Here is a 1,153,433-nt window from a genome sequence, read left to right as displayed (position 1 = left end):
GTCCTTAAACAAGATCCAACATGGAAGGCTGGTCCAAAAGGACTGGGTTCCAAGACAAGCTGGCAAATTGGATGCAAAATTGGTGGATGGAATATTTTCACCACCGGGTGTACCACAGGGAACTGTGCAGGAACCATTGAACATTAATGACTCGGATGGGAAAGCATAAGGTATCATTAGTCGGTTTGCAGATGACATGAAAGGTGAGGTTGTTGTTCACAGTGAGGGGGATGGTCTCTGTCTGCTGTACGATGTCGATCAGATGATAGTCTAAGCAGAGTTTAGTTCTGATTGAAGTGAGGTAATACTCTGTGGGAGGTTCGATAAGAGAAGTACAGAGACAATAAACGGTAGGTCATTGCGGAGTACTGAGGAATAGATCCCTGAAGGTGTCAGCACAGGGAGACAGGGTGGGAAAGGCACCTCAACTGGGAGCAGGAGAGGAACCCATATCCTGGTGGGGTGAATTGCGAGAGATGCTTGAGAGGATATAACCTAGTCTGGCAGGGTGTTGGACCTTAAACAGTCGTAAGGCCAGAAAGAAGATTGAGGCTGGTACACAAGTTAAAGACAGCAATTTCAGCAGACAAGGCAGGCAAGAACATAGCAGGGAATGGGGGAAAACTGATGATTAAATTGCATTTATTTCAATGCAAGGGGCCAGACACCTAAGGAAGATGAACTCAAGGCATGGATTAGAAAATGGGACTGGAATATTATAGTTATTACAGAAACACAGCTGAGGAAGGGGCAGGACTGGCAGTTCATTGTTTCAAGGTAGAGATGCTACAGGAAGGGGAGGCAAGAGAGGACGTGTGGTGGCGGGTTTTGATTGCATGAAACATCACAGCAGTACTTAGAGAGGATATTCCTGTGGGATCGCCCAGTGAAGCTATATTAGTGGAACTGAGAAATAAGAAAGGGTCATCACTTTGATACGATCGGACTGCTGACCCCGAATAATCTGTGGCAGACTGAGGAACAAATATGTCGGGACATCTTAAATATCAACCATAATAATAGGGCTGTTATGGTAGGGTTTTTGAATTTTCCAAACCTAGACTGGGACTGTCAGTGTTCAGTATTTGCAAGGGAGGAATTTGGTAATTGTGTTCCAGAAACCTCCCAATCAATATGTAAATGGCCTGAAAAGAGAAAGGGGCAAAACATGACCTCCCCTTGGGAAACAATTTAGGGAAAGGGACTGAGATGTGAGTGGGAAAGCGTTTTGCCAAAGTGACCACAGTTCTCGTAGTTTGAAAATAGCTTTGGAAAAGGACAGGCCTGGACTTCAAGTGCAAGTTATAAAATGGAGCCTGAGCAATCTTGATCGTCTTTGCCAGGAACATTCAAAATGTGATTGGGGAAGGGAGTTATTTACAGGGAAAGGGAAGTTTGGCAAGTGAGAATATTTTAAAAGTGAGATAAACTGATCGATCAGCGCCAGCATTTTCCTGTTTGTGTGCAGGTCAATGCTGACAGCATTCGGAAACACTGGCTCTCTATTGAAGGTCTGGTCAAGGAAAAGGGGGCAACATGTCAGGTATAGCCAGCTGGATCAAGGGAATCCCTGAGGATATACAGGGGCTGTTGGAATACATTTTGAGTAGAAAACAGGAATGGAGAAAGGCTAAATGAAATAGCCTCAGCAGAGAAGGAAAGGGGAATCCGAAAGTGATTGTATCAGTATATTAAGACTGAATAAGTAACTCGGGACAAAATAGTGACCATTAAAGATCAATGAGGCCATCGATGTGTGGAACTGCAGGATATTTTCTAAGATCCTAAACATTTTTCTCACTCTAGAACTGACTGTGGAGAAAGACTGGGGAACTCAGGGAACAAGAGTAAGACATTAGACCAGAATTGGAGTTCTCTGCAATTCCAGTCTCTCTGCGACAGGAAGGATGTTGTGAAACTTGAAAGGGCTCAGAATAGATTGACAAGATATTGCCTGGGTTGTTGCTGAATAAGCTGGGGTTACTGTCACTGGAGAGTCGGAGACGGAGGGATGACCTTACAGAGGTTTATATAAACATGAGGGGCATGGATAGGGTAAGCATTCAAGGCCTTTTTCCAGAAGTTGGGGAGGCCAAAACTAGTGAGCATAAGTTTAAGGTTAGAGGTGAATGGTTTACAGAGGGGCTGAAGGGCCAGCTTCTTCACACACATGGTGATGCGTGTATGGAATGAGCTGAGAGAGAAAGTAATGGAGACTGATACAATTACAACATTTAAAAGGTATCTGGATGGGCATCTGAATAGGAAGGGTGTAGATGTATATGGGCCAAATGCTGGAAAAGGGAATGGACTTATTTAGATCTTCTGGTAAGCCTGGACGAGTAGGGGACCGAAGGGTCTGTTTCTACGCTGTATATCTCTATGACTTGAAAAGAGTGCATGTTATAAAAAAGGTGGTGCTGGGGGTTTTAAAACAAAAAGCTATGGCAAGTCCCAGAACCTGATTAAGTGTATCACAGGACACTGTGGGATGCTAGGGAAGAAATCGTGGAGCCCCTAGCAAAGGTATGTCTCCTACTGACAGCCGTGTGAGATGGGCTGGCAGGCTGGAGGGTGGCATCATGGACAGTGAAGGAGGTTTTCTGAGATTAGATAGGGATCTTGATGAAGGGAGTGAATGGGCTGAAAAACTAGAGATGGAATTCAATCTGAATAAGTATGAGGTAATGCATTTGGTAAAACAAACAAGGGTAGAGATTATACAATTAATGTTCGGGCCTCGGTTAGTGTTATAGAGCAGAGGGACCTCCGGGTTCAGATACACAATTCTTGAAGTTTGCATCACAGGATGGATAAGACAGTGCTTGGCATGCCTGACTATTGCTCAGTCCATTGAGTGGAGGATTTGGGACGTCATGTTGAGATTACATAGACATTTGTGAGGCCTGTTCTGCAATACTCTCTCCAGTTCTGGTCGCCCAGTTAACAGGGAGGATATTATTAAGCTGCAGGGGGTTCAGAAGAGACTTACCAGGATGTTGCTGGGTATGGAAGGCTTGAGTTCTGAAAAATGGCTGGATATCTGAGTCTTTTTTCACTGGAGCCTGGAGGTTGAGACATGATGCTATAAAGGTTTATGAAGAAAATGAGGTACATAGATCAATTTAATGGTAGTTGCCTTTTCCTCAGGATGGGGGAGTCTCAAGAGAAGGGGCCACATTTTTAAGGTTAGAGGAGAGAGGTGTTCAAAAAAAAGATATGAGGCAATTTGCTAGACAGAGGGTGTTTTGAGTGTGGAATGAACTTCCTGGGAAAGGGGTTGATGTGGGTACAATTACAACATTTAAAAGATATTTGGATAAACAGGTGAATAGGGAAGGGTTGGAGTGATATGGGGCAGCAACAGGCAGCTGGGAAGAGTTTAGTTTTAGATTATGGTGGGTATCAACTGAAGGGTCAGTTTCCATGCTGTATGGCTTTGTGACAAGAATATGGTTTGATTCCATTATTGAAGAAAGGATCAGGGCTGGGTCCACTGATGTGCATCATCTACATAAACAATTTGGTTGAAAATATAGGAGTGATTGTGCGAAAGTTTGTTGATCAAATGAATTATGTAGTGAGCAGTAAATGCGGTTATCAAAGGGGATCTGGAACAACTGGGCTAGTGGACCTAGGAATGAAAGATGGAGTTTAATTCAGGTGTTGGATTTTGTTAAGACAAACCAGGGAGGACTAATACAGTTAATGGAATGGCTCTGGCCAGGGTTGTTGAACAGAGAGAGAGAGAGAGAGAGAGAGAGAGAGAGAGAGAGAGACCAGAGGGTGCAAGTTACATTGTTCCTCGGAAGTGGCATCACAGGTGGACAGGGTGGGGAAAGCGACATTTGGCACATTTGTCGACATTGGCCAGCACTTTGTTACATCCGTTGGAGATATTTGTAACATTGTCCTAAATATTTCCCTTGGGCAGAGGAGGCCACAGGGTAACCCTAAGAATGGTGAATAACCAAGGGTAGGTGAGTCCAAAACTAAGAGGGTATAAACGGGAGGTGAGAGAGCAAGGATTTAAAGAGCGAGCTGAGGGGGAACATTATCCACAGAGGATGGTGCATAGACGGAACAGACTGCCTCAGGCACATGGGAGAAACAAGAACAATTACAGCATGGAAAAGACATTTGAGCAGGTACATGGAGAGGAGAAGGTTTGAAGAGCTAAGGGCCAAATGCAGGCAAATGAGACTCATTCAGTTTCGGTAACATGGGCAGCATTGAGGAGTTGGACCGCAGGTTCTGTTTCCGTGCTGTATCACTCTGTATCCAGCTAAAGAGGATTAGTGTACCAAAATAAGGCATGTTGTAGACACTGAAGAAAGTTACAGCGATAGGGATGGTAGTCTGGAATGCAGTACATTTCAAATATGTGGAGGGACTGTCGGGAAGGGAGGAGGTTACAGGGACAGGGACTATTTTAGGAGTTAAAAATGACTGAAGACACTGGTGCACAAGCCATGCCACAGATAGTGTTGTAGAGTAGTGAGTCTTAGCACTGTTTTGGAGGGAGAACACAAAACAGAAAGATCCCAGGCAGCATTCACAACCTCTCGTCGGAGGCCTACTCTCCCCTCTGTTGTACTGATGCTCATAAGACAGCACAGGACTAGATTGATAACTATGAACTCTGGATGCTGTCTTAGTGCAACATAAGTTAAAGTAGACATGGTGATTGAGCATGGCGTGTGTCTATACTGTGCTCCCGATCCAGCACTGTATCTATGTCATGTCTTGTTAGCAATGCTTGGAGCCATATCATTGCTCTCTGCTCTGTGCACTTTGAGTGATCTTACCTCACTGCAGGATTTATTGAAGGCTCCAGATTTCCCTTCCCTTTGAAGATGGTTGGTCAGCCAGAGAGACAATGAGGTGATGGATGAGACACACAGCAGTTGGGAAGTCTATTGAGTTAGCAACTTCCTGAGTACCTACAGGAAGAGATAGACAGAATGGGAAATTAGACTGATGCAGTGAGGGTTACACAAGGAGAATGGAAATGAGTCCCATCGATATCTGGAAAATCCCAAACTCCATCTCTGGCCTGTGCCGTTGCGTCTCTCTGGAGTGGAGAATTCTGTTAGCTCAGGATCTAGAGTAGCTGCAAGAGAGAGACACTGACAGAGGCAGCAATTAGACCCACACAGTGAGGGATACCACATGGAGAGAGAGATTGAGTGATATCAACAGAGTGCAGGAAGACTTCAGGATCACACAGTCATGTTGGAAGAATGGGTTAGCTTCATGTATCAGTGCTCAGGGATGAGCAACCAGTGCGCAAGTGAAGTGGTGTCCTAGTAACATTATTGTTACGGCATTTGTCCAAAACCTCAGCTAATGCTCAGGGGCAGCAGGTTTGAATCCCATCATAAGATATGGTGGAATTTAAAAATCAATAATTTTAAAAATAGCAATTAACAATCCATAAGCGAATATGAAACCATTGCTGATGAACAAAAGTCACAATCCCTTAGATTAGATTCCCTACAGTGTGGAAACAGGCCTTTCGACCCAACCAGTCCACACCATCCCTCTAAAGAGTGACCCACTCAGACCCATCTCCCTCGACCTAATACACCCAACATTATGAGCAATTGAGCATGGCCAACTCACCCGACCTGCGCGTCTTTGGACTGTGGGAGGAAACCAGAGCATCCGGGGCAATTCACGCAGACATGTGGAGTCTGTGCAAACTCCACACAGTCGCCCATGGCTGGAATCGAACCTGGGACCCTGGTGCTGTGAGATAGGAGTGCTAATCACTGAGCCACCGTGCCGCCCACTTGCCCTTCCGACAACGAGATCTGATCATCCTCACGTGGTTTGCACGACATACCCACAGCAAAATGTTTGCCTCTGAATTGCCCTCTGAAATGGCCGAGCAAGCTACTCAGCTCACGGGCAGCGAGGGCTGGGCAATAAAGGCTAGCCAGCCAGAGACACCCACATCCCCTACCTGATTTATAAATAAATTCAATAGGATGGTCCCACTGGAACCGTGCTGGGACCAGTTTCCTGGCCAATCATGTCAGTAGGTTTATGGACAGGGCTTTAAACTGACAGAGACGATGCAGGGAAAGGATTCAGGTGAAAGGAGCTTTCCAAATCCAAAGAGAAAAGGTGAAGTATGGGAGCAACATGAGAATGTGTCTGAAGGCAATCAGAAAGGAACAGGATGGGACAGAGTTAAACTAAAACTGTACATCAGGGAATAGGTTTGTTACAGAAAATTGAGGGAAAGAGTAAATTATGATTTTTTTTGAATGGACGAAGTCTTATCAATGAGGTAGATAGACACCAGATAGACGTGGTTACAGGGTGAACAAAAGTTGGACATAACTATTCATTGGATCACAACCTTGCAGAAATTCAAGCAAAATGGGTAACAAAAACAATAATGGGTAAAAAAAGGCATCACAGAGAAAGCATTTGGTCTCAGATCATGAAGTAGAGTCAGTCTGAATTCTGGCAACTACTTGCCAAGGTCACACGCAGCACAACAGTTTTAGCCACCGAACGGCATTCCGTTGCTCATCACTGCATTAACCAGAAACTCATTGGAATTTTATTAACAAACACATTGTGATAATTTTGGGAAATTTCAATATTCACATAATCTGGGACAGTCACACTGAAAACAATGTCATTGGAAGAGTTCAGAGACTTTTTTTTCAGTGTTTCTTTGAAGAACAAATTGTGCAACTGGCGAGGGACTTAACTCTCTCAGAGCGATCGTTGTGTGATGAAACTTAGTGAATGCGTTATGTCACCTGGAGAGATCCTCATGGAAATTGTGATAAAGTGCAGTTTAAAGAAATATAAAGTTATAAAGTGAATCACAGAAAGGACAAGCTACAACTAGAAACAAAAATAGCCAATGACATGAGTTTGAGAGGGGAACTGACTAAGGCAAACAGGCTAAACAGACTGAAATATGTGCCTGTAAATGAGCAGTGGAAAACATTTGAAGGAACAGTGTAAAACACTCAACAAAAGGACATTTCATTTAAATAGACAAATCCTCAGCAAGAAATCCCCATCGGTCCCTCACTCAAGTAAAAAGGATCATATTAGCTTATCGGGCTTGGAGGATCACCAAAAAGTACTTAAAATCCTGAAGTGAGAGAATGTTGTCGGAGTAAGTTTTAAAGGGATTTCAAAGGGTCTGCTCGCAGGAGGAGGTCAGATGGAAGAGGGAATAATTGTCAAGGTTTTATGTCACAAAAGGAACTGGGAGAGCTGAAGGTTCTGGAGGTGGTGAGAGTGTTACAGAGAGGGGTCAGGGTCTGAACTGTGTTACAAAGCCAGTACGGATTGCTGCAGCTGGAGAGGTTTGCAGAGGTAGGAAGGGATATATGTATTTTTATTTATTCATTAATGGGATGAGGGTGTCACTGATTGGACCAATATTCTTTGCCCCACTGCTATTTATCCAGAGTATAGCACAGAGTCAGCCATATTGCTGTGGGTCTGGTGTCACGTGCAGGCCAGACCAGGTTAGAATGTCAGATGTTCTTCTCTAAAGGACGTAAGTAAACCAGATGAGTACTTCTTACTGGTCAACAATGCTTTTCTGGTGGTCCCACCAATATCCTGTACAGCCACAACATGACGTCCCAACTTTTACTCTCAATGCTCTGACTAAAGAAGGTAACCATCCCAAAGGCCTGCTTCACCAACCTGTCTATCTTTGACGCCATTTTCAAAGAACTGTAGTAACTGGGACGGGGTGGGGGGGGGGGGCGGGTGCTGTCTTACAGTGATAGGGAGGGTTGTGGAAGATGGAACAGCTGACAGATACAGGGTGGGTTTTAGGAACGGGAGGAATTTACAGGGATTTGGAGGAATGCAGGGATGGGACGTGGTAACAATCACAGGGAAGATTTTGGGAACTTGATCTGAGATGGGTACTGCTGAGAACAGAAGTGAGCCAAACAGTCAGGACAGGCAGGGACAAGGTAGGACTAATAAATTAAGCTGCATTTATTTCAATGCAAGGGGCCTAACAGGGAAGGCAGATTAACTCAGGGCATGGTTAGGAACATGGGACTGGGATCGCATTACAATTGCAGAAACATGGCTCAGAGATGGGCAGGACTGGGAGCTTAATGTTCCAGGATACAAATGCTACAGGAAGGATAGAAAGGGAGGCAAGAGAGGAGGGGGAGTGGCATTTTTGATAAGGGATAGCATTACAGCTGTGCTGAGGGAGGATATTCCCAGAAATACATCCAGGGAAGTTATTTGAGTGGAACTGAGAAATAAGAAAGCGATGATCACCTGATTAGGATTGTATTACAGACCCCCTCCCCCCCCCCCCCCAAGTAGTCAAAGGGAAATTGTCAAACAAACTTTTAAGGAGATCTCAGCTATCTGTAAGAATAATAGTGTAGGTATGGTAGGGGATTTTAACTTTCCAAACATTGACTGGGACTGCCATAATTTTAAAGGTTTAGATGGAGAGGAATTTGTTAAGTGTGTACAAGACAATTGTCTGATACAGTATGTGGATGTACATACTAGAAAAGGTGCAAAACATGACCTACTCTTGGCAAATAAGGCAGGGCAGGTCATTGAGGTGTCAGTGGGGGAGCACTTCGGGGCCAGCGACCATAATTCTATTTGTTTTTAAATAGTGATGGAAAAGGATAGACCAGATCTAAAAGTTGATGTTCTAAATTGGAGAAAGGCCAATTTTGACGGTATTAAGCAAGAACTTTTGAAAGCCGATTGGAGGCAGATGTTCGAAGGTAAAGGGACGGCTGGAAAACGGGAAGCCTTCAGAAATGAGATAACGAGAGTCCAGAGAAAGTATATTCCTGTCAGGGTGAAAGAGAAGGCTGGTAAGTATAGGGAATCCTGGATGACTAAAGAAATTGAATGTTTGGTTCAGAAAAAGAAGGATGCATATGTCAAGTATAGACAGGATAGATCGAGATAATCCTTCGAAGAGTATAAAGGAAGTTGGAGTATACTTAAGAGGGAAATCAGGAGGGCAAACGCGGACATGAGATAGGTCTGACAAATAGAATTAAGGAGAATGTAAAGGGTTTTTACAAATATATTATGGAATAAAGGGGAACTAGGGAGAGAATAGGGCCCCACAAAGATCAGCAAGGCGGCATTTGTGTGGAGCCACAGAAAATGGGGGAGATACTAAATGAATATTTTGCATCAGTATTTACCGTGGAAAAGCATATGGAAGATATAGCCTGTAGGGAAAGAGGTGGTGACATCTTGCAAAATGTCCAGATTACAGAGGAGGAAGTGCTGGATGTCCTGAAATGGTTAAAGGTGAACAAATCCCCAGGAACTGATCAGGTGTTCCTGAGAACTCTATGGGACGCTAGAGAAGTGATTGCTGGAGCTCTTCCTGAGATATATGTATCATCAATAGTCACAGGTGAGGTGCCAGAAGACTGGAGGTTGGCAAAAGAGGCGCCAATGTTTAAGAAGGGTGGTAAAGAGAAGCCAGGGAACTATAGACCGGTGAGCCTGAACTCAGTGGTGGGCAGGTTGTTGGAGGGAATCCTGAGGAACAGGATGTACATGTATTTGGAAAGGCAAGGACATGATTAGGGGTCGCCAACATGGCTTTGTGCGTGGGAGATCATGTCTCATAACCTTGATTAAGTTTTTTGAAGAAGTAACAAAGAAGATCGAGGAGGGCAGAGTGATAGATGTGATCTATATGGACCTCAGTTAGGCATTCAACAAGGTTCCCCATGGGAGACTGATTAGCAAGCTTGGAACTCATGGAATACAGGGAGATCTAGCCATTTGGATACAGAACTGGCTCAAAGGTAAAAGAAAGAGGGTGGTGGAGGAGGGTTGTTTTTCAGACTGGAGGCCTAAGACCAGTGGAGTGCCACAAGGATCATTGCTGGGTCCACTACTTTTTGTCGTTTGAATAAATGATTTGGATTTAAGCAGAAGACGTACAGTTAGTAAGTTTGCAGATGACACCAAAATTGGAGGAGGTGGAGTGGACAGCGAAGAATGTTACCTCAGATTACAACAGGATCTGAACCAGCTGAGCCAATGGGCTGAGAAGTGGCAGATGGAGTGAAGTTCAGATAAATGCGAGGTGCTGCATTTTGGGAAAGCAAATCTTAGCAGGACTTATACACTTAATGGTAAAGTCCTAGGATGTGTGGCTGAACAAAGGTACCTTGGAGTGTGGGTTCATAGTTCCTTGAATGTGGAGTCGCAGGTACATAGGATAGTGAAGAAGACATTTGGTATGCTTTCCTTTATTGGTCAGAGTATTGAGTACAGGAGTTGGAAGGTCATGTTGCAGCTGTACAGGACATTGGTTAGGCCACTGTTGGAATATTGCAGTCAATTCTGGTCGACCTCCTATCGGAAAGATGTCGTGAAACTTGAAATGGTTCAGAAAAGATTTACAAGGATGTTGCCAGGGTTGGAGGATATGAGCTACAGGGAGAGGCTGACCAGGCTGGTGCTGTTTTCCCTGGAGTGTCAGAGGCTGAGTGGTGACCTTACAGAGGTTTACAAAATTATGAGGGGTATGGATAGGATAAATAGACAAAAGACTTTTCCCTGGCGTCAGGGAGTCCAGAAGTCGAGGGTATAGGTTTATGGTGAGAGGGGAAAGATATAAAAGAGACCCAAGAGGCAACTTTTTCACACAGAGGGTGGTACCTGTATGGAATGAGCTGCTGGATGATGTGGTGGAGGCTGGGGGTACAAATGCAACATTTAAGAGGCGTTTCGATGGATATATGAATAGGAAGGAATTGGAGGAATATGGGCCAGGTGCTGGCAGGTGGGACTAGATTGGGTTGGGACATCTGGTCGGCATGGACGGGTTGGACCGAAGGGTCAGTTTCCATATTGTAGATCTTTATGACTCTATCACTCATAGAAGTTATAAAAATAAACTGTGGTCGCGTCTGGAGGAGATTAAAGGTATAAAGGTTTGTAATTACCGAAGGAAATTCCATCAATCGGGACCAGCAGAGTTTACAGAGACTGAGTGCGTTTTCGAGACAGGAAGAGTTCATAGTCATCATTAGAAATGCAGAAACGAATGAGAGAAGCAGGGTCACTCTGCTTTGTGCCCAGATACAAGGAGGAGTCTCACAGCTGGAGGAGGTTACTAAGATACAGAGCTTTTTTGTTGTCGTGACGGGAAGGTGACAGAGATCATGAAGGTAGTAGGAGTTCAAAAAAGTCACAAAGACAGGGAGGTTTTTCAGGTCTGGAAAGGACTACACTGACCAGGATGGCTTAAGGAACTGAAGAGTTGTTTTTCTTCAGTTAAGGAGAGATGTGACAGAACCCGGGATTAAAGGCAAAGGCAGATACTTGGAGAATTGTAGTGGTACGAAGAGTTTACAGGGATAGGCAGGATTGTAGGGGCTGATAGAGATAGGGGAAGTGGTATCAATGAAACAGACAATGGAGAAACTGACAGACATAGGGAGGGTTCTGTGGAACAGATGTATTTACAGACAAGATTGTGATAATGAAGCCTGAGAATTTGCTCATGTTCCTTGCCCAGCATTGTTCCTACATCATGCCCTCAGGGTCTGAATTAAAGTCCACGAACTCCACCATGTGCTGTTTACTGTGAATGATCTTACCGGCTGCAGGATTTACTGAAGGCTCCAGATTTCACTTGCCATCTCTCTCTGGCTGACCGACTGTCTTCAATGTGGGTGATGGACAAGACAGGAATTGGGAGTTCTGCTGAGTCAGGGACATCAGGAATTCCTACAGGACACAGGGAAATAAACAGAATGGGAAATTACACTGATGCAATGAAGGTTACACATGGAGAATGGCACTGAGGCCCACAGAGATCTGAAAATTCCCAGTCTCCATCCATGGCCTGTGCAATTGCTTCCCTCTTGAGTGGAAAATGCTGTTGGCTCAGGATCTGGAGTAGCTGCAAGAGTGAGAGACACTGACAGAGGCAGCAATTAGACCCTCAGAGTGAGGGATACCACATGGATAGAGACAGTGATATCAGCAGAGTGCAGGAATGTATCAGGATCATACAATGGTATCATCAGAAGTGGTTCTGTCCAGTGAGCACTGCAACCAGGACTCAGGGAGGACTGAGCTATTTTATTGGGATAGGCTCCTCTGGTACCAGGATTATGCAGTGTGATATAAATGGATATAGATGAGGAGAGGGACAGGTCTGAGTTGAATGGAAATTCCCAAGTCCAAAGAGAAAGGTTGAAATATTGGAACACCATGGAGATGTGAATGAAGACCAAAACAAAGAAACAGTAAGGGACTGAGTTTAATTAAAATACGACTTTGTCAAACAGATTTGTGACATGAAATTATTGGTTAAAATTAAGTAAATGCCATTTCCGCCCCTCTCAATTCCTCATACACCACAACTGACATCACATCCGCCCCTCACATCATCGCTGATGTCACACACCCAGTGACTTCCACGCCCCCCCCCCCACAGCCGTGTTTGCCACCACTTCCGTCCCCACCAACGCCACTCACCTGCATTCTGCTGACACCACCCCCAGGTCCCACCGTCACCATCTCTGCCCCCAGAACCCTGAGGGGAACACCACCCCCGCTCATGACTCCATCCGCATTCCCCCTAACACCACACCCACTCCAGTTACAGGCTCCGTCTCCTCCCCCAGCTCCACACCTACGCCTGGTCCTAGCTCCCAGTCCTGCCGAGTTTTCACCATTCCCCCTGACCTCCCCCTCACTGAGGACGAATGATCCGTACTCAGCAAAGGCCTCACCTTTATCCCCCTCCGTCCACACATCAATTAATTTAATACACGCCGTGACATCGAACACTTCTTCCACCACCTCCGCTTCAGAGCTTACTTTTACAATGAAGACTCCCACCTATTTTCTGAGGACTCCTTTGCCATCCTCCAATACACTCCATCCACCTGGACACCCCGCGCTGGCCTATTACGTGCCTTCGATTTCTTCATTTCCAACTTCCACCGAGACATTAACCGCCTCAACCTATCTACCCCCTCCCCCACTCCAACCTCTCACCCTCACAATGTGCAGCCCTCCACTTCCTCTGTTCCAATACCGACCTCACCATCAAACCAGCAGGTAAAGGGGGTGCAGTGATAGTCTGTTGCACGGACCTCTATCCCGCTGAAGCCATGATACAAACTCAAAGACACCTCCTCCTACCACCCCCTCTACCATGACCCACCTCCCATCACCAAACCGCCATCTCCCAGACCATACAGAACCTCATCACCTCAGGAGGAGATCTCCCACTCACAGCTTCCAACCTCATTGTTCGGGATCCCCCAATGCTCGGTTCTACCTCCTTCCCAAGATCCACAAGCCTGATCACCCTGGCCGACCCATTGTCTCAGCATGCTCCTACCTCACCGAACCCATGTCTACCTCCCTCGACATTGTCCTATTCACCAGTCCAGGAACTACCCACATTCGTTCGAGACACCACTCACACCCTCCATTCCTCCAAGACTTCTGTATCCCTGGCCCCCAACGCCTCATCTTCACAATGGATATCCAATCCCTCGACACCTCCATTTACCATGACCAGGACCTCCAAGCCCACATTTTCTTCATCTCCCGACGTCCACAAGAGTACACTTCCACCGATAGTCTCATTCGTTTGGCTCAACTTGTCCTCACCTTTAACAATTTTTCCTTCAAATCCTCCCACTTCCTCCAGACCAAAGGGGAAGCCATGGGCATCCGTATGGGCCCCAGCTATGCCTGTCTCTTTGTTGGCTACGTAGAACAGTCCATCTTCCATAGTTACAATGGCACCACTCCCCACATCCTCCTCCGCAACACTGATGACTGCATTGGCACCACCTTGTGCTCCCTCGAGGAGTTTGAGCAATTCATCAACTTCACCAACACATTTCACCCGGAACTTAAATTTACCTGGACCATCTCTGATATCTCCCTCCCCTTCCTGGACCTCACCATCCCTATTAAATGACAACCAACTTGACACCGACATTTTTTACAAACCCACCGACTCCCACAGCTACCTAGATTACACCTCTTCCCACCCTACCACCTGCAAAATTCGCAACCCCTATTCCCAATTCCTCCAGTTCCGCCGTGCATGCTCGCAGGAGGGCCAGTTCCACCACAGAACACACCAGATAGCCTCCTTCTTGAGAGATTGGAATTTCCCTTCCCACATGGTAAAAGATACCCTCCAACGCATCTCATCCACATCCCTCACCTCCACACTCAGACCCCACCCCTCCAACCGAAACAAGGACAGAACGCCCCTGGTGCTCACCTTCCACCCCACCAACCTTCGCACAAACCAAATCATCCGCCGACATTTCCGCCACCTCCAAACTGACCCCACCACCAGGGATATATTTCCCTCCTGACCTCTCTCAAGTTTCTGCGAAGACCATTCCCTCCGTGACTACCTTGTTAGTTCCACGCCCCTCAAAAACCCACCATCCCTTCCTGGCACCTTCTCCTGCCACTGCAGGATTTGCAAAACCTGCGCCCACACCTCTCCCCTCACCACCTTCCAAGGCACCAAAGGAGCCTTCCACATCCAAAGTTTTACCTGCACATCCACCAATATCATTTATTGTATCCGTTGCTCCCGATGCGGTCTCCTCTCCATTGGGGAGACTGGACACCTTCTAGCAGAGCACTTTAGGGAACATCTCTGGTACACCCACACCAATCAACCCCACCGCCCTGTGACCCAACATTTCAACACCCCCTTCCACTCTGCTGAGGACATGCAGGTCCTGGGCTTCCTCCACGGCCACCTCCTCAACACCCAACGCCTGGAGGAAGAACGCATCACCTTCTGCCTCGGAACACTTCAACCATTCCCCACCCCCCTCTCATTTATCTCCCCACTCTGCAGACTCCCGGCCTCTGTTCCTGATGAAGGGCTTTTGCCCGAAACGTCGATTTTCCTGCTCCTCGGATGCTCCCCGACCTGCTGAGCTTTTCCAGCACCACTCTAATCTAGACTCTGGTTTCCAGCATCTGCAGTCCTTGTTTTTACCTTATTGGAGGAGGAGACTACCGAGATAAGGCATGTTGTAGACACTGAAGCATGTTACAGCGATAGGGATGGTAGTCTGGAATGCAATACATTTCAAATATGTGGAGGGACTATCGGGAAGGGAGGAGGTTACAGTGATAGGATCTGTTATAGGAATTAAATATTATTGACGACACTGGACCACAAGACATGCCATAGATACACTGTTGCAGAGTAGTGAGTTTTAACATAACAGAACTTACATTGGGGTGGTGATTGAGCCTGGGGTGTGTGTGTATACTGTGCTCCCCTCCAGCACTGTATCTATGTCATGTTGTGTTAACAGATGTTTGGAGCCCTCTCATTGTTCTTTGTTCTGTGCACTGTGGGTGACCTTACTTCACTACAGGATTTATTGAAGGCTCCATATCTCCTTTCCCTTTGTCTCTCTCTGGCAGACCAACTGCATTCAATGAGGTGATGGACGACCCACCCAGCAGCTGGGAAGGCTATTGAGTCAGGACGTTACTGAGTACCTACAGAGTCAGAGAAAGAGACAGAATGGGAAATTAAACAGATGCAGTGAGGGTTACACATGGAGAATGGCACTGAGTTCCACAGAGATCTGGAAAATGGAGCGGTATTAAGTAATCGTCCCAGATTACTGGAAGATGTCAGGATATCACAATTGTGTCGGAAGAATGGGTTTAGCTTCATGATGCCCGAGTATCAGTGCTCAGGGATGAGCACCCAGTGAGCAGGTGAAGTGATTGCCTTGTGGTATTATTGCGAGAGAATGTATCCAAAACCACAGCGAATGTTCAGGGGAGACAGGATTGAATCCCACCATCTGAAAAGGAGACATTTGAAATCAATAATTTTAAAAATAATAATTAACAATCCATAAATAAGTATGAAACCATTACTGATGTACAACAAATCCAAACACTTATCCTTTAGAGAAGGACATCTGCCCATCCTTACGTGGTCTGCACGACATACGCACAGCAAAGTACTTGCCTCTCAATGACCCTCTGAAATGGCCGAGTCAGCTACTCAGTTCAAGGGCTTCTAGGGCTGGGAAAGAAAGGCTGGTCAGCCAGAGACTCACACATCCCATACCTGATTTTTAAAAAATCTATTATGATGGTCCCCCTGGAACTGTGCTAGGAGCAGTGTCCTGGCCAAACATGTCGGTAGGTTTATGGACAGGGCATTAAACTGACAGAGAGGATGCAGGTGAAAGGAGCTTTCCAAATCTAAAGGAAAAAGGTGAATTAATGGAACAGCATGGCAATGTGGCTGAGGACAAGCAGAAAGGAACAGGATGGGACAGAGTTTAACTAAAATTGGTCATCAGCAAATAGATTTGTGACAGATAATTGTGGAAGAGAGTATATTATGTTTTTTTTTGAGCGGACAATGTTGCTGCAATAAGGTCGATGGAATTTTGACACAGAGATAAAAGAGATTTAGACACCAGGGAGACATGGATACAGGGTGAACAAAAATATTCAGTGGTTCGTAATCTTGTGCAAACTCAGGCAAAATGGGCAACGCTAACAATACTGGATAACAAAGGCATGACAGAGAAAGCATTTGACCGCAGATCATGAAGTAGAGTAAGTCTGAATGTATATTCTGGCTCCGACTTGCCAAGGACACAAGCAGCAGAACAGTTTTAGACACCAAACAGCATTTCATTGCTCATCACTGCATTAAACAGGAACTCATTGGAATTTTTTAACAAAGGTATTGTGATAATTTTGGAAAACTTCAACATTTGTCTAATCTGGGACAATCACACGGTCAACATTGATATTGGAAGAGGAGTTTGGTTAATTTTTTTTTCAGTGTTTCTTTGAAAAACACATTGTGCAACTGTGAAGGGACATAACGCAGAGCGACCGTTTAATGAAACTTAGTGAATGAGAAAGGTCACTGGGAGAGATCCTTCGGTAAATTGTGGTAAAGTGCAGTTTAAATAAATAAAAAGTTTTATAGTGAATCACAGAAAAGACAAGCTACAACTAGAAACAAAAATAGCCAATGACATGAGTTTGAGAGGAGAACTGACCAAGGTTAGCAGGCTGAACAGACTGAAATATGTGTCTGTAAATGAACAGTGGAAAACATTTGAAGGGACAATGCAAAACACTCAACAAAAGGACATTCCATTGAAGCAGTAAGAACCTCAGCATGAAATTCCCACTGATCCCTCACTCAGGTCAAAAGGAATCATACTAGATTAAGAGGCTGAGAAGATCACCAAAACGTACTTAAAATCCTGAAGTGAGAGAGTGTTTTAGGAGTAAATGCTAATGGATTACAATGGGTCTGCTCGCAGGAGGAGGGCTGTGGGAAGGGGAGCCACGGTCAGGGTTCAATGACACGATAGGAACAGGGAGAGGTGAAGGTGCTGAAGGTGGTTAGAGTGTTACAGAGAGTGGTCAGTGTGAAACAAAGCCAGGACGGATTGCTGAAGCTGGAGGGGTTTGCAGAGGTAGGGAGGGTCATAGGTATTTTTATACATTCATTCATGGGATGTGGGTGTCACTGTCTGGAACAACGTTCTTTGGCCCCTCTGCTAATTACCCAGAGGGTCGTTCAGAGTCAGCCATATTGCTGTGGGTCTGGAGTCACATGTCAGCCAGACCAGGTTAGAATATTTGATGTCCTTCCCTAAAGGAGGTTAGTGAACTAGAGGAGTTCTTCCGACTGATCAACAATGTTTTTATGGTGGCCCCACCAATGTCTTTTACAGCCACAACATGACATCCCAACTCTTAATCTTAATGCTCTCCCGAATGAAGGTAACCATACCAAATGCCTGCTTCACCAGTCTGTCGACCTGTGACACCACATTCAAAGAACTGTGTACCTGCATCCCTGGGTCTCTGATTGACAACACTACCCAGGGCACGAACATTAACTGTACAAGTCCAACCCTGGTTTGTTTCACCAAAATGGAACACCTCACCTTTATCTAATTAAACTCCATCCGCTATTCTTCAGCCCACTATCCCAGCAGTACAGTTCATCCTGTTGTATTATAGATAACCTTCTTCACTGTCCACTTTACCACCAATTTCAGTGTCACTCAAAGCAATTACTTACCAGGAACCAATATTCCCATCCAAACCATTTATCCAAATGACAAACAACAGGGGACCTACTCCACCGCTGGTCACATGCCTCCAGTCAGAAAAACAACATGTCTCCCACCACCCTCTGTCTACAACCATCAAGCAAATTTTCTTTCCAGTTCACTAGCGCCTCCTGAATGCCATATCCTTCTTACACTGATCTGAGCTTATTACCCAGTTTACCACACAGAATACAGAACAGTTCAGCCCAAAACTCTTCGGCTATGATTTCATGCCAACCTTTTATCCGACTGTAAGATCAAACTAGTCTACATACCCTTCATTTTACTATTATCCATGTGTCTATCCAAGATTCTATTAAATGTCCCGAATGTGTCGAATTTTACTACCACCATTGTCAGTCCATCCAACCACCTACCATTCTCTACCCTCTTATCCATCCTCCATTCACCTTAAAATTATGCCGCCTTGTAATAACCATTTATGCCACAGGAGACCACGTGTCTGACTATTCACTCACTCTGTGCCTCTTATCATTGTGTTCACCTCCACAAAGTCGCCCCGCCCCGTTCTTCAGTCCAATGAAAAAAGCCTTAGCTCCCTCAAACTTTTTTCGTAAGAACTGCCCTCCATTATAGTCAGCTTCTTGGTAAATCTCCTGTGTCCGCTCTCTAAAACGTGCACAGCCTTCCTGTAAACAGGGGACCAGAACTGAACACAATATTCCAAGTGTGGTCTCACCAAGACGCTATAAAGATGCAGGAAAACCTCACGGCTCTTGCAGTCAATCCCCTTCTAAGGGGAGCCAACACAACATATGCCTTTTTAACAACCCTACCAACGTGCGTGGTGATTTTGAGGGATTTATGGACACGGACCCCATGATCTCTCTGTTCCTCCGCACTGCCAAGTATTCTGCCTTTCACCCTGTGTTCTGTATTCAAATTCGACCTTCCAGAATGAATCACTTCACACTTTTCCAGATTGGAATCCACTTGCCACTTCCAGCCCAGCTCTGCGTCCTGTCAATGTCCCATTGCAACCTACAACAGCCCTCCACATTCCCCACGACTCACCAATCTTCATGGTATTGGCAAACTTACTAACCTACACTCCAACATCCACATCCAAGTCATTTACAAAAATCACAGAGAGCAGAGTCCCAGAGCTGATTGTTACAGAACACCACTGGTCACTGAGCTCCAGGCTCAATACTCTCCATCTGCTGCCACCCTCTGTCTTCTCTGAGCCATCCAGTCCTGTATCCAGACAGACAAATTTCCCTGTATGCCAATTTTCCTTCTTTTCTGAATGAGCCATCAACATATTCTGCCATATCCTCAAAGAATTCAATAAGGTTTGTGAGGCATGACCTGACCCCTCACAAACCCATACTGACTGGCTAATTTAACTCTCGTTTTCCAAGTCGTCATAAATCCTATCTTTAGAGTCCTCGCCAATAATCTGCACACCACAGACATTCGACCAAATCTGTAATTCCCAGAATTCTACCTCCGTAACATGGCTTGGACTTTACACATCTTCCCTCCTCTGCCATGTTCCCCAGAAGGGCACTGGAGGGTGGTGGGGGTTATAGAGATAGGGAGGGATATCAAGACAGGAGGATTTTGCAGACATTAGGACGTTTGCAGTGCCAAAAGGAGGCTTCAGTAATTGTGAGGTCTCATGGTGATGAAGGCATTTCAGGAGGGAGGGAGGGAGGGAGGATTGTAGGGAAATGAGAGGGTTCACAGTTTAGGTGTTTTGTTAGGGCTGTAAGTGGTTACTGAGTTGGGGAAGGTGTAAGCACTGGTGGATATTACATAAACATGTCGTTTTGGTTGCAATGCAGGAAGAGGATTCAGGAAGCTGGAGAGTATGGGGTCTGAACGAGGTTACACAAATGGGAAGTGTTGTCAGGAGTGGAGGTGTTTACAGAGACATCAATGGTCTGATCTGGAGCAGAGGACCCAGATTAGGAGGGATGTGGGGACAAGGTTGTTTCACATGGAGGGAGGACCATAGACCCACAGGAGGTTACAGAAATGTGGAGAGCTATAGGGCTGACAGGGGTTCATGGAGATGGGAATGTTGGGAGGGATGGAGAAGTTTACAGGGATAAGGATGTTTGTAGGTCAGGGTTGGATCAGACAGGGACTGTTTCAGGGAGCTGAGGAGATTACAGAGATCAAGGTGTTTGTATCGACTGGAAGAACAAACAGAGATATTTAGGGTAGTCGTGACTGAAGATGTTGATAGAGATAGGAAGGCTTAGGTTCTGGGAGTAAAGGAGGCTGTGGAATCTGGATTTCTTTTCAGTGACTGGGATAACAATTTTGGTCAGAAACATTTTCACAGATAAGGGAGCATAGCACAAACAGGAGGAAGTTGGAGGGGAGGGTGACATTTAAACAGATAGTGGTGTAAGGGCTGGACAAGTTTTTGGAGATTGGTAGATGGTGGAGACACAGGAAGAGCTTACATTGACATGGGGGTGATAGTGACAGGAGGGTGTTCAATAGAGAGTGGGTTCTGTAGGGACTGGATTGGGAGAGGCACAGGAATGGAGTGAGTTCGACAGATCAGGATTACTGCAGAGTCCTGAGAGGATTACACTGATAGGGATGGTGGTCGGGTCTCCACAGACTGTTGGTATTTAGGGACTGGAAGAGATTTGGTAGATAAGGAGGTATGTAAGAGCTGCAGGTGATAATGGAGAGTTGAAGAGTTGGAGCAATTTGCAGAGGTAGGTTTCTCAGACAGGAGTAGTTTACAGATAGTGAGGGGTGTGTGGTCTGAGTAAGTCAAAAAGAGGAGGGTTTTCGCATCTGGAAGAGGTTACACTGACAGGAACAGTTGAAGAGACTGAATCTAAAATGCATGGAGAAGGTTACACAGATAGGGAGGTGAGTAGGGACTGAAGGTGAAGACACAGACATGGAGCGTTGTATTGTTAGACGGAGCTGGGAGGGATAGGAACCGGTGTAGGGATTTACCCAGATAGGGAAGGTTGTGTTTTTGGAGAAGGTTACAATGATGCAGACGGTGTTAAACAGTGTTGAATGGAATACAGAGGAGCTCAGACAGAATGTATTATGGGGAGTGGAGGAGATTACAGACACAGAGATGGCTGTCAGTTTGAAAAGATCTTCGATAGATACTCAGTGCTGTAACGCTGAAGGTAGGATGCAATAATGAGTTACCTACACTTAATGACTTTTTCGATAAAGAGAAAGTCTCAGAACGGGATTGTCAAAAGGAAGTATAGACAGTTCAGATGAGTTTACAGAGATATAAATGTTTTTGGTGGTTTGAGGATGGAACAGTGATTGGGAGTGATGTAACAAATGGCAATAGTTAGAGGGATTGTTCTAAAAGCAGGAAGAGGTGACAGTCATATCGATCGTGGTAAGGACTGGAGAAGCTGACATCGCCAATGAGTGTTTTAGAAACTGTTGGAGATTACACATATAAGGAGAGTATTGGGGATGAGGCAAGGTTCAAGAGACAGGGATGGTTGACAAGACTGGACAATAACTTGAATAGAATCTCCACAGTGTAGAAAACGGCCATATGGCCCAACAAGTCCACACCAACCCCTATAAAGAGCATCCTAACCAGACCCATCCCTCTTCCTATCCAATAAACCCTGCATTCCTCGTGGTGAACACACTTAAACCACACTTGCCTGAATACTATAGTCAATTCATGATGGCCAATCAAGTATCATGCAAATGTTGGACTACGGCAGGAAACCAGAGCATCCGGACGAAACCCACACAGTCGGGGTGAGAACATGCAAAGTCCACATAGAGAGTCGGCCAAGGCTGGAATTGAAGCCAGGTTCCAGGCACAGTGAGGCTGATTATACAGAGCACTGCAGAGATTGGACTAGGTCACAAAGTTCACAAAGGTTTATTGGAACAGGAGGAAAATATAGTCAGGAACAGGAGAAGCTTACATGGATGGTGTCCATGAGAGGGACTGGCGGAGGTTAGCGCAATAGGGAGGGTTGTGCATTCTCTCGACAATTAGAGGTAGAGACGGTTCGGGAGACTGGATGAAGTTAGTCATAATCAGAGTTGTACACACACTGAGTAATGGCAGATGGAGTTTACTTCTGATCACTGTGAGGTAATGCACTGTGGGAAGTCTCATAAGCGAAAGATATACATCATGAAGCGTAGGTCCATCCTGGAGTACTGAGGAACACAGGGACCTTGGTGGGCAAGTCCCTGGATATCTGAAGGTGTCAGCATAGATAGACAGGGTGGGGAAGGCACCTGAACTGGGAGCAGGAGGGGGACCCACATCTTGATGGGGCGAATTGGTAGAGCTGCTTGAGAGGATATAATCTAATCTGGCAGGGTGTTGGACCTTAAACAGTCATAAGGCCAGAAAGAAGATTGAGGTTGGTGCACAAGTTAAAGACAGCAATTTAGCAGACAAGGCAGGCAAGAGCATAGCAGGGAATGGGGGAGGGGGAACTGATGATAAAACTGCATTTATTTCAATGCAAGGGGCCTGACAGCTAAGGATGATGAAGTCAGGGCATGGGCTGGTACAGGGGACTGGGATATTATAGTTATTACAGAAACAAAACTGATGGAGGGACAGGACTGGCAGCTCATTGTTTCAAGGTGGAGATGCTACAGGAAGCATCGAAGGGGAGGGAAGAGAGGATGCGTGGTGGTGGGTTTTCATTGCATGAATCATTACATCAGTACCTAGAGAGGATATTCCTGTGGGATCACCCAGTGACGCTATATTAGTGGAACTGAGAAATAAGAATGGGTCATCACTCTGACACGATTGTCCTCGTGGCCCCGACGTGGATGGTTAACAGGGCTGGACAATCCACACACACACAGTGAGGGGGATACACGCATACACTAGGCGAGGGAAGGACTTGCACACACACAGCGATGGAGGGTCATACACAAACACACACAGCGAGGGATGGACATGCACACACAGAGAATGAGGGACAGGCACACACAGTGAGAGAGGGAAACACACACAGAGCGAGGGAGACGCGCACACAGAGCGAGGGACACGCACACACACACACACACACACACACACACACACACACACAGTGAGTGAGGGAAGGACATGCACACACACAGAGCGAGGGAGAACGTACACACACACACACACACACACACACACACACACACACACAGCGAGGGAGGGACACTCACATACACTGCAAGAGGGACACAAACACTCACAGCAAGAGGGGGACACAGACAGCGAGGGAGGGACACACGCATGCGCAAGCACACAAACACAGACACACAGTGAGAGTGGACACGCACACACTGCGAGGGAGGGACAAACACACACACACATACACACACACACACACAGCGAGGGAAGGACATGCACGCACACAGTGAGGGAGGGATATACATAAATACACAGAACGAGAGAGGGACACGCACATAAAGAGCAAGGGAGGGACACGCACACACACAGGGAAGGAGGGACTAGCAGACACACGGCGTGGGGGAGGGGATGTGCACAGAAATTGAGATGGGGCACGCACAGACAGCGAGAGGGGACAAGCACAGACATGGCAAGGGAGGGACACAAGCACACACAGCAAGGGTACAGGCACTCACACAGTGAGGGGTGATGCGGACACACAATGGTGGGGATATGCACAAAGAGCAAGGGAGGGACACACACGCACACAAGGGACGGACACACACTCACAGAGCGAGGGAGTGACAAGTGCACACACAGCAAGAGACGCACACACACACGCACAAAGCAAGGGAGGGACACGCACACATACACACAGACACACAGCAAGGGAGGGACACACACACTCACACACAGCCAGTGAGGGACGTGGACACACACAGCGACGGGGGAGACACATGCTCACACAATGAGGGAGGGCCAAGCACACACATGCACACCAAGACGGACACACACACACACACACATACACAGAGCAAGGGGCGGGGGGGAACTTACACATACACAGCAAGGGAGGGACACACACACAGTGTGGGAGTGACACGCATACACACACACAGCAAGGGGGTAACTCACACATACACAGCGAGGGAGGGACAAGCAAATACACAGCAAGGGAGGGACACACACACAGTGAGGAGACACACACACACACACACACACACACACACACAGGGACACACCCACACAGTGAGGAGGGACACACACACAGGCACAGGGAGGGACACACCCACACACAGTGAGGAGGGAAACATACACACACACAGCAAGGGAGGTACACGCACACACACAGTAAGGGGGCACGTACACACACAGCGAGGGAGAACACACAGACACATGCACGGAGAGGAAGGGATACATACACATCGAGGGAGTGACATGCAACAAAGGGACACACACACCCAGACACAGCGAGGGAAGAACATGCACGCGCACATACACAGAGAACGAGGGACACACACACAGAGCGGGGGAGGGACACGCTGAGACACGCAGCGAGGGACGGAGCATGGACGCACAAAACATGGGAGGAACACGCACATAGCAAGGGAGCGACATGCACACACATAGCGAGGGAGGGATACACTTCGAAGGAGGGACAAGCACACACACCGCAAGGGGTGGGTATGTGCACACAAATTGAGAGGGGGCACACACACGCAAAGCGACGGAGGGACATGCACAAACATACACGCACACAGCGATGGAGTGACACGCACATACACACAGTGAGGGGGATACACGCAGACATACAGCGAGGGAGGGACACACACACTGCGAGGGACGGGGACACACACACGCAAAGCGAAGGAGGGACACGCAAACACACACAGACACACACACAAACACAGAGCAAGTGAGAGACGCGCCCACACAGCGAGGGAGGGACAAACACACACACAGGGGACGGACACACACTCAGAGCGAGGGAGTGACATGAGCACACACAGCAAGAGGCGCGCACACACGCACACACACACACACCCACGCACAAAGCAACGGAGGGACACGCACACATACACACACAGTGAGGGAGTGACACACACCCACACACAGTGAGGAGACACACACACACACACACACACACACACAGGGACACACCCACACAGTGAGGAGGGACACACACACAGGCACAGGGAGGGACACACCCACACACAGTGAGGAGGGAAACATACACACACACAGCAAGGGAGGTACACGCACACACACAGTAAGGGGGCACGTACACAGTGTGGGAGTGACACGCATATGCACACACACGCAGCGAGAGAAGGACAGTCACATACACTGGAAAAGGCACACACACACACACTCACACGGGTAGGAGACTCACATACACTGCAAGAGGGACACACATACTCACAGCAAGATTAGATGACATTACAGTGTGGAAACAGGCCCTTCGGCTCAGCAAGTCCACACTGACCCGCTGAAGCGCACCCACCCATACCCCTACATTTACCCCTTACCGAACACTATGGGCAATTCAGCGTGGCCAATTTACCAGATCTGCACATCTTTGGACTGTGGGAGGAAACCGGAGCACCCGGAGGAAGCCCACGCCAACACGGGGAGAATGTGCAAACGCCACACAGTCAGTCACCTGAGGCGGGAATTGAACCCGGGTCTCTGGCGCTGTGAGGCAGCAGTGCTAACCACTGTGCCACCGAGCCACCCACAAGAGGGGGGCACGTACACACAAAGGGAAGAACACGCACATACCAAGCACACAAACACAGACAAACAGCGAGAGAGGGGCACGCACACACACAGCCAGTTTGGGACACAGAACATAGAAGAATACAGCGCAGTACAGACCCTTCAGCCCTCGATGTTGCGCCGGCCGAAGCCTACCTAACCTACACTAGCCCATTAACCTCCATATGCTTGTCCAATTCCCGCTTAAATGACCATAAAGAGGGGGAGTCCATCACTGCTACTGGCAGGGCATTCCATGAACTCACAACCCGCTGAGTAAAAAATCTACCCCTAACATCTGCCCACTACTTACCACCCCTTAATTTAAAGCTGTGTCCCCTAGTAACAGCTGACTCCATACGCGGAAAATGGTTCTCACTGTGTACCCTATCGAAATCCCGAATCATCTTGTACACCTCTATCAAATCTCCCCTAAACCTTCTTTTCTCCAATGAGAACAGCCCGAAGTGCCTCAGCCTTTCCTCATAAGATCTTCCTACCATGCCAGGCAACATCCTGGTAAACCTCCTCTGCACTCGTTCCAATACCTCCACATCCTTCCTATAGTATGGCGACCAAAACTGTACACAATACTCCAGATGAGGCTGCACCAGAGTCCTATACAACTGCAAAATCACCTCAGGACTCCGGAACTCAATTCCTCTACCAATAAAGCCCAGTACACCATATGCCTTCTTCACAGCACTATTTACCTGGGTGGCAACTTTCAAAGATCTGTGCACATGGACACCAAGATCCATCTGCTCATCCACACTACCAAGTAGTCTACCATTAGCCCAGTAATCCATCTTCTTGTTACTCCTACCAAAGTGAATGACTTCGCACTTCGCAACATTGAACTCGATTTGCCACCTTTCTGCCCAGCTCTGCAACTAATCTATATCACGCTGTAACCTGCCACATCCTTCTTCGCTGTCCACAACTCCACCGACTTTCGTGTCATCCGCAAACTTGCTCACCCAGCCTTCAAGCCCCTCCTCCAGGTCATTTATAAAAATCACAAACAGCAATGGACCCAAAACAGATCCTTGTGGAACGCCGCTAGTAACTGCGGTCCCAGATGAACCTATACCATCAACTACTACCCTCCGTCTCCTTCCAGCCAGCCAATTCCTAATCCAAACCTCTAATGCACCCTCAATGCCATACCTCCGTAGTTTTTGCATTAGCCTGCCATGGGGTACCTTATCGAACGCCTTGCTAAAATCCATATACACCACATCTACTGCTTTACCCTCCTCCACTTCCTTGGTCACCCTCTCAAAGAACTCAATAAGGTTTGTGAGGCACGACCTGCCCTTCAGAAAACCATGCTGATGATCCTTGATCATATTATTCCAATCCATATGTTCATAAATCCTATCCCTTACAATTCTCTCTAAGACTTTGCCCACAACAGAAGTGAGACTCACTGGCCTATAGTTACTCGGGCTATCCCTGCTCCCCTTCTTGAACAAGGGGACCACATTCGCTATCCTCCAGTCTTCTGGCACTATTCCCGTAGACAACGACGACATAAAAATCAAGGCCAGTGGCTCCGCTATCTCCTCCCTAGCTTCCCAGAGGATCCTCGGATAAATGCCATCAGGCCCAGGGGACTTATCTATTTTCATCCTTTCCAGTATTTCCCAGACCTCTTCCCTACGTACCTCAAGGCCATCCATTCTAAACACTTGTGATTCAATATTCACATCAGCAACAGTGTCCTGTTCTTGAGTGAATACTGATGAAAAGTATTGATTTAGTGTCTCACCAATCTCCTCCGCCTCCACACACAACTTTCCGCTACTATCCTTGATTGGACGGATACCTACCCTAGTCATCCTTTTATTCCTGACATACCGATAGACGGCCTTTGGGTTTTCTCTTATCCTACCAACTAAGGATTTTTCATGTCCCCTTCTCGCTGCCCTTAGTTCTCTCTTTAGATCCTTCCTGGCTACCTTTTAACTCTCAATCGCCCCAACTGAACCTTCACGCCTCATCTTTACATAGGCCGCCCTCTTCCCTTTCACAAGTGATTCCGAATCCTTATTAAACCACGGCTCCCTCGCAAGACCCTTTACTCCTTGCCTGACTGGTACATACTTATCAAGGACACCCATTAGCTGTTCCTTGAACAATCTCCACATAGCATTTGTGTTCTTCATTTGAAGCCTGTTTTTCCAATCCACGCATCCTAAGTCATGCCTCACCGCATCATAATTTCCCTGACCACAGCTATAACTGTTGCCCTGCAGTGCACACTTATCCCTCTCCATCACTAGAGTAAAAGTCACCGAGTTGTGGTCACTGCCCCCGAAGTGCTCACCTACCTCCAAGTCTAACACCTGGCCTGGTTCATTACCTAGAACCAAATCCAGTACAGCCTCACCTCTTGTTGGCCTGTCTACATATTGTGTCAGGAAACCCTCCTGCACACATTGGACAAACACCGACCCATCTAACGAACTCGAGCTATAGCTTTCCCAGTCAATATCTGGGAAGTTAAAGATTCCCCATAACAACCACCCTGCTACTTGCACTCTTCTCCTGAATCATCTTGGCAATATATTCCTCTACTTCTCTCGGACTATTAGGAGGCCTGTAGAAAACTACGAACAGGGTGACCTCACCTTTCCTATTTCTAACCTCTGCCCATACTACCTCAGATGGCAAGTCTTCCTCCATCACTCTTTCTACTGCTGTAATACTATCCTTGACAAGCAATGCCACACCTCCCCCTCTTTACCCCCATCTCTGATCCTAATAAAACATTTAAACACTGGAACCTGCAACAGCCATTCCTGTCCCTGTTCTACCCACGTCTCTGTAATGGCCACAACATCGAATTCCCAGGTACCAACCCATGCTGCAAGCTCACCTACCTTATTTCTTATACTTCTGGCATTGAAGTATACACACTTCAAGCCACCTTCCTGTTTACAGGCACCCTCCTTCGAGATCGATGCCATGTTCCTAACCTCCCTACACTCAAGGTCATGTAATCTAAAGCTACAGTCCATGTTCCCATGCCCCTGCAGAGTTAGTTTAAACCCTCCAAAAGAGCACCAGCAAACCTCCCCCCAAGGATACTGGTGCCCCTCAGGTTCAGGTGTAGACCATCCTGTTTATAGAGGTCCCACCTTCCCCAGAAAGAACCCCAGTTGTCCAGAAACCGGAATCCCTCCCTCCTGCACCACCCCTGTAGCCACGCATTTAAAACTCCTCTCGATCCCTATTCCTTGACTCTCTATCACGTGTCACGGATAACAAACCAGAGACAACGTTTCTTTTCGTTCTAGCTCTGAGCTTCCAACCTCGCTCCCTGAAATCCTGTCTAACATCCTCACCCCTCTTCCTACCTATGTCGTTGGTGCCAACGTGAACCACGATCTGGGGCTGCACGCCTGCAGGCTTTTATAAGAAAAAAGCCTTCCCAGGTAAGCAAGCGCGACGCCAGCTTCCGGGTCCGCCAGGCGCTATAAAAAACTTTAAATTTTAGCCGTTAAAAAAACAATAACTGGACTATACAGTAACTTACAAAAACACCACCCAGACAGCCGTTACCTGCTCCGCTGAAAGAGTGAGGCCGAGAGTGAGCAGATATGTCTGATAGTATCTGAAGTAGCTCAAGGTGCTTTTCATCAGTGACCTGTGCATACTTAACTTTCTCTGGTTAACTGTTTCTAATCTACTCCCATTATGATATTGTTACATGCATCTGAAGTAAAGAATACATTGAAAGGAGGACGGACTTGTAAGACAGGCCTACTGAATTGTGCATCTCACTTTAAGCACTGTTAATCCATTGCAGTATAAATGATCTCAGTATTGGTATTTTCTGTAGGTACAGGCAGTGAGGAAGAATGTCCTGCGCCACCTTGCTCCCAGTCCCACAGTGACAGTTCAATTCCTGAGGAGGTTAGATGTTCACCTGCTCAGACTCTGGAATCACAATCAGCAGCCCTTCGGATGACCACCAGTCCTGACCATCGTATTTTCACATATGGTGGTTATTCCCAGGGTTTTGTCCCATCACACAGTAAAATGGTAAAAGATGTTTTGCATTGTTTTTTCTACAAAAACTGTTTCTAATGAGTAAAGAATGTCATATAAGGCTGCAGAGAAGAGAAAATCCTTGGCTTTCCTCAAAATCAGTCCCAGGGAAACAGGAAGTGGAGAGAATGGGAAACAGTGTAGGGCGGGGGCTGGGAGATCTGAGGGAATGGGTGTTCTGAGAATGAATGGAAAATGTAAGTGTGGGGGGAATGGGAATTCTGAGGGAGAAAGAGAAACAGGAGTGGCAGAGACTGGGAATTCTGAGGGGGAATGAGAAATGTAATGTGGGAAAGAATAGGAATTTTGTGAAGGCACGGGAAATATGTGCGGGCTCGATGGATTAACAATGGGAAATCCAAGTGGGGGAGGGGGCTCTGGGTGGGCTGGTCCTCGGAGGGTTGATGCGGACTTAAAAGGCCAAAGGTCTGCTTCGACATTTTATGGAATCTCCGATTATCTGTCTCTGTCCCACCTCCGTTCTTCCACTGCAGAAACCTCGTCAATGTTTGTCTTACTTTCAGACTTGACGATTGTATTATATTACTTGTTCTATTCCAAAAAGCCTGTTGGTGAAGGATAATGCCAGAACCAGTCTTTGCACCATTTAAATTAATTTACATGATTATACACTGCAGGCAAGCTACTTGTATTCCTTTAATTAAATCTTTGAGAATTTCAATTTTAATTGCTCCATTAATGGAAAATCCTTCAGTTACTCAGACAGTGGCCTCTTTAATTCCCTCCCTGAACTTTACTTCTGTCTATGTCATTTTCCTCCTTCATGACTCTCGAACTGTCTGACAGATTTCACATCTGCCCTTGGATCTCTTTGAGGCTCAGTGTCGTGTTTTATTCTATTTCTGTGGAGCTACTTGGTTTGTTTTATCAAATGAAAGATTTGTTATAAATGCAAGTTTTTAAAGATAAAACAGGAAGAAAACAGGTAACTGTGAAATAAAGCACCAGAGCAGATTTCAAAAGTGATGACTATGCTTAAAAAAGCTCACCTTTCAGATGTGGAGGTATGATGGGTGTGTACATGCACTTTTTGAAAAAAAAATTGACAAGGTGTCATGCATGAGATTAATATGCAAGGAATTAAGGCAGAGATAGCAAACGGGATTTACACAGATAGAAGGGTGGAAATATAGAAAAGGACTTGGGGAAGTTCCAGAGTGATTCAAGTAAGTCATGGTTTCTGGGTTTGCTTCTGGGGGCACTTTTATTTTCGGTGTTGATTTAATAATTTGACTATGTGCCAAGAGCATATGGTGTTGAAAATCAGGATATTGTAAAATACGAAGAATATTGAGTGTTTTGGAAAAGTTAAGGAAGCTGTGAGGCGGTTTGAGAAGGAGCAGAAATGGTTTAAAGATGACAGGTAGAATTGTGTTGGCGGGTGCGCATGTGGCAGGGTATTTTTAAATTTTAGATTAAACATACCAGCAGCAATTGTAATTTGGGTTGGAGCAGGCCTGGTGCTATGAAGGATGGTGATTTGTAAAAGCAGGTTCATAGGGCAATAAATGCTTTACCTTAAAAACTGTGCTTTTAATTATGGAGCGAATAGAATTCTAGAACTTAGGAAGAGAGATTGTTCAACCTTCCCATAATTCTAGATGACCTAGTGGTGGTGTCACGAATCTATCTAACTGCACATCTTTGGACTGTGGGAGGTAACTGGAGCGAGAGGAAACCTCAAGGAAACCCATGCAGACACAGGGAAAATGTGCAAACTCCACACACAGAGTTGCTCAAGAGAGGAATTTGAACCCAGATACATAGTGCTCAGAAGTAGCAGTGCGAACCACTGAGCCACCGTGACACCCAGAAGGAGGCTGACAATCAATCTCCTGGATTATCCCACCTTCTTCTTTTTTCATAAACTTGGAAAATAATATCAGAGTGGAACTAATGTTTCCTTGCTTCTCTGGTTTTTCAGTCTCCTTCCTCAAAAGTGACTGAGGGTACATCGAAGCAAGATGGCCAGAAAATCAGATCCAGCATCCATGTGCATGACAGACCTACTCTAAGATCTCGCCAAGCATCTAGCAGCTGGTCTGATGAAACTGTTTCTGAGACACAGTCAGGTAGGAAATTTCACACATGACCAAGATTCACAGAGGTTCTTCAAATTATTTGATGTCCTTCGAAACTCAAACATGACGTGTATTTATTTTTTTTTTAAATGTTGCATTGCTGAAAGGAAAGCACAACACCAAGGGATGGTGATTCTTGAGCCTTTGTCTTGTGTGAAAGTGAAAATAACACCTGAAATGGCCTTGCTGTATAGTTTATTAAGGGAATTTTGTTTTAATTCACTTGTGGGATGTGGGCATTTCTGGGTGGCCAGTATTTAATTCCCATCCATGATCGTCCATAGAACAGTTAAGAGTCAACCATATTGCTGTGGGTCTGGAGTCACATGGAGACCAGACCAGGTAAAGATGGCACTTTCCTTCCCAAAAGAACATTAATGGGGGCTATTATGGCTTTTTGCTCAATATGGTTCGAACCATGATCACCGTTACTGACTGCCCATATAGTTCTGCTGTGTGATCGGCCGGTGTGTGCGGTGATACTGCAGGTCTGAAGAGTTGATGTGTTTGGTGACACTATGGCCCCCAAGATGGGATTTTTCTGACAATCAACAATGAATTTATGGTTATCATTTGAATCTTAATTCCAGACTTTTTATTTTATTGAATTCAAGTTTCACCATCTTGCATGGTGGGATGATGACATGAGTTCTGTCACAGGAGATTTTCCCTCTAGTTTTGCTTATTACTGTATTGTCTCTGTCATTGAGGCTGACAGCCCAGTGTGATGTCAGCATCGGTGTGATAGATTGTCTGTAAACATCTCGTTTTGTTAGTTTGCTTTGGAATCTCTGAAGTTGAACAGTAAGAGCTGAATGCCTGTGCAAGTTTGATTTCATTGGTCTGTAACTTTGATCATGTTACACCTGTCTCAGTTGGCGAAAGAATGCCACCAGCTTTTCAGAACAAATTGCGTACCACTGAAGTATTCAGCAAAGAACAGTCAACTCCAACAGGTTTGCCTGTTTCTGACTCTCAAGCTGTGTCCCTTTGCCACTCCAGCCTCTCATTTGCTATCCTCAGCTGGTCCACACCCTTTATATCTCAGCGGCATGTTCCAGCCTCGATGAACCCAGCATTTACTCATCACAAGCTTGTCTCTCGAAAGTTACATGCCTCCTGCCTCATCATCCACAACTCTCACCCAGAGACCTAACCATTTCATCCTCTTCTGGTCAGATTTCTGTCCTTATACTCCATGAATGTAAGCACATCCGAAAGTCTGGAAGGAGCGATTATTCTGAAAATTATCAGACTGTCCTTAATTGACCTTTGCCTCCCAATTTTTCAACATATCCAATCTAATGTTCACATTTAAGAAAGCCCTTAATGATGAATCCCTGTCTGTCTTTGTGACTTTTAGTCTAACATCATCCTCCAACCTCTTGTGGTCTTCATTTCCCTTCCAGAGTTAACCTAAATCATGGCCATGTATAGTAGCCCTATTGCAGAATTCATTTCCAAATCCCATTCCTCTCCTGTCCTTCAAATGCACATCTTTTGCAAGCTTTTAGTATCTAGCTTCTCATTTTGGCTTTTTGCTCAATATGGTTCGAACCATGATCACCGTTACTGACTGCCCATATAGTTCTGCTGTGTGATCGGCCGGTGTGTGCGGTGATACTGCAGGTCTGAAGAGTTGATGTGTTTGGTGACACTATGGCCCCCAAGTGGCCAGCGTGTCCATTGCGCGAGGCTTTGTCAGTGGTCCAGCAGGTTTCATTAAAGTTGTTGAACAGGTTGTGAGAAGTGTCACAAAGAGTTGTGCAAGTAGCATATATCTCTTATCCACTAATGTTAGTGTCCAAGTTGAATTTGATTGCAACGAGACCTGTTAACATCCATTGGGTGGATCTTCAACAGAAACTACATCAGACCAGAGAGATATTGAGATCAGGATCCATGCGCAAGAAGCGCAAGTCCTTAATGAACAAGCTGAAGAAAGAGCAGGAGAAACATCAACAGGAGCGGTTGAAAGCCCAGGAGGCCAGCCTCATCAAACAGCTAGAGTTCAGATTGAACCCTCCACTGCCCTGCAGGTTTCAGCTGGGGATGGTTGGAACATGAGACCTTGCAGAGGTTGGGTTCAGAGCATTTCACATGTTTCATACTGCGTTCTCAAAACCAAATCAGCATCCATCTCCTTGAACTAAAAATTGTTGGGGGCCGTTGACTTTTATTTTTGCCATCTTAAGGAAAAGTGGTCGAGCAGGGATGATTTTTCTGTTTGATTTTTTTTTCTCTGCCATTAATAAGAGTTTTTATATTCTTCCAAACATTCATTCAAACCTTTTATCCCAAATTCCTCTTCATATCCTCATCTCATCCGACTTTCAAGAGCTTCCTTTTTCCAATGGTGTCTTGGGTATTCTGTCCTTATACTGTCTTCTTCCTGAGCAATGTCCCAGTATTCTTTATTAAAACAGCTTTGGGACCAATTACTTGTTAAATGCTGCATAATAGACAATAGACAATAGGTGCAGGAGTAGGCCATTCTGCCCTTCAAGCCAGCACCACCATTCATTATGATCATGGATGATCATCCTCAATCAGTATCCTGTTCCTGCCTTATCCCCATAACCCTTGATTCCACTATCCTTAAGAGCTCTATCCAACTCTTTCTTGAAAGTATCCAGAGGCTTGGCCTCCACAGCCTTCTGGGGCAGAGCATTTCATACACCCACCACTCTCTGGGTGAAGAAGTTTCTCCTCAACTCTGTTCTAAGTAGCCTACCCCTTATTTTTAAAATGTGTCCTCTGGTTCGGGACTCACCCATCAGTGGAAACATGCTTCCTGCCTCCAGAGTGTGCAATCCTTTAATGCTCTTATATGCCTCAATCAGATCCCCTCTCAGCCTTCTAAACTCAAGCGTATACAAGCCCAGTCGCTCCAATCTTTCAGCGTAAGATAGTCCCGCCATTCTGGGAATTGACATCGTGAACCTATGCTGCACTCCCTCAATAGCCAGAATGTCTTTCCTCAAGTTTGGAGACCAAAACTGTGCATAATATTCCAGGTGCGTTCTCACCAGGGCCCTGTAACGATGCAGAAGGACCTCTTTGCTTCTATACTCAATTCCTCTTGTTATGAAGGCCAGCATGGCATTAGCTTTCTTCACTGTCTACTGTACCTGCATGCTTGCTTTCATTGACTGATGTACAAGAACACCTAGATCTCGTTGTACTGTCCCTTTACCTAACTTGACTCCATTTGGGTAGTAATCTGCCTTCCTGTTCTTGCCACCAAAGTGAATAACCACACATTTATCCACATGAAACTGCATCTGCCACGCATCCGTCCACTCACCTAGCCTATCCAGGTCACCCTGTACTCTCCTCACATCCTCCTCACATTTCACACTGCCACCTAGCTTTGTGTCATCCGCAAATTTGCTAATATTACTTTTAATACTTTTATCTATATCAATAATAATTCCAGAGTATATTAAATTCCCACATTTTAACATAATTATTGGATTGTCATTGTTTCCGTAACAATATGCCAAAATACAACTCCACTTTATTTGGGCACATTTTGCAGGTCAACATTTTCAGAAATTACCCTTAGTGTTTGCTTTTCCCAAGGACCATTTCCCAAAAGACTGTTGTGCGGAATATCTTAATAAATTGTTAAATGTATTTGTGGGTGATAAAATTAAGCTCTGGGGAGTGTACTTAAAATTTGTGGTGTCTCAGTGTTTTCTACCTTGCCCATCAATTCTCAAAATATGTGTAAGTACCCCCAATTATTTCTCAAGTATTAGTGACTATTTCTACTGTGCAATTATTGAGTTTAGGACTGAAGGATTGCTATTGAAATTCAAACCTTTTCCTCCTGCACTTTTCTGTCCTTCCCGAAAAGGGAGGCTTTTTTTTTAAAGAGGATCTTTTAAACGAAGTTTTGAATCATGCCTTTCAATCTCTGGCTTGTTCAGTGCACACAGTTTTTCCAGCGTAGTGTTCTGAAGCAAAGTCCAGAGACTGAAGGACCACCTGATTAGAAGAACAGAAGGGTTTATGGTTTGCACATATTAACATTGATTGGACAAGCAGCTCTTTTCATGAAAGTGCTTGACAAGTTCTCATACTGTCCATTCCTTTCTGAGCATTCAAAGTAGGAAATCATTAAATAGGAGCTTGGGTCATTTTGATTTGACACAGCAACATCCTGACTAAACTGACACATACTTTTCTGAGTTTCCAATATTTGTGTTTCCCTGTAAAGTGCAGGAATAAAAAGGGGTGCAACAGTCAACTAGAAGTGATCTGATTTTGGAAAGCTGAAGCTCAGAACATTCAGTCTGAAATCGTTCATTCCTCTAGTACACAATAGTTAGAAGATAAAGAGATTCTCCATACTTATATTGTGAACCAGGAAAGATTTAAACAGTCTATATCAGTTTCCTAAAATGGCCATCACTTTCTCTATGTTTACTTGTAACAAACCATAAGTTTTTGATTGCATAGTTTGAAGGATATTCACTGGTTTCATCACAAAGTATCTGATCCTGAACTGTCCAAAAGTATTCTTTTCAGTTCAATAACTGTATTCTTCTCATCCTCCACACTCCATGATAGTCCATGATATCTCCCTTTGTGAGTCCTAATGGAATATTGATTCCGCCTAATGGAGAAGGGTGACGTGTTCTTTTCAAACTAAGTTTATATCAAGCTCAGGGAAACAACTTGTGATACTTTGACATTTTGTAAAGATGATTATTTTCACCACCTTGATTACGGCCAAACACTTTTAAAACTTAAAAAGGAGTATAAAGCATTTGTTCTGACTCCATCAAGTAACTTTTGTATTGAGTTCGAGTACTCAGTCTGATAAAATATACTGTTTAATGTTCTGGATCTCACTCCATGTGGAAACCTTGACTTTCATTACATGGCTGAGAATAAATTAGAAATGAATTCCAGCCTGTGTCTGACACGTCAGACAGACTCTGAGATATAAAAAGAAGGTTCTTGTTTGTTTGTCTCCCGTTTTCATGCTTTGATTTCACAGTTTATTAAAACCAGTTATTGTTCATTAATGTCTTGAAATGAATTCCATCATTTTTTTCTTTTCCTTCAGTATCCAGGTTGATCAACAGTTTGTGTACTTTGCAACAGGGCAGCCCAGTACAGGAGCCCCAGTCCCTAAAAGATGTGCCCCGAAAAATCCAAGGGGAAAATAACTTTGCTTTTGCTGAAGATGGTGTCGAGATTGAGACACTGGTTCATGCAGTGGCTGAGGAGCTGTGAAAATGGCAGGAACTTGGCCATGACCTGGGGGATTTGTAAATATCCCCAGACTTTGGAAAATTATAAATGGAAGGATGACGAGAGTGTCAGCAGAAAAGCTTATTGTGAGTTGAGACCCAGATTTTGCATTTGAAAACAACATTATTTTTTCTTAGTTAAGCAAGCAAGGTATGGGTGAAGAGTGCTCCATTATAGCTCTGATTGATGATATGTATAACAGAGCATGTCAAAAACATTATCTCGATCCTGGTGACTGCATTGAATTCAATTTACCATTTTGCCCCTTCCCTAAAAATCCAAGGCCCCTTTCTCCTCCCCTGTCTGTACTCCCCCCATTATTAATTTATCATCCTCCTCCTCATCATCATCCTGTTATCCGTTCAATCCCATCTCTCATAACTTTGCCCAGTCTGAGAATCTATAGATTCTGTTTCTATTTACATAATATATGGTGTCCCCTCCAGCCACTCAGTATTTTTTTTCAAATTCTTCTCCATCGTTTCTGACTTTCTATTGCTTTTTCCATTGGTTGATAATACAATATTTGATTATTATTCACCTTCTTAAAACTCTCTAGAATCTGGTTCTAGAATCGAGAATCATGGGTCATTCCATCATGTTCAGATCAAGAAAGCCTTAAAGGTTGAACTTCTCAATCTGTGATCATGTCTGTACCTCTTTTCCTGATAACATCTTGAGAATTTGCACGATGTTGTGATTCCCAAAATTGACCAAAGTATTCTAAGATCTTATGCAACTTAACGTGGCTTAAATTGTTTGTGTCTATGTGGCCTTTGCTCTCATCTGATTAGGATCTTACCATTTCAGGTGTAATTCCTTTTCTTATCCACTCAATGTATCACTTCATCTCACTCTTAACTTCAATTCTATCTTCCGTTAAATATTCTTCTGCATCTGTCACTGCACTACAATTCGATGTCTGTCCCTTCAACCCAAGTTGGAATCATTTGATTTCTTTCTCTTAAATTCCCAAGTCAAGATTGTGTTTATTACTATAACAATTAAGGGCAATCTGAGCATGGGATCCTATGGATCCCTTCCATTCTCCACAACTTTCTCGTGTGAAATCCTTATTTTACCCTGACCTGCATTTTCCCAACCACCTCTATCCATTTGACTGTGCTCTCCTTCATTTGAGGTGCCCTTGAGTTTTGCCATTGATCTTCTCAGAGGTAACTACTTGAAATAATTTCTGAAAATTCACATAAACCATGTACACTTTTTTTCCCACTAATCTGCTCCTTTACTATTACAGCCTTGTCAAATTGCTTGCTAGTTCACAACCTGCTAATTTGAAATTCATGCGAATTGCTATTGTCTCTTTCACTGCTAGTCTTTCACTCCATGTTGTTAACTCTTAATTCACCAACAAATGACGCAAAACTGTTTGAGAAATTCCTGTTTTTCTTCTTATTGAATGAGGAGTTCGCTGCCCTCCAATCCTCTGGTCTACGTTTAGGAAGTAATAATTGGAGCCATGATAGTTTGCTTTCTATTTACAGCATGACCCAAAGATGTCATTCATTTTGTTTCAAAGATTTGCCTCCTTTTATGTTGTGGTACCCTCCTTAGTATTATGCAGGTAATCTTGTCTAATACATCCGCACCTACCCTTGGTAGTTCTGCAATCCTTTTAAACCCCTTCTCTCATCTCTCTTTTGCCTTCTCTCCTGCAATCAATGAAATTCTAAATTTATCCTTGATTCAGATCGTGGAGCAAACAGTTGTTATTTTATATATTTTGAACAGTATTCCCTTTTATTTTCACTGTAATGATCTAACAAACGTTTTTTTGGGTGGAGAGGACGTATCTAATCTAATCTTTTCTTTGTTACTCTTTTACTTCTTTCAGCTTGTCTTTAATGTGACAAGGGAAATTTTTGCCAACATCTTTTCTGACGAGCTCAGTGCCAGCCCAGACCCGTGGATGAAGCCAAGCCGAATTAACTCTTCGTTCTTTAAATGAGCGAGGAACCCACAGAATTTAAATGAAGAAGGTAATAATTCCATGTAATGCTTTTGTCCTATGTTTCAGTCATAATATTGCAAACATGATGCTGCTTGGAGTTAAAGTATGTAGATTGAGTAAGTGAATGACTCAACTTGTAAATAGTGGCCACTATCCTGACTTAGAAATCTGTCGCTGCATCTTGGAAGTCCCTCCCGAATTAGATTGTGAGTCTAGCTCAGCACCATCTGCTCAAGGACAACTAGGGAGCGACAATAAGTGCTGGCCAGCCAGTGACGTCCACATTTCATGAATGAACAAAATAAATTCCTCTATCCCCATTGAGAACCAAGGAACCCCATTTTAATTCTAAACTCAATGAACATTTTTAAAATTACTCACAGGGTCTGGGCATCGCCGGCTGGCCAGCATTTATTGACCAATCCTAGTTCCTTTTGAGAACCTGGTAAGCTATCTTTTGGAACCACTGCAGTCCATGTGCTGTAGGTAGACCCACAATGCCCTTTGGGAAGGAATTCCCTGAATTTCATTCAGCAATCCTGAAGAAACAATGATATTTTTCGAAGTCAGAATGATGAGTGACTTAGAGGGGAACTTGCCGGTGGCGGTCTGCTGCTCTTGTCCTTCTTGATCGAAATGGTCACAGATTTGGGAGGATCTGGCTAAAGATCTCTGAATTTCTGCAATGCGTTTTGTAGATTGTACACACTGATTTTTTTGAGTGCGAGCAGCAGCTGAGTTTAAATGAACCCGGAAGGCTACAGCTAAGGTAAGACAGTTTGTTTGAAAATTACTTACCGGTAGCGAGCAGCAGTGTTTTTCTTTCTTCACAGAAAGAGCGGGAGCAGCAGGGGGAAGTGACGACGACCAGAGGGGCAGCCGGGACCCGAAAGCTGGTGTAGCGCAAGCTTACCTGGGTACGTTTTTTTTCCTACAAAAGCGCGTAATTTAACCCCATTCATGATAACCGCCACCTTGGAATCTTTATATAACACTGCCACCCACCTGGCGAAGGCCACTCCCACATCAAACCGTTCTAGAACCGCAAAGAGATACAACCATTCCACCCGATCAAAAACCTTTTCTGCCTCCAGGGAGACCACCAAACTCGGAATCATTCTCTGCTGACATAGTTGCACTGTGTCCAATACGCGCTTGATGTTGTTGGAGGAGCTGCAGCCCTTGATAAAACCCGTCTGTTCCTCTTTTATAATAACAGGCAGCATATTCTCCAGGCTCAGAGCTAACACCTTTGATTAGAATTTTAAAATCCACAATCAACAATGAGATGGGTTTTAAAATGCACAATCCTCAGGGTCTTTCCCTTTCTTTAAAATAAGGGAGATATTCGTCTCCGGTAGAAAGGACGGAAGGCAATCCTGGCCATTGGAATGATGATACGTCTCCAGCAGTGGTTCAGTTGACATGTGTATGAACTCCTTGTAAAATCCACATGGGAATCTATCTGGACCAGGTGCCTTACCACCTTGGAGCTGCCTTACCGCCTCTTGTACCTCCTGTACTGTCAGAGGTACATTTAAAAAGGAGGCCTGATCTGCATTTATACCCAGGGGGTTTAGGACTGTTCGGCAGAGGCAGTTTGGCGCAAGTGATTTGGCGCGGCCTGTTTTGCGCAGCCCATTTTGCCGCAGAATGGCTGCGCCGAATGGTCCCACTCCGAGGCTGACAGATCACATGGAACCCTTCAGACAAGGTACACAAGGACACAGTCCAGGCTTGCTGCAAACATTGGCCTTCCTTCTATTGAAGGGCTGGGAGATTCTCTATGGCGGTTTCTAGTGCATGTCCTCTGTGGAAATATCACAGACTTTACTGAAATGGAATGACCTGAAAGAAGAGCAGGAAATGGGAAAAATTAACCAGACAAGGGTGAGCATCAAGAGAGGTGGGAGTGTGTGGAAGATTTGGTGTCCTGAAAAATTCTCAACTGGGTTTCACAAGAAAAGCTCAAATCGGAATCAAGATGTAACAGGGAGAATGCTCACTGACATAAACATAGACCCCGAGCATCCGGTGGTCAACTGTCTATGAGGCATTACAGTCAAGGACTGTTCATGTGTCAGTAAAGGGAGATTTGGTGACATGGGGTTTTATCATGATTAATGTCCGGCGGTGGCGGGGTGGGGGAGTCGTTATCAGCTAAAGGTAAATGGCCAAAGGTGAGGAGGAACATAAAGATACACATTTTCATGCAGAAGGTGGTGGCAGTCTGGCACTCACTGTCTGTAAGGGTGGATAAGACAGAAACCCTCCCATAACATTGAAGTATTTCAATGTGCAGCTGTAATGTCAAGGCATTCAGGGCTATTGGCCGAGTACTGGAACATGGAATCAGAATAGTCAAGTGGTTGTTTTAACTGGCTTAGGCTCATTGGGCCGAAGGGTCTTGTTCTTGTAGACCTGTTGTAGATGTCTGACTCTGCCAGGACTCCAGAAATGTGGCTGACCCTGACCTGCCATTTGAAAAGCCAAGAAAGCCACTCGGGCCAGGTAGGGATGGGGAACAAATGCTGGTCTTGCCAGTGACACCCACATCCCAGGAAAGAATAGACAGCCTCAGTGGTAACAGTGTCACCTGAAACTGCAGGTTTCAAGCCCCACTCCGGAGACTGGAACACTATCCTGAGGCTGGCAAAGGCAAAGATGCCATCTGCTGGATGATTGGTTAAACCACTGCCCTCTCAGGTCAATGTGAATATAAGGGATTTGAGACCATCTCAGGGAAAATCTCCCCAGTATGCTGGCCAATGATTCTCTTATAACCAATGGCATTAAAACAGATACAAAAACAAAACACTGCAAATCTCAAATAGAAGCGCGATGCTGCAGAAAAGGAACAGGTGCAGCCTCTGTGGGGAGTGGAGGATTAACTTTTTGGGTTCAGTGATGTTTGATCAAAAAGGCAGCAACATTTTATCTTATTTCATTTTATGTTGTCTTATGTTATTGTATTTAAATCATGCTGAAAAGAACTTAGCCCACTTGATTAGCACCAAATCCACACACACCCATTCCCTCCACACCGACACTCAGTAACAGCTGTATGTACAATTTACAAGATGCACTGCGGAGATTCACCAAAGATCCTGAGACAGCAACTTCCAAACCCATGACCACTTAAATCAAGGACAAGGACAGCAAATACATGGGAACATCACCCCAGCAAGTTCTCCTCTGAGCTATTCAGCAGTTTGACTTGGAAATGTAAGACTTGTTCCTACATCGGTACTGGGTCAGAATCCTGGAATTCCCTTCCTAAAGGCATTGTGGGTCTACCTACGGTCTGCAGCGCTTCAAGGAGGCAGCTCAGCACCACCTTGTCCAGGGCAATTAGAGATGGACAGTAAAAAGGCTGGTAAAAGTAAGAGTTAGCATGCTTAAGTGAGGCTGTGATGTTTCAGTTATTCCTGGACATTGCTGTGACCACGTCTCAAATACTGAGGGTAGTTTTGGTCTCCTTATTGAAGGAAGAATATAAACGCGTTGGAGGTGTTTCAGAAAAAAAAATACTTCATTGATTCCACCCCCACCCCAGTCCTGGAGAAGGGTTACACCCAAAACATAGACTTCTCCACCTCGTGATGCTGTCTGGCTTGCTATCTTCTCCCAGCCTTCTGTTTGTCAACCTTGGATTCCAGCATTTACAGTTTCTTTTTCCTTAATCTCTTCGGGGGGCAGGATGTGCGTGAGGAGATTGGGTTTTGATGGAGCTACCCAGAGATTGAAGTCAAAAGAAGCAAAGCAAGAAAGGCAAGTGGATCGAATACAAGGGAGCAAATTGTGAGGGAAAACCAATTATTATCAGTTTAGTAATTGCAAAGCAGAGAGTGACAACATTGAATTGCTTCTGGTATCATCCTCTGTGCCCTAACATTTCACAGTGCCAGCTCCACATCCTTCCATTGGCTTTGTCATTGAGAGGCAACAGTTCCCTTCCTCCTCACAGCCCTTTTTAAAATGTCCTGTTCCAGGGAATCACTGAGGCTGGGAATATTTCACCTTTTCTGGGAAAGTTGGAGAAATATTAGATGTCAAGGAGCTGCTTTCTCAGCCTTCAGGGTCTGACAGAAGGATGTGTGTAGCCTGTGGATTCTGGAGACAGATCACTGAGATATTCCTCACTCCCATCAGTACCTGACTTTATTCTGACATCAGTTTCTATTCTTCACTATAAAGTATCCCCACCAGTTTCAGACTAGACATTTCACACCCAGCCCCCATCTCCTCACATTGGAATCAAGAACCAAAATTGTCCCATCTCAGGATTGCCCTCTGAATGTGGTGTCAGTGTGTTAATGCTGTGTTTGAATGAAAGAGCCACGGTGGAATCTGGGACTGAATCCAAGGGGTTTCTGAGCCACCAGCAGCCTCCCCGCTGTGTGAGGGTCTGTTTGGATAAGATTTCAGCTCCATTGGTTCCCACTGATACTAGAGCCATGGAGTGAGATTGCTGGAGCCACATGTGGACTGAGGAACACAAGAGTCAGGACAATGAGCTGCTCTGGAATCCACCCTGAGCCCTGGATTATCCTCACTGAGATGGCCCAGGGGCTATAGAATATGACAGCAGAAAGTGGAACCAGTTTATCATTGACTGTCCTCCCCAGCCGTGACTCTCACACTCCCCCGGACTGAACATTCTCAATCTGACTCCAGGGACACACGGGACCATTCCATTGCACTTTGAGTGTAAAGAAACCCAAGTCTAATTTATGGAATATTTATTTTGCAAACCCTGTGGAATTGCTATTCTGAGTAACAAGATGCTGCAGGTCATATTCATCAATACAAGGTTCCCAGTGGCACTGGCTCCCAAACAGTTGAGTTGAATGTCTTGCCTTGGGATCTTGCTGTGCCGAAGGGAAGCATGAGCATTGACGGGGAATTCCCATCAGATTATTGTGCTCCCAATTGTCCCCTCCTGCCATCCTTCTTTTCTCCATTTATTGGGAACGATTTCTTTGGGGCCCTGCATTCCTGCTGAAGGTACACCTTCTGGACACAATGGTAGCATTAACCTCCTGCTCTGGGGAACCCATTGCCCCCTCTATTCTCCCCCTCTTATTCAAAGCGTTGAGGGTGGATATTAATACTTCACACACCGTTTCCCTTAGGCTTCAGCTCTAGCCATTTCCAAAGCACACACGAGACAGAGACGGAATCTTCTTCATCTTTATTCCCTTTTCCAGATTGACATTGACAGAAAACAGACTGCAATTAACAGCCCAGACAGAGGAAGCTGCACAAATTCACAGCTACAATGGAGCTTGAGAAAAACACTTGTGGAGTTTTTCTCAGTAACATGAGAATCCTGTCCCTTTAAACAGTGATAAAAACCTTATATTGGAACTGACGGCTGAGCAGGAAGGAGATCTGGTTTACTGAAGATGAGACATCTGAGGTTCACATTGTTTTTGTACAGCTGACAGTCTTCAGCATCTTCGAGAGGTTTGTCTTGGCATCACAAGTCAACACTGTCCCCATCACACGTTCCCAAGATAGGGACAGCATGGGGTTTGATACAGAGTGAAGCTTCTTTTTGATGATTTCAATGACCTGCCTTAACCCTTGAACCTCAGACGTGTCTCTGAGCCAGTCCCGAGAAGGAAGAGAGTTGAAATTCAGTGCTGACAATGACCTTTGTCCTGCCAGCTCAGCCCTGTTCTATTTAAAGTTGTGTCTCCTCTGTGGACTGTCTCAAACACTCTACACACATTCTGATCTCCTGATGCTCTTGCTGAGTGGAGAGGGGAGTGTCACGTGGGTGAGGGCACAGGAGAAGCGAGCGTTGGACTCCCAGTCAGACCCAGAGAGGGTCAGCAGGCTGCTAACACTGTAGGTGCTGTCCGAAGCTCGCAGGTAGTTGCTGGTCTGAACCCCGTCCGAAATGACTGCACCGTCCTTCTTCCACTGCACCTGCAGCTCATCGGGATAGAAGTGATTGGCAAGGCACACCAGGGTGGCAGTGCCCTTGGCATTGACCTGCTCCGGGGAGGGGGGCAGCAGGGTCAGCTTGGGCTGAGAGTTCTCTCGACCTGAAAGACAAGAGAAACAATTTTAATACCTGCTGTTCAAAGGGATTTCAACTCTGAACATTCACTGGCAAAACAATCCATTTGAACATTTGTATTCAGTACCTACAAATTCCATAAAAAAGGACAGTGACTTTTAAAATTTCTTCTTGGGATGTGAGTGTCACTGGCAGAGTGTGCATTTATTGCCCCTGAGAGCGTGATAGTGAAAGAGAAGGGACAGTTTTGGACCATCGTTTAGGGAATGAGTGTGGGCAGCTGGAAGGGCTTTCAATGGGGGAGCATTTCAGTGACAGTGATCAGACCTCAGTGAGTTTGAGAGGAGGGATGGAAATGGAGAACCAGGGGGCCTGTGTAAAAGTTTTCATTTGGGAACAAACCATTTTACTAAACTGGGCAGATATTGGGTAAAAGTGGGCTGAAAGACAAAATGCAGGGTTGAAATTTACCAGGACCTGAGGAGAGCAAAGAGCTGACAAGATGAAATGTATCCAAATGATGTCAAGGAAATCCCAATGATGTTTTATAATCACAGAGAGAACAAGTGAATGAAGAAATGTATGAGGCCCATTCGCGAGCAGGAAGGGAACTTGTGTGCGGTGGTGGGAGATGGAGCAATGGTTCCTCATGAAAACTTTCGGTCTGTTTTCACAAAAGAGAGGGACATATATAGCAGTAACTGTAGTTCAGGAGAAGGACTGTGCAATATTGGATCAGCATCTTTCACATCTGAAAGATTCCCAGTTCATCCAAAGAAAAGAAAGATTCATGCTGTCCCAAAAGCATTTGCAGACAATGAGGGATACGTTTGAAATGTGGCCATTGTTGTAATGAAGGAAATGTGCAAGCCAGATTGTACACAGCAAGAACCCACAAACAACAATGAACCAAGGAGCATTTTGAGTGATGGTTGTTTAGGGATAAATATCAGCCTGAATATGATTCAAAGAGAAAGTAACTGGAACACTTGTGTGGAAAATGAGAAAATGAAAATTAAAGGAGACGGTAGGATTACTGGTTCATTACGGGATTGATTGTTACCAGAAAATAAAAGGAAAGGGACAGAATATTGTGAATGTCATATTGTACTGAGGAAACTAAAAAGTGCAGGGAATCTCAATATAGAACAAGCTTAAAGGTTTTGTCTCTTATTGCATGACCCATTTGGAATAATGTAGACAAAGTGGTACCACACAAAACAAGGGAATTCAAGTTTCCAAGGAATTTAAACTAATTAAAGAAGGTAGGTGCTCAGGACAATTTATTAAAGCATCCAGACCAAGTAATAGGATCGAGAATATGGAAAGGATCAGGAATCGAACTTGAGGCACTGCAGGGTGGAATGGTGGATCAGTGGTTAGCACTGCTGTCTCACAGCTCTGGAGACACAGACTCAATTCCAACTGACTGTCTGTGTGGAGTTTACACATTCTCCCCGTGTCTACTTGGGTTTCCTCCTATTGTCACAAAGATGTTTCGGTTAGGAGGATTATCCATGGGAATTGTAGGGTGGGTGGGATACTTTTTGGAGGGTAAGTCTGGGCTGAATGGCCTACTTCCACACTATAGGGTTTCTATGATTTCTAAAGAAAATATCTGTGAGAAGGAGGCAGTCAATGCATGACTGAGGGTGTTGTACTTCGATGCATCGAGTATATGAAACAAGGTAAATGAGCCTGTAGCGCAGGGACGTGCCTGCAAGGGGATCAGGGCTGTGAACTAAATGTCCAGGGATGCACATCCCGTTGAAAGGAATGCAAAGGGATAAAGGGTCAAGTGTGATGGAGGAACTGAAGGTAATCCTAGTTAGTCAGGAAATGGTCTTGGGGAGGCTGATGGTATCAAAACTTGGTAAGTCCCCAGGGCCTGATGCTCTACATCCCAGAGTCCTTTAGAAAGTGGGTGTAGAGGTAGTGGAAACATTGGTGATCATTTTCCAGCATTCTGTAGACTCTGACAGAGTTCCAGTGGACTAGACAGTATCCAATGTAACCCCATTCTTAAATAAAAGGATGGAGAATGAAAATGAGGAATTATACATGAGGAAAATGCTGGAGTCAGTTATTAAAGATACAATAACCGAGTATTTGGAAAGCAGTGACAGGATCGGTCCAAGTCAGCATGGATTTACTAAAGGGAAATCAGGCCTGACACATCTTCTGGAAGGTTTTGAGGGTGTGATCAGTTGAGAGTGGACAAGGCCGAATCAGTGGCCAACAAAAACAAAATTGAGGAAAAGGTTCAGCAGGTCTGGCAGCATCTGTGGAGAGAAATCGAAGTTAGTGTTTCGGATTGAGTGACCCTCCCTCAGAACCAGTGGATGTTGTGTGTCTGGACTTTCAAAAGGCTTTTGACATGGTCCCATACAAGAGATTAGTGTGTTACATTAAACCTCATGGTATTGGAGGTAATGTATTGACATGGAGAGAGAACTTGTTGGCAGATAGAAAACAGAGAGTTGGAATAAATGGGTCCTTCTCAGAGTGGCAGGCAGTGATGAGTGGGGTACCACAGGGTTCAGTGCTGGGACCCCATCCGTTCACAATATACATAAATGATTTGGACAAAGGAATTAAATGCAATACCTACACATGACACTAAGTTGGGTGGAAATGTTTGCTGTGAGGAGGATGCTAAGAGGCTGCAGGGTGACTTGGACAGGCTGGCTGAGTGGTCAAATACATGGCAAATGCAATATAATGTGGATAAATGTGAGATCATCCACTTTGGTGATAAAACAGGAAGTCAGATTATTAATGAATGATGAAAGTTTAGGAAAAGGTGAGGTCCAATGAGAGCTGGGTGTCATGGTGGAACAGTCACTGAAAGGGGGCATGCAGGTGCAGCAGGCAGTGAGGAAACCTAATGGCATGATGGCCTTCACAGTGAGAGGATTTGTGTATTGGAGTAAGGATGTCTTGCAGAATTATACAGGGCTTTGGTGAGGCTTCACTTTGAGTATTGTGTGCAGGTTTGGTCTCCGATTCTGAGGAAGGACAATCTTGCTATTGAGGGAGTCCAGCAAAGGTTCACCAGACTGATTCCCGGGACGGCAGGACTGACATATGAGGAAAGACTGGATCAACTGGGCTTGTACTCACTGGGATTTAGAAGAATGAGAGGAATCTTACAGAAACATATAAAATCCTGATGGGATTTGACAGTTTCAATGCTGAAAGAATATTCTCAATATTAGTGAAAGTCCAGAACGAGGGGTCACAGTCTAAGATTAAGGGTTTAGATATTCAGATGTTTTGAACCTGTGGAATTCTCTACCACAGAAAGCTGGTGGGGCCAGTTTGTTAGATATATATATATATAGAGGGACGTGGTCCTTGCAGCTAAGGGATCAAGGGATATGAGGGGAGAGTGGGAATGGGATACTGAGATTGCATAATCAGCCATGATCATATTCAATGGTGGTGCAGGCTCTAAGGGCGAAATGGCCTATTCCTCCAGTAATTTTCTATGTTTCTGTGTTTCCAATGATCGGTAGATTGGAAGGGAGTGAGTGGATTTTCTCTGTCATGAAGAAATGAAATTAAATCGACAGCAAGAGGAAATATAAAGTAGGAATGCATAGAATCTGTGTGAGTCGACTTAAGAAACCACAAAGGAACAAAGAGCCTGATGGTAGTTATGTACAAGCCTCCTCGCAGTCGTCGGGATGTGGGTCAGAAAATAAATCAGGAGAAAGAAAAGGCATGTAAGAAAGGGATTATTACAATAATCATGGGGACTGCAATATGCAGGTGGACTGGGAAAATCAGGTTGGGAATGGGTCTCAAGGAAAGGAATTCATGGAATGTCTGCGAGAGGCTTTTTTTGGAACAGTTTGTGGTAGACCCACTCGGAAACAGGTAATTCCGGATTCGGTGATGTGTAATGAGGCAGCTCTGATTGGGGAGCTGAAGGTGAGTGAACCCTGAGGGCACAGTGATCATAATGTGATAGAATTCACCCTGCAGTTCGAGAGGGAGAAGCTGGGAATTAGATGTACTAATCGGAGTCAATGAGCAAGTTGGACAAAGGAGAGCCAACGGACATGATCTATTTGAGTTTCCAGAAGGCCTTTGACAGGTTGCCACACAGGAGGCTGCTAAATAACATAAGAGCCCATGGGGTTTGGGACCCGGTACTGACATGGACAGAGAGTGGAAATAAATGGGTCTTTTGCAGGATGGCAGCTGGTTTCTCATGCAGTTCAGAAGGGGGCAGTGTTGGGACCTCAGCTATTCATGTAACAATTAATTATATATGAATGATCGGGAAAAGGAACTGACGGCATTGTTGGTAAATTTGCTGATAACACAAAGATGGGGGAGGGACAGGGAGAGTTGAGGAAGTAGGGACGCTACAGAAGGACTTGGAAAGGCTCAGAGAGTGGGTGAAGAAATGGCAGATGGAATACAGTGTGGAAAGGTGTGAGGTTATGCACCTTCCTGGGAAGAATAGAAGCTTAAACTGTTTTCTAAATGGGGAAATTTGGAATTCTGAAGCATCAAGGTACTCAGAAGTCCTCTTTCAGATTTCTCTGAAGGTTAACATGTCGATTCAGTTGGCAAATAGGAAGACAAGTGAAATGTTATCATTCATTTGAACTGAGTAAGAATACAAGAGTAAGTGTGTACTGCTGACGGAGTATGAGACTCTGGTCAGGTTGCATTTGGAATATTGTGAACAGTGTTGGGACCTGTATCTAAGGAGGGATGTGCTTGTATTAGAGGAGGTCCAGAGGAGGTTTATAAGAATGACCCTGGGGATGACAGCATGGTCTGATGGGGAGCGGTTGAGGAATCTGGATGTGTATTTGATGGAGTACAGAAGGACATGGGAGGATCACATTGACACTTACAGAACAGTGAGAAGCCTGGATAGAGTGGACGTGGAGAAGATGTTTCCACAAGGAAGAGGAAATTGGACCAGTAGGCACAGACACAGCGTTAAGGGATAGCCCATTGCTATGGTGGTGAAGTCATTGAGTGTATTTAGGCAGACATTGATAGTTCTTGATTGGAAAGACGATCAAACATAATGGGAAAAAGGCAGAAGAATGGTCTTGAAAAACACATCACCCATGACCAAATGGCACAGCAGACTTGATGGGGTGAATGGCCTAATTCTGATGTCATAAAGTCTTATGGTCTTTTGAAGAGACTGTGCAAAACCCCAGAACACTGAACTCACTGGATTGTGAACCCTATTGTAGCTGGTTGTCATCAGAATTTTGCGAAGAGGTAAACAGGGAGTGGAGAGAATGTGCATCCTGTTCCTTGTGGGAACTTCAAGATGCTTCCCAGCTCCTGGAATACCATGAGAGCAAGAAGTGTGGTCAGTGACAGCAGTTGGAACTCCGGGTTTAGGCGCTTGAGAAGCAGCTGGTGTCAGTGCGGAGAGTCCGTGAGGCTGAGAGCTCCGTGGAGAGCACGTTTCTAGATGTGGTCACTCTGCAGCTTCAGAGTATGCAGGGAGAGAGGGAATGTGGGAACAGTAGACCGTCCAAAAGAACCAGGCAGCTAGCACAGGAATCACCTGAGTGCATCCCACTCTCCAACCAGGATTCAGTTCAGTATCCTGATGAAAATGATAGTTCATCTGGCGAGTTCAGCCAGAGTCAATTTCATGGCACCACAGGGGCTCAGCTGTACAGAGGGGCACAAGGAAGACTCAAGAGTGAGGGCAATCAATAGGTGTTTCTGCAGCTGCAGATGGGAATCCAGGATGGTGTGTTGTCTCCCTGGTGCCAGCGTCAAGGATGTCTCTGAGCGGCTGCAGAGCACCCTGAGGGGAGAAGGGGAACAGGCAGCAGTCATGGTCCACATCGGACTAAGGAATAGTAACTTAGGCAGGATCGGAGTGAGGGAGAGAGTAATAAATTCTAAACCCAGCTGACTGTGCATGTATGGGACTGCACACAATGTGGGAATAAGATTGAGGAGTTACAGACACAGATTACCAAGTGGAAATCTGATGTTTTCGCTCTAACAGATGAGGCTCAAATGAGGTATTAAATATTCCTGGATACAACGTATTAAGTAAAGATAGGAAAAGGGGGTGCAAGGTGAGAGGTCTGGGATTGGTTTAGGAGATCATTACAGACCTGGAGAAACAGGATGTCCCAGAGGGGTCAAGGACAGAATTGATTTGGTTTGAGATAAGGAACAAAAGAAGTGTAATCAGATTGTTCAGTACAGTCTGTAGGTCACCAACTAGTGGGAAGGAGGTAGAGGGACAAATCTGCAAGGAATTTACAGCAAGGTGCAAACATTGTCAGAATATCAACTGGAATAGAAGCAGTGTGAAGGGCAGAGAGGGGCTAGAATTGTGAGAGTGTCCTCAGGTGAATTTTCTCAAGCCGTGTGTTTCCATTATAATGAGAAAGGAAGCTCTGTGACATATGGATGTTGGGAGTGAGGAGACTCAATTAGATCAAGTGTCAGTGAGAGAACATTTAGGGAAGAGTGATCATTGTATCACAAGGTTCAGGGAGACAGTGGAAAAGGGCAAAGGACAATCCAGAGTAAAGTCATGACCATGGATGGTATCTTATTGATCAACTCCTAATGTCTCACTCTTTTCATATTCATATTTTATTTTCAACAGAATATGGATGAGTTACCAATCTAATATTTCACCTCAGTATTTACAATTCAGAAGGATATGGAAGTGAAGGAGTTTTGGGAAATAAATGTTGCTCTCTTAAGAAGAGTCCACATTACAGATGAAGACGTGCAGTAATCTGTTCTTAAAACTCATAAAGGTAGATAAATCGCCAGGACCTAATCCAGGTCTGTTCCAGTATTTAGTGGGAAGCTTAGGAAGAGACAGCAACACCTTTGTGGAGATGTTTGTATCATCAACAGCCACGGGTGATGTACTGGAAGACTGTACTGGAGCATGGCTAATGTTGTGCTGTATTTTAAGGAAGTCTGCAAGGAATACCCAGAGAATTATTGACCGGTGAGTCTGATGTCAGTGGTGAGTAAGTTGTTGGAGGGGATTTTAAGAGACAGGATCTAAATGCATTTGGAAAGACAACGATTGATTAGGGATAGTCCACATGGCTTTGTAAGTGGGAAAATGTGTCTTACAAATTTGATTGAGCTTTTTGAAGACACGACCAAGAAGATAGCTGAGGGCAGATTGGTAGACATTGTCTACATGGACTTTAGCAAGACCTTTGACAATCTTTGCATGGACAATTGGTTAATAAGATTAGATCAAATGGGATCTATGGAGAGCAAACCAATTGTTACAAAATTAGCTTGATGGTTGGAGACAGTGTGATGGTAGAAGATTGTTGTTCAGACTGGAAGTCTGTGACCAGCGGTGTGGCAAAAGGATTGGTTCTGGATTCATCATTGTTCATCATTTAGAGAAACAAATTGAATGAGAATATAGGAAGCATGGTTTGTGAGTTTGCAGATGACACCAATATTAGTGGCAGAATGATCAGTGAAGAAGGCTATTTGAGAGTACATTTAAATAACGTATTGAGATAATCGGGAGGTGTTGCATTTTGGTACAAAAACCAGGCCACGGGTAACACAGTTAATTGTAGGGTCATGGGGAGTGTTGTCAAACAGGGGTGGAGGCACATAGAGGATTGAAACTGGTGTCACGTGTTGACAGGGTGGTGAAGAAAGCATTTAGTACACTTGCCTTCATCGGGTATGGGAGTTGGGACATCATCTTATGACTCTCCAAGATATTGGTCAGGCCACATTTCTGGTCACCCTGCTGTTGGAAGGATGTCATTAAACTGGAGAGGGTGTTAAAAAAGGATGACATGGCTGTCACCGAGACTGGAGGGTTTGAGTTATAAGGAGAGGCTGGTTAGGCCTGGGCTATTTTCCTTGGAAAGTCATAGGCTGTGGGGTGACATTTCAGAGGTTTATAAAATCATAATGGGCATAGATAAGGTGACGAGCCAAGGTCTTTTCCCCAGGGTAGGGTAGACCAAAACTAGAGGGCAGAGGTTTAAAGTAAGAGGTGAAAGATTCAAAAGGGACCTGAGGTATCCCTCTTTCAAGTAGTGAGTGGTATTGAATGAACTGCCAGAGGAAGTCGTTGAGGCGAGTATGATTACAACATTTAAAAGGCATTTGAACAAGTACATGGAGAGGAAGGATTTGGGGGAAATGAGCCAAATGCAGGCAAATGGGACTACGGGGAACAGAGAAGGTGAATATTTCACAAAGTGTGTGAATATTTTGCAGAAGGCGTAAAAACATTCCCATGGAAGGTTCAGAAATGAGGAAAGTTAGTTCTGAAAATATATTGGAGATGTTTGGACTGTCATCCTGAAAGAAGAGAGGCAGAGAGAAGATTTGTTTGAGGAATTCAAAATCAGGAGGGGCCTGGACAGAGTAAATAGGGAGAAAATGTTCCCTCTCATTAAAGAATTGAAAGCAAGAGACCACAGATTGAAAGTAATTGGTGGAGGAAGCAGAAGTGAGATAAAGAAAAACATTTTCATGAAGCGAGTGGTTAAGGTGTGGAATGCACTGCCTGAGAGTGTGGTGGAGGCAGCTTCAATTGAAACATTCCGAAGGGTATGAGAATGTTATTTGAAAAGGAACAATGTGCAGGCTGACAGGGAGAAGGCAGGAGAATGACACTCAGTAAATTGCTCATTCGGAGAGCCAGTACAGACAGGATGGGCAGAATGGCCTCCTTGTGCACTGTAACAATTCTGTGATTGTGTGATTGAGCAGAGTTAAAGCTGGGGGAGGTGGGAGTTCGGTGTCTCACTGTGTTGCTGCTGCTGCTGCTGCTGCTGCTGCTGAGGTCAGTGAGATCAGAGACTGGGACAGGGAGCCAGAGCTCACATCAAACTCTGCCCGTGTCTGTCACACTGAGACTGACAGGAGGCTACTCACTGATTTCACTCCATGCTGCAGGAATGGGACCACAGGCTGCAACTGGACAGAGCTCCTCCACACGGTGAGCAAAACTGACTGACTTATATCTTGCTGTTTAAAGGGGGCAATGGGACTAAAGAAATACAGGTGTACACCCTGTTCGACACAGTGCTCCTCAATCAACCATTTCATTCACTGCAGCTTCTCACTAACACCTTCAACAATTCAGTATTTGTGTTTTAGTCAACATTTCAGTATTGACAGGGTTAATAACAGAGAATTGAGGTTTACTTACTCAGTCTGAGTTTGGTTCCCGGACCGAACGTAAGCCACAGTGAGAGTTCCCAGTGCAGAGGCTGCACAAAAACCTCTGCTCTCGGCTTCCCTCAGTCACTGTCACCCTCTCCCTGTCTCTCTCTGTCTTTCACTTACTTTCACCTTCTCTTTGTTGTTCTTGTTTTTCTGTTTTTCTCCTTCTTTCTCTCTCTGTCTCACTCGCTCTCTCTCTCTCTCACTCGCTCTCTCTCTCTCTCTCTCTCTCTCTCTCTCTCTCTCTCTCTCCCTCGGCTGTGTCCTGCTGTGCTCGGGAGGTTTGTGAACTTTATTTTTTGATGTTAAATTTTGCAGCTGTTCTTCACACGTGGCCATGGAGTTTAAGACTGAAACGTGAAGCCTTCAGTAAGCAGTGGACACCACAGGGACTGGAGTGTGCAGTGGACAGTGACAATCCCGGCATGGAGTAATTTGTTCAGTTCCATTTATCTATAAATGTGGACCTGTCAAAACAGGAGGTGTATGTGTGTGTTCTTTATTATATATTAAATATATAAAATTGTGCGATGTGTCAGTACAGGAGGTGGGACTGTGAGTATTGAGGTTTTTGTACGGCTCTGAATCACTGTGCCAAGGCCAGCTCTGACTTTGCATACAGTAATAATCAGCGATATCCTCATTCTGAACGTTGCTGATTGTCAGGGTGAAGTGTGTGCTGGACACTTCTCTCCCAGTGAATCGCTCGGAGACCCCTGTGAATCGTGTTGCTGCATCGTAGATCAGGAGAGAGGGTTTCTGTCCTTCCCGCTGCTGGTACCATTCAACATCATCACTGGCATCCTCACTGGATTTACAGGTGATGGTTGCAGTCTGACCCAGTCCAACTGACAGCACCGGGGGAGACTGGGTCATGATGATGTCCCCACTGATACCTGAGGGGTCAGAGAGAAACACAGTGAAGTCAGAACTGTCACTCAAAGAGCCTGTCTAGTGAGAGATTGTTGGAGACACTGAGCATTCCTCTGGTTTCAGCATTTTCCCTTCAATCACAAGTCAGTGGAATTGGAGTGAAATGGAGAGCAGCTAAAGATCCAAGGTGGAAGGAGAGAGATTTGTACCTGCGACACAGAATGCCAGGGGCCAGATCAGCTGGATGTATGAAATCATGGTGTGTGCTCCTGTCCCTGGGCCTGGTTCCTGATAAACTCTCCCTTCACTGGGCTCTGCTTTATAAAGCTGCAGCCTGTGAGAGTCTGACTGGGTGTTCCTCAGTATGTAAATGGCATCAGGCAGAGAGAGCCACGTCAGCCCCTCACACTGCCTGTTTTTCTGTCTCTCTCTCGTCCTTCCCTACTTCCTCCATCCCTTTTCACTTTTACCTCTTTCTCACTTTTCGCTTGAATATATTCCTGTCGCTCATTGCCTTACTGTCTCTTTTTCTGTGTTGGGTGCTCTCTTTCCATCCCTGATCTTCCATTCCTCTCCTTCATTTTTCTTTCCACCTGTTATCTCACTCATTTTCTCCTTGTACCCTCAATCTCTCATTACCTCTTTATCTCACTCCTTCCCTCTGGTCACTCTCCAACTGATCTCGAAAGCAGGTGTTATTCCAGGATATTGGAACACTGAGTTTTGGGCAGCTGTTAAATGCCTCGCACTCTCTCACCCAAACTCACAATGTGTACTTGCTCTCACTCCCTCCCTCTCTCTCTCTCTCTCTCTCTCTTTCTCTCTTTCTCTGTCTTCTGTCCCTCTCTCAGTTGGAATCCCAATGACATGAACAGCATTAACAAGTCTGTGCTGGTAATCAATGATCTAACAACACTAATCCCAGTTTGCCATTGAGGGAGAGGATCAGCCATGATCATATTGAATGACAGAGCAGTCTCACCGGGCCAATCCCGAACCCTAACCCTAACCCTAACACTAATCCTAACCCTAACCCTAACACTGACACTACTCCTGCTCCCTGTTTCTATCTTTTTCTGTCTGTGTTATCTTTAATCTCTGCCCCTGGGTGTTGATCCCTCTGCACATGGAAAAATTGCCTTCCTGTCCACTCTATCTCTGCCCCTCATAATCTTATAGCCCTTTATCAGGTCCGCTCTCAACCTTCACTGCTCCAAGTGAAACAATCCCAGCCTTTCCAATCCTTACTCATAGCTCAGACCCTGCAGGCCAGGTAGCATCCTGGGAAATCTGCTCTGCACCCTCTCGACTACAGTCACATCCTTCCTAGAATGTGGCGACCAGAACCTATCTGTCTGTCTCTCTCTCTCTCTTTCACTGATTCTCATTACTCTTTGTCTCATACCTACCCTGTCTCTTTCTCTCTCTCTCTCCTCTCTCTCAGTCACACTGTCTCATACCCTATCTCGCTCTCTCTATATCTCTATTCTTCAACTCCACTATTTCTATCTCCCTCCCTCTCTCCATCTCACTCAGTCTCTCTCCCTCTCCCTGTTTTTCCCACAATGTCCCTGTTGATGACAGTTAAATACAGGGTAAATCTCCCTCTGCTCTGCCCCTAATGGATGTTAACTCTTGACCCCAGGAGCATGGCACTTCCTGAAATAAAGCCCCTTTTCCCACACTAACCAAGGTTTGGCCTCTCTCAGGAAGACAGACAGATTCTTGTCAAATGAAGGGCAGTTCTGTGCTGTTGTCCTATTCTCACTGGGGACTGGTTTGGACACAAACCTCATTCCATGAAACCCAGCAGAGAGAGGAGATCCTCAGACAATCAGTGTGAGCTGGAGGGACAGGAATGGCTCTGACCCACTGACTCATCCTGTCCTTTCACATCATAATCCAACCCCTTTCCCTCTACTTCCCCTTCCATAGTCAGGCTCAAGTTTTACTGAAATGAGGGCTGGACCTTCACACAGTTGCATCAGAAAAGAAATGAGCCCCACACTCACCACGGTATCCATGCCCCACAGGACTGTTCAATGGAGACCAGTAAGCAAAGAATTCATTCCCACTGGACTCTCCAGTAGAGACCATTAAACATGGACCTCTTTGGCACTGGGCAGTCTAACGGAGACCAATAAATATGGGTATGTTTCCCACTGAATACTCCAGCAGAGACGAGTAAACATGCACCTTATTCCTGCTGGCCCTCCAATACAAATCAGGAAAGAAAGGCCTACATTTCATTGAACTCTCCAGTCCAGAGCAGTAAAAATGAATCAGCTTCAAACTGGACCCTCCAATAGAGACCATTAAACATGCAACGTCTTGCAACTCGACCCTCCAATAGACCCATTGAACATGGATCGCATTGCCAGAGCAAATTTGGAACTTCAGAATGAGGAGCAGGAATAGGTAATTCAGCCCTCTGAGCCCGTTTGCTGTTTAACATGATCATGGCTGATCTTATCCTAATCTCCATTTTCCAGACTACTCCCTATTGCCCCCTGTCCTGCTTTTAATCAGAAAGGTATCTGTTTCTTTGTTGAATCTGTTGACTGATTCTGCCTCCACTGCGCTCTGGGGGCAGTGACTTACACAGAATTGCCGCACGCTGAGAGAAATAGTTAGAATAGAACAGAATCCCTGCAGTATGGAAACAGGCCATTCAGTCCAACAAATCCACATTGACCCTTCATAGAAGATTCCACCCAGACCCATCCCCCACCCTTTCTCTGTAATCTACATTTCCCATGACTCATGAACCTAGCCTACATTTAACTGGACACAATGGGTAAATTAGCATGGCCAATCCTTCTAATGTCTACATCGTTAGACAGTGGGAGGAAACTGGAGCAGACAGCTGAAACCCATGCAGCAAGGGGGAGAATGTGCAAACACAACACAATTGCCCAGTGTGGGATCAAACCTGGGTCCCTGGCACTGTGAGAGAGCAGTGCTAATTTCTGCACCACTGTGCCACCTGTAGTTTCCCCTCATTCCAGTGTTGAACCAAGCTCCTCTCACTCTGTATCTATGTCCTATTGCTCTAGACAGGCCCACAAGAGAGAACATCTGTTCCATGTCTGCCCTATCAGTCCCCTTTAACATCTTATATAGCTCACTCAGATCCCCCCTCATGCGACTGACTTCCAGTGAGTACAAGCCCAAGCTATTCAACCGTTCCTGTACGATAGCCCTTTCATCCCTGGAATCAGTCTGGTGAACTTCCTCTGAACTGCATCCAGTGCCACCGTATCCTTTATCAAGTAAAGAGACCAAATACTTCAGGTATTTTGACACAATACTTCAGATGTGGTCTCACCAATCCCTCACAGAATTGTAACAATATTTCTTTATTTCTGTCATCCAGTCCTTTTATAATAAATACCAAGATTCTAATTGCTTCAAGAAATGCCAACATTCCAATTCCATGGGACTCAATTGGAACCTCCAACAGATTCCATAAAAATGAGCTTCCATCCCAGTGGAATGTCCAATGGACAGCAGTGAGCATGGGCCTCTTTCCCACTGAAATCTCCAGTATCGAAGCCTCAAACCCCACATCCTCTCCATCACATAGGTCTCTTATTTCAATCTCCACAACATTGTTTGTGTCTGCACTACATCAGCCCCTTGATCACTGAAACCCTGATTCCTGCTCATCCCACCTCCAAACTCCATGATTCCGATGTTCTTTCCCAGCTTGCTCCATCTATGCTCCAGAAATTTCAAATTTTCTGAAATGGAGTGGTCCCTTCCATGTCTCACACCAAGGAGGTGATGGAAAAAATTTATATTGTTAATGGGTTGAAATGTTTGGAGAGTGGGTGTGGTCATAATTAATCAAACTGATAATGGCTCCTGCTGTTGAATATCCCGTTGGCAAGCTCCAGCTTTTTACACACAGAATGGCTCCATGGAACTATACCTCATCAACAAGTGTCCCTCAGGAGGGGAGAGGGAATGTTCAGGGTCCTGAGCTCCATTTCCCAGCCCAGGCAGTTTGCCTCCCAATGAATGAATGAGATGCCAATTTAGAACTCAGTCTCTGCTGTGGACCCAGGTTGACAAGAGGCAACTGGAGATTGAGCTGAAAAGGAAAGACTTGCTGAGTTATGGAGAGAGAGATGGGCAGTGGGACTAATTGGATCACTCACAGACAAGATGGGCTGAATGGCCTCCCCCGGTGCTAGGGGGAGCAGATTTAGGACTGAATTGAGAAGGAACTTCTTCACCCAGAGGGTGGTGAATCTATAGAATTCCCCGCCCAGTGAAGTGTTTGAGGCTTCCTCAGTAAATGTTTTTAAAGCTAAGACAGGCAATTTTTTTGAACAGTAAATGAATTAAGGATTTTGGTGAGGGGATGGGTAGGGGGAGATGAGACCATGAAAAGATCACCCATGATCTTATTGAATGGTGGAGCAGGCTCGACGGGCCAGATAACATACTCCTGCTCCTAGTTTTAATGTTCTTATGTGCTGTCAGATTCCAGGGAGTGCAGATGGTTCACAGTTTTCTCCCATCTCACTAACAAACGTCCAGCTACTCCGAGCTCCTTCTTTCACTTCCTCTCTTGGTGAAGTTTCAACCTTGCGATCTGACAGTCTTTGCAGTTATTTTTTACACTGGGGCTTTCTGCTGTGGTCAGAATCTCTAATAATAAGTTTCCAATCAGTGACAATCACAGCAGCTAAGAGCAGTCAGGACTGAGGAGCCAGGCTCACTGGGAAATACATTGGGAAGAACAAAACCATTCAATTCAGCTCCCAGTACAAACTCCATCCCTCTCCTTGAGCACTGTGTGCTGCTCAACCAGACTCTTAACAAAAACAGAATACCTCAGCAGGTCTGGCAGCATCTGGGGAAAGAAATAAGAGTTAACCTTTCAGGTCGAGTGACCCTTCCTCAGAACAGTTCTGAGAAGGTTCACTTGTCCCAAAAAGTTAACTCTGCTTTCTTTCCACAAATGGTGGCAGATCTATTGAGCTTTTCCAGCTTTTGTTCTTCATTTACAGCATCTGCAGCTTTTTCAGCTTTTATTTCATATCAGACTCCTTCCGATCATGGCCTCATCTTTGAGGCTGATATAAGTCCCAAATCCTCCACATCACAGAGATCACTCACTGAAAATCCAGCCGTTGCTTTGGGAATCCAAACGTGATCATTCTAATCTAGTCCTCGGCCACATCACAGCCAATGCCCTCTGTAAACTTCAGCTCATCCCAAACTCTGCTGCCCCTATCCAAACTAGCACCAAATCCCATCTCATCCCCCACCATCCTCACTGACCTACAGTGGCTTCCGCTACAACAACACCTCGATTTTCAAATTCTCATCCTTGTTCTCAAACCCTCCCTGTCCTTCTACCCTCCCTATCTCTGTAATCTCCTCCTATCTGCCTCACTCAGTGTGGTCAGCAATCTTGGATACATGGCTCTCTGTTTCTTCATCTATGTCGTTGAGAAATGTTGTGAAAAGCTGAGCTCCCAGCACAGTTACCTGGGGACACCACTATTCACATCTTGCTCATTGGCTCCTCTCTGTCTCCCACCGCCACACTAATTCCTGAACAAAGGCAAATGCTTTTCTCTAGTTCAATGTGTTTCCACGTTGATTAACAGTTTCTCAAACATTGGGACTAGGAGCAGGAGTAGGCCATTCAGCCCTTCAAACCTGTTCCACCATTCAATATGATTACAGCTGATCATTCAACTCTGTTGCATGTCCCTGCTTTCTCCCCATAACCTTTGATTCCTTTCATCTGAAGAGCTATATTTAGCTTTTTCTGGTAAACATTTAATGGTTTAGGGTCAACTGCTGTCAAGGACAGAAACTTCCACAGGCTTCCAACTCACTGGATGAAAAACCTTCTACCTCTGCCCTAAATGGCCTTTCCCACATCCTTAAGTTGTAATCCTTGATTCTGGACTCCCCAGTCATTAGGAACATTCTGCCTTGTTCTGTTAGGATTTTGTAGTTTTCATTGTGACTCCCCTCAATCTTCTAACCTCTAGTGAATATAGTCTTAACTGATCCAGTTTCTCATCGGATCGAAGTGCTGTCATCCCAGGAATCAGTCTGGTAAACCTTCACTGACCACCCTCCACAGCCAGAACACCCTTCCTCAGATAAGGAAACCAAAACTGCACACAATACAATCATAAAATCATACAGTACAGAAGAGGCCCTTTGGCCCATTGAACCTGTACTAGCCAAACCACGCTAAACCTACACTCATCCAACTTTCCAACACAAGGGCCATAGCTTTAAATGTTATGAAATTTTAAGTGTTCATCCCAGTACTTTTTCAAGGTTCTGAGATTTGCCACCTCACCTACCTTCCCAGACAATGCAAACCAAACTGGAACAGCCTTTGAGTGAAAACCTGCTCTTCAAGATAGGTCGGAGTAGAGTGTGGCCTGGGAAGGATGATGGATAGGTCAGAAAGTTCAAGAGGGCAGTATCAAGTTTGGGGGTTGGATCTAGGGTGAGATGGGTGTAGGGGAGATAAGGAAACTGGTTAAGTTGACATTGATGCCACATGGTTGGAGGGTCCCATGGCACAAGATGAGGCATTCTCCCTCCAAGAAGCAGATGGTTTGGATTTAGCTGTGGAGGGACCCCAGGGCTTGCATGTCCTTGGCAGAGTTGGAGGGATTTGAGCTGGCCGGCCACAGGGCAGTGGGGTTGTTTGGTGTGTGAGTGTCCCAGAAATATTCCCTGAAATGTGCTCTAAGTCCTCTGGCCCTACATTCCTGATGAAGGGCTTCTGTCCAAAACATCGATTCTCCTGCTCCTCGGATGCTGCCTGGCCTGCTGTGCTTTTCCAGCGCCTCACTTTTCATCTCTGATCTCCAGCATCTGCAGTCCTCACTCTCTACTATAAGAAGTGAAACAGTTTTAGTCACAGAAACTTTAATCAGGCTTCCTACCCTTGGGGTCCCAATGCACTGTAGCCACACACCACCCCCTCCCTGTGAGCTCAGAGGGAAACTTTGGGGTCTCAGGATTTTCAGCTCAACACTGAGGAAAATGCAGGTTTAAAAAGCGTCCTGTTGCTGAGGTTCTCACCGTCGGTTCTCTTGGCTCAGAACAGGCCTGTCTCTAGAAGCTCTTGTTCAGATAGTGTTTGGTTGGTGTTCCTGCTCTCGGGTGTCCTTTGTTGCGATGATGCTCTTGGTTTGGTTACTGGATGCAGCTTCTATGTTCGGCCTCTGTGGTTCTTGGTTCTGAAGCTGCTTGTTGGGGCTTGCTGAAGCTGTTCCTGTAGAAACTTGTTGTTGAAAAGGCTTGCCCTCAGATTAGGGCTGTCTGTTATACAGACTGTGTGCCCCGTTATCTCCCCTCAGATTGGTGTTGGTCAATGTGTTTCTGGTGTTCCCTTTGTGGTCAGTTGAATGCCCAATATCTCTGTGAATGAATATTGATTGTGTTGAATGTCTAGTATCTGTGTCAGTTCCAAAGTGTCTGTGTTAGTAGGCTGAGGTGTAAAAGTGAGGTTCAGTCTGGAGACTGAGGTCTGGTTGGTGTCTCTTTAAGGGTTGAGGTGTGAACTGGAATTCCAGGCGGAACAATGATTCCAGGCATCCATCTCCGTGTCTCTGTGTATTCCCAGAGCTCAGCCCAGCTGCCTCTTTATTTTTAACAGGTTTTTAAAAATCCAGAGTTTTAGATGATAGGGATTTTTGCTCAATCCTACATGAGAGAACTCCAATTACTCTGACAGTTCGATCGATTTATTCTCCAACAAAAATTGAGCTTTCTTTGTTACCTTGGCTTGGTTCTCTGGTCATAACCAAAATGGATTTTGTTTTCTTGGGTCTGAATAACCACCATCATACTGTGTTCAATTTTTTTTTTTAAATTTCAAAAATAAACTTTATTCATAAAATTTTTGAATCTCAATACAATTGGTCATGCCATTCTTGTGCACACATTACATTGCTTTACATACAGACATCAAATTTATTTTTCCTATATACAAGTCTGTACATTTACTGTCCAGCTCTTCTACTGAGGTGTCAGCGGAGCCCATTTGACTGCGTGGGCCCCCTGTTCTTCCTAGGCAGGCAGATGTTCCACGGTGGTCTTTCCCCACCGCACCTTGGCAGCAGCTATCCCAAGCTTCAGCGCGTCCCTCAACATGTAATCCTGGACCTTGGAATGTGCCAGTCCGCAGCACTCAGACAGGGTCAGCTCCTTCAGCTGGAAGATCAACAGGTTTCAGACCGCTCAGAGAGCGTCGTGTTCAATTAAGGTGGAACACCCAAGTGTATCTTTCAAAGACCATGTATCAGTGCAGAATGTGGCCGTCAAGTCTGCTCTCCCATTCGGCCACAGTTGATTTGTTTGTTAATCCCATTCTCCTGCTTTCTCTCTGTTACCCTTGAGTCTCTTACTAATCAAGAACCTATCTATCTCTGTCTTAAATACACTCAAGGACATGGCATCCACAGCACTCTGCAGCAATGATTAATCTACAGATTAACCACTCTCTGGATGAAGAAACTCCTCCTCATCTCAGTTCCAAAGTGTGGTCACTTCACTCTGAGGCTGTGCCCTCAGATCTCTCTGCCAAGTGGAAACATCTTCTCCATGTCTACTCTACAGGCCTCTCAGTATACGATATGTTTCACTGAGATTCCCCCTCATCCTTCCAAACTCCATCAAGTACAGATCGAGTACAGGCCTCAACCACTGTTTACACAAACCTCTTTGTATTCTCTGAGCAATCTCACTCTGTCCCTCTGTTGATCTTTCTCCAGATATAAAAATAGAGTCTGAATTCTGTAATATCTCTGAGTTTGTTCACCTCATAGGAGGAAGTTCACTTTGGGAATTGTCCAATTGTCTATGGCTCTCACACTTTCTCTCATCCCCTCCTCCATTATACTCACTACTTGACACACCTGTACACGAATGAATGGTTCCTCAAAAACTGGGAGAGGTTAAAAGGATGCTGCTTTCATCACGGGTTTACCTACAACCTCATGAGTTTTTTTATCTATTCATTTTGTGGAATATGGGCATTGCTGGTTGGCCAGCATTTATTGTTTATCACTCATCGTTCTTGAGAAGGTGGTGGGGAGCTGTTGTGGGTTGACTGACAATGCCATTAGGGAGGGAATGCCAGGATTTGGACTCAGCAGCAGTGAAGGAACGCAATGTATTTCCAAGTCAAGGTGGTGAGTGGCTTGGAGGGAATTTGAACGTGGTGGTGTTCTCATAGGTCTGCTGCCCTTGTCCTTCCAGTTGGAAATTGCTGTGTTTGGAAGGTGCTGTCTAAGGATCTTTGTTGAATTTCTGCAGTGCACCTTGTAGATAGTACACACTGCTGCTACTGAGCAGCAGTGATCAAGGGCATGGTTGCATGTGGATGCAGTGCCTATCAAGCAGGCTGCTTTGTCCTGGATGGTATTAAGCTTCTTGAGTGTTGTTGGAGGCTGCATTCATCCAGGCAAGTGGGGAATATTCCATCACACTCATGGCTTGTGCCTTGTAGATGGTGGACAGGCTTTCAGGAGTCAGAAGGTGAAGCATTTATCACAGTATTCCTAGATTTTCTTTTAAAGCCACAGTGTTTATTTGGTGAGTCCAGTTGAGTGTCTGATCAATGATAGTTCTCAGGATGTTGATAGTGGGGGACTCAGTGATGGTCACACCACTGAATGTCAAGGGGTGGTTAGATTGTCTCTTATTGGTGATCGTCATATCTGGCATTGGTGTGACATGAATGTTACTTGCCACTTTTCAGCCCAAGCCTCGATATTATCCAGATCTTATTGCATTTGGACACAGACTGTTTCAATATCTGAGGAGTCCCAAATTATACTGAACATTGTGCAATCATCAGTGAGCATTTCCACTTCTGACCTTATGAGGAAAGGTCATTGATGAAGCAGCTGAAGATAGTTGCACCTAGAACATTGCCCTGAGAAGCTCCTCCAGAGGTGTCCTGAAGCTGAGATGACTGACCTCTAACAACCATGATGATCTTCCTATGTGTCAGGTCTGATGCTAACCACTGCAGTGTTTGTCCCCAATATCATTTGATTCCAGTTTTGTTCGGGCCTCCAACCATTTTTTGACATCATGTGGAGTGAATTGAATTGGCTGAAGACTGGTATCTGTAACACTGGGGAACACTGGAGGAAGCCAAGATAGATCACCCACTCGGCACTTCCGACTAAAGATTGCTGCGGAAGCTTCAGCCTTATCTTTTGCACTGTTGTGCTGGGCCCTTCCATCATTGAGAATGGGGATATTTGTGGAGCATCCTCCTCTAGTAAGATGTTTGATCATCCACCACCACTCACAACTGGATATAACAGGGCTGCAGAGCTTAGATCTGATCCATTGGTTGTGGGATTGTTTAATTCTGTCTATCACTTGCCGATTATGCTTTTTAGCATGCAAGAAGTCCTGCTTGGTGGCTGCACTTGGTTGATACCTCATCTTGATGCATGACTGGTGCTGCTCCTGGCATGCCCTCCTGAATTCTCCACTGAACCAGGGTTGATCCCCTGGTTTGATTGTAATGGTTGAGTGGGGGAATGCACTGGGCCATGAGGTTTCAGATTGTGCTGGAGCACAATTATGCTGCTGCTGATGGCCCACAGAACCACATGGATGCCCAGTTGTGAGTTGTGAGATCGGTTGTAAGTCTGTCCCAGTTAGCACGGTGATAGTACAGCATAACACGATGGAGGCTATTCTCAACGTAAGGCAGGAGTTGGTCTTCACGAAGACCGTGCAATGGTCACTCTTACTGATACGGTCATGGACAGATGCTTCTGCAGCTGGCAAATTGGTAAGGATAAGGTCAAGTATGACACGTTTTATAAAACTTTGCCACATCTTTATACAGTGTTGGGTGAGAAAAACACCTGATTCTGGACACCTGTGTTTTCCAAATCCCCATGGTCCTGTCATGGAAATCTGATGTACCCCCCCCCCCCCCCCGCCAATATCTCCCTATGATAGCTGGGTGGGACCACCAAACAATGTCTAACTGACCATTCTTCATCTGGGGGTCCATGAGGGGGTGTCCACTTCCTCATCAGCACTCCATTCTGAAGGTAATAACACTCTGAAACCCCTCCAGCCTTGACCTCAGTGTGTGCTGACTGTGTTCATTTATTTCATTCAGGATTTGCTTTTTGTATCTGCTGTAATTAGTGACATAATACCTAGCACTCGACCTGGATTATCTTCACCCTTTCGGAAAGTTTCAGCGATCCTTTCACTTGCTGTGATGTCACATCAACCCTTATTGATGAATTTTGTTTAATCATTGCCCTGGTTACCTCACACGAAGGAGAGAGATCAGGAACCTGTTCCTGTCATTGTTCTGTTTCTTGGCCCTCCTTTGGGCATTCTGTAATTATCAAGGAAGCTACTGCCTTTAGTCCTGACAAATCATTCCTCAGAAGGAAATCGACTCCCTCAACAGGGAATGTTTTCCCCACTTCTAAAATTACTTCTCCTGATAACAAATCACATTCCAGTTGCACTTTATGCAATGGAAGTGGAATATATTCTCTACCAATCCCATTGATTAATACCTTACCTCCCATTGAGCTCTCTGGAGGGAAAATCAATTCTTTCTCCAGTAAAAGTGATTGTGTTGACCCTGTATCTCTTGGTTCTTGGTTTGGTTCTGGGTTTAGCTGAAGAAAAAGGAGTCACCATTCCTTTTGATAAAAATCCTGTCCCCCTCTCATCGACCTCCCAACTTCCTTTACTAATGACAGAATTCACCTCCAGCCTTTTTGTTATAGTTACAGCTACGACCTGCCCCATGGGATTATCTGTTTGTGTTCCCTTCTCTGACTTATTTTACAAACTCTTATAAATCCTATGGGTCTACCTCACAACTTCCAACATTCCAAACGTTCATGGCCCACCTTATTCCCAGAGAAACATTTCAGCTTCTGATCATCACTTCCACCCTCAACAATTTCCTTCTTAATCTGAGAAGGAGTTCTCGGGCTGGTCCCTCCTGTCCATTCTCACCCCTGGCTACCTACCTACCTTCCTTAGACTCTCCCACTTTTTATTTTTCTCCCATTTCTGGGCCTGATGGGAATATGATTTCTGGATCAGTCTCCCATCAGGTGACTTCTCCACCTCCTGATGCTGCTTGGCTTGTTGTGCTCTTCCAGCCTCCTGATTGTCTACTTTGGATTCCAGCATCTGCAGGGTTTTGGCTTTAACTAAGTGTAAGATCATTAGCCATTATAGCTGCTTGTCTTACTGTCATTCCCCTTCAGTCTTCTCCAAGGGAAGGAAGTTTTAAATTCTTCTCAAATAATAATTTCTCCAAGAACATTATAAGTATTTTCAGCCTTTAATGCTCTTGTCCACCTGACAATATTATTTTGTTGAACTCTCTCAGACTCAGTAGAGATTTGTCCAGGCTGTTTCTGTAAGTTCTGAAACATCTGTCTGTTTGTTTCCAGGACAAACTCATATGTGCTTTTCACCTTTTCACTAACTCGTGATCCTGAGAACTTTCCTCTGACAGGGACGTAGAAACCTCTTGTGCTTCCCAAGTTCATTTTTGCATGGGCAAGCTCCATTTATTTTCCCACCTCGCTTGTGTTGCTATCTTCACAAAAGACATGGAAAATGTTTCCACATCCTTCTCTTCATAGTTATAGAGTCATACAGCAAACAAACAGGCCCTTCTGCCCATCATGTCGGTGCTGATCAGTAAACACCAAACTGCACTAATCCCATTTACCTGCACTTGGTCCATAGCCTTCCATGCCCTGACATTTTATGCTCTACTGGATATGTCTTAAATATTGTGAGAGGAGCTGCCTCCACCGCCTTCTCAGGCAGCACATTCCATATTTCTACCACGCTCTGAAAGAAAAGGATTCTTAAATCCCCTTAAAACACGTTTTATTCACTTTAAGCTTATGCCCTCTGGTCTTTGACATGTCTGCTGTGGGGAAAAGATACTCATAATTGACCTTGTGTGTGCCTCTCAGAATTCTGAATATCTCAATCAGACTTCCCCCACCCCCCCACCCTCCCCCACTCCCGCCCTTCCCCCCCTCCCCCCCCATGCTTCCTCTACTCCAGAGAAAACAAAACCGGCCTATCCAGTCTGTCCTGATAAGTAAGACTGTCCATTCCAGGGAACATCCTGGTGAATCTCCTCTCCACCCTCTCCAGTGCAATCATGTCCTTCCGACAGTGTCATGACCAGACCTCTACACAGTATTCCAGATACGGCCTAACCAATGCTCTGTAAATTAACAACAAGAATTTCTTCTTCCGATATTCTACACCCTGGCTAATAATGGTAAGCATCCCATATGCTTTCTTCACCACCCTGCCTAGCCGTGCTAATACCTTCTGGGATCGATGGACTTGTACACCAAAATCCCTTTGTTCCCCATTACTCCCAAGGAACATAAGAACGTAAGAACTAAGAGCAGGAGTAGGCCATCTGACCCTTTGAGCCTGCTCCACCATGCAATAAGATCATGGCTGATGTTTTTATGGACTCATCTCCACTCACCTGCGCTCTCACCGTATCCCTTAATTCCTTTATTGTTAAAAAAATCTTAGCTTTAAAAACATTTGTTGAAGTAGCATCAACAACTTTGCAGGGCAAGGAATTTCATAGTTTCATGACCCTTTGGGTGACGAAGTTCCTTCTCAATTCAGTCCTAAATCGGCTACCCCTAATTTTCAGGCTTAACCCTCTTGTTTTAGTTTCACCTGCCAGTGGGAACATCCTCTCTACTTCTATCTTTTCTATTCTCTTCATAATTGGATATGTATCTATGAGACCCCCTCTCATTCTTCTTAGTTCCAATGAATACAGCTGTGTCTACTCAGTCTCTCCTCATAAGCCAACTCCCCCAACACTGAAATCAACCTCGTGAACCTTCTTTGTACACCCTCTAATGCCAGTACATCCTTTCTCAAGTAAGGAGACCAAAACTGCATGCAGTACTCCGGGTGCGGCCTCACCAGCACTCTGTACAGCTTTAGCATAACCTCCCTGCTTTTTAAACTCAATCCCTTTTGCAATGAAGGACAAAATTCCATTTGCCTTCCTAATTCCTTGTTGTACCCGGAGACCACTCTCTGTGATTCAAGCACAAGGACACCCAAGGCACATGCCTTTCAATGTGTATATCCTTCCCTTATTAGACCTCCCAAATTAGATCACCTCACACGTATCAGGATTAAATTCCATCTGCCATTGCTCTGCCCAATTTACCAGCTGACCAATATCAGACTTTAGCCTAAGACCCGGTAATCCAAGATGGCAGTCGAGAAGGACGCTTCAGACCAAGTTCACCTGCTCCATCTATTTCCTTTTCTTGTTTTTCTTCCACCTTTACTTCTTTTCTTTTGTGTTTTTCTTTTGTCCTTCTCTCGTATTTTCTCTCCCGGCCACAACTCCCAACCTCAGGTAGCTGGCCTCGAACAAGTGCAGCCCCACTGATGCGGCCTCTCAGTTTGGTGTGGCAGTGTCCTGGCCTGGCAGGGAGACCTCCCAGCCCGGTGAGGCAGTTTGATGGTCTGACATTTTGGCGTCTCAGCTCAACAAGGCAGACTGTCGGTCCGACATGGTGGCCTGTCAGTTCGATGTGGTGGCCCCTCAGCCCAGCGTGCTAGACATTTCCTCTGGTGTGATGGACTCTTGGCCTAGTGTGGCGATCTCTCAGTGGCCCAATGTGGTTGTCTCTTGGCCCACAGGGTGGTCTTTTGCTGTATTTGGTGGTCTCTTGGCCCAGCACGGCCTTAGCATGGTCATCCGTTCTCGAGGTGATGACTCGAAGGATGATCCCATGGTAGCTAAGTGCTTAAGAAAGACTGTAATGATTGAACTTCCAGATCTATTTCTTTATTTTCTTCTAAACTAAAAAGGTCTGGAACATGTAACTTTGAACGTTTTTCTTTCTTCCTACCTTCTTTTTAAGATTCTGTACCTCCATCCTTGTACCTAAGATGGCACTGTGCAAGGCGACATGACATATTTTTCACTGTCCTCCTATACTTTTGTACGCGCGTACATGTGACAATATAACAAAAATCAAATTAATATCACAAACGCCACCAATTTATGTGGCATCTGAAAGCTTTCTAATGATACAATCACAGTCAATTCACTAATGTACATTACAAATAGAAAGGTCCCAGCCCCAATCCCTGTCATACACCACTGGTCACAAGCTTCCAATCACAAACACAACTCTCTACCATCAATCTTTGCCTCATATTTGGAAGCCACTTTTGGATCCAATTTGCTGACTTGCCTTGGATTCCATGGGCTCTGTCCATCTGGACCAGCCTTCCATGTGGGGCCTTTGTCAAACAAATCAGTACTGGCATCCCTACCTCTCCAAGTATTGCTTAATCCTGTACTTCAGGATTTTTTTTCTAATAATTGCCCTCACACTGACATCAGATTAACTGGTCTGGAATTGCCTGGCCTATCCCTGCTGCCCTCCTGAACAAAGGAACCACCTTGACAATCCTCCAGTCTGGCACTTCACCTGTGGCCAGTGAAGATTTAATCATGGAAAAGGCAATCAAAGTTTCAAGACAATGAAATGAAAAATGCAGTTAAGTTACATCTAAAGATTCGATAGACAAATGAGCCGATTCTCCTTGTTTTTTCAGTAATATAAAGCAATAATAATAGAATAGAAAGAATTTTAGTTTGCTGGGTTTTGAACTCTTTTGAATTTGTATTTTCTGTCAGTGTGTTTTATTTTATCTTCATTTATTTTTGTCAGGAGGTCTTATTACTAAATCTAAATCATCAACATTGTGTGCATAGATGCTGCAGACCAACTGCATTTCTTCAGCAGTTTCTGTTTGTGTTGCAGTCTGAGATCTGTGTTGTCTAATAATACCAACAGTTGGGATGGGAATAGTTGGCTAGCATCATGACTGTCACTCTAATTAGAAATTGGCACTTCATATTTGATGAAAACACCAAACCCTTCCACTGTTTTCACATCTGTCAGTCACCACATCACTGCGACCGCTCTTACCTTTCCAGAATCCAGGCAAATCCTTTTACTCTCAGTATGTGACTTATGTCCTTAACTTGGGGATCTTTAATTGCAAACTTTCTTGTTCAGCTTAATGACTCTTTCTTTCTTGTTCAGCGCCTGACAAGCTACACCCAGCAGGCCACTAGATGATGATTGTGGTCAGCAATGCTTTGTATCAAGAATAGCCCACTTTCTCCCCATATCTTTCTCACTCACACTCTCAACTGATTACCTGGGCATCGCGGCAGGTCACCGTGTTTGAGGAGAAATTGACTCGAAATTGAATCAGCTCTTGGTATTTCATGCAGCCATTCAATTGAACAACAAGTATATTTACACTGAAGTTAATAAATTATAAATGTATAATAATTGGACAGAATGATATATTAAGCTTTGTGGCATTTGAGGGATATACCTTTTGCCAGTTTGTCAAGAGTGCTAGTTCATAAGGTGCAGGTTACAACAAACTTTGCTGCACATCTTTTATAATGGACTCCAGTATTTCTCCCACTGCTGATGTCAAGCTAACTGGTCTACAAAAAAAAATTGTGTTCTCTCTGTCTTCCTTCTTAAATAGTGGGGTTATGTTAACCACTCTCCAATCCATAGAAACTGCTCCAGAGTCTAGAATTCTGAAAGGTGACCATGAGTGCATCTATTCTTTCTAGTGCCACTTTTTAAAGTATTCTGAAGTGAGGGGATCCGGCTGCCAAAGATATTTCATGTCTCTCTTTGCCCTCCTATTTTTTAAGCACCTCCCCACACTTTCTGTACTCCTGAAGGGCCTCCTGTGTTTCTGATGCTCTGTACCTGACATATGGTTCCTTCTTTTTCTTTCTCAAACTTTCTATATCCCTTGACATCCAGGATCCCAGGAGTTGCTGCCCTTGCCTTTCTTTCTGAGCTGGTCCTGAATTCTCACTGTTCTACATTAAAAAGATTCCCACTTTCCAAATGTAGACTGACCTGCAAGTAACTGCTCCCAGTCTATGTTTGCCAGATCCTGTCTTTCATCATTGAAATTGGCCTTGCCTCAATTTATATACATTTAATTTCTGCACTAACTTATTCCTTTCCATAATAACTATGAAACTTACAGAGTTGTGTTTACTATCTCCAAAATGCTCACCCATTGACTCTTCAGCCATTTGACTGGCTTTATTACCTCTGATTGAGTCCAGCACTGCCTATCTTTCGTCACAAGGGACTATCTATGCAGTGACATATAAAGCTCTCCTGGATAGATTTTAAAAATTCCACCATTCAGACAAAGGCAACGCCTGTTCATGGTAGAGAAGTTGAAATTCCCTACTAATATAACTCTATTCCTCTCACACCTCTCTGTGATTTATGACATATCTGCTCCTCTCTCTCCAACTGACTATTGGGAGGCCTGTAGTATAATCCCAGAAAGTGATTGACCTTTTTGTATTTCTAACTCTACCCAGATGACCTCATTTGAGGAGGCTTCCAAGAAATGCAGTGATGGCCTCCTTTATCAATAATGCAAAACACCCACGTCTCTTAAATTCCCTCTATCCCACCTGAGATTTTTCGACCTTGGAATATTGAGCTGCCAGTCCTATCTTTCTTCAATCATGTCTCAGCAATTGCAACAATATGATATTCCCACGTGCTGGTCAATGCTCTCAGTTCATATTTCAATGAGATTCCCTCTCATTCTTCTATACTCCAGGGATCAGATTCCAAACCTGTTTGACCTTTGCCCATAAGACAATCGCTCTACACCAGGAATCAGTCAAGGGAATTATCTCTGAACTACATCCAATGCAGCTCCTGTCCTTTCTTCAATAAGGAGCCTGGTATTGGACACCATAATCCAGATGTGCTCTCACCAAGCCCCTAACCCTAACCCCCGTACAGCTGCAGTAAAATGCCCCTGCTTTTAGATTGCATTCCCTTTACAAGGGGCACCAACACTCCATCTGCCTCCGGATTCACATGCTGTAGCTGCGTACTAACTTTGTGATTCATGTACCCTGCATTACACTCCATCTGCCCAATTTTTCTCGAATGCCCATGGACCTCGTCACTGGGAAATAGTCATTTGTGACGAGAATAATGACACATCTCTGAGAATCACATTAATAACCAATTTTATTGAAGTTTTTATTAGTTCTGTGTTGATTGACACAATGATGTGTTTTGGGCTTTGCTGTCTGTGCAAACTATCTGGAAGGTGTTTGCTGCAATGTTTCACATTTCCATCATCAAACTCACGCTCCAAATAACCCGTCATTATTCTCCATTCCTGAAGAATACGGCCCTGGCTGATCCTTTCCCTGCAGCAAGGGATCCAGTTGGAATCGATATTTGAGAGGATCAGGTCCACTCCAGATCCAGATCTCAGTTTTGGGAATGTGCTGGAATGCTGGATAAGAGGGACTGGATTTCCTTCAGAATTGGGAAAATGCAACAATGAGAATCCAATCAGACAGGGCTTTGTCATGGAGGGAGGGAGGGAGGGGGATGTCGGTGCTGGGCACAATAAACCAGCTCATGGTGTCCAAGAGGCCGAGTGGGCAGTTTCAGGTTAGAAACTGAAGCTTCTGCAGCTTCTCCTGGCTTCCAGCTCCATCATTAAATCAGGAGCAGTTTCAAAAGAGGAACCCCATTTCTCATCATTACACAATGACACTATCAACAGAACAAAAGGAATAGGAAGAGCAGAAGGCCATTCAGCCCCTTCAGCCTGCTCCATTAAACTCCAGGGAATAATCTCGCAGTCGACTCCGTCTGGCCTCATCGGAGAATGCCCCAATGTCAGAAACCAGTCTAACAAATCCTTGCGGCATTCCTTCCAGGTAGAGTCTGGGTGAGTATATCCTTCCAGAGGGAAGGAAGTCGAAACTGGACCCAGTGCTGCAGGTGTGGCCTCACCAAAGTCTAACATAATTGGAATAAGACTCCTTCCCTCAGACATGGCCAATCACTGGCTGCCAGTCACTGACTCCCTCTCAGTCACTCTCTCAGTCTCTCTCTCTCTCTCTCTCTCTCTTTCCCCCCTCTCTCCCTCCCTCCCTCTCTCTCCCCCTCCCTCCTTCTCTCTCTGTATCTCACTCTCTCCCATTCCCTCTCTTTGTCTTTGCCTCACCCCATCTCTCCCTCTCCCTCTCTCTCAGTCTTGCTGCGGAATTCTAACTCTGAAGGTGTTCTCCTGGGGTCAGTGTTAATCAAAGGGACTGCGTATATTTTCGATACTGTAGGGTTTATGAGCATGGAGATTCAGAAGGGGATTTAGGATCCATTCTTTGATGTCAGACAATGATGCCTGTCCCAGTGGGTCAGACTGTGATGCTGTTGTTTGCTGGCACTGACACCATGATATTGATTGCAATGTCACTCAGTGTGACAGGAGGTTACATGGCTGAATCAGTGGTGAGGGAGGAGCAGACTGAACAAGGAGCTGCAATCATCAGTCACTGTTAAAACCCTTCACACAGCCCTCACCATCCAGAAAATTCTTCACCAAAGATTCTTACAGCTTCTTCATGACAGCCCTGGAGCTGAAAAGGGAGAAAGAGAAAGACATCTTTTCGAGATGCTCCTGGACACAATGTACACTGTGTATTCCCCACTAATGACACTCCATCCGTCCACATTGAACTCATTGTTGAAGCTGCAGGCCAGCTCCTGTTCCTATCGGAATGCTTCAGTCAAGAAGACAGAGAAGGATCCAGCACAGGAGGAGGTTGTTCAGCCCCTCGTGTCAGTGCTAGCTGTTTCCTAACCTCATTCACAATGAACATCTCCAATGAATGTCTGTTGTTAGGAAGTGATTGTATGTGGTTTTGGATACAGAACGTTTGATAAATATGAACTGATCAGAGAGAATCAACATGGATTTAAAAAGGGTCAGACATCTTTAATTAACCTGGTTACATTTTTTAAAGAAGTCACTAATGAGTGAGATAAGAGAATGTGAATGGGTGTTGTTCATATGGACTTCCAGATGACATTTGAGGAAGTTCCACACAAGTGTTACAATGTTATAATTGAAACAAAGAGATGACGGACAAGTTATATACCTATTTTTCTGCACAAATTAATTTTCCAACATATGCCAAAAATATTGGTGAATGCAAAGTTTTGTCAGAGCAAGGTACTGAAGGAAATCAGCTTTTGGAGGGAAATGGTTCTGGGAAAATTGAAGTTTGTTAAATCAGCAGGGATAAATAATCTATTTTCCAGAGTAATTCAGGAAGTGGTTATAAAATTTTGGAAACATTGATGGTTGCCTGTTTGTCGACTGTGGAATAGGTCCTACAGAGTGGAGTGCAGCTAATTGAATGTGTCTACTGGAAAAGAGAGACAGAGAATTGGGAACTTTAGACCAATTAACCAGACATGGAAAAATGCTCAACTTCATTATAAAATATTTTATTGTTCAGCACTTTGAAAGCTGTGACAGAATTGGATAGAGTCAGAATGGATTGTCGAAAGGGAAATTATGATTAACAAATCGACTGGAATTGTTCGAGGATGTAGCGAGTGGATTTGATAAGGGGGAGCCTGTGGATATGGTTTATCTGGACTTTCGAAAGGCTTTTGTTAAGTCCAAGGTAAGACGTTAGTGTGTAAAATTAAGGCTCATGTGATGGGAGTAGCATAATGACATGGAGAGAGAACTGGTCACCAGACAGGAAACAAAGAGTCAAAGTAAATGGTCCTTTTTCAGAATGACAGATAGTTACTAATGGCGTATCATAGGCCAAGATCCTAGCTATTCACAAATACACTCGGAATAGTCTATGAGAGGCAACTGAAGGGTGATATCTTCAAGTATGTAAATGGCACAAATCTGGGTGGAAGGGTGAGCTGTAAGGAGAAGGCAGAGATGCCTCAGTGTGATTTGGAGAAGTTGAGTGAGTCGCAGATGAAATATGATGTGGAGAAATGTGAGGTTACCCAATTTAACAGCAAAAACGGCAAGGCGGATTGAGACCTGGTTGTCCTTGTACATAGTCCGCTGAAAGTCAGTGTGCAGGAGCAGCAGGCGGTGTAGAAGGTCAATGGGATGTTGGCCTTCAGAGAGAGAGGATTCGAGAACACGAGCAGGAATGTCTTGCTGCAATTGTACAGAGCCCTGGTGAGACCACACCTGGAGTATTCAATTCCAATTTGGCTCAGTGACAGGAGCCAGGGGGTGAGGCAGCAAGCTGCTTGTGTAACTGTAGTCCAGTGTGCAGTGGGTTACCACAGGGATCACTGCTGGGTCTCTTTTCAGTTGTGATCTATAGAAACAATGTAAATGATAATGTGACGTGGGGTGATAAGTATGTTTGAAGATAACATGAAGATTGGCTCGGTGAAAGAAGGAATTTGCAGGAGGATGTACCCAGATTGGTCAGACAGACAGGTCAGAGGCAGATGGAATTTAACCCTGATAAATGTGAGGTCTTGCACTTTGGAAAAAGGAACAAGACAACGGACTCAAAAAATAGCAGGATTAGTTGGACTGGGTTATGCTTAAGAGTAAAAATGGTAGGAGATCCCAGACCTGTGCCATGCTCCTCTTGATCAAGGTGGGAGCTCAAGAACACGGCTGATGTCCCTGACTCCTTCACATGCAGCAAGTGTGACCAGCTGCAGCTCCTCTTATACCACATGATGGCTCTGGAGCTGTGGATGGACTCACTTTGGAGCATCCACGTTACTGAAGAGGTTGTGGATAGCACGTTTAGCAAATTGGACACACCACAGATTAGGATTGCTGAGGGAGAAAGGGAATGGGTGACCAAAAAGCAGAGAAAGAGCAGGAAGGTAGTGCAGGTGTCTCCTGCTGTCATGTCCTTCCAAATCAGGTCTACCATTTTGGATACCGTTGCGGGAGATGGCTTACCAGGGGAAGGCAGCAGGAGCCAGGTTCATGACACGAAGGCTGGCTCTGCTGTACAGAAGGGCAGGAAAAGAGTGGAAGGGCTATAGTCAAATAGGATTTAATTGGAAGGGGAGTAGATAGGTGGTTCTGTGGTTAGAAAAAGAGACTCCCAAATGGTATGTTGCCTTCCCTGCTAATTCGATCAGGATGTCTCAGATCGGCTGCAGGACATTCTGAAGGGGAAGGGTGAAGAGCCAGTTGCTATGGTGCATATAGGCACCAATGATTTGGTAATAAATGGGATGAGGTTCCACAAGCAGAGTTTAGGGAATTTAGAGTCAAGTTAAAAAGTAGTACCTCAGAGGTAGTAATCTCAAGATTGGGATCAGTGTCACGTTCTGTTCAGAGCAGAAATGAAAGAAGAGACAGAATGAATGAATGGCTTGAGAGATGATGCGGTAGGGAGGGTTTCAGATTTTTGGGACATTGGAACCAGTTATGGGGGAAGTGGGACTATTACAAATCGGATGGTCTACACCTGGGCAGGACTGGAACAAATGTGAGACTGGCTCAGAGGAAAACGGAAGAATACATAATGTCGAGGTGGCTGAAAACAGCCAAAGCTTTGGAAGAATATCGGGAAAGTAGGACCAATCTGAAATGAGGAATTAAAAGGACGAAAAGCGATCATGAAATAACATTAGCAAACAGGGTTAAGGAAGATCCCAAAGCCTTTTATGCGTACATAAGGAGAAAGATGACAAGCGAAAGTGTTGGCCCACTCAAGAACAAAGGAGGAAAACTCTGCGTGCAGTCAGAGAAAATGGGTGAAGATTCTTAATGAGTACTTTGTATCAATATTCACCAAGGAGAGGGAAATGACAGATGTTGAGGTGAGGGATAAATGTTTGATTACTCTCCGTCAAGTCAGTTTAAGGAGGGAGCAAGTGTTGGGTATTCTAGCTGGTATTAGGTTGGACAAGTCGCCAGGTCCGGATGGGATCTAGCCCAATTGCTGAGGAAATAGCTGGGGCCTTAACAGGTATGTTTGGAGCATCTTTGAACATAAGTGAGGGCCCAGAAGACTGGATAATTCCTAATGTTTTCCCCTTGTTTAAGAAGGGTAGCAAGAATAATCCAGCTAGTTATAGACCGGTGAGCCTGACGTCAGTGATAGGGAAGCTACTGGAGAATATACTGAGGAAGATTTACATTTGGAAGAAAGTAGGCTTATCAGTGATATGAAGCATGAATTTGTGCAGGAAATTTCATGTCTTACTAACTAAATAGAATTCTCTGAACAAGTGACAAAGTTGATTAATGAGGAAAAGGCTGTACATGTCATATACATTGAATTCAGTAAGATGCTTGATCCAGGTTCCCCATGGTAGCCTGATGGAGAAAATATGAGGTCCAGGGTGTACTAGCTAGATGGATAGAGAACAGGCAGGGCAGCAGGAGGCAGAGAGTAGTAGTGGAATAGAGTTTCTCAAAATGGAGATCTGTGACCAGTGGTGTTTCACAGGGATCCATGCTGGGACTGCTCCAGGTTGCGATATATATAAATGATCTGGAGGAAGGTGTTGGTGGTCTGATTAGCAAGTCTGAAAATTGGTGGAGGAGCAGATATCAAAGGGGACTGTCAGTGAATGCAACAGAATATAGATAGATTGCAGAGTTGGGCAGAGAAATGACAGTTGGATTTCACTCCAGGCAAATGTGAGGTGGTGCATTTTAGAAGATCCAATTCTAGAGCGAACTATACGGTGAATGGAAAGCCCTGGGGTAAATTGATATTCAGAGAGTTTTGGATGTTCAGGTCCATTGTACCCTGAAGGTGGCAACATTGGTCCATAGCATGGTCAAGAAGACATGTGGCATGACGGGGCACTGAGTACAAGAGTTGGCAGGTCATGTTAAAATTGTATTGGATTTTGGTTTGGCCACATTTGGAATACTGCATACAGTTCTGGTCACCATATTACCAGAAGGATGTGGATGCTTTGGAGAGGATTGCCTGGTAGCGATGGTGCTAGCTATGAAGAGAGAGGTTGAGTAGATCAGGATTATTTTCATTAGAAATACAAAGGTTGAGGGAGACCCTGCTTGAGGTCTACAAAATCATGAGAGGTGTAAACAGGGTGGAGAGCAAGAAGCTCTTTTCCAGAGTGGAGGACATAATTACTAGGGGTCATGAGTTCAAGGCGAGAGGGGAAAGGTTTAAGGGAGTATGCGTGGAATGTTCTTTATGCAGAGGGTAGTTGGGGCCTGGAACATGTTACCAGCGGAGGTAGAGAGGCAGGCATGATAACCTCATTTAAAATGTATCTAGACTGGTACATGAATGGGCAGTGAGCAAAGGGATACAGATCCTTGGAAAATAGACACCAGGTTTAGATAGAGAAACTGGATTGGTACGGGTTTAGAGGGCCGAAGGGCCTGTCCCTCTGCTGTAATTTTCTTTGTTCTTTGTACTGAGGAAGCTCAGAGGAACAAAGTGATCTTGGGTGCTTGTTTACTGATCCCTGAATGTTGCAAGACAGGTTAACAAAGCAGTTATGGAGGCATACAGTGCACCTGCCTTTGTCATTTCAGGTATTGGTTATAAAGGCAGGAAGATATGCCGCAGTTAAGCAGAACATTGGTTAGGCCACAGCTGGAGTACTGTGTGCAGTTCAGGTCACCAAACTGTAGGAAGGATGTGATTGGGGTACAGAGGGGAATCACCAGGATGTTGTGTGGGATGGAACCTCTCAGTGATGAAGAGAAATTGGATCAGCTCGGGTTGTTTTCTTCAGAGCAGAGAAGGTGGAGGGGGGACCTGATCGAGGTGTATAAGGTTATGAGGGAAATGGACAGGAAGGAGAGAAAGCAGTTGTTCTCCTTCATGGGAGGGTCAATAACAAGTTGGCTCACATTCAATCTGAAAGATAGGAGGTTTCAAGATATTTTGAGGAAAATGTTTTTCACCCAGATGTTGGTGGGAGTCTGGAATGTACAGCCTGGGAGGGTAGTTGAAGTGGGAAACCTCACAAACTTTAAAAAGTACTTGGGTGAGCAGTTGAAATGTCACAAAATTCAGCTATGGGCCTCATGTTGGAAAGTGGGATTGGTGTACGTATAGTGTAATTTGACTGGTACACATAATGGGCTGAAAGGCCTCTTCTGTACTGTGTGATTTTATGATTCTTTGCGTGCAGTTTTGGTTTCCTTATCTGAGGAAGGATGTTCTGGCTGTGGAAGGAGGACAGTGAAGGTTTACCAGACTGATTCCTGGGATAACAGCACTTAGATCTGATGAGAAACTGGATCAGTTAGGATTATATTCACTGGAGGTTAGAGGTTTTAGATGAATCACATTGAAACCTTGAAAATTAACACAGGACAAGATCAGAAAAAACACAGGAAGGATGTTCCTGATGACTGGGGAATCCAGAACCAGGCCACTTCGGACTGAGATGAGGAGACATTTCTTTAGCCAGAGAGTGACAAAATGGTGGAATATTCTGTCACGGAAAGCAGTTGAGCCCGAAAAAATAAATATTTTCAAAAAGGAGATAGGTATAGTTCTTCAGATTAAAGGTTATGAGGTAAAAATGGGAACAGGGACTAAGTTGGATGATCAGCCATGGTCATACTGAATGGCTGAGCCAACATGAAGGGCTGAATGGCCTCCTCCTGCTCCTAGTTCATTTGTTTCTATGTTTGAGAGACTGTTCCTAAATATGGAAACATATGGAATTATAGAGTCACAGATGCATGTCACACTACAGGTGACCCCATTGCATCATACACACACACACACACACACACACACACACACAGACTCCTACACGCACACACACAGATGCGTGCACACACACAGACAGGCGCGCACACAAGACAGTCCTACACACACACACACAGACACTCTTACACAGAGACACACCAACACATACACACAGACGCACACACACAGACACTCCTACATACATACACACACACACACGCATACACAGAGACACACACACATATATATAAAAAAATTATTTTACTTTGCTCAAAAACTGCATGAATTCATGTAAAATTCTGTCAATCCTTTTTTAAGATTAGAATCAGTCTGAACATTGTGGCACAGATATTCTCACACAGGCAGCTCACATCTTCAATAAATTATCTGGGCCAACATGACACCAATTGTTAAAGTTCACTTGAGAATGTAACTTTTAGAAAGGTTTTGCGATTTACATATGAAAGAACTGAAACCAACGTGGTCATTCAAACAGATGAGAGGCTTAAGAAAGAATCCAAGTTTTTTTCAATATATAACTTCAATGACATCACACTGTAAGCTTTTGCTGTAAGTTCTGTGTCTTATAACCTGATACTCTACAACCACCAGTTGAAGGAGCAGTGCTCCAACAGCTAGTGCTTTCTATTACACCTATTGGAGTATAACCTGGTGTTGTGTGATTTTGAACAAGAGTCATCGAGTCGTACTACATAGAGACAGGCCCTTTGGCCCGAACTGGTCCATGCTGACCAAAATATCCATCTGTGCTAACCCCATTTCACTGCCCTTGGCTCATAGGTTTCATCCTTAGAAGGTTTTTCTATTTATGTATGTGTCTAAATACCTTTTAAATGTGTTAATATACTCACCTCAATCACTTCCACTGGCAGCTCATTCTATACTTGTCCCACCGTTCGTGTAAAAATGTTGCCCCTCATGTTCCCTTTTATTCTTTCCACTCAAACTTTAAACTGATGCCCTCTAGTTCTTGATCCCCCAATCCTGAGAAAAAGACTGAGTGCATTCATCCTATCTATGTCTCATGGCCTTTTACATTTCACAAAAAGATCCCCCTCTCAGTCCCCTTCAATCTAAGCAAAAAGCCGCAGCTTGATAAACCTCTCTCTATAACTCATATCGTTGAGTCGAGGCCACATCCTTGTAAATTTCTTCTGTACTCGTTCTGCTTTAATAATATCCTTTCTATAACAAGGTGACCAAAACGGAACACAATACTTCAAGTGCGACCTCACCAATATCCTGTACAACTGCAACATAACTTCCCAACATCTGTCCCCAGTGCCCTGACTGATGAAGGCCAGTGGGCCAAAAGTCTTCTTCACTGCCCTGTCTAACTGTGACTCAACTTTCAGAGAACCACGCACTTGAACTCCAAGATCCCTCTGTTCCACGACAGTCCTTAAGGTCCTACCATTCACCATGAAAAACCTACCTTGATTTAACTTGCTAAAATGCAAGACCTCACATTTATCGACAGTAAACTCAATTTGTCATTTCTTGTCCCACTTCTCCTGCTGATCAATGTCCTGCTGCAATATCTCTATGATACCACCTCTTTTAACATAATATGATAACAAACAGTAGTGGGCCCAGCACTGAACCCTGAGGCACTCCACAAGTCACTGGCCTCCAATCTGACAAGCATCCTTCCACTATGACCCTCTGCTTCCTACCATCAAGCAAGTTAGAGAAAAGCATTTGTCTTTGGATATGAATTAGTTTGGATATCGGAGATAGAGACGAGGGATAATATGTGTGTCCTCCAATGAACAAGTAGTGAATAGTGGTGTCCCCAGGGATGTGTGCTGGAACCTCAACATTTCACGATATTCCTCAATGACTTGAATGAAGGAAGATTGTTGATCACACTGAATGAGGCAGCTTGGAGGAGGTCACAGAGATAGGGAGGGTGGAGGACAGGGAGGGATTTGTGAACAAGGATGAGAATTTGAAAATGGATGTATTGCTGGTGCATGAGCCAATGTAGACACAAAGTGCAGGAGATTGGGGGAATGGGACTTGGTGCAAGTTTCGACAAGGGCAGCAGAATTTGGGATGAGCTGAAGGTTACGGAGGGCAGTGGCTGTGATGTGTGTGAGTACAACATTGGAATGGTCATGTTTGGAGTCGCACAGACATGGCTGGGATTTTCAGTGGCTGATCTTTGTGATGTGGAGGAAACGGGGCTCAGATAAGCTTCAAAGAAGAGACCAAGGTTGATCAGCAGACAGTGCTCAGGGAGAGGGATACAGTATGTACTGGGAGCTGAAGAGGATGGCTTTGATCTTCCCAATGTGTTTCCCAGTGAGCCTGGCTCGTCAGTCCCGACTGCTCTTCGCTGCAGTGATTGTCACTGATTGGACACTTATTATTAGAGATTCTGACCACAGCAGAAAGCCCCAGTATAAAAAATAACTGCAAAGACTGTCAGATCGCAAGGTTGAAACTTCACCAAAAGAGGAAGTGAAAGAAGGAGCTCGGAGCAGCTGGATGTTTGTTACTGAGACAGGAGAAAACTGTGTCTGCACTCCCCGGAATCTGACAGCACAGGAGGCTGGTTTTGTGATTTGTTTTTGCAGATGGTAAAAAGGTCAATCACTCTCTCACAAACACACACGCCTGCACTCGGAGATCAGAAACAGAATCCAGCAGCAGCTCTCTCTCCAAGCTGTGAAACCTGCACAGAATTGTTCCCTCATTCAGTTTTAAATGACAGGAAAGACCAATCAGGAGAGGTAACACAGTGGTGTGTACAGTCAGAAGGGAGTTGCCTTGGGAGTCCTCACAATTAGCTATGGAACCCATGAAGCCTCATGACAGCAGGTCAAACATGGGGAAGGAGACCTCCTGCTGATAACCACACAGCACCGCCCTCCCCTCTAACCTCAACTGAGCGGTCAGTCCTCCTCCATGTTTAACAACACTTGGAGGGAGCACTGAGGGTGGGAAGGATCGAGGATATACCCTGAGTAAGGGACTTCAAAGTCTACCATCATGAGCTGCTCAGAAGCATCACTACTGAGCAATCTGTTCACGTTCCAACTGATTCAGCTGCTAGACTGGACCTGGGGCAGGTGGTGATAGAACGAACAAGAGGGAAAAACATCCTCACTATCACCCTCACCAATCTGCCTGCTGCTGGTGTATCTGTCCATGACAGTATCAGTAAGAGTGACCACCGCACAGTCCGAGTGGAGACAAAATCCCATCTTCACATTGAAATTACCTTACATTTTGTTGGGCAAGGGAAACAAGATGTCAGGAAGGACTTTTTTTTATCGCAGAAATTTGTAATGACTTGGAAAGTAGTGCCCATTCAGGTGAGGCAGGTGAAGACACTCGGTGATTACAATGACAGATTGGATGGGCTCTTGATGGAAATAAACCTGCAAGGCCCTGGGGGTCGAGTAGGGGAGGGGGTGGGACTGACTGGATTGCTCCATGAAATGACAGCATTTCCCTGACAGGCTGAATGTTCTCCCCCTGTGCTGGAAATAGGTCTCACTCAATGAGGTGTTCACAATTAGAGAGTTTGGATGCAGTAAATACAGGACAAATTGTTTCTCCAGGCAGGAGGGTCAGTCACCAGAGGGCACACATTTCAGAAAGGGTCTGAAGGACAAGAGAGCAGATCGGAACATTTTTATCCAGCGAGTTCATGATGACTGTCTGCAAGGTGAGTGGAAGTGGATTCAACAGCAACTTTCAAAAGGGCATTTGGAGAAGTAGCTGAAAAGGAAACAATTGCAGGGTTATACAGGAAGGGCTGTGTAAATGGGACTCATTGGACTCATTTGACTAACAGTCATGATTGGCCCAGTGACCTCTGTCTGTGCTGTATAAGAGCTTACACACTCTTGGTCTCACCTTTACACAAAGACTGGGAGAAACAGACAACCCAATTCACAGAAGAGTGTTTTCTCAAGGAAAACACTCTTGAACCAACTCAGGGAACAGGCCAGACTAGATTTACTGATGAGGAATAAGTCAGCAAATCAATGGCAATGGAACAGTGAACCAAAAGTGATGGCACTGAACAGTATATTTAACAGCACAACCATCGAGTGGGGAAGGGATGAAGGGCAGGTCAGAGAGCACGCTGTCGGGGTCTGAAGGCTCTGCTGTCAACGGTGGGATGGAGGAAGCAGCAATGGGCAGGAGACCAGAGACAGAGGATGGAAGGGGGAGGGAAGGAATGTGAGTTTGCAGCAGGACACAGAGTGAGGGAGGAGGGAGGCCATGGAGGCAATTGGCTGGCAGTGAGGTCAGGGGTCATTATGGAATGACAGACGGATAAGATCGGCAAGGGCCCATTCCATATCAGACAAGTTGGAGTTTATGGAATATGGATTTAGGAAGCTGGGAGAGGACATTGGAATCATTGATTTAGGAGGCAGGACAAGCAGGAATTAGGGTTTCTGTGGTCAAGGGGCTGAGGCAGTGCAGAGATGGACAATGTTGTTGAGATTGAAATAAGAGACCTACGTGATGGAGAGGATGTGGGGTTTGCAGCTCAGGTGCTGGACAGTCACGAGGGAAGAAGGGCCGTGTTTACTGGTCTCTTCTGGAGCATCCAATGGGAAGGAGGTCCATTTTTATTCGTGTCTATTGGAGGTTCCAGTGGAAAGAGGTCCATGTTTACTGGTCCTATGGGAAGGTGGCCCATGTATACACCATCAAAGAGTCATAGAGCTTTACAGTATGGCATCAGGCCCTTCAGCTCAACTCATCCATATTGACCAAGTTTCCAAAACTGAACTAGTCCCATTTGCCTGTGTTTGTCCCAATCTTGTCTAAATCCTTCCAATCCGTGTTCCTGTAAAAATGTCCTTAAAATGTAGGAATTGTACTCACCCCTACGACTTCTTCTGGCAGCTCATTACACAAACAGACCAACCTCTGTGTGAAAAGGTTGCCTCTCAGGTCCCTTCTAATTCTTTCCTCTCTCAACTTAAAACTATTCCTTCTCGGACTGGACTCTCCTACCCTGGGGAAAACAATTTGTCTATTCACCTTATCTATGACCCTCATGATTCTATAAACCTCTATAAGGTCACCCCTCAATCTCCTGCATTCCCTGGAAAACATCTCGGCCTATCCATCCTCAACTTGTAATTCAAACCCTTCAATCTTGATAACATCCCTGTTAATCTTTCTTTTATTCAAACCACTGTAATAACTTCCTTCTTATAGCAGGGTGAGCAGGAATGCGCACAGAGTCTAAATATGGCCTCCCCAACGCTTTGTACAGCTGTAACATGATGTCCCAGCTCCTGCACTCCCTGCTTTGTCCAGTGAAGGTGAGTGTGTCAAATACCTTCTTCACCACCCTGTCTACTTAGGAAATTACTTCCAAGGAACTATGTACCTGTACCCCTCGGTCACTCTGTTCAACAACACTCACCATGGCTCTACCATTAATTGTGTAATTCCAGCCCTGGTTGGTCTTACCAAAATACAACTCCTTCCATTTATCGAAATTAAGCTCCATCTGGATTTGTTGACCCACTGGCCCAGTTGATCAAGATGACATTGCACTCTTGGATAACCTTCTTCCCTGACCACTCTGCCAAAATTTTAATGTCAGCCACAAACTTACTGACCGTTCCTGCTATTTTCCCGTCCAAATTGTTCATATAAATGATGAAAAACAGTGGGCCCAGGATTGATTCTTGTTTTAGACGGCTGGTCACTGGCCTCCAGTCTGGAGACCAACCCTCTCTCACCAGCCTCTGCCTCCTATCATAGGCCAATTTTATATCCAATTGGCGAGCTCTCCCTGGATCCTATGAGATCTAATCTTATTCAGCAGTCTACCTTGGGGAACCTTGTATCAGGCCTTGCTTAATTCCATGTAGCCAGAGTATACTACTCTACCTTTACCTATCTTCTTGCTTACTTCTTCAAAAACTCAACCATCAACTTATCTCCATTAGAAGTTTCACTGAATAGTAGGCCCATATTTACTCTCTTGGAGGATCCAGTCAGAAGGAGGTCCATGTTTACTGGTCTGTATTGGACGATCTAGGAGGAACGAGGTCCATGTCTACTCGTCTCCTTTGGAGAGTCCAGTCAGATGCAGACCAATGTTTACTTGTATTACTGATGAAGGGCTTTTGCCCAAAACGTCGATTTTACTGCTCCTCGGATGTTGCCTGAATTGCTGTGCTCTTCCAGAACCACTAATCCAGAATCTGGTTTCCAGCATCTGCAGTCATTGTTTTTACCCAATGTTTACTGGTCTCTAGTGGAGGCTCCTGCAGGAAGGAGGCTCATGTTTACTGGGCTCTGTTGGGAGGTTCAGTGGGAAGGAGGCTCATGTTTCTCCATCAGGCAGCCCCATGAACTGCATTCCATGTTTACTGGACTCTGTTGGAGAGTCCAGTGCATTGTAGACACCATAGTGGGTATGGGATTCAGTTCCTTTCTGTTGTAACTGTGTGATGGTTCAACCCACATCCCAGTAAAACACCCTGACTCAGAGACTGATCATGGAAAGCGAAAGAGAGGGGTAGGAGAGGGGAAAGGGATTGAAAAATGTTGTGAAAGGACAGGATGGGTCAGTGGGTTAGAACCTGTCCTGTCCCTCCAGCTCACACTGATGGCCTGAGGATCTCCTCTCTCTGCTAGGCCTTCATGGAATGAGATTTGTGTCCAAACCAGTCCCCAGTGAGAATAGGCCAACAGCATAGAACTGCCCTTCATTTGACAAGAATCTAGCCATCTTTCTGAGAGAGGCAAAACCCAGGTCAATGTGTAAAATGGGGCCTTACTCCAGGAGAAGAAATGCTTCTGGGGTCAGGGGTTAACATCCATGAGTGGGGCAGAGCAGAGGGAGATTTATCCTGCATTCAACTGCGACCACCTGAGACACTGTGAAAAAGAGAGAGAAGTGAGACAGAGATAGAGGGCGAGTGTCTGTATGTGCGTGTGTGTGTATCTGTGTGTGTGTGTGTGTGAGAGAGAGAGAGAGAGAGAGAGAGAGAAAGAGAGAGAGAGAGAGAGAGAGAGAGCGAGTGAGAGACATGAGCATGATTAGAGACAGAATGACAGAGAGGGAGGGAGTGCGGCTGTAGATTGGGAATACAGAGAGGGAGGGAGAGAGACAGAGCGCGGTATAGAGAAGAGAGATAACAGAGGCTTTAAATTGAAGCGAGAGAAGGAGTGAGTGATGGAGACAGTGAGAGATGGAGAAATAGTGATTATGAGATGGAGTGAGAAAGTGTGAATGAGTTGGGGAGAGTGGCTATGAGACAGAGTGAGATAGAGAGAGAGAACATGAAAGAGATTAACGGTGGGAGAGAGAGAGGTAGAGAGAAAGAAGTGGCAGATGTGAGACAGAGAGAGAGAGGTGAACAGGTCCTGGTCACCACATTCTGGGAAGGATGTGATTGTACTTGAGACGGTGCAGAGATTTCCCAGGATGCTGCCTGGGATGGAGGGTCAGCTTTGAGGAAATCTTAGAAAGGTTGGGATTGTTTCCTTGGAGCAGAGAAGGCTGAGACGGGACATGGTAGAGGGCTATAGCATTATTCAGGGCAGTGATAGGGTGGGCAGGAAGGCACTTTATACGTCAGTAGAGGACCCAATAACCTGGGACAGAGATTGAAGGTAACACAGACGTGGACACACAGAAACTCGGAGCTGGAGTAGGCCTTTCGGCTCTTTGAGCCTGCTCTGTCAATCGGTATGATAATGGCGACCCTCCATCTCAAAACCATATTCCTGCTTTCTCCCCATTCCCTTCATGCTGTTAAAATGCAAAAGAATTATCTCTCTTTTTCTTGAATTTATTCAGTTCCTTGGGTTTCACAGCTGTCCTACCCTTAGAGTGAAGAAACGTTTCCTTGTCTCAGCCCTTAATGATCTACCCTGTATCCCCCGAGACTGTGTCCCCTGGTTCCAGACTCCTCAACCAGGGGAAACCTCCTCCCTGCCCAGCCCTGTTGAATTTTATACATTTCAATCAGATCCCCTCTCATCCTTCTGAACTCAAGTGAGTCCAGGCCCAGTCGAGTTCGAGAGAGTGAGAGGAGAGTTGAGGAGAAATGTTTTCAACCAGAGGGTGGTGGGAGTTTCGAACTCACTGCCTGAAAGGCTGGTTGAGTCACAAACTCTCGTGAAATTGGAGCAGTGTTTAGATATTCCCTTGTGTCGCTGTGGACTACAGGGTAATGGGCCAAGAGCTGGAGGATGGGATTAATGTCATCAGATCTTTGTTTAACAGCACAGACACAATAGGCCAAATGGCCTCATTCAGTGCTGTTCACATCAATGACTCTCTGAGACAGAGAGAGAGAGAATGAGGGGGAGAGAGTGAGAAGAGGAAGTGTGAGGGGCTGACGTGGCTGTCTCTGTCTGATGCCATTTACATACTGAGGAACACCCAGTCAGACCTCTCACAGGCTGCAACTTTATAAAGCGGAGCCCAGTGAACGGAGAGTTTATCAGGAACCAGGCACAGGGACAGGAGCAAACACCATGATTTCACACATCCAGCTGATCTGGCCCCTGGCATTCTGTATCACAGGTACAAATCTCTCTCCTTCCACCTTGAATCTTTAGCTGCTCTCCATTTCACTCCAATTCCACTGACTTGTGATTGAAGGGAAAATGCTGAAACCAGAGGAATGCTCAGTGTCTCCAACAATCTCTCATTTGACAGGCTCTTTCCGTGACAGTTCTGACTTCACTGTGTTTCTCTCTGACCCCTCAGGTATCAGTGGGGACACCATCATGACTCAGTCTCCCACGGTGCTGTCAGTGGGACTGGGCCAGACCACAACCATCACCTGCACGGCCAGTCAAAGTATTAGCAATTCCCTTGCTTGGTACCAGCAGCGAGAAGGTCAGAAACCCTCTCCCCTGATCTATGCTGCAACAAATCGATTCACAGGAGTCTCTGATCGATTCATCGGCAGTGGATCAGGGACCAGTTTCACCCTGACAATCAGCAACGTTCAGAATGAGGATGTCGCTGACTATTACTGTCAGAAGTTTACAGCTGGCCTTCATGGTGATACAGAGCCGTGCAAAAATCTTAATACACACAGCACCACCTCCTGTACTGACACATTCAGAATTATATGTTATACATAATAAAAGACTCACAGCCCTACCTCTGTCACTGATACAAACACAGTAATATATAAATAAAAATGAACAAATTACCCCATGCTGGGATTGTCACTGTCCTCTATACACTCCAGTCCCTGTGGTGTCCACTGCTCACGGAAGGCCTCAAGTTTCCCTCTTACACTCCATGGCCTCGTGTGAAGAATGGCTGCAAGATTTAATATCAAGAAGTAAATTTAACAAACCTCCCGAGCCCAGCTGGACACATCTCAGAGAGAGAAACAGAATGAGAGAAACAGAGAGGAAGAAAGACATGAATGAGGGAGAAACAGAGAGAGGCAGGGAGAGTGAGAGTGACAGAGGGAAGCAGAGAGTAGAGGTTTTTGTACAGCCTCTTCACTGGGAGTTGTCACTGTGGGACACATTCGGGAAAGGAACCAAGCTCAGAGTGAGTAAGTAAATCTCTATCCTCCATTATTTACCCTGTCAATACTGAAACACAATTTCTGAAACACAAATGCTGAATTGTTGAAGGTGTTAGTGAGAAGCTGCAGTGAATGAAATGGTTGATTGAGGAGCACTGTGTCTAACAGGGTGTCCAGGTGCATTTCTTTAGTCCCATTGTCCCCTTTAAGCAGCAAGATATAAGTCAGTCAGTTTTACTCACCGTGTGTAGGAGCTCTGTCCATTTCCAGCCTGTGGTCCCATTCCTGCAGCATGGAGTGAAATCAGTGAGTAGCCTCCTGTCAGTCTCAGTGTGACAGACACGGTCAGAGTTTGATGTGAGCTCTGGCTCCCTGTCCCAGTCTCTGATCTCACTGACCTCAGCAGCAGCAGCAGCAGCAGCAGCAGCAGCAGCAGCAGCAGCAGCAGCACAGTGAGACACCGAACTCCCACCTCCCCCAGCTTTAACTCTGCTCAATCACACAATCACAGAATTGTTGCAGTGCACAAGGAGGCCATTCTGCCCATCCTGACTGTACTAGCTCTCTGAATGAGCAATTCACTGAATGTCATTCTCCTGCCTTCTCCCTGTCACCGTGCTCATTGTTCCTTTTCAAATAACAGTCTCATTCCCTTTGGAATGTTTCAATTGAAGCTGCCTCCACCACACTCTCAGGCAGTGCATTCCACACCTTAACCACTCACTGGCCGAAAATGTTTTTCCTCATCTCACTTTGTTAGTTTTCCCAATTACTTTCAATCTGTGGTCTCTCGGTCTCAAATCCTTTCTCAATTGGGAACATCTTCCCCTATTTACTCTGTCCAGGCCCCTTCTGATTTTGCGTTCCCTGAATAAATCTCCTTTCAGCCTTCTCCAAAGAAGACAGTCCCAAATCCTCCAGTAGATCTTCATAACTGATCTTCCTTATCCCTGGAATGACGTTTCGGAATATAATTTGTCATCAATACAAAGCATTCACATGCTTTCTGAATTTGTCACATTATCTATGTCCCTCATGATTTTATCAGTGTCTCAGCCTCCAATGCTGAAGGGTAAATTGCCCCAGTTTATTCATCCTCATCCTATCGTTCAAACCCTCCAATTCCTAGCAAAATCTTTGTAAATCTTTTCCTGCACCTTTTAAAATATTAACAACATCCTTCCTATCACAGGATGATCAGAATTGTTCACATTATTCCCAAAGTGGCCTCACTAATCTCCTGTACAGCTGCAACATGATGTCCCAACTCCTGTACTCAATACAGTGACCAATAAAGGCAAACGGACCCAACACCTTCTTCATCGCCCTGTCTCCCTGTGATCTAGTTTTAAGGAATAATGCACGTTTCCCTCACCCCCTCTCCCCCTCACCCCCTCACCCCCTCACCCCCTCACCCCCTCGGTCTCTTTGTTCAGCAACAATCCACAGGGCCCTACCATTAACTGTATAACCCCTGCCCCGGTTTCCCTTTCTAAATGCAACATCTCACATTTATCTAAACTGAACTCCATTTGCCACTCCTCTGCCCATTGCCCCATCTGATCAAGGTCCCACTGTACCCTGAGATAATCTTCTTCACTATCCACTGTTGCACAAATTTTGGTGTCATTTACAAACTTATGTTAACTCCTATATTCACAGTGAAATCATTTATTTAAATGACCAAAAGCAGTGAACCCAGCCCCAATCCTTGTGGCACACAACTATTCACAGATCTCCCCAGTCTGAAAATCAACCTTTTACCACCACTCCCTCTCTCCTATTTTCAAGCTAATTTTTTACCCAAATTGCTAGCTCCGCCTGGATCCCATGTGGTCTAACCTTACTAACCAGTCGATCATGTGGAACCTTGTCAAACACTTTGCTGAAGTCCATGCAGACGTATCTACTGTTCTGCCTTCATCAATCTTCTTTGTCACCTCCTCAATCAAATCAGGGAGACACAACTTCCCATGCACAAAACCACACTGCTTATCCAAATGTATGGAAATCCTGTCTCTCAGAGTCCACTCAAACATCTTCCCCAGCACTGACATCAGACTTACTGGTCTATAGTTCCCTGGCTTTTCCTTACAGCCTTTCTGAAATAATGGTTCAACACCTTAGCTATAGCTGTTGATGATAAACATATCTCAGCAAGGGTTCCAGCAATCTCTTCCCCAGTTTCCCACAATATTCTGAGATACACCTGATCAGGTTCCAGGGATTTATCTACCTTTATATGCTTTAAGACCTTTCTCCTCATTTGTATTGTGGACTTTTTAAAAACATCACTATTTTTCCAAATTCCCTCGCTTTCATTTCCTTCTCCCCAATAAATACTGACCTGAAATATTTGTTTCGGTTCTCACCCATCACCTGAAGACAGTCTCACACCTCTAGCCCCTCTCTGCCCGTTACACTGCTACTACCCCAGTCTATATTCAGAAATTAAAGACCCCGTCACCCCATTATAACGATTCTATCATATTTGCAAGACTCTGGAAATTTCTTGAATTTCTTTCCTCCACATCCTTCCCAATGAGTGGTGAGGATTCCGTCGACCTTGGTGTTCCTCTCTGATATTCCCTCCTGTTTCCCAGAGCCCTGTAAATCACCTCAAAGGAACTCAGTCCCAGCTCTGTTGAGGAGCAACACTGTCTGGTCTGTTCAGGTCCCATCTCCCCCAGACCCAGTCCCAATGTCCCAAGAATCTAAAGCTCTCCCTCCTGGACCCTCTCTCCAGCCCCACAGTCATCGGCGTTATCCTCCTGTTCCTCTTCTCACTTGTGTGTGTCACTGGAAGTAAGGCGCAGATTTCTACTTTTTAGTTCCTAGTCCTAATTCCTTTCCACGCTCCCTAAATTCTAACTGCAGGACCACGTCCTTTTTCTCCCTCCATCACTGAGACCGATGTGGACCACGACGCTGAGTGTTCCCCCTCTCTCCTCAGGGTGCTCTGCAGCTGCTCAGTGACATCCTTGACCCTGGCACCACACCATCTTTGATTCCCATCTGCAGCTGCAGAAACACCTATCGATTGCGCTCACTCTTGAATCTCCTCTCACTATCGCTCTTCCAGTCTTCCTTGTGCCCCGCTGTACAGCTGAGCCCCCTGTGGTGCCATGGACTTGGCTCCGGCTGCACGCCCCAGATGAACCATCGTTCCCATCAGGATTCCAAACAGCTCCAGCAGGGCTCACAGTCCAGGGTTCCGTGTTCCAGGGTTTTGGGGAAACTCTCCAGTAGACTTTAAGAATAGGAGCAGAAATCAGCCATTTAGCCCATTGAATCTGCTCTGCCATTTGATCTTGGCAGATATGCTTCTCACCCCCATTCTCATGCCTACTCCACAGGAACTTTCATTTCCCTTAACAATCTCGCACCTATCTATCTCTGTCTTAAATACACTATATGGCTTAGCCTCTGTCGCAATGAGTTCCACAGATTCACCACCCTCTGGCTGAAGAAATCCCTCTTCATCTCAGCACGAAATAGTCTGTCCTTCATTCTGAACCTGTGCCTTCGTTAACGAGTCTCTCCTGTTTTTGGAAACATCTTATCCCCATCCACTCTATCCAGGCCTAACAGTATTCTGTAAATTTCAATAAGATCCCTCCTCATCCTTCTAAATTCCATCGACTGCAGACCCAGAGTCCTCAACCACGCCTCATATGACAAGCCCTTCATTTCCAGGATCATTATTGTAAACCACTCCAATGCCAGCACATTGTTTCTTAGAACATGGGTCCCAAATCTGTTCACAATATTCCAAAATGCAGTCTGACCAGAGCCTCACATAGCTTCAGCAGTACGTCTCTGCTCTTGTGTCCGGGCCCTATTGAAATGAATGCTATCATTTCATTTGCCTTCCCAAGCACAAACTGGACCTGCCTGTTAACCTGAAGAGAAACCTGAATGAGGTTTGTGCTTTAGATTTCCAAAGGCTTTCCTTATTTAGCAAATAGTCTTTGCATCTCTTCTTCCTCCCAAAGTGCATACCCTCACATTGTAACACATTGTATTATATCTGCCACTTCTTTGCCCACTCTCCTAGCCTATCCATGACCTTTTCAGCCTTCCCACTTCCTCAACACTACCTGTCCCTCCACCTATCTCATGTCAACTGCAAACTTAGCAACAATGTCTTCACTTGCTTCATCCAGATTTTTCATGTATAACGTGAATAGTTATGGTCCCAACATTGACACCTGCAGTACTCTACACGTCACCAGCTGCCATTGTTACTCACTCTTTGATTTATGCCAACCTGCCAGTCCTCATTCCATGCCAGTGCATTGCGCCTAACACTATGGGCACTTATCGTGTGTCAAATGCTTTCTGGAAATCCAAATACATTACTTCCTCGGACTCTCCTTTGTCTGACTGGCTCATTGCCTCCTCAAAGAATTCTAACAGATTTGCCAGGCATGACCTCCCCTTGATGAAGCCGTGTTGACTCAGCCCTATTTTACCATTGCACTTCCAAGTCCTCTACAATTTTACCCTTAAACTGAAGTCTAAAACCTTACCAACAACTGAATCCAGGCTAACTGGCCTATAATGTCCCATCTTCTACCTCCCTCCCTTCTTAAACAGAGGTGTTATGTGAGCCATTCTCCTGTCTCTTGCCCCCAACCAAATCCCTCCCCACCCCACCTCCACACCCTGACTCCATTGATTCCTGAAAGATCATCACCAATGCCTCCACATTCTCCTCAGCGATCTCCTTCAGAACACACGGGTGTAGTTCATCTAGTCTGGGTGAGTTATACATATTCAGACCTTCCAGATTTCCCACTGCCTCCTCCTTAGTGATGGCCACTACACTCCCCTCTGCCCCCTGACAGCCTTGAAGTACTGGTACGCTGCTGGTGTTTTCCAAGGTGCAGACTGATGTAAAGAATCATTTCAATTCCTCGGCTATTCCTTCATTTCCTATTATCCTTTCCCCAGCCTCATTTTCCAGCGATCAAATGTCTATTTTTGAGTCCTTCTTCCTTTTTATAATTCTGATAAAACTCCTACAAGCTTCTTTTATATTACTGGCTAGATAACGCCCACATTTCACCTTTTCAGTGCTTAATGTGTTTTTGTTATCCTCCATAGGTTTTTAAAGGCTTCCTAATCCTCTGGCTTCCCACTATTCTCCACCACATTGTATGCCTTTTTCTTTTGCTTTTATGCTGTCCTTGACCTCCCTCATCAGCCATGGTTGCCTTGTCCTCCCCTTATTAAGTTTCTTCTTTTTTGGGATGAATTCCTGCTCTGCTTCCAGAATTACCCCCAGAAACTCAGCTGTTTGCTGCCCCACCATCTTACCTGCTCGGCTCCCCTTACAATCAACTCTGGTCAGCTCCTTCCTCATGTCTTTGTAGTTCCCTTTACTCAACTGAAATCCTGTTCAATCTGATTGCAGCTTCTCCCTCTCAAACTACAGGGGGAATTCGATCATATTATGGTCACTTATCCATAGGGATACTTTCACCTTAAACTCACTATTCAAGTTTGCCTCAAAACAATTCATTGAATCCAGACCTGCCTCTTCCATCGTGGCTCAACCACAAGCTGCTCCAAAATCCACCTCGTCAACATTCCATGAAATTCTTTCCTTGAGACGTGCTACCCAGTCCACCTATCCATTGAAGTCTGCCCTGGCATTTTGTATCTGGCGTTTCTGTCTCCTGATTGATTTCCTTCCCCACACCCTGATTATTGCTTGGAGACCTGGACATCAGATTCTTTATTTCTTGCGGTTCCTCAACTCTACCCACACAGATTCTACAGCTTCTGACATTCTATCCCTTCTTGCTATTGATTTAATTTCATTTCTCACGAACAAGGCAACTCCTCCCCCTCTTACCATCTGCCTGTCCTTTTGATGGGACATTATCCTTGGATATTTAATTCCCAGCCCGGATCCCCTGACAGCCATGTCTCTGTGATACCCACAACATTGTACCTGCCAGTTTCAATCTGCACTACAAGCTCATTGTGTATACTGTGTGTATTTAAGTACAACACCCTCAATCCTGCATTGACTGCCCTCCTTCTCATCATTGTCTTCTTATCTGCTCGGCTTTATGTTTTATCTCTGATCCTTTCCATCCTCTCAATCCTATTACATCTTCTAAAAACTTGAATAACCTCTCCTGAACCCTCCTCCACTTTAACTCGTTCAAATTCTTTGGAAACTCAATTTACCTTGATTTGTGGCATCCCTTTATCTCCCTTACTCGGAATGTTTCGTGCATTTAGATTCAAACTCTAGAAATTCCATCCCTTCCTTTTATATTCTGTTAACAATCAATCCCATCACTAACCAGCAATCCTACCTTCTCCTTTACCTTCCATTTTCTCATTTTCCATCCAACTGAACCAAATTACTTTCTCCTTAGGTTGAGTTCAGACCAATATTTATCGTTGAGATAACATCATTATTGCTCTTTGATCTCATTGCTTCTAATGGGATCTTGTTGTGTAGAAACTGGCTGCCATATTACTGACATTGCAACAGGGACTGCTTGTCAAACAAAACTGTCTGTAAATGTCTTTGGGAGAGCCTCAAGTGTTAAGGACAAGATTGAAATACAAATAGAGTCAGAGCATTGGACAGCACAGAAACAGGCCCTTTGGTCCAACTCTTCCATGCTGACCAGATATCCAAAATTAATCGAGTCCCATTTGCCAGCATTTGGCCCATATCCCTCTAAACTCTTCCTATTTATATACCCATGCCTTTTAAATGTTGTAATTGTACCAGTCTTCACCACTTCTTCTGGCAGCTCATGCCACACATTTAACACCCTCGGAATGAAAACGTTGTCCCTTCAGTCCCTTTTAAATCTTTCCATTGTCACCTTCAGCCTATGCCCTCCAGTTCTGGAATCCCCCACTCTGGTGAAAAGATCTTCTCTATTCACCCTATCTATACCCTACATGATTTTATAAACCTATATACGGTCACCCATCAACCAGCAATGCTGCAGGGAAAATGGCCTTAGCTTGTTCAGCCTCTTCCTTTCGCTCAAACCCTCCAACCTTGACAACATCCTTGTAATTCTTTTCTGAACCATTTTAAGATTCACAACATTTTTCCAACAGCAGGGCAATCAGAATTACACACAGTATTCCAAAAGTGCCCAAACCAATGTCCTGTACAGTGGCAACAGCTCCCAACTCCAATACTCAATGCACTGGCCAAAAAAGGAAAGCAAACCAAATTATTTCTTCACCCCCCCCCCCCTACCTACCTGCCTGCAAATCCACATTCAAGGAACAATTATTTTTATTTTTGGATGAACTGGGAGTTTTTCAGTTGTAAAAGATGCCATTCCATGAGACTATTGGATGAAGAGCAGGCAGTTCCCCCCTGCTGTCCCTGGTCAATATTTATTCCACAGTCAAGATCACTAAAAATCTATTTCTCTGTTAATTATCATACTGTGTTTGGGATCTTGCTGTGCACAGTCTGCTGGAAAGATCCACTGGGGCATCCTCAGATGGGGACAGGTCCTACACAAATGCAAGTCTTTCATTAAGGTTTGAGTGTTCTGATCCGGATCCTCACTCATTGTCTGCGCACTCTCACCTTCCAGGGGTCATGGGTTCATTAAGAGCAGTGACCCTGTCTGACCCCAGGACACTGAGACTCTTTGCAGTCTTACCCTTGACATCAGCCCAGTGGTGTGCAGCAAGGTTTGAAATGTAATCTAGAACCTTCTACACAGACACCCAACGTGACTCTTTCCTGAATTGTGTAGATCCAAGTCTGCTCCAATGTTCTTGGATAAAGCTCTCCTGATCATTGGGTGATCGGAGGTTTGTTAAAGATGTACTGAACTCCATCCCACTTTCCAGCTCTTGCTCCATAGCTCTGTTTCAAGTGAATATCCAAGTGTTTTTTCAATGTGATGAGCGTTTCTGCTTCTCCTGCCCTTTCAGACAGTGAGTCCCAGATCTCATCAGCATCTGGGTGAAAACAATTACCCTCAACTCCCCTCTAATCCTGCCCCCAACTGATGTCACTCTCTCCCCATGGTTATTGCCCTCTGTGCTGGTGGAAATCAGTCCTTCCCACCCACTCTGTCCAGGCCCCTCATCATTTTACACACCACAATCAAATCTCCCCTCGGCCACCTCTGTTCCAAAGAAAACACTCCCAGCCAAACCAATCATTCCTCAAAGTTAAAATTTCCCATTCCTGACAAACTCCACCTCTGTCCTGGTCTCTCATGGGATCACATCCTTCCTGTAATGTGGTGACAAGAACCGCACATTGTTCTCTCACAGTGCTCTAACTGGGGTTTTATACATCTCCAGAATAAACAAACTTCTTGCTTTCACTGTCAACCAATAATGAGATAAGGGAGGTGATGGTCTAATGGTGTTATTGCTGAGCTGTTAATCCAGAGATCCAGATAATGTTCTAAGGACCAGGGTTAGAATCCAGCAGATGGTGGCATTCAAATTCAACCAAACAAAATCTGGAATTAAGAGTCTACTGACGACCATGAAACCATCGTTGATTGTCAGGAAAACACCATCTGATTCCCTAATGTTCTTTAGGGAAGGAAACTCCCATCCGTACCCACAGCAATGTGGTTGACTTTAAACTGCTGTCTGGGTGATTAGGGATGGGCAATAAATACTGCTGATTTAGCAATGCCCTGATTCCATCAAGGGGAAAAAAAACAGTTTATCCCATGTGTCTTATTACCACCTTACTGACCTACACTAATCACCATAGCCACATCTTCCACCTCCACACACATGTGTCTTCCAGCTTCAAATTGATGAGAGACATTCCCTCATTGTCTGAAAAAAAGATAGAAACGTCCAAACTCGGAGCAGCAGTAGGCCATTCGGCTCCTCAAGCCTGCTCCACCATTCAATATGATCATGGCCGATCATCCAACACATTCCCCTTTTCCTGCTTTCTCCCCACATTCTTTGATCCCTTTAATCTGAAGAACTATATCTAATTCCTTCTTAAACACATACTGCATCTAATTCCCTCATGCTTGAAAAATTGATGGCAATTATTGAATTGTTGTTTTTTGACCAGTATGGACACAATGGGCTGATGGGCCTTTCGGGTCTCTCTGACTCGAAGACTCTATGATTATATATTACGCATAACTGGGTACCAAGGACTGACACATGTGTGTACCCTAAGTTGTAATTACCTGTCATTCAGAAAGAGACTCCTTCATTCTGTCCTGTCTGCCAACCAGTTCCCAATCCATGTCAGTACATGACCCCCAATCCTCCAGTTCATTTGGTCTAGATCTGGAAGTCCCACCCTTACTCTTTGTGGGAACAGATTCTGAACAATCTTTGTCTCGTCCTTCAAGGGCTCCCACTGCCTTGACACTGATTTCCGATCATGTCGATGCTTCCGATCCACTTTTACCAAAGCACCACACAGTTCAGTAAAATGAAAACTTTTACACTTGCTCCATGGTTCTCCATTTCCATCCCTCCTCTCAATCTCACTGAGTTCTGATCACTGTCACTGAAATGATCCCCCATTAATAGACCTTCCAGATGCCCACATTCATTCCTTAAACGATAGTCTAAAACTGTCCCTTCTATTTCACCATCACCCTCTCGGGACAATTAGGGATGCGCAATAAATACTGGCCCCTGCCAGTGACACTCACATCCCAAGAAGCAATGTGAACAATGTCTGTTCTTTTGACAGGTTAATTCTGTATTGACCAAAAATGTTCAAAAAGACTGTATTGAGAGTGAATATTGTGAGGGTTGAATTCCCCTGAAATGGCAGGGATTAAAATTGTTTCTCTTGTCTTTCAGGCCAAGAAAACTCTCAGCCCAAGCTGACCCTGTTACCCCCCTCCCCAGAGCAGGTCAATGCCAAGGGCACTGCCACCCTGGTGTGCCTTGCCAATCACTTCTATCCCGATGAGCTGGAGGTGCAGTGGCAGAAGGACGGTGCAGTCATTTCGGACGGGGTTCAGACCAGCAACTTCCTGCGAGCTTCGGACAGCACCTACAGTGTCAGCAGCCTGCTGACCCTCTCTGGGTCTGACTGGGAGTCCCACGCTCGCTTCTCCTGTGCCCTCACCCACGTGACCCTCCCCTCACCCCTCAGCAAGAGCATCAGGAGATCAGAATGTGTGTCGAGTGTTGGAGACAGTCCACAGAGGAGACACAACTTTAAACAGAACAGGGCTGAGCTGAAAGGACAAAGGTCATTGTCTGCACTGAATTTCAACTCTCCTCCTTCTCAAGACTGGCTCAGAGACATTTCTGAGGTTTGGACATTAAAGCAGATCTTTGGACAGTGTCGAGAGAGATTTATGCTGTGTCAAGCCTCATGCTATCCTTGTACTGGGAGTGCTTGATGGGGACATGGTTGACTTGCGTTGCTAAATAAAATTTCTTGAACTGCTGAAGACTGTCAGCTGTACAAAACAATGTGAACCTCAGAAGTCTCTGCCTCTGTAAACCAGATCTTCTTCCTGCTTAGCTGTCAGTTCCAATTTAAGGTTTTGTCACTATTTAAAGGGACAGGATTCTCATGCTATTGAGAAAATCTCCACAATTGTTTTCCTCAAGCTCTATTGTGGCTGTGAATTTGAGCAGCTTCCTCTGTCTGGGCTGTTAATTCCAGTTGTGTTTTTTTTCCGTCAATGTGAATGTGGAAAAGGGAATAAAGATGAAAATTCAGCCTTTGTCTCTGTGTGCTTTGGAAATAGACGACCCCACCCCCCTCAGTTGATTGGCTGCATTTCAGCAGATTATTGTCACAATTGGTTGCTTGGCCTGTCCATCAATTACAATCATCAATCCCTTTCAAATAATCCCTTTGACCCGGAATGTATGTAGATTACAAGATTCCAAAAAGAACATAGAACATAGAACAATACAGCACAGAACAGGCCCTTCAGCCCACGATGTTGTGCCGAACTTCTATCCTAGATTAAGCACCCATCCATGTACCTATCCAAATGCCGCTTAAAGGTCGCCAATGAATCTGACTCTACCACTCCCACGGGCAGCGCATTCCATGCCCCCACCACTCTCTGGGTGAAGAACCCACCCCTGACATCTCCCCTATACCTTCCACCCTTCACCTTAAATTTATGTCCCCTTGTAACACTCTGTTGTACCCGGGGAAAAAGTTTCTGACTGTCTACTCTATCTATTCCTCTGATCATCTTATAAACCTCTATCAAGTCACCCCTCATCCTTCGCCGTTCCAACGAGAAAAGGCCGAGAACTCTCAACCTATCCTCGTAAGACCTACTCTCCATTCCAGGCAACATCCTGCTAAATCTTCTCTGCACCCTCTCCAAAGCTTCCACATCTTTCCTAAAGTGAGGCGACCAGAACTGCACACAGTACTCCAAATGTGGCCTAACCAAAGTCCTGTACAGCTGCAACATCACCTCACGACTCTTGAATTCAATCACTCTGCTAATGAACGATAATACTCCATAGGCCTTCTTACAAACTCTATCCACCTGAGTGGCAACCTTCAAAGATCTATGTCCATCGACCCCAAGATCCCTCTGTTCCTCCACCTGACCAAGAACCCTACCATTAACCCTGTATTCCGCATTCTTATTTGTTCTTCCAAAATGGACAACTTCACACTTGGCAGGGTTGAACTCCATCTGCCACTCCTCAGCCCAGCTCTGCATCATATCTAAGTCCCTCTGCAGCCGACAACAGCCCTCCTCACTGTCCACAACTCCACCTATCTTTGTATCATCTGCAAATTTAGTGACCCACCCTTCGACTCCCTCATCTAAGTCATTAACTGAAACTGAAAGCTGTTAGGACTCAATAAGTACAATCTGAAACATTCCCTCTTCAGTCTGTTGGTCCAGGCCCAGCTTATGGGATCGCACTATGCAGTCTCTGCTGCATGTTGGGTAGCCACTGAAACAATCTTTGACCATTCACAGACATTGTCGGCTGTGTGTCTCTCTGAGTGAGTGTTTAACTTAACTTAACTTAACTTAACTGTGTGTCTCTCTGAATAATAGGTGTCTCTCTGAGTGTGGGCATGTTATTGAGAGACACCTCCAGGCAGCACTGAGTAACATGCTCACTCTCAGAGAGACACCTACAGACAGCACTGAGTAACACACGGACATTCGGAGCGATCTGTCCGCAGCATGGAGTGTGATCATGTTACTCAGTGCTGCCTATTTCTCAGAGTGCATGTGTTACTTAGTGTTGCCTGTAGGTGTCTCTCTCAGTGCAAGTGTGTTAGTCTGTGCTGTCTGTCGGTCTCTCTGAGGTATGTGTCTCTAGCCCTGGACTGAGAATGGGCCTGGTGCTGGGGATTGTAGATTAGGCTTTAATCTTCTCAAATCATGAATGAAAAACAGTTCAGCTGATTCAGTCTGAGATGGCAGCTCATTCAGATGACCAAAGTGAAAAAGCACACAACACCAGGTTAAATTCAAACAGGTTTATTTGGAAGCAGAAGCTTTCGGAGCGTTGCTCCTTCATCAGGTACCTGGAAGGGCAGGATCATTGGACACAGAATTTCGAGTCAATTGAGATGGCAGCTGAGAAAAGTGAATACTAAGAGTATATTCTCGTTAAGCGAGGGATTTCAGAGGCAGTGGGAACTGTCTTGCCCAATTCCAAGGGGATTTTCTGAATCCAGGGTTAGAGCAGTCGTGCCTGCCCACCCAGCCAATGCTGGCTCCCCATAGTCATATTTCAATGGTTAATTAACCCAAAACCATGTACAGCAATATTACCTTCCACGAAGGGGAGCTATCTGAGGGAGGGAGGTTGAACTCTTGCAGCCCCAACAGAGGTTGCGGTGGATTAATGACAGGTATGACCACCATGAAGGTGCCACATTCTCTCCTCTTGCCCCAGCTGTGATGATCCTCAGGTTAAAAGTGTGACTGCTCTGGGATGATGACCATGTTCCTGGGTGATGGAGGGAAGGCCAACCTCTCCCAAAGGCAGCTAAGGCTGGATCGAAGGGGAAACAAGATTAAGCATGGGGAGATTGAGGGTGACAGAAGGAGGGAGGTTGGTTGGCAGATCACAATGTAAAAACAATGACTGCAGATGCTGGAAATCGGATTCTGGATTAGTGGTGCTGGAAGAGTACAGCAGTTCAGGCAGCATCCGAGGAGCCGTACGGGCAATTAACACGGCTAATTCACCTAATCTGCATGTCTTTAGATTGTCGGAGGAAACCAGAGCACCCAGAGGAAACCCACGCAGACCCAGGGAGAATGTACACATTCCGCACAGACACTTGCCTGAAGCTGGAATCAAACCTGGGTCAAAACACTCGGACCAATCTTGACTTCGCTGCAGCCTCTGCCTCTACCTCTGGCCCTTCCCACTCTGTAACTAAGACTCCGGCTGCATTTCCCAGGGTTACCCTGAGTCTTACCTGCAGCTAGCCAGCACACGCACTCACCCTCCTCACCCATCCATCCCCACAGTGCACCCTATCCTTCCACTTCTCTCTCTTCACCTCATCCCCACCTTCCCACTCCCCCACCTCACTCCACAACCCACCTCCGTCCCAATCTCCTTTCTCTCCCACACCCATTCCCCCGTGCTACATCACAACCAACCCTCACCCTCCACATGCCATCACCCTTCCCCCCTTCCCTCCTTCAGCCACCTTGGGCCCACCCGAAAACCTCACCTCCGAGCCTTGCCCCATATTTACTATCCCCCCCGACCACGAACTCTCTGAGGCCAAAAGGTCTATCCTCAGGAAAGGGCTCACAGTCATTCCCGCCCGACCCCACCTCAATGAAACCCGCCCCCACCACGACGCAGAGCTCTTCTTCCACCAACCTCTACTTCCGTGTCTTCTTCTTTAACAAAAACTCGCAAACCCCCTCTGAGGACCCCTTCTCCCACCTCCAACTTTCCTCCTCCACTTGGTCACCCCCTCCAGCTGTGTACACTTCCTAGACCCCTTCATTGCTGACTGCTGATGTAACAGCAGGTGCCTCAATTTCTCTCCTCACCCTCTCCAGCCACACCCTTCCTGAACATGCAGCACTCCACTCTCTCCGCTCCAACCCCTGGTTCTCCATCAAACCTGCAGACAAAGATGGGGCAGTGGTATTCTGGAGGACTCACTGCTATGTCGCACAGGCTGAACGCCAACTCTCCAACACCATGTCCTACTTTCCCCTTGACCATGACCCCACCGCGACCATCAGGCCAAAATCACTCGCACTGTCATTGCCCCCATTGCCTCCAGTGATCTCCCCCCCCCCCCACTGCCTCCAATCTCATACTCCCCCAGCCCTGCAATGCCAAGTTTTATCTGCTCCCCAAGATCCACAAGCCCATCTACCCTGGGTAACCCATCATCTCAGCATGCTCCTGCCCCAGTGAACTCATCTTGTCCTACCTCAACTCCATTCTCTCCTTCTTGGTTCAGACACTTCCCACCTACATCCGCTACACCAATCACACCCTCCATCTCTTCAGTAACATCCAGATCCCTGGGCCTGAGCACTTTATCTCGACGACGGGTGTGCAGTCCTTACATATGTCCATACCCAATTAGGATGGCCTCCAGGCCCTCTGCTTCCTCCTCTCTAACAGACCCATCCAGCCTCCTCCACCAATACCCTCCTCCGCCTTGCTGAACTGGTCCTCACCCTCAACTAATTTTCCTTTAACTTCTCCCATTACCTCTAAATCCAGGGGGTGGCTATGAGCACCTGGAAGGGCCCCAGCTACCCCTGCCCCTTTATTGGTTATGTTGAACAGTCCCTCTGCAGTGCCTACACAGGCACTGTGCCCCAACTCTTCTGCCATAACATGAATGACTGTATTGGTGCAGTGACCTGTACCCTGGCTGAACTGGAGCAGTTCATTGACTTCAGCCACAACTTGCACGTTGACCTCAAATTCACTTGGTCCACCTTGGACACCTCCCTCTCTATTCCCATCTCCAGTGACAATCTTCAGACTAATATTTTCTACAAACCAACAGACTCCCATAACTAACTGGTCTACAGCGCCTCCAACTCAGTATCCTGCAAGAATTCCATCCCATTCTGCCCCAACTGCTCGGATAAGGAGACATTCCACTGATCACAGATGTCCCCCTATTATGAACAATGTGCTATTCCTCCTTCTGTCATGCACTGCACCACCTCCATTTCCCATTCCACTGCTCTAAACCCCTCCAAACGTAATAAAGGCAGAGCCCCCTTGTCCTCACCTACTACCCCACCAATCTCCATATCCACCACATCATCCTTAAATACTTCGACCAACTCCAGCTAGACCACACCACCAAGAACATCTTCCTGTCCCCACCGCTGGCTGCCTTCCACAAGGAGCATTCCCTTTGACAATTATTGGTTTGTGCCACTCACCCACCAACCCTCCCGAACCCCCAGAAACCTTCCCTTGCAACCCAAAAAGATGCAAAGCCTGCTGGTACACCAACCCCTCAGCACCATCTAGGGCCCCAAACACTCCTTCCAGGTGAGACCTCCCCCTCCTCCAACCTAGTTCACTGCATCAGGTGCTCCCGATGTGGTCTTACCAAACATAAACTTAGGGAACGTTTTGCCAAGCATCTCAGCCAGGCCTGGAGGGACCAAACGGTTCTTCCAGTGACCAACCATTTTAATTCCCCTTCCCACTCCCTTTCTGACATGACGATCACTGGCCTCCTGCATTGCCACAATGAACGAAACCACAAATTGAAAGAACAACATCTCATCTTCTGTCAGGGCAGCCTACAGCCAGGCGGATTCAACATTGAGTTTGCCAATTTCAAATAACCACCCTTCCCATCCTCAGAGACCCTTCCCAACTCCTCTCCCTCCCTTCCACTCTTCCCTGCCACCAAACAGATTCATTCTTCCCATTAACCAACCAGGTAATACCGTCTACCTGTCATCACTGATCCCACTTCGTCATCCAGTCACCCCCTTTAACTGCAGCTCCCCCAACACCAACCCCATTCCTGAAGAAGAGTTACACCAAAACGTCAACTTCTTCACCACCCGATGCTGCCTAACTTGCTGTATTTTTCCAGCCTCCTGCCTGTCATTGAATGGAACCAGCAGGAAAGGGTTAGATATCAAGTGTCAGGGCCATGAATAAATGGGAATGGGGCATGCTACAGATAGATGCATTGAGACAGTCAATCAAAGAGTAGACCAAACTGGAAATGAAACACTAATACACAGTGAACGGAATTTAATATCAGAAAGTGTGAGACCATGCACTTGGGTCAGAATAATCAAAAGGCCGACTATTAGTTAAATAGTGAGAGATTCCAACAAAGTGCAGTACAGAGTGATCTGGGTAGTATTGTACATGAAACACAGAAAGTTAGTGCAGGTACAGCAAGTAATCAAGAAGGCGAAAGGAATTTTCACCTTTATTGTTGGGGGTTGGAAATTAAAAGCAGAGAAGTCTTTTTAAAACTGTACAGGGTGTTAGTGAGCCTGCATTTGGCGTATTGTGTGCAATTTTGGTCCCTGTATTTAAGAAAGGATGGACAGCTATTGGAAGCTTCCTCCTGCTCCTATTTCCCATGTCCTTGTGTGCTCCAGTGTCCTTCCCTCACAGTGGAGCTGGTTGGAGCCTGCCTGCAGTAGCAGCCTCTAGTCTCTGGGTGGTGCTGCAAAAAGATCTGGCTGCCCAGGCTGTCACAGTTCCCACATTTCAACAATGTTTGGACTTTGGAAGTATTCCATTGGCTGTAAATCATTTGCAAACATCCAAAGTTCAAGGAACGTATAACATATATAATTCTCTCCTTTTATATTTTATCTCCATGTCTTCCCAGCTGTCACCTGACAACATCACACACTTGTGTCAAATCTAGAATGAATTATTAATCTCTGGGAGAATTTAATCTATGACAACACTGGGATTAATGACCACCTCCTCAGTGGGCTTTGAGGGTGAGGTTCAATAGGTGTCTCATGGGGACTTGATCTGAATTGTCTCCAGTCAGTCAGTGTTTTTTCTGGTCCAGACAGTACTGACCAACCTTAGACCCTGTTATCTGATTGAGATGAAGGGTTAGCTGTGCTGGGCTTTCACACATGGCTCACAAACAGAGTGAAGCAGGGATTACCCATTTCACAAGAGTAAATGGAACTAACAAACTGGGTGATTGTGACAACTCCACCCTCTCCCGAAGACAGCGGGACAGGAACAGTAATATTCTCAGACAGAAAGGTTGGTAAAAATGGTACCCCGCAGAGAGAGGGGGGACGGGAAACATGACACTCCCCAGAGACAGGCGAACAGTAACTGTCTGTTTCCCACTTTCTGGTTGTGACATATGTCCTTGGGAAATGGGTTTTGTTTATATTTTCTCAGTAACAAAGATTCCAAATCCATATTTCATGTGGTTGCAGATCCACTGAAGGTCATGCTTTCATTTGGAGGTTGCCCATGTTTCTGTCCAGGCTGATACAGCATGATCTCCCAGTGCTGCTGCTATTAGGCTAAACCATCACGCATGAGGGAATCTGATGGGCACTTTCTCTTTCTGCTGGCAAAGGGAGAGATTTGCTTTTACCGCAATGCCAGCCAACGAAATTAGTTAGTGGATGTATTTCCAGCCGAGCGGTATGTTCTGATGTTCATGATGGGGAGAAAGTGAGGACTGCAGATGCTGGCGATCAGAGCTGATAATGTGTTGCTGGAAAAGCGCAGCAGGTCAGGCAGCATCCAAGGAGCAGGAGAATCGACGTTTCGGGCATCAGCCCTTTTTCAGGAATGAGGAAAGTGTGTCCAGCAGGCTAAGATAAAAGGTACGGAGGAGGGACTTGTGGGAGGGGTGTTGGGTATGTGATAGGTGGAGGGAGGTCAAGGTGAGGGTGATAGGCTGGAGTGGGGTGGGGGCGGAGAGGTCAGGAAGAAGATTGCAGGTTAGGAAGGCGGTGCTGAGTTAGAGGGATTTGACTGAGACAAGGTGGGGGGAGGGGAAATGAGGAAACTGGAGAAATCGGAGTTCTTCCCTTGTGGTTGGAGGGTTCCCAGGCGGAAGATGAGGTGCTCTTCCTCCAACCGTCGTGTTGCCATGGTCTGGCGATGGAGGAGTCCAAGGAGTGGGAGGGGGAGTTTAAGTGTTGGGCTACGGCATGTTTGGGTTGGTTGGTCCGGGTTCCCAGAGGTGTTCTCTGAAATGTTCCACAAGTAGGCGGCCTGTCTCCCCACTATAGAGGAGGCCACATCCGGTGCAGCGGATGCAGTTGATGATGTGTGTGGCGGATATGGAAGTGTCCCTTGGGGCCTTGGAGGGAGGTAAGGAGGGAGGTGTGGGCGCAAGTTTTGCATTTCTTGCGGTTGCAGGGTAAGGTGCCGGGAGTGAAGGTTGGGTTGGTGTGGGGTGTGGACCTGACGAGGGAGTCACGGAGGGAGTGGTCTTTTCGGAACGCTGATAGGGGAGGGGAGGGAAATATGTCCGAGGTGGTGCGGTCGGTTTGGAGGTGTGGGAAATGACAGCAGATGATCCGTTGGACATGGAGGTTGGTGGGGTTCTGTCCCGGTGGTGGTTGGTGGGGCGGGGCTCAAGGGCGGAGGAGCGGGAAGTGGAAGAGATGCGGTGGAGGGCATCGTCGACTACGTCTGGGGGGAATTCATGATGGGATTAACCTCGACAGTTCCCACTTGCCTTTATACCGATGGTGGAACAGGAAGTCACCACGCAGTGGTCTCCTGGCTCACACTGAGAATCCAAGTTGATGGTATAACTGCAGAGAGCAAGACAATGGCTTGGACTCACCGAACAACCAGAGGCTTCAGCCAACAACTGGGTCACAGGCAAATGGAGTGTTGTGTAAACTCTCAGGATCTCAGGGAACAAACACAACTAATGAGCTACAAAACCGAACAGGATTTTTTTTATGACAAATTGGCATTCCAAAAATAAAATCCAAGCACAATTTGTATAAAAACTGAGTATAATCTCATTTCAAAGACTACAGCATTTTTTGGAAAGCTGAACGATAATGAGATGGGAATCCAAACAATCACCCACTCCATCACACAGTGCTCTCATCATAACACATTTGAAAGCCTCTTAAAAACACGGAAGTAGAGAGAAACATTGTAAACTTATTAACACGAGTGAGGATCCATTAAAAACTAGGATCATGATGTTAAATGTTCCCAGCCATAAACAACACAGATGTATTCACATCATTAGAATATTAAATGATGTCAAAAAGTCTGCCAACCACTTTCATGAAGATGGAGTATTTTAAATCTCAAGAGGCATTGATGATTTTTTTCCAGTTCCATAGCAAGGAAGCAGCAACTGACATATAAACTCTAACAAAATGATAACAGGCACTAAATACAGAGCAGGATCCTAAGAGAAAACAGATCAACAGCAGAGATCTGTCCAGTGCTGGGAACATTTTAGACAAGACACCTTGTTGCCAGCAAGTTACTGCAGCTTGAAAACTCCAGTACGGTCAGAAAGAGAAAAAGGACAATGTGCAGTTAGCTGAACAGGCCCCTACACCTGGGCCTGAGGCAGGAGCCCAAGCTCCAACACACTGGCCTCACTTTACACCAATCTTCACACAGTGCGGGGTCATGAACTCCGGCCATCAATTCCTTTGGGACCGGGACGGAGTGAAGGAACAGGGACAATTGTAGAAGAGTCAATAAGGAGTAAAGCAAGATGGAGAGGGTGTTTTGGAAAGGGGCTAGAGGAGGAAATATACTTTGTGCCAATCATTACTGACATTGTCGACGTGTTTAACAGAATGAACAAAACATCATGCTGTGAAGACAAACAAAAGTCACATTAAAGTACTTTCCTTATCACAGGGGACATTTTCATTGTGGTGCGACAAGTACCCTGCTTTTAAAGCTGTACACTCTATGTGTCTTTACAAATTGAGCCTGTTAGCTCCAAGCAGGGTCCCAGTTTATTTTTTTACACATAAGGGACAGTGAAGCAGCTGCCCTCTAGTGGCGAGAGAGCGCTTGCACGGCTGCTGAGGATTATGGGTAAAGTACCCTTCCATTCGCGCCCACACAAACCAGCAGCCACTCCAGCTGCTTTCTTGAAAATCACAAGCTTTCAAGGCGCTGATCTTTCAACGGTAGAACTGGCTACACGATCATACGAATTAGGGACAAAAATGAAGGAGATTCATCCTCTTGAGCCTGCTCTCCATGGCTGACCTGATTATTCCACATACTTGCCTCACTCTGATAGATTTTTGATAAGCAATGGCTATCTACTTCTTCACTGCAAGCATTCAGAGGTTTCATTTCAATGTTTGAAGAAGAGTTCCAAAGATCTATGACCTTAAGATCGGGAAAAATAACTCTGCTTATCTTGGTCTTAAATGAGGGAACTTATTTTAGTTTTATATTCTCCCTGAAAAGGAAGCATTCTTTTCACATCCACGCTGTATTATATGTTCATGTTGATATGGCATCTGCTTTAATCAGCTACACTCTCATAAGAACAGCTGCCTATCCTGCCACCTTCTGGGACTGATGTTCATAAACATCCAGGTCCTACTGCCCCTACACCCACCCATACTTGTACCCTTTAGCTTGTTTTGTCTCTCCATGTTTTCCTTCCAAAATGAACCAGAGAGAGCTCTTTCCATTAAATTCTATCCGCAAACATCTGCTCATTCCATTAACTTTCCTATATCTTTTTTTGAAGTTAGACACTATCTTCTTCATGAGCCATAATACATCCAGGTTTCATCCCATCAGCAAGCTTTGAAATTATGCCTTGTACACTCAGGTTAACATAGATTTAACTATTTTAAATAGTTTTTAAAATGAACTATTTTATAAACTATTGTAAATTCAACCTAAAATTTATTGCCCATCTCCAGTTATTCTGACTGAGTTCTGAGCCAGCTCATGGGGCCATGAAGAATGAATCACGTCACTGCGGGACTGGAGTCACAGACCGGGTGATGTCTGGGTCCCATTGTCCAAACTACATTCATGAACATGACATTGAGTTTCATCGTTTTTTTTTGTTCAGGTCCCAGCACCTTCCTTCCCAGATATAACATGGCTCACCACCGCCCTGTCCAAGACATTTAGGGAAGTGCATCAAATAGCAGCCACTTTTGTGCCCGCCCATCCCAGGAGAAATCAAAATAAACGAGCTACATTTCAAATGATCAAACTGGTGAGACTTGAATTCACCTCTTTGAAAAACTGGAGACTCGGCTAAAAGTAGAGCCATGTGATGGGTGAACCTGGTTTGTCAGACTGAAAGGTGGAGTGTCCTTCGGATTAACACTGGGATCAGGCACAAAATGAATTACACTCAAAAGACCGAACAAACCGCTATCAAAGTGGGTCACCAAACTGCAAAGAGCAGCAATTTATCTGGGAGAACTCAACAACTATCAGTGGGTGTAAGAGCATTAGACAGGCAAGTGTTAGATATTGTTGAATACACCAGAAACACAGTCACGCAGAAAGGGAAGCTATTGGGATAGAGCAGGGAAACGGGAATAACTGAATTTCTCCACTGAGAGCTGGAAGGGGTTTTCTCAATTGTAAATCCTCTGAGAATGATAAAGGTTGAAGGGCCATTTATATTATAAACAACACTGCAGTGCACAAGAAAGAATGTTGAGTGACATATCTGCTTTAACTGGGGAACAATACCAGAAACAAAGGTAATGTGATTTTGGATTGAATATTGAGAGTGAGTAGTTGGAGGGGAGAATGACCATGGCAGCTGTCCTGAAGAATGGTTAGGTCATGTCCAGAATATGATGCACAGTTAGGGACTGCTTTGCGGGACAATACATAATGGGGCAGGGACAGAGGATCTCGGTAACAAGTTTTATTTCAGGATGTAGATTTCTTTACACAGAAGGTGGTAAGAATATGCAATTTTCTGCCACAGGCTGTTAAAACAAAACCTATCCATGTTTTATTCTCTGGTGGGACATGGGCGCTGCTGGCTGGCCAGCATTTCCTGCCTGTCCCTCATTTTCTTTTAACGTGGTGAGGAGCTGCCTTCCTGAACCCGCTGCAGCCATGTGCTGTCAGTAGACCAAGAATGCCCTGAGGGAGAGAATTCCCCAATTTTAACCCAGTGACAGTGAAGGAACAGTGAGATATTTCTAAGTCAGGATGATGAATGGTTTGGGGGAAATCTTGTAGATGACAATGTTCCCATATGTGCACTATTTTAAAAGGTATTTAATGACCTGACAAAGAGGAATAATAAAGGGAAGGTAATGCTAAAAAGCATTCAACTAGATGGTGATGGACTAATTATTGTGGTGACCTTTTGGGCAGAGTTGGCTGTTCTTGTCCAGCAGCAACATTCTCCATGGTTACGCTTCATTGCATTCCAAAAGTACATGTTAAAACCTCAAAACTCTGACCTTGCACAAAGGCAGTGCTAATTGTTGACAGATTGTATTACTTTTCAATGTATCAGCCTTGGCTAAGTTGGTAGAACTCCTTCCATGGAGTCAGAAAGGTTTAGGTTCAGTCCACTCGGAGGTGGGTCAACAATGATCTCACCCATCAGTGACAGAACTGCTGGGGAGCTCCTTCTGGTTCATGGGGAGGGCCCCAGTTAGAAACGAGCAGAGCAATGCTTGTTGGAGACAGTGTTCTCACTGGAGACCTTGGCTTATTATGGAATCCCAGACCAAATGCAACTAAAGGCAGGTGTGGGTCATGGGAGAGGTGGCAGTTTAACATGAGGACACCATCTGAAGCAAGGTCCCTTGATTGGACACATTGTGGGAAAGACAAGCTGATTTGATCCCTGAACTGCCATTAAATCAGGATAGATTCAGGAATTTAGGGGTCAATTGGTTCCTAAGTCTAGTTGATATCATCTGATGGTTGCTGGGAATTCCAGTTCACTCCTTCTATCCTGATATTCATTGGGAGAAATTTTGCTGCCATTGGGGGCACTGAAATGGGCTACATGAATGATTAATTTGCCTCGAGTCATGTTTCCAACTGTATTAAATCTAGCCCAAAGTGTAAAAATCAAAACTGATGTTTCATTTGCAAAATTGAGAGAAGATGTGTAGGTCGGGGGATTGGCCGTGCTAAATTACTCGTTATATCCAAGAGATGTGCAGACTAGCAAATGGAAAATGCCATGGAAAACACAGGGTTACAGGGATAGGGTAGGAGAGGTGTGGGTCTGCGTGGGATGGTCTTCAAAGGGTCGGTATGAGCTTGCTGAGCTGAATGGCCTCCTTCCACACTGAAGGAATTCCTTGATTCTATGATTCTATGAAGGTCAGAACAGGATCTCGACAGTGGAGGGAGGGAATTCTGATGTTCAAAGATTCTTATACAAAGAAACACAGTAAATGTAGATTTACCATCAGAGCAGACAAACTGAATGGCAAAATGACACATTCTCCAGTCATATACTAGGTACAGGAAAGAGATCAGGAAAAATATTTTGATGCAGTTATTGGAACTTAATGATGAATGGTGATAAACTGAGTGCTCCATTCACAAAAGGACAGAATTACTTTTCAGAATCTCAACAGGTCTGAAGCAAAAGTGGAAATGAGGATCAAATAGTAATTTGAGAATTTGGAACTTGAGTGAGAAAAAGTCGTTCTTATGAAGACATTTAATTTTGCCTTGCTTTCTCTCCATAGATGCTGTCTGACCCTCTGGGATCTCCAGGCTCCAGCCCTTTCTTGTACTATTTCTTGCAAATTGCCCTGGTGTGTGCAAGACAAAAGCTTCGACAAAACGTCTCTTTTTTTCAGCAACACTCAATTTTAGATCAGCTTGGAGAGAAAGCAGGGACAAGGAATCATTTTTCCCAGCTGGGAGGGAGGGAGTGTGTGTGTGGAACCTCCCATAGGCAGGGTTCTCCTGGCTGCCACCACATCCGGAAGGCTGGAGCTTGATGATCGAGGTGAATGGACAGGGCTCACTCTCACAGTCCTCAGGGCCATGGAGCCTCTCGTGATGGGAGCATCTGCTTGGTGTCGGGGCAGACAATGACATTGCAACGGGTTTGGAGATAGAGCAACTCGACAATGAATGCTGCACAATGGCTGCACTGACTCTTCCTCTCTGCCTGATACCTCCAGGAGTGAATGTGGATGTACAGAATAGCTGAACACCTTGATGATTGAAGAAGGCATGTGCAATGAAACATCGTTCTGCAGCTGACCCTCACCAACTTGTTGCTGGAAAAAGTTCCTTTCCACATGGAGCTGAGAGCCTTGCTCCTGACCCAGCAGATTGGTGTTGAGTGGAGTTTCAGGTGATAAAGAGAAGCTGAGAAGGGAGTGAATGAGCAGATGAGTAAATCTGCTTCTCAAATTTCCCAGCAACATTGAGAGCTCAGGGTTAAGACACAAAGGAAGAAGGGTGAAGAGTTGCAGAAACCATTCACACAGAGAGTGTGCATGAGTGGGTACAAAGAAAAGACCATTCAATTGTTTTGAACTTACAAATTAGAGGCTGAATGAGATCATTCAATCCTTCAAGACTTCTTGACCAATCAATAGGACCATGGCTGATGCGATTTTGCTTCCAATGCCACATTCCCATCCATCACAGAATGGTGAATGCACAACAAAAGTGGACAGAAAAGTCAGATACTGAACTACAACAGCAACCACACAAACACACACAGGATCAGCTGCATTAGGCCTCTGTTCAATGGGGCTACAACACACAGCAGCACTCCCGACCTGCAAAGAGAAGAACACTTCTACAAAGTCTTTACCAAAAACGGATTTTCCCGCAACTTCATCCGCAGATACCTAACAGACAAACAACACGATGAGGACATGTCATGACTTAACTCACTATCCACGTTACCTTATATGAAAATAACATCACAGAACTGACAGCCAGACTTGTCCAACCATGGAACGGTGGCTCAGTGGTTAACACTGTTGCCTCACAGTTGCAAGGATCCATTTGAATTCCCACATTGGGCAACCGTCTGTGTGGAGGTTGCATATTCCCCCCGTGTCTGCATTGATTTCCTCCGGGTGCTCCGGTTTCCTCCCACAATCCAAAGATGTGCAGGTCAGGTGAATTGGCCATGCTAAATTGCTCCCAGTGCTAGGTGCATTAGTCGGGGTCAGTATTGGGTAGGGGACTGGGTCTGGGTGGGTTACTCTTTGGAGGGTCGGTGTGGACTGGTTGGGCCGAAGGGCCCGTTTCCATACTGTAGGGAATCTAATCACTCATAAACTGTCCAGAAACTGACAGCCACGCTCAGACAACAACGTATGAGAACAAAAGACCCATAACCAATCGTGTGAAAGACAAATGTAGTTCACAAGATTCCATGCAAAGCCTTCACAAAACACACAGGACACACAGCCAGACAACTAGCCATCCACATCCATGAGCACCAATGAGCCACTAAATCCCATGAGCAGCTGTCCCGAGTAGCTATACACACAGATGATAAGGACCACAAATTCGATTGGACCAACACTATGATCATACGACAAGCCCAACAGAGGGCATCCAGAGAATTTCTGGAGCCACGGGCTCCAGACCCAGCACACCGACTATTGAAATGAACATTCCCAAAATCAGCAAATTGAAACAGCAGGAATGGAATCAAATAAATTCCAGAAGACACAGCACAACAGCACTTCACAGGAAGCTCCAAAGCACTGTAGATGTCACCTAGACGGGGTCAAAATGTCTACAAATCAACTTCCTAGCTCGGTGTACCCACAACTACAGCAAGAGTGATGGGTTTTCCTGTCCTACAGTATTCTCCAAATTCTTACCTACCTTCCTCATAGTCATACCCTCCTGCCCCTTCCTACACATGGAATTAGACTGCCTCGTCCTGAGGCTTATAAGTTCCTTCTGGAACAAGGTCTCCAGGTATCTCCGCACCTCCCTAATGTGTCACCAATTATTTCAACTCAGCCTCCAATTCAAACACCCTGTGTGGGGGTTATTATAGATTTATACATTCACCGCAGATGTATTTAACCTGAGTCACTTTAATGTAATAAAGAAATTTAGATCCCACTTACAAATGAAAGATACCCATTCCTCTATTAATCCAGAAATTGTCTTCAGTATCTGAATTAAAGTTTTCGTGCTTTCCATTCATTGACCCTCCCGAATGGGGGTGTCCCGAAGCCGTACAAGACGACACGAGGATATATACGGGCTGGGAGAGTCAGATGGGCTGATCAGTAATAAGTGGAATTCATTCAGATAAATGTGAGTTAGTGGACTGAGCTCTCCCTGACCATGTGAGTGAGGTGAGGGCAGAGTGACAGCCCTTGACATCAAGGCCTCTTTGATGGTGTGTGGCATCAAGGAATCTGAGCAATGCAGCAGTTTTTCACCTGCTATTCCAGGGAAGGGATCAACATCTGGATCCCTCTGAGCAACTCCTGGGAATTCTGTCATCCCAAAGGGACACATCCTCCTCCTCAGTTCCCACAAATAGCAGCAAGTCGGCCACACACACTGTCTAAACTATTTGGGGGAACTGACCTGAGCTCTCACAGCCCTTCTGCCATGCTCTGCTGGAAGATGGAGGGACTACTGGGGAGCCCTTGGGGCATACAGCTCCATCAATATTATTGGTCTTTAAACGTGAACGTGAACTTGTCCTGGTCCTCAGCCCTCCCTGACCCGATATGGGCCAGGGCACATTTGAAATGACCAACTGTGTAAAGACCCATTGCCAGTCCATCAGCAATGAGCCAATGTGCTCTGAACACTTCCTGAGTGAGTTCACTCCATTATGTTTGGATAGACTACCAGAGAGTGCCCAGGGGCCAACCCTTACACTCCAGGATTTTGTTAGCTCTCCCATCACAGAGTCCCTCCATGACCCCTTCAGTTCATTCACCACTGGAGGGGGGCTGATCCCTCTGGTTTTGATGGATGCATCTCTGTGTTAGATATAATGATATATATATATATATATATATATATATATATATATATATATTCAAAGTTTGTGAGAAGATTTGTAGCTCGGGTGCTCATTGTTGCAGTTCTGTTCGCCGAGCTGGGAATTTGTGTTGCAGACGTTTCATTCCCTGTCTAGGTGACATCCTCAGTGCTTGGGAGCCTCCTGTGAAGTGCTTCTGTGATGTATCCTCTGGCAATTATAGTGATTTGTATCTGCCGCTTCTGGTTGTCAGTTCCAGCTGTCCGCTGCAGTGGCTGGTATATTGGGCCCAGGTCAATGTGCTTATTGATCGAATCTGCGGATGAGTGCCATGCCTCTAGGCATTCCCTGGCTGTTCTCTGTTTGGGCTTGTCCTATGATCGTAGTGTTGTCTCAGTCGAAGTCATGTTGCTTGTCATCTGCGTGTATCTTTATTCCTGTTGCTCCTTCCAAAATGAATCATTTCACACGTTCTGCATTAAACCCTGCATTTACCACCTCTCAGCCCAGCTCTGTAGCTTATCCATGTCCCCATGTAGGCTGTAATATCCTTCAGCATTGTCCACAACTCCACAAACCTCAGTGTCATCTGCAAAATTACTAACCCATCTTTCGATGCCCTCATTCACGACATTTATAAAAATGGCAAACAGCAGTGGCCCCAAAAGAGATGCTTGCAGTACACCGCTAGTAACTGAACTCCAGGATGAACATTATTTATCAAAAACCACACTCTGTCTTCTTTCAGCTAGCCAACTTCTGATCCAAACTGCTAAATTACCCTTAATCCCATGCCTCGGTATTTTGTGGAGAACTTTATCAAATGCCTTACTGAAGTGCCGATGCACCACATCAACCGCTTTATCCTCATGCACCTGTTTGGTCACCTTCTTAAAGAAATCAATAAGGTTTGTGAGGCCCAATCTACCGGGTTAACGATCTGTAGTCAACTTATTCATTTCTAGATGATTATAAATCCTATCTCTTCTAATATTTTCCGACACTTTACCCACAACCGAAGTAAGGCTCACTGGTCTATAATTACTAGGGTTGTCTTTACTCCCCTTCATGAACAAGGGGACTACATTTGCTATCCTCCAGTATTCTGGCACAGTTCCTGTCGACAATGATGACATAAAGATCAATGTCAAAGCCTCGGCAATCTCCTCCCTCGCTTCCCACAGAATCCTTGGATAAATCCCATCCGGCCCAGGGAACTTACATATTTTCACACTTTCCAGAATTGCTAACTCCTTCTCCTTAAGATGGAAATCAGGGTGGCAAAAAGGGAACATGGGATAGCTTGGCTTAATTGGGCTAAGGCGAATCCAAAGGGAGTTTATAAATGCATTAAGGACAAAAGAGTAATAATTAACAGAATAGGGCCTCTCAAAGATCAGCAAGGCAGCCTATGTGTGGAACTGCAGGAGATGGGGCAGATACTAGACAAGTACTTTGTGTCAGTGTTAACTGTGGAGAAAGACACAGCAGATATAGAATTTGGGGAAACAGATGGTGACATCTTGAAAAGAGTCCATAATACAGAGGAGAAAGTGCAGTATGTATTAAAATGCATAAAAATAAATAAATCACTGGGACCTGATCAGGTGCACCCCAGAACTCTGTGGGAAGCTAGGGAAGTGATTACTGGGCCACTTGCTGAAATATTTATATCATCGATCGTCATAGGTGATGTGCTGGAAGACCGGAGTTTCGCTAATGTGGTAAGGAAAAATCAGGAACCGGTGAACCTGACATAATTGGTGGGCAAATGGTTGGAGGGAGTCCTGAGGGACAGGATTTACATGTCTTTGCAAAGACAAGGACTGATTCAGGAGTGTCAACATGGGTTTGCATCTGGGAAATCATGACTCACGAACCTGATTGAGTTCTTTGAAGAAGTAATAAAGTCACACCCACACTCAGGGACACACACCTACAGACAGCACTGGGTAGCAGTCACGCCCACACTCAGGGACACACACCTACAGACAGTACTGGGTAGCAGTCACACCCAAACTCAGGGACACACACCTACAGACAGTACTGGGTAGCAGTCACACCCACACTCAGAGACACACACCGACAGACAGTACTGGGTAGCAGTCACACCCACACTCAGGGAGACACAGCTACAGGCAGTCATGTATGATGGAAGATTCTGACTGATCCTCTTTCTGAGCTAAGTTGTCACTCAGTTCAGCATTGAGCTGTCACTGTGAGGAACAGGCTAGGGTGGGAGAAATGAATGTAATGACTGAAGCCTCCAGTGTCTGTGATTGGCCGCAGCTCATTTGAAATGTGACTCAGCAGCAGCAAAGTGGGCATAGTGCAATCCCACCAGCTGGATCTGGACTAACAGAGTGAAGAGGAAATGCGTCAGATTGGAATGATTGGGCTCCAGCGGATTTCAGTTTCCGTTCTGTTTAGAATCTTGTCAACATGACAGATTCCAGATCGAAGGGATCTCTTGAAAATGATTGAAGATTGGCTCAAATCCAGTCTTCAGCTGATGTGTCATTGATGGACCATCCAAGCAGCCAACCATGACAACCATTTGCTGAAACGTAGCCAATCAACTGAGGCTGGAGCAGTCTATATACAAAGCACTCAGAGACAGTAACTGAATCGTCTTCATCTTTATTCCCTTTTCCAGATTGACATTGACAGAAAACAGACTGCAATTAACAGCCCAGACAGAGGAAGCCGCACAAATTCACAGCCACAATGGAGCTTGAGGAAAACACTTGTGGAGATTTTCTCAAGAAAAAGAGAATCCTGTCCTTTTAAACAGTGACAGAACCTTAAATTGGAACTGACGGCTGAGCAGGAAGGAGATCTGGTTTACTGAAGCAGAGACTTCTGAGGTTCACATTGATTTTGTACAGCTGACAGTCTTGAGTATCGAGGAGTTTTACTTGACATCAATAGTCAATAGTGTCCCCAACAAACACTCCCAGAACAGGGGTAGTACGGGATTAGATAAAAATTAAATCTCCTTTACACTGTCCCAATGACCTACCTTAACCGCTGAACCTCAGAAGTGTCTCTGAGCAGTCCTGAGAAGGAAGAGAGTTGAAATTCAGTGCTGACAATGACCTTTGTCCTACCAGCTCAGCCCTGTTCTGCTTAAAGTTGTGTCTCCTCTGTGGACAGTCTCACACACTCTACACACATTCTGATCTCCTGATGCTCTTGCTGAGGGGAGAGGGGAGGGTCACGTGGGTGAGGGCACAGGAGAAGCGAGCGTTGGACTCCCAGTCAGACCCAGAGAGGGTCAGCAGGCTGCTGACACTGTAGGTGCTGTCCGAAGCTCGCAGGTAGTTGCTGGTCTGAACCCCGTCCGAAATGACGGCACCGTCCTTCTTCCACTGCACCTCCAGCTCATCGGGATAGAAGTGATTGGCAAGGCACACCAGGGTGGCAGTGCCCTTGGCATTGACCTGCTCTGGGGAGGGGGGCAGCAGGGTCAGCTTGGGCTGAGAGTTGTCACGGCCTGAAAGACAAGAGAAACAATTTTAATCTCTGGCATACAAAGGGATTTCAACTCTATGAACATGAACTGGCTAAACAATCCATTTTGAACATTTGTATCCAACCCCTATAAACCCCATAAAAGAACAGGCATTGTTCGAATTTCTTCTTGGGATGTGGGTGTCACTGGCCATTATTGTCCATCCCTAATTGCCCCTGAGAAGGTGATGGTAAAAGAGAAGGCACACTTTTGGACTATCGTTTAGGGAATGAATGTGAGCAGCTGGAAGGGCTATCAATGGGGGAGCATTTTAGTGACAGTGATCAGAACTCAGTGAGATTGAGAGGAGGGATGGAAATGGAGAACCATGGAGCAATTGTAAAAGTTTTCATTTGGGAACAAACCATTTTACTAAACTGGGCAGTCACTTGGTAAAGCTTGGCTGAAAGACAAAATGCAGGGGTGAAATTAACCAGGACCTGAGGAAAGCAAAGAGCCGACAGGATGAAATGTGTCCAAATGAAGTCAGGGAAATTCCAGTGATGTTTTATAATCACAGAAAGAACAAGAAGAGAATGAAGGAATGTATGAGGCCCATTCGAGAGCAGGAAGGGAACTTGTGTGGAGGTGAAAGATGGAGCAATGGTTCCTCAAGAAAACTTTCCATCTATTTTCACAAAAGAGAGGGACAAAGCAGAAACTGTAGTTCAGGAGGAAGCCTGTGCAATATTGGAATGGCATCTTTCACATCTGAAAGACTCCCAGTTCATACAAAGAAAAGAAAGATCCATGCTGTCCCCAAGACATTTGCAGACAGTGTGAGACTTGTTTGAAATGTGGTCACTGTTGTCATGTAGGAAATGTGGAAGCCAGATTGTACACAACAAGATCTCAGAAGCAACAATGAACCAAGGAACATTTTGAGTGATGTGTGTTCAGGGATAAATATCAGTCTGAATATGATTCAAAGAGAAAATAACTGGGACAGTTGGATGGAAAATGAAAAAATGGATGGCAAAGGAGAATGTCGGATTACTGGTTAGTGATGGGATTGATTGTTACCAGAAAATAAAAGGAAAGGACAGAATATTGTGAATGTCATATTGTACGAAGGAAACATAAAAGTGCAGGGTAGCTCAACAAAAGCACAAACGTAAAAGCTTTGTCTTTTAACACATGAACCATTTGGAATAAAGGAGACAAAGTGGTACCACACAATCCGAGGTAAATAAGGAAGATAGGGGCTCATGAGAATTTATGAAAGCATCCAGACCATGTTATAGGATGGAGAGTATGGAAAAGATCAGGAATTAAACTTGATGCCGAGCAGGGTGGAATGGTGTATCAGTGGTTAGCACTGCTGTTTCACAGCTCCGGAGACACAGACTCAATTCCAACTGACTATCTGTGTGGAGTTTACACATTCTCCCCGTGTCTACTTGGGTTTCCTCCCATTGTCACGAAGATGTGTCGGTTAGGAGGATTAACTCTGGGAATTGCAGGGTGGATGGGATACTTTTTGAAGGGTCGGACTGGGCTGAATGGCCTGCTTCAACACTGTAGGGTTTCTATGATTTCTGACGGAGATAACTATGAGAAGGAGGCAGTCAGTGCATGACTGAGGGTGTTGTACTTCGATGTATCGAGTATATGAAACAAGATAAATGAGCCTGTAGTGCAGGGACATGGTTGCAAGGGGATCAGGGCTGGGCTGGGAGCTAAATATCCAAGGATGCACATCCTATTGAAAGGAAATGCAAGGGTAAAGTGTGAAGGAGGAACTGAAGATAATCCTTATAAGTTGAGATGTGGTATTGTGGAGACTTACGGTATCAAAATTTGTAATTCCCCAGGGTCTGATGCTCTGCAACTCAGAGTCCTTAAGAAAGTGGGTGTAGAAATTGTGGACACAATGGTGATCATTTTCCAACATTCTGCCGACTCTGACCGAGTTCCAATGGACTGGACAGTATCCAATGTAACCCCACTTTTTAATAAAAGGAGGGAGAATGAAAATCAGGAATTATACATGAGGAAAATGCTGGAGTCAGTTATTAAAGATACAATAACCGAGCATTTGGAAAGCAGTGACAGGATCAGTCCAATTCAGCATGGATATACTCAAGGGAAATCAGGCCTGACACATCTTCTGGAAGGTTTTGAGGATGTGATCAGTTGAGAGTGGACAAGGCTGAATCAATGGGCAACAAAAACAAAAACTGATGAAAAAGTTCAGCAGGTCTGGCAGCATCTGTGGAGAGAAACTGAAGTTAGCGTTTTGGATTGAGTGACCCTCCCTCAGAACTCAGTGGATAGTGTGTATCTGAACTTTCAAAAGGCTTTTGACAAGGTCCCATACAAGAGATTAGTAAGTTACATTAAACCTCATTGTATTGGAGGTTATGTATTGACATGGAGAGAGAACTCGTTGCCAGATAGAAAGCAGAGAGTTGGAATAAATGGGTCCTTCTCAGAGTGGCAGGCAGTGATGAGTGGGGGACCGCAGGGTTCAGTGCTGGGACCCCAGCTGTTCACAAAATACATAAACAATATGGACAAAGGAATTAAATGCAATCCCTCCAAACTTGCAGATGACATGAAGCTGGGTGCCAATGTATGTTGCGAGGAGGATGCTAAGAGGCTGCAGGGTTACTTGGACAGTCTGACTGAGTGGACATATACTTGGCAAGTACAACATAATGTGGATAAATGTGGGATGATCCACTTTGGTGGTAAACAGATTATGAATAAATGGTGTAAGTTCAGGAAAACGTGAGGTGCACTGAGAGCTGGGTGTCATTGAAAGTGTGCATACAGGTGCAGCAGGCAGTGAGGAAAGCTAATGGCATGCTGGCCTTCACAGTGAGAGGATTTATGTATTGGAGTAAGGATGTCTTGCAGAATTAAACAGGGCCTTGTTGAGGCCTCACCTTGAGTATTGTGTGCAGTTTTGGTCTCCGAGTCTGAGGAAGGACATTCTTGCTATTGAGGGAGTCCAGTGAAGGTTTACCAGACTGATTCCCGGGACGGCAGGACTGACATATGAGGAAAGACTGGATCGACTGGGCTTGTACTCACTGGGATTTAGAAGAATCAGAGGAATCTCACAGAAACATATTAGATTCTAATGGGATTTGACAGGGTTGATGCTGGAAGAATGTTCCCAACATTAGGAAAGTCCAGAACCAGGGGTCACTGTCTAAGATTAAAGGTTAATTTACTCAGATGTTGTGAAACTGTGGAATTCTCTACCACAGAAAGTTGGTGGGGCCAGTTTGTTAGATATATATCAAGAGGGACGTGGTCCTTGAGGATGAAGGACTTCATGGGAATAGGGGGAGAGTGGGAATGGGAAACTGAGATTACATAATCAGCCATGATCATATTGAACGGTGGTGCAGGCTCAAAGGGCTGAATGGCCTGTTCCTGCAGCTATTTTCGATGTTTCTATGTTTCTAATGATAGGTAGATGTGTGAGGGGTGTGAGGGTGGGGCATGGGAGGAGACGGTTTACCCTGTCCAGAAGAACTGAAATTACATCGATAGCAAGAGGAAATATCGAGTGGGAATGCATAGAATTTGTGTGAGTCAACTTAAGAAACCACAAAGGAACAAAAACCCTGATGGGAGTTATGTACCAGCCTCCTCGTAGTAGTCAGGATGTGGATCAGAAAATAAATCAAGAGATAGAAAAGGCATGTAAGAAAGGGGTTATTACAATAATCATGGGGACTGCAATATCCAGGTGGACTGGGAAAGTCAGGTTGGGAATGGATCTCAAGGAAAGGAATTCATGGAATGTCTGCAAGAGGCTTGTTTTGGAGCAGCTTGTGGGAGAGCTACTAGGAAACAGGTAATTCTGGGCTTGTTAATGTGTAATGAGGCAGCTCTGATTGGGGAGCTGAAGGTGAGTGTACCCTGAGGGGGCAGTGACCATAATGTGATAGAATTCACCCTGCAGTTCGAGAGGGAGAAGCTGGAATTCTAAGTAATAAGAGGAGTTAATGAGCAAGTTAGACAAAGGAGAGCCAATGGACATGATCGATTTGGATTTCCAGAAGGCCTCGGACAGGTTGCCACACAGGAGGCTGCTAAATAACATAAAAGCCCATGGGGTTTGGGGCCCGGTACTGACATGGATAGAGAGTGGGAATAAATGGATCTATTGCAGCCTGGCAGCTGGTTTGTTGTGCAGTTTAGCAGGGGGCTGTGTTGGGACCACAGCTATTCATGTAACAATTAATTATATATTAACGATCTGGAAAAAGGAACTGAGGGCATTGTTCCTAAATTTGCTGATGACACAGAGTTGAGGGGAGGGACAGGGAGAGTTGAGGAAGAAGAGAGGCTGCAGAAGGACTTGGAAAGGCTCAGGGAGTGGGCAAAGGAGTGGCAGATGAAATACAATATGGGAATGTGTGAGGTTATGCACCTTGGTTGGAAGAATAGAGGCTCAAACTGTTTTCTAAACGGGGAAATTTGCAATTCTGAAACACAAAGTGGCTTAGGAGTCCTCTTTCAGGTTTCTCTTAAAGTTAGCATGTATGTTCAGTTGGCAGTTAGGAAGATAAATGCTATGTTAGCATTCATTTCAACTGAGTTAGAATATAAGAGCAGGCATGTCCTGCTGAGGCTATATGAGACTCTGGTCAGACTGCATATGGAACATGTGCAGGGTTTCGGAGCTCGAGCAGCAGCTGGTGTCAGTGTGGAGAGTCCGTGAGGCTGAGAGCTCCGTGGAGAGCACGTTTCCAGATGTGGTCACTCTGCAGCTTCGGAGTATGCAGGGAGAGATGGAATGGGGGAGCAGCAGACAGTCCAAAAGGACCAGGCAGCAAGTACAGGAATACCCTGAGTGCATCCCGCTCTCCAACAAAAATTCAGTTTGGAATCCTGATGAGAATGATGGTTCGTCTGGGGAATGCAGCCAGAGCCAAGTCCCTGGCACAACGGGTGGGGGGCAGCTGTACAGGAGGGCGCAAGGGAGACTGGAAGAGTGGTAATGAGAGGAGATTCGAGAGTGAGGGCAATCGATAGGTGTTTCTGCAGCTGCAAATGGGAATCCAGAATGGTGTGTTGTCTCTCTGGTACCAGGGTCAAGAATGTCTCTGACTGGCTGCAGAGCACCCTGAGGGGAGAGGGGGAATAGGCAGCGGTCATGGTCCACATCGGTCCCGGTGACAGAGGGAGAAAAGGGATGTGCTCCTGTAGTCAGACTTTAAGGAGCTTGGGAGGCAATTCGCAACTGGAACTCAAAAATAGGAATTTTTGGATTACTCCATTGACCAATGCAAGTGAGGATAGGAACAGGAGGATAAGACAGGTGTATGTGGGTTTGGAAAGGTGGTCCAGGAGGGAGGGCTTTAGATTCTTGGGTCTCTGGGAATGACTTGGTGGGAGATGTGACCTCTGTAGACTGGATGGGTTGCTCCTGAATAGAGCAGGAATTGAGCTCCTCGTGGGGTGATTTGCTGGTGCTGTTGGAGAGGGTTTAAATTAGTATTGAAGGGCCGTGGGAACCAGGAAGTAATATCAGGGAGGAACATCAAGGATCACAGAATCCTGGAAAAAATTGTTAGCATCAGAGTAAGGAATAGTCACTTCTTAGGCAGGGTCAGAGTGAGAGAGAGCCAGCGATAAATTCTAAATCTGGCTGACTGTGCATGTATGGGACTGCACGGAGTGTGGGAATAAGATTGGGGAGTTACAGACGCAGATTACCAAGTGGAAATCTGATGTTGTTGCTTTAACAGATGAGGTTCAAATGAGGACAGGACTGTTTGTTAAATATTCCTGGATACAAGGTGTTCAGGAAAGATAGGAAAGGGGGAAAGGGTGAGAGGTGTGGGATTGATTAAGGAGTTCGGTACAGAGCTGGAGAAAGAAGGTGTCTCAAAGGTGTCAAGGACAGAATCGATTTGGTTGAGGAAAAGGAACAAAAAGGTGCAATCATTTCTTTTCAGTGCAGTCTGTCGGTCACCGACTAGTGGGAAGGATGTAGAGGAACAAACCTGCAAGGAATTTACAGAGAGGTGCAAACATTAGGGGATTTTAATTGTCAGAATATCAACTGAGACAGTAACAGGATCTTGGGAATGAGGAGATCCAAGTGGATCAAGCGACAGTGAGAGGACATTGAGGGAAGAGTGATCATTGTATCATAAGGTTTAGGGGGACAGTGGAAAAAGACAATGGAAAATCCAGCATAAAGTCATGATCATGGATCGTATCCCATGGATCACCTCCAATGTTTCACTCTTAGAACTTATAATATTTTATTTTAAAACCGAATATGAATGAGTTACCAATCTAATACTTTGCCGCAGTATTTACGGTTGAGAAGGACATGGAAGTGATGGGAATTTGGGAAATAAATGTTGATGCCTTGAGAAGAGTCCATATCACAGAAGAAGAGGTGCAGTAATCTGTTCTTTAAACTCATGAAGATAGATAAATCTCCAGGACATGATCAGCTCCATCCCAGTACTTTGTGGGAAGCTTGGGAAGAGACAGTGAGGCCCCTTGTGGAGATGTTTGTATCATCAACAGCCACGGGTGATGTGCTGGAAGAATGGAGTGTGTCTAATGTTGAGCTGTTATTTAATATGCTCTTCAAGGAATACCCAGGGAATTATAGACCGGTGAGTCTCATAGTGGTAAGTTTTTGGAGGGGATTTTGACAGACAGGATCTAAATGCATTTGGAAAGACAAGGATTGATTAGGGATAGTCCACATGGTTTTGTCAGTGAGAAAATGTGTCTTACAAATTTTTTTGAGGATATGACCAGTAAGATAGCTGAGGGCAGATTGGTACACATTGTCTACATGGAATTTAGCAAGGCCTTTGACAATTTCCTGCATGGACATCTGGTTAGTAAGTTAGATCAAATGGGATCCAGGGAGAGCAGGTTAATTGATACAAAATTGGCTTAATGGTTGGAGACAGAGTGTGGTGGTAGAGGGTTGTTGTTCGGACTGGAAGCCTGTGACAAGAAAAAGGATTGCTTCCGGGTTCATCATTTTTCGTCATTCATAGAAACAAATTGAACGAGAATTTAGGAAGTATAGTTTGCGAGTTTGAAGATGACACCAAAATTGGCGGTTTCATGGTCAGTGAAGAAGGCTATTTGAGAGTACATTTACATTATGTATTGAGATAATAGCGAGGTGTTGCATTTTGGTACAAAAACCAGACCAGGGCTTACACAGTTAATTATGGGGCCATGGGGAGTGTTATCAAACAGGGAGACCAAGGGGTGGAGGCACATAGAGGATTGAACCTGGTGTCATGTGTAGACAGGGTGGTGAAGAAAACATTTGGTGCACTTGCCTTCATCGGGTATGGGAGTTGGGACATTATGTTACAGCACCCCAAGATATTGATCAAGCCACGTTTCCAATCACCCTACTATTGGAAGGATAGCATTCAAATGGAAACAGTGTAAAAAGGATGACAAGGATGTCACCGAGATTGGAGGGTTTGAGTTATAAGGAGAGGCTGGTTAGGCAGGGCTACTTTCCTTGGAAGCTCAGAGGCTGCAGGGTGACATTTTAGAGATTTATAAAATCATAATGGGCATAGTTAAGGTGACGAGCTAAGGTCTTTTCCCCAGGGTAGGTTAGTCCAAACCTAGCGGGCAGAGGTTTAAAGTGAAAGAGGAAAGATTCAAAAGGGACCTGAGGTGTCCCTCTTTCAGGCAGAGAGTGGTATTTAATGAACAGCCAGAGGAAGTCGGAGACGCGAGTATGATTAAAACATTTAAAAGACATTTGAACAGGTACATGGGAAGAGAAAAAGGATAGGAAATGAGTCAAATGCAGGCAAATGGGACTACAGGGAATAGAAAAGGTTTATATTTCACAAAAGATGTGAATATGTTGCAGATGATGTGAAAGAAAATTCCCATGAAAGGTTCAGGGATGAGGAACGTCAGTTAAGAAAATATATTGGAGAAGTTCAGACTGTCTTCCTTGGAGAAGAGAAGGCTGAGAGGAGATTTGTTTGAGAAATTCAACATCAGGAGAGGTCTGGAGAGATTAAATAAGGAGAAAATGTTCCCTCTCATTAAAGGATCGAAAGGGAGAGCCACAGATCGAAAGTAATTGGTAGAAGAAGCAGAAGTGAGACAAGGAAAAACATTTTCAGCCAGTGAGTGGTTAAAGTATGGAATGCACTGCCTGAGAGTGTGGTGGAGGCAGCTTCAATAGAAACATTCCGAAGGGAAGACATTGTTATTTGATAAGGAACAATGTGCAGGGTGACAGGGAGAAGACAGGAGAATGACACTCAGTGAATTGCTTATTCGGAGAGCCAGTACAGACGGAATGGGCAGAATGGCCTCCTTGTGCACTGTAACAATTGTATGATTGTGTGATTGAGCAGAGTCAAAGCTGGGGGAAGTGGGAGCTCGGTGTCTCACTGTGCTGCTGCTGCTGCTGCTGCTGCTGCTGAGGTCAGTGAGATCAGAGAGTGGGACAGGGAGCCAGAGCTCACATCAAACTCTGACCGTGTCGGTCACACTGAGACTGGCAGGAGGCTACTCACTGATTTCACTCCATGCTGCAGGAATGGGACCACAGGCTGCAAATGGACAGAGCTCCTCCACACGGTGAGTAAAACAGACTGACTTATATCTTGCTGTTTAAAGGGGGCAATGGAACTAAAGAAATACAGCTGGACACCCTGTTAGACACAGTGCTCCTCGATCAACCATTTCATTCACTGCAGCTCCCCACTAACACCTCCAACAATTCAGCATTTGTGTTTTAGCAAGTTTTGTATTAAAAGGGTTTCCTTACTCAGTCTGAGCTTGGTTCCTTTACCGAACGTAAGCCACAGTGATAGTTCCCAGTGCAGAGGTTGTCCAAAAATCTCTGCTCTCTGCTTCTCTCCGTCACTCTCACCCTCTCCCTATCTGTCTCTGTCTCTCACTTACTCTCAATTTCTCTTTGTCATTCATGTTTTTCTGTTTTTTCTCATTCTGTTTGTTTCTCTCTCTCTTTCTCCCTCTCTCTCTCTCTCTCTCTCTCACACACACACACGCACAATCTCTCTCTCTGTCTGGGTTGAGTCCAGCTGAGTTCAGGAGGTTTGTGAACTTTTTATTTTGATGTTAAATCTTGCAGTTGCTCTTCACATGTGACCATGGACTGTAAGAGGTAACCTTGAGGCCTTCAGTGAGCGGTGGACACCACAGGGACTGGAGTGTGTAGTGGACAGTGACAATCCCTGCATGGGGTAATTTGCTCAGTTCCATTTATCTATAACTGTGGACTTGTCAATATAGGTGGTGTATGTGTGTGTTCTCTATTTTATATATTAGGGAGGTGTCAGTACAGGAGGTGGGACTGTGTGTCCATTTCTATATATTATATATAGCAGTGGGATGTGTCAGTACAGGCAGTGGTGCTGTGTGTATTTAGGTTTTTGTATAGCTGTGTATCACTGTGTCAAGGCCAGCTCTCAGTCTGCTGACAGTAATAATCAGCGACATCCTCACTCTGAACGTTGTTGATTGTCAGGGTGAAGTGTGTGCTGGATACTTGTGTCCCGGTGAATCTGCTGGAGACTCCTGTGAATCGACTTGTTGCACCGTAGATCAGGAGAGAGGGTTTCTGTCCTTCTCGCTGCTGGTACCAGGAAACATCACCACTGGCACTCTGACTGGATTTACAGGTGATGGTTGCAGTCTGGCCCAGTCCCACTGACAGCACCGGGGGAGACTGGGTCATGATGATGTCCCCACTGATACCTGAGGGGTCAGAGAGAAACACAGTGAAGTCAGAACTGTCACAGAATGAGCCGGTCAAATGAGAGATTGTTGGAGACACTGAGCATTCCTCTGGTTTCAGCATTTTCCCTTCAATCACAAGTCAGTGAAAGTGGAGTGAAATGGAGAGCAGCGAAAGATTCAAGGTGGAAGGAGAGAGATTTGCACCTGCGACACAGAATGCCAGGGGCCAGATCAGCTGGATGTGTGAAATCATGGTGTGTGCTCCTGTCCCTGTGCCTGGTTCCTGATAAACTCTCCCTTCACTGGGCTCTGCTTTATAAAGCTGCAGCCTGTGAGAGTCTGACTGGGTGTTCCTCAGTATGTAAATGGCATCAGGCAGAGAGACAGGCCAGTTCCTCACACTTCCTGTTTTTGTCTGTCTTATCCTTCCCTGGTTCCTCCGACCCTTTTCCCTTCTATCTCTTTTTCACCTTTCGTTTGAATATAATCCTGTTGTTTATTGACTTACTACCTCTTTTTCTTTTGATCTCCCTTTCCTTCTGTGTTGGTTGGCCTGTCTTTCTCTCTCTCTTTCTTATCATCCATTCCTCTCCATCACAACTTGTTTCCTCACTCGTCCCCTCAATCTCTCATTGCCTCACTCCATCTTTGTCTCTCTCCCTCCAGTCACTCTAACTAATCTCTACAGCAGGCGTTATTTCAGGACATTGGAACACTGAGTCCTGGGGCAGCAGTTAAATGCCTCGCCTTCTCTCACTCAATCTCATAACGTGCACTTGCTCTCTCTCTCTCTCTCTCTCTCTCTCTCTCTCTCTCTCTCTCTCTCTCTCTCTCTCTCTCTCTCTCTCTGTCTTCTGTCGATCTCTCAATCAGAAGCTCAATGACATGAACAGCGTTTAACGACTTGTATAAATCATCAACGCTAATCCCACCTTGGCATTGAGGGAGAGGATCAGCCAGGATCATAGTGAATGACAGAGCAGCCTCACAGGACCAAACCCAAACCCTAACCCTAAACTGAACACTAACCCTAACCCGCACCCTAACCAGAACATTACTCCTGCTCCCTGTTTCAATCTTCGTATGTCTGTGATATCTTCAATCTCTGCCCCTGGGTATTGATTCCTCTACTCATGGAAAAAATACCTTCATGTCCACTCCACCTCTGCCCCTCATAATCTTATAGCCCTTTATTAGGTCCCCTCTCAACCTTCATTTTTCCAAGGTAAACAACCCCAGCCTTTCCAATCCTTCCTCATAGCTCAGACCCTACAGGTCAGGCAGCAAGCTGGGAAATCTCTGCACACCCTCGAGTACAGTCATATCCTTCTCATCATGTGGTGACCAGAACCTGTCTATCTCTCTCTCTCTTTTACTAGATTCCCTTTACTCCTAGTCTCACACCTATTCTGCATCTTTCTCTTTCTCTCTCCTCTCCCTCAGTCACACTGTTTCATACTCTATCTCATTGTCTCTCTCTCTCTTTCTCTCTCTCTCTCTCTAGTATTCAACCCCACCATCTCTACCTCCCTCTAACTCTCTCTCCCTCTCTACTTACATTACCTCATCTTACATTTCCTCAGACTCACTCTATCTCTCTCTCTCTCATTCATACCCTGTCCTTCTCTCTCTCTCCATCTCTCTCTCTCTCCAACTGTTCCTCTCCCTCTTTCTCTTTCTCTCTCTGTCTTACTCTATCTCCCTCTCTCTTTCGTTCCCACAACATCCCAGGTGGTAACAGTTAAATACAGGGTAAATCTCCCTCTGCTCTGTCCCACCAATAGATGTTAACCCTTGACCCCAGAAGCATGTCTTCTCCTGGTGGAACGTCCCATTTCCCACATTGATCAGACTTTGGTATCTCTCAGGAACACAGATATATTCCTGCCAAATGAAGGGCAGTTCCGTGCTGTTGGCCTATTCTCACTGAGGACTGGTTTGGACACAAACCTCATTCCATGAAGGCCCAGCAGAGAGAGGAGATTTTCCGGCCATCAGTGTGAGCTGGAGGGACAGGACAGACTCTGACCCACTGACCCATCCTGTCCATTCACAACATGTTCCAATCCCTTCTCCTCTCCTTCCCCTTCCATAGTCAAGCTCCAGTTTTACTGTCAAGGGCAGAACCTCCCTGGTCCTCACCTTCCACCCCACCGACCTTCGTACACATTGCATCATCCTCCGTTATTTCTGCAACTTATAAACAGACTCCAGCAACAGAGATATATTTCCCTTCCTATCCCTATCCGCTTTCCATAAAGACAATTCCCTCCGTGACTCCCTCGTCAGGTCCACAGCCCCCGAACAATCCACCATCCCCAGCCCGCACTTCCCCTGCCAACACAGGAACCTGAGCCCACAACTCCCCCCTCACCTCTGACCAAAATTCCAAAGGAGCCTTCCACGTCCATCAAAGTTTCGCCTTTACATCCACACATGTCATTTACTTTATCCATTGCTCCCAATGCAGTCTCTTCTACATTGAGAAGACAGGACATCTACCAGCAGAGTGCTTCAGAGAACATTTCTGTGACACTCGCACCAACCACCCTCACCGCCCCCGGCCAAACACTTCAACTCTACCTCCCACTCTGCCAAGGACATGTAGGTCATGGGCCTCCTACATCACCACTTCCTAGCCACCCGACACCTGGAGGAAGAATGCTTCATCTTCCACCTCAGGACCTTCCAACCCCACGGCATTAATGTGAATTTCACCAGGTTTCTCGTTTCCCCCTCCCCATCTTATCCCAGTTTCAATATTTCAACTTGGCACTGTCCCATCTGTCCCTTCATGACCTGTCCCATCTGTCAATCTTCATTCCCAAATATCCTCTCTACCCTCCACTCTGACCTATCACCATTACCCGTACCTCCATCTACCTATCACATGGTCAGCTTCCTTCCCTCCAACTTTGGAATGAGGAGCAGGAAGAGATAATTCAGTCCTTCAAGCCCTGATCTTGCCTGATCTTATTCTCACCTCCACTTTCCAGACTGCTCCCTATTGCCCCCTGTCCTGCTTTTCATCAGAAAGATATCTGTTTCTTTACTGAATCTGTTGATTGATTCTGCCTCCACTGCCCTCTGGGGGCAGTGACTTCCACAGATTCTCAACCCTCTGAGAGAACAAGATACAATAGAACAATATCCATTCAGTATGGAAACAGGTCACTTGGCCCAACAAGTCCAAAGCGGCCTTCAAAGAGCATTTCATCCCCTTACCCTTTCCCTATAACCCTACATTTCCCATGACTGACGAACCTAAACTACACATCCCTGAACACAATGGGAAATTTAGCATAGCCAATCCTCCTACATACATCTTTCGACTGTGAGAGCAGCACCCAGATAAAACCCCCACAGATAGGGGGAGAATCTACAAACTCCACACAGCTGCCCATGGGTGGGATCAAACCCAGCTCCCTGAACTGTGAGGCAGGAGTGCTAACACTGCACCACCGTGCCATTGTAGTTTATACTCATCGCAGTTTGAACCTACCTCACCCACTTTATGTCTATGACCTATTTTTCACAACTGTCCCACAGGACGGAACGACTGTTCCATGTCTGACTTATCAATCCCCTTTAGCATCTTATATATCTCTCTCAGATCCCCCTCATGTGATTGAATTCCAGTGAGTAAAAGACCAAGCTATTCAATCATTCCTCATACGACAGCCCTTTCATCCCAGGAGTCAGTCCGGTGAAAATCCTCTGAACTGCATCCAGTGCCACCATATCCTTCATCAAGTAAGGAGACCAAAACTGGACACAATGCTTCAGATGTGGCCTCACCAATACCTCACAGAATTGTAACAATATTTCTTTATTTCTGTAATCCAGTCCTTTTATAATAAATACCAAGATTCCAACTGCTGCAAGAAATGCCAACATTCCAATTCCATGGGACTCAATTGGAACCTCCAACAGAGTAAATATGGGCCTCCTTCCATCTGGACTCTCCAACAGACACCAATAAACCTGGACCTCATTCCCACTGGGCCATCCAACAGAGATCAGTAACAATGGGCCTCTGTACCATTGGAATGTCTAATGGACAGCAGTGCGGACAGGTCTCTTTCCCACTGGACCCTCCATATTGGAACTTCAAACCCCACATCCTCTCCATCACGAGGTCTTTTATTTCAATCTCCACAAGATTGATCATCTATGCACTACATCAGCCCCTTAGCTACAGAAACCTTTATTCCTGCTCATTCCACATCCAAACTCCGCCAGCTTAGAGTCATAGAGTTAGAGAGATATACAACACGGAAACAGACCCTTTGGTCCAACCCATCCATGCCGACCAGATATCCCAACCTAATCTCGTCCCACCTGCCAGCACCCGGCCCATATCCCTCCGAACCCTTCCTATTCACATGCCCATCCAGATATATTTGAAATGTTGTAATTGTACCAGCCTCCACCACTTCCTCTGGCAGCCCATTCCATACACGTACCACCCGATGCGTGAAAAAGTTGCCCCTCAATACTCTTTTATATCTTTCCCCTCTCACCCTAAACGTCAGCTCTCTCGTTCTGGACTCCCCTACCCCAGGGAAAAGACTTTGTCTGTCTACCCTATCCATGTCCCTCATGATTTTTTAAACCCCCAAAAGGTCATTCCTCAGCCTACAACGTTCCAAGGAAAATAGCCCTAGCCTATTCAATCTCTTCCTATAGCTCAAATCCTCCAACCCTGGCAACACCCTTTTAAATCTTTTCTGAACCTTTTCAAGTTTCACAAAATCCTTCTGAAAGAAAGGAGACCAGAACTGCACAGAATATTTCAAAATTAGTCTAAGCAATGTCCTGTTCAGCCATAACATGACCTCCCAACTCCTGCACTCAATACTCTGACCAATAAAGGAAAGCATACCAAACACCTTCTTCACTGTCCTATCGAGCTGTGATTCTACTTTCAACGAGCTATGAACCTGCACTCCAAGGTCTCTTTGTTCAGCAAAACTCCATAAGACCTTACCATTAAGTGTATATAAGTCCTGCTAAGATTTGCTTTCCTAAAATGCAGCATTTATCTCTATCAAACTCCATCTGCCACTCCTCAGCCCATTGGCTCATCTGAACAAGATCCCATTGTCATCTGAGGTAACCTTCTTCACTGTCCACCTCACCTCCAATTTTGGTGTCATCTGCTAACTTACTAACTCTACCTGTTAAGCACACATCCAAATCATTTATATAAATGATGAAAAGTAGCAATGATCTTTGTGGCATTCCACTGGTCACAGGCCTCCAATCTGCAAAACAATCCTCCACCACCACCCTCCGTCTTCTACCTTTGAGCCATTTCTGTATCCAAATGGCCAGTTCTCCCTGTATTCGGTAAGATCTAACCTTGCTAACCTGTCTCCCATGGGGATTCTTGTTGAACGCCTGACTGAAGTCCATATTGATCATGTCTACCATTCTGCCCTCATCAATCCTCTTTGTTATTTCTTCAAAAAACTCAATCAAGTTTGTGAGACTTGATTTCTCAGGCAGAAAGTCAGGTTGACTATCCCAAATTAGTCCTTGCCTTTCCAAATACAGGTACATCCAGTCCCTCTGAATTCCCTCCAACAACTTGCCCACCAAGACGTCAGGCTCACTGGTCTATAGTACCCTGGCTTGTCCTTACCACCTTTCTTAAGCAGTGGCACGACATTAGCCAACTTCCAGACTTCCAGCACCTCACCTGTGACTATTGATGATACAAATATCTCAGCAAGAGGCCCAGAAATCAGTTCCCTAGCTTCCCACAGAGTGCGACAGGACACCTGATCAGATCCTGAGGATTTATGCATTTTTATGCGTTTCAAGACATCCAGCACTTCCTCCATTGATATGTGGACATTCTTCAAAGCGTCACCATCTATTTCCCTCCATTCTATATCACCCATTTCCTTTTCCACAAATACTTGCTCAGCATCTCCGCCATCTCCTGCAGCTCCAAACAAAGGCCACCGAGCTGATCTTTGAGCGGCCCTAATCTCTCCCTACTTATGCTTTGTCCTTAATGTATTTGTAATGTCCCTTTGGATCTTCGTCAACTTTTGCTCTGTAAATTCCAAACTGTCTGCAACAAACTAGTCCCTTCCCTGTCTCACACCAAGGAGGAGATTGTCCATAAATAATGATTAAAAGGGTTATGGAGAGTTGGGGTGGTCAGAATTGATCAAACAGATGATAGCTTCTGCTGTTGAATATCCTGCTGGCAGGCTCCAGCCTTTTACACACAGAATGGAGAAGTGTGTATTGTCGGGCTCCTTGGAACTATCCCTCATCATCAAGTGTCCCTCAGGAGGGGGGAGAGAATGTTCAGGGTCCTGATCTCCATTTCCCAGCCCAGGCAGTTTGTCTCCCAGTGAATGAATGAGATGCCAATTTGGAGCCCACGTTAGGGACAGTCTCTGCTGCGGACCCAGGTCTACAAGAGGCACATAGAGATCGACCTAAAAAGGAACGATTTACTGGGTTATGGGGAGAGAGTGGGACTAATTGGATCACCCACAGACACGAAGGGCGAAATGGTCTCCTCCTGTGCGAGGGGGAGCAGATTTAGGACTGAATTGAGAAGAAATTTCTTCACCCAGAGGGTTGTGAATCTCTCCAATTCCCCACCCAGTGAAGTGGTTGATGTTTCCTCAGTAAATGTTTTTCAAGCTAAGGCAGGTAATTTTTTGAACTGTAAATGAATCAAGGGTTTTGGTGAAAAGGTGGGTAAGGGGGGAGCTGAGGCCATGAAAAGATCAGCCATGATCTTACTGAATGGCAGAGCAGCCCAAGTGGCCAGAGAACCCGCTCCCGCTCCTAGTTTTAATGTTCTTATGTGCTGTCAGATTCCAGGGAGTGCAGACAGTTCACAGTTTTCTCCCGTCTCAGTAACAAATGTCCAGCTGCTCCGAGCTCCTTCTTTCACTTCCTCTATTGGTGATGTTTCGACCTTTCGATCTGACAGACTTTGCAGTTATTTTTTACACTGGGGCTTTCTGCTGTGGTCAGAATCTCTAATAATATGTGTCCAATCAGTGACAATCACAGCAGCTAAGAGCAGTCAGGACTGAGGAGCCAGGCTCACTGGGAAACACATTGGGAAGATCAAAGCCATCCTCTTCAGCTCCCGGTACAAACTCCATCCCTCTCCCTGAGCACTGTCTGCTGCTCAACCAGACTCTTTGCAAAAACAGAATACCTCAGCAGGGCTGGCTGCATCTGGGGAAAGAAATCAGAGTTAACCTTTCGGGTGGCGTGACCTTTCCTCAGAACAGTTCTGAAGAAGGTTCACTTCTCCCAAAATGTTAACTGCTTTCTCTCCTCAGATGGTGCCAGACCTGCTGAGCCTTTCCAGCAATTTCTGTTTTTGTTTCTCATTTACAACAAACACAGCTTTTTCTGCTTTTATTTAGTATCAGATTCCTTCAAATCCTGGCCTCATCTTTGAGGTTGATCTGAGCCCCACAAACACACCAAATCACAGAGATCACTCACTGAAAATCTCAGCCGTTGCTTTGGGACTCCAAACATGATCATTCTAATGTTATCCTGGGCCACATCACAGCCACTGCCCTCTCTAAACTTCAGCTCATCCCAAACTCTGCTGCCTGTATCCGAACTCGCACCAAGTCCCATCCCCATCCTCCACTGTCCTCACTGAGCAACATTGGCTCCCGGTCCAACAACACCTCGATTTTCAAATTCTCATCCTTGTTCTGAAGTCCCTCCTTGTCCATCCACCCTCCCCATCTCTGTAACCTCCTCCTAGCTGCCTCATTCAGTGTGGTCAGCAGTCTTGGACAGATGACTCTCTGTTTCTTCATCAAAGTCATTGAGAAATATCGTGAAATGCTGAGGTCCCAGCACAGATCCCTGGGGACACCACTATTCACCTCTTGCTCATTGGAGGACACATACATTATCCCTCCACTTTGTCTCCTTTCTCCAAATTAATTCTGGACCAAAGACAAATGCTTTTCTCTAACTCAATATGTTTCCACGTTGATGAACAGTCTCTCAAACAGTGAAACTAGGAGCAGGAGTAGGCCATTCAGCCCATCAAGCCTGTTCCAATTTTCAATATGATCATGGCTGATCATCCAACTCAGTCGCATGTTCCTGCTTTCTCCCCGTAACCTTTGATCCCTTTCATCCGAAGAAGTATGCGTCGCTTTTTTTCTGGAAAACATCCATTGGTTTTGGTTCAACTGCTTTCAGTGACAGAACCTTCCATAGGCTTCCCACTCACTGAATGAAAAAACTTTCTCTCCATCTCAGCCCTGAATGGCCTTTCCCGTATCCTTAAGTTGTAGTCCTTGATTCTGGACTTCGCAGTCATCAGGAACATTTGTCAATCTTCTAACCTCCAGTGAATATAATCCTAACTGATCCAGTTTCTCATCAGATGTAAGTGCTGTCATCCCCAGGAATCAGTCTGGTAAATCTTCGCTGCCCTCCCTCCACAGCCAGAACATCCTTCCTCAGATAAGGAAACCAAAACTGCACACAATACCATCATAAAATCACACAGTACAGAAGAGGCCCTTCGGCCCATTGAACGTGTACCAGCCATACTACACTAAACCTGCATTCATCCAACTTTCCAACACAAGGGCCATAGCTTTAAATGTTATGATATTTCAAGGGTTCATCCAAGTACTTTTTAAAGATTGTGAGATTTTCCATCTCAACTATCATCCCAGGCAGTGCAAACCAGACCCCCACCACCCTCTGAGTGAAAACCTGCTCTTCAAATGCCCTCTAAAGCTCTTACCTTTCACAGTGAAGGTGTGCCAACTCCGAGTTAGGGGAACAGCTGATTTCTTTTCATTCTGCCCATTCCTCTTATATCCTTATACACCTCTATCAGGTCACCCTTCCACCTTCTCTGCTTCAAAGAAAACAACCCGAGCTTATCCAGCCTCTCTTCATCGCTGAAATGCTTCATCCCAAGCAACATCCTGGTGACTATCCTCTGCACTCCCTCCAGTACAATCCCAGCCTTCTGATCGCGTGGTGACCAGAACTGCACACAGTACTCCAGCTGTGGCTTAACCAAAGTTCTGTACAGCTCCAACATATCTTCCCTGGTCTTCTCATCTATACCCAAAATGATAAAGGCAAGTATCACATCTGACTTCATAAATACCTTCTTCACCTGTTACATCTTCCAAAGTTCATCACCTCACATTTATCAGGGGTTTTTCCATCTGACTCTGATCTGCCCATCTGACCAATTCAGTTAGATCCTCCAGTAACCGAAGACCTTCTTCCTCACTGTCAACCATCTGCCAAACCTCGTGTCATCTACAAACTCAGTCATCATCCACTCACCCCCACCCCTCACCTCTCACATTCTCATCTTCATTGTTTCAATATATCCTGAACAATAAGGGACCCAGCACTGATCCCTGTGGTATCCCACTGCACACTGGGTCCAGTCACACAAACGACCTTCTGCCTCCACCCACTGTCTCCTGTCACTGATCCAGTTTTGGTTTGAATGTTTCAGGTGTGGTCTCACTAACTCCCCTTACAATTTCAGCAAGACATCCCTGATCCTGTACTCAAATCCTTTCACTATAAAGGTAACATATCATTTATCTTCTTCACTGCCTGCTGCACCTGCATGCTGACTTTCAGTGACTGGTATACACAGACACCCAGATCTTATTGCACCTCCCCCTTCCCAATCTATCACCATTCAGATAATAATCTGCCTTCCAATTTTTGCTATTATACTGGGTAACCTCACATTTAACATCATTGTATTTCATCTGCTATCATTCAACATCTCCAAATCACACTGAGGGATCTCTGCATCCTCCTCACAGCTCCACCTCCCACCCAGCTTTGTGTCATCTGCAAACTTGGAGATATTACTCTTAAGTTCCCTCATCTAAAACATAAACAAATATTGTGAATAGCTGGATCCAGGCCTGTGGTACCCTTTCAGACAAATTCCACTTTATTTTTACTCTTTGTTTCCTGCCTGCCAACCAGTTCTCTATCCATGTCAGTCACTGTCCCCAGTCCCATGAATCTTAATTTTTTATATTCTCTTCTGTGGGACTTATTAAAAACCTTGTAAAAGTTCCAAATATACCACATCAATTGCATCCTTCTTGTCAAATTCGATCTTTCCATACTCAAACAATTCCAGTCAATTTATTAAGCATGATTTCCCTTTCCACAAACCATGCTGACTCTGTCTAATCCTGTCACTGTCTTTCACGTGCTCAGCGATTAAATCTTTCATCACAGACTTGAGTATTTTCAGGCTGATTGATCTAAGATGTCCAGTTTCTCTCCCCCTCCCATTTTAAATAGTGATGTTACGTTAGCAACTCTCCAGTCAGTGGAAATTATTCCAGAATGTATAGAATCTTGAACATCAATGTTTCCAAACATTTTGGGCATTTCCTGAAGTAATCTGAGGTGTAGATTATTGGATCCTGTGGCTTTATCAGAATTTAATCCCATACATTTTCCAAAAACATTTCCCTAATAAAAGCTAGTTTTCTTCAGTTCTGCTGTCAGTCTATACTCTGTCATCCCAAAATGTTGAGAATGTATTTGAGTTTTCCATAGTATACAAAGATCCAAAATGCAGCAAATGCAGAAATTTTCTTTGCTCTTGTTGTCAGTGGTACTTTTAACAAATCAATTTTGGATAAGAATGACACACTACCTACCCTATCAATGCAATCTCCTGTTCTGGGAATAGGGTACAAATCCATCTTTGTGACAACATTCACTTTCCTACTGTCTACACAGAATCAAATTGAAACATTTGGTTTCAGAACCAACACTACAAGTGATCTCCAATTACTCTCTCAGTTCAATCAGGGTAACCTGTCTAGTTTATGATCAGTAATTTGGTGATTTTTAGATGGTTAGAATCAACCCCAGATCCCTGGTTCTGCCACTGGATTTATTTAAAAATGTCAAATGAAGAAGGCAGTAGATGGGTGTTTCAGGGCAAATGAATTTCTGCGTTTATTCAATACAAAAGATAAGTTTAATACAGGAGCAAATGCAAATGTAATAATCAGTGAAATTAACAGTATCCATTATACAGAGAACAGTAATTAAATGCACTACCAAATTACACACTGGTTATACACTATTAGAAGCTAGAGTGGAAAATGTGGCGCTGAAAAAGCACAGCAGGTCAGGCAGCATCTGAGGGACAGGAGAATCGATGTTTCGGGCATTAGCTCTTCAGGAAGGTTGGGGGAGTGGAAGTGGGCTGAGAGATCAATAGGAGGGTGGGGCGGGGGTGGAGGAAAGTAGCTGTGAAGGGGATAGATAGATGCAGGTGGGGGGGGAGGTGATAGTGATAGTTCAGAAGGGATGGTGGAGCAGATAGTTGGGATGGATGATGGATAGATAGGAAAGTTCAAGATGGTGGTGTCTCGTTGGAGGATTGGATATTGGTTGGGGGTGGGGGAGGGGAGATAACGGAACTTGTGAAAACAACATTGATGCCGTGTGGTTGTGGGGTCCCAAGGTGGAAAATGAGGCGTTCTTCTTCTAGACATGATAGCTCAGTGGTTCGCACTGCTGCCTTACAGTACAAGGGACCCAGGTTCGATTCCAGCCTTGGGCGACTGTCTGTGTGGAGGTTGCACGTTCTCCCCATGTCTGGGTTTCCTCCGGGTGCTCCGGTTTTCTCCCATAGTCCAAAGATGCTCAGGTGAATGGGCCATTCTAAATTGCCCGCCGTGTTAGGTACATTAGTCAGAGGGAAATGGGTCTGGGTGGGTTACTCTTTGGATGGTCAGTACAGATTGGTTGGGTCGAAGAGCCTGTTTCCAACTTCTAGGGAACCGAATCTAATCAAAATGTGGAGGTTAGATGAAATGGCCATACTAAATTGCTCATAGTGTCATGTGCATTAGTCAGGGGTAAATATAGGGGAGGGGAATGAGTCTGGGTGGGTTAGTCTTCGGGGGGTTGGTATGGACATGTTGGGACGAAGGGCCTGTTTCCATACTGCAGGGAATCTAATCTAATCCAATCAGACTTTGAATGGCTTGGAGTTGGCAGTGGAGGAGGCCCAGGACTTGCATGTCCTTGGCAGAGTTGGAAGGGGATTTGAAGTGTCCGGCCACAGGGTGGTGGGGTTGTTTGGTGTATGTGTCCCAGACATGTTCTGCAAGTTGTCCTTCCCAACGTTCCTGATGAAGGGCTTCTGCCCAAAACATCGATTCTCCTGCTCCCCGGCTGCTGCCTGACCTGCTGCGCTTTTCCAGCGCCTCACTTTCTGACTCTGACCTCCAGCATTTGCAGTCCTCACTTTCTAATATTTGAATCAAAACAGTTTGAATCACACAAACTTTAATCAGGCTCCCTACCCTTGGGGTCCCAATGCACTGTCACCAGCCACCATCCCCTCCCTGCGAGCTCAGAGGAAAACTTTGGGGTCTCAGGATTTTCAGCTCAGCACCAAGGAAAATACAGGTTTAAAATGTGTCCTGTTGATGAGGTTCTCTTGGCTCAGGACAGGTCTGTGAGAAAGTGAGGACTGCAGATGCTGGAGATCAGGGTTGAGAGGGTTGTGCTGGAAAAGCGCAGCAGGTCAGGCAGCATCCGAGGAGCAGGAGAATCAAAGTTTCGAGCAAAAGCTCTTCATCATGAATAAGACCTGGGCCGGGGGCTGAGAGATAAATGGGAGGGGGGTAGGGATGGGGTGAAAGTATCTGGGAATGTGATCGGAACAGGCCTGTCTCTGGAAGGTCTTGTTCAGATAGCGTTTGGTTGGAGTTCCTGCTCTCGGGTGTCCTTTGTTGCGATGATGCTCTTGGTTTGGTTCCTGGATGCAGCTTCTCTGTACAGCCTCTGTGGTTCTTGGTTCTGAAGCTGCTTGTTGGGGCTTGCTGAAGCTGTTCCTTCAGAAACTTGTTATTGAAAAGGCTCACCCTCAGATTAGGGCTGTCTGTTATACAGACTGTGTGCCCCATTATCTCCCCTCAGATCTGTATTGTCCAATGTGGTTCTGGTGTTCCCTTTGGGTCAGTTGGCTTCTTGACAGTGAAGAGTATGTGTGAACGTATCTTGATTCATGTTGCCTGCCCAAAATATCTGTGAATAAATATTGATAGTGTTGAATATCCAGTATCTGTACAGGTTCCAAAATGTCTGTGTTAGTAGGCTGAGGTGTAAAAGTGAGGTTCAGTCTGGAGAATGAGGTCTGGTTGGTGTCTCTTTAAGGGTTGAGGTGTGAACTGGAATTCCAGGCAGAACAATGGTTCCAGGCATCCATCTCCGTGTCTCTGTGTTTTCCCAGAGCTCAGCCCAGCTGGTGTACTGCAGCAGTTCAAGAAGGCAGCTCACAAAAAGCCTTCTCAAGGGCAACTAGGGATGAGCAATAAATGCTGGCCAGCCAGCGATGCTCACATTCCACAAAATGAATACATTTTAAAAAAAACTTGTCAAGTTGTAGGTAAACCTCCACGCATGATGAAAGCAGCATCCTTAATTCCTCTCCCAGTTTTTGAGGAACCATTCAGTTGTGTAGAGGTGTGTCCAGCACACACATTTTAAAAATCCAGGGTTTTAGATGATTGGGATATTTGCTTAATTCCAACATGGGAGAACTCCAATTACTCTGACAAATCAATCAATTGATTCTCAAATAAACATTGAGCTTCCTTTGTTACGTTGGCCAGTTTCTCTGGGTTTAACCAAAATGGGTTTTGTTTTATTGGATCTGAATTACCTACCTCCATATCATGTTCAATTAATGTGACCCATCCAAGTGTATCTTTTAAAGACCATGTATCAGTGCTGAATGTGGCCATTCAGCCCATCAAGTCCACTCTGCCATTCTATCATAGTTGATTTGTTTGTCAACCCCATTCTCCTGCCTTCACTGTTACCCTTGATTGGTTTATCAATCAAGAACCTATGTATCTGTCATAAATACACTCCACAGCACTCTGCAGCTATGATCAATCCACAGATTAACCACACTCTGGATGAAGAATCTCCTCCTCATCCCACTTCCAAAGGATGGCCCCTTCACTCTGAGGCTGTGCCGTCAGGTCCCAGTCTCTCTGCCAAGTGGAAACATCTTCTCCATGTCTACTCTATCCAGGCCTCTCAGTATACTGTATGTTTCACTGAGATTCCCCCTCATCCTTCTAAACTCCATCGAGTACAGACCGAATACAGGCCTCAACCACTCCTCACACAAACCTCTTTGTATTCTCTGAGCAATGTCATTCTGTCCCCCTGTTGATCTTTCCCCAGATACAAAAATAGTGTCTGAATTCTGTAAAATCTCTGAGTTTGTTCACCTCACAGAAGGAAGTTCACTTTGGGAAATGACCAATTCTCTTTGGCTCTCACACTTTTTCTCATCCCCTTTCTGCTACACTCAGTGCTGGACACACCTCTACACAACTGAATGGTTCCTCAAAAACTGGGAGAGGAATTAAGGATGCTGCTTTCATCATGTGTGGAGGTTTACCTACAACATGACAGGTTTTTTTTTTAGATGTATTCATTTTGTGGAATGTGAGCATCGCTGGCTGGCCAGCATTTATTGCTCATCCTCAGTTGCCCTTGAGAAGGCTTTTAGTGAGCTGCCTTCTTGAACTGCTGCAGTACACCTGTTGTAGGTTGACCGACAATACCATTAGGGAGGGAATTCCAGGATCTGGAGACAGCAACAGTGAAGGGACACAATACATTTCAAATCAAGATGGCTTGGAGGGGAACGTGAAGGTAATGGTATTCTCATATATCTGGTGCCCTTGTCCTTCTAGATGGAAATGGTTGTGTTTGGAAGGTGCTGTCTGAGGATCTTTGGTGAATTTCTGCAGTCCATCTTGTAGATAGTGAACACTGCTGCTGCTGAATGTCGTTGGTAGACGGCATGGTTACATGTGGATGCAGTGCCTATCAAGCGGCTGCTTTGCCCTGGATGGTGTTCAGCTTCTTGAGTGTTGTTGGGGGCTTTACCCATCCAGGCAAGTGGGGAGTATTCCATCACATTCCTGACTTGTGCCTTGTAGATTGTGGACAGGCTTTCAGGAGACAAGAGGGGAGGTACTTGCTGCAGTATTCTTAGCCTCTGACCTGCTTTTGTAGCCACGGTGTTTATTTGGTGAGTTTCAGCTGGCTATCAACTCCCAGGATGTTGATCGTGGGGACACGTTGATGGTAACACCACTGAATGTCAAGGGACACTGGTTAGATTGTCTCTTATTGGTGACAGTCAGAGTCTAGCATTTGTATGACATGAAAGTTACTTATCACTTGTCATCCCAAGCCTGGATATTATCCAGATCCTATTGCATTTGAACATGGACTGCTCCAATCTCTGAGGAGTTGGAAATGGTGCTGAACATTGTGCAATCATCAGTGAACATCACCCCTTCTGACCTTGTGGAGGGAAGGTCATTGATGAAGCAGCTGAAGGTAGTTGGGTGAAGGAGACTACCCTGAGGAGCTCATCCAGAGATGTCATGGAGCTGAGATGACTGACATCTAACAACCATGACCATCTTCAAATGAGTGAGGTATGGCTCTAAATACCAAAGTGTTTGCCAATGATATCCAGTGATTCCAGTTTTTTTTTCGGACCTCGAACCGTTTGTTGACATCATGTGGAGTGAATCGAATTGGCTGAAGACTTTTATCTGTAATGCTGGAGACCACTGGAGGAGGCCAAGATGGATCATCCACTTGGCACCTCTGGTTGAAGATTGCTGCGAAAGCAATCCTGTTCCTGTCATTGTTCTGTTTCTTGGATCTCCTTTGGGCATTCTGTAATTATCGGGGAAGCTACTGCCTTTAGTCCTGACAAATCATTCCCCAAAAGGAAATCGGCTCCGTCAACAGGGAATGTTTTCCCCACTCCGACAATCCCAGGCAACATCCTGGTGAATCTCCTCTACACCCTCTCCAATCCAATCACAACCTTCTGACAGTGTCATGACAAGCACGATACACAGTATTTCAGATATGACGTAATCAAGGCTCTGTTAAGTAACAACGAGACTTCCTTGCTCCTATACTCTACACCCTGGCTAATGATGACAAGCATCCCATATGCCTCCTTCGCCACACTGCCTAGCCGTGCTGATACCTTCCGGGATCGATGGACTTGTACACCAAGGTCCCTTTGTTCCTCACTACTCTCAAGGCACATAAGAACAGAAGAACTAGGAGCAGGAGTGGGCCTTCTGGCCCTTCAAGCCTGCTCTGCCATTCAGTAAGATCATGGCTCATCTTTTCATGGACTCAGCTCCCCTTACCCACGATCTCACTGTATCTCTTAATTCCTTTACTGTTCAAAAAAGGTCTTAGCTTTGAAAACGTTTACTGAAGTAGCATCGACTGCTTCATTGGCCAAGGAATTCCAGAGATTTATGACCCTCTGGGTGAAGAAGTTCCTTCTCAATTTGGTCCTAAAACTGCTCCCCCTAATTCTGAGGTTCTGCCCTCTTGTTTTAGTTTCACCTACCAGTGGAAACGCCTTATGTCTTATTAATTCTCTTCATAATTTTATATGTTTCTATAAGAACCCCCACCCACTCATTCTTCCAAGTTCCAATGAATGTATCCCAGTCTACTCAGTTTCTCCTCTCACAGGTCAACCCTCTCAACCCCTGAATCAACCTAGCGAACCTTCTCTGCACCCCTTTGTGTACCAGTACATCCTTTCTCTAATAAGGAGACCAAAACAGCACTCCAGGTGTAAACTCATCAGCACCCTGTACAGCTGGAACATAACCTCCCTGCTTTTTAAACTCAATCGCTTTTGCAATGAAGGACAAAATTCCATTTTCCTTCCTAATTCCTTCTTGTTCCTGCAGATCAGCCCTCTGTGATCCATGCACAAGGACACCCAACGCATATACCTTTCATTGTGTATATCCCTCCCTTATTAGACCTCCCAAATTGGATCACCTCGCACTTATCAGGATTAAATTCCATCTGCCATTGATCTGCCCAATTTACCAGCTGATTAATATCAGACTGTAGCCTGAGACCTGGTAATCCAAGATGGCAGCAGAGTAGGACTCTTCAGACCAAGTTCACCTGCTCCATCTGTTTCCTTTTCTTGTTTTTCTTCCATCTTTTTTTCTTTTCTTTTGTGTTTTTCTTTTGTCCTTCTTTCATCTTTTCTCTCCCAGCCACTGACTCGCAGCCTCAGACACCTGGTCTCCGACCAATGCAGACCCAGTGATACGGCCTCTCAGCTTTGTGTGGCAGTGTCCCAGCCCAGAAAGGCAGACTCTCGGTCTGACATGGTGGCCTCTCAGTTAAATGTGGTGGCCTCTCAGCCCAGCATGCTGGACTGTCAGCCCAGTGTGATGGACTCTCAGCCTATCATGGCCATCCCTCAGTGGCCCAGTGTGGTTGTCTCTCAGCCCACAGGGTGATCTTTTGCTGTATTTGGTGGTCTCTCAGCCCAGCACGGCCACAGCATGGACTTCCGGTCTCAGGGTAACAACTCGCAGTATGATCCCATGGTCGCAAAATGTTTAGGAAAGACTAATGATTGAACTTTCAGATTTGTTACTTTATTGCCTTCTTAAAACTAATCTGTAATGGGTATCTTTTAACTTTATTCTTTCTTTCTATCTTGTTCTTAAGATTCTGTACCTAGGTCCTTGGATGTAAGATGGCACCTTGTGAGGCGACATTACATACTTTTCACTGCAAACCTATACTATTGTACTCGAGTACTTGTGACGATAAAATAAAATTCAAATCAATATCAACAACACCACCAATTTATGTGGCATCTGAAATCTTTCTAATTATACAATCACAGTCAATTTGTTCATATACATTACAAATAGAAAGGGTCCCAGCTCCAATCCCTGTCACACACCACTGGTCACAAGCTTCCAACCACAAAGACAACCCTCCACCATCACTCTTTGCCTCATATTTGGAAACCAATTTTAGATCCAATTTGCCAACTTGTCTTGGATCCCATGGGCCCTTACCATCTGGGCCAGCCTTCCATGTGGGGCCTTTGTTGACACAATCAATACTGGCATCCCTACCTCTCCAAATATTGCTTAATCCTGGACTTCAGGATTTTTTCTAATAAATTCCCTCATAATGACATCAGACTAACTGGTCTGGAATTGCCTGGCCTATCCCTGCTGCCCTCTTGAACAAAGGAACCACATTGACAATCCTCCAGTCTGGCACTTCACCTGTGGCCAGTGAAGTATTAATCAAGGAAAAGGCAATCAAACTTTAAAGGCAATGAAATGAGAAATACATTTAAGTTAAACCGAAAGATGTCATAGAGAAATGGACCCCTTCTCCCTGTTATTTGAGGACTGGAAAGAAATAATGTTAGATTAGAAAGGATTTTAATTTGCCATGAGTTTTGAAATCTTTTGAATGTGTGTTTCCTGTCAGTCTGTTTCATTTTCATTTCTTCTGTCGAAGGCGGTATTATTATTCCATCGAAATCATTGTGTGCTTCTGCTCCACAGATGCTGCAGACCAACTGCATTTCTTCAGCAGTTTCTGTTTGTGTTTCAGTCTGAGATCTAGAACATAGAACATAGAACATAGAACATAGAACATAGAACATAGAACATAGAACATAGAACAATACAGCACAGAACAGGCCCTTCGGCCCACGATGTTGTGCCGAACTTCTATCCTAGATTAAGCACCCATCCATGTACCTATCCAAATGCCGCTTCAAGGTCGCCAATGAATCTGACTCTACCACTCCCTCGGGCAGCGCATTCCATGCCCCCACCACTCTCTGGGTAAAGAACCCACCCCTGACATCCCTCCTATACCTTCCACCCTTCACCTTAAATTTATGTCCCCTTGTAACACTCTGTTGTACCCGGGGAAAAAGTTTCTGACTGTCTACTCTATCTATTCCTCTGATCATCTTATAAACCTCTATCAAGTCACCCCTCATCCTTCGCCGTTCCAACGAGAAAAGGCCGAGAACTCTCAACCTATCCTCGTACGACCTACTCTCCATTCCAGGCAACATCCTGGTAAATCTTCTCTGCACCCTCTCCAAAGCTTCCACATCTTTCCTAAAGTGAGGCGACCAGAACTGCACACAGTACTCCAAATGTGGCCTAACCAAAGTCCTGTACAGCTGCAACATCACCTCACGACTCTTGAATTCAATCCCTCTGCTAATGAACGATAATACTCCATAGGCCTTCTTACAAACTCTATCCACCTGAGTGGCAACCTTCAAAGATCTATGTACATAGACCCCAAGATCCCTCTGTTCCTCCACCTGACCAAGAACCCTACCATTAACCCTGTATTCCGCATTCTTATTTGTTCTTCCAAAATGGACAACCTCACACTTGGCAGGGTTGAACTCCATCTGCCACTCCTCAGCCCAGCTCTGCATCATATCTAAGTCCCTCTGCAGCCGACAACAGCCCTCCTCACTGTCCACAACTCCACCTATCTTTGTATCATCTGCAAATTTACTGACCCACCCTTCGACTCCCTCCTCTAAGTCATTAATAAAAATTACAAACAGCAGAGGACCCAGAACTGATCCCTGCGGAACTCCACATGTAACTGGACTCCATGCTGAATATTTACCATCTACCACCACTCTCTGACTTCGACCGGTTAGCCAGTTTTCTATCCAATTGGCCAAATTTCCCTCTATCCCATGCCTCCTGACTTTCCGCATAAGCCTACCATGGGGAACCTTATCAAATGCCTTACTAAAATCCATGTACACTACATCCACTGCTCTACCCTCATCCACATGCTTGGTCACCTCCTCGAAGAATTCAATAAGACTTGTAAGGCAAGACCTACCCTTCACAAATCCGTGCTGGCTGTCCCTAATCAAGCAGTGTCTTTCCAGATACTCGTAAATCCTACCCCTCAGTACCCTTTCCATTACTTTGCCTACCACAGAAGTAAGACTAACTGGCCTGTAATTCCCGGGGTTATCCCTATTCCATTTTTTGAACAGGGGCACAACATTCGCTACTCTCCAGTCCCCTGGTACCACCCCAGTTGCCAGTGAAGACGAGAAGATCATTGCCAACGGTACTGCAATTTCCTCTCTTGCTTCCCACATAATCCTAGGATATATCCCGTCAGGCCCGGGGGACTTGTCTATCCTCAAGTTGTTCAAAATGTCCAACACATCTTCCTTCCTAACAGGTATCTCTTCTAGCTTATCAGTCCGTTTCACACTCTCCTCTTCAACAATACGGTCCCTCTCGTTCGTAAATACTGAAGAGAAGTACTTTTTCAAGACCTCTCCTATCTCTTCCGACTCAATACACAGTCTCCCACCACTGTCCTTGATCGGACCTACCCTCGTTCGCGTCATTCTCAGGTTTCTCACATACGCATAGAATGCCTTGGGGTTATCCTTGATCCTATCCGCCAGGGATTTTTCATGCCCTCTCTTAGCTCTCCTAATCCCTTTCTTCAGGTCCCTTCTGGCTATCCTGTATCCCTCCACTGCTCTGTCTGAACCTTGTTTCCTCAACCTTATGTAAGCCTCCTTCTTCCTCTTTACTAGACATTCAACCTCCCTCGTCAACCAAGGCTCCCTCACACGACCATTTCTTTCCTGCCTGATCGGTACATACATATCAAGGACACGTCGTATCTGCTCCTTGAAAAAGTCTCACATTTCCACCACATCCTTCCCTGAAAGCCTATGCTCCCAACGTATGCTCCTCAAATCCTGTCTTATCCTGTCAAATCCTGCTGGTATTATTGGACATCTGTGTTGTCCAATAATACCAGCAGTTGGGATGGGAATAGTTGGCTAGCATTGTGATTGTCACTCTAATTAGAAATTGGCACTGCGTATTTGATGAATCCAACAAACCCTTCCACTGTTTCACATCTGTCAGTCAGCACATCACTGCTACCGCTCCGACCTTTCCAGAATCCAGGCAAATCCTTTTACTCTCAGTATGTGACTTATGTACTTAACTGGGGCATCTTTAATTGCAAACTTTCTTGTTCAGCTTAATGAATCTTTCCTTCTTGTTCAGCTCCTGACAAGCTACACCCAGCAGGTCACATGATGATGATTGTGGTCAGCAATGCTTTGTATCTAGAATTGCCCACTTTCTCCCCATATCCTCCTCACTCACACTCTCAACTGATTACCCGGGCATCGCGGCAGGTTGCCGTGTTTGAGAGAAATTGACTCGAAATTGAATCAACTGTTGATATTTCATGTGGATATTCAATTAAACAACAAGTATGTTTACATTGAAATTCATACATTATAAATGTATAATAATTGGACAGACTAATGTCTTAAACTTTCCAGCATTCGAGGGATATAACTTGTGCCGGTTTGTCAAGAGTGCTCGTTCATAAGGTGCAGGTTACAACAAAATTTGCTGCCCATCTTTTATAATGGACTCCAGTATTTCTCCCAATGCTGATGTCAAGCTAACCGGTCTCTGCCTCCCTTCTTAAATAGTGGGGTTATGTTAGACACCCTCCAATCCATAGGAACTGCTCCAGCGTCTAGAATTCTGAAAGATGACCACAAGTGCATCTATTCTTTCTAGTGCCATTTTTTAAAGCATTCTGGGGTGAGGGGCTCAGGCTGCCAAAGATATTTCATGGCTCCACTTTGTCCTCCTATTTTTTTAAGCACCTCCCCACACTTTCTCTCCTCCTGAAGGGCCTCCCTTGTTTTTGATGCTCTGTCACTGACAAAGGTTTCCTTCTTTTCCTTTCCCAAACTATCCATATTCCTTGACATCCAGGATCCCAGGAGTTGCTGCCCTTGCCTTTCTTTCTGAGCTGGCCCTGAATTCTCACTGTCTCACATTAAAAAGCTTCCCACTTTCCAAATGTAGATTGACCTGCAAGTAGCTGCTCCCAGTCTATATTTGCCAGATCATGTCTCATGACATTGAAAATGGCCTTGCCTCACTTTAGACACTTACCTTTCTGCACTACCCTTATTCCTTTCCATAATAACTATGAAACTTATGGACTTATGTTCAATATCTGCAAAATGCTCACCCACTGACTCTTCAACTATTTGACTGGTTTCATGACCCAGGATTGAGTCCAGCACTGCTCATGTTTAGAAGGACTATCTACATACTGGCACCAAAAGCTCTCCTGGATGGACTTTATATATTCCACCATTCACACAAAGGCGATGCCAGTTCATATTAGAGAAGTTGAAACTCCCTACTAACATAACCCTATTCCTCTCACACCTCTCTGTGATTTGCTAACATATCTACTCCTCCCTCTCCATCTGACTATTGGGAGGTCTATAGTACAATCCCAGCAAATTGATTGTTCTTTTTGTATATTTAGCTTCACCCAGATGGCCTGGTTTGAAAGGCCTTCCAAGGAATGCTCCTTAAATCCAGCAGTGATGCTCTCCTTTATCAGTCATGCAATGCACCCACCTCTCCTGCATTCCCTCTATCCCACCTGAGACTTCTCTAACCTGGAATGTTGAGCTGCCAGTCCTATCTTTGTTCAATAATGTCTCAGCATTTGCAGCAATATGATATTCCCACGTGCTGGTCAATGCTCTCAGTTCAACCCCCTTACTCATCAAGCTCCTTCCACTAAAATTGGTACAGTACAGCTTTCTGGTCCCGATTTCTGATCCTGTCCTAGTGGTTACCCAGTGGTTTTCTGTGTTGCCCTTATTCTCCCAAGAAGGGAAACATCCAGCGTTTCCCCTGTCAAGACCCTTAAGAATTCTATACATTTCAATGAGATTCCCTCTCATTCTTCGAAACTCCAGGGATCAGATTCCAAACCTGTTTGACCTTTGCTCATAAGACAATCGCTCTGTACCAGGAATCAGTCAAGGGAACTATCTCTGAACTGCATCCAATGCAGCTCCTGTCCTTTCTTCAATAAGGAGCCTGGTACTGGACACCATACTCCAGATGTGCGCTCACCAAGCTCCTAACCCTAACCCCTGTACAGCTGCAGTAAAATGTCACTGCTTTTAGATTGCATTCCCTTTACAATAAGCACCAACACTCCATCTGCCTCCGGATTCACTTGCTGTAGCTGCGTACTAACTTTGTGATTCTTGTCCCCCACATTACACTCCAACTGCCCAATATTTCTGCAATGCCCAGCTGTATCTAATATTCAGCAGAATGGACCCCTTCACTGGAAAATACTTGTTTGTGACTAGAGTAATGACACATCTCTGAGAATCACATTAATAACTGTTTTATTGATGCTTTTATTTCCTACCCACCATATCACAGCCCTGAATAATCTTACGCCCCTCAATGAGGTTCTTTCTCAACCTTCACTGCTCCATGCAAAACAACCTCAATCTTTCCTCATAACTGATTCTCTATTAGATTAGATTACTTACAGCGTGGAAACAGGCTCTTCGGCCCAACAAGTCCACACCACCCCGCCGAAGCGCAACCCACCCATACCCCTAACCTCACACTACGGGCAATTTAGCATGGCCAATTCACCTGACCTGCATATTGTTGGACTGTGGGAGGAAACCGGAGCACCCGGAGGAAACCCACGCAGACACGGGGAGAATGCGCAAACTCCACACAGTCAGTCGCCTGAGGCAGGAATTGTACCCAGGTCTCTGGTGCTATGAGGCAGCAGTGCTAACCACTGTGCCACCGTGCCGCCCATAAAGCATCCGTGCAGCATCCTGGTAAATCTCTGCACCCTCTCAAGTACAATCACATCCTTCCCAGAAAGTGGTGACCAGGACCTGTCCACCTCTCTCTCTCTCTCTCTCTCTATCTCCCTTTTTGACTCACATCTGCCACTTCTTTCTCTCTACCTCTATCTCTCTGTCCCACTTTTAATCTCTTTCATATTCTTTCTCTCTCTCTCTCTCTCATAGCCACACTCTCCAACCCACTCACGGTTCCTCACTCCGACAGATAATCTCTATTTCTCCATCTCTCTCTGTCTACGTCACTCGCTCCATCACTTGCTTCAATTGAAAGCCTCCAAATGTTATCTGTCCCTCTCTATTCCTCCCTCGGTCACTCTGCCTCCCTCTTTGCATCCCAATCTACAGTCTCACTCCCTCCCTCTCTGTCATTCTGTCTCTAAACATACTCCTGTCTCTCTATCTCTCACACACACACTCAACCTGACCCTCTCTCTCCCGATTCCCTTCACTCTTGGTATCACACCAATCCTGCCTCTTTCTCTCTCTCCATCCCTTTCAATCACATCTTGTTTTTTTTTCTCTCTCTCTCCATCAACCAAACCAGTTCTACCTCCCTCTACCTCTCTCGGTCCCCTCACATATCTCACACTGTCACAGATGCTCCTCCCTCTATCCCTCAATTACCCACACACTCTCCCTCTAACTCACTCTCTCTGTTTCGCTTCTCTCCCTTTCTCACAGTGTCCCAGGTGATGACAGTTGAATGCAGAATAAATCTCCCTCTGCTCTGCCCCAATAATGGATGTTAACCTTTGACCCCAGAAGCATGTTTTTTTTTCCTGGAGTAAGTGACCAAGGTTTAGCCTCTCTTAGGAAGATTGACAGATTCTTGTCAAATGAAGGGCAGTTCTGTGCTGTTGGCCTATTTTTACTGGGGACTGGTTTGGACACAAACCTCATTCCATGAAGGCCTAGCAGAGAGATGAGATCCTCAGGCCATCAGTGTGTGAGCTGGAGGGACGGAGCAGGGTAGGTTCTGACCCAGTGACCCATCCTGTCCATTCACAACATGCTCCAATCCCTTCCCCTCTACTTCTCATTCCATGATCAGTCTCACTGGGATGATGTTCAGAGCATCACAGTTATAACAGAAGGGAACTGGCCTCACATCAACCATGGCATCCATGATGTAATGGACACTCCAACATAGTCCAACAAACATGGAATTCAGTTCACGGGGCTGCCCAATGGAGGGACATGGACCTCCTTCCCACTGAACCTCCCAATTGAGACCAGTAAACATGGGCCTCCTAATTACTGGACTTTCCAATGGAGATGAATGGATGGCTGAGTTTTTGAAGAAGTAAGCAAGAAGGTAGATAAAGTTAGAGCAGTACACTCTGTCTACATGGACTTTAGCAAGGCCTTAGACAAGGCTCCCCCCGCCATGGCAGACTGCTCAGTAAGATTATATCACATAGGATCCAGGGAGAGCGAGCCAATTGTATATAAAATTGGCCTGATGGTAGGAGGCAGAGGCTGGTGAGAGACGGATGTTCTTCAGACTGGAGGCCAGTGACTAGCCGTCTGCCACAAGAATCGATCCTGGATCCACTGTTGTTCATCACTTATATGAACAATGTGGATGAGAAAATAGCAGGAATGCTCAATAAGTTTGTGGCTGACATTAAAATTGTTGGCATCGTCAACAGGGAAGAAGTTTATCCAAGAGTGCAATGTCATCTTGATCAACTGGGCCAGTGGGTCAACAAATCCAGATGGAGTTTAATTTCGATAAATGGAAGGAGTTACCTTTTGGTAAGACAAACTTGGGCAGGAATTACACAATTAATGGTGAGCCATGGGGAGTGTTGTTGAACAGAGAGATTGAGGAGTACAGGTACACAGTTCCTTGGAAGTGATATCACAGGATGGTGAAGAAGGTATTTGGCACGTTCACCTTCACTGGTCAAAGCAGGGAGTACAGGAGCTGGGACATTATGTTACAGCTGTACAAGGCATTGGGAAGGCCATATTTGGACACTGTGCACATTTCTGCTCACCCTGCTTTCGGAAGGAATTTATTACACCGGTTTGGATAAAATAAAGATTAACAGGGATATTACCAAGATTGGAGGGTTTGAATTTTCAGGCGAGGATGGATAGGCTGAGATGTTCTTCAAGGGAATGCAGAAGATTGAGGGGTGACCAGATGGAGGTTTATAGAATCATGAGGGTCATTGATAAGATGAATAGTCAAAGTCTTTTCCCCAGGGTAGGAGAGTCCAGTACTAGAAGGAATAGATTTAAGTTGAGAGGGGAAAGAATTAGAAGGGACTTGTGAGGCAACCTTTTCACACAGAGGATGGCATGTATGTGCAATGAGCTGCCAGAGGAAGTGGTCGAGGTGAGTACAATTACTACATTTCCAGGAAATTTTTACAGGAACATGGATAGGAAGGATTCGGAGAGATTTGGGCCAAACACAGGCAAATGGGACAAGTTCAGGTTTGGAAACTTGGTCGGCATGGATGATTAGAGCTGAAGGGCCTGATGCCATGCCGTAAACCTCCATAACTCTATGATGATGTCTCCATCGTCCATCTTCCCATAGGACCAGTAAACATGGACCTCCTTCCCACTGGAACCTCCAATAGGCACCAATAAACATGGACCTACTTCCCACTGGATGCTTCAGAAGAGACCAGTAAACATGGACCTCCTTCCCTCGGGACTGACCAGTACCTGAGCTGCAAACCCCACATCCTCTCCATCACGAAGGTCTTTTATTTCAGTCTTAATTACATTGTCGGTCTCTGCACTACCTCAGCCCTTGACCACAGAAACGCTAATTACTGTTTGTCCCGCCTTCTAACTATATGATTCCAATGTCCTCTCCCAGCTTCCTGAAGCCAAATTCCATAAACGCCAGCTTGTCTGATATGGCGTGGTCTCTTCCCTGTCTTTCCATGTGTTGTTCCAGAATGACCCCTGACCTCACTGCCAGCCAATTGCCTCCATGGCTTTTCTCCTCCCTCACTCTGTGCCATGCTGCAGACTCACATTCCCCCCCTCCCCATTAAATCTTCTCTCGCTGGTCCCCTGCCCATTGCTGCTTCCTCCATCCCACCATTGACAGCAGAGCCTTCAGACCCCTAGAGCATGCTCTCTGACCTCGTGCCCTTCATCCCTCCCCCTCTCAATTGTTGTGCTATTGAATATACTGGTGAGTGCCATTACTTTTGGTTCACTGTTCCCTTCCATTGATTTGCTGATGTAGTCCAGTAAATCTAGTCTGGCCTGTTCACGAGTTGGTTCAAGAGCGTTTTTCTTGAGAAATCATTCTTCTGTAAACTGGGTTGTCTGTTTCTCCCAGCCTTTGTGTAAAGGTGAGACTAAGTGTGTGTAAGCTCTTATACAGCACAGAGAGAGGTCACTGGGCCTATTGTGACTGTTAGTCAAATGAGTCCAATGAGTCCCATTTACCCAGCCCTTCCTGTATAACCCTGCAGTTGTTTCCTTTTCAGCTATTTCTCCAAAGGCCCTTTTGAAATTTGCTGTTGAATCCACTTCCACTCACCTTGAAGACAGTCATCATGATCTCGCTGGATAAAAATGTTCCTATCTTCTCTCTTGTCCTTCAGACCCTTTCTGAAATGTGTGCCCTCTGGTTACTGACCCTCCTGCCTGGAGAAACAATTGGTCCTGTATTTACTGCATCTAAACTCTCTAATTGTGAACCCCTCATTGAGTGAGACCTATTTCCAGCACAGGGGGAGAACATTCAGCCTGTCAGGGAAATGCTGTCATTTCATGGAGCAATCCAGTCAGTCCCACCCCCTCCCCTACTCGACCCCCAGGGCCTTGCAGGTTTATTTCCATCAAGAGCCCATCCAATCTGTCATTGTAATCACTGAGTGTCTTCACCTGCCTCACCTGAATGGGTACTCATTTCCAAGTCATTACCAATTGCTGCTAAAAACAAAGTTCTTCCTGACATCCCGTATCTCTTGCCCAACAAAATGTAAGGTAATCTCAATGTGAAGATGGGATTTTGTCTCCACACGGTCTGTGCGGTGGTCACTCTTACTGATACTGTCATGGACAGATACACCAGCAGCAGGCAGATTGGTGAGGGCGATAGTGAGTATGTTTTTCCCTCTTGTTGGTTCCCTCACCACCTGCCCCAGGTCCAGTCTAGCATCTGAAACAGGTGGAGTTTGACCACCTTGCTCAGTAGTGATGCTTCTGAGCAGCTCTTGATGGTGGACTTTGAAGTCCCTTACTGCTGCATCCTTCCCACCCTCAGTGCTCCCTCCAAGTGTTGTTCAACATGGAGGACTGACTGCACAGTTGAGGTTGGAGGGGTGGGCGGTGCTATGTGGTAATCAGCAGGAGGTTTCCTTCCCCATGTTTGACCTGCTGTCATGAGGCTTCATGGGTTCCATAGTTAATAGTGAGGACTCCCAGGGCAACTCCCTTCCGACTGTGCACACCACTGTGTTGTCTCCCCTGTTTGGTCTATCCTGCCAGTTAAAAACTGAATGAGGAAACAATTCTGTGCAGGTTCCACAGCTTGGAGACAAAGCTGCTGCTGGATTCTGTCTCTGATCTCCAAGTGCAGGCGTGTGTGTTTGTGAGAGAGTGACTGACACTTTTTCCAAAACCGGACTGTTAATGCAAAAAAAATCACAGAATCAGCCTCCTGTGCTCTCAGATTCCAAGGAGTGCAGATGGTTCACAGTAACAAATCATCTCAGTCACAACCGTCCAGCTGCTCCGAGCTCCTTCTTTCACTTCCTCTATTGGTGAAGTTTCAACCTTGCGATTTGAGAGTCTTTGCAATTATCTTTTACACTGGGGCTTTCTGCTGTGGTCAGAATCTCTAATAATAACTGTCTTATCAGTGACAATCACAGCAGCTAAGAGCAGTCAGGACTGTGGAGCCAGGCTCAATGTGAAACATCGTGGGAAGATCAAAGCCATCCTCTTCAGATCTTGGTCCAAACTCCATCCCTCTCCCTGAGCACTGTCTGCTGCTCAAACAGACTCTTTACAAACTGGGTTTTGTTTTTGAGAAAATTCTGAGCCCGATATCCTTCATATCACAAAGATCACGGTGGTACAGTGGTTAGCACTGCTGCCTTACACTGCCATTGATCTGGGTTCTATTCCCACCTCAGGCGACTGACTGTGTGGAGTTTGCACATTCTCGCTGTGTCTGCATCGGTTTCCTCCGGGTACTTCAGTTTCCTCCCACCCTCCAAAAATGTGTAGGTTATGTGAATTGGCCATGCTAAATTGCCTGTCGTGTTGGTTGAATGTCCGGGAATGGGTCTGGGTTGGTTGTGCTTCGGCAGGTCGATGTGGACTTGTTGGGCCAAAGGGCCTGTTTCCACACTGTAAGTAATCTCATCAGCCACTGAAAATCTCAGCTATGTTTATGGGACTCCAAACATGAGCATTCCAATGTTGTGGCTGACACACATCGCAGCCACTGCCCTCCGTATCCTTCAGCTCATCCAAACTTCTGCTGTTCCTATCCAAACTTGCACCAAGTCCCGGTCCCACAACCACCTGCACCCCATGCCTATATTGGCTCCTGGTCTAGCAACACCTCGATTTTGAAATTCTCATCCTTGTTCTTAAATCCCTCTCTGCCCTCCACCCTCCCTATCTCTGTAACCTCCTCCAAGCTGCCTCACTCCGTCTGGTCAGCAATCTTGGATAATTAGCTCTCTATTCATTCATCCAAGTCATTGAGAAATATCGTGAAATACTGAGGGCCCAGCACAAATCCCTGGAGACACCACTATTCACATCTTGTTCACTGGAGAGCGCACACATTGTCCCTCCTCTCGGTCTCCTTCCTCCTTTTCTATAACCGGCTTGATGGTAGGAAGCAGAGGGCAATATTGGAAGGATGCTTGTCAGACTGGAGGCCTATGTTGAGTGGAGTGCTTCAGGGCTCAGTGTTGGCCCCATTACTGTTTGTTATCAATATTAATGCTTTGGATGAGAATCTGTCAGGCATGATTAGTAAGTTTGATGTGCAGGTCAGGTGAATTGGCCATGTTAAACTGGCCATAGTGTTAGGTACATGAGTAAAAGGGAAATGTGTCTAGGTGGGTTACTCTTCAGAGGGTCGGTGTGGACTGGTTGGGCCGAAGACCTGTTTCCACCCTGTCGGGAATCTAATCTCTAATCTCGTACAGGATGTCAGTGAGGTCGCACTTGGAATATTGTATTCAGTTTGGTCACCTTGTTATAGGAAGGATATTACTAAACCAGAAAGTACAGCAGAAATTTACAAGGATGTTGCCTGGACTCAACAATATGAGTTATAGGGAAAGGTTAGGCAAGTTAGGACTTTTTTCTTAGAACATAGGAGACTGGTGGGGGAACTTTTAGAAGTATACAAGATCATGAGAGATATGGATAGGGTTGGGGAATCGTGGATGAGAGGGCATCAGTTTAGTGTTATAGTGGAAAGAATAAAAGGGAACCTGAGGGGCAACATTCTTACACAAAGGGTGGCACGCATGTGGAATGAGCTGCCAGCTGAAGTGATGAGCTGAACACACTAACAACATTTAAAAGTCATTTGGACAAATACATAGAAAGGAAAGCATTTGAAGGATGTGGGACAAGAGCTGGGAAATGGGTTAGCATGGATGGACATTTTGGTCAGCACGGTCCAGTTTGGGCCAAAAGGCCTGTCTCTGTGCTGTAGGACTCAATGACTCTATGACTCTATAATTCCATATGTTTCCATGTTTATGAACAGTCTCTCAAACATCGAAACAAAGGAACTAGGAGCAGGAGAAAGCAATTCAGCCCTTCGAGTTGGCTCTGCCATTCAATATGACCATGGCTGATCATCCAACTTAGTCCTGTGCTCCCATTTTTTCTCCATAAACATTAATCTCTTTAGTCCGAAGAACTATACTTATCCTCTCTTGAAAATATTGAATGTTTTGGGCTCAACTGCTTTCTGTGTCAGAATATTCCACCAGCTTCCCAGTCTCTGGCGAAAGAAATGTCTCATCATCTCAGTCTGAAATGGCCTTTCCCTTTTCTTTTAACCAAAACTCATAGTTCTGGATTCCCCAGTCATCAGGAACATCCTCGCTGTGTTGTTCTGGTCTTGTCCTGTTCGGATTTTCAAGGTTTCAATGTGATTCCTCTCAATCTTCCAAGCACCAATGAATAGAATTCTAACTGATCCAGTTTTTCATCGACATTGGTGCTGTCATCCCAGGAATCAGCCTGGAAAACCTTTCTTTCCCTTCCTCCTCAGCCAGAACATGCTTCCTCAGATAAGGAGCCCGAAACTACACACAACAGAATCATAAAATCACACAGTACAGAGGAGGCCCTTCAGCCCATTAACTGTATACCAGCAAAACTATACTAAACCTATACCAGTCCCACTTTCCAACATGAGACGCACAGCTTGAATGTTATGAAATTTCAACTGCTCACCCAAGTACATTTTAAAGTCTGTGAGGTTTCCCACCTCAACTACCCTCCCAAGGCTGTGCATTCCAGACCCACACCATCGTCTGGATGAAAAACATTTTCCTCAAAACATCTTGAAACCTCCTATCTTTCACATTGAATGTGAGCCAACTTGTTAGTGACCCTCCCATGAAGGAGAACAGCTGCTTTCTATCCACCCTGTCCATTCCCCTCATAACCTTATATACCTCGATCAGGTCCCCCCTCCACCTTCTCTGCTCTGAAGTAAACAACCCTAGCTGATCCAATTTATCTTCATCACTGAGAGGTTCCATCCCACACAACATCCTTGTGATTCCCCTCTGCACCCCACCCAGTGCGATCACATCCCTATAGTGTGGTGACCTGAACTGCACACAGTACTCCAGCTGTGGCCGAACCAATGTTCTGCTTAACTGCAACATATCCTCCTGCTTTTATAACCAATATCTGACATAACAAAGGCAAGTGTCCCATATGCCTTCACACTGCTCTGTTAGCCTGTCTTGTCACATTCAGGGATCAGTGTCCAAGCACCCCAAGATCACCCTGTTCCTTTGAGCTTCCTCAGTACAAAGAGCAAAGAAAATTACAGCACAAGAACTGGCCCTTCAGCCCTACAAGCCTGCGCTGGTCCATCTCCTCCATCTAAACCTGTCATCAATTTTCCAAGGGTCTGTCTCCCTTTGCTCCCTGCCCATCCATGTATCTATCTAGATATATCTTAAATGATGCTATTGTGCCCGCCTCTACCAACTCCACTGGCAACGTGTTCCAGGACCAATCACTCTCTGTGTGAAGAACTTTCCACACATATCTCCCTTAAATGTTTTCACTCCCAATTTGAACTCATGACACCAAGTAATTGATTCCCCCACTCTTGGAAAAAAATGTTCTTGCTATTCACCCTGTCTACACCTCTCATGATTTTGTAGACGTCAATCAGGTCCCCCCTCAATGTTCGACTTTCTAATGAAAATAATCCTAATCTACTCAACCTCTCTTCATAGCTAGTGCCCTTCATACCAGGCAATCTTGGTGAACCTCCTCTGCACCCTCTCCAAACCATCCACATCCTTCTGGTAATGTGGTGACCAGAACTGTACGCAGTATTCCAAATGTGACCAAGCCAAAGTCCGATATAATTCTAACATGACCTGCCAACTCTTGTAATGAATACCACGTCTGATGAAGGAAAGTACGCTCTAAGTCTTCTTGACCTTTCTATCGACTTATGTTGCCACCTCCAGAGTATAATGGACCGGATCACCCAGGTCTCTCTTGCCATCAATATTCCCAGGGCGTTCCATTCACCGTACAGTTTACTCCAGATTTGGATCTTCCAAAATTCATCAGTTTGCATTTGCATGGATTGAACTCCACCTGTCCCATTCTCTGCCCAACTCTTCAATCTATCTATATTCTGCTGTATTCTCTGACAGTCCCCTTCACTATCTGCTACTCCACCAATCTGAGTGTGATCTGCAAACTTGCTAATCTGACCACCTATACCTTCCTCCAGATCATTTATGTATATCAAAAACAAGAGCGGTACCAGCACAGATTCCTGTTCTCCAGTTTGAGAAACTCCCTTCCAATAATACTGTCTGTCTTTTGTTGCCCAGTCCGTTCTCTATCCATCTAGTGAGTACACCCTGCACCTCATGCGACTTTAATTTCTTTATCAGGGTACCATGGGGAACTTTATCAAATGCATTTCTGAAATTCATGTGTATGACATCCACAGCCCTTCCCTCATCAATCAACTTAATCACTTCTTCAAAAACTTCTATCAAGTTGGTAAGACATGACATTCCCTGCACAAATTCATGCTGCCTATAACTGATAAGTCAATTTTCTTCCAAATGTAAATAGATCCTATCCCTCAGTATCTTCTCCAGCAGTTTCCCTACCAATGACATCAGGCTCACTGGTTGATAGTTATCTGGATTATCCTGGCTACCCTTCTTCAACATTAGCAATTCTCCAGTCCTCTGGGACCTCATCCATGTTCAAGGTTGCTAAAAAGATACCTGTTCAGGACCCAGCTATTTCCTCTCTTGTTTCCCTCAGTAAGCTAGGATCGATCCCATCCCGACCTGGGGACTTGTCCACCTTGATGCCTTTTAAAATACCCAACACTTCCTCCCTCTTTAAACTGACTTGACCCTGAGTAATCAAACATCTATCCCCCAACTTCAACATCTGTCACTTCCCTCTCCTTGGTGAATACCGATGTAAAGCACTTATCAAGAATCTCATCCATTTTCTCTGAGTCCACACATAACTTTCCTCCTTTGTCCTTGAGTGGGCCAACCCTTTCACTAGTCATCCACTTGCTCCTTATATCTGAATAAAAGGCTTTAGGATTTTCCTTAAACCTGTTTGTTAATTATATTTCGTGACCCCTTTTAGCCCTTTTAATTCCTCATTTCAGATTGGTCCTACTTTCCTGATATTCTTTAAAAGCTTTGTGTGTTTTCAGCTACCTCGACCTTATGTATGCATCCTTTTTCCTCTTAGCTAGTCTCAATTTCATCTGTCATTCAGCGTTCCCTATTCCTGCCATTTCAATCAATTATTTTCACAGGGACATGTCTGTCCTGCACTCGAGTCAACATCTCTTTAAAAGCCTCCCACATGTCAAATGTGGATTGACCTTCAAACAGCTGCTCCCAATCTGCATTCCCCACCTCCTGCCAAATTTTGCTACAGTTGGCCTTCCCCCAGTTTAGCCGTCTTCCTTTGGGACCACTCTCGTCTTTGTCCATGAGCATTCTAAAACTTACGGAATTGTCGTCACTGTTACCAAAATAATCCCCTACTGAAATTTCAAACACCTGGCCGGGCTCATTCCCCAACACCAGGTCCAGTATGGCCCCTTCCTGAGTTAGACTATTTCCACATTACTCTGTAAAATCCTCCTGGATGCTCCTTACAATTTCTGTTCCATCTTAACTTCGAACATTAAGTGAATCCCAGTCAATGTTGGGAAAATTAAAATCTCCATTACCACCACCTTTTTACTCCTATCTCTTTCCATAACCTGTTTACATATTTGTACCTCTATCCCGCGTTCACTGTTAGGAGGCTTGAAGGATAGCACCAACATTGTTAATGCACCTTCCCTATTTCTGAGCTCTGCCCATATTGCACCACTGCTCGAGTCCTGCATAGTGCCCTCCTTCTGCACACCTGTGATATCCTCTCTGACCAGTAATGCAACTCCTCCATCCCTTTTAACTCCCTCTCTTTATCTGGCTGATGCATCTATATCCTGGGGTATTTAGTTGCCAATCTTGCCCTTCCCTCAACCAAGTCTCAGTAATAGTAATAACATCGTACTCCCAGATACTAATCCAAGCCCTAAATTCCTCTGCCTTACCTATTACTCTTCTCACATTAAAACAAATGCATGTCAGACCATCTGTCCCTTTGCGTTCATCATCTGCTCCCTACCTACTCTTAACCTTAGCCATGCTTACTTCAATATCTCGTTCCTTACAGGCTTTAGTTACTCCCTCCTTATTGTCCACTAAACTCCTCAGTTGGTTCCCATCCCTCTGCTACACTATTTTGAACCCTCCCCAAGAGCGTGATCAAACAGATCCCACAGGACATTGGTTCCAGTCCTGCCCAGGTGTAGACTGCTCGATTTGTAATTGTCCCACCGCTCCAGGAACCAGTCTCAATGCCCCAAAAATCTAAACCCCTCGTTCCTGCACCATCTCTCAAGCCACGCATTCATCCTGCCTATACTTTCATTTCGACTCTGACTAGCACATGGCACTGGTAGCAATCCTGAGATTACTACCTCTGAGATCCTACATTATAATATGGTTCCTAACTCCCCAAAGTCTGCTTGTAGGACCTCATCCCATTTATTACCGATATCATTGATAATACATGAACCATCACAGCTAGCTGTTCACCCACCCTTTCAGAATGTCCTGCAGCCTATCTGAGGCATCCCTGACCCATGCAAGTGGGAGGCAACATTCTATTCGTGAGTCTCGCTTTTAACCACAGAACCACCTATCTACTCCACTTACAAAGTCCAAGTAAACCATATCCACGGGCCCCCCTTAACAACTCCACTCACAACATCCTCAAACAATTCCAGTCAATTTGTTAAGCATGATTTCCCTTTCGACAATCCATGCTGACTCTGTCCAGTTCTGTTACTGTTTTCAAAGCGCTAAACTATAAAATATTTTACAATGGACTTGAGCATTTTCTCCACTGCTGATTTCCGGCTAATTGGTCTAAAATTTCTTATTTTCCCTCTTTCTTTCTCTCTCTCTCTCTCTCTCTTTTTCAGTAGACATGTTAAATTAGCTCCCTCCACTATGTAGGACCTATTCCACAGTCGACAAACCATCAACTTTTCTAATATTTTACAACCACTTCCTGAAGCACTCCTGGAAATTGATTATTTGGCCCTGCTGATTTAACACACTTTAATTTTCCCAGAACCATTTTCCTCCAACAACTGATTTCCTTCCGTTCCTTCCTCTGATAAAACTCCAAGTTCACCAACATGCCTGAGATTTATTTGAGAATTCATTTGTGCAGAAAGATCCAGAATATGTTTATCTGTCATGTCTTTGTTCCAACTATAACACAATGACACTTGTGTGGAATGTCCTTGAATGTCATCTGGACGTCCATATAAACAACACATTCCCTTAGCTCACACATCAGTGACCTCGTTAAGACATGTAACCAGGTTAGTTAAAGATGTCTGACCCTTTTAAAATTCATCCTGACACTCTGATCAGTTCATATTTGTCAGACATTCTGTCTCTAAAACCAGATTCAATTACTTCCCAACAATAGACATTCAACGGAGACGTTATTGTGAGTGAGGTTAGTAAACACTGACACGAGGGGCTGAACAGCCTCCTCCTAGAGTCATAGAGATGTACAGCATGGGAACAGACCCTTCGGTCCATGCCGACCAGACATCCCAACACAATCTAGTCCCGCCTGCCAACTCCTGGCCCAGATCCCTCCAAACCCTTCCTATTCATATACCCATTCAGAAACCTTTAAAATGTTGCAATTGTACCAGCCTCCACCACTTCCTCTGGCAGCCCATTCCACACTCGCACCACCCTGTGCTTGAAAACGTTGCTCCTCAAGTCTCTTTTATATCTTTCCCCTCTTACCCTAAACCTATGCCCTCTAGTACTGGCTCCACCACCTCAGGGAAAAGACTTGGTCTCTTTGCCCTATCCATGCCCCTCATGATTTTATAAATCTCTGTAAGGTCACCCCTCAGCCTCCGACACTCCAAGGAAAACATCCCCCGCCTACTTAACCTCTCCCTATAGCTTAAATCCTCCAACCCTGGTAACATCCTTGTAAATCTTTCCTGAACCCTTTCAAGTTTCACAACATCTTTCTGACAGGAAGGAGACCAGAATTGAACGCAATACTCCAAAAGTGGCCTAGGTGACCTCCCAACTCCTATACTCAATACTCTGACCAATAAAGGAAAGCATACCGAATGTCTTCTTCATTATCCTATCTACCTATGACTCTACTTTCAAGGAGCTATGGACCTGCACTCCAAGGTCTCTTTGTTCAGCAACACTCCCGAAGAACTTGCCATTAAGTGTATAAGTCCTGATAAGATTTGATTTCCCAACTGCAGCACCTTGCATTTATCTAAATTAAACGCCATCTGCCATTCCTCAGCCCAATGGCCAATCGGATCAAGATCCATTTGTAATCTGAGGTAACTTTCTTCGCTGTCCACTACACCTCCAACTTTGGTGTCATTTGGAAACTTACTAACTCTACCTCCAATGTTCATATCCAAATCATTTATGTAAATGACAAAAAGTAGTTGACCCAGCACCAATCCTTATGACACTCCACTGGTTATAGGCCTCCAGTCTGAAAAACATCCCTCCACCACCACCCTCTGTCTTCTGCCTTTGAGCCAGTTCTGTATCCAAATGGCTGGTTCTCCTGTATTCCATGAGATCTAACCTTGCTAACCTGTCTCCCATGGGGAACCTTGCCAAATGCCTAACTGAAGTCCATACACATCCTGTCTAATGCTGTGCCCCCATCAATTCTTTCTGTTACTTCTTCAAAAAAACTCAATCAAGTTGGTGAGACATGATTTCCCATGCACAAAAACCTGCTGACTATCCCTAATCAGTCTTTGCCTTTCCAAATATATGGACAATCTGGATTCCTTCCAACAACTTCCTCACAACCGACGTCTGACTCACTGGTCTACAGTTCCCTTACTACCTTTCTTAAATAGTGGCACCAATTAGTGAACCTCCAGTCTTCTGGCACATCATCTGTGACTATTGAGGATACAAATATCACAGTAAGACGATCGGCAATCACTTCCCTAGCTTCCCACAGAGTCCTCAGGTACATCTAATTCGGTCCTGGGGATTTATTCACTTTTACGCATTTCAAGACACCTAGCACCTCCTCGTCTGTAATATGAACATTTTTCAAGATGTCACCATCCATTTCCCAACATTCTATATCTTCAATATCCTTCCCCACCGGGAAACTGAAGCAAAATACTCGTTTGGTATCTGCCCCATCTCCTGTGGCTCCACACAAAGGTCGCCTTGCTGATCTTTGAGTGGCCCTATTCTCTCCTTAGTTACCCTTTTGTCCTTAATATATTCATAAAACCCCTCTGGATTCTCCTGAACCCTATTTGCCAAAGTTATCTCATGTTGTTGCCCTCCTGATTTCCCTCTTAAGTATACTCTTACTGCCTTTGTATCCCTCTAAGGATTCACTCGATCTATCCTGTACATACCTGACATATGCTTCATTCTTTTTCTTAACCAAACCCTTGTCATCCAATATTCCCTACACCGACCAGCCTTTCCTTTCACCCGAACTAAAATATATTTTCTCTGGACTCAAGTTATCTCATTTCTGAAGGCTTCCTTTTTCCAGCTGTCCCTTTACCTGCGAGCAACTGCCCCCAATCAGCTTTTCAGAGTTTTAGATTAGATTACTAAGTGTGGAAACAGGCCCTCCAGCCCAACAAGTCCACATCGACCCTGCGAAGAGCAACCCACCCAGACCCATTCCTCTACATTTACCCCTTCACCTAACACTATGGGCAATTTAGCATGTCCACTTCACCTAACCTGCACATTTTTGGACTGTGGGAGGAAACCGGAGCTCCAGGAGAAAACCCACGCAGACAAAGGGAGAATGTGCACATTCCACACAGACAATTGCCTGAGTGGGAATTGAACCCGCGCCTCTGGCACTGTGAGGCAACAGTGCTAACCACTGTGCCACCGTGCCTGATACTGGCAAAATTAACCTTCCTCCAATTTTGAACTTCAACTTCTGGATCTGGTCTATCCTTTTCCTTCACTATTTTAAAATGAATAGAATTATGGTCGCTGACCAAAAGTGCTCCCCCACTGATACCTCAGCCACCTGCCCTGCCTTATTTCCCAAGAGTAGGTCGAGTTTTGCACCTTCTCTAGTTGGTGCATCCACATACTGAATCAGAAAATTATCTTGTACACACTTAACAAATTCCTCTCCTTCTAAACCCTTAACACTATTGCAGTCCCAGTCTATGTTTGTAAATTTAAAATCCCCGACTATAACCACCCCATTATTCTGACTGATAACTGAAATCTCCTTCCAAATTTGTTTCTCAATTTCCCGCTGACTACTGGAGGGGAGCTATAATATAATCCCAACAAGGTGATCATCCCCTTCTTTTTTCTCAGTTCCACCCAAATAACTTCCCTGGATGTACTTCTGGGAATATCCTCCCTATGTCCAGCTGTAATGCTATCCCTTATCAAAAATGCCACTCTCCCTCCTCCTGTGCCTCCCTTGCTGTCCTTCCTGTAGCATTTGTATCCTCGATCATTAAATAGCCAGTCCTGCCCATCCCTGAGCCATGTTTCCGTAATTGTTATGATGTCCCAGTCCCATGTTCCTCACCACGCCCTAGGTTCATCTTCCTTCCCCGTTCGGCCTCTTGCATTGAAATAAATGCAGTTTAATTTATCAGTCCTACATCGTTCTCTGCTTTGTCCCTGCCTGCCCTGACTGTTTGACTTGCCTTTGTTCTCAGTTGTACCAATCTCAGAATGAAATCTTTCCTCACTATCTCCCTCGGTCGCACCCATGCATCTTACTAGTTTAAATCCTTCCGAGCAGCTCGAGCAAATTTTCCTGCCAGTTTATTCGTCCCCTTCCAATTTCGGTGTAGTCCGTCCTTCTTGTACAGGTCACTTCTACCTGAAAACAGCTTCCAAAAGTCCAAAAATGTGAATCCTTCTCCTGAACACCAGCTCTTCAGCAATACATTCATCTGCTCTCTCTTATTTCTGCCCTCACTAGCTCATAGCACCGGGTGTAATTCAGATATTACTACTCTCGAGGATCACCTTTTTAAATTCCTGCCTAAGTCTCAGCAAACTCCCTTTAGAATCTCAACATTTTCCCTTCCTATATGGTTCCAATGTGTACAAAGACCTCCTGCTGATTCCTCTCCACCTTGAGAACATCCTGCACCCTCTCTGAGACATCCCTGATCCTGGCACCAGGGAAGCAACACACCATTCTTATTTTTCACTGCGGCCACAGAAACGTCTGTCTGTACCTCCGGCGAGAGAGTCCCCTAACACAGTCGAACGTTTGGAACGCGACGTACCTCTCATTACATTAGAGCCAGTGTTAATACCAGAAACTTGGCTGCTCACGCTCAGTACCCCTGAGTTTCCATCATCCCCTACATTTTCCAAAACAGCATACTTGCTTGATATGGGTATAGCCGCAGAAGACTCCTACAGTACTTGCCTACCTCTCTTGCCTTTCCTGGAGGTATGGTAAGAGCCCATGGGATCCAAGGCATTTTGGCAAATTGGTTCCAAATATGAGGCAAAGAGTGATGGTGGAGGGTTGTCTTTGTGATTGGACGCCTGTGAACAGTGGTGTAAGACAGGGATTGGGGCTGGGACCTTTGCTGTTTGTAATGTACATTAACAAATTGACTGTGATTGTATAATTAGAAAGCTTTAGAGGCCACATAAATTGGTGTTGTTATTGATATTGATTTGATTTTTATTTTAGTTTACTGTCACAAGTACTCGAGTAAAAAAGCATTGGGGTACAGTGAAAAGTATGTAATATCGCCTCACAAGGTGCCATCTTCGGTACAAGGACCTCAATACAGAATCGTAAGAACAAGGTAGAAAGAACGAATCAAGTTCAAAGTTACACGTTGCAGATCTTTTTAGTTTTAAGTAGAAAATGAAGAAATAAAGCTGAAAGTTCAAGCATTAAAGCCTTTCTTAAGAACTTACCTCCCATGGGATCATGAGGCCTTCCCGGGTGGGGAGACCGCCATATAAGAAAGGACCACTCTGTGGGCTGGGAGATAGCCACGCTGGTCCACTCAGAGATCGCCACACTAGATCGAGTGACCATCATGCTGGGCTGACAGGCCACCACATCGATCTGAGAGGCCACCATGTTGGACCAAGTGTCTGTCTCGTCGGGCTGGAAGGTCTCACTGCCAGGCCAGGACAATGCCACACCAAGCCAAGAGACCACATCGTTCGGTCTGCACTGGGTCAGAGGCCTGGCGACAGAGGCTAGAATTCCGTGCCTGGGAGACGAAATAAGGGAGAAGGACAAAACAAAAAAACAAAAGAAAAGGAAAAGAGAAGTGGAATAGAAAGAAGAAAAGGAAACAGACGGGGCAAATGAACTCGTTCTGAAGTGTCCTACTCTGCTGCCATCTTGGATTACTGGGTCTCAGGCTACAGTCTGATATTGGTCAGCTGGTAATTGGGCAGAGCAATGACAGATGGAATTAAATCTTGATACCTCTGAGTTGATCCAACTTGGGAGGTCTAATAAGGGAAGGATATACACAATGAAAGGCATGTGCCTTGAGTGTCCTTATGCATGAATCACAGAGGGTTGGTCTGCAGGGACAACAAGCAATTAGGAAGGCAAATGAAATTTTGTCCTTCATTGCTAAAGGGATTGAGTTGAAAAAGTAGGAAGGTTATGTTGCAGCTGTACAGGGTGCTGGCGAGGCCATACCTGGAGTATCGTGTGCAGTAATGGTCTCCTTACTTAAAAAAGTCTGTACTGGCACTCGAAGGGGTGCAGAGTAAGTTCACTGGGCTGATTCCGGGGTGGAGCGGGTTGGCTTATGAAGGGAGACTGCGTAGACTGGGATATATTCATTGGAACTTTGAAGAATGAGGGGAATATTATGGAATCAAATAAAAGTATAAAGAGAATAGATAAGACAGAGGAAGAAGGATGTTCCCACTGGCAGGTGAAATTAAAACAAGAGGGTATCGCCTCAAAATTAAGGGGAGCAGATTTAGGACTGAACTGAGAAGGACCTTCTTCACCCAGAGGGTCACAAATCTATGAAATTCCTTGCTCAATGAAGAAATTGATGCTACTTCAGTTTGACAGATTTTTTTAACAATAAAGGAATTGAGAGATACAGTGAGAGCAAATGCCACGTCTTGCACTTTAGAAAAAAAGACTACAGGCATGGTCTATTTTTTAAACGGTGAGAAAAGTCATAAAGACAAAGTACAAAGTGATCTGGGAATGCTAGTCCCAGATTCTCTAAAGGTTAACTTACCGGTCGAATCTGTGGTTAAGAAAGCAAATATCATGTTGTCATTTATCTCAAGAGCAGAATAATGTGTTGCTGGAACAGCGCAGCAAGTCAGGCAGCATCCAAGGAGCAGAAGAATCGACGTTTCAGGCATAAGCCCTTCCTCAGGAATGAAGAAGGGCTTATGCCCGAAACGTCGATTCTCCTGCTCCTTGGATGCTGCCCGACTTGCTGCGCATTTCCAACAACACAGTTTTCAGATGATCTCCAGCATCTGCAGTCCTCACTTTCTCCTACTTTACCTCAAGAGGGTTGGAATGTAAAATGAGATGTGCTACTGAGACTTTATAAAGCTCTGGATAGGTCCCATTTCGTCCAGTTTTGGGCCCCACAACTCAGGAAGGACATATTGACACTGGACCGTGTCCAGTGGAGATTCATACGGATGAGCCCTAGAATGGTAAGCCTAATATATGATGAACGGCTGAGGATACTGGGATTGTATTCATTCCAGTTTAGAAGGGGAGATCTAATTGAAACTTACAAGATAATGCATGGCTTAGAAAGGTGGATGCTGGGAAATTGTTTACATTAGGTGGGGATACTAGGCCCCATGGGCACAACCTTAGAGTTAGAGGGGATCAGTTTAAAACAGAACTGAGGAGACATTTCTTCAGCTAGAGAGTGATGGGCCTTTGGAATCCATTGCCACAGAGCACAGTGTCGGCTGAGATATTAAATGTCTTCAAGGCAGAGAGTGATAAATTCTTAATCTTGCAATGAATTATGGGTGACAGGAAGATGTGGGTAACTGTCGTTAAATGCCCATCACCCATGATTGAATGGCGGAGTGGACTCGATGGGCCAAATGGCCTTACTTCCACTCCTATGTCTTCAGGTCTTATGTGGAGCTCAGTCCATAAAAAGATCAGCCATGATCTTATTGAATGGCAGAGCAGGGTTGAAGGGCCAGATGGCCTACTCCTGCTCCTAGTTCTCATGTTCTTATGTTCCTTCGGAGTAGTGAGGAACGGAAGGGACCTTGGTGTACAACTCCATCAATCCCGGAAGGTATCAGCACAGCTAGACAGGGTGGTGAAGAAGGCATATGGGATGCTTGCCATCATTAGCCAGGGTGTAGAATTTCGGAGCAAGGAAGTTTTGTTGTTACCTGACACAGCCCTGGTTAGGTCGTGACTGGAATATTGTGCACAGTTCTGGTCGTGACACTGTTGGAAGAATGTGATTGAACTGGAGATGTTCCCTGGGATGGAAAGTGTTAGATATGAGGAGAGACTGGATATACTGGGTTTGTTTTCTCTTGGGGGAATCTGATTGAGGTATCCAAAAATATGAAAGCCATAGACAAAGTCAATTGTGAGAATCTTTTCCCCATGTTAGACATGACTATGATCAGAGGGAATAAGCTTACCGTGTGAAAAAGTGTGAAATGGAGGGGATTTGAGTTCTTTTTTTTTGCAGAGGGTGGTAGAAATATGGAATGTGCTGCTTAAGAAGGTGGTGTAGGCAGCTACTCTCATAACATTTAAGAAACATCCAGATGAGCACATGAAATGCCAGGGCATGGAAGGCTATGGACCAAGTGCAGGTAAATGGAGTTTGGTGATTACTGATTGGCATCGACATGTCGACAAACAGAAAGGCCCGTTTGTTTGCTGTCTGACTCTATAACTATGAAGAGATGGATGTGGATGCATTTTTCTTTTTGTTTCAGAGGATAGCAACACAAGCGAGGTTGGACCTTGCACATGAAAAAATGAGAACTTGGGAAGTACAAGACGTTTCTGCATCACTGTCAGAAGAATGTTCTCAGGATTACGAGAAGATGAAAATGGCTATTCTAAGCACACATGAGTTGGTCCCAGAATCATACAGAGAGATGTTTCAGAACTTACGGAAACAGACTGGACAAACCTGTACTGAGTTTCAGAGAGTCCAGCAAAATAATGTTGACAGATGGAAAAGAGCATTAACAGCGGAGAATAGTTACAATGCTCTCAAAGAAGTTATCCTTTGAGAAGAATTTAAAACTTCCTTCCCTTCTAGAATCAAAATTCATGTAGAAGACCAAAGGGAAATGAAAGTAAGACGTGCAGCTAGAATGGCTAATGATTATAGGCTTTGTTAAAACCAAAACCCTGTAGATGCTGGAATCCAAAGTAGACAAACAGGAGTCTGGAAGAGCACAACAAGCCAAGCAGCATCAAGAGGCGGAGAAATCACCTGATGGGAGATTAATCCAGAAATCCTATTCCCATCAGGTCCAGAAATGGGAGAAAAATAAAAATTGGGAGTGTGTGAGGAAGGCAGGTAGCCAGGGGAGAGAATGGACAGTAGGAAACAGCCGGAGAACTCCTGGAAAACATTGGAATGGTCACATTTGGAGTCACAAAGACATGGTTGAGAGTTTCAGTGGCTAAAAATTGTGATGTGGAGGATTTGGGCCTCAAATCAGCCCCAAAGAAGAGGCCAAAGTTGCAAAGAGTCTGGTTGAACAGCTTACAGTGGTCAGGGAGAGGGATGGAGTTTGTACCGGGAGTTGAAGAGGATTGCTTTGAACTTCCCAATGTGTTTCACATTGAGCCTGGCTCCTCAGTCCTGACTGCTCTGAGCTGCTGTGATTGTCACTGATTGGACACTTATTATTAGAGATTCTGACCACAGCAGAAAGCCCCAGTGTAAAAAACAACTGGAAAGACTGTCAGATCGCAAGGTTGAAACTTCACCAATAGAGGAAGTGAAAGAAGGAGTTCACAGCAGCTGGACGTTTGTTACTGAGATGGGAGAAGACTGTGAAGCGTTTGCACTCCCTGGAATCTGACTGGACAGGAGGAGGCCATTCAGCCCATCATGCCTTTGAATGACCCAGTTAGTCCCACTGCTCCCTTCTGTCTCCCCATAACCCAGCAAATCATTCCTTTCCAGCTCAATCTCCAATTCCCTCTTACAGATCTCATGTCCACAGAGTGAGACTGCCCTGAACCTGGGTTTCAAATTGGCATCTTATTCATTCATTGGGCGACAAACTGTCTGGGCTGGGAAATGGAGCTCAGGGTCCTGAACATTCCCTCTCCCCTCCTGAGGGATACTTCATTAGGTTTTGCATATTCACTTGTGGGAAGTGGGCTTCAAAGGCTGGGCCAACATTTTTTACCCTGTCCCTCGTTGCCCTGGAGTAGGTGGTAGGAAGCTGCAATCTTGAATTGTTATTGTCCACAAGCTGTAAGTTGACCCACAATGCTTTTGGGGAGGGAATGCCAGCATTTTAGCCCAGCAAGGCTGAGGGATCAGCGACATATTTCCAAGTAAGGATGCTAAGCTTTTTCGAGGGGAACTTGCAGCTCACAGTGTTCCCACGTATCTGTTGCTCTTGTTCTAAATGGAAGTGAACATGGGTTTGGAAGGAAACCAAAGTAATGGCAGATGCTGTAAATCCGAGACAAAAATAGAAAGTGCTGAAAAAGCTCTGCAGGTCTGGCAGCATCTGTGAAGAGATATCAGAGTTAATATTTCATGCTCAACCCGAAATGTTAACTCTGATTTTTCTACAAGATGCTGCCAGACCTGCAGATCTTTTCCTGCAATTTCTAGTTTTGTCCATGGGTTTGGAAGGTGCTATCTGACGATCTGTGATGAATTTCTGCAGTGCAACCTATTGATAATACACATTGCTGCTATGGAGCGTCAGTGACGGTGAGTTGGATGCTTTGAGAATGCGATGCCAATCAAGTTGTTTGCTTTGCTCTTTCTGGTATTGAGCTTTTTGAGTGGATAAGAAAGACATAGGATACAATAGACATAGATAGGAAATGTTTCAAGGGAAATGTGTGAAATGCAGGCAAAAAAGATGAGTTCACTTCAGAAAACCTTGGTCAGCATGCAGAAGTTTGGCTTAAGGGTTTGTTTCTGTGCTGTATGACTTGTTGACGCTATCAATCGATGAATGTTGTTGGAGCTGCAAATGTCCAAGCAAGTGGGGAGTATTCGATCACACTCCTGACCTGGTTGACAGGTTTTGGGGGGATCAGGAGTTGAGTTACTCGATCCAGTATTCCTGGCCTCTAACTTGCTCTTGTAACCACTGTGTTTCTTTTGTTAATCCAGTTGTGTTTCTGGTCAATGGCACCTCAAGAATGTTGATCGTGGGGATTCAGTGATGGTAATAGCATTGATTGTCAAGGGGCGATGTTTAGATTGTCTCTTATTGGTGATGGTGATTGGTCGGTTTTTGCATGGCACCAATGGGAAATGTCACTTCTCAGACAAAACCTCGATATTGTCCAGATACTGTTGCATTAGCACGTGGACTGCTTCAGTATCTGAGGAGTTGAGAATAGTGCTGAGCATTGTGCAATCTTTGGCAATCATCCCCATTTATGAGCTTGTCTTATGTTGCAATATCTGTTTGGAGTCTGTCCTGTTTAACACGGTGATAGTACCACACAACGCAATGGAGGGGATTCTCAATGTGAAGGTCAGACTTAGTTTCTACAAGGACTGTGTGATTGTCACTCTCACCAATACTGTCAAGGACAGATGCATCTACAGCCACAAGATTGGTGAGGATGGGTTTTTTCCATCTTTTTGGTTCCTTCACCACCAGCTGCAGAGCCAGTCCCTAAGCTACGTCTATTAGGAAGCAAGCAGCTCGATCTGTCGTGCTACTGCTGAGCCACTCTCAGTTGTGGACATTGAAATCCAACACCCTGAACACACTCTGTGCTGTCACCACCCTCAGTGCTTCCTCCAAGTGCTGTCCAACATGGAGGGGAGACTGATTCATCAGCTGAGGGAGCAGGATATCTTGTAATCACCAGGAGGTTTCCTCGCCCATGTTTAACTTGGTGTCATGAGTCTTCATGGGATCCAGAGCCAACTTTGAGGCTTCCCAGGGTAACTCCCTCCTGGCTGTAGACCACTGTGTCATCAGCTCTGCTGGGTCTGCCTTTCTGTTGGGACAGGCCACATGCAGGGTCCTGCATTGTCTGTAAGGTATGGTTCTGTGAGTATGACTGTGTCAGGCTGTTGCGTGACTAGTGTGTGAGACAGATCTCCTGAATTTGGCACTAGCTCCCAGATGTCAGTAAGAAGGATGGAGCAGGGTAGACAGGGCTGTTTATGTCTTTGTCTTTTCCATGTCTAGATCGATGCCTGTGGCCTGTCCGGTCTCAGTTCTTTGTTGAAACGTTGTCATAAGTGATACAACTGAGAGCCTTGCTCGTCCATTTCAGAGAGCAATACAGAGTCAACCACATTGCTAGGTGACAGTGCCATGTACCCCGGCAGTCCATTCGGACCTCCCCCACTTCCCCATTCTGTATATGGAAGGCTGAAGCCTCTCAGCAGGATATTCAACCACAGGAGCTATCACAGCCCGTGCGCAATTCTGTCCCCACATTAAATCCACACAAATCTTGAATTCACATAGCGCCTTCAATGCGCAAAGCATTCCAAGAATGTTCATAAAGTTACAGTAAGAGGGATGGGGGAGGGGTAGGGGGAACATAAGAACTAGGAGCAGGAGCAGGCACTTCAGCCCCTCGAGGTAAAAACAATGACTGCAGATGCTGGAAACCAGATTCTGGATTAGTGGTGCTGGAAGAGCACAGCAGTTCAGGCAGCATCCAAGGAGCTTCGAAATAGACATTTCGGGCAAAAGCCCTTCATCAGGAATAAAGGCAGTGAGCCTGAAGTGTGAAGAGATAAGCTCGAGGAGGGTGGGGGTGGGGAGAAATTAGCATAGGGTACAATGGGTGAGTGGGGGAGGGGATGAAGGTGATCGGTCAGGGAGGAGGGTGGAGTGGATAGGTGGAAAATGAGATAGGCAGGTAGGACAAGTCATGGGGACAGTGCTGAGCTGGAAGTTTAGAACTGGGGTGAGGTGGAGGAAGGGGAAATGAGGAAGCTGTTGAAGTCCACATTGATGCCCTGGGGTTGAAGTGTTCCGAGGTGGAAGATGAGGCGTTCTTCCTCCAGGCGTCTGGTGGTGAGGGAGCGGCGGTGAAGGAGGCCCAGGACCTCCATGTCCTCGGCAGAGTGGGAGGGGGAGTTGAAATGTTGGGCCACGGGGTGGTGTGGTTGATTGGTGTGGGTGTCCCGGAGCTGTTCCTTAAAGCGCTCTGCTGGGAGGCGCCCAGTCTCCGCAATGTAGAGGAGAGCGCAACAGAATTCAGCCCCTCGAGTCTGCTCCACCATTTCATACAATCATGGCTGATCCCATCTCAGACTCAACTCCATTTTCCTGCTCACTTTCCATCATCCTTTAACCCATTACTCATTAAAAATCTGTCCCATCTCCTCCTTGGTGTGAGACAGGGGAGGGACCACTCCATTTCAGAAAAGACTGACCATGCATAGGGAAGGAGAGGGGTAAGGATTGGAACATGTTGTGAATGGACAGGATGGGTCACTGGGTCAGAACCTGTCCTGTCCCTCCAGCTCACACTGATGGCCTGAGGAACTCCTCTCTCTGCTGCGCCTTCATGGAATGAGGTTTGTGTCCAAACCAGTCCTCAGTGAGAATGGGCCAACAGCACAGAACAGCACAGAACTGTCCTTCATTTGATAAGAATCTGTCCATCTTCTTGAGAGAGGCCAAACCCTGGTTGACGTGGAAATAGGGCCTTCCTCCAGGAGAAGACAGGGGTCACGGGTTAACATCCATTAGTGGGGCAGAGCAGGGGGAGATTTATCGTGCATTCAACTATCACCACCTAGGACACTGTCAGAAAGAGAGAGAAGCGAGACAGAGAGAGAGAGATGGAGGGAGAAAGAGGTTGTATGTGTGTGTGAGAGAGAGAGAGAAAGAAAGTGAGAGAGAGAGAGATAGAGGGACGAGCATCTGATACGGTGTAAGGTATGTGAGTGGACCAAGAGAGAGGTAGAGGGAGGTAGAAATGGTGAGGTTGAGGGATAGAGCGAGAAATAAGATGCAAGACAGTGTGACTGAAAGGGATGGAGACAGACAAAGAGACAAGTAGAGAGAGAGAGAAAGAGACAGGATGGGTGTGAGACCAAGCATGAAGAGAGTTGAGAGGGAGGGTAGGGTTGAGTGAGAGAGAAAGAGAGAGAGAGAGAGAGAGACATGAGAATGGGTAGATTTAGAATGACAGAGAGAGAGAGGGAGAGAGACTGTAAATTGGGAGGTAGAGAGGGAAGGAGAGAGAAAGAGGGAGGAATAGAGTGTGACAAATAACAATTGGAGGCTTTTAATTGAAGTGAGAGAGGGAGCGAGTAATAGAGACAGTGAGAGATGGAGAAACAGATGATGAGACGGAGAGAGAAAGCATCACTGAGTTGGAGAGAGTGACGATGAGACAAAGTGAGAGAGAGAGAGAAGGAGAGAACATGAAAGAGATTAACAGTGGGAGAGACAGAAACAGGTAGAGAGAATGAAGTGGCAGATGTGGGTCAAAGAGAGAGAGGGACAAGTCTTGGTCACCACTTTATGGGAAGAATGTGATTGTACTTGAAAGGGCGTAGAGATTTCCCAGGATGCTGCCTGACTGTGAGCTTTGAGAAAAGATTGGAAAGGTTAGGGTTGTTTTCCTTGGAGCAGTGAAGGCTTAAAAGGGACCTGATAGAGAGGGATAAGATTATTCAGGTGGGTAGGATGGCACTTTTTATATGATTCAAGGACTTAATAACCTGGAACAGAGATTGAAGGTAACACAGACATGGACACATAGAAATTTGTGGCAGCAGTAGGCCATTCGGCCCTTTGAGTCTGCTCTGTCATTCAGTATGATCATGGCTGTATCAATTTTTGAATGTCATAATTTCTTCGAGGGTCGGTGTGGGCTTGTCGGGCCAAATGGCCTGTTTCCACACTGTAGGCATTCTATGATCTATGGCTGATCCTCTCTCTCAAAGCCATATTCCTGCCTTCTCCCCATTCTTTTCAAGCTGTTTAAATGCAAAACAATTATCTCTCGCTTTTTCTTGAATATGTTCAGTTCCTTTCTGCCAGTCTTCAGTGGTAGAGAATTCCACAGGTTGACCACCCTCTGAGTGAAGAAATGTTTACTCATCTCAGTCCGAAATGGTCTACCCGCAATCCCCCTGAGATGGTGACCCCTGGTTCCAGACTCCCCATCCAGGGGAAACCTCCTCCCTGCCCTATCCTGTTACAATTTTATATGTTCCAATCACATCCCCTCATCCTTCTGAACACGAGTGAGTGCATGGCCAGGTGAGTTGGAGAGTTGGAGAGTGAGAGGAGAGTTGAGGAGAAATGTTTTCACCCAGAGGGTGGTGGGAATCTCGAGCTCACTGCCTGAAAGGCTGGTTGAGTCACAAACTCTCATGACATTGGAGCAGTACTTAGATATTCCCTTGTGTTGCTGTAGGCGCCAGGGTAATGGGCCAAGAGCTGGAGAATGGAATTAGTGTCATCAGATCGCTGTTTACCAGCACAGACACAATTGGCCAAATGGCCTCATTCAGTGCTGTTCACATCAATGACTCTCTCAGACAGAGAGAGCGCGAGAGAGAGAGAGAGAAAGAGTGAAGAGGAAGTGTGGGGGGCTGATGTGGCTCTATGCCTGATGCTATTTACATATTGAGGAACACCCAGTCAGACTCTCACAGGCTGCAGCTTTATAAAGCAGAGCCCTGTGAAGGGAGAGTTTATCAGGAACCAGGCACAGGGACAGGAGCACACACCATGATTTCACACATCCAGCTGATCTGGCCCCTGGCATTCTGTGTCGCAGGTACAAATCTCTCTCTTTCCACCTTGAATCTTTAGCTGCTCTCCATTTCACTCCAATTCCACTGACTTGTGATTGAAGGGAAAATGTTAAAACCAGAGGAATGCTCAGTGTCTCCAACAATCTCTCATTTGACAGGCTCTTTCTGTGACAGTTCTGACTTCACTGTGTTTCTCTTTGACCCCTCAGGTATCAATGGGGACATCATCATGACCCAGTCTCCCCCAGTGCTGTCAGTGGGACTGGGCCAGACCGCAACACTCACCTGTACGGCCAGTCAAAGCATTAGCAGCGACCTTGCTTGGTACCAGCAGCGAGAAGGTCAGAAACCCTCTGTTCTGATCATCAATGCAGCAACTCGATTCACAGGAGTCTCCGATCGATTCACCGGCAGTGGATCAGGGACCAGTTACACCCTGACAATCAGCAACGTTCAGAATGAAGATGTCGCTGACTATTACTGTATGCAGGAATACAGCTACCCTCGACACAGTGGCACAGAGCTGTACAAAAACCTCAATACATAAAGCACTACCTCCTGTACTGACACATCCATGGTTATATAAAATGCATAATAATGGACACACATTCCCACCGCCTGAACTGATATAACCCACAGTTAGATCTAAATGAAACTGAACAAATTACCCCATGCTAAGATTGTCACTGTCCACGACACACTCCAGTCCCTGTGGTGTCTCAACGCTAACTGAAGGCCTCAAGTTTCCTTCTTACACTCCATGGCCACATGTGAAGTGCAGCTGCAAGATTTAACATCGAAAAATAAATTTTACAAACCTCCCGAGCCCAGCTCTAAACAACCCAGAGAGACAGAGAGAGAAAGACACATGAATGATGGAGAGACAGAGAGGGGTAGGGAGACGGTGAGAGTAAGTGATTGACAGCCAGAGACAGAGAGAGGTTGACAGTGATAAGAGGGAAGCAGAGAGCAGACGTTTTTGTACAGCCTCTGCACTGGGAGCTCTCACTGTGGTACACGTTCGGTCCAGGAACCAAGCTCAGACTGAGTAAGTAAACCTCAATCCTCCGTTATTAACCCTGTCAATACTGAAACACACTTTCGAAAATACAGTTGCTGAATTGTTGAAGGTGTAAGTGGGAAGCTGCAGTGAATGAAATGGTTGATTGAGGAGCACTGTGTCTAACAGCGTGTCCAGCTGTATTTCTTTAGTTCCATTACCCCCTTTAAACAGCAAGATATAAGTCAGTCTGTTTTACTCACCGTGTGGAGGAGCTCTGTCCATTTGCAGCCTGTGGTCCCATTCCTGCAGCATGGAGTGAAATCAGTGAGTAACCTCCTGACAGTCTCAGTGTGACAGACACGGGCAGAGTTTGATGTGAGCTCTGGCTCCCTGTCCCAGTCTCTGATCTCACTGACCTCAGCAGCAGCAGCAGCAGCAGCAGCAGCAGCAGCACAGTGAGACACCGAGCTCCCACCTCCCCAGCTTTAACTCTGCTCAATCACACAATCATAGAACTGTTACAGTGCACACGGAGGCCATTCTGCCTATCCTGCCTATACTGGCTCTCTGAATGAGCAATTCACTGAGTGTCATTCTCCTGCCTTCTCCCTGTCACCCTGCACATTGTTCCTTTTCAAATAACAGTCTTATTCCCTTCAGAATGTTTCAATTGAAGCTGCCTCCACCACATTCTCAGGCAGTGCATTCCATACTCGAACCACTCACTGGCTGAACATGTTTTTCCTTATTTGACTTTTGCTTCTTTTACCAATCACTTCCAATCTGTGGCCTCTCGCTCTCAATCCTTTCAAGAGTGGGAACATTTTTTCCCCGTTTGCTCTGATCAAACGCGTCCTGATTTTGAATTCCTCGAACAAATCCCCTCCCAGCCATCTCTTCTCCAGTCTATCACATAACTGAGGTTTCTCATTCTTGGAACAATCTTTGGGAGTGTTTTCTACCCTCTCTACAAAACATTGACATCCTCCTGAATTATTTACATTATCTCACCCCATCAGGATTTCACAGACCTCTATCTGGTCACCCCTAGCTTCCTGCACTTCAGGGTCCAGCCTCTCATAGTCATTGAGTTGTGTGGCACTGAAATAGACCCTTCGGTCCAATTAGTCTGCGCCGACCAGATATCCTAAACTGATTGAGTCCCCTTTGCCAGTATTTGGCCCATATCCCTCAAAATGCTTCGTAGTCATGTGTACATCCAAATGTCTTTTAAATGCTGTAATTGTATGCGCCACATTCACTTCCTCTGGCAGCTTGTTCTATATATGCACCGCCTCTGCATGAAAATGTTACTCCTCGGATCCCTTTTGAATCTTCCGCTCTCCTCTTAAACCTGTGCCTCCAGATGTGGACTCGTCCGTCTTAGGGAAAAGACCTTAGCTGTTTACCAAATCTGTGCCCCTCATGGTTTTTAAAATCTCTGTAAGGTCACCTCTGAGCCTCAGACTATTCAGTCTCTCCCTCTTGCTCAAACCCTCCACTCCTGGCAAAATCCTTGTAAATATGTTCTGCACCTTTTCCTGTTTAATAACATCCTTCCTGTGCATCCGAACTGCTAGGACTCTGTTCGACAGCACTCCCCAGGGTCCTACTATTAATCCCCAGAGCCCTACCATTAATCCCCAGGGCCCTACCATTAATCCCCAGGCCCTACCATTAATCCCCAGGGTCCTACCATTAATCCCCAGGGTCCTACCATTAATCCCCAGGGCCCTACCATGAATCCCCAGGCCCTACCATTAATCCCCAGGCCCTACCATTGTCTGTGTAGGTCCTGCCTTTCCAAAATGCAACATCTTGCACTTATCTAAATTGAACACCATTTGTCACTCCTCAGCCATTGGGCGAACTGATCAAGGTCCTGCTCTACTGTGAGATAATCTTCTTCATTATCCACTTCACCACCAATTTTGATGTAATCTGCAAACTTACTAAACTTACCTACTATATTCACATCAAGATCATTTATTTAAATCAGGAAAATAGTAGACCCAACACTGATATTTATGACACATCGCTGGTCACAGACTTCCAGTCCAAAAAGCAGCCCTCTACCACCACCCTTTGTCTCCTACCTCAAGTCATTTTTTTATCCAAATGACGAGCTCACCCTGGAACTCATGTGACCTAACCTTCCTACTCAGTCCAGCATGGCTAACCTTGTCAAATGCTTTGTTAAAATCCAGGTGGACAATGTCAATTGCTCTGCCTTCATCAATCTTCTTTGTTTCCTCTTCAGAAAAACTCAATCAAGTTAGTGAGAAAGGATTTCCAATCCACAAAATCACATTGACTATCCCTTTATGAACTCGAGTTTCCTCCCGCAGTCCAAAGATGTCTAGGTTAGATGGATTGGTCATGCTAAATTGCCCAAAGTGTACAGGAATGTGCAGGCTAAGTGAATTAGCCATCTTTAAGGGGACCTATTCACTCCCTAGTTACACTTTCGCCCTTTTCTTATTTACAATATTTCGACCCCCTCTGTCTCAAAACAGCCAGGAATTGAGTGTCATTCCACGAATATACCTCGACTGTCCCTGAACTTCGAGTTTATTATTCACTTCAGGACTTTGCTGCAACCTTTAACCCCAGTTCATTCACTCTGATGTGTTCTTACCCAACGGAAGTCTGTGTTTTCCCAAGTGAATCATTTCGAAACTGGATTCCTTTTCCATGGTCACCCTCAACCTTATGATACAATGATCACTCTTCCCTTAATGTCCTCTCACTGACACTTGGTTTACTTGCGCCTCCTCACTCCCAAGATCCAGGTGTAACAGAGCCTCCTTCCTCATTGGACTGGAAACACACGGCTGGAGAAAGTTCACCAGAGCACCCTCTCACAACACTGGACCCTCTCTGCCCTTCACAATGATACTATCCCAGTCTATGATGATAATTAAAGCTCTTCCCCTCCCCAACCCCACCGCCACCCCCCTCCCCAGCCACCCCATTTATAACAACTCTCTGTCGTGATTTGACAGACCCTGTAAATTCCTGCACATTTGTTCTTCTACTTTCCACTTGATGGTGATCTTTGGACTCCACTGAGGATTCTGTGAACCTTGGTGTTTCTCTCTGATATTCCCCCCTGGCTCCCACAGCCCTACCAAGTCAGTTTAAACTCTCTCCAACAGCAGCAACAAATCACCCCATAAGGAACTCAGTCCCAGCTCTATTCAGGAGCATCCCATTCAGTCTGTAACAGGTAACATCTCGCCCACAGCCAGTCCCAATGCCCTAAGAATCTAAAGCCCTCCCTGCTAGACTCTCTTTCCAGCCTCTTATTCATCCGTCTTATCTTCCTGTTTCTATTCTCACTTATTTGGGACACTGGGAATAATGTGCACATGCCTACATTTCAGCTCCTGCTCTGAACTCCCTCCCAAAGTCACTAAATTCTGACTGCAGGACCACATCCCTTTTCTCCCTCTGTCACTGGGACCGATGTGGACCCCGACTGCTGCCTGTTCCCCCTCTCCCCTCAGGGTGCTCTGCAGCCGCTCAGTGATATCCTTGACCCTGGCACCAGGGAGACAACACACCATCCTGGATTCCCATCTGCAGCTGCAGAAATACTTATCGATTGCACTCACTCTCGAATCTCCTCTCACTATCGCTCTTCCGGTCTTCCTTGTGCCCCCCTATACAGCTGAGCCCTCCCCATGGTGCCATGGACTTGGATCTGGTTGCACTCCCCAGATGAACCATCATTCTCATCAGGATTCTGAACTGAATCCTGGTTGGCGCGTGGGATGCACTCGGGGATTCCTGTACTAGCTGCCTGGTCCTTTTGGAATGTCTGCTGCTCCCCCATTCCCTCTCTCCCTGCATACTCTGAAGCTGCAGAGTGACCACATCTAGAAACATGCTCTCCACGGAGCTCTCAGCCTTACGGGCTCTCCGCACTGACACCAGCTGCTGCTCAAGCTCCGAAACCCGGAGCTCCAACTGCTGTCACTGACCACACTTCCTACACTCATGGTATTCCAGGAGCTGGGAAGTATCCTATAATTCCCACATAGGTGCAAATTCTCTCCACCCTTTGGTCATCTCTTGGCAAAGTTCTGATGATAAACAGGTCCAGCAGGGCTCACAGTCCAGTGGGTTCAGTGTTCCAGGGTTTTGGGGAAACTCTCCAGAAGACTTTATGAAATAGGAGCAGATTTCAGCCATTCAGCCCATTGAATCTGCTCTGCCATTTGATCTTGGCAGATATGCCTCTCACCCCCATTCTCCTTCCTACTCCACAGGAATGCTCAATCCCCTTAATAATCATAAACCTGTCTATCTCTGTCTTAAATACACTCAATGACTTGTCCTCCACTGCCCTCTGTAGCAATAAGTTCCACATATTCACCACCCTCTGGCTGAAGAAATTCCTCCTCATCTCAGCTCAAAAGGGTCGGCCCTTCAATCTGAGGCTGTGCCTTGGTTACCTACTCTCTCCTCTTTTCGGAAACATCTCCGCATACACTCTTTCCAGGCTGATCAGTATTCCGTAAATTTCAATAAGGTCCATCCTCATCCTTCTAAACTCCATTGAGTACAGACCCAGAGTCCTCAACCACGCCTCATATGACAAGCCCTTCATCCCCAGGATCATTCTTGTAAATCCCTCCAATGCCAGCACATTATTTCTTCGAACATGGGTCCCAAATCTGCTCACAATATTCCAAATGCAGTCTGACCAGAACGTTACACGGCTTCAGCAGTACATCTCTGCTCTTGTATTCTGGCCCTATTGAAACGAATGCTAGCATTTCATTTACCTTCCCAAGCACAAACTGAACCTGCCTGTTCACCTTCAGCGAAACCTGAATGAGCTTGTAATTGTGCTTTAGATTTCCAAAGGCTTTCCTCATTTAGAAAACAGCCTTTGCATCTCTTCTTCCTGCCAACGTGCATAACCTCACATTGTAACACATTGTATTCTATCTGCCACTTCTTTGCCCACTTTCTGAGCCTATCCAGGACCTTTTATAGCCTTCCCACTTCCTCAAAACTACCTGTCCCTCCATCTATCTCATGTCGTCTGCAAACTTTGCAACACTTCTTTCATTCAGGTTGTTAACGCATGACATGAATAGTTATGGTTCCAACATTAACACCTGCAGAACTCTATTGGTCACCAGCTGCCATTTTTCCTCACCCTCTGCTTTATATCAACCTACCAGTCCTCAGTCCATGCCAGTACCTTGCCCCTAACTCTATGGGCTTGTACCTTATGTCAAAGGCCTTCTGGAAATCCAAATAGATTACATCTTCAGATTCTTCTTTGTCTGACTGGCTGGGAGCTGTTGCGGCTGAACAGGACATTGGTTCGGCCACTTTTGGAAAACTGTGTGTAGTTCTGGTTGCCCTGCTGTTGTAAAAAAGTTGTGAACCTTAAAATGCTTCAGAAAAGATTTACAAGAATGTTGCCAAGTTTGGAGGTTTTCAGCTACTGGGAGAGTTTGAATAGGATCTAATTTCCCTGGATTGTTTGAGGCTGAGCGGTGACCATTTTGTGGTTTATAGAATCATGAGGGGCATTGAAAGGGTGAGTAGAGAAGGTATTATAATCAGAGTTGGGGAGTCCAGTTCTAGAGGCATAGGTTGAAGGCGACGGGGGAAAGATTTGAAAGGGGCTGAAGGGGCAACTTTTTCACGTGGTGGGTGGTGTGTGTATAGAATGAGCTGCCAGAGGAAGAGGTGGAGGAGGGTATGATTACAACATTTAAGAGGATGGGTACACGAATAGGGAGGGTTTAGAGGGATATGCGCAAAATGCTGGAAAATGGGACTAGCTTAATTGGAGGTTTGTTAAAGGGATATCGAGCTCCATCCCACTTTCCAGCTCTTGCTCCATTAGACTGCGGTTTCACTGTTTCAAATGAATATCCAAGCGATTTTTTCAATATGATGAGGGTTTCTGCCTCTCCAACCCTTTCAGACAGTGGGTCCCAGATCCCACGAGCCTCTGGCTGAAAACAATTACTCCACAATTCCCCTCGAACTCTGTGTCCAATTAATTTCAATCTCTCCCCATGGTTATCATCCTTTGTGCTGATGGAAATCAGTCCTACCTACCCACTCTATCCAGGCCCCTCATCATTTTCTACACCTCGATCAAATCTCCCATCAGCCTCCTTGTTCCAAAGAATACAATCCCAGCCAAACCAATCATTCCTCAAAGCGAAAACTCCCCATTTTTTGACAAAATCCTCCTCTGTCCCCATCACAAGTGGGATCACATCCTTCCTGTAATGTGGTGACCAGAACCGTACACTGTTCTCTCACTGTGTTCTAACTGGGGTTTTATACAGTTCCAGCATAAACAAACTCCTTGATTTCACTGTCAACAAATAATGAGATAAGGGAGGCAATGGTCTAAGATATAATTACTGAACTCTTAATCCAGAGGTCTAGAAAATGTTCTGTGAACCAGGGTTAGAACCCTGCCACAGCTGATGGTGGAATGTGAATTCAATAAAAAAAATCTGGAATTAAGAGTCTAATGATGACCATCGTTGATTGTCAGGAAAAAGCCATCTGATTTACTAATGACCTTTAGGGAACGAAACGGTCATCGTTACCATGTGACCCCAGACCCACAGCAATGTGATTGACTCTAAACTGCCCTCTGGGCGATGAGGGATGGGCAATAAATGCTGCCGATCCAGCAATGCCCTCATTCCATCAAGGGAAAAAGAAAAACAGTTTCTCCCATGTGTCTTCTTAACCACCTTACTGACCCGCATTCATTAATCACCATGGCCACATCTCCACCATTCAATATGATCATGGCCAATCATCCAACATAGTCTCCGTTCCTGTTTTCTCCCCACATTCTTTGATCGTTGAAATATATCTAACTCCTTCTTGAACACATACTGCATCTAATTCCCTCATGCTGGAAAAATGGATGAGAATTATTGGGTTGTTGTTTTTTTACCAATGTTGACACAATGGGCTGATGGGCCTTTTGGGTCTCTCTGACCCTATGACTCTATTATATTATGAATAACTGGGTACCACGGACTGGCCCCTGTGGCACCCCAACTGGTAACTACCCCAATCCTCTTGTTCGGTAGGATTTTCCTGATTCACTTGGACATATGTCATCCTTACAGCTCTTTGCCTTCCTCAGGTCCTGTTCAATTTTAATCCTGCATTTTCTATCCTCCTCTCAGCTTTCTGCAGGTTTGAACTCCAGATAATCAACATCACCTTCCCTCTTTGGTCTTCCCTACACTGGTTGCCTTTTGACATCCCAGGCTAAGAGTTTCGATTTGGGTTTCCCACCCTTACTCTTTGTGGGAACAGATTCTGAATGATCTCTGTCTTGTCACTTGAGGGCTCCCACTGCCCTGACAATGATTTCCCATCAAGTCACTGGTTCCAGTCCACTTTTACTAAATTACCGAAACATTCAGTAAAATAAAACCTTTTACACTTGCTCCATGGTTCTCCATTTCCATCCCTAATTTCAATCTCACTGAGTTCTGATCACTGTCACTGAAATGATCGCCATCTTCTAGTTCTCCCAGCTGCCCACATTCATTCCCCAAACGACGGTCCAAAACTTTCCCTTCTTTTTCACCATCACCTTCTCAGGGGCAATTGGGGACGAGCATTAAATTCTGCTCCTGCCAGTGACACTCATTTCCCAAGAATCAATTTTAAAAATGTAAATTCTTTTGTGTGGTTTATTAGGTATTGGAGACAAATATTCAAACATTTTATCAGTGAATATTCTGAGAATTAAAATCCCTTTGAATGGCAGGGATTAAAATTGTTTCTCTCTTAAAATTGTTTTTCAGGCCGTGACAACTCTCAGCCTAAGCTGACCCTGCTGCCCCCCTCCCCGGAGCAGGTAGATGCCAAGGGCACTGCCACCCTGGTGTGCCTTGCCAATCACTTCTATCCCGATGAGCTAGAGGTGCAGTGGAAGAAGGATGGTGCAGTCATTTCGGACGGGGTTCAGACCAGCAACTACTTGCGAGCTTCGGACAGCACCTACAGTGTTAGCAGCCTGCTGACCCTCTCTGGGTCTGACTGGGAGTCCAATGCTCGCTTCTCCTGTGCCCTCACCCACGTGACCCTCCCCTCTCCCCTCAGCAAGAGCATCAGGAGATCAGAATGTGTGTAGAGTGTTTGAGACAGTCCACAGAGGAGACACTACTTTAAAAAGAACAGGGCTGAGCTGGCAGGACAAAGGTCATTGTCAGCACTGAATTTCAACTCTCTTCCTTCTCACGACTGGCTCAGAGACACTTCTGAGTTTCAGGAGTAAAGGTAGTTCATTGGGACAGTGTAGATAGAGCTTTACGCTGTGTCAAACTCCATGCTCTCCCAGTTCTGGGACTGTTTGATTGGTACAGGGTTGATTTGTGATACCAAGTAAAATCTCTTGAAGTTGCTGAAGGCTGTCAGCTGTACAAAACAATGTGAACCTTCGAAATGTCTGCTTCAATAAATCAGATATCCTTCCTGCTCAGCAGCCAGTTCCAATTTAAGGTTTTTGTCACGATTTGAAGGGCAGGATTCTCATGTTATTGAGAAAATCTCCACAAGTGTTTTCCTCAAAAGCCATTGTAGCTGTGAATTTATGCAGCTTCCTCTGTCTGGGCTGTTAATTGTAGTCTGTTTTCTGTCAATGTCAGTCTGGAAAAGGGAATAAAGTTGATGAAGATTCAGTTTCTGTCTCTGTTTGCTTTGGAAATGGACCACTCGATTCAGCGGTTTAGCTGCATGTCAGCATGGCATTGTCACAATTGGCTACATGGCCTGTCAATCCATGGTAGATGATATTGACAGCCAATCAGCAATCAGTTTCAAATAATCCAGTTGGTCTGGAATCTGTGGAGGTTCCAAGATTCCAAACAGAATAGAAACTGAAAGCTGTTGGGATTCAATAATTACAATCTGAGGCATTCCGTGTTCACTCTCTGGTCTAAACTCAGGTGCTGGGATCGCACTGTGCACTCTCTGCTGCATGCTGTGTTGTACCTGAAATGATCTGAGGCCAATCACTGACACTGCAGGCTGGGTGTCTCTCTGAATGAGTGTACTACATAATGCTGCCTGTAGGTGTCACTCTGAGTGTGGGTGTGTTATTCAAAGAGACACCTACAGGCAGCTAGGGTTGTGTGCATGTTACTCAGTGCTGCCTGATTCTGTGTGTATGTGTGTGTGTTAACTCAGTGTTGCCTGGAGGTGTGTCTGAGTGATGGATAGAGAATAGGCTTTGTGATGGGGATTGAAGATTAGGCCTTAATCTTCTCAAATCTCAGATGGAGAACAATTTAGCCTGAGATGGCAGCTCATTGAGGTGGACAAAGTTAAAAATCACACAACACCAGATTAGAGTCCAACAGGTTTCTTTGGAAGTACAAGCTTTCGGAGTGCAGCTCCTTCATCAGGTGGCGAGTGGGGCAGGATCATAGGACACAGAATTTGTCATGAAATTGAAATGGCAGCTGAGAAAGGTGAATACTGAGAGTGTGTTCTCAGTAAGGGAGGGATTTCAGAGGCAGTGCACACTGTGCTTCCTAATGTGCTCCCCAATTACAAGGAGCCGGGGTCATTGCAGTTGTAGTTGTCTGCTCAGCCAGTGCTGGCTAGCCATAGTCGTATTTCATGCTCAATTAGCCCTAAACCAGGTGCAGCAATAATACCTTCCAGGGAGGGAGCTGTCTGAGTGAGGGAGGTTGAATTCTTGCAGCCCTGAGAGTGATTGCAGTGGATGAATTAGGTGTGCTACCACCATGAAGGTGTGACCTTCTCTCCCTCTGCCTCAGCTGAGATGACCCTCAGGGTTAAACTCACCACCAGTCATTTCTGTTTGTAATAAGCGAGTCGGGGGAAGGGGAAAGTGAGGTCTGAGGATGCTGGAGATCAGAGTTGAGAGTGTGTTGCTGGGAAACCACAACAGGTGAGGCAGCATCGAGGAGCAGGATAGTCAATATTTTGGGCATAAGCTCTTCATCAGGAATGGAGGGAACGTCAATCTCTCCCAAAGGCAGCACAGGCTGGATCGACGGGGCCACAAGAGTAAGCTTGGGGTGATTAAGGGGACAGAAGGAGGGGGTTGGTTGGCAGGTTGTTATTCAGAGTCAGGTACTAGAGTATCAGTCCTTCTGACGCTCCCCTTTTTATCTGTCAGCCAGGACTCCCTGATTGGAAACGGTTAACAGCTCATCAGGGAACTCATATTATCAGAAAAAATGAAACATTTATTAAACAAGGAGTGCAAGAACTAAACGACACGAGACAAAATGAAAGTGGTTTGAAAGATTTCATGACAGACATCACCAATTTGGCCCAAGTCCACACCGACCCACTGAAGAGAAACTCCCTAAGACTCATTCACCTGCCCTTCCACTCGACATTTCCCCTGACCGACACATTCCTGAACACTGTGACAATTGTAACATGCCCAATTCACCTAACCTGCACATATTTGGATTGTGGGAGGAAACTTGGAGCACATGGAGGAAATCCACACAGACACAGGGGGAGCGTGCAAATTCCACAAAGACCTGGGGCTGGAATCGAACCAGGGTCCCTGGTGCTGTGAGTTAGCCATGATAACCACTGAGCCACCATGCCACAAATTTTAAAAAATGCCCAATGAGTTGAGCTTTTGTTAAGCTCCGTGAGCCTGACGTGATAAAAACTATAAACATGCAACCCTCTGTCAGGGAAGGTAGTACAGTGTGGAAACCTTACAACCTTTAAATATCATAACATTCAAGGATCTGGGATAAGTGCAGGAAATTGGGATGAGAGTGCCTTTAGTGGTAGTTATGTTGGTACAGACTCAATGGGACAAAGGACCTTTTCTGCTCCGTATCAATCTGTGCTCCATGTTGAGAGGGCAGTGCAGGTTAGTGGTGACTAGGTGAGGCAGTTCTGAGATGGCAAACACATGATAAAGGGTCAGAGGAAATGGCTCAAGCTTCAGTGAAGGCCCAAGTAAGTAAGTGCTTGGGAGGAGGACCAAGGCTAATGGAGACAATGTCAATGGAGACTGAGCGAGGGCACAGGATGCTGACTGGCATCTCATTGTATTGTAGTGAGGTAAATGGGGACAAGAGGGGAGCGTGTAGGGAGGGAGTGCAGTTTCAGTTAAAATGTAACCTTTGTCAGCAGCAGCATGACCTTTAGCACCAGGGGGTGTCCCTGACTGTGTCAGGCTCACTGGCTGCTCTCTGTGTAATTCCACACAGCCACCCATGTGGTCACCACGCAAGGTCTTGCTTGTGTCTATACTACCATTTACACCACCGTCTGCACCCACCGTCTGTTCCCACTGTCTGAACCCAGCATCCGCAGCCACTGTCTAGTCCCTCTGTTTGCACCCACCACCTACACCCACTGTCTACACCGCTGTCTGCACCTTCCATCTACACCTCCCATCTTTCTGCTGTTGTACGATTGTATCCAATGATTCCATTGAGATTACTGCACCCGAAGCCTGAATTTTAGAACCGGCAATGATTGTCTTCTAACCCTGACCTACAAAGTCTGTGTTCTACATTGGGCTGAGTAATATTAATTACTGAATGCCATTTGATTTCGGTGATGGCAGGACTGACGTATAAGGAGAGGTTGAGTTGGTGAGGATTGTGTTCACTGGAGTTTAGAAGAATGAAGGAAGGGAATCTTGGAGAAAGCTATAAAATTGGAACAGGATGAGACAAGTTAGATGGAGAAAGGCTATTCCCAATGGTGGGGAAGTCCAGAACCAGGGCACATGGTTTAAGGTTAAGGGGTAAACTCTATAGGACAGAGATGAGGAAAAATGTTTTCACCCAGAGAGTGGTGAGCCTGTAGAATTCTCTGTTACAGAAAGTGGTTGAGGCCAAAACATGATGTTATCAAGAAAGCTCTTGTGGCTCAAGAATCAAGGGATATGGGGTAGAGATGGATTACAGTAATGTGCTCCATGACCAGCTTCAATCATATCGAATGGCATAGCAGGCTGGAGGGGCCAAATGGCCTACTCCTGCTTCTATACTCCATGTTTCCACATCATGTAAAATAGATTGCCAGGTGGAGGGCACTCTGTCAGATGAGTAAGTATCCATTCACAGATTCTACCCACACCACTCCCCTTCCATTTTAATTGGGTCCACTCCCTCTCTTCCTATGTCTTTGTTATCTAACCAGTGACCACACCTCCCCTTCACCACCCCGGCAGGGAGCTGTGCTAATAACCAATCGTTTGTTTTAATTTGCTAACTGAGTGATGTGGATGGGGTTTTCAAAAACAGGAAGAGCTGAATTCTGATCAGCTTTTGTGCTGATTTTTTTGTGTGCTTCCCTCATTATGGGTGACACAGCACTGCTGCCTCACAGAGCCAGGGACACAGGTTCGAGAGTCACACAGCATAGAGATAGGCCCTTCGGCCCACCATGTCAATGCTGACCAACAAACACTCAACTACACTAATCCCATTTACCTGCAGTCATCTGGAGCCGACCATGCCCAGGTATTATAAGTGCTCATCCAAATGTTTTTAAAGGTTGTGTAATTTTCAGTCTGCACCACACTCTCAGGCAGCATATTCCATATATCTACCACACACAGGGTCAAAAAATACTTACAACTTAATCTTATAACCTCTGGTCTTAAATAGGTCTGGGTGAGGAGCGGAGGCTGCAGAACAGTGTGAGAGGTCCGGAGTGGAGAGAGGGAGAACAGTGTGAGGGGAGGAGTGGAGGCTGGAGCAGGAAGACACTTGTGTTCTGGAAAACAGCACAAATAGGGGAGAGATCCAAGAGCTGATCGGAATAGTCTCCATGCTTCCTAACAGTAGCTTTATGGTGGGAAAGAGAATAAATCAGGAGATAATGAGGGCCTGTAACAAAGGCCGCTCATTCATTACAAATGACTGTTATCCTTGTTGATTATTTATAGTCAAATCTTTCTTTTTCATTCATTGACAGGATGAGGGTGTCACTGCCTAGGACAGCATTTATTACCCACCCCTAATTGCCCCAGAGGGCAGTTAATAGTCATCCACATTGCTGTGGGATTGGATTTCCATGTAGGCCAGACCAGGTAAGGATAGCAGTTCCCGTCCCTGAAGGACGTTTATAAACCAGATGGGTTTTCCTGACAATCGACATGGATTAATGGTCATTGTTAGTCTCTTAATTGCAGACTTTTTAATTGAATTTAAATTCCCCCATCTGCCACGGTGGGAATTGAGCCTGTGTCCCCAGAACCATATCTGGGTCTCTGTGCATTAACCTCAGAAGATTAGTATGTAGGTACAGCAAGTCATCAGGAAAGCTCATAGAACATTATGGTGTAGTGTGAGGGGAAACTGAATGCAAGACTTCATTGAAAGAAGCAAGATCCTGAAGGTCCTTGACCAGGTGGATGTGGAAAGTATGTTTCCTCTTGTGGGAGAATCCAGAACCAGGCATCACTGTTTAAAATTAAGGGAGAATCCATTCAAAACAGAGATTCAGAAACATGTTTTTCTCTCAGAGATTGTCAGTCTTTGGAATTCCCCTCCTTAAAAGGCAGTGGATGCAGAATTTAGAATCCATCCAGTGTGGAAACAGACCCTTCAGCCCAACAAGGTCACACAAACCCTCCGAAGAGTAACTAATCCAGACCCATTTCCCGACCCTATATTTACCCTAGGAAGAGGTAGATAGATTCTTGATGACTGAAGGGATGGAACATTATCAGAGAATGTGGAGTTGAGGTTAGAATCAAATCAACCACGATCCTATTGAATGGGGGAGCAGGTTCAAAGGGCCGAGTGGCCTACTTTTGTTCCTTGCCCATATGTTGCCTCACACACCTTCGCAGATTAAGCTGCTTGTGCAATAGGCCTCATCTGCACAGTGTTTTCTCCAGCCTTTCACTGTGAGGTTAAAGATAATGGTCCCATAATCAATCCATTAACTCTATGAGTTGGTTTATTTAAACCAATAAAATAAATTACAAGTCATGAAACAGACATTACAGTAAGCAATAATAGGGAGCACGATGGCTCAGTGGTTAGCACTGCTGCCTCACCAAATCAGGGAACCGCCTCAGGTGGGTCTGTGTGGAGTATGCACATTCTCTCTGTGTCTGTGTGGTCTTTCCCCAGGTGTTCTGGCTTCCTCCCACAGTCTAAAGATCTGCAGGCTGGTAAATTGGCCATGTTAAATTGCCCAGAATGGACAGGGATGCGCAGGCTCTGTGGAGTAGCCATTGGAACAAACAGAGATAGGATAGGGGTCGAGATAAATGACCTTCGGAGGGGCGGTATGGAGTCAATGGGCTGAATGGCCCACCGCCACACTCTAGGGATTCTGTGTTACAAATGCAAGTTCCTTCTTTCCATTCTTGCCCTGAAGCATGTGGTTCTGTCTCATATCCACTCAAGTAATGGCAAGCCTTTGAAGACAGGAGCAGTCTCTAGTCTTTAGGAAAGTACTTCTTCCACTCTGTGTCCTTCATAGCCTTGTAGGCAGCAACAATGAGATCGGGAAATAACCCAAAGCTATAAACTTCTGGACTCTTCATTAAACTGTGGAACCTAAAAAATACAATTAATGTCCAAGTCAATGAAGATATTTCTCAGCAATCCTTAAATGCTGAGTTTTAGTACTCAGCAGGCCCCAGGAGTCAAAATAACTGAGTCGATCATTGCTTTGAATTACTCATAAATGTCACCTTCACATTTCTGGAGGCTTTGATCAAAAAGGTTGCTTACACCTCTCCAAAATACAGCTTAACATCAGCTCAAACTCCCAACCATCCAGCTGAGAGCAGTGCCCTGTAAAACTGGAACCTGGTCTGTGGGAGCACTGTCACCTCTGTCTCAGAAGTTTTGGGGATTCTATTTTGATCATAGAGTCCTTCAGCACTGGAGGCTGTTCAGGGGATGTTCCCCTGACTGATCCCAGGAATGAAAGGGCTGTCCCACGAGGAGCAGTTAAATAGTTTGGGCTTGTACTCACGGGAGTTCAAAAGAATGAGGAGGGATCTGATTGAGGGATAGAAAATGTGAAAGGGGATTGAGAAGGTGGATGTTGAATAGATGCTCCCCCTTGTAGGACAGTCTGGAACAAGAGGTCATCGATATCGAGTGAGAGGAGGTCGGTTCAAAACTGAGCTGAGGAGAAACTACATCTCCCAGAGGGTTGTGAATCTGTGAAAGTCAATGCCCCAGAGTGCAGTGGAGGCAGAATCAATCCACAGGTTCAAGAAAGATTTGTTTCTGATGAAAAGTGAGATAAAGAGCAATGGGGAGCAGGCAGGAGAGTGGAGCTGAGAGCAGGATAAGATCAGCCATGGTCCTGTTAAATGGCAGAGCGGGCTCGAAGGGCTGAATTGCCTCCTCCTGCTCCTAATTCCAATGTTGAACACACAGTCAAGGCTGACACTGCAGAACTGAGGGAGCTGTTGTCTTTCAGTGAGATACAAAACAAGGGTCCTGCCACAATATATCGAACTGTACTATCTCCCCCAGTGACAAGTGCTGGAATTTAAATTCAAATCACAAAACAAGCCTCATTAATGGTGACCACGATAATGATCCCTGATTGCTGTCCAGCCTCAGCCTTACCCAGTCTGGACTTCATGTGACTCCAGCCCCACAGCAATCTGGTTAACTCTTATATGCCTTCTGAGAGGCCACAGCAAGGCCAGCAGTTCAAGGGCAATTAGCCTTGGGTAACAAATAATGATCTATGCCAGTGACACCCAGCTCTCAGAAAACAGAATGCAACAGAGATTGGTGTCAGCCAAAATTGTCAGATCAGACTCTCAATGAGATGGGGAGATGGTTAAAATGATTTCAGCTCAGTACAGAACAGGTCCCCACTTGTTAACACATTGTCACTGACAAAATAAGTGAGAGAAAACAGAAAACTAAAGTTGAGAACAATCAAATGTGGGAATATCAGTGAAAATTCAGGCAACTGAAGGAAGATATGAAGAACTGGAAAGGAAGACAAAAAGGAAGCAAGAGCTACAGAAAGTGATGGAGAAAGAGACCTGCAAGGGGTCACAAGAATAACACAAATGTTTTACATGAAAATTAGAAACTCAAGGGGGCGCCTGTGCAATGTTAGCCCTTTAAAAACAAGCTGGGAATTCCATGAATGAGCCTAAGGGAATGGCCGATATGTACAATAATTGGTTGTGTCAGTCTTCACAGTCAATGAACGGGATAATGCAGCTTCCATTCCAGGGAGGTTAGGAATGAATGGAAGACTGGAATTCACAAAACTTGATACATGCCAGAAAGCAGCATTGGAGAGTGAGCAGCTCTAAAGGCTGACAGATCTCCAGGACCTCAGGGGTTTAAAGGAAGGGGGAGGGGGGAGAAATTTCAGAAGCTTTTCCCATCAGCTTCCAAAGCAGCAACCATTCCTTTAATTTGGAAAGTGTCTTGCTGTAACTCCACGGGTTCAAGAAAGAAGAGAGAGGGAACCGAGGAAATTATATACTGGTCAATCTAACATCTCTTTTGAGGGTTTCATTGGAATCTATCATTAGCAGCAGAAAGAATGAATATATGGAGAATTGGAAATAGCCCACATGGATTTGTGACGGGTAGATTCTGACGAACAAACCAAATGCATTGACCAAAATAGTCGATTGGGCAAAAAGTCTCATCAACATTCAGAAGTACTCGATAATTTCCCACAATACAGTCTGCTGATCAAAGTTAAAACCCATGGTATTGAAAATGAATGTTTGTTTTGGTTATGAGGCTGGTTTTGTGATGTACGACAGAGAAAGAAAGAGACGAGTGGTGTTCCACGAGGAATCTGTGGTGAGGCCTTAACTACTTACTGTATGTATTAATGAGAATCATAGTTCCAAATTGACACAAAGACTGATGGAATAGTAAGCAGTGCAGATGGTCTTTTTAATTAAAACTCACTCTAAGCACATGGGTGTTGCTGTCTACGCCAGAATTTAATACACATTCTGAGTTGTCCTTGTGACTTTTGGAATCATCATACAGTGTAGAAGCAGGACATTCAGCCCATCAAATCCACACCAACCCACCGGACAACATCCCATCTGGACTGACCCCATTCCTGTATTGCAGCATTTGCTGTGGTCAACCCACCCAGCCAACACATCCTTCGAAACTATTTGCAATTTGGCATGGCGAATCAACCGAACCAACACATCTATGGACTGTGTGGAGGAAACCCACACAGACATGGGGAAAATGTGCATCCTCCACACAGACAATTGTTCCACGTGAAATTGAACCCAGGTCCCTAGTGCTGTGAGGTAGCAGCACTAACCACTGAGCCACAATTCTGCCTCTTGCAAGGTGATGGTGAGTTGCCTTCTTGAACCACCGCAGTCCATGTGCTGTAGATAAATCCACAATGCCCTTAGGAAGAGAATTTCAGGATTTTCATCCAGCGACACGAGAGGAACAGAAATATATTTTCAAATCAAGATTCTATGTGGATTGGAGGGGAACTTGTTTTTGGTAGTATTCCGTGTCCTTCTCCATGGAAATGACTGTGGATTTGGAAGGTGCTGTCTCAAGAGACTTGGTGTGAATTCCTGCAGTGCATCTTGTAGATGGTGCACACGGCTGTTACTGAGCATCAGTGGAGGAGGGAGTGTATGTTTATCGATGTGGTGCCAATCAAGCAGGCTGCTTTGTACTGGATGAAATCAAGCTTCTTGATTGTTTTTGGAGCTGCACCCATCCAGGCAAGTGGGAAGTAACCCATCACAGTCCTATCCAAAACTTGACTGATCTTTTCTTAATTCATTTACTGGATTGGGCATCACTTGCGATGTCAGCATTTATTGCCGCGAATCAAGTGGGCTGGCACTGCACTGGGACCAAGGTTTAATTTTACCCTCGGGCAACTGACTGTGTGGAGTTTGCACGTTCTCCCTGTGTCTGCCTGGGTTCCCTCCAGGTGATCTGATTTCCTTCCACAGTCCACAAACGTGCAGGTTAGGTGGAATGTCCATGGGAAATGCAAGGTTATAGCGGAGTGGGTCTGGGTGAGATGATCTTTGGAGAGGCGGTTTGGGCTGAATGGCCTGTTTCCACATTGTAGGGATTCTATGAATTTCTTCACTCAGAGGGTTTAGAATCTTTGGGATACTCATCGATACTTAGGCATTTGAATAAATGCAAGATAGAGATAATACACATGTGGGGAGGCAATGAGTTAATGGTATCATCACTAGATTCTTAATCACAAGAGCCAAGTAATGTTCTGGGGGATCTAGGATCACCGTAGGGCAGCACGGTGGTACAGTGGTTAGCAGTGCTGCCTCACAGCACCAGAATCCCAGGTGACTGCCTTTTATGGAGTTTGCACATTCTCCCTGTGTCTGCATGGGTTTCCTCCGGATGCTCTGGTCTCCTCCCATAATCCAAAGATGTACTGGCTAGGTGAATTGGTCACGCTAAATTGCCCATGGTCAGGTTTGAATATGGGGAATGAGTCTGGGTGGGTTACTCTTCGGAAGGTCGGTGTGGACTTGTTGGGCCAAAGGGCCTGTTTCCATACGATAGGGAATCTAATCTAAATCCTGGCAACGCATGGAGTGGAATTTTAAATTCAAAAAGACTCTGGAGTTAAGAGTCTAATGACGACCATTGTTGGGGAAGAACCCTGTCGGGCCCACTAATGTCCATCAGATTGTTGTCGTTGCCCATACTGACTGACATATGACTCCAGACCCACAGCAACATAGAATCATAAAATCCCAACTGTGTGGAAGAAGGCCAGTCAGCCCATCAAGTACAAGCAGCATCTCACCCAGAACCAGCCCCCTCTCCTAACCCTACACTTCCATGGCCAATCCACCTCACCTGCACATCTCTGGACAGGGAGAGGAAACTGAGGCACCCAGAGGAAACCCATTCAGACACAGGGAGAACATCCAAATTCAACACAGACAGTTGCCTGAAGGTGGAATCAAACCCAGGTCCCGGGCCCTGTGAGGAAATGGTGCCAGCCACTGTGCCACCCATTCCTCATCTCTGATCGAAATGTCTCATCCCTTATTCCCAGACTGGGACTCTGCTTTAGAATCCCCAGGTAGGGCTTTTTCCTTCCAAAATGTACCCTGTCAGGGCCCTGGAGAATTTGAACTGTTTCAAGGAAATCTCATCCCAGCCTTCTGAATTCTAGGGAATCCTGACTCAGTCCCCTCTCTCAATCATTAGACAATCCCTCAGCCCGTCACATGAACTGTGGCTGGGTTTGATCATCTCAGTAAGAGTTTCAAGGGGGGGGAAGGAGAAAGAAAGACTCTTTCTGCTCTGAATCGATGATAAAAACTGAAAAAGCAGGAAAATATTGTCACTAAGTATTGTTAACATACTCTTACTTTTCATCAAAGTGCTGGGTGAGGTTTCTTATTAATTTCAGGAGGTCACTGGTGATGTGCTTATGTTCCTTATTCTTGCCTTGTCCCTTATTCATGTCATTGAGGAGAACGGAGTCAACCAAGAAGGAAATGAACAGCAGAGTTTGTTTTCTCTGTTGATTAAATTCACCTTGCTTGCTCCTCTGAGCACCTGAAGAAAGGGCGGCGCTCTGAAAGATTATGTTTCGGACTATAATCTGGTGTCTATGATTTTTGACCTTGTCCTCTGATCACGTTCAGGTTATTCCGACGGGCACTGCATGTTCTTGCTTCTCCAGGCCAGGAGGTGGCGATCTTGATAATGGATTTCACAATGGTCTCCATCAGAGAGGACTGACAAATCAGGGACAGGAATCAGAGATTACAAGCTCCTCAGTCCCAGACCCGAGTACAACGGGCCCCCTGGCATCCCAGGTATCGCTTGCTGCGTCCCGGACCCTGTACATAATGCAAATGGTGCAATTGATCCTTCTGATTTTTCCCAACCTCACCAGGTCTCCACAATCATTGAGATTCGTTAAATGCAGCCTTTGCCAATCAAGGACCCTGACTGATGGGAAACAGACTGAAATGGGTCAATAATACAGTGTTGGGGAGTTACAGACACAGATTGCCAAGTGGAAAACTGATGCTGTGGCTCTAACAGAGATTGGGCAGGACTGGGGATTCCTGGATACAAGGTGTTCAGTAAAGATAGGAAAGAGGGAAAACTGCGAGAAGTTGTTGGGATTGTTCTGGAGCCAGACAGTACTGACCAACCTTAGGCCTTGAGATATGATGGAGATGAAGGGTGAACTGAGCCGGGCTTTAACTCACTGTTACCAGAGTGAAACAGGGATTATCCATTTCACAAGAGAGTAAATGGAACTAACAACTAGGTGCATGTGAAACACCCACCCCGTCCCTAAGAGAGGGGGAGACAAGAACAGGGACATACTCAGACAGAAAGGATACTAAAAATGTTATCACCCCGAGAGTGAATGGTAGGGTGGGGATAGTGACAGCGACACCCTCCAGAGAATGGGGAACATAGAACATGGAAAAATACAGCGCAGTACAGGCCCTTCGGCCCTCGACGTTGCGCCGACCGAAGCCTACCTAACCTACACGAGCCCAATAACCTCCATATGCTTGTCCAATGCCCGCTTAAATGACCATAAAGAGGGAGAGTCCACCACTGCTACTGGCAGGACATTCCATGAACTCACAATCTGCTGAGTAAAAAAATCTACCCCTAACATCTGTCCTGTAACTACCACCCCTTAATTTAAAGCTGTGTCCCCTAGTAACAGCTGACTTCATTAGCGGAAAAACGTTCTCACTGTCAACCCTATCTAAACCCCTAATCATCTTGTACACCTCGATCAAATCTCCCCTAAACCTTCTTTTCTCCAATGATTACAGCCCCAAGTGCCCCAGCCTTTCCTCATACGATCTTCTGACCATGCCAGGCAACATCCTGGTAAACCTCCTCTGCACCTGTTCCAATGCCTCCACATCCTTCCTATAGTATGGCGACCAAAACTGCACACAATACTCCAGATGAGGCCGCACCAGAGTCTTATACAACTGCAACATGACCTCAGGACTCCGGAACTCAATTCCTCTACCAATAAAGCCCAGTACACCATATGCCTTCTTCACTGCACTATTTACCTGGGTGGCAACTTTCAAAGATCTGTGTACATGGACACCAAGATCCCTCTGCTCATACACACGACCAAGTGTCTACCATTAGCCCAGTAATCCATCTTCTTGTTACTCCTACCAAATTGAATGACTTCACACTTAGCTACATTGAATTCCCTTTGCCACCTTTCTGCACAGCTCTGCAACTTATCTATATCCCGCTGTAACCTGCCACATCCTTCTTCGCTGTCCACAACTCCACAGACTTTCGTGTCATCCGCAAAGTTGCTCACCCAGCCTTCAAGCCCCTCCTCCAGGACATTTATAAAAATGACAAACAGCAATGGTCCCAAAACAGATCCTTGTGGAACACCGCTAGTAACTGCACTCCAAGATGAACCCATACCATCAACTACTACCCTCTGTCTCCTTCCAGCCAGCCAATTCCTAATCCAAACCTCTACTGCACGCTCAATGCCATACCTCCGTAGTTTTTGCATTAGCCTGCCATGGGGTATCTTATCGAACGCCTTGCTAAAATCCATATACACCACATCTACTGCTTTACCCTCATCCACTTCCTTGGTCTCCTTCTCAAAGAACTCAATAAGGTTTGAGAGGAACGACCTGCCCGTCACAAAACCATGCTGACTATCCTTGATCACATTATTCCTATCCAGATGTTCATAAATCCTATCCCTTCCAATTCTCTCTAAGACTTTGCCCACAATAGAAGTGAGACTCACTGGCCTATATTTACACGGGCTATCCCTGCCCCCCTTCTTGAACAAGGGGACCACATTCGCTCTCCTCCAGTCTTCTGGCACTATTCCCGTAGACAACGACGACATACAAATGAAGGCCAATGGCTCCGCTATCTCCTCCCTCACTTCCCAGAGGATCCGAGGATAAATGCCATCAGGCCCAGCGGACTTATCTATTTTCATCCTTTCCAGTATTCCCCAGACCTCTTCCCTACGTACCACAAGGCCATCCATTCTAATCACTTGTGATTCAATATTCACATCAGCAACAGTGTCCTGTTCCTGTGTGAATACTGACGAAAAGTATTGATTTCGTGTCTCTCCAATCTCCTCCGCCTCCACGGACAACTTCCCACTACTATCCTTTAATGGTCCGATACCTACCCTCGTCATCCTTTTATTCCTGACATACCTATAGAAAGCCTTTGGTTTTTCCCTAATCCTAATAACAAAGGACTTTTCATGTCCCCTTCTCGCTGCTCTTAGCTCTCTCTTTAGATCCTTCCTGGCTACCTTATAACTCTCAATTACCCCAACTGAACCTTCACGCCTCATCTTTACATAGGCCGCCCTCTTCCCTTTCACAAGGGATTCCAATTCCTTATTAAACCACGGCTCCCTCACAAGACCCTTTACTCCCTGCCTGACTGGTGCATACTTATAAAGGACACCCATTAGCTGTTTCTTGAACAATCTCCACATATCATTTGTGTTCTTCCCTTGAAGCCTATTTTTCCAATCCACGCATCCTAAGTCATGCCTGACCGCATCATAATTTCCCTGCCCCCAGCTATAACTGTTGCCCTGCAGTGCACACTTATCCCTCTCCATCACTAGACTAAAAGTCACCGAGTTGTGCACACTGCCCCCGAAGTGCTCACCTACCTCCAAGTCTAACACCTGGCCTGGTTCATTACCTAGAAACAAATCCAGTATAGCCTCACCTCTTGTTGGCCTGTCTACATAATTGTGTCAGGAAACCCTCCTGCACACATTAGACAAACACCAACCCATCTAACGAACTCGAGCCATAGCTTTCCCAGTCAATATCTGGGAAGTTAAAGTCCCCCATAACAACCACCCTGCTACTTTCACTCTTCTCCTGAATCATCCTCGCAATACTTTCCTCTACTTCTCTCGAACTATTAGGAGGCCTGTAGAAAACTCCTAACAGGGTGACCTCACCTTTCCTATTTCCAACCTCCTCCCAAATTACCTCAGATGGCACGTCTTCCTCCATCACCCTTTCTACTGCTGTAATACTATCCTTGACAAGCAATGGCACACCTCCCCCTCTTTTACTCCCATCTCTGACCCTACTAAAATATTTAAACCCTGAAACCTGCAACAGCTATTCCTGTCCCTGTTCTACCCACGTCTCTGTAATGGCCACAACATCGAAGTCCCAGGTACCAATCAATGCTGCAAGCTCACCTCCCTTATTTATTATACTTCTGGCATTGACGTATACACACTTCAAGCCACCTTCCTGTTTACAGGCACGCTCCTTCGAGATTGATGCCATGTTCCTAACCTCCCTACACTCAAGGTCCTGTACTCTAAATCTACAGTCTAGGTTCCCATGCCCCTGCAGAGTTAGTTTAAACCCTCCCAAAGAGCACTAACAAACCTCCCCCCAAGGATACTGGTGCCCCTCAGGTTCAGGTGGAGACCATCCTGTTTATAGAGGTCCCACCTTCCTCAGAAAGAACCCCAGTTATCCAGATACTGGAATCCCTCCCTCCTGCACCATCCCTGTGGCCACGCATTTAACTCTTTTCTCTCCCTTTTGCTCGACTCTCTATCACGTGGCACGGGTAACAAACCAGAGACAACAACTCTGTTCGTTCTAGCTCTGAACTTCCAATCTAGCTCCCTGAAAGTCTGCTTAACATCCTCACCCCTCTTCCTACCTGGAAAGTAACACTGACACATTAAAAACTGTATTATTACAAGTGAGAATTCAAACAGCCACCTACTCCGTCACACGGTGTTGAAGATGCACTTTCCTCATCAAAACGCGTTTGCAAACCTCTTCATAACACGTCAGGTGAGAGAAATATTGAAAACTGTATTATCACGAGTTAGGGTCCATTTAAATCTTGGACTATAATGTGAAATGTTCCGACCCGTAAACAACACTGGTGTATTGACGTCATTATTCTGGATTAGTGGTACTGGAAGAGCACAGCAGCTCAGGCAGCATCCGAGGAGCAGTAAAATCGATGTTCGGTCAAAAGCCCTTCATCAGGAATAAAGGCAGAGAACCTGAAGCGTCGAGAGATAAGCTAGAGGAGGATGGGGGTGGGAGAAAGTAGTATAGAGTACAATGGGTGAGTGGGGGAGGGATGAAGGTGATAGGTCGGGGGCAGGGGAGGGTGGAGTGGATGGGTGGAAAATATGATAGGCAGGTAGGACAAGTGAGGACAAGTCATGGGGACAGTGCTGAGCTGGAAGTTTGGAACGAGGATTGGTGGGGGAAGGACAAATGAAGAAACTGTTTAAGTCCACATTGATAACCTGGGGTTGAAGTGTTCCTTGGTGGAAGATGAGGCGTTCGTCCTCCAGGTGGTGAGGGAGCGGCAGTGAAGGAGGCCCAGGACCTCCATGCCCTCAGCTGAGTGCGAGGGGGAGTTGAAATGTTGGGCCACAGGGCGGTGGGGTTGATTGGTGCGGGTGTTCCGGAGATGTTCCCAAAAGCGCTCTGATAGGAGGCGTCCAGTCTCCCCAATGTAGAGGAGACCGCATCGGGAGCAACGGATACAATCAATGATATTAGTGGATGTGCAGGTAAAACCTTGATGGATGTGGAAGGCTCCTTTAGGGCCTTGGATAGAGGTGAGGGAGGAGGTGTGGGCAGAGGTTTCACAGTTTTTGTGGTGCCAGGACGGGAGGGTAGATTGAAGGGGGGCGTGGACCTGACCAGGTAGTCACAGAGGGAACGGACTTTGCGGAAGGCGGAAAGGGTTGGGGAGGGAAATATATCCCTGGTGGTGGGGTCTTTTTGGAAGTGGCAGAAATGTCGGTGGATGACTTGGTTTTTTACGAAGGTTGGTGGGTGGAAGGTGAGCACCAGGAGTGTTCTGTCATTGTTACGGTTGGAGGGGTGGAGTCTCAGGTCGGAGGTGCGGGATGTGGACGAGATGCGTTGGATGGCATCTTTAATCATGTATTGACGTTATTATCTTATTAAACAATATTAAAACCTCTGCCAAGCATTTTCCAGCAGATTTTTTAAAACATCAAGAAACTTTCCGCATTGTTGGTTTGATCAGTGACGTAGCAAGGAAGCAGCAGCTGCCCCATGAACTCCAACAAAAGAATGAGAACAGGCTCTTCATACGGAGCTGGCTCCCGAGAATCCAATTCAACAGCAGAGATTAAAGAACAAGGAACATACAGCACAGGATCGGGCCCTTCCGCCCTCCAGCCTGTGCTGACACATTTTGCCCTTCCTCACTGAAACTATCTTCACCTACAGGATTCATATCCCTCTATTCCCTTCCTATTCCTGCATTAGTGCAGGTATTTCTTGAATGGCTCTATTGTGTCTCCTTCCCCCCCTCCTCTGGCAGTGTGTTCCAGGTACTCAACTCCCTTTGTGTGAAATACTTGCCTCCCACATCTCTTTTAAATTCCCCCGCCCCTTGAACATCTGTTCCCCAATAATTGACCCCTCCACCCTGGGGATAAAAAGCCTCATATTCTCCACTCTACATATCCCATTCACAACTTTAAAAACTTCTACCAGGACACGCCTCATTTTTCCGCATTCCAGTGAAAACAATCTCAGTCTATCCAAACTTTCTTCAGGACTACTATCCGCCATACCAGACAATATCCTGATAAACATTTTCTGCACCATCTTCAAAACATCCATATCCTTCTGATAGTGTGGTGACCCGAACTGTGTACAATATTCCAAGTGTGGCCTAACTAATGTTCGATAAAGCTGCAGCATAACTTGTCTATCCTTACACTCAATGCACCTTCCAATGAAGGCAAGCAGGCCATCAGCCTTTTTTACTGCCTTACCTCCCTGTGCTGCCACCTTCAGTGATCTGTGAACATACACACCCAGATCCCTCTGCATATCAATACTCCAAAGGATTCTGCCATTCACTGTAAAATTCCCACCTGTCCATCACCTTTCAAAATGCATCACCTCACATTTGGCTGGATTAAACTACATCTGCCATTTTTCTGTCCATGCATCCAACTGATAGAATATCCTGCTGTATCCTCCGACAATCCTTCTCATTATCTGCAACTCTACCAATCTTTGTATCAACCGTAAACTTACTCATTGGATCAGCAACGCTTTGCTACAAATCATTTATGGAGATCATGAACACCACTGATCCCTGTGGAACATCACTAGTCACAGCCCTCCATTCTCAAAACTGTTCTTCCATCGCTACCCTTTGTCTCCTGTGACTAACCTAGTTCTGTGCCCAATGCTGGGATCATTGCAGACAAGACAACTTGTTGCCAGCTCGTTACTGCATCTTGATCCAGTTCATTCAGAAAGAGAAAAAGGAGAATGTGCAGATTGTTGAACAGGCCCCTAAACCTGGGCCTGAGGCAGGAGCCCAAGCTCCAACACACTGGCCTCACTTCACACCAACCTTCACACAGTATGGGGTCATGAACTCCAGCCATCAATCCCTCTGGGACCGGGATGGAGTGAGGTAACAGGGACAATTGTAGAACAGTCAATAAGGAGTAAAACAAGATGGAGAGGGTGTTTGGAAAGGGGTTAGAGAAGAAAACATACTTTGTCCCACTCAGTACTGACATGCCTACGTGAATCGCAGAATGAACACTGTGAAAACAAACAAAAGTCACACCAAAATACATTTCTTATCACACGGGACATTTTCATTGTGGTGCTTCTGAAGCTGTGCTCTCTCTCTATGGGTCTGTACGGATGGAGCCTGTTCGCTCCAAGCAGAGTCCCAGTTTATTTTTTACTGATCAGGGACAGTGAAGCAGCTGCCCTCTAGTGGCAATCCTCTTGCCCTGCTGCTGAGGATTGTGGGTAAATTCCCCTCCAATTCGCGCCCACACAGACCAGCAGCCACTTCAGCTGCTTTATTGAATATCACAAGCTTTTAAGGCGCTCATCTTACAATGGAAGAATTGGACACACAATCAAACGAATTAGGGACAGATGAAGGAGATTCAGCCTCTTGAGCCGGTTACCCATGGCTGACCTGATTATTCCACATTCTTGCCTCACTCTGATAGATTTTTGATCAGCAATGGCTATCTACTTCTTCAGTACAAACATTCAGTGGTTTCATTTCTATGTTTGACGAAGAGTTCCAAAGATCTATGACTTTATGCAAGAAGAAAACAACCCTGCTTATCTTGGTCTTAAATGAGTGAACTTGTTTTAGTTTTATATTCTCCCTGAAAAGGAAGCATTCTTTTCACATCCACGCTGTATTCTATGTTCATGTTGATATGGCATCTGCTTTAATCAGCTGCTCTCTCATGAGAACAGCTGCCTATTCTGCCAACTTCAGTGACTGATGCTCATAAACATCCAGGTCCTACTGCCCCTTCACCCACCCATACTTGTACCCTTTAGCTTGTTTTATCTCTCCACATTTTCCTTCCAAAATGATTCAGTGACATCTCTTTCCATTAAATTGTATCTGCAAACATCTGCTCATTCCATTAACTTACCAACATGCTTTTTGAAGTTCGACACTATCTTCTTCATGAGCCATAATACATCCAAGCTTCATATCATCAGCAAATTTTGAAATTATGCCTCGTGCACTCAGGTTAACATAGATTTAACTATTTTAGATATTTTTAAAAAATAAACAATTTTATAAATTATTTTAAATCAAGCCTAAAATTTATTGCCCAACTCTAGTTGCTCGGGCTGAGTTCTGAGCCAGATGATGGGGCCCTGAAGAATGTATCATGTCACTGTGGGACTGGAGTCACAGACCGGGTGATGACTGGGTTCCCTTGTCCAAACTACATTCATGAACATGACATTGAGTTTCATGGGTTTTTTTTTGTTCAGATCCCAGCGCCTTCCTTCCCAGATATTACATGGCTCACCACCGCCCTCTCCAGGACAATTACGGATGGGCAACAAATAACAGCCACTTTTGTGCCCGTCCATCCCAGGAGAAATCAAAATAATTGAGATACACTTCAAATGATCAAACGGGAGAAGCTTGAATTCATCTCTTTGAAAGACTGGAGGCTTGGCTAGAAGTAGAGCCATGACATGGGTGAACCTGGTTTGTCAGACTGAAAGGTGGAGTGTCCTTCGGATTGTCACTCGGACCAGGTACAAAATGAATTCCACTCAAAGACCGAACAAACGGTTATCAAACTGCAGAGAACAGTAATTTATCCAGGGGAACTCAACAGGCATCAGTGGGTGTAAGAGCATTAGGCAGGCAAGTGTCAGATATTGTTGAATACACCAGAAACACAGTCACACATTAGGAGAAACTATTGGGATAGAGCATGGAAACGGGAATAATTGAAATCTCTGCTGAGAGATGGAAGGGGTTTTCTCGGTTGCAACGCCTCTGAGAACGAGAAAGCTTGAAGGGCCGTTTATATTATAGACAACATTGCAGCGCGGTGAACTGCTGCCTTCCTGAACCCGCTGCAGCCATGTGCTGTAGGTAGATCCAGAATGCCCTGAGGGAGAGAATTCCTGATTTTAACACAGTGACAGTGAAGGAACAGGGATTTATATCTAAGTCATAATGATGAATGGTTTGTGAGAAATCTTGCAGATGGAAGTGTTCCCATGTGTGTACTATTTTAAAAGGGGCTTAATAACCTGAAAAAGAGGAATAATAAAGGGAAAGTAATGCTAGAAAGCATTCAACTGGATGTTGATGGATTAATTATTGCGGTGGCCTTTTTGGGCAGAGTTGGCTGTTCTTGTCCAGCAGCAACATTCTCCATGGTAACGCTTCATTGTGTTCCAAAAGAATACGTTTAAAATTCAAAGCTCTGACCTGAAACAAAGACAGTGTTAATTATTGACAGGTTTTGCGACTTTTTAAAAAGTTTCAGCCTTGGCTAAGTTGGTAGAACTCCTTCCATGGAATCAGAAAGGTTTGGGTTCAGTCCACTCTAAGGTGGGTCAACAACGATCTCACCCATCAGTGACAGAACTGCTGGGGAGCACCTTCTGGTTCATGGGGAGGGCCCCAGTTCGAAACGAGCAGAGCAATGCTTGTTAGAGGCAGGGCTCTCACTGGAGACCTTGGCTTATTATGGAATCCCAGACCAAATGCAACTAAAGGCAGGTGTGGGTCATGGGAGAGGTGACAGTTTAACATGAGGACACCATCTGAAGCAAGGTCCCTTGATTGGACACATTGTGGGAAAGCCAAGCTGATTTAATCCCTGAGCTGCCATTAAATCAGGATAGTTTCAGGAATTTAGGGGATAATTTACTCATCAGTCTAGTTGATATCGTCTGATGGTGGCTGGGAATTCCAGTTCACTACTTCTGTCCTAATATTCATTGGGAGAACTTTTAGCTGCATTGGGGATATTGAAATGGTCTACTTGAGCGATTAAATGTGCCTGGAGTCATGTTTCCAACTGTATTAAATCTAGCTTAAAGCGTAAACATCAAACCTGATGTTTCATTTGCAAAACTGAGAGAAGATGTGCAGGTGAGGTGGTTGGCTGTGCTAAATTATTCTTTATGTCCAGAGGATGTGCAGGATAGCAAATGGAAAATGCATAGTTACAGGGAGAGGGTAGGGGAGGTGTGGGTCCGGGTGGAATGGTCTTCAAAGTGTCGATGTGGACTTGATTTGCTGAATGGCCTCCTTCCACACTGAGGAAAACCCTCGATTCTATGATTCTATGAAGGCCAGAACAGGATCTCGACAGTGGAGGGAGGGAAGTCTGATGTTCAAAAATTCCTAAACAAAGAAACACAGTAACTGTACATTTACCAGCAAGGCTGACAAACTGAAAGGCAAATTGACACATTCTCCAGTCATATACCAGGTAGAGAAAGGAGATCAGGAAAAATATTTTGATGCAGTTATTGGAATTTAATGATTATAGACTGAGTGCATTGTTCAAAAAAGGACAGAATTACATTTTAGAAGTTCAACAGGTCTGAGGCAAAAGAGCAAATCAGGATCAAATAGTCTGTTCAGAAGACAGAATTTGAGTAAGACAAAACCCTTCTTGTGAAAGCGTTTCATTTTGCCTTGCTTTCTCTCCATGGATGCTGCCTGACCCACTGGGATCTCCAGTCTACATGGCATTTGCCTTTGCTGTGCTATTTCTTGCAGATTGTCCTGATGTGTGCAAGACAGAATTTTTGACAAAATTTCCCTTTTATTAGCAACACTCAAATTCAGATCAGTTTGGAGAGAAAGCAGGGCCATGGAATCATCTTTCCCTGAAGGGAGGGAGGGAGGGAGTGTGGAATCTCCCATGGGCAGGGTTCTCCTGGCTGTCACCACATCAGGAAGGCTGGAGCTTGATGATCGAGCTGAATGGACAGGGCTCACTCTCACAGTCCTCAGAGCCATGGAGCCTCTTGTGATGGGAGCATCTGCTCGGTGTCAGGACTGACAATGACATTGCAGTGGGATTGGAAATGGGACAACCCGACACTGGATGCTGCACAATGGCTGCAATGCTTCTTCCTCTCTGCATGATTCCCTTCAGGAGTGAACGTGGATGTACAGAATGCCTTGAGACCTTGGTATTTGAAGAAGGCATGTGCAATGGAGAACTTTTCTCCAGCTGACACTCACCAGCTTGGTGCTGGTAAAGGTTCCTTTATCCATTGAGCTTAGAGCCTTGCTCCTCACCCAGCAGATTGGTGTTGAATGGAGTTTCAGGAGATAAAGAGAGACAGATAAGGGAGTGAATGTGCAAGTGAATAAATCTCCTTCTCAATCTTCCCAGCAACATTTAGAGCTCAGGGTTAAGACATGAAGGAGGAAGGGTGGAGAGTTGAAGATTTTTTTTCTCACAGACAGTGTGCATGATTGGGTACAAAAGAAAGAACATTCAATTGGTTTGAACTTACAAATCAGAGACTGAATTAGGCAATTCCATCATTCAAGACTTCTCTACCTTTCAGTAGGACCATGGCTGATGTGTTTGTGTCTCCAATTCCACGATCCCATCCATAGAGTCATAGAGATGTACAGGATGGAAACAGACCCTTTGGTACAACCTGTCCACGCTGAGCAGATATCCCAACCCAATCTACTCCCACCTGCCAGCAATTGGCACATATCCCTCCAAGCCCTTCCTATTCATATACCCATCCAAATGCCTCCTAAATATTGTAATTGTACCAGCCTCCACCACTTCCTCTGGCAGCTCATTCCATACACATACCACACTTTGCATGAAAAGGTTGCCCCTTAGGTCTCTTTTATATCATTACCATCTCACCCTAAACCTATGCCCTCCAGTATGGACTCCCCGAAACCCAAGGAAAAAACTTTGTCTATTTATCCTATCCATGCCCCTCATAATTTTGTAAACCTCTATAAGGTCACCCCTCAGCCTCCGAAACTCCAGGAAAAACAGCCCCAGCCTGTTCAGTCTCTCCCTGTAGCTCAAATCCTCCAACCCTGGCAACATCCTTGTAAATCTTTTCTGAAACCTTTCAAGTTTTACAACATCTTTCTGATGGGAAGGAGACCAGAATTGCATGCAATATTCCAACAGTGGTGTAACCAATGTCCTGTACAGCTGCAAAATGACCTCCCAACTCCTGTACTCGATACTTTGACCAATAAAGAAAAGCATCCCAAATGCCTTCTTCACTATCTTATCTATCAGCGACTCCACGTTCAAGAAGGTATGAACCTGCAACCCAACGTCTCTTTGTTCAGCAACACTCCCTAGGACCTTACCATTAAGTGTATAAGGCCTACTAAAAGTTCATTTCCCAAAATGCAGCACCTCGCATTTATCTGAATTAAACTCCATGTGCCACATCTCAGCACACTGGCCCATCTGGTCCAGATCCTGTTGTAATCTGAGGTAACCCTCTTCACTGTGCACTACACCTCCAATTTTGGTGTCAATTGCAAACTTACGACCTGTACCTCTTATGCTCGCATCCAAATCATTTATGTAAATGACAAAAAGTAGAAGACCCTAGTCAGTCCTTGACTTTCCAAATACATGGACATCCTGTCCCTCAGAATTCCGTCCAACAATTTGCCCACCACTGAGATCAGGCTCACCTGTCTATAGTTCCCTGGCTTGAGTTTATGGCCCTTCTTAAACAGTGGCACCACGTTAGCCAACCTCCAGTCTTCTGGCACCTCACCTGTGACTATCGATGATACAAATATCTCAGCAGGAAGCCCAGCAAACACTTCTCTAGCTTTCCGCAGAGTTTTCGGGTACACCTGATCAGATCCTGGGGATTTATCCACGTTTACCCGTTTCAAGACATCCAGCACTTCCTCCTCTGTAATCTGGATATTTTGCAAGATGTCACCATCTATTTCCTTATAGTCTGTATCTTCCATATCCTTTCCCACAGTAAATACTGATGCAAAATATTCATTTAGTATCTCACGCATTTTCTGTGGCTCCACAAAAAGGCTGCCTTGCTGATCTTTAACTCTTGAAATTTTGTGCAATAAAAGTCTGCTACCTCCACTTTTAAAATATTCAAATTGTTGAACTTTTGAACCAGTTCTCTCTGAAGGAAATATCCTTTAGAAAGACTGGCAGCCCAGCAGGAAACAGGATCCTGAGAGAAGCCCTTTCAGGTTGCCTGCATGTGCTTAGTGTATCCCATAGCGCTCAATACTGGGTCCACAGCTGTCAATTTCTCTCACTGGCTTCAGTGAGGGAATAAATGGCATGGGGGCAATACTTACAGAGTGTTCAGAGAAAAGGAGGAATTCATGTTGTTAAGATGACATGACAGGAGACAGACCAATAGGGCTCAGTTCACTGGGGAGACAGAAATCAAGCAGATGGTGTATAATTTGGGAATATGTGAAGTTGTTCACTTTGACAGGAAGAATCAAAATTTTGTGTATTATTGCAGTGGAGAATGATTGAGGACTTACACACATAGTGATGTATGAGTAATTACTGGACCTTGGTGAGACCAAATCTCAAACACTGTATGCAGTTATGGTCTCCTTCTTGAAAGGAGAATATAAATTTTTGGAGGTGCTTCAGAGGAGTTTTACCCAATTGCTGCCTGGAATGTTTGGGCTGTGTGATGAGGAAAGGGTGGAAAGGCTGGCCTTGTACTCACTGAAGTAGAGAACAGAGAGGGGTTCAAGGTTGGTACATCAGGTGCTGGTTGTCATGGTTGTTGGTGTGTTCGCCGAGCTGGGAAGTTGAATTGCAGACGTTTCATCTCCTGTTTCGGTGATACCTTCAGGGCTTTGGAGTCTCCTTGAAGCGCTGTTGCAAAGACTAGAACAAACAGCCATCCCACAAATCCAACCCAAATTCTGGATGAGATTCTTGGACGACACTTTTATGATAATAAAGAGAACAGATATGGAGAACACACACGGGATTGTCAACACCATGTTCTCAGGGCTCAAATTTACGAAAGAGGAAGAAATAACAACCAAATCCCACTTTTGGAAGTGATGGTAGAAAGAGCACAGAATGGTGAATGCTCAACAAAAAAGTGGAAAGAAAAGCCAGATCCTGAACTACAACAGCAACCACCCAAACACACACAGGAGAAGCTGCATTAGGCCCCTGTTCCTACAGCACACTGCAGCACTCCCGACCTGTGAAGAGAAGAACACTTCGACAAAGACTTTGCCAAGAATGGATAATCCCACAACTTCATCCACAGATGCCTAACAGACAAAAAACGTGATGAGGTGAAGCCCCGACCTAACTCACTGGCCACGCTACCTTATATAAAAACATCACAGAACTGACAGCTGGACTCCTCCAACCACTCATAAACTGCCCAGAAACTGACAGCCACCCTCCAACAACGACTCAAGAGAACAAACGATCCAAACCCACCGTCTGAAAGACAAATGTAATTTACAAGATTCCATGCAATGTTTGCACAAAACACCTCGGACAAACAGGGAGACAACTAGCCATCCACATCCATGAGCACCAATGAGCCGCTAAACCCCATGAGCAGCTGTCCCAAGTAGCTATACACACAGATGACAAGGACCACAGATTCGATTGGACCAACACTATGATCATAGGACAAGCTCAACAGAGCGCAGCCAGAGAATTTCTAGAGGCATGACACTCATCCATGGGCTCCATCAATAAACACATTGACTGAGACCCAATATACCGACCACTGCAACGACCATCAGGAACCAGTAACTGGAAACAGCAGGAATGGAAGCAAATAAATTCCAGAAGACACAGCACATCAGCACTTCACAGGAGGCCCAGTGCACTGAAGATGTCACTTAGACAAGGGACAAAATGTCTGCATATCAACTTCCCAGTTCGGTGAGCATACCCAAGGCTACAGCAAGAGTGAGGCGTTTTCCTGTCCTACAGTGCTCTCCAAACCCTTACCTGCCCTCCTCATTGTCATGCCCCTACCCCTTACTACACATGGAATTGAACTGCCCCGTCCTGAGGCTTATAATTTCCTTCTGGAACACCTCCCTGATGTGACACCAATTATTTCAACTTAGCCTCCAATCCAAAAATCCTGTATGGGATTTGTTGTAGATTTATACATTCACTGCAGGTGTAGTTAACCTGAGTCACTTTAATTTAATTTAATTTAATTGGAATCCTTGTTCCCAAATCACCTCATCAAACCTAAATACAATTGAGAAAAAATAAACCAAACCTATTTCCCAAGGACATATGTCACAACAGGGAAGTGGGGAGCAGACAGTTGCTGTTCGCCTGTCTCTGGGGAGATTCGCTTTACCTGTCTCCTCTTTCTTTGTGGGATATCATTTTAACCATCCTTTCTGTCTGAGAATATTACTGTTCCTGTCCTCACTCTCTTTAGGGAACAGGGTGGGGGTGTCACATCCACCCAGTTTGATAGTTCCATTTACTCTCATGAAATGTGTAATCCCTGCTTCACTATGTGTGTGAACCATGTGTGAAAACCCAGCACAGCTAACTCTTCACTTCAATCAGATCACAGGGTCTGAGGTTGGACCGTACTATCTGGACCCAGACAAAAACACTGACTGACTGGATCACAATCAAGATAACCCAAATCAAGTCCCAATGAGACTGCTATTGACATTCACCATCAAAGCCCACTGAGTAGGTGGTCATTAATCCCAGTGTTGTCATAGATTAAGTTCTCCCAGAGATTCATAATTCATTCTAGATTTTACATAAGTGTGTGATGTTGTCAGGTGACAGCGGGGAAGACATGGAGATAAAATATAAAATGAGAGAGAATTATATATGTGTTATACGTTCCTTGAACTTAGGATGTTTGGAAATGTTTTACAGCCAATGGAATACTTCCAAAGGCCAGACATTATTGTGATGTGAGAGCTGTGACAGCCTGGGCAAGGCAGACCTTTTGGCAGCACACCCCAGAGACTGGAGGCTGCTACTGCAGGCATGCTCCAACCAGCTCTGATGTGAGAGAAGGATATTGGAGCATACAAGGACACGGGAAATAGCAGCAGGAGGAAGCCTCCAACTGCTGTCCATCCTTTCTGAAATTCAGGGACCAAAATTGCACACAATACTCCAAACGCAGCCTCACTAACACCCTCGATAGTTTTAACAGGACTTCTCTACTTTTAAATTCCAACCCCCAACAAGAAAGGTGAAAATTTCTTTCGCCTTCTCAATTACTTGCTGTACCTGCACTAACTTTCTGTGTTTCATGCTCAATACGACCTGGATCACTCTGTACTGCACTTTGTTGGAATCTCTCACAAATTAAATAGTAGTCGGCCTTTAGAGTATTCTGATCCAATTGCATGGTCTCACACTTTCTGACATTAAATTCCGTTCACTGTGTATTGGTGTTTCATTTCCAGTTTGGTCTTCTCTTTGTGATTAACCATGTCAATGCATCTGTCTGCAGCATGCCCCATTCCCATTTGTTGATGGCCCTGACAGTTGATGATCTAACCCTTTCCTGCTGGTTCCATTCAGTGACAGGCAGGAGGTTGGAAGAACACAGCAAACCAGGCAGCATCAGGAGGTGAAGAAGTTGATGTTTCAGGTGTAGCCCTTCTTCAGGAATGGGGTGGGATGTAGAGGAAGCTGCAGATAAAGGGGGTAGTGGGGACAGGATGATGAAGTGGGGATTGGTGATGACAGGTAGTTGGTACAACCTGGTTGTTCAATGGGAAGAATGAATCTGGGAGGTGGCAGGGAGGAGTGGAAGGTAGGGATAGGACTGGGAAAGGAGTCGAGGGAAGGGAAGAGTGGTTATTTGAAATTGGAGAACTTAATGTTGAGTCATCTGGGCTGTAGGCTACCCAGACAGAAGATTAGATATTGTTCCTCCAATTTGTGGTTTGGTTCATTGTGGCAATGGAGGAGTCTGATGATGGTCATGTCGGAAAGGGAATGGGAATGGGAATTGAAATGGGTGGGGACTGAGAGGTCTGGTCGGCCCCTGCAGGCCTGGCTGAGATGCTCGGTGAAACGTTCCCTAAATTTATATTTGGTCTTCCCAATGTTGAGAAGACCACATCGCAGGCACCTGATGCAGTGAACTAGGTTGGAATGGCGGAAGAGTTGGGGCACAGTGCCTGTATAGTCGCTGAAGAGGGACTGTTCGACATAGCTCAACCGGGTGCCCATGGCCACCCCCTGGACCAGTTTGCCAAGGCGGAGTAACGTATTGGTGGAGGGGGACTGGATGGGTCTGTTGCAGAGGAAAAGTTGTCGGGCATGGAGGCCATCCTTGTGGGTTCTGGACATATATAAGGACTGCACATCCATAGTGGAGATAAAGCACTTAGGGCTGAAGAACTGGACGTTACTGAAGAGATGGAGGGCATGGTTGTTGTAACGGATGTAGGTGGGCAGTGCCTGAACAAAGGAGGAGGGTTGAGGTAGGCCGAGATGAGTTCGGTCGGGCAGGGGCATGCTGAGACGATGGGTCAGCCGGATAATTGGGCTTGTGAATCTTGGGGAGCAAGTAGAATTAGGCAATGCAGGGCTGGGGACTATGAGATTGAAGACAGTGGAGGGGAGATCACTGGAGGCAATGGGGGCACAGACAGTGCGAGTGATTTTAGCCTGATGGGTCACAACGGGGTTATGAGCAAGTGGGAGTAGAACGTGGTGTCTGAGAGTTGGGGTTCGGCCTCTGTGACATTTAGGTCTGTTCTCCAGACTAACAGCACCCTACCTTTGTCAGTGGGTTTGATGGTGAACAAAGTTTTGGCGCAGAGAGAGTGGAGTGCTCGATCGGAGGGGATGTGGTTGGAGTGGGTGAGGGGAGAAATTGAGGCGGCTGATGGAACATCAACAATCAGCAATGAAGAGGTCTCAGGTGTGTCCGCAGCTGGTGGTGGGGGTGGGGGGGGTGGTGACCAAATGGAGGAGGTAGGTTGGAGGTGGGAGAAGGGGTCCTCAGAGGGAGTTTGGGAGTTTTTGTTAAAGAAGGATACACAGAATAGAGGCAGCGGAAGAAGAGCTCCGCATCGAAACAGGTGCAGGTTTCGTTGAGGTGGGGTCGGGCGGGAATGACTGTGAGCCCTTTCCTGAGGATAGATCTTTTGGCCTCAGAAAGTTCGACGTCAGGGAGGATAGTAAATATGGGGCGAGGCTCAAGGGTGAGGTTTTCGGGGGGGTCCCAAGTTGGATGAAGGAGGGGAGGGGGGAAGGGAGATGGCATGTGGTGAGTGAGGGTTGGTTGTGATGTAGCATGGGGGAATGCGTGTGGGAGAGAAAGGAGATTGGGACGGAGATGGGTTGTGGAGTGAGGTGGGGGAGTGGGAAGATGGGGATGAGGTGAAGAGGGAAAAGTGGAGTGATAGGGTGCACTGTGGGGGTGGATGGGTGAGGAGGGATGGCAGGTGTGCTGGCTGGCTGCAGGTAGGCAGTTGGACTCAGGGTGACTCTGGGAAATGTAGTCGGAGTCTTGGTTGCAGAGTGGGTGGGGCCAGAAGTCCAGACAGAGGCTAGAGCGAAGTCAAGACCAGTCCGAGAGTTTTGACCCAGGTTCAATTCCAGCCTCAGGCAACTGTATGTGTGGAGTTTGCATATTCTCCAAGTGTCTGCGTAGGTTTCCTCTGGGTGCTCTGGGTTTCCATCCACAGTCTATTTCGTGCGGCTTATGTGAATTGGCTGTGCTAAGTTGCCCATAGTGATCAGGGATGTGTAGGTTAGGTTCATTAGTCAGGGCAAAAGTAGATGTAATGGGATAGGGGATTGGGTCTTGGGTGGGTTACTCTTCCAAGGATCAGTGTGGACCTGTTGGGCCAAATGGCTTGTTTCCTCTCTGTAGGGATTCTATGACAGTCCATTCCAGATTCCCACCACCCGCTGAGTGAAAACAGTCTTCCCCAAATCCCCAAAAAGGTGTCCATGAGGAAACCTTTCAAACCATTCATTTTGTCTCGTGTCGTTTAGCTCTTGAGCTCCTTGTTCAATAAATGTTTTATTCTTTTTGATAAAATATGAGTTCCCTGACAGGAACAGTTAACTTTGTCCAGTCAGGGAATCCTGGCTGACAGATAAAAAGAGGAGTGTCAAAACGGGTGATACTCTGGGACCTGACTCTGAATAACAACCTCCCAACCAACCTCCCTCCTTCTGTCACCCTCAATCTCCCCATGCTTACTCTTGATGCCCCTTCGATCCAGCCTGTGCTGCCTTTGGGAGAGGTTGACCTTCCCTCCATCACCCAGGAACATGGTCTGCATCCCAGAGCAGTCACACTTTTAACCTGAGGGTCATCACAGCTGGGGCAGGGGGAGAGAAGGTGGCACCTTCATGGTGGTCATACCTGTCATTAATCCACCGCAACCTCTCTTGAGGCTGCAAGAATTCAACCTCCCACCCTCAGACAGCTCCCCTCCCTGTAGGGTAATATTGCTGTACCAAGTTTTGGGTTAATTAAGCACTGAAATATGACTATGGGGAGCCTGCATTGGCTGGGCAGGCAACCACGACTGCTCTGACCCTGGATCCATAAAATCCTCTCGGAATTCGGCAACACATTTGGGAGCACAGTGCCCACTGCCTCTGAAATCCCTCCCTTACTGAGAATATACTCTCAGTATTCACCTTCTTCAGCTGCCCTCTGAATTTACTATAAATTCTGTGTCCAAAGATCCTGCCATTCCAACGACCTGATGAAGGAACAGTGCTCCGAATGCTTTTACTTCCAAATAAACCTGTTGACTAATACCTGGTGTTGTGTGTTTTTTTAACTTTGGCCATCTGAATGAGCTGCCATCTCAGACTGAATCAGCTGAACTGTTTTTCATTCATGATTTGAGAAGATTAAAGCCTCATCTTCAATCCCCAGCACAAAGCCCATTCTCAATCCATCGCTCGGAGACACATACCTCAGGGAGACACCTACAGGCAGCACAGAGTAACACACTCGCACTGATTGTGACAACTCCAGGCAGCACTCAGTAATACACACTGTCTGAGAGACAGGCCGCGGTGAGTAACACACTCACACTCCATGCTGCCTGCAGGTGTCTCTGAATGTGGGTGCGTTACTGAGCGCTGCCTGTGAGTGTCTCTCTGAGTAACACGCCCACACTCAGAGAGACACCGACAGGCAGCATTAAGTTGAACACACTTTGTTTAATATTTCAAAATTGAACACACTTTTTTAATTTCAAAATATACTTTATTCATGTAAATAAGTCTCTGGTACTTGTACAATTTTCCATGTTGTTCATAGTTATATACATTGCATGTCTTCACATTACAAAGAACAAATTGAATTAATCGAATTTACAGTTATCCAATTAACAGTTTCCCTTATTAACTATCCAGTCTCTTGGTATTTTGCTGTGGCTTCAGAGGAACCCACCTAATGAGTGGGTGCCCTGTTATATGAAAGCATATGAAACTTCATTAACCCCCAGTTTATGGGGTTATCATTGTCCATTTGATTTTTGATTGTCCTGTCTCTGGGGTAACTTGTCTACATCCCCATGGTAAGCACGAACTGCTGGACCTTCGCTGGGCTGAGGTAGCTATCCAGCTCCTCACTGGGGTCATTTACCCGCTCTGGTGTCATTGAGCCAAGGCAAGGGTCCTCACTGTCCAGTTCTGTGTCTGACAATGGGACTGTCAGAGGATCACTGCTCTCGGTTGCCTTTAGTTGTGGGGCAGTGGGTACCCCCTGGTTCTCAATGGGTGGAGGGTGGACTTCAGGGGATCCGTTGTTTCCCGGTTGGGAGGAAATGCCCTCCTCTTTACCGACGGCGCTCTGTCTCTTCTTCTGGTGGTGATGGCCTTCTGTGCGTCCATCTTCCCCCTCCGAAGAGCTGGCCGTTCCTCCCTCGTGCAGCTGTCTTTTCCCCCTTTGCTGGGAGGCTTTGGGTGCCTGGCAAGATTTCCTCTTCCTGTTTTTAACAGGTATCCAATTCTCCGCCTGCTTGATTACCTCCTCCTCCAATTCTTCCATCTGCCCGGCGAGAACTAGGATCAGCTGATTTGTCTCCCCGTTGGCTGCCGCCTCCTCCACTCCAGCCTGTTCTCCTTTCTGGGTGCCACCAGACTCTGTTTCCTTGCTCTCCGGGTGGACCTTACTGGTCTTTGGGGGTCCACGGCTCACATTGCCACCTCCAGACATCTGTGCGTAAGTGGGGCCCCCACGTCTTGGGCAGGCCTTGTACGTGTGGCCCGTCTCTCCGCACAGGTTGCAGCTCTTTTCTTCCTGGCAGTCCTTCGTCAAGTGACCCTCCTGTTTGCAGTTCCTGCAGATGGTCCCTTTGCAATGCGCCGCCACGTGTCCCGACTTCCCGCAGGTTCGGCATACTTTCGGCTGCCCTGCATATGTCAGGTAGCCTCTGCTCCCTCCAGCTGCGAAGCTCGAGGGTGGGTGGAGGATGTTCCCACTATCATCCGCCCTCAGAGTTACCCTGACCTGCCGCTTACTGGTCCAGATCCCAAAGGGGTCGATCACATCAGTGGCTTCTCCCTCAACTTGGACGCACCTTCCCAGGAAGGTCAGGACATCAGCCACTGGAAGGTAGGGGTTGGACATATGGATTGTAACAACCCGATTCCTCTGTGCAGGAAGCACACACAATGGGGTCACCGACAAGATGGAAAACAGCAGCTCCCCTTTCTCCTCCTTGAAGACCTTCAGGAGCTGTTTGCACTGCTTCACGCTTCTGAAGGTCACATCAAAGTAGCCTGCCCCAGGGAAATCGGCAGGCAGTACACGTCCGCTGCAACAAACCAACAGCATGCCAACATTCCCTTCTTAATAAACAAGGTGCGGTCGAGTGGTGTACGATCCTCAACCTTCTTCACAGTCACCCTGACTGTGTTTCGAACCCCCTGCCCAGGGCTGCGGGCAGCTGTTGAGGCCATAGCTCTGAGGTTGGCTGGTCCCTGAATTGGCGTTAGGCCGAAGCCAGCATGAAGATCCACCAAGAGCAGGTCAGCACAACCAAACGATCCTCCAACGTCCAATTATGATCCAGTGATGATCTCTTCACTAGCTCTGATGACTCGCAACCTGTTCTGATAAGAACAGATACTTGATCCTAACCTCGTCCTGGGAGAACCACCTTGGTGATCATGGTATCTCCCCAGATGGTATTGTTGGGATGCTGTGGGGTTGCTGCTGCGGATGTGTACTGCCTGCATGGTTTCCCTGGGGCACGCTACTTTAATGTGACCTTCAGAAGCATGAAGCAGTGCAAATAGCTCCTGAAGGTCTTCAGGGAGAAGGAAGGGGAGCCGCTGTTTTCCATCTTGTCAGCGACCCCATTGTGTGTGCTTCCTGCGCAGAGGAATCGGGTTGTTACAATCCATATGTACAACCCCATTGTTCCAGCGGCTGATGTCCTGACCTTCCTGGGTAGGTACGTCCAAGTTAAGGGAGAAGCCACTGATGTGATCGACCCCTTTGGGATCTGGACCAGTAAGCGGCAGGTCAGGGTAACTCTCAGGGCCGATGATAGTGGGAACATCCTCCACCCTCCCTCGATGTTCGCAATTGGAGGGAGAAGAGGCTACCTGACATATGCAGGGCAGCCGAAAGTGTGCCGAACCTGCGGGAAGTCGGGACACGTGGCGGCGGATTGCAACGTGACCATCTGCAGGACCTGCAAACAGGAGGGTCACTTGACTAAGGACTGTCAGGAAGAAAAGAGCTGCAACCTGTGCAGAGAGGCGGGCCATATGTATAAGACCTGCCCAAGACGTGGGGGGGGGGGGGGGCACTTACGCACAGATGGCTGGAGGTGGCAATGTGAGCCGTGGACCCCCAAAGACCAGTAAGGTCCACCCGGACAGCAGGGAAACGGAGTCTGGTGACACCCAGAAAGAAGAACAGGCTGGAGTGGAGGAGGCGGCAGCCAGCAGAGAGACACAGCAGCTGATCCTAGCTCTAGCCACGCAGATGGAAGAAATGGAGGAGGACGAGTTAATCAAGCAGGCAGAGGAGTGGATACGTGTTAAAAACAGGAAGAGGAAATCTTGCCAAGCCCCCAAAGCCTCCCAGCAAAAGGGGAAAAGACAGCTGCACGAGGGAGGGACGGCCAGCTCTTCGGAGGGGGAAGATGGACGCAAAGAAGGCCATCACCACCAGAAGACAGTCATATGGACAATGGTAACCCCATAAACTGGGGGTTAAAGAAGTTTCATTTGCAGGGCACCCACTCAGTAGGTGGGTTCCGCTGAAGCCACAGGCAAATACCAAGAGACTGTATCGTTAATAAAGGTAACTGTTAATAGGATAACTGTGAATTCGATTAATTCAATTTGTTCTTTGTAATGTTAAGACATGCAATGTATATAACTATGAACAACATGGAAAATTGTACAAGTACCTGAGATTTATTTACATGAATAAAGTATATTTTGAAAAAAAATCCTTCTTAATGAACAGGGTGCGGTCGAGTCGTGTATGATCCTCAATCTTCTTCACAGTCACCCTGACTGTGTTTCGAACCCCCTGCCAGGGCTGCGGGGAGCTGTCGAGGCCATAGCTCTGAGGTTGGCTGGTCCCTGAATTGGCGTTCGGCCGAAGCCAGCATGAAGATCCACCAAGAGTAGGTCAGCACAACCAAACAATCCTCCAACGTCCAATCACGATCCAGCGATGATCTCTTCACGAGCTCTGATGACTCGCAACTCGACACCTGTCCTGATAAGAACAGACACTTGATCTTAGCCAAAAGGCCGAGAAGCGATCTGGTCCGCAGCAGCAAACCCACAGCATCCCAATGTCACACCTCAGAACATATAAATATTTCAAAATTGAACACACACTGAGAGAGGCACAGCCAGCAATGTCTGCAAATGGCTAATGATTGTTTCAGGGGCTGTCTGACATACAGCAGAGATTGCACAGTTCGATCCCATCAGCTGGGCCTGGACCGAAAGTGTGAAGAGGGAATACATCAGATTGTACTTACTGAGTCCTAACAGCTTTCAGTTTCTGTTCTTTTTGGAATCTTGTAACCTACATAAATTCCTGATCAAAGTGATCATTTGAAAATGATTGATGTTTGAAATTGATTGACAGGCCAAGTAACCAATTGTGACAATGATCTGCTGAAATGCATCCAATAAACTGAGGGGTTGGGTGGAGGTCAGTTATTTCCAAAGCACACTGAGACAGAGACTGAACCATCACCTTTATTCCCTTTTCAACATTCACATTGACAGAAAAAGAAACAACTGGAATTAACAGCCCAGACAGAGGAAGCTGCTCAAATTCACAGCCACAATGGAGCTTGAGGAAAACACTTAGAGAGATTTTCTCAATAACATGAGAATCCTGTCCCTTTAAACAGTGGCAAAACCTTAACTTGGAACTGGTGGCTGAGCAGGAAGAAGATCTCGTTCACTGAAGCAGAGACTTCTGAGGTTTACGTTGTTTTGTGCAGCTGACATCACTGACACTGACATCACGTCCCCATCAAACACTCCCAGGATAGAATGAGGTTTGACACAGTGTAAAGCTCTATCACGACTATCCCAATGACAAGCTTTAACATCCAAACCTCAGATGTTTCTCTGAGCAATCCTGAGAAGGAAGAGAGTTGAAATTCAGTGCTGACAATGACCTTTGTCCTGCCAGCTCAGCCCTGTTCTGTTTAAAGTTGTGTCTCCTCTGTGGACTGTCTCAAACACTCTACACACATTCAGATCTCCTGATGCTCTTGCTGAGGGGAGAGGGGAGGTTCACGTGGGTGAGGCCACAGGAGAAGCGAGCGTTGGTCTCCCAGTCAGTCTCAGAGAGGGTCAGCAGGCTGCTGACACTGTAGGTGCTGTCCGAAGCTCGCAGGTAGTTGCTGGTCTGAACCCCGTCCGAAATGACTGCACCATCCTTCTTCCACTGCACCTCCAGCTCATCGGGATAGAAGTGATTGGCAAGGCACACCAGTGTGGCAGTGCCCTTGGCACTGACCTGCTCCGGGGAGGGAGGCAGCAGGGTCAGCTTGGGCTGAGAGTTTTGACCACCTGAAAGACAAGAAACAATTTTAATTCCTGCCACTTGAAAGGAATTCAAACCTCCCAATATTCACTGGCCATTCAATCTTTTTGAATATTTGTAGTCAATACAGAACAAACCCAACAAAAAAACAGGCATTGTTCAAATTGCTTTTTGGGATGTGAGTGTGATTGGCAGTGCCAGAACTTATGACCCATCCATAATTGCCCCTGAGAAGGTGATGGTGAAACAGCAGAGAGAGAAGGGACAGTTTTGGACAATTGTTTATAGAATAAATGTGGGCAGCTGGAAAGGATATCAATGGGGGAGCATTTCAATGACAGTGATCAGAACTCAGTGAGATTGAGAGTAGGGATGGAAATGGAGAACCATGGAGCAAGTGTGCAAGTTTTCATTTTACTCAACTGTGTGGTGCTTTGGTAAAAGTGGATTGGAACCAACGATACGATTGGAAATCAGTGTCAAGGCAGTGGGAGCCCTCGAAGGACGAGACAGAGATCATTCAGAATTTGTTCCCACAAAGAGTAAGGGTGGGTCTCCCAGATCTAGACCAAATGAACAAGAGGATTGGGGGTCATGTACTGACATGGATTGGGAACTGGCTGGCAGACAGGACAGAAAGAGTGAGTTTTTTTTCTGAATGACCGGTAATTAGAACTTAGGGTACCACATGTGTCAGTCCTTGGTACTCAGTTATTCATAATATAATATAATAGAGTCATAGAGTCAGAGAGACCCAAAGACCGATTGTGTCCATACTGGTCAAAAAACCACAACTCAATAATTCTCATCCATTTTACCAGCATCAGGGAATTAGTTGCAGGATGTGTTCAATAAAGAATTAGATATAGTTGTTCGGATTAAAGGAATCAAAGAATGTGGGGAGAAAGCAGGAACAGGGGACTGTGTTGGATGATCAACCATGATCATATTGAATGGTGGAACATGCTTGATGGGCCGAATGGCTTACTGCTGCTATAGGTTTGGATGTTTCTATCTGTTTCTCAGATAATGAAGAAATGTCTCTCATCAGTTTGAAGCTGGAAGTCAAATGTGTGTGGAGGTGGAAGATGTGGCCAAGTTGATTAATGCAGGTCAGCAAGGTGGTAAGTTTAGAGTCAACCACATTGCTGTGGGTTTGAAGTCACATGATACGGATGGCAGTTTCTTTACCGAAAGGACATTAGGGAATCAGATGGCTTTTCCCTGACAATCAACAATGGTTTCATGGTCATCATTAGACACTAAGTTGCACATCTTTTTGATTGAATTTGAATGCCACCATCCGCTGGATTCTAACCCTGGTCCTGAGAACATTATCTGGATCTCTGGGTTCACAGTTCAGCAATAACACCATTAGACCATCACCTCCCTTATCTCATTATTGTTTGACTGTGAAAGAAAGGAGTTTGTTTATTCTGGAACTGTATAAAACACCAGTTCGAGCACAGTGAGAGAACAGTGTACGGTTTTGGTCACCACATTACAGGAAGGATGTGATCCCATTAGAGACGGGGACAGAGGAGGAGTTTGTCAGGAATGGGGAGTTTTAACTTTGAGGAATGATTGGTTTGGCTGGGAGAGTTTTCTTTGGAACAGAGGCGGCTGAGGGGAGATTTGACTGTGGTGTGTAAAATGATGAGGGGCCAGTACAGAGTGGGTAGGAAGGACTGATTTCCACCAGCACAGAGGGCAATAACCATGGGGAGAGATTGAAATCAGTTGGGGGCAGGTTAGAGGGGAGTTGAGGGCATTTGTTTTCACCCAGAGGCTGGTGGGATGTGGGAGTCACTGTCTGAAAGGGTGGGAGAGGCAGAAACCCTCATCATATTGAAAAAAAACACTTGGAAATTCATTTGAAACAGTGAAACCTCCAGAGTTATGGAGCAAGAGCTGAAAAGTGGGATGGAGCTTGATCCCTCTTTAACACACCTCCGATCACCCATAGATCAGGAGAACTTTATCCAAGATCATTGGAGCAGACTTGGATCCAAACATTTCAGGAAGGAGTCACATTGGGGTGTCTGTTTAGAAGGTTCCAGATTACATTTCAAACCTTACTGCACACTGCTGGACTGAGGGTCAAGGGTGAGACTGCAAAGAGTCTCAATGTCCTGGGGTCAGACAGGGTCACTGCTCCTAATGACCCCATGACCCCTGGAAGGTGAGAGTGCGCAGTCAATGGATGAGGACCCGGATCAGGGGACGCCAACCTTAAAGAAAAACTTGCATTTGTGTAGTACCTGTCCCCAACTCAGGATGTCCCAATGGCTCTTTCCAGCAGACTGTTCACAGTGAGATCCCAAACACAGTATAATAATTAGCAGTGAAATAGATTTTTAGTGATTTTGATTGGGGGATAAATATTGACCAGGGACACCAGGGGGAACTGCCTGCACTTCATCCAATAGTGCCATGGAATGGCATCTTTCACAACTGAAAGACTACCAGTTCATCCAAAAAAAACGAAGAAAAGTCCCCTGAAATTGGAGTTGCAGGTCGGTAGGTAGGTGACGATGTCATTTGGTATGCTTTCCTTTATTGGTCAGTGCATTGTATATTGGAGTTGGAAGCTGTTGCGTCTGTACAGGACGTTGGTTAGGGCACTTTTGGAATACAGTGTGCAATTCTGGTCTCCCTGCTGTAGGAAAAATGTTGTAAATCTTAAAATGGTTCAGAAAAGATTTACAAGGATGTTGCCAAGTTTGGATGGTTTGCACAAGAGGGTGAGGCTGAATATGTTGAGGCTGTTTTTCCTGGATCATTGCAGGTTGAAGAGTGACCGTATAGAGGTTTATAAAATCATGAGAGGCATAGATAGGGTGAATAGAGAAGATCTTGTCTCCAGAGTGGGGGAGTCCAGAACTGGAGGGCATAGGTTGAAGGTGACAGGGGAAAGATTTAAAAGGGACCGTTTTCATTCAGAGGGTGTTAAATGTATAGAATGAGCTGCCAGAGGAGGTGGTGAAGGCTGGTACAATTACAACATTTAAAAGGCATGCAGATGTAAATAGGAAGAGTTTAGAGGGATATGGGCATCAATCCAGCCCTTAACATTTTAGGCTCTTCCAAAGACATTTACAGACAGTTTTGTTTGACAAGCAGTCACTGTTGCAATGTCAGGAACGTGGCAGCCAGTTTCTACACAGCAAGATCCAGGAAGAAGCACTGAGATGAAAGAGCATTAATGATGATGGATTAATGATAAATATTGGCCTGATTAGATACCCTACAGTGTGGAAACAGGCAGTTCAGCCTGACAGGTCCACAGCAACCCTCCGAAAAGCAGCCCACCCAGAAACGTTCCATACATTTACTCCTGACGATTTCACCTAACACAATAGGCAATTTAGAACGGCCAATTCACCTGACCTGCACGTCTTTGGTCAGTGGGAGTAAACCAGAGCACCTGTGGGAAACCCACACAGACCCAGGGAGAATGTGCAAACACCACACAGACAGTTTCCTAAGGACAGGAATTGAACCCAGGTCCTTGATGCTGTGAGGTAGCAGTGCTCACCACTGAGCCACCATGCTTGAAGGTAACCCAAAGCGAAAGTCATTTGGTTCAGTTTGATGGAAAATGAGAAACCGAAGGTGAAGAAGAAGGTACGATTGTGGATTAGTGATGGGATTGATTGTTACCAGAAAATAAAAGGTAGTGATGGAAATTTCAAAATCAAAGGAACCAGAGAAGTGCCGGGAAAATCAATAATAGATCAAACTTAAAGAGTTTGTAACGAAATGCACGAAGCATTCCGAGTAAGATAGACAAAGTGATGCCACAAATCCAGGTAAATTGAGTTTCCAAGGAATTTAAACGAGTTAACGTGGAGGAGGGCTCAGGGGAGATTATTTAAGTTTCTAGAAGATGTAAAAAGACAGAGAGTGTAGAAAGGATAAGGAGTCGAACGTAAAGCCCAGCAGATAAGAGAACAATGATGAGAAGGAGGGCAGTCAATGCAGGGCTGAGGGTGTTGTACTTAAATGCACACAGTATACACAATGGGCTTGTAGTGCAGATTGAAACTGGCAGGTACAATGTTGTGGGTATCACAGAGACATGGCTGTAAGGGGATCCGGGCTGGGAGCTTAATATCCAAGGGTACATGTCCTATCAAAAGGACTGGCAGATGGGCAGAGGGGAAAGAGTTGCCTTGTTAGTAAGAAATAAAATTTAATCAATAGCAAGAAGTGATAGAGAGTCAGTAGGTGTAGAATCTGGGTGGGTAGAGTTGAGGAACCGCAAGAAATAAAGAATCTGATGCAGGTTATGTCCAGATCTCCAAGGGTGTGGGGAAGGAAATCAATCAGGTGACAGAAAAGCCATATCCAAAATGTTATGGCAGACCTCAATGGATAGGTGGACTGGGTAGCACATCTCAAGGAAAGAATTTCATGGAATGTCTATGAGATGGTTTTTGGAGCAGCTTGTGGTTGAGCCACTATGGAACAGGCAGGTCTGGATTCAGTGATGTCTCATGAGGCAAACATGATTAGTGAGTTTAAGGTGAAAGTATCCCTGTGGATAAATGACCATAATATGATAGAAATCCCCCCTTAGTTTGAAAGGGAGAAGCTGCAATCAGATGGAACAGTATTTCAGTTGAGTCAAGGTAACCGCAAAGGCATGAGGAAGGAGCTGGCCAGAGTTAATTGGAAGTGGAGCCGAACATGTAAGATGGTGGGGCAGCAAACAGCAGATTTTCTGGGGTTAATTCAGGAAGCAGAGCAGGAACACATCCCAAAAAAGAAGAAACATACTAAAGGGAGAACAAGGCAACCATGGCTGATGGGAGAGGTCAAGGACAGCATAAAAGCATAAGAAAAGGTATACAATATGGTGGAGAATAGTGGGAATCCAGAAGGTTAGGTAGTCTTTAAAAACCTGGAGAGGACAACGGAAAAAGCATTAAGGATGGGGAAGGTGAAATGTGGGGGTAAGCACGCCAGTAATACAAAGAAAATTGTAATAGTTTTATCAGATATATAAAAAGCAAGGGGGAGGCAAAAATAGACATTGGATCACTGGAAAATGAGGCTGGAGAAAGAATAATAGAAATAGCAAAGGAATTAAATAGATATTTTGCATCAGTCTGCCCCATGGAAAACACCAGCAGCATACCAGTACTTCAAGACTGTCAGGGGGCAGAGGGGAGTGTAGTGGCCATCACTAAGGAGGAGGTACTGGGGAAGCTGGAAGGTTTGAATGTGGATAACTCACCCATATTGGATGAACTTCATCACTGTGTTCTGAAGGTGATCGCTGAGGAGATTGTGGAGGCATTGGTGATGATCTTTCAGGAATCAATGGAGTCGGGGTTGTCGGTGGGGTGGGGAGAAATTTGGTGGGGGCAAGGGAATAGAAAATGGCTCCCATAACAGCCCTGTTTAAAAAGGGAGGGAGTTGGAAGATGGGAAATTATAGGTCAATTATCCTGGACTTTTGTTGGTAAGGTTTTAGACTTCAATTTAAGGATGAAATTGCAGAACTTGGAAGTGCAATGGAAAAATAGGTCTGATTCAACATGGCTGTATCAAGGGGACGTCATGCCTGGCAAATCTGTTAGAATTCTTTGAGGAGGCAATGAGCCAGTCAGCCAAAGGAGAATCTGAGGAAGTGATCTATTTGGATTCTCCAGAACGCCTTTGACATAAGTTAAGAGACAATCGTGTTAGCGGCAATGTACTGGCATGGACTGAGGACAGACAGGTTGGCATAAAGCAGAGAATGAGGAAAAATGGCCGTTGTTGACCAGTAGAGTTCTGCATGTGTCAATGTTGGGAACATAACGATTCACGTCATACATGAAGAAAGTGAAGAAATTGTTGCTAAGTTTGCAGACGACATGAGGTGGAGGGACAGGTAGTGTCGAGGAAGTGGGAAGGCTGAAAAACGTCCTGGATAGGCTGGGAGAGGGTGCAAAGAAGTGGCAGATAGAATGCAATGTGTTACAGTGTGAGGTTATGCACTTGGGGAGGAAGAAGAAACACAACGAATGTTTGCTAAATGAGGAAAGCCTTTGGAAATCTAAAGCACAAACCTCATTCAGGTTTCTCTTCAGGTTAACTGGCAGGTCCAGTTTGTGACGGGAAGGTAAATGAAATGATAGCATTCATTTCAATAGTGCCAGAATATCAGGGCAAAGATGTATTGCTGAGGCTGAGTAAGGGTCTGATCAGACTGTATTTGGAATATTGTGAGCAGTTTGGGATCCATATTCTAAGAAACGATGCGCTGGCATTGGAGGGGTTTACACGAATGATCCTGAGGATGAAGGGCTTGTCATGTGAGGCGTGGTTGAGGACTCTGGGTCTGTACTCGATGGAGTTTAGAAGGATGAGGAGGGATCTTATTGAAATTTGCTGAATACTGATCAACCTGGATAGAGTGGTTGTGGAAAAGATATTTCCAAAAACAGGAGAGACTAGCTAACCAAGGCACAGCCACAGAATGAAGGGCCAACACTTTTGAGCTGAGATGAGGAGGAATTTCTTCAGCCAGAGGGTGGTGAATCTGTGGAACTCATTGTTACAGAGGGCAGTGGAGGCCCAGTCACTGAGTGTATTTAAGACAGAGATAGATAGGTTCGTGATTGTTAAGGGGATTGAACGTTCCTGTGGAGTAGGCAGGAGAATGGGGGTGAGAAGCATATATGCCAAGAACACTGAACCCACTGGACTGTGAGCCCTGCTGTAACTGTTTATTATCATAACTTTGCCAAGAGATGACCAAAGGGTGAAGAGAGTGTGGGAACTTCAGAATGTTTCCTAGCTCCTGGAATACCAGAGTACAGGAAGTGTTTTCAGTGACAGCAGTTGGAGCTCCGGGTTTCGGTGCTTGAGTAGCAGCTAGTGTCAGTGCGGAGAGTCCGTGAGGCTGAGAGCTCCGTCGAGAGCATGTTTCTAGATGTGGTCACTCTGCAGCTTCAGAGTATGCAGGGAAAGAGGGAATGGGGGAGAGGCAGACAGACCAAAAGGACAAGGCAGCTAGAAGAGGAATCCCCCGAGTGCATCCCACTCTCCAACCGGGATTCAGTTTAGAATCCTGATGAGAATGAAGGTTCATCTCTGAAGTACAGCCAGAGCCAAGTCCCTGGCACCAAGGTGGCGGGTTCAGCTGGACAGGGGGCACAAGTAAGACTGGAAGAACGATAGTGAGAGGAGATTCGAGAGTGAGGACATTCGATAGGTGTGTCTGCAGCTGCAGATGGGAATCCAGGGTGGTGTGTTGTCTCCCTGGTGCCAGGGTCAAGGATGTCTCTGAGCGGCTGCAGAGCACCCTGAGTGGAGAGGAGGAACAGTCAGCAGTCGTGGTCCACATCGGACCCAGTGACAGCTGGAGAAAAGGGATGTGGTCCTGCAGTCAGACTTTAGGGGGCTCTGGAGGGAATTCGCACTGGGAGCTCAACAGTAGGAATATCCGGATTGCTCCCAGTGCCCCACCCAAGTGGAAATAGGAACAGGAGGATAACACAGGTAAATGCGAAGCTGGAAAAAGTATCCAGGTTGGAGGACTTTTAGATTCTTGGGACATTGGGACTGGGTCTGGGGGAGATGGGACCTGAACAGACCAGACAGCGTTGTTCCTGAACAGAGCTGGGACTGATTTCCTTTGGGATGATTTACTAGTGCTGTTGGAGAGGGTTTAAGCTAACTTCGCAGGGCTGTGGGACGCAGGAGGGAATAACAGAGAGGAACACCAAGGACCACAGAATCTTCCGTGCAGTCAATAAGTTTCCACCCAGTGGGAAGGATGCAGAGGAAAACAAATGCAAGGAATTTACAGATACCTGCAAACGTGATAGAGTCATTATAAATGGCTCTTTAATTTTTGAATATAGACTGGGGTAGTAGCAGTGTAACAGGCAGGGAGGGGCCAGAGTTGTGAGTGTCTGTTCAGATGAATTTTCAGGTGGCATTGTGTCCAGTGAAGAAGGCTGTCTAAGAGTACAATGGGCTCTTGACCAACTGGGCCAGTGGGCTGAGGAATAGCAGATGGAGCTTAATTCAGATAAATGTGAGTGCTGTACTTTGCAAAGCCAAACCAGGGCAGTACTTTACGGTTAATGGTAGGGCCCTGCGGAGTGTTGCTGAACAGAGACCTAGGGGTGAACGTGCAGGTGAAGGTGCATTATTCCTTTACAGTGGAGTCACAGGTAGACAGGGAGATGAAGAAGGTGTTGGGTATGCTTGCTTTTATTGGTCACTGCATTGAGTACAGGAGTTGGGACATCATTTTGCAGCTGTACAGCAGTTGCTGAGGCCAGGCATTTGGGAATAATGTGAACAATTCTGATCATCCTGAGATAGGAAGGATGTTGTTAAACTTAAAAGGCAGCGGAAAAGATTTACAAGGAGGTGGCCAGGAATTGGGGGGTTTCAGCTGTTGGGAGAGGCTGAAGAAATGGGCCTATTTTTCCTGCAGCATCTAAGGCCTCGGGGTGACCTTAGAGATGTGCATAAAATCATGAGGGGTATGGACAGGGTGTATATCCAAGCTCTTTTCCTTGGTAAGGGGAGTCCAAAACAAGATGGCATAGGTTTAAGGTGAGAGGCAAAAGAGTCAAAAGGGACCTGAGCGGTAACTTGTCACGCAGAGGGTGGTGTGTGTCTGGATCGAGCTGCCAGAGAAAGTGTTGGAGGCGGATAAAATTACAACATTTAAAAAACATTGGGACGGGAACATAGATAGGAAGGGTTTAGAGGGATGTAAGGCAAATGCTGGCAAATGGGATGAAGTCATTTAGGATATCTGGTTAACACGGGCAAGTTGGACTGAAATGTCTGTTTCCAGGTGTATGACTCCATGACTATGAGCAGCTGAAAAAGCTAAGACCTTTTCCCTTTCCTTCCCCTTCCATGATCAGTCTCTGAATCAGGCTGTTTGACTGGGATAAAGGTCAGAGCATCACACAGTTACAACAGAAAGGAACTGACGCCACACCCACCATGTGTTCATGACGCACCGGACTCTCCAACAGAGTCCACTAAACATGAAATTCAGTTCAGAAGGCTGCTCGACAGAGAGACATGGCCCTCCTTCCCAACTGAAGTTCCCAGAAGAGACCAGTAAACATGGGCTCCTTCCTGCTGGAACCTCCAATCGAGACCAGTAAACATTGGCCTACTTCTGATTTGATCCTCCAAGAGAGATCAGTAAACATGGGCCTCCTATTCATTGGACTTTCCAATTCAGACAAGTAGATGAGTGAGTTTTTGAAAAAGTAATCACGAAGATAGATAACGGTAGAGCAGTACAATCTGTCTACTTGGACTTTAGCATGGCCTTAGACAAGGTTCCTCATGGTAGATTGCTCAGTAAGATTATATCACACAGGATCCAAGGAGAGCTCGCCAATTGGATATAAAATTGGCCTGATGATAGGAGGCAGAGGCTGGTGAGAGACGGTTGTTCTTCATACTGGAGGCCAGAGACCAGCCATCTGCAACAAGAATCGTTCCTGTATCCACTGTTGTTCGTCAGTTTTCTGAACAATTTGGAGAGGAAATAACAGGAATGGTCTGGAAGTTTGTGGCTGACATTAATATTGTTGGCATCGTGGACAGGGCAGAAGGTTATCCAAGAGTGCAATTTCATCTTGATCAACTGGGCCTGTGGGTCAACAAATCCAGATGGAAATGTTGATAAATGCAAGGAGTTACATTTTGGTAAGACAAACCAGGGCAGGAATTACACGATTAATGGTAGAGCCATGGGGAGTGTTGTTGAACAGAGAGACCGAGGGGTGCAGGTACGTAGTTCCTTGAAAATGGTGTCACAGGTAGACAGGGTGAAGAAGGTATTTGGCACGCTCACCTTCACTGGTCAAAGCAGGGAGTACAGGAGCTAGGACATCATGTTACAGCTGTACAAGGCATTGGGAAGGCCACATTTCGTCACTGTGTACATTTCTGCTCACCCTGCTATAGGAAGGAAGTTATTACACTGGTTTGAATAAATGAAAGATTAACAGGGATGTTACCAAGATTGGAGGGCTTGAATTATAAGGCGAGGATGGATATGGAAAATGTTTTTCCAGGGAATGCAGGTGATTGAGGGGTGAGCTTATAGAAGTTTATAGAATCGTGAGGTTCATAGATAAGGTGAATAGCCAAAGTCTTTTGCCCAGGGTAAGAGAGTCCAGTACTTGAAGGAATAGGTTTAAGTTGAGGGGGGAAAGAATTAGAAGGGACCAAAGAGGCAACCTTTTCACACAGAGGTTGGTGTGGATGTGTAATGAGCTGCCAGAGGAAGTGGAAGAGGGGAGTACAGTTACTACATTTCAAGGAGGTCTTTACAGCAACATGGATCGGAAGGATTCAGAGAGATTTGGGCCAAACACAGGCAAATAGGATTAGTTCAGTTTTGGAAACTTGGTCAGCATGGATGAGTTGAACTGAAGGGCTTGATGCCATGCTGTAAACATCTATGACTCTCTGCTGATGTATACATGGGCCATCTTCCCATAGGACTTGTAAGCATGGACCTCCTTCCCACTGGACTGTCCAGTACCTGAGCTGCAAACCCCACATCCTCTCGATCATGTAGGTCTCTTATTTCAATTTCAACAACACTGTCTGTCTCTGCACTACCTCAGCCCCTTGACCACAGAAACCCGAAATCCGCTCGTCCCACCTCCAAACTACATGATTCCAATGTCCTTTCCCAGCTTCCTAAAGCCATATTCCATAAACCCCAACTTGTCTGATATAGAGTGGCTCATTCCCTCTCTTACACCTAGTGTCGATCCAGAATGACCCCTGACCTCACTGCCAGCCAATTGCCTCCATGGCCTCCCTCCTCCATCACTCTGTGTCCTGCTGCAGACTCACAGTCCCTCCCTCCCCCTTCCATCTTCTCTCTCTGGTCTCCTGGCCATTGTTGCTTCCTCTATCCCACCATTGACAACAGAACCATCAGATGCCTCGAGCATACTCTCTGACCACCTGCCCTTCATCGCTTCCCCCCTTGATGATACTGCTATTGAACATACTGTTCAGACTCATTACTTTTGCTTCGTTGTTCCTTGCCATTGCATGGCCGACTTATATCAGTAAATCTCTTCTGGCCTGTTTGCTGAGTTGGTTCAAGAGCGTTTTGCTTGAGAAAAAACTCTTTTGTAAACTGGGTTGTCTGTTTCTCCCAGTCTTTGTGTAAAGGTGAGACTAAGTGTGTGTAAGCTCTTATACAGCACAGACAGAGGTCACTGGGCCAATTGTGACTGTTAGTCAAATGAGTCCAATAAGTCCCATTTACCCAGCCCTTCCTGTATAACCCTGCAATTGTTTCCTTTTCATCTATTTCTCCAAATGCCCTTTTGAAAGTTGCAGTTGAATTCAGTTCCACTCACCTTGCAGAGAGTCATCATGAACTCGCTGGATAAAAATGTTCCTATTTTCTCTCTTGTCCTTCAGACCTTTTCTGAAATGTGTGCCGTCTGGTTACTGACCCTCCTGCCTGTAGAAACAATTTGTCCTGTATTTACTGCATCCAAACTCTCTAATTGTGAAGCCCTCATTGAGTGAGACCTATTTCCAGCACAGGGGGAGAACATTCAGCCTGTCAGGGAAATGCTGTCATTTCATGGAGCAATCCAGTCAGTCCCACCCCCTCCCCTACTCGACCCCCAGGGCCTTGCAGGTTTATTTCCATCAAGAGCCCATCCAATCTGTCATTGTAATCACTGAGTCTCTTCACCTGCCTCACCTGAATGGGCACTAATTTCCAAGTCATTACCAATTGCTGCTAAAAACAAAGTTCTTCCTGACATCCCGTATCTCTTACCCAACAAAATGTAAGGTAATCCCAATGTGAAGTTGAGATTTTGTCTCCACACGGACTGTGCGGTGGTCACTCTTACTGATACTGTCATGGACAGATAAACCAGCAGCAGGCAGATTGGTGAGGGTGATAGTGAGTATGCTTTTCCCTCTTGTTGGTTCCCTCACTACCTGCCCCAGGTCCAGTCTCGCATCTAAATCAGGTGGAACATGACTTGCTTGCTCAGCAGTGATGCTTCTGAGCAGCTCTTGATGGTGGACTTTGAAGTCCCTTACTCAGGGTATATCCTGCATCCTTCCCACCCTCAGTGCTCCCTCCAAGTGTTGTTCAACATGAAGGAGGACTGACTGCTCAGTTGAGGTTGCAGGGGAGGCCGGTTCTATGTGGTAATCAGCAGGAGGTTTCCTTCCCCATGTTTGACCTGCTGTCATGAGGCTTCATGGGTTCCATAGTTAATGGTGAGGTCTCTCAGGGCAACTCCCTTCCGACTGTACACACCACAGTGTGGCCACCCCTGCTTTGTCTATCCTGCCAGTTAAAAACTGAATGAGGGAACAATTCTGTGCAGGTTTCACAGCTTGGAGACAGAGCTGCTGCTACATTCTGTTTCTGATCTCCAAGTGCAGGCGTGTGTGTTTGTGAGAGAGTGACTGACACTTTTTCCATCACTGTGCTGTTTCTGCAAAACAAATCCCAGAACCAACCTCCAGTGCTGTCAGATTCCAGGGATTGCAGACGGTTGACAGTATTCTCCCGTCTCAGTAACAAACATCCAACTGCTTCGAGCTCCTTCTTTCACTTCCTCTTTTGGTCAAGTTTCAACTTTGCCATCTGTCAGTCTTTGCAGTTATTTTTTACCCTGGGGCTTTTTGCTGTGGTCAGAATCTCTAATAATAAGTGTTCAATCAGTGACAATCACAGCAGCTAAGAGCAGTCAGGACTGAGGAGCCTGGACTCACTGTGAAACATGTTGGGAAGATCAAAGCCATACTCTTCATCTCCTGGTACAAACTCCATCTCTCTCCCTGGGGGTCTGCTGAACAACCAGACACTTTACAAACATGGCCACATTTCTGAGAATGATCTGAGCCCAATATTCTTCATATTAAACAGACCAGCCACTGAAAATCTCAGTCATGCCGGTGGGACTCTAAACATGACCATTCCAATGTTGTTCTGGCACACATCACACCAATCGCCCTCTGTAATCTTCAGTTCATCCCAAATTCTGCTGCCTGTATCCAAACTTGCATCAAGTCCTCTTCCCCCAAATCCCGCACCCTGTGTCTACATCGGCTCCTCTCCAGCAACACCTTGATTTTCAAGTTCTCATCCTTTTTCGCAAATCCCTCTCTACCCTAGACCCTCCCTCTGTCTGTAACCTCCTCCAAGCTGCCTCAGTCAGTGTGATCAGCCATTTTGGATGTATGGCTCTCTGCTTCAGCATCCAAGTCATTGAGAAAAATGATAAAAAGCTGAAATAGTGAAACAGAGAGATCTTGGAGTTCAGGTATACAGTTCTCTGGAAGTTGAGTCACTGTTCGAAAGGGCAGTGAGGAAGGATTTTGACACACTGGCCTTCATCAGTCAGGGCATTGACTATAGAAGTTGGGAAGTTATGTTACAATTGTACAGAACGTTGGTGAGGTCGCACTCGGAGTATTTGGTCACCTTGTTATAGGATGGACATTATTAAACTGGAACGAGTTCAGAGGAAATGTACAAGCATGTTGCCAGGACTCGACAATCTGAGTTTTTGTGAGAGGTTGGACAAGCTAGGAATTTTTCTGAGAGTGTAGGAGACTTAGGGTTTTTTTTTAGCAGTGTATAAGACCTTGAGAGACATGGATAGGGTGAGTGCCTTAAAGTCTCTTTCCCAGGGTTGGGGAATTGAGGATGAGAGGGCATCAGTTTTAGGATAGAGGGGAAAGAATAAAACGGAACCTGAGGGGCAACTTGTTCACACAGAGGGTGGCACACATATGGAGTTAGCGGTAAGTGGAAGTGATTGAGGCAGGTATATTAACAACTTTTAAAAAGGCATGTGGACAAATATATGGATAGGAACGGCTCCGAAGGATATCGGCCAAATGCAGGGAAATGGGGTTAGCATGGATGAACATTTTGGTCAGCATGGATCAGTGTGGACCAAAAAGCTTGTCTCTGTGCTGCAGTACTCAATGACTCTTTGACTCTATAATTCCATAGGTTTCCATGTTTATGGACATTCACTCAAACACAGAAACAAAGGAACTAGGAGCAGGAGTAGGCCATTCAGCCCTTCGAGTGGGTTCTGCCATTCAATATGACTAAGGCTGATCATCCAACTTAGTCCCCTGTTCCCACTTTTTCCCCTTAACCTTAATCCCTTTCGTCCTAAGTCCCTTTAGACCTATCTCCTTCTTGAAAACTTTTAATGTTTTGGTCTCAACCGCTTTCTGCGATAGAATATTCCACAAGCTTCCCCCTCTCCGACTAAAGAAATGTCTCCTCATCTCAGTCTTAAATAACCTTTCCCTTTTCTTAAAAATGTAATTCCTGGTTGTGGATTCGCCAGTGATCAGGAACATACTTCCTGTGTTTTTCCGGTCTTGTCCTGTTAGGATTTTAAAGATTCCAATGTGATTCCTCTCAACCTTCTTATCTCCAGTGAATATAATCCTAAATGATCCAGTTTCTCATCAGTGCTGTCATCTCTAAGTGCTGCCATCCCAGGAATCAGTTGGCAAACCTTCACTGCCCTCCCCACACAGCCAGAAAATCCTTCCTCAGATAAGGAGACTAAAACTGCACTTAATACAATCATAAAATCACCCAGTACAGAAGAGGCCCTTCAGCCCATTAACTGTGTACCAGCCAAACCACACTAAACTTACACCAATCCCACTTTCCAACATGAGGCCCATTGCTTGAATGTTCTGACATTTCAACTGCTCACCCAAGTCGTTTTTAAAGTTTGTGAGTTTCCCACGTCAACTACCCTCCCAGGCTGTGCGTTCCAGACCCCCACCACCCTCTGGGTAAAAAACACTTTCCTCAAAGCATCTTGAAACCTCCTATCTTTCACATGGAATGTGAGCCAATTTGTTATTGACCCTCCCACGAAGGAGAACAGCTGCTTTCTCTCCACCCTGTCCATTCCCCTCATAACCTTATACACCTCGATCATGTCCCCCCTCCACCTTCACTGCTCTGAAGAAAACAACCCGGGCTGATCCAATTTCTCTTCATCACTGAGAGGTTCCATCCCACACAACATCCTGGTGATTCCCCTCTGCACCCCATCCAGTGCAATCACATCCTTCCTACAGTTTGGTGACCTGAACTGCACACAGTACTCCAGCTGTGGCCTAACCAATGTTTTGCTTAACTGCAACATATCCTCCTGCTTTTATAGCCAATACCTGAAATGACAAAGGCAAGTGTCCCCTGTACCTTCCTATCTGGTCTGTTAACCTGTCTTGCCACATTCAGGGATCAGTGGACAAGTACCCCAAGAATACTCTGTTCCTTTGAGCTTTCTCAGGTCCAAGAACAAGGGACAAAGAAAATTACAAAACAGGAACAGGCCCTTCGGCCCTCCAAGCCTGCCCTGATCCACACCTTCTATCTAGACCTATCATCAATTTTCCAACGATCTGTATCCCTCTGCTCCCTGCCCATTCATGCATCTATCTCGATTCATCTTTAATGATGCCATCATGCCCACCTCTACCACTTCCGCTACCAACCACTCTCTGCAGAAAGAACTTTCCACACATATCTCCCTTAAACCTTTCTCCTCTCACCTTGAAACCATGGTCCCTTGTAATTGACCCTCTCAGTCTGGGAAAACTCCTCTTGCTATCCACCCTGTTTATAGCTCTCATGATTTTGTAGACCTCTAGAATGTCCTCCCTCAATCTTCAACTTTCTATTGAAAATAATGCTAATCTACTTAACCTCTCTTCAGAGCTCATGCCCTCCATATGAGACAATTCTGGTTAACCTCGTCTGCACCTTCTCCAAGTATCTACATCCTTCTGGTAATGTCGTGACCAGAATTGCATGCAGCATTCCAAATGTGGCCAAGCCAAAGTCCGATTCAATTCTAACATGACCTGCCTACTCTTGTACCCCAACCGATGAAGGAAAGCATGCCATCTGCCTTCTTGACCACCCTATCAACCTGCATTACCACCTTCAGGGTACAATGGACTCGAACATCCAGATCTCTCTGAACATCAATTTTCCCCAGGGCTTTCCATTCACCGTATAATTTACTCCAGAATTGGATCTTCCAAAATTCATCAGATCACATTTGCTCAGATTGAACTCCATCTGTCCGTTTCTATGCCCAGCTCTCCAATCTATCAATATTCTGCTACGTTCTCTGATAGTCCCCTGCTACTCCACAATCTTAGTGTCATCTGCAAACTTGTTAATCAGACCACCTAGACATTCTTCCTGATCATTTATATATATATCATAAATAAGAGTGGTCTCAGCATGGATTCCTATTCTTCATTTTGAGAAACTCCATTCCACTACTACTCTCTGTCTCCTGTTGCCCAGCCTGTTCTCTATCCATCTAGCTAGTCCACCCTGGACCTCATGCGACTTTAATTTCTCCATCAGGCTACATGGGGAACGTTATCAAACACCTTACTGAAGTCCATGTGTATGACATCTACAGCTCTTCCCTCATCTATCAACTTTGTCACTTCTTCAAAAACTTCTATGAAGGAGGTAAGTCATGACAATCCCTGCACAAAATCATGCTTCCTATCACGGATACATCCATTTTCTTCCAAATCAGTATCTGTTCCAGCAGCTTCCCTTCCACTGACGTCAGGCTACCGCTTGATAATTACCTGGATTATCCTTGCTACTCTTCTTATACAAGGAGACAACATTAGCTATTCACCAGTCCTCTGGGACCTCACCCATGTTCAAGATTGCTATTAAGATAGCTCTTAAGGCCCCAGCTCTCTCCTCTCTTGCTTCCCACAGTACCCGGGGATAGATTCCATCCTGACCTGGGGATTTGTCCACCTTAATGCCTTTTCGAATACTCAACACTTTCTCCCTCCTTAAACCAACTTGACCAAGAGTGATCAAACATCTATCCCCAACTTCAACATCCATCTTTTCCCTCTCCTTGGTGAATACCAAAGCAAACCACTCATTAAGAATCTCTCCCATTTTCCCTGACTCCATCCATAACTTTCCTCTGTCCTTGAGTGGGCCAACCCTTTCTCCAGTCACCCTCTTGCTCCTTATATATGAATGAAAGGCTTTGGGATTTTCCTTAACCTATTTTACTAATGAATGTTTTTTGACCCCTTTTAGCCCTTTTAATTCCTCATTTCAGATCGGTCCTAGTTTCCCAATATTCTTCCAAAGCTTTGCCTATTGTCAGCCACCTAGACCTTATGTATGCTTCCTTTTTCCTCTTAGCTAGTCTCACAATTTCACCTGTCATCTAGGGTTACCTAATCTTGCCACTTCAATCCCTCATTTTTACAGGGACATGTCTGTCCTGCATTCTAAACAACCTCTCTTTAAAACCCTCCCACATATCAAATGTGGATTTACCCTCAAACAGCTGCTCCCAATCCACTTTCCCCAGCTTCTGCCGAATTTTGCTACAGCTGGCCTTCCCCCACGTTAGCGCATTTCCTTTCGGACCACTGTCATCTTTGTCCATTAGCATTCTAAAAACTTACGGAATTGTGATCACCGTTCCCAAAGTAATCCCCGACTGAGATTTCAACCACCTGGCTGTGCTCATTCTCCAACACCAGGTCCAGTATGGCCCCTTCCCAGGTTGAACTATTTACATACTATGTAAAATCCTCCTGGGTGCTCCTTAAAAATTCTGATCTGTCTAAACCTGTAACTTTAAGTTAATCTCCTTCAATGTTCGGAAAATTAAAATCTCCCATCACCACCACCCTGTTGCTCCTACATCTTCCATAATCTGTTCACATATTTGACCTGTATCTCGCGCTCGCTGTTGGGATGCCTGTAGTACAGCCCCAGCATTGTTGCTGTACCCTTCCTGTTTCTGAGCTCTGCCCAAATTGCCCCACTGCTCAAGTCCTCCATTGTTCCTCCATTCAATACAGCTGTGATGTCCCTTCTGACCAGTAACGCCACTCCTCTACCCCTTTTACCTCCCTCTCAAACCCATCCGATACATCTGTATCCTGGGATATTTAGTTTCCAATCTTGCCTTTCCCTCAACCAAGTCTCAGTAATAGCAATAACATCATACGACCAGGTACAAATCCAAGCCCTGAATTCCTCTGCCTTACCTACTACACTTTCTGCATTAAAACAAATGCACCTCAGACCACCTGTCACTTTGCGTTCATCATCTATCTATTCTTACCCTTCGTCACACTGATTTCATTACCTAGTTCCTTACAGGCTTTATTTACTACCTCCTTACTGTCCACTAATCTCCTCATTTGGTTCCCATCCCTCTACTACATTATTTTGAACCGTCCCCAAGAACGTGAGCAAAAGTAGCCTGGAGGACATTGGTTCCAGTCCTGTCCAGGTGCAGACTGTCTGATTTGTAATAGTCACACCTCCCCCAGAACCAGTCCCAATGTCCCAGAAATCTGAACCCCCACCCCTCACCCCCACTGTGCCATCTCTCAAGCCACTCCTTCATCCTGCCTATTCTTCCATGTCTATTCTGTCTAGTACGTGACACTGTTTGCAATCCTGAGATTACTACTTCTGAGGCCCTTATTTTTAATGTGGCTCCTAACTCCCTAAAATCTGCATGTTGTCCCTCATCCCGTTTATTACGTATATCATTGCGGCCTACATGCACCATCACAGCTAGCTGTTCACCCTCCCCCTTCAGAGGTATTCGGGAGTCTCGTTTTTGACCACAGAACCACCGATCTATACCACTTACAAAGTCCAAATAAACCACATCCGCTGGCTCCCCCTTATCAAATCCACTCACTACATCCTCAAACAATTCCAGTCAATTTGTTAAGCATGATTTTTCTTTTGACAATCCATGCTGACTCTGTTCGATTCTGTCACAGTTTTCTCACTGCGAAGCTATAAAATATTTTATAATTAATTTGAGCTTTTTCTCCACTGCTGATGTCTGACTAATTGGTCTAAAATTCCCTAAAGTAAATGCCTCAATGTTTCCCTTCATGGGAAAGTAAGGGCTACACAGAAAACCACTGAGTGACCACTAGGACAGGATCCGGAACACAGGAGGATCAGAAAGCTGAACTGTATCGATTTTAATGTGAGGAGCTTGATCAGTAATGTGGTTGACCTGAGAGCATTGAGCAGCACGTGGGGATATAGAGTCATCGAGATATAGAGATGTACAGCATGGAAACAAACCCTTTGGTCAAACCTGTCCATGCCAACCAGATGTCCCAACCCAATCTAGTCTCACCTGCCAGCACCCGGCCCAGATCCCTCCAAACCCTTTTTGTTCATGTGTGCATCCAAATGCCTTTTAAATGTTGCAAATGTACCAGCCTCCACCACTTCCTTTGGCAGCTCATTCCATATACGTACCACTCTTTGAGTAAAAAAGTTGCCCCTTACGTCTCTTATATATCTTACCCCTCTCATCCTAAACCTATGCCCTCTAGTTCTGGACTACCCGTCCCCAGGGAAAATACTTTGTCTATTTATCCTGTCTATGCCCCTCATAATTTTGTAAACCTCTCTCTATAAGGTCACCCCTCAGCCTCCGACACTTCAGGGAAACAGCCCCAGCCTTTTCAGCCTCTCCCTTTACCTCAAATCCTCCAACCCTGGCAACATCCTAATAAATCTTTTTTGAACACTTTCAATTTTCACAACATCTTTCCGATAGAAAGGAGACCAGAATATTTCAACAGTGGCCTAACCAATGTCATATACAGCTGCAACATGACCTCCCAACTCCTGTTCTCGATACTCTGACCAATAATGGAAAGCATAGCAAACACCTTCTTCACTATCCTATCTACCTGTGACTCCACTTTCAAGGAGCGATGAACCTGCACTCCAAGGTCTCTTTGTTCAGCAACACTCTCGAGGACCTTATCATTTAGTGTAAAAGTCCGAGTAACGTTTGTTTTCCCAACATGCAGCACCTCGCATTTATCTGAACAAAACTCCATCTGCCACTTCTCAGCCCATTGGCCCATCTGATCAAGGTCCTGTTGTAATCTTAGGTAACTTTCTTTGCTTAAAATAAATCCCTGAAGAAGGCCTTATGCCCGAAACGTCGATTCTCCTGCTCCTTTGATGCTACCTGACCTACTGCGCTTTTCCAGCAACACATTTTTAAGCTCTGATCTCCAGCATCTGCAGTCGTCACTTTCTCCTAACCTTTTTTGCTGTCCACTACGCCTGTAGTTTTGGTGTAATCTGCAAACTTACTAACCATACCTCTGATGCTATTTCATTTGTTGTTACGTTTTCTTTTTGGAATATCATATTGTTGCAATTGCTGAGACATGATTGAACAAAGATAGGACTGGCCGCTCAACATTCCAGGTTAGAAAAGACTCAGGTGGGATAGACAGGGTGCAAGCGAGGTGGGTGTGTCGCATTATTGATAAAAGAAACCATGACTGCAGTATTGCTCCTGAAGGAGCATTTCTTGGAAGGGTCTTCACACGATGCCGTCTGGGTAGAGCTAGACAAAAGGACAATCACTTTGCTGGGATTATACTACAGGCTCCCCAATAGTCAGATAGAGAGAGAAAGGAGCAGATATGTCGGCAAATCACAGAGAGGTGTGAGAGGAATACGGTTATATTAGCAAGGAATTTCAACTTCTCTAACATAAACTTTATGTTTGACTTCATGGGAATGGAATTTATAACGTCCATCCAGGAGAGCTTTTGGTGCCAGTACGTAGATAGTCCCACTAGACATGGGCAGTGCTAGGCTCAGTCTGATGTAATGTTAAACTGTTGAAGAGTCAATGGGTGAGCATTTTGGAGATAGTGAACATAACTCCGTACGTTTCCTAATTATTATGGAAAGGAATAAGGGTAGCGCAGAAGTTGTGTCTAAAGTGAGGCAAGGCCAATTTCAATTTCATTCGACAGAATATGGCAAATACAGACTGGGAGCAATTACTTGGAGGGCAGTCGATATTTGAATGTGGGGATCTTTTTCATGTAGTTCAGGGCCAGCTCAGAAAGAAAGGCAAGGACAGCAGCTCCTGGGATCCTGGATGTCAAAGGACATGGATAGTTTGAGAAAGACAAAGGAATAAGCATATGCCAAGTGCAGAGCATCAAAAAGAGGGGAGGCCCTTAAGGAGGAGAGAAAGTGTGGGGAGGTGCTTAAAAAATAGGAGGACAAAGAAGAGCCAGAAAATATCTTTGGCAGCCTGATCCCCTCACCCCAGAATACTTAGGAAAGTGGTACTAGAAAGAATAGATGCACTCGTCGTCATCTTTCAGAATTCTAGACTCTGGAGCAGTTTCTATGGATTGGAGAGTGGTTAACATAACCCCACTATTTAAGAAGGGAGACAGAGAGAACACAGTGGGTTTTGAAGACCGGTTAGCGTGACATCAGTAGTGCGGGAAATACTGGAGTCCATTATAAAAGATGGGCAGCAAAGTTTGTTGTAACCTATACATTGTGAACCGGCACTCTTGACAAACCGGCAAAAGTTATATCCCTCAAATGCTGCAAAGTTTAATTTATCATTCTGTCCAATTATTATACATTCATTATTTATTAACTTCAGTGTAAATATACTTGTTTTTCAACTGAATGGCCACATGAAATACCAACAGTTGATTCACTTTCGAGTCAATTTCTCCTCAAACACAGTGACCTGCCGCGATGACCGGGTAATCAGTTGAGAGTGTGAGTGAGAAGGATATCGGGAGAAAGTGGGCTATTCTAGATACAAAGCATTGCTGACCACAATCATCATCCAGTGGCCTGCTGGGTGTAGCTTGTCAGGAGCTGAACAAGAAAGAAAGAGTCATTAAGCTGAACAAGAAAGTTTGCAATTAAAGATGCCCCAAGTTAAGGACATAAGTCACATACTGAGAGTAAAAGGATTTGCCTGGATTCTGGAAAGGTCGGAGCGGTCGCAGTGATGTGGTGACTGACAGATGTGAAAACAGTGGAAGGGTTTGTTGGATTCATCAAATATGAAGTGCCAATTTCTTATTAGAGTGACTGTCATGATGCTAGCCAACTATTCCCATCCCAACTGCTGGTATTATTGGACAACACAGATCTCAGACTGCAACACAAACAGAAACTGCTGAAGAAATGCAGTTGGTCTGCAGCATCTATGGAGCATAATAACGCAATGCTGATGATTTAGATTGAATAATAAGACCTCAGTACACAAAAGAAATGAAGATAAAATAAAACATACTGACAGAAAACACAATTTCAGTAGATTTCAAAACACGGCTAAATAAAATCATTTCTATTCTAACATTATTGCTTTATTGTACTTAAATAACAGGGAGAAGGGGTTCATTTCTCTCACGCGTCTTTAGGTTTAACTTAACTGTATTTTTCATTTCATTGTATTGGAAGTTTGATTGCCTTTCCCTTGATTAATACTTCACTGGCCACAGGTGAGGTGTCAGACTGGGGGATTGTCAATGTGGTTCCTTTGTTCAAGAGGGCAGCAGGGATAGGCCAGACAATTCCAGACCAGATAGTCCGATGTCAGTGTCAGGGAACTTATTAGAAAAAATCCTGAAGTACAGAATTAAGCAATACTTGGAGAGGTAGGGATGCCAGTGTTGATTTGTTTGACAAAGGCCTCACATGGAAGGCTGGTCCAGATGGTCAGAGCCCATGGTATCCAAGGCAAGTTGACAATTGATGGTGAAGGGTTGTCTTAGTAATTGGAAGCCTGTGACCAGTGGTGTATGACAGGAATTGGGGCTGCGTCCTTTCTGTTTGTAATGTACCTTGTTTCCTCTGGAATCTGATTAAGGTATACAAAATTCTGACAGACATCGACAAAGTCAATCGTGATCATCTTTTCCCCACGGCAGACATGTCTATGACCGGAGGGAATAAGCTTAATGTGATGAAAAGGTGGTTTAGAGGGGAATTGAGGATTGTTTTCTTTCCCCAGAGGGTGGTAGAAATATAGAATGTGCTGCCTGAGAAGGTGGTGGAGGCAGCTCCTCTCACAATATTTCAGACACATCCAAATGAGCATAAAATGCCAGGGCATGGAAGGCTATGGACCAAGTGCAGGTAAATGGGATTAGTGCAGTTTGGTGTTTACTGATCGGCATTGACATGGTGGGCAGAACGGCCTGTTTGTTTGCTGTATGACTCTGTGACTATGAAGAGAAGGAGGCATTTTTCATGTCTTTTGAGAAGATATTTAAACAAGTGAGGTGAGGAAAAACAATGGACCTTGCCCATGCAAAATGAACTTGGGAAGCACAAGAAGTTTCTATATCGCTGCGAGAGGAACATTCTCAGGATCACGAGGAAGTTAAATGGTGAAAAGCACATATGGATTGATCCCAGAAACATACAGACAGATGTTTCAGAACTTACAGAAACAGTCTCCACAAACTTCGACTGAGTTTGAGAGAATTCAGCAAAATAATGTTGACAGGTGGAAAAGAGCATTAAAGGCTGAGAACATTTACAATGTTGTTGGAGAAATTATTCTCTGAGAAGGATTTAAAACTACTTTCCCTTCTAGAATCAGAATTCATGAAGGGGAACAACAGCATGACAAGCAGCGAGAATGGCTAATGATTATAGACTTCATTAAAGCCAAAATCCTGCAGATGCTGGAATCCAAAGCAGACAAACAGGAGGCTGGAAGAGCACAACAAGCCAAGCAGCATCAGGAGGTGGAGAAGTCACATGATGGGAGATCAATCCAGAAACCTTATTCCCATCAGGCCCAAAATGGCAGAAAAATAAAAATTGGGAGAGTGTGTGGAAGGCAGGTAGCCAGAGGAGAGAATGGACAGTAGGGAACAGCCCGAGAACTACTCTTCAGATTGAGAAATTGCTGTGGGTGGAAGTGATGATCAGAAGTTTAAATGATTCTCTTGGAATAAGGTGAGCCATGTGCGTATGGAATGTTGCAAGCTGTGAGGTAGACCCAGGAGATTTATAGGAGTTTTTAAAAATGAGTCAAAGGAGGGAATGCAAACAGATAATCCCATGGAGCAGGTTGTAGCTGTAACTATAACAAAAAGGCTGGAGGTGAATTCTGTCATTAGTAAAGTAAGTTGGAAGGTAGATGAGAGGTGGATAGGACTTTTATCAAAAGGAATGGTGACTCCTTTTTCTTCAGCTAAACCCAGAATCAAACTGAGAGATACAGGGGCAACACAATCACTTTTACTGGAGAAAGAATTGATTTTCCCTCCAGAGAGCTCGATGGATTCTAAGGTGTTCATCAATGGGATTGGTGGAGAATATATTCCACTTCCACTTGAAAAGTACAACTGGAATGTGATTTGTTATCAGGAGACGTAATTGTCAGAGTGGGGAAAACATTCCCTGTTGAGGGAGTTGATTTCCTTCTGGGGAATGTTTTGTCAGGATTAAAGGCAGTATCTTCCCCGATGATTGCAGAATGTCCAAAGGAGGGCCAAGAAACAGATTAATGATAGGAACAGGTTCCTGTTCTCTCTCCTTCGTGTGAGGTAACCAGGGCAATGGTTAAACAAAATCCATCAATAAGGGCTAATGTGACATCACAGCAAGTAAAACGATCGCTGAAACTTTCCGAAAGGGTGAAGATAATCCAGGTGGAGTGTTTGCTATGATGTCCCAAATTACAGCAGATCCAAAAAGCAGATCCCGAATGAAATAAATGAGCACTGTAAGTTCATACTGAGGTCGAGGCTGGAGGGGTTTCAGAATGGTATTATCTTCAGAATGGAGCACTGATGAGAAAGTGGAGACACCCCCGCGCCCCGCCCCCTCCATGGACCCCCAGATGAAGAATAGTTGGTTAGACATTGGCTAGTGGTACCACCCAGCTATCATAAGGAGATATTGTGAGGAGCACACCAGAGTTCCATGACAGGACCATAGGGATTTGGAAATTGTCCAACTGTCCACAGGCATCCAGAATCAGGTGTTTTATAGACCAAAAATTATATAAAGATGTGGCGCAGTTTTATAAATGTATCATACTTGAACTCATCTTTACCAATCTGCCAGCTACAGATGCATCTGTCCACGAAAGTATCAGTAAGGGTGACCACCGCACAGTCCTTGTGAAGACCAACACCCATCTTCACATTGAGAATAGCCTCCATCGTGTTGTGTGGCACTATCACCGTACTAACTGGGACAGACTTACAACCGATCTCACAACTCATGACTGAGCATCCATGAGGTACTGTGGGGCATCAGCAGCAGCAGAATTGTGCCCATCCCGACTCGACCATTATCATCAAACCAGGGGATCAACACTAGTTCAATGGAGAATTCAGGAGGGCATACCAGGAGCAGCACCAGTCATTCACCAAGATGAGGTATTCCTGTATACCTGATGAAGGGTTTTTGCCCATAATTTCGATTTTACTGCTCCTCGGATGCTGCCTGAACTGCTGTGCTTTTCCAGCACCACTCTAATCTCGACTCTGGTTTCCAGCATCTGCAGTCATTGTTTTTACCAAGATGAGGTATTTACCTGGTGGAACCACCAAACAGGACTACTTGCATGCCAAGCAGCACAAGCAGCAATTGACAAACAGTATTAGACAACCCATAACCAATGGATCAGGTCTAAGCTCTGCAGTCCTGTCACGTCCAGTCATGAGTGCTGGTGGATGATTAAACATCTCACTGGATGAGCAGGCTCCACAAATATCCCCATCCTCAATGATGGAAGAGTCCAACACATCAGGGCAAAAGATAAGGCTGAAACTTTTGCAGAAATCGTCAGCCAGACGTTCTGAGTGGATGATCCATCTTGGCCTCTTCCAGTGATCCTCAGCATTAAAGACAACCGACTTCAGTCATTTCAATTCACTCCACATGTTATCAAGAAATGGTGGGGGCACTGGGTACAGCAAAGGCTATGGGCCCTGACAACATTCTGGTAATAATACTGAAGAGTTGTGCTCCAGAACTTGCCACTTCCCTCGCCAAGCTGTTCCAGGAAAGCTATAACACTGGCATCTGCCCAACAATGTGGAAAATTGCCCAACTATGTCCTGTACATAAAAAGCAGGACAAATCCAAGCCAGCCAGTTACCGCCCCATCAGTCTCCTTTCGATCATCAGGAAAGTGATGGAATGTGTCATCAACAGTGCTATCAATCAGCACCTGCTCAGCAATAACCTGCTCAAGTGATTCCCAGTTTGGATTCCACCAGGGTCACTCAGCTCCTGGCTTCATTACAGATTGGTTCATACATGGACAAAAGAGTTGAATTAGGGATGAGAAATGAATGCTGGCCTTGGGCAACTGGGGATAAGCAACAAATGGCAGTGATGCTCACATTACTCAAAATGAATAAATTTTTTAAAGCACTTGTCAAGTTAAATGTAAACCTCAACATGTGATTGAAACAACATCCTTAATTCCTCTCCCAGTTTTTGAGTAACCATTCAGTCATGTCCAGATGTGTCAGGTAGTGAGTATAATGGAGGAGGGGATGAGAAAAAGCATGAGATCCAAAGACAATTGGACAATTTCCAAAGTGAACTTCCTTCTATGAGGTGAACAAATTCAGGGATATTAGAGAATTCAAAAACTGTATTTTTGCATTTGGAGGAAGATCAACAGAGGGACAGAGTGAGATTGCTCAGAGAATACAAAGAAGTTTGTGTGAGGAGTGGTTGGAGCCTGTATTCGGTCTGTACTCGATGGAGTTTGGAAGGATGAGGGGAAATCTCAGTGAAACATACAGTATACTGAGAGGCCTGGATAGAGTAGACATGGAGAAGATGTTTCCACTTGGCAGAGAGACTGAGACCTGAGGGCACAGCCTCAGAGTGAAGGGACCATCCTTTGGAACCGAGATGAGGAAGAGATTTTACATCCAGAGAGTGGTTAATCTGTGGATTAATCATTGCCGCAGAATGCTGTGGAGGCCAAGTCGTTGAGTATGTTTAAGACAGAGACAGATGGATTCTTAATTGGTAAAGGGATCAAGGGAAATGCAGAGAAGGCAGGAGAATGGGGTTGACAAACAAATCAATTATGATCGAATGGCAGAGCAGACATGATGGGCTGAATGGCCTAACTCTGCACTGATACATGGTCTTAAAAAGATACACTTAGGTGTGCCAGATTAAATCGAACATGATGTGGATGTAGGTTATTCAGACCCAATAAAATAAAACCCATTTTGATTAAAACCAGAGAAACAAGTCAAAGTAACAAATGAAGCTCAAGACTTGTTGGAGAATCAATTGATTGAACTGTCAGAGTAATTGGAGTTCTCTTGTGTTGGATTGAGCAAAAGTCACTATCATCAAAAACCCGATTTTTTGTAAAAAATGGCTGCCTGGAACTATTGTTCTGCCTGGAATTCCAATTCACACCTCAACTCTGAAAGGGACACCAACCAGAACACATTCTCTTGGCTGAAACTAAATTTTACAACTTGGACTACTAACACACACAACCAACAAGCAGCTTTAGAACCAAGAAACACAGAGGCCGAACACAGAAGCTGAATCCAGACACCAAACCAAGAGCATCATTGTAACAAATGACACCCGAGAGCGGGAACACAAACCAAACGCTCTCTGAACAAGACCTTCCAGACACAGGCTTGTTCTGAGCCAAGAGAACCGACGGTGAGAACCTCAGCAAAAGGACACATTTTAAACCTGTACTTTCCTCAGTGGTGAGCTGAAAATTCTGAGACCCGAAGGTTTCCCTCTGAGCTCGCAGGGAGGGGATGGTGGGTGGTGACAGTGCATTCGGACCCCAAGGGTAGGAAGCCTGATTAAAGTTTCTGTGATCAAAACTGTTTCGCTTATAATTGTAGAAAGTGAGGACTGCACATGCTGGAGATCAGAGTTGGAAAGTGTGGCACTGGAAAAGGTCCGACAAACAGGAGAAATGAAATTGTGGGCATAAGCCCTTCATCAGGAATGTGGTGAGGGGGACAGTGGAGGACACACAGAATGTTTCAGGGAACATCTCTGGGACACACGCACTAAATAACCCCACTACCCTGTGACCGGCCACTTCAACTCCCACTCTCACTCTGCCAAAGGCATGCAAAGACATGCTGGACCTCCTCCACTGCCAAATCCAAGCTATCCAATGACTGGAGGAAGAATGACTTATCTTTTGCCTTGGGAACCTTTAATCATATGGCATCAACATCGACCTCACCAGTCTCCTCATCTCACCTTCGTCCACCTCAACCCACATCCAACCCTCCAATCAGCCTTCCCACCTATCCACTCCACCCTCCCCTCTATAACTATCACCTCTCACCTGTATCTGCCTATCACCTTCCAAGCTACCTTCCCTCCATCCCGACCCCCACCCTCCTATTTGTCTCTCAGCCCCCATCCCACAGCCTCAACATTCCTGATGAAGGGCTTATGCCCAAAACATCAATTCTTGTTTTCCTCAAATGCTGCCTGACCTGCTGTGCTTTTCCAGCACCACACATTTTAACTCAAACTTCTAACAGTATTTAACCAGTGTTTAATTTTATCCTGCATTTAATTACCGTCCTGTGTGTAAATTAGTAACACTTCTACAAGTGTTTACTTTGACAGTGTATTTCATTATTGTCGTCAGTATCATTGATCGTTTTAATTTCACTGTTTATTACATTGGCATTTGTTCTTGTATTATACTTATCTTTTGTATTGAATAAATGAACCTGGCTACTGCCTTTATTTCACATTTTAAAATAAGTCTATTTGCAGAACTCGGGATGTGGGGATGATTCAAACCACCTAAAAATCAGCAAATTACTGATCACAAACGAGAGAGGGTCCCCTGATTGAATTGTAAGAGTAATTGGAGTTTTCCTGTTTGGTTCCTCAGCCAGATGTTTCAATTCGATTCTGTGTACACTATAGGAAAGTGAATGTAGTCACAAAGATGGATTTGTATCCTATTGCCAGGTCAGAAGATTGCATTGAAATGGTGGGTGGTGCGTCGTTCCTATCGAAAATTGATTTGATGAAAGTATATTGACAAGTACCGCTGACAAGAGCCAAGGAAATTTCTGCCTTTTCTGCATTCTGGATCTTTGTACACAATGGAAAACTCAAATACATTTGAAACATGTCGGGAAGACAGGGTATAAACTGAGAGCAGTACTGAAGAAAATTAGTTGTATTCGGGAAATGGTTTTGGAAAATCTATGGGATTAAAGTTTGATAAATCCGCAGGGACCAATAACCTACATTTCAGATTATTTTAGGAATTGCCCAAAATGTTTGGAACCATTGATGTTCAAGATTATATAGATTCTGGAACAGTTCCCAGTGACTTGCGAATGTAACATCACTGTTTAAATTGGGAGGGAGAGAGAAAACTGGGCATCTTAGACCCGTCAGCCTGACATTGGTATTTTGAAAATACTCAAGTCCGTTGTGAAAGATTTAATCACTGAGCACATGGAAAATGGTGACAGGATTAGACAGAGTCAACATGGTTTTTGAAATGGAAATCATGCTTGAGAAATTGACTGGAATTGTTTGAGGATGAATTGAGCGGATTTGACAAGGGGGAGCCAATGGATGTGGTTTATCTGGAACATTCAGAAGGTTTTATTAAGTCCCACAGTAGAAACTAGCGTATGAAAGTAAGACTCATGGGACTGGGGGCAGTGTGCTGAGATGGATAGAGAATTGGTTGGCAGGCAAGAAACAAAGAGTAAAAGAAAAACAGGCCTTTTTCTGAAAGGGTACCACAGGCCTGGATCCAGCTAGTCACAACATTTGTTCATGGTTTAGTTGAAGGAGCGTAAGAGTAATATCTCCAAATTTGCAGATGACACAAAGCTGGGTGGGAGGGGGAGCTGTGAAGAAGATGCAGAGATGCCTGTGTCCGTGTATACCAGTCACTGAAAGTCAGCGTGCAGGTACAGCAGGCAGTGCAGAAGGTAAATGATATGTTACCTTAAAAGTGAGAGGATTTGAGTACAGGATCAGGGATGTCTTGGTGTAATTGTATGGGCCTTAGTGAGACCACACCTGAAATATTCAAAACAAAACTGGTTCAGTGACAGGAGACAGTGGGTGGAGGCAGAAAGTTGTTTGTGTGACTGGGCCCAGTGTGCAGTGGGATACCTCAGGGATCAGTGCTGGGTCCCTTATTGTTCAGGATGTATTGAAACAAGAAAAAAGAGATTGTGAGAGGTGAGGGGTGGGGGTGAGTGGATGATGACTGAGTTTGTAGATGATACGAGGTTTGGCAGATGGTTGACAGTGAGGAAGAAGGTCTTAGGTTACAGGAGGATCTAACTGGATTGGTCAGATGGGCAGATCAGAGTCAGATGGAACTAACCCCTGATAAATGTGAGGTGATGAACTTTGGAAGATGTAACAGGTAAATAAAGTATTTATGAAGGTAGACAGAACACTTGCCTATATCATTTCAGGCACAGATGAGAAGACCAGGTCAGATATGTTGGAGCTATACAGAACTTTGGTTAGGCCACAGCTGGAGTACTGTGTGCAGTTCTGGTCACCACGCGATCAGAAGGATAGGATTGTACTGGAAGGGTTGCAGAGGATATTCACAAGGATGTTGCTTGGGATGAAGCATTTCAGTGATGAAGAGAGGTTGGATAAACTTGGGTTGTTTTCCTTGAAGCAGAGAAAGTTGAAGGGGACCTGATAGAGGTATGAGGGAAATGGACAGAGTGAATAGAAAGCAGTTGTTCCCCTTACTCAGAGTTGGCACACATTCAATGTGAAAGACAGGAGCTTCAGCGGGGATTTGAAGAGGAGATTTTCACCCAGAGGGTGATGGGGGTCTGGTATGCATTGTCTGGGCTGGTAGTTGAGGTGACGTTTAAAAAGTACTTGGATGAACCCTTGAAATATCATAACGTTTAAAGCTATGGGCCTTGTGTTGGAAAGTTGGATGATTGCAGGTTTAGTGTGGTTTGACTGGTACAGGTACAATGGGCCGAAGGGCCTGTTCTGTGCTGTGTGATTTTATGATTGTATTGTGTGCAGTTTTGGTCTCCTTATCTGAGGAATGATGTTCTGGCTGTGGGGGCTGGGCGGTGAAGGTTTATCAGACTGATTCCTGGGAAGACAGCACTTAGATCTGATGAGAAACTGGATCAGTTCGGATTATATTCACTGGAGGTTAGAAGATTGAGGGGAGTCACACTGAAAACTCGAAAATCCTAACAGGACAAGTCAGGATGTTCCTGATGACGAGGGAGTCCAGAATCAAGTATTCAAGTTTATGGATACGGGAAAGGACATTTAGGGCTGATATGGAGAGAAATGTTTTCATTCTACAGGAAGCCTGGAGGAGTTTCTGTCACTGAAAGTAGTTCAGCTCAAATCACAGAATGTTTTCCAGAAAGGGCACGATACAGTTCTTAGAATGAAAGGGATCAAAGGTTATGGGGAGGAAGCAGGAACAGGCAACTGATTTGGATACTCAGCCATGATCATATTGAATGGCAGAACAGGCTCGAAGGGCTGAATGGCCTATTCCTGCTCCGACTTTCACTGTTTGAGAGACTGTTCATCAACGGGGAAACATATTGAATTAGAGAAAAACATTTGCCTTGAGTTAGGAATTAGATTGGAGATAGGAGACAGAGTGAGGGAATAATGTGTGTGTCTTCCAATGAGCAAGAGGTGAATAATGGTGTGCCCAGGGATCCATCCTGGGACTTTAGCATTTCACAATATTTCTCAATGACTTGGATGAAGGAACAGAGAGCCATATATCCAAGATTGCTGACCACACTGAGAGAGGCAGCTAGGAGGAGGTTACAGAGATGGGGAGGGTGGATGGACAAGGAGGGACTTCAGAACAAGGACGAGAATTTGAAAATCGAGGTGTTGTTGGACCGGGAGCCAGTGTAGGTCAGTGAGGACAGTGGGGGATAGAGATGGGATTTGTTGCGAGCTCGGATACGACCAGCACAGTTTGGGATGAGCTGACGTTTACAGAGGGCAGTGGCCGTGATGTGGCCCAGGACATTAGTATGATCACGTTTGGCGTCCCAAAGAAATGACCAAGATTTCAGTGAGTGATCTCTGTGATGGGGAGGATTTGGGGCTCAGATCAACCTCAAAGATGAGGCCAAGATTGTAAGGAATCTGGTACTTTAATAAAAGCTGAAAAAGCTGCAGATGCTGCAAATGAGGAACAAAAACAGAAATTGCAGGAAAAGCTCAGCAGGTCTGGCACCATCTGTGGAGAGAAAGCAGAGTTAACATTTTGGGACAAGTGAATCTTCTCAGAACTGTTCTGAAGAAGGGTCATTTGACCCAAAAGGTTAACTCTGATTTCTTACCCCATATGCGACCGGATCTGCTGAGGTATTCTGTTTTTGTGAAGAGTCTGGTTGAGCAGCAGACAGTGCTCAGGGAGAGGGATGGAGTTTTTACCGGGAGCTGAAGAGGATGGCTCTAATCTTCCCAATGTGTTTCCCAGTGAGCCTGGCTCCTCAGTCCTGACTGCTCTGAGCTGCTGTGATTGTCACTGATTGGACACTTATTCTGAGAGATTCTGACCACAGCAGAAAGCCCCAGTGTAAAAAATAACTGCAAAGACTGTGAGATCGCAAGGTTGAAACTTCACCAAAAGAGGAAGTGAAAGAAGGAGCTCGGAGCAGCTGAACATTTGTTACTGAGATGGGGAAAAACTGTGAACTGTCTGCACTCCCTGGAATCTGACAGCACATAAGAACATTAAAACTAGGAGCGGGAGCAGGCTCTCCGGCCTCTCGGTCTGCTCTGCCATTCAGTAAGATCATGGCTGATCTTTTCCTGGCCTCAGCTCCCCCTTACCCACCTTTTCACCAAAACCCTTGATTCGTTTACTGTTCAAAAAATTACCTGCCTTCGCTTGAAAATCATTTAATGAGGAAACCTCAACCACTTCACTGGGCGGGTAACTCCATCGATTCACAACCCTCTGGGTGAAGAAGTTCCTTCTCTATTCAGTCCTAAATCTGCTCCCCCTCGCCCACGAGGAGGCCATTCAGCCCATCGTGTCTGTGAGTGATCCAATTATTCCCACTGCCACCCTCTCTCCCAATAACACAGCAAATCTTTCCTTTTCAGCTCGATCTCCAGCTGCCCCTTGTAGACCTGGGTCCACAGTAGAGACTGCCCCTAACCTGGGCTCCAAACTGGCACCTCATTCATTCACTGGGAGGCAAACTGCCTGGTCTGGGAAATGGCGCTCAGGACCCTGAACATTCTCTCTCACCTCCTGAGGGACATCTGATGCTGAGGTTTAGTTCTGTGGAGCTGTACAATATATTCCTACCATACACACGTCTCCATTCTGTGTGGAAAAGGCTCGAGCCTGCCAGCAGGATATTCAACTGCAGGAGCCGTCATCAATTTGACCAATTCTGACCACATCCACTCTCCGTAAACTTTCAACTAATTACTAATATCAAATCTGTCCATCTCCTCCTTGGTGTGAGACAGGGAAGGGGCCACTTCATTTCACACAATTTGGATTTTATGGAGCACAGATGGAGTAAGCTGAGAGAGGACATCAGAATGATGGAGTTTGGAGGTGGGATGAGCAGGAATAAGAGTTTCTGTGGTCTAGGGGCTGATGCAGAGCAGAGAAGGACAATGTTGTGGAGTTTGAAATAAGAGACCTATGTGATGAAGAGTATTTGGGATTTGAAGCTCCAATACTGAAGGGTCCAGTGGGAAAGAGGCCCAGGCTTATTGATGTCCATTGGACATTCCAGTGGGATGGAAGCACATGTTTCCTGATCTCTGTTAGAGGTTCCAATTGAGTCCCATGGAATTGGAATGTTGGCATTTCTTGCAGCAATTGGAATCTTGGTATTTAATATAAAAGGACTGGATTACAGAAATAAAGAAATATTGTTACAATTCTATGAGGCATTGGTGAGACCACATCTGAAGCATTGTGTCCAGTTGTGGTCTCCTTCCTTGGTGAAGGATATGGTGGCACTGGATGAAGTTCAGAGGATGTTCACCAGACTGATCCCTGGCATGAAAGGGCTGTCATATGAGGAATAGTTGAAGAGCTAGATTTTGTAATCGCTGGAATTCAGTCGTATGAAGGGAGAATCTGAGTGAAGTATGTAAGATGCAAAATGGATTGATTGGGCAGGCATGGAACAGATGTTCCCTCTTGTGGGCCAGTCTTGAACAATAGGTCACAGATATAGAGTGAGAGGAGGTATGCTTAAAACTGGGGTGAAGTGGTGCTGTGGTTAGCACTGCTGCCTTATAGTGCCAGGGATGCAGGTTCGATTCCACCCTCGGGCGACTGTATGGAGTTTGTGCATTCTCCCCCTGTCTGTGAAAGTTTTATCTGCGTGCTCCGATTTCCTCCCACAGTCGAATGATGTCCACATTCGGAGGATTGGCCCTGCTAATTTAGCCACAGTGTCCAGGAAAGTGCAGGTTAGATTCATTAGTCATGGGAAATGTGGGTTACAGGGAAAGGGTTCCGGATTGGCTCTGGGTGGAATCCTCTTTGAAGGTTCAGTGTGGGCTTGTTGGGTTGAATGGCCTGGTTCCAGACTGTATGGAATCTGTTCCATTCCAACTACTTCTCTCAGAGGGTTGCGAATCTGTTGAAGTCAGTGCGCAACACCCACCCCCCAGCTCTCCCATCCCCCTCCCCACTCCCCCTCTTCCTCAAGTACAGTAGAGGCAGAATCAATCAACAGATTTAAGAAAGAAACAGATATTGTTCTGATGAAAAGCAGGCTAGAGGGCAATTGGGAGCAGTCTGGAAAGTGGAGAGGAGGTTAAGATCAGCCATGATCATGTGAAAGAGCAAACGGGCTTGAAGTGCTGAATTACCTATTCCTGCTCCTCATTCCGAAGTTCAATCTTGCTAAGGCAATGATATCCTCCTTGTTTCCTGGTCTGTATTGGAGGATCCAGTTACAAAGTGTAACATGTTTACTGGTCTGTATTGGAGGGTCCAATTTGAAGCTGGTCCATATTTACTGATCTGGACTGGAGAGTTAAAGAAATGGAGGCCTTTCTCTCCTGGTTTCTATTGGAAGGCCCAGCAGGAACAAGGTCTATGTTAACTAGTCTCTTCTGGAGTATTCAGTGGGAAATAGACCGATTTTTGTTGGTCTCCATTGGAGGCTCCAGTGGCAAAGAGGCCGATGTTTAATGGTCTCTACTGGAGAGATCAGTGGGAATAAATTCCATGCTTACTGGTCTCCACTGGACAATCCAGTGGGACATGAATACCGTAGTGAGTGTGAGGCCCATTTCCTTTCTATAGTAAATGTGTGAAAGTCCAATCCTTATACCAGTAAAACTGGAGCTTAACAATGGAAGGGGAAGGTGAGGGGAAAGGATTGGAATGTGTTGTGAATGGACAGGATGGGTCAATGGGTCAGAACCTGTCCTATCCCTCCAGCTCACACTGATGGCCTGAGGATGTCCTGTCTCTGCTGGGCTTTCATGGAATGAGGTTTGTGTACAAACCAGTCACCAGTAAGAATAGGCCAACAGCACAGAATTGCCCTTCATTTCACAAGAATCTGACCATCTTCCTGAGAGAGGCCAAACCCTGGTCAATGTGGGAAATGGGGCTTTATTCTCGGAGTAGACATACTCCTGCTGTCAAGGGTTAACATCCATTCGTGAGGTAGAGCTGGAGCAATACAGAGAGAGGGAGACAGAGTGAGTGAGAGGGGGACAGAGAGAGATTGTTGGCGAGAGTGACATAGAAGGACAGGGTGTGAAAGTGAGAGAGAGCGGGATAAAGAGTCTCAGGCAGTGTAAGATGAGTAAAAGGGGGAGAGAGAGTGGTAGAGAGAGGCAGAGATGGTGGGGTTGAAGAATAGAGATAGAGCAAGATAGAGTATGAGACAGTGAGACTCAGAGAGTTCGAACAGAGAGAGAGAGACAGAGAGAGAGACAGAGTAGGTGTGAGACAAAGAGTAAAGGCAATCCAGTGAAAGAGATAGATAGACATGCAGACAGGTCCTGGTCACCAAATTATGAGAAGGATATGACTGTACTCAAGAGGGTGCAAAGATTTCCCAGGAGGGTGTGAGCTATGAGGAAGGATTGGAAAGGCCAGGATTCTTTTTCTTGGAGCAGTGAAGTTTGAGAGGGAACCTGCTGAAGGGCAAAAAGATTATGAGGGGCAGGGATAGAGTGGACAGGAAGGCAACTTTTTCCATGAATAGAGGGATCAATATCCAGGGGCAGAGATTAGAGATTACACAGACATACAGAGATAGAAACAGAGAGCAGGAGTAGGGTTAGGGTTAGGGTTAGGGTTAGGGTTAGGGATTGGCCCTGTGAGTCTGCTCTGTTATTCAATATGACCATGGCTGATCCTCTCCCTCAATGGCAAGCTGGGATTGATGTTGCTGGAGCATTGATGACCAGTACAGACTTATTAAATGCTATCACGTCATTGAACTTCTGATTGAGAGAGAAACAGAAGAAAAATGAGAGAGAGAGAGAGAGAGAGAGAGAGAGAGAGAGAGAGAGAGAGAGAGGGAGAGAGAGAGAGAGAGAGAGAGAGACCAACCAACACAGAAGGAAAGGGAGATAAACAGAGTGTCAAACATACATGGAAAAAGGGAAAGATATAAATGGTTATATAATTGGGAGAGGACAGAGACGGAGACGGAAATAGAAAGAGAGGGAGAAAGTAAACGAATAACATGAATACATACAACAGAAAGATGAGAAAGAGAAAAAAGGGAAAAGGGAGAAAGGAATTATGAAAAGGAAGGATGAGAGAGAGAGAGAGAGAGAGAGAGAGAGAGAAGAGGAAGTGTGAGGGGCTGACGTGGCTCTCTCTGCCTGATGCCATTTACATACTGAGGAGCACCCAGTCAGACTCTCACAGGCTGCAGCTTTATAAAGCAGCGCCCAGTGAAGGGAGACTTTATCAGGAACCAGGCACAGGGACAGGAGCACACACCATGATTTCACACATCCAGCTGATCTGGCCCCTGGCATTCTGTGTCGCAGGTACAAAACTCTCTCCTTATACTTGAGTCTTTAGCTGCTCTTCATTTCACTCCAATTCCACTGACTTGTGATTGAAGGGAAAATATTGAAACAAGAGCAATGCTCAGTGTCTCCGACAATCTCTCATTTGACTGGCTCTTTCTGTGTCAGTTCTGACTTCACTGTGTTTCTCTCTGACCCCTCAGGTATCAATGGGGACTTCACCATGACCCAGTCTCCCCCGGTGCTGTCAGTGGGACTGGGCCAGACTGCAACCATCACCTGTACGGCCAGTCAAAGTATTAGCAACTACCTTGCTTGGTACCAGCAGCGAGAAGGTCAGAAACCCTCTCTCCTGATCTATTATGCAACAAATCGATTCACAGGAGTCTCTGATCGATTCACCGGCAGTGGATCAGGGACCAGTTTCACCCTGACAATCAGCAACGTTCAGAATGAGGATGTCGCTGACTATTATTGTCAGAACCACTACTATAGCAGCTCCATTCTACACAGTGATACAAAGCCATACAAAAACCTCAAGACACACAGCACCACCTCGTGCCCTGACACATGAATCAGTTATATAAAATGTATAATAATGGGCACACAGTCTGAACTGACACGTCCACAATTAGATATAAATGAAACTGAACAAATTACCCCATGCTGGGATTGTCACTGTCCACGACACACTCCAGTCCCTGTGCTGTCCACCACTCACTTGAAGGCCTCAAGTTTCCCTCTTACACTCTATGGCCACGCGTGAAGATTTAATATCGAAAAATAAATTTCATAAAGCTCCCAAGCCCAGCTGGACACAGAGAGAGACAGAGACAGAAAGACACATGAATGAGAGAGAGACAGAGAGGGGCAGAAAGAATTTGAGAGTGAACGAGAGACTGGGAGACAGGGAGAGGTTGAGAGTGACGGGGGGAAGCAGAGAAGAGAGATTTTTGTACAGCCTCTGCACTGGGAGCTCTCACTGTGGTTCACATTCGGTAAAGGAACCAAGCTCAGACTGAGTAAGTAAATCTCAATCCTCCGTTATTAACCCTGACAATACTGAAACACACTTTCTAAAATACAGTTGCTGAATTGTTGAAGGTGTTAGTGGGGAGCTGCAGTGAATGAAATGGTTAATTGAGGAGCACTGTGTCTAACAGGGTGTCCAGTTGTATTTCTTTAGTTCCATTACCCCCTTTAAACAGCAAGATATAAGTCAGTCAGTTTTACTCACCGTGTGGAGGAGATCTGTCCATTTGCAGCCTGTGGTCCCATTCCTGCAGCATGGAGTGAAATCAGTGAGTATCCTCCTGTCAGTCTCAGTGTGACAGACACGGGCAGAGTTTGATGTGAGCTCTGGCTCCCTGTCCCAGTCTCTGATCTCACTGACCTCAGCAGCAGCAGCAGCAGCAGCACAGTGAGACACCGAGCTCCCACCTCCCCCAGCGTTAACTCTGCTCAATCACACAATCGCAGAATTGTTACTGTGCACAAGGAGGCCATTCCACCCATCCTGTCTGTACTGATTCGCTGAATGAGCAATTTACAGAGTGTCATTCTCCTGCCTTCTCCCTGTCACCCTGGACATTGTTCCTTTTCAAATAACAGTCTCATTCCCTTCGGAATGTTTCAATTGAAGCTGCCTCCACCCCACTGTCCGGCAGTGCATTCCACACCTTAACCAACTCACTGGCTGAACATGTTGTTCCCCATCTCACTTTTGTTACTTTCACTAATTACTTTCAATCTGTGGTCTCTCAGTCACAATCCTTTCTCAATTTGGAAACATTTTCTCCCTATTTACTCTGTCCAGGCCCCTCCTGGTTTTAATTCCTCAAACAAATCTCCTCTCAGCCTCCTCCTAAGAAGACAGTCCCAAATTCTCCAATCAATCTGTATAACTGATGTTCCTCATCCCTGGAATGATCTTCAGGAATCTTTTTGCCATTTCTACAAAACTTCACCTCCTTCCTGAATTATTCACATTTGCTATGGCCCTCATGATTTTATAAACATCTATAAGTTCACTTCTCAGACTCTTATGCGTCAGAATACAAAGTCTCAACTTTTCCAGCCTCTCATAGTCATGGAGTCAACAGACCTTTCAGTTCAACTTGTCCATGATAACCAGATATCCTAAACTGACCTCATCGTATTAACCAGCATTTGGCTTCCATCCCTCAAAACCCTCCCTATTCATGTACCCATCCCAATGCGTTTTAAATGCTGTAATAGTATCTGCCTCCAAGACTTTCTCTGGCAGCTCGATCCAGACACACACCACCCTCTGTGTGACAAGTTGCCCCTCAGGTCCCTTTTGAATATTTTGCCTCTCACCTTAAATCTATGCCATCTTGTTTGGACTCCCTTTCCCAAGGAAAAGGCCTTGGATATAACCCTGTCCATGCCCCTCATGATTGTATAAACATCTATAAGGTCACCCCTAGGCCTTAGATGCTGCATGAAAAATAGGCCAAGTTTCTTCAGCCTTTCCCTATAGCTCAAACCCTCAAATTCCTGGCCATGTTCTTGTAAGTATTTTCTGCAGCTTTTTAAGTTTAACAGCATCCTTACTCTTGCGAGGTGATCATGATTGTTCATACTATTTCCAAAGTGGCATCACTAATCTCCTGTATAGCTGCAACATGATATCCCAACTCCTATACTCAAAGCAGTGACCAATAAAGGCAAGTGTACACATCAACTTCTTTATCACCCTGTCTACCTGTGACCACACTTTCAAGTAATAACGCACTTGCATCTTCACTCTGAGGTCTCTTTGTTCAGCAACACCCGGCCCTACCACTGTATACGTTCTGCCCTGGGTTGCCTTTCCAAAATGCAACATCCTACAGTTATCTAAACTGAACTCCATTTGGCACACCTCTGCCCATTGCCCCATCTGATGAAGGTCCCGCTGTACCCTGAGATGAATTTCTTTACTATCCACTATCTCACCAATTTTGATATCATCTACAAATTTACTGTAACTCCTATATTCACATCCAAATCATTTCTTTAAATGATAAAAGTAGTGAACCCAGCACCAATATTAGTGGCACACAACTATTCACAGATCTCCAGTCTGAAAAGCAACCTTTTCCCACCACTCTCTGTGTCCTCTCTTCAATCTAATTTTTCTTTTATCCCAATGGCTCACTCCCCCTGGATCCCATGTGGTCTAACCTTACTAACCAGTCTATCATGTGGAACCTTGTCAAAAACTTTACTGAAGTCCATACAGACTATTTCTACTGTTCTGTCTTTATCAATCTTCGTTGTCACCTCCTCAATCAAATTCAGGAGACATGATTTCCTATGCATGAAACCACATAGATTATCCAAAGAATGTAAATCCTATCCCACAGAATCCACTCCAACATCTTACCCAGCATTGACATCAGGCTCACTGGTCTATAGTTCCCCTGGCTTTTCCTTACCATCTTTCTTAAAAAATGGCATAACATTAGCCAACCTCTCTGGTTCTCCAGCACCTTACCCATGGTTGTCGGTGAGACACATTTCTCAGCAAGGGGCCCAGCAGTCTCTTGCCCAGTTTCCCACAATGTTCTGGGATACACATGATCAGGTCCTAGGGTTTATCTACTACCTTTATGTGTTTTCAGATCTTGACCGTCTCCTCTTTTGTGTGTGATCTCTTTTCAAGACATCACTATTTTTCCAAATTCCCCAGCTTTCTCCACAACAAATACTGACCTGAAATATTTGTTTGGGATCTCACCCATCTCTTGTGTCTTACCAAAATACAGCACTCACATTTATCTGAATTAACCTCCATCTGCCATTCCTCAGCCCACTGGTCCAGTTGGTCAAGATTCCATTGTATTCTTAGACAGCCTTCTTCACTGCCAATAATTAGATTAGAGTTTCTACAGTGTGGAAACAGGCCCTTCGGCCCAACAAGTCCACACCGATCCTCCGAAGAGTAACCCACCCAGACCCATTTCCCTGTCAGTAATGCATCTAACACTATGGGCAATTTAGCATGGCTAATTCACCTGACCTGCACATCTTTGGACCGTGGGAGGAAACCAGAACACCCAAAGGAAACCCATGCAGACACAGGGAGAATGTGAAAACTCCACACAGACAATCATCCAAGGCTGGAATCGAACCTATGACCCTAGCACTGTGTGGCTGCAGTACAAACCACTGAGCCACCGTGCTGCCCCACCTGAGCCACCACTGAGCCACCGATACCACCTGAAAATTCACCTGAACACACTCTCACAATTCTGGGCTCTCCCTGCCCATTACACTGCTACTATCCCAGTCTATATTCAGAAACTAAAGACCACCCCTCGCCCATTTATAACAACTCTATCATATTTCCAGGTCTCTGAAAATTCATGCATTTGTATTCCTCCACATCCTTCCCACTGGGAGGTGCCTTATTGACTGCACTGAGGATTCTGTGTTCTTTTGTGGTCCTCTCTGACATTCCCTCCTGGCTCCCACAGCTCTGCCAAGTTAGTTTAAACCCTCTCTAATAGCACTAGTAAACCACCTCACAAGAGTCTAATGCAGTCCCTCAGGGATCCTCTTTCCAGCCTCACAGTCACCTGTGTTCACCTCCTGATTCTATTCTCACCTGCGTGCGGCACTGGGAGTAATCCGGAGATTCCTACTTTTGAGTTCCTGCTGCTTATTCCCTCCAGAGCTCCCGAACTTCTGACTGCAGGTCCATGTTCCTTTTTTTCCATCCACCACTGGGACCAATGTGGTCTACGACTGCTGCCTGTTCCCCGTCTCCCCTCAGGGTGCTCTGCAGCCGCTCAGTGACATCCTTGACCCTGGCACCAGGGAGACAACACACCATCCTGGATTCCCATCTGCAGCTGCATAAACACCTATCGATTGTCCTCACTCTCGAATTTCATCTCAGTATCGCTCTTCCAGGCCGACCTGTGCCCCCCTGTACAGCTGAACCCCCCACCGTGGTGCCAGGGACTTGGCTCTGGCTGCACTCCCTGGATGAACCATCATTCTCATCAGGAGTTTGAACTGAATCCTGGTTGGAGAGTGGGATGCACTGAGGGGATTCCTGTACTAGCTACCTGGTCCTTTTGGACTGTCTGCTGCTCCCCCATTCCCGATTTCCCTGCATACTCTGAAGCTGCAGAGTGACCACATCTAGAAACGTTCTCTCCACGGAGCTCTCAGCCTCACGGACTCTCCGCACTGACACCAGCTGCTGCTCAAGCTCCAGAACCCGGAGCTCCAACTGCTGTCACTGAACATACTTCCTGCTCTCATCGCATTCTAGGAGCTGGGAAGCATTCTGAATTTCCCACCTAAATGCACACTCTCTCCACTCTTTGGTTATCTGTTGACAATGTTCTGATAGGAAACAGCTACAGCAGGGCTCACAGTCCAGTGGGTTCAGTGTTCAAGGGTTTTGGGGAAACTCTCCAGAAGACTTTAAGAAATAGGAGCAGAAAACAGCAATTCAGCCCATTGAATCTGCTCTGCCATTTGATCTTGGCAGATATGCTTCTCACCCCCATTCTTCTGACTGCTCCACAGGAACTTTCCATCCCCTTAACAATCACGAACCTATCTCTCTCTGTCTTAAATACACTCAGTGACTTGGCCTCCACTGCCCTCTGTAACAATGAGTTCCACAGATTCGCCACCCTCTGGCTGAAGAAATTCCTCCTCATCTCAGCTCTAAAGAGTCGGCCCTTCATTCTGCGGCTGTGCCTTGGTTACCGAGTCTCTCCTGTTTTTGGAAACATCTTCTCCCCATCCACTCTATCCAAACCTATCAGAATTCAGTAAATTTCAATAAGATCCCTCTTCATCCTTCTAAAGTCCATTGAGTACAGACCCAGAGTCCTCAAACACGCCTCATATGACAAGCCCTTCATCCCCAGGATCATTCTTGTAAACCCCTCCAATGCCAGCACATTGTTTCTTAGAACATGTGTCCGAAAATGCCCACAGTATGGCAAATGCAGTCTGACCAGAACCTTACACAACCTCAGCAGTGCATCTCTGTTCTTGTATTCTAGTCCTATTGAAATGAATGCTAGCATTTCATTTGCCTTCCCAAGCACAAACTGGACCTGCCTGTTAACCTGAAGAGAAACCTGAATGAGGTTTCTGCTTTAGATTTCCAAAGGCTTTCCGCATTTAGCAAACAGTCTTTGCATCTCTTCTTCCTTCCACAGTGCATGCCCTTACACTGTAACACATTGTATTCTATCTTCCCCTTCTTTGCCAGCTCCCAGAGCCTCTCCAGGACCTTTTTCAGCCTTCCCACTTCCTCAACACTACCTGTCCCTCCACCTATCTCATGTCACCTGCAAACTTAGCAACAATGTCTTCACTTCCTTCATCCAGATTGTTAATGTATAACGTGAATAGTTATGTTCCCAACATTGATGCATGCAGAACTCTACTCGTCACCAGCTGACATCTTTCCTTACTCTCTGCTTTATACCAACCTGCCAGTCCCAGTCCTCAGTCCATGCCAGTACATTGCCCCTAACACTATGGGTGCTTATCCCACGTGAAATGCCTTCTGGAAATCCAAGAACATTACTTCCTCGGACTCTCCTTTATCTGACTGGCTCATTGCCTCCTCAAAGAATTCTAACAGATTTGCCAGGCATGACCTCCCCTTGATGAAAACGTGTTGTCTCAGCCCTATTTTAACATTGCACTTCCAAGTCCTCTGCAATTTTATCCCGAAATTGAATTCTAAAATCTTACCAACAACTGAGTCCAGGCTAAGTGGCCTATAATGTACCATCTTCTACCTCCCTCCCTTCTTAAACAGGGTTGGTATGTGAGCCATTTTCTTATCCCTTACCCCCACCAAATCTCCACCTCCACACCCTGAAACCATTGATTCCTTAAAGATCATCACCAATGCCTCCACACTCTCCTCAGTGATCTCCTTCAGAACACACGGGTGTAGTTCATCCAGTCTGGGTGAGTTATCATATTCAGACCTTTCAGCTTCCCCAGTACCTCCTCCTTAGTGATGGACACTACACTCCCCTCTGCCCCCTGACAATCTTGAAGTACTGGAATGCTGCTGGTGTTTTTCATGGTGCAGACTGATGCAAAGTACCGATTCAATTCCTCGGCTATTCCATCATTTCCTACTATTCTTTCTCCAACCTCACTTTCCAGTGATCCAATGTCTATTTTTGCCTCACTCTTCCTTTTTATATATCTGCTAAAATTCTTGCAATCTTCTTTTGTATTACTGGCGAGCATACACGCACATTTCACCTTCTCCACCCTTAATGCTTTTTTCGTTATCCTCTATCGGTTTTTAAAGACTTCCTATTTCTCTGACTTCCCACTATTCTCCACCACATTGGATGCCTTTTCTTTTGCTTTTATGCTGTCCTAGACCTCCCTCATCAGCCGTGATTGCCTTGTCCTCCCCTGAGTATGTCTTTTTTTTCTTTTTTGGGATGAATTCCTACTCTACTTCCTGAATGACTCCCAGAAACTCTGCTGTTTGCTGCCCCACCATCTTACCTGCTCGGCTCCCCTTCCAATCAACCCTGGCCAGCTCCTTCCTCATGTCTTTGTAGTTCCCTTTACTCAACTGAAATACTGTTCAATCTGATTGTCGCTTCTCCCTCTCAAGCGACAGGGGGAATTCCATCATATTATGGTCCCTTATCTTCAGAAATACTTTCACCTTAAACTCACTACCCAAGTTTACCTCATTAAACATCACTGAATCCAGACCTGCCTGTTCCATAGTGGCTCAACCACAAGATGCTCCAAAAACAATCTCGTAGATATTCCTTGAAATCCTTTTCTTTAGACGCACTACCCAGTCCACCCATCCATTGAGGTCTACCCTGACATTTAGTTCATGACTTTTCTGTATCCTGATTGATTTTATTCCCCACACCCTGATTACTGTTTGCAGAACTGGACATAACCTGCATCAGATTCTTTATTGCGGTTCCTGAACTCTACGCACACAGATTCTATACCTTCTGACTCTCTATCACTTCTTGCTATTGATTGAATTTTATTTCACACTAACAAGGCAATTCTTCCCCCTCTGACCACCTACCTGTCCTTTTGATAGGACATGTATCCTTGGATATTTAGTGCCCAGCCGGGTTCCCCTTACAGCTATGTCTCTGTGATACCCACAACATCGTTCCTGCCAGTTTCAATCTGCACTATCAGCTCATTGTGTATACTGTGTGTATTTAAGTACAACACCCTCAGTCCTGCATTGACTGCCCTCCTTCTCATTATTGTCCTCTTATCTGCTGGGCTTGATGTTCGATTCTTGTTCCTTTCTGTACTCTCTGTCCTCGTACGTCTTCTAGAAACTTGAATAACCTCTCCTGAGCCCTTTTCCACTTTAACTAGTTTAAATTCCTTGGACACTCAATTTACCTCGATTTATGGCATAACTTTGTCTACCTTATTCAGAATGTTTTGTGCATTTAGTTGCAAAATCTTTAAGTTTGTTCTGTTATTGATTTTCTCTGCACTTCTTTACTTCCTTTGATATTGAAAAAATCCGTCCCTATCTTTTATTTTCTGGTAACAATCAATCCCATCGCTAACCAGCAATCGTACTTTCTCCTTCACCTTCTGTTTTCTCATTTTCTATCCAAGTGAACCAAATTACTTTATCGTTGGGTTGACTTCAGGCATGGTGGCTCAGTGGGTAGCACTGCTACCTCATAGCACCAAGGACCCGGGTTTAATTCCTGTCCTTGGGAAACTGTCTGTATGGTGTTTGCACATTCTCCCTGTGTCTGTGTGGGTTTCCCCCATGTGCTCTGGTTTACTCCCACTGTCCAAAGATGTGCAGGTCAGGTGAATTGGCCGTTCTAAGTTCCCTATAGTGTTAGGTGAAATAGTCAGGAGTAAATGTACGGAAGGTTTCTCATTGGGCTGCTGTTCGGAGGGTTGATGTGGATTGTCAGGCTGAACTACTATTTCCACACTGTAGGGAATCTAATCAGGCCAATATTTATCATTAATCCAACATCATTAATGCTTTTTGATCTCCTTGCTTCCAGTTGGATCTTACTGTGTAGAAACTGGCTGCCACGTTCCTGACGTTGCAACTGTGACTGCTTGTCAAACAAAACTGTCTGTAAATGTCTTTGGAAGAGCCTGAAATGTTAAGGGCTGGATTGATGCCCATATCCCTCTAAACTCTTCCTATTAATATACCCATGCCTTTTAAATGTTGTAATTGTACCAGCCTTCACCACTTCTTCTGGCAGCTCATTCCACACATTTAACACCCTCTGAATGAAAACGTTGCCCCTTAGGTCCCTTTTAAATCTTTCCCCTGTCACCTTCAGCTTATGCCCTCCAGTTCTGGACTCCCCCACTCTGGAGAAAAGATCTTCTCTATTCACCCTATCTGTACCCCTCATGATTTTATAAACCTCTATACGGTCACCCATCAACCTGCAATGATCCAGGGAAAACAGCGTCAGCATATTCAGCCTATCCCGATAGCTCAAACCCTCCAACCTTGGCAGCATCCTTGTAAATCTTTTCTGAACCATTTTAAGTTTCACAACATTTTCCCTACAGCAGGGAGACCAGAATTGCACACAGAATTTTTGCAAAAGTGCCCTCACCAACGTCCTGTACAGCCGCAACAGCTCCCAACTCCAATACTAATGGACTGACCAATAAAGGAAAGCAAACCAAATGACTTTGTCACTACCCCCCACCTCCCCCACCCCCCTCCTCCCCCCACCGATCTGCAACTTCACTTTCAGTGAACTATTCTTTTTTTTTGGATGAACTGGCAGTCTTTCAGTTGTGAAAGATGCCATTCCATGGCACTGTTGGATGAAGAGCAGGCAGATCCCCCTGGTGTCTTTGATCAATATTTATCCCCCAATCAAAATCACTGAAAATCTATTTCTCTGCTATTTATCATACTGTGTTTGGGATCTCGCTGTGCACAGTCTGCTGGAAAGATCCATTGGGACATCTTGAGTTGGGGACAGGTGCGACACAAATACAAGTCTTTATTTAAGGTTGAAGTCTCCTGATCCGGATATTCACCCATTGTCTGTGCACTCTCACCTTCCGGGGGCATGGGGTCATGAGGAGCAGTGACCCAAAGGACACTGGGACTCTTTGCAGTCTCACCCTTGCCCTCAGCCCAGCACTGTGCAGTAAGGTTTGAAATGTAATCTGGAACATAGAACATAGAACATAGAACATAGAAAAATACAGCGCAGTACAGGCCCTTCGGCCCTCGATGTTGTGCCGACCGAAGCCTACCTAACCTACACTAGCCCAATAACCTCCATATGCTTGTCCAATGCCCGCTTAAATGACCATAAAGAGGGAGAGTCCACCACTGCTACTGGCAGCGCATTCCATAAACTCACAAACCCCTGAGTAAAAAATCTACCCCTAACATCTGTCCTATACCTACCACCCCTTAATTTAAAGCTGTGTCCCCTAGTAACAGCTGATTCCATCCGAGGAAAAAGGTTCTCATTGTCAACCCTATCTAAACCTCTAATCATCTTGTACACCTCTATCAAATCTCCCTTAAACCATCTTTTTTCCAATGAGAAAAGTCCCAAGTGCCTCAGCCTTTCCTCATACGATCTTCCTACCATGCCAGGCAACAGTATGGTAAACCTCCTCTGCACTCGTTCCAATGCCTCCACATCCTTCCTGTAGTATGGCGACCAAAACTGCACACAATACTCCAGATGAGGCTGCACCAGAGTCCTATACAACTGCAACATGACCTCAGGACTCCGGAACTCATTTCCCCTACCAATAAAGCCCAGTACACCATATGCCTTCTTCACAGCACTATTTACCTGGGTGGCAACTTTCAAAGATCTGTGTACATGGACACCAAGATCCTTCTGCTCATCCACACTACCAAGTAGTCTACCATTAGCCCAGTAATCCATCTTCTTGTTACTCCTACCAAAGTGAATGACTTCACACTTAGCTACATTGAATTCCATTTGCCACCTTACTGCCCAGCTCTGCAACTTATCTATATTGCGCTGTAACCTGCCACATCCTTCTTCGCTGTCCACAACTCCACCGACTTTCGTGTCATCCGCAAACTTGCTCACCCAGCCTTCAAGCCCCTCCTCCAGGTCATTTATAAAAATGACAAACAGCAATGCTCCCAAAACAGATCCTTGTGGAACACCGCTCGTAACTGCGCTATGCCATCAACTACTAGCCTCTATCTCCTTCCAGCCAGCCAATTCCTAATCCAAACCTCTAATGCACCCTCAATGCCATATATCCATAGTTTTTGCATTAGCCTTCCATGGGGTACCTTATCGAACGCCTTGCTAAAATCCATATACACCACATGTACTGCTTTACCCTCGTCCACTTCCTTGGTCACTTTCTCAAAGAATTCAATAAGGTTTGTGAGGCACGACCTGCCCTTCACAAAACCATGCTGACTATCCTTGATCACATTATTCCTATCCAGATGTTCATAAATCCTATCCCTTACAATTCTCTCTAAGACTTCGCCCACAACAGAATTGAAACTCACTGGCCTATAGTTACTCGGGCGATCCCTGCTCCCCTTCTTGAACAAGGGGACCACATTCGCTATCCTCCAGTCTTCTGGCACTATTCCCATAGACAACGACGACATAAAAATCAAGGCCAATGGCTCCGCTATCTCCTCCCTAGCTTCCCGGAGGATCCTAGGATAAATGCCATCAGGCCCAGGGGACTTATCTATTTTCATCGTTTCCAGTATTCCCCAGACGTCTTCCCTACGTACCTCAAGGCCATCCATTCTAATCACTTGTGACTCAATATTCACATCAACAACAGTGTCCTGTTCCTGAGTGAATACTGACGAAAAGTATTGATTTAGTGTTTCTCCAATCTCCTCCACCTCCACACACAACTTCCCACTACTATACTTGACTGGACCGATACCTACCCTAGTCATCCTTTTATTCCTGACATACCGCTAGAAAGCCTTTGGGTTTTCCCTAATCCTACCAACCAAGGACTTTTCATGTCCCCTTCTCGCTGACATTCTACACAGAAACCCCAATGTGACTCGTTCCCGAAGTGTGTGGATCCGATTCTGCTCCAATGTTCTCAGATAAAGCTCTCCTGATCTGTGGGTGATCGGATGTTTGTTAAAGAGGTATCGAGCTCCATCCCACTTTCCAGCTCTTGCTCCATAACTCCTGAGGTTTCACTGTTTGAAGTGAATATCCAGGTGTTTTCTCAATGTGATGAGTGTTTCTGCCTCTCCCACCCTTTCAGGCAGTGAGTCCCACATCCCACCGGCCTCTGGGTGAAAACAAATATCCTCAACGCCCCTCTAATCCTGCCCCCAACTGATTTCAATCTCTCCCCATGGTTATTGCCCTCTGTGCTGGTGGAAATCAGTCCTTCCCACCCACTCTGTCCAGGCCCCTCATCATTTTACACACCACAATCAAATCTCCCGTCAGCCTCCTCTGTTCCAAAGAAAACACTCCCAGCCAAACCAATCATTCCTCAAAGCTCAAAGTCCCCATTCCAGACAAACTCCTCATTTGTCCCCATCTCTAATGGAATCCCATCCTTCCTGTAATGTGGTGACCAGAACCATACACTGTTCTCTCACTGTGCTCTAACTGGGGTTTTATACAGTTCCAGAATAAACAAACTCCTTGCTTTCGCTGTCAACCAATAATGAGATAAGGGAGGTGATGGCCTAATGGTATTATCGCTGAACTGTTAATCCAGAGATCCAGATAATGTTCTGGGGACCAGGGTTAGAATCCAGCAGATGGTGGCATTCAAATTCAATCAAAAAAGTCTGCAATTTAGAGTGTAATGGCGACCATGAAACCATCGTTGATTGTCAGGAAAAAGCCATCTGATTCCCTGATGTCCTTTAGGGAAGGAAAATGCCATCGTTACCATGTGACCCCAGACCCACAGTAATGTGGTTGACTCTAAACTGCCCTCTGGGTGATTAGGGATGGGCAATAAATGCTGCCAATCCAGCAATGCCCTCAATCCATCAAGCGAAAATGAAGAACAGTTTATCCCATGTGTCTTCTTACCACCTTACTGACCCGCATTAATCACCATGGCCACATCTTCCACCTTCCCAAACATTTGACTTGCAGCTTCAAATTGACAAGAGACATTCCTTCATTATCTGAGAAAGAGATAGAAACATCCAAACCAGGAGCAGCAGTCGGCCATTCGGGCCCCAAACCTGCTCCACCATTCAATATGATCATGGCTGATCATCCAACACTGTCCCCTGTTCCTGCTTTCTCCCCAAATTCTTTGATCCCTTTAATCCGAAGAACTATATCAAATTCTTTATTGTACACATACTGCATCTAATTCCCTGATGCTAGTAAAATGGATGAGAATTTTTGGGTTGTTGTTTTATGACCAGTATGGACACAATGGGCTGATGGGCCTTTTGGGTCTCTCTGGCTCGATGATTGTATTATTATAATTTATGAATAACTGAGTATCAAAGACTGACCCCTGTGGCACCCTAAGTTGTAATTACCTGTCATTCAGATAAACACTGACTCTTTCTGTCCTGTCTGCCAACCAGTTCCCAATCCAAGTCAGTACATGACTCCCAATCCTCTTGTTCATTTGGTCTAGATCTGGAAGTCCCACCCTTACTCTTTGTGGGAACAGATTCTGAACAATCTCTGTCTTGTCCTTCGAGGACTCCCATTGTCTTGACACTGATTTCCCACAATGCCGCTTGTTCCGATCCACTTTTACCAAAACACCACACAGTTGAGTAAAATGAAAAGGTTTACACTTGCTCCATGTTTCTCCATTTGCATCCCTACTCTCAATCTCACTGAGTTCTGATCACTGTCACGAAAATGCTCCCCCATTGACAGCCCTTCCACCTGTCCACATTGATTTTATAAACAATGGTCCAAAACTGTCCCTTCTCTCTCTGCTGCTTCACCATCACTTTCTCTGGAGCAGTTAGGGATGGGTAATAAATACTGGCCCTGCCAGTGACACTCACATCCCAAGAAGCAATTTGAACAATGCCTGGTCGTTTGTTGGGTTTATTCTGTATTGACGACAAATGTTCAAAAAGATTGTATGGACAGTGAAGGGTTGAATTCCCTTCCAGTGGCAGGGATTAAATTTGTTTCTCTTGTCTTTCAGGCCGTGACAACTCTCAGCCCAAGCTGACCCTGCTGCCCCCCTCCCCTGAGCAGGTCAATGCCAAGGGCACTGCCACCCTGGTGTGCCTTGCCAATCACTTCTATCCCGATGAGCTGGAGGTGCAGTGGAAGAAGGACGGTGCAGTCATTTCGGACGGGGTTCAGACCAGCAACTACCTGCGAGCTTCGGACAGCACCTACAGTGTCAGCAGCCTGCTGACCCTCACTGGGTCTGACTGGGAGTCCAACGCTCGCTTCTCCTGTGCCCTCACCCACGTGACCCTCCCCTCTCCCCTCAGCAAGAGCATCAGGAGATCAGAATGTGTGTAGAGTTTTGAGACAGTCCACAGAGGAGACACAACTTTAAATAGAACAGGGCTGAGCTGGCAGGACAAAGGTCATTGTCAACACTGAATTTCAACTCTCTTCCATCTTGGGACTGGCTCAGAGACACTTCTGAGGTTTGGATGTTAAAGCAGATCATTGGGGTAGCGGCAAGAGAGCTTTACACTGTGTCAGACCTCATACCGTCCTTGTCCTGGGAGTTTTAGTTGGGGACAGGATTGCCTTTTGATGTCAGCTGTACAAAACAACGTGAACCTCAGAAGTCTCTGCTTCAGTAAACCAGATCTCCTTCCTGCTCAGCTGCCAGTTCCAATTTAAGGTTTTATCACTGATTAAAGGGACAGGATTCTCTTGTTATTGAGAAAATCTCTCCAAGTGTTTTCCTCAAGGTCCATTGTGGCTGTGAATTTGAGCAGCTTCCTCTTTCTGGACTGTTAATTGCAGTTGTTTCTTTCTGTCAATGTGAATGTGGAAAAGGGAATAAAAGTGAAGGTTCAGTCTCTGTCTCTGCGTGCTTTGAAAATAACTGACCTCCTCCTCCCCCCCCGCACCTCTGAGTTGATTGGCTATATTTCAGCAGGTCATTGTCACAATTGGTTACTTGGCCTGTCAATCAATTTCAATTCACAAGTATCAGTCATTTTCAAATGATCCCTTTAATCAGGAATTTATGTAGATTCCAAAAAGAACAGAAACTGAAAATTGTTAGGACTCAATAAGTACAATCTGATGTATTTCCTCTTCACTCTGATGGTCGAGGACCAGCTGATGGGATCGAACTGTGCAATCTCTGCTTCTGTTGGATAGCCCCTGAAACAATCTTCAGCCAATCACAGACATTGTTGGCTGAGTGTGTCTCTCTGAGTGTGAGTGTTTAACCTCATACTGCCTGTAGATGTCTCTCTGAGTGTGGGTGTGTTATGCAGAGAGACACCCACAGACAGCATTCAGTAATACACCCACATTTGGGGAGACACCTATCCGTCGCATGGAGTGTGAGTGTGTTACTCAGTGAACATAGAACATAGAACATAGAAAAATACAGCGCAGTACAGGCCCTTCGGCCCTTGATGTTGCACCGACCGAAGCCGACCTAACCTACACTAACCTCCATATGCTTGTCCAATGCCCGCTTAAATGACTATCAAGAGGGAGAGTCCACCACTGCTACTGGCAGGGCATTCCATGAACTCACAACCCGCTGAGTAAAAAATCTACCCCTAACATCTGTCCTATACCTACCACCCCTTAATTTAAAGCTGTGTCCCCTAGTAACAGCTGATTCCATGAGCGGAAAAAGGTTCTCACTGTCAACCCTATCTAAACCTCTAATCATCTTGTTCACCTCTATCAAATCTCCCCTAAACCTTTTTTTCTCCAATGAGAAAAGTCCCAAGTGCCTCAGCCTTTCCTCATACGATCTTCCTACCATACCAGGCAACATCCTGGTAAACCTCCTCTGCACTCGTTCCAATGCCTCTACATCCTTCCTATAGTATGGCGAATAAAACTGCACACAATACTCCAGATGAGGCCGCACAAGAGTCTTATGCAACTGCAACATGACCTCAGGACTCCGGAACTCAATTCCTCTACCAATAAAGCCCAGTACAACATATGCCTTCTTCACAGCACTATTTACCTGGTAGGCAACTTTCAAAGATCTGTGTACATGGACACCAAGATCCCTCTGCTCATCCACACTACCAAGTAGTCTACCATTAGCCCAGTAATCCATCTTCTTGTTAATCCTACCAAAGTGAATGACTTCACACTTAGCTACATTGAATTCCATTTGCCATCTTTCTGCCCTGCAACTTATCTATATTGCGCTGTAACCTGCCACATCCTTCTTCGCTGTCCACAACTCCACCGACTTTCGTGTCATCCGCAAACTTGCTCACCAAGCCTTCAAGCCCCTCCTCCAGGTCATTTATAAAAATGACAAACAGCAATGCTCCCAAAACAGATCCTTGTGGAACACAGCCAGTAACTGCGCTCCAAGATGAACCTATGCCATCAACTACTAGCCTCTGTCTCCTTCCAGCCAGCCAATTCCTAATCCAAATCTCTAATGCACCCTCAATGCCATACCTCCGTAGTTTTTGCATTAGCCTGCCATGGGGTGCCTTATCGAACGCCTTGCTAAAATCCATGTACACCACCACTACTGCTTTACCCTCGTCCACTTCCTTGGTCACCTTCTCAAAGAATTCAATGAGGTTTGTGAGGCACGACCTGCCCTTCACAAAACCTTGCTGACTATCCTTGATCACATTATTCCTGTGCTGCCTGTCTCACAGAGTGCATGTGATGCTTAGTGCTACCTGGAGGTGTCTCTCTCAGTTTGAGTGTGTTACTCAGTTAAAAATCACACAACACCAGGTTATAGTCCAACAGGTTTAATTGGAAGCACACTAGCTTTCAGAGCTCTGCTCCTTGATCGGGTGACACTTGAGGGTTCGATTGTAACACAGATTTTGTCATGATTTGTGTTACGATCATAATTCTGTATTACGATCGAGCCCTCCACTATCACCTGATGAAGGAGCGTTGCTCTGAAAGCTAGTGTGCTTCCAATTAAACCTGTTGGGCTAAAACCTGGTGTTGTGTGATTTTTAACTTTGTGCACCCCAGTCCAACACCGGCATATCCAAATCCTGTCTCACAGAGTGCGTGTGTTACTCTGTGCTGCCTTCAGGTGTCTTCTCTCAGTGTGAGTGTGTTACTTAGTGCAGCCTGTAGGTGTCTCTCTCAGTGTGTTTGTTACTCTGTGCTGCCTGTAGGTGTCTCTCTCAGTGTGCGTGTGTTACTCTGTGCTGCCTGTTGGTGTCTCTCTCAGTGTGTGTGTTACTCTGTGCTGCCTGTAGGTTTCTCTCTGAGGTATGTGTCTCCGAGCGATGGATTGGGAACGGGCTTTGTGCTGGGGATTGAAGATTTGGTTTTAATCTTCTCAAATCATGAATGAAAAACAGTTCAGCTGATTCAGTCTGAGATGACAGTTCATTCAGATGGCCAAAGGTAAAAATCACACAACACCAGGTTATAGTCAAACGGGGTATTTTTGGAAGTAGAAGCTTTCAGGGCGCTGCTCCTTCATTCGGTACCTGGAGGGCAGGATTATTGGACACAGAATTTGCAGTGAAATTGAGATGGCAGTTGAAAAAGGTGAATATTGAGAGTGTATTCTCAGTAAGGGAGGGATTTCAGAGGCAGTGGGCACTGTGCTCCCCAATGTGTTGCTCAATTACAAGTGGATTTTCTGAATCCAGAGTCAGAGCAGTCATGACTGCCTGCCCAGCCAATGCTGGCTCCCCATAGTCATATTTCAGTGGTTTATTAACCCAAACCTAGGTGCAGCAATATTACCTTCCAGGGAGGGGAGCTGTCTGAGTGAGGGAGGGAAGTTGAATTCTTGAAACCCCGAGAATTCTCTCCCCCTGCCCCAGCTGTGATGACCATGTGGGACTATGCTCCTCTGGGATGATGACCACGTTCCTGGGTGATGGAGGGAAGGTCAACTCCTCCAAAAGGCAGCATAAGCTGGATCAAAGGTGCATCAAGAGTAAGCATGGGGAGATTGAGGGTGACAAAAGGAGGGGGTTGGTTGGCAGGTTCAGGTACCAGATTAGTCAGAGTCAGGTACCAGATTATCAGTTCTTCTGACAGTCCCCTGTTTATCTGTCAGTTAGGGCTCCCTGATTGGACAAAGTTAACTGTCCCTGTCAGAGAAGTCATATTTTATCAAAAAGAATAAAACATTTATTGAACAAGGAAAACAAGAGCTCAACGACACTAGACAAAGTGAATGGTTTGAAAGATTTCATTTGGACATCGCAAACGAGATTTGAAAAAGGGCTTTTTCACTCGTGGGTAGTGGGAATCTGGAATGGACTGTCATAGAATCCCTACAGTGAGGAAACAGGCCATTTGGCCCAACAAGTCCACACTGATCCTTCGAAGAGTTACCAACCCAAGACGTTTTATCGTATTACTCTACTTTCCCCCTGATTAATGAAACTAACCTAACTCATCAGGCCAAAATAAATTGTGGGCAGCACGGTGGCACAGGGGTTAGAACTGCTGCCTCACAGCGCCAGAGACCTGGGGTTCAATTCCCGCCTCAGGCGACTCTCTGTGTGGAGTTTGCAAATTTTCCCCGAGTCTGTGTGGGTTTCGTCCGGGTGCTCTGGTTTCCTTCCACAATCCAAAGCACAGGTTAGATGAATTGGTCTGGCTAAATTGCCCGTAGTGTGAGGTGAATGGGTAAATGTAGGGGAATGGGTCTGGGTGGGTGGCGGGTCTGCGTGGACTTGTTGGGCCGAAGGGCCTGTTTTCACACTGTAAGTAATCTAATCTACAAATCCCTGATCACTGTGGGCAATTTAGCATGGCCAATTCATCTAACCTGCATGTCTTTAGATTGTGGGAGGAAAACAGAATACCCAGAGGAAATCCACGCAGACATGGGTAGGACATGCTCACTCCACACAGACAGTTGCCTGAAGCTGGAATCGAACCTGGGTCAAAACACTTGGATTAGCCTTGATTCACTCCAGCCTCTGCCTCCACTTCTGGCCCCACCCAGTTTGCAAGCAAAACTCAGACTACATTTCCCAGAGTCACTCTGAGTCCAACTGCCGACCTGCAGCCAGCCAGCACACTCGCTCTCCTTCCTCATCCATCCACCCCCACAGTGCACCCTATCCCTCCACTTTTCCCTCTTCACCTCATCCCCACCTTCCCACTACCCCACCTCACTCCACAACCCATCTACGCCCCAATCTCCTTTCTGTTCCACACCCATTCCCTGTGCTATACCACACCACATGTCATCAACCTACCCTCCTCCCCTCCTTCAACCAACTTGGGCCCACCCGAAAACCTCACACCTGAGCCTTGCCCCATATTTACTGTCTCGCCCCGAACTCGAACTCTCTGAGGCCAAAATGTCCATCCTCAGTAAAGGGCTCACAGTCATTCCCGCCCGAACCCACCTCAACGAAACCTGCAACCGCCACGAAGCGGAGCTCTTCTTCCGCCGCCTCTACCCCCATGTCTTCTTCTTTAACAAAAACTCCCAACCTCCCTCTGAGGACCCCTCCTCCCACCTCCAACCTTCCTCCTCCCCTTGGTCACCCCTCCAGATGTGTACACATACTTCGACCTCTTCATTGCTGACCAGCCACCTCAATTTCTCCACCCTTCCCCCCCACGCCCCACCCTCTCCAAACACAACCCCGCTGAAGGTGCAGTGCTCCACTCTCTCTGCACCAAACCCTGGTTCACCATCAAACCCGCTGACAAAGGCAGAGCGGTGGTAGTCTGGAGAATGGACCTCGATGTGCCTGTGGTGAATCACCAACTCTCCAACACCACGTCCTACCTCCTCCTTGCCCATGACCCCATCGCGTCCCATCAGGCCAAAATCACTCGCACTGTCAGTGCCCTCATTAACTCCAGTGATCTCCCCTCCACTGCCTCTAATCTCATAGTCCCCCAGCCCCGCAATGCCCAGTTCTACCAGCTCCCCAAGATCCACAAACCCAACTACCCCGGCTGACCGATCATCCCAGCATGCTCCTGCCCCACCGACCTCCTCTCATCCTACCTGGACTCCACCTTCTCCACCTTGGTTCAGGCACTTCCCACCTACATCCGCTACACCAACCACACCCTCCATCTCTTCAGTAACCTTCAGTTTTCTGGCTCCGAGTGCTTTATCTTCACGATGGATGTGCAGACCTTATATATGTCCATACCCAATAAGGATGGCCTCCAGGCCTTCCACCTCTTCCTCTCCAACAGACCCATCCAGTCCACCTCCACCAATACTCTCCTCTGCCTCGCTGAACTGGTACTCACTATCAATAACTTTCCCTTTAAGTCTTCTACCTTCCTCCAAATCCAGGGAGTGGCCATGTGCACCCGCCCGCCTCTTTATCAGCTATGTCGAACAGTCTCTCTTTCGTGCCTACACAGGCACAGTGCCCCAACTCTTCTGCCATTACATTGATGACTGCATGATGGAGTGACCTGCACCCAGGCTGAACTGGAGCAGTTCATCGACTTCGCTCACAACTTTCACCCCAAATTGACTTGGTCCATCTCGGACATCTTCCTTCCCTTTCTTGACCTCTCCATTCCCATCTCTGGTGACAGTGTTCAGAAAGACATTTGCTGCAAACCAACAGACTCCCATTACCACCTGGACTCCACCTCTGCCCACCGAGTATCCTGCAAGAACTTCATCCCATTCTCCCAATTCCTCTGCTTCTGCCCAATCTGCTCGGATGAGGAGACATTCCAGTGATCACAGACGTCCACCTATTTTGAACAACGTCCTTTCCTCCTTCTGTCATCCACTGCACCATTGCCATTTCCCATTCCATTGCTCTCAAACCACCACCTCCAAACACAATAAAGATAGAGTCCCCATTGTCCTCACCTATCAACTCACCAATCTCCGTATCCAACGCATCATCCTTAAACACTTCTGCTAATTCCAACTAGACAACACCACCAAGTATATCTTTCTCTCCCCACCCCTGGCTGCCTTCCACAAGGACCATTCCGTTTGACAATTTTTGGTTTGTGTCACTCTCCCACCAACCCTTCTGAATCCCGAGATACCTTTCCCTGCAACTCAAAAAGAAGTAAAGCCTGCTGGTACATCAACACCTCACCTCCATCCATTACCCCAAACAGTCCTTCCAGGTGAGACAGAGGTTCACCTGCCTCTCCTCCAATCTAGTTTACTGCATTAGGAGCTCCTGATGGGGTCTTCTCTCCATCTGGAATACCAAACGTAAACTTAGGGAATGGTTCATCAAACATCTTAGCTGGGAATGCAGGGGCTGACCAGACCTCCCAGTCACCACCCATTTTAGTTCCCCTTCCCATTCCCTTTCTGACATGACCATCCTTGGCCTCCTCCATTGCCACAACGAACCAAACCGCAATTTGGAGAAAGAACACCCCATCTTCCACCTGGGCGCCCGACAGCCCGGAGGGCTCAACATTGACATCTCCAATTTCATATAACCACCCTTCCCATCCCATGTCTCCCTTCCCAACCCCTCTCCCTCCATTTCACTCCTTCCTGCCACCTACTAGATTCATTCCTCCCATTGACCAACCAGGTCATAACCTCTACCTGTCACCACCAATCACCACTTCATCATCCGATCCCTGCCACCCCCTTTATCTTCAGCTCCCCCTACGCCCACCTCCATTCCTGAAAAAGGGTTACACCCGAAACATCAACTAGGGTGGCACGGTGGCTCAGTGGTTATCACTGCTGCCTCACAGCACCAGGGACCTGGGTTCAATTCCCGCCGCCTGTGTGAAGTTTGCACATTCTCCCATGTCAGCTTGGGTTTCCTCCAGGTGCTCTGGTTTCCTCCCATAATTCAAAAATGTGCAGGTCAGGTGAATTGGCTGTGCTAAATTGCCCATAGTTTTAGGTGTGTTAGTCAGGGGTAAATATCGGGTAGAGAAATAGGTTTGTGTGGGTTATGCTTCAGAGGGGTTGTGTGCGGACTTGTTGGGCTTAAGGGCCTGTTTCCACACTGGAGAGAAGGGGCAGCATGGTGGCTCAGTGGTTAGCACTGCTGCCTCAGAGTGCCAGGGCCCCAGTTTGATTCCATCCTCAGACGACTGAGTGTGTGGAGTTTGCACGTTTTCCCCGTGTCTGCATGGGTTTCCCCCGCGTGCTCCGGTTTCCTCCCACAGTCCAAAAATGTGCCAATCAGGTGAATTGGCCATACTGAATTTCCCATAGTGTTAGGTGCATTAGTCAGAGGGGAAATGGGTCTGGGTGGATTACTCTTTGGGGTCGGTGTGGACTGGTTGGGTCGAAGGGACTGTTTCCACACTGAAGGGAATCTAATCTAATCTACTCCGATGCCTGGCTTGCTGTTTTCTTCCAGCCTCCTGTCTGTCTACATTGAATGGAAACAGCAGGAAATGGTTGGACAATCAAGTATCAGGGCCATTGACAAATGGGATATGCAACAGATAGATGCATTGAGATGGTCATTCACAAAGAGAAAACCAAACTGGAAATTAAACATTCAGACACAATGGACTGAATTTAACATCAGAAAGTGTGAAACCATGCATTTTGGTCAAAATAATCTAAAGGCCGACTCGGATTTAAATTGTGAGAGATTCCAACAAAGTGCAGTACAGAGTGATCTGGGACGTGGGACACTGAAAGTAAGTGCAGGTGCAGCAAGTAATTGAGAAGTTGAATGGAATTTCCAACTTTATTGCTGGGGGTTGGAATTTAAAAGTAGCGAAAGCCTGTTCAAACTGTACAGTGTGTTACTGAGCCTGCATTTGGATTATTGTGTGCAATTTTCGTCCCTGTTTTTAAGAAAGAATGGACAGCTATTGGATTCTCTCTCCTGCTCCTATTTCCCATGTCCTTGTGTGCTCCAGTGTCCTTCCCAACAGTGGAGCTGGTTGGAGCCTGCCTGCAGTAACAGCCTCCAGTCTCTGGGTGGTTCTGCCAAAAGATCTGCCTTGCTGTCACAGTTCCCACATTACAACAATGTCTGGACTTCAGAAGTATTCCATTGGCTGTAAAACATTTCCAAACATCCTAAGTTAAAGGATGGTATAAGAGAAATATAATTCTCTCTCTTTTCATATTTTATCTCGATGCCTTCCCACCTATTACTGAACAACATTCCACACTTGTGTAAAGTCTGGAATGAATCATGAATCTCTGGGAGAACTTAATGTATGACAACACTTGGATTAATGACCACCTCCTCAGTGGGCTTTGAGGGTGAAGGTCAATAGCAGTCTCCTTGTGACTTGATCTGAGTTGGTCTGAGTCAGTCAGTGTTATTGTTCTGGGTAGAGACAGTACTGACCAACCTCAGACCCTGTGATCTGATTGAGATGAAGGGTTAGCTGTGCAGGGCTTTCACACATGGCTCATAAACATAGTGAAGCAGGGGTTCCCCATTTTGCGAGAGTAAATTGAACTAACAAACTGGGTGGGCGTGACACCCGCACACTATCCCCAAGTGAGTGGGGATAGGAACAATAATATTCTCAGACAGAAAGGATGGTAGAAATGGTACCCCACATAGAGAGAGAGAGAGAGAGAGAGAGTGAGAGAGAGGACAGGAAGCATGACACTCCCCAGAGACAGGCGAACAGTAGCTGTCTGCTCCCCACTTTCGTGTTGTGACATATATCCTTGGGAAATGGGTTTGGTTTCTATTTTCTCAATTGTATTTAGGTTTGATGATGTGATTCGGGAACAAGGATTCCAATTCCATATTTTGTGTGGCAGCAGATCCACTGAAGGTCATGCTTTCATTTGGAGTTTGCCCAGGATTCTGTCCAGGCTGATACAGCATGGTCTACCAGTGCTGCTCCTATTGGGCTAATCCATCACAAATGAGGGAATCTGACAGAGGGAATCTCCCTGTGCTAGCAAAGGGAAATTTGTTTACACTGTAATTGCCGCCAAAGAAATTAGTCAGTTGATGTATTTCCAGCTGAATATAATGTTCTGATGTCCATGATGGGATTAACCTTGACAGCTCCCACTTGCCTTTACACCAACAGTGGGGCAGGAAGTCACCACGCAGTGGTCCCCTGGCTCACACTGAGAAATCAAGTTGATGGTACAACTGCAGAGAGCAAGTCAATGGCTTGGACTCACTGAACGACCAGAGACTTCAGCCAACAACTGGGTCACAGGCAAATGGCGTGTTGTGCAAACTCTCAGTATCTCAGGGAACAAACACAACTACTGAGCTATAAAATTGTACAGAATTTTTTAAGAAAATTGGGATTCCAAAAATAAAATCCAAACACAATATGTATAAAAACTGAGTACAATCTCATTACAAAGACGACAGCATTCCCTTTGAAAGCTGGACGATAATGAGATGAGAATTCAAACAACTACCCACTCTATCCCATGGTGTTCTCATCATAACACGTTTGCAAGCCTCTTAAAAACACGGAAGGAGAGAGAAACATTATAAACGATATTACCACGAGTGAGGACCCATCAAAAACTAGGACAATGATGTTATATGCTCCCAGCCAGAAATAACACAGATGCATTCACATCATTAGTTTGTTAAATGATGTTAAAAAGTCTGCCAACCACTTTCATGAAGACGGAGTATTTAAATCTCAAGACACGTTGATGACTAATTTCCAGTATCATAGCAAGGAAGCAGCAGCTGACATGTGAACTCTAACAAACTAATGATAACAGGCACTGAATACAGAGCAGGCTCCTGAGAGAGAGAAAAAAATCAACAGCCGAGGTCTGTCCAGTGCTGGGAGAATTTTAGACAAGACACCTCGTTGCCAGCAAGTTACTGCAGCTTAAAAATTCCAGTATGATCAGAAAGAGAAAAAAGGACAATGTGCAGATTGTTGAACAGGCCCCTACACCTGGGCCTGAGGCAGGAGCCCAAGATCCAACACACTGGCCTCACTTCACACCAACCTTCACACAGTGTGGGGTCATGAACTCCGGCCATCAATTCCTCTGGGACTGGGACGGAGTGAGGGAACAGGGACAATTGTAGAAGAGTCAATAAGGAGTAAAGCAAGATAGAGAGGGTGTTTTGGAAAGCGGTTAGAAGAGGAAATATACTTTGTGTCACTCAGTACTGGCATCATCTACGTGTATCACAGAATGAACATAACAGCACACTGTGAAGACAAGCAAAAGTCACACTGAAGTACTTTTCTTATCATGGGGACATTTTCATTGTGGTGTGATAACTACCCTACTTCTGTTACTGTGCTCTCTCTCTCTATGGGTCTGTACAGATTGAGCCTGTTAGCTCCAAGCAGTGTCCCAGTTTATGTTTTACTGATCAGGGACAGTGAAGCCGCTGCCCTCTAGTGGCGAGAGAGCGCTTGCATGGCTGCTGAGGATTATGGGTAAAGTCCCCTTCAATTCACGCCCACGCAAACCAGCAGCAACTTCAGTTGATTTATTGAAAACCACAAGCTTTAAGGCGCTGATCCTTCAACGGTGGAACTGGCCACACGATCATACGAATTAGGGGCAGAGGAAGGAGATTCATCCTCTTGAGCCTGCTCCCCATGGCTGACCTGATTATTCCACATTCTTGCCTAATGCCGATAGATTCTTGATAAGCAATGACTATCTACTTCTTCACTACAAACATTCAGAGGTTTCATTTCTATGTTTGAAGAAGAGTTCCAAAGGTCTATGACCTTATGCAAGAAAAAAAAAACTCTGCTTATCTCGGTCTTAAATGAGGGAACTTGTTTTACTTTTATATTCTCCCTGAAAAGGAAGCATTCTTTTCACATCCACGCTGTATTCTATGTTCATGTTGATATGGCATCTGCTTGAATCAGCTGCTCTCCCGTGAGAACAGCTGCCTATCCTGCTTCCTTCTATGGCTGATGCACATAAATATCCAGGTCCTACTGCCCCTACACCCAACCATACTTGTATCCTTTGGTTTGTTTTATCTTTCCACGTTTTCCTACCAAAATGAATCAGTGACGTCTCTTTCCATTAAATTCTATCTGCGACCATCTGCTGATTCCATGAACTTACCTGTATCTTTTTTGAAGTTCGACACGATCTTCTTCATGAGCCATAATGCATCCAAGTTTCATACCATCAGCAAATTTTAAAACTATGCCTTGTACACTCAGGTTAACGTACATTTAAATATTTTAAATAATTTTTAAAAGAAACAATTTTATAAACTATTGTAAATCAAGCCGCAAATTTCTTACCTATCTCTAGTTTCTCGGACTGAGTTCTGAGCCAGATTATGGGGCTGTTAAGTTTGAATCGCGTCACTGTGGGACTGGAGTCACAGACCGGATGATGACTGCGTTCCCTTGTCCAAACTACATTCATGAACATTGCATTGAGCTTCATAGGTTTTTTTGTTCAGATCCCAGCGCCTTCTTTCCCAGATATTACATGGCTCACCACCGCCCTCTCCAGGACAATTAGGGTAGAGCCACTTTTGTGCCCGCCCATCCCAGGAGAAATCAAAATAAATGATACATTTCAAATGATCAAACTGGTGAGGCTTGAATTCATCTCTTTGAAAGACTGGAGCCTAGCCTAGAAATAGAGCCATGACATGGGTGAACCTGGGTTTGTCAGACTGAAAGGTGGAGTGTCCTTCGGATTAACACTGGGATCAGGCACAAAATGAATTACACTCAAAGATCGAACAAACGGCTATCAAAGCGGGTCACCAAACTGCAAAGAGCAGCAATTTATCTGGGAGAACTCAACAAGTATCAGTGGGTGTAAGAGCATGAGGCAGGCAAGTGTCAGATATTGTTGAACACACCAGAAACACAGTCACACAGAAAGGGAAGCTATTGGGATAGAGCAGGAAAACGGAAATGACTGAATTTCTCCACTGAGAGCTGGAAGGGGTTTTCTCAATAGTAACTCCTCTGAGAATGATAAAGGTTGAAGGACTGTTTATATTATAAACAACACTGCATCGCTCAAGAAAGGATGCCGAGTGACAGATCTCCTTTCAATTGGAAACAATATCAGAAATAAAGGTCAATATGATTTTGGATTGAATATTGAGAGTGAGGAGATGGAGGGGAGAATGACCATGGCAGCTGCCCTGAAGAATGGTTCATTCAAGTCTAGAATATGGTGTACAGTTAGGGGCTGCTTTGAGGGACAATACAGAATGGGGCAGGGACAGGCGATCAAGGGTCACAAGAAATGTGCAGGATAGCAACTGGAAAATGCCATGGAAAATGCAGGGTTACAGGGATAAGGTAGGGGAGGTGTGGGTCTGGGTGGGGTGACCTTCAAAGGGTCAATAGGAGCTTGCTGGGCTGTGTGGCCTGCTTCCACCTGTAGGGATTCCTCGATTCGATGATTCTGTGAAGGCCAGAACAGGATCTCAACATTGGAGGGAGGGAATTCTGATGTTCAAAAATTCTTAAACAAATAAATACAGTAAATGTAGATGTACTGTCAGTGCAGACAAACTGAAAGGAAAAATGACTTATTCTGCAGTCATATACCAGGTACAGAAAAGAGATCAGGAAAAATATTTTGATGCAGTCATTGGAACTTCATGATGAATGATGATAAACATAGTGCTCCAGTAAAAAAAAGACAGAATGACTTTTTAGAATTTCAAAATCCCTGAAGCAAAAGAGGAAATCAGGATCAAATAGTCATTTGAGAATATAGTACTTGAGTGGGACAAGATCCTTCTAGTGAAAACATTTCATTTTGCCTTGCTTTCTCTCCATGGATACTGCCTGACCCGCTGGGATCTCCAGAGTTTTGCTGTGCTATTTCTTACAAATCGTCTTGTTGTGTGCAAGACAAAAGTTTTGACAAAATGTCTCTTTTTTTCAGCAACTCTTGAAATTGGATCAGTTTGGAGAGAAAGCAGGGCCATGGAATCATCTTTCCCTGCAGGGAGGGAGGGAGTGTGTGTGGAATCTCCCATGGCCAGGGTTCTCCTGGCTGTCACCACATCAGGAAGGCTGGAGCTTGATGATCGAGCTGAATGGACAGGGCTCACTCTCACATTCCTCAGGGCCATGGAGCCTCTTGTGATGGGAGCATCTGCTTGGTGTCAGGGCAGACAATGACATTGCAGTGGGATTGCAAATGGGACAACTCGACAATGGATGCTGCACAATGGCTGCACTGACTCTTCCTCTCTGCCTGATCCCTCCCCACACACAGGAGAAGCTGCATTAGGAGCCTGTTCTAAAGGGCTACAACACACTGCAGCACTCCCGACCTCCAAAGAGAAGAACATTTCTACAAAGACTTTGCCAAGAACGGATATTCCAGCAACTTCATCCACAGATGCCTAACAGACAAACAACGTGATGAGGACATGCCATGACCTAACTCACTAGCCATGCTACCTGAGGTAAAAACATCACAGAATTGACAGCAAGACTTCTCCAACCACTCATAAACTGCCCAAAAACTGACAGCCATACACAGACAACAACTCATGAGAACAAAAGCCCAATACTCACCGTTTGAAAGACAGATGTAATTTACAAGATTCCATGCAACGTTTACACAAAACACCTCGGACACACAGCCAGTCAACTCGCCATCCACATCCATGAGCACCAACGAGCCACTAAACCCCATGAGCAGCTGTCCCGAGTAGCTACACACACAGATGACAAGGACCACAAATTTGATTGTGCCAACACTATGATCATAGGACAAGCTCAACAGAGGGCAGCCAGAGAATTCCGAGAGGCGTGATTCTTTTCCATGGGCTCCATCAATAAACACATTGACCTAGACCCAGTATATCGACCACTGCAACGAACATCAGGAACCAGTAACTGGAAACAGCAGGAATGGAACCAAATAAATTCCAGAAGATACAGTACAACAGCGCTTCACAGGATGCTCCAAAGCTCTGAAGATGTCACTTAGACGGGGGGCAAAATGTCTACAAGTCAACGTCCCAGCTCGGCGAGCATACCCACAACTACAGCAAAAGTGAGGGGTTTTCCTGTCCTACAGTGCTCTCCAAATCCTTACCTGCCATCTTCATTGTCATACCCTCCTGCCACTTCCTACATATGGAATTGGACTGCCTGGACCTGAGGCTTATAAGTTCCTTCTGGAACAAAGTCTCCAGGTATCTCTGCACCTCCCTGATGTGTCACCAATACTTTCAACTCAACCTCCAATCCAAACACCCTGTGTGGGGGTTGTTGTAGATTTATCCATTCACTACAGTTGTGTTTCGTCTGACTCACTTTAACTCAATAAAGACATGTTGATCCCGTTTACAAATGAAAGATATCCATCTCTGTATTAAACCAGTAATTGTCTTCAGTATCTGAATTAAAGTTTTCGTGCTTTCCATTTATTGACCCTCCCGAATGGGGGTGTCCCGAAGCTGTACAAGTCGACACGAGGATATAGATGGGCTGGAGGGTCAGATGGGCTGATCAGTAACAAGTGGAATTCATTCAGATAAATGTGAGTCAGTGGACTGAGCTCTCCCTGACCATGCGAGTGAGGTGAGGGCAGAGTGACAGCTCTTGACATCAAGGCCTCTTTGATGGTGTGTAGCATCAAGGAGCCCGAGCAATGCAGCAGTTTTTCACCTGCTATTCCAGGGAAAGGATCAACATCGGGATCCCTCTGTGCAACTCCTGGGAGTTCTGTCATCCCAAAGGGACACATCGTCCTCCTCGGTTCACACAAATCGCAGCTTTATAAGCACACACTGTCCAAACTGCTTGGGGGAGCTGACCTGAACTCTCTCAGCGCTTGTGCCATGCTCTGCTGGAAGATGGAGGAACTATTGGGGAAGCCTTGAGGCAGACAGCTCCATCAATATTGTTGGTCCTTAAACGTGAAGGTGAACTTGTCCTGGTCCTCAGCCCTCCCTGACCCGATATGGACCAGAACACATTCAAAATGACCAACTGTGTAATGACCCACTGTCAGTCCATCAGCAATGATCCAATCTGCTCTGAACACTCCCTGAGTGAGCTCACTCCATTATGTTCAGATACACTTCCATTGAGTGCCCAGCGAGCCCACCCTTACACTCCAGGGTTTGGATAGCCCTCCCATCACAGAGTTCCCCCTGTGAACCCCTTCAGTTCGTTCTCCACTGGAGAGGGCTGGTCCAAGTGGGTTTGATGGACGAATGAGATATAACGGGGTCTACTTGATATGTTCTCTGTTCCCCACCCACACACGTGTGGACACAGGCTCTTCCCCATTCATCGTACACCATCAGGCACAAGTATTCAGGATGGGTACTGCCCCTTCAGAGCACCACCATGGTGGATGGGGGCTAATGGAATGAAAGGTACCCTCCCCACTCTGGGTTTGGTCCTTTCCAATCTCCACTCTGAGTTCAGCTCACTCTCGGCATCGTTCTTCAATCTTTCTGAACTCCAACAGATCTTTCTTCTTTTCCCCATTTATTGGGGATGATTTTCTCAGACCCTGCAATCTTGCTGAAAGTGCTCCTTCTGGCCCTAACTGTAGTATTGCCCTCCTGCTCCCGGGACCCCATTGCCCTCTCTATTCTCCCCCTCATGTTCCGTGCCTTGAGGGTGGAGGGTTTCACTTCACACACCCTTTCCCTGATGCTTCAGCTTGGGCCATTCCCAAAGTACACACAAGACAGAGACTTAAACTGCTTCATGTTTATTCCCTTTTCCAGATTGACATTGACAGAAAACAGACTGCAATTAACAGCCCAGACAGAGGAAGCTGCACAAATTCACAGCCACAATGGAGCTTGAGGAAAACACTTGTGGAGATTTTCTCAATAACCTGAGAATCCTGTCTCTTTAAACAGTGGCAAAACCTTAAGGTGGAACTGGTGGCTGAGCAGGAAGGAGATCTGGTTTACAGAAGCAGAGACTTCTGAGGTTCACATGGTTTTTATACAGCTGACAGTTTTCAGTATCTTTGAAAGATTATGCTTGGTCTTACAAGCCAGCACCATCGCCAACAAACAGTCCCCCTGGGCAGGGACAGAATAGGGTTAGATACAGAGTATCGCCTTTTCCATATTGTTCACACGAAAGACACCCATGACAGGGACAGGATAAGATACGGCTGAGGAACGGCTGAGGATACTGGGATTGTATTCGTTGGAGTTTAGAAGATTAAGGGGAGACTTAATAGAGACGTACAAAATAATACATGGCTTGGAAAAGGTGGATGCTCGGAAATTGTTTCCGTTAGACGAGGAGACTAGGACATGTGGACACAGCCTTAGAATTAGAGGGGGTCATTTCAGAACAGAAATGCGGAGACATTTCTTCAGCCAGAGAGTGGTGGGAATGTGGAATTCATTGCCACGGAGTCCAGTGGAAGCCGGGACGCTAACTGTCTTCCAAGCCGAGGTTGATAGATTCTTGTTGTCTAGAGGAATTAAGGGCTACGGGGAGAACGCTGGCAAGTGGAGCTGAAATGCGCATCAGCCATGATTGAATGGCGGAGTGGACCCGATGGGCCGAATGGCCTTACTTCCACTCCTACGTCTTTTGATTTTATGGTCTTATACAGAATAAAGCTGTCTCCACACGGTCCTCTTCAAAATCCCCCAGGACAGGGACAGCACGAGGTTGGGTACAGAGTGAAGCTCTCTCTACAGTGTCACAGTAACCTGCCTTAACCCCTGACCTCAGAAGTGTCCCCGAGGCCAGTTCTGACAATGACCTCTGTCCTGCCAGCTCAGCCCTGTTCTCTTTGAACTTATGTCTCCTCTGTGGACTGACTCAAACACTCTACACACATTCTGATCTCCTGATGCTCTTGCTGAGGGGAGAGGGGAGGGTCACGTGGGTGAGGGCACAGGGGAAGCGAGCGTTGGACTCCCAGTCAGACCCAGAGAGGGTCAGCAGGCTGCTGACACTGTAGGTGCTGTCTGAAGCTCGCAGGTAGTTGCTGGCCTGAACCTCGTCCGAATTAACTGCACCGTCCTTCTTCCACTGCACCTCCAGCTCATCGGGATAGAAGTGATTGGCAAGGCACACCAGGGTGGCAGTGCCCTTGGCATTGACCTTCTCATGGGAGGGGGCAGCAGGGTCAGCTTGGGCTGAGAGTTCTCACGGCCTGAAAGACAAGAGAAATAATTCTAATCCCTACCATTTGAAGGGATTTCAACTCTTCAGACATTAACTGGCAAAAGCATCATTTTGAACTTTTGTATCCAATTCCTAGTAAACCCAACAAAAGACTGGACATTTATTAAAATTCATTTTTAATGGTGGACATTGAAGTCCCCCACCCAGAGTACATTCTGTGCCCTCACCACCCTAAGAGCTTCCTCCAATGCTGTTCAACATGGAGGAGAGACTGATTCATCAGCCGAGGGAGGACAGTATGTGGTCATCAGGCAGAGGTTTCACAGAATCAGAGAATCATACAGTGTAGAAGAGGTCCCTCATCTGATCATGTCTGACCCACCAAGGCAAAACTAAATCTATTCTCCATCCACTTTCCAGAACTGGGCCCCAAGCATTGAATGTTCAGATATTTCAGGTGCTCATCCAGGTATTTTTTAAACGGTTGTGAGGTTTCCGACCTCAACTACCCTCCCAGGCAGTACATTCCAGACTCCCACATTCTGGGGGAAAAAGGTTTTCCTCAACTCCTCTCTAAAGCTCCTGTCTTTCACATTGAATGTGACCCAACTCATTATTGACCCTCCAACTAAGGGGAGCAGCTCCTTTCCATTCCCCCTGTCCATCCCCCACATTACCTTATGCACCTCTGTCAGAGCCCCACTCAACCTTCTCTGTTCCAAAGAAAATAACCTGATCCTGTCTTCACATTTGAGATGGTCCATCCCAGGCAACTTGCTCTGCACCCCGTCCAGTGTCATCACATCCTTCCTAACGTGTGGGGACTGGAACTGTACACAGTACCCCAGCTGTGGCCTAACCAGTTTTGCCCAGCTCCAACATATCCTCCTTGATCCTGAGATTCGCGCGTGAAATGATAAAGACTGCACCACCACCTCTGCTGGGTCTGTCCTGCTGATATGCCCAGGACATATCCAGGGATGGTGATGGTGGTGTCAGGGCCATTGTCTGTAAGGTATGGTTCTCTGAGTGTGACTGTGTCAGGCTGTTGCTTGACTAGTCTCTGAGACAGCTGTCCTGAATTTGGCACCAGCCCCCAGATGTTAGTAAGGAGGATGGAGCAGGGTAGACAGGGCTGTGTTTGATGTTGTTTCCGGTGCCAAGGTCGATGCCAGGTGGCCTATCAGGTTTCATTCTGTTTCTGAGCTTTCCCAGCGATTGTTAGAATTGAGGCCTTGCTCGGCCATTACATATGGTGGTTAACACTTAACCTCATTGCTGTGGGTCTGGAGTCACGTGTAGACCAGACAAGGTAAGGACAGCAGATTTTCTTCCCGAAAGGACATCAGTCCTTTATCTCAATATCTCTTAAACAAACCCCCAATCACTCACAGATCGGGAGAACTTCATCCGAGAATATTGTAGCAGACTGGGATCAACACACTCCTGGAAGGAATCATGTTGAGTGTCCATGTAGAAGGTTCCACTGGGCTGAGATCAAGGGTGAGGCTGCTACTCATGACCCTATGACCCCTGGAAGATGGCAGTGCTCTGACAATGGGCGATGGTCAGGATCTGTAGACTGCAATCTAAAAGAAGGACTTGCATTTGTGTCGCACCTGTTGCTACCTTAGAATGACTAATGCCCCTCACTTCTGATTGTACACAGCAAGATCCCAGCATGCAGCCTGACAATGAGTCGAGAATCAGGTTTTCACTGATGCTGATTGGGAGATAAATTTAGACCAGGACACCAGGGGGATGTGCCCTGCTCGTCTAAAATGCAGTGGCATATTCCACTGCCCTCGAGAGGGCAGACATCAGAACATCCCATCTGAAGACGGTCCCTCAGTGCTGAACCTCTGACAATGCTACACTTCCTCTGTATTGACACACCAACAGTGCAACACCCCTCAGTATGAACTGTCTGCTAGTGCAGCACTCCCTTCGTACTGAACCGTCTGATAGTCCTGCACTCCCTCAGTGCTGAGACTCAGATTGTGCTGCACTCCCTCAGTACTGACCCCCTGACAGTGTGGCACTCCCTCAGTACTGACCCCCTGACAGTGCGGCAGTCTCTCAGCTCTGACCATCTGACAATGTTGCACTCCCTCAGTACTGACCCCCTGACAGTGCTGCACTCCCTCAGCACTGCACTGCACTCTCGGCCTGGATAATTTGCTTCAGTGATAGAATCATGTAATGATGGAATCTGAACAATGTCTTAGCAGGCCATTCACCCCAATGAGTTCACACCAATACTCCGAAGAGCATCCCACCCAGATCCAAACCATGACTCTATCCCTGTAACCCTGCATTTTCCAATGGCTCATCCACCCAATCTGCTACATTGTGAGTGTGAGGGGAGATGCTCCCCACTGAGACCAGGCTGACACCTCCCGGTCCAATAGCCTGCCTTGCTTCCCCATCCAAGCTCACAATTGGAGGAACAAGACGACTTGGGGTGGCTGGAGGTGTTTCCCAACCAGAGACAGTGCCTTCGGGAGAGAGATGGTGAACAGATGATGATTGTGTGTGTGTGTGTGTGTGTGTGTGTGTGTGTGTGTGTGTGTGTGTGTGTGTGTGTGTGTGTGTGTGTGTGTATTGGGTGTGGGGGTGGGTTGGGGTGTGGGACATTGAAGCAGGCGATGGCAGGTCCTGAGCCCTTTCCCCAGCAGAGTTTGTAAGTCGATGGGTGAAAGTGGGAGGGGCATTAGAGTAACACCTTTGTTGCTGCTGAAACCCTTGCTGTCTGCTCAGTCACGTCTGAGAGACACACAGACACATCAGACACACCGGAGGCAGCTTTCTGTGGATGTTCTCCTGAGGCAGGCCTCATCAATCACGGAGCTATGGTCAGTAACGGTGTAAGCTGTACGATTAAGAGGTGGGCACTGTGGAGTGTGGAGTGTTTTATTTCCCCCCCAACTCTATTTTGATTCACTCCCTGCCCTCCCCTTCACCTTTTGATCACGTAGCATTGACTTTTGATGTGAAGGACACTGCTTGTCACTGGCCACTCAGGTATTCCCTTTCTTCCTGGAGGTGGAAAATGAATAAAGAACGTAGAACATGGAAAAGTACAGCGCAGTACAGGCCCTTCGGCCCTCGATGTTGCGCCGATTGAAGCCTACCTAACCTACAGTCGCCCAATAACCTCCATATGCTTGTCCAATGCCCGCTTTAATGACATTAAAGAGGGAGAGTCCACCACTGCTACTGGCAGGGCGTTCCATGAACTCACAACCCGATGAGTAAAAAATCTACCCCTAACATCTGTCTTATACCTACCACTCCTTAATTTACAGCTGTGTCCCCTGGTAACAGCTGACTTCATTAGCGGAAAAAGGTTCTCACTGTCAACCCTATCTAAACCCCTAATCATCTTGTACACCTCTATCAAATCTCCCCTAAACCTTCTTTTCTCCAATGAGAAAAGCCCCACGTGCCTCTGCATTTCCGCATACGATCTTCCTACCATGCCAGGCAACATCCTGGTAAACCTCCTCTGCACTCGTACCAATGCCTCCACAACCTTCCTATAATATGGCGACCAAAACTGCACACAATACTCCAGATGAGGCCGCACCAGAGTCTTACACAACTGCAACATGACCTCAGGACTCCGGAACTCAATTCCTCTACCAATAAAGCCCAGTACACCAAGTGCCTTCTTCACAGCACTATTTACCTGGGTGGCAACGTTCAAAGATCTGTGTACATGGACACCAAGATCCTTCTGCTCATCCACACTACCAAGTAGTCTACCATTAGCCCAGTAATCCATCTTCTTGTTACTCCTACGAAAGTAAATGATTTCACACTTAGCTACATTGAATTCCATTTGCCACCTTACTGCCCAGCTCTGCAACTTATCTATATCCCGCTGTAACCTGCCACATCCTTCTTCGCTGTCCACAACTCCATCGACTTTCGTGTCATCCGCAAACTTGCTCACCAGCCTTCAAGCCCCTCCACCAGGTCATTTATAAAAATGACAAACAGCAATGGTTCAAAAACAGATCCTTGTGGAACACCGCTAGTAATTGCGCTCCAAGTTGAACCTATACCATCAACTACTACCCTCTGTCTCCTTCCAGCCAGCCAATTCCTAATCCAAATCTCTAATGCACCCTCAATGCCATACCTCCTTAGTTTTTGCATTAGCCTGCCATGGGGTACCTTATCGAACGCCTTGCTAAAATCCATATACACCACATCTACTGCTTTACCCTCGTCCACTTCCTTGGTTACCTTCTCAAAGAATTCAATAAGGTTTGTGAGGCACGGCCTGCCTTCACAAATCCATGCTGACTATCCTTGATCACATTATTCCTATCCAGATGTTCATAAATCCTATCCCTTACAATTCTCTCTAAGACTTTGCCCACAACAGAAGTGAGACTCACTGGCCTTTAGTTACTCGGGCTATCCCTGCTCCCCTTCTTGAAGAAGGGGACCACTTTCGCTATCCTCCAGTCTTCTGGCACTATTCCCTTAGACGACGACGACATAAAATTCAAGGACAATGGCTCCGCTATCTCCTCCCTAGCTTCCCAGAGGATCCTAGGATAAATGCCATCAGGCCCAGGGGACTTATCTATTTTCATCCTTTCCAGAATTTCCAACACCTCTTCCCTACATACCTCAAAGCCGTCCATTCTAATTAATTGTGACTCAGTATTCACATCGGCAGCAATGTCCTGTTCCTGAGTGAATACTGACTAAAAGTATTGATTTAGTGTCTCACTGATCTCCTCCGCCTCCACACACAACTTCCCACTACTATCCTTGTCTGGACCGACACCTACCCTAGTCATCCCTTTCTTCCTGACATACCTATAGAAAGCCTTTGGGTTTTCCCCATGCCTACCAACTAAGGACTTCTCATGTCCCCTTCTCGCTGCTCTTAGCTCTCTCTTTAGATTCGTCCTGGCTACCTTATAACTCTCAATCACCCCAACTGAACCTTCACGCCTCATCTTTACATAGGCTGCCCTCTTCCCTTTCACAAGGGATTCCAATTCCTTGTTAAACCACGGCTCCCTCAGAAGACCCTTTACTCCCTGCCTGACTGGTACATGCTTATCAAGGACACCCATTATCTGTTCCTTGAACAATCTCCACATATCATTTGTGTTCTTCCCTTGAAGCCTGTTTTTCCAATCCACGCGTCCTAAGTCATGCCTCACCGCATCATAATTTCCCTGCCCCCAGCTATAACTGTTGCCCTGCAGTGCACACTTATCCCTCTCCATCACTGGAGTAAAATTCACCGAGTGGTGGTCAATGTCCCCGAAGTGCTCACCTACCTCCAATTTTAACACCTGGCCTGGGTCATTACCTGGAACCAAATCCAGTATAGCCTCACCTCTTTTTGGCCTGTCTACATATTGTGTCAGGAAACCCTCCTGCACACATTGGACAAACACAGACCCATCTAACGAACTCGAGCTATAGCTTTCCCAGTCAATATCTGGGAAGTTAAAGTCCCCCATAACAACCACCCTGCTACTTTCACTCTTCTCCTGAATCATCCTCGCAATACTTTCCTCTAATTCTCTCGGACTATTAGGAGGCCTGTAGAAAACACCTAACAGGGTGACCTCACCTTTCCTATTTATAACCTCCGCCCAAACTAGCTCAGATGGCAAGTCTTCCTCCATCACCCTTTCTACTGCTGTAACACTATCCTTGACAAGCAATGCCATACCTCCCCCTTTTTTACCCCCATCTCTGACCCTACTAAAACATTTAAACCCTGGAACCTGCAACAGCCATTCCTGTCCCTGTTCTGCCCACGTCTCTGTAATGGCCACAACATCGAAGTCCCAAGTACCAACCCATGCTGCAAGCTCACCTACCTTATTTCTTATACTTCTGGCATTGAAGTATACACATTTCAAGCCACCTTCCTGTTTACAGGCACCCTCCTTCGAGATCGATGCCATGTTCCTAACCTCCCTACACTCAAGGTCCTGTACCCTAAAGCTACAGTCCAGGTTCCCATGCCCCTGCAGAGTTAGTTTAAACCCTCCTAAAGAGTACTAGCAAACCTGCCCCCAAGGATACTGGTGCCCCTCAGGTTCAGGTGTAGACCATCCTGTTTATAGAGGTCCCACCTTCCCCAGAAAGAACCCCAGTTATCCAAATATCGGAATCCCTCCCTCCTGCACCACCCTGTAGCCACGCATTTAACTCCTCTCTATCCCTATTCCTTGACTCTCTATCACGTGGCACGGGTAACAAACCAGAGACAACAAGTCTGTTCGTTCTAGCTCTGAGCTTCCAACCTACCTCCATGAAAGCCTGTCTAACATCCTTACCACTCTTCCTGCCTATGTCGTTGGTGCCAACGTGGACCACGACCTGGGGCTGCTCCCCCTCCCCCTTAAGGACCCGGAAAACACGATCAGAGACATCACGTACCCTTGCACCTGGGAGGCAACATACCAATCGTGAGTCTCTGTCGCCCCCGCAAAACCGCCTATCTGTGCCCCTCACTATTGAGTCTCCAATAATATTCGCTCTACCTTTCTCCACCCTTCCCTTCTGAGCAACGGGGACAGGCTCCGTGCCAGAGGCCTGAACCTCGTTGCTTACCCCTGGTAAGTCATCCCCCCCACAAGTATCCAAAACGGTATACTTGTTCTTGAGAGGAATGACCGCAGGGGTCCCTGCACTGGCTGCTTCCTCCCACTCCCCCTCACTGTCACCCATCTCTCTATAACTTTCGGAGTAACTACTTCCCTAACGCTCTGATCTATGACCACCTCTGCCTCCCGAATGATCCGCAGTTCATCCAACTTCAGCTCCAGTTCCCTAACACTGTCTTGGAGGAGCTGGAGATGGGTGCACTTCTTGCAAGTGTAATCAGGAGGGACGCTAATGGCTTCTCTCACCTCAGACATGTTGCAAGAGGAACATTGCACTGCCTTCGCTGCCATCCCTCTAAAAGTTAAACTTTAAAAACTAGATCTAAAGAAACAAACAAGCAAAATGCAGCACTTACCTGCTTATCACAACGGGTCGTATTGTTAGGTGAGAGGATGAGGGTGGGTGGGAGGCTCTACCCCTGTAGTGCCTCGGGTTCCTCGCCTGCGCGCTTTTCTAAGAAAAAAAACCTTCCCAGGTAAGATAGCGCGACACCAGTTTCTGGGTCCGCTAGGCGCTTAAAAACAATTTTAAATTTTAGCCGTTAAAAAAACAATAACTGGACTATACCGTGACTTAAAAAAAACACCTCCAGACAGCCGTTACCTGCTCCGCTGAGAGAGTGAGCTCTGCGCTTGTAATTTTTCACTGTGTCTCACACCTGCACACACACAATGTGGGTGCTGGGGAAAAACTATGCACCACCATTGTTAGGCAGCTTTGTGGGGGTTATAGAAAAGAAGAAAAAAATAAAAACTGCTTCCCTGAAAGCCTGAGTCTGCATCTCAGCTCGGAAGGATATCAGCTCATTCATAAAAATTGGTCCTGCCCCTCCGCAGCCTAGCCAGGCTGCCTGTGCCTTTCCATCTTCCCAGGTTTTCCCTTGTGTCACAGCTCATTCTCCTGAGAGTTGGCTGTACTCAGGCCCAGCAGCACATGATCTTGTCCCACTGTCAGATCCTCTTCGATAAACTCATGGCTCACCACTGCCATCTCCTGGGCAATTGGAGAAAGGTAATAAATAGCAGACAGGTCAATACATTCCCCATCCCAAGAGAAATCAAAATAAATGATGTAGAATTCATATGATCAAACTGGTGGAAGATGGAGTGGATCAGCTCCGTGATTACATTTCACCTGATAATTGCTGTATTAAGTTCAAGGTGAACTTAAGGTGGTCTCTGCTAAATTCAGATCAATTTTCATGGTTAACTTTCTCTCCAAACTGATTCTAATTTTAGTGTTGCTGAAAAACAAAACATTTTATTGGAGCTTTTTGTCTTGCACGCATCAGGACAATTTGCAAGAAATGCCACAGCGAAGGGAAACAATATTTAAACTAGTGTGTTCGTGCTGACCTGTCAGCACTTTCCTCTCATGCAATATAAATGTTGTGATTTTCTCTTTCGATTGGTGTTTTTGCAATTGCCCTGATGAGGGAAAACCCAAAAGCTTCCACAATACTCTCAAATAACTATTTGATCATAATTTACTCTTTTGCTTCAGACCTGTTCAATTTCCAAGGAGTAATTCTGTCCCATTTTGGATGGTGGACTCAGCACACACTAAATTCCAATCTCTGCATCAAAATATTTTCCTGATCTCCTTCCTGTCCCTGGTGTTTGACCACAGACTGTGTCATTTTGCCTTTCTGTTTGCCATCATTGACAGAAAATCGACATTTACTGTGTTGATTTCATTAAGGAAGTTTGAATATCAGAATTCCCTCCCTCCATCCTCGAGATCCTGTTCTGGTGTTTCCTTGTAACCTCGATCCCCTATCCCTGCACCATTCTGCATTGCCCCTCATAGAAGCCCCTAACTGTCCACCATATTCCAGATGTGACTTAACCATTCTTCAGTACAGCTGTCCTGGCCACTCTCTCCTCCATCTCCTCACTCTCAATATTCATTCCAAACTCCCAGTGGCCTTTCCCATGTCTTATTCTGAAAATTTTCCCAACTTTAAGCATTTATGTCACTCGCCATCCTTTCTTACCTGCTGCAGTACATTGTTTACTATATGAGCTGCACTTCATCATTTATCGTTCTGAGTCATTACAAGCAGGAACGCTTCTTGCCAACTCTCAGTAGAGAAACTCAATTGATCCCATTGCCCTGCTCTATCCCAATCGCTTTAAATTGTATTTCTGGTGTATTCAACAACATCTGCATTACAGTCTTACGCCCACTAATGGCTTTCTGTTGTCTCTTGAGTTCTTCATGATAAACTGTTTTTTTTTTGCAGTTTGGTGACATTGTTTTTGTAACCGTTTGTTAGACCTTTGCAATTCATATTGTGCCTGATCCCATGTGCCAATCGTTGGGGCACTCCAACTTGTAATCTGAAAAAGCAGGCTCCAGTCTTTCAAAGAGATTAATTCAAGCCTCCCCCAGGTCAATCATTTGAATTGCCCCTCATTTATTTTGATTTCTCCTGGGATGGGGCAAGCGTTGATGTGTCTGCGATTGGTTGCCTTTCCCTAATTGTCCTGGAGAGGGCGGTGGTGAGCAATTTAATATCTGGGAAGGACGGCGCAGGGATATGTCCAAACAAAAACCATGAAACTCAATGTCATTTTATGTATGTTCTTTAGGCAAGGGAATCCAGTCATCACCCAGACTGTGACTCCAGTCCCACAGTGACATGATTCATCCTTAACGGCCCCATGATCTGGCTCAGCAAAGAACACAGTCCGAACTGCTGGAGATGGGCCATAAATATGAGGCTTTCCAATGACATTAACACCCTGAGAAGGAATAATGCTGCTCTTTGCTATCTGCCTTTTAGCTTCTGAGCCACCACACTCTCACTGTCAAGGGTCTCTAATCCTCTCACATTAATATATTAAATGATGGCAATACGTGAAGAGCTTTTATTTTGAATTGTTAGTTCTCTTTTCCCATGCCTCTCTCCTCTTCGGGGGGAGGGAGGGAAAACAGCTTTTGAACTAGGATGCTTATCACACCCCAATGACATGTCACCTGTGATATGATTATCTTCACAGTGTGTTGTTTTGTTCATTCTGTAATACACGTAGACAATGTCAGTATGAAGTGGGACAAAGTATATTTCCTCCTTGAACCCCTTTCCAACACACCTTCTCCATCTTGCTTTACTCCTTATTGACTCATATACAATTGTCCCTGTTCCCTCACTCCGTCCCAGTCCCAGAGGGATTGATGGCTGGAGTTCATGACCCCGCACTGTGTGAAGGTTGGTGTGAAGTGAGGCCAGTGTGTTGGAGCTTGGGCTCCTGCCTCAGGCCCAGGTGTAGGGGCCTGTTCAACAATCTGCACATTGTCCTTTTTCTCTTTCTGAATGAACTTGATCAAGTTGCAGTAACGACCTGGCAACAAGGTGTCTTGTCTAAAATGTTCCCTGCACTGGGCACAGAGCTTCATTCACCTAGACCCCATAGTTTCTGTTTTTAAACAGTCTGCCATGGGATCTCTCGTCAAATCCAAGTAATTCACATGCAGTTACAAGTTAGTGCCTCAGACCGACAGTCAGATTAATTACACACGATCTTCCTTGACCAAATCCAGACCGACTGTCCTGGAGTCCCTGGGACTTCCTCAGTGACCGTTTATTCACTCTCAGAGTTCCAGCCTCGACCTATTCACTCAGTCCCTTGCTCCACAGTAAACAAAGTTGCAGTATTAGCCATTTTCCTGTCCTCCGGCAGCATTGCTGCATCCAGTGAGGATTGGATAATGTAGGTAAATATAAGGCTGGAGATTTTCCCCGGCTCCTTTTAACAGTCTGGAACATTGTGTTACCCCTTCTTTGAGGATTTTAATCTCCTGTATAATTCTCCACTCCAAGTTTGTTGCTCCCAATATTTCATCCCTGTTTTGATTCAGACAGACAGATGCCTAAACCATCTTATGATATGGTCAAGTATCATTTTCATCTGGTTTCATGGAGGGTTACTCTCCACCAGGTGAAGTGCATTTTCTCATGATACGATCCCTAATCTGCCTCATTAACTACTCTCCCTGCCCGCGTGGTCTTCCTCTCATCTGATACTAACACAATGATTTTTCCCCTTCGTCATAACAGCTGCCCTCTGACTGGATATCCCAGAATGCACCGGCCTCCCTGTTTCCAGGAGCCATGTTTAAAAAGTCATTTTACTCTTGAATTGTGAATCCGAATCTGGCCTGGACATGGCAGAGGGGGTAAAACTGGGGCTCCCCATTGTGGACAAGCCCCTGGTCCTGGTGTATGACATGATGCATGAGAGGGACATTATCTTCCTCCAGGGCTGGCAGGGGAAGCTATGACACCAGACCCTTCCAGCTTGGTCCGAGGCTGACCCCTGGGTCAGTGTGATTCCAGCCTTCTGGGTGAATGCCCAGCAGTGTAGGAAGGAGGTCAGTGACCTTTTCCCCTCTACCAGGGTAAGTGGCATCATCTCCACTTCTCCCATCCTCAGTGAATGCAGCACCTTCTCTCAGTCTCTCTCTAATCTCTTCTCTGCCCCTCTGCCCACTCTGCCTGGTGTCTGTGCTGCCAACTCCCTCACTCAGGGCACTTCGACAACTTTCCCCCAACTGTCCCAGCACTAACAGCTGTACCAACCACTGCCATTTCACTAATCCTCCTTGGTGATTCTCACATTCCTTAAGGAACTATCCCACACCAGGGCACAAAGAGCTAAGAGGGATATGGGGCAGCCTAACATTCATCTCCTCACCCCCTCACAGGAGAAGGATCCTGACTCCACCAACCATGAGAGGCTGACAGACCATGTCCAAGCTCCCGAACTGGGATCTGAGGCTCCCCCTGACTCCCTGTGCTGGGCACAGTAACTGACTGTGGACAATGATGTCAAGCTTCCTGGTTTTTATCTCTGCTAAACACCAAGACAATACAGCAGACAGGTGAGCCTGGTAGCTCTGGCTGAGGGGAAACGCTGCTAAAGGCAGGGTAAGGCAAGGCAATAATTTTGTGAGCATTGAAGTCAGTTCAAAGTGAGTGTATACAAACACGGAGTGAGCAGCCCAGAGGGACAGCCCATGAGCTGGGTGTGGGTCCCTGCGCACAGTGTCCTTGGAGCAGCATTACAATGTGAGTTGTCAGTGCAGCCTGAGCTGCAGCATTGAAGTAGAGAAGCGTGGTGTCAGTGGGTCAGAGATGTGCTGGGATGGCATGGTGAGGCTGGCATGTGTCAGATGCCAGCATTGGTGGGTGTGAAGTACATGCAGCTTCTGTCAGTGCAGTTTCCCCCGAGACGTTGGTATCCAAGTTAGAATGACGCAGGAGCGAGGGTCAAGATGGCGTCACCAGGTACCAGCTCAGACATTCATATCAAATTCTCAATATTGAGTTTCCCCACGGTGGGGAAGGATATGAAGCTACACGTTGATGAGGGGAGGGATCCACAATAATATGGCTGTTGGTAATCAGTAATCATTCAGTGAGCTTCTCGCCACCCCCGGGCTCACATCTTGACATAAAGAACGGTCCAGCTCAGGAACAGGCCCTTCAGCCCAGCAGGCCCGCACTGACACATGATGCCCTTCTAAAGTTAAAACAAAAGTTTTTGCTCCAATTGCTTCTATGTCATTCTATTCCCTACTTACTCATACTTGTGCCAAGATCCCTCTTAAACCTTGCTAAATTAGCTTCTTCCCCTCTATCCGTGCATTCCAGGCACTTTCACATTCTGTCTAGAACAGCAAAAGAAATACCTATCACATCTCCTGAACTTTCTCCCTTTTACCTAAAACCTACGGTCCTGAGTAGTTGATATTTCTACTCTGGGTGGGGGGGGGGGGGGCGGAAACTGTCCTTCTATCTATCCCTCTGATAATTTTGTTAATCTCTATCAGGTAGCCCCATAGCCAATGATGCCCAGGTGCACACGAACCATGTTTGTTCAATTTCTCCTTCTGGCTAATACACTCCAAATCAGACAGCATGCTGGTAAAACTTTTCCATACCCTCTCCAACACTTCAAAATCGTTCTGCTGGTGTGGCAACCAGTACTGTACACAGTATTCTAAATGTTCCCGAACTAAGTTTCTCTACAGCTGCAATATGACCTGCTAATTTTCATACTGCATGCTCTGATGCCTGCCTGCAAATTTGCCGTCAGTCTTCTTGATCACCCTATCCACCTATGTTAACACTTTCAGGGAACTGTCGAGCTGTACAACTAGATCCCTTCAGATGTTGATGCAATCAGTAGTTTTCTCATCCACTTTATACTTCTCTCCTGCATTACACCTTCTAAAACACATCACATTGCAACTGCCCAGATAAAATTACATCTGTATTTTCTCAGTCCAAGTCTGCAGCTGACAGTGGGAGGTGTGTCGGTCGGTGATGGTAACTGGACAGTGGGAGGTATATCGGGATGTGATGGTTACTGTACAGTGGGAGGTATGTCAGACCGTGATGGTTACTGTACAGAGGGAGGTATGTCAGACCGTGATGGTTACTGTACAGTGGGAGGTATGTCGGACCGTGATGGTTACTGTACAGTGGGAGGTATGTCGGACCGTGATGGTTACTGTACAGTGGGAGGTATGTCGGACCGTGATGGTTACTGTACAGTGGGAGGTATGTCGGACCGTGATGGTAACTGTACAGTGGGTGGTATGTCGGGCCGTGATGGTTACTGTACAGTGGGAGGTATGTCGGGGTGTGATGGTTACTGTACAGTGGGAGGTATGTCGGGCCGTGATGGTTACTGTACAGTGGGAGGTATGTCGGGGTGTGATGGTTACTGTACAGTGGGAGGTATGTCGGGGTGTGTTGGTTACTGTACAGTGGGAGGTATGTCGGGGTGTGATGGTTACTGTACAGTGGGAGGTATGTCAAACCGTGATGGTTACTGGACAGTGGGTGGTATGTCGGGGTGTGATGGTTACTGTACAGTGGGAGGTATGTCGGACCGTGATGGTTACTGTACAGTGGGAGGTATGTCGGTCTGTGATGGTTACTGTACAGTGGGAGGTTTGTCGGTGTGTGATGGTTACTGTACAGTGGGAGGTATGTCGGGGTGTGATGGTTACTGTACAGTTGGAGGTATGTCGGGGTGTGGTCGTTACTGTACAGTTGGAGGTATGTCGGGGTGTGATGGTTACTGTACAGTTGGAGGTATGTCGGGGTGTGGTGGTTACTGTACCGTGGGATGAATGTCGGGCCGTGATGGTTACTGCACAGTGGGCGTGAAGTCCCATACTGTATGCGCTGTCCGGGGTATGATTCTGCTGCTGCTGATGGCCCTCTGCCCCTCATGGCCACATCATCGTTAATTATTCAATCTGTTTAAATTCTGTCCCATTCAGTCCTCAAGGGGCGGCATATCATGGTGAGGAGGGTCTGCCAAATGTGAAGGTATCCCTTGCTCCCCATTGTGCAGTGACCGATCTTACTGATATTTGAGATGGAGAGGTGTATCCTCAGCAGGCAGATCGGTGATGATGTGATTAATTATATGTTTCCACCATAACCTGCTGCAGAGCAGTCTAGCAACCACAGGATCCAGCACTATCACTGGATTTGATCCCTTTCAGGATGGGAACAGGCCTTTCAGCTCAACCAGTCCACACCTACCTTCCAAAGAGCAACGCACACATCTCTGACTAATGCACTGAACATTATGGGCAGTTTAACATGACCAATTCAACTGGGGTGCATATCTTTGGACTGTGGGAGGAAGCCCACGCAGACAGAGGGAGAAATTGCAAACACCACACAGGCATTTGCCCGAGGCTGGAATCGAACCTGGGACCCTGATGGTGTGAGCCACTGAGCCACCACGCCACCCTATATTGAGTATATACCAATGAGCAGTCCCCCCTTTGCCTGGCTGTCTCCTGTCAGTGGGACAGAACCTACCAGAGAGGGTGGTGATGTTGTCTGGGACATAGTCCTGTTCACAGAATCCAGCTTTACAGACAATATCTGACTGTTGCTTGATTAGTCCTTGGGAAATATATACCTGGTCTCTTTCACATTTTTCTGTAATGAAGAGTTAATATCACTTTATTTCTTATATATTTGAAAATAAACCAACCTTCATTGTTTTTGAGTTGAAAACAATTGAAGTGAACAATAATTGAATTACCAGAGCGCACACCTCACTATTACACAATTCAGTAACTATAGTAAACAGCCGATTCATGTACAGATCAGTGAACACACATCTTGCAGGCAGCAAAGCTGTTGAAATGTCTTTGATGAAAAGCCTGAATTCAGATACAGTGTTATTGGGTCTCACCAGGACCTCCAAAACACTGGCCATCTCTAAAATCTGACAAAGAGCGTCCAAACTGGAGCTGGGCAGTTGCACACACACTCCCTCAGAATAGACTGGTTAGAGGTACACCTGAACAACAGGAAGATGTGTGTGGTTCAGACTGGTCAATGGACTAGCACATGGCACTGGTCCAGATGCAGTTCAATATTTATAACAATGACCTGTAAACAGCCATGTCTTGCAAGTATATCTCTTCTTGCTTGCCACCTAAACTCTGTAATTCTGCACCTTGGACCCGATCCTGAATGAATGTGTTGTAAAGGTGATGGGCTCCTGCAGCACATGGAATCTTACATTGAATCCCTCATAAACCATATCCAGTGTATGTTAGCCCTACAATGTCAGTGTCTAAACAGAATTGTGCAGTCCCATTGATGGCCAGCGTGAGGCTTAAGGAGGGGAGTCAGCAGGAGGTTTCTGTGTCAGTGTTTGATCTGACACCGTAAGGCTGAGGGAGGGGGAGTCAGCAGGAGGTTTCCGTGTCAGTGTTTGATCCGACACCGTGAGGCTGAGGGATGGGGTTCAGCAGGAGGTTTCCGTGTCAGTGTTTGATCTGATACCGTGAGGCTGAGGGAGGGGGAGTCAGCAGGAGGTTTCCGTGTCAGTGTCTGATCTGACAACGTGAGGCTGAGGGAGGGGAGTCAGCAGGAGTTTTCTGTGTCAGTGTTTGATCTGACATAACGAGCTTCAAACCTCCTCCATACCTACCCCCTTCGCTATCTCTCTTTCCTTCCCCAAACCCTACGTTCCTCTCTATCTCTATAACCTCCTCCAAACCTTCCACCCATCCCATCTATATAACTTCCTCCAGCCCCTACTGCCTTTGCTATCTCTATAACTCCCTTCATGTACTGTACCCCTTTTATATCTCTCTAACTTCCTTCAATCACGACACCCCTCCCTATCTCCTTAACCCTTTCCAAATACTGCACCCTTTCCTAGCTCTCTAAACTCCTCCAATCACTACTCCCTTCCCTATCTCTTCAACCCACTCTAGCCCCTGCACCACACTCTGTCTCCTTAACCCATTCTAAACCCTGCTCTCCTCCCTATATTTCTGAACCCTCTAAACCCTATACTTCTCCCGACTTACTCAACCCCACAAAAACCTTTCCCTATCTATCTAATCACATCCAATCCCTACACCTTACCCTATCTCACTAACCTGTTCCAAACCCTATGCTACTCCGTATCTCTCTCAACCCCTGCACGCCTCCCTATCTCTCTAACCCCTCCAAACCTACACATTTCCCTATCCGTCTAACCCCCTCCAATCCGTAACCCTTCTCTATCTCTCTAACCTCCTTCAAACCCTATACTACTCCATAACTCTCTGAAACCCTGCACGCCTCCTTATCCCTCTAATCCACTCCAAACCCTACACCCCTCCCTATATCTCTAAGCCCTTCCCAATCATATACTACTCCCTATCTCTCTCAACCCGCTCATACTACCGCTAATGTTTTATCACGCCTCATATTTACGCTTCTACTTCCGTTTTAAGTTTAGCCTTACACATATGGTAGTTGCCTCCATTGACCTTCTCAATTTGTCCCTGCTTTAAGCTTCTCTTTCCGATTTAATCCCCTTCTTACTGCAGCAACTGACTCCATAATGACTAATAATGCATCACCACCTCCTCCTTTACCCCTCTCCTGTGCTGCCGATAGTTCTTGCTTCGCAGAATATTGAGTTGTCAGCCCTGACCTCCCTCAAGCACATCTCTGTAATGGCAAAAATGTCACAATTCCACGTGTCACCGCGTTCCCTTATCACATCTGTCTGTCCGATAACATACCCAACATTAAGGGAAAGCACATCCAGCCTGGAATATATCACCTAGAATACTTTGTACTTCAGCGTTCTTCAGTCATTGACTGCTCGTTATCAAGCTGCCTAATTCATGAACCAAAACTGTAACTCTGGGACTGAATGAATATTTGCTGAATAGTAATTTCGTTTTCAGTAAATGTATTCATCAAATGCAACTTTCCAGAACTGAACGGTCAGCTCTAAATACAGCGAGTTTCTGCTGATTAATTGCTTGCTTAGTGTGCAGAGGGGACAGCCCTTTGTAATGAAGGAAGTGAGACCTGGAGACGCTGGTGATCAGAGTCGAAAAGTGTGGCGCTGGAAAAGCACAACCAGTCAGGCAACATTTGAGGAGCAGGAGAGTCAAAGCTTTGGGCATCAGCCTTTCATCAAGGAAGGCATTGGTGCCTTCCCATGTTTTCCATTCCATGATTAACAGGTTATGAGCGACCATATGTGTTCAGGAAAGCAGCACTGTATCGAGCCCTGAAATGGAAAGCAGTCAATCAGATAGTTGGACAGTGAGGAGACATGGTGAGGTGAAGTACAGACTGATTGAAATACAAACATAGGGATAGATAAATCTCCTAGGCGAGACAGGATCCACCCTGGCATACTACAGGAAGAGAGCGAAGAGATTACTGCACCTTTGGAGATGATCTTTGCGTCCTCACTCTCTAGTGGAGTCGTGCCAGATGATTTGAGGGAGCAAGTGTTACTCCCTTGTTCAGGAAATGGGATAGGGATAATCCTGAGAATTACAGACCAGTCAGTTTACATCAGCATTGGGCAAATTTTTGCAGAGAATTTTGAGAGACAGAATTTATGATTACTTGCAAATCATAGTTTGATTAGAAATAGTCAGCATGGCTTTGTGAGGGGCAGGTCATGCCTCACAAACCTTACTGAATTCTTTGAGGATTGGATCAAACACATTGAAGAAGCGAGAGTCGTGGATGTGGAGTACATGGTTTTTAACCAGGCGTTTGGGAAATTTCCCCATGGTAGGTTCACTCAGAATGTAAGGACGCATCGGATACAGGGAAACCGGCCTGTCTGGATGCAGAATTGACTGGCCCATAGAAGACAGAGTGGGATGGTAAATGGTAAGTATTTAGTCTGGAGCTCGGTGTTCATTGGTGTTCCATTGGGATTGGTTCTGGGACCTCTGGTGTTTGTGATATTTATAAATGACTTCGATGAGGAAGAGGGTAGGTGGATTAGTAAGTTTTTTTTTCAATTTAATAAAGCATGGTGGAATTGTGGGTAGTGTGGAGGGCTATTGCAGTTTGCACAGGACATTGACAGGATGCTGAACTGGGCTGATAAGGGACAGTTAGAGTCCAACGTGGAAAATTGTGAAGCGATTCAGTTTGCAAGGTCAAATTTGAATGCATAATACATGGTTAAATGTAGGATTCATACATTGTGGAGTTACAGTGGGATCTGATGGTCCATGTCATAGCTCCCACAAAGTTGCCACCCAGGTTGATAAGGTTCTTAAGAAGCCGGATGGTGTTTTCATTAGCAGGAGATTGAGTTTAAGTGTGAGGTTATGCTGCAGCTCTATGAAACCCTGGTGAGATCACACTTAGAATGCTGTGTTCTGTACTGGTCGCCTCATTATATGAAAGATGTGGAAGCATTGGTGAGTGTACTGAGGAAATTTATTAGGACGCTGCTGGGACTGGAGGGCAGGTCTTGCAAAGAAAATTCAGGGAACTAGGTTTTTTTCTCATTGGAACGGAAAAGAATGGAACATGACTTGGTAGAGGTGGACAAGATGATTAGAGGCATAGACAGAGTAGATAGCCAGAAACTTTCACCCAGGACGGAAATGGCTATGATGAGGGGGCACGAATTTAAGGTAATTGGAGGAATATTTATGAGAGATGTCCGAGATAGGTTCTTTACACAAAGTGTGGGTGTGTGGATAGGCACATGAATGATCGTATAATGAAAGGTATGTCGGTTAGTCTGATCTTAGAACAGGATAGAATGTCGGCAGGACGTCAAGGGCTGAAGGGCCTGCACTATGATACCTGTTTCACCAAGCTTGTAGATTCTCATCAATTCTTGAGTGTGTGAGGGAGTGATGTGTGTGAGATGAGGAAGCTTTGACGAGGTGTTAGGTCAAAACTTACATTTACGTTGTGCATTGGTACAGTCACCTGAGTGCCAGTACAATATGTTTATGTCACCACACACCAAACAGAATCCGGCAAGTTCAGTTATTAACGTGCTTCTTGGCCTGCCGTTTGCTGCTGTTTTCTTCAGATATATTCTGTTTGGTGAACCATGTATTAATCTCTGGTCATCCACAGAGATGTAAAATTTCATTTTGATTCTTGTGATAGTGAAGGTGACACTTATTGTGTATGGTTTCAGAGTTTTCTTTGTCAGAATCAAGATAGTGCATCAGACTGTCAACTTTCTAACGTCTTTTCCCAGCATCCGGTCCAGGGTGCAGATGTATGGAGTCTGGGAGGTCAGCACCATCAGTAAGTTGTGCGGTGTGATTCTGACACTGCATGTCGACACATCTGCCCACTTGGCCAGGCTCTGACTGAAGATGATTTTTTAAAAATATGGTTGCTGGTCAGCCATTGATATCTAATTTGGACATTATTTGTAGCTACACTGAGACCAATGATAGTCTGTTAGCGAGCTCCCACCTTTCCCAGGGTGGATTCCAAATTATTTGTTGTGAAGAAATGTTTGACTGACTGCCCTGACCCAGGTTAGAAACTCTTTGCACAGATTTAGGAGCAGGTCAGTGGGTCACTCAGCATCACAGGCAACTGTGAATTCCAGTAACACTGTAAATGATTCCAAATCTTCTGGAAGCCACTTTTTGGCGTAGATCATTGCAAGGTGTTGAGTTTACTGACCCGAACAATAATCAGCTGTGAGCTATGTTTCGTGAATTGGGCAAAAATGAGATATGAAGTATGATTATTCAAATGATCTATAATCTCTGAAAACAATTAGGTCGATTCTATATTTATGGGAGTAAAGTATAAGCTCCTATCGATTTTTTCTAACACAAAAATAAAGAATGCACATTTTATTTTACATCGAATAAAGAACATAGTACCTAACTGTTGTGATCAGAATTATATATTCAATGTCAGGATTCAAAGCAATGCATTGCCACTCCAACATTTTGAAAATGGTCGGCTTCTGAATGATCACATGTTCAGAGTGAGGAAACGATTGGATAATCAAATAGAATTAGCATTCTTATACATTTATATATAATCAATCAGTTAAATTTCTCAGTGAAATGTACGAGCTTCAGCTAATAGCCAACAATTTAGAAATGGCAATAATTCAACATGCACTGTGAATGATTTATGTTATCACATTTTAGCGAAGAATAATTTGAAAACTGCCGATTTTTAGAAAGAATGATACTTAATATGAAATGTGGACAGTGAAAAAAAAGGACATATTATGGTGTGAGGGGAAAGTCAGAGCTTTTCAAAGAGATTTGTGCCAAAACAATGATATATTTGTTTTTGTTATCAGAACATAACATTTAAAATATTCATGTTCTGCGTAATAAATAGACTACATAATGAGACTGACCTTGCAATATTTGCATTTTAAATGTTTATCCTGCACCAAATAATCAGATACTTGCGAGCACTTAAAACGGGAAATAATCCAATACTGATTTTTATTTGCATCAGACACATGATAGAGTACAAACCTTTAAAGTACAGGAGGAGGCCATTGGCCACTGTGTGTGCACTAGCTCCAGTAATGTTTCCCAAGCACCTTCCATTTGCCAGCCCTATCTCTGTAGCCCATTAAATTCATAATTTCCATTTATATATGTCCAATTCTTTATTGAATCGTCATCTACAACTCTCCCAGGCAGTCTAATCCGAATGCTAACAACTCTCTCAATGAAGAAATATTTATGTATCTCAGTCCCAGCTCTTTTGCTGACCAATTTGAAATGCTGTCATCATTGATCATTGTCATCAGGAATCATTGATGCTGTAATGCCAACAAACGGAAACAGAGTTTTCCTGTTTTACTCTGCAACATTTTTTCATACTTTTGAGCACCGTGATAAGTTTACATCTTTGTCTGTTCTGCTCCAGGAAGAATAAGCCTTGCAAGTACTGTAACAAACACTGCATCGGAAAAACAGGCAGAAAACTAGCCACCTGGATGCATGAACAACAACTAGCCAGAAAAAAAGACATCACCCATGATCACTAGATCCTTACATATGGATGAGGAAGTATATCATTTTGACTGGGTCAGCACATCCATCTAGGACAAGCCAAACAGAGACACGCACGAGAATTCCTAGAAGCATGGCAATCCAACCGGAACTCTATCAACAAAACATCGATTTTGATTCCATCTAACACTCTCTGAGGAAACGGAGCAGGCATGAAATCACTAATACTGGAAATTACATCACTGAATCAAGGAAACCTAAACACTTAAATAGAAAGTGGGACATAAACTAGCATTTCACCGGAGTCTCACTGATAATGTTCACTAGGGTAGTTTTGAACCATCGGAAAATGAACTCTCCAACTCAGCGAGCAAACTGACATCCAGAAGAAATATAATTTCTCTCGTCCTTTCTTTAACTAAATCCTTCATTCCAGTTAACATTCTGACGATTTATAAGGTTATTGGTATTCTTCTGCAAAGTATTGCAGTGTCGGTCTGATTGTGTGTGTGTGTGTGTGTGTGTGTGTGAGAGAGAGACAGAACAATCCTCTGTAATCTCTGAATTACTCCCCGTGCCATATGGAAAAGAGGTAAGGATTAGGACGGCGGTATAGCTTAACATGTTGTAAAAATCTAGTTCAGGGTTGCTGGTTTCAGATTTTTGGATTATTGGGATTTCTTCCAGGACAGGTGGGACCTGTACAAAAAAGACAGATTGCATCTTAACTGGAGGAGCAGCAAAATCCTTTTGGGGAGCTTTGCTAGTGCATGTCGAATGGATTTAAACTAATAAACCAGGAGTTTGGTAACAAAGCAGCGGGTCAGAAACTGAGTAGAAGGTCGAGATGAATAGCACATCAGGCATGGCCAGTCTAATGACCATGCTGAGGGAAGGAATCATATCAGTTCACATTGTGAGATGGAAGTTGGAATAAATGATAGAGATGAGGCTCAGGTTTATCAGCGATTCACAAATGAGGATGGAGAGTGTGGGGGATGTGAGGGATTGAGGTGTGAGAGATCAGGAAGACAGTGCACAAGAAAATATTAAAGGGTAATTGTTGAAGGGGTGGAGTGGAGTGGGGAATTCTGTGATAAATAACTGGCAGCAAAACACAGGAAAACGTGCTGTTCGTCAAAGTGAATATCTGGGAAGTGATTTATTATGCTTCAGAGAAATAGCACCCTCATAGCTAGAAGTCTGCATTATAGTGAAGGAAAATCTGTGTCCATGACATTGCTGTGGCTATAGTAATGGTGGTAAACAGATGGAAAATGCTCGTGCTATTGTTAGACAATGCTTGCACTGAGCATGTGAATTACCCTGGATGTTCCCAGAGATGGCTTGGATGCTGAAACTCCATGAGATGATTCTGGTTTGTAATCTCGCCACTTACTGAGTCCAGTCAAAGGAACAAACCAGCAACTGCCATTGCTTATTGCTTCAGAATATATCAGAGCATTCATGGCTGCCAACGCATAGAATCATGAAACGAATTAAAGGCCTATCACATCTGTGCCAGCAATGCACATCCAAAGGTTTTTTAAACGTTTGTGAGGTTACCTCCCTCAAGGACCCTCCGAGACAATGCATTCCAGATTCATACCACCCTCTCAGTGCGAAACACATTGCATAAATCCTCTCTCAAATCCCTGCCTTTCATTTTAAAAATGCGTTCCTTTGTTTTGACCCTTTCACTAAGTGAAACACCTTCTGTTTATTCATCTTCTCCATACCCCTACACTCCAGTATACCTGCAACAGGTTCCCTCCTCAACTTTCCCTGCTGCAAAGAAAAAAACTAGCAAATTTAGACCTCCCCATTCATAGTTTGAGTACTCACTTGCCTTATTACTTCAGACATGCATCATCCCACATTTATTAGTCTTACATTTCATCGGCCATTGATCTGGCTATCTGAATAATCTATTTATATTCTCCTGATTGTGAGCCACTCAGCTCAGCTTTGTGTCATCCACAACATTGGTCAGCATTCCACTGCCCCCACCCCCCATTTTCCACATGCTCACCATCGTCATTTATGAATATCACAAACAAACCGTGATTTCCTTCCTGTTTCCAAGATGTTATTCAGAGGAAGATTTGAGAATTCCAGTCTCTGTTTTTTCTTATTTTGATCAATTTACAAAGTGATTTTGTTAACATCTTTTATGAGGAAGCCAGAAATAACAGTTTTGTCACAGAGTTGAATTAATCTTTTACACTTTGCATGTTTTATTCATAAAGCTTGTAAATAATTTAGGATGAACTAGGGTTTGGCATCTTGCGCTGGAACATTAACCTTTTGGAGGCACTGCAATAGCCAGAGCTGGAGATATTTTTCATCTGCAGGATGGACACAGACTAAGTCATTGTTTGTTTAAATCAGCTGGTGTGATGAGGATAAATACTCAATTAAATTCTATGTTTTGGCTAAACTGAAGGAGATCAAATCATATTCTCCTGTCTACCTTGAATTGGAAGCAAATACATACTGTAAAGAAAAATCAAAAATATTGAAACACCACACAAGACAAGAAAAAAAAATCCTCTGCACTTGATACAGAAAGATAGAGTACATGTATCATCTTAACAAGAATCTCTTAACAAGAATTTCTTAATTTTGAATGGAAACCTGATCTCGATTTTCCTGAACATTTATGTTTTCGCACCCAATCCTGCTTCCCCAAAAACAAGTTTTTCCTTGAGACTAAAACTTCATCCGTCATTCGTCCTCCTTCATCCTACTCTTTCCTCACACTCCTACTCCCCTTGCACTACCCCTTCCGCTGCTACATGCTCTTCCACTGATGATTTCCCTTTACATCCTCCTTCTGTCACTCCCACTGTAAGGTACACCAATTCCCTAATTACTCCTACTTCATCTGACCATCGCATTCCCTTTTTGCTTTCCAACTGGGATGATGGGAGCCACTGGCTTCTGTTCTGCTATTGATCATCAGTGAATGATGAGATTGGGATGATCAATGTCCAATCGGATCAGACAGTAGCGTGTGTCTGTCACTGTCTGATGAACCGTGAACAGGATGGTTTTGTTCCCCATGGTCCAGAGTGGAGTATCTTTCTGTCTCTGTGTCACAGTGCACAACCAAACAGCCTCATCACAAATAGGATGAACCTTTCCTCAAAATCAGAAGTCCATGCATCAGTTTTCCATGAAACATTGTGAGTACAGTGAGCACATTGTTCAAACAAGCCGTGTTTTACACTTTTGCTTTTCATTATATTAACGGTTTACCTCTTTTGAGGTGAGATCAGAGTAACTTCCCTTGCATCAAAGTAGTATTTGATTCATGTGGCATCACGGACCCTGAGTAAACAGCGGTCAATGGGAATCGGAGGAAATTCTGTCCTGGTAATTTCCTCACTGAACGATGACACCTTCCCCAGAGATTTTGAGAATGACAAATAAACTCTGCCCTTCCTAATACCTGCCAAAACCATGGATGACTTTGTCCTGTTGATAACATCAACATTTATTATGTTTTCACAGTTTTGTCTAAAATCTCAGAAAAGTAAGACTTTGCTGTTTGAGTGTCACTCCAATGAAATCAGGGCATTACAATAAGATTACGTTCATTTTCATTCAGTTACTTCCTGAGGACTGATCATGTGATTGCAGTGCCAGTGATATCAACATTTTATCTGTGCAAAAGCATCACATCTCATTGACTCAAGGCTGCACCACTCCCCAATTCTATTTCTTTCTCCGCTCATTCGCCATGCTCATCAGATGTATGAGGCGCACAAGATGCAAGAACACAGAGATGTCTATTACCCCTTGGAACCTGCCTCCCCAGCCGTGGCCTACACTCTGACTGCATCCCCTCCCCCAAATGCACCTCCTGTCGTACCTTCACCCTCCCTCCTACCCTTCCACACTCTGATGTTGAATGTTCTGTACTTAACAATGGTCTCAGCGTTATCCCGCTGTGCCCCGACTTTAATTAATTTCGGGGACGGCATGACGTTGAACTATTCTCCCACCATCTTCTCCTCAGTGCCCATTTCTTTGGGCAAAGATTCTGTTCCCTGTTCCACAGACTCTTCGCCGAGCTCCAATACTCTTCCTCCACCTGGACCTCTCACTCTGCTATTTGCTTGAACTCCATCTGTTCATTGAGAATGTTCGATGTGACATTGGTTGTCTAAATTTCTCTGCATCCCCTCACCCAATCCAACAAATCACCCTCTGAACAGGCTGTACGCCGTGTGCTTTGATCCAAACCTGACTTTGTTATTCAGCCTGTTTTGGTAAGGGTGATGCTGCTGTAGTCTGGTGGACTGACCTCTACATTGCAGAGACTAAGGGCCAGCTCTCAGTTATCTACTCATATCACCTGCTGGACCCGACCATGACCCGACCATGGCACATCAGGCCATTGTGTCAACAATGATAATTGACCACATTTCATCTGGTCATTCACACATTATTTGCCCCCACCTAACGGTCCCCAAGCTGATGGTCCTCTGATAGCAGAGCTCACTTCTATCTCCTCCTGAAAATCCACAAACAGAACTGCCCAGGCAGACCCATTGCTTCAGCCTACTCCTGGCACACAGAGGGGGTGCATGGATACACACGTGGGCTCCAGTCATACCTGTTTCTTCAAGGGGTACATAGACAATTCCCTGTTCCACTTCTATTCCAGACCCAGCCACAACTCTTTCTCCAATGCATAGATTATATCACCGATTCTGCTTCTCTCTCTTGTCCAGTATTTGAAAAGAAACATCGATCTCACTTCCAATTTGCATCCCTCCCTCCCTTTCACCTCGTCTTTCTCTGACTCATCACTTCCTTACCTCGGCATCTCTGTTTCCATTTTTGGGGATCGACAGGCCACTAATATCCAGTTTTAACCAACCGACTGCCACTGCTAACCGAAGTATACACCCTCACAATCTGTTTCTTGCTAATACTCCATTCCATTCCACCAATTTTTCTGTCTCCACCGCATTGCTTCTGATGATGTCAATTTCCAAAATGTCCACCTTCTTCCTCAATTGAGAATTTCCCAGCACTGTTCTCGAGAGGGCCCTCAACCAGGTCTGACCCAACTCTTGCATTTCTATTCTCACCGTCTCTCTACCCTCCTGCAACAGCGAGAGAATTCCTCTTGTCCTGGCCCACCATCCCACCAGCATTCACATGAAGTGGATCATCAGCCGCCATTTCCCCCACATCCTGCAAGATGCCATCACCAAATACATATTTTCCTCCTCAAAATTTTCCGCATTCTGGAGGGACCAGGACACCCTGGTTCACTCTTTATTCACTCCCATTACCCCGCCATCACCCCCACCACAGGCCCACTTCACTTGCCCCTGCCGAAAGTGTAACATGTTCGCACTCCTGTCCTCCTTTCTCACTATCCAAGGGCCCAACCACAGCGTACCGATGAAGCAGCACCTTTCCGAAATTTCCCACAATTAGTCTACTGGATTCGCTTAACATAATGTGGCCTCCTCTGCATTGGGGAAACTAACGGTAGCCTGGATGACCGTTTCACTGAACATCCAAGGTGTACCTATACAAATGACCCTTAACTTCCAGTTGCCTGCCAGTTTAATACCGCACCCTGTTCCCGGGCTAAAACCTCTGTGTTAGGCTTGCTGCTGTGTTCCAGGAAAAGTCTATGCAAACTGGAAGAACAACGCCTCATTTACCGTGTGAGGACCCGACAGCCCTTCAGACTCAAAATCAAGTTCAATACGTTTCGGCCCTGAACTCCCCAATGTCGTCGCCCCCAACCAATAATACACCAGGCCTCGTGCTCACATCGCCTTTCATTACACAACATTTATGATTAGCCACTAACAATCTCCATTAACAGCTGTCCAGCCCCTTCTGCATATCAACCAACATTTTTCTAGCTCCCATCAGTTCTGATGAAGCGTCACTGAACCTGAAACGTTAAATGTGATTTCTTTTCACAGATGCTGCCAGACCTACTGAGCTTTAGAAGCAAATTCTGTTTTTGTTTCAACATTTTCATGTCACGTTTTCACAATCCAATACGTCATCAATATTTAGAGCCTTGTCAAACATAGGAACTTTGTAATTTTTCATTTAATGTCCATAACAAATTACTCGAGATCTAAGTGAGACAGGGGCTTTGCTGTTATCGTTCAGATCAGACAATTTGTCACAGTTCAGAAAGAAAAAGAAATCGAAACAGCTGGAGTAAAACTCAACAAATCTGGCAGAATTTGAGCAGAGATGCATAGCATTAACCTTTGACTTTTCAGAAATGTCACATCATAATCAATATGTTAACTCTGTTTCTATCTGCAGATACTTCTTCACGTTTTTATTTCGGTTCTCCACCATTTTCAGTTTGTATCTCATGTTTGCATATCATTATATCTCATGTTTCTTCACAGGTCCATACGCTGACCTTGGTTATATTTGAACACTGTGGTCCTATTACAGTTGGTGTCTGTGACACGTGTATTAAGGCCGAAATCTGTTTCTTCCATAAGATTCAAAGAGAAAAAAAAACATGTTTCTGAATATCCTGTAAATCTCAGAAAACCACTTTGTTTTAAAACACTTTTCACTGCAACTGAACTTCATGACATAATAAGAATCGATTTTTGTTGATGGAACAGTCTGTGTCCTTTATTGAACAAGCTTGTCTCCCCTCCTCCATAGGCTTTCAATATATATCACAGAATTATTACAGCAAAGGTTGAGGAAACTCAACCCATTGTCTCTTCCAGCTCAGAATGAGCTGTATCTCTTACTGTTATTGTGTATACTGGCAACTGAAAGCATTCTATTCGTGTGACATGGTAACTGCTCTGCCCAGGACCATAAGGAACTACAGACGGTTGTGTGCACAGCCCAGACCATCACGGAAGGCAACCTTCCACCATTTATACTTCTTATTGTCACCGAAAGGCTGATAACATAAAAAAAATCTCTCCCAAACGGGTAATGTTCTCCGACAACCTCTTCCAACAGGAAGAAGATAGTGAGGCTTGAAAACATGGACCAGCATACTCAGGAACACTTTCTTCCCTACCGTAATTAGACTGACGAATTGACATCACTAAGGGGTTTAGATTAGGGGTTTGACCCTAATCTGTCATCGAATGTGGAGCACCTTTCCAATAACAGAAAAAGTCTAAAATATTCACTATTAGGAACATTGTTTTCCTGTTCGTGTTCAAATCGGATAGTCTGTCTCATCGAGATGCTCAACTTGAAAGTATTTGTTTAAAAAAAATATTTTTTGGATGTGGGCATCACTGGACGGGCCCAGCATTTCTTGACCGTCCCGAGTTGCCCTTGAGAAGGTGGTGGTGAGCTACCTTCTCGAACTGGTGCAATCTACGTGCTGTGTGTTGACCCACTAGTGATTAAGAAGGGAATTCTAGTGTTTTGAACCAGCAACAGGGAAGGAACAGGGATATATTTCCAAATCAGGATGTTGACTTGTTTGGAGGGGAATTTGAAGTTGGTGGTGTTCTCAAAAGTCTACTGCCCTTGTCATTCTACATGACACTGTTCGTGAGATTGGAAGGAGTTCTCTGAGGATCTTTGTGGAATTTCTGCATTGTGTCTCGTAGATAGTACGCACTGCTGTTCCTGAACGACCGTGGTGAAGGGAGTGAATGCTTGTGGATGTGATGCAAATCAAATGGGCTGCTTTGTCCTGAATGGTGTCAAGCTTCTTTAGTGTTATCAGGGCTGCACTCAGTCAGGCAAGTGAGGATTATTACATCTCATTCCTAACTTGTGCCTTGTAAATGTTGGACAGGTTTTGGAAAGTCAGAAGGTGAGTTAATTGCGCAGTATTCCTCGTCTCTGATCTGCTCTTATCTGTGGTGAGTCCAGTTGAGTTTATGGTCAATAATACCCCCCAGGATTTTGATCGTGCGGAAATTTAGTTATGATAATGCTGCTGCATAACAAGTGGTTATATTGTTTCTTATTCGTGATGGTCATTGTCTGGATTTGTGTGGCACGAATGTTACTTGCAACTTGTCAGCCCAAGCCTGGATAATCCCCACTCCCGACCTTATGATGGAAGGAAGGTCATTGTTGAAGCTGCTGAAGATGTTTGGACATAGAACATTATCCTAAGGGACTACTGCAGAGATGTTCTGGAGCTGAGATGACTGACCTCCAACAACAATGACCATCTTCCTATCTGTCAGGTATGACTCCAATAATGCAGTGTTGTCCGAAGATACCGTTTTTGTTTGGGGTCCTTGATGTCACGTTTGGCAGAATGCAGTCTTGATATCAAGGGCTGGAATTCAGTTCCTTCTTCTATGTTTGAACCAAAGCTGTGATGAGGTCAGGAGCTGAGTGACCCTGGTGGAACACAAAATGGGCGTCCCTGAGCACGTGCTGCTTGATAACACTGTTGATGACACCTTCCATCACTTTACCGATGATGGAGAGTAGACTGAGGAGGCGGTATTGGGTCGGGTTGAATTTGTCCTGCGTTTTATGTACAGAACATACTTGAGCAGTTTTCCCCATTGTCTGTTTGTTACCGTATTGGAACAGCTTGTCGAGGGAAGTGGGAAGTTCTGGAGTACAAGTCTTCAGGACGATTGTCGGCATGTTATCAGGGCCCATAGCCTTTGCAGTATCCACTATCTTTAACCGTTTCTTGATATCAGTCGATCGAATCTGCTGAAGACTGCTATCTGAAATGATGGGGACCACGGGAGGAGGCCGAAATGGATCATCTACTCAAAACTTCTGACTGAAGATTGCTGCGAAAGCTTCAGCCTTAACTTTTGCACTGATGTTCAGGGATCTTCCATCATTGAGGATGGGGATATTTGTGGAGACTCCTACTCCAGTGAGTTGTTTGATCATCCACCACCATCCATGATCAGATTAGGAGGACTGAAGAGCTAAAATCTGATGCATTCGTTGTGGGATAGCTCAGTTCTGTCTGTCCCTTGCTGTTTATATTATTTGGCATGCAAGTATTTCTGTTTGGAAGCTTCAGCAGATTAACATTTTATCTTTGTATATTCCTGGTTCTGCTCGTGGCATGCCCTCCTGCACTCTCCATTGAACCAGATTTGATCCTCTGCCTTGATGGTAATGGTTGAGTGGGGGAATATGATGGGTCGTGACATTACAGTTTGTGCTTTTGGACCCGACCAGCGTGATCAATAGTACTGCTGCCAATCCATTCTTGGTGGTCGACATTGAAATGTCCCAGCCAGAATACGCTTTGTGCCCTTGCCTCAGTCAGTGCTTTCTCCAAGTGTTGTTTAACAGAGAGGAGATCTGATTCAGATGAGGAATGACTTTACAAGGTAATCAGTAAGAGAATTCTTTGTCCATGTTTAATCTGAAGCCATGGGACATCATTAGGTCTGGAGTCAATTCTGGAGACTCCCAGAGCAACTACCTACCGACTATATCTCACTGAACTGCCCCCTCTGCTGGATCGGTCCTGCCTTTGGGGCAGGACATATCCAGGGATGGTGATGGTGGTGGCTAGGTTATTTTTGTAAGGTATGATTCCGTGAGTATGACTATGTCAGGCTGTTGCTTGAATAGACTGTAAGGCAGTTGTCCCAGTTTTGACACTACCCCTTAGATGATAGTAAGGAAGACTTTGGAGCTTCTACAGTGATGTTTCTAGTGTTGACTTTTCCAGTGCACAGTTTGATGCCAGGTGGTCCAGCCGGTTTCATTTCTTTGAGACTTTGTAACCATTGGTACAAGTGAATGACTCACTGGACCATATCAGGGAGCGATTGGGAGTCAATGACGTTGCTTTGGGTCTGGATTTGCATGTCATCCAGACCAGGTGAGGATAGAAGATTCCTTCATTGAAGGATATTAATGATCCAGATGGATTTTTCTAAAAATCGGCAATGATTTTATTCTCATAGATAGATTCATAATTCCAGGGATATTTTAAAATTATTGAATGTAATTTCCACCATCTGCAGTGGCGGGATTCGAACCTGGGTCCAAAGAACCGGAGCTGATTATCTGGATTGATAATCTATCGGTAACACCATGAGGCCTATTTGGAACCACATGTTGTACTCAGCTGCTATTTCTTGTGTTGCCCTGTTTTACATTCATTGATTATGTTATTCTGGGATTTCATCCATTATTAAATCCTGATTGAAATACACAGTCATGAACGTCGTCTCGACTGCTTGAATTTCATTCAATCTGTTTGGTTTGAACAGACATTTCAAGGCAGCTGCACATCAGAAAAGAACAGGAAGTAAGAATGGCTGACTGTGCACTGTACCTGTCACCGGACCAGCATGTCTGGGTATGTCAGTTAGTCTGATCTTCGAGTAGGATAAAAGATTGGCAGGACGTCAAGGGTTGAAGGGTCTGCAATGTGCTGTACTGTTCTGTGTTTTACGTTTCACCCTGCCTGTGGATTCTTATCAATTGTTGAATGTGTGAGAGAGTGATATGTTAAGATCAGGAAGCTGGGGAGGGGCGTTAGCCCAAAACTTCCAGTTATGTTGTTCACTGTTCCATTCACCTGAATGCCAGTATGTGTGGTGTCCTACACCAGGCAGGCTCCGCCAAGTTCAGTTATTAACATGATTATTGACTTGTCATTTGTTGCTCTTTTCTTCAGATACAATCTGTTGGGTGACCCATGCATTAATCAGATGTTTGTTAAGTTGAGTGAATTAGGCAAAAATAAGACATCAACTATGAATATTCAACTGAACTATAATCTCTGAAAAGAATTAGGTTGATTCTATATTTATGGATCAAAAATAAAAACTCCTGTCAAGATTTTCTAACACAGAAATAAAGAATGTACATTTTATTTTATATCGAACAAACAACATGGATGTAACTCCTGCCCCTGAGAAACCCATGTCTCTGTTATCGCCACAACATCATAGCACCAGGTACTGATCCAGGCTCGAAGTTCATCACTTTTATTCCTGATACTCATTGCGTTAAAACAAACATACTTTAACTGATCCCTGGTCCCTTCCCAGGAAAATGCTTCCCACTAGCTGGTCTACCTCTTGCTATTACCTCATCTGCATCACCTCTCTCCTCAGGTATACAGCTCAGGTTCCCACCCCCCTGCCATACTAGTTGAAATCCTCTCAAACGACTTGAGCAAACCTTCCACTCAGGACATTGGTCCCCTTGCAGTTCAGATGCAACCGTCCTTCTTGTACAGGTCCCAACTTCCCCTGAAGGTATCCCAATTCTCTACATATCTGAAGCCCTCGCTCCTACACCAGCTGCACAGCCACGTGATAAGCTGCACCCGCTCCCTGCTCCTTGCCTCGCTATCTCGTGGCACCGGTAGTAAACTAGAGAACACTACTTTATTCGTCCTGCTTTGCAGCTTCCATCCTAACTCCCTGAAATCACTTTTTATACCCTCAATCCTTTTTCAGGAATATCGTTAGTGTCAATATGTAACACGATTTCTGGCTGTACGTCCTCCCCTTTTAGAACCTTCTACACCCGATCAGAGACGTCCCGGACCCTGGCACCAGGGAGGCAACATACCTTCAGAGAATCCCGATCCTGACCACAAAATCCCCTGTCGATTCCCCTAACTATCGAGTCCCCTACCACGAGTACTTTTCTATTCTGGCCCCTTCCCTTCTTTGCCACAGTGTCAGGATCAGTGCCAGAGACTGACTGCTATGGCTTTCCTCTGGAAGGTCATCCCCCCCAGGGAGTATCCAAAATGGTATACTTATTGCTGAGGGGAATGTCCACAGGGGATCTCTGAACTGTCTGTTCCCTTTCCATCCCCCTAACTGTACCCCATCTATCGTTGTCCTAAGCCTGAGGAGTGACCAACTCCCGGTAACTCCTCTTAATTGCCCCCTCAGCCTCCCGAATGATCTGTAGTTAATCCAGCTCCAGCTCCAATTCACTAACAATTCAATAATAAATTCATGTTAACATTTATTAACATGAATTCCCTGCCTTGTTTGCTATACCCCGTGTGAATGATTTTTTTGATGTTTCCCAGACAAACATTTAGGCGACTAAATGGATGATGTAGCTCTTTGATTTGTAACCATAAGCAACCCCTTATCAAGTTAACCAAATTACAACGACCCCACAATTTGTGGGGAGTAGATCTCCCGGATATTAAAAGCTATCAATTAAGCTCTTTGTCACCCGATGTTAGTGAGGCCTCAGCGTCAATATGGTTAGATATTGAAGCCTCTCAGGCAAAGTGCTCTCTTATTAGATTCCTATTCATAGACAAAATGAGGACAGTTACGACGTATTGTCATTTCGCAATAAGTATCAATAATTTTAAAGTAGGGAGGGCAATATGTCCGAGCGAGTACAATATAGTCAAACCTCTTACACTTAAACGTGGTGTACCGTGTTTCTGACGGGGATACTGGATTCCATGTTTAAACTGTGCGCGACTCGTGGGTGTATCTTGCTTTTATGATTTATCTGAGGGAGAAACAAGGATGTCCTTTGATCAAATAAGTCGTAACTATAGACTACCAAGTAGAGATCTCTTCTGTTTTCTTTTTATAAGATCAGAGATGTTATTCAAAAAAGAACCATTCCTATAATAGACCCGCACAGATCCGATACAGAGAGGAGGGTGCTTAGTGCTAAGAACACACTCTCTGTCAGTACCCTTTATCATTTGTTGGAGTGTGGCCCCTCAGACGAGACGTTGTGCCTTTCTGAGGTCTGCAAAGAGAGTTGGGGTTTGGGATCTCTTCGCACAAAGGGGAGGATATTTGTGAAAATGCAAGAAGTATTTCGATCTGTAAGAAGACTCTTGCCATGTAGTTGAAGATTCTTCATAGAGTCTATCTGGCCCTAGATCCTCTCTCAAAATTCAAGATGGGAGTATGTCTTAAATACAGAATGACTATGGGAACTCTTACTCACTGCTTGTTGGCCTTCCACCGGCGTTATAGGAGCGGTGTGTTTGTTGGGATGGAGAGGATCTTGCGGACCGAATTGGAGATGGATCAGGTTTCCCTTTTCCTGGGCCTTCCCAGTCTACCTTAGTCAAATGTGCATAGGAAAACCACTTTAATACCGTCACACTCTGGGTTCAGAAAAAAAAAGTTCTGTTGTGTTGGGTGTCTGAAAACCCCCTGGGTCTGTTCGGTTGTCGTAACCTCGTCATGGAGCATCGAACTTTGGACTTTTTTAAAGGTATGTTGCACCAGAAAATAGAGGATTTTTATAAGACATGGCAGCCCTTTTTGAATTACCAAGGTACAGGCTGTCTGCCACTCTAATAAGGACTTGTATATAGCTATGAAGAACTTGACCAATGAATCTAATGTCCAGAGAGGAAGAATTATGAACAAATGAACGTTTATTAGTTAATGCTTTTGAAGTTTGAGAGCTATAGTTTTGTTACACTGAGTTCTACTATTCGTTTTTAATTTTTTTTTGTTTTTCTTCGGTCCGTTGATTTACCTTGTCTTTCTTTATGTACATCCACATGGGTGTAATTGTGTTCAATTTGCATTGCTTTTTGAGTTGGGTACTTATTGGTTCATTGAAGCATTAAAAAGATTTTCTCTGAATAAAAAATATTTTTGAAAAAATTAAAATGTTAACATGGATAGAATAGAGTCCCAAAAAACCACTTTCTCATTAGTGAGACCACAAATTATGGTTTATCATAAGGGTCATCACACCTCGGGTGATAGGAGGATGTTGAGAGAGCTTCCCCTTCATGGCAACCTCTGTATGTGTGGTGAATTGAACATGCGCTGTTGGCTTTCCTCTGTATCACAAACCAGCCATCCAGCCAACAGATTGCGAGACTGTGTAACTGCTATCGACAGAAATAGCCAAAGTCAAAGTAAAATATAAACTTTGATAAGAAGGAAAAAAGGTACAATTCAGATAACGGTCAAGATAATAGCTGAGGAAAAAAAATACTTCGCTGGAAATTGTATTTTATAGCGAGACAGTTGATTGGATGCTATCTTTGTATGAATAAGTTGACCAAGTGAAATAACCAGAATTACTAATTGTGATTAGATGTCGATAACTATAAAATATGAGTACATTTTTGATTGGTCTGTCTGAGGCATGCTAACCATTGTCGGAAAGTAAAAAGCTGATGGAATATATTTTTTGAGGGTTGGTCCCCATGGGAAATGCCTCCCGAACACATGCTTGAAGAAACCCAAGGTAGGAAGTGGGTGGGTGTTGACTGGTCAGTGACAGGGAACCAGAGGCTGAAAATGATTGAAAGTTCCTGCAACGTGAAGCTCAGGAGACATTCAGATCACCCTCGATCTTATGAAATGGTACAGCACATTTGAAGGGCTGAATGGGCTCATGATGCATTTTAGTTGCATGTGATTTAAAAAGGAACACTCTGTTCCTTCACCTAATGTTTTACATGCTGGGGCACTACCATTTTCCTGTAACTGGGAATTATTTGGAATATTATTTGGAATATTACATAATCAGCATTCACCAGAGAATTCTACCATCTGTTGGGATATTACAAAGGCAAGAGACACAGAGAGAGAGGGGTGGCTGCTGCATGCAGGAGTGAGAGTGGTGGAGCATGAGCCTTGTTCGGGTGTCGGTGCTGGAACAGACATACATTTAGCATGAGGGACCAGACAGCATACAATGACCTTATCCTCGCAGAGTGGGGAATGTTATCGATGTTTGTCCTGTATTGCTGGACATTGCTACAGATCGCAGGTACTGCACTGAGCTGGGTGGTGAGCTCAAATAATGCTCGGTGCGTCTGGTGTTGTGGCCCACTCTGTGAAGAGATGTACTAACCCATCCACCAGGATATCTGTGACCCAGTTGACAAACCGTGGCGTAATTGATTCTTATCTGCTATGGTCTGGGTAAACTGTACATGGCAGCTCCAAACTGAGGGAAGCTCAATCGAGTGCCCATTGTCCTTTTAAAGGTGGCACCAGTGCAAGGGATAATGGAATATCCAGGGGCATCTGGGCGATGCTGGATACCTCCAGTCAGGATGGGTGGGAGAATGGTGCTAGCATTGAATGAGAGGGACACAATGGGGTAGGAAGGGTAGTTAATGAGGTGAGTTCGATATGATAGCATCAGGAAACTAGCTCGGCCTCGTGCAGACAATCCCCCTGTCACATTCAATGAAAATCACTCCAAGATAAATTATTGTTAGATTCAGCCCGACGAGTTGAAGACTCTGCTGACCCCATCCACAGTTACAGAGCTGCAGAACAAGTCCTCATCCACAACACTCCATCATCTGAACTCATTGCTATATTCCATTCACCATCACCCCTAGTAATACTGGCTTATTTTGCCGGATGTTATTGAAATGTCGATATGTCAGCATTCTGAAACCTGTGAACACATCCTTCCAGGACATTGTTGCTCACTTTCACACTCTATGTCTATACCCAAAACCACTTTCATTTACAGTCATGCACAGAGACAGGCCATTCAGCCAAAACTGCCAACCAAAATGTCTGTCCGCATTGAAAACATTTCCCTGCACTTGGCCCATATCTTTCTCTGCCTTTCAATTCATATATTGTTCGAACAAAGTGCAGCGGGGTTTTGTGATGTCAAGAAAGGCCTCAGGAAAGATCTCACTGAATCTAACATTCATCTCACCCCAGCAATAAGATTACACAGAAACAATTTGACTGGAGGTTATAAACAAGAAGTATCAGCAAACACTGGTGGGAGATGTGTATGGAAGTCAATACTGCAGGGAAAAATGCGTACGTTCTAAACAGGAAATTAGATATACAAGCGTTTGCAGGCAAAACTTAACGGGTCTGGTACCATTTGAAGGAATAAAGTCGAAAGTGTGGCCCTTAAAGAGTTTATCGGGTCAGGGCGCATCCATGGAGCAGGAAAATCTATGTTTTGGTCATAAGCCCTTCATCAGGAATTCATTTCAGAATTCACTTTTTCCTATACCTCTGTAGGAAGACACTGAGTCAAATTTTTTAATTTGGGAATTCTTCATCAGAACAGCTTTTCTTTTCGATCTCCAGTATATGCAGCTCTTTGTTTTATTTTAGATCAGCAATTATCTTGCATGCTGCAGTATTAATGGACAACTTGGAAGAAGGGGAAGGGGTGAGGACAGAAGAGCAGGAAATGTGTCAGTCACAGCTTAAGGCCCTGTCCACCACCGCGTGAATCCTGAGGTGAAGGTAAAGTAGGGCTTGTCAAAAGCACCGCACTGGAATTGGACATCATTTGAACAGATGTGACAGATCCAGAGAAAGTGGGAGGATGCAGTTTCTCTCGCAGCTGGTCATTGAGTGGCACAGTGGCTAGCAATACTGGTTTACAGCACCAATGACCTGGGTTCGATTCCACCCTTTGGTGATACTCTGTGCGGTGTTTGTACCTTCTCCCTGTGTGTGCGTGAGTTTCCTCTGGGTGCTTGGTTTTCCTCTCACAGCCAAAAATGTCCAGATTAGATTCAGTGACCTCACTAAATTACTTCGCAGTATCCAAGAATGTGCAGGTTCACTGGATTGTCGATGGTAAATGTAGAGTTACCGGGGTAACCGTTGGGTTTATTGGTCAAGATGTTATCTGGAGGGTCAGTGTGGACTCGGTGGGCCAAATGGCCTGGTTCTACACTGCAGGGCTTCTATAATTTCTATGTAGCTGTCTGTTTGAAAACACTTCCCAGGAGCCTAACTATAAGCGCTAATACAATTTGCCTCAACAAAATGTTACATCTTCCGGTTGTCTGACATGAACTCCATCCGCCACTCTTCGGCCCTTTAGCCTATCTGGTCAGCGTCCCGTTTTACTCTGAGTTAACCATCTGCACTGTCCACTACCTCACCAATTTTGGTTTTATCTGCAAACTCACAATTCCTACTGTATTCACATCCAAATTATTTATATGAAATGACAAAATCCATTCGATCCTTGTTGTCCACTGCTGGTCACAGAACTCTAGTCCAAAACTATATAACGGTTCACAAATATTTCCTTCGTCTACTATACTTCGAGTCAATTACCTCCAACTCTCCCTGTATTCCATGTGATCTCACTATGCTAACCAGTTTACCACGCAGAATCCTTTTGAATGCCTTACTATAGTCTATATTCTATTCCATAGTTCTAATTCTGTGCCTTTGTCAATCTTTTTCGTCACTTCTTCAAAACGATAAATCAAATTAGTGGGACACGATTTCCCACACACAAAGTCATGTTGATATCGCTAATCGGAATTTGCATTTCTAAACACAAGAAAATCCTGTCCCTCAGAATCCCCTCCAACAACTTACCCACCAATGACATCAGTCCCACTTGTCTACAGTTTCCTGCCTCTTCCGTACCAACTGTTCCTGAACAATGGTGCAACCTTACCTGTGACTGTCCATGATACACATATCTCAGCCAGAGACCGAACAATTACTTCTCTAGCTTCACAACAGATCTGGGGTACATCTGATCAGTTCATGGATCATAGAACAGTACAGCACAGTACAGGCCCTTGAGCTGCTGATGTTGTGCCGGCAGTTTATCCGACTCTCAGATCAGACCGACCTTCATGTCCATCATTGTACTAAAATCCACATGCCTAACCAAGAGTCACTGAAAAGTTCAGAGGGGATTATCCACCTTAATGCATTTTAAAATATCCAGCTCCTCATCTTCTGTAATATAGACAATATTCAAGATATTACTATTCATTTCCCCAAGTTCTCTACCTTCCATATCCTACTCCACAGTAAATACTGATGCAAAATATTTATTTAGTATCTCACCGATCTCCAATAGTTCCATACATAGATCAACATTGCTGATCTTCAAGGGGTCCTGTTCTCTCCCTAGTTATTCTTTTGACCTTAATGTAGTTGTAGAATCTCTTTGGAATGTCCCTTACCCTATTTTCGAAAGATATCTTATGTCCCCATTTTGCCCTCGTGGTTTCCCTCTTGAGCATTAGCCCACATCCCTGGTACACCACGCTGGAGTCACTCGATCCCTACTGTCTGTACCAATCACATACTTCCGCCTTTCCTTGAACAGAGCCTCAATTCTGCTCGCCATTCAACATTCTCTACACCTACCTGGCTTCCCCTGCTCATAGACAGGAACATGCTGTCGCTCGACTCTGTAACTCATTTGTGAAGGCCTCCCACATTCCCGCCAACAGCTTCTCCAAAGCAGCTTTTCAAAGTGTCAAAATAAAACGTTCAAAGTTGGCCTGAGTCAACTTACAACATTAAAATTTATATTAGGAGTATTTTTCTCCGTAAGTATTTTACAACTGATAGTTACTGCATAACAGGCTCAAGAAGCAGAATGGCCTCCTCCTGTCCCTCTGTAACAGACCTGAGATGCTAAGTGGCCTCCCCCTGTCCCTTTGTAACAGGGGCATGGGGACAGAATTACTTCCTCCTGTCCCTGCGCAGCAGTCTCGATGCTCTGAATAATGTCCTAAGGTTATGGAAGAATTTGACAACAGTGCACATAAAACCAAGAGCAACATTACACATAGTAAATGGACAATAAATATATGCACTGGTTTATTGGCTCTGGAAATTACCCCACCAGTCACCTTATGCAGCGGGTCTGTTACTTTTTCACTCTCGCCGTATATAAACGGTATGTAAACTACACAGTCCTGCAGTGTTCTGGCACTACTCCCACATGCACGGAAGAAACAATAAGAATATTGAAAGATTTATGGTCCAACCCTAAGCAACGCCCATCCATTCCACCCGCACCGAATAAATGTTCACTTTGATTGGGATATGAAAAGTGATGTCAGGAAGGGGTTAACTGGACCTGTTTGTTCAGTGACTATGAATAATGTTAGTCTCCATGGGTTGCAATTTTCCAGTGGACGGTTTCCATCTTTTAATGATAAGTGGGTTCCGTTCAATGTGTTATCCCACAGTATGGTGAGAGCATCACCAACAGTGTTAACAGGAATGAGCAGCTCCAGAGAGACAGGGGGGAGAGATCAGAGTCTGAGCACAAGATTCTGGAATCTTTCAACAATGAATATGAATCTGAGAACATTAGACTGGAATGTTACAGCAATGGATCACAATCTGCGAACATTAGTCTGGAATGTCACAAGAATGGACAGGAGTTTATACAGGGATGTTTGGCTTCTTTCTACATATTATGATCGAAGGTCATTATCGTGGCGGATCAAATATGCACTTTACATTATACAATATTTTTATTATCCAATCCTGGCTTCCGTTGGTGTACCTGGTAAGTCTCACTGTTCAGTTATTAATTCAATAAATCATGTTTGACAATAATACTGTTCTTTCATTCACTCTACCCTCCTTGCCACTGTTATCGTTCCTGCTAAGACTCTAAATCCACATATTCACTTGACGAACCACTACTAAATTGTGAATTCACTCTCTCCCTCCTTGCTGATCTGTAATGCTATTGGGTCTGGCAATGCCTTTATTTAATATTCTCAAGAACGTCATTAACAGCTGCCCATGAACTATCTCTCTCTGTCCATTATACCAAGCCCTTACAGTTGTTCACATTTAAACTGATTTCCTCCATGTATGCCCTCTCTTAGACAATAATTTTCACATCTAACACTGCCCCAGAACTTATACACATACGCACACATATAACCCCTTGTCTTGAACTGATGCATGAAGGTACAGAGACATTAATTTGTGGGAGCCCATTTACTGTTACTCGCAGTATGGGCGGCAAATTGCCCCGTGTTCATCAGTTACGCAGTGCAAATGTAGCAGCAATATACCGGCAAAGTATTGCAATACTGCCATGCTGGGCAGATAGTCCACCTTACTGAGCAATACACTAACATAGTCTGCACAGCTCCCCACGCTGGCCAGATAGTCCACCTTACCGAGCAACACACTAGCATAGTCTGCACAAATCCCCATGCTGGGCAGATAGTCCACCTTAAAGAGCAATACACTAGCAGAGTCTGTACAGTTCCCCATGTGGCCAGATATTCCACCTTACCGAGCAATACACTAGCACAGTCTGCCCAGCTCCCCATGCTGGGCAGATAGACCAGTTTACTGAGCAATATACTGGCACAGTCTGCATAGCTCTCCACGCTGGGTTGTCTACTTGTCCCAGTGTATAGTTTCTGCGTTTGTTCTGTGAGGCAAATTCAGAATTTCGTGGAACAAATTTGGTCAGCTGATCTGGCAATGCCTTTATTCAATGCTCTCATTCTTGTGACCTGACCCACCAAGGTCTCACTGCTCCAGATCGACCCACTCCCTTGTTTTTTTCACATATTTCAACAACATTCTCTGGTTTTGTCTTAATTACCCGTTTCTATCTTGAACGTGAATGTCTCTGTCCTTCTGTATCTTACTCTGGCCTTGGTTCGTGGTTGTATATTGTATCGAATGCTGGCACCATGAAGTTCAGAAATAATGTAATGTTGTGTGTCAGGCTATTGTTCACTTCCCGTTGTGTCCCATGTGTTACTCCATGGACAGGGGAGTGTCTACTGGGCTGTTGTTCACTTCCTGGTGTGTCCCTTGAGTTGCTTCATGAAGAGGTGCGTGTGTGTGCAGGGCAGCCGTTCACTTCCCGGTGTGTCCCACGTTGTCCTCCATGTTGGAGAGCGGTGTGTGTGCTGGGCTGTTGTTTACTTGCTGGTGTGTCCCACGTGGTGCTCCATGGGGGTTGCGTTTCGGGTTATTGCTCACTTCCCAGTGTGTCCCAAGTTGTGCTTCATGTTGGACAGGGAGTTTCAGCATCTTTGACTCATGTCTTTAAATCTTGGTCGGTGCCTGTCTACTGAACGCCTGTGTTTGTCCCTCTTAGCTGATCACGTGGTAAGAAACACGAGGAGGACCCTGAAGTATACTTATAAAGGAGTAGATATCTCACTTTTAGTGGAGGGAAGTCGGATTGTCTCCTGTTATTGAAAAGTTAGTGGAGGGGCTGGGGATCATTTGCTGGAGGTTGTGCTGTGAGCTACCTCAGACATTCAGGGAGACCAGAGGATTTAGTGACCCAACTCTGGATGGAGAATGGGGACTGTAGTTACAGCATCAGTATCTGTAACATGAGCAACAAATGGAGCAGAGGCTGCAGAGCATGGAAGCTCTGAAACCACGGACTGGGTGTGTGTGGGGAAAGGGATCTGCCAAATCTGTCTGTATCGTAACGTGAGCACAGACTCTCACTCTCATCCTTAAACACACACACACACACCCTCTTTCGCTCACACACATGGAAACAAACATACACATCCTCTCTTTCTCACTCGCACGCCACCCTCTCCCCCAAACACACACACACTCCGCATCTCTCGCACAGACGCACCTATAAATCTGGGGGGCTAATTTGCGTTTGCAGATTTATATTTGTGGACAGATTTTATTTTGTTCAAAACAACATTCAATTTGTACGCAGCCAATCACAGTGGCATTTTATAAATTCCTGCTTTGGAAATAAAACCAGTCTGACTGCAGGGTAAAACAAGTCCGACTCCCACAAGACCTTCCCTGGTTTGTGCAGGGAAGGTCACATCTTAGCAAACATAATAGCATTCTTTGAAGAATGACAAAGTTGATAGTGCGGAAAGGGATGTAGATGTCATATACATGGACTTCAGTAAGGCGTTTGATGAGATAGACTGATGGAGAAGGTGAAGTCGCAGGGGTTCATGGTGTACTAGTTAGATGGCTTCGAGAACTGGCTGGGCAACAGGAGACAGAAAGTAGTAATGGAAGGGAGTTTCTCAAAATGGACAATTGTTCTGTGTGGTGTTTCACAGGGATCCGTGCTGTGACCACTGTTTGTTGTGATATACTTACATGATCTGAAGGAAGATATAGGTGGTCTTATTAGCAAGTTTGCAGATGAAACTAAGATTGGTAGAGTAGCAGAAAGTTGAGGAGACTGTCAGAGAACACAGCTGAATGTAGATAGATTGGAGAGTTAGGTTGAGAAAGGGCAGATGTGAGGTGATGCATTTTGGAAGATCCAATTCGAGAACGAATTATTCATTAACTGGAAAAATCCCTGGGGAAAACTGATGTACAGAGAGATCTTGGTGTTCAGGTCCATTGTTCGCTGAAAGTGGCAGGTGGGTAAAATGATGAAGAAGGCATACAGCATAGTTCCTTCATGCATTCTAACAATTTAAGAAGTGGAGAACCACAGACCAGTTAACTCGTCACCAACAGGAGGGGATCTGTCGGAATCTACTGCGTACAAGAGTAGGCAGGCCATATTACAGTTGTATCGGACTTTGGTTCGGTCACATTCAGAATACTGCGGACAGTTCTGGTTGCCACATTACTGAAAGGATATGGATGTTTTGGAAAGAGGGCAGAGGATTTTCAACAGAATGTTGCCTAGTGTGGAGAGAACGACACATAAAGAGAGGTTTGGTAAATTAGGATTAATTTCATTAGAAAGATGGAGGTTGAGGAAGGACTTGATTGTTGTCTACAAAATCTTGCGAGATGTAAACAGGGTGGATAGCAAGCAGCTTATTCCCAGAGTGGGGGACGCAGTTACTGGGGGTCAAGAATTCAAGATGAAAGCGGAAAAGTTTATTGGAGATATGCTCGAAAAGTTCTTTGCGCAGAGGGTGGTGGGTGGCTGAAATGCGTTGCCAGCTGAGGTAGCAGAGGCGGTGACGATAGCGTCATTTAATATGAGGATGCAGAGGGATACAGATCCTTAGAAAATAGACGACAGGTTTAGATAGAGGATCTGGTTAGACACAGGCTTGGAGGGCTGAAGGGCTGGTTCCTGTGCTGTGATTTTCTTTGTTAATTGTAAATACTGGCGAAAAGCGTCTGTTGATACTTGAAAGGAAAATTAAATCAAGATCAAATGTGACAAGGAAACGAAACAGTTACATTTCATCTGTCTTCAAAGAGGAAGATTTAGAAAATCTCCCAGAAATACCAAGTCACCACTGGACCTTTGTAACTAAAGACTAAAATAATTCGTATACAGTTATGAGGTAGTATTTGGAAAAAAAACTTGGATGAGGATTGATCAGTCTGACAGACCGGAGAGAATTCAAACTGAAATTTTCAGAGAAAACACCAATACACATGTTGATTGCCAAAGGGGCCACTGTATTTCTCTGTATTCACTTCGGAAGGTTTTGAATGCATTCAAATGATTTACGAAGGGAAGAAGTAGGAGAGTGGAGGACTCCAGGCCAGTTAGTTGTTATCCACAGTAGGGAATCTGTTGCAACCTATTGGAACGAAGATCTTATTGGACACTGAGAAAGTAATAGCAAATTTCAAGTGAATTGTTCTGCATTTATGAAAGGGAAGTTATAATTTACAAAATTTTTCTTGAAGATATCTCTTGTATTTGTAAATAATGGCGAATCAGTGAATACGGTACAGTCAGATATTCAAGAGGAGTTTTAATCAGCAAACACAGTAAGTTAGCAGAAAATATTAAAGCAAAGTGTATTGGGAGGATCATATGCAAACGGTGGAAGGTAAGCTTTAGAGAAACTATTGGAGAACATAGGTGGTGGTAGAAGGCTGTTTGTGTGACTGCAGCCCGGTGTACGTTGGTTTGCCACAGGTGTCAGTGCTGTGTCCCTTTAAACGCTTTCATTTAAACGGAACCAGAATACAGGCAACGAAGAATCAACTAGACTCAAAGTGTTAGCTTGCTGTCTCTTTACGGATGCTGTCTGACTCACTGTGATCTCGAGCATGTGTTGGTTTCAGTGCAGATTCTGCATCTGCAGTGATTTTCTCCTATTAGAAGTAAAGAAATTCTGCACGAGTAAAACAGAGAGTTGGGGAGACTGTACCTCTGCAATTTCGATGACGTGATCTCAGTAAAATATACTGATCACATATACTGAATGGGCTTTCTCCAGATAAATTCCTCAGATGGCACAATGGTCTGCTGAGGAGACTTGGTCTAGGATCAAGGCGGAAATTTGTGCGTGAAACTGAAGATGCTGATTTATTGTTATATGAGAACTTCACTTCTGTTTTACTTTGGAAAAGGAGGAGGCGGTTACAGAATTCAAGAAGATGTACTGGGAAGCTCTTTTACAGATTGATATAAGATGTGAGCATGGATTGATGTATTGGCTGGTATAAAGTTGGACCAATGCCCATGTCCAGATCAGTTACATCTCAGGCTGCAGTTGGAGACAAGGGATGAAAGGCGCTGATGCAAATGTTTACATAGAATCTGGTCAGAGGTGTGGTGTCCGAGGACGGAGAACACCCTTTATAGGAAGGGTTGTAGTGAAACAGCAGGGAACTATACACCAATGTGTTTCAGATCAGAGTTAAAGAAAATTTTGCACAAATTCGGTGGTGGTAGAAGGCTGTTTGTGTGACTGGAGACCGGTGTCCCCTGGAATACCACAGTGATCAGTGCTGTGTCCCTTATTAAATGTGGTATTCATAAATGGTGCAGGTGTGAATGTAAAGGGGGATTGGGAATGTGATAGTAAGTCTGTGTTTGATACAAAGATTGACCAGGTGGTTGGCAGTGAGGAGAAAGGTCTTATCTTACAGTAAGATACAGATGGAATGGTCAGATGCGTGGATCAATGGCAGATGGAATGTAACCCTGACAACTGAGGTGATGCACTTTGGAAGAAGGAACAAAATGGGGAATACACAATGAATTGTAGCACACAAGAAAGCTCACAGGGAGCTTTTTCACACATTCTTGAATGTGATGCAGGAGGATAAAAGGTGACGTAAGAAGTCAATGGAAGCAGTAGGTAAAACCTTTACACATCGAGGCATAGATTACAAGATCTATGTCGCACTTTGGTGAGGCCAATATGGAATACTGTGTGGAGTTCTGGGAGCCACATTACAGGAAGTATGTGATTATTCTGGAGGGGGTACAGAGATTCACCTGGATGTTTCCAATGATGGAGCATATCAGCGATGGAGAGAGGCTGGATAAGCTCGGATTGTTTAGTTTGAATGAGAGAAGGCTGAGGAGGACGTGATTCAGAAGGATAAGATTACGAGGGACATGGACAGGGTAGATAGACAGCAGCTGTTCCTTTTAGTCAAAGGGCCAAGAACAGGGGAGCACACTTTTACAGGGAAGGATTTGAGGTTTAGAGATGAATCAGGGATTGTTTTTCACCCAGGGGGTCATGGGATAGGGAATGCACTTCCTAAGGGGGGCATTTATCACGGGTCACCTCACACCATTCATGGCTACGGGAGTGATGAAGGAAATTTGGAATAATATCGATCGTGCTGTATTTTTGATGGTACAGAGTCTATGCTTCCGTGATTGTATGGCTGTGGAAGGTCAATCATTGAACAGCTTAAGACAGGAACTAATGGGTTTTGGAAGAATATATTAACGAGCATGAAATGTAAAATCTTCTCAACGTACAATATACCAAGGTGACATGTTGGAGAAGATATTTGTAGCTTCCTTACAGTCCAAAACCAACGAATGGAGAACAGGAAAATGGCAGACTATGAAGCATCTACTTCAGTTCTGCCTTTATGATAGGATTAAAAAAAATGCTTCCAATCAATTCTAAGTCTACTGAGAAAGAAAAGAAATACAATCAAATTACTAAATAAGCAATTTTGGAGAAATTATTTGCACTGAAGTCTGATAAATCCCCATGGAATGATAATCTATATCTCTGATTCTGAAAGGATGTGGCCATGGGAATAATGGATACTTTGCTTGCCGTGTTCCAAATTCCAGATGATTGAATTGACAGATTTGAGAGCAGCAAATGTAACACCAATATTTCTAAAAGAGGCAGGGAGACACAGAGAATTACAGTCTGCTTAGCACCAGAGAAGCAGTCAGGACAACACAGGAGTGCATTAGACTGAATGCTTTGCCAGGGAACTTTGAGAATTATGTTAATTTGAAAGTAATGAACAGGGATCAAGTTAATATCAAATTATTAAAGAATCCGACTGCGAAATCAATTATGGCGAATCAATATATGCAGTGAATTTGAATATTCAGAAACATTTTTGATGACATCCCAAGTGTAGTGTTGTGACAATGCTACTCCGTTAACAAGGTTATGCTGTCCTTGTTTTTCTTTCATAGCAGTCTGAAAAGCAGCGAATCCAAAGAGTCTGGTTTTGACGACTTGGGAGTGCTTTCAAGTCGAAAATTAAAACACATAAAATGAGGAGTGAGCTATGCTAGAACTGGTCCTGTGTAATGAGACAGGAATAATTAATGACCTCATAGTTAGGAATCAACTTGGTAGGAATGGTTGAATTTAAAACACAGATGGAGAGTCAAGATACAATTCAATACCAGGGTCCTGTGCTTTAACGAAGGAGACTACAACATAAAGGAGGAAGGACTTGGCAAAAGTCAACTGGAAATAAATACTTTATGGTAAGAGTTGATGAGCAGTGGAGGATTTTCAAAGTAGTTTTTCAAAGTCCTCAGCAAACGTATATTCAGTGAAAAGGAAAGACTGTAAGAAAAGGGGATTTCCGCTGTGGGTGTCTAAGCAAATACGCAAGGCTATCAAATTGAAAGAGATGGAATGCAAAGTGGCCAAGAACAGCAGGAACCTAGAAGATTGGGAAAAGATTAAAGGTCAACAGAAAGCCACGAAAAGTGCGATAAAGAAAAGTAGGATAGAACATGAGAAAAAAATATCTAGCACAGTATATGAAGACAGATAGCAGATGATTCCCTAAATATATAAAATGAAAATGAGTGGCTAACTTAAATGTTGGTCCTTGAGAGGATAAGAAGGAGCATTTAGTTACAGGATATGATGAAATGGCTGAGGCATTGAACAGGTATTTTATATCAGTCTTCATAGTGAACGACACTAATAACGTGCCCGTGATCGACGAAGAGATGAACATTCTAGATTAGAGTCGTGTTGCTAAAGCACAGCAGTTCAGGCAGCATCTGAGGAGCAGGATCATCGACGTTTCAAGCAAAAGCCGATCATGAGGAATGCTCTGAACTGTTGTGCTTTACCAGCTCCACTCTAGAATCTGGTTTCCAGCATCTGCAGTCCTTGCTATTTCCAAAGAGATGAAGGAAGGTGAGGATTGTGGAGGTAGCGTTGGGCAAGCTAATGGAGTAATGGAGCTTAGGTTAGACGAATCCCCTGGCCCTGGTGTAATGTATCCCAGGGTACTAAAAAGATAGCAGGAGAAATAACAAGTGCACTTGTGGTAATTTTCTACAATTTGCTGAACTCTGGGGCAGTCCCAGCAGATTGAAAAACAGCAATAGGGGTGCCATTGTTTAAAAAGGCTGGTAGATAAAAATTGGGGAATTATAAACCAGTTAACTTAATCTGTGTAGTGGGGAAGATGCTTTGACTGTATTATCAAGGAAGAAATAGCGAGGCATTTTGATAGAAAACGGCCCATTGCACAGATGCAGCGAGGATGCTTGAAGGGCAGATCATGCTTCACAAGTCTTTTGGAAATCTACGAAGGCATAACGAGCAAGATAGACAACGAGGCCGCAGTGGATGTGGTGTATCTAGGTTTCAAAAAGGCTTTGACAGGGTGCCACATAGTATGCTGCTGCATAAGATAAAGATGGATGGCGTTACGGCTGAAGTATTGGCATGGATAAAAGATTGGTTGACTAACGGGAAGCAAAGAGTGGGTACAAACGAGTGCTATCCTGTCTGGCAATCAGTGCTGAGTGGTGTGCCTCCGGGGTCAGTGTTGGGGTTGGAATTATTCACAATTTATATGGATGATGTGGAGTTGGGAGCATGCGTAGTTTATCAAAAGTTTGCAGATGGCACGAAGATGAGCGGTAGACCAAAGTGTGCAGAGTACTGTGAAAATTTGCAGAGGAAAATAGGTACATTGCATGAGTAGGTAAAGGTCTGGCAGATGGAATACAATGTTGATAAATATGAAGTTTTTTTTTGTTAGGAGTACCAGTAAAAGGGATTATGACTTGAATTGCAAAAAGATGCAGCATGCTGCTGTGCAGAGGGACCTGGGTGCCCATGTGCATGAATCACAGAGGGTTGATCTGCAGGTGCATCAAATAATTAGGAAGGTAAATGGTATTTTGTTCTTCATTGCAAAAGGGGTGGAATTTAAAAGCAGGAAGGTTATGTTACAGCTGTACAAGGTGCTGGTGAGGTCATACCTGGAGTATTGTGAGCAGTTTTGGCCTCCTTCCTTGCAAAGCGATGGACTGGCAGTGGAGGTGGTGCAGGGGAGATTCACTCTGGTGAATCTGGAGTTGAGGGGGTTGTCTTATGAGCAGAGACAGAGTAGATCAGCATTATATTCATTGGAATTTTTAAGAATGAGTGGAGGATCTTATAGAAACATAAAAAAAATTATGAAGGGAAGAGGTAAGAAAAAAGTAGAGAGGATGGTTCCACTGGCAGATGAAGCTAGGACAAGATGGAATAACCTCAATATTAGAGGGTCCAGATTTAGGATTGAATTGAGAAAGAACCTTTCCACCCAGAGGCTTGTAGTTCTATCGACTTCCCTGTCCAGTGAAGTGGTTGACGCCACTTCAGTAAATGTTTTTCGAGCTGAGATAGATATGTTTTGAACAATGAAGTAAATTACAGATACAGTGAGAGTGCGGGTAAGTGGATATGAGTCCACGAGTCGATCAGCTTTGATCTTACAGAATGGCTGAGCAGGTTAGAAGGACCAGGTGGACTACTCCAGCTCCTAGACCTTCTGTTCTTATGAAAGGGGAGTGGCCAGTTCTCCCAGCGCAGATCCTCTGCTTTGATTTGTTTGGACTGATCTTTCACAGACTGGCTGTTTACTGAAAGCAGTAGGCCAGTTGTGAAGCTATCAGGCCAAAGAAGAAGGTCCATGCTGATTCCCCCCCGGCCCTCCCTCTCTCTGATATCTCTCCTGGAAGAACCTGGGTTTGATGTTTCCTTTCGAATTTTCCATGGGGTGTTTATGGGGATTGTTTCAAGTACGTCGAACAACACCTTAGATTATTTCGATACAGATTACTTAGAGTGTGGAAACAGGCCCTTTGGCCCAACAAGTCCACACCAACCCCCCAAAGATCAACCCATCCAGATCCATTTGCCTACATTTACCCCTTCACCTAACACTACGTGCAATTTAGCATGGCCAATTCAGCTAACCTGCATGTCTTTAGATTGTGAGAGGAAACCAGGTCAACCAGAGGAAACCCATGCAGACACGGGCAAAATGTACAAATTTCACACAGACAGTTGCCTGAGGCTGGAATCAAACCCAGGGCAAAACAGTCGGACTAGTCTTGACTTCGCTGCAGCCTCTGCCTCTACTTCTGTCCCTGCCCACTCACCGGCGCATTTTTGGACTGTGCAAGGAAACCGGAGCACCCGGAGGAAACCCACACAGACACGGGGAGAATGTGCAAACTCCACACAGACAGTTGCCTCTGGCAGTAATTGAACCCGGGTCCCTGGCGCTGTGAGGCAGCAGTGCTAACCACTGTGCCATGGTACCACCCAAGGGCTTTCAACCATTTTCAGATTCTCAGTTGAGATGTGGAGTGCAACTGAAGACCAGAAAGCTTCACCTGGAAGATTAGTTGAGTAGCCAACTTTTAATATTTTTAAATATTTATTTACAAAACTTTAAAACGACAAAAGCTTGGAATAGTCACTTTAGTTCTACTTACTGTGGAACTAGTAGCATGCATATGGCTTCTAATTGGCTGCCTCTTGATATTGTCATCCCTAATCATGTTACACAGTAATGCCCTACATTTTTGTCGGCTGGATTGAAAGTCAGTTCTTGGTCTTCCCATGTACCCACTCCTTATAAATTTAATTTGCGAACATCATTAAGTTAGGATAATTTGTTGGGTTTTCGGATAGATTGTTATTCTGCATGCTATTCTCTTCTGTTTGTGTTTCATTCTGTATCCTTGAAAATAAATTCTGTTTTTTTTAAAACTAAGTGGCTTGACCAGCTGCGTCACTCCTGGAATATCTGCCTTACACCTGCTTAAGGCAACAAGCAAGGTTTGAGTCTGCACTACTTACTTGAAATGACTCGAGGTGGTCTGTCCTGGCCCATAACAGTGTGCCACAGTGAGATCTAATATACTGGCATGGGTTGAGAATGGTAGAGAGCTGAAAGAAAAAGTGAGTCAGAATAAACCCCTCCTCTTTTGGGATGGAAAGCAATTACGAACAGGATAATCCTGGAATTGATGTTTGGCACCCATCTATTCAGGAAGCAAATTAAACATCTGTGCGAGGGTACTAAAAGTAATCTTTCAAAATCTGCTGATGGCACCAAACTGAGAATTGATTGGGTGAGGCGGATGTAAAGAAGTTCAAGGTAATTGAGACACGTGGAGGGAATGGGCAAATACGTGGCAGATGAACAGCAATTTGGATGGACGTAACGCTGAACATTTTGGTTGGAAAAATATAATATCAGGCCAGTATTTCAAAAGGAATTGATGTGAAAATGTTGATCTGTGAAGATATTAACGTGCATACTTTTGTTGACTTCTTCACCGAACTCTGAGTCCATTCACGGCAGTGAATTCTGAAACCAGACGTCAATACTGGGATTGGAAGTGGCACGCTGCCCAGTGTACATAGACCCACCAAGTGAGTATATGTAACATTGAAAAGGATCTGGATCTTCCTGTACACTAGTCACTCAAAGCATTATTGGAGCAACTGAAAGCAGTTTTGAAGGTTAATGATGTGTTGACCTTCATTTCCGGGGAATTTGAGTCCAGGCATAAGGGTATCTTATTACAGCTCTACTTGACCTTGGTGACACCCCATCTCAAACATTGTGCAGTATTGTGTGAAGTTTTGTCTCCTTACCTAATAAAGGACAAACCTGACATTGAGGGAGAGCAGCAAAGAATGACCAGACTGATCTCTAGGAAGACAAACTTGTTGTGGGGGCAGAGTTTGGGGCGACTGAGTCTGTATTCCATGTGGTTTAGGAAAATGAGTGGAGATCTCAGTGAGATATATAATACTCTGACAGGGCGAGATGTATTGGAAACAGGGATGATAATTCACCTGGCTGGGACGTCTAAAACAAGCGGCCACGGTATTAGGAACAGTCAGGGCACTCTGCATTGAGATGAGAATAAATGTCTGAACTCACAGAATGGTGAATCTGGGAATTCTATGCTACACAAGCCTGTGGAAGCCAAGGCACTGAATTTCGTTAAGTATTTCTTGACACTAAAGGGACGAGGTTGCAGCAGAGGTTTGGTGTGGGGAGAAAGGATCAACCACCGTTATATTGAATGGGAAAGCAAAATTGATGGACTGAAGTTCCTAATTCATATTGTTCCAATAATTAATCACTTCAAAGGATATCCAGTATGCAGTGTTTGTGAAAAAAAAAATGAAGATATGTTAGACCAAAAACTAGAATGGGGGAGGCACAATGTGTTGAATGACCTACTCCTTTCCTACTGTTTCTGTGCAGTCTGTGGGAAAACTCTGTATTTGTGTCACAAGCTCTCAGCTGTTAGGAAGGAGACATCTGCTGGATCAACAGGACTGTGTTTCCCATTCCCTTTTCTGATACCGAGACTGGTGCTGGGTGTTCTGTCCAATTTTATTCATGAAGGGCTCGGAACAGTTTGATACAATAGAATGTCTTGCTTGGCATTTTAGAGACCGTTGAAGAGTTTGCTACATGTCTGTCATCTGGAGACACTTTTCGGCCAGAACAGGAAAGCAGGGGAGATTCACTCCCTGAAAGTACATTGGGAAGGCAATTGGTGTTTGCAAACGACATTGGCTTCAAGGTAACTGTTACTGACAGCAGATTTTAGATTTCGATATCTTATTAGTTGATGTTAACTTCCACCCGCTGCCAGACCATGAGCCTGGTCGGGATTGGTAATCCAGTGACATTTCCACAACAGCACCATCTCCACATGGGGACCAATCGGAAACCACACTGAGCAGATAATTTCTGTGCTGCTTGACAGCTCTGTCAAAAATAACTCAAACCATTTTGTCTATCGTGATGGGACGGAGGGGGTGGTAAATGGTCAGATTGTAATTTTATTCTCTTAAGGGACTGGACATAGATGAGGAATTTTCCACGTTGTCAGGGAGATGTCAGAGTTGGAGCTAGAATGAAACAGTTTCCCCAGGGACACGTCTTGTTGTGCAGCAGAAGTCTACAGTCCTATTGCAGGAAAGGAAAGGCCCATTGCCTTTTTCGTACCTACTGTGTTTCTTCATGTGAGGTGCAGCGAATTGAATTGGTTGGAGACTGGCATCTGTGATTCTGTGGGCATCATCTAAAGAACACTTCTGGCTGAGGATGGTGCAGACATTGCATACTGTCTTTTACACTGATGTGCAGCAAAGTTCCATTCTTTCGGGGAATGGCAAAGTAATAACCGAGTGGTATTGAGCTGTTAGTCTCGCGACCCAGGCAATGCTCATGTGACCTGAGTTCAAATACTGCCACAGCAAAATGGTGGAATTGAAATCCAATAAATATTTGGAATTAAGAGTCTAATGATGATCATGAAACAGTTGCTGATTGTGTGGGAAACCCATCTTGTTCGCAGATGCCCTTTCGGGAAAGAAACTGCCGTTCATTCCTGCTCTGGCCTACTTGTACCTCCAGACCCACAGCAATGTGTTTGACTCTTAACTACCCACTTGGCAATAAATGATGATCTACCCAGCGACACAATCCGCTTCTTTCGTCAGTTATTTCATAGTTCAACTCCATTTCTAACTGGCTGTGGCAGGACTGCAGAGCTTCGATATGATCTGTTTGCTTTGTAATCATTTCGTCCTCTCTATCAGATGTTAGTCCTGCTGTTTGCAATGTCTGTGCGTCGTCAAGTGTGGTAGCTTTAAATGGGTTGTCATCAGTTTTAGGTCCACACGGCTCTGACCCTGGTATGTTCACCTACACTCGTGACTGAAACATCATTCAGTTTAATGGGAATAATGGACTGAGGAATTATCCTGGGCAAAAATTTACAGATTATAACTCAGTACAATTCTCCTTCTGTCCAACTGTGATCTACACTATTACATGAATTCCCGGGTTTGAGCTGCAGTTTCTGCAATGCAATTCTGCTGTCTGTCGCCCAATTCATTCCGAGACCCATTGACCCGTACCCCGTGAGCTACTCTGGTTTCTGATCTGGTAGCACTTCCATTTTCACATTCTCATTCCTCTGAGCGTTTGTTTATGGTGTCACACCTCTTACTTGTCATGTTTTTCAAAACTCCAAACATATTCCGTGAGGTATCACCATGGCTCAGTGTTTAGTGCTGCTGCCTCATAGCGCTAGGGACCCAGGTTCGATTCCATCCTCTAGCGACTGTCTTTATGGAGCTGGCACTTTCTCCCTGTGGGTTTCTTCTGAGTGCTTTGGTTCCCTCCCACAAACCAAAAATTTCCAGGTTAGGTGCATTAGTCCGGGGTAACTATAGGATAAGAAAATGGGTATGCTTGGTTTACTCTTCACAGGATCGGTGTGGACTTGTTGGGCTGAAGGACCTGTTCCACAGTGTAGCGATTCTAATTGTAACATTCATCTGAATGTTTTCCCTTGCAGTTATGCCACTTTCGGTGTTTAAATTGAATGTGCTTCACTCTGCTTCTCTCCATGACTTTCATTAAGAACTCTGTATTGTCAATGATTCCAGTCGTATGTAGTTTCAGAACCAAGTTATTTGTGCATCTTTTGTTATTTTACACTTCCCAGTGTACGGCAATCAAAGTGGGTCAGGACATTTGAGCAGCTTTGACATATACCTTTGAACATGTTCAAAACCACAAATTTCAGGAGAAACTCAGCAGGTCTGGCAGCAACTGTGCAGACTGAGAAACAGAGATAGCGTTTCAAGTCCAGCGTGGCCCTTGTTCAGACCTGAAAATGGCTGCTTAATGCCTTGGCAAAAGTGGATGAGGGATGATAGGAAACAGAGCATGTGGAGACGCAATGGCACAGAGGAATGGGCTTTTAATTGTGCTGAAAAAGAAACAGATATAAAATTGGTGTAAATTAAAGTGTAGATGGCAGACATGGGTTGTCTCTATTGAGTGCAGGATAAACAAGACACAGATGGGATCATTGGGAGGCCAGGAAGTAGAATACATGAAAAATGGAGGACAGCCATAATGGAGTCAGGCTGTGAATTTGGAATTGTGTATTAACTCCTGCAGGCTGTAATACATCAAAGTGTAAAGTGAGGTGTTACTCGAGCTTGGGTAGTGTTTCATTGGAACATTTCAGCAGCTCAGGAATGAAATCTTAGGATGAGCACAAGGTCAGTTATTGAAATGGGAAGCAATGAGAGGCTCAGGGTCATTCCTACAGAGTGAAGGTGGTTCTCGAACAAGTCTCTGTTTGGTCTGCCCAATGAAAAGGAGACAGCATTGTGAGCAGCAATGACAGGAGACCGGATTGAAAGAGGAAACGTGAAATGCTACATCACCTGGAAGGTGTGTTTGGGGTCTTGGACAGTGGGGATGGAAGAGGTGAATGGGCATGTGTTGCAGCTCCTGTAATTGCATAGGAATGTGTCATGGGGAGTTGGGAAGTGTTCGGGATGATGGAGGGTGTTACAGAAGAAATGGGCTCTGAGAAATGCAGTCAGTGGTCGCGAGAGGAAGATGTGTTTGATAGTGCTGTCCCATTGGTGATGGTGGAATGGTGGAAGATGATTCTGTGAATGTGGATTCCAGTACAGTAGCAGTGAGGACGAGGGGAGATCTATCATTGTTCTGGTAAGGAGGGGACGGAGTGAGGACAGAAGTGCGGGAGATGTGATAGTCACAGCTGAAGGCACGTTTCAACGGAATTAGCGGATTTCTGATTTGAAGGAAAAGGAGGTCACATCACAGGCAGTTCACTGGAATGTGGCGTCATCAAGCAGAAACAACAGAGATGGAGAAACTGGGAGAATGGAGTCAGCCTCCGTTGATCATATGTACAGCTACATGCAGAAGTCCCCCCTGAATGATTGAAAAGAACTAGACATCTAAATTGTGGCTTTCTGTCTCACATCTGATCTGAAGCAGGATGTGGATGTAGACCCAGAGGAAGGTCAGTGGGTATACCTGGGCAGACATTCAAGCAGATATCCAATAACGTCCAGAAATTGTTGTTTCTGTTCAAAAAGAAGGACTCAATTAGAAGATGTACCACCCATGGTTGACAAGGATACTATGATGAGCATTCGTGTAGGGCCAGATTTAGGATGTTTATTTCAGGGACCATAAGCAGATGCTGGCATGAATTTCAGCTGTGGTTCCTGAATTCCCCCAGAAACCCCTGCCATTACTGTTCCATCCTCTTCCCTGCTCCTCTCCCCTTCCTGATTCCAGGTTCTCCATCTCAAATTACAGAGCACATTCACTCACATTATGGTCCCTCCCCATTTCACCTGAAGCTCTTTGATCCATTCTACCTTCCCTGCACTAGCATCAAGCTGCGTTTTGTGCTGCCACCTTGCCTCTGGTCTGAGTGTGGCTCGGCCTCTCCATTCATGCTGTTTTAGACCTCCAACTCACATCTCATTCCGCAAAGTTTCATTCTTGGAGTAAACCGTATTGAAAACATCATTCTCCCTTTGCACTGAATTCACACTGTGATCCCAAATCCAAAAAGTACACTCAGCCTTCATCTCACTCTGCTAAAGGTGCATGCTGACCATATGGTATAAGAATTCTGCTTTTTACATAGAACTAGCCAAAGATACGTTTTCCCTTTAGAGATCAACACCCCCCTCAGACAAAGGAATTTGTTTGCTTGACGTCTTATTAACACTAGTAAGAGTTTCATGCTGCCTTAGTATTGTAACATGGAGAAAAAACAAATCACAGTGTGAAGTTTGAGATGAGTGTTGTTTACCTGTCATTTTTAATACTGTTACAAATGTGCAGTGCTTATCTTTAAATGCTTGCTCTTGAAGCTAGAATCAGATGGAGTGTTGAGGGGTGACATTCTAGAAGTTTTAATATCATGGGAGGCATGAATAGGGTGTATCGCCAAGGTGTTTTTGAGAGGATAGGAGAGTCCACACATAGATGACGTAGCTTTAAGGTTAAAAGGAGGATATTTAAAAGGGACAAATGGACCACGTTTTCATACAGAGGGTAATTTGCTTATGGAATGAGCTGCCGGAGGAAGATGCAAATGCAGCTACAACAGTTCAAAGACATTTGGACAAACATATAAATTGGAAACGTTCAGAAGCATATGGGCCAAATGCAAGCAGATGAGACCAGTTTAGTTTGGAAAACCTGGTCAGCATGGACAAGTTGATCCAAAGGGTCTGTTCGTGTGCGATATGCCTGTACGAATCTAGAAAGCAAGGAAAAGGGGAAGAAAAGATATGATGTAAGCAAACTGGCAAAAAATATAAAAGCAAGAAGCGCAAGCTTTAATGTGTATATAAAGAAAGTTCAAGATGAATGTATGTCCTTTGGTAGAAATGAAGTCAGGAAAATATATTGAGGACTTTTGGATGGTACGCCTAGAGGTTTCAGACAGATAATTTACACCAGAATTTTATATCATTCCTCACATTAGAATGCACTGTAAGTATTTCAATGATATTATCAAAATAACAATAGGAGGGAAGTTCTTGAACTGCCTCTAACAAAAGGAACAAGGCATTTTAGTAAACAAATAAGCGTAAGGGTACGCACTTCAGCAGTAATTCACAGTTGGTTTTAAAAGCGGCGGTTACAGAGTGACTACTGCTATTGTGAGAAATATTTCATAACTCTTTGGATTTCAGGAATGTTCCAGTGAAACTGGAGACCCTACAATGTGGCGCCTCTTTTCAAGAAAACAGCGAGACTGAAAGAAGTAACCATTTTGCATCAATATTATTGTTGGGAATCTGCTAGAGTCTATTATTAAGGAAGGAATTGCAGGGCATTTAGAAAAGCTTCACGCAAAGTCAAAATGGTTTTGTGAAAGGCGATCTATATTTTGCCTGTAAAATCATGCAAAGTTTTTTTTTCTGGAGATCCCTGAGAATGTAACAAGCGGACATGATAAAGGGGATCTGGTAGACACGAGGCTTTCTCGAGATTTTCATAAGGTTTCACGAAATAAAACTTGTTACATAGGACAGAAGCTCATAATTTGATAGCTAATATATTAGCATGGTATGACGGTTGGTTAACACATAGAAATCGGACTGTCAGGGTTAATGGATCTTCCTGAGGAAATATATCTGTATCACAAATATCAGTCCAATACAAGATTTAGTTACAATCTATACTGAAAGCCGGAGCTGAGTGCAATATATAACCGAGTTTGAGGATGAAACTGAGAACCGAAAGGCAGGCTTTTACTTAATAGAGAGGACACCCACAAAAGGAACAGTGAAAAAGGACGGGATTGTTTTTGGGTCTGAAACATAATGTCAGCATGCTGATGCAGCAAGTAACTAGTTTGGTTCATTCGGCGGGTTCCTGGAATGAACGGGATTAATTATTGAGTACATCTAAAATGGTGAGGCGTTTATTCATTGTGGTTGAAATGAATGTGGATGATATTACTGAAATGGACAAGATGCAGATGGGGCTTGACAAGGTAGCTTTTGAGAATGTGGATCAATTCCAGGGCAGAGAGTCGGACTCAGGGTTGTAGATACAGAATAAGGGATATCGATTTCAAACTGAGATGCAAAGAAACGTCTTCTTTCAGAAGGTAGTGAATGCCTGGAATTCCCTTACCCAGAGGTGGTGGAGACTGGGTCACTGAATGTATTTACAGACTGGCTGGATTGGGTTTTGACATATCAGCGAGTTGAGGGATACAAGAGGTTAGCAGGAAAGTGGAGTTAAGACATGAAGTAGATCAGCCATGTTCTTATTAAATGACAGTGCAGGTTTGAGGAGCCGAATAGCCTGCTTCTGTTTCTATTTCTTACGTTCTTATGTTATTCTTCTGGAAAGTAACTGGTTATTTTCCTGAAAATGGTGTTGCATTCAGGGAGAGCGGAGGATTTCTTTGATCTAACACTGGTAGAGGGCTGTATTCACAGCGAATCTGGGTCAGTAACATGACCCACATCTGGAGCAGGAGTTACAGACGGGAAGCCTGAAAAGAGGGATTGGGGTGCGGGTCAATTCCTGGCTCAGCCTGGATTTTCCAATTACATTTCCCAAACTACATCTAACCATCGGGGTGGCCTCGATGTGCCCCTGTGTAGCAGGTCGGAAGGGCTGAATGGAACATTAGAACATAGGGCTGAGGGACACGAGTGGGACATTCGGCCCTTTGACACTACTCCACCAGTAATTAAGGTTGTGGCTGATCTCATTGTGGTCCCAGCTGCACTTTTCTTTCCATGCAGCATTATCCCTGATTCAACTTTCTATGGAAAATCAGATATAATATACAGCTTCAGTCATCCCATACTTCTGGGAAGGAGAATTCCTACGTGAATAAATTCCCACTTTCTGAATTTCTCCTCACTCCGGTTCTGACTGAGGTTGGAGGGTGTCACTCTTTACTTTTCTAGTCCCAATCCTTCACTAAGTACATCACATTTTAAATGTGACCAGTTTGGTGATATGGCCAATGATAAAAGTCTTAGATTGGGTCAGGTTCAATGATAAGAACAAGTCAAGCAGATTTCTTTAATCAGACACAAGTAACTAATTTAACTAATGGAAGAGCATGATGGATCTGTGTTTCGCACTGCTGCCTCACATCACCAAGGAGCTGGGTTCAATTCCAACCTCGGGCGTCCTGTATGTGGAGGTTGAACATTCTCCCCGTGTCTGTGTGGGTTTCCTCCCAGTGTTCCAGTTTCCTTCCACAGTCCAAAAATGTGCAGCCTAGAGTGGATTGGTCATGCTAATTTGCCCATAGTGCCCAGGGATGTGTATGTTAGGTGAGTTAGTCTTTCGAAATGCAGGGTTACATGGAAAGGATGGAGGGCAGGTCTATCTGGGATGCTGTTCGCTGGGCTAGTGTGGATTTGATGGGCAGAATGCCCTGCCTCCACACGGTTGAAGTTCTATAACAATATCAAGAAGTTTGGACGATTCAAATACCCAGTGGGTATCTACCTGATACACTCTGCTGAAGGTCTTGTATGTTTCAGTAAGACCACCTCTCTTTCTATGAGTAACTATAATATAAGGCCTTCATCCCTGGAATACATGAAGTGAAACATCTATGAACTGCTTCCAATGTAATTATATCCAATCTCAGGGAAGTAGGCAAAAAATAACCTCACACCCCAGGTGAGCTTTTTTTTTGTTTTCTCAGTGCTATAACTTTTTGGAACTCTCTTCCCCGCAGTCCATTGGAGGCAGAGATATTGAATATTTTTGAGGCACAGACAGAAGCTTCATAAGTAGCAACAGAGTCAAGGATTATCAAGGAATGGGCAGGGATGTGCAGCATGGGGAAGTGTTGACCGTGGTACAAAATGACACTGCTTCACAACATCCGGCAAAATGTAATGGTAATCTAGAAAACATTTTAAAATGCTAACAGTGATAGAACAGAGTTCCAAGGACCATAGAGCTGCTCTGTCATTAGAGAGAGACCACTTGTGGTAGTTTAAGCTGAGGGTCACCATACCTCGGGTGATGGGTTGAGGGTGAGACAGCGGTAACCTCTGTCAGTGTGGTGAATTGAACCGGCGCTGTTGGCCTCCATCTGCATCGTAAACCAGACGTCCAACCAACTGAGTGGGAGACAGTGTAACTGTTACAGACAGAAACAGTCACAGGCAAAGGGCAAGAGAAATTTTCATAACAAGGAAAATGGTACAATTCATATAAAGATCAAAATAACGACTGAGGGTAAAAATGTTCTCTGCTAGAAATTGTATTTTATAATGAGACAAGTATTTCAAATCTGTCTTTGGCTGAATACGGTAAGGTGAGACGAATGAAATAACCAGAATTACTAAGTGTGGTTGGAGATCGATAACCATAAAATAAGTATGGACTTTTGGTAGGTCTGTGTAAAATATGTTTACCATTACATAGAGAAAGCTGATGGAATATATTGTTGGGAGAGTGCGTCCCTTGGGAAATGCCCTTTGGCAGGCGCTTGAAGAAAACCCGGGTAAAAATGCCTGAATGTTGTTTGCTCAGTGACAGAAACCCAGGGAGTTGAATAACTGAAAGTTCATGTAACATGGAACTGAGAAAAGCATCAGATCAGCCACAATCTTCTCAAATGGTCCAATACGTTTGAAGGGCTGAATGGCCTCGTGGTGGATTTGAATTGCATGCGATTTGAAATCTGTACAACTTTATATCTTCCCCTTCTGTGTTACATGCTGGGGCATTGACACTTTCCTGAAAATGGGAATTATTTTGAACACTAACTTGAACATTCCAAAATCAGCATTCTTCAGAATATTCTATCAAAACATGGGAGTATTGCAAAGGCGAGAGAGAGAGAGAAGGCTTTGCATGCAGTAGTGAGAGTTGTGGACCATGAATCGTGTTCGGGTGTCGGTGCTATAACCAACATACAGTAAGTGTGAGGAAGCAGGGAGAATATGGTGCCCTTATCCTGACAGAGTGGAGAAGGTTATTGAAGCTTGTCCTGTATTGCAGAACATTTCTTCAGACCACAGATACTGCACTGAGTTGGATGGATGGTTCAGGCCATGCTTGGTGGGTCTTGTGGTGTGGCCTCCTCTGGGAAAAAAATGGTTCCCCTCTGTACAAGCACTTTCACCAGGACCTCCATGCCCCTGTCAACAAACCGCAGTGTAATTGACCCACATCTGCCATGCTCAGGGTAAACTGTGCAGGGCAGCTCGAAATGGAGAGAGCTCAATCGTTTGCCCATTAGCTTTTAAAGATGGCACTCGTGCCAGGGATCTCGGACTATCGGGGCTTCCGGCCGGTGGTGAGGAACTCCAGCCATGATGGGTGGGATCGGGCTGGCTTTGAATGACAGGGACACTATAGGGTGGCTGGGTAGTTAATAAGGTGAGTTCGAGATGATAGTACCAGAAAACTAGCTCAGTCTCTTGCAGAAAACCCATCTGTCAGACTCAGTGAAAATCACACAAACATAAATTACTGTTATATTCAGCCCAATGAGTCATAGACTCTGCTGTGCCCACTTTCAGTTACAGAGCTGCAGAACAAATGCTCATTCAAGACTGTCCATCATCTGAACTCACAGCAATATCCGGTTCACCCATCAATCCTGGGAATACTGGCACATGTTGCAGGGTATTGTTGAAATAACTTCATATCAGCATGCTGAAACGTGTGATCCTCAATGAAATATTCTCTCAATCTCCCTCTCTCTTTTTCCCAAAATTCTTTTGTTTGTTGTTATTTAAACTGATTTCCCCACCATCTCTCTCCGGCAGTGATTTTCATACCGACAGCACCCGTTGTCATTGCACAATGGAGATATGGAGATGTAAATAGATGGGAGCTGCACATCCTTTCACTTCCAGTATGGGCTGCACGTTTCCCCATGCTTGGCAGTGATCTAACACAGTGTTACTGAACAATGCACTGGGGTGGTGTGCACAGCTCTACATGTTGGGAGGATAACTGCTCCCGGTTTACAGACCAATTCACTGCTTGTCACTGTACAGCTACCCATACTGAACAGAAAGCTGTTTATAAAGCAAGACACTAGTGTGGGCTGCATATCACCTAATGCTGGACAGACCGTTTCATCTGAGTTACTGAATCAATGCCACAGTGTGTCTGTGCTGGTCCCCATGTTGGACAGATAGCCAGTGGCCTGGTGAGACTTACGCAGTTTTCAATCCTGGAGAGATTGCTGGGTTGTACTGAGCCTCGTCTGCACAGTGCCCCATCCTGGAAGATTGCTGAGTTGTCCTGAGCCTTGGTCTGCGCAGTGCTCCATCCTAGACAAATTGCTGGGTTGTCCGAAGCCGCGTCTGTACAATGCTCCATCCTGGAGATTGCTGTGTTGAACTGAACCTGGTCTGCACAGTGCTCCGTGCTGAGCAGGTAACTCATCGAGGTTTATACATGCCTGGGCTGGATCTGGGAAGTGGATTGAGTATCCGGTATAATTCCTTATCGAGCTATCACTCCTTCAGCTCGGCACAGTCCGCTGTTAAACCCCGTATTTCTGCAACATGTTGTCCATTAAGTAATTAACCAATTCAAACATGGATATCTGTCCTTCTTGCGATGCACATGAGTAGATGTACCTGAAAATATATGATGAAGGTCGTGTCAATCCGAAAGTTTTCTTATTTTAAAGGTAAGTATGAGGTGCTCTGTTTCAGATGCAATTTGCTTGGTCAAAATATTCGACATTCAGCAAAATATAATATATTCAAACACCGTCAATAAAATATAACAAAAACAAGAGCAACTTGTCATAACTTAATTCTATTGGAAAACATAACAGAATAATAGATTATTTAACTAATATACAGTAACTACTCCAAAATGGCAGCATCAAATAAACACCCGCTTTTCACAAAACAAATTCAGGAAACAGATTGTCTCACATGCAGTTCTCCAATCCAGGAGGAACGAACATCAAAGGACAATTCTGAGAGAAATTTCAGAGAGAGAGTGCAGCAGCCGGGAGAGATTTCCTGCCTTCCAACCCTCCTGAGACCCTACCAATAACTGGCAAAAGGTAAAACTATAAATCCTGCTTCTAGGAGAGCTTGGCCATCACTCCACAGGACCAGGCTGCAGCCTCAAGGACCACAAGGAATGGAGTGTATCTATGCCGGCTATGACACTGCAGGAGGCTGTCAAAAATGCCTAATCCCACCGAAACCGTTAAATGATGGTAAGATGAATGTCAAAGTTAAACATGAATAAATAAAACGAAAGCATGCAGCAGGCCTGGTGATCAGTCATAGATGGTCTCGGGAATCCAGCAATTCCTACCCTGTCAAAACACAGTGGAATCATCAAGCTTGTGAAGAGAAAACATCATCTCTCTCCGTCACCTCGAACTTTACAATTGGAGATGTGCCATTTACCCAATAGTCAGCGATGTCAATACCCCACCCAGATAAAGTATTGTTATGATCTATACGGGATGCAGTGAACTGGGTTAACTGGAGCTGTTTGTTCAGTGACTATGATTGATGTCAGTCTCCATGGACCCTAACTGTGTCACCGGAGAGTTTCCCTCTTCCATAATTAAGGGCTTCTTTGAACCTGTTGTCCCGGAGTATCAGGGGCAGCATCATGCTCAACATGATAGGGATCAGCAGCTCCAGAGAGAGGGAGCGGAAGTGAATCAGCTCAATAGACTGAAATGTTCCAGCAATGGATCCGAATCTGAGAATATTACATTGGAAAGTCACTCCAAAGAACGGGATTTATCTTTGGGTCTTTACTGGCTTTCTCAAGATTGGCCATCGTCAAAGTTGCGGATCGAAGCCGTACTGAGGATTATTCAAGCTGGTTACTACCCCATACTCGCTATTATTGGTGTTCCTGGTAAGTCTATCCCTGTCAATTCTATAAACTATGGTTAAAATCATTGCTAATTCTGTTACTTATATCTCGCAAAGACGTAGAGTATTTTATTCAGTTTCAGTCACAAACTCCACTTCCTTTAAATTAAATTCATACTCTTCACTCATAAACATTTCAGAAGGAACATGACTGCTCATAACCTCAACCTGACTTTTGCCCTGAACTGTTCTATGTCTCGGTATTCCCTCTGTCATCGAACCTGCCCACACCCAAGTCGATAATATCCCAAGTCTCGACCTTTGCCTCAATGCTGTTGCTGAATTAAACATCATCTAGCCCTTTGTTAACTTCAGAATTTATGGCTCCCGTTGTATTCTGACCCCGCTACGCGTGACAAATATTTTGACCACAAACTTGTTGCCGTCAATATAGGTACTTCACAACAGGTACTCTGTATGAGATTCATAATGTCACTGCACGTGCAATTCAGAGGCAAAGGTGATAACTCTAAACGCTTTGTTTAAAATCCTACCATAGCTGATGACTGAACTTAAAGTCGAATGACAAAACTTGGAATGAAATTTCACTGATGGAAAAAATAAACAATCAGCATTTCTTTTAATATTTCACTGATAGCCTTTGGTAAAGAAACTTAACATTATTGCCCGGTCTGGAGTATGGGCCAGTTCAGTTCCACAATAAAATGGTTGGCTCCATGTTGTCTTGACAAATGGCCTCACAGTCAAGGGAAATTAGGATGGACAACACATGCTGCCCTTGCCAGTGGTGCTGACTTCCATGAAGCAACAACATTAAAGGTGAAATAAACCAAGGAACCGTGGATAATGGAGATCTGAAATAAAATTCTCCAGTGTCCAGAGAGAGAGAGAGAGAGAGAGAGAGAGAGACAAAGGAAAAGAAAACAAAAGGATTGCTGATGATGGACCGGAAGGAAAATAGAATGGGAAGCTATTTTTACATTCCTGACTTTCCCATATTCCCGAATATCACGTCCATTTCGGTATGTTCCTGATTAAAGTGAGTTATGTTCCCTCTGTCGCTCTTCTCTGAGTGTGATGATCTATTCCATTGGCAATACTGGTGCTGCCCTGACAGTTGCTGAGATACAGAAGAAGGAAATGTTACAGAGTCAGCTGCTTCTTTGGAGAGAGGAACTGTTACTGTGGGGCTTTACAGAGATGCAACGGCTTTCTCAGCCAGGAAGAGAAACTAAGGAGAGGGAGCCATTTTCAACACTGAATGGGTGCACCATGTGTGTGGGGCATTGACTTGCTGCTGTCATTAGAAGGTCAGTGGAGTTTCTGTGGATGGTGTTCTTAGGTTTGTTTTGTCAGCTGCTGAGTTCGTTCAGGGAGACCCGAGGGTCTGGTGACCGCACTCTGGACACTGCATTTGCAGCGTGTCTGGGTCCATGGTAAACAAATGGAGCGAAGACTACACAGAAGGGAAGCCCTGGAAACAAGGACGAGCAAAGTACTGCAACTTCCTTACTGGGATTTCCAGGAACATTTGTCTAAGCTGGACCCATTGAGGAGTAAAGTGTGAAACCAGCTTGTTTCAAACATGAGGTGCTGACTGAGCTGTGTCCTTCCTTCAGTATAACCTGTAGCCTCACACCAGGGACACGACTGTGCTGACTCTCACTATGAATTTACATGTTTTAATTCTGGAACTTTCCAGGCAGGAGTGGGTAATGTATCCACCATCTCTGAAGTGTAGTCCTCCGATATATAATGAGCTGACAGATGCCACCTGCCTGCTGAGAGGAATGCATTGGTTCCATCTCCACAGGGGAAGGTACAGAAACCAACTTCCAGATATACTAGAGAGAAGGGGGACTGGTGAAAATGAGCAAATGCAGGAAATTAGAATTAATGCAGGTAATAGTTTTGTAAATATAATTGAACTGAAGTTTAATAAGTTGCTGCATCTGATGAGTTACATCCCAGAGTATTGAGGAGATGAAAACAGAGCCAGTGAAAAAATTATTGATTATTCTTCAAGGCTAGTTAGATTCTGAAAAGGATCCTACAGACTGAAAAGCAGCTATTGGAAATATAAAAATTTAAAACAGGACAGAGAGGGAAAATATAAAACTAAATAGCTTGATGTTAGCTGTGAGAAAAAAAAAGTCATTAGAACCTTTTATAAGGAAGGTGACAACTAGACACTTGGAAAATAATGATATGATTTGGTAGAATCGGCCTAGATTCAGGAAAGGGAAATGGTTGTCGATAAAACTTTTTGTGGAGATTGTGCATTGAGCCATCGACAATTGAGAACCAATGGGAGTGGACTATTGGAGTTTTTAGAAGACGCTTGACCTGATTGAATACAGGTGAGTGGGGAATGTGAGAGTCCATGGGAATGTCGGGGAGGAATATATACCATATGGATTAAACATTGGTATTGGAGATATGAGAAGAATACTGTTTTTCTCTGGACTGAAGGATTGATGGGTGGCAGCAGGATCAGTGTTTGGGCAATAGCTGTTTACAAGGTATAAACATGATTCAGACGTGAACAACAAATATCATCATGTACATTTATATTTATTAAATGGTGAGAGATTGGGAAGTGCTATTGTTGAAAAGGGCCTGGACGTCCTTGCTCACAATTCGCAAACAGAATTCTTATGGGGCAGGAAGTAAGTGATATGTGGCTGTTCATGCAAAATAATTGAAGCACCAGAGTTAGAACATCTGTCCCATTGGGCGTGTTTTGTTGAGAGAGTATTTGTTTCGTCTGCTTTATAGATAATGATCTCCTTGTCACCGGGACAGCACAAAGGAGTTTTACCAGCTTAAACCCTGGCATGATGAGTGAGTGACCACGCAGAGTGAGTGCAGTGACTGTGTGCTTAATGTGTAGGGCCCTGAGAAAATAAAAAAGCTGAAACTTGATGATTATGGACGGACATTCATTCTGTCCCAAACAGCTGAATAGTGTGAAAATTCCATACTTTTCATTGGATGATTGATTCCCGATAGTTTACATGCATCTGCAGAGCCCCATGTCGATTGACAGAGAGCTCCAGGCTCTGAATGAACTCGGGACACTTGAATGCACAGTTAGTGTTTGACACTGCATTGAATGTCACTTTGTGCACAATCCTGTCAGCAGCTACTATAACTTCATTTTGAAAGAGTTAGTCATTCCCCACCAGCTTCTGACCCCCATGGAGATATGGGTCTGCCTTCTTAGAGATTGAAAACAATTATTTGGAAAATACTTTAAAAAGGTTGGCTTCATTTCGAATTCCAGAAAACCATGTTAAAGTAAGACTTATGTACTATGAGTAATTAAGTCATGTGGATCAATTTGGAGCAGTCTATCTGTGCAGCCACTGCTCCATTTGATTGCAACGTGAAAACATCTCTGACCTTTTCCTGTTCCTGTGTTAGTGGCTTGAGAAGCTGAATGACCTCTTCCTGTTCCTATTTAATGACAGTGGGAGTAAAATGGTCTCTTTCTGATCCTTTGTAAGTGGGTGTGGGAGTGAGCAGATTCCTTCTCTTCCTGTTTTATCGGCAGGAGGGACTGAATGGGCTATCCCTCTTTTTGCTCAGTAGTTTTGATGGGCTGAATGGCCTTCTCATATTCTTGTGAAACCAGATTGAAGTGCTCAATGTGCTCCTCGTTTTACTGTGGAAATGTACAGTGCTGTAATATGAATGTTACCCAGATTTTAATAGCACAACCTTGAATGTTGTCCAGTTCTACTTGCGCATGGACACAGACTGCTTCAAGAGCTGAAGAGGAACAACTTGTTCTAAACATTTTGTAAATTTCAGTGAATATCCCCACTTCTGCTCAGTTTTGACTCATGGGCTGAAAGGCTTCCTTCCAAACTGCAGGATTCCCCGCTGACAAACAGAAGATGTCTGGGCTGAGGGAGCTACCTTGTGGATCTCCTGCAGAGATGCCACATGGCCGAGATGATTGATGCCCACCAATGGTAATCATCTTCCCTTGTGCCGTGAATGACTCCAAACAGCGGAGAGGTCACAATCGATTCTCATTAAGTGTGATTTTCCTCAGGCTCCTTGATCTCATCCTCAGTCAAATACTGCCTTGAGTTCAGGGCCAGTCTCTCTTACCTGAGCCTCTGTGTTCCCTCTTTTGCTCATATCAATAGGTCATGATGTAGAAGCAGAGAATGTTTTCTTCAAATAGAGGGTAGTGAATGTCAGGAATTCTCTTACACAGAGAGTTAGTGCAGCGAGATCACTGAAAGTGACCAGTGATGATCTGCAGGGAGCGGCTCTCGGACCCCTACTCTTTGTTATTTCTTTAAATGACTTGGATGGGGTGTTGAATAGTGGGATATGGTGTGTTGGCTTTCCTCAGCAGGGGGTTTGAGATTAAGAGCCGTGAGTTTATGCTGAAGCGCTATAGAGCCCTGGATAGACCACACTTGGAATATTGTGTTCAGTTCTGGTCACCCCATTATAGAATGAATGTGGAAGCTTTAGACCAGAAATTTACCAAGATGCTGCCTGGACTGGAGGGCAAGTTATATGAAGAAAGCTTGAGGGAGCAAGGGCTTTTCTCATTGGAGGAAAGGAAGATGACAGGTGACTTGATAGAGGTGTGCAAAATGATCAGAGGCATAGACAGAGTGAATAGCTAGCGACTGTTTCCGAGGGCAGAAATATCTATCACAAGGGGTGATAATTTTATGGTTATTGGAGGAAGGTTTAAGGGAGATATCCGAGGTTAGTTCTTTAGACAGAGAGTGGTGGGTGTGTGGAATGCACTGCCAACAGTGGAAGTAGAGTCAGTTACTTGAGGGAAACTTAAGAGAATCTTGGATAGAGATATGGAAGAACGTGAACGGAAGCATGTAGGATAGTCTGATCATAGAGTAGAATAAACGGGTGGTACAACATCGAGAGTCGAATGTCCTGTACTGTGCTAGACTGTTCTTTGTTCTGTGTTCTATGGAAGTTTTCATAGAGGTTGGAGACTGATTTTGATGTATCAGAGGGGTGAGGGCTATGAAGCCATGATCTTAGTGAAAGGCAAGGCAGGCTTGGGAGGTGAACGATCTACCTTTGTTTCTGATATTCTCACATTCTGTTATTGGAAAGTTAAATTAGATTAGAATAGAATAGATTAGATTAGATAAAATGAGATTACTTACAGGAAGGTACATTGAAGGTCTGTTATGGAATGTTGCTGTCCAGGAGCCCAGAGGACTTTGTGACCATCTCTGGGTGAGGTATTGGGGGCTGTATTCACAGTGAATCTGGGTCTACCCACAAATGGAGCACAAGTTGCAGAAAGGGTAACCTCCCAAGTCTTCATTTATTTCTCCACAGTAAAGACAGAGGAGAAATATCCATTGAGAATCTCACACATCTCCTATGGTTCGAGACATGCATGTCCAGTTTGGACCTTGAGGGGTCATATTCTCATTTAGTTATTCATTTACCTTTAATATACTTAAAGAACCTCTTTGGATTCACCCTAATCTTCTCAGACAATGCTATCGTAGAACATAGAACATAGAACAATACAGCACAGAACAGGCCCTTCGGCCCACGATGTTGTGCCGAACCTCTATCCTAGATTAAGCACCCATCCATGTACCTATCCAAATGCCGCTTAAAGGTCGCCAATGATTCTGACTCTACCACTCCCACAGGCAGGGCATTCCATGCCCCCACCACTCTCTGGGAAAATATACCACCCCTGACATCTCCCCATACTTTCCACCCTTCACCTTAAATTTATGTCCCCTTGTAACACTCTGTTGTACCCCGGGAAAACGTTTCTGACTGTCTACTCGATCTATTCCTCTGATCATCTTATAAACCTCTCTCAAGTCACCCCTCATCCTTCGCCGTTCCAACGAGAAAAGGCCGAGAACTCTCAACCTATCCTCGTACGACCTATTCTCCATTGAAGGCAACATCCTGGTAAATCTTCTCTGCACCCTCTCCAAAGCTTCCACATCTTTCCTAAAGTGAGGCGACCAGAAGTGCACACAGTACTCCAACTGTGGCCTAACCAAAGTCCTGTACAGCTGCAACATCACCTCACGACTCTTGAATTCAATCCCCCTGCTAATGAACGATAATACACCATAGGCCTTCTTACAAACTCTATCCACCTGAGTGGCAACTTTCAAAGATCTATGTACATAGACTCCAAGATCCCTCTGTTCCTCCACCTGACTAAGAACCCCACCATTAACCCTGTATTCCGCATTCTTATTTGTTCTTCCAAAATGGACAACCTAACACTTGGCAGGGTTGAACTCCATCTGCCACTCCTCAGCCCAGCTCTGCATCATATCTAAGTCCCTTTGCAAACGACAAATGCCCTCCTCACTGTCCACAACTCCACCTATCTTCGTATCATCTGCAAATTTACTGATCCACCCTTCGACTCCCTCATCCAAGTCATTAATAATAATTACAAACAGCAGAGGACCCAGAACTGATCCCTGCGGAACTCCACTTGTAACTGGGCTCCAGGCTGAATATTTACCATCTATCACCACTCTCTGACTTCGACAGGCTAGCCAGTTTTCTATCCAATTGGCCAAATCTCCCTCTATCCCATGCCTCCTGACTTTCCGCATAAGCCTACCATGGGGAACCTTATCAAATGCCTTACTAAAATCCATGTACACTACATCCACTGCTCTACCCTCATCCACATGCTTGGTCACCTCCTCGAAAATAGAACATAGAACATAGAACATAGAACATAGAACAATACAGCACAGAACAGGCCCTTCGGCCCACGATGTTGTGCCGAACTTCTATCCTAGATTAAGCACCCATCCATGTACCTATCCAAATGCTGCTTAAAGGTCGCCAATGAATCTGACTCTACCACTCCCTCGGGCAGCGCATTCCATGCCCCCACCACTCTCTGGGTAAAGAACCCACCCCTGACATCTCCCCTATACCTTCCACCCTTCACCTTAAATTTATGTCCCCTTGTAACACTCTGTTGTACCCGGGGAAAAAGTTTCTGACTGTCTACTCTATCTATTCCGCTGATCATCTTATAAACCTCTATCAAGTCACCCCTTATCCTTCGCCGTTCCAACGAGAAAAGGCCGAGAACTCTCAACCTATCCTCGTACGACCTACTCTCCATTCCAGGCAACATCCTGGTAAATCTTCTCTGCACCCTCTCCAAAGCTTCCACATCTTTCCTAAAGTGAGGCGACCAGAACTGCACACAGTACTCCAAATGTGGCCTAACCAAAGTCCTGTACAGCTGCAACATCACCTCACGACTCTTGAATTCAATCCCTCTGCTAATGAACGATAATACTCCATAGGCCTTCTTACAAACTCTATCCACCTGAGTGGCAACCTTCAAAGATCTATGTACATAGACCCCAAGATCCCTCTGTTCCTCCACCTGACCAAGAACCCTACCATTAACCCTGTATTCCGCATTCTTATTTGTTCTTCCAAAATGGACAACCTCAACTTGGCAGGGTTGAACTCCATCTGCTACTCCTCAGCCGAGCTCTGCATCCTATCTAAGTCCCTCTGCAGCCGACAACAGCCCTCCTCACTGTCCACAACTCCACCTATCTTTGTATCATCTGCAAATTTACTGACCCACCCTTCGACTCCCTCCTCTAAGTCATTACTAAAAATTACAAACAGCAGAGGACCCAGAACTGATCCCTGCGGAACTCCACTTGTAACTGGACTCCATGCTGAATATTTACCATCTACCACCACTCTCTGACTTCTACCGGTTAGCCAGTTTTCTATCCAATTGGCCAAATTTCCCTCTATCCCATGCCTCCTGACTTTCCGCATAAGCCTACCATGGGGAACCTTATCAAATGCCTTACTAAAATCCATGTACACTACATCCACTGCTCTACCCTCATCCACATGCTTGGTCACCTCCTCGAAGAATTCAATAAGACTTGTAAGGCAAGACCTACCCTTCACAAATCCGTGCTGGCTGTCCCTAATCAAGCAGTATCTTTCCAGATACTCATAAATCCTTTCCCTATGTACCCTTTCCATTACTTTGCCTACCACAGAAGTAAGACTTACTGGCCTGTAATTCCCGGGGTTATCCCTATTCCCTTTTTTGAACAAGGGCACAACATTCGCTACTCTGCAGTCCCCTGGTACCACCCCCGTTGACAGTGAAGACGAGAAGATCATTGCCAACGGTCCTGCAATTTTCTCTCTTGCTTCCCACATAATCCTAGGATATATCCCGTCAGGCCCGGGTGACTTGTCTATCCTCAAGTTGTTCAAAGTGTCTATCACATCTTCCTTCCTAACAGGTATCTCTTCTAGCTTCCCAGTCCGTTTCACACTCTCCTCTTCAACAATACGGTCCCTCTCGTTCGTAAATACTGAAGAGAAGTACTTGTTCAAGACCTCTCCTATCTCTTCCGACTCAATACACAGTCTCCCACTACTGTCCTTGATCGGACCTACCCTTGTTCTCGTCATTCTCAGGTTTCTCACATACGCATAAAATGCCTTGGGGTTATCCTTGATCCTATCCGCCAAGGATTTTTCATGCCCTCTCTTGGCTCTCCTATTCCCTTTCTTCAGGTCCCTTCTGGCTATCCTGTATCCCTCCACTGCTCTGTCTGAACCCTGTTTCCTCAACCTTATGTAAGCCTCCTTCTTCCTCTTTAATAGACATTCAACCTCCCTCGTCAATCAAGGCTCCCTCACACGACCATTTCTTTCCTGCCTGATAGGTACATACATATCAAGGACACGTCGTATCTGCTCCTTGAAAAAGTTCCACATTTCCACCACATCCTTCCCTGACAGCCTATGCTCCCAACGTATGCTCCTCAAATCCTGTCTTACAGCATCGTAATTTCCCTTCCCCCAATTGTAAAATCTACCCTGTTGTGCGCACCTATCTCTCTCCATAACTAAGGTGAAAGACACAGAATTGTGGTCACCATCACCAAAATGTTTACCCACTAACAAGCCCACCACTTGTCCCGGTTCATTACCGAGTACCAAATCCAATATGGCCTCCCCTCTGGTTGGATAATCTACGTACTGCGTTAGAAAAGCTAACGATGATGCAAAAAATCATCGAGTGCCCCTTTTTCGCCCTTCTGATTTCCTTCTTCGGTAAACTCCTGTATTCCCTGTACACCGCCAGGGATTTCCTTGATCCCAGCTGCATGGATCTCAGCCACACCTCCTTTTTGCCTGTCAAAGCTTCAATATCTCCTGACATCCAGGGTTCCCTCTTCCTGCCAACTTTGCCTTTTACCCTCACAGGAACATATAGACCTTGAAATCCAGCCATTTCACTTTTAAAAGCCTCCCACTGGCCGGAGGTCCCTTCGCCTCTAAACAAATTCCTCCAAGCAACCCATACAAGCTCCTCTCTAATTCCATCAACATTCGCTTTCCCCCAATTTAGAAATGAAACATGTGGGCCAGTTTTGTCCTTCTCCATACGTATTTTAAATCTATGGTCACTGGTCCCAGAGTGCTCCCCCACTGTCACCTCAGTCACCTGTCCTGCCCTATTTCTTACAGTAGGTCAAGCTTTACCCCTTCCCGAATTGCTCCCTCTACATACTGCTTGAGGAAACATATCTGAACACACTTAATAGATACACCCCATCTCAATCCTTAATTCTATGTAATTCTCAGTCACTGTGAGGAAAATTAAAATCTACGACTATTGCAATCTTATTGGCCCTGCAAGTCTCCCCAATCTCTACATATTTTAATTATTCTAAGTGCCGTTTACTATTAGGGGGCCTATAGTACAAGCCAAATAATATCATAATTCCCTTTTTATTTCTTAGCTTCCCCAACAAATCCTCAATGGATTATCCATTAGTTATTTTATCTCTGATTACTGCTGTGGTACTCGCCTTAATCAAAAATGAAAACCCCACAACCCCTTCCACCATCTCTGTCTCACATAAAGCACCTGTACCTTGGTACATTAAGCTGCCAGTCCTGTCCCTCCCTTAGCCATATTTCTGTAATGGCTATAATATCGCAGTCCCACGTAACTCTCCACGCACTGAGTTCATCGGCCTTACCTGTCAGCCATCTTACATTGAGATAGATGCAATTTAATCCAACAGTCACTCCTTGCTCCCTGTCTTGTTCCTGCCTAACCTGTCTCTGCACTTTACTGTTTGTGATTACGGTATCTCCTTCCAGCCTCACACTTGCAACCCTGCTGTTGAGGATCCCACGCCTTCCCCCACGCCAGCCAATCTAGTTGAAAGCCTCCCTTGTAGCACTAGCAAACCTGCCTGCCAGGACATTAGTCCCCTTCCAATTCAGGTACAACCCGTCCTTCCTGAACATGTCCCCTCTGCCCCACAAAAGATCCGAGTGATCTAAAACTCTGAATCCCTACCTCCTGTACCAATTATTTAGCAACACATTCCGCTGCCACGTCCGCCTGTTCTTACCCTCACGAGCACGGAATACTGGAAGTAAACCGGATATTACACTGTCGTGGTCCTGACTTTTACCCTTTTTCCTCGCTCTCTATCATCACTCTGCATGACCTCATCACTATTGCTACCTGTGTCATTTGCACCAATGTGCACAATGACTTCTGGCTGCTCCCCCACCACAGTGAGGACGTCCTGCAGCCGCGCTGAGACATCCTGAACCCTGGCACGTAGGATGCTATACACCATCCTGGATTCCCATTTGCAGCCACAGAATCTCTTGTCTGATCCCCTCACATATCGAGTCTGAATAATTACTTCTGAAGTTATTCGTCTCGCATAACCTTCTGACAATGGGATTTTTTTTTCCTGAAACAGTTGGATTTGGCGGAATTGCTTTGTTTTAGGCAGGTGGTTAGATTCCAATGAATCATCATCAGGAGTCCTCCATAAGTCGAAAAGACGACTAGGCTTTTTTTTAACTCCGACACACTGCTGTGTGGAGCGGCAGGGAAACAGAAAGGGAGCAATAGGCTGTTCCTTCACAGATCAGCTACATTTTTCTATCTGTAAGTTAAATCAGTAACGTTATCAGGCCCCAGACGGGACCATGTGAGCTCTCCTTGAATATTGTCCGAACTATATCACTCCATCACATTCTTGACTCCAGGTCAATGCATTATTGCTGTTGTCATACACCGAATCAATTCATTAACAATAAATGGCCCGACTTGTTTTGAAGATGTGTTAATATGTGCCTGCATAATGTAAACATAAGCGTTTGATGACTTCACAATATCTGTGTTAACATGAATATGTTTTATTCTTAAACAAATGCAGAAATTGCTGGAAAATCTCAGCCTGTCTGGCATCAGATATGAAGAGAAATCAGAGTTCAATTTTTTCAGTCCAATGACTTTTCCTTTGAACCTGACTTATTCTTAATTTAATTCCCCAATTTTATTCTCCCACATAAGAAGAAATATCCTTCTGGTATTTACCAATTACACTCTTCTCAAGATGTTATATGGTCAATAAAACATCTCTGATTCTCAGATCGAACTGTTCCTTCTTCTTAACATAATGCCTTCATCCCAAGAATGAGTAAAGAGAAAAATCTTTGAAATGCTTCGAAAGCAATTTTGTTTTTATCAGTTAAGGCAATTATAACGACACATAATACATCAGATGTGATCTCAGCAATGCCCTGTACTGATGCAAAAAATCATCGCTAATATCAAACACAACACCCCTTACACGGAACAGAATAATTCCATTTACCTTCCAAATCACCAGCTGCATCTTCAGTGTAATTTGATGTGATTCATGTACTAAGACGCACAAATCCCTCTGTACCACTCTGTTCTGCATTCTCCTTGCATTTAAATAATTTTCTGCTGTTTTGTCTTTTCCTCAAAACAGAAAATTCCCAGCACATATATGTTGTACCTTCTTTTTCTGCTGAAGGTTTGCTCAAAACTGCCCTCTGTCTGTATGCCATTGCTTGATGCTCTGCCCCTCCCCCGTCTATATCCCATTGCAGACACTCTACCCTCCCTCTGTCTGTATCCCATTGCAGACGCTCTACCCTCCCTCTGTCTGTATCCCATTGCAGACGCTCTGCCCTCCCCCTGTCTGTATCAAATTGTAGACGTTCTGCCCTCCCTATGCCTGTATCATACTGTAGACGCTCTGCCCTCCTCTGTCTGTATCCCATTGCAGACGCTCTACCCTCCCTCTGTCTGTATCCCATTGCAGACGCTCTTCCCTCCCCCGTCTATATCACATTGCAGACATTCTGCCCTCCCCATCTGTATCCCATTATAGATGTTCTGCCCTTCCCCCGTCTGTATCCCATTGCAGACGCTCTGCCCTCCCCCTCTGTCTATTCCACTGCAGAGGCTCTGTGCCCCCGTCTGTGTCCCATTGCAGATGCTCTACCCTCCACCTGTCTGTATTCCATTGCAGACGCTCTGCACTGCCCCTGTCTGTATCCCATTGCAGACGCCCTGCCCTCCCCCTGTCTGTATAATACTGTAGACGCTCTGCCCTCCTCTGTCTGTGTCCCTTTGCAGATGCTCTGCCCTCCCCTGTCTGTATCCCATTGCAGAAGCTCTACCCTCCCCCTGTCTGTATCATATTGTAGACGTTCTGCCCTCCCCCTGTCTGTATCATACTGTAGACGCTCTGCCCTCGCCTGTCTGTATCCCATTGTAGACGCTCTGCCCTCCTCTGTCTGTATTCCATTGCAGACGCTCTGCCCTCCCCTGTCTGTATCCTAGTGCAGACGCTCGGCCCTCCCCTATCTGTATCCCATTGCAGACGCTCTGCCCTCCCCTGTCTGTATCCCATTGCAGACGCTCTGCCCTCCAGCTGTCTTTATCTCATTGCAGACGCTCTGTCTCCATTTGACATCTTATTGATTGACTATCCTGATGTATGAGCAAACTGAGCTCCATCCCCTTCATCCAACTCATTGGTGTGGATTGTAATTTGTTGATGATCTCACACAGATCCCTGAGGAATTCCACTAGTTACAGCTTGCCAAAAACAAAATGAGTAATGATCTCTTCTCTGTATTTCCTGATGCTGCCCAAAGCGCCCCTGCTCCTGTGTAACAGCCTGGGATGTTTATATGGCGTCCTCCTGTGCTGTGTAATTTACTGAAATGATTTGAATACTTCATTCTATTCCTGCCTAACACATAGAGGTGCATTATGGCCCGCCCCTGCTGTATTATTACGATACTGACTGGCTCAATGGGATCTTTCTCTCCCTCTGTAACAGCCTTGGGGATGAATTGACAGAACGAGTGAGGTAGGAGCCGCAGTTGGTCATTCATCCCCTCCAACTTGCTGCTCAGTTTAGAAACACCATGGCTGGTCTGATTGTAACTGAAAACCCCTTTCCTGTCTGTTACCAATAAACATTGACCCTCCTGTCCATCAACGGTCAGTCAAGGTCAACCTTGAATATCCTCAATAACCCAGACTTCACTGTTCTCGGGGATGAGAATGCCACAGATCGTATAATCCAAAGGAGAAAGGAGCAACGTTATCTCAAATGGAAATGGGAGACCCCTTTTTATATTAAAGCGTGTTAACCTTACAGCAAGTCACCTACTCTTTTCAGAAACAAGGGCACAGCAAATCGGAACAAACATATACCATTCAGCCACTCAAACGTATCCCACAGTCCCATTGACTGTTCAGTCAGGTATTTATCAAACTTAGCTTCTACTGCACCCTTGGAAAATAATCCCAACACCTTAAGGACACAGAGCATAAGAAATTGGAATTAGGCCATTTGGCCCATCAAGTCGACCTTGCTGTTTGATTCTGTCTGGTGTGTTTCTCAACACATCTTTCCCGCCTTCTCACTGTAACTCTCGATCGTTGTTTTAATCTAACCTTTGTCTTAAAGACATGGTTGCGTCGGTATTTTGTATGTCTGTGTGATTACGTGTGTGTTTCTGTGTATATATGTTTAATGGCAGGAGACAGGGTGGTGGTGGATGGTTGTTTTTTTGAACTGGAAGCCTTTGGGCAGCGATGATCCAGAGGCAAATTGTTGGGTCCACTTTTGTTTGTCATTTATAAAAATGATTTAAATGAGAATTATAGAAGGTATATTTTGCAAATTTGTGGATGACATCAAGTTTTAGTGTACAGTGGACAGTGTTTGTATAATGGTGAACAACTGAAGATTACAAAGAGACCTTCATTAATTAAATCAATGATTCATGGAGATGTACAACAGGGAAACAGACCCTTCAGCTCGTTCATGCCATCCGATTATTCTAAATTAATCCACTCCCATTAGCCAGCATTTGGCCCCTGTCCCACTAATCATAAAGCCACCCAGTTGTCTTTTTAATGCAACAATTGTTCCAGCCTCCACCAGTTTCTCTGGCAGTTTATTCCATAGAAGCACCATCCTCTGCAGGAAAAAAAAAGGTTTTTCTTCATTGTCTTTCAAAGATCTTTCTTCCCACCTTTAACTCTGCCTTGTAGTTTTAGACTCTCCTACCTTGGGGGGAAGGAACCGTGACCACTCACCCTATCCATGCCAGTCATAATTTTAAAAACCTCTAGAAAGTGTAAATGTGACTCCAATCAAGACGGTTGGCTGTGCTTTCAGTCATCCTGGGTCTATAGTCTCAAATTCAGTAGTCGTACCTCTTCCTTCTCCATCAAGGCACTATTCCAAAAAAAGTTTAATCAACTTGTTCAGTCATATTATGGAACAGTTCTGTGGGATTTGGAACTAGAATTTTCTGCGCAGTGATAGGAAGATTACCATCATTCAGCATTAGCCCCTAAAGCTGCAACATGATGCTCCTGTATGTTGTTCATCAGCCTGTTGTAACACGCTGTGACACAACTCCACAGGACATGAATACATACCACCTTCTCCAGAGATAGGGGCACTATCAGACAGTCTTGGACTGGAATCGAATCCAAAGCTCCGGCGCAGAAACGTGGGCACCATCCATTAAAGAAGGCCTAAATCATGCCCAGATTTCGGGTCATATTTGAGGTGTATGGATTTATTATATTCTGTTTAACATTACCAAATTATACAGGGGACATTTCTAATTGAAAAAAAGTACAAGTTATTAGCCTCAAATAAAGGATGTTGAGTGCTTTCGCTCTGCCATTGAGATAATCAATGAACATCTTTAATTGCTTGGCTATGATTTCCGGTTTAAATGGCTATTACCAGTAGTCTGCTATATTAGGGAAAGAAATCCTGCAACACACTGTGCACTATGAAGGATCTCGAGTAGATATCAAGACTGAACTCCAGAGAGGAGAAAGGAGCACAATTCTGGGCCCAAAACATCGGTCACGATTTCAAATCTCTAGCATGTGGCTTCCCTCTTCCTAAAATCATTCATTGATACAAGGCAACTGTTTCCTTTCCAGCTCTTGTGTACCGACTTCTCCCTCTGCCTGCGCAAGGCAAACCAATCTCTGGGTCTTTGGGAAACTCAAGGTTTGTGTTTGCAGGCCTTCTGGAGAGGGGATTGTCGTTTTAATCCGAAGGGGGAGTGTGAGGGGGCAGCAATATCATTTACTGGGCTGAGGTGTGGCAGATGGAGTTTAACTTGGATACATGTGAGGCATTGCATTTTGGTAAAACAAACAAGGGGAGGGTTTATACAATTAATGGTGGTCTTTGGCAGTTTTATAGAAAAGAGGGACCCAGGGGCGCAGTTATAATTCTTTGAAGTTGGTGGCGTATGGTGTATAAGGTTACTTCATTGCTCATATATTTGAGGTTCGAAGTTGGGAAGTCATGCTGAGATTGTGCAGGATATTGAAACAGCCTTTTCTGAAGTACTGTGTGCCGTTCTGTTATAAGAAGGAGATTATTAAGCTGGAGTAGTTGAGAAGAGATTACCAGGATGTTACCAGTAGCACCTCATGTTCTGCCTCGGAAGCCACAAACACACGGCATGAACGTTGGATTCACTGGTTTACAAATCTCCCCTGGCCAACCCAGATCCCAGATCCAACCCCTGGACTCATATCTGCCCTCTCGAGGAGACCTAATGTCCACCTTCCTTCCCATCATCTGCTCCACACTCCCCACCGATCTATCACTATCCCCTCCTACATTCACTCACCTATCACTGATCTTTCCCCCAGCATCACCCCATCACCCATTTTCTCTTAGCCCCTTCTCCCTCCCCAGTCCTGAAGAAAGGTCCCGCCTGAAACGTTACTCTCTTGCTCCTCGGGTGTTGCCTGGCTTACTGTGCATTTCCACCGCCATGCTTTACCTACACTCAATTATCCAATATCTGCAATCCCGAAAATCTCTAAGGTACAATTCCCTTTTAACATAGCCATGTCACACTCTGTTATAACCGCATGTAGTCTTAGGGATATTTTCTTCTCAAGTCATGGATGATAAAAGAACTCTCAATATCATCCAGATATTGCAGTGCCTCATCAGTAAATACAAAACGTATGTTTCAATTTATAAACGTAGAAGCATGCTTATATTCTGATAAACCTCTGGCATTGCTCCCATATCCAAGGCAGATGGAATGCTTACACATGATTGATCGACCAGACCCAACATGTGTTCCCTCAGTCACCTCCACATATCCCATCCAGAATCTGTAAATTTTAACCATAATTTGGAATTTTAATAAAAAGTATTGAATTGAAATGGGTTAACGGGAGGTATTTGTTCAGCGACTGTGATTGATGTTAGTCTCCGTGCATCCTAAATTTGTCACTGGAGGGCTTTCCTCTTCTATTAATTAGGGATTCGGTTCAATGTATTATCCCATAGTATCAGTGGGATCATCACTGACAGCACTAACAGGCATCAGCAGACCTACAGACATGGGGACGAGAGACCAGAATCTGAGAAGATTAGACTGGAATGTTCCAACAATGGATCAGAATATGAGAGCATTAGACTGGAATGCTCCAACAATGGATCAGAATCTGAGAATATTCGACTGGAATGTTCCAGCAATGGACAGGAGTTGATCCGTGAGTCTTTACCGTCTCTCTTGGCCTTGGATCTCATTAGCTTTGCGGATGTATGATGTACTGATGTTTATTCAAGTTGGTTATTATCCCATCCTCGCCAAGTTGGTGTTCCTGGTAATTCATTCTATCTGTTCATTAAGCCAGGTTGGACTGAATTGCTGCACATATTATTTAAAATTTAGAAAGGTGGATGTCAACATTTTCAATTCCAATGAAATATTCCATTCCTCACAAATAGTATCGATCAAATTACTCATGACAAATTGCTCACCAAATTATGAGGAAAAACAGACTATTCTGAAACTCCATAATCCTTCTAGCCCTGCACAGATCTACATTTCTATATGCTCCCACTCACTAATCCTGTCCAATACCACCATCATGATATCCGCGACTCCTCCTCTGCCTCAGTGCATCTTCTGAATATACCATCAATTATGCCTTTGTTAAATCTGGATACAAATCCTTTGTAACCACATGTCAATTACAGAATAATTGCTCTTGAGTATGTTGAACTTGATTACTGCACAGATTCTGTCAGACGGGCAGACACTGCATGTTGCTTAAATCATTGATACAAAATCGCATGAACGAAATTGATGTCATTGAACTGAATCTATCATCATTTGTGAGAAAAGGCCCATCTGTTTGCTCCATGTCCTTCAGAGAAGTCAAGTCGTTATCCTTCCCCAGTCATGTCTGGGCAAACCCACAGCAATGTGTTTTACTCTTGACTGTCCTGTGGAACAGCTGAACCAGTCACTCAGTTCAAGCTCAGCATAACATGCTGGCCTTGTCAGGACTGCACACATCCCGTGACAGAAGAACAAAAGTAAAGTTAGCTCCCTTCCTCTGCTTGTTTTCCTTATTCCTACACTTCATTTCCATTCAGGTAGGTGTCCATTCCCTATTTCAAGTGCAATCTTGCATCCCCAAGAGTGATGTTCATCTCCACGGGCAACTCTGGTGCTGACTTTACTGATGCTGACATGCAGATGTAAGGAACTTTTAAATTCCACAACAGTGGCAGTGCATAGAGAAGGAATGGGTTTTTATGTCATAATAAAGATACGAAGACCAATAAGTGAGGGAAATGAATTATTGTGATCATCACTGAGAGTGTAGTTGAGGCAGTATTTAGGGTATTATGGACAGTTTTTCTCCATTAAAAGGAATTATCTCATTGCAATAGAGGCTGTGTAAAGGAATTTCACGAGACTAATCCCTTGGCTGATGGTAAAAGAGGAGGGAGTGAAGGTAAATCTGTAGCACTGCCAGACAATAAGAGGTCATTGCATTGAAACTTGATGGTGATGGACAATCACTCCTTATGTTCTACACAGACACTGAGAAGGTGATAATTTCCATGGTTTGTATTTTTTATTTTACGCGGGATGCATGATGCTGGATATATAATTGCCTCTGAGGATAAAATCTTCTGTCAAATCCTGCCTTGATATCAGGGTCAATCCATCTTACCTAAGCAGGTCAGTTAAACACTTTTGTTAAAGTTAATACATGATGGTATCTGTGTGGAGTGTATTTTCTTCTGATAGAGGGTAGTGAATGTCAGGAATTCTCAGGTCTAGATAGTTAGGGGAGCAATACCACTCCAAGTATTTAAAAAGGAGTTAGATGGATTTTTGACCTGTCAGAGAGCTGAGGGGTGAGAAGAATTGCGCATTAAAGAAGAGTTAATGCCAAACGTAGGTCAGCGATGAGAGCATACAATGGTGTGAGCATTCAAATTACCTACTCCTGTTTTTATTTTCTCATATTCTTTCTTTGGAAAGTTAATGGTTTTAATTTTCCTAGAAATGTTGTTATTGAATGTTGAGGACAATGAGAGAAAAGAATTTTGTGAGCCATCTCTGGGAGAGGTATGGGCCCGATATTCACATAAATCTGGGTCTACAACAAGTGGACCAACAAATGAAACACCACTTGCAGAGAGAAGACACTCTTTAAAGAGGTGGGAGACCACTTTCATACACAGCTTGAATTTCCCATCACATTTTCCAACCCACAGCAAACCACACAGTGTTGAGGGACAGAATGATATCCTGTAATACTGTGGACCAGGTATTTGGAGCAAGTGGTCTCCAACTGCTCCTATACAAGTGGTTTTAAGGACTGAATGGAAGATAGGAACTGAGAACTGAGGAGCAGGAGTGGGTCATTAGACACTTTGTCATTGTTCGACCAGACAATAAGATCATGGCTGATCTGATTGTGGTCTGCGCAGCACTTTTCAGTCTGTCCACAATTTTCCTCCATTTACATGTCTGTAACATGTTGCAAAACACAACTTTGAATAAATGCAAGCATCCAGGCACAATACTAAGAAACTGCACAAAGTCAAAGTACACAGGCAGCACAATTCTGGAAGGCAACAGGCATTTATCTATCAGTCTTGTTCCCATCCAATTAATTCTGCAGTTTATCATTTTAGATTTGTTCATGGAATGTGGGTGTTGTTGATCGGCCAACATTTATGGACCATTCTAATTACGCTGGAAGTGGTGGTGTTTAGCTGCCATCTTGAGCTGAAACATCTGGGGAAAAGAATTCCCAGTTTGGGAGAAGATTTGTAGCTCGGGTGCTCGTTGTTGTGGTTCTGTTCGCCGAGCTGGGAATTTGTCTTGCAAACGTTTCGACCCCTGTCTAGGTGACATCCTCAGTGCTTGGGAGCCTTTTGTGAAGCGCTTCTGTGCTGTTTCCTCCGGCATTTATAGTGGCCTGTCTCTGCCGCTTCCGGTTGTCTGGAAGCGGCAGAGACAGGCCACTATAAATGCCGGAGGAAACAGCACAGAAGCGCTTCACAGGAGGCTCCCAAGCACTGAGGATGTCACCCAGACTGGGGTCGAAACGTTTGCAAGACAAATTCCCAGCTCGGCGAACAGAAACACAACAAAAGAATTCCCATTTGAACCGCCCGTGTGAATTTCTCATTTCTGCTCCGACAAATGTTGGAGGGTCACTGTGTCCTTTTCCAGCCCAACTTCTCCACTGGTTGCAACAGGTTTGAAGTGTCATCTAGCCCAGTGTCTCCAAAAATATGAGACACTGAGTCACAAACGTACAGACACATACACAATCGCACATGTCTGAAGACGAAAAAGAATAGGAAAAGGTTTCCAGTGTTTCATAGTAGTTGAACTCATTTCAAATGGAAAAGAGATAATGCGTCCCAACTGATATTCTGTCTCCGAGTTATTCTACTCAAACAAGCTGCTGGTATGGGACTTCTTCCTGGAACAGTTGGATTTAGCAGAATTTCCTTTCCTTCAATCAGTGGAGCGATTCCCATGAATCCTCAACAGGAATGCTCCAAGTTTGGTGAAAATGACTCACAGATTTGTTACTCTCACATTTTCCTGTCAGAAGGGACCAAGTGAGAGAGAGGGGGCAAAGACTGTGGCTTACGACGATAAGATCATCGGATATAGGAACAGAAATTAAGCCATTCAGCCCATCGAGTCTGATCCACTATTCTTTTATGGCTGACAAGTTTCTCAAAACCATTCTCCTGCTTTCTCCCTGTAATCCTTGATCCCTTTGATACTCAAGAAGCTAACTACCTCTATCTTAAATATACACAATGACCTGATCTCCACTGCCTTCTGTGAAAATGAATTCCATAGATTCTCCACTCTCTGGCGGAAGACATTTCCCCTTACCTCCGTAATAAAAGGATCTCTCTTTACTGTAAGGTTGTATCCTTGTGTCCTAGAGTCTCCTACCAATGGAAGTCTTCTCACCATCCGTACTGTCCAGGCCATTTAGTATTCTGTATGTTTCAATTAGATTCCCCCACATCCCTCTGAACTCCATCAAGAACAGACCTCGACTCCTCAAACGTTCTCATATGTTAACCTTTTCATTCCTGTGACCATTCCCATGTACCTCTTGTGAACCCGTACCAAGGTCAGCACATCCTTCCTGAGATATGGGGCTCAGAACAGCGCACACTACTCCAAATATGGTCTGACAAGAGTCTTATAGAGCCTCAGAAGTACGTCCCTGCTTTTATATTCAAATCCTTTCCAAATAAATTCCATCACTGCATTTGCCTTCCTAACTACTAACTCAATCTGCAAGTTTACATTGAGAGAATCCTGGAGTAGAACTCTCAAGTCCCTTTGCACTTCAGACATCTGAATCTTCTCGGTAGTCCTTGTTTTTATTCTTCCTAACAAAGTGCATGTTCCCACAATTTCCCACTTTTTACTCCATCTGCCATTTCTAGAACATAGAACAAAGAACATAGAAGAATATAGCGCAGTACAGGCCCTTCGGCCCTCGATGTTGCGCCGATCAAAGCCCACCTAACCTACACTAACCCACTATCCTCCATATACCTATCCAATGCCCGCTTAAATACCCATAAAGAGGGAGAGTCCACTACTGCTACTGGCAGGGCATTCCATGAGCTTACGACTCGCTGAGTGAAGAACCTACCCCTAACATCAGTCCTATATCTACCCCCCCTTAATTTAAAGCTATGCCCCCTTGTAATAGCTGATTCCATACGTGGAAAAAGGTTCTCACTGTCAACCCTATCTAACCCCCTAATCATCTTGTACACCTCTATCAAATCACCCCTAAACCTTCTCTTCTCCAATGAAAACAACCGCAAGTGCCTCAGACTTTCCTCATCGGATCTTCCTACCATACCAGGCAACATCCTGGTAAACTTCCTCTGCACCCGTTCCAGTGCCTCCACGTCCTTCCTATAGTATGGCGACCAAAACTGCACACAATATTCCAGATGCGGCCGCACCAGAGTCTTATACAACTGAAGCATGACATCAGGACTATTTCCTAATTTCGTACGGAGCAAGAAGGTTGATCCCCAGGCTTCTTCCGTCTCGATGGCATCTGCTCTCCCTAATTTTCAAAATGTTCCCATTTTTATGTCCCCAGCATCAAATTGTCTCACTGGTTCAATGTTGGCAAAACAATAAATTCAATCTCAAGTGGCAGAGCTGGTGTTGCATGCAAGAGCCTTGTTCGGGTCCAGGTGCTGTAACAGATATACAGAGAGTGTGAGGGAGTAGAGAGAATCGGGAGACGTTTGTCCTGGCGAGCGGGGAAGGTTTTTTTTGGATTAGATTACATTACAGTGTGGAAACAGGCCTTTCAGCCCAACAAATGCACACTGATCCGCCGAAACGCAACCCACCCATACCCCTACATTTACCCCTTACCTAACACTGCGGGCAAATTAGCATGGCCAATTCACCTGACCTGCACATCTTTGGACTGTGGGAGGAAACCGGAGCACCCGGAATAAACCCATGCAGACACGGGGAGAACGTGCAAACTCCACACAGTCCAGTCGCCTGAGGCGGGAATTGAACGCAGGTCTCTGGCGCTGTGAGGCAGCAGTGCTAACCACTGTGCCACCGTGCCGCCCACTTTTCCTTATCCTGTATCGATGTGTATTTCTTTAGATCATATCAGCATCGGGTGAGCCTCCCCAATGACTTGTCAACGTCTATCACTAATAACACCACACACCACATCCCACAGCTTCTTCGGAATCAGTTTGTATGGAACTTGCAAACAACAAGGAAAAACACACATTGGTGCCTTATTTATCTAAACCAAAACTGTTGTGCAACTTTGTGCATCCGATTCCCTGGAAATTAGATATGCAAACATAGTGGGTGCTGCAGTAATACTGAGTGATCTAAAATTGCATCTAAACTGCGTTCGCTAAATGATTGCTAATGCTGTGAAAACTACATTTCATAAGTGTATATGAGGTAGGCTGAAGAGTGTGTTGTGAACCAAAGTAGAGAGCAGGTTATTAGTGATATAAATACTGTAAAGTCTGAAAAATACGTACATATCACTAAGTTACAAACACCAAAGAAAGGGAAGGTGACTCGTTAATCGTTTACACAAGAAATTAATGATTGCATTAAATCTAAGGAAGCAGCTTCAGAAGAATTCCGGGTATTGTGGAACCCTGAACATACAGAGAGATTTACTTTTCTGAAAATAAGGACTAAGAAAGTGTTCAGGAAATCAAAAAGAACATGAATACAAACAAACAGGAAACACACAGACTGCTTACATCTACAATCCATAAACCAAAGAAAACAAAAGTCAGGCCAAATGTGGAACATTGAACTGTCAGTGACTGTGTTTTATTTTCTTGCAGATCCTGCAAAGGCCATAGCCATTGTAGATACCTGAAAGATAGTAAACATGATCCATCTATGTACACAGGGAAGAAGCGATAATGTGGAAGACTGCAGACCAATTAATTTGACATATGTAGGGAAAGAGTTGGAAACCATTATATAAGATGTGATATTGGGTACTTAGAAATGAACAGCAAAATTGCAGAGAATCACAGTGCATTTCTGTCAGAGAAATCATGCCTGACAAACTTCGGAATTATTTGAAGTTGTTTCTTACAGCACAGACCACAGAAACCAGTGGAAGTAATGTGTTTGGATTTTCAGGGGTCTGGGCGGGAAAAGTGTCTGGCTGTAACAGCTGCTCCTTTTTTTAAGGTATTTTAGGTGTTGGAGGTGATTTCCTCGAATTCCAGAAGCAGCAATTACTGTTTTGTATGCTCTTGCATTGTTTTGGAACTTTGGGAAACAAAAGTCAAAGAAACAGCAGTTTTAAGAGGGAAAAGAACGGACAAAGGCAGCACATGGTGAGGGGAAGGAACTGACAGGACAGCGTACCTGCACAGTTACTGCCTTTGCTGTTTGAATTCATGTATCGCTGGATATCGGAGTGCCTCTAGGAAAATTAACAAACAGTGAAATTTACAACTGGTTTGGAGGAATTGTTTGAGCAAAGTTCCCAGACAGACAAGTGAATTGTTTTAACTGTGTCCTACAGAAAGTCTGCAGAAGTGATAGAGTGGGTTATTCCTTAATTATATGTTTTTGAGATATGTCTCTTGATTAATCTTATAATATAACCCATAAATATTAATATAGCCTTGGGCAGTGTTTTGTAGAGGAATGAGACAGTTTTTTTCTGGGTCTGTAGATTGTGAAGGAACACAAATGGCCTTAGGCGAATCATATGCGTTTTTTGTCAGATGTGGGAGATTAAGGAGGATTTAAGGGTTACTGTGGATTATACCTGCAATAAATGCTTCTGGTTGTGAATCCTATCAGATCGAAAGGATTTTTGGAGAGACAGTTTAAGACAATGAAGAATTGGGAACAGCAACAGTATGTGATGGATGGCAGTAAAAGGAAGGGGAAAGTCTCAGATACATTTATATAGATGGATTAACTCCAAGAAAGGCAAGATAATGAAGTATCTAGTGCAGGAGTCTTCTGGGGCTGTCCCCATTTCAAGCAAATATGATGTTTTGCAAAATGGAGCGGGTGATAGATTCGCAAGGGAACGTAGCACAAACAGGCACGTTTGTGGTATGGAAACTGACTCTCATGCAAGAAGGGATACGTCGGATTCCACGAGGTCAATTGTGTTAGGGGATTCGCTAGTCTGAGGTACAGACAGACGGTTCTGTGGACAGCAGAGAAATAAGCAGATTAGTGTGTTGCTTCCCTGGTGCGAGGATCAAGGATATCTCAGAAAGTGTGCAGAATGTTCTCATGGGGAGAGGGGCCAGCAAGAGGTCATTGTCCAAATTGCAACCAACGACATAGGAAGGGAAAAAGTTTGAGATTATGGACGGAGATTGCAGGGTGATAGGCAGAAATTTAAAAAAGAGGATCTTGAGAGTAATAATATCTGTATTACTCCCGGCGCTATGAGCTGGTGAGGACAGGAATAGAGGAATAGAGCAGATGAATGCATGGCTTTGGAGCTGGTGTGTGGGAGAAGTATTCACGTTTTTGGATCACTGGAATCTCTTTGGGGTAGAAGGAAACTGTACCAGAAGGACGGATTGTATCTAAATTGGAAGGGGGCGAATATACTGGCAGGAAGATTTGCCACAGCTGCTCGGGAGGATTTAAACTAGTTGGGGGGCGGGGGGGGGGGGGGGGGGGGGAACTGGGGGCAGGGAGATAGTGAGGAAATAGTTCAATCTGAGATTGGTAAACTGAGAACAGAAACGAGTCAAACAATCAGGACGGGCAGGGACAAGGTAGGATTAATAAAGTAAACTGCATTTATTTCAATGCAAAGGGGCCGAACAGGGAAGGCAGATGAACTCAGGGCATGGTTAGGAATATGGCACTGGGATATCATAGCAGTCACAGAAACATGGCTCAGGGATGGGCAGGACAGGCAGATAATGTTCCAGGTTACAAATTCTACAGGAAAGATAGAAAGGAAGGTAGGACAGGAGGGGGAATGGAGATTTTGATTAGGGATAGCATTACAGCTGTACTGAGGGAGGATATTCCTGGAAATACATCGAGGGAAGTTATTTGGGTAGAACTGAGAAATAAGAACGGGATGATCGTCTTCTTGGGATTGTATTATAGACTCCCTAATAGTAAGAGGGAAATTGAGAAACAAACTTGTAAGAAGATCTCAACTATCTGTAACAAAGTAGGGTGATTATGGTAGGAGATTTTAACTTTCCAAACATAGACTGGGACTGCCGTAGCGTAAGAGTCTAGATAGAGAGGAAGTTATTCAGTGTGTACAAGAACATGTTCTGATTTAGTATGTGGATGAACCTACTAGAGAAGGTGCAAACCTTGACCCACTCTGGGGAAATAAGGCAGGGCAGGTGACTGAGGTGTGAGTGGAGGTGCACTTTGGGGCCAGCTACCATAATACCATTAGATCTTAAATAATCATGGAAATGGATAGACCAGATCTTAAAGTTGAAGTTATAAATTGGAGAAAGGCCAATTTTGACAGTATTTGGCAAGAACTTTCAAAACCTGATTGGGGGCAGATGTTCACAGGTAAACGGACGGCTGGAAAATGGGAAGACTTCAGAAATGAGATAGCAAGAATCCAAAGCAAGTATATTCCTGTTGGGATGGAAAGAAAGGCTGGTAGTACAGGGATTGCTGACTAACTAAAAAGTTTGCTTAATAAAAAGAAGGAAGCATTTGTCAGGTATAGACAGGATAGATCGAGCGAATCCTTCGAAGAGTACAAAGGCTGTAGGAGTATACTTAAGTGGGAAATCAGGAGGGCAAAAAGGGAACATGAGATAGCTTTAGCAAGTATAATTAAGTAGACTCCAAAGGGTTTTTACAAATAAATTAAGGACAAAATCATAACTAGGGAGAGAATAGAGCCCCTCAAAGATCAGCAAGGCAGCCCTTGTGTGGAGTTGCAGGAAATGTGAGAGATACTAAACGAGTATTTTGCATCAGTATTTACTGTGGAAAGGGATATGGAAGATGTAGAATGTCAGGAAATAGATGGTTATACGTTACGAAATGTCCATATTACAGAGGAGGAAGGGCTGGATGTCTTGAAACGTGTAAAAGTGGATAAATCCCCAGGACCCGAACAGGTGCACCAAAGAACTCTGCGGGAAGCTAGACAAGTGATTGCTGGGCTTCTTGCCGAGACATTTGTACCATTGATAGTCACAGGAGAGGGGACAGAAGACTGGAGTTTTGCAAACGTGGTGCCACTGTTTAAGAAGGGTGTTACGAACAAACCATGGAACTATAGGCCAGTGAAGCTGACGTTGGTGTTGAGCAAGTTGTTGAAGGTAATCCTGAAGGACAGGATGGACATGCATTTGGAAAGACAAGGACTGATTAGGGATAGTAAACATGGCTTTGTGCATGGGAAATCATATCTCACGATCTTGATTGAGTTTTTTGAAGAAGTAACGAAGAGGGCAGAGCGGTAGTTGTGATTTATATGGACTTCAGTAACGCGTTTGACAAGATTCTCCATGGGAGACCGGTTAGCAAGTTTAGATCTCACGGAACACAAGGACAACTAGCCACTTGGACACAGAACTGGCTCAAAAGTTGAAGACAGAGGGTGGAGGTGGAGGGTTGTTTTTCAGACTGGAGGCCTGTGACCAGTAGAGTACCACAAGGATCAGTGCTGGGTTCTCTATTTTTTATCATTTACATAAATGATTTGGATTTGAGCGTAAGAGGTATTATTAGTATGTTTGCAGATGACAACAAAATTGGAGGTGCAGTGGACAGCGAATAGAGTTACCTCAGAGTACAACAGGATCTTGATCAGATGGGCCAATGGGCTGACAAGTGGCAGATGGAGTTTAATTGAAATAAATGCGAGGTGATGCATTTTGGGAAAACAAATTTTAGCAGGACTTATACAATTAATGGCAAGGTCCTGGGAAGTGTTGCTGAACAGAGAGACCTTGGAGTGCAGGTTCTTGCCTCCTTGAAAGTGGAGTCGCAGGTAGATAGGATAGTTAAGGCAGTGTTTGGTATGCTTTCCTTTGTTGGTTAGAGTATTGATTATTGGAGTTGGGAGGTCATGTTGCGGCTGTACAAGAGACTGGTTAGGCCACTGTTGGAATATTGCGTGGAATGCGGGTCTCCTTCCTATCAGAAATATGTTGTGAAAATTGAAAGGGTTCAGGAAAGATTTACAAGGATGTTGACAGGGTTGGAGGATTTGAGGTATAAGGAGAGGCTGTACAGGCTGGGGTTGTTTTCCCTTGAACGTTGGAGGGTGAGGGGTGACCATCAAGAGATGTACAAAATTGTGAAGGGCTTGGAGAGGACAAATGGATAAAGTCATTCTCTGGCGTCGGGGACTCCAGAACTAAAGGGCATAGGTTTAGGGTGCGAAGCAAAGGGTGTTGGGTGGCGCAATGGTTAGCAATGCTGCTTCCCAACGCCACAAGACTCGAGTTCAATTCCCACCTCAAGATGTGTGGACTTTGCGCATTCGTCCTGTCTGCGTGGGTTTCCTCCCACAATCCAAAATTATGCAGGCTAGGTGAATTGGCTATGTTAAATTGCCTGCAGTGTTAGGTTAAGGGGTAAATGTAGGGGGATGGGTCTTGGTGGGTTTTGCTTTGGCGGGTCGGTATGGACTTGTTTTCACACTTTAAAAAATCTAAACATAAAAGAGACCTCAGGGGCAACATTTTCACACAGACAGTCATACGTGTATAGAATGAGCTGCCAGAGGATGTGGTGGAGGCTGGTAGAATTGCAGCATTTAAAAGACATTTGGATGGTTATATGAATAGGAAGGGGTTGGAGGGATATGGGTCGGGTGCGGGCAGGTGGGAGTAGATTGGGTTGGGATATCTGTGACACATGGCCGGATTGGACTGAAGGGTCTGGCCGTGTGGTTGGCAGTGAGGAGGGAGGTCTTATGTTACAGGACAATACAGATAGAATGGTCAGATGGACAGAACAATGGCAGATGGAATGTAACCCTGATACATATGAGGTGATACACTTTGGAAGAAGGAACCAGACAGGGGAGGACTCAAAGAATGGCATCACACTAGGAAGCTCAGAGCGTGCTTCTCCACACATCCCTGAATGTGACTCGATATGATAATTGATTAGTTCAGCATGACTGTAGATAAAGCCTTTATTCATTGACCCAAAGATTATCCGAGTTTTATATAGCACTTCGGTAAGGCAAAATAAAATATTGTGTGCAGTTCTAGGAGCCGCATTACAGAAAGGATGCGATTGTACAGGATGAGGTGCAGAAGAGATTCACCAGGATGCTCCCTGGGATGGACCATATGAGTTGTGATAGAGGCTGGGTAAGCTCGAATTATTTTTTTTGGAGCAGAGGAAGTTGAGTGGGTAAGTAATTCAGGTTTAAGATTACAAGGGGCATGGACAGGGTGAATAGACAACAGCTGTTCTTTTTAGTCAAAGTTTCAGCTTCCTTACAGAGTGAAACCAGGGAATGGAGAATGGAGAACAGAGAAACATGACACAGCTACTTCACTTCTGCCTTCACAGAAAAATACATAAACAAAGCCTTCCCAGCAATAGGAGAAAACCTGAGTCTGATGTGATAATGATGTGGAATGAAACTAGTAACTAAAGTAATTTGGAGAAATTATTGGAACTGAAAATAATGGCATAGAAAAAAACAACACAGATTGATGAAATCGGAAACATTTGATAAACTCACTGGTAGATTAGTTAAAGAAAATACAATAGAGGCACTGAGCTTGGATTTTCAGCAAGGATTTTAATCGAGTCCCAACCCTAGTATGCAAAGTAAAAGCACATGGGATATATGAACATGGTGTTAAAATGGGAGTGTGGACAGGAAACAATGAGTAGGAATAAATGGATGGTTTTCAGTTTGGAAGGCTCATGAGGCATCGCAATGATTGGTGATGGGGCGCCAGATATTCACAATACATCTCAAACATCTCGTTGAGGGAATCAAATGCAAAGTTTCCAAGTCGGCTGATGGAACTAGGATTTTGAAAGTGAGGAGGACGTGAAAAAAACTTAAAGGTGCTTGAAACAAATGGAGTGAATGAGTAAATATGTGGCAGATGAAGAGCAGTGCGTTTAGATGTGATGTTGTCTACTTTGTTGTGAAACACTAAAGTTCCAGCCAACCATTGGAAAAGGGAGTGGTTGAGAAATGTCGATCTATGAAGGGAACTGCACTTTTCTTCTGTTATTGTTTGGACAGACATCTGAGTTCCATTCAGGGCAGTGAGTTCTGAAGAAAGAAGCCAATACAGGGAATACATTGGCACACAGACCAGTTTATACAGACCCACCAATTGGGGAGCTGTAACATTGAAAAGGATCTGGGATCTCCTTGTACACCAGTCACTGAAAGCAATATTGCAGGAGCAGAAAGCAGTCAGGAAGATAAATGGGGTGTTGACCATCATTTCAGAGGGACTGGAGTCCAGGGGTAAGGCTGTCTCAGTGCAGCTGTACAGGCCCTTGGTGAGACCTCAACTCGAACATTGTGCAGTGTTGTGTGCAGTTGTGGTCTCTGTACCTCATAAAAGACAAACCTGACTTTGAGGGAGTGCAGCGAAGGATGAACAGACTGATCTCTGGGATGACAGAATTTTTGTGGGAGCAGAGTTTGGGGTGACTGAGCCTGTATTCCATGGGGTTTAGGAAAATGAGTGGAGATCTCAGTGAGATATATAAAACACTGACGGGGTTAGGTAGATTGGAAGCAGCGATGATAATTCCCCTGCTTGGGAAGTCTAAAACAAGAGGCCACAGTATTAGGTACAGACAGGTCACATTGCATTTAGATACAAATAAATGTCTGCACTCAGAGACTGGTGAACCTGGGAATTCTCTCTCACATAAGGCTTTGGAAGACAAGGCACTAAAGACTAATAAGGATGTCTAGACACCAAAGGATGGGGGAGAGAGCAGGAGTATGGTGTAGAAATATAGGGTCAGCCATCATTATATTGAATTGGATAGCAAACTCGACAGACCAAGGGGACGGCCGCAGTTCCTATTTTATAGCTTCACAAGGTTAATCACATTAAGGGGTGTGTACAGTGTGTGGAGGCAAGTGCATTGAGGAGATGTTCAGACATTAACTAGAATGGGGCAGGCTCAATGTGCTGTATGGCCTATTACATTCCCGATGTTTCTGTGCGGTCTGTAGGAAAGCTCTGTAAATGTTGTCACAAGTTCACAGATGTTAGGAAGGACGTCTCTGCAGGGTCAACATGACTGTGTTTCCAGTTCCCTTTTCCATACCGAGGTTGGGGGCTGGGTGTTCTCTCAGGTTTTATCCTATAAGACCTCGGAGCAGTTTGATACAATAGAGTGTCTTGCTTGGCCTTTTCAGAGACCATTGAAGAGTTTATCACATGTCTGTGTGTCTGGAGTCACTTTTAGACCAGACCAGGAAGGCACGGCAGATTGACTTCCTGAAAGTACATTGGGGAAGGAAATTGGTGTTTACAATCGACATTCACTTCAAGGCCACTGTTACTGTCACCAGATTTCAGATCTCGATATTTTATTAATTGTTTTTAACTTCCACCAGCTGCCAGAGCATTAGCCTGGTCTGGATTATTCATCCAGTGACTTTTCCAAAACAGCACCATCTCCACATGGGGACCAACCAGAAACCACGCTGAGCAAGCTTATGTCTGTGCTGCTTGACAGCTCTATCAAAACGAACTCACAATTTGACTATCATGATGAGACTGAGAGGGTTGGAATTGGTCAGATTGTAACTATTCCCCGACACTGTGTAATTTTCCCCATTGCCAGGGAGATGTCAGAGTTGAAGCTGGAAGGAAACCGCTTCCCCAGGGGCACGGCTTGTTGTACAGCACAAGTCTTCAGTCCTATTGCAGGAATGGGGTCAGGGCTCATTGCCTTTGCCGTCTCTACTGTGTTCAGCTGTTTCTTCATGGCACGTGCAGCGAATCGAATTGGTTGAAGACTGATCTGTGATCCTGTGGGCATCATGATGACGGTGAATTGAATCATCGACTCAACACCCCTGGCTGAGGATTGTACAGATACTATTTCCTTGTTTTTTACACTGATGTGCAGAGCTGATCCATTGATTGAATGGGGATAATTGTGGAGCCCTCTCTAACAGTTAGTTGTTTAATCGACTATCACGATTTTTGGCCGGATGTGGCAGGCTGAAGAGGTTTCATCTGGGTGTATTGACCTTGTGACAATTTCTCTCTCTCGATCATACGATTTGGTTTCATTTGATTTGATAGGATTAATTGTCGCATGTATCTAAGTAGAGTGAAACTCTTTGTTTATACACAGTTCTGGCAGATCACAGTGAGAGTTGGAGCTGCCTTTTTTAGAGATATGGAACGGCCGAAATTTAAAAGTCTACTTCAGCTGTCTGTTTCTGAAGAGCCACAAAATAGATAGAAATTAAAATAGATTGCTTCAGCATCAGTGAAAAAAGTGCCTTTGAAAAGGGAATTATTCCAAAGCAAAAGAAAGGATTCGCAAGATTCTGAAACATGCCAATATAGTGGTAAAGTAGGTTCTTTTTTTTAAAAAAAAAGATGATTTGTAACAGAACACAGATGAAAAAATGAAATTGTAGCACAAAAACTTTGAAGAATCACTACAAAAAGTAACTTATTCTGATCTCAGTCAGGATTCTTTTCATCTACAAAAATAGCATCTCAAGCTATCTTTCAGATGCTAGCTGTGCCTTTGAAACTGTTTACAATAGTAATAAGTTCTCGTTAAATATTTGGTAATTAATCATGGACACAGATTTCAACATAATAATAAAACCTTAAAGAGATGCCTGGCTTGTCTTGTCTAATTCGCGAAGAAAAAGGTTAACCGTAGAAATAATAATATTACGAATTTTGTATCAGAATCAGCTTTTTAATGTAAAATGTGATCACGGAATTTGATAAGAGATAGCCTGCCCATTGGAGCATAGAATTTATGCAATCCTTCAAGATAATCAATGAGGGATATGACTGAAAAGAGCAGAGCCCTGAACTTTGGAATGCATTATAGAAAGATCCCAAGGCCGAGAGATAACCACAATCGTTAAACATCCGAAACAAATAAGAACCTCGGGCTGTCCCTGGGAGTGTCTATCATTGATAAGTTGTTTTACAAGATTGGTTCTGCAGAAGGGGAGTGGAGGGTACCTGACAAGGTTGTATACGATCATTACAACACAGAACGTATAAAAATACTGTCTTTTTTCTGCAAAATCGAAGTGTGTCATTGATTTGCCGTCTGATCTGAGCTAAAGATTAAGGAAAGGATTGTTTTCTCATGTCAAAGTCAGATTCGCGGAAGATCCTTTGGTATTCTCCCAGCATTAACCAGGTTTTGCTTGTATTAAAGTCCATTCCGTGCCTGTGTCCTGTCTGCCTCCAGAGTCTTTGTCCCTAGCTGGGAAATCTCGCTCCTACAATAAGCAAGGACATACAGATCATAGGGTAAAGGAAAAACTTAGACTGAGGCATACAGGCTAAACCAGAAAGGACATGCAATAGGTAACATCAATGTGAGCACGATCAGCATTATTTGAAGTTAGAGAGTCCATTCCTCAGTTTAATAATGGGCTGGGAAGATGCTGTTCATGAGCCGCTAGTTTGTGTGTTCAAGATTCTGTATTGTCTACATGATGGAAGAGATTGTAGGAGATCCAGGGTGAGATGGGTCTTTGTAAATGTTGTCAGCCTTTCCGCAGCAGTGAGCTGTGTAAATGGAGACAATGGATGGGACGTTGGTTTCCGTGATGGTATGGGCTGTGCACACAACCTTCTATGATTTCTCTTACTGTCCTGGCAGGGCTGTGGCCACACCAGGTCATTATGCACCCAGAAACTTTGCTGTCAGTGGTGCATTTGTAGACATTGGTGAGGGTCCTTGTGGACATGTCAAATGTCCTGAGCTGTCAGAGAAAGAAGAGGCGTTCTTGTGCCATCTCGACTGTCACATCTACATGGGAGGTCGGTTATCGTCACTCCAAGCAACTTAATGCTTTCCACCCTTTCAACTTCAGTTCTATTGATGCAGATGGGGGCATGTTCTCCTCCATTCTTTCTGAAGTCATTGATCAGTTGGTTAGTTCTGCCGACGTTGAAAGAGAGGATGGTCTCATTGCAGCATATCACTAAGTCCACTATTTCCGTTCTGTATTTTGACTTGTTATCATTACATACCTGTCCTATTATGATGATGTCATCAGTGAACATGTAGATGGCATTCGTTCAAAATTTGGCAATACAGCGTGGGTGTACAGGGAGTATAGTAGGGGGCTGAGGACACATCCTTTGGGATTTCAGTGTTGAATGTTATTATGGAAGAGACACCCTTACCTATTTTCACTGATTGTGCACTGTAGGTCAGAAAGCTGAGGATCCAATTTCATAGGGCGGAGCCAAGTCTAAGGTCCGGGAGTTTGGTGATCAGTCTGAAGGGAATTATGGTGTTGAAGGTAAACCTATAGTAAATGAGCAGGAATTTGACGTGGGTGTCCTTATTGTCCAGAAGTTGCAGGGGTATGGCACCCGCTATGGACCCATTCCACTGGGAGGAAAATTGTAGGGGATCGAGGCATGCTGGGAGACAGGAACTGCTGTGGGCCATGTCTAGCTTTTCGAAGCACTTCACTCCCCTCAGTCTCCTGCGCTTTAAAGAGAAATGTCCCAGCTTATCCAACCTCTCCCTATGACTCAGACCCTTGAATCCTGGCAACATCCTTGTAAAGTTTCAGTTTAATACCATCCTTCCTACAGCAAGGTGACCAAAACTGAACACAATGCTGAACATGGAAATATTTGGAACTGTAAGTTTTACTCTGCTGCCAATTATTATGCTTCTGTGATATTGTTTTATTTTTTGTGTTATTCTGAAATCCTATTATTCATTGAATCATCTGATGTCCATCCCCTCGGGTGAACGTTCTCCTGACTGCTTGAATTTGAATCAGTCTATTTTGTTTGGACTGATGTTTTGAGGCCGCTGTATATCAGAGAACAGGAAGAGGTGATGGATGACTGTGCAGTATGTGTCATTTACTGGACCAGCTTGTCTCTCCGGCACCTAAAATTTTTATTGTGGGCCAGAGTACCTCAGAATCGTTACATCACAGAAGGAAGCTATTTAGCCCATTGTAGGTCCATGCACATAGAACATTACAGCTCAGTACCTACCACATCCTTCAGCACTGCCGACAGATCCACCGACCTTACTGTCAACCGTAAATTTACTAACTCATCCTTCAATACCCTCATTAAGTTCATTTTCAAAATACAAACAACAATTACTCCAAAGCAGATCCTTGTAGTATACCACTAGCAACTAAACTCCAGGATGAACATTCCCCATCAACTACCACCTTCTGTCTGCTTTCAGCTAGCCGATTTGTGACCCAAACGCTAAATCACCCACAATTCCATGTCTCCATATTTTCTTGGAGAAAGTAAGGACTGCAGATGTTTGAGATTAGAGTCGAGGGTGTGGCGCTGGAAACGCACAGCAGGTCAGGCAACATCCGAGGAGCGAGGACAAAATGAAGACTGCAGATGCTGCAGACCAGAAAACCGATTCCTGATGAAGGGCTTACAAGAGAAACATCAACTTGCATGCATCTTGGAAGCTGACTCATTTGTTCTGCTTTTCCAATACCACAATCTCCACATTTTCTTCAATAACCTATCATGGGGGAACTTATCAAACGCTTCACTGAAATCCATATACCTCACTTTACCCTATTTGGTCACCTTCTCAATGAACTCGGTAAGATTGTGAGGCATGACATACCCTTCACGAAACCTTGTTGACTATTCCTAATCAAATGTTTCCTTTCTAGATGATAGTAAATCCTATCTCTTATCATCCTTTCCAACACCTTACCCAAAACCAAAGTAAGACAGGTATGTAATTACCAGGGTTGTCTCTTCTCCATTTCTTGAGCAAGTGGACAACGTTTGCTGTCCTCCGGTCTTCTGGCACAATTCCTGTAGACAATGGCGATGTGAAAATCCGAACAGATGGTTGTGTAAACTCCTCCCTAGCTTCTCAGAGAATCCTAGGATAAATCCCATCTGGCCCAGGGGACATATCTATTTTCACACTCTCCAGAACTGCTAACATCTCCACGTTACGAACTTCAATCCCGTCTAGTCTAATAGCCTGTATCTCAGTATTGGCCTCGACAGCATTTTCTTTTTCCATTGTGAATACTAATTCAAATGTTAATTTACAGCCTTTCCTATCCACTCAGACTCCACACATACCTTCACACTACTCTTCTTGATTGCCATTGATCTTCATTTGTTCATTCTATTTTTCATGACGAACTTATAGAAAGCTTGAGGGTTTTCTGCGATCCTACTTGCCAAAAACTCATGCTCTCTCCTGGCTATTCTTAGCTCTTTCTTTAAGACCTTCCAGGCTAACTTGTAACTCTCAAGCATCCGAACTGAGCCTTCACGTTTCATCTTTGCATAAGCCTCCTTCTTCCTCTTGACAAGAGATTCAACTGCTTCAGTAAACCACAGTAGCCTCACTCGACCACTTCCTCCTTTCCTGACAGGTATAAACTTACCAAGGACACACAGTAGATGTTGCTTGAAAAAGCTCCACTCTTAAATTGTACCCATCCTCTGCAGTTTCCTTCCCCATCCTATGCATCCTAAATCCTTTCCTAATTGCATCATAATTGCCTTTCCCCCAGCTATAACTCTTGCCCTGCGGTATACACCTGTCCCTTTCCTTCGCAAAGGTAAACATAACTGAATTGTGGTCACGATCAACAAAGTGTTCACCTACCTCCAAATCTAACACCTGGTCTGGTTCATTACTCAGTACCAAATGCAATTTGGCCATGTACCTTGTTGGCCTATCTACGTACTGTGTCAGGAAACCATTCTGCACACACTGGACAAAGACTGATCCATATAAAGTAATTGAACTGCAGCATTTCCAGTCAATATTTGGAAAGTTAAATTCTTCCATAACAACTACTCTGTTATTTTCGCTCATATCCAGTATCATCTTTGTAATCCTTTCTTCTTCATCTCTGGAACTTTTCACACGGCAATAGAAAACTTTCAACAGGGTGACCTCTCCATTTTTGTTTCTCACCTCTTCCCATACGACCTCACTAGACGAGTCCTTATCAAGCATCCTTTCTACCAACGTAATGCTGTCTTTGATTTTCAATGACACATCACCCTCCCACACCCCAACCCCACTCCCGCCCCACTGTTAGTACCTTCCTTGTTCTTATTGAAGCATCTAAACCCCGGACCCTACAACAATCAGTCCTGTCCCTGATCTGTCCATTTCTCCAAAATGGCCAAAACATCAAGCAGTACAACTGCACAATTTGGAAACAGGGATATTAAACGAGGGTGAGTTGGATAGAGCAGAAGACAGCATGAGGGGAGATAGACAGGAACAGACAGAAAATTGAAGTTTTATTTAGAAATTCTCATGGACGGCAAGGTCTTTATCTATTGCCATACCGTTTGAGCACTGTGCAGATACTGGCAGTGTTTTTTTTTACTCTACAGTGAGAAGGTGGTTTAATTTAAATAGACTGGGTGAACAGCAGCAGGAACTGTGAATCGTGCTCGGTACTGAGATACTGCGCCAGAGAATCTCAATGAGGTGGATCACTGACAGAGGGGAAATCAGCATCTCAGCTGTGGGCCAAATAATGATTGATAAAGATTACACACCACTTCCATGGCTTTGTAACACACATTTCAATTTATGTAGCTCAATATCAGGAGTGTATCTTATTTCTTTGTACTTTCCATAGTTTAGTATGGGCAGAAAATCATTTTGTCCCCGTATTTTGTGTTCAATAAACAGATTTTACTCCTCATTCCTCACTTTAGATATATCCTTGAATCTGTTCTTCATATGAGTTATAAAGTGTAACATTCCAATACTGATGACTGAGGAGTATTATTGTCCCTCCCTTCAGTCTGAACTGCCATGTCCCACAATTCTCTCTATTCCCTGTCTCCTCCACAATACCATAATCACACTGTAATTGAAGTTCAGTAAATGACATTTCATCACAGTTCACTAACATCGATAACATCAATAGCACAGGCCTCATCTGCCTCTCTCTGAACCTGGATTAACAATCTGAATTGCATTTGTCACGTTCAATTCTCTGTTAACATATCCATGCTACTTGTCTGTTACAACCCCACGTTTCTCAGACGCACATTTGCCTCAGATCATGAACTATAAAAATTGTCTCAATGTTTAATTTAAATTATGATGCTTGATCAATAGTTCCAGGATGTATGTTTCCATTTATAATCAGAGACACACGTTTACATTCTCATAAACTTATGGCATTACTCCTAAATCCAAGACAGATTGAATGGTTACACTCAATTTATGCACCGGCCTCAAGATTTGTTCCATCAGTCACCCTCACATAGCCCATCCAGAAAATGACAGTTTGAATCATTGTTTTGAATTTGAATAAAACAATATTGAATTGAAAGGCGTTGGCTGTAGCTATTTGTTCAGTGACTGTGATTGATGTCAGTCTCCGTGGATCCGAGATGTGTCACTGGAGGGTTTGCCTCTTCTATTAATGAAGGACTCGGTTCAATGTGTTATCCCAGTATGGGCGGGAGCATCAATGACTGGACTAACAGGGATCAGCAGCTCGAGAGACAGGGTGAGGAGAGATCAGAATCTGAGGACATTAGACTGGAATGTTCCATAAATGAATCAGAATCTGAGGACATTAGACTGGAATGTTCCATAAATGAATCAGAATCTGAGTACATTAGACTGGAATATTACAATAACAGACAGGAGTTTATCCTGGGGTCTTTTCTACCTTTCTCAGCCTTGGATATCATTAGCATCGTGGGTCGAAGGTATTCTTTGGATTATTCAAGGTGGTTAGTATCCCATCCTCGCTATAGTTGGTGTTCCTAGTAAGTCATTCCATCTGACCATTAAACTGAGTTGAACTGAATTGCTGTTCATTTTCAAATTTTAGAATTTGGAAGTCATCATTTTCAGATCCAGTCAAAAATTTTATTCCTTACTGATTATAACTAGCAAATTACTATTCAACACTTACTCAACAATACGCAAGGAGAAACCAGACTGTTCCTAATCTCCATGATCTTTTTTCTTCATTCATATTTAAATTTCTACATACTCTCCCCACTCACTAATCCTGCCCAAGGCAACTATCAGGAAATTTCAGTCACCTTCTCAGCCTCAATGCAACTGCTGAATAATCCATCGTTTGTGCCTTTGGTAGATCCAGATATAACTGTTTCAAGTCCCTTCTAACTATGCATTACGTCACAAATTATTTGCACTTGAGCTGGTTAATTTGTCCTTTCCACTGAATCTGTCAGATGGGCAGACAGTGCATGGTGGTCAAGTCATTGACTCATAATCAAACGGCACAGATTAATAATCTTTTGGTATCTCCTGAAGGAAGTTGATGGAATGCAAATGAAATCATCACCACTAGTTTTCCACAGAAGTATATCTGTTTGCCTCATGTCCTTTAGAGAAGGCAATGGATTATCCTTTCATGTTAAGGTCTCTGTGTGACTGCAAACCCACAGCAATGTGATTTACTCTTTATTATCCTGTGCATCAGCTGAATCAGCCACTCAGTTCAAGATCAGCATAACATGCTGGCCTGACCAGGGCTGCACACATGCCGTGAGAGCAGAACAAAACGAAAGATCGCTCCCTTTCTATGCCTGATTTCCATGTTCCTGCAAGTCATTTCCATTCAGGTAGGTGACCATTCCATGTTAAAATGAATTCTTTCTGGTTGACACGCCCTCTGAACGTGATATGCATCTCCATCGACACCGCTGGTGATTACTGACGCACTGATGTAAGAAACTTCAAAATTCCACATCATTCGCAGTGCAGAGAGAAGGAATGGCTTTTTATACCACAGGAAAGAAGCTGAAACAACTAAGTGAGGGAACAGAATTATTGTGATCAACCCTAGAGTGTTGCTGAGATAGTATTTGGGGTATTGTGCACAGATTTTCTCTCCTTTATAAGGAACAATCCTCTTGGAAGAAAGTGTCTAAAGGAGTTTCGCCTGACTAATTTTTTGGATGATTGTACCATCGAGAGTGCATGACGATTAATCTGTAGCGCTTTGAAGAATAAGAGGTGATTGCATTGAACTAAAGGTGATGGACAGTCACTCATTATATTCCAAACAGAACTAATATGGTGATAAATTCCATGTTTTTTAAAACTTGGTTTACATGATTCTCGATGACGTAAAAGACTTTGAGAACGTTCCTCTCACTCTACGCCACTCCCCATTTCGATTGAGAGAGAGAGAGAGCCAGTCTTTAATTGAACTCTTCCAAAATTAATACAGTGCATTTGGTGTGTGATCATACATATAACTTCACGTTATCCACCATCGCGACAGGAGCCACAATACCTTCATTCTAAAACAGTTAACAATCCCCACCAGCTTCTGACCCCGACGGAGAACATGGATCTGTCTTCTTGGGGATGGAAGATGCCTCCTTAAGGATTGGCACAAAACATTTGGCTTCCTCCCTCACTGCCGGCAAAACACGTTAAAGTATCATTTGTTCCACAGGCAATAGAGCCACGAGGAACATTGTGAGCAGTCTATGAGTGCAGTCTTTGCTCCATTCGTTTTCCAGGTTGGAGCATCAATGACACCCTCCTATTCCTGTTTAAGTGTCTCGAGAGGTGAATGGTCTCCTCCTGGTTCCATAGAACAGGTTTAGGGGTCTTACTGGACTCTGCCTGTTCCTGTTTAACGGCTCAATATACTGATCAGACGCCTCCTCTTCTGTGGAACACTCAGGAGGATTGAATGGGCTGTCCCTCTTCTTGTTCAGTCATTTCGATGGGCTGAATAGTTTCCACATATCCGGGTGTAACCAGGTTGAGATGCTGAATGAGCTCCTCTTTTAACTGTGGAAATGTGCAGTGCCTGGCCGTTCTGTTACATGAATGTTACCGACACTTTAACAGCACAAACGTGAATGTTGTTTGGGTCTTGCTGAATATGGACACAGACCCGTTCAGGAGCTGAGTGGGGACAAACTATTCTGAATATTGTGTGATCTTCAGTGATCACACCACTTCTGATCTTGGGATAGATGGGGGGCGTCAGGAATGGGGGCACATAGACGTTGACGAAGGAGCTGAAGATGTTTGTGCTGAGGAAGTTAATCTCAAAATCACCTGAAGAGATGTCCCGGGACTGAGAGGTTTGTCGGCCACCGACACAAACATCTTCCTTTGTGCTCTGAAAGACCCGAACAGTGAGGAGGTTAGACCTGATTCCCATTAAGCTCAAATACAGAGGTTGTCCAGATGACATCCTCAGTCAACTACTGCCTTGATATCAAGGCCATTCACACTTTCCTGAGCCCCTGTGTTCACCTCTTGTTCATATCAATCGGTTACGGTGTATGTGTAGAGAGTGTTTTCCTCTCACAGAGGGTAATCAATATCAGGAATTATCTGGACTAGAGAGTTAGAGGAGCTACATCACTGAAAGTATTTAAAGAGGTGGTACATGAATCTTTGACCTGCCAGAGAGCTGAGGAGTGTGAAGAACTGGGGATTAAGGAGGAGTTAATGATAACATTAGATCAGCCATGATCGAATACAATGGCTTGACCGTCCGAATTACCTATTCCTGTTCCTTATGTTTTCATTTTCTTTAATTTCAAAGTAAACGGATGTAATTTTCCTGGATGTACTGTATTTGTATGTTGTAATCAGAGAGAGCAAAGCACTTTTGAGTCATCTCTGAGTGAGGTATGGAGCTTTATTCATAACGAATCCTGGACTAGACGAAGACCAACAAATGAAGCACAGGTTGTAGAGAGGGGGCACTCTGTAAACAGACCAGAGACGTCTTTCAAAACCAGCCTGGCTTTCCAAATAACATTTTCCAATCCATACCAATCTGAGTGTGACAGTTGTGAGTGATTAAATGAAATCTTGTGGTACTGTGGAGCATTGGCCCCATCAGCACCTTGCAGGAGCTGTGAGAGGCTGAATGCACCATAGTAACAAGGGATTGTGGAGCAAGAGTGGGTCATCAGACACTTTGTCACGGCTCTACTATGCACTATTATCTGATTAAGGTCACAGCAGCACTTTTCTGTTAGTGTACCATTTCCCTACATTCATTTGTCTTTCAAATGTCTTACATAGACAATTTTGAACAAATGGAAATATCCAGCATCACAATTTTCTGTGGAAGAGAATTCACACCTTACAAACCTTTTGAGAATCTCTTGTTCGTGTTCTGACCAATGTTGGAGGGTCACTCATGCCTTTTCCCACTCCTCTATTGGTGAAAGCCAATTTTAAATGTTACCAGTTGAGTACTGTGCCCAATGATACAGGTATCAGACTGGGTAATTTTCGAGAAAAATCTGAGACACAGAAAGTTGAACTGTGAACAAATGGTAATATGATAGAGTGTCTCAAATATGTTTCTGACTTTGAATTTATTCTGCTCACACTAATGTCTGGGAATGCGGATTTCTTCCCAGAACAGTTGGATTTGGATTTGGAGTTGTCTGAATTCCCTTTGATTCGAGCTGAACAGAGATTCGTATGAATCCTCATCAGGAATCCTCCACGAGTGGTAAAGATGACTCAGGATTTTTCTGCTCTTACACCTTGTTTTCAGGCAGAACAAAGTAAGAGAGAGAGACACCAATTGGCTGCTGCTTCTGAAGCAAGTAATATTTTTCTCCGTCTCTGTGTGGAAAAATACAAGAATGTCAACTGAACACCAAACTGGATCATGTGCACTTTCCATCTACATCCTCTGGAATGGATGATAATAGACTGTATGCTGTATGCAGCATCATTGCTGTTGTTGTGCACAGTACCTTGCATTAGCAAATGAAAATAATGTGCCCGTTTTATGATTTGATGAGATGCTTATATGCATCTGCGTAATTTTTAAAAATGGGTTGATATCTTCATAATAATTGTGTTAATACCAATGCATCTCATTAAAAAAATATTATCTAGCTTTAGTCTTCTTAACAAGAGAAAATATGTATCCAGCTGAAAGACTTCTCTGAAAATCATTGTTCAGTAAGATTTCTCATCTAAGATCTAAACAGATAATCCCCGATAACAAAAGGCCTTCATTTCAGGAATGAGTAAAGGGAAGCATCTTTGAACATCTTTGAAAGGAATTGAATGTTTTTTTAGTTTAGAGGATCAGAACTGCACCCAGTGTATCTGATGTGGTCTCAGCAATCCTTGCACAGATACAGTGAAGTATTCCTAATTAAACCCAATACCCGTTACCACAAGCAGCATCATTCCACTACCTTCTGAATCACTTGCTGCATCTGCAGACCGACTTCATATGATTCATGTACCAAGAATATGAAAAACATCTGCATCACAGAGTTCTGCAATCTCTCTCAATTTAAATTGTTCCCGACTGCAATAGACAACTCACATTATATTATTACTGCTGAGGGCACGCTCACTAACCTTCCCTGTCTACATCATAATGCAGATTCACTCCCTCCATTTGAAGATCTATTGAATGAACATTTTGGTGTACAAGGTAGTTCAGCTTTTATCAATTCGGTCCCTTCATTCAGATATTTTACATAGATTATTGATCATTGATGACCCTACAGTGATCTCTGAGTCAAAACTAGTTAGTGTTTTGTTTAAAAAATCATATATCTCTACTATTTCCTGTTAGTGACAACATCCCTGTTCCTGTGTAGAAGTTCAGGTGGGTTGGATGGCCTCGCCCTGGGCTGTGTAATGTACTCAACGAGCTGAATTACTTCATCCTATATTCCTGTGTAATTCCTTGGAGGGGCAGAATGGTCTCCTCCCATCTCATTGTAACGATCCAGTCTGGCTGAATGGGATGGTCCTCTACCCTGTAATAGCACTGAGGGATGGATTGGGTTTGGGTCAGCAGTATATCTCTGTAACTGTTTTGAGGGTTGGATTGAGGGAACAACTCATGAGGTAGGGACAGCTGTATATCTCTGTAACAGCATCGATGAGTGGATTGAGGGAACAACACATGGGGTAAGGGCAGCAGTCTATCTCTGTAACGGCCGGGAGGGTGGATTGAGGGAAGAACACATTGGAAAGGGGCAGCAGTTGGCCATTTGGTGGCACAATTCAGAATGCTCCTGGCTGATCCGAGTGTGTCTGACCATCCGTCTCCTGTCTGTTTCCAATAAACTTTGACTCTCCTGTCCGGCAAACATCAGTCAAGCTCAAACTAAAATACCTTAATTAAGCGAGTCTTCACTGCTCCCTGAGGATGAGGACACCACAGACAGCACAACAGTAAAGGGAAAGGGACATCATTCTTTCATTGTGGGACACATTTTTTAAAAAAACTGTGTTAACCTCATATCAAATCACTGCCCCTTTTCGGATAAAGTGGTACAATAACTAGGAATAGACATTAACCATTCTACCCTCCAATCTTTTCCCACATTACCACTGAAGGTTTCTAATCAAATATGATGCTGCTGCTGTTTCGGGAATAGAATACCTGATAGCATAACACCACACGAGCATTAAAAAGGAGCAGAATTAGACCATTTGGCCTATCGAGTCTGATATACCATTCAGTCATTTCTTATATGTTCCTCAACATCATTCTCCTACCTTCTCACTAGAATCCTTGATCTCCTTATAAATCAAAAACTTATTTATTTGTGTCCTAATGGCACTCGTGTCTGTGTCATAATGTGCATTTATGTGTATGTGTGTCTATTTGCTTGCTATGTTTGTATTTGTGTGACTATGTCTGTCTGTCTTTGTATCAGCCTGTGTGTTTCTATCTGTGTTTGTGTTTATTTGTGTGTGACTGTTTATGTCTTTGTGTGCTTCTACGTGTGGGCATGCTTATCTCCTTGTATGCATTGTTAATGTTAGTATATTGGGATATTTACCAATCCGTCTGTGTATGTCAATGCCTGTATCTCTGTACAATGGGGTATCTGTTCTACGAGTGAGAGAGACGAGGTTGGAACTGACAGCAGGTTTGAATTGAGAATTGCTCTTTACTGAACACTGCTCCTTATTCGGTTCGTGGGACGTGGACGTTTCAGTTACTCCACACAAGGTCTCTTGGTCCTCTCCGGAGCTCTCCAGGATTCTCCCCACATATCAGGGTAGGGGGATGAGTGAACGGATATCCGGCTCTCCACCACCCGTGTTGGCCCTTTCTGTCCTATTCCAGGCTGCTTCTCCTGGAATGGGAGAAAGGGAAGGAATGAGTGAGGGTGGGTGTGGATAGTCCTGCTGTTAGTGCTGGACTAGGTGAGGTGTGACATGGTGAGGTGGCCGGAGGGAGTCTGTCCATAGTGTTGTCTCCATGTCGTGCCATTAGTGTGCGGGGCTATTGCATCAGGGACAGAAAATATGGGGGAGGGAAGGTGCTGAATTCAACAGTGTGTGTGGTCGTGCTTGAGCCTTATTGGAGTTAGAGTGTGAGCCCTGGTCGAGGATAGGTGCTATAAGAGACATACAGTGAGTGTGAACAGTGAGAACATACGGTGACACTTATCCTGACAGAGCGGAATGGATATTGATGCTTGTCCTGTATTGCTGGACCTGTCTTCAGATCATCTCAGCATCGAGGTGAGCCTCCCCGAATGTCTTATCCAAGTCTATCACAAATAATGACGCAGGCTCTGTCCCTCAGATTCCACAGAAACAGTTTGGGTGGGTCGTACAAATAGCAAGGAGAACCAAACTTGTTGCGTTATATATCTGAACCAAAACTGTCGAGCAAATATTTTGCATCATATGCTCTGGAAATTATATATGCAACTATCTGCAAAGGGAAGCTATGACATACTGGGCTCTTAACCCAGAGACCCAGGTAATGTTCTGAGGACATGGTCTCAAATCCTGTCATAGCAGATTGTGGAATTTGAATTCAATATGTATCTGGAATCAAGGGTTGATGATGATCAGGAATCCATTCCTGATTGTTGGAAAAACTCATCTGGTTCACTAATGTCCTTTAGGGACGCAAACGGCTGTTCTTATCTGATCTGGCCTGCATGTCACTCCAGATCCAAGGCAACGCTGTTGACTCATAACTGCCGTCTGGCATGGCCAGTAAATGCTGGTTATCCAGCTAAGCCCTCATTTTGTGAACGAGTAACAAATCCTCGTGGGTTCTGCAGTAATAATGCATGGTGTCAAGTTGCATCGAAACTGATTTAACTAAGTGACTGCTAATGTTGTGAAAAATAAATTCCTTTAGTGTATATCAGGTAGGTTGAAGAATAAGTTGTGAACCAAACTAGAGAGCAGATTATTTCGGATTTGGTGTTGTGTGATACTGATTAAGGATGATCAGCCATGATCATATTGAATGGTGGTGCAGGCTCGAAGGGCAGAATGGCCTACTCCTGTATCTATTGTCTATTGTCTGTTGTCTATTGTGTGGTCGGAAGCACTAATTACTAATCTTGGTCTGAAGCAGCTTTGGAGGAGTAGTGACATTAATATGTTGTATTTTACACGGCGTCTGCATTCAATGTGGAATGTGTGAACATTCTGGTCAAACATCATGGAAGCCCAGAGGTTAGAGGGTCAAGTTCACTCCAGTGAATTGGGAAAGTACAATATAACATTCAGTAGGAGAGCAATGGTTGTTAGACCCATAGAGTCTTACCGCACGGAGACAGGCCATTCGGCCCAAACTGGTCCATTCCGAACAAAATGTCCATTCACACTAACCCCATTTCCCTGCCATTTCCCTGTATCCTTCTAATCCTTTCCTACCTGTGTATTTGTCCAAATATATTTTAAATTTTGTGAATGTACACGCCTCAACCACCTCTGCTGTCAGCTCATCCCATATGCATACCATCCTGTGTTTCAAAGAATTGCCCCTCAGGTTCCCTTTTACTCTTTTCCCTCTGACATTAAATTCATGCCCTCTCGTCCGTGATTGTCCAATCCTGGGGAAAAAAAGACTGAGTGCATTGACTCTATCCATGTCTCCCATGATCTTTTACACTACTATCAGATCCCCCTCAGCCTCATACATTCTAAAGTAAAAATTCCTAGCTGGTTCAACCTCTGACTATAACTCAGACCATTGAGTCTTGGCAACATCCTTGTAAATTTCTTCTACACTCTTTCCAGTTTAGTAACATCCTTCCTCGAGCAAAGTGAACAAAACTGAATATGACGCTACAAGTATGGACTCGCCAACATCTTATATAACTGCAACATAACTCCCTAATTTCGATACTCAGTGCTCTAACTGATGAAGGCCAGTGAGTCAAATGCCTTTTTCAGTGCCTTGTCTACCTGGGACTCCACTTACAGAAAACCGTGCACCTGAATTCCAAGGTCACTCTGTTCCCCTGCACTCCTTCTGGCCCTGTCATTCGCCATGAAACTCCTGCCTTGATTTGACTTCCAAAATGCAAGAACTTACACTTATCTGAATTAAACTCAATTTTCCATTTCACTGCCCAATTCCCCACCTGATCAAGGTACTGCTGTAATTTCTGAAATTTCTGATAACCTTCCTCACTGTCCACGATACCACCTGTTTTAGTGTCACCTTGAAACTTACAAATCATGCCTGTACATTCTCATCTAAATCATAGATATGTGTAATATATGAATATATGGTCCCAGCACCGACACCTGAGGCATTCCACTCATCACAGGCCTCCAGTCCGACAAGCATCCTTCCACGATTACCCTCTTCTTCCTGTCATCAAGCTAATTTTGGCCCTAATTTGCCAACTCTCCCTCAATTCCATGTGATGTAACCTTCCAGAGCAGCGTACCATGTGGAACCTTATTAAAGGTCTTACTGAAATCGAGATATACAACCATGCCCTTGCCAAAGTTACTGGTCACTTCATCAAAGCAGTCTAACAAACTTGTGAGCCATAATCCCCCATTCACAATTCCCAGTCTTTCCAAATGCATGCATATCTTCTCCCTCAGAATCTCGTCAAGTAACTTTCCTGCTACAGATTTTAGGTTTATTGGTCGATAGTTCCCTGGTTTTTATTTGTAGCCCTTCGTGAATAACGGCATAGCATTCACTACCCTCCAGTCCTCCAGGACCTCGCCCATTGGCTACCAATGATGCAAATGTACCAACCAGGGCCCCTGCCATTTCTTTCCTGTCCTCCTGCAGTGTTCCTGAATATATATGGTCAGGACCAGGAGAAATATAGAAATACTACAAAGTCTGAAAAATACGTCTATTTATTTCACGAGTGAGAAAGTGAGTTAACAATGATTAGCATAATAAATTAAAGATTATATTAATCACAGGAAGTGACTTCAGAAGAATTCCACACATTGTGGAATCCTGAGAATTCTCAGAAATTTACGATCCAGTAAAGGAAGGCCATGAAACGGGGAAGGAAATCAAAAAGCGACCATGCATGCAAACAAACAGGAACACAAAGACTGCATAAATCTATGTTCTATATTTCAAAGGAAAGAGAAAAGCATAGTCAAATGGGGAAATCTGCAATCAGGCGAGACGAGCTTATTATGGACAACAGGGAAATGGCCAAGCAAATACCCAATTACTTTGCATCTGTCTTCGTGAGGAAGATCCAGAAAATCACCCAGAAATTCGAAGTCATCACACAGGACGTGTGGATCGAAAGACATAAAGTCAATTTATATCAGTAACAAGGCTCTACTTGAACATGCAGCTGGATTGAGCATTGTTAACCTTGACAAACCAGATGTACTTCATACCAAAATCTTCAGAAATAAACCACTAATGGAAGTATTAGTTGCACTGTCGATGACTGTGTTCTATTACTCAGTGCATTCTGCATAGTCTGGATACAAGCACTATAGATGAACAGTAGTGATCCAAGCATCTACAAAGGGAAGAAGAGATAGTGTGGAGAAGTGCCGACCAATTAACTTGAAATTTGTGGGGAAACTGTTGGAGTCTATTATATAGGATGTGATATTCGTTATTTAGAAATTAACAGCAACATTGGAGAGAATCAGTATGTATTTCTGAAAGGGAAATCATACTTGACAAGCTTTGGAATTGTTTGAAGTTGATTCTTACAGCATAGATAATGGGGAACCAGTACAATTGGCATATTTTAGTTTATCAGAAGGCTTTCGAGAAGAACACACACAATGAGTTTGTTAATGCAATGAATGTGAAGGGTATTTGGAGGAATATATGCAAGTGGTAAGTTAAAGTTTGGATTGACTTCCTTTAAGGGAGTCAGAATATAAATGTAAAGACATGTTGAAGCAGTGTAACAGCGTGTTGGTGAGTACTGTACCTGGAATATCGAGTACAGTATTGGTCACCAAATCTGAGAAAGAATATACTGACCACAGAGGAAGTTCAGTGGACATTCTCCAGATTAATCCCTCAGTTGGCGAGATTGCGTGATGAGGAAACTCGGCTTGTGTTCTCTAGAGTTTCAAAGAATGGGAGATGGGTCACTGAGAAATGTATAAAATTAACAAAACATGTGAGAAGTTGGAAATTAACAGGATGTTTCTCCGGCTGCCTAATACACAATCAAGGGAAATAATGGCAGGATAAAGGACAGACCATTTAAGACTGCAATAAGGAGGAAATCCTGCACGCGTAGGGGAAAAACTAACACAGGGGCATGGAAACCTGCTGGCTGGGCAAGATTAGGAAGAATTCCCAGATATTCTACAAGTGTGTCCAGCAGAAAAGAATGACCAGTGAACAGGTAGGACTCATTAGTGAGTTGCCAAATTGCAGTTTAGTGATAGGAGACACAAGGTGGTGGTTGACTGCTTGTGTGACTGGAGGCCAGTGTCCAATGGTATACTACAGGGATCAGTGCTGTGTCACTTATTATTTATGATTCGGAGATGCTGGTGTTGCACTGGATGGACAATGCTAAAAATCGCATAACAACAGATTATAGTCCAATAGGTTTATTCGACGGCACTGGCTTTCGAAGTGCTGCTTCTTCATCAAAGCGCACAATCAAAGGACAGCAGCTGTTCCTTTTAGTCTAAGGGCCACACTTTTAAAGTGAAGGGTTTGGGGTTTAGTGAGGAGTTGAGGATTGCTTTTCACCCAGAGTGTGTTGGGGACTGCAATGCTTTTCTTGAGAGGCGAGTTGTCATGGTAACCTCAAAACCATGATAAAATACATGGCAGCGCACTTGAAATGCCTTAAGATTCACGGCTACGGTTATTGTGTTGCGAAGTGGGTCTAATGTAGATCGTATTTCTGATAGTACAGAGTCTTTGATTCAGTGATTGTATGGCTGTAGAAGGCCAATCACTGAGTACCTTAAAATAGGAATTGGTAGGATTCTGAAGAATATCTTAACAAAGTTATTACGCCGAAATTGTAATATTTTATGAAAATATGTCAATGGCAAAATTAGGGGAAGAAAAGGTGCAGCTTTCCTACAGTTTGATACCAGATAATTGAGGACTGCGAAATAGCAGAACTATGGGGCAAATACTTCAGTTATGCATTCACAGAAGAAAGCAAAACAAAAAGAAAACTTCCTAGCAATACGAGGGAACTTTAGTCTGGTGAGAAAAAGGGACTAAAATTAAATTATCAACTAAACAGTTTAGAGAAAGTATCAGAAAGAAATTCATGGGCATAGACAAAGTCAACAGAGATTCATGAAATAGGAATCATATTTGAGAAAGTGGCTTTTAGCAAGATTATGTCGAAGCTATCAATGCAATACGATTGGAATCTCAGAAAGATTTTTGATAAAGCCCCAAGCCTATTGTGCAAATTTGAATCCTGTGGGACTGGGACTAATACATGCACATGGTTCTCGAAGGACAGAGCTGGCAGGAAACAGTGAGTAGGTGTAAAACAACGTTTTTTTTTAATGGAAGGCTAGGAGTATACAGCAAGGATCGTGGTTTGGGCGCCAGCTATTGCCAATACACATCATATATTTAGTTGAGTGTCTCAAATACATTATTCCCAAGTTTGCTGACAGCACTAAACAATGTCAGCTTGTGAGTGGTGAGGAGGATGCAAAAAAGCTCCAAGGTGACTGAGACAAGTGAAATGACTGGGCAAATACGTGGTGGATGGAGAGTAATGGGAGAGATGAGATGCTGTGTACATTGATGGGAAGAATAGAATGGCAGCCTATCGTTTGAAAAGGGAGTGGTTGAAAAATGTTGCTCTATAAAGGAACTTAGGCTGCAATTTTGTTTATTTCTGTGCAGCCCTCCGAGTCCATGTAAGGCAATGAGTTCTGAATCCCGGAGTCAATACTGGGAATGGCATTGGCACGCTGACCAGTGTATATAGACCCAGCAAGTGGGGAGCTGTCACATTAAAAGTAATCTGGATCTCCCTGTACACCAGTCACTGAAAGCAATATTTCAGGATCAGTAATTAGGGTGGAAGATAAATGCTGTATTCACCTTCATTTCAGGGGGATTTGAGAACAGGAGTAAGAGTATCGTACTGCAGCTGTACAGGGCCTTGATGAGACACTATCTAGAACATTGTGTGCATTGTGTGCAGTTTTGGTCTCTGTTCCTAATAGAGGACAAACCTGACATTGAGAGAGAGCAGTAAAGGATGACCAGACTGATCTCTGGGATATCAGACTTGTTATCGGATCTGAGTTTGGGGGGACTGGACTTGTGTTCCATGCGGTTTCGAAGCAGGGATGGTAATTCCCCTGACTCAGCTGTCTAAAGCAAGGGGCCACAGTATCAGGTACAGACAGGCCGCTTTGCATTGAGGTAAGAATAAATGTCTGCACTCTGAGACTGGCGAACCAGGATTACTCTCTCCCAGATCAGGCTGTGAAAGTCATGGCGCTGAATATAATTAAGTATTTCTGGAAATTAAAGGGATAGGGATAGAGCAGGAGTTCGGTGTGAAGATAGCAGATCAGATATGAGTCCAGGTTGTTCTCCAATAACAACCTCTTCATTAGCAGAGGGATTGAATTGAATTCAAGAGTCGTGAGGTGATGTTGCAGCTGTACAGGACTTTGGTTAGGCCACATTTGGAGTACTGTGTGCAGTTCTGGTCGCCTCACTTTAGGAAAGATGTGGAAGCTTTGGAGAGGGTGCAGAGAAGATTTACCAGGATGTTGCCTGGAATGGAGAGTAGGTCATACGAGGATAGGTTGAGAGTTCTCGGCCTTTTCTCGTTGGAACGGCGAAGGATGAGGGGTGACTTTATAGAGGTTTATAAGATGATCAGAGGAATAGATAGAGTAGACAGTCAGAAACTTTTTCCCCGGGTACAACAGAGTGTTACAAGGGGACATAAATTTAAGGTGAAGGGTGGAAGGTATAGGGGAGATGTCAGGGGTGGGTTCTTCACCCAGAGAGTGGTGGGGGCATGGAATGCGCTGCCCGTGGGAGTGGTAGAGTCAGATTCATTGGCGACCTTTAAGCGGCATTTGGATAGGTACATGGATGGGTGCTTAATCTAGGATAGAAGTTCGGCACAACATCGTGGGCCGAAGGGCCTGTTCTGTGCTGTATTGTTCTATGTTCTATGTTCTATGTTCTATGTTCTAACACGGTAGCTGTGTTTCTGTGCAACACTGTGTTGTCGAAAATCGTGCAATATTAATAATGGAGTCTATGGAAAAAAGAGGGTAAGGGGCGAACCTCAAAATGTATCAGTAAAAACCAAAAATTAATTTTAGTCTAACACACACACTAGTTCAGTTGAAATAAATCGTTCAATCACATGTTGTGATGGAACAGTGCCGTAAATGTAACACTTTCACACTACAGTCACTCACTGGAGCAGTGTACCTTTCACCAGAAAGCACGTGGGGGCTGAATAAACACGTGATGCCGATGGCGAATTCCAGGTCTCCTCAAGATTCTCTCCACAGTTTCAAATAAAGCTCTTTCTAAATGCAGTCTACAATTTCCAGTTGCAGCCTCAATTTCAAGGCTTCCTGAGCGCATTGCATTCCTGGTTTAGACGACCACATTGTTTGTACATTTTGCAGAGAGAGGATCTTGAGGCAGGGTTTTGCTGTTCAGCTGGTTCCTGTAAGGAATCACGTCACAGTGAACGGGAATTCACTTTATAGAAAAAAGATTCACGAATCACATTGCAGCCAAATTGTATTTAATCAACAGGTGTTCTCGGAGACCTGCCTGTATATTGAATGGAGGAGCAAAACTGATGGGCTGAAGGCACTACAGCAGTTCTCATATTATATTTCACAATGTTTAAACAAATTAAGGGATATGACTATTGTATGGGGAAAACTGCACTGAGGGTATGTTTGGCCATTAACTAGCACAGGGAAAGCTCAATATGTTGTATGACCTACTCCTGTCACAATGTTTATGTGCAGTCTGTGGGAAAGCTCTGCAAATATTGTCACAAGCTCTCGACTGTTAGGAAAGAGATCTCTGCAGGGTCGACAGGATTGCGTTTCCCATTCCCTTTTCTACTAATGAGGCTGCGGCCTGGTGTTCGGTATGGGTTTATCTTTTAAGACTTCAGTGCAGTTTGATATAATTGAGTGTCTTGTTTGGCCGATTCAGAGATCATTGTAGAGTTTATCACATGTCTCTGTGTCTGGAGTCACTTTTAGGCCAGACCAGGAAAGCACGGGAGATTCACTTCCTGAAAGTACATTGGGGAAGGAAATCGAAGTTTACAATCAACATTGGACACAAGATCACTGTTACTAACACCAGATTTTAGATCTTGATATTTTATTATTTGTTTTTAATTTGCACCAGGTGCCAGAGCATTAGCCTGGTCTGGATTAGTAATCCAGTGACATTTCCACAACAGCACCATCTCTACATGGGGACTTATCGGAAACCACACTGAGCAGATTATTTCTGTGTTGCTTGGCATCTCTGTCAAATAGAACTCCCACCAATTTAACTGTCGTGATGGGACTGAAGGACTAATAAAGAGTCAGATTGCAGTAATCCTCCTTTTAGCGGATTGGATATGGTTGAGTAATTTTCCACATTGCCAGGGAGATGTCAGAGTTGGAGCTGGAATGAAACAGCTTTCCCAGGGGCACGGCTTGTTGTGCAGCACAAGTCTTCAGTCCTATTACAGGAATGGTGTCAGGGCCCACTGCCTTACCTAAAGTGTCCAGCTGTTTTTTTTTTCATGTCACGGGAAGTGAAGTGAACTGGTTGAAGACGGGCATCTGTGATTCTGTGGGCATCATGATGAGGGTGAGATGGATAATCGACTCAACACTTCTGGCTAAGGATGGTGCAAATACTGTATCTTTTACACTGACGTATAGGGCTGTTCCATTATTTATGGTCCGGATATTTGTGGAGTCCTCTCTTCCAGTAAGTTGTTTAATTGTCTATCGACATTTATGCATGGATTTGACAGGCCGACAGAGCTCAGATCTGATTTATTAGTCTTGGCATCATTTCTCCCTCTGTATCAGATGTTAGTCCTGCTGTTTGAAGTGTAACCAGTCAAGTGTGGTTGTCATCAGGTTTATGTGCACGTGATTCCGACCCTGGCATGTTCACCCACACTCATCACTGAACCGTGGACTGGCTTGATGGTAATGGTGGACTGATGGGTTATCGTTGGGAAAATGTTACAGATTGTCATTGAAAACAATTCTGCTTCTTCTGCTGTTGAGATCTACAGCATCAGATGATAACCCAGTTTTAGCTGCATTATTAACAAAACATTTCACACCGAGACCCATTCACCCATCAGCCCTGGCTTCAGTGACCTACTTTGGTTTCTGATGCGGTAATACTTCCATTTTCATATTCTCACTCTGCTGGAAGTCTCTCATTGTTGTCACGCCTCCAATTTGTTGCATAAACTCAATCCATTTATGGTACTAATCTGAATCTTCTCCTTTCCATAATGCCATCTTCTGTATTTGAAGTGACCGTGTTTCCCTGTTTTTCTCCCAGACCATGATTCAGAGCTCTGTACTGTCAGTGATGCCAACCTTATGCAATTTCAGAGTCAACGATCTTCTGCACCATGCGTTATTGTTCAGAACCCAGTGTACGGCGCTCCATGGTGGACAAGATGTTTGGGCATCTTTGACATACGTTATTGGAAATTGTTCAAAAACAGAAATTGCTGAAGAATTTGTTCAAGATGTTGCAGCATTTTCTGGAGTGAATGCAGAGTTAAACTTTCAGGCCCAGTGAATCATCTATAAAGCTCCCAGTATCTCCAGCATTTTTTGTACTTTTATTTCCAGTATCCATAGTTATTTGTTTAATTGAAAGTTTTTTCTGTGCCTATTCATTTCTGGTGAAACTCAGCAGGTGTGTCAGCATCTGCAGAGAGAAACAGAGTTCACGCTTGCAGTCCAGTGTGACACTTCTTCAAAACTGAATACAATTGCAAAATGGTCTTTTAATCCCTTGCCAGAATTGGGGGATGGGTGGCAGGGAAAGGCGGGTGTGGCAAAAGATAAACGGGCTTTTAGCAGTGGTGAATGAGAACATTCTGTAAAAGGGGTTTGAATTAAGGTGTAAATGTGGGAAAGGGGTTCTCTCTATTGATTGCAAGATAAAGAAAACACAATCACACACAGTCACAGGGAGGCCAGGAGGGAGAATGTTGACCATATGGTATTATATAGATATGGCCACAGATAAATTTTAACTGTAGTCATCATCATTCCCTTTAGACAAAGGAATTCAGATGCTTAACTTCTTATTGGCACTAGTAAGCGTTTCATGTCGCCTTAGTATTGTAACACGGAGAAAAACAAATAACAGTATGAAGATTGGGCTGAGTATTGGTTGCCTGTGATGTTTAATATAGTTTCACATTTGCAGTGCTTATCGTTAAATGTTTGTTCTTGAAGTTAGTATCAGACGAAGTGCAGATGGTTGCGGGCTGACATTGTAGAAGCTTATAAAATCATGAGAGGAAAGGATAGGGTGAATACCCAAGATCTGGTAGACACAAAACTTTCCAGAGATTTTCCACAAGTTATTACAAAATAAAAGTTCTTACACAAAATAGAAGCTCCAGGACGTTGGATACTGTATTAATATGGGGTGATGATTGGTTAACACATAAAGCGAAGAGTCAGGATTAATGGATCTTTATGATAAAGGTGTATCTGCTGGAGTACCACAGATATCAGTCTGATGGCGTCAGTTATTTACAATCTACACTAATAGCCTGAAGGAGGGAGCTGAGTGCAACATGTATCCGAGTTTGAGGATGACACTGAGAATCAAAAGGCAGGCTGTTATTTAATGGAGAGGACTTCCAGAAAAGGAGTAGTACAAAGGGTTTGAAGTGTTCCTGAGCATGAAACATAAAGTCAGCATGTTGATGCAGTAAGTAAATATGTTGGTTCATTAGGCATTTTCCTGCGATGAAAGGGTTTAGTTATTGAGAATATCTAAAAAGGTGACACGATCATTCATTAGGTTTAAATGAATGATGCGTGTTACTGCTGAAACACACAAGACACGGTAGGAGCTTGAGAAATTAGATGTTGAGAAGTTGTTTCAATTCTTGGGCAAAGTGTCGGACTCGAGGATATAGATACCGAATAAGGAACATCGATTTCAATCTGAGATGCAGAGTAATGTCTTCTCTCAGAAGGTAGTGAATGTCTGGAATTCCCTAACTCAGAGAGGTGTGGAGGGATACAAGGAGTCGGCAAGAGAGTGGAGTTGAGCCCTGGAGTAGATCAGCCATATTCTTATTAAATGACAGGGTTAGCTTGAGGGGCTGATTGACCTACTCCTGGTCCTATTTATTCATTTCACATGCTATGCTTTTGGAAAGTAACGGGCTATTTTGCTGGAAATCGTATTGTAAAATGTTGCATTCAGGGAGGGCAGAGGATTTGTTGTTTTAACCTTGCGTAGGGTATGGGGCTGCAATATGTTCCTCGTCTGCAGCAGAAGTTACAGTGAGGGGAAGCCTGGAAACAGGGATTGCGGGGTAGTAGTGGACACTTTCTGGCCAAGCATGCATTTTCCAATTAAATTTCCGCAACTGCACCTCACCATCGGAGTGGCCTCGATCTGCCCCTGTGTAGCAGGTCCGAAGGTCTGAATGGAACATCGGAACACAGGGCAGAGGGACACGAGGGGGCCATTCGGCCCTTTGACAACACTTCACCAGTAAATAAGGTCGTGGCTCATCTCATTGTGATCCCAGTTGCACTTTGCTCTCCATGCACCATTATCTCTGATTCACCTGTCCATAGACAATCAGACAAAGCCAGCCTCGGTATAATATAAATATCTGGCTATCCCAAACGTCTGGGAAAGAGAATTCCCACTGGAATGAAATACCACTTTGTAATTTTTTTCTCACTCCAGTTGTGACTGAGGATGGAGGGTGTCACTCTTTCCTTTTATAGTCCCACTCTTCCACTGCTCACAACAAATTTTAAATGTCACCAGGTTGGTAATATGGCCGATGATAAAGATCTCAGACTGGGTGAAGTTCAGTGACAGGAACAAGTCAGGCAGATTTCTTTAGTCAGCCACAAGTAACTAATATAACTAATGGATGCACATAGTGGATCTGTGGTTAGCACTGCTACCTCCCATCGCCAAGGAGCTGCGTTCAATTCCAACCTCGGGCAACCCTCTATTTGGATTTTGAACATTCTCCCCATGTCTGTGTGGGTTTCCTATCATGTGTTCCAGTTTCCTCCCACAGTCCAAAAATATGCAGCTTAGAGTGGATTCGCCTTGCTAAATTGTCCACACTGCCCAGGGGTGTGTAGGTTAGATAGGTCAGTGATGGGAAATGCAGGGTTACATGGATAGAGTAGGGGGGCAGGTCCGGGGGGGGATACAGTTCTGAGGGTCAATGTGGGCATGATGGATGGAATGTCCTGCTTCCACACTGTAGAGGTTCTATAAAAAACAACAAGAAGTTTGGATGATACAAACACCCAGTAGGTATCTATCTGATCCACTCTCCTCTAGGTTTTGTATGTTTTGATAAGATCACCTCTCATTCCAAGAGTAACCTGTTAATGCCTTCATAATATAAGACCCTCATCCCTGGAATACATGAAGAGAAACATCTCCTAAATGCTTCCAAATTAATTATATCCTTTCTCAGGTAAGGAGACAAAAATGATCTCACACACAGTTGAGGTTAACTTCTGTTTTCTCAGTGGTGAGAGCATTTGGAACTCTCTTCCTCACAGAGCTTTGGAGGAAGAGATATTGAATATTTTTGAGGCATAACAGAAGGTTCATAAATAACAACAGAGTCAAGGATTATCGAGGAATGGGCAGCAATTTACAGTGTAGGGGAAAATGTAGACAGTGATACAAAATCATACTGTTCCAGAACATCCAGGAATATAATGCAAACCGAAATGATAATATTGATAAAATGTTAAGGGGGAATCCAAGATAGTGGTGATCCGGAAAGTCTGCTTTGTTGGGCTCTGCATCACAGCACGTGCAACGTGGTTCCCGAACCCACTCCATCCCAGGAACTTACTTAAAATTCAACCCTAAAAGAGTGATAGAATCTTTACTGATCCCATTTTGTCAAGTGGAAATTGCAAAACATGGGAAGGGATTGAGTCAGTCCCAACACACAGTGCACCCGTCAGAAGCATCGAGCATGCCTGAGGCTGTAGCTGCAACCTACTCTGCTCGTTCGATGGACCCAGTTCCTCACCAGGCCTTGGTCACTGAGTTAATCAAGTTCTGTGAAATGATTGAAGCCATGATGGAAGAAGGGTTCAGCAGACGCTAGAACCACTATCACTCTCAGACGCGCTCCAAAAACATGAGCAGCAACTTGGCTGCCTTAGAAACAAAATGGACGATGTCAAACGCCGAACTGCATGACAGAGTGTGCGATAAATTCCTCACAAGAGAAGATCCTCATCATTGAAAAACAGATCCTTATCTTAATTGAACATGATGACGACCTTGAGAACAGGGGCAGGATGAAGAATGTTCACATGGTCGCTCTGCTGGCCCAGACAGCAGGTGGTCAGCCAGTGAGTATTTTTCGAGAACTGGCTGCAGCGATTCCTTCACTTCGAAACTGAAGAGGGACGGGTGAAGCCTGAGACAGTTCATCGGTTTACGGTGCACAGGTCAGGTTCAGAAAAGCGCTCTCGCCCTGTCCTCGTGCAGTTACATAGTTCTGGGGATAAACAAAGACTAATGGAAGCTTCCAGAACCCAGCAGAAAGTTCCAATGCCTTTAATTCACGGGCTCCAGGATTATGTCCTTTCGGAACGTTTCAGCGGCGGTGATTCAGAAAAAAATCTTTTGATGATATAGAACATAGAACATTACAGGCCCTTCGGCCCTCGATGTTGCGCCGACCTGTCATACCAATCTGAAGCCCATCTAACTTACACAATTCCATGTATGTCCATATCCTTGTCCAATGACGAATTAAATGTACTTAAACTTGGTGAATCTACTACCGTTGCAGGCAAAGCGTTCCATACCCTTACTTCTCTCTGAGTAAAGAAACTACCTCTGACATCTGTCACCCCTCAATTTAAAGCTATGCCCCCTCATGCTCGCTGTCACCATTCTTGGACAAAGGCTCACCCTATCTAACCCTCTAATTATCTTATATGTCTCTGTTAAGTCACCTCCCAACCTTCTGCTCTCTAACATAAGCAGCCTCAAGTCCCTCAGCCTTTCCTCGTAAAACCTTCCCTCCATACCAGGCAACATCCTAGTAAATCTCCTCTGCACCCTTTCCAAAGCTTCCACATCCTTCTTACAGTGCGGTGACCAGAAATGTACAGAATACTCCAAGTGCGGCCGCACTAGTGTTTTGTACAGCTATAGCGTAACTTCATGGTCCCTGAACTTGTTCCCTCTATTAATAAAACCTGTATGCCTTCTTAACAACCCTGTCAACCTGGGTGGCAACTTTCAAGCATCTGTGTGCCTGGACACCGAGATCTCTCTGCTCATCTACAATACCAAGGATCTTACCATTAGCCCAGTAAGTTCCATTCCAGTTACTCCGACCAAGGTGAATCACCACACACTTGTCCACATTAAACTCCATATGCCACTTCTCAGCCCAGCTCTGCAGCTTATCTATGTCTCTCTGTAACCTATAACATCCTTCATCACTATCCACAACTCCACCGACCTTAGTGCCATCTGCAAATTTACTAACCCATCCTTCTTCACACATCCAGATCGTTTATGAAAATGACGATCAGCAGTGGACCCAACACCAACCCACTATTAACTTGACTCCAGGATGAACATTTATCATCAACCACGACCCTCTGTCTTCTTTCAGGAAACTAATTACTGATCCGAACTGCTATATCTCCCACAATCCCATTACTCCGCATTTTGTACAATCGCCTACTATGGGGAACCTTGTCGAACGCCTTGCTGAAATCCATATGCACCACATCAACCCGTTTCCTCTCATCTACCTGTTTGGTCACCTTCACAAAGAACTCAGTAAGGTTCGTGAGACACGACCTACCCTTCACAAAACCGTGCTAACTATCCCAAATCAATTTATTCTTTCCGAGATGATTTTAAATCCTATCTCTTATACTCTTTTCCAACACTTTACCAACAACTAAAGAAAGGCTCACTGGTCTATAATTACCAGGGTTGTCTCTACTCCCCTTCTTGAACAGGGGAACCACATTTGCTATCCTCCAGTCTTCTGGCACTATTCCAGTAGACAGTGACAATTTAAAGATCAATACCAAAGGCTCGGCAATCTCCTCCCTGGCTTCCCAGAGGATCCTAGGATAAATCCCATCCGGCCCAGGGGACTTACGGACTTTCACACTCTGCAGGATTTCTAATACTTCCTCTTTGTGAACCTCAATCCCAACTCGTCGAATAGCCTGTATCTCAGTAATCTCCTCGACAACATTGTCATTTTCTAGAGTGAATATTGTTGTAAAATATTCATTTAGTGCTTCCCTATCCCCTCTGACTCCACACACATCTTCCCACTACTATCCTTGATTGGCCCTAATCTTACTCTCGTCATTCTTTTATTCCTTGAACACCTATAGAAAGCCTTAGGGTTTATCCTGATTCTATCCGCCAACAACTTCTCATGTCTTCTCCTGGCTCTTCTGAGCTCTCCCTTTAGGTCTTTCCTGGCTACCTTGTAAACGTCAAGCGCCCTAACTGAGCCTTCACATCTCATCCTAAAATAAGCCTTCTTCTTCCTCTTGACCAGAGATTCCATTTCCTTCGTCAACCACGGTTCCCGCGCTCTACAGCTTCCTCCCTGCCTGACAGGTACATACCTATTTAGGACACACGGTAGCTTTTCCTTGCATAAGCTCCACATTTGTTATGTGTCTATCCCCTTCAGTTTCCTTCTCCCTCCTATACTTCCTAAATCATGCCTAATCGCATCGTAATTGCCTTTCCCCCAGCTGTAACTCTTGCACAGTGGTATACACCTATCCCTTGATATCACTAAAGTAAATATAACAGCATTGTGATTGCTATCACCAAAGTGCTCACCTGCTTCCAAGTCTAATACCTATCAAGAGAAGAGTAAGGGAACTCGGGAATCAGTATTCCCTCTGGTACCCAACGATTCTCCGTATTGCATTTCATGGATCCATGAACTCGTCTTACTCTGCAGAGAAAGCGAAAACTTGGTGGAAATTTTAAATTCCACTATTGATTTTTTTAGTTTTTTGGGTTTTTTTTTAATATGTTTAGTTTGGAAAGTTTTGAGAGCTTGTCAGTTGTAATAGTTTTAGACTGTGTAGTTTTTAAGCTCTATGAGAGACTTTGTTTATTAATGATCAGTAATTCGAGTTCTTCCTCTCTCGAGTTCAAATGTTGCTGCAGTGTGGTCTGGAAAATGATATGCTTAAATGGTGCACCTGGAACATTAAGGGGTGCCATTGCCCAGTCAAGAGGAAAACGTACTTTGCAAAAGATGCACCTCGATGATAAGGAATATTTGACGTTATAGCAGGGCGGGTTTGAACGGGTTTTTATTTTCGCCTTTAAATACTAGGAGTAGGGGAGAAGCCGTACTAGATAAGAAGAATCTTCCATTTAAATTACTAGATTTTATTTGATACTCATGGAAGGATCATAATCCCCCAAGTCTTGAACTATGTTAAATAATCCAATATTCTGAATAGTAATTGCGACCCCCCACCCCCACCCTGGCGCACCCTCTTAAAATCCTGGTAGATGCATTTTCCAAATTCAGTTATCTTGCATCATGGCACATTATTGTAGAAGGAGATTTCAACTGTTTTATGGAACCCACGGTGGACAGAATGTCCGAAGATCCCTCAATACTCTCGTTATAATGTAAGTAATTGGTGGATTTGTGTGCAGAACTAGAGCTGGTGGATGTCTGGAGGCACATCTACCTCACAAGTAGGGCTTTTAATATCTTCTTTAACCCGCAGAAATGCCACACCAGGTTTGATTTCTTCCCCATCCCTGCAACAATCTTAGAGTCGGAGGCATCCTGCACAATTACCATTTCTAACGTTACTTATTGAGAAAGATTTAGGGAAATGTAACAGATTCGAGACACTGGCGAATGCATCCCTTTATTGTTAATTCTAGTTAGTTCATTGAGTATTTCTGTAATGAATTCAGATCTTTCTTAGCCATTAATTCAGATTCAACCAGTAACCCATCCATTCTATGGGAAGTTGCTGAGGCTTATGCCAAGGGAATAATTATCCCGTAGGATGCAGCAGAAGGGGGAGCAGGAACGCTGGTTTGAGGAACAGCTGACGGCAGCCAAAAGGGCATACTGTGATTGTCCCTCAGTGGATAAGCTGCAGAGGATCACAACGCTTCGGTCTACAGCAAATTCCACGCTCACACAGACAGCCAAGAAGGAACTTACTTTTGCTCAACAAAGGCTGTTTGAACATGGTGATAAGCCAGGCAGGTATTTATTCTATCTTGCCAGGAAAACGATTGCCCCTCTTAAGCCATTACCTCAATTAGGGAAGGTACTGGGATACTTACCTTCAATTCCAAAAAAGATTAATGCCTCCTGTCCGAGATTTTTCTCCAAATTATTTCAGACTGAGCATTATGTGGATAGATGGATTAAGATGGAGTCATTTTTCATTTTTCAGGAGTAACCCCTGAATAGGTGTTGTGCCTTAATGCACCATTGTCAGCGCAGGAGGGTGTAAAGCAGCTTCAGAATGTAAAGGTGCACGTTCCTGACAGATTTCCTCGTGAATCTTATAGATAATTTTTAAACCTATTGTCAGGGCTGATGTTTAACATGTTCTATCACTCATACAGTCAGGAACCCCTCCCTCCATCCTTAAGAGAGGCTCATATCTCTCTGATGCTGCAGAAAGGAAGACACTGGAGGATTGTGCTTCTTACTCGCCAATCTCACTTCAAAATATTGGTTTCAAAATCCTGTCTGAGACCCGTGCATTCAGGCTGGAAACTTTGCTGCCTTCTGTTGCCAAAAGGGACCAAACATGCTTTATAAAGGGTTGCAGAGCTTCCTACAATGTGAAGAGTTTACTCAATATGATCCAAGAGTGTCAACAACAATCTGTCCAGGGATTATTGATCTCTTTAGATGAGAGACGGCATTTGATTGGGTTGAGTGGCCGAATCTCTTCTGTACATTAGAACGGGTTGGTCTATCAAAGTTTTTATCAAGTTGGGTGAGGATCATTTACCGCGACCCTCTGGCTGCGGTTCTCACTAATGGTGTGGCCAACCAGTAATATTAATATTTCTCCAGGCAGCCGACAAGGTTGACACCATTCACCATTATTGTTTACGTTGGGGATTGAGCCACTGGAGGAGTCCATCCATAGGGATGACAACATATCTGCCCCAGCAGTGGGATAGAAGTCTCGTAAGATTACATTGTATGCAGATGAGGGTCTTATGTTTTTTGTCAAATCCCGCAATTTCGGTTGTTCATGGGATGCAATGCATTAATTCGCTTGTTGCCTTTCTGAGTGATAAGATTAATTTTACGAAGTTGGAGGCCATGCCTCTGGGAGGTCTTAGGGAAATACCTGATATTGAGGGCAAATCCTGGTTTCCTTTTAAATGGTCACTGGGGTGGTTTCTCTATTTCCTTATATTCATTACATTTGTCTTTGATCATTTATTTAACGTGAACTGCGTCCATTTGTTTGACAAAATTAAACAAGACCTTCAAAGATGGGAGGCATTTCAAATATCCTGGCTAGATCGGATAGCTTTTATTAAAATGCATGTCCTTCCTTATTTCCTCGACACCATGCGAATGCTTCCTTTGATGTTTCCCAGACAGATATTTCGGAAACATAATGGCTGGTTTAGTTCTTTTATTTGGGACCATAACCGATTCCTTATTAAGCGAACAACATTGCAACTGCCCCACAGATTGTGGGGGGTAGTTCCCCCAGATTAAAATCAATCAATTAAGCTCTTTTATCATCGTATGTTAGTGCCTGGGCCGCTGAGGACTCGGCGTCAACAGGGCTAGACATTGAGCCCTCTCAGACAAAGTGAACCCTTATTAGTCTGTTGTTCTTAGATAAAATGACAAAATTTATGGAGTATTGTCAAACACTAATGATTATCAAAACTGTTAAAACTTGAAGAACCTCCCCTCAGATCGAGGGCAATACAGCCAAAACCATGTTTCTTACCCCTTTAGTTGCTATACCAGGTTGTCAAGCGGGGATAATGGATTCCAGGTTTAAACTATAGGCAGCGAGGGGGTACCTTGCTTGGGAGATTAGAATTAGTAGAATCCCTACAGTGTGGATACAAGCCCTTGGGCCCAGCAAGTCCAGTTTGACCCTCTGAAGAGTAACCCACCCAGACACATTCCCCTATCATCCTATATTTACCCTCACTAATGTCTGAACTTACAGATCCTGGAACACTTTGAGTGATTTAGCATTGGCCAATTCATCTAACCTGCACATCTTTGAGACCGTAGGAGGAAACCTACGCAGACACAGTTGAGAACAAACTAACTCAACACAGCCACTCAAGGCTGGAACCAAACCCGTGACCCTGGTGCGCTGAGTCAGCAGTGCAAACCACTGACCCAGCACATGTTACTTGAGGGAACAACAATGATATTATTTGATCAAATAACTCGTAAGTATGGACTACCTAGTAGAGACCACTTCTGTTTTTGTTTCAGATTAGAGATTTGATTAAAAAACACAATTTTCACAGACACTTATAGATCCGATACAGAGAAGCAGGTGATTATTGTAAAGAATACAGTCTCTGTCAGCTCCCTGTATCATTTGTTGGTCAGTGTCCCCTCAGAGAAGACTGTGCAGCTTTGTGATGTCTGTGTGAGACAGTTGGGGGGTTTAGATCTCTTTGGAGACATGGGAGGGTATTTGTGAAAATGCTCAAAGGATTTTGATTTGTAATAGGACCCATTCCATGTAGTTGCAAATTCTTCATAGGGTCTATCTGACACCAGATGTTCTCTCAAAATTCAGTGTGGGATTATCTTCAGCATGTCCTAAATGCAGAATGACGACAGGCACTCTTACTAATTGCATGTGGTCCTGCTGCAGGTTTCGTACATATTGGATCACTGTGTTCGGTGTGGTAGAGTGAGTCTTGGGGACCGAATTGGAGATGGACACGGTTTCTCTTTTCCTGCACTTGCGCAGAGTATCTTACGCAGATGCACATGGGAAAAAAATATATCCTTACTTTCTGTGCTAAGAAATGATATTCTGTGGTATTGGATGTCTGAAACTCCCAGGATGTGTTGGGTATTTGTAAGCTGATCATGGAGAATATCACTTCGGACTTTCTCACCAGCATGGTGCACCAAAAAACAGAGATTGATATAAGTCATAGAATCAGAGATGTACAGCATGGAAACAGACTCTTCGGCCCAACCCATCCATGCCTGAACTCATATCTTAATACAATCTAGTCCCACCTGCCAGCACCCAGCCCATAAACCTCCAAACCCTTCCTATTCAATATACTCATCCAAATGCCTCTTAAATGTTGCACTTGTTCCAGCCTCCCCCACTTCACCTGGCAGCTCATGACATACACTTACCACCCTCTGTGTGAAATAGTTGCCCTGTCGGTCTCTTTTACATCTTACCCCTCTCACCTTAAAATTATGCCCTCCACTCTGGACTCCCTGACCCCAGGGAAAAGACTTTCCCTATCTACCCTATCCATGTCCCTCATACCTCAGCATCCGAAGCTCCAGCGAAAACAGCTCCAGCCTATTCAGCCTCTCTCTATAGGTCAAATCCTCCAATCCTTATAAATCTTTTTTGAACCCTTTCAAGTTTCTAAACATTTTTCCGATAGGAAGGAGACCAGAATTGCATGCAATATTCCAAAAGTGGCCTAACCAATATCCTGTACAGCTGCAACATGATCTCCCAACTCCTGTACTCAATACTCTGACCAATAAAGGGAAGCATACCAAACGCCTTCTACACTATCCTATCTACCTGCGACTTCACTTTCAAGGAGCTTTGAACCTGCACTCCAAGGTCTCTTTGTTCAGCAAAACTGCCTGGGACCTTACCATTAAGTGTATAAGTCCTGCTATGATTTGCTTTCCCAAAATGCAGCACCTCGCATTTATCTGAATTAAACTCCATCTGCCACTTTTCAGCCCATTGGCCCATCTTGTCAGGATCCTGTTGTAATCTGAGGTGACCTCTTCGCTGTTCACTGTACCTCCAACTTTGTTGTCATCTGCAAACCTACTTACTGTACCTCTTATGCTCACATCCAAGTCATTTATGTCAATGACAAAAAGTAGTGAATCCAGCACCGATCTTTGTGACACTCCACTGGTCAGAGGCCTCCAGTCTAAAAAACAACCGCCCACCACCACGCTCTGTCTTCTACCTTTGACACAGTTCTGTATCCAAATGGCTACTTCACCCTGTATTCCAAGAGATCTAACCTTGCTAATCAGTCTCCCATGGGGAACCTTGTTGAACGCCTTACTGAAGTCCATATGGATCACATCTATCCCTCTGCCCTCATCAATCCTCTTTGATACTTCCTCAAAAAACTCAATCAAGTTTGTGAGACATGATTGCCCACGCACAAAGCCATGTTGACTATCCCTAATCAGTCCTTGCCTTTCCAAATACATGCACATCCTGTCCCTCAGGATTCCCTCCAACAACTTGACCACCACCAACGTCAGGCTCATTGGTCTATAGTTCCCTTGCTTGTCCTTACCACCCTTCTTAAGCAGTGGCACCACATTAGCCACCTCCAGTCTTCCTGCACCTCACCAGTGACTATCCATATTACAACTATCTCAGCAAGAAGCCCAGCAAACACTTCTCTAGTTTCCCACAGAGTTCTAGGGTACACCTAATCAGGTCCTGAGGATTTATCCAACTTGACCTGATTTAAGACACCCAGCACTTCCTCCTCTGTAATATGGAGATTTTGCAAGGTGTCACCATCTATTTCCCTATATGTTATATCTTCCATATCCTTTACCACAGTCAATACTGATGCAAAATACTCATTTCGTATCTCCCCCACACTTCCTGTGCTAGGAACAGTACTTTGTTGTGTTGGATGTCTGAAACACCCCCGCCTCCCCCCCACCCCCCGGGTCTGTTGGCTCGTCGTAAGCTCATCATGGAGAATATCCCTTTGGACGTTTTCACCTGTATGGTGGGCCTGAAAGCAGAGATTGAAATAAGATATAGCAATCCTTTTTTGGATTACCACGATTAGGCTTATCTGCCACCCTAAAAATGGCTTTTATATAGCAATGACGATATTGTCGAATGAATCTAATACGAAGAATTGTGAACATATGAATCTGTATCAGTTTATGCTCTCGAAGAACAAGAGCTATCGCTTTCTTATTCTGAGCTGTATTATTCATTTATTATTTATTGTTTATTTTTGTTATTCTTCTGTCCGTTTATAGACTTTAACTTATATTGTATGTACATGCACATGGATGAAATATTGTTCAATTATTTGAGTTGTCTTGTTATTGTTTTAATATAATAATGAAAATCTATTTTTCAGTCAAAAAATTTTTAAAAAATTAAAATGCTAACATTGATAGAATAGAGTCCCAAAGAGCTCTCATTAGATAGACCACTCATGGTGGTTTACCCTGAGGGTCACCACACCCCAGTGACAGGGTGAGGTTGAGAGAGCATCCCCTTCATGGTAACCTCAGTCAGTGAGGGGAATTGAACCTGCCCTGGTGGCCTCCCTCTGCATCACAAACCAACCATCCAGCCAACTGAGTGGGAGACTGTGTAACTGTTACACTCTGAATCAGTCACAGACAAAGGGCAAGAGAAACATTCATGACAAGGAAAAAGGTATATTTGAGATAATCGTCATGGTAACGGCTGAGGATAAAAACGTTCTCTGCTAGAAATTGTATTTTATAATGAGACCAGTGTTTGGAAGCTTTCTTTGGCTGAATACAATAAGGTGAGACAAGTGAAATAACCAGAATGACTAACTTTGATTGGATATCGATAACCGTAAAATAAGTGCATGTTTTTGATTGGTCTGTGGAAGGCATGCTGATAATTGTTTGAATTTATAAAGCAGATGAAATATATTGTTAGGAGAGTCTGTCCCCATGGGAAATGCCTTCGGAACACATGCAAGAAGAAACACGGGGAAAAAAAGTTTCTGAGAATCGTCTGCTCGGTAACAGGAAGCTGGGAGTTGAATGATTGAAAGTTCCTGTAAGGTGAAGCTGAGAAAACCATCAGATCACCTCCAAACGTATTGAATGTTGGAGCATGTTAGAAGTACTGAATGGCCTCATGATGGATTTTAATTGTGTGTGATTTGAAAAACGTACAGCTCTACTCCATCCTCTGACGTGTTACACACGGGGGCACAACCGTTTTCCTGCAACTGGGAATAAGTTGGAACATTATCTGGAAAATTCCATAATTGGCATTCTCCAGAATATGCTATAACTCTGTGGGGGGCATTAGAGATGCAGAGAGAAAGAGAGGGATGGTGCTGTATGCAGTAGTGAGAGTGGGAGAGCATGAGCCTTGTTCGGGAACCGGTGCTATAACAGACAAACAGTGAGTGTGAGGGAGCAGAGAGAATATGGTGACCCTTATCCTAACAGAGTGGGGAAGGTTAGTGAAGCTTATCCTGTTTTGTTGGACATTTACTCAGACCGCAGATACTGCACTGAGCTGGGTGGTGAGCTCGGTGGGTCTGGTGGTGTGATCCCTCTGGAAAGAGAATGGTCCCCTTTTGTTCTAGCCCATCCACCAGGACCTCCGTGCCCCTGTCGAAAAACGTGATGTAATTTCCCCTTATCTGCCATGCTCAGGGTAAACTGTGCAGGGCAGCTCGAAACTGAGAAAGCTCATCCGTGTGCCCCTTGGCCTTTTAAAGATGGCCCCCAGTGTTGGGGTCATGGAATAGCCAGGAGCATCCGGGCGATTTTGAGTACCTCCAGTCATGATGGGTGGGAGAATCGAGCTGGAATGGTATGAGAGGGACACAATGGAGTGGGGTGGGTAGTTAATGAGATGAGTTTGGTAGGATAGCACCAGGAAAGTAGTTCAGCCTCGTGCAGACAATCCCTCTGTCACACTTAATGAAAATATCACTGAGACAGGTTTTTGTTAGATTCAGCCCAGTGAGGCGAAGACTCTGCTGTCCTCATTCCCAGTTACAAAGCTGCAGAACAAATGCTCATCCAAAAGTCTCCATTGCCTGAACTCACAGCAATATCCCTTTCACTCATCATTCTTTAAAGTACTGACCCGTGTTGCATGATACTATCGAAATGTCTTCATTTCAGCAATCTGAAACCTGTGAACCTATCCTTCAATGACATTTTTTCTCAGTCTCCCCCACTCTGTTTCCACTCCAAAACACACTCATTTACAGTCATATTGCACGAGACTCCCAGTATGACTGGACCATGGCAACCAGAATGTCCATCCAGACTCACCCCATTCCCCTGCCCTTGTTCTGTATCCCTCTAATCCTTACCTATCTGTGTATTTGTCCAAATGCCTTTTCAATGTTGTTATTGTACCCACCTCAATCACTTCCACTGGCAGCTCAGTCTGTATGCATACCACACTCTATGTAAAAACGTTGCCCCTCAGGTTACTTTTTATATATTTTCTTTCCTTTCCAAACATTAATGGATGTCCTCTAGTCCTCGATTCCCCAACCTTGGGGAAAAAATGGAAGTATTCACCCCATGCACACCTCTCATAATTTTATGAGTTTCACTTCAATAAGAACCCCCTCGGTATCCTACACTGAAAAGAAATAAGTTCTAACATGTCCAACCTCCGCCTATAACTTAGAGCCTTTAGCCCAGGAAACATCTTTGGAAATTTGTTCTACACTCTTTCTCGTTCAATAATGTCCTTTCTAGAGCAAAATGAAAAAAAAACTGAACACAATACCCCAACTGCAGCCTTACCAACATCCTGTACAACTGCAATATAACGTCCCAACGGCTATACTCAATGCTCTGATGAAGGCCAGTATGCCAACAGCCTTCTTCACTGTCCTGTGTATCTGTGACTCAAATTTCAAACAACCGTGCACCTGATCTCCAACGTCCTTTTGTTCCACTACACTCCTTAAGACACTCTCATTCATCATTAAACTCCTACCTGGATTTGACATTTCAAAAGGTAAGATTTCACACTTGTCTGTATTAAACTCAAATTGCTATTTCTGAGCCCATTTCCTCAGCTGACCAAGGTACTGCTGCAATTTCTGATAATGTTTCTCACTGTAAATGATGCCTCCTAATTTCGAGTCATGTGCAAACTTACTAACCTTGCGTTGTGCACTCTGGTCCAAATCATTGGTATAAGACAACGAACAACAATGTGTCCAGGACCGAACACTGAGGCACTCCACTAGTCGCAGGTCTCCAGTCCGACAAGCATACCTCCACCATCGCCATTTGCTTCATAACGTCAAGACAATGGTGTCACCAATTTGCCAGCTTACATTGGAGTCCATGTAATCTAACCTTCCAGAACGACCTACCATGTGGAACCTTATCAAAGGCCTTACTGAAATCCATATAGACTGTCTCCACCACTCTGTCCATGTCAACCTTTATGGTCACTTCCTCAAAAACTCTAACAAAAATTCTAAGGCATGATCTGCCACGCACAAAGCTATGCTGACTGCTCCAAGTCAAACTTTGTTTTTCCAAATGCATGCATATCTTATATCTCCGAACCTTCTCAAGCGGTTTACCGAAAACAGATGTGAAGCTTACTGGTCTATATTTCCCAGGCTTTTCTTTGCAGCCCCCCTTGAAGAAGGGCACTCCATTTGTTACATCCCAGTCTTCGGGGTCCTTGGCCCCTGAACTGTCTTCTCTCACCACCTGCAGTGCTCTTGGATATATCTGGTCAGGACCAAGAGATTTATCTGACGTTATGCATTCTAATATGTCCATCAGTACCTCTACTGTGACATGGACTGGACCAAGATATCACAACTAACCTCCCAAAGGTCTTCATGTTTTTCTTCATGATAAACACAGAGGGGAAATTGAGGACCTCACCCATTTCTTGAGGTTTAACACATGCATGCCCATTTTGGATTTTAAGGCGTCCTATTCTCTCTCTGGTTGTTCTTTTTCTTTTCTATACTGAATTTGGATTCGCACTAATCTGCTCAGTCAAGGCTATCTCATACCCCACTTTAGCCCTGCTGATTTCCTTCTTCAATAAACTCCTCTATCCCCTGTGTACCTCCAGGGATTCCCTTGATAGGAACTGCCTGTACCTGAGCCACGCCTAATTTTTTTTTCTGGTCAGAGCCTCAATATTTCTTGTTATGCAGGGTTCTCTCTTCCAGCCTCACTTTCCCTTCATCCTCACAGTAACATTTCGACCTTGAACTCGAGCTATCTCACTTTCGAAACCCTCCAACCTGCCGGGATCATTTTACCTCGAAACAAACTACTCCAATTCCCCTGCAATCCACTTTCTAATTCCAACAACATACGCCTTGCCCCAATTTAGAACTTGAATCTGCGGACCAATTTTGTCCCTACCATTACTATTTTAAAACTAATACAGCTCTAGTCATTATTCCCAAAATGCTCGCCCACTTTACCTCCGTCACCTATCCGAACTTATTTCCGAACAGTAGGTCAAGTTTGTCCCTTCCCCAATAGGAACCTCTCAATATTGCTTGTGGAAGCTTTCCTGAACACACTTAACAAATTACGGTCCATATAAATTCTTAACCCATCTGGACGTCCCAGTCTATGTTAGGAAAATTAAAATCACCTGTTATGACAACCTTATTGCTCCTGCAAGTCTCGCCAGTGTCCCTGAAATTTTGTTCCTATAATTCCTATTGATTATTTGGAGGCTTATAGTGCAACCATCACCATCCCCCTCTTAATTCTTTGCACCGTTCACAAAACCTCATTGGATATTATCTCAGTTATTTCAACTTTAATTACTAGAGTGATATGCGCCTTAATCAGAACTATTGGTATTTAAATTGTTTCCATTTATATCTCTTCCTCACATTGATTTTCACATTCGCAGCATCCTTTGTCAAGGTACAGTGCAGATATGGATCTGTAAATGGATGGGAACTGCACATTCTGTCACATTCATCAGGAAGGGCTTTTGCCCGAAACGTCGATTTCGCTGCTTGTTGGATGCTGCCTAAACTGATGTGCACTTCCAGCACCACTAATCCAGTATCTTCCTGTTCCTGTGTCATACACTCAAGAGGGAATAGAGTTTCAGAGATGTACAGCAGGGAAAAGTATCTTTCGGTCTGATCGTCCATACCGACCAAACATCCTAAATAAATCTCGTCCCCCTTGCCAGCACTTGGCCCATCTCCCTCTAAACAGTTCCCATGCATGTATCCATCCAACTGCCTTTTAAATGATGTAACTATACCTGCCTCCACCACCTCTTTTGTCTGTTCAATCCATACACACAGTCTCTGTGTGAAAATGTTGTCCCTCATGTTCCTTTTTAAATCTTTCTCCTCTCACCTGAAACCTTTGTCTTCTAATTTTGGACTCGCCTATCCTGGGTAAAAGACGTTGACTGTTTACCTTATCTATGCCCCTCATGATTTTATAAACCTCTTTAAGGTCGCCCCTCAGCCTCAACACTTGAAAATAGCCCCAGCCTATTCAAACTCTCCCTGTGACTCTAAACATCCAACATCTGCAACATTATTTTAAGTCTCTTCTGTACCCTTTCAAGTTTGACAACGTCTTTCCAACAGCAGGGAGAACAGAATTAAAGACAATATGACAAAAGTGGCCAAACCAATGTCCTGGACAGATGCACCATGTCATGAAAATGTTTAGACTCAAAGCACGCACCAATAAAGGGAAGATCACCAAGTGACTTCTTCACTGCGCTTTCTATCTGTGATGGCATTTTCAAGGAACAGAGAACCTGCACCACAAGGTGACACAGTAGCTCAGTGACTAGAATTGCTGCTTCAGAGCGCAGCGCTCTGGGTTTAACTCCATCCTTGAATGACTGCCTGTGTGGAGTTTGCACATTCTCCCCGTGTCTGCATGAGTTTCCTCCGGATATTATGTTTTCCTCCAACAGTATAAAGATATACAGATAAGGGTAGATCGGCCATGCTAAATTGCGTAAAGTACCCAAGGATGTATTGGCGAGGTGGATTAGCCATGGGAAATGCAGACCCAGGGGGATAGGGTAGGGGTTTGTCCAGTGGGATACTCTTTAGAGGTTCGGTGTGGCCTCGATGGGCCGCAAAGCCTTTTTCCTAACTGTAGGAATTCGATAATTTCGATGGAGTTCTCCTTGATTGACAGCTTTCGACAGAACCCTACCTGTATGTCTTGCCTTAATTTATCTTGCCAAAATGCAATAGTTCACATTTAACTAAAATAAACTCCATCTGCCACTCCTCGGCTCACTTCAGCAAAGTCCCATTATAGTCTGAGAGATCATTCTTCACTGACGACTACAACAACAAATTTGGTATTATCTACAACCTTACTGACCATACTTCATATACTCAAATGTAAATGATTTGTATCAGTGACAAAAGGCAGTGGTCCCACTATTGATCTTTGCGGCACGCCATTGGTCACAGGTCTCCAAGTTTAATGAACAAATGTCCACTGTCACTGTCACGGCCTGTCTCCATTATTCAAGAAAAACTTGGATCAAAATGGTGAGCTCTCCCTGGATTCCAGGCAGTCTCACCTTGCTCACCAGTCTACCACGTAGAACATTTTGGTTTTCTGACTGAATTCCATAAAGACAACATCCACTGTTCTGCCTTCATCAATCATCTTCATCAATTCCTCAAAAAATAACACCAAGTCAGTGAGATGTGATCTCCAATGTACAAAGCCCTCTCCAGTCCTTGTCTTTCCAAATGCATATCGATCTTTTTCCTCGAAATCCCCTCCAACAATTTAGTCACCATTGACGTCAGGCTCACCGATCTATAGTTACCTGTTTTTTCCTTAATTTCTTAAATAATGACATTATGTTAGCAGCCCTCCAGTCTTTTGACATGTCACCTGTGGAAATCAATGTTACAAATATATTTGCAAAATGCTGAGCAATCTATTTCCTAACATCCCACAAACATCTGGGAAACAACTGCTCAGGTCCCAGGGATTTGTTCACCCTTATGTGTCTTAAAATATCCAACACCTCCTTGTAATATAGACAGTTTCAAGGTATCACTACATGTTTCTTTATTCTCTCGCTCTTGTAACCTCCTCCACATTAAATACTGAGAAGAAATACATGTTTCATATCCCTCCAATCTCCTGTGGTTCCATACACAGGTAGCCTTACTGATCTTAAAGAGGCCCTATTGTCTCCCTAGTTAATCTTTTGACATTAAAGGGTTTGTATCATTTCTTCAATACCTCGTTAACCATATTTCTGAAGCCATCTCCTGTCCACATTTTTCTGGCCTGATTTCCCCATTAACTGTACACTTGCTGCCCTTACACACCTCTCGGGATTCACTTGATCTCAGCTCTGTTTACCTGACATATTCCTCCTTCCTTACCTTGACCAGACCATCAATATATCTGGCCATCCAGCACTCCCTGCACCCATCAGCCTTGCCCCTCTCACTAATGGGAATACCTTGGCTCTGGACTCTCTGAAACCAAGTTTTGATGCCCTTGCATTTACTTACCATCCCTTTACCTGTGAATAGGGTATTCCAATCAGCCTTTCACAGGGCTCAACTAATACTTTCAAAATTGGCCTTGTTCAAAGTTAGAACTTTAATGTTTACATCAGGTCTTTCCTATTTCAAAACTAATTTAAATCTAATATTTATGTGTAACAGACTTGGAAGTTAAATAAACACTTCCTGCCCTTCTGTAACAGGCTCGAGAGGCTGAATGGGCTCCTCGTTGCCCTCTGTAAAATACTGGAGAGGCTGAATGGCCACCTCCTGTCCTTATGTAACAGACCCGAGACATTAAATGCCACAGCAACCCGTGGATTACGAGCAGCCGTTAAACTGTATCTGATGGAGGTCCATCCTTTCTCAGTTACAGAAACACAAACAACAAAATGTACTCCAGGTGCCCTCTCAGTAACACCTCATACAGCCGCAGCGACATATCTCTTCGTTTTGAATGATTCTTTTGGCAAAATGTTGCCAATATTTTAGATTTCCACCTTTTCAAGTCGCAACAGACTAATATGGGCTGAATTGCCTTCTCTTATCCCTCTGTAAGAGGACCATAGGGACAGAATTGCTTCGCTCTGTTCCTGAGCAGCAGTCTCAATGCTCTGTCTCAAGGTTAATAAAGGATTTGATAACAGGGCACTTAAAACCAGGTGTATCCTCACATTGGTCAATAAGTATTATACTTTGGGTTAAGGTATCTAGAAACTTGCCCACCTGACTATTTTGTATGCAGCCGATCTGTTATTTTATAACTGCCTCCTTTCATAATCAGAGTGGAACACATATAGACCACTGCAGTGCCTTTTAATCCTCTCATATACAAGTTTTTAAAAAAGATTCAAAAGATTTAAAAATTTTTGGTCCATCCCTCAGCAACCCTCATCCATTCCTTCCAAACCCGGTAAATGTTCCATTTTATCGTGATATGAAAAGTGATGTGTGGAACTGTTTAACTGAGCCTGTTTGTTTAGTCATGATTTGGAGATGCCGGTGTTGGACTGGGGATGTACAAAGTTAAAAATCACACAACACCAGGTTGTAGTCCAACAGGTTTAATTGGAAGCAAGCGAGCTTTCAGAGCGCCGCTCCTTCATCAGGTGATAGTAGAGGACACATCTCTGAGGCACAGAATTTATCGCAAAAAATTACAGTGTGATGTAACTGAAATTATACATTGAAAAATACCTTGATTGTCTGTTGAGTCTTTCATCTGTTCGAATATCAGGATAGTTTCATTTCTTTCATGTGAAAATCACAAAACCTTTTTCTTTTAAAGTTGCATTCTCAGGTTCGCAGTAACAACGAGTGTTAGTTAGACAATATTTTGAAGGTGTTAGCCCCTGTGTTCTCTGTCTATACCATAATGTTTAGATTCATTCTAATCTGAAAAGTGAGATAACAGAGTTTTACATGAATTCATACAGTTTTTGAGCTCAGAGTTCTACATGAATGCATGCAGTTTTTGAGCAAAGTACAATGTAACTCTGCAAGTACAAATTCACCCCACAAAATATATGCGTGCATGTGTGTCTTTGTCGGTTCGTGTATGTGTGTGTTTGTCTTGGTTGGGAGTTGTGGGTGTGAAGATGGAGTGTATATGTGAGTGTAGTGATTTAAAGTGTCTTAAGTCTGTGAGGGGGTGCATGTGTGAGTGTGGGAGTGTGTGTGTGTCTGGGTGGGGGGTTTGAGTATCGGTGAGAGTGTATATGTGTATGCATGAGTGTAGAGTGGTCTAAGTCTCTGAGCGGATGCCTGTGTGAGTGTGTGTGTCTGTAAGGGTGTGTGTGTGTCTGTGTAAGTGTCTGTGTACATATGTGTCCGTACGTATGTGTGTGCATAAGAGTGCCTGTGTGTGTGTGTGTGTGTGTGTGTGTGTGTGTGTGTGCGTTTAGTGCAATGGTGGTCACCTGCAATGTGACATGAACCCAAGGCCCCAGTTGAGGCCCTCCCTATGGGAACCGAAATTTGTAATCAGCTTCTGCTCGGCCACTTTTCGCTGCTGCCTGTCCCGAAGTCCCCCTTGAAGGATGGTCACCCGAAGGTCCGAGGTTGAATATCCTGGACCACTGAAGTGTTCCCCAACTGGAAGGGAATACTCCTGTCTGTTGATTGTTTTGCAGTGCCCATTCATTCGTTGTCGTAGCCTTTGCTAATTTTCCCAGTGTTTGTTCAGTGACTGTGCTTATTGCCAATCTCCATGGATTCTCATTATCCCAGTGGAGGGTTTCCATCTTTTACTGATAAATGGGAGCAATTCGGGTTATTTAGAAATTGGTGTTGAATGATAGGAAGAGCTAATTGAAACTTTTTCTGGAAAGGACCTTTTGGGAACAGTGACCACAATGTATTGGTTTTCTTTTATGCTGTTTGAGTACATGATAGTTTTTGTTTTATTTGCAGTAACCGTTATAAATCTGAGTCAGACAAGCCATGAAGGTGTGAGGAGAAAGTGGGGACTACAGATGCTGGAGATCAGAGTCGAAGAGTGTGGGTCTGGAAAGGCACAGTCAGGCAGCATACGAAGAGCAGATAAATCGATGTTTCAGGCATAAGCCCTTCATCAGGAATGAAGCTTCTGGGCCAAGGGGGCTGAAGGATAAATGAGAAGGGGGTGAGGCAGGAGAGAGGTAACTGGGATTGCGGTAGGTAGATGAAGGTAGGGTTGAAAGCGATAGGTGATGAAGGGAGACAGAACGCCTGATCTGCTGCATCCATTAAACCCAATGTAGTCTTCTCTACATTGGCGAGGCAGGAGGTCAACTTGTGGATCATTTCAGAGAACATCTCTGGGACAGCCACATTGAACAACTCCATCGCCTTGTGGCTGAGCACTTTAACTCCCCTTCCCACTGTGCCAAGGACATGAGGGTCCTAGAACTGCTCCATCGCCAAACCAGAACCACCAGAAGCCTGGAGGAAGAAAGCCTGCTCATCTGCCTCGGGACCCTCCAACCACAGGGGATCATAGTGGATTTCCCCACTTCCCCTAATCCCACCTTATCCCATTCCAACCTTCCAGGTCAGCACCGCTTTTTTGAACATTCCTATGTGTCCACCTTCCTCCCTATCAGTCTGTTCCACCCTCCTTCCTCTCTGACTATCACTTTCAACCCCACCTTGTCTACCTACCAGATGAAAGGAGGCAGCTTAGAAAAATGCCAAGTGTTGCAGTAAGCCAGTGGATTCAGAGAAATGTGGGACCCAGCAAAGGATGATCAAGAAACTGAGAATAAAATCAAAAAGAGAAAAAGCATGCAAATGAAAGAAAAACATAAAGACTGCTAAAAAGCGTCTATCAATGTATGAAAAAAAACCTAAAAATGTGGAACAGTTGGTGTGTGTACGGGATAATTTATTGCAGAGAACAGAGAAATCGCAGGGAAAAGAAATAGTTTCTTTGTGTCTATCTTCATGGAAGAATGTCCAGAAATTCTCCCAGAAATACCAAGTGACCATGGGACTTGTGTAAGTAAAGTCTAAGATCATTCTTATCGGTGTTGGGGTTATCTTTGAAAAGAAAGCTGGATTGAGCATTTATAAATCAGACAGACTAGATGTACTTCACACAAGAATTTCAGAGAAAGTAGCAATAGACATGTTGATTGCATTGCGGATTTTCTTTTTTATTTTCCAACAGATTCCCGAAAGGCATTGAGCCAATCTGGATAAGGCAAAGATTTAAATATTATCCAATAGTTTAAGAAAGGATGAATTTGGAGAGTGGTGAACTACAGACCAACTATCTTGTCATCCGCACTGGGGTGTCTGTTGGAGTCGATTACAAAGAACATGCTACTAGATATATAGAAGGTAATAACATAACTGGGGAGTGTGAGAATGTACCGATGAAAGGAAAACCAGAAGTGGAAAACATTTTTTTGGAATGGTTTGAAGATGATTCTTGTGGACATAGGCAATGAAGAACCAATGTATAACGTATAGTTGGATATTCATGAGCTCTTTAAAAAAACTCACGCATAAAGCTCATTAGAAAAGTTAAAGGGAGAGGTATTATGAAGAACATATGCAAGTAGGAAAGTAAAAATTAGGTTTACATTCATGTGAATGTAATTGAAATAAAGAGGATGTCGTGCACCAGTGTATCGAGTGTTCATGACACTACACTTAGATTTATTTGTATCATTCGGAGTCCCAATCTAAGAAAGAATATATTGACTACAGAGGAACTGCAAAAGGTATTATCCAGAGTAATCTCAAAAATGGCAATATTGTCTGACAGGGAAACTCAGCCTGTGATCTCGAGTGTCAGAACATGAGAGGTGTTTGCAGTGAAACTTAGACACATAGCGGGCACCGAATAACAGAGGGGCATGGCGAAGTCCAAGTAGGCGAGATAAGGGAGAATCCCACGCTATTCTACACAGACAAGTAGAAGAGAATAATCAGCAAACAGTTAGTGTCCAATATAAACCAAATGGGCAATCTGTGTGTCAAGCTGGAGAACATTGATGGATTGTAACATGAGACCTTCACATCTATTTTACTTGGGAGAAGGAGGAGGCAGGTACAGAATTCAAGAAGATGGACTGGAAAACTCTTGAACAGTTTGATGTAAAATATGAGCAGAGATTTGAGATTTTGTTCTGTACAAATTTGGTCCAATCTCCATGTCTGAAAATGTTGTATCTTAGTCGGCTGTTGGGGTCAAGGGAGGAAAGACCCTGACTGAATATTTTATTTAGAATCTGACCATAGGGAAGGTGCCAGAGAACTGGAGAACTGCTAATATGATTCCACTTCACAGTAAGGGTGGTAGAGATAGACCAGGGAAATATAGACGAGCGAGTATTACATCACTGTGAAAGAAACTACTGAAGAACATAGTGAAGGAGGAAATTGAACTCCAATCAGAGTCGCAAGATTTGATCAGGGATAATCAACATAACTTTATCAGACGAAAGTCACAAGCAATAGTTTTGATTGAATTAGTTTGAGGTTGTCGATTGTTTTGTTGTGTAGGAAGGCCTTTGAAAAGATTTCCACCTGGGAAACTGATAAATAAAGTAAAATCTCACAATATGAAGCATAACGTGACAAGTTACAATGTTGTCTTAGTGTCAGGACGCAGAGGGTGATGAGAGAAGGCTGTTTGTGTGACTGGAGACCAGTGTCCCCCGGTGTACCACAGGGATCAGTGCTCTGTCCCTTATTTTATTCATTAAAAAAAAATGTGAATGTGGAGGGGGCTAGGTGGCGAGTGGGAGAGGTATGATAAGTAAGTGTATGTTTGACATAAAGATTGGCTGGGTGGTTCGCAGTGAGGAGGAAGGCGTTAAGTTACAGGAAGATGCAGATGGAATGGCCAGATGGGCAGATCAATGGCAGATAGAATGTAACCCTGATAAATATGAGGTGATGCACTTTGGGAGAAGGAACCAGGCAGGGGAGGACTCAATGAATGGCAGCACACTAGGAAGCTCAGGGTGTACTTCTCCACAAATCCCTGAATGTGACTGGACAGGTTAATGGACTAGTTAAGAATTGGACCTTGGGTGTTGGGTTTCCTCATCAGGGTGTAGATTATAAGAGCTACACAGGGATTTGGTTGGACCAAAATGGAGTACTGTATGTAGTTCTGGGAGCCACATTCCAGGAAGGATGTGTTTGTACTGGAGAGGGTGCAGAGGAGATTCACCAGGATGTTCCCTGGGATGGCGCATATCAGCTGTGGAGAGAGGCTGGATAAGCTCAGGTTGTTTACATTGGAGCAGAGAAAGCTGAGGGGTCCATGATTCAGAAGGATAAGATTATAAGGGACACGGACAGGGTGGATAGACAGCAGCTGTTCCTTTTAGTCAGAGGGTCAAGAACAAAGGAGCACACTTTTAAAGTGAAGAGTTTGAGGTTCAGAGAGAATTTTAAGATTTATTTTTTTCACCAATAGTGACTTGGGTTCTAGGATTACTTCCTGAGACGGGAATTATCACGAGTAACCTCACGATCGTTAAAAAGTACTTGGACGAGCAATTAGAAATATCATAACATTCCTGGCTATGGGCCTGATGTAGGAAAGTAGGACTAATATAGATCGTGCTGTATTTCTGTTGGCACAGAGTCTATGCTCCTGTGAGTATATGGGGTGGCAGGTCAATTATTGAGCAGGTTACGGCAGGAATTGATGAGTTTCTGAAGAGTATATTCACAAGGGTTATAAGAGTGAACTGTAATAACTTGTTAAATTATGTCAATGTGAGAAATATGACAAAACAAGTGCAGCTTTCTTACAAACTGAAACTAGAGAATGGAGAATGGAGAATAGGGAAGTGGCAGAACTATGAAACCACTACTTCAGTTCTGTCTTCACAGAACTTCCTAACAATACAAGGAAAACCAAGTCTGGTGTGGGAAAATGATAGAGTACATGGAACATAGAACATAGTAAGTGAATGGTTTAGGAGAAATTATTGGGAGTAAAAATAATGGACATAGAAAACTAACATAGAGTTATGAAATGGGAATTAAGTTACAGAAACAGACCAGGAGACAAATGAAAGAGAAGCAATGGAGGTAATACATTTGGATTTTCAGAAAAGTTTTGCTGAAGCTCCAAGCCCAGTTTACAAGATCAAATCTGAGTGGATTGGGTCAAATATATGACCATGTTTCTAGAATGGGACAGCTGGCAGGAAACAGTGAATAGAAATAAACAGACTTGTCAAGAAACAGCCTGACATTGTCTGTAAGGTATAATTCTGTGAGTATGGCCATGTCCCAGACACCCCACCACCTTCCTCGGATATCTCCTGTCTCATCAGCAGGACAGACACAGCAAAAGTGGCGGTACAGTGGGATACAGTTTCAAGGGAATCGCTCTGGGAGTCCTCAAAGGTGACTCCGTATCCCACAAAGTCTCATGGCGTTAGTTTACACATGGGAAAGGCAACCTCCTGCTGATTACCATGTACCAGCCTCTCTCAACTGATGAATAAGTACTCCTCCATGCTGATCAAGACTTGGAGGAAGCACTGAGGGTGGCTAGGATGCAAACTGTACTCTGGGTGGTGGATTTCAATGACCACCACTAAGAGTAGCTCAGCTGCAGCATTACTGATTGAGCTGATCGGGTCCGAAAGGATATAAAGGCTAGGCTGGGTCTACGGCAGGACATGAAGGAACCCACAATAGGAAAATACATACTTGACCACATCCTTACTAATCTGCCAGGTGCAGAAGTATATGCCCATGTCAGCATCAGTTCGAGTGACCACCGAATAGTCATTGTGAAGACAAAGTCCCACCTTCACACTGAGAGTAACATCGATCATTTTGAGTGGTACTATTACTGTGCTCAATAAAACCAACTTCAAACACATCTAGCAGCTCAAGTCTGGGTTTCCATAAGGTGCTGTGTGTCAGCAATAGCAGCAGAATTGTACTCCAGTGCAACCTCATGGCCTGGCATATCCCCATCACAACAATTACCATCAAGCCAGAGGATTAACCTTGGATCAATGGAATGTGCAGGATGGCAGGAGCAGCACCAGCCATACCTGACAATGAGGTGTTAGCCTGGTGAAGCCACCAAACAGGACTATCTGTGCACCAAACAGCATAAGCAGGAAGTGATTGACAGAGCTTAGTGATCCCACAAGCAATGGTTCAGATCTAAGCTCTGCAGTCCATCTACTTCTCGTCGAGAATAGTTATGGACAATTAAACAAGTCATTGGAGGAGGAGATTCCACAAGTATCCCCATCCTTAATGATGGATTAGCCCAGCACTTCAGTGCAAAAGATAAGGTTGATGCATTCTTTCGTCAAAAGGACATCTTCAGTCAAAAGTGCTGAGTGGATGAAATATCTCAACCTCCTACAGTGATCCTCAGCAATTCAGTTACCAGTCATAAGCCAATTCGATTCAGTCCACACAATATCAAGAAATAGTTGGAGGCACTGGATTCTCCAAAGGGGACACATGCTGACAACATTCTGGCAATTGTACTGAAAACGTGTACTGCAGAACTTGTCACTGACCCAGCTAATCTGTTCCAGTATCATTACAACAACATGGAAAATTACCCAAGTATCCCCTAGACATAAAAAGCAGAACAAATCCCATCCGGCCAGTTACCACCCCATCAGTCTACTCTCGATCATCAGTAAAGTGGTGGAAGGTGTCAGTGCTTTCAAGCAGCACCTGTTCCGCAATGCCCTGGTCAATGACACCCAGTTTGGGTTCCACCAGGGCCACTCAGATCCTGATCTCATTACCGTGGTTCAAACATGGACAAAAGAGCTGCATTACAGAGGTGGGGTGAGAGTGACAACCCTTTAAAACAAGGCTGCCTTCGACCAAGTGAGGTATCAAGGGGCCTGAGCAAAACTGGAATCAATGGGTATCAGGGGCAAACTCCCTCCTGGTTAGAATCATACCTGACACATAGGAAGACAGTTATGGTTGATACAGGCCAGTCAGCCCAGCTCCAGGACAAGTCTGAAGGAGTCCCTCGGGCAGTGGCCTAGGCCCAAAACTCTTCAGGGCACTTGATCAATGACCTTCCCTCTATTATAAGGTCAGAAGTGGGGATGTTTGCCAATGATTGCACCATGTTCAGCAACATTTGTGGCTCCTCAGATACTGAAGCAATCCATGTCCAAATGTGACAAGATTTGGACAGTATCCAGGCTGACAAGTGGCAAGTAATATTGATGCCGCACAAATGCCAGACCGTGACCATCACCACTAATATGCAATCTAACACTGCCCCTTGGCATTCAATGGTGTTACTGTCACTGAATCCACAGTGGACTGCAGTGGTTCAATAAGGCAGCTCACCACCACCTTCTCAAGTGGCAACCAGGGACAGGCAATAAATGTTGGCCCAGCCAGTCACATCCAGATTCACGAAATAAGTATTATTTTTTAACAAATAACAGAGGAAGATTGCTGAGATATCACAGAGATCGGTGGTCTGGCCCCAGCTGTTCACAATGCTCTTTAAACATTTGGTTGCGGGAATCAAATGCAATATATCCCAACCTGCTGACAGAACGAACGGATGTTGGATTGTGAGTGGGTGAGGACGTTGTAAAAAAGCTTCTAGGTGACTAAGACAAGTGGAGTGAATGGGCAAATACGTGGCAGATGGAGAGCAAGGTGGGGAGAGGTGACGGTGTGCCCTTTGATTTGAAGCCTATCGTTTGAAACGGGATTGTTTGAAACATGTTGATCTACAAAGGGACGAATGCTCCTTTTTGTTGTTTCCTTCTGCGCAGCCCTCCGAGGTCCTTGCAGCACAGTGAGGTCTGAACCTACAAGGCAATACTGGGAATGGCATTCACACGCTGCCCTGTGTACATAGACCCATAGAGTGGGGAGCTGTAACATTGCAAAGGATTCAGATATCCTTGTAGACCAGTCACGGAAAACAATTTTGCAGGAGCAGAAAGCAGTTAGGAAGGTAAATGGGTGTTGACTTTCATTTCAGGAGTAAGGGTGTCTTACTGCAGCTGTACAGGGCCTTAGTGAGACCCCATCGTGAACATTGTGCAGTATTGTGTGCAGTTTTGGCCTCCGTACCTAATAAAGGGCAACCCTGACATTGAGCGAGAGCAGTGAAGGATGACCAGACTGATCTCTGGGATGACAGGCTTGTTGTGGGAGCAGTGTTTGGGGCGACTGGGCCTGTATTCTATGGGCTTTATGAAAATGAGTGGTGATCTCAGTGAGATATATAAAACTCTGACAGGGTGAGACAGATTGGAAGCAGGGATGATAATTCCCCAGGCTGTGGTATCTAAAAAAAGGGGGCACAGTATTAGATACAGACAGACTATTCTCCATTGAGATGCCAATAAATGTCTGCCCTCAGAGACTGGTAAACCTGGGGAATACACTCGAACCATGACACTGAATATAAATACGGATTTAGAGACAATAGAGATATGAAGGGAGAGCAGGAGTATGGTGTGGTAATAAAAGGCAAGCCATCATTATATTGAATTGGGAGCAAACTCAATGGAAAAAGGGACTACTGCACTTCCTATTTTATAGCTTCCCAAGATTAATCACATTAACGGATATATTCATTGCGTGGGATAAGTGCATTGCGGAGATATTTGAACATGAATGACAATGAGGACGGCTCAATGTGTTGTATGGCCTACTCCTGTCCCGATGTTTCTGTGCAGTCTGTTGGAAAGCTCTGTAAATGCTGTCACAAGCTCTCAGATGTTGGGAAGGAGGTCTTGGAAGGGTCAACAGGACTATGTTCCCGTTCTCTTTTTCCGATACTAGGTCTGTGGCCGGGTGTTCTTGCTGGGTTTATCCTTTTAGACCTCGTAGCAGTTTGATACAATAGAGTGTCTAGCTTGGCCGATTCAGAGATCATTGAAAAGTTTTATCACATGTATATGTGTCTGCAGAAATAGCTAATCATAGATAACAGCCTCTAGTCTGACAAGGAGCCTTCTACTTACCCTCTGCTTCCGACCATCAAGCCAACTGTGTATCCAATTGGCCTGTTCCCCCAGCATTTCATGTGATGTAACCTTCCAGAGCAGCCTGCCATGTGGAACTTTATCAAATGCCTTACTGAAATCCATGGAGACTACATCTACTGCTCTGTCCTCGTCAACCTTCCTGGTCACTTCATCAAAGAACTCTAACAAATTTGGCAAGCATGATCTCCCAATCACAATTTTATACTGACTGCTCCGAATCAAACCCTGTGTAAGTAATGGGTGCAGTCAATGGTATGCTGTGCTTCATTGTAAGATGATTCGAGTACATAAGTAAAGCCATCTCCCTGCTGTTGTAGAGCCTTACTGAGAGAGCATTTGGGGCACTCTCTACAGATTTGATCTCCTTTGTAAGGAATGATCTCCTTACCACAGACACGGGTGATGGTAACATGAGGAGAGAGTGAATAAGCTGAGTGATTAATCTGTAGACCTGCGAGAGACGAAGAAATGGTGATGCTGAAACACGAGGAGTGGCAGCGATCACTAATTTCCAAAAGAGACATTGATAGGGTGAGAAATTCCATACTTTAACCAGGGTTGATTGGTGTGATTTATTGCCACGTGTACCTCAGTACAGGGAAACACTTTGTTTATGAGCAGTGGAGATAGATCATAGTAAGCATGGCCAGACAGATCATAGGGTGGAAATAGACTTGGACAGAGTAAGGCATACAGGTTACATTGAACAGGACGTGCACTAGACAAGATTAACATGAACAAGATCACCATTATTTGAACTTAGGGAGTCCATTCATTAGTCTAACATGACTTTCCTAATAGCTTATATGCCTAAATTAACTCTCCCCACGTTATTGTGCAGTCGGCGTGTGAGCCCTGTACTGAACGTCATGTTGCTCACAATCCCCAACAGCAGCCACAATACCTTCCATCTGAAACAGGTAGCCATTCCCACCAGCTTCCACCCTACATAGAGAACAACAAGCTGTCCTCGACGAGATGGAAGATGCCTTCTTGAGACTTCACACAAGGCATATGGCTTCCCTCCTCACCACGAGAAAACCACGTTAAAATCCCACATATGTATCATAAGCAAACGAGCCAGGAGGAACAACGTGGAACAGTCTGTCTGTGCAGCCTCTGCCCCACTTGTTCATCATGTTGGAGCATCAATTAGGAGACCCTTAAGACTGCCGATGCTGGTGATCAGAGTAGAACCTCGATTGCTGGAAAAGCACAGCAGGTCAGGCAGCATCCGAGAAGCAGGAGAATCGATGTTTCGGGCATAAGACATTCATCAGGAATCAGCATCAATTACCACATTCTGCCCCGTGTAAGTGCTTTGAGGGGGGAATGGCCTCCTCCTGTTCCTGTATAAGTGACTCAAGGGACCGACTGGCTTCTTCCTCGTCCAATTGGACAGGGCCAAGGGCCTGACTGGGTTACCCCTGGTTCCTGTTTGACAGCTCGATGTGCTGACTAGTGTGATGATGCTGCAGCTTGAAGAGGCCATTTTTACACTGGTTTCTTTTAACAGAAACATTGAACGATCGTTACCAAGCTGGTTAGTTAAGACCACTTGAGTAAACAGCGAGGGAGGCCTTAGCTTTATTTTAATGCAGCCTGAATGGGTGTGACCAGCTCTCACAGATTAGTATCACTGGGTTTTAGTTTCTCAGTAACATCAAAAGCTATTGGGGTCTCCACAGAGTTGAAAGCTTCAAGGAATGTTTCCTGGCTGCTACTCTCTCTAGATTTTCTCTTGATGCTGTTTTCTATTCCTGAATGTTCCTTTTTGCCAAGGGCTGTGTTTATGGGAGTTTCCTATGTTGGACTAGTTCATAAGTAATTGCTCCTCGATCTATTATTCGGTTTAGTTGCCCAGTAGAATTACGTTATTCTAAATTCCTCTTTCTTTGGTTTTGTTTTATCTTTCGTGTTTAAGTAGATGGTGTTTTGCTTCACACTGAGTAGTTTGACCAGTCACATTGCATCTGGAACAGACACTTTACATTTCCTTTAAAATAAGAAAACATTAGAGTCTCGGCTACCGACTTCAAATATTTTCGAGGGGCACTGGTGTGGACCATTACACTCGACTCCTTCTCTTCCTGAGTAATAGGCTGGAGGCACTGAATGGGCTGTCCCTGTTCTACACTAATACTGTCAATGGGCTGAATTGCTTCGTCATAATCCTGTGAAACCAGCGTTAGGTGCTGAATGAACTCTTGTTTAACTGTGACAATGTGCAGTGTCAGGAAGTGCTGTTACATGAATGTTACTGATACTTTAACAGCACACGCCTCAATGGAGTCTGGGTCTTGTTGCACATGGACACAGACCAGTTCAGGAACAGACGGGGGATGAAATGTTCTGAACATTGTGGAATCTTCAGTGACCATCTCCACTTCTGACCTTATGGTGGGGAGGATGGGGGTGGTGGTGGTGGCAGGGAGACATTGATGAAGCAGCTGAAGATTTTTGTGAAGAGGAAGCTATCCAGAGGATCTCCCACAGAGGTGACCCAGGACTGAGATGATGAACATCTTCCTTTGTGCCATGTTTGACTCCAAACACGGGACAGTTTACTCTGATTCCCATTAAATGCAGTTTTGTTAAGCTCCTTGATGTCAATAAGAGTCAACCACTGCCTTGATATTGGGGCCAGTCATTTTTACCTGAACCCTTGAGCCAACCTCTTTTGTTCATATCAATAGGCCATGGTATAGGAACAACACGTGTTTTCTTCAAACAAATGGGATTGAATGTCAGGGTTTCTCTTCTCAAGAGTGTTCGGGGAGCAAGATGACTGAACGTATTTGAAGAGGAGGTAGATGGATAATGACCTGTCAGAGAGTTGAGGACTATGAAGAATTGGATATGAAAGAGGATTTGAGACCAGGAGCAGATCAGTCACGATCTTAGTAAAGGGAAAGGCAGGTTTGGGGAGTGAGCGACCTGCCCTGTTTCTGATGTTCTCCCATTCTGTTATTGGAAAGTTAGTGGGTGTTATTTTCATGGATGTTCTGTTATTGAATGTTTCAATCAGGGTGATCAGAGGATTTTGTGAGCCATCTCTGGGTGAGGTATGGGAGCTGTATTCTCAGTGAATTTGGGTCTAGAACAGGACCAACAAATGAAACACAAGTTGCAGAGAGGGGAAGCTCTGTAAAGAGAGATGAGGGGCCTCTTTCATACCCAGCCTGGGCTTTCCAATTACATTTCCCAAATCATGTCAAACCGTGTGGGAAAGTCTTGAAGGGCCGAATGGTCACCTCTGTTTCTGTGCACCAGGTTATAGGAGTAAGTAGCCTCCAACTGCTCCTGTCTAGGAGGTTTGAGGGGCTGAATGGAACACAGGAACATGGGACTGAGGAGCAGGAGTGGGTCATTAGATAAGTTGCCCCTTCTGCATCAGGCACTAAGATTGTGGCTGATCAGATTGTGGACTCAGCCCCACTTCCCTGTCTATATCCCATTATGCATGACTCACTTCTCTGTCAAATATTTACCTAACGCAGCTTTCAATCAACATGAACATCAAGGCAAGATAAACTTCCAGCAAAGAGAATTCCCACTTGAAAGGTCCTTTCAGAATTTTTGTCATCCCTCTTATAGACACAGAGAGTCATACAGAACGGAAACAGACCCGTTAGTCCAATCTGTTCACTCCGATCAGATATCAAATCTGATCTAGCCCCATTTGCCAGCATTTGGCCAATATCCCTCCTCTCAGATACTTTTTAAATGTGCGATTGTAACCGCCTTCAGCACTTCCTCTGACAGCACTTTCTGTGCACACACCACTCTCTGTATGAAACATTTATCTTCAGGTCACTTCTAAATCATTCGCCCTCTCCCCTTCAACCAATGCCCTCTTGTTTTGGAACCCCCTATCGTGGTGGAGCAGAGTGTGGCTGATCAGAATATCCATGCCCCTGATGATTTTATAAAACTCTATAATGTCACCCCTCAAACTCTGACACTCCAGGAGAAAGCACCTCAAACTAATCAACCTCTCACTAAAGCTCAAACCTCCAATCCTGGAACATCCGTGTAAGTTATTTCTGCAGAAAACCGAGTTGTACGCAGTATTCTTAAAGTGGCCTCACAACATCCTGTACAGATACAACATGCCACCACAACTCCTATACTCAATGCTCTGACTGATTAAGACAAATGTGCCAAATGTGTTCAGCACCACACTGTCTACCTGCGATTCCACATTCAAGGAACAATATACCTGCATCCCTATGTCCCTTTTTTCCACAACACTCCCCAGGATCTCACCATTAAGTGTATAATTTCTGCCCTGATTTGCCTTCCCAAACAGCAAAACCTCGTATTTATCTAAATTAAACTTCATCTGTCCATCCTTGCCCCTTTGTCCCATCTAATTGTGGTCTCATTATACTCTGAGATAATCGACTACACCACCATTCTGATGTCATCTGTAAACTTCCTAACTATGGCCCCAATATTCACACCCAAATCCTTTACATAAATGATGAAATACAGTGAACTCAGTACTGATTCTTACAGCACACTGCTGCTCACAAGCCTCCAGTCTGAAAAATACCCCTCTTCCTTCAAGCCAATTGTGACAAGCTTCTTCTGTATCCCACGTGACTGAAACTTACTAATCTGTCTAACAAGCAGAATGAAATACTAGCTATGAAGAGAGGCTGAGTAAGTTAGGTTTATTTTCATTAGATAAAAGGAGATTGAGGGGGGACCTGATTGAGATTTACAAAATCATGAAGGGTATAGACAGGGTGGATAGAGACAAGCTTATTCCCAGGATGAAGGATCCAATAACAAGAGGTCGTGCTTTCAAAGTGAGAGGTGGAATATTTAAGGAGGATACACGCGGTAAGTACTTCACACAGAGGGTTGTGGGCATTTGGAACGCGTTGCTAGCAGAGGTGGTAGAGGCAGGCACGCTCGATTCATTTAAGATGCGTCTGGACAGATGCATGAGTAGATGGGGAGCAAAGGGATACAGATGTTTAGGAATTGACCGACAGATTTAGACAGTACATTTGGATCGGTTCAGGCTTGGAGGGCGAAGGACCTGTTTCTGGGTTGTAAATTTTCTTTGCTCTTTGTTCTTTAAAAGAAAACCTTGCTGAAGTCCATATAGACAATGTCTACCAAACTGCCTTCATCAATCTTCTTTGTCACCTCTTCAAAAAACTCAACCAAATTAATGAGACATGATTTCCCATGCAGAAAGACACGTTGTCTACCCCGATCAGCCCTTGCCTTCCCAAATGTATGTAAATACTATCCCTCAGAATCCCCTCCAACAACTTACCCACCACTGACATCAGGCTCACCGGTCTATCGTTCCCCGGCTTTTTGGGTCTCTGTTTCCTTTTCTCTTCCCACTCCTCCACTGCTCACAACAAATGTTAAATGTAACCAGGTTGGTAATATGGCCGATGATATCGGTCTCAGATTGGGTCAGGGTCAGTTTTAGGAACAAGACAGGCTAGTTTCTTTAATCTGCTAAAACAACACGTTTATGCACCAGAGCAATGTTACTTGAACTACGATGGAAAATGAATGGCAAACTGTTTGGGTTTCGCAAATATATTATCAATATTTCCCTTTCTAAACACACACACACACAAAACAAAGGTAAAATTGCAAGATTGGCCAAAACGTTCTTCTGCTTCTGAAGATATTGTACTCAAACAGCTGCTCGCAATGGAATTTTATCCTGGGAGAGTTTGGATTTGGCTGAATTCCCTTTTCTTTAGGCAGTGACGAGATTCCAGTGAATTGTGGTCAGGGATCACCTTAAGGTTAGCACTGATGCCTCACAGCACCAGGGCTCAATTCCAGCCTTGGGTGACTGTCTGTGTGGAGTTTGCACATTCTCCCCTTGTCTCTGTGAGCTTCGAAATGGGTGATCTAGTTTCCTACCACAGCTCAAACTGTGTAGGTTCATTGGATTGGTCATGGTAAATTGTCCGTCGTGTTCAGGGATTTCTAGGTTAGATGCATTAGTCAGGTGTAAATACAGGGAAATGGGTTGGGAAGGTTGGTATGGACTTGTTGGGCCGAAGGGCCTGTTTCAACACTCTAGGGATTCCATAAAAATACGAATGGTAACGATGACTTCAGAGTTTATTTCAGCTTGCACATATTACTGTGATGAGGAACAATGAAGGAGAGAGAGTGTAATAGGCCATTCCTTCTCGGGCAGATTACATTTTCTCCCTCTCTGAGCTGAATCACACAGTAATGTCATCGTCTCCCAAACTGGACCATGTGAGGTCTCCTTGTACATTGTCCTAACTATGTCTCCATCACATTCCCTGTTCCATGTCGGAGCATCATTGCTGCTGTCATACACAGAGCCATATCCTTAGCAGAAAATGGCCTTGGTCGATTTGAAGATATGTTTATATGTCCCTGTGTCATTAAAAAATAAAAATGTTTAATTTAATCAGAATACCTGTGTTAAAATGAATTCATTTTCTCAAGAAATACAGAAATTGCTGGAAAATCTCGGCAAGTCTGTCAGCATCCGAATGCCTTTTTCATGCTGTAGTTGTACCAGCCTCCGCAACTTCCTCTGGCAGCTCATTCCATACGCACACCACCCTCTGTGTGAAATGGTGCCCTTTAGGCCTCATCAAAGCCTTTCCCCTCTCACTTTACACCAATGCCCTCTAGTTTTGGATGCCCCTAATCTGGGGAAAACCCCTGACATACTCACCCTACCCATGACCATTTTGATTTTATAAACCTTTACTGCTGCGAAATGTGACTCCAATCAACACGAATGGCTGTACTTTCAGTCATCCTGGTCCTAAATTCTGAAATGCAATACTGATACCGCTCCCTTATCCATCAGGTCACAATTCGACAATCAGTTTAATCCGTTTGTTCAGATGTATCATGAGACACTTCTATGGGATTTACACCTTGACCTTTGTGCCCAGAAGAGGCCTCACCAATATCCTGTACAACCTCAACATGACGTCCCCATTCCGATACTCAAAGGTCTGTCCTATGCAGACATGTGTGTTAAACACTTTCTTAACCACACGATCCATATGAGATGCAAATTTTAAAGAAATAAACCTGACAGCCTAGGTTTCTGTACTACAGCACTGCCAACGGCTCTACTTTTAATTTTATAGGTCCTGCACTTGGTTGATTTACCAAATCGAATACCTCGCATTAATTCAAACTAAACTCCATCTGCCACCCCTCAGCACAGTGTGTGATATTACTGTCACCTCTCCCTAGCATCACTCAGCAATACCCATAAAGCTGTAACATTATTATCCTGTGTGTTTCTTCATCAGACTGCCCTGACATGCTGGGTCATACCTCTGCAACAGGCAGGACTTGAATCCAGGCCTTCTAGTCCAGAGATAGGAACACTACCACACAAGTCAGGAATTGGAATCAAATCCAGAGTTCTGGCTCAGGCACAGGGACACCATACCCAGATTTTGGGTCATATTTTAAGTGCCTGCTTTCAGCTCGATATGGATTTAGTATAATCAGGTTGCCATTATTGAATCACACAAAACACTTTGTATTATTAAACAAATGCAAGATATTTGTCTCAACTGCAGGATATTGAGTGTACGTGCTGTGCCATTGAAATTAACTATGAAAGTCTTTAATCGCTATTATCTGTAGTCTGCAATATTAGAGAATGAAATTCTGCAGACACACTCTGCCCAATGAAGGGTCTCAAACAGATATTTATTAGCAGAGACGAAGGAAGAGCTTAATTTCTGGTCCCAAAACACCGATCACTCTTACCCAACTCTCAGGTGCGACTCTCCTTTTCCTAAAACCATGAAATGATACTAGACCGCTGATTACTGTCCAGCCTCTCCTCCCCACTGACTGTGTCTGCAATCTGTCCCTCCTCCCCCTAACCACAGAAGGCAAACCAAGCTCAGGGTCTTTGTGAAAATCAAGGCCGGAGTGTGCAGGCATCCTGGAGAAGGGGGAGGGAATTTTAAAATTGAAGGGGGAGGGGAAGGTGGCAGTAATATCACACACTGGGCTGAAGGGTGGCAGGTGAAGTTTAGTTTGGATTAATGCGAGGTATTGGATTTGGTAAATGAAACAAGAACAGGACCTATACAATTAAACGCAGGGCCTTTGGCAGTGTTGTAGCACAGAAACCTAGGCCGTCATGTACAATTCTTTAAAATTTGCATCTCATATAGATAGTGCGGTTAAGAAGGTGTTTAACACACTTGTCTTCATTGGTCAGACCTTTGAGTATCGGAATTGGGACGTCAATGTTGTGGTTGTACAGGATATTGGTGAGACCTCTTCTGGAATACTGTGTCCAGTCTGGTCATCCTGCCCGCCCATTCCATCGGCACACCACCCTCTGGGTGAAACAGTTGCCCCTTAGGTCACTTTTAAATGTTTCCCGTCTCACCTTAAGCCTATGTCCTCTAGTTTTGGTCTCCCCGTACCCTAAGAAAACACTTTGACTATTCACATTGATATTACTGACGTTGATATTATTAAGCTGGAGAGGGTTCAGAAGAGATTAACCTGGATGTTGCTGGGAGAGGTGGGAGTGAGCTACAAGGAGAGGCTGGATCGGCTGGGATGTTTTTCACTGAAGAATATGAGATTAATCGCTAACTTTGCACAGGTTTATAAAATAATGAGGGGTACAGATAATCTGAAGGTCTGATGTCTTTTCCCTAGAGTTGGGGATTCAAAACTGAGGGATATTTTAAGGTGCGAGGAAAAAGATTTACAAAAGTCATGGGAGGTAATTATTTTAGACAGAATCTGGCTTGGGTGTGGAATGAACTTCCAGAGGAAGTGGTGAAAGCAGGGACAGTTACAACGTTTAAAGAACATTTAGATCAGTCCATGGATAAGACATCAGTTTGGATGGTGCTGTGAGCAGCTTCCCTCCCCCTCCCCCTCTCTGAATGAATCCCTGTTGGTTTTCACCCTCTGCCAATGCCTGTGCAGTGGCGTGTGGAGGCCAGCAGAGGGTGGCATTGCATCATTTCAAACACGACAGAGACTGCCTGACCTGCCCCACACAGAGACACACAGATACACACACAGCAATTGTTAGGACACAACATTGAGCTCATCTGGTACTTTAAACTAAACATAAAGAAATGCTCAATTTGCCTTGTAAACTGTTAAAATATGAGTGACAGAGATCTCCCAAATTCCACTGTTTAAATTAAAACATCAATTTAATTTTTTTAACTCTGAAACTGAACATTTTACTATTCACACCTCTGAGACCTCCTTTCTCTTAACTGCTTATTACCCTACTCCAACTCTATAGCAATATACTGTTTCAAAAAGACACTTATTAAAATTACATAAACGTAATTTCAAAACCACACTGCAGCTGACCTCACACCAATATCCCTTTTTCCCATCTTTCCTGGGAAGACAGGCTCATGTTACAGGATGCTATCGAAGTGTCTACATTTCAGCATTCTGCAACCAGGGAACACATCCTTCCATGATACTGTCTCTCAGTCTCTCCCTCTCTGTCTATACCCCAAACCCCTCCCATGTCGTGATATTTAAACTGATTCCCCCGCCATCTCTCTCTTGCAGTGATGTTCACACCCAGAGCACCCCCTTGTCAGGGCCCAATGGAGATATGGAGCTGGAAATGGGTGGGAGCTGCACATCCTGTCACTTCTAGCCCGGGCTACAAGTTTCCCCACACTGGGCAGGGATCTAACACAGTGTTACTGAGCAACGCACAGGGGTGGGGTACACAGTCCTACATGCTGGGAGGGTAACTGCTCCTGGTTTACAGATCAATGCACTGGGGTGGTGTACACAGTCCTACATGCTGGGAGGGTAACTGCTCCTGGGTTACAGATCAATGTACTGGGGTGGTGTACACAGTCCTACATGCTGGGAGGGTAACTGCTCCTGGGTTACAGATCAATGTACTGGGGTGGTGTACGCAGTCCTCCATGCTGGGACTGTAACTGCTCCTGGTTTACAGGTGAATTCATGGGTGATCACTGCACAAGTTGCTGTGCTGGTCAGACTATCTGGTTGAGGTTTATAGATACTGCAATGATGTGGTCAGTGCAGCTCCCCATGGTGGATGGATATTTGTTTCACATTTGTGCCCAGTTGTGTTGTGCACAGCTCCCCGTGCTGGACAGATATCTAGTCTGGATTTATAGATCAATGCACTGCTGTGGACTGCACAGCTCCCCGTCCTGGGCAGATATCTAGTCCGGGTTTATAGATCAATGCACTGCTGTGGTCTGCACAGCTCCCCGGGCTGGACAGATATCTAGTCCGGGTTTATAGATCAATGCACTGCTGTGGTCTGCACAGCTCCCCGTGCTGGACAGATATCTAGTCCGGGTTTATAGATCAATGCACTGCTGTGATCTGCACAGCTCGCCGTGCTGGACAGATATCTAGTCTGGGTTTATAGATCAATGCACTGCTGTGGTCTGCACAGCTGCCCGTGCTGGACAGATATCTAGTCTGGGTTTATAGATCAATGCACTGCTGTGGTCTGCACAGCTCCCTGTGCTGGACAGATATCTAGTCTGTGTTTATAGGTCAATGCACTGCTGTGATCTGCACAGCTCCCTGTGCTGGACAGATATCTAGTCGGGGTTTATAGATCATGGAATGGATGTGGTCTGCGTTGCTTCCCATGCTGAATACTTGCTGGAGGAACACAGCAATCCAGGCAGCTTCAGGAGGTGTAGAATTCGATGTTTCAGGTGGAGCCCTCCTTCAGGACTCTTACAGAACGGTAACACCCGAAATGTCGACTTCTCCACCTCCTGATGGTGTCTGGATTGCTGTGTTCTCCCAGCTTCCTGCCTGTCTACTTTGGACTCCAGCGTCTGCAGCTTTTCTGTCTCTACCCCAGTTTCCCAAACTGGACAGATGTCTAGTCTGCGTTTGAAGATAATTGCTCTGACATGATCTAAGCAAAGATGGAAAGATTGATGGATTGTCTTGACCAGTGCAATATATGAATCTGGACTGATTGCTGGGTTGTACGGAGCAGGACACTGGCCTGGTCTACACCGTGTTCCACGGTGAACAGATATCTCCTCTGGGTTTATGGTGTCTGGGCTGGTTCTGTGAGGTGGAGTGAGAATGTGGTATATCTCACTCTTTTAGTTGATCTGGCAATGCCTTTAGTTCCCATTCCTGTGATTGGACCCTCTGTCTCTCACTCCATTAATGTTACAGTGTGTCTGCTCTCATGTGATCGAGAATGCGAGAATGTTCGAGAAACCATCTGTCCTTATGGATCTGTCTCTGTGTGTTTGGGGAGGGAGGGTTTCTTGTGGTTTATGTCACATTTTTGTCAATAATAACGACCTTCCCATTATTTATTCCAGCTCCAATTATTTTAATAAATCCCTGAATACAGGGACACATTTGAAAGTCTCACTGGGTCCCTGATCAAACGGGTCCCTTTGCCTCCAGGCTGATGGATAATGTTTTTTTTTTCCTTCCTCACAGTTAACGTAGTGACCATCTACGTCCTGCTTTATAAAGATTGTGGATTGTCTCCATGTGTCAGACGTTACCTGGGGGCCATGGCAGCGTCGGATCTCCTGGTCATCATCCTCGACCTGATCCTGAGACACATTCCCATTGTTTATTGGGAACAGTTTTATTTCCTGAGGGACTCCGTCCCCGTGTGTAATATCCACGCCGTCCTGCTTTATGCAGCCACTGACTGCTCTGTCTGGTTCACCGTCACTTTCACCTTTGATCGGTTTGTGGCCATTTGTTGCCAGAAGCTGAAAAGTAAATATTGCAGTGAGAAAACGGCGGCTATGGTTCTGGGAGCAGTGACTGTGCTGAGCTGTTTAAAGAACATTTTCTGGTATTTTATGTTCACGGCTCGGTATCGGCTGGCGAATGAGCCCTGGTTTTGTGATGTAACAGTCGCTGTTGTATTGTCCAGTGTCCGGGTCACAATCGAGTTCCTCCACCACATTCTAACTCCGTGTGTCCCATTTCTCCTGATTCTGCTGCTCAATGTTCTCACCGTCAGACACATTTTAGTGACCAGCAGAGCCCGCAGGAGACTCCGTGCTCAATGGGGACGCTCAGTCTGACACTGAAATGAGAAACCGAAAAAAATCCATCATTTTACTGTTTGTGATCTCGGCCAATTTCATCCTGTTATGGTCAACGTTAATGCTGTATTCTATATGGACCCGGATGGAGTGGATTGTGGATACCCCCCTGCATCTCCATCCCTTTGTGAAGGAATTGGGCTTCATGCTGCAGCTCCTCAGTTGCTGCACAAACACCACGATTTATGCCGTGACCCAGACTAAGTTCAGGCAGCAGCTGAAGTATGTGCTGAAATATCCCTTCACCCAAATCCATCCATCCATCAAATTCCCTCATTAATCACACCATCCGGGATTTTCTCATTTCAGTTCAGTGTTTCAGCGATGGAGCAGCCTGTCGCTATGGTAACAGACTCAGGGTATCGCTGGTTTGTCCATCCTTATCCCACAGGGGAGTTACAGGGAAACATTTCAATGTTTCTCACAACTCAGGGGCCAGTGAGAAAAGGCACCATCCCACTGACTGTATCCATCACTTCCATTTGTAACCAATAAAAATGTTGATTAAAGCGTGCCGAGCAGCAGAGTGACCGATGTTGTTGTGTGTCTTTGTGTTGGAGAAGCTTAGCTGAAGAGAGACAGACTCAGCCCCAAGTCCTGGTCCTCAGGGAATGGGAGGGCACCACGCCCTGAGCTCAGGAGCTGGGTTTAACTCCCTCTATCCCCCCAATCCAACCTGGCCTCCCAATTTCCTCTCCCCCACTCTTCCTCCTCAATTCTCTCCCTCTCTCTCTTCCACCACCTCTCCTCTTCACTCTCCCTCATCCCCCTCTCCCACACACACCCCCAAAACTGGTTTCTCCCCCTGCCTCCATTCTTCCCTCTCTTCTCCCCCTCACTCTCTCTCTCTTGCCCCCTCTGTCTCCCTTCTGCAATTCCATCTCTACCACATTCCCCCCCCCCTTCTCCCATATCCCATCCCCACCATCGCACACGCAGCCTCACCACCACCCCAGTCTCTGGGTCAGAGGGGAAGGGAAGGACCAGGGAGACAGTGTGTGGCAGATAGACAGGGAGGGTGGGAGAGAGATTCAGCCGAATAGAAACGGAAGGAGGTGGACAGAGAGAGAGAGAGAGTCACCGAGGAAGCGGGATCGAGAGTGGGAGAAGGTGGAGAGAGAGTGAGGGGCAGGGAGAGAGAGGGGCAAGAGAGAGAGATAGGGTGAGGAAAAGAAAGAGAGACACACGGGAGGAGATAATGAGAGTGAGGGTTGGGAGAGAGAGAGTGGGCGAGAGAAAGGGAGAGAGAGAGAGGGGGGTGAGGGAGGGGGCAAGAGAGAAAGGGAGGGAGAGAGAGGGGAGAGACAGAGCGAGGGCGAGAGAGAGAAATGGTGAGAGAGAGCAAGAGCAAGAAGGAGAGAGGAGTGTGTGGGGGGTGGTCGAGAGAGAGGGGGGGCAGGAGAGAGAGAGGGTGAGAGCGACCGTGAGGGCGCTGTAGAGGACGAGAAAAGGAAGGAGGGAGAAAATGGGTGAGAGAGAGAGGGAGAGAGTGAGCAAAAGAAAGATAGAGGAGGGTGAGAGAGAGAGAAGACGGGCGAGAGAGAGCGACAGGGAGAGGGGTGACAGAGGAGAAGAGGTTGTGAGTGTGAGAGAGAGGGGATGAGAGAGCGGGAATGAGCGAGAGAGTTTGTGAGAGAGACGGGGGGAGAGAGACAGAGAGGCGACTAGCGAGTGACAGAGATGAGAGAGAGGGGGGTGTGAAAGAGAGAGATAGAGAGAGACAGAGAGAGAGTGGGGTAGAGAGAGAGAGGAGGCGGGAGTGGGAGGGAGGGTCGAGAGAGACAGAGAGAGAGGGAGAGCGAGAAAGAGAGAGAGATGAGAGAGGGCGACGGGGTTGAGAGAGGAAAAAAGGATGCGAGAGCGAGAGTGAGATGGGATGAGAGCGCAAAGGAGGGAGAGATGTGTCGAGACAGAGAGAGGGCAAGAGTCTTAGAGGGGAGTGAGAGATGGCGACAGGGAGAGGATGACAGAGAGAGAAGCCATAATGAGAGAAAGAGTCGCAGAGAGATGAAGAAAGGAGGTGAGCAAGGGGGAGAGAGTGTGCGGAAGAAAGAGGAGGCGAGAGAGAGGTAAAGATGGAGGGAGAGAGGGGGCAGATACGAGACAGAGTGCGAGAGAGAGAGGGAGAGAGATGGTCGAGAGAGAGAGGATTGATAGAAAGAGAGAGAAGGGAGCGGGATAGAGAGAGAGGGCTACAGAGAAAAGAGGGGGGCGAGTGAGAGAGAGAGGCCGCGAGAGAGGGAGAGGGAGAGGGAGCGAGAGATAGGGGAGAGCGAGATGGAGAGATGGGGCAAGTGAGAGGTAGAGAGATGACAGAGAGAGAGAGGAGGCGAGAGACAGAGGGTAGGCCATAAGAGACAGAGAGAGAGAGAGACAGACAGACAGAGACACAGAAAGAGGGGTGAGAGAGGAAGAGAGGGTGCAAGAGTGCTGAGGCAAGAGTGAATGAGGAAGACAGTGGTGGCGAGAGAGAGAGACAGACAGAGGGGCCAAAGAAGGGAGGTGCGAGAGAGAAAGAGAGGCGAGAGAGAGAGGGGGGTGATAGACAGAGGGACAAAGAGGGAGAGAGTGAGAAAGGGAGAACGAGAGAGAGAACGAGAGAGAGAGAACGAGAGAGAAAGAGAACGAATGCGAACAAGAGAGAACAAGACGGAGGGAGAAAGGTGCAAGAGAGAGGGAAAGAGGGGGCAGATACAAGAGAGAGAGTGAGAGAGCAAGAGAGAGGAGAGAGGGAACAGGGTGATAGGGAGCCAGGGAGAGAGTGAGCGAAAGAGAGCAAGAGAGGGGCGAGAGAGGGGCGACAGAGAGAGAGAGAGCGCGAGGGGAGAGAGAACAAGGTGAATAGAGAATGGAGAGACGGAGTGAGAGAGAGGGGAGAGAGTGCGAGGGGGGAAGGGAAAGGGATACAGAGAGAGAGAGAGCACGAGCAAGTGAGAAAGGGAGAGCGAGATACAGAGACGGGGAGAGCAAGAGAGAGGAGGGCAGAGCGAGAGATGGGGGCAAGCTAGAGACAGAGGGATGAGAGAGAGGGGTGAAAGAGAGAGAGAGGGGGTGAGGGAGGGAGGACTGAGAGAGATAGGGAGAGAGAGAGAGCAACAGACAGACATAGAGAGAGATAGAGTAAGATTGAGAGAGAAGAGGTGAGAGAGGGAGGGAGGGAGGACGTAGAGAGAGGAAGAGAGAGAGAGAGAGACAGACAGAGCACGAGTGAGCGAGCGAGAGAGAGTGAGATAAGCGAGAGAGGGGAGCAAGAGAGAGGGAGAGAGAGAGAGCGTGAGAGAGGGTGAGAGCGCAAGAGAGAGAGGAAGAGTGAGAGAGAGAGAGAGATAGGAAGTGTAAGAGAGAGAGGATGTGAGAGTGGGAGGGGGACAGAGAGAGGGATAGAGAGAGAGAGGGAGAGAGTGAGGTACAGCAAAAGAGAGGGGAGGCGAACGAGAGACAGAGGGATGAAAGGGAGGGGCACGAGAGAGACAGAGGAGGAAAGAGAGTGAGTAGAAGCTGAGAGAGACAGACAGACAGACAGAGAGTGTGTCAGAGGGAGGTAATGAGAGGGGGAGAGAGATGAGACGATGGGGGCGGGAGGGGGAAGATGGGGGGAGAAGTGGAGACGATGGGGGAGAGAGAGGGAACGATGGGGGAGAGAAAGGGGAGAGAGGGAGAGAGAGGAGACGATGTGGGAAGAGAGGGGACGATGGGGGAGAGAGGGGGGGCGAGCGAAGGAGAGAGAGAGGGTCGATGGGGTGAGAGAGGGGACGATGGGGGTGAGAGAGGGGATGAGAGAGGGAGAGAGAGGGGGAAAGAGTGGGGATGAGGGGGAGGTAGAGGAAGAGGGGGAGAGGGGGGAAAGAGCGGGGACGAGAGAGTGGAGAGGGAGGGGATGAAATTGGGAGAGAGGGGGGACGAGAGAGGTGAGAGAGAGCTGAGAGAGGGGAGAGAGAGGTTACGAGACGGGTGGAATGAGGGGACGAGAGGGGGAGAGCGGGGACGAGAGAGGTAGAGAGAGGGAACGAGAGTGGGAGAGAGAGGGGCGAGAGAGGGGGAGAGAGATTATGAGAGGGGGCGCGAGAGGAAGAGAGGAGGACAGAGAGGGGACAAGAGGAGTGAGAGGGGACGAATGGGGAGAGGGGGTGAGAGGGGGAGTGGGGGGGGAGAGAGAGGGTAAGAGAGGTAGGACAAGGGGGGAGAGAGAAGACAAGTGTGGAGAGAGAGGGGATGAGAGAGGGATAGAGAGGGGAGGGAGAGAGAAGGGAGGAGAGAGGGAGAGAGGGGACGAGGGCAGATGGGGGACGGGGGTGAGAGAGAAGGGACGATAGGGGGAGAGAGAGGGGACAATGGGGAAGGGAGAGCGGACGATCAGGGGAGAGAGGGGATGAGAGGGGGAGAGAGGTGATGAGAGAGGGAGAGAGAGTGTACGTTGGGGTTATAGAGAGGGGAGAGAGGGGGGAGAGAGGGGGCAGAGAGGGTTTGGTGGGGAGAGAGAGGGACGAGAGAGGGTGAGAGGGAGAGAGAGAGGGGACGAGAGAGGTGAGAGGGAGGGGAGAGAGAGGGAGAGAGGGGAGAGGTGATGAGAGGGGGTAGTGAGGGGCCGAGAGGGGGAGAGAGAGGAAACGATGGGGGAGAGAGGGGGAGTGAGAGGGGAGAGAGGGTTGAGAGAGAGTGTAAGAGAGATGGGACAAGGGGGGAGACAGAAAGGATGGGGGTGAGAGAGAGGTGACGAGAGCGTTAGAGAGAGGAGACGAGAGAGGGAGAGAGGGGGGACGGGGGTGAGAGAGAAGGTATGAGAGGGGGAGAGAGAGGGGAGGAGAGAGGTGAGACAGAGGGGAGGATGGGGGAGTGAGGGGAGAGAGGGGGGTGGGAGAGGGTAAGAGAGGTGGGACAAGAGCGGGAGAGAGAGAGGACTTGTGTGGAGAGAGATGGGACGAGAGAGGCAGAGAGGGGGAAAGGAGAGAGAGGGGAGGAGAGAGGGAGAGAGAGGGGAAAAGAGGGGAGGGGGATGGGGGTGAGAGAGGGGACGAGAGAGGTGATAGGGAGGAGAGAGAGAGGGAGAGAGGGAGAGAGGGGAAGAGAGCGGGGAGCGAGGTGATGAGAGGGGGTAGTTAGGGGACTAGAGGGGGAGAGAGGGAGGGGACGATGGGGCAGAGGGGAGAGAGCGTGCAAGAGAGGTGGGACAAGAGGGGGAGAGAGAGAGGATGAGGGTGGAGAGAGAAGGGACGAGAGAGGGAAAGAGAGGGGAGGGAGAGAGAGGGAAGGAGAGAGGGAGAGAGAGGGGATGAGTGGGGAGAGGGGGGATGGGTGTGAGAGAAAAGGTTCGATGGGGGAGAGAGAGGGGCGAGAGAGGGGGAGAGAGATTATGAGAGGGGGCGCGAGAGGAAGAGAGGAGGACAGAGAGGGGTCAAGAGGAGTGAGAGGGGACGAATGGGGAGAGGGGGTGAGAGGGGGAGTGGGGGGGAGAGAGAGGGTAAGAGAGGTAGGACAAGGGGGGAGAGAGAAGACAAGTGTGGAGAGAGAGGGGATGAGAGAGGGATAGAGAGGGGACGAGGGCAGATGGGGGACGGGGGTGAGAGAGAAGGGACGATAGGGGGAGAGAGAGGGGACAATGGGGAAGGGAGAGCGGACGATGAGGGGAGAGAGGGGATGAGAGGGGGAGAGAGGTGATGAGAGAGGGAGAGAGAGTGGACGTTGAGGTTATAGAGAGGGGAGAGAAGGGGGAGAGAGGGGGCAGAGAGGGTTTGGTGGGGAGAGAGAGGGGACGAGAGAGGGTGAGAGGGAGAGAGAGAGGGGACGAGAGAGGTGAGAGGGAGGGGAGAGAGAGGGAGAGAGGGGAGAGGTGATGAGAGGGGGTAGTGAGGGGCCGAGAGGGGGAGAGAGAGGAGACGATGGGGGAGAGAGGGGGAGTGAGAGGGGAGAGAGGGTTGAGTGAGAGTGTAAGAGAGATGGGACAAGGGGGGAGACAGAAAGGATGGGGGTGAGAGAGAGGTGACGAGAGCGTTAGAGAGAGGAGACGAGAGACGGAGAGAGGGGGGACGGGGGTGAGAGAGAAGGTATGAGTGGGGGAGAGAGAGGGGACGATGGGGGGAGAGATAGGGGAGAGAGATGGAGAGAGGGGGAACGATGGAGGGAGAGAGAGGGTGCCAGTGGGGGAGAGAGAGGGGACGAAAGGGGGGGAGAGAGGGGACGATGGGGTCAGAGGGGGACAGAGAGGGAGAGAGAGAGCAGACCATGGGGGGGGTGTGAGAGAGGGGACAAACGAGGGGAGAGAGAGGTGATGGGGGGAGAGAGAAAGGACAAGAGAGGGGAGGTGGGGATGAGAAGGGAGAGAGAGGGAAAGTGTGTGGACGAGAGGGGTGAGGTAGCGGAAGAGAGTGGGGAAGAGAGGGGACGAGAGAGGGAGACAGGTGGGAAAGAGCGGGAAAGAGAGAGTGGAGAGAGAGGGGACAAAGAGGGGAGAGAGAGGGGATGAGATGGGGAGAGAGAGGGGACGAGAGAGGTGAGACAGAGGGGAGGATGGGGGAGTGAGGGGAGAGAGGGGGGTGGGAGAGGGTAAGAGAGGTGGGACAAGAGCGGGAGAGAGAGAGGACTAGTGTGGAGTGAGATGGGACGAGAGAGGCAGAGAGGGGGAAAGGAGAGAGAGGGGAGGAGAGAGGGAGAGAGAGGGGAAAAGAGGGGAGGGGGATGGGGGTGAGAGAGGGGACGAGAGAGGTGATAGGGAGGAGAGAGAGAGGGAGAGAGGGAGAGAGGGGAAGAGAGCGGGGAGCGAGGTGATGAGAGGGGGTAGTTAGGGGACTAGAGGTGGAGAGAGGGAGGGGACGATGGGGCAGAGGGGAGAGAGCGTGCAAGAGAGGTGGGACAAGAGGGGGTGAGAGAGAGGATGAGGGTGGAGAGAGAAGGGACGAGAGAGGGAAAGAGAGGGGAGGGAGAGAGAGGGGAGGAGAGAGGGAGAGAGAGGGGATGAGTGGGGAGAGGGGGGATGGGGGTGAGAGAAAAGGTTCGATGGGGGAGAGAGAGGGGACGAGAGGGGGAGAGACAGGGGTCGAGAGAGGGAGAGAAATGGGAGGATGGGGAGAGAGAGGGCATGATGGTGTGAGAGGTGGGCAGTGAGGGGGGAGAGAGGGGCGAGAGAGAAGGCAAGAGATGTGGGACAAGAGGGGGAGAGAGAGAGGACGAGGATGGAGAGAGAAGGGGCGAGAGAGGGAAAGAGAGGGGAGGGAGAGAGAGGGGACGAGAGGGGAGAGGGGGGATGGAGGTGAGAGAGAAGGAGGAAGAGAGAGGGGACGAGAAGGGGAGAGAGGGGGGTCGAGAGAGGGAGAGAGATGGGAGGATGGGGGAGAGAGGGGAATATGTGGGTAGAGAGAGGGGACGAGAGGTGGAGAGAGCGGGGACGATGGGCGTGATGGGGAGAGAAAGGGAGACAGAGGGGACGAGAGAGGGAGAGAGGGAGAGGGGACGAGTGAGGGGAGAGAGATTGGATGAGAGGTGGAGAGAGGGGACGACAGAGGGGAGAGAGAGGTGACGTGAGAGGGAGAGAGAGTGGGCGAGAGAGAGAGAGGGGAAGAGAGAGGGGGAGAGAGATGATGAGAGGGGGGAGCGAGTGGACGAGAGAGGGGACAGAGAGGGGACGAGAGAAAGAGAGAGAAGGGACGATTGGGGGAGAGTGGAGGAGTGAGAGACGGAGAGGGAGGGAGAGGGTAACAGAAGTGGGACAAGAGAATGGGAGAGAGAGAGGACGAGGGTGGAGAGAGAGGGTTGAGAGAGGGAGAGAAAGGGGAGGGAGAGAGAGAGGAGGAGAGAGGGAGAGAGAGGGGACGAGAGGGGAGAGAGTCGACGGGTGTGAGAGAGAAGGGACGACAGGGGGAGAGAGAGGGGACGAGAGTGGGAGAGACAGGGGAGGATGGGAGAGAGAGAGAAGGGATGATAGGGGGAGAGAGAGGGGACGATGGGGGTGACCGGGAGAGAGAGGGAGAAAGCGGGGACGAGAGAGGGGAGAGAGAGGAGACATGAGGGAGAGAGAGAGGGTGGAGAAGAGAGGGGGGAGCAGGTGATGAGAGGGGGAACTAGTAGACGAGGGGGGGGAGAGAGAGATGACGAGTGTGGAGAGAGAGAAGACGATGGGGGAGAGGGGGTAGTGACAGGGGGAGAGGGGGGAGAGAGGATAAGAGAGGTGGGACAAGAAGGGGAGAGAGAGAGGACGAGTGTGGAGAGAGATAGGACGAGTTCGGGAGAGGGTTGTGGGAGAGAGAGGGGAGGAGAGAGGGGGAGAGAGGGGAGGGAGAGAGAGGGGAGGAGAGAGGGAGAGAGAGGGGTCAATAGGGGAGAGAGGGGGGATGGGGTGAGAGAGAAGGGACGATGGGGGGTGAGAGAGGGGATGATCGGGAAGAGAGAGGGGCGATGGGTGGAGAGAGAGGGCATGAGGGGGGGAGAAAGGTGATGAGAGAGGGAGAGAGAGTGGAAGATGGTGGTAGAGAGAGGGGAGAGAGGGGGGAGAGGGGGCAGAGAGGTGATGATGGGGGTAGAGAGAGGGGACGAGAGAGGGGGAAGGGGGAGATAGGGGGGACGAGAGAAAGATAGGGAGGAAAGAGAGAGGGAGAGAGGGGAGGAGAGAGGGAAAGAGAGGGGGGAGAGAGGTGATGAGAGGGGGCAGTGAGGGGACGAGAGGGGGAGAGACAGGGTACAATGGGGGAGAGGGGGCAATGAGTGGGGAGAGAGTAGCGAGAGAGAGGGCAAGAGGGGTGGGACAAGAGGGGGAGAGAGAGAGGACGAGGGTGGAGAGAGAAGGGACGAGAGAGGGAAAGAGATGGGAGGGAGAGAGAGGGAAGGAGAGAGGGAGAGAGAGGGACGAGAGGGGAGGGGGGACGGAGGTGAGAGAGAAGGGTCGATGGGGGTAGAGAGAAGAGACGAGAGGGGGAGAGAGAGGGGTCGAGAGAGGGAGACAGATGGGAGGATGGGGGAGAGAGAAGGCATGATGGGGGAGAGAGGGAGGAGGGAGAGAGGGGGGAGAGAGGGGAGGATGGGGGAGAGAGGGGATGATGGGGGAGCGATGGAGGACGAGAGGGAGAGAGAGTGGGGATGATGGGAGTGAGGGGGAGAGAGAGGGAGAGAGATAGAGGGGGAGGGAGAGGGGACGAGAGAGGTGAAAGAGAGGTGATCAGAAGGGAAGAGAGAGAGGGGACGAGACAGAGAGAGGGGAAGAGAGAGGGGAAAGAGGTGATGAGATGGGAGAGCGAGGGGACGAAAGAAGGAGAGAGTGGGGAGGGAGGGAGAGGGGAGTACAGAGAGAGGGGGGAGGGAGAGGGGACAGGTTGAGAGAGAAGGGACGAGAGGGGGAGAAAGAGGTGACGATGGGGTAGAGAGTGGAGACGATGGGGGTAGAGAGAGGGGACGATGGGGGAGATACGGGACGATGGGTGGAGAGAGACGGCCCGAATGAGGGGACAGAGAGAATGAGATTGGGAGAGAGGGGGACTTATGAGGGAGAGAGAGGGGTCGATGTGGGAGAGTGGGAGGAGAGAGAGAGAGAGAGGAGAGAGAGTGAGAGAGAGGAGCCGATGGGGGTAGAGAGAGGGAAGAGAGAGGGTACGACGGGGGGAGAGAGGGGGAGAGAGAGGAGACGATGGGGAGAACAGAAGGCACGATGGGGGAGAGAGATGGTACGAGAGAGGCGGAGAGGGGGGATGAGGGGGGACGAGAGATGGAGCGAGATCGTAGAGAGGGAGAGAGAGAGGGGACGACGAGGGGAGACAGAGGGAGAGAGAGGGGACGATGGGGGGAGACAAGAGGGAACGATGGGGAGAGAGAGGCTACGAGAGAGAGGGAGAGAGGGGACGAGACGGGGAGAGAGAGGGGACAATGGGGGGAGAGAGAGTGAGAGAGAGGGACAGAGAGGGGACGATGGGGGAAAGAGAGGGGACGAGAGAGGGCGAGAGAGCAGAGAGAGGGAGAGAAGGGGTCGATGGTGGGAGAGAGAGGGGTTAAGAGAGAGAGAGGGAGTGCACAAGTGGGGGAGAGAGAGTGGAGAGCGGGGACGATGGGGGCAAGGAGTGAGAAGAGAGGGAGAGGGAGGGGACGAGAGAGGGGAGAGAGACGAGATGATGGGAGGAAAGAGAGGGGTCGATGGGGTAGAGAGAGGGGAGAGAGAGGGGACGATGGGGGTGAGAGGGGGAGAAAGAGTGATAGAGAGCGGCGATGGGGAGAGAGGGGGGACAAGGAGAGAGGGGACGAACGAGGGATTGAGAGGGGCGGGAGAGAGGGGGGACTATGGGGGATGAGAGAGGTGATGATGGGGAGAGAGGGGGATGAGAGAGGGAGAATGAGGGGACAAGAGGGGGAGAGAGAGGGGACAATGGGGGAGAGAGGGGAGGATAGGGGAGAGTGAGGGGCGGGAGAGAAGGAGAGAGAGGGGGCGATGGTGGGGAGAGAGAGGGGAGAGAGAGGGTGGAAAGAGGGGAGAGAGAGGGACAACGGTGGGTAGAGAAAGGGAGAGAGAGGGTTCGATGGTGGGAAGGAGAGGGGATGAGATGAGGAGAGAGGGAGACAATGGGGGAGACAGAGGGGACGAGAGGGGGAGAGAGAGGGGATGATGGGGGGGAGAGAGAGGTGACGAGAGGGGGAGAGAGAGGGGATGATGGGGAGAGAGAGAGGTAACGAGAGGGGGAGAGAGAGGGGATGATGGGTGCAGAGGGGTAGAGAGGGAGAGGGGGACAATGGGAGGGAGAGAGAGGGGACAAGAGGGGTGGAGAGAGAGGTGACGAGAGGGGACGGGGAGATAAGGGACAAGTGAGGTTTAGTGGGGGATGAGTGAGAGAGAGGGGGAAAGGGTGGGGGCGAGAGAGGGGAGAGAGAGGGGATGATAGGAGGAGAGAGGGGGAGGAGAGAGGTGAGAGAGAGGGGACGATGGGTGAATAGAGGTGATGAAGGGGGAGGGAGGGGACGAGAGGGGGAGAGAGAGGGGACGAGAGCAGGAACAGAGGGGATGATGGGGGAGAGAGAGCGGAAATGAGAGGGGGAGAGAGGGGGAGAGAGAGGGTAGGAGATGTGGGACAAGAGGGGTAGAGACAGAGGACGAGAGTGGAGAGAGATGGGATGAGAAGGGGAGAGAGAGGCGCCAATGGGGATGGAGAGAGATGGGAGGATGGGGGAGAGAGGGGATGATGGGGTAGAGAGGGGATGAGTGGGGAGAGCGCGGGGAGGATCGTGGTGAGGGGGAGAGAGAGGGAGAGAGAGTGGACGAGAGAGCGAGAGAGAGGGGAGAGAAAGGGGGAGGGAGATGGGAAGAGAGGGGGGAGAGAGGTGATGAGAAGGGGGAGCGAGGGGACGAGGGGGGAGAGAGAGGGGACGAGAGAAGGAGAGAGAGGGGAGGGAGCGAGAGGGGAGGAGAGAGAGGGGGGGAGAGAGGGAAGGATGGGGAGAGAGGGGGGACGATAGGGATAGAGAGAGGCGACGATGGAGGAGAGAGACAGGACGTTGGGTGGAGAGAGAGGGGACGAATAAGGGGGAGAGGGGACGAGAGCAGGAGAGAGGGGGACTAATGAGGGAGAGAGAGGGGAGAGAGTGGGTGAGAGAGGGGCGATGTGGGGAGAGCGGGGAGAGAGAGAAGGGACTATGGAGGAGAAAGAGGGGGCGAGAGGGTGAGAGAAAGTGGACGATGGGGAGGGGGAGAGTGAGGGAGAGAGAGGGTCGAGAGAGGGAGAGAGAGGGGAGAGAGTGGGGAGAGAGAGGGGACGAGGTGGGAGAGAGACGTGATGACAGAGAGGGGAGAGAGGGGGCGATGGGGTGACAGAGAAGCGATGATGGGGAAGGGGAGAGAGAGGGAGGGAGAGGGGACGAGCGTGGGGAGAGAGAGGGGTGGAGAGAGGGGAGACAGAGGGGATGATGGGGCGGATAGAGGGGGATGAGAGGGGGATAGAGAGGGGAGAGGGGGAGAGAGAGGGAGAGAGGGGGACGATGGTGGGAGTGAGAGGGCACGATGGGGGGACAGAGGGGACGACAGGGTGAGAGAGAGAGAGGAGAGAGGGGGGACGATGGGGGAGAGAGAGGGGACGAGAGAGGGAGAGAGCGGACGACGGGGGAGAAAGAAGGGATGAGAAGGGGAGAGAGAGAGGGGACGACGTGGAGATAGAGAGGGGACGAGAGGGGAGAGAGAGGGGAGAGTGAGGTAGAGAGAGGGGACGATGGGGGGAGAGAGGGGGGACGATGGGGAGAGAGAGGGTAGAGAGAGGCAGAGTGAGGAGACGATGGGGGAGAAAGAGGGGATGAGAAGTAGAGAGAGGGAGGGGACGACGTGGGGATAGAGAGGGGAGGAGAGGGGGAGAGAGAGGGGAGAGAGAGGGGACGATGGGGGTAGAGAGGGGGACGATGGAGAGAGAGAGGGGACGAGAGCGGGAGAGAGAGGCGACGATGGGGGAGAGAGAGAGGACGAGAGGGAGAGAGAGAGGGGAGAGTGAGGTAGAGAGAGGGAACAATGGGGGGAGAGAGAGGGGATGATGGGGAGAGAGAGGGTAGAGAGAGGGAGAGAGAGGGGACGATGGTGGGAGAGTGAGGGGACGACAGGGGTAGAGAGTGGGGGGAGAGAGAGAGGGGACAATGGGCGGGAGAAAAAGGACACGATGGGGAGAGAGTGGGTTAACAGGGGGAGAGAGAGGGGAGAGAGAGGGATAGAGAGGGGCGATGGGGAGAGAGAGGGGATGGGAGAGATAGGGGATGAACGAGAGGTTGAGAGGGTAGGGAAAGAGAGGGGCCGTTGGGGGAAGAGAGAGGGGAGAGAAAGAGGGAGAGAGGGGAGAGAGAGGGGACGACGCGGGTTAGAGAGAGGGAGAGAAAGGGGCCGATGGCGGGAGGGAGACGGGATGAGATGGGGAGAGAGAGCGGAGGCGATGGGGGAGACAGAGGGGACGATGGGGGAGAGAGAGGGGACGATGGGTGCAAAGGGGTAAAGAGGGAGAGAGAGAGGGGACAATGGGGGGAGAGAGAGAGAGGGGACAAGAGGGGAGAGCGAGTAGAGGATGGGGGAGAGAGTGGGGATGATGGGGGAGAGGGAGGGGACGAGACGGGATGAGAGCGAGGACGATGATGGTGACAGGGAGAGAGAGGGAGGGAGAGGGGACAAGGGAGGGAGAGAGAGGGGAAGCGAGCGGGGGATGGAGCGGGACGAGAGAGGGGAGAGAGCGGATAACAGGGGGAAGAGAGGGGATTAGAGAGGGAGAGGGGAAGAGAGTGGGAGAGAGGTGATGAGATGAGGGGAGCGAAAAGACGAGAAGAGGGGAGTGAGGGGACGAGAGGGGGAGAGAGAGGGGACGAGAGAAGAAAAGAGAGGGGAGGGAGCGAGAGGGAAAGAGAGAGAGAGAGGGGGAGAGAGAGGGAACGGGGTGAGAGAGAAGGGATGAGAGGGGAGAGAGAGGGAAGCTTGGGGGAGACAGAGGGGCCGAATGACGGTGAGAGGGGACGATGGGTCAGAGAGAGGGGATGAGATGGGGAAGAGAGGGGATGAGAGAGGGAGAGGGGAAGAGAGAGGGGAGAGAGGTGATGAGAAGGGTGGAGCGAGGGGACTAGAGGGGGAGAGAGAGGGGACGAAAGAAGGAGTGAGAGGGGAGGGAGCGAGAGGGGAGGAGGGAGAGAAAGGGGGAGAGACAGGGGACGGGGGTGAGAGAGAAGGGGCGAGAAGGGAGAGAGAGGAGGATGGGGGAGAGAGAGGGAAGGATGGGGAGAGAGAGGGGACGAGAGCGGGAGAGAGAGGGGAGAGAGAGGGAGAGAGAGGGGAGGATGGAGGAGAGAGAGAGGGGACGAGAGCGGGAGAGAGCGGGGACGAGGGGGTTGAGGGGGAGAGAAAGGGGGAGAGAGGGGACCAGAGAGGGAGAGAGAGGGGACGAGAGAGGGGGAGAGACAGGGGAAGGGAGAGGGTATGAGAGAGGGGAGGGAGTGAGAGGAAGGAGAGAGAGGGGGAAGAGAGAGGGGACGGGGTGAGAGAGAAGGGACGAGAGGGGGAGAGAGAGGGGACGATTGGAGAAAGAGGGGATGATGGGGGTAGAGAGAGGGGACGATGGGGGTAGAGAGAGGGGAGATGGGGAGAGAGATGGGACGATGGGTGGAGAGAGAGGAAATGAATGAGTGGGGAGAGGGTACGATAGCGGGAGAGAGGGGGGACCAATGAAGGAGGGAGAGTGGGGAGAGAGCGCGAGAGAAGGGCGATGGGGGGAGAGAGAAGGGACGAGAGCGGGAACGAAAGCTGACGAGGGGCAGCGGGGAAAGAGAAGGAGAGAGAGCGTTCGAGAGAGGGAGAGAGAGGTGAGAGAGAGGGGAGAGAGGCGACGATGGAAGGAGAAAGAGGGGACGAGAGGCGGACAGTGAGGTGACGATGGGGAAGCGGGTATGGAGAGGGAGAGAGAGAGGAAGAGAGAGGGGATGGAGAGGGGTGGAGAGAGGGGAGAGAGAGGGGACGATGACGGGAGAGAGAGGGGACGAGTCGACGACAGAGAGGGGAGACAGTGGAGAGAGAGGGAGAGAGAGGGGACGATGGTGGGATAGAAAGGGAACAATAGGGAGAGAGGGGATGACAGGGGGAAGAGAGTGAGGTGACAGAGGGGACGATGGGGAAGAGAGAGGGCATGATGGGGGAAAGAGTTAGGGGAGAGAGAGGGGACGATGTGGGGAGAGAGAGGGGACGAGAGCGGGAACGAAAGCTGACGATGGGGAGGGGGGAAAGAGAAGGAGAGATAGGGTTCGAGAGAGGGAGAGAGAGGGGAGAGAGAGGGGAGAGAGGCGGACAGAGAGGGGACGATGGGGAAGGGGGCATGGAGAGGGAGAGAGAGGAAGAGAGAGGGGATGGAGAGGGGTGGAGAGAGGGGAGAGAGAGGGGACGATGACGGGAGAGAGAGGGGACGAGTCGAGGACAGAGAGGGGAGACAGTGGAGAGAGAGGGAGAGAGAGGGGACGATGGTGGGATAGAAAGGGAACAATAGGGAGAGAGGGGATGACAGGGGGAAGAGAGTGAGGTGACAGAGGGGACGATGGGGAAGAGAGAGGGCATGATGGGGGAAAGAGTTAGGGGAGAGAGAGGGGACGATGTGGGGAGAGAGAGGGGACGAGAGCGGGAACGAAAGCTGACGATTGGGAGGGGGGAAAGAGAAGGAGAGATAGGGTTCGAGAGAGGGAGAGAGAGGGGAGAGAGAGGGGAGAGAGGCGACGATGGAAGGAGAGAGAGGGGACGAGAGGCGGACAGAGAGGGGACGATGGGGAAGGGGGCATGGAGAGGGAGAGAGAGGAAGAGAGAGGGGATGGAGAGGGGTGGAGAGAGGGGAGAGAGAGGGGACGATGACGGGAGAGAGAGGGGACGAGTCGAGGACAGAGAGGGGAGACAGTGGAGAGAGAGGGAGAGAGAGGGGACGATGGTGGGATAGAAAGGGAACAATAGGGAGAGAGGGGATGACAGGGGGAAGAGAGCGAGGTGATAGAGGGGACGATGGGGAAGAGAGAGGGCATGATGGGGGAAAGAGTTAGGGGAGAGAGAGGGGATGATGGGGGAGAGAGAGGGGACGAGAGGGAGATACAGAGGGGACGATGTGGGGAGAGAGAGGGGACGAGAGGGGGAGAGAGAGGGGAGAGAGAGGTGAGAGAGAGAGAGAGAGGGGGGTCGATGGGGGAGAAAGAAGGGACGATGGGGGGAGAGAGGGTAGTGAGAGGAAGAGAGAGGGGACGATGGGGAGGGAGAGAGATGATGATGGTGGGAGACAGTGAGGACGATGGTGGGAGAGAGGGTACGAGACAAGGGAGAGAGGGGACGATGGGGGGAGAGAGGGGATGGGGAGAGGGGGGACGAACGAGGGATTGAGACAGGAGGGAGAGAGAGGACAATAGGGTGTGAGAGAGGAGATGATGGGGGAGAGGGAGGGTACGAGAGGGGGAGAGAGATGGGAGAGAGAGGGAGAGAGAAGGAACGATGGGGAGAGAGTGGGAGAGAGAGGGGAGAGAGGGGGAGAGAGAGGGGACTACGGGGGTGATGGGGAGAGAGAGGGAGAGAGGGGTCGATGGGGGGAGAGAGAGGTGACGAGATCGGGAGAGAGGGGGATGATGGGGTGAGACAGAGGGGACGAGAGGGGGAGAGAGAGGGAACGATGAGTGAGAGAGAGCGGACAAAGTGTGAAGAGAGACCAGCCGAATGAGGGGGGAGAGAGGATGAGAGCGGGAGAGAGGGGGACTAATGAGGGAGAGAGAGAGGACGATAGGGGGAGAGTGGTGGAAGAGAGAGAGAGAGAGAGAGAGAGAGGGGGGACAAGAGAGGGGCGAGAGAGGGGAAAGAGAAGTGACGAGAGGGTTGGAGAGGGGGGTGCCAAGAGGGGACGACAGAGGGGACGAGAGGGGGGATAAAGGGAGGGGATAAAGAGAGGAATCGAGAGAGGACGAGGGAGGGAGAGAGAGGGAGAAAGGGAGGGGGTGAGAGAAGGGAGAGTGAGGGGAGAGAGAGGTGACGAGAGGAGTGGAGTGAGGGGACGAGTGGGGAGAGAGAGGAGACGATGAGGGGAGAGAGGTGATGGGGGAGCGAGGGGACGAGAGGGGGTCAGAGAGGAGAGGAGAGAAGGAAAGAGAGGTGACGATGGGGGTAGAGAGAGGGATTGAGAGGGGGAGAGAGAGGGAGAGGGAGGGGCCAAGAGAGGGAGAGATAGAGAGGGAAAGAGAGAGGGAGTTAGAGGGGGAGAGAGAGAGAGGGGAAGAGAAAGGGAGAGAGAGGGGGAGAGAGAGGGGAGAGAGAGGGGATTAGAGGAGGAGTGAGAAGGAACGAGAGGTGAGAGAGAGAGGAGAGAGGTGATGAGAGGAATGGAGTCAGGGGACGAGCGGGGAGAGAGAGAGGGGACGATGGGGGAGAGAGGTGATGGGGAGAGAGGGGACGAGAGGGGGAGAGAGAGGTGGAGTGAGGGGCAGAGAGAGGGAAAGAGAGGTGGGACAACAGGGAGAGAGAGAGAGAGGACGAGAGTGGAGAGAGAGGGGACGAGAGAGGGAGAGAGACGGGCTGGAGAGAGAGGGGACGATGAGGGGAGAGAGAGGGGACGAGAGGAGAGAGAGGGGGACGGGGTAAGAGAGAAGGGACGAGATGGGGGGACAGAGGGGAGGATGGTGAAAGAGAGGGGATGATGGGGGAGAGAGAGGGACCGGGGATGAGAGAGAAGGGACGAGAGGGGGAGAGAGAGGGAACGATGGGGGAGAGAGAGGGGGCAAGAGGAGGAGAGAGAGAGAGGGGGAGAGAGAGGGGACGAGAGGAGGAGAGAGAGGGGTGGGAATGCTAGGGGAGAGAGAGGGGACGATAGGGGGAGACAGAGGGGATGAAAGAGGGAGAGAGAGGCGACGATGGGGGGGTGAGAGGGGACGATGTGGTGAGAGTGAGGGGATGAAAGGTGGAGAGAGAGGGGAGAGGGAGGGAGAGAGAGGGGAGAGAGAGGGAGAGAGAGGGGACGATGGCGAGTGAGAGAGTAGAGGATTGTGGGAGAGAGGGAGAGAGAGGGTAGCAAGAAGGAGAGAGAGGGGCCGATGGAGGTATAGAAAAAGGAGAGAGAGGGAGAGAGAGGGGACGATGGGGGGAGAGAGGGAATGAAAGGGGACGATGGGTGGCCAGAGAGGAGACGATGCGGGAAGAGAGAGACAAGGGAGCGGGGACGAGAGAGGGAAAGAGAGGGGACAGGAGAGAGGGGGGACTATGGGGCGAGAGAGAGGAGGCGAGATGGAAAGAGAGAGGGGAAGAGAGAGGGGGAGAGATTGTGGGAGAGAGGGGGAACGAGAGAGGGGAGAGAGAGGGGTGGAGAGAGGGGAGATAGGGCAGAGAGAGGAGACGAGTGGGAGAGAGAGAGGGTAACTGGGAGAGAGAGAGGGTAAGTGAGAGAGAGAGGGGGGAGGGGGGGCAAGAGAGAGGGGGAGAGAGGGTTTCGGGAAAGGGGAGACAGAGGTGACCAGAGGGGGAGAGAGAGGGGACTAGAGAGGGGAACAGAGAGGGTGAGAGAGGTGATGAGGGGGGTGAGCGAGGAGACAAGAGCGGGAGAGAGGGGGGACGGTGGGGGAGAGAGATGGGGAGAGAGAGGCTGAGAGAGGGAGAGAGAGGGGAGAGAGTGGGAGACAGAGGGGACTATGGGGGACAGAGGGGACTATGGGGGAGAGAGGGGGCGATAGAGGGAGAGAGCGGGCATGAGAGAGGGGAGAGAGAGGGGCGGAGAGAGGGGAGAGAGGGGAGAGAGAGGGGGAAAGGTTGAGGGAGAGAGAGGGGACGAGAGGGGGGAGAGAGGTTACGAGAGAGGGGAGAGACAGGTGACGAGAGGGGCGAGAGAGGGGAAGACAGTGAAAAGGGAAAGAGAGAGGGAGAGTGAGGGACAATGGGGGAGAGAGAGGGGACAAGAGAGGGGCAAGAGAGGGGAAAGAGGTGAGGAGAGGGGTGAAGAGAGAGGTGAGGAGAGGGGAAGCGAGGGGACTAGAGGGGAGAAACGGGACAAGGGAGGGGTAGAGAGGGGACAAGGGAGGGAGAGAGAGAGGGGGGGAAAGGGAGGGGGTGAGAGAGGGGAGAGAAAGAGGAGAGAGGGGATGAGAGGAGGAGAGAGAGGGAACGAGAGAGGAGATAGAGAGGGGAGAGAGAGATGACGAGAGGAGTGGAGTGAGGGAATGAGAGGGGAGAGAGAGGGGACGATGGGGGGAAAGAAGTGATGGGGGAGCGAGGGGACGAGAGGGGGAGAAAGAATGGGATGAGAGAAGGAAAGAGAGTGGATGATGGGGAGAGAGAGAGGGGGAGTGAGAGGGGGAGAGAGAGAGGGTAAGAGAGGTGGGACAAGAGGGGGAAAAAGAGGACAAGTGTGGAGAAAGAGGGGACGAGAGAGGTAGAGAGAGGGGCGGGAGAGAGAGGGGACAAATGGGGGAGAGAGACGGGACGAGAGGGGAGAGAGGTGGATGGGGTGAGAGAGAAGGGATGAGAGGGGGAGAGAGAGGGGAGGATGGGGAGAGAGAGGGGATGATGGGGGGAGAGAGGGAGACGATGGGGATGAGGGGGAGGGAGAAGGAAGGAGCGGGGTCGAGAGAGGGGAGAGAGAGGACGAGAGAGGGGAGACAGAGAACTGAAGAGAGGGGAGAGATTGGCGAGGAGAGAGAGAGGAAGAGAGAGGGTGAGAGAGGTGATGAGAGGGGGAGAGAGGGGACAAGAGGGGGAGAGAGAGGGGATGAGGGAAGGAGAAAGTGGGGAGGGAGTGAGAGGGGAGGAGAGACGGAGAGAGAGGGGACGAGGGGAGAGAGAGGGGACAGGAGTGAGAGAGAAGGGATGAGAGGGGGAGACAGAGGGGACGAATGAGGGGGAGAGGTGACGAGAGCGGGAGAGAGGGGGACCAATGATGGAGAGAGAAGGGATGAGAGAGGGAAACAGAGAGGACTATGGGGGAGGGAGAGGGGACGAGAGGAGGAGAGAGAGAGGGGATGATGGGGAGGGGGGAGAGAGAGAGAGTGGGGACGAGAGAGGGGAGAGAGAGGGGTGGAGAGAGGGGAGAGAGGGGAGAGAGAGGTGACGAGAGGGAGCAAGAGATGGGAAGTGAGAGAGAGAGGGGAAGAGAGAGGGGGAGATATTGAGGGAGAGAGAGGGGACGAGAGGGAGAGAGAGGGGACGAGAGAGGGGAGAGAGAGGTAACGAGACGGGGAGAGACAGGGGAAGAGAGAGGGAGAGAGGGGGGCAAGAGAGGGAGGGAGAGCAGAAGAGAGAGAGAAGGGGAGAGAGAGAGGGGGGAGAGAAAAGGGAGAGAGAGAGGGGTCGATGTGGGGAGAGAGAGAATGATGGGGGTGAGGGGGGAACGATGGGGTGAGACAGAGGGGACGAGAGGGGGAGAGAGAAGGGGCAATGAGGGAGAGAGATGGAAGAATGGGTGCAGGGGCGGAGAGAGGGAGAGAGAGGGGACAAGAGAGTGGCGAGAGAGGGGAAAGTGAGGTGATGCAAGGGATGGAGAGAGAGATGACCAGTGGGGGAGAGAGAGGCGACGCGAGGGGGGAGAAAGGGGATGAGAGAGGGATAGAGAGGGGGCGAGGGAGGGAGAGAGAGGGGTGAAATGGAGGGGGCGAGAGAGGGGAGAGAAAGGGCAGAGAGAGGGGATGAGAGGAGGAGAGAGATGAAATGAGAGAGGTGAGAGAGAGGGGAGAAAGAGGTGACGAGAGGAGTGGAGTGAGGGGACGAGAGGGGAGAGAGCGGGGACGAAAGAAGGAAAGACAGGGGACGATGGGGGAGAGAGAGGGGGAGTGAGAGGGGGAGAGAGGGGACGAGAGAGGGGAGAGAGAGGTAACGAGAGGGGGAGAGAGAGGGGAAGAGAGAGAGAGAGAGAGGAAGAGTGAGAGAGGGGGTGAGACACAGGGGGTGAGAGAGAGAGAAGGGTGAGAGAGAGAAGGGGTGAGAGAGGGCACGTGTGAGAGAGTGGGGGACTGAGAGAGAGAGAGGGAGTGTGAGAGAGGGGGATTAAAATGAGAGAAGATGAGGGAGAGAAGGGTGAGAACGAGAGTGTGAGAGGGGTGTGAGGGAGAGGGGTGAGAGAGATGGGTGTGAGAGAGAGAGGGGGGAGAGAGAGGTCTGAGAGAGAGAGCAGGGAGAGAGAGGGTGAGAGTGATAGCGGTGAGAGAGAGGTCGTGAGTGAGAGAGAGGTGTGTGAAAAAGAGAGAGGGGTGAGAGAGTGGGGGTGAGAAAGATAGAGAGGGGTGTAAGAGAGAGGAGTGAGAGAGTGGGATGAGAGAGAGGGGAAGGGAGAGAGAGGGTAAGAGAGAATAGTGTAAGAGAGAGGGGTTAGAGTATGCGAGGGCTGAGAGAGGGGTGAGAGAGAGAGGGAGGAGTGTAAGAGAGAGGGGTTAAGAGAGGGATGAGAGAGAGCGGAGTGAGAGAGAGAAGTGAGAGAGAGAGAGGCGGGAGAGAGAGAGAGACGTGGTGAGACCGAGGGGTCGAGAGAGAGGCAGTGTGTGAGAGAGGGCGGTGAAAGAGAGAGGGTGAGACAGAGAGGAGTGAGAGAGAGAGGGGGGTGAGAGAGACGGTTGAGAGAGACAGAGAGCTGTAAGAGAGAGAGGCTCAGAGAGAGGGGTGCGAGAGAGAGAGAGAGAGAGAGAGGGTGACAGAGAGAGAGAAGGGCGGAGAGAGAGAGGGTGAGAGACAGAGAGAAGGAGTGAGAGACAGAGAGGGAGCGAGAGAGAGAGTCGGGTGAGGGAGAGAGAGGGCTGAGAGAGGGGTTAACGAGAGAGAGAGGGGTGAGAGAGAGAGGGTGTGTGAGAGAGAGACGATAAGAGAAAGGGGAGTGAGAGAGAGGAGGTGAGACAGAAATGGGGTGAGAGAGGGTGAGAGAGCGGGGGAGAGAGACAGGGATGAGAGATCGAGGGGGATGAGTGAGAGAGCCTGTTGAGAGAGGCGGTGAGAGAGAGAGAGAGGGAGAGAGGGAGAGAGAGTGACGGGGTGAGAGTCAGAGGGTGAGAGACGGGGGAGAGATAGAGGGGCGAGAGAGAAACGATGGAGAGAGTGATAGGAGAGAGAGAGTGCCGAGAGAGAGAGGGGGAAGAGAAAGGTGGCAAGAGAGACAGGGGGCGAGATTGAGGGAGTGTGTGAGAGACGGGGAGAAAGAAAGAGAGAGTGAGGTAGAGGGGTGAGTGAGAGGGATGAGCGAGAGCATGGGGTGAGAGAGAGAGAGGGGTGAGAGAGAGGGGCGAGAGATAACGGGGGCGAGGGAAAGGCGGCGAGAGAGGCGGGGGCGGCAGAGAGGCAGTGTGTGAGAGACGGGGTGAAAGTGAGAGAGGATGTGGGTGAGCATGAGGTGAGAGAGAGAGGGGCGAGAGATAGAGGGGGCAAGAGAAAGGCAGCGAGAGAGACAGGGGGCGAGATTGAGTGAGTGTGTGAGAGACGGGATGAAAGGCAGAGAGGGTGAGGAAGACGGGTGAGAGAGGGGTGAGCGAGAGCATGGGGTGAGAGAGAGAGGGGTGAGAGAGAGAGGGGTGAGAGAGAAGAGTGAGAGAGAGGGGGGTCGAGATTGAAGGAGTATGTGAGAGAGGGGCGTAAAAGAGAGAGAGGGTGAGAAAGAGAGGTGAGAGAGAGAGGGGCGAAAGAGAGGGGTGAGAGAGAGAGGGGTGTGCGAGGGATGTGTGAGAGAGAGAGAGGGGTGTGAGAGAGAGGGGTGTGAGAGAGAGGGGAGAGAGAGGGGAGAGAGAGTGAGAGAAGGTGTTTTGAGAGAGGGGTGAGAGAGAGGGGGGGTGAGAGAGAGAGAGAGGGGGATGAGAGAAGGGGTTTTGAGAGAGGGGTGAGCGAGAGTGGGGTGAGAGAGAGTGGGGGATGAGAGAGGGGTGAGAGAGAGGGATGCGGGTGGGAGTGAGAGGGTGAGTGAGAGGGGTGAGATATAGAGACGTGAGAGAGAGAGGGGATGAGTGAGAGAGCGTGTTGAGAGAGAGGCGGTGAGGGAGACGGGCGAGATTGAGGGAGTGTGTGAGAGACGGGGTGAATGACAGAGAGGGGTGAGCGAGAGCATGGGGTGCGAGAGAGAGGCGTGAGAGAGAGAGGAGTGAGAGAGAGGGATGAGAGAGAGGGGGGAGTGAGAGAGAGAGAGAGAGTGTTGTGAGACGGAGAGGATTGAGAGAGAGGGGTGAGAGAGAGAGAGTGAGAGAAAGGAGTTTAGGGAGAGGGGTGAGAGAGAGGGGGTTGAGAGAGGGTGGAGGATGAGAGAGGGGTGAGAGAGAGGGATGCGGGTGGGAGAGAGAGGGTGAATGAGAGGGGTGAGACATAGAGAGGTGAGAGAGAGAGGGGATGAGTGAGAGAGCGTGTTGAGAGAGAGGCGGTGAGGGAGACAGGGGCGAGATTGAGGGAGTGTGTGAGAGACAGGGTGAATGACAGAGAGGGGTGAGCGAGAGCATGGGTTGCGAGAGAGAGGGGTGAGAGAGAGAGGGGTGAGAGAGAGGGATGAGAGAGAGAGGGATGAGAGAGAGAGGGAAGTGAGAGAGAGAGAGATAGGGGTGTGAGACGGAGAGTGTTGAGAGAGACGGGTGAGAGAGAGAGTGAGAGAAAGGAGTTTAGAGAGAGGGGTGAGAGAGGGGGGTTGAGAGAGGGTGGAGGATGAGAGAGGAGTGAGAGAGATAGAGAGGGGTTTAAGAGACAGAGGAGAGAGTGTGGGATGAGAAAGCAGGGTAGATAGAGAGGGGGAGAGAGAGAGGGGTGAGACAGAGAGAGGGGTGATAGAGAGAATGGATGAATGAGAGAGGGTGTTGCGAGAGAGGTGGCGAGAGAGGTGGCGAGAGAGACAGGAGGTGAGATTGAGGGAGTGTGTGAGAGACGGGGTGAAAGAAAGAGAGGGTGAGGGAGAGGGGTGAGAGAGAGAGAGAGAAGGGGATGAGAGAGCGATGGGGGTGTGAGCGGTTGAGAGAGAGAGCGGGTAAGAGGGTGAGAGTGGGAGTGTGGGTGAGAGAGAGTGGATGAGAGAGAGCGTGGGTAAGCGTGGGAGAGAGGGTGAGGTGTTGAGAGAGGTTGAGAGAAAGAGAGAGGGGGCGTGAGATAGAGGGGTGCGAGATAGTAGGGTTTGATAGAGAGCGAAAGAGAGGGATGAGAGAGATATTGAGTTGAGATAGAGAGAACGGGTGAGAGATTGAGGTGTGAGGGAGAGAGGGGGTTAGAGAGAGAGAGTGTTTGAGAGATGGTGTTGAGAGAGGGGGTGAGAGAGAGAGATGAGGTGAGACAGGGGGTGAGAGAGAGGGGGTGAGAGAGAGAGGAGGTGAGACAGACTGGAGGTGAGTGAGAGAGGTGTGAGAGAGAGGGGGGATGAGTGAGAGACGGTGTTGAGAAAGAGGCGGTGAGAGAGAGGGGAGAGAGAGTAATGGGGTGAGAGAGTGAGGGGGTGAGAAACGGGGCGAGATGGGGGAGAGAGAGAGGGGGAGAGAGATAGAGGGAGTGAGAGAAAGGCGGCAAGAGAGACGGGGGCGACAGAGAGGGAGTGTGTGAGAGACGGGGTGAAAGGGAAAGGATGAGGGAGTGGGATGAGAGAGAGGGGTGAGCGAGAGCATGGGGTGCGAGAGAGAGGGATGAGAGAGAGGAGTGAGGGGGGCGAGAGAGAGGGAGTGTGTGAGGGGGGTGAAAGAGAGAGAGGGTGAGAGAGAGGGGTGAGAGAGAGGAGTGAGAGAGAGAGGGTGAGAGAGAGACGGGTGTGAGAGAGAGAGAGTTGTGAGTGAGAGAGGGTGTGTGAGAGAGAGAGAGAGTTGAGAGAGAGGGTGAGAGAGAGAGGAGTGAGAGAGAGGGGTGAGAGGAGGTGCGTTAGTGAGAGAGAGAGTGTGAGAGAGGGGATGAGAGAGCGGTGAGAGAAATAGAGAGGGAAATAAGAGAGAGCAGCGAGAGAGTGGGATGAGTGAGAGGGGAAGGGAGAGAGAGCGGTGTAAGAGAGAGAGGGGTGAGAGTACGAGAGTGTTGAGACAGGGGTGAGAGAGAGAGGGAGCAGTGTAAGAGAGAGAGGGGGTATGAGAGGGATGAGAGAGAGGGGTAGAGAGCGGAGGGGAGAGAGAGGTGAGAGAGAGAGAGGGCTGAGAGAGAGAGGGTGAGAGAGAGAGCTGAGAGAGAAGGGGAGAGAGAGAGAGACGGGTTGCGAGAGAAGGGCCGAGAGAGAGGCAGTGTGTGAGAGAGGGCGGTGAGAGAGAGAGAGAGGGTGAGAGAGGGGTGTGAGAGAGAAGATGGAGGAGTGTAAGAGAGAGAGGGTAAGAGAGGGATGAGAGAGAGGAGTAGAGAGCAGAGGGGAGAGAGAGGTGAGAGAGAGAGTTGAGAGGGGGGGGAGAGAGAGAGAGCTGGGGTGTGAGAGAGGGGCCGAGAGAGAGAGGAAGTGTGTGAGAGAGGGCGTTGAAAGAGGGAGAGGGTGAGAGAGATGGTATGAGAGAGAGAGGGGGGGGGGTGAGAGAGAGAATGGTGAGAGTACCAAGGGTGAGAGGAGAGAGAGAGGGTTAATGAAAGGGTTGAAAGGGAGATAGGGGTGAGAGAGTGGGGCGTGAGAGACAAAGAGTGGGGTGACAGAGAGAGAGAGAGGATGAGAGAGAGTGTGAGGGGGTGAGAGAGACAGAGAAGAAGTGAGAGACAGAGAGAGAGAGTGCGATAGCGAGGTGAGAGGGAGATGGGTGCGAGAGAAGGGGCGTGAGAGAGAGAGCGGTGAGAGTGAGCGATGGCAGAGAGAGAGGGTTAGAAAGAGTAGGGTGAGAGAGAGGGGGTTGACAGAGAGAGGGGTGAGAGCTAGAGAGAGAGAGATGTGAGTGAGAGAGGGGGTTGAGAGAGGGTTGAGAGATAGGTGTGAAAGAGAGAGTGTTGAGAGATTTGGTTGAGAGAGAGGGATAGAGAGAGTGGGAGAGAGAGAGTGGTGTAAGAGAGGGGTGAGATTATAATAGTGCTGAGAGAGTGGTGAGAGAGAGGGAGGAGTGTAAGAAAGAGAGTGGTTAAGAGAGGGGTGAATGAGAGGGAGAAAGAGTGGTGGGGGAGAGAGAGAGGGCTGTGAGGGGGGGTGGTGTGAGAGAGAGGGATCATGTGAGGGGGGTGAAAGAGAGAGAGGGGTGAGAGAGAGAGGAGGTGAGACAGACAGCAGGTGAGAGAGAGGGGTTGAAAGAGAGGGGGGATTGGAAGAGAGAGGAGGTGAGACAGACACGGGGTGAGAGAGGAGTGAGAGAGAGGGTGAGAGAGAGGTCAGAGAGAGAAGATAAGAGAGAGCGGGGTGAGAGAGAGGGGTGAGAGAAAGTGGGTGAGAGATAGAGAATGGTGGGAGAGAGAGCAGGTGAGACAGACAGGTTGTGAGAGAGAGGGGGTGAGAGAGAGGGGTGAGACAGAGAGACGGGTGAAAGAGGGGGATGAGTGAGAGAGGATTTTGAGAGCGAGGCGGTGAGAGCGAGAGGGGGAGAGACAGTGACGGGGTGAGATAGTGAGGGGGTGACAGCGAGAGACTGAATGACGGGGGAGAGATAGACGGGGAGAGAGAGGGGGGAGAGTGTTGGGGGAGAGAGAGAGGGACGAGGGGAGGGCCAGAGAGAGACGGAGGCGAGAGAGAGGGAGTGTATGAGAGACAGTGTGAAAGAGAGAGAGGGTGAGGGAGAGGGATGAGAGAGAGAGGGGTGAGCGAGAGGGCGAGAGAGACAGCGAGAGAGACAGGGGTCGAGAGAGTGGGAGTGTGTGAGGAACGGGGTGAAAAGTGAGAGGATGAGGGAGAGGGGTGTTAGAGGGGGTGAGCAAGAGCATGGGGTGAGAGAGAGAGGGGTGACAGAGAGAGGGTGAGAGAGAGAGAGTGGTTAGGGGAGAGAGGGGGAGACAGAGTGACGGGGTGAGAGAGTCAGGGGGTGAGACACAGGGGGAGAGATAGAGGGGGAGAGAGAGAGGGTGGAGAGTGTGAAGGGGAGAGAGACGGGTGAGAGAGAGAGAGGGGCCGAGAGAGAAAGGGGACAACAGAGACGAGGCCAAGAGAGAGGGACTGTGTGAGAGACGGGGTGAAAGAGAGAGAGGGTGAGAGAGGGGAGTGAGAGAGAGGGGTGAGAGAGAGCATGGGGTGAGGGAGAGAAGGGTGAGAGAGAGAGGAGGCGAGAGTGAGGGAGTGTGTGAGAGAGGGGGGTGAAAGAGAGAGAGGGTGAGAGAGAGAGGGTTGAGAGCGAGGATTGAGGGACAGAGAAGGGTGAGAGACAGAGAGGGAGTGAGAGAGAGAATCCGGTGAGCCAGAGAGAGGGCTGAGAGAGGGGTGAGAAAGAAAGGGGTGAAAGAGAGAGAGGGTTGAGAGAGAGGGGTGAGAGACATGTGGGTGAGAGCGAGAGAGAGAGAGGGTGAGAGAGAGGGAGAGGTTTGAGAGAGAGAGGGTGAGAGAGAGGGAGAGGGGTGAGAGAGTGAGGGGGTAAGAGAGAGAAAAGGAGTGAGAGACAGAGAGGAAGTGAGAGTGAGGGTCGGGTGAGGGAGAGAGAGGGCTGAGAGAGGGGTTAGTAAGAAAGGGGTGAAAGAGAGGGATGCGTGAGGGAGACGGGGTGAGAGAGAGAGACGGTGAGAGGGAGAGATGGGGATGAGAGGGAGGGTTGAGAGAGAGGGGGGTGAGAAAGATAGTGAAGTGAGATAGAGAGAACGGGTGAGAGAGAGATGTATGGGGGGGTTGAGAGAGAGAGGGGTTGAGTGAGAGAGGTTGTTGCGAGACAGGCGGTGAGAGAGAGGGGTATGAGAGAGTGAGGAGGTGAGAAAGACGGGGGTGAGAGAGAGGGGGTGAGAGATAGAGAGGGGTGAGAGAGCGAGGATGTGAGACAGACAGGTGGCGAGAGAGAGCGGTGAGAGAGAGGGTAATGAGTGAGAGAGGGTGTTGAGAGCGAGGCAGTGAGAGAGAGAGGGGGAGAGACAGTGACGTGGTGAGATAGTGAGGAGGTGAGAGAGAGAGGGGCTGAGAGAGAGAGGGTGTGAGAGGGGGAGAGAGAGTGAGCGGGTGAGAGAGGGGGTGAGAGAGAGAGGGGTGAGAGAGAGAAGGGTGAGAGAGAGAGGGTGAGAGAGCCGGGGTGAGAGAGAAAGTTAAGAGAGAGGGGTGAGAGCGAGAGAGAGAGAGGGGGATGAGAGGGAGTGGTGAGAGAGAGATGGGTGAGAGAGGGATGAGAGAGATAGGGAGGGAATAAGAGAAAAGGGTGAGAGAGTGGAATGAGAGAGGCGGGGTAGAGAGAGATGGTGGGAGCGAGAGATGTGTGATAGCGAGAGAGAGAGAGGTGGTGAGATGGACGAAGGGGGAGAGAGAGTGACGGGGTGAGAGAGCGAAGTTTTGAGAGAGAGAGGTTCAGAGACAGGGACAGAGATAGAGGGGGAGAGAGGAAGGGGGGAGAGAAAGGGGGAGAGAGTGAGGGGGGAGAGAGTGGCGAGAGAGAGACAGGGGGCGAGAGAGAGTGTGTGAGGGATGGGATGAAAGAGAGAGATGGCGAGTGAGGCTGTGAGAGAGGTGGTGTGAGAAAGAGGGGATGAGAGAGAGGGTGAGAGAGTGGGGTGATACCGAGAGGGTGATGGAGAGATGGGGATGTGTGAGAAAGAGGGTGGTGAGTGAGAGGCGGTGTGAGAGAAAGACAGTGACGGGGTGAAAGACTGAGGGGACCGAGAGAGGGGGAGAGAGGCGAGAGAGAAAGGTTGCGAGAGAGAGGTGCCGAGAGAGACAGGGGCGAGAGAGAGTGTGTGTGTGTGAGACGGGGTGAACGAGAGAGAGAGTGAGGGAGAGGGTGAGAGAGAGGGGTGAGCGAGCTCATGGGGTGAGAGAGAGTGAGGGTATGAGAGAGAGAGGGGGCGATAGAGGTGTGAGAGAGAGAGAGATGTGAGAGGGAGGGGATGAGCGAGAGAGGGTGTTGAGAGAGAGGTGGTGAGAGATAGAGGTTGAGAGAGAGGGGGTGAGAGGGGGGATTGGAAGAGAGAGGAGATGAGACAGACCGGGGGTGAAAGAGAGGGGTGAGACAGAGGGTGAGAGAGAGAGCGGTCAAAGAGAGAGAGTAAGAGAGCATGGGGTGAGAGAGAGAGGGTTGAGAGAGAGGGGTGAGAGCGAGAGAGAGAGAGCTGTGAGAGGGGGGGGGTTTGAGTGAGGGGTGAGCTAGATAGAGAGGACTGAGAGAGTGGTGAGAGAGAGGGAGGAGTGAAAGAAAGAGAATGGTTAAGAGAGGGATGAATGAGAGGAGCGAGAGAGCCGGAGGGAGGGGTGAGAGAGAGGAGAGAGAGAGAGAGAGAGAGAGAGAGTGGGCTGAGAGAGAGGGGGGAGAGTAAGAGAGACAGGGTGAGGGGGGCGAGAGAGAGGGAGCGTGTGAGAAGGGGGGTGAAAGAGAAAGAAGGTGAGAGAGAGGGGTGTGAGAGAGAGAGAGGTGAGAGAGAGGGGTGAGAGATAGATGGGTGAGCGCGAGAGAATTGGGTGATAGAGGGAGAGAGGTGTGAGAGAGACCGTTGAAAGAGGGTGGGGGTGTGAGAGATTGAGGGTGAGAGAGAGGGGTGAGAGGGAGATGGGTGAGAGAGAAGGCGTGTGTGTGTGAGAGAGAGAGAGAGGAGTTGAGACAGACAGTGAGTGAGAGAGAGGGGTGAGAGAGGGAGGGAGTGAGGGGGGGGTTGAGTGATTCAGGGTTTGAGAGTGGCGGTGAGAGAGAGAGGGGTTGGGAGAGAGGAGGTGAGACAGACACGGGGTGAGAGAGAGGGCGTGAGAGAGACGGTGAGAGAATGGCAAGAGAGAGAGGTAAGAGAGAGAGGTAAGAGAGAGAGAGGTGAGAGAGCGCGGTGAGAGGGCGATGGGTGAGGGAGAAGGGGCGTCAGAGAGAGAGGGGTGAGAGTAAGAGATGGCAGAGAGAGAGGGTAAGAGAGAGTGGGGTGAGGGAGAGGGGGATGAGAGAGAGAGGGCTGATAGCTAGAGAGAGAGAGATGTGAGTGAGATAGGGGGTTGAGAGAGGGGTGAGAGAGAGGTGTGTAAGAGAGAGGGTTGAGAGAGTTGGTTGAGAGAGAGGGGTAGAGAGAGAGGGGAGAGAGAGAGTCGTGAGAGAGGTGTGAGAGAGAGGCCCATGAACAGAGGGAGAGGGGTGAGGGGGAGTGTGGGCGAGAGAGTGTGTGGGCGAGAGAGAGAGAGATTGGGCGAGAGAGAGAGAGAGGGCAAGAGACAGAGTGAGTAAGGAAGAGAGGGGGTAGAGAGAGAGGGGTGTGACAGGGAGAGGTTCTGAGAGTGGGGGTGAGAGAGAGGGGTGAGAGAGAGAGACGCTGTGAGAGACTAAGAGCGTGAGAGAGAGTGAGTGAGAGACAGTGGGTGAGAGAGAGAGGGCAGAGAGAGAGAGACGGTTGAGAGAAAGAGGGAGATAGAGGTGTGAGAGAGAGGGGTGGGAGAGAGAGAGGAGGTGATACAGATAGGGGGTGAGAGAGAGAGGTTAAGAGAGAGGGGGTGGGAGAGAGAGGAGGTGAGAGACAGGGGCGAGATAGAGGGGGGTCGAGAGAGGGGCCGAGACACAGGGGTGAGATAGAGGGTGTGTGTCGGAGGCGGGTGAAAGAGAGAGAGGGCGAGAGAGGGGGGAGAGGGAGGTGTATAAGAGAGAGTGTGAGAGAGAGGGGTGCGCGAGAGCATGGGGTGAGCGAGCGAGAGGGGTGAGAGAGAAGGAGTGAGAGAGAAAGGGGCTGAGAGAGAGAGGGTGTGAGAGAGGGGTGAGAAAGTGAGGGGGTGAGAGAGGGGGTGAGAGAGAGCGCGGTGAGAGTGAGGGGTGAGAGAGAGAAGGGTGAGAGAAAGAGAAGCGATGAGAGAGGGTGAGAAAAATAGAGAGGGGGGTAAGAGAGAGCAGTGAGAGAGTGGGATGAGAGGGGGCAGAGCGAGCGGTGTAAGAGAGAGAGGGGTGAGAATAGGAGAGGGCTGAGAGAGGGGTGAGAGAGAGGGAGGAGTGTAAGAGAGAGAGGTTAAGAAAGGGATGAGAGAGAGGGGTAGAGAGCAGATGGGAGAGAGAGAGGTGAGAGAGAGAGACCGCTGAGGGGGGGGAAGGGGCGGGAGAAAGTGGGGAGAGGGAGAGGGTGGAGAGCGTGAGGGTGGAGAGAGAGGGGCGAGAGAGAGAGGAGGCGAGAGAGAAAGGGGGCGACAGAGACAGGGGACGAGAGAGAGAGGTTATGTGAGAGACGGGGTGAAAGAGAGAGAGGGTGAGAGAGGGGTGAGAGAGAGAGGGTTGAGCGAGAGCATGGGTTGAAAGCGAGGGGTCAGAGAGATAGGCGTGAGAGAGACGGGGTGAGAGAGAGAGAGGGTGAGAGAGAGAGAGGGGTGAGAGAGAGGGGGCGAGAGTGAGGGAATGTGTGAGGGGGGATTCAAGAGAGAGGGTGAGAGAGGGGTGAGAGAGAGGTGTGAGAGAGGGGGGAGAAACAGAGAGAGAGACAGGATGAGGGGGGCGAGAGAGCGAGCGTGTGAGAAAGGGGGGTGAAAGAGAAAGAGGGTGAGAGAGAGAGGGGTGTGAGAGAGAGAGGTGAGAGAGAGAGGGGTGAGAGATAGTGGTAAGAGAGAGAGAGACAGGGTGAAGGGGGAGCGAGAGAGAGGGAGCGTGTGAGAAAGGGGGGTGAAAGAGAAAGAGGGTGAGAGAGAGGGGTGTGAGAGAGAGAGAGGTGAGAGAGATGGGTGAGAGATAGATGGGTGCGAGCGAGAGAATTGGGTGATAGAGGGAGAGAGGTGTGAGAGAGACCGTTGAAAGAGGGTGGGGGGGTGAGAGAGAGAGGGTGAGAGAGAGGGGTGAGAGAGATTCGTGAGAGAGGTGTGAGAGAGAGGCCCATGAGACAGAGGGAGAGGGGTGAGGGGGAGTGTGGGCGAGAGAGTGTGTGGGCGAGAGAGATGGGTGAGAGAGAAGGCGCGTGTGTGTGTGAGAGAGAGAGAGAGGAGTTGAGACAGACAGTGGGTGAGAGAGAGGGGTGAGAGAGGGAGGGAGTGAGGGGGGGTTGAGTGAGAGAGGGTTTGAGAGTGGCGGTGAGAGAGAGAGGGGTTGGGAGAGAGGAGGTGAGACAGACACGGGGTGAGAGAGAGGGGGTGAGAGAGACGGTGAGAGAATGGCAAGAGAGAGAGTTAAGAGAGAGAGAGAGGTGAGAGAGCGCGGTGAGAGGGAGATGGGTGAGAGAGAAGGGGCGTGAGAGAGAGAGGGGTAAGAGTGAGAGATGGCAGAGAGAGAGGGTAAGAGAGAGTGGGGTGAGGGAGAGGGGGATGAGAGAGAGTGGGCTGATAGCTAGAGAGAGAGAGATGTGAGTGAGATAGGGGGTTGAGAGAGGGGTGAGAGATAGGTGTGTAAGAGAGAGGGTTGAGAGAGTTGGTTGAGAGAGAGGGGTAGAGAGAGAGGGGAGAGAGACAGTCGTGAGAGAGGTGTGAGAGAGAGGCCCATGAGACAGAGGGAGAGGCGTGAGGGGGAGTGTGGGCGAGAGAGTGTGTGGGCGAGAGAGAGAGATTGGGCGAGAGAGGGAGAGGGCAAGAGACAGAGTGAGTAAGGAAGAGAGGGTGTAGAGAGAGAGGGGTGTGACAGGGAGAGGTTCTGAGAGTGGGGGTGAGAGAGAGGGGTGAGAGAGAGAGACGCTGTGAGAGACTAAGATCGTGAGAGAGAGTGAGTGAGAGACAGTGGGTGAGAGAGAGAGGGCAGAGAGAGAGACGGTTGAGAGAAAGAGGGAGATAGAGGTGTGAGAGAGAGGGGTGGGAGAGAGAGAGGAGGTGATACAGATGCGGGTGAGAGAGAGAGAGAGATTAAGAGAGAGGGGGTGGGAGAGAGAGGAGGTGAGAGACAGGGGTGAGATAGAGGGGGGTCGAGAGAGGGGGCGAGAGACAGGGGTGAAATAGAGGGTGTGTGTCGGAGGAGGGTGAAAGAGAGAGAGGGCGAGAGAGGGGGGAGAGGGAGGTGTATGAGAGAGAGTGTGAGAGAGAGGGGTGCGCGAGAGCATGGGGTGAGCGAGCGAGAGGGGTGAGAGAGAAGGAGTGAGAGAGAAAGGGGCTGAGAGAGAGAGGGTGTGAGAGAGGGGTGAGAAAGTGAGGGGGTGAGAGACGGGGTGAGAGAGAGCGTGGTGAGAGAGAGGGGTGAGAGAGAGAAGGTTGAGAGAAAGAGAGGCGATGAGAGAGGGTGAGAAAAATAGAGAGGGGAGTAAGAGAGAGCAGTGAGAGAGTGGGATGAGAGGGGGGCAGAGCGAGCGGTGTAAGAGAGAGAGGGGTGAGAATAGGAGAGGGCTGAGAGAGGGGTGAGAGAGAGGGAGGAGTGTGAGAGAGAGAGGTTAAGAAAGGGATGAGAGAGAGGGGTAGAGAGCAGATGGGAGAGAGAGAGATGAGAGAGAGAGACCGCTGAGGGGGGGGAAGGGGCGGGAGAAAGTGGGGAGAGGGAGAGGGTGGAGAGCGTGAGGGGGGAGAGAGAGGGGCGAGAGAGAGAGAGGAGGCGAGAGAGAAGGGGGGCGACAGAGACAGGGGACGAGAGAGAGAGATTATGTGAGAGACGGGGTGAAAGAGAGAGAGGGTGAGAGAGGGGTGAGAGAGAGGGGTGAGCGAGAGCATGGGGTGAGAGCGAGGGGTCAGAGAGATAGGCGTGAGAGAGACGGGGCGAGAGAGAGAGAGGGTGAGAGAGAGAGAGGGGTGAGAGAGAGGGGACGAGAGTGAGGGAATGTGTGAGGGGGGATTCAAGAGAGAGGGTGAGAGAGGGGTGAGAGAGAGGTGTGAGAGTGGGGGGGAGAAAGTGAGAGACAGGATGAGGGGGGCGAGAGAGAGCGAGCGTGTGAGAAAGTGGGGTGAAAGAGAAAGAGGGTGAGAGGGAGGGGTGTGAGAGAGAGAGGTGAGAGAGAGAGGGGTGAGAGAGAGATGGGTGAAAGCGAGAGAAAGAGGGTAAGAGTGAGACAGAGGTGTGAGAGAGACGGTTGAGGGGGGGTGTGAGAGAGAGAGAGGGTGAGAGAGAGGGGTGAGAGGGAGATGGGTGAGAGAGAAGGCGCGTGTGTGAGAGAGATAGGGGTGAGAGAGACAGAGGAGTTGAGACAGACAGTGAGTGAGAGAGAGGGGTGAGAGAGGGAGGGAGTGGAGGGGGGTTGAGTGAGAGAGGTTGTTGAGAGAGGCAGTGAGAGAGAAAGGGGTTGGGAGAGAGGAGGTGAGACAGACACGGGGTGAGAGAGAGGGGGTGAGAAACAGGGTGAGAGAGTGGCGAGAGAGAGAGAGGTCAGAGAGAGAGAGGTGAGATAGCGAGGTGAGAGGGAGATGGGTGAGAGAGAAGGGGCGTGAGAGAGAGAGGGGTGAGAGTGAGAGGTGGCAGAGAGAGAGGGTAAGAGAGAGTGGGGTGAGAGAGAGGGGGTTGACAGAGAGAGGGTTGAGAGCTAGAGAGATAGAGATATGAGTGAGAGAGGGGGTTGAGAGAGGGGTGAGAGATAGGTGTGTAAGAGAGTGTGTTGAGAGAGTTGGTTGAGACAGAGGGGTAGAGAGAGAGGGGAGAGAGAGTGGTGGGAGAGAGAGAGAGGGCTGTGAGAGAGGGGGGTGCGAGAGAGAGGGATCGTGTGAGGGGAGGTGAACGAGAGAGTGGTGAGAGAGAGGGGTGAGAGAAAGGGGTGAGAGGGAGATGGGTGAGAGAATACGGGCTTGAGAGAGAGGGGGGGCTGAGAGAGAGAGGGCTGAGAGAGAGTGGGTGAGACAGAGTGGTGAGAGAGGGGTGAGAGAGAGGGGCGTGTGACAGAGAGAGAGCGGTGAGAGAGAGTGTGGGCGAGAGTGTGGGCGAGAGAGAGAGATTGGGCGAGAGAGAGAGAATGGGCAAGAGATGGAGTGAGTAAGGAAGAGAGGGGGTAGAGAGAGAGGGGTGTGACAGGGAGAGGTTCTGAGAGTGGGGGTGAGAGAGAGGGGTGAGAGAGAGACGGTTGAGAGAAAGGGGGAGATAGAGGTGTGAGAGAGAGGGGTTGGAGAGAGAGAGGAGGTGAGACAGATGGGTGAGAGAGAGGGGTTAAGCGAGAGGGGGTGGGAGAGAGAGGAGGTGAGAGACAGGGGCGAGATAGAGGGGGAGGGTCGAGAGAGGGGGCGAGAGAGACAGGGGTGGGATAGAGGGTGTGTGTCAGAGGAGGGTGAAAGAGAGAGAGGGAGGTTTAAGAGAGAGAGTGTGAGAGAGAGGGGTGAGCGAGATCATGGGGTGAGAGAGCGAGAGGGGTGAGAGAGAAAGGGTGAGAGAGAGAGGTGCTGAGAGAGAGAGGGTGTGAGAGAGGGGTGAGAAAGTGAGAGGGTGAGAGAGGGGGTGAGAGAGAGAGCGGTGAGAGAAAGAGAGGCTTTGAGAGAGGGTGAGAAAAATAGAGAGGGGAGTCAGAGAGAGCAGTGAAAGAGTGGGATGAGAGAGGGGGAGAGCGAGCGGCGTAAGAGAGAGTGGGGTGAAAATATGAGAGGGCTGAGAGAGAGGGAGGAGTGTAAGAGAGAGGTTAAGAAAGGGATGCGAGACGGGGTAGAGAGCAGATGGGCGAGAGAGGTGAGAGAGAGAGAACGCTGAGGGGGGAGGGGAGAGAGAGAGGGGAGAGAGAGAGGGTGGAGAGCGTGAGGGGGAGAGAGAGGGGCGAGAGAGAAAGGGGCGACAGAGACAGGGGGCGCGCGAGAGGGAGCGTGTGTGAGAGACGGGGTGAAAGAGAGAGAGGGTGAGAGAGGGGTGAGAGAGAGCGGGGTAAGAGAGAGCATGGGGTGAGAGCAAGGGGTCAGAGAGAGAGGGGTGAGAGAGTCAGGGCGAGAGAGAGGGGTGAGAGAGAGAGGGGTGAGGGAGAGGGGCGAGAGTGAGGGAGTGTGTGAGTGGGGTTCAAAGAGAGGGCGTGAGAGAGAGGGGTGAGAGAGAGGGGTGAGAGGGAGAGAGGCTGTGAGAGAGAGCGGGATGAGAGAGAGGGGGCGAGAGAGAGGGAGTGTGTGAGAGAGGGAGTGAAAGAGAGAGAGTTTGAGAGTGAGAGGGGTGAGAGAGAGGGGTGAGAGCGAAGGTGGTGAGAGAGAGAGAGGGGTGAGAGCGAGAGAGAAAGGCGGTGTGAGAGAGAGGGGGGAGAGAGAATGACGGGGTGAGTGAGGGGTTAGAGAGAGGGGGTTTGCGAGAATGGGGAGAGATAGAGGGGGAGAGAGAGGGGATCAGAGCGGTTGGGAGAGAGAGGGGGAGACAGAGGGGTTGAGTGAGAGAGGGTGTTGAGAGAGAGGCGGTGAGAGAGAGAGGGGGTTGAGAGAGAGGAGGTGAGAAAGACAGGGGTTGAGAGAATGGGAGTGAGAGAGAGGGGTTGGGATAGAGAGGAGTTGAGACAGACACGGGGTGAGAGAGAGGGGGTGTGAGAGAGGGTGAGAGAGAGAGGTAAGAGAGAGTTGGGTGAGAGCGAGAGAGAGAGGGGTGAGAGAGCGTGAGAGGGAGATAGGTGAGAGAGAAGGGGCTAAGAGAGAGAGAAGGGTATGAGAGAGAGAGGGCTGAGAGAGAGTGGGTGAGAGAGAGTGATGAGAGAGAGAGGGGTGAGAGAGAGTGTGGGCGAGAGAGAGAGAGTGGGCGAGAGAGAGAGTGAGAGAGAACGTGGGCGAGAGAGAGAGCGGGCAAGAGACGGATGGAGTGAGGAAGAGAGGGGGTGAGAGAGAGAGGGGTGTGACAGGGAGAGGTTCTGAGAGTGGGGGCGAGAGAGAGGGGGTGAGAGAGAGGGACAGAGGGGGAGAGAGAGGGGGTTGAGAGGGGTGAGAGAGAGCGGGAGAGAAAGAGGGGAGATGGGATGAGGCTGAGAGAGGGGAGAGAAGGGGGAGAGAGGGGTGAGAGAGAGGGATGAGAGAGAGGGAGGAGAGAGTGGGGTGAAAGAGCGGTGAGAGAGGGGAGTGAGAGAGGGGGAGAGACAAGGGAGAGAGAGGAGTGTGAGAGAAATGGGGTGAGATGGGTGGAGAGAGAGGGGGAAAGAGAGGGGGGAGAGAGGGGTAACGTGGGGGAGAGAGAGGAGGAGAGAGAGGGAGAGGGAGAGCGGGAGGGGGGAGACAGAGGGGGAGAGCGGGGGGCAGAGAGACGGGGAGAGAGGGAAGTGAGGGAGGGGGTAGAGATGTGTGCGAGAGAGTGTGGGGAGAGAGGGGGAGAGGAAGGGGAAGGGATAGGTAAGAGAGAGGAATGATAGAGGGGTGAGAGAGGGGGAGAGGGGGTGGAAGGGGTGAGAGAGGGGGAGAGAGGGGGATAGAGAGAGAGGAGGTTGAGAGAAGTGAGAGAGAACAGGAGACAGATGGGGAAGGGGATGGGGAGAGAGGGGGAGAGAAGGGGTAGAGAGAGGAGGAGAGTGAGAGGGTGGCAGAGAGAGGGGTGAGAGAGAGGGGTGAGACAGCGGTGAGAGTGGTGAGAGAGAGAGGGGAGTGAGAGACGGAGTGAGAGAGGGGTGTGAGAAGGGGGAGAGACGGGAGGAGAGAGGTGTGTGAGAGAAGGGTGAGAGAGATGGGGAGGGGAGAGAGGGTGTGAGAGAAATGGGGTGAGATGGGTGGACAGAGAGGGGAGAAAGGGGAAGAGAGAGGGGAAAGAGAGGAGGGAGAGAGGGGAGAGGTGGGGGAGAGAGAGGAGGAGAGAGGGTGAGAGAGAGCGGTAGAGAGGGGGAGACTGAGGGAGGAGAGCGGGGGCAGAAAGGAGGGGAGAGGGGGGAGAGACGGGAGGAGAGGGGAGTGTGAGAGAAGGGTGAGAGAGAGGGGGAGGGGAGAGAGAGTGTGAGAGAAATGGGATGAGGTGGGTGGAGAGAGAGTGGAAAGAGAGGAGGGAGAGAGGGGAGTGGTGGGGGAGAGAGAGGGGGAGATGGGGAGAGCAGGGGTGCAGAGAGAGGGGAGAGAGGGGGTGAGAGAGAGGGGTGAGGGAGGGGGAAGAGATGTGGGCAAGAGAGAGTGGGGAGAGAGAGGGGTCGAGAGGGGGAGAGAGAGAGGGGGGGAGAGGGCTGAGAGAAAGGAATGAGAGAGGGGTGAGAGAGAGGGGAGAAGGGGAGTGAGGTGGGCGAGAGAGATGGGCGAGTGTGAGGGGTGAGAGAGTGGTGTGGGAGAGAGGGGTGAGACAGAGAGGAGGGTGGAGAGTGGCGGGCGAGAGAGAGGGGTGAGAGAGAGGGAGGGGAGAGAGGATGAGGGAGGGGAGAGACGGGAGAGAGGGGTGAGGGGGAGAGAGGGGAAGAGAGGGGAGAGTGAGAGAGGTGGAGTGAGAGAGGGGGAAGAGAGCACAAGAGGGGAGGAGATAGGGGGAAGAGAGAGAGAGAGAGAGAGGCCGGGAGAGCGCGAGGGTGAGAGAGGGATGGGTTGAGAGTGAGAGGGGGTGTGAGCGAGGGGTGAAAGAGAGGGTTGAAAGAATGGGGTGAGAGAGAAGGGTGAGAGAAAGGGGTGAGAGAGAGGGGAGAGAGAGGGAGTAGAGAGAGGGTGAGGGGGAGAGAGGGGGAGGGAGAGAGTGGTGGGGGGAGATTGGTGGGCGAGAGAGAGGGGTGAGAGAGAGGGGCAGAGTAGGGGAGAGAGGGGGAGGAGAGAGAGGGGGAGAGAGGGGGGAGAGAAGGGGGAGTGAGAGAGGTGGAGTGAGAGAGGAGTAGAGAGCACAAGAGGGGCAGAGAGAGAGAGGAAGAGAGAGGCGGAAGAGAGAGAAAGGCGCGGGGACAGAGGGTGAGAGACAGATGGGTTGAGAGTGAGAGGGGGTGTGAGCGAGGGGTGAAAGAGAGGGGTGAAAGAAAGGGGTGAGAGAGAAGGGTAAGAGAAAGAGGTGAGAGAGAGGGAGAGAGAGAGGGAGAGGGGAGGGGGAGAGAGGGGGAGGGGGAGAGTGGTGGGGGGAGTTTGGTGGGCGAGAGAGAGGGGTGAGAGAGAGGGGGAAGAGTGGGGGGAGAGAGAGGGAGGAGAGAGAGGGGGAGAGAGGGGGGAGTGAGAGAGGTGGAGTGAGAGAGGAGTAGAGAGCACAAGAGTGGCAGAGAGAGAGGGGAAGAGAGAGAGAGAGGCGGGGGGAGAGAGGGTGAGAGAGGGATGGGTTGAGATTGAGAGGGGGCGTGAGCGAGAGCGGGTGAGATTGTGAGGGGGTGAGAGAGAGGGGTGAGAGAGTTGGGTAGAGAGAGGGTTGAGAAATAGAGTGGGGCGAGAGAGGGGGCGAGTGAGAGAGAGAGAGGGGGCAAGAGAGAGAGAGGTGCAAGTGAGCGGGAGGGAATGGAAATGAGAGAGAGAGTCTGAGAGAGTGAAAGAGCACACGAGAAGGGGACGAGAGAGAGAGAGAGCGAGAGAAAGAAAGATTGATAGAGAGGGGGCAGAGCGTGATAGGGAGAGATAGAGGGCAAGCCAGAGACAGAAGGATGAGGGATAGAGGGATGCAAGGGAGAGAGAGAGATGGGTGAGAGAGAGGGTTTGGGTGGAGAGTGAGTGAGGGGGTGAGAGAGAAAGAGAGGGTGAGAAAGAGAGAATAAGAGTGAGGGGGTGAGAGAGGGGGAGAGACAGAGAGAGAGAGTTGTCTCAGGGAGGACCAGTACAGCAGAGGTGAAAGCAGGACCCACACAAGATGATGTGAATGAAGCCTAGAATGTAGCTGTTCCTTACCCAGCTCTGTGTCTATGTCCTGTCTTCCAGGTCTGAATACAGAAGGTCACTAACCCCACCCTGTGCTGTTTACTGTGAGTGATCTTACCGGCTGCAGGATTTACTGAAGGCTCCAGACCTCCCTCTTCATCTCTCTCTGACCGACCAACCGTCTTTGATGTGGTTATGGACGAGACAGGAGTTAGGAATTCGGCTGAGACAGGAATACCCTGATGACCTACAGGAGACAGAGAAACAGACAGAATGGGAAATTAGACTGATGCAGTCAGGGTTACACATGGAGAATGGCCCTGAGTCCCACAGAGCCCTGGAAAATCCCAGTTTCAATCCCTGGCCTGTGCTGCTGCGTCTCTCTGGAGTGGAGAATTCTGTTGGCTCCGGATCTGGAGTAGCTGCAAGAGTGAGAGACGCTGACAGAGGCAGCAATTAGACCCACACAGTGAGGGATACCACATGGAGAGAGACTGAGAGATATCACCAGAGTGCAGGAAGGTATCAGGATCACACAATGGACATGATAAAAGGGTTGTGATTCATGGTGCACGGGGATCAGTACTCACTGACGGTTGAGCTATGAGTGGGACAGGTGATGGCCTCGTGCTATTCTCACCCGACTGTTCATCCAGATGTTAATGCCGGTGTCCAGTATAACCCATCTAACTGCTTAATATCCTTTCAGGAAGGAAATCTAAAATAGACAGCGGGTCTGGCCTACACATGATCCAGACCCAGAGCGATGGGGTTGACTCGAAACTGATCTCTGTAATCATCCAGCAAGGCGCTCAGCTCAAGGGCAGCTCGGGGTGGGCATGTGATGCTGGCCAGGCAGAGACAGCAACATCCCATGAGTGAATTAAACACAACACTTTTGGGAGCAGTGTCCTGCCAATCATGTCGGTAAGCTTGTGGGCAGGACTTTAAACTGACAGAGAGGATGCAGGGCCAGTGTTCAGGTGAAAGGTGCTTTCCAAATCCAAAGAGAAATGGCAATGTAGCTGAAGACAAGCAGAAAGGAACAGGAAGAGATAGAGTTGAACTGAAACTGTACATCAGTGAATTGGATTGACAAGAAATTGTGGAAAGAGCATGTTCTTTTTTTGGACTGGATAAAGTCTCTGCAATAAGGTGGATGGACTGTGGTACAGAGATAAATGAGGTTTAGTTGTGACACGGTGAACAATAGGTGGAACATGAATATTCTATTGTACACCTCCTTGAGGGATCTCTGGGAGTGCAGGATGGGTAACCCTGACAGTAATGGGTAACAAAGGCAGTACAGAGAAAGCATTTGGCCTCAGATGATGAAGCTGAATCAGCCTGAATGCAGATTCTGGGTCACACGTGTCAAAAACACCAGCAGGAGAACGGTTTTTAGGTGACCTAACAGCATTTCAATGCTCAACTCTGTTACACATTCCTGTGTAATACAAAGGCACTGTGATAATTCTGGGAGACTTCAGTCTTTGTATAATCTGGGACAGTCACATCGGCAAAAGTGATGTTCTCCGAACTCCTCTTTGAATGTTTGTGTCAGTGTTTCTTTGAATAAGACGTTGTGCAAACGGCCAGGGAGGTGACTATCTCAGATCGACCATTGGGTGATGACGCTGAGTGAAGGAGGAATGTCCCACTGAGATATCCTCTGGGAAATTGTAGTGTCGTGGAATTCAGCGAGATGATGGATTGTTAAAGTGACCATAAAGCACACCCTACAATCACAACCAAAGCCATTGACATGTGTTTGAGAGGAGAACCGACCAAGGTAAACAGGGGAAACAGTGAAGTGTATGGCTGGTAATGGACAGTACAAATCATTTACAGTCATAGAGATGTACAGCACAGAAACAGGGCCTTCAGTCCAACTCATCCACGCCACCCACATATCCTAACATAATCTCATCACATTTGCCAGCACTTGGCCCAAATCCCTCTCAACTCTTCTTGTTCATATACCCATCCAGATGCCTTTTAAATGCAGTAATTGTACCAGTCTCCACCACTTCATCTGGCAGGTCATTCCATAGACGCAATACCCTCCACATCAAAATGTTGTCCCTTACGTTCCTGTTATATCTTTCCCCACTCATCCAGAACCTAGGCCCTCCAGTTCTGGACTACCCCACTGCAGGGAAAAGACCTTGTCAGTTAAACCTAACCATGTCTCTCATGGCTTTATAAACCTCCATTTCGGTTACCCCTCAGAATCAGACATTCCAGGGAAAACATCCCCAGCGCATTTAACCTCTCCCTTTAGCTCTAATACTCTAATCCTGTCAGCATCTTTGCAAATCTTTTCTGAACCCTTTCAATTTACACAGCATCATTCCGTTAGGGAGGAGACAAGAATTGCACGCAATATGCCAAAACTGGCTTATCCAATGTCCTGTATTGCCACAATATGACCTCCCAACTCCTCTACTCAATGCACTGATCAGTAAACACAACCATACCAAACACCTTCTTCACTATCCTATCGACCCACAATTCTCCTTTCAAGGAACAACGAACCTGCACTCCAAGGTCTTTTGTTCAGAAACACACCCTGGGACCTTAACATTAAGTGTATCAGTCCTGCGAAGGGTTGCTTTCCCAAAATGCAGCACCTCCCATTTATCTAAATTAAACTCCATCTGCCACTCCTCAGCCCATAGGCCCATCAGTTCACTATCCCGTTGAAATGTGAAGTAACATTCTTCGCTGTCCACGACACCTCCAATTTTGGTGTCATCTGCAAACTTACTAACTATACTTGCTGTGTTCACATTCAAATCATTTATATCATTAAGGGAAAGTAGTGGACGCAGCACCGATCCTTGTGGCACTCCACTGGTCACAGGTCTCCAGTGTGAAAAATCAATACTCCAAAACCACCCTCTGTCTTCGACCTTCGTGCCAGTTCTGTATCCAAATGGCTGGTTTTCCCTGTATTCCATGAGATCTATCCTTGCTCTCCAATCTCCCATGTGGAAACATTTCGAATACCTTACTGAAGTCCATGTCGCTCACATCCACCGTGCTGCCCTCATCAGTCCTTTTGTTACTTCTTCAAAAAACTCAATATCTTGTGACATGATTTCCCACGTACAAAGCAATGCTGACTATCCCCAATTAGACATTGCCTTTCGAAATGTATGTCGTTCTTGTCCCTCATTTATCTGTCTCTCAATGTGCCCACGACTGACGTCAGGCGAACCAGTCTGTCATTCCCTGGCTTATCCTTAGCACCCGTCTTAAACAGTGGCACCACGTTAGCCCAACCTCCAGTCTTCTGGCACCTCACCTGTGCCTATCGATGATACAAATATTTCATCACGGGGCACAGGAATCACTTCTCTAGCTTCCCACAGAGATTGAGAGGACAACTGATAAGGTCCTGGGGATTTATCCACCTTTAACCATTTCAAGACATCCAGCACCTCCTCCTCTGTAATGTGGACATTTTGCAAGATGACATCATCTATTTCCCAATGCTATTTCCCAAACCATCATTCTATTCTATATCTTCCATGTCCTTCTTTACAGGAAATGTTTGTTCAGTATATCCCCCATCTCCTGCAGCTCCACGTGCAGGCTGTCTTGATCTTTGTGGGCCCTATAATCTCCCCAGTGACCCTTTTGTCCTTTATGGATTTGTGACAATATTTTGGAATCTCCTTAAACCCATTTACCAAAGCAATCTCATGTCACCTTTTTGCCCTCCTGATAACCTCCCCCTCCCTGACGAATTCTAACACAACACTGCATTCACTCCCACCCTGACAGATCCCTACACAACAGTGCACTCACCCTCCCTGACAGATCCCTTCACAACACTGCAATCTCCCCCTCCCTGACTAATCTCTACCCAACACTGTAATCTCCCCTCCCTCACTGATCCCTCCACAACACTGCAACATCCCCCTCCCTGATTGATACATACCCAATACTGCAACCTTCCCCCTGACTAATCCCTACACAACACTGCAACCTCCCCCTCCCTCACTACTACGTACGCAACATTGCATTCACCCCCTCCCAGACTGATCCCTACCCAACACTGCAACCTCCCCCTCCCTGAATAATCCCTACCCAACAATGCAACGTCCCCCTCCCTGACTGATCCATACCCAACACTGTAATCTCCCCCTCCCTGACTGATCCCTGCACAACACTGCATCCTAGCCCTCCCTGAATAATCCCTACCCATCACTGCAACCTCCCGCTCCCTGACTAATCCCTACCCAACACTGTATTCTCACCCCTCCTGACAGATCACTACCGAACACTTTAATCTCCCCCTCCCAGACTGATCCCTACACAACACTGCAAACTCCCCTCCCTGACGAATAACTACCCAACACTAATCTCTACCCTCCCTGACTAACCCCTACACAACACTGAATACTACGCCTCTCTGAATAATCCCTACACAACAGTGTAATCTCCCCCTCCGTGACTGATCTCTACCCAACACTGCAATCTCCCCCCCTCCCTGACTGATCCCTACCCAACACTGCAATCTCCCCCCTCCCTGACTTATCCCTACCCAACACGACAATCTCCCACTCCCTGACTGATCCGTACTCAACACAGCAACCTCCCCTTCCCTCACTGATTCCTACGCAACAGTGCACTCACCCCCTTCCTGGCTGATGCCGACCCAACACTGCAATCTCTACTACCGACTGATCCCTACCCAACACTGCAAACTCGCCCTCCCTGACTGATCCCTACCCAACAGGGTACTCACCCCCTCCCTGACTGAACCTAACAGAAGATTGCAAACTCCCCCAGCCTGAAAAATCCCTACCCAACACTTCAACCTCCCCCTCCCTGACTTCTCCCTACTCATCACTGTAATCTCCCCCTCCCTGACTGATCCCTACACAACACTGCAACCGTCTCCTCCCTGACTACTCGCTACCCAGCACTGCAATGTCTACCCTCCCTGACTAATCCCTAACCAACACTGCCAACTCCCCCTCCGTGACCGATCCCTCCCCAACACTGCACTCATACCCCTCCCTGACTGATCCGTACCCAACACTGCAACCTCCCCCTCCCTCACTAATACATACACAACATTGCACTCACCCCGTCCTGACTGATGCCTACCCAAACCTGCAATCTCCCCCTCTCTGACTGATCCATACCCAACACTGCTACCTCGCCCTCGTTGACTAATCACTACCCAACACTGGTAGATTGCTGAGTTGGGTGGAGATTAGTCAGGGAGGGGGAGGTTGCCGTGTTGGATAGGGATCAGTCAGGGAGGGGGTGTGTTCAATTTTGCGTAGGTATCAGTGAGGGAGGGGGAGGTTGCAGTGTTGCGTAGGGATCATTCTGGGAGGGGGAGATTGCAGTGTTGGGTAGAGATCAGTCAGGGAGGGGGAGATTGCAATGTTGCATAGGAATCAGTCAGGGAGGGGCATGAGTGCATTGTTGCGGAGGGATCAGTCAGGGAGAGGAGATTGAAGTGTTGGGTAGGAATCAGTCAGGGACGGGGGTTGAGTGCAGTGTTGGGTAGGTATCAGTCAGGGAGGGTGTGAGTGCAATGTTGCATAGATATTTTTCAGGGAGGGAGAAACTACAGTGTTGTGTCGAGATCAGTCAGGGAGGGGGTGGTGGCATTGTTTGGTAGGGATCAGTCAGGGAGGAGATTGCAGTGTTGGGGAGGCATCAGTCAGGGAGGAGGTGAGTGCAATGTTGGTTCGGGATTAGTCAGGGAGCCGGGAAGGTTGCAGTGATGTTTAGCGATCAGTCAGGGAGGGAGAAACTACAGTGTTGTGTAGAGACCAGTCAGGGAGGGGGAGGTGGCATTGTTGTGTAGGAATCAGTCAGGTAGGGGGAGATTAAAGTGTTCCGAAGTGATCAGTCAGGGAGGGGGAGATTACAGTGTTGGGTAGGGATTCGTCAGGGAGGGGGAGATTGCTGTGCTGGTTAGACATTAGTCAGGGAGGGGGAGGTTGCAGTGTTGGGTCAGGATCAGTCAGGGAGGGGGATATTACAGTTTTGGGTCGGCATCAGTCATGGAGGGGGTGAGTGCAATGTTGCGTAGGTATCAGTGAGGGAGGGGGAGTTTGCCTTGTTGTGTAGGGATCGCTGAGGGAGGGTGAGATTACAGTGTTGTGTAGGGATTAGTCAGGGCGGAGGTTGCAGTGTTGGGGAGGGATCAGTCTCGGAGGGGGAGATTACAGTGTTGGGTAGGGATTAGTCAGGGAGGTGGAGGTTGCAGTGTTGTGTAGGGATCAGTGAGAGAAGGGTAGATTACAGTGTTGGGTAGGGATTAGTCAGGGAGGGGGAGATTAAGGTGTTGGGTATGTATCAGTCAGGGAGGGGTGAGTGCAGTGTTGTGTAGGGATCAGTCAGGGAGGGGGAGATTACAGTGTTGGGTAGGGATTAGTCAGGGAGGGGAGATTGCAGTTTTGGTTCAACACTGTAATCTTTCCCTCCCTCACTGATACCTATGCAACATTGCACTCACCCACTCCCTGACTGATGCCTACCCAAGACTGCAATCTCCCACCCCCGACTGATCGCTTCCCAACACTGCAAACTTCCCCTCACTGACTAATCCCTACACAACACTATAATCCCACCCTCCATGACCTAACCCTACCCAACACTGCACTCACCCCCTCTCTGACTAATCCCTACCCAACACTGTAATCTCCCCCTCCCTGACTGATTCCTACACAACACTGCACTCACACCCTGACTGACTAATCCCTACACAACACTGCACTCAGCCCCTCCCGGACTGATCCAGACACATCGCTGCACTCACCCCATTCCCTCACTGATCACTACCCAACACTGCAATCTCCCCCTCCCTGCCAGATCCCTACCCAACACTACACTCACTCCGTCCCTGTAAGATACCTACACAACACTGCATTCATCCCCTCCCTGACTGATCACTACCCTACATTGCGATCTCCCCCTCCCTGACTAATATCTACCCAACACTGCACTCACCCCCACCCAACACTGCAATCTCCTCGTCCCTGACTAATCCCTCCACAACACTACAACCTCCCGCTCGCAGACTAATCCCGAACCAGCACAGTCACCCTCCCTGACTGGTCGCGACACATCACTGCAACCTCGCCCGCACCCTGACTAATCCCTACCCAACACTGTAATCTCCCCCTCCCTGACTGATCTCCACACAACACTCTAATTTCTCCCTCACTGACTGATACCTACGCAATATTGCACTCACCCCCTCCCTGACTGATCCTGAACCAACACTGCAACCTCTCCCTCCATGAGTAATTCCGACCCAACACTGGACTCACCCCCTCCCTGAGTGATCCCGACACAACACCGCCATCACCCCCTCCATTTCTGTTCCCTACCCAACACTGCCATCTCCCCTCCCTGACTGATCCCTACCAAACAATGCCACCTCCCCTCTCTGACTGATCTCTACACAACACTGTAATTTCTCCCTCCCTGACTGATCCCTACCCAACTGATTCCTACCAAACACTGCAATCTCCCTTCCCTGACTGATCCTTCCCCAACAATGCACACATACCTGTCCCTGAGTAATCCCAACGCAATATAGTAATCTCCCCCTCCCTGACTGATCCCTACCCAACACTGCAATCTCCCATTCCTGATAGATCCCTACCCAACACTGCAAACTCCCATCTTTGACTGACCCCTAACCAACAACACTGCATTCACCCCCTCCCTGACTGATCACTACGGCGGCACGGTGGCACAGTGGTTAGCACTCCTGCCTCACAGCGCCGGAGATCCGGGTTCAATTCCCGCCTCAGGCGACTGACTCTGTGGAGTTTGCACATTCTCCCCGTGTCTGCGTGGGTTTCCTCCGGGTGCTCCGGTTTCCTCCCACACTCCAAAGATGTGCAGGTGAGGTGAATTGCCCGTACTGTTAGGTAAGGTGTAGACGTAGACGTAGACGTAGACGTAGACGTAGACGTAGACGTAGACTACGCTTCGGCGGGGCGGTGTGGACTTGTTGGGCCGAAGGGCCTTTTTCCACACTGTAAGTAATCTAAACTAAAAACACTGCCATCTCCCACTCCCTGACTAATCCCTACACAACACTGCAATCACCCGCCTCCCTGACTGATCCCTACCAAACAATGCCACCTCCCCCTCCCTGACTGCTCTCTACACAACACTGTAATTTCTGCCTCCCTAACTGATACCTGCCAAACACTGCACTCACCCCCTACCCGACACTGTTATGTCCCCTTCCCTGACTGATTGCTACCCAACACGGAAATCTCCCCTCCCTGACTGATCATTCTCCAACAATGCGCTCATACCCCTCCCTGAGTGATCCCTACGCAATATAGTAATCTCCCCCTCCCTGACTGATCCCTAACCAACACTGCAATCTCCCCCTCCGTTACTGATCCCTGCCCCCCCCACTCCCTGACTAAACCCTACCCAACACTGTAATCTCCCCCTCCCTGACTGATCTCTACGCCACACGGTAATTTCTCCCTCTCTGACTGATACCAACGCAACGTTGCCTTCACCCCCTCCCTGACTAATCCCGACCCCACACTACACTCACCCCCTCCCTGAGTGATCACGACAAAACACAGCAATCTTCCTCTCCCTGACTGATCCCTACATAAAACTGCAAACTCCCCATCCCAGACTTATCCCGAACCAATACTGCAATCTTACACTCCCTGACTGAGCCCGACCCAACACTGCAATCTCCGCCTCCCTCTCTGATACCTACGAAACATTGCACGCATCCCCTCCCTGACTGATCCCTACCCAACACTGCAATCTCCTCCCCCCCGACTGATCCCTACTCAACACTACAATCTCCCCTCGACTGATCCCGACCCAACAATGCAACCTCCCACTCCCTCACTAATCCCTACCCTACACTGTAATCTTCCCGTCCCCGACTGATCACTCCCCAACACTGCACTCACCTCCTCCCTCACTGATCCCGACACAACACTGCAATCTCCCCTCCCTGATAGATCCCTACCCAACACTGCAAGCTCCCATCTTTGACTGAAACCTAACCAACACTGCCATCTCCCACTCCCTGACTAATCCCTACCCAACACTGCAATTTCCCCTCCATGACTGATCCCTCCCCAACACTGCACTCATACACCTCCCTGTCTGATCCCTACGCAACACTGCAATCTCCCATTCCTGACTGATCCCTACCAAACACTGCAATCTTCCCACTCCCTCTCTGATACCTACGCAACACTGCACTCACACCCTCCCTGACTGACGCCTACCCAACATTGCAACCTCACACTCCCTGACTAATGCCTACACAACACAGCAATCTACCCCTCCCTGACTAATCTCCACACAACACTGCAATCTACCCACGCCCTGACTGATCCCAACCCAACACTGCAATATCCCCCTCCGTAACTGATCCCTACCCAACACTGGACTCACCCCCTCACTGACTGATCCCTATCCCAACACGGCACTCATCCCCTTCCTGACAAATCCCTACCCAACACTGCAATCTCCCCTCCCTGACTGATCACTACCCAACACTGCAATCTCCCCCTTCCTGACAAATCCCTACCCAACACTGTAATCTCCTCCTCCCTGAGTAATACCTATGCAACTTTGCACTCACACCCTCCCAGACTGATCCCGACACAATACTGCACTCCCTCCTTCCCTGACTGATCCCTACCCAAAACTGCAATCACCCACTCCATGACTCATCCCTCCACAACACTGCAATCACCCCCTCCCTGACTGATCCGACCGAACACTGCCATCTCCCCTCCCTGACTGATCCCTACCCATCACTGCAAACTCCCCTTCCCTGACTTATCCCTACACAACACTGTAAACTCCCCCTCCCGGACTGATCTCCACAGAACACTGCAATCACCCCCTCCGTGACTGATCCCTACCCAACACGGCACTCACTCTCTCCCGGACTGATCACTACCCAACACTGCAATCTCCCCAACCTGACTGATCCCTACCCATCACTGCACTCACCTCTTCCCTGACTGATTCGTACCCAACACTGCAATCTCCCCCTCGCTGACTGATCCCAACCGAACACTTCAATTTCCCCCTCCCTGACTGATCCCTACCCAACACTGCAATCTCCCCCTTCCTGACTGATCCCTACCCAACACTGCAATCTCCCCCTCCCGGACTGATCCCTACACAACAATGCAAGCTCCCCTCCCTGACTAATCACGACCCCACACTGTCACCTCCCCCCGCACTGATCCCAACACAACACTGCACTCACACCCTCCCTGCCTGAACCCTACCCAACGCGGAAATCTCCCCCTCCCAGACTAATCCCTACCCAACATTGCACTCACCCCTTCCCTGACTAATCACGACCCAACACTGCAATTTTCCCTCCCTGACTGATCCCTACCCACCATTGCACTCACCCCCTCCCTGACTGATCCCGACCCAACACTGCAATCACCCCCTCACTGACTGATCCCTACCCAACACTGCAATCTCCCCAACCTGACTGATCCCTACCCATCACTGCACTCACCCCTTCCCTGACTGATCCCTACCCAACACTGCAATCTCCCCCTCACTGACTAAACACTACCCAACATTGTAACCTCCCTCCCTCTGATCCTTACTCATCACGACACTCACCCCCTCCCTGACTGAACCCTACACAACACTGCATTCACACCTCCCTGAAATATCCCGACCCAACACTGCAATCTCCCCCTCCCTGTATGATCCCTACACAACAGTGCAATTTCCCCCTCCCTGACTAATCCCTACCCGACACTGTAATCTCCACCTCCCCGACTGATCCCTACCCAACACTGCAATCTTCCTTCCCTGACTGATCCCTAACCAACATTGCACTCACCCTGTCCCTGACTGATCCCGACCCAATACTGCAATCTCCCCATCCCTGACTGATCCCTACCCAACACTGCAATCTCCTCCACCCTGATTAATCACTACCCAACATTGTAACATCCCCCCTCTGAGCCCTACTCAACACTGCACTCACCCCCTCCCTGACTGAACCCTACACAACACTGCAATCTCCCCCTGCCTGACTGATCCCTACACAACAGTGCAATTTCCCCCTCCCTGACTAATCCCTACCCGACACTGTAATCTCCACCTCCCCGACTGATCCCTACCCAACACTGCAATCTTCCTTCCCTGACTGATCCCTAACCAACATTGCACTCACCCTGTCCCTGACTGATCCCGACCCAATACTGCAATCTCCCCATCCCTGACTGATCCCTACCCAACACTGCAATCTCCTCCACCCTGATTAATCACTACCCAACATTGTAACATCCCCCCTCTGAGCCCTACTCAACACTGCACTCACCCCCTCCCTGACTGAACCCTACACAACACTGCAATCTCCCCCTGCCTGACTGATCCCTACACAACACTGCAATCGCCACTCCCAGACTGATCCCTACCCATCACTGCACTCACCCCTTCCCTGACTGATTCGTACCCAACACTGCAATCTCCCCCTCCCTGACTGATCCCTACCCAACACTGCAATCTCCCCCTCCCGGACTGATCCCTATGCATCACTGCACTCACCCCTTCCCTGACTGATCCCTACCCAATACTGCAATCACCCCCTCACTGACTGATCCCTACCCAACATTGCACTCACCCCCTCCCTGACTGATCCCTACCCAACACTGCAATCTTCCCTCCCTGACTGATCCCTACCCAACATTGCACTCACCCCCTCCCTGACTGATCCCTACCCAACACTGCAATCTCCCCAACCTGACTGATCCCTACCCATCACTGCACTCACCCCTTCCCTGACTGATCCCTACCCAACACTGCAATCTCCCCCTCACTGACTGATCCCTACCCAACACTGCAATCTTCCTTCCCTGACTGATCCCTACCCAACATTGCACTCACCCCTCCCTGACTGATCCCTACCCAACACTGCAATCTCCCCCTCCCTGACTAATCACTCCCCAACATTGTAATCTCCCTCCCTCTGATCCCTACTCAACACTGCACTCACCCCCTCCCTGACTGAACCCTTCACAACACTGCATTCACACCTCCCTGAAATATCCCTACCCACCACTGCAATCTTCCCCTCCCTGAATGATCCCTACACAACATTGCAATCTCCCCCTTCCTGACTAATCCCTACCCGACACTGTAATCTCCACCTCCCCGACTGATCCCTACCCAACACTGCAATCTTTCCTACCTGACTGATCCCTAACCAACATTGCACTCACCCTGTCCCTGACTGATCCCGACCCATTACTGTAATCTCCCCATCCCTGACTGATCCCTACACAACACTGCAATCTTCCCCTCCCTGACTGAACCCTACCCAACACTGCAATCTCCTCCACCCTGACTAATCACTACCCAACATTGTAACCTCCCCCACTCTGATCCCTACTCAACACTGCACTCACCCCCTCCCTGACTGAACCCTACACAACACTGCAATCTCCCCCTACCTGACTGATCCCTACCTAACACTGAAATCGCCCCTCCCTGACAGATCCCAATACAACACTGCACTCACACACCCTCCCTGACTAATCCCTACCCAACACTGTAATCTCCCTCTCCCTGACTGATCCCTACACCACACTGCATCCTCCTTCTCCCTGACTAATCCCGACACAACACTGCACTCACCTCGGGCTGACTAATCCCTACTCAACACTGCAACCTCCCCCTCCCTGACTGCAATACTTCCCAACACTGTATCTCCCCCTCCCTGACTGATCCCTACACAACAATGCAACCTCCCCCTCCCTGACTAATCACGACCCCACACTGTCACCTCACCACCCACTGATCCCAACACAGCACTGCACTCACACCCTCCCTGCCTGAACCCTACCCAACGCTGAAATCTCCCCCTCCCTGACTAATCCCTACCCAACACTGCACTCACACCCTCTCTGACTGATCCCTACCCAACACTGCAATCTCCCCCTCCCTGAATAATTCCTACACAACAGTGCAATCTCCCTCTCCCTGACTAATCCCTACCCGACACTCTAATCTCCACCTCCCCGACTGATCCCTACGCAACACTGCAATGTCCTCCTCCTTGACTGATCATTACCCATCTCTGTACTCACCCCCTCCCTGGCTGTTCCCTACCCAACACTGCAATCTCCCCCCTCCCTGACTGATCCCTACCCAACACTGCAATCTCCCCCTCCCGTGACTGAACCCTACCCAACACTGAAACCTAGCCCTCCCTCACTGATACCTACGCAACACTGCAATCTCCCTCTCCCTGACTAATCCCTCGCCAACACTGCAATCTCCCACTCACTGACTAATCCCTACCCAACACTGTAATCTCCCCCCCTGACTAATCCCTATCCCACACTGCACTTACCTCTCCGTGATTGAACCCTACCCAACACTGCACTCAACCCCTCCCTGACTGATACCTACACAACAATGTAATCTCTCCCTCCCCGACTGATCCCTCCCCAACACGGCAATCTCCCCCTCCCTGACTGATCCCTACCCAAAACTGAAGTCTCCCCCTCCCTGACTGATCCCTCCCCTACACTGCAACCTCCCCCTCCCTCACTGATACCTACGCAACATTGCACTCACCCCCTCCCTGACTGATCCCGATTCAGCACTGCCATCTCTCCCCTCCCTGACTGATCCCTGCCCAGCACTGTAATCTCCACCTCCCTGACTATTCCCTACCCAACATTATAATCTCCCCCTCCGTGACTGATCCCTACCCAACACTGCAACCTCCCCCTCCCTGACTAATCCCTACCCAACACTGTAATCTCCCCCTCCCTCAGTGATACCTACACAACTCTGCACACACCACTCCCCCCACCCCCCGGAAGGTTAGATCGCATGGAATCCAGCCGGCATTAGCAAACTGGGTACAAAATTGACTTGATGGTAGGAAGCAGAGTGTAATTGTCAGACTTAAGGCCTGTGACTAGTGGCGTACCTCAGCGGTCATAGAATCATGGAATCCCTCCTCTGTGGACAGTGGTCATTCGGCCCAACAAGTCTACAGGCCCTCTTAAGATTATTCTGCTCAAACCCATTCGCCTACTCTGTTATTCTACATTTACCCCTGACTAACGCAACTTGCTTACACATCCATGAACACTCTAGGCAATTGAGCATTGCCAATTTACCTGTCCTGCATATCTTTGGACAGTGGGAGGAAACCGGAGCACCCAGAGGAAACACGCGCAGACATGTGGAGAACGTACAAACTCAGTTGGGGTGGCATAGTTGCTGGCACTACTGCCTCACAGTGCCAGGGACCCGGGTTCTACCCCAGCCCCCGGTAACTGTCTGTGTGGAGTTTGCACATTCTCCCTGTGTCTGCGTGGGTTTCCTCCGGGTGCTCCGATTTCCTCACATAATCCAAAAATCTACAGGTCAGGTGAATTGGCCATGCTAAATTGTCCATAGTGCTAGGTGCATTCGTCCAGGGTAAATATTGGGCAGGAAGAATGGATCTGGGTGGATTACTCTACGGCAGGTCGGTGGGGACTTGTTGGGTCAAATGGCCTGTTTCCATACTGTAGAAAATCTAACCCTAACAGGATCTAACCCACACAGACCATACTGTGAGCTTGGAATTGAACCCAGATCCACGGTGCTGTGAGGCAGCAGTGCGAACCACTGAGCCAGTGTGCCACTGAGCTGGTCAGTGCTAGGGCCATTGCTGTTTGTTATCTATATCAATGATTTGGGTGAGGATGTTTAAGGCATGATAATTAAGTTTGCAGTTTACACTAAAATAAGTGAGGAAGGTTCTCAGCAATTCCAACACGGCCTTGATCAGCTGGGGAATTGGGCTGAAAAATGGCAAATGGAGTTTAATATAGACAAGGGCGAGATCTAGCATTTTGGAAAGTCACATCAGGACAAGGGTTTCATGGTGAATGGTAGGGCCTGAAGGAGTGTAGTGGAACAGAGGGACCTTGGATTCCAGGAACACGGCTCTCTGAACTCAGGGAGACAGGGCAGTGAAGAAGGCTTTTGGCACACTGGGCCCTTCACCAGTCAGGGCGTGGAATATCGAAGTTGGGAAGTTCTGTTGTAGTTGTACAGGATGTTGGTGAGGCCGCACTTGGAGTATGTGTTTCAGTTTTGACCACCTTGCTGTACAAAGGATGTTATTAAACTGGAAAGAGTACAGAAGAAACTTACAAGAATGTTTCCAGAACTCAACTAGACAGATATAGAGAGAGGTTGGACAAGCAAGGACATTTTCTTTCGTGTGTAGGAGACTGAGGGGTGTCCTTATAGAGGTGTATCCTTATAGAGGTGTATAAGATCATGGGAGGCATGGATAGGGTGAATGCACTCTGTCTTTATCCAAGGCTTGAGGAATCAAGGATGAAAGGGCATCAGTTTCGGGTGAAAGGGGAAAGATTAAAAGGCAACCTGAGGGACAATGCTTTTACCCGGAGGGTGGTGCACATACGGAATGAACTACCAGTGTAAGTGGTCGAGGAGGATACATTTAAGAACATTTAAAATGCACTTGGACAAATACATGGAGAGGAACGTATTGGAAGGATATGGGCCAAATGCAGGGAAACGGGGTTAGTGTGGATGGACCAGTTTGGGCCAAAGAGACTGTCTCCATGCTGTAGAACCCTATGATTCTATGAATATACCCAGCTGTCCCATCATCCACAAGCGGGCAAAGCAATAGGAAAACGAGCCGGTACAAAGGTGAAACAGTCCTGCAGAATTTGGCAGGAAGCCAGCCTGGCCGTGCAGCGAAGGATTCCTGGTACAGGAGCTGTGGTGAGATACCCAAAGAGAACTGGGGAGGGAAGCTGGAAAGCTCACTCCATTGACGATACCCTGGAGGACCTCTGGCTGGGATAAGGCAGCTGGGATCTGGTCAGCCCAGGGAAACCGACAGGCTGTGACCGAGCTAGGTCTCTGACACAATGAGCAGGACAGAAGGTTACAGGAAAATCTCACGCACATGGGACTATTCCAGTTACAATTGGGAAGAGCCCAATCCAGTGAAAGGAGGGTCTCTGGGGATAGGGAGGCAGCCTCAGGTTACATTGACAATCTGGAAGGACAGTGTATGAGCTCCAAGCAGCTGCATGGTTCCTGTACACCTGCAACACGGAGCAACACACATCAGGCCCTAGTAGGAGGTGTCAGGAGCAAATACAATCCCTAGGGAACTAGGGCTCCTCCCAGAGTGGGATAATGTGTGCCTTTGGGGTGCTACCTTCCCAGGGAGATAATGACATGCCCCACACTGACACATCCACACCCGCTCACAGATGGGGACTCCCACTGCCTGTCTCCCAGGTAACTGCACCTTTTACCCCCAGCCCTGAGCCACAGCCGAACTCAGATTCCATGAATCATGTGGTTACCCAGTGTAAAGCAATTTATGGTCTCACTCCGTACACAACCGTCATTCCAGGCACCCAGCGCGTGGGCAGCACCAAAAAGATCCGTCTCTGGCACAGATACTGACTGCCAGTCTGCCATACACAGAGTGGACGCTGAGGAGCAAACCAAATAAATCGCCATGTGCCTTAGTCTAGCAGGCCATTCAGCCCTCCCTGAGGGCCAACAGCTAGGGAGGGGCATCCATGATGAGATGAAGGCAGCGATCCTCACTGCTCGAGGGCAGGATAAGGCATATTCTCCCGAGGCGCTACATAAATGCAGAACAACAACCAGGGGAATGTCCCTCCCCTTCCCCCGTCAGCTTCACCCGGAGACTCTAGTTCCAATTTGTCTGGGTTTTTGTGGATATGACCTGCATCTCTCTTAGCGATGAGAAACTGGACCCGATCCTTTGTCTCCCATGTCTCAGAAAGGAGGACGGACACCTGGGATTCGACCCCTCAATTGCGCCCGTAATGAGGCTTGGGCTCTCTGCTAATTAATTGCTGAATAGGAAATAGACTTTAGGGATTTCCACATTGTGTTACAGGAGCTCAGGGATCGGAAGCGATTGGTAGGGTTTCCCCGAGATTGGGTGCATGGTCGAAGGATACCAATGTCCCTGCCTGGACTAGGGGTTATTTTCGGACAGTGATATCCCAGGAAGCCCACCAGGGAGAATCCCTCAGAAACAAAATTAAAAACGGGCTGTGACCAGGAGGGAAGGCTCCTCCCCCAGCTTGTCCCACACATACCAGGCTCTCACAATGGATTAGGCATAAAAATCACAGGGAATTCCTTGTTCACGAACATTTATCACAAATTGAAACAAATCAGAATGAATGTATCATGGATACAGTAATTACAGTGGTGTCCTTCCCCATTAAAATAATCATGTTCCCAACTGACCCACAGCAGTTGGGACAAAGGACAGGGAAATTTGAGGGAAAACACAGAACCCAGAAAAGTAATTAACAGATAAAAGAAAAGGGAACACCTTAATAATTTAGCCGCAGTATACGAGTCCACCCCCAGAGCGGGATGTTACTGGTCAGTACGTTGACTTGGCTAATTTGGAGAATAAACTCAGGATCTTGACCCAACAACTCTCTAATGAGCCTGAGAAAGACTGAACACAGAAAACCCAGAGGAGACCATGGGACAACTCGTCGAGAATCTGGCTAACCATCACTTCGTGACCAAACTGGAGGGTCACGCCAACACGATTAACCAGATCATCCACCGCCCAATCAGAGATTATGGTGAGCAGTAAAACCACACCCTGTGAAGTAACGGGATGGTGGAACAGCTGAGGGAGGAGGTCAGGCCGGCCAGCCAAAGGAAAGTCCCATCCCGGGTTAGTGACAAACAGCATAAATATTTGTTCCCGGAGAACACCCACACCAACGTCTCTCACTGTCATTGACAGCAGCTAACCAAGGGCTGGGTTAATAACAGCTGTAAGGACACTCTCGGTGGGACACCTGGGCTTGGTATGAGGGATTCCACTTAAACCAAGTGACCAAAGTTAGGATGAAGTCCAAATTATCGGAGTTGTATTAAAAAGGTACTTGGATCGGCTACCATGATTACCACCATGATTACTGTGGAGATAGAGGGAACATTGCCAGGGACCATACTTACATAAATGGGAAGGGACAGGTCATACCATGACATTCCTATAGCCTGTTATCCAAGAAACCGGCTCCTCTCACATCGGCTGTGGTCCAAACCACACTCACCTTGATATATCTCGGGATACTTGTGGTTAGGATTGCAGGCTACAACAAATGGGTACGATCATGGTGAATAATGCCTGGACACACCCCCCAGGGGCTGGAAGGTAGATGGAACTCCCCGGGTGATCACCTTAGTTTCATTCATTTGCAGTGTTTGAGTGTTCCTGGCTGGGCCAGTATTGATTTCCTGCCCGTAGTTGCCATTACAACAGATTGGCCATGTTAAATTTCTCATTGTGTCAAGGGATATTCGGGCTAGCTGGAATAGCCATAGGAAATGCAGGGTTTCAGGGATATCATTAGGGGAGTGGGTCTGAGTTGGATTCTCTTCAGAGGGTCATTGTGGACTCAATGGGCCGAACGGTCTGATTCTGTTCTGTCAAGATTTCATGATATCACTTATCAGCTATAAGGCTTAGGGTGTAGGTTTGCTCGGTGATAGGTTTGATATCCAGACGTTTCGTTACCTGGCTGGGTAGCATCATCAGTGGCGACCTCCAAGTGAAGCTATAAGACCATCGGTTTGGAAAACGTACACAATGGCTTTTGCACAGACAGCTGGCTACTCTGACAACAAGCATAACCAGCTTTTAAAATTAGGTTTGTAATTTATTGCATAAGCTTCTTTTCTTTCCATTCAAGTGGATGAGTTGGGGGAGATGTCACAACCTCCTGGCTAAAACACAGATAGACAGCCAAGGATTATTGGCCAAGGAAATCTCCTAAATCACAAAACCCACACACCAGGCACCGCGCAAACACAGCATAATGTAAAAGGCAACAGTTATTCTGGACAGACGTATCGACCAAACAAACGAGGGCCCAGACAGGAAGGCACCGGCTCCTGCTACACAAAGAAACTAACAGCAACAAGCCATCCAAATGATTGGCAATGCTTCAAACTATTAGCGGATTCTCCTAATTGGCCAGAACGATAGAAAGTTAGTGAAAACCATCCAGAAATGAACAAAAACAGGGTTTATCTGCATATTGCCTGAGTCTCTGGAGGCCTTCTGAGGAGACCAGTATGGCAAGAGACAGAGACCATCTGACCATCCAGAGAGAGAGAGGGCGAGAGAAAACAGTTTCACAGACCCAGAAGCAGAACCAGAGAGAGAGAGAGAGAGAGAGAGACAGACAGACAGACAGACAGGCTGAAGCAAAACCCCGGGCCATGGGAGAGAGGGAATGTGAAAATCAATTGAGACAGAGAGTTGGAACCAACTGGAATAACGAGTGTCACCCCTTCAGTCTGTCCATGTTTTAACTCCTCAGTCTTAGTCTGACTCCCCTTCTCTCCCTCTCACTGTCCCCTCTCTCGCTGTCCTTCTGTCTGTCTTTCTCGCACACACACACTCTTTCTCGCAATCTCTCCCTCTCCCTGTCTCTCTCTGCCCATCTTTCTCCCATCCCCCTTCTCCATCCCCACTCTCTCTATCTCGCTCTCTTTTTCTCACATTCCCTTTCTGTTTTTCGTTATTTCGGACCTGAAAGATCTCACCCAATTTCGTATCCCATCAAAAATACTATGCCCTTCATTTTCACTGTCCTCCCAAATTTATCCCCTTTCCAAAATATCTTCCCTCCCAAATAATTACCTCACCAAAGTAGCCCCCCTGAAATATTTTGCTGCCCCCAACATTGCTGTGAGCCCCACTCCCTGGGGCAGAGGGAAATGAGTGGAAAAGTGTGGAGCTGGAAAAGCCCAGCAGGTCAGGCCAGAACCGTCGACTCTCCTGGCTGACCTGCTGTGCTTCCCCAGCTCCACACTTTGTAACTCTGACTCTCCAGCATCTGCAGTCCTCACTTTCTCACACAGGTCAATGAGTCTGGGTTGACTGACTGGCCTGTGGCTATTTTAAGGCACAGCAAGATCCCAGTCCCAAAATTATCGAAGGCTTGTACCACAGATGGAGTCCTTCCTTCCCATTCACCCTTCCCCCATTAAATGATCCTGGTCCTGTTCAGGATCCTGAGGATTGTCCCCTGAATGGCCTCACTGACTCTCCTTTCTGTGGAGACCTCTTCTCCGTGTTGTGGTTCTGTTCGCCGAGCTGGGAATTTGTGTTATAGATGTTTCATCCCCTATCTAGGTGACATCCTCAGTGCTTGGGAGTCTCCTGTGAAGGGCTTCTGTAATGTTTCCTCCGGCATTTATAGTGGTTTGTCTCTACCGCTTCCGGTTGTCAGTTCCAGCTGTCCGCTGCAGCGGCCTGTACATTGGGTTCCGGTCGATGTGTTTGTTAAACACACCAACCTGGACCCAATATACCGGCCACTGCAGTGGACAGCTCGAACTGACAACTGGAAGCGGCAGAGACAAACCACTACAAATGCCGGAGGAACCATCACAGAAGCGCTTCACAGGAGGCTCCCAAGCCCTGAGGATGTCACCTAGACAGGGGACGAAACGTCTATAACACAAACTCCCAGCTCGGCGAACAGAACCACAACAACGATCACCCGAGCTACAAATGTTCTCACAAACATTGAACACCTCTTCTCCATCCTGTCTCAGACTTTGCGTCTCATGCTGTCCCTCCCTCAATCTCTCTGTCTCTCACAGCAGCCCTTCCTTTCTCCACCAACCCCAAAACCCCATCAAAAAGTCCCCCGTCTCTGGGAGTCCCACTCCCCCCTTGTCTCCCAATCTCTCCCTTCACATGTAGACCCACAGCTCCTGGGCTGGAGGACATGGTGCAGAGACGAACACACCTTTTGACCGACTGCTGTCATGCACAGAAAGATCCCACTCTGCAACGTTTCCCCAGCCGCGCATACTGTCCTTCTCCCTCCATATGTATCCTTCTTCCTCTCCCTGTTTCTCACTGCCCATCTCTCTCTCTCCTCAATTTCTCCATCCCCACTCTCTCCATGTCTCTCTTTCTCTTTTTGTCACCCTCCCCTTCTCTTTTTCTTAATTTCAGACTCAATGACAAAAGTACTTTTATGTCCCTTACACTAACCCCCTCTCGGGGTAACATTCGGGAGAGACCAGGAAAAGGTTGATCCCCCGCATTAACTGTACAGCACCCAGCGACACAGAGACAAACTCTTCCCATGTCCCTTCCCCAGTCATTGGGACAGGGGTCTAGGGAGACAGAGGGAGAGAAACTACAAGAGAGAAAGAGAGATGGGTAGACAGACAGTGAGAGAGAGGGAGAGAATAAGAGAAAGAGGGTGGGAGAGAAAGTGAGAAGAACTGAAAAAGAGCAGGAGAGAGGCAGAGAGAGAGTAAGGGCGAGAGAGAGAGTAAAACCCCAGGAAGAGAAATACAATGTCAGACAGATACAAGGGGGAAAAGGGGAGGCAAAGTCGGGGGGGAAGGTCAGATAGACAGCAAGAGAGAAAACTCAGGGAGAGATATAGGACAGAGAGAGAGAGAGAGGAGTTGCAACAGCAGCAAAGAGCTGAGAGAGTGGAGTGTGTGGGGAGGGTGTTGCTGTTGCGATGCAATGAGAATGATTTACCGACAAGAAAGACAAGATCCCACAGAGCTGAGAGAAAGATGCAGAGAGAGATGAGCAAGGTGTTGGTTTTGTGGAAGATTGAATGATTCAGCATTCCTGAAAAACATGATGGGGTGTCAAAGGGGCAGAGTGTTGTCGGAAGGGAATCTGCAGGGAAATGTCAACAGGGCAGAGATATGAAGGATGTTGTGAGATAGGGATTGAAGGAAAATGTAGGAGAGACAGCTGGGAACACAGAAATATACATAAGAGATCTCATGGGAGTGGGAAGCAGTGAGATTGGTGGGATCAGACTGTGCAGCTGCCCTCTCTAGCATTTTGCGCCTTTGTCTCTCCTCAGTGTAGAGCTCGCATCTTGTGGTAAAATTCCCACAGACAGCCTGAATCCCACAGTGGTTGTGTGTGTGTGTGTGTGTGTGTGTGTGTGTGTGTGTGTTCACTCTCTCTGGTTCCAGCGCCTGTCTGATAATTCCATATAGCAGAATAATTTGATTCTCTGTCCCTGTACTGTCCGGGTTTCAGCTCCCAAATCAAATGATAAATAATTCACGATCCTATTGAAGAGTAGAGCAGGTTCGCGGGGCTGAATGGTCTCCTCCTGTTCCTATTTCGGATGGTCTTATGTTCTTAACACTACCTCCCAGCTCTTGGCCCCCACACTGGAGGTTATGACTCCACAAGGCCCTGATCTGTAGAGTGCTGCACTCTTCCGTGAGTCTCGGAGGGAACCAGCCTGATTTGGATTGGAGTTGCAGCCTCTCAGTGAGAAGTGAAATCTCCTCGAGATTCCCCTCAGTCTCTCACTATAAGGTGGAGCAGGCCAGTCTCGGGGAAGCAAACAGGAGGCCAGGTCTGCCATGTCCTCCAGCTCCATTTCAGAAGGCCACATGGGAGGGGCTTCCGCCACCTCCGAAAAGACCCCACTACCAGGGATATATTTCCCTCCCCACCCCTTTCCACCTTCCACAAAGACCGTTCCCTCCGCGACTACCTGTTCAGGTCCACACCCCCCTATGACCCACCCTCCCATTCTGGCATTTTCCCCTGCTACCTCAGGAACTGTAATACCTGTGCCCACACCTCCTCCCTCACCTCTATCCAAGGCCCTAAAGGACCCTTCCACATCCATCAAAGTTTTACCTGCACATACACTAATATCATTTATTGTATCTGTTGCTCCCGATGTGGTCTCCTCTACATTGGGGAGACTGGGCGCCTCCTAGCAGAGCGCTTTAGGGAACATCTCCGAGACACCTGCACCAATCAACCAAACCGCCCCATGGCCCAACATTTCAACTCCCCTTCCCACTCTGCTGAGGACATGGAGGTCCTGGGCCTCCTTCACCACCGTTCCCTCACCACTAGACGCCTGGAGGAAGAACGCCTCATCTTCCACCTTGGAACACTTCAACCCCAGGACATCAATGTGTACTTCAACAGCTTCCTCATTTCCCCTACCCTCACCTCATCCTCGTTTCAAACTTCCAGCTCAGCACTGTCTCCTTGACTTGTCCGGACTTGTCCTACCTGCCTATCTCCTTTTCCACCTATCCACTCCACCCTCTCCGCCTTGACCTATCACCTTCATCTCCTCCCCCACTCACCCATTGTACTCTGTGCTACTCTCTCCCCACTCCCACCCTCCTATAGCTTATCTCTCCATGATTCAGGCTCATTGCCTATATTCCTGATGAAGGGCTTTTGCCCGAAACGTTGATTTCGCTGCTCGTTGGATGCTGCCTGAACTGCTGTGCTCTTCCAGCACCGCTAATCCAGTATTTGCTTTCCAGCATCTGCAGTCATTTATTTTACCACACTTGGTAGTTTGTCAGGGACAAAATGGTTTAGACCCAGAGCTCTGAATGCTTTATCTACTTACTGTTTAAAATAAATTAAGAGTGTGAGACTGAATATCTTCTCCAATTGCTTCATTTAAAAGAACACACATAGAAGAAAATAAGTTGGTAGATTGAGCCAAAAGTCTTACAAGACACAAGGACCAATTCACCTGAAACAGCAGCTGGATTTTATATTCATGAGCACATGAGCACCCAATAAGATTGGCTCGTTTACATCCACACACACACACACACACACACACACACACACAGGCATGGTCTCACTCTCTCACACACACAGAGACATGGTCTCACTCTCTCTCTCTCTCACACACACACACACTCACTCTCACGCACACAGACACTCTCTCTCTCACACACACTCTCTGTCTCTCACACACTCGCAGACACTCTCTCTCTCACACACACACACTCTCTGTCTCTCTCACGCACAGACATTCTCTCTCACACACATACTCACAGATAGACACACAGACACACGATCCCTCAAACACACACAGACACACTCTCTCTCACACACACATACACACACAGTTACTCTCTCTCACACACACATTCACACGCAGACACACGCTCCCTCACACACAGACACACTCTCACACACCCACATAAACACACAGTTACTCTCTCTCTCACACACATACACACGCTCCCTCAAACACACATAGACACACTCTCTCTCTCACACACACATGGACACACACTCTCTCTCTCGCAGACATACACTGACACACACTTTCTCACACACACAGACGCTCTCTCTCTCACACACATAAATACAAAGTTACACTCTCTCTCACACACACATACACACGCAGACACACGCTCCCTCAAATATGCATAGACACACTCTGTCTCTCACACACGGACACCCACATTCTGTCTCACACACACTGACACAAACACACACTCTCTCACACACAGACACACTCACTCTCGCAAACACATGCACACAGACACACACTGTCTTACACACACATACAAACGCTTTCTCACACAAGACACACTGTCATACACACACAGAGACACACAGACACATACACACATAGACACACACACACACACACACATAGACACACAGACACATTCTCTCTCACACACAGACACACTCTCAAATACATACACACAGACACAGACTCTCTCACACACACATACACACTCTCTCACACACACCCTCACTCACACACATGCACAGAGAAACACACACCCTCAAACACACACATAGCCACACACTCTCACATGAACATTCACTTTCTCTCTCACGCACACATATACAGACACACAGAGATACACATGCATCCACTCTTTCACACACACAAACACGGGCAGTTTCTCTCTCTCTCTCTCTCTCTCTCTCTCTCTCTCTCTCTCTCTCTCTCTCTCTCACACACACACACACACACACACACACACACACACACACACAGACACAGCTGTAAAGGCATGGTTGAGGTATTGCTGGAGAAATGATTTCTCTGAGGACTGAACTCTGATCTCGCATGATGACTGCTCCAGGAAGACAGACAGCAGCTACAGATGACTTGTTGGATCTTCCTGTGCATCACCTCTTGCATCGACAGCGTTAGTCTGTTTGGGTGCCTGCTTTTCTAAAACGTCTCCAAGGAACAAGTAACAATAGATTTATGAAAGGTTTCCCCCAAACCATGTTTCAGACACATCCTGCTGTTATTTTTCACTGATTGTTTAAAATGATCAGAATCTTCTGAAATGGGGAGTGGCTTCCATTTAAAATTACGACACCAGAGTGCCTCAGGGACCAAGACGAAATGATCAGGAAATTACATCTGTTCCTTTCTATCCTCTGCACTCTGTACCACCTCAGTTAATTCTCCCTCAATTCATCAGAAAGTGCTCCCTCAGTACCTCAGATAGTGCTCCCTCAATACCTCAGAATGTGCTCCCACAGTACCTCAGACTGTGCTCCCTCAATACCTCAGATAGTTCTCCCTCAGTAGCTCAGAAAGTGCCCCTTCAATAGCTCACATACCTCTCCCTCAGTACCTCAGAAAGTGCCCCGTCAATAGCTCACATCCCTCTCCCTCAGTACCTCAGATAATGCTCGCTCAATTCCTCAGATGGTGCTCCCGCAATACCTCAGATCTTTCTCCCTCAGTACCTCAGAAAGTGCTCCCTCAGTAACTCAGAAAGTACTCCCTCAATGCCTCAGAAAATACTCCCTCAGTAGCTCAGAAAGTGCTCTCTCAATACCTCAAAAAGTGGCCCCTCAATAGCTCACAGAGTTCTCGCTCAGTACCTCAAAATATGCTCCCACAATTCCTCAGGAAGTGCTACCTCAATACCTCAGAAAGTGCTCTCTCAATACCCCAGAATGTGCTCCTTCAGTACCTCAGAAAGTGCACCCTCAGTAACTCAGAAAGTGTTCCCTCAATACCTCAGAAGGTGCTCACTCAGTACCTCAGAAAGTTCTCCCTCAATACCTCAGAAAGTGCTCCCTAAGTACCTCAGAAAGTGCTCCTTCTATGCCTCTGAAAGTGCTTCTTCAATACCTCAGAAAGTGCTCCCTACTTACCTCAGAAAGTGCTCCTTCTATGCCTCTGAAAGTTCTTCCTCAGTACCCCAGAAAGTGCTCCTTCTATGCCTCTGAAAGTGCTTCCTCAATACCTCAGAAAGTGCTCCCTCAATATCTCAGATAGTGCTCCCTCAATCCCTCTGCCAGTGCTCCCCAATACCTCAGAAAAGCTCCCTCAGTACCTCAGAGAGTGCTCCCTCTGCACCTCAGACAGTGCTACCTCAATATCTCAGCTAGTGCTCCATCAATTCGTCAGATGGTGCTGCCTCAATCCCTCAGCCAGTCCTCCCCAATACCTCAGAAACTGCTTCCACAGTCCCTCAGAAAGTGCTCCCTGAATACCTCAGCCAGTGCTCCCTCAATCCCTCAGCCAGTCCTCCCCAATACCACAGAAACTGCTTCCACAGAACCTCAGAAAGTGCTCCCTCAATACCTCAGCCATTGCAACCACAATACTTCAGACAGTGCTCCCTCTGTACCTCTGAAAGTGCTCCCTCAATACCTCGGAGAGTGCTCCCTCAGTAAGTCAAAAGGTGCTCCCTCAATACCACAGAAATTACTCCCTCAATACCTCAGAAAGTGCTCCCTCAGCACCTCAGAACATGCTCCCTCAATACCTCTGCCAGTGCTCCTCCAATACCTCAGAAAGAGCTCCTTCAGTACCTCAGACAGTGCTCCCTCAATACCTCAGAAAGTGTTCCCTCAATACCTCAGAAGGTGCTCCCTCAGTACCTCAGAAAGTTCTCCCTCAATACCTCAGAAAGTGCTCCCTACTTACCTCAGAAAGTGCTCCTTCTATGCCTCTGAAAGTGCTTCCTCAGTACCCCAGAAAGTGCTCCCTCAATACCTCAGAAAGTGCTCCCTCAATATCTCAGATAGTGCTCCATCAATTCCTCAGATAGTGCTCCCTCAATCCCTCTGCCAGTGCTCCCCAATACCTCAGAAAAGCTCCCTCAGTACCTCAGAGAGTGCTCCCTCTGCACCTCAGACAGTGCTACCTCAATATCTCAGCTAGTGCTCCATCAATTCGTCAGATGGTGCTGCCTCAATCCCTCAGCCAGTCCTGCCCAATACCTCAGAAACTGCTTCCACAGTCCCTCAGAAAGTGCACCCTGAATACCCCAGCCAGTGCTCCCTCAATCCCTCAGCCAGTGCTCCCCAATACCTCAGAAAGAGCTCCTTCAGTACATCAGAAAGTGCTCCCTCAGTACCTCAGACAGTGCTCCCTCAATCCCTCAGCCAGTCCTCCCCAATACCACAGAAACTGCTTCCACAGAACCTCAGAAAGTGCTCCCTCAATACCTCAGCCATTGCAACCACAATACTTCAGACAGTGGTCCCTCAGTACCTTAGAAAGTTCTCCCTCAATAACTCAGAAAGTGCTCCCTCTGTACCTCTGAAAGTGCTCCCTCAATACCTTGGAGAGTGCTCCCTCAGTAACTCAAAAGGTGCTCCCTCAATACCACAGAAAGTGCTCCCTCAATACCTCGGAAAGTGCTCCCTCAGCACCTCAGAACATGCTCCCTCAATACCTCTGCCAGTGCTCCTCCAATACCTCAGAAAGAGCTCTTTCAGTACCTCAGACAGTGCTCCCTCAATACCTCAGAAGGTGCTCCCTCAATACCTCAGAAAGTGCTCCCTCATTACCTCAGAAAGTGCTGCCTCAGTACCCCAGAAAGTGCTCTGTCAATACCTCAGAATGTGCTCCCTCAGCACCTCAGAAAGTGCTCCTTCTATGCCTCTGAAAGTTCTTCCTCAGTACCCCAGAAAGTGCTCCTTTTATGCCTCTGAAAGTGCTTCTTCAATACCTCAGAAAGTGCTCCCTACTTACCTCAGAAAGTGCTCCTTCTATGCCTCTGAAAGTTCTTCCTCAGTACCCCAGAAAGTGCTCCTTCTATGCCTCTGAAAGTGCTTCCTCAATACCTCAGAAAGTGCTCCCTCAATATCTCAGATAGTGCTCCCTCAATCCCTCTGCCAGTGCTCCCCAATACCTCAGAAAAGCTCCCTCAGTACCTCAGAGAGTGCTCCCTCTGCACCTCAGACAGTGCTACCTCAATATCTCAGCTAGTGCTCCATCAATTCGTCAGATGGTGCTGCCTCAATCCCTCAGCCAGTCCTCCCCAATACCTCAGAAACTGCTTCCACAGTCCCTCAGAAAGTGCTCCCTGAATACCTCAGCCAGTGCTCCCTCAATCCCTCAGCCAGTCCTCCCCAATACCACAGAAACTGCTTCCACAGAACCTCAGAAAGTGCTCCCTCAATACCTCAGCCATTGCAACCACAATACTTCAGACAGTGCTCCCTCTGTACCTCTGAAAGTGCTCCCTCAATACCTCGGAGAGTGCTCCCTCAGTAAGTCAAAAGGTGCTCCCTCAATACCACAGAAATTACTCCCTCAATACCTCAGAAAGTGCTCCCTCAGCACCTCAGAACATGCTCCCTCAATACCTCTGCCAGTGCTCCTCCAATACCTCAGAAAGAGCTCCTTCAGTACCTCAGACAGTGCTCCCTCAATACCTCAGAAAGTGTTCCCTCAATACCTCAGAAGGTGCTCCCTCAGTACCTCAGAAAGTTCTCCCTCAATACCTCAGAAAGTGCTCCCTACTTACCTCAGAAAGTGCTCCTTCTATGCCTCTGAAAGTGCTTCCTCAGTACCCCAGAAAGTGCTCCCTCAATACCTCAGAAAGTGCTCCCTCAATATCTCAGATAGTGCTCCATCAATTCCTCAGATAGTGCTCCCTCAATCCCTCTGCCAGTGCTCCCCAATACCTCAGAAAAGCTCCCTCAGTACCTCAGAGAGTGCTCCCTCTGCACCTCAGACAGTGCTACCTCAATATCTCAGCTAGTGCTCCATCAATTCGTCAGATGGTGCTGCCTCAATCCCTCAGCCAGTCCTCCCCAATACCTCAGAAACTGCTTCCACAGTCCCTCAGAAAGTGCACCCTGAATACCCCAGCCAGTGCTCCCTCAATCCCTCAGCCAGTGCTCCCCAATACCTCAGAAAGAGCTCCTTCAGTACATCAGAAAGTGCTCCCTCAGTACCTCAGACAGTGCTCCCTCAATCCCTCAGCCAGTCCTCCCCAATACCACAGAAACTGCTTCCACAGAACCTCAGAAAGTGCTCCCTCAATACCTCAGCCATTGCAACCACAATACTTCAGACAGTGGTCCCTCAGTACCTTAGAAAGTTCTCCCTCAATAACTCAGAAAGTGCTCCCTCTGTACCTCTGAAAGTGCTCCCTCAAAACCTCGGAAAGTGCTCCCTCAGCACCTCAGAACATGCTCCCTCAATACCTCTGCCAGTGCTCCTCCAATACCTCAGAAAGAGCTCCTTCAGTACCTCAGACAGTGCTCCCTCAATACCTCAGAAGGTGCTCCCTCAATACCTCAGAAAGTGCTCCCTCATTACCTCAGAAAGTGCTGCCTCAGTACCCCAGAAAGTGCTCTGTCAATACCACAGAATGTGCTCCCTCAGCACCTCAGAAAGTGCTCCTTCTATGCCTCTGAAAGTTCTTCCTCAGTACCCCAGAAAGTGCTCCTTCTATGCCTCTGAAAGTGCTTCTTCAATACCTCAGAAAGTGCTCCCTACTTACCTCAGAAAGTGCTCCTTCTATGCCTCTGAAAGTTCTTCCTCAGTACCCCAGAAAGTGCTCCTTCTATGCCTCTGAAAGTGCTTCCTCAATACCTCAGAAAGTGCTCCCTCAATATCTCAGATAGTGCTCCCTCAATCCCTCTGCCAGTGCTCCCCAATACCTCAGAAAAGCTCCCTCAGTACCTCAGAGAGTGCTCCCTCTGCACCTCAGACAGTGCTACCTCAATATCTCAGCTAGTGCTCCATCAATTCGTCAGATGGTGCTGCCTCAATCCCTCAGCCAGTCCTCCCCAATACCTCAGAAACTGCTTCCACAGTCCCTCAGAAAGTGCTCCCTGAATACCTCAGCCAGTGCTCCCTCAATCCCTCAGCCAGTCCTCCCCAATACCACAGAAACTGCTTCCACAGAACCTCAGAAAGTGCTCCCTCAATACCTCAGCCATTGCAACCACAATACTTCAGACAGTGCTCCCTCTGTACCTCTGAAAGTGCTCCCTCAATACCTCGGAGAGTGCTCCCTCAGTAAGTCAAAAGGTGCTCCCTCAATACCACAGAAATTACTCCCTCAATACCTCAGAAAGTGCTCCCTCAGCACCTCAGAACATGCTCCCTCAATACCTCTGCCAGTGCTCCTCCAATACCTCAGAAAGAGCTCCTTCAGTACCTCAGACAGTGCTCCCTCAATACCTCAGAAAGTGTTCCCTCAATACCTCAGAAGGTGCTCCCTCAGTACCTCAGAAAGTTCTCCCTCAATACCTCAGAAAGTGCTCCCTACTTACCTCAGAAAGTGCTCCTTCTATGCCTCTGAAAGTGCTTCCTCAGTACCCCAGAAAGTGCTCCCTCAATACCTCAGAAAGTGCTCCCTCAATATCTCAGATAGTGCTCCATCAATTCCTCAGATAGTGCTCCCTCAATCCCTCTGCCAGTGCTCCCCAATACCTCAGAAAAGCTCCCTCAGTACCTCAGAGAGTGCTCCCTCTGCACCTCAGACAGTGCTACCTCAATATCTCAGCTAGTGCTCCATCAATTCGTCAGATGGTGCTGCCTCAATCCCTCAGCCAGTCCTCCCCAATACCTCAGAAACTGCTTCCACAGTCCCTCAGAAAGTGCACCCTGAATACCCCAGCCAGTGCTCCCTCAATCGCTCAGCCAGTGCTCCCCAATACCTCAGAAAGAGCTCCTTCAGTACATCAGAAAGTGCTCCCTCAGTACCTCAGACAGTGCTCCCTCAATCCCTCAGCCAGTCCTCCCCAATACCACAGAAACTGCTTCCACAGAACCTCAGAAAGTGCTCCCTCAATACCTCAGCCATTGCAACCACAATACTTCAGACAGTGGTCCCTCAGTACCTTAGAAAGTTCTCCCTCAATAACTCAGAAAGTGCTCCCTCTGTACCTCTGAAAGTGCTCCCTCAATACCTCGGAGAGTGCTCCCTCAGTAACTCAAAAGGTGCTCCCTCAATACCACAGAAAGTGCTCCCTCAATACCTCGGAAAGTGCTCCCTCAGCACCTCAGAACATGCTCCCTCAATACCTCTGCCAGTGCTCCTCCAATACCTCAGAAAGAGCTCCTTCAGTACCTCAGACAGTGCTCCCTCAATACCTCAGAAGGTGCTCCCTCAATACCTCAGAAAGTTCTCACTTAGTACCTTAGAAAATGCTCCCTCAATACCTCAGCCAGTGCTCCCCAATACCTCAGAAAGTGCTCCCTCATTACCTCAGAAAGTGCTGCCTCAGTACCCCAGAAAGTGCTCTGTCAATACCTCAGAATGTGCTCCCTCAGCACCTCAGAAAGTGCTCCTCAATACCTCAGAAAATGCTCCCTCCATACCTCAGAAAGTGCTCCCTCAATACTTCAGAAAGTGCTCCGTCAGTACCTTAGAACATGCTCCCTCAATACCTCAGCCAGTGCTCCTCCAATCCTTAAGAAAATACTCCCTCAGTACTGCAGACAGTATTCCCTCATTACCCCAGAAAGTGCTCTGTCAATAACTCAGAATGTGCTTCCTCAGTACCTCAGAACGGGCTCCTCGATACCTCAGAAAGTGCACCCTCCGTACCTCAGAAAGTGCTCCCTCAATATCAAAGATATTTCTCCCTCAATAACTCAGTCAGTGCTCCCCAAATATCTCAGGTAGTGCTTCCTCAGTACCTCAGTAAGTGCTCCCTCAGTACCTCAAAACGTCCTCACTCAATACCTCCGACAGTGCTCCCACAATATCTCAGAAAGTACTCCGTCAATAACTCAGAAAGTGCACCCCTCTATTCCACAGATATTTCTACCTCAATACCTCAGAAAGTGCTTGCTCAATATCTCAGATAGTGCTCCCTCAGCACGTCAGAAACTGCTCCCTCAGTCTGTGAGAAAGTGGTCTCTCAGGACCTCAGACAGAGCTCCCCCAATACCTCAGATAGTGCTCCCTCTACCCCTCAGAAAGTGCCCTCTCAGTACATCAGTCAGTGCTCCCCCAACACCTCAGAAAATGCTCCCTCAGTACCTCAGACAGTGCTCCCTCAGTACCCCAGAAAGTGCTCCCTTAGTACCTCAGAAGGTGCTCCTCAATACCTCAGAAAGTGCTACCTCAATATCTAAGAACGTTCTCCCTCAATATCACAGATATTTCTCCCTCAAAACCTCAGTCAGCGCTCCCCCAATACCTCAGATAGAGCTTCCTCTGTACCACAGAAAGTGCTCCCTCAGTACCTCAGAAAGTGCTCCCTCAATATCTAAGAAAATGCTCCCTCAATTACTCAGGTATTTCTCCCTCAATACCTCAAATAGTGCTTCCTCATTATGTCAGAAAGTGCTCCCTTAGTCTGTCAGAAAGTGCTCCCTCAGGACATCAGACAGTGCTCCCTCAGTACCTCAGAAAGTGGCCCCTCAACACCTCAGAAAGTGTTCCCTCAATTCCTCAGAAGGTGCTCCCTCAGTTCCTAAGGAAGTGCTCCCTCAATACCTCAGAAAGCGCTCCCTCAGTACCTCAGAAAGTGTTCCCTCAATGGTTCTGAAAGTGCTCCCTCAATACCTCACAAAGTGCTCCCTGAATATCTCAGATAGTGCTCGATCAATTCCTCAGATAGAGCTCCCGCAATCTCTCAGCCAGTTATCCCCAATACATCAGATATTGCTCCCTCAGTATCTCAGAAAGTGCTCCCTCAGTACCTCAGACAGTGCTCCCTCAATACCTAAGTAAGTGTTCCTCAATATCACAGATATTTCTCCCTCAATACCTCAATCAGTGCTCCCCCAATATCTCAGACAGTGCTTCCTCAGTACCTCAGAATGTGCTCCCTCAATACCTCAGAATGTGCTCCCTCGCTACCTCAGACAGTTCTCCCTCAATAGCTCAGAAAGTGCTCCCTCAATCCCTCAGAAAGTGCTCCCCCAATACCTCAGATAGTTCTTCCTCAGTACCTCGGATAGTGCTCCCTCAATACCTCAGAAAGAGCCCCCTCAATAGCTCACATAGCTCTCCCTCAGTACCTCAGATAAGGCTCGTTCAATTCCTCAGATAGTGCTCCCTCAATACCTCAGATTGTTCTCCTTCAGTACCTCAGAGAGTGCTCCCTCAGTACCTCAGAAAGTGCTCCCTCAATGCCTCAGAAAGTGCTCCCTCAGGAGCTCAGAAAGTGCTCTCTCAATACCTCAAAAAGTGGCCCCGAATAGGTTCACATGGTTCTCCCTCAGTACCACAGTTAGTGTTCCATCAATTCCTCTGATAGTGCTCCCTCAATATCTCAGAAAGTGCTACCTCAATACCTCAGAAAGTTCTCTCTCAATACCTCAGAAAATGCTCTCTCAGTACCTCAGACAGTGGTCCCTCATTACCCCAGAAAGTGTTCTGTCTTTATCTCAGAAAGTGCTCCTCAGTACCTCGGAAATTGCTCCCTGAATATCTAAGGAAGAGATCCCTCAATATCACAGATATTTCTCCCTCAATATCTCAGTCAGTGCTCCCCCAATAACTCAGAAAACTCTTCCTCAGTACCTCAGACAGTGCTTCCTCATTACCCCAGAAACTGTTCTGTCAATACCTCAGGAAGTGCTCCCTCAGTACCTCAGAAAGTGCTTCTCAATATCTCAGAAAGTGCTCCCTCAATATCTAAGTAAGTGCTCCCTCAATATCACAGATATTTCTCCCTCAATACCTCAGTCAGTGTTCCCCAATATCTCAGACAGTGCTTCCTCAGTACCTCAGAAAGTGCTCCCTCAGTACCTCAGAATATGCTCCCTCAATACCTCAGAATGTGCTCCCTCGCTACCTCAGACAGTTCTCTCTCAATAGCTCAGACAGTGCTCCCTCAATCCCTCAGAAAGTGCTCCCCCAATACCTCAGATAGTTCTTCATCAGTACCTCGGATAGTGCTCCCTCAATACCTCAGAAAGAGCCCCCTCAATAGCTCACATAGCTCTCCCTCAGTACCTCAGATAAGGCTCGTACAATTCCTCAGATAGTGCTCCCTCAATACCTCAGATTGTTCTCCTTCAGTACCTCAGAAAGTGTTCGCTCAGTACCTCAGAAAGTACTCCCTCAATGCCTCAGAAAGTGCTCCCTTAGGAGCTCAGAAAGTGCTCTCTCAATACCTCAAAAAGTGGCTCCCAATAGCTCTCATGGTTCTCGCTCAGTTCCTCAGTTAATAATCCCTCAATTCCTCAGATAGTGCTCCCTCAATACCTCAGAATTTGCGACCTCAATACCTGAGAAATTGCTCTCTCAAGAACTCAGAATGTGTTCCCTCAGTAGCTCAGACAATGCTCCCTCAATACCCCAGAAAGTGCTCCCTCAGTGCCTCAGAAAGTCCTCCCTCAGTACCTCATAAAGTGCTCCCTCAATACCTCGAATAGTTCTCCCTCAGTCCCGCAGAAGGTGCTCCCTCAATACCTCAGAAAGTGCTCCCTCAGTACCTCAAAAAGTGCTCACTCAATACCTCAGACAGTGCTCCCCAATACCTCAGAAAGTACTCCGCCAATACCTCAGAAAGTGCGCCCTCTATACCTCAGATATTCCTCCCTCAATACCTCAGAAAGTGGTTGCTCAATATCTCAGATAGTGCTCCCGCAGTACATCAGAAACTGTTCCCTCAGTCTGTCAGAAAGTGCTCCCTCAGGACCTCAGACAGTGCTTCCTCCGTACCTCAGAAGGTGCTCCCTCAATCCCTCAGAAAGTGCCCTCTCAGTACCTCAGAAAGTGCTCCCTCAATGCCTCTGAAGGTGCTCCATCAATACCTCAGAACGAGCTCCCTCAGTACCTCAGACAGTGCTCCCTCAATACCACAGAAATTGCTCCCTTAATACCTCAGAAAGTGCTCCCTCAATATTGCAGATAGTGCTCCATCAATTCCTTAGACAGTGCTCCCTCAAACATTCAGCCAGTGCTCCCCAATACCTCAGAAAGTGCTCCCTCAGTACCTCAGAAAGTGCTCCCTCAATACCTCTGAAAGTGCTCCTCAATACCTCAGAACGAGTTCCTTCCATTCCTCAGATAATTCTCCCTCAATGCCCCAGAAAGTGCTCCATTAATATCTCAGAGAGCTCTCCCTCAATATCTCAGATCGTTCTCCCTCAATACATCAGATAGTGCACCCTCAATACCTCTGAAAGTGCGCTCTCAATGTCTCAGAATGTGTTCCCTGAATACCTCAGATAATTCTCCTTCAGTACCTCAGAAAGTGCTCCCTCTGTCCTTCAGACAATGCTCCCTCAATACCTCAGAAAATGCTCCCTTTGTACCACAGAAAATGCTCCCTCAATACCTCAGATAGTGCTCCCTCAGTCCCTCGGAAAGTGCTCCCTCAGTAGCTGAGATAGTTCTCCCTTAGTACCCCAGAACGTGCTCCCTAAATATCTCAGAAAGTGCTCCCTCAATACCTCAGATAGTTCTCCCTCAGTACCTCAGAAAATGCTCCCTCAGTACCTCAGATAGTGCTCCCTCAATACCTCAGATTGTTCTCCCTCGATTCCTCATATAGTGCTCACTCAGAACCTCGGAAAATGCTCCTTGAATAACTCATAAAGTGCTCCCTCAATACCTCAGCCAGTGCTACCCCAATACCTCAGAAAGTGCTCCCCCAATACCTCAGAAAGTGCTCCCTCAGTACCTCAGAAAGTGTTCCCTCAATATCTCAGAAAGTGCTCCCTCAGTTCCTCAGAAAGTGCTCCATCAATACCTCAGCCAGTGCTACCCCAATACCTCAGAGTGGTCCCTCAATACCTCAGAAAGTGGTCCCTCAGTACCTCAGAAAGTGCTCTCTCAGTACCTCAGACTGTGCTCCCTCAATACCTCAGAAATTGCTCCCTCAGTGCCTCAGAACCTTTTCCCTCGATACCTCAGCCACTGCCCCCAATACCTCAGAAAGTGCTCCCTCAATACCTCAGAAAGTGCTCCCTCAGTACATCAGAAATTGCTCCGTCCATTCCTCAGAAGGTGCTCCCACAGTGCCTCAGAAAGTGCTCCCTCAATACCTCTGAAATTGCTCCCTCAGTACCTCAGAAAGTGCTCTCTCAGTACCTCAGAAATTGCTGCCTCCGTACCTCAGAATATGCGACCACCATACCTCAGTCAGTGATCCCCCAATAGCTCAGAAAGTGCTCCCTCAGTGCATCAGAAAGTGCTCCGTCCATACTTCAGAAGGTGCCTCCTCAGTACCTCAGAAAGTTCTCCCTCAATATCTCTGAAATTGCTCCCTCAGAACCTCAGAAAGTGCTCCCTCAATATCTAAGAAAGTGCTCCCTCAATATCTCAGATAGTTCTCCCTCAATACCTCAGATAGTGCTTCCTCAGTACCTCAGAACATGCTCCCTCAATACCTCAGCCAGTGCTCCCCCAATACCTCAGAAAATGCTCTCTCAGTACCTCAGACAGTGCTCCCCCAATACCTCAGAAAGTGGTCCCTCAGTACCTCAGAAAGTGCTCTCTCAGTACCTCAGACAGTGCTCCCTCAATACCTCAGAAAGTGGTCCCTCAGTACCTCAGAAAGTGCTCACTCCGTACCTTAGAAATTGCTCCCTCAATACCTCTGAAATTGCTCCCTCAGTGCCTCAGAACATTTTCCCTCGATACCTCAGCCAGTGCCTCCCAATACCTCAGAAAGTGCTCCCTCAGTTCCTCAGAAAGTTGTGCCCCCGTACCTCAGAACATGCGACCTCAATACCTCAGTCAGTGATCCCCCAATAGCTGAGAAAATGGTCCCTCAGAACCTCAGACAGTGCTCCCTCAATACCTCAGAAAGTGCTCCCTCAGTACATCAGAAATTGTTCCGTCCATACCTCCGAAGGTGCTCCCACAGTGCCTCAGAAAGTGCTCCCTCAATACCTCTGAAATTGCTCCCTCAGTACCTCAGAAAGTGCTCCCTCAATACCTCAGAAAGTGCTAACTCAATACCTCAGCCAGTGCTACCCCAATACCTCAGACAGTGCTCCCTCAATACCTCAGAAAGTGCTCCCTCAGTACCTCAGAAAGTTTTCCCTCAATACCTCAGAAAGCTTTCCCTCAATATCTCAGAAAGTGCTCCGTCAGTACCTCAGAAAGTGCTCCCTCAATACCTCAGAAAGTGCTCCCTCAATACCTCAGCCGGTGCTACCCCAATACCTCAGAGAGTGGTCCCTCAATACCTCAGAAGGTGAGCCATCAGTACCTCAGAAAGTGTTCCCTCACTACCTCAGAAAGTGCTCACTCAGTACCTTAGAAATTGCTACCTCAATACCTCAGAAATTGCTCCCTCAGTGCCTCAGAACGTTTTCCCTCGATACCTCAGCTAGTGCTCCCCAATACCTCAGAAAGTGTTCCCTCAGTACCTCAGAGATTTGTGCGTCCGTACGTCAGAACATGCTCACTCAATACCTCAGTCAGTGCTCCCCCAATAGCTCAGAAGATGCTCCCTCAGTACCTCAGACAGTGCTCCCTCAATACCTCAGAAAGTGCTCCCTCAGTACATCAGAAAGTGCTCCGTCCATACCTCAGACGGTGCTCCCTCAGAACCTCAGAAAGTGATCCCTCAATATCTAAGAAAGTGCTACCTCGATATCTCAGATAGTGCTTCCTCAGTACCTCAGAACATGCTCCCTCAATACCTCAGCCGGTGCTCCCCCAATACCTCAGAAAGTGCTCTCTCAGTACCTCAGACAGTGCTCCCCCAATACCTCAGAACGTGGTCCCTCAGTACCTCAGAAAGTGCTCTCTCAGTACCTCAGACAGTGCTCCCTCAATACCTCAGAAAGTGGACCCTCAGTACCTCAGAAAGTGCTCACTCCGTACCTTAGAAATTGCTCCCTCAATACCTCAGAAATTGCTCCCTCAGTGCCTCAGAACCTTTTCCCTCGATACCTCAGCCAGTGCCCCCAATACCTCAGAAAGTGCTCCCTCAATTCCTCAGAAAGTTGTGCCTCCGTACCTCAGAACATGCGACCTCAATACCTCAGTTAGTGCTCCTCCAATAGCTCAGAAAATGCTCCCCCAGTACCTCAGAAGGTGCTCCCTCAATACCTCAGAAAGTGCTCCCTCAATACCTCTGAAATTGCTCCCACAGTACCTCAGAAAGTGCTCCCTCAATACCTCAGAAAGTGCTAACTCAATACCTCAGACAGTGCTCCCCCAATTCCTCAGAAAGAACTCCGTCAATACCTCAGAAAATGCGCCCTCTATACCTCCAATATTTCTCCGTCAATACCTCAGAAAGTGCATGCTCAATATCTCAGATCTTGCTCCCTCAGTACGTCAGAAACAGCTCCCTCAGTCTGTCAGAACATGCGCCCTCAGGACCTCAGACAGTGCTCCCTCAATCCCTCAGAATGTGCTCCTGCAACACCACAGAAAATGCTCCCTTAATACTTCAGAAAGTGCTCCCTCAATATCTCAGATAGTGCTCCATCAATTCAACAGCTAGTGCGCCCTCAATCCCTCAGCCAGTGCTCCCCAATACCTCAGAAAGTGCTCCCTCAGTACCTCATAAAGTGCTCCCTCAATACCTCAGAGCGAGCTCCCTGAATTCCTCAGATATTTCTCCCTCAATGCCTCAGAAAGTGCTCCCTCAATATCTCAGATAGTTCTCCCACAATACATCAGATAGTGCTCCCTGAATACCTCTGAAATTGCTCTCCCAATATCTCAGAATTTGTTCTCTGAATACCTCAGATAATTCTCCCACAGTACCTCGGAAAGTGCTTCCTCAATACCTCAGACAGTGCTCCCTCAATACCTCAGAAAATGCTCCCTCAATACCGCAGAAAGTTCTCCCTCAGTATCTCCGAAAGTGCTCCCTCGGTACCTCAGATAGTTCACCCTTAGTACCTCAGAAAGTGCTCCCTCAATACTTCAGATAGCTCTCCCTCAGTACCTCAGAAAGTGCTCCCTCAATACCTCAGATAGCTCTCCCTCAATACCTTAGATAGTGCACACTCAGTACCTCAGAAAATGCTCCCTGAATACCTCTGAAATTACTCCCTCAATACCTCAGCCAGTGCTACCCCAATACCTCAGGCAGTGCTCCCTCAATACCTCAGAAAGTGCTTCCTCAGTCCCTCAGAAAGTGCTCCCTCAATACCTCAGCCAGTGCTACCCCAATACCTCAGACAGTGCTCCCTCAATACCACGGAAAGTGTTTCCTCAGTATATCAAAAAGTATTCCCTCAATATCTCAGAAATTGCTCCCTGAATACCTCAGAATGTGCTCTCTCAATACCTCAGACAGTGCTCCCTCAGAACCTCAGAACATGCTCCCTCAATACCTCAGCCAGTGCACCCCCAACACCTCAGAAAGTGCTCTCTCAGTACCTCAGACAGTGCTCCCTCAATACCTCAGAAAGTCCACCCTCAGTACCTCATAAAGTGCTCACTCAGTAAGTTAGAAATTGCTCGCTTATTACCTTTGAAATTGCCCCCACAGTGCCTCAGTAAGTGCTCCCTCAATGCCTCAGAAAGTGCCCCCTCAGTAGCTCAGAAAGTGCTCTCTCAATACCTCAAAAAGTGGCCCCCAATACCTCTCATGGTTCTCACTCAGTACCTCAGTTAATGCTCCCTCAATTCCTCAGGTAGTGCTCCCTCAATACCTCAGAAAGTGCTACCTCAATACCTGAGAAAGTGCTCTCTCAATAACTCAGAATGTATTCCTTCAGTAGCTCAGACAATGCTCTCTCAATACCCCAGAAAGTGCTCCCACAGTGCCTCAGAAAGTCCTCCCTCAATACCTCATAAAGTGCTCCCTCAATACCTCGGATAGTTCTCCCTCAGTACCTCATAAAGTGCTCCCTCAATACCTCGGATCGTTCTCCCTCAGTCCCGCAGAAAGTGCTCCCTCAATACCTCAGAAATTGCTCCCTCAGTACCTCAAAAAGAGCTCACTCAATACTTCAGACAGTTCTCCCAACACCTCAGAAAGTACTCCACCAATACCTCAGAAAATGCGCCCTCTATGCCTCAGATATTTCTCCCTCAATACCTCAGAAAGTGCTTGATCAATATCTCAGATAGTGCTCCCTCAGTCCGTCAGAAACTGTTCCCTCAGTTTGTCAGAAAGTGGTCCCTCAGGACCTCAGACAGTGCTCCCTCAGTACCTCAGAAAGTGCTCCCTCAATTCCTCAGAAAGTGCCCTCTCAGTACCTCAGAAAGTGCTCCCTCAATGCCTCTGAAGGTGCTCCCTCAATACCTCAGAACGAGCTCACACAGTACCTCAGACAGTGCTCCCTCAATACCACAGAAAGTGCTCCCTTAATACCACAGAAAGTGCACCCTCAGTACCACAGAAGGTGCTCCATCAATTCCTCAGACAGTGCTCCCTCAATCAATCAGTCAGTGCTCCCCAATACCTCAGAAAGTGCTCTCTCAGTCCCTCGGAAAGTGCTCCCTCAATACCTCTGAACGTGCTCCCTCAAAACCTCAGAACGAGCTCCCTCAATTCCTCAGATAATTCTCCCTCAATGCCTCAGAAAGTGCTCCCTCAATATCTCAGATAGTGCTACCCCAATACCTCAGACAGTGCTCCCTCTAAACCTCAGGAAATGCTCCCTCATTACCTCCGAAAGTGTTCCCTCAATTCGTCAGAAAGTGTTCCCACAATATCTCAGAAAGTGCTCCCTCAGTCCCTCAGAACATGCTCCCTCAATACCTCAGCCAGTGCTCCCCAATACGTCAGAAAGTGCTCTCTCAGTACCTCAGATAGTGCTCCCTCAATACCTCAGCAAGTCCACCCTCAGTACCTCATAAAGTGCTCACTCAGTAAGTAAGAAATTGCTCCCTTAATACCTCTGAAGTTGCCCCCTCAGTGCCTCAGAAAGTGTACCCTCAATGCCTCAGAAAGTGCTCCCTCAGTAGCTCAAAAAGTGGCCGCCAATACCTCTCATGGTTCTCGCTCAGTACCTCAGTTAATGCTCCCTCAATTCCTCAGATAGTGCTCCCTCAATACCTCAGAAAGTGCTCCCTCAATACCTGAGAAAGTGCTCTCTCAATAACTCAGAAAGTGCTCCCTCAGTAGCTCAGACAATGTTCCCTCAATACCCCAGAAAGTGCTCCGTCAGTGCCTCAGAAAGTCCTCCCTCAGTACCTCATAAAGTGCTTCCTCAATACCTCGGATAGTTCTCCCTCAGTCCCGCAGAAAGTGCTCCCTCAATACCTCAGAAAGTGCTCTCTCAGTACCTCAACAAGTGCTCACTCAATACTTCAGACAGTGCTCCCCAATACCTCAGAAAGTACTCCGCCAATACCTCAGAAAGTGCGCCCTCTATACCTCAGATATTCCACCCTCAATACCTCAGAAAGTGCTTGCTCAATATCTCAGATAGTGCTCCCTCAGTACGTCAGAAACTGTTCCCTCAGTCTGTCAGAAAGTGGTCCCTCAGGACCTCAGACAGTGCTCCCTCAGTATCTCAGAAAGTGCCCTCTCAGTACCTCAGAAAGTGCTTTCTCAAAGCCTCTGAAGGTGCTCCATCAATACCTCAGAACGAGCTCCCTCAGTACCTCAGACAGTGCTCCCTCAGTACCACAGAAAGTGCTTCCTCAGTACCTCAGAAAGTGCTCCCTCAATACCTCAGAAAGGTCTCCCTCAATACCTCAGAACGAACTCCCTCAATTCGTCAGATAATTCTCCCTCAATGCCTCAGAAATTGCTCCCTAAATATCTCAGATAGCTCTCCCTCAATATCTCAGATAGTTCTCCCTCAATACATCAGACATTGAACCCTCAATATCTCTGAAAGTGCTCTCTCAATGTTTCAGAATTTGTTCCCTGAATACCTCAGATAATTCTCCCTCAGTACCTCAGAAAGTGCTCCCTCAATCCCTCAGACAATGCTCCCTCAATACCTCAGAAAATGCTTCCTCAGTACCTCAGAAATTGCTCCCTCAATACCTCAGATAGTTCTCCCTCAGTCCCTCGGAAAGTGCTCCCTCAGTACCTCAGATAGTTCTCCCTTAGTACCTAAGAAAGTGCTCCCTAAATATCTCAGAAAGTGCTCCCTCAGAACCTCAGAACGTGCTCCCTCAATACCTCAGATAGTTTTCCCTCAGTACCTCAGAAAGTGCTCCCTCAGTACCTCAGTTAGTTCTACCTCAATTCCTCAGAAAGTGCTCACTCAGTACCTCAGAAAATGCTCCTTGAATTCCTTCAGAAAGTGCTCCCTCAATACCTCAGCCAGTACTACCCAATACCTCAGACAGTGCTCCCTCAATATCTCAGAAATTACTCCCTCAGTACCTCAGAGAGTGCTCCATCTAGACCTCAGAAAGTGCTCGCTCAATACCTCAGCCAGTGCTACGCCAATATCTCAGAGAGTGGTCCCTCAATACCTCAGAAAGTGCTCCCTCAGTACCTCAGAAAGTGTTCCCTTAGTACCTCAGAAAGTGCTCGCTCAGTAACTTAGAAATTGCTCCCTCAATACCTCTGAAATTGCTCCCTCAGTGCCTCAGAACGTTTTCCCTCGATACCTCAGCCAGTGCTCCCCCAATACCTCAGAAAGTGCTCCCTCAGTACCTCAGAATGTGCTGCCTCCGTACCTCAGAACATGCACCCTCAATACCTCAGTCAGTGCTCCCCCAATAGCTCAGAAAATGCTCCCTCAGTATCTCAGACAGTGCTCCCTCAATACCTCAGAAATTGCTCCCTCAGTACATCAGAAAGTGTTCCGTCCATACCTCAGAGGGTGCTGCCTCAGTTCCTCAGAAAGTGCTCCCTCAATAACTCTGAAAATGCTCCTTCAGTACCTCAGAACGTGCTCCCTCAGTACCTCAGACATTGCTCCCTCAATATCTAAGAAAGTGCTCCCTCAATATCTCAGATAGTTCTCCCTCAATACCTCAGATAGTGCTTCCTCAGTACCTTAGAACATGCTCCCTCAATACGTCAGCCAGTGCTCCCCCAATACCTCAGAAAGTACTCTCTCAGTACCTCAGACAGTGCTCCCTCCATACCTCAGAAATTGCACCCTCAGTACCTCAGAAAGTGCTCACTCAGTCCCTTAGAAATTGCTCCCTCAATACCTCTGAAATTGCTCCCTCAGTGCTTCAGAACGTTTTCCCTCGATATCTCAGCCAGTGTTTCCCCAATACCTCAGAAAGCGCTCCCTCAGTACCTCAGAAGGTTCTGCCTCCGTACCTCAGAACATGCTCCCTCAATACCTCAGTCATTGCTCCCCCAATACCACAGATAGTGCTTCCTCAGTACCTCAGAATGTGCTCTCTCAATACTTCTGGAAGTGCTCCCTCAGTAGCTCAGACAGTGCTCCCTCAATACCCCAGAAAATGCTCCCTCAATACCTCAGAAGGTGCTCCCTTAATACCTCAGAAAGTGCTCCCTCAGGACCTCAGACAGTGCTCCCTCAATAACCCAGAATTTGCTCCCTCAGTACCTCAGAAAGTGCTCCCTCAGTACCTCAGAAAGTGCTCCCTCAATACCTCAGATAGTTCTCCCTCAGTACCTCAGATAGTTCTCCCTCAGTACCTCTGAAAGTCCTCCCTGAATACCTCCGAAAGTGCTTCCTCAAGACCTCAGAAAGTTCACCCTCAATGCAGAAGAAAGCATCACTTTGTTGTGTTTAACCCCCAAAGCCCCCGGACAGTAGCTCCACAAAATATTCACATCCTCAAAACTTCAGGGGTCAGCCGAACTCCCCCCTCAGATTGCGTTCACCCCCTTCAGACGGTCAGGACCCACATCCACCCCTGTCCAAGATTGGAGCCCAGGTCCCCAGAACATTACTTGTCTCTCTGGATTAAGTTTAGAATTTCTACAGTGTAGAAGCAAGCCATTCCGTCCATTTGCTCCACACTGACTGCCTGAACAGCATCGCACCCAGACTCACATCCTCTACTCTATCCCTGTAATGCTGCATTTCCCATGGCATCTTTGGGCGGTGGGAGGAAACTGGATCACGCGGAGGGAACCCACACAGATACAGAGAGAATGTGTAAACTCCATACAGACAGTCACCAGGAGTTAGAACCAAACCACTGAGGCACCGTGCTGTCCTCTCTCCCTGGATGCCATCTCATCTAACCTTTTACTAAGCAACCTCCCATGTGAAACCTTCTCACCTATCTCCTTGTTCATCCCTTCAAAAGCTCTATCAAGTTGGACACACCATTTCCACAAACAAAGCCAGGCTGACCATCCCGAATGAATTCTTACTTTTCCAAATGCATGTAAATTGTCTCTCAGAATGCCCTCCAACAGCTTACCCACCACTGCCATCAGGCTCACAGCTCCATAGTTCAATGGCTGTTCCTTGCAGCCTTACTTCAATAATGGCACATCATTAATCACCCTCCAGTCTTCAGGCACCTCACACGTTGTCACTGATCGGTCCATCTGACAAGGCCATCTCCATCCTTCTGTAACCTAAGGCTATCATCCTCAGTATTTATCACCCAACCAATCTTCATATCATTCATGAACCCAATGATTAACCATCCACCATTCAAATCTAAATCTTTTCTATCAACCACATCAGCAAGAACCCAACAATGAGTCATGAAGAGACAGAGATTTCTAATTGGGCCATCACTGTCTGCTTCCTGCCACTCAGCATTCTGCGCCAAATTCCTTGGATCTTGAGTTTTTATGTTCCCTATCAGTTTCCACTCTGGGACCTGATAAAAGCCTTACTGACCTCCAAGCAGACGACAGGAAAATATTGCACTTATTTACACACGGGGTCACCTCCTTAAAAAGTGCAATCGCATTGGTCAGACCAGACCCCTCCTTAACACAACCATTCTGACTGTTCTTCATGAACTCCAGTCTCTTGAAATGCTGATTAATTCTGTCTCCCAAAATTGCTTCCAACAGACGTCCCACCCACGATATTAGCCTGACTGGCCTGTAGCTGCCTGGTATATCTCATGCTCCTTCTTGAATAACAGTACCACATGGTCAGTCCGACAACACCTCTCTTGTGGCCAGAGGGGATTTGAAAATGCTTGCAAGTGTACCTGCCACTTCCTCCATCACCTCATTCGGTAAACTGAGATACATTTCCACCGTCTTTGGAGATTTATTGGGTTGTAAGAAGGTCAGACCACTCAGAACCATCCCTTTCTCTATATATGCTCATTCATTTAATTGTATCACAGAGCATCTTCACGATTTCATATCAACCCTGTCCCAATGAGCATTGACAAAATGCATCCATTCACTGACGCCTCTCGGTCCATGCACAAATTCTCACTGTGTTCCACAACCTACTCTTTCTCTCATTATCAATTCACCCTTAATGTCATTGTAAAGTCCTTTCACATTTTTATTTCCTCTCTTAGCATTCCTCTCTCCCAGGCAATTAGCCTGCGATATGATTTGGAAGTGGGATGTCATTCCGAATGTGGATTAGCATTGGGTAACTCAGAAATAAGGAACACACGACTGTGCTGAGTGTGGGGCAGTGGGATTCATTGGGGATGAGCAGACGGAAGCTGAGGAATAAACCTCAGCCCTGCAGCATGAAAATATCCCTTTGAGCTGGCAGGTCAGTCATGCAAAACGAAAAGTCGATCCCTGGGAAAAGAGGGTGGTACCTCTTCAGGTTCAATAACCAAATGAAGACGGTCTGTTTGAACACAGTCTCCGGAATCTGGACATGGGAATCATTGCTGAGCAGGGTATGTAGGAAGCAGAGGCAGAAATGTACTGAACAATTTCAGATATTCCTCTTAGACCACACACATGGGAGCAGAAATTATGCCATACATCCCATCTGATAGTGTGGCACTCACTCAGTACTGACTCTCTTACAATGCATGTATCCCCCAGACTGATGCGTTGACAGTGTAGCGCTCCCTCAGTTATGACCCTCTGACAGTGTGGCACTCCCTCAGTACTGACCCTCTGACAGTGTGGCACTCCCTCAGTGCTGATCTTCTTACAATGCAGAGACCCCTCAGTACTAACCTTCTGACAGTGCAGCACTGCCCCCATATTGACCCTCTGAGATTGCGGCAATCCTTCATTACTGACCCTCTGACAGTGCTGCGCTCCCTCAGTAATGACCCTCTGACAGTACAGCATTTCCACAGTACTGACCCTCCTACAGTGCGGCACTCCCGCAGTGCTGACTATGACAGTGCAGCCCTGCCTCAAATGGATCCTCTGACAATGCAGCACTCCCTCAGTACTGACCCTCTGACAGTGCGACACTTCCTCCGTCCTGACCCTCTGACAGTGCATCGCTCCCTCAAACTGACATTCTGACAGTGCAGCACTCCCTCTGTATTGACCGGCAGACAGTGCGGCACTCCCTCAGTAATGACCCTCTGACAGTGCAGTGCTTCCTCCGTCCTAACCCTCAGGCAGTGCTGCACTCCCTCCATACTGATCCACTGACAGTGCTGCACTCCCTCAGTTCTGACACTCTGACAGTACAGCACTCCCTCAGAACTGACATGCTGACAGTGCAGCACTCCCTTAGTCCTGCACCCCTGACAGTCTGGCATTCCCTCGATACTGACCCTCTGACACTGCAGCACGCTCTCAATACAAATCCTCTGGCAATGCAGCAGGCCCTCAGTATTGACATTCCGACAGTGCGGTGATACTCTGACAGTGCCACACAAGCTCAGTACTGAACCACTGACAGTGCAGCACACCCTCAGTACTGATCCTCTGGCAGTGCAGCACTCCCTCAGTCCTGACCATCAGATAGTGCACCATTGACAATGTAGCGCTCCTCAGTACAGATATTCTGGCAATGCAGCAGGCTCTCAATACTGACTGACCAACAGTGCGGTGATACCTCAGTACTGACCCTCTGACGGTGTAGCACTCCATCAGTACTGACCCACTGATAGTGCAGCTCTCCCTCAGTACTGACCCTCTGACAGTGCAGCACTCTTTCCGCACTGACCCTCTGACATTGCATTACATCCTCAGTACTCATCTTCTGACAGTGCAGCACTCCCTCAGTACTAATCCTCTGACAGTGCAGCACTCCCTCAGTAGTGACCCTCTGACAGTGCAGCACTCCCTCAGTAGTGACCCTCTAACAGTGCAGTACTCACTCAGTACTGACCCTCTCACAGTGCAACGCTCCCTCAGTATTGACCCTCTCACAGTGCAGCACTCCCTCAGCACTGACCCTCTGACTTTGCAGTACATCCTCAGTACTGACCCTCTAACAGTGCAGCACTCCCTCAGTACTAACCCTCTGACAGTGCAGCACTCCCTCAGTAGTGACCCTCTGACAGTGCAGCATTCCCTCATTACTGATCCTCTGACATTGCAGTATATCCTCAGTACTGACCCTCTGAAAGTGCAGCACTCCCTCAGTACTGACCCTCCGATGGTGCAGCACTCCTTCCATGCTGACAATGTGACAGTGCAGCACTCCCTTGGTCCTGCGCCCCACACAGTGCAGCGATCACTCTGTACTGATCCTCTGACAGTGCAGCACTCCCTCAGTCATGACCCTCTGACAGTGCAGCACTCCCTCAGCACTGATCATTTGACAGTCCCACTGTCCCTCAGAAGTGAGTGTCTGACGCCACGTCATTCCCTCATGACTGACACTCTGACTCTGCAGCACTCTCTTTGTATTGACATTTCCACAGTACAGCACTCCCTCATTACTGACCCTCCGATGGTGCAGCACTCCTTCCATGATGACAATGCGACAGTGCAGCACTCCCTTGGTCCTGCGCCCCACACAGTGCAGCGATCACTCTGTAATGACCCTCCGACAGTGCAGCACTCCCTCATCACTGATCCTTTCACTCTGCAGCATTCCCTCAGACGTGAGCCTGTAACACCACAGCATTCCTGCAATACTGACCATCTAACTCTGCCGCAGTATTCTCTGTGCTGACATTTCTACAGTGCAGCACTCCCTCAGTGCTGACACTCTGACAGTGCAGCACTGCCTCAACACTGATTATTTGAGAGTCCAGCACTCCCTCAGATGTGAGCCTCTGACGCCACAGCAGTCCCTTAGTACTGACACTCTGACTCTGCAGCATTGTCTTTGTATTGCCATTTCTACAGTGCAACACTCCCGCAGTACTGACCCTCTGACAGTGGAGCACTCCTTCTGTACTCACCCTCTGATAGTGGAGCACTCCCTCAGTACTGTCACTCTGACGGTGCAGCATTCCCTCAGTACTGACCCTCTGTCAGTGCAATACTCCCTCAGGACTGACCCTCTCACAGTGTAGCACTCCCTGAGTACTGACCCTCTGACAGTGAGGTGATCCCTCTGTACTGACCCTCTGACAGTGCAGCACTCCCTCAGTACTCACCCTCTGACAGTGCAGCACTCCCTCGATACTGACCCTCTGACAGTGCAGCACTCCCTCAGGACTGAACCTCTGACAGTGCAGCACACCTTGAGTACTGACCCTCTGACAGTGCAGCACTCCTCAGAGGTGGCCCTCTGTTAATACATGAACATAGAACATAGAAACATACAGTGCAGTACAGGCCCTTCGGCCCTCGATGTTGCGCCGACCGAAGCCGAACTAACCTACACGAGCCCAATAACCTCCATATGCTTATCCAATGCCCGCTTGAATGACCATGAAGAGGGAGAGTCCACCACTGATACTGACAGGGCATTCCATGAACTCACAACCCGCTGAGTAAAGAATCTACCCCTAACATCTGTCCTATACCAACCTCCCCTTAATTTAAAGCTGTGTCCCCTAGTAACAGCTGACTCCATACACGGAAAAAGGTTCTCACTGTCAACCAAATATAACCCATAATCATCTTGTACATCTCTATCAATTCTCCCCGAAACCTTCTTTTCTCCAATGAAAACAGCCCCAAGTGCCTCAGCCTTTCCTCATACTATCTTCCTACCATGGCAGGCAACATCCTGGTAAACCTCCTCTGCACCCGTTCCAGTGACTCCACATCCTTCTTATAGTATGGCGACCAAAACTGTACACAATACTCCAGTTAAGGCCGCACCAGAGTCTTATACAACTGCAACATGACTTCAGGACTCCGGAACTCAATTCCTCTACCAATAAAGCCCAGTACGCCATATGCCTTCTTCACAGCACTATTTACCTGGGTGGCAACTTTCAGAGATCTGTGTACATGGACACCAAGATCCCTCTGCTCATCCACACTGCCAAGTAGCCTCCCATTAGCCCAGTAATCCATCTTCTTGTTACTCCTACCAAAGTGAATGACTTCACACTTAGCTATATTGAACTCCATTTGCCACCTTTCTGCCCAGCTCTGCAACTTATCTATATCCCGCTGTAATCTGCCACATCCTTCTTCGCTGTCCACAACTCCACCGACTTTCGTGTCATCCGCAAACTTGCTCACCCAGCCTTCAAGCCCCTCCTCCTGGTCATTTATAAAAATGACAAACAGCAATGGTCCCAAAACAGATCCTTGTGGAACACCGCTAGTAACTGCACTCCAAGATGAACCTATACCATCAACTACTACCCTCTGTCTTCTTCCAGCCAGCCAATTCCTAATCCAAACCTCTAATGCACCCTCAATGCCATACCTCCGTAGTTTTTGCATTAGCCTGCTATGGGGTACCTTATCGAACGCCTTGCGAAAATCCATATACACCACATCTACTGCTTTATCCTCGTCCACTTCCTTGGTCACCATCTCAAATAACTCAATAAGGTTTGTGAGACACGACCTGCCCTTCACAAAACCATGCTGACTATCCTTGATCACATTATTCCTATCCAGATGTTCATAAATCCTATCCCTTTCAATTCTCTCCACGACTTTGCCCACAACAGAAGTGAGACTCACTGGCCTATAGTTACTCGAGCTATCCCTGTTCCCCTTCTTGATCCCTGTTCCCCTTCTTGAACAAGGGGACCACATTCGCTATCTTCCAGTTTTCTGGCACTATTCCTGTAGACAACGACGGCATAAAAATCAAGGCCAATGGCTCCGCTATCTCCTCCCTAGCTTCCCAGAGGATCTTAGGATAAACGCCATCAGGCCCAGGGGATTTATCAATTTTCATCCTTTCCAGTATTCCCCAGACCTCTTCCCTACGTACCTCAAGGCCATCCATTCTAATCACTTGTGACTCAATATTCACATCAGCAACAGTGTCCTGTTCCTGAGTGAATACTGACGAAAAGTATTGATTTAGTGTCTCACCAATCTCCTCAACCTCCACACACAACTTCCCACTACTATCCTTGACTGGACCGATACCTACCCTAGTCATCTCTGTCTTTTAGAAAGAGTCTCAGATCCCAACAAGCTCTGGGTGAAAACAAATATCCACAATCCCCCTCTAATCCTGCCCCTAATTCATTTCAATCTCTCCCCATGGTTATTGCCCTCTCTGCTGAGGGAAATCAGTCCTCCCTATCCACTCTATCCAGGCCCCTCATCATTTTACACATCTCGATCAATCTCGCCTCAGCCTCCTCTGTTCCAAACAAAACAGTCCCAGCCAAACCAATCATTCCTCAAACTCCCCATTCCTGACAAAATCCTCCTCTGTCCCCGTCTCAACTGGGATCACATCCTTCCTGTAATGTGGTGACCCCAGAACCGTACACTGTTCTCTCCCTGTGCTCTAACTGGGGTTTTATATCGTTCCAGAATAAACAAACTCCTTGATTTCACTCTCAAACAAAAATGAGATGAGGGAGGTGATGGTCTAATGGTGTTATTGCTGAACTGTTAATCCATAGATCCAGATTAATGTTCTGGGGACCAGGGTTAGAATCCTGTCATAGCAGATGGCGGAATTTGAATTCAATAAAAGAAATCTTCAATTAAGAGTCTATTAATGACAATGAAACAATTGTTGATTGTCAGGAAAAAGCCATCTGATTCCCTAATGTCCTTTAGGGAAGGAAACTGCCATCCTTACCATGTGACTCCAGACCCACAACAATGCCGTTTACTTGAAACTGTCATCTGGGTGATTAAGGATGGGCAATAAATGCTACCGATCCAGCAATGCCCTCATTCCATCAGGGGAAAAACAAATGTACCCCATGTGTCTTCTTAACCACCTTACTAACCCGCATTCATTAATCACCATAACCACATCTTCCACTTCCACGCACATGTGAGTTCCAGCTTCAAACTGATGACAGACATTCCTTCATTATCTGAGCAATAGGTAGAAACATCAAAACTCGCAGCAGGAATTGCCCATTCAGCTGCTCAAGCCTGTTCCACCATTTAATATGATCATGGCTGATCATCCAACACAGACACCTGTTCTTGCTTTCTCCCCACATTCTGTAATCCATTTAATCCTAAGAACCAAATTAATTCCTTCTTGAACACATACCACGTCTAATTCCCTCATGACGGAAAAATGGATGAGAATTATTGGGTTGTTGTTTTTTGACCAATATGGACATAATGGGCTGTGATGGGCCTTTTGGGTCTCTATGACTCTATGACTGTATTGTTATATATTATGAATAACTAGCTACCAAGGACTGATCCCTGTGGTACGACAACTGGTAACTACCTGCCATTCAGACAAAGACTTGTCGTTTCTGTCCTGTCTACCAACCAGTTCCTAATCCATGTCAGTACATGACCCCCAATCCTCTTGTTCATTGGGATTACCCTGATTCACTTGAACATACTTCATCCTGTCAACTCTTTGCTTTACTCAGATCCTGTTCAATTTCATCCCTGCATCCTCTATTGTCCGCTCAGCTTTCTGCAGGTTTGAACTCCAGAAAACCAACATCACCTTCCCTATTTGGTCTTCCCTACTCTGGCTGCCTTTTGACATCCCTGGCTGAGAGTCTAGATTTGGGAGTCCCACCCTGACTCCTTGTGGGAACAGATTCTGAACGATCTCTGTCTCATCCTTCGAGGACTTCCACTGCCCTGACACTGATTTCCCATCATATCGCTGGTTCCAGTCCACTTTTGCTAAATCACCACACAGTTTAGTAAAATAGTTCATTCGCTAATGAAAACGTTTACACTTGCCCCATGGTTCTCCATTTCCATCCCTCCTCTCAATCTCACTGAGTTCTGATCACTGTCACTGAAATGCTGCCCCATTGATAGCCCTTCCAGCTGCCCACACTCATTTCATAAACGATGGTCTAAAACTGTCCCTTCTCTTTTACCACCACCTTATCAGGAGCAATTAGGGATGAGCAATCAATGCAGGCCCTGCCACTGACACTCACATTCCCAAGAAGCAATTTGAACAATGTCTGTTCTTTTGTCGGGTTTATTCTGTATTGACTACAAATGTTCAATAAGATTGTCTTGCCAATGAATATGCTGAGCACAAAAATCCATTTGTTTGGCAGGGATTAAAATGGCTTCTCTTGTCTTTCAGGCCGTGAGAACCCTCAGCCAAAGCTGCCCTGAAACGCACCCACCCCCCCTCCCCGGGACCAGGTCAATGCCAAGGGCACTGCCACCCTGTTGAGCCTTGCCAATCACTTCTATCCCGATGAGCTGGAGGTGCAGTGGAAGATGGACGGTGCAGTCATTTCGGACGGGGTTCAGACCAGCAACTACCTGCGAGCTTCGGACAGCACCTACAGTGTCAGCAGCCTGCTGACCCTCTCTGGGTCTGACTGGGAGTCCAAGCTCGCTTCTCCTGTGCCCTCACCCATGTGACCCTCCCCTCTCCCCTCAGCAAGAGCATCAGGAGATCAGAATGTGTGCAGAGTGTTCGAGACAGTCCACAGAGAAGAGACAACTTTAAATAGAACAGGGCTGATCTGGCAGGACAAAGATCATTGTCAGCACTGAATTTCAACTCTCTCCCATCTCAGGACTGCTTGGGGCAACATCTGAGGTTTAGTAGTTAAGACAGGTTGTTGCGATCGTATAGAGAGACCTTTATGCTGTGTCAAACCGTATGCTGTCCCTGTTCTGGGAGTGTGTGATAGGGACAGGGTTATCTTGGGATGTCAAGTCAAACCTCTCGAAGATGCTGAAGACTGTGAGCTGTGCAGAAACAATGTGAACCTCAGAAGTCTCTGCTTCAGTAAACCTTGCTGCTCAGCCATCAGTTCCAATTTAAGGTTCTGTCATTGTTTAAAGGGACAGAATTCTCACATTATTGAGAAAATCTCCTCAAGTGTTTTCTTCAAGCTCCATTGTGGCTGTGAATTTGTGCAACTTCGTCTATCTGGGCTGTTAATTGCAGTCTGTTTTCTGTCAATGTCAATCTGGAAAAGGGAATAAAGATAAAGAATATTGGGTCTCTGTCTCTGTGTACTTTGGACTTATTTTTCCCCAACACCCACGTCGTGTGTGTGCAGGTGTGAGACACAGTGAAAAATCCTCCTTCTTTTTTCTTTTTTTCCTTTTTCTCTTTTTTTTTCCTTTTGCGGTAGTGCTTATTTTTCCCCAGCATCCATGTTGTGTGTGTGCAGGTGTGAGACACAGTGAAAGACACAAGGTGCATGAATCTTTATTCAGTTTCCACCACTAGGAAGAAAGGAAACACCCGAGTGGCCAGTGACAAGCAGTACCCTTCACATCAGAGGGCAATGCTGTCTGTGTACTTTGGAAATGGACAACTGCCCTTACCTGATTGGCTGCATTTCAGCCAGTCATTGTCACAATTAGCTATTGGCCTGTCAATCAACGACACATCAGTTGTAGATGATACTGACAGTCTTTCACCAATCACTTTCAAATGATCCCTTTGATCCGGAATCTGTGGAGGTTAAATGATTCCAAACAGAACAGAAACTGAAAGCTGTTGCGACTCAGTAATTACAATCTGAGGCATTCACTCGTCACTCTGTGGTCCAAACCCAGCTGGAGGGATTGCACTGTGCACTCCCTGCTGCATGCTGGATAGGACCTGAAAATGATGTTCGGCCTTTCACAGACACTGCAGTCTGTGTGTCTCTCTCAGTGTGAGTGTATTACTTAATGCTGCCTGCTGGTGTCTCTGTGAGGTTTGAGTTTGAGTGTGTGTGTTATTCAGAGAGACACCTGCAGGCAGCACTGACAAACACACTCACATTCGGATAGACATTTGCAGGTAGCACGAAGTAACATTCCCATATTTGGAGAGACACCTTCAGACAGCACTGAGTGAAATGCTCACACGCAGAGAGATACCGACAGGCAGTACCTAGTAACACAACCACTTTCAGAGAGACACCGACAGGCAACACTGAGAGACATGCTCACACTGAGACACCGACAGGCAGCATGGAGTGACAGCATGTTACTTAGTGACTCAGTGCTGCCTGTGTATGTTACTTAGTGCAGTCTGTCAGTGTCTCTCTGAGGTATTTGTCTCATAACGCTGCAGAGAGAATGGGCTTTGTGCTGGGGATTGAAGATTAGGCTTTAAGCTTCTCAAATCATGAACGAACAACAATTCAGCTGATTCAGTCTGAGGTGGCACCTCATTGAGATGGCCATAGTTCAAAATTACACAACACCAGGTTCGATTCAAACAGGTTTATTTGGAAGTACAAGCATTCAGAGCCCTCCTCCTTCATCAGGTAGCTACTGGGGCAGTTTCATAGAACGCAGAATTGATAGTAAATTGAGATGGCAGCTGAGAAAGGTGAATGCTGAGAGTGTATTCTCAGTAAGGGAGGCATTTCTGAGGCAGTGTGCACTATGCTCCCTAATGTGCTCCCCAATTACAAGGGGACTTTCTGGAGCCAGGGTCATTGTCACAGTGATTGCCTGCCCAGCCAATGCTGGCGAGCCATAGTCATATTTTAATGGTCAATTAGCCCTAAACGAGGTGCAGCAATATTAACTTACAGGAGCTGTCTGAGTAAAGGAGGTTGAAGAGGGGTTGCAGTGGATTAATGAAGATGTCAACTTCTCTCCCCCTGCCTCAGCTGTGGTGACCCTCAGGTTAAACTGACCACTATTTGTCTCTGTCTCGAATGGGAAAGTGGGATTTTGCTCCTCTGGGATGATGACCATGTTCCTGGGTGATGGAGGGAAGGTCAACATCTCCCAAAGGCAGCACAGGCTGGATCGAAGGGGAATCAAGAGTAAGCATGGGGATATTGAGAGTGCCAGAAGGAGGGGGTTAGTTGGCAGGTTGTTATTCAGAATTAGGTCCCAGAGTATCAGTTCTTCTGACACTCTGCTTTATATTTCTTTTTCTTTTCTTCCCCTTTTTTTGTCTTTTGCCTTTATCACACTGTCATGTGAACAAGTCTATGGAGAGAGCTGCATTCCACAGCAGTGTCAGGCTCAGAGGCAAGGATACTACTGGGATAGGAAAAGGCCTAGTGGTATCATTGCTCCACTATAAATCTGAAGAACCAAGTAAAGTTCTGGGGACCTGTGTTTGAATCCCACCATGCAGGTGGGGGGATTTTAATTCAATATCAGTCTGGAAATCAGATGGCCATAAAGCCATTGGTGATTGTCAGAAACAAAAATCACCTGGTTCACTGAGGGAAGGACGGCTGCTGTCCTTACCTGGTCTGGCCTACACGTATCACCAGACCCAAGGAGTAACCCACCCAGAACCATTCACCTCCCCTATATTTCCCGTGACTAATGTGCCTAAATGATACATTCTTGAACACTATGGGCAATTTTAGCATGGCCAATCCACATACCCTGCATATGTTTGGATTGTGGGAGGAAACCAGAGCACCCAATGGAACCCCACACAGACACGAGGAGAATGTGCAAACGCCACACTGTCAGTCACGTAAGACTGTAATCAAACGCAGGTCGCTGGTGCTGTCAAGCAGCAATGCTCACCACCGAGCCACCAACCCACCCACTGCAAAAGCCCAAAGAGTTGAGCTTTTGTTAACCTCCTTGAGCCTGACGTGATATAAGCTATAAATATGAACCCTCTGTCAGGGAAGGGAGTGGAGGGTGGAAAGCTTACAACATTTAAATATCATAACATTCACGGAATTGGGACAAGTGCAGTAAATTGGGATTAGAGTGCCTTTAGTGGTAGTTATGCCGGTGCAGACACAATGGGCCATAGGGCCTTCTCTATGCTGAATCAATCTATGCACCCTGCTGGGAGGGCAGTGCAGGTTAATGGTGACCAGGTTAGTCAGGTCCAAGATGGCAGAGACATGATCAAGGGTCAGAGGTAATGGCTCAAGCTTCAGTGAAGGCCCAAGTCGGTGCTCAGAAGGTGGTCAAGGCTAATGGAGACAAGGTCAATGGAGACTAAACGAGGGCATAAGGTGCTGGCTGGCATCTCCAAGGGTTGTAGTGAGGCATGGGGGACAAGAGGGCAGTGTGTCGGGAGGGAGTGCAGTTTCAGATGAAATGCGACCTTTACCAGAAGCAGCATGACCTTCAGCACCAGGTGGTGTCCCTGACTGTGTCAGGCTCACTGGCTGCTCTCTGTGTGATTCCACACAGCCACTGATCTCGTCACCACACAATTATATACTGGTCAATCTAACATCTCTTTTGAGGGTTTCATTGGAATGAATAATTAACAGCAGAGAGAATGAAGATTAGATTATTTACAGTGTGGAAACAGGCCCTTCGGCCCAACAAGTCCACACCGACCCTCCGAAGACCAACCCACCCAGATCCATCCCCCTACATTTACCCCTTCACCTAACACTATGGGCAATTTAGCATCTAACAGCACATTTTTGGACCGTGGGAGGAAACCTACATAGACACGGGGAGAATGTAGAAATTCCACAGAGAAAGTTGCCTGAGGCGGTCATTGAATCCGGATCTCTGGCACTGTGAGGTAGCAGCACTAACCACCGTGCCGCTGTGCCGCCCATTCTCATAGAGAGAATTCGAAATAGTCCACGTAGATTTGTGATGGGTAATTTCTAACGAACATCCCAAACGCATAAACTAAAATAGTTGATAGGACGTATAGTCTTAGCAACTTTCAGAAATACGCAATAATTTTCCACAAAACAGTCTGCTGACCAAAGTTAAAACCCATGGGATTGAAGATGAATGTTTGACTCAGTTAGGAGACTGGTTTAGTGACAGGCGACGGAAAAAAAAAACATGATGAATGGTGTTCCACAAGGATTCTGTGATGAGGCCTTAACAGGATACAAATGCTGCAGGAAGGATAGAAAGGGAGGCAAGAGAGGAGGGGGAGTGGCATATTTGATAAGGGATATCATTACAGCTCTACTAAGGGAGGATATTCCTGGAAATACATCCAGGGAGGTTATTTAGGTGAAACTGAGAAATAAGAAAGAGATTATGACCTTGTTGGGATTGACCCTCTGATAGTCAAAGGCTAATTGAGAATAAAATTTGTAAGGAGATCTCAGCTATCTGTGAGAATAATAGGATGGTTATGATTTTAACTTTCTAAACAAAGACTGGGACTGCCATCGTATTAAGGGTTTAGATGGAGACGAATTTGCTAAATGTGTTCAAAAAAAATTTCTGATGCAGTATGTGGATGTACCCAGTACAGAAGGTACAAAACTTGACCTACTCTTGGGAAATAAGGCAGGGCAGGTCACTGAAGTGTCAGTGGAGGAACACTTTATGCCAGCAACCATAATTTTATTAGATTTAAAATAGTGATGGAAAAGGATAGACCAGATCTAAAAGTTGAAGTCCTAAATTGGAGAAAGGCCAATTTTGACGGTATTAGTCAAGAACTTTCGAAAGAAGATTGGGTACAGATGTTCACAGGTAAAGCAACGACTGGAAAATGGGAAGCCTTCAGAAATGAGATAACAAGACTCCAGAGAAAGCATCTTCCTGTTAGGGTGAAAGGAAAGGCTGGCAGGTACAGGGAAAGCTGGATGACTAAATATATTGAGTGTTTGATTAAGGAAAAGAAGGATGCATATGTCAGTTATAGACAGGATAGATCGAGTGAATCATGAGAAGAGTATAAAGGCAGTAGGAGTATACTTATGAGAGAAATCAGGAGGGCAAAAAGGGGACATGAGATAGCGTTGGCAAATAAAATTAAGGAGAATCCAAAGAGTTTTTACAAATACATTAAGGACAAAAAGGAAAATAGGGAGAGAATAGGGCCCCTCAAAGATCACAAGGCAGCCTTTGTGTGGAGCTGCAGGAGATGGGGGAGAAATTAAATGAGTATTTTGCATCAGTATGTACTGTGGAAAAGGATATGGAAGGTATAGAGTGTAGGGAAATAAATGGTGACATATTTGGAAATGTCCATATCACAGAGGAGGAAGTGCTGGTTGTCTTGAAACGCATAAAGGTGAACAGATACCCGGGACCTGATCAGGTGAACCCTAGAGTTTTGTGGGAAAGTAAGGAAGTAATTGCTGGGCCTCTTGCTGAGATATTTGTATCATCGATAGTCACAGGTGAGGTGCTGGAAGACTGGAGGCTGGCTAACGTGGTGCCACTGTTTAAAAAAGCTGGTAAGGATAAGCCAGGGAACTATAGACCAGTGAGATTGATGTCGGTGGTGGGCAAGTTGTTGGAGGAAATCCTGAGGGACAGGAGGTATATGTATTTCAAAAAGCAAGGACTGATGAGTGATAGTCAACATGGTTTTGTGCGTGGGAAATCATGCCACACAAACCTGATTGAGCTTTTTGAAGAAGTAACAAAGAGGATTGATGAGTGCAGAGCGGTAGATGTGATCTATATCGACTTCAGTAAGGCATTCAACAAGGTTCCCCATGGGAGACTGGTTAGCAAAGTTAGATTTCACATGGACAACTAGCCATTTGGATACAGAACTGGTTCAAATGTAGAAGACAGATGTTGGTGGTGGAGGGATCCTTTTCAGACTGGAAGTCTGTGACCAGTGGAGTATCACAAGGATCAGTGCTGGGTCTACTACTTTTCGTATTTTATATAAATGAATTGGATATGAGCATTAGCAGTACAGTTAGTAAGTTTGCAGACGACACCAAAATTGGAGGTGTGGTGGACAACGAGGAAAGTTACCTCAGATTAGAACGGGATCTTGATCAGATGGGCCAATGGGCTGAGAAGTGACAGATGGAGTTTAATTCAGATAAATGTGAGGTGCTGCATGTTGGGAAAGCAAATCTTAGCAGGACTTATACACTTACTGGTAAGGCCTTAGGGAATTTTGCTGAACAAAGAGACCTTGGAGTGCAGATTCATAGCTCCTTGAAAGTGGAGTCTCAGGGAGAAAGGAAAGAGAAGAAGGTGTTTGGTATGCTTTCATTTATTGGTCAGAGTATTGAGTACTGGAATTGGGAGGTCATGTTGCAGCTGTATAGCACATTGGTTGGGCTGCTGTTGGAATATTGCACGCAATTCTAGTCTCCTTCCTATCGGAAAGATGTTGTGAAACTTGAAATGGTTCAGAAAAGATTTACAATGATGTTGCCAGGGTTGGAGGATTTGCGCTATAGGGAGAGGCTGAGCAGGCTGGGGCTGTTTTCTCTGGAGCATCGGAGCCTGAGAGGAGACCTTGTAGAGGTTTACAAAATTATGAGGGGCATGGATAGGATAAATAGGCAAAGTCTTTTCCCTGGAGTGGGGGATTCCCGAACTGCATGAATTCATGTAAAACTCTGTTATCTCACTTTTTCGTTTATAATCAATCTAAACACGATGGCAAAAACAGAGAACTCAGGGGCTAACACCTTCTACATATTGTCTAGCTAACACCCATTGTTACAGTTAACTAGAGAATGCAACTTTAAAAAAAAAAGGTTTTGTGATTTTTACTTGAAAGAAGTGAAACTATCATAGTATTCTAACAGATGAACGCCTCAACAAACAATTAAGGTCTTATTCAATGTATAATTTCAGTTACATCACACTGTAAACCTTTGCTATAACTTCTGTGTCTGACAATTGTACCCCCCACAATCACCTGATGAAGGAGTGGTGCTCCGAAAGCTCGTGCTTCCAATTAAACCTGTTGGGCTTCAACCTGGTGTTGTGTGATTTTTAACTGAATAAATTCAAGATAGAGATTGCCCACGTGTCGGCAGGCAGTGGCCTCGTGGTATCATCACGAGATTTTTAATCCAGAGAGCCAAGTAATGTTCTGGGATACCTCCAATCAAATCCTGGCAAGGCATTTAAACTCAAAAAAAACGCTGAAAGTATGAGTCTAATGATGATCGTTGTTGGGGGCAAACTTCATTGGTCCCACCAATGTCCCTTAGATTGTTGTTCTTGCCCATACCGACTGACACATGACTCCAGACCCGCAGCAATGTAGAATCATAGAATTCCTACTGTGTGGAAGAAGGCCATCAAGTCCAAGCAGCATGCCACCCAGAACAACACCCCTCTCCTATGGCTGTAACCCGACACTATCTATGGCCAGTTCACCTAAACTGCACATCCTTGGACTGAGAATGGACGCTGGTGCACATGGGAGGAAACCTACATAGACATGGGGAGAACATGCAAACTTCACAAAGAAAATCACCTCAGAGTGGAACCGAAGCCAGGTCCCTGGTGCTGTAAGACAGTGGTGCTAGTCACTGTGCTACCTATTCCTCATCTCTGATCAAAATGTCTAACCCCTTATTCCCAGACTGCGACTCTGCTTGATGAAGGAGCGTCGCTCCGAAAGCTAGTGGACTCCCAATTAAACCTGTTGGACTATAACCTGGTGTTGTGTAATTTGTAAATTTGTACACCCCTGTCCAACACCGGCATCTCCAAACCCAGGTAGGGGCAGGTCCTTCCAAAATCTACCTTGTAAGGGCCCTGGGGAATTCAAAATGTTTCAGTGAAATCTCCTCCCAACCTGCAAAATTCCAGGTAATCCTGACCCATTTCCCTGTATCAATTAGACCATCCTCTCAACCCGTCAAATGAATTGTTGCTGGGTTTGATCATCTCAGTTAACGTTTCAAGGAGGGAAGGAGAGAGAAAGACTCTTTCTGCCCTTGATTTGATACCAAACATTGAAAAAGCAGGAAAATATTCTCACCAAGTATTTTTCACAGACTCGGATGTCACTGGTTTGGTGTCCTGATATTCTTTATTATTGCCTTTTCTCTTGTTCATGTCATTGAGGAGAACGGAGTCAACCAAGAAGGAAATGAACAGCAGAGTTTGTTTTCTCTGTTGATTAAATTCACCTTGTTTGCTCCTCTGAGCAGCTGAAAGAAGGGGCAAGGCTCCGAAATATTGTATTTTCTAATAAACCTGTTGGACTATAACCTGGTGTCGTATGATTTTTGACCTTGTCCTCTGATCACATTCAGGTCATTCCTCCAAGCACTGCATGTTCTTGCTTCTCCAGGTCAGCAGGTGGAGATGTTGACAATGGATTTCACAATGGTCTTCATCAGAGAGGACCCACAAATCAGGGATAGAGACCAGAGATTACAGGCCCCACTCTTGCTCCTCAGTCCCATATCCGAACGCAATGGGCCCCCTGGAATCCCGAGCCCTGTGCATAATGCAAGTGGTGTGACTGATCCTTCTGATTGTTCCCAACCTCACCAGATCTCCACAGTCACTGAGATTATTTAAATACAGCCTTTGCCAGTTAGGGACCCTGATAGATGGGATACAGACTGAAATGGGTTAATAATACAGTGTTGGGGAGTTACAGATGCAGATTGCCAAGTGGAAATCTATGTTGTGGCTCTAACAGAGATCCGGGACTGGGGATTCCTGGATACATGGTGTTCAGTAAAGATAGGAAAGAGGGAAAACTGCGAGAAGTGGTGGGATTGTTCTGGGCCCAGACAGTACTGACGAACCTTAGGCCCTGAGATATGTTGGAGATGAAGGATGAACGGTGCCGGGATTTAACTCACTGTTACCAGAGTAAAACAGGGATGAACCATTTCACAAGAGAGTAAATGGAACTAACAACCAGGTGCACGTGAAACACTCACCCCGTCCCTGAGAGAGGGGGGACAAGAACAGCGACATTCTCAGACAAAAAGGATGCTAAAAATGGTATCACCCCAAGAGTAAAGGGTGGGGTGGGGATAGTGACAGCGACACCCCCAGAGAGTGGGGAAAGTAACACTGACACATTTAAAATTGTATTATCACAAGTGATAATTCAAACAGACACCCACTCCGTCACACAGTGTTCAGGATGCGCTGTCTTCATCAAAACGTTTGCAAACCTCTTCAAAACACTTAAGGGGAGAGAAACATTGACAATTGTATTATTACGAGTGAGAGATGGTCCATTTAAATCTTGGACCAAGATGGTGAATGTTGCGAGCCATAAACAACACTGGTGCATTGACGTCATTATCTTATTAAACAATATTAAAACCTCGGCCAAACATTTTCCTGCAGGCAGTGTATTTAAAATATCAAGAGGCTTTCCACATTGTTGGTTTGATCAGTGACGTAGCAAGGAAGTAGCAGCTGCCCCATGAACTCCAACAAAAGAATGAGAACAGGCTCTTCATACGGAGCTGGCTCCCGAGAATCCAATTCAACAGCAGGGACCAAAGAACAAGGAACAATACAACACAGGATCAGGCTCTTCGGCCCTCCAAGCCTGTGCTGACACATTTTGGCCTTCCTCACTGAAACTGTCTTCACCTACAGGATTCATATCCCTCTATTCCCCTCCTATTCATGCATTAGTGCAGGTATTTCTTGAATAATTCTCCTGTGTCTGCTTCCCCCCCCTCCTCTGGCAGTGTGTTCCAGGTACTCAACTCCCGTTGTGTAAAATACTTGCCTCATACATCTCTTTTAACTTCCCCCGCATCTTGAACCTCTGTCCCTGAGTAAGTGATGCATCCACCCTGAAATTAAGCCTCATATTTTCCACGCTACCTATGCCATTCACAACTCTGCAATCTTCTATCATGACACACCTCATTTTCCCTCATTCAGGTGAAAACAAAGCCAGTCTATCCAACCTTTCTTCAGAACCACAATCCCTATACCAGACAATATCCTGGTAAACATTTTCTGCACCATCTTCAAAACATCCTTCCGGTAGTGTGCTGACCGGAACTGCATTCCAAGTGTGGCCTAGCTAACTTTGATGAAGCTGCATATAACTGTCTGTTCTTATACTCAATGTCCCTTCCAATAAGGCAAGCATGCCAGAAGCATTTATTACTGCCTAACCTCCCTGTGCTGCCACCTTCAGTGATTTTGAAAATCCACACCCAGATCCCTCTGCACATCAATACTCCAAAGGATTCTGCCATTCACGGTATAATTCCCACCTGTACATCACCTTTCAAAATGCATCACCTCACCTCTGATTAAGCTACATCTGCCATTTTTCTGTCCAAGCAGCCAACTGATATATATCCTGCTGTATCCTCTGACAACCTTCTCATTATCCACAACTCTCCCAGTCTTTGCATCAACCGTAAACCTACAAATTAGACCAGCTATGCTCTCCTAGAATTCATTTATGTAGAACACCACTGAACCCTGTGGAACATCATGAATCTCCACCCTCTATTCTGAAAACTATCCTTCCATCACTGCCCTCTGTCTCCTGTGACTACGCCAGTTCTGCATTTAGTGCTGGGAACATTTTAGACAAGAGACCTTGTTGCCAGCTCGTTACTGCACCTTGATCCAATTCATTCAGAAAGAGAAAAAGGATTGTTGAACTGGCCCCTATACCTGGGCCTGAGGCAGGGGCCCAAGCTCCAACACACTGGCCTCACTTCACACCAACCTTCACACAGTGCGGGGTCATGAACTCAGGCCATCAATCCCTCTGGGACCAGGACGGAGTGAGAGTGCAGGGGGGATGTCCAAGAGTCAACAAGGCTTAAAGCAAGATGGAGAGGGTTTGTTGGAAAGTGTTTAATGGAGGAAACAAACTTTGTGATACCCAATACTGACAATGTCTCCGTGTATCACAGAATGAAAAGAAAAGCACAATCTGGAGACAATCAAAAATCACACCAAAGTACTTCGTTTTGATATATCATAGCATGCATGGCATTTTCATTGTGATGCGATAAGTATCCTGGTCCGAAAGCTCTTCTCTCTTTTTCTCACTCTCTCCACCCGATTCTCCAGATGGAGCCGATTGGATCCTGGCAGAGCCCCAGTTTATTTGTACTGTTCAGAAATGTGGGGATGCCGATGGTGGACTGGGGTACACCTGATGAAGGAGCAGCACATCGAAAACTTGTGATTTAAAATGAACCTGTAGCTAGAACCTGCTTTTGTGCGACTTCTGACTTTGTATTTTTCGGGCAGAGAGAAACAACTGCCTTCTAGTAACTATAGAGTACTTGCACAGAAGCTGAGGATTATGGGTAATGACTCCTTCCATTAACCATGAATAAACCAACATTCATTCCAGTCGATTCCAGTGGGAATGACCTGTCAGTTGATTCCCAGGTATTACACGGCTCATCACCGTTATCTCCTGGACAATTCCGGAAGGGTAACAAATAACCGACACGACAACACTTGACCCATCCCAGGAGAAATCAAAATAAATGGCATGCAATTCAAATGATCAAACTGGTGAGGCTTGAATTCATCTCTTTGAAAGAGCCTCGGCCAGAAACAGAGCCATGACATGGGTGACCCTGATTTGTCAGACTGAAAGGTGGATTGTCCTTCGGATTATCACTGGGATCAAAATAAATTAATTATACTCAAAGATCTAACAAATAGCTATCAAAGCGTACCCATAAACTGCAGAGAACAGAACTTGAGGCTTTGCATCCCCATGCCCATCCTTGCTTGTTGCCCTTCCCCTCTGTCCTGCAGAGGGTGGTGGTGACACATGAGTTTCCAGTAGTGGGTCTGACAGAGGGACAAGGTCATGTCCTTGGCCTGAGCACAACTGCCTGACCTGCTGTGCTTTCCCAGCCCTACACTTCTCGATTCCGAGCACAACTATCCCTCAGGGGAATGAGCTGTGGCACATGAGGAAATGTGGGAGTGTTGGAAAGGCACCGCCAGCCTGGTCAGCCTGCAGAGGGGCAGAAACAGATTTGATGATTGAGCTGATATCCTTCTGAGCTGAGATGCAGACTCAGGCTTTCAGAGCCACACAGTTTACATTGTTACTGACCGTGACTCCATGGGCAATGCTACTGCCTCATCGTCAAAATGGTCTTCGGATTGAAATTCACCTCAGAAATGAGAACACAGAATCCAGGCTGACCACGGTGCATTGTTGAAAGTTTCTCAGTCGCTGGCTCCATCATTTGAGGCTCCACCTCCACCACACCCCGACCACCCCCACCTCAGGAGGCTCGACAAGCTCCCATTCTGAAGAAATCCCCTCAGGTAGCCTGCTCACTATTCAACGAGTGCGGACAAAACAGATTTGTCTCGTCATTCGTTTCCTGTCTGCGGGATCTCACCATCTTGTCCGGCAACGTGAATGCTCTGTGCTCACAGCTTTGAAGATTCTGAGATGATTAAAAAAATCTGCACCAACAAGAATTCTTTCCTCATTATCATGTAACAGGGAGGAGTTAATTTTTGGGGTTCAGTGATGGTTCATCAAGAAAGCAGCAAAATTTTATTTTATTTCATTTTAGGTTGTTTTATATTATTTTATTTAAATTTTGTTCATCAAATTTTAGCCCGCTTGATTGGCACCACTTCCACACATATCCATTCCCTCCACACCAACGTTCAGCGACATTTGTGTGTACTATCTACAAGATGCATTGCAGAAATTCACCAAAGGTTCTGAGACAAAACCTTCTAAACCCATGATTACTTGAATCAAGAAGGACAAGGGCAGCATCACCCCAACAAGTTCCTCTCCAAGCCATTCACCAGTCTGATTTGGAAATATCGTCACTGGGTCAGAATCCTGGAATCCCCTTCCTGAGGACATTGTGGGTCTACCTACAGCACACAGAATGCAACGTTTGAAGAAGGCAGCTCAGCACCATCTTGTCCAGGACAATTAAAGATGGGGACAGTAAAAACGTTAGGAAAATTAAGAGTGGGAGTGATTTGGGACCAGAAAGTGAGACTGTGATGTCTCAGTTATTCCTGGACATTTGTGTGATCACATCTCAAACTTTGTGTGTAGTTTTGGTCTCCTTATTGAAGGGAGAATATAAATGCATTGGAGGTGGTTCAGAGGAGTTTTACCTGATTGATCCCTGGAATGAGGGGTCTGTCTGCTGAGGAAAGATTGGAAAGGCTGGCCTTGTTCTCACTGGGGTTTGGAAGAGTGAGGGGTTTTCCTGTCCCACAGTATTCTCCAACTCCCTATCTGCCTCCCTCATGTGTTGTCGCCTCCTGCCCCTTACTACACGTGGGATTGAACTGTGCAGTCCTGAGGCCTATAACTTCCTTCTGGAACTAAGTCTCCAGGTACCTCTGGCACTCCCTGATGTGTCACTGCTTTTTCAATTCAGCCTTCATTCCAAACTCCCTGAGTGGGAGTTCCTGTAGTTTTATACATTCACTGCAGATATATTTACCCTGAATCATTTCAATGCAATAAAGAAATGTTGATCTCACTTACAAATGAAAAATATCCATTCCTTCATTAGAGCAGTAGTTGTCTTCAGTCTCTGTTTCGAAGTTTCCCTACTTTGCATTTATTAACCTTCCCTAATGGATACATCCTGAAGCAGTCTATTTACGCAGTCCCTCAAACTAAATGATTCCCAGCTGATTTACTTACCAGACTCCTATTTTCTTGTTTATTATTTTGTTTCTTTCAAACCAAGTGCATGTGCAGGCTCCCAGCAGCTGAAGTGACAGTCCCAATCAGTTTAGAAAAGCAAACGAAGACTCCTTCCCCCAGTTCACCGAAATTCCACAATGACCAAACTTCCCAGCATTCCCCTCTGTGCTGGCTGCACTTAGTGCGAGCTGCAGTATATAGGCTGCCCTGTATTTATACTGTTTCTGATTTATATCACTCCATTCTGTTGTGCTGTTGTTCAGGATCTGGGTTAAACTCAATCATTTCTCAGTCGAGAGTTTCCTTCTTTCAGCATGACAGAGACTTTACATTTGCAAACAGGAAATGTCACTTCAATGATGGAATCTGTTTTCAGGATTGATGGGCTCAATGATTTGATTCAATGAAATAATCTCTTCAGGGGTCGACGTTTCAGGAAGGGTAGTAGGTGTCAGGGGAGTTGCAGATAAAGGGGTGGGTGGGAGCGAGGTGGTGAAGTGGGGATAGGTTGAGAAAGATAGAGAGTCTGAACTGATTGATCGATGGGAGAGATGAATCCAGGATCATCACTCCCTTCGACCAACCAGATCCTACCCTCTACCTGTATCCATCTATTCCCACCTAACCACCCTGCCCCGGCCACTCCCTTTATCTGCAGCTCCCCCAACACCCACCCACCCCACCTCCTGAACATGGGTTACACTCAAAACGTTGACTTCTCCATCTCCTGATGCTGCCTGGCTTGCTGTGTTCTCCCAGCCTCCTGCTTGTCATACTTGGATTCCAGCATTTGCAGATTTTTTTTGTCTCTAATCTCTTCAGCGGCCAGGATGTGTGTGAGGATATTGGGTTTTGATGAATTTACCCACAGACTGAAATCAAAAGAAGCAAAGCAAGAAAGGCAAGTGGATCAAATTCGGGAGAGCAATTTGTGAGCAAAATGTAATTGTTATCAGTTTAGCAATTGCAATGGAGAGAGTGACAACATTGAATTACTTCTGGTGTCATCCTCTGTGCCCTAACATTTCACAGTGCCAGCTCCACATCCTTCCATTGGCTTTGTCGTTGAGAGGCAACAGTTCCCTTCCCACAGCGTTTTTTAAAAATGTCCTGTCCTAGGGAATCACTGAGACAGAGAATACTTCACCTTTTCTGGGAAAGGTAGAGAAATATAGGATGTCAAGGAGCAGTTTCTCTGCCTTCAGGGTCTGACAGAAGGATGTGTGTAGTCTGGATTCTGGAGACAGATCACTGAGATATTCCTCACTTCCATCAACACCTGACTTTATTCTGACATCAGTTTCTATTCTTCATTGTAAAGTACCCCCACCAGTTTCAGACTGGACATTTCGCACCCAGCCCCCATTTTCCCACAATCAGGAATCAAACTTGCCCCATCTCAGGATTGTCCTCTGAATGTGGTGTCAGTGTGTTAATGTTGTGTTTGAATGAAAGAGCCACAGTGGAATCTGGGATTCAATCCAAGGGGTTTCTGATCCAACAGCAGCCTCCCCGCTGTGTGAGATTCTGTTTGGATAAGATTTCAACCCAATTGGTTCCCACTGATACGAAAGCCCTAGACTGAGATTATTGGAGTCACATGTGGACTGAGGAACACAACAGTCAGGTCAATGATCTGCTCTAGAATCCACCCTGAGCCCTGGATGACTCTCACTGAGATGGCCCAGGCGTTACAGAATATGACAGCACAAAGTGCTCCCAGACTCTCCAGATTTAACATTCTCAATCTGAATCCAGGGACACACGGGCCCATTCCATCGCACTTTAAGAGTAAAGAAAACCCAAGTCTAATTTAAGGCATATTTATTCCCAAAACCTGTGAAATTGTTATTCTGAGTAACAAGATGCTGCTGGTCATATTCATGAATGCAGGGTTCCCAGTAGCTCTGGCCATTTCCAAAGCACACACGAGACAGAGACAGAATATTCTTCATCTTTATTCCCTTTTCCAGATTGACATTGACAGAAAAAAGGCTGCAATTAACAGCCCAGACAGAGGAAGCTGCTCCAAATCACAGCCACAATGGAGCTTGAGGAAAACACTTGTGGAGATTTTCTCAATAACCTGAGAATCATGTCCCTTTAAGTAGTGACAGAAGCTTAAAATCAAACTGACGGCTGAGCAGGAAGGCGATCTGGTTTACTGAAGCAGAGATTTCTGAGGTTCGCATTTTTTTTTATAGCTGACAATCTTCAGCATCTTTGAGAGTTTTTCCTTGACATCACAAGTCATCACTGTCCCTATCACACACTCCCAGAAAAGGGTCAGCATGAGGTTTGATATAGTGTAAAGCTTCCTTTTGATGATCCCAATGACCTGCCTTAACCCTTGAACTTCAGAAATGTCACCGAGCCAATCCCAAGAAGGAAGAGACTTGAAATTCAGTGCTGACAATGACCTTTGTCTTGCCAGCTCAGCCCTGTTCTATTTAAAGCTGTGTCTCCTCTGTGGACAGAGGACCCTCTACACGCATTCTGAACTCCTGATACTCTTGCTGAGGGGAGAGGGGAGGATCACGTGGGTGAGGAAACAGGAGAAGCGAGCGTTGGACTCCCAGTCAGACCCAGAGAGGGTCAGCAGGCTGTTGACACTGTAGGTGCTGTCCGAAGCTCGCAGGTAGTTGCTGGTCTGAACCCCGTGCGAAATGACGGCATCATCCTTCTTCCACTGCACCTCCAGCTCATCGGGATAGAAGTGATTGGCAAGGCACAACAGGGTGGCAGTGCCCTTGCCATTGACCTGCTCTGGGGAGGGTGGCAGCAGGGTCAGCTTGGGCTGAGAGATTTCACGGCCTGAAAGACAAGACAAATAATTTTAATCCCTGCCATTCAAAGGGATTTCAACTCTGAACATTCACTGGCAAAACAATCTATTTGAACATTTTTAGCCAATACCTAACAAACCCCATAAAAGGACAGGGACTTTTAAAATTGCTTCTTGGGATGTGAGTGTCACTGACAGGGTGAGCATTTATTGCCCATCCCTAATTGCCCCTGAGAGGGTGATGGTGAAAAAGAAGGGACAGTTTTGGACCATCATTTATGCAATGACTGTGAGCAGCTGGAAGGGCTATCAATGAGGGAGCATTTCAGTGACAGTGATCAGGACTCAGTGAGTTTGAGAGTCGGGATGGGAGTGGAGAACAATGGGGCAAGTGTGAAAGCTTTCATTTGGGAACAAAACCATTTTACTAAAGTGGGTAGAGATTGGGTAAAAGTGGGCTGAAAGACAAAATGCAGGGGTGAAATCTACTCGGACCTGAGGAAAGCAAAGTGCTGATAGGATGAAATGTGTCCCAATGAAGTCAGGGAAATCCCAGTGATGTTTTATAATCACAGAAAGAACAAGTGAATGAAGGAATGTATGAGGCCCATTCGAGAGCAGGAGGGGAACTTGTGTGCAGTGGTGGGAGATGGAGCAATGGTTCCTCATGAAAACTTCCGGTCTGTTTTCACAAGAGAGAGGGACATATTTAGCAGTAACTGTGGTTCAGGATGAGGACTGTGCAATATTGGAACGGCATCTTTCACATCTGAAAGACTCCCAGTTCATCCAAAGAAAAGAAAGATCCATGCTGTCCCCAAGACATTTGCAGACAGTGTGGGACTTGTTTGAAATGTGCTCACTGTTGTAATGTAGGAAATGTGGAAGCCAGATTGTACACAAGAAGATCCCTCAAGCAACAATGAACCAAGGAACATTTTTGAGTGATGTTTGTTCGGGAATAAGTATCAGCCTGAATATGATTCAAAGAGAAAGTAACGAGAACAGATGGATAGAAAATTAGGAAATTAAAGTTAAAGGAGAAGGGAGGATTACTGGTTAGTGATGGGATTGATTGTTACCAGAAAATAAAAGCAAAGGGACAGAGTATTGTGAATGTCATATTGTACTGAGGAAACTTAAAAGTGCAGGGAAGCTCAATACTAGAACAAACTTAAAGGCTTTGTCTCTTAATGCGCGAACCATTCGAAATAATATGGAGAAAGTGGTACCACACAAGCCAAGGTAAATCAAACTTTCGAGGAATTTAAACTAATTAAAGAAGGTAGGGGCTCAGGACACTTTATTGAAGCTTCCAGACCAAGTAATAGGATCGAGAGTATGGAAAGGATCAGGAATCGAACTTGAGGCACCGCAGGGTGGAATGGTAGATCAGTGGTTAGCACTGCTGTCTCACAGCTCTGGAGACACAGACTCAATTCCAACTGACTGAGTGTGTGGGATTTACACATTCTCCCCGTGTCCACTTGGGTTTTCTCCCATTGTCGCAAAGATATTTCGGATAGGAGGATCATCCATGGGAATTGTAGGATGGGTGGGATGCTTTTTGGAGGGTCAGTCTGGGCTGATTGGGCTGCTTCCACATTGTAGGGATACTATGATTTCTGAAGTAGATAACGCTGAGAAGGAGACAGTCAGTGCACGACTGAGGGTGTTGTACTTCGATGCATCCAGTGTATGAAACAAGGTAAATGAGCCTGTAGCGCAGGGACGTGGCTGCAAGGGGATCAGGGCTGGGAACTAAATATCCAGGGAGACACATCGTATTGAAAGGAAATATAAGGAGATAGAGAGTCAAGTGTGAAGGAGGAACTGAAGGTAAGCCAACGGATATGATCTATTTGGGTTTCCAGAAGGCCTTTGGCAAGTTGCCACACAGGAGGCTGCTAAATAACATAAAAGCCCATGGAGTTTGGGGCCCGGTACTAACATGGATAGAGAGTGGAAATAAATGGATCTTTTGCAGGATGACAGATGGTGCCTCAAGCAGTTCAGCAGGGGGCAGTGTTGGGACCTCAGCTATTCATGTAACAATTAATTATATATTAACGATCAGGAAAAAGGAACTGAGGGCATTGTTCCTAAATTTGCTGATGACACAAAGATGAGGGGAGGGACAGGGAGAGTTGAGGAAGCAGGGAGGCTGCAGAAGGACTTGGAAAGGCTCAGAGAGTGGGCGAAGGAGTGGCTGATGTAATACAAAGTGGGAAAGTATGAGGTTATGCCCTTAGGTTGAAAGAATAGAGGCTCAAACTGTTTTCTAAATGGGGAAATTTGGAATTCTGAAACATAAAGGGATTAAGGAGTCCTATTTCAGATTTCGCTTAAGATTAATATGTAGGTTCAGTTGGCAATTTGTAAGAGAAATGCAATGTTAGCATTAATTTCAACTGAGTTAGAATACGAGAGCAGGTGTGTACTGCTAAGGCTGTATGAGACTCTGGTCAGACTGCATTTGGAATATTGTGAACAGTTTTGGGACTTGTATCTAAGGAAGGATGTGCTTGCATTGGGGGAGATCCAAAGGAGGTTTATAAGAATGACCCTGGGGGTGACAGCCTTGTCTGATGAGGAGAGATAGAGGACTCTGGATGTTACTTGATAGAGTTCAGAAGGACATGGGGAGATCACATTGAAACTTACAGAATACTGAGAGGCCTGGATCGAGTGGATGTGTTTGAGATGTTTCCACCAGTAAGATAAACATGGACCAGAGGGCACAGCCACAGAATTTAGGGACAATCCATTCGGACTGAGATGAGCAGGAATTTCTTCTGCTAGAGGGTGGTTAATCTGTGGAACTCATGCTGTGGAGGTGAAGTTATTGAGTGTGTTTCGGACGGACATTGATAGGTTCCTGATTGGGAAGGTGATCAAACATGATGGGAAGAAGGCAGGAGAATGGTCGTGAGAAACACATCAGCCATGACCAAACGGCACAGCAGACTTGATGGGGGGAATGGCCTAATTCTGCTCTGTTATCATACTGTCTTTTGACCAGACTCTGCAATACCCTAGAACACTGGAAGGCCTGGATTTGAGCCCAGCTGGAGATGTTTGTCATCAGACCTTTATCAAGAGATAACCAGGGAGGAGTGAGAGTGTGCACCCTGTTCCATGTGGGAACTTCAGGATGGTTCCCAGCTCCTGGAATACCATGAGTGTTGGAAGTGTGGTCATTGACAGCAGTTGGAGCTCTGGGTTTTGGAGCTTGAGCAGCAGCTGGTGTCAGTGCGGAGAGTCCGTGAGGCTGAGAGCTCCGTGGAGAGCACGTTTCTAGATGTGGTCACTCTGCAGCTTCAGAGTATGCAGGGAGAGAGGGAATGGGGGAGCAGCAGACAGTCCAAAAGAACCAGGTAGCTAGTACAGGAGTCCGCTGAGTGCATACCACTCTCCAACCAGGATTCAGTTTGGAATCCTGATGAAAATGATGATTCCTCTGGGGATGGCAGCCGGAGCCAGGTCCACGACACCACGGGGACTCAGCTGTACAGGGGGGCACAAGGAAGACTGGAAGAGCGATAGTGAGAGGAGATTTGAGAGTGAGGACAATCGATAGGTGTTTCTGCAGCTGCGGATGGGAATCCAGGATTGTATGTTGTCTCCCTGGTGTCAGGGTCAAGGATGTCACTGAGCGGCTGCAGAGCATGCTGAGGGGAGAGGGGGAACAGGCAGCGGTCATGGTCCCAGTGACCGAGGGAGAAAAGGTCATGCAGCAAGAATTTAGGGAGCTCTGGAGGCAATTACCAACAGGAGCTCAAAATTGTGAAACTCTGCATTACTCCCAGTGACCAATGCAAGTGAGGATAGGAACAGGAGAATAGAATAGGGTGTATCTGATGCTGGAAAGGTGGTCCAGGACGGAGCGCTTGAGATTCTTGGGACATTGGGAATGACTTTGTGGGAGATGTGACCTCTATATACCAGATGGGTTGCTCCTGAACAGAGCAGGAACTGAGTTCCTTGTGGGGTGATTTGCTGGTGCAGTTGGAGAGGGTTTAAATGAACATGGAAAGGGGGCTGTGGGAACCAGGAGGAAATATCAGGGAGGAACACCAAGGAGAACAGAATCATGGAAGAGATGGATACTCCAAAGTAAGGAATAGTAACTTATGCGGCCGGGTCACAGTGAAGAAGAGAGTAATAATTTCTAAATCCAACTGACTGTGTGCATGTATGGGCCTGCGTGGAGTATGGGGAGTAAGATTGGGGAGTTACAGACGCATATTACCAAGTGGAAATCTGGTGTTGTTGCTCTTACAGATGAGGACAGGACTGGGAGTTAAATATTCCTGGATACAAGGTGTTCACTAAAGATAGGAAAAGAGAAGGAAGACGGGAGGTGTGGGATTGGTTATGATCGGTTTTTAGCTAGAGAAAGAGGATGTCCCAGATGGGTCAAGGACAGAATCGATTTGGTTCAAGATAAGGAACAAAAAGGTGCAATCAGGTTGTTCAGTGCTGTCTGTCGGTCACTGACTAGAGGGAAGGATGTTGGGGAACAAACCTGCAAGAAATTCACAGCACACATTCGGGAACCTTTAATTATCAGAATATAGAATAAAATCGGAGCGGTATGAAGGGCAGAGAGGGGTCAGAGTTTTGAGAACATGCTCAGGTGAATTTTCTCCAGCCGTGTGTTCCCATTCCAATCAGAAAGGAAGCTCTGCCAGACCTGGATCTTGGGAATGTGGAGGGTCAAGTAGATCAAATGTCAGTGAGAGGACATTTAGGGAAGAGTGATAATTGTATCACAAGGTTTAGGGAGACAGTGGAAAAGTATAAAGGGCAATCCAGAGTAAAGTTATGACCATGGATCATATCCTATGGATCACCTCCAAATGTCTCACTCTTAGAATTTTTCATATTTTATTTTAAAACCGAATATGAATGAGTTACCAATCTAATATTTTGCCGCAGTAGTTATGGTTGAGAAGGTCATGGAAGTGATGGAAATTCAGGAAATAAATGTTGATGTCTTGAGAAGAGTCCATATTACAGAAGGAGAGGCGCTCTAATCTGTTCTTTAAACTGATAAAGGTAGATAAATCCCCAGGACCTGATCAGGTCTATCCACTACTTTGTGGGAAGCTTGGGAAGGGGCTTTGACACCCCTTGGTGAGATGTTTGTATCATCAACAGCCAAGGGTGATGTGCTGGAAGACTGGAGCGTGGCTAATGTTGTGCTGTTATTTAAGAAGGTCTCCATGGAATACCCAGGGAATTATAGAATGGTGAGTCTGATATCAGTGGTGAATAAGTTGTTGGAGGATATTTTAAGAAACAGGATCTAAATGCATTGGAAAGACAAGGATTGATTAAGGATAGTCCACAAGGCTTTGTCAGTGGGAAATCATGACTCACAAATTTGATTGAGTTTTTTGAAGACTTGACCAAGAAGATAGCTGAGAGAAGAGTGGTAGATATTGCCTACATGGACTTGAGCAAGACCTTTGACAAGGTACTGCATGGACAACTGGTTAGTAAGTTAGATCGAGTTGGATCCAGGGAGGGCAAGCCAACTGATACAAAATTGGCTTTATGGTTGAGACAGAGAGTGGTGGTAGATAATGGTTGTTCAGACTGGAAGCCTGTGACCAGCGATGTGGCAAAAGGGTTGGTTCTGGGTTCATCATTTATAGAAACAAATTGAATGAGAATATAGGAGACATGGTTTGTGAGTTTGCAGATGACACTTACATTGGTAGTTTCATGGACAGAGAAGAAGGCTATTTGAGAGTACATTTACATTACACATTGAGATAATAGCGAGGTGTTGCATTTTGGTACAAAAACCAGGCCAGGGCTAACACAGCTAATTGTGGGGCCATGGGGAGTGTCGTCAAACAGAGAGACCAAGAGGTGGAGGTACATAGAGGATTGAAACTGGTGTCACATGGTGACAGGGTGGTAAAGAAAGCATTTGGTACAATTGCTTCGATCAGTCAGAGCATTACGTGTAGAAGTTGCTACGACTCTACAAGGTATTGGTCAGGCCACATTCCTAGTCACCCTGCTATTTTGGATGTCATTAAACTTTAAAGGGTTTAAAAAGGATGACAAGGATGTCACCGAGACTGGAGAGTTTGAGTTATAAGGAGAGGCTGGTTCGGTCTGGGCTATTTTCCTTGGAAGGTCAGGGACTGCTGGGTGACATTTTAGAGGTTTATAAAATCATAATGGGCATAGATAAGATGACTAGCTCAGGTTTATTCCCCAGGGTAAGTGAGTCCAAAACTAAACAGTAGAGGTTTAAAGCAAGAGGGGAAAGATTCAAAAGGGACCTGAGGTGCATCTTGTTCACATCGAGGGTCGTGCCTGTATTGAAGGAATGCCAGAGGAAGTCATGGAGGTGAGTATGATAACAACATTTAAAAGACATTTGAACAGGTACATGGATAGGAACGGTATGGGGGAAATTAGCTAAATGCAAGCAAATGGGACTATAGGAATATATAAGGGGAATAATTCATGAAGGATGTGAATATTTTGCAGATGGGGTAAAAAAATTCCCATGAAAGTTTCAGGGATGAGGAAAGTCAGTTATGAACAAATTTTGGATAAGTTTGGACTGTCTTCCTTGGAGAAGTGAAGACTGAGAGGAAATTTGTTTGAGGAATTCAAAATTAGGAGGAGTCCGGACAGAATAAATAGGAAAAAAATGAAAGGATTGAGAAGGAGAGGGCACAGATTTAAAGTAATTCGTGAGAGAATCAAAAGTGAGATGAGGAAAAACATTTTCAGCCAGTGGGTGGTTAAGGTGTGGAATGCACTGCCCGAGAGTGTGGTGGAGGCAGCTTCAATTGAAACATTCCGAAGGGAATGAGACTGTTATTTGAAAAGGAGCAATGTGCAGGGTGACACGAAGAAGGCAGGAGAATGGCACTCAGTGAATTGCTCGTTCAGAGAGCCAGTGCAGACAGGATGGGCAGAATGGCCTCCTTGTGCACTGTAGCAATTCTGTGATCGTGTGATTGAGCAGAGTTAAAGCTGGGGGAGGTGGGAGCTCGGTGTCTCACTGTGCTGCTGCTGCTGCTGCTGAGGTCAGTGAGATCAGAGACTGGGACAGGGAGCCAGAGCTCACATCAAACTCTGCCCGTGTCCGTCACACTGAGACTGGCAGGAGGCTACTCACTGATTTCACTCCATGCTGCAGGAGTGGGACCACAGGCTGAAAATGGACAGAGCCCCTCCACACGGTGAGTAAAACTGACTGACTAATATCTTGCTGCTTAAGGGGGCAATGGGACTAAAGAGGTACAGCTGGACACCCTGTTAGACACAGTGCTCCTCAATCAACCATTTTATTCACTGCAGCTCCCCACTAACACCTTCAACATTTCAGCATTTGTGTTTTAGCAAGTTTTGTATTGAAAGGGTTTACTTACTCAGTCTGAGCTTGGTTCCTTTACCGAACGTGTACCACAGTGAGAGCTCGTAGTTCAGAGAGTGCGCAAAAACCTCTGCTCTCTCCTTCCCTCTGTCACTTTCACCCTGTCCCTGTCTCTCTCTGTCTCTCACTTACTCTCTTATTCTCTTTGACATTCATGCTTTTCTGTTTTTCTCATTCTGTTTCTCTCTCTCTCTCTCTCTCTCTCTCTCTCTCTCTCTCTCTCTCTCTCTCTCCCTCTCCCTCTCTTTCTCACTCTCTCCCTTTTTCTCTGTCTGGATTAGGTCTAGCTGGCCTCGGGAGAGTTGTGAACTTTACTTTTCATTGTTAAATCTTGTAGCTGCTCTTCCCATGTGGCCATGGAGTGTAAGAGGGAGACTTGAGGCCTTCAGTGAGCGGTGGACACAACAGGGACTGTCGTGTGTAGTGGACAGTGACAATAGCAGCATGGGGTAATTTGTTCATTTTTATTTATCGATAACTGTGGACGTGTTAATGCAGGAAGTGGATGTGTGTTCTCTGTTTAATGTTATATAAAATTGTGGGATGTGTCAGTACAGGCGCTGGGACTATGTGTATTGTGGTTTTTGTACAGCTATGTATCATTGTGTCAAGGGGAGCTGTAACTTTGCTGACAGTAATAATCAGCGACATCCTCATTCTGAACGTTGCTGATTGTCAGGTTGAAGTGTGTGCTGGAAAATGTGTCCCGGTGAATCTGCTGGAGACTCCTGTGAATCGTGTTGCTGCATTGTAGATCAGGAGAGAGGGTTGCTGACCTTCTTGCTGCTGGAACCATTCAACATTACCACTGGCACTCTGACTGGATTTACAGGTGATGGTTGCAGTCTGGCCCATTTCCACTGACAGCACCGGGGGAGACTGGGTGATGATGATGTCCCCACTGATACCTGAGGGGTCAGAGAGAAACACAGTGAAGACAGAACTGTCACAGAAAGAGCCTGTCAAGTGAGAGATTATTGGAGACACTGAGCATTCCTCTGGTTTCAGCATTTTCACTTCAATCACAAGTCAGTAAAATTGGAGTGAAATGGAGAGCAGCTAAAGATTCAAGGTGGAAGGAGAGAGATTTGTACCTGCGACACAGAATGCCAGTGGCCAGATCAGCTGGATGTGTGAAATCATGGTGTGTGCTCCTGTCCCTGGGCCTGGTTCCTGATAAACTTTCCCTTCACTGGGCTCTGCTTTATAAAGCTGCCGCCTGTGAGAGTCTGACTGGGTGTTCCTCAGTATGTAAATGGCATCAGGCAGAGAGAGCACGTCAGCCCCTCACACTTCCTCTTCTCTCTCTCTTTCACTGTCTATCTCAGAGAGCCATTGATGTGAACATGACTGAGGCCATTTGGCCCATTGTGTTTGTGCTTGTAAACAAAGATCTGATGACACTAATCCTATCCTCCAGCTCTTGGCCCATTACCCTGGAGGCTACAGCAACGCAAGGGGATACCTAAACACTGCTCCAATGTCATGAGAGTTTGTGCTGAAAACATTCCTCCTCAACTCTCCTCTCACTCTCCAACTCGACTGGGCCTGGACTCACTCGAGCTCAGAAGGATGAGAGGGGATCTGATTGAAATGTATAAAATTCTCACAGGGCTGGACAGTGAGGAGGTTTCCCCTGATTGGAGAGTCTGGAACCAGGGTTCACTCTCTCAGGGGGATACAGGGTAGACCATTTAGGTCTGAGATGAGGAAACATTTCTTCACTCAGAGAATGGTCAACCTGTGGAATTCTCTACCACAGACGGCTGTGGAGGACAAGGAACTGAATATATTCTAGAAAAAGACAGAGATAATTGTTTGCATTTTAACAGCATGAAGGGAATGGGGAGAAAGCAGGAATATGGCTTTGAGACGGAGGATTAGCCATGATCATACTGAATGACAGAGCAGGCTCAAAGGGCCGAATGGCATTCTCCTGCTGCGGTTTATATGTTTCGATGTCTGTGTTACCTTCAGTCTCTGTTTCTGGTTATTGAGTCCTTTACTCATGTAAAAGGTGTCTTCAGACCCACCCTATAACTGCCTCAAATAATCTTATACCCCTCTATCAGGTTCCCTCTCGGCCTTCACTGATCCCAGGAAAACAATCTCAACCGTGCCAATCTTTCCTCATAGCTGCCCCTCCATTGCAGGCAGCATCCTGGGAAATCTCCCCTGCACCCTCTCAAGTACAATCACATCCTTCCTAGAATATGGTGACCAGAGACCTGTCCCTCTCTCTCTGTCTCACATCTGCCACGTCTTTCTCTCTAGCTCTCTCTCTCCCACTATTAATCTCTCTCATGTTTTCTCTCTTTCTCTCTCTCTCACTCTGTCTTACTCTGTCTCATAGCCACTCTCTCCAACTCACTGATGCTTTCTCACTCCATCTCATAATCTCTGTTTCTCCATCTCTCACTGTTTCTGTCACTTGCTCCCTCTCTCACTTCCACTAAAAGCCTCCGATTGTTATCTGTCCCTCTCTATTCCTCCCTCTTTCTCTCTCCTTCCCTCTCTACCTCCCAGTCTACAGTCTCTCTCCCTACCTCTGTTATTCTGTATCTACCCATACTGATGTGTCCCTCTCACTCTCACACTCAACCCTACCCTCTCTCTCAATTCTCTTCATGTTTGGTCTCACACCCATCCTGTCTCTTTGTCCTCTCCTTGTCTCTTTCTCTCTCTCCATCCCTCTCAATCACACTGACTTACATCTGTCTCTCTGTATCCCTGAGCCTCACCATTTCTACCTCCCCCTATCCTCTATCTCCCTCTTGGTCCCCTCACATATCTCACACTGTCTCAGGTGCTTCTCCCTGTATCTCTCTCTCTCTCTCTATCACACACACAGACACACACACACACGCACACACACACAGTCTTTCTCTGTCTCTCTCTCACACACACACACACCCGCCATCTCTCTCTCTGTCTCGCTTCTCTGTCTTTCTCACAGTGTCCCAAGTGGTGACAGTTGAATGCAGGATAAATCTCCCTCTGCTCTGCCGCACTAATGGATGTTAACCCTTCACCCCAGAAGCATGTCTTCTCCTGGAGGGAGACTCTATTTCCCACATTGACCAGGGTTTGGCCTCTCTCAGGAAGACGGACATATTCTTTTCAAACGAAGGACAGTTCTGTGCTGTTGGCCTATTCTCACTGGGGAATGGTTTGTTCATAAACCTCATTCCATGAAGGCCCAGCAGAGAGAGGAGATCCTGAGGCCATCAGTGTGAGCTGGGGAACAGGCTAGGCTCTGACCCCCTGACCCATCCTGTCTATTCACATGTTCCAATCCTTTCCCCTCTCCTTTCCCTTTCACGGTCAGTCTTTTCTGAAATGGAGTGGTCCCTTCCCTGTCTCATACCAAGGAGGAGATGGACAGATTTCTAATGAATAATGGGTTAAAGGATGATGGAGAGTGGGCACGAAAGTGGAGTTGAGACAGAGATGGGATCATCCATGAATATATTAAATGGTGGAGCGGGCTCGTGGGGCTGAATTGCCTGTTCCTGCTCCTCGTTCTTATGTTCCTCCACCCCCTCCACCTTTCCTCTTACTGCAACTTTGTGCACATTCTTGGAATGTTTGGATATTGAAGGTGTGATGTGAATTCAAGATTTGCGTTGAATTAATGTGGGGACAGAATTGTGCAGGGACTGTGATAGCTCCTGCTGTTGAATATCCTGCTGACAGGCTTCAGCCTTCCACATACAGAATGGGGAAGTGGGGGAGTTCAGAATGTACTGTCACAGTCCATAGCACTGTCCCCCAGCAATGTGGTTGACCCTTAACGGCCCTCTGAAATGGCTGAGCCAGGCTCTCAGTTGTATCAATAATGACGTCTCAACAAAGAATTAAAACCGGACGGACTGCCTGGCATCGAAAAGGCAGACATAAACAGCTCTATCACCCTGCTCCGTCCTCCTTACTGACATCTGGGAGCTAGTGCCAAATTCAGGAGTGCTGTCTCACAGACTAGTCACGCAACAGCCTGACACAGTCATACTCACAGAACCATACCTTACAGACAATGCAGGACCCTGCATGTGGCCTGTCCCAACAGAAAGGCAGACCCAGCAGAGCTGATGACACAGTGGTCTAGAGCCAGGAGGGAGTTACCCTGGGAAGCCTCAAAGTTGGCTCTGGACCCCATGAAGACTCATGACACCAGCTTAAACATGGGCGAGGAAACCTCCTGGTGATTACAAGATATCTTGCTCCCTCGGCTGATGAATCAGTCTCCCCTCCATGTTGGACAGCACTTGGAGGAAGCACTGAGGGTGGTGACAGCACAGAGTGTGTTCAGGGTGTGGGATTTCAATGTCCACAACTGAGAGTGGCTCAGCAGTAGCACGACTGATCGAGCTGGTTGATTCCTAATAGACATAGCTGAGGGACTGGCTCTGCAGCTGGTGGTGAAGGAACCAAAAAGATGGAAAAACCCCATCCTCACCAATCTTGTGGCTGTAGATGCATCTGTCCTTGACGGTATGGGTAAGAGTGACCATCACACAGTCCTTGTAGAAACTAAGTCTGACCTTCACATTGAGAATCCCCTCCATTGCGTTGTGTGGTACTATCACCATGTTAAACAGGACAGACTCCAAACAGATATTGCAACATAAGACAAACTCATAAATGGGGATGATTGCCAAAGATTGCACAATGATCAGCACTATTCTCAGCTCCTCAGATACTGAAGCAGTCCACGTTCAAATGTAACAATATCTGGGCAATATCCAGGTTTCATCTCAGAAGCAGTATTTCACATCGGTGTCATGTAAATGCCAGCCAATGACCATCACCAATAAGAGACAATCTAACACTCGCCCCTTGACAGTCAATACTATTACCATCACTGAATCCCCACTATCAACATTCTTGAGGTACCATTGACCAGAAACTCAACTGGACTTACCACAGAAACACAGTGGTTACAAGAGCAGGTTAGAGGCTAGAAATACTGTATCGAGTAACTCACCTCCTGATTCCCCCAAAGCCCATCGACCAAGTCAGGAGTGTGATAGAATAGTCCCCACTTGCCTGGATGGGTGCAGCTCCAACAACATTCATAGATTGATCGTGTCACAGAGTCATTCAGCACAGAAACAAACCCTTAAGCCAAACTTTTACATGCTGACCAGGTTTTCTGAAGTCAACTCGTCTCATTTGCCTGCATTTGGCCCGTACCTCTCTAATCCATTCCTGTCTATGTCTATCGCATCATCTGTCTTTCTTATCCACTCAAAAAAGCTTGATACCATCCAAAACAAAACAAAATGGCATCACATTCTCAAAGCATCCACTCCCACCTATGCTCCATAGCAGCAGCGTATATTATTGATAAGATGCTCTGCAGAAACTCTCCAAAGATTCTCAGATAGCACCTTCCAAACCCATATGGGAAAATAGAAATTGCACGAAAAGCTCAGCAGATCTGGCAGCATCTGTGGAGAGAAATCAGAGTTAACATTTCGGGTTGAACACGAAGCATCACGTGACCCAGAAAGCCAACTCTGATGTCTCTTGACAGATGCTGAGCTTTTCCAGCAATTTCTATTTTTGTCTCAGATTTACAGCATCTGCAGTTCTTTTGGTTTCCTTCCAAACCCACGTCCACTTCCATTTAGAACAAGAGCAGCAGATACATGGGAACTCTGTGAGCTGCAAGTTTCTCTCAGAAAAGCTTAGCATCCTGACTTGGAAATATGTCACTGTTCTCTCAGCCTTGTTGGGTTAAAATACTGGCATTCCTTCCTCAAGAGCATTGTGGGTCAATTTACAGTTTGTGGACAATAGCAATTCAAGACAGCAGCTTCCCACCACCCACTCAGGGCAACTAGGGAGAGGGTCAAAAATGCTGGCCCAGCCGGTGAATCCCACTTCCCAAAAGTGAATATGCAAAACCGAATGAAGTGTCCCTCAGGAGGGGAGAGGGTAAGTTCAGGGTCCAGAACTTCATATCCCAGCCCAGGCAGTTTGTCTCCCAATGAATGAATGAGATACCAATTTGGAGCACAGGTTTGGGGCAGTCTTGTGCTATAGACCCAGGTCAGCAAGAGGGAATCGGAGGTCCAGCTAAAAAAGAAAGATGAGGAGAGAGAGGAACAGTGTGACAATTTGTGTCACTCACAGCCATGATGGACTGAATGGCCATCCCCCTGTGCTGTCAGATTCCAGGGAGTGCAGACGGTTCATAGTTTTCTCCCGTCTCAGTAACAAATGTCCAGCTGCTGTGAGCTCCTTCTTTCACTTCCTCTGTTGGTGAAGTTTCAACCTTGCGCTCTGACAGTCTTTGCAGTTATTTTTTACACTGGGGCTTTCTGCTGTGGTCAGAATCTCTAATAATAAGTATCCAATCAGTGACAATCACAGCAGCTCAGAGCAGTCAGGACTGAGGAGCCTGGCTCACTGGGAAACACATTGGGAAGATCAAAGCCATCCTCTTCAGCTCCCGGTACAAACTCCATCTCTCGCCCTGAGCACTGTGTGCTGCTCAACCAGACTCTTTGCAAACTGGGCCTCATCTTTGAGGTAGATCTGAGCCCGCATCCTCCACATCACAAAGATCAGCCATTGAAAATCTCAGCTTCATCATGGGGATGACAAACATGGCCATTCCAAAGTTTTCCTGGCCCACATCACAGCCACCGCCTTCCTTAAACTTCAGCTCATTCCAAACCGTGCTACCGATATCCAAACTTGCACCAAGTCCCATTCCCCCATTCCCTCCCACTGTCCTCAAGGACCAACATTGGCTCCCAGTCCAGCAACACCTCGATTTTCATATTCACATCCTTGTTCTCAAGCTGCTCTCTGCCCTTCCACCCTCCCCATCTCTGTAAGTTCCTCTAAGCTGCCTCACCTGCCAGTGTGGTTAGCAATCTTGGATATGTGGTTCTCTATTTCTTCATCCAAGTCATTGAGAAATATCGTGAAAACTGAGCTCCCACCACAGGTCCCTGGGACACCACTACTCACATCTTGCTCATTGGAGAACACACACATTCTCCCTCCTCTCTGTCTCTAGCTCCAGGCCCATTCCTGACACAAGGTAAATGCATTTCTCAACTTCCATCTGATTCCATGTCTCTTATGTGGAACATTCTTAAATGTCTTCTGGAATTCCCTGTAGACAATATCTATCGACATCCCCTTATATCCCACATTAGGGAGCTCCTAACAAAGTGTAACCAGGTTAGTTAAAGATGTCTGAACCTTTGTAAATCCATGCTGACTTTCTCGGACCAGTTCATATTTATCCGTTAATCTGTCTCTAAAAACAGACTCAATCACTTCCTGACAACAAACATTCAACAGAGATATTCATTGTGCATGAAGTTAGTAAACAGTTAGCAGTGACACGAGGAGCCTCCTGCTGTGCTGGAGCCTTCCCTGTTTCCTTACAGATTAAAAACTGAAGACCGGCAGCAAATTTCAAAATACAAATTGAATACTCATTAAACAATTTCCACATACAGGGCCAGGCGATGTGTAGTAATTGCGATGGGGAAGCTGGTGGAGCCCATTGTAGCTCAGAGTGACCACATCTTCTGCAAGTGTTGGTTGCTCAAGGCACTCCAGCTCAAAGTTGATGAGCTAGAATCTGAGCTTCAAACACTGCAACACATCGGGGGGGGGGGTGGGGTGGGGGGGGGGGAGAGTTACCTGGACACTGTGGTTGGGGAGACAGTCACAAATTGTAGGTTAAAGACTTCATATTATGGCCAGTGGTCAGAGACAGGGGGGTGTGACTATAAGTGAGCAGGTCGATGCAGCCTGGATTTCGCATTGCAGGAGCCTCAGCTCCTTGTCCAATAGAAATGAGGTACTTATTCCTTGTGTCAATGAGGCAAAGGATTATCGAGAGAATGGGTAAACGTGGTGTGAGCGTTTTGGCGAAACTGACCAGAACTCTGTAAGCATCAAAGTCATTAAGTGAAAAGATGAAGGTAGAGCAGAAATTAAGTGTATAAACGGGGGAAGGCCAATTCCAGCACCATGAGATAGGCACACACAGGGGGAGGCAATGGCCTAGTGTTATTATCGCTGGATTATTAATCCAGAAACTCAGCTATTGTTCTGGCGACCTGGGTTCAAATCCTGCCATGGCCGACATGGGGATTTGAATTCAAGAACGATGCTGTCAGCCTTACCTCGCCTGACTCACGTGTGACTCCAGACCCACTGTAATGAGCGGCATTGTGGCTCGCAGTGCCAGGGTACCAAGTTTGATTCTACCCTTGGGCAACTGTCTGTGTGGATTTTGCATGTTCACCCCCATGTCGATGTGGGGTTCTGTCAGGTGCCCTGGCTTTCTCCCACAGTTCTAAGAAGTGCAAGCAAGGTGGATTGGCAATACAAAATTACCCATAGTGCTCAGGGATGTGCAGGTAAGGTGCATTAACCATGGAAGATTGAGGGCTAGGGGGATAGGTCTGGATGGGATGCTCTTCAGAATGTTGGTGTGGGCTCATTGGGCTGAATGGCCTGTTTCATACTGTATGGATTCTGTGATTCCATGTGGTTGTCTGTTAACAGCCCTATGGGCAGGAAATGCTGGCTTGGCCAGAGATGACCATATCCAATGAATGAATGAAAGAAGACCACTGCACCATGGGCAAGGAGGCCATTCAGGCAGAGGAGCACAATGAGGAGGGTTTGACAATGAGTGGGACTGATAGCATCCTTTGTGAGCAGGACTGAGAGTCTCACATGGTGTGCTCTCTACCTGGTGCCAACGTAAGGGGTATCTTGAACCGGCTTGAAAGGATATTGGAGTGGGGGTGGTGGTGGTGACCATCCAGTTGTTGTTGTTGTGTTGGGACCAACAACATCAGCAAAAATAGGCAAAAGGTCCTATTTGGACAATATTAGGAAAGCTCTCAGAATTATATTGATTAAACAGACAGAGAGAAATAAGAAAGAGGTGAATACAGAATCAGTGCTGAGGAACATATTCCAGTGAATGGACCAAATAGGAGTTCTATATACGAATGCACGGAGCGTAAGGAATAAACTCAATAATCTGCACACACAAATTCAAATTTAAGATTATGCTATTGGATCAATTACTGAGACATATTTGCAGAATCATTAAGATTGGGAATTAAATATAACAGGTTAGAAGGTTCACAGGATGGACATGGGGAAATGGCAGAAGAGGTAGGGCAGCCTTATTCATTAGAAACAAAATGGCTTCAACGGTGAGGGAGGTTATAATGAGGGGAAAGCATTCAGTGCAACTGAGGAGCAGGAAAGAATCTAAAACGATAATAGATATTGTGTGCAGACCCCGGCAGCAGCTCTGAGATGCTGGATTGTATTAATTCAGGAATTAGGCAAGTCTGGAGCAAAACCAGTGTATTATTAATGGGGAAGTTTAACCTTTAACTTAGATTGAGAGAGAGATAAGTACTCTAACAGAAAGGTAGTGAATTTCTGGAGTGGATCTGGAATATTTTCCAACAGGAATAGGTCCTGGATGTAACAAGGGGACAAGCAATATTGGAATTAGTCATGAATAATGAACCAGATTTAGTTAGTAACTACTTGTACATGAGCATTTATCAAATAGTGATCATAACATGATCGAGTTCAATGTCACATTTGAAAGTGAAAAGCATGATTCAGCTGCTAGTGTTTGAGGTTAAGGTAAGGGCCGACTTCAAGGAGATGAGACAGAAACTGTCCACAGAAAACTGGGAAAATCTGCTCATGGGTAAAACAACTGAAGAACAGTTGGGAATGTTTAAAGAAATATTCAAAACAAAACAAAACCAGTTTATACCTGAGACGGAGAAGCTCCACGTCTTAGAACAAACAACAATGGACAATTAAAGAGATAAGGGAAAGAATAAAACTTTAAAAAAGCTAACAAAAATGCAAAACAAAATGGACAGATTCTGCTGAATGAGAAAGATACAAAGGGCCACAAAGCAGCTTCAAAGAGCTTGCAAAAGGGATTCTGAAAGGAAACATGCCAGAGCAAGTGGTGGAGGCTGGTACAATTGAAACATTTAAGAGGCATTTGGATGGGTATATGAATAGGAAGGGTTTGGAGGGATATGGGCCAGGTTCTGGCAGGTGGGACTAGATTGGGTTGGAATATCTGGTCGACATGGACGGGTTTGACCCATGGGTTTGTTTCCATGCTGTACATCTCTATGACTCTATGACTCGATGTAAGGGATATCAAAATCAATAAGAAGAAATTATACAGTTCCATAAAAGGGAAGCTGCGAGATCAGGAGCAATGTTGGCCATTAAAGACTGTAAGTCAGGAATATTGTCAGTGACAATAGGGAAATGACAGCCATGTTAAATAAATACTTTACCTCAAGATTTTCAGTAGGAAAGGAGGAGGACTTGCCTGAAGTCCCAAAGGAATTAACAGAGGATCAGGGACAGGGACTGAATAAAATTAATGTCAGTAAAATATCTGCACTGAGGAACGAAAGAGTGACAAATCCTCAGGACCTGACAGTTTCCATCTGAGGGTGATAAACGTAGTAGCAGACCACATTGTACACACTCTGACTATAATCTTTCAGAGTTCCCTAGTTACAGGATTTGTATCTCTGGGTTTGAAAATTGTAAATGTCACTTCACTTTTAACAAGGATGTTAGAAAAAAGCCAGGGAATTATCGGGCACTTAGCCAACATTTGTGGTCTGGAAATTGTTGCGGTCTATAATCAAGGATGGGGGTAACTGAAGACCTTGAAAATGGTCAGTTAGTCAGGGAGAGTCAGTATGGATTCATGACAAGTTGCTCACGCTGAAAAATTGAACATTTTTGAAGAAGAACGCAAGTCCAGGACACAATAATGTCTATGGTCGTTGTTTACAGGGGCTTCCAGAAGGTATTTGATAAAGGTCCCATGTCAGAAACTGTCAACTCAGGTAGGAATTCACAGAATTGAGGCTAATATACTGACACACTTGGACATTGTTGAGTGACAGGTGACTGACAGTAGGGATAATGGGTAAGTGCTGAAATTGGCAGGAAGTGACCAATGGTGTCCAATAGCAATGTGTGCTCTCACCTCAATTAGTTACATTATTTATTCATGACTTGGATAATAGCATAGAAAATTAGATCTTTCAGCTTGCTCATGACACAAAGTTAGGCAGTATTGTAGATAGCATCAATAGAGTCATAGAGTCATACAGCATTCATCCAGCGCAGTCTTTCACAGGGCATAATTTATTTTTGGTATACAGCTCCTTGACTCCATCTCTCTCTTTCGCTCTCTCTCTCCCCTATCACCCCACCTCAGCTGCATAGATCTCACTCTGAGTTTCATCCCTCTTCCCCAAGCTTCAGCCCCTCTCTCTCAGTGATCTAACTCTGTCTCTCTCTGTCTGTCTGAGCCCCATCCCTCCCTCTGTTTGAGCTGCTGGGAGTCTGATCTGAGCCAATTCCAGTGAATCACATGGAGAATAATGACAGGATATTTGGAGTGTAAGTTTGATGATGTAACTGTGAACCATTGCAGCAAAGACATTACAGACGCTTTGTACAGACAGCAAAGCCCAAACCAGAACATTGTGTCAATCAACACAGAACTCATGAAAGCTTCAACAGAATCGTTATTAATGTGATTCTCAGAGATGTATCATTATTCTAGTTACAAATGGCTCTTTCACCTGTACAGGTCCATCATACTGAATATTAGTTACAGCTGGGCGTTGGAGAAATTTTGGGCAGTTGGAATCTAATGTGGGAGAGTGTGACCTTGTTCACATTCAGAGTTATTATTCAAACGTGATTGAAGTGTTCTTAAGTCCAAATAGCAAAACTCACCATTGGTTATAATCCATTCGGTGTGACAAATTCAGAAACTCCCTTAGTTCTAGTTGTCAGCGAGTACTTGTCAATATCCGTTTAACAAACCAATTTTAAATAAGAATGACACACTACCAACCCTATCTATGTAATCTTCTCATTTGGGAATGGGGAATGAATCTGATTTTGTGACTATATTCACTTTCCTAGAGTCAACAATGAATCAAATTGAACAGTTTGTTTCAGGATCCAATACTACAGGAGAACTCCAATTACTCTGACTTGTTTCAATCAACTGATTCTCCAACATGGAAGCCCACTGTTACATTGGCCGTTTTCTGTTGGTGTTTGTTTCATTGTGTCTGAATTACCAAATCCATGTCATATTTGATTCATGTGGTACATCCAAGTATATAAATACAAGTCCATAAGATAAAGGAGCATAATTGGGAATTTGGCCCATCAAGTCTCGTCCACCTTTCATTTACAGTTGATAATGTTTTTAAATCCTATTCTCTCATCTTCTCCCGATAAATCTTCATTCTCTGACTAATAAAGAGCCAATTTATCTCAAATACACTCAATGACTCGGCCTCCACAACTCAGTTCAAAAGGTTGTCTCTTCACTGTGAGGCTGTTCCCTCGGGTCTTCAATCTCTCCTATTATTGGAAACATCTTCTCCATGTCGACTCTATCCAGGCTTCTCTGTATTCTGTAAGTTTCAGTGACATTCCCTCTCATCCTTCTAACTCTATCAAGTACAGAACCAAAGTCCTCAACGATTCTTTGTATTTTCTGACCAACCTCATGAAATCTACCTGTTGATCTTTCCCCAAATACAAAGTACAGTGTCTGAATTCTCTAACATCTCTGAATTTGTTTGTCTAATAACAAGGAGTTCACTTTGGGAATTGTCCAATTCTTTTTCGATCTCAAGTATTTTCTCATCCCCTCATCTATTACACTCACTACTCTGCAGGTTTTTGTCTTTAACAAAATCCATAATCATGAGCCATTCTAGCTGCTTGTCTTACTGTCATTCCCCTTTGGTCTTCCACATGAATTCTGATTCTAGAAGGGAATGAAGTTTTAAATTCTTCTTAAATAATAATTTCTCTGAGAGTATTGTAATTGTTCTGAGCCTTTAATGCTCTTATCCACCTGTCAACATTATTTCGTTGAACTCTCTCAAACTCAGTAGAAGTTTGTGGAGGCTGTTTCTGTAAGTTCTAAAACATCTGTCTGTATATTTCTGAGATCAACTCATATGTGCATAGAACAGCTATTTTCACTTCCTCATGATCCCGAGAACGTTCCTCTGACAGGGATGTCAAAACCCCTTGTTGATTCCCAAGTTCATTTTTGCATGGGCAAGGTCGAACCTTTTTCTTCCTGCCTTGCATGTGTTTCTATCTTCTCAAAAGACATGAAAATGCTACTACATCCTTCTCGTCATAGGCATAGAGTCATACAGCAAACATACAGGATCCTCTGGCCATCATGTCGATACTGATCAGTAAACACCAAACTGCACTAATCCCATTTACCTGCACTTGGCCCATAGCCTTCCATTCCCTGGCATTTTATGTGCTCGTCTGGATGTTTCTTAAATGTTGTGAGAGGAGCTGCCTCCACCACCTTCTCAGGCAGCACTTTCCATATTTCTACCACCCTCTGGGGAAAATAAATTCCTCAAAACCCCCCGAAACCACTATTTCATCATGTTAAGCTTATTCCCTTTGGTCTTAGACATGAGTACCATGGGGAAAACATTATCACGTTCGGCTTTGTCTGTGCCTTTCATATTTTTGTATCCCTCAATCAGACTCCTCCTTGCTTCCTCTGCTCTAAAGAAAACAAACCCAGTTTATCCAATCTCTCCTCATAACTTTGTGGGCGACACGGTGGCACAGTGGTTAGCACTGCTGCCTCACAGCGCCAGAGACCCGGGTTCAATTCCCGCCTCAGGCGACTAACTGTGTAAAGTTTGCACATAATTTTATACGTTTCTATAAGATCCCCCCTCATTCTTCTAAGTTCCAATGAATATATACCAATCTACTCAGTTTCCTCTCATAAGCCAACCCCCCAATTCCGGAATCAACCTGGCGAACCTTCTCTGTGTACCTTCTAATGCCAGTACATCCTTTCTCAACTCAGCAGAACATAACTGCACGCAGTACTCCTGGTGTAGCCTCACCAGCACACTCTACAGCTGCAACATAACCTCCCTGCTTTTTAAACTCAATCGCTGTAGCAATGAAGGGCAACATTACATTTGCCTTCCGAATTGCTTGTTGTACCTGTCGACCAACCCTCTATAATTCATGAACAAGGACACCCAAGGCACATATCTTTTATTGTGTTTATCATTCCCTCATTAGACCTCCCAAATTGGATCATCTCACATGGATCAGGATTAAATTCCATCTGCCATTGATCTGCCCAATTTACCAGCTGATCAATGTCAGACTGTAGTCTGAGACCCAGTAATCCAAGATGGCAGCAGAGTAGAACTCTTCAGACCGAGTTCATCTGCTCCATCTGTTTCCTTTTCTTCTTCCAATCCACCTTTTTCTTCCCTTTTCTTTTGTCCTTCTCGCTTATTTCCTCTCCCGGCCATGGATCCCAGCCTCCGACCAGTGCAGACTCATTGAGATGGCCTCTGGGCTTGATGTGGCGGTATCCTGGCCTGGCAGGGAGACATCCCAGCCTGGTGAGGCAGACTCTTGGTTCAACATGGTGGTCTCTCGGTTTGATGTAGTGCCCTCTCAGTTCGATGTGATGGCCTCTCGGTCCAAGATGGTGGCCTCTCAGTTCGATCTGGTAGCATCTCGGTCCAGCATGTTGACTTCTTGACCTAACGTGGCGATCTGTCAGTGGCTCAGCATGGTTGTGTCTCGGCCCACAAGGTGGTCTCTTGCTGTATACTGGTGGTCTCTTGGCCCACACGGCCTCAGTGTGGACTTTTGGTTAGGAGATGATGACTCAAAATATGATCCCATGGCAGTTGAGCGCTTAAAGGAAGACTAATGATTGAATTTCCAGATTTAATTCTTTATTTTCTATTTAAAACTGAAAGGGTCTGTAACGTGTAACTTTTAACTTTAATCTTTCATTCTACCTTTTTCTTAAGATTCTGTACCTCGGTCCTTGTACCGAAGTTGGCACGTTGCAAGGCAACATTACATACACTTCACTGAATTCCTATATTTTTGTACTTGAGTCCATGTAAAACTAAAATAAAAATAAAATCAATATCAACAACACCACCAATTTATTTGGCATCTGAAAACTTTCTAATTAAACAATCACAGTGAATTCGTTACAAATAGAAAGTGTCGCAGCCCTAATCCCTGTCATACACCACTGGTCACAGGCTTCCAATCACAAAGACAGCCCTCCACCATCACTCTTTGCCTCAGATTTGGAAGGAGAAAGTGAGGACTGCCGATGCTGGATATCAGAGCTGAAAAATGTGTTGCTGGAAAAGCGCAGCAGGTCAGGCAGCATCAAACGCTTATGCCCGAAACGTCGATTCTCCTGCTCCTTTGATGCTGCCTGACCTGCTGCGCTTTTCCAGCAACTCATTTTTCAGCTCATATTTGGAAGCCCCTTTTGGATCCAATTTGCCAACTTGCCTTGGATCCCATGGGCCCTTACCATCTGCACCAGCCTTCCATATGGGACCTTGGTCAAACAAATCAATACTGGCAACCCTACCTCTCCAAGTATTGCATAATCCTGTACTTCAGGATTTTTCTCTAATAATTTCCCTCACACAGAAATCAGACTAACTGGTCTGGAATTTCCTGGCCTATCCCTGTTGCCAATCTTGAACAAAGGAACCACATTGACAATCCTCCAGTCTGGCACTTCACCTGTGACCAGCGAAGTATTAACCAAGCAAAAGGCAATCAAACTTTAAGACAATTAATTGAAAAATACATTTCAGTTAAACCTAAAGATGCAAAAGAGAAATGAACCCCTTCTCCCTCTGACTTGAGTATTATAAAGCAGTGACATTCGAAACGGAAGGATTTTATTTTGCTGTGTGTTTTGGAATCTTTCGAATTTGTGCTTTTGATTAGATTAGATTCGCTACAGTGTAGAAACAGGCCGTTTGGCCCAACCAATCCCCACCGACCCTCCAAAGAATAATCCACCCAGACCCATTTCATTCTGAATAATGCACCCAACACTATGGGCAGTTTAGTATGGCCAATTCACCTAACCTGCACATCTTTAGACTGTGGGAGGAAACCAGAGCACCCAGGGGAAACCCACACAGACATGGGAGAATGTGCAAACTCTGCACAGACAGTTACCCAAGGCTGGAATGGAACCTGGGATTCTGGTGCTGTGAGGCAGCAATGCCAACCACTGAGCCACCATGCCACCCCACATAATTTCTGTCAGTATGTTTAATCTTCATTTCTTTGGTGTAAGGAGGTCTTATTACTAAATCTAAATCTTATTCTAAATGTGCTTATGCTCCACAGATGCCGCAGACCAACTGCAATTCTTTAGCAGTTTCTGTTTATGTTTCAGTCTGAGATCTGTGTTGTCCAATAATACCAGCAGTTGGGATGGGAATAGTTGGCGAGCATCATGATTTTCACTCTAATTGGAAATTGGCACTTCATATTTGATGAATCCAACAAACCCTTCCACTGTTTTCACATCTGTCAGTCACCACATCACTGCTACCGCTCCTACCTTTCCAGATTCCAGGCAAATACTTTTACTCTCAGTATGTGATTTACGTACTTAACTTGGGCATCTTTAATTGCAAACTTTCTTGTTCAGCTTCATGACTCTTTCTTTCTTGATCCTGACAATTTAGACACAACTTCTTCACTACCTTTATCTCATTCCATAATAACTATGAAACTAGTTGTTTTTTCAACTATAACAATTGTAAAAAATGACATATTAATCTCTGTGGCATTTGAGGAATATAAATTTTGCCGGTTTCTCAAGAGTGCCGGTTCATATTGTGCAGGTTACAACAAAATTTGCTGCCCATCTTTTATAATGGACTCCAGTATTTCTCCCACTGCTGATGTCAAGCTAACCGGTCTACAAAAAAGCATTGCTTTCTCTCTGTCTCCCTTCTTGAATAGTGGGGTTATGTTAGCCACCCTCCAATCCACAGGAACAGCTCCACAGCCTAGAAGTTTTAAAGATGACCACGAGTGCAGCTATTCTTTCTAGTACCACTTTCCTATGTATTCTGGGGTGAGGGGATCAGGCTGCCAAAGATACTTTATGGCTCCTCTTTGCCCTCCTATTTTTTAAGTACCTCCCCACACTCCTCCTGATGTTCTTCCTCTGTGTTTGATGCTCTGTACTTGACATATGCTTCCTTCTTTTTCCTTTCCCAAACTATCCATATTCCTTGACATCCAGGATCCCAGGAGTTGCTGCCCTTGCCTTTCTTTCTGAGCTGGCCCTTAATTCTCACTGTCCTACATTAAAAAGATTCCCACTTTCCAAATGTAGACCGACCTGCAAGTAGCTGCTCCCAGTCGAGATTTGCCAGATCCTGTCTAATGACTTTGAAATTGGCCTTGCCTCACTTTAGACATTTAAGTTCTGCACTCCCCTTAGTCCTTTCCACAATAATGATGAAACAAATGGAGTTATGTTCACTATCTCCAAAATGCTCACCCACTGACTCTCCAATCATTTGATCAGCTTCATTACCTAGGATTGAGTCCAGCATTGTCCATGTTTAGAAGGACTACTGACATCAAAAGCTCTCCTGGATGGACTTTAACATTCCACCATTCACACAAAGGCAATTCCAGTTCATGTTAGAGAAGTTGAAATTCCCCACTAATATAACCCTATTCCTCTCACACCACTCTGTGATTTGCCGACTTATCTGCTCCTCTCTCTCCATCTACTATTGGGAGGCCTGTAGTATAATCCGAGCAAAGTGATTGTCCTTTTCTTATATCTAGCTCTACCCAGATGGCCTCATTTGAAGAGCTTTCCAAAAAATGTTCCTTCAATCCTGCAGTGATGGTCTCCTTTATCAAGAATGCAATACACCCACCTCTCTGGCATTCCCTCTATCCCACCTGAAACTTCTCTACCCTGGAGTGTTGAGCTGCCAGTCCTATCTTTCTTCAGTCATGTCTCAGCAATTGCAACAATATGATATTCACATGTGCTAGTCAATGCTCTCAGTTCAACTGCCTTACTAGTCAAGCTCCTTACATTAAAATACATACAGTTCAGCTTTCTGGTCCTCCTATGTTATGGATTCTGTCCTACTGATTACCCAGTGGTTTTCTGTGTCGCCCTTATTCTCCCATGAGGAGAAACATCCAGCATTTCCCCTGTCCAGCCCCTTAAGAATTCTGTACATTTCAATAAGATTCCCTCTCATTCTTCTAAACTCCAGGGATCAGATTCCAAACCTGTTTGACCTTTGCCCATAAGACAATCGCTCTATTCCAGGAATCAGTCAAGGGAACTATCTCTGAACTACATCCAATGCAGCTCCTGTCCTTTCTTCAAAAAGGAGCCTGGTACTGGACACCATACTCCAGATGTGCTCTCACCAAGCCCCTAACCCTAACCCCTGTACAGCTGCAGTAAAATGCCCCTGCTTTTAGTTTGCATTCCCTTTACAAGGGGCACCAACACTCCATCTGCCTCCGGATTCACTTGCTGTAGCTGCGTACCAACTTTGTGATTCATGTCCCCCCACATTACACTCCATCTGCCAAATATTTCTCCAAAGTCCAGCTGTATCTAATATTCAGCAGGATGGACCCCTTCACTGGGAAAGAGTCATTATTAACTAGAATAATGACATATCTCTGAGAATCACATTAATAACCATTTTTATTGAAGCTTTCATGAGTTCTGTGATGATCGACACAATGTTCTGGTTTGGGCTTTGCTGTCTGTACAAACCATCTGTAATGTCTTTGCTGCAATGGTTCACATTTACATCATCAAACTCACACTCCAAATATCTCGTCATTATTTTCCATGGCTGAAGAATACGGCCCTGGCTGATCCTTTCCCTGCAGCAAGGGATGCAGTGGAATGTCATCATTGGAATCGATATTTGAGAGGAACAAGTTCACTCCGGATCTGGATTTCAGTTTTGGGAATGTTTTGGAATGCTGGATCTGAAGGTGGAGTCTCCTCCAGAAGTGGGAAAATGCAACAACGAGAATCCCATCAGACAGAGCACTGTCTGGGAGGTTGGGAGGGAGGAGCTGTCTCTCTCTATCACTCTCTCTCTTCCTCTCTCTTTCTCTCTGTCTGTCTCTCTTGCTCTCTCTCTTTCCTCTTCCTTCTCTTTCTCTTTACCTCACCCCATCTCTCCTTCTCCTTCTCTGTCAGTGTCGGATGCTGACTTCACCCTCTGAAGGAGTTCTCTGTGGGTCAGTGTTTAATCGAAGGGGCGCGGTGCCAGCATATTTTCGATGCTGTTGGGTTTATGAGTATGGGGGGAGGGGATTCAGGCTCCATTCTTTGACGTCAGGCAGTGATGCCTGTCCCAGTGGGTCAGACTGTGATGCTGTTGCTTGCTGGCACTGACACGATGATATTGATTGCAATGTCACTCAGTGTGACAGGAGGTTACATGGCTGGATCAGTGGTGAGAGAGGAGCAGACTGAACAAGGAGCTGCAATCATAAATCATGTTTGAAACCCTTCACACAGCCCTTACCTTCCAGAAACGTCTTCACCAAATATTCTTTCAGCTCCTTCATGCCAGCCCTGGAGCTGAAAAGGGAGAAAGAGAAAGTCATCTTTTCGAGAGGCTCCTGGACACAATGTAAACTGTGTATTCCCCAATAATGACACTCCATCCGTCCACATTGAACTCATTGTTGAAGCTGCAGCCCAGCTCCTGTTCCTAACTGAGTGCTTCAGTCAAGGTGACAGAGAAGGCTCCAGTGCAGGAGGAGGCTGTTCAGCCCCTCGTGTCAGTGCTTGCTGTTTACTAACCTCATTCACAATGAATATCTCCATTGAATGTCGCTTGTTAGGAAGTGATTGAAACTGTTTTTAGATCCAGAATATCTGACAAATATGAACTTCTTAGAGAGAGTCAGCATGGATTTTAAAAAGGGTCAGACAATCTTTAACTCACCCAGTTACATTTTTTAAAGAGGTCACTAATATGTGAGATAAGGGAATGCCAATGGGTGCTATTTATTTGGACTTCCAGATGACATTTGAGGAAGTTTAGGGCAGTACGGTGGCTCAGTGGTTAGCACTGCTGTCTCACTGCATAAGGGTCCCAAGTTCGATTCCAGCCTTGAGCGACTGTGTGGAGCTTGCACATTCTCCCATGTCTGTGCGGGTTTCCTCCCACAGTCCAAAGATGTGCAGGTCATGTCAATTGGCTATGTTAAATTGTCCATAGTGTTAAGTACATCAGTCAGAGGGAACTGGGTCTGGGTGGGTTACTCTTCAGAGGGTTGGTGTGGTCTTGTTGGGCCGAAGGGCCTGTTTCCTCACTGTAGAGAATCTAATCTAAAAGAAAGTTCCACACAAGTGTTATTATGTTCTAATTGAAACAAAGAGATGAAGACCAATTATAAACATATTCTGAACCATTCTGCACAAATGAATTCTCAAATATATCTCAAAAATGTTGGTGACGCCAATGCTTTGTCAGAGCAAGGTACTGAAGGAAATCAGTTTTTGGATGGAAATGGTTCTGCAAAAAATAAAGTTTGTTAAATCAGCAGGGACAAATAATCTAGTTTCCAGAGTACTTCAGGACATGGTTATAAAGTATTGGAAACATTGATGGGTATCTGTTTGTGGAATAGTCCTACAGAGTGGAGGGCAGCTAATGTAACAAATCAATTGAAAAAACAGAGAGAGAAAGAGAGAGAGAGAAAATAGAGAATGTTTGACCTTTTCAACAGACATCAGCAGTGGAGAAAGTTCATTATAAAATATTTTACTGCTTAGCTTTGAGAAAACAGTGACAGAACTGGACAGAGTCAGCATGGCATGTTGAAAGGGAAATCATGATTAACAACTCGACTGTAATTGTTTGAGGATGTAGTGAGTAGATTTGAGAAGGGAGAGCCAATGGATGTGGTTTGTTTGGACATTTGGAAGGCTTTTGATAGGTCCAAGGTAAGATGTTAATCTGTAAAATTAAGGCTCATGTGAGTGGGAGTAGCACATACACATGGAGGGAGAACTGGTCACCAGACAGGAAAGAAAGAGTCGAAATGAATAGGCCTTTTTCAGAATGACAGGTAGTTACTAATGGGGTATCATTGGCCTGGATCCCAGCTATTCACAAATATATATCTGAATAATTTATAAAAAGGAACTTAAGAATTATATGTCCAAGTGTGTAAATGGCACAAATCTGGGTGGAAGGGTGCGCTGTAAGGAGAAGGCAGAGATACCTCAGTGTGATTTGGAGAAGTTGAGAGAATTGCAGATGAAATATAATGTGTGGTTACCCAGTTTAACAGTAAAAACGGGAAGGCAGATTATTATCTGAATGGTGATAGATTTGGAATGGAGAGGTGCAATGAGACCTGGGTGTCCCTGTACATAGGTCGCTGAAAGTCAGTGTGCAGGAGCAGCAGGCAGTGAAGAAGGTAAATAGGATGTTGGCCTTCAGAGTGAGAGGATTCAAGTACAGGAGCAGGAATGTTGCTGCAATTGTACAGAGCCTTGGTGAGATCAAACCTGGAGTATTCTATTCCAAATTGGCTCAGTGACAGGAAACAGGGGAAGAGGTAGAAATCTGTTTGTGTAACTGGAGTCCAGTGTGCAGTGGCATACCACAGGAGTCACTACTGAATCTCTTTTCAGTTGTGATCTATAGAAACAATGTAGATGATAATGTGACGCAGGATGATAAGTAAGTTTGAAGATAACATGAAGAATGGCTCAGTGAAAGAAGGAGGTTGAAGGAGGATGTAACCGGATTGGTCAGACAGACAGATCAGAGGCAGATGGAATTTAACGCTGATAAATGTGAGGTGATGCACTTTGGAAAATGGAACAAGACAAGGGACTCAATAAATAGCAGGACTAGTTGGATTAAGATAAGCTTAAGAGTAAAAATGGTAGGAGATCCCAGATCTGTGTTATGCTCCTTTTGCTCAATGTGGGAATTCAGGGATGCAGCTGATGTCTCTGATTCCTACACGTGCAGGAAGTGTGACCAGCTGCAGCTCCTGTTAGACCACATGATGGCTCTGGAGCTGTGGATGGACTCACTTTGGAGGATCCACGATTCTGAGGGGTCCTGGATAGCACATTTCGTAAATTGGTCACACTGCAGATTAGGACTGCTGTGGGAGAATGGGAATAAGTGACTAAAAGGCAGAGAAAGAACAGGAAGGTAGTGCAGGTGTCCCCTGCTGTCATCTCCCTCCAAAACAGGTCTACCGTTTTGGATACTGTTGGGGGAGCTGGCTCACCAGGGGAAGGCAGCAGGAGTCAGGTTCATGACACCATGGCTGGCTCTGCTGCACAGAAGGGCAGAAAAAAGTGTTGAAGGGCTATAATCATCAGGGATTTAATTGTAAGGGGAGTAGATAGGTGTTTCTGTGGTTGAAAATGAAACTCCAAATGGTATGTTCTCTCCCAGGTGCACAGGTCAGGGATGACTCTGATCGGCTGCCGGACATTCTGAAGGGGGAGGGTGAACAGCCAGCTGTCATGGTGCATACTGGCACCAATTATTTTGTAATAAATGGGATGGGGTCCTAAAAGCAGAATTTCGGGAGTTCGGAGTCAAGTTCAAAAGTAGGACCTCAGAGGTAGTAATCTCAGGATTGCTACCAGTGCCACGTGCTAGTCAGCGTAGAAATGAAAGAATAGACAGGATGAATGAATGGCTTGAGAGATGGTGCAATGGGGAAATTTTCAGATTTTTTGGACATTGGAACTGGTTCTGAGGAAGTGGGACTATTACAAATCGGACGGTCTACACTGGGCAGGACTGGAGCCAATGTCCTAGGGGGTGCTGTTGCTCATGCTCTTGGAGAGGGTTGAAACAAATGTGGCAGGGGGATGGGAGCAAAATGAGGAGGCTTGTGGAAAGTAAGGAGGCAGTAACTAATGCCTGTAAGGAACCAGATAATGAAGTCAGCGTGACTAAGGGGTAGACTAGGCAGGAAGCAGATGAAGAATGCAAAGTGACAGGTAGTCTGAGGTGCATTTGTTTTAATGTGAGAAAAGTAACAGGTAAGTCAGAGGAATTCAGGGCTTGGATTAGTACCTGGGAGGATGATGTTATTGCTATTACTATTACTGAGAGTTGGTTGAGGGAAGGGCAAGCTCAGCAACTAATTATCCCAGGATACAGATGCTTCAGGTTAGATAGAGACAGGGGTAAAATGGGGTGGAAGAGTTACATTACAGGTCAGAGAGGATATCACAGCTGTGCTGAAGGAGGGCACTATGGAGAACCCAAGCAGTCAGGCAATATGGGCAGAGCGCAGAAATAGGAAGGATGTGGTAACAATGTTGGGGCTGTACTACAGGCCTCCCAACAGTGAGCGTGGGATTGAGGTACAACTATGGAAACAGATTATGGAAATATGTAAGAGCAACAATGTGGTAGTGATGGGAAATTTTAAATTTCCCAACTTTGAATGGGATTCACTGAGAGTTAGAGGTTTAGTTGGAGCAGAATTTGTAAGGAGCATCCAGGCAGGTTTTATAGAGCAGTATGTAAATAGTACATCTCAGAAAGGAGTCATATTGGACTTGGTATTGGGCAATGAGCCCGGACAGGTGGTTGAAATCGCAGTCGGGGATTGCTTTGGGAACAGTGATCACAATTCCATAAGTTTTAGAATGCTCATGGACAATGAAGAGAGTGGTTCGAAATGAAGAGTGCTAAATTGGGGGAAGACCAACTGTAGCAAAATTCAGCAGATGATGGGAATGTAGATTGGGAGCAGAAGTTTGAGGGTAAATCCACATTTGATATGTGGGAGGGTTTTAAAGAGAGGTTGATTAGAGTGCAGGACAGACAGGTCCCTGTGAAAATGTGGGATGGAAATGGTAAGATTAGGGAATCCTGGATGACAGGTGAAATTGTGATACTAGCTAAGAGGAAAAAAGATGGATACATAAGGTCTAGGTGGCTGAAAACAGACGAGGCTTTGGCAGAAAATTGGGAAATAGGACCAATCTGAATAGCTGAATTAAAAGGGCGAAAAGGGATCAAGAAAGCTCATTAGCAAACAGGGTTAAGGAAAATCCCAAAACCTTTTATTCATTTATAAGGAGCAAGAGGGTGTCTCGAGAAAGGGTTGGCCCACTCAAGGATAAAGGAGGAAAGTTAGGCATGGAGTCAGAGAAAATGGGTGAGATTCTTAATGATTACTTTGTGTCGGTATTCACCAAGGAGAGGGAAAAGATGGATGCTGAGGTTTGGGATAGATGTTTGATTACACTACGTCAAGTCGGCATAAGGAGGGAGGAAGTGTTGGGTATTCGAAAAGGCATTAAGGTGGACAAGCCCGCAGGTCTGGATGGGATCGATCCCAGGTTACTGAGGGAAGCGAGAGAGGAAATAGTTGGGGCCTTAACAGATATCTTTGTAGCTGCCTTGAACATGGGGAAGATCCCAGAGGACTGGAGAATTGCTAATGTTGTCCCCTTGTTTAGAAAGGGAGCCAGGATAATCCAGGTAATTATGGACAGGGGAGCCTGACATCAGTGGTAGGGAAGATGCTGGAGAAGATACTGAGGGATTGGATCTATTTACATTTGGAAGAAAATGGGCTTATCAGTGATAGGCAGCATGATTTTGTGCAAGGAATTTCATGTCTTACCAACTTAATAGAATTCTTTGAAGAAATGACAAAGTTGATTGATGAGGGAAGGGCTGTCATTGTGATATACATGGACTTCAGTAAGGTGTTTCACAAAGTTCCCATGATAGCCTGATGTAGAAATGAATGTCGCATAGGATCCAAAGCGTCCCAGCCAGATGGATAGAGAACAGGCTGGGCAACAGGAGACAGAGAGTAGTAGTGGAAGGGAGTTTCCCAAAATGGAGACCTGTGATCTGTGATGTTAAACAGGGATCCATGTTGTTTGTGATATACATAAATGATCTGGAGGAAGGTATAGGTGGTCTGATTGGCAAGTTTGCAGATTACACTAAGATTGGTGGAGTAGCAGATAGTGAAGGGGACTGTCAGAGAATACAGCAGAATATAGATAGATTGGAGATTTGGACAGAGAATGGGACAGATGGAATTCAATCTGGACAAATGCGAGCTGATGAATTTTGGAAGATCCAATTCTAGAGTGAACTGTACAGTGAATGGAAATCCCTGGGGAAAATTGATGCACAGAGAGATCTGGGTGTTCAGGTTCATTGTAACCTGAAGGTGACAACACAGGTCGATAGAGTGGTCAAGAAGGTGTATGGCCTGTTTTCCTTCATCGGGTAGGGTACTGAGTACAAGAGCTGGCAGGTCATGTTCGAATTGTATCAGACTTTTGTTTGGCCTCATTTGGAATACTGTGTCCAGTTCTGGTCGCCACATTACCAGAAGAATATGGATGCTTTGGAGACGGTGCAGAGGATATTGACCAGGATTTCCTGGTATGGAGGGAACTAGCTATGAAGAGAGGTTGAGTAGATTAGGATTATTTTCATGAGAAAGTCAAAGGTTGAGGGAGGATCTGCTTGAGATCTACAAAATCATGAGAGAGACAGAGTGGATAGCAAGAAGCTTTTTCTCAGAGTGGGGACTCAATTACTAGGGGTCATGAGTTAAATGTGAGAGGGGAAAAGTTTAAGGGAGAAATGCGTGGAAAGTTCTTTTTGCAGAGGGTGGTTGGTGCCTGGAACATGTTGCCAGTGGAGGTGGTAGAGGCAGGCACGATCGCACCATTAAAGATGTATCTAGACAGATCCATGAATGGGCAGGGAGTAAAGGGAAACAGATCCTTGGAAAATTGATGTCCAGTTTAGGTAGAGGATCTGGATCGGTGCAGGCTTGGAGGGCCGAAGGGTCTGAGTCTGTGCTGTAGTTTTCTTTGTTCTTTGTTCTTTGAACTGAGGAAGCTCAGAGGAACAGAGTGATCTTGGGGTGCTCGTCCACTGTATCCCTGAATGTGGGAAGACAGGTTAACAGAGCAGTTATGAAGGCATGTGGGACACTTGCCTTTGTCATTTCAGGTGTTGGTTATAAAAGCAGGAAGATATGCCGCAGTTCAGCAGAACATTGGTTAGGCCACACTTGGATTACTGTGTGCAGTTCAGGTCAACACACAGTAGGAAGGAGGTGATTGCACTGGATGGGGTGCAGAGGGGAATCACCAGGATGTTGTGTGGGATGGAATCTCTCAGTGATGAAGAGAAATTGGATCAGCTCGGGTTGTTTTCTTCAGAGAAGTGAAGCTGGAGGGTGGACCTGATCGAGGTGTATAAGGTTATGAGGGGAATGGACAGGGTGGATAGAAAGCAGCTGTTCTCCTTCGTGGGAGGGTCACTAACAAGTTGGCTCACATTCAATGTGAAAGAAAGGAGGTTTCAAAATGATTAGATGAAAATGTTTTAAACCCATAGGGAGGATGTGGGAGTCTGGAATATACAGCCTGGGAGGGTAGTTGAGGTGGGAAATCTCACAAAATTTAAAAAGTACTTGGATGAGCAGTTGAAATGACATAACATTCAAGCCATGGGCCTCATGTTGGAAAGTGGGACTGGTGTAGGTTTAGTGTAGTTTGGCTGGTACACAGTTAATGGGCTGAAGGGCCTCTTCTATACTGTGTGATTTAATGATTGTATTGTGTGCAGTTTTGGTCTCCTTATCTGAGGAAGGATGCTCTGGCTGTGGAGGGAGGACAGTGAAGGTTTACCAGACTGATTCCTGGGATGACAGCACTTAGAACTGATGAGAAACTGGATCAGTTAGGATTATATTCACTGGGGTTTAGAAGATTGAGAGGAATCACATTGAAAGCTGTAAAATCCTTACAGGACAAGATCGGAAAAACACAGGAAGGATGTTCCGAATGACTGGGGAATCCAGAATCAGGAATTACAGTTTAAAGAAAAGGGAAAGGCCATTTCAGACGAAGATGAGGAGCCATTTCGTTAGCCAGAGAGTGGAAAGCTGGTGGAATATTCTGTCACAGAATGCAGTTGAGACCAAAACATTAAATGTTTTCAAGAAGGAGATATATATAGATCTTAGGACGAAAGGAATTAAAGGTTCTGGGGAGAAAGTGGGTACAGAGACGAAGTTGAATGATCACCCATGGTCATATTGAATGGTAGAGCCAACTCGAAGGACTGAATGTCCTCCTCCTGCTCCTAGTTCCTTTGTTTCTACGTCTGAGAGACTGTTCATAAACATGGAAACATATAGAATTAAAGAGTCATCGCGTCCTACAGCACAGAGACAGGCCCTTTGGCCCAAACTGGACCGTGCTGACCAAAATGTCCATCCACACTAACCCCATTTCCCAGCACTTGGCCCGTATCATTCAAAGATTTTCCTGTCTATGTATTTTTCCAGTGGCCTTTTAAATATTGTTAATGTACCCACCTCAATTACTTCCACTGGCAGTTCATTCCATATGGGTACCATCCTCTGTGTAAACAAGTTGCCCCTCATGTTCCCTTTTATTCTTTCCCCTCTAACCTGAAACTGATACCATCTTGTGCTCGATTCCCCAGCCTTGACCAAAAGATTGAGTGCATTCATCATATCCAAGTCTCTCATGATTTTATACATTTATGTAAGATCCCCCCTCAATCTCCTACACTCGAAGAAAAAATTCCCAGCTTGACAAACGTCTCCCTATAACTCAGATCATTGAGTATAGACAACATCCTTGTAAATTTCTCCTGTACTCTTTCCAGTTTAATAATCTCCTTCCTATAACAAGGTAACCAAAACTAAGCACAATAGCCTAATTGCGGCCTCACCAACTGTAACATAACTTCCCAACTTCTATACCCAGTGCCCTGACTGATGAAGGCCAGTCTGCCAAAAGCCTTCCTCACTGCCCTGTCTCACCGTGTCTCAACTTTCAGTGAACTCCAAGGTCCCCCTGTTCCATTACAGTCCTTAAGGCCTTACCATTCACCATGAAACTCCTATCTTGATTTAACTTTGTAAAATGCAAGACCTCACACTTATCTACATTAAATTTAATTTGTCATTTCTCTTCCCACTTCCCCAGCTGATCAAGGTCCTGTCGCAATAGCTGATAACTTCCACAATACCGCCCATTGTAATGTCATCTATAAAGTTACTAATCATGCGTTGCAGGTTCTCAACCAAGTTATTGATATCGATAACAACAAGTCACAGGTCTCCAGTCTGAAAAGCATCCTTTCACTATTACCTTCTGCTTCCTACCATGAAGCCAATTCACGAAAAAATATTTGTCTTTGGTCAGGTATTAGTTTGGACGTAGCAGACAGAGAGGTGTGTGCTCTCTGTGTGTGCTCTCCAATGAGCAAGATGTGAATAGTGGTGTTCACAAGGATTTGTGCAGGGACCTCAGCATTTCATGATATTTCTCAATGGCTTGGATGAAGGAATAGAGAGCCAATTATCCAAGATGGTTGATCAAACTGAGTGTGGTGACTTGGAGGCGATGACAGAGATAGGAAGGCTGGAGGCCAGGGAGGGATTTGAGAACAAAGATAAGAATTTGAAACTCGCGGTGTTGCTGGACCAGAAGCCAATGTAGGCATGGGGTAGAGGGGGTTGGGGGAATGGGACTTGGTGCAAGCTTGGATATGGGCAACAGAAATTGGGATGAGCAGAAGGTGACGGAAGGCTGTGCTTGTGATGTGTGTCAGCCACAACATTGGAGTGAAAAATCTTCAAGGAGAAAGTGAGGACGGCAGATGCTGGAGATCAGAGCTGAAAATGTGTTGCTGGAAAAGCGCAGCAGGTCAGGCAGCATCCAAGAAACAGGAGATTCGACATTTTGGGCATAAGCCCTGCCTGACCTGCTGCGCTTTTCCAGCAACACATTTTCAACAACATTGGAGTGGTCATGTTTGGAGTCCCACAGACATGGCTGAAATGTTTAGTGGCTGATATGGAGATGTGGGGCTCAGATCAGCCTCAAAGATGAGTCTAAGGTTGTAAAAAGTCTGTTTGAACAGCAGACAGTGCTCGGGGAGAGGGATGGAGTTTGTACCAGGAGCTGAAGAGGATGGCTTTGATCTTCCCAATGTGTTTCCCAGTGAGCCTGGCTCCTCAGTCCTGACTGGTCTCAGCTGCTGTGATTGTCACTGATTGGACACTTATTATGAGAGAGTCTGACCACAGCAGAAAGCCCCAGTGTAAAAAATAACTGCAAAGACTGTCAGATCGCAAGGTTGAAACTTCACTAAAAGAGGAAGTGAAAGAAGGAGCTCGGAGCAGATGCATGTTTGTTACTGAGACAGGAGAAAACTGTGAACCATCTGCACTCCCCGGAATCTGACAGCACAGGAGGCTCGTTCTGGGATTTATTTTTTGCAGAAACAGCACAGTGATGGAAAAAGTGTCAGTCACTCTCTCACCAACACACGGGCCTGCACTTGGAGATCAGAAACAGGATCCAGCAGCAGCTCTGTCTCCAAGCTGTGGAACCTGCACAGAATTGTTCCCTCATTCAGTTTTTAACTAGCAGGATAGACCAAGCAGGGGTGGCAACACAGTGGTGTGTACAGTCGGAAGGGAGTTGCCCTGGGAGTCCGCACCTTTAACAATGGAACCCATGAAGCCTCATGGCAGCAGGTCAAACATGGGTAAGGAAACCTCCTGCTGATTACCACATAGCACCCCCTTCCCCTCCAACCTCAACTGAGCAGTCAGTCCTCCTCCATGTTGAACAACACTTGGAGGGAGCGCTGAGGGTGGGAAGGATGCAGGATATACCCTGAGTAAGGGACTTCAAAGTCCACCATCAAGAGCTGCTCAGAAGCATCACTACTGAGCACGCTTTTCACGTTCCACCTGATTCAGCTGCTAGACTGGACCTGGGGCGAGTGGTGAGGGAACCAACAAGAGGGAAAAACATACTCATTATCACCCTCACCAATCTGTCTGCTGCTGGTGTATCTGTCCATGACAGTATCAGTAAGAGTGACCACCGCACAGTCCGTGTGGAGACAAAATCCCATCTTCACATTGAGATTACCTTACATTTTGTTGGGCAAGAGATACGGGATGTCAGGAAGAACTTTGTTTTTAGGAACAATTGATAATGATTTGGAAATTAGTGCCCATTCAGGTGAGGTAGGTGAAGACACTCAGTGATTACAATGACAGATTGGATGGGCTCTTGATGGAAATAAACCTTCAAGGCCCTGGGGGTCGAGTAGGGGAGGGGGTGGGACTGACTGGATTGCTCCATGAAATGACAGCATTTACTCACTTAGTCTCACCTTTACAGAAAGACTGGGAGAAACAGACAAACCAGTTCACAGAAGTGTTTTCTCAAGCAAAACACTCTTGAACCAACTCAGAGAACACGCCAGACTAGATTTACTAGAATAAATCAGCAAATCAATGGCAAGGGACAGCGAACCAAAAGTGATGGAACTCAACAGTATATTCAATAGCACAAACAACGAGAGGTGGAGGGATGAATGGCAGGAGGGCAGAGAGGATAGTCTCGGGGTCTGAAAGCTCTGCTGTCATTGGTGGGATGGAGGAAGCAGCAATGGGCAGGAGACCAGAGACAGAAGGTGGAATGGGGAGGGAGGGAATGTGAGTCTATAGCAGGACACAGAGTGAGGGAGCAGGGATGCCATGGAAGCAATTGGTTGGCTGTGAGGTCAGATTCTGGAACAACTGTAGTTTTAAGACAGGGAAGGGACCACACCATATCAGACAAGTTGAGGTTTATGGAATATGGCTTCAGGAAGCTGGGAGAGGACATTGAAATCATAGAGCCAGGAGGTGGGACGAGCAGGAATTGGGGTTTCTGTGGTCAAGAGGCTGAGGTAGTGCAGAGACAAACAATGTTGTTCAGATTGAAATAAGAGACCTACGTGATGGACAGGATGTGGGGTTTGCAGCTCAGGTACTGGACGGTCCAGTGGGAAGGAGGCCCATGTTTACTGTTTATTGGTCCTATGGGAAGGTGCCCCATGTTTACATCATCATAGAGTCATAGTGATTTACAGCATGGCAGCAGTCCCTTCAGCTCTACTCATCCATGCCGTCCAAGTTTCCAAAACTGAACTAGTCCCATTTGCCTGTGTTTGGCCCAATCCTCTCTAAATCCTTCCTATTCATGTTCCTGTAAAAATGTCCTTGAAATGTAGAAATTGTACTCACCTCTACCACTTCCTCTGGCAGCTCAATACACATACAGACCAACCTCTGTGTGAAAACGTTGCCTCTCAGGTCCCTTCTAATTCTTTCCCCTCTCAACTTAAACCTATTCCTTTTCGTACTGGACTCTCCTACACTGGGGAAAAAAATCTTTGGCTATTCACCTTATCTATGGCCCTAATGATTCAATAAACCTCTCTAAGGTCACCCCTCAATCTCCTGCATTCACTGGAAAAATCTGTCAGCCTATCCATCCTCACCTTGTAATTTAAACTCACCAATCTTGGTAACATCCCTGTTAATCTTTCTTTTATCCAAACCGGTGTAATAACTTCCTTCCTAAAGCAGGGTGAGCAGAAATGTACACAGTGACCAAATGTGGCCTTCTCAATGCCTTGTAAAGCTGTAACATGATGTCCCAGCTCCTGTACTCCCTGCTTTGACCAGTGAAGGTGAGAGTGCCAAATACCTTCTTCACCACCCTGTCTACCTGTGATATCACTTTCAAGGAAGTATGTACCTGTACCCTCAGTCTCTCTTTTCAACAACACTCCCCATGGCTCTACCATTAATTGTGTAATTCCTGCCCTGGTTCGTCTTACCAAAATGCAACTCCTTGCATTTATCAAAATTAAGCTGGATTTATTGACTCACTGGCACAGTTGATCAAGATGACATTGCACTGTTGGATAACCTTCTTCCCTGTCCACGATGCCAACAATTTTCACGTCAGCCACAAACTTACTGACCATTCCTGATATTTTCTTATCCAAATTCTTCATATAAATGATGAACAACAGTGGATCCAGGATCGATTCATGTGGTGGACGGCTGGTCACTGGCCTCCAGTCTGAAGAACAACCCTCTTTCACCAGCCTCTGCCTCCTACTATCAGGCCCATTTTATAACCAATTGGTTAGCTCTCCCTGGATCCTCTGTGACATAATCTTACTAAGCAGTCTACAATGGGGAACCTTGACTAAGGCCTTGCTAAAGTCCATGTCGACGATGTGTACTGATCTATCTTAATCTATCCATTTCTTCAAAAACTCAACTATCCACTTGTCTCCATTAGAACGAGAAGTGAATAGGAGGCCCACATTTACTGGTCTTCTTGGAGTATCCAGTCAGAAGGAGGTCCATGTTTACTGGTCTCCTTTGGAGACTCCATTAGGAAGGAGGCCAACATTTACTGGTCTTTATCAGAGGCTCAAGCAGGAACGATGCCCATGTTTACTGGTCTCTATTGGGAGCTTCAGTGGGAAGGAGGCCCATGTCTCTCCATGGGGCACTCTCGTGAACTGACGTCCATGTTTACTGGAATCTGTTGGAGAGTCCAGTGCATCGTGGACACCATGGTGGTTGTGGGGTTCAGTTCTTTTCTGTTGTAACTGTGTGATGGTCCAACCCTCATCCCAGTAAAACACCCTGACTCAGAGACTGATCATGGAAGGGGAAGGAGAGGGGAAGGGATTGGAACATGTTGTGAATGGACAGGATGGGTCAGTGGGTCAGCGTCTGTCTTGTCCCTCCAGCTCACACTGATGGACTGAGGATCTCCTCTCTCTGCTGGGCCTTCATGAAATGAGGTTTGTATCCAAACCAGTCCCCAGTGAGAATAGGCCAACAACACAAAACTGCCCTTCATTTAACAAGAATCTGTCCATCTTCCTGAGAAATACCAAAAGCTGGTCAATGTGGAAATGGGCCTTTACTCCAGGAGAAGACATGCTTCTGGGGTCAAGGGTTAACATCCATTTGTGGGGCAGAGCAAAGAGAGATTTATCCTGAATTCAACTGTAACCACCTGGGACACTGTGAGAAAGAGAGAGAAACGAGACAGAGAGAGAAATAGAGGTCGAGTGGGATGCGGAGAAGGAGGGAGAGACAGTGGGAGAAATAGAGAGGGTTAGATAACATTTGGAGGCTTTCAATTGAAGTGAGAGATGGAGCGAGTGACGGAGACAGTGAGAGATGGAGAAAGATTTTGAGACGGAGTGAGGAAGCGTGAGTGAGTTGGAGAGAGTGGTTATGAGACAGAGTGAGAGAGAGAGAATATGAGAGAGATTAACAGTGGGAGAGAGAGATAGATGTAGAGAGATCAAAGTAGGAGATGTGAGACAGAAAGGGGAAAAGAGAGAGAGAGAGAGAGAGTGAGAGAGGTCCTGGTCACCACATTCTGGTAAGGATGTGATTGGACTTGAGAGAGGACAGAGGAGATTTCCCAGTACGCTGCCTGGGATGGAGGGTCAGCTATGAGGAAAGATTGGAAAGGTTGGGGCTGTTTTCCTTGGAGCATTGAAGGCTGAGAGGGGACCTGATAGAGAGGTATAAGATAATTGTTTGCAGTGATATTTTGCATAGGAAGGCACTTTATACAAGAGCAAAGGACTCAATAACCATGGACAGAGGTTGAAGGTAACACAGACATGCACACATAGAAACTTGGAGCAGGAGCAGGCCATTCGGCCCTTTGAGTCTTGTGTGTCATTCAGTATGATCATGGCTGACCTCTCTCTCAATGCTGTGTTGCTGCTTTCTCCCCATTTCCTTCATGCTGTTAAAATGCAAAACAACTCTTTTTTTCCTTGAATATATTCAGTTCCTTATCCTCCACAGCCATTTGTGGGAGAGAATTCATCAGGTTGACCTTCCTCTGAGTGAAGAAATGTTTCCTCATCTCAATCCTAAATGGTCTACCCTGTATCTCCCTGAGACTGTGACCCCTGGTTAGAGACTCCGCAACCAGGGGAAAACTCCTCCCTGCCCAGCCCTGTTAAAATATTATACATTTCAATCAGGTCCCCTTTTATCCTTCTGAGTCCAGGCCCAATCGAGTTGGAGAGTGAGAGGAGAGTTGAGGAGAAATGTTTTCACCCAGAGGCTGGTGGGAGTCTGGAACTCACGGCCTGAAAGGCTGGTTGAGTCACAAACTCTCATCACATTGGAGCAGTGTTTAGATATTCCCTTGTGTTGCTGTAAGCTCCAGGGTAATGGGCCAAGAGCTGGAGGATGGGATTAGTGTCATCAGATCACTGTTTACCAGCACAGACGCAATGGGCCAAATGGCCTCATTCACTGCTGTTCACATCAATCACTCTCTGAGACAAAGAGAGAGGGAGAAGAGGAAGTGTGAGGGGCTGACGTGGCTCTCTCTGCCTGATGCCATTTACATACTGAGGAACACCCAGTCAGACTCTCACAGACTGCAGCTTTATAAAGCAGAGCCCAGTGAAGGGAGAGTTTATCAGGAACCAGGCACAGGGACAGGAGCATACACCATGATTTCACACATCCAGCTGATCTGGCCCCTGGCATTCTGTGTCGCAGGTACAAATCTCTCTCCTTCCACCTTGAATCTTCAGCTGTTCTCCATTTCACTCCAATTCCACTGACTTGTGATTGAAGGGAAAATGCTGAAACCAGAGGAATGCTCAGTGTCTCCAACAATCTCTCATTTGACCGGCTCTTTCTGTAACAGTTCTGACTTCACTGTGTTTCTCTCTGATCCCTCAGGTATCAGTGGGGACATCATCATGACTCAGTCTCCCCCGTTGCTGTCAGTGGGATTGGGCCAGACCGCAACACTCACCTGCATGGCCAGTCAATCTGTTAGCAATGAGCTTTCCTGGCACCAGCAGCGAGAAGGTCAGAAACCCTCTCTCCTGATCTATGATACAACAAATCGATTCACAGGAGTCTCCGATCGATTCACCGGCAGTGGATCAGGGACCAGTTTCACCCTGACAATCAGCAACGTTCAGAATGAGGATGTCGCTGACTATTACTGTCAGCAGGATTACAGCTTCCCTTGACACAATGATACAGAGCCATACAAAAAACTCAAAGCACACAGAATCACCTCCTGTACTGACACATCCATGGTTATATAAAATGCATAATAATGGACACACAGTCCCACCGCCTGAACTGACATATCCCACAGTTAGATCGAAATGAAACTGAACAAATTACCCCATACTGAGATTGTCACTGTCCACGACACACTCCAGTCCCTGGGTGTCTCAATGCTCACTGAAGGCCTCAAGTTTCCCTCTTCCACTCCATGGCCACATGTGAAGAACAGCTGCAAGATTTAAAAATGAAAACTAAAGTTCACAACCACGAGGCAGAGACAGAAAGACACAAAAAGAGGGTGAGAGTGATCGACAAACTGGGAGATAGGGAGAGGGTGAGAGTGACAGAGGGAAGCAGAGAGCTGAGGTTTTTGAGCAGCCTCTGCACTGGGAGCTCACACTGTGGTTTACGTTCGGTAAAGGAACCAAGCTCAGACTGAGTAAGTAAATCTCAATCCTCCGTCATTAACCCTTTCAATACTGAAACTATCTAAATCACAAATGATGAATTGTTGGAGGTGTTAGTGGGGAGCTGCAGTGAATGAAATGGCTGATTGAGGAGCACTGAGTCTAACAGGGTGTCCAGCTGTATCTCTTTCGTTCCATTGCCCCCTTTAAGCAGCAAGATATAAGTCAGTCAGTTTTACTCACCGTGTGGAGGAGCTCTGTCCATTTGCAGCCTGTGGTCCCATTCCTGCAGCATGGAGTGAAATCAGTGAGTAGCCTCCTGTCAGTCTCAGTGTGACAGACACGGGCAGAGTTTGATGTGAGCTCTGGCTCCCTGTCCCAGTCTCTGATCTCACTGACCTCAGCACCAGCAGCACCAGCAGCAGCAGCAGCACAGTGAGACACCGAGCTCCCACCTCCCCCAGCTGTAACTCTGCTCAATCACACAATCTCAGAATTGTTACTGTGCACAAGGAGGCCATTCCACCCATCCTGTCTGTACCGGCTCTCCGAATGAGCAATTTACAGAGTGTCATTCTCCTGCCTTATCCCTGTCACCCTGCACATTGTTCCTTTTCAAATAACAGTCGCATTCCCTTCAGAATCTTTCAATTGAAGCTGCCTCCATCACACTCTCAGGCAGTGCATTCCACACCTTAACCACTCACTGGCTGAAAATGTTTTTCCCTCATCTCGCTTTTGCTTCTTTTACCAATTATTTTTATCCATGGCCTCTCCCTCTCAATTCTTTCTCAGGTGGGAACATTTTCTCCTGGTTTACTCTGTTCAGACCCCTCCTGATTTTGAATTTCTCGATCAAATCTCCTCTCTGCCTTCTCTTCTCTGAGGAAGACAGTCCCAACTTCTTCCGTCTATCTTCATAACTAATTTCCCTCATCCTCGATGGGTCAGATAGCCCACTCTTGCTCTTATTTCTAATGTTCTTATTATCTTATCTTCCTACGTGAGAGACACACATCAGAATTCCACTTAACACTGTGGATGTACCTTCACAGTATTATTCCCAACACTCCATGCAGTCCCATTCTTACACAGTGACCTTGATTTAGAATTTATTACTCTCTCGCCCTCAATCTGAAACTAGGTAAGAAGTTCTATTCCTTATTCTGGTGCTGCTTATCTCTCCCAGGATTCTGTTCACCTCTGTGTTCCTCTCTGACATTACCTCCTGGCTCTCACAGCCTTGCCAAGATAGTTTAAACCCTCTCCAACACCCCAAATCCCGAGTAACAGCAACAGCAGGGCTCACAATCCAGTACTTTCAATGTCCATAGAATCATAGAATTCCTACAGTATGGAAACAGGCCATTTGGTCCAACAAGTCCACACTGATCCTCCAAACAGTAACCCACCCAGACCCATTCCCCTACCTTTCTACCCTACATTTACTCCTGACTAATGTACCTAAACTACACTATGGGCAATTTAGCATGGCCAATTCACCGAACCTGCACAGCTTTGGGCTGTGGGAGGAAACCAGAGCACCTGCAGGAAACCCACGTAGTCACATGGAGAATGTGCAAACTCCACACAGACAGTCGCCCGAGGCTACAATCAAACCTGGGTCCATAGCGCTGTGAGGCAGCAGGGCTAACCACTAAGTGACTGTACTTTCAGTTTTCCAGGGTTTCAAGGAACCTCTACATAAACCCAAAATACTTAAGATATAGGAGCAGAATAGAGTCTGCCAGTCAGAATAGAGTCTGCTCTGCCATTTGATCTTGTGTGATGTGTTCCTCAACCCCATTCTCCTGCATTCTCCTTTTAACTTTTGATCTCCTTATTGATCAAGAACGTATCTGTCTCTGTTTTAAATACTCTCAACATCTTGGCCTCCATAGACCTCTGTGACAATGAGTTCCACAGATTCACCACCCTGTGGCTGAAGAAATGCCTCCTTATCTCAGTTCTGACGGATCATTCTTCACTCTGAGACTGTGCCTTCGGGCCCTAGTTACTTTTATTCGTGGAAACACCTTCTCCATGTTCTCCAGGCCTCTCAATATTCTGTAGTTTCAATAAGATTCCCCCCTCATCTTTCTAAACACAATTGTATACAAAACCAGAATCCTCAACCACTCTTTATATGTCACCCCCTTCATTCCCAGGATCATTCTTATTCTTTCTCACTTTTTCCTCTGGACTCTCTCCAATAATAGCTCATCCTTTCTTAATAAGGAGCCCAAAATTCCAAATGTGTTCTGATTAGAGACTTATACAAACTCAGCAGTACACCTCTGACGTTAAAGTTAATGCTAACATTGTAATTGCCTTTCAAACTGCCAATGGTGAACCAGCACGTTAACCTTCAGAGATACCTGAGCAAGGACTCCCAATTCTGTTTGTGCTTCAGATTTCTGAAATCTTTCCTCACTTAGAAAACAGTCTGTGCCTCTATTCTTCTCATCAAAGTATCTAGCCTCACAAGTTCCCAGACTGCACTCCACCTGCCACTGCTTTGCACATTCTCCTCGCCTGACAAAGTCCTTCTGGAATCTCCCCCTCTTCCTCAACTCCACTCGTCCTTTCACCAATTTTTGTGTCATCTACGAACATACAAACAATATCTTCAGTTCCTTATCCAGATTGTTAATAGATAATGTGAATAGTTGTGGTCCCAACACAGATCCCTGCGGATCGCCACAAAGCACCAACTGCCATCCAGAAAAAAACCCCTTTGTCCCCACTCTCACCTTTGTGTCGGTCAACCAATCCTGTACCCACCGCAGTGCCTTGCTCCTGACAACATGGGCTCTGATTTGACTGAGCAGTCTCCTTTATTGTACCCTGTCAAAGGCCTTGTGGAAATCCAAATGGATCACATCCACTGGCTCTCCTTTGTCTAACTCACTTGTTACCTCCTCAAAGATTTCTAACAGATTTGTCAGGCATGCCTCCCTTTGATGAAGCTGTGCTGACTCCGCCCAATTTTACAGGCTCTTCCAAATACCTGCAAGCTCACCCTTAAATAAACCTCTGAAATCTTACCAATGACTGACGTCAGGCTAACCAGCTTATAATGTCCCATCTCTGCCTCCCTTCTTTCTTAAACAGGGATGTTACATTCACTATTTTCCAGTCTTCTGGGACCACCCCTGACTCCAGTGATTTCTGAAAGATCACAGCCAATGGCCCTACAATTACCTTAGCTATCTCCATCAGAACTCTGGGGTGTAGTCCATCGGGTCTGAATGATTTATCCACCTTCAGACCTTTCAGCTGCATCAACCCCTCCACCTTAGTGATGCCCTCTCCACTCACTTCTGCTCCCAACTCTCTTAAAGGTCAGGTGAGCTGGCTGATATTTAAGCATCATGGTTAGCCCCAAGTGAGGTCCCAGAAGAATGGAGGATAGCGAAGGCTGTGCCATTGTTCAAAAAGGGCAGCAAAACAAAAGCCGGGGAATTATAAGCTTCACATCTGTGATGGATAAGTTGCTTGATAAGATAAGATACACATGCATTTGGAAAGAGTGGATTTGGTTAGGAGTTGTCAGCATGACTTTGTGAGTGGGAGAATATGCCTCAAAATTTGTTCAGGTACTTTGATGAATTGACCAGGAAGGTTGATGAGGGCAGGATGGTAGATGTGGTCTATATGGATTTCAGTGAGGCCTTTGATAAGGTTCCACGTGGTAGGCTGTTATGGAAGGTTAGATGGCATGGAATCCAAAGTGACCTAGCAAATTGGATACACGATTGGCTTGATGGTAGAAAGCACAGTGTACTAGGGCAAGGATCCTTATGGTACTGGAGGCCTGTGACTCGTGGAGTGCCTCAGGGGTCAGTGCTGGGTCCATTGCTGTTTGTTTGTCTATATCAATGTTTTCGATGAGAATGTACAAGGCATGGTTAGTGTGTTTGCTGATGACACTCAAATCAGCAGCATCATGGAATGTGTGGACATTTATCAGAAATTGCAGCAGGACCTTGCTCAGCTGGGGAAGTGGGCCTAGAAATGACAAATAGAGTTTAATACAGATAAATGTTCGGTCTTGTACTTTGGAAATTTCAAGCAAGGTAGGAGTTTCATGGTGAATGACAGGGCCTTAAGGAATATAATGGAACAGAGGGACCTTAGAATTCAGGTAAGCAATTCTCTGAAAATGGAGTCACATTAAATAGAGCAGAGAAGAGAGCTTTTTCTGCAGTGCCCTTCATCAGTCAGGGCATTGACTACAGATGTTGGGAAGTTATGGTGCAGTTATACAGGACATTGGTGAAGCCACACTTGGAATATCGTGTTCAGTTTTGGTCACCTTGTTACAGGAAGGATGTTATTAAACTGAAAAGAGTGCAGACGAAATTTGCAAGGATGTTGCCAGGATTCAATGGTTTGGGTAAAAGGGAGAGTACTTTTTTCTTTGGAGTGTTAGAGACTGAGGGAGGACCTCATAAGATCATGAGAGGCATGGATATGGTGAATTCACTCAGTCTTTTCCCCAGGGTTTGCGAATATGGACTAGAGCGCATCGGTTTAAGGTCAGAGGGGAAAGAATAAAAGGGAACCTGAGGGGAAACCTTTATACATAGAGGGTTCTTCGCATATGGAATGAGCTGCCAGTGGAAGCGGTTGAGGTGGGTACATTAATAACATTTAAAAGGCATTTGGACAAATACAGGAAATGAAAGGATTCAGCAGGATATGGGCCAAGTGCAGGATTAGCGTAAATGGACATTTTGGTTGGCATGGACCAGTTTGGTCCAAATGGCCTGTCTCCATGCTATAGGACTCTATGACATTGTTATGGACCAGGCCAGATCCTTCGAAACATTTTGAGAATGCAGCCCAGACCTTACCTTTTCGAATTGTGTTAAGAAAATGTAACCTGGATATTCCAGGATTGATACAACTGGCCAAACCACTCAGCTTGAAGGGAAAGAGAATTTATTTACACACAATCAAAAGGAAACAGAATTTAGAAAAGCTTAACTATTTGAAAACCCAACTGATAAGAAAATGTAACTTGACAAAGAGCTGTTCCAATTTGCTGCAACAGCCTTGGTGAAAAGGTAAATATAAACACAGAGGTTCTTACAGGAGAGGAATTTCAGACAGTGAGTCCACTGGAAAATGTTGAATTGGGGAACTTTTCTCACCAGCAGCTTTCTTTATCCAGGAGCTTCCAACCGACTGTTTGTCAAAAACAGCAATTGGAAGAACTGGCCATTCTCCTTTTATTGGACAAGTGTTTAATATAAAACCTAAAAGCCTTTTCCCTGATTATTGCCTTAGGCAGTGTCTGTTAGCCATGAGCAAAGTCCTGAACCCAGTCAAATTGGAACGTCTGCCTTGAACAACCCCTCTTGAAAAAAAATCCAAGGACAACTCAACCTTGTGAAATGAGTTGCATAGTCACACCACTATGAAAGCTGATTTAAAGGACCGATGCACTTCTTCCACCATTTCTTTGTTCCCCATTACTATTTCTGCCTTTTCCAGTGGTACAATTTCTATTGTTGACTCCCTCTTGCCTTTCATAAATCTAAAGAAAACCTCTTGCAATATTCTTTTATGTTACTAGCTCACTTACCCTTATGTTTTATTTACACACCCATCCTTACTTTTTTTTCGTTACTCTCTGCTGTTTTTAAAGGCTTCCCAATCCTCTGGCTTCCCAATAATCTCCACCACATTGCATGTTTTTTCTTTTGCTTTTATGTTGACCCTGACTTCCCTCATCAGCCATGGTTGCCTTGGCCTCCACTCAGTATCTTTCTTCTTCCTTGGGTTGAATTCCTGCTCTGCCTCCCAAATTATCCCCAGAAATTCCTGCCATTGCTGCTCCATTGTCTCCTATGCCCAGCTTCCCTTCTGATCAACTCTGGCCAGCTCCTCCCTCATGTCTTTGTAGTTACCTTAAGTCAATTGCATTACCGTTACAACTGACTCCAGATTCTCTGTCACAAACTGCAGGGTTAATTCTGAAATATTACGGTCAATGTCCCCAAGGGATTCCTTCACCCTAAGTTCCCTAATCAGGTCTGCTTCATTAGACATTACCCAATCCAGAATTGCCTGTTCCATAGTGAACTCTACCACAAGCTGCTCCAAAAACCATCTCGTAGACGTTCCATTAATTCCTTCCCTTGACATCCCCAAACAACTTACTTTTCCAATCTACCTACATATTGAAGCCCGTCATGACTATTGTATCCTTCTCTATTTCCTGATTTATTTTCTTCCTCATATCCTGACTACTGCTGGGGGCGGGGGGGGGGGGGGGGGGGAGGGGAAGCTGTGCAATGTTCTCATCATGCTCTTTCTTCCTTCCAACTCCCCAACTCTACCCACACAGATTGAATGCATTCCAACTCTAAATCCCTTCTTGTGATTGATCTTATTTCATTTCTTACCAATAAGGTAACCCCACCCACATCTGCCCATCAGCATGTCCTGTCAATCGGATGTGCATCCTTGAGTATTTCATTCCCAGCCCTCAACCTCTTAAAGCCACATCTCTGTGATACTCAAAACATCATACCTGCCAATTCCAATCTGCGCTACAAGCTCATTTACCACATTTCGGATACTCCCTGCATTCAGGTACAACACCCTCAGTCCTGCATTGACTATCCTCCTTTTCATAGTTGTCCCCTTATGCACTATGCCTAAAATTAATTTTCTGACCCTTTCCATAATCTATGTCCTATGAATTATTCTGGGAACTTTATTAACCTCTCCTGAGCCCTGAGTCACTTTAATGATTTTAAAGTCCTTGGGAACCTCAATTTGTGGCATCACTCTGTCTACCTTATTCCGAATGCTTCATGCGTTATCATACAAAGACTTTAAGTTATTTCTACTGTCAAGTTCCCCTGCACTTCTGTATTGCCTTGTTGCAATATGACATTCCCAAATTCTGATCCTTTCTTTTATTTTCTGGTAACAATCAAACCCATCACTAACCACGAATCGCACCTTCTCCTGTGCCTTTCATTTTCTCACGTTCTGTGCAAGTGAACCCATTTGCTTTCTCTTTGGGTTGACCTCAGGTCAATATTCATGTCTGAAACATCACTGAACATGCTCATAATCTCATTTACGATTGCGCGATATTGCTATGTACAAATTATGTTTCTGCATTCAACAGTGACCATTGTTCAGACAAGTCCCTCACTCTCTGTAAGTGTCTCTGTAAGTGACATACAAGTCTCTCTTTTGATGCACTGGGAGCCTTTCAGATATCAGAGATGCCATTCCATGGCTCTATTAGACAGACAGCAGGACTGTTTCCCCTGGTGTCCTGGTCAATATTGATTCCCTAATTAGCATCACTAAAAACCTGATCCTCGACTCATTGTCACCCAGCTCTCTGGGTTCTTGCTGAGCACAGTCTGGTGGAAAGAGCCACTACGACATCCAAAGGTGGAGACAGGTGCAACATAAATGCAAGTCTTTCTTTGAGGTTGTAGTCTCCTGAACCTGACCATTGCTCATTGGATGCACGCTTCCATCTTCCAGGGAACATGGGATCATTAAGAGCAATGACACTGTCTGATCCAGGACACTGAGATTCTTTGCAGCCTCACCTTTGACCTTACCCCAGTGCTGAGCTGGAAGATTTGAAACATAATCTAGAACCTTCTACATGGACACCCAACGTGACTTCTTCCTGAAGTGTGCTGATCCAACTCTGCTCCAGTGTTCTGAGATAAAGTTCTCCCGAGCTGTGAATGATCGGAGGTTTGTTAAAGAGGTGTCAAACTCGACCCCACATAGCAATTCTTGCTCCATAGCTCTGGAGGCTTTGGTGTTTCAAGTGAATATCCAAGTGTTTTTTCAATGTGATGAGGGTTTCTGACGCTCTCACCCTTTCAGCCTGATCCCACCAGCCACTGGGTGAAAACACTTCCTCCTCAACTCCCCTCTAACCCTGCCCCCAATTCATTTCAATCTCTCCCCATGGTTACTGCCCTCTGTGCTGATGGAAATCAGTCCTTCCCACCCACTCTATCCAGGCCCCTCATCATTTTACACACCACAATCAAATCTCCCGTCAGCCTCCTGTGTTCCAAAGAAACCAGTCCTAGCCAAACCAATCATTCCTCAAAGCTAATACTCCTCATTCCTGACAAAATCCTCCACTGTCCCCATCTCCAGGGGGATCACATCCTTCCTGCAATGTGGTGACCAGAACTGCACACAGTTCTCTCACTATGCTCTAACTGGGCTTCGTTTGAGGTCAGAAGTCACACGATACCAGGTTGTAGTCTTACAGGCTTATTTCAAATCACAAGCTTTCAGAGCACTGTTCCTTCAGCACTGAAGTCGCTTCACCTGAAGAAGGAGCAGCGTTTCAAGAGCTTGTGATTTTAACTAAACCTGTTGGACTGTAACCTGGTGTTATGTGACCCCTGAACATGTCCACCCCATTCGACACCAGAGCCTCCACATCATATCAATAGTTTCACATCTTTGCTGAGACTCTCCCTTTGGGATGCCACTCTTATTCTTTTGGGAAAAGATTCTGAATGATCTCTGTCTCTGTCTCATCCTTGGAGGCCTCCCACTGCCCTGTCACTGATCTCCCATCAAGTCGATGGTTTTTGTACTCTTTTATCAAATTAACACACAGTTTGGTAAAATGGGTTGTCCCCAAATGAAAACTTTCACACTTGCTCCATCGTTCTCCATTTCCATTCCTCCTCTCAATCTCACTGAGGTCTGATCACTGTCACTAAAATGCTCCCACACTGATAGCCCTTCCAGCTGCCCACATTCGTTCCTTAAATGATGGTCCAGGACTTCTCTTTCTGCTGCATCACCATCGCTTTCTCAGGTACAGTTAGGGATGGGCAGCAACTGGCTCTGTCAGTGCCGCACACGTCCCAAAAAGCATTTTTTTAAATGCCAGAGCTTTTGTCAGGTATGCCAGGTATTGGAGACAAATTTTCAAATGTTTTACCAGTTACTGTTCAGAGAGTTGATGTACCTTCAAAAGGGAGGGATTAAAATTGTTTCCCTTGTCTTTCAGGCCGTGATAACTCTCAGCCCAAGCTGACCCTGCTGCCCCCCTCCCCGGAGCAGGTCAATGCCAAGGGCACTGCCACCCTGGTGTGCCTTGCCAATCACTTCTATCCCGATGAGCTGGAGGTGCAGTGGAAGAAGGATGGTGCAGTCATTTCGGACGGGGTTCAGACCAGCAACTACCTGCGAGCTTCGGACAGCACCTACAGTGTCAGCAGCCTGCTGACCCTCTCTGGGTCTGACTGGGAGTCCAACGCTCGGTTCTCCTGTGCCCTCACCCATGTGACCCTCTCCTCTCCCCTCAGCAAGAGCATCAGGAGATCAGAATGTGTGTAGTGTGTTTGAGACAGTCCACAGAGGAGACACAACTTTAAATAGAACAGGGCTGAGCTGGCAGGACAAAGGTCATTGTCAGAACTGAATTTCAACTCTCTTCCTCCTCAGGACTGGCTTGGCGACACTTCTGAGCTTCAGGGGTTAAGGCAGGTCATTGGGATAGTGTAGAGAAAACGTTACTCTTTTTCTAGCTCCATGCTTTCCCTGACCTGGATGTGTTTGATGGGGACAGTGTTAACTTGCGATGTCAAGTAAAACCTCTCGAAGATGCTGAAGACTATCAGCTGTACAAAAACAATTTGAACCTCAGAAGTCTCTGCTTCAGTAAACCAGATCTCCTTCCTGCTCAGCCGCCAGTTCCAATTTAAGGTTTTGTCACTTTTTAAAGGGACAGGATTCTCATGTTATTGAGAAAATCTCCACAAGTGTTTTCCTCAAGCTCCAATGTGGCTATGAATTTGTGCAACTTCCTCTGTCTGGGCTGTTAATTGCAGTCTGTTTTCTGTCAATGTCAATCTGGAAAAGGGAATAAAGATGAAGAAGATTCAGTCTCTGTCTCGTGTGTGCTTTGGAAATGGCCAGAGCTGGGTCCTCAGGGAAAAGGTGTATGAAGTGAAAAGCCCCACACTCCCCACCCCCGCAGGTATGGAGCGGGAAGGAGAGAATAGAGGGGGCAATGGGGAACACAATAATCTGATGGGAATTCCCCTGAACACCAACACATCCTTTCAGCACAGCAAGATCCCGAGCCAAGCAGTTCAGTTCGCATTTTATTGATCAATTTGACCAGCAGGATCTTGCTACCCAGAATAACAATACCACAGGGTTTGCAAAGTAAACATTGCATGCAGCATATGATTTGTATTTGGAGAGAATGTTCAAAATCCACTGCGATATTCGCCTGAGGCAGGGATTGAACCCAGGTCCCTGGAACTATGAGGCAGTAGCGCTTACCAGTGAGACACCACGTTACCCACGATACTGATTTGATCCATGCCTGGTACAAAATATTCTGATGGCCATTCCCTCTTCACGCCAACCCATCCATCAGGGACAGCAAGATCCTGAGACAAGCAATTCAGATCAGGGCCACTTGGGACACTCTATTGATCAATATGATCAGCAGAATCTTGGAACTCAGAATAACAATTCCACAGGGTTTGGGTAATAAATATTCCATAAATTAGGCCCTGGGTTTTCTTTACTCTTCAAATGAGATGGAATTGCCCCGTGCGTCCCTGGAGTCAGATTGAGAATTTTCAGTCTGGGAGTCACCACTGGGGAGGACAGTCAATGATAAACTGGTTCCACTTTCTGCTAACATATTCTGTAGCCCCTGGACCATCTCAGTGACAACCATCCAGGGCTCTGGGTGGATCCCAGAGCAGTTCATTGTCCTGACTGTTGTATTCCTCAGTCCACACGTGGATGCAGCAATCACACTCCATGGTTCTCATATCAGTGGGAACCATGGAGCTGAAATCTTATGCAAACAGAATCTCACACAGCGGGGAGGCTGCTGGTGGCTCAGAAACCTCTTGGATTCAGTCCCAGATTCCACTGTGGCTCTTTCATTCAAACACAACATTAACACACTGACACCACATTCAGAGGGCAATCTTGAGATGGGGCAAGTTTGGTTCTTGATTCCAATGTGAGGAAATGGGGGCTGGGTGTGAAATGTCTAGTCTGAAACTGGTGGGGATACTTTACAATGAAGAACAGAAACTGATGTCAGGATAAAGACAGGCATTGATGCGAGTGAGGAATATCTCAGTGATCTGTCTCCAGAATCCACAGGCTACACACATCCTTCTGTTAGACCTTGAAGTCTGAGAAAGCAGCTCATCGACATCCAATATTTCTCCAACCTTCCCAGAAAAGGTGAAATATTCTCTGTCTGAGTGATTCCCTGGGACAGGGCATTTTAAAAAGGGCTGTGGGAAGGGACCCATTCACTCTCAATGACAAAGGCAATGGAAGGATGTGGAGCTGGCACTGCGAAATGTTAGGGCACAGAGGATGACACCAGAAGCAATTCAATGTTGTCACTCTCTCCTTTGGGAATAATTGGTTTTCCCTCACAATTTGCTCTCTTGTATTCGATCCACTTGTCTTTCTTGCTTTGCTTCTTTTGACTTGAGTCTGTAGGTAGTTCCATCAAAATCAAATCTCCTCACACTCATCCTGGCCCCTGAAGAGATTGATTAGAGAAGACTGGATTACAATAAGTGTCACAGGTATTTCATATCTTACCTCATTGAATCAAAGCATGGAGCCCATTAATCTTCAAAACAGATTCTAGCATTAAAGTCACATTTGTTGGTTGTAAAAGTAACGTATTTCTCAGGCTGAAAGAAGGAAGCTTCAGACTGAGAAATGAGCGATCTTAACCCAGATCCTGAGTATTGGCAAGTGAAACTAGATTGCATTGGGATATCTGGTCAGCATGGACGAGTTGGACCGAAGGTTCTGTCTCTGTGCTGCACATCTCGATGACTCTAATAGCACAACAGAACAAAGTGATATAAATTAGCACCAGTATAAATACAGGGCAGCCTATATGCTGTAGTTGACACTCAGTACAGCTGGCACAGAGGGGGATGCTGGGAAGTTTGGTTAATGTGGGAGTTCGGTGAACTGGGGGAAGGAGGTCTACCTTTTCCAAACTGGTTTGGAACTGTCACTTCAGCTGACGGGAGCCTGCACATGCACTTGGATTGAAAATAGCAAAATAATAAACAAGGGGACAGGAGTCTGTTGACCAGATCAGCTGGGAAGAGCTTTGTGTAAGGAACCATATAAATAGTACGCTTAGGAAACCTCCATTAGGGAAATTCAAGAAATGAAAAGCACTGAAACATTGATCCAGAGACTGAGGACAATTACTAGTTTAATGAAAGAATTGATTTCTTTCATTTGTAAGTGGGATCAGCATTTGTTCATTAAACTGAAATGATTCAGGGTAAATACATCTGCAGTGACTGTATAAAACTACAGCAACTCCCACTCATACCAGCGATCAATCGGGTAAAACTCCTCTGAAACACTTCCAATGGATTTATATTCTTTCTGCAATTAGGAGAGCAAAAGTTCATATAAACTTTGAGATGTTCAGTAAGAACTGAAACATCAAATTCTCACTTTCAGATCCTTAATCACGCCTGCTTACTTTTCATCAGCCTTGTTACTGTCCATCTCTCATTGTCATGTTCACAGTGGCGCGGAGCTACTTTCTTGAACTGCTGCAGTCTGTGTGCTGTAGGTAGACCCACAATGTGCGGAGGAAGGGAATTCCAAGATTCTGATCCTGTAACAATGTAGGAACAGCAATATATTTCCATGGCAGACTGCTGAATGGCTTGGAGGGGAACGTGCAAAGACCGGTGTTCCTGTGCATCTGCTACCATGTCCTTCTTGATGGAAGTGGTCATGGGTTTGGAAGGTGCTCTCTCAGGATCTTTGCTGAACTTCTGCAATGTATCTTGTAGATCATGCACACAACTGTTACTGAGGGTCAGTGTGGAGGCAATGGGCATATGTCGATGTGGTGCCAATCAAGCCGGCTGAAATTTGATTAAAAAGATTTAAATAAAACAAAATAACATAGAACAGTTTAAAATTAAATAAAATCATCAAAAACTGTGGTGTCGTTTTGATAAAACATGACTGAATCCAAAACATTATTCTATCCTCTCTCTAAAGCGGCTGTACCTGTTCCCTTTCTCCAGCATTGTGCACTATTTGTGATTTGCAGTATTTTACTCTTGTATCTGTTTTAATGCCATTGGGTATAAGAGAAGCATTGGTCAGCACACTGGGGAGATATTCCCTGAGATGGTCACAAAGTCCTTATATCTACATCGACCTGAGAGGGCAGTGGTTTAACCAATCATCCAGCAGATGGCATCTTTGCCTTTGCCAAACACAGGATAGTGCTCCAGTGTCTGGAGTGGGGCTTGAAACCTGTAGGTTCAGGTGACGGTGTTATCACTGAGGCCAACTATTCTTTCCTGGGATGTGGGTGTCACTGGCAAGACCATCATTTGTTCTCCATCCCCAACTGTCCTGAAACTGAGTGGCTTGCTCCGCCTTTCAAATGGCAGGTAAGGGTCAGCCACATTGCTGGAGTCCTGGCAGAGTCAGACATCTACAACAGGTCTACAAGAACAAGGCCCTTCGGCCCAACGAGCCAAAGCCAGTCGAACAACCACCTGACTATTCTAATTCCATGTTCCAGCACTTGGCTCATACCCCTGTATGCCTTGGCATCCCAGCTGCACACCAAAATATTTCAATGTTATGGGAGAGCTTCTGCTTCAACCATTCTTACAGAAAGCGAGTTACAAATTACCACCACCTTCTGCACGAAAGTGTGTTTCCTCATATTCCCTCTTCATCTTCTGCCATTTCCCTTAAGTCTATGCCCACGGTCATTGATCATGAAATAACTCCACATCATCAAGTCACCCTTTATTTACACATCAACCGCCCTTGACTGTAATGTTTCATATCGAGTTAGGCACCAGAGGCACATGGTCCCTAACACTCAACCTGTTTGATGTCAGTAAGTAATCTCCCTGTTATATCCTTGTTAAGATTTGAGCTTTTCTTGTGAAACTCGTTTGGGATTTTTTAATGCCACGGAATCTCCCACACACTCCCACCTCTCTTGATGCTCACCCTTGTCTGGCTAGTTTTCCCCATTTCCTTCCCTTCTTTCAGGTCATTCCATTTCAGTAAAGTCTGTGATATTTCCACAGAGGACGTGCACTCGAAACCGCTATCGAGAAGCTCCTATGAAGAAGCCCTTCAATAGAAGGAAGGCTGATATTTACAGGAAGCCTGGACTGTGCCCTTGTGTACCTTTTCCAAACATTTCCATGTGATCTGTCAGCCTCCTTCAACTCTTCCCATTTCCTCCAAATCCAGTGGGTACCCATGGGTCCCAGCTGTGTCTGCTTGTTGTCGGCTCCATCAAACAACACCTCACCAGTACATGCACAGACACCGTTCCCCAAATCTTCTGCCAGTACATCAGTGACTGCACCAGTGCTGCATCCTGCACCCAGGCTGAACTGGATCAGTTTATTGACTTTGCTAACAACTTCCAATCTGCCCTTAAATTCATGTAGTCTATCTTGGACAAATCCTTCTCCTTTCTTGACCGCCCCATTTCCATCTCCGGTGACAGTCGAGGAACAGACATTCACTGTAAACCCACAGGCTCACACAACTACCTGGACAACACCTTCTCCTAACCAGTATCCTGCCAGAACACCATCCCGTTTTCCCAATTCTTCCATCTCCGTCACATCTGCTCGAACGATGAGATGCTCCACTCCCAAGTGTCTCAGATGTCCACCTATTTTGAACAATGTACTTTTCCCACCTCTGCCATCCAGAAAGCCCTCCATCGCACCTCCTACATTTTCTGCTCTCCAAAACTAAACACCTCCCTCCAAAATGCAAGAAAGACAGGGTTCCCCCTTGTCTTCACCTTAGGCCCCACCAATCTCCGCAACCAACGTATCAGCCTCAAAAAATTCTGCCAACACCAGCTTGACGCCACCACCAAGAACATCTTACCCTCCCCACCTCTCTCTGCCTTCCACAAGGACTGTTCCCTTTGCCAATCCTTGGTTTTCACCACTCTTCACACCTACCCCCCTCCTCCCTCAACAAAACCCTGGTACCTTCCCCTGCAACCATAAAAGATGCAAAACCTTTCGACGCACCACCCCTGTCATTTCTGTCCAAGGCCCCAGTCCTTCCAGGTCAGACAGAGGTTCACCTGCCTCTCCTCCAACCAAGTTTATTATATCCGGTGCACCCGTTATGGTCTTCTCTGCATCGGTGAGACCAATCGTAAACTAAGCGCATGTTTTGCTGAGCATCTCAGCCAGGCTCACAAAGGCTGACCTGGCCTCCCAGTCACTGCCTATTTCAATTCCCCTTCCTATTCCCTCTCTGACATGACCATCCTCTGCCACATTCAGACTGCAAATTGGAGGAACAAATAATCATCTTTTGCCTGGGAAGTTTACAACCCAGAGGAATCAACATTGAATTCTCCACTTTCAAAAAGCCTCTCTTTCCCAACTTTCGACTCCCTTTCCCGTCCCCCTCCTACATTCTATTCCACTTACAGATCCTTCCTTCCAGCCACTAAATGGATTTATTCCTCCCATCAACCAACCACCTCAAACCCTCTACCGACCATCAATACCGTCCACTCCACCATTCCCCCCACCCGCCCAAACAACCGATCCCACCTTGATTTGCAGCTCCCCCGACCTGCAGTTCTGAAGAAAAGTTATACCCGAAATGTTGACTGCTCCACCTCCAGATTCTGCCTGACTTGCTGTGTTCTTCCAGCCTCCTGTAAGCCTCCATCCCAGACTGATAGCCATCTCGGACACTGGAAGGAAATATCCAGGGAGTAGGTGAACATGGTGCAAAAAGCCTTTCAGCTGAAGCTTCAGTGTTTGCCTTCAGTGTGGATTTTCAGTTACTGATTTGCTCCCCTGTTATGTGATAGGAAGAAAGAACACTTGTTGGTGCAGTGTTTTTTTTTAATCGTCCCAGGATATTTAAAGCTGCGTGCGCAGTGCAATCACCTTCACAAGACAAAATAATGAGGTCCCAAAAATCAGCAAACGAATGACAAGACAAATCTTTTTGGTGGCATTAATTGAATATTAAGCAGGATACCTGAGGAAATGTCTTCAGAATGGGATCTTGTCGAGCCCCCTGAGGTAGAGGGATTGGGATCTGGGTGGTGCTGGTGGGGCTTTAAATGAACATCCCATACATAACATTGTGCCAGAGTTCACTGCTGTCTCAACCTGGATTCTGTGCTCTTATTTCTGAGGTGGCTTTCAATCCAATGACCATTTGCCTCTGAAGCAGGAGTATTGCCCATGGAGTCACCGTCAGTAACAATGTAAACTGTGTGGCTCTGAAAACCTAAGTCTGTATTTCAGCTCAGAAGGATATCATCTCATTCATCAAATCTGTTTCTGCCCCTCTGCAGGCTGACCAGGCTGCCGGTGCCTTTCCAATACTCCCAGCTTTTCCCATGTGCCACAGTTCATTCTCCTGAGGAATAGTTTCCTCGGAGTCAAAGAGTGTGGCGCTGGAAAAGCACAGCAGGTCAGGCAGTTCTGCTCAGGCCGAGGACATGACCTTGTCCCTCTGTCAGATCCTCTTCAAGAAACTCATGGCTCACCACCGCCGTCTCCAGGACAGTTAGGGAAGGACAACTTTTTTTTATTTCAAAAATATACTTTATTCATAAAATCTGTGAAAATGGTGCCCTGTAGGTCTCTTTTATATCTTCCCCTCTCACCCTAAACTTATGCCCTCTAGTTCTGGACTCCCCAACCCCTGGGAAAAGACTTTGCCTATTTACCCGATCCATGCCCCTCATAATTTTGTGAACCACTATAAGGTTACCCCTCAGCCTCCGACGCTCCAGGGAAAACAGCCCCAGCCTGTTCAGCCTCTCCCTATAGCTCAACCCTCCAACCCTGGCAACATCCTTGTAAATCTTTTCTGAACCCTTTCAAATTTCACAACATCTTTCCGATAGGAAGGAGACCAGAATTGCACGCAATATTCCAACAGCGGCCAAACCAATGACCTGTACAGCCACAACATGACCTCCCAACTCCTGTACTCAATACTCTGACCAATAAAGGAAAGCATACCAAACGCCACCTTCACTATCCCATCTACCTGTGACTCCACTTTCAAGGAGCTATGAACTTGCACTCCAAGGTCTCTTTGTTCAGCAACACTCCCTAGGACCTTACCATTAAGTGTATAAGTCCTGCTAAGATTTGCTTTCCCAAAATGCAGCACCTCGCATTTATCTGAAGTAAACTCCATCTGCCACTTCTGAACCCATGGGCCCATCTGGTTCAGATCCTGATGGAATCTGAGGTAACCATCTTCGCTGTCCGCTACACCTCCAATTTTGGTGTCATCTGCAAACTTACTAACTGTAACTCAATACCTTGTACTTCAACTCTTGTACTCAGTACCCCGTCTGATGAAGGAAATCACGCTGTATGCCTTCTCGACCAGACAACTGCCCTGCATTGCCATCAATGATTTGATGGTCTGTACGTTTGGTCATGCCATACATATGTCCACATTTACAAACACAGATCAGAATATAACATTGCTATATACAGGTCTGTGCATTTCTCAATCTTATGCATATATTTGGCTGAGGCATCAGCAGAGCCCAAAAAACGTCCACATGGGCCCCCTGTTCTTCTTTAGGCAGGCCGGTCTTACACAGAGGTCTTTCCCCACCGCGCCTTGGCGGAAGCTGCCCCAAGCTTCAGCGCGTCCCTCAACACGTAGTCTTGGGCCTTGGAATGTGCCAGTCTGCAACACTCAGTCGGGGTCAACTCCTTCAGCTGGAAGATCAACAGGTTTCGGACCGCCCAGAGAGCATCCTTCACCGAGTTGATGATCCTCCAGGGGCAGTTAATGTTAGTCTCGGTGTGAGTCCCGGGGAAAAGGCCGTAGAGCACGGAGTCCCGCGTCATGGCGCTGCTCGGGACGAACCTCGAGAAACACCTCTGTATTCCTCACCAGACTTCCTCTGCATAGGGACATTCCAGAAGGAGGTGTGTGACAGTCTCGTCCCCACCGCAGCCACTTCGAGGGCAGCGTGCGGTGCAGCAGAGAGTCCGGGTGTGCATGAAGGATCTCACAGGCAGAGCCCTTCTCACCACCAGCCAAGCCACGTTTTGGTGCTTGTTGGAAAGTTCTGGCGATGAGGCATTCTGCCAAATGGCTTTGACAGTCTGCTCAGGGAACCACTCGACAGGATCCGCCCTCTCCTTTTCCCCAATGGTCTCAAGGACACTACGTGCTGACCACTTCCTGATGGACTTTGGTCAAAGGTGTTTTTCCTCATAAATTTCTCCATGAAGGACAGGTGATATGGAACGGTCCAAATACTCGGAGTTTTCCGAGGCAACAAGGCCAGGCCCATCCTTCGCAACACCGGAGACAGGTAGAACCTCAGTACGTAGTGACACTTGGTGTTTGCGTACCGGGGATCCACGCACAGCTTGATGCAGCCACACACAAAGTTGGCCATCAGGGTGAGGGTGGCATTGGGCGTGTTTTTTCCCCCATTGCACCGGTCTTTGTACATTGAGTCTCTTCGGACCCGGTCCATCTTTGATCTCCAAATGAATTGGAAGATGGCCCGGGTGACTGCGGCGGCACAGGTTCTGGGGATAGGCCAGACCTGTGCCACATATAGCAATACTGAGAGTACCTCACACCTGATGACCAGGTTTTTTCCCGCGATGGAGAGCGACCGTTGCCCCCGTCTGCCTAGTTTCTGTCTCCTCTTCCTGATCCGCTCCTCCCAGGTCTTGGCGCACGCCCCAGCCCCCCCGAACCAAATACCCAGCACCTTGAGGTGGTCAGTCCTGACGGTGAAGGGGATAGAGGATTCGTCAGCCCAGTTCCCGAAGAGCATGGCCTCGCTCTTGCCTCGGTTTACCTTGGCCCCCGAGGCCCGTTCGAACTGGTCACAGATGCACACGAGTCTGTGCACGGACAGCGGATCCGAGCAGAAAACAGCGACGTCATCCATGTACAGGGAGGCCTTAACCTGCAGGACCCTGCTGCCAGGAATAGTCACCCCTCTCAGGCTCGCATCCTTCCTGATGGATTCGGCAAATGTCTCTATGCAACACACAAACAAGGCAGGAGAGAGAGGGCAGCCCTGCCTGACTCCAGATCTGACTGGGAAGCTATCTGATTCCCACCCATTGATTGAGACTGCACTGACAATGTTGGTGTAGAGCAGTCTGATCCAATTTCTGATTCCCTCCCCAAAGCCCATTTTGGAGAGGACATCCCTCATATATCTATGCGATATTCTGTCAAAGGCTTTTTCCTGGTCCAGTCTGATGAGGCAGGTGTCCACCCCCCCTGGCCTGCACGTAGGCGATCGTATCCCTGAGGAGTGCAAGACTCTCAGAGATCTTCCTGCCCGGTGCAGCACAGGTTTGGTCCGGGTGGATCACCGATCCCAGAGCAGACCTGACCCGGTTGGCGATGACCTTTGACAAGATTTTGTAGTCTGCATTTAACAGTGAGATCGGTCTCCAATTTCTAATTTCCTCCCTCTCCCCCTTCCGCTTGTAGACGAGGGTGATGATGCCTTTCCTCATGGATTCACTCATGGTACCTGCCCGGAGCATACTGACATACACCTCCAGCAGGTCCTGGCCGATCAAGTCCCACAGAGCGGAATAGAGCTTGAACGGTAAGCAGTCGATTCCGGGAGTTTTATTCTTTTCGAAGGACTCGAGGGCCTTGGTCAGTTCATCCAGGGAAAGCGGCTGGTCCAGCCTCTCTCGTGTTCCGTCATCTAGGACCTCCGTGATAGAGGACAGGAACGACTGGGAGGCCGCGCTGTCGGTTGGCTTCGAGTCTTAGAGGCTGGCGTAGAAGGATTTGCTGATCCTCATGATGTCAGCCTGAGATGACGTTACCGAGCCATCTTCTTCCTTCTGGCTGCTGAGCACGGAGCTCTCTTTGTGCAACTTCTGGAAGAAGAAACGTGAGCACGTCTCGTCCTGCTCCACCGAGCGGACCCTGGACCGGAAGATTATCCTGGAGGCCTCCGAGGCAAAGAGCGAAGCTTGCGGGCCCTACACCCTCTTGAGGTCCTCCGTGACATCGACCCCCATCGTCTGCAGCAGGAGCAGGTTCTGCATACTTTCCTGGAGCTGGGACAGTTTTACCCGCCTTTCTCTCGCCTCCTGAACACCTTTGAGGAAAAGAACCTCTTGATGTTCCCTTTTACTGTTTCCCACCAGTCTGCTGGAGACTCAAAGAGGGGTTTCACGGTTCTCCAACCTGCGTAATCCCTCTTGAGCTCCTCAATGTTTCCCAGGGTCAACAGCTTAGTGTTCAGTTTCCACGTTCCCTGACCAGCCCGCTGTTCGTCCTGTAGGTGACAGTCGGCCAGCAGGAGGCAGTATTCAGAGAAGAACACCGGTTTGATGTCGGTGGATCTGACCAAGAGCGTTCGGGACGCAAACAGGTAATCTATCCTTGAGCGGATAGACCCGTCTGCCCGTGACCAGGTGTATCTACACTGCGCTCCATCTGCAGGGGTGCTGAAGACGTCGTCCAGCTTGGCGTCTTTGACCGTTTCCATCAGGGCTCTGGACGTAGCGTCCAGTTTACTGTCCCCCCCGCCGGATCGTCCATCTGCATCAATGATACAGTTGAAGTCTCCGGCCAGAATGACCGGCCTGGACGCATCCAGCAACAGTGGAAGCTGTTGCAGGACGGCCAACCGTTCACTCTTACCCACTGGGTCGTACACGTTGATTAGTCTCACGGGAGCGAGGGAGTACCACACTGTCAGAGTGTCAGCACTGAGGGAGTGCTGCACTGTCAGAGTGTCAGCACTGAGGGATTGGTGCAATGTCTGATGGTTTGTACTTCGGGACTGTCACACTGTCAGAGGGTCAGTACTGAGAGAGTGCTGCACTGTCAGAGGGGTCAGTACTGAGAGAGTGCTGCACTGTCAGAGTATCAGTACTGAGGGAGTGTCACACTGTTAGAGGGTCAGTACTGAGGGAGTGCCACACTGTCAGAGTGTCAGTACTGAGGGAGTGTCACACTGTCAGAGGGTCAGTTCTGAGGGAGTGCTGCAATGTCAAAGGATCAGTACTGAGGGAGGGCTGCACAGTCAGTGTGTCAATACTTAGGGAGTGCTGCACTGTCAGAGGGTCAGTGCTGAGGGAGTGCTGCACTGTCGGAGTTTCAGTAATGAGGGAGTGCTGCAATGTCAGAGGGTCACTACTGAGGGTGTGTCACACTGTCAGACCATCAGTACTCAGGGAGTGTCACACTGTCAGAGGGTCAGTACTGAGGGTCTGCCACACTGTCAGAGGATCAGTAGTGAGGGAGTGCTGCACTGTCAGCCCATCAGTACTGAGGGAGTGTCACACTGCCTGAGGGTCATTACTGAGGGAGTGCTGCACTGTCAGAGGGTCAGTACTAAGGGAGTGCCACACTGTCAGAGGGTCAGTACTGAGAGTGTGTCACACTTTCAGAGGGTCAGTACTGAGGGAGTGCTGCAAAGTCAGAGGATCAGTACTGAGGGAGTGCTGCACTGTCAGAGGGTCAGCACTGTGGGAGTGCCACACTGTCAGAGGGTCAGTACTGAGGGAGTGTAGCACTCTCAGAGAGTCAGTACTGAGGGAGGGCCACACTGTCAGACCATCAGTACTGAGGGAGTGTCACACTGCCAGAGGGTCAGTACTGAGGGAGTGCTGCACTGTCAGATGGTCAGTACGGAGGGAGTGTCATACTGTCAGAGGTTCTGTACTGAGGGAGTGCTGCAATGTCAGAGGATCAGTACTGAGGTAGTGCTGCACAGTCAGAGTGTCAATACTGAGGGAGTGCTGCACTGTCAGAGGGTCAGTACTGAGAGAGTGTCACACTGTCAGACCATCAGTACTAAGGCTGTGCCACACTCTCAGAGGGGTCAGAACTGAGGGAGTGTCACACTGTCAGAGGGTCAGTACTGAGGGAGTGCCCCACTGTCAGACCATCAGTACTGAGGGAGTGTCACACAGCCAGAGGGTCTGTACTGAGGTTCTGCTACACTGTCAGAGGGTCAGTACTGAGGGAGTGCCACACTGTCAGACCATCAGTTCTGAGGGAGTGTCATACTTCAGAGGGGCAGTACTGAGAGTCTGCTACACTGTCAAAGGGTCAGTACTGAGGGACTGCTGCACTGTCTGATGGTTTGTACTTCGGGACTGTCACACTGTCAGAGGGTCAGTACTGAGGGAGTGCCACACTGTCAGAGGGTCAGTACTGAGAGAGTGCTGCACTTTCAGAGGGGTCAGTACTGAGAGAGTGCTGCACTGTCAGAGTATCAGTACTGAGGGAGTGTCACACTGTTAGAGGGTCAGTACTGAGGGAGTGCCACACTGTCAGAGTGTCAGTACTGAGGGAGTGTCACACTGTCAGAGGGTCAGTTCTGAGGGAGTGCTGCAATGTCAAAGGATCAGTACTGAGGGAGGGCTGCACAGTCAGTGTGTCAATACTGAGGGAGTGCTACACTGTCAGAGGGTCAGTGCTGAGGGAGTGCTGCACTGTCAGAGTTTCAGTAATGAGGGAGTGCTGCAATGTCAGAGGGTCACTACTGAGGGTGTGTCACACTGTCAGACCATCAGTACTCAGGGAGTGTGACACTGTCAGAGGGTCAGTACTGAGGGTCTGCCACACTGTCAGAGGATCAGTAGTGAGGGAGTGCTGCACTGTCAGCCCATCCGTACTGAGGGAGTGTCACACTGCCAGAGGGTCATTACTGAGGTAGTGCTGCACTGTCAGAGGGTCAGTACTAAGGGAGTGCCACACTGTCAGAGGGTCAGTACTGAGAGTGTGTCACACTTTCAGAGGGTCAGTACTGAGGGAGTGCTGCAAAGTCAGAGAATCAGTACTGAGGGAGTGCTGCACTGTCAGAGGGTCAGCACTGTGGGAGTGCCACACTGTCAGAGGGTCAGTACTGAGGGAGTGTAGCACTCTCAGAGAGTCAGTACTGAGGGAGTGCCACACTGTCAGACCATCATTACTGAGGGAGTGTCACACTGCCAGAGGGTCAGTACTGAGGGAGTGCTGCACTGTCAGATAGTCAGTACTGAGGGAGTGTCACACTGTCAGAGGGTCTGCACTGAGGGTGTGCTGCAATGTCAGAGGATCAGTACTGAGGTAGTGCTGCACAGTCAGAGTGTCAATACTGAGGGAGTGCTGCACTGTCAGAGGGACAGTACTGAGAGTGTGTCACACTGTCAGACCATCAGTACTAGGGCTGTGCCACACTCTCAGAGGGGTCAGAACTGAGGGAGTGTCACACTGTCAGAGGGTCAGTACTGAGGGAGTGCCACACTGTCAGACCATCAGTACTGAGGGAGTGTCACACAGCCAGAGGGTCTGTACTGAGGTTCTGCTACACTGTCAGAGGGTCAGTACTGAGGGAGTGCCACACTGTCAGACCATCAGTTCTGAGGGAGTGTCATACTGTCAGAGGGTCAGTACTGAGGGTCTGCTACACTGTCAGAGGGTCAGTACTGAGGGACTGCTGCACTCTCTGATGGTCAGTACTGAGGGAGTGTCACACTGTCAGAGGGTCATTTCTGAGGGAGTGCTGCACAGTCAGAGTGTTTTTACTGAGGGAGTGCTACACTGCCAGAGGGTCAGTACTGAGGGAGCGCTGTACTGTCAGAGGGTCAGCACTGAGGGAGTGACACACTGTCAGACCATCAGTACTGAAGGAGTGTCACACTGTCAGAGGGTCAGTACTGAGGGAGTGTCACACTGTCAGACCATCAGTACTAAGGCTGTGCCACACTCTCAGAGGGGTCAGAACTGAGGGAGTGTCACACTGTCAGAGGGTCAGTACTGAGGGAGTGCCACACTGTCAGACCATCAGTACTGAGGGAGTGTCACACAGTCAGAGGGTCTGTACTGAGGTTCTGCTACACTGTCAGAGGGTCAGTACTGAGGGAGTGCTGCACTCTCAGAGTTTCAGTACTGACGGAGTGCTGTACTGTCAGATGGTCAGTACTGAGGGAGCGTCACACTGTCACAGGATCAGTACTGTGGGAGTGTCACACTGTCAGAGGGACAGTACTGAGGGAGTGCTGCAATGACAGAGGATCAGTACTGAGTGTGTGTCACACTGTCAGAGTGTCAGTACTGAGGGAGTGTCACACTCTCAGAGGGGTCAGAACTGAGGGAGTGTCACACTGTCAGAGGGTCAATACTGAGGGAGTGCCACACTATCAGACCATCAGTACTGAGGGAGTGTCACACAGCCAGAGGGTCTGTACTGAGGTTCTGCTACACTGTCGGAGGGTCAGTACTGAGGGAGTGCTGCACTGTCAGAGGGTCAGTACTGAGGGTGTGCTGCACTGTCAGATGGTCAGTACTGAGGGAGCGTCACACTGTCAGAGGGTCAGTACTGAGGGATTGCTGCAATGTCAGAGGATCAGTACTGAGGTAGTGCTGCACAGTCAGAGTGTCAATTCTGAGGGAGTGCTGCACTCTCAGAGTTTCAGTACTGACGGAGTGCTGTACTGTCAGATGGTCAGTACTGAGGGAGCGTCACACTGTCACAGGATCAGTACTGTGGGAGTGTCACACTGTCAGAGGAACAGTACTGAGGGAGTGCTGCAATGTCAGAGGATCAGTACTGAGTGTGTGTCACACTGTCAGAGTGTCAGTTCTGAGGGAGTGCCACACTGTCAGACCATCAGTACGTAGGGAGTGTCATACTGTCAGAGGGTCAGTCCTGAGGGTCTGCGACACTGCCAAAGGTGCAGTACTGAGGGAGTGCTGCACTGTCGGAGTCTCGGAATTGAATGAATTCTACACTGTCAGAGTGTCAATACGGAGGGAGTGCTGCACTGTCAGATGGTCATATTGAGGGAGTGCTTCACTTACAGCGGGTCAGTACTGAGGGAGTGTAGCACTCTCAGAGAGTCAGTACTGAGGGAGTGCCACACTGTCAGACCATCAGTACTGAGGGAGTGTCACACTGTCAAAGGGTCAGTACTGAGGGAGTGCCACACTGTCAGACCATCAGTACTGAGGAAGTGTCACACTGCCAGAGGGTCTGTACTGAGGTTCTGCTACACTGTCAGAGGATCAGTACTGAGGGAGTGCTACACTGTCAGAGGGTCAGTATTGAGGGAGTGCTGCACTGTCAGAGTTTCAGTACTGACAGAGTGCTGTACTGTCAGATGGTCAGTACTGAGGGATCGTCACACTGTCAGAGGGTCAGTATTGAGGGAGCTTCACACTGTCAGACCATCAGTTCTGAGGGAGTGTCACACTGCCAGAGGGTCAGTACAGAGGGAGTGCTGCAATTTCAGAGGATCAGTCCTGAGGGAGTGCTGCACCGTCAGAGTGTCAATACTGAGGGAGTGCTGCACTGTCAGAGGGTCAGTACTGAGAGTGTGTCACACTGTCAGAGTGTCAGTTCTGAGGGAGTGCCACACTGTCAGACCATCAGTTCTGAGGGAGTGTCATACTGTCAGAGGGTCAGTACTGAGGGTCTGCTACACTGCCAAAGGTGCAGTACTGAGGGACTGCTGCACTGTCTGAGGATCTGTACTGAGGTAGTGCTGCACTGTCAGAGTTTCAGTACTGACGGAGTGCTGCATTGTCGGAGTGTCATCACTGAATGAATGCTGCACTTTCAGAGAGTCAGTACTGAGGGAGTGTCACACTGTCAGACGGTCCGTACTGAGAGTGTGTCACACTGTCAGAGTGTCAGTACTGAGGGAGTGCCACACTGTCAGACCATCAGTAGTGAGGGAGTGTCACACTGTCAGAGGGTCAGTACTGAGGGTCTGCTACACTGTTAGAGGGTCAGTACTGAGGGAGTGCTGCACTGTTAGAGGGTCAGTACTGAGGGAGTGCTGCACTGTTTGATGGTCAGTACTGAGGGAGTATCACACTGTCAGAGGGTCAGTACTGAGGGAGTGCTGCACAGTCAGAGTGTTAATACTGAGGGAGTGCTACACTGCCAGAGGGTCAGTACTGAGGGATCGCTGTACTGTCAGAGGGTCAGCACTGAGGGAGTGCCACACTGTCAGACCATCAGTACTGAGGGAGTGTCACACTGCCAGAGGGTCAGTCCTGAGTGAGTGCTGCACTGTCAGAGGTTCAGTACTGAGGCTGTGCCACACTGTCGGAGTGTCCGTACTGATGGAGTGCTGCACTGTCATATGGTCTGTACTGAGGGAGTGCCACACTATCAGAGGATCAGTACTGAGGGAGTGCTGCACAGTAAGAGTGTCAGTACTGAGGGAGTGTCACACTGTCAGAGGGTCAGTACTGAGGGTCTGCTACACTGTTAGAGGGTCAGTACTGAGGGAGTGCTGCACTGTTAGAGGGTCAGTACTGAGGGAGTGCTGCACTGTTTGATGGTCAGTACTGAGGGAGTATCACACTGTCAGAGGGTCAGTACTGAGGGAGTGCTGCACAGTCAGAGTGTTAATACTGAGGGAGTGCTACACTGCCAGAGGGTCAGTACTGAGGGAGCGCTGTACTGTCAGAGGGTCAGCACTGAGGGAGTGCCACACTGTCAGACCATCAGTACTGAGGGAGTGTCACACTGCCAGAGGGTCAGTCCTGAGGGAGTGCTGCACTGTCAGAGGGTCAGTACTGAGGCTGTGCCACACTGTCGGAGTGTCCGTACTGATGGAGTGCTGCACTGTCATATGGTCTGTACTGAGGGAGTGCCACACTATCAGAGGATCAGTACTGAGGGAGTGCTGCACAGTAAGAGTGTCAATACTGAGGGAGTGTCACACTGCCAGAGGGTCAGTACTGAGGGTCTGCTTCACTGCCAAAGGTGCAGTACTGAGGGAGTGCTGCACTATCAGAGGGTCAATACTGAGGGAGTGCTGCACTGTCAGATGGTCAGTACTGAGGGAGTGTCACACTGTCAGATGGTCAGTACTGATGGAGCGTCACACTGCCAGAGGGTCAGTACTGAGGGTCTGCTACACTGCCAAAGGTGCAGTACTGAGGGAGTGCTGCACTATCAGAGGGTCAGTACTGAGGGAGTGCTGCACTGTCAGATGGTCAGTACTGAGGGAGTGTCACACTGTTAGATGGTCAGTACTGATGGAGCGTCACACTGTCACAGGGTCAGTACTGTGGGAGTGTCACACTGTCAGAGGGACAGTACTGAGGGAGTGTTGCAATGTCAGAGGGTCAGTACTGTGTGTGTGTCACACTGTCAGAGTGTCGGTTCTGAGGGAGAGCCACACTGTCAGACCATCAGTACGTAGGGAGTGTCATACTGTCAGAGGGTCAGTCCTGAGGGTCTGCGACACTGCCAAAGTTGCAGTACTGAGGGAGTGCTGCACTGTCGGAGTGTCGGCACTGAATGAATTCTGCACTGTCAGAGGGGTCAGTACTGAGGGAGTGCTGCACTGTCAGAGTGTCAATACGGATGGAGTGCTGCACTGTCAGATGGTCATATTGAGGGAGTGCTTCACTTACAGAGGGTCAGTACTGAGGGAGTGCTTCACTGTCACAGTGTCAGTACTGGGAGTGCTGCTCTTTCAGAGGGTCAGTACGGAGGGAGTGTCACACTGTCAGAGGGTCAGTACTGAGCTAGTGTAGCACTCTCAGAGAGTCAGTACTGAGGGAGTGCAACACTGTCAGACCATCAGTACTGAAGGAGTGTCACACTGTCAGAGGGTCAGTACTGAGGGAGTGTCACACTGTCAGAGGGTCAGTACTGAGGGAGTGTCACACTCTCAGAGGGGTCAGAACTGAGGGAGTGTCACACTGTCAGAGGGTCAATACTGAGGGAGTGCCACACTATCAGACCATCAGTACTGAGGGAGTGTCACACAGCCAGAGGGTCTGTACTGAGGTTCTGCTACACTGTCAGAGGGTCAGTACTGAGGGAGTGCTGCACTGTCAGAGGGTCAGTACTGAGGGTGTGCTGCACTGTCAGATGGTCAGTACTGAGGGAGCGTCACACTGTCAGAGGGTCAGTACTGAGGGATTGCTGCAATGTCAGAGGATCAGTACTGAGGTAGTGCTGCACAGTCAGAGTGTCAATTCTGAGGGAGTGCTGCACTCTCAGAGTTTCAGTACTGACGGAGTGCTGTACTGTCAGATGGTCAGTACTGAGGGAGCGTCACACTGTCACAGGATCAGTACTGTGGGAGTGTCACACTGTCAGAGGAACAGTACTGAGGGAGTGCTGCAATGTCAGAGGATCAGTACTGAGTGTGTGTCACACTGTCAGAGTGTCAGTTCTGAGGGAGTGCCACACTGTCAGACCATCAGTACGTAGGGAGTGTCATACTGTCAGAGGGTCAGTCCTGAGGGTCTGCGACACTGCCAAAGGTGCAGTACTGAGGGAGTGCTGCACTGTCGGAGTCTTGGCACTGAATGAATTCTGCACTGTCAGAGGGATCAGTACTGAGGGAGGGCTGCACTGTCAGTGTGTCAATACGGAGGGAGTGCTGCACTGTCAGATGGTCATATTGAGGTAGTGCTTCACTTACAGCGGGTCAGTACTGAGGGAGTGTAGCACTCTCAGACAGTCAGTAATAAGGGAGTGCCACACTGTCAGACCATCAGTACTGAGGGAGTGTCACACTGTCAAAGGGTCAGTACTGAGGGAGTGCCACACTGTCAGACCATCAGTACTGAGGGAGTGTCACACTGCTAGAGGGTCTGTACTGAGGTTCTGCTACACTGTCAGAGGGTCAGTACTGAGGGAGTTCTACACTGTCAGAGGGTCAGTACTGAGGGATTGCTGCAATGTCAGAGGATCAGTACTGAGGTAGTGCTGCAATGTCAGTGGATCAGTACTGAGGTAGTGCTGCACAGTCAGAGTGTCAATTCTGAGGGAGTGCTGCACTGTCAGAGTTTCAGTACTGAGGGAGTGTCACACTGCCACAGGGTCTGTACAGATGTTCTGCTACACTGTCAGAGGGTCAGTACTGAGGGAGTGCTACACTGTCAGAGGGTCAGTACTGAGGGATTGCTGCAATGTCAGAGATTCAGTTCTGAGAGAGTGCTGTACTGTCAGATGGTCAGTACTGAGGGATCGTCACACTGTCAGAGGATCAGTACTGAGGAAGCTTCACACTGTCAGACCATCAGTTCTGAGGGAGTGTCACACTGCCAGAGGGTCAGTACTGAGGGAGTGCTGCACTGTCAGATGGTCAGTACTGAGGGAGTGCTGCAATGTCAGAGGATCAGTACTGAGGTAGTGCTGCACCGTCAGAGCGTCAATACTGAGGGAGTGCTGCACTGTCAGAGGGTCAGTACTAAGAGTGTGTCACACTGTCAGAGTGTCAGTTCTGAGGGAGTGCCACACTGTCAGACCATCAGTTCTGAGCGAGTGTCATACTGTCAGAGGGTCAGTACTGAGGGTCTGCTACACTGCCAAAGGTGCAGTACTGAGGGACTGCTGCACTGTCTGAGGAACTGTACTGAGGTAGTGCTGCACTGTCAGAGTTTCAGTACTGAGGGAGTGCTGCACTGTTACATTGTCAGTACTGGGAGTGCTGCACTTTCAGAGAGTCAGTATTGAGGGAGTGTCACACTGTCAGAGGGTCAGTACTGAGGGTCTGCTACACTGTTAGAGGGTCAGTACTGAGGGAGTGCTGCACTGTGTGATGGTCAGTACTGAGGAAGTGTTACACTGTCAGAGGGTCAGTACTGAGGGAGTGCTGCACAGTCAGAGTGTTAATACTGAGGGAGTGCTACACTGCCAGAGGGTCAGTACTGAGGGAGCGCTGTACTGTCAGAGGGTCAGCACTGAGGGAGTGCCACACTGTCAGACCATCAGTACTGAGGGAGTGTCATTCTGCCAGAGGGTCAGTCCTGAGGGAGTGCTGCACTGTCAGAGGGTCAGTACTGAGGCTGTGCCACACTGTCGGAGTGTCCGTACTGATGGAGTGCTGCACTGTCATATGGTCTGTACTGAGGGAGTGCCACACTATCAGAGGGTCAGTACTGAGGGAGTACTGCACCGTCAGAGTGTCAATACTGAGGGAGTGTCACACTGTCAGAGGGTCAGTACTGAGGCTGTGCCACACTGTCGGAGTGTCCGTACTGATGGAGTGCTGCACTGTCATATGGTCTGTACTTAGGGAGTGCCACACTATCAGAGGATCAGTAGTGAGGGAGTGCTGCACAGTCACAGTGTCAATACTGAGGAAGTGCTGCACTGCCAGAGGGACAGTACTGAGGGAGTGCTGCACTGTCAGATGGTCAGCACTGAGGGAGTGTCACACTGTTAGATGGTCAGTACTGATGGAGCGTCACACTGTCACAGGGTCAGTACTGTGGGAGTGTCACACTGTCAGAGGGACAGTACTGAGGGAGTGTTGCAATGTCAGAGGGTCAGTACTGTGTGTGTGTCACACTGTCAGAGTGTCGGTTCTGAGGGAGAGCCACACTGTCAGACCATCAGTACGTAGGGAGTGTCATACTCTCAGAGGGTCAGTCCTGAGGGTCTGCGACACTGCCAAAGGTGCAGTACTGAGGGAGTGCTGCAGTGTCGGAGTGTCGGCACTGAATGAATTCTGCACTGTCAGAGGGGTCAGTACTGAGGGAGTGCTGCACTGTCAGAGTGTCAATACGGATGGAGTGCTGCACTTTCAGATGGTCACATTGAGGGAGTGCTTCACTTACAGCGGGTCAGTACTGAGGGAGTGCTTCACTGTCACAGTGTCAGTACTGGGAGTACTGCTCTTTCAGAGGGTCAGTACGGAGGGAGTGTCACACTGTCAGAGGGTCAGTACTGAGGGAGTGTAGCACTCTCAGAGAGTCAGTACTGAGGGAGTGCAACACTGTCAGACCATCAGTACTGAAGGAGTGTCACACTGTCAGAGGGTCAGTACTGAGGGAGTGTCACACTGTCAGAGGGTCAGTACTGAGGGAGTGTCACACTCTCAGAGGGGTCAGAACTGAGGGAGTGTCACACTGTCAGAGGGTCAGTACTGAGGGAGTGCCACACTGTCAGACCATCAGTACTGAGGGAGTGTCACACAGCCAGAGGGTCTGTACTGAGGTTCTGCTACACTGTCAGAGGGTCAGTACTGAGGCTGTGCCCCACTGTCGGAGTGTCCGTACTGAGGGAGTGCTGCACTGTCAGATGGTCAGCACTGAGGGAGTGCCACACTGTCAGACCATCAGAACTGAGGGAGTGTCACACTGCCAGAGGGTCAGTACTGAGGGTTGCTACACTGCCAAAGGTGCAGTCCTGAGGGAGTGCTGCACTATCAGAGGGTCAGTACTGAGGGAGTGCTGCACTGTCAGATGGTCAGTACTGAGGGAGCGTCACACTGTCAGATGGTCAGTACTGATGGAGCGTCACACTGTCACAGGGTCAGTACTGAGGGTCTGCTACACTGTTAGAGGGTCAGTACTGAGGGAGTGCTGCACTGTTAGAGGGTCAGTACTGAGGGAGTGCTGCACTGTTTGATGGTCAGTACTGAGGGAGTATCACACTGTCAGAGGGTCAGTACTGAGGGAGTGCTGCACAGTCAGAGTGTTAATACTGAGGGAGTGCTACACTGCCAGAGGGAGAGTACTGAGGGAGCGCTGTACTGTCAGAGGGTCAGCACTGAGGGAGTGCCACACTGTCAGACCATCAGTACTGAGGGAGTGTCACACTGCCAGAGGGTCAGTCCTGAGGGAGTGCTGCACTGTCAGAGGGTCAGTACTGAGGCTGTGCCACACTGTCGGAGTGTCCGTACTGATGGAGTGCTGCACTGTCATATGGTCTGTACTGAGGGAGTGCCACACTATCAGAGGATCAGTACTGAGGGAGTGCTGCACAGTAAGAGTGTCAATACTGAGGGAGTGTCACACTGCCAGAGGGTCAGTACTGAGGGTCTGCTACACTGCCAAAGGTGCAGTACTGAGGGAGTGCTGCACTATCAGAGGGTCAGTACTGAGGGAGTGCTGCACTGTCAGATGTTCAGTACTGAGGGAGTGTCACACTGTCAGATGGTCAGTACTGATGGAGTGTCACACTGCCAGAGGGTCAGTACTGAGGGTCAGCTACACTGCCAAAGGTTCAGTACTGAGGGTGTGCTGCACTGTCAGATGGTCAGTACAGAGGGAGTGTCACACTGTTAGATGGTCAGTACTGATGGAGCGTCACACTGTCACAGGGTCAGTACTGTGGGAGTGTCACACTGTCAGAGGGACAGTACTGAGGGAGTGTTGCAATGTCAGAGGGTCAGTACTGTGTGTGTGTCACACTGTCAGAGTGTCGGTTCTGAGGGAGAGCCACACTGTCAGACCATCAGTACGTAGGGAGTGTCATACTCTCAGAGGGTCAGTCCTGAGGGTCTGCGACACTGCCAAAGGTGCAGTACTGAGGGAGTGCTGCACTGTCGGAGTGTCGGCACTGAATGAATTCTGCACTGTCAGAGGGGTCAGTACTGAGGGAGTGCTGCACTGTCAGAGTGTCAATACGGATGGAGTGCTGCACTGTCAGATGGTCACATTGAGGGAGTGCTTCACTTACAGCGGGTAAGTACTGAGGGAGTGCTTCACTGTCACAGTGTCAGTACTGGGAGTACTGCTCTTTCAGAGGGTCAGTACGGAGGGAGTGTCACACTGTCAGAGGGTCAGTACTGAGGGAGTGTAGCACTCTCAGAGAGTCAGTACTGAGGGAGTGCAACACTGTCAGACCATCAGTACTGAAGGAGTGTCACACTGTCAGAGGGTCAGTACTGAGGGAGTGTCACACTGTCAGAGGGTCAGTACTGAGGGAGTGTCACACTCTCAGAGGGGTCAGAACTGAGGGAGTGTCACACTGTCAGAGGGTCAGTACTGAGGGAGTGCCACACTGTCAGACCATCAGTACTGAGGGAGTGTCACACAGCCAGAGGGTCTGTACTGAGGTTCTGCTACACTGTCAGAGGGTCAGTACTGAGGCTGTGCCACACTGTCGGAGTGTCCGTACTGATGGAGTGCTGCACTGTCATATGGTCTGTACTTAGGGAGTGCCACACTATCAGAGGATCAGTAGTGAGGGAGTGCTGCACAGTCACAGTGTCAATACTGAGGAAGTGCTGCACTGCCAGAGGGACAGTACTGAGGGAGTGCTGCACTGTCAGAGGGTCAGCACTGAGGGAGTGCCACACTGTCAGACCATCAGTACTGAGGGAGTGTCACACTGCCAGAGGGTCAGTACTGAGGGTTGCTACACTGCCAAAGGTGCAGTCCTGAGGGAGTGCTGCACTATCAGAGGGTCAGTACTGAGGGAGTGCTGCACTGTCAGATGGTCAGTACTGAGGGAGCGTCACACTGTCAGATGGTCAGTACTGATGGAGCGTCACACTGTCACAGGGTCAGTACTGAGGGTCTGCTACACTGTTAGAGGGTCAGTACTGAGGGAGTGCTGCACTGTTAGAGGGTCAGTACTGAGGGAGTGCTGCACTGTTTGATGGTCAGTACTGAGGGAGTATCACACTGTCAGAGGGTCAGTACTGAGGGAGTGCTGCACAGTCAGAGTGTTAATACTGAGGGAGTGCTACACTGCCAGAGGGAGAGTACTGAGGGAGCGCTGTACTGTCAGAGGGTCAGCACTGAGGGAGTGCCACACTGTCAGACCATCAGTACTGAGGGAGTGTCACACTGCCAGAGGGTCAGTCCTGAGGGAGTGCTGCACTGTCAGAGGGTCAGTACTGAGGCTGTGCCACACTGTCGGAGTGTCCGTACTGATGGAGTGCTGCACTGTCATATGGTCTGTACTGAGGGAGTGCCACACTATCAGAGGATCAGTACTGAGGGAGTGCTGCACAGTAAGAGTGTCAATACTGGGGGAGTGTCACACTGCCAGAGGGTCAGTACTGAGGGTCTGCTACACTGCCAAAGGTGCAGTACTGAGGGAGTGCTGCACTATCAGAGGGTCAGTACTGAGGGAGTGCTGCACTGTCAGCTGGTCAGTACTGAGGGAGTGTCACACTGTCAGATGGTCAGTACTGATGGAGTGTCACACTGCCAGAGGGTCAGTACTGAGGGTCTGCTACACTGCCAAAGGTTCAGTACTGAGGGTGTGCTGCACTGTCAGATGGTCAGTACAGAGGGAGTGTCACACTGTTAGATGGCCAGTACTGATGGAGCGTCACACTGTCACAGGGTCAGTACTGTGGGAGTGTCACACTGTCAGAGGGACAGTACTGAGGGAGTGTTGCAATGTCAGAAGGTCAGTACTGTGTGTGTGTCACACTGTCAGAGTGTCGGTTCTGAGGGAGAGCCACACTGTCAGACCATCAGTACGTAGGGAGTGTCATACTCTCAGAGGGTCAGTCCTGAGGGTCTGCGACACTGCCAAAGGTGCAGTACTGAGGGAGTGCTGCAGTGTCGGAGTGTCGGCACTGAATGAATTCTGCACTGTCAGAGGGGTCAGTACTGAGGGAGTGCTGCACTGTCAGAGTGTCAATACGGATGGAGTGCTGCACAGTCAGATGGTCACATTGAGGGAGTGCTTCACTTACAGCGGGTCAGTACTGAGGAAGTGCTTCACTGTCACAGTGTCAGTACTGGGAGTACTGCTCTTTCAGAGGGTCAGTACGGAGGGAGTGTCACACTGTCATAGGGTCAGTACTGAGGGAGTGTAGCACTCTCAGAGAGTCAGTACTGAGGGAGTGCAACACTGTCAGACCATCAGTACTGAAGGAGTGTCACACTGTCAGAGGGTCAGTACTGAGGGAGTGTCACACTGTCAGAGGGTCAGTACTGAGGGAGTGTCACACTCTCAGAGTGGTCAGAACTGAGGGAGTGTCACACTGTCAGAGGGTCAGTACTGAGGGAGTGCCACACTGTCAGACCATCAGTACTGAGGGAGTGTCACACAGCCAGAGGGTCTGTACTGAGGTTCTGCTACACTGTCAGAGGGTCAGTACTGAGGGAGTGCTGCACTGTCAGAGGGTCAGTACTGAGGGAGTGCTGCACTGTTTGATGGTCAGTACTGAGGGAGTGTTACACTGTCAGAGGGTCAGTACTGAGGGAGTGCTGCACAGTCAGAGTGTTAATACTGAGGGAGTGCTACACTGCCAGAGGGTCAGTACTGAGGGAGCGCTGTACTGTCAGAGGGTCAGCACTGAGGGAGTGCCACACTGTCAGACCATCAGTACTGAGGGAGTGTCACACTGCCAGAGGGTCAGTCCTGAGGGAGTGCTGCACTGTCAGAGGGTCAGTACTGAGGCTGTGCCACACTGTCGGAGTGTCCGTACTGATGGAGTGCTGCACTGTCATATGGTCTGTGCTTAGGGAGTGCCACACTATCAGAGGATCAGTACTGAGGCTGTGCTGCACAGTCACAGTGTCAATACTGAGGAAGTGCTGCACTGCCAGAGGGACAGTACTGAGGGAGTGCTGCACTGTCAGAGGGTCAGCACTGAGGGAGTGCCACACTGTCAGACCATCAGTACTGAGGGAGTGTCACACTGCCAGAGGGTCAGTACTGAGGGTTGCTACACTGCCAATGGTGCAGTACTGAGGGAGTGCTGCACTATCAGAGGGTCAGTACTGAGAGAGTGCTGCACTGTCAGATGGTCAGTACTGAGGGAGCGTCACACTGTCAGATGGTCAGTACTGATGGAGCGTCACACTGTCACAGGGTCAGTACTCTGGGAGTGTCACACTGTCAGAGGGACAGTACTGAGGGAGTGCTGCAATGTCAGAGGGTCAGTACTGAGTGTGTGTCACACTGTCAGAGTGTCGGTTCTGAGGGAGAGCCACACTGTCAGACCATCAGTACGTAGGGAGTGTCATACTGTCAGAGGGTCAGTCCTGAGGGTCTGCGACACTGCCAAAGGTGCAGTACTGAGGGAGTGCTGCACCGTCGGAGTGTCGGCACTGAATGAATTCTGCACTGTCAGAGGGGTCAGTACTGAGGGGGGGCTGCACTGTCAGAGTTTCAGTACTGAGGGAGTGCTGCACTGTCAGAGTGTCAATGCGGATGGAGTGCTGCACTGTCAGATGGTCAAATTGAGGGAGTGCTTCACTTACAGCGGGTCAGTACTGAGGGAGTGCTTCACTGTCAAAGTGTCAGTACTGGGAGTGCTGCTCTTTCAGAGGGTCAGTACGGAGGGAGTGCCACACTGTCATAGGGTCAGTAGTGAGGGAGTGTAGCACTCTCAGAGAGTCAGTACTGAGGGAGTGCAACACTGTCAGACCATCAGTACTGAAGGTGTGTCACACTGTCAGAGGGTCATTACTGAGGAAGTGTCACACTCTCAGAGGGGTCAGAACTGAGGAAGTGTCACACTCTCAGAGGGGTCAGAACTGAGGGAGTGTCACACTGTCAGAGGGTCTGTACTGAGGTTCTGCTACACTGTCAGAGGGTCAGTACTGAGGGAGTGCTGCACTGTCAGAGTGTCAATTCTGAGGGAGTGCTGCACTCTCAGAGTTTCAGTACTGACGGAGTGCTGTACTGTCAGATGGTCAGTACTGAGGGAGCGTCACACTGTCACAGGATCAGTACTGTGGGAGTGTCACACTGTCAGAGGAACAGTACTGAGGGAGTGCTGCAATGTCAGAGGATCAGTACTGAGTGTGTGTCACACTGTCAGAGTGTCAGTTCTGAGGGAGTGCCACACTGTCAGACCATCAGTACGTAGGGAGTGTCATACTGTCAGAGGGTCAGTCCTGAGCTTCTGCGACACTGCCAAAGGTGCAGTACTGAGGGAGTGCTGCACTGTCGGAGTCTCGGCACTGAATGAATTCTGCACTGTCAGAGGGATCAGTACTGAGGGAGGGCTGCACTGTCAGTGTGTCAATACGGAGGGAGTGCTGCATTGTCAGATGGTCATATTGAGGGAGTGCTTCACTTACAGCGGGTCAGTACTGAGGGAGTGTAGCACTCTCAGACAGTCAGTACTAAGGGAGTGCCACACTGTCAGACCATCAGTACTGAGGGAGTGTCACACTGCCAAAGGGTCAGTACTGAGGGAGTGCCACACTGTCAGACCATCAGTACTGAGGGAGTGTCACACTGCCAGAGGGTCTGTACTGAGGTTCTGCTACACTGTCAGAGGATCAGTACTGAGGGAGTGCTACACTGTCAGAGGGTCAGTATTGAGGGAGTGCTGCACTGTCAGAGTTTCAGTACTGACAGAGTGCTGTACTGTCAGATGGTCAGTACTGAGGGATCGTCACACTGTCAGAGGGTCAGTATTGAGGGAGCTTCACACTGTCAGACCATCAGTTCTGAGGGAGTGTCACACTGCCAGAGGGTCAGTACAGAGGGAGTGCTGCAATTTCAGAGGATCAGTCCTAAGGGAGTGCTGCACCGTCAGAGTGTCAATACTGAGGGAGTGCTGCACTGTCAGAGGGTCAGTACTGAGAGTGTGTCACACTGTCAGAGTGTCAGTTCTGAGGGAGTGCCACACTGTCAGACCATCAGTTCTGAGGGAGTGTCATACTGTCAGAGGGTCAGTACTGAGGGTCTGCTACACTGCCAAAGGTGCAGTACTGAGGGACTGCTGCACTGTCTGAGGATCTGTACTGAGGTAGTGCTGCACTGTCAGAGTTTCAGTACTGACGGAGTGCTGCATTGTCGGAGTGTCATCACTGAATGAATGCTGCACTTTCAGAGAGTCAGTACTGAGGGAGTGTCACACTGTCAGACGGTCCGTACTGAGAGTGTGTCACACTGTCAGAGTGTCAGTACTGAGGGAGTGCCACACTGTCAGACCATCAGTAGTGAGGGAGTGTCACACTGTCAGAGGGTCAGTACTGAGGGTCTGCTACACTGTTAGAGGGTCAGTACTGAGGGAGTGCTGCACTGTTAGAGGGTCAGTACTGAGGGAGTGCTGCACAGTCAGAGTGTTAATACTGAGGGAGTGCTACACTGCCAGAGGGTCAGTACTGAGGGATCGCTGTACTGTCAGAGGGTCAGCACTGAGGGAGTGCCACACTGTCAGACCATCAGTACTGAGGGAGTGTCACACTGCCAGAGGGTCAGTCCTGAGTGAGTGCTGCACTGTCAGAGGTTCAGTACTGAGGCTGTGCCACACTGTCGGAGTGTCCGTACTGATGGAGTGCTGCACTGTCATATGGTCTGTACTGAGGGAGTGCCACACTATCAGAGGATCAGTACTGAGGGAGTGCTGCACAGTAAGAGTGTCAGTACTGAGGGAGTGTCACACTGTCAGAGGGTCAGTACTGAGGGTCTGCTACACTGTTAGAGGGTCAGTACTGAGGGAGTGCTGCACTGTTAGAGGGTCAGTACTGAGGGAGTGCTGCACTGTTTGATGGTCAGTACTGAGGGAGTATCACACTGTCAGAGGGTCAGTACTGAGGGAGTGCTGCACAGTCAGAGTGTTAATACTGAGGGAGTGCTACACTGCCAGAGGGTCAGTACTGAGGGAGCGCTGTACTGTCAGAGGGTCAGCACTGAGGGAGTGCCACACTGTCAGACCATCAGTACTGAGGGAGTGTCACACTGCCAGAGGGTCAGTCCTGAGGGAGTGCTGCACTGTCAGAGGGTCAGTACTGAGGCTGTGCCACACTGTCGGAGTGTCCGTACTGATGGAGTGCTGCACTGTCATATGGTCTGTACTGAGGGAGTGCCACACTATCAGAGGATCAGTACTGAGGGAGTGCTGCACAGTAAGAGTGTCAATACTGAGGGAGTGTCACACTGCCAGAGGGTCAGTACTGAGGGTCTGCTTCACTGCCAAAGGTGCAGTACTGAGGGAGTGCTGCACTATCAGAGGGTCAATACTGAGGGAGTGCTGCACTGTCAGATGGTCAGTACTGAGGGAGTGTCACACTGTCAGATGGTCAGTACTGATGGAGCGTCACACTGCCAGAGGGTCAGTACTGAGGGTCTGCTACACTGCCAAAGGTGCAGTACTGAGGGAGTGCTGCACTATCAGAGGGTCAGTACTGAGGGAGTGCTGCACTGTCAGATGGTCAGTACTGAGGGAGTGTCACACTGTTAGATGGTCAGTACTGATGGAGCGTCACACTGTCACAGGGTCAGTACTGTGGGAGTGTCACACTGTCAGAGGGACAGTACTGAGGGAGTGTTGCAATGTCAGAGGGTCAGTACTGTGTGTGTGTCACACTGTCAGAGTGTCGGTTCTGAGGGAGAGCCACACTGTCAGACCATCAGTACGTAGGGAGTGTCATACTGTCAGAGGGTCAGTCCTGAGGGTCTGCGACACTGCCAAAGTTGCAGTACTGAGGGAGTGCTGCACTGTCGGAGTGTCGGCACTGAATGAATTCTGCACTGTCAGAGGGGTCAGTACTGAGGGAGTGCTGCACTGTCAGAGTGTCAATACGGATGGAGTGCTGCACTGTCAGATGGTCATATTGAGGGAGTGCTTCACTTACAGAGGGTCAGTACTGAGGGAGTGCTTCACTGTCACAGTGTCAGTACTGGGAGTGCTGCTCTTTCAGAGGGTCAGTACGGAGGGAGTGTCACACTGTCAGAGGGTCAGTACTGAGCTAGTGTAGCACTCTCAGAGAGTCAGTACTGAGGGAGTGCAACACTGTCAGACCATCAGTACTGAAGGAGTGTCACACTGTCAGAGGGTCAGTACTGAGGGAGTGTCACACTGTCAGAGGGTCAGTACTGAGGGAGTGTCACACTCTCAGAGGGGTCAGAACTGAGGGAGTGTCACACTGTCAGAGGGTCAATACTGAGGGAGTGCCACACTATCAGACCATCAGTACTGAGGGAGTGTCACACAGCCAGAGGGTCTGTACTGAGGTTCTGCTACACTGTCAGAGGGTCAGTACTGAGGGAGTGCTGCACTGTCAGAGGGTCAGTACTGAGGGTGTGCTGCACTGTCAGATGGTCAGTACTGAGGGAGCGTCACACTGTCAGAGGGTCAGTACTGAGGGATTGCTGCAATGTCAGAGGATCAGTACTGAGGTAGTGCTGCACAGTCAGAGTGTCAATTCTGAGGGAGTGCTGCACTCTCAGAGTTTCAGTACTGACGGAGTGCTGTACTGTCAGATGGTCAGTACTGAGGGAGCGTCACACTGTCACAGGATCAGTACTGTGGGAGTGTCACACTGTCAGAGGAACAGTACTGAGGGAGTGCTGCAATGTCAGAGGATCAGTACTGAGTGTGTGTCACACTGTCAGAGTGTCAGTTCTGAGGGAGTGCCACACTGTCAGACCATCAGTACGTAGGGAGTGTCATACTGTCAGAGGGTCAGTCCTGAGGGTCTGCGACACTGCCAAAGGTGCAGTACTGAGGGAGTGCTGCACTGTCGGAGTCTTGGCACTGAATGAATTCTGCACTGTCAGAGGGATCAGTACTGAGGGAGGGCTGCACTGTCAGTGTGTCAATACGGAGGGAGTGCTGCACTGTCAGATGGTCATATTGAGGTAGTGCTTCACTTACAGCGGGTCAGTACTGAGGGAGTGTAGCACTCTCAGACAGTCAGTAATAAGGGAGTGCCACACTGTCAGACCATCAGTACTGAGGGAGTGTCACACTGTCAAAGGGTCAGTACTGAGGGAGTGCCACACTGTCAGACCATCAGTACTGAGGGAGTGTCACACTGCTAGAGGGTCTGTACTGAGGTTCTGCTACACTGTCAGAGGGTCAGTACTGAGGGAGTTCTACACTGTCAGAGGGTCAGTACTGAGGGATTGCTGCAATGTCAGAGGATCAGTACTGAGGTAGTGCTGCAATGTCAGTGGATCAGTACTGAGGTAGTGCTGCACAGTCAGAGTGTCAATTCTGAGGGAGTGCTGCACTGTCAGAGTTTCAGTACTGAGGGAGTGTCACACTGCCACAGGGTCTGTACAGATGTTCTGCTACACTGTCAGAGGGTCAGTACTGAGGGAGTGCTACACTGTCAGAGGGTCAGTACTGAGGGATTGCTGCAATGTCAGAGATTCAGTTCTGAGAGAGTGCTGTACTGTCAGATGGTCAGTACTGAGGGATCGTCACACTGTCAGAGGATCAGTACTGAGGAAGCTTCACACTGTCAGACCATCAGTTCTGAGGGAGTGTCACACTGCCAGAGGGTCAGTACTGAGGGAGTGCTGCACTGTCAGATGGTCAGTACTGAGGGAGTGCTGCAATGTCAGAGGATCAGTACTGAGGTAGTGCTGCACCGTCAGAGCGTCAATACTGAGGGAGTGCTGCACTGTCAGAGGGTCAGTACTAAGAGTGTGTCACACTGTCAGAGTGTCAGTTCTGAGGGAGTGCCACACTGTCAGACCATCAGTTCTGAGCGAGTGTCATACTGTCAGAGGGTCAGTACTGAGGGTCTGCTACACTGCCAAAGGTGCAGTACTGAGGGACTGCTGCACTGTCTGAGGAACTGTACTGAGGTAGTGCTGCACTGTCAGAGTTTCAGTACTGAGGGAGTGCTGCACTGTTACATTGTCAGTACTGGGAGTGCTGCACTTTCAGAGAGTCAGTATTGAGGGAGTGTCACACTGTCAGAGGGTCAGTACTGAGGGTCTGCTACACTGTTAGAGGGTCAGTACTGAGGGAGTGCTGCACTGTGTGATGGTCAGTACTGAGGAAGTGTTACACTGTCAGAGGGTCAGTACTGAGGGAGTGCTGCACAGTCAGAGTGTTAATACTGAGGGAGTGCTACACTGCCAGAGGGTCAGTACTGAGGGAGCGCTGTACTGTCAGAGGGTCAGCACTGAGGGAGTGCCACACTGTCAGACCATCAGTACTGAGGGAGTGTCATTCTGCCAGAGGGTCAGTCCTGAGGGAGTGCTGCACTGTCAGAGGGTCAGTACTGAGGCTGTGCCACACTGTCGGAGTGTCCGTACTGATGGAGTGCTGCACTGTCATATGGTCTGTACTGAGGGAGTGCCACACTATCAGAGGGTCAGTACTGAGGGAGTACTGCACCGTCAGAGTGTCAATACTGAGGGAGTGTCACACTGTCAGAGGGTCAGTACTGAGGCTGTGCCACACTGTCGGAGTGTCCGTACTGATGGAGTGCTGCACTGTCATATGGTCTGTACTTAGGGAGTGCCACACTATCAGAGGATCAGTAGTGAGGGAGTGCTGCACAGTCACAGTGTCAATACTGAGGAAGTGCTGCACTGCCAGAGGGACAGTACTGAGGGAGTGCTGCACTGTCAGATGGTCAGCACTGAGGGAGTGTCACACTGTTAGATGGTCAGTACTGATGGAGCGTCACACTGTCACAGGGTCAGTACTGTGGGAGTGTCACACTGTCAGAGGGACAGTACTGAGGGAGTGTTGCAATGTCAGAGGGTCAGTACTGTGTGTGTGTCACACTGTCAGAGTGTCGGTTCTGAGGGAGAGCCACACTGTCAGACCATCAGTACGTAGGGAGTGTCATACTCTCAGAGGGTCAGTCCTGAGGGTCTGCGACACTGCCAAAGGTGCAGTACTGAGGGAGTGCTGCAGTGTCGGAGTGTCGGCACTGAATGAATTCTGCACTGTCAGAGGGGTCAGTACTGAGGGAGTGCTGCACTGTCAGAGTGTCAATACGGATGGAGTGCTGCACTTTCAGATGGTCACATTGAGGGAGTGCTTCACTTACAGCGGGTCAGTACTGAGGGAGTGCTTCACTGTCACAGTGTCAGTACTGGGAGTACTGCTCTTTCAGAGGGTCAGTACGGAGGGAGTGTCACACTGTCAGAGGGTCAGTACTGAGGGAGTGTAGCACTCTCAGAGAGTCAGTACTGAGGGAGTGCAACACTGTCAGACCATCAGTACTGAAGGAGTGTCACACTGTCAGAGGGTCAGTACTGAGGGAGTGTCACACTGTCAGAGGGTCAGTACTGAGGGAGTGTCACACTCTCAGAGGGGTCAGAACTGAGGGAGTGTCACACTGTCAGAGGGTCAGTACTGAGGGAGTGCCACACTGTCAGACCATCAGTACTGAGGGAGTGTCACACAGCCAGAGGGTCTGTACTGAGGTTCTGCTACACTGTCAGAGGGTCAGTACTGAGGCTGTGCCCCACTGTCGGAGTGTCCGTACTGAGGGAGTGCTGCACTGTCAGATGGTCAGCACTGAGGGAGTGCCACACTGTCAGACCATCAGAACTGAGGGAGTGTCACACTGCCAGAGGGTCAGTACTGAGGGTTGCTACACTGCCAAAGGTGCAGTCCTGAGGGAGTGCTGCACTATCAGAGGGTCAGTACTGAGGGAGTGCTGCACTGTCAGATGGTCAGTACTGAGGGAGCGTCACACTGTCAGATGGTCAGTACTGATGGAGCGTCACACTGTCACAGGGTCAGTACTGAGGGTCTGCTACACTGTTAGAGGGTCAGTACTGAGGGAGTGCTGCACTGTTAGAGGGTCAGTACTGAGGGAGTGCTGCACTGTTTGATGGTCAGTACTGAGGGAGTATCACACTGTCAGAGGGTCAGTACTGAGGGAGTGCTGCACAGTCAGAGTGTTAATACTGAGGGAGTGCTACACTGCCAGAGGGAGAGTACTGAGGGAGCGCTGTACTGTCAGAGGGTCAGCACTGAGGGAGTGCCACACTGTCAGACCATCAGTACTGAGGGAGTGTCACACTGCCAGAGGGTCAGTCCTGAGGGAGTGCTGCACTGTCAGAGGGTCAGTACTGAGGCTGTGCCACACTGTCGGAGTGTCCGTACTGATGGAGTGCTGCACTGTCATATGGTCTGTACTGAGGGAGTGCCACACTATCAGAGGATCAGTACTGAGGGAGTGCTGCACAGTAAGAGTGTCAATACTGAGGGAGTGTCACACTGCCAGAGGGTCAGTACTGAGGGTCTGCTACACTGCCAAAGGTGCAGTACTGAGGGAGTGCTGCACTATCAGAGGGTCAGTACTGAGGGAGTGCTGCACTGTCAGATGTTCAGTACTGAGGGAGTGTCACACTGTCAGATGGTCAGTACTGATGGAGTGTCACACTGCCAGAGGGTCAGTACTGAGGGTCAGCTACACTGCCAAAGGTTCAGTACTGAGGGTGTGCTGCACTGTCAGATGGTCAGTACAGAGGGAGTGTCACACTGTTAGATGGTCAGTACTGATGGAGCGTCACACTGTCACAGGGTCAGTACTGTGGGAGTGTCACACTGTCAGAGGGACAGTACTGAGGGAGTGTTGCAATGTCAGAGGGTCAGTACTGTGTGTGTGTCACACTGTCAGAGTGTCGGTTCTGAGGGAGAGCCACACTGTCAGACCATCAGTACGTAGGGAGTGTCATACTCTCAGAGGGTCAGTCCTGAGGGTCTGCGACACTGCCAAAGGTGCAGTACTGAGGGAGTGCTGCACTGTCGGAGTGTCGGCACTGAATGAATTCTGCACTGTCAGAGGGGTCAGTACTGAGGGAGTGCTGCACTGTCAGAGTGTCAATACGGATGGAGTGCTGCACTGTCAGATGGTCACATTGAGGGAGTGCTTCACTTACAGCGGGTAAGTACTGAGGGAGTGCTTCACTGTCACAGTGTCAGTACTGGGAGTACTGCTCTTTCAGAGGGTCAGTACGGAGGGAGTGTCACACTGTCAGAGGGTCAGTACTGAGGGAGTGTAGCACTCTCAGAGAGTCAGTACTGAGGGAGTGCAACACTGTCAGACCATCAGTACTGAAGGAGTGTCACACTGTCAGAGGGTCAGTACTGAGGGAGTGTCACACTGTCAGAGGGTCAGTACTGAGGGAGTGTCACACTCTCAGAGGGGTCAGAACTGAGGGAGTGTCACACTGTCAGAGGGTCAGTACTGAGGGAGTGCCACACTGTCAGACCATCAGTACTGAGGGAGTGTCACACAGCCAGAGGGTCTGTACTGAGGTTCTGCTACACTGTCAGAGGGTCAGTACTGAGGCTGTGCCACACTGTCGGAGTGTCCGTACTGATGGAGTGCTGCACTGTCATATGGTCTGTACTTAGGGAGTGCCACACTATCAGAGGATCAGTAGTGAGGGAGTGCTGCACAGTCACAGTGTCAATACTGAGGAAGTGCTGCACTGCCAGAGGGACAGTACTGAGGGAGTGCTGCACTGTCAGAGGGTCAGCACTGAGGGAGTGCCACACTGTCAGACCATCAGTACTGAGGGAGTGTCACACTGCCAGAGGGTCAGTACTGAGGGTTGCTACACTGCCAAAGGTGCAGTCCTGAGGGAGTGCTGCACTATCAGAGGGTCAGTACTGAGGGAGTGCTGCACTGTCAGATGGTCAGTACTGAGGGAGCGTCACACTGTCAGATGGTCAGTACTGATGGAGCGTCACACTGTCACAGGGTCAGTACTGAGGGTCTGCTACACTGTTAGAGGGTCAGTACTGAGGGAGTGCTGCACTGTTAGAGGGTCAGTACTGAGGGAGTGCTGCACTGTTTGATGGTCAGTACTGAGGGAGTATCACACTGTCAGAGGGTCAGTACTGAGGGAGTGCTGCACAGTCAGAGTGTTAATACTGAGGGAGTGCTACACTGCCAGAGGGAGAGTACTGAGGGAGCGCTGTACTGTCAGAGGGTCAGCACTGAGGGAGTGCCACACTGTCAGACCATCAGTACTGAGGGAGTGTCACACTGCCAGAGGGTCAGTCCTGAGGGAGTGCTGCACTGTCAGAGGGTCAGTACTGAGGCTGTGCCACACTGTCGGAGTGTCCGTACTGATGGAGTGCTGCACTGTCATATGGTCTGTACTGAGGGAGTGCCACACTATCAGAGGATCAGTACTGAGGGAGTGCTGCACAGTAAGAGTGTCAATACTGGGGGAGTGTCACACTGCCAGAGGGTCAGTACTGAGGGTCTGCTACACTGCCAAAGGTGCAGTACTGAGGGAGTGCTGCACTATCAGAGGGTCAGTACTGAGGGAGTGCTGCACTGTCAGCTGGTCAGTACTGAGGGAGTGTCACACTGTCAGATGGTCAGTACTGATGGAGTGTCACACTGCCAGAGGGTCAGTACTGAGGGTCTGCTACACTGCCAAAGGTTCAGTACTGAGGGTGTGCTGCACTGTCAGATGGTCAGTACAGAGGGAGTGTCACACTGTTAGATGGCCAGTACTGATGGAGCGTCACACTGTCACAGGGTCAGTACTGTGGGAGTGTCACACTGTCAGAGGGACAGTACTGAGGGAGTGTTGCAATGTCAGAAGGTCAGTACTGTGTGTGTGTCACACTGTCAGAGTGTCGGTTCTGAGGGAGAGCCACACTGTCAGACCATCAGTACGTAGGGAGTGTCATACTCTCAGAGGGTCAGTCCTGAGGGTCTGCGACACTGCCAAAGGTGCAGTACTGAGGGAGTGCTGCAGTGTCGGAGTGTCGGCACTGAATGAATTCTGCACTGTCAGAGGGGTCAGTACTGAGGGAGTGCTGCACTGTCAGAGTGTCAATACGGATGGAGTGCTGCACAGTCAGATGGTCACATTGAGGGAGTGCTTCACTTACAGCGGGTCAGTACTGAGGAAGTGCTTCACTGTCACAGTGTCAGTACTGGGAGTACTGCTCTTTCAGAGGGTCAGTACGGAGGGAGTGTCACACTGTCATAGGGTCAGTACTGAGGGAGTGTAGCACTCTCAGAGAGTCAGTACTGAGGGAGTGCAACACTGTCAGACCATCAGTACTGAAGGAGTGTCACACTGTCAGAGGGTCAGTACTGAGGGAGTGTCACACTGTCAGAGGGTCAGTACTGAGGGAGTGTCACACTCTCAGAGTGGTCAGAACTGAGGGAGTGTCACACTGTCAGAGGGTCAGTACTGAGGGAGTGCCACACTGTCAGACCATCAGTACTGAGGGAGTGTCACACAGCCAGAGGGTCTGTACTGAGGTTCTGCTACACTGTCAGAGGGTCAGTACTGAGGGAGTGCTGCACTGTCAGAGGGTCAGTACTGAGGGAGTGCTGCACTGTTTGATGGTCAGTACTGAGGGAGTGTTACACTGTCAGAGGGTCAGTACTGAGGGAGTGCTGCACAGTCAGAGTGTTAATACTGAGGGAGTGCTACACTGCCAGAGGGTCAGTACTGAGGGAGCGCTGTACTGTCAGAGGGTCAGCACTGAGGGAGTGCCACACTGTCAGACCATCAGTACTGAGGGAGTGTCACACTGCCAGAGGGTCAGTCCTGAGGGAGTGCTGCACTGTCAGAGGGTCAGTACTGAGGCTGTGCCACACTGTCGGAGTGTCCGTACTGATGGAGTGCTGCACTGTCATATGGTCTGTGCTTAGGGAGTGCCACACTATCAGAGGATCAGTACTGAGGCTGTGCTGCACAGTCACAGTGTCAATACTGAGGAAGTGCTGCACTGCCAGAGGGACAGTACTGAGGGAGTGCTGCACTGTCAGAGGGTCAGCACTGAGGGAGTGCCACACTGTCAGACCATCAGTACTGAGGGAGTGTCACACTGCCAGAGGGTCAGTACTGAGGGTTGCTACACTGCCAATGGTGCAGTACTGAGGGAGTGCTGCACTATCAGAGGGTCAGTACTGAGAGAGTGCTGCACTGTCAGATGGTCAGTACTGAGGGAGCGTCACACTGTCAGATGGTCAGTACTGATGGAGCGTCACACTGTCACAGGGTCAGTACTCTGGGAGTGTCACACTGTCAGAGGGACAGTACTGAGGGAGTGCTGCAATGTCAGAGGGTCAGTACTGAGTGTGTGTCACACTGTCAGAGTGTCGGTTCTGAGGGAGAGCCACACTGTCAGACCATCAGTACGTAGGGAGTGTCATACTGTCAGAGGGTCAGTCCTGAGGGTCTGCGACACTGCCAAAGGTGCAGTACTGAGGGAGTGCTGCACCGTCGGAGTGTCGGCACTGAATGAATTCTGCACTGTCAGAGGGGTCAGTACTGAGGGGGGGCTGCACTGTCAGAGTTTCAGTACTGAGGGAGTGCTGCACTGTCAGAGTGTCAATGCGGATGGAGTGCTGCACTGTCAGATGGTCAAATTGAGGGAGTGCTTCACTTACAGCGGGTCAGTACTGAGGGAGTGCTTCACTGTCAAAGTGTCAGTACTGGGAGTGCTGCTCTTTCAGAGGGTCAGTACGGAGGGAGTGCCACACTGTCATAGGGTCAGTAGTGAGGGAGTGTAGCACTCTCAGAGAGTCAGTACTGAGGGAGTGCAACACTGTCAGACCATCAGTACTGAAGGTGTGTCACACTGTCAGAGGGTCATTACTGAGGAAGTGTCACACTCTCAGAGGGGTCAGAACTGAGGAAGTGTCACACTCTCAGAGGGGTCAGAACTGAGGGAGTGTCACACTGTCAGAGGGTCTGTACTGAGGTTCTGCTACACTGTCAGAGGGTCAGTACTGAGGGAGTGCTGCACTGTCAGAGTGTCAATTCTGAGGGAGTGCTGCACTCTCAGAGTTTCAGTACTGACGGAGTGCTGTACTGTCAGATGGTCAGTACTGAGGGAGCGTCACACTGTCACAGGATCAGTACTGTGGGAGTGTCACACTGTCAGAGGAACAGTACTGAGGGAGTGCTGCAATGTCAGAGGATCAGTACTGAGTGTGTGTCACACTGTCAGAGTGTCAGTTCTGAGGGAGTGCCACACTGTCAGACCATCAGTACGTAGGGAGTGTCATACTGTCAGAGGGTCAGTCCTGAGCTTCTGCGACACTGCCAAAGGTGCAGTACTGAGGGAGTGCTGCACTGTCGGAGTCTCGGCACTGAATGAATTCTGCACTGTCAGAGGGATCAGTACTGAGGGAGGGCTGCACTGTCAGTGTGTCAATACGGAGGGAGTGCTGCATTGCCAGATGGTCATATTGAGGGAGTGCTTCACTTACAGCGGGTCAGTACTGAGGGAGTGTAGCACTCTCAGACAGTCAGTACTAAGGGAGTGCCACACTGTCAGACCATCAGTACTGAGGGAGTGTCACACTGCCAAAGGGTCAGTACTGAGGGAGTGCCACACTGTCAGACCATCAGTACTGAGGGAGTGTCACACTGCTAGAGGGTCTGTACTGAGGTTCTGCTACACTGTCAGAGGGTCAGTACTGAGGGAGTGCTACACTGTCAGAGGGTCAGCACTGAGGGATTGCTGCAATGTCAGAGGATCAGTACTGAGGTAGTGCTGCAATGTCAGTGGATCAGTACTGAGGTAGTGCTGCACAGTCAGAGTGTCAATTCTGAGGGAGTGCTGCACTGTCAGAGTTTCAGTACTGAGGGAGTGTCACACTGCCACAGGGTCTGTACAGAGGTTCTGCTACACTGTCAGAGGGTCAGTACTGAGGGAGTGCTACACTGTCAGAGGGTCAGTACTGAGGGATTGCTGCAATGTCAGAGGATCAGTACTGAGAGAGTGCTGTACTGTCAGATGGTCAGTACTGAGGGATCGTCACACTGTCAGAGGGTCAGTACTGAGGAAGCTTCACACTGTCAGACCATCAGTTCTGAGGGAGTGTCACACTGCCAGAGGGTCAGTACTGAGGGAGTGCTGCACTGTCAGATGGTCAGTACTGAGGGAGTGCTGCAATGTCAGAGGATCAGTACTGAGGTAGTGCTGCACCGTCAGAGCGTCAATACTGAGGGAGTGCTGCACTGTCAGAGGGTCAGTACTAAGAGTGTGTCACACTGTCAGAGTGTCAGTTCTGAGGGAGTGCCACACTGTCAGACCATCAGTTCTGAGGGAGTGTCATACTGTCAGAGGGTCAGTACTGAGGGTCTGCTACACTGCCAAAGGTGCAGTACTGAGGGACTGCTGCACTGTCTGAGGAACTGTACTGAGGTAGTGCTGCACTGTCAGAGTTTCAGTACTGAGGGAGTGCTGCACTGTTACATTGTCAGTACTGGGAGTGCTGCACTTTCAGAGAGTCAGTATTGAGGGAGTGTCACACTGTCAGAGGTTCAGTACTGAGGGAGTGCTGCACTGTGTGATGGTCAGTACTGAGGAAGTGTTACACTGTCAGAGGGTCAGTACTGAGGGAGTGCTGCACAGTCAGAGTGTTAATACTGAGGGAGTGCTACACTGCCAGAGGGTCAGTACTGAGGGAGCGCTGTACTGTCAGAGGGTCAGCACTGAGGGAGTGCCACACTGTCAGACCATCAGTACTGAGGGAGTGTCACACTGCCAGAGGGTCAGTCCTGAGGGAGTTCTGCACTGTCAGAGGGTCAGTACTGAGGCTGTGCCACACTGTCGGAGTGTCCGTACTGATGGAGTGCTGCACTGTCATATGGTCTGTACTGAGGGAGTGCCACACTATCAGAGGGTCAGTACTGAGGGAGTACTGCACCGTCAGAGTGTCAATACTGAGGGAGTGTCACACTGTCAGAGGGTCAGTACTGAGGCTGTGCCACACTGTCGGAGTGTCCGTACTGATGGAGTGCTGCACTGTCATATGGTCTGTACTTAGGGAGTGCCACACTATCAGAGGATCAATACTGAGGGAGTGCTGCACAGTCACAGTGTCAATACTGAGGAAGTGCTGCACTGCCAGAGGGACAGCACTGAGGGAGTGCCACACTGTCAGACCATCAGTACTGAGGGAGTGTCACACTGCCAGAGGGTCAGTACTGAGGGTTGCTACACTGCCAAAGGTGCAGTACTGAGGGAGTGCTGCACTATCAGAGGGTCAGTACTGAGGGAGCGTCACACTGTCAGATGGTCAGTACTGATGGAGCGTCACACTGTCACAGGGTCAGTACTGAGGGTCTGCTACACTGTTAGAGGGTCAGTACTGAGGGAGTGCTGCACTGTTAGAGGGTCAGTACTGAGGGAGTGCTGCACTGTTTGATGGTCAGTACTGAGGGAGTATCACACTGTCAGAGGGTCAGTACTGTGGGAGTGCTGCACAGTCAGAGTGTTAATACTGAGGGAGTGCTACACTGCCAGAGGGTGAGTACTGAGGGAGCGCTGTACTGTTAGAGGGTCAGCACTGATGGAGTGCCACACTGTCAGACCATCAGTACTGAGGGAGTGTCACACTGCCAGAGGGTCAGTCCTGAGGGAGTGCTGCACTGTCAGAGGGTCAGTACTGAGGCTGTGCCACACTGTCGGAGTGTCCGTACTGATGGAGTGCTGCACTGTCATATGGTCTGTACTGAGGGAGTGCCACACTATCAGAGGATCAGTACTGAGGGAGTACTGCACCGTCAGATTGTCAATACTGAGGGAGTGTCACACTGTCAGAGGGTCAGTACTGAGGCTGTGCCACACTGTCGGAGTGTCCGTACTGATGGAGTGCTGCACTGTCATATGGTCTGTACTTAGGGAGTGCCACACTATCAGAGGATCAATACTGAGGGAGTGCTGCACAGTCACAGTGTCAATACTGAGGAAGTGCTGCACTGCCAGAGGGACAGTACTGAGGGAGTGCTGCACTGTCAGATGGTCAGCACTGAGGGAGTGCCACACTGTCAGACCATCAGTACTGAGGGAGTGTCACACTGCCAGAGGGTCAGTACTGAGGTTTGCTACACTGCCAAAGGTGCAGTACTGAGGGAGTGCTGCACTATCAGAGGGTCAGTACTGAGGGAGCGTCACACTGTCAGATGGTCAGTACTGATGGAGCGTCACACTGTCACAGGGTCAGTACTGAGGGTCTGCTACACTGTTAGAGTGTCAGTACTGAGGGAGTGCTGCACTGTTAGAGGGTCAGTACTGAGGGAGTGCTGCACTGTTTGATGGTCAGTACTGAGGGAGTATCACACTGTCAGAGGGTCAGTACTGTGGGAGTGCTGCACAGTCAGAGTGTTAATACTGAGGGAGTGCTACACTGCCAGAGGGTGAGTACTGAGGGAGCGCTGTACTGTTAGAGGGTCAGCACTGAGGGAGTGCCACACTGTCAGACCATCAGTACTGAGGGAGTGTCACACTGCCAGAGGGTCAGTCCTAAGGGAGTGCTGCACTGTCAGAGGGTCAGTACTGAGGCTGTGCCACACTGTCGGAGTGTCCGTACTGATGGAGTGCTGCACTGTCATATGGTCTGTACTGAGGGAGTGCCACACTATCAGAGGATCAGTACTGAGGGATTGCTGCACAGTAAGAGTGTCAATACTGAGGGAGTGTCACACTGCCAAAGGTGCAGTACTGGGGGAGTGCTGCACTATCAGAGGGTCAGTACTGAGGGAGTGCTGCACTGTCAGATGGTCAGTACTGAGGGAGTGTCACACTGTCAGATGGTCAGTACTTATGGAGTGTCACACTGCCAGAGGGTCAGTACTGAGGGTCTGCTACACTGCCAAAAATGCAGTACTGAGGGTGTGCTGCACTATCAGAGGGTCAGTACTGAGGGAATGCTGCACTGTCAGATGGTCAGTACAGAGGGAGTGTCACACTGTTAGATGGTCAGTACTGATGGAGCGTCACACTGTCACAGGGTCAGTACTGTGGGAGTGTCACACTGTCAGAGGGACAGTACTGAGGAAGTGCTGCCATGTCAGAGGCTCAGTACTGTGTGTATGTCACACTGTCAGAGTGTCGGTTCTGAGGGAGAGCCACACTGTCAGACCATCAGTACGTAGGGAGTGTCATACTGTCAGAGGGTCAGTCCTGAGGGTCTGCGACACTGCCAAAGGTGCAGTACTGAGGGAGTGCTGCACTGTCGGAGTGTCAGCACTGAATGAATTCTGCACTGTCAGAGGGGTCAGTACTGAGGGAGTGCTGCACTGTCAGAGTGTCAATACGGATGGAGTGCTGCACTGTCAGATGGTCATATTGAGGGAGTGCTTCACTTACAGCGGGTCAGTACTGAGGGAGTGCTTCACTGTCACAGTGTCAGTACTGGGAGTGCTGCTCTTTCAGAGGGTCATGACGGAGGGAGTGTCACACTGTCAGAGGGTCAGTACTGAGGGAGTGTAGCACTCTCAGAGAGTCAGTACTGAGGGAGTGCAACACTGTCAGACCATCAGTACTGAAGGAGTGTCACACTGTCAGAGGGTCAGTACTGAGGGAGTGTCACACTGTCAGAGGGTCAGTACTGAGGGAGTGTCACACTCTCAGAGGGGTCAGAACTGAGGGAGTGTCACACTGTCAGAGGGTCAGTACTGAGGGAGTGCCACACTGTCAGACCATCAGTACTGAGGGAGTGTCACACAGCCAGAGGGTCTGTACTGAGGTTCTGCTACACTGTCAGAGGGTCAGTACTGAGGGAGTGCTGCACTGTCAGAGGGTCAGTACTGAGGGTGTGCTGCACTGTCAGATGGTCAGTACTGAGGGAGCGTCACACTGTCAGAGTGTCAGTACTGAGGGATTGCTGCAATGTCAGAGGATCAGTACTGAGATAGTGCTGCACAGTCAGAGTGTCAATTCTGAGGGAGTGCTGCACTCTCAGAGTTTCAGTACTGACGGAGTGCTGTACTGTCAGATGGTCAGTACTGAAGGAGCGTCACACTGTCACAGGGTCAGTACTGTGGGAGTGTCACACTGTCAGAGGGACAGTACTGAGGCACTGCTGCAATGTCAGAGGGTCAGTACTGAGTGTGTGTCACACTGTCAGAGTGTCAGTTCTGAGGGAGTGCCACACTGTTAGACCATCAGTACGTAGGGAGTGTCATACTGTCAGAGGGTCAGTCCTGAGGGTCTGCGACACTGCCAAAGGTGCAGTACTGAGGGAGTGCTGCACTGTCGGAGTGTCGGCACTGAATGAATTCTGCACTGTCAGAGGGATCAGTACTGAGGGAGGGCTGCACTGTCAGTGTGTCAATACGGATGGAGTGCTGCACTGTCATATGGTCTGTACTGAGGGAGTGCCACACTATCAGAGGATCAGTACTGAGGGATTGCTGCACAGTAAGAGTGTCAATACTGAGGGAGTGTCACACTGCCAAAGGTGCAGTACTGAGGGAGTGCTGCACTATCAGAGGGTCAGTACTGAGGGAGTGCTGCACTGTCAGATGGTCAGTACTGAGGGAGTGTCACACTGTCAGATGGTCAGTACTGATGGAGTGTCACACAGCCAGAGGGTCAGTACTGAGGGTCTGCTACACTGCCAAAAATGCAGTACTGAGGGTGTGCTGCACTATCAGAGGGTCAGTACTGAGGGAATGCTGCACTGTCAGATGGTCAGTACAGAGGGAGTGTCACACTGTTAGATGGTCAGTACTGATGGAGCGTCACACTGTCACAGGGTCAGTACTGTGGGAGTGTCACACTGTCAGAGGGACAGTACTGAGCAAGTGCTGCCATGTCAGAGGCTCAGTACTGTGTGTATGTCACACTGTCAGAGTGTCGGTTCTGAGGGAGAGCCACACTGTCAGACCATCAGTACGTAGGGAGTGTCATACTGTCAGAGGGTCAGTCCTGAGGGTCTGCGACACTGCCAAAGGTGCAGTACTGAGGGAGTGCTGCACTGTCGGAGTGTCGGCACTGAATGAATTCTGCACTGTCAGAGGGGTCAGTACTGAGGGAGTGCTGCACTGTCAGAGTGTCAATACGGATGGAGTGCTGCACTGTCAGATGGTCATATTGAGGGAGTGCTTCACTTACAGCGGGTCAGTACTGAGGGAGTGCTTCACTGTCACAGTGTCAGTACTGGGAGTGCTGCTCTTTCAGAGGGTCATGACGGAGGGAGTGTCACACTGTCAGAGGGTCAGTACTGAGGGAGTGTAGCACTCTCAGAGAGTCAGTACTGAGGGAGTGCAACACTGTCAGACCATCAGTACTGAAGGAGTGTCACACTGTCAGAGGGTCAGTACTGAGGGAGTGTCACACTGTCAGAGGGTCAGTACTGAGGGAGTGTCACACTCTAAGAGGGGTCAGAACTGAGGGAGTGTCACACTGTCAGAGGGTCAGTACTGAGGGAGTGCCACACTGTCAGACCATCAGTACTGAGGGAGTGTCACACAGCCAGAGGGTCTGTACTGAGGTTCTGCTACACTGTCAGAGGGTCAGTACTGAGGGAGTGCTGCACTGTCAGAGGGTCAGTACTGAGGGTGTGCTGCACTGTCAGATGGTCAGTACTGAGGGAGCGTCACACTGTCAGAGGGTCAGTACTGAGGGATTGCTGCAATGTCAGAGGATCAGTACTGAGGTAGTGCTGCACAGTCAGAGTGTCAATTCTGAGGGAGTGCTGCACTCTCAGAGTTTCAGTACTGACGGAGTGCTGTACTGTCAGATGGTCAGTACTGAAGGAGCGTCACACTGTCACAGGGTCAGTACTGTGGGAGTGTCACACTGTCAGAGGGACAGTACTGAGGCACTGCTGCAATGTCAGAGGGTCAGTACTGAGTGTGTGTCACACTGTCAGAATGTCAGTTCTGAGGGAGTGCCACACTGTTAGACCATCAGTACGTAGGGAGTGTCATACTGTCAGAGGGTCAGTCCTGAGGGTCTGCGACACTGCCAAAGGTGCAGTACTGAGGGAGTGCTGCACTGTCGGAGTGTCGGCACTGAATGAATTCTGCACTGTCAGAGGGATCAGTACTGAGGGAGGGCTGCACTGTCAGTGTGTCAATACGGATGGAGTGCTGCACTGTCAGATGGTCATATTGAGGGAGTGCTTCACTTACAGCGGGTCAGTACTGAGGGAGTGTAGCACTCTCAGACAGTCAGTACTAAGGGAGTGCCACACTGTCAGACCATCAGTACTGAGGGAGTGTCACACTGCCACAGGGTCTGTACTGAGGTCCTGCTACACTGTCAGAGGGTCAGTACTGAGGGAGTGCGACACTGTCAGAGGATCAGTACTGAGGGATTGCTGCAATGTCAGAGGATCAGTACTGAGAGAGTGCTGTACTGTCAGATGGTCAGTACTGAGGGATCGTCACACTGTCAGAGGGTCAGTACTGAGGGAGCTTCACACTGTCAGACCATCAGTTCTGAGGGAGTGTCACACTGCCAGAGGGTCAGTACTGAGGGAGTGCTGCACTGTCAGATGGTCAGTACTGAGGGAGTGCTGCAATGTCAGAGGATCAGTACTGAGGTAGTGCTGCACCGTCAGAGCGTCAATACTGAGGGAGTGCTGCACTGTCAGAAGGTCAGTACTGAGAGTGTGTCACACTGTCAGAGTGTCAGTTCTGAGGGAGTGCCACACTGTCAGACCATCAGTTCTGAGGGAGTGTCATACTGTCAGAGGGTCAGTACTGAGGGTCTGCTACACTGCCAAAGGTGCAGTACTGAGGGACTGCTGCACTGTCTGAGGAACTGTACTGAGGTAGTGCTGCACTGTCAGAGTTTCAGTACTGAGGGAGTGCTGCACTGTTACATTGTCAGTACTGGGAGTGCTGCACTTTCAGAGAATCAGTACTGAGGGAGTGTCACATTGTCAGAGGGTCAGTACTGAGGGTCTGCTACACTGTTAGAGGGTCAGTACTGAGGGAGTGCTGCACTGTTTGATGGTCAGTACTGAGGGAGTGTTACACTGTCAGAGGGTCAGTACTGAGGGAGTGCTGCACAGTCAGAGTGTTAATACTGAGGGAGTGCAACACTGCCAGAGGGTGAGTACTGAGGGAGCGTTGTACTGTCAGAGGGTCAGCACTGAGGGAGTGCCACACTGTCAGACCATCAGTACTGAGGGAGTGTCACACTGCCAGAGGGTCAGTCCTGAGGGAGTGCTGCACTGTCAGAGTGTCAGTACTGAGGCTGTGCCACACTGTCGGAGTGTCCGTACTGATGGAGTGCTGCACTGTCATATGGTCTGTACTGAGGGAGTGCCACACTATCAGAGGGTCAGTACTGAGGGAGTGCTGCACCGTCAGATTGTCAATACTGAGGGTGTGCTGCACTGTCAGAGGGTCAGTACTGAGGCTGTGCCACACTGTCGGAGTGTCCGTACTGATGGAGTGCTGCACTGTCATATGGTCTGTACTTAGGGAGTGCCACACTATCAGAGGATCAGTACTGAGGCTGTGCTGCACAGTCACAGTGTCAATACTGAGGAAGTGCTGCACTGCCAGAGTGACAGTACTGAGGGAGTGCTGCACTGTCAGAGGGTCAGCACTGAGGGAGTGCCACACTGTCAGACCATCAGTACTGAGGGAGTGTCACACTGCCAGAGGGTCAGTACTGAGGGTTGCTACACTGCCAAAGGTGCAGTACTGAGGGAGTGCTGCACTATCAGAGGGTCAGTACTGAGGGAGTGCTGCACTGTCAGATGGTCAGTACTGAGGGAGCGTCACACTGTCAGATGGTCAGTACTGATGGAGCGTCACACTGTCACAGGGTCAGTACTCTGGCAGTGTCACACTGTCAGAGGGACAGTACTGAGGGAGAGCTGCAATGTCAGAGGGTCAGTACTGAGTGTGTGTCACACTGTCAGAGTGTCGGTTCTGAGGGAGAGCCACACTGTCAGACCATCAGTACGTAGGGAGTGTCATACTGTCAGAGGGTCAGTCCTGAGGGTCTGCGACACTGCCAAAGGTGCAGTACTGAGGGAGTGCTGCACTGTCGGAGTGTCGGCACTGAATGAATTCTGCACTGTCAGAGGGGTCAGTACTGAGGGGGGGCTGCACTGTCAGAGTTTCAGTACTGAGGGAGTGCTGCACTGTCAGAGTGTCAATAAGGAGGGAGTGCTGCACTGTCTTAGTGTCAGTCGTGAGGGAGTGCTTCACTTACAGAGGGTGAGTACTGAGTGAGTGCTTCACTGTCACAGTGTCAGTACTGGGAGTGCTGCACTTTCAGAGGGCCAGTACTGAGGGAGTGTCACACTGCCAGAAAGTCAGTACTGAGAGTCTGCTACACTGTCAGAGGGTCAGTACTGAGGGAGTGCTGCACTCTCACAGAGTCAGTACTGAGGGAGTGCTGCACTGTCAGAGTTTCAGTACTGAGGGAGTGCTGCACTGTCAGATGGTCAGTACTGAGGGAGTGCTGCACTGCCAAAGGGTCAGTACTGAGGGAGTGCCACGCTGTCACTGGCGTCAGTACTGAGGGAGTGCTACACTGTCAGAGGGTCAGTGCTGAGTAAGTGCTGCACTGTCAGAGGGTGAGTACTGAGGGAGTGCTGCACTGTCAGAGTTTCAGTACTGAGGGAGTGCCACACTATCAGAGGGTCAGTACTGAGGGAGTGCAGCACTCTCAGAGTGTCAATACGGAGGGAGTGCTGCAATGTCAGAGGGTCAGTACTGAGGGACTGCTGCACTGTCAGAGGGGTCAGTACTGAGGGAGTGCTGCACTGTCAGAGTTTCAGTACTGAGGGAATGCTGCACTGTCAGAGTGTCAATACGGAGGGAGTGCTGCACTGTCAGAGGGTCAGTACTGAGCGAGTGCACACTATCAGAGGGTCAGTACTGAGGGAGTGCCGCAATGTCAGAGGCTCTGGACTGAGGGAGTGCTGCAATGTCGGAATGTCAATACTGAGGGAGTGCCGCAATGTCAGAGGCTTGGACTGAGGGACTGCTGCATTGTCAGACGGTCAGTCCTGAGGGATTGTGACACAATCAGAGGGTCTGCACTGAGGCAGTGCCACACTGTCGGAGGGTCTGTACTGAGGGAGTGCTGCACTGTCAGCGTGTCAGTACTGAGGGACTGCTGCACTGTCAGAGGGTCAGTACTGAGGGAGTGTTGCCATGTCAGAGGGTCAGTACTGAGCGAGTGCACACTATCAGAGGGTCAGTACTGAGGGAGTGCCGCAATGTCAGAGGATCAGTCCTGCGGGAGTGCTGCACTGTCAGAGTGTCAGTCCTGAGGGAGTGCCCCACTGTCAGAGGGTCAGGACTGAGGGAGTGTTGCACTGGTAGAGGGTCAGTACTGAGGGACTGCTGTACTGTCAGAGGGGTCAGTACTGAGGGAGTGCTGTACTGTCAGATGGTCAGTATTGAGGTAGTGTCATACTGTCAGAGGGTCAGTCCTGAGGGTCTGCGACACTGCCAAAGGTGCAGTACTGAGGCAGTGCTGCACTGTCTGAGGATCTGTATTGTGGTAGTACGGCACTGTCAGAGTTTCAGTACTGAGGGAGTGCTGCACTGCCAGAGGGTCAGTACTGAGGGAGTGCCACGCTGTCACAGGCGTCAGTACTGAGGGAGTGCTGCACTGTCAGAGGGTAAGTACTGAGGGAGTGCTGCACTGTCAGAGTGTCAGTACTGAGGAACTGCTGCACTGTCAGAGGGGACAGTATTGAGGAAGTGCTGCACTGTCAGATGGTCATATTGAGGGAGTGCTGCACTGTCAGACTTTCAGTACTGAGGGAGTGCTGCACTGTTAGAGTGTCAATAAGGAGGGAGTGCTGCACTGTCAGAGGGTCAGTACTGAGGGAGTGCTGCACTGCCAGAGGGTCAGTACTGAGGGAGTGCCACGCTGTCACAGGTGTCAGTACTGAGGGAGTGCTGCACTGCCAGAGGGTCAGTACTGAGGGAGTGCTGCACTGCCAGAAGGTCAGTACTGAGGGAGTGCTGCACTGCCAGAGGGACAGTACTGAGGGAGTGCTGCACTGCCAGAGGGTCAGTACTGAGGGAGTGCCACGCTTTCACAGGCGTTAGTACTCAGGGAGTGCTGCACTGCCAGAGGGTCAGTACTGAGGAAGTGCCACGCTGTCACAGGCGTCAGTACTGAGGGATTGCTGCACTGTCAGAGGGTCATTACTGAGGGAGTGCTGCACTGCCAGAGGGTCAGTACTGACGGAGAGCCACGCTGTCACAGGCGTCAGAACTGAGAGAGTGCTGCTCTGTCAGAGGGTCAGTACTGAGAGAGTGCTGCACTGCCAGAGGGTCAGTACTGAGGGAGTGCCACACTGCCAGAGGGTCAGTACTGAGGGAGTGCTGCACTGCCAGAGGGTCAGTACTGAGGGAGTGCTGCACTGCCAGAGGGTCAGTACTGAGGGAGTGCTGCACTGCCAGAGGGTCAGTACTGAGGGAGTGCCACGCTGCCACAGGCGTCAGTACTGAGGGAGTGCTGCACTGTCAGAGGGTCAGTACTGAGGGAGTGCTGCACAGTCAGAGGGTCAGTACTGAGGGAGTGCCACGCTGTCAGAGGCGTCAGTACTGAGGGAATGCTGCACTGTCAGAGTGTCAATACGGAGGGAGTGCTGCACTGTCAGAATGTCAATACGGAGGGAGTGCTGCACTGTCAGAGTGTCAGTACTGACGGAGTGCTGCACTGTCAGAGGGTCAGTACTGAGCGAGTGCTGCACTGTCGGAGTTTCAGTACTGATGGAGTGCTGCACTGTCAGAGTGTCAGTACTGAGGGAGTGCTGCACTGTCGGAGGTTCAGTACTGATGGAGTGCTGCACTGTCAGAGTGTCACTACTGAGGGAGTGCTTCGCTGTCAAGGGGGTTAGTAATGAGGGATTCCTGCAATGTCAGAGGTTAAACATGGGGGAAGTGCTGCACTGTCAGAGGGTCATTACTTAGGGAGAGCTACACTGTCAGCATTTCAGTCTGAGGGTTGCCTGCATTGTAAGAGATTCATCTCTGAGTTAGTGCCACAATATCAGATGGGCTGAATGGCCTGATTTCCGCTTCCATGTCTGGATTTCTAAGAGGAATATCTGAAATTGTTCAGTACATTTCTGCCACTGCGTCCTTCATTGCCAGCTCAGCAATGATTCCCACATACAGATTCCAGAGACTGTGTTCAAACAGAGCGTCTTCATTTGGTTATTGAACCTGAAGAGCTTCCACCCTCTTTTCCCAGGGATTGAGTTTTTGTTTTATTCCTCAGCTTCCGTCTGCTCATCCCAAATGAATCCCACTGCCCCACACTCAGCACAGTTGGGTGTTCCTTATTTCTGAGCTTCCCAATGCTAATCCATATTCGGAATGACATCCACACACTCCTCCAAATCGTATCGCAGGCTAATTACTTGGGAGAGAGGAGTGCTAAGAGAGGAAATAAAAATCTGAAAGTACCTTACAGTGACATTAAGGGTGAATTGCTAATGAGAGAAACACAGTGAGAATTTGGGCATGGACCCAGAGGCTACAGTGAATTGATGCATTTTGTCAATGCTCATTGGGACAGGGTTGATATGAAATCGTGAAGATGCTCTGTGATACAATTAAATGAATTAGCATATATAGAGAGAGAGATGGTTCTGAGTGGTCTAGCCTTCTTACAACCCAAAGACCGTGGAAATGTATCTCAGTTTACCGAATGAGGTGATGGAGGAAATAGCAGGTACACTTGCAAACATTTTAAAATCCCCTCTGGCCACAGGAGAGGTGTCGTCGGGCTGACCATGTGGTACTGTTATTCAAGAAGGAGCATGAGATATACCAGGCAGCTCCAGGCCAGTCAGGCTAATATCGTGGTGGGGACGTCTGTTGGAAACAATTTTGGGAGATAAAATTAATCAGCATTTAAAGAGACTGGAGTTCATGAAGAACAGTCAGAATGGTTGTGTTAAAGGGAGCTCAGGTCTGACCAATGGGATTGCACTTTTTAAGGAGGTGACCAGGTGTGTAAATAAGGGCAATACTTTCCTGTCGTCTGCTTGGAGGTCAGTAAGGCTTTTATCGGGATATATATTGGAAACTGATAGTGAACATAAAAACTCAAGATCCAAGGAATTTGGCGCAGAATGCTGACTGGCAGGAAGCAGACAGTGATGGCCCAGTTAGAAATCTCTGTCTGTTCATGTCTCACTGTTGGGATCTTGCTGATGTGGTTGATAGAAAATATTTATATTTGAATGGTGGAGGGTTAATCATTGGGTTCCTGAATGATATGAAGATTGGTTGGGTGTAAATACTGAGGATGATAGCCTTAGGTTACAGAAGGATGGAGATGGCCTTGTCAGATGGACCGATCAGTGACAACGGGTGAGGTGCCTGAAGACTGGAGGGTGATTAATGATGTGCCATTATTGAAGTAAGGCTGCAAGGAACAGCCATTGAACTATGGAGCTGTGAGCCTGATGGCAGTGGTGGGTAAGCTATTGGAGGGCATTCTGAGAGAAAATTTACATGCATTTGGAAAAGCAAGGATTGATTAGGGATGGTCAGCGTGGCATGTGGAAATGGTTTGGAATGGAGGCCACGTCCATTTTAGAAGATTCAGATCTTTTTTAACAATCAGTGAAAAATAAGATCACCATGTGTCTTAAACATGGTTTGGAGAAAAACTGTTGTCAATGTATGGTCACTTGGTGCTTGGAGACTCTCTAGAAAAGCAGGCACCCAGACAGACCAACGCTGTCGATGCAAGATGTGGTGCACAGGAAGATCCAACAAGTCATTTGCAGTTGCTGTCTGTCTCCCTAGAGCAGTCATCATGCGAGATCAGGGTCCAGTCCTAGGAGAAGTAATCTCTCCATTGAACCTTCCTCCATGCTTGTACAGTAATCGTGGTTGTGTGTGTGTATCTCTGATTCTGAGAGAGAGACAGAGAGCGAGTGTCTGTCTGTGTGTGTGAGAGAGAGTGTATGTGTGTGTATCTCTGTGTGTCTGCGTGTGTGAGAGAGGGAATGTGTGTTTATGTATGTGTCTGTCTGAGTGTGTGTTTGTGTGCGTGTGTGTGGTAGGAATGTCTGTGTGTTTGAGGGAGTGAAAGTGTGTGTTTGTGTGTGCGTGAGAGAGAGAGTTTGTGTATGTGTTTGAGGGAGTGAGAGTGTGTGTATGTTTGAGAGAGTGAGTGTCTGAGAGAGAGAGAGAGAGAGAGTGTGTGTGTGTGTGTAAACTAGCCAATCTTATCAGGTGCCCATGAATATAAAATCCAGCTGCTGTTTCAGGTGAATTGGCCCTTGTGGTCAGGGTGGCATAACTGGGGGAGAGTGCTTTTCATTCCAGTGGGGATTCATCCAGTAAACCTTCCCCACACACTAACATCACTCTGGTAATGCAGTGACTAGTCCTGCACACAGTGCTCCAGGTACAAACCAATGTAATGTGACCGTAGTCTTACCACAGCATGGGACAGCTCATTACAGAGCGGTGTCTGGTGGTGTTTTAATCAGAGGGTCACCATGGCCCAGCTGAGTGGAGAGGTTGGGAAGGAGAGTCTTTCAGAGTAACTTTAGCTAGTGTGGTAAGCTAATTGACCAGCCAACTGAGCTAACCAACCTCACTCCAGGGGCATGCCGTGTATAACCCAATAATAGCCAGCCTTCACCTCAATAAGAGCCAGGAGCAAGGCCATTCGGCCCCCACCCGAACCCAGAAGGGAGAGCACGGGAAGCTGATGAAGGAAACAAGCCCCTCCCATGTGGCCTTCTGAAATGGAACTGGAGGACATGGCAGACCTGGCCTGCTGTTTGCTTCCCCGAGACTGGCCTGCTCCACCTTACAGTGAGAGACTGAGGGGAATCTCGAGGAGATTTCACTTCTCACTGAGAGGCTGCAACTTCAATCCAAATCAGGCTGGTTCCCTCCGAGATTCACGGAAGAGTGCAGCACTCTACAGATCAGGGCCTTGTGGAGTCATAACCTCCAGTGTGGGGGCCAAGAGCTGGGGGATAGTGTTAAGAACAAAAGACCATCCGAAATAGGAACAGGAGGAGACCATTCAGCCCCTCGAGCCTGCTCTGGTATTCAATAGGATCGTGGATGATTCAACATTTGACTTGGGAGCTGAAATTAGGACAATACAGAGATAGAGAATCAAATTATTCTGCCGTGAGGAATTATCAGACGAAAGCACACAAACACACACACACACACACACACACACACACACACACACACACACACACACACACACATCGGATCCCACCGACCTCACTGCCTCCTTCTCTCTCTGCAGCTCTCATGTCTATGTTTGTGTTGTGTTCCCAGTTCTCTCTCCCACATCTTTCCTTCAATCCCTATCTCTCAACATCCTTCACATCTCTGTCCTGTTTACATTTCCCAGTAGATTCCCTTCCCCCTTTGTCACCTCACCAGGTTTTTCAGGAATGCTTAATCATTCAGTCTTTCACAAAACTAACACCTTGCTCATCTCTCTCTGCATCTGTCTCTCAGCTCTGTGGGATCTTGCTATTCCTGTCTGTACATCACTCTAGCCACATCACGTCAGCCCCAACCACCACCCCACTCTCTCAGCTCTATCTGTGTGGTGTTGTAACTCCTCTCTCTCTCTCTGTCCTATATCTCTTCCTGGGATTTCTGTCTTGCTGTCTGCCTGATCTTTCTTTCTTTCTCTCCCTCTTTCTCCCTGGACATATATGGAGGGAGAAGGACAGTGTGTGTACTTGGCGATGGTTTTAGAGTGGGATCTTGCTGTGCATTACAGCAGTCAGTCAAAAGGCGAGTTAGTCTCTGCACTATGTCCTCCAGCCTAGGGGCTGTGAGTCTGCATGGGAAGGGGGAGAGTGGGAGACAAGGAGAGAGTGGGACAGCCAGGGAAAGGGGGAGGGTTTGATGGGGCTTTGGGGTTGGTCGAGAAAGGAGGGGCTGTTGTCAGAGAGAGATGGAGGGAGGGATAGCATGTGATGCAAAATCTGAGACAGGGTGGAGAAGAGGTCTCCACAGGAAGGATAGTCAATGAGGCCATTCAGGGGCCAATCCTAAGGATCCTGAACCGGACCAGGATCATTTAAACGGTGAGGGGGCATGATGGGCAGAAAGGACTCCATCTGTGATGCAAACCTTCTGTAATTCTTGGACTGGGATCTTGCTGTACATTAAAATAGTCCCAGCCGAGTCAGTCAACTCGTTTACCGGTGTGAGAAAGTGAGGACTGCAGATGTTGGAGAGTCAGAGTTACAAAGTGTGGAGCTGGGGAAGCACAGCGGGTCAGGCAGGAGAATCGATGGGGTAAAAACCAGAACTGCAGATGTTGGAAACGAGATTCTGGATTAGTGGTGCTGGAAGAGCACAGCAGTTCAGGCAGCATCCAACCAGCTTCGAAATCGACGTTTCGGGCAAAAGCCCTTCATCAGGAATAAAGGCAGTGAGCCTGAAGCATGGAGAGATAAGCTAGAGGAGGGTGGGGGTGGGGAGAGAGTAGCATAGAGTACAATGGGTGAGTGGGGGAGGAGATGAAGGTGATAGGTCAGGGAGGGAAGGGTGGAGTGGATAGGTGGAAAAGGAGCTAGGCAGGTCGGACATGTCCGGACAAGTCAAGGGGACAGTGCTGAACTGGAAGTTTGAAACTAGGATGAGGTGGGGGAAGGGAACCCCCTCACTCTCACTCCACTCTATCTCTCATCTCCCCTCTCTGCCCCCTCTCTCTCACTCTCCCTTTTCCTCTTACCCCCTCTCTCTCAGCCCCCCTCACTCAGCCCACTTTCTCTCTCAACCCCCCTCACTCCACTCCCTCTCTCATCTCTCCGCTCCCTCTCACACTCTCTCTCTCACCCCTCACCCACCCTCTCTCCCCACGTTCACACCCTCTCTCACTCACTGCCCTCTACCTCACCCCCTCACCCCATCTCTCACCCCCCTCTCTCTCACACCCCTCTCTCTCACCCTCTCTCTCCCACCCCCTCACCCCCTCTCTCTCACCTGCTCTCTCTCGCTCTCTCAAACCACCTCTCTCTTACCGCCCTCTCTCTCTCCCACGCCCTCTCTCCCACCCCCTCTCTGTCTCACCTCCACTCTTTCTCTCCCCCTTTGTCTCTCCCCTTTTCTCTCTCACCCCGTCACATCACCCCCTATCTCTCTCACCCCTCTCTCTCATTCACCCGCGCGCTCTCTCTCACCCCCTTCTCTCTCCATTTACCTCTCATCTCACCCTCTCTCTCTCTCACTCCCCTCTCAACTCCTCACCCAATCTTTCTCTCACGTCTCTCTCTGGCTCTCAAACCTCCTCTTTCTGCCCCCTCCCTCTGTCCACCTCTCTCTGTCCGCCTCTCTCTGCCCCCTCTCCCTCTCTACCCCTCTCTCTTTCACCCTCTCTCTGCCCCTCTCTCTCTGCCCCCCGTCCCCTCTCTCTGCCACCCCTCTCTCTGAAGCCCTCTCTCTCCCCCACTCTGTGCCCCTCTCTCTGTCCCCCACTCTCTGTCCCCTCTCCCTTTTACCCCCTCTATCTCCCCCGCTCTCTGTCCCTCTCTCTCGGTCCCCCTCTCTTTGTCGCCCTCTCTCTGTCCCCCTCTCTCAGTCCCCATCTCTCTCTGACTCCCTCTCTCTGACCCGCTCTCTGTCCCCCTCTCCCTGTCGCCCTCTGGGTCCCCCACTCTCTGTCCCCCAATCTCTGTCTCCCTCCTCTCTATCTCCCTCTCTCTGTTCCCCTCTCTCTGTCGCCCTCTCTCTGATCCCCATTCTCTGTCCGCCTCTTTCTGTCCCCCACTCTCTCTCCCCCTTCTCTGTCACCTCTCTCTGTCGCCATATCTCTCTGCCCCCCCTCTGACCTTCTCTCTCTGTCCCCCCTCTCTGCCCCCCTCTCTGTTCCCCCCTATCTGTCCCCCTCTCTCTGTCCCCCTCTCTCTATCTCCCCTGCTCTCTGTCCCCCTCTCTTCTGTAGCCCTCTCTCTCCCCCACTGTCCCCCTCTCTCTTTCCCACTCTCTCTGTCCCCATCTCTCTCTGCCCCCATCTGTCGTCATCTCTCTGTCCCCCTCACACTGTCACCCTCCCTCTATGTCCCCCTCTCTCTCTGTCCCCCCTCTCTGTCCCCCACTCTCTCTGCCACCTCTCTGTCAGTCCCCCACTCTGTCCCCCCTCTCTCCATCCCCCCGTTCTCTCTGTCCCCCCTCTCTCTTCCCCCCTCTCACTCTGTTTCCCCCACTCTCTGTGCCCCACTCTCTGCCCCCCCTCTCTCTGCCCCCCTCGCTCTGCCCCCTCTCTCTGCCCCGTCTCTCTGTCCCCCTCTCTGTAGCCCTCTCTCTACCCCTCTCTCTCCCCCACTCTGTACCCCTCTCTCTGTCGCCCACTCTCTGACCCCCACTACCTCTGACCCCCTCTATCTTCCCCGCTCTCTGTCCCACCTCTCTCGGTCCCACTCTCTTTGTCGCCGTCGCTCTGTCCCCCTCTCTCTGTCCCCATCTCTCTCTGACTCCCTCTCTCGGACACGCTCTCTGTCCCCCTCTCTCTGTCGCCTTCTCTGTCTCCCACTCTCTGTCCCCCTCTCCATGTCTCCCTCTCTCTGCTCACCTCTCTCTGTTGCCTTCTCTGTCTTCCCCCTCTCCCTCTGACCCCCTCTCACTGACGCCCTCTACCTGCCCTGCTCTCTGTCCCCTTCTCTCTGTCGCCCTCTCTCTGTCACCACTCTCTCTCCCACACTCTCTGTCCCCCACTCCCTGTCCCATCTCTCTCTGTCCATCTCTCTCTGTCCCCTCTCTCTCTCTGTCCCCCCTCTCTCTGTCCCGCTCTCTCTGTCCCCTCCGTCTCTGTCCCCCTCTCACTGCCCCCCTCTCCCTCGACCCGCCTCTCACTGACCCCCCTCTCTGTCCCCCCTCTCTCTCTGCCCCCTCTCTCTGTCCCACTCTCTCTGTCCCCCTTTCTCTGTCACCCTCGCTCTCTGTCCCCCTCTCTCTCCCACCCGCCACTCTCTGCCCCTCTCTCTCCCCCACCCGCCTCTCTCTGTCCCTCCCTCTCTCTGTCCCCCTCTCTTTGCCCCCCTATCTCTGTCCCCCTCTCTCTCCCCCACTCTGTACCCCTCTCTCTGTCCCCCAATCACTGTCCCCTCTCCCTCTGACCCCCACTATCTAACCCCCTTTCTTTTCTCCATCTCTCTTTGTCGCCTTCTCTATGTCCGCTCCTCTCTGTCCCCATCTCTCTCTGTCCCCCTATTTCTGCACCCCTCTCCCTCCACCCGCCTCTCTCTGAACCCCTCTCTGTCCCCCTCTCTCACTGCCCCCTCTCTCTGTCCCCCTCTCTCTGTCGCTCTCTCTCTGTCCCCCCCTCTCTCTGTCCCCCCCTGACCCCCCCTTTCTGTCCCCCCCTCTTTGTCCCCCTCTCTCTCTGTTCCCCTCTCTCTGTCCCCCTCTCTCTGCTCCCCTCTATCTCTCCCACTCTCTGTCCCGCTCTCTCTCTGTCCCCTCTTCTCTGTCCCCATCTCTCTCTGTCCCCCTATCTCTGCACCCCTCTCCCTCCCACCCGCCTCTCTCTGAGCCCCTCTCTGTCCCCCTCTCTCACTGCCCCCTCTCTCTGTCCCCCTCTCTCTGTTCCCCCCTGAACCCCCCTTTCTGTCCCTCCCTCTCTGTCCCCGTCTCTCTGTTCCCCTCTCTCTGTCCCCCTCTCTTTGCCCCCCTCTCTCTGTCCCCCCTCTCTCTGTCGCCCTCTCTCAGCCCCTCTCTGTCAACGTCTCTCTGTGCCCCCTCCCTCTGCCCCCCCCTCTCTGTCACCCTCTCTCTGCCTCCTCTCAGTCACCGTCTCCCTGTCCCACCCCACTCTGTCCCCCGCTCTGTCGCTCGCTCTCTGCCCCCTCTCTGGCACCATCTCTCTGTCTCCCCATTCTCTGTCCTCCCCACTCTCTGTCGCCCTCTCTCTGACCTCCTCTATCTCTGTCGCCCTCTCTGTCACCGACTCTCTGACCCTCTCTCTCTGTCCCCCCCCTCTCTGTCCCCTCTCTCTCTGGCGCCCTTTCTCTGCTCCATCCCTGTCACCGTCTCTCTTGCCCCGCCCCCTGGTCTGTTCCCCCTCTCTCTGTCCCCCGGCCTCCTCTTTCTGTCCACCTCCTTTGTCCCCCCCCTTTGTCCCCCTCTCTCTGACTCCTCTTAGTCACCGTCTCTCTGTCCCCCGCCTCTGTCCCTCTCACTCTGTCCCCCCTCTCACTGCCCCCTCTCTCTCTGTCCCCGTCTCTGTCCCACGTTCTCTGCCACCTCTCTATCACCGTCTCTCTTTCCCCCTCCATCTGTCCTCCTCTCTCTTTCCCCCTCTCTCTGTCCCCCTCTCTCTGTCCCCCTCTCTCTGTCCCCCTTTCTCTCTGTCCCCTCTCTCTCGATGCCGTCTCTCTCTGTCCCCATCTCTTACTGTCCCCGCTCTGTACCTCCTCTCTCCGCCCCCCCGCTCCCCTCTGTCCCCCACTCTCTCCATCCTCCACTCTCGATCCCCCACTCTCTGTCCCCCTCCCTCTATCCCCAGTCTCTCTGTCACCCTCTATCTCCCCCTCTCTCTCCCCCACTCTGTACCCCGCTCTCTGTTCCCCACTCTCTGGCCCCTTCCATCTGTCCCCCTCTCTCAGTCCCCTCTCTCTGTCCCCTCTCTCGGTCTCTCCTCTCTCTGCCCCCTCTCTCTCTGTCCCCCTCTCTCCATCCCCCCCCTCTCTGCCCCCTCTCTCTGTCCCTCTCTCTCTGTAGCCCACTCTCTCCCCCTCTCCGACTCTGTACCCCTCTCTCTGAACCCCTCTATCTCCCACTCTCTCAGCCCCCCTCTCTCTGTCCCCTTCTCGCTGAACGCCTCTATCTCCCCCTCTCTCAGTCCCCCTCTCTCTGTCCCCTTCTCTCTGACCCCCTCTCTCTGACCCCGTCTATCTCCCCCTCTCTCTGTCCCCCACTCTCTGTCCCCGCTCCCTCTGTTCCCCTCTCTCCGTCGCCCTCTTTCTGCCCCCTCTCTGTCCCTCCTCTCTCTGCCCCCGTCTCTCTTTACCCGTGCACTCTCTGTCCCCATCTCTTACCGTCCCCCCTCTGCCCCTCTTCTCTCTGTCCTCTCCCTCTCCGTCAACCCCCGCTCCCTTCTGTCACCCACTCTCTCCATCCCCCACACTCTGTCCCCCTCCCTCTGTCCCCCTCTATCTGTCCCCAATCCCTCTGACCCCCTCTCTCTGTCCCCCGCTCTCTGACAGCCTCTATCTCCCCCACTCTCTATGCCTCTCTCTCTGTCCCCCCTCTCTCTGAAACTCTCTCTGTCCCGCACTTTCTGTCCCCCTCTCTCTGTCTCCCTCTCTCTGTTCCCCTCTCTCTGTTCCCTTCTCTCTGGCCCCCCTCTCTCTGTGCCCCTCTCTCTCTCCCTGTCCCACTCTCTCTGCCCCCCTCTTCCTCCCACCCGCCTCTCACTGTCCCCCCCTCTGTCCCCCTCTTTCTCTGCCTCCTCACACTCTGTACCCTCTCTCTGTCCCGCTCTCTCTCTGACTCCCTCTCACCGACGCCCTCTCTCTGTCCCCCACTCTCTGTCCCTCTATCTCTTTCCCCCTCTCTCTGCCCCCTCTCTCTCTGTCCCCCACACCCTCTGTCCCACTCTCTCTGCACCCCTCTTCCTCCAACCCGCCTCTCACTGCCCCCCCCTCTGTCCCCCTCTTTCTCTGCCTCCTCACACTCTGTACCCTCACTCTGTCCCCTTCTCTCTGTCCCCCCCTCTCTGTAACCTCCTCTCTGTCCCCATCTCTCTCTCTGTCCCCCTCTCTCTGAACCCCTCTCCCTCCCACCCGCCTCTGTCTGTCCCCGTCTCTGTCCCCCTCTCTCACTGCCCCCTCTCTCTGTTCCCTCTCTCTGTCCCCCTCTGTCTCTGCCCCCCTCTCTCTCCCCCTCTCTCTACGCCCCCTCTCTGTGTCCCGCGCTCTCTGTCCCACTCTCTCTGTCCCCCCCTCTCTCTGACACCCCTCTCTGTCCCCCTCTCTCTCTGTCCCTCTCTCTCTGTCCTGCTCTCTCTCTGTACCCCACTCTCTGTCCCATTCCCTCTGTCCACCTCTCTCTGAACCCCTCACTGTCCCCCCTCTCTCTGTCCACTCTCTCTTTCCATCTCTCTCTGCCTCTCTCTCTCTGTGACCCTCTCTCTTTCCCCCACTCTCTGTCCCTCTATCTCTTTCTCCCTCTCTCTGTCCCCTCCCTCTCTGTCCTCCTCTCTCTCTGTCCCGATCTCTCTATCTGTCCCCCTCTCTCTGCCCCCCCTACCTCCCACCCGCCTCTCACTGTCCCCCCCTCTGTCCCCCTCTCTCTCTGCCTCCTCACTCTCTGTACCCTCACTCTGTCCCCCTCTCTCTGTTCCCCCTCTCTCTGTTCCCCCCCTCTCTGTCCCCCCTCTCTCTGTTTCCCCCTCTCTCTGTCCCCCTCTCTCTGGCCCACCTCTCTCTGCTCCCCTCTCTCTGTCCCCCACTCTCTGTCCCCGCTCCCTCTGTTCTCGTTTCTCCTTACCCGTGCACTCTCTGTCTCCATCTCTTACGGTCCCCCCTCTGTCCCTCCTCTCTCTGTCCTCTCCCTCTCCGTCAACCCCCGCTCCCCTCTGTCACCCACTCTCTCCATCCCCCACTCTCTGTCCCCCTCTCTCTGTCCCACACTCTCTGTCCCCAATCCCTCTCACCCCCTCTCTCTGTCCCCCGCTCTCTGTCCCCCTCTCTGACACCCTCTATCTCCCCCACTCTCTATGCCCCTCTCTCTGTCCCCCCTCTCTCTGTCCCCCTCTCTCTGAACCGCTCTCTGTCCCCCTTTTTCTGTCGCCCTCTCTGTCCCCCACTTTCTGTCCCTCTCTCTCTGTCTCCCTCTCTCTATTCCCCTCTTTCTGTTGCCTTCTCTCTGTTCCCCCTCTCTCTATATCCCTCTCTCTCTCTGTCCCGCGCTCTCTCTGTCCCGCTCTCTCTCCCTGTCCCACTCTCTCTGCCCCCCTCTTCCTCCCACCCGCCTCTCACGGTCCCCCCCCTCTGTCCCCCTCTCTCTCTGCCTCCTCACTCTCTGTACACTCTCTCTGCACCCCTCTCTCTGTCCCCCTCTCTCTGTCCATCCGCTCTCTGCCCCCTCTCTATGTCCCCCTCTCTCTGTAGCCCTCTCTGTCCCCTTCTCTCTCCCTTATCTGTACCCCTCTCTCTGTCCCACAACCTTTGTCACCCCTCCCTCTGACCCCCTCTATCCCCCCTTCTCTGTCGCCCTCTTTCTTTGTCGCCCTCTCTCTGTCCCCCTCTCTCTGTCCGCCTCTCTCTGTCCCCCCCTCTGCTCCGCTCAATCGCCCCCACTCTCTGTCCCCGACTCTCTGACCCTCTCTCTCTGTCCCCCCTCTCTGTTGCCTTCTCTCTGTCCCCCTCTCTGTCTGACCCCTTCTTACTGACGCCCTCTATCTCCCCCGCTCTCTGCTCCACTCTCTCTCTGTCCCCCCTCTCTCTATAACCTCCTCTCTGTCCCCATCTGTCTCTCTGTCCCCCTCTCTCTGAACCCCTTTCCCTCCCACGCGCCTCTGTCTGTCCCCGTCTCTGTCCCCCTCTCTCACTGCCCCCTCTCTATGTTCCCCTCTCTCTGTCTACCGCTCTCTCTGTCCCCCTCTGTCTCTGGCCCACCTCTCTGTCCCCCTCTCTCTACGTCCCCTCTCTGTGTCCCGCGCTCTCTTTCCCCCTCTCTCTGTCCCCCTCTCTCTAAGACACCGCTCTCTGTCCCTCTCTCTCTGTCCTGCTCTCTCTCTGTACCCCGTTCTCTGTCCCCCATTCTCTGTCCCCTTCCCTCTGACCCCTCTCTCTTTCCATCTCTCTCTGCCTCTCTCTCTCTGTGACCCTCTCTCTGTTCCCCTCTCTCTGTGACACTCTCTCTGTCCCCCCTCTCTGTCCCCCTCTCTCTCTGACCACTCTCTCTTTCCATCTCTCTCTGCCTCTCTCTCTCTGTCCCCCTCTTTCTGTAGCCCTCTCTGTCCCCTTCTCTCTCCCTCACTCTGTACCCCTCTCTCTGTCCCACAACCTTTGTCACCCCTCCCTATGACCCCCTCTATCCCCCCTTCTCTGTCGCCCTCATTCTTTGTCGCCCTCTTTCTGTCTACCTCTCTCTGTCCCCCTCTCTCTGCTCCACTCAATCTCCCCCACTCTCTGTCCCCGACTCTCTGACCTCCTCTCTCTGTCGCCCCTCTCTGTTGCCTTCTCTCTGTCCTCCTCTCTGTCTGACCCCTTCTCACTGACGCCCTCTATCTCCCCCGCTCTCTGCCCCCTCTCTCTGTCCCCCTCTCTGTCCCTCCACTCTCTGTCCCCCCTCTCTCTGTTCCCTCCTCTCTGTCCCCATCTCTCTCTATGTCCCCCTCTCTCTGCCCCCCTCTCCCTTCCACCCGCCTCTGTCTGTCCCCCTCTCTGTTCCCCTCTCTCTGTCCCCCGCTCTCTCTGTCCCCCTCTCTCTCTGTCCACTCTTTCTTTCCATTTCTCTCTGCCTCTCTCTCTCTGTGACCCCTCCTCTGTTCCCCTCTCTCTGTGACCCTCTCTCTGTCCCTCTCTCTCGGTCCCCCTCTCTGTCCCCCTCTCTCTGCCCCCTCTCTCTGTCCTCCTCTCTCTGTCTCCCCTCTCTCTGACCACCCTCTCTCTGACCCCCTCTCTCTCTGTTGCCCCTCTCCATGCCTCCTCTCCATCCCCCGCTCTCTGTCCCAATCTCCATGTTGCCCTCTGTCTGCCCACTCTCTGTCCCCTTCTCTTTGACCCCCTCTCTCTGCACTCCTCTCTCTCCCACTCTGTACCCCTCTCTCTGTCCCCCACTCTCTGTCCCCCACTCTCTTTCCCCCACTCTCTGCCTCCTCCAACTCCCCCTCTCTCTGTCCCCATCTCTCTGTCCCCCTCTCTCTGTACCCCTCTCTCTCCGCGCCCTCTCTCTGTCCCCTCTCTCTCTGTTCCCCCCTCTCTCTGCCCCTCTCTCTCTGCCCCCTCTCTCTGTTCCCCTCTCTCTGGCCCCTCTTTCTCCCCCGGTCTCTAACCCCCTCTCTCTGTTGCCCTCTCTCTGTCACCCACTCTGTCCCCCTCCCTTTGACACCCTCTCTGTCCAGCTCTCTCTGACCCCGTCTACATCCCTTTCTTTTCGTCCCCCTCTCTCTGATCCGCTCTATCTCCCTCACTCTCAGTGTTCCTCTCTCTTTTGCCCTCTCTCTGTCGCCCCTCTCTGTCGCCCTCTTTCTCTGTACTCCTCTCTCTGTCCCTCTCTCTCTGTCCCCCTCTCTCTGCTCCGCTCAATCTCCCTCGCTCTCTGTCCCCGACTCTCTGACCCCCTCTCTCTGTCCCCCCTCTCTGTTGCCCTCTCTCTGTCCCCCTCTCTGTCTGACCCCTTCTCACTGACGCCCTCTAACTCCCCCGATCTCTGCCCCCTCTCTCTGTCCCCACTCTCTGTCCCCCATTCTCTGCCCCCCCCTCTTTAACCTCCTCTCTGTCCCCATCTCTCTCTCTGTCCCCCTCTCTCTGCACCCCTCTCCCTCCCACCCGCCTCTGTCTGTCCCCGTCTCTGTCCCCCTCTCTCACTGACCCCTCTCTTTTTCCCCTCTCTCTGTCCCCCGCTCTCTCTGTCCCCCTCTGTCTCTGTCCCCCATCTCTGCCCCCCTCTCTCTACGCCCCCTCTCTGTGTCCCGCGCTCTCTGTCCCCCTCTCTCTGTCCCCCTCTCTCTCTGACACCCCTCTCTGTCCCCCTCTCTCTCTGTCCCCCTCTCTTTGTCCTGCTCTCTCTCTGTACCCCGCTCTCTGTCCCCCACTCTCTGTCCCCTTCCCCCTGCCCTCTCTCTCTGTCCCCCTCTCTGTCCCCCTCTCTCTCTGTTCACTCTCTCTTTCCATCTCTCTCTGCCTCTCTCTCTCTGTGACCCTCTCTGTGTTCCCCTCTCTCTGTGACTCTCTCTCTGTCCCCCCTCTCTGTCCCCCTCTCTCTCTGACCACTCTCTCTTTCCATCTCTCTCTGCCTCTCTCTCTCTGTGACCCTCTCTCTGTTCCCCACTCTCTGTCCCTCTATCTTTTTCCCCCTCTCGCTGTCCCCTCTCTCTGTCCCCATCTCTCTCTGTCCCGCTCTCTCTATCTGTCCCTCTCTCTCTGCCCCCCTCTCCCTCCCACCCGCCTCTCACTGTCCCCCCCTCTGTCCCCCACTTTCTCTGCCTCCTCACTCTCTGTACCCTCACTCTCTCCCCCTCTCTCTGTTCCCCCTCTCTCTGTTCCCCCGTCTCTTTCACCCCTCTCTCTGTTTCCCCCGTCGCTTTCCCCCCTCTCTCTGTCCCTCATCTCTCTGCCCCCTCTCTCTGACCCCTCTCTCTGTAGCCCTCTCTGTCCCCTTCTCTCTCCCTCACTCTGTACCCGTCTCTCTGTCCCACAACCTTTGTCACCCCTCCCTCTGACCCCCTCTATCTCCCCCTCTCTCTCTGGCTTCCTCTCTCTGACCCCCTCTCTCTGATGCCCTCTATCTCTCCCGCGCTCTGTCCCCCAATCTCTGTACCTCTCTCTCTGTCCCCCTCTCTCTTTCCCCCTGTCTTTGTTGCCCTCTCTCTGCCCCGCTCTCCCTCCCATCCGGCTCTCTCTGTCCCCCCACCTCTGTCCCACACTCTCTCTGTCCCCTCTCTCTCTGTCCCCCTCTCTTTGTCCTCCTCTCTCTGTCCCCCTCTTTCTCTGTCCCCCTCTCTCTCTGCCCACTCTCTCTTTCCCCCACTCTCTCTGACCCCCTCTCTCTCTGTCCCCCTCTCTCTCTGTCCCGCCTCTCTGTCCCCTCTCTCTCTTTCCCCCCTCTCTCTGTCCCCCTCTCTCTCTGTCTCCCCCTCTCTTTCCCCCTCTCTCTCTGACCACTCTCTCTCTCTGCCCCCTCTCTCTGTCGCCCCTCTCTGTCCCCGTCTCTCTGTCCCCATCTCTCTGTCCCCCTCTCTCTGTCTCCCTCTCTCTGACCCCCTCCCTCTGACCCCGTCTCTCTGTCCCCCTCTCTCTATCCCCCTCTCTCTGACCCCCTCTATCTCCCACACTCTCTGTGCCCCTCTCTATGTCCCCCCTCTCTCGTTTCCCCTCTCTCTGTAGGCCTCGCTCACCGCCTCTCTCTCCCCCACTCTGTACATTTCTCTCTGTCACCCAAACTCTGTCCCCCCTCCGTCTGACACCCTCTATCTCCCCCTCTCTCTCTGTCCCCCTCTCTCTGACCACCTCTCTCTGATCCCCTCTATCTCCCCTGCTCTCTTTCCCCCACTCTCTGTCCCCCCTCTCTGTGCCTCTCTCTCTGTCCCCCTCTCTATCTGCCCCCTCTCTCTCTGTTCCCCCCTCTCTCTGTCCCTCTCTCTCTGCCCCCTCTCTCTCCCCTGCTCTCTGTCCCCGTCTCTCTGTTGCCTTCTCTCTGCCCAACCTCTGTCCACCTCTCGCTGCCCCCCTCTCTCTCTCCCACTCTGTACCCCTCTCTCTGTCCCCCACTCTATGTCTCCCCCCTCCGTCTGACCCCCTGTATCTCCCGCTTCTCTGTCCCGCTCTCTCTGTCCCCGTCTACGTCCCCCACTTTGCTTCCCCCTCTCTCTGACCCCCTCTATCTCCCTCACTCACTGTGTCCCTCTCTGTCGCCATCTCTGCCCCGCTGTCCCTCCCATCTGCCTCTCTCTGTTGCCCTCTCTGTCCCACTCTCTCTCTGTCCCCCCTCTCTCTGTCCTCCTCTCTTTGTCCTCCTCTCTCTGCCCACTCTCTCTGTCCCCCCTCTCTCTCTGCCCACCACTGTCTGCCACCCCTCTCTTTCCCCTCTCTCTCTGTTCCCCTCTCTCTCTGTCCCCCTCTCTGTCCCCCGCTCTCGGACCCCCTCTCTGTGACGCACTCTCTCTCCCCCACTCTGTACCCCCCTCTCTGCCCCCCTCTGTCCCCCTCTCTCTCTGTCCCCCTATCTCTCTGACCCCGTCTCTCTGTCCCTTCTCTCTGTTCCCTCTTTCTGATCCACTCTATCTCACCCTCTCTCTGATGCCCTCTATCTCTCCCCCACTCTCTGTGCTCCTCTCTCTGTCCCCACTCTCTCTGTCCCCTCTCTCTGTCCCACTTTCTATGTCCCCCTTTCTCTGTCCCCCCTCACTCTGCCTCCTCTCTCTCTATTCCCCTCTCTCTGTAGGCCTGTTTTTCCACCTCTCTCTCCCCCACTCTGTACCCCTCTCTCTCTCCCCTACTCTCTGGCCCCTCCCACTGACCCCCTCTATCTCCCCTCACTCACTCTGTCCCTCTCTCTCTGACCCCCTCTCTCTGATCCCCTCTATCTCCCCCGCGCTCTGTCCCCCTCTCTCTGGCCCCCTCTCTTTGTCGCCCTCTATCTGTCCCTCTCTCTCTCTGTCCCCATCTTTCTCTGACTCCCTCTCTCTGATCCGCTCTCTGTCCCCCTCACTCTGTCGCCCTCTCTCTCTGTCCCCCACTCTCTATCACCCCTCTCTGTTCCTCTCTCTCTGTCCCCGTCTCTCTCTGACCGCCTCTCACTGAAGCACTCTATCTCCCCCGCTCTCTGTCCCCCCTCTCTGTCGCCCACTCTCTGTCCTGCACTCTCTGTCACCTCTCTCCGTCCCCCACTCCGTCTCTGTCCCTCTCTCTCTCTGTCCCCCTCTCACTCTGTCCCGATTTCCCTCCCTGTCTGTCCCCGTCTCTCTGTACCCTTCTCTCTGTCCCCCACACTCTGTTCACCCTCCCTCTGACCCCCTCTATATCCCCCTGTCTCTGACCCCCCTCCGTCTGACCCTGTCTATCTCCCCCCACTCTCTGACCCTCTCTCTGTCCACCTCTCTCTGTTCCCCCACTCTCTGACCCCCTCTATCTCCACCTCTCTCCATCCCGTCCCGCTCTCTGTGCTCCCTCTCTCTGTACCCCTCTCTCTGTTCCCCCTCTCTCTGTCAACCCTCTTTTTTTCCCCACAGATCCCCCTCTCTCTGTCCCCCCTCTCTGTCCCTATCTCTATCCTCCCCTCTCTCTCGTTCCCTCTCTCTCTGATCCCCCCCTCTGCTTCCCTCTCTCTGTCCTTCTCTCTCTGTCCCCCAGTCTCTCTGTTCCCCTATCTCTGCCCCCCTCTCTCCTGCGCTCTCTGTCCCCCCTCTCTCTGTTCCCTCTCTCTGGCCCCCTCCCTCTGTCCCCCCTCTCTCTGTCCCGCCTCCATCTGTCCCCCTTTCTCTATCCCCCCTCCCTCTGTCCCCCCATTCCTGTTCACTCTCTCTCTGCCCCCTCTCTCTCCCCCACTCTCTGTCCCCCCTCTGTCCCTCCCTCTCTCTGTCCCCCTCTCTTTGTCCCCGTTTCTCTGTTCCCCGTCTCTCTGCCCCCTCTCTCTCCCCCGCTCTCTTCTCCCTCTCTCTGTTGCCCTCTCTGTCTCCCTCTCTCTGTCACCCCTCCCTCTGTCCCCTCTCTCAGCCCCTCCTCTCTCTGTCCCGCATTCTCTGGCCGCCCTGCTTCTGTGCTTCTCTTTCTGTCCCACTCTCTCTCTGCCCTCCCTCTCTGCCCGCCTCTCTTTCACCCTCTCTCTGTCCCCCCCTCTCTGTCCCCCTCTCTCTCTGACCCCTTGTCTGTCCCCCGCTCTCTGACCCCCTCTCTCTGACGCACTCTCTCTCCCACACTCTTTACCGCTCTCTCTGCCGCCCCTGTCTCCCCCTCTCTCTGTCCCTCTCTCTCTCTGACCCCCTCTATCTCTGTCCCCCTCTCTCTCTGTCCTCCTCTCTCTCTGACCCCCTCTCTCTCTGACCCCCTCTCTCTCTGTCCCCTTCTCTCTGTCCCTCTCTCTCTGACTCCCTCTCTCTCTCCCACCCGCCTCTCTCTGCCCCTCTCTGTCCCACCCGCCTCGTTCTGTCCCTCCCTCTCTCTGTCCCTCCCTCTCTGTCGCCCTCTCTCTGCCCTCTCTCTGTCACGTCTCTCTGTGTCCCCGTCTCTCTGTTCCACTCTCTCTGCTCCCCTCTTTCTGTCCCGCTCTATCCGCCCCTCTCTCTCCCCCCCACTCTGTACCCCTCTCTCTGTCACCCTCTTTCTGCCCCTCTATGTCCCCTCACTCTGTCCCCGTCTCTGTCCCCCCTCTCTCTGTCCCCTCACTCTGTGCCCGTGCTCTCTCTGTCCCCATCTCTTACCGTCCCCCCTCTGCCCCTGCCCTCTCTCTCCTCTCCCTCTCCATCCATCCCGCCCCCCCTCTGCCCCCACTCTCTCCATCCCCCCACAAAGTGTCCCCTCTCTCTCTGTCCCCCTCTCTCTGTCCCGCTCTCTCTGTTGCGCTCTCTCTGCCCCCTCTCTGTCCCCCTCTCTCTATGTCTCCTCTCTCTCCCACCCGCCTCTCTCTGCCCCTCTCTGTCCCACCCGCCTCTCTCTGTCCCTCCCTCTCTCTGTCCCCCTCTCTCTGTCGCCCTCTCTCTGCCCCCTCTCTGTGACCTCTCTCTGAGTCCCCGTCTCTCTGTCCCACTCTCTCTGTTCTTCTCTCTTACTCCTTCTCTCTACCCACTCTGTAACCCTCTCTCTGTCCCCCCTCCCTCTGTCCCCCTCTCTCTGTCACCCTCTTTCTGCACCCTCTCTGTCCCCACTCTCTCTGTCCACGTCTCTCTGTTCCCCCTCTCTCAGTCCCCTTCACTCTGTCCCCGTGCTCTCTCTGTCCCCATCTTTTACTGTCCCCCATCTGTCCCTCCTCTCTCTGTCCTCTCCCTCTCCTTTCCTCCCGCCCCCCACTCTGTCCTCCACTCCCTCCATCCCCCCACTCACTGTCCCCCTCTCTTTGTCCCCCTCTCTCTGACCCCCTCTCTCTGACACCCTCTCTGTCACATCTCTCTGTGCCCCGTCTCTCTGTCCCCCTCTCTGTCCCTCCCTCTCTCTGTCGCCCCTCTCTGCCCCCTCTCTGTCACCTCTCTCTGTCTCTCTGTCCCACTCTCTCTTTTCCCTCTCACTCTCTGTCCTCCACTCACTGTCACAACTCCCTCTGACTCCGTCTCTCGGTCCCCTCTCTGTCCCCTCTTTCTGACTCCCTCTATCTCTCCCACTCTCTGTCCCCCTCTCTCTGACCCCCTCTCTCTGATCCCCTCTATCTCCCCCGCGCTCTGTCCCTCTCTCTCTGTCCCCCTGTCTCTGGCCCCCTCTCTTTGTCGCCCTCTATCTGTCCCCATCTCTCTGTCCCCATCTCTCTCTGATTCCCTCTTTCTTACCCGCTCTCTGTCCCCCTCGCTCTGTCACCCTCTCTCTGTCCCCCACTCTCTGTCACCCCTCTCTGTCTCTCTCTCTCTGTCCCCCTCTCTCTCTGACCGCCTCTCACTGAAGCCCTCTATCTCCACCGCTCTCTGTCCCCCTCTCTGTCGCCCTCTCTCTGTCCTGCACTCTCTGTCACCCTCTTTCTGTCCCCCACTCTCTTTCCCCGTCCCTGTCCCCCTCTCTCTCTCTGTCCCCCTCTCTCTCTGTCCCGCTCTCCCTCTGTCCCTCCCTCTCTGTCCCCGTCTCTCTGTAACCCTCTCTCTGTCCCCCACTCTCTCTGTCCCCCTCTCTCTCTGTCCCGCTTGTCTGTCCCCCGCTCTTTGACCCCCTCTCTCTGACGCACTCTCTCTCCCCCACTCTGTACCCTCTCTCCGCCCCCCTCTGCCACTCTCTCTCTCTGACCCCCTCTCTCTTTCCCCCTCTCTCTCTGTCCACCTCTCTGTCTGTCCCCCTCTCTCTGTCCCCCTCTCTCTTTGAACCCCTCTTTCTCTGTCCCCCTCTCTCTCTGATCCCTCTCTCTCTGCCCCCTTCTCTCTGTCCCTCTCTCTCTGACTCCCTGTCTCTCCCACCCGCCTCTCTCTGTCCCTCCCTCTCTTTGTCCCCCTCTCTCTTTCGCCCTGTCTCTGCCCCCTCTCTCTCCCCCACTCTGTACCCCTCTCTCTGTCACCCTCTTTCTCCCCCCTCTCTGTCCCCTCTCTCTGTCCCCGTCTCTCTATCCCACTCTCTCTGTTCCCCTCTCTCTGTCCCCCTCTCTCTGACCCCCTCTCTCTCCCCCACTCTGTACCCCTCTCTCTGTCACCCTCACTCTGTCCCCGTGCTCTCGCTGTCCCCATCTCTTACTGTCCCCCCTCTGTCCCTCCCCTCTCTGTCCTATCCCTCTCCATCCATCCCGCCCCCCCCGTCCCCCACTCTCTCCATCCCCTCACTCTCTGTCCCCCCTCCCTCTGTCCCCCTCTCTCTGACCCCCTCTCTCTCCCCCACTCTGTACACCTCTCTCTGGTACGCTCCTTCTGTCCCCGCTCTGTCCCCTCTCTCTGCCCCCTCTCTGTCCCCCCTCTCTCTGTCTCCGTCTCTCTGTACCCGTGCTCTCGCTGTCCCCATCTGTTACTGTCCCCCCTCTGTCCCTCCCCTCTCTGTCTTCGCCCTCTCCATCCATCCCGCCCCCCCTCTGTCCCCCACTCTCTCCATCCCCCCACTCACTGTCCATCTTACTCTATCCCCTCTCTCTGTCCCCCTCTCTCTGTCGCCCCCTCTCTGCTCCCTCTGTAGTCACCTCTCTCTGTGTCCCTGTCTCTCTGTCCAACTCTCTGTTCCCTCTCCCTGTCTGTCCTCCACTCACTGTCCCTACTCCCTTTGACCCCGTCTCTCTGTCCCCCTCTCTCTGTCCCCCTCTTTCTGACCCCCTCTATCTCCACCACTCTCTGTCCCTCTCTCTCTGTCCCCCCTCTCTCTGCCCCTCTCTCTCTGTCCCTCTCTATCTGTACCCCCTAACTCTGCCTCCTCTCTCTGTCCCCCTCTCTCTGTAAGCCTCTCTCTCCCACTCTCTCTCCCCCACTCTGTACCCCTCTCTCTGTCCCCCACTCTTTGTCCCACCTCCCACTGACCCCCTCTATCTCCCCCTCTCTCTCTGTCCCCCTCTCTTCTGACCCCCTCTCTCTCATCCCCTCTATCTCCCCGTGCTCTGTCCCCCTTTCCCTGTCCGTCTCTCTCTGTCCCCCTCTTTTTTTTGCTCTCTATCTGTCCCCCTCTCTCTCTGTCCCCATCTCTCTCTGACTCCCTGTCTCTGACCCGCTCTCTGTCCCCCTCGCTCTGTCGCCCTCTCTCTGTCCCCCACTCTCTGTACCCCCTCTCTGTCCCCCTCTCTCTGTGTCCCCCTCTCTCTCTGACAGCCTCTCACTGAAGCCCTCTATCTTCCCCACTCTCTGTTCCCCCTCTCTGTCTCCCTCTCTCTGTCCCGCACTCTCTGTCACACTTTCTCTGTCCCCCACTCTTTGTCCCAGTCTCTCTGTCCCCCTCTCTCTCTGTCCCCCTCTCTCTCTGTCCTGCTCTCCCTCTGTCCCCCACCTATCTGACCCCATCTCTCTCTGTCCACCTCTCTCTCTTTCCCCCTCTCTCTGTCCCCCTCTCTCTGACCCCCCTCTCTGTTCACCCTCCCTATGACCCCCTCCATATCCCCCTGTCTCTGACCCCCTCTCTCTGACGCTGTCTATCTATCCCCACTCTCTGTCCCCTCTCAATCTGTCCCCTCTCTCTGTTCCCCCCACTCTGACCCCTCTATCTCTCCCTCTCTCCGTCCCGCCCCGCACTCTGTGCCCCCTCTCTCTGTCCCCACTCTCTCTGTTTCCCCCATCTCTGTCTCCCCTCCGTGTCCCTCTCTCTGTCCTCCCGTCTCTCTCGTTCCCTCTCTCTCTGTTCTCCACCTCTGCCCCCCCTCTCTCTGATCCCCTCTCTCTGTCCCTCTCTCTCTGTCCCCTCTCTCTCTGTTCCCCTGTCTCTCTGTTCCCCCCTCTTTGCCCCCTCTCTCTCCCCCCCGCTCTCTGTTCCCCCTCTCTCTCCCCCGCTCTCTGTGCACCCTCTATCTGTCCCCCCTCTCTCTGTCCCACCTCCATCTGTCCCCCTTTCTCTATCCCCCCTCTCTCTGTCTCTCCCCCCTCTGCTCCCACTCTCTGTTCGCCCCTCTCTCTCTGTCGCCCTCTCTCTGCCCCCTCTCTCTGTCCCCGTCACTCTGTCCCCCCCGCCCTCTCTCTGTCCCCGTCTCACTATCTCCCATCTCTCTTTCCCCCTCTCTTTGTCCCCGTCACTCTGTTCCCTGTCTCTCTGCCCCCTCTCTCTCTCCCACTCTCTATCCCCTCTCTCTGTTGCCCTCTCTGTCACCGTCTCTCTGTCCCCCCTCCCTCTGTCCCCCTCTCTCTGTCCCCATCTCTCTGTCCCCCCTCTCTCTCTGTCCCCCTCTTTCTTCCCCCCCACTACTGTCCCTCTCTCTCTGTGCCCCCTCTCTCTCTGTCCCGTCTCTGTCACCGTCTCTCAGTCTCCCCTCCCTCTGCCCCCCTCTCTCTGCCCCCTCTCTCTGTCGCCCCTCTATCTGTCCCCCTCCTTCTCTCTTCCCGTCTCTCTATCCCCCCCGCTCTCTGTCCCCTTCTCTCTGTTCCCCCCCCCCGCGCTCAGTCCCCGCTCTCTCTCTGCCCCCTCTCTGTCACCATCTCTCTGTCCCCCTCTCTCTCTGTCCCCCTCTCTCTGTCCCTTCTCCCTCTGCCCCTCCCTCTCTTCCACCCTCTCTCTGCCCCCCGTCACACCCCTCTCTGTCCCCCTCTCTATCACCCCCTCTCTCTGCCCCCCTCTCTCTGTCCCACTCTCTCTGACCCCCCTCTCAATCACCTCCTCTCTCTGTCCCACTCTCTCTGCCCCCCTCCTCTCTCCCACTCTCTGTACCCCTCTCTCTGTCCCCCTCTCTCTGACCCCCTCTCTCTGACACCCTCTCTTTCCCCCACTCTGTATCCCTCTCTCTGTCCCTCACTACCTCTGCCCCTCCCTCTCTTCCACCCTCTCTCTGCCCCCCGTCACACCCCTCTCTGTCCCCCTCTCTATCACCCCCTCTCTCTGCCCCCCTCTCTCTGTCCCACTCTCTCTGACCCCCCTCTCAATCACCCCCTCTCTCTGTCCCACTCTCTCTGCCCCCCCCTCTCCCACTCTCTGTACCCCTCTCTCTGTCCCCCTCTCTCTGACCCCCTCTCTCTGACACCCTCTCTTTCCCCCACTCTGTATCCCTCTCTCTGTCCCTCACTCCCTCGGCCTCCCACTTTCTGTCCATCTCACTTTGTCCCCCACTCTCTGTCCTCCTCTCTCTGTCCCCCTCCCTCTGACCCCCTCTCTCTGACACCCTCTCTTTCCCCCACTCTGTATCCCTCTCTCTGTCCCCACTCTCTCTCCCCACTCTCTCTGACCCCGACTCTATGTTCCTCTGTCTCTGTCCCCCCTCTCTCTGTACCACTTCTCTCTGTCCCCTCTCTCTGTCCCGCTCTCTCTGTAGCCCTCTCTCTGCGCCTCTCTCTCCCCTACGCTGTACACCTCTCTCTGTCCTCCACTCACTGACCCCCCCTCTCTGTCCCCCCCCTCTCTCTCTGTTGTCCTCTCTCTGTCCCCTCTCTCTGTCCCCTCTCTCTGACCCCCTCTATCTACCCCACTCTCTGCCCCTCTCTCTGTCCCCCTCTCTCTTTGTCCCCCTCTCTCTGTCCCCCCTATCTCTGTCCCCCTCTCTCTCCCCAACTCTCTGTCCCCTCTCTCTGTCCACTCTCTCTGTCCACCTCTCTCTGTCCCCCTCTCTCAGTCCTCCTCTTTCTGACCCCCTCTATCTCACCCACTCTCTGTCCCCGCTCCCTGTCCCCCACTCTCTCTCCATCTCTCTCTGTCCCCCATTCTCTGTCCCCCTCCCTCTGCCCCTCCTCTCTCTGACTCCCTCTCTTTCCCCCACTCTGTATCCCTCTCTCTGTCCCCACGCTCTCTCCCCACTCCCTCTGACCCCGACTCTCTGTCCCTCTCTCTCTGTCCCCCCTCTCTCTGTACCCCCTCTCTCTGCCCCCCACTCTCTGCCCCACTCTCTCTGTACACCCCTCTCTTTGTCACCCCTCTCTCTGTCCTCCTCTCTCTGTGCCCCCCTCCTTCTTTCCCCCGTTTCTCGCCCCCGCTCGCTGCCCCCCGTACCCCTCTCTCTCTGCCCCCTTTCTCTCTGTCCCTCTCTCTCTGACCCTCTCTCTCTGACCCCCACTCGCTCTGCCCCCCTCTCTCTGTCCCCCTCTCACGGTCCCCCTCTCTCTTTGTCCCCCTCTCTCTGTCCCCCTCTATCTCCCCCACTCTCTGTCCCCTCTCTCTGACTACTCTCTCTGCCCCCCCTCTCTGTTCCCCCACTCTCTGCCCCCTTTCTCTCTTCCCACTCTCTCTCTGTCGCCCTCTCGCTCTGTCGCCCTCTCTCTGCCCCACTCTCCCTGCCCCTCTCTCTCTGTCCCCCTTTCTCTCTCTGTCCTCCTCTCTCTGTCCCCCTCTCTCTGTCCCCCTCTATCTTCCCCACTCTCTGACCCTCTCTCTGTCCCGCCTCTATCTGTGCACCCTCTCTGTCCCCTCTCTCTGTCCCCCCTCTCCCTGTCTCCCGACTCTCTGCCCGAGTCTCTCTGTCCCCTCTCTCGCTGTCCTTCTCTCTCTGTCCCCCTTCCTCTCTCTGTCCCTGTCTCTCTGTCCCCCTCTGTCGGTCCCCCTCTATCTCCCCTACTCTCTGTCCCCTCTCTCTGTCCCTACTCTATCTGTCACTTCTCTCTGGCCCCACTCACTCTGTCCCCCCTCACTCTGTCCCCCTCTCTCTGTGCTTCTCTCTCTGTCCCACCTCTTTCTGTTCACTTCTCTCTGTCCCCCCTCTGCCCCCTCTCTCTGTCCACGTCTCTCTGTTCCCTCTCTCTCTCTCTTCCCTCTCTCTCTGTCTCCCTCTCTCTCACCACCTCTCTCTGTCCCCCCTTTTCTCTGCCCCCCTTTCTCTGTGTCCCTTTTCTCTGTCCCCCTCTCTCTGTCGCCCTCTCTCTGCCCACTCTCTGTCTGCGCCTCTCTGTCCCCACTCCCAATGTCCGCCCCTCTCTGTCCCCCCTCTCTCTGTCCCCTCTCTCTCTGTCCCCCTCTCTTTGTCCTCCTCTCTCTGTCCCCCTCTTTCTCTGTCCCCCTCTCTCTCTGCCCACTCTCTCTTTCCCCCACTCTCTCTGACCCCCTCTCTCTCTGTCCCCCTCTCTCTCTGTCCCGCCTCTCTGTCCCCTCTCTCTCTTTCCCCCCTCTCTCTGTCCCCCTCTCTCTCTGTCTCCCCCTCTCTTTCCCCCTCTCTCTCTGACCACTCTCTCTCTCTGCCCCCTCTCTCTGTCGCCCCTCTCTGTCCCCGTCTCTCTGTCCCCATCTCTCTGTCCCCCTCTCTCTGTCTCCCTCTCTCTGACCCCCTCCCTCTGACCCCGTCTCTCTGTCCCCCTCTCTCTATCCCCCTCTCTCTGACCCCCTCTATCTCCCACACTCTCTGTGCCCCTCTCTATGTCCCCCCTCTCTCGTTTCCCCTCTCTCTGTAGGCCTCTCTCACCGCCTCTCTCTCCCCCACTCTGTACATTTCTCTCTGTCACCCAAACTCTGTCCCCCCTCCGTCTGACACCCTCTATCTCCCCCTCTCTCTCTGTCCCCCTCTCTCTGACCACCTCTCTCTGATCCCCTCTATCTCCCCTGCTCTCTTTCCCCCACTCTCTGTCCCCCCTCTCTGTGCCTCTCTCTCTGTCCCCCTCTCTATCTGCCCCCTCTCTCTCTGTTCCCCCCTCTCTCTGTCCCTCTCTCTCTGCCCCCTCTCTCTCCCCTGCTCTCTGTCCCCGTCTCTCTGTTGCCTTCTCTCTGCCCAACCTCTGTCCACCTCTCGCTGCCCCCCTCTCTCTCTCCCACTCTGTACCCCTCTCTCTGTCCCCCACTCTATGTCTCCCCCCTCCGTCTGACCCCCTGTATCTCCCGCTTCTCTGTCCCGCTCTCTCTGTCCCCGTCTACGTCCCCCACTTTGCTTCCCCCTCTCTCTGACCCCCTCTATCTCCCTCACTCACTGTGTCCCTCTCTGTCGCCATCTCTGCCCCGCTGTCCCTCCCATCTGCCTCTCTCTGTTGCCCTCTCTGTCCCACTCTCTCTCTGTCCCCCCTCTCTCTGTCCTCCTCTCTTTGTCCTCCTCTCTCTGCCCACACTCTCTGTCCCCCCTCTCTCTCTGCCCACCACTGTCTGCCACCCCTCTCTTTCTCCTCTCTCTCTGTTCCCCTCTCTCTCTGTCCCCCTCTCTGTCCCCCGCTCTCGGACCCCCTCTCTGTGACGCACTCTCTCTCCCCCACTCTGTACCCCCCTCTCTGCCCCCCTCTGTCCCCCTCTCTCTCTGTCCCCCTATCTCTCTGACCCCGTCTCTCTGTCCCTTCTCTCTGTCCCCTCTTTCTGATCCACTCTATCTCACCCTCTCTCTGATGCCCTCTATCTCTCCCCCACTCTCTGTGCTCCTCTCTCTGTCCCCACTCTCTCTGTCCCCTCTCTCTGTCCCACTTTCTATGTCCCCCTTTCTCTGTCCCCCCTCACTCTGCCTCCTCTCTCTCTATTCCCCTCTCTCTGTAGGCCTGTTTTTCCACCTCTCTCTCCCCCACTCTGTACCCCTCTCTCTCTCCCCTACTCTCTGGCCCCTCCCACTGACCCCCTCTATCTCCCCTCACTCACTCTGTCCCTCTCTCTCTGACCCCCTCTCTCTGATCCCCTCTATCTCCCCCGCGCTCTGTCCCCCTCTCTCTGGCCCCCTCTCTTTGTCGCCCTCTATCTGTCCCTCTCTCTCTCTGTCCCCATCTTTCTCTGACTCCCTCTCTCTGACCCGCTCTCTGTCCCCCTCACTCTGTCGCCCTCTCTCTGTCCCCCACTCTCTATCACCCCTCTCTGTTCCTCTCTCTCTGTCCCCGTCTCTCTCTGACCGCCTCTCACTGAAGCACTCTATCTCCCCCGCTCTCTGTCCCCCCTCTCTGTCGCCCACTCTCTGTCCTGCACTCTCTGTCACCTCTCTCCGTCCCCCACTCCGTCTCTGTCCCTCTCTCTCTCTGTCCCCCTCTCACTCTGTCCCGATTTCCCTCCCTGTCTGTCCCCGTCTCTCTGTACCCTTCTCTCTGTCCCCCACACTCTGTTCACCCTCCCTCTGACCCCCTCTATATCCCCCTGTCTCTGACCCCCTCCGTCTGACCCTGTCTATCTCCCCCCACTCTCTGACCCTCTCTCTGTCCACCTCTCTCTGTTCCCCCACTCTCTGACCCCCTCTATCTCCACCTCTCTCCGTCCCGCCCCGCTCTCTGTGCTCCCTCTCTCTGTACCCCTCTCTCTGTTCCCCCTCTCTCTGTCAACCCTCTTTTTTTCCCCACAGATCCCCCTCTCTCTGTCCCCCCTCTCTGTCCCTATCTCTATCCTCCCCTCTCTCTCGTTCCCTCTCTCTCTGATCCCCCCCTCTGCTCCCCTCTCTCTGTCCTTCTCTCTCTGTCCCCCAGTCTCTCTGTTCCCCTATCTCTGCCCCCCTCTCTCCTGCGCTCTCTGTCCCCCCTCTCTCTGTTCCCTCTCTCTGGCCCCCTCCCTCTGTCCCCCCTCTCTCTGTCCCCCCTCCATCTGTCCCCCTTTCTCTATCCCCCCTCCCTCTGTCCCCCCATTCCTGTTCACTCTCTCTCTGCCCCCTCTCTCTCCCCCACTCTCTGTCCCCCCTCTGTCCCTCCCTCTCTCTGTCCCCCTCTCTTTGTCCCCGTTTCTCTGTTCCCCGTCTCTCTGCCCCCTCTCTCTCACCACCTCTCTCTGTCCCCCCTTTTCTCTGCCCCCCTTTCTCTGTGTCCCTTTTCTCTGTCCCCCTCTCTCTGTCGCCCTCTCTCTGCCCACTCTCTGTCTGCGCCTCTCTGTCCCCACTCCCAATGTCCGCCCCTCTCTGTCCCCCCTCTCTCTGTCCCCCTCTCTTGGTCCCCCTCTCTCTTTGTCCCCCTCTCTCTGTCCCCCTCTATCTCCCCCACTCTCTGCCCCCTCTCTCTGTCCCGCCTCTCTCAGTCCACTCTCTCTGCCCTCCTCTCTCTCTGTCCCCCCACTCTCTGCCCCCCTCTCTCTGCCTACTCTCTCTCTGTCGCCCTCTCTCTCTGTCCCCTTCTCTCTGTCCCCCCTCCCTCTGTCACCCCCTCTCTCTCCCCTGCTCGCTGCCCCCTCTTTCTGTCCCCTCTCTCTCTCCCCCCTCTTCTCTGTCCCCCTCACGCTGACCCCCTCGCTCTGACCCCCCTCACTCTCTGTCGCCCTCTCTCTGCCCCCTCTCTCGGTGTCCGCCTGTCTCTCTGTCCCCCTTTCTCTGCCCCGTCTCTCTGACCCCCTCTATCTCGCCCACTCTCTGTCCCCACTCTCTGTCTTCTTCTCTCTGTCCCACTCTCTCTCTTTGTACCCCTCTATCTCCCCCTCTCTCTGTCCCCCACTCTCTGCCCCCCTCTCTCTGTCACCCTCTCCCTGTCCCCTCTCTCTGTGTCCCCCGACTCTCTGCCTCCACTCTCTGCCCCAATCTCTCTGTACACCCCTCTCTTTTTCACCCCTCTCTCTGTCCTCCTCTCTCTGTGCCCCCTCCCTCTTTCCCCCGTCTCTCGCCCCCGCTCGCTGCCCCCCCCTGTACCCCTCCCTCTCTGCCCCCTTTCTCTCTGTCCCTCTCTCTCTGACCCCCCCTCTCTGACCCCCACTCTCTCTTCCCCTCCTCTCTCTGTCCCCCTCTCACGGTCCCCCTCTCTCTTTGTCCCCCCACTCTCTGCCCCCTTTCTCTCTTCCCACTCTCTCTCTGTCGCCCTCTCGCTCTGTCGCCCTCTCTCTGCCCCCACTCTCTCTGCCCCCTATCTCGCTGTCCCCCTCTCTCTGTCCCCCTTTCTCTCTCTGCCCCTCTCTCTCTGTCCCCCTCTCTCTGTCCCTCTCTATCTTCCCCAATCTCTGACCCTCTCTCTGTCCCGCCTCTATCTGTGCACCCTCTCTGTCCCCTCTCTCTGTCCACCCTCTCCCGGTCCCCCCACTCTCTGCCCCGACCCTCTCTGTCCTCTCGCTCGCTGTCCCCCTCTCTCTGTCCCCCTTCCTCTCTCTGTCCCCCTCTCTCTGTTCCCCTCTATCTCCCCCACTCTCTGTCCCCCTCTCTGTCCCTACGCTATCTGTCACTTCTCTCTCTCCCCACTCACTCTGTCCCCCCTCACTCTGTCCCCCTCTCTCTGTGCTTCTCTCTCTGTCCCTCCCCCCTCTGTCCCCTCTCTCTGTCCTCGTCTCTCTGTTCCCGCGCTCTCTCTCTTCCCTCTCTCTCTGTCTCCCTCTCTCTAACCGCCTCTCTCTGTTCCCACTTTTCTCTGCCCCCTTTCTCTGTGTCCCCTTTCTCTGTCCCCCTCTCTCTGTCTCCCTCTCTCTGCCCACTCTCTGTCAGCGCCTCTCTGTCCCCCCTCCCAATGTCCGCCCCTCTCTGTACCCCCTCTCTCTGTCCCCCTCTCTTGGTCCCCCTCTCTCTTTGCCCCCCTCTCTCTGTCCCCCTCTATCTCCCCCACTCTCTGCCCCCTCTCTCTGTCCCGCCTCTCTCTCACCACTCTCTCTGCCCTCCTCTCTCTGTCCCCCACTCTCTGCCCCTCTCTCTCTGCCCCATCTCTCTCTGTCGCCCTCTCTCTCTGTCCCCCTCTCTCTGTCCCCCTCTCCATGTCCCCCTCTCTCTGCCCCCACTCTCTCTGCCCCCTCTCTCGCTGTCCCCCTCTCGCTGTCCCCCTTTCTATCTCTGTCCCTCTCTCTCTGTCCCTCTCTATCTCCCCCACTCTCTGACCCTCTCTCTGTCCCCCTCTCTTGTCCCCCCTCTCTCTGTTCCCCTCTCTCTGTCCCCTCCTCTCTTTGCCCACTCTCTCTGTCCCACATCTATCTGTCCCCGCCTGTCCCCTCTCTCTGTCCTTCTCTCTCCGTCCCCTCTCTCTCCCCTCTCTCTCTGTCCCCCTCTCTCTGCCTCCTCACTCTAACCGCCTCTCTCTGTCCCCCCTTTTCTCTGCCCCCCTTTCTCTATGTCCCCTTTCTCTGCCCCCTCTCTCTGTCGCCCTCTCTCTGCCCCCTCTCTGTCACCGCCTCTCTGTCCCCACTCCCTCTGACCCTCTCTCTCTGTCCCCCTCTCTCTCTCGCCCTCTCTCTCCCCCTCTCTGTCACCATCTCTCTGTCCCCCCTCTCTATCAACCCCCTTTCTTTCCTCCCCTCTCTGTCTCCGCTCTCTTTGTCCCCCCTTGCTCTGCCCCCTCTCTGTCACCCTCTCTCTCCCCCTCTCTGTCACCGTCTCTCTGCCCCCCCGTCCTCCCTCTCTGTCGCCCCCTCTCTTTGTCCCACTCTCTGAGTCGCCTTATCTCTGCCCCTTCTCTGTCACCATCATACTGTCCCCCCTCCCTCTGTCCCCTTCTCTCTGTCTCCCCCTTCACTCTCTCTCTGTCACCCGTCTCTCTGTCCCCTCTCTCTGTGTCCCCCCTTTCTCTGCACCCCTGTCTGTCGCCCTCTCTCTGCCCCCACTGTCGCCCTCTCTCTGCCCCCTCTCTGTCACCGTCGCTCTGTCCCCCTCCTTCTGTCCACCTCTCTCTGCCCCCCCCTCTGTCCACCCTCTCTCTGTCCCCACCACGACTCCCTCTCTCTGCCTCTCTCTGTCGCCTTCTCTCTGCCCCCCTCCCTTTGTCCCCCTCTCTCTGTCCCCTTCTCTCTGTCTTCCTCTGTCTGTCCCCCCTCTCTCTCTGTCCCCATCTCTCTCTGTCACTCTAAATCGGTCGCCATCTCTCTGCCCCCCTCTCTCTCTCTGTTCCCCTCTCTCTCTGTCCCACTCTCTCTCTGAGCCCCTCTCTCTCAGACCCCCTCTATCTCCCCCTCTCTCTCTTACCCTTCTCTTATTATGTCCTCCCCTATTTCTCTCTCTCCCCCCTCACCTTATCTCTCCCTTCCCTCGCTCCCTCGCTCTGTCTCTCCCTGCTCTTTTGCTCTCTCTCCATCTTTTCTCACTCGCGATCCCCCTACCTTGGTCTCTCTCTCCCCACCTCCCTCCGTTTCTCTGACTGAATCTCTCTCCCTCCTGTCCTGCCCTTCCTCTCTCTCTGACACACTCTGTCTCCCTGGTCCTTCCCTCTCCCTCTGACCCAGAGACTGGGGGTTGGTGGTGAGGCTGCATGTGGGGTGTGGGGGTGCGATGATCGAGAGATGTGGGAAGTGGGAGTTGGGGAAAATGGGGTAGAGACGTTATTGCGGGAGGGAGACAGAGACGGCAGGAGAGAGAGAGAGAGAGAGAGGGTGTGGGGGAGAGAAAAGAATGGAGGCAGTTTGAGAAATTCATGTTGGGGGTGTGAGAGAGAGAGGGGGAGAGTGAGGCAGAAAGAATAGTGGAGGCAGGTGGAGAAACCGGGGTTGTTGGGGTGTCAGAGAGGGGACGAGAGAGAGTGAAAGGGAGAGGTGGTGAGAAAGAGACAGTGTGCAGAAAGAGAGAGCGAGGGAGAGAATTGAGGGGGAAAAGTGGGGGAGAGGAAATGGGGAGGCCAGGTTGGAGTGTGGGGTCAAAGGGAGTTACACCAAGCTCCTGAGCTCAGGGCGCGGTGCCCTCCCCTTCCCTGAGGACCAGGACTTGTGGCTGAGTCGGTCTCTCTCCAGCTCAGCTTCTCCAACACAAAGACACACAACAACATCGGTCACTCTGCTGCTCGGCACGCTTTAATGAACATTTTTATTGTTTACAAATGGAAGTGATGGATACAGTCAGTGGGCTGGTGGCTTTTCTCACTGGCCCCTGGGTTATGAGAAACATTGAAATGTTTCCCTGTAACACCCCTGTGTGATAGGGATGGACAAACCAGCGCTACCTCAGTCTGTTACCATAGTGACAGGCTGCTCCATCACTGAAACACTGAACTGAAATGAGAAAATCCCGGATGGTGTGATTAATGAGGGAATTTGATGGATGGATGGATTTGGGTGAAGGGATATTTCAGCACATTCTTCAGCTGCTGCCTGAACTTAGTCTGGGTCACGGCATAAATCGCGGTGTTTGTGCAGCAACTGAGGAGCTGCAGCATGAAGACCAATTCCCGCACAAAGCGCTGGAGATACATAGACCCATACCCAATATCATACATCCGTATCCATATAAAATACAGCATTAACGTTGACCATAACAGGATGAAATTGGCCGAGATCACAAACAGTAAAATGATGGATTTTTTTCGGTTTCTCATTTCAGTGTCAGACTGAGCGTCCCCATTGGTGTGAGCGCGGAGTCTCCTGCGGGCTCTGCTGGTCACTAAAATGTGTCTGACGGTGAGAACATTGAGCAGCAGAATCAGGAGAAATGGGACACACGGGGTTAGAATGTGGTGGAGGAACTCGATTGTGATCCAGACACTGGAGAATCGAACAGCGTCTATTACAACACAAAACCAGGGGGTGTTCCCCAGCCGATACCGAGCCGTGAACATAAAATACCAGAAAATGTTCTTTAAACAGCTCAGCACAGTCACTGCTCCCAGAACCACAGCCGCCGTTTTCTCACTGCAATATTTACTTTTCAGCTTCTGGCAACAAATGGCCACAAACCGATCAAAGGTGAAAGTGACGGTGAACCAGACAGAGCAGTCAGAGGCTGCATAAAGCAGGACGGCGTGGATATTACACACGGGGACGGAGTACCTCAGGAAATAAAACTGTTCCTGATAAACAATGGGAATGTGTCTCAGGATCAGGTCGAGGATAATGACCAGGAGATCCGCCGCTGCCATGGCCCCCAGGTAACGTCTGACACATGGAGACAATCCACAATCTTTATAAAGCAGGACGTAGATGGTCACTACGTTAACTGTGAGGAAGGAAAACAAACCCATTATCCATCAGCCTGGAGGCAAAGGGACCCGTTTGATCGGGGACCCAGTGAGATTTTCAAATGTGTCCCTGTGTTCAGGGATTTATTAAAATAATTGGAGCTGGACTAACAAATGGGAAGGTCGGAATTACTAACAAAAATGTGACATAAACCACAAGAAACCCTCCCTCCCCAAACACACAGAGACACATCCATAAGGACAGATGGATTGTAGAACATTCCCACACACTCGATCACTCGAGAGCAGACACAGGTCACTCCTTCCCAGTTCCTAATACGTGGAAACGTTGCTGTCCTGAAGGTTTCTCTCCCAGTTTCCTGAAGACAAACGGAGTTTGGGAATTCCTGTATTTTGGTCTAAATTGTTGTCGATCCTGTGTCGGGAAGAAATGTAAATGCAGGGAAAACGTATTCATCCCTTTAACTGCCTGAGGGGCCTTTGGAACAGAGTCTCCTTCTCCCTGGAACAGGATCTCTTCCCTCAGCATCTTATCGTTTGTTCAATTCACTGACGTCCGGCCGTTCACAAACAAACTCAGGGACAGAAAGTTCCGGGGAATGTCAGTTATAGAATGTCGGGGACAGAACGTTCCGGGGAATGTCAGTTATACAATGTCAGGGACAAAACGTTCTAGGGAATGTCAGTTATAGAATGTTGGGGACAGAACGTTCCAGGGAACCCCTTGACCTGTCCATGACCTTTCTCCCCTACCCACCCATCAACATGATGTACTGTACCTGGACACACTGTAACATTAATGGGGTGAGAGACGGAGGGTCCAATCACAGGAATGGGAACTAAAGGCATTGCCTGATCAGCTGAAATGGTTAGATATAGCACATTCTCAATCCACCTTACAGAACCAGCCCAGAGACCATACACCCAGAGGAGATATCTGTTCACCGGGGAACACTGTGTAGACCAGGCCAGTGTACTGCTCAGTACAACCCAGGAATCTGTCCAAATTCATCCATTACACTGTTCAATACAACCTAGCAATCTGGCCAGAGTGGAACACTGCGCAGACCACAGCAGTGCATTGATCTATAACCCCGGACTACATATCTGTCCAGGACGGGGACCTGTTCAGACCACAGCAGTGCATTGATCTATAACCCCGGACTACATATCTGTCCAGCACGGGGAGCTGTGCAGACCTCAGCAGGGCACAAATGTGTGAACCTGTAAAGAATATCCATCCAGCATGGGGAGCTGCACAGACCACATCATTGCAGTATGTATAAACCTCAACCAGAATGACTGCCCAAGCACAGCGATCTGTGCAGTGATCACCCGTGAATTAATTTGCAAATCAGGAGCAGTTACCCTCCCAGTATGTAGGACTGTGAACCCCACCCCAGTGAAATAATCTGTAACCCAGGAGCAGTTACCCTCCCAGATTATAGAGCTATGTACACCACCCCATGCATTGATCTGTAACCCAGGAGCAGTTACATTCCCAGCATGTAGGACTGTGTACACCACCCCAGTGCATTGATCTGTAACCCAGGAACAGTTACCCTCCCAGCATGTAGGACTGTGTACCCCACCCCAGTGCATTGATCTGTAACCCAGGATCAGTTACCCTCCCAGCATGTAGGACTGTGTACCCCACCCCGGTGCGTTGCTCAGTAACACTGTGTTAGATCCCTGCCCAGTGTGGGGAAACTTGCAGACCGGGCTGGAAGTGACAGGATGTGTAGCTCCCATCCATTTACAGCTCCATATCCCCATTGTTGCCCTGACAAGGGTGTGCTGTGGGTGTGAACATCACTGCCAGAAAGACCAGGCGGGGGAATCAGTTTAGATATCACCACATGGGAGGGGTTTGGGGTCTAGACAGAGAGGGGGAGACTGAGAGACAGTTCATGGAAGGATGTGTTCCCAGGTTGCAGAATGCTGAAATGTAGACACTTTGAATACATCTTGTAACATGAGCCTGTCTTCCAGGAAAGATGGGAAAAAGGGATATTGGTGTGAGGTCAGATGATGGAGAGTTTTGGATGAGCATTTGTTCCACAGCCTTGTAAATTGAGTCCTTCACGGCTGGAGGTACAAACCATCACCCAGATGCCCCTGAATATTCCGTCATCCCTGACACTTACGTCATTTTTAAAAGGCCATTGGGCACACGATTGAGCTTTCTCCATTAGGAGCTGCCCTGCAGTTTACCCCGAGCCTGGCAGATAAGGGACCATTACACCACGGTTTTTCAACAGGGGCACGGAGGACCTGGTGGATGGGCTAGTACAGAGGGGGACCATTCTCTTCCCAGAGGGGACGACACAACCAGAACCACCGAGTATGGTCTGAGCTCCCCACCCAACTCAGTGCAGTATCTGCGGTCTGAAGAAATGTCCAGCAATACAGGACAAGCATCAATAACCTTCCCGCTCTGTCAGGATAAGGGTCACTGTATTCTCTCTGCTCCCTCACACTCACTGTATATCTGTTATAGCACCGACCCCCGAACAAGACTCATGCTCCACCACTCACACTGTCGCATGCTGCACCTTCTCTCTCTGTCTCATTCTCTGTCTCTCTCTCTGTCTCTGTCTCTCTCTCTCTCTCTCCCTCTCTCTCCCCCCCCTCCCCCCACTTCACCCCCACACGAATAACACTGCATGGATTCACCATGACCCCCTCCCCACCTACACTAACAATAACAGCAGGGCCACCCACTCCCACCCTCCCTCCCTCCCTCCCTCCCATTCCAGGATGGTGGGCTCACAACGCATCGTTACCACCACCAGCCTGGAATAGGACAGAAAGGGCCAAGCCGGATGGTGGAGTGCCCGATATCCGTTCCCTCACCCCCCCTCCCCCCGCCATGTGGGGAGCACCCTGGTAGGAGCTGGAGAGGACCGGGACGCCTCGTGTGGAGATTCTGAAACATCCACGTCCCACCGACTGAGTAAGGAGCAATGTTCAGTGAAGGACAATTCTCACTTAAAACCCACTGGCCGCTCCGTTTCCCCTCGGCACAACTTAGAAGCCGTGGCCCTGATGCCATCTCCCTTTTGTGTTGAGCTGGTACAAATGGAATCCCCACGGTCTCGGTGGGCAGGAGGGTGGGCTCACAACACATTGTCACCATCACATCCCAGGAAGGGAGCACGGAGACTCCCTCCTACACCTCCCCCTGTAAACAGCTCAGATACTGAAACTAATCTGTGATAGTTACTGCTCTCCCCACTTGTCCTGATATCTTCAACAATCTGTGCTCATATACACCCAGCGCCCTCTGCTCCTGCACCCCCTTTGTAATGGCACAGCCTGTTTTAAACTGTCTTTCATTGTCTTTCCTACCATGTGCATCACCTCAAACTGCTCTGCACTGATCCCCTTCTGCCATAAACCTGAACACTGCACCAACGTGTGATTGTCCTGTCAGAGTTCCACACTCTCCTCCATAGACTTTACAATGCTTTCAGTTTGGTCTTATCTACAAACATTGAGATTGTCATAGCATCACAGTCCCCATGAAACAACTGAAATCCTGCCCCACATACACGATTGTGAGCAAGTGAAATGCTGATATATTCATATGGACAGAGTCTAATAATGACATGCTGTCAATGGAGCAACAAAAGTCCTGACACACACCAGACGGAGCGAATGAAATATTGACAAACCACAGAGCAAGAGAAATCCGGATAGGTCCCACTTATCGATATTCATCAGTGTATAATGTGATGAAGTTGAAAGTGTGTACTGTACCTTCAAGAGAGAAGGAATGCTGTTCTGAACTGGGAGCATACAAGCACCTGTGATATGAGAGGATAGAAAACCCAGAAACTGTATATTGCTGTAGAGCTGGAGTCGGGTAATAAGCAGTTAAGAGAAAGAGGGTCCCAGAGTTGTGAATAGTTCATGTAAAATGTTCACTTTCAGAGTGAAAAAATAAATTGATGTTTTTATTTAAACAGTGGAATTTGGGAGTTCTCTGTCACTCATATTTTAACAGTTTACGAGGCGAATTAAGCATTTTTTAATGTTTCATTTAAGTTCCCAGATGAGCTTCACGCCGTGTCCTAACCATTCCCGTGTGTGTATCTGTGTGTCTCTGTGTGGCGCAGGTCTGGCAGTCTCTGTGGTGCTTAAAGTGATGCAATGCCACCCTCTGCTGGCCTCCCCACGCCACTGCACAGGCATTGGCAAAGGGTGAAAACCAACAGGGATTCATTCAGAGACGGGGAGGGAGAGGGCAGCTGCTCACCACACCATCCAAACTGATGTCTTATACATGTACTGATCTAAATGACCTTTAAACATTGTAACTGTCCCTGCTTTCACCACTTCCTCTGGAAGTTCATTCCACACACAAGCCAGCTTCTGTCTAAAATAATTGCCTCTCATGACATTTGTAAATCCTTTTCCTCGCACCTTAAAAATCCCACAGTTTTGAATCCCCAACTCTAGAGAAAAGACATCAGCCCTTCAGCATCTCTGTAACCCTCATTATTTTATAAACCTCTCAAAATTACTGCTTAATCTCATATTCTTCAATGAAAAAAGTCCCAGCCTATCCAGCCTCTCCTTATTACTCACTCCCTCCTCTCCCAGCAACATCCAGGTTAATCTCTTCTCAGTCCTCTCCAGCTTAATAATATCAACGTCAGTAATATCAAACTGAATAGTCAAGGTATTTTCTAAGGGTACGGGGAGTCCAAAACTAGAGGACATAGGCTTAAGGTGAGATGGGAAACATTTAAAAGTAACCTAAGGGGCAGCTTTTTCACCCAGAGGGTGGTGTGCCTATGGAATAAGCGGTCGGATGACCAGGCTGGACACAGAGGTCTCACCAATGTCGTGTACAACCTCAACATGACATCCCAATTGCGATACTCAAAGGTCTGTCCTATGAAGACATGTGTGTTAAACACCTTCTTAACCACACTATCTATATGAGATGCAAATTTTAAAGAATTAAACCTGACGGCATATGTTTCTGTACTACAGCACTGCCAAAGGCCCTGCTTTTAATTGTTTAGGTCCTGCTGTTGGTTGATTTACCAAATCCAATACCTCGCATTAATCCAAACTAAACTCCATCAGCCTCTTCTCAGCCCAGTGTGTGATATTACTGCCACCTCCCCCTCCCCCTTCAATTTTAAAATGCCCATCCCTCTCCAGGAAGCCGACACACTCCGGCCTTGATTTTCACGAAGACCCTGAGCTTGGGTTGCCTTGTGTGGTTAGGGGGAGGAGGGACAGATTGCTGACACAGTCAGTGGGGAGGAGAGGCTGGACAGTAATCACCGGCCTGGTGTCATTCCATGATTTTACGAAAAGGGGAGTTGCACGTGAGAGTTGGGAAGAGTGATCGGTGTTTTGGGGCCAGAAATTAAGCTCTTCCCTCGTCTCTGGTGTTCAGTAATAAATATCTATTTGAGACTCTTATTTGGGCAGCGTGTGTCTGCAGGATTTCTTTCCTTAATATTGCAGACTACAGATAATAGCTCTTAAAGATGTTTATAGTTAATTTCGATAGCATAGAAAGTATACTCAATATCCTACAGTTGAGACAAATATCTTGCATTTGTTTAACAATACAAAGTGTTGTTTGTAATTCAGTAATGGGAACCTGATTATAATAAATCCACATCAAGCTGAAAGTGGGCACTAAAATATGACCCAAAATCTGGGTATGGTAGTGTGGTGGGTAGTGTCCCTGTCTCTGAGCCAGAGCCCTGGATTTGATTCCAATTCCTGAACTTGTGTGGTAGTGTTCCTAGCTCTGGGCTAGAAGGCCTGGATTCAAGTCCTGCCTGTTGCAGAGGTATGTCACAGCATGTCAGAACAGGCTGATGAACAAACACACAGGGGAATACTGTTACAGCTTTATTGGTATTGCTGAGTGATGCTCGTGTCCCTGCCTCTGGGCACAAAGGTCTAGGCGTAAAGCCCACAGAAGTATCTCAGGATACATCTGAACAAACTGATTAAAATGGATTTAGAATTGTGACCTGATGGAGAAGGAAGAGGTGTCAGTATTGAATTTCAGAATTTAGGCCCAGGATGACTGAAAGTACAGCCATTCGTGTTGATTGGAGTCACATTTTGCAGCAGTAAAGATTTACAAAATCAAAATGGCCAAAGATAGGGTGAGTAGTGAGGGGTTTTTCCACAGGTTAGGGGCGTTCAAAACTAGAGGGCATTGGTGGAAAGTGAGAGGGGAAAGGTTTTGAGGTGGCCTAAAGGGCACCATTTCACACAGAGGGTGGTGTGCGTATGGAATGAGCTGCCAGAGGAAGTGGTGGAGGCTGGTACAACTACTGCATCAGGGTACTGAGAGACCTGGCGAACTTTTCCAGCAATTTCTGTATTTCTTTAAAAAATGCATTCAGTTTAACACAGGTATTCTGAATAAATTAATTTTTTTTATTTTTTAATGATGCAGGGACATATAAAAATATCTTCAAATCGGCCGAGACCATTTTCTGAGAAAGGTATGGCATTGTGTATGACAGCAGCAATGATGCACCTTCATGGAACAGGGAATGTGATGGAGACATAGTTTGGACAATGTACAAGGAGACCTCACATGGTCCAGTTTGGGAGAGGATGACATTACTGTGTGATTCGACTCAGAGAGAGAGAAAATGTAATCTGCCTGAGAAGTAATGGCCTATTACACTCTCTCTCCTTCATTGTTCCTCATCACAGCAATGTGTGCGAGCTAAAAAAAACCCTCTACAGTCATCGTTACCGTTCTTATTTTTATGGAATCCCTGCAGTGTTGACACAGGCCCTTTGGCCCAACAAGTTCATACCAACCTTCCCAACCCATTTCTCTATATTTACCCCTGACTATTGCACATAACCTAGAAATCTCTGAACACTACAGACAATTTAGCATGACCAATCCACCGAGCCTACACAGTTTGTGGTAGGAAACTGGATCACCAATTAGAAGCTCACACAGACAAGGGGAGAATGTGCAAACTCCACACAGACAGTCACCCAAGGCTGGAATCGAACCCAAGTCCCTGGTGCTGTGAGGCAGCAGTGCTAACCACCGTGCCACCCTTTGGAAGATCCCTAACCAGAATTCACTGGAATCTACTCACTGCCTAAAGCAAAGGGAATTCAGCCAAATCCCAACTCTCCCAGGATGAAATCCCATTGCTAGCAGCTGTGTGAGTACAATATCTTCAGAAACAGAATAAGGTTTTGGACAATCTCACAATTTTTCCTTTGTCATGAGTTCCAATAATATTTGGACCATGTTATTTCAAGTTAAAATTGCAGAGATGTGTGTGTGTGTGTGTGTGTGTGTGTGTGTGTGTGTGTGTGTGTGTGTGTGTGTGTGTGTGTGTGTGTGTGTGTGTGTGTGTGTGTGTGTGTGTGTGTCAGCATTTTCAGAAAGGGAAATATTGATTATATAATTGCAATACCCAAACAGTTTGCCATTCATCTTTCCATCATAGTTTGAGTAACATTGCTCTGGTTCATAAACGTGTTGTTTTAGCAGATTAAAGAAACTAGCCTGACTTATTCCTAAAACTGACCCTGACCCAGTCTGAGACAAATATCTTCGACCATATCACCAACCTGGTTACATTTAACATTTGTTGTGAGCAGTGGAGGAGTGGGACTAGAAAAGGAAGCAGTGACCCAAAAAAGTCGGGGAACTATAGACCGGTGAGCCTGATGTCAGTGGTGGGTAAGTTGTTGGAGGGGATTCTGAGGGACACGATTTACATACATTTTGGAAGGCAAGGGCTGATCGGAGTAGACAACATGACTTTCTGCATGGGAAATCATGTCTCATTAATTTGGTTGAGTTTTTTGAAGAGGTGACAACGACGATTGATGAAGGAAATTTGGTAGACGTTGTCTATAATGACATCAGCAAGATGTTCATTTAAAGAACAAAGAGCAAAGAAAATTTACAGCCCAGGAACAGGGCCTACGCCCTCCAAACCTGAGCCGATCCAAATGTACTGTCTAAACCTGTCGGCCAATTCCTAAGCATCTGTCTTCCTCTGCTCCCCACCTACTCATGCATCTGTCCAGACGTATCTTAAATGAATCTACCGTGCCTGCCTCTACCACCTCTGCTGGCAACGCGTTCCAAACGCCCACCACCCTTGGTGTGAAGTACTTACCGCGTGTATTCCCCTTAAACATCCCACCTCTTACTTTGAAAGCATGACCTCTCGTTATTGAATTCTTCATCCTGGGAAAAAGCTTGTCTCTATCCACCCTGGCTATACCCTTCATGATTTTGTAAATCTCAATAAGGTTCCCCCTCAATCTCCTTTTATCGAGTGAAAATAAACTTAACATACTCAGCCCCTCTTCATAACTAGTATTTCATTCTGATTCGTAGACAGATTAGTAAGTTTCAGTCACATGAGACACAGAGGAAGCTGGTCACAAATGGCTTGAAGGAAGAGGGATATTTTTCAGCCTGGAGGCTTGTGAGCAGCAGTGTGCTGTAAGAATCAGTACTGAGTTCACTGCATTTCATCATTTATGTAAAGGATTTAGATGTGAATATTGGGCCATAGTTAGTAAGGTTACAGATGACATCAGAAAGGTGGTGTAGCAGATTATCTCAGAGTACAACAAGACCGCAATTAGATGGGACAAAGGGACAAGGAGTAACAGATGAAGTTTAATTTAGATAAATATGAAGCTTTGCATTTTGGGAATGCAAATCAGGGCAGACATTATATACTTCATGGTCAGGTCCTGGGGCGTGTTGTGGAACAAAAGGACTGAGGACTGCAGGGACATTGTTCCTTGAAAGTGGAGTCGCAGGTAGACAGTGTGGTGCAGAACACATTTGGCACATTTGCCTTAATCAGTCAGAGCATTGAGTATAGGGGTTGTGGTGGTATGTTGTATCTGTACAGGACGTTGGTGAGGCCACTTTAAGAATACTGCGTACAACTCGGTTTTCTGCAGAAATGACTGACATGGATGTCCCACGACTTGAGGTTTGAGCTTTAGGGAGAGGCTGGTTAGGTTAAGGTGTTTCTCCCTGGAGTGTCAGAGGTTGAGGGGTGACATTATAGAGGTATATAAAACCATCAGGGACATGGATATTCTGAACAGCCACGTTCTGCTCTCCAGGGTAGGGGTGTCCAGAACAAAGTGGGCATAGGTTGAAGGGGAGAGGGCGAATGGTTTAGAAGAGACCTGAAGATAAATGTTTCACACAGAGAGTGGTGTGTGTACAGAAAGTGCTGTCAGAGGAAGTGGTGAAGGCGGTTACAATCGCACATTTAAAAAGTATGTGAAAGAGGAGGGATATTTACCAAATGCTGGCAAATGGGACGAGATCAGATTTGATATCTGGTCGGAGTGAACAGATTGGATGAATGGGTCTGTTTCCGTTCTGCATGACTCTCTGATTCTATAAGAGGCATGACGAATAATTCTGAAAGGACCTTTCGTCCGAATTCTCTTCAGCGGAAGGTTATCGTGTCTCTATGTTCACATTGATTGAAAGCTGCGTTAGTTAAATATTTGACAAGGAAGTGAGTCATGCACAATGGGACGCAGACAGGAAAGTGGGGCTGAGACCACAACCTGATCAGTTACAATTTTAGTGCCTGGTGGAGGAGGCTCAAAGTATCTCATGACCCACTCCTGCTCCTCAGTCCCATGTTCCTGTGTTCCATTCAGCCCCTCAAACCTGCTATACAGGAATAGTTGGAGGCTACTTACTCCTATAATCTTTGGCACAGAAACACAGGCGACCACTCAGTCCCTCAGTACTGTCCCACACGGTTTGAGATGATTTGAGAAATGTAATTGGAAAATCCAGGCTGGGTATGAAAGAGGCCCCTCATCTCTCTTTAGAAAGCTTCCCCTATCTGCAGCTTGTGCTCCATTTGTTGGTCATGTTGTAGACCCAGATTCACTGTGAATATAGCCCACATACCTCACCCAGAGATGGCTCACAAAATCATCTGGTCTCCCTGACTGCAATATGCAATACCAGAACAAAAATAACACCCACTAACTTTCCAATAACAGAATGTAAGAACATCAGAAACAGGGGCATGTCGTTCACTCCCCAAACCTACCTTGCCCTTCACTAAGATCATGGCTGATCTGCTCCTGGCCTCAAATCCTCTTTCATACCCAATTCTTCATAGCCCTCACCTCTCTTTCAGGTCAATATCCATCTACCTCTTCTTCAAATACTTTCAGTCATCCAGCTCTTCGAACACTCTTGAGAAGAGAAATCCTGACATTCAATACCACCTGTTTGAAGAAAACACTTGCTGCTCCTATATCATGGCTTATTGATGTGAACAAAAGAGGTTGAGAAAGGGGTTCAGATAAAAATGACTGGTCCCGATATCAAGGCAGTGGTTGCCTTCTGTTGACATAATGGAGCTTAACAAAACTGGACTTAATGGGAATCAGAGTAAACTCTCCAGTGTTTGGGGTCAAACATGGCACAAAGGAAGATGCTCATCATCTCAGTCCTGGGTCACCTCTGTGGGAGATCCTCAGGGTAGCTTCATCTTCAAAAACAGCTTCAGCTGCTTCATCAATGTCTCCCCGCCCCCACCCTCCCCACCATAAGAAGAGAAGTGGGGATGGTCACTGAAGATTCCACAATGTTCAGAACGTTTTGTCCCCCGTCAGCTCCTGAACTGGTCTGTGTCCGTGTGCAGCAAGTCCCAGACTCCATTAAGGTTTGTTCTGTTAAAGTATCAGTAACATTCATGTAACAGCACTGCCTGACATTGCGCATTGCCACAGTAAAACAAGAGTTCATTCAGCACCTCAGGCTGGTTTCACAGGAATATGAGGAAGCCATTCAGTCCATTGACATTATTGGAGAAGAACAGGGATAGCCCATTCAGTGCCTCCAGCCTATTACTCAGGAAGAGAAGGAGTCTAGTGTGATGGACCACACCAGAGCCCTTCGAAAATATTTGACGGCAATAGCCTCGACTCGAATGTTTTCTTATTTTAAAGGAAATGTAAAGTTTCTGTTCCAGATGCAATGTGACTGGTCAAACTACTCAGTGTGAAGCAAAATACCATCCATTTCAACACGAAGGAAGAAATAATACCACAGAAAGAGGAATTTAGAATAACGTAATTGTATTGGACAGCTTAACAGAATAATATATCTAGGAACTATTACTAATGAACTGTTCCAATTTAGGGAAATCCCATAAACACAGCCTTGGCAAAAATAAATATTCAGACACAGAATGTCACAAACATTTCTACAATCCAGGAATTATAAACAGCATCAAGAGAAAATTCAGAGAGAGTAGCAGCCAGGAGACATTCCCTGAAGCTTCCAACTCTGTGGAGACCCCATAGTTTCTGATGTAACTGAGAAACCAAAACCCAGAGATCCTAATCTGTGAGAGCTGGCCACACCCATTCAGGCTGCATTAAAATAAACCCAAGGCCTCCCTAGCTGTTACTCAAGTGGTCTTAACTAACCAGCTTGGTAACAATCGTTCAATCTCTCTTAAAAGAAACCCGGACAAAATAACCTCTTAAAGCTGCTGCATTGTGACACTTGTCACGACATCGAGCTGTCAAACAGAAACCAGGGATAACCCAGTCAGGCCCTTGGCCCTGCCCAATTGGACAAGGAAGAAGCCAGTCAGTCCCTTGAGTCACTTATACAGGAACAGCAGGAGGCCATTCTCACCTCAATGCACTTACACGTGGGCAGAATGAGGTAATTGAAGCTGATTCCTGATGAATGGCTTATGCCCAATACGTCGATTCGCCTGCTTCAAGGATGCTGTCTTACCCGCTGTGCTTTTCCAGCAATCGACTCTCTACTCTGATCTCCAGCATTGGCAGTCTTAAGTTTTTCCTAAATGATGCTCTAACACGATGAACAAGTGGGGCAGAGGCTGCACAGACAGACTGTTCTACGTTGATCCTCGTGGCTCCGTTGCTCATGATAAACATGTGGGACATTAACATGGTTTTCTAGTGGTGAGGAGGGAAGCCATATGTCTTGTGTGAAGTCTCAAGAAGGCATCTTTCATCTCCACGAAGACAGCCTGGTGTTCTCTGTGTAGGGAGGAAGCTGATGGGAGTGGCTACCTGTTTCAGATGGAAGGTAATGTGGCTGCTGTTGGGGATTGTGAGCACGACGACTGGACAATAACATGGGGAGAGTGAATTTAGGCATATAAACTATAGGGACAGGATGTACATGAAGTTGGAAAGGCAAGGACTGATTCGGGATAGTAAACATGGCTTTGTGCGTGGGAAATCATGTCTCACAAACTTGATTGAATGTTTTGAACAAGTAACAAAGAAGATTGATGAGGGCAGTGCAGTAGATGTGATACATATGAATTTCAGTAAGGCATTCGACAAGGTTCCCCATGGGAGACTGATTAGCAAGGTTAGATCTCATTGAATACAGGGAGAAGTAGCCATTTCGATGCAGAACTGACTCAAAGGTAGAAGACAGAGGGTGGTGGTGGAGAGTTGTTTTTCAGACTGGAGTCCTGTGACCAGTGTAGTGCCACAAGGATCAGTGTTGGGCCCTCTACTTTTTGTCATATATATAAATGATTTGGATGCGAGGATAAGAGGTACAGTTAGTAAGTTTGGAGATGACACCAAAATTGCAGGTGTAGTGGACAGCGAAGAGGGTTTCCTCAGATTACAACAGGATCTGGACCAGATGGGCCAATGGGCTGAGAAGTGACAGATGGAGTTTAATTCAGATAAATGCGAGGTGCTGCATTTTGGGAAAGCAAATCTTAGCGGGACTTCGACATTTAATGGTAAGGTCCGAGGGTGTGTTGCTGCACAAAGAGACCTTGGAGCGCAGGTTCATAGTTCCTTGAGAGTGGAGTCGTGGATAGATAGGATCGTGAAGAAGGCGTTTGGTATGCTTTCGTTTATTGGTCAGAGTACCGAGTACAGGAGTTGGGAGGTCATGTTGTGGCTTTACAGGACATTGGTTAGTTCACTTTTGGAATATTGCATGCAATTCTGGTCTCCTGCCTATCGGAAAGATGTTGTGAAACTTGAAAGGGTTCAGAAAAGATTTACAAGGATGTTGCCAGGGTTGGAGGATTTGAGCTACAGGGAGAGGCTGAACAGTCTGGGACTGTTTTCCCGGGAGTGTTGGACGCTGAGGAGTGACCTTATCGACGTTTACCCTGGGATAAGGGAGTCCAGAACTAGAGGGCATAGGTTTAGTTTGAGAGGGGAAAGATATGAAAGAGACCTAAGGGACAACTTTTTCACGCAGAAGGTGGTACGTGTATAGAGTGAGCTGCCAGAGGAAGTGGTGGAGGCTGGTACAATTGCAACTTTTGAGAGGAATTTGGATGAGTATATGAATAGGAAGGGTTTGGAGGGATATGGGCTCGGTGCTGGCAGGTGGAACTAGATTGGGTTAGGATATCTGGTCAGCATTGACAGGTTGGACCGAAGGTTCTGTTTCCATCCTGTACCTCTCGATGATTCTGTAACTCTATAACTCACTCCGGGCTACCTGTTATTCTGCATATAAACCACACTGAAACCCTCGATTAGATTCCAGTCTGTAACACACTCTGGGGTATCTGTTATTGTGCACAAAATCATCCCGAATCCCCTTGATAAAATTCCAATCTGTAACTGACTTCCAATTTTAAGGGGCTCTGTACATTAGCCACTTCAATCGTTCGATTAGATTCCAGTCTGTATCACACTCCTGGGTATCTGTTAGTTTGTATATTAATCATCCAATCCAAACCCTGTTAAAATTGGTATTCAGGGATGTGTAGGTGAGTTGCATTAGCCAGGGGTGAATGTGGGGAAATGGATCTGGATGGGTTATTCTTCTGTGGGTCAGTGTGGTCTTGTTGGGCTGAAGGGCTTGTTTCCCCACGGTCGGGATTGTATGAATCACCCGGAACCCTCTCGATTAGATTCCAACGTGTAACTCACTTCCATCTATGTGTGACTGGCATGTTTCAAAAACTCCCCAAAACCTTCAATTCTATTCCACTTCGATAAACACGAGGAGCTGCATTTTGGGAAAGCAAATTTGAGCAGGATTTATACACTTAATGGTCAGGTCCGAGAGAGAGTTGCTGAATAAAGAGATTTTGAACTGCAGGTTCGTAGTTCCGTGAGAGTAGAGTGGCAGGTGGATAAGATAATGAAGGCAGCGTTTTGTATGCTTTCCTTTATTGGTCAGAGTATCGGCATTGAGAGGTCATGTTGTGGCTGGACTGGATATGGGTTAGGCCACTGTTGGAATATGGCGTGCAATTCTGGCCTCCTTCCTATCGGAAGGATGTTGTGAAACTTGGAAGGGTTCACAAAAGATTTACAAGGAGGTTGCCCGGGTTAGAGGATTTGAGCTACAGGGAGAGGTTGATTAGGCTGGGGCTGTTTTCCCTGGAGCATCAGAGGCTGAGGGGTGACCTTATTGAGTTTTATAAAATCATGACGGGCATAGATAGGATAACTAGACAAAGCCTTTTCCTCGGTGTAGGGGAGTCCAGAACGAGAGGGCATAGGTTTAGTGTGAGAGGTAATATGAAAGAGACCTAAGGGGCAACTTGTTCACTCAGAGGGTGGTACATGAATGGAATGAACTGTCAGAGGAAGTGGTGGGAGCTGGTACAATTGCAACATTTAAAATGCAGCTCGATGGGTATAGGAATGGGAAGATTTGGAGGGAGATGGGCCAAGTGTTTGAAAAAGAGTCTAGAGTAGGTTAGGATATCTGGTCGGCATAGACGGGTTGGACCAAAGGGAATATTTCCATGCTGTACATCTCTATGACTGTATGACTCTGCGGTTTTGTGACTCACTACTTGTTATCTGTTATTCTGTATGTAAACCACCTCAAACCTCTCGATTAGATTCCACTCTGTCCCTCACTCCTGGGTATCTCTTATGCTGTATGTAAACCCTAAACCCCTCTATTAGATTCCAGTCTGGAACTCACTCCTGGGGATCTGTTATTGGATCTATGAAGTGATCCTTGTTGGATGTTAGACCGAAGACAAGATAAACTAAGTGGTCAAATGTTACATTGGGAGCAGGAACACAGAAAGCTGCTGGTTCATTTCTGTCCTGTTACATATCTTCAAGTTTCAGATTGGGGCTGAATTTCTGTCACAATGGGGAAAGTCTCCAATGCTGTTTACTGTCCTGCATGAATGCATCACCATAACATGAATTCTCTTGCAAGATAGGAAATGGAGACAGCTCCTGGAAGGTGTCTGTATCTCTGTGTGTGTGATTCTATGTGTCTGTGATTCTGTGTGCATGTTCAATATTTTATAAATTTTCAAACTGTATTGATGTTGCCAGTCTCTCTTGCTTTTCCTTATTTATAAACTCAATGTCATCGTTTTGCTGATATAAAATGGTGGCTGTGGACAAATGTAAAATGTCTGCCTGACTGATTTGTGTCAAGAATACTTTCAGCAAGGGAGAGGGGGCAATGTGTCAAAAGCCATTTCCATTCATTGATGCTAGCAGAGATAGGAAATGGAGACAGCTCTTTGAAGGTGCTTAAAATGCAATTTCCAGAACTTGTTTACAGTGAATGCGGAGAGACAATGTGACATTTTAGTAAGGTCTGCCTTACTTTCCAAGCTCCTAATATATGAGAGAAACATATTATACAAAACCTGATAGAGCTCAGCCACTGAATTGTAGTTTTGCAGCGTTGGATCAGAATTTTGCCTGGCGACGCGTTATCCCAAATTGAAGGGTTTCTCAAATCCCACACTGACCTTCTGTGGGTTCAAATTGTGTGTTGTCTACAAATAACAGAAAATAATGCAACAGCAATTGAACAAAGCTCTTTCTGGAACTTTGTGCATCTGTTGGTTTAAGTATCTTTCAACAGGATTGAAGATAAATGAGACAGTGAGAGATAGGCAGCACTTTCACCAGAATGACAGTGCAGTATAAAAGGTATATTAATAATTTCAGTGAAAGGGGAAAACAGAGGAGTATAGTCCTCAAACAAGGAAAGTTGGGAGTCAGTAAAGTTGTGTAGTTTGTGACTGCATTCGGTTTATGTGAGTCAAGATTTGAAACCACTTGGCCAATAGTACACTTTGTGACTCACTTCCAGTTACAAGTTATTGCACATAAAAAGGTTAACATATCCCTCGATTAGATTCCAGGCTGTAACTCCCTCCTGGCTATCTGTTATTCTGTATCTAAAACTCCCTGGACCCCTCGATTAGATTCCAGGCTGTAACTAACTCCAGGGTATCTGTTATTCTGTACATAAACCATCTTAAATCCCCGATTAGTTTCCAATCTGCAACACACTCCAGGCTATCTGTTATTCTATAATAAACCACCCTGAACCCCTCGATTAGGTTCCAACCTGTAACACATTCCAAGCTATCTGTTATTCTGTATATAAACCACCCTGAACCATGCAATTAGATTCCAGGCTTTAACTTAATGCGGGCTACCTGTTATTCTGTATATAAATCACCCTGAACCCCTCGATTAGGTTCCAGGCTGTAACTCACTCGGGGTATCTGTTATTCGTATATAAAGCACCCTGAACCCCTTGATTAGATTCCAGATTGTAACTCACTCCGGGGTATCTGGTATTCTGGATATTAACCACCTGAACCCCCCGATTAGATTCCAGTCTGTAACTCAGTCCGGGCTATCTGTTATTCTGTATATTAACCAGCCTGAACCCATTGATTTGATTTCCCTTCCTGACATGTTAAGCTCATATTCCCAACACAATCTAATCTCAATAATGATCAATGTATCACTGGTCCTCCTATCTGCTGGCACTACCATCATGTTAACCGACTGATGTTTACGTACATGATTACCTGTTGCAGTGAGTCACAGGTAGACAGAGTGGTGCAGAACACATTTGGCACATTTGCCTTAATCAGTCAGAGCATTGAGTATAGGAGTTGTGGTGGTAGGGTGCATCTGTACAGGATGTTGGGGAGGCCACTTTAAGAATAATGTGTACAACTCGGTTTTCTGCAAAAATGTCTTACACGTATGTTCCAGGACTGGAGGCTTGAGCTATAGGGAGAGGCTGATTACTTTGAGGTGTTACCCCCTGGAGTGTCAGAGGTTGAGAGGCAGCATTATGGAGGTTTATAAAATCATCAGGGGCATGGATATTCTGAACAGCCATGTTCTGCTCCCAAGGATAGGGGAGTCCAGAACAAGACAGCATAGGTTGAAGGGGAGAGGACGAATGATTTCGAAGGGACGTGAAGGTAAATATTTCACACAGAGAGTGGTGTGTGTACAGAAAGTGCAGTCAGAGGAAGTGGTGAAGGCGGGTACAATCACAGGAGGAATGTTGGCCAAATGCTGGCAAATGGGACTAAATCAGATTTGATATCTGATCGGAGTGAACAGATTGGACTAATGGGTCTGTTTCCATTCTGCATGACTCTCTGATTCTATAAGAGGGATAATGAATAATTCTGAAAGGACCTTTCAAGTCGGAATTCTCTTCAGTGGATGGTTATCTTGTCTCTATGTTCACATTGATTGACAGCTGCGTTAGTTAAATATTTGACAAAGAAGTGCAAAATGGGACGCAGACAGGAAAGTGGGGCTGAGACCACAACCTGATCAGCTACAATTTTAGTGCCTGGTGGAGAAGGCTCAAAGTATCTAATGGCCCACTCCTGCTCCTCAGTCCCATGTTCCCGTGTTCCATTTAGCCCCTCAAACCTGCTAGTCAGGAGCAGTTGGAGGCTACTTACTTCTATAACCTTTTGCACAGAAACACAGGAGACCATTCAGCCCCTCAGTACTGTCCCACACGGTTTGAAGTGAATTGGGAAATGTAATTGGAAAACCCCGGTTGGGTGCAAAAGAGGCCCCTCATCTCTCTTCACACAGCTTCCCTTCTCTGCAACTTGTGCTACATTTGTTGGTCATGTTGTACACCCAGATTCAGTGTGAATACGGCCCCCATACCTCACCCAGAGATGGCTCACAAAATCCTCTGGTCACCCTGTCTGCAACATTCAATAAGAGAACATTCATGAAAATAGCATCCACGAACTTTCCAATAACAGAATGGGAGAACATCAGAAACAGGGGCATGTTGTTCACCCCCCAAACCTGCCTTGCCCTTCTTTAAGATCATGACTGATCTGCTCTTCGTCTCAAATCCTCTTTCATATCCAATTCTTCATAGCCCTGAACTCTCTGACAGGTCAATTTCCATCTACCTCCTCTTCAAATACGTTCAGTCATCTAGCTCCCCGAACACACTTGAGGAGAGAAATCCTGATATTCAATCCCACCTGTTTGAAGAAAACACTTGCTGCTCCTATATCATGGCCTATTGATGTGAACAAAAGAGGTTGTCACAAGCGTTCAGATAAAAATGACTGGCCCCGATATCAAGGCAGTGGTTGCCTTCTGTTGACATAATGGAGCTTAACAAAACTGAACTTAATGGGAATCAGAGTAACATCTCCAGTGTTTGGGGTCAAACATGGCACAAAGGAAGATGGTCATCATCTCAGTCCTGGGTCACCTCTGTGTGAGATCCTCAGGGTAGCTTTCTCTTCACAAACAGCTTCAGCTGCTTCATCAATGTCTCCCAGCCCCCAACCTCCCCACCATAAGATCAGAAGTGGGGATGGTCGCTGAAGATTCCACAATGTTCAGAACATTTTGTCCCCCGTCAGCTCCTGAACTGGTCTTTGTCCGTGTGTAGCAGGATTCAGATTCCATTGAGACTTGTGCTGTTAAAGTTTCCGTAACATTCATGTAATAGCACTGGCGGGCACTGCACATTGCCACAGTAAAGCAAGAGTTCATTTAACACCTCACGCTGGTTTCACAGCAATATGAGGAAGTCATTCAGCACATTGATATTATTGGAGAAGAACAGGGACACCCCATTCAGTACCTCCAGCCTATTAGTCAGGAAGAGAAGGAGTCTAGTGTGATGGGCCACACCAGAGCCACTCGAAAATATTTGAAGGCGGTAGCGTAGATTCTAATGTTTTTTTTAACTTTAAAGGAAATGTAAAGTGTCTGTTCCAGATGCAATGTGACTGGTCAAACTACTCGGTGTGAAGAAAAAGACTATCTACTTAAACACGAAAGAGAAAATGAAACCTAAGAAAGAGGAATTTAGAATAACGTAATTTTATTGGACAGGTTTACAGAATAATAGATCTAGGAACTATTACTAATGAACTGTTCCAATATAGGGAAATCCCATAAACACAGCCCCTGGCAAAAAGAAATATTCAGATACAGCTTGTCGCAAACATTTCTCCAATCCAGGAATTAAAAACAGCATCAAGAGAAAATTCAGAGAGAGGAGCAACCAGGAAACAACCACTGGAGCTTCCAACTCTGTGGCGACCCCAATAGTTTCTGATGTTACTGAGAAACCAAAACCCAGAGATCCTAATCTGTGAGAGCTGGCCACACCCATTCATGCTGCATTAAAATAAACACAAGGCCTCCCTAGCTGTTACTCAAGTGGTCTTAACTAACCAGCTTGGTAACGATCGTAAAAGAAGCCCGGACAAAATAACCTCTTAAAGCTGCAGCATTGTCATACGAGTCAGTACAATGAGCTGTCAAACAGGAACCAGGGGTAACCCAGTCAGGCCCTTGGCCCTGTTCAATTGGACGAGGAAGAAGCTAGTCAGTCCCTTGAGTCACTTACACAGGAACAGCAGGACGCCATTCCCACCTCAATGCACTTACACGGGGGCAGAATGAGGTAATTTTTGCTGATTCCTGTTGAATGTCTTATGCCCGAAATGTCAATTCTCCTGGTCCTCGGATGCTGCCTGACCTGCTGTGCTTTTCCAGCAATTGATGCTCTACTCTGATCTCCAGCATCGGCAGTCTTAAGTGTCTCCTAAATGATGCTCTAACATGATGACCAAGTGGAGCAGAGGCTGCATAGACAGACTGCTCCACGTTGTTCCTCCTGGCTCCGTTGCTTATGATACACACGTGGGACTTTAACGTGGTTTTCTAGTGGTGAGCAAGGAAGCCATATGTCTTGTGTGAAGTCTCAAGAAGGCACCTTCCATCTCTTAGAAGCCAGCCTGGTGTTCTCTATGTAGGGCGGAAGCTGGTGGGAATGGCTACATGTTTCAGATGGAAGGTATTGTGGCTGAAATTGGGGATTGTGAACAATCTGATGTTCAGTACAGGGTTCACTCACCGACTGAACAATAACATGGGGAGAGTTAATTTAGGCATATAAACTATTAGGTAAGCTACGTTAGACTGATGAATGGACTCTCTAAGTTCAAATAATGCTGATCGTGTTCATGTTGAGCTTTTCTAGTACACGTCCTGTTCAGTGTAACCTGTGTGCCTTACTCTGTCTAAGTTTAAGTCCACCCTATCATCTGCCTGGCCATGCTTACTATGATCTTCCTCCACTGTTCATAAATAAATTGTTTCCCTGTACTGAGGTACACGTGACAATAAATCAAACCAATCAATCCTGGATAAAGTATGGAATTCCTCTCCCTGTCAATGTCTGTTTTGGAGATAAGTGATCGCTGCCACTCCTCGTGTTTCAGCATCATAATTTCTTCGTCTCTCACAGCTCTACAGATAAAACACTCAGCTTATTCACTCTATCCCCATGTTACCATCACCCGTGTCTATTGTAAGGAGATCATTCCTTACAAAGGAGATCAAATCTGTAGAGAGTAACCCTAATGCTCTCTCAGCAAGGCTCTACAACAGCAGGAAAATGGCTTTACTTATGTACTCGAATCATCTTTCAATGAAGCACAGCACCCATTACTTACACAGGGTTTGATTCGGAGCAGTCAGCATAGACTTGTGAGTGAGAGATCATGCTTCCCAAATTTCTTAGAGTCCTTTGATGAAGTTACCAGGACGTTTGATGAGACCAGAGTGATAGACGTAGTCTCTATGGATTTCAGTAAGGCCTTTGATAAGGTTCCACATAGCAGGCTGCTCTGGAAGGTTCCATCACGTGGAATGCGGGGGAGGGCTGGCCAATTGAATACACGGTTGGCTTGATGGTAGGAAGCAGAGGGTTGAGTGGAAGGATGTTTGTCAGACCGGAGGCTTGGTCCATTGCTGTTTGTAATCTATGATTTGGTTAAGAATGTACAAGGTATGATTAGTAAGTTTGCAGATGACACTAAAGTAATTGGGAGCATGATCAGTGAGGATGTTTATCAGAAATTGCAGCAGGGCCTTAATCAGGTGGAAAATGAGCCGAGCAATGGCAAATGGAATTTAATATAGAAGCGTGAGGTCTTGCATTTTGGAAACTCAAATCAACGTAGGGGTTTCATGGTGAATGAGAGGGTCTTAAGGGGTGCAGTGGGCAGTGGGACCTTGGTGTTCAGGTGCACGGTTCTCTAAGAGTGGAGTCACAGGTAGACAGGGCAGTGAAGAAGGCTTTTGGCACATTGGCCTTCATCAGGCAGGATATTGAGTATAGAAGTTGGGACCTTAGGTTGCAGTTACACAGGACTTCGGTAAGGCCACACTTGGAGTATTGTGTTCAGATTTGTCACCTTGTTATGGGAAGGATGTTATTCAATTAGAAAAAGTGCAGAAGAAATTTACAAAGACGTTGCCAGAACCCAATGGTCTGAGTTATAGGGAGAGGTTGGACAAGCTAGGACCTTTTCTTTACGTGTAAGAGACTGAGGGAGTCCTTAGAGAGCTATATAAAATCACGAGGGGTACGGATAGGGTTAATGCTCTCTGTCTTTTTCCAAGGTGTAGAGAATCGAGGATTACATGGGATCATTTTAAGGTTAAAGGGGAAGGAATGAAAGGGAACCTGAGGGGCCACTCCTTTACACAAAGGGCTGATACATGGATGAGCTGCCAGCAGATGTGTTTGAGGGGCGTACATTAACAACATTTCAATAGCATTTGGATAAATATTGGATAGGAAAGGACTGGAAGCGTATGGGCCAACTGCAGGGAAATGGGGTTAGTGTGGATGGACATTTACAAGGTGGACTCGAACCCCTCTGTTAATTAAACCCAAACACCCAGAAAAGCTCGCCTCACCTTGTAATCTGTTAAAATATGAGCAACACAGATCTCCTCCATTCCACTATTTAAACAAAAATTATCAAGTTCGTTTCTTAACTTTAATAGTGAACACTAAACAACAACTATTCACAAACACAAGCCCCTCTTGTCTTACCTACTTAATATCTGACTCCAACTCTTTAAAAATATGCTGTTCCAACAACCCACATATGAAACATTAAAATCTCAAGACCATACAATCTCTATCTTCCCCGCTGTGTTCACTCTTTCAGCTGCTGATCACCCTGGGTCATTTTTTTTTATTGCAAGTAGGTTTACATGAACATTTGTCTTTGATAGAGAGTGTTTGAGATGGTCAGTTAGCACTCCTGCTCTACAGCAGCTACTCAGCTGTTGGATGGCAGTGGCTCTCCCTCTATTTTCAAAATGCTGGGTTTATATACTCCCTATGATGTAATATTTCTCATAATTTGATTGCTGTCCAGGTGTCCAAACAATAATATTCAAATTCTGTTGGTTTCTGGTATCCTGAGCATTATTTAAACTCTTTGGTTGCATTTTAATGGCTACCAAATAGCAACCAAAACTCAGGTATCAATTTCTCAGCTAATGGTGACATGTGGAACAGTGTGACCTTTAGCTGGCATCAGTGGCTTTAATTTCCATTCAACAAAACCCATTCTGTCTTAAAGTGCCCATACATGTTTTTGGCTTCATAACATCTCCCCGCTTCAGAAAATAAAATGAACCAGCAGAATGAAAAAAATGGCATCATTCCTTTTCCTCTAATTCGTAATCCCAATTATATGAAATACAAAAGTATTAATCTCAGTTATATCATTCATATTAATTCTGCACACCAATACAACACTGGAATAAGTCTAATCTTATCTACACTGCTTTCCTTTAAATCCGCGAAAACCCATCTGTGATCACATTGTAGGAGCCACAACATGCACATTTTGTGAGTTTAAAGTGAGTTTAAGGTAAGACTTCAAATAAATAGTCTCATATTCTGGTCTTTAAATATTCCAAAAAATGAGAGAGATTTGTCGTTGTCCACAACCATCTCCGACAATTTGTTGTCACATAAAAATTAAAATATTGTCATGCCATTGTGAAACTTAATCATTCTTGTTCAATCATGGAGATTTTTTATTTTTGTTTCTGGTGGATATTGAGTTTTTTCGACAAGTAGCCAATTGGCTGTTCAATTCCATCATCCTCTTTCTGTGTCAATACATCTCTGACCCCTATATCCCGAGCATCAAATTTTCAAAGGCTTTCAGAATATTTGGTGTAGCTAAAGCTCGTGCGGTGATTAATCCTGCTTTAAAATTCTCAAATGCCTCCTGACATTGTTCTGTCCACCACAATTCTGTGTTCTTCTTTAGTAAATCCATCAGTGGTGCCAATACGCTGCTGAAGTTTGGAACAAACTTCCAATAGGATCCACTTAGTTCCAAAAATCGAAGCACCTTTTTCTTCGAGGATTGTCGTGGAAATTCCTCAAAGCCCTTCGTCTTTGTGTTCCATGGGGTCAACCTTCCATGTCCAATGTAATATCCCAAGAACGTCACCTCTGCCTTCGCGAATTCTGTTTTCTTTAAGTTTATTACTAAGTTTGAATCGTGTAAACGTTCAACATGCTCTGCCAGCTGTAACATGTGAGCTTTCAATCACTTGCTAAAGATCACGGCATCATACAGATAAGCTGCACAATTTGTTGATATGGCCACAACTCTGTTTCTGAGTCTTAAATGTGGCTGGTGCATTACTCAACCATATGAAATACGCGATAATTTTTTTTGTCATCTCTGGTATCTTTACTAGATAGTTTAACTGACTCCACGTTTTTTTAAAATTTGAATGGGGCCACTAAACCTGTCTTTGAAGGGATTTCTTACCACTGGTGGCAATACTAATACGTCATCCCCACGGGAAATCTTCAAAGTTTCAGAGTTTTTATCTGCCACCTGCTTCACTCTATGCTATGCTTTTCAGATACTGTTTAGCAAACTCAGCTACTCCGTCTACTCTCTCCTTCACCTCACACAGAGAATCCAGGTGTGAGATTTCCAACTTCGGACCTGTCAATTTATATTTAATTAATTTCAAAGGACCTCTCACTTCATGTACGAATATTAACTCAATAGAAGTAAAGTGAGTAAATTTATTTGGGACATCTCTAATGGCAAACAATTTAATGGGACACCTTTATCCCAATCATTTGGCCAACCCTGACAGTACGCTGTTAACATAGTCTTCAGCGTCTGATGCTAACTTACCAAGGCTCCCTGGGATTCAGGATGGGATGCCCTTGATTTGAAGTGCTGCATGCCTAAGCCATCCATGACTTCCTTAAACAGCTGAGCAGTACAATGAGACCCTTGGTCTGACTGAATCTCTCTGGGTAGCCCACAGCGAGTAAAGAAAGCTACCAACTAACTCCTCCACCTCCCTTTTTGCCTTAACACTCCAATAATGGAATTGCCTCTGGAAATCTGTTAGACACATCCAATATAGTCAGCAAATATTGGTTTCCACTTTTACTTTAGAAAGGGGAGCTACACAATTAATCATAACTCACGTGCAAGGTTCTTCGAATGCAGGAATTGGCAAGAAAGGTGCTGGTTTTATTACTGCCTGTTACTTACCTACCATTTGGTATGTATGTCATGTACAAGAAAAGTTAATAGCGTCCTTGTGCATTCCAGGCCACTAGAAATGCTTCTGTACCTTATCCTGAGTCTTCTGTGCACCTAAGTGACGGCCTGCAGTTAGTTTATGAGCTACCCGTAACACTGTACGTTACTGCTAACACAATCTTGTGCACTTCGGCCCATTTCCCGTCTGCAGTAACCTATCGGGGTCTCCATTTTAATTTTATGATTCTATCTTTAAGTTAATAACGTTCAACCATATATTCTGATTCCTTTTCTGTGTGTGCATGTGTCTGTGTGTGTGTATGTGTGTGTATATATCTGTTGTAAGTCCATTAGCCTTTCTGGACTTAACGCCCCTGCCTGATCCTCTGCCTCTTCAGGTTTATCCTGCACCGTTACATCAAACAGGGGGTCAGTTCACTGAGCATCAACCCATTTGTCTTTTTCGTTCGTTTTTCCTTCCTGCTGTAATTTATGACAGTGGGATCTTGTTACTACACAGTCTGGAAAAATTCCTGGGTAATTTTCTTTTAACTCCCCAATTCCCTAGTCTTCCTTTGGCTTCTCCACCACAAGGGGTGCCTATCCCTCCTCACCTCCTGCTAAATCGTTCCCAAGAACTAACTGTATTCATGGAACTGACACTCTGTTACTCACTGTCACTGTTACTTCCCTAAACTTGATTTGGCATTCCATCCTGATGTTACACAAGGGAATGCTTAATTTCTGTCCCCATTCCACAAATTAACACGCTCTTGATGAACATGCCAGAAAGAGTGAAAAAAACTTTCATCTCTTATTATTCGAGGGTGAGAGAAAGTGAGGGCTGCACATGCTGGAGATGAGAGTTGAAAAGTGTGGGGCTGGAAAAGCACAGCACGTTGGCAGCATCCGAGGGGCAGGGGCGTTGACGTTTCAGGCATAAACGCTTCATCAGGAAAGTGGGAGGTAAGGGAGGGGAAAGGAGGTTGAGAAATAAATGGGAGAGTGGAGGTGGAGCTGGGTGGAAGGGAGCTTGGAAGGCGATAGGTAGATGCAAGTGGGGTGTGATGATGGTTGGTCGGAGAGGAGTGTGATAGGACTCCTATCGGTGGTAGGACAGCTGGAACCCTCAAACTGTACAGCATCAACGTTGACTTCACCAAATTCCAAATCTCCCCTCCACCAACCTCTCCCAGATCCAACTGTTCAACCTAGCATTGCCCTCTTGTATTGCCCGAACTGGACATCTTCCTTTCCACCTATCGACTCCACCCTACCCTGCGACATATCACTATCACTCCCACCTACATCATCTTATTGCCTTCCCAGTGACCCTTCCACCAGCTCAGCTACTACCTTCGTATTTATCTTTCAGCCCCCTTGTCCCCCCACCATGTTCCTGACGATGGGTTTCTGCCTGATATTCGATTGTCCTGTTGTTTGGATGCTGCCCGATCTGTTGTGCTTTTCCGGCGCCTCACTTCTCAACTATTACAGACTGAGCAGATCCCCTATCTCACAAAATTATAACTTCTTGTCATTCTCCCCCTTTTTCTTTCTGAGTAAACTTTATCTACAGAGGTGAATTCTTTAGAGAGATCAGGCACTGCCTCCATACCCAGCCCTTGAACAGGCTGTGCAATTACCTGCATCTCCTCGGCTCCACTTGGGCTCTCCTTTACCAGTTTCACTAATGCCCCTGGGCTTAGCCTCTTCTACCACATCTTTCTCCAAAGTGTCTTCCTTTAACGCCCAGCACGGTGTGTCCCAGCTTACTGCAGTGAAAACAACTTTTTCCCTGAGCCCTTCTTAAACCACCAGCACTGTAATATTATGTGTTCCACTCCCTTATAGTGAGAGCACTGAGGCCTTTCACCACCTTACAACCCCCTTGGGCTTCTTTCTTCACCTATGGTAAACTATTGTGAGGTACTGTTCGCTTTGTAATGAGTGCTCGTCCCTTCTCCCAATTTCTATCCCTCACAGGATGAAATTCCTGCCAGAAGCTAAATTTCATCACATGCCACAGTGCATATTTACCTGCCATTTCTGCCGTACTACTCACTTCTTGAACTTTCGATTCATTCACATGAATTCTTATTATCTCTGGAAGTAAGTCTTTTAACTTCTCCAGCAGATTAATCTCCCTTCAAGCCTCACAGGTCTTATCTATTTTTAAGGCCAGCACCTATCTATCACAATGACTGTGGTTAACTCTTTCAAACTCAATATAAGTCTGATCTGGCTCCGTCTCTATTTTTCTGAACTTGTGTCTATATGCTTCTAGTACCAATTCATAACCAATCAAAATAGCCAATTTAACATCTTGATAATCTCTTGATCCCTCATCTGACAGCGCTACACATACCTCACCAGCTGTGCCCACCAGCCTAGTCTGAACTAGCATTACCCACAAGTTCACTGGACACATCATCTGCCTAGCCATTGTTTCAAATGAAACCAAAAAGGTTTTGACAATTTTCACACCAAAATATGGCAAGTTACTAACCTAGTTGTATACATCCCTACGTTCTCCCTTCATCTCCATCCTGTGAATTTAACTTTCTTGTCTAATTCCCAACTTCTGAATTTCAAATCCCCTCTCTCTCTCTTTCCTCTCTTTCTCTTTCGTCTCTCTCTATTTCCTTCCCTTTATTTATCTTCTAACTCCAGTTGCCACATTTGCAATTTAAGTTTTCTTTAACTCTACTGCAGTTGCCTATTTCTCTGATATATCAAAGTGCTTAACTAACTCCATTACAATTTCAGCTTCTCTTTTCTCCCTGGTTAAACCCAATTCCAACCTATTTGCTAATTCTAAAAAATGTCCTCCTCCTGTCTTTCTAAACTTCCTTCGAAAATTTGGCAAGCTCTTTAGTAATGTTAAAAGCCATTTCCCTCACTTTTCATTTAACCAATCACAAGTAACAAAATTAAACGAATTTTCCCTCTGGTTTTATTTGAAGATCAAGGTCACTAATTGCAATGAGTTGCAATTTGTTGGGACCTGTTGTATCTCAAATCTGTTCAAGTTTGTCCAAGTGCCACACGGCAAGGCCCCAAACTGTTATGACATCAATGTCGAACCCCTCTGTTAATTAAAACCACACACCTAGAAAAGCTCACCTCACTTCATAATCTATCAAAACATGAGCGACAGAGAATTCCTAAATTCCAGTAATAAACAAAAAATAACTATTTATATGTGTGCAAGTTAGCTCGCTGAGCTTGAAGGTATTTTTTCAGAAGTTTCATCACCATGACTAGGTGACATCATCAGTGAGAGTATTTGCTGAAGTGTTGGTGATATGTCCAGCCTCTCTATTTATAGGTCTTGGTTTCTTAAACTGGGTGATGTCATTTCTGGTTATTTTAACAAGAGAATGTAGACAGGATCTAAATTGATGCATTTACTGATGGACTTCTGGTTAGAATACCATTCCTCTAAGAAGGTCCTTGCGTGTCTTAGTATGTGTGTGTGCTTTGTCCCAGTCAAAGTGGTGCCCTTCTTTGTCTTTATGTATGGAACCTAGTGATAGTGCCTCATGTCTTTTGGTGGCTAGTTGGTGTTCATGTCTCCTTGTAACACGACAACAGGACAGTTTCAATGGTGGAAAAATGATTTTATATATACTGTTTAATCAATGTGTGTGTGCAGATAAGTCACATTTTTCATATGTGCGCAACACATTGTAAATGAACAACAGAGACACAGTTAACGAAAAATGACGCATATGATGTATAAAATTGATAAAACATTAAAACATGATTTGATCCTCTCAACGTTCCCTCCTTTTCTGGGATTCCCAACTCTAATCTCTCATTCTTAACAGGATGTGTGCTCCAAATTCTTGATTCTGGTGTCCCAACTTATTTCAGTTAATCCCCTTTCTACCGGCACTTCAATATGTTGGCCTGCTGGGTTCTTTCCAAAGCTAGTGTCAGTCATATTATTGGAGATAAATATTCTGGCATCAGACTCAGCATTTGAACATATTACTCTGTTGTACATGAACTGTACAAAGGAACACAGCACACAGGAATTGCCAAAATGTTCATCTACTTCTTTCGATAATGTAGTTTTCTCATTTTCCACATCTCCATATCTATATCCTCTCTCTGGTTCTCCCTTTGTATCTTTTTAAGAAATCCGACAATTATCCTTCGTGTCCCATCTCCCAGAACTCCTTCTTTCAGTTTATATCTAACGCTCTCTTCAAGATGTAATGTGGTTATAATTAATCAATGTAACTACAAAGACATGTGGGTGTAGCTGGCCAGAGTTAATTGGAATGGGAGCTGAGCAGGAAAGACCATGGAGAAGCAATGGGAGGAGGTTCTGGGGATAATTCGGAAGATAATACCAGAAATGTAACCCCAAGAACTTGAAACATACTCATGGACGAACAAGGCAGCAATGAGTGATAAGTTATCAAACCAAAAGAGAAAATATACAATGTGGTGAAGATGATTGGGAATCCAGAGAATTCATTGGATCTGAAACTACATAATGCTGGCATCACTGACACTACAAAGCTCTTAATCATGGTCAGGGAAAGAAACAGAGGAAACACATTTACTTTAAACACAGAAGATGGTATTTCTCAAGGAAAAAGATTCAGGTGAATTAAACATTTGAATTAAGATCAGTTAAATGCCTTTGCAGAATGTGTCAGATTGGAAGCAAGACCCGGGAAGAGAGACCCTCAGCAGAATGAGAGTTTGAAAATGGAAGTATTTTCACATCAGAAACCAGGTTAGGTCACTGAATGCAGGGCTGATGGGTGAATGAGTCTCAGTGAGATTTGGGGAACAGACAGCAGAATTGCATTGCAGATATTGCAGCTCGAAACTGCGTATTCATGTCGTGCTGTCGACCACAGCAGCAGGAGAAGCAGAACAGCATTCAACAACAACCTGTAACTTTTTGCCAGGGTAACACCTCAGTCTGTCATTGCCATCAACACTATCTATGGCTCAGTGACGAGTGTGGGTGAACATGTCAGAGTCAGAATCACATGAACTTTAACCTGATGCTAACTCATGAAAGCTACCAGACTTGACCAACAGATCTGATTGAAGCACTGCAGCCCTGTCACATTCAGTCATAAATGCTGATGGACGATTAAACAAATGACTGGAGGAGAGGGCTCCACAAACATCCCCATCCTAAATAATGGAACAGTCCTGCACATCAGTGTAACAGCGAAGGATGTTTTATCTGCACCATCTTCTGCCAGAAGTGTTGAGTCGATGATACACCTCACCCTCATCATGATGCCCACAAAATCACAGATGCCAGTCTTCAACCAATTTGATTCGCTGTTCGTGACATGGAGAAACAGGTGAACAGAGTATATACGACAAAGGCAATGGGTCCTGACTCCATTCCTGCAATCGGACTGAAGACTTGTGCTGCACAACAAGCCGTGTCCCTGGGGAAGCTGTTTCATTCCAGGTCCAACTCTGACATCTCCCTGGCAATGTGGAAAATTACTCAGCTAAGTCCCGTCGCTTAAAACGGGAATAATTACAATCTGACCAATTACCACCTCCTCAGTCCCATCATGACGGTCAAATTGGTGGGAGTTCTTTTTGACAGAGCTGTCAAGCAGCACAGAAATAACCTGCTCAGTGTGGTTTTTGACAGGTCCCCATGTGGAGATAATGCTGTTGTAGAAATATTACTGGATTATTAATCCAGACCAGGCTAATGATGTAGCAGTGGGTGGAAGTTAAAGACAATTAATAAAATATCGAGATCTAAAATCTGGGATCAGTAACAGTGACCATGAAGCCAATATGGATTGTAAACAGAATTTCCTTCTCCAATGTACTTTTAGGAAGTGAATCTCCCATGATTTACTGGGCTGGCCAAAAAGTGACTCCAAAGACGCTGACATGTGATCAACATTTCAATGGTCTCTGAAATTGCCAAGCAAGGGCACTCATTTGTATCAAACTACTCCGAGGTCTGAAAGGATGAAACCGGACAGAACACCCGGCCTCAGCATCAGCATAGGATAAGGGAATGGGAACATAGTCCTGTCGACCCTGCTGAAACCCCCTTCCTTACATTTGAGAGCTTGTGGCAACATTTACAGAGCTTTCCCACAGACTGCACAGAAACATCAGGAATGGAGTAGGCCATACAACACATTGAGCCAACCCATTCCAGTTCATGGAAAAAATCTCCACAATGCACTTACCCCACACGATATACATATCCGTTAATGTGAGTAACCTTGGGAAGCGATAAAATAGGCGGTGCAGTAGTAAATTTGGTCCATCCAGTTTGCTAACCAATTCAATATAATGTTGGTTGGCCCTTCATTTCCACACCGTACTCCTGCTCTCCCACCATCCCTTTAATGTCTCTAAATCCTTATTTATAATCAGTGTCTTGGTTTCCAGGTGCGAGCGAATTCCCCAGGTTCCCCAGTCAGTGAGTGCGACATTTATTCTCATCTCAATGCAGAGTGACCTGGTGTACCTAATACTGTGTCCCCTCGTTTTAGAAGTCCAAGCCAGGGGAATTATCATCCCTGATTCCAAACTGTCTCACCCTGTCAGAGTTTTGTATATTTCACTGAGATCTCCACTCATTTTCCTAAACCCCATGGAATACAGGCCCAGTCACCCCAAACTCTAATCCCACAACAACCCCGTCATCCCAGAGATCAGTCTGATCATCCTTCACTGCTCTCCCTCAATGTCAGGTTTGTCCTTTATTAGGTAAGGAGACCAAAACTGCACACAATACTGCACAAAGTTCAAGGCCATGTACAGCTGCAGTCAGACACCTTTTCTCCTGGACTCACATCCCCCTGAAGTGAAGGTCCACACACCATTTATCTTCCTCACTGCTTTCTGTTTCTGCAATATTCCTTTCAGCGACTGGTGCACAAGGAGATGCAGATCCTTATCAGTGTTGCAGCTCCCCACTTGGTTGGTCTGTGTACACTGGGCAGCGTGCCAATCTCCATGCCCAGTATTGACTTCTGGTTACAGAACTCACTGCGCTGCATGGGCCTTAGAGGTTTATGCAGAAGGAAACAACAAAAAGGAGCATACGTCCCTTTGTAGATCAACATGTTTCCACCAATCCCTTTCAAATGGTAGGCTGCCAATTTATCGTTTCCACCAAAGGGCACACCGTCACCTCTATCCACATTGTTCTCCATCTGTCACGTATTTACCCATTCACTCCACTTGTCTTCCCGGTGTTTTTTTACATCCTTCTCACCCACTCACAATCCCACATCCATTAGTGCTGTCAGCAGGCTGGGATATATTGTACCTGATTCCAGCAACCAAATGTTTAAAGGGCATTGTGAACAGCTGGGTCCGAAGCACTGATCCCTGTGACACCTCAGCAATCATCCTCTGTTAATTTCTATTTATTTATTTCGTGAATCTCGGAGTCACTGGCTGGGCCAGTATTTATTGCCTGTCCCTAGCTGCCCTTGAGAAGGTGGTGGTGAGCTGCCTTGTTGAACGCTGCAGTCCACCTGCTGTGGTTGACCTTCAATGCCATTCTGGAGGGAATTCCAGGATTCTGACCCAGTGACTGTGAAGGAGCAGTGATATATTTCCAAGTCAGGATGATGAAGGCTTGGAGGGAACCTGAAGATGATGGTATTCCCATACATCTGTAGCCCTTGTGTTTCTAGATAGACGTGGTCGTGAGTTGGGAAGGTGGTATCTGAGGATCTTTGGAGAATCATTTCATTGCAGCATGTAGATAGTAAAACACTGCTGCTGCTGATGCTGAGCGTTGATGGTGGCGCATTGTGGATCAAGGGACAGTCAAACTGGCTGCTTTGTCCTGGATGGTATAAAGCTTCTTGAGTGTTATTGGGGCTGCAGTCATCCAGGCAAATTGGGAGTCTTCTATTACACTGCTGACTTATGCATTGTAGATGATGGACAGAGTTTTGGAAGTCAGGATGTGAGTTACTCGCCGCAGTATTCCTAGCTTCGGACCTGTTCTTATAGTTACTGTGTTCATGTGGCGAGACCAGTGAGTTTCTGAGCAATGATTACCCACCAGGAATCTGATACTGGGGGATTCAGTGATAGTAACACCAATGAATGCCAGGGGGCAGGTTAGATTATATTTTATTGGTGATGGTCAAGGTCTGGCATTCCTGTGGGCTGAATATTGCTTGCCACTTGTCAGCCTGGATACTCCGCAGATCTTGTCGCATTTGAACATGGACTGTTTCAGTATCTGAGGAGCCACAAATGTTGCAGAACATTGTACAATAATTGATGAACATCCCTACTTATGACCTTAAAATGGAGGGAAGGTCATTGATGAAGCAGCCCTGAAGAAGTTTTTGGTCACTGCTCGAGGGTCTCCTCCACACTTGGAGCTGAGTTGACTGACCTTCATCAACCATGACCACCTTCCTACGTGTCAGGTATGATTCTAACCAGCGGGGAGTTTGCCCCTGATGCCCATTGATTCCAGTGTTGCTAAGGTCCCTTGATACCACACAGGGTCGAATGCAGCCTTGATTTAAAGGGCTATAACTGTCACCCCACCTCTGCAATTCAGCTCTGTTGTCCATGATTGAACCACGGTAATGAAGTCAGGAGCTGAGTAGCCCTGCTGGAGCCCAAACTGGGCGTCATTGACCAGGGTATTGCTGAGCAGGTGCTGCTTAAAAGCACTGAGACCTTCCACCACTTTACTGATGATCGAGAGGAGGGGTGGTAATTGGCCGGATTGGATTTGTTCTGCTTTTTATATACAGGAGAGACTTGGGGTAGGTTTCCACATAATGAGGAAAAGCCATTGTTGTAACTGTATTGAAACAGTTTGGCTAGGGGAGCGGCAAGTTATGGAGAACAGATTTTCAGTACTATTGCCAGAATGTTGTCAGATTATGGACCCTATGCAGTATCCAGTATCTCCAATCGTTTCTGGATATCGCGTGGACTGAATCAAATTGGTTGCTGACTGGTAACTGAATTGCTGAGGACCACTGGAGGGGGCTGAAATGGATCATCCTCTCAGCATTTCTGACTGAAGATTGTTGCGAATGCATCAGCCTTATCTTATACACTGAAGTGCTGGGCTCTTCCATCATGGAGGAAGGGGTTATTTGTGGAATCTCTTCCTCCAGTGAATTGTTTAGTTGTCCCTGACGTTTCTCAACTAGAAGTGGAAGGAATGCAGAGCTTAGATCTGAACCGTTGCTTGTGGGATCACTTTGCTCTGTCTATCACTTACTGTTTATGCAGTTTGGTGCACAAACAGTCCTGTTTGGTGGCTTCACCAGGCTGACACCTCATTTTCAGGTATGCCTGATGCTGCTCCTGCCATCCTGCACACTCCATTGAACCAATGTTGATCCTCTGTATTGATGGCAATAGTTGCGAGGGGGATATGCCAGGCCATGAGGTTATGCGGGAGTACAATTCCACTGCTATTGATGACCCAAAACACGTTATGAACATCCAGATTTGAGCTGCTAGATCTGTTCAAAGTCTGCCCTATTAAGCACCGTGATAGTACCACCCAAAATGGTTGAGGTTATTCTCATCATGCAGGTGTGACTTTGTCTCCACAATGACTATGCGGTGGTCACACGTACCGATATAGTCATTGACAGAGACTTCTGTAACTGGCAGGCGAGTAAGGCTGTGGTCAAGTATGTATTTTCCTGTTGTTGGTTCCTTCACCACCTGCCGCCAGTTATATCCTTTAGGACCCGGCCAGCTCGATCAGTAATGCTGTAGCTGAGATACTGTTGGTGGTGAACATTGAGATTCCCCACCCAGAGTACATCTTGCGTCCGTGCTACCCTCAGTGCTTCCTCCAAGTGTTGGTCAGCATGGAGGAGTACTGATTCATCAGTTGAGAGAGGCTGGTACGTGGTAATCAACAGGAGGTTTCCTTTCCCATGTGCAAAGTAATGCCATGAGACTTCATGGGATACGGAGTCACAGTTGAGGACTCCAAGATCAATTCCCTTCCAACTATATCCCACTGTGCCGCCACTTCTGCTGTGTCCGTCCTGCTGATGAGTCAGGAGATATCTGGGGAAGGTAATGGGGTGTCTGCGATATAGTCATACTCACAGAATCATACCTTACAGACAATGTCAGGCTGTTGATTGACGAGTCTGTTTATTTCTATTCACCGTTTCCTGCCAGCTGTCCCATTCTGGAAACATAGCCATATATTATCCCCCAATCCACTCAGATTTGATTTTGCAAATTGGGCTTGGAGCTTTATCAAAATCTTTCTAAAAATCAACATGTTTTACATCCATTGCTTCTCTTTCATTTGTCTCCCATTCTGTTTCTCAAACATAATTCCCATTTCATAAATCTATGTTAGTGTTGCCTATGACCAATACTTTCAGCCACAATAATTTCTCCTAAACCATTTACTTACTATGTTCTATGTTCCATGTACTCTATCATCTTCCTACACCAGACTTGGTTTTCCTTGTATTGTTTGAAAGTTCTGTGAAGACAGAACTGAAGTAGTGGCTTCATAGTTGTGCCATTTCCCTGTTTCCAATTCTCTATTCTCTGGTTTCAAACTGTCGGGAAACTGCACTTGTTTTCTCATATTTCTCACATTGACATAATTTAACAAGCTATTGCAGTTCACTCTTTTAACCCTTGTGAATATACTTTTCAGAAAGCCATCAATTCCTGCCTTAAACTGAACAATAATTGAACTTCCACACCATACACTCACAGGAGCATAGTCTCTGTGCCAACAGAAATGCAACACGATCTATATTAGTCCCACTTTCCTACACCAGGCCCATAGCCTGGAATGTTATGACACATCCAAGTGCTCGTCCAAGTACTTTTTAAGGATTGTGAGGTTTCCCCATAATTCCCCTCTCAGGAAGTAATCCCAGAACCCCACATCCTCGAGATGAAAAAATATTTAAATCCTCTGAACCTCAAACTTTTCACTTTAAAAGTGTGCTCATTTGTTCTTGACCCTCTGACTAAAAGGAACAGCTACTGTCTATCCACCCTGTCCATGTCCCTCATAATCTTATCCTTCTGAATCACGGACCCCTCAGCTTACTCTGGTCCAAAGTAAACAACCCGAGCTGATCCAGCCTCTCTCCATAGCTGATATGCTCCATCCCAGGGAACATCCTGGTGAATCACCTCTGCACCCTCTCCAGTACAATCACATCTTTCCTGGAATGTGGCTCTCAGAACTACATGCAGTATTCCATTTTGTCCTAACCAAAGCCCTGCATTGTTCTTATAATCTACGCCCTGATTAGGAAACACAATACCCAAGGTACAATTCTTAACTAGACCATTAACCTGTCCAGTCACATTCAGGGATTTGTGGAGTAGTACACCCTGAGCTTCCTAGTGTGCTGCCATTCATTGAGTCCTCCCCTGTCTGGTTCCTTCTCCCAAAGTGCATCCCCTCATATTTATCAGGGATACATTCTATCTGCCATTGATCTGCCCATCTGACCAATCATCTGCATCTTCCTGAAACTTAAGGCCTTCCTCCTCACTGCGAACCAACCGGTCAATCTTTATGTCAAACATACACTTACTTGTCACACCTCCTCCACACTCCACCTAGCCCCCTCCACATTCACATCTTTTTGTTTATGAATAACACAAACAATAAGGGATATAACACTGATCCCCGTGCTACACCAGGGGACACTGGTCTCCAGTCGCTCAAACAGCCTTCTCTCACCACCCTCTGCCTGCTGCCACTAAGACAATTCTCCTTGTAACCTGTCAAGGTATCCTTCATGTTGTGAGATTTTACATTATTTCTCAGTATCCCAGCTGAAAATTTGTCAAAGGCCTTCCTACCAAACTAAACAATTGACCTCCTCAAACTAATTCAATCAAATCCATTGGATGTGCCTTCCTTCTGATAAAGTCATGATGATTATCCCTGATCAAACCTTGTGACTCTGATTGGAGTTCGAGTTTCTCCTTCCCTATTTCCTTCAGTAGTTTCCTTAACAGTGATCTAATACTCGCTCGTCTATAGTTCCCTGGACTATCTCTCCCACCCTAACTGTGAAGTGTAATCATATCAGCAGTCCTCCAGTTCTCTGGCACCTCCCCTATGGTCAGATTCTAATTAAAATATTCAATTAGGGTTATTCCTCCCTTGACCCCAACAGCCACCTGTGATACAACACTTTCAGACATGGAGATTGGTCCAAATTTATACAGAACAAAGCCTCAAATGCCTGTTCATATTTTACATCAATCTGTTCAAGAGTTGTCCAGTCCATCTTCTTGAATTCTGTTCCTGCATCCTCCTTCTTCCAAGTAAAATAGATGTGAAGGTCTCATGTTACAATCCATCAATGTTCTCCAGCTTGACACACAGATTGCCCCTTTGGTTTCTAATGGACACTAACAGTTTGCTGATTATTCTGTTCTACTTGTCCGTGTAGAATAGCGTGGGATTCTCCCAGATCTAGCCTACTTGTACTTCCTCATGTCCCTCTGTTATTCAGTCCTTTCGATGTTTCTAATATTCACTACAATCACCTCTCATGTTTCGAAACTTGAGACTATAGGCTGAGTTAACCCGTCAGGCAACCTTGCCAACTTAGGGGTTAATTTGGATAATACCTTTTGCAGTTCCTCTGTAATCAGTATATTCTTTCTTAGATTGGAACTCCGAACGATACACAATAGTCTAAGTTTAGTCTCACCATTGCTCGATGGAACTGGTGCACGACATCCTCTATCTTCCAATTAAATTCACATGAATGTAAACCTAATTTTTACTTTCCCATTTGCATATGTTCTTCCTAATACCTCTCGATTTATCTTTTCTTATGAGCTCAGTATAAGAGTTCTTTAAAAAAGCTCATGAATATCCAACTATACGTTATCCATTGGTTCTTCATTGCCTATGTCCACAAGAATCATCTTCAAACTATTCCAAAAAAATGTTTGCCACTTCTGGTTTTCCTTCCATCGGTACATTCTCACACTCCCCATTTATGTTATTACCTTCTAAATATCTAGTAGCATGTTCTTTGTAATCGAGTCCAAGAGATACCTGACTGCGGATGACAGGTTAACTGGTCTGTAGATTGCAATTCTCCAAATCCATCCTTTCTTAAACTGTTGGATAATATTTAGAACCTTTTCCTTATCCAGATTGGCTAAATGCCTTTCGGGAATGTGTTGGAAAATAAAGTGAAAATCCGCGATGCAATCAACATGTCTGTTGCTCCTTCCTCTGAAATTCTTGTATGAAGTACATCTAGTCTGTCAGATTTATAAATACTCAATCCAGCTTTCTTTTCAAAGATGACCTCAACACTGATAAGAATGGTCTTAGACGTTACTTACACAAGTCTCATGGTCACTGGGTATTTCTGGAAGAATTTCTGGACATTCTTCCATGAAGATAGACACAAAGAAACTGTTTCTTTTCCCTGCGATCTCTCTGTTCTCTGCAAAAAATTATCCTGAACGCACATCAACTGTTCCACATTTGAACTTGTTTTTATTTTTTTCATACATTGATCGACGCTTTTTAGCAGTCTTTATGTTTTTCTTTCATTTGCACACTTTTTCTCTTTCTGATTTTCTTCTCAGTTTCTTGGTCATCCTTTGCTGGGTCCTACATCTCTCTGTATCCACTGGCTTACTGCAACACCTGGCATTTTTCTGAGCTGCCTCCTTTCATCTAATAGGTAGATGATGTTGGGGTTGAAAGTGATAGTCGGAGAGGAGGGTTGCCCAGATTGATAGAAAGGAAGGTGGACACATAGGAACATTCAAAAGGGCGGTGCTGACTTGGAAGGTTGCAGTGGGATAAGGTGGGATTAGGGGAAATGGGGAAATCCATAATGATCCCCTGTGGTTGGAGGGTCCCAAGGCAGATGAGGAGGCTTTCTTCCTCCAGGCTTCTGGTGGTTCTGGTTTGGCAATGGATCAGGCCAAGGACCTTCATGTCCTTGGCAGAGTGGATAGGGGAGTTAAAGTGCTCAGCCACAAGGTGATGGAGGTGTTCAGTGTGGCTGTCCCAGAGATGTTCTCTGAAATGATCCACAAGTTGACCTCCTGCCTCGCCAATGTAAAGAAGACTACATTGGGTTTAATGGATGCAGCAGATGAGGCGTTCTGTCTTCCTTCATCACCAAGCTCTTTCAACCCCACCTTCATCTACCTACCGCAATCCCAGCTACCTTCCCCCTGCCTCACCCCGTTCTCATTTATCCCTCAGACCCCTTGGCCCATAAGCTTAATTCCTGATGAAAGGCTTGTGCCTGAAACATCGATTTATCTGCTCTCAGTATTCTGCCTGACTGTGCTTTTACAGCACCACACTCTTCGACTCTGATCTCCAGCATCTGTAGTCCCCACTTTCTCCTCACACCTTCATGGCTGGCATTAATCAGATTTATAACGGTTACTGCAAATAAAACAAAAACTATCATGTGATCAAACAGCATAAAAGAAAACCAATGCATTGTGGTCACTGTTCCCAAAAGGTCCTCTACAGCAAAAGTTTCAATTAGCTCTTCTGATCACTCAACACCAATTCCTAAATAACCTGATCTCGAGCTCAGTGCTCGACATAATGTTAATGTAAACCATTTCACACATGGTAATGAGATCCATTTTCCCAGCATTAGCATTCACTTGGGTTAACACAGTTTAGATATAATTTAAACAGTACATTATTACTGAAGTACCCACAAATGTGTATATCTCATTTCCTGTTTTATAACATGTCCAGCATTTGTATTGCAGCTTTCACTTTTATATATATCTCCCATCAATGTTTGCTCCTCCTTGCTGTTTTTGCGCTCCACCTTATTAGATTCTGTGGAATCTGAGCGACGTGGGCTCTGGGGAGATTAATGGGAGAGATCATCTCGCCACATCATTTATGATCTTCTCAAACTTTAATTTCTCCAGATCTCCCATGATACTGTGGAATGGAGAAGGACAATGATCTTCAAACAATGCTTTGTATTCCCCCAGAGAGCTGAGGCAGCTCTAACCTGGATGGGAACTCTACAGCAGGCTGGTAAAGTGTTGCTGCTGCTGTACAGGGTCTTAGTGAGATCACATCTGGTGTAGTGTGTACAGATTTATTCTCTTCAATGAAGAAATGATGTCGTTATATTGGAAGCAGCTCAGAGATGGTTCCTGCAATGAAGGTGCTAGCTTATGCAGGAATTGGAGAGGATCTCTTAAAACCTTTTGCCCATTAAACAGGAATTCAAAGAAAATGTGAAGGTTTTCGAAAGGGAAGTATTTATAACAAATGTATGCATTAGTGTTTAAAACGTAACGATAAAACTATTGTGACTAGAGACAATTATTAGAATCCATTGTTGAGGACATTTGAAAAGATAAGCCACAATCCATCGGCGTCAACATGGTTTTACAAAGGAGAAATCAGGTTTGAAGTGTTTGCTTGAGTTACTTAAAGATGTGACAAACAAGGTGGACAGTGGGAATCCTGAAGATGGAATATATCTGGTCTTCGTGAAGGCATTGGATGTGTCACTTCTCCAAAGAGTAAGTGGTAAGATCAGACGACATGGGTTTCAGAGTAATTTATTAGCTCGGATGGAGGATTGGTTAACCAACAAAATGCAGTCAGATGTAATAAATGTCTCATTTTCATTTGGAAAATGCAATTTGTGGGGTGCCAGTGATTTCAGTACTCATGCCTCAACCATTTTCAATCCATGGTATTACTGTACTCAGTTGACGGGATAAAAAATGCGATACCACATTTTCAGATGACGCTAACATCGGTGAGAAATTACTTCGGAATGATGATGCAAGAGGTTTTAAGACAACATGGATAGATTGGGTGAATGGGCCAACATTTGGAAATGAAAATTAAAGCGAATAAGTATGGGGCTATTCAAGTTGGCCAGTGTAATAGAAAGATAAATTATTATCTAAATGGAGAGAAACTTCAAAGTGCTCAGGTTCAGAGGGATCTGGATGTCTGCTTGCACATCACAGAAAACTTGCATGCATGTACTGCAAGTAATGAGATATGCAAGCATAATTTCAGTGTTTATTTATAAAAGGTCAGAGTAGAAAGGTAGGGAGTGTTGGTGTAGCTACGCAAGGCATTACTGAGGCTGCAACTGGAGTACAGTTTGGGTGTCCTGCAGAATGAGGAAATTCCATTGGAGACAATTCAGAAGAGCTTCATTAGATTGATTCCAAATTTGAAGTGTTTGTCTTATGAAGAGAAATTGAGCAGTGTAGGCCTATACTTTCGAGTTTACAAGAATGAAAGGAGAACTCATTGATTCTATAAAATGCTAAATATAATTGAAAGTGTCGATGTGGAGTGGACTTTTTCACGTGGCGCAATCTACAACAAGAGACTAGAGTTTTAGGATGGAGAGATTGCAGGAAAGTGGAACAGAGGCCCCGTTGTCGTCAGCCTCATCGACGAGTTAGATTCCTCACAGATGCTCCTTGTTCTTATTCGACCCTTTGATTGTGTTGCACAGGAATTGTGGAAGCCTGGGTATCATACAGGAAGCAGGCACTCAGGATAAATCAGTTAGAGAGAACGTTATGGTAAGGTCACACAGTGACCAGCGCTGGCTTCTCAACTATTTAGAGTCTATATTAATGATCGGGAGGATGGAACAGATATACAGGTGCTGAGTTTGGTGATGTCGCTGTGGTAAGCAGGAGATTACTTTATCAAGAGAGGGTGGAGAGTCTGCAAATAGATTCAGAGAAGTAAAGACAATAGATAATAGTTTGGCAGGTGGAATTTAACATGATATATCCTGTCATTCCATTTACAGAAATAATGGAAGGCAGTATGTTACTGAAATGGAGAGGGATTACAGGACTTCATGATACTGCGTACTAGGGGGTTCACTCAGAATCGTTCTGACATGGGAGATTTTGCTCCATCCCTGATCACCTGCTCCTTCACGCTCCAAGTGCCCCCATTGCTCTCCGTACACATGGAATACTTTGATGTGGTTGATTGGTGGTGGGGATGGTGTTTTGAAATGTGTATCAAGGGGACGGCCTTTATCCAATATATATTAATTTCTTTTTACGTGGACACCCGCTGACGATGGGAATGGCTGACTGCTTCTGAATGAAGAGGCCTTGACTGCTGCCAGGACAGTGGGTATTCACCAACATGATTTATTATGCATGGGGACGCTACAATCTTAATAGAGAGAGAGCTCTTTCAGTTCCTCTACCACTCCCGATTGTCATGGGAACTCTGCAGAGGCCATGTACACCAGCGGGAATCCCACTATACTGGACACACACGACAGCTCCCTGCTGTGGGAGAAACAATGTATTTACCTCATCCATCATATATATCCTCCATCACCGAATGGTGACATTGATGTTGAGACACTGGGAAATGATGGATATGTCACCTAGTCCTGCCTGAAAAGTTCTGGATCATAGAATCTGAATGGAACTGTGACCCTAACAGCCCCTGGCAGCACCATCCGCTCCCTGGTGTGTTAAAGGAGGTGACACCGCTGTTGAAACAGCTCTTTTTTCAGTCAGGGTCCCTCACACTCTGCTCATGGGTAAAGTGAAGCTTGGGAAGTTGTTCCTGGAAAACCCGATGTGGATACAGCAGATCCCTTTCCACGCACACTCACTCCGTGGTTTCCGAGCTTCCCCTTTCTGTAGCCTCTGCTCCATTTGTTGTTCATTTGGGAATCATCTATTGAAGCTTTCAACCCTTCTGGGATCCCCAGCAGCTTCTGAATGCTGCAGCTAAAAGCAAAACACGGAAACCGGATCTGGGGGAGAGCTACCCACTGCCCTTCCATTATTCGCACCGTTTTATTAAAACCTAAAAACTCTCTCAGTTATTTACTTGGACTCTTTTCAGACAGCAGTTCTGCACCTCCGCCTTTAAAACCTCTCTTCAAAAAACCCAAGAGAAAATAATATTTTTACAGTGATAGTATCCTCACAACTCCATCTTTAATAAAATAATACAGCAATATACAAAGATGGATTCATTTTAGACCTCCTAATCTTCCTCTATTAGCAGACTGAAATGCATATACTTTACATTGACTGTGAGCATAAAAATGTTTACAACTAATTTCGATTTCAGTCATTTTACTCCTGCCACAGAATACTTTTGTCTTTCCTCATCCAAGTCTCCACAACGTGTCAAACCTTCGGTTTTCTCGCCATGTCACCTGTATAATTTCAAACTGAATGGCAGCAATAATAAGCTCAATCGAAACAGACTGATATTTTTCTCTCTAAACTTCTCTAAAAACTTTAAGGGGTCACGATAAGTGTAAAGGATTTGGCTCATGTATGTTATTCGCAATTTAAATGCTGAAATGTTGCAACACCAACACCAAGTTCAAGGCCTCCTTCCTCATTGTGGAATAAATCTGTTGATGTTTCCACTGGACACTCCAACCACACGTTACATAATGGAGCACTTCTCATCTCTCCAATAGTCCCTCTGAATGACATAGCTCCTCATGTCTCAGCATTAAAGAATTACATGCTCCTGTACCTCTTAATGCTGAAACCTCTTTACCTGCTACTCCTGGCCTTTGCCAGTAATCCATACTTTTACAGGTATGCGTTTTAAGAAAGTCTCGCACATTCTTCTCAATCTCTCACAGAAACCAAACTTTGATTTCTGAACCCAATCATCATCATCAGCCATTTCGTCTTCTAATCCTGCTGTTTTAATTCTCTAATCTTCCACACGAATTCTCACAACTGCAGGAAGTGAATTGTTGGAATATTCCAAAATAAGAATCTCTCTAAGAGTGTCATAGGTTTCCTCTGTTTTTAATATCCTTACCCACCTTTCAAAATGACTTTGTTTGATCCTTTCAAACCCAATGTGCATTTAACCAGGTCCGCTTTTTTAGATTCCTGAAATGCTCTCTGTCGGTTACTGGCACAAGCTCATATACACTTCAGATAGCTTTCTTCACCACCCCATACTGGCCAGATACCTCCTCCGATAGGGATGCAAATACCCACCAGCTTCGTTTGGATCAACTAAATCCACGTGGTCACTGGCCATTGCATTTGTTTAGCCACTTTCTCAAATGAAGTTCAAAATACCTCTCCATCCTTCTCATCAAATTTAGATAATGCCTGGGTGTATTTAAACAGAACCGCATCAGGCCATTGGCGACTATAGGGTTGCTCAACCTCACTATTGTCCTCATCCAGCCTACCGTCTACCTTCATCTCCGCCTTCTATGTCAACTTTCCTCTCTAACTGCTAACTTTTGAAGTTGAAACTCTCTACTTTTCTTCTCTCTTTCTTCTTTATTTCCTTTTCTTTTATTTCTACTTTTCATCATAATTCGAACTATTTCAATTCCTCCTCATGTTCAAAGTACCTCATTTGAAATTGAATTCTAGCCATTTCCAAAGATTCTGGTGGCGTTTCCACCAAATTTAATTGCCGAGCGATAGCTGTAATTATCTCTCATTTTCTCACAAACGCAACCCCAACTCCAGCTTGTCTGCCAATTCCTACAGCTTTGCCTTCATTACCTTTTGTAAAATCCCCAACTTCACTTCTTTCACACCCAGAGAACTCTCAGTGACTGAAAGAATCTTTATTCCCAAAACACTGTTTAAACCAACCGAATTCAACATCCGGAACAAAAGACACTAACATTTACCATACGCGACCTTTGAACCCAATAGTCTCCCGGTGAATAATCTCCAGTGTCTGCATGAGCTTTTTCTGGATGATCTGGTTTCCTCCCACAATCTAAAGATGTGCGTGTCAGGTGAATTGGCCATGCTAAATTGTTTGTAGTTTTCAGAGATGTGTGGGTTAGCAGCCTTTGTCGGGGTAAATGTGTAATAATAGGATAGAGGAATTGGTCTGGGTAGGTTACTCCTCGGAGGGTTGGTGTGGACTTGTTGGTTCGAATGGCCTGTTTGCACACAGAGAGTCAAGAGCCAACGTGTTCCTATTAGTGAGATGGGCAAGTCTGCTAGGTGCAGGGAGTGCTGGATGGCCAGATATATTGATGCTCTGATCAATGTAAGGAAGGAGGCCTACGTCAGGTAAACAGAGCTGAGATCAAGTGAATCCCGAGAGGAGTATAAGGGCAGTGAGTGTATAGTCAATGAGGAACTCCGGCCAGAAAAATGCGGACATGAGATGGCTTTAGAAATAGGGTTAATGTGGCATTGAAGAAATACTACAAATCCTTTAGTGGCAAAAGATTAACTAGGTAGAGAATAGGGCACCTTAAAGATCAGTAAGGCTACCTATGTGTGGAACCACGGGAAATGGGAGGGATACGAAACAAGTATTTCTCCTCAGTATTTCGTATGGACGAGTTTACATGAACGACAGAATGAAGAAATATATAGTGATATCTTGAAAAGTATCTGTATTACAAGGAGATCTTAGACATTTTAAAACATATAAAGGTGAATAAATCCTTGGGACCTGATCAGTTGTATCCCAGAAGTTTGTGGGAAGCTAGGAAAGAGACTGCTCAGCCTTTTGCTGATATATCTGTATTATTGATTTCCACAGGTGAGGTGCCAATAGACTGGACGGCTGCTAGCATAGTGTCATTATTTAATAAAGTAAGGAAAAACCAGGTAACTATAGACTGGTGAGCCTGACGTCAATGGTGACTAAATTGTTGGAGGGGATTTTGAGGGAAAGGATGTATAAGCATTTGGAAAGACAAGGACTGAAGAGGGCTTTGCACATTGGAGATCACATCTCACTGACACGGTGGAATTTTTGAGGAAGTGATTAAGATGATTGATGAAGGCAGGACATTGTTTGTTTTCTTTCTGGAATACAGTAAGAAAACCATAATGTTCGACATGGTAGACTGTTTAGCAAGGTTAGACTGCCTGGAATCCAGGGAGAGATCTTCATTTAAATCCAACATTTTCATGAATATTGGAGACAAGGCGTGACAGTGGAAATTTGTTCATTAAACCTGGAGACCTGTGACCAGTAGCGTGCCCCAAAGATCAAGAGTGGGTCCACTGCCGTTTGTTACTTCTACAAATCATTTGCAGTTAGGTTTGTGAAGAATGGTCAGTAAGTTTGTAGATAATACCAAATTTGGTGGTGAAGTCGACAGTGAAGAATGATCTCTCAGAATATAATGGGACATTGATTAGATGAGCTGAGGAGTGGCAGATGGAGTTTATTTTAGATAAATGCGAGGTGTTGCATTTTGGCAAGACAAATCAGGACAAGACATATAGGTAGGGTTCTGTCGAAAGTTGCCAATCAAGGAAAACTCCGTAGAACTTATAGAATCCCTACAGTGAGGAAACAGGCTATTCCACCCATCGAGGCCACACCGACCCTCTATACAGTATCCTACTGGACCACCCCCCACTCTAAACCTCTGTGCCTGCATTTCCCATGGACAATCCACCTCGACTACACATCCCTGGGTACAGTGCGCAATTTAGGATGGCCTTACCTGTATATCATTATACTCTCGGAGGAAAACATAGCACACAGAGGAAACTCACACAGACACGGGGAGAATGTACAAACTCCACACAGTCAGTCAAGGGTGGAATTAAATCCAGATCGCTGCCCTGTGAGGCACCTTGTGGTGCGGGTTCTCAGTTCCTTGAAAATGCCGTCACAGATAAACAGCGCAGTGAAGAAGGCACTTTGTGATCTTCAGTTTATTGGTGCGTGCTTTGAGTCTAAACATTAGCATGACATGTTGCATCTGGACAGGACATTGGTTTGCCCACTTTTGTAATATTGCCTTTAATTCTGGTCAACCTGCTGTCGGAAAGATGTTGCCAAACTTGAAAGGGTACAGAAGAGATTTAAAAGAATATTGCAGGTGTTGGAGGGTTAACGTTACAGGGAGAGTTTGAATAGGCTGGGATTATTTTCAATTGTTGAAGCTGAGGGAGGACCATAACGAGGTTCATAAAATCATGAGGGGCATAGATAAGTTAAACAGTCAATGTCTTTTCCCCAGGATAGGCGAATCCAAAATTAGAAGACAAAGATTTCAGATGTGAGGAGAAAGATTTTAAAAGGGACATGAGGGACAACATGTTCACACAGAGACCGCTGTGTGTATGGATTGAACAGCCAAAAGAGGTGGTGGAGGCAGGTACAGTTACACCATTTAAAAGGCATTTGGATGGATACATGCATGGGAAGTGTTTAGAGGGAGATGGGCCAACTGCTGGAAAGGGGGACGAGATTAATTTAGGATATGTGGTCGGTGTGGATGACCAGACCGAAGGATCTTTTCCGTGATGTACATCTCTCAGAGTCTATTGAATTTTGAGTGTTTAACATGGGATCAGGAGGAGACTATTCAGCTTCTGAATTCTGCCAGGCGGCTTGTTTGCTCAATTACTGACAGTCAAAAACAAACATACATCATTTAGATTTTGATGGTGTTTTAGAGAAACAGGAGAAAGGTTTTTCGTCAAGAAGAGCCGTAAAGAATGTGGAGAGGCCGTTCAATCCCTCAATTCCATTCCACAGGGGCAGCCGGGGAGCTCAGAGCTATTGGATCCTGTTACTCTGGAGCAGGAGGAGGACATGTATTTTCACAAAACTTTGGATTAGGAGGTAGTCACTCAGCTACTGAAGACTGGAGCACAGGAACAGTAGGCAGTCACTCAACTGCTCGATACTCGGGCACAGGAACAGGAGGCAGTCGTTCAACTGTTCGAGACTGTGATAAAGGGACAGTAGGCAGTCAGTCAATTGCCCGAAACTGGGGCACAGGGAAATATGGAAGCTAGTGAGGCCCGAGCATCCTATTACACAGGAACAGGAGGAGGTGACTCACTCCCCACAATGATGGGACACTGGGAGAGATGGGGAGATTGCTTGGAAGAAACAGAAATATAATGAATAAGTTGCATTAGTGGTCCATTCAATCCTTCCCCTCCATTCACTAAGACCACGGCTGATCTGATGGTGATTCCCTCATTCTATGTTACGGAGACTCCACTCTCTGCAGCCTCTGCTCCATTTGTTGGTCATGTTGCACACCCAGATGCTGTAACAACAGTCACCATGACTCATCCAGAGGGATGGGTCTAACCGGATGATTCAGAATTTGATGGATCCAATCACAAGAATGAAAACACAAAATAAAGGTATTGCCAGATGTTTAGTTCTCTCACTTTCGCATCCAACTCACAAAACCAGCCCATACGTTCAGGACGGAGCGCTGTGTAGATTCAGCTATCGTACTGCTGAATGCATCCCAGCAATATCCAGAATTGAACTCTGTGCAGCCCACACCAATGCTTGATCTATAATCCTGGCCTAAATGTACAGTATGAGGAGCTGTGCAGACCGCACTGATTCGTTCTTATATCAACCCAAGGCTGTTGCATTGTTTGGTAACACCGTGTTAGCTCCCTGCCCAGCGTGGGGAAACTTCCTGTCAATGCTGGAAGTTACAGGATGTGCAGCTACCATCCATTTACAGCTCCATATCTCCACTATGCCTTGACAAGAAGTGCAGTGGATGTGAAAATCACTGCGAGGGAGAGATGTAAGTGGAACCAGTTTAAATACCAATAGTACTAATTAAGGCGAGTATCACTCCAGTATTTAAAGATAGAATAACTGAGATAATATCCAGTGAGGTTTTCTGAATGGTGCGAAGAAGTTAGAGGGGATGGCAATATTATAGTGGTTGCACTATAAGCCTCCAAATCATCAATGGGAATTAGAGGAACAAATATCCAGGGAGACTGGGGAGACTTGCAGGAACAACAGGGTTGTTAAAATAGGTGACTTTAATTTTCCGAACATACACTGGGACTTCCAGATGTTTAAGAACTTAGACGGAACGTAATTTGTTAAGTATGTCCAGGAAAGTTTCCACAAGCTATATAGCGGGTCCTTCTCGGGAACGGGCAGACTCGACCTACTGTTGGGAAATAGGGCAGGATTGGTGGAGGAGGTAAAGTGGGGAAGCATTTTGGGAAAAGTGACTAGAGTTGTTTTAGTTTTAAAATAGTTATGGGAGGGACAAATTTGTTCCACGGATTCAAGTTCTAAATTGGGGCAAGACGAATTTTGCTGTAATTAGACAGGGGATTGCAGGGGATGATTGGAGGAGTTTGGTTCAAGGTAAAAGGATCTCGGGCAAGTGGGGGGCTTCAAAAGTGAGATAGTTCGAGTTCAAGGTTTTTATTTTCCTGTGAGGGTGAAGTTAAAGTGACGCTGGAAGAGAGAACCCTGGATGACAAGAGATATTGAGGCTCTGACCAGAAACAAACGGATCAACGAAATCGACGTTTCGGGCAAAAGCCCTTCATCAGCAATAAAGGCAGTGAGCCTGAAGCGTGGAGAGATAAGCTAGAGAAGAGTGGGGGTGGGGAGAGAGTAGCATAGAGTACATTGGGTGAGTGGGGGAGCTGATGAAGGTGATAGGTCGGGAGGGAAGGGTGGAGTGGATAGGTGGAAAAGGAGCTCGGCATGTCGGACAAGTCCGGACAAGTCAAGGGGACAATGCTGAGCTGGAAGTTTGAAACTAGGATGAGGTGGGGCTGGGGGAAATGAGGAAGCTGTTGAAGTCCACATTGATGGTCTTGAAGTTGAAGTGGGTTGAACACTTCTGGGGTTGAAGTGTTCCGACGCGGAAGATGAGGTGTTCTTCCTCAAGGTATCTTGTGGTGAGGGAGCGGCAGTGAAGGAGGCCCAGGACCTCCATTTCCTCGGCAGAGTGGGAGGGGGAGTTGAAATGTTGGGCCACGGGGCGCTTTGGTTGATTGGTGCGGGTGTCTCGGAGAAGTTCCCTAAAGCACTCTGCTAGGAGGCGCCCAAGTATCCTCAATGTAGAGGAGACCACATCGGGAGCAACGGATACAATAAATGATATTAGTGGATGTGCAGGTAAAACTTTGATGGGTGTGGAAGGCTCCTTTAGGGCCTTGGAATAGAGGTGAGGGAGGAGGTGTTGGCACAGGTTTTCCAGTTCATGCGGTGGCAGGGGAAAGTGCCAGAATGGGAGTGTTGGTCGTCTCCTATACATTGGGGAGACTGAGCGCCTCCTAGCAGAGTGCTTTAGGGAACATCTCCGAGATACCCGCACCAATCAACCAAACCGCTCCGTGGCCAACATTTCAACTCCCCCTCCCACTCTGCTGTGAACATGGAGGTCCTGGGCCTCCTTCACCGCCGCTCCCTCATCACCAGACGCCTGGAGGAAGAACGCCTCATCTTCCACCTCGGAACACTTCAACCCCAGGGCGTCAATGTGGACTTCAACAGCTCCCTCATTGCCCCTTGCCCCACCTCATCCTAGTTTCAAACTTCCAGCTCAGCACTGTCCCCTTGACTTGTCTGGACTTGTCCGATCTGCCTAGCTGCTTTTCCACCTATCCACTCCACCCTCCCCTCCCTGACCTATCACCTTCACCTCCTCCCCCACTTACCCATTGTCCTCAATACTACTATCTCCCCACCCCCACCCTCCTCTAGCTTATCTCTCCACGCTTCAGGCTCACTGCCTTTATTCCTGATGAAGGGCTTTTGCCCGAAACGTCGATTTCGCTGCTCGTTGGATGCTGCCTGAACTGCTGTGCTCTTCCAGCACCACTAATCCAGAATTTGGTTTTCAGCATCTGCAGTTATTGTTTTTACCTCAGAAAAAAAAGGAGGCGTGCCTCAGTTTCATGCAGCTCGGATCAAGGGAATCCCTGGAGGTACGTAGAGGATAGAGGAGGTTACTGAAGAAGGTAATCAGCAAGGTGGAAAGGGAGTATGAGATAACCTTGGCTGAGAAAATTAGGGTGAATCCAAATTCTGTATAGTAAAGAAAAAGAACGACGAGAGAGAGAATAGGATGTCTTAAAATCCAAAATAGGCAAGCATGTGTAAAAATTCAAGAGATCGGTGAAGTCCTCAATTTCCCTTCTATGTTTACCATGAAAAAAGACATGAAGACCTGTGACCTGTGGGAGGTTAGTTGTCATATCTTGCTCGTGCCCATATCACAGTAGAGGTGCTGTTGGACACATTAGAATGCACAAAGTCAGACAAATCTCTTGGTCCTGACCAGATATATATAAGAGCACTGCAAGAGGCGAGTGCAAAAGTTTAGGGGCCAATATTCCAGAAGACTGGGCTGTAGCAAATCATTGTGCACTTATTCAAGAATGGCTGCATAGAAAAGCCTGGGAAATAGAGACCCGTAAACTTCACACCTGTTTTCGCTAAACCACTTCAGAAGGTTCTGAGAGATAAGATGTGCATGCATTTGGAAAGACCGAGTCTGACTTGGAGCAGTCAGCATGGCTTTGTGCATGGCGGATCATGCCTTACAAATTTTGTTAGAGATCTTTGAGAAAGTGACCAGGAAGTTTGACGAGGGCAGGGTGGTGGACATAGTCTATATGGATTTCAGTAAGGCCTTTGATAAAGTTCCACATAGTAGGCCGCTCGAGAAGGTTAGATCGCATGGAATCCAAGGTTAACTGGCAAATTGGCGACACAACTGGCTTGACATAAGGAAACAAATGACTCGGGTGGAGGTATGCTTGTCGGACTGGAGGCCTGTGACTAGTGGAGTGCTTCAGGGGTCGGTGCTGGGCCCATTGCTGTTTGTTATATATATCAATGATTTGGATGACAGTGCACAACGCAAGGTTAGTAAGTTTGCAGATGACACTAAAATAGGAGCCATCGTTTACAGTGAGGAACGTTAAAACTTTATCAGAAATTGCAGAAGTACGTTCATCAGCTGGGGAAGTGAGCTGAGAAATAGCAAATGGAGTTTAATATAGATAAGTGTGACATCTTGCGTTTTGGAATGTCAAATCCAGGTAGGAGTTTAATGATGAATGAGAGGGGCATAAGGCGTGTAGTGGAACAAAAGGACGTTGGAGATCAGGTGCACCGTTGTCTGAAATTTGAGTAACAGATACACAGGACAGTGAAGAAGGCTGTTGGCACACTGTCCTTCATCAGGGCATTGACTGTAGAAGTTGGGATGTTATGTTGCAGTTGTACAGGATGTTGGTAAGGCTGTAGTTGGAGTATTGTGTTCAGTTTTGTTCAGCTTGCTCTGGGAAGGATGTTAATGAACGAGGAAGAATGTAGAAGAAATTTACAAAGATGTTTCCTGGGCTAAAGGGTCTGAGTTATAGGGAGACGTTGGACAGGTTAGAACTTATTTCTTTACAGCGTAAGAAACTGAGAGGTTTGTTATGGACGTGTACATCTTATCAAATCATGAGAGGCGTGCATGGGGTGAATACGTCAAAATCTTTTTGCAAGGTTCGGGAATCGAGTACTAGCGAACATCCGTTAAAGTTTGGAAAGGAAAAAAAAATAAAAATGAACCTGAGGGTCAACTTTTTTACACAGAGCGTGGTACGCATTTGGACTGAGCTGCTAGTGGAAGTGTTTAAGGTGGGTACAATAACAACATTGTAAAGGCATTTGGACAAATACACCGATAGGAAAGGATGAGAGCAAGGGCATGGAAATGGCAGATTGGCCGATAAGAGGCAATTACACCATGGTGGATATAATGGATGGACTAGTACAGAGGGGGATCATTCTCTTCCCAGAGGGAGCCACATCACCCACCGAACATGGTCTGAGCTCACCACCCAACTCAGTGCAGTATCTGCTGTCTGAAGAAATGTCCACCAATACAGGACAAGCATCAATAACATTCCCCGCTCTGTCAGGATAAGTATCACTGTAGTCTCTCTGCTCCCTCACACTCACTGTATATCTGTTATGGCAGCGATCCCTGAACAAGGCTCATGATCCCCCACTCTCACTACCGCATGCAACACCTTCCCTCTCTCTCTCTATCTTTCGCCTTTGCAAAACTCCCCAAGCAGTTATAGAATATTCTGGAGAATGCCAATTATGGAATGTTCCAGATAATGTTCCAAATAATTCCCAGTTTCTGGAAAATGGCAGTGTCCCAGTGTATAACACATAAGAGGAAGGTGTAAAGATGTACGTTTTTCATTTCACACAAATTTCAAACTATGCTGAAGCATTTCAGCTCTTCAAATGTGCTCTGGCACTTAATAAGGTTCCCGCTGATCTGATGGTTTTCTCAACTACATGTTGCAGGAACTTTCACTCATTCAACACCCTGGGTTCCTGTCACTGACCAGATTGCACTCAGGCACATTTACGCCGGATTTTTTCAAGCGCCTGTTTGAGGGCATTTCCCATGGGGTCTGTCACTCCTAACAGTATATTCCATCATCTTTCTATTTTCATGCAACGGTCAGCATGTATGACACAGACCAAACAAAAATCTACGCTTATTTTATGGTTATAAATATCCAACTACACATGGTAATTCTGGTTATTTCACTTGACTCACCTTAATGATAACCAAAGACAGCTTCTAAACACATCTTGTTATCAAATAGAATTGCAAACAGAGAACGGTTTTACCCTTCGGTGTTATCTTGACTGTTATCTGCATTGTACCACTTTCCTTGTTATGAATGTTTCTCTTACCCTTTGTCTGTGACTATTTCTGTCTGTAACAGTTGTACTGCCTCCCAGTAAGTTGGCTGGAAGGCAGGTTTGTGATGCAGATGGAGGCCAATAGTGCAGGTTCAGTTCCTCACACTGACAGAGATTACCATGAAGGGGACGCTCTCTCAACCTCACCCCATCACCCCAGGTGTGGTGGTCCTCAATATAAACCACCATGCGTGGTCTCCGTAATAAGAGTTTTTGGGACTCTATTCCATCAATGTTAGCATTTTCATTTAAAAATATACATTTTTAATGAAAAAGAGATTTTTAATATTATAATAAACCAATAACAAGATAACTCAAATAACTGAACAAAAATACATCAAATTGCATGTACATACAAAACAAGTTAAAAACACTACACAGACAAAAGAAAAACAAAAATAAACAATAAATAATGAATAAATAATACAGCTCAGCATAACAAAACGATAGCTTTTGTTCATCAACAAGCATTAACTGATACACATTTTTATGTTCATAGTTCTTCCTCTCTGAATGTTGAATCATTAGACAATATCGTTATGGCAATATAAAAGCCATTCTTAGAGTGTCAGATAAGCCTGTATTGCGGTAATCTAAAAAGGGCTGCCATGTCTTATGTAAATCTCTGTTTATTGGTGTACCATACTGGTGCTGAAGAGCTTACAACGATCCAACAGACCCGGGGGTTTCAGACATCTAACAAAACAGAATATTTTTCCTAGAACAAAAAATAAGATTTTTTTCCCATGTGCATCTGTGTAAAGTACCCTGGACAGGCCAAAGAAAAGAGAAACCAGGTCCACCTCCAGTTCAGTCCCCAAGACCCACTCTATCACACCTACCACAGTGCTCCAATATATCTGAAGCCTGCAGCAGGACCACAAGCTATGAGTAAGAGTGCCTGTAGTCATTCTGCATTTAGTACATGCTGAAGATATTCCCACTTTGAATTTTGAGAGACAATCTGGGGTCAGATAGACCCTATGAAGAATTTGCAACTGCATGGATTGGGTACTATTACAGATCAAAATCCTTCGAGCATTTTGACAAATATCCTCCCATGTCTCCGAAGTGTTCTGAACCCCCACCTCTCTCTCGCAGACATCAAAAAGCTGCACAGTCTCGTCTGGGGGGACACTCTCCAACTAATGATAAGGGGTACTGACAGAGAGTGTATTCTAAGCAATAGGCATCTTCTTCTCTCTATCGGAACTGTAAGAGTCTGTAAAAAGCGTTTTTAAAAAATCAAATCTCTGATCTGGAAAATAACAGAAGATGTCTCTACTAGGTAGTCCATACATACGAATTATTTGATCAAATGATATCATTGTTTACCCTCAAATAACACGTGGTGGCTTAGTTCTTAGCACTTCTGCCTCACAGTACCAGGGTCGCGGCTTTGGTTCCGGCCTTGGGTGACTGGCTGTGTGGAGTTAACATATTCTCGCTGTGTCTGTGTGGGTTTCCTCCCACAGTCCAAAAATGTGCAGGTTAGATGAATTGACCATTGATAAATCACCGATAGTGTTCAGGGATGTGTAGGATTGGGCATTAGTCAGGTTAAATATAGGATGGTCAGGGAATGGGTCTGGATGGGTTACTCTTCAGAGGGTCGAAGTGGACTTGCAGGGCCCAAGGGCTTGTATCCACACTGTAGGGATTCTACTAATTCTAAATCATTCAAGCAAGGCACATCCCTGGCTGCCCACCGTTTAAACCTGGAATCCATTAACCCCCAAGGACAACCCAGTATACCAATTATAGGAGTAAGAAACATGGTTTTGGCTGTAATGCCCTCAATCTGACGCATTGTCATTCATGCTTTAACAGTATTGATAATTATTGGGTTATGTCAATACTCCATGATTGTTGTCAATCTGTCTGAGACCAACAGGCTAATAAGGGTTCACTTTGTCTGAGAGGGTTCAATATCTAGCCCTTTGGCGCCGACTCCTCAGCAGCCCAGACACTAACATAGGACAATAAAGAGCTTAATTGATAGATTTTATCTGGGAGATAAAATCTGTGGGGTAGTTACAATTTGGTTAGCTTGATAAAGAGTCGTTTATGGTGCCAAATAAAAGAGCTAAACCAGCCATAAAGTCTCCTAAATGTCTGTCTAGGAAACGTCAAAGGAAGCATTCACACGGGGAATAGTAAATGAGGAAGCACATTCATTTTAATACCGACTATAAGACCCAGCCAGGATATTGAAAGTGCCTCCCATCTTTGATGGTCTTGTTTAATTTTATCAAACAAATGGACATAGTTCATGTTAAGTAAATGGTCAAAGACAGATGTAATGAATATACAGAAATAGGAAGCCCCTCCCCCGCCACAGCGACCCCCCCCCCTCCACCCCAGGACCATTTAAAAGGATTTGCACTCAACATCAGTTATTTCTCCAATCCCTCCCATAGGCATGGCCTCGAACTTTGTAAAGTGAATCTGAAAGCCCGAAAAGGCGACAAGCGAATTATTGCATTGCATCACGTGAGCTACCGAAATTGTGGGATTTGACAAAAACATAAGACCATCAGCATACAACATAATCTTACGTGAATTCTATCCCACCTCTGGGGCAGGTATGTTGGTGTAATATTCCCAATTGTGCAGGATGCCACCGAATCTAAGATTGTGGCAGGGATGGGGAAGATATCAACCCTCGTGTTCCTTTTCTGCAGGTTAAAGCAGAAAATAAAACCCCTACTTGTGAGGCAGATTTGCCTCCAGACTTCCACCAACTCTAGTTCTGCACACAAATCCACTAATTGCTTACATTATAACGAGGGTATTGGGGGACATTTGGACATTCTGTCCACCGTGAGACCATAAGACAGTCGAAATCTCCTTCTATAATAAGATGCCACGATATAAGATAACTTACTTTGGGAAATGCATCTAACAAGATATTAAGAGGGTGCGCCGCGTGGCAATAAACATTGAAAATACTGTATTATTTCCCATAGTTCAAGGCTTTGAGGATTATGATCCTTCCGTGGGTGTTTAATACAATCTAGTAATTTAAGTGGAAGATTCTTCCTGTGTATTATAACTTTTCTCCTACTCCTAGTATTAAAAGACGAGAAATAAACTCGATCAAATCCACCCTGCTGTAACATCAAATGTTCCTTGTCATCAAGGTGCATCTCCTGAAATAGGGCAACATCCACTCTCTCTTTTTTAAGATGAGAAAATAAATTTTTTCTCTTGACTGGCAGATGGCTCACCTTAATGTTTCAGGCACACCATTTAAGCACATCATTATCCATAACACACTGTAGCAACATTTGAACTCTCGACAGTTTCATATCAAATTACACATCACAGAACATTAATGACAAAAGACTCATTGAGCCTAAAAACTGTACAAACTAAAACTACTACAACTAACAAACTCTAAAAACTTTCCAAAGCTAAACATATAAAAAAACAAAGAACGAAACAAAATCCAAAGTGCCAATGACACTTGATAGGGGAATTTACCCCATCCCCCGCCCATCAGGGACGCTTACATATCCCAAAACTTTATCTTCTGCCCGCTACCAATATGGCATCTAGGGCAATTAATAACAAAAATCGGGCTTCAACTGCCCTTAGGTCGCCACTTAGTCATCACAACCACATTTGTAACTCCCTCCAGCTTAAGCCACACCCCAGACACAAGCAAATAAAGAGAAAACGAGTAGTAATACGAATGATGAAGTTAAAAGAACTCTACCCATCCCTGACTCTAATTTAACACTGGTTAATACCAGAAAAATTCAACAAAATTTCTTTAAGAGAGGAACATGACTATCTAAATATCCAGCTTACTTTAAAATGTCTACAACGTTTTTACTTTCTCTGGAGAATCAGAAGAGTGTATGGATCCATATGGATCCATTGAAAGCAATATGGAGCATCGCTGGGTTCCATAAGGAATACTGAATCCCGAGTTCCCTTACTCTTCTCTTGATATCATCAAAAGATTTTCTTTTCTGAATCACTGCTACTTAAACGTCCTGAAAGAATTTAATCCTGGAGCTCTCGTGAATTAAAGCCATTGGAAACCAGACTGAGCTTCCATTGGTCTTTGTTTATCCTCATAACTATGTAACTGCAAAAGGACTGGGCAAAGGCGTTGGTCTGAGTCTGACCTGTGCGCCATAACCCGATGAACTGTCTTAGTCTTCACTCGTCCCTCTTCAGCATCGAACTGAAGGAATCACAGCAGTCAGATCTAGAAAAATCTCATTGGTGACCACCTGCTGTCTGGTCCAGCATACCCACGATGTGAACATTCTTCATCCTGTCCCAGTTCAGCTAAGGTATGGATCTGTATTTCAAGGATGAGGATCCTCTCCTGAGAGGAATCGACCGTGGTCTGTGTCAATGCAGTTCGGCGCTTGACATTGTCTCTTCTGTTTCCAAAGCTGTCAAGTTGCTGTTTTTGGAGCACGGCTGAGAGCGGCTCTAGCCACGGCTGAATCCTTCTTCAATCACGGCTTCAATCATTTCACATACTTGGTGAACTTAGTGACCAAGGCCTGGTGAGTAACTGCGTCTATCGAACGAGCAGATTGGGTTGCAGCTACGGCCTCAGGTTTGTTCGATGCTTCTGACGGGTGCACCACTTGTTGGGACTTACTCGATCCTTTCCCGTGTTTTGCCATTTCCCTTTTACAAAACGGGATTAGTAAAGATTCTATCGCTCTTTCTCGTGTTGAATTTTAAGTAAATGGCTGGGATGGGGTGGGTTAGAGATCCACTTGGCCTGTGCTGTGATGCAGAGCTCAGTAAAGCAGACCGACTGGATCGTCACCATCTTGGATTCCCCCTTAACATTTTATCGATATTATCATTTCGTTTTAACTTATATTCCTGGATATTCTGGAGCCGTGTCATTTGGTACCACTGTCTACATTTCCCCCACAACGCACATTCCTGCTAATCGCCGATAATCCTTAACTCCGTTGTTATGAGATTTTATGAACCTTCTGTCAGTGCCTCAAAAATATTCAATATCTCTGCCTCCAATGCTCTGTGGGGAAGAGAGTTACAAAGGCCCACAACACTGAGAAATCAAAAATAAAACTCAAGATCTGAGTGTGAGATTAATTTTTCTTTGTCTCCTTATCTGAGAAAGCATATTATTACATTGGAAGCAGTTCGGAGATGTTTCACTTCCCGTATTCCAGGAATGAGTACCTTACATTATTAAGGCTTTAACATGTCACTCTTGGAAAGAGAGTTGATCTTATTGAAACATACAAGGCCTAGACGAGAGTGGATCAGATAGATACCCATTGGGTATAGTCCCAATTTATTGTCATTTTCATAGAATCTCTACTGTGTGAAAGCCGCACATTCAGTCCATCAAGTCCACACTGACCCTCAGAACAGCATCCCCCCGGACTTGCACCCCCGACCCTATCTATATAATGCTGCATTTTCCATGACTAACCTAACTAATCTACACATCCCTGGGCACTATGGACAATTTAGCATGGCCAATCCACTCTAAGCTGCGGATCTTTGGACTGTGGGAGGAAATTGGACCATTGTGCGGAAACCCACATAGATACCTGCTTAGAGAATGCTCAAACTCCACACAGAGCGTCGCCCGAGGTTGGTATTGAGGCCAGCACCTTGGGGATGCGAAGTAGCAGTGCTAACCACAGATCCACCATGCACATCCATTAGTTGTAGTAGCTACTTGTGGCTGACTAAAGAAATCTGCCTGACTTGTTCTTGTCACTGAACCTGACCCGGTCTGAGACCTTTATGATCGGCCATATCACCAACCTGGTTACATTTAAAATTTGTTGCAAGCAGTGGAGGAGTGTGACTAGAAAAGGAAACGGTGGCACCCTGCAACCTCAGTCAGAGCAGGAATTAGGAAAATTCACCAAGTGGGCATTCATTCCAGTGGGAATTCTCTTTCCCAGAAGTTTGGGAGGACTGAATCTTTATATTATATCGAGGCTGGCTTCATCTGAATTTCCATAGACAGGTGAATCAGGGATAATGGTGCATGGAGAGCAAAGTGTAGCTGGGTACACAATGGAATGAGCCGTGACCTTATTTACTGGTGGGGTAGTGGCAAAGGGCTGAATGGCCACCTCGTGTCCCTCAGCCCTGTGTTCTGATGTTCCATTCAGCCCTTCAGACCTGCTACACAGGGGCAGATCGAGGACATCCGATGGTTCGGTGTAGTTTTGGAAATGTACTTGGAAAATCCAGCCTGGGTCAGGAATCGACCCCCACCCCCAATCTCTCTTTCCAGGCTTCCCCTCTCTGTAACCTCTTCACTAGATGTGAGTCATGTTACAGACCTAGATATGCTGGGAATACAGCCCCTATACCCCACACACGGTTAACTCAAACAAATCACCTGCTGTCCCTGAATGCAACATTACGCAACACGACTCCAGGAAAATAACCACTTAATTTCCAAAAGCATAACATGTGAAATTAATAAATAGTAACAGATGGAGATCATTCGGCTCCTCAGGCTCGCCCCTTCATTTATTAAGAACATCGCGGACCTACTCAAGGGCTCAACTCCAACTTTTTCCGACAACTGTATCGCTCCACACATCTCTGGGTTAGGGAATTCCAGATAGTCACTACATTCTGAGAGAATACATCACTTTGCATCTCAGATTGAAATCAATGTTCCTTATTCCGTATCTATGTCCTCGAGTTCAACACTCTGCCCAGGAATGAAATCAACTTCTCAACATCTATCTTCTCAAGCCCGCTCTGTATCTTCTATATTTCAACAGTATCACTCTTCATTCATTTAAACCCCAATGAATAATCACCTCACCATTATAGAGATTCTGAATAACTCCACCATTTCATCTCTGGAAGCCGGCTAATAATCCAACCTGGTTACTTGCTGCATCAGCATGTTGACTGTATGTTTCATACACAGGAACACTCCAATCACTTTGTACTGCTCCTTTTTCTGGAAGTTCTCTCCATTAAATAGCAGCCTGTCTTTTGGTTCTCAGTGTCTTCCACAAACTCGGATGTATATTGCACTCAGTTCCCTCCTTCAGGCTATCAGCATAGATTGTATATAAATGATGCCATCGAACTGATATGTATGGCACTCCAGCAGATACACTTTTATCATAAGGATCCATTAATCCTGACTCTCCGATGTCTATGTGTAAACCAATCATCATCATATGTTAATACATTATCCGTCAACCTACGATCTTCTGGCTTGTTTAAGATCTTTTATTCTGTTCTACCTTGTGGAAAATCACTGAAAAGCCTCTTGTCTTCCAGATCTGCTTTATCAAGTCCACTTGTTACATTCTCAGGCATCTCCAGAAAAACTTTGCATGATTTTACAGGACAAAATACAATTTCCCTTTCACAAAACCACACTGACTCTGCGTAAAGCTTTCCTCAATGTCCATGCTGGCCAGGTTTTCCAAACTAAACTAGGCCCATCTGTTTTCATTTGGCCTATATGCCTCTAAATGTTTCCCATTCATATGTTTGTCCAAATGAGTTTTAAATATTGCAGCTCTACATGGATCTATCACTCTTCCTCTAGCAGCTCATTCCATACCCACACCACCCTCTGTGTTAAAACATTGCCTCCTCGTCCATTTTAAATCTTCCCCCTTTCACCTTAAACCTTTGCCTTCTATGGTTGTACTCTCCCGTCCTGTGGAAAAACCCTTGGATATTCACCCGATCCATACCTCTCATGATTTCATAAACTTCTATAATGTCAGCCCACAACCTTCTACACTCCATCTGATACTAACCTCAAGAATAAACATTTAAAGATAAGTGCTGCAAATTTGAAACTATATTAAACATGGCAGTACAACAATACTCAGCCCAACCTTCATACTGTTATTTGTCTTTCTCCATATTACAATATGGCCTTGTGTGCTTGTGTCTTCCTTATCTTGCACTCAATAGAGAGAACCCCTTTCCCCCTGTCACATCTTAATTTAAACCCGTTTTACATATTCTTCTTTTATCCTTTGTCACACCCTCTTTTCCCTGTCACCCATTCCGTATCTCTGAATAAAAATTAAAAGCACATTTTGCAATCATTTTCAGATCTGAAGAAGTGTCACACCAGACTTGAAACACTAATTCTGTTCCTCTGTCTCTGCAGATGCTGACAGACCTGCAGAGTTTATCCAGAAGTGAATTTGGGTACAGAACAAATTTTCAATTCAACAAATAACGATAAATACTGGAAATAAAAATACTAAAAATTGCTGGAGAAACAGGGAGCTTTGTAGAAGGTTCACTGGACCTCAAAGTTAAACTCTGCATTCACTCCAGAAAATTCGGCAACATCTTTGGCAATTTCTTCAGCAATTTCTGTTTTTGAACAATTTCCACCGACATTTGTCAAATATGCTCAAACATCCTGTCCAACATGGAGCGCCGTACACTGGGAACTGAACAATAACGCATGGTGACAAGTCCCTTGACTCTGAAACTGCATTAGTCTGGCATCACTGACACTGCAGTGCTCTGAATCATGGTCACGGAGAAAAACTGAAGGAAACACATTCACTTCAAATACAGAAGATGGCATTACTGAAAGGAAAAGATTCAGATTAGTACCTAAAATTGATTGAGTTAAAGTAACAAATTGGAGGCGTGACACCAAGGAAAGAATTTCAGCAGAATGAGAATATGAAAATGGAAGGTTTGCCGCATCAGAAATCAGAGTAGATCAGTGAATACAGGGCAGTTGGGTGAATGGGTCTCGGTGTGAACTGGGGGACAGTCAGTAGAATTGTATCGTAGATATTGCAGCTTAAACTGGGTTATCATCTGATGCTAGAGATCATAGCAGCAGCAGAAGCAGAATTGTATTCAATGACAACCTGTATCCTTTCCCTCAGGATAATCTCTCAGCCCACCATTACCCTCAAGCCGATCTATAGTTCAGTGACGAGTGTGGGTGAAGATGCCAGGGTCAGTACCATGTGAATCTTTACCTGATGACAACCCATTAAAGCTACCGCAATTTACATTCGAAACAGCAGAACTAACATCTGGTTCAGAGGCAGAAATGATCCCACGACTAACAAATCTGATCTAAGCTCTGTCATCCTGCCAAATCCAAGCATAAATGCCGGTGAAACAATAAAAAACTTACTGGAGGAGAGGACACCACAAATATCCCCATCTTAAATAATGGAACAGTCCTGTACGTCAGTGTAAAAGTCAAGTATGTGGTGTCTGCACTATCCTCAGCCAGACATGTTGAGTCGATATTCCACCTCAACCTATCATGATGCCCACAGAATCACATATGAAAGTCTTCAACCAATACGATTCGCTGCAGGTGACATGAAGAAACAACTGATCACAGTAGATACGACAAAGGCAATGGACCCTGACACCATTCCTGCAGCAGGGCTGAAGTCTTGTGCTGCACATCAAGCCGTGTGCCTGGCGAAGCTGTTTCATTCCAGTTCCAACTCACACATCTCTCTGGCAATGTGGAAAATTACTCAGCTATGTCCAGTTCCCTAAGAGGGGAATAAATACAATCTGACCAATTACCACCCCATCAGTCCCATCACGACAGTAAATTGGTGGGAGTTCTTCTTTTTAACAGAGTTGTCAAGCAGCACAGAAATAACCAGCTCAATGTGGTTTCTGATAGGTCCCCATGTGGAGCTAGTGCTGTTGTGGAATTGTCATTGGATTACTAATATAGACCAGGCTAATGCTTGGGCAGCTGATGGCAGCTGGTGGAATAATAAAAACAATTATTAGCATATCGAGATCTAAAATCTGGTGTCAGTAACAGTGATCTTGTGTCCAATGTTGATTGTAAACATCGATCCCCTTACCCAATGTACTTTCAGGAAGTGAATCTCCCGTGCTTTCCTGGTCTGGCCTAAAAGTGACTCCAGACACACAGAGATGTGATCAACTCTTCAATGGTCTCTGAAACAGCCAAGCAAGACACTCAATTGTATCAAATTGTCCGAGGTCTTAAAGGATATACCCAGAGAGAACACCCGGCCCCAACCTTGGAGTCAGAAAAGGGAGCAGGAAATAGTGTCCTGTTGACCTTGCAGAGACCTCCTTCCGAACGTCTGACGGTTTGTGACAACATTTACAGAGCTTTCCCACAGACTGCATAGAAACATCGGGAAATGAGTACGTCACAGAATGCATTTTGCTTTCCCTGTGCGAGTTAATGGCAGAACATCTCCTTCATGTAGTTTTACCCATACAATATTCGTATGCCTTAATATGTTTAAACATCGTGAAATATAAAATGAGAACTGCTGTAATCCCTTCAGCCCATCAATTTTGCTCCTCCATTCAATATACAGGCAGTTCTCAGATAACGCGTGTTGAATAAATACAATTTGGTTGCAATGTGATTCGTGAACCTTTTTCCATAAAGTGGACTCCCGTTCAGTGTGACGCAATTCCTTGCCGGGAACCAACTGAACAGCAAAACCCAGCCTCAGGATCCTCTGTCTGCAAAATGTACGATCAATGTGTTCAGCTAAAACAGGAATGTAATCCGCTCTGGAAGCCTTGAAAATGAGCCTGAAACGGGGAGTTGTAGTATCCACTTAGAAAGAACTTTATTTCAAACTGTGGGAGACTCTTGAGGAGAACTGGAATGTCCCCATCAGCATCACGTGTTCAGTCAGCCCCACGCACTTTCTGTTGAAGAGTGTGGTGAACGGTACACTGTTGTAGTCAGTGACTGTAATTTGAAAGTGTTACATTTAGAGGACAGTTTCATCACAATATGTGATTTAAAGATGTATTTTAGACGGTGCTAGTGTGTGTATTAGACTAAAATTAACTTTTCGTTTTACTGATATTTGGGGGGTTTGTCCCTTACCCTCTTTTTCCCATAGACGCCATTATTAATATTGCACGATTTTTTACAACACGGTGTTGCACAGGAACACAGCTACTGCGTTATGGGGAACAACCTGGACTGATAGCTGATCTATCTTCACACGATACTCCTGCTGTCTCCATATCCCTATAATTTCCAGAAATCCTTACTTATATTCAGCGCCTTGGTTTCCACAGCCTGATCTGGGAAAGAGTATCCCTGGTTCGCCACTCTCTGAGTGCAGACATTTATTCTCATCTCAATGCAAAGTGGTCTGTCTGTACCTAATACTGTGACTCCTTGTTTTAGACGGAATTACCGTCCCTGCTTCCAATCTGTCTCGACCTGTCAGAGTTTTATATATTTCACTGTGATCAGCACTCATTTTCCTAAACGGCATGAAATACAAGCCCAGTCGCCCCAAACTCTGCTCCCACAACAAGTCTGTCATCCCAGAGATCAGTCTGGTCATCCTTCACTGCTCTCCCTCAATGTCAGGTTTGTCCTTTGTTGAGTAAGGAGACCAAAGCTGCACATAATACTGCACGATGTTCGAGATGGGGTAACACTAAGGCCCTGTACAGCTGCAGTAAGATACTCTTACTCCTGTTCTCAATTCCCCTGAAATGAAGGTGAGTACACCATTTATCTGCCGACCTGCTTTCTGCTCCTGCAATATTGCTTTTAGTGACTGATGTACAGGGAGATCCAAATTCATTGCAATGTTCCAGTTGGCCACTTGCAGGGTCTATATACAATGTGTGCCATGTGTACAATGTCTATATACAGTGTGCCAATGCCATTCTCAGTATTGACTTCTTGCTTCAGAACTCACTGCCCTACATGTACCTTGAAGGCTGCGCATAAATAAACAAAAATGCAGCTTTAGTTCCTTTAAGAACAACATTTTTCAACCACTTCCTTTTAAAATGAGAGGCTGCCTTTTTATTGTTCTCATCAAAGTGCACAACATCTCATCTCCCCCATTGGTCTCCATCTGCCAAGTATTTTCCCAGTAATTTCACTTGTCTCAGTCACTTTGGAGCTTTTTTACATCCCCCTCACCCACTCACATGCTGACATCATTCCGTGCTGTCAGCAGAATTTGGTATGTTGCATTTGAGCCCCTCAACCAAATATATAATGTGTATTGGGAATAGCTAGGGGCCAAGCCACAATCCTTGCTATATCCTGCTAGACTTCCATTTTTTTTTTAAAAAAAACATTGTTTTATTCCTACTCAGTGTTTCCTGCCATCTCTCCCATTCTAAAACCATGACCATATATGAGCCTCAGTCCCACAGGATTCGAATTCGCACAATAGGCTTGGGCTTTATCAAAAATCTTTCTGAGATTCCACTCGTATTGCATTGATAGCTTCTCCATAATTTTGCTAATAGCCACTTTCTCAAATACGATTCACATTTCATAAATCTCTGTTGATTTTGACTATGCCCATTTTTGTCAGTCCGATACGTTTTTTAAACTGTTTAGTTGTTAATTTCATTCTATTCCCTTTTTCTCACCAGACTAAAGATCCCTATTACTGCTAGGAAGTTTTGTTTTTTGTTTTGTTTTCCTCTGTGGTGACATAACTGAAGTATTTGCTCCATAGTTCTGCTATTTCCCGTTCCTCAATTATCTGGTATCAAACTGTAAGAAAGCTGCACATTTATTTTTCTGAATTTTGCCACTGGCATATTTTCAGAAAATATTACAAGTTATGTGTTATAAACTTTGTTAAGATATTCTTCAGAAACCTATCAATTCATATTTTAAGGTACTCAGTGATTGGCCTTTTACAGCCACACAATCACAGAAGCAAAGATACTGTACCATCAGAAATACAGCACGGTCTAAATGAGGCCCATTTCCCGATACGATACCCGTAGTCGTGAATCTTAAGGCATTTCAAGAGCACAACCGTGTATTTTCTAATGGTTTTGAGTTTACCATGACAACTCCCCTCACAAGAATTGCATTTCAGACCCCAACACACTCTGGGTGAAAAGCAATCCTCAAATCCTCACTAAACCGCAAACCCTTGACTTCATAAGTGTGGCTCTGTTGTCCATCCACTCTGTCCATGCTCCTCGTAATCTTATGATTCTGAATCACGTCCCCCTCAGCCTCCTCTCCTCCAGTCTAAACAACCAAAGGATATCCTGCTTCTCTCCATAGCTGATATGCTCCATCCTGGTGAATCTCCTCTGCACACCCTCCTGTGCACTCACATCCTTCCTGTAATGTGGTTTCCAGAACTACACACAGTATTCCATGTTGGCCACACCAAAGTTCCGCATTGCTCTTATAATCTGTGCCTCAATGAATCAAGGTTATGTTTACACCTATGCTTTCCCAAAGTGAGTATTAACTTGTCCATCACATTCAGGGATGTATGTAGAAGCACCCTCTGACCTTCCTAGTGTGCTGTCATTCATTGAATCCTCCCCTGTCTGGTTCCTTCTTCCAAAGTGTATCACCTCATATTTATTAGGGTTACATTCCATCTGCCATTGAACTTCCCAGCTGACCATTCCATCTGTATCTTCACGTAAATTAAGGCCTTCCTCCTCACTTCCAACCAACCAGTTAATCTGCGTATCAAACACAAACTTACTTATCACACTCCCCACACCTCATTCATATTCACACCGACATCATTTATGATTACCACAAATATTAAGGTTGAAAATCACACAACATGAGGTTAGAGTCCAACAGGTTTGTTCGGAGGCACTAGCTTTCGAAGCGCTACTTCTTCATCAGGTGATTGTGCGCTTGGATGAAGAAGCAGCACTTTTAAATTTAGTGCCGCCGAATAAACCTGTTGGACTATAATATGGTATTATGCGATTTACAGCATTGTCCACCAAGTCCAACACCAGCACCTCCGAATCACAAATAATAAGGGACACAGCACTGATCCCTGTGGTATACCATTGGACACTGGCCTCCAGTCACTCAAGCAGCCGTCAACCACCACCTTGTGTCTCCTACCACTAATCCTCATTTGGATGCAATTTGGCAAGTCATTAATGAGTCCTATCTGTACCATGGTTATTCTGATTCCGCTGGGCACACTTGCATATTATCTGGGAATTCTCCCTACTATTGCCCTGGCAGCAGGTTTCCATGCCCCTGTGTTAGTTAGTCCCCTACCCGTGCAGAATTTCCTCCTTATTGCAATCTTAAATGGTCATCCTTTATCCTGCCATTATTTCCCTTGAATTTGGATTAGGCAGCTGGAGAAGCATCCTGTTAATTTCCAACTTGTCACATGTTCTGTGACTTTTATAAATTTCACAGTGACCAACCTCTCATTCTTTGAAACTCTAGAGAACACAGGCGGAGTTTCCTCATCACGCAATCTCACCAACTGAGGGATTAATCTGGAGAATGTCCATTGAACTTCCTCTGTGGTCAGTATAATTCTTTCGCAGATTTGTTGACCAAAACTGAACTCGATATTCCAGGTACAGTACTCACCAACACGCTGTTAAACTGCTTCAACATCTCTTTACATCTATATTCTGACTCCCTTAAAGCAAGGCAATCCAAACATTAACTTAGCACTTGCATATATTCCTCCAAAAACCCTTCATATTGATTGCATTTACGAACTCATTGTGTGAGTTCTTAAAGAAAGCCTTCTGATAATCTAAAATATGCCAGTTGTACTGGTTCCCCATTATCTATGCTGTAAAAATCAACTTCAAACAATTCCAAAGCTTGTCAAGTATGATTTCCCTTTCAGAAATGCATACTGATTCTCTCCAAAGTTGCTGTTAATTTCTAAATAACGAATATCACATCCTATATAATAGACTCCAACAGTTTCCCCACAAAGGTCAAGTTACTTGGTCTGCAGTTCTCCACACTATCTCTTCTTCCCTTCGTAGATGCTTGGATCACTACCGTACATCTATAGTGCTTGGATCACGTTTACTAATGTCCATTTTTCTACAATGGCTTCCAGACTATGCAGAATGGACTGGGAAATGGAACACAGTCATCGACAGTGCATCTAATATTTCTATTAGTGGTTTATTTCTGAAGATTTTGGTATGAAGTACATCTGGTTTGTCAAGGTTAGCGATGCTCAATCCAGCTGCATGTTCAAGTAAAGCCTTGTTACTGATATAAATTGACTTTATGTATTTCGATCCACAAGTCCTGTATGATCACTTCGTATTTCTGGGTGATTTCCTGGATCTACCTCCATGAAGACAGATGCAAAGTAACTGGTTATTTGTTTGGCCATTTCCCTGTTATCCATAATAAGCTCGTCTCTCCTGATTGCAGATTTCCACATTTGACTATGCTTTTCTCTTTCCTTTGAAATATAGACCATAGATTTATGCAGTCTTTGTGTTCCTGTTTGTTTGCATGTTCCCTTTTTGATTTCCTTACCCGTTTCATGGCCCTCCTTTTCTGGATCGTAAATTTCTGAGAATTGTCAGGATTCCACAATGTCTGGAATTCTTCTGAAGTCACTTCCTGTGATTAATATGATCTTTAATTTATTATGCTAATCATTGTTAACTCACTTTCTCACTCTTGGGTGTTTTACCTGAAATAAATAGACATATTTTTCAGACTTTGTTATATTTATATAAATCTCCTTGTCCTGACCATATATATTCAGGAACACTGCAGGAGGACAGGAAAGAAATAGCGGGGGCCCTGCTTGGTACTTTTGCCCAGACTGAATCGTTACAATGAGACGGGAGGAGACCATTCTGCCCCTCCAAATAATTGCACAGGAATATAGGATGAAGTAATTCTGCTCGTTGAGTACATTACACAGCCCAGGATGATGCCATTCAACCCGCCTGAACTGCTGCACTGAAACAGGGATGCTGTCACTAACAGGATATAGTAGAGATATATGATTTTCAAAATAAAACTGTAACTAGTTTTGACTCAGTGATCACTGTAGTGTCATCAATGATCAATAATCTATGTAAAATATCTGGATGAAGGGACGGAATGGATCAAAACTGAACTACCTTGTACACCAAAATGTTCATTCAATAGATCTTCAAATGGAGGTAGTGAATCTGCATTATGATGTAGACAGGGAAGGTTAGTGAGCGTACCCTCAGCAGTAATAATATAATGTGAGTTGTCTATTGCAGTCGGGAACAATTTAAATGGAAAGAGATTGCAGAACTCTGTGATGCAGATGTTTTTTCATATTCTTGGTACATGAATCATATGAAGTCTGTCTGCAGATGCAGCAAGTGATTCAGAAGGTAAGTGGAATGATATTGTTTGTGGCAACGGGTTATTGGGATTAATTAGGAATATTTCACTGTATCTGTGCAGGGCATTGCTGAGACCACATCAGATAAACTGGGTGCAGTTTTGATCCTCTAAACTAAAAATACAACCGGATACAATTCCTTTCAAAGATGTTCAAAGATGCTTCCCTTTACTCATTCCTGAAATGAAGGCCTTTTGTTATCGGGGATTATCTGTTTAAATCTGAGATGAGAAAACTTATTAAACCACGATTTTCAGAGAGGTTTTTCAGCTGGATAGATATGTTCTCTTATTAAGAAGACTAAAGCTAGATAATAATTTTTTGAATGAGATGCATTGGTATTAACACAAATACTATGAAGATATCAACCCATTTTTAAAAATTACGCAGATGTATATTGATATCTCATCAAATCATCAAACGGGCACATTATTTTCTTTGTAGAGACGCTGATAGGGGAGGAGAGTGAAATATATCCCTGGTGGTGGGCTCTGTTTGGAGGCGGCGGGAATGACGGCGGATGATGTGCTGTACATGGAGGTTGGTGGGGTGGTCGGTGAGGACATTATTTTATTTTGCTAATGAAAGGCACTGTGCACAACAACAGCTGCATACAACATACAGTCTATTATCATCCATTCCAGAGAATGTACATGGAGAGTGCACATGGTCCAGTTTGGTGTTCAGTTGACATTCTTGTATTTTTCCACACAGAGACGGAGAAAAATATTACTTGCTTCAGAAGCAGCAGCCAATTGGTCTCTCTCTTACTTACTTCTGCCTGAAAACAAGACGTGAGAGCAGAAAAATCCTGAGTCATCTTTACTACTCGTGGAGGATTCCTGATGAGGATTCATAAGAATCTCTGTACAGCTCGAAGCAAAGGGAATTCAGCCAAATCCAACTGTTCCGGGAAGAAATCCGCATTCCCAGACATTTGTGTGAGCATAATAAGTTGAAAGTCAGAAAAAAACATTTGGGACACTCTATCATTTTACCATTTGTTGAGTTCTCAGATTTGTGAAGAAAAATTACCCAGTCCGATACCTATATCACTGGACACAGCACTTAACTGGTTACATTTAAAATTTGCTTTCATCAATAGAGGAGTGGGAAAAGACAGGAATGACCCTCCAACTATGGTCAGAACACGAATAAGAGATTCTCATAGGGTTGTCAAGGTGTGAATTCCCTTCCACAAAAGATTGTGATGCCTGGATATTTCCATTTGTTCAAAATTGTCTATGTAAGACATTTGAAGGACAAATGAATGGAGGAAAATGGTACACTGACAGAAAAGTGCTGAGACCTTAATCAGATCATAGTGCATGGTAGAGCCTCACTCAGAGATGACTCAAAAGTGCTTTGCTCTGTCTGATTGCAACATGCAATAACAGTCCATCCAGGAAAATTACAGCCATTTACTTTGAAATTACAGAAAACGAAAACATAAGGAACAGGACGAGGTAATTCGGACGGTCAAGCCATTGTATACGATCATAGCTAATCCACTGTTATCATTAACTCCTCATTAATGCCCAGTTCTTCACACTCCTCAGCTCTCTGACAGGTCAGATTCATGTACCACCTCTTTAAATACTTTCAGTGATGTAGCTCCCCTAACTCTCTAGTCCAGATAATTCCTGACATTGATTCCCCTCTGTGAGAGGAAAACACTCTCTACACATACACCATCACCTATTGATATGAACAAGAGGTGAACACAGGGGCTCAGGGAAGAGTGAAAATGGCCTTGATATCAAGGTAGTCGTTGACTGAGGATGTCATCGGGACCACCTACTTATTTGAGCTTAATGAGAATCAGGTCTAACATCCTCACTGGTTGGGGTCTTACAGAGCACAAAAGAAGATGTTTGTGGTCGGTGGCCGACAATCCTCTCAGTCCCAGGACATCGCTTCAGAAGATCCTCAGATTAACTTCCTCAGCACAAACATCTTCAGCTCCTTCGTCAATGTCTATGTGCCCCCATTCCTGACGCCCCCCATCTATCCCAAGATCAGAAGCGGAGTGATCACTGAAGATCACACAATATTCAGAACATTTTGTCCCCACTCAGCTCCTGAACCGGTCTGTGTCCATATTCAGCAAGACCCAAACAACATTCACGTTTGTGCTGTTAAAGTGTCGGTAACATTCATGTAACAGAACGGCCAGGCACTGCACATTTCCACAGTTAAAAGAGGAGCTCATTCAGCAACTCAAGCTGGTAACAACCGGATAAGTGGAAACTATTCAGCCCATCGAAATGACTGATCTTGAAGAGGGACAGCCCATTCAATCCTCCTGCCTGTTCCACAGGAAGAGGATGCGTCTGGTCGGTACGTTGAGCTGTTAAACAGGAACAGGCAGAGTCCAGTAATATCCCGAAACCTGTTCTATGGAACCTGGAGGAGACCATTCACCCCTCGAGACACTTACACAGGAATACGAGGGTGTCATTGATGCTCCAACCTGGAAAACGAATGGAGCAGAGACAGCACTCATAGTCTGCTCACAATGTTCCTCATGGCTCCATTGCCTGTGGAACAAGTGATACTTTACCGTGTTTTGCCGGCAGTGAGGAAGGAAGCCAAATACTTTGTGCCAAGCCTCAAGGAGTCATCTTCCATCTCCAAGAAGACAGACCCATGTTCTCCGTGGGGGTCAGAAGCTGGTGGGGATAGTTAACTGTTTTAGAATGAAGGTATTGTGGCTCCTGTCGCGATGGAGGATAACGTGAAGTTCTATGTATGATCACACACCAAATGCACCGCATTAATGTTGGAAGAGTTTAGTTAAAGACTCTCTCTCTCAATCGAAATGGGGAGTAGCGTGGAGTGAGAGGAACATTCTCAAAGTCTTTTAAGCCATCTAGAATTATGTAAACCAAGTTAAAGAAACATGGAATTTATCACCGTAGTAGTTCTGTTTGGAATATAATGAATGACTGTCCATCACCTTAAATTTCAATGCAATCACCTCTTATTCTTCAAAGCGCTACAGAATAATCCTCATGCACTCCCGATGGTACAATCATCCCAACAATTAGTCTGGTGAAACTCCTTTACACTCTTTCTGCCAACAGGATTATTCCTTATAAAGGAGAGAAAATCTGTGCACAATACACCAAATATTATCACAACAACACTCTAGGGTTGATCACAATAATTCTATTACGTCACTTAGCTGTCTCAGCTTCTTTCCTGTGGTATAAAAAGCCATTCCTTCTCTCTGCACTGCGAATGATGTGGAATTTTGAAGTTTCTTACATCTGTGCGTCAGTCATCACCAGAGGTATCGATGGAGATGTATATCACGTTCAGTGGGAGACTCAATCAGAAATAATTCACTTGAAACAGGGTATAGTCACCTAACTGAATGGAAATGACTTGCAGGATCATGGAAATCAGGCAGAGAAAGGGAGCTATCTTTCCTTTTGTTCTTCCCTCACGGGATGTGTGCAGCCCTGGTCAGGCCAGCATGTTATGCTGATCTTGAACTGAGTGGCTGATTCAGCTGTTGCACAGGATAATAAAGAGTAAACCACATTACTGTGAGTTTGCAGTCACACAGAGACCTGAACATGAAAGGATAACCCATTGCCTTCTCTAAAGGACTTGAGGCAAACAGATATGCTTCTGTTGAAAACTAGTGGTGATGATTTCATTTGCATTCCATCAACTTCCTTCATGAGACACCAAAAGATTATTATTCTGTGCCGTTTGATTATGAGTCAATGACTTGACCACCATGCACTGTCTGCCCATCTGACAGATTCTGTGGAGAGGACAAATTAACCAGCTCAAGTGCAAATATTTTGTGACGTAAGCATAGTTAGAAGGAACTTGAAACGGTTATATCTGGATTTACCAAAGGTACAAACGATGGATTATTCAGCAGCTGCATTGAGGCTGAGAAGGTGACTGAAATATCCTGATAGTGGTCTTGGGGAGGATTGGTGAGTGGGGAGAATATATAGAAATGTAAATATGAATGAAGAAAAAAGATAATGGAGATTCAGAACAGTTTGGTTTCTCCTCGTGTATTGTTGAGTAAGCTGTGAATAGTAATTTGCTAGTTATAATCAGTAAGGAATAAAATTTTTGACTGGATCTGAAAATGATGGCATCCAAATTTTTAATTTGAATATGACCAGCAATTCAGTTCCACTCAGCTTAATGGTCTGATGGAATGACTTACCAGGAACACCAACTATAGCGAGGATGGGATAGTAACCACCTTGTATAAACCAAAGGATATCTTCGATCCGTGATGCTAATGATATCCAAGGCTGAGAAAGGTAGTAAAGTCCCTCGGATAAACTCCTCTCTGTTATTGTAATATTCCAGTCTAATGTTCTCAGATTCTGATCCATTAATGGAACATTCCAGTCTAATGTTCTCAGATTCTGATCTCTCCTCCCCCTGTCTCTCGAGCTACTGATCTTTGTTAGTCCAGTCATTGATGCTCCCCGCCCATACTGGGATAACACATTGAACCGAGTCCTTAATTAATAGAAGAGGCAAACCCTCCAGTGACACATCTCGGATCCACGGAGACTGACATCAATCACAGTCACTGAACAAATAGCTCCAGCCAACGCCTTTCAATTCAATATTGTTTTATTCAATTTCAAAACAATGATTCAAAGTGTCATTTTCTGAATGGGCTATGTGATGGAAGAAATCTTGAGGCCGGTAGATCAATTGAGTGTAGCCATTCAATCTGTCTTGGATGCAGGACTAATGCCATAAGTTTATCAGAACGTAAACATGCGTCTCTGATTACAAATAGAAACACACATCCTGAAATTATTGATCAGGCATCATAATTTCAATTAAACATTGAGACAATTTTTATAGTTCATGATCTGAGGCGAATGTGTGTCTGTGAAACGTGGGGTTGTAACAGACCAATGGCATGGATATGTTAACAGAGAATTGAACGTGACAAATGCAATTCAGATTGTTATTCCAGGTTCAGGTAGAGGCAGATGAGGCCTGTGCTATTGATGTTATCGATGTTAGTGAACTGTGATGAAATGTCATTTACTGGACTTCAATTACAGTGTGATTATGGCATTGTGGAGGAGACAGAAAACAGAGTGAATTTTGGAACATGGCAGTTCAGACTGGAGGGAGAGACAATAATATTCCCCAGTCATCAGTATTGGAATGTTACTCTTTATAACTCATATGAAGAACAGATTCAAGCATACATCTAAAGTGAGGAATGAGGAGTAAAATTTGTTTATTGAACACAAAATACCGGGACAAAATGATCTTCTGTCTACACTAAACTATGGGAATACAAATAAATAATATACACACATGCTATTGAGCTACATAAATTGAAATGTGCATTACAAAACCACAGAAGTGGTGTGCAATCTTTATCAATCATTATTTGGCTTACAGATGAGATGCTGATTTCCCCTCTGTCAGTGATCCACCTCATTGAGATTCTCTGGCGCAGTATCTCAGTATCGAGGGGAGTTCTCAGTTCCTGCTGCTGTTCACCCAGTCTATTTAAATTAAATCACCTTCTCACTGTAGAGAAAAAAAATCACTTGGCCTTTTGCACTCTGTTCAACTGTCAGCAACTCAGCTCTGTGATATTATTAGCGATAAATGCTCTGGGACCACAGCCAGTGTCCGCACAGTGCTCAAACGGTATGGCAATAGATAAAGGCCTTACAGTCCATGAGAATTTTTAAATAAAACTTCCATTTTCTGTCCGTTCCTGTCTATCACCCCTCATGCTGTCTTCTGATGTATCCAACTCACCCTCGTTTAACATCCCTCCAATCACTCCCTGTTTCCATATTGTGCAGTTGTGCAGCTTGATGTTGTGGCCATTTTGGAGAAATGGATCGAGCAGAGACAGTACTGATTGTTGTAGGGTCCGCGGGTTAGATGCTTCATTAAGAACAAGGAAGGTACTAACAGTGGGGCGGGGGTGGGGTTTGGGGTGGGGGAGGGTGGGGAGGCATTGAAAATCAAAGACAGCATTACGTTGGTAGAAACGATACTTGATAAGGACTCGCATACTGAGGTCGTATGGGAAGAGGTTAGAAACAAAAACAGAGAGGTCACCCTGTTGAACGTTCTCTATTGCCGTCTGAAAAGTTCCAGAGATGTAGAGAATGGATTACAAAGATGATACTGGATAGGAGCGAAAGTAACAGCGTAGTTGTTATGGATGACTTCAACTTTCCAAATATTGACTGGAAACGCTACAGTTCAATTACTTTATATGGATCAGTTTATGTCCAGCATGCGCAGAATGGTTTTCTGACACAGTATGTAGATAGGCCCACAAGGGCCGAGGCCACATTGGATTTGGTACTCAGTAATGAACCAAACCAGTTGTTAGATTTGGAGGTAGGTGAACACTTTGCTGATAGTGACCACAATTCAGTTATGTTTAACTTAGCGATGGAAAGGGACAGGTGTTTATCGCAGGGCAAGAGTTATAGCTGGGGGAAAGGCAATTTTGATGCGATTAGGAATTGTTTTAGGATGCATAGGATGGGGAAGGAAACTGCAGGGGATCGGCACAATTTAAGTGTGGAGCGTTTTCAAACAACAGCTACTGTGTGTCCTTGATAAGTTTACACCTGTCAGGAAAGGAGGAAGTGGTCGAGTGAGGCTGCTGTGGTTTACTGAAGAAGTTAACTATCTTGTCAAGAGGAAGAAGGAGACTTATGTAAAGATGAAACGTGAAGGCTCAATTCGGATGCTTGAGAGTTACAAGTTAGCCTGGAAGGACTTAAAGAAAGAGATAAGAATAGCCAAGAGAGAGTATGAGAAATCTTTGGCAAGTAGGATCCAGGAAAACCCTCAAGCTTTCTAACAGTATGTCAGGAATAAAAGAATGACCAAATGAAGATTAATGGCAATCAAGGACAGTAGTGTTAAGTTGTGTGTGGAGTCTGAGGAGATAGGTCAGGCTGTAAATTAATATTTGAATCAGTATTCACAATGGAAAAAGAAAATGCTGTCGAGGCCAATACTGAGATACAGACGATTAGACAAACGGGATTGAAGTTTGTAACGTGGAGATGTTAGCAGTTCTGGGGAGTGTGAAAATAGATAAGTCCTCTGGCCAGATGGGATTTATCCTAGGATTCTCTGAGAAGCTAGGGAGGAGTTTAGAAAACCATCCATTCGGACTTTTACATCGCCATTGTCTACAGAGATAGTGCCAGAAGCCTGGAGGACAACAAAAGAAGAGACAACCCTGGTAATTGTATACTTGTCTTAATTTGGTTGTGGGTAAAGTGTTGGAAAAGATTATAAGAGATAGGATTTGCTATCATCTAAAAAGGAATCATTTGATTAGGAATAGTCAACAAGGTTTTGTGAAGGGTATGTCATGCCTCACAAATCTTCCCGAGTTCATTGAGAAGGATACCAAACAGGTGGATGAGGGTAAAGTGAGGTATGTGGATTTCAGTGAAGCGTTTGATAAGGTGCCCCATGGTAGGCTATTGAAGAAAATATGGAGAGTGTGGTGTTGGAAAAGCAGAACAGATGAGGCAGCGTCCAAGATGCATGCAAGTTGATGTTTCTCTTGTTGGCCTTTCATCAGGAAACAGTTTTCAGCTCTGCAGCATCTGCAGTCTTCCTTTTCTTCTCGCTCCTCGGATGTTGCCTGACCTGCTGTGTGTTTCCAGCGCCACACTCTCGACTCTGATCTCAAACATCTGCAGTCCTTACTTTCTCCCAGAAAATATAGAGACATGGAATTGTGGGTGATTTAGCGTTTGTATCACAAATCGGTTAGCTGAAAGCAGACAGAAGGTGGTAGTTGATGGGGAATGTTCATCCTGTAGTTTAGTTACTAGTGGTATACTGCAAGGATCTGCTTTAGAGTGACTGTTGTTTGTCCCTTTGAAAATGACCTGAATGAGGGTATAGAAGGATGAGTTAGTAAAGTTACGGTTGACAGTAAGGTCGGTGGATCTGTCGGCAGTGCTGAAGGATGTTGTAGGTACTGAGCTGTAATGTTCTATGTGCATGGACCTACAATGGGCTAAATAGCTTCCTTCTGTGATGTAACGATTCTGAGATACTCCGGCCCACAATAAAATCTTTAGGTGCCTGGAGAGACGAGCTGGTCCAGTAAAGGATACACACTGCACAATCATCCATCATCTCTTCCTGTTCTCTGATATACAGCGGCCTCAAATATCAGAACGATCACCCGAGGGGATTGCCGTCAGAGGATTCAATGAATAATAAGATTTCAGAATAACACAAAAAAAGCAATATCACAGCAGCATAATAATTGGCAGCAGAGTAAAACTTACAGTTCCAAATATTTCCAAGTTCAGCATTGTGTTCAATTTTGGTCACCTTGCTATAGGAAGGATGGTATTAAACTGTAACTTTACAAGGATGTTGCCAGGACTCAAGGGTCTGAGTCATAGGGAGAGGTTGGATAAGCTGGGACATATCTCTTTAAAGCGCAGGAGACTGAGAGGAGTGAAGTGCTTCGAGAAGTTCGTCATGGCTCACATCAGTTCCTGTCTCCCAGCCTGCCTCGATCCCCTCCAATTTTCCTACCAGTGGAATTGGTCCATAGCGGGTGCCATATCCTGGAACATCTGGACAACAAGAACACCCACGTCAGATTCCTGCTCATTGACCATAGGTTCACCTTCAACACCATTGTTCCCTTCAGACTGATCACCAAACTCCCTGACCTTAGTCTTGGTTCGGTCCTTCGAAATTGGATCCTCAGCTTTCTGACCCACAGTGCACAATCAGTGAAAATAGGTAAGGGTGTCTCTTCCATGTTAACATTCAACACTGAAATCCCAAAGGATGTGTCCTCCGCCCCCTACTATACCACTGTACACCCACGACTGCATTTCCAAATTTTGAACGAATGCTATCTACGTGTTCACTGATGACACCATCATAGTAGGGCAGGTATGTAATGATAGCAAGTCAAAATACAGAACGGAAATGGAGGACTTGGTGATGTGCTGCACTGAGACCATCCTCTCTTTCAACGTCGGCAGAACTAACCAACTGATCAATGACTTCAGAAAGAAATGAGGAGAACATGCCTCCATCTGCATCAATAGAACTGAAGTTGAAAGAGTGGGAAGCATTAAGTTGCTTGAAGTGACGATAACCGACTTCGCATTGAGATGTGACAGTCCAGATGGCACAAGAACGCCTCTTCTTTCTCTGGCTGCTCAGGACATTTAACATGTCCACAAGGACCCTCATCAATGTCTCCAAATGCACCACTGAGAGCAAACTATCTGTGTGCATAATGACCTGGTGTGGACACAGCCCTGCCCAGGACAGTAAGAGAAATCATAGAAGGTTGTGTGCACAGCCCATGCCATCACGGAAACCAACGTCCCATCCAATGTCTCCATTTACACAGCTCACTGCCGCAGAAAGGCTGACAACATGATCAAAGACCCATCGCACCCTGGATCTCCTACAATCTCTTCCATCATGCAGACAATACAGAAGCTTGAACACACAAACCAGCGGCTCATGAACAGCATCTTCCCAGCCCATTATTAAACTGAGGAATGGACTCTCTAACTTCAAATAATGCTGATCTTGCTCACATTGATGTTGCCTATTGCATGCCCTTTCTGGTGTAGCCTGTATGCCTCAGTCTAAGTTTTTCCTTTACCCTATGACCTGTATGTCCTTGCTTATTGGAGGAGCGAGATTTCCCAGCTAGGGTCAAAGACTCTGGAGGCAGACAGGACACAGGCACGGAGAGTACTTTTATTCAAGCAAAACCTGGTTAATGCTGGGAGAATACCAAAGGATCTTCCTCGAAACTGGCTTTGACATGAGAAGACAATTGTTTCCTTAATCTTCAGATCAGATCAGAGGCAAATCAATGACACACTTCGATTTTGCAGTAGAAAGACAGTATTTTTATACATTCTGTGTTGCAATGATCGTACACAACTTTGTCAGTGTATCCTCCACTCCCTTTCTGCAGAACCAAACTTGTAAAACAACTGATCAATGATGGAAAGTCGCATGGACAGCCCCGAGCTTCTTATTTGTTTCGGATGTTTAACGATTGTGGTTATCTCTAGTCGTTGGGATCTTTCTATAATGCATTCCAAGGTTTGGGGCTGTGCTCTTTTTAGTCATACCCCTCACTGTTTATTTTGAAGGATTGCATAAATTCTATTCTCTAATGGGCAGGATATCTCTTATCAAATTCCATTATCACATTTTACATTAAAAAGTTGATTCTGATACAAAATTCGTAATATTATTAGTATTTCTACTGTTAACCTTTTTCTTAGCGAATTAGACAAGACATGCCAGGCATCTCGTTAAGGTTTTATAATTCCGTTGAAATCTGTGTCCATAATTATTTACCAAATATTTAACTGGAATTTATTACTATTGTAAACAGTTTCAATGGCGCAGCTTGCTTCTGAAAGATAATTTGAGTTGCTGTTTTTGTGGATGAAAAGAATCCTTACTGAGATCAGAATAAGTTACCTTTTGTAGTGATTCTTCAAAGTTTTTGTGCTACAATTTCATTATTTCATCTGTATTCTGTTACAAATCATCAATTTGTCAAAGCAAGAACTTGCTTTATCACTATGTTGCCATGTTTCAGAATCTTGCGAATCAGATTATCCTTTCTTTGGCCTTTAGAATTATTTCCTTCTCAAAGCTACTTTTTTCACTAATGCTGAAACAATCTATTTTAATTTCTGGTTATTTTGTGGCTCTTCAAAAACAGATAGCTGAAGTAGACTTTTAAATTTCGGCCGCTCCATGTCTGTAAAAAAAAAGCAGTTCCAACTCTCACTAAGATCTGCCAGAACTGTGTATAAACAAAGAGTTTCACGCTACTTACATACAGTCGACAATGAATCCTATCAAATCAAATGAAACCAAATCATATGATCGAAAGAGAGAAATTGTCACAGTGTCAACACACCCAGATTAAACCTCTGCAGCCTGCCACATCCGGCCGAAAATCGTGATAGACGATTAAACAACGAACTGGTGGAGTGGGCTCCACAATTATTCCCATTCTATCAATGGATCAGCTCTGCACATCAGTGTAAAAAAGAAGGAAATAGTATCTGTACCATCCTAGCTAGGGTGTTGAGTCGATGATTCAATTCACCGTCATCATGATGCCCACAGAATCACAGATGGCAGTCTTCAACCAATTCGATTCGCTGCCCGTGACATGAAGAAACAGCTGAACACAGTAGACACGGCAAAGGCAGTGGGCCCTGACCCCATTCCTGCAATAGGACTGAAGACTTGTGCTGCACATCAAGCCGTGTCTCTGGGGAAGCTGCTCCATTCCAGCTCCAACTCTGACATCTCCCTGGCAATGTGGAAAATTGCTCAGCTATGTCCAGTTCCTAAACGGGAATAATTACAATCTGACCAATTACACCCCCTCAGTCCCATCACGATAGCCAAATTGGGAGCTCTTTTTGATAGAGCTGCCAAGCAGCACAGCCAAAATTTGCTCAGTGTGGTTTCTGATAGTCCCCATGTGGAGATGGTGCTGTTGTGGTAATGTCACTGGATTACTAATCCAGACCAGGTTAATGCTCTGACAGCTGGTGGAAATTAAAAACAATTAATAAAATATCGAGATCTCAAATCTGGTGTCAGTAACAGTGAGACTGAAGCCAATGTCGATTGTAAACACCAATTTGCTTTTCCAATGTACTTTCAGGAAGTGAATCTGCCGTGCTTTCCTGGTCTGGCCGAAACGTGACTCCAGACACACAGACATGTGATAAACTCTTCAATGGTCTCTGAAAAAGCCAAGCAAGACACTCTATTGTATCAAACTGCTCCGAGGTCTTAAAGGATAAAACCTGACCGAACACCCAGCCCCAGCCTCGGTATGGAAAAGGGAACTGGAAACACAGTCATGTTGACCCTGCAGAGACCTCCTTCCTAACATCTGTGAACATGTGACTACATTTACAGAGCTTTCCCACAGACCGCACAGAAACATCGGGAATGTAATAGGCCATACAGCACATTGAGCCTGCCCCATTCTAGTTAATGTCTGAACATCTCCTCAATGCACTTTGCCCACACACTGTACACATCCCTTAATGTGATTAACCTTGTTAAACTACAAAATAGGAACTGCGGTCGTCCCTTTGGTCTGTCGAGTTTGCTATCCAATTCAATACAATGTTGGCTGATCCCTTATTTCGACACCACACTCCTGCTCTCTCCCCCATCCTTTCGGTGTCTAGACATCCTTATTAGTCTTTAGTGCTTTGTCTTCCACAGCCTTATGTGAGAGATAATTCCCAGGTTCACCAGTCTCTGAGTGCAGACATTTAGTCTTATCTAAATGCAATGTGACCGGTCTGTACCTAATACCGTGGCCCATTGTTTTAGACGTCCCAACCAGGGGAATTATCATCACTGCTTCCAATCTATCTCACCCTGTCAGTGTTTTATATATCTTACTGAGATCTCCACTCATTTTCCTAAACCCCATGGAATACAGGCTCAGTCGCCCCAAACTCTGCTCCACAAAAAGTCTGTCATCCCAGAGATCAGTCTGATCATCCTTCGTTGCACTCCCTCAATGTCAGGTTTGTCCTTTATGAGGTACGGAGACCAAAACTGCACAATGTTCGAGTTGAGGTCTCACCAAGGGCCTGTACAGCTGCACTGAGACACCCTTACTGCTGGACTCAAGTCCACCTGAAATGAGGGTCAACACCCCATTTATCTTCCTGACTGTTTTCTGCTCCTGCAATCTTGCTTTCAGTGACTGATGTACAGGGAGATCCGAGATCATTTTCAATGTTACAACTCTCCACTTGGTGGGTCTGCGTAAATTGGTCTGTGTGCCAATGTATTCCCTGTATTGGCCTCTGTCTTCAGAACTAACTGCCCTGCATGGAACTCAGATGTCTGTCCAAACAATAACAGGAGAAAAGTACAGTTCCCTTTATAGATCGACATTTCTCAACCACCTCCTTTTCCAATGGTTGGCTGGCATTTTAGTTTTTCCCAACAAAGTGGACAAAATCACATCTATCCAAATGTTCTTCATCTGCCACAAACTTATTCATTCACTCCATTTGTTTCAATCACCTTAAAGTTTTTTTCACATCCTCCTCAATTTTTAAAATCTAATTCAATCAGCAGACTTGGAAACTTTGCATTTGATTCCCTCAAGGAGATATTTGCGATGTATTGTGAATATCTGTCGCCCCATCACCAATCATTGCGATGCCTCATGAGCCTTCCAAACTGAAAACCATCCATTTATTCCTACTCATTGTTTCCTGTCCACACTCCCATTTTAACACGATGTTCATATATTACCCCCTATCCCATGTGTTTTTACTTTGCACACTAGGCTTGGGACTCTATTAAAATTCTTGCTGAAAATCCAAGTTCAGTGCCTCTATTGTTTTTTTTTCTGTAATTAATCTACCAGTCAGTTTCTCAAATATGTTTCCAATTTCATCAATGTGTGTTGATTTTTTTCTATGCCCATTATTTTCAGTTCCAATAATTTCTCCAAATTAGTTTGATTACTAATTTCATTCGACATCATTTTCACATCAGACTCAGATTTTCTCCTATTGCTGGGAAGGCTTTGTTTATGTATTTTTCTGTGAAGACAGAAGTGAAGTAGCTGTGTCATGTTTCTCTGTTCTCCATTCTACATTCCCTGGATTCAGACAGAGAGGAAGCTGAAAGTTTGACTAAAAAGAACAGCTGTTGTCTATTCACCTTGTCCTTGCCTCTTGTAATCTTAAACCTGAATTACTTACCCACTCAACTTCCTCTGCTCCAAAATAAATAACTCGAGCTTACCCAGCCTCTCTCCACAGCCCATATGCTCCATCCCAAGGAACATCCTGGTGAATCTCCTCTGAACCTCATCCAGTACAATCATATCCTTCCTATAATGTGGCTCCCAGAACTGCACACAATATCTCATTTCGCCTAACCAAAGTGCCATATAAAACTCGTATGGCATTGGGTCAATGAATAAAAGCTTTATCTACAGTCATGCTGAACTCATCAATTATCATATCCAGTCACATTCAGGGATGTGTGGAGAAGCACGCTCTGAGCTTCCTAGTGTGGTGCCATTCTTTGAGTACTCCCCTGTCTGGTTCCTTCTTCCAAAGTGTATCACCTCATATTTATCAGAGTTACATTCCATCTGCCATTGATCTGACCATCTGACCATTCCATCTGTATCTTCCCGTAACATAAGACCTTTCTCCTCACTGCCAACCACCCGGCTAATCTTTGTGTCAAACACAAACTTACTTATCACACTCCCCCTACCCACTTCACATTCACTTCTCTTCTGAATACCACAAATAATAAGGGACACAGCGCTGATCTCTGTGGTACACCAGGGGAAATTGGGCTCCAGTCACACAAACAGCCTTCTACCATGAAGTTGAGTTTGGATACAACTTGGCAAGTCACTAATAGGCCCTACATGTTCCCTGGTTGTTCTGTTCCACTTGATATACGTGAAGAATATCTGGTGATTCTCTTAATCTTGCCCTGCCCCTATGTTAGTCAGTCCCCTCCGAGGGAAGAATTTCCTCCTTATTACGGTCTTAAATGGCATATCCCTTATCCTGTCATTATTTGCCTTAAATATAGAGTAGACAGGTAGAGAAACATCCTGTTATTTCCACCTCATCACATGTAGCATAGATTTTTGAAATTTCACTGCGATCACCTCTCATGCTTTGAAACTGGAGAGGTCGCAAGACAACTCTCTCCATCAGAAAATCTTGTCATCTCAGGAAATAATCTGGAGAATGTCCATTGCACGTCCTCTGTGATCAGTGTAATCTTTCTTAGATTAGGTCACCGACACTGCACTCAATACCTCAGGTACACTCTCACCAACACTCGATGCAACTGCTTCATGATGTATTTATCTCTCTATTCCGAGTCCCTTAAACAAACTCCAACCTAACTTTAACTTTCCAATTACATGTATTGCACCAAATACCATTCACACTAATTGCATTTACGAACTCACTCTGTGAGTTATAGAGTCATAGAGATGTACAGTATGGAAACAGACCCTTTAGTCCAATCCGTCCATGTCTAGCAGATATCCCAACCCAATCTAATCCCACCTGCCCGCACCTGGACCATATCCCTCGAAACCTTCCTATTCATATAACCATCCAAATGCCTTTTAAATGCTGCAATTGTACAAGCCTCCACCACATCCTCTGGCAGCTCATTCCATACATGTACCACCGTCTGTATGAAAAAAGTTGCCCCTTAGCTCTCTTTTACGTTTAGATTTTTAATAGAGTGCAAACATGTCCACACCGACCCACCAAAACCCCTACATTTACCCCTTAACCTAATACTACTGGCAATTTAGCATAGCCAATTCACCTAGCCTACCCATTTTTGGATTGTGGGAGGAAACCCACGCAGACATAGGGAAAATGTGCAAAGTCCACATAGAGAGTCCACACAGCCTGAAGCAGGAATTGAAGCGGAATCTCTGGCGTTGTGAGGGAGCATTTCTAAACACTGTGCCACCGTGCCGCCCAACATCTTTCTCCTCTCACCCTAAACCTATGCCCTTTAGTTCTGGACTCCCTGACACCAGGGAAAAGACTTTATCCCTTTATCCTGTCCTTGCCCTTCACAATTTTTTAAATCTCGAGAAGGGCACCCTTCAGCCTCCAACACTCAAGGGAAAACAGCCCCAGCCTGTACAGCTTCTCCTTATATCTCAAATCCTCCAACCCTGTCAACATCCTTGTAAATCTTTCCTGAACCCTTTCAATTTTCATAACATATTTCTGATAGGAAGGAAACCAGAATTCCAAGCAATATTCCAACAGTGGCCTAACCAGTTTCCCGTACAGCTGCAACATGACCTCCCAACTCCAATACTCAATACTGTAACCAATAAAGGAAAGCATACCAATCGTCGCCTTAACTATCCTACCTACCTGCGACTCCACTTTCAACGAGCCATGAACCTGCACTCCAAGGTCTCTTTGTTCAGCAACAATCCCCAGGGCCTTACCATTAAGTGCATAAGTCCTGCTAAAATTTGCTTTCCCAAACTGCAGCACCTCGCATTTATTTGAATTAAACTCCATCTGCCACTTCTCAGCCCATTGGCCCATCTGATCAAGATCCTATTGTTCTTTGAGGTAACCCTCTTCGCTGTCCACGACAAGTCCACTTTTGTTGTCATCTGCAACCTTACTAACGATACCTCTTACGCTCGCATCCAAAGTATTTATGCAAATAATAAAAAATAGAGGACCCAGCACTGATCCTTGTGGTACTCCACTGGTCACAGGCCTCCAGTCTGAAAAGCAACCCTCCACCTCCACTCTCTGACTTCAACCTTTGAGCCAATTCTGTATCCAAATAGCTAGTTGTCCCTGTATTCCATGAGATCTAACCTTGCTAACAAGTCTCCCATGGAGAATCTTGTCGAACGCGTTACTGAAGTCCATATAGCTCACATCTACTGCTCTGCCCTCTCTGTTACTTCTTCAAAAAACTCAATCAAGATTGTGAGATATGATTTCCCATGCACAAAGCCATGTTGACTATCCCTAATCAGTCCTTGTCTTTCCAAATGCATGTACATCCTGTCCTTCAGGATTCCCTTCAACATCTTGCTCACCACCGACATCAGGCTCACTGGCCTATAGTTCCATGGCTTGTCCGTACCACCCTGCTTAAACAGTGGCACCGTATTTGCCAAACTCCAGTCTTCTGGCACCTCTCCTGTGACTATCAACGGTACAAATGTCTCAGCAGGAAGCCCAGCAATCACTTCTCTAGCTTCCCACAGAGTTCTATGGTACACCTGTTCGGGTCCTGGGGATTTATCCACGTTTACACGTTTCAAGACATCCAGCACTTCCTCCTCTGTAATATATACATTTTCCAACGTGTAACCATCTATTTCCTGACATTCTGTATCTTCCATATCCGTTTCCACTGTAACTACTGATGCAAAATACTCGTTTAGTTACTCCCCCATTTCCTGCGGCTCCACACAAGGGCTGCCTTGCTGATCATTGAGGGGCTCTATTCTCTCCCTAGTTATGATTTTGTCCTTAATGCTTTTGTTAAAAACCCTTTGGAGTCTCCTTAATTCTACTTGCTAAAGCTATCTCATGTCCCCTTTTTGCCCTCCTGATTTCCCTCTTAAGTATACTCCTACTGCCTTTATACTCTAAGGATTTGTTCGATCTATCCTGACATATGCTTCCTTCTTTTTATTAATCAAACCCTTTAGTTAGCCAGCAATCCCTGTACTACCAGCATTTCTTTTCATCCTAACAGGAATAAACTTTCTCTTGTTCTCACATTTCTGAAGGCTTCCCATTATTCAGCCGTCCATTTCTCTGTGAACATCTGCCCCCAATCAGGTTTTGAAAGTTCTTGCGAAATACTGTCCAAATTCGCCTTTCTCCAATGTAGAACTTCAACTTTAAGATCTGGTCTATCCTTTTCCATAATCATTTTTAATCTAATATAATTATGGTAGCTGGCGCCAAGGTGCACCTCCACTGACACCTCAGTCACCTGCCCTGCCTTATTTCCCCAGAGTGGGTCAAGTTTTGCACCTTCCCGAGTAGGTTCATCCACATACTGAATCAGAAAATTTTCTTGTACACACTTAATACATTCCTCTCCATCTAGACTCTTAACGCTATTGCAGTCCCAGTCTATGTTTGGAAAGTTAAAATCTCCTCCCATAATCACCCTACTTTCTTACAGATAGCTGAGATCTCCTTACAAGTTTGTTTCAGTTTCCCTCTGACTATTAAATATTCTATAATACAATCCCAATAAGGTGATCATCCCGTTCTTATTCCTCAGTTCTATCCAAATAACTTCCCAGGATGTATTTCCACGAATATCCTCCCTGAGTACAGCTGTAATGCTATCCCTAATCAAAAACTCCACTTCCCCTCCTGTCCTGCCTCCCTTTCTATCTTTCCTGTAACATTTGTGTACTGGAACATTTAGCTGCCAGCCTTGCCCATCCCTGAGCCATGTTTCTGTAACTGCTATGATATCCCAGTCCCATGTTCCTAACCATGCCTGAGTTCATCTGCCTTCCCTGTTCGGCCCCTTTGCATTGAAATAAATGCGGTTTACTTTATTAGTCCTACCTTGTTCCTGCCTGCCCTGACTGTTTGACTCGTTAATGTTCTCAATTGTACCAATCTCAGATTGATCTATTTCCTCACTATCCCCCTGCCCCCAGCACCACCCCCACCCCCTTACTAGTTTAAATCCCCTCGAGCAGCTCTCGCAAATCTCCCTGCCAGTATATTCGTCCGCTTCCAATTTAGGTGCAATCCGTCCTTCTGGTACAGGTTCCTTCTCCCTCAAAAGAGATTCCAGTGATCCAAAAATGGGAATACTTCTCCCATACACCAGCTCCACAGCCATGCATTCATCTGCTCTATCCCTCTATTTCTGCCCTCACTAGCTCGGAGCGCCGGGAGTAATCCAGATATGACTACTCTCAAGGAACTCCTTTTAAAATTTCTGCCGATCACCCTGCAATCTCCGTCCATAATCTCAAACATTTCCCTTCCTATGTCGTTGGTTCCAATTTGGACAATGACTTCTTGCTGGACCCTCTCCCACGTGAGAACATTCTGCATCCTTTCTGAGACATCCTTGATCCTGGGCACCAGGGAAGCAACACACCAATCTACTTATTTCGCTGCAGTCCACAGAACCGTCTGTGAGTACCTCAGACTAGCGAGTCCCCTAACACAATTGACCACGTGGAATCCGACGTATCCCTTGTTGCATTAGAGCCAGTCTCCAAACCACAATCTTGCCTGTGTGTGCTACGTTCCTGTGTGAATCCATCACCCGCTACATTTTCCAAAACAGCATATTTGTTTGAAATGGGGACAGCCCCAGAAGACTCCTGCACTAGCTACTTCATTATCTTGCCTTTCTTGGAGTCAACCCATCTATGTAACTGTATCTGAGACATCCCCCCCTTCCTATAACTGCCATCTATCACATACTGTTGCTGTTACCAATTCTTCATTGTCTTAAACTGTCTCTCCAACCGGTCCATTCGATCTGATAGGATTCGCAACCAGAAGCATTTATTGCAGATATAATCCGCAGTAACCCTTAAATCCTCCTTAAACTCCCACATCTGACAAAACGCGCATATGATTCTACTCAGGCCAAGTGTGCTCCTTCACAATCTACAGACCCAGAAAAAGAAAACTGACTTATTCCTCTACAAAACACTGTTTTGTAACGGAATAGTAATATTTATGGCTTATATTTTAAGATTAATCAAAAGACATTTCCCAAAAATATATAATTAAGGAATAACCCACTCTACTTACTTCTGCAGACTTTCGGTAGGACACATTTAAAACAATCCACTATCTGGCTAGGAACTTTGCTCAAACAGTTCCTTCAAACCAGTTGTAAATTTCACTGTTTGTTAATTTTCCGAGAGGCACTCCGATATCCAGTGATACATGAATTCAAACAGCAAAGGCAGTAACTCTGCAGGGACGCCGTCCTGTCGGTTTCTTCCCCTCACCATGTGCTTCCTTTGTCCGTTCTTTTCCCTCTTAAAACTGCTGTTTCTTTGACTTTCTTTTTCCCAAAGTTCCAAAACAATGCAAGAGCATACAAAACAGTAATTGCTGCTTCTGGAATTCGAGGAAATCACCTCTAACACCTAAAATACCTCAAAAAGAGGAGCAGCTGTTACAGCCAGAAATTTTTCCCGCCCGCCCAGACTTCTGAAAATCCAAATACACTATTTACACTGGTTGTCTGTGGTCGATGCTGCAAGAAATAACTTAAAATAATTCCGAAGTTTGTCAGGCATGATTTCTGTCAGAAATGGATTGTGATTCTCTGAAATTTTGCTGTTCATTTCGATGTCCCCAATATCACATCTTATATCATGGATTTCAACTCTTTCCATACATATGTCAAATTAATTGGTCTGCAGTCATCCACATTATCACTTCTTCCCTGTGTACATAGATGGAACATGTTTACTACCTTTCAGTTATCTACAATGGCTGGATCTGCAAGAAAATAAAACACAGTCACCGGCAGTTCAATAAATATGCTGTTTTATTTCTGGTATATTGATATGAAGTATATCTGGGCCATCAGACTTAGCAATGATCAATCTAGCTCCATATTCAAGTACACCTTGTTGCTGATATGAATGGACTTTATGTCTTTAGTTCCATAAGTCGAATGTGATCACCTGCTTTACACAGAGATTTCCTGGCGCTTTCTCCATGAGGACAGATGCAAAATAGCTGGTTAGTTTCTCTGCCATTTCCTTGTTCCCCACAATAAATTCTCCTGTACCTTACAAATTTCCACATTTGGCCTTACTTTTGTTTTCTTTGGTATATGGATCGGAGATTTAAGCAGTCTTTGTGTTTCCTGTTTGTTTGTATTCATGTTCTTTTTGATTTCCTTAACACTTTCTTAGTCCTTATTTTCGGAAAAGTAAATCTCTCTGTATGTTCAGCTTTGCACAATATCTGGAATTCTTCTGAAGCTGCTTCCTTAGATTTAATGCAATCGTTAATTTCTTACGTAAACCATTGATGAGTCACCTTCCCTTTCGTTGGTGTCTAACTCAGTGATATGTACGTATTTTTCAGACTTTACAGTATTTCTATGACTACCAGCCAATGTTTGTCTCACACTAAGTGTCATATTGTATTTTTCCAATTCACTTGACCCTCTAGCCTTCGGGTTTCCATGATATTTAAGTGTAATGTTCAAAAATTCTATATTGCTTGCAGGCGCCGTGTAAAATGCAACCTATTAATGTCAGGATTGCCCAATAGCTGCCTCAGAGCACGGGAAGTAATCAGTCCTTCTGACCACACAACAACACGCCCAAAATAACCTGCTCTCTACTTTAGTACACAACATAATCTTCAACCTACCTCATATACACATGAAATTGATTTTTCACAGCATTAGCAATCATCTAGTCAACGCAGTTAAGATGCAATTTTAGATCATCCAGTATTACTGTAGCACCCACGATATTTGCATATCTAATTTTCAGAGAATCGGATGTACAACAGTTTTGGTATAGATATGAAAGGCACGAATGTTTGTTCCTCCTTGTTGTTTGCAAGATTCACGCAAACATATTCTGGAGAAACTGAGGGATGTGCTCTGTGGTGTTATTAGTGATAGACGTGGACAAGACATTGGGGAACATAGAACATAGAAGATAGAAAAATACAGCGCAGTACAGGCCCTTCGGCCCTCGATGTTGCGCCGACCAAAGCCTACCTAACCTACACTACCCCAATAACCTCCATATGCTTGTCCAATGCACGCTGAAATGACCATAAAGACGGAGAGTCCACCACTGCTACTGGCAGGGCATTCTTTGAACTCACAACCCGCTGAGTAAAAAATCTACCCCTTACATCTGTCCTATACCTACCACCCCTTAATTTAAAGCTGTGTCCCCTCGTAACAGCTGACTCCATACGCGGAAAAAGATTCTCACTGTCAACCCTATCTAAACCCCTAATCATCTTGTACACCTCTATCAAATCTTCCCGAAACCTTCTTTTCTCCAATGAGGAAAGTCCGAAGTGCCTCAGCCTTTCCACATGCGATCTTCCAACCATGCCAGGCAACATCCTGGTAAACCTCCTCTGCACTCGTTCTAATGCCTCCACATCCTTCCTATAATATGGCGACCAAAACTGCGCACAATACTCCAGATGAGGCCGCACCAGAGTCTTATACAACAGCAACATGACCTCAGGACTCCGGAACTCAATTCCTCTACCAATAAAGCCCAGTACACAATATGCCTTCTTCACAGCACTATTTACCTGGGTGGCAACTTTCAAACATCTGTGTACATGGACACCAAGATCCCTCTGCTCATCCACACTACCAAGTAGTCTACCATTAGCCCAGTGATCCATCTTCTTGTTACTCCTAGCAAAGTGAATGACTTCAAACTTAGCTACATTGAATTCCATTTCCCACCTTACTGCCCAGCTCTGCAACTTATCTATATCGCGCTGTAACCTGCCACATCCTTCTTCACTGTCGACAACTCCACCGACATTCGTGTTATCCGCAAACTTGCTCATCCAGCCTTCAAGCCCCTCCTCCAGGACATTTATAAAAATGACAAACAGCAATGGTCCCAAAACAGATCATTGTGGAACACCGCTAGTAACTGCGCTCCAGGATGAACCTATACCATCAACTACTACCCTCTGTCTCCTTCCAGCCAGCCAATTCCTAATCCAAACCACTAATGCACCCTCAATGCCATACCTCCGTAGTTTTCGCATTAGCCTGCCATGGGGTACCTTATCGAATGCCTTGCTAAAATCCATATGCACCACATCTACTGTTTTACCCTCGTCCACTTCCTTGGTCACCTTCTCAAAGAATTCAATAAGGTTTGTGAGGCACGACCTGCCGTTCACAAAACCATGCTGACCATCCTTGATCACATTATTCCTATCCAGATGTTCATAAATCCTATCCCTTACAATTCTCTCTACGACTTTGCCCACAACAGAAGTGAGACTCACTGGCCTATAATTACTCGGGCTATCCCTGCTCCCCTTCTTGAACAAGGGGACCACATTCGCTATCCTCCAGTCTTCTGTCACTATTCCCGTGTACAACGACGACATAAAAATCAAGGCCAATGGCTCCTCTATGTCTTCCCTAGTTTCCCAGAGGATCCTAGGATAATTGCCACCAGGGGACTTATCTATTTTCATCCTTTACAGTATTCCCCAGACCTCTTCCCGACGTACCTCAAGGCCATCCATTCTAATCACTTGTTACTCAATATTCACATCGGCAACAATGTCCTGTTCCTGAGTGAATACTGACGAAAAGTATTGATTTAGTGTCTCACCAATCTCCTCCGCCTCCACACACAACTTCCCACTACTATCCTTGACTGGACCGATACCTACCCTAGTCATCCTTTTATTCCTGACATACCTATTGAAAGCCTTTGGGTTTTCCCTAATCCTACCAACTAAGGACTTTTCATGTCCCATTCTCGCTGCTCTTAGCTCTCTCTTTAGATCCTTCCTGGGTACCTTATAACTCTCAATCGCCCCAACTGAACCTTTGCACCTCATCTTTACATAGGCCGTCCTCTTCCCTTTCACAAGGGATTCCAATTCCTTATTAAACCACGGCTCCCTCACAAGACCCTTTACACCCTGCCTGACTGGTACATACTTATCAAGGACACCCATTCGCTGTTCCTTGAACAATCTCCACATATCATTTGTGTTCTTCACTTGAAGCCTATTTTTCCAATCCACGCATCCTAAGTCATGCCTCACCGCATCATAATTTCCCTGCCCCCAGCTATAACTGTTGCCCTGCAGTGCACACTTCTCCCTCTCCATCACTAGATGAAAAGTCACCGAGTTGTGGTCACTGCCCCCGAAGTGCTCACCTACCTCCAAGTCTAACACCTGGCCTGGTTCATTACCTAGAACCAAATCCAGTATAGCCTCACCTCTTGTTGGCCTGTCTACATATTGTGTCAGGAAACGCTCCTGCACACATTGGACAAGCACCGACCCATCTAACGAACTCGTGCTATAGCTTTCCCAGTCAATATCTGGGAAGTTAAAGTCCCCCATAACAACCACCCTGCTACTTTCACTTTTCTCCTGAATCATCCTCGCAATACTTTCCTCTACTTCTCTCGGACTATTAGGAGGCCTGTAGAAAACTCGGAACAGGGTGACCTCACCTTTCCTATTTCTAACCTCTGCTCACACTACCTCAGATGGCAAGTTTCCCCCATCACCCTTTCTACTGCTGTAATACTATCCTTGACAAGCAATGCCACACCTCCCCCTCTTTTACCCCCATCTCTGACCCTACTAAAACATTTAAACCCTGGAACCTGCAACAGCCATTCCTGTCCCTGTTCTACCCACGTCTCTGTAATGGCCACAACATCGAAGTCCCAGGTACCAACCCATGCTGTAAACTCACCTACTTCTGGCATTCTTATACTTCTGGCATTGAAGTATACACACTTCAAGCCACCTTCCTGTTTACAGGCACCCTCCTTCGAGATCTATGCCATGTTCCTAACCTCCCTACACTCAAGGTCCTGTACCCTAAAGCTACAGTCCAGGTTCCCATGCCCCTGCAGAGTTAGTTTAAACCCTCCCAAAGAGCACTAGCAAACCTCCCCCCAAGGATACTGGTGCCCCTCAGGTTCAGGTGTAGACCATCCTGTTGATAGAGGGCCCACCTTCCCCAGAAAGAACCCCAGTTGTCCAGAAACCGGAATCCCTCCCTCCTGCACCATCCCTGTAGCCACGCATTTAACTCTTCTCTCTCCCTATTCCTCGACCCTCTATCACGTGGCACGGGTAACAAACCAGAGACAACGACTCTGTTCGTTCCAGCTCTGAGCTTCCAACCTAGCTCCCTAAAAGCCTGTCGAGCATCCTCACCTCTCTTCCTACCTATGTCGTTGCTGCCAACGTGGACCACGATCTGGGGCTGCTCCCCCTCCCCGTTGAGGACCCGGAAAACACGATCAGAGACATTACGTACCCTTGCACCTGGGAGGCAACATACCAATCGTGAGTCTCCGTCGCCCCCGCAAAACCGCCTATCTGTGCCCCTCACTATTGAGTCCCCAATAACTATCGCTCTACCTTTCTCCACCCTTCCCTTCTGAGCAACGGAGACAGGCTCCGTGCCAGAGGCCTGAACCTCGTTGCTTACCCCTGGTAAGTCATCACCCCACAAGTATCCAAAACGGTATACTTGTTCTTGAGGGGAATGACCGCCGGGGGTCCCTGCACTGGCTGCTTCCTCCCACTCCCCCTCACTGTCACCCATCTGTCTGTAACTTTCGGAGTTACTACTTCCCTAACTCTGATCTATGACCACCTCTGCCTCCCGAATGATCCGCAGTTCATCCAACTCCAGCTCCAGTTCCCTAACACGGTCTTGGAGGAGCTGGAGATGGGTGCACTTCTTGCAAGTGTAATCAGGAGGGACGCTAATGGCTTCCCTCACCTCATACATGTTGCAAGAGGAACATTGCACTGCCTTCGCTGCCATCCCTCTAAAAGAGAAACTTACAAAACTAGATATAACGAAACAAACAAGCAAAATGCAGCACTTACCAGCTGTCACAATGGGTATTATTGTTAGGTTAGAGGAGGAGGGCGGGTGGGAGGCTCTACCCCTGTCGTGCCTCGGGTTCCTCGCCTGCGCACTTTTATAAGAAAAAACCTTCCCAGGTAACCTAGCGCTACACCAGCTTCCGGGTCCTCTCAGCGCTTAAAAAAACTTTAAATTTTAGCCGTTAAAAAAAACAATAACTGGACTGTACCGTGACTTAAGAAAACACCCCCAAACAACCGTTACCTGCTCCGCCGAGAGAGGAAGGCTCACCCCAATGGTGAGATGATCTCAAGAAATGCCCATCAATACAGGACCAGCATCAATAACCTTCCCCGCTCTGCCAGGACAAATGTCTCCCTATTCTCTCTACTCCCTCACACTCTCTGTATATCTGTTACAGCACATACCCCCGAACAGGGCTCTTGCTACACTACTCTCACCTTTGCATGCAACACCCTCTTTCCTTCACTCTCTCTGTCAATGAAAGCTAATCGTGATTGAATTTATTGTTTTGCCAACATTGACCCAGTGAGACAATTTGATGCTGGGGACATAAAAATGCGAACATTTCGAAAATAAGGGAGAGAGCAGATGCCATCGAGACGGAAGAAGCCTGAGGATCAACTATCTTGCTCCGTATGAAATTAGGAAATACTCACTAATCATATATATTTTTTCATCTGAAACCGATTCACAATAAACAGAAATACGACGACCCAGGGAATTCAGCAGTCAGGAGAGTGACGTCACAGAGGACGGCAGTGGCTGTGTGGTTTTGAAATTAAGTTGGTGTTATCTTCATAAGTGTCTTATTGAAACAGCATATTGTTAGAGATTTGGGGGCAGTTGTGGGGGGTGGGTTGGCTAAAGTTGTAAATAGTTGTGGCGTAATGTTCACTTTTACCATTAAAAATAAATTGGCGTTATTTTCTTTAAATAGTGGAATTTGGGAGTTCTCTGTCACTCATATTCTAATAAATTTCGAGGTGAGGTGAGCTTTTCAGGGTGTTTGGTTTAATTAGCAGAGGCGTTCACTCCCATGTCGTAACACTTGCAAAGACCAACAGAGAGCAAAAAAAAAGAAAGAAGTAGTGAGAAAGTTAAATATGAGGTAAGCAAGCCAGTCATGTAAATAAAGACTGCAAGAGCTTCTTTCGATATATAAAGGGCAAACAAGAGGCAAGAATGGGCATCTGATCGCTAGAAATTGACACAGGAGCGATAGTAATGTGGAATGAGGAAATGGCTGAGGAGCTGAAAAATTACTTTGTGTCAGTCTTCACGGTTGAAAACACGAGTAATATCCCAAACATTGAAAAGCCTTAGTGGACAGACCTGAGTAAGGTGGCCATCACCAAGGAGAAGGTGCTGGGAAAACTGAATGGCCTGAAGGTCAGTTAATCACCTGGACCAGATGGACTCCACTCCAGATTTCTAAGGCAGATAGCTGATGAGACAGGGAAGGCGTTGGTGGTGATCTTTCAGGAATCTCTGGATCATGGAGATTCCCAGAGGACTGGAAAATCGCTAACGTGATACCCCTGTTTAAAATTAAAGCTATAAACTGAAAATTACAGACTGACTCATCTAAACTTGGCTGTGGGTAAGATCCTGGAATACATTGTGAAGGCTCAGATTTCTGAATACTTGGATGTGGACGGTAAAGTAGGACAAAGTTACCATGGTTTCATCAAGGGGAGGTCATGCCTGGAATATCTTCTAGAAAACCTTGAGGGTGTAACGATCAGCTTAGAACAAGGAGAGCCAATGGATGTCATCCACCAGGACTTCCAGAAGATCTTTGACAATGTGCCAACAGGAGGCTACTGAAGAAGGCAGGGGTCCATGGTGTTACAGGCAAGGTGATAGCATGGATAAAAGTTTGTCTGTCTGTCAGGAAGCAAACAATGTCGATAAACGTGTCCCTCTCAGGTTGACAGTCGGTGACAAGTGGTGTTCCATAGGGCTCAGTGTTGGGACCAGAAATTTTCACGTTATACATTAACGATTCAGATGAAGGATCTGAAGGCATTCTCTCTACATTTGAAAATGATACAAAGATAGGTATAGGGACAGGTAATGTCGAAGACGCAGCGAGACGGATGAAAGATTTGGATAGTTAGGATATTGAGCAAAGAAATGGCAGATGGAGTCAAAGTGGGAAATTGTGGGAACATGCACTTTGTTAGGAAGAATAAAAACATGGACTACAAAGAAAATTCAGTTGTCTGAAGTGCAAAGGGACTTGGGAGTTCTCTCAATGTAAACTTACCAGTTGAGTCAGTAGTTAGGAAGGCAAATGCAGTGATGGAATTTATTTGGAAAGGATTTGAATATAAAACCAGGGATGTACCTCTGAGGCCCTATAAGGCTCTTGTAAGACCATATTTGGAGTATTGTGCGCTGTTCTGAGCCCCATATCTCAGGAAGGATGTGCTGACCTTGGAATGGGTTCACAGGAGGTACACGGGAATGGTCCCAGGAATGAAAAGCTTAACATATGAGAACGTTTGAGGACTCTGGGTCTGTTCTTGATGGAGTTCAGAGGGAGGTGGGGGGATCTAATTGAAACATACAGAATACTAAATGGCCTGGACAGTACGGATGGTGAGAAGACTTCCATTGGTAGGAGACTCTAGGAGCCAAGGATGCAACCTTAGAGTAAAGGTAAATCCGTTAAGAACGGAGATAAGGAGAAATGTCTTCAGCCAGAGAGTGGAGAATCTATGGAATTCATTTTCACAGAAGGCAGTGGAGGTCAGGTCATTGTGTATATTTAAGATAGAGGTAGTTAGCTTCTTGAGTATCAAAGGGATCAAAGCTTACAGGGAGAATGCAGGAGAATGGTTTTGAGAAACTTGTCAGCCATAATTGAATAGTGGAACAGACTCGATGGGCTGAATAGCCTAATTTCTGTTCGTATATCCGACGATCTTATGGTCGTAAGCCATAGTCTATTGCCCCCCCCCCTCACTTTGTCCCTTCTGACAGCAAAATGTGGGAGTAAAAATCCCTGAGTCACCTTCACCAAACTTGGAGCATTCCTGTTGAGGATTGATGGGAATCGCTGCACTGATTGAAGAAAAGGAAATTCTGCCAAATCCAACTGTTCCAGGAAGAAGTCTCATACCAGCAGCTTGTTTGAGTAGAATAACTCGGAGACAGAACATCAGTTGGGACGCATTATCTCTTTTCTATTTGAAATGAGTTCAACTACTATGAAACTCTGGAAACCATTTCCTATTCTTTTTCGTCTTCAGACATGTGCAATTGCGTATGTGTCTGTACGTGTGACTCTGTGTCTCACATTTTTCGAGAGACTGGGCTAGGTTGCACTTCAAACCTGTTGTATTCAGTGGAGAAGTGGGGCTGGAAAAGGACACAGTGACACTCCAACATTAGTCGGAGCAGAAATGAGAAATTCGCATGGTTTGTTCAAATGGGAATTCTCTTCCCCAGAGGTTTCAGTCCAGGGTGGCAGCTCAATACCACCAATTCCAGCGTAATAGTACATGGTCCATAAATGTTGGCCTATCAACAACACCCACATTCAATGAACAAATGTAAAATGATAAACTGCAGCAGAATTAATTGGATGGGAATAAGACTGATAGATAAATGCATGTTGCCTTCCAGAATTGTGCTGCCTGTGTACTTTGGCTTTGTGCAGTTCCCGAGTATTGTGCCTGGATGTTTGCATTTATTCAAAATTGTGTTTTGCAACATTTGACAGACGTGTGAATGGAGGAAAATTGTTGGCAGACTGAAAAGTGCTGCGGAGACCATAATCAGATCAGCCATGATCTTATTGTCTGGTCGAGCAATGACAAAGTGTCTGATGACCCACTGCTGCTCCTCAGTTCTCTGTTCCTTTGTTCCATTCAGTCCTTAAAACCACGTGTATAGGAGCAGATGGAGACCACTTGCTCCAAATCCCTGGTCCGCAGTATGACAGGATATCATTCAGTCCCTCAACACTGTGTGGTTTGCTGTGGGTTGGAAAATGTGTTGGGAGATCCAAGCTATGTAAGAAAGTGATCTCCCACCTTTTTAAATAGTGTCTCCTCTCTGCAAATGGTGTTTCAGTTGTTGGTCATGTTGTAGACCCAGATGCACAGTGAATATCAGGCCCATATCTCTCCCAGAGATGGCTCACAAAATTCTTTTCTCTCACTGTCCTCAACATTCAATAACAACACTGCCAGGAAAATTACAACCATTCACTTTCCAAAGACAGAATATGAGAACATAAAAATAGGAATATGTAATTTGGATGCTCACGCCATTGTATGCTATCATGGCCAACCTACTGTTGGCATTAACTCTTCTTTCATGCGCAATTCTTCATGCGCCTCAGCTCTCTGAGAGGTCAAAAATCCACCTACATCCTCTTTAAATACTTGGAGTGATATCGCTACCCTCACTTTCTAGACCTGAGAATTCCTGACATTCACTACCCTCTTTGAGAATAAAACATTCTCCACACAGACACCATCACGTATTAACATTATAAAAAGTGCGTTACTGACCTACTCATGTATGAGGGACTGACCCTGATATCAAAGCAGGATTTGACTGAAGATTTTATCCTCAGAGGCACTAAAATACTCAGAATCATGCATCCCGAGTAAAAATAAAAATACAAGCCATGGAATTTATCATCTTCTTGGTGTCTGCGTAGAACATAACGAGTGATTGTCCAACACCATCAAGTTTCAATGCAATGACGTCTTATTCCCTGACAGTGCTACAGATTAACCCTGACTCACTCCTCTTTTACCATCAGCCAAGGGATTAGTCTTGTGAAATTCCTTTACATGGCCTCTACTGCAATGAGATAATTCCTTTGAAATGAGAAAAACTCTGTCCATAATACCCCAAATACTACCTCAACTACACGCTCAGTGATTATCACAATAATTCCTTTCCCTCACTTATTGGTCTCCGTATCTTTATTATGACATAAAAACCCATTCCTTCTCTATGCACTGCCACTGTTGCGGAATTCAAAAGTTCCTTACATCTACATGTCAGCATCAGTAAAGCCAGCACCAGAGGTGCCCTTGGAGATGAACATCACTCTTGGGGATAGACTCAGTCGAAAGATTGCACTTGAAATCGTGAATGGTCACCTACCTGAATGAAAATGAAGTGTAGGAATAAGGAAAACAGGCAGAGGAAGGGAGCTAACTTTACTTTTGTTCGTCTCTCACGGGATGTGTGCAGCCATGGTCAGGCCAGCATGTTATGCTGAGTTTGAACTGAGTGACTGGTTCAGCTGTTCCACAGGACAGTCAAGAGTAAAACACATTGCTGTGGGTTTGCCCAGACATGACTGGGGAAGGATAACACATTGTCGCAGAGGTGTCCTCACTTCCTCCTCGAAGATTTTAACCTACCGCGAATCCTCTTGCCAGGATGCCTTCCCTGAAGAAGCTCTCTTCCTCCCTCTACAAGCAGAGAACACCTCTGGGACACCGGGACCAACCAACCCAACCACCCCGTGGCTTAAAACTTAAACTTCCCCTCCCACTCCACCAAGGACATGCAGGTCCTTGGACTCCTCCATCGCCAGACCATAGCAACACGACGGCTGGAGGAAGAGCGCCTCATCTTCCGCCTAGGAACCCTCCAACCACAAGGGATGACCTCAGATTTCTCCAGTTTCCTCATTTCCCCTTCCCCCACGTTGTCTCAGTCAAATCCCTCGAACTCAGCACCGTCTTCCAAATCTGCAATCTTCTTCCTGACCTCTCCGCCTCCACCCCCACTCCAGCCTATCACCTTCACATTGACCTCCTTCCACCTATTGCATTTCCAACGTCCCTCCTCCCTACCTTTTATCTTAGCCTGCTGGACACACTTTCCTCATTCCTGAAGATGGGCTCATGCCCGAAACGTCCATTCTCCTGCTCCTTAGATGCTGCCTGACCTGCTGCGCTTTTCTAGCAACACATTTTCAGCTCTGATCTCCAGCATCTGCAGTCCTCACTTTCTCCTCGAAGCAATTCAGTCCAACCTGGCTTAATGAACAGATAGAATGAGTTACCAGGAATGCCATCTTAGCGAGGATTGGATAGTAACCAGCTTGAATAACCATCAGTACATCATAGATCCGCAAATCTAATGAGATCCAAGGCCGAGAAAGCCAGTAAAGACGCCCAGGATAAACTCCTGTCCATTGTTGGATCATTTCAGTCTAATATTCTCAGATTCTGATCCATTGTTGGAACATTCCAGTTTAACGTTCTCAGATTGTGATCACTCCTCCCCCTCTCTCTGGGTCTGCTGATGCCTGTTAATGCTGTCGCTGATGTTAACGCTGATACTATGGGATCACACGTTGAACCGAATCACTAATTAATAGAAGAACAAAGCTCTCCAGTGACACATTTAGGATGCACGGAGACTGACATCAATCACAGTCGTTGAACAAATACCTCCCATAAACCCATTCCAATTCAATAATTTTTATTAATATTCAAAATTATGATTAAACTTTACACATTCTGGATGGGATATGTGGGGGTGACTGAGGGAACAAATGTTGGGTCTGGTCGATCAATCATGTGTAACCATTCAATCTGTCTTGGATATGGGAGCAGTTATCAGAATATAAGCATGCTTCTCTGTTTATAAATTGAAACATACGTTCTGTATCTACTGATCATGCACTGCAATATCAGGAAGACATTGAGAGAACTGTTATCGTTCATAATTTGAGAAGAAAATATCCCTAAGACTACGTGCAGTTATAACAGATAACGACATGATTAAGTTAACCGGAAATTGTACCTAAGAGATAATGGGGGACTGCAGATATTGGGTAATTCAGTAGGTAAAGGATGTCGGTGGAAAACGCACAATAAGCCAGGCAACATCCGCGATGCAAGAGAGTCGACGTTTCAGACAAGACCTTTCTTCAGGACTGGGGAGGGAGAAGAGAAAATGGGTGATGGGGTGAGGCTGGGGGAAAGATAAGTGATAGGTGAGTGAAGGGAGGAAGAAGGTAGTGATAGATCGGTGTGGAGTGTGGAGCAGATGGTGGGGAGCAGTTGGTGGGAAGGAAGATGGACATTAGGTCTTCTCGAGAGGGGAGATTTAAGTCCAGGAGTTGGATCTGGCATCTGGGTTGGCCAGGGGAGATTTGTAGATCAGTGAATCCAATGTTCATGCAGTGTGTTTGTTAGCTTCCGAGGCAGAAGATGAGGTGTTACTGGTAACATCCTGGTACTCTCTTCTCAAACATCTCGAGCTTAGCAATCTCCTTCCGAGAACAGAACTGCACACAGTACTTCAGAAGTGGCTTTATCCATGACCAGCACAATCTCAGCATGACTTCCCAACTTCTAATCTTAAAGGTCTGAGCAATGAAGTAACCTTAAACACCCTGCGCTACAAACTTCAAAGAATTATACCTGCGCCCCTGGGTCCCTTTTTTTCTATATAACGACCAAAGCCCAGCATTTATTGTGTAAGCCATCCCCTTGTTTGTTTTACCAAAATGTAATACCTAATATGTCCCAATGTTAACCCCATCTGCCACACCTCAGCCCAGTGAATTATATTACTGCCCCGTCATACTTCCCCTTCGGATTAAAACGACACTCCCCTTTCCAGAAGGCCTACAGACACCACTTTTGAGTTTCTCTAAGAGCCAGAGCTTGGTTTGACTTCTGCAGGCAGAAGGAGGAGTCGGTAAGCAAAAGCTGGAAAGGAAACAGTTGCCTTGTATCAATGAATGATTTCAGGAAGAGGGAAGTCACGTGTTAGAGATTTGAAATAGTGACCGGTGTTTTGGGACCAGAATTGTGCTCCTTCCTCATCTCTGGTGTTCAGTATTGATATCTACTTGAGATCCATCATAGTGCAGAGTGTGTTGCAGGATTTCTTTCCCTCATATAGCAGACTATGAATAACAGCCATTTAAAACAGTGATGATAGCCAAGCAATTAAAGAGCTTCATAGTTTATCTGAATGGCACAGCAAAGAACACTCAACATCGTATAGTTAAGGCTAATAACTTGAACTTTTTTCAATGAGAAATGTCCCCTGTATAATTTGGTAAGGTTAACTAAAATTTAATAAATCCATACACTGAAAATATGACCCAAAATCTGAGCACGGTATAGGCCTTGTTTAATTGATGGTGCCCACGTTTCTGAGGCGGAACTCTGGATTTGATTCAAGCCCATGAATGTCTGGTAGTGCCCCTATCTCTGTAGAAGATGGTGTGTATTCATGTCCTGGGGAGGTGTGTCACAGCATGTTACAACAGGCTGACGAACAAAACACAGGAGCATCCTGTTGAAGCTTCAGCGGCTAATGCTGAATGATGGTAGTCTCCCTGTCACTGGGACGAAAATTCCAGTTTCAAAGCCCACAGAGCTGTTTCATAATATGTCTGAACAAGTTGATTAAACTCTTTTTGGAATCGTGTCTTGATGGAGAGGGAAGAGGAACGACAACTGAATTTGAGAATTGAGACGCAGGATGACTGAAAGCACAGCCATTCGTGTTGATTGTAGTCAAATTTGCATTTTCTCGAAGTTTATAATTTGATAAAGGTCGTGGAGTGTTCAAGGGGCAGCAGAGGTAGCGTCAGGAAAAACAGAGAAGAGATCATTACACATTCTGTGTTTGGAAAGCTGTGACTAGTGGAATTCTTCAGAGATCTGCGTGATGACATCAACAAATTACAATCCATACCAATGAATTGGATGAAAGAGATGGAGCTCAGTTTGCTCATGCATCAGGATACTTATTCAATAAGATGTCAAATGGAGACTGAGCATCTGCAATGGCATTTCGACAGGGGACTGCAGAGCATCTGCAATGGGACAGAGACAGGGGAATGCAGAGCGTCTGCAATGGGGTAGAAACAGGGGAAGGGCAGAGCATCTGCAATGGGATAGAGACAGGGGAGTGCAGAGCATCTGCAATAGGATACAGACAGTGGAGGGTAGGGCGGCTGAAATGGAATACAGACAGGGCGAGGGCATAGCATCTGCAATGGGATGCAAACGGGGGAGAGTAGGGCATCTGGAATGGGATACAGACAGAGGGAGAGCAGAAAGTCTGCAATGGGATACAAATGGGGGAGAGGAGTGCGTTTCTTTAGGATACAGAGTTTGGAGGGAATAGCGTCTGCAATGGGATACAGACAGAGGGAGGCAAAATGCCTGCAATGGGATACAGACTGGGGGAGGTCCGAGCATCAAGTGATGGCATACAGACTGATTTGGGGAAAAGACAAAACAGCAGAAAGTTATTTAAATGCACAGAGAATGCAGAACCCAGTGCTACCAAGTGATTTGAGTGTTCTGGCACATGACTCAAATTTCTCTGAAGATGCAGCAAATGATTTGGAAGGTAAACAGAATGATTCTGTTTCGTGCAAGGTATGTTGGGTAAGAACTTAGCGATGTTTTTCTGCATCAGTGCAGGGCATTGCTGAGATCACATCTGATGTATTATGTGTAGTTAAAGTTGCCTGAAAAGAAAACACAAAATTGCTTTCGAAACGTTTCGAAGTTTTTTTTTCTCTTTACTCATTCTTGTAATGAAGACATTACGTTATGAAGAATTAACAGTTCAGCCTGAGAATGAGGGATGTTTTATTGACCATATAAGATCTTGAGAAGAGTATAGTTGGTGAATACCGGATGGATGTATCTTCTTGTGTGGGAGAATAAAACTGGGGAAATACTTTAAGAATAAGGCAATTTGAAAGGAAAGGTCATTGGACTGAAAAATTGAACTCTGATTTCTCCTCATACATGCTACAAGACTGGCTGAGCTGTTCCAGTAATTTCTGAATTTGTTTAAGAATAAACATATTCATTTTAACACATATTGTGGAGACATGAAACGCTTATTTTTACATTATGCAGGCACATATTAACAGATCTTCAAAACAAGTAAGGCCATTTGTTGTTAATGTATTGATTCTGTGTACGACAACAGCAATAATGCACTGACCTGGAGTCGAGACTGTGATGGAGTCATATCGTTCGGACAATGTTCAAAGAGAGCTAACATGGTCCAGCTTGGGATCTGATAACATGATTGATTTAACTCAGAGATGGAAAAATGTCGTCTATCTGTGAAGGAACTGTCTATTTCTCCCTTTCTGTTTCCCTGTCGCTCATCACAGCAACGTGTGGGAGTGAAAAATAAACAGTTGCCTTTCACTCTCATGCAGGATTCCTGATGATGATTCATTTGAATCTCCCCACTGCCTGAAGCAAAGCAATTCAGCCAAATCCAACTGTTTCAGGAAGAAATCCCATTTTCAGTAGGTTGTTCGGGCAGAATAACTTCAAAAGTAATTATTCCGACTCGATAGTGAGGGTGACAGACAAGAGATGCTGTGGCTGCAAATGGGAATCGGGGATGGTGTTTAGCCTCCTATGTGCCAGGTTCCAGGATGTCACAGAGCGGCTGCAGAACATTCTCACCGGGGTGGGGGAGCAGGCAGAAGTCATTGTGTACATTAGTACAAATGACACAGGTAGAAATAGTAATGAGATCCTGTAGAGCTAAAAGAAAGGGAAAAAGACAGGTCCACGACAGTGGTAATATCCAGTTTACTTCCAGTGCTATGTGCTCGTGAGGATGAGAACAGGAAGATATGGCAGATGAATGTGTGGTTAAAGAATTGGTGCAGGGGGCAGAGATTTAGATTTTTGGATCACCAGGATCTTTTGTGGGACAGAGGTGATCTGTTCGGGAAGGACGGGTTGTACCTGAACTGGAAGGGGACCAATATCCTGGCAGGCAGGTTTGCTAGTGCTGCAAGGGAGGGTTTCAACGAGTTTGGCTGGGTTTGGGGAGGGTTGGAATCCTCAACAGCAGGAAGGCAAGTGTGAGGCTAGAAAGAGATACAGTAATCAGAAACAGTAAAGTGAAGAGACAGGTTAGACTGGAACACGACAGGCCGCAAGGAATGTCTGTTGGATTAAATTGCAACTGTTCCAGTGCAAGATGGCTGACAGATAAGGCCGAGGAACTCAGGGTGTGAATAGCTGTACGGGACTGGGATAACATAGCCATTACAGAAACATGGCTGATGGAGGGACAGAACTGGCAACTAAATGTACCAGGGTACAGGTGCTTTATGCGGGACAGAGATGGTGGAAGGAGGGGACGGGGAGTTACATTTTTGATTGAGGCTAGTATCACAGCAGTAATCAGAGATAAAATAATTGATGGATCATCCAATAAGGATTTGTGGGTGTAGATAAGAAAGAAGAAGGGAATGGTGATATTATTTTGGTTGTTCTATCAGAACCCAAATAGTAAACTGAGAATTAGAGGAACAAAAATATGCAAAGAGATGAGGAGGCTTGCAGGCTCAATAGGATTGCCATAGTAGGAGATTTTAGTTTTCCTAATATAGACTGGGAATGACATAGAATTAAAGACTGAGATTGCCTGTATCTATTGTGTTCAGTAAAGTATCCTCAAGCAGTAGGTAGAGGGTGCAACTCGGGAAGGGACGAGACTTGACCCACTCTAAGAACTAGGGCAGGACAGGTGACTGAGATGACAGTGGGGTAGCACTCTGGGACCAGTGACCATAGTTGTATTAATTTTACTATAGTAATGGAGAAGGACAAAACTGGTCCACATGTTTAAGTTCTAAATTGGGGCAAGGCGAATTGTGACGGAATTAGACAGGAGCTTGGAGGGGTTGGTTGGAGAAGTTTGTTTGCAGGCGAAAGGTCTTCTTGCAAGTGGGAGGCCTTTAAAAGTGAAATGTCTACAGTTCAAAGTCTATATGTTACTGTGAGGGTAAAAGGCAAGATTGGTAGGAAGAGGGAACCCTGGATGTTAGGTGATATTGAGGCTTTGACCAGCCAAAAGGAAGCATGGCTCAGGTCCATGCAGCTGGGATCAAGGGAATCTGTGACGGTGTGCAGGGGATACAGGAGTTTACCGAAGATGGAAATCAGGAGGGCGAAAAGGGGGCACAAGGTAGCATTGGCTGAGAAGATTAGGGTGAATCCAAAGAGGTTCTTTAAGTATATGAATGTAAAAGGAATAACTAAATGAGAATATGACCCCTCAATGTCCAAAGTGGACATGCATGTCGAGAATCGTAGGAGATTTGCGAGATTCTCAATGAATATACCTCCTCTGTATATACCGTGGAGAAATACAAGAAGACTTAGGAGCTTAACAAAGGTCGTGATGTTATCTTGGAGTGAGTCAATATCACAGGAGAGGACATGTTGGATGTATTAGAATGTATGAAGTTGGATAAATCTCCTCATCCTAAACAGATGCTTCCAAGAACACTACAAGAGGCTACAGAAGAAACTACAGGGACCCTGGTTAATAGTTTTGCATCATCGTTAGCCACAGGGTAGGTTCCAGAATATTGGAGGATAGCAAATGTTGTGCCATTATTCAAGAAGGGAAGCAAAGAAAAATCTGGGAACTATAGGCCAGGAAATCTAACATATGTGGTACGTAGTTTACTTGAGAAGACTCTGAGGTATAAGATATATATGCATTTAGAAAGAGAGCGTTTGATTAGAGACAGTTTTATTTTCCAGATTCTCTACAGTATGGAAACAGGCCATTTGGCCCAACAAGGCCACACCTTCAAACAGTAACCCATCCAGTCCCAGTTCCCTAGCCTATATTTACCTCTGACGAATGCACATATCCCTATGGGTAACTGAGCAGACCAATTCACCTAACCTGTGCATCTTTGGATTGTGGGAGGAAAATGGATCATCCGGAGGAAACCCACACAAACACAGGGACAATGTGCACACGCCACACAGAGAGCCTCCCGAAGCTGGATTCAAGCCCGGATCCATTGCACTATGAGGCAGTAGTAATAACCACTGAGCCACCATGCCACACTTGCTTGTTGTCAACATAGTTCAATGACACAGGTACAAAATCTATTCTGCCCTTCACCCATGATGCAAGATCCAATACAACATACCATGGATAGTTTATTCTCCACTGAAAATGTCATCTTATTATTATTTGTTACTGTTTGTTGGTATTAATTTTAATAATTATTATTAATAGTTGTTTTTAGACTGAACAGATTGCATGGCTTTGTGAGTGGGAGATCGTACCTCACAAATTTGTTTCAGTTCATTGATGAAGTGACCAGGAATGTTGATCAGGGCAGGGCGGTAGATGCAGTCTGGATGGTTTTCAGTAAGGCCTTTGACAAGGTTACCATTGATAGGTTGTTCTGGAAGGTTAGAATCGCATGGAATCCAGAGGGAGTTGGCAAATTGGATACACAGTTGGCTTGATGATAGTAAGCAGAGCGTAATAGTGGAAGGATGCTCTCGGACTGGAGGCCTGAGACACTTGACGTTCCTCTTGGGTCAGTGCTGGGTCCATTGCTGTTTATTATCTATGTCAATGATATTCTTGAGAATGTACAAGGTATCATTAGTAAATTTGAAGATGACACTAAAATAGGTGGTATCATGGACAGTGAGGAAGTATATCAAAAATTGCAGCAGAACCTTGATCAACTGGAGAAGTGAGCCAAGGAATACTTTTGCAAACTTAAATCATGGTAGGAGTTACATGGTGAATGGTAGTGCCTTAAGGAGTGCAGTTGAGCAGAGGGACCATGAAGATCTCTGAAAGTGGAGTCACAGGTGGACATGACAGTGAAGAAGGCTGTTGGCACACTGGCATTCATTGGTCAAGATATGGAGGAGAAAATTGGGAAATTATGTTGCAGTTATACAAGATGTCAGTGAGGCTGCACTTGTAGTGTTGTGTTCAGTTTTGGTCACATTGCGATCAGAAGGATATATTTAAATTGGAATGTGTGCAGATGGAATTTACAAAGATGTTACCAGGACTCAACAGTGTGACTTATAGGGAGAGGTAGGACAAGCGAGAACTTTTTTTTCTTTAGAGTGTAGGAGGCTGAGAGGGATCCAATAGAAGTGCACAAGATTATGACAGGCATGGATAGGGTGAATGGACTCAAACTACTTTCCCAGAGTTGGGGAATTGAGGACGAGAGGACAACAGTTTAAGGTGAGATGGGAAAGAATAAAAGGAAACTGATGGAAACTGCTTTACACAGTGAGTGGTACGCAAAGGGAATGAGCTGCCAGTGGAAGTGGTTGAAGCATTTATATTAACAATATTTTAATTGCATTTGGACAAGTACATGGGCAGGAAAGGAAGAGAAGTCTATGGGCCAAGTGCTGGGAAATAGGGTTAGTGTGGATGGACATTGGGGTCAGCATGGACTGGTTTTGGCCAAAGGGCCTCTCTCCATGTTGTAGGACTTGATTACTTTATAAATAGAACAGCAGTTGGGTCAAACTGCTGTTTTTCCTTTGGTCACGAGTTCGAATAATATTTGGACAAAGTTCTGTCAAGTTAACTTCACGGATATTTAGCTTTTCACTTTTTTATCAAACGTGTGCGTGTGTGTGTGTGTGTGTGTGTGTGTGTGTGTGTGTGTGTGTGTGTGTGTGTGTGTGTGTGTGTGTGTGTGTGTGTGTGTGTGTGTGTGTGTGTGTGTGTGTGTTGTTCCACAGTATTTTTCAAAGGGAAATATCAATGTACATATTTGCAAATCCTCTCGTCATTCTTGTTTCCATCATAGTTTGAGTAATTTTGCTTTTGTCATAAACATGTTGTTTTAGGAGACTAAAGAAATCCATCTGACTTGTTCCTAACACTGACCCTGACACACTCTGAGAACTATATCCTTGGCCACATCACCATGCCAGTTATATTTTTTTCGTGGCCAGTGGAGGAGTGGGATTAGAAAAGGGTACAGCAATCCAAAAGCACATGAAATTATAGACTCCGTGAGCCTAACGTCAGTGTAGATGAGTTTGTTGGAGAGGGTTCTGAGGGATAGGACTTCCATCCATTTAGAAAGACAAGGACTGATTAGGAATAGTCAACATGGCTTTGTGTGATGAAAATCATGTCTCATTGATGTGTTTGAGTATTTTGAAGAGGTGACAAAGAAGACTGAAGAAAGGACTGTCGTATATATTGTTTACACAGACTTCAGCAAGGTGTTTAATAAGGTTCCTCATCGGACACAGGTTACTTAGGTTAGGTCACAAGGAATCCAAGGAAAGCTAACCAATTGGATAAAAATATGTCCTGAAGGTAACGGATTGTTTTCCAGACTGGAGCCCTGTCGCCAGCGGTGTGCTGAAACAATCAGTGCTGAGCTCACTGCTTTTCATCATGAATATAAATTATTTGGATGGGAATATCGGTGGCATGATTAGTAAGTTTACAGGTAACATCAAAATCGTGGTGCAGCGGACTGTGAAGAAGATTATCTCAGAGTACAACGGTACCGTTGACCATCAAAGGGCCAAGGACTGACAGATAAGGTTGAATTTAGATATTTGTGAGGTTTTGCATTTTGGTAAGTTAAAGCAGGGTCATGCCCTGGGGAATGATGCTGAACAAAGTGACCTACGGGTGCAGGTTCATAGTTCCTTGAAATTGTAGTTGCATTTAGACAGGGAGGTGAACAATGCAGTTGGCATGCTTGCCTGAATTGGTCACAACATTGTGTATAGAACTTGGGGTGGCATGTTGTGTTTAGACAGGGACGCTTGTGAGGCTACATTAAGAATACTGCGTACAATCTGCTTGGCTCTGCTAAAGAATTGATGTGGTTAAGCTTGAGAGGGTGCAGAAAAGAATTATAATAGTTTTCTGGAACCTTAAGGTTTCATCGACCGGGAGAGGATGAACAGGTTGAGGCTTTTTCCCCAGACTGTCAGATGCTGAGGGGTGGCATGAAATTGGTTTATAAAATCATAAGGAGTATGGATAGCCTGAATGGCCAAGGTCTTTTCCCCATGTTCGGGGAGTCCACAAGTGGAGTCAGAGGTTGAAGGTGACGGGGGAAAGATTTAGACTTAGGGGCAACTTTTTTTCATGCAGAGGATGGTGCATGTGCGGAAAGTGCTGTTAGAAAAAGTGAGGGAAGCGGGTACAGTTACATGTTTGAATGTATCTGGACAGGTACATCAATAGGAATGGTTCAGAGCGATATGAGCGAAATGCTGGCAAATGGGACTAGATCAGATTGTCATATCTGGTCAGCATGGGCAAGTTGGAATAAAGGATCTGTTTCCACGCTGTATGACTCTCTGATTGAATAAGAGGGATGAGGAAAAATTTTAAAATGGGCCTTTCAAATGAAAATTCTCTTCCCCAGAAGTTTGATGTGCCTCTCTGATTACAAGAATTCAAAGCTGAGTTAATTAAAGATTTGACAGAGAAGCGAGTCACGGATTATGGGACGCAGACAGTAAAGTGGGGCTGACAACACAACCTGATAATCACAATCTTTGTGCCTGGTGGAAAAAGCTCCAAGTATCTCATCACCCACTCCTGCTTATCAGTCCCATGTTTCTGTGTTCCATTCAGCCCCTCAAACCTGCTGGACAGCAGCAGTTGGAGACCATTTACTGCCATAGACTGGTGCACAGAAACAGAGGCTGCCATTCAGTCCCTCAATCCTGCCACATACAGCTTGGGGAGATTTGGAAAATATAATTGGAAATCCCAGGATGATTATGAAAGGGAACCCTTAGCTCTTATTACAGAGCTGCCCCTTTCTGCAATTTGTGTGTCATTTATTGGTTATGTTGTAGACCCAGATTCATTATTAATACACCCCCCATTCCTCATCCAGAGATGGCTCACAAAATTCTCTGGTCCCCTCTACCACGACATTCCATAACAGATCTTCCAGGAAAATAACACCCACTAATTTTCTAATAACAGAAACAGGAGCATGTTGTTCACCCCCCAAGCCTGCCTTGCCCTTCACTAAGATCGTGGCCGATCTGCTCTTATTCTCACATCCTCTTTGAATTCCAAATCGTCATAGTTCTTAAACCTCTGATAGGTCAAAATCCATCTCTAGCCTCCCTAAACACTTCCATCGAACCCAGAACATTGAACAGGACAGGCCCTCGACTCTTGATATTGTGCCACCCGTTTATTCTACTCTAAGCTCAGACTCACCAACATTCTTACGTGCACTTTCTTTCATGTGCCTATCCAAGAAACTCCCAAGTTTCCCTCACGTATTTGACTCTACTACTACAACTGGCAGTGCTTTCCACACACCCACCACTCTCTGTGTGAAAAGAAACTACCGCTGATATCTCCCCAAACCTTCCTTTAATTACCTTAAAATTATGAACTCTCGTGATAGACAATTCTGCCCTTGGGAAAAGGTCTCTGGCTACTCGCTCACTCCTTGCCTCTCATCATCTTTTACACAACTATAAAGTCACCTCTCATTCTTCTTCACGCAATGAGAAAAGCCCTAGTTCCTTCAAACTTTCTCCATAAGACTTGGTCTCCAGTCCAGGCATCATTCTGGTAAATTTACTCTGCAACCTTTCTAAAGCTTCCACATCATTCCTATAATGGGGTGACCAGAACTGAACACAATACACCAGGTGTGGTGGAACAAGGCCTCGATAGATCTGTAGCATTACCTCACGGCTCTTAAATTCAATCTCCGTTCTAATGAACGCTAACACACCATTCCACTTTGTAACAACCCTATCAATTTAGGTAGCAATTTCGAAGGATCTATGGACATGGACGCCAAAATTCCACTGTTTTTCCACACTGCCAAGAACCCTGCCTCTCACCCTATATTCTCCATTCAAAATTGAGCATGCAAAAGGAATTACTTCACAATTTTCCAGTTTGATTCCATTCTGCCACTTCTTAGCCAAGCTCTGCATTATGTTAATGTCTCGCTGCAACCTACAAAATCCCTCCAAACACCCATGTACCACTTCACAAATATTTGTGTCTAACACAACCTTCCAATTTCTCAATCGAGTTAGTTATAAAAATCAGAAAGTGCAGAGGTCGCAGAACTGTTCCATGCGGGACACCACAGGTCCCTTACAATGATTTAGCTCTCCTAAATCTCTGTGTAAGAGAATTCCTGACATTCACTACACTGTGGTTGAAGAAAACATTCTCTGCTTCTGCACCATGACCTATTGATATGAACAAAAGAGGAAACACTGGGGATTAGACAGATAGACTGGCCATGAACTCAAGGCAGTATTAGACCGACCAGGATAAAGTGAGGATTGCAGATGCAGAAGACCCAATTTGAAAAATATGGTGCTGGAAAGTCACAGCAGGACAGGCAGCATCCGAGGAGCAGGAGAATCGACGTTTCGGGCATAATCCCTTCTTCAGGAATGAGCCTCATTCCAGAAGAAGGGCTTATGCCCGCAACTTCGATTCTCCTGCTCCTCGGATGCTGCCTGGCCTGCTGTGTCTTTCCAGCACCACATTTTTCAACAACAGTATTAGACGGAGGATGACATCAAGGAGTCTGAGGAAATTCGTACTTAATGAGAATTGATAACGACCTCTCTACTGATGGAATCATACACAGCACAAGGGAAGATGTTTATAATCGGTGTACATCAATCATCTCAGCCGTGGGTCATCACTGCAGATGAATTGCTCAACCTCCTCGCGAGAGCAAGAGGTGGCGCCAATGCAATCATCAATGTAGCGGAGGAAGAGGTGGGGAGTGGTGCCGGTGTAATTACAGAAGATGAACTGTTCTACGTAGCCAACAAAGAGACAGGCATAGCTGGGGCCAATATGGTTGCTCGTGGTTACCCCTTTGGTCTGGAGAAAGTGGGAGGATTCGGACGAGAAATTGTGAAGGGTGAGGACCAGTTCGGCCAAACGAATGAGTCTTTCGGTGGAAGGGTACTGTTGGGGACGTCTGGAGAGGATGAAACGTAGGTCTTGGAGGCCCTGGTCATGGCGGATGGATGTGTAGAGGGATTGGATATCCATGGTGAAGATGAGGCCGTGGGGGCCGGGGAAACGGAAGTCTTGGAGGAGGTGGAGGGCTTGGGTGGTGTCTCGAATATATGTGGGGAGTTCTTGGACTAGGGGAGATAGGACAGTGTCGAGGTAGGTAGAGATGAGTTCAGTAGGGCAGGAGCATGCTGAGACAATGGGTCGGCCAGGGTGGTCAGGCTTGTGGGTCTTGGGAAGGAGGTAGAACCAGGCAGCGTGGGGTTCCCAGACTATGAGGTTGGAAGCTGTGGGTGGGAGATCTCATGAGGTGATGAGGTTCTGTATGATGACGGTTTGGTGATGGGGGTGGGGTCATGGTTCAGGGGGCGGTAGGAAGAGGTGTCCTTGAGTTGTCGTTTGGCTTCAGCGGTGTAGAGGTCAGTGCGCCAGACTACCACTGCAACCCCTTTATCTGTTGGCTTGATGGTGATGTCGGGATTGGAGCAGAGGGATTGGAAGACTGCGTGTTGTGAGGCTGAGAAGTTGGAGTGGGGAGGGGGCAGACAGGGGGAGGCGGTTGATGTCCTGGCGGCAGTTGGAAATGAAGAGGTCGAGGGCAGGTAATAGACCAACACGGGGTGTACAGGTGGATGCAGTGTGTTGGAGGTAGGCGATAGGGTCCTCGGAAGGTGGGCGGGAGTCCTGATTGTGAAAGTAAGCTCGGAGATGGAGCCGGTGGAAGACGGGTCCGACGTCACGGCGTGTATTAAATTCATTGATGCGTGGATGGAGGGGGATGAAGACTGAGGACTGATCGTTCTTCCTCACTGAGGGGAAGGTCTGGAGGGATGGTGAAAACTCGGCAGGGCTGGGAGCTGGGAGTGGGGCCAGAGTTGGTAACTGGCGTGGTGGTGGGAATGGGGGTGGAATCAAGAACAGGAGTAGTGTTCCCCTCAGGGTTTTGGGGGGTGGGGTTGGTGACAATGTGTTCTGTGGAGAGTGTGTCAGCAGAATGCAGGTGAGTGGCGTTGGTGGGGGCAGAAGTGGTGGCAAGCACAGCAGTGGGGTGGCAGAAGTCACTAAAGGTGTGACATCAGCGATGATGTGAGGGGTGGAAGTGATGTCACATGTGGTGCATGAGGAATTGTGAAGGGCGGAAGTGGCTGTGGGAGCCGCCATGATGGGGGCAGAAGTGACATCATCAATCAGCGTGGGGGTGGCAGCTGCACCAGCCGTATGGCTAATGACGCCCGAGCAGTTGCAGAGGCCGAGTGAATCTACTGGAATGTTTGAGGAGCGCTGGTTATGGAGGTGGGTAGATAAAAGGTTGTTGTACTTACAGTGTTTGATGTTTGAGATGGAGTTTAAAGACTGTTTTTTGAGAGTATGACTTCTCCTGAGGATGTAGTGCGGAGTGGGTCCTTTGCAACTCTGACAGAGTGTGGCCCTCAGCTGAGGCAGGGCAGACTGGAGAGAGGTGAGGTGCCGGCGCATTGTTGCAAGTGTGGAGCGGAGGATCTTGAAGGAGAACTGTTGCTGGTGTTTTTGAATCTGTAGTCCGTACTGTTTGTCCTGTTCGAGTCCGAACTCTGCTGGCTTAAAGGTGGTCCGGAGTCTGTCTGGGATAAGTTGGTTACGTGCACTTCAACAGTTTCCTCATTTCCCCTTCCCCCAGCACAGCACTGTCCCCAAGACTTGTTCCGACATGTCCTACCTGCCTATCTTCTTTTCCACCTATCCACTCCACCCTCCCCCACGACCTATCACCTTCATCCCCTCTGCCACTCATCTATTGTACTCTCTGCTACTTTCTCCCCATCCCCACCATCCTCTCACTTATCTATCCACGCTTCAGGCTCACTGCCTGTATTCCAGATGATGGACTTTTGCCCGAAACGTCGATTTTACTGCTCTTCGGATGATGCCTGAACTGCTGTGCTCTTCCAACACCACTAACCCAGAATCTGGTTTCCAGCATCTGCAGTCATTGTTTTTACCTAGGATTTAATGAGTGTCCGTCCATAACCATCAAGTTTCAACATTCTTATTCTCTTAGTCCTACAGATTAAGCAGAGTTATGCTCTCTCTCCTCATGGTGCCAGCATGCCAGGGTTTAGTCCAGTGAAACTCCTTTGCATTGTCTTGGTGACAAAGAGATCATTATTTATAAAGCTGACCAAGTCTGTACACAATGCACCAAGTAATCTGCCAACAAAATAGTACCATTGGGAAAGATATACTAACGCTGGTACTTCAATCATTTTGTATGAAGAGCCACGTATTATTTACTTCCTGCCCTGTCTGAATCATATTAGTGACTTATGACCAAGGATATTCAGGTCCTTTTCAGCACAAGCCCTTCTCAAACTCTCACCGTTTAATAAACATAAAAGGCATGATGGTATTTGTTGTTCACATCTGAATCATTTTTATACCATGTGAACAGCTATTGCCCAAACACTGATCATTCTGATACGTAACAAAGCTTCAGTCCAGAAAAATACTACTACTCTTCTCATAACTAAATCACCCATTTTTAATCCATATGGTCTATTTTCCATCTCTACCTACCCATGGTCTCTAACCTTCCTCACTCACCCATATTCAACTATGTCAAACATCTGCTGATAATTCAAACAATCGACTCCCATTGGTTCTTAATTGTCGATGTCACAATGGACAGACTCCACAAATTCCAGCAGGTTTTTCAAAGATCATTTCCCTTTCCTGAAACTAGACCGAATCTACCAAATACGATCATTATTCTCCAAGTGCCTAGGTGTCACCATCCTTATAAAAGGTTACAATGTTTTTCTCACAGCTGACATCAAGCTATTTAGTTTTCTGTTTTCCCTCTCCGTCCTGTTTTACATATTTAGGTTGACAATAGCTGCTTTCCAGTCTGCAGAATCCTTACCAGAATCTAACCAGCTTTGAAGAATAATCAGTAATTCTTTCACTAGTTTGTTGCCACCTCCTCAATACTCTGGGATGTAGGTCATCAGATGCAGCAACCTATGAAACTTCAATTCAATTCGATTTTCAAAAGCATATTCTTCATTACTTCTAATTTCCTGCCATTTCTCATTTTTACCAGTCCCCTGTTGTCTAATAATTCTGGAAGTTAGTTTTTGTGCGTTCCCCTGTGGAGATGGAACCAACGTAGGCAGGCGGCTTCTGTCAGCCAGTGATACATCGGAGGACTGCACTTCAGAGATGGTGGATATATTACCCACTTCTCCTTGGAAAGTTCCAGAATCGAAGCAGTTCACTTCATGGTGAAAGTCAGCACAGTCCTGTTCCTGGTTTGAGACTATAGGTTATGCTGAAGGAAGGGACACAGCTCAGTTACGACCTTATTTTTGAAACAAACTGGTTTCACACTTTACACCTGAATGGGTCCAGTTTAGACAAATGTTCCTAGAAATCCCAGGGAGGATAGTGCAGTGTCTTGCTCCTCCCCGTTTGCAGAGTGCCCCTTCTGTGTAGTCTCAGTTCCATTTCTTTACCATGGACCCAGACACTGTGAATGCAGTGTCTAGGGTGGCGTCACCAGACCCCCGGGTGTCCCTGAATGAACCCAGCAGTTGACAATACAAACCTGAGAACATCATCCACAGAATCTCCACTAACTTTCTAATGACAGCAGCAAGTCAAATCCCCACACACATGAAGCACCCATTCTGTGTTGAAAATGCCTCCCTCTCCTCAGTTTCTCTTCCTGACTGAGAGAGTCGTTAAGTCTCCACACAGTCCCACATTAGCAGTTCTTCAGTCGAAAGAAGCAGTTGACAATGTAACATTACGTTTCTCTGTATCTGAGCAAATATTGCTCAGTATTTCTGATGGAGTTGAGTACCCCACTCAGAGAAGGGAGGCAGAGGGAATATAACTCACTTTAAACAGGGACAACCCGAAATGATGTGTTATTCAGGAATATCAGAAAAGAGGAAATGTTAGAATAACTTCCCATTCTATTTTCCTTCCAGTCCATCATCAGCAATCCTTCTGCTTGCGTTGCCTCTCTCCTGCTCCATCCGTTAAACACAAACCTCCCACTCACCCTTCTAACCATCCTTGACATCAATAATATTATTTTTCAGTTGCATTAAGTTTTGATAGGGTCACTAAACTCAAAACATTATCTGTATTTCTCCCGACAGACACTGCCATGCCTGCTGAAATTCTCCAACATTTCCACGCGCTGACGAATTTTGTGTCAGATCTCCAGCATCATTCGTTTATTTCACTTTTAATGTTGTTGTTTCCCAGGATGCCAGCATTACTGGTAAGGGCAGCTTTCGTTGTCCATCGCGAATTACTCTTGACTGTGAGGCCATTTGTCAAGAAAATATGGAGCCAACCTCATTGTTGTGAGTCTGAATTCACACTTAGGCCAGACTGGACAAGAATGCTAAGATTCTTTACCAAAGGTTATCAGTAAAATAAGGAAACTGAAATCTGGTGGTTTATGGTTGCCATGAGTGAATTTAGGTTGCATTCCAAATTTTGTCATTCGAATCTAAGTCCTGTCATCAGATGTGGTATGATTTGAAACAATGGTTTTAGTGTCTCTGAATTACACAGTCAGTGATATTATTACTCTGATACTGAGACGCTGGTGTGAAGGAACTGTAGAGACAAGAACAAGTTTGTGATCAAATATTTGTAATGGGGAAGAGAGCTCAGAAGACAAGTGAAGCCACAAAGTCTGAAGTTAACAAAGGGGTAGATGACAAGCTCATTCATCAACAGTGTTGTGGCAGAAGTGGAGACTGGGGATATTATAGAGGCGGATTTTGACCGTTTTAATGACAGAGAGAATCCCAAGAGATAAAACAGTTTAGGATAAAAAGGGGACTCAAAGTTCTGAACAGTCTAGTTCCTTCTTAGGTGATTAGATTAGATTACCTACAGTGTGGAAACAGGCCCTTCGGCCCAACAAGTCCACACCACCCCGCCGAAGCGCAACCCACGCATACCCCTTACCTACACTACGGACAATTTAGGATGGCGAATTCACCTGACCTGCACGTTTTTAGACTGTGGGAGGAAACCGGAGCACCCGGAGGAAACCCACACAGACACGAGGAGAATGTGCAAACTCCACACAGTCAGTCGCCTGAGGCGGGAATTGAACCCGGGTCTCTGGCGCTGTGAGGCAGCAGTGCTAACCACTGTGCCACCGTGCCGCCCACAAATAGGTGCTCATATAGATTTCGAAATGCATGAAAAGGGAGTGGAGTTTATGACTGGAAGTTTATGCATTTGCTGAATATAAATATCCGAAGTAGCAATAACCTTCACCATCATTTATAGAATTGACAGAGATAGGCTTAACAGGAACACCAATGTTAGCGAGGATGGGGGAGCAACCTGCCTGAATAATCATCAGTATGGCTTATATCTGCAACTCTAACCATAGCCAATCCCAAGAAAGATAGTGAAGTCCCAAGGATAAACTCATGTCTCATGTCTATTGTTGGAACATTCCAATCAAATGTTCTCACATTCTGATCCATCGTTGGATCATTCCAGTCAAATGTTCTTTCTGATCTCTCCCTCTCACTTTAGGTGTTGATCCAAATCGTGTTGAAGATGAATCTGCCCTGAAACATGACATAACAAGTTGATAGAAGCCCCTAATTATGGAATAGAGAAACCCTCCAGTGACATAGTTAGGTTCAGGGAGACTGATATTAATGGCAGTCACTGAACAAACAATAACCTTTCCCGTTCTGTCATGATAAGGGTCGCCATACTTTCTTTGCTCCCACACTCACTGTATATTTGTTATAGCACCTACCCCCGAATAAGGCTCATGCTCCATCACTCTCACTACAGCATGGAGCAATTTTTCTCTTGCTCTCGCATACGCAATACCCCCACACGGTGAGAAAATGTTCTGGAGAATGCTGTTTCTCGAATTCTCTCGATGATTTCTTATGTCGAATATTCCAAATTATTCCCAGTTTCTGTAAATGTTCATCCCCAGGGTGTAACACATCAGGAGAAGAAGAGTTTTATTTTTTTAAAATCACTCACGATGAAATTGCATCATGAGGCCTTTGAGCCCTTCAAATATGCTCTACTATTCAGACAAAGGTAGCAGCTAAACATTTGAAGACTTAATCTCTTCTTGAAGACAAGTACCACATTGGTTGTTCCAGTTTTGCTGGAACACTCCTGCCATCCAGAGAGTTATGGAATATTTTACACAGTGCCACCAGTCAAACTGTAATCACTTCTGTTAAAACCAGCTATGAATTGCTGATGACCTGTTTACCCTTGGTCTTATCTGTTTGAGAAAAGACTTGTTTGTTTTGTTAGAGACAGCGCAATAACTTTAATCCGACTACAATTTTGGTTATATTATTGAAACGCTTTGTGACTTTCTCTGTGATGAACGATGTAAAATACTGTTTTAAATATTCTGCCTGCTCTCTCAAACCCACTACCCAGTCACGTCCTCCAGGTATCCCACATATACATTACTGCCTTTATTCTAAGGGTCTCACACACACATCAATACACCGTTTTTTAATCACTATGGAAAAACTTCCACAGCCAGTTTTTTAAAATATTTCTTTACAGCTTTGGAATATTTTTCTTTTTATTTTGCATTATTCAATCTGCTTCTGGTTCCAAAAATAAATATCCCAAATCTGGCTATTGCTAATGCTCGCCAATTTGAATTCTTTAGTTTGTGATTGATTACCTTCCTTCACCCCTTTGTACATCATGGGTGGTTCATCTTCACATCTTCATATCATCTTTTTGACCAGAGCCAATCATTGATGTGCGCTATGAAGTATCTGCTTAAATATCTCCCTCACTCATCGACTGACCTTCGCCTGGTTTTATTTTCCCATTCTGTTTTAGACCAGCTATAAGACATAAATCTGCCATTGAAATGCCGGGCTCTTTTCAGTCATTCAGGGTGAACCTCCGTATATGGCTGATCACACGACCGGCTGGGAGTGACTCCATTCTCCCAGTTTCTCTGGCTCTGTCATTTCTGCTCGAAGATGCCACATTCCAGTGGGAACCTTCCTACACGACCACCTTTCCTCTCAAACTAGAAATCCCTAACTTTGGTGAACAGGGCCTTCAGGTGTCACTGTTCCATCTCGCTTGCTACTGCTCTCTGTCCCCTCCTTTCCAGAACAATGGGAGAGATCCCCTTGTCCTCACTTCCTACTGCACTAGATTCCACATTCACAGAGCCATCTTCCGCCACTTCAATCACCTCCAGCAGGACAGCACCATCAACCACATCTTCCCCTCCCGTCCACTGTCAGCATTTCACAGGGACCGACCCCTCTGTGACACTCTCCATCACCTTGAAGACATCCACACTGCCCCATGGCACCTTCCCATGTGATTACAGAAGCTGCAACACTGGCCCATTCACCTCTTCCCTCCTCACAGAACAAGGCTCCAATCATACCTTCCAGGTGAAGCAGCATTTCATTTGTACTCTTCCAATCCAGTCTCCTGTCATTGCTGCTCACAATGTGTTCTCCTTTGCATTCGTGAGCCAGAGAGAAACTGCATTGAGTAACATCTCCACTCTGCCTGTAGGCATGACACTGACCTTCTGATTGCTCCCCATTTCAATAAACTACCTTGCTCTCAAGCTACTAAGAATTCTTTGATGAGGTAACAGGCCGATTAGATCAAGGAGAGCCAAGGGGAGTTATCTATGCGGACGTCCGGAAGGCCTCTGTAAGGTTCTGCAGAGGAGGGTCCAGAGTAAGATAAGGACCATGGTGTTAGAGGCCAGGAAGTAACATGGATAATTGTTTGGCTGCCTGGAAGGAGGCAGAGTGGGAATAAAGTGACCCTTCTCAGGATGGCAGCGGTGACTAGTAGTCTTCCACAAGGATCAATGTTGGGACCACAACATTTCACTTTATAGGTTAATGATCTGGGTGGCAGAACTGAGGGCCGTTTGGCTACATTTGCAGATGATGCATGTAGTATTTAGGAGGCAGGGAGCCTGGAGAAAGATTTCGACAGTTTAGGACAGTGGGAAAATGAGTAGCAGACGAATACCATGTGGGAGAGTGTGATTTTATGCACTTTAGTATGAAATGTATAGGCGTGGACTATTTACTAAATGGGAACAAAATTCAGAAATCTGAAGTTCAAAGGTACTTGGAATTCCAAGTCTAGGATTCGCGTAAGATAGACTTGCAGGTTGAGTCAGTATTAAAGAAGGCAGATACAATGTTGTCATTCATCTCGAGAGGCGTTGGATATAATGGTTGGGATTCTGAGGCTTTCTAAGGCTCTGGTCAGACCATATTTCCAGTATTTTGTGCCTCATACCTCAGGAAGGATGTATTAGCCTTGGTGCATGTTGAGAGAAGGTTCACCAGAAATGAAAAGCTTAGCACATTCGGAACGTTGGAGGACTCTGGGTTAATACTCGATGGAGATTAGAAGGGTGAGGGGGATCCAATTGAAACTTACAGAATACTGAATGACCTGGATATGGACAAAATTGGGAGGATATTTGCACTGGCAGGAGGACACAGGCTTAGAGCAAAGAGAAGACCTTTTAGAACGGAGATAAGATGAACCATCTTTAGCCAGACTGGTGAAATTGTGGAATTCCTTATTTACACATTAATTTACACCAATTTTACATCTGTGTCTCTTTCACCACAATATAAAGCCCATTTCTCTTTCACACTGGGCCTCCAAACACTCTTTACCACCCCTGCAAAGATACTAAAACACTCACTTTCCAATCCTTTACACTTCTGAAGAAGATTTACACTGGACTTGAATCTTTATCATTGTTTCTCTGTCTCTGCAGATGTTACCAGACCCACTGAGGTCCTTCAAAAATGAAAAGTCACAGAACACATTTTCAATATAGCAAAGATAATTGGACATAGGAAATCTGAAACAAAACAAAAATTGTTGCAGATACCAGGTTCGTTGAGGAACTGTCATAGGACCCAAAAGATTAACTCTGTTTTCACTCCACAGATGCTGCCAGATTTGTTAGTGTATTCAGCAATTTCTGTTTTTGAACAAGTTTCAAACATGTGTGTCAAAGCTTCTCAAACGCCCTGTATAACATGGAGCGCCATACACTGGGAAATGTATGATAACACAAGTTATACCAATTCATTTGTTCTGAAACTACATAAGGTTGGCGTCACTGACACTCCAGAGCTCTTAGGTCAGGGAGAAAAACAAAGGGTAACACATTCGCTTCTAACAGAATATGGCATTACTGGAGGGGGAAAGATTCAGATGAAAACATTAAATGCTTTTGAAGAATGTGACAAATTGGAGGCATGGTATCATGGAGAGACCCTAACAGGATGAGAATTTTTTAAAAAGTGGTCTCACAACCGAAACCAGGGTAGGTCACTACGTACAGAAGAGAAGGGTGAACAGGTTCCGTTGTAAATTGAGGACAGGCTCCAGTATTGTATTGTAGATATTGCAGCTCAAACTGGGCATTTGTGTGATGCTTCAAATCATAGCAGCAGCATCAGCAGCAGCAGCAGCAGCAGCAGCAGCAGCAGCAGAATTATAATCAACCACAATCTGTAACTGTTCCTCAGTCTACCATTACCATGAAGCCGATCTATGGTTCAGTGATAAGAATGGGTGAACATGCCACGGTCATAGCCATGTGTACCTAAACCTGATGACAACCCATTAAAGCGACTTTAATTACTGCTTACATTACCAAACAGCAGAACTAACATCTGATAGAGAGGGCGCAATGATACCAAGACTGTGAACACTTCTTTTAATCGCAATTTAGAATTTCTGCTGACCTGTCATCAATACTCTTATCTGATTGTTAGAAAAAAGTGTCTCTTTTGTTAGAGCCGGTTCAGGAACTTCCCTTCTATTACCATTTTCTTTATATCATTGCCTTCCAGTGCCTTCCTCTGTGAGGAATAATGTAAAACATGGGAGTAAATTTTCTGTCTGTTCCCTCAGCCAATTCCTCAGTCACACCCTCCAACTGTCCTCAATGTACTTTACGGACTTAATTTCTACCGAAGGTCACACACTCACCTCGAACTTTTTTTATGTACTCGGAAAACCTCGTGTTGCTTGTTTTTATATTCCTTGCCAATTTGATTACATCATATCTTTTATTCCCTTTCCCTCACTTTCTAGATTGATACAGTCATATCATGCACAAACAGACCCTTTGATCCAACTTGTCCATTCTGCCCAGGTTTTCCAAAGTAAACTAGTCCCATCTGCTTGCATTTGGCCCATATGCCTCTAAAAGTTTCCCTTTCCTATGTTTGTGCAAATGCCCATTGAATGTTGTAGCTGTACATGCATCTACCACTCTTCCTTTGGCAGCTCATTCCATACATACATCACCCTCTGTGTGAAAACGTTGCCCCTTCGTCCCATTCAAATCTTCCCCCTTTCACCTTAAAGCTATGTCCTCTACGTTTGAACTCGCCTGTCCTGTGGAAAAGCCCTTGGCTATTCAACTGACCCATGCCTACAAGATTTAATAAACTTCGATAATGTCACCGCTTATCCACCCACCCGCTATCTGATACTAACTTTAAGAACAAACATTTAAAGGTAAGCACTGCAAATTTGAAACAATATTAAAAATGACAGGTAAACAACACTCAGCCCACATTTTATACTGTGATTTGTTTTTCTCCATATTACAATACTAAGGTAGCATGAAACTCTAACGAGTACCAATAAGAAGTCAAACACCTGAATTCCTTTGTCTGAAGGGGGTGATGATCTCGACAGTGAAAATGTATCTCTGGCCTGATCAATGAAAGAAGGTAAATGGTCAGCGTGCAGTTGCCTTTAGCAAAGTGAGATGAAGGCTGAGTATACTTTTTGAAATTTGGATCAAAGTGTGAATTCAGTGCAAAGGGGCAGAGATATTTTCAATAAGGTTTACTCCAAGAAGGATAGTTTCCGGAAAGAGATGTGCGTGGGAGGTGTAAAACAGCATGATTGGAGAGGCCGAGCCACACTGAGACCAGAGGCAAAGTGGCAGCACAAAACGTAGCTTGATGCTACTGCAGGGAGGGTAGACTTGGTCAAAGAGCTTCAAGTGAAGCGGGTAGGGACCATAATGTGAGAGAATGCGCTCTGTAATTGGAGAGGGCGAACCTGGAATTAGAAAGGGGAGAGGATAAGGGAAGAAGATGGAGCAGTAATGGCAGGGGTTTCTGGGGTTAATTCAAGAAGCACAGCGGAAATTCATGCCCAGCATCTGCTTACGCTCCCATGGGATAAACATTATAAATCTGCCCCACACTAATGGTTATCAATTTGCTATTCAATAGTTTCTGTGAAAGCTTTTGTTACACTTCTTGTCGAGTCCTTCTTCTTGAACAGAAACAATAATTACTGAGCGTTATGGGATATCTGCTTGAATGTCTGCTCAGACTAGGCGCCTCCTAGCAGAGCGCTTTAGGGAACATCTCCGAGACACCCACACCAATCAACCAAACCGCCCCGTGGCCCAACATTTCATCTCCCCCTCCCAATCTGCCGAGGACATGGAGGTCCTGGGCCTCCTTCACCGCCGCTACCTCACCACCAGATGCCTGGTGGAAGAACGCCTCATCTTCCGCCTCGGAACACCTCAACCCCAGGGCATCAATGTGTACTTCAACAGTTTCCTCATTTCCCCACCTCATCCTAGTTTCAAACTTCCAGCTCAGCATTGTCTCCTTGACTTGTCCGACCTGCCTATCTCCTTTTCCACCTATCCACTCCACCCTCTCCTCCTTGACCTATCACCTTCATCTCCTCCCCCACTCAGCCATTGTACTGTATGCTACTCTCTCCCCACCCCACCCTACCCTCCTCTAGCTTATCTCTCCACGCTTCAGGCTCACTGCCTTTATTCCTGATGAAGGGCTTTTGCCCGAAACGTCGATTTCGCTGCCCGTTGGATGCTGCCTGAACCGATGTGCTCTTGCACTAATGTACTAATCCAGTATTTGCCGATGTACTAATCCAGTATTTGCTCACCTATACTCACTGACCTTCCTGTGGGTTTATTTTCACATCCCACTACAGACCAGATGTGATACAGAAATCCTCAATTTTGATGTCTAGTTCATTTCGGGGAGGGGGGTAACTGCATGAGCTGCGGAGGCTGAGGCCATTCTCCCAGTTTCTCCGTCTCTGTTGTTTCTGGTTGATGATGCCACATTCCAGTGTGCAGCCTCTGACGTGACCTCCTTTACCTTAAAGCCAGAATCCTCCAAACTCTGGTGGATAGGGCCTTCAGCTGTGACTGTCCCATCTCCCTCACTCCTTCCCCTCCTTCCCAGAACAATGATAGATCTCCCCTTGTCCTCACTTCCTACTGCACGAGAATCCGCATACACAGAATCATCCTCCATCACTTCCACCACCTCAAGTAGGACATCACCATCAAACACATCCTCCCGCCCACTGTCCGTATCTCACAGGGACCATTTCCTCTGTGACACCGTCCATCAGCCCGAACACTTCCCCACTCCCCCATGGCACCATCCATGCAATTGCAGAAGCTGCAACACTTGCCCATTCACCTCTTCCCTCCTCACTGTCCAAGGCTCCAATCACAATTATTTAAAACATTCTTTACATTACATTTCAGTGTGGAGATACGCCCTTCGGCCCATCAAGTCCACACCGACCCACAACCCACCCATACCCCCACGTTTACCCCTTACCTTACACTACGGGCAATTGAGCATGGCCAATTCACCTGACCTGCACATCTTTGTACTGTGGAAACCGACGCAGACAGGGGGAGAACGTGCAAACTCCACACAGTCAGTCGCCTACGGCGGGAATTGAACTCGGGTCTCCAGTGTTGTGTGGCAGCAGTGCTGACCACTGTGCCACCGTGCCGCCCACAACTTCTGGGTGAAGCTGCATATCGCTTGTACTCTTTCAATCCGGTCTACAATCATTTCTGCTCATAATGTTTTACCCTGGGAAGACCAAAGAGAAACTGCTTTGAAGAACACCACCATTCTGCTTGTCGGAATAATCCTGACACTCTCATTGCTTCCATTCACAATAACATACCTAACTCTCCTGCAAACGTTTCAGCCCTGGGCTTCTGAAATGTTCCAATTAAGCTCAACCCAAGCTCGACGAACGCCTCACTTTACACATTGGTACGTTACAGTCTGTAGGAGTTAATATTCAATACCATCACTTCACAGCCTGACCCCATTATGGCTGTTCTCCATTTCTCCTCTATTCTCCCTCCTGACCTCCCTATGACCTTTTGTGGTTGTGTCCTCTTTATCTTGCACTCAATAGAGAGAACCCATTTCCTCCGTTCACATCTTAATTTAAAGCCATTTAATTTAATTTAAAGGCTTCATCTTCTCGTTCACCACTGCTAAAAGACAGTTTATCTTTTGCCGTATCCTCTTTTCCCTGTCACGCAACCCCCACCTCTATCAAGTTATTAAAAGCTTATTTTACAATCGTTTTCAGTTCTGAAGAAGTGTTTCGTGCACACACAATCTCTCTTACACATACACACACACCCTCTCACACACACCCTCTCTCTCTCACATACACATACACAGAGAGAGAGAGAAAGAGAGCGAGACCAAATTATTTTGTAAAAGAATATGAATAACCTTACAGGTAATTCGAATGATAATTGGAACGAAAGATTGATTTCGAGGCACGATGACAGAAATTAGGCTTGTCCTTCATTGAGCAGGACCGACAAAGATGTGAATTTATTCTAAGTCGCAAAATTATTAAAACAATGCTTACAGGGTCAAATAAGAATATCCTGTTTCTGTTAGTTAGCGTTTCAGCATCTGACAGTTACAGTTTCAAGATTGCCAGCAAAAGTGCTTGGAGTGAGATTAGGAAAAAACTTATTTTTTTTCTGAGAGTTTTTAGGATTTAGAATGTCCTGCCTGAGAGAGTTGTGGATGAAGATTCAAAAAGAATGGGATATATATTGAGAAATTGCAAATTTAAAGGACTATAGAGATAGGACTGGTAATTAGGAGGAGCGTAGTAGAGATTTCAGGAGCTGATGCATCAGCAGTGGCCCAAAAGCCTCCTTCTGTACTCTATCATGTACAGATGCAAGTCCAAGTCAGTATTCGATTATTCCTGTTGTAACGCTGCAGCATATCTATTTAAAATGCAAGTATTGCACGGTCAGCTTGATGATGAAGTCTCATGAGTACTCAGAACATGAATGTTTCATATATTGTATTCCAATGACTAAATCAAATATTTCATTGCTTTGGCACAAAGCTTTTTGAAAAGGTTGGACTTGTCACTCCACGTATATATGCTCATCGCTTTTTTCACTCATCACTTATCAAATTAAACACCATTCATTCTAAAAATTGCAAGGTTTCAACTTATTGTTAGCTACAATACAATAAAAGAAATCATTTATTTAGGTTCATATTAACAGTCCATATTGAAGTATTAACATTTCTAAATTGTGGGCAAATAGCTTAAACTCATACATTTCAGTGAGAGATTAAACTGATTGATTATATTTCCATGTACAAAAATGCTAATTCTCTTTGATTGTTCGTGCCATTCCTGGCTGACTTATGTGGTGGAATTATTAGTTTAAAACCTTACAGAACACAGATTTGTTAATATTTGGGAGTGGGAAGGATGCGAAAGGGAAAAGGAGCAAGCAAACAGCAGCAGGGAGGACACTCCCCTGCAGCACCTAAAACACCAGAGACTGCAGCAGCAGCAGCAGCCTGGCCTGATCCCCCCGGGGACCTGACAGACTCACAGGAATTGGCTGCGATGATGGAGAGACTTACCTTGAAAGTTGGGCCTGCGATTGCGGAAATCCGGAGGGAGATTCGTGCCAAGGTCCAACCTATCGCATCCATGCTGCAGAAGCACGAGCAACAGATCAAGGGCATTGGGGTGAGGTTGGAGGAGGTGGACGGTCGAACAAAGGCCTTGGAAGCTGTGATATAGTCCCCATCCATTCGGATACAGGTGCTGGAGCGAGACGTGTGGGCCTTACGAAACGATATCGACGACCTCTAAAATCGAGGTCAGAGAATAAATCTCTGAATTGTTGGGCTCCCTGATGGTGAGGAAGGTAAGCAGCCAGTCAACTTCTTTAAAAGCTGGTTGACAAAGTTTTGGGGCCTTCACATCTAGTCCAGCAGGTTGCAGATTGAAAGGGCGTATCGGGTTACAGTGCACACGTCAGGGCCGGTGCAGTGCCCCCACTCGGACCTCGTGCACTTCCACTCATAAGGACAAGCAAAAAGTCATAGAAGCTTCCAGATCCCTGGGAAAAGATCCGCAAACACTGTCGTACAAGGGGACAAACGTCATGTTTTTTCAGGATTTCTCTGCAGCTGTAGTTCAAAAGAGGAAATCCTTCGATGAAGTTAAAAAGAGGCTGAGGTACCTGGTCATCCAGTACTCCATAAGATACCCTGCAGTGATTCCTTTCAGCCACGAGGACTCAGTTTATACATTTGACACAGGAGATAACGCTAAAACCTTCGTGCACACTTTAAAATAGACGGATTGGCCAGAGGAATACGGTTATTGTTTGTTCTCTTTTCTTTCTTTACCATGTTTTCCTTTCTCTTTTTTTTCCTTTCATTCTCCCTAATAATTTCCTTTTTCGAAAGGGGGTGGGGTGGGAGAGAGACTTTGGAATAGGTTGTTCCTTTTTTTTAATAACTGCATTTTCTAATGGGAAATTTTGTGGATGTTCTTATTGGTCTCTCCCCCCTTTTTTGTTTGTTCTATTTCTCTTGTAGTCACAAGTAGGGGTGACAGGAAGCCAAAGATTGGTGGAGTGCTCATCCAGACTTTGTCTTTTTTTCTGTGGATTTTAAAATAACCTCCTTTTTTTTCTTGCCTAAGGCTGGGGAACATTCCGGCTTTGAAGGATCTGTTAAGGATGGGATGGCAAGGGTGAGTACCCCCTATGGGCATGGGCAAGACTCCTACATTCTAGGTTCTATAGTTAGTTTACTTTGTAGTTTTTTGGTAGTTATAGTTGTTTACAGTTACGATAGAGTAGTTGTTGTCTATATAGTTTTTTGATTCAATGAGTCTTTATATACTTGTGTTCAGCACTTTGTAAGCAGATTTCTCCCTCCTTGGCGTTCAAGGGTGTCTGAAAGGGGGTATAACTAAGTGTCTTATTGAATGGTGTACCTGGAACATTAAGGAAAGTCATTCGCATGTTAAAAGGAAGAAAGTGCTTTCTAGCCTTAAGAAGGAAAGGGTTGATATCACTTTGTTGCAGGAAACCCATCTTGATGATGGGAACACCTGAAATTACAACGGGGGGTGGGGGGGGGGGGTTATGGCCGCGTGTTCTTTTCATCCTTTACTACTAAAAGTAGGGGAGTAATTGTACTTATCCAGAAAGATCTTCCGTTAACATCATTAGAGCAGGTGAAAGATGAGCAGGGATACATGGTGGGGGGGGGGGGGGGGGGGGATAGTGTGTGAGTATGGCATTGTTAACGTCTACTGTCGTCCGGTGCATTCCCTCAAATTTTTGATTAGCGCTTTCTCTAAGTTGATTGCTTTTGGATTACGGTACATTATTATAGTCGGGGGGGGAATTTTAATTGTCTTTTAGATCTGACAGTGGATAGGATGCCTTGTGGTCCCCCAATTATTTATTCACAAGTCAAGAAGGCGGTTTACCTATGCGAGGAGTTGGGGCTGGTGGATATTTGGAGACGTCCTCACCCTACCGGCAGGAACTTCACCTTTTTTGTCAAACCCACATAAATGTCACACGGGGATTGACCTCTTTCTGGCTCCCTTGGCCCTTCTGGATTCTATTGTGTGATGTAAAATTGTGATATAGCTATCTCTGATCATGCAGCCATATATGTGGAGTTAAAGGCCACGAATGAAGGGCTCGGTTTGCAGCACTGGCGTTTGGACCCTTTTCTCCTTCAGGATTCCAAATTAGTGGAATACGTTTTGAAGGAGTTTCAACAATTCTTGAGTATCAACTCAGACACGGCTAGTAGTCCATCCATGCTATGGGAGACTGCTAAGGCCTTTGCTGGAGAATTAGCTATTTCCTAGTCAACTAGCTGGGAATGACAGAAGGAGGAACAGCAGCATCTACTTGAGACGTGCTTGAAAGCCGCGGAGGCAGCACATTTTGCACGGTCTTCGCTGACTAAGCTACAGCGGATCATGACCTCCTTGAATTCAATACTGACACAAAACGCAAATCAAAACTTGTTTTTGCTAGATAAATGCTGTTCGAATATTGGAATAGGCCAGGGAAGTATTTAGCGTTCCTGACTAGGAAAAGGTTTGATCCCCAATCCATTACTGCAATCAGAGACAGCACCATGTTTCTTGCATACGATGCTAAAAAGTTTAATGAGGCTTTTGTAGCTTTTTCTCTGAATTGCATTGGTCTAAAGGATGCGAAGACAGGAGGGCTAAAATAGGTACCTTTTTTAAGAACATGGAACTCCCAGGGTTTGCCTTGAAACAGGCCTCACTCCTTAATGCCCCCTTGACAGTTCAGGAAATACAGGAGGCCACTAGGCAGCTTCAGAGTGGGAAAGCGCCTGGTTGTGATGGTGTTCCGTGTGAGTTTTATAAGGAGTTTATCGGGATTCTGTCAGGGCCGATGTTGGAGATGTACAATCACTCCTATATGCAAGAATGCCTATCACCATCTTTGAGAGAAGCTAATATTTCTTTAATTCTTAAAAAGGGGAAGGTTCCTGAGGATTGTACATCATACAGGCACATCTCACTATTAAATTCAGATTTCAAGATTCTTTCCAAGATCCTGGCGCTGAGATTGGAAAAGGTGTTGTCCCATATTATTAAAGAGGATCAGACGGGCTTTATGAGGGGCCATAGGTCCTCTAATATTATTATAAGGCTGCAGAATATGATCCAAGTTTGAGAGAAACGATCGATTCAGTGGTTGGTGATTTCCTTAGATGCAGAGAAAGTATTTGACTGTGTGGAATGACCGTATATTTTTATGTCTGAGAACGGTTCCGGTTGGGTGGAGTCTTTGCTAGGCAGGTGGAGGTTTTATATCGCCACCTTCTGACCGCGGTCATCACCAATGGGGTAAAGTCTGGGATTTTTACGATTGGTCGGGGTAGTTGGCAAGGCTGCCCCCTCTCACCGTTGTTGTTTACTTTTGTGATAGAGCCGCCAGCAGAGGCCATTCATCAGAACGTCCATATTCCCGCTCCGGAAGTGGAATTGAGGGCACACAAGATTACACTGTACGCGGATGATGTCCTTCTGTTTTTATCAAACCCGGTTACCTCTGCACCTCATTTCTTACAATGAATCAATTCATTTGGAGCTATTTCATGATATAAGAGTAACTTTGCAAAATCGAAGGCAATGCCTTTGGGGAAGCTTAAGTATGTGCCAGAAGTTGAAGGTGGCCCTATGTTCCCTTTTACGTGGTCACGAGCAGGGTTCTGATACCTAGGCATTTTTATTACCCCCAAGTTTGATCTGTTATTTCAGGCTAACTTTACTCACATGTTCGACAATATTAGGTGAGATCTCCAGAGATGGGAAGTTCTTCAATTTCATGGCTGGTCCGAATAACTCTAATTACAAAGAATTTTCTTCCTCGTTTGCGTTATCTTATGCGTATGCTCCCCCTAATGTTTCCCAGGACAACACTGTGAAAGCTTATGGAATGGTTTGATTCCTTTGACTGCCATCGTGGGCGGCCCCTCATCAAACTTACTAAATTGCAGTTGCTTCTAGGAGGGGGAGGAGTTAATTTCTCAGGTATCAGAAGGTATCAATTGGGTTTCCTGCTGTCCTTTGTCTGTGAGTTGGTGTGAAACGATCCAGCCTCAATATGGCGGGATACTGAGGCCTCTCAAGCAAAGTGCCCTCTTATTAACCAGTATTCATGGATAAGATGAGGATAGTTTTGGACCACTGTCGGAAACCCATTGTCATTTGTACAGTCACGGTTTGGAGGGCGATGCGTCAGAGTGACGGTCGTTTATCCAAGACTTTGCTACTTACACCTACAGTTGGCATGTCAGAGTTCTGACCAGGGGTGATGGACTCAGTGTTCAAACAATGGGCACCCACAGGAGTTTATAGTTTGTGAGACTTGTTTGGGGGAGGGTGGTGGGGTGTTATGATGTCTTTTGAGCAACTGAGCTGCAAATGCGGTTACCCAGCAAAGGCCTTTTCCTTTTTTTCAGGTTCGGGATTTCATCCAGAAGAAGACTACGCTTCTCACTAAGTCCTATACGCCCGATGCAGAGAGTTTGTTGCTACATTCCATAGGCACCCTTTCAGTTAGTGCCCTCTATCGCCTGCTGGAGGCAGAGCCTGACAGGATAATTACAGGTTCCGTGAGATTTGGGAGGAAGAGCTTGTCGAGGAGATCTCTTCTGAAGCATGGGAGAACATATGGGAGAATACTCGAAAGATCTCTATCTGTAATAGAATATGTGCTACAGTTAAAAGTTCTGCACAGGGTTCATATGGCAACAGACTCTCTGGCAAAGTTTAAAAAAGGGGCATCATCAGTGTGTCCCAACTGTAAAATATGTTCAGGTACTCTTATCCATTGCTTCTGGACATGCCACAGGCTCTGTGTTTACTGGAGCGCTCTGGCGGGAGAGATAGGGAGGATATTGAGGACTGAATTCAAAGTAGACATGATATCTCTCCTCTTAGGTCAACTGAATTTACCATCTTTTAGACAGGCATGGGAAGAAAATATTTAATATTCTTGCAAACTGTGCGCGGAAGAATATTCTGATAAATTGGTTGTCTGAGAACCCGCCAGGCTTACCGACATAGCAGAAATTAATTATGGAGCACATTTCCTTGGACCTTTACACAAACATGGTACACCACGCAACAGACCACTTTTATAACACATGGCAGCTCTACTTGAGTTATTTGTAAACAGATTTGTCAGTTGTCGTAACTAGGATATTTGTTTAACCAGGATGATTAGATATGACAAACCCTGGGTCCTGGAGGGGGTCTCCGGAGTTAATACGGGTATATATACAATTCTCCCATTCTTTTGTTTGGGAGCTTTGCGGCGACCATAGCTGTTCTATATTTTGTGGGGTTTTCTTTTGTTTTATTTTTGCTTTTCTTTCTTTTCTTTTAGCTGTTGCTATGCACATTGTTAGGATTTGTTTTGTATTAGAGGGTAGGTTTATAGTTAGGAGACAATAGTTGTATTGTAATTTGTGTTTTTTTTTCTTTTTATTATGTTAATATTTATTATTGGTTGTATTTTTAAGTAATTTTATATATTTGTAAAGTTAAAAAATTGACAATAAATATATTTACCAAACAAATTGAGGGGTGATAGCTATTGGACAGATGACAGAGGTAGTTTCTTAATTCAGCGAGTAGTGGGGGCGTGGAAAGCCCTATCTGCAAAATAAGTAGACTCGCCAACTTTAAGGGCATTTAAATGGTCATTGCATAAACATATAAATGAAAATGGACTAATGTAGGTTAGGTAGGCTTCAGATTGGTTCCACAAGTCGGCGCAACTTCGAGAGCTGAAGTACCTGTACTATGTTCAATTAATCTGTGGTACAGGAAATAAAGGCAGGTCAGGAGAGGGTGTAAAAGAGGACGTGGTGTTGATGTATTAATTATGAAGATAGTTACTGCAGAAAGGAAGGATAATATCTTGGAAGGGTATTCAAATGAGGCTTCGTGGGTAGAGGTGAGCATCAAAATGATGACAGACACGGTGCTGGGATGGATTATACTACCCCAGATAAAAACAAACACCGTAGTAGATAGATAACCATTTCACTGAGTTATGTAAAAACAATAATAGGATAATTATATTAAGGCATTCAAATTCCCAACATTTAATAGCACAGTGTTAACTTTTGAAGAGTGGACAAATGCCTTCAAAATTATTCCCTGCAATACATTAACGTGTGGAAGATACAACAAGGGATGGTGAAATTCTGGGGCCACATTTAAGACCATAACACCATAAGATATAGGAGTGGAAGTAAGGCCATTCGGCCCATCGAGTCCACTCCGCCATTCAATCATGGCTGCTGGGCACTTCAACTCCACTTACCCGCATTCTCCCCGTAGCCCTTAATTCCCCGAGACAACAAGAATCTATCAATCTCGGCCTTGAAGACATTTAGCGTCCCGGCCTCCACTGCCCTCTGCGGCAATGAATTCCACAGGCCCACCACTCTCTGGCTGAAGAAATGTCTCCGCATTTCTGTTCTGAATTTACCCCCTCTAATTCTAAGATTGTGTCCACGGGTCCTCGTCTCCTCACCTAACGGAAACAATTTCCTAGCATCCACCCTTTCCAAGCCATGTATTATCTTGTACGTCTCTATTAAGTCTCCCCTTAATCTTCTAAACTCCAATGAATACAATCCCAAGATCCTCAGCCGTTCCTCATATGTTAGACCTACCATTCCAGGGATCATCCGTGTGAATCTCCGCTGGACACGTTCCAGTGCCAGTATGTCCTTCCTGAGCAGTGGGGACCAAAACTGGACACAGTACTCCAAATGGGGCCTAACCAGAGATTTATAAAGTCTCAGTAGTACATCTCTGCTTTTATATTCCAACCCTCTTGAGATAAGTGACAACATCGCATTCGCTTTCTTAATCACAGACTCAACCTGCATGTTTACCTTTAGAGAATCCTCGACTAGCACTCCCAGATCCCTTTGTACTTTGGCTTTACGAATTTTCTCACCGTTTAGAAAGTAGTCTGTGCTTTTATTCTTTTTGCCAAAGTGCAAGACCTCGCATTTGTTCACGTTGAATTCCATCAGCCATTTCCTGGACCACTCTCCCAAACTGTCTAGTTCCTTCTGCAGCCTCCCCACTTCCTCAGTACTCCCTGCCTGTCTACCTATCTTCGTATAATCGGCAAACTTCGCTCGAATGCCCCCAGTCCCTTCATCCAGATAATTAATATATAATACGAATAGCTGTGGCCCCAACACTGAACCCTGCGGGACACCACTCGTCACCGGCTGCCATTCTGAAAAAGAACTTTTTATCCCAACTGTCTGCCTTCTGTCAAACAGCCAATCTTCAATCCATCCCAGTAGCTCACCTCGAACACCATGGGCCCTCACCTTGCTCAGCAGCCTCCTGTGTGGCACCTTATCAAAGGCCTTTTGGAAGTCTAGATAGACCACATCCACTGGATTTCCCTGGTCTAACCTGCTTGTCACCTCTTCAAAGAATACCAACAGGTTTGTCAGGCATGACCTCCCCTTAGTAAATCCATGTTGACTTGTTCTAATCAGACTCTGCTCTTCTAAGAATTTAGAAACCTCATCCTTAATGATCGATTCTAGAATTTTACCAACAACCGAGTTTAGGCTAATTGGCCTATAATTTTCCATCCTTTGTCTTGATCCTTTCTTGAACAATGGGGTTACAACCGCGATCTTCCAATCATATGGGACTTTCCGTGACTCCAGTGACTCTTGAAAGATCTCAACCAATGCCTCCGCTATTTCCTCAGCCACCTGTCTCAGAACTCTACCATGTATCCCATCGGGGCCAGGAGATTTATCAATTTTAAGACTTTTTAGCTTTTCTAGCACTACCTCTTTTGTAATGACAACCATACTCAACTCAGCCTCCTGACTCCCTTTAATTGTTGAGATATTACTCCTGTCTTCCACTGTGAAAACTGACGCAAAGTACTTGTTAAGTTCACCTGCTATTTCCTTATCTCCCATCACTGGGCTTCCAGCATCACTTTGAAGTGGCCCAATGTCTACTTTTGTCTGTCGTTTGTTTCTTATGTATTTAAAGAAACTTTTACTATCGTTTCTAATATTACTGGCTCGCCTACCTTCATATTTGATCCTCTCCTTTCTTATTACTCTCTTTGTTATCTTCTGTTTGTTTTTGTAGCCTTCCCAATCTTCTGATTTCCCACTGCTCTTGGCCACTTTATAGGATCTCTCTTTTTCTTTAATACATTTCCTGACGTCCTTTGTCAGCCATGGCTGTCTAATCCCTCCCCGGATAATCTTTCTTTTCTTGGGGATGAACCTCTGTACAGTGTCCTTAATTATACCCACAAACCCTGTCATTTTTGGTCTACTGTCTTCCCCGCAAGCCTCTGCTTCCAGTCTATTTTTGTCAGTTCCTCTCTCATGCCCTCATAATTACCTTTATTTAACTGTAACACCATTACGTCCGATTTTGCCTTCTCTCTTTCAAACTCCAGACTGAACTCTACCATATTATGATCACTGCTTCCTAAGGGTTCCCTTACTTTAAGATCTTTTATAAAATTTGGTTCATTGCAAAGTACTAGGTCCAGAATATCCTGCTCCCTTGTGGGCTCCATGACAAGCTGTTCCAAAAAGCCATCCTGTAAGCATTCCATGAATTCCGTTTCTTTGGATCCACTGGCAACATTATTTACCCAGTCCACCTGCATATTGAAGTCTCCCATGATCACCGTGACCTTGCCTTTCTGATATGCCTTCTCTATTTCCCGGTACATGTTGCGTGCCTGGTCCTGACCACTGTTAGGAGGTCTGTACACAACTCCAATTATGGTTTTTTTGCCTTTGTGGCTCCTCAATTCCACCCACACAGACTCCACATCATCTGACGCTATGTCATTTAGTGCCATAGATTTAATATTGCTCTTAACTAACAAGGCAACCCCACCCCCTCTGCCGACCTCCCTGTCTTTTCGATAAGTTGAAAATCCTTGGAGGTTTAACTGCCAGTCCTGACCCCTCTGTAACCATGTCTCTGTGATGCCTACCACATCATGATCATTCACTATAATCTGTGCCATCAGTTCATCTGCTTTGTTATGAATGCTACGCGCATTCAGGTAAAGCGCCTTAATGCTAACTTTCTTATCATTAGAGATATTGGTAGTCATATGATGTCCTAATTTATCCTTGCTTTTTTCTGCATTCCCAGTCTGACTCAATTTTGAATCCGCCTGGACACATGCTATCCTGCTGCTTGTCTTTCCATTTAACGCCATACTCCCTGTTGCTTTCACTTTCCCTTCACCCCAACTCAGAAGTTTAAAGTCCTACTGACCACCCTATTTATCCTCTTCGCTAGAAGATTGGTACCTGATCGGTTCAGGTGGAGACCGTCCCAACGGTACAGATCCCCCCTGTTCCAAAACGAATGTCAATGCCCCATGAAGTGGAATCCATCTTTCCCACACCAATCCCTTAGCCACGTGTTTACTTGCCTAATTTTCTTGTCCCTATGCCAAGTGGCACGCGGCTTGGGCAATAATCCAGAGATTATGACCCTTGAGGACCTGTGCTTCAATTTCCTGTCTAGTGCCTTGTAATCCACAAACAGTTCCTCCACCCGAGTGTTGCCGATGTTGTTAGTACCAACGTGAACCACAACAACTGGATCCTCCCCTTCCCGCTCCAATATACTTTCAATCCGGTCGGAGATGTCCTGCACCCTGGCACCGGGCAGGCAACACACCATGCGAGACTCCCGATCCGGCTTGCAAAGGATACTATCTGTCCCCCTAATTATAGAATCCCCTATAACCACTACTTGTCTATTAACTCCCCCCCTCTTGAATGGCCTTCTGCACCATGGTGCCTTGGTCAGTTGGCTCATCCTGTCCAGAGCCCTTTTCCTCATCCGAACAGGGAGCAAGAATCTCGTACCTGTTGGACAAGGTCAAGGGCTGAGGCTCCTCCACTCATGAACTCAGGTTCCCCCTACCTGCCTCACTTATAGTCACACTCTGATGAGCCTGATTACGAGCTGAATGTGAATTATTAATCACCCAGGTGTGACTGCCTCATGAAACAAAGCGTCCAGGTAACTCTCCCACTCAAGTGGCAGTTGGTGTCGAAGGGTGAGTATTTATACTCACTGCTTTCCTTCCCGGCTGCCCCTCTGGTAGACGTCACTTCCCCTGCTGCTCCCGCTCTTTCTGTGAAGAGAGAGGAACAAAAAAACACCGCTGCCCGCTACAGGTAAGTAATTTTAAAACAAACTGTCTTACCTTAGCTGTAGTCTTCCGGGTTCGTTTTTTCTCAGCTGCTGCTCCCACTCAAAATCTATATGTGACCCTCAAAGCATTAGTCTAATTTCCCATTCTGCCTATTTCTGTGTCTTCTACAGGTACTCATGGACTTCCTGACTCAATAGACTGGCCAACTGCTGGTTGGGACAATGGTTGCTCAGCCAGAAAGACAAAGTCAGGGAGGTCGGGAGTCTTCAATAAATCCTGTTGCCAGGTAAGATCATTCCAGTGCACAGAGCAGAAAGTAATAAGGGAGATCCAAACATCAGCTAAGAATATGTGACATCGAGAAAGTGCTGGAGGGGGAGCACAGTACAGACACACCCCAGGCTCAATCACCACGCCTGCTGCAAGTTTTGTTGTAATGAGACAGCATCGGGAGTCTATTTACAAAATTGTCACAATGCCTTTGTTTAAAGAACGTTGTTCCAGGCAGTGACACCCACATCCCATAAATGAATATATAAAAATACCTATGTCCCTCCCTACCTCTGCAAACCCTTCCAGCTGCAGCAATCCGTCCTGGCTTTGTAACACCCTGACCACTCTCTGTAACACTCTCACCACCTCCAGCACCTTCACCTCTCCCTGTTCCTATTGTGTCAATGAACCCTGACCGTGGCTCCCCTTCCCACAGCCCTCCTCCTACGAGCAGACCCATTGTAATCCGTTGACATTTACTCCTAAAACATTCTCTCACTTCAGGGTTTTAAGTACTTTTTGATGATCTTCTCAGTCTCATAATCTAGGATGATCCCTTTTGTCCTGAGTGAGGGATCAGTGGGAATTTCTTGCTGAGGTTTTTACTGTTTCATTCGAACGTCCTTTTGTTGAATATTTTGCATTGTCCCTTCAAATGTTTTCCACTGTTCATTTACAGGCACATATTTCGGTCTGTGTAGCCTGTTTACCTTGGTCAGTTCTCCTCTCAAACTCATGTAATTGGCTATTTTTGTTTCTAGTTGTAGCTTGTCCTTTCTGTGATTCACTTTAAAGCTTTACATTTCTTTAAACTGTACGTTATCACAATTTTGCAGAGGATCTCTCCAGGTGACATTACTCATTCACTAAGTTTCATTACACGGTCGCTCTGCGATAGTTATGTCCCTTAACAGTTGCACAATGTGTTTTTCAAAGAAACAGTGAAAAAAAAACCGAACTCCTCTTCTAATATCAATGTTGACCGTGTGTTTGTCCCAGATTGTACAAATATTGAAGTTTTACAAAATTGTCACAATGCCTTTGTTTAAAAAATTCCAATGAGTTCCTGGTAAATGCAGTGATGAGCAATGAAATGCTGTTCGGTGGCTAAAACTGTTCTGCTGATTGTGTCTTTGGATCGTCGGAGCCAGAATTTGCATTCAGACTGACTCTACTTCATGATCTGAGGCCAAACGCTTTCTCTGTAATGCCTTTGGTATCCATTGTTGTTAGCGTTACTCATTTTGCCTGAGTTTGCACAAGATTACGAACCATTTAATATTTTTGTTCACCCTGTATCCATGTCTCCCTGGTGTCTAAATTTCTTTTATCTCTGTGTCACAAATCCATCGAGCTTATTGCTGCAACGTTGTCCATTAAAAAAACCATAATATACTCTCTCCCACAATTTTCTGTCACAAATCTATTTGCTGTTGTACAATTTTAGTTAAACTCAGTCCCATCCTGTTCCTTTCTGCTTGTCTTCAGCCACATTTCCATGCTGTTCCATTGCTTCACCTTTTCCCTTTGGATTTGGAAAGCTCCTTTCACTTGCATCTTCTCTGTCAGTTTAAAGCCCTGTCCATAAACCTACCGACATGATTGACCAGGACACTGCTCCCAGCACAGTTCCAGGGGGACCGTCCTAATAGATTTTTTTTTAAATCAGGTATGGGATGTGAGAGTCTCTGGCTGACCAGCCTTTCTTGCCCAGCCCGAGAAGCCCTTGAACTGAGTAACGTGCTCTCTCATTTCAGAGGGTAATTGAGAGGCAAACACTTTGCTGTGGGGATGTCATGCAGACCACGTGAGGGTGGGCAGATGTCCTTCTCTAAAGGACCAGTGTTGGGATTTGTTGTACATCAGTAATGGTTTCATACTTATTTATGGATTGTTAATTATTATTTTTAAAATTATTGATTTCAAATGTCTCCTTTTCAGATGGAGGGATTCAATCCTTGTGTTGTAGCTTGGCAAATATTGCCGTTACACTGCAGGAAATTCCATTTTCCAACGAGAGGGCAGTCAGCATTTAACAAAGAATATATTGTGGAACCTTTCACATAAACTGTTGCATTCCATCTTAGTGTCTTACTTTGTTTCCGTCCCACGTGACCTGTCATTGTGCCTGCATTGAAGGTGTTTTGGTTCTTCTGCGTGGCTTTTACAGTCTGAGTGACATGATGAAGCTGTACTGCCCCAACATCTGAAGCAATTTTCCACTTCAATTCAGCTCACCGTAACTTCGTTATCTGATACCATGCCCCTTGCTTCGGGTTTAAACGGTCGTCTTAGACAGAACCTGTCCTCCTCGAAAATAAATACGAAACTCAGCCACACCGTCATCACTGCAAACCAGCGACACCTTCATTCTAAGGTCAATCATTACTGCAGTCTCATTTCATATTATCAGCTACCGTGCTCTCTGGTGGCTTCTAGAAATCACTATTCTTATAAATTGCTGTAACATCCGCCAATATGAAATAAAAACAGAAAGATTCAGGAAATTTTATCATCCACAAACAAACGACAATAAGGAATGTAACTGTTGGGACAAACGTTAATTCAACCAGATTGCAAACTCTTTGTCTGAAAATCTTGCTGCAATTGTTTTGCTTTTAATGAGCACACACATTGAGTTCAGTGCAGAACCGATCCCCAACTCGGAGAAGGGAATCCTTGGCTTTGAAGATGCGTTGAGAATGTTCACTGGATTCATCCCAATAATGGGACGACTGTCCTCCGGGAGCGTATGAGTAAAATCATTCAATGTCGAATGGGGTTTCCAAACCTGAGTGGTGAAGGTAATGTCTACATTCACAAATTAAACGTTGGGTAGGGTTTAATATAGGGACACACGAACAAATCAGACAAGAACACAGAAAGATTATAAACAATAGATATGATAATTGTTTATTGGAAAGTTTTGATTTTAGATTCACGGTAGTCTTTGGTGACGGGTATTTCATGTCCACAACAAGTCTGCACAGAAAACGACTGCAGCCCCACTGTTACCTTTAGAAAAAGCTGAGATTCACTCAGGTCTAGGGGATTTAGGGATGCAGCCTTACAACCCTTTTCCCAAATTCCCTGGAAGTACAAAGGAAGTTTTCATGGGGAGGTTGTTCATGATCTGGTTAGATAATCATGAACGTTGTTTGAGGTTATGAATAAGAAAATTGTATTACAAAGCAAAGAGTTCATAGTGTAACTGTAAAATCTAAAGGTCAAATTCAGTGCATACATTGTTTGTAATCCTTGTCCTCACTCTCCAACAAAAAAAGGAAAGACATTAGAAAGGGCCCAGCCGCAATTTCTTGTGTAGAAAAGCATGAGGAATCTCATGGCTGAGGTTTACTGAGGGATAAAAAAAACACTAGAAATGATACCAACTGGTTTTATGAGGATGATAGACACAATGAAGGATTTTATTCATATGATTTTGAAAATGCTCTATCGGAAACATGTAAGTTTGGGAAGTAAACGAAAGATATCTTTCACTTAACACAAGGTTTGAAGTGACTAAATCAGCGGTATTCCCTCTGTCGAGTAAATCAATAAATAGAGTCTCAGATCCAAAACCATTGGTCAATGATTCAGAAAAACTTGGGTCAGAGATTCTTCTGCTCAAGAGATATTTAAATCCTAAACGAATTTCCAGAAAGAATGACAGAAGCTGAGTCCAGAGTGTTTCATAAGACGCATCAACAAGAACACAAGTAGGGAATTTACTATTGGAAGAAAGTCAAAGTGTGTGTAAAAATTTCGAATTTTGTTGACTTATCAAAAAAGACTTTTCATGAACACGTCTAGCTAGATAAGATGGAATATAAAACATCCATGAATTTGAAAGGTATGGCATATTATTCAACGTAAAACATTGTAAATGGAATTGATCTTCGAGAAGATTGCAAACAAAAGTTCCTTCCTCATGAGAAGGAATTGAATTGTCACTAGGAGACATAATGCCTGCTTTAAATATTTGATCACATTTACATCATGTGACGTATATTTCATGCTTTCTGATCTCCATCCATTAAATTCTCAAAGTTGTCTCTGCCTTTTTTGTCTTTTTGTAGCCCTCTGTTCTTTCCTACAGAACGCAATTTTAAGCTGAAAGAAGCTCTGACCAAAACTGAATGCAATATTCGAACGGTCCCATGTGATCAATATAATTCCTTTTTGATTATTACAATGACTTTTGCGAGTTTACAGCAAATTGACTAACACGAAAAAACGGGACCAACATATTTTGTTTTCGCTGAATGTAACGCAGTGCGCATGGGAAACGCCATCCATTTGTTGGAAAATTATTTTCGGTTCTCCGTCCACACATGTTGTCACGTTTTAAAAATTTGCAGCATGTCTTTTGGTAATGAGTCATTATCCAGAAAAGGTCGTTTCTCAATTCAAAAAACTGGTACTTTCCAATCAGCTTGGCTTTGCTCAACGTCTTCCGTCCTGAAACTTCAACACAATGTCAAATTGAAGCAGCTCCATGTGAGGGTCAAATTTAAAACATCCACTCAACACAGCCTACTACATTGGCACAGAGATACCATCCACTGTTTACCTGCTGCACTGTATCCACGCATTAATGCTTACAGCCACATTCCTGGCTGTATCAAAACGGATTGAAAAACGAGTACCTCTGATTCCACGGCTGGTACCTGGAATTATATGATCGCCTTTACCAGTGGTTCCAACGTTCTATGAGGAAATGGATCAGCTGCTCATTGCTAAGATTGGTTAATTATTTGATAATATACTTGCAATATTTACGTCCACTAACCCCTTCACTTTTCTATTTTGATTTTAATTCGTAGAAATCTTTTAATTTTAATTTTGAACAGACTCAATGATTGATCTCCACAGTGTCTGCAGAATCAGTTATAAAATTTCATAACACTCTGAGTTCTTCCATCTGAGTCCCTTGTTTAGGAAGTGTTCCCGTTGTGGGAAATTCACTTCCCTGTGTATCTGCTGCTGCTCCCAGCATGCCCTGTGGTACTACACACATTTTCCCTCTGCCATTTGCTCACTATGTTGCTGTGATCGTACAGTGACTTGGTGTCACACAGCCCAGGAAAAGAACACAGGCCAAGGTTGAGCAAAATGAACTTTATTGGTAAAGAGTCTCTCCTGTCGTTTTTTTGCGTTGTTCAATTCAATTTTCAGTTAGTCTTATTTAAGATTTTGAAATTGTTTGCTCTGTGAATAAGTGCGATTGGTCAAAAACATCTGTCCAGAAGAGAGGGAGTACTAGTTCTGCCACTGAGCACTGTGGACTGTCCTCGAGTCGGGAAAACAATTCTTCAGAGACAGTGTTACCTCGCCCCGTCACGAGGCTTTTCATTCCATCAGCTCCAATTCTTGATAGAATTCAATTCAACAGAACTTGTTACTGAGTCATTTCTTTATTTCTGTCCAGATCACGTGAGCAGAATGCCACATTGGGAATGCGCTTGCCCCATCGAGCAGAGGTGAGGCCATTCTTTATGAACTGGACTATGCTATTTATCATTTCACCAACAGCAGGGAGAAGAATCCGCTTCTATGCACAATTTACTCAACTCAGTTAAACACATGGTCAGATGTGCAGAGCATGTGTGACGAGGTGTCTGAGATGTTAAAGTGATTGATTCTCTGCAGGCGTGGGATTCAATCGCATTCTCGTCGCTTATGGAGTGCAGTCGTTCATGACACTGCTTTTGTTTAGGTCTCGGCTAAATCGGAGGTCAAAACTGCATTCGTGGTGCTGGAAGAGCACAGCAGTTCAGACAGCATCCAACGAGCAGCAAAATCGACGTTTCGGGCAAATGCCTTATTCCTGTTGAAAGGCTTTTGCCCGAAACGTCGATTTCGCTGCTCGTTGGATGCTGCCTAAACTGCTGTGTTCTTCCAGCACCACTAATCCAGTAAATTGGATTAGTGGTGCTAATTAGTCAGTTTATTGCCATCGACGCTGCCGTAAATTCGACCATTAATTAGTCGAATCTGTCGCTTAAATGGTATTGAAATGCAGACTGACTTCGGATAATGAAAAGGAACATTGGGTTTACTTTCGAAGACAAGTTATTGTGAGCTTTTATCCAATGAATGAGATCCAGGAAAAGCAAATAACGAGAGATGGCAAGCGCATGTTTATCCAATGGATTGTTAATGAGTATTTTGTCAGATGAAACCTGTAGCAGAGTGGGTAGAAGTGATTCATCTCAGTGACAAAAGCACAGACAGACAGCAAAAAATAATAAAGATATTTCAAAAGCGGCAGAGGAAGGATTCAGTGTCACCGAGTACTGGCTGAAATTGCACAGCAGAGAACTTGGCAATGTCGGTACTGTGCATGGGCATGGAGACAGTTACACATTGGTCTCTCCCCTTCTCATTGCTCTTGCCAGTGATGAATGCTGGACATGAGATGCAGACAAAGACAAGAAATGGGAAGCCAGCTCCCTCTCTTTATGAACAATTGTAGCAGACATCAAGTTAACTGCAGGACTGACTAAAACTGTGGATCAATAACCGCTGACTAATGTAGAACAAACATGTGAAATTATTTAAATTTCGTTTACTCTCTTGTCATTAATAGGTAGTTAGTTCTAACAATGGTGTTGCCAATAGAAGACAACGCCTCATTTCATGTTGGATAACAACATTATTAAACATCTTTCAAATTGAGATCTATTGTGATCATTTTACACATTTAACAAGTTCAATTTAATGAATACAAACCTCATTCCCTCACAGGAAATAAAACTGCTGATTTCCTCAATTACGTTATCCTTGCTAAATAGCAGTTACTCCGCATGAAACATACGATGTAGTATTTATTGAAAATTCGCTATTTAGCACTATTACATTATGTCGCGTTGAGTGCAACAGGCACATGCTAAACAAGGCATTGGAAAGAAAGTTTTTCACAAAGTATACTTGGGTGGCGATTAAAAATAAGATAAGGTTCCCATGTTGCAGAAAATACACCTGTGTCTGGATACAACGTTAATAGTGCAAATACTCTGTGCACCCCCCCCCCACCCCCCCCGCGGGATGCAACCAGTGAGCGCACGGTACATATATGATCGTATAGAGGTGCATGAGATGCCGGGTCTTCAGCTTAAATGGCAACTTGAAAGGCTTCTATTGCCATGTCGCAGCAGGGAGAATTGGGGCACCAGGCTTGGAGCTCCACCCTCTCATGGAGCAATTTCTATTGACATGGCGCAGAAGGGAGCATTGGGGCACAGGACGGTAAGCTCCAACCGGACCTGGAGAAGCTTGTATTGACATGGAGCAGGGAACATTGGGACATCAGGTTGGGAGCTCCAAATTCACCTGGAGCAACTTCTATTGACACTGAGCAGAAGGGAGAATTGGGACATCAACCTCGGATCACCAAACTCACCTGGAGCAGCTTCGATTGACATGGAGCAGGGAGCATTGGAACATCAGGCTGAGAGCCCAAAACTCACCTGGAATGGCTTTGATTGACATAGATCTGGGAACATTGGGACATCAGGCTGGGATCTCCAACTTTACTGAGTGCACCTCGAACTCATGCAGCTCATGGTTATTTTATGAAATCAAAACCGAACATACATTCTTACACACATACATGGACATTTGTAGCTGAAAAGCGGTTCAGAAGATAGATTCAGATAACCATTGATTTATGTCTAGATTAATGGAACTCTCCTTATCTGCTGCGAAATTGATATTTTAGCCAGAAATTCCCAGCAGCTGTGCAAGCAGGAGAGGGATGACGTAAGCCTTTCCCTGTGAAGGTGCTTCTGTTACTTTGCAGGTATATATGTGAAAATGTATGAAAGCATTCAGCAAGGTCACATGGCACAGTGGGCTAAACAGGTGCGTCGAGGTTTTTGACTCTCGGTTATGTAAATTCGAATGCCTGTGCTGCCATTACAGTGGATCAACTGGAATGTTACAGCATGTTGAAATGTGGGTCAAAGTTAAAAAGTTGGGGTTTGCTTCTCAAAGATTTGACAGTGGTGGGTGCCAACATAGACTCAGGCAAAGGAGTCAGTGCCTGTGCTGACATAACAGTGTTCGCCTCCCGTACGAAAAATCGCGGGCTCAAGCAGCTCGACCGCAGCTGTTTCATTTCAGAAAAGTTGAGTTTTCACTGGAGTCGAAAGCAGAATCTTATACCATCGTTGTTGTGAAACAAAGTCCTGCGGTGACTCAACTCGTCGTTATTTGGTGTTTTTGCGAATGGGAAAATGTTTGCGATGTCGTTTGTTCCATCATATCCGTCCTAGAGACAGAAGGGAAAGATAATCGAATCGATTGATGAAATTCACTTTTTAGGGCCCATTCTCATTGTATTCTTTCTCTCTTTCCAGCACTTTCTCGGAAGTGGTAGTGCACTAAAGCTGAGGTAGGGCAGAATGCACAGTGTGGATTTGCCCTGCTGTTAAGTTGCTGGATTCAGATTCTAGTCTCAACAGGAGCGAGGCTTCGAGTCCCCCCGCTGCCATTCCTGCCAATCACCTCTAACTCTGCAGCTTGTTAAAATGCTGTGTCGATGTCTGCTGTATTGATGTTCAAAACAAACGAAAAGTGGGTTTGCTTCCCGGGAAATTCACTGTGGTGTCCAATAGTGCTGAATATTTCGAAGTGTCTCTGCTGTAATGATCGTGTTCGCCTCCCGCGTGGAAAATCGCAAGCAGCTGTACTGTTGCTTTACGTTCCAGACAAGTTGAGTTTTTACTTGAACCGAATGGAGACTGTTAATTCATCGCTGTTGTGAAACAAAGTCCCGCGACGACTCAACTCGTCGTTATTTGGTTTTCTGGCCAATGGGAAAATCGTTCCAATGAATTTTGATGTCATATGTTATTGAATTTCTCCCATTTCCTTCATTTCCGTCCTGGAGAAATCGGAAGTGAAAGGGAATCTAATCAAGACTGTGATTGGCGAAATTCACTTTTTATGGCCCATTCTTATTATGTTCTGTCTTTCTCTCTTTTCAGCATTGTCTGGGAAGTGGTGGTGCAGTAAGGCTCCAGTATGATTGAAAGAGTAGTTTGGAATTGACCTGTTGTTAGTTGTGAGATTAGTTCATGGCTCATGCCCTCAGAATGTCTCACATTTAGCATTCATACTCGATGTGTCTGAAAATGCATTTGGTTTGCCAGTTTTGTTTGTGTTCCGTGTTAAATGCTTTCTGTTTTGTGATTCGTTCAAGACATTACGAATTAACAGGGTTTCTGAGGTAACGTCCAGCTGCAAAAATCCTCAACTCAGAATCTGGGGAAATTTCCCGGAGTATGGTCAGTCAGAGCAAAAGTAAGGAAGTCATGTCGTTTCTGCAGTTTTTCACAATAGTACCTTTCCCGTGAGCAGTCAAACAGACTAAATGATTGTGCCCCAGGCTGCGACGGCAAGCTCCGCTAAAATGTGATCCTTTAAAGCCAGTGTAGGCAACGCAACGTTATTGGGGTACACGGCGTGGAAGCAGATACTTCGGTGTATCTCGTCCATGCTCACCACATCGCCAAAATTAAACAAGTCCCATTAAATAACGAGCTGTTGGAAACAGGATGGCTTCAACTCTCAGCCGCAGCGCAGTTGCCGGTGGCTTGTTTCTGTAATGTCGTGGTCATCACGTTCGCCTTACGCGCGAAAGATGCCCAGTTCGAAACTGGGCAGAAACGGCTTTGTTCTTCAACTGCAGCCTTTTACATAGACAAGAACGGAGCTTTCTTGCTTGCTTTCCCATTTGCAAACCTGCCTTCGAATTTGCTTGAACAAATCTGCTCCCGTAGTGAAATGCAATGCAAATCCATTTACTTACAGTGCAAAACATTGTAAAGTTTTTCTCCAACCTGGTTCTGATCATATGCCATTCTGTTTGAGAGTGTAGTTACCGCCTTCTGATCCTTGCATTTGCATTCCTTGCGCAGGCGGCCCGGTTCAAAGGCAGGGAAGAAGCTGAGGCGCTGGTGTCAGAGTGCACCACGGATTCCTGAACTAGTCTGTCTGTCAAATGTACTCCAAAGTCATCTCTGAAAGACCTTATTTGGAAGATGTCGGTCGTTATTCAACGTGCGAGAACTGGCACGAGAGGTCCTGAATCATGTTTTGGAGCAGTTCGCACGTTAGTGGCTCATTCCATCAGCAACAGCAATGAAAGAAATTACACTCTCAGAGGAAACTTTGGACCTGTGCTTTCATAGAGTCGCTAGTATTAAGGTGCGCCCCGAGATCTAAGCCAAGTTGAAACTGAAACGGAGGAATCAACAGAGAGGCTACAGAATGACATCGCATCCATTTGGTTTTCTTTAAATCACTGACGAGCAGGAAAATGTAAACGGGGAAGTCGAGTGAGGAAGTGAGGCAGTTGCAGCTCTGGAGAAAGTCCTTCTTTGTGATTCACTCAGCAACCAGAGACGTGAAGGTGACTCAGGCGTGAGAACTCTTCACGTCGAGAACAAAAAGCACTAAAATGCAGTTAGCAACTCTTCCGGAGTGGCGGTGGGGTGAGGTAATTACCTTTTGAGTTCTGTTACTATGTTCAGAAACTGCCTTTTAGATTGAGGTGAACAGAAACTCCATTTCTAATAAGCACCATGGAATTTATTAAAATTTGTTGAGTCGCTTCTCGTCGATTCCCGCACAGGTTTCCACCTCAGTGGGTATCCATGTGGCTCATATCCAGGTGTGAACATCTCTGCAGCAAATTGCACGGTTAAGGTAAAAGGCAACGAAAGTGACATCTCGAACTGGCTCCGAGGGCAGAGCACCCTCACAATGTGATCTGTCGCTCTCGGATTGGAATGTGACCTCCGGTTTTAGGGGGGAGAACAGTCTTTGGGACTCTTATTCTGCAAAACAGACACAGTGACTGAAACTATGCTGCACGGTATGATGTAGAACACGGCCTGCTCAGCTTTGTGCATTTTCCCTGTAGTCCGGTGTGTTTCATGTTCCGTGTAAACGTGAAAGTTGTCCTGTTTCGAGCAATGGGTGAAATCATTTAGCGAAGCAAGAATCGAAATTGCAGTAATGTCAAGTCGCTCATGGTAATTTGACCCAATCATAACCGATCATATATTCTCAGGCACTCACAAATACATTTGTAGCTGAAAAGAGTCTGAGAAGATAGACTCAGCTTACCACTGATTTTTGGCTGGATTGACGGGCTATCATTATCTGCTGCGAAGTTGATATTGTAGACGGGCACATCCCAGCAGCTGTGCGAATCAGAGAGGGATCATGGAACCCTTTTCACGTGAGTTTGCATCTGTTGTTACACAGGACCACAATTGGAAGTGCAAGAAAATGAGTGCCTGGTCACTTGGTTGTGTGGCCGAGCGGTCTGAGACGCTGGATAAAGGCTGCAGTCTCGACACAGGCGTGGGTTAGAATCCCACCGCTGCCATTTCTGTTGATCAACACCAATGACGCCGCTTGTTAAAGTGCTGTTGCGATCCCTGCTGCATTTCTGTTAAAAAGAAAAGTGGGTTTGCTTCCCGGGGAATTAACTGTGGTGTGGGAAAGCGCCGAACTTTCCAAATTGTCCGTGCTATCGTGATCGTGTTCGCTTCCTGCGTGGAAAATCGCAAGCAGCTCAACTGTTGTTTTCTGTTCCAGGCAAGTTGAGCTTGTACTGGAACCGAATGGAGACTGTTATTTCATTGCTGTTGTGAAACAAAGTCCTGCGGTGACTCGACTCGTCGTTATTTGGTTTTCTGGCCAATGGGAAAATCGTTCCAATGTATTTCGATGTGACATGTTATTGAATTTCTCCCATTTCCTTCATTTCCGTCCTGGAGACATCAGAAGGGAAAGTTCATCTAATCGAGACTGTGATTGGTGAAATTCACCTTTTATGGTCCATTCTTATGAGGTTATTTCTTTCTCTCTTTTCACCATTGTCTGGGAAGCGGTGGTGCACTCAGGCTCCAATATATTTTGAAAGAGCAGTTTGGAATTGGCCTGTTGTTAGTTGTGAGATTACTTTATAACTCATGCCCTCGGATTGTCTCACATTTTGCATTCATGCTTCGCTGTGTCTGAAAATGCATTTGGTTTGCCAGTTTTGTTTGTATTCCGTGTTAAATGCTTTCTGTTTTGCGATTCGCTCAATACATTACGAGTTAACAGGTTTTCTGAGGTAACTTCCAGCTGCAAAAATCCTTAACTGAGCATCTGGGAAAATTTCACGGAGTATGGTCAGTCGGAGCAAAACTAAGGAAGTCTTTCATTTCTGCAGTGTTTCACAATACTACCTTTCCCGTGAGCAGTCGAACAGACTAAATGATTGTGCCACAGACTGCGACGGCAAGCTCCGCTAAAAAGTAATCCTTTAAAGCCGGTGTAAGGAACACAACGTTATTGGGGGACACGGCGTGGAAACAGATACTTCGGTGTATCTCGTCCATGAAGGTAAAACGTAAAATGGCTTCAACCTTCAGTGCTGGATGCAACTGTGCCGCAGCACGCGTGGCTGAGGCTTGTTTCTGTAGTGTAGTGGTCATTTGGCGTTTGTATCAATACGAGATATTTATTTCAGATACCATTGAATGACAGAACGCAGAAGGCTCATCAATATGTAATGCCAAGAACAGAGCACTGTTATAAAGGAACATTGGCTGGGTCAGTACACACACTGAAAGCCGAAATTGTCAGTCAGCAGAGGATGCGTTTTATCCATTAATGTCTGGTTTATGGGCCTTCCACGCTTCCGCTGGGCAGCCCTGTTAGCACTGACCACAGCAGTTTCCCGCAGTCTTCAGCTCTTTGTAGCATGTACCTTGGAGGATGACGTCAAAAGATCATCACTGTTATTGTGGCACAGATGTGTCCCAGCTGTGTCAATATAACCACTTTATAATTTCCCAGATTCTGTTGATTTAACTGCCATTTCACTCAGAATGACAACTTATGCCACACTGCAGATTGAGGCCATGCAGCCCACCTTCGCTGTGCTGGTTCCACACAATGACGAAATGACTGTGTTTTTATTGATTGATTGTCACATGGATGTAACTACAGTGGAAAGCTTTGTTTTGTTACTGGTAACGGCAGATTATAGTAAGTATGAACATGCAGATCACAGAGAAAATCAAAATTTGGACAGACTCAGGAATTCAGTTTACTCCGCACAGGTCACGCTCTCAGCAAGATCCACAATGGAAGGATCGGCATTATTTCCAGGTCGACAATTCATTTCTCAGAGCAGTAACTGCCTAGAAGAAGCTGCTCTTGAACTTGCTGGTGTGTGTTTTAAAGCTTCGGAATCTTGCTCTGACCTTGATCGATAAAAATCATACCTTCTCAGTCAAAAAAGAGGCAGTGAGCAAAATTCCAGGGCTCATCCGGGATGTGAACCCAAGACCTCTCATATGCAAGTCACCCACCTGAAGTGATATCTCACCTGAGACAAAGGAGCCACAACGGCGCCCGATGTGGCAACCATAAATCTGGTGATATGGCTTGTCAGCTAAGGCTTCTTCTGCTGTTTATGAGTGAAAGCAGCACAGAGTTTTAATAACAGCTCCTTTCCATTCTGACTCACTTCTCCCAGGAGGCTGTGCTCGCTGCTTCCCCCGGAACCGTGCGCTCTCCATTGATGTCTGGAACAACTGATCTTCTGGTGGCAATCAGTGTCGTGGGAGAGCAATGTGAGTCCGCTCTTCAGCTCCCTATCAAACACGGAATTGTGGAGCGGGGAGGGGGCTAGTGGGGGTGGGAGTTATAGAAATTCAGGAAAGCCATACAAAAGGGAGATCGCGCATGCACAGGATCTCACCTTCTTTTGGCAACCTTGTACAAATAACGCCAGCTGAAACAGATAGAAATGTACAGAAATGCTGGGAAAAAGGGAATCTCACCCAGTCAACGGGAACAGTGTCTGTGCCCTTCTCGAAGTCACGGGAGGCCTAACTCAGCATGAGATGTTACTGCAGCGACTCCTGTCACTCACACACACTCCATGTGAAGTGTATCCATTTTACCACGTTGCATCCAGTTCAGAGTAGATTTCACAGCTCACATCATCCCAGACTGACGGGGAACAGAATCAAGGGATTCAGACCATCATCTTAACACCTCCTGGAGAAAAAAATGAATGTGTAAGAGCGGACAGTCTCGACTGTTTCCAGTATTTACAACCTTGGTCCGTGTGACAACAAAAGCAAGAACCTGGATATGTTTATCTTGCTTCTTAAAACAGGCAAGTAAATTTTGAAGAGCATCGATATTTCTTCCTGGTGGTCATGAACTGATCAAGAGCAGAGAACGGTTCCCTGAGTATGGTCTGACTTCTGGGTTATTGGCCAGTTTCACTCCCACTGTGAAATTCTGCTCATATGATCTGAACACATACAAAGAAATGACTCAGTGACAAAATCTGCTGAATCGCATTCTGTGAAGAACAGAAGCCGATGGAATGATAAGAGGCATGAGAGTGGGGATGCAACATTATCTGTGAGGAAACTGCTTTCCAGACTCGAGGAGAGTGCACAGTGCTGTTTCCAGGATTCAATATCTGGTAAATAGACGGAATCAGCGTTGGGTGTTATCTAACTGCGTCTATTGTACAATGGTGACAAAGCACGGACCTTTTGTATCGAGGGGACAATTTCAAGATCCTCAATGAGGCAAAACGCACAAATTAGGTAAACAACAATGCAACTGCACAAACTGGTGTTACATCATGGGGTAAACACCCCCTGCTCAAATTTGACTCAAAATCGCTTTCTGTCAAATTCCTGAGTCTGAGATTCGAACAGTGTGAATGGTCTATGTTCATAAAAACTGCTCTGATCTCACAACTTCAGCATATCATAGCCCATGTATATATGGCTGACAATAGTAATTTATCCCTCACTGTGTTACTTCAGTACACGTAGAGAAGAAATAAATATAATAACAACAGCCACTGAAGTGACTGGGATTTGACCCAATGCTGCTGCAGCCAATTGATTCAGCTGTAGTTGATATTGCTTCCAACTTTCCTGTGTAGGTAATAAGATTGCACAGCTTAGTCGCGAGTTTTCACGCGTTGAATAGGACCCAGCGTCCTTTCTTAGCTTGAAACTTACTGGGATATAAAGATATGATGAAAGACACGGGCAGCACTTACTGGAATATAAAGACGTTAGGAATGACAGTGCCAGATTTCCCTTGATACAAAATCGATACAAGCGATGGAAATGAGGTTTACTAGGAGATAAAACCACGAGAAAAGAAAAGGGGCAGTTTAATGGAATGGTGGGATAGATAAAGAATCATGCGGGAGAAATCAGGAAAGGCTTAATTCTGTATGAAAGGAAGTTATCCAGCTGATGTGAAGTTGGTAAGAGTAAATATGATGGAAATCCCCTCGTTTAGGTGAGTGGATACAAAAGGTTAGAACTTCACAGCCAGTCGGGAACGATAAAGATGTTTGGAGCAATCATTTTTTATTCTGAGAGTTATTGAAATTGGAGATAAATTTTCAGAAATAAAAGCATTTAGAAGCTGATTCCAGAGTATTTGAAAAGCGTGAGCAGAGACAGTGAGTGAATTTGACTGCGAAAGGGATTCTGGGCTGCCTGGATGGCGAGGTAAAAGGGACATATTCTCGATTTGGTTAACATTCATCGGAAAGAAATTTCATAACACCTGCAACTGAAAATGTTAAGTATAAGAAGACCTACTGGCATTGAAAGGTGCAGCAGCTCATTCTACATGAGACATTATAGATTGTAAATGCACTGAGCTGTTTGAATTAGCTCTACATTGAACAAAACTCGGTTAGCTCAGTCCGCTGTCTAACTGGTTTATGAGAAAATTGAGACCAACAGCATGGGATTAATTCTCTCATTATCTCAGGTAACCATAAGGAGCATTATCTCCCCCGCTCTCCTGGTCTGTAATACTACGGTGCCTCTGGTGAGTAAGATTTGGTCCGTCGATGTAAAACATCATTATCATTGCCATCTGTTGCCTTGAACATTTAGTCACAATCACCAAAAAGGGGAGTGAGTCCATTTAATACTCACTGGTCTCCAATTGGAATATCCTGCGTCAAGACTCGATCTTATTCCAGTTTGAACCCTCTGTTCCTCCCAACACCAAAACTACTTTTCCAGATGTACTGACAACAATCAAACTTCCCAAAGAGATAGATCTAATACTTCCGATTGGTTTAATGAGCTGTGCGAGTTTGCAGGAAATGGAATGATATGAAACGAGATAAACAGACTTTCCCAGAATGTAATCCAGTGCAGGGTCAGCGATTTGAGAAAGGTCATCAAGCTAAAATTTCATCTCTGTATCTCTATCCACAGACGGATATTCACCTGGGGAATATTTGTAGCTTTTCAGTTCATAATTGGCACGTTTCCCAAAGACAGAACATTTCCCCAAATCAGAAACTAAAGTTGTCAAATAGCTGCTACTTTACTCAACATTGTTTTCAACTGCATTTCAGTCTGATGCTCCAATATCTCCTGGTCCATGGCAGTAATGGTATCTTCAGATAAGCATTGGCCTTATAACCTTGGCAGTTTACACACCTTTAAGTACCAGGCACTGAGAAATCGCGATCTTCGAGCCGCAGACAGCAAAGCTGTCACGTGGCCTGCTCCTACCTTGGGAATTTTAACTCAACTGCTTTACTGTTGTTGTGATGGTCAGGTTCCCTACTGTGTGGAAACATGCCCTTCGGCCCAACAAGTCCGAAGAGTAACCCACCCAGAACCATTTCCCCCTGACTAATTTGGACCCACTCAGACGGGGTGGGGGGGGGGTGTGGAAATGTGCAAATTCCACACTGCTACCCGAGGCTGGAATCGAACCCCGGATGCAGCTGCTGTGAAGCAGCAGTGAATACCAGTGAGCCACCATGACACCCCTCAAGCATGTGGTTCTGAAATTAAAGCTGACACAGACGAGGTGAAACAGACATCAACCTGCGATGATTGAAGCATCAGGTTCAGGAAAGGACACAAAAATGGGCAAAATTGAATTCATTGAAAAATGGGTTTCTGTTGGTTCCTGCGTTGTTCACAGACAATGTTACATTGCCGATGTCGCAGGGCTTTTCCTTCCATCGGTTTCAGTTTGGCACAGAATTCGAATCAATGAAAGTTCACCAACCTCCTTCTGAAAATTCATCCTGGCAACATGAAACATATTGCATTCATCAATAATCTTCACCATTCCTACATCCAAGAACACGGTGCACGAGTTCCATGAATACAAAAGATGTAAGAATGTGATACAAGGATAAATTCAATTCCAGTTTAAATTGTAAAGTAGGAAGAATGCACAGTTAGACTCAAAATGCCAGAAATTCATGTACGTCACCATGTCCAGAACTGCAGCCGAGCAGAGGGGAAATCTGTCCCTGAGTCCCGAATATTCCCACGTTTGCTTGCTCCATGTGCCCAGTTGGAAATCATTGTGAAGGAGCATGCAGTCTGACAGAGCGCCTGGGAGAAACCTTCACTGTCTGATCTTGGAGCTGTCTATTCCAGCTGTGAGACCGGAGGTGTAAAGGGGAGCACCTTGGTATTCCGTGGTGTAGATTCAGCTTGTCCTCATCATATTATTGTTGAAAACCTTCTGTCAGAAACAGCACAGAAAGAAAGGAACAGGAGGAGGCTATTCCACACACCGGTCGTTTCCGACCATTTGATATCGTCATGGCTGATCAAACGCTTCACTGTTTTACCCCAGCTCATCCACAATAACCTGTCACACAAAGGAAAAAAGACATTTCAGCAATCGCAAATGTTTATGCCACTATGGGAAGGAAAAGATTTTCGAAACAGTGGGTTTCTGCACGAACTTTGCAGGTTTTGCGGCTGAGCAGCTGATCATGTTTCAAACGATATTATTGCGTCAAACCCCCCAACCAAGAATGTAAGGAATGTTCTCTGGTCATTAGCAGAGTCGTGAACTCCTGACGACGGGAATTGATGATGATTCAGCAGAACAATCATTGATTGAGCTGGCATCTAAACTCCAATTCTGGTGGAAATCAAACCCAGAAACTTTGAATAGCAATGATATCAATGCTGTAGAAATCTAATGTGCTTTTCATTGCGCCACACAGCCGTGCGAGCCACAATTTTATTGCACCCAAAGTTGTGGTTGTCGTGGAGAAAATGTAGACAAACACTAGGAAATGCAGAGAGACCTTCAAGGAGTAGATCTTTTATTTGTAAACAAAAAACCGTGAAATTCAGAAAGCAAATTCTTGAATGCCCTCGAACCTCAGGGTCCATGGTACTACTTTATAACTTTTCTTTACTCAGGTTTCTTAGCTTACCAGCACGGCCAACTGTGTTAGTCCGAATTACTTCACTCCAGCTACACAATAAACCAATGATGTTAGTTCCTATTATCACTCCATTTCTGCCACGATTGGTTTTCCAACATTCAACTTAATATTATTCTATTGTCATGATTTGGTACTTTACTGCCACCTCTGCTACAATTATCTTCCATCCCAGACTAACCTGTCATGATTAGATATTTAGCTACCCAATCTTCCACAATGTTTTCCTGTCCCAAACTGACTCTACTAACTACCGATTTGATAGTTAATGTCTTATCCTGCTACGAGGGTCTCAAGCAGGTTGGCCCTACGAACTATCAATTGAATATTAAAAGCCATGTCCAAAATATCTATTGTCACGACTTGTCCCACTTGATGATATTTAGCAGGCAAGGCTGACTTGACTAATTGTTATTATCTCAGCCTGCCATAGTAACCTTTCAGCACACTCTGACTCTAATTGGTGTAGGAGCATTGCACTATTCTTTTCCCCTCCTGCCACAGAGGCCCCATCCTGCCAGAGTGATCTTCTGACTAGTGTAGCATTCTACACACCCCTTGTAACAGATTTCCAATTGTATCCATGCGTATAACGTTCCCATGCTTTTATGGTCTCTATTTTTGGTACGGTGTTTGGATCTTTCATCAGACATCTGCTTATCTTCACCCCACTTTCCAGTACCTGGTCCTTATCCATGTGTACTCTAGCTTCTCAAGTATTCAGCTAAATACTCCTGAAATATTTTGATGACTCGTAGATTTACCACACGTTCAAACAGTGAATTCCAAATAAGCAACAATCTCAGAGAGAAAACGTTCTGCCTGTATCTAATCAGAAAATCCTCTCCCTTGCGTTTACCGTACATCCCTGGTTGTTAACACTTCCCATGAGAAGTTTATTCCTATCACACATACCGATCCCCTTAATCTGCACCTTCATCACTTCCTCACTCAGCCTTCTCCGCTCTCAGATAAAGAGCCTGAGCTGAGCTCGTCTATCTTCGCCATGGCGAGAGTGTCGTGCTGGAAAACTGCAGCAGGTCAGGCAGCATCCGAGGAGCGAGAGAATCGACGTTTCTGGCATAAATTTTTAATCAGGAATGAGTCGAGTGGGTGGGGACTGAGAGATAAAAGGGAGGGGGTTGGGGTTGTGTGAAAGGTTGTTGGTAAAGTGATAGGTGGATGGAGTGGGGAAGAAAGTGCAAGTTAGAAGGGGAAGGGATGAATGGGTCCGGAGGGTAGTGCCGAGTTGGATGCTTTGGAATGTGATAATGTGGTGGTGGTGGGGGAGGGGAAATGAGGAAGCCATTGAAATCCATATTTATCCCGTGTGGATGCAGTTTCCCAAGAAAGAATATGAGGCATTCCTCTTCCAGGCGTCAGGTGGTAATGGTTTGGCTATGGCTTATGCCTGAACCAAAGGTTGTCCTGTTCTACAATTCACATTACAGGAGAGATGTGAAAAACGACAGACTTGGAAAATGGACAAAAACTTCTAGATTCAGGGTTAGAATTAGACGCAGTGAAGACAGATATCATTTCGCCAGTTGAGTCTGCATTGTGCCATCGACGCGATTCACAGTCCCCCACCCTATCTCTCTCAACCCGCGTTATTGATGCACCGACAAAAAAAATACTCCAAATGCATCACTAGAGAGAACTCAGAGTTAACATAGTGAGTCAAAAACAGTTCCGATGAAGTGTCTGTTGAACCAAAGTCGTCATTCTGTTTGCCCCGAGCTGCAATTCCTAATTTTGTCTTTTATTCATAGATCTTACAGACCATTCAGGTTTTGTTTGCCATCTATCTGAATTGGTCTATGCCTTGGCATCACAAATTCACATCTGAATACTTCTGAAACTTAGGAGGATTTCTGCCCCTAAAACATTTGCTTGCGCTGAGTTCCAGAATTCAACTACCCACTGTTTCAAAACATTTGTCTGCACATTCACTCAAATCTTTTCGCCTCTGTCCATAAATCCATGCCACACTCCCCCGCCCCCCCACCCCCACCCCCACACCCCCCCCCCCCAAGATTGATCTCACCATCTAAGAGAAACGTTTTATCAGTCTACGCCATCCATATCCCTGATTATTTTGCACTTCTCAATGTTGTCTCCTCTCAATCTCTTCTGCTCGAAGATAAACAACTCCAATCTATCCAATCTCTCTTCATAACTGAAACTATTCTTCTCAGACAATATCCTGGGAAATCTCTCCAACATCATTTCCAGTAATATCACATCCCTGCTATAATGTGAATTGCAGAACTGCACACAATAGCTTAGATAGAGCCGAATTAGCAAGTGAAATAAATGATGTAGAAATCCACAGAAATATGTCTTTTAGAATAAAGTTTCTTTTCCTCAGTGCTGCCCTGTTTCCTTTTCCTGAGCCTGATATTCCAATAATCTCCAGTCCATATCAGTAAAAGCTGCTACATGAGAATTAATCTCATGACTGTGGTATTGAAATGGATTGACTGGTTTGAAGGTGAGCACGTGGTTATTCTATGATGGCACAGAGGCGCATGAAATGCCAAAGCTGGGAGTGGTCCTGGTCAAAGGCGGGAAGAGTGGCATATTTGTCTCCGTTTATTAGATTATTGAGAAACAACAGCAGCATTAACCCGCACTGCAGATTGACTCAGCGGAAGCATAATGTGGGTCACGAGAGGTCGATGAATTGGAAGCGTTCTCTGACATTTTCCTTAACAATGCGCCATTTTGTTACTTTTACTCGAAGAGCTGTTTTTGATCACAACGTCTACACATTGGCGTCTTGCTCCCAGTGAACACTACAATACCGCGGACATCACTTAAATTCCGACACAGCCACATGTCATATTCTCATTCCCTCTGTGATAATCGGAATTGACAATGTCATTTTCTGCAATGGAGCAATGTAGCATGGAGTTGGTAGTGTAGTGAACAAAGAAGAACAATTAACGCAGAAAATTTGCAGCACAGGAACTGCCCTTTGGACCTCCAAGCCTGAGCCAATCCAAATCAACTGTCTAAACCTGTCGCCCAATTTCTAAGCAGTTGTATCACTCTGCTCCTCACTTACTCATACATCTGTCCAGGCGCACATTAAATGAAACTGCCACGTCAGTCTCTACTACCTCTGCTGGCAACGCATTCCAGCACCTACCACCTTTTGTGTAAAACAACTTTCCGTGTATATCTTCCCTAAACGTTTCATCACTCTCCTTGAACGCATGACCACTCATTATTGAATGCCTCACCTTGGGAAAAAGCTTATCTCAATCCGTCCTGTCTGTTCCCTTCATGATTTCGTAGACCTCAATCTGAACCCCTCAATCACGTTTGTTCTAATGAAAAAAATAGTAACCTACTAAACTTCTCTACAGAGCTAGCATCTTCTATACCAGGCAACATCTTCGTAAACCTTCTCTGCATTCTCTTCGAAACATCCACATCCTTTTGGTAATGTGGCGACCAGAACTGTTATGAATAATCAAAACGCGGCCGAACCAAAATCTTATGCTATTGTAACATGACCTGCCAGCTCTTATACTCAATGCCCCGTCCCCTGAAGGCAAACATGCCGTATGTCTTCTTGACCACAAGATCCACCTGTGTAGCCACCTTCAGGGTACAAAGGACCTGAGCTCCAAAATCTCACTGCTCATCAACTTTACCCACAGCTCTTCCGGTTACAGTATAGTTGGCTCGAGAATTAGACTTCCCAAAATGCATCACCTCACATTTGTTTGGATTGACCTCCATCTGACACCTATCCGCTCAACTCTTCTGTCTATCTTTATTCCCCTTCATTCTTTGACAGTTCCCTTTAATTTCTGACTACTCCACCAATCTTCGTGTTATCTGCAATTATAATGGCGCTATTTGGGCTAGCGACCCTTGGAGACTGGTTCATGGCAGGTGTTCATTCCATCTAGCCATGAAACATGTTTGGATGCCTGTTTCCAGTGAAGTACCACTGTTTCCTGATGTAAATCACTAATTCAAACTTCTTGTAGGAGTCATGATTTAGAAGTTTACAGATGATACAACAATTGGTCGTGTAGTTACCTATGATGAATAATGTCAGGGACCGCAGGGATGTATGAATCAGGTGTAAAGGAAAAATGGCGAATGAAATTGAATCCAAATGAATGAGTGGTAATGAATTTGGGGAGTTATAACAATAACAGTGAGGATTCTGATTGGTGCACAGTAACAAAGAGATCTTGGAGTGGACATTCACAGATCTCTGAAGATTGTTGTACAGGGAGATCAGTTGTTCATGAGGGTTTTTGGCTATTTTCTGTTGTTGCCACAGACTGTTGAAGATATTCGATCTTTAGCAACCACCAGTTTAAGAAACAACTAAAGGAATGAGCACAAGTTTGGTCAATGCAATAATCAACATTTTTAAAAATTGGAAGACAAAAGAGGGAGGGCTGAAGTATAAATCGTAGCCCATCAAGACCGCTTCACCACTCAATGAATTTACCACTGATTCCTCTCCTAGTCATGCTGGTATGTGCCTTGGAGGGTAATTTGCAAATGGTGAAGATTCAGTACATCTTCAACCTTGTCCTTATAGTCAGTACAGTTTTTGAGCTTTGAAGGTTCTGTCAACAAAGCCTGGATCACTTACTCCAGTGAATCTTCTAGGTGATGCAGTCTGCTGCAATTGTGCCATAGCAGTTAAGGGAATAAAAATTCAGGTTTTGAAAAATGTACAGTTACGTGAATGCATTTTCGTGGAGGGTGGTCCTGTTCCTTCTGTGGTATTGAAGCTGAACCCACCTCGGCAAATGGAGAGAATTCTGTTAAACATCTAATTTGTGCGTTGCTGACGATGTAGGCTTCACGGAGACAAGAGTTGAGTTAATAATCAAACAAAAATGACGGACGGACATGTTTTTGTAGTTAACTTCTTGATATGGGCGGTTCAGGTCCTATTTCTCATAAATAATAGCCCCCAGGACGATTACACGGAGGAATTCAGTTACAATGAAGTCATTGAATATCAAACGAATATGATTAGATTCTCATTTGTCAGAGTTACCATTGCTGTATTTGGTCATTCTGTGGATCAATCCGATTCCAAACGCTTTCTGATTTCAAGTTCCAATTCCATCTGCGCCTGAGATTTCAACCCATTTCCTCGCCGAAATTTCTCCACCTGTCTTAATAATATGTAAGGACGCTGAAAAGGACAGCAGAGATTTACAAACGTGTTGCTAACTCTGTATAACATGGAGCTTCATGGAAATATTGTTTCGGCTAGGATTGAAACAAAGGATATGGAGGGGAGATATAATCACACAATAACAATTATAAACGTTCAATATTCGTAGGATCTTGACAGGGTAGCTACACGCAGGTGGTTTCCCTATGCTCTAAGGAGAGCACCAGACGACATGAACTCAAATTTAGATATTGCCCATTTAATTCAGAAATGAGGAGTAATTTCTTTGCTCGGGGCCAAGGAATCTGTGGCATTTTTCAGCAACCGCTGTTGAGACTATGTTGTTGGGTATTTTCAAACTCTTCCAGATTGTTAATCAGAAAGATGATGAAACTTTGTCGAGGTAAGTGAGCAGAAAGGAGTTGAAGATTATCAGATCAACCATGAGTTCGTTGAATGATGGGGCAGACTCCATGGGCTGAATGGCATACTTCCACATTTGGTCGAACGCCTTATTTTATTCATAAGTTCAGCTTTGTGAGGGGATGGGATGAAGTGATAGAGACAGTTTTATAAAACAGATCAGACAGATCAGGAACAAGGCTTGTAAACGCAGGAAGAAGAAATGTACTCTGACCTGTGGGCAACAAATGACATTGGCCACAGCGCAGGTGGCTGTGTACAGAAGCTGTGATTGCTGAAGAACATTGGTAGACCTTATACAGTTGGCAAGTCAGTGATCACACTGGATGATGGATCATTGTATTATTCATCCACAGCAGGCATTTGTGAAAGAATGAAAGGTTCGATTCATTGGAGAAGCTTTTTTGCGGTTCCAATTACAAGTGACTGTTTGAAATACTGATCAGATCATTGTGTGAAGTGTTAGGTTAAAATACTCATTTGCAACACCAATGGATAAACTTGTGCTCCCGATCTCTTGTTATTTGTTTCTCTTTTTTGATGTAAATTCATAGAAGGACAAAATGAAATGTGGGGGTGGAGGTGGGGGGTGGCGCGGAAGAAAATTGTGTTCCTTCTCATTACACCAATTTAATCTACAATTGAATAGAATGACTGCTCTCACTCTTCCTTTCGACTTTAGTGTGGTGCCGATTATTCGTGAATCTCCCATGCGGTGAAGGACAAGGAAAATACTCTCGATCCAGTGTATACCAGAGTGTGAGGTGCAAAGAAAAACTGCAGTAGCGGTTTGTGAAGTTAGCAACGAGAGTGTGACTCGAACCCGTGAATGTGGAGCACATTGGTATAATAACCCACCACCATAATCTCTCAGTCTCCTCTGCACATTTTGTAGAGGGGTGACATGTGACTTCATCACGGTTAAATGCGGTGAAAGTCATGGATTAGAGAGTTCCAGAGCGGAATCGAATCCACACCATTGTGTTTCTGCTTTCACTGGAATTATAATAACAGCAAATTCCAATAAATAGCCAAGCTGGTCAGAATGAATAGCTGTCATTGATACATTCTGATTCAGAACTGTGTCCGAATGAAACAGAGGACAAGAATTTTCCGTCATATTCACGCCTACATTTGACTCATAATTTCTTCAGTTACTTTCTCTCTCACGTGAAGAAGCAGCCATGGAGATGGAAGTAAAGATGATGTTGTGGCTCAATGGCCTTTCTCATGTGGCTGAACCTGATCTGGATTAAATCGCAAGAAACGCTGTTTGTTCGTTTCATATTAATTTTGCTGCAACCTCACAATGTTCATTGCAATAATCAGAAGTGAATTAGATTTATCTAATTGGAACAATTAATGTTCTATTCAAATTTGCTCCGACTTTATTTCAGCTTAAGGTAAATATTGCTTAGGAAATCAGAGGGTTAAAGTGCAAAGGAAAACCCAACAGTTTTGTTGCTCGTTGCTTTGGCAGGTTTCACTGAATGGACCAAATATCTTGGTGTTTGTCCTCACATCTTTAACGCGTGTGATTAAAGCAGGAAGTCGCTCTGCAAGCAACTGGTCACTTCCTATTCATTATGTAATATCATCCTTCCACAATAAGAAAAATCCACTCAGTTCCATTTACAATGCTTCAGGTACATTATTATGCCAAATCTTTCAAAATCCAGAATTTTTGGAATCGAATAATATTCATCTGCACAGGTTCACGAAATTTCTTTACATTTTAAGTCAACCAACTTAGGCATTGTTTCTCCGCAATATCCGACCGACTACACCCCAGCCCTACACCTTTACCTAGCCACACGCTGTCTCTCTCTCTTTGTGAAATTTATTTCTTGTATGCCACCAAATGTGCCTTCCAAATATTTTGTAAAACAGATTCTCGGAGTGACAGCGATTCACTTCTAAGTTATTCAAAGGTTTTATCAAAGGTTTTGAATGCCTGACGTCTAGATGTTTACTTAATTGAAAGAGAACATTTTCCACTTACTTACTCTGTCCAAACATTTCATAACATGAAAACCCCCAATTAAGTCTTTCTTGGTTCAGGGATAACTGTTATAAATTTTCGAAGATAACAAGTAAATAAAATCTCGTCCTCAGTAAACCCCGTCAGCGTCGTCTCTAATGGCTTTACACCCCAGTAAACACCGTCATTATCAATTCTGATAGAATCACGGAATCCTACAGGGCAGAAAGAGCATTTCAGTCAATCGACCCGGTGTCGACTCTCTGAAGAGCATCTCACCCAAACCTAGCAAGGGGCAACCCTCCCCCTTATGATGTCAAATAAACCTGTTGGAATATAACCAGGCTTCCTGTGACTTCTGACCTTGTCCCTGCGTTACCCGTGGCTAATTCATTAAAGTTACTAAATTCACTCCCTGGAGACGAGAGGGCAATTGAACTTGGCCAATCAACATAACCCTCAGACCGAACAGCAGTGCAAATTTCTGAGCCAATGTTCCATCATCGTGAGCAAAATCTGTATCATTATTAATGGCTTTACACCCGAGTAACTCAGCCTCATCAAAGCAAATCAACCCAAACTCAATATATCGAAACACTACTCTGTGCTTTACGTTCTGATTCGTGCTGCGCCAAATGTTTCTGCACTCAGATTTGAATGCTTTTACGCTGTTTCTTCCTCACCTTCCTGCTTTCAAGAAACACTTCAATCCGGAACAAGTCTGTCAAATGTTTTTCATTACAACACAGTAACAAGGTGCAGTTTGCAGAAGTCACGTGTTTGCACTTACACTCTCACTCTTTCTACCTGAGAGTTGCAGTTCTTCCCCACCTTGATTCAGGCAGCACTGTCCTTCCTGTGACATGCCCCATCGAGAATGAAAGGAGAAGTACCAATACCCGCACTTGGGAACGGGGCGACAGTTTTAAAATATTTACGCTGTCCCCAGTGGAGAATTGAGCCCTGTGATAGGCGGGGACACTCGCCACTATCCTACCGAGGACAAGAGTGTCAAAGGAGGCCCTTCAACCAATTGTGGCCACACTTGTCAAAAACAATGCCGAATGAACTGAATCCCATTTCACAATGCTTATCCCACAGCCTAATATGTTTTGGCCTCACAAGTTCACATCTGAATATTTATTCAGCTTATAAGGGTTTCTGCCCCTCTGAACAATGCAGACAGCCTATTTCAAATTCCAACCACCCGCTGGCTGACAAACGTTTTCCACACATCTTCTCAAACCGTTCTGCCCTTTTCCTTAAATCTTTGGTTTCTCCTGATCGATCCCTCCATCAATGGCAAACTCGTTCAGCCAACCCTGTCCATCTCCTAACTCATTCATGTCTTGTCTACATCTCCGTTGAACTGCGTCAAACACTCTACACTGTCCTGTCTTTCTTCCTAACTGAAACTCTTCAGCCCAAACAATATCCCGGTAAGTATCTCCTGCAATTTTCTCAGTGTGATCACATCCCTGCTATAATGTGACTTGCAAAACTGCACAACAACATTGTAGCTTCAGCCTAATGAGCATTTGTTTTAAAATTTCTGGATTAGTATGAGGGCGATTCTGGCGAGGCCGAATTTATTACCCATTCCTAATTACACAGAGGGCAGTTGAGACACAATCATATTGCTATGAGTCTGAAGTCACATGCAGCCCATCCCGAAATGACATCAGTGAAGCTGATTTCTTTTTCAACAATTGTCAATGGTTATATAGTAGTCATTAGATTCTTCATTGCAGATATTTATTGAATCCAAATTTGACGATCATGACATGGTGGGCTTCAAGCCCGAGTGCCCAGACTATTACCTCGGTCTCTGGATTATCAGTCCTATGAAATTACCACAAGACCAACGCAGAAAGCCACAAAAGCTGATCTTTTCCAATAAAATGTCTTTTCACCAAAACTGCCCTGGGTATTTTCCATGGGCCTGACGCTCCAATTGTCTCTGGCCTATGTCAGTAAAAGCTGCTCCATGGGGATTGATTTCACAACCGCGGTATCCAAATGGATCGAATTGTTTAAAGGTCCCGATGGTGGGATTGGGGCACGTTCACCCAACAACAGTCACCGCAGCAGCAGCACAGACAGAACAGTATGAACATGAAAGAGAGTGATAGATTGTGCATTGCCTCAGAGAAATGGAGGGAGGGACGGAAAGGAGGTTGAATAATCATGGGAAGGAGAGAAATCTCCGACAACGGTTGTGTTTGAATCCTGATATATGACACACAGAGATGTGAGGGAGCGGAATTGAAGGTAAAACAATTAATTTCTGAGCATGTGTCACAAGAAGGACAATGGAGAGAACACTTAGTGCCGTGATTTGTTTTAAAATCGAGATTGCTGTGGTCACAATGCAAAATACCGACAACCGCGATCACAGTAACCACAGAACAGGATGCTTGCAAGCAGCAATAAGTATCCTAGCAGAGGAAATGTTCGGAAGAATAGCAAATGTACAATATCAGTACTCAGCGAACAATGACAGACATGTGGGAACTGACAGGGAGCTGAATCTTTAAGTTCGGTGTCCTCAGAGGCTGTGGAGACCCCTTGAAAGAAAATGTTGAAAACTGATATTGATAGATTTCGACAAACATCAAAGACTCGGGGGACAGTACAGGATATTGCTGAAATGTATGCTTCAATTCCATTTTAGCTTAACATCGGCACAGCCGCACAGATCCAACCGGAAATGGGGTTGAAATGAGTGCGCGGAGTTATTCTCTGTCTCCAGTGATGCAATAGGTGAGCGTGCGTCCTTCTATGATGATATAGAGGCGCAAGACATTCCTCGGATGAGTGTGCTCCTTATCAAGGGAATGGTTGTCCCCGTTTATACTCTCATAGCGATCGACATTACATCTTTCTAAGACAGCTGTGTGGCACAACTGGAGCGTGTTGAGCCGTGAACTTTGCAGTGGTGGGTTTAAAAGATGATTTTGCTATTTGGATCTGTGTTTCCGATACTAGCGGTGGCAGCTACATTTGCTTGCATCAGCTCTGTAGCAGTTTCTTCCACACAGTCAAGACTTCAACCTGGAGAAGGTGGTGTTGGGGTGATATTTTAAACGATCCGTCCTTGGCAACTGGAACACAGAAAGGGTGATGTTTAAGTTCGACGAATAAAACCTGAAATGCAAGCTTGACCCCAGGAACAGAGATCATGACTTTAATTTCCTGCAATCCCATTCATTCATGTCCCTTGTGCAGGGGATTCAACCATCTTCATCCAGTCCAGCCTACGAGTAACTCCAGGAGCAGGAAAAACATTAAGGACCCTTAATTAAAGAATCTCCACCGTGTGGGGAAGCAGTCTAATCGGCCCATCCAGTCCACACGGTCCATCCGAAGCGCATCCCACCAGACCCCACGGTATTCCCTGTCCCATAAGCCTGCATTTCCCATTGTTGATCCCTGTAACTGGCACATCTTTAGTCAGAGGGAGAAATAAAAACGCAAACATACAGAGAATGTGCAGACTGCCCACAGACAGACACCCGAGGCTGGGAACACACCCGGGTTTGTGGTGCAGCCAGACAGTAACGAACGAGGGGCGAACAACAAATGTTGTCCTAACCAGTGATTTTCCCACCCTGTGGTGAATGAGAAAGTATGAAAACACATTCACAACATGGACAACAGGATTCGTATCTGCGTGGACACAATTTGAAAGGATCGTTCACCTTGGGTAGAAAAAAGGAGGCCAATATCACAGAGAAAGCAGGGCAATTTGGGAACTGCTGTAAGGGAGTCAATTAACTACAGAAATGGAAACTCATTTAATCAGTAACACTGGGGAGAGACCGTTCACCAGTCCCGTGTGTGGGAAGGGCTCACTGAGGAAAACAACCTCCGGAGACTCCAGCAGGATTACATATCCCATCAGGTGTTCGGTGATGCTGTCAATGCTGCTGTTAATCCCAACCAGCTATTTGTTCCATAACGTCAATCATAGATTCATACAGCATGAAGACATACAGGTCAGTCAGTCCAACCAATCCATGCTGAACACATTGCCAAACGAATCTATTCCCATCTGCCTCCTGCTGTACCCTCTGAGTGTTTATAATGCCCTTTTAGTTTTATTACTGTGGTATTTATCCAATAACCGAGGTAATATTTTGGGTACAAAGCGTTCAGGTCCTGGCATGACAGATGGCGGAGTTTGAATTCAATGAGCACCTGGAATTGAAGAGTCTCCTGATGATCTGAATCAGTTATGTGGAAAATCCCATTTGATTCACTCATACCAGTTCGGGAAGCAACCTGCCATAGTCATCTGCTCCTTCTCACATGAGACTCCAGATGGATAATATCGTGGTTGACTCTAAAATGCCTTCTGGGAAATAACTGACGTATTAGGCATGAATAAATTTATTTTAAAAATCCCACTTTCCAATTCATGTTTGGAATCAATTGTCCATTAATTGTTGCAAACGTACCCTCATCCATCACTTCCTCAGCAAGTTAATTGCACACGTAAAACACCTTCCCTAAAAAAAAGCCTCATATGCCTTTTTTTAAAAAAACAATCTCTCTTTTCATCTTAAACATATGCCCTCTCGTCTTGAAATTCCCCTCCTGGGAAAAGGCCGCTATCGTTAACTCTAACTTGCCTCTCAAGAATTCATAAACTTCTGTCAGGTCGCTGCTCAAACCCCTAACCTAGAGTGAAAACAGTCTCAACTAAGAAAAAGTGAGAACCGCAGATGATAGATCAGAGTCGAGAATGTTGTGCTGGCAAAGCACAGCAAGTCAAGCAGCATGTGAGGAGCAGGAGAATCGACGTTTCGGGGAGAGCCTGGTGAAGGACACTTGCCCGAAAAAAAAATGATTCTCCTGCACCTCGGATGCTTCCTTACCTGATGTGGTTTTCGAGCACCTCAATCTCGAATCTGAAATTTGTCTCAGCCGATCCAGCCTTTCATTATAACTCAAACCTTCCACAGGCAACATGCGTGTATACCTTTTCTGAACCTACTCCAGCTGAATAATATCATTCCAACAACTGGGCGACCAGAACTGGACAGAATATTCCAGAAGAGGCCTCATAAATGTCCTGCAAAGCTTCAACATACCGTCCCAACTCCTATACACAAAGGACTGAGCAATGAAGGAAAGTATGTTAAATGCCTTTGAACCATCTTGCCCGTAGGTAGTGCAAATTACAAGGAATTATGTCCCTTCATCCCGAGCTTCCGTGTTCTCCAACATACGCAAATCCATACTCTTTATGTTGTACCAAAATGCAATACCTTCCATTTATCCAGATTGATCTCCATGTTACATTTTTCAGTCCAACGACTCATTGGATAAAGATCCATTTGAAACTTAGATAATCTTCCTCACTGTGTACAATTCTGGTGTCACCCGCGAAACTATGAAGCATGTCTGCTGTTAATTCCACTGTTTTCTCATATAGATCAATGATTCATATTTACTTGTAGTGGCCGTGATTTAGCAGTGTGCAAATCATACAGCAGTTAGTCATGCAATTAACCATGAGGAAGAAAGCCGCAGACTGCAGGGAGATATCAAACTATTGGAAATAAAAATGGTGAAAGCAAATCATTCCAGGGAAGTGGGTGATATTGAAGCAAAATTAAACTTCAAACCAGCTGCACACGCTCCAGTTGTGGCACTCAGCTGTCTCAGCAAGATGCACTGTAGATTGCTGTTATTATAAACGGGAACAAATTTTCCCCTCTGCCCCGCATTTGACCAGAAGCACTCCCAACCTCGGAACTGCTTGCGCCTCTAAACCATCATAGAAACCGTGCATTCTCCGGTTGCGTCACTTGAGCCATCGAGTATCTCTGCGACCTCATTCCCATCCCGATTTCAAGTTGCATCTTCGCGACTGCGCCACTCAGTTCCTCTGACTCTGGGGCTGGGAACTGGGACGATGTGGCAGCAGTGGTTACTGCCTTGTGTGGGGAAACTCGTGAAGTAGCCGATGTTCAACTGCATTGCTATTGAAGTGTACATTTCAACAAAAGCTTGTTACAAACAATGACTGCAGATGCTGGAAACCAGATTCTGGATTAGTGGTGCTGGAAGAGCACAGCAGTTCAGGCAGCATCCGAGGAGCAGGAAAATCAACGTTTTGGGCAAAAGCTCTTCATCAGGAATACAGGCAGAGAGCCTGAAGGGTGGAGAGATAAGTGAGAGGAGGGTGGGGGTGGGGAGAAAGTAGCATAGCGTACAATAGTTGAGTGGGGGAAGGGATGAAGGTAATAGTTCGGGAGGGAGGGTGGAGTGGATAGGTGGAAAAGAAGATAGGCAGGTAGGACAAGTCAGGACAAGTCATGGGGACAGTGCTGAGCTGGGAGTTTGGAACTGGGGTGAGGTACGGGAAGGGGAAATGAGGAAACTGTTGAAGTCCACATTGATGGCCTGGGGTTGAACTGTTCCGAGGTGGAAGATGAGGCGTTCTTAGTCCAGGTGTCTGGTGGTGTGGGAGCAGCAATGAAGGAGGCCCAGGACCTCCATGTCTTCGGCAGATTGGAAGGGAGAGTTGAAATTTTGGGCCAAAGGGCGGTGTGGTTGATTGGTGCGGTAGTCCCAGAGATGTTCCCTAAAGCGCTCTGCTCGGAGGCGCCCAGTCTCCTCAATGTACAGGAGACCGCGCCGGGAGCAATGGATACCATAAATGATATTGGTGGATGTGCAGGTAACAAAAGCTGCACTGTCCCCAGAGTCTTTGATGTTTTGGAGAAATCTATTTATCTCAGCCTTCAGCATATTAAAGGTGAAATCACCACAGCCTCTGTGGGCACCGATGTAAAACGGTCAGCCCATTCTGAGTTCCCACATATCTGCCACTTTTCGCTAAGCACTGATATTGTGCATTTGGTGCTCTGCCTGACATTTCTTATGATACTGTACTTATTGCATTTGCTGAACGTGTTTTTCTGTGGGGTGCGGTGATCGTATAGTGTTTTGTGCTCTGCCCTGTGGCTGCAGCAACCTCGGTTCGAATCTGCGTCACAACAGTAATAGCGTTGTATCCCAATCTTTTGTGAAACACAAAGGAATCAGTTGTTTTAACGTTTTGATTTTCTCCAAGGTGATTTTTTTCCTTCAAGCTCTGCTCGCTCACACCTCTGTGTTTCATATGTCAGAATTCAAATCCACCCGTTCTCAGAGATCTCTTCCCACCTACGATCACTAACCGAACTTTCCATCCCATACCACCATTTCATTAATTTGGAGATGCCGATGTTGGACTATGGAGTACAAAGTTAAAAATCACCCAACACCAGGTTATGATCTTACAGGTTTAATTGAATCACTAGCTTTCGGAGCGCTGCTCTTTCATCATGTGTTTGTGGAATCATTTCCTATTTCGCTAAGGTATTGCAGAATCTAATACAGACTCTCACATTGACACTGATCAGTCTGTGTGGCTGGGGTCACTGTTCCTGGGTGAACGTGCCCCAACCCCACCATCGGGACCTGCAGACCATTTGATCCATTTGGTTAACATTGTTGTGAGATCAATACTCATGTAGCAGCTTTTACCGACATGGACCAGATATTATTGAGGGTGTCAAGCTCAGGAAAATGGCACAGAACTGTATCGGGGAAAAGGGACATCATTGGATAAGATCAGTTTCACTGCTTTTCTGCAATGGCTGAGCGCTATTACCATAGAACATAGAACATAGAAGAATACAGCGCAGTACAGGCCCTTCGGCCCTCGATGTTGCGCCGATCAAAGCCCACCTAACCTACACTAACTCACTCTCCTCCATATACCTATCCAATGCCGGGTTAAATACCCATAAAGAGGGAGAGTCCACTACTGCTACTGGCAGGGCATTCCATGAACTTACGACTCGCTGAGTGAAGAACCTACCCCTAACATCAGTCCTATATCTACCCCCCCTTAATTTAAAGCTATTCCACTGAACACTGAACTGTTAATTAAGACACCAGGGACCTGGGTTTGACTCCGACCATGCTAGGTGGTAGAATTGGGATTCAATAAATATCTGGAATTACGAATCTAAAAACTCCTATATATCCATGTTCAGTTGTTGAAAAAACAAAACCATCTGACCTCATTTAAGGAATGAAACTGCCATTCATACCTGCTCGGGCATCCATGTGACTCCAGACCCACTACAATATGATTGAGTCTCAACAACCCGCAGTGCAAGTCGGGATCATAATAAATACTGCCAACCCAACGACGCCCTCATTCTGTAACGAAATAGAAAAAAAAGTTCATTCGGCTCTAGCTAGATTACTTTGCGCAGTCCTGCAATTCAGAGTACTACATGGATGTGATCGCACTGGGAACGTTGCAGTCGAGATTCACTGGGACATTGTCTGGGCTGAAGAGATTCAGTTGTGAGGAGAGATTGGACACACTGGGGTTGTTTGTCGCCGAGCAGAGGAGATTGAAGAAGGCATGATTGAAATGTACAAAATAATAAGGGATATGGATAGGATAGACTGAAAGAAGCGTTTCTTATTGATGGAGAGATCGAACACTTGGGGCAAGAGACTTCAGAAAAAGGCAGAAAGTTTTGAGTAGATTTGCGGAAAGGGTCAGAGAGGCGGAAATCGTTCTAACATGAAAAAAAAATTGAGATGTGAATTTGTGATGCCAAAATATATAAGACTATGGGATAAACGGTGGAAATCTTTATTCAGGTCGTTAAGCAGTTGTTTTGGACAAGTGCGGCCACAACAGGATGAAGGGCCTCCTTCGATGTTGTTGTCCTCCACAGTATCATGGTTAGTGTCCCCGCCTGTCACAGGGATCAATTCCCCGCTGGGGGCATCGTAAAGATTTTAAACCTGTCGCTCTGTTCACCACTGAAGGTTATTAATGCTTGGCCTTCCATTCTCGATTGGATATGTCACAGGAAGGACAATGCTGTCTGAATCAGCGTGGAGACGGACTGCAGCTCCTGGGGAGAGAGGGTGTCAGTGACAGTGCAAACACGCAACTTCTGCAAACTGCAATTGTGTTTGTGTTGTAATGAAAACCATTATAAGGAGTTGTTCCTGATTGATATGTTTATTTAAAGCAGGAATCTAAGGAAGAAAACAGAGTAAACCCATTTAGATCTGAGTGCAGAAACATTTCCATCAGCACCAATGAGTTGTACAGCGTAGAACCGCGTTTGGATGCATTGAATTCGGGTTGGTGGGCGCAGTTTGCTTTCACTGGGCGGAGTTGCCAGTGTGTAAAGCCATTACACATGATACAGATAGTGTTCAATGTGATGGTACACTACAGTGGTTCGCACTGCTCTTAAGTCTGTAGGTTAGGTGGATGAGCCATGTCAAATTGCGTTGATGTGTCCAGGGAGTGAATTCAGTAAGTTAAGTGAATTCGCCATGGGTACCGCAGTGATAAGGTCTTCAGTCACACGATGCCAGGTTTTATTCCAGCAGGTTTATTTGTAATCACAAGCCAGAGGCCTGGAGGGATAGAGACGGGAGCTTCGTCTGGTTGAGATGCTGTGCAGAGTCTCCCGACAGACTCTATTGGCTGAATTGTAGTTTCAGCATTTTCGGGTATCTGTGATTCTATCAGAGAGGACGCTGCCACCGTTTACTGGGCTGCTAAGACATTAGAGACGATGCTGACAGCGTTTAGTGGGGATGGGATTTTATTTATTTGTGATTTGGAAAATTTGAAAGTAAACCAAGAAAAACCGAATGGAAGTTTTCCAGAGTATTTGAGGTTTGGAGAGAGTAAATATGTGGCAAATTCACTCTTTCAAGTTCATAAATTTCTGAAAATCAAGATTTCAAAACCATCGATGTAGAACAAAGAAATAATGGGAGCAGAATTTCTGTCACTCTGAGAATCCGTTTTCAAAATATTTGGAAAGGCACATTTAGAGACACACAAGCAGTGAGTTTCACCAGGAGAGAGACAGCCTATGGCCAGGTAAAAGTGTAAAAGTGGGGTGTAGGGGGTAGAAGGTGCGAGGAAACAATGTCTAATTTGGACGACTTCAGATGAAAAGAAATATCGGAAACGTCTGCAGCTGAGTAAGATTCAGCAAAAATACTCAAAGTTTTGAAAGATTTATACTAATATTCCACATGAAGCATTATAAATGGAACTGAGCAGATTTTGTATATTGTTAAGGGAAGCTATTCCATAATGATTCGGAAGTCACCCTTCTCTTGGAGATCTATTTCCTGCTTTAATCCCATGCCTTAATGATGAGAGGATGATCGCAATGATGTAGGGTTTATTTGATACCCACTGAAATCTGCCAAAGTAACTGAGCATCAAAACTGGCATCTTGTTTTGTAGTTTAAACTTCTGTTTTTCTCATCAGTATTTTCTTTAAGCTGAAATAAATTCGGAGCAAAATTGAATACAACATTAAGCGTTCCAATCATATAAATCCAATTCCCTTTTTGGAATGAACAGAGTGAAGGTGCAGCAAAATTAATAAAATGAAAGGAACAGAACTGCATTTCCGGTAATTTTACCCAGTTCAGGTTCAGCCATATGAGAAAGCCCATCGAGCTAAAACATCACCTTCACGTCTCTCTCCTTATATACTTCTTCACGTGAGAGAGAAACTGTCTGAAGAAATTATGCGTCAAGACTAAATGTGCGTGTGAATATGACGGGAATTTCATGTTTGCTGGTTTATTCTGAGACAGTTCCGACTCGGAATAAATCAAGGACAAGGTATTCCTTCCAAGGACGAGGTCAATTCCTTGGATTTTGCTGGTATTATTATTCCGCTGGAAGCAGAAACATAATGTTGTGGATTCGATTCCGCTCAGGGAATTTCTTATCCCCTCGGTGCACCATATGTGATCTTGATGTGGTCACATGTGAGCCCCTTTGCAATGGGCTGAAGTGTCCCAGAGGTGAAGGCGACGTGTTGTTCTTTCATTGTGCATGTGTGGATTTGAATCCGACTCGGGCTTTAACTTCTCTCAAACGGAGCTGTGGTTTCCATTTGTGCCGCGCATCTTTAGGATACATTGGATGGAGAATCTTGCTCTTGACCTTCATTACACCGGAGATTTGTTATAAATCGATACCTCATCAAAGTCGAAGTAAAGCAATTTGTTTCTGTTGTAAGTTACCTTGGGATAATGCAAAGGAGTGCAAGCATTTCTTTCCTCCTTTCATTCCATCTTGACTTTCCATGAATTTACATCGAATGAAAGTGAAACAAATAAGGAGAGATCGGGTGCAATAGTTTATCCAGTTGGATTGTGAATTTTAATGTAATTCTCCGCACAAAGTTCTGATCAGTATTTTAAACAGTCAATTGAATTGGAACCACAGAAATCTTTTCCAATGAAACGAATCTTTCATTCTTTCACAAACTTTTGCTGTGTGAATCATACCGCGATCCATCATCCAGCGTGATCACCAAGTTGGCAACAATATTAGATTCGCCAATTTTCTTTAGCAAACACAAGTTCTGCACATACCCATCTGCGGTGTGCCCAGTGCCATTTGCTGTCTCCAGGCCACAGCACATTTCTTGTTCATGAACTTATGAGCCTCGTTCCTGATCTATCTGATCAGATTGGAAAAATTTTCTATCACTTCATCCCATCCCCTCAGAATTCTAAAGGTATAATTAAAATAAGGCGTTAGACCAAATGATGTAGGATTGGAAGTCGGCCATTCAGCCCATCGAGTCTGCTCCACCATTCAACGAACTCATGTCTGATCTGATAATCCTCAACTCCATTCTCCATCATTGCCTCGACAAAGCTTCATCGTATTTCTGGTAAAATATCTGTCTGGCACAGTTTGAAAATACACAACTCAGCCTCAACAACAGTTTTGGTAAGGAGTTCCACCGATTCACTGGACCCTGAGCAAAGAAATTACTCCTCATTTCTGAATTAAATAGGCAATACCTAATTCTGAGTTCATGTCCTCTGGTGCTTTCCTCATTCCGGAGGGTGAACCACCTGCCCGTAACTACCCTGTCAAGATCCCATGAATATTGAAAGTTTATAAATATTATTATGTGATTATAGAGCTCCCCTCCGCCTCCTTTGTTTCAAGGAGGATACTCCCAGCCTAACCAATCATTCCAAGAAACTCCATTTTCTCCAGTGTTGACAACATGTTCATTAATCCATGCTGTCCCCGGCAGCGTCCTTACATATTATTAAGGCAGGTGGAGAAATTCATGCGAAGAAACGATTGAAATTTCAAGCACAGACGGGAATTGGATCTTGAAATCAGTCAGCGACTGGAATCAGATTGGTCCACACAAGGGCGAAATAGAGTAATGATCACTCTGACAAATGAGAATCTAATCATATCTCACTGACACTCAATAACTTTACTGTAAGCAAATTACCCGGTGTAATCGTCCATAGAGCTATTATTTCGGGGAAAAACGTATAGAAACTGGCTACATAAACACTTTGACAACAACAACATGTTCTTGAGACATTTGTTGATGATACACTCAACTCATTGCTCCGTGAATCCGACATCATTTGCAAGGCACAAATGAGACGAGGAATATAACTCTGTCCATTTGCCTAGATGGGTGTAACTTCAATAACACTTAAGGAACTGGACACCGGCCAGGACAATGCAGTCATTTGAGTGTACCCTCTTCAACATCTGCAATATTCATTCCCTTCACTGCTAAGGCACAATTGCAGTAGAGTGCACCAACGATAAGATGCACTGGAGTAAGTCATTCGGGCATTTTTGACAAAACCTTCAAAGCTCAACAGCCGGACTGACTATAAGGACAAGGTTGGAAGATTCATCGAAACGCCAACATTTTCAAGTTCCCCTCCAAGGCCCATAGCACGCTGACGTGGAAAGGAATCAGTGATAAACTCATTGGTGAAACGGCCTTGATGGGCAAAGTTGCATAGTTCAGCCTTCCATCTTTTATCTTTCAATTTTAAGAAAAATGTTGATTGATGCGGTGACCAGACTTGTGCTCAGTCCTTTAGCTGTTCCCGAAACCGGTGGTTGCTAAAGTTCTGCTATCATTCACAGCCTGTGGTCAACAATAGAAAATATCCGAAAACCCTCTCAATCAACTGACTCCCCTCAAGATGAGAGTGGTGTTGGAGAAGCACAGCAGGTCCGGCAGCATCTGAGGAGCAGGAAAAATGGACGTTTCAGGCAAAATCCCTTCATGAGGAATGAGACTGGGAGCATATGGGATGGAGAGATAAATGGGAAGGGTGTGGGGCTGGCGAGAAGGTAGCTGAGAGTGCTGTCAGTGGAAGCAGGCGGGGGGTGAACATGATATGTCAGAGAAGTAGGTGGAATGGATAGGTAGGAATGAAGATACACAGGTGGGACAAGTCAGACAGATGGTGTTGAGCTGCAAGGTGGGAACTGGGGTAAGGTAGGGGGAGGGGAAATGAGGCAACGGGTGAAGTCCAAATTGATGCCATGGGGTTGAAGGGTCCCGAGGCGGATGATGAGGCTTTCTTCCTCCAGGCATCGGGTCGTGAGGCAGTGGAGATACAGGAAGCGCAGGACCTGCATGTCTTCGGGAGAGTGGGAGGGGGAGTTGAAATGTTTGGCCATGGGGCACAGGGGTTGATTCTTGTGGGTATTCTGGAGATATTCTCTGAAGTGCCCTGTGAGAACACATCTCCTCTCTCCAACTAAGAGGAGACCGCACGGGGAGTAACGTATACAAGAAATGACATGTGTGAAAGTGCAGGAGAAACTTTGATGGATGTGGAAGCCTTCATTAGAGTGTTGGACAGAGGTGGGGAGGTAGATGTGGGTACAGGCTTTTCAATTCCTGCAGTGACAGAGGAAGGTGCCAAGCGGGAAGGGTGAGTCATTGGACGGCGTGGACTTGACTATGTAGTCACAGAATTAATGGTCTTGGCGGAAAATGGATATGGTGGGTACGGGAACATATCCCTGGTGGTGGGATCCGTTTAGAGGTGGCCAAACTTTCAGAGAATTATGTGATTTATGCGGAGGTTGGTGGGCTAGAAGATGAGGACCCGGGGGTTCTGTCCTTATTCTGGTTGGAGGTGTGGGGTTCATGGGCGGAAGTACGGGACATGGATGAGATGCGTTGGAGGGCATCTTCAACCACATAGGAGGGGAAATTCTGGTCTTTAAAGAAGGAGGCCAACTGGTGTGTTCTGTGGTGGAGCTGGACCTTTGGGAGCAGATGCGATTGAGGTGGAGGAATTGGGAATACAGGGTCACATTGTGCAAGACGTTGGGTGGGAGGAGGTATAATCCAGATAGCTGTGGGAATCCGTGGGTTTGTAAAAAGTGCCAGCAACACTGACCTCTAGGGATATATTTCCCGCCCCACCCCTATCCACTTTTCACAAAGACTCTTTGCTCCACGACTGCCTAGTCAAGTCCATGCCCTCCAATGACCCACCCTCCCCTCATGGCACCTTCCCCTGCCAACATTGGAAGTGCAAAACGTGCACCCACATCTTCTCTCTCACATCCTTCCAAGGCTCCAATGAGCCTTCCACATCCATCAAATGTGCATGTGCACTTCCACACGTGTCATTTATTGCATCTGTTGCTCACGATGCGGTCTCCGCTACATTGGGGCCAACATATACCTTCTCGCAGAGCACTTCAGAGAACATTTCCAGGGCACCCGCAACATTCAACCCCAATGCCCCATGACCAAAAACACCAACTACTCCCCCCCCCCCCACGACTCTCCCGAGGTCATGCAGTTCCTGGGTTTCCTCCACCGCCATTCCCTCACCACGAGACGCCAGATCTTCCACCTCGGGACCCTTCAACCCCAGGGCATCAAGATGGTCTTCACCAGTTTCCTCATCTCCCCACGACCACATTATCCGAGTTCCAACTTTCTAGCTTGGCACCATCCTACTGACCTGTCACACCTGTCTATCTTCCTTCCCACCTATCCACTCCACCCTCTTCTCCTACCTATCACCTTTAACCCCATCTCCATCCACCTCTTGCACTCTCAGCTAATTTCTTCCTAGACCCAGTCCTCCCGTTTATTTTTCCACCCTCGAGGCTCCTGCTTTATTCCTGATAAAGGGCTTTTGTCCGAAACGTCATTTTTTTCTGCAACTCGGATGCTGCCTGACCTGCTGTGCTTCTTCAGCACCACTCTAATCTTGATTCTGATTTCCAGCACCTGCAGTACGCACTTCCGTCCAACTGATTACCCTGTCCATTGATCTTGAATAGGCCGTTGAATAGGCCTTTGAATAGGCCGTTGCGAAAGTTCCAGCATCATTTTCCTGCTCTTTTATTCCCACCTATGGTCAAGAACAGAAAGTATCTCCAACCCCTCGAGACCACTTGATCCCTTGTCCAATCACCTTCAAAAATTCGTGAATGTCTACTCCAATTTTTCTTTTATTACTTTAAACCACCAAGTATTCACACATTTATCATTGTTCCTCCCCAAATTCATTATCACCCACTTCACTGGATTGACTCCTTTCAGCACATTTTCTTGCCAATTGTTTACAATCTCCCTGCAGTCTATGGCTTTCTTCCTCATGGTTAACTACATGAATAATTGTTACCTGATTTGCAAACTGCTAAATGATGGCCACGACAAATAAGTATAAATCATTGACCTATATGAGAAAACAATGGAACTCAAAGAAGCCATGGTTCATAAGCTTGTAGAGGACACCAGAATTGGAGACTGCAAAGACGGTGATCTAAGTTTCGCGAAGGATCTTAATCCAATGCGTCTTTGGGCTGAAATATTTCACATGGAGTTCAATCCGGTTAAATGGAAGGTATTGCATTTTGCTACATCAAACAAGATTAGGGCTTATACAATTAATTATCGGGCGTTGTATAGTGTTGTGGAAAACGAAGGCCAGGGATGCAATTAAATATTTCTTTTTAGTTTGCTTCTCATATAGACAGAATGGTAAATAAAAAAAATGTCATCCTGCCTTCGTTCTTCAGTCCGTTGAGTGTAGGAGTTGGTCCGTTATGTTGGAGTTGGATAGGATATTGGGTGAGGCCTCTTCTGGAATACTGGGTCCAGTTCTTGTCGGCCAGTAATAGCAAGGAAATTATTCAGCTGGAGTAGGTTTAGAACAGGTATACCAGCGTATGGCTAGTGGGGAAGGTTTGTGTTATAACGAAAGGCTGGATAGACTGAGAACATTTTCACTCGAGCATTGGAGGTTTCAAGGCGACCTGATAGAAATTTATAAATTAATTGAGAGTTCGGCTCGAGTTAACTGTAACTGTCTTTTCTCCAAGGAGGGAGACTTCAAGACGAGAGGGTAAATGTTTTAGGTGAAAAGAGAGATTTAAAATAAGACATGAGAGGCTTTGTTTTAACAGAGGATGGTTGATGTGTGCAATTCACTTCCTGAGACAGTGATGAATGAAAGCACATTTACAATATTTACAGGATATTTGGATCGATAAATGAATTTGAAAGATTCCGTGGGATTAGAAAAAAGCTATTAATTTATGCCTAGTCCATTATTTATTGCCCAGAGGGCAGTTCAGAATCAACCACGATATTATGGATCTGGAGTCATATATCAGCCAGACCAGATAAGTATGGCAGTTTCCTTCCCTATCGGGCATTAGTGAATCGGATCTACAACAACTGATTCAACATCATCATTAGACTCTTGAACTCTAGGTATTTATTGAAATAAAATTCCAGCCTCTGCCATGCCAGTATTTGAACCGGTGTCCATAGAATTATATCTGGACATTCATATTAACAATGCAGTAATATTGTTACAAGGGCATTATTAACCCTCAGCAATTACAGGAGCCGTCAGATGCGACTCGTGTAGTTTGGCATTATGTACAGTATGAGCTGGTAGAATTGAAAGGCCTGTTTTCATGCTGCGTGAGTCTATGACTTTGACGCTATGAAACTGGCAGCTGGTTGGGATTAACAGCAGCATTGACAGTTTAATTGATCTCTTTCTGGGATATGTAATCTTGTTGGTTACTCTGGAGTTTTTATTGCTTATTGAGCCGTTCCCACACACGGGACTGTTGAACAGTCTATCCCTAGTTTGACGGAGTAAATGAGTTTCTACTGCAGCAGGTAATTGAATCCCGCATTGCCCTGGTTTCTCTGTGATTTCGGTGTCCTTGTATCTACCCAGAGTGAACGATTGGTTCAAATCATGCCCACGCAGACCTAAGTCCCGTTGTCCATGTTGTGAATGTGTTTTTATTCTTCCTGATATACCCACCAGGGTGTGGATGTCGCTGGTCAGGACAGCATCTGTTGTTCATCCTGATTCGCTGCTGCCTCGCTGCACGAGAGACATGGATTCGATCCCAGTCTTGTGTGACTGTGTGCAGTTTGCACATTCACTCTTTGCTTGTGTGAGTTTCCTCCCACAGTCTGAAGGTGTGCAGGTTACTGGGATCAGCCATGGGAAATGAAGTGGAACAGAATAGGTATGGAGTGTGGGTCTGATAGGATGTGCTTCGGAGGGATTGTGTCGACTAGAATGGGCCGAATGGCCAGCCTACCCACTTTGTCGGCAATCTCGGATTAAGAGTTAATTATGTTGTTCTGCACCTAGAGTCACAAGTAGGCAGGATCAGTAAAGATGGCAGCATCCCCTGCATAAGGGTCATACATGAATGGGATTGCATGAAATTAAAGTCATGTTCTCTGTTCCTGAGGTCAGGCTTCCATTCCAGGTTTTATTCGTCGAACTTTAACATTACCAGATCCGTGTGTGAGTCCCCAAGAATGACTCGTTTATCATATAATCACAACACCACCTTCTCCAGGTTGCAGTATTTACTGGGAACAAGAAGCTGATCCTGAGCTGATGCAAACATAAGCAGCTGCTACTGCCAATGTCAAGAACACTGATCCAAATAGGAAAATGAAATTTCGAACATTGATACCCCAAAGTTAAAGATTCAACACGCTTTAGATACGCCAGTTGCCTGAATCAGCAACATGTACTGCTTATGGCTGTATTATTATAAATGGGGGCAAGTATTCCCTTCCGCCCCGTTTTTGTCCAGGAGCAGTCCCAACCTCGGAAATACACACGCCGCTCTCCCGTCATTCCATCCCGTCCCAACCTACAATTGGATCTTCGTGGCTGCTTCACGCAGTTTCCCAGATTCCGGGTCTGGAACTGGAATTAAGTGTGATTGCCTGCAGCAGTTGGTACTGCCTTGTGTGGGCAAAGTGATGAAGTGGCCGATGTTAAACTATAATGCTACTGAAGCATACATTTGAGCAATATCCTGCACTGTCCCATGAGTTTGGAGAGTTTCATTAATCCCATTCTTATTCATGGAATCTCCGCAGACTCTGGGGACGTTAAAGTTAAAGATTCAGCCCATTCTGAGTTCCCACATGCCTGTCGCTAAGTCCTGATATTGTGTATTCTTCCTGACATTTCCTCTGCTACCATACTGGCTGCAGTTGGCAAGCGTGGTCTGTGGAGTGCTGCAGCCATTTAGTATTTCGTTTTCTGCGTTGTGATTGCCACGACTTAGTATCGAATCCACATCATAGCGGTCAGTTCTCTCAAAGTTTTACTTTAGATGAAATACGGAAAGAAATAACTCGTTTTTCCATGATAATGTTCTCCGAGGTGATGATTTGTTTTCCATCGAATTTCGTTCTCTGATATTTCAGCCTTTCATGTATCAGGATTTAAACCCAAAAGTTCTGGAAGATGTCTATCCCTCACACTCGCCCTCACTCTCTTTTCCGTCCCTCGTCCCATTTGACTGAGGCATTGCATAATCTAACATACACTTTCACGTTGATACCGTCCAGTCTATGCCATTGCACTCACTGTTGCTGGGCACCTTCAAATCATTCGATCCATTTGGGTATCGTGGCTGTGAGCTCAATTCTCTTTTAGCAGCTTTTACTGACATGGAACAAAGATTATTGGAGCGTGAGGCTCAATAAATGAACACAGAGAATAATTGGGGAAAATATACTCTCTTGGAAAAGGTCAACCATGACGGCTTTCTGCGAGAGCCTGCTGGTATTATCGCTGGATTGTTAATACAAAAGACCAGGTCACATTCTGGTGAGACGGGTTCGATTCTCACCACACCACGACGATGGCAGAATGTAAATGCAAGAAATACCTCCAATTAAGGATATGTCAAATCCGTTGTCTGAAAACCCATCTGTTTCATTGAAGGCCTTGAGAGAAGGAATCTGACATCCTGAACTGGTCTGGCCTCCATATGACTCCAGACCGCTAGGCAACAGATGCTGCAGAGCCACACCGCATGCTGGTTCAGAATGTAAAAAAAAGGTTCATTTGACTCTACCTGGGCAATTGTCTGCTGTTCACATAAGTCCAGGGATGTGATCACACTGGGAAAGGTGCAGGAGAGATTCACTCGGTTAGTGTCTATGCTGAAGAGATTTGGTCATGAAGAGAGACAGGATAGACTGGGGTTGTTTGTCACGGTGCAGAGGAATTTGTGAGAAGGCATGGTTCAGACGTATGAAATAATGAGGGGTGTGGATAAGGTAGACTGAAAGTAACTTTTCCCATCGACGGAGAAATCGATCACAGGGGGGCAGAAATTTAATGAGAAAGACAGAAAGGTTTAAGTAGCTGTGTGGAAAAGCATTATAGGCCGGCGAGTGTTGGAATTTGCAACACTGTGTCTGTAAGGATCAGGGAGGCAGGAACCCTTAGAACCTGAAGAAATATTCAGATGTGAATATGTTCTGCCAATACTACAAAGCTATGGGCTAAACGATTCGAGTCGTTTAGCAGTTGTTTTTGGCAAATGGAGTCACAATGTTTTTGAAGTGTCTCCTTTGAAACAGTTGTCCTCGGTAGTATAATGGGAGATTGTTATGCGGGAGATAGGAGCTCAATTCCTCTCTGGGGCAGGGCAAATGTTGTAAAACTGGCGCTAATTTCTAAAGTGTGGGTTATTAATGCCTGTCCTTCCATTTTCCATGGGGCATGTCACAGGAAGGACAGTGCTGTCTGAATCAGCGTGGGGAAGGGCTGCAGCTCCCGGCGAGACAGTGTCAGTGAAAGTACAAACACGTGACTTCTGCAACCTGCACCGTGTGTCTGTATTTGGAATCTAAACCATTTAATAGAAAGAAGAAGGAAGCTGAAGAAGAAACAAGGTAACCAATTCCGATGTGAGTACAGAAAGATTTTCCACAGCATCTTGAGGAAAACTGACAATTACTCTGAGAAAGAGTTTCACTCTCAGAACTGTTAGTTCACAGAGGTGTTTTTGTTCCACTTAAGCGCTTAAGAAATTGAATAACAATTTAACTGAAGACTTGAAATGTTAGAACACACCAGGCGATGAGTCACGTGCTGGAAACTGTGTTTACAAGCTAGATGTTTGATGACTGATAATGATGCAATAAGCTGAAGGGCCTCTCGCCATGCTTTTAAAAACTCAATGACTGTCATTTTTCAACTGAACCAAAAAGGCAAAAACAAAGTCACCAGGAAAATTTGCAAACCTTGCATATGTCTTCCTTGGTGCAAAAGTGTTCAAATTCAGCTCTCTCACTGCTATTTCCCAACGTTGATTTCCAGTCAGGGGAAAATATTTGTTGTTCCTTTTCAAAGTCGTAAATTGAACATGAATTCCTGATATTACAAAATAGAAAACATATCAGTGCTGTCAGAGCCAGTGAGAATTTCATATCGGAGATGAATTCAAATGGAAATAAACGTTGAAAGCAGTTGCCTTTGCCTGCTCAGACTCAGTACGACAAAAATAATGCTTACTGAAACATTCAGGTTTTTTCAAGGATTTAATAAGTTGAATGAACAAAGGTTGGTTTGTGACCGGAATGCCTTGGATCAAATGACTTGGAGATGCAGGTTTTGGACTAGGGTATGCAAATTTGAAAATCACAGAACACGAGGTTATAGTCCAGCAGGTTAAATTGGAAATACTGGCTTTCGGACTGCTGCTCATTCATCCTGCTGTGTTGTGGAGTACACAGTTGTAAGACACAGAATTTAAAGCGCAAGTTTACAGTGTGCTGGAACTGAAAGTGTACGTTGAACAATACCTTCATTTTTGCTAAGTTTCCCATCTGTTTGAATAACCATGTTAGCTTCACTTCTATCATTTGTAATTGCAAAACTTTTTATTTTAAAATTACATTCTCAGGTGAGCTTGAAGAATTGGTGTCAGTCCCCGTGTGCTGCTGTCTGTTCCATAATGTTTAGACTGATTCTAATTTTATAAAATGAGTTAACAGAGACTGACATGGATTCATGCAGTTTTTGAGCAAAGTACAATGTAACTCTGCAAGTAGAAATTCACCCCACATATGCATATATGCGTGTGTGTGTTTGTCGGAGGGTCGGTGTGTTTAGATAGGGCAATGGGACCACCTGTACTGTGACATGAACCCAAGGTCGGAGTTGAAGCCATCCCCATTGGTACCGAAATTTGCTCACAGCCTCTGCTCGGGCACATTTATCTGCTGCCTGTGTCGAAGTCCGCCTTGGAGGATTGGCACCTGAAGGTCTGAGGTGGAATGTCCTGGACCACGGAAGTGCTCTCCAGCTGGGAAGGGGCACAACTGTCTGTGATTGATGTGCAGTTCTATTCACCTGTCGCTGTACCCTTTGCTCGGTTTCACCAATGTACCATGCCTCAAAACATCCTTGCCTGCAGCATGGTTCTTTTTAGATTAGATTACTTACAGTTTGGATACAGTCCCTTCGGTTCAACAGGTCCACACCAACCCGCCAAAGCACAACCCACGCAGATCCATTCCCCTACACCTAACACTACGGGCAATTTAATATGGCCACTTCACCTAACCTGCACATTTTTGGACTGCGGGGGCAAACCAGAGCACACCTACACAGACACTGGGAGAATACGCAAACTCCACACAGTCAGTCGCCTTAGGTGGGAATTAAACCTGGGTCTCTGGCGCTGTGAGGCAGCAGTGCTAACCACTGTGCGGAGATTAGCGTCAGCCTAAACATTATGGCACGGACACAGCACACAGGGACTCACACCTTCAAAATATTATCGGGGCTGACAGTAACTGTTAAAGTTCACCTGACAACGTGATTTTCAAAGAAAGTTTGGCAAATTACATAAGAAAGAAGTGAAGCTAACATGGTCATTCTAACAGATAGAAGACTTAACTATCAATAAAGATATTTTTCAATGCATAATTTCAAATACATCACACTGTCAACTTTTGCTATAAGTTCTGTATCTTATAACTGTGTACTCCACGAACATCTGATAGAGGAGCAGCGCTCCACAAGCTAATGCTTCCAATTAAACCTATTAGACTATGACCTGGTGTTGTATGATTTATAACTTCGTATTAGAATGCGGATCTCACAATTAAAACAGAGGTGAGGAAGCTTTTCATCTCTCAGACAGTTCTGGATCAGTGGACTTTCTTGTCGCAAAAGGCTATTGAGGAAGAGTCATTAGGTACAATGAGGCTGAGATCGGCAGATCTTCAAACAGCAAAGACATCAAGCGTTATGGGGGAAGGAAAGAAAATGCAGCTCAAGGTTATCGGATCAGACATGAAACCATTCAATAGCGGAGCCGACTTGATGGTCTGAATGGTGTCTTTCTGTTCCTAAAATTGTTGGCCTTAATATGTAAAACAGACCTGAGTAAAATGTGCCAAATTTAAAAATGCGTGTTCCCCCCGGAGCACTGAACTGAGGTGAAATGAATAAAGAACATCACAAATGGCAGATAATATGGATAATTGATCCGGAGTGATCAGTATAACAAGGTAAACAGGAAAACCGATATTCAGTATCGACATTGAACCTGGCTCCACGAGGCATGCAGTTAACTCTCACAAACCACCATTCCCCTTCCATTTTAGTGACGCCCCCTCCGTTCTTGATTTAAACTGATTGAACGTCAGGCAATTGCAGCTGACGTTGCTGATGCAGAACTGTAACATACAGGGAAGCGGTTCTGACTGCTGCACAACATCATTCGAAAGATCAGGCAGTATTTCATAGAGATTACTGTAAATGTTAACATTCAACAAGCCATGACAGTGAAAGCATTGAATCCTCATCACTATACTACCAGGGAAGATTTCTGTTAACACCACCCTGGACACCATGAGATTCATCATTCTATTCTCTCATCTTTCTGTGCATGATGCCCTCGGCTCCATTCCAGTCTTGTTATTTGGTTTATAACACTGAGGCTAAACAAACATCTGTTGCATTGAAGTTTCTAATGTATGAGACCTTACCTCTGAGCTGGCAATGTGCTGGCTCAGTGGTGATAACACTAGCCTTGTAAACTAGAAAAGTGTTTGAAATAACCCATTCATGTTTTTCAGTCCAAGAACTTGAGGTAAACCGTTCGGCAGGACGGGAAATAGCGGGCGTGAGCAACGATCTAGTTTTGCTGCAAGAACGAGGTGAGGCAGTATTAACTACAGAGTAATGGGGAAACAATGGGCAAGGAACACTGGGACGGGAGAGGCTGAATGGTTCCTTTATTGGCTGTAACCAGACACTGGTTTGAAGTCTGAAATTGGACAATATCAGCCAAGCTGGCGAAATCTTACTTTTTGTTTGTTTTCTTCCGAGGCCTGTTTCACTCTTGGGGAAATGTGTCTGCGTGCCTCATTCTGTACGTAAAAACGGGCTTCAGTTCACCGACTGGGTGTGAACATACTTTCCCCATCTCAAACTTCAATCCCATTTCTTGCATCTTACAAGATTAACACGTTCCAGGGTAATTAGCATTGAGATGTACACGTGAAACATTAGAGTTTACAAGGTTACAGACCAGGTGCTGGGAAGGGAGATGATGGGACCCATTTCTGTGCTGTTAACACTTGATAATTCATTCATTTTTGAGGGGAAACATATCTGCAGTGACATAATTTAAAAAAAACTGTGTTATGAAGAAACGGTGCAACAGTTTCTGCTCTCATCCCTGGTGATCTAGTGGTAAGTATTCGGCGCCTTAACTGAGTGGCCTGAGTTTCATTTCCGTTCAGGAAATCAGGACTTCTTGTTCTTGATGCAGAGAGAGCAGGTCTGCCAGGAATCTGTTTAATGCCTTAGATCAGTCAATACCCTAGCCCTTGAAAGAAGGGAAAAGTGTCTTCCTCCTCTCTGTGCAGTCGGACAGTTCATCCTTCATTCTCCGCTGATTCCACTTCCCAAAGAGTTTCAAAATATGTCAAAACTGGGTCTCAGCTATTTCCTTTCTGTGCTTTTCATACACAGAAGCTGCAGCGATTGAATGGGTTGGTATCTGAAAATGAAACGTACCTATGAACAATGTGCGTTGCTATTTCAGGATTGTTTTCCCTGACAGCGCTGGGACATGCCTGATGTTCTCTATGATATGGAAGTACCAGTGTTTGAGTTGGGTAGACAAAGTAAAAAATTACACAACATCAGAGCTTAGTCCAGCCGGTTTATTTGGAAACACGAGCTTTCAGAGAGCCGCTCCTTCATCAGGTGGGTGTCTTTCTGCCGAAACTTGATGGATGTGTCAACATGCGCAATCTTGGAAGATCATCTGGACTTTAACCGATCGTTCGTGGTGTCGAGGGTACCCCTGACTTGGAGGTGTTGGTGTTGGACTGGGGTGGACAAATTTGAAAATCATGCAAAGCCAGATTAGAGTCCAACAGTTGTCAACCATCTGACGAAGAAACTGTTGCTTCCGAATACGCCTGTTCGATGCAACTTGGTGCTGTGGGATTTTCAACTCTGATTGTCCTTGGTAATGTTTATCTTATCGAATACAGTGGAATAATTTTCGTTCGTAGAGATGAAAATTCCAAATATTATCCACTTCAGTGTAACAAAAAAAAAATTAGCTTGGATGTGCTGTGAATCTCCACAACGCTCTTGCGTCAAGTAAATTTTGAACCTATAACCATCTGATCCGTAGCCAGGTATACGAATGGTTGTAACACTGGCCAGATGCACAGCTGAGATTTTACACGCTGCAGAGCTGTGGTGTTAACAAGGACATGATCAATAACAGTAACAGTCACAAGGTGAACAAAAAACAAAGATAATCACCATCAATTATTCACTTCAAGTTGTCCTCAAATAGAACTACCATTCATAATCTGATCAGCCAATCAACGAGGTCACTGCTGATCGAGGAAATTTCAACTTATTTTGCTGCGTTTCCTCTAGAATTCGAGGTAAACTCCAGTCTAATGACAATATCGCATTTCCCACAATTTTCAGATTTAGATTGCGTCAATGACCTGTTCGTATTTGCAGGAAATAAGTCACATGAAATGAGTGAAGAAGTCCTTTTGGTGATGTAATACAGTGTAGAGTCGATCAGAAAAGAAAAGTCAAAGACCTGAAACATCACTCGCATTTCTGTCTGTATTAATGCGTGTTCCTGTGTTGAATATTTGCAGGACTTGTCTTCAATATCTAAAGAACTTTTTTTCCCGCGACCGATTCTTCATAAATCAATTAACATCTGAGGTGTTGAAACTTATTTTACTTCAGATTAAATTGGTTGAATATCCTTTCCCCCAGCCGAATATCCCAATACACCCTCCTCTTCCATGTATATACAAGCTGCTCCAGGTGAGGCTGCAGCTCCCAACCTGACGTTCCATTGCTCCTTGCTGCTCCATATCAATAGAAGCTGCTGCAAGTAAGATTGGAGCTCCCACTCTGATGTCCCAATGCTCCCTGCTGCTCCATGTTATTAAATGCTGCTCCAGGTGAGAGTGTAGCTCCCAGACTGATCTCGCAAAGCTCCCTCGTCCATGTCAAAAGATGCTGCTCCAAATGAGATTGGATCTCGCAGTCTGATGTCCCAATGCTCCCTGGTCCATGTCTACAGACGCTGCTCCAGTTGAGGTGGGAGTTCCCATCCCTGGCAGCTCCCTCACCTCTATACCATCATAGAAATATTGCCCACTGACCATTTCCACCACTGGAGCCATTGGTGGAATATCCGTACCACGAAAACCTAATCTTATTTTTCATCACCACCGAATCATACTAAAATACTTCCTTTCTTAAACCTTATTTAGCATGTGCATATTGCAGTCAATCCGAAGTAAGATAATGGTGTTGATTGACGTATGTTCAATAAAAATTACATCTTATTTTTCATGTTGAGTAACTGCTACTTAAAAATGTTTGTAATGAAATCACAGTTTTAATCCGTGTGAGCGAACGTGATTTGTATTATTTAAATTGAACTTGTTCGCTGTGTAAAATGATGAAATAGATCTCAATTTCAAAACAACATTTGTATTGTTGTCATCCACCTTGAAATGTGGTCATAGAGATTTACAGCATTGAAACAGACCCTTCAGTCCAACCTGTCCACGCCGACCAGATATCCAAACTCAATCTCGTCCCACCCGCCAGCACCCGGCCCATATCCCTCCATACCCTTCCTCTTCATATTCCCATCCAAAAGCCTCTTAAATGTTGCAATTGTACCAGCCATCACATCCTCTGGTAGCTCATTCAATACACCTACCACCGTCTGTGTGAAAACGTTGTCCCTTAGGTCTCTTTTATATCTTTCCCCTCTCACACTAAACCTATGTCCGATTCCAGGGAAAAGACTTTGTCCATTTATCGTATCAATGCCCCTCATAATTTCGTAACCATCTATAAGGTCAGCCCTCAGCCTCCAATGCTCCAGAGGAAACAGCTCCAGCTTGTTCAGCCTCTCCCTGTGGCTCAAATCCTCCAACCCTGGCAACATCCTTGGAAATCCTTTCTGAACCCTTTCAAGTTTCACAATATCTTTCCAATAGACAGGAGACCAGAATTGCACGCAATATTCCAACAGTGGCCTAAGCAATGCCCTGTACAGCCGCAGCATGGCCTCCCAACTCCTGTACTCAATACTTTGAACAATAAAGGAAAGCATATCAAACGCCACCTTCACTATCCTATATACCTGCGACTCCACTTTCAAGGAGCTATGAACCTGCACTCCAAGGTCTCTTTCTTCAGCAACATTCTCAAGCACTTTTCCTTATTTGTATAAGTCCTGCTAAGATTTGCTTCCCAAAATGCAGCACCTTACATTTATCCGAATTAAACTTTATCTGCCATTTCTTAGCCCATTGGCCCATCTGGCCAGATCCTGTTGTAATCTGAGGTAACCCTCTTTGTTGTGCACGACACCTACAATTTTGGTGTCATCTCTAAACTTACTAACTGTACCTCTTATGCTGATATCCAAATCATTTCTGTAAATTATAAGAAGTCGAGGATCCAGCACCGATCCTTGTGGCACTCCACTGGTCACAGGCCTCCAGTCTGAAATGCAACGCTCCACTGGCACCCTCAGCCATCTACCTTTGAGCTAGTTCTGTATCTAAATGTCTGGTTCTCCCTTTATTCCATGAGATCTAACCTTCCTAATCAGTCCTCCACGAAGTCCATATAGATCGCATCTTCTACTCTGCCCTCACTCATCTTCTTTGTTACATCTTCAAAAAACTCAATCAAGTTTGTGAGACTTGGTTTCACACGAAAGCCATGTTAGGTGTTAGAACGAAACGTCTGTTAATGACATTCGTTTAAAGACACTTTAGATGTTTATGCTGCATTAATCTGTGGTTATTGATCCACAGTTTACTTTCACTTCCTGCAGTAAACATGCTGATTTCTCCAGTTGTTCATAGTTCAGTGTGATGCATCCAGTGTGTGCATAACGCGAGGGACCTTGCTTCCCACATCTTGTGTTTATCTGTGTCTTATGTCCAGCCTTCATAAATGGCGAGAGCAAGGGGGAAAGGGGAAGATCAATGTATAAGTCTGTCCAGGCCAATCACGGCACCCACATCGGCAATTCTCTACTGTGCATTCACAGCCAGTTTTCTGTGCCGCTACACCCACCCCCTGCACCTTTTGAAATATCTCTATTATTTTGTGGTGTCTCTCTGTGCTCTTACCACCAAGATGAATCACTTCTACCGTTCCTGCTCCAGATTTCATGTGACAAAACACTCGCTAAGAATCCCATAGCATGAAACATGCACATCGCATCTCTCGTTATTTGGTTTCCCTGGATCTCTTTCATAAGATTAACGTTCACAGCAACTTGACTTGGAAAAGAAAATCGCGTTCCTTTTCATTATCCCATTTCAGTCTACATTTCGTTAAGTTCAGGCATCAGTCTCAAATTATTCTTTGAGGTTTTATAATATCATCGATGCAGATAAACTAATCATTGGAGTTGGAGTTCCAATTTCAATAAGACTGTGTGATAATCCAAAAATAGCAACGAGAGTGGGATTCGAACCCACGCCTGCAGAACGCAAAGAGTGAACAGTCTATCGACTTAACCTCTCGGCCACCTCGTCGCATACAAATGGACGGATATAACATAGTCTCCCAGATCATCACAATCTCATCACCTTTGGGGAATCTCCCATTCACAGCCGCCAACCTCATTGTCCATGAACCACGCACTGCCCGATTCTATCTCCTTCCTAAGACCTGCTGTCTCTGCCTGCGCCTGTTTGACCCGACTCATCTCTTCCTACCTCAACACCTTCCTGTCTCCCAAGTCCAGAAAATTCTCACCTACGTTTGTGACACCACCTATGAACTTCATCTCACTAAAGACTTTTATTTCCCTGGTCCACAACGCGTCATCTTCACCTTGGAGATCCAGTCCCTCTGCACATCCATCTGCCATGACGGAAGTCTCCAAACCCTCTGTTTCTTCATCTCGCCCAATCCCAACCAGTACCCTTCCACCGACACCCTCATCCAGCTGGCTAAACTGGTCCTCACCTTCAACAACTTTTCTGTTCAATCCTCCCACTTCCTCCAAACCAAAGGGGTAGCCATGGGCACACACATGTGACATAGCTATGCCTGCCTGCCTGTTTGTCAGATATGTGGAATTGTCCGTCTTTCACAGTTACTCTGGCACATCTCTCCACTTGTTCGCCTGCTACATTGATGAATTCTTGGCCCCACTTCATGCTCCCACGAGGAGGTTGAACAGTTCCCCAACCAACACCTTTCACCCCGACCTCAAATTCACCTGGATCTTCTTGGCAACTCCCTTCCACTTCTTGGACCTGTCCATCAACGTCTCCAGCGAATGACCAATAACAGATATATATTAGAAGCCCACAGACTCCTTCAGCTAATAATATGACATCTCCTCCCACCCCACCTCGTGTAAAAACACCATCCCTTATTCCTAATTCCTCCGCCTCGAGTGCATTTTTTCCCAGGATGACCAATTCCACCTCAGAAAGTCCCAGTTGGTCTCCATCCCACGTGTTTGACGATGCTCCCCAATGCATCACCTCCACTTCACTCACCACAGCCCTTAAACCCCACCCCTCCCGCAACAAGGACAGAATCCCATGGTCCTCAACTTTCACCCCACCAAACTCAGCATAAATCACATCAGACTCCACCACTTCTGCAATCTCCAAACAGATCCCACTATCAAGTGTATATTTCCCTCCACATCCCTATCAGCATTCTGAAAAGACAATTCCCTCCACGAACCCATCGCCAGGTCTCCAACCCCCAATAAACACAAATCCCACTACTGGCATCTTTCCCTACCACTGCAGGAAGGGTAAAAGCAGCTCCCACACCACTCCACTCATCTCCATCTAAGGCCCCAAGGGATTCTTCCACATCCGTTAGAAATTCACCTGTACAACTTACAATGTCATCTTCTGCATCTGTTGAACCCAGTGTGGTCTCCTCTACATCAGGGAGACAGGACACCATCTTGCAGATCATTTCAGAGAACATCTCCAGCGGTTGAGTGACTCCCTCCTGTGCCTGTGTCCAAGTCTCGAGCAGTTGAGTGACTCCCTCCTGTACCTGTGTCCCAGTCTCGAGCAGTTGAATGACACCCTTCTGTTCCTGTGTTCCAGTCTCGAACAGTTGAGTGACTCCATCCTGTTCCTGTGTTCCAGTCTCGAGCAGTTGAGTGACTCCCTCCTGTTCCTGTGTTCCAGTCTCGAGCAGTTGAGTGACTCCCTCCTGTTCCTGTGTCCCAGTCTCGAGCAGTTGAGTGACTGCCTCCTAATCGACGTTTTGTGAAAGTAGATGTCATCCTCCTGCTTCTGAGTAACAGGCTCCAATAGCTCTGTGCTCACCTGCTGCTCCTGTGGAATGAAGTTGAGGGACTGAATGGCCTCTTCACATTGTTTACAGCTTTTCTTGACTAAAAGCCTTTCTCCTGTTTCTGTAAAACACCATCAAAATCTGAATGATTTAGTTTTGTATTTTACTGTCAGTAATTGAGCAAACAAGCTGACTGATAGACTTCAGAAGCTGCATAGCCTCCTCCTGCTCCCATGTTAAACACTCAAGAGTCATCAGACTCTCAGAGATGTATAGCATGGAAAAAGATCCTTCGCTCTGGTCAGCTATACCAACCAAATATCCTAAATTAATCTCGTTCCCCTAGCCAGCAGTTGTCCCATCTCCCTCTAAACCCTTCCCATGCACATACCCATCCAAATGCCTTTTAAATGGTGTAACTGTATCTGCCTCCACCACCTGTTTCGGCTGTTCAATCCATACACGCAGCAGACTCTGTGTGAAAATGTTGTCCCTCACATCTTTCCGACAGCAGGTTGACCAGAATTAAAGGCAATATTACAAAGGTGGCCAAACCAATGTGCTGTTCAGATGCAAGGCATCATGCAAATGCTTAGACTCAAAGCACGCACCAATAAAGGGAAGAACACAGAGTGCCTTCTTCACTACATTGCCTACCTGTGACGGCAATTTCAAGGAACGGAGAACCTGCACCACCAGCTGCCTCACAGGGCAGTGATCGGGGTTTAATTCCATCCTCGAATGACTGGCTGTGTGGAGTTTGCACAATCTACCCGTGACTGTGTGAGCTTCCTCGGGTGCTATGTTTCCCTCCGACAGTATAACGGTATACAGGTAAGGGTAGATTGGCCATCCTAATTTGCTCATAGTATCCTTGATGTGAGGGCAAGGTGCATTAGCCATGGGAAATGCAGGCTGAGAGGGATAGGGTAGGTGTTTGTCCAGTGGGCTACTGTTTAGAGGGACGGTGTGGCCTCGATGGGCCGAAAATCCTGTTTCCTAACTGTAGGGATTCTATAATTTCTATGGAGTTCTCCTTCATTGGCAACTTTCGACAGGATCCTACCTATATGCCTGGCCCTGATTTTTCTTGCCAAAATGCAACACCTCACATTTATCTAAAATAAACTCCATCTGCCACACCTCAGCTCACCTAATTAAGTTCCCATTATATTCTGAGAGATCATTCTTCACTGTCGACTACACCACCACATTTGGAATTATCTACAAACTTACTGACAGTACTTCATATACTGAAGTGCAAATGATTTGTATAAGTAACAAAAGGCCCACAATTGATCTGTGTGAGCAGCGCCACTGGTCACATGTCTCCAAGTTTAATGAACAAATGCCAACTGTTACACCCTGTCTCCGATATTCAAGAAAAGTTTGGACCTAAATGGCAAGTTCTCCCTGGATCCCAGGTAGCCTAACCTTGCTAACCAGTCTACCATGTGGAACATTTTGGTTTTCTTACTGAATTCCATGAAGACAGCATCCACTGTCCTGCCTTCTCAAACGCCATCTTCACTTCCTCAAAAAATTCCACCGAATCAGTGTGACGTGATCTCCAATGTACAAAGCCCTCTTCAGTCCTTGTCTTTCCAAATGCATATACATCGTTTCCCTCAAAATCCCCTCTAACAATTTAGTCACCATTGACATCAGGCTCACCAATCTATAGTAATCTCGGTTTTCTTTAGTTTCTGAAACAATGACACTCTGTTGGCAACCCTCCAGTCTTTTGCCACCTCACCTGTGGAAATCAATGTTACAGATATATCAGCAAAAGGCTGAGCAATTTCTTTCCTAGCTTCCCACAATATTCTGGGATACAACTGATCAGGTACCAGGGATTTGTTCACCTTTATGTGTTTTAAAATGTCAAACATCTCCTTGTAATATAGATACTTTTCAAAATATCACTATGTATTTCTTCATTCTCTCGCTCTTGTAACCTCTTCTACATTAAATATTAGGAAAAATACTTGCTTAGTATCCCTTCCACCTCCGATGGTTCCACACATACGTAGCCTTACTGATCTGAAATGTGCCCTATTCTCTCCCTAGTTAATATTTTGCAATTAAAGGATGTGTAGAGTTGCTTCAATGCCTCGTTAACCTTATTTCTAAAGCCATCTCATGTCCACATATTTCTGGCCCATTTTCCCCATATACACTTGTTGTCCTTATACATCTCTCGAGATTCACTTAATCTCAGCTCTGTTTACCTGACATATGCCTCCTTGCTAACCTTGACCAGAGCATCAATATATCTAGCCATTCAGCACTCCCTGCACCCACCAGCCTTGCCCCTCTCACTAATAGGAACACGTTGGCTCTGGACTCTCTGAAACCAAGTTTTGATGGCCTTGCATTTACCAATCATCCCTTTACCTGTGAATAGGGTATTCCAATCAGCCTTTCACAGGGCTCACCTAACACTTTCAAAATTGGTCTTGTTCAAAGTTAGAACTTTAACGTTTACATCAGGTCTTTCCTATTCCACAACTAGTTTAAAACTAATATTTATGTGTAACAGACTTGAATGTTAAATAAACATTTCTTGCCCCTCTGTAGGCTCGAGAGGCTGAATAAGCTCCCCCTGTCCCTCTGTAATAGACTGGAAAGGATGAATGACCATCTCTTGTCCCTCTGAAATAGACTCAAGAGGCTTCATGGCCACCTCCTGTCCCTGTGTAACAGATCCGAGACATTAAATGAGACAACAACCCCTGGATTATGAGCAGCTGGTAAACTGGATCTAATGGAGGTCTATTCCTTCTCAGTTACAGAAACACAAACAACACTATTTACTCCAGGTGCCCTCTCAGTAACACTTCATACAGCTGCAGCAATGCATCTCTTCGTTTTGAATTATTCTTTCGGCAAAATGTGCCAATATTCCAGCTTTCCACCTTTTCAACTAGCAACAGGCTAATATGGGCTGAATGGCCTTCTCTTATCCCTCTGTAAGAGGCCCATAGGGACAGAATTGCTTCGGCCTGTTCCTGAGCAGCTGTCTCAATGCTCTGTCTCAAGGTTATGGAAGGATTTGACAACAGGGCATTAAAACCAGGAGTGGCCGAACACTGGTCAATAAGTACCGCACTTTGTGTTCAGGTATCGAGAAACTTGACCACCCGATTTTCTTTTATGCAGCCGATCTGTTATTTTATAACTGCCTCCTTTCATCAACAGAGTGGAACATATATAGACGCCTGCAGTGTCCTGTTAATACTCTCATATACAAGTTAATAAAAAGATTTATATGATTTAAAGATTTATGATCCATCCCTCAGCAACCATCATCCATTCCATCCAAAACCAGTAAATGAAAAGTGATGTTTTGAACAGGTTAACTGAGCCTATTTGTTCAGTAAGTGCGATTAATGCCAGTCTCCATGGATTCTAATTATCCCAGTGGAGGGTTTCCATCTATTAATGATAAATGGGCGCCGTTCAATGTATTATCCCATAACATGAGCGGGAGCATCACCGACAGCACTGACAGGGAACAGTAGATCCAGAGAGAGGGGGAGGAGAGATCAGAATCTGAGAACATTGGACTGGAATGTGCCAACAATGGATCAAAATTTGAGAACATTAGATTGGAATATACCAACAATGGATCATAATGTGAGAACATTAGACTGGAATATACCAACAATGGATCAGAATATGAGAACATTAGACTGGAATATTCCAACAATATACAGGAGCTTATCCAATTATGTTTGGCGTCTTTCTGCATATTATTGGTTGTCATTATCAGAGCGGATCTATTACGTTCTTCTCATTATTAAATTTTTTTATTATCCCTTCCTGGCTATCGTTGGTGTTCCTGGTGAGTGTCACTGTCCAGATTTTGTTTTCTAAAAACCAATTATGAATTTATTATTGATATTTCATATAGTCTACACATCTTGCCACTATTATTGTTCCTGTTGAATCTCTCAATCCAGACATTCACTCTACAGACCACTACTAACTACATTAATGAACGTGTTCAATTACTGTCTCACTCTCTGCTTTGGCAGTGTTACTCACGGGTCTCTATGTTGATCTATTCAGTTTCAGGGGATAACCACAACGCATTGTATCATTGCCTTTGCTGTTAAGAGCATGGAGGTCACCATCTACTGCTCTGGTTACAAACTCCACTTCCTTCCACTGTTTCCATCCCATCCCTGGCCAATATCTGCAGCTGAAGCAGGCAAGTCACAACTGTGGGATATCTCTTTGACTATGAGCTGATTCTTGACACCATGCCTTAAACATTTCTAACTTGAAATACTCCCCACTCCAGAATGTATCTCACTGGTATATTCCATCTGCTGTTTGAACCTTGAGCTATGAAGTACAGGCTTAATGAAGTCAATAATCAGCTGTTGATGGTCCCGGCTTCAGACCTGCCGAAACAAATCTGATTCGACCTCACACCAAACTCCCATCCATCTGTCATTCATGTGCACGCCGATGTATATTGCTGTTGTGTCTGGCAATGACTTTATTTTAATATTCTCAAACACTTTATATCATGTGTACGTGAAACTTCCCTCGTTCTCTCTGTTGATTAACAAAAAGCCTGCCAGTTGTTCGTATTTAAAATAGTTTCCTCCATGTGCGTTCCTTCTCAAACAATGGGTTTCGCATTCAAACACACACACACACACACACACACACACACACACACACACACCTTCCCATTGTCGGCAGAAATCTGATGCGAGGATAGTTAGCATATGATAGTAAAGTTTGCAGTACTCTCTATTCTGGGCAGATAGTGCAGTTTACTGAGCAACACACTAGCATGATCTGCACAGCTCTCCATGCTGGGCTGTCATCTTGTCCCAGTTTATGTTGTTTGTGGTGTTCTGTCAAGCAGATTCAGAATTTGATGTTACAAACCATTCCAGCTGATCTGACAATGCCTTTATTCAATGTTCGCATTCTTCTCATTTTACTCACGAAGATCTCACTTCTCCAGTTCGTCCCACTGTCCTATCTTTTTCCACATATTTCCACAACATCTTTTCAGTTAATGAACTGACTGTTTCTGTCTTTAATGTGAATCTCTCTGTCTCTCTGTATCTTTCCCTGGCCTTGGGTTTTGGCTCCCTAGTGTATCGAGTGCTGGCATTGTGTAGCTCAGAAATACTGAAATGGTGTGTCTCAAGCTGTTGTTCACTTCCTGGTATGTCCCATGTGATGGTCCATGGACAGGGGTGTTTCAGAAGTTATGAGATACATCCTTGTAACTTGGTCTGTACCTGTGGCTGTCCCTCTCAGGTGACCTTGCGATAAGTAACACGAGGAAGCCCAATGAGTGAAGGGCCAGGCATCTAAATTGCATGACAATGCTGTCACTTTTTTAAGTAAAACGTTAGTTTCTCATTTTTTTTTAGTAAGCGGTCTTAAAGGCCAAACTGCTGACTGAAAACAGCTCAAGTAAATAACTTACGGCGCGTTTTGGGTTTTTAATAAATAGTAGTAACAATGGCCAGCTCGCACAGACCAGGCTTTCTAGTTTGTTTTTTCTTGTAGCTGTAACAATCACCGGGTGCTTGGGGTCCCAAAGGGGTTGGAAGTTTTAGTAAATTATCCCTAGCTGCTACTCTCTCCAAAGCCTCACTTGATGGTGTTTTCTCCTGGATTGGAGAACTGTATGCAAGAATGCATGTCTGAATGTTTCTTTTTGCCAAGGGGTGTGTTTAGGTGATGTTAACAGATTGAACAGTTCATTTGTAGAACGTACTGTATCCATTATTCGGTTCAGGTTTCCAATAGTTCAGTTATTCTAAATTCCTCTTCATTTTGTATGGATTTTCATTCGAGGATAGTGAGGTAGAACAGCCAAAGGCCTGATCAGGATCTGTTTAAATACATCCAGGCATTATCTAAATTTGATGACAATGATGGGGGAGCCTTTTTAATTTCATTTCAGAAAGTGGCTAAACAAGTGCAGCGGCCAGAGAACATGTGGATTTAGTTTATCCAAACAAAACTGATAGGTATTTGCATCCCTATTGGAGGAGGTGAAGAAAGCCATCTGAAGTGCATATGAGCTTGTGCCAGAAGCCGACAGAGTTTCAGGAATCTAAAATAGTGTCCCTGGTTAAATAAACGTGTGTTTGAAAGAATCGAACAAAGTAATTTTGAAAGGTGGGGAAGGGTAATAAAAACAGAGCAAACCTATGGCACTCTGAGAGAGAAGTAACGCCCCTGGTGCTCACCTTCCACCCTACCAACCTTCGCATAAACCAAATCCTCCGCCGACATTTCCGCCACCTCCAAACAGACCCCACCACCAGGGATATATTTCCCTCCCCACCCCTTTCCGCCTTCCACAAAGACCGTTCCCTCTGTGACTACCTGGTCAGGTCCACGCCCCCAAACAACCCACCCTCCAATCCTGGCACTTTCCCCTGCCACCGCAGGAACTGTAAAACCTGCGCCCACACCTCCTCCCTCACCTCTATCCAAGGCCCTAAAGGTGACTTCCACATCCATCAAAGTTTTACTTACACATCCACTAATATCATTTATTGTATCTGTTGCTCCCGATGTGGTCTCCTCTACATTGGGGAGACTGGGCGCCTCCTAGCAGAGCGCTTTAGGGAAAATCCCCGGGACACCCGCACCAATCAACCACACCGCTCCGTGGCCCAACATTTCAACTCCCCCTCCCAATCTGCCGAGGACATGGAGGTCGTGGGCGTCCTTCACCGCCGCTCCCTCACCACCAGACGCCTGGAGCATGAACGCCTCATCTTCCGCCTCGGAACACTTCAACCCCAGGGCATCAATGTGGACTTCAACAATTTCCTCATTTCCCCTTCCCCCACCTCACCCTAGTTCTAAACTTCCAGCTCAGTAACTGTCCCCTTGACTTGCCCGGACTTGTCCTACCTGCCTATCTTCTTTTCCACCTATCCACTCCACCCTCTCCTCCTTGACCTATCACCTTCATCCCCTCCCCCACTCACCCATTGTACTCTATGCTACTTTCTCCCCACCCCCACCCTCCTCCAGCCTATCTCTTCACGCTTCAGGCTCACTGCCTTTATTCCTGACGAAGGGCTTTTGCCCGAAACGTCGATTTCGAAGCTACTTGGTTGCTGCCGGAACTGCTGTGCTCTTCCAGCACCACTAATCCAGAATGAGGAGCTATGTCATTCAGAGGGACTATTGGAGAGATGAGAAGGGCTCCATTATGTAACATGTGGTCAGAGTGTCCAGTGGAAACATCAACAGATTTATTCCACAATGAGGAAGGAGGCCTTGCGCTTGGTGTTGGCGTTACAACATTTCAGCATTTAAATTGCGAATAACATACCTGAGACAAATCTTTATCACTGATCGTGACCTCTTAAAGTTTTTGGAGAAATTTAGGGAGAAAAATACCAGTCTGTTTCGACAGAGCTTATTCTTGCTGCCATTCAATTTGAAATTATAAAGTTGACAGAGCGAGAAAAAGTAAGTTTTGACACAGTGTGGAGACTTGGATGAAGAAAAGCAAAAGGCATTCTGTGGCAGGAGTAAAATGACTGACATCGAATCGAGTTGTGAACATTTGTATGCTCAGAGTCAATGTAATATATATTCATTCCAGTGTACTAACAGAGGAAGTTTAGGATGTTTGAAATGAATCCACGGTTGTATATTGATGGATTATTTTATTACCGATGGAGTCGGGAGGATACCATCACTGTAAAAAGGTTATTTTCTCTTGGATTTTTTAAAGAGACGTTTTAAAGGCAGAGGTGCGGAACTGTGTCTGAAAACAGTTTAAGTAAATAACTGAGAAAGCCTTTAGGTTTTATTAAAACGGTGGTAACAATGGAAGGGCAGTGGCCAGCTCTCCCAGACTAGGTTACCTCGTTTTGTTTTTAGCTGCAGCATCCAGAAGCTGTTCAGGGTCCCAGAATGGTTGGAAGTCTCAATACATGATTCCTCCCTACCTTTCTCTGTGAGATCTCTGTTGATGTTCATTTCTCCTGGATAAGAAAATTGCATGTAAGAATCTGTATTTGAATATATCTTTGTGCCAAGCAGTGAATACCAAGAAGGTACGTTATCTATTGTTTGTGTTAGTGTTCAACATATAAGCCATCCTGAAATGTTCTTTTCTTTGATTGTATTTTAACTAAAAAATTTAAATAGATTATATTTTGCTTAATGTCGAGTGGTTTGACCAGTCACAACATATCTGGAAAGCAGACTTCACATCTATATTCAAAATAAGGAAAGGTTTTGGTCTAAGCGGCCTTCTTAAAATATTTTGCGAGAATCTGATCTGATTCATAACACTTACAGACGAGGGGTTTCTGACTGACTCCTGTTATTGAAAAGTTAGTGCAGCAGCTGGGGATGGTTTGCTGGAGGTTGTGCTGTGAGCTGCCTCAGACATTCAGGGAGACCTTAGGATTTGGTGACCCAACTTTGGATGGAGCCTGGGGACTGTAGTTACAACATCTGGGTCTGCAACATGAACAACAAATGGAGCAGAGGTTGCCGAGAGATGAAGCTTTGAAACAACGCAGTGAGTGTGTGTGGGGAAAGGGATCTGCTGTGTCCACCCCGGATTTTCCAGGAACAGCTTCCCAAGCTCCGCTTAACCCAGGAGAAGAGTGTGAGGGGACCCTGACTGAACAAGGAGCTGGTCATAGAGCGGTGTCACCTTCTTTAACACGTCCTGCAGCTTCACACCAGGGGGAGGATGGTGCTGCCAGGGGCTGTTAGGGTCACAGTTTCATTCAGCTTCTATGTTCTGGAACTTTTCAAACAGGACTGGGTGACATATCCATCATCCCCCAGTATGTTGCCATCAATGTAACCATTCAGTGATGAAGGATATATATGGTGGATGAGGTAAATACATTGTTTCACCCTCAGCAGGGAACTGCCAGATGTATCCAGTATAATGGGATTCCTGATGGTGTACATGGAGTAGCCGTGTCAATGGGGAGAGGTAGAGGAACTGAAGGAGCACTCTCTGTATTAATCATGCAGCGTGCTCATCACAGTACAGCATGTTGGTGAATATCCCTGTCCTCACTGCAGCCACAGCCTCTTCATTCACAAGCAGGCAGCCATTCCCATCGTCTTCAGATCTCCATATAGAAGGGAATGAATGTATCTTGGATAAAGGCCATCCCCTTGATACACGTTTGAAAATAGCATCCCCCATCACCAACCAAACACTTCAAAACGTTCCATGTGTACGGAGAACAATGGGGTCACTTGGAGCATCAAGGAGCAGACGATCAGGGATGGAGCAAAACCTCCCATATCTGAACGGGTCTGAGTGAACCCCCCAGTACACAGTATCATTAATCCCTGTAATCCCTCTCCATTTCAGTAACATACTGCCTTCCATTATTCCTGTAAATGAAATGACAGATTGTATCATGTTATATTGCGGCTGCCAAATTATTCTCCATTGCCTTTACCTCTCTGTATCTATCTGTAGACCCTCCACTCTCTCTTGATAATTTAATCTCTTGCTTATCACAGCGACATCACCAAACTCAGTATTTCTATATCTGTTCCATCCTCCTGATCATTGATATAGATTGTAAATAGTTGAGGACCCAGCACTGGTCACTGTGTGACTCCACTGGGGACGTTCTGTCAAACTGATTTGGAGTGATTTATCCGGAGTTCCTGCTTCCTGTTTGATACATAATCCTCCCCCATTACTGTGTAACACAGTCGTAAAGCTGAATATGAACGAGGAGAATCAGTCAGGAATCCAACCCTTCGAACCTGCTCCGCCATGGAATACAATCATGGCTGATGTCATCGCGGCCTCTGTTCCACTTTCCTGCCCTCTCTCGATCCTCAAACTCTAGTCTCTTATTGTAGATTGCGCCACATGAAAAAATATCCACTCCACAGCTACCCTTTCAGTGACCTTTAGCATTTTACAGCCCTCAATCAGCTCTCCGTTTATTCTTATAAACTGGGGAGTATAGGCCTAAACTGCTCAATTTCTCTTCATTAGACAAACACTTCAAATATGGAATCAATCTAATGAAGCTCTTCTGAATTGCCTCCAATGGAAATACCTCATTCTGCAGGACACCCAAACTGTACTCCAGTTGCAGCCTCACTAATGCCTTGCACAGTTACAGCAACCTTTCTACTCCCTCCTTTTACAAATAAACGATGAAATTATGCTTGCATTTCTCATTACTTCAAGTACCCGCAAGCAAGTTTTCTGTGATATGCAAGCAGGCACCCAGATCCCTCTGCACTTAAACACTTTGAAGTTTCTCTCCATTTAGAAAATAATTTGCCTTTTTCTTAGGCTGGCCAACTTGAATAACCCCATATTTATCCATTTTAATTTTCATTGCCAAATGTTTGCCCATTCACCCAATCCATACACATAGTTTTTAAATCTCTTGCATCATCATTCCGAAGTAATTTCCCACCAATGTTAGTGTCATCTGAAAATGTAGCTATAGCATTTTCTATCCCGAGTAATAATGTCGATCACAAATGGTTGAAGCATGAGAACTGAAATCTATGGCACCCAACAAGTTGCATTTTCCAATAGAAAATGACACAGGTTATTCATCTGACTGCATTTTGTTGGTTAACCAATCCTCCATCCAAGCCAATAAATTACTCCTAAACTGATGCTGTCTGATCTGACCACTCACTCTTTGGAGGAGCGACGTATCTGAATCCTTCACGAAGACCAGCTATCTTCCATTTCCAGGATTCCTACTATCCACCTTGTTTTTCACATCTTTAAATAACTCAAGAAAACACTTCAATCATGATTTATCCTTTGTAAAACCATGTTGACTCCGATGAATTGTGGTTTACGTTTGCAAATGTCCACAACAATGGATTCGAATAATTTCCCTTAAATTACAATACTTTATTGTTACATGTTACTCCCTAATGTATTCAGTTATTTTAAGTTCTTCCCTTTCTAAAACCTTTACGTTTTCTTTGAATTCTTGTTTGATGGGCAAAAGGTTTTATGGGATGTGCCCCAATTGATGTATAAGCGGTATGTGTGGCTGACTGGACTCATCATCCTGCTGGTGTACAAAATCGATGGGATGAAGTCTTTCTGGTGTTCCCATGTTGTCATCTCCAAGGCCAAAATAACCACCTCCTGTTGATGCGTTAGAGGGGTTGGGGATTATGGAATCTTCCCGTTACTGTGTAACATTTTGAGGGTCTGATGTGTCTTCTCATATTTCTCCATAATCGGTGGAGATACTGAACGGTCTCCTCATGTATCCCAGACATGGAATGAAAGGAGCGATTGGTCTTCTCTTGTTCACATACAACAGACACGTGTCTGAATTACCTCCTCCTTTCTCACGAAAAAAGTCTCAGATAGTTTTTATCCTTACACATTTCCCTTGCAACAGACTCGGTGGGTCTGAATGGCCTCCTGTTATCCCAGTGTAACAATCTCCAGTCACTGTGTGACCACTTCCAGTTCCTATGTTACGGACTTGAGGAGGCTGAATGGACTGATCCTGTTGCTGTGTAACAGGGTACAGGTGCAGCATGGCCTACTCTGCTCCAGTGTTATAGATTCGAGGGGCTGATTGGCCTCGAATATATATCAGGCTCGAGGGGCTGATCAGTGTCGTCCTATTCTGGTGTAACAGGCTGGAGAACGGAATGGATTCCCCCACAATCTGTGTTATTCTCTTCAGTTGTTGACTCCTTCCTGTCATCTATTGTCTATTGTCTATTACCTATTGTCTAAATATAGGACCCAGCAATGGATGACCAAGAAAAGAAAATCAAAAAGCGAAAAAGCATACAAACAAAAGAAAAACATAAAGACTGCAAAAATAAGTACATCAGTGTATGAAACAAAAATAAGAACAAGGTCAAATATGGAACAGTGGGTTTGCAGAGAGAATAATTTATTGAAGACAACAGAGAAATCAAAGGGAGAAGAAACAGTTTCGGAGTGTCTATCTTCAAGGCAGAATATCCAGAAATTCTCCCAGAAATACCAAGTGACCATGGGACTTGTGTAAGTAAAGTCTAAGATCATTCTTATAAGTGCTGAGGTCATGTTTTAAAAGAAAGCTGGATTGAGTATTTATAAATCTGACAGATCAGATGTACTTCATACAAGAATTTCAGAGGAAGCAGCAATAGGCATATTGATTGCATCGCAGATTATCACGTTGTTTTCCAATACATTCCCGAAAGATATTTAGCCAATCTGGATAAGGCAAAGGTTACAAATGTTATCCAACAGTTTAAGAAAGGATGAAGATGGAGAGCGGTGAACTACAGATCAGTAACTTGTCATCCGCTGTCGGGTGTCTGATGGGCTCGATTATAAAGAACATGTTACTGGATATATAGAAGGTAATGGGAAAACTGGGGAGGATGATAATGCATCGATGAAACGAAAACCATAAGTGGCAAACATTTTTTGGAATGGTTTGAAGATGATTCTTGTGGACTTAGGCAATGAGGAGCTAATGGATAACGTATCGTTGGATATTCAAGAGGATCTTTTTTTAAGAACTCTCCCACTAATATCATAAGAAAAGTTAAAGTAAAAGGAATTGGGAAGAATTGGGCGGTACAGTTGCACAGTGGTTAGCACTGCTACCTCACAGCGCCAGAGACACGGATTCAACTCCCGCCTCAGGTGACTGACTGTGTGGAGTTTGCACATTCTCCCCGTGTCTGTGTGGGTTTCCTCCGGGTGTTCCGGTTTCCTCCCACAGTCCAAAATGTGCAGGTCAGGTAAATTGGCCATGCTAAATTGCCCGTAGTGTTAGGTAAGTGGTAAATGTAGGGGTATGGGTGCGTTGCACTTCGGCGGGTCGGTGTGGACTTGTTGGGCCGAAGGGCCTGTTTCCACACTGTAACGCAATGTAATCTAAATACAAGCAAATAGGAAACGAAAAAATAGGTTTACATTAATGTGTATGAAATTGAAATATAGAAGATGCCATGCGCCAGCTGCACAGAGTGTTGCTGAGACTAAACTGAGAGTATTTTGTACCGTTTGGAGTCCCAATCTAAGATAGAATATACTACAGACGAACTGCAAAAGGTATTCTCCAGATTAATCCCTAAAATGGCAAGATTGTCTGATGTGGAAACTCAGCCTGTGATCTCGAGTTTCAAAAAATGAGAGGTGATTTTAGTGAAACTTAGAAACAGAGAGGGGAGAGAACAACCGAGGGACATGGAGAAGTGCAAGCAGGAGAGATGAGAGAGAATCCCATGATATTCTACAAGGACAAGTAGAACAGAATAATCAGCAAACAGTTAGTGTACATTAGAAACCAAAGGGGCAATCAGTGTGTCAACCCGGAGAACATTGATAGATTGTTACATGTAAACATCACAGCTGCTTTACTTGGGAGAAGGAGGATGCAGGTACAAAATTCTAGAAGATGGACTGGAAAGCTCTTGAAAAGAGTTTGATGTAAAATACGAGCGGCGGTTTGAGGCTTTTTCAGGTATAAAATTGTACCAATCTGCAGGTCTGGACAATGTTGGAGTCAAGGGAGGAAAGATGCTGATTGGAAATTTTAATTAGAATCTGACAATAGGGGAGGTGCCAGAGGACTGGAGAACACCTATTATGATTGCACTTCACAGTAAGGGTGGTAGAGATAGACCAGGAAACTATAGACGAGCGAGTATTAAATCACTGTTCGGGAAACTACTGGAGAAAATAGAGAAGGAGAAAATTGAACTCCAATCAGAATGGCAAGGCTTGATCAGGGATAATCATCATGACTTTATCAGAGTGAAGTCACACTAATGGAGTTGATTCAATTAGTTTGAGGAGGTCGCTTGTTTAGTTTTGATGCAATGCTTTTGACAAAGTTCCGCATGGGAAACTGAAAAAAATAAAGTAAAATCTCACAGTATCAAGGATAACTTGAAAAGTTACAGCGAAACTTGTCGTAGTGTCAGGAGGCAGAGGGTGGTGGGAGAAGGCTGTTTGTGTGATTGGAGACCAGTGTCCCCTGGTGTCCCACAGGGATCAGTGCTGTGTCCCTTATTGTTTGTAGCATTCATAAATGGAAAAGATGTGAATCTGGAGCGGGAGTGGGTGGAGGGGTGGGAGTTGTGATAAGCAAGTTTGTGTTTGACACAAAGATTGGCCGGGTGGTTGGTAGTGAGGAGGAAGCTCTGATTTTAAAGGAAAATACAAGTGGAATGATCAGATGGGCAGATCAATGGCAGATGGAATGTGATCCTGATAAATACGAGGTGATGTACTTTGGAAGGAGGAACCAGACATGGGGTGTACACAATGATTGGCAGCACACTAGGGAGCTCAGAGGGTGTTTATCCACACATCCCTGAATGTGACTGAACAGGGTAATGGACTAGTTAAGAATTGAATCTTGGGTGTCGCGTTTATTAATCAGGGAGTAGATTATAAGTGTTATACAGGGCTTGGTTTAGTCCATGATGGAGTACTGTATGTCGTTCTGGGAGCCTCATTATAAGGAAGGATGTGATTGTACTGGAGGGGTTTGCAAAGGAGATTCACCAGGATGTTCCCTGGGATGGAGCATATCAGCTATGGAGAGAGGCTGGATAAGCTCGGGTTGTTTACTTTTGACAGAGAGGCTGAGGGGGATGTGATTCAGAAGGATAAGTTAACAAGGGGCATCGATAGGGTGGACATACAGCATCTGTTCCTTTTAGACAGAGGGTCAAGAACAAGGGAGCACACTTTTAAAGTGAAGGGTTTGAGGTTCAGAGAGGATTTAAAGATGACTTTTTCTTCACCCAGAGGGTGTTGGGGTCTGGAAAGGACTTTCTGAGAGGGGAGTTATCAAGGTTAACCTCTCAACGGTTAAAAGTACTTGTACAAGCACTTGAAAGTGCCATAACATTCCAGGCTATGAACCTTTTGTCGGAAAGTGGGACTAATATAGATCGTGCTGTATTTCTGTTGGCACAGAGACTATGTTCCTGTGAGTGTATGATGTGGAAGGTCAATTATTGAGCATCTTAACACAAGAATTGATGGGTTTCTGAAGATAATGTTCACAAAGGTTATAAGAGTGAACTGTTATAGCTTGTCAAATTATGTCAATGTGAGAAGTATGAAAACAGTGCAGGTTTTTTCCAGTTTGAAACCAGAGAATGGAGAATGGGAAACAGGGAAATGGCAAAACTATGAATCCACTACTTCAATTCTGTCTTCACAGAACTTTCTGACAATACCAGGAAAACCAAGTCTGGCGTGGAAAACGAAATAGTACATGGAACATAGAACATAGTAAGTAATTCTTTTGGGAGAAATTATTGGGACTGAAAATAATGGTCATAGACAACACTAACACAGGTTTATGAAATGGGAATTATGTTTGAGAAACAGACTGGGAGACAAATGAAAGAGAAGCAATGGATGTAAAACATGTGGATTTTCAGAAAGACTTTGGTAAAGCTCCAAGCCTCGTTTGCAAAATCAAATCTTCGTGGATTTGGGTGAATATATGGCCATGCTTCTAGAATGGGACAGCTGGCAGGAGACAGTGAATAGAAATAAACAGACACGTGAAGCAACAACCTGACATTGTATTTAAGGTCTGATTCTGTGAGTATGACTATATCCCTGACACCCCACCACCTTCCCCGGATATCTCCTCTCTCACCAGCAGGATAGACAAAGCAGAAGTGGTGGCACCGTGGGATAAAGTTTGAAGGGAATTGTTCTGGGAGTCCTCAACAGTGACTCTGTATCCCTTGAACTCTCATGGCGTTAGTTTACACATGGGAAAGGAAACCTCCTTCTGATTACCATGTACGCGCCTCTTCCAACTGATGAGTCAGTACTCCTCCAAGCTAAATTACACTTGGAGGAAGCACAGAGGGTGGCAAAGGCACAAAATGCACTCTGGGTTAGGGACGTCAATGTCCACAAAAAGAGTGGTTCAGCAGCAGCATTCCGGATTGAGCTGGTTGGGTCCGAAAGGATATAACTTCTCGACTCGGTCTGCGGCAGGTGGTGAAGGAACCCACAAGAGGGAAAAGCCATATTTGACCACAGCCTTACTAATCTGTCAGCTGCAGAAGTATCTGTCCATGACAGTATCGGGTAAGAGTGACCACCGCATAGTCATTGTGGAGATAAAGTCACACTTGCATGTTGAGAATAACCTCCACCATTTTAGGTGGCACTGTCACCATGCTAAATAGGACAGACTTTGAACAGATCTAGCAGCTCAAGTCTGGGTTTCGATAATATGTTGTGGGTCATCAATAGCAGCAGAATTGTACTCCAGCACAAGCTTATGGCCTGGCATATCCTCCTCACAACAATTACCATCAAGCCAGAGGATCAACCATGATTCAATGGAGTGTTCAGGAGGGCAGAAGCAGCACTGGGAATACCTGAAAATGAGGTGTCTGCCTGATGAAGTCACCAACCATGACTACCTGTGTGCCAAACAGCATAAGCAGTTAGTCATAGACAGAGCTAAGTGATCCCACAAGCAACGGTGCAGATCTAAGCTCTGCAGTCCTTCTACTTCTAGTAGAGAATAGTTATGGACAATTAAACAAGTCATCGGAGGAGGACATTCCACAAGTATCCCCATCCTTAATGATGGAAGAGCCTAGCACTTCAGTGCAAAAGATAACGTTCATGCATTCGCAACAATCTTCAGTTAGAAGGGCTGAGTGGATGATCCATCTCGGCCTCCTCCAGTGGCCCTCAACAATTCAGTTACCAGTCATCAGCCAATTTGATTCACTCCACACGATATCCAGATTCAGTTGGAGACACTGGATACCTCAGAGGGGACATACCCTGACAACATTCTGGCAATAGTACTGAAACGTTGTTCTCCAGACCTTGTCACTGCCCTCACCAAGCTGTTCCAATACCGTTACAACAACATTTCCCCGATTACATGGAAAATTTCCCCAAGTATCTCCTGTATATAAAAAGCAGACCAAATCCAATCCGGCCAATACCACCGCATCAGTCTACTCTCGATCTTCAGTAAAGTGGTGGAAGGTCTCAGTGCTTTTAAGCAGCACCTGCTCAGCAATACCCTGATCAATGACGCCCAGTTTGGGCTCCACCAGGGCCACTCAGCTCCTGACCTCATTACTGTGGTTCAAACATGGACAAAAGAGCTGAATTCCAGAGGTGGGGTGAAAGTGATAGCCCTTTGAATCAAGGCTGCCTTCGCCCAAGTGTGTTATCAAGGGGCCTTAGCAAAACTGGAATCAATGGGCATTAGGGGCAAACTCCCCGCTGGTTAGAATCATACCTGACACGGAGGAAGATGGTCATGGTTGATAAAGGTCAGTCAACTCAGCACCAGGATAAATCTGTAGGAGTCCCTCGGGCAGTGGCCTAGGCCCATACATCTTCAGTGCTGCTTCATCAATGACCTTCCCTCCATTTTAAGGTCAGAAGTGGAGATGTTTGCCAATGATTGCACAATCTTCTGCAACATTTGTGGCTCCGCAGATACTGAAGCAGTCCATGTTCAAATACAACAACACCTGGACAGTATCCAGGCTGACAAGTGGCAAGTAATAGTCACGTCACACAAATGCCAGACCGTGAACATCACCAATAAAATATAATCTAACCTGCCCCTTGGCATTCAATGGTGTTACTGTTACTGAATCCACAGTGGACTGCAGCGGTTCAACAAGGCAGCTCACCACCACCTTCTCAAGGGGCAACCAGGGACAGGCAATAAATGCTGGCCCAGCCAGTCACACACAGATTTACGAAATAAATATCATTTAAATAAAATAACAGAGGAAGGTTTCTGGGATATCGCAGAGATCGGTGCTCAGGCCCCAGCTGTTCACAATACCCATTGAACATTTGGTTGCAGGAATCAAATACAATATATCCCAACCTGCTGATAGAACTAAAGGATGTTGGATCGCGAGTGGGTGAGGAGGTTGTAAAAAAGCTTCAAGGTGACTAAGACAAGTGGAGTGAATGGGCAAATACGTGGCAGATGGAGAGCAAGGTGGGTTGAGGTGACAGTGTGCCCTTTGGTTGGAACAAGAGATTGGCAGCTTTTCGTTTGAAAAAGGATTGTTTGAAACATGTTGATCTGAAAAGCGACGTATGGGCCTTTTTGTTGTTTCCTCCTCCGTAGCCCTCCGAGGTCCCTGCAGCACAGTGAATTCTGAACCCACAAGGCAATACTGGGAATGGCATTCACACGCTGTCCAGTGTACATAGACCTACCAAGTGGGGAGCTGTAACATTGCAAAGGATCTGGATCTCCCTGTAGACCAGTCACTGAAAGCAATATTGCAGGAGCAAGAACCAGATAGGAAGATCAATGATGTGCTGACCTTCATTTCAGGGGGATTTGAGTCCAGGAGTAATCGTGTCTTACTGCAGCTGTAGAGAGCTTTGGTGTGACCCGATCTCAAACACTGTGCAGTATTCTGCAGATTTGGTCTCAGTACATAATAAAGGACAAACCTGACATTGAGGGAGAGCAGTGAAGAATGACCAGACCGATCTCTTGGATGACAGGCTTGTTGTGGGAGCAGAGTTTGGGGCGACTGGGCCTGTATTCCTTGGGGTTTAGGAAAATGGGTGGAGATCTCAGTGAGATATATAGAGCTCTGACAGGATGAGACGGATTGGAAGCAGGAACAATAATTCCCCTGGCTGTGGTATCTAAAACAAGGGTCCACAGTATAAGGTACAGACAGACCATTCTGCAATGAGATGACAATAAATGTCTGCACTCAGCAACTGGTGAACCTGGGGAATGCGCTCGAACCTGGAAATCAAGACACTGAATAGAAATAAGGATTTAGAGACAGTAAAGGAATGGTGGGAGAGAAGGAGAACGATATGGAAATAAAGGGCAAAGTATCATTATATTGAATTGGGTAGCAAATTCGACAGACCAAATGGACTACTGCACATCCTACTTTATAGCTTCCCATAGTTAATCACATTAAGGGATGTGTACAGTGTGTGGAAAAAGTGCATTGTGTGCATATTTGAACATGAACTGGAATGGGGAAGGCTCAATGTGTTGTATGACCTACTCTATTCCCGATGTTTCTATGTAGTCTGTAAATGTTGTCACAAGCTCTCAGATGTTAGGAAGGAGGTTTCTGCAGGGTCAACAGGACTGTGTTTCTCATTCCCTTTTTCCGATACTGAGGCTGGGGCCGCGTGTTCTGTCCGGTTTTATCCTTTAGACCTCGGAACAGTTTGATACAATAGAATGTCTTGTTTGGCGGATTCAGAGACCATTGAAGAGTTTATCACATGTCTGTGTGTCTGCAGTCATGTTTAGGCCAGACCAGGAAAACACGGGAGATTCACTTTCTGAAAGGACATTTGTGAAGCAAATTGGTGTGTACAATCGACATTGGCTTGAAGGTCACTATTTAGGGACACCAGATTTTGCATCTTAATATTTTGTCAATTGTGTTTAACTTACACCAGCTGCAAGAGCATTAGCCTGGTCTGGATTAATAATCCAGTGACCTTTTCACAGCAGCACCATCTCGACATGGGGACTTATCTGAAATTGTACTGAGCAGGTTATTTCTGTGCTGCTTGATAACTCTGTCAAAAAGAACTCCCACCAATTTGACTGTCGAGGTGGGACTGAGGCGGAGGTAATTGGCCAGATTGTAATTATAATCCTTTTAGGAACTGGACATAGTTGAGTAATTTTCCACATTACCAGGGAGATGTCAGCGTTAGAGCTGGAATGAAAGAGCTTCCCCAGGGACACGGCTTGTTGTGCAGCACAAGTCTTCGGTCCTATTACAGGAAAGGGGTCAGGGACCATTGCCTTTTTCGTACGTACTGTGTTCAGCTGTTTTTTCATGTCACGTACAGCAAAATGAATTGGTTGAAGACTGGCATCTGTGATTCTGTGGGTATCATGGCGAGGGTGACGTGGATCATCAACTCAACACTTCTGGCTGAGGTTGGTGCAGCTTCCACATCCTGGTCTTTTACACTGATGTGCAGAGCTGTTCGATTACTGAGGATGGCGATATTTGTGGAGCCCTTTGCTCCAGTCATTTGTTTAATCATCCATCACCAGTTATGTCAGAAGGTAACAGGATTGCGGAGCTTCGATCAGATCTGTTGATCAAATGTGGTAGCTTTAATGGGTTCACGTCAGGTTTAGGTTCACGTGGTTCTGACCCAGTCATGTTCACCCACAGTCATTACTGAAACATCGATCATATTGATGGTAATGGCAGACTGAGGAAATTATTCGAGGCTAAAAGTTACAGGTTGTGGTTGAATGCTGTTTTGCTTCTGCTGCTGTAGTCTACAGCACTACATAAATACGCAGTTTTGAGCTGCAATATCTGCAATGCAATTATGCTGTCTGTCCCTTAGTTCACATCGGGACCCATTCACCCATCAGTCATGTACTCAGTGACCTACTCTGGTTTCTGATGTGGTAACACTTCCATTTTCATACTGTCATTCTGCTGAGGGTCTCTTCCCGGGTCATGCTTTCAATCTGACACATTCTGCAAAACCAATTAACTGATTTTAATTCAATTGTTTAATTCATCTGAATCTTTTCCCTTGAGTAATACCATTTTCTGTGTTTAAAGTGAATGTGTTTCCTCTGTTTCTCTCCCTGAACATGATTAAGAGGTCTGCAGTGACAGTGATGCCAACCTTATGTAGTTTCCGAGCTAATGAATTCTCTGGATTCCCAATCATCTTCGCCACGTTGTATGTTTCCTCTTTTGGTTTGATGCCTTATTACTCATGGTTGCCTTGTCCTGTCATGAGTATGTTTCATCACCTTTGGGAGAATTTCTGATATCCTCCGAAATATCCCCAGAAATTCCTGCTTTTGCTGTTCCATGGTCTGCCCAGCTCGGCTCCCCTTCCAATTAACTCTGGCCAGCTCCTCCCACATGTCATTGTAGTTACATTGTTCAATTATAATCACATTACATCAAGAAGAGACCAATAGATATAAACCGAAAGAAGGAGCTTTGAGAGAGGAGACGCAAAGAATAATTGGTAAATTTCTTAACTAGATACAAAGAGAGAAAGAGCAAGACAACATAGATGAGGAAATGTGAAAAATGAGAAAACTAGATCATCGAAAGAAGTAGATGCACATCCCTCAATGTGTTGGCAATTCCTGTGTACTGTGGTCCTTTGTGTAGGGCATGGACAACAGAGTAACGTGTTCAATTGCTGGCTCTGATGCCAGAATTTTTATCTCCAATAAAATGACAGACACTAGCTTTGGAAAGTATCCAACAGGCCAATATATTGAATTCTGGTAGAAAGGAGATTAACTGAAATACGTTGGGACACCAGAAACAAGAATTTATAACACATCCTAATAAGAATGAGAGATTGGAGTGGGCAATTCCAGAAAAACAGCGAACGTTGAGGGAAGGGGAACATATCATTTTAGATGAGAATCAAATGATGTTTTAATGTTTTATAAATTTTATACATCATATGCATCACTTTTTGTTAACTGTGTCTCCGTTGTTCATTTAGAATGTGTTGTGCACATATGAAAAATGTTACTTATCTGCACACATACATTATTTAAACAGTGTATATAAAATCATTTTTCGGCCATTGCATTGGTCCTGTTTTTGTGTTACCAGGATACATGAACACCAACTGGCCACCAAAAGACATGACCCATTACCACTATGTTCCATACATACAGGCAAAGAAGGGCACCACTTTAATTGGGACAATGCACACACATACTAAGACACGTAAGGACGTTCTTAGAGGAATGGCATTCTGACCAGAAGTCCATCAATAACCGCATCGATTTAGATCCTATCTACCTTCTCTTGTAAAACGAAAGAACTGGAAATTACATCACCCATCTTAGGAACCCCAGACCTATAAATAGAGAGGCGCGACATACCACCAGCTCTTCAGCAGAGACTCTCACTGATGATGTTACCTAGTCATAGTGTCGAATCGTCAGAAAACAAACCTTCAAGCACAGCGAGCTAACTTGCATACATACAAACGGTTACTTTTCTTTTATTAGTGGAATTTGTGAGTTCTTTGTCACTCATGAATTAACAGATTACGAGGTGAGGTGAGCTTTTTAGGTTTGTGGTTTTAATTAACAGAAGTGCTCGACATAGATGTCTCCACACTTTGGGGCCCTGCCGTAAGGGACTTGGACAGATTTGAACAGATTTCGGGTACAAAATGTCCCAGCAAATTCCAACACGTTGCAATTAGTGACCTAGATCTTCAAATAAAAGCGGTCGGAAAATCTGTTTAATTTTGTTTACTGGTGGTGGTTTAAATTAAAAGTGAGGGAAAAGGCTTTTAAAATTACTAAAGAGGTTCCCAAATTTGCCAAGAAAGTTTAGAAAGACAAAAGGAGGACATTTTTTAGAATTAGCAAATAGGTTGGAATGGGGTTTAACTAGGGACAGACGGAAAGCTGAAATTATAATGGAGTTGGTAAAGCACTTTGATGTATCAGAGAAACAGACAAGTGCAGTCGAGTAAGATAAAACTTAAATTGCTAATATGGCAACTGAAGTTAGAAGATAAAGAAAGAGACGGAAACAGAGAGAGAAAAGAAGTGAAGGAGAGGAAAAACAAAGAGAGAGAGAATTTGAGATTCAGAAGTTGGGAATTAGACAAGAAAGTTAAATTAACAGGATGGAGATGAAGGGAGAACATCGGGATGTATACAACTATGTTAACGCCTTGCCATATTTCGGTGAGAAAAATGTCAAAACATTTTTTATTTCATTTGAAAAAAATGACTCGGCAGATTACGTGTCCAGTGAACTTGTGGGTAATGCTAGTTCAGACTAAGCTGGTGGGACACAGCTGGTGAGGTATGTGCAGCGCTATCAGATGAGGGATCAAGACATTATGCAGATGTCAAATTGGCTATTTTGATTGGTAATGAATTGGTACCAGAAGCCTATAGACAGAGGTTTATAAAAATAGAGACGGAACCAGGTCAGACTTATGTTAAGTTTGAAAGAATTAACTCCAGTCATTTTGATAGATGGGTGCTGGACTTAAAAATAGATAAGACCTGTGACGCTCGAAGGGAGATTAATCTGCTGGAGAAGTTGAAAGACTCACTTCCAGAGATGGTAAAAATTCATGTGCACGAACAGAAAGTTCAAGAAGCGAGAAGCGTGGCAAAAATAGCAGGTAAATATGCATTGGTGCATGAGATGAAATTTAGCTTCCAGGAGAATTTTCATACTATGGGGGATAGAAATTGGGAGAAGGGAAGTTCACACATTACAAAGCGAACAGTAGCGCACAATAGTTTGCCACAGGTGAAAAAAGAAGCCCAAAGGGGTTGAAAGGAGGTGAAAGGCCTCAGGTGTTCTCAGTATAAGGGAGTGGAACACATAAAATGATAGTGCTGATGGTTTAAGAAGGGCACTGGGAACAGGTGTTTTCATTGAAGTAAGCTGGGACACACTGTGATGGTCGTTGAAGGAAGGCACTTTGGAGAAAGATGAGGTGGAAGAGGCTAAGCCAGTGGCATTAGTGAAACTGGTGAAGGAGACCCCAAGTAGAGCGAGGAGCTGCAGGAGAGTGCACAGCCGAGGCAAGGTCTGGGTATGGAGTCGGTACCTGATCTCTGAAAGAATTCGCCTCAGTAGATAAAGTTTACTTAGAAAGATCAGGGGGAGAAGGACAAGAAGTTATAATTTTGTGAGATATGGGATCTGCTCAGTCTCTAATAGTTGAGAAGTGAGACGCTGGAAAAGCACAACAGATCAGGCAGCATCCGAAAAGCAGAACAATCGAATATCAGGCAGAAACCGATTGTCAGGAACATGGTGGGGGGACAGTGGGGCTGAAAGATAAATACGAGGGTAGTAGCTAGGCTGGTGGGAGGGTCACTGGGAAGGCGATAAGAAGATGTAGGTGGGAGTAATAGTGATATGTCGGTTGGGAGGGTGGGGTCGGTAGGTGGGAAGGAAGCTGGCCAGTTCAGGCGGTTCAAGAGGGCAGTGCTAGATTGAATGGTTCAATCTGGCAGAGGTTGGGGGAGGGGAGATTTGGAATTTGGTGAAGTCAACGTTTATGATGGTTCTAGTTTGAAGGTTCTAGTTGTCCTACCACCTATCCACAACACCCTCCTCTCCGACCTATCGCCATCACACCCCACCTGCATCTACCTATCGCCTTCCAAGCTATCTTACACCCAGCTCCACTCCCACTCTCCTATTTATTTCTCGGTCCCCTCCCCCCTCCCTTACCCCACCTCCCACTTTCCTGATGAAGGATTTATGCCTGAAACGTCAACTCTTCTGCCCCTCAGATGCTGCCTGGTTGGCTATGCTTTTCCAGCCCCACACTTTTCAACTCTCACCTCCAGCATCTGCAGCCCTCACTTTCTCTCGGTCTCTAATAGTGAGAGATGAAAGTATTTTCATTCTTTCTGACATATTAATCAAGACCGTAACAATTTGTGGAATGGGGTTAGAAATTAAGTATTCCCTTGTGTCACATCAGGATGGAATGCCAAATCAAGGTTGGGGAAGTAACAGTGACAGTGAGTAACAGAGTGTCATTTCCAGGATTACAATTTATTCTTGTGAACGATTTAACAGGATCCAAGGTGGGAGTGGCACCCCTTGTGTTGGAGAAGGCAAAAGGAAAAGTAGGGAATTGGGGAGTTAAAAGAAAAATACCCAGGATTTTTCCAGACTGTATAGGAACAAGATTCCACTGTCATAAGTTAGAGCAGGAAGGAAAACCGGAATAAAAAGCCAAAGGAGTTGATGTGCAGTGAACTGACACCCTGTTTGATGAAATGGTGCAGGAAAAACCTGAACAGGCAGAGGATCAGGCAGACGTGTTTAGTCCAGAAAGGCTCATGGACTTACAACAGATATATACACACACATTCACACACACATACACATGCACACACACAGAACAGGAATAAAAATATATTGTCGAACGTTATTAACTTAAAGATAGAATCATAAAATTAAAATGGAGACCCCGATCGGTTACTGCAGAAGGGAAATGGTCCGAAGTGCACCAGATGGTTTTTGAGGTAGCGTACAGTGTTACGGGTAGCACATAAACTAATTGTAGGGGGTCACTTCGGTGTACAGAAGACTCAGGCTAAGGTACAGAGGCATTTCTCGTGGCCTGTAATGCATACGGACGTGGTTATTTTTTGACGTACATGTCAAACATTCTAAATGGTAGGTAAGTCACAGGCAGTAATAAAGACAGAACCTTTGTTACCAATTCCTGCATTCGATGAACATTTCATGTAGTTTATGATGAGTTGTGTAGTTCCCCTATCTAAAATAAAATTGGAAACTAATATTTGCTCACCATAACGGATGTGTCTACCAGATTTCCAGAGGCAATTCTATTATGGAGTGTTAAGGTAAAAAAGGGAGGTGGAGGGGTTGGTAGCTTTTTTTACTCACTGTGGGCTCCATAGAGAGATTCAATCAGACCAAGGTCTCATTTTACCAATCAGCTGTTTAAGGAAGTCATGGATAGCTTAGGCATACAACAGTTTAAATCAAGGGCGTCCCATCCTGAATCCCAGGGAGCCTTGGAAAGTTAGCATCAGAGGCTGAAGACCATATTAACAGTGTACTGTCAGGATTACCGGAATGATTGGAATGATGGTGTCTCATTAAATTGTTTGCAATTGGACAAAAATTACTTGCCCGAAATAAATCTACTCAGTTTACTTCCTTTGAGTTAATATTTGAAGTGAGAAGTCCTTTGGAATTAATTGAATATAAATTGACAGGACCGAAGTCAGAGATCTCACACTCGGATTATGTATGTGAGGTGAGGGAGAGATTAGATGGATTAGGTGAGTTATGTAAACAGCACCTGAAGGGCACAGCATAGAATGAAGCACGTTTCAGATAAAAACTCTGAAATTTTGACGATTTCATGTGGGGATGACGTATTAGTATTGCCACCAGTGATAGGAATCCCCTTCTAAGCCAGGTTTAGTGACTCAGGAACAGAGGTATGGTCAGATGAACAAATTGCGTCGTTTATCTGTATGATGTAGTGACCTTTAGCAAGTGATTGAAAGCTCACATGTTACAGTTGGCAGAGCATGTTGAACGATTACAAGAAGCAAACTTGGTAATAAACTTAAAGAAAACAGAATTCGCGAAGGCAGAGGTGACGTTCTTGGGACATTACATTGGACATGGAAGATTGAACCCATGGGACACAAAGACGAAGGGCTTTGTGGAATTTCCACGACCGTCCTCGAAGAAAGAGGTGCTTCGATTTTTGGAACTGAATGGATTCTATCGGAGGTTTGTTCCAAACTTCACCAGCGTATTTGCACCACTGATGGATTTATTAAAGAAGGAAACAGAATTGTGGTGGACAGAAAAATGCCAGGAGGTATTTGAGAATTTTAGAGCAGGATTAATCACCGCACCAGTTTTAGCTACACCAAATATTCTGAAACCCTTTGAAAATTCTATTTGCTTCTAGGGATTTAGGGTTTGGAGATGTATTGATACAGAAAGGTTATGATGGATTTGAGTGGCTAATTGGCTACTTGTCAAAAAACGCAATATCCACCAGAAAGAAAAATACAACATTCTCCATTATTGAAAAAGAATGATCAAGTTTTGCACTGACCCGACAATATTTTAATGTTTATGTGACAAATAAATTGTCGGAGATGGTTGTGGACAACGACAAACCTCTCACGTATTTTGGAATATTTAAAGACCAGAATATGAGAGTATTTCATTGGAGTCTTATCACACCAACTTTATACTTACAAAATGTACATGCTGTGGGTCCTAAAATGTGATAGCAGATGTGTTATCGCGGATTTAAAGGAAAAAGTTTAGATAAGATTTGACTTATTCCGGTTTAAATAGGTGTACAAAATTAATATTAATGACATAATTGAGATTAATACTTTTGTATTTCATAATAATGGGATTAAGAATTAGAGGAAAAGAAACGAAGCCATCTTTTCATTTTGATGGTTCTCTTGTTTTCTGAAGGAGGGAGGTCTTATGAAGCCGAAAGTATGTCAGGTCACTTTAAGACAGAACGGATTTTGTTGAATAGAAAGTAAAGCACAGATGCCAGCTAAATGTCAGATTGTTCGATATGTCAAAATTAGCTAGGAAATGGAGACCTCAGTTTCGGTTGCTGTTTTGACAACAATTCAAATACAACAAAAGATTTTAAATAACGTTCAGGATACCAGAAGCCAACGGAACTTGAATATTATTGTTTGGACATTTGGAAAGCAATCCAATTATGAGAATTGTTGTATCATTGGGAGTATATAAACCCAGCATTTGAACACTAGAGGGAGAGCCACTGCCATCCAGCAGCAGAGTTTCTGCTGTAGAGCAGAAGTGCGAACTGGCCATCTCAAACACTCTCTATCAAAGATACATGTTCGTGTCAAACCTATGCAATAAAAAAATGACCCAGGGAGATCAGCAGCTGGAAGAGTGAACACAGCGGGGAAGATAGAGACTGTGTGGTCTTGAGATTGTAATGTTTAATATGTGGGCTATTGGAACAGAATATTTTTCCAGAGTCGGATTCAGATAGTAAGTAGCTAAGAAAAGAGGGGCTTGTTTTTGTGAGTAGCTGTTGTTTAGTGTTCACTATTAAAGTTAAGAAACTAACTTGCTAATTTTTGTTTAAATAGTGGAATGTAGGAGATCTGTGTCACTCATATTTTAACAGACTACGAGGTGAGGCCAGCTTTTCTGGGTGTTTGGTTTTAATTCACAGAGGGGCTTCACTCTACATTGTAAATGTCCATCCACGCTAACCCCAATCCCCTGCAGTTGGCCCATATCCTTCCAGTCCTTTCCTATCCACATATTTATCCAAATGCTTTTGAAATGTTGTTAATGTAACCCCCTCAACCACATCTGCTGGCAGCTCATCCACGTACCAGCCTCTGTGTAAAGAAGTGCCCCCTCAGGTTCCCTTTTATTCCTTCCCCTTTAACCTTAAACTCATCCTCTCTCGTCCTCGATTCTCTAAACCTTGGAAAAAGACTGAGAGCATTAACCCTACCATCATGATCTTATTCAGCTCTATAAGGACTTCCTCAGTCTTCTACATGCTAAAGAAAAGGTCCTAGCTTGTCCAAACTCTCCCTATAACTCAGACCATTGGGTCCTGGCAACGTCCTTGAAAATTTCTTCTGCACTCTTTCTAATTGAATAACATCCTCCCTGTAACAAGGTGACAAAACTGAATACAATATTCTCAGTGCAGCCTTACCAAAGTCCTGTGTAACTGCAACATAAATTCCCAACTTCTATACTCAATGTCCTACCTGATGAAGACTAGTGTGCGAAAAGCCTTCTTCACTGCCCTGCCTACCTGTGACTCCACTCTCAGAGAACCGTACACCTGAACACCAAGGTCTCTCTGCCCACTACACACTTGAAGATCCTCCCATTCACCATGAGACTTCTACCTTGATTTGAGTTCCCAAAATGTAAGACATCACGCATCTATATTAAATTCCATTTGCCATTTCTCTGCCCATTTCTCCACCTGATTAATGTCCTGCTGCAATTTCTGATAAACTTCCTCACTGATCATGCTCCCACTTATTTTAGTGTCATCTGCAAACTTACTTATCATGCCTTGTACATTCTCAACTAATTCATAGATAACAAACAGCTATGGACCCAGCCTCCAGTCTGACAAGCATCCTTCCACTAAACCCTCTCTGCCTTCTACCATCAAACCAACTGTGTATCCAATTTGCCAGTTCCCCCAGCATTCCACGTGGTGTCCCCTTCCAGAGCAGCCTGCCGTTTGGGACCTTATCAAAGCCCTTACTGAAATCCATATAGACTATGTCTACCGCTCTGTCCTCATCAACCTTCCTGGTCACTTCATCAAAGAACGCAAACAAATTTGGGAAACATGATCTCCCACTCACAAGTCGATGCTGACTGCTCCGAATCAAACCCTGTGTAAGTAATGGGTGCAGTCAATGGTATGCTGTCCTTCATTGTAAGATGATTCGAGTACATAAGTAAAGCCATCTTCCTGCTGTTGTAGAGCCTTGCTGAGAGAGCATTTGGGGCACTCTCTACAGATTTGATGTCCTTTGTAAGGAATGATCTTCTTACCACAGACACCAGTGATGGTAACATGAGGATAGAGTAAAAAAGCTAAGTGTTTAACCTGTAGAGTTGTGAGAGACGAAGAAATGGTGAAGCTGAAACACGAGGAGTAGCAGCGATGACTTATTTCCAAAAGACACATTGGCAGTGTGAGAAATTCCATACTTTACCCAGGATTGATTGGTTTGATTTATTGTCACGTGTACCTCAGTACAGGGAAACACTTTGTTTATGAGCAGTGGGGGCAGGTCATAGTAAGCATGGCCAGACAGATCATAGGGTGGAAATAGACTTGGACCGAGTAAGGCATACAGGTTACACTGAACAGGACGTGCATTAGACAAGATCAACACGAGTAAGATCACCATTATTTGAACTTAGAGAGTCCATTTATCAATCTAACATGGCTTTCCGAATAGTTTATATGCCTTTACGAATTCTCCCCACGTTATTGTGCCGTCGGCGTGTGAACCCTGTACTGAACGCCAGGTTGTTCACAATCCCCAACAGCAGCCACAATACCTTCCATCTGAAACAGGTAGCCATTCCCACCAGCTTCCGCCTTACATAGAGAACACCAGGCTGGCTTCTCGGAGATGGAAGGTGCCTTCTTGAGACTTCACACAAGACATATGGCTTCGCTCCTCACCATGTTAAAGTCCTACATGTGTATCATGAGCAACGGACCCAGGAGGAACAACGTGGAACAGTCTGTCTGTGCAGCCTCTGCTCCAATTGTTCATCATGTTAGAGCATCAATCTGGAGACACTTCAGACTGCCGATGCTGGAGATCAGAGTAGAGCGTTGATTGCTGGAAAAACACAGCAGGTCAGGCAGCATCCGAGAAGCAGGAGAATCGACGTTTCGGAATAAGACATTCATCAGGAACCAGCATCAATTACCACATTCTGCCCCGTGTAAGTGCATTGAGGTGGGAATGGCCTCCTGCTGTTCCTGTATAAGTGACTCAAGGGGCTGATTGGCATCTTCCTCGTCCGATTGGACAAGGCCAAGGGCCTGACTGGGTTACGCCGGTTCCTGTTTGACAGGTCGATGTACTGACAAGTCTGATGATGCTGTAGCTTTAAGAGGTTATTTTGTCCTATATTCTTTTAAGAGAGAGATTGAACAATCATTACCAAGCTGGATAGTTAAGACCATTTGAGTAACAGCTCGGGGAGGCCTTAGGTTAATTTTAATGCAGCCTGAATGGGTGTGGCCATCTCTCACAGGTTAGGATCTCTGGGTTTTGGTTTCTCAGTAACATCAGAAACTATTGGGGTCTCCACAGAGTTGGAAGCTTCAGTGAATGTTTCCTGACTGCTCCTCTCTCTGAATTTTCTCTTGATGCTGTCACATTGCATCATTAACAGACACTTTACATTCCCTTTAAAATAAGAAAACATTAGAGTCTACGCTACTGCCTTCAAATATTTCGAGGGGCTCTGGTGGTCCATCACACCAGACTCCTTCTCTTCCTGAGTAATAGGCCGGAGGTACTGAGTGGGCTGTCCCTGTTCTACTCCAATAATATCAATGGGCTGAATGGCTTCCTCATATTCCTGTGAAACGAGCGTGAGGTGCTGAATGAACTCTTGTTTTACTGTGGGAATGTGCCGTGTCAGGCAGTGCTGTTACATGAATGTTACCGACACTTTAACAGCACAAGCCTGAGTGTGTCTGGGACCTGCTACACACGGACACAGACCAACTCAGGAGCTGAGGGGGGACAAGATGTTCTGAACATTGTGGAATCTTCTGTGACCATCCCCACTTCTGATCCTATGGTGGGGAGGGTGGGGGTGGGGAGACATTGATGAAGCAGTTGAAGATGTTTGTGGAGACGAAGCTACCCTGAGGATCTGCCACAGAGCTGACCCAGGACAGAGATGATGACCATCTTCCTTTGTGCCATGTTTGACCCCAAACACTGGAGAGTTTACTCTGATTCCCATTAAGTCAAGTTTTGTTAAGCTCCTTTACGTCAACAGAAGTTAACCACTGCCTTGATATCAGGGCCAGTCATTTTTACCTGAACCCTTGTGTCAACCTCTTTTGTTCACATCAATAAACCATGATATAGGAGAAGCAAGTGCTTTCTTCAAACAGGTCGGATTGAATGTCAGGATTTCTCTTCTCAAGGGTGTTGGGGAGCGAGATGACTGAAAGTAGTTTAAGAGGAGCTAGATGGATATTGACCTGTCAGAGAGGTGAGGGCTGTGAAGAATTGGGTATGAAAAAGGATTTGGGACCAAGAGCAGATCAGTCATGATCTTCGTGAAGGGCAAGGCTGGCTTGGGGATTGAACGACCTGCCCCTGTTTCTGAAGTTCTCACATTCTGTTATTGGAGTGTTAGTGTGTGTTATTTTCATGAATGCTCTGTTGTTGCATATTGCAGTCAGGGAGACCAGAGGATTCTGTGAGTCATCTCTGGGTGAGGTATGGGGGCTGTATTCTCAGTGAACTTGGGTCTAAACATGACCAACAAATGAAGCACAAGTTGCAGAGAGGGGAAGATCTGTAAAGAGAGATGAGGGGCCTCTTTCATACCTGTGCCTGGATTTTCCAATTACACTTCCCAAATCACCTCAAAGCGTGTGGGACAGTTTTGAAGGGCTGAATTGTCTGTGTTTCTGTGCACCAGTTTATAGCAGTAAGTAGCATCTAAGTGCTCCTGTCTAGCAGGTTTGATGGGCTGAATGGAACACAGAAACATGGGACTGAGGAGCAGGAGTGGGTCAATAGATACTTTGAGCCTTCTCCACCAGGCACTAAGATTTGGCTGATCAGGTTGGAGTCTCAGCCCCACTTCCCTGTCTATATCCCTTTATGCATGACTCATACTTCTGTCAAATATTTAACTAATGCAGCTTTCAATCAATGTGAGCATGGAGGCACAATACACTTCCATTGAAGAGGATTCCGACTTGAAAGGGCCTTTCAGAATTTTTTGTCATCCTTCTTATCGAATCAGAGAGTCATGCAGAACGGAAACAGACCCGTTAGTCCAACCTGTTCACTCCGATCAGATATCAAATCTGATCCTGTCCCATTTGCCCGCATTTGACCAATATCCCACTTCTTTCAGATACTTTCTAAATGTGCGATTGCAACCGCTTTCACCACTTCCTCTGACAGGACTTTCTGTACACACACCACTCTCTGTGTGAAACGTTTATCTTCAGGTCCCTTCGAAATCATTCGCCCTTTCTCCTCCAACCTCTGCCCTCTTGTTCTGGATTCCCCTACACTGGGGAGAAGAACTTGGCTGTTTAGAATATCCATGCTACTGCTGGTTTTCTGAACCTCTATAATGTCACCCGTCAGCCTCTGACACTCCAGGAGAAAGCACCTCAACCTAATCAATTTCTCCACGAAGCTCAAACTTCCAGTCCTGGAACATCGGTGTCTAAATCATTTCTGCAGACAATGAGTTGTACGTAGTATTCTTAAAGTGGCCTCACCAACATCCTGTACAGATACAACATACCACCACAACCCCTATACTCAATGCTCCGACTGATTGAGGCAAATGTGCCAAATATGTTCTGTCCCACATTGTCCACCTGCAACTCCACTTTCAAGGAACAATGTACCTGCAGTCCTATGTCCCTTTGTTCCACAACACTCTCCAGGACCTTAACATCAGTGTATAATTTCTGCCACGATTTGCCTTCCCAAACTGCAAAACTTCGTATTTATTTAAATTAAACTTCATCTGTCACTCCGTGTCCCTTTGTCGCATCTAATTCCGGTCTTGTACTCTGAGATAATCTACGACACCACCTTTCTGATGTAATCTGTAAACTTACTAACTATGGCCCCAATATTCACATCTAAAACCCTGACATAAATGATGAAATGCAGTGAACTCAGTACTGATTCTTACAGCACACTGCTGCTCACAAGCCTCTCGTCTGAAATATACCCCTCTTCCTTCAAGCCAATTGTGACTAGCTTCCTCTGTATCCCATGTGACCGAACCTTACTAATCTGTCTACCAATCAGAATGAAATACTCGCTGTGAAGAGAGGCTGAGTAGGTTAGGTTTACTTTCACTAGAAAAAAGAACATTGAGGGGGGACCTGATTGAGGTTTGCAAAATCATGAAGGGTATAGACAGGGTGGACAGAATTGAAAAATGTGGTGCTGGAAAAACACAGCAGACCAGGCAGCATCCGATGAGCAAGTGAATCAACGTTTCGGTCATAAGCCCTTCTTTAGGAATCAGTGTGGATCGAGACAAGCTTTTTCCCAGATTGAAGGATTCAATAACGAGAGGTCGTGCTTTCAAAGTGAGAAGTGGAATGTTTAAGGAGGATACACGCGGTAAGTACTTCACACAGAGGGTGATGAGCGTTTGGAACGCGTTGCGAGCAGAGGTGGTAGAGGTAGGCAAGGTAGATTCATTTAAGATGCGTCTGGACAGATGCATGAGTAGGTGGGGAGCAGAGGGATACAGATACTTAGGAATTGGGAGAAAGGTTTAGACAGTAGATTTGGATCGGCTCAGGCTTGGAGGGCTGAAGGGCCTGTTTCTGAGCTGTAGATTTTCTTTGCTCTTTCTTCTTTAAATGAACACCTTGCTGAAGTCCATATAGACAATGTCTACCAAACTGTCTTCATCAATCTTCTTTGTTATCTCTTCAAAAAACTCAAACAAATTAATGAGACATGATTTCCCATGCAGAAAGCCACGTTGTCTACCCCGATCAGCCCTTGGCTTCCCAAATGTATGTAAATACTATCCCTCAGAATCCCCTCCAACAACTTTCCCACCGCTGACATCAGGCTCATCGGTCTATAGTTCACGGGTTTTGGGGTCACTGTTTCCTTTTCTAGTCCCACTCCTCCACTGCTCCCAACAAATGTTCAATGTAACCAGGTCGGTGATATGGCTGATCATATCGGTCTCAGACTGTGTCAGGGTCAGTTTTAGGAACAAGTCAGGCTAGTTTCTTTAATCTGCTCAAATAGCACATTTATGATACAGAGCAATGTTACTCAAACTGTGATGGAAAAATGAATGGTAAATGGTTTGGATATTGCAAGTATATAATCAATATTTCCCTTTCTAAACACACACACACACACAACACACACACACACTTTTAACTTGAAAGAACTCTGTTCAGATATGATTGGAACTCATGACTAAAGGGAAAATTGTGAGATTGTCCAAAACGCTATTCTGTTTCTGAAGATATTGTACTCACACAGCTGCTTGCAATGGGATTCCATCCTGGGACAGTTGGATTTGGCTTAATTCCCTTTGCTTTAGGCAGAGAGGAGATTCCAGTGAATTCTGGTCAGTGATCATCCAAAGGGCAGCACGAAGGTTAGCACTGCTGCTTCACAGCACCAGGGACTTGGGGTCGATTCCAGCCTTGGGTGACTGTATGTGTGGAGTTTGCACATTCTCCACTTTTCTGTGTGAGCTTCTAATGGGTGGTCCAGTTTCCTACCACAAACTGTGTAGGTTCGGTGGATTGTCATGCTAAATTGTCTGTAGTGTTCAGGGATTTCTAGGTTAGGTGAATTAGTCAGGGGTAAGTATAGGGAAATGGGTTGGGAAGGTTGGTATGGACTTGTTGGGTCGAAGGGCCTGTGTCAACACTGTAGGGATTCCATAAAAATAAGAATGGTAACAATGACTGTAGAGGTTTTTCTTTAGCTTGCGCACATTGCTGTGATGAGGAATAATGAAGGAGAGAGAGTGCAATAGGTCATTCCTTCTCGGGTATATTACATTTTCTCCCTCTCTGAGTTGAATCACACAGTAATGTCAACCTCTCCCAAACTGGACCATGTGATGTCTCCATATATATTGTCCAAACTATGTCTCCATCACATTCCCTGCTCAATGTCGATGCATCATTGCTGCTGTCATACACAGAGCCATACTCTTAGCAGAAAATGGTCTCGTTTGATTTGAAATATGTTTACATGGCCCTGCATCATTAAAAAATAAAATGTTTAATTTATTCAGAATACCTGTGTTAATCTGAATGCATTTTTAAAAACAATACAGAAATTGCTGGAAAAGCTCGCCAGGTCTGTCAGCATCCAGGTGCCTTTTACATGCTGCAGTTGTACCAGCCTCTACCACTTCTTCTGGCAGCTCATTCCAAACAAACAGCACCCTCTGTGTGAAATGATGCCCTTTAGGCCTCATCAAAACTTTTCCCCTCTCACTTTCAACCAATCCTCTATCGTTCTTGACACCCCTAACCTGGGGAAAAAAAACCCTGACTACTCTCCCTATCCATGACCATTCTGATTTTATAAACCTTTACTGCTGCGAAATGTGCCTCCAATCAACACGAATGGCTGTACCTTCAGTCATCCTGGGCCTAAATTCTGAAATGCAATACTGACACCTCTTCCTTCTACATCAGGTCACAATTCTAAATCCATTTTAATCAGTTTGTTCAGATGTATCCTGAGACACTTCTGTGGGCTTTACACCTAGACCTTTGTGCCCGGAGGTAGGGACGCTAGCATCACTCAGCCATACCCATAAAGCTGTAACAGTATTCTCCTGTGTGTTTGCTCAGTCAGCCTGTTCTGACATGACGTGACATACCTCTGCAATAGGCAGGACTTGAATCCAGGCCTTCTAGTCCAGACCGAGGAACACTATCACACAAGTTCAGGAATTGGATTAAATTCAGAGCATTGACTGAGAGGCTGGGACACTACCCACTACACTACCATACCCAGATTTTGGGACATATTTTAGTGCCCGCTTACAGCTCGGCGTGGATTTATTATAATCAGAACTGAAAAATGTGTTGCTGGTAAAGCACAGCAGGTCAGGCAGCATCCAAGGAGCAGGAGAATCGACTTTTCGGGCATAAGCCCTTCTTCAGGAATGAGGCTGGTGTGCCACGTAGGCTAAGATAAAAGGTAGGGAGCAGGGACTTGGGGAGGGGCGTTGGGAATGTGATAGGTGGAAGGAGGTTAAGGTAAGGTTGATAGGGCGGGGGTGGAGAGGTCGGGAAGAAGATTGCAGGTCAAGACGGTGGGCAGAATCTGAGGGTTGGGATTGAGATAAGGTGGGTGGAGGGGAAATGAGGAAGCTAGAGAAATCCGCATTCATCCCCTTGTGGTTGGAGGGTTCCTAGGCAGAAGATGAGGTGCTCTTCCTACAGGCGTCTTGTTGCCATGGTCTGGCGATGGAGGAGTCCAAGGACCTGCATGTCCTTGGTGGAGTGGGTGGGGGAGTTGAAGTGTTCAGCCGCGAGTCGGTTGGTTTGGTTAGTGCGGGTGTCCCAAAGGTGTTCTCTGAAACGTTCCGCAAGTAGGCGGCCTGTCTCCTCAATGTCGAGAAGGCCACATCGGGTGCAGTGGATGCAATAAATGATGTGTGTGGAGGTGCAGGTGAATTTATGGCAGATATGGAAGGATCCCTTGGGGCCTTGGAGGGAAGTGAGGGGGGAGGTGTGGGCGCAAATTTTGCATTTCTTGTGGTTGCAGGGGAAGGTGCCGAGAGTGGAGGTTGGGTTGGTGGGGGGTGTGGACCTGACGAGGGAGTGGCGGAAGGAGTGGTCTTTCCGGAACGCTGATAGAGGTGGGGAAGGAAATATATCCTTGGTGGTGGGGTCTGTTGGAGGTGGCGGAAATGACAAAGGATGATCCAATGTATCCGGTGGTTGGTGGGGTGGTAAGTGAGGACCAATGGGGTTCTGTTCTGGTGGTGATTGGCGGTTCAGGTTTCAAGGGCGGAGTCGCGGGAAGTGGAGGAGATGTGGTGGAGAGCATCGTCAACCATGGCTGAGGGGAAGTTGCGGTGTTTGAAGAAGGAGCTATCTGGGTTGTTCGGTATTGGAATTGGCCCTCCTGGGAGCAGTTGCAGCCCAGGCGAAGGAATTGGGAATATGGGATGGAATTTTTACACAGGCCAGGGTGGGAGGAGGGGAAGTCTAGGCAGCTGTAGGAGTTGATCGGTTTATAGAAAATGTCCGTGTTGAGTCGGTCGCCCGAGATAGAAATGGAGAGGTCTAGGAAGGGGAGGGAGGATTCTGTGACGGTCCAGGTGAATTTGAGGAGGAAAGTGTGAGTAAAGTTGATGAACTGTTCAACCGCGTCGTGGGAGCACGAGGTAGCACCGATACAGTCATCGATGTAGCGGAGGAAAAGGTGGGGGGTTGTGCCAGTGTAGCTGCGATAGGCCAATGTCCGGCCTAATACCCTTACCTTGACCTCCTTCCACCTATCACATTCCCAATGCCGCTCCCCCAAGTCCCTCCTCCCTACCTTTTATCTTAGCCTGCTTGGCACACCAGCCTCATTCCTGAAGACGGGGTAATGCTCGAAACGTCGATTCTCCTGCTCCTTTGATGCTGCCTGACCTGCTGCGCTTTTCCAGCAACACATTTTTCAGCTCTGATCTCCAGCATCTGCCATCCTCACATTCTCCTATTTATTATAATCAGGTTGCCATTACTGAGTTACAAGAAAACACTTTGTATTGTTAAACAAATGCAAAATATTTGTCTTAACTAGTATTTTGAGTGCACGTGCTGTGCCATCGAAATTAACTATGAACAGCTTTAATTGCTATGATCTGTAGTCTGCAATATTAGGGAAAGAAATCCTGCAGACACACTCTGCCCAATGAAGGGTCTCAAATGGATATTTATTACTGAACACCAGAGACGATGGAAGAGCTTAATTTCTGGCCCCAAAGCACCGAGCGGTATTACCCACCTCTAACATGCGACTGCCCACTTCCTAAAGCCATGAAATGATACTAGCCCAGTGATAACTGTCCAGCCCCTCCTCCCCACTGACTGTGTCTGCAATCCGTCCCTCCTTCCCCAAACCACACAAGGCAACCCAAGCTCAGGGTCTTTGTGAAACTCAAGGCCGGAGTGTGCAGGCCTCCTGGAGAGGGATGGGAACTTTAAAATTGAAGGGGGACGGTGAGGTAGCATTAATATCACACACTGGGCTGAGGGGTGGCAGGTGGAGTTTAGTTTGGATTAATGCGAGCAATTGGATTTGGTAAATCAAACAACAGTAAGACCTATAGAATTAAAAGTAGAGCCTTTGGCAGTGCTGTAGTGCAGAAACCTAGGCTGTCAGGTTTAATTCTTTAAAATTTGCACCTCATATAGATCTTGTGGTTCAGAAAGTGTTTAACACACTTGTCTTCATTGGTCAGACCTTTGAGTATCGGAATTGGGATGTCATGTTGTGGTTGTACAGAACATTGATGAGACCCCTTCTGGAATACTGTGTCCAGTCTGGTCATCCTGCCCGCTCATTCCATAGGCACACAACCCCTGGGTGAAAAAGTTGCCCCTTAGGTCATTTTTAAATGTTTCCCCTCTCACCTTAACCCTATGTCCTCTAGTTTTGGACCCCCGTACCCTTAGAAAACACCTTGATTATTCACTTTGATATTATTGACCTTGATATTATTAAGCTGGAGAGGGTTCAGAAGAGATTAACCTGGATGTTGCTGGGAAAGGTGGGAGTGAGCTATAAGGAGAGGCTGGATGGGCTGGGACTTTTTTCACTGGAGAGTATGAGATTAAGGGGTAACTTCACAGAAGTTTACAAAATCGTGAGGGGTACAGATAAGCAGAAAGTCTGATGTCTTTGCCCTCGAGTTGGGGATTCAAAACTGAGGGATATTTTAAGATACGAGGAAAAATGATTCACAAATGTCATGAGAGGTAATTTATTTTGGCTTGTGTGTGGAATGAACTTCCAGAGGAAGTGGTGAAAGCAGGGACAGTTACAATGTTTAAAGGACATTTACATCAGTCCATGGATCATGCATCAGTTTGGATGGTGCGGTGAGCAGCTGCCCTCTCCATCCCCACCTCTGAATGAATCCCTGTTGGTTTTTACTGTCTGCCAATGCCTGTGCAGTGGCGTGGGGAGGCCAGCAGAGGGTGGCATTGCATCACTTTAAGAACCACGGAGACTGACAGACTTGCCCCACACAGAGACACACAGATACACACACGGGAATTGTTAGGACACTGCATGAAGCTCATCTGGTAATTTAAACTAAACATAAGTTCGCCTCGTAAACTGTTAAAATATGAGTGACAGACCTACCAAATTCTACTATTTAAATAATAACATCAATTTATTTTTTCATGCTGGAAGTGAACATTTTACATGAACTATTCACAACTCTGGGACTCTCTTTCTCTTAACTGCTTATTACCCGACTCCAGCTCTATAGCAATATATTGTTTCTGGGTCTGCCATCTTCTCATATCGCAGGTGCTTGTATGCTCTCAGTTCAGAACAGCATTCACCCTCTCTTAAAAGTACAGTACACACTTTCAACTTCATCAAAATTATACTCTGATGAATATAGATAAGTGGAACCTATCCGATTTCTCTTGCTCTGTGGTTTGTCAATATTTCATCTACTCCGTCTCGTATGTGTCAGGAGTTTTGTTGCTCCATTGACAGTATGTCATTATTCGACTCTGTCCGTGGGAATATATCAGTAGTTCACTTGCTCACACTCGTGAGTGTGGCAGGATTTCAGTTCTTTCATGGGGACTGTGACACTATAACAATCTCAATGTTTGTAGGTGGCACCGAACCTGGAAGAACTCTGAAGTCTATGGAGGTCAGTGTGGAACTGTAACAGGACAGTGACACGTTGGAGTAGTGTTCAGGTGTAAGGCAGATGGGGATCAATGCAGAGCAGTGTGAGGTGACGGACTGTGGTAGGAAAGACATTGAAAGGCAGTTTAATACAGGTCATACCGTTATAAAGGGAGTGCACGAGCAGGGATCCCTGCCTGTATATGATCATAGATTGTTGAAGATGTCAAGACAAGTGGGGAGAGCAGTAACTATCACAGATCAGTTTCAGCATCTGAGCAGTTTACAGAAGGAGGTATAGGAGGGACTCTCCGTGCTCCCTTCCTGGGAGGTGGTGGTGACGATATGTTGTGAGCCCACCCTCCTGCCCACCGAGACCGTGGGGATTCCATTTGTACCAGCTCGACACAAAAGGGAGATGGCATCAGGGCCATGGCTTCCAAGTTGTGCTGGGGGGAAACGGAGCTGCCAGTGGGTTTAAAGTGAGAATTGCCCTTCACTGAACATTGCTCCTTACTCGGTCGGTGAGACGTGGATGTTTCAGAATCTTCACATGAGGCATCCCAGTCCTCTCCGTCTCCTACCAGGGTCCTCCCCACATGGCGGGGGGAGGGGGTGAGGGAACGGATATCGGACACTCCATCACCCGGATAGGCCCTTTCTGTCCTATTCCAGGCTGTGTCTCCTGGAATAGGAGAAGGGGAGGGAGGAAGGATCGGTGTGTGTGGTCCTGCTGTTCGTGCTGGAAGAGGTGGGGAACAGGGTCATTATGAGGGGTTTGAGGGGAGTCAGTCCACAGTGTTGTATCTATGCAATGTTATTAGTGTAGGGGGGGTAAAGCTGAGGGAGGGGGAGAGAGACAGAGAGACAGAGATAGACAGAGACAGACAAAGACAGAGACATAGACAGAGAGAGAGAGAAGGTACAGCATGCGGCAGTGAGAGTGGTAGACCATGAGCCTTGTTCGGGGGTCGGTGCTTTAACAGAAAAACATGAGTGTGAGGGAGCAGTGAGAAGACGGTGACCCTTATCCTGACAGAGTGGGGAAGGTTATTGATGCTTGTCCTGTATTGCTGGGCATTTCTTCAGACCCCAGATACTGCACTGAGCTGGGTGGTGAGCTCAGACCATGGTCGGTGGGTATGGTGGTGTGGCCCCCTCTGGGAAGAGAATGTGCCCCCTCTGTACAAGCCCATCCACAAGGACCTCCGTGCCCCTGTCGACAAACCATGGTGTAATTGTCCCTTATCTGCCATGCTCGGGGTAAACTGTGCAGGGCAGCTCCGAACTGAGAAAGCTCAACCGTGTGCCCATTGGCCTTTTAAAGATGGCCCCAGTGCCAGGGATCACAGAATATCCAGGGGCACCCGGTCGATAGTGAGTACCTCCAGTCATGATGGGTGGAAGAATCGGGCTGGTATTGAATGAGAGGGACACCATGGGATGGGGTGGGTAGTTAATGAGGTGAGTTCGATATGATAGCACCAGGAAACTAGCTCGGCCTAGTGCGGATGATCCCTCTGTCACAGTCAATGAAAATGGCACTGAGACAAATTATTGTTAGATTTAGCCCAATGAGTCAAAGACTCTGCTGACCCTACACCCAGATACAAAGCTGAAGAACAAATACTCATCCAAAAGTCTGCATCATCTGTACACCAACAATATCATGTTCACCCATCATTACTGGAAACACTGGCTTATGTTACAGGATGCTGTTAAAATGTTTTCATTTCAGCATTCTGAAACCTGGGAACACATCCTTCCATAACATTGTCTCTCAGTCTCCACCTCACTGTCTATTTCCCAGACCACTCTTATTTGTTATTGTTTAAACTGACTCCCTCGCCATCTCTCTCTGGCAGTGATGTTCACACTCACAGCACCCCCTCTTCATGGCCCAATGGGGATATGGAGCTGTAAATGGGTGTGAGCTGCACATCCTGTCACTTCCAGCATGGACTGCAAGTTTCCCCACACTGGGCAGGGATCTCACACAGTGTTACAGAGCAATGCACTAGGGTGGTGTACACAGTCCTACATGCTGGGAGGGTAACTGCTCCTGGTTTACAGATCAATGCACTGGGGTGGGGTACACAGTCCCACATGCTGGGAGGGTAACTGCTCCTGGTTTACAGATCAATGCACTGGGGTGGGGTACACAGTCCTACATGCTGGGAGGGTAAATGCTCCTCTTTTACAGATTAATTCACGGTGATTACTGTACTGTTCCCTGTGCTGGTCAGACTAACTGGTTGAGGTTTATAGATAGTTTCCATGAAGCTCCACATACTGGAAGGATATTTCTTTCAGGTTCACACATTAGTGCACTGCAGAATTCTGCACAGCTTCCGGTGCGGGACAGATATCTAGTCTCGGATTATAGATCAATGCACTGCTGTGGTCTACACAGCTACCCGTCCTGAACAGGTATCCAGTCAGGGGTTATAGATCAATGCACTGCTGTGGTCTGCACAGCTCTCAGTGCTGGACAGATATCTAGTCCGGGTTTATAGATCAATGCGCTGCTGTGGTCTGCACAGCTCCCCGCCCTGGAAAGATACCTAGTCCGGGTTTATAGATCAATGCACTGCTGTGGTCTGCACAGCTCCCCGTATTCCCGTGTATCAGTTTTGAAATGCTGAATGTTCCCTTCCATTTCCTGTGTAACAGGTATGAGAGATTAAAAGTTATTTTCCAATCGCTGAGTAACAGCCTCCAATGGCTGACAGGCCTCATTCTGTTCCTGTTTAAAACTCTTGATGGGCTGAATAGCCTGCTTCAGTATCGGTGCACTTGTGAATGGTGCTGACTATTTTGAAATTGTGATGGAGGGAAGGCCATTGATGCTGCGGCTGTTCGTAGCCCACAGTGCCTCATGGATGGCCAGTTTCCATGTGCTCAGCCCTTTAGAAGTATGTCCTACTTCACAGGAGGGTGTGCCACATCACACAGTGAGCAGTACGCTTAATATGATTTATCTCTCCATCCCGGAGGCTCGCAGTCTCATTCGTGATGAAGGTCTGCTGCCCCAAACGGTGATTTTCCTGCTCCTTGGATACTGCCTGACCTGCTGTGCTTTTCCAGGAACACACTAATCATGAGTGTGTCGAGTATGAGGCTGAGACTCTGCCTCCACCAGGACTGTGTGCTGGTTGCTCCTACAGATACTGTCAGGGACAGATCCATCTGGGTCAAGGAGTTTGGTGAAAATGTTTCCCCCAGTCTGGCTGTTGTGTATTGAAGCCTGTCCCTGCTCAGGCAGCGGTGGGCCTGTGGGGACACTCTTAGTGATGGACATTGAATTCCCACACCCAGAGGATGATCTGAGTCCTTATCACCCTCATTGCTTCGTCTGATTTGTATCCAAGATGAGGGGTGGGGGGCAGGAGACAACCATCATCTGGCGACTTCCTTGACCATGATCTGTTACCATGAGATTTCCTGGGTTCTGGAATCAATGTTGGGGATTGCAGTGTAACTCCTTCCCTGACTGTATCCCAGGGTGTCCCCACCACTGGGGGGTCTGTCCTGCCGGTGGCTCAGGATATATCCAGGGACGGTGATGGGGCTTCATGAAACATTATGGGTGAGCACGGTGGCACGGTGGTTCGCACTGTTGCTTCAAAGCACCAGAGACCCGGGTTCAATTCCAGCCTTGGGCGACTGACCGTTTGGAGTTTGCACATTCTCCCCGTGTCTGCGTGGGTTTCGTCTAGGTGCTCCGGTTTCCTCCCACAGTCCAAAGATATGCAGGTTAGGTGAATTGGCTATGGGAAATTGTCCCCAGTGTTCGGTGAAGGGGTAAATGTAGGGGAATGGGTCTGGATGGGTTGCGCTTCGGCGCGTCGGTGTGGACTTGTTGGGCTGAAGGGCCTGTTTCCACACTGTAGGTAATCTAATCTAATCTAAATTACCCATCAGGCCTGAGCTTGTGAGTATGACGGTGTCGGACTGTTCCCTGACAGGGAATCTTGTGCTGGAAAAGCACAGCAGGTCAGGCGGCATCCGTGGAGCAGTGAATGAATGTTTCAGGCATAATCCCTTCATCAGGAATGAGGCTTGTGGGCCGGGGAGCTGAGAGATAAATGGGAGGGGGCTGGGGCTGGGGGTTGTGGCTGGGGCTGGTGCAGGAGCTGGGGCTGGGGTATGGGAGCTGGGAATGTGATCGGGAGACGGAGATGGGGGAGAGTTGATACGCCAGAGAGGATGGGGGAAGGTCATGGAGAGGGCAAGGAGTTCCCCGGAACGTTCTGTCCCTGACATTCCATAACTGCCATTCCCCGGAACGTTCTGTCCCTGACATTGTTTGTGAACGGCCAGACGGCAGTAAATTGAACAAATGATAAGATCCCGAGGGAAGAGATCCCGTTCCAGGGAGAAGGAGACACTGTTCCGAAGGCCCCTCAGACAGTTAAAGGGGTGAATACGTTTTCCCTGCGTTGACATTTCTTCACGACACAGGATCGACCACAATTTAGACAAAAATACAGGAATTCCCAAATTCCGTATGTCTTTAGGAAACTGGGAGAGAATCCTTCAGGACAGCAACGTTTCCACCCTCTGTATTAGGAACTGGGAAGGAGTGACCTGTGTCTGCTCTCGAGTGATCGATTGTGTGAGAATGTTCTAGAAACCATCTGCCCTTATGGATGTGTCTCTGTGTGTTTGGGGAAGGAGGGTTTCTTGTGGTTTATGTCACATTTTTGTCAGTAATTCCGACCTTCCCATTTGTTATTCCAGCTCCAATGATTTTGATAAATCCCTGAACACAGGGACACATTTGAAAATCTCACTGGGTCCCCGAACAAACGGATCCCTTTGCCTCCAGGCTGATGGATAATGGGTTTGATTTCCTTCCTCACAGTTAACGTAGTGACCATCTACGTCCTGCTTTATAAAGATTGTGGATTGTCTCCATGTGTCAGACGTTACCTGGGGGCCATGGCAGCGGCAGATCTCCTGGTCATTATCCTCGACCTGATCCTGAGACAAATTCCCATTGTTTATGGGGAACACTTTTATTTCCTGAAGGTCTCCGTCCCCGTGTGTAATATCCACGCCGTCCTGCTTTATGCAGCCACTGACTGCTCTGTCTGGTTCACCGTCACTTTCACCTTTGATCGGTTTGTAGCCATTTGTTACCAGAAGCTGAAAAGTAAATATTGCAGTGAGAAAACGGCGGCTGTGGTTCTGGGAGTAGTGACTGTGCTGAGCTGTTTAAAGAACATTTTCTGGTATTTTATGCTCAAGTCTCAGTATTGGCTGGGGAACCATCCCTGGTTTTGTGCTGTAACAGACGCTGTTCGAGTCTCCAGTGTCTGGGTCACAATCGAGTTCCTCCACCACATTCTAACCCCATGTGTCCCATTTCTCCTGATTCTGCTGCTCAATGTTCTCACCGTCAGACACATTTTAGTGATCAGCAGAGCCCGCAGGAGACTCCGCGCTCACACCAATGGGGACGCTCAGTCTGACACTGAAATGAGAAATCGAAAAAAATCCATCATTTTACTGTTTGTGATCTCGGCCAATTTCATCCTGTTATGGTCAACGTTAATGCTTTATTCTATATGGTACCGGATGTGGTTGATTGGGTATAAGTCTATGTATCTTCATGGCTTTGTGGGGGAATTGGGCTTCATGCTGCAGCTCCTCAGTTGCTGCACAAACACCGTGATTTATGCCGTGACCCAGACTAAGTTCAGGCAGCAGCTGAAGAATGTGCTGAAATATCCCTTCACCCAAATCCATCCATCCATCAAATTCCCTCATTAATCAATCCATCCGGGATTTTCTCATTTCAGTTCAGGGTTTCAGTGATGGAGCAGTCTGTCGCTATGGTAACAGACTGAGGGTAGCGCTGGTTTGTCCATCCTTTTCCCACAGGGGGGTTACAGGGAAACATTTCAATGTTTCTCACAACTCAGGATCCAGTGAGAAAAGTCACCATCCCACTGACTGTATCCATCACTTCCATTTGTAAACAATAAAAATGTTGATTAAAGCGTGCCGAGCAGGAGAATGACCGATGTTGTTGTGTGTCTTTGTGTTGGAGAAACTGAGCTGTAGAGAGACAGACTCAGCCCCATGTCCTGGTCCTCAGGGAAGGGGAGGGCACCGTGCCCTGAGCTCAGGAGCTGGGTTTAACTCCCTCTGACACCACCCCAACTCCAACCTGGCATCCCCATTTCCTCTCCCCCACTTTTCCTCCTCAATTCTCTCCCTCTCTCTCTCTTTCTGCACACTGTCTCTTTCTCACCACCTCTCCCTTTCATTCTCTCTGGTCCCCTCAGACAGCCCTCGACCCCGGTTTCTCCACCTGCTCCACTATTCTTTCTGCCTCACTCTCCCCCTCTCTCTGTCACATCCCCAACATGAATTTCTCCACCCTGCCTCCATTCTTCTCTCTCCCCCTCACCCTCACTCTCTCTCTCCTACCTTCTCTGTCTCCCTCCCGCAATTCCGTCTCTACCCCATTTTCCCCACCTCCCACTTCCCACATCTCTCGATCATCTCACCCCCACACCCCCACATGCAGCCTCACCACGAACCCCCAGTCTCTGGGTCAGAGGGAGAGGGAAGGACCAGGGAGACAGAGTGTGTCAGAGAGAGAATAAGGGCGGGACAGGAGGGAGAGAGATTCAGTCAGAGAGAAACTGGGTGGGGAGGGGGGGGGGAGGTGGGGAGAGAGAGACCAAGGTAGTGGGATTGAGACTGAGAGAAGATGGAGAGAGAACGAAGGAGCAGGGAGAGACAGACAGAGAGAGAGAGGGAAGGGAGAGATAAGGTGAGCGAGGGAGAGAGAGAGAAATAGGGGAGGACATAATGAAAGAAATGTCACAGAGAGAGGGGTTAGAGAGAGAGAGGGGACAGAGAGAGAGAGGACAGAGAGAGCGGGACAGAGAGAGAGGGGACAGAGAGAGAGGGGACAGAGAGGGGGGGTCAGAGGGAGAGAGCGACAGAGGAGGGGACAGAGAGAGAGGGGGACTGAGAGAGAGGGGGGCAGAGAGAGAGGGGGACACAGAGAGGGGACAGACAGACGGGGGGAAAAAGAGGGGGGACAGAGAGACGAGGAGACAGGGGGGACAGAGAGAGAGGGGTGAGAGAGGGGCGAGAGAGTGGGGGAGAAAGAGGGGGTCAGAGAGAGGGGAACACAGAGACAGGGGAAGAGAGAGAGGGGGACAGAGAGAAAGGCACAGAGAGAGAGAGGGACAGAGAGAGAGAGAGGGGGGGACAGAGAGAGGGCTATAGAGAGAGGGCGACAGAGATAGGGAGGGGGGACATAAAGGGTGGACAGATAGAGGCAGAACAGAGAGGGGGGACAGAGAGAGGGGCAACAGATAGAGGGGGGACAGAGAGAGAGAGGGTGACTGAGAGACGGTGACAGAGAGGGTACAGAGAGAGGGGGACAGAGAATGGGGGAACGGAGAGAGGGGTGAGATAGAGCGGGAGAGAGAGAGTTGACAGAGAGGGGGGACAGAGAGAGGGGGAGAGAGCGAGGGGGACAGAGAGGGGGTAGAGAGAGGGGGACATAGAGGGGGACAGAGAGAGGGGGACAGAAAGAGAGGGGACAGAGAGGGTGGACAGATAGAGGTGGGACAGAGAGAGGAGGGCAGAGAGAGATGACAGAGATAGAGGACAGAGAGTGAAGGACAGAGAGAGGGGGGCAGCGAGTGGGGCAGATAGACAGGGACAGAGAGAGGGGATACAGAGAGAGAAGTGACAGAGAGATGGTGACAGAGAGAAGGGGGACAGAGAGAGGGTGGGACAGAGAGAGGGGGGGACAGAGAGAGAGGGGGACAGAGAGAGAGGAGGACAGAGTGAGAGGGGGACAGAAAGATGGGGCAGAGTGTGACTGTCAGAGAGAGGGGGCAGAGAGAGAGAGGCAGAGAGAGGGGAAAGAGAGACGGTGGCAGAGAGAGGCGACAGAGAGCGGGGCACAGAGAATTGGGGAGAGAGAGGGGGTCAGAGAGAGAGGCGGACAGAGAGAGAAGGGGACAGAGAGAAGGGGACAGAGAGTGGGACAGTGAAGGAGGGGGGCAGAGAGATGGCGACAGAGAGAGAGGGACACAGTGAGAGAGGGACAGAGAGAGAGGGGGGCAGAAAGAGGCGTCAGAGAGAGGGGAACAGAGAGAGGGCGACAGAGCGAGTGGACAGAGAGGGAAGGGGGCAGAGAGTGAGGGGGACAGAGAGAGAGGGGAATAGAGAGAGATGGGGCAGACAGAGGGGGACAGAGTGAGGGGGGCAGAGAGAGAGGGGGCAGAGAGAGGGCGTCAGAGAATGGGGCACAGAGAGAGGGGGAGATAGAGGTGGGTCAGAGAGAGGGGGACAGAGAGAGGGATACAGAGTGTGGGAGAGAGAGGGGGACAGAGTGGAGGGATGGAGAAAGTGGGGGACAGAGAGAGAGAGGGGAACAGAGAGGGGGGACAGTGTGGGGGCAGAGAGAGGGCAACAGAGATGGGGGCAGAGAGTGGGGTAGAGAGATGGGGACAGAGACAGGGTGACAGAGAGAGGGGAAACAGAGAGAGAGCGGGACAGAGAAAGGGGTCAGAGAGAGAGGGGGACAGAGAGAGAGGCAGGTGGTAGAGAGAGAGGAACAGAGAGAGGGGGGGACAGAGAGGGGGGCAGAGAGATGGGGCAGAGAGAGGGCAACAGAGAGGGAGGCAGAGAGTGGGGTAGAGAGATAGGGGAAAGAGACAGGGTGACAGAGAGAGGGGAAACAGAGAGAGAGCGGGACAGAGAGAGGGGGAACAGAGAGAGGGGGACAAAGAGGGGGGATAGAGAGAGGCGGTTGGGAGAGAGAGGGGGACAGAGAGAGGAGTTAAAAAGAGGGCGACAGACAGTGGGGCACAGAGAGTGGGGTTCAGAGAGAGGGCGACAGAGAGAGAGGGACAGAGAGAGGGCGGCAGAGAGAGGAGGGAGAGGAGGGACAGAGAGAGAGAGGGTGAAAGAGAGCGCGGGACAGAGGGAGAGGGGGCAGAGAGAGAGGGACAGAGAGAGGGGATGGAGAGATGGTGACAGAGAGTGGGGCAGAGAGAGAGGGACAGAGAGAAGTGGGACAGAGAGAAGAGGGACAGAGAGAGGGGGACAGAGAGAATGGGGACAGAGAGAATGGGGACAGAGAGAATGGGGACAGAGAGAAAGGGGACAGAGAGAGGGGGGACAGAGAGAGGGGGACAGAGGGAGGGGGGCAGAGAAATGGTGACAGAGAGGGGGCAGAGAGATGGTGACAGAGAGGGGGACAGAGAGACTTGGGACAGAAAGACAGGGGGACAGAGAGAGATGGGGGCAGAGATAGGAGGGACAGAGAGAGGGAGGCTGAGAGCGGGGGAGAGAGAGGGGGCAGAAAGAGGGTGTCAGAGCGAGGGGGGACGGGTAAGACAGAGATGGGGGACAGAGGGAGGGTGACACAGAGCCGGTGACAGAGGGGTGGCATCGAGAGGGCGATACAGAGGGGGCAGCGAGAGGGCGAAAGTGGGAGGGGGTCAGAGAGGGAGGAGAGAGAGGGCGAGAGAGAGAGGGGGACAGAGAAATGGGGAACACACAGGAGGGGGACAGAGAGAGAGGGGGACAGAGAGAGAGGGGGCAGAGTAAGAGGGGGTTAGAGAGAGGGTGACAGAGAGAGAGTGGACAGAGAGTGGGGGAGATAGAGGGAGTCAGAGAGAGGGGGAACAGAGATGGGGGCCAGAGAGAGGAGGGACAGACGGGGGTGGGGACAGAGAGTGGGGGAGATAGAGGGAGTCAGAGAGAGGGGGCCAGAGAGAGGGGGACAGAAAGAGCGCGTCAGAGAGGGGGGGGTCAGAGCGGATGGTACAGAGAGGGGGGGAACAGAGAGGGTGTACAGAGAGGGGCGTTTGGGAGAGAGTGGAGGTTAGAGAGAGGGCGACAGAGAGAGGGGGACAGACAGTTGGGGAGATAGATGGGGTCAGTGAGAGGGGGGACAGAGAGAAGGGGACAGAGAGAGGGGTGACAGAGAGAGGAGGACAGAGAGAGGGGGCAGAGAGAGAGGGTGGGAAGGGTGCGAGAGAAGAGGAGAAAGAGGGGAGAGAGAAGAGGGAGAGAGAGTAGAGAGAGGGGGCGACAGATGGGGAGAAAGAGGGGTGTGAGAGAGGGGTTGAAAAAAATTGGGCAGAGAGAGGAGGAGAGAGAAGGGGAGAAAGAGGGAAGAGAGAGAGGCGGTTTGAGAGAAGGGGTGAGAGAGAGGTGTTGAGAGAGAGGGTGAGAGAGAGAAGGGGTGTGAGAGAGAAGGAGTGTGAGACAGAAGGGGTGGAAGAGAGAGAGAGACGTGGGGTGAGAGAGAGATTGGGGTGCGAGAGTGAGAATGGGGTAAGAGAGTGAGATGGGAGTGAGAGAGAGGGGATGTGAGAGACAGGGGAGAGAGGGGGTAGAGATTGGGGGCTAGAGAGGGGGGAGAGAGAGAGGGGAGAGAGAGGGGGCGAGAGAGGGGTGAGAGAGGTGATAAACAAAATTGGGCTGAGAGAGGGGGAGAGAGAAGGGGAGAAAGAGGGGGAGAGAGAGGGGATTTGAGAGAGGGGTGCAAAAGAGGGGGTGAGAAAGAGAGAGAGTGAGTAAAAAAGTGAGAGAGTGTAAGTGAGAAAGAGAGAGTGAGTGAGAAAGAGAGCGCGGGTGAGAGAGAGGGGGGTGAGAGAGAGAGGGTGGGGGTGAGAGGGGAGTGGGAGAGAAGGGGCGATTGAGAGAAAGAAAGTGGGGAGGGGATAAGAGAAAGAGTGGAGTGAGAAGGAGAAGGTGTGAGAGAGAATGGGCGAGAGAAGGGGGTGAGCGAGAGGGGCGAGAGGGGGAGGGGTTAGAGAGAGAGCGAGGGGTAAGAGAAACGGGTTTGAGAGAGTGAGAGAGGATGAGGGGGTGAGAGAGAGGCGTGTGAGAGAGAGGGGTTTGAGAGCGAGAGGGTTGAGAGCGACAGGGTGAGAGAGAGCGAGGGGTTGAGAGAGACAGGGGTAGAGAGAGAGGAGTGTGTGTGTGAGAGAGAGAGACGGGTGTGAGAGAGCGAGGGGCTGAAAGTGAGGGCCTGAGGGAGAGGGGGTGAGAGAGGGGATGAGAGAGAAGGGGTGAGAGAGAGAGGGTAAGAGAGAGAGATAATAGAGAGACAGGGGTAAGAGTGCGAGGGGTAGGAGAGAGAGAGGGCGAGAGAGAGAGGGTATTGTGAGAGAGAGGGGTGTCAGATTAGAGAGGGTGAGAGAGAGGATGAGAGAGGGAGAGGGGTGAGAGTGAGAGAGGGGTGAGAGAGAGAGGGGTGAGAGAGAGAGAAGTGGTGTAAGAGAGAGAGAGGGGTGAGAGAGAGTGGGGGAGAGAGAGGTGATGAGAGAGAAGGGGGTGAGAGAGAGAGGGGTGAGAAAGAGAGAGGTTGTGTGAGAGAGAGACAGACAGAGAAAGAGATGGTAAGAGAGAGACGGTGAGAGAGAGGGGGTAAGAGAGAGTGGGGAAAGAGAGAGAAGGGTGAGAAGGTGAGAGAGAGAGGGAGGATGAGAAAGATCGGGGTGGTGGAGAGCGCGGGTGACAAAGAGAAAGGGGGTGAGTGAGAGTGGAGGAGAGAGATGGGGAGAGTGTGGGGGAGAGAGAAAGGGGGTGAGGGTGGGTGAGAGACAGGGGGCTGAGAGGGATATGGGTGAGAGAGAATGAGAGTGGTGAGAGTGGGAGGGGATAAGAGAGTGAGAGGACTATGAAAGAGAGGGTGTGAGAGTGAGAGAGAGTGAGGGGGGAGAGAGAGGGGAGAGAGAGGGAATCACACATAGAGCAGTGTGAAGGAGAGAGAGAGGGGTGAGAGAGAGGGGATGAGAGAGAAAGGGTGAGAGAGAGAAGTGGTGTGAGAGAGAGGGGTACGAGAGAGAGAGGGGTGAGAGAGAGCGGAGGGTGAGAGAGAGGGGGGTGAGAGAGAAGATGAGAGAGGATGAGAGAGAGAGGGGCGTGAGAGAGATGGGGTTGAGAGAGAGGTATGAGAGAGCAAGGGGCTGAAAGAGAGGGCCTGAGAGAGAGGGGGTGAGAGAGGGCCTGAGAGAGAGGGTGAGAGAGAGAGATGTGAGAGAGAGGGATGAGAGAGAGAGGGATGAGAGAGTGAGGGATGGGTGAGAGAGTGAGGGGTCCGAGAGATAGCAGGGTGGGAGAGACGAGGGTGAGAGAGGGGATGAGAGAGAGACAGAGAGGATGCGAAAGAGAGGGTGAGAGAAAAGGGTGTGTGAGAGAGAGATGGGTAAGAGAGAGAAGGGGTGAGTTAGAGAGCGAGTGTGAGAGAGATCGGGGTGGAAGAGAGAGCGGGTGAGATAGAGACGGTGGTGATAGAGAGAGAGACAGGCTGAGTTAGAGAGACAGGGGTGAGAGAGAGAGAGGGTGAGAGGGAGGTAAGAAAGAGAGAAGGGTGAAAGAGAGAGAGGGGTGAGAGAGAGAGAGACGGCTGTGAGAGAGGGGTTTAGATAGAGAGAGGGGAAAGAGAGAGAGGGGTGTGAGAGAGATCATGGTGGGACAGACTGGCGAGAGAGAGAGAGGGGCTGAGAGAGAGAGAGGGCTGAGAGAGGGTGTGAGAGAGAGGTGTGAGAGGAAGAGAATGGTAAGATAGAGAGGGATGAGAGAGAGGTGAGCGAGAGAGACAGGGGTACGATAGAGAGGGGTGAGAGAAAGGGGTGAGAGAGAGAGGGAAGCGGTATAAGAGAGACAGGGGTGACAGAGAGAGGGCCTGAGAGAGAGAGGGTTAGAGAGATGGGATGAGAGAGAAGCGGTGAGAGAGAGAGGTGTGAGAGAGAGGTGTGTGAGAGAGAGAGGGATGAGAGAGAAAGGGGGTGTGAGAGAGATCAGAGTGGAACAGAGAGCGGGTGAGAAAGAGAGAGGTGGTGAGAGAGAGACAGGCAGAGAAAAAGAGGGTGAGAGACAGAAGGTGAGAGAGGGGTAAGAAAGAGTGGGGAAAGAGAGAGAAGGGTGAGAGGGTGTGAGAGAGAGGGAGGATGAGAAAGATCAGGGTGGGGGAGATAGCGGGTGAGAAAGAGAAAGGGGGTGAGTGAGTGTCGGGGAGAGAGGGGGTGAGAGAGAGAGAGGAGGTGAGAGAGAGGGTGTGATGGTGTGTGAGAGACAGGGGGCTGAGAGAGATAGGGGTGAGAGAGAATGAGAGTGGTGAGAATGGGAGGGGGTAAGAGAGTGAGAGGGCTATGAAAGAGAGGGTGTGAGAGAGTGAGAGAGAGTGAGGGGTGAGAGAGAGGGGAGAGAGAGGGAAACACACATAGAGCAGGGTGAAGGAGAGAGGTCGTGAGAGAGAGGAGACAGAGAGACAGGCTGAGAGAGAAGGGGTGAGAGAGAGACGGGCAAGAGAGAGAGGGGGTGAGACACAGAGAGGGGTGAAAGAGAGAGGGGTGAGGGAGAGAAAGGGGTAAGGGAGAGAGGGGGTGTGAGAGAGATCGGGGTGGAAGAGAGAGCAGGTGAGAAAGAGATGTGGGTGAGAGAGACAGGCTGAGTCAGAGAGACAGGGGTGAGAGAGAAGGGGTGAGACAGAGGTGAGAGAAAGAGAGGGGTGAGAGAGAGAGAGGTTGTCAGAGAGAGGGTGAGAGGGAGAGGTGTGTGAGAGAGGGGAAAGTGAGAGAGAGGATGAGGGAGAGAGGCGTGATAGAGAAGGTGTGTGAGAGAGATCAGGGTGGGAGAGACTAGGGAGAGAGAGAGAGGGGGCTTGAGAGAAAAGGGGTGAAAGAGGGTGTGAGAGAGAGGGGTGAGAGAGAGAGGGAGAGAGAGAGAGGGTGAGAGAGAGAAGCGGTGTGAGAGAGAGGGGTAAGAGAGAGAGGGTGAGAGAGAGGTGAGATAAAGTGAGGGGAAAGAGAGAGAGGGGTGAGAGAGAAGATGTGAGAGAGAGGGTGAGAGAAAGAGAGGTGAGAGAGAGAGGGGTAAGCAATGGAGGTGGAGGAGAGAGAGAGGGTGAGAGAGGGTGTGAGAGAGAGGGCTAAAAGAGAGAGGGGAAAGAGAGAGAGGGGTGAAAGAGAGAGAGGGTGAGAGAGACGGGTGTGAGAGAGACAGAGGGTTGAGAGAGAGGTCTTTGGGGGGGTGTGAGAGAGAAATGGGCTGAAAGAAAGAGAGAGGGGTGAGAGAGTGGGGGTGAGAGGGAGAGGTGAGACGGAGAGAGAGCTGAAAGAAAGAGAGGGTGTGAGAGAGAGAGGGCCTGAGAGAGAGGGGGTGAGATAGAGAGAGGGGTAAGAGAGAGAGAAGTGAGAGAGAGAGGGAGAGAGAGAGACAGAGGCGTGAGAGAGAAGGTCTATAAGAGAGATCAGGGTGGGAGAGACTGGGGAGAGGGAGCCGGTCCTGAGAGAGAGTGGTGTGAGAGAGAGAGAGGTAATAGAGAGAGGTGTGTGAGAGAGAGAGGGATGAGAGAGGGGAGCTGTGAGAGAGATTGGAGTAGAAGAGAGAGCGGGTGAGAAAGGAGAGGGGGTGAGAGAGAGACAGGCAGAGAAAGAATAGGTAAGAGAGAGAAGGTGAGAGAGGCATGAGAGAGAGGGGGTAAGAGAGTGAGAGGGCTAAGAAAGAGAGGGAGTGTGAGAGAGGAGAGACAGAGGGGATGACAGATAGAGCAGGGTGACGCAGAGAGGGGGTGAGTGAGAGAGGGGAGAGAGAGGGGGGTGAGAGAGAGGGCGTGATAGAGAGAGGGGTGAGAGAGAGAGGGTTGTGAGAGTGAGGAGGTGAGAGAGAGGGTGTGTGTGAAAGAGGGGTGAAAGAGAGGGGTGTGTGACAGAGAAGGGGTGAGAGAGAGAGGGGTGAGAGAGAGAGAGGGGTGAGAGAGAGAGAGGGTTGTGAGAGTGAGGGGGTGAGAGAGAGTGAGTGTGAGAAAGAGGGAGAAAGAGAGGGGTGTGTGACAGAGAGGGGGTGAGAGAGAGAGGGTGAGAGAGGGCGCAGTGAGAGAGGGAATGAGAGAGAGAGGGATGAGACAGAGATGTGTGTGAGAGAGGGGTGAGAGAGAGAGCGTGGTGAGAGAGAGGGGGGTGAGAGGTAAGGGAGGGAGAGAGGAGCTGAGAGAGAGGTTGAGAGAGAATGGGTGAGCGAGAGAGGGTGAGAGAGAGGTGTGAGAGAGATCGGACTAGAAGAGAGAGCGGGTGAGAAAGGAGAGGGGGGTGAGAAAGAGAGACAGGCAGAGAAAGAGTAAGTAAGAGAGAGAAGGTGAGAGAGAGGCATGAGAGAGGGGGTAAAGAGAGTGAGAGGGCTAAGAAAGAGAGGGAGGGAGAGAGAGGAGAGAGAGGGGATGACAGATAGAGCAGGGTGAGGGAGAGAGGGGGTGAGTGAGAGAAGGGTGAGAGAGAGAGGGGGTGAGAGAGAGGGCCTGACAGAGAGAGGGATGAGAGAGAGAGGGTTGTGAGAGTGAGGGGGTGAGAGAGAGGGGGTGTGAGAAAGAGGGGTGAAAGAGAGGGGTGTGTGACAGAGAGGGGGTGAGAGAGAGAGGGGTGGGAGAGGGCGCGGTGAGAGAGGGAATGAGAGAGAGAGGGATGAGAGAGAGATGTGTGAGAGAGAGGGGTGAGAGAGAGAGCGGGGTGAGAGAGAGGGGGTAACGTGTGAGAGAGAGGGGATGTGATAGAGAGTGCGGGTGGACGAGAGAGGGCGGTGAGAGAGAGAGGACCTGAGAGACAGGTTGAGAGAGAATCGGCGAGCGAGAGAGGGTGAGAGAGAGAGGTGTGAGACAGAGGGGGTGAGAGAGAGAGAGAGAGGGTGAGAGAGAGAGAGGGGTGAGAGAGCGAGAGGGGCTGAAAGAGAGGGGTGAGAGCGAAGGGGTGAGAGAGAGAGGTATGAGAGAGAGAGGGTGAGAGAGAGAGGGGGGTGAGAGAGAGAGTGTGAGAGAGGTGTGTAAGAGAGATGGCGTAAGAGAGAGAGGGGTGGGTGAGAAAGGTTGAGAGAGAGGGTGAGAGAGAGGTGAGAGAGAAGGGTGTGAGAGAGTGGGGTGTGAGAGAGAGGATTGAGAGAGAAGGGTGTGAGAGAGTGGGGTGTGAGAGAGAGGATTGAGAGAGATGGGTGTGAGAGAGATGATTGAGAGAGGGTGAGAGAGAGAGAGGAGTGTGAGAGAGACAAACGGGGGTTGAGAGAGAGGTGAGTGAGAGAGAGGGGGTGAGAGAGAGAGAGTTGTGTGTGTGTGAGAGAGAGATGGGTAAAAGCGAGAGGGTGAGAGAGAGAGGGGTGAAAGAGAGAGGGGAGAGAGAGAGAGTGTGAGAGAGAGAGGGGTGGAAGAAAGAACGGGTGAGAAAGAGGCAGGGGGTGACAGAGAGACAGGCTGAGATAGAGAGGGGGTGAGAGAGGGGGGGTGAGAGAGAGGGGTGAAACAGAGAGAGGAGGTGAGAGAGAGAAGGCCTGAGAGAGAGGCGGTGAGGGAGAAGTGTGGTGGGAGAGAGACTGGGTGAGAAAGAAACGGGGTGGCAGAGAGACAGGCTGCGAGAGTGAAGGGGTGAGAGAGAGAGGGTAAAAGAGAGTGTGTGTGAGAGAGATCAGGGTGGGAAAGACTGGAGTGACTAGGGGGGCAGAGAGAGAGAGAGAGCGGACTGAGAGAGAGGGGTTGAGAGAGGGTTTGAGAGAGAAGGGGTGAGAGAGAGAGAGCGTGAGAGAGAGGGGTGAGAGAGAGAGAGGGGTGAGAGAGCGAGGGGGTTTGAGAGAGAGATCGGAGTAGAAGAGAGAGCGGGTGAGAAATTAAGAGGGGGTGAGAGAGAGACACACTGAGAAAGAGAGGGTGAGTGAAAGACGGTGAGAGAGAGGCGTGAGTGAGACAGGGTGAGAGAGAGAGAAGGGTGTGAGAGAGAGGTGTGTGAGAGAGAGGGATAAGAGCAAGAGGGGTGAGAGAGGGTGAGAGAGAGAGAAATGTGGGTGAGAGAGAGGGGGTTGAGAGACAGGGTGAGAGAGAGAGAGGTGTGTGTGTGTGAGTGGTAAGAGAGAGGGGTGAGAGAGAGAGGGTGAGAGAGAGAGGGTGTGAGAGAGACAGTGGGTTGAGAGAGAGGTGTGTGAGAGAGAGGGGGGTGTGAGAGAGAGGGGACTGAAAGAGAGGGCCAGAGAGAGAGGGTGAGAGAGAAAAGTTGAGAGAGAGAGGGTGAGAGAGAGAGGGAGAGAGAGAGACAGAGACGTGAGAGAGAAGGTGTATAAGAGAGATCAGGGTGGGAGAGACTGGGGAGAGGGAGCCGGTCCTGAGAGAGAGTGGTGTGAGAGAGAGAGAGAGGTAATAGAGAGAGGTGTGTGAGAGAGAGAGGGGTGAGAGAGGGGAGCTGTGAGAGAGATTGGAGTAGAAGAGAGAGCGGGTGAGAAAGGAGAGGGGGTGAGAGAGAGACAGGCAGAGAAAGAATAGGTAAGAGAGAGAAGGTGAGAGAGGCATGAGAGAGAGGGGGTAAGAGAGTGAGAGGGCTAAGAAAGAGAGGGAGTGAGAGAGAGGAGAGACAGAGGGGATGACAGATAGAGCAGGGTGACGCAGAGAGGGGGTGAGTGAGAGAGGGGAGAGAGAGGGGGGGTGAGAGAGAGGGCGTGATAGAGAGAGGGGTGTGAGAGTGAGGAGGTGAGAGAGAGGGTGTGTGTGAAAGAGGGGTGAAAGAGAGGGGTGTGTGACAGAGAGGGGGTGAGAGAGAGAGGGGTGAGAGAGAGAGAGGGTTGTGAGAGTGAGGGGGTGAGAGAGAGGGGGTGTGAGAAAGAAGGAGAAAGAGAGGGGTGTGTGACAGAGAGGGGGTGAGAGAGAGAGGGTGAGAGAGGGCGCAGTGAGAGAGGGAATGAGAGAGAGAGGGATGAGACAGAGATGTGTGTGAGAGAGGGGTGAGAGAGAGAGCGGGGTGAGAGAGAGGGGTGAGAGGTGAGGGAGAGAGAGGAGCTGAGAGAGAGGTTGAGAGAGAATGGGTGAGCGAGAGAGGGTGAGAGAGAGGTGTGAGAGAGATCGGACTAGAAGAGAGAGCGGGTGAGAAAGGAGAGGGGGTTGAGAAAGAGAGACAGGCGGAGAAAGAGTAAGTAAGAGAGAGAAGGTGAGAGAGAGGCATGAGATAGGGGGTAAGAGAGTGAGAGGGCTAAGAAAGAGAGGGAGGGAGAGAGAGGAGAGAGAGGGGATGACAGATAGAGCAGGGTGAGGGAGAGAGTGGGTGAGTGAGAGAAGGGTGAGAGAGAGAGGGGGTGAGAGAGAGGGCCTGACAGAGAGAGGGATGAGAGAGAGAGGGTTGTGAGAGTGAGGGGGTGAGAGAGAGGGGGTGTGAGAAAGAGGGGTGAAAGAGAGGGGTGTGTGACAGAGAGGGTGTGAGAGAGAGAGGGGTGGGAGAGGGCGCGGTGAGAGAGGGAATGAGAGAGAGAGGGATGAGAGAGAGATGTGTGAGAGAGAGGGGTGAGAGAGAGAGCGGGGTGAGAGAGAGGGGGTATGTGAGAGAGAGAGGGGATGTGAGAGAGAGTGCGGGTGGACGAGAGAGGGCGGTGAGAGAGAGAGGACCTGAGAGACAGGTTGAGAGAGAATCGGCGAGCGAGAGAGGGTGAGAGAGAGAGGGGGGTGAGAGAGCGAGAGGGGCTGAAAGAGAGGGGTGAGAGCGAAGGGGTGAGAGAGAGAGGTATGAGAGAGAGAGGGTGAGAGAGAGAGGGGGGTGAGAGAGAGAGTGTGAGAGAGAGGTGTGTAAGAGAGATGGCGTAAGAGAGAGGGGTGGGTGAGAAAGGTTGAGAGAGAGGGTGAGAGACAGGTGAGAGAGAAGGGTGTGAGAGAGTGGGGTGTGAGAGAGAGGATTGAGAGAGATGGGTGTGAGAGAGATGATTGAGAGAGAGAGGGTGAGAGAGAGAGGAGTGTGAGAGAGACAGGGGGTTGAGAGAGAGGTGTGTGAGAGAGAGGGGGTGAGAGAGAGAGAGTTGTGTGTGTGAGAGAGAGAGATGGGTAAAAGCGAGAGGGTGAGAGAGAGAGGGGTGAAAGAGAGAGGGGAGAGAGAGAGACAGTGTGAGAGAGAGAGGGGTGGAAGAAAGAACGGGTGAGAAAGAGACAGGGGGTGACAGAGAGACAGGCTGAGATAGAGAGGGGGTGAGAGAGGGGGGGTGAGAGAGAGGGGTGAAACAGAGAGAGGAGGTGAGAGAGAGAAGGCCTGAGAGAGAGGCGGTGAGGGAGAAGTGTGGTGGGAGAGAGACCGGGTGAGAAAGAAACGGGGTGGCAGAGAGACAGGCTGCGAGAGTGAAGGGGTGAGAGAGAGAGGGTAAAAGAGAGTGTGTGTGAGAGAGATCAGGGTGGGAAAGACTGGAGTGACTAGGGGGGCAGAGAGAGAGAGAGAGCGGACTGAGAGAGAGGGGTTGAGAGAGGGTTTGAGAGAGAAGGGGTGAGAGATAGAGAGGGCTGAGATCGCGAGGGGGTGTGAGAGAGAGATCGGAGTAGAAGAGAGAGCGGGTGAGAAATAAAGATGGGGTGAGAGAGAGAGACACACTGAGAAAGAGAGGGTGAGTGAAAGACGGTGAGAGAGAGAGGCGTGAGTGAGACAGGGTGAGAGAGAGAGAAGGGTGTGAGAGAGAGGGATAAGAGCAAGAGGGGTGAGAGAGGGTGAGAGAGAGAGAAATGTGTGTGAGAGAGAGGGGGTTGAGAGACAGGGTGAGAGAGAGAGAGGTGTGTGTGAGAGAGTGGTAAGTGAGAGGGGTGAGACAGAGAGGGTGAGAGACAGAGGGTGTGAGAGAGACAGTGGGTTGAGAGAGAGGTGTGTGAGAGAGAGGGGGGTGTGAGAGAGAGGGGACTGAAAGAGAGGGCCAGAGAGAGAGGGTGAGAGAGAAAGGTTGAGAGAGAGAGGGTGAGAGAGAGAGGTGTGAGACAGAGAGAGGGGTAAGAGCGAGGGGTAGGAGAGAGAGGGTGAGAGAGAGATAAGGGTGTGTGTGAGAGAGAGGGGGGTAATGAGAGAGATGGTTGAGAGAGAAAGGGTGAGAGAGATAGAGGGGGGTGAGAGAGAGGGAGTGTGAGAGAGATCGGGGTGGAAGAGAGAGCGGGTGAGAAAGAGAGAGGGGGTGAGAGAGAGAGACAGACAGAATAAAGAGAGGGTGAGAGAGAATATGAGAGAGAGGCGTGAGAGAGGGGGAGTAAGAGATTGGGGGGAAAGTGAGAGAAGGGTGAGAGGGTGAGAGAGAGATGGAGAATGAGAAAGATCGGGGTGAGAAAGAGAAAGGGGGTGAGTGAGAGTGGGGGAGAAAAAGTGGGATGAGAGAGAGGGTAAGAGAAAGAGTGGTAAGAGAGAGGGGGTGAGAGAGAAGGGGTGTTAGAGGGAGAGGGTGTTAGAGAGAGGGTGTGAGGGTGAATGAGGGACAGGGGGCTGAGAGAGAGAAGTGTGAGAGAGAATGAGAGTGGTGAGAGTGGGAGGCAATAAGAGAGTGAGAGGGCTAAGAAAGAGAGGGTGTGAGAGAGTGAGAGAGAGTGAGGGGGTGAGAGAGAGGGGAGAGAGAGATGGGATGACAGATAGAGCGGGGTGAGGGAGAGAGGGGTTGAGATAGAGAGGGGGTAGAGAGAGAGAGAGGGGTGAGAGAGAGGGTGTGAGAGAGGGGGTGAGAGAGAGAGGGATGTGAGAGTGAAGGGGGTGAGAGAGAGAATGTGTGAGAAAGAGGTTTGAAAGAGAGGGGGGTGTGACAGAAAGGGGATGAGAGAGAGTGGGTGAAAGAGGGGCAGTGAGAGAGGGGTGAGAGAGTGGGGGTGGCTGAGAGAGAGGTATGAGAGAGAGGGTGTGAGAGAGAGGGGGGTGAGAGAGAGGGTGTGAGAGAGAGGTGTGTAAGGGAGATGGGGTAGGAGAGAGAGGGGTGAGAGAGAAAGGGTGCGAGAGAGAGAGGGTGAGAGAGAGGTGAGAGAGAATGGTGTGAGAGAGGGGTGTGAGAGAGAGGATTGAGAGAGACAGAGAGTGAGAGAGAGATGTGTCTGAGAGACAGTGGGTTGAGAGAGAGGAGTGTGAGAGAGCAAAGGGCTGAAAGAGACGGCCTGAGAGAGAGGGGGTATGAGAGGGGGTGAGAGAGAACGGGTGAGAGAGAGAGAGGGTGAGAGAGATAGGGTGAGAGAGAGTGGGATGAGAGACAGAGAAAGGGGTGAGAGTGAGAGACGGGTGAGAGACAGAGAAGCGGTGTGTGAAAGAGAGGGGTAAGAGAGAGGGGGGTGAGAGAGAGAATGCATGAGAGAGAGAGGGTGCGAGAGAGGGGGTGAGAGAGAGGTGTGAGAGAGAGCGGGATGATAGAGAAAGGGATGAGAGAGGGGAGCTGAGAGAGAGAGGGACTGCGAAAGAGAGGGTGAGAGAGAAGGGGTGTGAGAGAGAAAGAGGTGAGTGAGTGAGAGAGAGACGGGTAAGAACGAGAGGGTGAGAGAGAGGGGGGTAAGAGAGAGAGGGGTGAGAGAGAGAGAGGGTGAGGGAGAGAGGGGTGGAAGAGAGAATGGGTGAGAAAGAGACAGGGGGTGACAGAGAGACATTTTGAGATAGAGAAGGGGTGAGAGAGGGAGGGTGAGAGACAGTGTGTGTGAGAGAGATCAGGGTGGGAAAGAATGGAGTGACTAGGGGGGATGAGAGAGAGAGAGGACTGAGAGAGAGGGGTTGAGAGAGGGTTTGAGAGAGAAGGGGTGAGAGAGAGAGGTTGAGAGAAAGAGAGGGTGAGAGAGAGGGGTGAGAGAGACGGGTAAGAGAGAGGGTAAGAGAGAGAGGGGAAAGAGAGAGAGGGGTGAGAGAGAGAGGGGCTGTGTGAGAGATCAGGGTGGGAGAGACTGGGGTGACAGAGGGGATGAGAGAGACAGGCTGCGAAAGAGAGGTTGAGAGAGAAAGGTGTGACAGAGAGAGACAGGTAAGAGAGAGAAGGGTGAGAGAGAGAGAGGGATGAGAGAGTGTGTGAGGGGGTGAGAGAGAGTTGTGTGTGAGAGGGGTAAGAGAGAGAGGGTTGAGAGAGATTGTGTGAGAGAGGGGTTGAGGGAGAGGGGTAAGAGAGAGTGGGGTGAGAGAGAGGGGGTGAGAGAGAGAGGGATCAGAGAGAGAAGTGTGTGAGAGAGAGGAATGAGAGAGAGGGATGAGAGAGAGCGAGGGGTGAGAGAGAGGGAGGCTGTGAGAGTGATCAGTGTGGGAGAGACTGGGGAGAGAGGGAGGATGAGAGAGAGAGGGATCAGAGAGAGAGGGATGAGAGAGAGCGAGGGGTGAGAGAGAGAGGGGCTGTGAGAGTGATCAGTGTGGGAGAGAGTGGGGAGAGAGAGAGGATGAGAGAGAGAGGGATCAGAGAGAGAGGGATGAGAGAGAGCGAGGGGTGAGAGAGAGAGGGGCTGTGAGAGTGATCAGAGTGGGAGAGACTGGGGAGAAAGAGAGGGGATGAGAGAGAGAAAGGATGCCAAAGAGAGGGTGATAGAGAAGGCGTGAGAGAGAGAGGCTGAGAGAGAGAGGTGTGAGAGAGGAAGAGACGGGTTAGAGAGAGAAGGTTGAGAGAGAGAGGGGTGACAGATAGAGGGGTGAAAGAGCGAGGGGGGTGAGGGAGCGAGGTGGTGTGAGAGAGACAGGGGGGTAAGAGAGAGAGACAGGCTGACAGAGAGAGAGGGAGTGAGAGAGAGAAGGGTGTGAGAGAGAGAGGTTGAGAGAGGGTGAGAGAGAGAGGGGGCCTGAGAGAGAGGGTGTGAGAGAGTAGCTGAGAGAGAAGGGGTGAGAGAGAAAGGGGTTTGAGAGAGAGAGGTGTGTGAGAGAGGGGGGTGAGAGAGAGGGGGGTTCAAAAAGAGGGCCTGAGAGAGGGGGTGAGAGAGGGTGCGAGAGAGAGGGTGTGAGAGAGAGTAGGTGAGAGACAAGGGGTGAGAGAGAAAGGGGTTTGAGAGACAGAGGTTTGTGAGAGAGGGGGGTGAGAGAGAGAGGGGTTTAAAAAGAGGGCCTGAGAGAGGGGGTGAGAGAGGGTGCGTGAGAGATGGGGTGAGAGAGAGAGGGTGAGAGGGAGAGGTGAAGGAGAGAGTGGGTGTGAGAGAGATCGGGGTGGAAGAGAGAGCAGGTGTGAAAGAGACAGGGGGTGACAGAGAGACAGGCTGAGAGAGAGTGGTGAGAGAGAAACGGTGAGAGAGAGAGGGTTGAGAGAGAGAGCGAGGGAGAGAGGGGGTGTGAGAGAGATCGGGGTGGAAGAGAGAGCAGGTGTGAAAAAGGCAGGGGGTGAAAGAGAGACAGGCAGGGAGAGAGAGGGTGAAAGTGGGGGTGAGAGAGAGGGGATGAGAGATAGGGGGTGAGAGATAGGGGGTGCGAGAGAGGGGGTGTGAGAGAGGGGTAAGAGAGAGAGAGAGAGAGGTGAGAGAGGGGGTGTCAGAGAGATCGAGGTGGAAGAGAGACCGGGTGAGTAAAAACAGGGGCTGACAGAGAAACAGTCTGAGAGAGAGAGGGTGAGAGAGAGGGGGTGAGAGAGAGGGGTGAGAGAGAGGTGTAAGTGGGGGGTGAAAGAGAGAGACGGGTAAGAGAGAGAAGGGTGAGAGAGAGAGAAGGTTGAGAGAGAGGGGTGAGAGAGAGAGGGGTGAGGTAGAGAGGGGGTGTGAGAGAGATCGGGGTGGAAGAGAGAGTGGGTGAGAAAGAGATAGGGATGAGAGAGAGACAGGGTGAGAGAGGGGTAAGAGAGAGAGGGTGAGAGAGAAAGGGTGAGAGAGAGAGAGGGAGAGTGAGGGGGTAAGAGAGAGAGGTCAGGGTGGGAGAGACTGGGGAGAGAGGGGGGCTGAGAGAGAGAGGGGCTGCGAAAGAGAGGGTGAGAAAGAAGGTGTGTGAGAGAGAGAGGCTGAGAGAGAGAAGGGTGAGAGAAAGAGGGGTGAAAGAGAGAGAGGGTGAGAGAGAGGTGTGTGAGAGAGAGAGGGTGGGAGAGAGAGGAATCAGAGAGAGTGGGATGCGAGAGAGAGGGTGAGAGTGAAAGGGGCTGAGAGAGAGATCAGGGTGGGAGAGACTCCAAAGAAAGAGGGGCTGAGAGAGAGGGGCTGCGAAAGAAAGGGATGAGAGAGAAGTGTGTGAGAGAGAGATGGGTAAGAGAGAGAAGGGTGAGAGAGAGAGAGAGCGGTGAGAGAGAGAGAGGGTGAGGGAGAGCGCGGATGTGAGAGAGATCGGGTTGGAAGAGAGAGCGTGTGTGAAAGAGACAGGGGGTGAGAGAGAGAGAGAGAGGCTGAGAGAGAGAGAGAGAGAGGGTGAAAGAGAAGGGGTGAGAGAGAGGGGTGAGAGAGAGAGGGGTGAGAGAGTGAGGAGTGAGAGAGAGGGGGTGTGAGAGAATTCGGAGTGGAAGAGAGAGGGTGAGAAAGAGACAGGGGATGACAGAGAGACAGGCTGAGAGAGAGGGTTAAAGAGAGGGGTAAGAGAGAGATGGGGTGAGAGAGAGATAGAAGAGAGAGAGAGTGGTGAAAGAGAGAGAGGGTGAGAGAGAGGGCCTGAGAGAGAGGGGGTGTGAGAGAGGTGTGAGAGAGAGAGGGGGGTAAGGGAGAGACAGGTGAAAGAGAGAGTGGAGTGAGAGAGATCAGGTTGGGAGAGAAAGGGGAGAGTTTGAGAGGAGGCTGAGAGAGAGGGCTGAGAGAGAGTGGGTGAGAGAGGGGATGAGAGAGAGAAGGGGTGAGAGAGCAGGTGACAGAGAGTGGTGTGTGAGAGAGAGAGGTAAGAGAGAGAGGGTGAGAGAGGGAGAGGGTGAGAGAGAGGGTGTGTGAGAGAGATCAGGGTGGGAGAGACTGGGGAAAGAGAGGAGAGCTGAGAGAGAGAGAGGGCTGAGAGAGAAGGGGTGAGAGAGGGTTGTGAGAGAAGGGGTGAGAGAGAGGTGTGAGAGAGAGAGGGGAAAGAGAGAGAGAAGGGTGATAGAGAGAGAGGGTGAGGGAGAGAGAGGGGTGAGGGAGAGATCGGAGTGGAAGAGAGAGCGGGTGAGAAAGAGAGGGGTGAGAGAGAGACAGAGTGAGAGACAGAAGGTGAGAGAGAGGCGTGAGAGTGGGGGTGAGAGAGGGGGTAAGAGAGTGAGCGGTGAGACGGTGATAGCGAGAGGGGGATGAGAGAGATCGGGATGGGAGAGAGAGCGGGTGAGAAAGAAGAGAGGGGCTGAGCGAGAGTGGGGGAGTGAGAGTGGGGGAGATAGTGGGGCATAGAGTGGGGGGAGGGGGAGAGAGGAGGGTGAGAGAGGGGGGAGAGAGAGGGGGAGAGAAAGGAGTGAGAGAGGCCAGAGAGAGTGGGGAGAGAGGGGTGGGGAAGGGGATGAGAGAGGGAGAGAGAGGGGTGTGAGACAGATGGGGGTAGAGAGGGGTGAGAGAAGGGGAGAAAAGGGGGGTGAGAGAGAGGCGAGAGAGAGAGGGGTGAGAGAGAAAGGGGAGGGAAGGGGATGGAGAGGGATGGGGAGAGAGGGAGAGAGAGAGAGAGGGGAGAGAGGGGGAGGGGGGTTGAGAGTGAGGGGTGAGAGAAAGGTGGTGAGAGAGGGGAGAGAGAGAGGAGGGAGAGAGAGGAGGGAGAGAAAGGGGAGAGGGTGAGAGGTGGAATGAGAGAGGCAGTGAGAGAAAGGGGGTGAGAGAGGGGGAGAGAAGGGGAGAGAGGGGTGAGTGAGAGAGGTGGAGTGAGAGAGGGGGAAGAGAGCACTAGAGGGGCAGAGAGAGAGGGGAAGAGAGTGAGAGGTGGGGAGAGAGAGAGGGTGAGAGAGAGATGGGTTGAGAGTGGGAGGGGGTGAAAGAGAGGGGTGAGAGAGAGGGGCGAGCGAGCGAGAGAGGGGCGAGAGAGAGAGAGAGAGGGGGCAAGGGGTGGGGGAAGAGACAGAGAGGTGCAAATGAGCAGGAGGGAGGGGGCGGAAATGAGACAGAGAGTCTGAGAGCGAGACAGCATACGAGAAGGGGACGAGCGAGAGAGAGAGTGAGAGGGAGAGAGAAAGATAGATAGCGAGGAGGCAGAGCGTGATAGGGAGAGACAGAGGGCGATCCAGTGACAGAGGGATGAGAGAGAGAGAGGGACGCGAGGGAGAGAGAAGACGGGTGAGAGAGAGAGTTTGGGTGGAGAGTGAGTGAGGGGGTGAGAGAGAAAGAGAGGGTGAGAAAGAGAGAATGAGAGTGAGGGGTGAGAGAGAGGGAGAGAGAGAAAGTCAGAGAGAGATGTCCCAGGGAGGACCAGTACAGAAGAGGTGAAAGCAGGTCACTCACAAGATGATGTGAATGAAGCCTAGAATGTAGCTGTTCCTTGCCCAGCTCTGTGTCTATGTCCTGTCTTCCGGGTCTAAACACAGAAGGTCACTAAACCCTCCCTGTGCTGTTGACTGTGAGTGATCTTACCGACTGCAGGATTTACTGAAGGCTCCAGATCTCACTCTCCATCTCTCTCTGGCTGACCAAGCGTATTTGATGTGGTTATGGACGAGACAAGAGTTAGGAATTCGGCTGAGACAGGAACATCCTGATTACCTACAGGAGACAGAGAAACAGACAGAATGGGAATTAGACTGATGCAGTCAGGGTCACACATATAGAATGGCCCTGAGTCCCACAGAGATCTGGAAAATCCCAGTCTCCATCCCTGGCCTGTGCTGCTGCGTCTCTCTGGAGTGAGGAATTCCATTGGCTCAGGATCTGGAGTAGCTGCAAGTGTGAGAGACGCTGACAGAGGCAGCAATTAGACCCACACAGTGAGGGATACCACATGGAGAGAGACTGAGTGATATCACCAGAGTGCAGGAAGGTATCAGGATCACACAATGGTCATAATAAAAGGGTTGTGATTCATGGTGCACGGGGATCAGTACTCAGTGACAGGTGAGCTCCGAGTGGGACAGGTGATGGCCTCGTGCGATTCTCATCCGACTGTTCATCCAGATGTTAATGCTGGGGTCCAGTATAACCCATCGAACTGCTGAATATCCTTTTAGGAAGGAAATCTATTATAGACAGTGGGTCTGGTCTACACATGATCCAGACCCAGAGCGATGGGGTTGATTCTGAACTGCTCTCTGTCATGATCCAGCAAGGCACTCAGCTCAAGGACAGCTCGGGGTGGGCATGCGATGCTGGCCAGCCAGAGACAGCAACATCCCATGAGTGAATTAAATACAACACTGCTGGGAGCAGTGTCCTGGCCAATCATGTCGGTAAGCTTATGGGCAGGACTTTAAACTGACAGAGAGGATGCAGGGCTAGGGTTCAGGTTAAAGGAGCTTTCCAAATCCAAAGAGAAATGGCAATGTAGCTGAAGACAAGCAGAATGGAACAGGAAGAGACAGAGTTTAACTGAAACTGTACATCAGTGAATTGGACTGTGACAAGAAATTGTGGAAAGAATCAATCGTAATGTTCTTTTTTGGACTGGATAAAGTCTCTGCAATAAGGTGGATGGACTGGGGCACAGGGATAAATGAGATTTAGTGGTGACACGGTGAACAATAGGTGGAACATGAATATTTTATTGTACACCTCCTTGAGGGGTGTCAGGGAGTGCAGGATGGGTAACCCTGACAGTAATGGGGAACAAAGGCATTACAGAGAAAGCATTTGGCCTCAGATGATGAAGCTGAATCAGCCTGAATGCCGATTCTGGGTAAGACATGACAAAAACACAAGCAGGAGAACAGTTTAGAGGCGGCCTAACAGCATTTCATTGCTCAACCCTGTTACACATTCCAATGGATTCCTGTGTAATGCAAAGGCACTGTGATCATTTTGGGGACTTCAGTCTTTGTATAATCTGGGACAGTCACATCGGCAAAAGTGATGTTCTCCGAACTCCTCTTTGAATGTTTGTGTCAGTGTTTCTTTGATTAACACGTTGTGCAAACGGCCAGGGAGGTGACTATCTCAGATCGACCATTGATGATGACGCTGAGGGAAGGAGTATTGTCACATTGAGATATCCTCTGGGAAATTGTAGGTGATAAGAAGACACATGGGATAAACTGTTTATCATTTTCCCTTGATGGAATGAGGGCATTGCTGGATAAGCAGCATGTATTACCCATCGCTAATCACCCAGAGGGCAGTTTAGAGTCAACCACATTGCTGTGGGTCTGGGGTCACATGGGAAGGATGGATGTTTCTTTCCCGAAAGGACATTAAGGAATCAGATGAATTTTCCTGACAATCAACAATGGTTTCATGGTCATCATTAGACTCTAAATTGCAGATTTTTTTGATTGAATTTAAATGCCACCATCTGCTAGATTCTAACCCTGGGCCCCAGAACATTATCTGGATCTCTGGATTAACAGCTCAGCAATAATACCATTCGGCCATCACCTCCCTTATCTCATTATTGGTTGACTGTGAAAGCAAGAAGTTTGTTTATTCTGGAGCTGTATAAAACCCCAGTTACAGCACAGTGAGAATAACAGTGTACGGTTATGGTCACATTCCATTAGAGATGGGGACAGAGGAATTTGTTTAGAATGGGGAATTTGAGCTTTGAGGAATGATTGGTTTGGCTGGGAGTGTTTTCTTTGGAACAGAGGTGGCCGAGGGGAGATTTGATTGTGGTGTGTAAAATGATGAGGGGCCTGGACAGAGTGGGTGGGAAGGACTGATTTCCACCAGCACAGAGGGCAATAACCATGGGGAGAGATTGAAATTGGTTGGGGGCAGGGTTAGAAGGCAGTTGAGGGTATTTGTTTTCACCCAGAGGCTAGTGGGATGTGGGACTCACTGTCTGAAAGGGTGGGAGAGGAAGAAACCCTCATCACATTGAAAAAATACTTGGATATTCATTTGAAACAGTGAAACCTCCAGAGTTATGGAGCAAGAGCTGGAAAGTGGGATGGAGCTCGATCCCTCTTTAACAAACCTCCGATCACCCACAGATCAGGAGAACTTTATCTGATAACATTGGAGCAGACTTGGATCCAAACGTTTCAGGAAGGAGTCACATTGGGGTGTCTGTCTAGAATGTTCTAGATTACATTTCGAACCTTGCTGCACACTGCTGGGCTGAGGGTCAATGGTGAGGCTGAAAAGAGTCTCAATGTCCTGGGGTCAGACAGGGTCACTGCTCCTAATGACCCCATGACCCTTGGAAGGTGAGAGTGCGCAGACAATGGATGAGGACCCAGATCAGGAGACTTCAACCTTAAAGAAAAACGTGCATTTCTGTAGCACCTGTCCCCAACTCAGGATGTCCCAATGGCTCTTTCCAGCAGAATGTGCACAGTGAGATCCCAAACACAGTATGATAATTAGCATCGAAATAGATTTTTAGTGATTTTGCCTGAGGGATAAATATTGATCAGGGACACCAGGGGAACTGCCTGCACTTCATCCAACAGTGCAATGGAATGGCGTCTTTCACAACTGAAAAACTTCCAGTTCATCCAAAAAACGAAGAAAAGTTCCCTGAAAGTGGAGTTGCAGGTAGGTAGGTAGGTGACGAAGTCATTTGGTTTACTTTCCTTTATTGGTCAGTGCATTGTATATTGGAGTTGGGAGCTGTTGCGGCTGTACAGGACATCGGTTCGGCCACTTTGGAATACTGTGTGCAATTCTGATCTCCCTGCTGGAGGAAAAATGTTGGAAATCTTAAAATGGTTCAGAAAAGATTTCCAATGATGTTGTTAAGGTTGGAGGGTTTGCATAAAAGCGAGAGGCTGAATATGCTGAGGCTGTTTTCCCTGGATCATTGCAGGTTGATGGGTGACCGTATAGAGGTTTATAAAACCATGAGGGGCATAGGTAGGGTGAATAGAGAAGATCTTATCTCCAGAGTGGGGGAGTCCAGAACTGGAGGGCATAGGTTGAAGGTGACAGGGGAAAGATTTAAAAGGGACCGAAGGGGCAACGTTTTCATTCAGAGGGTGTTAAATGTATGGAATGAGCTGCCAGAGGAGGTGGTGAAGGCTGGTACAATTACAACATTTAAAAGGCATGCATATGTAAATAGGAAGAGTTGAGAGGGATATGGGCATCAATCCAGCCCTTAACATTTCAGGCTCTTCCAAAGACATTTACAGACAGTTTTGTTTGACAAGCAGTCACTGTTGCAATGTCAGGAACGTGGCAGCCAGTCTCTGCACAGCAAGATCCAAGTAGAAGCACTGAGATCAAAGAGCATTAATGATGATGGATTAATGATAAATATTGGCCTGATTAGGTTCCCTACAGTGTGGAAACAGGCAGTTCAGCCTGACAAGTCCACACCAACCCTCCGAACAGCAGCCCACACAGAAACATTCCCGACATTTACTCCTGACTATTTCACCAAACACTGTAGGGAATTTAGAACGGCCAATTCACCTGACCTGCACATCTTTGGTCAGTGGGAGTAAACCAGAGCACCTGGGGGAAACCCACACAGACAAAGGGAGAATGTGCAAACCCCACACAGACAGTTTCCCCAGGGGGGAATTGAACCCGTGTCCTTGATGCTGTGAGATAGCAGTGCTCACCACTGAGCCACCATGCCTGAAGGTAATCCAAAGCGAAAGTAATTTGGTTCAGTTTGTTGGAAAATGAGAAAACCAAAGGTGAAGAAGAAGGTACGATTGTGGATTAGTGATGGGATTGATTGTTACCAGAAAATAAAAGGTAGGAATGGAAATTTCAAAATCAAAGGAACCAAAGAAGTGCCGGGAAAATCAATAATAGATCAAACTTAAAGAGTTTGTAACGAAATGCACGAAGCATTCCGAGTAAGGTAGACAAAGTGATGGCACAAATCCAGGTAAATTTAGTTTCCAAGGAATTTAAACGAGTTAAAGTGGAGGAGGGCTCAGGGGAGATTATTTAAGTTTCTAGAAGATGTAAAAAGACAGAGAGTGTGGAAAGGATCAGGAGTCGATATTAAAGCACAGCAGATAAGAGAACAATGATGCGAAGGAATGCAGTCAATGCAGGGCTGAGGGTGTTGCACTTAAATATACACAGTATACACAATGGACTTGTTGTGCAGATTGAAATTGGCAGCTACGATGATGTGGGTATCACAGAGACTTGGCTGTAAGGGGATTCGGGCTGGGAGCAAAATATCCAAGGATACATGTCCTCTCAAAAGGACTGGCAGATGGGCAGAGGGGCAAGAGTTGCCTTGTTAGTAAGAAATAAAATTCAATCAAGAAGGGATAGAAAGTCAGTAGGTGTAGAATCTGGGTGGGTAGAGTTGAGGAACCTCAAGAAATAAAGAATCTGATGCAGGTTATGTCCAGATCTCCAAGGGTGTGGGGAAGGAAATCAATCAGGAGACAGAAAAACCATATCCAAAATGTTATGGCATACTTCAATAGATAGGTGGACTGGGTAGCACAACTCAAGGAAAGAATTTCATGAATGTCTTTGAGATGGTTTTTGGAGCAGCTTGTGGTTGAGCCACTATGGAACAGGCAGGTCTGGATTCAGTGATGTGTAATGAGGCAAACTTGATTAGTGAGTTTAAGGTGAAAGTATCCCTGTGGATAAATGACCATAATATGATAGAATTCCCCCTATAGTTTGAAAGGGAGAAGCTGCAATCAGATGGAACAGTATTTCAGTTGAGTCAAGGTAACTGCAAAGGCATGAGGAAGGAGCTGGCCAGAGTTGATTGGAAGGAGAGCCGAACAGATAAGATAGTGGGGCAGCAAACAGCAGATTTTCTGGGGGTAATTCAGAAGCAGAGCAGGAACTCATCCCAAAAAAGAAGAAACATACTAAAGGGAGAACATTCAACCATGGCTGATGAGGGAGGTCAAGGACAGCATAAAAGCAAAAGAAAAGGTATACAATATGGTGGAGAATAGTGGGAAGCCAGAATGTTAGGAAGTCTTTAAAAATCTGTCGAGGACAACGGAAAAAGCATTAAGGATGGGGAAGGTGAAATGTGGGGGTAAGCGCGCCAGTAATACAAAGAAAATTGTAATAGTTTTATCAGATATATAAAAAGGAAGAGGGAGGCAAAAATAGACATTGGATCACTGGAAAATGAGGCTGGAGAAAGAATAATAGAAATAGGAAAGGAATTAAATAGATATTTTGCATCAGTCTGCACCATGGAAAACACAAGCAGCATACCTGTACTTCACGACTGTAAGGGGGCAGAGGGGAGTGTAGTGGCCATCACTAAGGAGGAGGTACTGGGGAAGCTGGAAGGTCTGAATGTGGATAACTCACCCAGATTGGATGAACTTCATCACTGTGTTCTGAAGGAGATCGCTGAGGAGATTGTGGAGGCATTGGTGATGATCTTTCAGGAATCAATGGAGTCGGGGTTGTCGGTGGGGTGGGGAGGAATTTGGTGGGGGCAAGGGAATAGAAAATGGCTCCCATAACAGCCCTGTTTAAGAAGGGAGGGAGTTGGAAAATGGGAAATTATAGGTCAGTTTGCCTGGACTATTATTGGTAAGGTTTTAGACTTCAATTTAAGGATGAAATTGCTGAACTTGGAAGTGCAATGGGAAAATAGGGCTGATTCAACATGGCTTCATCAAGGGGAGGTCATGCCTGGCAAATCTGTTAGAATTCTTTGAGGAGGCAATGAGCCAGTCAGCCAAAGGAGAGTCTGAGGAAATAATCTATTTGGATTTTCCAGAACGCCTTTGACATAAGTTCAGAGCCCATAGTGTTAGGGGCAATGTACTGGCATGGACTGAGGATGGACAGGTTGGCATAAAGCAGAGAATGAGGAAAAATGGCCGCTGGTGACTCGTAGAGTTCTGCATGTGTCAATGTTGGGACCTTAACTATTCACGTCAGACATGAAGAAAGTGAAGACATTGTTGCTAAGTTTGCAGACGACATGAGGTGGAGGAACAGGTAGTGTTGAGGAAGTGGGAAGGCTGAAAAAGGTCCTGGATAGGCTGGGAGAGTGGGCAAAGAAGTGGCAGAAAGAATGCAATGTGTTACAGTGTGAGGTTATGCACTTTGGGAGGAAGAAGAAACACAAAGACTGTTTGCTAAATGAGGAAAGCCTTTGGAAATCTAAAGCACAAACCTCATTCAGGTTTCTCTTCAGGTTAACTGGCAGGTCCAGTTTGTGCTTGGGAAGGTGAATGAAATGATAGCATTCATTTCAATAGGGCCAGAATACAAGGGCAGAGATGTATTGCTGAGGCTGAGTAAGGCTGTGGTCACACTGCATTTGGAATATTGTGAGCAGTTTGTGACCCATATTCTAAGAAACGATGTGCTGGCATTGGAGGGGTTTACATGAATGATCCTGGGGATGAAGGGCTTGTCATGTGAGGCGTGGTTGAGGACTCTGGGTCTGTACTCGATGGAGTTTAGAAGGATGAGGAGGGATCTTATTGAAATTTGCTGAATAATGATCAACCTGGATAGAGTGGTTGTGGAAAAGATGTTTCCAAAAACAAGAGAGACGAGGTAACCAAGGCACAGCCGCAGAATGAAGGGCCTACACTTTCGAGCTGAGATGAGGAGGAATTTCTTCAGCCAGAGGGTGGTGAATCTGTGGAACTCATTGTTACAGAGGGCAGTGGAGGACAATTCACTGAGTGTATTTAAGACAGAGATAGATAGGTTCGTGATTGTTAAGGGGATCGAACGTTCCTGTGGAGCAGGCAGGAGAATGGGGGTGAGAAGCATATCTGCCAAGATCAAATGGCAGAGCAGATTCAATGGGCTGAATGGCTGATTTCTGCTCCTATTTCTTAAAGTCTTCTGGAGAGTTTCCCCAAAACCCTTGAACATTGAACCCACTGGACTGTGAGCCCTGCTGTAACTGTTTGTTATTAGAACTTTGCCAAGAGATGACCAAAGGGTGAAGAGAGTGTGGGAACTTCAGAATGTTTCCTAGCTCCTGGAATACCAGAGTACAGGAAGTGTGGTCAGTGACAGCAGTTGGAGCTCCGGGTTTCGGAGCTTGAGCAGCAGCTGGTGTCAGTGCGGGGAGTCCGTGAGGCAGAGAGCTCCGTGGAGAGCATGTTTCTAGATGTTGTCACTCTGCAGCTTCAGAGTATGCAGGGAAAGAGGGAACGGGGGAGCAGCAGACAGTCCAAGAGGACCAAGCAGCTCGGAGAGGAATCCCCTGAGTGCATCCCACTCTCCAACCGGGATTCAGTTCAGAATCCTGATTAGAACGATGGTTCATCTCTGAAGTGCAGCCAGAGCCAAGTCCCTGGCACCAAGGTGGAGGGTTCAACTGGACAGGGGGCACAAGTAAGCCTGGAAGAACGATAGTGAGAGGAGATTCGAGAGTGAGGACAATCGATAGATGTGTCTGCATCTGTAGATGGGAATCCAGGATGGTGTGTTGTCTCCCTGGTGCCAGGGTCAAGGATGTCTCTGAGCGGCTGCAGAGCACCCTGAGGGGAGAGGAGGAACAGTCAGCAGTCGTGGTCCACATCGGACCCAGTGACAGCGGTAGAAAAGGGATGTGGTCCTGCAGTCAGACTTTAGGGGGCTCTGGAGGGAATTAGCACTGGGAGCTCAACAGTCGGAATCTCCGGATTTCTCCCAGTGCCCCACCCAAGTGGAAATAGGAACAGGAGGATAACACAGGTAAATGTGAAGCTGGAAAAAGGATCCAGGTTGGAGGACTTTAGATTCTTGGGACATTGGGACTGGGTCTGGGGGAGATGGGACCTGGACAGACCAGACAGCGTTGTTCCTAAACAGAGCTGGGACTGAGTTCCTTTGGGATGATTTACTAGTGCTGTTGTAGAGGGTTTAAGCTAACTTCGCAGGGCTGTGGGTGCCAGCGGGGAATAACAGAGAGGAACACCAAGGACCACAGTATCTTCCGTGTCACCACCCAGTGGGAAGGATGCAGAGTAATACAAGTGCAAGGAATTTACAGATACCTGCAAACGTGTTAGAGTCATTATAAATGGCTCTTTAATTTTTGAATATAGACTGGGGTAGTAGCAGTGTAACAGGCAGGGAGGGGCCAGAGTTGTGAAAGTTTGTTCAGATGAATTTTCAGGTGGCATTGTGTCCAGTGAAGAAGGCTGTCTAAGAGTCCGATGGGCTCTTGACCAACTGGGCCAGAGGGCTGAGGAATAGCAGATGGAGCTTAACTCAGATAAATGTGAGTGCTGTACTTTGCAAAGCCAAACCAGGGCAGTACTTTTACGGTTAATGGTAGGGCCCTGCGGAGTGTTGCTGAACAGAGACCTAGGGGTGAACGTGCAGGTACAGGTGCATTATTCCTTTACAGTGGAGTCACAGGTAGACAGGGAGATGAAGAAGTTGTTGGGTATGCTTGCTTTTATTGGTCGCTGCATTGAGTATAGGAGTTGGGACATCATTTTGCAGATGTACAGCAGTTGCTGAGGCCAGGCATTTGGGAATAATGTGAACAATTCTGATCATCCTGAGATAGGAAGGATGTTGTTTAACTTAAAAGGCAGCGGAAAAGATTTACAAGGAGGTGGCCAGGAATTGGGGGGTTTCAGCTGTTGGGAGAGGCTGAAGAAATGGGCTTACTTTCCCTGCAGCATCTAAGGCCTCGGGGTCACCTTAAAGATGTGCATAAAATCATGAGGGGCATGGACAGGGTGTATATCCAAGCTCTTTTCCTTGGTAAGGGGAGTCCAAAACAAGATGGCATAGGTTTAAGGCGAGAGGCAAAAGAGTCAAAAGGGACCTGAGCAGTAACTTGTCACGCAGAGGGTGGTGTGTGTCTGGATCGAGCTGCCAGAGAAAGTGTTGGAGGCGGATAAAATTACACCATTTAAAACACAGTGGGATGGGAACATAGATAGGAGGGGTTGAGAGGGATGTAAGCCAAATGCTGGCAAATGGGATGAGGTCATTTAGGATATCTGGTTAACACGGGCAGGTTGGACTGAAATGTCTGTTTCCACGCTGTATGACTCCATGACTATGAGCAGCGAGAAAAACTGAGACTTTTTTTCCCTCAAGTGTAAGAGTCTGAGGAGTGACAACATAGAGGTTTATTAAAACATGAGGGACATAGATAATGTGAATCATTCATAAAGCAGGTGAATGTTTTGGAGAAATGGCAAAAAATATTCCCGAAGATCATTCCAGTGATGAGAAACATCAGTTAGAAGATAGTTTGGAGAATTTGGGACTGTCTTCTTTGGAGAAGGCTGAAAGGAGGTTTGTTCGAGGAATTAAAATCAGGAGGGGCCTAGATACAGTAAATAGGGAGAAAATGTTCCCAATTGAGAAAGGATTGAGATTGAAAGACCACAGATTGAAAGTAATTGGGAAAAGTAACAAAAGTGAGATGGGGAACAACATTTTTGGCCAACAAGTGGTCAAGATCTGGAATGTACTGCCTGAGAATGGGGTGGAGGCAGCTTCAATTGAAACATTCCGAAGGGAATGAGACTGTTATTTGAAAAGGAACAATGTACAGGGTGACAGGGAGAAGGCAGGAGAATAACATTCAATGAATTGCTCATTCAGAGAGCTGGTCCAGACAGGATGGGCAGAATGGCCTCCTTGTGCACTGAAACAATTCTGTGATTAAGTGATTGAGCAGAGTTAAAGCTGGGGGAGGTTGGAGCTCGGTGTCTCACTGTGCTGCTGCTGAGGTCAGTGAGATCAGAGACTGGGACAGGGAGCCAGAGCTCACATCAAACTCTGCCCGTGTCCGTCACACTGAGACTGACAGGAGGCTAATCACTGATTTCACTCCATGCTGCAGGAATGTGACCACAGGCTGCAAATGGACAGAACTCCTCCACACGGTGAGTAAAACTTACTGACTTATATCTTGCTTTTTAACGGGGTTATAGGACTAAAGAGATACACGTGTACTCCGTATGGGGGGACGTGGTGTTCCTCAATAAAATATTTGCTTCACTGCAACACTTCAACAATTCAGTATTTGTGTTTTATAAATTGTGGTTAGAGATTGAAAGGGTTAATAATGGAGGATTGAGGTTTAGTTATTCAGTCTGAGCTTGGTTCCTTGACAGAACGTAAGGCCAGCTGTAATACTGAACGTTGCTGATTGTCAGGATGAAACTGGTCCCTGGTCAACTCGCTCGGAGACTTCTGTGAATCGAGTTGTGCACTGTAGATCAGGAGAGAGGGTTTCTGACCTTCTCTCTCCTGGTTCCAAGCAAGGTAGTTGCTACTGCTTTGACTGGCCGTACAGGTGATGGTTCCTGTCTGGCCCAGTCCCACTGACAGCACCGGGGGAGACTGTGTCATGATGATGTCCCCACTGATAACTGAGGGATCAGAGAGGAACACAGTGAAGTCAGAACCTTCACAGAAAGCCTGTCAAATGAGAGATTGTTGGAGACACTGAGCATTCTTCTGGTTTCAGCATTTTCCCTTCAATCACAAGTCAGTGGAATTGGAGTGAAATGAAGAGCAGCTAAAGATTCAAGGTGGAAGGAGAGAGATTTGTACCTGTGACACAGAATGCCAGGAGCCAGATCAGCTAGATGTATGAAATCATGGTGTGTGCTCCTGTCCCTGGGCCTGGTTCCTGATAAACTCTCCCTTCACTGGGCTCTGCTTTATAAAGCTGCAGCCTGTGAGAGTCTGACTGGGTGTTGCTCAGTATGTAAATGGCATCAGGCAGAGAGAGCCACGTCAGCCCCTCACACTTCCTCTTCTCTCTCTCTCTCTCTATCTCTCTCTCTGTCTCAGAGAGTCATTGATGTGAACAGCACTGAATGGGACCATTTGGCCCATTGTTTCTGTGCTGTTAAACAGCGATCTGATGACACTAATCCCATCCTCCAGCTCCTGGCCCAATACCCTGGAGCCGACAGCAACACAAGGGACTATCTAAACACTGTTCCAATGTCACGAGAGTTTGTGACTCAACCAGCCTTTCAGGCAGTGAGTTCCAGACTCTAACCACCCTCTGGGTGAAAACATTTCTCCTCAACTCTCCTCTCACTCTACAACTCGATTGGGCCTGGACTCAGAAGGATAAGAGGGGATCTGATTGAAATGTATAATATTCTAACAGGGCTGGGCAGGGAGGATGTTTCCCCTGGTTGGGGAGTCTGGAACAGGGTGGACAGTCTCAGGGGGATACGGGGTAGACCATTTCAGACTGAGATGAGGAAACATTTCTTCAATCAGAGGTTGGTCGATCTGTGGAATTATCTTCCACTGAAGGCTATGGAGGACAGGGAACTGAATGTGTTCAAGAGAAAGAGAGAGAGATATTTGTTTTGCATTTTAAAAGCATGAAGGGAATGGGGAGAAAGTGGGAAGGTGACTTCAAGAGAGAGGATCAGCCATGATCATAATGAATGACAGAGCAGTCTCAAAGGGCCAAATGGCCTACTCCTGCAGCAGTTTCTATGTGTCCATGTCTGTTTTTCCTTCAATCTCTGTCCCTGGTTATTGAGTCCTTGACTCTTGTAAAAATTGCCTTCCTACTCACCCTATCACTGCCCTGAATAATCTTATCCCCCTCTATCAGGTCCCCTGCTGCAAGGAAAACAACCCCAACCTTTCCAATCTTTCCTCACAGCTGGCCCTCCATCCCAGGCAGCATCCTGGGAAATCTCTGCACCCTCTCAAGTCCAATCACATCCTTCCTAGAATGTGGTGACCAGGACCTGCCCCTCTGTCTCTCTCTTTCTCTCTCACTCTGTCTCGTAGCCACTCTCTCCAACTTACACTTCCTCACTCCGTCTCATAATCTCTATTTCTGCATCTTTCTCTCTCACTGTCACTCGCTCCATCGCTCGCTTCAATCGAAAGCCTCCATATATTAATTGCCCCTCTCTATTCCTCTCTCTGTCTCTCCGTCCCTCTCTGCATCCCAATCTACAGTCTCTCTCCTCCCTCTCTGTCATTCTGTCCCTTATCATACTCATGTCTCTCTCTCTCTCTCTCTCTCACACACACACACACACACACACACAAACACAAACTCACACACTCAAACATACCCACTCTATCGTGATTCCCTTCACTCTTGGGATCACACCCATCCTATCTCTTTCTCTCTATCCGCCCTATCAGTCACATCTTGTTTTTCTCTCTCTCTCTGTCCCTCAACCACACAACTTCTACCTCACTCTACCTCTTTCGGTCCCTTCACATATCTCACACTATCTCAGATGCCCCTCCCGCTATCGCTCGATCACACACACAATTTGCCTCTACCTCTCTCTCTGTCTCGCTTCTCTGTCTTTCTCACAATGTCCCAGGTGATGACAGTTGAATTCAGGATAAATCTCCCTCTGCTCTGCCCCACTAATGGTTGTTAACCCTTGACGCAGAAGGATGTCTTTTCCTGGAGTAACTCCCTATTTCGCACATTGACCAGGGTTTGACCTCGTCAGGAAGACGGACAGATTCTTGTCAAATGAAAGGCAGTTCTGTTCTGTTGGCCTATTCTCACTGGGGACTGGTTTGGATACAAACCTCATTCCATGAAGGCCCAGCAGAGAGAGGAGATCCTCAGATCATCAGTGTGAGTTGGAGGGACAGGACATTTTCTGACCCAGTGACTCAGTCTGTCCATCCACAACATGTTTCAATCCTTTTCCCTTTCCTTCCCCTTCCATGATCAGTCTCTGAATCAGGCTGTTTGACTGGGATAAAGGTCAGAGCATCACACAGTTACAACAGAAAGGAACTGACCCCATACCCACCATGTGTTCATGACGCACCGGACTCTCCAACAGAGTCCACTAAACATGGAATTCAGTTCACAAGGCTGTTCGACAGAGAGCCATGGGCCTCCTTCCCACTGAAGTTCCCAGAAGAGACCAGTAAACATGGGCTCCTTCCTGCTGGAACCTCCAAGAGAGACCAGTAAACATTGGCCGACTTCTGATTTGATCCTTCAACAGAGATCAGTAAACATGGGCCTCCTATTCATTGGACTTTGCGATTCAGGCAAGTACATGACTGAGTTTTTGAAAAAGTAATCACGAAGGTCGGTAAAGGTAGAGCAGTCCAATCTGTCTACTTGGACTTTAGCATGGCCTTAGACAAGGTTCCTCATGGCAGATTGCTCAGTTAGATTATATCACACAGGATCCAAGGAGAGCTCGCCAATTGGATATAAAATTGGCCTGATGATAGGAGGCAGAGGCTGATGAGAGAGGGTTGTTCTTGAGACTGGAGGCCAGTGACCAGCCGTCTGCCACAAGAATCGATCCTCGATCCACTGTTGTTCGTCAGTTATATGAACAATTTGGAGAGAAAAATAAAAGGAATGGTCAGGACGTTTGTGGCTGACATTAAAATTGTTGGCATCGTGGACAGGGAAGAAGGTTATCCAAGAGTGCAATGTCATCTTGATCAACTGGACCAGTGGGTCAACAAATCCAGATGGAAATTTTGATAAATGCAAGGAGTTACATTTTGGTAAGACAAACCAGGGCAGGAATTACACAATTAATGATAGAGCAATGGGGAGTGTTGTTGACCAGAGAGACCGAGGGGTGCAGGTACATAGTTCCTTGAAAATGGTGTCACAGGTAGACAGGGTGAAGAAGGTTTTTGGCACGCTCACCTTCACTGGTCAAAGCAGGAAGTACAGGAGCTGGGACATCATGTTACAGCTGTACAAGGCATTGGGAAGGCCACATTTGGTCAGTGTGTACATTTCTGCTCACCCTGCTGTAGGAAGGAAGTTATTGCACTGATTTGAATAAAAGAAAATTAACAGGGATGTTACCAAGATTGGTGGGCTTGAATTATAAGGCAAGGATGGATATGCAAAGATGTTTTTCCAGGGAATGCAGGAGATTGAGGGGTGACCTTATAGAGGTTTATAGAATCATGAGGGTCATAGATAAGTTGAATAGCCAAAGTCTTTTCCCCAGGGTAGGAGAGTCCAGTACTGGAAGGAATAGGTTTAAGTTGAGGCGGGAAAGAATTAGAAGGGACCTGAGAGGCAACCTTTTCACACAGAGGTTGGTGTGGATGTGTAATGAGCTGCCAGAGGATGTGGGAGAGTGGGGTACAGTTACTACATTTCAAGGAGGTTTTTACAGCAACATGGATAGGAAGGATTCAGAGAGATTTGGGCCAAACACAGGCAAATGGGATTAGTTCAGTTTTGCAAACTTGGTCGGCATGGATGAGTTGAGCTGAAGGGACTAATGCCATGCTGCAAACCTCTATGACTCTATGATGATGTATACATGGGCCACCTTCCTACAAGACCAGTAAACATGGACCTCTTTCCCACTGGAACCTCCAACAGACACCAGTAAACATGGACTTCCTTCCCACTGGAACCTCCAAAAGACACCAATAAACATAGACCTACTTCCCACTGGAATCTCCAGTAGACACCAATAAACATGAACCTCCTCCTCACTGGTTGTTTCAGGAGAGACCAGTAAACATGGGCCTCCTTCCCTCGGGACTCTCCAGTACTTGAGCTCCAAACCCCACATCCTCTCCATCATGAAGATCTCTTCTTTCAATCTCAACAACACTGTCTCTCTCTTCACGACGTCAGTCCCCTGGCCACAGAAATCCTAGTTCCTGCTTGTCCCACCTCCTAACTATTGATTCCAAAGTCCTCTCCCAGATTCCTGAAGTCACATTCCATAAACCCCAACTTATCTGATATGGAGTGGTCCCTTCCTTGTCTGACATCTGAAGTCGTTCAAGAATGGCCCCCGAACACACTGCCAGCCAATTGCCCCCATGGCCTCCCTCCTCCCTCAATCTGTGTCCTGCTGCAGACTCACACTCTCTCCCTTCCCCTTCCATCTTCTGTCTCTGGTCTCCTGCCCATTGCTGCTTCCTCCATCCCACCATTGAAAGCAGAACGTTCAGGCCCCTACAGCGAGCTCTCTGACCTCCTGCCCTTCATCCCTCCTTCTCTCAATTGTTGTGCAGTTGAATATATTGTTCAGTCCCATTGCTTTTGGTTTACTGTTCCCTTGTCATTGATTTGCTGATTTATTCTCGTAAATCTAGTCTGGCCTGTTCCCTGAGTTGGTTCAAGAGCGTTTTCCTTAAGAAAACACTCTTCTGTAAACTGGGTTTTCTGTTTCTCCCAGTCTTTGTGTAAAGGTGAGACTCAGTGTGTGTAAGCTCTTATACAGCACAGACAGAGGTCACTGGGCCTATTGTGACTGTCAGTCAAATGAGTCCAATGAGTCCCATTTACCCAGCCCTTCCTGTATAACCCTGCAATTGTTTCCTTTCCAGCTATTTCTCCAAATGCCCTTTTGAAAGTTGCTGTTGAATCCACTTCCACTCACATTGCAGACAGTCATCATGAACTCGCTGGATAAAAATGTTCCTATCTTCTCTCTTGTCCTTCAGACCCTTTCTGAAATGTGTGCCCTCTGGTTACTTACCCTCCTGCCTGGAGAAACAATTTGTCCTGTATTTACTGCATCCAAACTCTCGAATTGTGAACCCCTCACTGAGTGAGACCTATTTCCAGCACAGGGGGAGAACATTCTGCCTGTCAGGGAAATGCTGTCATTTCATGGAGCAACCCAGTCAGTCCCACCCCCTCACCTACTCGACCCCCAGGGCCTTGTAGGTTTATTTCCATCAAGAGCCCATCCAATCTGTCATTGTAATCACTGAGTGTCTTCACCTGCCTCACTTGAATGGGCACGAATTTCCAAGTCATCACCAATTGCTGCAAAAAACAAAGTTCTTCCTGACATCCCGTATCTCTTTCCAACAAAATGTAAGGTATTCTCAATGTGAAGATGGGATATTGTCTCCACTCGGACTGTGCGGTGGTCATTCGTACTGATACTGTCATGGACAGATACACCAGCAGCAGGCAGATTGGTGAGGGTGATAGTGAGGATGTTTTTCCCTCTTGTTGGTTCCCTCACCATCCGCCCCAGGTCCAGTCTAGCAGCTGAATCAGGTGGAACGTGACCAGCTTGCTCAGTGGTGATTCTTCTGAGCAGCTCTTGATGGTGGATTTTGAAGTCCCTTACTCAGGGTATATCCTGCATCCTTCCCACCCTCAGTGCTCCCTCCAAGTGTTGTTCAACATGGAGGAGAACTGACTGCTCAGTTGAGGTTGCAGGGGAGGCCGGTTCTATGTCGTAATCAGCAGGAGGTTTCCTTCCCCATGTTTGACCTGCTGTCATATGGCTTCATGGGTTCCATAGTTAATGGTGAGGTCTCCCATGGCAACTCCCTTCTGACTGTACACACCACTGTGTTGCCTCCCCTGCTTGGTCTATCCTGCCAGTTAAAAACTGAATGAGGGAACAATTCTGTGCAGGTTTCACAGCTTGGAGACAGAGCTGCTGCTGGATTCTGTTTCTGATCTCTGACTGCATGCGTGTGTGTTTGTGAGAGAGTGACTGACACTTTTTCCATCACTGTGCTGTTCCTGCAAAACAAATCCCAGAACCAACCTCCTGTGCTGTCAGATTCCAGGGAGTGCAGACAGTTCACATTTTTCTCCCATCTCAGTAACAAACACCGAGGTCCACAGAATCCTCAGTGCAGTCAGTTAGTCACCACCCAGTGGGAAGGATGTGGACAAGTACATCTGCAAGAAATTTACAGAAACCTGCAAATATGACAGAGTCGTTATAAATGCGGAGAAGGGGTCTTTAATTTCTGAATGTAGACTGGAATGTAATGGACAGAGAGGGGCCAGAGTTGTGAGACTGTGTTCAGGTGAATTTTCAGGTTGCATCGTGGCCAGTGAAGAAGGCTGTCTCAGAGTGCAGTAGGATCTTCATCCACTGGGCCAGTGGGCTGAGGAATGGCAGATGGAGTTTAATTCAGATAAATGTGAGTGCTGTATTTTCGTAAGATAAGGTTTGGACATAAATCTCATCCATGAAGGCCGCGCAGAGAGAGGAGATCCTCAGGCCATCAGTGTGAGCTGGAGAGATAGGACAGGCTCTGACCCACTGATCCATCCTGTCCTTTCACAACATGTTCCAATCCCTTCCCCTGTCCTTCCCCTTCCATGATCAGTCTCTGATTCAGGCTGTTTGACTGGGATAAAGGTCAGAGCATCATACAGTTACAACAGAATGGAAGTGACCCCACACTCACCATGGTGTCCATGATGCACTGGACACTCCACTAGAGTCCAGTAAACATGGAATTCAGTTCATGGGGCTGTCCAATGGAGAGACATGGGCATCCTTCCCACTGAAAATCCAAAGAGAGTCTAGTAAGCATGGACCTCCTTCTGACTGGATCCTCCAAGAGAGACCGTAAACATGGACTTCCTTCGGATTGGATCATCCAGTAGAGACCAGTTAACATGGGCCTCCTTTCTATTGGACTCTCCAAAGGAGGCTAGTAAACATGGACCTTTTTCCTGTTGAAACCTCCAACAGAGACCACTAAACATCGATCTCTTTCTGACTGGATCTTCTAAGAGAGACCAGTAAACATGGGCCTTCTTCTGACTGGATCTTCCAAGACAGGCCAATAAACAAGGGCCTCCTTCTGACTGGAGCCTCCAAGTGAGACTAATTAACAGAGGCCTCCTATTCACTGGAGTTTCCGATGGAGCTGTGTAGATGACTGAGTTTTTGAAGAAGTATTCAAGAAGATAGATAAAGGTAGAGCAGTACACTCTGTCCACATGGAGTTAGGTAAGGCCTTAGACAAGATTCCCCATGGTAAACTGTTGAATAAGAATATATCCCATAGGATCCAGGGAGAGCTCATCAATTGGATATAAAATTGGCCTGATTCTAGGAGGTAGAGGCTGGTGAGAGACGGTTGTTCTTCATACTGGAGGCCAGTGACCAGCCGTCTGCCACAAGAATCGATCCTGGACCCACTGTTGTTCATCATTTATATAAAACATTTGGATGAGAAAATAGCAGGAATGGTCAGGAAGTTTGTGGCTGACATTAAATTTGTTGGCATTGTGGACAGGGAAGAAGGTTATCCAAGAGTGCAATGTCATCTTGATCAACTGGGCCAGTGGGTCAACAAATCCAGATGGAAATTTCGTTAAATGGAAGGAATTACATTTTGGTAAGACAAACCAGGGCAGGAATTACACAATTAATGGTAGAGCAATGGGGAGTGTTCTTGAACAGAGAGACTGAGGGGTACAGGTACATAGTTCCTTGGAAGTGGGGCCACAGGTAGACAAAGTGATGAAGAAGGTATTTGGCATGCTCACCTTCACTGGTCAAAGCAGGGAGTACAGGAGCTGGGACATCATGTTACAGCTGTACAAGGCATTGGGAAGGCCACATTTGGACACTGTGGATATTTCTGCTCAACCTACTATAGGAAGGAAGTTATTACACTGGTTTGAATAAAATGAAGATTAACAGGGATGTTTTCAAGATTTGAGGGTTTGAATTACAAGGCAAGGATGGATAGGCCGAGATATTTTTCCAGGGAATGCAGGAGATTGACGGTTGACCTTGCAGAAGCTTATAGAATCACGAGGGTCATAGATTTGCCCCCGGGTAGGAGAGTCCGGTACAAGAAGGAATAGGTTTAAGTTCAGAGGGTCCAGAGAGGCAACTTTTTCACACAGGGGATGGTGTGAGTGTGAAATCAGTTGCCAAAGATAGTGGTAGAGGCAAGTACAATTACAACATTTCAAGGACATTTTTACAGGAACATGGAGAGGGAGGATTTTGAGAGGATTGGGCCAGACACAGGCAAATGGGACGAGTTCAGTTTTGGAAACTTGGTCAGCATGGATGAGTTGAACTGAATGGCTTGATGCCATGCTGTAAACATCTGTGACTCTCTGCTGATGTATACATGGGCCATCTTCCCATAGAACTCGTAAGCATGGACCTCCTTCCCACTGGACTGTCCAGTACCTGAGCTGCAAACCCCACATCCTCTCGATCATGTCGGTCTCTTATTTCAATTTCAACTGTCTACCTCTGCACTACCTCAGCCCCTTGACCACAGAAACCCGAAATCCGCTCGTCCCACCTCCAAACTACATGATTCCAATGTCCTTTCCCAGCTTCCTAAACCCATATTCCATAAACCCCAACTTGTCTGATATAGAGTGGGTCCTTTCCTCTCTTACACCTAGTGTCGATCCAGAATGACCCCTGACCTCACTGCCAGCCAATTGCCTCCATGGTTTCCCTCCTCCATCACTCTGTGTCCTGCGGCAGACTCACATTCCCTCCCTCCCCCTTCCATCTTCTCTCTCTGGTTTCCTGCCCATTGTTGCATCCTACATCCCACCATTGACAACAGAACCTTCAGATATCTAGAGCATACACTCTTACCACCTGCCCTTCATCGCTTCCCCCCTTGATGATACTGCTATTGAACATACTGTTCAGACTCATTACTTTTGTTTCGTTGTTCCTTGCCATTGCATGGCCGACTTATATCAGTAAATCTCGTCTGACCTGTTTTCTGAGTTGGTTCAAGAGCGTTATGCTTGAGAAAAAACTCTTCTGTAAACTGGGTTGTCTGTTTCTCACTGTCTTTGTGTAAAGGTGAGACTAGGTATGTGTAAGCTCTTATACAGCACAGACAGAGGTCACTGGGCCTATTGTGACTGTCAGTCAAATGAGTCCCATTTACCCAGCCCTTCCTGTAGAACCCTGCAATTGTTTCCTTTTCAGCTATTTCTCCAAATGCCCTTTTGAAAGTTGCCATTGAATCCACTTCCATTCACCTTGCAGACAGTCACCATGAACTAGCTGGATAAAAATGTTCCAATCTTCTATCTTGTCCTTCAGACCTTTTCTGAAATGTGTGCCCTCTGGTGACTGACCCTCCTGCCTGGAGAAACAATTTGTCCTGTATTTACTGGATCCAAACTCTCTAATTGTGAACCCCTCATTGAGTGAGACCTATTTCCAGCACAGGGGGAGAACATTCAGCCTGTCAGGGAAATGCTGTCATTTCATGGAGCAATCCAGTCAGTCCCACCCCCTCCCCTACTCGACCCCCAGGGCCTTGCAGGTTTATTTCCATCAAGAGCACATCCAATCTGTCATTGTAATCACTGAGTGTCTTCACCTGCCTCACCTGAATGGGCACTAATTTCCAACTCATTACCAATTGCTGCTAAAAACAAAGTTCTTCCTGACATCCCGTATCCCTTCCCCAACAAAATGTAAGGTATTCTCAATGTGAAGATGGGATTTTGTCTCCACACGTTCTGTGAAGTGGTCACTCTTACTGATACTATCATGGACGGATACACCAGCAGCAGGCAGATTGGTGAGGGTGATAGTGAGTATGTTTTTCCCTCTTGTTGGTTCCCTCACCATCTGCCCCAGGTCCAGTCTAGCAGCTGAATCAGATGGAACGTGACCAGCTTGCTCAGTAGTGATTCTTCTGATAAGCTCTTAATGGTGCACTTTGAAGTCCCTTACTCAGGGTATATCCTTTATCCTTCCCAGCCTCAGTGCTCCCTCCAAGTGTTGTTCAACATGGAGGAGGACTGACTGCTCAGTTAAGGTTGGAGGGAATGCCGGTGCTATGTGGTAATCAGCAGGAGGTTTCCTTCCCCGTGTTTGACCTGCTGTCATGAGGTTTCATCGGTTCCATAGTTAAGAGTGAGGTCTCCCAGGGCAACTCCCTTCTGACTGTACACGCCGCTGTGTTGCCACCACTGCTTGGTCTATCCTGCCAGTTATAAACTGAATGAGGGAACAATTCTGTGCAGGTTTCACAGCTTGGAGACAGAGCTGCTGCTGGATTCTGTGTCTGATCTCTGACTGCATGCGTGTGTGTTTGTGAGAGAGTGACTGACACTGTTTCCATTACTGTGCTGTTTCTGCAAAACAAATCCCAGAACCAACCTCCTGTGCTGTCAGATTCCAGGGAGTGCAGATGGTTTACAGTTTTCTCCCGTCTCAGTAACAAACATCCAGCTGCTCCGAGCTCCTTCTTTCACTTCCTCTTTTGGTGAAGTTTCAACTTTGTGATCTGACAGTCTTTGCAGTTATTTTTTACACTGGGGCTTTTTGCTGTGGTCAGAATCTCTAATAATAAGTGTTCAATCAGTGACAATCATAGCAGCTAAGAGCAGTCAGGACTGAGGAGCCAGGCTCACTGGGAAACATATTGGGAAGATCAAAGCCATCCTCTTCATCTCCTGGTACAAACTCCATCTCTCTCCCTGGGGGTCAGCTGCACAACCAGACACTTTACAAACATGGCCACATCTCTGAGAATGATCTGAGCCCAATATCCTCCATATTAAACAGACCAGCCACTGAAAATCTCAGTCATGCCGGTGGCACTCTAAACATGACCATTCCAATGTTGTTCTGGCACACATCAAAGCAATCGCCCTCTGTAACGTTCAGTTCTTCCCAAATTCTGATGCCTGTATCCAAACTTGCATCAAGTCCTGTTCCCCCAACCCCCGCACCCTGTGTCTCCATCGGCTCCTCTCCAGCAACACCTTGATTTTCAAGTTCTCATCCTTGTTCGCAAATCCCTCTCTGGCCTTATGTCTGTAACCTCCTCCAAGCTGCCTCAGTCAGTGTGATCAGCCATTTTGGATGTATGGCTCTCTGTTTCTGCATCCAAGTCATTGAGAAATATCATAAAAAGCTGAGAGAAACAGAGAGATCTTGGAGTTCAGGTACACAGTTCTCTGGAAGTTGAGTCACAGTTCGAAAGGGCAGTGAGGAAGGCTTTTGACACACTGGCCTTCATCAGTCAGGGCATTGACGATAGAAGTTGAGAAGTTATGTTACAATTGTACAGAACGTTGGTGAGGTCGCACTTGGAGTATTTGGTCACCTTGTTATAGGTTGGACATTATTAAACTGGTACGAGTTCAGAGGAAATGTACAAGCATGTACAAGACTCGACAATCTGAGTTTTTGTGAGAGGTTGGACAAGCTCGGATTTTGTCTGAGAGTGTCGGAGACTTAGGGGTTTTTTTTAGAAGTGTATAAGACCTTGAGAGACATGGATAGGGTGAGTGCTCTCAGTCTCTTTCCCAGGGTTGGGGAATTGAGGATGAGAGAGCATCAGTTTTAGGTTAGAGGGGAAAGAATAAAACGGAACCTGAGGGGCAACTTGTTTACACAGAGGGTGGCACACATATGGAGTCAGCGGTGAGTGGAAGTGATTGAGGCGGGTATATTAACAACTTTTAAAAAGGCATGTGGACAAATACATGGATAGGAAAGGCTCCGAAGGATATGGGCCAAATGCAGGGAAATGGGGTTAGCATGGATGGACATTTTGTTCAGCATGGACCAGTGTGGACCAAAAAGTCTGTCTCTGTGCTGCAGGACTCAATGACTCTTTGACTCTATAATTCCATAGGTTTCCATGTTTATGGACATTCAGTCAAACACAGAAACAAAGGAACTAGGAGCAGGAGTAGGCCATTCAGCCCTTCGAGTGGGCTCTGCCATTCAATATGACCAAGGCTGATCATCCAACCTAGTCCCCTGTTCCCACTTTTTCCCCATAACCTTAATCCCTTTAGTCCTAAATCCCTTTAGACCTATCTCCTTCTTGAAAACTTTTAATGTTTTGGTCTCAACCGCTTTCTGTGATAGAATGTTCCACAAGCTTCCCACTCTCTGGCTAAAGAAATGTCTCCTCATCTCAGTCTGAAATAATCATTCCCTTTTCTTAAAAATGTAATTCCTGGTTCTGGATTCTCCAGTGATCAGGAACATACTTCCTGTGTTTTTCCGGTCTTGTCCTGTTAGGATTTTAAAGATTCCAATGTGATTCCTCTCAACCTTCTTATCTCCAGTGAATATAATCCTAAATGATTCAGTTTCTCATCAGTTCTCAGTGCTGTCATCCCAGGAATCAGTCTGGTAAACCTTCACTGTCCTCCCTCCACAGCCAGAACATCCTTCCACAGATAAGGAGACCAAAACTGCACTTAATACAATCATAAAATCACACAGTACAGAAGAGACCCTTCAGCCCATTAACTGTGCACCAGCCAAACTACACTAAACCTACACCAATCTCACTTTCCAACATGAGGCCCATGGCTTGAATGTTATGACATTTCAACTGCTCACCCAAGTAGTTTTTAAAGTTTGTGAGTTTCCCACGTCAACTAACCTCCCAGGCTGTGCGTTCCGGACCCCCACCACCCTCTGGGTAAAAAACACTTTCCTCAAAGCATCTTGAAACCTCCTATCTTTCACATTGAATGTGAGCCAACTTGTTAGTGACCCTCCCATGAAGGAGAACAGCTGCTTTCTCTCCATCCTGTCCGTTCCCCTCATAACCTTATACACCTCGATCAGGTCCCCCCGCCCTACCCACCTTCTCTGCTATGAAGAAAACAACCGGAGCTGATCCAATTTCTCTTCATCGCTGAGAGGTTCCATCCCACACAACATCCTGGTGATTCCCCTCTGCACCCCATTTAGTGCAATCACCTACAGTGTGGTGACCTGAACTGCACACAGGACTCCAGCTGTGGCTTAACCAATGTTCTGCTTAACTGCAACATATCCTCCTGCTTTTATAACCAATACCTGACATGACAAAGGCAAGTGTCCCCTGTGCCTTCATAACTGCTCTGTTAACCTGTCTTCCCACATTCATGGATCAGTGGACAAGTCCCCCAAGATCACTCTGTTCCTTTGACCTTTCTCAGGTCAAAGAACAAGGGACAAAGAAAATTACAAAACAGGAACAGGCCCTTCGGCCCTCCAAGCCTGCCCTGATCCACACCTTCTATCTAGAACTATCATCAATTTTCCAAGGATCGGTATCCCTCTGCTCCCTGCCCATTCATGCATCTATCTCGATACATCTTTAATGATGCTATCATGCCCACCTCGACCACTTCCGCTACCAACCACTCTCTGCAGAATGAACTTTCCACACATATCTCCCTTAAAGTTTTCTCCTCTCACCTTGAACCCATGGCCCCTAGTAAATGAGCCCCCATCTCTGGGAATCATCCTCTTGCTGTCCACCCTGTTTATAGCGCTCATGATTTTGTAGACCTCTAGAAGGTCCTCCCTCAATCTTCAAATTTCTATTGAAAATAATGCTAATCTACTTAACCTCTCTTCAGAGCTCATGCACTCCATATGAGACAATTCTGGTTAACCTCCTCTGCACCCTCTCCAAGCATCCACATCCTTCTGGTAATATCGTGACCAGAACTGTATGCAGCATTCCAAATGTGGCCAAACCAAAGTCCGATACAATTCTAACATTACCTGCCTACTCTTGCACCCCAACCGATGAAGGAAAGCATGCCATCTGCGTCCTTGACCACTCTATCAACCTGCATTACCACCTTCAGGGTACAATGGACCCGAACATCCAGATCTCTCTGTGCATCAATTTTCCCCCGGGCTTTCCATTCACCGGATAGTTTACTCCAGAATTGGATCGTCCAAAATTCATCAGATCACAATTGCCCAGATTGAACTCCATCTGTCCGTTTCTATGCCCAACTCTCCAATCTATCTATATTCTGCTCCGTTCTCTGATAGTCCCCTGCTACTCCACCAATCTTAGTGTCATCTGCAAACTTGTTAATCAGACCACCTATACCTTCTTCCAGATCATTTATATATATATCATAAATAAGAGTGGTCTCAGCATAGATTCCTATTCTTCATTTTGAGAAACTCCCTTCCACTGCTACTCTCTGTCACCTGTTGCCCAGCCTGTTCTCTATCCATCTAGTGAGTACTCCATGGACCCCATGCGACTTCAATTTCTCCATCAGGCTACATGGGGAACATTATCAAACACCTTACTGAAGTCCATATGTATGACATCTACAGCTCTTCCCTAATCTATCAACTTTGTCACTTCTTCAAAAACGTCTATGAAGTAGTTAAGACATGACATTCCCTGCACAACTCATGCTGCCTATCACGGATACATCCACTTTCTTCCAAATCAGTATCTGTTCCTGCAGCTTCCCTTCCACCGACGTCAGGCTCACTGCTTGATAATTACCTGGATTATCCTTGCTACTCTTCTTATACAAGGAGACAACATTAGCTCTTCTCCAATCCTCTGGGACCTCACCCATGTTCAAGATTGCTATTAAGATAGCTCTTAAGGCCCCAGCTATCTCCTCTCTTGCTTCCCACAGTACCCGGGGATAGATTCCATCCTGACCTGGGGATTTGTCCACCTTAATGCCTTTTAGAATACTCAACACTTTCTCACTCCTTAAACTAACTTGGCCAAGAGTGATCAAACATCTGTCCCCAACTTCAACATCCATCTTTTCCCTCTCCTTGGTGAATACCAAAACAAACCACTCATTAAGAATCTCTCCCATTTTCCCTGACTCCATCCATAACTTTCCTCTGTCCTTGAGTGGGCCAACCCTTTCTCTAGTCACCCTCTTGCTCCTTATATATGAATGAAAGGCTTTGGGATTTTCCTTAACCCATTTTGCTAATGATGTTTTTTGACCCCTTTTCGCCCTTTTAATTCCTCATTTCAGATCGGTCGTAGTTTCCCAATATTCTTCTCAAGCTTTGCCTGTTGTCAGCCACCTAGACCTTATGTATGCTTCCTTTTTCCTCGTAGCTCGTCTCACAATTTCACCTGTCATCTAGGGTTCCATAATCCTACCACTTCAATCCCCCATTTTCACAGGGACATGTCTGTTCTGCATTCTAATCAACCTCTCTTTAAAAGCCTCCCACATGTCAAATGTGGATTTACCCTCAAACAGCTGCTCCCAATTCACTTTCCCCAGCTTCTGCCGAATTTTGCAAAAGCTGGCCTTCCCCCAGTTTAGCCGACTTTCTTTCGAACCACTGTCGTCGTTGTCCATTAGCGTTCTAAAAACTTACAGAATTGTGATCACTGTTCCCAAAGTAATCCCCGACTGAGATTTCAACCACCTGGCTGGGCTCATTTCCCAACACCAGGTCCAGTATGGCACCTTCCTGAGTTGAACTATTTACATACCATGTAAAACCCTCCTGGGTGCTCCTTACAAATTCTGCTCTGTCTAAGCCTGTAACTTTAAGTGAATCCCCGTCAATGTTGGGAAAATTAAAATCTCCCATTACCACCACTCTGTTACTCCTACATCTCCCATAATCTGTTCACATATTTGACCTCTATCTCGCGCTCGCTGTTGGGAGGCCTGTAAGTACAGCCCCAGCTTTGTTACTGTACCCTTCCTGTTTCTGAGATCTGCCCAAATTGCCTCACTGCTCAGGTCCTCCATTGTCCCTTCATTCAATACAGCTGTGATATCCTCTCTGACCAGTACCACCACTCCTCTACCCATTTTACCTCCCTCTCAAACCCATCTGATACATCTGTATCCTGGGATATTTAGTTGACAATCTTGCCTTTCCCTCAACCAAGTCTCAGTCATAGCAATAACATCATACTACCAGGTACAAATCCAAGCCCTGAATTCCTCTGCCTTACCTACTACACTTTTTGCATTAAAACAAATGCACCTCAGACCACCTGTCCCTTTGCGTTCATCATCTACCTATTCTCACCCTTAATCACACTGATTTCATTACCTAGTTCCTTGCAGGCTTTAGTTACTACCTCCTTACTGTCCACTAACCTCCTCATTTGGTTCCCATCCCTCTGCTACATTATTTTGATCCGTCCCCAAGAACGTGAGCAAAAGTAGCCTGGAGGACATTGGTTCCGGTCCTGCCCAGGTTCACACTGTCTGATTAGTAATAGTCCCACCTCCCCCGGAACCAGTCCCAATGTCCAAAAAATCTGAACCCCACCCCCCCCACTGCGCCATCTCTCAAGCCACTCGTTCATCCTGCCTATTCGTCCATGTCTATTCTGACTCGTACGCGACACTGTTTACAATCCTGAGATTACTACCTCTGAGGTCCTTATTTTTAATGTGGCTCCTAACTCCCTAAATTCTGCATGTTGGACCTCATCCCATTTATTACGCATATCATTGCGGCCGACATGCACCATCACAGCTAGCTGTTCACCCTCCCCCTTCAGAGCTTTTCAGGAGACTTGTTATTGACCACAGAACCACCGATCTATTCCCCTTACAAAGTCCAAATAAACCACATCCGCTGGCTCCCCCTTATCAAATTCACTCACTACATCCTGAAACAAGTCCAGTCGATTTGTTAAGCATGATTTTTCTTTTGACAATCAATGCTGACTCTGTCCGATTCTGTCACTGTTAAGCTATAAAATATTTTATAATGAATTTGAGCGTTTTCTCCACTACAGATGTCTGGATAATTGGTATAAAATTCCCTAAAGTTGATGCTCAATATTTCCCTTCATGGGAAAGTAAGGGCTACACAGAAAACCACTGAGTGACCACTAGGACAGGATCCAGAACACAGTAGAATCAGAAAGCTGAACTGTAGCTATTGTAATCCAAGGAGCTTGATCAGTAATGTGGTTGAACTGAGAGCATTGAAGAGCACTTGAAAATATAGAGTTATCGAGATATAGAGATGTACAGCATGGAAACAAACCCTTTGGTCCAACCTGTCCATGCCGACCAGATGTCCCAACCCAATCCAGTCCCACCTGCCAGCACCCGGCCCACTTCCCTCCAAACCTTTTTTATTCATGTGTGCATCCAAATGCCTCTTAAATGTTGCAATTGTACCAGCCTCCACCACTTCCTCTGGCGGCTCATTCCATTAATGTACCACCCTTTGCGTGAAAAGGTTGCTCCTCACGTCTCTTTTATATCTTTCCCCTCTCATCCTAAACCAATGCCCTCTCGTTCTGGACTCCCCAACCCCAGGGAAAAGACTTTATCTATTTATCCTATCTATGCCTCTCATAATTTTGTAAACCTCTATAAGGTCACCCTCAGCCTCCACTGCTCCAGGGAAAACAGCCCCAGGCTTTTCAGCCTCTCCCTTTAGCTCAAATCCTCCAACCCTGGCAACATCCCAGTAAATCTTTTTTGAACACTTTCACGTTTCACAACATCTTTCCGATAGGAAGGAGACCAGAATATTTCAATAGTGGCCTAACCAATGTCATATACAGCCGCGAAATGACCTCCCAACTCCTGTACTTGATACTCTGACCAATAAAGGAAAGCATAGCAAACACCTTCTTCACTATCCTATCTACCTGTGACTCCACTTTCGAGGAGCTATGAACCTGTATTCCAAGGTCTCTTTGTTCAGCAACACTCTCTAGGGCCTTACCATTAAGTGTGTAAGTCCTGCTAAGATTTGCTTTCCCAAAATGCAGCACCTCGCATTTATCTGAATTAAACTCCATCTGCCACTTCTCAGCTCATTGGCCCATCTGATCAAGATCCTGTTGTAATCTGAGGTAACCTTCTTTGAAGAAGGACTTCTGCCTGAAATGTCGATTCTCCTGCTCCTTTGATGCTGCCTGACCTACTGCGCTTTTCCAGCAACACATTTTTAAGCTCTGATCTCCAGCATCTGCAGTCCTCACTTTCTCCTAACCTTTTCTGCTGTCCACTACACTTTCAGTTTTGTTGTCATCTGCAAACTTACTAACCATACCTCTTATGCAATGTCATTTGTTGTTGCATTATCTTTTTGGAATATCATATTGTTGCAATTGCTGAGACATGATTTAACAAAGATAGGACTGGCCGCTCAACATTCCAGGGTAGAGAAGTCTCAGGTGGGAAAGACAGGGTGCAAGAGAGGTGGGTATGTTGCATTATTGATAAAGGAAACCATGACTGCAGTATTGCTACTGAAGGTTCATTTCTTGGAAGGGTCTTCAAACGATGCCGTCTGGGTAGAGCTAGACAAAAGGACAATCACTTTGCTGGGATTATACTACAGGCTCCCCAATAGTCAAATGGAGAGAGAGGTGCAGATATGTCGGCAAATAACTGAGAGGCATGAGAAGAATGGGGCGATATTAGCAAGGAACTTCAACTTCTCTAACATAAACTTTATGTTTGACTTCACGTGAATGGAATTTTTAAAGTCCAACCAGGATAACTTTTGGTGCCAGTACGTAGATAGTCCCACTAGACATGGGCAGTGCTGGGGTCAGTCTGAGGTAATGTCACATTGTTGAAGAGTCAATGGGTGAGCATTTTGGAGATAGTGAACATAACTCCGTACGTTTCCTAATTATTATAGAAAGGAATAAGGGTAGCGCAGAAGTTGTGTCTAAAGTGAGGCAAGGTCAATTTCAATTTCATTAGACAGAATATGGCAAATACAGACTGGGAGCAATTACTTGGAGGTCAGTCGATATTTGGAAAATGGGGATCTTTTTAATGTAGTTCAGGGCCAGCTCAGAAAGAAAGGCAGCCTGATCCCCTCACCCCAGAATACTTAGGAAAGTGGCACGAGGAAGAATAGATGCACTCGTGGTCACCTTTCAGAATTCTAGGCTTTGGAGCAGTTTGCAATGGATTGGAGAGTGGCTTACATCCCCCACTATTTAAGAAGGAAGACAGGGAGAACACAGTGGGGTTTGTAGACCGGTTAGCGTGACATCAGTCGTGGGAGAAATCATTATAAAAGATGGGCAGGAAACTGGCACCTTATGAACCGGCACTCTTGACAAACCGGCAAAAGTTATATCTCTCAAGTGCCGCAAAGTTTCATTCTGTCCAATTATTATATATTTATAATTTTATTAACTTCAGTGTAAATATACTTGTTTTTCAATTAAATGGCCGCATGAAATATCAACAGTTGATTCAATTTCGAGTCAATTTCTCCTCAAACACGGTGACCTGCCGCGATGCCCAGGTCATCGGTTGAGAGTGTGAATGAGGAGGATATGGGGAGAAAGTGGGCAATTCTAGACACAAAGCATTGCTGACCACAATCATCATCTAGTGGAATGCTGGGTGTAGCTTGTCAGGAGCTGAACAAGAAAGAAAGAGTCATTAAGCTGAACAAGAAAGTTTGCAATTAAAGATGCCCCAAGTTAAAGACATAAGTCACATACTGAGAGTAAAAGGATTTGCCTGGATTCTGGAAAGGTAGGAGCGGTCGCAGTGATGTGGTGACTGACAGATGTGAAAACAGTGGAAGGGTTTGTTGGATTCATCAAATATGAAGTGCCAATTTCTAATTAGAGTAACAATCACGATGCTAGCCAACTATTCCCATTCCAACTGCTGGTATTATTGGACAACACAGATCTCAGACTGAAACACAAACAGAAACTGCTGAAGAAATGCAGTTGGTCTGCAGCATCTGTGGAGCATAAGTACGCAATATTGATGATTTAGATTGAATAATAAGACCTCAGCACACAGAAGAAATGAAGATAAAATAAAACATACTGACAGAAAACACAATTTCAAAAGATTTCAAAACACGGCAAAATAAAATCCTTTCTATTCTAACATTATTGCTTTATTGTACTTAAATAACAGGGAGAAGCGGTTCATTTCTCTAATGCGTCTTTAGGTTTAACTTAACTATAGTTTTCATTTCATTGTCTCAAAGTTTGATTGCCTTTCCCTTGATTAATACTTCACTGGCCACAGGTGAGGTGCCAGACTGGAGGATTGCCAGTGGGGTTTCTTTGTTCGAGAGGGCAGCAGGGATCCGCCAGGCAATTCCAGACCAGTTAGTCTGATGTCACTGTGAGGGAAATTATTGGGAAAAATCCTGAAGTACAGGATTAAGCAATACTTGGAGAGGTAGGGATGCCAGTATTGATTTGTGTGACAAAGGCCCCACATGGAAGGCTGGCCCAGATGGTCAGAGCCCATGGGATCCAAGGCAAGTTGACAAGTTGATGGTGAAGGGTTGTCTAAGTAATTGGATGCCTGTGACCAGTAGTGTATGACAGGGATTGGGGCTGCGACTGTTTTTTGTTTGTAAAGTACCTTAATGAATTGACTGTGATTGTATAATTAGAAAGTTTGCAGATGCCACGTAAATTGGTGGTGTTGTTGATAATTGTTTTATTTTATTTTATTGTTACATGGACTCAAGTACAAAAGTATTGGAGTACAGTATGTGATATCACCTTGGAAGGAGCCATCTTAGGCACAAGGACCAAAGTACAGAATCTTAAGAACAAGGTATAAAGAAAGAATAAATTTAAAAGTTACACGTTACAGACTTCTTGACCTTTTTAGTTTTAAGAAGAAAATAAAGAAATAAGTCTGGAAGTTCAATTATTACAGTCTTTCTTAAGTGCTTAGCTACAGTGGGATCATACTTTGAGTCATCACTTCGAGACCGGAAGGCAAGCTGAGGCTGTGCTGGGCCGAAAGACCACCTTATACAGCAAAAGACCACACTGTGGGCCGAGAGACAACCACGCTGGGCCACTGAGAGATCGCCATACTTGGCCGAGAGTTCATCACGCTGGAGTGACAATTGAACATACTGAGCCGAGAGGCAACCACATTAAGCTGAGAGCCCAACACGTCAGACCGAGAGTCTGCCTCACCGAGCTGGGAGGTCTCTCTGCCAGGTCAGGACTCTGCCACACCAAGTCAAGAGGCCGCAACACTGGGGCTGCACTTGTCAGAGGCCTGGCGAGTGAGGCTGGGAGTCCGTAGCTGGGAGAGAAAAGAAGAGAGAACGACAAAAGAAAAACACAAAAGAAAATAAAAACCAGTGGAAGAAAAAGCTGAAAAGAAAACAGACGGAGCAGATGAATTTAATCTGAGGAGTCCTACTCTGCTGCCATCTTGGATTACTGGGTCTCAGGCTACACTCTGATGTTGATCAGCTGGTAATGGGGCAGAACAATTGCAGATAGAATTTAATCCTGACAAGTGTAAGGTGATCCAATTTGGGAGGTCTAATAAGGGAAGGATATACACAATGAAAGTTATGTGCCTTGAGTGTCCTTGTGCATGAATAACAGAGGGTTGGTCTGTAGGTACAAAAAGCAATTCGGAAGGCAAATGGAATTTTGTCCTTCATTGCTAAAGCGAATGAGTTTAAAAAGCAGAGAGGTTATGTTGCAGCTGTACAGGATGCTAGTGAGGCCACACCTGGAGTACGTTATGCAGTTTTGGTCTCCTTACTTGAGAAAGGATGTACTGACACTCGAAGGGGTGCAGAGAAGGTCAATTCCAGGGTTGAGGGGGTTGGCTTATGAGGAGAGACTGAGTAGATTGGGATATTTTTTATTGGAACTTAGAAGAATGAGGGGGATCTTATAGAAACATATAAAATTATGAAGAGAATAGATAAAACAGAAGTAGAGAGAATATTTCCACTGGCAGGTCAAACTTGGACAAGAGGGCATCGCCTCACAATTAAGGGGAGCAGATTTAGGATTGAATTGAGAAGGAACTTCTTCAACCAGAGGGTCATAATTCTATGAAATTCCTTGCCCAGTGAAGTAGTTGACGCTACTTCAATAAACATTTTTAAACATTTAAAGGAATTAAGAGATAAGATGAGAGCGCAGGTAAGTGGAGTTGAGTCCGGGAAAAGATCAGCCATGATCTTATTGCACAGTGGAGCAGGTTCGAACGGCAAGACAGCCTACTCCTGCTCCTAGTTTTTATGTTCTTATGTTCCTTGGGAGTAGTGATGAACAAAGAGACCTTGGTGTACAAGTCCATCGATCCCGGAAGGTGTCAGCACAGCCAGACAGGGTGGTGAAGAAAGCATATGGGATAATTGCCAACATTAGCCAGGGTGTAGAATATAGGAGTAAGGAAGTCTTGTTATTATTTTACAGAGCATTGGTTAGGCCATATCTGGAACACTGTGTACAGTTCTGGTCATAACACTGTTGGAAGAACATGATTGGACTGGAGAGGGTGTAGAGGAGATTCACCAGGATGTTGCTTGGGATGGAAAGTGATTGTTATGAGGAGAGAGACTGGATAGACTGGGTTTGTTTCCTGTGGAGCAGAGGAAGCATGGCGGGGGTGGGGGTGGGGGTGGGGGCGGGGTGGAAGGGGGTGATGAATCTGATTAAGGTGTACAAAATTCTGAGAGACACAGACAAAGTCAATCGTGATCATCTTTTCCCCACGACAGACATGTCCATGACCGGAGGGAATAAGCTTAATGTGATGAAAAGGTGGTTTAGAGGGGAATTGAGGATTGTTTTCTTTCCCCAGAGGGTGGTAGAAATATGGAATGTGCTGCCTGAGAAGGTGGTGGAGGCAGCTCCTCTCACAATATTTAAGACACATCCAGATGAGCACATAAAATGCCAGGGCATGGAAGGCTATGGGCCAAGTGCAGGTAAATGGGATTAGTGCAGTTTGGTGTTTACTGAGCAGCATAGACATGGTGGGCAGAAGGGTCTGTTTGTTTGCTGTATGACTCTATAACTATGAAGAGAAGGAAGTGGAGGCACTTTTGATATCTTTTGAGAAGATATTTAAACAAGTGAGGTTCGGAAAAACACTGGAGCTTGCCGATGCAAAATGAACTTGGGAAGCACAAGAAGTTTCTATATCCCTGCCAGAGGAACATTCTCGGGATCACGAGGAAGTAACAAGGTGAAAAGCACATATGCATTGATCCCAGAAACATACAGACAGATGTTTCAGAACATACAGAAACAGTCTCCACAAACTTCTACTGAGTTTGAGAGAATTCAACAAAATAATGTTGACAGGTGGATAAGACCATTAAAGGCTGAGGATACTTACCAGGCTGTCAGAGAAATTATTCTTTGAGAAGGATTTAAAACTGCCTTCCCTTCTAGAAACAGAATTCATGTAGAAGACCAAAGGGGAACGACAGTTAGACGAGCAGCTGGAATGTCTAATGATTATAGACTTCATTAAAGCCAAAACCCTGCAGATGCTGGAATCCAAAGTAGATAAACAGGAGGCTGGAAGAGCACAACAAGCCAAGCAGCATCAGGAGGTGGAGAAGTCACCTGATGGGAGACCGATCCAGAAACCTTATTCCCATCAGGCCCAGAAATGGGAGAAAAATAAAAATTGGGAATTTGTGTGGAAGGCAGGTAGCCAGGGGAGAGAATGGACAGTAGGGAACAGCCCAATGACTCCTCCTCAGATTAAGAAAGAAATTGCTGCCGGTGGAAGTGATGCTCAGAAACTGAATGTTTCTCTGGGAATAAGGTGGGCCATGTGCATATGGAATGTTGAAAGCTGTGAGGTAGACCCATGGGATTTATGGGCGTTAATAAAATTGAGTCAGAGGAGGGAACACAAACAGATAGTCACATGGAGCAGGTGGTAGCTGTAACTATAACAAAAAGGCTGGAGGAAAATTCTGTCATTAGTAAAGGAAGTTGTAAGATAGATGAGAGGTGGACAGGACTTTTATCAAAAGGAATGCTGACTCCTTTTTCTTCAGCTAAACCCAGAATCAAACTGAGAGATACAGGAGCAACACAATCACTTTTACTGGAGAAAGAATTGATTCTCCCTCCACAGAGCTCGATGGGAGCTAAGGTATTAATCAATGGGATTGATGGAGAATATACTATATAAAATACTTCTACTATATAAAGTACAACTGGAATGTGATTTGTTATCAGGAGAAGTAATTGATGGAGTGGGGAAAACATTCCCTGTTGAAGGAGTTGATTTCCTTCTGGGGAATGATTTGCCAGGACTAAAGGCAGTAACTTCCCCGATAATTGCAGAATATCCAAAGGAGGGCCAAGAAACAGAACAATGACAGGAACAGTTTCCTAGTCTCTCTCTCTCCTTCGTGTGAGGTAACCAGGGCAATGGTTAAACAAAATTCAGCAATAAGGGTTGATGTGACACCATAGCAAGTGAAAGTATCGCTGAAACTTTCCAAAAGGGTGAAGATAATCCAGCTGGAGTGTTTGCTATGATGTCACTAATTACAGCATATCCAAAAAGCAGATCCTGAGTGAAATAAATGAGCACAGTCAGCTCATACTGAGGTCGAGGCTGGAGGGGTTTCAGAGTGTTATTACCTTCAGAATGGAGTGCTGATGAGGAAGTGGAGATGCCCCCCCTCATGGGCTCCCAGATGAAGAATCATCAGTTAGACATTGGCTAGTGGTACCACCCAGCTATCATAGGGAGATATTGTGAGGAGCACATCAGAGTTCCATGACAGGACCATAGGGATTTGGAAAACACAGGCATCCAGAATCAGGTGTTTTATTGAGCCAAAATTATATAAAGATGTGGCGCAGTTTTATAAATGCATCATACTTGAACTCATCTTTACCAATCTGCCGACTGCAGATACATCTGTCCATGACAGTATCAGTAAGAGTGACCACCGCACATTCCATGGGAAGACCAACACCCATCTTCACATTGAGAATAGCCTCCAACGTGTTCTGTGGCACTATCACCGTGCTAACTGGGACAGACTTACAACTGATCTCACAACTCATGACTGAGCATCCATGAGGTACTGTGGGCCATCAACAGCAGCAGAATTGTGCGTCAGCCCCGTCTCGACCATTATCATCAAACCAGGGGATCAATACTGGTTCAATGGAGAATTCAGGAGGGCATACCAGGAGCAGCACCAGTCATTCACCAAGATGAGGTATTTACCTGGTGAAACCACCAAACAGAACTACTTACATGCCAAGCAGCACAAGCAAGAAGTGACAGACAGTATTAGACAACCCACAACCAATGGATCAGGTCTAAGCTCTGCAGTCCTGTCACGTCCAGTCATCAGTGCTGGTGGATGATTAAACATCTCAGGGGATGAGCAGGCTCCACAAATATCCCCATCCTCAATGACGGAAGAGTCCAACACACCAGGGCAAAAGATAAGGCTGAAGCTTTTGCAGAAATCTTCAGCCACAAGTCCTGAGTGGATAATCCATCTTTGCCTCCTCCAGTTGTCCTCAGCATTAAAGACAACCGTCTTCAGTCAATTTGATTCACTTCACGTGTTATCAAGAAATGGGTGGAGGCACTGGGTACTGCCATGGCTATGGGCCCTGACAACATTCTGGTAATAGTACTGAAGACTTGTGCTCCAGAACCTGCCACTTCCCTCGTCAAGCTGTTCCAGGAAAGTTATAACACTGGCATCTGCCCGACAATGTGGAAAACTGCCCAACTATGTCCTGTACATAAAACCAGGACAAATCCAAGCCAGCCAGTTACCGCCCCATCAGTCTCCTCTCGATCATCAGGAAAGTGCTGGAATGTGTCCTCAACAGTGCCATCAATCAGCACCTGCTCAGCAATAACCTGCTCCGTGATGCCCAGTTTGGGTTCCACCAGGGTCTCTCTGCTCCTGGCTTCATTACAGATTGGTTCAAACATGGACAAAAGAGTTGAACTCGGGATTAGCAATAAATGCTGGCCTTGGGCAACTGGGGATAAGCAACAAATGCTGGCCAGCCGGTAATGCTCACATTACACAAAATGAATAATTAAAAAAAACTTGTCAAATTATAGGTAAACCTCAACATGTGATTGAACCAGCATCCTTAATTCCTCTCCCAGTTTTTGAGGAACCATTCAGTCGTGTACAGGTTTGTCAAGTAGTGAGTAAAATGGAGGACGGGATGAGAAAAGGTGTGAGAGCCAAAGATAATTGGACAATTTCCAAAGTGAACTTCCTCCAATGAGGTGAATAAATTCAGAGATATTAGAGAATTCAGACACTGTATTTTTGTATCTGGAAGAAGATCAACAGAGGGACGGAGTGAGATTGCTGAGAGAATACAAAGAAGTTTGTGTGAGGAGTGGTTGGGGCCTGTATTCGGTCTGTACTCGATGGAGTTTAGAAGGATGAGGGGAATCTCAGTGAAACATACAGTATACTGAGAGGCCTGGATAGACTAGACATGGAGAAGAAGTTTCCACTTGGCAGAGAGACTGAGGGCACAGCCTCAGAGTGTAGGGATCATCCTTTGGAACTGAGATGAGGAGGAGATTTTACATCCAGAGAGTGGTTAATCTGTGGATTAATCATTGCCCCAGAATGATGTGGAGGCCAAGTCATTGAGTGTATTTAAGACAGAAATCGATGAATTATTGAATGGTCAAGGGATGAAGGGTAATGGAGAAAAGGCAGGAGAATGGGGTTAACGAACAAATCAACTATGATCGAATGGCAGAGCAGACGTGATGGGCTGAATGGCCTAACTTTGCCCTGATACATGGTCTTTAAAAGATACACCTAGGTGTCCCAGATTAATCGAACATGATGTGGATGTAGGTTATTCAGACCCAATAAAACAAAACCCATTTTAGTTAAAACCAGAGAAACAAGTCAAAGTAACAATTGAAGCTCAATATTTGTTGGAGAATCAAATGATTGAACTGTCAGAGTAATTGGAGTTCTTTTGTGGAGGATTGAACAAAAGTCAGTATCATATAAAACCCTGGATTTTTTAAAAAAATGGCTGTCTGGAACTATTGTTCTGCCTGGAATTCCAGTTCACACCTCAACTCTGAAAGGGACACTAACCAGAACACATTCTCTTAGCTGAAACTAACTTTTACAACCTCGGCCTACTAACACACACTACCAACAAGCAGCTTTAGAACCAAGAACCACAAAGGCCGAACACAGAAGCTGAATCCAGACACCAAACCAAGAGCATCATTGTAACAAAAAACACGCGAGAGCGGGAACACCAACCAAACGCTCTCTGAACAAGACCTTCCAGACACAGGCCTATTCTGAGCCAAGAGAACCGACGGTGAGAACCTCAGCAACAGGACACATTTTAAACCTGTACTTTCCTCAGTGGTGAGCTGAAAATTCTGAGACCCGAAGGTTTCCCTCTGCGCTCGCAGGGAGGGGATGGTGGGTGGTGACAGTGCATTCGGACCCCAAGGATAGGAAGCCTGATTAAAGTTTCTGTGATTTAAACTGTTTCACTTGTAATTGTCGAAAGTGAGGACTGCATATGCCGGAGATCAGAGTTGGAAAGTGTGGCACTGGAAAAGCACAGCAGGTCCGACAAACAGGAGAAATGACTTTTTGGGCATCAGCCCTTCATCAGGAATGTAGTCAGGGGGACAGAGGAGGACACACAGAATGTTTCGGAGAACGTCTCTGAGACACACACACTAAATAACCCCACTGCCCGGTGACCGGCCACTTCAACTCCCACTCTCACTCTGCCAAAGACATGCAAAGACATGCTGGACCTCCTCCACTGCCAAATCGAAGCTATCCAATGATTGGAGGAAGAATGACTTATCTTTTGCCTTGGGACCCTTTAATCACATGGCATCAACATCGACCTCACCAGTCTCCTCATCTCATCTTCCTCCACCTCAACCCACATCCAACCCTCCAATCAGCCTTCCCACCTATCCACTCCACCCTCCCCTCTATCACTATCACCTCTCACCTGTATCTGCCTATCGCCTTCCAAGCTACCTTCCCTCCACCCCGACCCCCACTCTCCTATTTGTCTCTCCGCCCCCTTTCCACAGCCTCAACATTCCTGATGAAGGGCTTATGCCCAAAACATCAATTCTCATTTTCCTCAAAAGCTGCCTGCCCTGCTGTGCTTTTCCAGCACCACACTTTTAAACTCAAACTTCTAATAGTGTTTAACCAGTGTTTAATTTTATCCTGTATTTAATTACCGTCCTGTGAGTAAATTAGTAACACTTCTAATAGTGTAAACTTTTACAGTGTATGTCATTATTGTAGTCAGTATCATTGATCGTGTTAATTTCACTGTTTATTACATTGGCATTTGTTCTTGTATTATACTTATCTTTTGTATTGAATAAACACAGAGCTTCTTTTGCCCGGAACCTGTCTACTGCCTTCTTTATTTCACCATTTTAAATAAGTCTATTTGCAGAACTAGGGATCTGGGGATGTTTAAAACGACCTAAAAATCAGCAAATTACTGATCACAAACGAGAGAGGGTCTCCTGATTCAATTGTAAGAGTAATTGGAGTTCTTTTGTTTAGTGACTCAGCCAGATGTTTCAATTCGATTCTGTGTACACCATAGGAAAGTGAATGTAGTCACAAAGATGGATTTGTATCCTATTGCCAGGTCAGAAGATTGCATTGAAATGGTGGGTAGTGAGTCATTCCTATCGAAAATTGATTTGATGAAAGTATATTGACAAGTACCGCTGACAAGAGCAAAGGAAATTTCTGCCTTTGCTGCATTCTGGATCTTTGTACACAATGGAAAACTCAAATACATTTGAAACATGTTGGGAAGACAGGGTATAGACTGAGAGCAGAACTGAAGAAAATTAGTTGTATTCGGGAAATGGTTTTGGAAAATTTATGGAATTAAAGTTTGATAAATCCGCAGGGACCAATAACCTACATTTCAGATTACTTTAGGAATTTCCCAAAAAGTTTGGAACCATTGATGTTCAAGATTATAAAGATTCTGGAACAGTTCCCAGTGACTTGCGAATGTAACATCACTGTTTAAAATGGGAGGGAGAGAGGAAACTGGGCATCTTAGACCAGTCAGCCTGACATTGGTATTGGGGAAAATACTCAAGTCCGTTGTGAAAGATTTAATTACTGAGCACATGGAAAATGGTGACAGGATTAGACAGAGTCAACATGGTTTGTGAAATGGAAATCATGCTTGACCAATTGACTGGAATTGTTCAAGGATGTAATGAGCGGATTTGACAAGGGGGAGCCAATGGATGTGGTTTATCTGGAATATTCAGAAGGTTTTATTAAGTCCCACAGTAGAAGTTAGCGTATGAAAGTAAGACTCATGGGACTGGGGGCAGTGTACTGACATGGATAGAGAATTGGTTGGCGGGCAAGAAACAAAGAGTAAAAGAAAATAAGGCCTTTTTCTGAAAGGGTACCACAGGCCTGGATCCAGCTATTCACAACATTTGTTCATGGTTGAGATGAAGGAACTTAAGAGTAATATCTCCAAGTTTGCAGATGACACAAAGCTGGGTGGGAGGGGGAGCTGTGAAGAAGATGCAGAGATGCCTGTGTCCGTGTATACCAGTCACTGAAAGTCAGCGTGCAGGTACAGCAGACAGTGCAGAAGGGAAATGATATGTTACCTTTATAGTGAGAGGATTTGAGTACAGGATCAGGGATGTCTTGCTGTAATTGTATGGGCCTTAGTGAGACCACACCTGAAATATTCAAACCTAAACTGGTTCAGTGACAGGAGACAGAGGGTGGAGGCAGAAATGTGTTTATGTGACTGGGTCCAGTGTGCAGTGGGATTCCACAGGGATCAGTGCTGGGTCCCTTATTGTTCAGGATGTATTGAAACAAGAAAAAAGAGAATGTGAGTGTTGAGGGGTGGGGGTGAGTGGATGATGACTGAGTTTGTAGATGACACGAGGTTTGGCAGATGGTTGACAGTGAGGAAGAAGGTCTGAGGTTACAGGAGGATCTAACTGGATTGGTCAGATGGGCAGATCAGAGTCAGATGGATCATACCCCTGATAAATGTGAGGTGATGTACTTTGGACGATGTAACAGGTAAATAAAGTATTTATGAAGGTAGACAGAACACTTGCCTATATCATTTCAGGTACAGATGAGAAGACCAGGTCAGATATGGTGGAGCAATACAGAACTTTGGTTCGGCCACAGCTGGAGTACTGTGTGCAGTTCAGGTCACCACACGATCGGAAGGGTGGGATTGTACTGGAGGGAGTGCAGAGGATAGACACCAGGATGTTGCTTGGGATGAAGCATTTCAGTGATGAAGAGAGGCTGGATAAGCTAGAGTTATTTTCTTTGAAGCAGAGAAGGTTGAAGGGGACCTGATAGAGGTATGAGGGAAATGGACAGAATGAATAGAAAGCAGTTTTTCCCCTTACTCAGAGTTGGCACACATTCAATGTGAAAGACAGGAACTTCAGCGGGGATTTGAAGAGGAGATTTTCACCCAGAGGGTGATGGGGGTCTGGTTTGCATTGTCTGGGCTGGTAGTTGTGGTGACCTTTTAAATGTACTTGGATGAACCCTTGAAATATCATAACATTTAAAGTTATGGCCCTTGTGTTGGAAAGTTGGATGATTGCAGGTTTAGTGTGGTTTGACTGGTACACATACAATGGGTCGAAGGGCCTCTTCTGTACTGTGTGATTTTATGATTGTGTTGTGTGCAGTTTTGGTCTCCTTATCTGGGGAAGGATGTTCTGGCTGTGGAGGGAGGGCAGTGAAGGTTTACCAGACTGATTCCTGGGGATGACAGCACTTAGATCTGATGAGAAACTGGATCAATTAGGATTATATTTACTGGAGGTTAGAAGATTGAGGGGAGTCACATTGAAAAGTCTAAAATCCTAACAGGACAAGGCAGGATGTTCCTGATGACGAGGGAGTCCAGAATCAAGGATGAAAGTTTAAGGATATGGGAAAGGTCATTTAGGGCTGATATGGAGAGAAATGTTTTCATTCTATAGGAAGCCTGGAGGAGTTTCTGTCACTGAAAGCAGTTCAGCTCAAACCACTGAATGTTTTCCAGAAAGGGCACGATGCAATTCTTAGAATGAAAGGGATCAAAGGTTATGGGGAGGAAGCAGGAACAGGCAACTGATTTGGATGATCAGCCATGATCATCTTGAATGGCAGAACAGGCACGAAGGGCTGAATGGCCTACTCCTGCTCCGAGTTTCACTGTTTGAGAGACTGTTCATCAACGTGGAAACATATTGAATTAGAGATAAAATATTTGCCTTGGGTTAGGAATTAGTTTGGAGATAGTAGACAGAGTGAGGGGATAATGTGTGTGTCCTCCAATGAGCAAGAGGTGAATAGTGGAGTGCCCAGGGATCCATCGTGGGACTTTAGCATTTCACAATATTTCTCAATGACTTGGATGAGGGAATAGAGAGCCATATATCCAAGATTGCTGACCACACTGAGTGAGGCAGCTAGGAGGAGGTGACAGAGATGGGGAGGGTGGATGGACAAGGAGGGACTTCAGAACAAGGACGAGAATTTGAAACTCGAGGTGTTGTTGGACCGGGAGCCAATGTAGGTCAGTGAGGACAGTGGGGGATGGAGATGGGGTTTGTTGCGAGTTCAGATACGACCAGCAGAGTTTGGGATGAGCTGAAGTTTACAGAGGGCAGTGGCTGTGATGTGGCCCAGGACAGCATTAGAATGATCACGTTTGGAGTCCCAAAGAAATGACTGAGATTTTCAGTGAATGATCTCTGTGATGTGGAGGATTTGGGGCTCAGATCAGCCTCAAAGATGAGGCCAAGATTGTAAGGAATCTGGTACGAAATAAAAGCTGAAAAAGCTGCACATTCTGCAAATGAGAAACAAAAACAGAAATTGGTCGAAAAGCTCAGCAGGTCTGGCACCATCTGTGGAGAGAAAGCAGAGTTAACATTTTGGGACAAGTGAATCTTCTCAGAACTGTTCTGAAGAAGGGTCATTTGACCCAAAAGGTTAACTCTGATTTCTTACCCCAGATGCGACCTGATCTGCTGAGGTATTCTGTTTTTGTAAAGAGTCTGGTTGAGCAGCAGACAGTGCTCGGGGAGAGGGATGGAGTTTGTACCGGGAGCTGAAAAGGATGGTTTTGATCTTCCCAATATGTTTCCCAGTGAGCCTGGCTCCTCAGTCCTGACTGCTCTTCGCTGCTGTGATTGTCACTGATTGGACACGTATTATTAGATATTCTGACCACAGCAGAAAGCCCCAGTGTAATAAATAACTGCAAAGACTGTCAGATCGCAAGGTTGAAACTTCACCAAAAGAGGAAGTGAAAGAAGGAGCTCGGAGCAGCTGGACATTTGTTACTGAGACGGGAGAAAACTCTGAACTGTCTGCACTCCCTGGAATCTGACAGCACATAAGAACATTAAAACTAGGAGCGGGAGCAGGCTCTCTGGCCTCTCGGGCTGCTCTGCCATTCAGTAAGATCATGGCTGATCTTTTCATGGCCTCAGCTCCCCCCTTACCCACCTTTCACCAAAACCCTTGATTCATTTACTGTTCAAAAAATTACCTGTCTTCGCTTGAAAAACATTTACTGAGGAAACCTCAACCACTTCACTGGGCGGGGAACTCCATCGATTCACAACCCTCTGGGTGAAGAAGTTCCTTCTCAATTCAGTCCTAAATCTGCTCCCCAGCACAGGAGGAGACCATTCAGCCCATCGTGTCCGTGAGTGATCAAATTAATCCCACTACCCCTCCCTCTCCCCATAACCCAGCAAATCTTTCCTGTTCAGCTCGATGTCCAGCTGCCCCTTGTAGACCTGGGTCCACAGTAGAGACTGCCCCTAATCTAGGCTCCAAACTGGCACCTCATTCATTCATTGGGAGGCAAACTGTCTGGGCTGCGAAATGGAGCTCAGAATCCTGAATGTTCTATCTCCCCTCCTGATGGACATCTGATGCTGAGGTTTAGTCCTGTGGAGCTGTACAATATTTTCCTACCATACACACTTCTCCATTCTGTGTGTAAAAGGCTGGAGCCTGCCAGCAGGACATTCAACTGCAGGAGCCGTCATCAATTTGACCAATTCTGACCACACCCACTCTCCGTAAACTTTCAACTAATTACTAATATCAAATCTGTCCATCTCCTCCTTGGTGTGAGACAGGGAAGGGGCCACTTCATTCCAGACAATTTGGAATTTATGGAGCACAGATGGAGTAAGCTGAGAGAGGACATCAGAATGATGGAGTTTGGAGGTGGGATGAGCAGGAATAAGAGTTTCTGTGGTCAAGGGGCTGATGCAGAGCAGAGAAGGACAATGTTGTGGAGTTTGAAATAAGAGACCTATGTGATGGAGAGGATGTGGGATTTGAAGCTCCAATACTGAAGGGTCCGGTGGGAAAGAGGCCCAGGCTTATTGATGTCCATTGGACATTCCAGTGGGATGGAGGCCCATGTTTCCTGATCTCTGTTGGAGGTTCCAATTGAGTCCCATGGAATTGGAATGTTGGCATTTCTTGCAGCAATTGGAATCTTGGTATTGAATATAAAAGGACTGGATTACAGAAATAAAGAAATATTGTTACAATTCTATGAGACATTGGTGAGACCACGTTTGAAGCATTGTGTCCAGTTGTGGTCTCCTTCCTTGGTGAAGGATATGGTGGCACTGTATGCAGTTCAGAGGATGTTCACCAGACTGATCCCTGGGATGAAAGGGCTGTCATATGAGGAATGGTTGAATAGCTAGCTTTTGTACTCACTGGATTTCAGTCGTATGAAGGGAGAATCTGAGTGAAGTATATAAGATGCGAAAGGGGATTGATAGGGCAGGCATGGAACAGATGTTCCCTCTTGTGGGCCAGTCTTGAACAATAGATATAGAGTGAGAGGAGGTATGTTTAAAACTGGGATGAAGCGAAACTTCAGGTGGCACAGTGGTGCAGTGGTGAGCACTGCTGCCTCACAGTGCCAGGGACCCAGGTTCGATTCCACCCTCGGGCAACTGTATGGAGTTTGTACATTCTCCCCCTGTCTGTGTGAGTTTTATCGGTGTGCTCAGATTTCCTCCCACAGTCGAATAATGTACACATTCGGAGGATTGGCCATGCTAATTTAGCCATACTGTCCAGGAAAGTGGAGGTTAGATTCATTAGTCATGGGAAATGTAGGGTTACAGGGAAAGGGTTCCTGAATGGCTCTGCGTGAAATGCTCTTTGAAGATTCGGTGTGGACTTGTTGGGCTGAATGGCCTGGTTCCATACTGTATGGAATCTGTTCCATTCCAACTACTTCTCTCAGAGGGTTGCGAATCTGTTGAAGTCAGTGCGCAACACCCACCCCCCAGCTCTCCCATCCCCCTCTTCCTCAAGTACAGTAGAGGCAGAATCAATCAACAGATTCAAGAAAGAAACAGATATCTTTCTGATGAAAAGCAGGCGAGAGGGCAATTGGGAGCAGTCTGGAAAGTGGAGAGGAGGTTAAGATCAGCCATGATCATGTTAAATAGCAAACGGGCTTGAAGTGCTGAATTATCTCTTCCTGTTCCTCATTCCGAAGTTCAATCTTGCTAAGGCATAGAGATCCTCCTTGTTTACTGGTCTGTATTGGACGATCCAGTCACAAAGAACCACATGCTGACTGGTCTGTATTGGAGGGTCCAATTTGAAGCTGGTCCATATTTACTGATCTGTACTGGAGAGTTCAAAGAAATGGAGGCCTTTCTCTCCTGGTTTCTATTGGAGGGCCCAGCAGTAATAAGGTCTATGTTAACTAGTCTCTTCTGGAGTAGTCAGTGGGAAATAGACCGATTTTTACTGGTCTCCATTGGAGGCTCCAGTGGCAAAGAGGCCTATGTTTAATGGTCTCTACTGGAGAGTTCAGTGGGTATAAATTCCATGCTTACTGGTCTCCACTGGACAGTCCAGTGGGACATGAATACCGTCGTGAGTGTGGGGTCTATTTCCTTTCTGTAGTAACTGTGTGATGGTCCAATCCTTATACCAGTAAAACTGGAGCTTGACCATGGAAGGGGAAGGTGAGGGGAAAGGATTGGAATATGTTGTGAATGGACAGGATTGTTCAATGGGTCAGAGCCTGTCCTATCCTCCAGCTCACACTGATGGTCTGAGGATGTCCTGTCTCTGCTGGGCCTTCATGGAATGAGGTTTGTGTGCAAACGAGTCCCCAGTAAGAATAGGCCAACAGCACAGAATTGCCCTTCATTTCACAACAATCTGACCATCTTCCTGAGAGAGGCCAAACCCTGGTCAATGTGGGAAATGGGGCTTTATTCTAGGAGTAGAAATACTCCTGGTGTCAAGGGTTAACATCCATTAGTGGGGTAGAGCTGGAGTAGATTTACCCTGTATTTAACTTTTACCATTTGGGACATTGTTAGAAAGGCAGAGAGAGGGAGAGAGAGTGAGTGAGAGGGAGAGAGAGAGAGATTGTTGGCGAGAGAGACATAGAAGGACAGGGTGTGAAAGTGAAAGAGAGCGGGATAAAGAGTCTCAGGCAGTGTAAGATGAGTAAAAGGGGGAGAGAGAGTGGTAGAGAGAGGCAGAGATGGTGGGGTTGAAGAATAGAGACAGAGCAAGATAGAGTATGAGACAGTGTGGCTCAGAGTGATGGGAGAGAGAGAGAGAGACAGAGAGAGAGACAGAGTAGGTGTGAGACAAAGAGTAAAGGCAATCCAGTGAAAGAGAGAGACAGACATGCAGACAGGTCCTGGTCACCACATTATGAGAAGGATATGACTGTACTCGAGATGGTGAAAAGATTTCCCAGGAGGGTGTGAGCTATGAGGAAGGATTGGAAAGGTCAGGATTTTTTTTCTTGGAGCAGTGAAGGTTGAGAGGGAACCTGCTGAAGGGCAAAAAGATTATGAGGTGCAAGGATAGACTGGACAGGAAGGCAACTTTTTCCATGAATAGAGGGATCAATATCCAGGGGCAGAGATTAGAGATTACACAGACATACAGAGATAGAAACAGAGAGCAGGAGTAGGGTTAGGGTTAGGGTTAGGGTTAGGGATTGGCCCTGTGAGTCTGCTCTGTTATTCAATATGACCATGGCTGATCCTCTCCCTCAATGCCAAGCTGGGATTGATGTTGCTAGAGCATTGATGACCAGTACAGACTTATTAAATGCTGTTCATGTCATTGAACTTCTGATTGAGAGAGAGAGACAGAATATATATATATATATATATATATAGAGAGAGAGAGAGAGAGAGAGAGAGAGAGAGAGAGAGAGAGACCGCAAGTGTACATTGTGAGATTGAGTGAGAGAGGGCGAGGCATGTAATTGCTGCCCCAGGACTCACTGTCCCAATGTCCTGGAATAACCCCTGTTATAGAGATCAGTTAGAGAGCGACCGGAGGGAGGGAGACAGACAAAGAGAGAGTGAGGCAATGAGAGATTGAGGGTATAAGGAGAGAATGAGTGAGAAAATAGTTAGTAATATAAGTGAAGGAGAAAAATGAATGATAAGAAAGTGAGAGAGAGAGAGAGAGACCAACCAACACAGAGGAAAGGGAGATAAACAGAGTGTCAAACATACATGGAAAAAGGGAAAGATATAAATGGTTATATAATTGGGAGAGGACAGAGTCGGAGACGGAAATAGAAAAAGAGGGAGAAAGTAAATGAATAACAGGAATATATACAGGAGAAAGATGAGAAAGAGAAAAAAGGGAAAAGGGAGAAAGGATGTATGAAAATGAAGGACAAGAGAGAGAGAGAGAGAGAAGAGGAAGTGTGAGGGGCTGACGTGGCTCTCTCTGCCTGATGCCATTTACATACTGAGGAACACCCAGTCAGACTCTCACAGGCTGCAGCTTTATAAAGCAAAGCCCAGTGAAGGGAGAGTTTATCAGGAACCAGGCACAGGGATAGGAGTATACACCATGATTTCACACATCCAGCTGATCTGGCCCCTGGCATTCTGTGTCGCAGGTACAAAACTCTCTCCTTCCACCTTGAATCTTTAGCTGATCTCCATTTCACTCCAATTCCACTGACTTGTGATTAAAGGGAAAATGTTGAAACCAGAGGAATGCTCAGTGTCTCTGACAATCTCTCATTTGACATGCTCTTTCTGTGACAGTTCTGACTTTACTGTGTTTCTCTCTGACCCTTAGGTATTAGTGGGGACATCACCATGACCCAGTCTCCCCCGGTGCTGTCAGTGGGACTGGGCCAGACCGCAACCATCACATGTAAGGCCAGTCAAGACATTAGCAGCTACCTCAGTTGGTACCAGCAGCGAGAAGGTCAGAAACCCTCTCTCCTGATCTACTATGCAACATCTCGATACACAGGAGTCTCCGACCGATTCACCGGCAGTGGATCAGGGGCCAGTTACACCCTGACAATCAGCAACGTTCAGAATGAGGATGTCGCTGGCTATTATTGTCAGAACGGGTACTATAGCAGCTCCAATCTACACAGTGATACAAAGCCATACAAAAACCTCAAGACACACAGCACCACCTCGTGCACTGACACGTGAATCAGTTATATAAAATGTATAATAATGGACACACAGTCTGAACTGACACGTCCACAAATAGATACAAATGAAACTGAACAAATTACCCCATGCTGGGATTGTCACTGTCCACTACACACTCCAGTCCCTGTGCTGTCCACCACTCACTTGAAGGCCTCAAGTTTCCCTCTTACACCCCATGGCCACGCGTGAAGATCAGCTTCAAGATTTAATGTCGAAAACTAAATTTCACAAATCTCCCAAGCCCAGCTGGACACAGAGAGAGACAGAGACAGAAAGACACATGAATGAGGGAGAGACAGAGAGGGGCAGAAAGAAGCTGAGAGTGAACGAGAGACTGGGAGACAGGGAGAGGTTGAGAGTGACGGGGGGAAGCAGAGAGCAGAGGTTTTTGTACAGCCTCTGCACTGGGAACTCTCACTGTGGTCCACGTTCGGTAAAGGAACCAAGCTCAGACTGAGTAAGTAAACCTCAATCCTCCGTTATTAAACCTGTCAATACTAAAACACACTTTCTAAAATACAGTTGCTGAATTGTTGAAGGTGTTAGTGGGGAGCTGCAGTGAATGAAATGGTTGATTGAGGAGCAATGTGTCTAACAGGGTGTCCAGCCGTACCTCTTTAGTCCCATTGCCCCCTTTCAACAGCAGGATCTCAGTCAGTCAGTTTTACTCACCGTGTGGAGAAGCTCTGTCCATTTGCAGCCTGTGGTCCCATTCCTGAAGCATGGCGTGAAACCAGTGAGTAGCCTCCTGCCTTCTGATGTGAGCTCTGGCTCCCTGTCCCAGTCTCTGATCTCACTGACCTCAGCAGCAGCACAGTGAGACACCGTGCTCCCACCTCCCCCAGCTTTAACTCTGCTCAATCGCACAATCACAGAATTGTTGCAGTGCACAAGGAGGCCATTCCACCCATCCTGTCTGTACTGATTCTCTGAATGAGCAATTTACAGAGTGTCATTCTCCTGCCTTCTCCCTGTCACCCTGCACATTGTTCCTTTTCAATTAAATTCTCATTCCTTTCGGAATGTTTCAATTGAAGCTGCCTCCACCACACTCTCAGGCAGTGCATTCCACACCTTAACCACTCACTGGCTGAACATGTTTGTTCCCCATCTCACTTTTGTTACTTTCACTAATTACTTTCAATCTGTCGTCTCTCAGTCTCAATCCTTTCTCAATTGGGAACATTTTCTCCCTATTTACTCTGTCCAGGCCCCTCCTGGTTTTAATTCCTCAAACAAATCCCCTCTCAGCCTTCTCCAAAGAAGACAGTCCCAAATTCTCCAATCAATCTGTATAACTGATGTTCCTCATCCCTGGAATGATCTTCAGGAATATTTTTTGCCATTCCTACAAAACTTCACCTCCTTCCTGAATTATTCTCATTTTCGACGGCCCTCATGATTTTATAAACATCGAAAAGTGCACTTCTCAGACCCTTATGCATCAGAATAAAAAGTCTCAGCTTTTCCAGCCCTTTATAGTCATGGAGTCATACAGCGTGGAAACAGACCTTTCAATTTAACATGTCCATGATAACCAGATATCCTAAACTGACCTCATCCTATTAACCAGCATTTGGCTTCCATCCCTCAAAACCCTTCCTATTAATTTACCCATCCCAATGCGTTTTAAATGCTCTAATGGTATCTGCCTCCAATACTTTCTCTGGCAGCTCGATCCAGACACACACCACCCTCTGTGTAACAAGTTACCCTCAGGTCCCTTTTAAATATTTTGCCTCTCACCTTAAACCTATGCCATCTTGTTTGGACTCCCTTTTCCAAGGAAAAGACCTTGGATATAACACTGTCCATGCCCCTCATGATTGTATAAACATCTATAAAGTCACCCCAAAGCCTTAGATGCTGCAGGAAAAATAGGCCCAGTTTCTTCAGCCTTTCCCTATAACTCAAACCTCCAATTCCTGGCCATGTTCTTGTAAGTATTTTCTGTAGCTTTTTAAGTTTAACAGCATCCTTTCTATTGCGAGGTGATCAGGATTGTTCACATTATTCCCAAAGTGGCCTCACTAATCTCCTGTGCAGCTACAACATGATGTCCCAACTCCTATCCTGAAAGCAATGACCAATAAGGGCAAGTGTACCCAACAACTTCTTCATCACCCTGTCTACCTGTGACCCCACGTTCAAGTAATAATGCACTTGCATCTTCACTCCGAGGTCTCTTTGTTCAGCAACACTCCACAGGGCCGGACCACTGTATAAGTTCTGCCCTGGGTTGCCTTTCCAAAATGCAACATCCCACAGTTATCTAAACTGAACTCCATTTGGCACACCTCTACCCATTGCCCCATCTGATGAAGGTCCCGCTGTACCCTGAGATGAATTTCTTTACTAACCACTATCTCACCAATTTTGATGTCATCTACAAACTTACTGTAACTCCGAGACTTACATCCAAATCATTTCTTTAAATGATAAAAGTAATTAACCCAGCACCAAAGTTAGTGGCACACAGCTATTCACAGATCTCCAGTCCGAAAAGCAACCTTTTACCACCACTCTCTGTGTCCTCTCTTCGATCTAATTTTTTTATCCCAATTGCTTATTCCCCCTGGATCCCATGTGGTCTAACCTTACTAACCAGTCTATCATGTGGAACCTTGTCAAACACTTTGCTAAAGTCCATATAGACTATGTCTACTGTTCTGTCTTCATTAATCTTCTTTGTCACCTCCTCAATCAAATTCAGGAGACATGATTTCCTATGCATAAAACTACATCGATTATCCAAAGAATGTAAATGCTATCTTACAGAATCCACTCCAACATCTTACCCAGCACTGACATCAGTCTCACTGGTCTATAGTTCCCCTGGCTTTTCCTTACGGTCTTTCTTAAATAATGGCATAACATTAGCCAACCTCTCTGGTTCTCCAGCACCTTACCCATGGTTGTCACTGATACACATTTCTCAGCAAGGGGCCCAGCAATCTCTTCCCTAGTTTCCTACAATGTTCTGGGATACACATGAACAGTTCCGAGGGTTTATCTACTACCTTTATGTGTTTTCAGATCTTGAGCGTCTCCTCTTTTGTGTGTGATCTCTTTTCAAGACATCACTATTTTTCCAAATTCCCTAGCTTTCTCCACAACAAATACTGACCTAAAATATTTGTTTGGGATCTCACCCATCTCTTGTGTCTTACCAAAATACAGCACTCACATTTATCTAAATTAAACTCCATCTGCCATTCCTCAGCCCACTGGTCCAGTTGCTCAAGCTTCCATTGTATTCTTAGACAGCCTTCTTCACTGCCAATAATTAGATTAGAGTCTCTACAGAGTGGAAACAGGCCCTTCGGCCCAACAAGTCCACACCGATCCTCCGAAGAGTAACCCACCCAGACCCAATTCCCTATTAGTAATGCATCTTAGACTATGGGCAATTTAGCATGGCTAATTCACCTGACCTGCACATCTTTGGACCATGGGAGGAAACCACAGCACCCAGAGGAAACCCATGCAAACACAGGGAGAATGTGCAAACTCCACACAGACAGTCATCCAAGGCTGGAATCGAACCTGTGACCCTAGCACTGTGAGGCTGCAGTATTAACCACTGAGCCACCGTGCTGCCCCACCTGAGCCACCACTGAGCCACCGATGCCACCTGAAAATTCACCTGAACACACTCTCACATCTCTGGGCCCTCCCTGCCCATTACACTGCTACTATCCCAGTCTATATTCAGAAACTAATGACCCCCCCCCCGCCCATTTATAACAACTCTATCATATTTGCAGGTCTCTGTAAATTCATGCATTTGTATTCCTCCACATCCTTCCCACTGGGAGGTGAGTTATTGACAGCACTGAATATTCTGTGTTCCTTTGTGTTCCTCTCCGACATTCCCTCCTGGCTCCCACAGCTCTGCCAAGTTAGTTTAAACCCTCTCTAATAGCACTAGTAAACCACCTCACAAGAGTCTAATGCACTCCCTCATGGATCCTCTTTCCAGCCCCGCAGTCACCTGTGTTCACCTCCTGATTCTATTCTCACCTGCGTGCGGCACTGGGAGTAATCCGGATATTCCTCCTTTTGAGTTCCTGCTGCTTATTCCCTCCAGAGCTCCCGAACTTCTGACTGCAGGACCATGTTCCTTTTTCTCCATCCATCACTGGGACCAATGTGGTCTACGACTGCTGACTGTTCCGCCTCTCCCCTCAGGGTGCTCTGCAGCTGCTCAGTGACATCCTTGACCCTGGCACCAGGGAGACAACACACCATCCAGGATTCCCATCTGCAGCTGCAGAAACACCAATCGATTGTCCTCACTCTCGAATATCCTCTCAGTATCACTCTTCCAGTCTTCCTTGTGCCCTCCTGTACAGCTGAGCACCCCACTGTGTTGCTCGGGACTTGGCTCTGGCTGCACTCCCCAGATGAACCATCATTCTCATCAGGATTCTGAACTGAATCCTGGTTGGAGAGTGGGATGCACTCGGGGATTCCTGTACTAGCTGCCTGGTCCTCTTGGACTGTCTGCTGCTCCCCCATTCCCTCTCTCCCTGCATACTCTGAAGCTGCAGAGTGACCACATCTAGAAACGTGCTCTCCACGGAGCTCTCAGCCTCAGGGACTCTCCGAACTGACACAAGTTGCTGCTCAAGCTCCAGAACCCGGAGCTCCAACTGCTGCCACTGACCACACTTCCTGCTCTCATGGTATTCTAGGAGCTGGGAAGCATTCTGAAGTTCCCACCTAAATGCACACTCTCTCCACTCTTTGGTTATCTGTTGACAATTTTCTGACAGTAAACAGCTCCAGCAGGGCTCACAGTCCAGTGGGTTCAGTGTTCCAGGGTTTTGGGGAAACTCTCCAGAAGTGGGCGGCATGGTGGCACAGTGGTTAGCACTGCTGCCTCACAGCGCCTGAGACCCGGGTTCAATTCCCGCCTCAGGCGACTGACTGTGTGGAGTTTGCACGTTCTCCCCGTGTCTGCGTGGGTTTCCTCCGGGTGCTCCGGTTTCCTCCCACAGTCCAAAGATGTGCAGGCCAGGTGAATTGGCCATGCTAAATTGCCCATAGTGTTAGGTAAGGGGTAAATGTAGATGTAGGGGTATGGGTGGGTTACGCTTCGGCGGGGCGGTGTGGACTTGCTGGGCCGAAGGGCCTGTTTCCACACTGTAAGTAATCTAATCTAATCTAAGACTTTAAGAAATAGGAGCAGAAATCAGCCATTCAGCCCATTGAATCTGCTCTGACATTTGATCTTGGCAGATATGCTTCTCACCCCCATTCTCCTTCCTACTCCACAGGAACGTTCGATCCCCTTAACAATCACGAACCTATCTATCTCTGTCTTAAATACACTCAGTGACTTGGCCTCCACTGTCCTCTGTAGCAATGGGTTCCACCGATTCCCCACCCTCTGGCTGAAGATATTCCTCCTCATCTCAGCTTTAAAGAGTCGGCCTTCATTCTGCGGCTGTGCCTTGGTTACCGAGTCTCTCCTGTTTTTGGAAACATCTTCTCTGCATCCACTCTATCCAGGCCTATCAGAATTCAGTAAATTTCAATAAGATCCCTCCTCATCCTTCTAAACTCCATTGAGTACGGACCCAGAGTCCTTCAACACGCCTCATATGACAAGCCCTCCATCCCCAGGATCATTCTTGTAAACCCCTCCAATGCCAGCACATTGTTTCTTAAAATACGGGTCCCAAAAATGCGCACAATATTCCAAATGCAGTTTGACCAGAACCTTACACAGCCTCAGCAGTGCATCTCTGTTCTTGTATTCTGGCCCGATTGAAATGAATGCTAACATTTCATTTGCCTTCCCAAGCACAAACTGGACCTGCGAGTTCACCTGAAGAGAAACCTGAATGAGGTTTCTGCTTTAGATTTCCAAAGGCTTTCCTCATTTAGCAAACAGTTTTTGCATTCCTTCTTGTATTCTATATGCCACTTCTTTGCCCACTCTCAGAGCATCTCCAGGACCTTTTGCAGCCTTCCCACTACCTCAACACTACCTGTCCCTCCACCTATCTCATGTCGTTGGCAAACTTAGCAACAATGTCTTGACTTGCTTCATCCAGATTGTTCATGTATAACGTGAATAGTTATGGTCCCAACATTGATGCCTGCAGAACTCTACTCGTCACCAGCTGCCATCTATCCTCACTCTCTGCTTTATACCAACCTGCCAGTCCCAGTCCTCAGTCCATGCCAGTACATTGCCCCTAAAACTATGGGTGCTTATCTTACGTCAAATACCTTCTGGAAATCCAAATACATTACTTCCTCGGACTCTCCTTTGTCTGACTGGCTCATTGCCTCCTCAAAGAATTCTAACAGATTTGCCAGGCATGACCTCCCCTTGATGAAACCGTGTTGACTCAGCCCTATTTTACCATTGCACGTCCAAGTCCTCTGCAATTTCATCCCTAAATTGAATTCGAAAATCTTACCAACAACTGAGTCCAGGCTAACTGGCCTATAATGTCCCATCTTCTACCTCCCTCCCTTCTTAAGCAGGGTTGGTATGTGAGCCATTTCCTTATCCCTTACCCCCACCAAATCTCCACCTCCACACCCTGCCTGCATTGATTCCTTAAAGATCATCACCAATGCCTCCACACTCTCCTCATTGATCTCTTTCGGAACACACGGGTGTAGTTCATCCAGTCTGGGAGAGTGATCCATATTCAGACCTTTCAGCTTCCCCAGTACCTCCTCCTTAGTGATGGACACTACACTCCCCTCTGCCCCCTGACAGTCTTGAAGTACTGGAATGCTGCTGGTGTTTTTCATGGTGCAGACTGATGCAAAGTACTGATTCAATTCCTCGGCTATTCCATCATTTCCTACTATTCTTTCTCCAACCTCATTTTCCAGTGATCCAATGTCTTTTTATATATCTGCTAACATTCTTGCAATCTTCTTTTGTATTACTGGCGAGCATACACCCACATTTCACCTTCTCCACCCTTAATACTTTTTTAGTTATCCTCTATAGGTTTTTAAAGACTTCCTCATTCTCTGACTTCCCACTATTCTCCACCACATTGGATGCCTTTTCTTTTGCTTTTATGCTGTCCTAGACCTCTCTCATCAGCCGTGATTGCCTTGTCCTCCCCTGAGTATGTTTTCTTTTTCTTTTTTGGGATGGATTCCTACTCTACTTCCTGAATTACTCCCAGAAACTCAGCTGTTTGCTGCCCCACCATCTTACCTGCTCGGCTCCCCTTCCAATCAACTCTGGCCAGCTCCTTCCTCATGTCTTTGTAGTTCTGTTTACTCAACTGAAATACAGTTCCATCTGCTTGTAGTTTCTCCCTCTCAAGCGACAGGGGGAATTCCATCATATTATGGTCATTTATCCACAGGGATACTTTCACCTTAAACTCACTAATCAAGTTTGCCTCAATACACATCACTGAATCCAGACCTGCCTGTTCCATAATGGCTCAAACACAAGCTGCTCCAAAAACCAAATCGTCGATATTCCTTGAAATCCTTTTCTTTAGACGCACTACCCAGTCCATCTATCCATTAAGGTCTATCCTGACATTTAGTTTATGCCTTTTCTGTATCCTGATTGGTTTTATTCCCCACACCCTGATTACTGTTTGGAGAACTGGACATAACCTGCATCAGATTCTTTATTGCGGTTCCTCAACTCTACCCACACAGATTCTACACCTTCTGACTCTCTATCACTTCTTGCTATTGATTGAATTTTATTTCACACTAACAAGGCAACTCTTCCCCCTCTGAACATCTACCTGTCCTTTTGATAGGACATGCATCCTTGGATATTTAGTTCCCAGCCGGGATCCCCTTACAGCTTTGTCTCTGTGATACTCACAACATTGTACCTGCCAGTTTCAATCTGCACTACCAGCTCATTGTGTATACTGTCTGTATTTAAGTACAACACCCTCAGTCCTGCATTGACTGCCCTCATTCCCATCATTGTCCTCTTATCTGCTGGGCTTGATGTTCGACTCTTGTTCCTTTCTGTACTCTCTGTCCTTGTACGTCTTCTAGAAACTTGAATAACCTCTCCTGAGCCCTCCTCCACTTTAATTAGTTGAAATTCCTTGTACACTCAATTTACCTTGATTTATGGCATCACTTTGTCTACCTTATTCGGAATGCTTTGTGCATTAAGTTGCAAAATCTTTAAGTTTGTTCTGTTATTGATTTTCCCTGCACTTCTTTAGTTCCTTTGATATTGAAAAAATCCGACCCGATCTTTTATTTTCTGGTAACAATCAATCCCATCACTAACCAGCAATTGTACCTTCTCCTTCACCTTCTGTTTTCTCATTTTCCATCCAAGTGAACCACATTACTTTATCGATGTGTTGACTTCAGGCATGGTGGCTCAGTGGGTAGCACTGCTACCTCATAGCACCAAGGACCCGAGTTTAATTCCTGCCTTGGGAAACTGTCTGTGTGGTGTTTGCACATTCTCCCTGTGTCTGTGTGGGTTCACCCCAGGTGCTCTGGTTTACTCCCACTGTCCAAAGATGTGCAGGTCAGGTGAATTGGCCGTTCTAAATTCCCTACAGTGTTCGGTGAATTAGTCAGGAGTAAATGTGCAGACGGTTTCTCATCGGGCTGCTGTTCGGAGGGTTGATGTGGACTTGTCAGGCTGAACTACGATTTCCACACTGTAGGGAATCTAATTAGGCCAATATTTATCATTAATCCAACATCATTAATGCTTTTTGATCTCATGGCTTCTAGTTGGATCTTACTGTGTAGAAACTGGCTGCCATGTTCCTGACATTGCAACTGTGACTGCTTGTCAAACAAAACTGTCTGTAAATGTCTTTGGAAGACCCTGAAATGTTAAGGGCTGGATTGATGCCCATATCCCTCTAAACTCTTCCTATTTACATATGCATGCCTTTTAAATGTTGTAATTGTACCAGCCTTCACCACTTCTTCTGGCAGCTCATTCCACACATTTAACACCCTCTGAATGAAAACGTTCCCCCTTAGGTCCCTTTTAAATCTTTCCCCTGTCACCTTCAGCTTCTACCCTCCAGTTCTGGACTCCCCCACTGTGGAGAAAAGATCTTCTCTATTCACCCTATCGATGCCCCTCATGATTTTATAAACCTCTATACGGTCACCCATCAACCTGCAATGATCCAGGGAAAACAGCCTCAGCATATTCAGCCTCTCCCAATAGCTCAAACCCTCCAACCTTGGCAGCATCCTTGTAAATCTTTTCCGAACCATTTTAAGATTCACAACATTTTCGCTACAGCAGGGAGACCAGAATTGCACACAGTATTCCAAAAGTGCCCTAACCAACGTCCTGTACAGCCGCAACAGCTCCCAACTCCAATACTCAATGCACTGACCAATAAAGGAAAGCAAACCAAATGACTTTGTCACTCCCCCACAACTCCCCCACCCCCCTCCTCCCCCCACCGACCTGCAACTTCACTTTCAGTGAACTATTCTTTTTTTTGGATGAACTGGGAGTCTTTCAGTTGTAAAAGATGCCATTCCATGGCACTGTTGGATGAAGAGCAGGCAGTTCCCCCTGGTGTCCCTGATCAATATTTATCCCCCAATCAAAATCACTGAAAATCTATTTCTCTGCTATTTATCATACTGTGTTTGGGATCTCGCTGCGCACAGTCTGCTGGAAAGATCCATTTGGACATCTTGAGTTGGGGACAGGTGCGAAACAAATGCAAGTCTTTCTTGAAGATTGAAGGCTCCTGATCCGGACATTCACCCATTGTCTGTGCACTCTCACCTTCCGGGGCATGGGGTCATGAGGAGCAGTGACCCAAAGGACACTGAGACTCTTTGCAGTTTCACCTTTGACCTCAGCCCAGCAGTGTGCAGTAAGGTTTGAAATGTAATCTAGAACATAGAACATAGAATATAGATCATTAAAAAATACAGCGCAGTACAGGCCCTTCGGCCGTCGATGTTGCACCGACCGAAGCCTACCTAACCTACACTAACCCAATAACCTCCATATGCTTGTCCAATGCCCGCTTAAATGACCATAAAGAGGGAGAGTCAACTACTGCTACTGGCAGGGCATTCCATGAACTCACAACCCGCTGAGTAAAAAGTCTACCCCTAACAACTGTCTTATACCTACCACCCCTTAATTTAAAGCTGTGTCCCCTAGTAACAGCTGACTCCATACGCGGAAAAAGGTTCTCACTGTGTACCCTATCTAAACCCCTAATCATCTTGTACACCTCTATCAAATCTCCCCTAAACCTTCTTTTCTCCAATGAGAACAGCACCAAGTGCCTCAGCCTTTCCTCATACGATCTTCCTACCATACCAGGCAACATCCTGGTAAACCTCCTCTGCACTCGTTCCAATGCCTCCATATCCTTCCTATAGTATGGCGACCAAAACTGCACACAATACTCCAGATGAGGCTGCACCAGAGTCTTATACAAGTGCAACATGACCTCAGGACTCTGGAACTGAAATCCTCTACCAATAAAGCCCAGTTTGCCATATGCCCTCTTCACAGCACAATTTACCTGGGTGGCAACTTTCAAAGATCTGTGTACATGGACACCAAGATCCATCTGCTCATCCACACTACCAAGTAGTCTACCATTAGCCCAGTGATCCATCTTCTTGTTACTCCTACCAAAGTGAATGACTTCACACTTAGCTACATTGAATTCCATTTGCCACTTTACTGCCCAGCTCTGCAACTTATCTATATCCCGCTGTAACCTGCCACACCCTTCTTCACTGTCCACAACTCCACTGACTTTCGTGTCATCCGCAAACTTGCTCAGCCAGCCTTCAAGCCCCTCCTCCAGGTCATTTATAAAAATGACAAACTGCAATGGTCCCAAAACAGATCCTTGTGGAACACCGCTAGTAACTGCGCTCCAAGATGAACCTATACCATCAACTACTACCCTCTGTCTCCTTCCAGCCAGCCAATTCCTAATCCAAACCTCTAATGCACCCTCAATGCCATGCCTCCGTAGTTTTTGTATTAGCCTGCCATGGCGTACCTTATCGAACGCCTTGCTAAAATCCATATACACCACATCTACTGCTTTACCCTCGTCCACTTCCTTGGTCACCTTCTCAAAGAATTCACTAAGGTTTGTGAGGCACGACCTGCCCTTCACAAAACCATGCTGACTATCCTTGATCACATTATTCCTATCTAGATGTTCATAAATCCTATCCCTTACAACTCTCTCTAAGACTTTGCCCACAACAGAAGTGAGACTCACTGGCCTATAGTTACTCGGGCTATCCCTGCTCCCCTTCTTGAACAAGGTGACCACATTCGCTATCCTCCAGTCTTCTGGCACTATTCCCGTAGACAACGACGACATAAAAATCAGTGCCAATGGCTCTGCTATCTCCTCCCTAGCTTCCCAGAGGATCCGAGGAGAAATGCCATCAGTCCCAGGGGACTTATCTATTTTTATCCTTTCCAGTATTCTCCAGACCTCTTCCCGACGTACCTCAAGGCCATCCATTCTAATCACTTGTGACTCAATATTCACATCAGCAACAGTGTCCTGTTCCTGAGTGAATACTGACGAAAAGTATTGATTTAGTGTCTTACCAATCTCCTCCGCCTCCACACACAACTTCCCACTACTATCCGTGACTGGACCGATACCTACCCTAGTCATCCTTTTATTCCTGACATACCTATAGAAAGCCTTTGGGTTTTCCCTAATCCTCCCAACCGAGGACTTTTCATGTCCCCTTCTCGCTGACCTTCTACACAGACACCCCAATGTGACTCGTTCCCGAAGTGTGTGGATCCGATTCTGCTCCAATGTTCTCAGATAAAGCTTTCCTGATCTGTGGGTGATCGGAGGTTTGTTAAAGAGGTATCGAGCTCCATCCCACTTTCCAGCTCTTGCTCCATAACTCCTGAGGTTTCACTGTTTGAAGTGAATATCCAAGTGTTTTCTCAATGTGATGAGTGTTTCTGCCTCTCCCACCCTTTCAGACAGTGAGTCCCACATCCCAGCCTCTGGGTGAAAACAAATACCCTCAACTCCCCTCTAATCCTGCCCCCAACTGATTCCAATCTCTCCCCATGGTTATTGCCCTCTGTGCTGGTGGAAATCAGTCCTTCCTACCCACTCTGTCCAGGCCCCTCATCATTTTACACACCACAATCAAATCTCCCCTCAGCCTCCTCTGTTCCAAAGAAAACACTCCCAGCCAAACCAATCATTCCTCAAAGCTCAAAGTCCCCATTCCAGACAAACTCCTCGTCTGTCCCCATCTCTAATGGAATCCCATCCTTCCTGTAATGTGGTGACCAGACCCATACACTGTTCTCTCACTGTGCTCTAACTGGGGTTTTATACAGTTCCAGAATAAACAGACTCCTTGCTTTTGCTGTCAACCAATAATGAGGTAAGAGAGGTGATGGTCTAATGGTGTTATTGCTGAACTGTTAATCCAGAGATCCAGATAATGTTCTGGGCACCCGGGTTAGAATCCAGCAGATGGTGGCATTCAAATTCAATCAAACAAAATCTGGAATTAAGAGTATAATGACGACCATGAAACCATCATTGATTGTCAGGAAAAAGCCATCTGATTCCCTGATGTCCTTTAGGGAAGGAAACTGCCATCCTTACCATGTGACTCCAGACCCACAACAATGTGGTTGACTCTAAATTGCCCTCTGGGTGATTAGCGATGGGGAATAAATGCTGCCAATCCAGCAATGCCCTCATTCCATCAAGGGAAAATGAAGAACAGTTTATCCCATGTGTCTTCTTACCACCTTACTGACCTGCATTAATCACCATGGCCACATCTTCCACCTCCACACACATTTGAGTTGCAGCTTCAAATTGACAAAAGACATTCCTTCATTATCTGAGAAAGAGATAGAAACATCCAAACCTGGAGCATCATTACGCCATTCGACCCGTCAAGCATGTTCCACCATTCAATATGATCATGGCTGATCATGCAACACTGTCCCCTGTTCCTGCTTTCTCCCCACATTCTTTGATCCCTTTAATCCAAACAAATATATCTAATTCTTTATTGATCACATACTGCATCTAATTCCCTTTTGCTGGTAAAATTGATGAGAATTATTGGGTTGTTGTTTTTTGACCAGTATGAACACAATGGGTTGATGGGCCTTTTGGGTCTCTCTGACTCGATGATTCTATTATTATACTTTATGAATAACTGAGTACCAAGCACTGACCCCTGTGGCATTCTAAGTTGTAATTACCTGACATTCAGAAAAAGACTCCTTCTTTCTGTACTGTCTGCCAACCAGTTCCCAATCCATGTCAGTACATGACCCCCTATCCTCTTGTTCATTTGGTCTCGATCTGGGAGTCCCACCCTTACTCTTTGTGGGAACAGATTCTGATCAATCTCTGTCTCGTCCTTCGAGGGCTCTCATTGTCTTGACACTGATTTCCCACAATGCCGCTTGTTCCAATCCACTTTTCCCAAAACATCACACAGTTGAGTAAAATGAAACCTTTAACACTTGCTCCATGGTTCTCTATTTCCATCCCTCCTCTCAATCTCACTGAGTTCTGATCACTGTCATTGAAATGCTCCCGCATTGACAGCCCTTCCAGCTGCCCACATTCATTTTATAAACAATCGTTCAAAACTGTCCATTCTCTCTCTGCTGCTTCACCATCACTTTCTCTGGAGCAGTTAGGGATGGGTCATAAATGCTGGCCCTGCCAATGAAACTCACATCCCAAGAAGCAATTTGAACAATGCCTGGTCATTTGTTGGGTTTATTCTATATTGACGACAAATGTTCAAAAAGATTGTATGGAAAGTGAAGGGTTGAATTCCCTTCCAGTGGCAGGAATTAAAATTGTTTCTCTTGTCTTTCAGGCCGTGAGAACTCTCAGCCCAAGCTGACCCTCCTGCCCCCCTCCCCAGAGCAGGTCAATGCCAAAAGCACTGCCACCTTGGTGTGCCTTGCCAATCACTTCTATCCCGATGAGCTGGAGGTGCAGTGGAAGAAGGACGGTGCAGTCATTTCGGACGGGGTTCAGACCAGCAACTACCTGCGAGCTTCGGACAGCACCTACAGTGTCAGCAGCCTGCTGACCCTCTCTGGGTCTGACTGGGAGTCCAACGCTCGCTTCTCCTGTGCCCTCACCCACGTGACCCTCCCTTCTCCCCTCAGCAAGAGCATCAGGAGATCAGAATGTGTGTAGAGTGTTTGAGACAGTCCACAGAGGAGACACAACTTTAAACAGAACAGGGCTGAGCTGGCAGGACAAAGGTCATTGTCAGCACTGAATTTCAACTCTCTTCCTTCTGGGACTGGCTCAGAGACACTTCTGAGGTTTGGATGTTAAAGCAGATCATTGGGGTAGCGGCAAGAGAGCTTTACACTGTGTCAGACCTTAAACTGTCCTTGTCCTGGGAGTGTTTGTGGGGACAGGATTGCCTTGTGATGTCAGCTGTACAAACCAATGTGAACCTCAGAAGTCTCTGCTTCAGTAAACCAGATCTCCTTCCTGCTCAGTTGCGAGTTACAACTTAAGATTTTATCACTGATTAAAGGGACAGGATTCTCATGTTATTGAGAAAATCTCTCCAAGTGTTTTCCTCAAGCTCCATTGTGGCTGTGAATTTGAGCAGCTTCCTCTGTCTGGGCTGTTAATTGCAGTTTTTTCTTTCTGTCAATGTGAATGTGGAAAAGGGAATAAAAGTGAAGATTCAGTCTCTGTCTCTGCGTGCTTTGGAAATAACTGACCTCCACCTCCCCCCGCCCCCCCCCCCTCACCTCTGAGTTGATTGGCTGTATTTCAGCAGGTCATTGTCACAATTGGTTACTTGGCCTTTCAATCAATTTCAATTCTCAATCATCAGTCACTTTCAAATGATCCCTTTAATCAGGAATTTATGTAGATTTCAAAAAGAACAGAAACTGAAAATTGTTAGGACTCAAGAAGTACAATCTGATGTATTCCCTCTTCACTCTGATGGTCCAGGACCAGCTGATGGGATCGAATTGTGCAATCTCTGCTGTATGTCGAATAGCCCCCGAAACAATCTTCGGCCAGTCACAGACATTGTTGGCTGAGTGTGTCTCTCAGTGTGAGTGTTTAACCTAATATTGCCTGTAGATGTCTCTCTGAGTGTGGGTGTGTTATGCAGAGAGACACCCACAGACAACATTCAGTAATACACCCATATTCGGCGAGACACCTATCCGTAGCATGGAGTGTGAGTGTGTTACTCAGTGAACATAGAACATAGAACATAGAAAACTACAGCGCAGTACAGGCCCTTCGGCCCTCGATGTTGCACCGACCGAAGCCGACCTAACCTACACTAACCCAATAACCTCCATATGCTTGTCCAATGCCCGCTTAAATGACCATAAAGAGGGAGAGTCCACCACTGCTACTGGCAGGGCATTCCATGAACTCACAACCCGCTGAGTAAAAAAATCTACCCCTAACATCTGTCCTATACCTACCACCCCTTAATTTAAAGCTGTGTCCCCTAGTAACAGCTGACTCCATACGCGGAAAAAGGTTCTCACTGTGTACCCTATCTAAACCCCTAATCATCTTGTACACCTCTATCAAATCTCCCCTAAACCTTCTTTTCTCCAATGAGAACAGCACCAAGTGCCTCAGCCTTTCCTTATATGATCTTCCTACCATGACAGGCAACATCCTGGTAAACCTCCTCTGCACTCGTTCCAATGCCTCCACATCCTTCCTATAGTATGGCGATCAAAACTGCACACAATACTCCAGATGAGGCCGCACCAGAGTCTTAAACAACTGCAACATGACCTCAGGACTCCGGAACTCAATTCCTCCACCAATAAAGCCCAGTACACCATATGCCTTCTTCACAGCACTATTTACCTGGGTGACAACTTTCAAAGATCTGTGTACATGGACACCAAGATCCCTCTGCTCATCCACACTACCAAGTAGTCTACCATTAGCCCAGTAATCCATCTTCTTGTTACTCCTACCAAAGTGAATGACTTCACACTTAGCGACATGAATTCCATTTGCCACCTTACTGCCCAGCTCTGCAACTTATCTATATCCCGCTGTAACCTGCCACATCCTTCTTCGCTGTCCACAACTCCACAGACTTTCGTGTCATCCGCAAACTTGCTCACCCAGACTTCAAGCCCCTCCGCCAGGTCATTTATAAAAATGATAAACAGCAATGGTCCCAAAACAGATCCTTGTGGAACACCGCTAGTAACTGCGCTCCAAGATGAACCTATACCATCAACTACTACCCTCTGTCTCCTTCTAGCCAGCCAATTCCTAATCCAAACCTCTAATGCACCCTCAATGCCATACCTCCGTAGTTTTTGCATTAGCCTGCCATGGCGTACCTTATCGAATGCCTTGCTAAAATCCATATACACCACATCTACTGATTTACCCTCATCCACTTCCTTGGTCATCTTCTCAAAGAATTCAATAAGGTTTGTGAGGCACGACCTGCCCTTCACAAAACCATGCTGAGTATCCTTGATCACATTATTCCTGTGCTGCGTGTCTCATTGAGTGCATGTGTTGCTTAGTGCTGCCTGGAGGTGTCTCTCTCAGTTTGAGTGTGTTACTCTGTTAAAAATCACACAACACCAGGTTATAGTCCAACAGGTTTAATTGGAAGTACACTAGCTTTCAGAGCAACGCTCCTTCATCGGGTGATAGTGGAGGGTTCGATTGTAACACAGATTTTGTCACGATCTGTGTTACGATCATAATTCTGGATTATGATCCAGCCCTCCACTATCACCTGATGCAGGAGCGTTGCTCTGAAAGCTGGTGTGCTTCCAATTAAACCTGTTGGATTATAACCTGGTGTTGTGTAATGTTTAACTTTGTGCACCCCAGTCCAACACCGGCATCTCCAAATCCTGTCTCACAGAGTGCATGTTTTACTTAGTGCAGCCTACAGGTGTCTCTCTCAGTGTGAATGTGTTACTCTGTGCTGCCTGTAGGTGTCTCTCAGTGTGCGTGTGTTACTTAGTGCAGCCTGCAGGTATCTCTTTCAGTGTGAGTGTGTTACTCTGTGCTGCCTGTAGGTGTCTCCCTGAGGTATGTGTCTCCGAGCGATGGATTGAGAATGGGCTTTGTGCTGGGGATTGAAGATTAGGCTTTAGTCTTCTCAAATCATGAATGAAAAACAGTTCAGCTGATTCAGTCTGAGATGGCAGTTCATTCAGATGGCCAAAGTTAAAAATCACACAACACCAGGTTATAGTCAAACGGGGTTTATTTGGAAGTGGAAGCTTTCAGAGCGCCGCTCCTTCATTAGGTACATGGAGGGCAGGATTATTGGACACTGAATTTGCAGTGAAATTGAGATGGCAGTTGAAAAAGGTGAATATTGAGAGTGTATTCTCAGTAAGGGAGGGATTTCAGAGGCACTGGCACTGTGCTCCCCAATGTGTTGCTCAATTACAAGTGGATTTTCTGAATTCAGAGTCAGAGCAGTCATGACTGCCTGCCCAGCCAATTCTGGCTTCCCATAGTCATATTTCAGTGGTTAATTAACCCAAACCTAGGTGCAGCAATATTATCTTCCAGGGAGGGGAGCTGTCTGAGTGATGGAGGGAGGTTGAATTCTTGAAACCCCGAGAATTCTCTTCCTCTACCCCAGCTGTGATGACCATGTGGGACTATGCTCCTCTGGGATGACGACCATATTCCTGGGTGATGGAGGGAAGGTCAACTCCTCCCAAAGGCAGCATAAGCTGGATCAAAGCGGCATCAAAAGTAAGCATGGGGAGATTGAGGGTGACAAAAGAAGGGGGTTGGTTGGCAGGTTGTTAGTCAGAGTCAGGTACCAGATTATCAGTTCTTCTGACACTCCCCTGTTTATCTGTCAGTTAGGGCTCCCTGATTGGACAAAAGTTAACTGTCCCTCTCAGGGAACTCATATTTTATCAAAAAGAATAAAACATTTATTGAACAAGGAACACAAGAGCTCAACGACACTAGACAAAATGAATGGTTTGAAAGATTTCATTTGGACATCGCAAACGAGATTTGAAAAAGGGCTTTTTCACTCAGCGGGTGGTGGGAATCTGGAATGGACTGTCATAGAATCCCTCCAGAGAGGAAACAGGCCATTCGGCCCAACAAGTCCAGACTGATCCTTGGAAGAGTAACCCACCCAAGACGTTTTATCGTATTACTCTACTTTTCCCCTGATTAATGAACCTAACCTAACCCATCAGGCCAAAATCAATTGTGGACAGCACGGTGGCACAGTGGTTAGCACTGCTGCCTCACAGCACCAGAGACTTGGGGTTCAATTCCCGCCTCAGGCGACTCTCTGTGTGGAGTTTGCAAATTTTCCCCGAGTCTGCGTGGGTTTCCTCCGGGTGCCTGGTTTCCTCCCACAATCCAAAGCACAGGTTAGATGAATTGGCCTGGCTAAATTGCCCGTAGTGTTAGGTGAATGGGTAAATGTAGGGGAATGGGTCTGGGTGGGTGGCGGGTCTACGTGGACTTGTTGGGCCGAAGGGCCTGTTTTCACACTGTAAGTAATGTAATCTACAAATCCCTGATCGCTGTAGGCAATTTAGCATGGCCAATTCACCGAACCTGCATGTCTTTAGATTGTGGGAGGAAAACAGAATACCCAGAGGAAATCCACGCAGAAATGGGTAGGACATGCTCACTCCATGCAGACAGTTGCCTGAAGCTGGAATCGAACCTGGTTCAAAACACTTGGATTAGCCTTGACTTCACTCCAGCCACTGCCTCCACTTCTGGCCCCACCCACTTTGCAACCAAGACTCAGACAACATTTCCCAGAGTCACTCTGAGTCCAACTGCCTGCCTGCAGCCAGCCAGCACACTCGCTCTCCTTCCTCATTCATCCACCCTCACAGTGCACCCTATCCCTCCACTTTTCCCTCTTCCCCACCTTCCCACTCCTTCACCTCACTCCACAACCCAACTCCATCCCCAATCTCCTTTCTCTTCCACACCCATTCCCCGTGCTATACCACACCGCATACCATCAACCTTCCCCCCTCCACTCCTTCAACCAACTTGGGCCCACCCGAAAACCTCACCCCTGAGCCTTGCCCATATTTACTTCCCCCCCCCGAACTCGAACTCTCTGAGTCCAAAATGTCCATCCTCAGGAAAGGGCTCACAGTCATTCCCGCTCGACCCCACCTCAATGAAACCCGCAACCGCCACGAAGCGGAGCTCTTCTTCCGCCACCTCTACTTCCGTGTCTTCTTCTTTAACAAAAACTCCCAACCTCCCTCTGAGGACCCCCTCCTCCCACCTCCAACCTTCCTCCTCCCCTTGGTCACCCCTCCAGATGTGTACACATGCCTAGACCTCTTCATTGCTGACCAGCCACCTCAATTTCTCCACCCTCCCCCCCACGTATCACCCTCTCCAACCACAACCCCGCTGAAGGTGCAGTGCACCTCTCTCTCTGCACCAACCCCTGGTTCACCATCAAACCCGCTGACAAAGGCAGGAGCGGTGGTAGTCTGGAGAATGGACCTCGATGTACCTGTGGCCAATCACAACTCTCCAACCCCACGTCCTACCTCCTCCTTGTCCATGACCCCATCGCGTCCCATCAGGCCAAAATCACTCGCACTGTCAGTGCCCTCATTAACTCCAGTGATCTCCCCTCCACTGCCTCTAATCTCATAGTCCCCCATCCCCGCAATGCCCAGTTCTACCTGCTCCCCAAGATCCACAAACCCTACTACCCCGGCTGACCGATCATCCCAGCATGGTCCTGCCCCACCGACCTCCTCTCATCCTACCTGGACTCCACCTTCTCCTCCTTGGTTCAGGCACTTCCCACCTACATCCGCTACACCAACCACACCCTCCATCTCTTCAGTAACCTTCAGTTTTCTGGCCCCGAGTGCTTTATCTTCACGATGGATGTGCAGACCTTATATATGTCCATACCCCACAAGGATGGCCTCCAGGCCTTCCACCTCTTTCTCTCCAACAGACCCATCCAGTCCACCTCCACCAATACCCTCCTCTGCCTCGCTGAACTGGTACTCACTATCAATAACGTTCCCTTTAAGTCTTCTTCCTTCCTCCAAATCCAGCGATTGGCCATGGGCACCCGCCCACCTCTTTATCAGCTATGTCAAACAGTCCCTCTTTAGTGCCTACACAGGCACAGTGCCCCAACTCTTCTGCCATTACATTGATGACTGCATGATGGAGTGACCTGCACCCAGGCTGAACTGGAGCAGTTCATCGACTTCGCTCACAACTTTCACCCCACCCTCAAATTGACTTGGTCCATTTCGGACACCTTCCTTCCCTTTCTTGACCTCTCCATTCCCATCTCTGGTGACAGTGTTCAGACAGACATTTACTACCAACCAACAGACTCCCATTACTACCTGGACTCCACCCCCGCCCACCGAGTATCCTGCAAGAACTTCTTCCCATTCTCCCAATTCCTCTGCTTCTGCCCAATCTGCTCGGATGAGGAGACATTCCAGTGATCACAGACGTCCACCTATTTTGAACAACGTGATTTTCCTCCTTCTGTCATCCACTGCACCATTGCCATTTCCCATTCCATTGCTCTCAAACCACCACTTCCAAACACAATAAAGACAGAGTCCCCAGTGTCCTCACCAATCACCCCACCAATCTCCGTATCCAACGCATCATCCTTAAACACTTCTGCTAATTCCAACTAGACCACACCACCAAGTACATCTTTCTCTCCCCACCCCTGGCTGCCTTCCATAAGGACCACTCCGTTTGACAATTATTGGTTTTTGTCACTCTCCCACCAACCCTCCCGAATCCCGAGATACCCTTCCCTACAACCCAAAAAGAAGTAAAACCTGCTGGTACATCAACCCGTCACCTCCATACAGTACCCCAAACAGTCCTTCCAGGTGAGACAGAGGTTCACCTGCCTCTCCTCCAACCTAGTTTACTGCATTTGGAGCTCCTGATGGGGTCTTCTCTCCATCTGGAAGACCAAACGTAAACTTAAGGAATGGTTCATCAAGCATCTTAGCTGGGCCTGCAGGGGGTGACCAGACCTCCCAGTCACCACCCATTTTAATTCCCCTTCCCAATCCCTTTCTGACATGACCATCCTTGGTCTCCTCCATTGCCACAGCGAACCAAACCGCAAATTGGAGAAAGAACACCTCATCTTCCACCTGGGCGCCCGACAGCCCGGAGGGCTCAACATTGACTTCTCCAATTTCATATAACCACCCTTCCCATCCCATGTCTCCCTTCCCAACCCCTCTCCCTCCATTCCACTCCTTCCTGCCACCGATACATTCATTCCTCCCATTGACCAACCAGGTCATAACCTCTACCTGTCACCACCAATCACCACTTCATCATCCGATCCCTGCCACCCCCTTTATCTTCAGCTCCCCCTACACCCACATCCATTCCTGGAAAAGGGTTCCACCCAAAACGTCAACTAGGGTGGCACGGCGGCTCAGTGGTTATCTCTGCTGCCTCACAGCACCAGGGACCTGGGTTCAATTCCCGCCGCCTGTGTGAAATTTGCACATTCTCCCATGTCTGCTTGTGTTTCCTCCAGGTGCTCTGGTTTCCTCCCATAATCCAAAAATGTGCAGGTCAGATGAATTGGCTGTGCTAAATTGCCCATAGCTTTAGGTGTGTTAGTCAGGGGTAAATATCGGGTAGAGAAATAGGTTTGTGTGGGTTATGCTTCAGAGGGGTTGTGCGGACTTGTTGGGCTGAAGGGCCTGTTTCCACCATGTAGAGAAGGGGGCAGCATGGTGGCTCAGTAGTTAGCACTGCTGCCTCAGAGTGCCAGGGACCCAGGTTTGAGTCCACCCTCAGATGACTGTCTGTGTGGAGTTTGCACATTCTCCCCGTGTCTGCATGGGTTTCCCCCACATGCTCTGGTTTCCGCCCACAGTCCAAAAATGTGCCAGTCAGGTGAATTGGCCATACTAAATTTCCCATAGTGTTAGGTGCATTAGTCAGAGTGGAAATGGGTCTGGGTGAGTTACTCTTTGGCGTCAGTGTGGACTGGTTGGGCCGAAGGGCCTGTTTCCACACTGAAGGGAATCTAATCTAATCTACTCCGCTGCCTGGCTTGCTGTGTTCTTCCAGCCTCCTGTCTGTCTACATTGAATGGAAACAGAAGGAAAGGGTTGGACAATCAAGTATCAGGGCCATAAAAAAATGGGACATGCAACAGATAGATGCATTGAGGTGGTCATTCACAAAGAGAAAACCAAACTGGAAATGAAACACTCAGACACAGTGGACTGAATTTAACATCAGAAAGTTTGAGACCATGCATTTTGGTCAGAATAATCTAAATGCCGACTAGTATTTAAATTGTGAGAGATTCCAACAAAGTGCAGTACAGAGTGATCTGGGTGTTCTTGTGCATGGGACACTGAAAGTAAGTGCAGGTGCAGCAAGTAATTGAGAAGTTGAATGGAATTTCCAACTTTATTGCTGGGGGTTGGAATTTAAAAGTAGCGAAAGCCTGTTCAAAATGTACAGTATGTTACCGAGCCTGCATTTGGATTATTGTGTGCAATTTTGGTCCCTGTTTTTAAGAAAGAATGGACAGCCATTGGATTCCCTCTCCTGCTCCTATTTCCCATGTCCTTGTGTGCTCCAGTATCCTTCCCAACAGTGGAGCTGGTTTGTCGCCTGCCTGCAGTAACAGCCTCCAGTCTCTGGGTGGTGCTGCCAAAAGATCTGCCTTGCTGTCACAGTTCCCACATTACAACAATGTCTGGACTTCAGAAGTATTCCATTGGCTGTAAAACATTTCCAAACATCCTAAGTTCAAGGATGGTATAACAGAAATATAATTCTCTCTCTTTTTCTATTTTATCTCCATGCCTTCCCACCTATTACCGAACAACATTCCACACTTGTGTCAAGTCTGAAATGAATCAAGAATTTCTGGGAGAACTTAATCGATGACAACACTTGGATTAATGACCACCTCCTCAGTGGGCTTTGAGGGTGAAGGTCAACAGCAGTCTCCTTGTGACTTGATCTGAGTTGGTCTGAGTCAGTCAGTGTTATTGTTCTGGGTAGAGACAGTACTGACCAACCTCAGATCCTGTGATCTGATTGAGATGAAGGGTTAGCTGTGCAGGGCTTTCACACATGGCTCATAAACATAGTGAAGCAGGGGTTCCCCATTTTGCGTGAGTAAATGCAACTAACAAACTGGGTGGGCGTGACACCCGCACACTATCCCCAAGTGAGTGGGGATAGGAACAATAATATTCTCAGACAGTAAGGATGGTAGAAATGGTACCCCACAGAGAGAGAGAGAGAGAGAGAGAGAGGACAGGAAGCAGGACACTCCCCAGAGACAGGCGAACAGTAACTGTCTGCTCCCCACTTTCTTGTTGTGACATATATCCTTGGGAAATGGGTTTGGTTTATATTTTCTCAATTGTATTTAGGTTTGATGATGTGATTCGGGAACACGGATTCCAATTCCATATTTTGTGTGGCAGCAGATCCACTGAAGGTCATGCTTTCATTTGGACTTTGCCCGGGATTCTGTCCAGGCTGATACAGCATGGTCTACCAGTGCTGCTCCTATTGGGCTAATCCATCACAAATGAGGGAATGTGACAGACACTTTCTCTTTGTGCTAGCAAAGGGAGAGATTTGTTTACACTGTAATTGCGGCCAAAGAAATTAGTCAGTGGATGTAATTCCAGTTGAATATAGTGTTCTGATGTTCATGATGGGATTAACCTTGACAGTTCCCACTTGCCTTTACACCGACAGTGGGGCAGGAAGTCACCACGCAGTGGTCTCCTGGCTCACACTGAGAAACCAAGTTCATGGTATAACTGCAGAGAGCAAGACAATGGCTTGGACTCACTGAACAACCAGAGGCTTCAGCCAACAACCGGGTCACAGGCAAATGGCGTGTTGTGCAAACTCTCAATATCACAGGGAACAAACACAACTACTGAGCTATAAAATTGTACAGGAGTTTTTATGAAAATTGGCATTCGAAAAATTAAATCCAAACACAAAATGGATAAAAACTGAGTACAATCTCATTACAAAGACTACAGCATTTCCTTTGAAAGCTGGACGATAATGAGATGAGAATTGAAACAACTACCCACTCTATCCCATGGTGTTCTCTTCATAACACGTTTGCAAGCCTCTTAAAAACACGGAAGGACAGAGAAACATTATAAATTATATTACCACGAGTGAGGACCCATTAAAAACTAGGACCATGATGTTATATGCTCCCAGCCAGAAATAACACAGATGCTTTCACATCATTAGTTTGTTAAATGATGTAAAAAAGTCTGCAAACCACTTTCATGAAGACGAAGTATTTAAATCTCAAGACGCGTTGATGAGTAATTTCCAGTATCATAGCAAGGAAGCAGCAGCTGACATGTGAACTCTAACAAACTAATGATAACAGGCACTGAATACAGAGCAGGCTCCTGAGAGAGAGAAAAAAAATCAACAGCCGAGGTCTGTCCAGTGCTGAGAGAATTTTAGACAAGACACCTTGTTGCCAGCAGGTTACTGCAGCTTAAAAATTCCAGTACGATCAGAAAAAGAAAAAAGGACAATGTGCAGATTGTTGAACAGGCCCCTACACCTGGGCCTGAGGCAGGAGCCCAAGCTCCAACACACTGGCCTCACTTTACACCAACCTTCACACAGTGCGGGGTCATGAACTCCGGCCATCAATCCCTCTGGGACTGGGACGGAGTGAGGGAACAGGGACAATTGTAGAAGAGTCAATATGGAGTAAAGCAAGATGGAGAGGGTGTTTTGAAAAGGGGTTAGAGGAGGAAATATACTTTGTGTCACTCAGTACCGACATCATCTACGTGTATCACAGAATGAACATAACAGCACACTGTGAAGACAAGCAAAAGTCACACTGAAGTACTTTTCTTATCATGGGGCATTTTCATTGTGGTGTTATATGTAACCTTCTTCTAAATCTGTGCTCTCTCTCGATGTGTCTGAACAGATTGAGCCTGTTAGCTCCAAGCAGGGTCCCAGTTTATTTTTTACTGATCAGGGACAGTGAAGCAGCTGCCCTCTAGTGGCGAGAGAGCGCTTGCACGGCTGCTGAGGATTATGGGTAAAGTCCCCTTCCATTCGCGCCCACACAAGCCAGCAACCACTTCAGCTGATTTATTGAAAATCACAAGCTTTAAGGCGCTGATCTTTAAACGGTGGAACTGGCCACACGATCATACGAATTAGCGACAAAAATGAAGGAGATTCATCCTCTTGAGCCTGCTCCCCATGGCTGACCTGATTATTCCACATTCTTGCCTCGCTGATAGATTTTTGATAAGCAATGGCTATCTACTTCTTCACTACAAACATTCAGAGGTTTGATTTCTATGTTTGAAGAAGAGTTCCAAAGACCTATGAACATATGCAAGAAAAAAAAAACTCTGCTTATCTTGGTCTTAAATGAGGGAACTTGTTTTAGTTTTATATTCTCCCTGAAAAGGAAGCATTCTTTTCACATCCACACTGTATTCTATTTTCATGTTGATATGGCATCTGCTTTAATCAGCTGCTCTCCCATGAGAACAACTGCCTATCCTGCCACCTTCCATGACTGATGCACATAAACATCCAGGTCCTACTGCCCCTACACCCACCCATACTTGTACCCTTTAGTTTGTTTTGTCTTTCCACGTTTTCCTTCCAAAATGAATCAGTGACGTATCTTTCCATTAAATTCTATCTGCGACCATCTGCTGATTCCATTAACTTACCTATATCTTTTTTTGAAGTTCGACACGATCTTCTTCATGAGCCATAATACATCCAAGTTTCATACCATCAGCAAATTTTAAAACTATGCCTTGTACACGCAGGTTGACATGGATTTAAATATTTTAAATAGTTTTTAAAATAAACAATTTAATAAACTATTGTAAATCAAGCCGCAAATTTATTGCCCATCTCTAGTTCCTCGGACTGAGTTCTGAGCCAGATCATGGGGCTGTTAAGTTTGAATCGCGTCACTGTGGGACTGGAGTCACAGACCGGGTGGTGACTGGGTTCCCTTGTCCAAACTACATTCATGAACATGACATTGAGCTTCATGGGTTTTGTTCAGATCCCAGCGCCTTCCTTCCCAGATATTACATGGCTCACCACTGCCCTCTCCAGGACAATTAGGGTAGAGCCACTTTTGTGCCCGCCCATCCCAAGGGAAATCAAAATAAATGATACATTTCAAATGATCAAACTGGTGAGGCTTGAATTCATCTCTTTGAAAGACTGGAGCCTAGCCTAGAAATAGAGCCATGACATGGGTGAACCTGGTTTGTCAGACTGAAAGGTGGAGTGTCCTTTGGATTGACACTGGGATCAGGCACAAAATGGATGACACTCAAAGAGCGAACAAACGGCTATCAAAGCGGGTCACCAAACTGCAAAGAGCAGCAATTTATCTGGGAGAACTCAACAGGTAACAGTGGGTGTAAGAGCATTAGGCAGGCTAGTGTCAGATATTGTTGAACACACCAGAAACACAGTCACACAGAAAGGGAAGCTATTGGAATAGACCAGGGAAACGGGAATGACTGAATTTCTCCACTGAAAGCTGGAAGGGGTTTTCTCAGTTGTAACTCCTCTGAGAATGATGGCTGGAGGTGGCAATGTGAGCCGTGGACCCCCAAAGACCATTAAAGTCCACCCAGACAGCAGGGAAATGGAGTTTGGTGACACCCAGAAAGAAGAATAGGGTGGAGTGGAGGAGGCGGCAGCCAGCGGAGAGACACAGCAGCTGATCCTAGCTCTAGCTGGGCAGATGGAAGAAATGGAGGAGGAGGAGGTAATCAAGCAGGCAGAGGAGTGGATACTTGTTAAAAACAGGAAGAGGAAATCTTGCCAAGCCCCCAAAGCCTCCCAGCAAAAGGGGAAAAGACAGCTGCACGAGGGAGGGACGGCCAGCTCTTCGGAGGGGGAAGATGGAAAGATGGACGCAAAGAAGGCCATCACCACCAGAAGAAGAGACAGAGAGCCGTCGGTAAAGAGGAGGGCAATTCCTCCCAACCAGGAAACAACAGACCCCCCGAAGTCCACCCTCCACCCAGTGAGAACCAGAGGGTACCCACTGCCCCACAACTACAGGCAACCGAGAGCTGTGATCCTCTGACAGTCCCAGTGTCAGACACAGAACTGGACAGTGAGGACCCTTGCCTTGGCTCAGTGACATCAGAGCGGGTAAATGACCCCAGTGAGGAGCTGGATAGCTACCTCAGCCCAGCGAAGGTCCAGCAGTTCGTGCTTACCATGGGGATGTAGACAAGCTACTCCAGAGACAGGACAATCAAATGGACAATGGTAACCCCATAAACTGGGGTATCCCACTCTTTAGGTGGGTTCCGCTGAAGCCACAGCCAAATACCAGGAGACTGGATAGTTAATAAAGGTAACTGTTAATAGGATAACTGTGAATTCGATTAATTCAATTTGTTCTTTGTAATGTTAAGACATGCAATGTATATAACTATGAACAATATGGAAAAATTGTACAAGTACCAGAGGTTTATTTACATGAATAAAGTATATTTTAAAATAAAAAAACTCCGCTGAGAATGATAAAGGTTGAAGGCCCGTTTATATTATAAATAACACTGCAGCGCTCAAGAAAGGATGCCGAGTGAAATATCTCCTTTAAATTGGAAACAATATCAGAAATAAAGGTCATTGTGATTTTGGATGAATATTGAGAGTGAGGCGATGGTGGGTAGAGTGACCATGGCAGCTGTCCTGAAGAATGGTTAGGTCAGGGCTAGAATGGTGCACAGTTAGTGGCAGTTAAAAATCACAGAAGCGCTTCACAGGAGGCTCCCAAGCACTGAGGATGTCACCTAGACAGGGGACGAAACGTCTGCAACACAAAGTCCCAGCTCAGCGACCCCCCCACCCACACACATATGGACACAGGGTCTTCTCCATTCATCGGGCACAGCTATTCAGGATGGGAACTATCCCTTCAGAGCACCACCATGGTGGATGGGGGGTTATGGAGTGAAAGGCACCCTCCCCACTCTGGGTTTGGACATATCCCATCTACACTCTGAGTTAAGCTCACTCTCAGCATCATTCTTCAATCTTTCTGAACTCCAACATACCTTTCTTCTTTTCCCCATTTATTGGGGATGATTTTCTCAGGGCCCTGCATTCCTGCTGAAAGTTCCCCGCTGGTCGTATTGCCCTCCTGCTTCCAGGACCCCATTGCCCTCTCTATTCTTCCCCTCGTCTTCCGGGCCTTGAGCGTGGAGGGTTACGCTTCATACACCCTTTCCCTGAGGCTTCAACTCGGGCCATTTCCAAAGCACGCACGAGACAGAGACTGAATCTTCTTCATCTTTATTCCTTTTTCCAGATTGACCATTGACAGAAAGCAGACTACAATTAACAGCCCAGACAGAGGAAGCTGCACAAATTCATAGCCACATTGGAGCTTGAGGAAAACATTTGTGTGGATTTTCTCAATAACCTGAGAATCCTGTCCCTTTAAACAATGACAAAACCTTAAGGTGGAACTAGCGGCTGAGCAGGAAGGAGATCTGGTTGACTGAGGCAGAGACTTCTGAGGTTCACATTGTTTTTGTACAACTGACAGTTTATGCTTGTTACTACAAGTCAGCACTGTCCCCAACAAGCAGTCTCCTTGACAGGGACAGAATAGGGTTAGATCCAGAGTAAAGCTCTTTCCATACTGTTCCCACCAAAGACACCCAGGACAGGGACAGGATAAGAAACAGAAAAAAGCTGTCTCCACACTGTCCTTGTCAAACACTCCCAGGACAGGGACAGCACTGGTTGGGAAGAGAGTGAAGCTCTCTCTACTCTGTCACAGTAACCTGCCTTTACCTCTGAACCTCAGAGTCTCCCAGAGCCCAGCCTCAAGAAGGAAGAGAGTTGAAATTCAGTTCTGACAATGATCTTTGTCCTGCCAGCTCAGCCCTGTTCTATTTAAAGTTGTGTCTCCTCTGTGGACTGTCTCAAACACTCTGCACACATTCTGATCTACTGATGTTCTTGCTGAGGGGAGAGGGGAGGGTCACGTGGGTGAGGGCACAGGAGAAGTGAGCGTTGGACTGGCAAAAGTACCATTTGGAATATTTTTATCCAATACCCACAAACCCGATGTTTTTACAATTCCTTTTTGATTGTGGACATTGAAGTCCCCCACCCAGAGTACATTCTGTACCCTCACCACCCTAAGAGCTTCCTCCAAGTGCTGTTCAACATGGAGGAGAGACTGACTCATCAGCTAAGGGAGGACAGTATGTGGTCATCAGCCAGAGGTTTCACAGAATCAGAGAATCATACAGTGTAGAAGACGTCCCTCATTCGATCATGTCTGTCCCACCAAGGCAAAACTAAATCTACTCTCCATCCACTTTCAAGAACTGGGCCCAAAGCATTGAATGTTCAAATATTTCAGGTGCTCATCCAGATATTTTTTAAAAGGTATATTTTTAAAATATTGACTAGGACCATGGGATCTGCTCTGCTCTTCTAATAGTTTCATTGCATCTTCTACTGCCCCCTGAGAGGGCAGACATCAGATCATCCCATCTGAAAGATGGTCCCTGAGCACTGAACCTCTGACAGTGTTGCACTCCCTCAGTATTGATACGCCAGCAGTGCAGCACTCCCTCAGCATGAACTATCTGACAGTTCAGCACTCCCACAATATTGACTTTCTGATAGTGCGGCATTCCCTCAGTACGAACCCTCTGACAGTGCAGCACTCCCTCAGTACTCATGCTCTGACAGTGCAGCAATCCCTCAGTAATGATACACCATTAGTGCAACATTCCCTCAGTACTGACCCTCCAATAGTGTGGCACTCCCTCAGCACTGTCCCTCTGACAGTGTGGCAGTCCCTCAGTACTGACCCTCTGACAGTATGGCACTCCTTCTGCATGATTATTTTGCTTCAGTGATAGAATCATGTAATGATGGAATCTGTACAATGTCGAAGCAGGCCATTCACCCCAGTGAGTTCACACCAATCCTCCGAAGAGCATCCCACCCAGATCCAAACCACGACATTATCCCTGTAACCCTGCATTTTGCAATGGCTCATCCACCCAGTCTGCTACATTGTGAGTCTGAGGGAAGAGTGCTTCCCACTGAGACCAGGCAGAGATAGTGCCTTAAGGAGAGAGATGATGAACAGGTAGTGGGGACGGTTGCAGTGGGGTCTGTTATCTTGAGGTGGGGTGTAGGACACATTGAAGCAGGCATTGGCAGGTGCTGAGCCCTTTCCCCAGAAGAGTTTGTAAGTCAATGTGTGAAAGTGGGAGGGGCACTAGAGTAACACCTTTGTTGCTGCTGAAACCCTTGCTGTCTGCTCAGTCACGTCTAAGAGACACACAGACACATCAGACACACAGGAGGGAGTTTTCTGTGGATGTTCTCCTGGGGCAGGCCTCATCAATCATGGAGCTATGGTCAGTAACAGTGTAAGCTGTGCGGCCCTGAAAGCCTGAGTCTGCAACTCAGCTCGGAAGGACCTCAGCTCATTCGTCAAACCTGGTTCTGTCCCTCTGCAGCCTAGCTGGTCTGCCTGGGCCTTTCCACCACACCCAGGTTTTTCCTTGTGAGACACCTCATTCTCCTGAGGGACAGCTGTACTCAGGCCCAGCACATGATCTTGTCCCACTGTCAGATCCTCTTCGAGAAACTCATGGCTCACCATCGCCCTCTCCTGGATAGTTAGGGAAGTGCAATAAACAGCAGACATATCAATGTCCTCCCCATCCCATGAGTCATCAACATAACTGATGAGCAATTCAAACAATCAAACTGGTGGAAGGTGGTTAAATCATTCCAGTGGTCAAATTTCACCTGGTAATTCCTGTATTAAGTTCAAGCTGAAGCTATCCTGGTCTCTGCTGAATTTAGACCAATTTTCATTGTTAACTTAATATATTTCCATCTTCATTCTTTCCCTCCAAACTGATCCTAATATGAATGTTGCAAAAAACAAAACATTTTGTTGAAGCTTTTGCCTTGCACGCATCAGGACAATTTAAAAGAAATGCCACAGCAAAGGGAAACAATATTTAAACTGATATGTTCATAGTGATAACACCTCAGCCTGTCAGCACTTTCCTCATATACAATATCAATGTCATGTTTTTCCCCTTTGATTGGTTCTTTTACAATTGTCCTGATGAGGGCAAAATGAAAAGCTTCCAAAAACCGGGCATTTTTCAGGCCAGTTCAATATTCTCAAATGAGTATTTGATCCTAATTTGCTTTTTTGCTTCAGACCTGATCAAATTCCAAGAAGTAATTCTGTCCCATTTTGAATGGAGGACCTAATTTACCAGCACCTACTAAATTCCAATCTCTGCATCAAAATATTTTTCCTGATACCCTTCCTGTACCTGCCTTTCTGTTTGCCGGCAATGACGGTAAATCTACATTTACTCTGTCAATTTCATTAAGATGTTTTGAATATCAGAATACTCTCCCTCCCCCCTCGAGATCCTGTTCTGGTGTTTCCTTGTAACCTACATCCCCTAACCCTGTCCCATTCTGCATTGCACCTCATAGAAGCCCATAATTGTACACCATATCCCAGATGTGACGCAACCATTCTTCATTACAGCTGTCCTGGCCACTCTCCCTCCATCTCCTCATTTTCAATATTCATTCCAAAATCCCATTGGCCTTTCCCATTTCATTGTTTCCGATTTTCTTTCCCAATTTCAAGCATTTATGTTGCTCAACGTTCTTTTTTGCCCACTGCAGTACATTGTTTACAATATGAACTACACTTCATCCTTTAACGTTCCGAGTCCTTACAACCAGGAAAGCTCTTAATGCAAAAATGAAATTAATCTCATTGCCCTGCTCTATCCCAACAGCTTTAGTGCATTTATGTTGCATTCAATGACATCTGACACTTGTCTGTCTTACCCTCTTACACCCACTAATGGCTTTCTCTTGAGTTCTTCCTGACAAATTGCTGTTTATTGCAGTTTGGTGACACACTTTGGTCGCCGTTTGTTCGTTCTTTGTGTCATTCATTTTGTGTCTGATCCATAGGGGACTCCACCTTGCAATTTGGAAAATGCAGGTTCACCCAAGTCATGGCCGAGGCTCCAGTCTTTCAAAGACATGGATTTAAGCTTCGCCAGTTTAATCATTTGAATTGTACGCCATTTATTTTGATTTATCCTGGGATGGAGAAAGTGAGGACTGCAGGTGCTTTAGATCAGAGCTGAAAATGCGTTGCTGGAAAAGCGCAGCAGGTCAGGCAGCATCCAAGGAACAGGAGAATCGACGTTTCGGGCATGAGCCCTTCTTCAGGAATGGCTCTGGGATGGGGCAAGCTTTGATTTTTCTGCTGTTTATTGTCCTTCCCTAATTGTCCTGGGGAGGGCGGTGGTGAGCATTGTCAGATCTCAAACATAGAACATAGACCATGACAGCGCAGTCCAGGCCCTTTAACCCTCGATGTTGCACTGTCCTATGGAACCAACCTGAAGCCCATCTATCCTACACTATTCCACTTTCGTCCATATGTTTATCCTGAGACCAATTCAATGCCCTTAATGTTGGCGAGTCTGCTACTGTTGCAGGCTGTGCCTTCCATGCCCCTCTTAGTCTCTGAGTAAAGAAACTACTTCTGACATCTCTCCTCTATCTATCACCCCTCAATTTAAACCTATGTACCCTCAGCATCTGAGGAAAAAGGCTCTCACTGTCCACCCTATCTAACCTTGTGATTATCTTAGTACGTCTCAATTAAGACAACTCTCAACCTTCTTCTCTCTAACAAAACCAGCCAGAAGTCCCTCATCCTTTCCTCATAAGGCCTTCCCTCCATGCCAGGCAACATCCTCGTATATTTCCTCTGAACGCCTAAGTTCCCACACGTTTTATTAATGCGGTGACCACAACTGTATGCAATACTCCAATAGTGGCCACACCAGAGTTTTGTACAGCTGCAGCATGACCTCATGACTCCTAAATCCAGTCTCTCTATCAATAAAAGCGAACCCACCATAAGCCTTCTGAACCACCCTATCAAACTGGGTGGTAACTTTCAAGGATCTGTGTACATGAATACCGAGATCTCTCTGCTCATTTCCACGACTAAGTATCTTACCATTACCACAGTGCTCTTTATTCCTATTGCTCCTTCTAAAATGAATTATTTCACACTTTTCAGCATTATCCCTGCATTTTTCACCTCTCAGCCCAGCTCTGCAGCTTATCCATGGCCCTGTGTAGGCTGTAATATCCTTCAGCACTATCCACAACTCCACAAACCTCAGTGTCATCTGCAAATTTACTGACCCTTCTTTCGATGCCCTCATTCAGGTCATTTATACAAATGGCAAACAGCAGTGGCCCCAAAAGAGATGCTTGCAGTACACCGCTAGTAACTGAACTCCAGGATGAACATTATCTATCAAAAACCACGGTCTGTCTTCTTTCAGCTAGCCAACTTCTGATCCAAACTGCTAAATTACCCTTAATCCCATGCCTCGGTATTTTGTGGAGAACCTTATCAAATGCCTTACTGAAGTGCCTATGCACCACATCAACCACTTTATCCTCATGCACCTGTTTGGTCACCTACTCAAAGAACTCAGTAAGGTTTGTGAGGCCCAATCTACCGTGTTCACTATCTGTAGTCAACTTATTCATTTCTAGATGATTATAAATCCTATCTCTTCTAATATTTTCCAACACTTTACCCACAACCGAAGTAAGGCTCACTGGTCTCTAATTACTAGGGTTGTCTCTACTCCCCTTCATGAACAAGGGGACTACATTTGCGATCTTCCAGTATTCTGGCACTGTTCCTGTCGACAATGATGACATAAAGATCAACGCCAAAGCCTCGGCAATCTCCTCCCTCGCTTTCCAGAGAATCCTTGGATAAATGCTATCCGGCTCAGAGGACTTGAATATTTTCACGCTTTCCAGAATTGCGAACTCCTCCTCCATAAGAGGGAAATCAGGATGGCAAAAAGGGAACATGGGATAGCTTTGCTTAATTGGGCTAAGGCGAATCCAAAGCGTTTTTATAAATGCATTAAGGATAAAAGAGTAATAATTAACAGAATAGGGCCTCTCAAAGATCAGCAAGGCAGCCTATGTGTGGAACTGCTGGAGATGGGGCAGATACTAAACAAGTACTTTGTATCAGTGTTTACTGTGGAGAAAGACACAGCAGATATAGAATTTGGGGAAATAGATGGTGACATCTTGAAAAGTGTCCAAATTACAGATGAGGAAGTGCAGTATGTCTTAAAATGCATAAAAATAAATAAATCACTGGGACCTGATCAGGTGCACCCCAGAACTCTGTGGGAAGCTAGGGAAGTGATTACTGGGCCACTTGCTGAAATATTTATATCATCGATAGTCACAGGTGAGGTGCTGGAAGTCTGGAGTTTAGCTAATGTGGTAAGGAAAAATCAGGAACCGGTGAGCCTGACATAATTGGTGGGCAAATGGTTGGAGGGAGTCCAGAGGGACAGGATTTACATGGCCTTGGAAAGACAAGGACTGATTCAGGATTGTCAACCTGGGTTTGTACCTGGGAAATCATGACTCACTAACCTGATTGAGTTTTTTGAAGAAGTCATAAAGACGATTGATGATGTCAGAGCAGTGGACGTGATCTGTATGGACTTCAGTGAGGCATTCAACAAGTTTCCTTGTGCTGGATTGGTTTGCAAGGTTAGATCACATGGAAAAACAGAGAGAACTAGCTATTTGCGTATAGAAATAGCTTTAAGGTAGAAGACAGAGAGTGATGGAGGAGGGTTGCTTTTCAGACTGGAGGCCTGTGATCAGTGGTGTGCCACAAGGATCAGTGTACGGTCCACTGCTTTCTGTCATTGACATAATGATTTAGATGTGAACATAGGAGGTACAGTTAGTAAGTTTGCAGATGACACAAAACTGGAGATGTAGTGGACAGTGAGGAAGGTTACCGCAGAGCACAATGGACCGATGAGTGGCAGATGGAGTTTAATTTAGATAAATGCGAGGTGCTGTATTTTGGAAAGTCAAATCAGGCCAGGATTGAGATGCTTAATCATGGAATTACTATAGTATGGAAACAGGCTATTTGGACCAACAAGTCCACACCGACCCTCTGAAGAGTCACCCATCCATATCCATTCCCCTATCCTGGTCCTCTACACTTAATCCTGACTAATGAACCGAACGTATTTATGCCTGAACATTTGACAATTCAGCATGTCTAATTTCCCAAACTGCACATCTTTGGACTATGGGAGGTAACCCACGCAGACGCATGGAGAATGTACAAATTCCGCACGGACAGTCACCCGAGGCTGGAACTGAACCAGGGCTCTGGCACTGTGAGACAGCAGTGTTAATCACTGAGGCACTGAGCCACCGTGCCTTAATGGTAAGGTACTGGGGAGTGTTGCTGAACAAAAAGACTTTGGAGTGCAGGTTCTTATTTCCTTGAAATTAGAGTCACAGGTTGAAAAGATAGTGAATAAGGCATTTAGTATGCTTTCCATTATCAGTCAGAATTGAATACAAGTGTTGGGAGGTCAGGTTGTGGATGCACAGGACATTGGTTTGGCCATATTTAGAATGTTGTGTGTAAATCTGGTCTTCCTTCTATCGGAAAGAAGTTGTGAATCTTGAAAGGGGTCAGAAAAGATTGACAAGAATGTGACCAGTGTTGCTTTTTTTTTAAGTGATGGGGTGAGGCTGAACAGGCTGGGGATGTTTTCCCTGGAATGTCGGAGGCTGAGGGGTGACCTTATAGAGGTTTATAAAACCATGAGCGCCACGGATAGGGTAAAAAGACAAGGTGTTTTCCCTGGTGTGGGGGAGTCCAGAACTAGAGGCATAGGTTTAGGGTGAGAGGGGAAAGATTTGAAAGGGACTTATGGGGCAAATTTTTCAAACAGAGGGTGGTGCATGTATGGAATGAGCTGCCAGAGGAAGTGGTGCAGGTTGGTACAGTTACAACATTTAAAGGACATTTGGATAGGTGTATGAATAGGAAGGGTTTGGAGGGATATGGGCCGAGTGCTGGCAAATGGGTCTCGATTAGTTTCATACATCTGGTCGATATGGGCGAGTTGGACCGAAGGGTCTGTTCCCGTGCTGTCCATCTCTATGATTCTGAGACTCTATGAAATGCAGGAAAGCTGAAACACAAATCCACAGACATTAACCGGGTAACAGTAACACCCACACTCAGAGACACACAGCGACAGACAGTACTGGGTAGCAGTAAAACCCACACTCAGGGACACACATCTGCAGACAGTACTGGGTAGCAGTCACACCCACACTCAGGGACACACACCTACAGACAGTACTGGGTAGCAGTCACACCCACACTCAGAGACACACACCTACAAACATTACTGGGTAGCAGTCACACCCACACTCAGAGACACACACCTACAGACAGTACTGGGTAGCAGTCACACCCACACTCAGAGACGCACACCTACAGACAGTACTGGGTAGCAGTCACACCCACACTCAGGGACACACATCTGCAGACAGTACTGGGTAGCAGTCACACCCACACTCAGGGACACACACCTACAGACAGTACTGGGTAGCAGTCGCACCCACACTCAGAGACACACACCTACAGACAGTACTGGGTAGCAGTCACACCCACACTCAGAGACACACACCTACAAACATTACTGGGTAGCCGTCACACCCACACTCAGAGACACACACCTACAGACAGTACTGGGTAGCAGTCACACCCACACTCAGAGACGCACACCTACAGACAGTACTGGGTAGCAGTCACACCCACACTCAGGGACACACATCTGCAGACAGTACTGGGTAGCAGTCACACCCACACTCAGAGACACACACCTGCAGACAGTACTGGGTAGCAGTCACACCCACACTCATAGACGCACACCTACAGACAGTACTGGGGAGCAGTCACACCCACACTCAGGGACACACACCGACAGACAGTACTGAGTAGCAGTCACACCCACACTCAGGGACACACGCCTACAGACAGTACTGGGTAGCAGGCACACCCACACTCAGGGACACACACCTGCAGACAGTACTGGGTAGCAGTCACACCCACACTCAGAGACACACACCTACAAACAGTACTGGGTAGCAGTCACACCCACACTCAGGGACACACACCGACAGACAATCATGTATGATGGAAGATTCTGACTGATCCTCTTTCTGAGCTAAGTTGTCACTCAGTTCAGCTTTGAGCTGTCACTGTGAGGAACAGGCTAGGGTGGGAGAAATGAATGTAATGACTGAACCCTCCAGTGTCTGTGATTGGCCTCAGCTCATTTGAAATGTGACTCAGCAGCAGCAAAGTGGGCAAAGTGCGATCCCACCAGCTGGGTCTGGACAACAGAGTGAAGAGGGAATGCGTCAGATTGGAATGATTGGGTCCCAGCAGATTTTAGTTTCTGTTCTATTTAGAATCTTGTGAACTTGACAGATTCCAGATCGAAGGGATCTCTTGAAAATGATTGAAGATTGGCTCAAATCCAGTCTTTAGCTGATGTGTAATTGATTGACCATCCAAGCAGCCAACCATGACAACCATTTGCTAAAGCGTAGCCAATCAACTGAGGCTGGAGCAGTTTATATACAAAGCACTCAGAGACAGAGACTGTATCTTCTTCATCTTTATTCCCTTTTCCAGATTGACATTGACAGAAAACAGACTGCAATTAACAGCCCAGACAGAGGAAGCTGCACAAATTCACAGCCACAATGGAGCTTGAGGAAAACACTTCTGGAGATTTTCTCAAAAAAAAGAGAATCCTGTCATTTTAAGCAGTGAAGGAACCTTAAATTGGAACTGGCGGCTGAGCAGGAAGGAGATCTGGTTTACTGCAGCAGAGACTTCTGAGGTTCACATTGATTTTGTGGAGCTGACAGTCTTCAGTATCGAGGAGTTTTACTTGACATCACAAGTCAATGCTGTCCCCAACAAACACTCCCAGAACAGGAGTAGTCCGGGATTAGATACAAATTAAATCTCCTTTACACTGTCCCAATGACCTGCCTTAACCGCGGAAACTTAGAAGTGTCTCTGAGCCAGTTCCAAGAAGGAAGAGAATTGAAATTCAGTGCTGACAATGATCTTTGCCCTGCCAGCTCAGCCCAGTTCTGTTTAAAGTTGTGTCTCCTCTGTGGACTGTCTCCAATACTCTACACACATTCTGATCTCCTGATGCTCTTGCTGAGGGGAGAGGGGAGGGTCACGTGGGTGAGGGCACAGGAGAAGCGAGCGTTGGACTCCCAGTCAGACCCAGAGAGGGTCAGCAGGCTGCTGACACTGTAGGTGCTGTCCGAAGCTCGCAGGTAGTTGCTGGTCTGAACCCCGTCCGAAATGACTGCACCGTCCTTCTTCCACTGCACCTCCAGCTCATCGGGATAGAGGTGATTGGCAAGGCACACCAGGGTGGCAGTGCCCTTGGCATCTATCTGCTCCGGGGAAGGGGGCAGCAGGGTCAGCTTTGGCTGAGAGTTGTCACGGCCTGAAAGACAAGAGACAGAATTTTAATCTCTGCCATTCAAAGGGATTTCAACTCTCTGGACATGAACTGGCAAAACAATCCATTTTGAACATTTGTATCCAACCCCTATCAAACCCCATAAAAGAACAGGCATTGTTCAAATTGCTTCTTGGGATGTGGGTGTCACTGGCCATTATTGTCCATCCCTAATTGCCCCTGAGAAGGTGATGGTGAAAAGAGAATGGACAGTGTTAGACCATCGTTTAAGGAATGAATGTGAGCAGCTGGAAGGGCTCTCAATGGGGGAGCATTTCAGTGACAGTGATCAGAACTCAGTGGGATTTAGAGGAGGGATGGAAATGGAGAACCATGGGGCAAGTGTAAAAGTTTTCATTTGGGAACAAACCATTTTACTAAACTGGGCAGTGACTTGGTAAAACTTTGCTGAAAGACAAAATGCTGGGTGAAATTAACCAGGACCTGAGGAAAGCAAAGAGCTGACAGGATGAAATATGTGCAAATGAAGTCAGGGAAATCCCAGTGATGTTTATAATCACAGAAAGAACAAGAAGAGAATGAAGGAATGTATGAGGCCCATTCGAGAGCAGGAAGGGAACTTGTGCGGAAGTGGAAGATGGAGCAATGGTTCCTCAAGAAAACTTTCCATCTATTTTAACAAAAGAGAGGGACAAAGCAGAAACTGTAGTTCAGGAGGAAGCCTGTGCAATATTGGAACGGCATCTTTCACATCTGAAAGACTCCCCGTTCATCCAAAGAAAAGAAAGATTCATGCTGTCCCCAAGACATTTGCAGACAGTGTGAGACTTGTTTGAAATGTGGTTACTGTTGTCATTTAGGAAATGCGGAAGCCAGATTATGCACAGCAAGATCTCACAGGCAACAATGAACCAAGGAACATTTTGAGTGATGTTTGTTCAGGGATAAATATCAGTCTGAATATGATTCAAAGCGAAAATAACTGGCTTAGTTGGATGGAAAATGAGAAAATGGATGGCAAAGGAGAATGTCAGATTACTGGCTAGTGATGGGATTGATTGTTACCAGAAAATAAAAGGAAAGGATCGAATATTGTGGATGTCATATTATACGAAGGAAACATAAAAGTGCAGGGAAGCTCAACAAAAGAACAAACGTAAAAGCTTTGTCTTTTAACACACGAACCATTAGGAATAAAGTAGACAAAGTGGTACCACACAATCCAAGGTAAATAAGGAAGATAGGGGCTCATGAGAATTTATGAAAGCATCCAGACCATGTAATAGGATGGAGAGTATGGAAAGGATCAGGAATTGAACTTGATGCCGAGCAGGGTGGAATGGTGGATCAGTGGTTAGCACTGCTGTCTCACAGCTCCTGAGACACAGACTCAATTCCAACTGACTGTCTGTGTGGAGTTTACACATTCTCCCCGTGTCTACTTGGGTTTCCTTCCATTGTCACAAAGATGTGTCGGTTAGCAGGATTATCTATGGAAATTGTAGGGTTGATGGGATACTTTTTGGAGGGTCAGACTGGGCTGAATGGTCTGTATCAACACTGTAGAGTTTCTGTGATTTCTGACAGAGATACCTTTGAGAAGGAGGCAGTCAGTGCATGACTGAGGGTGTTGTACTTCGATGCATCGAGTATATGAAACAAGGCAAATGACTCTGTAGTGCAGGGACATGGCTGCAAGGGGATCAGGGCTGGGAACTGAATATCCAAGGATGCACATCTTATTGAAAGGAAATGCCAGGGGATAGAGGGTCAAGTGTGAAGGAGGAACTGAAGATAATCCCTATAAGTTGGGATGTGGTATTGTGGAGACTGACGGTATCAAAATTTGTAATTCCCCAGGGTCTGATGCTCTGCAACTCAGAGTCCTTAAGAAAGTGGGTGTATAAATTGTAGACATATTAGTGAACATTTTCCAGCATTCTGAAGACTCTGACAGAGTTCCAATGGACTGGCCAGTATCCAATATAACTCCACTTTTTAATAAAAGGAGGGAGAGTGAAAATGAGGAATTATACATGAGGAAAACACTGGAGCCAGTTATTAAAGATACAATAACCGAGCATTTGGAAAGCAGTGACAGGATCGGTCCAAGTCAGCATGGATTTACTCAAGGGAAATCAGGCCTGACACATCTTCTGGAAGGTTTTGAGGATGTGATCAGTTGAGAGTGGTCAAGACTGAATCAGTGGACAACAAACACAAAAAATGATGAAAAAGTTCAGCAGGTCTGGCAGCATCTGTGGAGAGAAACTGAAGTTAGCTTTTCGGATTGAATAGTCCTCCCTTAGGACCCAGTGGATGTTGTGTTCTGGACTTTCAAAAAGCTTTTGACCATGTTCCATACAAGAGATTAGTGAGTTACATAAAACCTCATGGTATTGGAGGTAATGTATTTACATGAAGAGAGAACTCGTTGGCAGATAGAAAGCAGAGAGTTGGAATAAATGGGTCCTTCTCAGAGTGGCAGGCAGTGATGAGTGGGTTACCGCAGGGTTCAGTGCGGCGACCCCAGCTGTTCACAATATACATAAATGATTTGGACAAAGGAATTGAATGCAATCCCTACAAACTTGCAGATGACACTCAGCTGGGTGGCAATGTGTGCTGTGAGGAGGCTGCTAAGAGGCTGCAGGGTGACTTGGACAGGCTTGCTGAGTGGATAAATACTTCTAAAATGCAATATAATTTGGGTAAATGTGAGATTATCCACTTTGGTGGTAAAACAGGAAGTCAGATTATTAGTGAATGGTGGAAGTTTAGGAAAAGGTGAGGTGCAATGAGAGCTGGGTGTCATGGTGCAACAGTCACTGAAAGGGGGCATGCAGGTGCAGCAGGCAGTGAGGAAAGCTAATGGCATGTTGGCCTTCACAGTGAGAGGATATGTGTATTGGAGTAAGGATGTCTTGCAGATTTATACAGGGCTTTGGTGAGGCCTCACCCAAGTATTGTGTGCAGTTTTGGTCTCCTAGTCTAAGGAAGGACATTCTTGCTATTGAGGAAGTGCAGCCAAGGTTCACCAGACTGATTCCCGGGATGGCAGGACTAACATATGAGGAAAGACTGGATCAACTTGGCTTGTCCTCACTGGAATTTAGAAGAATGAGGGGGATCTCATAGAAACATGTAAAATCCTGATGGGATTTGACAGGCTTGATGCTGGAAGAATGTTCCCAATATTAGGGAAATCCAAAACTCAGGGTCAAAGATCACGAATAAGGGTTAAGTTATTCAGACGTTCTGAACCTGTGGAATTCTCTGCCACAGAAAACTGGTGGAGCCAGTTTGTTCGATATATTCAAATGGAATGTGGCACTTGCAGCTAAAAAGATCAAGGGATATGGGGGAGAGTGGGAATGGGATACTGAGATTGCATATTTAGTCATGGTCATATTGAACGGTGATACACGCTCTAAGGGCTAAATGGCCTATTCCTGCACCTATTTTCTATGTAGCTGTGTTTATAATGATCTGTAGATTGGCAGGTAGGGGTGTTGGGGATCGGGTTTACTCTATCAATTAGAATTGAAATTACATCGACAGAAAGAGGAAAGAGAAAGTTGGAATGCATAGAATTTGTGTGAGTCAACTTAAGAAACCACAAAGGAACAAAGAGCCTGATGGGAGTTATGTACAAACTTCCTCGCAGTAGTCGGGATGTGAATCAGAAAATAAATCAGGAGACAGAAAAGGCAAGTGAGAAAGGGATTATTACAATAATCAAGGGGACTGCAATATGCAGATGGACTGGGAAAGTCAGGTTGGGAATGGATCTCAAGGAAAGGAATTCATGGAATGTCTGCAAGAGGCTGTTTTTGGAACAGTTTGTGGTTGAGAACCTAGGAAACAGGTAATTCCGGATTCGGTGATGTATAATGAGACAGCCCTGATTGGGGAGCTGAAGGTGAATGAACCCTGAGGGGGCAGTGACCATAATGTGTTCGAATTCACCCTGCAGTTCAAGAGGGAGGAGCTGGAATTAGATGTAGTAAGAGGAGCTAATGAGAAGTTAGACAAAGGAGAGCCAATGGACATGATCTATTTGGATTTCCAGAAAGCCTTTCACCAGTTTCAGCACAGGAGGTTGCTAAATAACATAAGAGCCCATGGGGTTTGGAACCCGGTACTGACATGGATAGAGAGTGGGAATAAATTGATGTTTTGCACATGATCTCGTGCAGTTCAGCAGGGGCAGTGTTGGAACCTCAGTTCTTCATGTAACAATTAATTATATATTAACGATCTGGGAAAAGGAACTGAGGGCATTGTTGGTAAATTTGCTGATGACACAAAGATGAGGGGAGGGACAGGCAGAGTTGAGGAAGCAGGGAGGCTGCAGAAGGACTTGGAAAGGCTCAGAGAGTGGGCTAAAAAGTGGCTGATGGAATACAAAGTGGGAAAGTATGAGGTTATGCACTTTGATGGGAAGAATAGAGGCTTAAACTGCTTTCTAAATGGGGAAATTTGGGATTCTGAAACACAAAGGGACTTAGGAGTCCTCTTCAAGGATTCTCTGAAGGTTAACATGTAGCTTCAGTTGGCAACTCGGAAGACAAATGCAATGTTAGCATTCATTTCACCTGAGTTAGAATGTAAGATCAGGCATGTCCTGCTGAGGCTGTGTGAGACTCCGGTCAGAATACATTTGGAACATTGTGAACAGTTTTGGGACCTGTATCTAAGGAGGGATGTGCTTGTATTGGGGGAAATCCAGAGGAGGTTTATAAGAATGACCCTCGGGATGACAGACTGATCTGATGAGGAGCGGTTGAGGAATCTGGATGTGTACTTCATGGAGTTCAGAAGGACATGGGAGGATCACATTGAAACTTACAGTATACTAAGAGGCCTGGATAGAGTGGACGTGGAGAAGAATTTTCCACAAGGAAGAGAAAATCAGATCAGAAGGAACAGTCGCAGAGTTAAGGGATAACCCACTACGACTGTGATGAGGAATTTCTTCTGCCAGAGGGTGGTTAATCTGTGGAAATCATTGCTGTGGAGGCGAAATCATTGAGTGTATTTCAGACAGATATTGATAGGCTCTTGATTGGAAAGGCAATCAAACATAATGGAAGAATGGTTGTGAGAAAAACCTCAGCCATAACCAAATGGCACAGCAGACTTAATGAGGTGAATGGTCTAATTCTGCTGCAATATCATAAGGTCCTTTGGTCTTTTGAAGAGACTCTGCAAAACCCCAGAACCCTAAAAGCACTGGACTGTGAGCCCTGCTGTAGCTGTTTGTAATCAGAACTTTGCCAAGTGATAACCAAAGAGTGGAAAGAGTGTGCATCCAGTTCCATTTGGGAACTTCAGGGTGTTTCCCAGACTATGGAATACCATGAGCGTAGGAAGTGTGGTCAGTGACAGCAGTTGGAGCTCCGGGTTTCGGAGCTTGAGCAGCAGCTGGTGTCAGTGCGGAGAGTCTGTGAGGCTGAGAGCTCCGTGGAGAGCACGTTTCTAGATGTGGTCACTCTGCAGCTTCAGAGTATGCAGGGAGAGAGGGAATGAGGGAGCAGCAGACCATCCAAAAGGACAAAGCAGCTAGTACAGGAATCCCCTGACTGCATCCCACTCTCCAACCAGGAGTTTGGCATCCTGATGAGAATGATGGTTCATCTGGGGAGTGCAGCCAGAACCAAGTCCCTGGCACCACGGGCGGCCACAGCTGTACAGTGACTGCACAAGGAAGACTGGAAGAACGATAGTGAGAGGAGATTCGACAACGAGGGCAATCGATAGGTATTTGTGCAGCTGCAGATGGGAATCCAGGATGGTCTGTTGTCTCCCTGGTGACAGGGTCAACGTTGTCATTGAGCAGCTGCAGAGCACACTGAGGGGAGAGGGGGAACAGGCAGCAGTCGTGGTCCACATCGATCCCAGTGACAGAGGGAGAAAAGGGATGTGGTCCTGCAATCAGAGCTTTGGTAGGAAATTTGTAGCAGGAGCTCAAAAACAGAAATCTCTGGATTACTCCAAGTGCCCCACGTAAGTGAGAATTGGAACAGGAGGATAAGACAGGTGTATGTGAGGCTGGAAATATGGTCCATGAGGGAAGGCTTTAGATTCTTGGCATTTTGGGAATGACTCTCGGAGAGATGTGACCTCTATCGACCAAATAGGTTGCTCCCGAACACAGTTGGAACTGAGTTTCTTTTGGGATGATTGCTAGTGCTGTTGGAGAGGGTTTAAGCTGTCATGGAAGGGTTGTGGGAGCCAGGAGAGAATATCAAAGGGACACAGAATCCTGGAAGAGATAGATACACCAGAGTAAGGAATAATAACTTAATAGGCAGTTTCAGAGTGAGGGAGAGAATAATAATTTCTAAACCCTGCTGACTGTGCATGTATGGGACTGCACGGAGTGTGGCGAATAAGATTGGGGAGTTATAGACACTGATTGTCAAGCAGAAATCTGATGTTGTTGCTCTAACAGATGAGGCTCAAATAAGGACCGGACTGAGTGTTAAATATTCCTGGCTACAAGGTGTTCATGAAAGATAGGAAAGGGCGGAAAGAGTGAGAGATGTGGGATTGGTTAAGAAGATCGGTGCAGAGTTGGAGAAAGAGGCTGTCCCAGAGGGCTCAAGGACAGAAGAGATTTGGTTCAAGATAAGGAATAATAAAAGGTGCAATCAGATTGTTCAGTGCAGTCTGTAGTTCACCGACTAGTGGGAAGGATGCAGAGGGGAATCTGCAAGGAATTCACACTGGGATAGTAGTAGTGTGAAGGGCAAAGAGGGGCCAGAGTTATGCGAGTGTGTTCAGGTGAATTTTCTCCAGCGGTGTGTTCCCATTCCAATGAGAAACAAAGCTCTCCAAACCAGGATCTTGGGAATGAGGAGGCCCAAGTAGATCAAGTGTCAGTGAGAGGACATTTAGGGTAGGGAAGACTGATCATTGTATCACAAGGTTTAGGGTGACAGTGGAAAAGGACAAAGGACAATCCAGAGTAAAGTCATGATCATGGATCATATTCCATGGATAACCTCTAAATATCTCACACTTCAAATTTTTCAATTTTTTTTCAAACAGAATATGAATGAGTCACAAAACTAATGTTTTGCCTCAATATTTACCACTAATAAAGGCAGTGAAGTGAAGGAAGGAAATGAATGTTGCTGTCTTGAAAAGAGTCCTCGTTACAGAAGAAGAGGTGCAGTTACCAGTTCTTTACACTCATAAAGGTAGACAAATCCCCAGGACCTGATCAGGTCAATCCCTGTACTTTATGTGAAGCTTGGGAAGAGACAGTGACACCCTTTGCGGAGATTTTTGTATCATCAACAGCCACAGGTGATGTGCTGGAAGACTAGGGCGTGGTTAATGTTGTGCCATTATTTAAGAAGGTCTGCAAGGAATTATAGACTGGTGAGTCTGATGTCAGTGGTGAGTAAGTTGTTGGAGGGGATTTTGAAAGCCAGGATTTACATGCATTAGTAAAGACAAGGATTGTTTAAGGAGAGTCCACAAGGCTTTGTAAATGGGAAATTGAGTGTCACGTATTTGATTGAGCCTTTTGAAGACATGACCAAGAAGATAGCTGAGGGCAGAGTGGTAGATATTGCCTACATGGACTTTAGCAAGGCCTTTGACAGGTACTGCGTAGACAACCGGTTAGTAAGGTTAAATCAAATGGGATCCAGGGATAGCAAGCCAATTGATACAAAACTGGCTTAATGGTTGGAGACAGAGAGTGGTGGTAGAAGGTTATTGTTCAGACTGGAAGTCTGTGAACAACGGTGTGACAAAAGGATTGGTTCTGGGTTCATCATTGTTCATCATTTGAATGTTTGAATGAAAATATAGGAGGTATGGTTTGTGAGTTTGCAGATGACATCAAAATTGGTGGCATAGTGGGCTGTGACGAAGGCTATTTGAGAGCACATTTACATGAGGTATTGAGATAATAATGAGGTGTTGCATTTTTGTATAAAAACCAGGCCAGGGCTAAAACAGTTAATTATGGGGACATGGGGAGTTTTGTCAGGCAGGGAGGCACATAGTGCCTTGAAACTGGTATCACATGGAGACAGAGTGGTAAAGAAAGCATTTGGTACACTTGCCTTCGTTGGTCAGAGCATTGAGTACAGGAGTTGGGACATTATGTTACAGCTCTCGAAGATATTGATCAGGCCACATTTCTGGTCACCCTGCTATTGGCTAAATGTCATTAAACTGGAAAGAGTGAAAACAAGATGGATGGTTTAAGTTATAAAGAATGGCCGGTTAGGCCTGAGCTGTTTTCCTTGGAAGATCAGAGGCTACAGGGTGACATTTTAGAGGTTTATAAAATCATGCTGGGCATAGATAAGGTGAGTAGCCAAGGTCTTTTCCACGGGGTTGGGGAGTCCAAAACTAGAAGGCAGAGGTTTCAAATGAAAGGGGAGAGATTCAAAAGTGAGCTGAGGTGCATCTCTTTCACATAAAGGGTGGTGCATGTATTGAATGAGCTGCCAGAGGAAGTGATGACATTTGAACAGGTGCATGGATAGGAAAGATAGAGGAAGAAATGACCAAAATGCAGGCAAATGGGACTACGGGGAATAGGTAAGGTGAATAATGCATGCAGGATATGAATACTTTGAAGATGGGTCAAAAAAATTCCCATGGAATGTTCGGAGGTGTGGAACATGAGTTATGAAAATATATTGGAGAAGTTTGGATTGTCTTCCTTGGAGAAATGAAGGCTGAGAGGAAAGTTTTTTGAAGAATTCAACATCAGGTGGCGTCAAGACAGAGTAAATAGGGAGAACATGCTCCCAGTTCAGAAAGGATTGAGAGCAAGAGGCCACAGATTGAAAGTAATCAGTAAAAGAAGCAAAAGTGAGATGAAGAAAAACAGTTTCAGCCAGTGAGTTGTTAAGATGTGGAATGCATTGCCTGAGAGTGTGGTGGAGGCAGCTTCAATTGAAACATTCCAAAGGGAATGAGACTGTAATTTGAAAAGGAAAAATGTGCAGGGTGACAGGGAGAAGACAGGAGAATGACACTCAGTGAATTGTTCATTCAGAGACCCTGTCCAGACAGGATGGGCAGAATGGTCTCCTTGTGCACTGTAACAATTCTGTGATTGTGTGATTGAGCAGAGTTAAAGCTGGGGGAGGTGGGAGTTCGGTGTCTCACTGTGCTGCTGCTTCTGCTGCTGCTGCTTCTTCTGAGGTCAGTGAGATCAGAGACTGGGACAGGGAGCCAGAGCTCACATCAAACTCTGCCCGTGTCTGTCACACTGAGACTGACAGGAGGCTACTCACTGATTTCACTCCATGCTGCAGGAATGGGACCACAGGCTGCAAATGGACAGAGCTCCTCCACACGGTGAGTAAAACTGACTGACTTATATCTTGCTGTTTAAAGGGGCAATGGGACTAAAGAAATACAGCTGGACACCCTGTTAGACATAGTGCTCCTGAATCAACTATTTCATTCACTGCAGCTTCTCACTAACACCTTCAACAATTCAGCATTTGTGTTTTAGAAATTATGTTTCAGTATTGACAGGGTAAATAATGGAGGATAGAGATTTACTTACTTCGTCTGAGCTTGGTTCCTTTACCGAACGTAACCCACAGTGAGAGCTCCCAGTGCAGAGGCTGTACAAAAACCTCTGCTCTCTGCTTCCCTCCGTCACTCTCACCCTCTCCCTGTCTCTCTGTGTTGTTCACTCAGTCACTTTCACCTTCTCCCTGTCTCTCTCCGTCTCTCACTCACTCTCACCTTCTCTCTGTCTGTCTCTGTCTCCCATGCCTTCTTTCTCTGTTTTTCTCATTCCATTTTTCCCTCTCTCTCTCTATCATGCTCTCTATCTCTCTGGCTCTGCGTTGTGTCTAGCAGGGCTCAAGCAGTTTGTGAACATTTTTTTATTTGTTAAATCTTGCAGCTGTTCTTCCCATGTGACCATGGAGTGTAAGAGGGAAACTTGAGGCCTTCAGTGAACAGTGGACACCACAGGGACTGGAGTGTGTAGGGTATAGTGACAATCCCAATATGGTTTAATTTATTCAGTTTAATTTTAACATAACTGTGGGATGTGTCAGTACAGGAGGTGGGACTATGTGTATTGAGATTTTTGTATGACTCTGCATCACTGCGCCAAGGCCAGCTCTCACTCTGCTGACAGTAATAATCAGCGACATCCTCATTCTGAACATTGCTGATTGTCAGGGTGAAGTGTGTGCTGGACACTTCTGTCCCGGTGAATCTGTTGGAGACCCCTGTGAATCGTGTTGCTGCATTGTAGATCAGGAGAGAGGGTTTCTGTCCTTCCCGCTGCTGGTACCACTCAACATCACCACTGGCACTCTGACTGGATTTACAGGTGATAGTTGCAGTCTGGCCCAGTCCCACTGACAGCACCGGGGGAGACTGAGTCATGATGATGTCCCCACTGATACCTGAGGGGTCAGAGAGAAACACAGTGAAATCAGAACTGTCACAGAAAGAGCCGGTCAAATGAGAGGTTGTCGGGGACACTGAGCATTCCTCTGGTTTCAGCATTTTCCCTTCAATCACAATTCAGTGGAATTGGAGTGAAATGGAGAGCAGCAAAAGATCTAGGTGGAAGGAGAGAGATTTGTACCTGCGACACAGAATGCCAGGGGCCAGATCAGCTGGATGTGTGAAATCATGGTGTGTGCTCCTGTCCCTGTGCCTGGTTCCTGATAAACTCTCCCTTCACTGGGCTCTGCTTTATAAAGCTACAGCCTGTGAGAGTCTGACTGGGTGTTCCTCAGTATGTAAATGTCATCAGGCAGAGAGAGCCACGTCAGCCCCTCACACTTCCTCTTCTCTCTCTCTCTCTTTCTCTCTCTCTCTCTTTCTTCCTTCCCTCCTTCCTCTCTCCCTTTTCCCATATTCCGTTTCTCCGCTTTCGCTTGAATATATTCCTGTCATTCATTGACTTACTCCCTCTTTTTATATTTCCATTTCTGACTCTGTCTTCTCCCAATTATATAGCCACTTATATCCTTTGCTTTATCCAAGTATGATTGATACTCTGTTTCGCTCCCTTACCTTCTGTGTTGGTTGGTCTCTCTCCGTATGTCTCTCTCTTATCATTCATTCCTCTCCTTCACTTATATTTCTACCTATTTCCTCAATCATTCTCTCTTTATCCCCTCAATCTCTCATTGCCCCCGCTCTCTTTGTCTCCCTCTCTCTCTCTCTCTCTCCCTCCGGTCACTCTCTGACTGAGCTCTCCAGCAGGCGTTATTCCAGGACGTTGGAACAGTGAGTCCGGGGGAAGCAGCTAAATGCCTCACCCTCTCTCACTCAATCTCACAATGTACACACGCTCTTTCTCTCTCCTGTTCTCTGTTTTCTGTCTCTCTCTCTTTCTCAATCGGAAGCTCAATGCCATGAACAGCATTTAACAAGTCTGCACAGATCATCAATGATCTAACAATACCAATCCCAGCTTGGCATTGAGGGAGAGGATCAGCCATGATCGTATTTAATGACAGAGCAGACTCACAGGGCCAATCCCTAACCCTAACCCCAAGCCTTACCCTGAACTTAACCCTAACCCTAACCCTATCCTTACTGCTGCTCCCTGTTTCTAGCTTTGTATGTCTGTGTTATCTTCAATCTCTGCCCCTGGATATTGATTCCTCTACTCATGGAAAAATTGCCTTCCTGTCCACTCTATCTCTGCCCCTCATAATCTTATAGCCCTTTATCAGGTTCCCTCTCAACCTTCACTGCTCCAAGAGAAACAATCCCAGCCTTTCCAATCCTTCCTCAGAGCTCAGACCCTCCAGGCCAGGCAGCATCCTGGGAAATATCTGCACCCTCGCGAGTACAGTCATATCCTTCTCATAATGTGGCGACCAGAATCTGTCTGTCTGTCTGTCTGTCTCTCTTTCACTAGATACTCTTTACTCCTGGCCTCACACCCACTCTGTCTTTCTCTCTCTTTCCTCCCTCTCAGTCACACAGTCTCATAACCAACCTCACTCTCTCTATATATCTAGTCTTCAACTTCACCATCTCTACCTCCCTCTACCTCTCTCTCTATCTCCCCATTTACTCATCTTACACAGCCTCAGACTCTCACTCTCTCTTTTACACACACACACACACACACACTGTCTCTCCCTCTCGCTCTCTTTCTCTCTCTCCCTCTCTCTCTTTCCCACAATTTCTCAGGTGGAAACAGTTAAATACAGGGTAAATCTCCCTCTGCTCTGCCCCACTAATGGATGTTAACCCTTGACCCCAGGAACATGTCTACTCCTGGAATAAAGCCCTATTTCCCACACTGACAAGGATTTGGCCTTTCTCTCAGGAAGACGACCAGATTCTTGTCAAATGAAGGGCAGTTCTATGCTGTTGGCCTATTCTCACTGGGGACTGGTTTGGACAGAAACCTCATTCCATGAAGGCCCAGCAGAGAGAGGAGATCCTCAGGCCATCAGTGTGAGCTGGAGGGACAGGACAGGCTCTGACCCATCCTATCCATTCACAACATGTTCCAATCCTTTCCCCTCTCCTTCCCTTTCCATGGTCAGGCTCCAGTTTTACTGGGATGAGGATTGGACTATCACACAGTTACAATAGAAAGGAAAGGAGCTGCACACTCATGCTATTGTCCATGTCCCATTGGACAGTCAAATGGAGACCAGTAAGCATGGAATTCATTCCCACTCTCCAGTAAAGACCGTTAAACTTGGGCCTCTTTGCCACTGTTCGTCGAATCAAGAACAGTAAATATGGGTCTTCTTCCCACTCAATACTCCAGCAGAGACTAGAAAACATGAATCGTATTCCTGTTGGGCCCTCCAGTAGAAACCAGATCAGAAAGACCTCAATTTCATTGAACTCTCCAGTACAGACCAGTAAACATGGACCAGCTTCAAACTGGAACCTCCCGTACAGACCAGTAAACAAGCGACTTCTTGCAACTGGATCCTCCAATCGAGAGCAGTAAACAAGGATCTCATTGACGGAATGAGGAGCAGGAATAGTAATTCAGCCCTTTCAGCCCATTTGCCATTTAACATGATTATGGCTGATCTTATCCTCATCTCCACTTTCCAGACTGCTCCCTATTGCCTTCTATCCTGCTTTTCATCAAAAAGATATCTGTTTCTTTCTAGAATCTGTTCATTGATTCCATCTCTACTGCGCTCTGGGGGCAGTGATTTGCACGGATTCTCTACCCTCTGAGAGAAGTAGTTAGAATCGAACAGAATCCCTAAGTATGGAAACAGGCAACAAGTCCACACCGGCCCTTGATAGAGCATTCCACCCAGACACAGTAATCCTATATTTCCCTACACATCCTTGGACACTACGGATAATTTAGCACAGCTAATCCCCTTAATATGTACATCTTAGACTGTGGACAGAACACCCAGATGAAGCCCATGCAGACAAGGGGATAATGTGTCAACTCCACACAGTTGCCAGTGGCTTGGATGGAACCGGGTCCCTGGACTGTGATGCAGCAGTGCTAACCACTGCGCCACCAGGCCACCTACAATTTCTCCTCATCTCAGTTTGATCCTACCTCTCTCAGTCTATAACTACGACCTATTGTTTGAGACTGGCCCACAAGAGGGAACACCTGTTTCATGTCTGCCTTATCAATCCCCTTAAGTATTTTATATACCTCACTCAGATCTCCCCTCATGCGACTGAATTCTAGTGAGTATAAGCCCAAGCTATTCAACCATTCCTCATATCACAGCCCTTTCATCCAGGGAATCAGTCTGGTGAACATCCTCTGAACTGCATCCTGCACCACCATATCCTTCACCAAGTAAGGAGACCAAAACTGGTCACAATACTTCAGTTGTGGTCTCACCAATGCCTCGTAGAATTGTAACAATATATCTTTATTTCTGTAATCCAGTCCTATTATTATAAATTCCAAGATTCCAATTGCTGCAAGAAATGCCAACATTCCAATTTCATTGAAATCAATTGGAACCTCCAACAGAGATCAGGAAACATGGGCCTCCATCCCACTGGAATGTCCAATAGACAGCAATAAGCCTGGGCCTCTTTCCCACTGGACCCTCCAGCATTGGAGCTTCAAACCCCACATCCTCTCCATCACATAGGTCTCTTATTTTAATCTCCACTACATTGTTTGTCTCTGCATTACATCAGCCCCTTGACCACAGAAACTCTTATTCCTGCTCATCTCACCTCCAAACTCCATGATTCTGATGACCTCCCCCAACTTCTTCCATCAATGTTCCATAAATTCCAAATTGTCTGAAATGGAGTGGCCCATTCCCTATATAACACCAAGGAGTAGATGGCCAGATTTGATATTAGTAATGAGTTGGAATGTTACGAAGAATTGGGGTGGTCAGAATTGGTCAAACTGAGGGTGGCTCCTGCAGTTGAATATCCTGCTGGCAGGCTCCAGCGTTTTACAGACAGAATGGGGAAGTGTGCATGGTAGGGATATATTGTAGGGCTCCATTTAACTAACCCCTCAGCATCAAGTGTCCCTCAGGAGGGGAGAGAGAATATTCAGGGTCCTGAGCTCCATTTCCCAGCCCAGGAAGTTTGTCTCCCAATGGATGAATGAGATACCAATTTGGAGCGCAGGTTAGGGGCAGTCTCTGCTGTAGACCAGGTCTACAACAGGCAACAGAAGATCGAGCTGAAAAGGCAAAATTTGCTGCCATATGAAGACAGAGAGAGGGGCAGTGGGACTAATTGGATCACTCACAGACACGATGGGCTGAATGGTCTCCTCCTGTGCTGGGGGAGCAGAATTAGGATTGAATTGAGAAGGAACTTCTTCACTCAGAGGGTTGTGAATCAATGGAATTCTCTGCCCAGCGAAGTGATTCCTCAGTAAATGTTTTCAAAGCTAAGACAGGTAATTTTATAAACAGTAAAGGAATTAAGGTTTATGGTGAGAGGGTGGGTAGGGGGAGCGGAGGCCATGAAAAGATCAGCCATGATTTTACTGAATGGCAGAGCAGCCCAAGAGGCCAGAGAGCCTGCTCCCGCTCCTAGTTTTAATGTTCTTATGTGCTGTCAGATTCCAGGGAGTGCAGATGGTTCACAGTTTTCTCCCGTCTCAGTAACAAACGTACAGCTGCTCTGAGCTCCTTCTTTCACTTCCTCAATTGGTGAAGTTTCAACTTTGTGATCTGCCGTTATTTTAACACTGGGGCTTTCTGCTGTGGTCAGAATCTCTAATAATAAGTGTCCCATCAGTGACAATCACAGCAGCTAAGAGCAGTCAGGACTGAGGAGCCAGGCTCACTGGGAAACACATTGGGAAGATCAAAGCCATCCTCTTCATCTGCCAGTACAAACTCCATCCCTCTCCTTGAGCATTGTCTACTGCTCAACCAGACTCTTTACAAAAACAGATTACCTCAGCAGGTCTGGCTGCATCTGTGGAAAAGGTCAAAGTTAACTTTTCAGGTCAAGTGACCCTTCCTCAGAACAGTTTTGAAGAAGGTTCACTTGACCCAAAATGTTAACTCTGCTTTTTGTCATGGTGCCAGACCTGCTGAGCTTTTTCAGCAATTTCTGTTTTTGTTCCTCATTTACAATAACCACAGCTTCTTTTTAGCTTTTATTTAGTATCGGACTCCTTACAATCTTGGCCTTATCTATGAGGCTGCCTTGAGGATCTAAAATTTGAAGCAACAAGTATATGTAGATTTTTACTAACCACAAAATGGCTTTTCAATTTGAAATAATACAACAAAATGGCTGAGAATAGTGATTGAACCCTGTGAACTTGTACTGCTGCATTAAGCTGAAATCCAAAGATAAGAGGACAATGGAGTTTTCATAAAATGAATACTGACACATGAATTGACCATTTAACTAACTTTGAACAGCTACCATGGCATGATGACTTACGTAAATAAAATTTCTTTCCCAGAGAATGTCATTGGATTAGCCTGTTGTCAATCATGTCACCGAATGACAGTGGATTGATTTTCTTGTAATTAAGAACTCTTTCCCAGAAACTATAATTGGATTAACTTGCTATAAATCATGTCACCTTATTATATGTGATTGGTCTTTCTTGTAAATTAAGGCTGTACTAGTTCTAAAAAATATATAAATAATGTGTAATTTTTGAAAGTAATTGTGCAACTTCACCACGGAACACAGATGTTTTAACCTTGGTGCTGCTGGACAAAATTGCATCAACGTGTTTTAATTCAATAAACTAATGACCCTTGCTTTTGTACAGACCGCAATCCATTGATTCTTTTGATTGATCTCGAACCAATAGGCCCCTCTTGAGGGGTCTTCATCTTCAATCTGAGCCCCACAAATCCTCCACATCACAGAGATCACTCACTGAAAATCCCAGGTGATCATTCAAATGTTGTCCTTGGCCACAACACAGCCACTGTCCTCTGTAACCTTCAGCTCATCCCAAATTCTGCTGCTCATATCCAAATTCGCACCAAGTCCCATCCCAATCCCCCACTGTCCTCACTGACCTACAATGGCTCCTGGCCCAACAAAACCTCGATTTTCTAATTCTCATCTTTGTTCTTAAATCCCTCCCTGTCCTTCTATCTCTGTAACCTCCTCCTAGTTGCCTCACTCAGTGTGGTCAGCAATCTTGGATATATGGCTCTCTATTCCTTCATCCAAGTTATTGAGAAATATCGTGAAATGCTAAGGTCCCAGCACAGATCCCGAGTGAAACCAGTATTCACTTCTTGCTCATTGGAGGAGACACACATTATCAATCCGCTCTATCTCCTACCCCCAAACGAATTCCTAACCCAAGGCAAATGCTTTTCTTGAATTCAGTATGGTTCTATGCTGATGAACAGTCTCTCAAACAGTGAAACTTGGAACAGGAGTAGGCCATTCAGCCCTTCAAACCTGTTCCGCCATTCAATATGATCATGGCTGATCATCCAACTCAGTCACCTGTTCCCACTTGCTCCCCATAACCTCTGATCCTTTCCATCCTGAGATCTATATCGTGCCATTTCTGGCAAACATTCAATTGGTTGGGATAAACTGCTTTCAGTGACAGAAACTTCCACAGGCTTCCCACTCACTGGATGAAAAAGTGACTCCCCATGTCAGCTCTAAATGGCCCTTCCCATGTCCTTAAATTGTAATCCTCGGTTCTGGACTCCCCAGTTATCAGGAACATCCTGCCTTGTCCTGTTAGGTTTTTACAGGTTTCAATGTTAGTCCCCTCAATCGTCGAACCTCCAGTGAATATAATCCTCACTGATCCAGTTTCTCATCAGATCTAAGTGCTGTCATCCCAGGAATCAGTCTGGTAAACCTTCACTGCCCTCCCCCCACAGCCAGAACATCCTTCCCCAGATAAGGAGACCAAAACTGCACTTAATACAATCATAAAATCACACATTAGAGAAGAGTCCCTTCAGCCCATTTAACCTGTACCAGCCAAACCACGCTAAACCTACACTGATCCCACTTTCCAACAGAAGGGCCATGGATTCAAATGTTATGAAAATTCAAGTGTTCATCCAAGTACTTTTTAAAGGTTGTGAGATTTGCCATCTCACCTGCCATCCCAGGCAATGCAAACCAGACCCACCACCACTCCCTGAGTGAAAACCTGCTCTTCAAATCCCCTCTAAAGCTTCTGTCTTTCACGGTGAATGTGCACCAAAGTCTGAGTAAGGGGAACAGCTGCTTTCCCTTCAGTCTGCCCATTCCCCTCATACCCATTTACACCTCTATCAGGTCCCCCTTCCACCTTCTCTGCTTCAAAGGAAACAACCCGAGCTTATCCAGCCTCTCTTCATCACGGGATGCTTCATCCCAAGCAACATCCTGGTATCTATCCTCTGCACGCCCTCGAGTACAATCCCAGCCTTCCGATCGCGTGGTTACCAGAACTGCACACAGTACTCCAGCTGTGGCCTAACCAAAGTTCTGTACAGCTCTAACATACCTTCCCTGGTCTTTTCATCTATACCTGAAATGATAAAGGCAAGTGTCCCATATACCTTCACAAATATCTTCTTCACCTGTTACACCTTCCAAGTTCCATCTGACTCTGATCTGCCCATCTCACCAATCCTCCTGTAGCCTAAGACCTTCATCCTTATCTGCCAAGCCTTGTGTCATCTACAAACTTAGTTATTATCCACTCAACCACCACCAACCCCACCCCCCCCCCCCCACCCCGTACCTCTCACCTTCTCATACTTATTGTTTCATTATAACCTGAACAATAAGGGGCCCAGCACTGATCCCTTTGGTATTGTACTGCACACTGGGCAGTCACACAAACAGCTTTCTGCCTCCACCTTCTGTCTCCTGTCTCTGAACCAATTTTGGTTTGACTATTCCAGGTGTGGTCTCACTAAGGACCAATAAAATTACAGCAACACATCCTTGCTCCCGCACTCAAATCCTCTCACTATAAAACCAACATACCATTTACCTTCTTCACTGCCTGCTGCACCTGCACGCTGACTTTCAGTGACTGGTATACACGGACACCCAGGTCTTATTGCACCTCCCATTCCCAAACTATCACCATTCAAATAATAATCTGCCTTCCTGTTTTGCTACTAAACTGGGTAATCTCACTTGGAGATATTACTCTTAAGTTCCTTCATCTAAACAATGAACAATTATTGTGAATAGCTGGATCCAGGCCAGTGGTACCCTTTCAGAAAAACGGCAGTTTATTTTTAGTCTTTGTTTCCTGCTTGCGAACCAGTTCTCTATTCATGTCAGTTCACTGCCCCCAGTCCCATGATTTTTAATCTTAATCACCAATTCCTTCTGTGGGACTTATTAAAAGCCTTCTGAAAGTTCCAGATAAACCATATCCATTGGCTTCCCTTGTCAAATTCATTGGTTACATCCTCAAACAATTCCAGTCCATTTGTTAAGCATGATTTTTCTTTCCACAAACCATGCTGACTCTGTCTAATCCTCTCACTGTTTTCCACGTGCTCAGTGATTAAATCTTTCATAACGGACTTGAGTATTTTCCCCAATACCAACGTCAGGCTGACTGGTCTAAGATGCCCAGTTTTCTCTCTCCCTCCCATTTTAAATAGTGATGTCACATTAGCAACTCTCCAGTCACTTGGAACTGTTCCAGAATCGATAGAATCTAGAACGCCAATGTTTCCAAAATATTTGGGCGCTTCCTGAAGTAATCTGAGATGTTGAATAGATTAGATTACTTACAGTGTGGAAACAGGCCCTTTGGCCCAACAAGTCCCCACCACCCCGCCAAAGCGCAACCCACCCATACCCCTACATCTGCAGTCCTTACTTTCTACTATTAAACATTAAACAGTTTTAATTTCAGAAACTTTAATTGGAGTCCCAATGCACTGTCACCACGCACCATCCCCTCCCTGCTCGTTCAGAGGGAAATGTGAGTTCTCAGGGTTTTCAGCTCACCACTGAGGAAAATACAGGTTTAAAATGTATCCAGTTGCTGAAGTTCTTGCCGTCGGTTCTCTTGGCTCAGAACAGGGGGAAGGTCTTGTTCGGATTGCGATTGGTTGGCTTTCCCACTCTCGGATTTGGTTCCTGGTTGCAGCTTTTCTGTTCAGCCTCTGTGGTTCTTGGTTCTGAAGCTGCTTGTTGGAGCTTGCTGAAGCTGCTCCTGCAGAAACTTGTTGTTGAAAAGGCTCACCCTCAGATTAGGGCTGTCTGTTACACAGACTGTGTGCCCCATTATCTCCCCTCAGATCTGTGTTGGCCAATGTGTTTCTGGTGTTCCCTTTGGGGTCAGTTGGCTTCCTGACAGTTAAGAATGTATCTTGATTGATGTTGAATGCCTAATATCCCTGTGAATAAATATTGATAGTGTTGAATGTCCAGTATCTGTACAGGTTCCAAAGTGTCTGTGTTAGTAGGCCGAGGTATAAAAGTGAGGTTCAGTCTGGAGAATGAGGTCTGGTTGGTGTCTCTTTACGGGTTGAGGTGTGAACTGGAATTCCAGGCAGAACAATGGTTCCAGGCAGCCATCTCCGTGTCTCTGTGTTTTCCCAGAGCTCAGCCCAGCTGCCTCTTTATTTTTAAAAGGTTTTTAAAAATCCTGAGTTTTAGATAATCGGGAATTTTGCTCAATCCTTCACGGGAGAATTCCAATTACTCTAACAGTTCAATCAATTGATTCTCCAACAAACATTGAGCTTCCTTTGTTACGTTGGCCAGTTTCTCTGGGTTTAACCCAAATGGGTTTTGTTTTATTGGGTCTGAATTACCTACATCCACGTCATGTTTGATTAATGTGGGACACACAAGTGTATCTTTGAAAGACCATGTATCAGTGCAGAATGTGGCCGTTCAGCCCATCAGGTCTGCCCTGCAATTCCATCACAGTTAATTTGTTTGTCAACCCCATTCTCCTGCCTTCTCTCCATTACCCTTGATCCCGTTACCAATCAAGAACCTATCTATCTCTGTCTTAAATACACTCAAGGACTTGGCCTCCACAGCACTCTACAGCAATGATCAATCCACAGATTAACCACTCTCTCGATGAAGAATCTCCTCCTCATCTCACTTCCAAAGGATGGCCCCTTCTGAGGCTGTGCCCTCAAGTCCCAGTCTCTCTGCCAAGTGGAAACATCTTCTCCATGTCCACCCTATCCAGGCCTCTCAGTATACTGTGTGTTTCACTGAGATTCTCCCTCATCCTTCTAAACTCCATTGAATACTGACTGAGTACAGGCCTCAACCACTCCTCATACAAACTTCTTTGTATTCTCTGAGCAATCTCCCCCTGTCCCTCTGTTAATCTTTCTCCAGATACAAACATACAGTGTCTGAATTCTCTAATGCCTCTGTGTTTGTTCACGTGACAGGAGAAAGTTCATTTTGGGAATTGTCCAATTCTCTTTGGCTCTCACATTTTTCCTCATCGCCTCCACTACCACACTCACTGCTTAACGCACCTGTACACAACTGAATGGTTTCTCAAAAACTGGGAGAGGAATTAAGGATGCTGCTTTCATCACGTGTTTACCTACAACTCTTCAAGTTATTTTTATTTATTCATTTTGTGGAATGTGGGCAGCACTGGATGGCCAGCGTTTATTGGTCATTCCTAGTTGCTCCTCGAGAAGGTCGTGGGGAGCTGCCTTCTTGAACTGCTGCAGTCCACCTGCTGTGGGTTGACTGTCAATGTCATTACGGAGGGAATTCCAGGATTTGAAGCCAGGAACAGTGAAGGAAAGCAATGTATTCCGACGTCAAGATGGTGAGTGGCTTGGAGGGGAGCTTGAAAGTGGTGCTGGAACTTGAAAATATATCCGCTGCCCTTTTCCTTCAAGATGGAACTTGTCGTGTGCCTTGAAGACGCTGTCTGAGGATCTTTGGAAAATTTCTGTAGTGCATCTTGTAGATGGTGTACACACTGCTGCTCCTGAGCGTTGGTGGCAGAGGGCATGGTTGCATGTGGATGCAGTGCCAATCAAGCGGGCTGCTTTGTCCTGGATGGTGTTGAGCTTCTTGGGTCATATTGGGGTCTGCACCCATCCAGGCAAGTGGGGAGTATTCCATCACACTCCCAACTTGTGCCTTGTGGACAGACTTTCAGGAGTCAGGAGGTGAGGTACTTGTTGCAGTATTCCTAACCTCTGACTTGCTTTTGTAACCACAGTGTTTATTTGTTGAGTCCAGTTGAGTTTCTGATCAATGGTAAATCCCAAGGATGTTGATCATGGGGGATTCAGTGATGGTCACACCACTGAATGTCAAGGGGCAGTAGATTGTTTCCAATTGGTGATGGTCATAGATTGGCACTTGTATGACATGAGTGTTACTTGCCACTTGTCAGCCCAAGCCTGGAAATTGTCCAGATCCTATTGCCTTTGGACACGGACTGTTTCAATATCTGAGGAGTCGAAAATGGTGCTGAACATTGTGCAATCATCAGTGAACATCTCCATTTCTGACCTTATGGAGGGAAGGTCATTGATGAAGCAATTGAAAATATTTTGAGCTGAGGATACTACCCTGAGGAGCTCCTCCAGAGATGTCCTGGAGCTGAGATGACTGACCTTTAACAACCATGATCATCTTCCTATGTGGGTCTGATGCTAACCACCGGAGAGTTTACCCTCAATACCCATTGATTCCAGTTTTGTTCGGGCCTCCAACCTTTTCTTGACATCATGTTGAGTGAATCTAATTGGCTGAAGATTGGTATCTGTAACACTGGGGAACACTGGAGGAGGCCAAGATGGATCATCCACTTGGCACCTCTGGTTGAAGATTGTTGTGAAAGCTTCAGCTTTATCTTTTGCGCTGCTGTGCTGGGCTCTTCCATCATTGAGGATGGGGATATTTGTGGAGACGCCTCCTCCAGTGATATTCACTCACAACTGGATGTGACAGGACTGCAAAGCTTACACCTGATCCATTGGTTGTGGGATTGTTTCATTCTGTCTATCACTTTCTGCTTATACTGTTTTGGCATGCAAGGAGTCCTGCTTGGTGGCTTCTCCAGGTTGACAACTCATCTTGATGTATGGCTGGTGCTGCTCCTGGCATGCCCTCCTCAATTCTCCATTGAACTAGGGTTGTTCCTCTGCTTTGATGGTAATGGTTGAGTGGGGGATACGCTGGGCCATGAGGTTGTAGATAGCGCTGGAGCAGAATTCTGCTGCTGTTGATGGCCCACAGTGCCTCATGGATGCCCAGTCGTGAGTTGAGGATCGGTTGTAAGTCTATCCCAGTTAGAAAAGTGATAGTGTCGCACAAAACAAGAGAGATTATTCTCAATGTGAAGGCAAGAGTTCATCTTCGCAAGGATTATGTGGTGGTCACTCTTATTGATACTTTCATGTGCAATTGCATGTGTAACTGACAGATTTCTAAGGATGAGGTAAAGTCTGACACGTTTTATAAAACTGAACCACATCTTTCGATACTTTTGGCTCAGTACACGTGATTCTGGACGCCTCTGTTTTCCAAATCCCCATGGCCTTGTCATGGGAATCTGATATGCTCCCCACAATGTCTCCCTCCGATAGCTGGGTGCGACCACTAGCCAATGTCTAACCAACCATTCGTCATCTGGGGATCCATTGGGGGGGGGGCGTGGGGGGCGTTCTCCACTTCCTCATCAGTGCTCCATTCTGAAGGTAATAACACTCTGAAACTCCTCCAGCCTCGACCTTAGTATGAGCTGACTGTGTTCATTTATTTCACTCAGGATCTGCTTTTTGGTTCTGCTGTAATTGGGGACATCATACCAAGCACTCCACCTGGATTATCTTCACCCTTTCGGAATGTTTCAGCGATCCTTTCACTGGCTGTGATGTCACATCAACCCTTATTGATAGATTTTGTTTAACCTTTGCCCTGGTTACCTCACACGAAGGAGAGAGACCAGAAACCTGTTCCTGTCATTATTCTGTTTATTGGCCCTCCTTTGGACATTCTGTAATTATCGGGGAAGCTACTGTCTTTAGTCCTGGCAAATCATTCTCCAGAAGGAAATCGACTCCCTCAACAGGGAATGTTTTCCCCACTCCGACAATTACTTCTCCTGATAACTAATCACATTCCAAGTTGTACTTTATACAATAAAAGTGGAATATATTCTCCACCCATCCCATTGATTAATACCTTAGCTCCCATCAAGCTCTGTGGAGGGAAAATCAATTCTTTCTCCAGTAAAAGTGATTGTGTTGCCCCTGTATCTCTCAGTTTGTTTCTGGGTTTAGCTGAAGAAAAAGTGGTCACCATTCCTTTTGATAAAAGTCCTGTCCACCTCTCATCGACCTCCCAACTTCCTTTACTAATGACAGAATTTACCCCCGGCCTTTTTGTTATAGTTACAGCTACAACCTGCTCTGTGGGATTATTATCTGTTTGTGTCCCCTTCTCTGACTCACTTTTACTAACTTCTGTAAGTCCCATGGGTCTACCACACAGCTTCCAACATTCCAAACACACATGACCCACCTTATTCCAAGAGAAACATTTCAGCTTCTGAGCATCACTTCCACCCTCAGCAATTTCCTTCTTAATCTGAGGAGGAGTTCTCAGGCTGTTCCCTACTGTCCATTCTCTCCCCAGGCTCCCTGCCTTCCTCACACTCTCTCAATTTTTATTTTTCTCCCATTTCTGGGCCTGATGGGAATAAGATTTCTGGATCAGTCTCTCAACAGGTGACTTCTCCACCTCCTGATGCTGCTTGGCTTGTTGTGCTCTTCCAGTCTCCTGTTTGTCTACTTTGGATTCCAGCATCTGCAGGGTTTTGGTTTTAATGAAGTCTATAATCATTAGACATTCTAGCTGCTAGTCTAACTGTCGTTCCCCTTTGGTCTTCCACGTGAATTCCGATTCATGAAAGGAAGGAAATTTTAAATTCTTCTCAGAGAATAATTTCTGTGAGAGCATTGTAAGTATTCTCAGTTGTAAATGTTCTTATCCACTTGTCAACATTATTTTGTTGAACTCTCTCAAACGCAGTAGAAGTTTGTCCAGGCTGTTTCTGCAAGTTCCGAAACCTCTGTCTGTATGTTTCTGAGACCAACTCATCTGCACTTTTCACCTTTACACATCGTTGTGATCCTGAGAATGTTCCTCTGACAGGGGTGTAGTCACCTCGTGTGCTTCCCAAGTTCATTTTTGCATGGGCAAGTTCCATTGTTTTTCTCTACCTCACTTGTTTAACTATCTTCTCAAACAACATGAAAAATGTTTCCACATCCTTCTGTTCATAGTTATAGAGTCATACAGCAAACAAACAGGCCCTTCTGCCCATCATGTCGATGCTGATCAGTAAACATCAAACTGCACTTATCCCATTTACCTGCACTTGGTCCATAGCCTTCCATGCCCTGGCATTTTATGTGCTCGTCTGTATGTTTCTTAAATGTTGTGAGAAGACCTGCCTCCACCACAAATTCAGACAGCACATTCCATATTTCTACCACCCTCTGGGAGAAAAAAAAGCTTCATCAAATCCCCTCTAAAACACATTTTCTTCACCTTAAGCTTATTCCCTCTGATCTTAGACTTGTCTGCCATAGGAAAAAGATTCTCAAAATTGATTTTGTCTAGATGTCTCAACATTTTGTATTCCTTCTTCAGACTCCTCCATGCTTCCTCTGCTCCAGAGAAAACAAACGCAGTCGAACCAGTCTTTCCTCATAGGAAAGACTTTCAATCCCAGGAACATCCTGGTATATATCTCCTCTACACCCGCTCCAGTCCAATCACATCCTTCTGACAGTGTCATGACCAGAACTGTACACAGTATTTCAGATATGGCCACACCAATGCTCTGTAAACTAACAACAAGTCTTCCTTGCTCCTATATTCTACACCCTGGCTAATGACAGCAAGCATCCCATATGCCTCCTTCACCAACCTGTTTAGCTGTGCTGATACCTTCCAGGATCAATGGATCTGTACACCAAGGTCTCTTTGTTCCTCACTACTCCCAAGGCACATAAGAACAGAAGAACTAGGAGCAGGAGTAGGCCTTCTGGCCCTTCATTCCGCTCCGCCATTCAATAAGATCATGGCTGATCTTTTCATAGACTCAGCTCCCCTTACCCACGCTCTCACTGTATCTCTTAATTCCTTTACTGTTCAAAAAAAATCTTAGCTTTGAAAATGTTTCCTGAAGTAGCATCGACTACTTCATTGGACAAGGAATTCCAGAGATTTATGATCTTTTGGGTAAAGAAGTTCCTTTTCAATTTGGTCCTAAAACTGCTCCCCCTAATTTTGAGGCTCTGCCCTCCAGTGGAAACGTCCTATGTCTTATCTATTCTCTTCATAATTTTATATGTTTCTACAACATTCCCCACCCCCGCCCCCTCATTCTTCTACGTTCCAATGAATATATCCCAGTCTACTCAGTCTCCCCTCATAAGGCAACCCTCTCGACTCCGGAATCAACCTAGCGAATCTCATCTGCACCCCATTGTGTGCCAGTACATCCTTCCTCAAGTAAGGAGGCCAAAACTGCACGCAGTACTCCAGGTGTAGCCTCACCAGTACCCTGTACAGCTGCAACATAACCTCACTGCTTTTTAAACTCAACCCCTTCAGCAATGAAGGACTAATTTCCATTTGCCTTCCTAATTCCTTGTTGTACCTGCAGACCAACCCTCTGTGATCCATGCACGAGGACACCCAACGCATATACCTTTCATTGCGTATATCCTTCCCTTATTAGACCTCCCAAATTGGATCACCTCACACGTATCAGGATTAAATTCCATCTGAAATTGCTCTGCCCATTTTACCAGCTGATCAATATCAGACTGTAGCCTGAAACCCGGTGATCCAAGATGGCAGCAGTGTAGGACACTTCAGACCGATTTCATCTGCTCCGTATGTTTCCTTTTCTTCTTTCTATTTCACCTTTTTTTCTTTTCGTTTGTGTTTTTCTTTTGTCTTTATCTCATTTCTCTCCCAGCCACAGACTCCCAGCTCAGACGCCTGGCATCCGACCAAGTGCAGACCCAGTGATGTGGCCTATCGGCTTGGGGTGGCAGTGTCCTGGCCTGGCAGTGTGAGCTCCCAGCCCGGTGAGTCATACTCTTGGTCAGACATGATGTTCTCTCAGTTCAATGTGGTGACCTCTTGGCCCAGCATGCTGATCTCTTAGACCAGCGTCATTGACTCTCGGCCTAGTGTGGTGATCTCTCCGTGGCCCAGTTTGGTTGCCTCTTGGCGCACAAGGTGGTCTTTTGCTGTATATGGTGGTCTCTTGGCCCAGAACGGCCTCAGCGTGGACTTCCGCACTTGAAGTGATGACTCAAAGTAAATGATCTCATGGTAGCTAAGCGCTTCAGAAATACTGTAATATTTGCACTTCCAGATTTATTTTTTTATTTTCTTGGAACTAAAAAAGTCTGTAACATGTAACTTTTAACTTTAATCTTTCTTTCTAACTTACTCTTGAGATTCTGTACCTAGGTCTTTGGACCTAAGATGGCACCTTGTGAGGCGACATAACATACCATTCACTTTAATCCTATACGTTTGTATATGAGTACACGTGACAATAAACTAAAATAAAAATCCAATCAATATCAAAAACACCACCAATTTATGTGGCATCTATAAACTTTCTAATTATGCAATCACATCCAATTTGTTACAAACAGAAAGGGTCCAAGCCCCAACCCCTGTAATACACCGCTGGTCACAGACTTCCAATCACAACACAACCCTCCAGCATCACTCCTTGCCTCATATTTGGAAGCCATGTTTGGATCCAATTTGCTAACTTGCCTTTGATTCCATGGGCTCTTACCATCTGGACCAGCCTTACATGTGGGGCCTTGTTCAATCAAATCAATACTGGCATCCCTACCTCTCCAAGTATTGGTTAATCCTGTACTGCAGGAGTTTTTTCAAATAATTTCCCTCACACTGACATCAGACTAACTGGTCTGGAATTGCCTGGCCTATCCCTGCTGCCCTTTTTGAACAAAGGAACCACATTGACAATCATCCAGTCTGGCACTTCACCTGTGGCCAGCGAAGTATTACTCAAGGTAAAGGCAATCAAACTTTCAAGACAATGAAATGAAAAATACAGTTAAGTTAAACCTAAAGGTGCGATAGAGAAATGAACCCCTTTTCCCCGTTATTTGAGAACTATGAATCAATAACATTCAAACAGAAGGGATTTTATTTTGCTGTGTGTTTTGAAATCATTTGAATTTTTGTTTTCTGTCAGTATGTTTTATTTTAACATCATTTGGATTGTGTAAGGAGGTCTTATTACTAAATCTAAATCATCAGCATTGCATGCTTATGCTCCATAGATGCTGCAGGCCAACGGCATTTCTTCAGCAGTTTCTGTTTGTGTTGCAGTCTGAGATCTGTGTTGTCCAATAATACCAGCAATTGGGACGGGAATAGTTGGCTAGCATCATGATTGTCAGTCTAATTAGAAATTGGTACTTTGCCTTTGATGAATCCAACAAATTCTCATGCTGTCTTTCACATCTGTCAGGGAATGTGAACAAAATGAGGAGGTCAGTGTGCAGTAAGGAGGTAGTAATTAAAGCCTGTAAGGAACTAGATAATGAAGTCAGTGTGATTAAGAGGAAGAATAGACAGGGAGCAGATGAGGAACGCAAAGGTCTGAGGTGCATTTGTTTGAATGCAAGAAGTGTAGTAGGTAAGGCAGAGGAATTTAGAGGTTAGATTAGTACCTGGAAGTATGATGTTATTGCTATGACTGAGACTTGGTCGAGGGAAGGGCAAGATTGGCAATTAAATATCCCAGGATATATATGCTTCAGGTGGGATAGAGAGGGAGGTAAAAGGGGTGGAGGAGTTACATTACTGGTCAGAGAGTTACATTACTGGTCACAGCTGTACTGAAGGAGGGCACTATGGAGGACTCGAGCAGTGAGACAATCTGGGCAGAGCTCAGAAATAGGAAGGATGTGATAACAATGTTGAGGCTGTACTACAGGCCTCCCAACAGCGAGCGCGGGATAGAGGTACAAATATGTAAACAGTTTAAGGAAAGATGTAGGAGCAACAGGGTGGTGGTGATGGGAGATTTTACCTTTCTCAATATTGACTGTGATTCACTGGGAGTTAGACGTTTATATTGAGCAAAATTTGTAAGGAGCATCCAGGACGGTTTTATAGAGCCGTATGTAAATAGTCCAACTCAGGAAGGGGCCATACTGGACCTGGTGTTGGGAAATGAGCCCGGCCAGGTGGTTAAAATTTCAGTAGGCGATTACTTTGGGAACAGTGATCACAATTCCGTAAGTTTTAGAATGCTCATGGACAAAGACGAGAGCGGTCCTAAAGGAAGAGGGCTAAACTGGGGGAAGGCCAACTTTCACAAAATTCAGCAGGAGATGGGCAATGTAGGTTGACAGCCGCAGTCTGAAGGTAAATTCACATTTGATATGTGGGAGGCTTTTAAAAAGAGGTTGATTAGAGTGCAGGACAGACATGTTCCTGTGAAAATTAGGGATTGAAATGGCAAGATTAGGGAACCCTGGATAACATGTGAAATTGTGAGGCTGGCTAAGTGGAAAAAGGATGCATACATAAGGTCTAGGTGGCTGAAAACAGATGAACCTTTGGAAAACTATCAGGAAAATAGGATCAATCTGAAATGGAAAATCAAAAGGGCTAAAAGGGGTCATGAAATATCATTACCAAAGAGGGTTAAAGAAAATCCCAAAGGCTTTTATTCGTATATAAGGAGCAAGGTGGTGACGGGAGAAAGGGTTGGCCCACTCAAGGACAAAGGAGGAAAGTTAGGCATGGAGTCAGAGAAAATGGGTGAGATTCTTAATGCGTGCTTTACATCGGTATTCACCAAGGAGAGGGAAATGATTAATGTTGAGGTTAGGGATTGATATTTGATTACTCTCGGTCAAATCAGCACAGGGAGTGAGGATATTTTAGGTATTCAAAAAGGCATTAATGTGGACAAGTCCACAGGCCCAGATGGGAGCTATCCCAGTTTACTGAGGGAAATGAGACAGGAAATAGCTGGGGCGTTGTCGCAAACTTGAACACGGGTGAGATCCCAGAGAACTGGAGAATTTCTTATGTTGTTCCCTTGTTTAAGAAGGGTCGCCAGAATAATCCAGGTAATTATAGACCAGTGAGCCTGACACCAGTGGTAGGGAAGCTACTGGAGAAGATACTGAGGGATAGGATAAATGTACATTTGGAAGAAAATAGACTGATCAGTGATTGGCAGTATGATTTTGTGCAGGTAATGTCATGTCTCAGAAACTCAATAAAATTCTTTGAAGAAATGACAAAACTGATTGATGAGGGAAGGGCTGTAGATGTCATATACATGGACTTCAGTAAGGTGTTTGATCAGGTTCCTCATGGTAGCCTGATGAAAAAATTGAAGTCACATGGGATCCAGGGTGTTCTAGCTACAGGTTAGTCAACAGGAGACAGAGAGTTATAGTGGAAGGGAGTTTCTCAAAAAATAGAATTGTGACCAGTGGTGTTCCACAGGGATTCGTGCTTGGACCACTCTTGTTTGTGACATGTACAAATGATCTGGAGGAAAGCATAGGTTTACTGATTATTAAGTTTGCAGATGATACTAAGATTGTTGAAATAGCAGTTCGTGGAGGGGTTTGTCAGAGAATACAGCAGAACATGAATAGATTGGAGAATTGGGCAGAGAAACAAACAGATGGAATTCAATCTGGTCAAATATGAGGTGATGAATTTTGGAAAATGCAATTCCAGAGTGAACTATATAGTAAATGGAAAGCCCTGGTGAAAATTGATGGACAGAGAGGTCTGGGTGTTCAGGTCCATTGTTCCCTGAAGGTGGCAATGCAAGTCAATAGAATGGTTAAAATGGTAGATGGCATGCTTTCCTTCATCGACAGGGTACTGAGTACAAGAGTTGGCAGGTCATGTTAAAATTGTATCAGACTTTGGTTCAGCAACATTTGGAAAACTGCATCGAATCCTGGTCACCACATTATCAGAAGAGTGTGGATACTTGGGAGAGTATGCAAAGGAGGTTAATCAGAATTGAGGTATGGAGTGCATTAGTTATAAAGAGAGGTTGAGTAGATTAGAATTATTTTCATTGGAAAGATGAAGGTTGACGGGGGGCCAGATTGAGGACGACAAAACCGTGAGAGGTGTAGAAAGGGTGGAGAGCAAGAAGCTTTTCCCCGGGATGCGGGACTAAATTAACAAGGGTTATGAGTTCAAGGTGAGAGGGGGAAAGTTTAAGGGAGATATGCATGGAAAGTTGATTATGCAGAGGGTGGTTGGGTGCCTGGAATATGTTGCCAGTGGAGATGATATAGATAGACATGACAACCTCATTTAAGATGTACCTGGACAGATACATGAATGCGCAGGGAATAAAGGGATAGAGATCCTTGGGAAATAGGTCTCAGGTTTAGATCGAGGATCTGGATTGGCGCAGGCTTAGAGGGCCGAGGGGCCTGTTGCTATGCTGTAATTTTCTTTATTCTTTGTTCTTTGAACTGAGGAAGCTCAGATGAACAGAATGACCTTTGTGTACTTGTCACATGATTCCTGAATGTGGCAAGACAGGTTAACAGAGCAGTTATGAAGGTATATGGGACACTTGCCTTTGTCATTTCAGGTATTGGTTATGAAAGCAGGAGGAAATGCTGCAGTTAAGCAGAACATTGGTTAGGCCACAGCTGAAATACTGTGTGCAGTTCAGGTCACCACACTGTAGGAAGGAGGTGATTGCACTGGAGTGGGTGCAGAGGGGAATCAGCAGGATGTTGTGTGGGAGGGATCTCTCAGTGTTGAAGAGAAATTGGATCAGCTTGGGTTGTTTTCTTCAGAGCAGAGGAGGTGGAGGGGGGACCTGATCGAGGTGTATAAGGTTATGAGGGGAATGGACAGGGAGGAGAGAAAGCAGCTGTTCTCCTTCGTGGGAGGGTCAATAACAAGTTGGCTCACATTCAATGTGAAAGATAAGAGGTTTCAAGATGTTTTTCATCCAGAGGATGGTGTGGGTCTGGAATGCACAGCCTTGGAGGGTAGTTGAATTGGGAAGCCTCACAAAATTTAAAAAGTACTTGAATGAGCAGTTGAAATGTCATAACATTCCATCTATGGGCCTCATGTTGGAAAGTTGGACTGGTGTAGGTTTAATGTAGTTTGGCTGGTACACAGTTAATGATCTGAAGGGCCTTTTCGATACTGTGTGATTTTATGATTGTATTGTGTGCAGTTTTGGTCTCCTTATCTGAGGAAGAATGTTCTGGCTGTGGGGGGATGGCAGCGAAGGTTTACCAGACTGATTCCTGGGATGACAGCACTTAGATCTGAGGAGAAACTGGATTGGTTAGGACTATAATCACTGGAGGTTCGAAGATTGAGAGGAATCACTTTGCAACCTGTAAAGTCCGAACAGGACAAGACCGGAAAAACACAGGAAGGATGTTCCCGATGACTGGGGAATCCAGAACCAGGAATTACAGTTTAAATAAAAGGGAAAGGCCATTTCACACTTAGATGAGGAGACTTTTCTTTAGCCAGAGAGTGGGAAGCTAGTGGAATATTCTATCACAGAAAGCAGTTGAGACCAAAACATTAAATAGTTTCAAGAAGGAAATAGGTATTGTTCTTAGGACTAAAGGGACTAAAGGTTACGGGGAGAAAGTGGGAAAAGGGACTAAGTTGGATGATCAGCCATGGTCATATTGAATGGCAGAGCCAACTCGAAGGGCTGAATGGCTTCCTCCTGCTCCTAGTTCCTTTGTTTCTATGTTTGAGAGACTGTTCATAAACATGGAAACCTATGGAATTATAGAGTCATAGAGTCATCGAGTCCTACAGCACAGAGACAGGCCCTTTGGCCCAAACTGGACCGTGCTGACCAAAATGTCCACCCACAGTCACCCTATTTCCCTTCACTTGGCCCATATCCTTCCAACGTTTCCCTATCTATGTATTTGTCCAAATGCCTTTTAAATGTTGTTAATGCACCCGCCTCAATCGCTTCGACTCACTCCATATGTGTACCACCCTCTGTGTAAAAATGTAGCCACTCAGTTTCCCTTTTTCTCTTTCCCCCCTGACCTTAAACTGTTGCCCTATCGCTCTCAATTCTCCAACCCGGGGAAATAGACTGGGTGCATTCACCCTATCCATGTCTCTCATGGTCTTATACACTTCGAAAGGATTCCCCTTCAGTCTCCTACACTCTAAGAAAAATGTCCTAGCTTGTCCAACCTCTCCCAAAAACTCAGACATTGAAATTTGGCAACATCCTTGTAAATTTCTTCTGCACTTTTTCCAGTTGAATATTATCCTTCTTATAACAAGGTGACCAAAAACTGAACATAATAGTCCAAGTTTGGCCTCACCAATGTCCTGTACAACTGCAACATAACTTCTCAACTCCCGTACCCAGTGCCCCGACTGATAATGGCCAGAGCACCAAAAGCCTTCTTCACTGCCCTGTCTAACTGTGACTCAACTTTCAGAGAACCGTGTACCTGAACTGCAAGATCCCACTGTTCCACTACACTCCTTAAGCCCAACACAATGAAACCCTGACCTTGATTTAATTTTCTAAAATTCAAGACCTCACACTAATCGACATAAATTTAACTTTCATTTCTCATCCCACTTCCCCAGCTGATCAAGGTCCTGCCGCAATATCTGATAATCTCCATGATACCACCTTTTGTAATGTTTTCTGCAAACTTACAAATCATGCCTTACAGATTCACATCCAAATCATTGATCCACATTATAAACAATCATGGGCCCAGCACCTAGCCCTCAGGCACATCACTAGACACAAGCATCCAGTCTGACAAGCATCTTTCCACTATTAACCTCTGCTTTCTCCCATCAAACCAATTAGTGAAAAGTATTTGTCTTATGTCAGGAATTAGTTTGGAGGGAGGAGTCAGAGAGGATGGATAATGTGTTGTCATCTAATGAGCACGATGTGAATAGTGGTGTTTCCAGTGATCTGTGCTCAGCTGTGCACAATGTTTCTCAATGATGTGCATAAAGGATTAGAGAGCCATATATCCAAGATTGCTAACCACACTGAGTGAGGCGGCGTGGAGGAGGTCACAGAGATAGGGAAGGTGGAGGACAGGGAGGGATTTGAGAACAAGGATGAGGATTTGAAAATTGAAGTGTTTCTGGACTAGGAGCCAATGTAAACATGGGGTGCAGGGGGTTTGGGGAATGGGACATGGTGGAAGTTGGGATATGGACAACAGAATTTGGGATGAGCTAAAGATTATTGAGAGCTATGACTGTGATGAGTGCAAGTACAGCATTGGAATGGTCAGGTTTGGAGTCCCAGACATGGCTGAGGTTTTCATGAGCTGATCTTTGTGATATGAAGCTCAGATCATTTACACAGAGGTGGCCAAGTATGTTACGAGTCTTATTGAACAGCTGACAGTGCTCAGGGAGAGGGATGGAGTTTATACCAGAATTTGAAGAGAATGGTTTTGATCTTCCCAACGTGTTTCACAGTGAGCCTGGCTCCTCAGTCCTGACTGCTCTGAGCTGCTGTGATTGTCACTGATTGGACACTTATTATTAGATTCTGACCACAGCAGAAAGCCCCAGTGAAAAAATAACTGCAAAGACTGTCAGATCGCAAGGTTGAAACTTCACCAAAAGAGGAAGTGAAAGAAGGAGTTCGGAGCAGCTGGACGTTTGTTACTGAGACGGGAGAAAACTGTGAACTGTCTGCACTCCCTGGAATCTGACAGCACAGGAGGCTGGTTCTGGGATTTGTTTTGCAGAAACAGCACAGTGATGCAAAAAGTTTCAGTCACTCTCTCACAAACACACACACCTGCACTCGGAGATCAGAAACAGAATCCAAATGCAGCTGTCTCCAAGCTGTGAAACCTGCACAGAATTGTTCCCTCATTCTGTTTATAACTGGAAGGATAGACCAACCAGGGGAGGCAACACAGTGGTGTGTACAGTCGGAAGGGAGTTGCCCTGGGAGTCCTCACCATTAACGATGGAATCCATGAAGCCTCATGACAGCAGGTCAAACATGGGGAAGGAAACCCCCTGCTGATTACCACATAGCACCGCCCTCCACTCCAACCTCAACTGAGCAGTCAGTCCTCCTCCATGTTGAACAACACTTGGAGGGAGCACTGAGGGTGGGAAGGATGCGGGATATACCCTGAGTAAGGGACTTCAAAGTCCACCATCAAAAGCTGCTCAGAAGCATCACTACTGAGCAAGGTGGTCACGTTCCACCTGATTCAGCTGCTAGACTGGACCTGGGGCGGGTGGTGAGGGAACTAACAAGAGGGAAAAACATACTCACTATCCCCCTCACCAATCTGCCTGCTGCTGATGGATCTGTCCATGACAGTATCAGTAAGAGTGACCACCGCACAGTCTGTGTGTAGACAAAATCCCATCTTCACATTGAGATTACCTTCCATTTTGTTGGGCAAGAGATACGAAATCTCAGGAAGAACCCTGTTTTTAGGAACAATTGGTAATGACTTGGAAATTCGTGCCCATTCAGGTGAGGCAGGTGAAGACACTCAGTGATTACAATGACAGATTGCATGGGCTCTTGATGGAAAAACGCCTGAAGGCCCGCGGGGTCGAGTAGGGGAGGGTGTGGGACTGACTGGATTGCTCCATGAAATGACAGCATTTCCCTGACAGGCTGAATGTTCTCCCCCTGTGCTGGAACTAGGTCTCACTCAATGAGGGGTCACAATTAGAGAGTTTGGATTCAGTAAATACAGGACAAATTGTTTCTCCAGGTAGGTGGGTCAGTAACCAGGGGGCACACATTTCAAAAAGGGTCTGAAGGACAAGAGAGAAGATAGGAACATTTTTATCCAGCGAGTTCATGGTGACTGTCTGCAAGGTGAGTGGAAGTGGATTCAACAGCAACTTTCAAAAGGGCATTTGGAGAAATAGCTGAAAAGGAAACAAATGCAGGATTATACAGGAAGGGCTGGGTAAATGGGACTCATTGGACTATGTAACTAACAGTCACAATAGGCCCAGTGACTTCTGTCTGTGCTGTATAAGAGCTTACACACACTTAGTCTCACCTTTTCACAAAGACTGGGAGAAACAGACAACCCAGTTTACAGAAAAGTGTTTTCTCAAGGAAAACGCTCTTGAACCAACTCAGGGAACACGCCAGACTAGATTTACTGAAATAAGTCAGTAAATAAATGGCAAAGCAACAGTGAACCAAATGTGATGGAAGTGAACAGTATATTCAATAGCACAGCCAACGAGGGGGAAGGAATGAAGGGCAGTAGGTCAGAGAGCATGCTCTCGGGTTCTGAAGGCTCTGCTGTCAATGGTGGGATGGAGGAAGCAGCAATGGGCAGGAGACCAGAGACAGAAGATGGAAGGGGGAGGGAGGGAATGTGAGTCTGCAGCAGGACACAGACTGAGGGAGGAGGGAGGCCATGGAGGCAATTGGCTGGCAGTGAGGTCGGGGATCATTCTGGAACAACATATGGTAAGAGAGGGAAGAGACCACCACATATCAGACAAACTGGCATTTATGGAATGTGGATTCAGGAAGCTGGGAGAGGACATTGAAATCATAGAGTTAGGAGGTGGGACAACCAGGAATTAGGGTTTCTGTGCAGGGACAGACAATGTGATTGAGATTGAAATAAGAGACATATGTGGTGAACACAATGTCGGTTTTGCAGCTCAGATACTAGACAATCCAGTGGGAAGGAGGCCCATGTTGACTGGTCCTATGGGAAGGTGGCCCATGTGTATATCATCATCGGGTCATAGAGGTTTACAGCATGGCATCAGGCCCTTCAGCTCAACTCATCCATGCCGACCAAGTTTCCAAAACTGGACTAGTCCCATTTGCCTGTGTTAGGCCCAATCCTCTCTAAATCCTTCCTATCCATGTTCCTGTAAAAATGTCCTTGAAATGTAGTAATTGTACGCGCCTCTACCACTTCCTCTGGCAGCTCATTAGACATACACACCAACCTCTGTGTGAAAAGTTTGTCTCTCAGGCCCCTTCTAATTCATTCCTGTCTCGACTTAAACCTATTCCTTCTCGTACTGGACTCCCCTGCACTGGGGAAAAGACTTTAGCTGTTCACCTTATCAATGAGCCTTATGATTATATAAACCTCTGTAAGAACACTCCTCAATCTCCTGCATTCCCTGGAAAACATCTCAGCCTATCCATCCTTGCCTTATAATTCAAACCTTCCAATTAATCTTTCTTTTTCCCAAACCTGTATAATAACTTCCTTCCTATAGCAGGGTGAGCAGAAATGTACACAGTGTCCAAATGTGGCCTTCCCACTGCCTTGTACAGCACTTCCCCACTTTGACCAGTGAAGGTGAGCATGCCAAATACCCTCTTCACCACCCTGTCTATCTGTGATACCACTTCCAAGGATCTATGAACCTATACCCCCCAGTCTCCCTGTTCAACAACACTCCCCATGGCTCTACCATTAATTGTGTAATTCCTGCCCTGGTTTGTCTTTCCAGAATGCAACTCCTTCCATTTATCGAAATTTAACTCCATCTGGATTTGTTGACCCACTGGCCCAGTTGATCAAGATGACATTGCACTCTTGGATAACCTTCTTCCCTATCCACTATGCCAACAACTTTAATGTCAGCCACAAACTTCCTGACCATTCCTGCTATTTTCTCATCCAAATCTTTCATATAAATGATGAACAACAGTGGATCCAGGATCGATTCTTGTGGCAGACTGGCCTCCAGTCTGAAGAACAACCCTCTCTCACCAGCCTCTGCCTCCTGGCGAGCTCTCCCTGGATCCTATGTGATATAATCTTACTAAGCAGTCTACCTTGGGGAACCTTTTCTAAGGCCTTGCTAAAGTCCATGTAGACAGACTTTACTGCCCTACCTTTATCTATCTTCGTGATTACTTCTTCAAATACTCAGTCATCTACTCGTCTTCATCGGAAACTCCAGTGGATAGCAGGCCCATGTTTACTGGTCTCTCTTGGAGGATCCAGAAGGAAGGAGGCCCATGTTTACAGTTTGCTATTGGGTATGGGGTTCAGTTCCTTTCTGTTGTAACTGTGTGATAGTCCAACCCTCCTCCCAGTGAAACAGCCTGACTCAGAGAGTCATCATGGAAGTGGAAGGAAAGGGAAAAGGATTGGAACATGTTGTGAATGTACAGGATCGGTATGTGGGTCAGAGCCTGTCCTATCCCTCCAGCTCACACTGATGGCCTGAGGATCTCCTCCCTCTGGTGGGCCTTCATGGAATGAGGTTTGTGTCCAAACCAGTCCCCAGTGAGAATAGACCAACAGCACTGAACTGCCCTTCATTTGACAAGAATTTGTCCGTCTTCCTGAGCGAGGCCAAACCCAGGTCAATGTGGGAAATAGGGAGTTAATCCAGGAAAATACATGCTTCTGGGGGAAAGGGTTAACGTCCATTAGTGGGGCAGAGTAGAGGGAGATTTATCCTGCCTTCAACTGTCACCAACCAGGACACTGTCAGAAAGAGAGAGAAACGAGAGAGAGAGAGAGAGAGAGAGAGAGAGTTTGTGTGTGTGTGTGTGTGTGTGTGTGTGTGTGTGTGTGTGTGTGTGTGTGTGATGTGTGTGTGTGAGTGTGTGTGTGTGTGAATCTGTCTGTGTGTGCGCGCATGTGCAAGAGAGAGAGAGAGAGAGATCGGGGGACAGAGGGAGGAGCATCTGATACAGTTTGAGATATGTGAGGGGACCAAGGGAGAGGTAGAGGGAGGTAGAAATGGTTGGGTTGAGGGATAGAGAGAGAAACAAAATATGTCTGAGAGGGATGGAGAGAGAGAAGGAGTAGGATGGGTGTGATACCAAAAGTGAAGGGAATCAAGAGAGAGAGGGTAGGGTTGAGTGTGTGTGTGTATGAGAGAGAGCGAGATGTCAGTATGGTTAGAGATAGAATGCCAGAGAGGGAGGGAGAGAGACTGTGGATTGGGATGCAGAGAGCGTGGGAGAGAAACAGAGGGAGGAATAGAGAGGGGCAGATAACATTTGGATGCTTTCAATTTTAGCGAGAGATGGAGTGAGTGACGGAGACAGAGAAAGATGCAGAAATAGAGATTATGAGACGGAGTGAGGAACTGTGAATGAGTTGGAGGGAGTGGCTTTGAGACAGAGAAAGAGAATATGAAAGAGATTAACAGTGGGTGAGAGACACATAGAGGTAGAGAGAAAGAAGTGTAAGGTGTGAGTCAGAAAGGGTGATCGAGAGAGAGAGATAGAGAAAGAGAGAGAGAGAAGAGGACAGGTCCTGGTTACCATATTTTGGGAAGGATGTGATTGTACTTGAGAAGGTACGGGGAGATTTCCCAGGATGCTGCCTGAATGTGAGCTTTGAGATAAGATTGGAAAGGTTGGAGTTGTTTTCCTTGGAGTAGTGAAGGCTGAGAGGGGACCTGATAGAGGTGTATAAGATTGTTCGGGGCAGTGATAGGGTAGGTAGGAAGGCACTTTTTACATGAGTAAAACACTCAATAACCAGGGACAGAGATTGAAGGTAACACAGACATGAACACATGGAAACTCGGAGCGGGAGCAGGCCATTCGGCCCTTTGAGTCTGCTCTGTCATTCAGTATGATCATGGCTAATCCTCTCTCTCTCTCAAAGCCATATTCCTTCTTTCTCCCCATTCCCTTCATGCTGTTAAAATGCAAAACAATTATCTCTCTCTCTTTTTTGAATATATTCAGTGGTAAAAATTCCACAGGTTGACCACCCTCTGAGTGAAGAAATGTTTCCTCATCTTAGCCCTAAATGGTCTACACTGTATCCCTCTGAGACTGTGACCCCTGGTTCAAGACTCCCCAACCAGGGGAAACCTACTCCTTGCCCAGCCTTGTTAGAATGTTATACATTTCAATCAGATCACCTCTCATCGTCCTGAACTCGAGTGAGTCCAGGCTAAGTCAAGTTGGGGAGTGAGAGGTGAGTTGAGGAGAAATGTTTTCACCCAGAGGGTGGTGGGAGTCTGTAACTCACTGGAACTCTTGTGTTTAGATATTCCCTTGTGTTGCTGTAAGCTCCAGGGTAATGGGCCAAGAGCTGGAGGATGGGATTAGTGTCATCAGATCACTGTTGACCAGCACAGACACAGTGGGCCAAATGACCTCATTTAGTGCTGTTCACATCAATGACTCTCTGAGACAGAGTGAAAGAGAGAGAGAGAGAGAGATAAAAGGAAGTGTGAGGGGCTGATGTGGCTCTCTCTGCCTGATGCCATTTACATACTGAGGAACACCCAGTCAGACTCTCACAGACTGCAGCTTTATAAAGCAGAGCCCAGTGAAGGGAGAGGTTATCAGAAACCAGGCACAGGGACAGGAGCACACACCATGATTTCACACATCCAACTGATATGGCCCCTGGCATTCTGTGTCGCATATACAAATCTCTCTCCTTCCACCTTGAATCTTTCGCTGCTCTCCATTTCACTCCAATTCCACTGATTTGTGATTGAAGGGAAAATGGTGAAACCAGAGGAATGCTCAGTGTCTCCAACAATCTCTCATTTGACCGGCTCTTTGTGTGACAGTTCTGACTTCACTGTGTTTCTCTCTGACCCCTCAGGTATCAGTGGGGACATCATCATGACTCAGTCTCCCCCGGTGCTGTCGGTGGGACTGGGCCAGACACCTCCTGATTTTGAATTCCTCAAACAAATTTCCTCTCAGCCTTCCCTTCTCCAAGGTGGACAGTTCAAACTTCTCCAAAATTTGTTCATAACTGACTTTCCTCATCCCTGACCCTTCTATGGAAATTTTTTTACCCCATCTCCAAAATAATCAAAACCTTCATGAATTATTTCCCTGTCCCCGTAGTCCCATTTGCTTGCATTTAGCGAACTTCCCCTATACCGTTCCTGTCCCCGTACCTGTTCAAATGTCTTTTAAATGTTGTTATCATACTCACCTCTACAACTTCCTCTGGCAGATCATTCAATGAACGCACCACCCTCTATGTGAACAAGACGCACCTCAGGTCCCTTTTGAATCTTCTCCTCTTGCTTTAAATCTCTGCAGTTTAGCTTTGGACTCCCTTACCCTGGGGAATAAACCTGAGCTAGTCATCTTATCTGTGCCCATTATCATTTTTTCAACCTTTAAAATGTCACCCAGCAGCCTCTGACCTTCCAAGGAAAATAGCCCAGTCCTAACCAGCCTCTCCGATAAGTCAAACCCTCCAGTCTCGGTGACATCCTTCTCATCATTTTTAACACCCTTTCCAATTTAATGACATCCTTCCAATAGCAGGGTGACTGGGAATGGGCCTGACCAATACCTTGTAGAGTCGTAACAACTCCCGCATGTAATGCTCTGACCGACAGAAGCAATTTTACCAAATGCTTTCTTCACCAACCTGTCGATATGTGACTCCAGTTTCAATCCTCTATGTGCCTCCACCTCTTGGTCTCCCTGTTTGACAACACTCCCCATGGCCCCACAATTAACTGTGTTAGCCCTGGCCTGGTTTTTGTACCAAAATGCAACACCTCGCTATTATCTCAATGTGTAATGTAAATGTACTCTCAAATAACCTTATTCTCTGTCCATGAAACTACCAATGTAAGTGTCATCTGCAAACTCACAAACCATGCCTCCCATATTCTCATTCAATTTGTTTCGATAAATGACGAACAATGATGAACCCAGAACTAATCCTTTTGCCACATCGCTGGTCACAGGCTTCCAGTCTGAACAACCATTATCTACCATCACTCTCTGTCTTCAACCATTAAGCCAATTTTGTATCTGTTAGCTTGCCCTCCCTGGATCCAACTTGAACTAACTGACTAACCAGTCGTCCATGCAGTACCTTGTCAAAGGTCTTGCTAATGTCCATGTAGACAGTGTCTACCACTCTGCCCTCAGCTATCATCTTGGTCATGTCTTCAAAAAACTCAATCAAATTTGTGAGACATGATTTCCCACTGACAGAGCCATGTGGACTATCCCTAATCAATCCTTGTCTTTCCAAATGCATTTAGATCCTGTCTGTGAAAAGCCCCTCCAACAACTTGCCACTATCAGACTCACCAGTCTATAATTCCCAGGGTATTCCTTGCAGACCTTCCGAAATATCAGCACAAAATTAGCCATGCTCCAGTCTTCCAGCACATCACCCGTGGCTGTTGATGATACAAACATCTCACCAAGGGGTGTCAAAGTCTCTTCCCAAGCTTCCCACAAAGTACTGGGATGGGGCTGATCAGGTCCTGGGGATTTATCTACATTTATGAGTTTAAAGAACAGATTACAGCGCATCTTCTTCTGTAATATGGACTCTTCTCAAGACATCAACATTTATTTCCCGAATTTCCTTCACTTCCATGTCCTTCTCAACTGTAAATACTGCGGCAAAACATTAGATTGATAACTCATTCATATTCGGTTTTAAAATAAAATATGAAAATTCTTAGAGTGAGATATTTGGAGGTGATCCATAGGATATGATTCATGGTCATGACTTTATGCTGGATTGTCATTTGTCCTTTTCCACGGTCACCCTGAACCTTGTGATACAACTATCACTCTTCCCTAAATGTCCTCCCACTGACACTTGATCTACTTGGGCTTCCTCATTCCCAAGATCCAGGTCTGGCAGAATTTTCTTTCTGATTGGAATGGGAACACACGGCTGGAGAAAATTCACCTGAGCATGTTCTCAAAACTCTGACCCCTCTCTGCCCTTCACACTGCACCGATTTCATTCCATATTCTGATAATTAAAGTTACCCAAATGTGTGCTGTGAATTTCTTGCAAGTTTGTCCCGTATATTCTTCCCACTAGTCGGTGACCGACAGACTGCACTGAACAAGCTGATTGCACCTTTTTGTTCCTTATCTCAAAACAAATCGATTCTGTCCTTGAGCCTTCTGGGATATCCTCTTTCTCCAGCTCAGCACCGATCTGAACCAATCCCACACCTTCTTCCTCCTTTCCTATCTTTAGTGAACACCTTATATCCAGGAATATTTAACACCCAGTCCTGTCCTCATTTGAGCCTCATCTGTAAGAGCAACAACACCAGATTTCCACTTGGTAAGATGTGTCTGTAACTCCCCAATCTTACTCCCCAGACTCCACGCAGGCCCATACATGCACACAGTCAGTTGGATTTAGAAATTATTATTCTCTCCCTCACTGTGACCCGGCCAAATAAGTTACTATTCCTTATTTTGGAGTATCTATCTCTTCCATGATTCTGCTTTCCTTGGTGTTCCTCCCTGATATTTCCTCCTTCCATGTTCATTTAAACCCTCTCCAACAGCACCAGCAAATCACCCCACAAGGAACTCAGTTCCTGCTCTGTTCAGGTACAACCCATCTGGTCTATAGAGGTCACATCTCCCACAAAGTCATTCCCAATGTCCCAAGAATATCAAGCGCTCCCTCCTGGACCACCTTTCCAGCCTCAGATATACCCTGTTCTATTCTGCTGTTCCTATCTTCACTTGCATTGGTCACTGGGAGTAATGCAGAGTTTCACAATTTTGAGCTCCTGTTGCAAATTGCTGCCAGAGCTCCCTTAATTCTGACTGCAGGACCACATACCTTTTCTCCCTCTGTCACTGGGACCACAACTGCTGCCTGTTCCCCCTCTCCCCTCAGGATGCTCTGCAGCCGCTCAGAGACATCCTTGAGCCTGGCACCAGGGAGACAACACGCCATCCTGGAATCTCATCCGCAGCTGCAGAAACACCTATCGATTGTCCTCACACTCGAATCTCCTCTCACTATCGCTCTTCCAGTCTTCCTTGTGCCCCCCTGTACAGCTGAGTCCCGGTGGTGCCATGGATTTGGCTCCGACTGCAATTCCCAGATGAACCATCATTCTCATCAGGATTCCTGGTTGGACAGTGGGATGCACTCAGGGGATTCCTCTACTAGCTGCCTGGTCCTTTTGGACTGTCTGCTGCTCCCCCATTCCCTCTCTCCCTGTATACTCAGAAGCTGCAGAGTTACCACATCTAGAAACGTGCCTTCCACGGAGCTCTCAGCCTCACAGACTCTCCGCCCTGACACCAGCTGCTGCTCAAGCTCCGAAACCAAGAGCTCCAACTGCTGTCACTGACCACACTTCCTACACTCATGGTATTCCAGGAGCTGGGAAGCATTCTGAAGTTCCCACATGAACAGGGTGCACACTCTCACCACTCCCTGGTTATCCCTTGATAAAGTTCTGATTACAAACAGCTCCAGCTGGGCTCAAATCCAGGCCTTTCAGTGTTCCAGGGTTTTGCAGAGTCTGTTCAAAAGACAATATGATAACAGAGCAGAATTAGGCCATTCGCCCCATCAAGTCTCCTGTGCTGTTTGGTCATGGCTGATGTGTTCCTCACGACCATTCTCCTGCCTTCTTCCCATTATGTTTGATCACCTTCCCAATCAGGAACCTATCAATGTCCGTCCGAAACACACTCAATGCCTTCACCTCCACAGCATGAGTTCCACAGATTAACCACCCTCTCGCAGAAGAAATTCCTTCTCATCTCAGTCCTAATGGATTATCCCTAAATTCCGTAGCTGTGCCCTCTGGTCCATGTTTCTCTTACTGGTGGAAACATCTCATCCCCGTCCACTCTATCCAGGCCTCTCAGTGTTCTGTAAGTTTCAATGTGATCTCCCCATGTCCTTCTGAACTCCATCAAGTACACATCCAGAGTCCTCAATCTCTCCTCATCAGACCAGGCTGTCACCCCCAAGGTCATTCTTATAAACCTCCTCTGGATCTCCTCTAATACAAGCACATCCCTCCTTAGATACATGTCGCAAAACTGTTCGCAATGTTCCAAATACAGTCTGGCCAGAGTCTCATACAGCCTCAGCAGTACACACCTGGTCTTGTATTTTAACTCAGTTGAAATGAATGCTAACATTGCATTTGTCTTCCTAATTGCCAACTGAACCTACATACTAAACTTAAGTGAAATCTGAAAGAGGACTCCTAAGTCCCTTTATGTTTCAGAATTCCAAATTTCCCCATTTAGAAAACAGTTTGAGTCTCTATTCTTCCAACCTAAGGGCATAACCTCATACTTTCCCACTTTGTATTCCATCTGCCACTTCTGCGCCCACTATCTGAGCCTTTCCAAGTCCTTCCGCAGCCTCCCTACTTCCTCGACTCTCCCTGTCCCTCCCCTCATCTTTGTGGCATCAGCAAATGTAGGAACAATGCCCTCAGTTCCTTTTCCTAGATCGTTAACATATAAATAATTGTAACATGAATAGCTGAGTTCCCAACACTGCCCCCTGCTGAACTGCACGAGGAACCAGCTGCCATCCTGCAAAAGACCCATTTATTCCCACTCTCTATCCATGTCAGTACCGGGCCCCAAACCCCATGGGCTTTTATGTTATTTAGCAGCCTCCTGTGTGGCAACCTGTCAAAGACCTTCTGGAAACCCAAACAGATCATATCCGTTGGCTCTCCTTTGTCTAACTTGCTCATTGACTCCGATTAATACATCTAATTCCCAGCTTCTCCCTCTCGAACTGCAGGATAAATTGTATCACATTATGGTCACTGCCCCCTCAGGGTTCACTCACCTTCAGCTCGCCAATCAGGGCTGCCTCATTACAGATCACCGAATCCAGAATTACCTGTTTCCTAGTATCTCTACCACAAACTGGTCCAAAAAAAACATCTCGCAGACATTCCATGAATTCCTTTCCTTGAGATCTATTCCCAACCTGACTTTCCCAGTCCACCTGCATATTGCAGTCCCCATGACTATTGTAATAATCCCTTTCTTACAAGCATTTTCTATCTCCTGATTTATTTTCTCCCCCACATCCCGACTACTGAGAGGAGACTTGTACATAATTCCCATCAAGCCCCTTTGCTATTTTGTGGGTCCTTAACTTGACTCACACAGATTCTATGCTTTCCAACACCATATTTCCTCTTGCTGTCGATGTAATTTCAGTTCTTCCTGACAGAGTAAACCTGCTCCTTCCGCGCACACCTCCACCAAGCTCACACATCTACCTATCATTAGAAACATAGAAACATAGAAAATAACTGCAGGAATAGGCCACTCAGCCCTTTGAGTCTGCACCACCTTTCAATATGATCATGGCTGCTTACTCAGTCTCAGTATCCCATTCTCACTCCACCCCCATATCCCTTGATTCCACAGGTTCACAACATCGGAATATCTTAACCCTTAATCTTCGACTGTGACTCCTAGTTTTGGACTTTCCTAATATCAAGAACATTCTTCCAGCATCAAGCCTGTCAAATCCCATCAGGATTTTATATGTTTCTGTGAGATTCCTCTCATTCTTCTAAATCTCAGTGAGTACAAGCCCAGTTGATCCAGTCTTTCCTCATATGTCAGTCCTGCCAACCCGGGAATCAGTCTGGTGAACCTTCGCTGGGCTCCCTCAATAGCAAGAATGTCCTTCCTCAGACTAGGAGACCAAACCGGCACACAATACTCAAGATGAGGTCTTAATTCTGCAAGAACATCCTTACTCCAATACACACATCCTCTCACTGTGAAGGCCAACATGTCATTAGCTTTCCTCACTGCCTGCCGCACCTGCATGCCCCCTTTCAGTGACTGTTCCCCCATGACACCCAGCTCTCATTGCACCTCACCTTTCCCGACACTTTCACCATTCACTAATAATCTGACTTCCTGTTTTACCACCAAAGTGGATAATCTCACATTTACCCAAATTATATTGCATTTGCCAAGTAATGATCCACTCAGCCAGCCTCCCCAATTCACCCTGCAACCTCTTAGCATCCTCCTCACAGCATACATTCCCACCCAGCTGAGTGTCATCTGCAAATTTGGAGGGATTGCATTCAATTCCTTTGTCCAAATCATTTATGTATATTGTGAACAGCTGGGGTCCCCGCACTGAACCCTGCGGTATCCCATTCATCACTGCCTGCCACTCTGAAAGGGACCCATTTATTCCAACTCTCTGCTTTCTCTCTGCCAATGAGTTCTCTCTCCATGTCAATACATTACCTCCAATACTATGATGTTTAATGTAACTCACTAATCTCTTGTATGGTACCTTGTCAAAAGCCTTTTGCAAGTGCAGAACACAACATCCACTGGGTCCTGAGGGAGTTCCACTCAATCTGAAATGTTAACTTCGATTGCTGTCCACAGAAGCTGCCAGACCTGCTGAACATTTCATCAATTTTAGTTGTCCACTGATTCAGCCTTGTCCACTCTCCACTGATCACTTCGTCAAAAACTCCCAGGAGATGTGTCAGGCCTGATTTCCCTTTCGTAAATCCATACTGACTTGGACCGATCCTGTCACTGCTTTCCAAATGCTCGGTTATTGTATCTTTAAAAACTGGCTCCAGCGTTTTCCTCATGTATAAATCCTCATTTTCACTCTCCCTCCCTTTATTAAAAGTGGGGTCATATTGGATACTGTCCAATCCAATGGAGCTCTGTCAGAGTCGACAGAATGTTGGGAAATGATCAACAATGTGTCCACTATTCCTACACCCACTTTATTAAATACTCTGATGAGATGCTGGCCCCTGGGGACTTACAAGTTTTGATACCATCAATCTCCTCAAAACCATTTCCTGACTAACAAGGATGACTTTAAGTTCCTCCTTCACACTTGACCCTCTATCCCCTTGCATTTCCTTTCAATAGGATGTGCATCCTTGCCCTGATCCCCTTGCAGCCACGTCCCTGCACTACAGGCTCATTTACCTTGTTTCATATCCTTGATGCATCGAAGTACAACACCCTCAGTCCTGCATTGAGTGCCTCCTTCCCATAGTTATCTCCTATATAAATTATGAAATCCGTACAGTGTGGAAGCAGGCCATTCAGCCCAGACTGACCCCAAAAAGTATCCCACCCACCCTCCAATTCCCATGAATAATCCTCCTAACCGACACATCTTTGTGACAATGGGAAGAAACCCATGTAGACACCGGGAGAATGTGTAAACTCCACACAGACAGTCAGTTGGAATTGAGTCTGTGTCTCCGGAGCTGTGAGACAGCAGTGCTAACCACTGATCCACCATTCCACCCTGCGGTGCCTCAAGTTCGATTCTTGATCCTTTCCATGCTTTCGATCCTATTACTTGGTCTGGATACTTTAATAATTTCTCCTGAGCTCCTGCCTTCTTTAATTAGTTTAACTCCCTCAGAAGTTTGATTTACCTTGGTTTGTGCGGTACCACTGTCTACATTATTTCAAATGGTTCATGTGTTAAGAGACAAAGCCTTTAAGCTTGTTCCAGTATCGAGCTTCACTGCAATTTAAAGTTTCCTCAGCACATTCACAATACTCTGTCCATTTCCTTTTATTTTCTGGTAACGATCAATCCCATCACTAACCAGTATTCCTCCCTTCTCCTTTAACTTACATTTCCTCATTTTCCATCCAACTGTTCCTGTTACTTTCTCTTTCAATCATATTCAGGCTGATATTTATCCCTGAACAACCATCACTCAAAATGTTCCTTGGTTCATTGTTGCTTGTGGGATCTTGCTGTGTACAATCTGGCTTCCACATTTCCTAATTACAACAGTGACCACATTTCAAACAAGATCCACACTGTCTGAAAATGTCTTGGTGACAGCATGGATCTTTCTTTTCTTTGGATGAACTGGGAGTCATTCAGATGTGAAAGACACTGTTCCAATATTGCACAGTCCTCCTCCTGAACTACAGCTACTGCTATATATGCCCCTCTCTTTTGTGAAAACAGACCAAAAGTTTTCTTGAGGAACCATTGCTCCATCTTCCACCTCCGCACAAGTTCCCTTCCTGCTCTCGAATGGGCCTCATGCATTCCTTTATTCACTTGTTTTTTCTGTGATTATAAAACATCACTGGGATTTCCTGGACTTCATTTGGATACATTTCATCCTGTCAGCTCTTTGCTTTCCTCAGGTCCTGGTAAAGTTCACCCCTGCATTTTGGCTTGCAGCCCACTTTTACCCAATCCCTGCCCAGTTGAGTAAAATGGTTCATTCCCAAATGAAAACTTTTACACGTGCTCCATGGTTCTCCATTTCCATCCCTCCTCTCAATCTCACTGAGTTCTGATCACTGTCACTGAAATGCTCCCCTATTGATACCCCTTACAGCTGCCCACAGTCATTCCCAAAAGAATGATCCAAAACTGCCCCTTCTTTTACACCATCACCTTCTCAGGGGCAATGAGGGATGGGCAATAAATACTCGCCCTGCCAGTGGCACTCACATCCCAAGAAGCAATTTTAAAAGGCCCTGTCCTTTTAAAAGGGTGTGTTAGGTATTGAACACAAATGTTCAAACGGATTGATTTGCCAGTGAATGTTCAGAGTTGAAATCCCTTCAAATGGCAGGGATTAAAATTGTTTGTCTTGTCTTTGAGGCCATGAAAACTCTCAGCCAAAGCTGACCCTGCTGCCCCCCTCCCCGGAGCAGGTCAATGCCAAGGGCACTTCCACCCACTTGTATCCCGATGAGCTGGAGGTGCAGTGGAAGAAGGACGGTGTCGTCATTTCAGACGGGGTTCAGACCTGCGAGCTTCGGATAGCACCTACAGTGTCAGCAGCCTGCTGACCCTCTCTGGGTCTGACTGGGAGTCCAACGCTCGCTTTTCCTGTGCCCTCACCCACGTGACCCTCCCCTCTCCCCTCAGCAAGAGCATCAGGAGATCAGAATGTGTGTAGAGTGTGTGAGCCAGTCCACAGAGGAGACACAACTTTAAACAGAACAGGGCTGAGCTGGCAGGACAAAGGTCATTGTCAGAACTGAATTTCAACTCTCTTCCTTCTTGGGATTGGCTCGGTGACATTTCTGAGGTTCAAGGATTAGGGCATGGCATTGGGATCATCAAAAGGAAGCTTAACTCTGTATCAAACCTCATGCTGACACTATTGTGGGAGTGTTTTATGGGCACAGTGATGACTTGTGATGCCAAATAAAAACTCTCGAAGATGCTGAAGACTGTCAGCTGTACAAAACAATGTGAACCTCTAAAATCTCTGCTTCAGTAAACCAGATCTCCTTCCTGCTCAGCCGTCAGTTTGAATTTAAGCTTGTGTCACTGTTTAAAGGGACAGGATTCTCAGGTTATTGAGAAAATCTCCACAAGTGTTTTCCTCAAGCTCCATTGTGGCTGTGATTTTGAGCAGCTTCCTCTGTCTGGGGTGTAAATTCCAGTCTTTTTTCTGTCACTGTAAATCTGGAAAAGGGAATAAAAATCAAGAAGATTCAGTCTCTGTCTCGAGTATGCTATGGAACTGGCCAGAGCTACTGGGAACCCTGCATTGATGAATATTACCAGCAGCATCTTGTTACTCAGAATAACAATTTCACAGGCTTTGGGAAATAAATATTGCTTAAATTAGACTTGGGTTTTCTTTACTCTTAAAGTGCGATGGAATGGTCCCGTGTGTCCCCGGAGTCAGATTGAGAATGTTAAATCTGGGGAGTCTAGGAGTCACGGCTGGGGAGGGCAGTCAATGGTAAATTGGTTTCATTTTGTGCTGTCATATTCTGTAAGCCCTGGGCCATCTCAGTGAGAGTCATCCAGGGCTCAGGGTGGATTCCAGAGTAGATCATTGACCTGACTGTTGTGTTCCTTAGTCCACATGTGACTCCAGCAATCTCACTCCATGGCTCTAGTATCAGTGGGAACCAATGGGGTTGAAATCCTATCCAAACAGACTCTCCCACAATGGGGAGACTGCTGGTGGCTCAGAAACCCCTTGGATTCAGTCCCAGATTCCACCGTGGCTCTTTCATTCAAACACAACATTAACACACTGACACCACATTCAGAGGGCAATCCTGAGATGGGGCAAGTTTGGTTCTTGATTGTGGGAAAATGGGGACTGGGTGTGAAATGTCCAGTCTGAAGTTGGTGGAGGCACTTTATAACGAAGAATAGAAACTGATGTCAGAATAAAGTCAGGTGTTGATGGAAGTGAGGAATATCTCAGTGATCTGTCTCCAGAATCCAGACTACGCACATCCTTCTGTCAGACCCTGAAGACAGAGAAACTGCTATTTGACATCCTATATTTCTCTATCTTTCCCACAAAAGGCGAAGTATTCTCTTTCTCAGTGATTCCATGGAATAGAACATATTAAAAAGGGCTGCGGGAAGGAAACTGTTGCCTCTCAATGACAAAGCCAATGGAAGGATGTGGCAGGTAAAGGGAGTGACCGGGGCAGGGTGGTTAGGTGGGAATAGGTGGAGACAGGTCGAGGGTAGGATCTGGTTGGTCGAAGGGAGGGATGATCCTGGATTCATCTCTCCCATCGACCAATCTCTCTATCTTTCTAAACGTATCCCCACCTCACCACCTCGCTCCCACCCACCCCTTTATCTGCAACTCTGCTGACACCTACTACCCTTCCTGAAGAAGGGTTACACCTGAAGCTTCGACTCCTGAACAGAGTAGACGAGGCTATTTCATTGAATCAAATCATCGAGCCCATCAATCCTGAAAACAGATTCCAGCATTGAAGTCCCATTTGCTGGTTGCAAATGTGAAGTCTGTGTCAGGCTGAAAGATGGAAACTTTCTATTGAGAAATGAGTGAGCTTAACCCAGATCCTGAACAACAGCATAACAGAATGGATTGATATAAATCAGAAGCAATATAAATACAGGGCAGCTTATATCATGCAGCTCGCACTGAGTGCAGCCAGCACAGAGGGGAATGCCGGGAGGTTTGGTCAGTGTGGGAGTTTGGTGAACTCGGGGAAGGAGTCTACATTTGCTTTTCCAAAGTAGATTTGGAACTGTCACTTGAGCTCCTGGGAGCCTGCACATGCACTTGGTTTGAATGAAACAAAATGGTAAACAAGAAAATAGGAATCTGGAAATTGTTTAGTATGAGGGAATGTGTAAATTGACTGCTTCAGGACATGTCCATTAGGGAAGGATAATAAATGGAAAGTACTGAAACTTCAAGCCAGAGATTGAAGACAATTACTGGACCAATGAAGGAATGGATATTTTTCATTTGTAAGTGAGATCAACATTTCCTTATTGTATTGAAATGATTCAGGGTAAATACATCTGCACTAAATGTATAAAACTACAGGAACTCCCACTCAGGGAGTTTGGAATGAAGGCTGAATTGAAAAAGCAGTGACACATCAGGGAGTGCCGGAGGTACCTGGAGACTTAGTTCCAGAAGGAAGTTATAGGCCTCAGGACTGCACAGTTCAATCCCACATGGAGTCAGGGGAAGGAGGGTACAACACATAAGGGAGGCAAATGGGGATTTGGAGAATACAGTGGGACAGGAAAACCCTTCACTCTTCTAAACTCCAGTGAGAACAAGGCCAGCCTTTCCAATCCTTCCTCATCACACAGCCCCCTCATTCCAGGGATCAATTGGGTAAAACCCCTCTGAAACACCTCCAATGCATTTATATTATTCCTTCAATAAGGAGACCAAAACTACACACAACAGTATTTGAGATGTGATTACACCCATGTCCAGTAATAACTGAGACATCACAGTCTCACGTTCTGGTCCCGAATCACGCCTAATCTTAATTTTTCCAGCGTTTTTAATGTCCATCTTTAATTGTCCTGGACCAGATGGTGCTGAGCCGCCTTCTTCAACCGCTGCAGCCTGTGTGCTGTCGGTAGACTCATAATGTCCTTAGGAAGGGAATTCCAGGATTCTGACCCAGTGACGATGTTTCCAAATCAAACTGGTGAATGGCTTGGAGAAGAACTTGCTGGGGTGATGCTGCCCTTGTCCTTCTTGATTCAAGTAATCATGGGTTTAGAAGGTGTTGTCTCAGGACCTTTGGTGAATTTCTGCAATGCATCTTGGAGATTGTAAACACAAATGTTACTGAATGCTGGTGTGGAGGGAATGGATATGTGTGGAAGTGGTGCCAATCAAGCGGGCTAAAATTTGAAAAACAAAATTTAAATAAAATAACATAAAAGAACCTGAAATGAAATTAAAATAAAATGTTGCTGCTTTTTTGATAAAACATCAATGAACCCCAAATATTAATTGCTCCCTTTTACATGATAGAGGAAAGAACTCTTGTTGGTGCAATTTTTTTTAATCATCTCAGAATATTCAAAGCTGTGAGCACAGAGCAGTCACGTTCCCGGACAAGGTGGTGAGGTCCCACAGACAGTAAACGAATGACGAAACACATCTGTTTTGTTGGCACAAGTTGAATAGTGAGCAGGACACCCGAGGGAATCTTTCAGAATGGGATCTTGTCGAGCCCCCTGAGGTAGGGGTGCTCGGGGTGTGTGGTGGTGGTGGAGCCTCAAATGATGGAGCCAGAGACTGTGCAACATTCAACAATGCACCGCAGTCTCAGCCTGGATTCTGTATTCTCATTTCTGAGGTGGCTTTCAATCCGATGACAATTTTGACGATGAGGCAGGAGCATTGCCCATGGAGCCACGGTCAGTAACAATGTAAACTGTGTGGCTGTGAAAGCCTGAGTCTTCAGCTCAGCTCGGAAGGATATCATCTCAATCATCAAATCTATTTCTGCCCCTCTGCAGGCTGACCGGGCTGCCGGTGCCTTTCCAACACTCCCACATTTCCTCTTGTGTCACAGCTCATTCTCCTGAGGGATAGTTGTACTTGGAGTCGAGACGTATGGGGCTGGGAAACCACAGCATGTCAGGCAGTTGTGCTCAGGCCAAGGACATGACCTTGTCCCTCTTCAGATCCACTACTGGGAACTCATGGGTCACCACCGCCCTCTTCAGGACAGTTAGGGAAGGGCAACAAGCAAGGATGGGCATGGGGACGCGAAGCCTCAAGTGCTGTTCTCTGCAGTTTGGGGGCACGCTTTGATAGCCGTTTGTTAGATCTTTGCGTATAATTCATTTTTTGCTGATCCCAGTGATAATCCAAAGAACACTTCACCTTTCAGTCTGACAAACCAGGGTCACCCATGTCATAGCTCTGTTTCTGGCCGAGGCTCCAGTCTTTGAAAGAGATGAATTCAACCCTCACCAGTTTGTTCATTTGAATTGTATGCCATTTTTAAAATTTCTCCTGGGATTGGGCGGGCATTGACGTGTCGGTTATTTGTTACCCTTCCTGAATTGCCCTGGAGATGGCGATGGTGAACCATGTAATATCTGGGAAGCAACTGACAAGTCATTCCCACTGGAATGAATGTAGGTTTATTCATGGCTAATGGAAAGAGTCAATATCCATAATCCTCAGCTGCTGTGAAAGTACTCTATATTTACTAGAAGGGAGTGATTTCTCTCTGCCCGAAAAATACAAAGTAAGAGGTCGCACAAAAGCAGGTTCTCGCCAACAGGTTCATTTTACATCACAAGCTTCTGAAACGCTGCTCCTTTATCAGGTGTACCCCAGTCCACCATCGACATCCCCACATTACTGAACAGTACAAATAAACTGGGGCTCTGCCAGGATCCATTCGGCTCCATCTGGAGAATCGGGGGGAGAGAGAGAGAAAAAGAGAGAAGAGCTTTCGGACCAGGATACTTATCGCATCACAATGAAAATGCCCTGCATGCTATGATATATCAAAACGGAGTACTTTGGTGTGATTTTTGATTGTCTCCAGATTGTGCTTTTCTTTTCATTCTGTGATACACGTAGACATTGTCAATATTGGGTATCACAAAGTTTGTTTCCTCCATTAAACACTTTCCAACACACTCTCTCCATCTTGCTTTAAGCCTTGTTGACTCTTGGACTTCCCCCCTGCTCTCTCACTCCGTCCGATCCCAGAGGGATGGATGGCCGGAGTACATGACCCCGCACTGTGTGAAGGTTGGTGTGAAGTGAGGCCAGTGTGTTGGAGCTTGGGCTCCTGCCTCAGGCCCAGGTGTAGGGGCCTGTTCAACAATCTGCACATTGTCCTTTGTCTCTTTCTGAATGAACTGGATCAAGTTGCAGGAACGAGCTGGCAACAAGGTGTCTTGATTAAAATGTTCCCAGCATTAAGTACAGAACTGGCTTAGTCACAGGAGATAGAGGACAGTGTTGGAAGGATAGTTTTCAGAATAGAGGGTGGAGACTCATGATGTTCCACAGGGTTCAGTGGTCTTCTACATAAATTAATTGGAGGAGAGCATGGCTGGTCTAATTAGTAAGTTTACGGTTGATACAAAGATTGGGAGAGTTGTGGAGAATGAAAAGGTTTGTCAGAGGATACCACAGGATATAGATCAGCTGGCTGCTTGGACAGAAAAATGGCAGATGTAGCTTAATCTCGACAAATGTGAGGTGATGCATTTTGAAAGGTGATGTACAGGTGGGAATTATACCGTGAATGGCAGAATCCTCTGGAGTATTGATATGAAGAGGGATGTGGGTGTGTATGTTCACAGATCACTGAAAGTGGCAGCACAGGGAAGTAAAGCAGTAAAGAAAATGCTTATGGCCTGCTTGCCTTATTGGAAGGGACATTGAGGATAAGGATTGACAAGCAATTCTGTAGCTTTATCGAACACGAGTTAGGCCACCGGAATATTGCATGCAGTTCCGTTCAGCACACTACCAGTAGGATGTGGATGTTTTGAAAATGGTGCAGAAAATGTTCACCAGGGTATTGTCTGGGCGATTGTGGTTTTGAAGAAAGGTTGGAGAGACTGGCTTAGTTTTCGTTGGAATATGGGAAAATGAGGTGTGTCCTGATAGAAGATTACAGAGTTGTGAATGGCATAGGTAGCGTGGAAAATATGAGGCTATTTTTCAGGGTGGATGTGTCACTTACTCAGGGACAGAGGTTCAAGGTGCGGGGGAATTTAAAAGAGATGTGTGAGGTAAGTATTTTACACAAAAGGGAGTTGAGTATCTAGAACACACTGCCAGAGGAGGGGGTGGAAGCAGACACAATAGAATTATTCAAGCATGAATAATTCTAATGCATGACTAGGAAGGGAATAGAGGGATATGAATCCTGTCGGTGAAGACGGTTTCTGTGAGGAAGGCCAAAATGTGTCAGCACAGGCTGGGAGGGCCGAAGGGCCTGTTCCTGTGCTGTATTGTTCCTTGTTCTTTGGTCCCTGCTGTTGAATTGGATTCTCTGGAGCCAGCTCCGTATGAAGAGCCTGTTCTCATTCTTTTGTTGAAGTTCATGGGGCAGCTGCTGCTTCCTTGCTACGTCACTGATCAAACCAACAATGTGGAAAGCCTCTTGATATTTTAAATACACTGTCTGCAGGAAAATGTTTGGCCGAGGTTTTAATATTGTTTAATAAGACAATGACTTCAATGCACCAGTGTTGTTTATGGCTCGGAACATTTACCATCATGGTCCAAGATTTAAATGGACCATCTCTCACTCGTGATAACACAGTTTTCAATGTTTCTCTTCCCTTACATGTCATGAAGAGGTTTGCAAACGTGTTTTGATGAAGACAGTACATCTTGAACACCGTGTGACAGAATGGGTGTCAGTTTGAATTCGCACTTGTGATAATACAGTTTTAAATGTGTCAGTGTTACTTTCTCCACTCTCTGGGGGATGTCGCCGTCACTATTCCCACCCCACCCTTCACTCTCGGGGTGATACCATTTTTAGCATCCTTTTTGTCTGAGAATGCCCCTGTTCTTGTCCCCGTTCTCTCAGGGACGGGGTGGGTGTTTCACATGCACCTGGTTTGTTAGATCCATTTACTCTTTTACTCTGGTAACAGTGATGGAGACCATTGTGAAATCCATTGTCAAGATCGCCACCTCGCGGACTGGAGAAGTAAGAACATGCAGTGCCCGTTGGAACAATCTGAATGTGATCAGAGGACAACATCAAAAATCATAGACACCAGATTATAGTCCAACAGGTTTATTAGAAAACATAATCTTTCAGAGCCTCACCCTTTCTTCAGATGCTCAGAGGAGCAAGCAAGGTGAATTTAATCAACAGCGAAAACAAACTCTGCTGTTCATTTCCTTCTCAGTTGACTCTGTTCTCCTCAATGACATGAACAAGAGAAAAGGCAAGAATAAAGAATATCAGGACACCGCACCAGTGACCTCCGAGTCTGTGAAAAATACTTGGTGAGAATATTTTCCTGCTTTTTCAATGTTTGGTATCAATTCAAAGCGGAAACAATCTTTCTCTCTCCTTGCCTCCGTGAAACGTTTATTGAGATGATCAAACCAAGCAACAATTCATTTGATGGATTGAGGGGATTGTCTAATGATCGAGGGAGGGACTGGGTCAGGATTTCCTGGAATTTAGAAGGTTCGGAGAAGAATACACTGAAACATTTTAAATTCTCCAGGGCCCTGACAGGGTAGACTTTGGAAGGATATGCCCCTACCTGAGTTTGGAGATGCCGGTGTTGGACTGAGGTGTACAAAGTTATAAATCACACAACACCAGGTTATAGTCCAATAGATTTAATTGGAAGCACTGGCTTTTGGAGAGCCACTCCTTCATTAGGTGGTTGATGAAGGAGGGCGCTCCAAAAGCTCGTGCTTCCAATTAAACCTGTTGGACTATAACCTGGTGTTGTGTGATTTGTAAATTTGTCTCCCCTACGTGGGGATTCTACAGCAGAGTCGCAGTCTGGGAATAAGGGGTTAGATATTTAGATCAAAGATGAGGAATGGGTGGCACAGTGACTGGCACCACTGTCTTACAGCAGCAGGGATCTGGGTTCAATTCCACACTGAGGTGATTTTTTTTTGTGGAGTTTACATGTTCTCCCCATGTCTGTGTGGGTTTCCTCTGGGTGTGCTAGTTTCCAATCTCAGTCCAAGTATGTGCAGGTTAGGTGGACAGGCCATGGGAAGTGTAGGGTTACAGCAATAGGAGAGGGGTGCGGTTCTGGATGGCATGCTGCTGGGACTTGATGGCCTTATTCCACACAGTAGGAATTCTATGATTCTACATTGCTGCGGGTCTGAAGTCATGTGTCAGTCGGTATGGGCAAGAACAACAATCTAAGGGATATTGGTGGGACCAATGAAGTTTGCGCCCAACAATGGTCATCATTAGACTCATAATTTCAGAGTTTTTAAAAAAATTAAATGCCTTGCCAGGATTTGATTGCAGGTATCCCAGAACATTACTTGGCTCGCTGGATTAACAAGCTCATGATGATATCAAGAGGCCACTGCCTGCCGACACGTGGGTAATCTCTATCTTGAATGTATTCAGTTAAAAATCACAAAACACCAAGTTGCAGCCCAACAGGTTTAATTGGAAGCACATTAGCTTTCGGAGAACCACTCCTTCATCAGGTGGTTCTGGAGGGTACAATTGTCAGACACAGAAGTTATCGCAAAAGTTTACAGTGTGATGTAACTGCAATTATACATTGAATAAAACCTTAATTGTTAGTTGAGGCTTTCATCTGTTAGAATACTATGATAGTTTTAATTCTTTCAAGTGAAAATCGCAAAACCTGTTTTTTAAGAGTTGAATTCTCTGGTTAACTGTAACAATGGGTGTTAGCTAGACAATACATTGAAGTTGTTAGCCCCCTGAGTTCTCGGTTTTTGCCATAGTGTTTCAATTGATTGTAAACTAAAAAGTGCGATAACAGAGTTTTACATGAATTCATGCAGTTTTGGAATTCCCCACTCCAGGGAAAGTACTTTGTCTATTTATCCTATCTATGCCCCTCATAATTTTGTAAACCTCTATAAGGTCTCTTCTCAGGCTCTGATGCTCCAGAGAAAACAGCCCTAGCCTGCTCAGCCTCTCCCAATAGCGCAAATCCTCCAACCCTGGCAACATCCTTGTAAATCTTTTCTGATCCCTTTCAAGTTTCACAACATCTTTCCGATAGGAGGGAGACTAGAATTGCATGCAAAATTCCAACAGCAGCCTAACCAATATCGTATACAGCTGCAACATGACCTGCCAATTCCAGTACTCAATACTCTGACCGATAAATGAAAGCATACCAAATACCTTTTTCTCTTTCCTTTCTCCCTGTGACTCCACTTTCAAGGAGCTATGAACCTGCATTCCAAGGACTCTTTGTTCAGCAACATTCCCTCGGGCTTTACCATTAAGTGTATAAGTCTTCTAAGATTTGCTTTCCCAACATGTAGCACCTCACATTTATCTGAATTAAACTCCATCTGCCACTTCTCAGCCCATTGGCCCATCTGATCAAGATCCTGTTCTAATCTGAGGTAACCTGGTCTGTAGTTCCCTGGCTTGTTGTCCACGACACCTCCAATTATGGTGTCGTCTGCAAACTGACTAACTGTACCTCTCAGACTCATATTCAAATCATTTATATAAATTACGAAAAGTAGTAGACCCAGCACTGATCCTTGTGATACTCCACTGGTCACAGACTTCCAGTCTGATAAGCATCTCTCCACCACCAACCTCTGTCTTCTACCTTTGAGTCAGTTCTGTATCCAAATGGCTAGTTGTCCATGTGAAATCTAACTTTGCAACCAGTCTCCCATGGGGAATCTTGTTGAATGCCTTACTGAAGTCCATATAGATCACATCTACCGCTCTGCCCTCATCAATCCTCTTTGTTACTTCTTCAAAAAACTCAATCAGGTTTGTGAGACATGATTTCCCACGCACAAAGCCATGTTGACTATCGCTAATCAGTCCTTGCCTTTCGAAATACATATACCTCCTGTCCCTCAGGATTTCCTCCAACAACGTGCCCACCACCGACGTCAGCCTCACTGGTCTATAGTTCCCTGGCTTATCCTTACCAGCTTTTTTAAACAGTGGCACATATTAGCCAGCCTCCAGTCTTCCTGCACCTCACCTGTGACTATCGATGATACAAATATCTCAGCAAGAGGCCCAGCAATTACTTCCTCAGCTTCCCACAAAGCGCTAGGGTACACCTATTCAGGTCCCGGGGATCTATTCACATTTATGCGTTTCAAGACATCCAGCACTACCTCCTCTGTGAAAGATCCATATCATATTGATTCAGCACAGAGAAGGCCCTATGGCCCATTGTGTCTGCACCGGCATAACTACCACTAAAGGCACTCTAATCCCAATTTCCTGCACTTGTCCCAAATCCGTGAATGTTATGATATTTAAATGTTGTAAGCTTTCCACCCTCCACTACCTTCCCTGACAGAGGGTTCATGTTTATAGCTTATATCACGTCAGGCTGAAGGAGGTTAACAAAAGCACAACTCTTTGGGCTTTTGCAGTGGGTGGGTTGGTGGCTCGGTGGTTAGCACTGCTGCTTGACAGAACCAGCGACCTGGGTTTGATTCCAGTCTCACGTGACTGACTGTGTGGCGTTTGCACATTCTCCTCGTGTCTGTGTGGGGTTCCTCTGGGTGCTCTGGTTTCCTCCCACAATCCAAACATATGCAGGGTATGTGGATTGGCCATGCTAAAATTGCCTATAGTGTTCAGTTAGGCACATTAGTCAGGGGAAATATAGGGAAGGGGAATGGTTCTGGGTGGGTTACTCCTTGGGTCTGGTGATACGTGTAGGCCAGACCAGGTAAGGACAGCAGTCCTCCTTCCCTCAAGGACAGTAGTGAACCAGGTGATTTTTGTTTCTGACAATCACCAATGGCTTCATGGCCATCTGATTTCCAGACTGATATTGAATTAAAATCCCTCCACCTGCATGGTGGGATTCAAACACAGGTCCCCAGAACTTAACTTGGTTCTTCAGATTTATAGTCTAGCAATGATACCACTAGGCCGAACATCATTTTCAGGTGCTACCCAGCATGCAGCAGGGAGTGCACAATGCAATCCCACCAGCTGGGTTTGGACAACAGAGTGACGAGTGAATGCCTCAGATTGTAATTACTGAGTCGCAACAGCTTTCAGTTTCTGTTCTGTTTGGAATCATTTAACCTCCACAGATTGCGGATCAAAGGGATCATTTGAAAGTGATTGGTGAAAGACTGTCAGTATCATCTACAACTGATGTGTCGTTGATTGACAGGCCAATAGCTAATTGTGACAATGACTGACTGAAATGCAGCCAATCAGGTAAGGGCAGTTGTCCATTTCCAAAGTACACAGACAGCATTGCCGTCTGATGTGAAGGGCAGTGCTTATCACTGGCCACTCGGGTGTTTTTCATATCTTCCTGGTGGTGGAAATTGAATAAAGATTGGTGCACTTTGTGTCTTTCACTGTGTCTCACACCTGCACACACACCATGGCTGCTGGGGAAAAAATAAGCACTACCGCAGTTAGGCGGTAGTGTGGGGATTAAAAAAAGGGAAAAAAATATATAAACAGGAGTCAATTGATCACAAAAAAAACAAAAAAAAAAGAAAAGGAAAAAAAAATCCAAAGTACACAGACAGCATTGCCCTTTGATGTGAAGGGCACTGCTTGTCACTGGCCACTCGGGTGTTTCCTTTCTTCCTAGTGGTGTAAACTGAATAAAGATTCATGCACCTTGTGTCTTTCACTGTGTCTCACACCTGCACACACACAACATGGGTGCTGAGGAATAATAAGCACGACCGCAAAAGGTAAAAAAAGAGAAAAAGGAAAAAAAGAAAAATGAACTAGGATTTTTCACTGTGTCTCACACCTGGACACGCACGACATGGGTGTTGGGGAAAAATTAAGTCCAAAGTACACAGAGACAGAGACCCAATATTCTTTATCTTTATTCCCTTTTCCAGATTGACATTGACAGAACACAGACTGCAATTAACAGCCCAGATAGAGGAAGCTGCACAAATTCACAGCCACAATGGAGCTCGAAGAAAGTGGTTAGCACTGCTGCCTCGCAGCGCCGGAGACCCGGGTTCAATTCCCGCCTCAGGCGACTGACTGTGTGGAGTTTGCACATTCTCCCCGTGTCTGCGTGGGTTTCCTCCGGGTGCTCCGGTTTCCTCCCACAGTCCAAAGATGTGCAGGTCAGGTGAATTGGCCATGCTAAATTGCCCGTAGTGTTAGGTAAGGGGTAGATGTAGATGTAGATGTAGATGTAGGGGTATGGTTGGGTTACGCTTCGGCGGGGCGGTGTGGACTTGTTGGGCCGAAGGGCCTGTTTCCACGCTGTAAGTAATCTAATCTAAAAAAAAAACACTTGAGGAGATTTTCTCAATAATGTAAGAATTCTGTCCCTTTAAACAGTGACAGAATCTTAAATTGGAACTGATGGCTGAGCAGAAAGGTTTACTGAAGCAGAGACATCTGAGGTTCACATTGTTTCTGCACAGCTCAGTCTTCAGCATCTTCGAGAGGTTTGACTTGGCATCACAAGATAACCCTGTCCCTATCACACACTCCCAGAACAGGGACAGCATACGGTTTGACACAGCATAACGGTCTCTCTATACTATCGCAACAACCTGTCTTAACTACTGAACCTCAGATGTTGCCCCAAGCAGTCCTGAGATGGAAGAGAGTTGAAATTCAGTGCTGACAATGATTTTTGTCCTGCCAGATCAGCCCTGTTCTATTTAAAGTTGTCTCTTCTCTGTGGACTGTCTCGAACACTCTGCACACATTCTGATCTCCTGATGCTCTTGCTGAGGGGAGAGGGGAAGGTCACATGGGTGAGAACACAGGAGAAGCGAGCGTTGGACTCCCAGTCAAACCCAGAGAGGGTCAGCAGGCTGCTGACACTGTAGGTGCTGTCCGAAGCTCGCAGGTAGTTGCTGGTCTGAACCCCGTTCGAAATGACTGCACCGTCCTTCTTCCACTGCACCTGCAGCTCATCGGGATAGAAGTGATTGGCAAGGCACACCAGGGTGGCAGTGCCCTTTGCATTGACCTGGTCCCGGGGAGGGGGTGCAGCAGGGGCAGCTTTGGCTGAGTGTTCTCATGGCCTGAAAGACAAGAGAAGCAATTTTAATCCCTGCCAAACAAATGGATTTTTACGCTCAGCATATTCACTGGCAAAACAATCTTATTGAACATTTGTAGTCAATACAGAATAAACCCGACAAAAGAACAGACATTGTTCAAATTGCTTCTTGGGAATGTGAGTGTCACTGGCAGGGCCAGCATTTATTGCTCATCCCTAATTGCTCCTGATAAGGTGGTGGTAAAAGAGAAGGGACAGTTTTGGACCATCGTTTATGGAATGAATTTGGGCAGCTGGAAAGGCTATCAATGGGGGAGCATTTCAGTGACAGTGATCAGAACTCAGTGAGATTGAGAGGGGGGATGGAAATGGAGAACCATGGGGCAAGTGTAAAAGTTTTCATTGGCGAATGAACTATTTTACTAAACTGTGTGGTGATTTAGCAAAAGTGGACTGGAACCAGCGACATGATGGGAAATCAGTGTCAGGGCAGTGGAAGCCCTCGAAGGATGAGACAGAGATCGTTCAGAATCTGTTCCCACAAGGAGTAAGGGTGGGACTCCCAAATCTCGACTCTCAGCCTGGGATGTCAAAAGGCAGCCAGAGTAGGGAAGACCAAACAGGGAAGGTGATGTTGGTTATCTGGAGTTCAAACCTGCAGAAAGCTGAGCGGACAATAGAGGATGCAGGGATGAAATTGAACAGGATCTGAGTAAAGCAAAGAGTTGACAGGATGAAGTATGTTCAAGTGAATCAGGGTAATCTCAATGAACAAGAAGATTGGGAGTCATGTACTGACATGGATTTGGAACTGGTTGCTAGACAGGACAGAAACGAGAAGTCTTTGTCTGAATGGCAGGTAGTTACCAGTTGTCGTACCACAGGGATCAGTCCTTGGTAGCTAGTTATTCATAATATATAACAATACAGTCATCGAGTCAGAGAGACCCAAAAGGCCCATCAGCCCATTGTATCCATATTGGTCAAAAACAACAACACAATAATTCTCATCCATTTTTCCGTCATGAGGGAATTAGACGTGGTATGTGTTCAAGAAGGAATTAGTTTGGTTCTTAGGATTAAATGGATTAAAGAATGTGGAGAGAAAGCAAGAACAGGTGTCTGTGTTGGATGATCAGCCATGATCATATTAAATGGTGGAACAAGCTTGATCAGCTGAATGGCCTATTCCTGCTGCGAGTTTTGATGTTACTACCTATTGCTCAGATAATGAAGGAATGTCTGTCATCAGTTTGAAGCTGGAACTCACATGTGTGTGGAAGTGGAAGATGTGGTTATGGTGATTAATGAATGCGGGTCAGTAAGGTGGTTAAGAAGACACATGGGGTACATTATTTTTTCCCCTGATGGAATGAGGATATTGCTGGATCGGTAGCCTTTATTACCCATCCTTTAATCACCCAGACGACAGTTTCAAGTCAACCAGATTGCTGTGGGTCTGGAGTCACATGGTAAGGATGGCAGTTTCCTTCCCTAAAGGACATTAGGGAATCAGATGGTTTTTTTCCTGACAATCAACAATTGTTTCATGGTCATTATTAGACTCTTAATTGCAGATTTCTTTTAGTGAATTCAAATTCCACCATCTGCTATGGCAGGATTCTAACCCTGGTCCCCAGAACATTAATCTGGATCTGTGGATTGACAGCTCAGCAATAACACCATTAGACTATCACCTCCCTCATCTCATTTCTGTTTGAGAGTGAAATGAAGGAGTTTGTTTATTCTGCAACGATATAAAACCCCAGTTCGAGCACAGTGAGAGAACAGTGTACGGTTCTGGTCACCACATTACAGGAAGGATGTGATCCCGGTTGAGACGGGGACAGAGGAGGATTTTGACAGGAATGGGGAGTTTGAGGAATGATTGGTTTGGCTGGGACTGTTTTGTTTGGAACAGAGGAGGCTGAGGCGAGATTGATCGAGATGTATAAAATGATGAGGGGCCTGGATAGAGTGGATAGGGAGGACTGATTTCCATCAGCAGAGAGGGCAATAACCATGGGGAGAGATTGAAATGATTTGGGGGCAGGATTAGAGGGGGGTTGTGCATGTTTGTTTTCACCCAGAGCTGTTTGGGATCTGAGACTCTCTGTCTAAAAGACAGAGATGACCAGGGTAGGTATCGGTCCAGTCAAGGATAGTAGTGGGAAGTTGTGCGTGGAGGCTGAGGAGATTGGTGAGACACTAAATCAATACTTTTCGTCAGTATTCACTCAGGAACAGGACACTGTTGCTGATGTGAATATTGAGTCACAAGTGATTAGAATGGATGGCCTTGAGGTACGTAGGGAAGAGGTCTGGGGAATACTGGAAAGGATGAAAATAGATAAGTCCCTTGGGCCTGATGGCGTTTATCCTAGGATTCTCTGTGAAGCTAGGGAGGAGATAGCGGAGCCATTGGCCTTGATTTCTATGTCGTCGTTGTCTACAGGAATAGTGCCTGAAGACTGGAAGATAGCGAATGTGGTCCCCTTGTTCATGAAGGGGAGCAGGGATAGCCCGACTAACTATAGGCCAGTGAGTATCACTTCTGTTGTGGGCAAAGTCTTAGAGAGAATTGTAAGGGATAGGATTTATGAACATCTGGATAGGAATAATGTGATCAAGGATAGTCAGCATGGTTTTGTGAAGGGCAGGTCGTGTCTCACAAACCTTATTGAGTTCTTTGAGAAGGTGACCAAGGACGTGGACGAAGGTAAAGCAGTAGATGTGGTGTATATGGATTTTAGCAAGGCGTTCGATAAGGTATCCCATGGCAGGCTAATGCAAAAACTACGGAGGTATGGCATTGAGGGTGCATTAGAGGTTTGGATTAGGAATTGGCTGTCTGGAAGGAGACAGAGGGTAGTAGTTGATGGTATAGGTTCATCTTGGAGTGCAGTTACTAGCGGTGTTCCACAAGGATCTGTTTTGGGACCATTGCTGTTTGTCATTTTTATAAATGACCTGGAGGAGTGGCTTGAAGGCTGGGTGAGCAAGTTTGCGGATGACACGAAAGTCGGTGGAGTTGTGGACAGCGAAGAAGGATGTGGCAGGTTACAGCGGGATAGAGATAAGTTGCAGAGCTGGGCAGAAAGGTGGCAAATGGAATTCAATGTCGCTAAGTGTGAAGTCATTCACTTTGGTAGGAGTAACAAGAAGATGGATTACTGGGCTAATGGTAGGCTACTTGGCAGTGTGGATGAGCAGAGGGATCTTGGTGTCCATGTACACAGATCTCTGAAAGTTGCCACCCAGGTAAATAGTGCTGTGAAGAAAGCATTTGGCGTATGGGCTTTCTTGGTAGAGGAATTGAGTTCCGGAGTCCTGAGGTCATGTTGCAGTTGTATAAGACTCTGGTGCGGCCTTATCTGGAGTATTGTGTACAGTTTTTGTCGCCATACTATAGGAAGGATGTGGAGCCACTGGAACGGGTGCAGAGGAGGTTTACCAGGATGTTGCCTGGTATGGTAGGAAGATCGTATGAGGAAAGGCTGAGGCACTTGGGGCTGCTTTCATTGGAGAAAAGAAGGTTTAGAGGAGAATTGATAGAGGTGTACAAGATGATTAGGGGTTATATAGGGCTGACAGTGAGAACCTTTTTCCGCATATGGAGTCAGCTGTTACGAGGGGACACAGCTTTAAATTAAGGGGAGGTTGGTATAGGACAGATGTAAGGGGTAGATTCTTTACTCAGCGGGTTGTGAGTTCATGGAATGCCCTGCCAGTATCAGTGGTGGACTCTCCCTCTTTATGGTCATTCAACCGGGCATTGGATAAGCATATGGAGGTTATTGGGCTAGTGTAGGTTAGGTAAGCTTCGGTCGGCGCAACATCGAGGGCCGAAGGGCCTGTACAGCGCTGTATTTTTCTATGTTCTCTGTTCATGTATTAACAGAGGGCCACCTCTGAGGAGTGCTGCACTGTCAGAGGGTCAGTACTGAGGGAGTGCAGCAGTGTCAGAGGGTCAGTATCGAGGGAGTGCTGGACTGTCAGAGAGTGAGTACTGAGGGAGTGCTGCACTGTCAGAGGGTCAGCACTGAGGGATCACCTCACTGTCAGAGAGTCAGTAGTGAGGGAGTGCTGCACTGTCAGAGGGTCAGTGCTGAGGGAGCGCTGCACCATGAGAGGGTCAGTCCTCAGGGAGTGCTACACTGTGAGAGGGTCAGACCTGAGTGAGTGTTGCACTGACAGAGGGTCAGTACTGAGGGAATGCTGCACCGTCAGAGGGTCAGTACTGCGGGAGTGCTGCACTGTAGAAGTGGCAATACAAAGACAATCCTGCAGAGTAAGAGGGTCAGTACTAAGGGACTGCTGTGGCGTCAGAGGCTCACATCTGAGGGAGTGCTGGACTCTCAAATGATCAGTGTTGAGGCAGTGCTGCACTGTCAGAGGGTCAGTACAGAGTGATCGCTGCACTTTGTGGGGCACAGGACCAAGGGAGTGCTGCACTGTACATTGTCAGCATGGAAGGAGTGCTGCACCATCGGACGGTCAGTAATGAGGGAGTGCTGCACTTTCAGAGGGTCAGTACTGAGGATATACTGCAATGTCAGAGGATCAGTAATGAGGGAATGCTGCACTGTCAGAGGGTCACTACTGAGGGAGTGCTGCACTGCCAGAGGGTTAATACTGAGGGAGTGCTGCACTGTTAGAGGGTCAGTACGGAGGATGTACTGCAATGTCAGAGGATCAGTGCTGAGGGAGTGCTGCACTGTGAGAGGGTCAGTACTGAGGGAGCGTTGCACTGTGAGAGGGTCAGTACTGAGGGAGTACTGCACTGTCAGAGGGTCACTACTGAGGGAGTGCTGCACTGTCAGAGGGTCACTACTGAGGGAGTGCTGCACTGTCAGAGCGTTAGTACTGAGGGAGTACTGCACTGTTAGAGGGTCAGTACTGAGGATGTACTGCAATGTCAGAGGGTCAGTGCTGAGGGAGTGCTGCACTGTGAGAGGGTCAGTACTGAGGGAGCGTTGCACTGTGAGAGGGTCAGTACTGAGAGAGTACTGCACTGTCAGAGGGTCACTACTGAGGGAGTGCTGCACTGTCAGAGGGTCACTACTGAGGGAGTGCTGCACTGTCAGAGCGTTAGTACTGAGGGAGTACTGCACTGTTAGAGGGTCAGTACTGAGGATGTACTGCAATGTCAGAGGGTCAGTGCTGAGGGAGTGCTGCACTGTGAGAGGGTCAGTACTGAGGGAGCGTTGCACTGTGAGAGGGTCAGTACTGAGGGAGTACTGCACTGTCAGAGGGTCACTACTGAGGGAGTGCTGCACTATCAGAAGATCAGTACTGAGGATGTACTGCAATGTCAGAGGGTCAGTGCGGAAAGAGTGCTGCACTGTTAGAGGATCAGCACTGAGGGAGTGCTGCAATGTCAGATGGTCAGTACTGCGGGAGTGCTGCACTGTCCGATGGTCAGTACTGAGGGAGTGCTGCACTGTCAGAGGGTCAGTACTGAGGGAGAGCTGCACTATCAGTGGGTCAGTACTGATGGAGTGCTACACCGTCAGAGGGTCAGTACTGAGGTATCACCGCACTGTTGGTGAGTCAGTATTGAGAGCCTGCTGCATTGCCAGAATATCTGTACTGAGGAGCGCTCTACATTGTCAATGGTGCACTATCTGATGGTCAGTACTGAGGGTGTGCTGCACTGTCAGTGGTTCAGTACTGAGCTTGTGTGGCACTGTCAGAGGATCACCGCACTGTCGGAGTGTCAATACTGAGGGCCTGCTGCATTGCCAGAGGATTTGTACTGAGAGCGTGCTGCAGTGCAGAGGGTCAGTATCGAGGGAGTGCCACACTGTCAGGGGTGCAGGACTAAGGGAGTGCTGCACTGTCAGCATGTCCGTTCTGAGGGAGTGCTGTACTGTCAGAGTGTCAGAACTGAGGGAGTGCAGCACTGTCAGTGGATCAGTATGGAGGGAGTGCAGCATTGCCTGAGGGTTAGGACGGAGGAAGCACTGCACTGTTAGAGGGTCAGTACTGAGGAAGTGTCGCACTGTCAGAGGGTCAGTACTGAGGGAGTGCTGCATTGTCAGAGGATCCATTTGAGGCAGGGCTGCACTGTCAGAGTGAGCACTGCGGGAGTGCCGCACTGTAGGAGGGTCAGTACTGTGGAAATGCTGCACTGTCAGAGGGTCATTACTGAGGGAGCGCTGCACTGTCAGCGCATCAGTCTGGGGGATCAGAGGGTCAGTAATGAAGGATTGCCGCAATCTCAGAGGGTCAATATGGGGGCAGTGCTGCACTGTCAGAAGGTTAGTACTGAGGGAACTCTGCATTGTAAGAAGGTCAGCACTGAGGGAAGTGCCACACTGTCAGAGGGTCAGTACTGAGGGAGTGCCACACTGTCAGAGGGTCATTACTGAAGGAGCGCTGCACTGTCAGCGCATCAGTCTGGGGGGATACATGCATTGTAAGAGAGTCAGTACTGAGTGAGTGCCACACTATCAGATGGGCTGTATGGCATAATTTCTGCTCCCATGTGTGTGGTCTAAGAGGAACATCTGAAATTGTTCAGTCCATTTCTGCCTCTGCTTCCTACATACCCTGCTCAGCAATGATTCCCATGTCCAGATTCCAGACACTGTGTTCAAACAGACCGTCTTCATTTGGTTATTGAACCTGAAGAGGTACCACCCTCTTTTCCCAGGGATCGACTTTTCGTTTTGCATGACTGACCTGCCAGCTCAAAGGGCTATTTTCATGCTGCAGGGCTGAGGTTTATTCCTCAGCTTCCGTCTGCTCATCCCCAACGAATCCCACTACCCCACACTCAGCACAGTCGTGTGTTCCTTATTTCTGAGCTACCCAATGCTAATCCACATTCGGAATGACATCCCACACTCTTCCAAATCATATGGCAGGCTAATTGCCTGGGAGAGAGGAGTGCTAAGAGAGGAAATAAAAATGTGAAAGGACTTTACAGTGACATTAAGGGTGAATTCATAATGAGAGAAAGAGTAGGTTGTGGAACACAGTGAGAATTTGTGCATGGACCGAGAGGCGACAGTGAATGGATGCATTTTGTCAATGCTCATTGGGACAGGGTTGGTATGAAATCGTGAATATGCTCTGTGATACAATTAAATGAATGAGCATATATAGAGAAAGGGATGGTTCTGAGTGGTCTGACCTTCTTACAACCCAATAAATATCCAAAGACGGTGGAAATGTATCTCAGTTTACCGAATGAGGTGATGGAGGAAGTAGCATGTACACTTGCAAGCATTTTCAAATCCCCTCTGGCCACAAGAGAGGTGTCGTCAGACTGACCATGTGGTACTGTTATTCAAGAAGGAGCATGAGATATACCAGGCAGCTACAGGCCAGTCAGGCTAATATCGTGGGTGGGACGTCTGTTGGAAGCAATTTTGGGAGATAGAATTAATCAGCATTTCAAGAGACTGGAGTTCATGAAGAACAGTCAGAATGGTTGTGTTAAGGAGGGGTCAGGTCTGACCAATGCGATTGCACTTTTTAAGGAGGTGACCCCGTGTGTAAATAAGTGCAATACTTTCCTGTCGTCTGCTTGGAGGTCAGTAAGGCTTTTATCAGGTCCCATAGTGGAAACTGATAGGGAACATAAAAACTCAAGATCCAAGGAATTTGGCGCAGAATGCTGAGTGGCAGGAAGCAGACAGTGATGGCCTAATTAGAAATCTCTGTCTGTTCATGTCTCACTGTTGGGATCTTGCTGATGTGGTTGATAGAAAATATTTAGATTTGAATGGTGGAGGGTTAATCATTGGGTTCATGAATTATATGAAGATTGGTTGGGTGATAAATACTGAGGATGATAGCCTTAGGTTACAGAAGGATGGAGATGGCCTTGTCAGATGGACCGATCAGTGACAACGGGTGAGGTGCCTGAAGACTGGAGGGTGATTAATGATGTGCCATTATTGAAGTAAGGCTGCAAGGAACAGCCATTGAACTATGGAGCTGTGAGCCTGATGGAAGTGGTGGGTAAGCTGTTGGAGGGCATTCTGAGAGACAATTTACATGCATTTGGAAAAGTAAGAATTCATTCGGGATGGTCAGCCTGGCTTTGTTTGTGGAAATGGTGTGTCCAACTTGATAGAGCTTTTGAAGGGATGAACAAGGAGACAGGTGAGAAGGTTTCACATGGGAGGTTGCTTAGTAAAAGGTTAGATGAGATGGCATCCAGGGAGAGAGGACAGCACGGTGCCTCAGTGATTTGGTTCTAACTCCTGGTGACTGTCTGTGTGGAGTTTACACATTTTCACAGTATCTGTGTGGGTTCCCTCCGCGTGATCCAGTTTCCTCCCACCGCCCACAGATGCCATGGGAAATGCAGCATTACAGGGATAGAGTAGAGGATGTGAGTCTGGGTGCGATGCTGTTCAGACAGTCAGTGTGGAGCCAATGGACGGAATGGCTTGCTTCTACACTGTAGGAATTCTAAACTTAATGCAGAGAGACAAGTAATGTTCTGGGGACCTGGGCTCCAATCTTGGACCGGGGTGGATGTGGGTCCTGACAGTCTGAAGGGGGTGAACGCAATCTGAGGGGGGAGCTCGGCTGACCCCTGAAGTTTTGAGGATGTGAATATTTTATGGAGCTACTGTCCAGGGGGCTTTGGGGGTTAAACACAACTAAGTGATGCTTTCTTCTGCATTGAGGGAGAACTTTCTGAGGTATTGAGGAAGCACTTTCAGAGGTATTCAGGGAGCACGTTCAGAGGTACTGAGGGAGAACTATCTGAGGTATTGAGGGAGCACTTTCTGAGGTACTGAGGGAGCACTTTCTGAGGTACTGAGGGAGCACTTTCTGAGGTAGTGAGGGAGCAAATTCTGGGGTATTGAGGGAGCACTGTCTGAGGTCCTGAGGGACCACTTTCTGAGGTATTAAGGGAGCACTTTCTGAGGTATTGAGGGAGCATTTTCTGGGGTATTGAGGGAGCACTGTCTGAGCTACTGAGGGAGCACTTCCAGAAGTATTGAGAGAGCACATTCTGAGGTACTGAGGAAGCACTATCTGTGGTATTGGGGGAGCAATGACTGAGGTATTGAGGGAGCATGTTCTGAGGGACGGAGGCAGAACTTTCTGAGGTACTGAGGGAGCACTTTCTGACGTATTGGGGAAACACTGGCTGAGATATCGAGGGAAAACGTTCTGAAGCACTGAGGGAGCAATTTCAGAGGTATTGAGGGAGCAATTTCTAAGGGACTGAGTGAGCACTTTCTGAGGCACTGAGGGTGCAACATCTGAGGTATGGAGGGAGCACTGTCTGAGGTACTGAGAGAGTACTTTCTGAGGTATTGGGGGAGCACTGGCTGACGTATTGAGGGAGCATGTTCTGAGGTACTGAGGAAGCACTATCTGAGGTATTGAGGGAGAACTATCTGAGATATTGAGGGAGCACTTTCTTAGATATTGAGGGTGCAATGTCTGAGGTACTGAGGGAGCACTTTCTGAGGTATTGAGGGAGCACGTTCTGAGGTACTGAGGGAGCATTTTCAGAGTTATTGAGGGAGCACTTTCTGAGGAACTGAGGCAGCACCCTCTGAGGTATGGACGGAACACTTTCTGATGTACTGAGGGAGCAACTTCTGAGGTATTGAGGGAGCACTGTCTGAGGTACTGAGGGAGCATTTTCGGAGCTATTGGGGGAGCACTGACTGAGGTATTGAGGGTGCATGTTCTGAGGTACGGAGGCAGCACATTCTGAGGTACTGAGGGAGCACTTTCTGAGGTATTGGGGGAGCACTGGCTGAGGTATCGAGGGAAAACGTTCTGAGGCACTGAGGGAGCAATTTCAGAGGTATTGAGGGAGCAATTTCTAAGTTACTGAGCGAGCACTTTCTGAGGTTCTAAGGGAACACTTTCTGAGGTACTGAGGGAGCACTTTCTGAGGTATTGAGGGACCACTCTCTGAGATATTGGGGTAGCACTGGCTGAGGTATTGAGCGAGCACTTTCTGAGGTATTGATGGAGCACTTTCTGAGGTACTGAGGGAGTAATTTCTGAGATATTGAGGGAACACTTTCTGATGTACTGAGGGAGTACTTTCTGAGGTATTGAGGGAGCACTGTCTGAGGTATTGGGTAGTACTGGCTGAGGTATTGAGGGAGCACTTTCTGAAGGAATTCAAGGAGCATTTCCTGAGGTACTGAGTGAGCACCATCAGAGGAATTGAGGGAGAACTATCTGAGGTATTGAGGGAGCAATTTCTGAGGTACTGAGGGAGCACTTTCTGAGGTACTGAGGGAGAACTATCTGAGGTATTGAGGGAGCACTTTCTGAGTTTCTGAGGGAGCACTTTCTGAGAATTTTAGGGAGCACTTTCTTAGGTACTAAGGGAGAACGATCTGAGGTACTGAGGGAGCACTTTCCGAGGGACTGAGGGAGAACTATCTGAGGTATTGAGGGAGCAATTTCTGAGGTACTGAGGGAGAAGTATCTGAGGTATTCAGGGAACAAATTCTGAGACATTGAGAGAGCACTTTCAGAGATATTGAGGGTTCACTATCTGATGTATTGAGGGAGAACTATCTGAGATATTGAGGGAGAGCTGGCTGAGTGATTAAGGGAGCACTGTCTGAGGAATTGATGGAGCACTAGCTCCGATAGTGAGGGAGCACTTTCTGAGGTATTAAGGGAGCACTTTCTGTGGTATTGAGGGAGCACTGTCTGAGGTACTGCGGGAGCTCATTCTGAGGTATTGATGGAGCACCTTCAGAGGCTTTGAGAAAGCACTTTCTGAGGTACTGAGAGGGCACTTTCTGAGGTACTGAGGGAGCACTGTCTGAGGTCCTGAGGGACCACTTTCTGACAGACTGAGGGAACAGTTTCTGACGTACTGAGGGAGCACTATCTGAGATATTGAGCAAGCACTTTCTGAGGTATTGAGGGAGGAATATCTGAGGTATAGAGGGCGCACTTTCTAAGGTATTGGCGGAGTACTTTCTGAGGTATTGGGGAGCACTGTCTGAGGTATTGAGTGAGCACTTGTTGAGGTACTGAGGGAGCACTTTCTGAGGTATTGAGGGAGCACTTTCTGCGGGACTGAGGGAGAACTATCCGAGGTATTGAGGGAGCACTTTATGAGGTACTGAGGGAGGACTTTCTGAGGCACTGAGGGAGCACTTTCTGGGGTATTGAGGGAGCATTGTCTGAGCTACTGAGGGAGCACTTTCTGAGTTATTCAGAGAGCACATTCTGAGGTATTGAGGGAGCATTAACTGAGGTACTGAGCGAGAACCATGAGAGCTATTGGCGGCCACTTTTTGAGGTATTGAGAGAGCACTTTGTGAGCGACTGAGGGAGCACTTTCTGAGGCACTGAGGGGGCAACTTCAGTGGTATTAAGGGAGCAATTTCTAACTTACTGAGTGAGCACTTTATGAGGTACTGAGGGTGGACTTGCTGAGGTATTGAGGGAGCACTATCTGAGGTACTGAGAGAGCACTTTCTGAGGTATTGGGGGAGCACTGGCTGAGGTATTGAGGGAGCATGTTCTGACGTTCTGAGGGAGCACTTTCTGAGGTATTGAGGGAACACTCTGATTTACTGAGGAATCACTTTCTGTGGTATTGAGGGAGCACTGTCTGAGTTATTGGGCTAGCACTTTCTGAGGGACTGAGGGAGCACTTTCTGAGATATTGTGGGAACACTTTCTGAGGAATTGAGCGAACACTTTCGGAGGTAATGAGGGAGCACTTCCTGAGGTTTTGAGGGAGCACTGTCTGAGGTATTGGGGTCGCACTATCTCAGATATTGAGGGAGCACTTTCTGAGGCATTGAGGGAGAATTATCTGAGGAATTGAGGGAGCTCGTTCTGAGGTTTTGAGGGAGCAGTTTCAGAGGTATTGAGGGAGCAATTTCTGAGGTACTGAGAGAGCACTTTCTGAGGTATTGGGGAGCACTGACTGATTGATTGAGGGAGCACTGTCTGAGGAATTGATGGAGCACCTTCTGAGGTACTGAGGGTGCACTTTCTGTGGTATTAAGGGAGCACTTTCTGTTGTATTGAGGGAGCACTGTCTGAGGTACTGTGTGAGCTCGTTCTGAGGTATTGAGGAAGCACCTTCAGAGGCATTGAGGGAGCACTTTCTGAGGTACTGAGAGGGCACTTTCTGAGGGATTGAGGGAGCACTTTCTGAGGTACTGAGGGAGCACTGTCAGAGGTCCTGAGGGACCACTTTCTGACAGACTGAGGGAACAGTTTCTGACGTACTGAGGGAGCACTATCTGAGATATTGATCAAGCACTTTCTGAGGTATCGAGGGAGAAATATCTGAGGCATAGAGGGCGCATTTTCTGAGGTATTGGTGGAGTACTTTCTGAGGTATTGGGAGAACAGTCTGAGGTATTGAGTGAGCTCTTTTTGAGGTACTGAGGGAGCAATTTCTGAGGTATTGAGGGAGCACTTTCTGCGGGACTGAGGGAGAACGATCCGAGGTATTGAGGGAGCACTTTATGAGGTTCTGAGGGAGGACTTTCTGAGGCACTGAGGGAGCACTTTCTGGGGTATTGAGGGAGCATTGTCTGAGCCACTGAGGGAACACATTCTGAGTTATTGAGAGAGCACTTTCTCAGGTATTGAGGTAGCACTTTCTGAGGTATTAAGGGAGCACTACCTGAGGAATTGAGGGAGCATTAACTGAGGTACTGAGCGAGAACCATGAGAGCTATTGGGGGCGACATTTTGAGGTATTGAGAGTGCACTTACTGAGCTACTGAGGGGGCACTTTCTGAGGCATTGAGGGAGCACTTTCTGAGGCACTGTGGGGGCAATTTCAAAGGTAATAAGGGAGCAATTTCTAACTTACTGAGTGAGCACTTTATGAGGTACTGAGGGTGGACTTTCTGAGGTATTGAGGGAGCAGTGTCTGAGGTACTGAGAGAGCACTTTCTGAGGTGTTGGGGGTGCATTGGCTGATGTATTGAGGGAGCATGTTCTGACGTACTGAGGGAGCACTTTCTGAGGTATTGAGAGAGCACATTCTGAGGTATTCAGGGAGCAATTTCTGAGATATTGAGGGAACACTTTCTGATTTACTGAGGAAGCACTTTCTGTGGTATTGAGGGAGCACTGTCTGAGGTATTGGGGTAGCACTGGCTGAGGTATTGAGGGAGCACTTTCTGAGGGACTGAGGGACCACTTTCTGAGGTATTGGGGGAGCACTGTCTGAGGTACTGAGAGAGCACTTTCTGAGGTATTGGGGGAGCACTGGCTGAGGTATTGAGGGAGCATGTTCTGAGGTACTGAGGAAGCACTATCTGAGGTATTGAGGGAGAACTATCTGAGATATTGAGGGAAACCTTTCTGAGGTATGGTTGGAACACTTTCTGAGGTACTGAGGGAGCACTTTCTGTGGTATTGAGGGAGCACTGTCTGAGGTATTGGGGTAGCACTGGCTGAGGTATTGAGGGAGCACTTTCTGAGGGACTGAGGGAGCACTTTCTGAGGTACCGAGTGTGCACTATCTGAGGTATTGAGGGAGTGCTATCTGAGGTATTGAGGGAGCACTTTCTGAGGTACTGAGGGAGAGCTATCTGAGGTATTGAGGGAGCACTTTCTGAGGTACTAAGGGTGAACTATCTGAGGTACTGAGGGAGCACTTTCGGAGATACTGAGGGAGAACTTTCTGCGGTATTGAGGGAGCACCTTCTGAGGTACTGAGGTAGCATTTTCTGAGGTATTGAGGGAGCACTGTCTGAGGTATTGAGGAAGCACTTTCCGAGGTACTGTGGGAGAATTATCTGAGGTATTCAGAGAACAAATTCTGAGATATTGGGAGAGCACTTTCAGAGGTATTCAGGGAGCACTACCTGATGTATTGTGGGAGAACTATCTGAGATATTGTGGGAGCACTTTCTGAGGCATTGAGGGAGAAATATCTGAGGAATTCAGGGAGCTCGTTCTGAGGTATTGAGGGATTACTTTCTGAGGTATTGAGGGAGCAGTGTCTGAGGTACTGAGGGAGCACTTTCTGAGGTACTGAGGGAGCACTTTCTGAGATACTGAGGGAGCACTTTCTGAGGTACTGAGGGAGCACTTTCTGAGGTATTGAAGGAGCACTGTCTGAGGTACTGAGGGAGCACTTTCTGAGGTGCTGAGGGAGCACTTTCTGAGGTATTGGGGAGCACTGGCTGAGGGATTGAGGGCGCACGAGCTGTTGAATTGATGGAGCATTATCTGAGATATTGAGGGAGCACTATCTGAGGTATTAAGGGAGCATTTTCTGTGGTGTTGCAGGAGCACATTCTGAGGGATTGAGGGAGCACCGTCTGAGGTCCTGAGGGCGCACGTTCTGACAGACTGAGGGAGCTGTTTCTGACGTACTGAGGGAGCGCGATCTGAGATATTGAGCAAGCACTTTCTGAGGTATTAACGGAGAAATATCGGAGGTATAGAGGGCGCACTTTCTGAGGTATTGACGGAGTACTTTCTGAGGTATTGGGGGAGCACTGTCTGAGGTATTGAGTTAGCACTTTCTGAGGTATTGAGGGAGCACTTTCTGAGGTACTGAGGGAGCAATTTCAGAGGTATTGAGGGAGCACTTTCTGAGGTACTGAGGGAGCACCTTCTGAGGTATGGACGGAGCACTGTCTGAGGTATTGTGGGAGCACTGTCTGAGGTACTGGGGGACCATTTTCTGAGCTATTGGGGGAGCACTAACTGAGGTATTGAGGTCGCATGTTCTGAGGTACGGAGGCACAACTTTTTGAGGTATTGAGGGAGCACTTTCTGAGTTATTGGGGGCACTGGCTGAGGTATCGAGGGAAAAGGTTCTGAGGCACTGAGGGAGCAATTTCTGAGGTATTGAGGGAGCAATTTCTAAGGTACTGAGTGAGCACTTTCTGAGGTACTGAGGGACCACTTTCTGAGGTATTGAGGGAGCACTGTCTGAGGTACTGAGAGAGCACTTTCTGAGGTCCTGAGGGACCACTTTCTGAGGTATTGCGGGAGCACTGTCTGAGGTACTGAGAGAGCACTTTCTGAGGTATTGGGGGAGCACTGGCTGAGGTATTGAGGGAACATGTTCTGAGGTACTGAGGAAGCACTATCTGAGGTATTGAGGGAGAACTATCTGAGATATTGAGGGAAACCTTTCTGAGGTATGGTTGGAACACTTTCTGAGGTAATGTGGGAGCACTTTCTGAGGTATTGAGGGAGCACTGTCTGAGGAATTGGGGTAGCACTGGCTGAGGTATTGAGTTAGCACTTTCTGAGGTATTGAGGGAGCACTTTCTGAGATACTGAGGGAGCAATTTCAGAGGTATTGAGGGAGCACTTTCTGAGGCACTGTGGGAGCACCTTCTGAGGTATGGACGGAGCAATTTCTGATGTACTGAGGGAGCACTTTCTGAGGTATTGATGGAGCACTGTCTGAGGTTCTGAGGGAGCATTTTCTGAGCTATTGGGGGATCACTGACTGAGGTATTGAGGTCGCATGTTCTGAGGTACGGAGGCACAACGTTCTGAGGTACTGAGCTAGCACTTTCTGAGGTATTGGGAGGCACTGGCTGAGGTATTGAGGGAGCACTTTCTGAGGTATTGAGGGAGCACTTTCTGAGGTACTGACAGAGCACTTTCTGAGATATTGAGGGAAAACTTTCTGAGGTATTGAGGGAACACTTTCTGAGGTACTGAGGGAGCACTTTCTGAGGTATTGAAGGAGCACTGTCTGAGGTATTGGGGTAGCACTGGCTGAGGTATTGAGTTAGCACTTTCTGAGGTATTGAGGGAGCACCTTCTGTGGTATGGACGGAGCAATTTCTGATGTACTGAGGGAGCACATTCTGAGGTATTGAGGGAGCACTGTCTGAGGTTCTGAGGGAGCATTTTCTGAGCTATTGGGGGATCACTGACTGAGGTATTGAGGTCGCATGTTCTGAGGTACGGAGGCACAACTTTCTGAGGTACTGAGGGAGCACTTTCTGAGGTATTGGGAGGCACTGGCTGAGGTATCGAGGGAAAATGTTCTGAGGCACTGAGGGAGCAATTTCAGAGGTATTGAGGGAGCAATTTCTAAGGTAATGAGTGAGCACTTTCTGAGGTACTGAGGGACCACTTTCTGAGGTATTGAGGGAGCACTGTCTGAGGTACTGAGAGAGCACTATCTGAGGCATTGATGGAGCACTAACTGAGATATTGAGGGAGCACTGTCTGAGGTACTGAGCGAGCACTTTCTGAGGTTCTGAGGGAGCAATTTCTGAGCTATTGGGGATCACTGGCTGAGAGATTGCGGGAGCTCTATCTGAGGAATTGATCGAGCACTATCTGAGATATTCTGAGATAACACATTCTGAGTTATTGAGAGAGCACTTTCTCAGGTATTGAGGTAGCAAATTCTGAGGTATTGAAGGAGCATTATCTGAGGAATTGAGGGATAATTAACTGAGGGGGCCACTTTTTGAGGTATTGAGAGAGCACTTTCTGAGCTCCTGAGGGAACACTTTCTGAGGCATTGTGAGAGTACTTTCTGAGGTACTGAGCGAGCACTTTCTGAGGTACTGAAGGAGAACAATCTGAGGTATTGAGGGAGCACTATCTGAGGAATTGAACGAGCCTTATCTGAGGTACTGAGGGAGAGCTATATGAGCTATTGAGGGGGCTCTTTCTGATGTATTGAGGGAGCACTATCCGAGGTACTGAGGAAGAACTATCTGAGGTATTGAGGGAGCACTTTCTGAGGTATTGAGGGAGCACTGTCTGAGCTATTGAGGGAGAACTGTCTGAGGTAGCGAGGGAGCACATTCTGAGGAACTGAGGGAGCACATTCTGAGGTACTGAGGAAGCACTGTCTGAGATATTGGGGGAGCACTGACTGAGGTATTGAGGGAGAAATATCTGTGATATTGAGGGAGCACTTACTTAGATATTGAGGGAGCACTTTCTGAGATATTGAGGAGCACTTTCTGAGGTACTGAGGGAGCACTTTCTGAGGTATTGAGGAAGAGTTTTCTGAGTTATTGGGGGAGCACTGACTGAGATATTGAGGGAGAAATATCTGTGATATTGAGGGATCTCTTCCTTAGATATTGAGGGAGCAATTTCCGAGGTATTGAGGAGCACTTTCTGAGATAAAAACAGAACATTTTCTGGGGTAATGAGGGACCACTGTCTGAGGTACTGAGAGAGCTTTTTCTGAGGTATTGAGAGAGAACTTTCTGAGGTATTGAGGTAGCACTTTCTGAGATATTGAGGGAGCACTATCAGACGAATTGATGGAACACTAACTGTGGTACTGAGGGAGAACCATGTGAACTATTAGGGGCCACTTTTTGAGGTATTGAGAGAGCACTTTCTGAGCTCCTGAGGGAGCACTTTCTGAGGCATTGAGGGAGCACTTTCTGAGGCACTGAGGGAGCACTTTCTGAGGTACTGAAGGAGAACAATCTGAGGTATTGAGGGAGCACTATCTGAGGAATTGAACGAGCCTTATCTGAGGTACTGAAGGAGAGCTATGTGAGCTATTGAGGGGGCTCTTTCTGAGGTATTGAGGGAGCACTATCCGAGGTACTGAGGAAGAACTATCTGAGGTATTGAGGGAGCACTTTCTGAGGGATTGAGGGAGCACTTTCTGAGCTATTGAGGGAGAACTGTCTTAGGTAGCGAGGGAGCACATTCTGAGGTATTGAGGGAGCACATTCTGAGGTACTGAGGGAGCACTTTCTGAGGTACTGAGGAAGCACTGTCTGAGATATTGGGGGAGCACTGACTGAGGTATTGAGGGAGAAATATCTGTGATATTGAGGGAGCACTTACTGAGGTATTGAGGGAGCACTGTCTGAGGTACTGAGGGAGCACTTTCTGAGGTACTGAGGGAGCAATTTCTGAGGTATTGGGGATAACTAGCTGAGAGATTGCGGGAGCTCTATCTGAGGAATTGATCGAGCACTATCTGAGATATTCAGGGAGCATTTTGTGAGGTGTTGAGGGAGCGCTTTCTGAGGTATTGAGGGAGCACTTCCTTAGGAACTGAGGGAGCACCTTCTGAGGTACTGAGGGAACACTTTCTGAGGTATTGAGGGGCCACTTTCTGAGGTACTGAGGGAGCACTGTCTGATGTCCTGAGGGAGCACTTTCTGAGAGACTAAGGGAGCACTTTCTGACATAATGAGGAAGCACTATTTGAGGTATTGAGGAAGAAATACCTGAGTAATTGAGGGAGCACTTTCTTAGATATTGAGGAAGCACTTTCTGAGGTACTGAGGGAGCACTTCCTGTGGTACAGCAGAAGCACTATCTGAGATATTGGGGGAGCGCTGACTGAGGTTTTGAGGGAGAAATATCTGTGATATTGAGGGAGAACGTTCTTAGATATTGCGGGAGCACTTTCTGAGGTATTGAGGTAGCACTTTCTGACGTATTGAGGAGCACCTTCTGAGGTACTAAGGGAGCACTTTCTGGGGTACTGAGGGAGCACTGTCTGAGGTACTGAGGGAGCATTTTCTGATGTATTGGGGAGCACTGACTGAGGGACTGAGGGGGCACTTTCTGAGGGGTAGAGGGAGCACTATCTGAGGTATTGGGGGAGCACTGTCTGAGGTCCTGAGAGAGCACTTTCTGACAGACTGATGGAGCAGTTTCTGACGTGCTGAGGGAGCACTATCTGAGATATTGAGCAAGCACTTTCTGAGGTATTGAGGTAGAAATATCTGAGGAATAGAGGGGTGCACTTTCTGAGTTATTGACGGAGTACTTTCTGAGGTATTGGGGAGCACTGTCGGAGGTATTGAGTGAGCACGTTTTGAGGTACTGAGGGAGCACTTTCTGAGGTACGGAGGAAGCACTCTCTGAGACATTGGGGAGCACTGACTGAGGTATTGAGGGAGAAATATCTTTGATATTGAGGGAGCACTTTCTTTGATATTGAGGGAGCACTTTCTGAGGTACGGAGGGTGCACTTTCTGAGGTATCGAGGAGTCCGTTCTGAGGTACTGAGGAAGCACATTCTGAGTTATTGACAGAGGACATTCTGGGGTAATGAGGGAGTACTGTCTGCGGTACTGAAGGAGCATTTTCTTAGGTATTGGGGTGCACTGACTGAGGTATTGCGGGACCATGTTCTGTGGTACTGAGGCAGCACTTTCGGAGGTACTGAGGGAGAACTTTCTGAGGTATTGGGGGAGCACTTTCTGAGGTATTGAGGGAGCACTTTCTAAGGTACTGAGTGGGCACTTTCTGAGGTACTGAGGGAGCACTTTCTGAGGTATTGAGGGAGCACTGTCTGAGGTACTGAGGGAGCACATTCTGAGGCATTGGAGGAGCACTGGCTGAGGTATTGTGGGAGCATGTTCTGAGGTACTGAGGGAGCACTTTCTGAGGTATTGAGGGAGCACTTTCTGTGGTATTGAGGGAGCACTTTCTGAGGTACTGAGGGAGCACTTTCAGAGGTATTGAAGGAACAATTTCTGAGGTACTGAGGTAGCACTTTCTGAGGTATTGACGGAGAACTGTCTGAAGAATTGGGGGTTCACTGGCTGAGGTATTGAGGGAGCACTTTCTCAGATACTGTGGAAGTAGTTTCTGAAGTATTGGGGAGGACTGGCTGAGGGATTGAGGGAGCACTATCTGAGATATTGAGGGAGCACTATCTGAGGAATTGATGGAGCACTAACTGAGATATTGAGGGAGCACTGTCTGAGGTACTGAGCGAGCACTTTCTGAGGTTCTGAGGGAGCAATGTCTGAGGTATTGGGGATCACTGGCTGAGAGATTGCGGGAGCTCTATCTGAGGAATTGATCGAGCACTATCTGAGATATTCAGAGGGCACTTTGTGAGGTATTGAGGGAGCACTTTGTGAGGTATTGAGGGAGCACTTTCAGAGCCATTGAGGGAACACTTTCTGAGGTACTGAGGGAGCGCTTTCTGAGGTATTGAGGGAGCACTTCCTTAGGAACTGAGGGAGCACCTTCTGAGGAATTGAGGGAACACTTTCTGAGGTATTGAGGGGCCACTTTCTGAGGTACTGAGGGAGCAATGTCTGATGTCCTGAGGGAGCACTTTCTGACAGACTAAGGGAGCACCTTCTGACATAATGAGGAAGCACTATTTGAGGTATTGAGGGAGAAATACCTGAGTAATTGAGGGAGCATTTTCTTAGATATTGAGGGAGCACTTTCTGAGGTACTGAGGGAGCACTTTCTGTGGTACAGAGGAAGCACTATCTGAGATATTGGGGGAGCGCTGACTGAGGTTTTGAGGGAGAAATATCTGTGATATTGAGGGAGAACGTTCTTAGATATTGAGGGAGCACTTTCTGAGGTATGGAGGGTGCACTGTCTGAGGTACTGAAGGAGCATTGTCTGAGGTATTGGGGGAGCACTGACTGACGTACTGAGAGGGCACTTTCTGAGGGGTAGAGTGAGCACTATCTGAGGTATTGGGGGAGCACTGTCTGAGGTCCTGAGAGAGCACGTTCTGACAGACTGAGGGAGCAGTTTCTGACGTGCTGAGGGAGCACTATCTGAGATATTGAGCAAGCACTTTCTGAGGTATTGAGGTAGAAATATCTGAGGAATAGAGGGGTGCACTTTCTGAGTTATTGACGGAGTACTTTCTGAGGTATTGGGGGAGCGCTGTCGGAGGTATTGAGTGAGCACGTTTTGAGGTGCTGAGGGTGCATTTTCTGAGGTACTGAGGAAGCACTATCTGAGATATTGGGGGAGCACTGACTGAGTTATTGAGGGAGAAATATCTTTGATATTGAGGGAGCACTTTCTGAGGTACGGAGGGTGCACTTTCTGAGGTATCGAGGAGCCCGTTCTGAGGTACTGAGGAAGCACATTCTGAGTTATTGACAGAGCACTTTCTGGGGTAATGAGGGAGTACTGTCTGCAGTACTGAGGGAGCATTTTCTTAAGTATTGGGGGAGCACTGGCTGAGGTATTGAGGGAGCATGTTCTGAGGTACTGACGGAGCACTTTCTGAGGTATTGAGGGAGCACTTTCTGTGGTATTGAGGGAGCACTTTCTGAGGTATTGAGGGAGCACTTTCAGAGGTATTGAGGGAGCACTTTCTGAGCTACAGACGGAGCACTTTCTGAGGTATTGAGGGAACAATTTCTGAGGTACTGAGGTAGCACTTTCTGAGGTATTGACGGAGAACTGTCTGAAGAATTGGGGGTTCACTGGCTGAGGTATTGAGGGAGCACTTTCTAAGGTACTGTGGAAGTAGTTTCTGAAGTATTGGGGAGGACTGGCTGAGGGATTGAGGGAGCACTATCTGAGATATTGAGGGAGCACTATCAGAGGAATTGATGGAGCACTATCGGAGATATTGAGGGAGCACTGTCTGAGGTACTGAGCGAGCACTTTCTGAGGTTCTGAGGGAGCACTTTCTGACGTATTGGGGAGCACTGGCTGAGGGATTAAGGGAGCATTATCTGAGGAATTGATGGAGTACCAACTGAGATATTCAGGGAGCACTTTCTGAGGTATTGAGTGAGCACTTTGTGAGGTATTGAGGGAGCACTATCAGAGGCATTGAGGGAGCACGTTCTGAGGAACTGAGGGAGCACTCTCTGAGGTATTGAGGGAGCACTTTCAGAGGCATTGAGGGTGCACTTTCTGATGAACTGAGGGAGCACTTTCTGAAGTATTGAGGGAGCACTTTCTTAGGTACTGAGGGAGCACCTTCTCAGGTATTGGGGGAATAATTTCTGAGGTAATGAGGGACCACTTTCTGAGGTACTGAGGGAGCACCTTCTGACATACTGAGGAAGCACAATCTGAGGTATTGAGGGAGCAATATCTTAGATATTGAGGGAGCATTTTCTTAGATATTTAGGGAGCACTTTCTGAGGTACGGACGGAGTACCTTCTGAGGTATTGAGGGAGCACTTTCTGAGGTACTGAGGAAGCACTATCTGAGGTATCGAGGGAGAAATATCTGTGATATTGAGGGAGCACTTTCTTCGATATTGAGGGAGCACTTTCTGAGGTACGGAAGGAGGATTTTTCTGAGATATTGAGGAGCACTTTCTGAGGTGCTGAGGGAGCACATTCTGAGGTATTGACAGAGCACTTTCTGGGGTACTGAGGCAGCACTTTCTGAGGTAATGAGGGAGCACTTTCTGAGGTATTGGGGAGCACTGGCTGAGGTATTGAGGGAGCATTTTCTAAGGTACTAAGTGAGAAGTTTCTGAAGTATTGAGGGAGCACTTTCTGAGGTATTGAGGGAGCACTGTCTGAGGTACTGAAGGAGCTCTTTCTGAGGTATTGGAGGAGCACTGGCAGAGGTATTGAGGGAGCATGTTCTGAGGTGCTGAGGGTGCACTTTCTGAGGTATTGAGGGAGCACTTTCTGTGGTATTGAGGGAGCACCTTTTGAGGTACAGAGGGAGCACTTTCTGAGTTATTGAGGGAAAACTTTCTAAGGTACTGAGGGACCACTGTCTGAAGTATTGTGGTTGCATTGGCTGAGGTATTGAGGGAGCACTTTCTGAGGTTCTGTGGAAGCAGTTTCTGAGGTATTGGAGAGGACTGTCTGACGTACTGAGGGAGCATTTCTGATGTACTGAAGGAGCTCTTTCTGAGGTATTGGGGAGCACTTTCTGAGGGACTGTGGAAGCAGTTTCTGCGGTATTGGGGAGGACTGGCTGAGGGATTGAGGCAGCACCATCTGACGAATTGATGGAGCACTAGCTGAGATATTGAGGGAGCACTGTCTGAGGTGCAGAGGGAGCACTCTCTGAGGTACTGAGGGAGCTTTTCTGAGGTATTGGGGAGCACTGGCAGAGGGATTGAGGGAGCACTATCTGAGGAATTGATGGAGCACTATCTGAGATATTGAGGGAGCACTGTCTGAGGTATTGAGGAAGCACTTTCTGAGTTACTGAGGGTGCACTTTCTGAGGTACTGAAGGAGCACATTCTGGGGTATTGAAAGAGCACTTTCTGAGGTATTGAGGGAGCACTATCTGAGGAACTGAGGGAGCACTGTCTGAGGTCCTGAGGGAGCACTTTCTCAGATACTGAGGGAGCACTTTCTGCGGTATTGAGGGAGCACTATCTGAGGAATTGTGGGAGCATATTTTGAGGGACTGAGCGAGAACTATGTGAGCTATTGAGGGGCCACTTTTTGAGGTCTTGAGAGAGCACTTTCTGAGCTACTGAGGGAGCACTTTCTGATGCATTGAGGGAGAACAATCTGAGGTATTGCGGGAGCACCATCTGAGGAATTGAGCGAGACTTATCTGAGGTACTGAGGGAGAGGTGTGTGAGCTATTGAAGGGGCACTTTCTGAGGTACTGAGGGAGCACTATCTGAGCTACTGAGGGAGAACTATCTGAGGTACTGAGGGAGCACATTCAGAGATATTGAGGGAGCACGTTCTGAGGTATTAAGGGAGCACTATCTGAGGTCCTGAGGGAGCACTTTCTGATGAAAAAAGGGAGAATTAACTGAGGTGGTACAGAGTGCAGAGGATAGAAAGGAACAGATGTAATTTCCTGTCTCCCTGGAGCAGTCATCATGCGAGATCAGAGTTCAGTCCTCAGAGAAATTATTTCTCCAGCAATACCTCAACCATGCCTTTTCAGCTGTGTGTGGGTGTGTGTGTGTGTGTGTGTGTGCGTGTGTGTGTGTGTGTGTGTGTGTTTGTGTGTGTGTGTGTGAGAGAGAGAGAGAGAGAGAGAGAGAAACTGCCCGTGTTTGTGTGTGTGAAAGTGTGGATGCATGTGTATCTCTGTGTGTCTGTATATGTGTGCGTGAGAGAGAAAGTGCATGTTCATGTGAGAGTGTGTGGCTATGTGTGTGTTTGAGGGTGTGTGTGTCTCTGTGCATGTGTGTGAGTGAGAGTGTGTGTGAGAGAGTGTGCATGTGTGTGTGACAGAGAGTGTGTCTGTGTGTATGTATGTGAGAGTGTGTCTGTGTGTGTGAGAGAATGTGTCTGTCTGTCTATGTGTGTGTGTGTCTGTGTGTCTATGTGTGTATGTGTCTGTGTGTCTCTCTGTGTGTATGACAGTGTGTCTTGTTTGAGAAACCGTTTGTATGTGTGTTTGAGACAGTGTGTGTCTGTGTGCATGTGTTTGCGAGAGTGAGTGTGTCTGTGTGTGAGAGAGTGTGTGTGTGTGTGTCAGTGTGTGTGAGACAGAATGTGGGTGTCCGTGTGTGAGAGAGAGAGTGTGTCTATGCATATTTGAGGGAGCGTGTGTCTGCGTGTGTATGTGTGTGTGTGAGAGAGTGTAACTTTGTATTTATGTGTGTGAGAGAGAGCGTCTGTGTGTGTGAGAAAGTATGTGTCAGTGTATGTCTGTCAGAGAGAGTGTGTGTGTGTCCATGTGTGTGTGTGTGAGAGAGAGTGTGTCTATGTGTGTTTGAGGGAGCGTGTGTATGTGTGTGAGAGAGAGAGTAACTGTGTGTTTATGTGGGTGTGTGAGAGTGTTTCTGTGTGTGTTTGAGGGAGCGTGTGTCTGCGTGTGAATGTGTGTGTGAGAGAGAGTAACTGTGTGTGTATGTGTGTGTGAGAGAGAGTGTGTCTGTGTGTGTTTGAGGGATCGTGTGTCTGTGTGTCTATCTGTGAGTATGTGTGTGAGAGAGAATGTCTGTGTGTGAGAGAGAGAGTGTGTCTGCGAGTGTGTGAGAGACAGGGAGTGTGTGAGAGAGAGAGTGTCTGTGTACGTGAGAGTGAGTGTGTGCGTGAGAGAATAAGAGTGTGTGTGTGGGAGAGAGAGAGAGAGAGTGAGACCATGTCTCTGTGTGTGTGAGAGAGTGAGACCATGCCTGTGTGTGTGTGTGTGTGTGTGTGTGTGTGTGTGTGTGTGTGTGTGTGTGTGTGTGTGTGTGTGTGTAAACTAGCCAATCTTATTGGGTGCTCATGTGCTCATGAATATAAAATCCAACTGCTGTTTCAGGTGAATTGGTCCTTGTGTCTTGTAAGACTTTTGGCACAATCTAAAAAACTTATTTTCTTCTATGTGTGAACCGGGTCCTGCGTGTTCTTTTAAATGAAGCAATTGGAGAAGATATTCAGTCTCACGCTCTTAATTTATTTTAAACAGTAAGTACATAAAGCATTCAGAGCTCTGGGTCTAAACCATTTTGTCCCTGACAAACTACCAAGTGTGGTAAAATAAATGACTGCAGATGCTGGAAAGCAAATACTGGATTAGTGGTGCTGGAAGAGCACAGCAGTTCAGGCAGCATCCAACGAGCAGCGAAATCAACGTTTCGGGCAAAAGCCCTTCATCAGGAATAAAGGCAGTGAGCCTGAAGCATGGAGAGATAAGCTAGAGGAGGGTGGGGGTGGGGAGAGAGTAGCATGGAGTACAATGGGTGAGTGGGGGAGGAGATGAAGGTGATAGGTCAAGGAGGAGAGGGTGGAGTGGATAGGTGGAAAAGGAGATAGGCAGGTCGGACAAGTCCGGACAAGTGGGTGGCACGGTGGCACAGTGGTTAGCACTGCTGCCTCACAGCGCCAGAGACCCGGGTTCAATTCCCGCCTCAGGCGACTCTCTGTGTGGAGTTTGCACGTTCTCCCCGTGTCTGCGTGGGTTTCCTCAGGGTGCTCCGGTTTCCTCCCACAATCCCAAAAAAATGTGCAGGTTAGTTGAATTGACCATGCTAGTGTTAGGTGAAGGGGTAAATGTAGGAGAATGGGTCTGGGTGGGTTATGCTTCGGCGGGTCGGTGTGGACTTGTTGGGCCGAAGGGCCTGTTTCCACACTGTAAGTAATCTAAGTCAAGGAGACAGGACTGAGCTGGAAGTTTGAAACTAGGATGAGGTGAGGGAAGGGGAAATGAGGAAGCTGTTGAAGTACACATTGATGCCCTGGGGTTGAAGTGTTCCGAGGCGGAAGATGAGGCGTTCTTCCTCCAGGCGTCTCGTGGTGAGGGAACGGTGGTGAAGGAGGCCCAGGACCTCCATGTCCTCAGCAGAATGGGAGGGGGAGTTGAAATGTTGGGCCACGGGGCGGTTTGGATGATTGGTGCGGCATTTATAGTGGTTTGTCTCTGCCGCTTCCAGTTGTCAGTTCGAGCTGTCCGCTGCACTGGCCGGTATATTGGGTCCAGGTCGATGTGAGAGACAAACCACTATAAATGACGGAGGAAACATTACAGAAGCGCTTCACAGGAGACTCCCAAGCACTGAGGATGTCACCTAGACAGGGGACGAAACGTCTATAACACAAATTCCCAGCTCGGCGAACAGAACCACAACACGGAGAAGAGGTCTCCACAGAAAGGAGAGTCAGTGAGGCCATTCAGGGGACAATCCTCAGGATCCTGAACAGGACCAGGATCATTTAATGGGGGAAGGGTGGGGGGGGGGAATGGGAAGGAAGGACTCCATCTGTGGTACAAGCCTTCTATAATTCTGGGACTGGGATCTTGCTGTGCCTTAAAATAGCCACAGGCCAGTCAGTCAACCCAGACTCATTGACCTGTGTGAGAAAGTGAGGACTGCAGATGCTGGAGAGTCAGAGTTACAAAGTGTGGAGCTGGGGAAGCACAGCGGGTCAGCCAGGAGAGTCGACGGTTCTGGCCTGACCTGCTGGGCTTTTCCAGCTCCACGCTTTTCCACTCATTTCCCTCTGCCCCAGGGAGTGGGGCTCACAGCAATGTTGGGGGCAGCAAAATATTTCAAGGGGGCTAATTTGGTGAGGTAATTATTTGGGAGGGAAGACATTTGGGAAAGGGGATAAATTTGGGAGGACAGTGAAAATGAAGGGCATAGTATTTTTGAGGGGGTATGAAATTGGGTAAGATCTTTCAGGTCCGAAATAACGAAAAACAGAAAGGGAGGGTGAGAAAAAGAGAGCGAGATGGAGAGAGTGGGGATGGAGAAGGGGGATGGGAGAAAGATGGGCAGAGAGAGACAGGGAGAGGGAGAGAGTGAGAGAAAGAGTGTGTGTGCGAGAAAGACAGGCAGAAGGACAGCGAGAGAGGGGAAAGAGAGAGGGAGAGAAGGGGGAGTCAGACTAAGACTGAGGAGTAAAAACATGGACAGACTGAAGGGGTGACACTCGTTATTCCAGTTGGTTCCAACTCTGTCTCTCAATTGATTTTCACATTCCCTCTCTCCCATGGCCCTGGGTTTTGCTTCAGCCTGTCTCTCTCTCTCTCTCTCTCTCTCTCTCTGGTTCTGCTTCTGGGTCTGTGAAACTGTTTTCTCTCGCCCTCTCTCTCTCTGGATGGTCAGATGGTCTCTGTCTCTTGCCATGCTGGTCTCCTCAGAAGGTCTCCAGAGACTCAGGCACTCAATCTGCAGATAAACCCTGTTTTTGTTCATTTCTGGATGGTTTCCAGGAACTTTCTATCGTTTTGGCCAATTAGGAGAATCCGTTAATAGTTTGAAGTATTGCCAATCATTTGGATGGCTTGTTGCTGTTAGTTTCTTTGTGTAGCAGGAGCCGGTGCCTTCCTGTCTGGGCCCTCATTTGTTTGGTAGATACGTCTGACCAGAATAACTGTTGCCTTTTACATTATGCTGTGTTTGCGCGGTGCCTGGTGTGCGGGTTTTGTGATTTAGGAGATTTCCTTGGCCAATAAACCTTGGCTGTCGATCTGTGTTTTAGCCAGGAGGTTGTGACATCTCCCCCAACTCATCCACTTGAATGGAAAGAAAAGAAGCTTATGCAATAAATTACAAACCTAATTTTAAAAGCTGGTTATGCTTGTTGTCAGAGTAGCCAGCTGTCTGTGCAAAAGCCATTGTGTACGTTTTCCAAACCGATGGTCTTATAGCTTCACTTGGAGGTCGCCACTGATGATGCTACCCAGCCAGGTAACGAAACGTCTGGATATCAAACCTATCAGCGATCAAACCTACACCCTAAGTCTTATAGCTGATAAGTGATATCATAAAATCTTGACAGAACAGAATCAGACCGTTCGGCCCATTGAGTCCACAATGACCCTCTGAAGAGAATCCAACTCAGACCCACTCCCCTAATGGTATCCCTGAAACCCTGCATTTCCTATGGCTATTCCAGCTCGCCCGAATATCCCTTGATACAATGAGAAATTTAACATGGCCAATCTGTCGTAATGGCAACTATGGGCAGGAAATCAATACTGGCCCAGCCAGGAACACTCAAACACTGCAAATGAATGAAACTAAGGTGATCACCCGGGGAGTTCCATCTACCTTCCAGCCCCTGGGGGGTGTGTCCAGGCATTATTCACCATGATCGTACCCATTTGTTGTAGCCTGCAATCCTAACCACCGGTATCCTGAGATATATCAAGGTGAGTGTGGTTAGGACCACAGCCGATGTGATAGGAGCCGATTTCTTGGATAACAGGCTATGGAAATGTCATGGTATGACCTGTTTCTTCCCATTTATGTAAGTATGGTCCCTGGCAATGTTCCCTCTATCTCCACAGGAAGTGGGAGGTAATCATGGTAGCCGATCCAAGTACCTTTTTAATACAACTCCGATAATTTGGACTTCATCCTAACTTTGGTCACTTGGGTTAAGTGAAATCCCTCATACCAAGCCCAGGTGTCCCACCGAGAGTGTCCTTACAGCTGTTATTAACCCAGCCCTTGGTTAGCTGCTGTCACTGACAGTGAGAGACGTTGGTGTGGGTGTTCTCCGGGAACAAATATTTATGCTGTTTGTCACTAACCCGGGATGGGACTTTCCTTTGGCTGGCCGGCCTGACCTCCTCCCTCAGCTGTTCCACCATCCCGTTACTTCACAGGGTGTGGTTTTACTGCTCACCATAATCTCTGATTGGGCCGTGGATGATCTGGTTAATCGTGTTGGCGTGACCCTCCAGTTTGGTCACTAAGAGATGGTGAGCCAGATTCTCGACGAGTTGTCCCATGGTCTCCTCTGGGTTTTCTGTGTTCAGTCTTTCTCAGGCTCATTAGAGAGTTGTTGGGTCAGGATCCTGAGTTTATTCTCCACATTAGCCAAGTCAACGTACTGACCAGTAACACCCCGCTCTGGGGGTGGACTCGTATACTGTGGCTAAATCATTAAGGAGTTCCCTTTTCTTTTGTCTGTTAATTACTTTTCTGGGTTCTGTGTTTTCCCTCAAATTTCCCTGTCCTTTGTCCCATTATCCTGTGGGTCAGTTGGGAACATGATTATTTTAATGGGGAAGGACACCACTGTAATTACTGTATCCCTGATACATTCATTATGATTTGTTTCAGTTTGTGATAAATGTTCGTGAACAAGGATTTCCCTGTGATTTTTATGCCTAATCCATTGTGAGAACCTGGTATGTGTGGGACAAGCTGGGGGAGGAGCCTTCCCTCCTGGTCACAGCCCGTTTTTAATTTTGTTTCTGAGGGATTCTCCCTGGTGGGCTTCCTGGGATATCACTGTCCGAAAATAACCCCTAGTCCAGGCAGGGATATTGGTATCCTTCGACCATGCACCCATTCTCGGCGAAACCCTACCAATCGCTTCCGATTCCTGACCTCCTGTAACACAATGTGGAAATCCCTAAAGTCTACTTCGTATTCAGCAATTAATTAGCAGAGAACCCAAGCCTCATTGCGGGCGCGATTGAGGGGTCTAATCCCAGGTGTCCGTCCTCCTTTCTGAGACATGGGAGACAAAGGATCGGGTCCAGTTTCTCATCGCTAAGAGAGGTGCAGGTCATATCCCCAAAAATCCAGACAAATTGGAACTAGAGTCTCCGGGTGAAGCTGACAGGGGGAGGGGAGGACCATTCCCCTAGTTGTTGTTCAGCAGTTATGTAGCGCCTCTGCAGGATATGCCTTATCCTGCCCTCGAGCGGTGAGGATCGCTGTCTTCATCTCATCATGGATGCCTCTCCCTAGCTGTTGGCCCTCAGGGAGGGCTGAATGGCCTGCTGGACTAAGGCACATGGCGATTCATTTAGTTTGCTCCTCAGCGTCCACTCTGTGTATGACAGACTGTCAGTCAGTATCTGAGCCAGAGACGGGATCTTTTTGGTGCTGCCCACCAGCTGGGTGCCTGGAATGACGGTTGTGTACGGAGTGAGACCATAAGTTGCTTTACACTGGGTAACCACATGATTCATGGAATCTGAGTTCAGCTGTGGCTCAGGGCTGGGGGTAAAAGGTGCAGTTACCTGGGAGACAGGCAGAGGTAGTCCCCATCTGTGAGCGGGTGTGGATGTGTCAGTGTAGGGCCTGTCATTATCTCCCTGGGGAGGTAGCACACCAAAGGCACACATTATCCCATACTGGGAGGAGCCCTAGTTCCCTAGGGATTGTATTTGCTCCTGACACCTCCTACTGGGGCCTGATGTGTGTTGCTCCATGTTGCAGGTGTACAGGACCCATGCAGCTGCTTGGAGCTCATGCACTGTCCTTCCAGATTGTCAATGTAACCTGAGGCTGCCTCCCCATTGTAGGGGGTAGTGTAATTTTTAAACGGTTAGCTGCCTTTTAGTCTTTTCTACCTCATAGTAAACACAAGCATGTAGGGGGTAGACGGTTAGCTGCCTTTTAGTCTTTTCAACCTCATAGTAAACACAAGCAGACACTCGAAACTGTTGCCGGACCTCCCCCACGTTTATATGAATGAAACAGTTGTAACAGCTTTCCTCGATAGTTGAGAGGCCGCCCTTAACCACAGTTGTACAACATCATCCATATAAGGGAAGAATGGGAAGCTCAAACACTGATTGGCCAAGTGAATGATAAAAGAATCGCAGGCACCAGAACCCAAAAAAGGAAAACAGTGGGGAATCCGAGCACTCGTTGGTCAAGACAGCAGTAGTAAACCCAGCCCACATATACATGTATATAATGTGTGGAGATTACTATGCTTGTGTGTGTGTACCTTTGGGAACAGCACCCGACTTTGCAAAGTTGAATGAAAAGTTTTGGACTGACTCCTCCGTGTCTTTGTTCCTGGGAAGGGAAATAAAAAAGTGCCGTAGATGGGGCTGGATACCCACATATCTCGCACAATTGGGGGCTCGTCCGGGATGAAATAATTATTGCCGGGGGGGGCAGTCTCTTCGGCTCACGGATCAAGCCTGATTACAACAAAGACGCGTCTAGTATATATTTATACTTCTCACTGATCGGCTTGGTCCGTTGGCCGTCGGCCAAGAGACGATGTGACCCGGCTCATTTAAAAATAATTTTGAATCCTGGAAAAGGAACACACGGACGAGTACTGGGACGACCGGTTAGTGACTATACACATTTAAAAAGGCCAGACAACTCCGTGCACGGATCAAGGTAAGAGATTCTTTTGTTCTTCCTTGTTGGCCGCGTGGTTTTGACGGTCATCTGTGAAAACGCTTTGGGCGTTTAAGACCAGGACTGAAGATAAACCACGGGAAATTGTGGTTTTGACGGTCATCTGTGAAAACGCTTTGGGCGTTTAAGACCAGGACCGAAGATAAACCATGGGAAATCAGACTTCTAGATTTACTAAGGAAAAGTCAGGGAAGACTGCAAATGGGAAAGAAATACCCCCCGATAGTCCATTAGGTCGGAAGTTAAGTCTATGGACGGACAGTAGTAGAACGAAGGACTTAAAGAAAGAGACCATGATAAAATATTGTTGTTTTATATGGACCAAAGAACCTATCCGCGCCCCCTCGGTAGTTTGGCCCGAGTATGGGTCTGATGAAGACTGGGTGTGTCAAATCCTAAATGTATATGTTAACAGAAAACAACCGTTTGACCCAGAGGAGAGCAAATATGCCGCCGCCTGGTTGGCGGGAGACGGCGAGAGTCCCACGCGTCTCTATCCTCTGATTCCCCAAACAGACCCGAGGAAGCCCCAGAAGTCTTGGGACATCCTCACCGACGGTTTGCCACCGTCTTCCCCGCCCCCGTATATACCACCCGCGCACGACCAGGCGTCCAGCGCGGACCTCCCTCCTGCGATGGATAATTCCGAGTCCCAGCAGGCTACGACCAGTGAGGAAGGGACTGCTGGGGGGGGTACAGGAGGGGGCACAGAACTCACCCCAGGCACTAGGAAATCAGTCCGACTCGAGATGCGGAGAGGTCGAGAAGAGGGATTGAGAGCTGGGAGGAGTGACAATATTGAACAGCTGAACCCCTTACGAGAGGTGCCGTTTGGGAACGAACGGACCAGGTTTGTAGTACAACCTTTAAATTCTGGGGATATCCGGCATCTCCGTAATGAACTACCCCGTCTACTGGACGACCCCCTCAGTGTGGGAATACAACTGGACCAATTTCTGGGGCCCAGTATATACACATGGGCTGAACTGCAGGCCATGATGAGAATACTATTTAATTACGATGAAATTGTTATGATCCGGAATAGTGCAATGGCCATTTGGGATAGGGAGCATCAGGACGGCCCTCAGCGTGGAGAGCAGAAGTACCCCTTAGAGGACCCCCGGTGGGATCATAACGACGCGGGGGGAAGGGCCAATATGACAGACCTCAGAAGCCTTATAATCAGGGGAATCCAACCTGCGTGCCCAAACAGCGGAATTTAGCAAAAGCATTTGAAGTTGGACAGAAAAAGGATGAATCCCCGAGTGAGTTTTTAGACCGTTTGCGGGAGTCCATGCGAAAGTATTCAGGTTTAGACCCCGATGGGGAAATAGGCAAGAGCATGCTTAAGGTGCACTTTGTGACTAAATCATGGCCTGACATTCAGAAGAAATTACAGAAAGTGGAGGATTGGGCTGAAAAGGATGTTGCAGAATTATTACGGGAAGCACAGAAGGTGTACGTTCAGAGGGATGTAATAAGGGAGAAACATAAGACAAAAATGATGGTGGCAGCCGTACGGGAAGCTTGTAAGTCCACCGGAATGGGGGAGGGAGATTATGGGGTGGAAAGAGGAATGTCGAAGAAAAGTTGGAGAGGGAGAGAAGCGAGACGGGGCAGAAGTGAGAGAGGAGGATCTTATGGAATTGAGCGCCCTCAGAAGGCCGGATGTTACCATTGCGGGAAACTGGGACACTTCAAAAGGGATTGTCCCGAGTTCAAAAGGGAAAGAGAAGGGATGTATGAAATGGAGTGTGAACAAATGGATTAGGGAAGTCAGGGGAGGATCGGAACACGGGCCTACCAAGAACCCCTGGTAAATTTACGGGTGGGCCCATTTAGACAAGATGTTGCCTTCTTAGTTGACACAGGCGCTGGCAGGTCCTCAATTCCCCTCCATCCGAGGGGGGTTGGCTTCCAAGCTAAAACATTAAACATTTCAGGAGTTAAGGGTGGGGTTTTTAATGCGAAAATATTCGAACCACAACCCTTGCGGCTGGAGGAGGAGGAACTCCAGGTGGAACTCCTTTACCTCCCCCATCTTCCCTATGGGTTGTTGGGACGGGATTTGATAGTCCGTTTCGGATTGCGAATAGAAGTGGGAGAAGAGGAAGAATTAGCCGTTACCATGTCATACCTTTCCCGATTGACAGAGATAGACCCTAGGGTTTGGGTCGCCAAAGGGAACCGGGTGGGACTCGCAATTCGACCTGTGGAGGTAAAATTAAAGCCCCAGAGCCCCGACGTCAGAGTGCGCCAATACCCCATCTCTTGGGAAGGGAGGCAGGGCCTGAAGACAGTTATGGAAGACCTAATAACAGATGGATTGGTAGAGCCCTGTATGTCACGATACAATTCCCCAATCCTGCCGGTCCGGAAGTCGGATGGGAGCTACCGAATGGTCCAAGACCTAAGGGAAGTAAATAAAATTGTCCAAGTACGGCACCCTGTGGTACCAAACCCATACACTATTCTGGGGCGAATCCCCCCGGGCCACGGCTGGTTTAGTGTTATCGACTTAAAGGATGCCTTCTGGGCGTGTCCCCTGGACAAGGACAGTAGGGATCTTTTTGCTTTTGAATGGGAGGATCCTGATACTGGCAGAAAACAACAGTACAGGTGGACCGTACTCCCCCAAGGATTCACTGAGTCCCCGACTCTGTTCGGGCAGATTCTGGAACAATTATTGGAGGGACTAACCTTGTCCCCGGCCCTTAAGCTTATACAATACGTGGACGATCTCCTTTTATCCGGACCGGCGGAGGAGGACGTCCTACTTGGGACTAATGCCCTGTTAAATTACCTAGCTGTGAAGGGTTTAAGAGTGAGTCAGAAGAAGCTCCAATATGTCGAGAAAGAGGTTAAGTACCTAGGACACTTGATAAGCCAGGGACAGAAACGAATAAGTCCGGAAAGAGTGCGGGCAATAATCGAACTAGGCCTCCCAACGAACAAAAGGGAGTTGCGGAAGTTCTTGGGACTCTTAGGCTATTGTCGGTTATGGATAGACGACTATGCCCCCCTTACTAAAGACTTGTATCTAAAACTCATTGAGGAGGCACCCAACAGAATAAAATGGGAGGAGGAGGAGAAAAAGTTAATTGAAATCCTAAAAGGAAAATTGATGGCCGCACCTGTTTTAAACTTGCCGGATTTTAGGAAGACATTTCGCCTCTTTGTGAACTCCAGAAAGGGAACCGTTCTTGGAGTATTGACCCAGGACTGGGGGGGTAAAAGGAAGCCCGTGGCTTTCCTGTCAAAAATTCTGGATCCAGTCTCCCGAGGGTGGCCGGAGTGTGTCCAAGCGGTGGCAGCCACGGCAAAGCTGGTAGAGGAAAGCAGGAAGTTGACTTTCGGGGCCCCCTTGACAGTCACTACTCCCCACCAGGTTAGAACTATCCTGAATCAGAAGGCCGGGAGGTGGCTGACTGACTCGAGAATTCTGAAATATGAAGCCATATTGTTAGACCGAGAAGACCTCCGAATAGAAGTCGGGGGCTGCCAGAACCCGGCGGACTTTCTTTGGAAAGGGGAAGGGGAGGAGGAACTGGAACACTGCTGTTCAGACATAATAGAGTACCAGAGTAAAGTGAGGGAAGATCTGAGGGATACCCCCCTTACATGCAGGTAGGCGGTGGTACATTGATGGGTCCTCTCGAGTGAGAGATGGGAAGAGACACAACGGTTATGCAGTCATTAGTGAGACTGGTTGGGAATTAGTGGAAAGTGGACGGCTACCGAATGCCTGGTCCGCACAAACGTGCGAATTGTACGCCTTGCACCGGGCTCTGAGGAATTTAAAGGGAATAGCCGGGACAATCTACACTGACTCTAAGTATGCCTTTGGGGTAGTACACACCTTTGGGAAGATCTGGAAAGAAAGGGGAATGATAAATAGTAGAGGAAAGGAGTTGGTCCACGAGGAACTAGTAGCCATGATCTTGGAGGATTTGTTGCTGCCACAAGAGATTGCTGTAGTACATGTGAAAGGACACCAGAAAGACGATAAAATAGAGACCCTGGGGAATCAATTGGCAGATGAACAGGCAAAATTGGCTGGGATGGGGAAGGAAGTAATAAACTGCCTGGTAAGGATTCCACAGATATCCGAAATTACCGAAGTGCCCACGTTTACTGACAAAGAAGAAACTCTTCTCGCGGCTCTGGGGGGTACAAAGGATAGGGAAGGCAAGTGGACCTTACCCGATGGCCGCCAGCTACTAAATCGACCGTTGACGCGGGACATTATTGCCCGTTTACACCAAGGGGGTCACTGGGGCGCCCAGGCACTGTGTGATGCCTTCCTGCGCCGATATGCTCACCCTGGTCTGTACACGGTAGCCAAGCAGGTCACAGGAGATTGCATAACATGTCGAAAGATTAACAAAAGGGGGCTGCGGCAGCATGCAAGACAAGGGGGTAGGAGTCCGGCCTATAGGCCGTTTGAGTATATCCAGGTAGATTACACTGAGCTCCCCCCCATAGGTCGCCTGAAGTACCTATTAGTAGTGGTAGATCACCTGACAGTATGGGTGGAAGCTTTCCCCACTACCACGGCAACGGCAACTCAGGTTAGCAAGATTCTACTCGAGCAAATCATCCCACGATTTGGGCTACCCCGCGCTATTGACTCTGACCAGGGGAGCCACTTCACCTCGACCGTCCTCCAGAATGTAGTGCAAGCAATGGGGATTGACTGGGATTTGCACACCCCCTGGCATCCCTCCTCCTCGGGCAAGGTCGAAAGAATGAACCAGACCATCAAAAAGCAGCTAACCAAGCTCACTAGTGAAATCGGCCTGCCTTGGACCAAATGCCTACCCCTTGCCCTGTTGCAAATTCACACCCAGCCAAGGCGGGATTTGGGCGTCTCCCCTTTCGAAATGTTATTTGGCCTCCCGTTCCATGGGCCGAAGGGGGAACCTCCTGTATTTGAGTCTCGGGATATGTTTGTGCAAAAATATGTGGTGGCTCTGGGGTCTGCTCTATCTCGTTTACGCCAACAGGGACTTTTGGCACAGACGCCGCCCCTCGAGTTTGCGGTGCACACCGTCAAGCCGGGTCAGTGGGTCCTGATTAAAAGCTGGAAGCAGCGTACCCTCGAACCAACTTGGGACGGTCCCTTCCTGGTACTTTTGACGACCGAAACGGCTGTCCGTACGGCCGAAAAGGGCTGGACACATTACACTCGAGTCAAGGGACCAGTGCCACAACCGACGGAGGACGAACGAACCTCTCTGACAAAGGCATCTAAGGAACAGAGACTCTGAGAACGAACTAATCGGACTTTGGCGAGTCTAAAGGAACTGTGCCCTCGGGCTACGGGTGTCGCGACAAAATGCGGTCAATCGTATTGTTAACTTGCTATGCCATTGTCCTTGGGCTGGGTCATAGTGTGCGTGTTACCCAATTTGGCCTCTGGTTAAAACAAGCAGAGGACCGTCAGTGGTTCACCATCTCCGTGCTTGCCAACCAATCAACACAGACACTTAGCTTAGACCTATGTGAGTTGGTGCCCTGTAGGACTAAAAGTCAACTGAATCAAACTAAGCAGAATCTAGAGAGAGAAAGGGGATTCCAGGGTCAGACGTTAGTATTACAATTGTATGGTAGGGAAGGCCTAAGTAGGCTTCCAGCCCCCGGGGTCCAGGCTATGGTGTCAGTTGTCCGTGATCCCATCACCCCTGGACGAGATTGTGGGCAGAATCAGTGCAATCCGCTTTATCTGACCATAAAGAACTTGGAAAAGAACGAGGCGAGACTTAATAGAACAATACTGGGTATTAGAGTTAGGGGCCAGGCAGGATGGAGGGGGATGCAGCTGTGCTGCACGTATATCACGGTCATTGAAGCTGAGTCTGGGGGCTCATCCACCACTGATAAGCAGGAAAAGATTAGAATAATTGAGACGACGGATTTGGAAAAGACCTTTGAAATAGAAACGGGATACGGGGAGGCGAATGCCTGGATGGAATGGGTCAAATATACTGTGAGGAGCATGAAAAAGAGTGATTGCTACGCATGCACAAGTGCCCGCCCTAACCCTCAGGTGGTCCCATTCCCGTTGGGATGGGAGAAACACCCACGAGCCATGGACTGCATGATAAGGCTGTACCAGGACCGAGAGGCCTGGAACGACCCCACTTGTCGACCCTTGAGTTTGAAGTTTCCCCCCGTCATGTCTGAGGGGGCGCCCCGCCCGCCATCATTCTCAGGGGTAACGGGTACGCACCAGGCCTGCGTCTCTCGGACGGGACTACAGTGGGACGACGATGTGGGGACATTTGACAAGTGCAGCGGATCAATTCGGCTGGTCAATGAAACTACTAGGGGCGGGAATTACTCCCACATTCATGTGCCTAGGGCAGACCTCTGGTGGTACTGTGGTGGGAGGGTTCTGCAACCGACCCTGCCCCAAAAATGGACGGGCACTTGTGCGATCGTTCAATTGGCCATCCCATTCACCCTGGTATTCGAAAAACAAGAGCAACCCCGTTCTCGTGGAAGAACTGAGAGAGCTTTGGAGACCTCTTTCGATGATAAGATATATTTAGATGCCATAGGGGTCCTCAGGGGTGTTCCTGACGAATACAAGGCTAGGAACCAGATAGCGGCGGGTTTTGAGTCGTCACTGTTCTGGTGGGTGACCATCAATAAGAACGTGGATTGGATTAATTATATTTACTACAATCAGCAGAGGTTCATTAATTATACCCGGGATGCAGTGAAAGGAATAGCAGAACAACTGGACGCCACTAGTAGGATGGCGTGGGAAAATAGGTTGGCCTTAGACATGATGTTGGCAGAGAAGGGGGGTGTTTGTGTCATGATAGGCACTCAGTGCTGCACTTTCATCCCCAACAATACAGCCCCTGATGGGTCCATCACCCGCGCCCTGGATGGACTCACCACATTGGCGGACGAACTGGCCGAAAACTCGGGCATCGATTCTGGCCTCACGGACTGGTTGGAAGCTTGGTTCGGTAAATGGACGGGGGTGGTCGTTCCCTTTCTTGTCTCATGTATAGTGGTGGCAGGGGTACTCACTGCCCTTGGGTGTTGCGTTATTCCCTGTGTCCGTGGATTAACTCAACGACTGATCGAAACCGCCCTTACTAAGAAGGATGTTCCCTATGGGCAGGTTGAACGAATAAATCTCGAGATGGAACAACGTGAATCCCTCTTGGGCGGGGGTAGTATTAGAGAAGGGCAGTTTGATGAACAAGCTCGGGAGTTATTAAATGCCCTGGAGAAGAAACTTACGGTTGAAAAATTACAGGCCGTAAGAAAAGACACGGGGGATTTGTAGGGGGTAGTGTAATTTTTAAACGGTTAGCTGCCTTTTAGTCTTTTCTACCTCATAGTAAACACAAGCATGTAGGGGGTAGACGGTTAGCTGCCTTTTAGTCTTTTCAACCTCATAGTAAACACAAGCAGACACTCGAAACTGTTGCCGGACCTCCCCCACGTTTATATGAATGAAACAGTTGTAACAGCTTTCCTCGATAGTTGAGAGGCCGCCCTTAACCACAGTTGTACAACATCATCCATATAAGGGAAGAATGGGAAGCTCAAACACTGATTGGCCAAGTGAATGATAAAAGAATCGCAGGCACCAGAACCCAAAAAAGGAAAACAGTGGGGAATCCGAGCACTCGTTGGTCAAGACAGCAGTAGTAAACCCAGCCCACATATTCATGTATATAATGTGTGGAGATTACTATGCTTGTGTGTGTGTACCTTTGGGAACAGCACCCGACTTTGCAAAGTTGAATGAAAAGTTTTGGACTGACTCCTCCGTGTCTTTGTTCCTGGGAAGGGAAATAAAAAAGTGCCGTAGATGGGGCTGGATACCCACATATCTCGCACACCATCCCCAAAGACCCTCCTTTAACTGGATTGGGCTCTTCCCAATTGTAACTGGAGTAGTCCCACGTGGGTGAGATTTTCCTGTAACCTTCTTTCCTGCTCATTGTGTGGGAGACCTAGCTCGGTCACAGCCTGTAGGTTTCCCTGGGGTGACCAGATCCCAGATGCCTTATCCCAGCCAGAGGTCCTCCAGGGTATCGTCATTGGAGTGAGCTTTCCAGCTTCCCTCCCCAGTTCTCTTTGGGCATCTCACCACAGCTCCTGTACCAGGAATCCTTCGCTGCACGTTGTTCCCGAGCTTGTTCATCAAACTGCCCTTCTCTAATACTACCCCCGCCCAAGAGGGATTCACGTTGTTCCATCTCGAGATTTATTCGTTCAACCTGCCCATAGGGAACATCCTTCTTAGTAAGGGCTTCCTGCCAAATTCTGCAGGACTGTTTCACCTTTGTACCGGCTCGTTTTCCTATTGCTTTGGCCGCTTGTGGATGATGGGTCAGCTGGGTATATTCATAGAATCATAGAGTTCTACAGCATGGAAACAGTCTCTTTGGCCCAAACTGGTCCATCCGCACGAACCCCGTTTCCCTGCATTTGGCCCATATCCTTCCAATACGTTCCTCTCCATGTATTTGTCCAAGTACATTTTAAATGTTCTTAAATGTATCCTCCTCGACCACTTACACTGGTAGTTCATTCCGTATGTGTACCACCCTCTGGGTAAAAGCATTGTCCCTCAGGTTCCCTTTTAATCTTTCCCCTTTCATCCTAAACTGATGCCCTTTCATCCTTGATTCCTCAAGCCTTGGATAAAGACAGAGTGCATTCACCCTATCCATGCCTCCCATGATCTTATACACCTCGATAAGGATACACCTCTATAAGGACACCCCTCAGTCTCCTACACACGAAAGAAAATGTCCTTGCTTGTCCAACCTCTCTCTATATCTGTCTCGTTGAGTTCTGGAAACATCCTTGTAAGTTTCTTCTGTACTCTTTCCAGTTTAATAACATCCTTTGTATAGCAAGGTGGGCAAAACTGAACACAATATCCAAGTGCGGCCTCACCAACATCCTGTACAACTACAACAGAACTTCCCAACTTCGATATTCCATGCCTTGACTGGTGAAGGGCCCAGTGTGCCAAAAGCCTTCTTCACTGCCCTGTCTCCCTGAGTTCAGACAGCCGTGTTCCTGGAATCCAAGGTCCCTCTGTTCCACTACACTCCTTCAGGCCCTACCACTCAGCATAAAACCCCTATCTTGATGTGACTTTCCAAAATGGTAGATCTCGCCCTTGTCTATATTAAACTCCATTTGCCATTTCTCAGCCCAATTCCCCAGCTGATCAAGGCCCTGTTGCAATTCATGAGAACCTTCCTCACTTATTTTAGTGTAAACTGCAAACTTAATAATCATGCCTAAGACATCTTCATCAAAATCATTGATCTTGATAACAAACAGCAATGGGCCTAGCACTGACCAGCTCAGAGAGACAATGGCTCAGTGGTTAGCACTGCAGCCTCACAGCACCGTCGATCTAGGTTCAATTCCAACCTCACAGTATGGTCTGTGTGGGTTAGATCCTGTTCGGATTAGATTTTCTACAGTATGGAAACAGGCCATTTGGCCCATAAGTCCACACCGACCTGCCGAAGAATAACCCACCCAGAGCCATTCTCCCTGCCAAATATTTACCCTGGACGAATGCACCTAGCACTATGGCTAATTTAGCATGGCCAATTCACCTGACCTGTACATTTTTGGATTGTGGGAGGCAACGGGAGCACCCGGAGGAAACCCACGCAGACGCAGGGAGAATGTGCAAACTCCACACAGACAGTCACCAGTGGCTGGGTTGAACCCGGGTCCCTGGCACTGTGAGGCAGTAGTGCCAACCACTGAGCCACTATGCCACCCCAACTGAGTTTGTACGTTCTCCCCATGTCTACGTGTGTTTCCTCTGGGTGCTCCGGTTTCCTCCCACTGTCCAAAGATATGCAGGTCAGGTAAATTGGCAATGCTCAATTGCCTATAGTGTTCATGGATGTGTAAGCAAGTTGCGTTAGTCAGGGGTAAATGTAGAATAACAGAGTAGGCGAATGCGTTTGAGCAGAATAATCGCCAGAGGGCCTGTAGACTTGTTGGGCCGAATGGCCTGTGTCCACAGAGGAGGGATTCTATGATTCTATGACCGCTGAGGTACGCCACTAGTCACAGGCCTTACTTCTGACAATTACCCTCTGCTTCCGACCATCAAGTCAATTGTGTACCCAGTTTGCCAATGCCGCCTGTATTCCATGCGATCTAACCTTCCAGGGGGACGGGGGGGTGGGGGCGGGGGAGTGGTGTGCGCGGAGTTGTGTAGTTATCACTGAGGAAGTGGGAGATTACAGTGTTGGGTATGTATCAGTCAGGGAGGGGGAGATTACAGTGTTGGGTAGGGATTAGTCAGGGACGGGGAGTTGCAGCCTTGGGAAGGGATCAGTCACAGAGGGGGAGATTGCAATGTTGGGTAAGGATTAGTCAGGGAGGGGGAGGTTGCAGTGTTGTGCAGGGATCGGTCACGGAGGGGGAGATTACAGTGTTGGGTAGGGATCAGTCAGGGAGGGGGAGATTGCAGTGTTGGGTCGGGATTAGTCAGGTAGGGGGAGGTTGCAGTGTTGGGTAGGGATCAGTCAGGGAGGGGAGATTGCAGTGTTGGGTAGGGTTCAATCAGGGAGAGGTGAGTGCAGTGTGGGATAGGGATTAGTCAGGGAGGGGAGATTACAGTGTTGTGTCGTGATTAGTCAGGGAGAGGGAGGTTGCTGTGTTGTGTAGGGATCAGTCAGGGAGGGGGAGATTGTCGTGTTGTGTAGGGATTAGTCAGGGAGGGGGAGGTTGCAGTGTGTGGAGGGATCAGTCACGGAGGGGGAGATGACAGTGTTGGGTTGGCATCAGTCAGGGAGGGGGTGAGTGCAGAGTTGGGTAGGTATCAGTGAGGGAGGGGCAGGTTGCATTGTTTGGTAGGGATCAGTCAGGGAGGGGGAGATTGCAGTATTGGGTAGGGATCAGTCAGGGAGGGGGAGATTTCAGTGTTCGATAGGGATCAGTCAGGGAGGGGGTGAGTGCAGTGTGGTGTAGGGATCAGTCAGGGAGAGGGAGATTACAGTGTTGGTTCGGGATCCGTCAGGGAGGGGTGATTGCAGTGTTGTGTAGGGTTCAGTCAGGGAGGGGGAGATTACAGTGTTGGTAAGCGATTAGTTAGGGAGGGGGATTTTGCGGTGTTATGTAGGGATCAGTCAGGGACGGGTAGATTACAGTATTTTGTAGGGATAAGTCAGGGAAGGGGAGTTTGCAGTGTTGGGTAGGGATCAGTCAGGGAGGGGTGATTGCAGTGTTTTGTCGGGATCAGTCTGGGAGGGTGTGCATGCAATGTTGCGTAGGTATTACTCAGGGAGGAGGAGATGACAGTGTTGGGTTGTCATCAGTCAGGGAGGGTAGACTGCAGTGTTGGGGAGGGATCAGTCAGTGAGGGAGTGATTGCAGTGTTGGATAGGGATTTGTCGGGGGGTGAGATTGCAGTGTTGTGTCGGGATCAGTCAGGGATGGGGAGGTGGCATTGGTTGGTAGGGATCAGTCAGGGAGGAGGTGAGTGCAATATTGCGTAGGAATCAGTGATGGGGGAGATTGCAGTGTTGGGTAGGGATCAGACAGGGAGGTGTATGAGTGCAGTGTTGGGGAGGGATCAATCAGGGAGGGGAGATTGCAGTGTTGGGTAGGGATTAGTCAGGGAATGGGAGATGGCAGTGTTGGTTAGGGATCAGTCAAAGATGGGAGTTTGCAGTGTTGGGTCGGGATCTATCAGGGATGGGAGATTGCAGTGTTGCGTAGGGATCAGTCAGGGAGGGGGAGATTACTATATTGCGTAGGGATCACTCAGGGAGGGGTATGTGTGCATTGTTGGGGAATGATCAGTCAGGGAGGGGCGAGTTCAGTGTTGGGTAGGAATCAGTCAGGGCAGGGGAGATAGCAGTGTTGGGTAGGGATCAGTCGGGGAGGGGGTGAGTGCAGTGTTTGTCAGGTATCAGTCAGGGAGGGAGAAATTACAGTGTTGTGTAGAGAGCAGTCAGGGACGGGGACGTGGCATTGTTTGGTAGGGATCAGTCAGGGAGGGGAGACTGCAGTGTTGGGGAGGGATCAGTCAGTGAGGGGGTGATTGCAGTGTTGGATATGGATTTGTCAGGGAGGGGGAGATTGCAGTGCCGGGTACGGATTAGTCAGGGAGGGGGGAGATTGCAGTGTTGTGTCGGGATCAGTCAGGGATGGGGAGGTAGCATTGTTTGGTAGGGATCAGTCAGGGAGGAGGTGAGTGCAATGTTGCGTAGGAATCAGTGATGGAGGAGGGAGATGGCAGTGTTGGGTAGTCATTAGTCAGGGAGTGTGTGAGTGCAATGTTGCGTAGGTATCAGTGATGGAGGGGGGAGATTGCTGTGTTCGGTACTCATTAGTCAGGGAGAGTGTGAGTGCAATGTTGCGTAAGTATCAGTCAGGTAGGGAAAGATTACAGTGTTGGGTTGGGATGAGTCAGGAAGGGGGAGGATGCAGTGTTATGTGGGGATCAGTCAGGGAGTGGGTGAGTGCAGTGTTGGGTTGGCATCAGTCAGGGAGGGGAGATGGCAGTGTTGTGTCGGGATCATTCAGGGAGGGGGTGAGTGCAGTGTTGGGTCGTGATTAGTCAGGGAGGGAGAGGTTGCAGTGTTGGTTCAGGATCAGTCAGGGAGGGGGTGAGTGCAATGTTGTGTAGGTATCAGTCAGTGAGGGAGAAATTACAGTGTTGTGTGGAGATCAGTCAGGGAGGGGGAGATTACAGTGTTGGGTAGGGATTAGTCAGGGAGCGGGGGAGGTTGAAGTGATGTGTAGCGATCAGTCAGGGAGGGGGAGATCATAGTGTTGGATACGGATTAGTCTGTGAGCGGGAGGTTTTAGTGTTGTGGAGGGATCAGTCAGGGACGAGGAGATTGCAGTGTTGGGTGGGGATCAGTCAGGGAGGGGGTGAGTGCAGTGTTGG

The 1,153,433-nt window shown here is 46.4% G+C and overlaps 1 protein-coding gene, 3 long non-coding RNA genes and 3 gene segments (V, D, J or C); 5 read left to right on the top strand and 2 right to left on the bottom strand.

Annotated features, from left to right (window-relative positions):
* Window positions 1-119,968: 119,968 nt before the first annotated feature.
* On the bottom strand, window positions 119,969-129,656 carry LOC140479453 (uncharacterized). The gene is made up of 2 exons (XR_011961045.1): window positions 129,620-129,656; window positions 119,969-120,840 (listed from the first exon to the last, which is right to left on the bottom strand). It is a non-coding gene; the product is annotated as an uncharacterized lncRNA (long non-coding RNA).
* A 51,583-nt stretch (window positions 129,657-181,239) lies between these two features.
* Window positions 181,240-181,557, top strand: LOC140479344 (immunoglobulin kappa variable 3-15-like). The segment is given in 1 exon segment: window positions 181,240-181,557. A coding segment is annotated over 1 exon segment (318 nt).
* A 469-nt stretch (window positions 181,558-182,026) lies between these two features.
* LOC140479452 (uncharacterized) lies at window positions 182,027-1,023,403 on the top strand. Its single transcript, XR_011961044.1, has 2 exons — window positions 182,027-182,058; window positions 1,022,563-1,023,403. It is a non-coding gene; the product is annotated as an uncharacterized lncRNA (long non-coding RNA).
* LOC140479451 (Ig kappa chain V region Mem5-like) lies at window positions 263,211-278,274 on the top strand. The segment is given in 4 exon segments: window positions 263,211-263,279; window positions 263,465-263,765; window positions 264,252-264,283; window positions 277,434-278,274. Coding segments are annotated over 4 exon segments (711 nt in total).
* On the top strand, window positions 607,579-617,495 carry LOC140479450 (uncharacterized). Its single transcript, XR_011961043.1, has 2 exons — window positions 607,579-607,613; window positions 616,619-617,495. It is a non-coding gene; the product is annotated as an uncharacterized lncRNA (long non-coding RNA).
* LOC140479495 (immunoglobulin kappa variable 4-1-like) lies at window positions 1,008,080-1,008,702 on the top strand. The segment is given in 2 exon segments: window positions 1,008,080-1,008,146; window positions 1,008,332-1,008,702. Coding segments are annotated over 2 exon segments (420 nt in total).
* A 15,755-nt stretch (window positions 1,023,404-1,039,158) lies between the features above and the next one.
* Window positions 1,039,159-1,057,741, bottom strand: LOC140479343 (immunoglobulin kappa light chain-like). The gene is made up of 4 exons (XM_072573253.1): window positions 1,057,339-1,057,741; window positions 1,056,777-1,056,809; window positions 1,047,129-1,047,247; window positions 1,039,159-1,039,428 (listed from the first exon to the last, which is right to left on the bottom strand). Exons 1-4 carry the CDS (start codon window positions 1,057,739-1,057,741, stop codon window positions 1,039,159-1,039,161), a joined length of 825 nt encoding a protein of 274 aa, XP_072429354.1.
* Between the last annotated feature and the right edge of the window lie 95,692 nt (window positions 1,057,742-1,153,433).

This window comes from Chiloscyllium punctatum, chromosome 7 (genome assembly GCF_047496795.1).
Source record: "Chiloscyllium punctatum isolate Juve2018m chromosome 7, sChiPun1.3, whole genome shotgun sequence".
NCBI lineage: Eukaryota > Metazoa > Chordata > Chondrichthyes > Orectolobiformes > Hemiscylliidae > Chiloscyllium > Chiloscyllium punctatum.
Note: the sequence above shows the minus strand (reverse complement) of the source record. Positions and strands in the feature narration are given on the sequence as shown.

What these genes read in the sequence shown, in the direction of transcription:
- LOC140479343 (XM_072573253.1), bottom strand. Translation starts at nt 1,057,741, where the DNA reads ATGCTGAAACCAGAGGAATGCTCAGTGTCCCCGACAACCTCTCATTTG. An exon ending in GCAGAGTGAGAGCTGGCCTT is followed by an intron (nt 1,056,810 to 1,057,338) that starts GGCGCAGTGATG and finishes TCTCACTGTGGG; the next exon opens with TTACGTTCGGTAAAGGAACC. An exon ending in TCTATCCCGATGAGCTGGAG is followed by an intron (nt 1,039,429 to 1,047,128) that starts GTGCAGTGGAAG and finishes CTAACTATCCAG; the next exon opens with GAGAGGGCGATGGTGAGCCA.